This window comes from Scyliorhinus torazame, chromosome 9 (genome assembly GCF_047496885.1).
Source record: "Scyliorhinus torazame isolate Kashiwa2021f chromosome 9, sScyTor2.1, whole genome shotgun sequence".
Classification (NCBI taxonomy): domain Eukaryota; kingdom Metazoa; phylum Chordata; class Chondrichthyes; order Carcharhiniformes; family Scyliorhinidae; genus Scyliorhinus; species Scyliorhinus torazame.
The window spans coordinates 77,681,988-78,832,295 of NC_092715.1; the positions used below are offsets into that span (position 1 = coordinate 77,681,988).

The window sequence follows — 1,150,308 nt, forward strand, 5'->3', positions numbered from 1 at the left end:
TTCAAAGTCAATACTATTTATTTACACACACAGTAATATCTACTCATGCACAAAGTACTACAAACTAAACTATCTCTAACACTAACGTCTATACTTAGCTTCGGGCGCCCACTCAGTCAGAGGAACAATGGCCGTTGTTTGGATCTGAGGTTGTTGGGTTCGAAGAGGTGCAGGAAAACAGCTAAGGTTGTCCGTTTGGGAGCGAGCGTTGACTTTGGACTTACTTGCTTCTAGTGCAGCTGGTGGATGGGTCTCTCCGCTTTGAGAGCCCAATCCAAGAGAGCGATTCTCTCTCGGGGGTTTCTTCTTATACCCGGAGGGGCTTCGCGCGCTTTTGGGCGGCCCTTAAACTTGGCCCCAATTAATTGGGCCGTATCTTGATCACTGGTATTGATCTTGACCAATAAAGGTGTGGGAGCACTGATGGCTGGGCGTGTCCTAGGTGGCCGTTGGCCTGGCTTTGTTTACGCTTTCGGTTTGGAGAACTGGCGCCGGGGTGTCTGGAGCTAAATCGCTTGCTTGAGTGTCTTTCCTTTGTTCCCGGAGATGGGCCATCAATATGTTAATTGACCTACAGTTTCAGTCTTGTCTGGGAGCTGCCTTCTCAATACGCATACAGGTCCTGTGCCCGCTTGCTTTCTTAACATTGTCCATAGTTCCCTACATTCATTGCGAGCATCCATTTTGTATTCTGGAAGTGGCCATCCCAGATGGCTACAGAAGGTGCTGTCTAAAACCTGTTTGAGGGTGGTCATCTGCTTTTTGGGCTTGAGATAGATCCTCAATATTGGTCTGGGAAACCAGGACTGAGTGTATTGGTTCGCTTTCGGGTGGCTGCCAGAAGTGACCATGGCACTTTAGCTAAGGCATCTGCCTTTACATTACCGGGTGGGGACGAGCGATGATGGCTTCTTACTTTAATGATACCGTATGTGCGATCTGAGGCAGTCCTGAGATGTGCTTTAACAATGGGGCACAGGGTAGGGGTTTTCCATCGGCTGAAACAAAACCTCAAGATTCCCACAGGGGCAGGAATTATGTTAAGCTGTTGCACACATACAGGCTGTCCGAGTGTATGTCTGCGGGGGTTGGAAAAGAGTCGGGGTGCTGAATTACACAGGCTATGGCTGCGAGTTCTGATGCTTGTGAACCTAGGTGGCCGGGCAATTTTAAAGAGATCTCTTCTAGTGGGCGTCCCTGCACGTCTTCCACGTAAATTCCACAACCAGCAATTCTAACTCCGTTTTTGATTGTGGATGAACCGTCTACATACATTTTTAAAGTATCCCTTGTGGTTTGGGAATCCCGTGTCTTACTGCCTGCTCGGGGGGGGGGGGGGGGGGGTGGAGTGACTTTGGGATAAAGGGTCCTGTGTGGTGTTGGGCTGCTATGACCTGGCACTCATGTGGGGTCCCTGCATATTGGAGATTATCGGCCAGAAATGTGTGGGTTTTGGCGCGTTTTACTGTAATGTCCCTGCCTTGCAATAGTAGTGTCCAGCGAGCTGCTCTGCTTTGGCTGACTGAACCGTCCTTTAATCTACCGTCTAGTAATACTTGCATGGGAGTGTGCTCAGTCAAGATCGTGACTGGGTTGAGGCCTGTGATGTATGCAAAGTACTGTACTGCCCAAATGGCGTTGGCAGGCTGAGAATCCTTGCTCTATGGGGTCTAATACTCTTGAGGCATAGGCTATGGGTCCTAAGTGATTGTGTCGTTCTTACAGGAGCACTGCTGATAGGGTTCGGTCAGTGGTTGCTACTTCTATGGCATAGGGTAAGTCTGGGTCTGGAACTTGTAAAGCGTGGGCTGTGCCTAGAGCGCATTTTAAATCATCAATGGCGTCTGTGTGCTGCGGAAGCTATTCCCATGGGGCGTTCTTTTTAAGGAGCTCTGAGAGTGAGGCTGCTTTGGTGACAAAACCATCTATATAATTTCTGCAATATCCTACCAAACCCAGGAATGACCAGAGTGCAGTGACATTTTGGGGGAGGGGCAATTTAACAATGGATTCAATCCGATTTTGCTCAATTTCTCTCTTCCCGTGGGTGATGATGGTGCCTAAATAAAGAACCTTTTCCTTTAAAATCTGGGCCTTTTTGGGGTTTACCTTACATCCGATTGATTGCAGTAGGCCTAGTAATTCAGATAAGAGCTCTGCGTATTCCTCTTTTGTGTCCATTTGCAAGGGCAGATTGTCTACATATTGTATTCGGCATTCGGGTCGGGAAAATTTAGAAAGTTCGTGGGCCAATTGTCGGTGGAAAATGGAGGGGGGAGTTATGGAATCCTTGTGGGAGGCATGTCCACGTATACTGCTGCCCTTGAAACGTAAATGCGAATTTATACTGGCAGGCCCTGTCTAACGGGATGGACCAAAAGCCATTGCTGATGTCGAGCACTGTGAAATACTTTGCCTGTACTCCCTGTTTGAGCATGGTCGCGGGACTCGTGGCAACAGTGGGGGCTACTAATGGGGTTACGTTATTAAGTTCTCGGTAGTCGATCGTTAGTCTCCATGGACCATCGGGCTTTTTTACGGGCCAAATTGGGGCATTGTTTGTGGAAGCTACGGGTCGAATAACTCCTTGGTTTAACAAACTGTTAATAACCTTCGAAATCTCACCCTCGACTTCCTGGGGTAAACCGCATTGCTTTTGCGGCTTTGGATCAGGACCTGAAATCTTCAATGTACCTGGGATCTTCCCACAGTCGTGTTTGTGTGCGAACAAAGTTTTGTGATTTATGAGGAGCTCTCTAATCGTCTGGTCTGCACTAATTGTTTGCGGATTAAACCAATAGTCCCCTACTGAGCAAATCCTGTTTTCATAATCCCCTACTGTGAGTGTAGCAGGAGCCGTAGCTGTTTTAGCCATTCGCCAGGCACATTTGTTTACTGGGTCAAACAAAAGATTATGTGAACTCATAAAGTCAATGCCTAAAATGTGTTCTGTGGTTTGGGGTAAGTCAACTAAAACGACGGGGTGTTTGGTGCTGATGTTCCCTATCTGGATGGGTACGGGAGCTGTGATATATCCTTGTTGCATGTGGCCTGTGACTCCACTCAGGGTGATGGTGTCTGTGGTGGGCCATTTGTCCTGTTGAATCATGGTGGAGGAGTTTAAAGTGGTGTGGGATTCTCCTGTGTCCCAAAGAAAATCGACTGGATGTCCTCAGACTGTGCCTGTATTCACTGGTCTGCCTGATTTGTCCCAGCGTGTGTCACAGACCCAATTTGGGGAGACCAAACACCATCAATCTAGGGAGTTAAACGCTACGTCGTCTGAACGGGCGCTAACATTATGCATGGGCCTAACATTGTTCCTGGGGGGGGGGGGGTTTGGTTGTTGGTATCGTTGATGGTTCGGGAGGTTTTGTCGGCAATTGCGGGTGTAATAATCCTACGTGGCCACAATTGTATCAACCTCGTGGTGCCTGTGCTCTGGGGTGCTGTCCCTCGTGCCTACCCTCGTTTATCCATGCTGGGCCCTGGCTAGTCCTAACTGGGTGCATGTTTGCTTCTTTATCGTCCTGATCTGTCCGTCGGTGTAGGGTTTGTTCCCATGCTCTAGAAATCTGTTTAAGTACCCAAAGTTCTTTGTGTGTGTGGTCTGCGGGGCCGTAGTTTACAGAAGCCTTTTGGCATGCGAGACTAAGGTGTGGGACCATTTAGTGGTGTCCTCCTCATTTAGATGTGCGCGGTTCAATTGGCCGTAGACTACCATGAAATGAATCCATGGACGACCAGCAAACGCTGTCGGGTGTTCTCCCTTCTTTTGCCTGCAGCGATTTAAACCCTCGACTGGATCTCCTTTGTTATACCCGATGGCATCTAATATGGCTGTTTTCATTTCCTGTAGGGTTCCTCCTGCTACATTTTGGGGTTCTGGCAAAGCTGACCTTACGGACTGGCTAAGGCTCATAACTATTAGTTTTACTTCCTCCCTCTCATCTAGGCCGTACATAACCTTTTTGTTGGCGCACCGCCTCAAAGAAGCTGTGCGGGTCTGCGGTGGGCTGAAATGGAATAATTTTCGTGCAAGCGTTTCTTAATTGGGTTAAGGATCGTGGGGTGGTGTAAACAATATCAGGCTCCTCCTGATCCGATGACCTGCGTTCTGTGGTAACCGGATTCATGGGGGTTGAATTGTGAGTGGGAGTGTGCTGCCTGTGCAATCGGTGCTACGGATGCTTTTCTTTGTGGGGCGTGGGGGGGTTCGATTTTGATTTCCCGTGTCCTCTACATATTTTGGGGCGCTTTCGTTTAACTCTTGCCAATCGGGAGCATCTTCCTCATCTAAATCCTCCCCGAAAGTGTACCTGAAGCCATTCTGTACTAAGAGTAGCGACTGTAACTTTTCAATCTTGTCGGCATTTAGCATGGTCAACAGTACTCTGCCTCTGTTCCTTAGTGGAATTGTGGAGCGCTCTCAAAGCTGCTTTTAGATCTGTGCATTTGCTAGTTAGCTGGGCGGCCTGGTGTTCTATTACCTCTCTTACAAGGACTGCGCGCTGTGTATCTTGGTAGGCTTTATCATACTGGGTCTGGAAGCTACTAAGGTGAACTAGACAAGATTGATGTGCTCGTTTTACATCGGCCATTTCCTTATCCTTAGCTGCTCACTGTTCCCGGAGTTGCTCAATTATCTTCTCGCTTTCGTTACTGTTTCCCTCGTTCTTTTCTTCATTCTCAATTAACTGCCTACGGAGCGTCTTCACGACCTCCTCTGTGCCTCGCAACTGTGCCAAACAGGACACTATTGCCATCGGCTTTCTGACTTTCCCTACATTTTTCTTGTGGACCTCGCTTAGGTTCTCCCACCAAGTCTGTCCTATCTTTCCTGGACCTGACTCATCATTAGTGCAAAATTCCATTCCCCTTTAAGTATTTCCTTAACTCTTCCTCCCATATGGGGCATTGCTCTGCTCTGTTGGTCGCTGCAACCTCGGGTTCCTGTGGATTCATCAATCTTTCCATTGCTTTAGTGGCCATTACTTCTCTTATCTTTTTCTCTACTTTTAATTTGGGACAGGGGAATAAGGCGGCGATTTAAACAGCGGGTATGGCTTAAGCTATTTTCCGGCTCACAATCCCTCGATAGTTGTACACAATTCTATCAAGTTTATCTTACTCTTCCTGTTCGGTACGCATGCGGGTTAGTACACACTTCCAAAATTTGGTTATTTGGTCGATATGGGACTTGCACTTGTGGTTCTTTCGCTTTCTCGCAATTGGATTCCAAGTTTGTGGGTTCTCTCAGAGTGACAAAGTCACTTCTAATCGAGTCCCGTCAGATGTCGGCAATAATGTTGCTCTATTATTTATCTCGGTGAACCACAAGCCTTTCCCTTATATCGACCAAATGACCACACAACCAGTTAGTTAGTTCAAAAGATGGTTTATTTACATACACAAGAGTTATCTCAACATGCAAACACAATATCTACTACAAGTTAAACTACACCTATCAGCTACAATAACCTATACTTAACTTCAGGGTGACCGGCACTGTGCAAATGGATAAAGGCCTTTATCTGGATTTCACTTGGCTGGTTCGAAGAAAGTGGCTCCGTCTCTGCTGGACTCAACCATCAGGTAGCGATCGTTGGTATTGAACTTAGCTGGCTGTTCCTGCTGCAATTGTGTAGGCACAGGCCAGATCCAAGAGAGACAGAACACATGGCTGCACTCTCTTTTATCCTCTGGGATTTTGCACTCTTTGGGGCGGTCCTTAACCTTGGACCCAATAGTTTGACAGAGCTGTGATCACTCTCTTCGATTTCGGCCAATAAAGGGGCGGGTGCCTTGGTAGCTGGGCGGGTCCTTAGCGGTCATTGACCTTGGCAGTTGTGCTTTCTGAGTAAGGGGAGTGGTGCCGATCAGTCTGTGGCTGTACTGGTTGCTTGATTGGGGTTCTATTGTTCTGGGAAAATGGGCCATTGAAATGTAAACGAGCGGGGGTTTCGGTCCGGCCTGGTTGCCTGTGTTTTAGATACACATAGGCTGTGTATCTGTCTGAGTCCTGGGTTGGCCATAATTCCCATGGTTCTTTGCAGGTGGCCCTCTTAGATGGCTACAGCAAAATAAACCCTCTTCCAGCAAAGCCATGCAAACAAAAAATTCCAGACAGATTAAGAAACATTCTGCTCAGAATGTGGACCACACCCACCTACATTTTCACCAGCAACCCAGAATTAGCTAGTTGTTCCATCACTTGCTGGATTAGAGTCACGTCTAAGTCAAACTAGGAGAAGTGACCAGGCTATTTTTCTTATCAGTGGAGTTGCTCTTGGAAATTTGGATGCAGCTGCTGCAGCAGAACATCTTTGCCACAGTTGCATGTCTGAGCAGGCAGCTAAGAGGTGGGGTCTTTTGCTGAGTCGTCGCTGTTATTGAATTCACCTTCTTGAATTTCCACATTCAGGATCATCAGGTCAAACACAAAAATACCAAATTTCAAAGGGAAAATCAATTTATATTGCATGAGAAAAGGCACTGATTAGTTGACAAGTGGACTCCGATTGATCAGAAATGCCCAAGGAACAGTTAATCCCCAAGCTTTTGGTCAAATTCATGAGAAGCAAACCAACTTTGATTGTTCGAGACATGGCCATGGAATATTTAGCCCATGCTTTTGTTTAATTGTAAAAGACGCAATGCTTTGACCTCCTGCTGAGGTCGAGTGGCTCTGCAGGAAAATTAATTGGGTCATTAAAATGGTTCTTTGCATTGTTAAGTACCACCCTAATTTTATGCAGTAATTTTAATTAATTTTAACAATGAAAATGCAGAAATTGTTTTGAAACTGTCAGAGATTTTGACAGTGAGCTCCTGTTTTCACAAAGCCAGTGACACATCAGTGCAAACAGTCTGGTAATTTGTGGCAATTCACAATGAGATATCAGTTGTACATGCAAAATGCTGGGTCACTTGCACACTAATAGCAATGTGTACATCAAACTCATCATAAACTCATCAAGGGTTGTTTTTAATAACTCACCACTATTCTTAGAAGTCCCCCTCTACCAAAAAGGGCCGACATTCTAAATGGTGATCAAGGATTCTCACTCCCCGACTCCGATGCAAGCTTCAGTGGGTGCTATTCAGGTCAAACTATATTTTCAAGTTATCCCCTGGTATAACCCATACCTTCACCGAAGATTTCATCTACTTACCATTTAGTAGCATCGATCCTGGGTCCCGCATTGCTAAGTAAGTAAAGTAAACTAATAACCACTGTTTCAGGTTAAAACTTTTAAGTTATTTTATTATTATATATATTTTTTTCTTTTTAAAAGATGCAATCACTGTCTTTACAGGAAGGTAAAAAGATCTTGCTTCTGGATCCTTCTGGTTGGTTGAAGGGACCTTCAGGCTCAACTTGACAATTAATCTTCTTTAAAGTCTGGTCTTCTTTAGATGTATCAGCTATTTTTGCTCGGCTGCTATGCCCTGTCCATTTCCCATGGCCGAGCTGACTGTGAAATCTGTCTCTGCTTCTCCCCTCTCTCTCTGAGCTCTCTCTCTCCCTGAGTTCTGGTTCTGGTAGTTCCTGCCCTGGTCTCGAGGTTTATATTTGCTTTCTAACAATTACGTTTTTTGATGTTATTGTAAAGTAACTCTTATTTTCTTTGATTGTAAAAAGGAGCTTTTGATCTAACCCTTTTAATCCAACTAAGTATACATTTTGACATGACTTCATCTCATAGATCTGATTACATTGTTTCCTTTGTGGTGTTCAAAATGCTTTGGTTTCAATAGGTGTTACTTTTAATTCCTGTCATTTCTATAGTTTTATTTTCCAATTGTGTCCTCAGCTCAATTTTGACTTTGGTTTTGGCTTTGAATTATGTTTCTCGTAGACTGATAAACCTGGTATTAGCAACTTTTCACACCTAGAACCTCATCCATTCTTTTCCAGATCCTTACTAAGTTAGTTACTTTCAATGAAGGTGTGAGCCATTGTTTTTGGCTTCATTCAAAATCCTGTTTGTCTTGTTTGATCAGCCTGCTTGACCAAGGCTATCTGCATTTTACAATCCTTCCCTGGCAGCTTCTGTTAACCCTTTGTGGGATCTTTCCCTACATCCTATCATGTTTCTCTCAGACCAGATATTGCCAGACTTCCATGTTTCAAATGACACATCTTTCCATATTATGAATTACAGGGTCTAGTCCAGCACAGTGGGTTAAATAGCTGGCTTTTAATGCAGAACAAAGCCAGCAGTGCGGGTTCTATTCCCGTACCGGCCTCCCCGAACAGGTGCCGGAATGTGGCGACTAGGGGCTTTTCACAGTAACTTCATTGACACCTGCTTGTGACAATTAGCTATTATTATTATTATATTTTCTCAACAAATTCTGGTCTTTGGACTTCCCACTGTTTAATTGAAGGAAATGTTGGCTTATTCGGAAGAGTATTTGATGACATAAGCAATGAAGCAATCAAGAGCATTGGTGATCGGAAGTTTGGTATTGTTAAATAATGTTAAATGTATATGTATTATGTTAACAGGGGATTTGTAGCAATTAATGCAATGCCCTGCACATGTATAATTATGAAGATTAGCAGAAATTACCCAAGCACTGCAATTTTATCTGGAGAAATTGTGATTGCTGAACTGATCTGGATTGCATCAAATCATCTTGCAAAGCTGCTATAACTCATTGTAGCCATCCCTTAGTTAACACTCCTAATGGATTCCATATATGGCGATGTAAACGGAAATGAGCTGAACAAAAATCACGTTCCTATAATGAAACATATAATAAGTGATTTGTTATGTTGTAGGTGTGACATAAGCGGCTTCCTTGTGGTGCACTTGACAAAGGAAGGTTGGGACGTGGAAATAACTTCAGCACGTTTATTAAACTATTTACACTTCTATTACTTGGGTTCGACACTACTGCTAATCCTACTATAGCTACCCAGACAGACTAACCAGTTGCTGCAATTCACGTGGTGGGTGTAATATTGAATCAACCCTGTGCCTGTACTCACTGACTGTCTCCACCGGAAAGAGGCAGATCATGTGTGTGATGTCCTTTATATATGGGTTGGTGTAATGCCCCCCCTGTGGTCGTGTCACCTCCGTGTGTATCATGAATGCCCATTGGTCATGTCCTATCTACCTGATCTATTGGTTGAGTGTGTGTGATGTCACTGGTGCTCCCTCTAGTGTCTAGCTAACCTACATGCATTTACATTGATGCACATCACCACATCCCCCCCCTTTTTTATATGTTACATATTTTCTGCACACTTTGAGAAAATTGAACAAAAAACAGGTAGATAAGTTAAGGTATATACAAGTCATGGGAACAGTGATTAAACAATAAGTCTAAATCATTCGTGTGAGTCCAAAAACCATCAATCATCATGGTCAAATATCTCTCTTGGTTATGAACGCCATCAACGTCCCTGTGCCACAGGAACCAAGGAGTGGTCAAATCACTTCGCTGTCTGATTTGGAATCCCTTTCTTTTTTCGATGTTTGTGATGGTGCTGTCGGATGGCATCTTGTGGCTGATAAGGTGTTGATGTTTAAGAGGTACCATCAACAGTATCATTCGAGGTCATGGATGTGCCATATGTTGAAGTTGGATAAGACTGTACATACTGGTTCTGGCCATATGCAGTGCTGGAAGGGTGATCCTGCTGAGAACCGTTGAAGCTTGTCGAATTGGAAATAGAATTGCTGCTCGCATAAATACCTGGTGATGGTGTGAAACTAGAACCTTGCATCTGATAGGAATACGCCGTCTGGCCAGGCTGCGGTGCAGCAAATCCTGGGCTGTAACTAAGGCATCCAGTCTGTAGTGCAGATTGCGCTTGCAGTAGTCCTTCTTCGGTCTTGATTCCATTAGTGGGCAATCCGTAGTGCTGGCCTGTTTGAGAATATGCTGCATAGACTGCTGGCTGCTGCATACTGGGTTTGTCTAGTGTGAGCTGTCATTGGCTGCACTGCTGGTGTGGAAAAAATGTGTGGATATAGCTGTGGTGAATATTGACGTATTCCTTTTGGTCTGTAGCTGCTGCTTGTTATTACTGACCCAGTGTAATTGTTAAGTGATCCATCTCCTGTCCTTGTGGCATCTGCTGTCACCCTGAGCGTGCCATCACTGAGGTTGCGGCACTCCCTGTCTGGAGTAAAGTCCGGCTTACGTGAATCAGAGTCGGCGTTTGGTTGCTCCCCATCTGGAGTCTGGTCCATTTTAACTGAGTCAGTGTTGGTTTGTTGATGCTGCCCGTCCGGAGTCTTAACAGGTTCACTGGAGTCAGTTGAGATTTCTTGAAGCTGCACGTCTGGAGTCGGAACATGCAGGAATGCATTGACTTGTGGAGAGGTTTGAGCGAATGAGGGTGGCAGTATCGTGGTGTCACCGGAGTCACCAGTGGTCTCACAGTGATCGTCGAGTGCCTGTGTACACACTAGCTGAGGTCTGTCACTTTGCACATCTTGCATGGGAAGTGGGATGCTGTCGTCACTCGTCTCACATACCGCAGGTAGAGCCTCAGTAACTGCTTGTTGTTCACTTGGGTTGGGTAAATTGTCAGAGTGTTCACCTGGTGGCGCAAGCAATGTGGGTGGACTGTCATTGTCTTGCTGTTGTCCTTCATGTGGGCTTGGACTGTCATCGTCGCTTTGTTCTTCACTGTAGCATGATAGACCGCCATGGTCGTCCTGCTGTGTGTGCACTGGAGCGTGGTAGACTGTCATAGTCTTCTTGTTGTTTACTTGAGCATGGCAGACTTGCATCGTCTATTGCTAGTTGGTCAGAGGAGGTTGCTAGACCCTCATGGTCTTGTTCCTGCAAGGACTGCGCGTCGGAGTCTTGCGTTGCTTCTATCATGGAGTCTGTCCACAAGCTCACTGTGGAGGCTTGTGACACTGGAGTCACTTCTTGTTCATGCAAGGACTGCGGTGTGGAGTTTTGCACGTCTGCTTTCGTAGAGTCGGGAACCCTGAGCGGTGCATGGACCACGCTCTGTGTGGCAGCAGGCCGCTCTCTGTGGGCATGTACCGCTCTCTATCTCTTGGTTTCAGGCTGCAGCATCACCCTGCACTCACGAGTTGGGATGTCATTTCTGCGGGGCTGAAGATCCTCAAATCCGAAGAACGAATCCGCGTCTGCGTCGGATTCAATACGGGGGTCGCCAATGTGCAACACGTCTAGTTGCGGTTCGGATTTGGTACTGGGGTAGCCTCCCAAGGTGAACGGTTCATCCGAGACATAGTCTTCTAAGACCACATCATCAATGTTTGCGTCGGAGCTGGCATTGGGCTCGCGAGGTCCAGAGAAAATGTAACGGTTGGTATCAAAGTATTCAAGGTTGGAATCATCGGTTTGGGCATAGGTAACTGCTTGTTGCAGGGTTCTTTGAAGGTGAATTTCATTTCCTGGTTCAATGTGAGGCATTGTGCTGTCATTCCAGGTGAAGGAAGGTTGTTTTACGGCTTTAAAAGATTTTTTCTTTGATTTGAGACGTTTCCCCTTTAAGTGGGCATGGTCCGGGGCCTCTGACATCATAACGCATGTGATGTAGCGCGTCAGAAGCGATTGCGCAGATCGCTGTTCCTTTACCGATGGCAGCAACTGGTTAGTCAGTCTGGGTAGCTCTCGTAGGACTAGCAGGAGTGTCGAATCCGAGTAATAGAAGTGTAAATAGTTTAATAAGCGTGTTGAAGTTATTTCCACGTCTGAACCTTCCTTTGTCAAGTGCACCACAAGAAAACCTCTTATGTTACACCTACAACATAACAAATCATGATACCAGGAGTGAACTGTTTCAATCCACATAGCCATACCTCAGCGTACATGACAACCAGCAACGATACCCAGGCAAGATGTTCAAGATCCGGGTTACGCAGCAGCTCCAGTGCCACGACGATCACCGCAGACATGCGTGGCGTCTTGCGCATGCGCAAACGGACCTTCCCGTTCTGTGCGCTTCTCGCGCAACTGTACAAGTGCAGACCCTTTAGAAAGATCGCCGCCGATCAAAACTGTTCTCTGCTCCGGAATCTCAGCATCGTGGTGAGTATTGGCACTTCTCTTACCTTTTCTTGCTGGTTGGAGTGTGTTTTCCTCACAGTGTTTGCCGAATTTTTCCAGGGCTGGCTGGAAGTCGCTCCTGTTTTGCCCTTTGGAGAACTTGAATGTTTTAAAGATTTCTTCTGCTCTGGCACCGGCTATGGTGAGGAGAAGTTCTGTCCTTTCAGCATCGGCCAGGTCTTCTAGTTCGGCTGCCACCAGGAAGATTTCAAACGTTTGCCGGAATGCCCGCCAATTTTTGTGGAGATCGCCGTGGCACTGGAGCTGCTGCGGAACCCGGATCTCGAACATCTTGCCTGGGTATCGTTGCTGGTTGTCACTGTACGCTGAGGAATCTGAGTGTATACCAGGTGTTATTACCATAAAAATGATGAAGTTCATCAAGTAGTATTGTCGATAAGGTATAGAAAGGAGGTGTTGCGAGTTGCACATGAGGTACCAATGGGAGGTCATTTGGGAGTAAGGAAAACTCAAGCTAAAATTCAAAAACATTTTTATTGGCCTGGACTACATAAAGCAGTAGTTAAATTTTGTCGATCATGTCACACAATGTCAAGTGATAGGGAAACCTCAAGCAATGATAAAACCAGCGCCCTTAATACCCATTCCACATTTGAAAAACCTTTTACAAGGGTCTTAATTGATTGCGTAAGACCGCTTCCTAAAACAAAAAGTGGGAATCAATATCTTTTGACTATAATGGATGTGTCTACTAGGTTTCCAGAGGCCATTCCAGTCGTAATATTACAGCTAAAAAGATTGTGGAGTAGTTACTTAAATTTTTTACTAGATCTGGACTACCCACAGAAATGCAATCGGATCAAGGATCAAATTTTATGTTAAAGTTTATTTAAAGAAATTATGGATAGCTTAGGAATAAAACAATTTAAATCAACTGCACACCATCCAGAATCGCAGGGAGCATTAGAAAGGTGGCATCAGACATTAAAGACAATGTTGAGGGCTTATTGTCAAGATTATCCAGAGGATTGGGATAAAGGAATTCCATTTGTACTGTTTGCAATTAAGGATGCACCTAATGAGTAAACCAAATCCAGTCCTTTTGAACTAGTTTTTTATCATGAGGTAAGAGAACCACTTAAATTGATTACGGAAAAATTGGTGAGTGAGAAATCGGAACTTACATTATTGGATTACGTGTCAAATTTTAGGGAACGATTAAATAGAGCAGGTGATTTGGCTAGACAGTTTTTTAAAGTTGCATAAAATGTGATGAAACGGGTAGCGGACAAGAAACCCAAAGTTCGTAGTTTTGGCAGTGGAGATAAAGTTTTAGTGTTGTTACCAGTGGTAGGTGAACCTTTAAAAGCAAGATTTTGTGGACCTTATCAGATTGAAAGGAAATTAAGTGAGGTGAATGATGTGCTAAGAACGCGAGATTGAAGGTAAACTCACCGAATGTGTCATGTGAATATTCTTAAAAGGTATTTTGATTGGGAAGGAGAGAAAAGGGAGGAGGTTTCAATGATTCTAACTCAGTGACAAACCAAATCCATATCACTGTGATTTTGACATAACTCAAATTAAATTGGAAAACGAGGATGTTCTTGAAAATTGTGATAAATTGTTGAGTTACCTTCCAGAGGAAAAACGGACTGATCTGAAAGAGTTATTGATATCACATGGGCAAGTTTGTAGAGATAAATTGGGAAGTACTAAAATGGCTATACATTGATGTGGGAAATGCTGTTCCAATCAAATAAGATCCATATAGAATTAACCCTTTAAAATTGGCACAGCTTAACAAAGATATTGAGAGTATGCTTAATAATGGCATAATTGAAGTGGGTTGCAGCGAATGGAGCTCACCCATAGTGATGGTACCTAAACCAAACGGTACCCAACAGTTGTGTGTGGACTATAGAAAGGCCAATGCAGTTACAAGAACGGACTCTTATCCCATCCCACGTTTGGAGGATTGCATTGAGAAAGTGGGACAATCAGCTTCTATTTCCAATCTGGATTTACTTAAAGGTTACTGGCAGGTTTATCCGACTGGGTGAAGGAGATTTCAGTTTTTGTGACTCCAGATGGTATATACCAATTCAAAGTTATGCCATTTGAAATGAAAAACGCCCCAGCCACATTTCAATGGTTAACTAACAAAGTCGTTTCAGGATTACCCAATTGTGCGGTATACATCGACGATCTGGTAATTTTCAGCCAGACATGGAAAGAACATTTAAAGCATCTGATGGAGTTATTCGTTCAGGAGGCGGGTTTGGTGGTAAACCTCGCCAAAAGTGAATTTGGAAAAGCCCAAGTCACTTTCCTTGGCCATACAATCAGACAGGGTCAAATGGTCACACGGGATGTGAAAGCAAAAGTTATTGGGGAGTTTCCAATACCCTCGACACAAAGGGAAATAATGCGATTTCTTGGCATGAGTGGATTTGATCGATCATTTGTGCCAAATTTTTGTAGCGTGGTTGCTCCACTGATGGATTTGCTGAAGAAACGTCAAAAATTTCAGTGGACAGCAGAGTTTCAACAGGCATTTAACTGCCTGAAAGCTGTGATAACCAATGCTCGTGTGTTGGAGAATTACAAGGGGCTCTGTGACCAGATTGAACTAAAGTATCTGACTTTAAAGAGAAATGCCGAGGCGTAGAGAAATGGATGGATCATGCAAAGACCTTCTTGTTCAAAGAGACTGTCAATCAAGAAGGATTCCATTTGGAGAAAGAAGAACAAAAATGGACTGTTATTATTAAATGTTTGCGTGTTTTGTTTTGTTAAAAAAAAAATGTATATTCATGGTCCATATTTCTTGAAGGAAAGTGAAAGGGTGAAAAATGAAACGAGGTTGATGGTTTATTTTTTTTCTTGGGGGTGGGCGGGGAGGTGTCATGTGAGAGTACCTTTAAGAAATGGGTGTTTAAGAAATGGGTGTTTATAAAAATAGTTGTAGTGAATGTACATTTAAGAAATGGGTGTTTATCAGTGATGTCAGAGTGTGGGTGGAGCTGGGCTGTCTGTCTGCTTTACTTTCGTGTTAGGCTGTTTGCTACAGGGTGTGGTTAGTTGAGAGCTGGATAGGTGTAGGCAAAGCAAAGAGCTGTATAAGGATCTCTCTCTGCAAACTAAAGACGGTCCAGATCAATTGGGTGATTTCAAAGTGCTGACTGCCCTCAGTAGTGAATTTAAACCTGGGGGACGATTCTCCGATATGGAGGCCAAGTGTTCGCGCTGTCGTGAACGCCGTCGCGTTTCACGACGGCACGAACAGGACCCGGGCATGACCTATTCTGGCCTGCGCTGGAGCGGTTCACTGCGCATGCGCAGTTGGGCCAGCTCAATCCTCCGCATGTGTATTTTTGTATTTTCTTTAGTAAAGGCAGAAGCAAAATATTTGTTCATTTCATCCACCATTTCCTTATTGCCTATCATTAACTCCCAATTCCCACTCTCCAGAGGACAACGCTCACATTACTTGCTATTTTCCTTTTGAAATACCTGTAGAAACTCTTGCTATCCATTTATACGTTTTCAGCTTGCTTCCTCTCATACTCTAATTTCTTTCTCCTGATTAACATTTTAGTCATTCTCTGCTGTTCTTTATATCCTGACCAATCATCTGACATCCCACTCATCTTTGCACAGTTATATGCTTGTTCCTCAAGTTTGTTGCTTTCCCTAACTTCTTTAGTTAACCATGCATGGTGGGTCCTCCCTTTAGAATGTTTTTATTGTAGGAATTTACTTATTCTGAAATATTCCCCTGAATGTCTGTCTACTGATCTATCCCCTAGCTTACTATCCCAGTTCACTTCTGCTAGCTCAGCTTTCACGCTCACATATTGAAGTTCTAAATACTAATCTTAGACCCACTCTTCTCTTTTCCAAACTGGATGTAAAATTCAATCATATTGTGGTCACTGCTACCTAGAGGCAACAAGATACACTGCAGCAACTCACCAAGGCTCCTTCTATGGATCATGGCTGCATGCTGAGAAGCCTTCCCCTCTGGTCCTGGTTGCTACTGGTTTTACAGCCTCTGTTGTTTACCAGAAAGAGCCCTCCTTTGTCACATCCTCTCCTCCTGCTCTTTACCCCAACAGCTGCCCTCGCATTGATCCCTCTTCTATTCCTCCATGTCCCAGATCACAATCCACATGCCCTCCCTTCCTAATCACGCTCACCCCTGAGCTACCCTTGCTGGGTCCTAGCCCCATGCAAGCTGCCATTCTCCTGTTCCCTTCCTTGTGCCATAGAAGTCAACCCGGAAAACTGCTGCCCTTGCACACAACTGTACAAAGCCAACTGTTGGGCGTCACCTTTGAACGAATATGAACCAGGTGCCACATGAGTCGCAGCTGCTACTGACTTAATGTTGAAAGTAGGAAGTAATTACAAAATGTTCAGCATAATCGGTATTCATGGTATGCAAATATATTACGAGAACTTGTGATGGAAAAGTGTGCAGCCTGACCCACCACTGCCACTACACTGACTTAATCTTTGCATCTCAACAGTGTCAGATAAGCAACATTTTGGCGTTCACTTAATTAAGTCATCTTGCCCACTACATTTCCAAATTATATGCTCCATGAAATACAGTCTTCAACACTCACAGCTGCTTTACCTCCTCCCACCGGGGGAGACTGTGTTGAGAGTACGTATGGCGAGACATTACCTTGTGCAGGATTTGAGACTCTACGAGGAGGGACAGCGCAATGGCTGACATAGGTTGGACCTCTGATGAGGAAAAATGTGACCATCAACAACAGCAGCATCAGCCTGTTTTGACCTAAAAGTGATCAGCAGAAAAGGGAACAGCAGAGAGGAGAGCAGTAGGAAGGCCCTACTTGTGTAACAGGCACCATAAGAGACTAGTTTCCTCAACCTCTCAGAAGACTAATGTTTCTGGAGGCTAATATTGTTGGGTCATGTGTTGGCAGACATCTACAGCTGGACCTGGTAGCCAGGTATTACCAATGAAAATGACCCAATCTTTTTGCCTTTAGATCCGTCCAGGATGCTACTACAGACATATTTATGATTTCCCAGTTGGCTGAAAATAAATACATCTGGCAGATCATTGATGGATTGCTTTCCTTCACTCGCAATTACATCAACCTTGCCTCCAAATTCCACCAGCCAGAAGGAGTGGGTTTTTGGTTTTGTGTCTCTAACTGGCTTCTGGTAGGTGCAAGATATCACAGATTGCACATCAGTGCTAATTTGGAAACCCATGGGATGGGATTCCACTCCATTAATACTCAGCTCGTGTATGACAGGAAATAGTGCTAGTATGGCCAGATTCCGGGATCTGATATGAAGTCCTGCAGATCACAAATCACTGACCGCTAACCTTCAGGGAGGTTGCTCAGAGACAAAGGATATCCCATCAAACTTTGCTTTTGACACGAATGGCCACACCAGGAGCTTTGTGTGCAATTATGGTGGCCTTATCTGAGGAAGGGTGTTCTTGCTATGGAAGAACAGATAATACGGGGATCAGGGGTTCTGGGGAGAAGGCAGGAGAATATCAGCCATGATTGAACGGCGGAGCAGACTCGAGGGGCCGAGTGGCCTAATTCTGCTCCTCTGTCTTATGAAAGGAGTGCAGCGAAGGTTTACCAGGCTGATTCCTGGGTTGGCGAGACTGTCATATGAGGAGAGACTAAGTCGGTTAGGATTATATTCATTGGAGTTGAAAAGAGTGAGAGGGGATGTCATAGAAACTTACAAAATTCAAACAGGGTTCGACAGGCTAGATTCAGAAAGAATGTTCCCAATGGTGGGGGAGTCCAGAACTAAGGTTCATAGTTTGAGAAATAAGGGGTAAAACTTTTAGGACTGAGGTGAGGAGAAACCTCTTCACCCAGAGAGTGGTGAATCTGTGGAATTCGCTATCACAGAAAGTAGTTGAGGCCAAATTGTTGTGTAATTTCAAGAAGGAATTAGATATAGCTCTTGGGGCGAAAGGGATCAATGGATATTGGGGGGAGGCGGGATCAGGGTATTGAACTTGATGATCAGCCATGACCATAATGAGTGGCAGAGCAGGCTCAAAGGGCCAAAGGGCCTCCTCCTGTTTCAATTTTCTATGTTTAAGCCACATATTAAGACCGGCTTATGGGGCCAGATGTGTCATTTGTCATGTGAGAGTACCTTTAATAAATATCAGTTTGATAAAATTACCATCACTGGAAAACCCACGGCATTGTTTTTCCGAGAATAATATTTTCTCATTGAGCAATCCGTGGAAGTTACTATAATGAATTCCAGCCCCTGACGCTCATCTCAGCAAAACACAGGCAGACCTGAACAAGGCCCAGTTAATTAAAAATGAGTGTTCTGCAAATCAGGCACCAACAGTTTTACGTCCTGCTTCACAGAGAATGAAATTATCTTTATTCTTTCAGGGTATGTTAATGTGATCATTTGTATTCTTGGAATGAGAAAACTCAGATGCTGCATTAAGTTCAGGGACATTGAGTCGATCATTTCACAAATAAGAATACTTTGTTTAAAGGTAGAATTGTGTAACAGTCATGATAATTGTGCATTTTATTTTGTATTATATACAGGCAGGAATAATTTTCAAACGATAAGGAATCTGATTCTTGTTTGGTGTCCTTGGATAACTGGCCTGTCTTTTTTTTTCAGAAAGCAGAGGTTAGAGGTTGGGAGGAAGCAGCAAACATTGTTGAGGTATCAACCTTTTGGAAGAGCTTGAAAGAAAGAACTTGCATTTATATTCTTCCTTTCACAACTTCAGGTTGTCTCACAGCTACTGAAGTACTTTTGAAGTGTAGTTACTGTCGTAATGTGTTAAAACAGCAGCCAATTTGCAGATAGCAAGATCTCACAAAAAGCAACTAAGTAAATGGCCAAATAATCTTCGAGATGTTGATTGATGGATAAATATTGGCCAGGACACTAGAGAGAACTCCCCTGCCCTTCAAGTAGGCTTTTTTCCACCTTTTGAGGGGCCAAATTGATTGATTGATTTATTGTCACATGTACCGAAGTACAGTAAAAAGTATTTTTCTGTGGCCAAGGGAGAGTACACAGTAGGTACACCGAAGACAAAAAAGAATAATCGACAAAGTACATCGACAAATAGTACATTGATAATTAGTGATTGGTTACAATGTGGAACAAGGGCCAAACAAAACAAATACACGAGCAAGAGCAGCATAGGGCGTCATGAATAGTGTTCTTACAGGGAACAATCAGTCCGAGGGGAAGTCGTTGAGGAGTCTAGTAGCTGTGGGGAGGCAGCTGTTCCTATGTCTCGATGTACAGGTCTTCAGACTTCTGTAACTTCTGCCTGATGGAAGGATCTGGAAGAGGGCAAAGCCTGGGTGAGAGGGGTCTCTGACAATGCTGTCTGCCTTCCTGAGGCAGCGGGAGGTATAGACAGAATCAATGGGAGGGTGGCAAGTTTGTGTGAAGTGTTGGGATGAGTTCACCACAAGGTAGCATGCCTCAATGACTACCAACCAGTGGCCCTGATGTCTGGTATCATGAAATGACCATGAGATCACGCCAGCCTGCCAGCCGGTCTCAATCCATTGCAGTTTGCCTTTCCCCGCAACCAGTCCACAGCAGATGCTATCTCTCTGGCCCTACAATCAACACTCAAACACCTTGACAACAAGGACACGTACATCAGACAGCTCCGCCTTCAACACCATTTTTGGTGCACCATGCAACCAGGTTATCTATCTCCCTTCTGTCGTATGATTTGTCATTGTTTGAGATATGACCTACCACAGTCGTATCATCTGCAAACTTATTGATCGAATTGCAGTTTAAATCTTGCCACACAGTCGTGTGTATCTAGGGAGTACAGTAGAGGACTGAGCACACATGCTTGCAGGGCCCACTGTTGAGGACTATTGTTAGGGCAGCACGGTAGCATTATGGATAGCACAATTGCTTCACAGCTCCAGGGTCCCAGGTTCCATTCCGGCTTGGGTCACTGTCTGTGCGGAGTCTGCACATCCTCCCCGTGTGTGCGTGGGTTTCCTCCGGGTGCTCCGGTTTCCTCCCACAGTCCAAAGATGTGCAGGTTAGGTGGATTGGCCATGATAAATTGCCCTTAGTGTCCAAAATTGCCCTTAGTGTTGGGTGGGGTTACTGGGTTATGGGGATAGGGTGGAGGTGTGGACCTTGGGTCGGGTGCTCTTTCCAAGAGCCAGTGCAGACTCGATGGGCCGAATGGCCTCCTTCTGCACTGTAAATTCTATGAAATATATGAGATGCTGTTACCTATCCTGACAGATTGTGGTATGTTGGTGAGGAAGTCAAGGATCCAGCTGCACAGGATGGGGTCAAGTCCAAGGTTGCAGTTTGGTTATTAGTCGTGTCAGGATAATGGTGAAAACTGGGTATCCATGAGGTACTGTGGGCTATCAACAACAGCAGAATTGTATTCAACCACAATCTATAATCTCTTGACTTTGCATATTCCTCACTCTACCATTAGCAAGGGGCAGAGAAGCCATAGTCAAAAATCAAAAAGGGCGACAGTACAAGGTACAGTGACTGAGGGGAGCTCAGTGAATAGGACCAGGAATACTAAAAGGAATAAAACGGGAAGTGAAAACATCAATGGTAAGCGACGCGGCAGGTTGTTAGATGAAGATATGGGTTCAACGACAAGGAAAATTAGGAGAAAGGTTAAGAGGAAATATAACTTAGGAGAGGTTACTGTGTGAGGTGTTAAGATTCAGAACAGAGGTAAGAAAGCCAACGTAAGTGTACTTTACCTGAAAGCTCGTAGTATTCGGAATAAGGCAAATTAGTTGATGGCGCAAATCATCGTTAATGACTATGATTTAGTGGCCATTACTGAAACATGGTTAAAGGATGGTCACGACTGGGAGTTAAATATGCGAGGGTATCAAACTATTCAGAAGGACAGAGTGGATGGTAAGGGAGGTGGTGCAGCTCTGTTATTTAAGGATGACATCCGGGCAACAGTAAGGGATGACATCGGTGCTATGGAGGATAAGGTTGAATCTATTTGGGTGGAAATCAGGAATAGTAAGGCGAAAAAGTCACTGATAGGAGTAGTCTATAGGCCACCAAATAGTAACATTATGGTGGGGCAGGCAATAAACAAAGAAATAACTGATGCATGTCGAAATGGTACAGCAGTTATCATGGGGAATTTTAATCTACATGTTGATTGGTTTAACCAGGTCGGTCAAGGCAGCCTTGAGGAGGAGTTTATAGAATGTATCCGCGATAGTTTCCTAGAACAGTATGTAATGGAACCTACGAGGGAACAAGCGGTCCGAGATCTGGTCCTGTGTAATGAGACCGGATTGATTCAGGATCTCATAGTTTGGGATCCTCTCGGAAGGAGCGATCACAATATGGTGGAATTTAAAATACAGATGGAGGGTGAGAAGGTAAAATCAAGCACTAGTGTTTTGTGCTTAAACAAAGGAAATTACAATGGGATGAGAGAAGAACTAGCTAAGGTAGACTGGGAGCAAAGACTTTATGGTGAAACAGTTGAGAACCTTCCAACCTTCCAGTGCTCAGCAAAGGTTTATACCAACAAAAAAGGACGGTAGAAAGAGGGAAAATCGACCGTGGAGATCTAAGGAAATAAGGGAGAGTATCAAATTGAAGGAAAAAGCATTGAAAGTAGCAAAGATCAGTGGGAGACTAGAGGACTGGGAAATCTTTAGGGGCAACAGAAAGCTACTAAAAAAGCTATAAAGAAGAGTAACATAGGTTATGAGAGTAACCTTGCTCAGAATATAAAAACAGATAGTAAAAGTTTCTACAAATATATAAAACAAAAAAGAGTGGCTTAGGTAAATATTGGTCCTTTAGAGGATGAGAAGGGAGATTTAACAATGGGAGATGAGGAAATGGCTGAGAAACTGAACAGGTTTTTTGGGTCGGTCTTCACAGTGGAAGACACAAATAACATGCCAGTGACTGATGGAAATGAGGCTATGACAGGTGAGGATCTTGAGAGGATTGTTATCACCAAGGAGGTAGTGATGGGCAAGCTAATGGGGCTAAAGGTAGACAAGTATCCTGGCCCTGATGGAATGCATCCCAGAGTGCTAAAAGAGATGGCTAGGGAAATTGCAAATGCACTAGTGATAATTTATACCAAAATTCACTAGACTCTGGCATGGTCCCACTGGATTGGAAATTAGCAAACGTGACACCGCTGTTTAAAAAAAGAGGTAGGCAGAAAGCAGGTAATTATAGGCCAGTAAGCTTAACTTCGGTAGTAGGGAAGATGCTGGAATCTATCACCAAGGAAGAAATAGCGAGGAATCTGGATGGAAATTGTCCCATTGGGCAGACGCAGCATGGATTCATAAAGGGCAGGTCGTGCCTAACTGATTTAGTGGAATTTTTTGAGGACATTACCAGTGCGGTAGATAACGGGGAGCCAATGGATGTGGTATATCTGGATTTCCAGAAAACCTTTGACAAGGTGCCACACAAAAGGTTGCTGCATAAAATAAAGATGCATGGCATTAAGGGTAAAGTAGTAGCATGGATAGAGGATTGGTTAATTAATAGAAAGCAAAGAGTGGGGATTAACGGTTTCTCTGGTTGGCAATCAGTAGCTAGTGGTGTCCCTCAGGGATCAGTGTTGGGCCCACAACTGTTCACAATTTACATAGATGATTTGGAGTTGGGGACCAAGGGCAATGTGTCCAAGTTTGCAGACAGCACTAAGATAAGTGGTAAAACAAAAAGTGCAGAGTATGCTGGAAGTCTGCAGAGGGATTTGGATAGGCTAAGTGAATGGGCTAGGGTCTGGCAGATGGAATACAATGTTGACAAATGTGAGGTTATCCATTTTGGTAGGAATAACAGCAAAAGGTATTATTATTTAAATGATAAAATATTAAAACATGCTGCTGTGCAGAGAGACCTTGGTGTGCTAGTGCATGAGTCGCAAAAAGTTGGTTTACAGGTGCAACAGGTGATTAAGAAGGCAAATGGAATTTTGTCCTTCATTGCTCGAGGGATGGAGTTTAAGACTAGGGAGGTTATGCTGCAATTGTATAAGGTGTTAGTGAGGCCACACCTGGAGTATTGTGTTCAGTTTTGGTCTCCTTACTTGAGAAAGGACGTACTGGCACTGGAGGGTGTGCAGAGGAGATTCACTAGGTGAATCCCAGAGCTGAAGGGGTTGGATTACGAGGAGAGGTTGAGCAGTCTGGGACTGTACTCATTGGAATTTAGAAGGATGAGGGGGGATCTTATAGAAGCATAGAAGATTATGAAGGGAATAGATAGGATAGATGCGGGCAGGTTGTTTCCACTGGCGGATGAAAGCAGAACTAGGGGGCATAGCCTCAAAATAAGGGGAAGTAGATTTAGGACTGAGTTTAGGAGGAACTTCTTCACCCAAAGGGTTGTGAATCTATGGAATTCCTTGCCCAGTGAAGCAGTAGAGGCTCCTTCATTAAATGTTTTTAAGATAAAGATAGATAGTTTTTTGAAGAATACAGGGATTAAGGGTTATGGTGTTCGGGCGGGAAAGTGGAGCTGAGTCCACAAAAGATCAGCCATGATCTCATTGAATGGTGGAGCAGGCTCGAGGGGCCAGATGGCCTACTCCTGCTCCTAGTTCTTATGTTCCGGGTCCAGGGTCGGATCGACGGGATGCATGTTGCCTTACGAGTACCTGCAGATGACAAACTGCTCCACAAAACCGAAAGGGGTTCCACTCGATTAACGTGCAGCTGGTGTGTGACCATCAGATACCCATCATGCACATCTGCACCCGACATTTGGGCAGTGTTCATGACGCCTTCATCCTGGCACACTTTATGATTCCCGGCCTCTTTGAGGTGTACCTCCGGCTGGGGGGTTGGCTCCTGGGCGACAGGGGTTATCCACTGCGGTTGTGGCTGAAGACGCCTATCCGGAGACTACAGACTGACACGAGACTGCACTACAACGCCCAAATAGCAACCAAGAGTGTGATCAAGCGGTACTTTGGCCTCCTGAAAATGTTGTTCAGGTGCCTGAACTGCTCTGGAGGGGCTCTCCAGTATGGCACTTGGAGGGTTGCCCGCATCATGGCAGGCTGCATCCTCCACAATATCGCGCGGCAGAGAGACATACTGGAGGAGGATGAACGCCAGGCCTAATCCGATGAGGAGGATGTGGAGCAAGGGCAAGCAAAGACAGGACATGGGGCCCGGGCAGGCACAGGAGGCTGCACGAACGCCAGCGCTAACACACACGGGACGCTCTGATCACCTCCAGGTTCACCAACAAGTGGGGGAGGACTGGCCAGTGGATCAGACACCACATCCCACCTGCACATGTCCCCTTCCCCGGCCACTCCCCCTGCCTGCACTCCCCCTGCTCCGTGATACATACGTGTCGCACTACGGGGTGCAGGCCCTGTGTTGGCAGTAACAGCGGTCTGGTCGATGGGATGAAGGATGATGACAACTCACTCTGCGATGAGCTCTGGTGCTCTGAATCATTCGACAACGTCTGACTCATGCCCATGAAAGCATTTTCCACCATCCACCTGGGTGATCCCTGCATGAGAGTGGCCATTCCATCACACGGTCCCATCAAATCCCCTGGGTTGGCGGAGGTGGAAGGCGGGATTGCAGTGGGTCACTGGAGCAGTGAGTGCTGGTGGAACTGCGCTCCCTGAGTCAAGTTCCGCCCACAACATCGTCCCCATTCCCTCCTCCCTGCACTTCTGCAGCAAGTCCAGGACAGATCACTCCTCACACCCTTCCGACAGAGCACTGAGGTAGGTTGTAACGTTGTGCACAAGTGTTTAATGTGAAAACATATGCACAGATTTGTACACTAGCCCCATCACTAAACTATGCCTGCACCCATGCCAACTTAATTGCTGTCTAATTTTCATGCCTTATGGACCCTAACGCTACGTCTAGGTGGATCCCCGGATGGTACATCAGGAGTGCAGGCAGCCTGCTGTGCTTCTTGCCCAGTGATGGGTCCCCTTTGGTGGGCATGTACTGAGGCGATCGGGCCTGGACGGTGACCCTGTGCGATAGCCACTGGCACTGGCCCTATGACCTCCTCCCCCTCGGGGTGCCTGATGGCCCCGGGCTACTCTATGGAACAGGGATGTGAGCGGAGCTATTCAGAGGCCGCCCTGCCATTCCGGGAGTCCCGCTCTCGTCTCGGCCAGGTTCTGCATGCTCGTGCCCATGGAGCACAGGTAGTGGACCATCTCCATCTGTGACTATGTCACATTGCCCATTGACTGTGCCACCACCTTCTGGGTCTGTGCCACATCAGCCAGTGACTGCGCCATCGCCCTCTGGGACTGGGACACCTCCCTCTGTGTCACATCAGCCAGCATCTGAGCAATGCCACTGGCGCTCTCACTGGGCCACGCTCAGGAGTTCCACTGCCATGTCCAGATGGCTCTGGCACAGTGCTACCTATGAGAGGGCAGCCCTGTCCTGGGCCTTAGCTACTGCCTGCACCAATTGCTCCTGGCTTTGGACATGCTGATCCATAGCCGAAACCCTCACTCCCAAGGCCTCCACCACGGATGCCACCCATGTGGTGTTGACCTGGGTGGCATCCATGGTTGGCACCACCTGCTGCTCCTGCATGTGGCTGGACTCCTCCACCTGCGTTTGCAGGTGCTGGATGCTCACCGACAATCCCTCATGCAGTCCCTGGCTCTGCGACTGCATCGCCCCGATCGATGGGACTGTCAGTTCCAGAACCCTGAAACCAGCCGGGACGGCAGTTAGTCCCTGTGGACGGCAGCTAGTTCCTGGGGTCGGCCAGCCAAACCCTCGGAGGTTCCTACATTCACTTGCTGTACTGAAGCATGTGTCCCGATAGTATCCCTTCAATAGCATGTCCAACTGAGGTGCGTGTCCCTGGGATGGTTGAGTGAGTTGGAGACAGCTGTGATCGGAAAACAGTGTCATAATCAGACTCGAGCTCTGGGATGTTCTGGCTCTTGCATTGATGGTTCTCGTCTGTGTTGGTGTTCTTGTCACTGTTCGTCATCTGGAGCTTTGGCTGTGGCTGTGGACACCAGAAGGGCCCACCTGATCACCAACAGCTCCTGTAAGACAGGACGCATGATTAGACCATGGGCCAGCAAGGCGGAGGAGGGGGGCGTGTGGAGCGGCAGTGAGGGGGGTGAGTGCTGTTGGGGGGGGTGTGGGGACACTCGTGTCAGGGGGCACAGCAAGTCAGCGGGATCTCACTTCCTCGTCTAAAGCTGATCTCCACCCTGACTGCCCATTCCTCGAGTCCAGCCGACCACATCCAGGGTCCTCTGCTCTGCCGGGGTGACGGGCCACAGGTCCAGTGATCTCCCTCCGGTCTTTTCCCCCTCCCGGCAGTTATGGGCGCCCTTCCTTTGGGGCGGGGGGGTTGGGGGAGGAATGGGGGGGGGTTGTTGGGGGGAGAAGAAACAGAAAACACAACAGTCCACGCAGGGGTGTGTAGCTGATGTGTTCAGTGGCCAGGGCACTCTGCCATGGTGGCCGATATGGGTGCTGGCATGTGGTGCAGGGCGGGGGATTCAGACGCCCTCAGATTAAAATTTAAAGCTGGGCCTCCTGGTACCATGTTGTATTCTCTATTCTGCTTTACCTGCATGGCTTAGATGCGTAGTGTTGAATTAAGAACACACAGCTTTGTTAACGTACAAAACTATGAATTTATTACACTACTAAGATTCGTTCACATTCCTAAAGTAGGTTATTGTATAAAACTATGCTATCTTTAACTTACAGAACTCTCAAGTATACAACTGCTCTCTATGCCTGACACTCTTCCAGCTCTCTCCTAATCATCTAATCCCAGAATCCCTTAGTCACATGATATATATCTGACTGTTATGTGGTTCCCCCTAGTTGTAAGAAGCATTATCATTAATTTGTTAACGCTTCACATCCCAGTCAATATACATATCATTACACCTCTGACAAAGACACGCTGATCAAACATTGCCCCTCCAAGTGTAGATAGATTCTCTCCTTCAGAATTTTTTCCATTAGTTCCCCCTGGCGACCTAGCTCACCCAGCCCTTCCTGAGTCTGGTCTGGTTGCACACCTGCAAAAGGGTCGCCTGTTTTGTAAAAACATCACATCATTAGGTGAGAGAAAATTCTTGCCCTTTTCACAGGTTTCCCCCCCAGGCTCCGCACATTCCAGGTAACTAGTCTCGCCGGGGGTCTCACACCCCTCCTTTACACTTATATCAGCCATATCTACCATGATAAGTCATCTTATCCTCATTGCGAATCCCTAGGCCCACCTAAGATGGCCATCAGCCCTCTCATAAATAAGGACAAAGAAAGTCCCCTGGTTAGTGTTATCTCTCTGCACCCCCCCCCCCTCCCCCAATTTACTCTCAACATCCCTTGGACTTGCAGCCTGCCAGCCCTGCTAACCACCTCCCCCAGCCTACCAAACAAGTCAATACATTGAACCCCAGGTCCAACAAATCGTAGCCCCTCCTCCCACTCCCGTTAACTCACCTGCACCCTCTTGATACTGAGATAGCAATAGTGGAACATGTGGAAAATAGGTCATGGAGAAAGAACCTCAGGATAATGGGGCTGCCAGAGGGAGTGGAGGGCCCGAAGCCAATGGAGTACTTTTCGGAGATGCGGTCCAGGTTTGTGGGGGGATGGACAAAGTGTTCACCAATCCAGTGTTTGATAGGGTCCTGCAGAACCACGTGCGAACGAGCTGCCATGGGCGGTGATAATCCACCCCGCACAAGGTTCCACTCAAAAGACAATGGAAAACAAAAAACATATCCCCCCTGGCCCATCCTCCCTGCACAAATGTCTGAGCCTCAGAAACTCCACTTCCCACCGGCAACCATACGATTGACACCGTACCATTTTAATTACTACCCCCAACTGCCTTGGTCACCCCAAACTCACCCCAAGAAAATATACCCTGCTGTCCAGGAACCGAAGAATTAACACACAGTACCATAAGTCCCCAACAAACCCTACCTGTCCTCCTTTTTAAAAGTCCCATTCGACCATCTTCAGTCAATTCTCAACCCTTTCACCTTAATGAAGGTCTCCGCCTGCTTCGGCATGTTGAAGTAGTGATCTTTCAACTCCATTGTGGCTCACCGCCCTACTGGGTACACCGCCCCGAACTGCACTCTTTTCTTATATCGCGCGGCCTTCGCTTTGTTAAAGACCGCATGCCTCTTTGCTAGTTCAGCCCCAATGTCCTGGTGTATTCGAACTGTGTTTTCCTCCCAGTTGATGTTCTGATTCTTCTTGGCCCACTCCAGGACTTGCTCCTTCCTCTGAAAAATGTGGATGAGGATTATCACCGCCCGTGGTGGCCCATTCACCCGTGGCAACTGCCGGAGTGCCCGATGGGCTCTATCCAGCTCTGGAGGGATGACCCCCCCCCCCCCCCCACCCTCCCACCTCCCCAGACAATATCTCCAAAAAGTACTCTATTGGCCTCAGACCCTCCACTACCTCCGGCATCCCCCATATCCCGAGGTTCTGTTTTCTAGGTCTTCCATTTTTGCACTCAGGGCCTTGTTCCTCTCTTCCACGAGTAGTATCTCTGCTTCCAACGAGGCAAGCCGCCGTTCATGCTGCAAAAAGGCCTCCTCTGTGCCTTCAGTGTTTTGCCTTGCTCCCTCACAGCTTACAACATCTTCCCCAACTGTTCTTTGATGCTTCCTCAATGTTAACTTTGGAGGACTCCCTCAGCTACTTGCATTTTCGACCAAACTGCATATCCATTTACATCCCAACTTCTCAAACTGCTGCGCCATCATCACAGTCAGTGTGTCTACCGTGATGGGAAAGGCCACACCTGCCACCTTCCCTCCCTTCGACTCCCTTACCATACTATCGGCCTGAGACTTCTTTTCAGCAGGCTTCTTCGACTAAATTTTTGACATAATTCCGCCAGCAATTCTTTTTACAGTCCGGGTTTGACCTCAAAAATCCACTGAATACCGGGCAAAACCGATCGATAAAACAGGAGCTACCGTTTGTGCGGTTTGCTACCACATGACATCACCGGAAGTTCCCCTGTGGCAGCAATGTATATCATCAGCATTATGTAATGGAGTAACTAGCCAAATTTCCTTTGACAGCACCTACCAACACCATGATGTCCACCATTTAGAAGGACAAGGATAGCAGATACATGGCAATGCTACCATCCGCAAGTTCCCCTCCAAATCACACATCATTCTGACTTGGAACTATATCATTGTTACTTCATTCACTGTCACTGATCAAAATCCTGGAACTTTCTAGCAGCACTGTGGATGTACCTATACCATACTGATTGCAATGGTTCAAAAACGTGGCTCATTATCTGCTTGTTAAGGACAATTAGGGATGCACAATAAATATTGGGCTTGGCAGCGACACCCACATCCCCTGAATGAATAAAATACAATGCAAAAGTAAAATATGAAAAATGACAGGAAGTCCTTACCAACTAGCAATAATCAGTTCCATTGCATCAAGTCTTTTATAAACTGGATTTTATACTTTTACCATTAAACGTACATATACACACCAGTATAATTTTCCTTATCAATTTGAAAATAATTTCACTATTGTAATGTGGAGAATAATAAGCACTTTATTATATCCGTTAGTGTTAATTATAATAATATTTTCCTCAGTCTCGTTGCTTGGCTTGATTGGAAAGCATCCAGCATCTGACATCAGTGAAAACCTCTTCTCTGTTTAGATGAAAATGCAAAAGATGCAGAAAGACATGCCCACCATAAATGGTATGTGCATTTTTGTAGTCTTCATTTCAACATTAAATTACTTTAATTTTCAACACAATATCAAGTTTTGTTTGCCCATTACTGTATTTGTCAGATATGGTTTAATTAACCCATTCATGTGTAAATCTAATGCTACCAAATGTTTTTTCAAGTCCTATTGTTCTTTTGACTTTGTGCATTGAGACCTTGCCTCTTAAGAGATATGGGCATTCAGAAATATTTTGTTTATTTCAGTTTGCAATGTGTTGTTTGATTTGGTTTTATTTCAGCAGTTCTCCTTTACTTATTCTGCAGGTTTGTGTTTGAGGTAAAGAAATAATCAGCACAGGAGTAAACATTAAGGTAATAGGCTCTCTGGCTATATGGTTAACAATTGTATAGCTTTGTGAAATACAGGCAAAGACAAAACAATATCAGAGAGGGAGAAGATTATTAGCTTTGCTCAGTAGAATAGCACAAATTGGTAACGTGCTTTCAGATTGAAAATATTGTGGGATCCACAAGGCAGCTTGTCTGGATTACATCAACTGTTGCTGGTCCACCTATGGAGAAATGTCGGAAGAATAAGTATCGTGCCAAACATTATAATTTGTTTCTATAACCACCCTTTTTTCGTATAATTCAATTCAAATTACGATTTTATTCCTCCATGGTGTGAGGTTAACAAAGGCCATTAATACTTGTTAAATTCCTGCTGCCACACTTATAACATTTCCTATTCTTTGGAATTAATGAAAATACCCTGGTGTTTTATAGAACCCTATTCTGTAATGTGTTCACAACACTGCAGACCACAACAGAGGAGTATATATACATTCAAAATTAACTTCAGTTTTGTTCCAATGCAACTTAAAGTTATGCACTTGTCTAAACCAATAATAAATGGAACTCATTCCAGTTCCACAAATTTACAAGGACCACTCTAAAAATCTTCATGAGTCAGCTGGAGTCAAATGCACATCAGATTTAAAAAGTATTTTTCCCCCCATTGAAACAGTTGTTTTATATTTTACCTTTAACTCTATTCTTTCTTTCCTTAAAGTGTGCGCGAGATGTCACGTTTAAACCTCTGGGGCAAGTGTGTGAATATAATGAATCCTCATTGTTTTTGAATTAGCAAAACTTTGCAGTTGGAAAGTATTTCAATTGGGACAAACCACTATGAGGGTAAGAAAACACACTAATAATAGCTATCACAGACAATGTTTATATCTGTATTGGAGTCCTTCTGGCTATTCCATTTGTTGTGTATATTGTAGCCATGTAAAATGGCTAACTCCCGATTAGAATGGCCAAACCCCGATTTAAAATGGCAAACGGAAGAGGCTGATGGGAAAATCAGCCAACAGGACGCAAACAGACAGCTGCAGGTAAAACAGTGTATTCGCCTCTGGGGAAGCCAGACAGAATCGATACCTGCAGCCATCAACACAACAACACACCAGCCATCTGCATAGTAGGTAGCAATCCCGGGAACAATATGCTACAAATTAGTAACACAAAGCCAACCCAGACTTTTCGGCGCCAGCAGGAGCTTAAACAAAGAGAGGTGAATGACCACCCCTCGATCAAGGAATCGCTCCAGCATTGGAGAATATCGAACCAAGTGATTGGGACCAAGTCCAATCACTTGGAACCAGGTACAAGGTCCGCCCCGAGAGGCGGGAAGCCCCTGGGGACTATAAGAATAGGGGCCAAGTTCAAATCGGCCCTTCTTCTCCTCTCCGCACCCTTCGAGACCCTTCTGCTGACCCTCTACAACAGCCGCAAGAAACAGTAAGTCTTACTCCAACGCTCGCTACGAGATAGGCACTCCTGACTATCGACCTGTACCAGCTTTGAATCCCGCAGGCTCAGAACCCATACAAAAGGCCATTCGTTTCCCTGACCTGGTGGGCCATTTCCAAAGTTAAGTATTGGCCTGTTAGTGGTAAGAAGTAGCTCAGAAGTAGAATTAATGTGTAAGTATTTATTACTGTATATAATAAATGTGCGTTGATTTAACTCTTACTAAGCGGTGTGTTGGATTATTGATCATTACTCAGACTTGAACCACGTGGCGGTATCAGAAAGATACCTGGCGACTCAAGAGCAAAGGTGTTAGAACAAGAGCAATTAAACTAAGGCTAAAACGAGCAACACTATGTATTCCACATTTTTACACCTCAGTTGCAACACATTGCATTTGTTAGTAATAAATTAATTAATCTGAGCTAACTGATCTAAATCTTCCTTGAAATCATTAACTGCATTAGTGACATTTCCATTGCTCTCACTAATTAAACATCTGACAATTTTAAGCTAATAGTAGTTTCAATGTGATGGTTGCTAGAAACAACATGCATGCAAATGTTGACCTGTCACATGGGCTCCATTGGTTTACTTTTTAGTGCTAATTTCTTATCCAGTTTCTTCAAATGGATTTTTTTCATAATCTTTCTTAATTCTCAAATAAATAGTACAATAATTCCTTGAACTACCAGAATTGTTACAGCTGGAGAAGTATTTCCAAACGGGTCTTCTGGGTGTAAATCGATGATTATTTATTTGGTTGTTATTGAACATGTACTCTTAAAGCCCACAGTAAAGCATGGTTTTCACTCCCATTACCTGCTGGTTAGTGGTTTTCGCAAATATGCATATGGTTGCCTGGGCTCAATTCTTCAGTCATTTTACATATAAAAACTTATTTTGCTAGCTTCCATTCCAGAAGCAACTCAGTTTCGCTAATGCCACAAAGAAGGTGTTCAGGAGTTGAAAAGTAGGTGAAATGAATTGAGCACAGGCTGAGTTAGATACATTGGGCTTGCGTGTGGCAGGTATGCTTTAATGTGAATAATTGATAGACTTGGGTCTGGGTAATTCCATGCCCTTCCCTGCTGAACAGGACAAAACAGCAGAGAAACCCTGGGCAACAGGTCAGACTAGGGAAAAGTGAAAAGGATGTACAACTACAACAGTAAAATATTCAAGTTGAATTGCAAGTCTAGCTTGCACAAGGCCTTCGTAGAACCATACAAGTCACAACATTTAGCTCATTACCTTGGTCATCCCGCCAATTTGCCAGTTATTGGTGTAACCAGCATATACAATGACAACATTTTTAAGCCCAAATTGTGTTCACTGCAAACCCAAGTTTCTGTAATCTTTATCTCTAGTTTTAAAAGAAAATATTGTGATAGAATTGGTCTTGCCCATAAATTTGGCCACACCACAAGTGTGAATTATTCACCATTGGGGGTTTCTGCTCATTGCTCTTCGTGCAGGCTCTTTTGTTCAAAGGCACTATTAAGTTTTGAAAGGTTTTGAATGTATTACAAAAAAGAAAATTACTACGAAACTGACTTCTGTTCTCCAAACTAAGTGGAAAACAGTTTTGCATGTCTTTTTTCAAATATTTTTAGTAACCTTAAATCACTTAAAATAGGATAAATGGTGGATTAAAGAAAATGCTTAATTTTGTACTAAATTCATTTTCATCTGTATTAATCAAACTTGACCTGGTTACCACTCGTAGAGAAATATTTTGAAACATTTTTTGTCCTCAACCTGGTGATGATCACATTGCTGTTTACAGGTGCTTGCTGTGCTCAAATTGGCTGCCATGTTTCTTGAATTATAACAGTGACTACAGTTCAAAAGCAATTCCTTGGCTGTGTAGTTCTCTGTTTATGTGAAAGACACCATTTAAATGCAGGTCTTACTTTCTTTAGCTCAAGCTAGCAAAAGATGTCAGCACAATGATAGAAATAGAAAGCAGTTAACTAAATCCCAGCTTCTGCTTACACTGAAATCGGCTTGAGCTTTGTCTTAGCACAAGACATCAACAGAATGCCATGATTCAATAAGCATCTTATAAACATCTATTGACCTGCATCAAGATTTGGCACGAGATGCAGAAACACGTATGGTCCTCTTTTAGGTCTCTCCTATGAATTAAATGGCGAAGGAATCAAGTCATTTGAATTTATAAGAATGCAGTAGATAGATGTTGAAAACTTATATAATTGGTTCAACAATAGTAGTGTCTTAATTATGTGGCTCAGTCAAGTGCATACTAATCCTATTATGTTTTGATAGCGCATCCACGGACACCACATGCCGTGCACAGCATTCTCTGATTTGGTAACTTGCCTTGTAAAGTTGGGGGTGATTTAGTCAAACCCTCCTATTACACAGTTACACAAATCTAGATTTTCCAGCTGGTCTTATTTTTTTTTGCTGGTGTTAACCTGGTTAAAATAAATAAGTTAATATTAGAATCAAAATTCCGCAGATCAGGCTGCACCGTGTAAACGCACCCCATTGATCATACTCACTTAATGGAAAGTAGGTGCTCTGCCCAGCCTGCTCCCGGGCTGCCTCAATGGCTCGCTTCACAGCAAATAACGTTACACAGGACATGCACTGTGGAGGTTCACCAGAGGCCTTAGAGCGAAGGACACCCATTGGGTTGGGAGCATTCTTTAGTAGCTCGATGTTGAAATTGATGGGTATACTCTGATGAGCAAAACACAACCAAGATGATCTTATTGACAGCAGTCCTTACATTTATATTCTATAATTTCTAAATGTTTTTGATATGTCTTATGTGTCACTCAAATGTGTCACCAAAATTCATCCCATATTTTCTGCTTCTGCTATATCCACTGGCCAGGATTCTCCGAGCTTCCGCGCCGCAATAGCGCTCGGCGTGGGGGCGGAGAATGGGCGTCAGACCTGTGATCGGGAGTGGCGTTGGACCTGATCGCAGGTCTTTCTTAAAAATAAATTTTGAGTACCCAATTATATATTTTTTTTCCAATTAAGGGGCAATTTAGCATGGCCAGTCCACCTAACCTGCACATCTTTGGGTTGTGGGGGTGAAACCCACGCAGACATGGGGAGAATGTGCAAACTCCACACGGACAGTGACCCAGGGCCGGGATTTGAACCCAGGTCCCCAGCGCCGCAGTCCCAGTGCTAACCACTGCGCTACATGCCACCCTCCAATTGCAGGTCTGGTGCCCATTTTCCACCCGCACGATTCTCTGGGGACCGAAGAATCGCCGCCAATCACGGCTCTTGGTCGACGCGACGCCGGTCAGGGGCCATTGAAAGAGGCCCTTGCAGCAATTCTCTGGCGACAACTGGCCGAGTTCCCGCCAGCGTGTTCACTCATGGTTCCATCCGGCGGAAGCTCGGAGTGGTGGCTGCGGACTGAGCCACCCTGGTGGGAGGTTGGGGGGGGGGGGGGGGCGTCACTGGGGGCGGGTGGTTGCGGGCTCCAGAATGGCAAGGCTCACGATCGGGAGCCACCGATCAGCAGGAACGTGTCATCTCGGGGAGGGGCCTATATTGTCGGGGCCGGCCCGCGGCCGGAAGTGCAGGGCCCCGTATCGGCAGCCTGAGCTGCAAGGAGCACTCCGGGGCCCTACTAGCTCCCTGCAAAACGGAGAATCACTCTGGACTTTCTCCAGGAAAGTCCAGAGTGATTCATGCCCGTTTTCTCGTGGGTGTGGGGACATAGCCCATTATCAGAGAATTCCGCCCACTATCTTCGTTAAAGCAAATGCCAGAGCATAGTAGCCTTCTTGCAGTTCAAATCTACTTACTCAATGTATTTCAGCAAAAAGCAAAGCAGCTGATTTAGGAAAACGAAAGGGAGGGAATAGATATGTTGTAAATTTTTTCTCCCCTACAAGACCAAGTGAACACTCTTTATCTGTGAACCTCGTCTGTGAATGCCAAAAAGTCCTTGAAATAAGAAAGGGCGGAGCAAAGGCACATAAAACGGGCACTCAAAGAGCTCAACCCCATTTTACTTGTAAGTGAACTCAGGGTGAAATCATTCGATGAGGGATCAAGATTGGGAATGCTGGTTGGTTTTCCCTTTCCACATCTGTAGACACTGAGACTCTTCTATAGCATCTCCACTGTAATCCCAAATCACATCAGCTAGTTTAGCCCAGATCAATAATCAGCGTTTGATGCAGCATCATGTTCTATCAGTGTCTTGTCTGCACGTTGTTAAAATATCAAAGGCAGCTGGAACTTCCTGTTCATCGGGATGGATTAATTGAGTCTGTGGCACACTCAGCCTCTCCTCCAAGGTGCATCCCATTGAACAAAACTCCTATTATCAATTGCGGGTTAGTGGTCACCTCTGAGTCACAAACTCATGGGTTCAAATCCCACTCCCACGTTTTTACAGAAAAACTAGGCCCACACTCGGGCAACATTAAGGGAGTGTTGCTCCATCAGAGGTGCTGTCTTGGGGATGAGATGTTAAATGACATACAGAGATGTGAAAAGATCTGAAGACACTATTTGGAAAAGCGGAAGTGGTGTTCACCCTGGTGTCCTGGCCCAAATCTACCCTGTGACTAACATCACTGATACTAGCTCATCTGGTCATCATCACAATGTTATTTGTGGGACCTTATTGTGCAAATTTGTAATATCATTTCAATGACAACATTGCAAAAGTACTGAATTGGTTGTAAAGATGATCCTGAGATCACGATTGCTGTATAAATGCTAACTTTTATTTTCTTGGTGTCGCAATGTGATCTGGCCAACCAGAAAATCTGAAGAAAGAGTTATGTTATGGGACTCAAGACCACATGGAAAGCTTCATTAGACTAATCTAGGTGCATTAAGGAGGGAGATATCTAAACACATGGGGGAGACGATAGAAGGATGTGCTGATACGGCGATATGAAGTAGGGTAGGAGGAGACTCGTGTGGAGCAAAAGCACGAAGATTTGATGGGTGAATAGTCTGTTTCTGTGCTGTAAAATTCTATGCACTTCCATACTGCCACGTAAGGACGGGCAATATATTGTGGATGAGCCAGCAATGCCCAAATCCATGGACACATTTAAAAAAAATTAATAATGGACTGTTCATCTTCAAATTGGCCTCTTTTCAAACATAATTTTCAGTAACTTTCTGCAGTAATTTCTGATGAGTATTAGCAGAACCCACGGAACATAAATGGCAGTAATTTTCTGTCATTTATGCTCAATCATAATGACAACATAAAACTGAACTCTATGGTTGTAGGTGCTATGCTTCAAACGAAAATAAGATGAATGCGGCAAGTTTATTAATTTGTTGCTTTTTCTCTTAATGCTAACTGCTTCAGCCTGAATTTTCATTCCGAGTATAATGCCTGGTTCTGCAAATCTGACCTGGGAAAAAATACCCTGGAAGTTCAGATTTTTGGTCCGGGGTGGTGGGTGAAAATAGGAGCCCTGTTGTTTGACTCAGAGAGAGAACCGAGGCTGTGGAGTGCAGAGCAGGACTGGGCGAAAGGCTCGCCTCAGTCTCCGGTGCTTTGTTGAAAAAAATGAACAAAACATATAATAGCCCTCCAGATCTCATTCCTCCTCCCCTGCTCCCCATCTCCACCATGGTCCCCCAGACCCTCCATAACAACCTATGACCCTTCACCTACCCTCCATACTCTCATACCCTCCATGCCAACCTGTTCTCCTCCATCCATAACCCCATGGCACTCCATTGCTCTAATGCCAATTTAGTGCCAGCTCATACCAACCCATGCTCCCCACCTACCACCTTTTGTCCTTCTAGTCTATGTGCCAATCCACCCACTATCCAGGGGCCTAGAACTAAGGGACATCATCTCAGAGTAACAGGAAAATCATCTAGTGCTTCGATAAAGATGAACTTATTCACTCAAAGGGTAGTGGATCTTTGGAATCCTCCATCCCATGGAGCTGTGGAAGCTCAGTCATTGAACATGTCGAAGACAGAGGTTGATAGATTGCAAAGAGCATGTGAAAGCATGGGAAATGATATTGAGGTAAACGATCAGCCATGATCCTGCCAGTAGCATAGGCTTGCCTCAATGATTAAGCACATGCATGTCTAAGTACACACAGCCGGTACAGTGAAACTGCGAATGGCTCATTAAATCAGAATGGTGGAGCAGGCTCCTGGGTTGAAAGGACTACTCCTGCTCCAATGTTCCTATGGGTAGACCTCAGAACCCATTCTATAATGGGTATAATCCTAAATGTCTATTTATAAATACACAGAAAAAAGACAATTCCATAAATAACACGTCCACTGGCACAGTGGTTAGCACTGTTGCCTCACAGCGCCAGGGACCCGGGTGTAATTTGGGCCTTGGGTGACTGTGTGGAGTTTATACATTTTCCCAGTGTCTGCAAGGTTTTCCTCCAGATGCTCTGGTTTCTTCCCACAGTCCAAAGATATGCAGTTTAGGTGGGGTTACGGAGATAGGGCGGGGGAGTGGGCCTAGGTAGGGTGCTCTTTCAGAGGGTTGGTGCAGACTCAATGAGCTGAATGGCTTCCTTCTGTACTGTAGGGATTCTCTGATTCTATGAATAAATACCCATTCACTCCATTTAACGTATTTCAACCCTCATAACAAAACGCATTTGTATTTTATAGTCTCACTTCAAAGACTTGATAAGCACTTGGAGCTGTCAATCTAATTGTGAACTGGCAGTCACCCCACTGTGATAATGATAGGTTTTGAAATCGGTCATGCAGCATTAATATTAAAATATTAACCCCCATGCCTATTTTAACCAACAAAGTGAAATAGCAAAAAATAAAGAAAATCTGTAGACAGTTTTTTCAACAATTAAGAGCAGGATATTTAAATCCCTTGACAGCTTCACAGTTCCCTTTGACAGTTCCAGTTAGCTTATCCACTTTTTACACACATACATGTCTAATTTGAAAACCAAAGGGGATCATACCTCCCCCAAAGGGTACCTTCTCTCACCCAAAGGGCACCTTCCTTTCCCCAAAATGGTGTCCCAGGGTCACATCCAAATGGGTACCCCACCTCTCCAAATAACTCAACTAACATTAGGCTTCCTCCTACCAAGTCTAAAGTACACAAGTCATGTTTTAGACATCCAAATAGTCGACATCAGATCAGCCTGAAGGAGGCTGCAGTTTAACATGTGCAATTTCCCTCTGTGAACCACAGATCTACAATTTAGAACCTGTCCCCATTTTCACCCCCAATCCCACCACCCCGAAAATAGTGGATGTCCTTATTTGGGAGGCTCAAGCCTTATAATGTGGATGTGGAAGACTGGCCCCAGTATGCTGAAAGCATGCTACATTTTCAGTGCCAATGGCATAGAAGAGGGTGACAGACACAAAGCAATCCTATTGACAGCATGCAGGGCCCCGACGTTCAGCATTGTTAAAAGTTTAACTTATCCTGGAGCCCCTGACACTAATACATCAATGAGCTTGTGGATCGAGTAGAGAACCATTATGACCCAAAACCATCAGTAATCCTCCAGCACTGTTGATTCAACATAGCTGTGAGGACCATTGGGGAACCAGTGACAGAATTTGTGGCTAAATTAAGGAAGCTGGCTGAATAGGGTACGGGCGGCACGGTAGCACAGTGGTTAGCACTGTTGCTTCACAGCGGCAGGGTCCCAGGTTCATTTCCCGGCTTGGAGCACTGTCTATGCGGAGTTTGCACATTCTCCCAGTGTCTGCGTGGGTTTCCTCCAGTTTCCTCCCACATGTCCCAAAAACGTGCTATTAGGTAATTTGGACATTCTGAATTCTCCCTCAGTGGATCTGAACAGGCGCCGGAATGTGGCGACTAGGTGCTTTTCACAGTAACTTCATTGCAGTGTTAATGTAAGCCTACTTGTGACAATAATAACGATTATTATTAGATTATTATTACTGCGAGTTTGGTCCATTCCTGACCAAGATGCTATGCAGCGGTCTAGTGTGTGGGATCAATAATGTCACGATGCAAAAATAATTGTTGACAGAACCCAACCTAGACCTCAAATGGCCTATTGAATTAGCACGATCTTTGGAGAATGCCGAGAAAGGGGCACAAGAACTCCAAGGGATGATGGACAGTAGTGTTCTCAGACCAGATGGGTGGGAGTGGGGGGAGGGATCCTCATAGAAAAAAGCCAGCATTGCCATTTAAGGCTCCCATGTGCTTCACTCACCAGCAACTCAACATTCAGCCATTAAATTGATATCTCAGAAAATAGCCAGATAACCCTAAAAGTATCAGGGAAACCTCCTCGGAGGACTACAAGTATCAGTCGGAAGGCTGCTGAAAGTGTGGCCAAAGGACAAGCGAGGTTGCCATTTTCAGCAGTACGCATACTGCCCAGGCTGGAAGCAAAAGTGACCTCAGGTCAGGACCTTGCAAGTCTATCTGCCCGCAGAGGATGAAACGATGCAACTAAACTGCATCCTCACCCCTAAGCGTGCCCCGTTAAAGGTAACACTCTTGGCCAATGGCCATTCCCTAGAAATGGAGGTGGATACGGGAGCTATCGTTTCCATCGTTGGAGAACAGACCTTCCGCCGTTCAATTCCAGGGTTGGGTGACTGCCGAGTTCGCGCATTTTCCCAGTGTCTGCGTGGATTTCCTCCGAGTTTTCTCCCAAAGTCCAAAGATGTGGATGTTAGGTGGATTGGCCATATTAACAGAAATTGCCCCTTAGTGTCTAAAGATGTGTAGAATAGGTGGACTGGGCATGAACAATGTGTGGGGTTACAGGAATAGGGCGGGGGAGTGGACCTAGGTAGAGTGCTCTTTCAGAGGTTGGGTGCTGCTGACTTGATGGGCCAATTGACCTCCTTCTGCACTTTAACGATTCTATAGATCTTGCCCCGAGGCCTGTGAGACATAGGGCTAGGTTGGCCACATACACAGGGGAATCTTTGAAGATTAGGGGACCACCAGGACCCCCTTTACCTGTGGGCAGCAGACGGCCTGACTAACACTCTTGTTGTACGAGGACCATCACTCAGCCTCTTAGGCAGAGAATGGCTTCAAAGGATCCATCTGGACTGGCTACAAATTTTTAAACTAGGAACCGATGGACTATACAAGGTTAATGGCAAATACTTTGAGATATTCCAAGAAGGCCTTCATAGAATAAAGGGAAAAAGGGAAAAGATTTATCTGGACCCCATCACCCTACCCAAATATTTCAGGACATGGGCAGTCCCATATGCTTTACTTGCCAAAGTAGAGATCAAACTCGAGTGGTTAGAAAGCCTTGGGATAAATGCGACCAATGCAGTTCGCAGAGTGGGCTGCACCAGTCATTCCCATCTTCAAGCCTGATAAATTGGTCCACTTTTGCGGGGACTATAAAAGAACTGTTAATAGAGCCTCACATTTAGGTCAGTACCCCATGCCACGCATCGAAGATCTATATGCTAAACTGCCAAGGGGTCAAACCTTCACCAAACAAAATATGAGCCATGCTTACCTCCAGCTAGAACTGGACGAGTCATCCTGGGAGTACGTGATGATTAACACCTATTAGGGTTTATACGTAGATACATACACGCCTGCCCTTCGGAGTATTGTTGGTATGCTCCCTTTTTCAACGTGCGATTCAACGCGAAAGTTCTCCAAGGGCTACTTAGGGTGGCAGTACACTTAGACGACGTACTAATCACAGGAGCCTCGGAAAAAGAGCACCTAGCAACCTGGAGGAGATTTTAAGACGATTTTCTGATGCAGGCATTCAGTCTCAAATGAGAAAATGCTTTCCAGGCAGCCAAAGTGATCTACCCAGGGTACCAAATTGATTTAAAAAAAAAGACTACACGCGTGGAGGATAATGTTAAGGCCATCAAAGAGGCACTGACTGCACGAAATTCGACAGAATTAAAATTCTTCCTGGGCATCATAAACTACTATGGAAAATTCATCCCAAACTTGGTCACTTTATTGTTACCCCTGCACACACTATTAATAAAATACCAGAAGTGGTCGTGGCAGGCACCTCAGGATGAAAGTTTTGTGAAGGTGAAGTAGCAGTTACTATCATCAAACATCCTGGCTCATTATGACCCCAAGAGAGAACTGGTATTAACATAAGATGCCTCTCCATATAAAATAAGTACGAAGTCTTACAACACCAGGTTAAAGTCCAACAGGTTTGTTTCGATGTCACTAGCTTTCGGAGCGCTGCTCCTTCCTCAGGTGAGGAAGGAGCAGCGCTCCGAAAGCTAGTGACATCGAAACAAACCTGTTGGACTTTAACCTGGTGTTGTAAGACTTCGTACTGTGCTCACCCCAGTCCAACGCCGGCATCTCCACATCATATGAAATAAGGGCAGTCCTTTTCCATCAGTGGGGAGATGGCACAGAGAGACCAAGAGCAAATACATCCAGAACCTTGGCAGATGCAGAAAGACGATAGAGTCAGAGCGAAAGGGAAGGATTGGCTGTTATTTTTGAAATTACATCCATATGTCTCCGGCCAATATTTCACAATTATAACAGACCATTAAAACCCTGCTGGGCCTAAGAGAATAAAGTGATCCCCCCAATGCATTATTATTAGCGGCATCCAAATACTCTCTCCAGCACCGCCAAGGAACACAGGTTGTCAGCGCGGGTGCCCTGAGTCACCTCCCACACATTTGGCCCCTCTGCTGGCATTGGACAAAGTCACCACGACCTTGAACCTCCTGGATCTTTACTAGTATCCGCGAAGCAGATTCAAGCATGGATCCAGGAATACCCCACACTGGAACAATTGGGCTATGTGATCCTCAGTTGCAGAATCCAAGGACACCCTTCATGGATGACATGAAGCCCTTCCTCCCTAAATGACAATAGTGGAGTGTAGAAGATGGCATCATCCTGCGGGGAGCCCAAGTAGTCATGCCCCTCCCCAGGTTGGCATCCAATCCTGACGGAATTATCCGGGGTATCCAAGACGAAAAAGCTCGCACGGAGCTACATTTAATGGCCCAGGCTTGATACAGACATCGTGAATCTGGTGACGCAATGCTCATTTTACCAGGAAAAACCAAAAGCTTTGACCTTTGGCCTCTTTGCATCCATGGATATGGCCAGGAAGACCATGGGTACGGATGCACGTGGACTTTGCTGGCCCATTCTTGGGATCAATGCTCCTTCTAATGGTCGACGCACACTCAAAATGGTTAGAAGTACATCTGTTGTCCTCCAAGACTTCTCATGCAACAATAGAAAAGGTCCTTCAAGGTTTCTGTACCCACAGCATACCAGATATCCTCATATCCAATCATGGTACCCTCTTTACCAGTGGAGAATTTCAAGCATTCATGAAGTTGGCATTAAACACATCCAAACAGTGTCATACCATCCATTGTCTAATGGCCTGGATGAATGGTCAGTTTGAACATACAAAACCGGAACAAAGAAACAACCTAGTAGTTCCCTGGACATGAAGTTTGCTTGGTTATTCTTTGATAATAGAACTACACCACATCCAAAGACAGGATTCGTATGAGCTGAATGTTCAATGGGACAGCAACTATGCACTCTCTAAACTTGGGGGGAGGTCAGGACCGAAGACAAGCCTCCTCAACTGATCTGAAACCATGTTGTGGGGAGTGTAGTGAAGATTGAGAGAGGGAGGAAGGAATGAGAGGAAGAGGGAGGGAGAGAGAGAGAGCGTGAGAAAGAGAGGTGAAGAGGAATGGTGAGTGACTGGGGTGAGGTGAGTGGAAATCACTGAACACTTGTTTTGCAACAGCAAGAGAGATATAAAACCAGCCATGTGAGTAAGTTCAAAGATAGCAGTCCAAAGAACGCCAATCGTGAAGTTGATGGATTGTTGACCTCAGTCTCCTAAAGAAGGAGAATTGGCCACGTATGAATTTTGAGCTTTGTATTTAAATACTAATAAAACAAACTGTTAGAAAAATAATAAAGTACATTTGATGTTACTGGCAAAAGAGTTAAAAAAGAATTCCAACAGCCAAGGAAAAGAATATTGTGTACTAATCCACTAGATTTCAGTAAAGATATTGTATTTTTCCATTCTAAACCTACCTTGCTGAATGGTGGTTTGTAATCCCATGTCCCTGCATTCAGCACTTCCCCAGACTTGGGATCATAGATCATCTTCTCCATCAGCCAATATCCCATGCCCATGACAAAAGCGCCTTCAATTTGTCCGATATCAATATCAGGATTCATGCTGCAGATAATAAGGAGAAGAACGATGAGTGACCATCTAAAACAGATCATTAATTTGGTTACTTATCTCATTGTCGTTCCTGGGACCTTGCAGCATGCCTTGCTTTCATCATGACATCAATAGAAAGTAACTTTGAAACGTAATGAATTGGGTGTAGGATGAATGGTGCTTTAGAAGAGTTAATTTCTTTCTTAATAACACTATGAGCATGGTCTTTGGCAGTATCAGCCACTTTTTATTTTAAGTTGTAGATGGTTTTAATTGATCTTTGGTGCGTTTTTTTCCATTTCTGGTGTTCTTAGACCTTCGTAGCAATTGGGGGATGGCTCGTGCTCAGAAGCTAAGGTTGGAATTGGAACTTCCCAACAGCTGCCCACATATAACTCACCTGATGAATGAGCTGCAGTCCGAAAGCTAGTGATTCCAAACAAACCTGTTGGACTTTAACCTGGTGTAGTAAGACTTCTTACTGTGCCCAACCCAGTCCAATGCCGGCATCTCCACATCATCACATATAACTCGGCACCTAAGCAGGTGCAGTAGAAACCAGTCCATAATACATAGTGGATTCCAGATAATATAGTCAAGGCTTTTAAAAGAATTAGTTTTGTAATACAAACACATCAGATTTACAAAGCTTCCACTGGTAGCACTGATTGTTGTGACATGTCAGTCCTAAGTTTTTCTGTTGACACAATTGTTTTCACAACCAGCGAGTGCTTTATTGTCTTGACTTAAGTGATCCGCTTATTGAACAAATAAACATTTTTTGGAAAAAGATCTTCCATGAACTTTCGTTAAAATGGTAAGACATCACTGAAGCAAAGCCCCTGCAGCAGATGGGAACCATTCAAATTTCCATTGAATTCTGGGACCGGAAGATCCCAGCTAAGCTTCACGATTTTTGACTTGATTTGTCTACATTGCAATAATCATGATTTTGATATATTATCTCCAATTTTTAACTAATGAAGAAAAACTACGCACTGGCTGGAATTTTCTAGCTGTTTAGGCTGGCGGGATATTCCGGTCCCGCCAATGGCACACTCCTGCCACGCGTTTCCCATGGCAAAGAACAAAGAAAAGTACAGCACAGGAACAGGCCCTTCGGCCCTCCAAGCCTGCACCGACCATGCTGCCCGTCTAAAAAGGCAGGGGTGCATTCAACTGGAAATCCTGTTGATAACAGTAGGACCGGAAGAGCCCGCCGCCAGCCAATGGCGGGCCACCTCTACCACTACGAAACACACGCAGATTGCGTGGAAAATCCCGTTCACTGTTTGTGGATGAGGGACAGTGGTTGAGGATAGAGCAACTCTCCCAGCATGGGAATAAGGCTGGACCATCTAAACCTCGGGTGGCAGAGGGGGGGGGAGGGTTGCGATTGGCATCGCCAATGGCCAGTGGGGAACATCAAAGTGTGCAAAGATACATGAAGGAGGATGAACCATTGTGGTGGGGAAGTGGGTGGAAGGGTCTCAGGTGGGGGCTTCATAATTCTCAGGGAGGAATTGTGAGAGAAGTGATCAGGTTGCAGTGAGATGTGCTTCCCTCTGCTGGTGCAGCGAGATAGAGTGACGGGTCCCGGGAAGGTACCCTTGGATGGGATGGTATTTTATCTCGCCATTGGAAATGGAATGTTGCAACCAACCAACCTTCCCGTACATATTTAAAAGAATAATATACATCTCACATGTGTTATCCAGTGATCCAAATGTTCAGAATGTACAATCTCACTGAATGTTTCATGTGAATGATCTCCTTTCATCGCAGGAAAAGAACGTGAAAGTGACAAACTGCCAACATTTCATCTGTAACAACATATTGGAGCTTTCTGCCAATTTTGTTTCCTACCTTTCACCACAATCAAAGAGTATATCCACTTGGTTGATCTGGTTCTCGCCAGTCAGGACGTCAATTTCAGCCTCTGCCACAGTTACTCCATACGAGTTATACTGAGGGGCTTCTCCGGGCTGTGGGTCAGGCCATATCCTGTACAAAAAACAGTCACGCTTTATAAAGCGATCAATCATTGTAGTTCATTCCTTAGAAAAATACACTGCAAGGACACAATTTGGGTTACTTTTATGAGGTGGTGAAACAAAGAAAACTAATGAATATTTCTGCTGATGATATTTACAAAATGGGAAAATACCTTCGTCCGTCATTTAAGAAAATAGGGTACCAGCGATAGTGCCTAAAATCATAGCACAGGTAGTAGAATGCAGGTCTCCAATAACACATTTGACTTATAATTGAATGAAATAAGTTTCTGAACGGTGGCATGGTGCCAATTGAAACATCCACACTTTCAACAAATGGATGGGTATACACAAAGAGTTGAATCTCAGATCTGCTGTTGTGTGAAGAGAAACCAGATAGTGAGGCAGAACCACACTTGGTTGTTCAATTACACTGACCAACATCCAGCTATAAAATGCCACTGGTGGGATGCCAAGTGCAGGCCGCCTGATTCCCATTGCAACATGGTTAGTGCCAAGAGAAAATATATATGCAGCACGACCAAACATTTCTCAATTAGAAAGTATTTTAGCTGGCACTTCTAAGTTAATTTTATTTAATCAATCACTTATTTCTATACATGTGTCTCCTGCCCGGTGCTAGGGTTTGGGACATCTGTTCAGGGCTGCAGAGGAACTTGCAGTGAGAGGGAGAGGATTCAGCAACTGGGCAGCACAGTGACACAGTGGTTAGCACTGCTGCCTCACAGCGGCAGGACCCGGGTTCAATTTTAGCCTTGAGTAACTGTTGTACGTTCTCCCCGGGGGTTTCCTCCAGATGCTCCGGTTTCCTCCCACAGTCCAAAGATGTGCAGGTTAGATGGATTGGTCATGATAAATTGCCCTTTAGTGTCCACAGGTGTGCAGGTTAGGTTATGGGGTTACAGGCTTGGGCGGAGTGGATTGGTGCAGACTCGGTAGGCCGAATAGCTTCCTTCTGCACTGTAGGGATTTTTTGATTTTGCGGTTGTAGTCCATATAGGTACCAACGACTTAGGTAGAACTGGGAAAGAGGTTCTGCATAGAGAGTATGATGAGTTAGTCACTACATTGAAAATAATAATAATCTTTGTCACACTTAGGCTTATATTAATACTGCAATGAAGTTACTGTGAAAAGCCCCTAATCGGATACACAGAGGGAGAATTCAGAATGTCCAAATTACCTAACAGCATGTCTTTTGGAACTTGTGGGAGGAAACCGGAGCACCAGGAGGAAACCCACTCAGACATGGGAAGAACAGAAAGCAGAACTTCAAAGTTATATAATCTCTGGATTGCTAGATTTATGTGGGCTGTTTTCTTTGAGGTCAGCCAGAGAATTGCTCTCTTGTCATTGCCTGCAAAGTTCAAGCCTATATATTTTAATAACTAAGGTTTATTATTTTAAAGCAAACACAGACTCAAACCAATGAAGAGTAACTTTATAAGTCACATTCAAGAAGGGCTACTTGATGAATTCAGTTACTTACCAATTTTGCGCAGTCAAATTCACCTTGTCTTTAAAACAAGCTGCCACCAGATCCTTCCAAGGGGTACCTGGTGGAAGTTTACCCTTCACAGGTTTCATTCTCTTCCTTAATATCTCACAACAATTTTTTACTCCCTGTGAGAAAACCAAAGCACAGATTTACCCAAGCACGAGCCTGGGACCAACAAATGAAATAGCATAATCCAGCAACTCAATACTTTCCCAAAACAACGTTTGAGACCACGGGTGTCATTCTCCGCCGGCGGGAGTCTCCGTTTTGCCGGCGCCCGGGGGTTTCCCGACGGCGTGGGGCTGCCCCACAATGGGAAACCCCATTGACCGGCCGGTGTTACGGAGACTCCCGCCGGCCGGTCGGAGCAGAAATGCGGCGGGGCGGGTAGGAGAATTTCGCCCCACAAACCTATCCCAACCTGATCGAAGCTCCTCAGGAAATAGCAATTATAAATTAAGTGTTGCTCCAAATAGACACCTGTTGTTGAAGCTTTTTATCAGGAAAACTTGCAAGAATACCAAATGTAAAGGGAACAACTTTTAACAATTATACTATGTGAGAAAACAGTGCTGATTGGTTTAGAGTATAGAACATTACAGCGCAGTACAGGCCCTTCGGCCCTCGATGTTGCGCCGACCTGTGAAACCACTCGAAAGCCCATTTACACTATTCCCTTATCATCCATATGTCTATCCAATGACCATTTGAATGCCCTTAGTGTTGGCGAGTCCATTACTGTTGCAGGCAGGACATTCCCACGCCCTTACTACTCTCTGAGTAAAGAACCTACCTCTGACATCTGTCCTATATCTATCTCCCCTCAATTTAAAGCTGTGTCCCCTCGTGCTAGACATCACCATCCGAGGAAAAAGGCTCTCACTGTCCACCCTATCCAATCCTCTGATCATCTTGTATGCCTCAATTAAGTCACCTCTTAACATTCTTCTCCCAAACGAAGACAGCCTCAAGTACCTCAGCCTTTCCTCATAAGATCTTCCCTCCATACCAGGCAACATTCTGGTAAATCTCCTCTGCACCCTTTCCAATGCTTCCACATCCTTCCTATAATGCGGCGACCAGAATTGCACGCGATACTCCAAATGCGGCCACACCAGAGTTTTGTACAGCTGCAACATGACCTCATGGTTCCGAAACTCAATCCCTCTACCAATAAAAGCTAACACACCGTACGCCTTCTGTTTTAAAAAAAAATAATTTTTATTAAAGGTTTTCATAAAATATCAATAACAAAATGAGAAAGAAAAAAGAACCCAACAGGGTTAAGTACAAAACACAATCTAAAAAAGCAACCCCCCAAACCCCTCCCCCCTGTACCTAAATAATAAATTAACATTAACACCCCGACTTAAGACAACAGGTGTATACACCCCCTCAGACCCTTCCAGTGTAAATAACATAAACAAAAATAAAGTAAACCCCCCCACCCCCCACTCCCCGAGCTGCTGCTGCCATTGACCAATGTCTATCGTTCTGCCAGAAAGTCTAAGAACGGTTGCCACTGCCTAAAGAACCCTTGTACCGACCCTCTCAAGGCGAATTTCACCCTCTCCAATTTAATGAACCCTGCCATATCGCTGATCCAGGATTCCACGCTTGGGGGCCTCGTAACTTTCCACTGAAGGAGAATCCTTTGCCGGGGTACCAGGGACGCAAAGGCCAGAATTCCGGCCTCTTTCGCCTCCTGCACTCCCGGCTCCTCTGCCACCCCAAATATTGCGAGCCCCCAGCCTGGTTTGACCCTGGATCCTACCACCCTCGACACCGTCCTCGGTATGCCCTTCCAAAATTCCTCCAGCGCTGGGCATGCCCAGAACATATGGGTGTGATTTGCTGGGCTCCCTGAGCACTTAACACACCTGTCCTCACCCCCAAAGAACCTGCTCATCCTTGTCCCGGTCATGTGTGCCCTGTGCAGCACCTTAAACTGTATGAGGCTAAGCCTCGTGCATGAAGAGGAAGAGTTCACCCTCCCTAGGGCATCTGCCCACATCCCCTCTTCGATCTCCTCTCCCAACTCCTCCTCCCACTTACCTTTCAACTCCACCACCGAGGCCCCTTCCCCTCCTGCATCACCTGGTAAGTTTCCGAGATCTTCCCCACTCTTCCCCCCCCCCCCCCAAGAGCACCCTGTCCTGTACTGTGTGTGGCAGTAGCCGTGGGAATTCCACCACCTGCCGTCTGGCTAACGCCCTTACCTGTAAGTACCTGAAGGTGTTCCCCGGGGGGAGCACCAGCCGCCCCCCCTATCTCTACTCCACTCCAGGAACACCCTTCTACCGTACGCCTTCTTAACAACCCTCTCAACCTGGGTAGCAACTTTCAGGGATCTATGTACATGGACACCAAGATCTCTCTGCTCATCCACACTGCCAAGAATCTTACCATTAGCCCAGTACTCTGTCTTCCTGTTATTCCTTCCAAAATGAATCACCTGACACTTTTCTGCATTAAACTCCATTTGCTACCTCTCAGCCCAGCGCTGCAGCTTATCTATGTCCCTCTGTAACTTGTAACATCCTTCCGCACTGTCCACAACTCCACCGACTTTAGTGTCATCTGCAAATTTATTCACCCATCCTTCTACGCCCTCCTCCAGGTCATTTATAAAAATGACAAACAGCAGTGGCCCCAAAACAGATCCTTGTGGTACACCGCTAGTAACTAGACTCCAGTCTGAACATTTCCCATCAACCACCACCCTTTGTCTTCTTCCAGCTAGCCAATTTCTGATCCAATCTGCTAAATCACCCTGAATCCCATGCCTCCGTATTTTCTGCAGTAGCCTACCGTGGGGAACCTTATCAAACGCTTTACTGAAATCCATATACACCACATCAACTGCTTTATCCTCATCCACCTGTTTGGTCACCTTCTCAAAGAACTCAATAAGGTTTTTGAGGCACGACCTACCCTTCACAAAACCGTGTTGACCATCTCTAATCAAATTATTCCTTTCCAGATGATTATACATCCTATTTCTTATAAACCTTTCAAGATTTTGCCCACAACAGAAGTAAGGCTCACTGGTCTATAGTTACCGGGGTTGTCTCTACTCCCCTTCTTGAACAAGGGGACAACATTTGCTATCCTCCAGTCTTCTGGCACTATTCCTGTAGACAAAGATGACTTAAAGATCAAAGCCAAAGGCTCAGCAATCTCCTCCCTAGCTTCCCAGAGAATCCTAGGATAAATCCCATTCGGCCCAGGGGACTTATCTATTTTCACACTTTCCAGAATTGCTAACACCTCCTCCTTATGAACCTCAAGCCCTTCTAGTCTAGTAGCCTGAATCTCAGTATTCTCCTCGACAACACTGTCTTTTTCCTGTGTGAATACTGACGAAAAATATTCATTTAGCACCTCTCCTATCTCCTCGGACTCCAAGCACAACTTTCTACTACTGTCCTTGACTGGCCCTACTCTTACCCTAGTCATTTGTTTATTCCTGACATATCTACAGAAAGCTTTAGGGTTATCCTTGATCCTACCTGCCAAAGACTCCTCATGTCCCCTCCTGGCTCTTCTTAGCTCTCTCTTTAGGTCCTTTCTAGCTAACTTATAACTCTCGAGCATCCTAACTGAACCTTCATGTCTCATCTTTGCATAAGCCTCCTTCTTCCACTGACAAGTGTTTCGACTGCTTTAGTAAACCACAGTTCCCTTGGTGGACCACTTCCTCCCTGCCTGACAGGTACATACTTAGCAAGGACATGCAGTAGCTGTTCCTTGAACAAGCTCCACATTTCCATTGTGCCCATCCCCTGCAGTTTTCCTCTCCATCCGATGCAACCTAAGTCATGCCTCATTGCATCAGAATTGCCTTTCCCCCAGACATAACACTTGCCCTGCGGTATATACCTATCCCTTTCCATCACTAAAGTAAACGTAATCGAATTGTGGTCACTATCTCCAAAGTGCTCACCTACCTCCAAATCTAACACCTGTCCTGGTTCATTACCCAGTACCAAATCCAATATGGCCTCGCCTCTCGTTGGCCTATCTACTTACTGGGTCAGGAAACCCTCCTGCACACATTGGACAAAAACGGACCCATCTAAAGTACTCGAACTGTAGCGCTTCCAGTCAATATTTGGAAAGTTAAAGTCCCCCCATAACAACTACCCTATTGCTTTCGCTCCTATCCAGAATCATCTTTGTAATCCTTTCCTCTACATCTCTGGAACTTTTTGGAGGCCTACAGAAAACCCCTAAGAGGGTGACCTCTCCTTTCCTGTTTCAAACCTCAGCCCATACTACCTCAGTAGACGAGTCCTCATCAAACGTCCTTTCTGCCACCGTAATACTGTCCTTGACTAACAATGCCACCCCTCCCCCTCTTTTACCACCTTCCCTGAGCTTACTGAAATATCTAAATCCCGGCACCTGCAACAACCATTCCTGTCCCTGCTCTATCCATGTCTCCGATATGGCCACAACATCGAAGTCCCTGGTACCAACCCATGCTGCAAGTTCACCCACCTTATTCCGTATGCTCCTGGCATTGAAGAAGACACACTTTAAACCACCTTCCTGCCTGCACACTCCTGCAACTTTGAAACCTTACTCATGACCTCACTACTCTCCACCTCCTGTATACTGGAGCTACAATTCAGGTTCCCAAGCGCCTGCTGAACTAGTTTGTAAGTGGACTCCAATTAGTAGAGGCTTTAAAATGGGAGAATGGATAAATGCAAATTACTGCGGATGCTGGAATCTGAAACCAAAATGAAAATGCTGGAAAATCTCAGCGGGGATCTCAGCATGGAGAATGCATCAGCTAACTGATGACTTACAGTTAACCGCCAAGCCTTGTTTGAATTCAAACTAGGAATGTTGACTATGATTGGTCAAGGCATTGCCCTGAGGAATGAACCAGAGAATGGCTGTTACCTATTTTATTTAGTTGAAAAAGACATGTGCATACATGTTCTTTTTGTCTGCAAAGGACACTTACGTATGCTTAGCATACGTAAGTGAGCTACACTGCCAACCCAACTGATAATCTTAAATTGGTTGGCAGTGCAACTCTTAGCACACTGCAGATTGTTTAGAAAATGTTGTTTAATCGTGAAATCACTATGTTTTGAGCTTTGCAAGCCAGGGTTAGTTGGATAAGGCCAGCACCTTGCCTAATTCAAACAGCCGAAGGGGCATGCTGTTTGACAAAATCCGCCAGTCTTGGAAACGTACTGCAGGCTATAGTTCCCTCACATTTGGTGTTCTTGTGAATTATCCTGATGAGTACCAGATGAAAAGCTTTGGCAACATATGTCTTTTTTTACAATATTCAAGTTCTGTGCTGCCAAATGACTAATTCTAAATTAATAATATCTGCTTATAGACGTACATGGTACTTGAAATGGTACATGCCCTATCAGCATATCCTTCTTTTCCTTTCTCCTTTCTATACTTACCTAACTTCCCCTTAAGTACATTAGCTCAACAACTGCATGTGATAGAGCGCTTCACATTCTACCCACACTCGAGTAAATACACATTCTACCCACTCAATCAAAATCATAAAACAGATTAACTGGTCATGAACACATTGATGTTTGAAGGTGTGCTTGCTGTATGCAAATTGGCTGTGTATTCCCTACAATACAACAGTAACTATGGGTGCAATCCAACGGCCGTGTCATGGCCAAGTCAGCCAATCTCATGAGAGGCCTCTTGCTAGATTTACCCGGCTTGCCATGTCTCGCGAGATCTAACGGGATCTCGTACGACATCGCGAGCTGGATCCCGCCCACAATGGGTGGGGCCTAAATGTGCAGATTTAAGGCAGAATGGCACATGGGGAGGGTCTCCCAGGTGGTCAGCGGCCCTCTGGGCAGGGTTGCACCCTGGAACTGGTGATGTTACCCGGGCACCTTGCCACAGCCAGTCTGGCACCCTGACAATGCCACCTGGGTGATGGAAATGTGGAAGGTGATCAGTTGAATCTGGATGTTGGTGCAGTTTACATCTGGTAGGATTCCACTTTTAGCATTTCCACTCAGCCAAACTTTACTGTACCACCAACAGGAGCTACTACTGGTAGGAAATTATGAAAATTCATTATCAAATGATTTAAGTACAATCTTTAATAGCACATTGATGGCTAATTAGAGAATGTCCGTATTGAATAACTCAAAAACTCACCAAACAGTTGAGCTCACTGGTGATGCTGCCACCAGTTGCAGCAGAGTTCGGACTGTTAACTGTTGTTGTTGGTTTTATGGAGATCAAGTTAACTGGAATGCCTAATGCATAGGCACATACTTGAGCAACCTCAGGAGATAGAAATCAGACATTTATTTCAACATGAAACCAATCAAAGCACAATGTAGAAAAAGAAACTGTGAAAATATTGGACCAAATTCTCATCTCTCCTCATCCCAGAGGAAACTGGGCAATGCACATTTTACACAGGCCTCACACGAGCTGAATCTGGTCCACCTTCTACAAACACTTAGTTATGTTCTGAGAGAGTAGCACATGTGACTGCACCTTGGAATCGGAGGAAGAGCAGTTTTGTACAGTAGATCTTAAAGCAGGATAGCAATGTGGGCCCAATCTTCCTTGGAGAATTTCGGCATAATTGCAATGATAGAACAAAGTTGCACTATTTCCTTGAGGAAATTTACAATGAACTGGTATGTTGGTTTAATGCTGAAACATTTGTGAGCATGAATTTTGTCGATTGATGCATTGCTTCAAAGATAGATCTATTAAAATCATGTGTCATTAATTTACATGGCTCTACCCTTCACGTCAAAGCCCAGTTCACATGAATTAAGTCATATTCTGGTGTAGATCTACTTCCAAACAGTTAGGTGCAGTGCAGCCCGAAAACAACTGTTAGTGGTAAACAACTGATAGTGGTGTAAACAAATTTCAGAAGTTTAATTGACGAACGTTTAAGGAAGAAAAACCAAGATTTGCACCATTCTTGTATCCTGTCAGTCCTGATGCACCCAAATCTATCCCTCAATAAAATTCTCAATAACAGATTATCCCGTCATTATAACATTGCTGTTTGTGGAAATTACTATTTGCAAATTCGCTACCAATTCCCCTAAATTAGTTAATTGGATTAGGCCAGTTTACAGAGGCGAGAGTCACAGTATAAAGGTGAGCCAGCTACAGTGCAGACTTTGTTTGCACTGAGTGCTGAATTTGGGTGCATTTGAGTGCTATAGTGAGAGTTTGGTGACTGAGCGAGTTAGGTGAGGAGGGAGCAAGGTCCTCCTTTCATTTCCTCAAAGAGCGAGAAGAGAGCCAGGAGTTTATAGAGAGTGCAGCTGACTGGGAGCAGAGCCGGAGGGCGGAGTTCCAGTTGGTCCACAGGGCAGCTACATTCTGTAAGGTAAGAGGGGATGGAGGCTCGGGCAGTTGCATGCTCCTCCTGTAGGATGTGGGTGGTGAGGGATACCACCAGTGTCCCCACTGACTACACCTGCGAGAAGTGCACCCAACTCCAGCTCCTCAGAGACCGTGTTAGGGAACTGGAGCTGGATGAACTTCAGATCATCCGGGAGGCAGAGGGGGTAATAGAGAAGAGTTACAGGGAGGTAACCACACCCAAGGTACAGGACAAGAGTAGCTGGGTTACAGTCCGGGGAAGGAAAACGAACGGGCAGACAGTGCAGGGATTCCTCGTGGCCATTCCCCTTCAAAACAAGTATACCGTTTTGGAAGCTGTTGTGGGGCGGGTGGGGGGGTATGACGTACCGGGGGAAGGCCCTAGCGGCCAGCTCTCTGGCACTGAGTCAGGCTCTGTGGCTCAGAAGGGAAGGAGGGAGAATAGAAAAGCAGTAGTGATAGGAGACTCATTGGTTAGGGAAATGGATAGGAGATTCTGTGGTCGCGATCGAGACTCCCGGAAGATATGTTGCCTCCCGGGTGCCAGGGCCAGGGATGTCTCGGACCGAGTCTACAGGATTCTTAAGGGAAGGGTGAGCAACCAGAAGTCGTGGTGCACATAGGCACCAACGACATAGCTAAGAAAAGGGATGTGGATCTAAAAAGTGATTTTAGGGAGTTAGGTTGGAGGTTAAAGAGCAGGAGAAGCAGATTAGTGATCTCAGGATTGCTACCGGTGCCACGTGCAAGTGAGGCAAGGAACAGAGAGCGAGTGCAGCTGAACACGTGGCTACAGGGCTGGTGCAGGAGGGAAGGTTTCAGATATGTGGATCATTGGGATATCTTCTGGGGAAGGTGGGACCTGTACATGAAGGACGGATTGCACCTAAACTGGAGGGGCACTAATATCCTGGGTGGGAGGTTTGCTAGAGCTCTTCAGGAGGGTTTAAACTAGTTTGGCAGGGGGATGGGAACCAGAGCTATGGATCAGAGGATAGGGTAACTGTTGAACAGGCAGAAATAGTACGCAGCAAGTCTGTGAGAAAGGATAGACAGTTGATAGGGCAAGTTGCACTCAGTGGAATGGGTTAAAGTGTGTCTGTTTCAATGCAAGGAATGTCAGGAATAAGGGAGATGAACTTAGAACATGGATCAGTACTTGGAACCACGATGTTGTGGCCATTACGGAGACATGGATTTCACAGGGCAGGAATGGTTGTTAGATGTTCAGGGGTTTAGCTGTTTTCAGAAGAATAGGGAGGGAGGTAAAAGAGTGGCACTGTTAATTAGGGAGTGCACCACAGCTGCAGAAAAGGAGGAAGTTGTCTACTGAGTCAGTATGTGTGGAAGTCAGAAACAAGAACGGAGCAGTCACTTTATTGGGAGTTTTCCATAGACCCCCCCCCCAATAGCAGCAGAGAGATAGAGGAACAGATTGGGCAGCAGATTTTAGAAAAGTGCAGAAGTAACAGAGTTGTTGTCATGGGTGACTTCAACTTCCCTAATATTGACTGGAACCTCCTTAGTGCAAATGGTTTGGATGGAGCAGATTTTGTCAAGTGTGTACAGGAAGGATTCCTGACTCAATATGTAGATAGGCCGACTAGGGGGAGGTCATATTGGACTTGGTGCTCGGCAACTAACCAGGCTAGGTTTCAAATGTCTCAGTGGGAGAGCATTTCGGTGACAGTGACCACAACTCCTTGACCTTTACCATAGTCATGGAGAGGGATAGGAACACACAGTATGGGAAGGTATTTAATTGGGGAAGGGGAAATTATACTGTTATTAGACAGGAGTTGAGGAGTATAAAGTGGGAACAATTGTTCTTGGGGAAATGCACAACAGTAATGTGGAGATTGTTTAAGGAGTACTTGCTGCGAGTGCTGAATAGTTTTGTCCCACTGAGATGAGGAAGGAATGGTAAGATGAAGGAGCCTTGGATGACAAGAGAAGTGGAGCTTCTAGTCAAGAGGAAGAAGGGAGCTTACTCAAGGTTGAGGAAGCAAGGATCTGACTCGGCTCTAGAGGGTTACAAAGTAGCCAGGAAGGAACTCAAAAATGGACTGAGGAGAGCTAGAAGGCGGCATGAAAAAGCCCTGGCGGAAAGGATTAGGGAAAACCCACGGCGTTCTACACTTATGTGAGAAATAAGAGGATGATCAGAGTGAGAGTAGGGCCGATCAGGGATAGTGGAGGGAACTTGTGTCTCGAGTCTGAGGAGATGGGTGGGGCCCTAAATGAATATTTTTCTTCAGTATTCAGTAGCGAGAGGGACCTTGTGGCTCATGAGAACAGTGTGAACCAGGTTAATAGACTCAAACAGGTTGATATTAAGAAGGAGGATGTGCTGGAAATTTTGAAAAGCATCAGGATAGATAAGTCCCCTGAGCCTGATGGGATATACCCAAAGTTACTACAGAAAGCGATGGAGGAGATTGCTGCGCCCTTGGCGATGATCTTTGCGTCCTTGCTCTCCACTGGAGTAGTCCCGGATGGTTGGAGGGAGGCGAATATTATTGCCCTGTTCAAGAAAGGGAATAGGAAAATCCCTGGGAATTACAGACGCATCAGTCTTACGTCTGTGGTGAGCAAAATATTGGAAAGGATTCTGAGAGATAGGATTTATGATTATTTAGAAAAACATAGTTTGATTAAAGATAGTCAGCATGGCTTTGTGAGGCACAGGTCATGCCTCACAAGCCTCATTAAATTCTTTGAGGAAGTGACAAGACACATTGATGAAGGTCGGGCAGTGGATGTGGTATATATGGATTTCAGTAAGGCATTTGATAAGGTTCCCCATGGTAGGCTCATTCAGAAAGTTAGGGGGCATGGGATACAGGGAAATTTGGCTGTCTGAATACAGAATTGGCTGGCCGAAAGAAGACAGCGAGTGGTAGTGGATGGAAAGTATTCCGCCTGGAGGTCGGTGACCAGTGGTGTCCCGCAAGGATCTGGTCTGGGACCTCTGCTCTTTGTGGTTTTTATAAATGACTTGGATGAGGAAGTGGAAGGGTGGGTTAGTAAGTTTGCCGATGACACGAAGGTTGAGGGAGTTGCAGATAGTGTTGAGGGTTGTTGCAGGTTACAACAGGAGATGGACAGGATGCAGAGCTGGGCTGAGAAGTGGCAGATGGAGTTCAACCTTGATAAATGTGAAGTGATTCATTTTGGAAGGTCGAATTTGAATGCAGAATACAGGGTTAAAGGCAGGATTCTTGGAGGTGTGGAGGAACAGAGGGATCTTGGGGTCCACGTACATAGATCCCTCAAAGTTGCCACCCAGGTTGGTAGGGTTGTTAAGAAGGCTTATGGTGCGACTTCTGGTGGCGACTATGGAGGAGTAAGTCGCACATTTGGTGGCTCCTGCTCTGGTTGGACTATTGGACTTTTCCCCCAGACTTTTTTCCGGTTTTAAACGGAAAATTTGTAGTTTGAGGCAGCTGGGCACTGTTTCCTCGCGTTGGTTTATGGAAAAAAATATCAGAAGTGTGCGAAAGGGCAGAAACAAGAAGCCATTAGCGAGCTGTGTTGAAGCTGCAATGGGAGACAGCATGGCTGAAGGGTGGACCCCTGGGGTGGCAGCGCAGCGTTCAACGGACCCAGTGATGCAGACCATTCAGGATGGTTTCGCCAGACAGAAGCGGGAATGCCTGGACCCGATCAAAGAATCAATTGATCGCCTAGAGAGCAAACTGGACGCCCAGAACCGGGCGATTCAGAAGATGGAGAAGGCGCTGCTGGAACAAGAGGAGCACCGAACAGCAGTGGAGCTGGAGGCAGGGATGCTTCGGGAACAGCAGAAAAGGCTCTTGGAGAAGGTGGAGCATCTTGAGAACTGGTCCCGCCGGCAGAATCTAAGAATTGTCGGGATCCCGGAGGGAGCAGATGCTGGAACATACGTTGCGGGTATGTTCGAAAAGCTGCTGGGGGAGGGGGCATTCCCCCGACCGCTGGAGGTGGACAGGGCGTACCGGGCGCTTGCCAGGAAGCCGCAGGTGGGGGACCCTCCCAGGGCAATGGTGGTGTGATTCCACAGGTTCCTGGACAAGGAATGTATTCTGCGTTGGGCCAAGCGCACGCGGAGTTGCAAGTGAGATAACAGCATCCTGCGGGTGTACCAGGACCTGAGGATTGAGGTTGCGAGGAAGAGGGCAGGCTTTAATCATGTCAAGGCGATTTTCTTTAAGAAGCAGGTAAAGTTTGGTCTGCTTTACCCAGCGCGTCTGTGGGTTACACATGAAGACCAACATCACTATTCTGAGTCGCGTGATGAGGCGTTGGACTTTGCAAAAAGAAAAGGGCTGCTGGGAGTTTGAGAACCTCTGGACTCAGTGACAATATGTTGGCCTATGTTGGGCCCTTTACCCTTTTCTGTTTCTCTCTGGGGGTTTTTTGTTTGTTTTTCTTTTCTGCCCCGTGGTTTGTTGGTGGAGTTTGGGTTGGGTTTTTTCTTTCTGTTGTTAAAATTGGCTATGCCTTCTCGTATTGTTTTGTATCAGTCTTTTTTGGAGCTCTGTTTAGGGGAAAAGGAAAAGAGGGGGGGAAAGTTGATTTTCCGTTTTGTTTTTGGCTCTTTTTCGGGGTAGATGTTGGTAATGTTCCTTCTGTGTTTTATCTTGTTTGTTTATACTGTTGAGCACTTTGGTAGGATGGAGACGTGCCTGTCTGGGTTTCGGTGGATGGTGCTTTTGTTATTTGTGTTTTCTTGCTGCGGGGGGTTTGTTTGGGGATTGTTGGATGAGGGAAATTGTTTGCAGAAGCGGGGGGAGGGGAGTGAGGGAACAATGGGTGGGAGACCTCTTGGCGCCAGTGGCGGAGGTCACCAAGCTAGCTGGGTGAGCTAGCTCCCGGAAGCACAATGGGGGGGGGGGGGGGGGGGGGGGTATATGCTTAGTTTATTAGCTGGGTTGGGATTTAGAGTAGTGTTGCTGGGGGGGGTGGGGGGGGGTGGGTTATGCTGATGTGGGAGGGACTTCGATGGAAGGTCGCTGAGGGGGTCGGGGGCGGGCTGCAGGAAGTGGGGCGCATGGGCGAGAGTCGAGCCCAAGAAAGGGGATGGCTGAACGGCGGGGTGGGGGGGGGGGCACTGTGCCCCCCAACTAGGCTGGTCACCTGGAATGTTTGGGGCTAAATGGGCCGGTAAAGAGGGCATGTGTGTTTGCGCACCTGAGGAGATTGAAGGCGGACGTGGTGATGCTGCAGGAGACACATCTTAAAGTAGTGGATCAGGTCAGGTTGAGGAAAGGTTGGGTTAGTCAGGTTTTCCACTCGGGGCTGGATTCAAAGACAAGAGGGGCTGCGATTCTGATTAACAAGCGAGTGGCATTTGAGGTGGGGAGGATAGTCTCGGATGTGGGAGGTCGATATATCATGGTTAGTGGCAAGCTGCAGGGGATGAAGGTAGTGCTGGTCAACATATACCCGCCAAATTGGGACGATGGGGATTTTATAAAGAGGGTGCTGGGGAAGATTCCGGACCTGGATTCGCACAGGCTGATTAGGATAAATGGTCGGCACAACATCGTGGGCTGAAAGGCCTGTTCTGTGCTATGTTCTATTACAAGTGAAAGTGAAAATCGCCCTAGTCCTAGATGACCATAAACTGCTTTCTCCTTTGAGAGAGAGCAATGACTGGTAATTATCACCTGAGGAAGGAGCAGCGCTCCGTAAGCTAGTGATATCGAAACAAACCTGTTGGACTTTAACCTGGTGTAGTAAGACTTCGTACTGTGCTCACCCCAGTCCAACGCCGGCATCTCCACATCATGGTAATTATTCAAACAGAGGATCACCACACCTCTGTGGTGAACCGGCATCGCCACGCATCATGAACCAGTTGTTCAGCCAACTGAGCTAACCGACCCCCGACTACATGACGCCACCACCAAGCATATCTACATTACAACACTTCAAACAATGACCAATGTGAGCGGTTTAGGTATGCCCAGATCCGAAGGGTTTATCTTAGACTATTTCTGGCTAAGCCACCGAAGAAGCGAAAACTGTTTTCCTGTAAGACTCTGAATAGCTCTCACGAGAGTGAGGTCACTTTTCTGTGCCTAATACAGTCAAACAGGACATTAGTTACATTCCAATTGGCAATCTTCGGATACGTCACTCTGAACTAAACCCCTACCTCTTTCGGTCGAGGTCTTTGTCATTTAAGACTTCCTAAATGAGTGTCTAGGATCTAAAACTTATTCAAAGTGAACTACACAGTTCATTTTTAATGGTATTTTATCATAAAGTATTCTAGATTTATAACATACAAAAGCGCAGAGTTTAAAACTATGAATTGGTTAACATTTCTTTGCTATCTGTTAAAAATATAAATCAGTTAACAGTCCCTTGCTATCTGCTAACAAAATAACTTCTCTAAGAGAAGGATACATTTAAACATCCTAAAGAATCTCATATCAATTTCTAAAACATTTCTAAGAAGTTTAATCGAAACATACTTACAAAACCACGATGGTCCTTGTTTGTTGAAGTAGGCTGAGGAACAGAACTTTTACTGCACCCTTAGCAGGAGAGAATGAATGCTGATTCTGTGAATCTGCCCGTCTTTTATACACATTTCTTCCTATTTAGTGAATGGCCTCTGATTGACCATCTGTTTTTTGGTAGGGGTTGGGGGCGGGGACTTGGTGGTGGTTTGGGATTTCCACCCCGGGATGCTAAATCTTTGGGCCAGTTCAATGCCTGATGCAATGTTGACTGCTCACTGGCTCACCAGCTGGCAGGCAAGACCTATTGAATTCTGAACTCTTGTGCATCCTCTGCACGCCAAACTCTTTCCCACACTGTCCGTGCTCATGCCTTCAGCTGCTTAGGCCCTGTATTCTAGAATTTTCTCCCTCTTTTCTTCAAGGCCCTCCTTCAAATCAATTTCTTTCAGCAAGCTTTTGGTCACTTTATCCAATACCAGTTGCTTTTGAAAAGTCTGCTGTGTTTCAGCTCTGGCTTCTAGCTCTTCCTGCAGTTTGTTACTTTTCTCCAGCTAGAGTCCACACCCAGGCTTAACCAATTAAGAACAGTGAAATTAGATCAGTTCTCAGACTCTCATAATCAAACACAGAACAATTGACCAAATGAACATTACATGGGGGTTGTTGGGTGGAGGTGGGGGTGATGGTGAGCGTGATGGTAAATAGGGAGGGAACAGTGGGAAGCTAACGAGATCAAGAAATAAAAATGAAGTCAGCAACAAAAGAAAATCTCTATGTGATGAAGAATCACTCCATAAATTGTGGAGCCTACCTTAGTATCAAGGCCTTGGCCAGATTCAATTCCACCTTGTGATACCATTACTGAACCATCACTGGCAAATATTGAGACAGTGCCTAAAATAGATAAATTAGTCAGAAACACAGTATGTGCTGTAAACAATAAATATCACATACAATTATTGTCTAATCAAACATATAGTAAAAATATTAACAAAAAATGGATTTTGATAGTGTATCAAGAGACTACTCAACAGAATATTGAGATAATACTAAATCTCCAAAGGGAAGGCAAAGACAACTGTAGTTACGTAATGTTCCCGGTGTTGGTAAAAACAAGCATTTATTTGAGGCAAGCATTTAAAGTGTTGCTACATGTTCCCATGTAGGAGCCAAACAGTGATTGGATATAGGTAGGACAGCCTCACACCATGAGTTTCTACCTGTAAACTAGAACATTCTGAGGATAAAAGTAACTACACAAGATAATGGACCAGATCTTCCGATCAGTAGCGATGCTGCGATTATTGCTGCTGCCTGCGAAGATCTCTGTGCTTAACATCTATGTGTTTTTAGCCATAACCTCTGGTCCCAGCTGCAGCTGTGGTGCTTCAGCACAGCATTCCACATGTCAAACAGGCAAAGAGGAACAACGCAGAAGAGGATAGGCACAGAGAGGCAGAGCAAAAAACATATCTCCCCTTTAATGACATTAACACACAAATTTTTAAAGCCCTCAAGTCTTTCAGTGGGTTAGCGAGTGTGTGGGAGGGTGAGTGGTGGATGAGCGGGTGGTGGGATGGGAGCAAGTAGTCAGGTCAGGGGATAATCAGCTCAGGTTGGCGGAGGGGGTGTTGAAGGGTTGGATAACGAGATTTGTTTGGGGACCGGATCGGCAGTCCGGTGGGGTGGGGGGCTGGTAGTCAAGTCAGGTCAAGGGGCTGGGCAGTCGATTGGGTCAGACCTTGGTGGTGGGTTAAGTTACACTCTTAATTGCTGAATTATACCAGAGATTAAATTAGTTTAACAATTCTATGTGGAAGTATCCAGGGAAGTAACGCATTTCTAACCCAAGTCTCTGATACTGAGATCAGCATAAGAGACATTGACGAAATGTCCCAGGCAGCATCGGAAGTTTAAGTTTCCTGGACAATCACAGTGCTTGTGCAAAAATCAGGGCTTTCAATCCATCCTGAGTGAAGTGCCACTCCCGATGGCTCAATATCTCCCACTATTCCGAGGCTAGGCCTCAACAACACTGTTATAGTCAACATCATAACCTGTCCACCAGATTCCAGTGCCATGAAGAAACAGAAAGTATTTTCTTTGTTAGTCAAAGTTTGGGTAGTCAAACCTCATTGCCTTTTTTGAACACTGTGTTTAATTTTAACCTGACCTTCTTGTGGAGAAACTGATATCGTGATTCAGTGAAAGATAAAATGGGCATCCCTTCAGTTTGCAGACCCGGCCTAAAGGAAAGGTATTTGTATTTTGAAAGTCTTTCTCTGAGCTCAAACTATGTCGCAGAGCAGCGAAGTTTCATAAATAATGCTGCAACTTAAAAGATTATTCATAATTTACATAAACAATGTCATAAAAATAACATTATAGTTAAGTGACAAATATGCTGAACACTAAATTAAATACTAAGCTAATAAAAAAAAAAATTTTGACCAGGATTGTGGAGGCTTGTCTGAAAGCATCCACTGTTCTCTTTGGAATATGTCAAGCTCTAATGATATTGTATATACGGCCAACGTACGTGATATTGTACATACTCCTGATGTATCTCCGGCGCTCCGGACTGGAATAATTCTCTGGCTAAATGTCAAGGCACATTAAGAGTGCAATTCAATGAACTCAAATTAAAGTCTGTTGAACGGCGCATTTAGAGGCATGTTTCCCCTGCTATTCAACAAACTATGAGTATTTTTGGACTGCACTATCCATTTTGAATTAGATAAATTTGTTTGTAAAGATACAACTGAAAGAAATCTTCCTTTCCAGCACTGAAGGCTGAATTCTGCTAATTGTTCCATTGCCACTGAATTGGGATATGATTCTTCGGAGTGTAGCTGTTTTTCAATCACTCATGTACCCTGACATTGTCCTATACAATAAGGTAAAACAGCATCTTAACAGAATTAGATACATCAAAGTTAAATTGTATTTCTAGAGAACAACAGAACCGTTCTTCCTCTCTTATGATTTCAATTACACACTCTGAACCAGCTATTCCAGCAGTGTTTATAAACAGCACTCACACAGGTAACATCCATAGCTCCAGTACATGCAGTACTTGAGAGGAACCACTGCCAGTCCTTTCTTCTTCCAATTATTGTCTGCATTGAACTTCTGAATCGCTAGTTGTCTTCCAGCCACATCCACTTTTGTTAACTGAGCTGTCCAGGTACACAACAAAAATGGTTAATGCTTCAATACGTTAAGAGTGCAACAGAAAAAACACGGTAGTGCTCTCACATCACTCAAGCGTTTTGCGTAACGTAGACACGTGCACAATTGTCAATTTACAATGGAAATAATTATTTTCATATGCTTTGTGTAATCATCTGTCGGTACGACTAAAACTAAGAAAAAATCAAATGGGCCTTGAAATGTGCCAGCTAACCTCTGCATTCTAATTAGCACTCTGAGCAAGCAAGAAAATCAATTCTATAAAAACTAATTTTCCCTGTTCAGGAACATGGGAACTAGGAGTGGGTCATTCGGCCTCTAGAGTCTGCTACTCAATGCCATCTTCCTGCACTATCCCCAAATCCCTTGATGTCATTGGTATTTAGAAGTCGAGTGACCTCTGTCTTGACCATACTCGGTGACTGAGCCCCCTCAGCCCTCTGGGGTAGAGAATTCTCAAGATTCACCACCTCGACTGAAGAAATTCCTCCTCATCTCAGAGATAAAGAGGTCAGAGGTAGGTTCTTTACGCAAAGAGTAGTGAGGCCGTGGAATGCCCTCCCTGCTACAGTAGTGAACTCGCCAACATTGAGGGCATTTAAAAGTTTATTGGATAAACATATGGATGATAATGGCATAGTGTAGGTTAGATGGCTTTTGTTTCGGTGCAACATCGTGGGCCGAAGGGCCTGTACTGCGCTGTACTGTTTAAAAAATTTTTTTTTTTTTTTTAAATGGATTACCCCTTATTTTGAGACATTGTACCCTGGTTCCCAACCAAGAGAAACATCCATCCTGCCTCTACTCTGTTGAACTCTGTAAGAATTTGGGATGTTTCAAAGAGATCACCTCTCATTCTTCTAAACTCTAAAGAACACAGGCCCAGTCTTCTCATTCTTTCCTCAAAGGACATCCCCAGAATTGGCCCGGTGAGCCTTTCTTAAAAACATGGAAAATAGGAGGAGTAGGCCATTTGGCCCTTCGGGTCTGCTCTGCGATTCCTTATGATCATGGCTGATCATCTAACTCAGTAACCTGTTCCCCCTTTCCCATTTACATCTTTGATCCCTTTAGCCCCAAGAGCTATGTCTAACTCCTTCTTGAAAACAAACAATGTTTTGGCCTCAATTCCACGCTCTGGGTGAAGGAACTCTCCTCATCTCAGTCCTAAATGGTGTACCCTGTATCCTCAGACTATGATCCCTGGTTCTGGACTCTTCCGCCATCGGAAACATCCTTCCTGCATGTACCCTGTCTATTTCTGTTAGAAATGTACAGGTTTCTTTAAGATCCCCCCTCGTTCTTCTAAACTCTAATTTCCCTTGACAGAAATCTTTGGATCCTCGCTGTCTTCAGGGGATGTCCCGGAGGACTGGAGAATAGCCAATGTTGTTCCTCTGTTTAAGAAGGGTAGCAAGGATAATCCCGGGAACTACAGGCCGGTGAGCCTTACTTCAGTGGTAGGGAAATTACTGGAGAGAATTCTTCGAGACAGGATCTACTCCCATTTGGAAGCAAATGGACGTATTAGTGAGAGGCAGCACGGTTTTGTGAAGGGGAGGTCGTGTCTCACTAACTTGATAGAGTTTTTCGAGGAGGTCACTAAGATGATTGATGCAGGTAGGGCAGTGGATGTTGTCTATATGGACTTCAGTAAGGCCTTTGACAAGGTCCCTCATGGTAGACTAGTACAAAAGGTGAAGTCACACGGGATCAGGGGTGAACTGGCAAGGTGGATACAGAACTGGCTAGGCCATAGAAGGCAGAGGGTAGCAATGGAGGGATGCTTTTCTAATTGGAGGGCTGTGACCAGTGGTGTTCCACAGGGATCAGTGCTGGGACCTTTGCTCTTTGTAGTATATATAAATGATTTGGAGGAAAATGTAACTGGTCTGATTAGTAAGTTTGCAGACGACACAAAGGTTGGTGGAATTGCGGATAGCGATGAGGACTGTCTGAGGATACAGCAGGATTTAGATTGTCTGGAGACTTGGGCGGAGAGATGGCAGATGGAGTTTAATCCGGACAAATGTGAGGTAATGCATTTTGGAAGGGCTAATGCAGGTAGGGAATATACAGTGAATGGTAGAACCCTCAAGAGTATTGAAAGTCAAAGAGACCTAGGAGTACAGGTCCACAGGTCATTGAAAGGGGCAACACAGGTGGAGAAGGTAGTCAAGAAGGCATACGGCATGCTTGCCTTCATTGGCCGGGGCATTGAGTATAAGAATTGGCAAGTCATGTTGCAGCTGTATAGAACCTTAGTTAGGCCACACTTGGAGTATAGTGTTCAATTCTGGTCGCCACACTACCAGAAGGATGTGGAGGCTTTAGAGAGGGTGCAGAAGAGATTTACCAGAATGTTGCCTGGTATGGAGGGCATAAGCTATGAGGAGCGATTGAATAAACTCGGTTTGTTCTCACTGGAACGAAGGAGGTTGAGGGGAGACCTGATAGAGGTATACAAAATTATGAGGGGCATAGACAGAGTGGATAGTCAGAGGCTTTTCCCCAGGGTAGAGGGGTCAATTACTAGGGGGCATAGGTTTAAGGTGAGAGGGGCAAGGTTTAGAGTAGATGTACGAGGCAAGTTTTTTACGCAGAGGGTAGTGGGTGCCTGGAACTCACTACCGGAGGAGGTAGTGGAAGCAGGGACGATAGGGACATTTAAGGGGCATCTTGACAAATATATGAATAGGATGGGAATAGAAGGATACGGACCCAGGAAGTGTAGAAGATTGTAGTTTAGTCGGGCAGTATGGTCGGCACGGGCTTGGAGGGCCGAAGGGCCTGTTCCTGTGCTGTACATTTCTTTGTTCTTTGTTCCAGTGAATATAATCTTAACCTCGTCAATCTCTCCTCGTACGTCAGTCCCGCCATCCCTGGAATCAGTCTAGCAAACCTTCGCTGCACTCCCTTGAGAGCAAGAACATCCTTCCTCAAATAAAGAGATCAAAACAACACACAATATTCCATGTGCAGTCTCACTAAGGCCCTGTATAATTGTAGCTCTCTGCTCCTGTACTCAAATCCTCTCGCTTTGACGAGCAACATACCATTTGCACGTCTTCTATCGCCAGTGTAGCCTTCCTCAAGCAAGGAGACAAAAACTGCGCACCACAGTCCAGGTGTGGTCTGACCAAGCTCTATACAACTACAGCAAGAGTTCTTACCGTTGAACTCAAATTATGTTGCAACAAAGGCCTATTTGGCTTCCTAATTGTTTGATGCACTTGCACGTTAGCTTTCAGTGACTTAAGAAGAATGTAGAGGTATCCTTAAACATTTCCTAATGTCTCCCCAGTTAAGAAATATTCTGCATTTCCCATCAAGGAAACACATCTGTCCAGGTATATTCCACCAGAGAAATCCAGGTACAACCTCCGCAAAGCCATCAGAGATGCCAAGAGAGAATATCAAACCAAGCTAGAGTCACAGACAGACTCTCGGCGGTTGTGGCAAGGACTAAACAACATAACGGGCTACAAAGCGAAGCCGAACAGTATCTCTGGCAGCAGCGCACCCCTCCCCGATGAACTCAATGCATTCTATGCTCGGTTCGAGCAGGTAACCAACAATCCGCTGTCGAGTGCCCCAGCAGCCCATAATTCACCAATACCCACCATCACAGCTTCCAAAGTCAGATTGGCCTTCCTGAAAGTGAACCCTCGGAAAGCGACGGGCCGGGACGGGATCCCTGGTCGTGCACTCAGAGCCTGCGCGGACCAGCTGGCAGAGGTATTCGCGGACATCTTTAACCTATCCCTACTCCACTGCGAGGTCCCCACCTGCTTCAAGAAGACCACCATCACACTGGTACCAAAGAAGAACCAGGCAACGTGCCTCAGTGACTACCGACCAGTGGCCCTGACTTCAGTCGTAATGAAGTGCTTCGAGAGGTTGATCATGAAGCGCATCACCTCCATACTCCCAGATCGCCTTGATCCACCGAAATTCGCATACCGCTGCAACCAGTCAACATCAGACACCATTTCCCTAACCCTACACTCATCCCCAGAGCATCTCGAATACAAGGACTCCTACATTAGACTCGTATTTATTGACTACAGCTCCGCCTTCAACACCATAATCCCAGCCAAGCTCATATCAAAGTTCCAAAACCTAGGACTTGGCTCCCCACTCTGCAACTGGATCCTCAATTTTCTGACCAACAGACCACAATCAGTAAGGATGAACAACAACACCTCCTCCACAATAGTCCTCAACACCGGCGCCCCACAAGGCTGCGTACGTAGCCCCCTATTCTACTCCCTGTACACACACGACTGCGTGGCAAAACTTGGTTCCAACTCCATCTACTCCAACTCATCCATTTTGCTGACGATACGACCATAGTGGGCCGGATCTCGAATAACGATAAGTCCGAATACAGGAGGGAGATAGAGAACCTAGTGGAGTGGTGTAGCGACAACAATCTCTCTTCTCAATGCCAGCAAAACTAAAGAGCTGATAATTGTCAGGAAGCAAAGTACTGTACACACCCCTGTCAGCATCAACGGGGCCAAGGTGGAAATGGTTAGCAGTTTCAAATTCCTAGGGGTGCACATCTCCAAAAATCTGTCCTGGTCCACCCACACCGAAGCTACCACCAAGAAAGCACAACAGCGCCTACACTTCCTCAGAAACTAAGGAAATTCGACATATCCACATTGACTCTTACCAACTTTTACAGATGCACCATAGAAAGCATCCTATCGGGCTTCATCACAGTCTGTTATGGCAACTGCTCGGCCTAGGACCGCAAGAAACTTCAGAGAGTCGTGAACACCGCCCAGTCCATCACACGAACCTGCCTCCCATCCATTGACTCCATCTACACCTCCCGCTGCCTGGGGAAAGCGGGCAGTATAATCAAAGATCCTCCCACCCGGCTTACTCACTCTTCCATCGGGCAGGAGATACAGAGGTCTACGCACGAACAGACTCAAAAACAGCTTCTTCCCCACTGTCACCAGACTCCTAAATGACCCTCTTATGGACTGACTTCATTAACACTACACCCTGTATGCTTCATCCGATGCCAGTGCTTATGTAGTTACATTGTATATGTTGTGTTGCCCTATTATGTATTTTCTTTTATTCCCTTTTCTTCTCATGTACTTAATGATGTGTTGAGCTGCTCGCAGAAAAATACTTTTCACTGTACCTCGGTACACGTGACAATAAACAAATCCAATCCAATCCAATCCAATCTGCCATAGTCCCACCCACTCACTCAGTCTGTCTAACTCTCCATGAAGCCTCTTTGCATCATCCACACATTTTTCATATTCCCACCAAGTTTTGTGCCATCAGCAAACTTTGAAATATTACATTTGGGCCCCACATCTAAATTATTGGTATAAATTGTTAATAACTGGAGCCTAAGCACTGATCCTTGCGATGCACTATAAGTCACAGCCTGCCAACCTGAGAATGACCCTTTTAATCCCACACTCAGTTTTCTGTCCATTAACCAAGCCTTAATCCATGCCAGCATAAGTTCCGCAATTTAGTTTACTAACCTCATGTTTGGGACCTTATCAAAAACCGTCTAAAAATCCAAATACACCACATTCACTGCTTCTCCCTAATCTATTCTGGTAGCAACTTTAAATATTTTATTTTGCTGCTGTCTATTCTCTTGAGAGCTTGACTGTTGCACTAATTCTACTGCTTCTGTTTATGTATGACATGATAAGCTTACAGTGGAATGTCTAGTTTCGTTATTCATTCGATGACCTCTTGAGATGAGAATTGGAACAATGAGATGCCTCTGCGATAGATCTCACTGGCAGGTTGATGTGATGTGTTCTACAGTCTGAGGCTCATGGCCACAATCGCACCTCAAGTTATCCCTAATTTTCCATTGATTCCACTTTTAACCCTTCACCCCAACAATTGGTCCCACTCTACCATGCAGCCCTTCAGCTGAGAACTTGGGCAGTGTTGTGTATGCATAGTGTTTGCTGACAAGAAGTCTTGTAGCTGAACAGAGGCATTTTAAGAGAACAATTGCGTGACATCATCAGAGATGACTTCATTGGCCGTTTTTGCAGGCAAACGGGCAGTTTAACATCGCAGCCTGTAGTGTTAACATCTTCTAAATAAAGCTGTACGATTTGGGTGAACCTCCAAGGCTTGCAGACTCGATCACGAATCCACCACAGGCAGATAACCTGCCCTCAGATTTGTTATGCTAGTGTTACCTTGTAATGTTGGCAAAGATGACCGTTATGATTTCTTTTAAAGGACTGCAAAATAACTAAATGGCGTGGTTTGCACTAAGAGGAATGAAAGGTAGATGGTTTTAGCAAAGATTTCTGGTACAATATTCGCCCCCTTCAGGAGGCACATGCTTATATGTGTTCTGGCCACTGACATGTTGAATGCCTCAGCCGGTTTATTAAAGCCATCAATGTGTTTTTGCTCTTAATGGCATTGTAGATCTTTCGCAGTTATCACAAGAAGTCCACACATCAGAAAATACAGTTGCAAATTATAAATGTGCAAACTCTATTCAATATAAATGGTGTGAATTTCACCATACCAGAAGATTCAGGGTATATTAAAAAACATTTCTTCCTGTGGTGCTGGATTATAAACATTGCACTGTGTCAACCAGAAGCAAATGAAGAACAATTGTGAATAAAATACTTAAACCACCTTATTGTTCACATATGATGCTGAAAAAAACAAAGGGAGAGTGAGTGCGTAAATATCACCTTAAATGTGACTGCCAAATTCGTAGCAATTTGTGCTTAAGAGCCCTTTGAGGATTCTACAAATTAATCTTTTATGTTGTGTTTAGACTGCCCAACTATTCCATCAGGACTCAGTGATGGAGAGTTACAGAATTCAACAGAGAGTAGTCAGATAGGTTCAAAGCTATAGAAAATTCCATACCAATATAATAAAACAAAATACTATGGATGCTGGAAATCCTCAATAAAATCAGAAAATGCTGGAAAATGTGTTGCGTTCACATGACTGAAGAAGAATCATATGGACTCAAAAGGTCTGTTTCTCTCTTCACAGATGCTACCAGACCTGCTGAGTTTCTTCCGCATTTTCAGTTTTTATTGAGGATTTAATAACCACGGCTTTAGTTTTCAAAGACAATAATAGGTTGTCACAGTATCATATTCTTTCCGACACAGCTCAGAACTCACATGAATACAGTTCCTGGATGCTGCAGTAGGGCAGGACAAAGCCCATTGGTGCAGTGTCTCCTTGAGCATACAAGTTCTTCTGCTTTACTCTGATTGGGTCCAATGAAAGATACTTGGCCACATGTTCCAGAATTGTTTCAATTACAAATACGTTGGGCATTGAACCTGTAAAAGCAGAAAGTTTACATTTGTTTGTCAACTTGGCATAGTTGGTGGAATTCTGGCCTCTGATACAGAATATTATAAGAAGTCTTACAACACTAGGTTAAAGTCCAACAGGTTTGTTTCGAATCACTAGCTTTTAGAGTGCAGCTCCTTCATCAGGCGAGTCACCCGATGAAGAAGCTGCGCTCCTAAAGCCAGTGATTCGAAACAAACTTGTTGGACTTTAACCTGGTGTTGTAAGACTTCTTACTGTGCCCACCCCAGTCCAACTCCGGCATCTCCACATCACAGAATATTATGGTCACATCACACAGCTGAGTTGAGCGTATAAATCTGGACTGACATTTCATTGCTGCATGTCACAGGTGCTGCCTTTCAGATTAAACTTTGTGTTCAAGGTCTATTCAACAAAAAGGAAATTATCTCATGTCGTGGACACAATTCCCCCTCAACCACATTACCAAGGTCAGATTATTGGTTCATTCATGCTTTTAATGATGAGTGGCAAATAATTGTCATTTTACTTCAATTCTCATCACTGAAATGAGTTTTAGTTTCAACTTTTAACAAGAAGTTCAATTCTAATTGAATTGGGGTGCACGGTAGCACAGTGAGGGGCAGCATGGTAGCACAGCGGTTAGCACTGTTGCTTCACAGCACCAGGGTCCCAAGTTCGATTCCCGGCTTTGGTCACTGTCTTTGCAGAGTCTGCACGATCTCTCAGAGTCTGCATAGGTTTCCTCTGGGTTTACAAGTTCTTTTCTATCCTCCCCAATTCAACTATTCTTGTGCTGGATATCATCTAAAATCCACAACTGAACATTTTGTAATCAACTACAAGGACAAGCTGAATAATTACTGTTTCTGATCTTCCTCAGTGGCAAAGTGTCTGGCTGCCACTCATACATTCATGCATTGATGTACCTAATACCGTGAGCTCAGTTTATCTCTTGAGCACACAGTCTGTGGGTCTTTTATCCATTCACTACATTTGAACCAAAATAAAACAGTTTCTAGTACCTGGAGCTCGGCACCATGTGTGGGGTGCACGGTTTGTCTTAACTGCTACAGGGATCAGCTGCCAGTTCTTACACTTGTATGCTGCAAGGAAAAAAAAGGGATTCAGTCAAATGGTAATATCTACATCTTGAACTACGTCAGAAAACTGACAATAATATAACTTTTCGTTAATGCACTGAAAATTTAGTTGGTGTGTTAAATTCCAAAAAAGCTAGACTTATTATTCCAACGTATGAATGCCTCAAAGCTTTAAATTGAAGTTACTGAGTAATTTTCATCATTGACTTAGTTCTTAATTACGAATGTAGAGAGAAAAGATGTTTGTTTGTATGTGCTGGCAGCCACAATTGCCAAGTGCTGAATGCCAGTAGTAGATAATAGCAGAGTCAAACTCGATGGGAGTGATTTTACCCCAACCAGAATGCATAAACACATATAATCTTTCTTCAATTACTAGGTTAACAGCTTCCAGATAGATTTACTTATGTTTACACGTATACAGGTAAAAATGATGCTTTGTCTTTCCAAGGTTTTCAGGAGAAATTATGGGTGTGGAAAGACAGAAATCACAATGACGATCTTACGGCTCAGCAGAACAGGCCAATTAATGGCCATGTAAGGAGCTCACCCACATATACACCAGCATTTACCCATAGTAGCGGAAACCTAGCAGCTTAATTGGATGGGTTGGTATCTGGCACGTGGGGTTTGTGTGTGTGTGGGGGGGGGGGGGGTGCTCCCTGCACTCATTGGAGGCCAACCCCTCTTCTTCATGGTCGTACTTCCCCTTTTACTCTCCCTTTCGGCCTCTCAAACCCAGTCCCGGCCAGAGCCTGCCAGCTTAGCTCCGGCAGTACCTGGATTTACTTCTGAGACCAAGCTTCTCTTTGCCAGGAGTCCCAACAATGACCACTACTCCCACCTGGCCATCCGATTGGCTGGCAAATCTCCAAGGCAGGACTTAATCCTGAGAGATTCTCCGCCAGCGGGAAGCTCCGTTTTGCCGGCAGCCCGGTGGTATCCCGACAGCATGGGGCTGCCCCACAATGGGAAACCCCACTGACCGGCCGGCGTAACGGAGCATACCGACGGCCGGTTGAGGCAGAAATGTGGCGGGGCGGAGCATCCCGCTGCTTGCCTGAAATCGATAAACACTCTTCCATGTTTTCAAAGCTGTTATGTAGCCAGCAAGGTTATTAGAAGGCTCCACCTCACCCAACCCAACTCCACCCCCCCCCCCGACATTTTAGATGGGGGGGACACAAAGGTGACATGGGCAGCACGGTAGCATTGTGGATAGCACAATTACTTCACAGCTCCAGGGTCCCAGGTTCGATTCCGGCTTGGGTCACTGACTGTGCGGAGTCTGCACATCCTCCTCGTGTGTGCGTGGGTTTCCTCCGGGTGCTCCGGTTTCCTCCCACAGTCCAAAGATGTGCAGGTTAGGTGGCTTGGCCATCATAAATTGCCCTTAGTGACCAAAATTGCCCTTTGTGTTGGGTGGGGTTACTGGGATAGGGTGGAGGTGTTGACCTTGGGTAGGGTGCTCTTTCCAAGAGCCGGTGCAGACTCGATGGGCTGAATGGCCTTCTTCTGCACTGTAAATTCTATGATAATCTATGATACGAGGTGGTATGGAAAGGGCATGGGGGCTGTATGGGGAGTGAGGAGGTCAATGGGTGAGGCCAGCTTGTGACCCAACAATCAACTACAGAACTGGGCCAATGTCCCACTGAATGGAAGTGAGTTCTCCTGAACTGTTGGCTTTGGCAGCCGCCCATCTCAATTTCCACCTTGTGCCTGCATCGGGCCCAACTCACTGGGATTAAAATAACTCATGTGCATTCGATCGGAACTCGGAAGCATGACATCAGAAAATGGCCAAACTAGCAGTGCCCAAACCAATGTTGAAAATCTGGCTCCAAGAGCTTAAGACAGAAAGGAAATGTATTTCCTGTTGGATAATTTGTTTATTACTTTATGTCCTTAAACAAGAAAGGCCAATTTTACCATGTAATAGGGCAGTTTTGTTTATTAATTAAAATTCTAATTAAAATATTATTCATCATTGTAAACGAACTAGAGGACAGCTTTGCTTTGCTCAAAAAACCCCTCTGTTTACAGATTCATAGAATCATAGGATTTGCAGTGCAGAAGAAGGCCATTCAGCCCATCGAGTCTGCACCAGCTCTTGGAAAGAGCACCATACTTAAGCCCACTCGTCCAACCTATCCCCATAACCCAGTAACCCCACCTAACCTAAGGGCAATTTAGCATGGCCAATCCACCTAACCTGCACATCTTTGGACTGTGGGTGGAAACCCGAGCACCCGGAGTAAATCCACGCAGACAGAGGGAGAACATGCAGACTCTGCACAGACAGTGACCCAAGCCGGGAATCGAACCTGGGGCCCTGGAGCTGTGAAGCAACTGTGCTAACCACTGTGTTACCGTGCTGCCCCTAGGTGCTCAAGGAATGAACCGTTATTTTGAGGCTCAAATGTTAATAATGTGTTGACACTGCACTCCTAATTTAGATACTTTACCATTATCAGAAAATGCGAAGGCAGTTCCAACCTCGTTGTCATTTGGGCTGCTTCCATTGTCACAGTAGTAAGTAATGATAATACCATTTAGTGTACCATCCTTATTAAACCCCACCTGGAACAAAACAACAGAATTGCCTTTTTTAAGGACCATTTATTGTGACAGATTTGTAGTTTCTGATTAACTACATGTTGACTTGGTAAAGGACGTGCAGTTTCACATCCTTCCTATCCTGTCACATTAACTATTAGCACAACCTTCAGTTCTCTTCTCCCTCATGCTTGCCTAGTTTCCGCTGAATTGCATCTATGCTATTTGCCTCAAATACTGCTCTGATAGCAAGCTTCACATTCTCACCACTCTCTGGGTAAAGAGGTTTCCGCGAATTCCCTGATAAAACAGAAAATGTTGGAAAAACACAGAAGACTGGCAGCATCTATTGAAGGAATTGAGGGAAATAAAGATTAAAAATTAAATTGGGATAAAATTAAAATAAAGAAATGGGATGAAAAGGGATCCAATATGTACAGCTCTCTGAAAGGGAGTTTTTCGTTGCAAATTAGTGTTTACCTAATTGACTGGGGAAACCAATGGTGTACAGACGAGGTGACTTCAAAGTGGAGCTGTAAGGGAATTGGCACTTATATGCTAAAAGCTTGGTCTACAAGGTGGGTAACATCAAATGGAAAAAATGATATATCTGTGGCATGATAACTGAAGAAAAGGTTTAAAGAAGCAGCTACCATCATAACCACACACAGCTTTAGAAAGCAGGCTCTCCCAAAATCAAGCTGTTGCTGAAAGGCTGCTGTTTGAAATCAAAACTCGAAAAGAGAAGTATCTCGACACTGAATACTGATGACGACTTTCCCAAATCTGAAAGATAATCTGTGGGGATGGTAACTATATGCTGAATTTGGCCCATAGCATTATATAATATTGGATGTTGTATGGGGAAAAAGGGGCATTTCTCAAAGTTCAGGCAACATAGGTAGTTGGGAGCATGGGGTAACTTCATGAGATACTGCCATTAATGTAGGTAGATGTACTGTTGTAGTGTATATTAGTCTTAATTATTGTGTGTCGTATTTTAAGTTAGCAAATGACCTTTACTAATTGATCACAAGACTGGACTGTTCCTCCCTGGTTTGCATATCTTTCTCACATCATATCAAATTGAAGTATCCACCAATAAGAATAGGTGTTCCATGTTACCCTTCTGGATTTGGGATACTCTCGCATTTAACATCAGTGGGGTTCTTAACAAGAGAAACAGACTGAACATTTTGAGTGCAATATGGCTCTTCTTCAGAATAGAGAGGGGAAATGTTAAAAAAGCGGTAGGTGACCTGTAATTTTGATGTGTTAATAGCAGATGAAATCTTTAGTCTTTAATACCATCATGATCACTCCCTTTGTCTTGTGTTCCATGACATATTTGTCATTTAATCTTTCTTGCCCTCTAACCTATCTTTGGCCTTCTATTTTGCTCCATCTGCCCATCCCCCCTTTTCCAACAGCATAAACCTATCACATTTCAACCCTTTTTCGGTTCCAAAAAAGAGTGATATTGAATTCTAAACTTTAACTCTGTTCCTCTCTCCACAGATGCTGTCAGAGGTGCTGGGCTTTTCAAGAATGCTTTGTTATTATAGATATCCAGTATCCACAATATTTTGCTTTTATCTTCTGGATTCCCTGATTGATTTGTTGGTGACAAACTTACACTGATGCCCTCTAGTTATGCTCTCCATAACAAATAGAAACATTCTCTCTGTGCCTATTCTACCAAGACCTTTTGTAATTTTAAAGATGCCTATTAGATTAGCCCTTCACCCTTCTGTTCTGGTTTTATCTTTCCTCACACACCCCAGTGCCTCTATATCCATTTTATAATATGACAAACAAAACTACACAAAGTACTTTAAGTGTGACCTAACTAAGGCTAGGTACAAGCTTAGCATAACTTCCCTACTTTTCAATTCTACCTTTCAGAAATAAACCGCAATGCTTGGTTTGCTTTCCGTTAAGCCGTCATTGTACTGCATCTTAATTTTTAGTGATTTGTGCATGTGTATGCACAGATTCCTTTGTTCCTCTAGTCCATTTAGATTCTTGTTTTCCAAGTGACATGTTGCTATTTTTCTTAACCAAATGCATTGTTGTTATTTGTCCCAAGTATTCTTCTGGCAATAAAGATTATTCCATTGGAAAAACGTGCCTTTTCAAAAGTTATTATTTTCCACATAATTGTTGATTTCTGAAATTCAATTCTACTTTAATTGTTCAACACATACCTTTTTATCATTTGTTTATGGGCATTGTTAGATTATTCTGCATCAAAGGAAAGCTTATATCAAAACATGGGGCGGAATTCTCCCCCCCCCCCCCACGCCGGCTAGGAGAATCGCCAGGGCGCCGCGCGAGTCCCGCCACGCCGCCCCGGCACCCGCAGGCGATTCTCCAACCCCCCCCGCAAACCGGCACGACTGGCCGCTGGGAGAATCGCCGCTCGCCATTTGTAACGAGCGAGCGGCGATTCTCTGGCCCGTATGGGCCGAGCGGCCTGACCACCATGACGGGTTCCCACCGGCGCCGTCCACACCTGGGGGGGGGGGGCGACCAGTGGGGAGGGGGAAGGGGGTTCCTGCACCGGGGGGGCGGCCTCAAAAGGGGTCAGACCCACGATCGGTGCCCACCAATCGGCGGGCCGGCCTCTCTGAAGGAGGACCTCCTTTCCTCCGCTGCCCCGCAAGATCCATCCGACATCTTCTTGCGGGCGGCCTCGGTGAGGAAGGCAACCGCGCATGCGCGGGTGACGTCATTTATGCGGCGCCGGCCGCGTCATATATGCGGCGCCACTTTTTCACGGTGCCAAGGCCCGACGCGCGTAAATGACGCAACGCTGCTCCTAGCCCCCCGGGGGCAGGAGAATAGGGGGCTCAGAGCGGCCTCCGACGCCAGAGTGAAACACTCCCGTTTTCACTCTGGCGTCGGGACTTAGTCTCCCGATGGGAGAATTGCACCCAAGACGTCTGTGATTTTTGAACTCTCACCTTGTATTTGAAAATATACCCATGGCGTTTGCCAATTGTTTTCATGTTGGTGCTCAGGTCCATTGTGCATCGAACAGGTCTGTAAGAAACAATGTGATCGCATATACGAGTGAGGAAAAAGGTACCTGATTAATGAAGAATAATACTTCAATAGGCCAGAGAGTGACCAGTTAGCTCAGTTGGGCACAAAACTAGCATGTGTTTCAGAATAACTGAAACAGAGTGCGTTTATTTGACGATGAACCTTCAGCAGACAATGAGCCAAGGACCTACCTTCAGGCAGAGCACGCTCAAATGAATGAAGACCATCAAGATACCACCAAATTGTGAACTCTACACCACCCATTTGATCTTAAAATGGAAAGTAATACAAAAATGTTTCCCCAATTTCCTAAGCTAATGAAAGGAAATCTTTGGACTATTTATCCAATTCTACTATTCAGTCCTAGCTAGTCTTTGCATGGGTGACGTGTCCCTGATCACAGCAGCACTAACACCATCACCTTCCATGGAATCTTTGATTATTTCTGTGTCTATTGATTCTATTCCTACATTTCTATCATCTTTATTTTAGGTCACCATTAAAACCTTCACTGCAGGAGTTAAAGAAGGCAGCTCAGCACCATCTTCTCAAGGGCGTTTAGAGTTGGGCAATGAATGCTGGCTTGGCCAGTGATGCCCACATCCCGAGAATGAATTTTAAAAATTAGGTGGGTGACTGAAAGCTTCGGGTAAAAGATAGGGGAACATTTTAAAGAAGAACAGAAAATGTGGTAATGTGGAGGATGGATTTCAGAGAATAAGGCAGATGCAGCTAACCACTCTTCCACCAATGTTATAGCAAAGAGAGGGAGATCACTTTGAAATTGGTGGGTCACAGGAATTGTTAAGGGTGCAAGGCTGGAAGAGGTTGGCAAGATAGAATGGGGTAAAGCTACGGCAGGGCAAAAATTTCGGAGTTTAATATATTGGTAGCCAGGAAGTCAGTGTAGATTAATAGGCCGAGGGTAATAGGAATGTAATTGGAAGGCAAAATACAGACAGCAGCATTTTCGGTAACTTGGAGTTATCAAGGGCAGCATTTGGGCTGAATGAAGACAGGCAAAGTTTGCAGATTAAAATATTTCCTTGGCGATGGATACAACATGCAGTTTGAAGATTTGATCCAGTTTGGATAGATATCACATGATCTTGCAAATGAGAACTCTGCCGAGTATCAAGAATCTAGCATGGTTAAGAGGAAGTTACAAGAAGAGAGAGAAACTGGGGAGAATGGAATAGGCAACTGCAGTCTCAATCTTCAAGATAAATAAAGCTATGATCTCTTTGTTTTTGTTGTCAAATGCGAGTGTGATAAGTAAAGAGGATTGGAAAAGGTAAAAGAGGATAGAGAGGGTTTTAAGCTTTACAGAAAAGGAACCTTGGGCATCCATGACCTCCAGAATGATCCTGGATCAGTGGTTTAGTCCAAAGGCAGCAAGGTCCTCTTGCGATAGATATAATAAAAACTCTATTTTATTATGATCTTGCAAACTATCCCTTTAAACAAGGGACAAGACAAGACAATTCAAAAAGGCACCAATAAATTTTCCTTACATTGTTGTGAAGTTTGTCGTTATTGCCTCACTGATTATAAGGAGTCCACCACACGATCACCCCTCTGTGATATGGTACGAATTAAGTAATGGCATGATGGGAAAATTGGTCAATGGGAAGACTGGTCAAAAGGTTTGATACAATATAAGAAAGGCTGAAACTACTCATTCCAGCTCACCAGGCCCAAGTAAAGAATGCTGCCCTAACCATTTTCAGACTATAATGGCCGTAGGCCAACTCTGCATAACTTGAAGTTTGAAAAGATCAGCGAAGGTCGAGCCATTCCAAAACACCGGACCTCGGCAACTCCTGATAAAACTAACTCGTCATAACCCAGGAATTTAAAACAAGATAAGTTCAGGAAGAAACAAGTCTATTCCGACCTTTCAATATTCCCTCCGAGGACTAAATAATGGTATGAGTGATATGACCAAACATGGTCTGGTCTATGCTTCCGTTTGTATTTCCGATCAAACTCCTGACCATACTGTTGTCACATAATCTTGATAATGCTAATGTATAAATATTGAGCTAATTCTCTGCGAAAGCGCGGAACTTGTGAAAGACTCAGCAGTTTTGTTGACTGCTCTCTGACTTCAAGTTTCAGCCATTACTGCATGCAGTTGTTTTCGAAAATAAAGCTTGTTATTCAGTCTTAACAAGTGTGTTGTATCTTTCTACTACAGAAGCGGGAAAATATTGACTTTGACACCTCAGTGCAGGGGTACACCTCCGTGCCTCAGGAGGAAAGTTTAAGTTTGGATGCCTGTTCCATTCGCCTCCTAAACCTCCTTCCAACCTCTTTTCCAGCTGCTAAACAAACTATACTATGCACCAACTAGTTCCCACTTCCTGTCTTGCTTGGGTGATCCATTGGGCTAAAGGAATGCAAATTGTGATGTTCTAAGTGCACGACAAACTATCAGTTTGTCCAGTTTTAGTATTGAAGATATCTTGGTATTGAGTTTTTGTTATTAGACAGATAACTCCTCCAACGATGTGTTTTTAAAGAAGATTTTCTGCTCTGCCTTCTGTCAGTTTCTGGCAGTATTAGAAAATTAAAGTTTGGGCAGGGATCCATATCACTGGGACTCATGCGGATTTTGCTCTCTGGGCAATCTTCTGATGCATGGACGAAGGTGTGAAGAGACCAAAGACCCACTCTGCAACAATGGTGCTGGAGCAAAACATATTGACCGTGATGTCTACATAAGGTGCAGATTCCCAAAATCAAGTTATTATCTAATTAGTTCCATTTTTTCTCCATAACCCTGCATTTTTTGGACAGATTAGACACGGCCGTTAGATTGCATCTCTTATATCTGTGTACCCTGGTGACCAAACCACATACCAGTGGAAACAAGTTGACTTAATTTACTACATTAAAGCCCAATCTAATTTCGAACACCTCTGTTAATTCTTCTCTTGCCCTTCTTCTCTGCTCTAAAGGAGAACAATCCAAGCGTTTAACATGCTGCATTCATATATGCAGACAAAGGAGGTATAAGAAGAGTGTTACGATCTTTCTGAAACTGTCAAATTTCTATAAGCTATAAATAAAGGAGTCAATAGATATTTCATACAGCATTCGGCTGAATCCTACCTGCAAAGCACTGTCGCAGCCACTGCCGCAGAACAAGCAACTAAGTTGGCACGAGTAGCTTTCCCTCCATAAGCTCCACCCAAGCGCTTGGCTGTGATGTTAATACTGTGAAAAGAAAAACATTCCCTATGGTGTTATCGTCTAATATTGGAGTAAAAGGCATCTGTTCATTAAAATACAAAGTTGTATGTTAAACAATTAAAACTGCAAATGCTCAAAATCTAAAATGATCATAGAATATGCCACAGTCCATCAAATCTACAAAGAGAAAAGACATTGATATTTTGGGTGTAGGTCCTTTGTTGCAACTTGATGGCACAAAATGTTCAATCGTCTTTTCTTTTTCTAACTACGGATAGACCTGTTATATATTTCCAGCATTTTCGACTGATACTTTAACACTGAACATTGCTGGTTTAGGTGGCCATTAGATCAGCAGTAATATTTTTCCTTCAGTTACAGTGTCAAAGTTACCTTGCCAAATACCTCAGCACAAAATCAACTCAACCTGTGGGTTTGCATATTTTCTCTGTCTGAGGTTACTGTTAATGGCTGAGGTCGGGCCATTTATACCCACACCCTATGGTCCTGCCTGGCCAAAAACTAGACTGGGTCTTGATTTCTATATCTGCAATGTCATAGATGATCGACTAAAGAAATCAAGACAACATTCTCTTGACTCCATGGACTTCAAGAATGACAAAGTTGGGGATCTGTATTATCCAACAATCGCAGCTGAATTGGCTGAGAGAGCATAAGGAACACGGGAAAGAAAATAACAAATTAGATAAAAATGACAGCATATTGTTATATTTGATTTGATTTATTGTCATATGAACCGAAGTACAGTGAAAAGTATTTTGTCAGTGGCCGAGGAACGTACACAGTACGTACATAGTAGACACAAGAATAATCAACAGGGAACATTGACAAATGGTACATCGACAAAACAGTGATTGGTTACAGTGGGGAACAAGGGGCCAAACAAAGCAAATACATGAGCAGGAGCAGCATAGAGCGTCGGGAATAGTGTTCTTGTAGGGAACAGATCAGTCCGAGGGAGAGTTGTTGAGGAGTCTTGTAGCTGTGGGGAAGAAGCTGTTCCTATGTCTGGATGTGTGAGTCTTCAGACTTCTGTACCTTCTCGCTGATGGAAGGGTCTGGAAAAAGGCAATGCCTGGGTGGGAGGGGTCTCTGATAATGCTGTCTGCCTTCCTCAGGCAGCGGGAGGTATACACAGAATCAATGTGCGGGTGGCAAGTTTGTGTGATTCGTTGGGCTGAGTTCACCACAGTCTGCAGTTTCTTGCGATCTTGGACTGAGCAGTTGCCATACCAGGCTGTGATGCAGCCGGATAGGATGCTCTCTATTGCACATCTGTAGAAGTTTGTGAAAGTCTATGCAGACATGCCAAACTTCTTTAGCTTCCACAGGAAGTAGAGACATTGTTGGGCTTATATTTATTTGTGTGTGGATATGGTAATCATACCCATTGGAAATTCTTTATGGTGATGGAAATGTTCATTTAAGACAAAGGCAGTGTGATAACTGTGACTGCTCTATCACTATCTCTTCAGTTATTTTCTGTTTATTTATGACATGAAAGATAAAGCATTCATGCCACATTTTACCCCGTGTTTATGTTAAAGCTTGCCTCGTACAATGTCAATCTTACTGTTCATATGTGCTGTAAAGTCATTGTAGCAAGTTGGTCACAATGTGTTACAAAAAATCTGCTTACTCCTTGACAGGTACTCCAACAGCACCGGCAACTGCTTGTTGTGCAAAGTCCAACCACTGGCTGGATGCCTGGAGATCCAAACCATCTTCAGTCGGCACACATCGACAAATCTATCCAAAAATAAACAATGCAGTAAAAATCCAATCCTTGAAGAGAATTAATTCTGATACAATCTCTGAGATTATACAACCTTAATTCAAGCAATGACTAATTGATGTTAAATCTCATGAAATTCCCCACAATGCTTCATAAGGATGCAATACAAAGAGGGCATAGTTCCATTGCATTCCCTCTGTTTCTGCACCCCTTTGGAATTTTACCTTTTATCTTATGTTGTCTCTCTGTGTTCTTCTTATCAAAACGTATCACTTAACACTTTCTACATTAACTTTCATCTGCCACTTGTCCGTCTATTCCACTAAAGTGATTATATCCTTTTGAAGTTCAACACTATCCTCCTCCCAGTTCATTATGCTGTACTTCCAAGTTTCCGTCATCTACAAATTTTGAAGCTGTGTCACATGCACCAAGGTCTAGGTCATCAACATATATCAGGAAAAGCATAGGTCCTAAAACAATTGCCGGGGAAAACTGATTATAAACCTCCCTCCGACCCGAAAAAGAACTGTTCACCGCTACTTTGTTTCCTGTCATACAGTAAATTTCCTATTCATGTTGCTGTTGTCTCTTTTATTTCATGAGCTCTAACTTTGCTCACAGGTCCATTGTGTGGCACATTATCAATTGCCTGGTGGAAGTCCAATAATGCTAAATCAAGTATTACCCTCATCTACCCCCTCTGTTACTACATCAAAACTCAAGCATTGTTATTTAAACGCTATCTTCCCTTAACAAATCTATGCTGGCTTTCCATAATTAATCCGGATTTGCCCAAATGCTGTTAATTTTGTCCTGAAATTTAAAAAAAAAACTTGATCTTGTAAATACAATATGGTACAAATTAATCTTGCTTTGCAAAGGAAAGTGCAATATGGGTGGCACGGTAACACAGTGGTTACCACTGTTGCTTCACAGTGCCAGGTTCGATTCCACGCTTGGGTCACTGACCGTGCGGAGTCTCCACGTTCTCCCCATGTCTGCATGTTTCCTCCCACAAATCCCAAAAGATGTGCTGTTAAGGTAATTTGGACATTCTGAATTCTCCCTCCACATACCTGAACAGGTGCTCGAGTGTGGCAACTAGGGGCTTTTCACAGTAACTTAATTGCAGTGTTAATGTAAGCCTACTTGTGACATTAAAGATTATTATTATCGTATCACTGGGAACAAAATCAAACAATCGCATCTGCTGATGCACATAGACCATCAACTTTGTAAGAAATTATAAAAGATCAATTCATTACACAAAAGTTGGTGTGCTTTCAAACCATAAGTTGTATTTTTATTGTCTTCTAAAGTATTTTTGATGTCCCTCAGTACAATAGATTATAGCAGGGTTTGGATTCTTGGTAGTCAGCAGATTGTTATTTGCAGGTATCACAGAATCAAAGAATCTTTACAGTGCAGGGGAGGCAATTTGGCCCGATACAATTCCAACAAAACTAGACAGGTTAGATGCAAGGAGGATGTTCCCAATCGTGTGGGTGTCCAGAATCAGGGCTCACAGTCTGAGGATAAGTGGTAGATCATTCAAGACAGAGATGAGGAGCAATTTCTTCACCCAGACAGTGGTCAGCCAGTCGAATCCATTATCACAAAGTAGTTAAGCCCAAAACCTTGTACGTTTTCAAGAAGCAGTTAGATATAGTTCTTAGGGCTAAAGGGATGAAAGGATATGGGGGTGGAAGGTGGGATCAAGTTATTGAGTTGGATGATTAGCTATGATCACAATGAATGACGGAGCAGACGTGAAGAGCCGTACCACTTCCTGCTCCTATTTCCGATGTTTCTATCAAGTCTGCTGTGGTTCTCTGAAAGAGAATTCTACTTTGCCCCAGTCTTATCCCCATAACGTTTCACGTTCTTTCTTTTCAGCTAGCAATCCAGTTCCCTTTTGAATACTTTGATCAAACTGGCCTCTTTCATTCTTTCAGGAAGTTCGTTCCAGGCTCCAACCACCCAGTCGGTGTTAAAAACCTTCCTCGAATCACCTTTACTCCTTTTGGCCATTATTTTAAACCTGGGCCCTCTAGTTCTAGATGCTCTCTTGAGTGGAAACAGTTTCTCACTGGTTAACTTGTCCTTGCCCTCAGGATCTAGAATCCCTCTATCAACTCTCCCCTCAGATCTCTTTTCTTCAAGGAAAACAGTCCAAACCTCTCAAATCTGGTCTCATAACTGTAATTGTTTAGTCCTGGAATCATTTTTGTAAATCTCCTCTGTACTCTCGCGAATGCCTTCACATCCTTCCTCAAGTATGGTAGCCAGAACTGGACGCAGTGCTCCAGATGAAGCCTAACTAGTGTCTTGTACAAATTCAACATGACTTCCTTACTCTTGTACTGAATACCCCTATAATAAAGCCTAAGATTATTAAAAGCTCTCTCAACATGCCCTGCCATCTTCAATGACTTCTGTACATTCACAACACATCCCTTTCTTCCTGCATCCCCTTTAGACTTTCTCCCTGTATTTTATAGTCTCTCCATATTCGTCCTTATGAAATGAATCACCTCACACTTCTGTGCATTGAACTTCATCTGTCACTTGTTTGCCCAATCCACCAACATGTCAATTTTGAACTTCAATAGTTAACATTGTTTCCAATCTGCAAATTTTGGAATTCTGCCTGACCACCACAGTCTAGATATATATCAGGAAGAACAATGGACCCAACACTGACACCTGGGGAACTCCACTACAATCTGAAAAACAATCATTGTACTCTACTCTCGTTTCCTGTCACTCAGGCAGTTTCTTATCCAAGTGCCTACTTTCCCTTTTATTCCATGAGCGAAAGTTTTGCTCACCAGTTTGTTGTGTGGCACTGTATCAAATGCCTTTTGAAAATCCATATACACCTGCAATATCCTGACAGACGGGCAACCACCAGATAGATGAACAAATGAATGATTTATTAAGGTAAGAAATGATGTACAGAGTGATGTAAATGCTACCATGTTCCAAGACTCCGAACTGAATAGCCCGGACTCCGCCCCAGTGTTCGCGCTCTCTGGCCTCATTGGTCGATTGGGTCACATGACCCTCCAGGGACTCACATCCCCAAAAGGCATGCTACCATAACACCACATCAACAACATTGCCCTCATCAACCTTATTTGTTGCTCAAAAACCTCCAGAAAGTTAGTTAAACATGGTTTTCCCTGAATGAATCTGTGCTTGTTTTTCTTAATTAACTGATACTTGTCCAAGTGTGAATATTCTGTCCTGAACTGTAATATCCAGGGGGTTTTCCACCACTGAAATCAAACTAAATGGCCTGTACACAGAACATAGAACATTACAGCGCAGTACAGGCCCTTCGACTCTCGATGTTGCACCGATCTGTGAAACCACTCTAAAGCCCATCTACACTATTCCCTTATCGTCCATATGTCTATCCAATGACCATTTGAATGCCCTTAGTGTTGGTGAGTCCACTACTGTTGCAGGCAGGGCATTCCACGCCCTTCCTACTCTCTGAGTAAAGAACCTACCTCTAACATCTGTCCTATATCTATCTCCCCTCAATTTAAAGCTATGTCCCCTCGTGATAGCCATCACCATCCGAGGAAAAAGGCTCTCACTGTCCACCCTATCTAATCCTCTGATCATCTTGTATGCCTCAATTAAGTCACCTCTTAGCCTTCTTCGCTCTAACGAAAACAGCCTCAAGTCCCTGAGCCTTTCCTCATAAGATCTTCCCTCCATACCAGGCAACATTCTGATAAATCCCCTCTGCAACCAGAATTGCACGCAATACTCCAAATGCGGCCGCACCAGAGTTTTGTACAGCTGCAACAATGACCTCATGGCCCCGAAACTCAATCCCTCTACCAATAAAAGCTAATACACCGTACGCCTTCTTAACAACCCTCTCAACCTGGGTGGCAACTTTCAGGGATCTATTTACATGGACACCGAGATCTCTCTGCTCATCCACACTGCCAAGAATCTTCCCATTAGCCCAGTACTTTGTCTTCCTGTTATTCCTTCCAAAATGAATCACCTCACACTTTTCTGCATTAAACTCCATTTGCCACCTCTCAGCCCAGCGCTGCAGCTTATCTATGTCCTTCTGTAACTTGTAACATCCTTCCGCACTGTCCACAACTCCACCGACTTTAGTGTCATCTGCAAATTTACTCACCCATCCTTCTACGCCCTCCTCCAGGTCATTTATAAAAATGACAAACAGCAGTGGCCCCAAAACAGATCCTTGTGGTACACCACTAGTAACTGGACTCCAGTCACAACATTTCCCATCAACCACCACCCTTTGTCTTCTTCCAGCTAGCCAATTTCTGATCCAAACTGCTAAATCATCCTGAATCCCATGCCTCCGTATTTTCTGTAGTAGCCTACCGTGGGGAACCTTATCAAACCCTTTACTGAAATCCATATACGCCACATCAACTGCTTTACCCTCATCCACCTGTTTGGTCACCTTCTCAACGAACTCAATAAGGTATGTGAGGCACGACCTACCCTTCACAAAACCGTGTTGACTGTCTCTAATCAAATTATTCCTTTCCAGATGATTATACATCCTATCTCATAAACTTTCCAAAATTCTGCCCACAACAAAAGTAAGGCTCACTGGTCTATAGTTACCTGGGTTGTCTCTACTCCCCTTCTTGAACAAGGGGACAACATTTGCTATCCTCCAGTCTTCTGGCACTATTCCTGTAGACAAAGATGACTTAAAGATCAAAACCAGAGGCTCAGCAATCTCCTCCCTAGCTTCCCAGAGAATCCTAGGATAAATCCCATCCGGCCCAGGGGACTTGTCTATTTTCACACTTTCCAGAATTGCTAACACCTCCTCCTGATGAACCTCAAGCCCTTCAAGTCTAGTAGCCTGAATCTCAGTATTCTCCTCGACAACATTGTCTTTTTCCTGTGTGAATACTGATGGAAAATATTCATTTAGCACCTCTCCTATCTCCTCGGACTCCAAGCACAACTTCCCACTACTGTCCTTGACTGGCCCTACTCTTGCCCTAGTCATTCGTTTATTCCTGACATATCTATAGAAAACTTTAGGGTTATCCTTGATCCTACCTGCCAAAGACTTCTCATGTCCCCTCCTGGCTCTTCTTAGCTCGCTCTTTAAGTCCTTCCTAGCTAACTTGTAACTCTTGAGCGCCCTAACTGAACCTTCATGTCTCATCTTTACATAAGCCTCCTTCTTCCTCTTGACAAGTGTTTTGGCTGCTTTAGTAAACCACGGTTCCCTTGCTCGACCACTTCCTCGCTGCCTGACAGGTCCATACTTATCAAGGACACGCAGTAGCTGTTCCTTGAACAAGCTCCATTGTGCACATCCCCTGCAGTTTTCCTCTAATTCTGATGCATCCTAAGTCTTGCCTCATTGCATCAGAATTGCCTTTCCCCCAGACATAACACTTGCCCTGCGGTATATACCTATCCCTTTCCATCACTAAAGTAAACGTAATCGAATTGTGGTCACTATCTCCAAAGTGCTCACCTACCTCCAAATCTAACACCTGTCCTGGTTCATTACCCAGTACCAAATCCAATATGGCCTCGCCTCTCGTTGGCCTATCTACTTACTGGGTCAGGAAACCCTCCTGCACACCTTGGACAAAAACGGACCCATCTAAAGTACTCGAACTATAGCGCTTCCAGTCAATATTTGGAAAGTTAAAGTCCCCCCATAACAACTACCCTATTGCTTTCGCTCCTATCCAGAATCATCTTAGTAATCCTTTCCTCTACATCTCTGGAACTTTTTGGAGGCCTATAGAAAACCCCTAACAGGGTGACCTCCCCTTTCCTGTTTCTAACCTCAGCCCATACCACCTCAGTAGACGAGGCCTCATCAAACGTCCTTTCTGCCACCGCAATACTGTCCTTGATTAACAATGCCACCCCTCACCCTCTTTTACCACCTTCCCTGAGCTTACTGAAATATCTAAATCCCGGCACCTGCAACAACCATTCCTGTCCCTGCTCTATCCATGTCTCCGATATGGCCACAACATCGAAGTCCCTGGTACCAACCCATGCTGCAAGTTCACCCACCTTATTCCGTATGCTCCTGGCATTGAAGAAAACACACTTTAAACCACCTTCCTGCCTGCACACTCCTGCAACTTTGAAACCTTACTCATGACCTCACTACTCTCCACCTCCTGTATACTGGAGCTACAATTCAGGTTCCCAAGCGCCTGCTGAACTAGTTTGTAAGTCGGCTCCAATTGGTAGAGGCTTTAAAATGGGAGAATGGATAAATGCAAATTACTGCGGATGCTGGAATCTGAAACCAAAATGAAAATGCTGGAAAATCTCAGCGGGGATCTCAGCATGGAGAATGCATCAGCTAACTGATGACTTACAGTTAACCGCCAAGCCTTGTTTGAATTCAAACTAGGAATGTTGACTATGATTGGTCAAGGCATTGCCCTCAGGAATGAACCAGAGAATGGCTGTTACCTATTTTATTTAGTTGAAAAAGACATGTGCATACATGTTCTTTTTGTCTGCAAAGGACACTACGTATGCTTAGCATACGTAAGTGAGCTACACTGCCAACCCAACTGATAATCTTAAATTGGTTGGCAGTGCAACTCTTAGCACACTGCAGATTGTTTAGCAAATGTTGTTTAATCGTGAAATCACTATGTTTTGAGCTTTGCAAGCCAGGGTTAGTTGGATAAGGTCAGCACCTTGCCTAATTCAAACAGCCGAAGGGGCATGCTGTTTGACAAAATCCGCCAGTCTTGGAAACGTACTGCAGGCTATAGTTCCCTCACATTTGGTGTTCTTGTGAATTATCCTGATGAGTACCAGATGAAAAGCTTTGGCAACATATGTCTTTTTTTATAATATTCAAGTTCTGCGCTGCCAAATGACTAATTCTAAATTAATAATATCTGCTTATAGACGTACATGGTACTTGAAATGGTACATGCCCTATCAGCATATCCTTCTTTTCCTTTCTCCTTTCTATACTTACCTAACTTCCCCTTAAGTACATTAGCTCAACAACTGCATGTGATAGAGCGCTTCACATTCTACCCACACTCGAGTAAATACACATTCTACCCACACTCGAGTAAATACATTTCTCCTAAATTCACTACTACATTTATGAGTGAACATCTTATATTTGTGGAAATCTTTTAGAATAAAAAAATGTAACTGGGTTCAACAAATCCTAGGTTTCTCACTGATTAGCTATCATTCCATATGATTGGGCAAAGCCAGAATCTTAACTGGTGCTGGGGAGGAGGTACCAACAGAATATAATGAATATAATGACAACATTTGCTATCCTCCAGTCTTCTGGCACTATTCCTGTAGACAAAGATGACTTAAAGATCAAAACCAGAGGCTCAGCAATCTCCTCCCTAGCTTCCCAGAGAATCCTAGGATAAATCCCATCCGGCCCAGGGGACTTGTCTATTTTCACACTTTCCAGAATTGCTAACACCTCCTCCTGATGAACCTCAAGCCCTTCAAGTCTAGTAGCCTGAATCTCAGTATTCTCCTCGACAACATTGTCTTTTTCCTGTGTGAATACTGATGGAAAATATTCATTTAGCACCTCTCCTATCTCCTCGGACTCCAAGCACAACTTCCCACTACTGTCCTTGACTGGCCCTACTCTTGCCCTAGTCATTCGTTTATTCCTGACATATCTATAGAAAACTTTAGGGTTATCCTTGATCCTACCTGCCAAAGACTTCTCATGTCCCCTCCTGGCTCTTCTTAGCTCGCTCTTTAAGTCCTTCCTAGCTAACTTGTAACTCTTGAGCGCCCTAACTGAACCTTCATGTCTCATCTTTACATAAGCCTCCTTCTTCCTCTTGACAAGTGTTTTGGCTGCTTTAGTAAACCACGGTTCCCTTGCTCGACCACTTCCTCGCTGCCTGACAGGTCCATACTTATCAAGGACACGCAGTAGCTGTTCCTTGAACAAGCTCCATTGTGCCCATCCCCTGCAGTTTTCCTCTAATTCTGATGCATCCTAAGTCTTGCCTCATCGCAGCATAATTGCATTTCCCCCAGATATAACTCTTGCCCTGCGGTATATACCTATCCCTTTCCATCACTAAAGTAAACGTAATCGAATTGTGGTCACTATCACCAAAGTGCTCACCTACCTCCAAATCTAACACCTGTCCTGGTTCATTACCTAGTACCAAATCCAATATGGCCTCGCCTCTCGTTGGCCTATCTACATACTGTGTCAGGAAACCCTCCTGCACACATTGGACAAAGGTTAAAGTCCACCATAACAACTACCCTGTTGCTTTCGTTCCTTTCCAGAATCATCTTTGCAATCCTTTCCTCTACATCTCTGGAACTTTTCGGAGGCCTATAGAAAACCCCTAACAGGGTGACCTCTCCTTTCCTGCTTCAAACCTCAGCCCATACTACCTCAGTAGACGGGTCCTCATCAAACGTCCTTTCTGCCACCGTAATACTGTCCTTGACTAACAATGCCACCCCTCCCCCTCTTTTACCACCTTCCCTGAGCTTACTGAAATATTTAAACCCCGGCACCTGCAACAACCATTCCTGTCCCTGCTCTATCCACGTCTCTGAAATGGCCACAACATCGAAGTCCCAGGGACCAACCCATGCCACAAGTTCACCCACCTTATTCCGGATGCTCCTGGCATTGAAGAAGACACATTTTAAACCACCTTCCTGCCGGCACACGGTACACTCCTGCAACTTTGAAACCTTACTCATGACCTCACTACTCTCAACCTCCCGTATACTGGAGCTACAATTCAGGTTCCCAAGCCCTTGCTGGACTAGTTTAAACCCTCCCAAAGAGCATTAGCAAATTTCCCCCCCCAAGGATATTGGTACCCCTCTGGTCCAGGTGTAGACCATCTCGTTTGTAGAGGTCCCACCGACCCCAGAAGGAGCCCCAATTATCCAGAAATCTGAAACCCTCCCTCCTGCACCATCCCTGTAGCCACGTGTTCAACTCCTCTCTCTCCCTATTCCTCATCTCGCTATCACGTGGCACGGGTAACAACCCAGAGATAATAACTCTGTTTGTCCTATATCTAAGTTTCTCCACCCTAGCTCCCTGAACTCCTGCCTTACATCCCTATCCCTATTCCTACCTATGTCGTTGGTACCTATGTGGACCACAACTTGGGGCTGCTCCCCCTCCCCCTTAAAGATCCCGAAAACACGATCCGAGACATCACGCACCCTGGCACCCAGGAGGGAACACACCAACCGCGAGTCTCTCTCGTTCCCACAGAATCTCCTATCTATCCCCCTAACTATGGTGTCTCCAATGACTAATGCTCTACTCCTCTCCCCCCTTCCCTTCTGAGCAACAGGGACAGACTCTGTGCCAGAGATCTGTACCCCATAGCTTACCCCTCGTAAGTCGCCCCCCCCCCCAACAGTATCCAAAGCGGTATACTTGTTACTAAGGGGAACGACCACAGAGGATCCCTGTACTGACTGCTTCCTCCCAGCCCCTCTCACCGTCACCCATCTATCTTTATTCTTCGGAGTAACTACATCCCTGAATCTTCTATCTATGACCACCTCTGCCTCCCGAATGATCCGAAGTTCATCCAGCTCCAGCTCCAGTTCTGTAACGCGGTTTCTGAGGAGCTGGAGATGGTGCACTTCCCACAGATGAAATCAGTAGGGACACTGTCGGCGTCCCTCACCTCAAACATTCTTCAGGAGTAACATTGCACTACCTTCCCTGCCATCCATGCCAGTTTTATCCTAGCATCCCTTTTTGAACAAGGGTGCAACATTCGCAATTCTCCTGTCCTGTGGGCACCACCACTGTATCTGAGGAAGACTGGAAGATTATCACCAATGCCTCTGCTATTTCCACTCTCACTGTGTTCATTACTCTTGGATGCATCTGATCTGATTCTTGTATCTTACATATTTTAAGTAAAGATAGCCTTTATAACACCACCTCCCTCTCAATTGCAATTTTTTCTACTGTACCAGAGATCTCCTTCTCTCACCTCGGTTTGGTTGGCATCTTCTTCCTTTGTTAGGACAGATATAAAGTAGCCGTTTGGTACATCCGCTATTTCTCCTTCCTCCTCGTACAAGTCCCCCTTTTTATCCCTAATTAGCCCTACCCTTTCTTTTACTATCCTTTTATTATTTATTTGGCTATAAAATACCTTGGCATTCCGTTTCAGGTTATCTGCAAATCAGATGATTGCTAGTGAAAAAGGGACAGGATATCTACGTCTCCAGATTTCTGCTCACTTTACACTTCAGCAAAGGTTTCCAGAGTGGGAATGCCTGCCTCAGAATGTTTCTTTATTATGGGAAATGTCTAGGACTCAAATAGAACTGTGTCATCAAAGACAAAATGCCTGAATACATAAAATAAAATAATGATATTAAATTATTTGTATTTTATTTGCTCTCCAAATCAGGTTTATAGTTTGAAAACATTTTTGATCTTTTATATTTTCTTGGAATATGAAAGTGGACTGAATTCCATGGATTTGTGTAATGAAGTTGAATGTTTGGACACAAATGCAGTGGGGAGACTGGCAGGAGGTTGCAAACCCGAAAGATTATGGAGCGGGTTTTTCCATGGTTGCTTAAAATCCCGCTCCTGTCTTTCCTACCCAGGTGGTGTGGGTGGGCATAACCCATACCTGACTGTTCCTGTCTCAATACTGATAGGGACTTTGATGAAGGGCAGAATGGAACCATCCTACAATTGGCTGTTCTAATCCAGAAAGCCAGATGGTGAAGGTTGGAACGGAAGCTAATTTTGCCACATTTTAATAAGCAATTATTTACAGAATTACAGGTTACAAGCAAGCACCTCCTCAACCAAAAATTATAGTTTCAGTATGTGTCAACTTATAGGGCACAGGTGAAACACCAATTCATGCTTACAGCTTGCAAAAAATTAAACACAATCAATATACGATTAACACTGGAAAGTGAAAAACAGCAGCTCCAGTGATAGGGGTTTTAGATTGTCATGGAGTTGGAAGGCTGTGCAGACCTTGATAGATGGTGGCCGGAATTCCTAGCCCCATTCCCGGTGTCACCAATTTTTGTCATGGTGGGATAAAGACACATCCTGCACTCCTGATCTAGCCACTTCTACTGCAGGGATAGGCATCACCTAGCCCTCCGCAATTTTCACAAAGTCGGACCAGCTTTTCAATGAGTCTCACAGATTGTGCAACTGTCCCTCAGGATGAAGCTGTAAAGTTTTATCCTTTCAGCAATTAATGGATTAACTACACCACATACAACAGGATATGCTCAGGTACATACAAAGCAAATTCCAGAGTGTGCAGGTGCATGAAATCCAAATCTAGGAGCCAGCAAACCTTTGCCCTTCAATGCTCCTCATTTTCAAATCTTAAGACGTTCTAATGTTTCTTTACAATATTTCTTGTTGCACTTTTCTTACTCTTTTCTTTTATGGTTGTTCAAATCAGATTCTCCATCTACCTCTTATCCCCCTTCTGCATGCGCGTTAATGTGCAGGTTTCTAATCCACTCAGGCAAGTATCTGCACTACGCATAGCCCCTTAACAGTGTCTTCCATGATACACTCTGGAACCCAGACTCTGGAGCCCAATGTTGAAACTGAAAAGTGAATGGGAGTTCCATTGTAAAATGTCTGGAGAAGGATCTGAGAGGTAGCAATCAAGAGAACTGGGTTTGGGGATTCATGGGCTGGGATTCTCCAATCCTGCGGCCAGGTTCTGACGCTGGCGTGAAAAGCGGTGCCAATCACACCGGCGTCAACGCTCCTCGATCTTCAGTTATGTTCCCCTTCCTAGGGGGCTACGTCGGCGCGGGAGTGGTCCCCGCAGCTCCAGCCGGTGCAGAACGGCTGGCGCGGGTTCACGCATGCGCGCTACGGATGGCGTGATTCCGTGCATACACGTGGGTTCCCGTCTCCGCGCAGGCCTCCGGGCAATATGGCGTAGCTCTATACGGGCCCGGCCTGGAGGAACATATGGAACCAGCCCGCCTGCCAATCGGTAGGCCCCGATCGCGGGCCAGGCCCCCGTGGAGGCCCCCCCCGCCAGGATGACCTCCTCACACAGAACATCCAGGCCCGCCGTGTGGGACCATACGTGACTCACGCCTGTGGGACTCGGCCGAACTCGGCGGCCACTCGGCCCATCGGGGCCCAGAGAATCGGCGAGGGGGGCCACTTTCAAAGGCCCCCGACCGGCACGGCGGCGATCCCATGGGCGCCCGAGAATCAGCAGCAGAGAATCGGTGAGCCGGCGTGGCCCGATTCTCACGCCCCCCTGGGGTTTCTCCGACCAGGCGCGGGGTCGGAGAATCCCAGCCATGAGCTTTTTAACCATAACTTTAATCTTAAAATAGGGATGAAATTTATAAACAAAATTATACAACATACGCTTTTTAATGTCATTAAATATTTAATGAATTACATTTCTCTCCATTCAATGTTTTAAAAAGTTACCTGTGTTTCCATGTGGAAATGGTACTGTTCACCTGCTCGAACTTCACCTTCAATTTTGCAAGGAGAGTTTGAAATAGCACCGGTAGGATCCCCAACAAGCAATTCCTTTCCAGGTGATGGGAAAAAGGATTTCTTATTAATGGCTTCATCGAGGGTCACGATTGGTGGTTTTCGATCCTTGTAGGAGACCGTCACTTCTCCTACCATCTGGAGAGCGTGATGCACTGAATCTTAATATGAAAATGGATATGGTTAACACCTGTGAGTAGACAGCTATGGATCTTCAGTACTAAATATCTTTTACAGCTATTATTAGCATCACAGGCCAATCAGAGCTGGCTTGCGTGGCTGAATTTAAACAAAAGCTTGGCAGTTAACTGATCCTTGGTGCATTCTCCATGGCAGCCACTCTACCAATCAAAGTGCACTTGCTGACAAATTGGCACTCTCTTCTCAATATAAATAGTTGTTCCCTTTACAATTTGTACTCTTACAAATCTGTCCTGATGGTTACAAGAGAACATGTGGGCGTGGTTGGCCGGACCTCCTTGGCTCCATTCGCATTTATCCTCCACCTCCGAGAAGAACCTGCTCGTTCGGGTTTTAGTTAAGTGAGTTCTGTGTATCGCTTTCAGTTGCATTAGACCTGGCCTTGAGCAAGTGGATGTGGAGTTGACCTGATGCAGTGCTTCGTTCCAGACTCTCCATCCAATTTCAAACCCTAGGTCCTCCTCCCATTTTTCTCTTGTCTCATCCAGTTGTGTGTGTGCCCTTCCCAGTAGTTGCCCATACAGGTCGCTGCAGTTCCCTTTCCCTAATATGTCCCTGTCCAGTAGATCTTCTAGCAGCGACTGTTGCGGTGGTCGTGCGCTTGTCCTTGTTACCTTGTGTAGGAAGTTTTTGACCTGCATATATCTTTGCTCGTTCCCAGTCAACTATAACTTTGCTGTTAGTTCCTCGACTGTTGTCAGTCTGTTCCCTAGCTGTCAGCGTCCCTCCGTCCTGTCTCCACCTTTTGAAGGTGTCATGCATTGTCGTGGGCGTGAACCTGTGGTTATTGCAGATGGGGGCCTTATTGGACATTTCTGTTAGTTTGAAGAGCTTTCGCAGTTGGTACTACAATAGATGTTGCGATCCACATTGGGCTTGTTGAGTGTTTGTTTGATGGGGATGGGACAGCAGCCGTGACTAAGGCCCTGAGGGAGTCCTCCTCCATTTGCACCCACTCGACTTCTGGCTCCTTTATCCACCTCTTTACCCTCTCCGTAGTTGCTGCTTAGCCATAATATTGCAGATTTGGGAGTGCTAGTCCCCCCATGGCTCTCGTTCTCTGTAGCACCATTTTGGGGATCCTTGAAGTTCCCCTTCCCCTCCCACACACACCCACAAACGTCATGATCAGTTTTTCTAATGAGCTGAAGAAGGCTTTGGGGATGTAGATCGGTATGGAACTGAACAGGAAGAGGAACCTGGGCAGTACGTTCATCTTGATCATCTACACTCTCCCTGCCAGGAAGAGTGGGATTGTGTCCCACCACTGCAGGTCCTTTTTTACTTACAATTGTGGCTCCCTGTCCAGTCATGGGCGATTTGGATCCCATTGTAGTGGAATTTGTGCCAGGCCTGTCTTAATGGCAGTCCTGCCTGCTCTGCCCCTCCCCCTTGCAGGTTCACCAGGAAGATCTAATTTTTGCCCAGGTTGAGTTTGTAGCCCGAGAAGACTCCAAACTCTCAAAAGCGCCATGGTTCCTTCCAAGCTGTTTTGTGGATCCGGGATGTAGAGGAGCAGTTCATTCGCATAGAATGAGACTCTGTGCTCTCTGTTCCCTCGCCGGATCCCCTTCCAATTCTTTGCCACCTTGAGCATGATCGCCAGTGGTTCAAACGCTAGGGCGAACAGCAAGGGGGCAACGGACATCCCTTCCTTGTGCCTCTGTGTAGTTGGAAGTACTTAGACCTGGTATTTGTCTGTACGCTCGCAATGGGAGCACTATACAGGAGTTTTTACACATGAGATGAACCATGCTCCAAACCGAACCACCCCAGTACCTCTATGAAGTACTTCAATTCGATTCTGTCAAAGGTCTTTTCTGCGTCCAGGGAGATGATCACCTCAGGTGTTCTCTCCCCAGATGGGGTCACGATATGTTCAGCAGGTGCCTGATGTTCGATGTTAGCTGTCTACCCTTAATAAAGCCCATTTGGTCTACTGCTACCACCTCTGGTGTGCAGTCCTTCAGTCTCCTTGGCCAGTTAATTCATTTTCATGTCTCCATTTAGCAGCGAGGTGGATCAGTAGGACCCGCATGCTGTTGGGTTTATGTCTTTCTTGGGTATCAGCGAGATTGAGGCTTGTGCTAGTGTAGGCGGCAGGGTGCCCCTCTCCAGCGAGTTTGTGAACATCTCCCGCAGATGCGGGGCCAGCACTGCAACAACATTTTTGTAGAAGCACTTCTTTGAATTTTGCGGCAAATTTTGTTGAGGCTTTCTTTCACCTGAAATATTTTGTGAGATGAGCGCACTTGTATTTATTTGAACTGTTGGCCTTCTTCAGAAGCATATAATAGGAAATCACCAATACAAATTAAATTGGTGAATTAAACTGAAGAGAATTAATTAAAATATAACCCCAAACTGAACTTATACAACATGCAACGATGAAATGTTGTTTAATATGGACACTAAATTATAAGGAACTCCAAACTTTACCGTTGTTAATAACAAGTAAGGAAAATTAGCAGATGACAGCGAGTGTGCCCTGTTAAAATATTACTTTGACAAAAAGGTCCTTAAGAGAGGGTAAATGATTAGACAATTCTAATAATAACTTCTGTAGATTTATTACTTATTCCATTTGTTGATGGGGAGGTGGGCATGGGCTGGAAGCTGATCCACTACCTCTCGAGCCAGGCCCAAGCAGTAACAGAGGTGGGTGGGTGACAAGGCTGGCAGGCGACTAGGCCTTCCTCCATTTACTGTGACATTGGCTCAGTTTAGGAACCCAGCTCTCATCCCTTATTCCCCATCACCCACCAACTGTAATTCGGCCATCTGGAAAAAAAAAAATCCAGATTTGCCCATCTGTTCAAACTGCTTCTGTTGATACGGTTGCAAAGAACTTCATCATGAATGTTTTGCTGAGTTCCATGGGTGACTAATAGACTCAGCTCAGCAGGGCTCTCTTCACACAGTTTGAAGGGGAGTGTTAGCTTTGTTTGATTGACATCTTTATCATCTTTACTATGCCACAACCTGATTTTCTTTGCAATACTTTTTCACTGCTTGTGTGTTTATTTGAACAAGAGTCGAGTAGATTGAAGCTGAGAACCTAGCTGCCTTTTCTGTACCTCTTCCAGATATTTAGCCTTTTCATAGCCCTGCTGTCTGCAGCAACAGTGCAACTCCCCTTTAAGAGCTGCTGGCTGTCTTTAATTGGAATCATTCAAACCCAATTTCTTATCTTCCCAAACAAATGTAGCCAATAAGCAGCACAGACTGCACATCCGACGCATGATAACAAGCTGCCAGCACCAAACTTGAGTGACCCATGGCCACATGAATGAACAGGTACAATCTAAACTACTATGGCAGGGGGGTGGGTACCGGAGCAAAAGGTCAGAAGGTGAAAAAATTGAGGGAGAACTAGGGAATAGGGCCAGTATGGCTCTGAGGAAGAGCAGACAGGGAGATGTTGTTGAAAACAGCGGGACTGGTGGCCTGAAGTGCATATGTTTTAATACAAGAAGTATAACAGGTAAGGCAGATGAACTTAGAGCTTGGATTAGTACTTGGAACTATGATGTTGTTACCATTACAGAGACCTGGTTGAGGGAAGGACAGGATTGGCAGCTAAACATTCCAGGATTTAGATGTTTCAGGCGGGATAGAGGGGGATGTAAAAGGGCTGGAGCAGTTGCACTACTGGTTAGGGAGAATATCACAGCTGTACTGCGGGAGGACACCTCAGAGGGCAGTGAGGCTATATGGGTAGAGATCAGGAATAAGAAGGGTGCAGTTACAATGTTGGGGTTTACTACAGGTCACCCAAAGCCAGCGGGAGACAGAGGAGCAGATAGGTAGACAGATTTTGGAAAGGAGTAAAAGCAACAGGGTTGTTGCGATGGGAACCTTTAACTTCCCCAATATTGACTGGGACTCACTTGGTGCTAGGGGCTTGGACGGGGCAGAGTTTGTAAGGAGCATCTAACAAACCTGGTATTGGGGAATGAGCCCGGCCAGGTGGTAGAAGTTTCAGTAGGGGAGCATTTCGGGAACAGTGACTAAAATTCAGTAAGTTTTAAAGTGTTGGTGGACAAGGATAAGAGTGGTCCTAGGGTGAATGTGCTAAATTGGGGGCAGGCTAATTATAACAATATTAGGCAGAAACTGAAGAACCTAGATTGGGGGCGGATGTTTGAGGGTAAATCAACATCTGACATGTGGGAGGCTTTCAAATGTCAGTTGAAAGGAATTCAGGACCGGCATGTTCCTGTGCGGAAGAAGGATAAATACGGCAAATTTCGGGAACCTTTGATAACGAGAGATATTGTAGGCCTTGTCAAAAAGAAAAAGGAGGCATTTGTCAGGGCTAGAAGGCTGGGAACAGACGAAGCCTGTGTGGAATATAAGGAAAGTAGGAAGGAACTTAAGCAAGGAGTCAGGAGGACTAAAAAGTCATTGGCAAATAGAGTTAAGGAAAATCCCAAGGCTTTTTACACGTACATAGAAAGCAAGAAGGTAGCCAGGGAAAGGGTGAGGGAATCTATGTGTGGAGCCAGAGGAAATGGGCGAGGTACTAAATGAATACTTTGCATCAATATTCACCAAAGAGAAGAAATTGGTAGATGTTGAGTCTGGAGAAGGGTGTGTAGATAGCCTGGGTCACATTGAGATCCAAAAAGACGAGGTGTTGGGCGTCTTGAAAAATATTAAGGCACATAAGTCCCCAGGGCCTGATGGTATCTACCCCAGAATACTGAAGGAGGCTAGAGAGGAAATTGCTGAGGCCTTGACAGAAATCTTTGGATCCTCACTGTCTTCCGGTGATGTCCCGGAGGACTGGAGAATAGCCAATGTTGTTCCTTTGTTTAAGAACGGTAGCAAGGATAATCCAGGGAACTGTAGGCCGGTGAGCCTTACGTCAGTGGTAGGGAAATTACTGGAGAGAATTCTTCGAGACAGGATCTACTCCCATTTGAAGCGAGAGGCAGCACGGTTTTGTGAAGCGGAGGTCGTGTCTCACTAATTTGATAGAGTTTTTCAAGGAGGTCAGAAAGATGATTGATGCAGGTAGGGCAGTGGATGTTGTCTATATGGACTTCAGTAAAGCCTTTGACAAGGTCCCTCATGGCAGACTGGTACAAAAGGTGAAGTCACACAGGATCAGGGGTGAGCTGGCAAGATGAATACAGAACTGGCTAGGTCATAGAAGGCAGAGAGTAGCAATGGAAGGGTGCTTTTCTGATTGGAGGGCTGCGACTAGTGGCATTCCGCAGGCATCAGTGCTGGGACCTTTGCTGTTCGTAGTATATATAAATGATTTGGAGGAAAATGTAACTGGTCTGATTAGTAAGTTTGCAGATGACCCAAAGGTTGGTGGAATTGCAGATAGCGATGAGGATTGTCAGAGGATACAGCAGGATTTAAATCGTTTGGAGACTTGGGCGGAGAGATGGCAGATGGAGTTTAATCCGGACAAACGTGAGGTAGTGCATTTTGGAAGGTCTAATGTATGTAGGAAATGTACAGTGAATGGTAGAACCCCGAAGAGTATTGACAGTCAGAGAGATCTAGGTGTACAGGTCCACAGGTCACACTGAAAGGGGCAACACAAGTGGAGAAGGTAGTCAAGAAGGCATACAGCATGCTTGCCTTCATTGGCCGGGGCATTGAGTATAAAAATTGGCAAGTCATGTTGCAGCTGTATAGAACCTTAGTTAGGCCACACTTGGAGTATAGTGTTCAATTCTGGTCGCCACACTACCAGAAGGATGTGGAGGCTTTAGAGAGGGTGCAGAAGAGATTTACCAGGATATTGCCTGGTGTGGAGGGCATTAGCTATGAGGAGCGGTTGAACAAACTCGGTTTGTTCTCACTAACGGAGGTTCAGGGGCGACCTGATAGAGGTCTACAAAATTATGAGAGGCATAGAGAGTGGATAGTCAGAGGCTTTTTCCCAGGGTAGAGGGGTTAATTACTAGGGGGCATAGAGGGATACGGACCCCGGAAGTGTAGAATATTTTAGTTTAGACGGGCAGCATGGTCGGCACAGGCTTGGAGGGCCGAAGGGCCTGTTCCGGTTCTGTACTTTTCTTTGTTCATTGTTTGTAATATGTTCACCACCTTGGCTGTGCTTGTTTTCAGGCATTATTAGATCTCTTGGAGCTGAATTTAATTAAATTCAGACTTGTACTTTTTCCAATTGCATTACCGGCAACACACAGTGCGATTGGCTGTCCAGCATACAGAACAGGACCACTGCTCAAAATCTCTTCAACCTCATTGGGTGGAGGCACAAATGTGTTGGATCCAGGTATGTCCTTTGCTTTCAGCACCTATAGTGTGAAATAGAATAAATTAATTAATTCAAACACTGATGTTTTGGGGTGAAATTTTGCTGGTGGGGGTAATGCCTGTGGAAATGGAACATTTTTTCTACCCTTTATTGCAATCGCAAATTCACAAATCTGATTTTGCAATGGTGCCAAAGTTCTCTTTAAAATGCCCAGCAACCTCCCACCTATGTGACATCAATAAAGGAGCCGGCGTGGTCGCACAGTGTTAGCACTGTTGCTTCACAGTGGCAGGGACCCGGGTTTGATTCCCAGCTCAGGTCACTGTCTGTGCGGAGTCTGCACGTTCTCCCAGTGTCTGCGTGGGTTTCCTCCCACAAGTCCCGAAAGACGTACTTGTTAGGTGAATTGGACATTCTGAATTCTCCCTGTGTACCTGAACAGGCGCCCGAGTGTGGTGAATTGGACATTCAACCAATAACTTCATTGCAGTGTTAATGTAAGCCTATTTGTGACACTAATAAAGATTACTATTATTAATAATCCTTATGCCATATTTGAATGAGACTTTAATTTAATGCCACATTTTATATAAATATGTAAATAAATAAAAATACAGCAAAAGAAAAATAGAAAAAATATATAAATAAATAAAAACTATGTTATATTATATATATATATATATATCTATGCCTACCAACAATTGTATCGAGGTTGAACCCAATTATTCCTTCTTTATGAATTGGAGCATAATGTTTTTTAAAAAAACACAACAAAATCAGTCCACATTCAGACAAATGTTGTGCTAAAAAAACCTAATTACGTACAAGTGTGAGTTGTGAGAAAGGTGCAAAGACACTTAAAGAGATTTGAAGAGGGCAGCACGATAGCATAGTGGTTAGCACAGTTGCTTCACAGTTCCAAGGTCCCAGGTTCGATTCCCAACTTGGGTCACTGTCAGTGTGGAGTCTGCACGTTCTCCCTGTGCCTGCGTGGGTTTCCTCCAGGTGCTCCGGTTTCTTCCCACAGTCCAAAGATGTGCGGGTTAGGTGGATTGGCCATGCTAAATTGCCCTTAGTGTCCAAAAAAGGGTGAGTGAGGGGTTACTGAACATAGAATATACAGTGCAGAAGGAGGCCATTCGGCCCATCGAGTCTGCACCGACCTACCTAAGCCCTCACGTCCACCCTATGCCCGTAACCCAATAACCCCTCCGAACCCTTTTGGACACTAAGGGCAATTTAGCATGGCCACTGGGTTACGGGGATAGGATAGAGACGTGGGCTTGAGTAGGGTGCTCTTTGTAAGAGGCTGTGCAGACTCGATGGGCTGAATGGCCTCCTTCTGCACTGTAAATTCTTTAAGAGGCTAAGCAAGTGGGCAAGATTTGGCAGATGGAAGAAAATGTGAAGAATTGAGAGGTTATCCACTTTGGACGGATAGGCAGTAGTATAGCATATTTTTTAAAATGTTGAGAGGCTGGGAAGTGTTAAATGTCAAAGGGGCTTGGATGTCCAGGTTCAAGAATCACTGAAAGGCAAAATGCAGGCACAGCAAGCAATTCAGAAGACAAATGGTCTGCTGGCCTTTACTGCAAAAGGATGTGAGTATATGTCTTACTGCAATTATATAGAGCCTTGGTGAGATCACACCTGGAGTATCACGTGCAGTTCAAGTCTCCTTAAGTTAGGAAAGATGTGCTTGTCATAGCGGGAGCACAACAAATTTTCACTAAATTAATTCTGGGAGGGAGGGATTATCTCATGAGGAAAGATTAAATAAACTGGACCTTAATCCTCCAGAATTTAGAATAGATGATCTCATTAAAACATGGAAAAGAAATACAAGGATCAACAGAGTAGATGCAGGAAGGAAGGACCCCTTGATTCGACTAGGGGGTGAATCAAGAACTAGGGGACACAGTCAGATTTAGGGGCCCAAAGGGCTGCAGAAGCTCAGTCATTGAGTATGTTCAAGATGGAGATCGCTAGATTTCTACATATGAAAAACATCAAGGGATAAGGGATAGTGCAGGCAAAGGATGCTGAAGTTGAAGGTCAACCATGATCTCACTGAATAATGGAGTGGGTTCAAAAGGCTGAATGGTCTACTCCTGTTTCTATTTCATATGTTCTTATGCTTCTAATAAACCGTGAGCCTTGATTATATATGTTTCTCTTTGCGCATTAGTGCTGGAAGACTTTACATAGATATTATTTTATTTTATTAAAAACTTGCATTTATATTGTATCTTTGATGTTGTAAAACATCCCAAGGTGCTTCATCAAAACATTCACAATATTTGTCACTTGAACCACAAAAGGAGATATTAGATCAGAAGACCAAAATCTTGGCCAGTCAAGTTTTAAGATGCATCTTAGAGGAGGGAAAAGAGGTAGAGAGGTGAATAGATTTAGGGCAGGAATTCCAGAGACTATGGTCCAGGCAGTTGAAGGCATGGCTGCCAATAATAAAGTGACTATAATCAAGGATATGCCACAGGCCAGAATTGGAGCAGAACAACTATCTTGGAAGACTGCAGAGATGGGGCAGAAATGGGTGATGTTTTTCTTGTTGGTGAAATGCTGCGAAAAAAAAATCACTAAATTCACTCTGAGTAACTACCAATTTAACAGCCACATTTACAAAACTATCAAAGTTCAGGTGTCAATGACAATCTTGATCCACAAAAATAGGTGATTTAATTTGTTTTAACATGTTTTGGGATGTTTCATGCAAAATTCAAGTGGAAGAAAGATGAAGAATAGAAGCACATATTGATAACATCCCCCATCAATCCCCATGGCATCAATGAAGTGGAGCATGTTGTAATCGTGCCATCAAGCGACACTTGATCCAGATATGGACGTAAGAGCTCAATGCCAGAAAAGTGGTGATGGTAACAGTCCTCAACATCAGGATAGCTTTTGACTCAGAAGATCTCTGAAAACAGAAAGCACCATGGGGAAATGCGCCAGTGGCTGATTCCATGAATAACAGCAAGGAAAATGGCCACCATTGTTGAAAGCCATTCTTTCCAGCCTGAGGTCGTCACTGCAGGAGTTTCTCGTGAAAACAATCTAGGCCCAGCCATCTTCATCTGCTTTAACAATAAGACTTACAACACCAGGTTAAAGTCCAACAGGTTTGTTTCGATGTCACTAGCTTTCGGAGCGCTGCTCCTTCCTCAGGTGAATGAAGAGGTATGTTCCAGAAACATATATATAGACAGATTCAAAGATGCCAGATTATGCTTGGAATGCGAGCATTAACAGGTGATTAAATCTTTCCAGATCCAGAGATGGGGTAACCCCAGGTTAAAGAGGTATGAATTGTGTCAAGCCAGGACAGTTGGTAGGATTTTGCAGGACAGATGGTAGGGGATGAATGTAATGCGACATGAATCCCAGGTCCCGGTTGAGGCCGCACTCATGTGTGCGGAACTTGGCTAGAAGCTTCTGCTCGGCGATTCTGCGTTGCTGCGCGTCCTGAAGGCCGCCTTGGAGAACGCTTACCCGTAGATCAGAGGCTGAATGCCCTTGACTGCTGAAGTGTTCCCCGACTGGAAGGGAACATTCCTGCCTGGTGATTGGTGCGCCTCATAATTCACACCTCTTTAACCTGGGGTTACCCCATCTCTGGATCTGTAAAGATTTAATCACCTGCTAATGCTCGCATTCAAAGCATTGTCTGGCATCTTTGAATCTGTCTATATATATGTTTCTGGAACATACCTCTTCATTCACCTGAGGAAGGAGCAGCACTCCAAAAGCTAGTGACATCGAAACAAACCTGTTGGACTTTAACCTGGTGTTGTAAGACTTCTTACTGTGCTCATCCCAGTCCAACGCCGGCATCTCCACATCATGCTTTAACATTAAAATTCCTTCCAATGTAAAGCCAAGAGTAGGGCTGATGATTCTACAAAACTTCACAAAATTCTCCAATTTAAAGCAACCCATGCCACCCTTGTGTCTGGTATAGTCCAAGGGCAATTAGGGATAGGCAATAAATGCTGGTTTAGACAGCGACAACCACATTCCATGAAAAAATACAACAAAAACAACTGAGTAATTCACGTGCTGAACAATGACCATCTCCAACAAGAAAATGTGCAGCCATTGGTTACACCAATGCTAAGGTATCTAAATCAACATCTTGGAGCTCACTTATGACCAGAAACAGAAATTGACCAGCCAAAGGGCATTAAAGCACAGTCTAGGTATTCTGCAAAGAGTGGTGCATTTCCTGACCTCCCAAAGCGATGCCAACATCTAGAAGGGTTGTGCTGGAAGTGCAATAGAATACTTACCACTGCCCTGGATGAGTGGAGCTTTTGCCACACTCAAGAAGCTGAACAACATCCAGACCATTGCTGTTTAATTGACTGACAAACATACCAGTAGACTTAATATTTTCCATTGGCGAAACACATGATGCAATATGTTCAATTTTCAGAATGCGCTGGAACAATTCCAAGTTCAGACTTACAACCTCAGCCTCCAAGATGGATGAAAACAGCAATGGCATTCCCATGTTCGCTTTAAAATCATATGGGTTCTTAATTTGGACCTATACCATCATTTCTTAGTCACTGTGAAAGCATCATTGTCCCAAGGATTGTAATGGTTCAAGGATCACCCCTTTCGAGAGCAACTAGGAATAGGCAATAGATCCAGCCTTGCCAGGTTCACCCACATCCAAGAACAAATTGGAACAAAATATTTTTACTTCAGTCATAATGTGATTTTTAGTCTTATACTCAGTTTTTGTTACAAGGCTTTTAAAAAGTCCGAACAAAGGGAACATGCCAAAAAGCAGCAAAATCTGTCTTTTCCCTTCAGACTACCATACTTCAGCATTTTGTGTTCTATTTCAGGTTTACAGCATTTGCAGTTTGTTTACATTTTTTCCAGTACAAATATAACTTGTTGTATTTACGAATACAGTATTGGAAACTAGTTTAACAATGCACTTCACAAATCATATGAATTACTTACTGCAGCAGCACCAGGCACATTCATGGCTGTTGTAATGTCAATGTTGTTGATAGTTGCATTTCCCTCTGTGCTCAAAACGAAGGCTGAAAATAACTCATTAGGAAGAGGCAGTAAGTCGTTGATGAACTGGGCTTCACCAGAAGTCTAGATGTAAGACAAAGGAAATATATGATTAAACTTACTCTACTAGACTACTACAAATGTTTTCCCCAGTAACAAGAAAGTATTCCATTCCATCGACCATGCTGCCAAAACTGACACGGCACTGACCACTGGGAAATTCCCAGGGTCTGCCACAGTTTAAAGAGTTTAATATTGTGTTAAAAATAAAATTTTGTTTTAAAATACCAAATCCCTATTTCTTTGCTCTCCTGGAGCAAAGTATTCTTTCCACGGTGTCTTCCAAAATAAAATAAAATTTTGGAGTTTCAGTCCAGTATCCTAGCCACAATTGGGGTGTGGTCTGGGATCGTGATATTATATGCTCCAAGCCTATCAAAACAAACTCCACCCAAAACTGTTTTGTACCTGGAAAAAATCTCATCCAAATGATGGCCTATCCTTAAAACAGCAAAATTTCAAGATTAGTGACCTTGGATGGTCTTTGTTACTTTGAATCCCTCAAAGAATGGAAAAATGGCCATTCCCGATTTGTTCTCACGCATCTCTTTATCAAAAACAGAAAGTACAAATGGTGACGTTTGCTTCCACCTGTTATAAAAGCCCCGGAGCTGCATAATAATTCAATTTTGTTTGACTCACATCAACCTAAAACTGGTTCGATTTTTAAAAAAGCTATCTGCTTATATAATCAAATGCATTTTACCTCAAAAAAACAAGCAGCATCAATGATACTATGTAGGAATCTATCACTTCTTTGGCGTACATGACAGCAACTGGGTTAGCCAACATGAGTAAGGTTTGGTTTTGTGGACTTCTCCGTGTGAAATGAAATGAACTGACATAGTTATATTTTGAGAAAGTGTGCAGTGAAATAACTTTTGCAATCTCTGGGAATTTGAATGTCACCAAAAGAAAGACCAGAATATTTTGTCCAGATGCCTGGTATACTCTAGGGTACAAATAAAAATAACATCAGACAATTCTCTGTTATGCTAAGGTACATAGTGCATAAGTCAAGTGGTGCTGAACAGAAGACAAATTGCAATCCTACCTGCAGCTGGGCACTTAATTTTGGCATCGGCTTTGTTAAAGGATATTCCTCTGGCTTGCTGCTAAAAGTTTGTTTTCCTCTGGAGATAGGACGTTCCAAAGAGTACCGGGCACTCCGATTACAAGGCGAAATAACATTTTCACTCAACAGAGACAGGAAAAACTGATCAAAGAAAGTTTAGAGTGAATTTATTAATCAAATAAACTTGAGTCAAACTTAGCGATACAAGTACAGTGTTTTAGATTTTTGGGGGTGAAATTGATCTGTTGGCAATACTAAGGTTCACATTCAGATTACTTTTGGAGACTCATTTCCTAGCCTCAGTTGTCACTTTTATTTAACTTGGAATTTAAAATCTTGACAACATTTTCCACGAAAAATAAAAATCTGCGGTGGAAAATCTGCGTCCGGTTCATTGTGAAGCCGTTTCGTCTTGCTGGTGGAGACCAACTTCACCCCTTTTATATTAACCTGCTAGAAAATTGATCATCAATCTGGAACAAATAAGAATATAATCAACAAATCATTGTAAACTGGACTGCAAAGCAGATTATCACACTGGCTTTCCATTCCTGCAGCTTTCATTGACTGCCACTGAAATTGAATCTGGATAGAAGATTGGAGGCAATTTGTCCTCGACTCAAGTAGATATTTTACCAGTTCTCACTGTATGGCAATTAGGGTCAGAAATGTTTGTCAAGTTTCCACTCCCTAAGCACTGCTGTGGAGTCTCCATTGCAAAGGTTTCAGAATTAGCGAGAGCCCAGGATCAAACTTGGAATCTCTCCTGCTTGTGTTGGCGAGTGTTATACTTGGTGACATATTTACACAATGAAGCATTAATCTCTGTCCAACCTCAAACCCTCCTTCTCCCGTAATTCATTTTACATTTAGGAACCAATATTGAATAAAAACACATTTTAGAAGTTACTCACCTTATAAAAAAGTCCAAGTGCCAGTGATTTCCTGTATTTCGCACTAACAACTAGTGGATTGTTGGCATCAGGAATGATTTCCTTCTCAAGTGTAGTCAAGGCACCTGTAACCATCATTTTTAATAATCAACGGCCAGGCTAATATGTCAGCAATATAAAAGACTTGTTATCTGCCTGGATCTCCACTGAAATGCAACTAGTTCGGTAGCACAGTGGTTAGCACTGTTTTTCACAGCGCCAGGGACCCGGGTTCGATTCCCGCTTGGGTCACTGTCTGTGCGGAGTCTGCACATTCCACCCATGTCATAGAATTTACAGTGCAGAAGGAGGCCATTCGGCCCATAGAGTCTGCATCGGCTCTTGGAAAGAGCACCCAAGCCCATGCCTCCACCCTATCCCCGTAACCCTGTAATCCCGTAATCCCATTTAATTTTTTTGGACACTAAGGGCAATTTAATGTGGCCAATCCACCTAACCTGCACATCTTTGGACTGTGGGAGGAAACTGGAGCACGCGGAAGAAACCCATGCAGACACCGGGAGAACGTGCAGACTCCGCAGTGTCTGTGTGGGTTTCCTCCGGGTGCTCCAGTTTCCTCCCACAAGTTCAGAAAGACATGCCTGTTAGGTGAACTGAACATTCTGAATTCTCCCTCTGTGTACCCGAACAGTTGCCGGAGTGTGGCGACTAGGGACTTTTCACAGTAATTTCATTGCAGTGTTAATGTAAGCCTACTTGTGACAATAAAGATTATTATTGATTATTAGTTACACCATGTCAGAACATAAGTGAGCAACTGAAAAAGCATCTAGTCAGTCTCCTGCAGAATAAAGGGAGAGGAAAAGAGGGAACTGGGAAAAGAGGGGGGGAAGCAGAAGCAGGGGCAAGGTGAGGAGAACGCAGCAAGGGTAAGGGAGGAGGCATGGGGAGGAGGTGGTGATGAGGTAAGGCAGGGAGTACAGGAGGCATGGGAGAGAGGTGGCGGAGGAGGAGACGGGAAGACAAGGAGAAGAAAGATGTGGGGAAAGAGAAGGGAGTGGAAATGGTTGCAAGGGGAGGTATGCGTTTAGGGAAGAACCAGCAAGGAAACAGGGGAAGGGGAAAGGAATATAAAAGGATGGAGGATAATGGGAACAAGAGAGGATAGGCTGGGGAGCAGTGAGGAGGTGAGAGAAAAGTTTAGGGGATAGGCTGGGAAGGAAATTAAAATAGAGGACGTGGGAGAAGTTTGTTTACATTAGTAGGGATGGAGGGCACCTTATTTTAATTTCAGCTCCAAGAGATCCTGGCTTTAAAGTGGTTTCAGGCACTTCATTGGACTAGGTATTGGAGTCCATTGGTGCCGGAGTTGTCAGTTTCTCCCTCAGTAGAGGGTGGAGGCTTTTGGCAGGAAGGAGACCTAAGCTCATGGATCAATGCAAGGTCCAGTGCCACACTTTTTTAAAAACTTGTTTGTATCCAGTGTTAGTGTCAGGCACTGTTGGTCTTGTACGAGAAATGGACATTTCTCATTTCTAGGACAGCCGCCCCTCTGACCTTGCTGAATCAGGGTAATAATTAATGCCAATTCTGGGCAGTTCTGTGCTGTAGAAACTTGCTCGTTAGAAGCGGTGTAAATCAATCACATTTCATCGAAGGCCTTTGTGCTGAGAAAGGAAGCCTTCAGCCTAACGTGCTGAGCCAGTGCATCACCCAATCCTGCTGTGTTATACCTTGACGGCAGAACCCTGCCCACTTTAAATTTCAGCTTCAGTACACATAGTAGTAGCCATCAATGGCAAAGGAAAGGCGCTTGATGGTGACTTCAAAAAACAGATCCAGACAAAGATTTAGATTACGCTGGAAAAATGGTTTTCCTGCCTAATGACATCACTTAAAATTGTCATTATTTTGGGGGGGAACTGGTGGTGTCCAGCAACAGGGCAGACAGCAGGTAGACAGATCAGCCAATTTGACAGACAGCAAAACAGGAAGTAGAAAGCATGGAATATAGTTGCCCCGATTTTGGCTGCTGTGAAGGCTCCTCAGAGCTTCCAAAATGGTGGGCGTGCTCCCAAGGTGGAACTCCCTCCTCCATTTCCAACAGATCCAATTTTTGCTGGTAGGGGAAATGGATCAGTCATGATTCAGGTGAGGAAAACCAAACTCAGCAGGGTCATCTGAACTCGGTGCTGAGTTTAAACAGACCTCATTTTGGCTGCTGCAAGGGACTGAACTTGCAATGTGGGAGTCATGAATTTACGGAGTAGACTTTTGAAGGGAAAATAAGGTCTGTATAACTACCATGATGTGAAGTCATTTAATTTAAAAATGAAGAAAACAGGCTGCAATTACGATTGAGTTTAAAAAAACCTATATTCTCGCAAGTCCGATCACTGTTTGTTCACATTTTCCCAAGGCTATTATGAATGCTTGGTCAATTTCTAATGCCTACAATTATCTCAGCAGGGGATCCTGAGGTTGCCGTGTGATTGACTGCTTAAATAAGGTATTAAAAGATTAGCGGTCTTTGATCTGGGGTAGTATAGCTGTGTGTTTTTTTATAACAGCTTAATTACTTGAGATTTAAAAATAACTTGAATGGGCTTTTAATAATGGGATTGATTCTTACCATCAAGTCGATACAGCAAATCTCTATTAGAATTATGGAACTTTATTTCCTCGCCATGTGACTCCTAAGGTTTGTCGAAGGTGGATATTGGGTGAGTTGGCATGGGTGTATAGAGGGCATGGGTGGAGCATGAGCTCACATGGGTTAGCATGTGGACTATAAGGGACCATTAGGACAGGTGAGAGGCATGTGTTGGCACTGAGGTGTGTTGCTAACTTTCCGGTTGGTTCAATTGCTCTGTTTTATTACCTTTGCTCTCGAGTCGCCAGGTATCGTTATGATACCGCCATGAGGTTCAAGTCCAAGAAATGATCAATAACTTATACCGATTAGTAAGATTCAAATCAAAGCACATTTATTATACACAGTAATCGCTACTCATGCACAAATTCTACGTCTAAGCTACTTCTATAACTAACAGGCCTATACTTAACTTCGGACTGGCCCACCAGGTCAGGGGAACAAATGGCCTTTCGTTCGGGTTCTGAGTCTGCGGGATTCAAAGTTGGTATGGATTGGTAGCTAGGAGCGCCTATCTCGTAGCGAGCGTTGAATTAAGACTTACATCTTTCGGTGGTCACTGCACCGGTCACGGTCAAGGTTGGTTCGCGTTGCTGGGTGACCCAGGCAGGACGAAGAGAGCGATTTGAACTTGGGGGCTTAACTTTATAGTCCCCAGGGGCTTCCCGCCTTTCAGGGCGGACCCTGTACCTGGTTCTAGGTGATTGGACTTCATTCCAATCGCTTGGTTCGATTTCTCCAACACTAGAGCGGTTCCCTGATCGATGGGCGGTCTTGAGGTGTTCGTTAACTTCCTTTGTGTTCGCTCCTGCTGGCGCCGGGGAGTCTGGCTTAGTTTTGTGTGTCCCAAATGTTACTATTGTTCCCGGAGATTGCTCATTAGTATGTAGATGGTTGCTACATTATCATGCTGATGGTCGCTGGTATCGATGCTGTCTGGGCTTTTGCAGAGTTAAATACACAGCAAAACTGCACCTGCTGGTTTCTGCCTGTGTTGGCTGAATTTCCCATCAGCTTTTGCCGTTCGCCATTTTAAATCGGGAGTTGGCCAATTTAGGTGGCTGCACACCCTCCTTGTGATCCTAACGTGAAGCGTGAAGGATCACATAACTGCATTGCTTTCCATTCCCTGACCTGGTGAGCACTTCTTTCACAGCCTCTACACTGACCATAACTATGCAAAAAAATTTTTAACTGACAATTCTAAGGGCCGCTATGTCAAACAGGGACATGCATTACAAAACAAGAATATGGGAACCTCTAACTATCCTTAATACACTACACTCACTTAAACATTTCATCACTCTAACTTCCTTAACCATACAAACAAAATCATAGCAGTTTATACACATTTTTCCTGGCTTGGCAGTCAAGCTCAGGATCGTACAATTGCTCATGAACATTTCTTGATTTACAACAAAACACGCAAACGAATGCTCTTTATTATAGATCGCAGGTGTCAGGGGTCTGGTCGTATCCAAAAATAGGGGATCTGATCCTATATACCGGGGTGCGAGCGCGGTAGGCTCTCCTTCTCCATTTTCTCAGACGCATAGTCTGCACAATGCAGCAGAGTATCGCCAATACCAATAGGGATTCTATCAAGTAGGACAGGGAGTACACTGGGCTCTGGGTACTGTGGGGAAGTGAATCATTAACGGCTGGGGGGGCTTGAGGTCATAGGGTTCGCGTTTGCGCGCAACTAAATGTCCATTATAACGATGAACCATGTGGAGGATGTCCTCATGGTTCTTCTTCTTTCACTTCTCTTCTCTTCTCCGGTCCTGGAGCTTCTGGAGTTCTGTGGAATCAAGCATAGTGTCTGTTACTATCTTGGATTAATATCTCGTATGATAGCCTGTCTGTCCTTCAGTGCCAATTACTCCCTTTATAATTGGTCACTATGTGTGACTCCCTCATTTTTTTTCAAAAACCGATTTTTAGGACAAGACGCACTTACAAATACTGAACCAGTGCGAGCCGTCTCGCAGACTGTGCAATTTACCATCCAAATGTTTGAGGATGTAAATAGCATATGGTTGGCAACCTAAGGGTTACCTGAAACAAAACAAAACTTTTTGAACTAAAACTTTCCAAAATGAGGTGCGTATGGGCTGCGACGGGTACGAGTTGGATGGAGTCCCCGGGTAGGACGGCGACCAATGCCATGTCTCCCCTACCCGAGTGTAGCTGAGCAGAGGGGGAGTTCCCAGGCAGGGCGGGTCCCAAGCCGTTTCTCGACTGCCTCAGCAACCGACAAGAACGGGCAAGAAATGTAGTCATCGTGGGGGGCTGCCGTATTGGTTCCTTCCTCGAACCAGAAGAGCAGTTATGAACGGGGGTCTGTGTTTCCGTCGACAGCCGAGTTCCGCTGAACTGGCGTCTGGGACCTTAACAAGTCTCTGCGGACAAACTAGTTCCTCTGAACTAGCGGCTGGCCAAACTAGTTTCTCTGACTGCCAGTGGGCGTCAGAGAGGTGGTGTGGTGGGGCCGTGGAAAAACATGTTTCCGGTCTGACATACAACATTTAACAAACACTACAAACAACATAAAACATGCTGCAGGTTCCATCAGAAAGGACACAGTTTTCTCCCAAGCGGTTCCTTTTAAAACATCATCTAGACACCTCAGTTATCGGTTGCGAACAGGGTTGCAAAGGGGTTCTCATTTTGGAAGTCAGACTCAAGGTCGTCATCTTCTCCCGGGTGCCAAACTCTTGAGTGTATCAGGGCTGATAGGGCTGCTTGGTATGATTTCGGATCGCTCTCGTCATTCCGGACGAGTCTGAACGAATTATCTCTGTGCCAATAGGTGGTGTCTAGTTGTGTGGGGACGGAATCGGGGTCATTGTGCGTCAGTGGTGGGGTTTGTTTAGGAAAGTGACCATGAAGGGATCACTCAAATCGTGGTCAGATTCGCTGGGTGTGGGTCCTGTTGCATGGGGATAGTAGGGAGGCGTACTGTGGCTATCGTCCGAGTCACAGTCGCTGTCTCTGCTGCTGCAGTCTGTGGGCGTTCCGGGGCGGAGTGTATATTTAGGGGGTGGAGTCGAGGTTGAGTCCGCGGCTGGGTTGGACGTGTTGGGGGATGGTAGGGTTACGTTGGCTGTGGGCGGGGTGTGGTGTGGTGTGCTGCGTCGAGCATGACGTGGTGTGAGTGGTTAGACTGTGTTCCATATGCCCTCAGCTGGTTGATATGGAACCACGCAGTCTTTCCGTTGGGATACTTTATCTTGTAGACGGAAGGGCTTACTTTGTCCGCAATGGAGTACGGACCCGAGTACTTAGGTGACAGGAATGTGCTGGGGTTGTATACGGAGAGCATTACTTGCTGTCCGACACTGTACTCAGTCGCATGCACTGTCTTGTCGAAACAAGCCTTGCTCTGTTTCTTTCTTGTTGCCAATTTCACTACGGCTGCTACCTGAGCCGTTTTAACATTATCTACTAATTGTTTGACTGCGTTCTCGTGTATGAGGGCCGTCACTTCGGGGCTGGTCAAGTCTAAACCTAGTAAAAATTCTGTGCTTTTCATGGGGCGTCCGGTCATGAGGGTGTGTGGGGTGTAACCTGTGGAGGTTGAAATTGTGTTACGCAAAAACATCAACGCAAAAGGGAAGACTGAGTCCCAAGTGATGTTGTTTTGCTGGACCATTTTTCTGAGGTGGATTTTAGTGTCGGATTCATGCGCTCCACGATACCACTTGACTGTGGGTGGTATGCAATTTTTGGGTAATGCCAAATATCGTGAGGACGGTCTTCATGACACATCCCGTAAAATGGGAACCTTGGTCGGATTCAATGCTGCGGAGGAGTCCCTATCTCGTAAAGATGTGGTGGGTCAAAATCTTGGCTGTGGTCTTTACAGTGTTTGTTCTGGCTGGGAATGCTTCCACCCATTTCATAAACGGGTCTATTACCACGAGTACATATTTATAACCATTCCTGCAAGGGGGCAATGGTCCTATAAAATCAATCTGGAGGTTAGTCCAGGGGCCGTTAACGGGTCGGGTGTGACTGAGTTGAGCCTTTTTGGCATATCTGTCCGGATTATTCTGGGCACAGATAAGACAATTCTCGATGTAGTGATTAACATCTTCTTTTAAACTCGGCCACCAGCAGAGCTGCCTGAGGTGGGCTGTAGTGGGATCGATTCCCTGATGTCCATGACCGTCATGGAATAAACAAATCAGTTGATTCCTGTCCTGTTCAGGAACCACATAAAGGGTGTATTTTAACACCACACCGTCATGTGTGGTCAGAGCATTTCTAAATCTATCATAGGGTGCTGGATAGTTTCCTTTTAAAATCTCCCTGAGATTGCTGTCCTGCTTCTGGGCCTCCACTAGATCCTCGATCTTAGTCTGCGAGACCTGAACTGCATTCACTGGTGCGCTCTCGGGGAGTGTCCAAACATATCCGTGCCTGGAACCTGCTTTGGCCAGTGCGTCAGCTTTTACATTTCCAGGGAGAGAGGAACGATGGTGACTTCGAACTTTGACTATCCCAAAAGTCCTGTTCTGTGCTCTCTCTAAGATGTGACGGAGCAATGGGGCTGAAGGGAGGGGCTTTCCATCTGCGGAAACAAATCCTCTTGCTTTCCACAGGGGCAGGAATTCCGTAAGGCTGTTGCAGACATAGAGGCTGTCCGAGTATATGTCTGCTGGGCTGGGGAAGGAATCTGGGTGTTCCACTATGTATGCGATGGCCGCAAGCTCTGCTGCCTGCGCGCCTAAGTGTCCTGGAAGTTTTATTGCTATTTCTTCTAGGGCGCGTCCCTGCGCGTCCTCGACATAAATACCGCAACCAGTTATGCACTTCCCATCCAATACTGTGGAAGATCCATCCACATATATCTTTATGGGCTCGCACGTGTCTGTGTGCTGGGGGCTCTGGGTTGAACTACCTATCTTTCTGGGGGGTGTTTTCGCAATAAAGGGGCCTGTGTTGTGGTGTGGAGATATAATTTCACATTCATTGGGGGTTCCAGGGTACTGTAGGTTGTCAGGTAAAAAAGTGTGGGTCTTTGTCCGTTTAACAGTGATGTCCCGTCCCTGCAAAAGAAGGATCCATCTAGCTGCTCTAATCTGACTGACTGTACCGTCCTTGAGTCGTCCGTCCAGTAAAAGTTGGGTGGGGGTGTTTTCTGTGAGGATTGTGATGGGGTTCAGTCCGGTAATGTACGAAAAATACTGAACTGGCCAAAATACTGCGAGCAGGTGCCTCTCACAGGCTGAAAATCCCTGCTCCACAGCATCTAAAATTCTGGAGGCGTAAGCTACGGGCCTTAACTGTTCGTGCTGTTCCTGGAGGAGCACGGCCGAAAGGGTGCGGTCTGTGCTTTCTACCTCTACAGCGTAAGGGGAAGGCGGGTCTGGAACTTGTAGTGCGGGGGCTGCTATGAGTGCCTGTTTTAAAGAGTCCACAGCATCCGTATGCTGCGGAAGCCATTCCCAGGGGGCTCCTTTCTTTTCGAGGTCTGAGAGGGGTGCTGCTTTGCTGGCGAAACCGTCAATATGGTTTCGGCAGTAGCCAACCAGTCCTAAAAACGACCGGAGGGCTGAAACATTCTAGGGAAGGGGCAATTTAGCAATCGAGTCAATCCTTTTATGCTCGATCTCGCGTTTACCATGTGTGATTATTGTTCCCAAATATATCACCTTCTCTTCCAAAATCCGGGCCTATTTGGGGTTAACTTTACAACTAATTGAGTGTAAGAGTTCCAGGAGTTCGGACAGAAGCTCAATGAGCTCTTCCTTGGTGTCTGTCTGCAGTCGTAGGTCGTCTTCGTACTGGACCAGACATTCGGGCCGAGAGAATTAGGCTAAACCATTTGCCAGCTGTCGGTGGAAAATGGAGGGGGAGTTGTGGAATCCTTGTGGCAGGCATGTACGTGTACTGCTGATTTTTAAAAGTGAAGGCAAATTTGTACTGGCAGGCCTTTGCCAATGGAATGGACCAGAATCCATTACTGACATCCAAAACCGTAAAGAATCGGGAATTGAGTCTCTGCTTGAGCATGGTCTCGGGACTTGTGGTTACTGTAGGGGCTGCTGCGGGGGTGATTTTGTTGAGTTCCCGGTAATCGATGGTCAGTCGCCATGATCCATCGGGCTTTCTCACTGGCCAAATCGGGACATTATTAGTGGAGGCTACTGATCTAAGTACGCCCTGCTCTAATAAGCTTTCTATTACCGTTGCGATTTCTCCCTCTGCCTCTTGAGGAAATCCATACTGTTTTTGGGGTCTAGCGTCAGGTGCTGTGATCTGTACGGAGCCAGTCATCCGGCCACAGTCGTGTTTGTGGGTCGCGAATGCTGCCCTTTTCTTTTGCAGAACTGCCCTAACCTGCTTGTCCGTGCTAAGCGTGGTCGGGTTGAACCAAAATTCGTCTACTGCGCTAATTTTGTTCGCATTTTCTCCTATGTTGAGCGTTGCGGGGGCTCTTGCAGACTTTGCCATTTTCCAGACACACTGGTTGACTGGATCAAACGATAAGTTGTGGGAATTCATAAAATCGATTCCCAGAATGTGTTCTGCTGTGTGGGGCAGGTCAACTAAAACCACGGGGTGCTTGGTGGTGATGTTGCCGATTTGAATGGGTACAGGGGCTGTGATGTGTCCCTGCTGTGAGTGGCCTGTAAAGCCGCTGAGGGTGATAGTGGCTGTAGTGGGCCACGTGTCCTTTTGGAACATGGTGGAGGAATTTATTGTGGTGCGGGACTCTCCTGTGTCCCAGAGAAATTCGATGGGCTGTCCCCGAATTTTCGCTGCAACTACCGGTCGTCCGGACCTATCCCAAAGGGTGTCGCAGACCCAACTGGGGGAGCCCGAACACCGTCAGTCCGTTCCGGTCAGGTCCGTCTGATCTGAACGGGCGCTAACACTATGAATGGGCTCTGTCTTCTTCTTACTCAGAGTGCCCGTCTGCTGGGCTCTTTGTGGCTTTCGTGGGGCATTGCACTCTCTTGCAAAGTGTCCCAACTGTCCACAGTTGTAACACTCCTGTGACTTGGGAGGGGGGCTGTTCTTTCCTTCATTTACCCATGTGGGGTTCTGGTGTGTTGTAACTGCCTGTATATCTGCGTCGGCCTGCTTTTCTTCGGGATTTTTAACTGTGGGTTTGTTTTGTACAGATTGCTCCCAGGCGCGGGACAATCTTTTCACTACCCATTTTTCATTATGAGCCTCCTCTGAGGGATCATAATTGGCGCAAGCTTTTTGTCCTGTTTCTGTGGCATGGGAGTTAAGCATGCGGGTCCATTTGGCCATGTTGTCTGGGGACAAATGGGCGCGGTCTACGTCTCCAAAGACTGCTGCAAAGTGGATCCACAGGCGTTCAGCAAACGCTGTGGGGTGTTCGGTTTTCTTTTGCCTGCATTTATTGAGGCCATCTACGGGGTCACCCCGGTTATACCCGATGGCATCCAGGATCGCGGTATGCATTTCTGCAAGGGTGCCTCCTCCTACATTCTGTGGGTCGGGAAGGGCTGCTACGACCGAAGGGTCTAAACTTAAAACTGTGAGCTTTACATGCTCTCGCTCGTCCAGGCCGTACATGGTTGCCTGCTGCTTTACTCTGGCAAAGAAATGGTGGGGGTCTGAGGTGGGGAGGAACGGTGTGATCTTACCGCATGCGTCCCGTAATTGGGTCACTGTTAAGGGGGTGGTGTATAGAAATTCCACATCATTCGATGTGGCTGTGCGGCGGGTGGTTACTGGGTTCATTGGAGCCTGAACCATCTGCTCTGTGGGGGTTTGGGGCGCTTTTCTCTTTTGGGGCTTTCCCTGCACACATGTTCCCTGAGCATATCTCTGCGCTGTCTCGTTTAATTCTTCCCAATCAGGGCCGTCATCCTCACCTAATTTTGCTCCAAACGTTTCCTGGAATCCTTTCTAGACTGAAAGCAGAGATTGCAGCTCTGCAATCTGCATCCGGCACTTTGCATGGTCTAGTGAGCTTTGTCTTTGCTCCGTGGTGGCAGCATGGAGTGCTCTTAACACTACCTTCAGGTCGCTACACTGCCTCTGCAATGCTTCTACCTGCTTCTCGGTTTCTTCAGGAACAAGGCTGCACGTTGCGTGCCCTGATAGGCCTTTTCATATTGGGACTGGAAGCTGCTTAAGTGCGCCAGACAAGACTGGTGTGCCCTTTTGGCGTCATCCACCTCTCCGTCTTTTGCTGCCAACTTCCTCTTTAATTCTAAGTTCTCTTTTTCTACCTCGCTTACATCGACCTTACTCATTCGATGTATGCCTTCTACTTCTTTCCGGAGCGTCCAAACAACCTCCTCTGTGCCTCGCAATTGTGCCAAGCAGGACACGATTGCCATCGGCTTGCGAGCTTTCCCTCAGCTCTTCTTGTGGATCTCGCTCAGGGTCTCCCACCAAGTATGTCCTATACTCCCGGGGCCTGATTCCTCGTTGTCACAGAATTCACTCCAAAGGGGCCATCCCTTCCCTTTGAGATATTTCCTCATCTCTTCTTCCCAAATGGGACATTGTCCCACTCTACTGCTGCTGGTCGCTGCGACCTCAAATTCCTCAGGGTTCATGAGGCGTTGCATTGCCTTCATTGCCATCTCTCCTATCCAAATGCTGCTCTTCAAATTTGGGACAGGGGTATTAAGGCGGGGCTGTAAATACGGGTACGGCTTTCGCTACTTTCCGAAATGCAAGCTCCCGACAGTTTTGTCGCAACAAAAATCTATCAGTATTACCTTATCGCCCTGTTAGTTACGCATGCATTCACACACTTCCGAATTATGAGGATTGATCAGAACTGCTTGGACGCTTATGGTTTTCTGTTCCCAATTGGATCTCTAATTTAAATTCTGGGTTCTGCCGGAGTGGTTATGCCACTTCTAGATCGGGTCCCGGCGGAGTCGCCAAATAATGTTGCTAACTTTCCAGTTGGTTCAATTGCTCTGTTTTATTACCTTTGCTCTCGAGTCGCCAGGTATCTTTATGATACCGCCACAAGGCTCAAGTCCAAGTAATGATCAATAACTCAATACACCGATTAGTAAGATTCAAATCAAAGCACATTTATTATACACAGTAATCGCTACTCACGCACAAATTCTACGTCTAAGCTACTTCTATAACTAACAGGCCTATACTTAACTTCGGACTGGCCCACCAGGTCAGGGGAACAAATGGCCTTTCGTTCGGGTTCTGAGTCTGCGGGATTCGAAGTTGGTATGGATTGGTAGCTAGGAGCGCATTTCTCGTAGCGAGCGTTGAATTAAGACTTACTTCTGTCGGTGGTCACTGCACCGGTCACGGTCAAGGTTGGTTCGCGTTGCTGGGTGACCCGGGCAGGACGAAGAGAGCGATTTGAACTTGGGGGCTTAACTTTATAGTCCCCAGGGGCTTCCCGCCTTTCGGGACGGACTCTGTACCTGGTTCTAGGTGATTGGACGTCGTTCCAATCGCTTGGTTCGATTTCTCCAATACTGGAGCGGTTCCCTGATGGGCGGTCTTGAGGTGTTCGTTAACCTCCTTTGTGTTGGCTCCTGCTGGCGCCGGGGAGTCTGGCTTAGTTTTGTGTGTCCCAAATGTTGCTATTGTTCCCGGGGATTGCTCATTAGTATGTAGATGGTTGCTACATTATCATGCTGATGGTCGCTGGTATCGATGCTGTCTGGGCTTTTGCAGAGTTAAATACACAGCAAACCTGCACCTGCTGGTTGCTGCCTGAATTTCCCATCAGCCTTTGCCGTTTGCCATATTAAATCGGGAGTTGGCCAATTTAGGTGCCCTATGCGGGCCATTGAGGTGGTGTGAGAGGTGGTGGCGGGTGTGAGTGCCAGGTGGCCTAAAATGTAACCAAACAAGTGGAGCAAAGTATCAAATTGAAGGAAAAAGCATAAAATTGAAGGAAAAAGCATGCAAAGTGGCAAAGATTAATGGGAGACTAGAGGACTGGGAAATCTTTAGAGGACAGCAGAAAGCTACTAAAAAAGCTGGCAATCAGTAGCTAGTGGTGTCCCTCAGGGATCAGTGTTGGGCCCACAATTGTTCACAATTTACATAGATGATTTGGTGTTGGGGACCAAGTGCAATGTGTCCAAGTTTGCAGATGACACTAAGATCAGTGGTAAAGCAAAAAGTGCAGAGGATACCGGAAGTCTGCAGAGGGATTTGGATAGGTTAAATGAATGGGCTAGGGTCTGGCAGATGGAATACAATGTTGACAAATTAGAGTTTATCCATTTTGGTAGGAATAACAGCAGAAGGGATTATTATTTAAATGATAAAATATTAAAACATGCTGCTGTGCAGAGACCTGGGTGTGCGAGTGCATGAGTCGCAAAAAGTTGGTTTACAGGTGCAACAGGTGATTAAGAAGGCAAATGGAGTTTTGTCCTTCATTGCTAGAGGGATGGAGTTTAAGACTAGGGAGGTTATGCTGTAATTGTATAAGGTGTTAGTGAGGCCACACCTGGAGTATTGTGTTCAGTTTTGGTCTCCTTACCTGAGAAAGGACGTACTGGCACTGGAGTGTGTAGAGGAGATTCACTAGGTTAATCCCAGAGTTGAGGGGGTTGGACTACAAGGAGAGGTTGAGTAAACTGGGACTGTACTCGTTGGAATTTAGAAGGATGCGGGGGGGGGATCTTATAGAAACATATAAAATTATGAAGGGAATAGATAGGATAGATGCGGGCAGGTTGTTTCCACTGGCGGGTGAAAGGAAAATTAGGGGGCATAGCCTCAAAATAAGGGGAAGGAGATTTAGGACTGAGCTTAGGAGGAGCTTCTTCACCTAAGGGGTTGTGAATCTATGGAATTCCTTGCCCAGTGAAATAGTTGAGGCTCCTTCGTTAAATGTTTTAAGATAAAGATAGATCGTTTTTTGAAGAGTAAAGGGATTAAGGGTTATGGTGTTCGGGCGGGAAAGTGGAGCTGAGTCCACAAAAGATCAGCCATGATCTCATTGAACGGCGGAGCAGGCTCAAGGGGCCAGATGGCCTACTCCTGCTCCTTCTTATGCTCTTAAAGTCCCAGAGAACTGAGGCAGCCCTTTTAATGTACTGCCTGAGCACTTGGCTGCCTGTAATCTGCTTCCAAGGATGGCAGGTGTGCAAGAGTGGGTGTGCACACCCACTTTCCCTGAAGAGAAGAACCCATGATTCAGAGGCTTTGCTGCAGAGGTGGATTCATAGATTATCATAGAATTTACAGTGCAGAAGGAGGCCATTCGGCCCATCGAGTCTGCACCGGCTCTTGGAAAGAGCACCCTACCCAAGGTCAACACCGCCAACCTATCCCCATAACCCAGTAACCCCACCCAACACTAAGGGCAATTTTGGACACTAAGGGCAATTTATCATGGCCAATCCACCTAACCTGCACATCTTTGGACTGTGGGAGGAAACCAGAGCACCCGGAGGAAACCCACGCACACACGGGGAGGATGTGCAGACTCCGCACAGACAGTGACCCAAGCCGGAATCGAACCTGGGACCCTGGAGCTGTGAAGCAATTGTGCTATCCACAAGGCTACCGTGCTGCCCGGTGGATGTGGGCAGAAAAGAAATTCCCTCCTTAAATAATCCACCTGAGTTATGAAAACACAAGTTTAGCTTTATATTTGCTGTGATGCTTATCAAAATGTGCTCCCATGCACAATTCAAAAAAGAAATCCATTGAATTTACAATCTGCGAGGCATAAAATGTACCAGGCTTCACACCAACATCGTGAAATTTATCTTGCGATTCTCAATTCCCATGTTGGCCAAAACATGTTTACCTTGTAAAGTCACATTGGAAGTGATATCTTTGTCTCGGAGGTATTTCTCTGTGGCAACAGCGTGAATAAAATCTTTACTGATTCCAGTGTAGACCATTGAAATAGATTCTACCAACAGCTTCTTATCCCAGGCTCTTAACTGAACACGGAATCCGGCACTCACATAAGTGTGGGCATTCTGCAAAAGAGAAAAGGGAAGACAGTATCAGGGATGTAACAAGTTATTTGCGCTGAAAATGTTTCAAATTGATCCATGAAGCACCAGAGGAATGCACAGATAATAAGGATGCCGGCATGTTTTAACGGGAAAAATCCAAGTTCTCTTTTGGGAACATTTGGCAGTGGCAGCAGCGCCGAGATTGACCCCGCTATTCACTGGCACTTTGCTGCTTTTTGGGGGCCTCGGGGGGGTTTCTCCCAGTCGAGGCCACACTGGCGAGCTGAGTTCGTTGGCAGGACCGGCTCCTCGCAGGCCGGGGTAGCCATTTTAAATGTCTACCCCAATCTCTACAACCACCCTTTTCAGGCCCCCCCACCGCTTTCTGGATCCCCCCGCAGCTTTACCCGCCAACCTTTTACTGTCCCCTCGAGCTCACTGTCACCCTCATGCGCGAGGGCATGGTCCAGGTCTTGCCAGGCAGAACGAGTTTGGTGTCTCGCAATCGGCCCTCGCCCAGCGAGGAACCCGATTTGGGGCTCTCGCAGGGTTCACTCGTTGCGCCCAGCGAATTGTGCCCGCCATCTCTTTTCAATGAAAGGAATGATCCAGATAATGTATCTAAACCAGAGCTGCTTGATGTTGGTTGGAATTTTAAAGTAACACCGGGAGAAGATCCTCTCTTCACTATTCCCTGAACCCGATATAAACCCATTTAATTAGCAAAGGGCTCTATGTTCAGCAGGACCCTAGAATAATGGCAGATTTTTCGTTGTAGATTTTATTTTGACTTCAATTTCTTGGCCTATGCTGTATGCAAGCCTTACTCCTCATTAGAGAGAGAACATTTAAAAAAAAATTCCCCCCAAAATCCTGGTAAATTTGTGGTGGTCCCGAAGATCAAAAAGACAATCCTCTCTGTTTTATTCTGCTAATTTTATCCGATGATCTTCCTTGACTTCACAAGGCATCAAATTAAGTGAAACCAAGATTATGGGCACGATTTTACAGAAACGTTACGAAGAGAGGTGTTACTGTGAAAAGTGTCGGGAACTGCCGCGAGCTTCCCGACACTCTGTCCGGCAAGGCTGTCACGGCTATAAATTGGTCTACTTAATGAGGCCCCACAATGGGAGAGCAGCACTTGAACCACTCCTGCACGACCAACCCAACTCAGCTCGCAGCCATGTCGCCGAGAAGACCCGCCGCAGGATTCGGGGATGCCGATTCGGCAGCTTATTGGACACTGTCGAGGCCAGACGGGATGTTCTGCTCGGCCGAGGGCCTGAGAGTGTCAGCCACAGGCCAGCCAGTGCTGCCTCGGTGGCACGGTAGCACAGTGGTTCGCACTGCTGCTTCAAAACGCCAGTGACCCGGGTTCAATTCCCAGCTTGGGTCACTGTCTGTGCGTAATCTTCATGTTCTCCCCGTGTCTGCGCGGGTTTCCTCCGGATGCTCCGGTTTCCTCCCAAGTCCAGAAAGACGTGCTTGTTAGGAAAATTGGACATTCTGAATTCTCCCTCAGTGTACCGAACATGGGATTTTCACAGTAACTTCATTGCATTGTTAATGTAAGCCTAGTTGTGACACTTAGAAAGATTATTATTATCTGTGGCAGTCAGCTCAGGGAGGGGTGACCAGGAGGATCGGCATCCAGTGCCATAAGATCAACGACCTCCACCGGGCTAAACAGGTGGCAAGGCATCGGACCCCCCACCAACCCACCAGGAGAATGTGCCTGGCACCAACCCCACCCAGCCCCGTTCCGTGCCCCAGCCCACCCATGTCCAGCAGTGCCGTTCACACTGCCCTCCCATACTCCCCATTTCCTCCCCTCCCACCCCCCTCAATATGGCCCATCTCCCCCCACCCCATGGTAATGAACCACGCGTGCATCTAACGATGCCCCCTCTGTATCCCCGCAGAGAAGTTGGCCCACAACAGACAGGAGAGGCCCAGACAGGTGGCGGTGTGCTGGATGTCAGAGTCCTCACCCCCTATGAGGAATGGGCCATGGCTGAGGATAGATCTAACACCAACGTCAAGGTCAGTGCACAGTGCAGAGGTGAGAATCCACCAGCCCCCACCCAAATGAACTGTTACCCGTGAATTGTTAATGCCATACACAATGACCCATCCCTCCCACTGAGCACATGTCCATTCTCCTGCAGGGTCTCCATCCGATGGTGCTGGTCAATCTGGGGTGGTTACCCTCCCACCCCATGAGAACAGTTCAGAGGAGAGCTCCGAGGATGCCACCGTCGGTGCATCATGGCTGTCATCCCCACCCTCCACCAGCGCAGAGACACATACCTCGGTGGACAACGGTAGCGGACAGGCTTGTGGGGCCCATTCTGGTGAGCACCACACAGTTGCTGACACACAGGAGACAGGAATGCCCAGGCGAGACAGCTGGGTTTCATACAGATGTGAGCCTCTGGAACTGGTTTACCCGGAACTTATGCAGAAGCTAGGGTGCAGTTGTGAGATTCAGAGGGGGATGTCAGCGACCCTCCAGCAGGTCCATAACCAATTGGAGGATTCCCAGAGGTTACCGGCGCAGGGGTTGGCTTGGGAAATGTGTGGCACCAAGTCCAACACTGCTAGGGTGGCAATATCAGTGGAGAGCCTGGTGCATGGCATCGGCAGCATGAGTGGAGGTGTCCAAGATGTGGCTGAGTCAGTGACGGCCATGGCTAAGAGGCTCGATAGCGCGTCCCAGTAGCTGGGGACGTGACCCAGTACCAAGCAGACCGTGATCAGGTGCGGCAGGGCATGTCACAGTCTCAGGTGGGCACTCCAGAGCACATCCCAGTCGCTATGGGAGGTCTCCCAGTCCTATGTGGGCATACCCAAGGCACTGCGGAACATGTCCCAGTCTCAGGTGGGCATAGCTGAGGCAGCGCAGAGCATGTCCTGGTCACTGGGAGATACATCCCAGTCACTGCTGGGCATTGCTGGGACACTCCAGAGCATGTCACAGTCACTGAGGGGTGTCAACACTGCTGCAGATACTGATACTGCTCAAGGCTGGCAGAGTTGGCTGGCTCAGGGGCAGCTGGGGCTCAATGGCGATGCTTAGTAAATGTGAAATTGCTCCAAGGTAAGGATGCACAATGCATGGGACAGAAAATGCGGGACGGAGAATGTTGTAAGGCGAATGTGTTTACTATGTTAAATCACCATTTTGACTGGCATTGCATACATATAAACAACAGAATAAAAAAAGTGGAAGTCTCAGTGTCTTGGCATGTTAATTAGGCAGGATCTGGAAATTTCAATTTCCCATTGGAGGGTTGAGATGCAGAGATAAAGTCAGCATTGTGTCAAACATCACGCCGGCATGTAATGGGGTCATACTTATCATAAATTTGCATGCTATGAATGCTTATTAACATGGAACAGTTTTTAATAAAGTCCGATTCTCGGTGAGTCGGTTAGCTCAGTTGGCTGGACAGCTGGTTCGTGATGCAGAGCAACGCAACAGCGCAAGTTCAATTCCCGTACCAGCAGAGATTATCCATGAAGGCCCCACCTTCTCAACCTTGCCCCTCGCCTGAAGTGTGGTGACCCTCATTAAATCACCACCAGTCAGCTCTCTCATTAAAAAAAGAAGAGCAGCTGATGATCCTTGGGGACTGTGGTGACTTTTTCACTTTCATTATTGGGATAATGGCAGATGAGAATTGACCTTATTGCACCTGGTTCATGATCATTTAGAAGTGGCATGCCCCGGTTGGCTTCATGCAGTTGTGAATGAGGTAAGTCGTTGGCCATGTTGAACTAGGTGGCACAAGGTGGTGGATGTTGAAAGGTTGGTGTTCACGCGCATTGACATGTAAAGGAGGGAAGGGAGAATGGGCAGAGGTTTGTGATCAGTTGCAGGGAGATGCAGTGGAGGGAGGAGCCTAGTCTCGTATGTGGCGGATTTGTAAGGGGGGTAAGGGGTTCAAGGATGGGCTTGAAAGATGGATGGTATGCTAAAGGGTGGAGATGATACTATCAATGCAGCATTCTTGCAGTTCAATTGAGGATGCTGGATGGCAGAAGGAACAGTCCCAATCAAAGGGAGGTATTGTATTGGGAATGAGGGCAGGTCCAGAGTCATAGTTGGAAATTTGAAGGTCTTATGGGGTGGAACACAAGGGCAGACAAAAGTATGGGAAAGGAGAATGGGGTTTCCAGGATCAGATTGAACACTGGGATGGTTATGGTTGTAGGGAAATAGTAACTGGGTCCAAAGTAAAGGGAGGCTCCAGGCTAACAGACGGGAGAGGAAAGGTTATGATGGCTGGGTCCTGGGCAGCACGGTGGCGCAGTCGTTAGCACAGCTGTCTCACGGAGCCGAGGTCCCAGGTTCGATCCCGGCTCTGGGTTAACTCGGTTAACTGGGTTACCTGGGTTAACTGTCCGTGTGGAGTTTGCACATTCTCCCCGTGTTTGTGTGGGTTTCGACCCCACAATCCAAAGATGTGCAGGCTAGGTGGATTGGCCACGCTAAAATTGCCCTTAATTGGAAAAACTGAATTGGGTACTCTTAATTTATTTTTAAATAATTTTTAAAACGATGGCTGGGTCAAGGGGGCAAGCGTGAGGGTGAAAGCGGGGCAGAAGGTACAGCAACATATCTCAAAAGTCAGAGCCATCGTAATGTTCGGCTTTCATTTCAAACACAACTATTCTGAATTTGAGCTTGATTAAAGTGGGAGGGTCATTTTGGTTGGTTGGGGTTCACTGAGGGTAAAAGTCTCCATCGTCCCAGATGACCATAGACGGGTGTACACCTAGCTGATTAAAGGAGCTCCCTAATAATTATTCAAATAGATGCAAACCAATAATCAAATAGATGCAAACCAATAATGTGCATTAACTCATATGTACATCTGCCCTCTTCACACTGTATAATTCCTGCCGTAATTAAGGATCTTATTCACTGCAACCTCGGGAGAAGGAGAGAATGGGAAGGAGAGCTGCTGCTGTCCAATAACAGAGCTCACAAGGCCAAAAACAGGCAGCCCAGACGGGGAGGCTCGTCAGGATGCAGACATCCAGGAGGGACATTGGCGAAGACGGGTGCTGGAACATCAACGTATCCAAATGAAAAGAACAAACTCGCTCCATATATCACATAGGCTATACCGAAGATGTCCTGGGAAATGGTCACCTAGACATATCGGATTGTTCATGAAGGCATGCGTCCACATGGATTTGGTGGGAACGCCATGGCAGTGGCCCTCAATATTACAGTGACGCTCAGCTTTTACTCCAGTGGTGGCTTCCAGGGTGATGTATGTGGCATCTCACAGACTGCCACACACAGGTGCATAAAGCAGATGACAAATGTCCCCTTTGTGCCAATTATTTTATCCATTTCAGCTTCATTGAACACAGCCAGGCTGCAAAACCAGTCACATTCCTGGGTTTCTTCAAGTTGAAGGTGCCATCAGCTCCTTGGAAATAACCTGCTGCATTTGTAAATCGCAAAGGGTTTCACTCCTTGAACAGTTAACTGACGGGTGACCACAGGAGAACAATACTCCAGATCTGTGCAAGCTTCCCAAGGAACAGTCACAAAATCTACATTTTACAAAGCTCACAGCGCTTTTTCCAAACCTCAACCCAGGTTGATGGATGGATTCTTCGTGTTGGAGTCAAGGACCATCCCCTGAGTACACGGCTGATGACTTCAATTAGGAATTCCTAGAGCGAGGAAAAGGAGCTCTACAATCAAGCTTTTGCGTCCACCAGAGCAACCTTGGAGCACACCACCTGGCTTCTTAAAATGAGCTTCCACTACCTCGATCAGCCTGGAGAAAGTTTCACAAATCGCTATGGTCTACTCCGACGTGGACGGATGTTGCAAGGGGAACATCACTCCTCCTCAGATGAAGATGATTTGTTGGAGTATGCAGAGGACGCTATAAAACTAAATGAGTCATTCATGGATGCCAGGGCCATGGAAAGATAGACAAAGGATGCAAGGGACAGGCTGATCTATACAAGGTTCACACAACAAGGGCAGCATAGTATCACAGTGGTTAGCACAGTTGCTTCACAGCGTGAGTTTCCTCCGGGTGCTCCGGTTTCCTCCCACAGTCCAAAGATGTGCAGATTAGGTGGATTGGCCATGATAAATTGCCCTTAGTGTCCAAAATATGTTAGGTGAGGTTGCTAGGTTACGAGGATAGGGTGGAGGGTTGTGCTTAGGTAGGATGCTCTTTCCAAGGGCAGGTGCAGACTCGTTGGGCCAAATGGCCTCCTTCTGCACTGTAAATTCTATGAAATCTATGAAACAATAATGCTTCTGCATTTCCATCACTCCATTACCAGATCTCCAACACCCTTCCTCGGCTATAGATCTTGCTCTGCCCAACCTCCCTTGCCGAGTTAACAATTAACCCTTGTTCTTTACCACCGATAATAGTATGGAAAGTGGAACTTTATCACACATACTCATGAGTGAATGCTGATATTAGGTACAGCTTAAGAGTACATAGGCATCCGCGTAACAGCCTGTATTGTCCAATTTTAAGATCCAGCGCCATCTGTCGAGTGCTCTGAATACAACTACACCTATTTCATTTGGACCTGCTGAGTGTTAAGTGGGCCAATATTCTCTAGAATACATCGATGAGAGGAAACTAGGGGCGGGGTTATGCGAAAACCGGCGGGGCGGGCAACTCCGGCGTGAAGGAGTGGTGTGAACCACTCCGGCGTCGGGCCGCCCCGAAGTTGCGGAATCCTTCGCACCTTCATGGGCCTGGCCGACGCCGGAGTGGTTTGTGCCGTGCCGGCCGGCGCGAAAGGGGCTTGGCGCCACGCTAACCGGCGCCGAAGCGCCTCCGCCGGCCGGCGAGAGTTAGCGCATGCGCGGGAGCGTCAGCGTGTGCTGGCATCATCCCAGCGCATGCGCCGGGGAGTTCATCTCCGCGTCGGCCATCACAGACTGTTACAGCAGCCGACATGGAGGAATAGAGTGCCCCCACAGCACAGGCCCGCCCGCGGATCGGGCCTGTGGCACTCCGCGCCATTCTCCGAGGCGGGCGGCACGATTCACGTCGGGGGTATTTTTGGGGTGCGGAGAATTCGGCGGCCAGCGGGGGGGAGGCGGGATTCATGCTGACCCCCGGCGATTCTCCGACCCGGCGGGGGGATCGGAGAATCCCGCCCTAAGTCTTTATTTTAAGCCAGATCCACAGAGTGATCATCATGGAAGAATCAATTCACACTGGACCCAGGTTTGGACATGACCCTATGGTTGCTCACTTCCTCCGCCACTTCGGGCTAGGCCGACTTAGTCTGGCGTCTGATGCCATATTCAACAAAGAGCACCTGCCACCTTTCCCCAATGGCCTGCAGGAGAACATACAGGAAGGAACTGCTGAACCGTGGGGCCTGTCTGACTTCACGATCATTCATCTCTCCAAAGAATATGGCACTCTTTAGCAATGGCAGTGATGCTCAACCTCCCTGTTTGAACAGAATGCTCTGTAATCGGCTACCTGTAGATGTGGCATCGGCAGTTTATGGTGGGTTTCACCAACAAAAAGCTCATCCTTGTTTCTAAATCGCACGTGCTTTCCATGCGTGCCGCCAACACTCAGAATTTTCATTGCGTTAGAAACGGCAGAGAGAGAAGGCTTACAATTCGGTTTACGACATTGTGAATGACACACTGCTGGCCATGTGTAGATTGGAGAAGGGATCAATTATAAACAACATGGTGATTTCTTTTGAATGGTGTTTGACTCAACTATAAATTCCAAATAAGGGGAGGGGGAGTTATGTTCGATCCAGAGAAATATACTAAAAATGCACAAATAAAAAATAAAAACAGTAAGTGTTCCAAAGAAGCATCACATTGGACTCAAAACGTCAACTTTGTCTCTCTCCACAGGTCCTGCAAGCCCAAATTCCTTACAAACATATCTTTTCTTCCTTACTCTGGATTGAAGAGGAGTACATGCATTTCCCCGACAGTCTCGAAAGACATCAGATGCCCATGGGGTTGAACTTTCTCTTTCACGATTCCCAATTTAGTAACATCAGCAAATATAGCCAGGTCTTACAGGAAGCTCACATCTACACTTCCAATCACTCTCGGTATCAATAGATTGGTTACTTCCTGAGAAATCGGAATCTATTAGCATACATAGTCAGTTTTAGTTTGCAACCTCCTTTTTGCACAACCAATTATTATGTTATTCAGAGACGGGGATAGTATTATTACCAGTTTTTTACATAAAATTTCCCAGAGAATACAAGATCAACAACAAACCAGATTTGGCCAAAATACCGTGGAAAATGTTTAAAGCACAGGGAATGCTTAGTTCCAAAATTCAGTCTGAAAAGGAAATGGAATAGGATTTTAAAACTAGGAAGAAATGCTACCTTCAAAGTGGGGTTTTTGCACACTGCAGTTATACATGACTTAACGGACTGAACTCTCAACTGAGCTATAATATCCCAAATGATATTCTGACACCCCTAGAGTACCTGGCTGTGACTTCTTGGTCCAGTTAGAAAATGTTTGAACTTTCATTTTCACTGCTTTTAATGTAACTCAAGAACCATGAGCATACCTTACCCATCCCTACCAACATATTATCTTGAACTCACTCCAGAAAATTGCTCTTCTCTTCATCATTGTGGAGGCTGCTATGAATTGTCCCATCTTACTTCACTCAAACATATCTCACTTAGATTGGTTCCTGCCCAGATATTCTACTTCATTAATTCTACAAGTAGATGCCAGTTAACAAAGAAACCTTCTATTTACCTGCATTCGTGGCATGATCTTATAGGTGTTCATCTTTTCAGCCTCTGTCAGCTTTGGAATTTCCACACATAAAAGAATCTGAGCAGAATGGACGAAAGAGGTCACAAATTAAACTCAACATCTTTAGCAACAGTCTTTGCCGTATGCTTTATATGATACATTGAACTACTTCTAACGAGTTGAAATGCGAATGAATGAAATCAAAATGAAATACTTCATAAAAATATAAGACCTGGAGCAGGCCTTTCCACTCTTTGGGTCTACTCCACAATTCAAAAAACCAGAGTTCATTGTCGATTTAAACTAAACTTTCCAGCACTCATTTTCCTTGAGTGACATAAATTTACTATCAACCTGTCTTGAACCTGTAATGGCTGAACAGACAGAGCACTCCGGGGTAGACAAATGAAAAGATTCACAACTCTTTTGAGTGAAAAAATTGGCTTTGGAGTCCTAAACAGCCAACCTCTTATTTTGAGCATGTGATCCCTGGTTTTAGCCTTGTTTTTGAGGGAAAACAGCCTCCCTCTCTCAAACCCTTTAGGAATTTGACATATTGCACTGTGATCACATCTAATTCTTCTCACCATTAGGCAATATAGGAAAAAACTATTCAAACTCTCTTCACAAGACTAACTATGCATTCTAGAGGCTGAATTTTCAGGATCCCCTGAAATCTGGGACAAAGGCAGGGGGCGGGATTCTCTCAGGCCACGCCGGGCCGGGCACGATTTGTGCTACGCCAGTCCGCCGATTCTCCGGTGACCGGAGAATCGGCGCGGTTGGCGCAGCGCCAGTCAGGGGCTCTATGCGGCCCCCCCCCGGCGATTCTCCGCCCTGGATGGGCCAAATGGCTGCCCAAAAAAGCCCGAGTCCCACCAGCGCCGTTCACATCTGGTCTTACCCGGTGGGACCTCGGCATCTCCATCCTGTCTGGGGCGGCCTGGTGCGGGGGAGGGAGCGTCCGACCCCGGGGGAGCCTCCACCGTGGCCGAGCCCGCGATCGAGGCCTACCGATCGGTGGGCCAGCCTCTCGTGGTGGGGGCCTCTTTTGCTCCGCGCTGGTCCCTGTAGCCCTACACCATGTTGCGTCGGGGGCGGAGCGGAGAAGGAAGCTACCGCGCATGCGCGCATTTACGCCGGTTGCAGTGCGCATGCCACATTCGAACCGGTCGCAGCGCGCATGCGCAGACCCACGGCGCCCATTTGACGCCGGTATCGGCAGCTGGAGCGACGTGGGTCGCTCCAGTGCCGTGCTGGCCTCCTGTAGGGCAGAGGAACGCTACATATAGCGGTCCGATGACACCGTCGTTAAACTCTCCAGTTTTTACAACGGCGTCAACACTCTGTCTTCAGATGGGAGAATCCCACCCCGGGTACCTCCACAAATGATAGCACTGAGCAGCATATCACATTCAATACTGCTGCTGGTGCCAGTAATAATCACCAGGGTGGTGGAGGGTGGGACAGGAATGAGCAACATAGGAGACTGTGACTCTTTAGGTAGATGGTCACAGACATGTGATTCCTTGTTGCAAAAGACTCCACATTTCTTCCTTCTTCTTTGGCAGTCTTTCAGAATTGCTAACTTGTCAATAACGTTTAATGTATATTCCTTTATTAAGTTGTAAAAACAGAAAATCTTTGTTTGAAAAACTTCAATAAAATATATTTTAAAAAATAAAAAAAATTGCTAACTTGCTTTCCCGTGATTCTGATGGCTTCGGAAGTGACTGATAAATCTACTGCACAATCTGCCAACTCTATCACATCCAGAGCAGGTGGTGTTGAAGGGTCGAGGTGATGAGTTGCTTGGAGGTTTAGGCACTTCTAATGTCTCAGCTTTGCCTCTGCCCATTCCCAAAGGCTTTCAAGTTTTTCAGTCTATGGTCCCTTATAAAGTCATTCGCCTCTTCTGGCATTTCGAAATAATACTACCGGCATCGAATGTGACCCACAGTTTCGCCGTGTACAACACCCCAAACCAATTTTCCTTCGGAACAGCACCGCCTTGTCCTGTTATATTCTGCATGCCTATTCACCAGCTCCGGACCAATATCCTGATATATTCGGATCCAGTTCTCCTCCTATTTGCAGTCTCGCTTCTCCCTGGCTCATCGCAAGATCTTTTCCTTCTCCGCGAATTTATGCATCCGCACAATCACCACACATGGCAGCTCCCCCGCTCTCAGCCTCTGCCTTAAAGACCCATGGGCTCTGTCCACTTCTGGGGTCTTGTCCAGCACTCCTTGCTTCACCAGTCCAGCCAACATTCTTGACACATTTTTTGTGGTGCTCGTGCCCCACAATTTGTATGTTCTACCGCTTGGACCTGTTTTCTTGCTGCTCCACCTTCATCCTCAGTGACTTAAAAAAGTTCCCCAGGGCCCCCACCTCCGCCTCCAGGGACACTATGGTCAGACACCACCGTCTCCACCTCTCGTATCTTCACTCCTTGTGCCTCAAGGCATTTCTCCACTCGGTCCATCAGCCCTTGCAGAGGGGCTACTGCTCCCTCGATTGCTTTCACCAGTCCCCATTCATCTCCTTCCTCTGCTGTTGAAATTCATCTTTAATGAAGGCCATCAACTGATCCATCTGGCCTTTCCCACTGGCGCTGACCCTTCCCCCTCTGCCATTTTCACAATTGTTCCTGCGCCACAGGGACCCTCCGGTTCTTTAGCCAGGTCTTTGATGATTTTTTGCTGGGTCTGGGAGCCAGTAGACATACCAATCTTGGGGCGAACCTCTCCCTCTGCACCTTTTGCACCACTTTCCTGCCGGAGCTACCCCACTTGCGGGTATAAAGTGCCCAAACCAATGCCTTCAAGCTGGAGCTGCCCTGTGTGTGACCAGTCACTCCATTGCCGCCACTGGAAGTCCATAAACTAAGCTTCTGGTCATTGACTGACTCCTTCAAAGCACATGATAAAATTGACCTTTCACTCAAGATCCAGAAAACTAAGGCCCTTTTCTAGCTCCCACAGAATTTCAACTACCCCCCCCCCCCTCTCCCCCGTCGCTATTTGTGGTGTCTTTTTTGGAGGGAGTGGATTACAACTTTGGTTGTCTTTTCTCTGCGTGTGGGTGCAGGGGGGCCTTCAAGTGGAGGTTTAAGAACCCGGGGGAGGGAGGGGGGGCATGGAAGTGTAGCCACCTAAATTGGCCAGCTCCCGATTTAAAATGGCGAACGGCAAAGGCTGATGGGAAAGTCAGCCAACATAGACAGAAACCAACAGGTGCAGGTTTGCTGTGTATTTACCTTTGCAAAAGGTCAGACAACATCGATACCAGCGACCATCAGCATAACAATGTAGCAGCCATCTACATACTGATGAGCAATCCCCGGGAACAATAAGTATCATTTTGGACACAGAAAGCAAAGCCAGACTCCTCGGCACCAGCAGGAGCCAACACAAAGGAGGTAAATGAGCACCTCAAGACCACCCATCGATCAGGGAACCGCTCCAGTATTGGAGAAATCGAACCAAGCGATTGGGACAAAGTCCAATCACTTGGGACCAGGTACAGGGTCCGTCCCGAAAGGCAGGAAGCCCCTGGGGACTATAAAGTTGAGCCCCCAAGTTCAAATCGCTCTCTTCACCTCTTCATCCTGCCCGGGTCACCCAGCAACACGAACCAACATTGACCGTGACCGGTGCAATGACCACTGACAGAAGTAAGTCTTAATTCAACGCTCACTACGAGATAGGCGCTCCTAGCTACCAATCCGTACCAACTTCGAATCCCGCAGACTCAGAACCTGAACGAAAGGCTATTTGTTCCCCTGACCTGGTGGGCCAGTCCGAAGTTAAGTATAGGCCTGTTAGTTGTAGAAGTAGCTTCGACGTAGAATTTGTGCATGAGTAGCGATTACTGTGTATAATAAATGTGCTTTGATTTGAATCTTACTAATCGGTGTATTGGGTCATTGATCATTACTCGGACTTGAACCTCGTGGTGGTATCGTAAAGATACCTGGCGACTCGAGAGCAAAGGTAATAAAACAGAGCACTTGAACCAATGGAAAGTTAGCAACAGAAGGAGTACACCTTCTTCTCACACGTGTGTAAGGCATATTTGACAATTGATTTCTTTGTGGTGAGCCAGGCGGTGTTGTTGGGGGTGGTGCAGGTCGAGTATGTGGGAATTGCAATATCCGGTCACGCGCCACATTGGCTGGAGGTGAATGAAACTCAGCGAGGAGAATGTGCAGAGGCCGGGATGGAGGTTGGATTAGGGGTGGTTGGTGGATAAGGGGTTGTGAAAAGGGGAGGTTGACAATTTGGGGAGTATATGGAAATCAATCAGAATGGGGCGGAGTCGGCAGCCACATCCTGGGAGGAGTATGGACACCTGTTAGATGAGATAGTTGAGGTGGACAGGAAGTACGCGGGGGCCCCCACTGAGAGTTGCTGGCAGGGAGGAAGAGGTCGCAGGGGCAGTTTGATAGGTTTAACGACAGGGAAGGCAGTGGGACAGTTAAGGAGGGCGAGGGGGGTTCAATACGAATATGGGGAGAAGGCGAGTCACATACTGGCACATCAGCTGAGGAGGCAGGCTGCATCCAGAGAAATTTTAAAGGTGAGAAAGGAGAGTGGGGGGGAGTTAGTGTCAGAGCCAGGGGGAGATAAATGAAGTGTTCCAGGGGTACTATGAGAAGTTATGTAGCGCGGCGCCGCGTGGACAGGAAGGGGATAGGGGACGGTTCCTGGATGGATTAGAGTTTCAAGGTTGGAGGAAGAGAGGAGGCAGGCATTGGAGGAGCCATTGGATCTAAGGGAGGTGATCGATAGTATTGGGGTGATGAAGTCGGGGAAGGCTCCGGAGGGCCAGATGGCTTTCTGGCAGAGCTCTATAAGATGTTTGCAACAGAGTCGGTACTGCATTTGCTGGGGATGTTTAGTGAGGCACTGAAGAAGGGGAGCTGCGAGAGACACTGACGCAGGCGTCGATTACGCTAATCCCGAAGAAGGGGAAGGATTCGCTGAAGTGTGGGACACATCGGTCCATTTGTTGTTGACATTGACGTGAAGGTACTGGCTAAGCTGGTGGCGGGAAGGGGTAGCGGCAGAGGACCAAACAGATTTAAGAAGGGCAGGCAGCTCTCCAGTAATATCAGGAGGCTGTTGAATGTAGTAATCACACCATCGGTGGGGCGGGTGCCGGAGGTTATTGTCTCTATGGATGCAGAGAAGGCTTTTGATCGGGTGAAAGGGAGGTATCTATTTGAGATCTTGGGGAGATTTGGGCTTGGACCTAAGTTCGTAGTGTGGCTGTGCTTGTTATATGTATGCATATGTGGCAAATGTAGTTACGAATGGGACGAGTTCACAGAGTTTTGGGCTGCACAGAGGTACGAGACAGGAGTGTCCATTGTCACCATTATTTTCACACTAGCAATTGAGCCATTGGTGATGGCCCTTAGGGGGTCTGTGGAGTGGCGGGGGAATTATGAGGGGGAGCAGGGGGCACGAAGTGTCGCTGTACGTGGACTTTCTGTTGTTGTTTGTGTCGGACCCACTAGAGAGTATGGGTAGGATCATGGGAATATCGGAGAGGTTTGGGGCCTTGTCGGAGTACAAGTTGAATGTCGGGAAGAGCGAGGTGTTTCCGATGAATGCAGCTGGGCTGGGGTTCAACTTGGAGGTGTTGCCATTTAAGGTGGCTAGGGAAAAGTTCAGGTATTTGGGGATTCACGTGGTGAGGGAATGGGCTATGATGCACAAGTGGAATTTGACAACATTGGAGGAGATCAGGGGGAAATTTTAAGAGATAGGACATACTAGACCCAACACTAGCAGGGAGGGTGCAGATCGTGAAAATGAATGTGCTCCGAGATTCCTGTTTGTTTTCCAGACCCTCCTAATCTTTCTCCCGAAGGCCTTCTTCCAGAAACTGGAGACGGTGATTGTATGGGCGGGGAAGGTGCCGAGGGTAAAGAGGGCCTGCTACAGAGGCAGAAAGGGGGGTTGGGGCTCCTGAACCTGCTACACTATTATTGGGCAGTAAAGGTGGAGAAGGTGAGGCGATGGTGGTGGAGAGGACGGGTCAGAGTGGCTTAGGATGGAGGAGGAATCCTGTAGGGGATCCAGCTTGTGAACCATGATGACAGCTCCACTGCCATTGGCTCCGGGGAGATTTACGGGGAGCCCGGTGGTACAATCGACGGTTGGGGTATGGAAACAGCTCAGGAGGCACTTTAAATTGAAACTGAAGTCAATGTTGACGCCACTGTGCGGAAACTATAGGTTTAACCGGGGAAGATGGATGGGAGGGAGGCAGGTCTGAGAGGCTGAGGGACCTGTATCTGGAAGGGCAGTTTGCAGGATTGGACAAGTTGAGAGGGAGGTTTGAGTTGCCGAAGGAGAGTGAATTTAGATATGTGAGGTGCGGGACTTCACAAGAAAGGATGGAGAGCGTTTCCCAAGTTGCAGGGAGAAGCTAGGATTGGGGATATATATGGGTGGTTGGGGGAGCAGTGGGATGGGGGCGCAAGTGACGAGGATCAAGTGCTAATGGGAGGAGGAGTTGGGGGGGAAATAGATTGGTGTCTGTGGTGGGAGGCGATGCGCAAGGTGAACTCAACCTCCTCCTGCGCGCGGATGAGCTTGATCCAGTTCAAGGTAGTGCTTAGGGTGGAAATGACTTGGGCAAGGATGAGTGGGTTCTTTCAAGGGCTGGCTGACAAGTGAGAGAAATGCGGCGGGGGCCAGCGAACAATGCACATATGTTCTGTGGTTGTGAAACGTTGGAGAGGTACTAGGAAGCGGTGTTTGGGGCATTGTCCAAAATTGTGGGGGTGTAGATTAGGCCAGACACAACGGTGGCGATCTTTGGGGTATCGGAAATGCCTGAGCTGATGGAGGAAGGGGGCTGATGTTGTGGCTGTTGCTTCACTAATTTCCCGGCAAAGGATCTTGTTGAATTGGGGGGGCGAATACGCCACTGAGGGTGGTTGCCGGGCTGGGGGAACTGTACGGCTTTCTACGGTTGGAAAAGATCAAATTTGAGTTGAGGGGGTCGAAGGAGGGCTTTGAGACATGATGGAAGCTGGTCATGACAATTTTTGAACTGTTGGTCGCAGGGTGGGGAGGAGGCAAAAATTGTACAAACTGTGGCTGGGAGGTTATTGAGTGTGGTGTTGTGCATGTTACTGTTCTTTTTGCACATGTTGGTAATAAAATACATTTAAAAAAAGCTTAGTTTCCAAGTGAGCACACACATCAGAGTGATCTGCATAGTTGAGCTCAATTAATGAATTTGGAGTGACTGTGGTTTTAGATTGAAGGTGGCATACATGGAACAGTTTCCCATGTGTACTGTAAATTATCTCCACATTTGGATGTAATTTTCTGAAGGTGAGGTGTTGTATTGCAACAAAGAAGATGTCGAGGCTTTTCTGATCCCCAGTTTTAACTTAAGAGTGCTGGTTATGGTGGTGACCATCACAGTTTGTGTGTCTTCGTGGAGTAGGCAGATATGTTGACAAATTTCTGAGGCCGGCCAAATTTGAGAAGGATACTCTTCACAGTTGAGAGTCAAAGGCTACCATGAGGTTGGAATAAGCCCAAGTACAATCAATCGGCGCTTTTCTTTGTATTTTTCTTGAACTTGAACGCAGTGAAGATAATGTCTGGTGCCTCTTGGGCAAAACCCATGCTGCAACTCTGGAAGGAGGTCCTCATCCAGTGGGAGAAAACAGTCGAGGAGGATTCTTGCAAGAATATTTCCTATGGCAGCCAGCAGTGAGAATACTCTGTAGTTACCGCAATTGGACTGGTCTCCCTCTTTGGATATGGTCATGATCAGAAGGTCCCTGAGATTCCCTGGCAAGTACCCCTCTTCTCCGATGAAGGACACAAGGTTTTCAAGCTGAGCCAAGAGTGTATCTCCGCTGTGTTTCAGAATTTCAACAGAGATTCCATCAGCTCCAGGCTTTGTTATCTTCCAGCTATTGAATGGTTTTATCGACTTTGCTCCGGACTGGGGTGAAGATGGAACCAGATAGGGTACTGAGGAATGGAGGAGTTGAGGGAATTCAGTCGAGAACAGAGTATCGGTTGAGGAGTTCTTCAAAATATTCTCTCCAGCAAGCACTGACCGTCCCTCTGTCTTTGATGATCTCCCCTCTACATTTCGTCCTCAGCAAAATGGGCTCCTAAGTGCTTGGGCCACAGATCTTCTTGACAGCACGGAAGAATCATAAAATTCCTACAATGCAGAAGATGACGATTCGGCCCATTGCGTCTGCACCGAGCCTTGGAAAGAGCAAGCCCTACCAAGCCCCACGTCTCAGCCCTATTCCCATAATCCCACCTACCCTTTGGACACCAAGGGGCAATTTAGCATGGCCAATCCACCTAACCTTTGGACTGTGGGACGAAACCAGAGCACCCAGAGGAAACTCACAGAGACACAGGGAGAACGTATAAAATCCACACAGTCACCCAAGGTCGGAATTGAACTTGGGTCCCTGGCGCTGTGAGGCAGCTGTGTATATTGTTGGTGTCTGTAAATTGTTGGATCTCTCCCTCTCTTTCTACCCACCATTTGTTTATTATATCACAGATTCTATGCTGCACCATTCTCTTCAGAGGCTTGTAGGACTGTTGCTGTTATCTTGGGGTGTGAAGTGTCAGTTTGAGAAAGCTTTGCACTGACGCTGAATTGTAGCTTGTAGCTCTTGGTCAAATGCTTAGGTACAAACCGTAGATCTCTCCCTCAGGTCAACATGTGATGACTCCAATCTAAGTGGATTCCTATACTTCATCTGACCTGCCTTCATTCCTGCCCCCACTAGCTCTCAGTGGGCAGGAAGCCGTTCTCCATACCAATTAAGGGCTTCCCCATGTGAAAATCTGAATTTTAATCAGTTTCCCACTGGATGTGAGTTTGTGACCTGAAAATAAATCTACTCCTGGTCCTCATTTCCATGGCGAAAATAAAACCCCAGGAATCTGTGCCTGGCAGACTGAATGTGGAGATGCCAGCGTTGGACTGGGGTGAGCACAGTAAGAAGTCTTACAACACCAGGTTAAAGTCCAACAGGTTTGTTTCGATGTCACTAGCTTTCGGAGCGCTGCATCTAAAGAAAAAAATCACAGGCAGTGCGCTGGCAATTTTCTCATGCTCCTTTGTGTTTTGCAGAGTACCTCACTGCAGTGACTGACTCAGGAAATCTACACCCTTAGCTGCCAAATTCAGTGCGTGTCAGAAGTGGCCGAAATTTTAAATCTATTTTAAAATTGAAGTGTCTTCATTTCGTACATTTTAAAAATGCTGCTAAAAAATGAACAGGTTAGGCAAGTTATAACTATCAAAAGTCCTGAATCAGGTCATAAAAACCTACCTTTCCTTGCATGTTGACATCGAGAAATTGCATTAGGGTGTAAGTGTTCAACTCAGCAATATCTGAAACAGTCACTTTAGCACCAGCAACTTCAAATGCTACAAACACATCAGAGACAAACTCACGGTGTTTCCATTTCATCATCAAATTTCCAGCCCATCCACCAACCTATTGATATGGAAAATAAAATATGCAGCGTCAGATTTCTTTTGACTACCTAATTTTTAGGTTAACAGCAGCAATTCTCAGCCCACTAGCATCATCAACTACACGTGCCACTCATTGCCTGACTCTCAAATTGCAAGTCTAGATCCCAAATTAATTTCTTAAACTTGCTGGTGTAAGTCACATGCACTCAACTGGTTATTAACAATGTAAGTTTAACCCAACATTTTCAGTAAATATAGTTTGTTCAACTTTGAACACGGCCATTTGTTGGATGGTGTACCAACAGGTAGTTAGATGTTTCATTTTTGAAAGAGAAAATGAACCAGTTCATTTCAAACTGGGGTTTTTGTTACTCCATTATGATTAGGTACGTGTTAGCACTGAAATTTAGAGTATGAAAAGGATACAATATTTAAGGATAAAATTAAGGATACACATCAGCAATTAAAAAACTGAGGACTATGTTTTCTTTTCATAAAAATGATCCCAAAACAAGTTGAACTTCATTATTTAAACACTAAGAAAATAAAGCAAATATAAAATTTGCAATGTGCTAACATAGAATGACTTTAATTTAAGGGGAGAGAGAATTAGCATATCTGACACAGCTCATGCAACTAGTGGCACAGTTGGTTACGTACCAAAATAATGTTTATCGTACATGATTATGTAGTTAAAGTTCCTGGACTTTAAGAACACAAACTAGTTTTGTATAAGGCTACTGTATGTGGTGAGAGAATTTGGTTTTTCAATTCCTGATGAGTTTTCAGTTAGAGTTTTCTTGGTACTGATCTCATGAGCACCGATAATGGGTTGTATTGGTGTTTCCATCAATCATTATTAATCACATATCCCTCAAACGCTTGTATCATAAGATAAGGATAGTGAATATTCTAAACCTAATAGCGACAAACCTGTAAAAGCTGTTTCAACAACAGCTTTGCTAAAGCAGAAGTGTGTAATATTACGAAGTGGAAATATTTGTAAATCGGAAAATATGGGGTGAAAGGGTTAGGTTGGAATTGAATAGGATGCCAAGCTACAAACAGTTCAGTTTCACCTGAAATCGTGGCTGCAGAATGGGTTGGATACCATGGCAAAGGAGGACTTTTGTGGTAGGAGCTGAAGCCTATGGCTTTTTTCTACCTCATGTTTAGCAGCAGAAAAATGCAGGGAAGGCAGCGGGACCTGATGAGTTCCTGGTTGAAATTTATAAGAAATTTAAGGTCAAGCTGGCGCCGTTGATGGTGGCATGTTTGAGGATGCGATGGGTAGGGGTGTCTTGCCACAATTGATGGGACAAGTTTCCATCTCGTGGTTGTTAAAGAAGGACAAGGAACTGGTGGACGGTGGGTCATGTAGATCCAGATCTCTGCTGAATGTAGATGCCAAGATAGTGGCAAAGGTATTGGTGTTAAGGTTGGAACCATATACGCTCGCCAGTGCCACCAACCTCCCCTCTAATGCACCCATCACGATCATGTAACTGCCCCGCTGATCCGTCTCCCGAAAGTGATTGGGGAGGATCAGATGGTGTTCGTAAAGGGAAGACAGTTGTTCTCGAATGTGAGGAGGTTGTTGAATGTCGTCCTTTCTCCAGCAGAGGGAAGGGAGACGGAGGTGGTGGCGATGGTGGATGTGGAGAAGGCATTTTTTCGAATAGAATGGAGTTATTTGATGGCGGTACTGGAGAGGTTTTGGATTGGGCCAAAGTTTGTGGCGTGGGTGCGGCTGCTTTATACGGAGTCGATGGCGAGTGTGCGCACCAACAGCATGAATTTAGGGTATTTGGCATTACACCGTGTACGAGGCAGTGATGTCCCATGTCTCCCCTTCTGTTTGCATTGGCTATAGAGCCCTTGGCGCTGAGGAGCCCAGGGTTGTGGAAGGGGATAGAACATAGGGTGTTCCTACATGCCAATGATTTGCTATTTCAGAACCGAGCACATCGGTGGGGGGATATAATGGAGCTTCTCCGGTGGGGCGTTTTCGGGGTATAAATTGAATTTAGGGAACAGCGAGTATTTTATGGACTCCCCGCCGGAAGTTGGAGCATGGGTAGAGGGGCTGCCATTCCGCTTGGAAGCAACTCACTTTATATATTTCAGGGTGCAGGTGGCCCGGGAATGGGCAGGACTTCGGAAGTTTAATTCCACTAATTTATTGTGGAGGATGAAGGCCGATTTGCTGAGGTGGGACAATCTCCCTCTGTCGTTAGTGGGCTGGGTGCAGTTAGTTAAAATTAATGTTTTGCCACAATTCTGTTTTTGTTCCAATGTTTACCGGTCTTTTTGCCCAAGTCCTTCTTCAGGGGTGTGGACAGGCTGATCTCCTCATTTGTGGTGGTGGTGGGCGGGCGGGGTGGGGGGCTAGGCCTCCCAAACCTGTCGTATTACTATTGGCCGCCAACTGCAGAGAAGGGCTGGAGCAAGGAGGGGGGAGGCTCTGAGTGTAAAAATGGAGGCGGGCTCTTGTAGAGGGTCAGGGTTGCAGGCGCTGGCAACTCCCGATAGCCCCAGGAAAGTACTCGATGAATCCGGTGGTGGCCATGTTGAAGATATGGAGGCAGTTTAGACAACACTTTAAACTGGGGGTCGGGCCAGGGGAGAGATTGATTTGAGGGAATAATGGGTTCGAACCAGGGAGGATGGATGTGAAGCTTCGGGATTAGGATGAGAGGGGGATCAAGGAAATTGAAAATTCTTTGTTTGTTTGGCGTTGTTTTTGTATTGTGAAAATGTTGAAAATTTGTCAAATAAAAATACTTTTAAAAAAGAATGTATACATGCTTTGACAAAACTAAGCAGTGGTAAACTTACATTTCTCACAGGTCCATTTGCAACCTTAAGCAAGTGACGAGCTATAACGCTGTAGGATGGTGATTGGTCAGAATACCGTTTCAAGTAGTTGATGAGCGAACTCAGGGTGATGTTGGAAGACACCTTTAAACCACTAGGTTCCATAGTGACATTGTAGAGGTCAGGGATTCCTTTCACATCAATGAGGACTTTATAAGGCCCATCTCCCTTGTAGACACCTGTGAGAAAATTATGAAAGGATGCATTTTTCTTAATTCTTTGAAATTGTTTGGACGATAGAGAAGCACCAAAATTCTTTGGGTCTTCTAAGAAGGGAATGGGAGCACATGGAGAAGGCTGCAAATTAGGCCAGCTAAAACCTTCCCTACCTGCTTCCGCAGAGCTTGATCGAGGCAGCTCATGTCAGAGAGGATGCGGCCATGTGGATGAGTTAACTTTTTTTTTTACCCAGCTATTTTGTGCCCTCTCAGACTAGTGAACCGGATCCCACACCCCACCCTCTCTCAACTTCTAAACTCCACAATACAACCCAACTGGCGACCTGCCATTAATGTGTCAACATGTAAACGCCCTGATTCCAGCAAGGTTAGAATCAAAGGTTACCATCGGGTAAACCCTGGCACAAATCTTAGAATGTCAGTTTCAAAAAATGCTTGACTCCTAAATTGGACAATTTCTAAGGTTAAAAGAATGCTGTCGGAAATATTAGCCTCTCGTTACAATAGCCATGAGCCACTGACTTAGAAACAAACAGCAGTGCAAGTTTGTTTGTTGATTCAATTTTGGATTGGATTGGATTTGTTTATTGTCACGTGTACCGAGGTACAGTGAAAAGTATTTTTCTGCGAGCAGCTCAACAGATCATTAAGTACATGAGAAGAAAAGGGAATAAAAGAAAATACACAATACGGCAACACAAGGTATACAATGTAACTACATAAGCACCAGCATCGGATGAAGCATACAGGGTGTAGTGTTAATGAGGTCAGTCCATAAGAGGGTCATTTAGGAGTCTGGTGACAGTGGGGAAGAAGCTGTTTTTGACTCTGTTCGTGCGTGTTCTCGGACTTCTGTATCTCCTGCCCGATGGAAGAAGTTGGAAGAGTGAGTAAGCCGGGTGGGATCATCTTTGATTATGCTGCCCGCTTTCCCCAGGCAGCGTGAGGTGTAGATGGAGTCAATGGATGGGAGGCAGGTTCGTGTGATGGACTGGGCGGTGTTCACGACTCTCTGAAGTTTCTTGCGGTCCTGGGCCGAGCAGTTGCCATACCAGGCTGTGATGCAGCCCGATAGGATGCTTTCTATGGTGCATCTGTAAAAGTTGGTAAGGGTTAATGTGGACATGCTGAATTTCCTTAGTTTCCTGAGGAAGTATAGGCGCTGTTGTGCTTTCTTGGTGGTAGCATCGACGTAGGTGGACCAGGACAGATTTTCGGAGATGTGCACCCCTATGAATTTGAAACTGCTAACCATCTCCACCTCAGCCCCATTGGTGCTGACAGGGGTGTGTACAGTACTTTGCTTCCTGAAGTCAATTACCAGCTCTTTAGTTTTGCTGGCATTGAGGGAGAGATTGTTGTCACTACACCACTCCACTAGGTTCTCTATCTCCCTCCTGTATTCGGACTCATCGTTATTCGAGATTCAGCCCACTATGGTCGTATCGTCAGCAAACTTGTAGATGGAGTTGGAACCAAGTTTTGCCACGCAGTCGTGTGTGTACAGGGAGTAGAGTAGGGGGCTAAGTACGCAGCCTTGCGGGGCGCCGGTGTTGAGGACTATTGTGGAGGAGGTGTTGTTGTTCATTCTTACTGATTGTGGTCTGTTGGTCAGAAAATCGAGGATCCAGTTGCAGAGTGGGGAGCCAAGTCCTAGGTTTTGGAGCTTTGATATGAGCTTGGCTGGGATTATGGTGTTGAAGGCGGAGCTGCAGTCAATAAATAGGAGTCTAATGCAGGAGTACTTGTTTTCGAGATGCTCTGGGGATGAGTGTAGGACCAGGGAAATGGTGTCTGATGTGGACCGGTTGCAGCGGTATGCGAATTGCAGTGGATCAAGGCGATCTGGGAGTATGGAGGTGATGCGCTTCATGATCAACCTCTCGAAGCACTTCATTGCGACTGAAGTCAGGGCCACTGGTCGGTAGTCATTGAGGCACGTTGCCTGGTTCTTCTTTGGTACCGGTATGATGGTGGTCTTCTTGAAGCAGGTGGGGACCTCGGAGTGGAGTAGGGACAGGTTAAAGATGTCCGCGAATACCTCTGCCAGCTGGTCCGCGCAGGCTCTGAGTGCACGACCAGGGATCCTGTCTGGGCCTGTCGCCTTCCGAGGGTTCACTTTCAGGAAGGCCAATCTGACTTCGGAAGCTGTGATGGTGGGTATGGGTGAATTATGGGCTGCTGGGGCACTCGCCAGCAGATTGTTGGTTACCTGCTCGAACTGAGCATAGAATGCATTGAGTTCATCGGGGAGGGGTGCGCTGCTGCCAGAGATACTGTTCGGCTTCGCTTTGTAGCCCGTTATGTTGTTTCCTCCTTGCCACAACCGCCGAGAGTCTGTCTGTGACTCTAGCTTGGTTTGATATTCTCTCTTGGCATCTCGGATTGCTTTGCCGAGGTCGTACCTGGATTTCTTGTATAGGTCAGGGTCGTCTGCCTTGAACGCCTCAGATCTGTCCTTCAGTAGGGAGTCAATCTCGCGATTGAGCCATGGTTTCCGGTTGGTGAACGTACGTACTGCTTTCTTGGCACGCAGTCGTCCACACCTTTGCTGATGAAGTCTGTGACGGTGGTGGCATACTCATTTAAGTTGGTCGCTGAGTTCTTAAATATGGACCAGTCCACTGTCTCTAAGCAGTCACGTAAGAGTTCTTCTGTCTCCTCGGACCAGCACTGCACAACCTTCTTAGCTGGATTCTCCCGCTTGAGTTTCTGCTTGTATGCCGGGAGAAGGAGCACCGTCTTATGGTCTGATTTCCCAAAGTGCTGTCGGGGGATGGAACGGTAGGCGCCCTTGATATTTGCGTAGCAGTGGTCAAGAGTGTTGTCGCCCCTGGTGGGACAGGAGATGTGTTGGTGGAATTTTGGCAGTACACTCTTGAGGTTGGCCTTGTTGAAGTCTCCGGCCACGATGAACAAGGCCTCCGGGTGTTCTGTTTCGTAGTTGTTTATTACTGTGTATAGTTCGTCCAGCGCCTTCCTCACTACTGCCTGGGGTGGGATGTAGACCGCTGTGATAATGGCTGAAGTGAACTCACGTGGACGATAATATGGGCGGCACTTCACGTTCAGGCATTCCAGGTCTGGGGAGCAGTAGGTCGCCAGAATCTCCACATCCAAACACCAGGAGGAGTTGATGAGGAGGCACACCCCTCCACCCTTCGCTTTGCCTGATGATGCCGTGCGGTCCGCCCGGTGAATTGAGAAGCCTTCAGGTTGTATGGCACAGTCTGGTGAGGTGGGGGTGAGCCATGTCTCTGAGAAACACAGCACACAGCAGTCTCTTACGTCCCTCTGAGAGGTAAGTCTGGCGTTAAGTTCATCCAGCTTGTTTTCGATCGCTTGGACGTTTGCCAGGAGTATGCTGGGGAGAGGGGTCTTGAAACCGCTTCAGTCTAACCTGCAGACCGCCTCGTTTCCCTCGCTTCCTCGGTCGGCGGCTGCTGCTGGATGATCCTGGGATCCGATGGCAGATGTCAGCTCTTGTGGAAGGTAGGTGGCTGCGTCTGGCGGGGTCCAGGGTGCTGGCGGGGAACAGGGCGCTGTTTACGTATCTGGGGTTGCGTCTGGCAATGCCAGACAACGCCTGTTTTCACTTCATTCTTGCCAAAGTCAGCAAAAAAAACACACGCATTGTTGGCACTGAAAATTGATATCTGATAATGTTTTATTAAAAATATTTCTTTGTTCTTCACCTTTTTTATATTTTCTCTGATACTTACACCTGCTGACAATAAACAATAATCAGTAACAAATATGTCAATCCCCATATCAATAACAACGATCCGATCCTCCCGCCAAACCCCAAACATTAGTCCGCATATTCACATAAACAAATGACAAAAAGGAATCAAGAATCACCAATAGTCACCATCAACACACACCGCCCCCCTCCACTCCCACCCACCCCCCCAACTAATGTTCGATGTTATCCAGTTCTTGAAAGTGCATGATGAATAATGCCCATGAATTGTAGAACCCCTCCATCCTTCCCCTCAGTTCAAACTTAACCTTCTCAAGAGTCAAGAATTCCAACAGGTCCCCCCGCCACACCAGGGCACAGGGTGGAGAGGTTGCTCTCCATCCCAACAGGATCCGCCTTCGGGCGATCAACGAGGCGAAGGCTACAACATCTGCCTCCGCATCCGTTTCCATCCCTGGCTGGTCCGACACCCCGAATATGGCCACCCGGGGGCCCAGGTCCAGTTCCACGTGCACCACTTTAGAAATTGCCCTAAAAACCTCCTTCCATTAATCCTCAAGCTTTGGACAGGACCAAAACATATGAACGTGATTAGCGGTCCCCCCCCTCCCCCTCGCAACGTTCGCACACATCTTCTACTCCTTCAAAGAATCAGCTCAACCTCGCCCTCGTGAGGTGTGCTCTGTATACCACCTTCAGCTGAATCAGCCCCAACCTCGCGCACGAGGTGGAGGCATTCACTCTCCGGAGCACCTCACACCAGAACCCCTCCTCCATATCCTCTCCCAACTCTTCCTCCCATTTTGCTTTGATCCCTTCCAGTGGTGCCTTCTCTCTTCCAAAATAGCTCCGTAAACTGCTGACACTACCCCCTTCTCCAGTCCCCCGATCGTCAGCACCTCCTCTAGCAATGTGGAGGCCATCTCCTCCGGGAAGTTCCGTATCTCCTTTCTGGCAAAATTTCGAACCTGCATGTATCCAAACATTTCCCCCTGCTCCAGCCCATACTTCGCTTCCAGCTCCTTCAATCCTGCAAACCGACCACTAAGAAACAAATCTTTCAGTGTCTTAATCCCCTTCTCCTCCCATTTCCGAAAATTTCCATCCCACCTCCCTGGCTCAAATCGGTGGTTCCCCCGAATTGGCATTTCCCTTGACCCTGCCCCCAACCCGAAGTGTTGGCGAAACTGCCTCCAAATTCTCAATGAAGCTATTATTACCGGACTCCCTGAGTACTTCCCCGGGGCTATCGGGAGCGGCACTGTTGCTAGTGCTTTCAATCCCGACCCCCTGCACAAACTCTCCTCCGTTCTGACCCACTGGGAATCAGCCCCTCTTACCCAGCTCCGCACCTTCTCCACATTTGCCGCCAAGTAGCAATACATCAGGTTCGGAAGACCCAAACCCCCTGCCTGCCTTCTCCTCTGTAGTAGCACCTTTCTAACTCTGGCCACCTTCCCTCCCCATATGAACGATGCAATCCTTCCCTCAATCTCTCTGAAAAAAGCCTTTGGCAGGAAAATCGGCAGGCATTGAAAAATAAACAGAAATCGCGCGACACGTTCATTTTAACCGCCTGTACCCTACCGCCAGTGATAGAGGGAGACTGTCCCACCTTGCCAGATCAGCTTTCAATTTCCACACCAAACTAGAAATGCTGTACCTGTGAAGCCGCCCCCCACTCCCGGGCAACCTGCGCCCCCAGGTACCTAAAGTGAGTCTCTGCCCTACGGAATGGCAGCCCCCCACCCCTGCCCCCACCCCCGGCCGAGACATCACAAAATACTCACTCTTGTCTAGATTTAGTTTGTATCCCGAGAAAGACCCAAACACTCGAAGCAGCTCCAATGTTCCCCATAGCGACACACTCGGTTCCGACACGTATAACAGCAAGTCATCGGCATACAAGGACACCCTATTCTCTATTCTCCCCCGCACTATTCCTTTCCATACCCCCAAACTTCTTAATGCAATGGCCAACGGCTCAATCGCGAGTGCAAACAGCAGGGGGGGAACATAGGACATCCCTGCCTAGTCCCAAGGTGGAGAGAAAAGTATCTCAAGCTGATGTTGTTTGTGCGGACACTTTCCCTCGGCTCCTTATATAGTAGCTTTACCCAGTTCACAAATCTTGGTCCAATCCCAAACCGCTCCAGAACTGCCATCAAGTACCCCCATTCTACCCGGTCAAACGCCTTCTCAGCGTCCAGTGCCACAACCACCTCTGTTTCCTTCCCCTCTGCTGGTGCCACAACGACGTTCAATACCCTTCTAACGTTTGAAAAGAGCTGCCGCCCTCTCACGAACCCCATCTGATCTTCATCTATCACCTTGGGGAGGCACTCCTCCAGCCTACCCGCCAGTACCTTCGCCAATACTTTTGTGTCCACATTCAGAAGTGATATGGGCCTATACGATTCACAGTCCGTCGGATCCTTATCTTTTTTTAGCAACAGGGAAATCGATGCCTGCCCCAATGTTTGTGGCAACACCCCCTTCCCTACTACCTCTTCAAACATCCCCACCACCAGGGGTGCCAGCTTACCCTTGAATTTTTAATAATATTCCACCGGAAACCCATCCGGTCCTGCCACCTTCCCCGACTGCAGCCTCCCAATCGCATCCTTTATCTCCTGCTTCACTATCGCTCCTTCTAATGTAGCCCTGTTCCCCTCCCCTAGCCTCAGGTACTCCAACCCATCTAGAAATTCCTGCATCTCACGGTCTCCCCCAGGTGACTCTGACCTGTACAACCTCTCATAAAATTCCACAAAAACCTTGTTAATTAGATCCGGAGCCACCAGCAACTTCCCTGCCCTATCCCTCATCTGCACAATTTCCCTTGCCGCTGCTTCCCTCCGGAGCTGACCTGCTAACATCCTTATCTCCATGTTCGTAAACTGCACCCCTTGCTCGTCTCAGTTGGTGCACTGCCTTCCTGGTAGATAGTCGGTCAAAGCTCGCCTGTAGTTCCTCTTTTCCATCTTTGCTGGGTCCCCATCCTCTGCATAACTCCTATCTACCTCCACCATCTCATCTATTACCCTCTGCCGCTCCAACCTCTCCTCTTTGTCCACCCTGGCCTTAAACTAAATCACCTCCCCCCTCACCACTGCCTTTAGAGCCTCCCAGGCGACCGCCTTCGACACCTCACCCGTACAGTTGAAACCTACATATTCCTTAATTACCTTTTCAATTTTGTCACAGAATACTTGGTCCCCCAAAAGTCCCACATCTAATTCCCACCCCGGCCTCTGCGCTACTCCCTTCTCCAGCACCATATCCACCCAATGCGGAGCATGATCTGACATTGCAATTGCCGAGTATTCCGATCCCTTAACCCCAGCCAGCAAAGCCTTGCCCACCACAAAAAAGTCGATCCGCGAATAGACCTTATGGACTGAGAAAAATGAGTACTCCCGCTCCCTTGGGTGCAGAAACCAACAAGGGTCCACCCCTCCCATTTCCACCATTAGCCCAGCCAACGCCTTCGGCCCCCTGATGGGACCAGCGAGCGCGGCCGTGACCTGTTCAACCTTGGCTCCTGCACCAAGTTCCAGTCCCCCCCCACTATCAGTTTGTGTGTGTCCAAGTCGGGAATAGCCCCAAACACCTTCTTTGCGAATCCCACATCATCCCAATTGGGGACGTAAACACTTAACAGCGCCACTAACCTCCCCTCCAGCGCCCCTGTCACAATCACATATCTACCCCCCTAATCTGCCACCACCTTCTCCATCTGGAAGTGTACTCTTTTGCTGACCATTACCGCTACCCCTCGAGCCCTTCCGTCAAGTCCAGAGTGAAACACCTGACTAACCCAGCCCTTTTTAAGTCTCACCTGGTCTTTCACCCTCAAGTGAGTCTCCTGCAGCATTGCTACATCGGCTTTCAAACTTTTAAGATGCCGAAGCACCCTTGACCGGAACTCCTAACCCCTCCTAACCCCCTCACGTTCCACGTGACTATCCTAACTGGAGGTCTCTCACCCCACCCCCCACCTTTCTTATCCACCATCATCATACCACCGGGCCCTGCCCCATGAGCCTGACCCGCCCCTATCCATTATTAATATCGAACCACGTTCCCTCCTCCCAAACCCCGCCCCCCACATTTCCTCTCAAAAAACATCTCCCAGCATCAACCACCCCCCCCCTCCCCTCGCCTCGTAGGCCCATCGAAACCTGCTAACCAGGCTCCAATGTCCGCAGCCTTCCTCTCACCTCACCTCCGTTCACTAGCCTACTTTAGTTAGCTAGCGCGGGTGGGTTCCCCTGCCAAGATGTACCGTCCCCTCCCACCCAGTCCCAGAGAAACAAAAAACAAAAACAACAATCAAACCCATACAATATAACCGTCGCAACACAGAATGCCAATCAACCCAATCAATAACTTGAACTCTGTAACAATGTGAAGAGAAGTAAATTACAATACACGTCAGTAAAAAGAAAGTTATGACATTTATACATTTTCCAGCTCCCCAATCACAGTCCACTGTCTCTCTTCCAGCTCCGCTCCTCATGTCTGTCCCAAGCATTCCGCCCTCACGAATGCCTCAGCCGCCTCCACTGTCTTGAAATAAAAGTCTTTGGCATCATACGTCACCCTCAGCTTCTACGGGTATACCATACCAAATCGCACCCCCTTTTTGCACAGTGCTGCCTTCACTCGCCCGAACGCCACTCGTCTTTTTGCCAACTCCACCATCAAGTCCTGATAGATCCGAACTCCAGCACCATCCCACTGCACCTCGCGCTTCTGCTTCGCCCAGCTTAACACCTTCTCCTTCATGCAGTACTTATGGAAGCAGATAATTACTGCTCTTGGCGGCTCATTCACCTTGGGCTTCGGCCTTAATGACCGATGAGCTCGGTCCAGCTCGTACCGGGAGGGGTTCTAACCCTCCCCCATCAGCTCCGCCAACTTCTTAGCGAAGTACTCTGTTGGCCTTGGGCCCTCTGTCCCTTCGGGCAAGCGCACAATTCTCAGATTGTGCCGTCTCGAGCGGTTCTCCAAGTCCTCGAGCTTTGCTCGGAGTCCTCTGCTGACCTCCACCACTCTCCGCAGCCCGTCCCCCATCGAGGTGAGCTGGTCGCTGTGCTGCGACACGGCCTCCTCCACTGCCTTCATCTTCTCGCCCTACTCTCTCACTTTGGCCGATGTCTTTGCCACAGCTACCCTCAATGGGACAATTGCCGCCTCCACCAATGATTTCAATGCGACCGCCGTCTCTTCCTCAAAGCCTCCATGTGCCTCGCAAATTGCTTTTCCAGCTCCACCGCCATCACCTCTTTGATATCTGATGATGTTGCTGAGCTGTGCACTTTTTGTCCTCAGAATTTGCTGTGCAGTACAACTTCTCTACTGTTTATCTCACCTCCCCTGCTTGCACTCACTCAACCAATGTTTGACCAGTCAACTTACGTCAGTCATTATAATGGCAATATTCCCCAGAATGCTTTGCATTCCAAAAAACACTTTATAGCAAGGACAAGACAGAAGGTATTTGTTGAAAGTCATCAAAGGACACAAAACAATTCAAAACTGGCAGATAGCAAATAGGAGAAGAGGGGGGGGGGCACAATGACAGCCGTGACATAAAAGATTAGCCCACTTCACCAATTAAAGTTTGTAAGCTTATACAATGAATGAAAGCAGAAGAAACCAACTACCAGAAGTTAATTAATAACAGGCAAAGAGTTTGTCTCTTGTTGATATCACATCTGCAAAGTATTTTTCATATGGGCCATTAAACTAAGTGGAACATTTTTTTAAAAACGTTTCTGAGAACAGATGGAACTTTAAATCTGTCACTGCACAATTCCATCTCTTTGGGTACCTTTGGCAGTGTCTCCATGTACAAATCTGACGGCTTCATGGGAGTGCTCCTGCATTATTAGATACAGCTGAGTTAGCGTTGTGGGCTGGTACCATATTATTCCATCCTTTGAGTAAAGCATGCTGGTGGTGCCCTCTGCTGGATCAATACAAGGTACACAAGGGCGCTTCGTCTTGGGACATCTCAACAAATCCTTATAGAGTACAAATAGACACAAAATAGAAACATCACAAACTGCTCCACAATACCGCCAGATTTTAAAACCTGGAAAGAAAGTCCAGCAAAACGTGGGTCATGGCACTGAAATTGCCACAGTCCATTCAAGCCCATATTGCACCTGTTCACTCTCCTGTTAATGCTTAACGGTTTCATGGTGTAATTTAAAAGACAGGATTTACTCTCAATGTTCTTGGCAACATTGTTAATTGAACCAACGCTACCATAAAACCAGATTAATTTGACATTTAACTTTTATTGCTAATTTTTGCAATCATGCTGAGCACAAAATGACTAACATGTTTATGTAACAATCATCATATATTAAAGTAATTTATATCATACGAAATGTTTCAGAAGTTTTCTCCGGTATGAAAAGATGTGATATGAATGCCGGTTCTTTCTTTGCTCCCTGTCCACTTGAAACAAATTTTATCCTCATGTTCAAATTCCTCTATGGACTCACCTCTCCCCAACTTTGAAATCACCTTCAATCTTACAATCTTCTGGGTACTCTGATTTCCTTCAACTCTGGCCTCTTGAGCATCTCCGCATCTTTTTCTCACCAAAGGCAGCCATGCCTTCAGTTATTAAAGCCCTAAGCTCTGGAATTCTCTTCCTATGCCTCAAAGCCTCTCTCTTCTTTTTAACATTCTTCAAAACCTATCACTTTCATCAGTCTTTTAGTCACAAACTTAAAAATTCCTTTTAATTTTCTGTCAATTTCTGTTCGATTACACTCTTGAAGTGCACTGGAACATTTTGCGACATTAAAGCTGCCAAATAACTGTCTTCTGACTAATCCATGAAGGAATGCAGTTCATTTGTTGTGAGTTTATTTAGTTATTTCCTCTTATCAAAAGGAGAATTTGTGTTCCTGGTACGGTGACATTGCCTATTTTATAATGAAATTTGTGAATGGGGATATTCAATGGCAATTCACATCTTTGTCCATTCCTGCACTAAAAGGATGTTGGGTAGGGGGAGGGGGTGTGGGGGGTGCTGCTTCTGAGAGCCCTCGTCCCCAGCCAGTGACCCCCTTCTCATCACCCTCTTCCTATCCTCACTCACCTTTGGTGTGGATTCCTTGTTGATCTCAGGCCACTAGTAGGTGCAATTACTGGCACCTGCCATCACTCCTGGCAGTGTTGATGGGCAATGAAGAACTGCCGGCCTCTGATTGACTGGCAGCTCTTCACAAGAATATTAGCCTCGGGGTCATAAATGCTGGGAAAGTCCCAACACTGGCCTGTTAAGTACTGATGGGCACTTAATTCCTGCTGGCCTTCCTCAACAGAGATGACATGGGGCCCCTGCCAGTTCAGCAACAGGGGAACAAAATCCCACCGACAACATTAAATTCCACCCTGAATATGGGAAATAAAAGGTGGCTTTGTTGACGCTGCCCAGATACAGATTTTTCTTTTTAAGTGATAGTTCCACCAAGTTACAGTCTTAAGACCGACCCAAATCCAAGATTTAATTTTGTTATCAGCATCTCAATAGACTATAATGAACCATAATAGTTTCCGTTTTACCTCTATATCAGTAAAGGGTCCTCTCAGCCTTGTGCCTGTATCCTTTACAAAAGACTTCATGGCATCTAAAATAGGCCGATAGCCTGGATTTAATTAAAGAGAAATTAGTCAACAAAATTAGTAGAATATTTCCTTCATGTTGGATGATGGCTTTTATATTCCAATGTAACAATTATAAGAAAGTTAAAAATGTTGAAAGGTAAAATTAAAAAGTTAATTCAATCCAATTAACCCAAAGAAAAGTATTTTTATCCATTACTTTTCATTTTCCACTAACTAATAACTGATATGTCACCTACTGTGGCCTTCTCTTGGCCAAAATCATTTACTCTTCATTGATTTATTCAAGAAACCTCGATACTCTACAATGTGTTCAGCTTTTCAATTATTTAGGAGACTGGTTTATTTCTTCTTTTCTAGAGTGACAACAGCAATAACCTTGTATTTATACAGCACCTTTAACATAATGGGCAGGATTCTGCGATTCCCCAGCCGCGTGTTTCTCAGCCGCATGCCATTCGCTGGCAACGGGATTCTGTCTTCCCGCTGCTCGTCAGTGGGATTTTCCATTGTAACACCATGCCGCTGCGCAACCCGCTGGCGGGGGTGAGCTCCCCGTGGGAAAAGTGAATCACAACAACCGGAGAATTTCAGCCAATATGTCCCAAGGCACTTCATAGTGGCAATAATAACACAAAAGATAGGAGCAGGAGTGGATCACACAGCCAGTCAAGCCTGCTCCACCATTCAATATGATCATGGCTGATATTGGGCTTCAGTTCCAACTTTCCCACCCGCTCACCATATCTCTTGATTCGCTGAGACATCAAAATCCCAGCCTTACATATATTCAACCACGGAGCATCCATAATCCTCTGGGGAAGAGAATTCCGAAAATTCAAACTCCTTTGAGTGAAATTATCGCTCCTTATCCCAGTCCGAAATGATCAACACCTTAACCGGAGACTGTGTCCCCATGCTTTAGATTCCCTGACCAGTGGCCATATCCTTAGCAATTACACTGTCAGACCACTTCTGAATCTTGTACAGTATGCTTAATTGATATCATCTCTCGTTCTTCTAAAGTCCAGAAAACATAGGCCCAATTTACTCAGCCTATCATAGGACAACCTTCTCACCCCATCTAATTCACCAATCTCGTGAAATTTCACTGCACTGCCTTCTTCAATGCATGCATACCCTTCCTGAAATATGGAGACCAAAACTGCACACAGTAACCAGTTGTGATCTCACCAAAACCCAGCAAATTGTAGCAAAATGTCTTTATTCCTGTCCTCCAAATGCCTTTGCAATAAAGGCCACTGTGCCTTTTGCCTTCCTAAATACTTACTGTACCTCCATGTTAACTTTGTGTTCCTTCTGTAAGCACATCCAGGTCCCTCTGAACATCAATGTTTACAAGTTTCATGCCTTCCAAAACTATTCTGCTTTTCTTTTCTAATGGCCACATCATACTCCATCTGCCATCTTATAGAAATATAGAAACTTGGAGCAGAAGGCCATTAGGCCTTTCCAGCCTGCAACGCCATTCAAAATGATCATGACTGATCCTCTATCTCAACGCCATACCCCTGGGTTCTCCCCATACACCATGATGCCTTTAGCGTCTGGAATGAATCTATTTCTTCTTAAATACTATCAGTGTCTTTGGCCTCCAGTCTTCTGTTGTCAAGAATTCCAAGGGTTCATTAGCACGAGTGAAGAAGCTTCTTCTCATCTCAGTCCTGAATGGCCTACCCAGTATCCTGAAACCCCTTTTTCGAGACCCTCCAGACAGAGGAATCAATATCCCTGCATCCAGTCTGTCCAGCTCTGTCAGAATTTAAGATGCTTCAATTAGATCCCCTACCACTTCTTCTAAATTCCAGTGAGTACAGGCCTAGTCGACTCAAACTCTCCTCAAACAACAATCCTGCCAACCCAGGAATCAATCTGGTGAACCTTCACTGCACTCCCTCTATTTCAAGTATAGAACACAGAACATTACAGCGCAGTACAGGCCCTTCGGCCCTCGATGTTGCGCCGACTTGTGAAACCACTCTAAAGCCCATCTCCACTATTCCCTTATCGTCCATATGTCTATCCAATGACCATTTGAATGCCCTTAACGTTGGCGAGTCCACTACTGTTGCAGGAAGGGCATTCCACGCCCCGACTACTCTCGGAGTAAAGAACCTACGTCTGATATGTCTTATATCTATCTCCCCTCAATTTAAAACTATGTCCCCTTATGCTAGACATCACCATCCAAGGAAAAAGGCTCTCACTGTCCACCCTATCTAATCCTCTGATCATCTTGTATGCCTCAATTAAGTCACATCTTAACCTTCTTCTCTCGAAGGAAAACAGCCTCAAGTCCCTCAGCCTTCCCTCATAAGATCTTCCCTCCATACCAGGCAACATTCTGGTAAATCTCCTCTGCACCCTTTCCAATGCTTCCACATCCTTCCTATAATACGGCGACCAGAATTGCACGCAATACTCCAAATGCGGCCGCACCAGAGTTCTGTAAAGCTGCAACATGATCTCATGGCTCCGAAACTCAATCTGGGTGGCAACTTTCAGGGATCTATGTACATGGACACCGAGATCTCTCTGCTCATCCACACTACCAAGAATCTTACCATTAGCCCAGTACTCTGTCTTCCTGTTATTCCTTCCAAAATGAATCACCTCACACTTTTCTGCATTAAACTCAATTTGCCACCTCTCAGCCCAGCGCTGCAGCTTATCCATGTCCCACTGTAACTTGTAACATCCTTCCGCACTGTCCACAGCTCCACCGACTTTAGTGTCATCTGCAAATTTACTCACCCATCCTTCAACGCCTTCCTCCAGGTCATTTATAAAAATGACAAACAGCAGTGGCCCCAAAACAGATCCTTGTGGTACACCACTGGTAACTGGACTCCAGTCTGAACATTTCCCATCAACCACCACCCTTTGTCTTCTTCCAACTAGCCAATTTCTGATCCAAACTGTTAAATCACCCTGAATCCCATGCCTCCGTATTTTCTGCAATAGCCTACCGTGGGGAACCTTATCAAACGCTTTACTGAAATCCATATACGCCACATCAACTGCTTTACCCTCATCCACCGGTTTGGTCACCTTCTCAAAGAACTCAATAAGGTTTGTGAGGCATGACATACCCTTCAAAATACCGTGTTGACTATCTCTAATCAAATTATTCCTTTCCAGATGATTATACATCCTATCTCTTATAAACCTTTCAAAGACTTTGCCCACAACAGAAGTAAGGCTCACTGGTCTATAGTTACCGGCGTTGTCTCTATTCCCCTTCTTGAACAAGGGGACAACATTTGCTATCCTCCAGTCTTCTGGCACTATTCCCGTAGACAAAGATGACTTAAAGATCAAAGCCAAAGGCTCAGCAATCTCCTCCCTAGCTTCCCAGAGAATCCTAGGATAAATCCCATCCGGCCCAGGGGACTTATCTATTTTCACACTTTCCAGAATTGCTAACACCTCCTCCTTATGAACCTCAAGCCCTTCTAGTCTAGTAGCCTGCATCTCAGTATTCTCCTCGACAACATTGTCCTTTTCCTGTGTGAATACTGATTAAAAATATTCATTTAGCACCTCTCCTATCTCCTCGGACTCCATGCACAACTTCCCACAAGTATATTTTTCTCTTAGATAGGGACCACAACTGCACATAGTAACCGGGTGTGGTCTCACCAAGACCCTGTGTAGCTGCAGTAAGACATCCTTGCTTCTACACTCAAGTCCTCTTGCAAAGAAGGCCAACATACCATTTGCTTTTCTGGCTACTTGCTGTGCCTGCATTCTTGCTTTCAATGACTGGCGTACAAGCACACCCAGGCTCCTTTTTATGTCAACATTTCCCAATCTGGCACCATTCAAATAATGCTCTGCCGCTCAGTTTCTCGGTTTGAAGTGAATAACGTCACATTTATCCATTGTACAGAATCTGCTATGTATTTGCCCACTCACTCAACTTGTCTAAATCCTCTTAACATCCTCCGCACTACTTGCATTCCCATCAGGTTTTATGTAGTCTCATTGTCCTTAACCTGCAATATACCTTGGCAACCTATATCCTCCTAACAGATAAAAATTCCAACAAATGTTTTATCATTATATCATTTGGGGGCAGCACAAGTGGATAGCACTGTGGCTTCACAGCACCAGGGTCCCAGGTTCGATTCCCGCTGGGTCACCATCTGTGCGGAGTCTGCACGTTCTCCCCGTGTCTGCGTGGGTTTCCTCCAAGTGCTCCGGTTTCCTCCCACAGTCCAAAGACGTGCGGGTTAGGTGGATTGGCCATGATAAATTGCCCTTCGTGACCAAAAAGGTTACGAGGGGTTATTGGGTTATGTAGGGTGGAAGTGAGGGCTTAAGTGGGTCGGTGCAGACTCGATGGGCCAAATGGCCTCCTTCTGCACTGTATGTTCTATGCTCTATTAGCAAACCCTAGATACATTATGTGGTATCTTCCATCTCAGCCATTAATAGATTTTAAATAGCTAAGACCCCAGCACTCAACCTTCGGGCAAACCTCTAGTTGCAGTCTGCCAACTTGAAAATGCACCATTTATGCTCACTCTTTGCTTGCTGCCAGTTACCCAATCCTCAAACCATACTACTCTATTACCCACAACTCCACAAGCCCTCATTTATGTAACAGCTCGTTCTTAACTGAGTACTGGTGCCAGTGCCCAATACATAGTGTTAGGTTCTAGTGCGTTGCAAAGATTGAGTCAGTGCACCAGAGAACGTCTAGTTCATGACTAGTTAAAGATTTATTATAATTACAATAACGTGGGAAGGAAAACAATACTACTACTAAACTATGAACTGTTAATAACTAGAATATGAGAGCTAACACTAAACACGACTATCCAGGACGACCTCTAACCCCAGACTTCTCGAGGCTGCAGTGTCACGTGGTACATCTCTACTGCCACCTGCTGGTTGGAGCTCTGACACGTTAACATATAGAATTGCTCGTCCATATCATTACATCCCCTTTCCTTTAGAGTTTAGTAAAATTCCTTTCTTGTCTGACGGTCGTGGCATATTCAGTATTGTCTGTATCTTCACTTGATCTGGTTGTACAGCTTAAGCAGACAACTTGTCCCCCAGAAACATAATTTTGTTATCAAATTGACACTTGGCTTTGTTCAACCTGGGCCCATACTTCTTAATACTGCGTACCACTTTGATGAGTCTGTTGTTGTGTTCTTCCTTCGTAGAACCGCGTACAATTATATTGTCAACACACACAGACTCCTTGAATACCTTCCACAATGTGCTCCATTGCCCTGTGAAAGATTTCAGATGCGGATGTTATCCCAAATGGCATTCAAAGAAAACAGTAGAGCTCAAAGCAGAGTGTAAAAGCTTCATACGCTCCTCATCCAATTTGAGTTGACAAAAACGCTGCGATGCATTCAGTTTACTGAAGTATATAGCACCTGACATTTCACTCATAATCTCTTCATGTTTTGGCATTGGATAGTGTTCTCACTTGATGTTGGCATTGAGGGCTTCAAGATCTATACAGATTCTTAAATCGTTATTGCGTTTCTTCACGCACACCATTAAAATTACCCAATCTGTTGGATCTTCGATTTTCTTAATCGCCCCTAGATTCGTCATTCTATCAAGTTCAGCTTTCAGCCGATCCTTTAATGGTGCTGGTACTCGCCTTGCAACATGTATTACAGATTGTGCATGATCCTTCAGTTGAATCTGATAAGTAAATGGCAAAACACCGAAACCTTGAAAAATTTCTAGAAATGCTTGCACTGTGCGCAGTCAAAACACAGTCAGCGCTGTATACTCTTTTGACTAATTCAAGTGTTTCACAAGCTTCCACACCCAGTAACGATTCACGCTCTGTGGCTGCAATTGAAAATTGCACTTTATGGGTTCTATCTTTGACTTGAACTTCAAGCTCACACACACCAAGGGAACAGAGTGCTAACAACCACAGATACTTTTGGTATAACTCATCTTTCATTCTCTCACTCACTCCACAGTACAAATATTTCCCACTTTCTATGTCTTTTAGCTTTGGCAAAGGGTCATCTGGACTCGAAACATCAGCTCTTTTCTCTCCTACAGAAGCTGCGAGACCTGTTGAGATTTTCCAGCATTTTCTCTTTGGTTTCATTACACATAGTAACCCTTTCTTCCCATAACACCTTAATAACTGTATCCTTCCACTCCAAGCTCCTCTCCAGTGTAAGATGTCCATAACCCTCGCACCAGGCAGGCAACACAACCTTTGGAGCTCTCAGTCTATGATGGTCTGAATGGCCTCCCCCATCCACAACTACTTTGGGAGCAAGGATGGGAAATTATGACAGTGACCTGTTGTCTCCGAGAAATCATGAGAGCGAACTCATAACTCTCATACCCAAGTTTCATTTCTAGAAAGAAAATCAATTTAAAAAGGATGTCCTTTCCATCGATGCTGTTATGATACTAATGCGTAATATGCCCATATTAAATTCCTTTCTCCACAATTTTAACACAGTACGAAGTCTTACAACACCAGGTTAAAGTCCAACAGGTTTGTTTCGATGTCACTAGCTTTCGGAGCGCTGCTCCTTCCTCAGGTGAATGAAGAGGTCTGTTCCAGAAACACATATATTGACAAATTCAAAGATGCCAAACAATGCTTGGAATGCGAGCATTAGCAGGTGATTAAATCTTTACCGATCCAGAGATGGGGTAACCCCAGGTTAAAGTGGTGTGAATTGTACCAAGCCAGGACAGTTGGTAGGATTTCGCAGGCCAGATGGTGGGGGTTGAATGTAATGCGACATGAATCCCAGGTCCCGGTTGAGGCCGCACTCATGTGTGCGGAACTTGGCTATAAGTTTCTGCTCGGCGATTCTGCGTTGTCGCGGGTCCTGAAGGCCGCCTTGGAGAACGCTTACCCGGAGATCAGAGGCTGAATGCCAATTTTAACACAGGCAGCAGATCATTTAAAACAAGCAGGTTAACATTTATATAAAGAAGCAAAGGGCAAAATAACAAAAAATATTAATCATTTGTGCAATTTCTATTGTGAATTTTAGAATTTGCCACAGAATTCACCCACTTATTTGAGGAAATCACATATTAGGTGTGACAAATTTGCAAATTGTGTGGATGATGCAATGTTCCAGTTAGCATCTTGGTGATATTAAGGGAGCACTTAGGAGGCAGTGATCATAATACGGTCGAATTCAATCTCCAATTTGAAAGAAAGAAGGTAGAATCAGATGTAAAGGTGTTACAGTTAAATAAAGGTAACTACAGGGGCATGAGGGAGGAACTGACAAAAATCGACTGGGAGCAGACCCTAGTGGGAAAGACAGTAGAACAGCAATAGCAGGAGTTTCTGGGAGTAATTGAGGACACAGTACAGAGGTTCATCCCAAAGAAAAGAAAGGTTATCAGAGGGGGGATTAGGCAGCCATGGCTGACAAAGGAAGTTAGGGAATGCATCAAAGCAAAAGAGAAAGCCTATAATGTGGCAAAGAGTAGTGGGAAGTCAGAAGATTGGGAAGGCTACAAAAACAAACAGAGGATAACAAAGAGAGAGATAAGGAAAGAGAGGATCAAATTTGAAGGTAGGCTAGCCAGTAACATTAGGAATGATAGTAAAAGTTTCTTTAAATCCATTAAAAACAAACGGGAGGCAAAAGTTGACATTGGGCTGCTCCAAAATGACGCTGGTAATTTTGTGATGGGAGACATGGAAATAGCCAAGGAACTGAATAAGTACTTTGCGTCAGTCTTCACAGTAGAAGACACGAGTAATATCCCAACAATTCCGGAGAGTCAGGGGACAGAGTTGAATATGGTAGCCATCACAAAGGAGAAAGTGCTAGAGAAACTAAGAGGTCTAAAAATTGACAAATCTCCGGGCCCAGATGGGCTACATCCTAGAGTTCTAAAGGAGATAGATGAAGAAATAGTGGAGGCGTTGGTAATGATGTTTCAACAGTCACTGGAGTCAGGGAAAGTACCAGAGGATTGATAAATCGCTGTTGTAACCCCACTGTTCAAGGAGGGAACAAGGAAAAAGATAGAAAATTATAGGCCAATTAGCCTGACCTCGGTTGTTGGCAAGATTCTAGAATCCATTGTTAAGGATGAGATTTCTAAATTCTTGGAAGTGCAGGGTCGGATTAGGACAAGTCAGCATGGATTTAGTAAGGGGAGGTCATGCCTGACAAACCTGTTAGAGTTCTTTGAAGAGATAACAAATAGGTTAGACCAAGGAGAGCCAATGGATGTTATCTATCTTGACTTCCAAAAGGCCTTTGATAAGGTGCCTCATGCGAGATTGCTGAGTAAAGTAAGGGCCCATGGTATTCGAGGCAAGGTACTAACATGGATTGATGATTGGCTGTCAGGCAGAAGGCAGAGAGTTGGGATAAAAGGTTCTTTTTCGGAATGGCAACCGGTGACGAGTGGTGTCCCGCAGGGTTCAGTGTTGGGACCACAGCTGTTCTCTTTATATATTAACGATCTAGATGACGGGACTGAGGGCATTCTGGCTACGTTTGCCAATGATACGAAGATAGGTGGAGGGGCAGGTAGTATGGAGGAGGTGGGGAGGCTTCAGAAAGATTTAGACAGTTTAGGAGAGTGGTCCAAGAAATGGCTGATGAAATTCAACGTGGACAAGTGCGAGGTCTTGCACTTTGGAAAAAAGAATAGAGGCGTGGACTATTTTCTAAACGGTGACAAAATTCATAATGCTGACGTGCAAAGGGACTTGGGAGTCCTAGTCCAGGATTCTCTCAAGGTAAACTTGCAGGTTGAGTCCGTAATTAAGAAAGCAAATGCAATGTTGTCATTCATCTCAAGAGGCTTGGAATATAAAAGCAGGGATGTACTTCTGAAGCTTTATAAAGCATTAGTTAGGCCCCATTTAGAATACTGTGGGCAATTTTGGGCCCCACACCTCAGGAAGGATATACTGGCACTGGAGCGGGTCCAGCGGAGATTCACACGGATGATCCCAGGCATGGTAGGCCTAACTTACGATGAACGTCTGAGGATCCTGGAATTATATTCATTGGAGTTTAGGAGGTTGAGGGGAGATCTAATAGAAACTTACAAGATAATGACTGGCTTAGATAGGGTGGACGTAGGGAAGTTGTTTCCATTAGCAGGGGAGACTAGGACCCGGGGGTACAGCCTTAGAATAAAAGGGAGTCACTTTAGAACAGAGATGAGGAGAAATTTCTTCAGCCAGAGAGTGGTGGGTATGTGGAATTCATTGCCACAGAGGGCGGTGGAGGCTGGGACATTGAGTGTCTTTAAGACAGAAGTTGATAAATTCTTGATTTCTCGAGGAATTAAGGGCTATGGAGAGAGAGCGGGTAAATGGAGTTGAAATCAGCCATGATTGAATGGTGGAGTGGACTCGATGGGCCGAATGGCCTTACTTCCACTCCTATGTCTTATGGTCTTATGGTCTTATATGCCAAAATGATGAGGTGGATGCAATAAGTCACATGAAGGAAACATCAAATATGACGAAGTGAGGGAACCAAAGAAGAAACCAATACCACTGGGTGTAGCAACCTGGACCATCAATTCTGTCAGTGGCATTCAAACCAATACACAGCTTGTAACAAAATCAGTCACATGAAATTTATCAAAACAAGCCCCAAGAGTTGCTTTTCCTCAGTACAGCGTGATTAAATACAGTCAGGTACAATTGCAGTGCAGGGCTCAGAACAGCCACAGGGACTACGATCGCTTTATCAGCTGATCAAGTAGAACCACTTAATGGACAAGGGCACCCAGCAGTCTTTATGGTAAAGCATTCAACACTCAATAAAATAGAACAAGAAGATGAATCCATTATTTTTATCCCTGAAACTCTTTCAAGATGCTGCATACATTATCCCAAATAATTGCTCATACAAACCTGTACATCTGCAGACATTGCCATCAAAGTTATCTTCCACTTCCTGAGCACTCGGAGTTGCATTGTTCTTCAGAAGCCTGAGGAAGAAAGGAATGCTAGAGTGCAAGTGACAAAAGCAACGATCCAAAATCAATACAAAATCATCTAGCATTTCTATTTATTTTGAATGTTATCTTCGCCTTCATTAATCCACAGACTCTTGCTGGAGTTTGAGTCCCTGAGTGCCAGTGGCTCCACAGAACCTCTGTCATATAGCTTACTGAATGCATGAATAAATGTTGGTGTATTGACCTTAAATGGCATTTATACTTACCAGCCTTCATAGAATCATGGAATCCCTACAGTGCAGGAGGCCATTCGGCCAATCAAGTCTGCACTAACCCTTTGAATGAGCACTCTACCTATGTCCACTTTCCCGTACACCCTGCCCTATCACTGCAATTCCCTGGACACTAAGAGACAATTTATCATGGCCAATCCACCTAATTCGCACATCTTTGGACTGTGGGAGGAAACCGGAGCACCCGGAGGAAACCCACACAGACACAGGGAGATCGTACAAACTCTACACAGTCACCCATTGGCGGAATTGAACCTGGGTCCCTGGTGCTGTGAGGCAGCAGTGCTAACCACTGTGCTGCAGTGCTAGCCATTCTTCTGTGAGTGTAACCATAGTCTCTATTAAATCCCCAGTTAGGAGAAGCCAACACTTGAGAGTTAGGATTGGCACAGACAAGGAACTAAACATACTACAATAAAAACAGAAAATGCTGGAAATACTCAGCAAGTCCAGCAGCATCTGTGCTGGGGCAAACATTTAGGCATGTACTCTTTCATAAAAACTGGGAAAAGTTAGAAATGTATTGGGATTGAAGCAACTGAATGAGGTGTGTGTGGAAGAAGAACAATAAAAGGAAGGTTTGTGATAGGGTGAAAAACAGAAGAAATTAAGACCATAAGATGAAGGAGCAGAAATAGGCCAGTCACCACATCGTGTCTGCTCCACTATTCAATTAGATCATGATGATCTGATGTGATAATCTTCAACTCCACTTTTCAGTCTTATCCCCATAAACTTTGATTTGCTTACTGATTAAAAATCTGCCCATCTCAGTCTTGAACATAATTAATGATCCATCCTCTACAGCTTTTTCCAGTAAAGAATTCCACAGGTTCATAACCCACTTGAGAGAAGTGTGATGAGCACTTGTGCTCGGCACAAGTGTGATGGGCAGCACGGTAGCCTTGTGGATAGCACAATTGTTTCACAGCTCCAGGGTCCCAGGTTCAATTCCAGCTTGGGTCACTGTCTGTGCGGAGTCTGCACATCCTCCCCGTGTGTGCGTGGGTTTCCTCCGGGTGTTCCGATTTCCTCCCACAGTCCAAAGATGTGCAGGTTAGGTGGATTGGCCATGATAAATTGCCCTTAGTGTCCAAAATTGCCCTTAGTGTTGGGTGAGGTTACTGGGTTATGGGGATAGGGTGACGGTGTTGACCTTGGGTAGGGTGCTCCCGGTGCAGACTCGATGGGCCGAATGGCCTCCTTCTGCACTGTAAGTTCTATGATTCTATGAATATAAGAAATTGGTATGTATATTTTATTTTATATCTGTTACAGTAATGTTTTTAAAAGCCTGGGTTAATGTATAGATTGTTGCAGTAATATTATTAAAGAACCTAGGTTAAGGTTTCCAGACTGTGCTAAAACTGTAATTAATAAGTTGTAAAAGAGTGATGTAATTATTTATTCAAACCACTTACTTGGTGATCGAAAATGGGCTAATGGAATAGTATTTATATTTTGGTTGGTTCCTGGGGTATAGATAATTTGAGGAATTGCATTTAGTCCTAGCTAAGCAGGTGGTGGGACATTTTAATAGGATACAGATGCTATAATTAATGGGGGAGGAGCCAGGTCTGTCGGTAGTTTGCAGTTTTGCCAAATGCTGTTAGGTTGAGCAGCAGGGTCTGACAAGACAGAAGTGTACTGGATCTGCTCTTGAAAAGGTCTCTATCCAAAAGGTCCCTACACCAAGAACCGCAAATAAACCTGCTGTGTTAACTTTATTTGTAAGTTGCATCTGAACTGTACTGGGCTGCTTAATTTGAATTAGTAGCAAGTGTAGATAGTAAGTTAATGTTTTTCCACTTATTTAAGAATTGTTTAACTGTTAATTGTAAAACTATTTATTTGATATCAATGTGGTTAATTCTGTGTTTAAAGTAAAGCTTGTTTTAACATAAAATGTACCCACGGGTCAGGGTCACCACTCTTGAAGTATCCTTTCCTCACAGTTTTACAAAGTGAAAAATTGTTTGGGGTTCTCATCTGGTATCCTAACAGGTGAAGTTTCTTCTCATTTCTGTCTCAAATAGGCGAACCCTTACTCTGAAATTATGCCTTCTGGTACTCGACTCACCCACAAGGGGAAATCAACCTCCCAGCGTCTCCACTGTCAAGCCCCTGAGAATCCTATATTTCTCAATAAAGTCACCTCTCACTCTTCTAAACTCCAATGAGTATAGGCCCAACCTCTCCCCATAAGAAAATCCCTCAATACCCAGGATCAACCAAGTGCACCTCCTCTGGACTGCCGCCAATGCCAATATATCCTTCCTTAGATCAGGGGACCAAAACTGTTCACAGTATTCCAGGTGCGGTCTAACTGCCTTGTATCGTTTTAGCAAGACTTCGCTATCTTTATACTCCATTCTCTTTGAAATAAAGGCCAACATTCCATTTGTCTTCTCTAATACCTGCTGAACTTGCATGCTTTTTGTGATTTATGAATGAGGACCCTCAAATCCCTGTGTTGCAGCTTTCTGTCATCTTTCTCCATTTAAATAACATTCAACTCCTTCATTCTTCCACTCACTTAACCTGTCTATATCGCTATGTAGACTCTTTCTGGCATCCTTGCCATTTGCCTTTCCACCTATTTTTGTGTCATCTGCAAACTTTCATTTCCCTCATCCAAGTTATTGGCACACCCACTCCTCGGCAGACCGGCGCCGTATTTCCGCACATGCGCGGGGGTTCTCTTTTCCGCGCTGGCCCCCGGGCAATATTGTGGAGCCCTACAGGGGCCCGGCGCGGAGGAAAGAAGGCCCCCCATGGAACCAGCCTGCCCGCAGGATCGGTAGGCCCCGATCGCGGGCCAGGCCACAATGGGGGACCCCTCCGGAGTCGGATCCCCCCCGTGACCGCCCAGGAATGCCCCCGCAAACTTACCTGCCAGGTCCCGTCGTGTGTGAGGCGAGTAATTCACGCCCGCGGGACTGGGCAAAACTGGACGGCCACTCAGCCCTTCGGGGCACAGAGAATCGCCGGGGCGGGAGGCCACTGTCAATGGCCCCCGACCGGCATGGCGGGAATCCCACAGGCCCCCGAAAAACAGCGCCGGAAAATAGGGCAACCGGCGGCAGGGCGGGATTCGCGCCTCCCCCCGGGGATTCTCCGACCCAGCGCAGGTTCGGAGAATCCCGGCCATGAATTCTATTCTACCACAACAGCTGGTGAATTTAAAATTAGTTGATAAATTAGGAATAAGAAGCTGATATTATCGTGACCATGTAGCTACCGGATTGTTGTTAAAAACCTATCCGGTTCACAAATGTCCTTGAGGGACAAAAATCTGTCAGTTTACCCAGTCCAGCCTAATTGTTAATCTGGACCTACATAGCAATGTGGTTTACTCTTAACTGTCCTCTGAAATGGGCTGGCAAACCATTCAGATGTCAAGAAGGTAGCTCATTACCACCTCTAGGGCAATTAAGGATGGGCAATAAATGCTGGCTTTGCCATCGATGCCCATGCCCCATCAATTAATGTGAATTAGTAAAAATACATTTCAAAATAAAATCTTTAAATTTTCCTGTACTATCTAATGTCTTTGTCCACCTTTGCTCTTCCTTTTATTTGATGGCCTCAGTCACTCTCACAAGCTTGAAACTGGGGGTACAATTCAACGGAAAGGTTTCCAAGTGTGGTAGCGAGCGGGAAATGCCTCAAGCTTTCGAACGCTCGACTCAGTGAGGCCATCATCGGTATCAAATGTTAAATTGGCCACTTAACGAGGCCCCACAGGCTTCATGCCGCATATGATTGTCCCGCGGCAGATTCGCCGGAAACGGGTCCACCAGCCCACTGCCAACAAGGGGGAGCGGCATTTAAACCGATCCCGCAGAGAAAATCCCCACACAGCTCGCAGCTATGCCATCAAGGAGACGAACCACACGATTCGGGAATACCGGCCTGGCCAGATTGTTGGACGTGGTAGAGGTCAGATGGAATGCCCTGTTCCCCCGAAGGGTTGGAGAGCGGAGGGTCAGCCACAGGGCAGTCAGTGTCGTCTGGGATGAAGTGGCAGTGGTCGTCAGCTTGGGGAGCATCACCGGGAGGACCGATATCCAATGCCCGATGAGGATCAATGACCTCTACCTGGCTACACACGTGGGTTGGCACCAGCCTCCTGGCATCGTTCTGCCCAGCATCCACACCCACCCCCCGAGAATGCACCTGGCACTGCCCCGCCCAGCACCATACCGTGCCCCCGCCCACCCATGTCCAACAGTGCTGCTCACACCTGCCCCACGCCCCCCCCCCCCCCCCCCCCAATTTCCTTCCGTGCAATGACCGAAGCATCTGGTTCATGATGCCCCCTCTGTGTCCCCGCAGAAGAAGTTGGCACACAACAGACAGGAGAGGGCCCAGACAGGCAGTGGGGTACTGGACATCAGAGACCTCACCCTCTATGAGGAATGGGCCCTGGCAGTGGCGCGAGTGACCGTGGACAGATCGGCCACCGACGTAGAGGTTGGCGTAGGTGAGGATCCACCAGCCGCCACCCAGATAACCTGTCACATGTGAATTATTAATGCCAGACAGAATGATCCTTCCCTCATACAAACCACATGTCCATGCTCCCGCAGGAATGCAGGATCTCCACCCGACGGTGCCGGGCCATCTGGGGTGGTACCCCTTTCCCCCACCTCCCAAGAAAACACCTTGGAGGGGAGCTCCGAGGAGACCGCCATATTAGCGGCACAGCTGTCATCCCCACCCCCCACCAGCACAGAGACACACATCTCGGTGTGCGACAGTAGTGGACAGGCTTCTGGGGCACATTCTGATGAGCACCACACAGTTGCTGATGCAGATCAGGTATAGGCAGGAACACCCAGGCGAGACAGCGGTCAGAGGTCTGCTGGATCCCAGGACCAGCTGCGTCCCAGATGCTGAGTCGCGAGATTTGCTTGGAGCTGATGCAGTTCATAGGGTGCAGCTGTGAGACTCAGAGGGGATGTCAGTGACAATCCAGCACATGCATAGCCAATTGGAGGAGTTCCAGAGGCTACGCGCGAAGGAGATGGTGCTAGCAATGCGTGTCATCAAGGCTAACACTGCTAGGTTGGCGACCGCAGTGGAGAGCCTGGTGCACAATGCCGGCAGCATGAGTGGAGGTGCCCAAGGCATGGCTCAGTCAGTGACAACTCCCCAACTCCCTTGCCCTCCAGCCCCTCCGGGTCTGGCACCTCCTCGGTAGCTGCATGTTCCTCCCTCTCCACCTCCAGCACATCGACCCGCTGCTGTGCCAGGTGGTGAAGAGCACAGCAGATCACCACGAAGCAACCGACCTTTCGGGGGGTATATTGCAGTGCACCACCAAAGCAGTCAAGATATCGGAACTGCATTTTGAGCATCCGATGCACCGCTGAATGACAGTCCGGGTGGCTGCATGGGCCTCGTTATACCAGGTCGCCGCATCGGTCATCGGCCTCCGTACTGGCATCATTAGCCAGGTCTTCAGTGGTTACCCCTTATCCCCCAAGAGCCAACCAGCCATCCTGGCATGGTCCTCTAAAATGTCCGACTGCCCCAGGATGTAGCTGTCGTGCACACACATGCATGACCTCACAGATGCACTTGTGGGCTGCAGCTTATGTGCACAGAAGTCCCCACTCGAGCCCTGGAATGATCCTGAGGCATAAAGGTTCAGGGCAGCAATGACTTTGATAGCTACCGGGATCGGGTATCCTCCTCCTCCACGTGGTGCCAAGCACACAAAGACATGGCACAGGTGCCACACCATCTACTTGGTGAGGTGGAGCCTCCGGCGGCACATGTTGTCCATCATCTGTTTGAAAGACTAGCAACGCCTGTACACCTGGAGTTGTCACCGACCTCCCTTTCTGGGTCCCTCCTTAGCCTAATGGGCAGCTGGGCCCTCAGGGTGTCAGCCGGGGCCCTCCACAAGTGCAGCCACCTCAAGCCTCTGTCAACGCTGCTGCGCTGCCTTCGCCAGCGTATGGCCGCCTGGCCTTCCAGCAGCACCGTGAGGGCAGCTCCTGCGGGTCTAAGATATCTTCCATCTCATGTAATATCTATAAGGAATTGGAGAGGGTGATTGACTGGCAACTAGTGGTATCCTCCATCCCGGGACCCTCCAGTCCCCCATGGCTACCCCCTGTCATCCCTAAGGGTGCCATCCAATACGCTCTGCCCACACACACCCCGGCTGCATGGGGGGCTGCTGCTCACCAGACCCCAGGCACCCGCTGATAATGTTACCCGGACCAGGGGCTGGTCCCCCCCACCCTATCCCCTCTGGGTGGTCAGATGTTGGCTGTTACATCCGTGGTGTTGCTTCCTGTATTGTTCAGGCACAGTGTCCAGGCCTCACGGTCTGGTTGGGATGCTTGGCAAAAATTCCCACATGCCACACCTACCCATGGGAATCCACTTGGCAGCTGTTAAGTGCTCATTTAACTACCATTGCCAATTCCCAATCAGCAATAGCCTTCAGCCGAGCAGCCAAAGGCCTCCACAGTCAGTGGGAGTTATGGTGGTCAGCGGGACAGACAGGCAGGAGCTGGGGTTGTCCACGTTGTGGGTACACATGATTCAGGGGGTGGCATGGCGGACCCATGGGCACTGAGGCCCCCCCCCCCCCCCCGCACCCCCCCGGATTGTGGCCGCCCCAAGCACCAGGGCAGCAACATCAGTGCCCCCGGACCCACTGTCCAGGAGCGAAGGTGGCTCCTCACCTCCTCGGATCCCCACAGCAGCCATTCCACCAGGCTCACCTTTTAAAAAGGTGCACCAATCCGAGCCCACGTGACCACTTGCTGGGGAGACGGTTAGATCACGGGAGACCATTAGGTAGGGGGTCATTCCCGTTAATAGTATGGAGATTGGCTTTAAGTGGTGATTATTGGTTTCTTGCCACACCATGGCGGGATTTGGGTCTCACCAATGGGAGCGGGCCGGTTAGATAGTGTAGCAAACATGGTCTGGCGCGTTTCTCGATTTTGGCCTCTCATGCCTACCAGCGGCCGTGTCGCGCTCAATCACGACACAGCTGTTAAATCGCACCCTAGATATCTTTTGCCTGGAGCAATGACTGTGCAAGCTAAAGGGGTCTCTACAATCTTAGTACAATTTCACAATCAATCAATAGGATTTAGTCAGCTCAACGGGAACAAAGTGTGTAGTCGGGAAAATGGAGCGTCAGAGATACACTTAGGGCAGCAAGGAAAAACCTGCCTGGAAAGGGTTAAACCGACAGTCTCCAAGAACCTAATCAAATTAGCATAGTACAAGCCAACTGGCCACAGGTAACACATAACTAATAGGAGTGATCAGCCTGGCTCCGGCCTGTCTAGGAAAGGCATGGAATAGCTAGCTACAAACAAATATCAAGGACATGGAGCAGATTACCACCCCATCACGGACCGATTGTTTAGACAGAGTCCTTTTGTATTACACAGCAGGTGGGAAAAATGTACCTCCAGGATTTGAATCACAGAATCATAAAATTTCCAGTGCACAAGGAGGCCATTCAGCCCATCGAGTCTGCACCAGCCCTTACAAATAGCACCCTACTCAAGCCCACATATCTATCCAATCCTCGTAACCTAGTAACCCCCATTTAACCTTTTTGGACACTAAGGGCAATTTAGTATGGTCAACCCACCTAACCCGCACATCTTTGGACTGTGGGAGGAAACCGGAGCACTCGGAGGAAACCCACGCAGACACGAGGAGAATGTGCAGACTCCGCACAGACAATGATTCAGCGGGGAATCGATTAGGAGCAATGTATGTAAAACAGTGTATCAGCGTCACCTATTGTACTATTTGAATCACTCAGATCATGTTGAAACATTTTGATTCACTCTGTATCGAGCCAAAACATTATAAAGAATTGCGTGGGGGCTGAGTTTTAGCTCTCCCGCATGCGTGTGGGATTAAAGTTTCATGCCGTCTGATGAACTCGACTCATTTAACTCCGCTGACAAAGAGTATCTTTAAACTTCAATGGCCTGTTCTTCCCAAATTATTTTGAAACGCTAAGAGAATAATTTCAAATTTTATTCATGGAAAATATATTATTTAGTGTTTTTTTATGGGATGTGTTAAACTGGAAAACTTTAAAAGGTAGAGAGAGATGTAATAATAATAACCTTTATTATCACAAGTAGGCTTACATTAACACTGCAATGAAGTTACTGTGAAAAGCCCCTAGTCGCCACATTCCGGCACCTGTTCGGGTACACAGAGGGAGAATTCAGAATGTCCTATTCACCTAACAGCACGTCTTTCGGGACTTGTGGGAGGAAACCGGAGCACTCGGAGGACACACAGACACAGGGAGAATGTGCAGACTCAGCATAGACAGTGACCCAAGCCAGGAATCGAAATTGGGACCCTGGCCTGTGAAACCACTGTGCTAACCACTATGCTACCATGCCGCCCAGATGTAGAGAGAGAGAGAGAAAATCGAATCTTTAAAGTATGAGGACTTTGTTCATCAAACTACAATTTCAAAAAAACACAAGCGCGATCTTAGATTTTAACGTGGCATGGTACAAAAACAGTAATAATGCTACACTTATATAAATCTCCAGTGTTTTTGTAGTAAGAACACGATGTGCAAAATTGACTTCCCTCCTCGCTCCACTCTTACTTTAAAAATTTGTTTATATCAAGTGGGCGTTGCTGGATAGGCCAACATTTTTTGCCCATCCTTCATCAGTTTTAAGGTGGTGGTAGTGCACTGCTTCTTGAACTGATGAAGTTCATAAACACCCACAGTACTGTTAGAAGGGGAGTCCAGGATTTTGACCCGACTATAGTGAAGGAACAAGAATACATTTCCAAATCAGGACGGTGTGTGGCTTGGAGGGGAACCTCCAGGTGGTGGTGGTCTCACGTACCTGTTGTTCTTGTTGTGTATAGCTGCAGAGCTCAAATAAAGGGAAGGAAAAATAAGAAATTCTTCCAAAATGATAACAAGAGCTATCAAAGAAAAATTGAGGTCTCTTAGATATAATGTGGGTTAAAACAGAGGATGAGATAAAAATAGTTGATATACGAAGTGAACTATTCACTGTAGAAAACACTGGCGAAATTACATCACACATGAAGGTCCTAGAAAGACTTATCATTATATCATAGAATTTACAGTGCAGAAGGAGGCCATTCAGCCCATCGAGTCTGCACCAGCTCTTGGAAAGAGCAGCCTACCCAAGGTCAACACCTCCACCTTATCCCCATAACCCAGTAACCCCACCCAACACCAAGGGCAATTTTGGTCACTAAGGGCAATTTATCATGGCCAATCCACGTAACCTGCACATCTTTGGACTGTGGGAGGAAACCGGAGCACCCAGAGGAAACTCACGCACACAGGGGGAGGATGTGCAGACTCCGCACAGACAGTGACCCAAGCTGGAATCGAACCTGGGACCCTGGAGCTGTAAAGCAATTACATAGAACATAGAACACACAGTGCAGAAGGAGGCCATTCGGCCTATCGAGTCTGCACCGACCCACTTAAGCCTCACTTCCACCCTATCCCCGTAACCCAATAACCCCTCCTAACCTTTTGAACACTAAGGGCAATTTAGCGTGGCCAATCCACCTAACCTGCACGTCTTTGGACTGTGGGAGGAAACCGGAGCACCCGGAGGAAACCCACGCAGACACAGGGAGAACGTGCAGACTCCGCACAGACAGTGACCCAAGCCGGGAATCGAACCTAGGACCCTGGTGCTGTGAAGCCACAATTGTGCTATCCACAATGCTACCGTGCTGCCCTTGAAAAGACTTCAAACCAATAAATCACTAGGAATTGATGGTATATACCCAAGTGAGATTGGGGATCAAACAAATTGCTGCCAGTAATAATGTATGAAATGATTAATACTTAAAGGTCCCAAAAAGCAACCAAATAAAGAGTAGACTTATAATAATTGCAGCGACAACTAGTAAAATAATGGAATTTAACGGAATCAGTAATAAACTTGTGGATTTTCTATATTCAGATAACCTAAAAGGCAATAACAATGGGCAGCACGGTAGCACAAGTAGATAGCACTGTGGCTTCACAGCACCAGGGTCCCAGGTTTGATTCCCCGCCGGGTCACTGTCTGTGCGGAGTCTGCACGTTCTCCCCGTGTCTGCATGGGTTTCCTCCGGGTGCTCCGGTTTCCTCCCACAGTCCAAAGATATGCAGGTTAGGTGGATTGGCCATGATAAATTGCCCTTAGTGACCAAAAAAGGTTAGGAGGGGTTATTGGGTTACGGGGATAGGGCTTAAGTGGGTCGGTGCAGACTCAATGGGCCGAATGGCTTCCTTCTGCACTGTATGTTCTATGTTCTAACGGTGTCAGAAAGGACTGATTCTGGCTGACCAACTTTCTCCATTAAGTGGAAATCTAAATGGATGTTTGAACCCTGCATTATGTAAAACTGAACTTCCAGAAAGTCCTTGATCAATTACCTTATTTTTCATGATCAAGGCAATGGGTCTTCCATATAAAACTTTGTAAATGGACAAGAAAGTGTTTGAAATAGGAGCAGGCGATTAGGGGATAAAAGCAAATTACTGCAGATGCTGGAATCTGAAACGAAAGAGAAAATGCTGGAAAATCTCAGCAGGTCTGGCAGCATCTGTAGGGAGAGAAAAGAGCTAACGTTTCGAGTCCGAAATTGAGATTGGAAATGTGCAGAATTGTAGCAGATGAAATACAATATGGATGTTTGCAAGGAATTAAATGGTGTTGGCCTTCATAGTTGGTATTAAACTAACTGAGGAGAAACTGAAAGATTTGGGTGTGATGGCGTGCTCCGATCTATTGCATCCAGTCACTGCAAAGCATAACTCAAAGAAGGATAATAATGAAGCTTGCAGTTATTGATATGGATTTGCAACTGGTTACATTAAAGCAGCCGGAGGGTGGTTGTGAACGGGGCTGCACTGAAACGACTAATGTGCAACCCAAAGCCTTCTGCTATTCACCTTGCAAGTCAATGATTTGGAAGTGGAAAAGAGACAAAATGGTCAAAAGTTGTCATCTTGTCATGGTGGTTTGGAACATGCAGATCAGGTGCACACAGAGATAGATGAGGAAAGCTGGCTTGATATGTGACAAATGAAATTCAATCAGCAACACGTGAAAACTGAAGAGACCAGTGAAGAAGAATAAGCATTACAATTATAAATTAATTGGTGCTTATCGACATGAAACATCACAAGAAAGTAATTTAACATTGCCAGTAGACAGATAATTGAAATACCTACTCAGCAAGCAGCAGTAGTAAATAAGGTTTACAGGATTTGTATTTTATAGTGCAACAGCAGAACAAGGCATTGGTTCATCCTCACCCAGATTACATGTACAGTTTTGATCAACACATTACATTGACGAATGTGATATAAAATAGTTACTTTAGAGTTACTAGTTAATGTAATGTAGAAATAAGCCACATTGATTTTTGCAGTTAGGGACAAAGGAATTCGAGACCGCATGGAAAAAGCAGGACGAGGTGTGTCTATGAGAGTGAGACTGCATTGATAGGGGCCAGAGAAAGGGATTGGAAGTGAGCCAATCAGAATGGATTAAACAGGTCAGGAGGGACCTAGGCTGACCTATGTCCGTCGAGTATGTGAAACTTGATACCATTTGAATTGATTTTGCAGAGATCTCTTTGTCTTTTAGTCAGTCGTTTTCTGGAGTGTAAGAGGCAGGATGTCCTGTTACATTTCTGTAAGATGATTCAAGCTTGCAAGCTAAATAAATAACTTCTGTTTACGTGCGAATCCGTCTCAACTTTTATTGAGGCCAGACTGACAGAGAAAGAAATTTGGAGATCAACATTTGGTGCCGAAAACCGGGATTTCTCAGGGCGATCCTGTTCCAACTGCGAAATCAGAATTAGACTGATTATGAACAGGAGGACGGGAACAAAGGGCCCTCAATGTAGAAATGGAAAACGACCAGCATTGATTGTTCCCCTCTTCTTATCGTCTGATTAGTCTGGTCACTCGCGGTTGGCACAGAAAGACCGCCTCGACGAAATCACAGGTCAGTCTGGGGATTAGCACTTTAATTGATGGGATTTCATATTGTTGTTTCGGCTTGGGTTAGGGTTTTGGGCTGATGGGACTTTAAATAATGAAGGTTCAGTCTATTATCGGGGTTCAGAGGCTGATGGGACTTTAAATAATAAAGGTTCAGTCTATTATTAGGGTTCAGAGGCTGATGTGACTTAAATAATAAAGGTTCAGTCTATTATTAGGGTTCAGAGGCTGATGTGACTTAAATAATAAAGGTTCAGTCTATTATCAGGGTTCAGAGGCTGATGGGACTTTAAATAATAAAGGTTCAGTCTATTATATGGGTTCAGGGGCTGATGGGACTTCAATAGATGGGGGTTCAGTCCAGTATAACTGTTTTTAAATCTGAAGATGGTTCAACTCTATGTGTGAGTGTTTTAAATATATAGTTGATTAAGCTAAAATTGTCTCCTTGGACTGTAAAGTTCCGAGGTCTAGTTGAGATTGTGAGGTTGAAGCAGAAGTCTCTCAAAGGGTTAACAGCAGCAGGCGGAGTTGAAAACAGACAGTGCTTCTCACTCAGGCCTTGAGATAACAGTCTGCAGTGTAATCGGATACCTTTCCTTTGAGTCAGTGAACACCAGCAAAGTTACGTTTTGAATTAATTAAAGGAAACCAGTGGGTTTCTCCACCTCTTTGATAAAAGTTATTATTTTCGAAAGCAATTGATTGAAATTGCCAGAATCTTACATTTTACTTACTTGAAATAAGGTTTATCTCATTTTATCTGGAGATTAATAGAAACTTAAAGAAGATCATGGACACCATTTTAAAAAGTGTCAATCTGGAGATGATAATTGATTTTGCTAATACTTATGATAGTTGATTTTGCTAATACTTATGTGTATGTAACAGAAAAAAAACTTGTTAAAAGAAAAATTGTTAAGATAAAGAAATAATTAAGTTGTAAATGTTATACAAGTTTGTGTTAAGCAAATTGTAAATTTAGTTCTGAGTTGAGATCAGAGCTAAGCTTGCAAGTTGCAGTAATTCAATTTGAATTTTCAAACATTTTTAAGTTTTAAAAAAGAAGAGAGCAAATAGAGAAAAGAAGGACACAGATCTTGAATGCGTTGAATAGCACATTTCAAAGGCCCATAAATCTTTCTGTTATCTTAGACCTAAAACCTAGGAAGATTGATGAGCCATAGGAATGTCTGGGGCGTTTTAATGAAATCTACCGGGGGCAGTCAGGCGATTTGCTGTATCAAAATGGTCAGAATTCCCCTCAATACTGTGCTATGTTAATGCATTGCCTACCACCTTCTGTGGTTACTGCTGTGAAATGTAATAACATGAATTGGACGGAGAACGACCCTTCCCAGATGGCAAGGGCAGTCAGATTTTACTGGAAGGAGGGTGTAGGCCAAGAAGGAGGCTCAGTTACAAAGGTTAAGACTGAGTATGTAATGAAAAAGGATGATCTGCGATCCCAACAAGCGGCAGAAATGGTAGTTTACCAGCAGGAGCTCCAATATAGTGACTTTGGGTGGGTGGATCAGCGAAGAGGAGGATGAGACAACAGTGCTATATTTCTATCACCCCCCAGTGGTGGACGTTAGACATTGAACAGCCACTATCACTGCATCACGTTACCCTGGCCTATGACAGAACTGGACGAAACAGGGAGTTGGAGGACAAATACTGGCCATTACTTGAGACCGAATGGCCAGTCAAGGTTACAGCCACAGTCACGGGAAAAGAAGGTACAGCCGATTTTGTTACAATATCACCCCATTTATGGCCACAGTCAGCTTCGGTAAGCCCTCATATTACACGTCAGGTCCATGACCAGTACCATGCCAGGGATATGGGGCGAATGGTCAGCATCTTACCGCAGCTCGTCAGAATAGGTATGAGATATACCTTTTGAACAATCCACGTCTGACATTTAAATACTGTACCACTATCAATCCAGCCTGTTTTCTTAGTGGTCCCCCTGTCCATGAAGACGCACCTGGCCACGACTGTTTAGCCTTGATTCAGGAAACTACCACAATAAGGGGCGATTTGAGTGACATTTCGTCAGAACAACCTGACATGATTATGTGTGGTCAAATATCCCACCGGGGTTTAGTTAATGACCTACTGCAGGCCCTCCTTCTGCCAGCGCAGATTTCCGTTATTAAATGCGCTGCCCACACGAATGGTACAACCCCAGTTGACGTTGGTAATGAACGAGCAGATTGTGCAGCGCGCACAGCCGCACAAATTCAGCAAGTGATGGTGCCTAAAATGTTAAGTCAGACTAAACGATCTACTATGAATGTGTCTGCTTCTGACAAGCCAATGCCAACCATCCAAGACGTCATAAGGTTACAGGAGGACGCTCCTGAGAGTGATAAACAAATGTGGAAACGGTTAGGTTGTACATATGATTCTGTTTCCTCTTTATGGACCACGCCTGCACATCAGACTTGTATGTCTGATGTACTGGCTTTATGGGTCATCGAATGTGTACACTTTGCAACTCATTGTGGGGCTCGGGGGACTAGTGATTTGTTGCTGGACACTTGGTGGCACCCTAAAATGCAGGGGTTGGCCCAAAGTATCAGTAATCGGTGTTTGATTTGTCAGCAATATAACACCGGAAAAGGTATCCCTTGTGGGAAGGGGCAAACCCCGTTGCCCAGTGGTCCCTTTGAGACGCTCCAAATGGATTACATTGAGTTGGAAAGGTGTCAATGTTATAAATATGTTTTGGTCATTGTGGATGTGTTCAGCAGATGGGTTGAGGCGTATCCGACTATCTATAGTAAAGCTGTTACTGTGGTTAAAGTCTTGATGAGGGAAATCATTCCCCGGTACGGTATACCAGCTCAGTTAAGTTCTGATAATGGGCCTCATTTTATTGGACAAATTAACAAGGAGTTTTGCTCCCAGTTGGGCATACGCCAGCAGTTACACTGTGCTTACAGACCACAGGCAGCCGGGGTGGTTGAAAGACACAATCAGACCCTCAAAATTAAATTGGCTAACTTAAGAGCAGACACGGGACTGACATGGCTTAAGTTGCTCCCCGTTGCCCTCTTCCAGCAGCGGGTTACACCTGCGGGACCAGCCCGGCTCTCTCCCGCCGAGATTCTCTATGGCAGGCCTCTTAGAACTCCCTGGAGCCTGCAGGTTCCCAGACGGGTTCAGTTTCATCAGATGACTGAGGAAATGACCACCTATGTTCTGGCCCTTACGCAAGTGCTCAAGGAACTCCATGGCCAAGTCCGTGCGGCTCACGAGCCATTGCCCCCAGTACCTAGCTCACTTTCAGTCCAGCCCGGTAGTTATGTAATGGTCAAAAATTGGACTAGGAAGGGGTCGGAGCCGCGATGGGACGGGCCCTTCCAAGTTCTCCTTACCACCCCCACAGCAGTTAAAGTGGAGGGGCGAAGTGCTTGGGTCCACCTACATCACTGTAAATTGAGCCCATCTCCACTACTGTAAAAGGTCGGATACTAACCTGCCTCCCTTCTCCAGTGCTATTTTACAGGTGTGGAGCATGATGGAGTGGCTACGCATCGTCTGTCTGATATTTGGCCTCACTTCGCTTGGCGTGTTATTGGCGATGGACATGGAAAAGGGGAATATTATGTATCTGTGTAGCCCCAACCAATCTACAAGGATACATCACCTATGCACAGGTGATGTTCTTCACTGCCCCCATATACGAGGACATGGTATCGACTCATGGAAGGTCATCAAAGTTAAGGAGAATGCGGGAGTCATGAAGCAGCTGCACCGGTCCCGGCGATGGGAAGGGAACATTATATGGACATTGCCTTGTTTTTGGAATACATGTAAATTTGATTTTGGATGTGTTAAAAGTGGTACAATAAAGGTAACATCAGGCTGTCAGAAGAGTGTAGGAAGAGACCATGAGAAAGAGAAAGGGACTAGAGAGAGGACGGGGCGTGTGAGAAGGGAAGTACAGCTAGAACGTAGGTTACCGGGAGATACACTTAAGTTAATTAAAGGCCAAACTGAGGAAAACCCGGGTAGTATGAATCTCTTCTACCAGATTTACCACCGTCTGTATGGCCAGGGACGGGTTGTCTGCTACCCAAACCCCGCAGCGGTGTCTAGGTTAATTTCTGTTTCACCGCTTTGGGGCACTCCCCAAACGGTGGTTCATTGTCAGTGTTCCGAGCCATTGCCCGAGCACGTCACTCTTCCTTACGATCCGGATTCAGCACCACCGGCTATTTGCCTTCCCCTCCCTCGGGATAATTCCCATTCACAGTACGATAGGCTGCGACGGTGGAGGGCGTACATACCTAGCCACTTCACTCCCAATAGGGATTCCCGGTCGTACGAGAATTGCTTCAGCAGTGAAGGATATGGCTGTTTGCTGGTAGAGGTGGACACAAATATAACATGTCTGTTTCCCACCTGTACGGACAGGAGGTGCCATATCACCCAGGCGTCTGGCCAATGCGTTTGTTATAGCACCACTTGCGTTCCATTGAACGCTGGCCTCCAGCTCCTTTGTGGCTGGGCGAATGTCTCTCATATCACTGTCGGGAATAGGGCTTTCCGCATTGCTGGGCGGCCCGAATGGGCATTTCAAAATTGGATAAACTGGGCTACTGGGAGGTCCTTACGCAACCGATATACTGATTGTGATGCTAGTCTCCACACGGAACAAGGATACTACTTTTTATTTAATGGTACGGCGACCAACGTTTTGTCACCCCCATTTCCCCGCCGAATTGCTATAGGGACTCTAGTCCCTACCACAGTCCCCTGCCCTTCGGCGTGGAACCTGCATAATCAGTTAGCACGCCGGGCAGTCTCTGCTGAATTTTGCGAGAACTGGAAAAAACCTCAGGTTCTCGCGCCCAACCGGGGCCACTCAGCCGGGTGGGGCATTCTGAGCGTATTGACACTGGGAGGTGTGGAGGGTTCCTTGGCTGTTAGTGATCGGAATTATTTTATTTGCGGCCTTACCATTTTGGGAAATGAAACCTTGGGAGCCCTCGGGGCAATAACTAAGGAGTTGTCTCAGCTACGGTTGTTTGCAATGCAGAACCGGTATGCTCTTGACTATCTTCTGGCCCGTGAGGGTGGGGTATGCGCCATAGTACAGGGCAAGTGTATTATGGGTGTTCAAGACTTGACCGCTAACATCACTAAATTTATGGATCGCATACGGGATCACTTGGACGGGATGCAGGATCCTGGCTCTTGGGGTAACTGGGGATTTGGAGGATGGAAGGACTGGTTGATAAATATGGCCATGTATCTAGTGGTAGCTATCGGCTGCATCTTTGTGGGCCTGGCCATCCTTAAATGTGTGATGGGTAGAATGCTGGGTGCACTGGATCAGATCACCGCCCCAATCACCGAGAAAAAAAAATTTAACTGTTAAAATCCATGAGGGTGAAGCAGATGAAGGGGGGCTGTGACAGGAATTGGAAATGCAGCGACGAATCTTTTTAGATGAGGAACCGTAGCTATAGATTGGATAGTTCGGTTATCATGGAATGATAAAAGGAGGGAATGACGAATGTGATATAAAATAGTTACTTTAGAGTTACTAGTTAATGTAATGTAGAAATAAGCCACTTTGATTTTTGCAGTTAGGGACAAAGGAATTCGAGACCGCATGGAAAAAGCAGGACGAGGTGTGTCTATGAGAGTGAGACTGCATTGATAGGGGCCAGAGAAAGGGATTGGAAGTGAGCCAATCAGAATGGATTAAACAGGTCAGGAGGGACCTAGGCTGACCTATGTCCGTCGAGTATGTGAAACTTGATACCATTTGAATTGATTTTGCAGAGATCTCTTTGTCTTTTAGTCAGTCGTTTTCTGGAGTGTAAGAGGCAGGATGTCCTGTTACATTTCTGTAAGATGATTCAAGCTTGCAAGCTAAATAAATAACTTCTGTTTACGTGCGAATCCGTCTCAACTTTTATTGAGGCCAGACTGACAGAGAAAGAAATTTGGAGATCAACAACATGACGCCCAAGAATGAAGTGCCGCCAAAACTAACCTGCTAACTAGTATCACATACTTCAGCTATAAGAGGTCACTTTTTAACTTTTTTCCAAGAGCCAGTATGTTGGAGGGAAAAATTCTGAACCATCCAAACACATCCTGCTTTGCACATACTGATCCAACCTACAGTCTCTGACTAGGAAGGCACTGATCATACTTATGACTGGTCATACGTTTCGTTTCCCGTTGACCAACTATCCAGCTAGTTGACTTCCGGTTGCGGCGATGACCAGCTAAGCCGCACGTTTCGGCGGCTCCAGCTCCAACGGACCTTCGGGCTCTTTTAAGAGCCCCAACGGGGAATTTTTGGGCGACGAAACCCGGTGTGGGGTGAGTGAATAGGGAGTCCCCCCCCCCAACGAAAGAGGAAAATATCGGCGGCGGCGGCTGCAGCGCGAGGAATCTTCGACGAAAGGGACAGAAAGGGAGAAGACACAAGATGGCGGCGGAGAAAGCCCAGGCGACATGGGGGCCCGAGCAAGACGAATTCCTGAGACGGTGTGTGGAGCTACTAAAGAGGGAGGTGCTGACCCCGATGCTAGAGGCAATTGAGGGGCTCAAGGAGGCACAAAGGACCCAGGAGACAGAGCTCCGCGTGGTGGAGCAGAAGGTGACGGACAATGAGGACGAGATCCTGGGCCTGGCGGTCAAAACACAGACGCACGAGGCACTCCATAAAAAGTGCATTGAAAGGATTGAGGCCCTAGAAAACAGAGCGCGAAGGAGGAACCTTCGGATACTGGGTCTCCCTGAGGGAGTGGAAGGAGCGGACGGTGGAGCTTATGTAAGTACGATGCTAAGCTCATTGATGGGAGCTGAGGCCCCTACGGGCCCCTTGGAGGTGGAGTGGGCACATCGGATCCCGGCGAGAAGACCAAAAGCGGGAGAACCACCCAGGGCGACAATCGTGCGATTTCACCGCATTAAAGATAGAGAAGAAGAGGTCCTGAGATGGGCTAAAAAGGTGCGGAGTAGCAGATGGGAGAATGCAGTGATACTGGTGTACCAGGATTGGAGTGCGGAGGTGGCGAGAAGGAGGGCGAGTTTTAACCGAGCCAAGGAGGTGTTACACAAAAAGAAGGTGAAGTTCGGGATGCTGCAGCCGGCACGACTATGGGTTACGTACCAGGAGAGACACCATTATTTCGATACGGCGGAAGAAGCATGGACCTTTATTAAAGAGGAGAAATTGGATCGGAACTGAGGGACTGATACTGTAGGGAATGTTATTGTTATTGTTATGGTTGATGTAAATAGAGAAGTAAATTGGGATGGGGGGAAGACACTAAGAAATGTGGGCGCCGGTGAGGGAGGAAAGAAGGGACATAGGCGGAGAATGAGGAATGGGAGGGGAAGAGGAAAGGGAGCTGCGCCACAAGAGGCGGGTCAGATAAAGGGATGTTCCCGCGCCAGAAAGATTATGGCGGGAAGACAGGCGCAAGGCGGATGGGAGTTTCCCACACGGGGGGGGGTCTAGGAGTGAGCAGGAGCAGCCGGGGTCAGTTGAAGTCAGCTGACTTGCGGAAGTAATATGGGGGGAGCAATCACGCTAGAAAGGGATCTAGCGGGGGGGGGGGGGGGGGGGACAACTGGGTTGCTGCTGCGGAAATCAAAAAGTAAATGGCTAAAGAGTGGGTGGACGGCGATGGAATGCGACACTTGGGGAGCGGGTGGGGGCGCGGAGGCGGGATATGGGACTAGCCTAGAGAAGGTGATGGCTAGTCGACACGGGAGGGGGGCAGGTAGCCCCCTAGTGAGGCTGATCACGTGGAACGTGAGAGGCCTGAATGGACCGATTAAAAGGGCCCTAGTGCTCGCGCACTTGAAAGGACTAAGGGCAGACGTGGCTATGCTCCAAGAGACGCACCTGAAGGTGGCGGACCAAATTAGGTTAAGGAAAGGATGGGTGGGATAGGTGTTCCACTCAGGACTAGATGCAAAGAATAGAGGGGTGGCCATATTGGTGGGGAAACGGGTAGCATTTGAAGCAAAGAACATAGTAGCAGATAGCGGAGGTAGATATGTAATGGTGAGTGGCAGGCTGGAGGGAATGGAGGTCGTGTTGGTTAATGTATGTGCCCCGAATTGGGACGATGCGGGATTTATGAGACTGATGTTGGGTCGTATACCGGACCTGGAGGTAGGAAACTTGATATTGGGAGGGGACTTCAATACCGTGCTGGACCCAGGGCTAGATAGATCCAGATCAAAGACCGGAAGAAGGCCGGCAGCGGCAAAGGTGCTCAAGGGGTTTATGGACCAAATGGGGGGAGTGGATCCATGGCGATTTCTTAGACCGAGGGCCAGGGAGTTCTCCTTCTTCTTCCATGTCCATAAAGTGTACTCCCAGATAGATTTTTTTGTTCTGGGAAGGTCGTTGATCTCAAGGGTGGAAGAAGCTGAGTATTCAGCCATAGCGGTTTCGGACCATGCCCCACACTAGGTGGACCTGGAACTAGGAGAGGAAAGGGAGCAGAGAGCACTCTGGCGATTAGATGTGGGATTGATGGCGGACGAGGGAGTGTGTGGAAGAGTGCGGGGGTGTATTGAGAGGTACCTGGAGGCCAATGACGACGGGGAGGTCCGTGTGGGAGTGGTATGGGAAGCACTAAAAGCAGTGGTCAGAGGAGAGCTGATCTCCATTGGGGCCCACAAAGGGAAAACAGAGGCCAAGGAAAGGGAAAGATTACTGGGGGAGATTTTAAGGGTGGACAGGGAATTTGCAGAGACCCCGGAGGAGGGACTGTACAGGGAGAGGAGACGGCTCCAGACGGAGTTTGACCTCTTGACCACCAGAAAGGCGGAGGTGCTGTGGAGGAAGGCACAGGGGAGGAGGTATGAATATGGGGAAAAGGCTAGTCGCCTGCTGGCTCATCAGTTGCGAAAGAGGACAGAGGCGAGGGAGATAGGGGGAATTAGAGATGAAAAGGGAGCCACGGTGCGAAGAGCAGGGAAGATAAACGAGGTGTTCAAGACCTTTTATGAGGGACTGTATAGGTCCCAACCCCCAGAGGGAGAGGAGGGGATGCGGCAGTTCCTGGATCAATTGAGGTTCCCGAGGGTGGAGGAGCAGGAGGTGGAAGGCCTGGGGGCACCGATTGGGGTGGACGAGGTTATTGAGGGGCTGGGGAACATGCAAGCAGGGAAGGCTCCGGGACCAGACGGGTTCCCGGAGGAATTTTACAGAAAATACGTGGACTTGTTGGCCCCGTTGTTGGTGAGGACGTTCAATGAGGCCAGGGAAGGAGGGACTTTACCCCCGACAACGTCGGAGGCGACGATATCGCTAATTCTGAAGAGGGATAAAGATCCGTTGCAGTGCGGGTCCTATAGACCTATTTCATTATTGAATGTGGACGCCAAATTGCTGGCAAAAGTACTGGCATCGAGGATAGAGGACTGTGTCCCGGGGGTGGTGCACGAAGACCAGACAGGGTTCGTAAAGGGGAGACAACTGAATGTCAACGTGCGACGACTATTAGGGGTGATAATGATGCCCCCAGTGGAGGGGGAGGCAGAGATAGTGGCGGCAATGGATGCAGAGAAGGCATTTGATAGGGTGGAGTGGGAGTACTTATGGGAGGTGTTAAGGAGGTTTGGGTTCGGGAACGGGTTTATTAGCTGGGTCAAACTTCTTTATGGGGCCCCAACGGCAAGTGTAGTCACGGGTCGGCAAAGATCGGAGTATTTCCGACTATATAGGGGAACAAGACAGGGATGCCCGCTGTCTCCATTGTTGTTCGCGTTGGCAATTGAACCTCTGGCCATGGCGTTGAGAGACTCCAGGAAATGGAGAGGGGTGATTAGAGGGGGAGAAGAACACCGAGGCTCGCTATACGCGGATGACCTACTGTTGTATGTGTCGGACCCAGTGGGGGGGATGATAGAGGTCATGCAGATATTGAGGGAGTTCGGAGATTTCTCGGGGTATAGGCTTAACATGGGGAAGAGTGAACTATTCGTGATACACCCAGGGGACCAGAGTAGAGAGATAGAGGGCCTGCCTCTAAGGAAAGTGGAAAGAAACTTCCGATACCTGGGGATTCAGATCGCTAGGAGCTGGGGAACCTTACACAGACTTAATCTGACACGATTGATCGAACAAATGGAGGAGGACTTCAAGAGGTGGGACATGCAGCCTCTGTCGTTGGCGGGCAGAGTGCAGGCAATTAAGATGATGGTCCTCCCGGGTCAAACCAGGCTGGGGGCTAGCTTTATTTGGAGTTGCGGATGAGCCGGGAGTGCAGGAGGCGAAAGAGGCCGACGTTGTGGCCTTTGCGTCCCTAGTAGCCCGGCGTAGGATTCTACTCATGTGGAAGGAGGCGAAAGCCCCCCGGACAGGAGGCCTGGGTAAACGATATGGTGGGGTTCATAAAACTGGAGCAGATAAAGTTTGCGCTGAGAGGATCGGCTCAAGGGTTCACCAGGCGGTGGCAACCATTCCTCGACTACCTAGGGGAACGTTAGAGGGAAGACAGATGACCAGCAGCAGCAACCCAGGGGGGAGGGGGGGGGTGTGTGGAAAGTTTTAGTTTATGTTAAACAATTAGATTACCATGTTGATTAGCCATTTGTTTATTGTTAAATTTTCTTTACTGTTATGTTTGATTTGTAAAGGGAAAAAAATTGTGATCGAAAAAATTTTCAATAAAATGTATTTTTTTTTTTAAACTATCCAGCTAGTTTGTTAGAGCAAAAGCAGAAGAAATTGCAAAGTGACAGGTTAAAGAAAAAGCATACTTCAACAAGTGAACAAGTGCTAGGAAACAACTATTTGAAACAAAAGCAAAACGCTGCAGATGCTGGAAGTACTCAGCAGGTCAGGCAGCATCCGTGGAGAGAGAAACAGAGTTAACATTTCAGGTTGATGAACTTACATCTTCCTTCTGTTCTGATGAAAGAATTCTTAAACGGGGGATGGGCAGGAAGAACACAAGGGAAGGTCTGTGATGGGGTAGAGGGCAGGAAAGATTCGCTTTTGCATCATGAAATCTTTTGTTAGTTAATCTCTCCTTTCCCTCCACCCCATCGCAGACATTTCCTTTTGTTCTTCCTGCATCCTACTCCTTTCTCCTGACTTAAAAACTCTTATATTTCTATCAGCCTTCTATTCTGATAAAAATTCTTTGACCTGAAATATTAACTCTTTCTTTCCACAGATGCTGCCCGACCTGCTGGGTATTTCCACCACGTTTTGTTTTTTTGCCACGATTTGAAGTTGGAGATTGGTTTTGCATCAAACTGCCAAATCATGACCACAAACTAGCATCATCTCTATCAGGACCAATGTCGGTCAAGTGGTTTCTCAGTACCAATGCTTATCTGTTGGATGGCAACACAAAATGGAATGCTTCAAAGTGCAGACCAGGATATTTCCAGAATAGTAATTGTGAGGATACATTTTCCAATGAGCAATTGTGAAATTGATATCTCAAAGACTCTTGGATTGGATTTGATTGGATTTGTTTATTGTCACGTGTACCGAGGTACAGTGAAAAGTATTTTTCTGCGAGCAGCTCAACAGATCATTAGATACATGAAAAGTAAATAAAAGAAAATACATAATAGGGCAACACAACATATACAATGTAACTACATAAGCACTGGCATCGGATGAAGCATACAGGGTGTAGTGTTAATGAGGTTAGTCCATAAGAGGGCCATTTAGGAGTCTGGTGACAGGGAATAAGCTGTTTTTGAGTCTGTTCGTGCGTGTTCTTAGACTTCTGTATCTCCTGCCTGATGGAAGAAGAGTGAGTAAGCCGGGTGGGAGGGATCTTTGATTATGCTGCTCGCTTTCACCAGGCAGCGGGAGGTGTAGATGGAGTCAATGGATGGGAGGCAGGTTCGTGTGATGGACTATCTTTCTATACTTATAAATGGACAAGCTTAAATGTAAGTAATTACTTCTTGTATATACATTTGTTGTTTGGTATTGTTTAAATTAAAATAAGGTATTTGGTTTTACAAGGGAGAAAACTGTAGTGTTCAATTGCTTTTTGCTTGGTAGTGTGTGCCTGGTCTCTTTTGTATGATTATTGAAGCCTGATTGTGGTGACTTAGGAAAATAAATAAACTGAAGCGATAAGCCTGAGAGCAGACCATTGAACAAAATCTTTGCACATATATAATCTGGAGGGTATCATCTCTGCATATCTCCGAGGCATGAAACACTGTCTATGACAATGATGCATGGCTTGGAGAAGAACCTGCGATACTTCATAGTGTCTTTCCAGTGGAGAACAGGAAACTGAAGAAGCATCCTTTTGAGGTATTTAAGATTCTAAGGGTAATCCACAAACTGAACCTTGGACAGTTCTCCCATGCTGATGTAACTCTCCTGGACAGCTGTTCTTATTTTACTGAGTTAGAAAAAAACTTAACCACAAGGCATAAAAACTTTTTCATCATAGAACCATAGAAATGATACAGCACAGAAGGGGGCTAATCCGAGCAAGTCAGTTAGATCGCGGTGTGGTCCGAAATAAGGGAACTGCACTGGGCGCCCAAGGGTCTGACATGCCACATTTCCGGATCGTGCATACCCATGTAGCCACCTGAAATGGCTGATTCCCGATTAATTTGGCCGAAACCCGATGCAAAATGGCTAACCGAAAAGGCTGATGGGAAAAGCAGCCAACAGGGCACAAACGGACAGCTGCAGACAGAATAGCGTATTCGGCTCTGGGGAAGTCGGCCCAGATCGATACCTGCGACCATTAGCAGCACATCAACCCAGACATCTGCCCTTTAATCGGCTATCCCCGGGAACAATTGCAACATATTAGCAATTGAATGCTGATCCAGACCTCTCGGCGCCAGCAGTGGCTGAGATAAAGAAAGGTGAATGACTACCCCCCGATCAAGGAATCGCCCCATTATTGGAGCATATTGAACCCAGTGATTAGGAACAAGTCCAATCACTTGGGACCAGGGTCAAAGTCTGCCCCGAGAGGCGGGAGGCCCCTAGGACCTATAAAGATAGGGGCCAAGTTCAGATCGACCCTTCTCTCCCTTCTTCTCCTGCTCGCAACCTTTGCAAGAACCATCGACCCGCAACCGTATGTTTGACTCCAGCGATCGCTACCCGATAGAGACTCCTAGCCATCGACCTGTATCAGCCTTTTGAATCCCGCAGGCCAGACCCAATTCGATAAGCCATTCGTTTCCCTGACCTGGTGGGCCATTTCCAAAAGTTAAGTATTGGCCAGTAGTGGTAGGTAGTGATATAGAAAGTAGGATTATTGTGTAAGTATTCATTACTGTACATAATAAATGACTGTTGATTTTAATCTTACTAAGCGGTGTGCTGTCTTATTAATCATAACTAGAGCTTGAACCACGTGGCGGTATCAGAAAGATACCTGGCGACTCGTGAGCAAAGGTGACATAATTAGAGCTAATAAAACTAAGGCTAATAAGAGCAACAAATTGGCGACTCTGCCGGGACCCGATATAGAAGTGGAAAACCACTCCGGGAGAACCCCAAGAATTTGAATGAATCCAATTGGAAACAAACAAAAAAAAACACAAGTGTTCAAGCGGTTCTGGTTAATAATTCACAATTCGGAAGTGTGCGTATGCATGCGTAACTAACCGGGTTATAAGGTAAAACTGATAGATTTTGTTGCGTCAAAAAACTGTCGGAAGCCGGTATTTTCGGAAATTAGTGCAAGCCGTACCCGCATCTACGACACCACCTTAGTCCCCTGTTCCAAATTCGAACAAAGCAACCAGATAAGAGAGATGGCCATGCAGGCAATGCAACGCCTCATGAATCCTGAAGAAATTGCGGTCGCAGCGACCAGCAGCAGTAGAGTGGGACAGTGTCCCATTTGGGAGGAGGAGATTCGGAAATATCTCAAGGGCAAAGGATGGCCCATGTGGGATGATTTCTGCAGTAATGACGACTCAGGTCCCGGAAGTATAGGGCATACTTGGTGGGAGAACATGAGTGAAATCCATAAGAAAAGCTTAGCAAAAGCGTGCAAGCCGATGGCAATTGTGTCCTGTCTGGCACAATTGCGAGGCACAGAGGAGGTCGTCAGGACGCTCCGCAAAGAGGTAGAGGGCATACATCGGATGAGTAAAGTCGATGTAAGCGAGGTTGAGAAAGAGAACCTGGAATTAAAAAGGAAATTAGCAGCAAAGGAAGAAGAGGTGGCTGACGCCAAACGGGGTCACCAGTCTTGTCTGGCGCATTTGAGTAGTTTCCAGTCCCAGTACGAAAAGGCTTATCAGGACACGCAGCGTGCAGTCCTGGTAAAGAAGGAGACTGAGAAGCAGGTGGAGACGCTACAGAAGCAATGTAGTGATCTCAAGGCAGCCTTGAGAGCGCTCCACGCTGCTACCACGGAACAAAGGCAGAGTACCATAGACCATGCGAAGTGCCGAAAGCAAATTGCAGACTTGCAATCACTGCTTTCTGTCCAAAAGGGATTCCAAGAAACCTTTGGGGAAAGTTTAGAACATGAAGACGGCCCTGATTGGGAAGAATTGCAGGAGACAGCGCAGAGATATGTTCAGGGAACATGTGCGCCGGGAAAGCCCCAAAGGAGGAAAGCACCCCCACCCCCCACACAGCAGGTAGTTCAGGCTCCCATGAACCCTGTAACAACCCACCGCACAGCCACGGCAGACGAGGTGGAATTCCTATATTCCACCCCCCTCACAGTGACCCAATTACGGGACGCGTGTGCGAAAATCACACCGTTCCTCCCCGCTTCAGACCCACACCATTTCTTTGCCACCGTCAAACACCAGGCAACCTTGTACGTCCTGGATGAGAAAGAGCAGGTAAAGCTCATGGTCCTAAGCTTAGACTCATCGGTAGCAGCAGCCCTTCCCGACACACAGAACATAGGAGGAGGCACCCTTGCAGAAATGCATACCGCGATCCTGGATGCGGTCGGGTATAACCGGGGTGACCCTGTAGATGGCCTAAATAAGTGCAGACAGAAGAAGTCTGAACACCCCACAGCGTTCGCAGGACGCTTGTGGATTCACTTTGAAGCCGTTTTCAGAAACGTAGACCGTGCCCATTTGTCCACAGACAATATGGCCAAATGGACCCGCACCCTTATCTCCCATGCCACCGAAGCAGGACAGAATGCCTGTAGTAATTATGACCCCTCGGAGGAGGCTCATAATGAGAAGTGGGTGGTAAAAAGATTGTCCCGCGTTTGGGAACAGTCTGCTCACAATAAACCTGCCGCTAAAACCCCTGAGGAAAAGCAAGCCGCCGCAGACGTGTAGGCAGTAAGAACCACTCTTCACAACCCCGCCTGGGTAAACGAGGGAAAGAACAGCCCCCCAGCAAAACCACAAGAATGCGACAACTGCGGACAGTTGGGACATTTTGCCAAAGAATGCAATGCCCCTAAAAAACCACAGAGAGCCCAACAGACAGGCACTCTCAATAAGAAAAAGGCAGAGCCCATCCATAGCGTTAGCGCCCGGTCGGATCAGCCAGACTTGACCGGAACGGACTTACGGTGTACAGGCTCCCCCAGTTGGGTCTGCGATACCCTTTGGGATAGGTCAGGACGACCCGTAGTCGCAGCGAAAATTCGGGGACAGCCGATCGAGCTTCTCTGGGACACAGGAGGGTCCCGCACCACCTTAAATTCCTCCACCCGTGGTAAGGACACGTGGCCCACTACAGCCACTATCACCCTCAGCGGCTTCACAGGCCACTCACAGCAGGGACAGATCACAGCTCCTGTACCCATCCAAATCGGAACCATTAGCACAAAACACCCCGTAGTTTTAGTCGACCTGCCCCAAACAGCAGAACAACATTTTGGGAATCGACTTTATGAATTATCACCACCTCTCTTTCGATCCAGTCAACCAGTGTGTCTGGAAGATGGTGAAATCCGCTAGAGCCCCCGCAACGCTCAACATAGGGGACTATATGAACAAAATTAGCGCAGTAGGCGAGTTTTGGTTCAACCCCACCGCACTCAGCACGGACCGGCAGGTTAGGGTAGTCCTGCAAAAGAACAGGGCAGAATTCGCGACCCACAAGCACGACTGTGGGCGGATGACTGGCTCCGTACAAGTAACAGAACCGGACCCTAGACCCCAAAAACAGTACGGATTCCCCCTAGAAGCAGAGGGAGAAATCCTAAAAGTTATAGAGAGCTTATTAGAGCAGGGCGTACTAAGACCGGTAGCCTCTACTAATAATGCCCTGATTTGGCCAGTGAGAAAGCCCGACCGATCATGGCGCTTGACCATTGATTATCGGGAACTCAATAAAGTCACTCCCGCAGCAGCCCCCACAGTAGCAACAAGCCCCGAGACCATGCTCAAACAGGGACTCAATTCCCGATATTTCACGGTTTTGGACGTCAGTAATGGATTCTGGTCCATTCCATTGGCAAAGGCGTGCCAGTATAAATTTGCCTTCACTTTTAAAGTGCAGCAGTACACCTGGACATGCCTGCCACAAGGCTTCCACAACTCCCCCTCCATTTTCCACCGACAGCTGGCAAATGGACTAGCAAAGTTTTCTCGCCCCGAATGTCTGGTACAGTATGTAGATGATCTACTACTGCAGACAGACACAAAGGAAGAGCACATTGAGCTTCTGTCCGAACTCCTGGAATTGTTACATTCCATTGGCTGTAAAGTAAACCCCAAAAAGGCCCAGATTTTGGAAGAAAGAGTGGTATATTTGGGTACAATTATCACACACGGCAAACGCGAGATCGAGCACAAAAGAATTGACTCGATTGCTAAATTGCCCCTTCCCCAGAACGTTTCAGCCCTCCGGTCGTTTTTAGGACTGGTTGGCTACTGCCGAAACCACATCGACGGTTTCGCCAGCAAGGCAGTGCCCCTCTCAGACCTCCTAAAGAAGGAAGCCCCCTGGGAGTGGCCTCCGCAGCATACAGATGCTGTGGAATCATTAAAACAGGCGCTCAAAGCCGCCCCCGCACTACAAGTTCCAGACCCGCTTTCCCCTTACGCCATAGAGGTAGCAACCACAGACCGCACCCTTTCAGCCGTGCTCGTGCAGGAACGGCACGACCAGCTAAGACCCGTGGCTTATGCCTCCCGAATTTTAGATGCTGTGGAGCAGGGATTTTCAGCCTGAGAGGCACCTGCTCGCAGTTTTCTGCGCAGTCCAGTACTTTTCATACATACCGGACTGAACCCCATCACCATTTTGACCGAGCACACCCCCACCCAACTTTTACTAGACGGACGACTTAAAGATAGTACCATCAGCCAAATACGCGCTGCTAGGTGGACCCTTCTCTTGCAAGGACGGGACATCACAGTCAAACGGACCAAGACTCACACATACTTAGCGGACTATTTACAGTACACTGGAACCCCCCATGAGTGTGAAATCATCTCTCCACACCGTAATACAGGCCCCTTTATAGCTAAAACACCCCCCAGAAAACTAGCCACTGCATCTCAGAGCCCCCCTCACTCGGACACGTGTGACCCCATTAAGATTTATGTGGATGGATCTTCCACAGTCTTAGATGGGCAACGCATAACAGGTTGCGGGATTTATGTTGAGGACGCACAGGGACGCGCCCTCGAGGAGATAGCATTAAAATTACCCGGACACTTAGGCGCGCAGGCAGCAGAGCTTGCGGCCATCGCTTACATTGTAGAGCACCCAGATTCCTTCCCCAGCCCAGCAGACATATACTCAGACAGCCTATATGTCTGCAACAGCCTCATAGAATTTCTGCCCCTGTGGGAAACAAGAGGATTTGTTTCCGCGGATGGGAAACCCCTCCCCTCAGCCCCATTACTCCGCCATATTATGCAAAAAGCCAAGGACAGGACTTTTGGCATTATAAAAGTCCGCAGCCACCATCGTTCCTCCCCCCCATGAAATGTAAAAGCCAACGCACTGGCTAAGGCAGGATCCAGACATGGGTACTTTAGGAAGCCTCCCGAAAGCACCCCAGTGAGTGCGCCAGTGAGTGCAGTTCAGGTCACACAGACTAGGATCGAAGATCTCGTAGAGGCCCAGAAGCAGGATAGCGCTCTCACTGAGATCGTGAAAGGGAAGTTTCCAGCCTCATACGAGAGGTACAGAAATACACTGACCACACATGATGGTGAGGTGTTAAAGGACACCCTTTATGTAGTACCTGAGCACGATAGGAACCAATTAATCTGTTTATTCCATGATGGTCATGGACACCAGGGAATCGATCCCACCGCAGCCCACCTCAAACAGCTTTGTTGGTGGCCAAGTCTCAAGGAAGATGTATCCCATTACATTGAGAATTGCCTCATCTGCGCACAGAACAGCCCAGATAGATGTGCCAAAAAGGCACAACTCAGCCACACCCGACCCATTAACGGCCCCTGGACTAACCAACAGATCGATTTTATAGGTCTATTGCCCCCTTGCAGGAATGGCTATAAATATGTTCTGATGGTCATAGACACTTTTACAAAGTGGGTGGAAGCATTTCCAGCCCGCACCAACACCGCGAAAACCACAGCCAAAATCCTAACCCACCACATTTTTACAAGATCGGGACTCCCCCGCAGTATTGAATCGGACCAAGGTTCTCACTTTACGGGATGGGTCATGCAGAACGTCCTCACGATATTTGGCATCACCCAAAAATTTCACATTGCGTACCACCCACAGTCGAGTGGTATAGTGGAGCGCATGAATCGGACCCTAAAAACCACCGTCCGTAAAATGGTCCAGCAAAACAACACCCAAGGGATTCTGACCTCCCCTTTGCGCTGATGTTTTTGCGTAACACTGTTTCCACCTCCACAGGTTACACCCCACACACCCTCATGACCGGACGCCCCATGAAAGGGACAGAATACTTGTTAGGTCTAGACCTGACCAGCCCTGAAGTTACGGCCCTCACAAATGAGAAAGCCGTGGAGCAATTATTTGCTAATGTAAAAACGGCTCAGTTAGCAGCCGCTGTTAAATTGGGCACCAAAAGGAAACAGAGCAAGGCCTGTTTTGATAAGGCAGTACATGCAACGGAGTATGATATAGGACAACAAGTGATGTTGTCTGTGTATAACCCCAGCACATTTCTGTCTCCAAAATACTCGGGTCCGTACTCCATTGCGGATAAAGTAAGCCCATCGGTATATAAAATCAAATACCTAAATGGTAAGACTGCGTGGTTTCACATAAACCAGTTAAAGGCTTATGGAGCCCAGTCAAACCACGCCCACCACGTCATGCTTGACACAGCAGACCACACCCCGCCCACAGCCAATGTAACCAGACCAACCCCCACCACGTCCAGCCCAGACACGGACTCGCCCCCGACTCCACCCCCAAAATCTACACTCCGCCCCGGAACGGCCACAGAGTGCAGCAGCAGAGACAGAGACTGTGACTCGGACGATAGCCACAGCACGCCTCCTACTGTCCCCATACAACCGGACCCACACCCAGCGACTCCGATTTCGACTCCAGTGATCCCTTCATGATCACTTTCCTAAACAAACCACACCACCGACCACAGAACCACACGGACGACCTCGACTTTGTCCCCACACAACTCGACGAAACTCATTGGCACCGCGACAACTCCTACAGACTAGTCCGAAACGACGAAAGCAACCCCAACTCACACCACGCAGCCCTCTCAACATTAATTCACTCCAGAGTTTGGCACCCGGGAGAAGGGGACGACCTCGAGTCGGACTCCCAAGCCACCAACCCCTTTGCGGCCCTGTTCGCAACAGAGAACTGAGATGTCCACATGATGATTTAAAGGAGACACTTGGGAGAAGTGTTGTCCTCCCTGATGGAACCTGCAGGATGTGTTATGTTGTTCATATGTTTGTTTAAGTGTTGTTTGTCCGACAGGAGAATGTTTCTCACTGTCACACACCCATTCACCTGAAACTTCTCAGCTTTTTCCCACAGACACCCACCGCGGCCAGACGCTTGTTCAGCAGAACTAGCTTATCTGCAGATACCTGGTCAGCAGACCACACGCTCGCTCAGAGGAACTAGCTTTTCAGCTGTTACTGGTTCGGGTATCAGACGCCCGTTCTGATTCGAGGGTAGAATCACAGCAGCAACCCCACCATGATGACTGCATTTTTGCCCGTTCTTGTCGGTTGCTCAGGCAGTGGAGAAACAGCGTGAGCCCCGCCCTGCCTGGGGACCCCCCCCCCGTTGGTCAAACACGCTCGGGTAGGGGAGATACGGCATTGGTAGCCGTCCTATCCGGGGACTCCATCCAACTCTTACCCGTCGCGGCCCATACGCACCTCATTTGACATTTTCATTTCAAAACTTTTTTTTTTGCCGACCTTTAGGTTGCTGCCATATGCTATTTGCATCCTAGAACATTGGGATGGTAAATCAGCACTGGTCCCTCACCGGGAAGTGTGCCGTGTCCTAAAATTTGTTTTGAAAAAAAAAATGAGGGAGTCACACATAGTGACCAATCATAAGGATATAATTGGCCCCAAAAAAAGGACAGACACACTAACATACCGGATATTATACCAAGGTAGTTACAGATACTATGCTTGTTTTACAGAACTCCAGAAGCTCCAGGACCGGAGAAAACAAAAGAACACAAGAAGGAAAAGCAAAGAGGACAGCCAGGACAGCCATGAGGACTTCTTTCATTGTGATCAAGATCTTCCTTTTGGACATTTGGTTGCGCGGGAACGCGGACCCCATTACTCCAAACCCCCCTGCCATTAATGTTTCACGGCCCCGCAGTACCCAAAGCCCAATCACCAGCGACACTGCATCTTCCTGGTGTGCCAGATTCATAACCTGGTACTCCCTGTCCTACGTGATTGAAGCACTGTTAGAGTTGGCGATACTCTGCTGTGTAGTGCAGACTATGCGCCTCCGCAAATGGAGGAGAGCGTACCGCGCTCAAACCCCGGTATATCGGATCCGATCCCCTATATTCGGGTATGACCAGACCCCCGACCCCCGCGACCTACAATACGATAATAAAGAACATGCACTTGCATTTTTCTGTAAATAAAAAAATGTACAAAACCTCCATGTTCAAAAAAATGTATGATCCTGAGCTTGACTGCCAAGCCAGGAAACAGTATATTGAATGTTATGATTGTTGTTGTATGTTTTAGAAAGATAGGATGTGCAATGTTTGATGAGTATAGTATTTCGGTAAAATTAGAGGTTCCAAGTTTTTATTTTTTTGATGCATGCCCCTGCCTGACATAGCACCCTTAGAATTGTTTAGGTAAAATATTTTGTGCATAGCTAGGGTCAGAGTAGTGGCCATGTAGGAGGTGTCCCCCCCCCAGTCAGGGAACGGAAAGGACAAAATTTAGGTGATCCTTCACGCTTCGCGTTAGGATCACAAGTAGGGAATGTAGCCACCTAAAATGGCTGATTCCCGATTAATTTGGCCGAAACCCGATGTAAAATGGCTAACCGAAAAGGCTGATGGGAAAAGCAGCCAACAGGGCACAAACGGACAGCTACAGACAGAATAGCGTATTCGGCTCTGGGGAAGTCGGCCCAGATCGATACCTGCGACCATTAGCAGCACATCAACCCAGACATCTGCACTTTAATCGGCTATCCCCGGGAACAATTGCAACATATTAGCTATTGAATGCCGATCCAGACCTCTCGGCGCGAGCAGTGGCCGAGATAAAGAAAGGTGAACGACGACCCCCCGATCAAGGAATCACCCCATTATTGGAGCATATTGAACCCAGTGATTAGGAACAAGTCCAATCACTTGGGACCAGGGTCAAGGTCCGCCCCGAGAGGCGGGAGGCCCCTAGGACCTATAAAGATAGGGGCCAAGTTCAGATCGACCCTTCTCTCCCTTCTTCTCCTGCTCGCAACCTTCGCAAGAACCATCGACCCGCAACCGTAAGTTTGACTTCAGCGATCGCTACCCGATAGAGACTCCTAGTCATCGACCTGTATCAGCCTTTTGAATCCCGCAGGCCAGACCCAATTCGATGAGCCATTTGTTTCCCTGACCTGGTGGGCCATTTCCAAAAGTTAAGTATTGGCCAGTGTTGGTAGGTAGTGATATAGAAAGTAGGATTATTGTGTAAGTATTCATTACTGTACATAATAAATGACCGTTGATTTTAATCTTACTAAGCGGTGTGCTGTCTTATTAATCATAACTACAGCTTGAACCACGTGGCGGTATCAGAAAGATACCTGGCGACTCGTGAGCAAAGGTGACATAATTAGAGCTAATAAAACTAAGGCTAATAAGAGCAACACCCATACCAGGTGTAACTTCAAATTCTGCCTGTCCGTCCCACCGAACACCTCCAGGACAGAGCCCCGTCCGTGGTAATATGATGCAGGTCACTTTAACTCCCACTGACCTTGACAGCCTCTGGCCGCACTGCTGAGGGCTATTGCTAATAGAGAATTGGCAATGTTAGTAATGTGAGCACTTCACAGCTCCCAACTGGCTGCAGATTGTGTATGCTCTGTGATCCTTGCTTCTGGCTGCAAATGCCTGGAGAATGCCTGAAGGCTTCTGTGGCTGAGAGTTTGTTTGCTGCTGCTTTTTTGTGCTTGCCTGCTGCCTCTTCCCCTTGGACTTACTTGCTGCTTTTTGGATGAAGGGAAAGAAGAAAGAAGGGAAGGAAGAAAGAAGGGAAGGAAGAAAGAAGGGAAGGAAGAAAGAAGGGAAGGAAGAAAGAAGGGAAGGAAGAAAAAAGGTAGTTGCCTTTCTGTCTCTTTTATCTGGAGTGCAGCATCACCGAAACATGGGGCTGGTCTGCGCGGTGGCATGGCTGTGTGCTGTATGGGGTTTGCTCTGTCGGATCAGTTTAAGCACTGCTTCCCCTCATTAGCGGGACTGCCAAGTGAAGTCCAGGTGAATCAGCAGGCTGGACAGTCATTTCCGACGTGAAGCCCGTTGAGTCCTAATTGGCCATAGATACCAGTTTGTGGTCTCACTGGGTCAGGCGTCGGGAACCACCCAGCAAATCCCACTCACTACCACACTTAGAAATCTTTCAGTTAGATTGCGCCCTTCATCTCTCCCACTTTTTCCTTAACTATTCTTTTACTTTTTATATACTAGTAAAACATCTTTGAATTTTTCTTAACCTTGCTTGCTAATATTTTTTCATGCACTCTCTTTGATTTCCTTATTTCTTTTTTACTTGTGTAGCAATCTGGGATGGCCACTTACAACAAGAAACATGGACGTTCGCAAAGCCTAAAGGGAAACGTGGACAATGTAAGATTCAGGCAGACACAGAGCCTGAATGTATATTCGTGAGCAGAGAATCCAGACAGCATCAAAACCCCCAACCGATTAGCATTTAGTGGCCCATCTCCGTAAGACAAAGGATTGATACTTAGGTAACTGATACAAGCCAAGACATTTCGGCGCCACCCCCTTTACTCAGGAAGCATAAACAGAAAGGTCACTGACCGCTTAGGACAAGCCCAGCCATCAAGGCACCGCCCCTTTATAGGCTCAGATCAAAGGCAGTGATCGAGAACTGCCCAATTAATTGGGTCCAAACCTAAGGACCACCCAAAAGAGCGCGAAACTCCCCAAGGATGAAGAGAGACACTGCCATGTGTTCGATCTCTTTTGGACCTGGCACTCCGGCAACATCCATCTCCAACTGCAGCACCACGACCAGAAGCAAGTCCAAGTTCAACGCTCGCTACCAGACGGATGATCCTAGCCGAACCGCAGTTACTTCTCCAGATCCAACCGATCCAGATTCGAACAAAGGCCACTGTTCCTCTGAAGTTAAGTACAGGTTGTCATAGTTGTTAGGTGTAGTTGAGCTCGTAGTGTTTAAGTTGCATGTGTAAGTTAATCTTGTGTGTAAATAAAGTACCATTGATCTTGAACTAACTAACTGATTGGCTCTTTGATCGATACCCGGTTGAACCTTGTGGCGGTATCATTTAATACCTGGTGACTCAGAGCATATCATATCAATATCTAGATAAAAGAAGCGCAACCTTATTGACTGCCATATTTATAGCAAGTAAATATAGCAACACTTGATCCCTGTACTTTCTATGCCCCTCTGGGCTATTTGCAGTGTTTAGTCTTTTGCGACTATCATGAGCTTTCATTTTCCCTTTAATCTTCTCCTGTATTTTTCCAGACAACCATGGTGGTACCATTCTTATTTTTGGAGGGGACATGTCTGTTTTGTACCCTAAGGATCTCACTTATTAGTGCTTCCCACTGGTTTAACCACTGATTTATCCTTTAGCAGTCTTTTCCAGTCCACCTCAGCCAAATCACTTCTCAGTTTTATAAAATTTGCCTTTCCCCAATTCAAAACATTTACTCCTGGTTTATCTTTGCCTTTTGCCATAATAACACTAAATCGAACTGAATTGTGGTCACTATCCCCGATATGGTCACCCCACTGTCACTTCACCCACTTGCCCATATTCAGTTCCAAGACTAAATCCAGAATTGTGTCTCCTCTCGTTGGGCTTGTCACTTATTGTTTCAAATTATTTTCCTGGACACAGTACATGAATTTTCACCCTCAACGCCCCTTATATTGTTTGAAGCCCAGTTGATATTGGGATAGTGAAAGCCTCCTAACTATTATTGCCCTTTTATTCCTACAGGCAGAAATTTGTCTACGTATATCTGTTCTATCTCCCTCTCACTATTTGAGGGTCTGTAGTATACTCCAAGTAATAACAATAATTAGTGTGACTGCCCCCTTTTTAATCCTAAAACCATTATCATTGTGGAGCATGAATTATACCTTTGTTTACTGAATTAATTACATAACACTAATTATCCTAACGAGGCCCGATTTAAATTAATTGCATATCTCACCTATGAAATTGTTGAGCCTTTAATCCTGATTCTAAATTTAGCAGTATAAAGATATGCTACTTTACGCTCATTTCTGCATCCCTTGCTAAAATCAGAAAAATAAGGAAAATATATTTGTTAAAGTTTTACGTATGTCACACAGAAATATTCATGCTCACATACTTGTTCCATGGGCAAAGCCCGGAGTACGTTAGTGTAGTGGTTTTGTTACTTATAACTAGTCATCCAGAGGTATGGAAAAATAAACCAGAGTATACAAATTCAACTACAACTGTGGCAGCTTGAGAATTTGAATTCAGTTTTTAAACGAAAATCAAGAAATTAAAAAGTTGTATCAGTAAACTGAAAATGAAGTTGCGAAGAATGTAATTAAAAGAACATCCGTTTTACTAATGTGATTTTAGAGTAGGAAACTGCTGTCCTTGCCTAGCCTGGCTCTTAACTGCTCTCTGAAGTAGCCTAGGAAGCCAGTTAATTACGTCAAACCACTATCCGTGATTCAAGGAAACTGCCCAGCACCAATACATGCCAGGATTGCTCATATCCTGAGAATAAGTATGGAAAAATAGCTTTGCATTAATGCAAATAGCGCTGTTGTTAGTAATAGAAATGTTATCACTTAAACAACCTTTTGTCTTTGGTCGAATATAAACATTAAAAATTCAGCAATTGTGGCAAATAATATCCAGCAATTCTACAAGAAAAACAATTGGTCTCCAGGCTACATATGTCATGGCTTTCTACTTAGCTGAAAAATAAATGATTCCACGATGACCTTCGGCACTAGATGGCACAAAATATTCAGTCAGCTCAGGCTCATTTTTGATAGTTTTGTACAAAGAGGTAAGTACTCAATTTTATGCTATGCTAGAATGGAACACATATAGTTTTTACATTTAACTTCATCAGAATCTACTTAGCATCCGGCATAATATTTGGTCACACTCTTCATTTGCGTTGAAACATCGGGCAAAGGCTTGGTCCACTGGAGTTATTAACATAGCAAGTGTGCACATTCAAATTAATGGATTAAAACTTCTCACACTGTAGGAAATTAAATTTAACCGAAGAGGCAGTTTCCTTCAGTATAGAGAATTTGAATCTTCTGACGTAACCACAAACTAGTGAGTCACTAATAGTTGAGTTTCAGCCACAAAGCCAAATTGAACAAGATCATCTGATTGACTTTGCCTTGATAATGGGCAAATTTGGGGCAAGGGAACACAACTTTAAAATCAGAGTTAGGTCATTCGGTAAGTTGCGATAAAAATGTGGAATTCTCCCCTTAAAAGGGGGTAGATGTTGACTCAATTAATATTAAATTTGAGACTGATAGATTTTTACTGAGGAAAGACGCTAAGGGATATGAACCATGGCAAGTGGATGAATTTGCGATGCAGTACAGTCAGGGCAGAAATAAAACTGACAAAAGGTTTCTAAGGTCTGAGGTCTGTGTATGATTGTGTTGCCTAGACACTCGCAGCATAGTTGTTCTGCTGATAAACAACTCCACAGCTGCTGTCCCCGAGGGAACACATTGGAAGCTTCAGCCCCACGGTCCCTTTTCTTAGTGCCCACCCTTCCCGGCAGTGCTCAGACTTTCACAGAGCGCATTGCATACTGGATGGCCATTAATTGGCCAGCCAACAGAATATTGCGTTGCCGAAACAATTTTGGGCGGGAGTGGGTTTTATATTCACTCCCACCCACTTCAGGCACGCCCTGAACGTAAATTTCAGGCCCATGCTTCTACAACCTCAAGGCAGACCATCCAGGATAAAAAAGCACACTTGATTGACACCCCATTCACTACCTTCAACGTTCATTCCCTCCACCACCCCTGAAGAGTGGGAGCAGTGTGTATCTCTGAAAGCTGCAGTCTTGCAACTCACCAAGGTTCCTTCCGACAGCACCTTCCAAAACTGCAACCTCTACCTAGGCCAACAACAGCAGATGATGGGAAAACCACCACCTTCAAGTTCCTCTGCAATTTGTATAATCCAACACAGTGAACACAGGAACGAATGGTTGGATGCAAACTAAGATTTATTTGTCTTTGATGCACTATCAATTACGACGAGATGGGAGTAGAGAGTAATCGAGGCTTTATTACGCAGAGATGTGGAGTCTCCCGCAGCTGCCGCCGAAATGGCTGCAGCTCGGAGAGGCCACATATTTATACTCCGCCTACTGGGCGGAGCCAGCAGGCAGGGATCTACCCCCGTTTCTGTAGTACGGGGCCTTACCGTAATACCCTCGTATGCAGTATAAACAATACAACAGTGGTGACAACCACATTCACCCCCTTTAAAAAAGAGTCCAGCGGGGGTGGTGGAAAAGTATTTACATACAGGTTGTTTAAATTTTAAGAAAGAGGTTACAAATTTAGACGATCAGGCGCCTTGATCCGTTGTTGCGAGTGCCGCAGTTCTGATGGCGATTTCGGCATCGGTACGGTCGTCGGTGACTCCGGGAGCGTGTCGACCTCATCTATCCCCGGGTGGGACCAAGGGGAGGACGGATCGTCCTGCAGCGGGGGCTGTGGTGGGGTGCGCCAGGGGGGAGGGAGGGTGGCACCCGGGCAGGGGGGGGGGGAGAGATATGTGGGGACCCAGCTGGCGCCAGGTCCCTGAGGGAGACTGTGTCTTGGTGGACATCGGGCTACGCTACATAGGCGTACTGCAGGTTCCCGTGGAGTAGCTGTACCCTCTCAACCAACGGTCCGCCTTGTGGAGCCGCACATGCTTGCGGAGGAGAACGGGTCCTGGAGTTGCCATGTTGGGAGCGAAACCCCAGAGGTGGAATTCCTGGGGAAGGCAAAGAGACATTCATGGGGAGTTTCATTAGTCGCCGTGCACAGGATCGACCAAATGGAGTGAAGGGCGTCGGGGAGGACCTCCTGCCCGCGGGAGGCCAGGAGATTTCTGGACCGTAGGGCCAGCTGGACGGCCTTCCAGACCGTCCCATTCTCCCGCTCCACCTGCCCGTTTCCCCGGGGGTTGTAGCTGGTCGTCCTGCTTGAGGCAATGCCCCTGTTGAGCAGGTACTGGCGCAGCTCATCGCTCATAAATGAGGATCCCCGGTCGCTGTAGACGTAGGCGGGGAAACCGAACAGAGCGAAGATGGTGTTGAGGGCTTTGATGACGGTGGCAGACGTCATATCGGGGCATGGGATGGCGAAGGGGAATCTTAAATATTCGTCGACCACATTAAGAAAGTACGTGTTGCTGTCGGTGGAGGGGAGGGGCCCTTTGAAGTCCACGCTGAGGCTTTCAAAGGGGCGGGAGGCCTTCACCAGGTGCGCACGGTCGGTCCGGTAGAAGTGTGGTTTACACTCCGCGCAGACCTGAGTCTCTGGTGATAGCCCTGACTTCCGCGATGGAGTAAGGCAGATTGCGGGCCTTTATGAAGTGATAAAAGCAGGTGACCCCTGGGTGACAGAGATCGTCGTGCAGGGTCCAGAGTCGGTCCACTTGTGCACTGGCACATGTACCTCAGGATAGGGCATCGAGGGGGCTTGTTGAGCTTACCGGGGCGATACAAAATCTCGTAATTGTAGGTGGAGAGCGCGATCCTCCACCTCAAGAGCTTATCATTTTTGATCTTACCCCACTGTGTGTTGTTAAACATGAAGGCAACCGACAGTTGGTCAGTGAGGATAGTGAATCTCCTGCCGGCCAGGTAGTGCCTCCAATGCCACACAGCTTCAACGATAGCTTGGGCCTCCTTTTCGACAGAGGAGTGCCGAATTTCGGAGGCATGGAGGGTGCGGGAAAAGAAATCCATGGGCCTGCCTGCCTGGTTGAGTGTGGCGGCCAGAGCGACGTCTGATGCATCGCTCTCGACTTGGAAGGGGAGTGTCTCATCGACCGCGTGCATCGCAGTTTTGGCGATGTCGGCCTTGATACGGCTGAAGGCCTGGTGAGCCTCGGCCGTCAGGGGAAAAACTGTGGAGTGGATGAGTGGGCGGGCCTCGTCCGCATAGTTGGGGACCCACTGGGTACGAGAAGAAGCCCAGACATCGTTTAGAACATAGAAAACATAGTAAAATACAGCACAGAACAGGCCCTTCGGCCCACGATGTTGTGCCGAACCTTGTCCTAGATTAATCATAGATTATCATAGAATTTACAGTGCAGAAGGAGGCCATTCGGCCCATCGAGTCTGCACCGACTCTTGGAAAGAGCACCCTACCCAAGGTCAACACCTCCACCCAACACTAAGGGCAATTTTGGACACTAAGGGCAATTTATCATGGCCAATCCACCTAACCTGCACATCTTTGGACTGTGGGAGGAAACCGGAGCACCTGGAGGAAACCCACGTATACACGTGGAGGATGTGCAGACTCCACACAGACAGTGACCCAAGCCGGAATCGAACCTGGGACCCTGGAGCTGTGAAGCAATTGTGCTATCCACAATGCTACCGTGCTGCCCTTAAGAACAAATTAATCTACTTCTTCACAGTTCTATCCACTTGACTGGCAACTTTCAAAGATGTATGAATATAGACCCCAAGATCTCTCTGCTCCTCCACATTGCCAAGAACTCTACCGTTAACCCTGTATTCTGCATTCATATTTGTCCTTCCAAAATGGACAACCTCACACTTTTCAGGGTTAAACTCCATCTGCCACTTCTCAGCCCAGCTCTGCATCCTATCTATGTCTCTTTGCAGCCGACAACAGCCCTCCTCACTATCCACAACTCCACCAACCTTCGTATTGTCTGCAAATTTACTGACCCACCCTTCAACTCCCTCATCCAAGTAACTAATGAAAATCACAAACAGCAGAGGACCCAGAACTGATCCCTGCGGTACGCCACTGGTAACTGGGATCCAGGCTGAATATTTGCCATCCACCACCACTCTGACTTCTATCGGTTAGCCAGTTGGTTATCCAACTGGCCAAATTCCCCACTATCCCATGCCTCCTTACTTTCTGCATAAGCCTACCATGGGGAACCTTATCAAATGCCTTACTAAAATCCATGTACACTACATCCACTGCTTTACCATCATCCACATGCTTGGTCACCTCCTCAAAGAATTCAATAAGACTTGTAAGGCAAGACCTACCCCTCACAAATCCGTGCTGACTATCCCTAATCAAGCAGTGTCTTTCCAAATGCTCAGAAATCCTATCCTTCAGTACCCTTTCCATTACTTTGCCTACCACCCAAGTAAGACTAACTGGCCTGTAATTCCCAGGGTTATCCCTAGTCCCTTTTTTGAACAGGGGCACGACATTCGCCACTCTCCAATCCCCTGGTGCCACCCCTGTTGAGAGCGAGGACGAAAAGATCATTGCCAACCGCTCTGCAATTTTATCTCTTGCTTCCCATAGAATCCTTGGATATATCCCGTCAGGCCCGGGGGACTTGTCTATCCTCAAGTTTTGCAAAATGCCCAACAGTTTGAGGGCCTTGGGGCTGTGGGGAAGGGGGAGTTCCATGAGGGGGCGCATGCAATCGGGGTCGGGCCCTAGAACTCCGTTCTGAACCACATAGCCAAGGATGGCTAATCGGTTCGTGCTGAACACGCACTTCTCCTCGTTGTAGGTTAGGTTGAGGAGTTTGGTGTTGTGGAGGAATTTGGAAAGGTTAGCGTCGTGGTCCTGCTGGTCATGGCCGCAGATGGTGACGTTATCTAGGTACGGGAAAGTGGCCCGCAGTCCGTACCGGTCAACCAATCGGTCCATCTCCCGTTGGAAGACCGAGACCCCGTTAGTGACGCCGAAGGGAACCCTAAGGAAGTGGTAAAGGCGGCCATCCGCTTCAATGTGGTGTATTGGCGGTCCGCCTTGCGACTGGGGAGCAGGTGGTAGGCAGATTTCAGGTCCACTGTCGAGAAGACCCGGCACTGTGCAATCTGATTGACCATATCAGATATGCGTGGGAGGGGGTACGCGTCGAGCTGCGTGTATCGGTTGATAGTCTGACTGTAGTCAACGACCATCCTGTTTTTCTGCCCAGTTTTCACCACTACCACTTGGGCTCTCCAGAGACTGTTGCTGGCCTCGATAATACCTTCCCGCAGCAGCCGCTGGACCTCAGACCTGATGAAGGTCCTGTCCTGGGCGCTGTACCGTCTGCTCCTGGTGGCGACGGGTTTCCAATCCGGGGTGAGGTTTGCAAACAGGGAAGGTGTGTCGACCTTAAGGGTCGTGAGGCCACATACAGTAAGGTGTGGTAGGGGCCCACAAAATTTCAGGGTTAGGCTCTGGAGGTTGCACTGGAAGTCCAAGCCAAGTAGCAAGGCAGCGCAGAGGTTGGGGAGGACGTAGAGCCGGAAGCTGCTGAACTCTACGCCCTGGATGGTGAGGGTGGCGGTGTAATACCCCCGGATCGCCACCGAGTGGGATCTGGAGGCCAGGGAGATTCTATGGTTGATGGGGTGTACCGTGAGGGAACAGCGCCTTACCATATCGGGGTGGATGAAGCTCTCAGTGCTCCCGGAGTCCAGAAGGCATGATATCTTGTGCCTGTCGACCTTCACTGTCATTGACGCGGTCGCGAGGTTGTGCGGTCGGGACTGGTCGATCGTGATGGAGGCCAGATGGGGCTGGTCGGCGGCGGTTGCAGGCAATGAGCGGCCCGATGAGGTGCCCGCCGAGCAGGGGTCTTGAGGCGGGGAAGATGGCGGCGCCAATGGGCCGCACGTGTCCTGAGGCAGGCAAGATGATGGCGCCACGGGCCGCATGTGTTGTGAGGAGAGCAAGATGGCGGCTCCCACGGGCCGCACGTGGTCTGAGGCGAGGAAGATGGCAGTGCCCACGGGTCGCACATGGCTGCTGCTGGGACAATAGTGGCGACCGAGCGGGCCTGGCACACCGCAGCGAAATGTCCTTTCTGCCCGCGGGCCTTGCAGAGCGCGCTCCATGCCGGGCAGCACTGTCGGGGGTGTTTTGAGTGTCCGCAGAAGTAGCACTTGGGTCCCCCGGGGTTGGTTGGCTGCTGCGCGGCGCAGGCCTGGGTTGGCTGGGGGAGGTCGCTGATGGGGTCCACGGTGGCGGTGTTTGCTGGTGGGGTCCACGATGCCCAGGAGGGGTGGGCTGTGCGGTCGGGGGCATACGCCTGTATATTGCGTGAGGCAACTATGAGCGAGAGCGCTAGTTTCTTGGTCGCCGCATGGTCGAGGGTAACCCCTTCTAAGTGGCGCTGCCGGATGTAGGTCGACCCTATGCCCGTAACAAACGCGTCTCTAAGTAGCAGGTCAGAATGTTCAGCGGCCGAAACAACCTGGCAATCACAGTCTCTCACCAGGACGTGCAGGGCACGCCAGGAATCTTCCACAGACTCACCGGGGATTTGATGCAGCATGGACAGGAGGTGCCTGGCATAGATTTTGTTAGCAAGACTGCTGAGTGTAGTTCTCCTTCAGTGGTGCCATGGCCTCAGCTTAGGTCGGTGCGTCGCGAATGAGGGGAAAGTTATCGGAGCTCAGCCGCGTGTAAAGGATTTGGAGCTTCTGTGCCTCTGAGGGTGGTTCTGTCGCAGATCCGATGTAGGCTTCAAAGCAAGCTAGCCAATGTGCGAAGGCCGACTTGGCGTTGTCTGCTTGAGGGTGCAGCTGCAGGCGATCAGGCTTGATGCGGAGATCCATCGTTGTAAAATCTCTGCGTAATAAATTGATGCACTATCAATTATGACGAGACGAGAGTAGAGAGTAATCGAGGCTTTATTACGCAGAGATGTGGAGCATCCCCAAGCTGCTGCCGAAATGGCTGCAGCTCGGAGAGACCACATATTTATACTCCGCCTACTGGGCGGAGCCAGCAGGCAGGGATCTACCCCCGTATCTGTAATACAGGGGCCTTACCGTAATATCCTCGTATGCAGTATATACAATACAACAGTGGTGACTACCACAGTCTTGCACTCTGCTCTCCACTCCCCGACCTGCATTCAGGTCAGGGTTTTTATACTAAAAGGCTCGCTCTGTTAAGAGGGAAGCCCTGCCCCGTTTACTGGGGAAGTTGGTGTTTATTGGAGGTCATGGGGAACCGGATGGTGCACACTCAGTGATCTCCGAGGGGGTCATATTCTCCCCTCACCTCCTCCCCCCCCCCACACTCCCAAAAGGTCCGGAGAAACATCCATGTCTATTTGCTGTAGCGAGAGGCCCCTGGCCCGTTTCGCTGGAGGGCAGCGTTTGGGCATCAATAGAGCAGAGCTTGGGGGAGGGGGGGTGGGGGGGTGTATACCGCACTGGGGGCGGAGCGTCTGGGTTGGACCGATGTGGCAGGGCGGATGTGGGAGGCAGTGATCTCCAGTTGTAATTGGACCTCCATCTCGAAATCGGAATAGGAATCCAAAATGTCCTCGTCAGGCATCTTGGCTTCCTGGACTTCGCTGGCTGGAAGAGCTCACGTCAGCGGTGGCAACAGCGTCGTCAGAATAAGCGGTACCGGCATGTCTGGGATACGTGAGCAGACGTTGTGATTCGACTCTTTGCCTTCTTCCCTCACAGAATAAGACCGTTATCCACCTGGCCCCCGAGCCAAAATTGCGGATGTAAACCGCGTCTCCAGGGGTGAAACAAGGCACAGGCATGTCTGCATCTGATTCGAACCAATCCTGGTGGACCTTTTCCCCAATGCCCAGGATGACCCAACTCAGCTGTGTCCGGAGGCGTCGTCCCATACGTAGTTCAGCTGGCGCGACGCGTGGTGGCATGCTGCATGGTCCTGTAATGGAACAAGAACTGGGATTGGCTGATCTCCCAAGTCTTGGTGGCATGCTTCTTCATACCCTGCTTGAATGTCTGGACCGCCCGCTCAGCCAAACCATTAGAGGCCGGGTGATATGGGCTGGTCCGCGCGTGACGAATGTCATTGCGATCATGAAGGCTCCGAAATCGGCACTGGTAAAGGCTGCCCCATTATCAGAGATTAGTATTTTGGGAATGCCGTGGGTGCTGAACGTTTGGTGCAAACGCTCCATGGTAGCCTTCGTGATGGTGGCCTGTATCTGATGGACTTCCAACCACTTTGAATGGGCACCTACTATGATCAAAAATATTGCCCTCTCGGGAGGCGCATGGTTAGCACTGCAGCCTCACGGCATCAAGGACTCGGGTTCGATCCCAGCACCAGGTCACTGTCCGTATGGAGTTTGCACATTCTCCCAGTGTCTGCATGGGTCTCACCCCACAACCCAGAGATGTGCAGGGTAGGTGGATTGGCCACGCTAAATTGCCCCTTAATTTGAAGCTTTTTTAATTTAAAAAAAACATTGCCCCCTGGAGAGGACGGGTGAAACCAACATGAAGGCGAGACCACAGACGGCCTCGGCGCTCCCATGGGTGCAACAGGGCCGCCACCGGCGCCTTCAGTTTTTCCTGACACAGCCTGCAACTTTGAGCCAACTTCTCAATGTGCATGTTGATCCTGAGCCACCAGACGTAGCTACGGGCCGGCATCTTCATCTTGGGCCCTGCAAATGTGGGGCATGCCCGCGCTCTGGGACGACCACTCAAGTCCCCCATCCTCAATGCTAAGTTCTGGGATCTTCGAGGTGTAAGCCACGAGGTCTTCCGGCAAAACACAGTTATGGGCCCGGTACATACCGATGTGGCGGACTCCGGACAACTGGGGGTTCATCTGGCTCCAAACCCATATGCAAGCTGCCATGACCGGAAAGGAGTCCATGAAGCAAAGGGCGGAGACAACTTCGCTGGCCGCCACTGGTGTCGGCGGCTCAATGTATCAGCATGGGGAATCTTCGCCCCCCCCCGGCAGTGCTCCAAAACATATTCATAGGCGGCCAACAGCAGGGCCCAATGCTGGATCCTGGTCAACGCTATCGGACGGATTTCTCAATCCTTTTTTAATAGGCCCCAAACCGATTTGCAATCGGTTAAAACCGTAAATGCGTGACCGTAGATATATTTGTGAAACTTCACACCAAACATGACAGCCAGGCCCTCTTCAATCTGTGCTTATTTTCATTACGCACTCGGCAAGTGTTCGAGATGCGAACGTGATAGGATGTTCTGAGCCATCAGCCATGTGATGGGTGAGGGTGGCCCTCACCTCGTAAGGGGATGTGCTGCAGGTCAAAACGAATGGCTTGGATAAGTCAAAATGGGTTAACAGTTTTGAGGACAGTCCATTTCTTCACCGCTGAGAATGCTTCCTGTTGTGGCTGGGCCTATTCCCAAGGGTGGCCCTTCTTCACCTACCGGTGGTGAGGGTTTAGCAACATCGCCAGGTTTGGAATGAACTTCCCATAATAGTTCACCAATCCGAAGAATGACTGTAGTTCCGTCTGTCCGCCAGCGACAGGCGCCTGCTTGATTGCAGTACTTTGTCCTCCACGAGATGCAAGCCGTGGCGATCCACCCGGTAACCTAAGAACATGACCTCGGGGGCGTTGAAAACGCACTTCGCCCGGCAGAGACTGACGGCGGCGATGGAGAACTTCAGCCAGGTTCCACAAATGTTCCTCGTCGGACGAACCTGTAATGAGAACGTCGTCGAGGTAGACAGCCACCTTAGGTAATCCCTGCAGGTTGTTCTCCCATTACCCTCTAGAAAATCGCACAGGTTGAGGAGACTCCAAAGGACAGCTGGGTGAATACATACAACCCCCTGTGGGTGTTGATGGTGATGAAACTCCGGGAATCGGGGTCCATGACTCCTAATTGGAGGAGGTGGCCTATGTCGAGCATCGTGAAAGTCCTATCCACGCTGAGCTTGGCGTAGAGGTCCTTGACTTGGGGGACCGGGTAACAGTCTCAGCGAGCGACGTGATTTACTGTCAACTTACAGTCACCACATAGGCATCCAGAACTAGCAGGTTTCAGCACGGGTACCACCAGAGCGGCCCAGTCAGCGAACCGAATGGAGCAGATAATGCCCAGACTGTCCAAACGGTCCAGTATGGTGTCCACTTTTGGCTGTAAAGCATATGGGACCAGTTGAGCCATGAAATAGCGGGGTTGCACCAGAGGGTCCCGATTCTGGCCATTGCAGCTCTTACTGTCCGTTAGTGTCCCGAAGCTGTCCTGAAAGACCCTGGGGAACTTTGCCAAAACCCCTTCCGGGCCATTCGGGTACATCTGGCAGACTCTCTGCCAGTCCAGCTTTAAACGTCGCAACCAAGCGCGCGGCCCAGCAAACTTGATCCGCTCCAAAAACCACTACCAATGGCAGATCCGCCGATTGTTGTCCGTACGTCACTGGGACTGTTTTGTCAAGCGTGCGGCGGCTGACTATGGAGACCGTCACACACCGGTGTCGATTTCCTGCATTGGGACCATACTCAGTGCCTTCACTTAGTGTAGTTGCTGATAGGAGTCATCCTCATCCTCCACGGAGTATGCCCAGTCACGAGCGGGGCGATTGTGTCAGGAAGGTCGGCAGGAGGTGGGGTCCTCATGGGGCTGTTTGGGGCCAGGTCTATGACCGTTGCCCAGGTATCCACTGTCGGGTGTCCCGTTCCTCAGGTATTCGGAAAGCTGGCCAGCAGTTGTCTGGTCATCCCAGGCTTTGGACGGCCATCCTTGGGGCTCTGGAAGGAGATGGCTGTCTCTACCACCCGCTGCATGGTAGGTGAGTTTCACCCAAACGTTTTTGCTGGGTCGCCACATCGTGGATGCCACAGCCAAACCATCTCGTGGGTCGGCCCGAACTCTCAGGTTTTAGCGAGCTTTCGTAATCATGCCAAAAAGAAATCACTGCTGGCCTCTCCACGTGCCTGGGTGGCCATATAAAAGCGTACGGTGAAAATCGGGGGTTTTGGGTTAAACTGCTCCCCAAGGCCACCAATTCAGCGAAAGAACGCAAACCTGGCTGGGTCAGGCTCTTTAGGATCCCGTAGGTAGGCCCACCGATAGCCATCAGTAATGCCAGTTTGTTGTTCGTCCCGACAATTGCATTCATCCTGAAAACGATGCATAGATTCCATAAACTGGGTTTATTCATCGGTACTCACATCGAACGTCCCGAAGGGTCTCCCTCCTCTACCTGCATCCAGGTCGAGGTTTTTATACGAAGAGGCTCCCCTGTTAAGTGGGAAGCCCCGCCTCGTTTACTGGGGAAGTTCGTATTCCGTGAAGGTCACGGGGAACTGGATGGTGCATACCTCATGGTCTCCAAGGGGGTCGTAACACGATACACACTCACTCCAGACTTGGAAATAAATCACCATTCCTTTGCTACTACTGGGTCAAAATCCTGAAACTCCCTTCTTAACTGCATTGTATTCATACCATATGGGCTGCAGCAATTCAAGGCGGCGGCTCACCACGATCTTCTCGAGGGCAATTAGGGATGGGCACTAATCATTGGCCAAGCCAGTGATTCACATCCTGTGAAACAATAAGAAAAAAGGGAAGATGTCCGGGAATGCATCGAATGCCAATTTAATGATTTAACTTTAAAGAAAACACGGCCTAGCCAATCCACAGGCATTGGCAACAAGTCCACTCTCAGAGAAACAAATGGAAAGCTTCTCAAATTCGAGCGCCTTTGCCTATTTTTGAACTCATTTTTTGCCAGAAATTATTGACCAGCAGCTGCTGGTCTGCCTTTGCAGCCAAATCAGCAGATTTAAGTTTCCCCATTCCACCTGAAGCTGCAATGAGTCAGCTCCCTACTGCGTTGGAAATCGGAGTCTGATTTAAATGCAGAGGTGGAAACATAGGCAGCTGTTTGTTGAATATCGTGGCAATAAGCAAGAAAACCTAAATCATCCCACAGGGGCATGAACAAAGTGAAGTCAGTCTCCCTTACTCACCTGACCTTCTACTCAGTTCAATCTGATTTATCACCAAGCTAATCGTATTTCCAACCGCCAAATAGGATAAGAGTCTATAAAGGCCACAAATGTTTGTTTTTTTGTGTTCAGCATGTAAAGTTACATAGGATCTTTCCATCTACTAACAGGAACACTAAAGTTAACTATAAACAATATTAATTAAGTAATTAAAAATTTCACCAGGTCTACGGCTTCTGCGTTCACCACCTAAGAAAGGTTCAAAAATTGTGGGATAATAAAGTGAGAAGTAGAATAATCCACCTTAGTTCACATAACATGGGCGGCGCGGTAGCACAGTGGTTAGCACTGTTGCTTCACTGCACCAGGGTCCCTGGTTCGATTCCAGGCTTGGGTCACTGTCTGTGCGGATTCTGCACGTTCTCCCCAAGTCTGCGTGGGTTTTCTCCGGGTGCTCCGGTTTCCTCCCACAAGTCCCAAAAGACATGCTTGTTAGGCGAACTGGGCATTCTGAATTCTCCCTCTGTACACCCGAACAGGTGCCGGAGTGTGACGACTAGGGATTTTTCACAGTAACTTCATTGCAGTGTTAACATAAGCCTACTGTGACAATAATAAAGATTATTATTATGAGTGTGTTATTCATTTGTAAATCATTCCATATTTGCCTTTTCAACCTTGTGCTGCAAATTAAATAAATCTTAGTATTCGCCAATTTATAAGAGAAGATGCCTTCAGAAGTCAGTCTTAAACTTGTCCACCAGTCAAACCTTGTCCTGCAGCTGTGGTTTAACGTAAAATAGTGTTGCCGATTCACCTTTTTTATTCTGCTTACTATCTACTTCCATACATCTTGACGATAACAGCCTTCACTCCTCTTCTTTCAAAACAAAAGACTTGCATATGACCACCGAATGTCTCAATGTGCTTCACAACCAATGAACTAATTTTGTAGTCACTGTTGTAATGTAGGAAATAGAGCAGCTAATTCACACTCAGAAGACTCCCACAAAATATAATAATAACAAAGTACTGTAATCTGTTTTGTAATGTTGACTGAAGGATAAATACAGGGGACAGCACGGTGGCACAGTCGTTAGCACTTATGCCTCACAACACTAGGGACCCGGGTTCGAATTCGGCCTTGGGTGACTGTCTGTATGAAGCTTGCACGTTCTTCCAGTGCCAGCGTGGATTTCCTCCGGTTTCCTCTCACAGTCCAAAGATATGCAGATTTGGTGTACTGGCCATGATCAATGCACGGGTTTGCAGTGATGGGGCGGGGGTGTGGGCCTAGGATCAGTGTAGACTTGATGGGTCGAATTGCCTCCTTCTGCACTGTATCTATTTTATGGATTGGTCAGGAGACTGGGGATAACTCCACACTCTTCGTCGATATAATGCCAGGGGGTCTCTTACATCCTTAGTTTGATGTCTCATTCCAAGGATGGCATCCCTGACAGTGTAGTTTCCCCTTTAAACTGCACAGGAGTGTTACCTTGACTTCTGCTTTCAAACCCGGGAGTGGGACTTGAATCTCAACTTTGTCTAATAAGTCTAGGTTTTCTGACTGCTCCTCAAAACTCATCCCTCTTAAATGACAAATCAGTCCAATGGCCTTTTGTACAACATTACCTGAACCGCTTCTGCTTCCCTGATCAGCAGAACAGAGTTTGGTCAACACAATTGAACAGGTCGGTTACTTAAAACAGACTATACAGAGAAATGTCCAACCTGCATGCAGGTTGACACTCAGTTGTACTTGGCTCCTTACATATCAATAACTAATATCATATCACAACTGTTGCACTTAAATCAACATATCAGACATGATCATCATATAAAGACAGCAAGTTAATTAAGGTGGAATTGAGGAGGGAAGATAGCCAACTCAATTTAGACAGCAAGTATGCAACAACCTGCTACATGAACATGGTGGTCTGATGGGTAGCCTGATAACTTTACTTTTAAACCGTTAGCAGAGAGGTTCCAAAAATGTACTTGTTTAATACTGACATGTAAGAATCCAGAGACATTTGATGACTCATTGAATCACCTGTTTTTGGACGATCCCTCACCAGGATCTTCAAATCAGGAAGCTAGCTGCATCAGAAATGTGAGCAGTGACACAGCAACCCTTTGTTTTTAAAACCAAATACAAACTGCATGAACAATCTATTTCATGGCAGAATTCAACCTTTTCTATTATGGACTAGCATCTCTAATGTTTCCTAAAAATACACCAGACGTTTTCATGGATTTTGAAAAATCATTAAAATGTATTTTGCGCCTCCAGAAATACTTCACTGGCATAATTCCAGAATGTAGTAGTAACCACAAACATTTGCAAAGCTTTGGTACATTTATCAATTTATTAAAAAAGCTACATTAATTTGACATGCTTGTTGATGGAATCACTAATTTTTATCACTAATCTGCCAAACACAAGGATATAATCAAGTGAAGCCACTTGCAGCCTGACCCCATTTCCCAAGCAGCGCGTGGTACAATGACAGATGCAGGAGGCTCACAATCACATCTGTCACACCAGCTGAACTGCAAATATGTTGGGTGTAGTTGGCAGCAGTTGTGCTTGGAATCAACTTAGTTGTAAAAAGTACAAAATGAAAAAAAAAGTGCTGAGGGTTATGTTGAACAGACACATTGAGCCTTAATTTTTTAATTTTGCGATATTTGTTCCAATTCAATCACATAAGAGCTATCAGGTTAGAATAGTAGAGGTATTCATATCCACAAAGAAGGGTTCAGAAGGACCTGCATTGACATTGTACTTCTCAACCTCAAGACATTCCAATTACCTGACAGCCAATTTAGTATTTTTGAATTGGTGTCGCTGCATTAATTCAGGGAATACGGCAGCCAAATTGTTCACGTCAAACTTCCAAATAGTAATGAAATAAATGACCAAATCATCTGTTTTAATTGTTAGTTGAGGGATCAATATTGACCAGGATAACATGAGAATTTCTCTGCTCTATTTTGAATAGTGCTGTGGGATCTTTTATATCTACGTAAGAAAGGTAGGGAGAAAGCAGATGAGACCTCAGTTGAACGCGTCGTCTGAAAGATGATAACTCGGTGACAGTGTAGCACTCCTTCAGTAGTGCAATGAAGTGCCAGCCTAGATTATGTTGCCAAGTTCGGGAATGGGGCTTAAACGCAAATTCTTTGCAGGGTCAAGTGTGCTCACAACTAAGTCAGGGTTGACACTTCACACAACTGTCACTGCTAAAAAGAGCATTCACAAGTCATAAAATTCAAGGGAAAAAAGAAACATAGAAAATAGGAGCAGGAGGAAGTCATTCAGCTTTCAAACCTGCTCCACCATTTATTATGATCATGGCTGATGTTCCAACTCAATACCCTTATCTTGCTTTCCCCCAATATCCTTTGATCCCCTTCACCCTAACTGCTATATCTAACTGCTTCTTGAAAACATTCAGGGCTGGATTCTCCGTTCCTGAGACTAAGTGTTGCCACCGGGGCAGGATTTGTGAACTTTCACGACAGCAAAACTGGCGCTGAACCTGGACTGATTCAGCGACTGTGGAAGGGCTAGCACTGGCGCCACGTGGAACACAATTGATTCCATTGAAAAATGGTGTAGGATTCACCGGGTCCGTGATTGACACTCGGGTGGCTGACAAGCTGTAGCTGCATATACACACTTCACTCCCCACAAACACCATCCCAGCCAATAAGACGGCATTGGCTGTGTTGGAGCGCACCCAGACAGCTGATGGTTTGGCTGGGGTCAGAGGGCACTTGGGGAGTCGCGTGGGGGGACACCCATACTACATGTGGGCCATAAGTCCACAGTGGGTTGTCAGCAGCATGCGCAGCTGCATGGCTGCTTTTCCGGCTGCGGCAATGGTGTTCCATGCCCGTCCACCTCGACGCCACAGCCCACCTCCTGGTCAACCCCGCTACTCCTCCCGGCCCTGGCAGAAGTCCTCCCGGCCAGCGGCACAACTCTCTGCAAACTACCGCACTGTTGGACATTTTCCGTACCCCTTCTCTCTGCCTCAGCAGCCACGGCCCCAGTTTCACAATTTTTAAAAGCACAAGTGGACCACGCCATCGGGAACTCGGCCCATCGGAGGTGGACAATCGCGGAGGCTCCAGAGAATACTCATGATATGCAACCAGTCTACTGTACGTGCATTCCAGACTGCATTGATGTCGCAGTCGAGGTGACGGGGAATTGCGATTTGGCGTCAAGCCAGCACCCATCGCAATTTTGTCATCGGAACCTATTCGGCCAATCCCGTTTCCCGATTTCAGCATCAGCCAACAGAGAATCCCGCCCACAATGTTTTGGCCTCTACTACTTCGTGGTAACAAATTCCATAGGTCACCACTCTCTGGGTAAAGAATTTTCTCATCTCTGTCCTAAATAGTCTACTCCGTGACCCCTGGTTCCAGACACACTCACCTTCGGGAACATCCTTCCTGAATCTACCCTAGTCCTGTTAGGATTTTATAGGTTTCATGGAGATCCCTCCCTCATTCCTCTGAACTCCAGCAAATACAATCCTAACAGATTCAATCTCTCCTCATACGTCAGACGGAATTCTCAACTGCTCCCAATCCTCAGACATGTTGTTTTTCTTGGCCAATTTGTATGCTTCTCCCTTGAATAGAATAGTAATTGTCTTTGTAAACCATGGATTGACCACCTTTCCCATTTTACTTTTGTGCCAGACAGGAATAAACAATTGTTGCAGTTCCCCCATGTGCTACTTGAATGTTTGCCATTGCCCGTCCACTGTCATACTTTTAAGTAACGTTCCCCAATCGTTCAAAGCCAACTCACAGCTCATATCATCATAATTTCCTTTATTAAGTTTCAGGACCCTAGTCTCAGAATCAACTAGTGCATTCTCCATTTTGATGAAAAATTCTTCATATTATGGTCACTCATCTCCAAGGGATCTTGCACAACCAGATTGCCAATAATTCTGTTCTCATTACAGAGTACCCAGTCTAGGATGGCCTGCTCTCCAGTTGGTTCCTCAAATTATTGGTCGAGAAAACCATCCGGAATACACTCCAGGAATTCCTCCTCTTTGGTATTGTGGCTAATTTGATCTGCCCTATCTATATGCAGATTAAAATCACCCATAATTACAGATGTTCCTTTATCGCATGCATCTCTAATTTCTTGTTTAATGCCATTCCCAACATCACCACTGCAGTTTGGGGATCTATATAAGATGCCCACCAACAGTTTTTGCCGCTTGGTATTTCTCGGGTCTACCCATACAAATTCCACACTGTCAGAGCTAATATCCTTCCTCAGTATTGTGTTAATTCCCTCTTTAACCAGCACTGCAACTCCTCCCCGTTTTCTTTTTTTTCTGTCCTTCCTAAATACCGAATACCCCTGGACGTTCAGTTCCCATCCCTGGTCACCTCCAGTCATGTCTCCATAATCCCAATTGTACCATACCTGCTTACGACTATTTGCATCAATAATTCATCCATTTTAATGCAAATGCTCCATATTAAAATGCATTAAAGGAGCCAGTGGAATATATTTTAACTTATATTGTGCTACAAACAGGTTGCACTGCCTGCCTAACAGTGTTAAAGGTGGAGAAAGTATCTACAATAGCTCTGGAATATTTGATACTGGAAATTTGCAACAAAATCAATTTAGTCACATTAATGCACAAAGTTTTGAACTAGAATTGACGGGAAAACACAGCCTTTATTTCTGGTATTTATCCTTTTCATCCCATGTGGATCCACTTTTAAAATGAATGTAAACTTTACATGAAGGGGAAACAAAACAAAGAATATTTTAAACTTACAGTTTCATAAATAAGCTGAGTACACAGGTAAAGTAGGATATATAATATTTAGATAGAGTAAAAAGAAATAGAAAGATTGGATATTATATTTTGGCATAAGCTTGCTCAAACTGTGGGGTGTGATTGGAAGAATAGGTTGAAACTCATATACAAAAGGCCCTGGTCAAGCATCCATGTTGGCTGGTTGGTGGCAGAGCACATGCCTTCCCAGACCTGGTCAATGATGTCAGAAAGGGTACGGGAAGGGTGGGTGGGGGCAGTAAGGATTCCTTGGCCTGGAATTTCATCTTTGAGAGAGCGGGAGTCAGGAAAATTCCCGGCGTGACCTGTCCACCTTAGGAGGAAATGCCCACATAGGCCGGATCTTCATCCCCGAGGGAGGATGCGGGCTGGATTAGGGCCAACTTGGGAAAATGTTTGGAGGCAGCCACAGGGCCTGTTTAAAGGGCCTGCTTCGGTGCAGTTAAAATAAATACACAAAGGTACTCCAGCTCTCACTCTTCACTCTCCAAACATTTGCCATGAGCCATCTAATGGCACCTCATGCCTGTCCATTCACTCCCAATGGCCCCTCAAGCCCCTATGCCAAGTGATCTATTTACAGACCCACCGTATAGAACCAAAGGGCATGGCTGTGTCACAACTTGACATGGGGGTCATGAAGGACCAGAACTTACCTTTTGCAGACTAGGCTTCATGACTCCTCTAAGGCGCCATGAAGTTTAAAAACCTGACCCCACTCTAAAAAATTGCAGAGGAGCAGGACATGCCTATCTCTGCAATAGGACCGGCCATGTCGGGAATGCCGGGTGTGGGCTTTTGACAGGAACCAGCCAGTAGCCTTTCAAGGCACTCCTGAAAATCAAGTAGCCGCGGAATGGGGTCGGGAATCCTGGAATCGGGACCTACCCACCATTTTTAAAGGGCTCCTGAGTCATCCTGACTCAGTGAAAATCCTGGCCCTTGTGTCAGAGGTTCCCACGATTTTGGTTTTAGACTGGCTGAGTGTAGGGTCGGCACAGGTACCAGGTGACTGGCTGATCCAGTGGCAGTTGTAAGAGTTCTTAAGAGAATAATTGGGAATTGACAGAACACACTTTTAAAACACTGATTATAAAACACTGAAAACCCCTTCAGCAATGGCTCTCTTATTTCTCTTAAGAGGGCTGGGGGAGATTTAATAGAAGTGCTTAAAATCATGCAGTTTAGATCAAGTGAGTAAAGAGAAGCCTTTTTTAATGGCTAATGGGTTGATAACTAGGCTATAGATTTACAGTGATTGGCAAAAGAAGCAGAAACAACATGAGGAAAATCTATTTGCCAGATCAAGTGGTTGGGTTTGGAACACCTGATACGGTGGTGGATACAGATTCAGTGGCAGCCATCGAAAGGGAATTGGATAAATACTGGAGGGAGAAAATGGTGCAGGGATATGTGAAAAGAACAGAGGAATGAAACGAGCTGGATTTCTCTTCAAATGAGCCAGGGCAGACTCAATGGGGCTGTACGGCCTTCGTCTCTGTTATACTATTGTATGATTGTGGTCTGCACACCTATAAAAAGAAATAAGTAATTTATGAAAAAAATTAAAGGCCCCGTTGATCCTTAAACAGAGGATAAGAAATTTCCCTGGGAGAAGGTTGGTGCAATACATGACCTGTACCCAGACATCTACGCTGTATATGTGGCCTACTAAGGGAATAGTAGCAGCAGAGGACACCAGCAGGTTTCAAGAATTATTGGCCTACAGGATTCAAGTGTTTCACATGTTATTATTTCAGTTTTCGGTTTTATTTTCACACAGTTAATAAGAAGACAGCTTGTTGCTGACATTTAAGAGCCATACTTCCCACAAGTTTTGTTTTGGTATCACATTGTGTGTGGAGATTTTAAAAAAGCCTTTTCCCAGGAAAACGCGATTTAAAAAAAAACAGTTCTACAGCATCCCAAGAGGTAATTGAATTTACATTTAAGCATCGAAGATATTTGGATCGATGTCCAAAATAGACAGTTTTCCATCCTTACCCATACATCTGCATGACAAAACCTGGGCTGCAGTATCCACACTGACTTCCATTGTAATCGGCCAGTCGCTGTTGTATGGGGTGTAAACCTTTCTTTACAGATCCCAGTGCCTCTATTGTTATCACTTGATGGTTCTTCAATGACAGGAGACACCCGATTGGAAACAAACACTGCAAAATTCAATTGCACAAAGTGGCCTTTAGGTATGACAAGATTTAACATTTATTTTGTGCTGTTATGCTGCTGCATAAAAAATATACAAAACATCTGGACCAAAATCAGGTCTGAAAGCTTTCAAAGTAGTATTTAGGTCTATCCAACATAGTTTACTGGTGAATTTAGGAATGCTAAGATGAGGAGTGACTACTGAGGCAACTTAATTTCAGCGTTGATCACTTGATAGTAATAATATGCAGACAATGCTGGAAATACTCTGTTGAGAGAGAAACAGAATTAAATACCTCAGGTTCATGACATATCATTGGGACTTAACTTTTTGACGAAAGGTTGTTCTGAAAAATTATTTCCCTTCCTCTCTCCACAGATGCTGCCAGACCTGCTGAATATTTCCAGCATTTTCTCTTTATATGTCAGATTTCCAGCACCCGCAGAAATTTTGCTTTTCGACCAGTCACCCAAAGGCCAATAGTCTTCCCTCTTTCGACCCAATAACACGCGTTAATCCCAACACCTCAGAACAGCAGGCATGTCATTTTGGGCAATTTGACTACAACCTCCAAACTACTCTTCTGCAACACGCCATCATTTTCTGCACATTCAACAAATTGTGCAATCATTTAGGGAATTGGATTGCTAGAATTATTGACCCCTTATTGTGCCAGAGCTGAACGAACATAAACAATTAAATCACAAGATCAACGGGAAATCATGCATCTTCGAAAATAGGTATTTCACACTTATTGGGCACAGTAATTGCAACAGCGAGTTCCTCAGATGAGGTTACCACGAGCTACTGTTTGGTTACCAAGAGTTACCGTGTCGAAAAAATACAAAACGAGGCAGAAAATAAAACCAAGGGATGTCAGCACAAAAGGAGTCTTGTTTTTAAAAATAAAAATGAGCGAGTGCTCACTCTTTGGCAAGGAAACAGCCAGTAGATGGCACTGTGGAAACATTTCACATACAAAGGAGGAAAATGCTCCTCATACTTTAAATATGTGATTTTATTCAGAGGTTCACAATAGTGACTTGATTATTCCAGATTAAAAAGTGTCAGTCAGCAAAAGTCTAAAAATCAACCAGCAGTATTTATGCACTAAATATAGGATTACATATTGTTATTGCTGGGGAATCTGTCACATTTATAATACAGACTGCTTCAGGTACAAATTAATGTGCATACTATTTATTACATTATGTATTTATACACCACCCAAGTATGCTACTGATTATCCATCAACACAACTTTGATCAATGACAGAAAATTGGACCAATAAATAGGAACTCCCATGCACACCACCGATGACGCTCCACAATCAGATCTCAGGAGGATAGTCATGGTGACAAAATTGCAGCAATTGCAAACTTCCCTTTATCCATGTATGAAGTTCTACCCTGGTGTGAGGACAGTGGCCTAGGTGTGAAGTTGAGAACGGATATTCCCTACAACCAGGTTAATAGGCAGTCCCGGGGCAACTACTCCTTTGTAAAGCCTGTGTTGACACTGCTTCAGCAGGACACAAAAAGAATTCAAGGATAAGCAGAACTAATAACAAATTTTTTTGCTTCAACCTTTCAAAATAAAAGGCACAGACATTTCAGGCATGTTTAAACTTTCACTTTTCCAGAGGAATGTACAGCAATGTAATTTTATTTTGCCGCTCTGGTTGATTTCAAATGGCAAAATTTGTCCCAAACTGATTTTTAATGTGTGTACCATCGCAAATTGGGGCAGCACAGTGAAAGGGAAACGGAAACCAATTTTGCGGACTTCAGTAATTACACCAATCTTCAACAGTGCCTCTTGCGAGCGCTAGAAATTTTTCAGTTTTTGATTCATTTCTTTTTTTTTTAAATATAAATATAGAGTACCCAATTCATTTTTTCCAATTAAGGGGTAATTTAGTGTGGCCAATCCACCTACCCTGCACATCTATGGGTTGTGGGGGCGAAACCCACGTACAGGGCGAATGTGAAAACTCCACACGGACAGTGACCCAGAGCCGGGGTCGAACCTGGGACCTCGGCGCAGTGAGGCAGCAGTGCTAGCCACTGCTCCACCATGTTGCCCTTTTGATTCATTTCTATCGTGAAGGAACTAGGTGGAAGATGACCGAAGAGAGGGAATGTAAGTGGATTGGCTGGAAAAGTGGTCATTGTGGTCTCCTGGATTTGTGCACCTCAGAGGTCAGAAAGTGATAAAATCCCTTTTGGCCGAGCTTGCCTGCCCCAACCAAAGCATTTGAAAGAATAATCTAATTAGTCCCACTCCCCCCACTTCATAGAACATAGAACAATACAGCGCAGTACAGGCCCTTCGGCCCACGATGTTGCACCGAAACAAAAGCCATCTAACCTACACTATGCCATTATCATCCACATGTTTATCCAATAAACTTTTAAATGCCCTCAATGTTGGCGAGTTCACTACTGTAGCAGGTAGGGCATTCCACGGCCTCACTACTCTTCGCGTAAAGAACCTACCTCTGACTTCTGTCCTATATCTATTACCCCTCAGTTTAAAGTTATGTCCCCTCGTGCCAGCCATTTCTATCCGCGGGAGAAGGCTCTCACTGTCCACCCTATCCAACTCCCTGATCATTTTGTATGCCTCTATTAAGTCTCCTCTTAACCTTCTTCTCTCCAACGAAAACAACCTCAAGTCCATCAGCCTTTCCTCATAAGATTTTCCCTCCATACCAGGCAACATCCTGGTAAATCTCCTCCGCACCCGCTCCAAAGCCTCCACGTCCTTCCTATAATGCGGTGACCAGAACTGTACGCAATACTCCAAATGCGGCCGTACCAGAGTTCTGTACAGCTGCAACATGACCTCCCGACTCCGGAACTCAATCCCTCTACCAATAAAGGCCAACACTCCATAGGCCTTCTTCACAACCCTATCAACCTGGGTGGCAACTTTCAGGGATCTATGTACATGGACACTTAGATCCCTCTGCTCATCCACACTTTCAAGAACTTTACCATTAGCCAAATATTCCACATTCCTGTTATTCCTTCCAAAGTGAATCACCTCACACTTCTCTACATTAAACTCCATTTGCCACCTCTCAGCCCAGCTCTGCAGCTTATCTATATCCCTCTGTAACCTGTTACATCCTTCCACACTATCGACAACACCACCGACTTTAGTATCGTCTGCAAATTTACTCACCCACCCTTCTGCGCCTTCCTCTAGGTCATTGATAAAAATGACAAACAGCAACGGCCCCAGAACAGATCCTTGTGGTACTCCACTTGTGACTGTACTCCATTCTGAACATTTCCCATCAACCACCACCCTCTGTCTCCTTTCAGCTAGCCAATTTCTGATCCACATCTCTAAATCACCCTCAATCCCCAGCCTCCGTATTTTCTGCAATAGCCTACCATGGGGAACCTTATCAAACGCTTTGCTGAAATCCATATACACCACATCAACTACTCTACCCTCATCTACCTGTTCAGTCACCTTCTCAAAGAACTCAATAAGGTTTGTGAGGCATGACCTACCCTTCACAAAGCCATGCTGACTATCCCTGATCATATTATTCCTATCTAGATGATTATAAATCTTGTCTCTTATAATCCCCTCCAAGACTTTACCCACTACAGACGTGAGGCTCACCGGTCTATAGTTGCCGGGGTTGTCTCTGCTCCCCTTTTTGAACAAAGGGACCACATTTGCTGTCCTCCAGTCCTCTGGCACTATTCCTGTAGCCAATGATGACATAAAAATCAAAGCCAAAGGTGCAGCAATCTCTTCCCTGGCCTCCCAGAGAATCCTAGGATAAATCCCATCAGGTCCCGGGGACTTATCTATTTTCAGCCTGTCCAGAATTGCCAACACCTCTTCCCTATGTACCTCAATGCCATCTATTCTATTAGCCTGGGGCTCAGCATTCTCCTCCACAACATTATCTTTTTCCTGAGTGAATACTGACGAAAAATATTCATTTAGTATCTCGCCTATCTCTTCAGACTCCACACACAATTTCCCATCCCTGTCCTTGACTGGTCCTACTCTTTCCCTAGTCACTCGCTTATTCCTGACATACCTATAGAAAGCTTTTGGGTTTTCCTTGATCCTTCCTGCCAAATACTTCTCATGTCCCCTCCTTGCTCGTCTTAGCTCTCCCTTTAGATCCTTCCTCGCTACCTTGTAACTATCCATCGCCCCAACTGAAACTTCACACCTCATCTTCACATAGGCCTCCTTCTTCCTCTTAACAAGAGATTCCACTTCCTTGGTAAACCACGGTTCCCTCGCTCGACGCCTTCCTCCCTGCCTGACCGGTACATACTTATCAAGAACACGTAGTAGCTGATCCTTGAACAAGCCCCACTTATCCAGTGTGCCCAACACTTGCAGCCTACTTCTCCACCTTATCCCCCCCAAGTCACGTCTAATGGCATCATAATTGCCCTTCCCCCAGCTATAACTCTTGCCCTGCGGTGTATACTTATCCCTTTCCATCATTACCCAATACCAAATCCAACGTGGCCTCGCCTCTTGTTGGCCTGTCAACATATTGTTTCAGGAAACCCTCCTGTACACACTGTACAAAAAACGACCCATCTATTGTACTCGAACTATATCTTTTCCAGTCAATATTTGGAAAGTTAAAGTCTCCCATAATAACTACCCTGTTACTTTCACTCATATCCAGAATCATCTTCGCCATCCTTTCCTCTACATCCCTAGAACTATTAGGAGGCCTATAAAAAACTCCCAACAGGGTGACCTCTCCTTTCCTGTTTCTAACTTCAGCCCATACTACCTCGGAAGAAGAGTCCCCATCTAGCATCCTCTCCGCCACCGTAATACTGCTCTTGACTAGCAGCGCCACACCTCCCCCTCTTTTGCCTCCTTCTCTGAGCTTACTAAAACACCTAAACCCCGGAACCTGCAACATCCATTCCTGTCCCTGCTCTATCCATGTCTCCGAAATGGCCACAACATCGAAGTCCCAGGTACCAACCCATGCTGCCAGTTCCCCTACCTTGTTTCGTATACTCCTGGCATTGAAGTAGACACACTTCAAACCACCTACCTGAACACTGGCTCCCTCCTGCGACGTCAAATCTGTGCTCCTGACCTCTATACTCTCATTCTCCCTTACCCTAAAACTACAATCCAGGTTCCCATGTCCCTGCTGCATTAGTTTAAACCCCCCCAAAGAGCACTAACAAATCTCCCCCCCAGGATATTTGTGCCCCTCGGGTTCAGATGTAGACCATCCTGTCTGTAGAGGTCCCACCTTCCCCAGAAAGAGCCACAGTTATCCAGAAATCTGAATCCCTCCCACCTGCACCATCCCTGTAGCCACGTGTTTAAATGCTCTCTCTCCCTATTCCTCATCTCACTATCACGTGGCACGGGCAACAACCCAGAGATAACAACACTGTTTGTTCTAGTACTTATTCAAGTACTTATCAAGTACTCAAGTTCATGTACTTATTCAATTCCTTTTGAAAGTTACTATTCAAAATGTTACTTCAAATCAAAACTTGTGAAAACATTCTCTTCTTCTCACCTCCAGTTCTTTTACCAATTATCTCAAATCTATGAACTCTTTGTTGCTGACCCTTGAGGAATTTTTTTTATTTAAAAAAATATATTTATTCAAATTTTTCAACAAATGTTCAACAAACCCCCCCCCCCCTCCCCCCCAAACAAGAAGAAACAAAAACACAACAATCAGAAATTATACATTGGATTTCCCCCATATAACATTTAAAAGCACAAATAGGGAAAGCCCCCCCATCTTTACCCGAACGCCACCCCAAAAGAACCCCCCCCCCACCGGGCTGCTGACCTCCTCCTAACGCTCCGCGAGATAGTCTAGGAACGGTTGTCACTGCCTGAGGAACCCTTGCACAGACCCTCGCAAGGCAAACTTTATCCTCTCCAGCTTGATGAACCCTGCCATGTCATTGATCCAAGCTTCCACACTAGGGGGCTTCGCATCTTTCCATAGTAGCAAAATCCTCCGCCGGACTACCAGGGACACAAAGGCCAGAATACCGGCCCCTTTCGCCTCCTGCACTCCCGGCTCGTCCGATACCCCAGATAATGCCAATCCCCAGCTCGGTTTGTCCCGGGCGTTCACCACCTTGGACATTGTCCATGCAAAACCCCTCTAGAACCCATTCAGCGCCGGGCACAACCAGAACATATGGACGTGATTTGCCGGGCTCCCCGAGCACCTCCCACATCTGTCCTCCACCCCAAAGAACCTACTCAACCTCGCCCCTGTCATATGCGCTCTGTGAGTAACTTTGAACTGTATTAGGCCGAGCCTGACGCAAGAGGAGGAAGAATTAACCCTACTCAGGGCATCAGCCCACAGACCCTCATCTATCTCCACCCCAAGCTCCTCCTCCCACTTGCCCTTTAACTCCTCCACCGAGGCTTCCTCCTCTTCCTTCAGCTCCTGGTAAATCGCCAAAACCTTGTCTACTCCAACCCATACACCCAAAATCACCCTGTCCTGAATCCCACGTGCTGGAAGCAGCGGGAATTCCCTCACCTGCCGCCTCACAAACGCCCTCACTTGCATGTACCTGAAAGCGTTGCCTGGGGGTAGCCCAAACTTCTCCTCCAGCGCCCCTAGGCTCGCAAATGTCCCATCGATGAACAGGTCCCCCATTCTTCTAATCCCTGCCCGATGCCAGCTCCGAAACCCCCCATCCATCCTTCCCGGGACGAACCGATGATTCTTCCGAATCGGGGACCAAACCGAGGCTCCCACCTAGCCCGTGTTGCCTCCACTGCCCCCAGATCTTCAACGTCACCGCCACCACCGGACTCGTGGTGTACCTTGTCGGTGAGAGCAGCAGCGGGGCCGTTACCAGCACCCTCAGGCTCGTGCCCACACAGGATGCCATCTCTAGCCTCTTCCACGCCGCCCCCTCTACCTCCATTACCCACTTACGGATCATCGCCGCATTGGCTGCCTAATGATAGCCACACAAATTCGGCAGCGCCAGCTCCCACACCCCGCTACGCTCCAGAAACACACTCTTCACCCTCGGGGTCTTATTCGCCTACAAAAATCCCATGATGCTCCTGCTTACCCGTTTGAAAAAGGCCTTGGGGATCAAAATGGGAAGGCACTGGAACACAAAGAGAAACCTCAGAAGGACCGTCATTTTGACCGACTGCACCCTATCCTAGTGAGAGTGGCAGCATATCCCATCTTTTAAAATCCTCCTCCATCTGCTCCACCAACCGCGTCAAATTGAGCTTGTGCAGGGCCCCCAACTCCTAGCTACTTGGATCCCTAGGTACTGAAAGCTTCTTTCCGCCCTCTTCAACGGTAGCTCGTCTATCCCCCTTCCCAGGTCCCCTGAATGCACCACAAAGAGCTCGCTCTTCCCTACGTTGAGTTTATACCCCGAAAAATCCCCAAACTCCCCAAGGGTCTGCATGACCTCCGCCATCCCCTCCACTGAATCCGCAACATACAACAAGTCATCAGCATACAATGACACCCGGTGTTCCTCTCCCTCCCCCCGGACCAATCCCCTCCATTTCCTGGACTCCCTCAGTGCCATGGCCAGCGGCTCAATTGCTAGTGCAAACAACAAAGTGCATCCCCTGGTACAGCCAAAAGTACTCTGACATCCGCCAGTTCGTAGCCACACTCGCCACCAGGGCTCTATATAGCAGCCTAACCCAACTGATGAACCCCTCCCCGAACCCAAACCTCCGCAACACTTCCCAAAGATACTCCCACTCCACCCTATCAAAGGCCTTCTCCGCGTCCATAGCTGCCACTATCTCTGCTTCCCCCTCCGCCGAGGGCATCATAATCACATTGAGGAGCCGCCGCACATTTGTATTTAGCTACCTACCCTTCACAAATCCCGTCTGGTCCTCATGAGCCACCCCCAGGGCACAGTCCTCAATTCTCGTAGCCAGCACCTTCGCCAGCAACTTAGCGTCAACATTGAGGAGCGAGATCGGTCTCTTCGACCCGCATTACAATGGATCCTTGTCCCGCTTCAAGATCAAAGAAATCAGCGCCCTGGACATTGTTGGGGGCAAGGTCCCTCCCTCCCTCGCCTTATTAAAAGTCCTCACTAGCAAAGGGCCCAGCAGGTCCACGTATTTCCTGTAAAATTCAACCGGGAACCCATCCGGCCCCGGGGCCTTCCCCGCCTGCATGCTCCCCAATGTTTTAACCAGCTCCTCCAGCCCAATCGGCGCCACCAAACCAGCCACCTCCTCCTCCTCCACCCTCGGGAACCTCAGCTGATCCAGGAATCGTCGCATCCCCTCCTCCCCGCTGGGGACTCAGACCTGTACAGATCCCTATAGAAGTCCCTAAATACCTTGTTTATTCTCACCGCACTCCGCACCGTATTCCCCCTCTATCCTTGACTCCACCAATCTCCCTCGCTGCCTCCGTCTTACAAAGCTGATGTGCCAGAATCCGACTCACTTCTCCCCATACTCATACACCGCCCCCTGCACTTTCCTCCACTGTGCCTCTGCTTTCCCTGTGGTCAACAGGTCGAATTCCGTCTGGAGGTTCAGTCGCTCCCTATGTAGCCCCTCCTCGGGGGCCTCTGCATACCTCCTGTCCACTCTTAAAATCTCCCCCACCAACCTCTCCATCCCCTCTCTCTTCTCCCTGTGGGCCCGAATGGAGATTATCTCCTCTGACCACCGCCTTCAACGCCTCCCAGACTACCCCCACCTGCACCTCCCCATTGTCGTTGGCCTTCAAGTATCTTTCAATACACCCCCGAACCCACCCGCACACCCCCTCATTCGCCAACATCGAGGCGCCACAGCAGGCGCTGGTCCCTGTCCTCCCCCAACTCCAGATCCACCCAATGCGGGGCGTGGTCCGAGATGGCTATGGCCAAATATTCCATTCCCTCCACTTTCGGGATTTGCGCTCTACTCAAAATGAAAAAGTCTATCTGGAAGTAGGCTCTATGGACGTGGGAAAAGAAGGAAAATTCCCTGGCCAGCGGCCTGGCAAACCTCCATGGATCTGTCGTGTTGGGTGTTGCGATGTACAAACGAACCAACACGGTTGTAGATGGTACAACTCTGTTTTATTATTCTGTACAATAACAACTGTTAACTTCTGGCTGTGGTTCGTACTTCACCAGTTAACCTGTGGACCCAGCCCTGGCACTATCTTAGAGAGGCACTCAGCACATGGTGTATGTCTGAGTGGCGCGCTGTGAGCTCTGTGCTCTGAGCTATCTCCTGGTGGAATGAGCGGGAACTGTGGTGTTCCTGTTTTATAGTGCGTGTGCCCTCACTGGTGATTGGCTGTGATGTTGAATGGGTGTTGATTGGTCCGTCTACCTGCCCATCAGTGTGCGTGTGTGCGTGATTGCACCATGATATGTTAACATGGATATCATGACATCCCCCTTTTCACAAGAATATGTGCCTACATGGTAATGAATATTGGTGTGTACTGAGTGCGTCTGAGTATGTGTGTGAAATATTTAAATATGTACATGAGGCTAAACAATATACATAGGAAGGTGTCAGGTGCAACAGAGCAACGAGGTTGTACCACAAACAAAACAAGTGCAATCATCAAATATCAAAAGAGAACTCCTGGAACGACAAAAAAAGAAACACGTTAACATTGTTGCACAACAATTCAGTGAGTCCAATGTGCAAACAGGCTCATAAGTCCAGTCTATTAGGTGGGCGACGAATCGGGGTGACCGCCTCAAGGGTGGGTCAGGATCCACCGGCTGAGGAATGGGCCTGTCCACGGGCGATAGAGGAATAGGCAGAGTGGCAGGAAGCTCCACAAAGTCGACATCAGGGACAACAGGAGGATGTGGCACCGGTGCATGATCATGTAGCGAGCGTGGAAGCAGCCGAAGGGCCCACCGATTACGCCGGCGAATGGAGCCACCAGGCATGTGAACTGGAACGAGCGGGGAGCCACGCGGCGGAGAACCTCGGCAGTCGCCGAACAGCCACTCTCAGGTAGGTGTATGCGGACATTGTCTCCAGGGCAGGGCAGGAAGGTCAGTTGCCTGAGTGTCATGTGCCACCTTCTGCTGAGCACGCTGCTGTCGCATCCTTTGCAGTACTGGAGCATGGTCGGGTTTAGGAACATGAATGGACGGCACAGTGGTCCTGAGGGTGCGACCCATCAACAGCTGGGCTAGTGAGAGGTCTGTGGACAGTGGGGCCGAGCGATAGGCCAGCAGGGCTAAACAGAAGTCAGATCCGGCATCAGCAGCCTTGCAGAGGAGCCGCTTCACAATGTGGACGCCCTTTTCCGCCTTGCCATTCGACTGGGGATGCAAAGGGCTGGACGTCACGTGTGTGAAGCCATATGAAGCAGCAAAAGACGACCATTCTTGGCTCGCAAAACAGGACCCATTGTCCGACATGATGGTAAGCGGAATGCCATGGCGAGCGAAGGTTTCTTTACATGCTCTGATTACAGCTGATGATGTCAAGTCGTGCAGGTGTATGACCTCCGGATAATTGGAAAAATAGTCAATTATGATGACGTAGTCCCTGCCGATCGCATGAAAAAGGTCCAAACCCACCTTTGCCCAGGGGGACGTTACCAACTCATGGGGCTGAAGTGTCTCAGGGGGTTGCGCTGGCTGAAACCGTTGGCAGGTGGGGCAGTTGAGCACCATGTTGGCGGTGTCGTCGCTGATGCCCGGCCAGTACACAGCCTCTCGGACCCTCCGCCTGCACTTTTCAATCCCGAGATAGCCTTCGTGCAATTATTCGAGGACAAGCCGGTGCATGCTGTGTGGGATGACAATCCGGTCCAACTTTAGGAGGACACCATCAATGACGGCCAAGTCGTCCCGGACATTGTAGACACTGCCCCTTGAGCCACCCTTCCGTCATGTGGCGCATCACACGTTGTAGAAGGGGGTCAGCCGCAGTCTCACGGCGAATGTGGGCCAGACTTGCATCAGTAGCTGGCAGATTGGCCAATGTGAAGGCTACATGTACGTCAACCTGACTGACAGACCCCCCCGATTCGGGCGGTGTGCTCACTGCTCTGGACAGGGCATCCGTGATGATGAGGTCCTTTCCCGGGGTGTAGACCAGTTGGAAGTCGTACCTCCGGAGCTTGAGCAGAATGCGCTGGAGGCGAGGGGTCATCTCATTGAGGTCCTTTTGTATGATGCCGACCAGGGGGCGATGGTCGGTCTCCACGGTGAACTGTGGAAGACCATACACATAGTCGTGGAATTTATCTATGCCGGTTAACAAACCCAGGCACTCCTTCTCAATCTGCGCATAGCGCTTTTCTGTGGGGGTCATGGCCCGCGAGGCATAGGCGACCGGGGCCCATGATGCAGTGTCGTCCCGTTGCAGGAGTACCGCCCCAATGCCGGACTGGCTGGCATCAGTCGAGATCTTTGTGTCTCGAGTAGTGTTGAAGAACGCCAATACCGGGGCGGTGGTGAGCTTGATCTTGAGCTCCTCCCATTCCTTCTGGTATGCGGGCAGCCACTGGAACTCCGTAGTCTTCTTCACCAGGTGGCGAAGAGCCGTTGTGTGCGAGGCAAGGTTGGGAACAAACTTCCCCAGGAAGTTGACCATCCCGAGAAAGCGTAGCACTGCCTGCTTGTCTGCCGGCTGCGGCATGGCTGCAATAGCTGCCACTTTGTCGGCATCCGGACGCACCCCTGGCCGGAATATGTGGTCCCCCAGAAACTTTAGCTCAGTTTGGCCAAAAGAACACTTGGCTCGGTTGAGGCGCAGGTCGTGCTCTCGTGTCCGTGCAAAGACGCGCTGGAGACGACTGATGTGCTCCTGTGGTGTGGTGGACCAGATGATGACGTCGTCCACGTAGACGCGCACCCCTTCGGTGCCCTCCATCATCTATTCCATGATTCGATGAAACACCTTGGATGCCGAGATGATGCCAAACGGCATCCTATTGTAGCAGTATCTGCCAAAGGGAGTGTTGAAAGTGCACAGCTTCCTGCTGGACTGATCCAGCTGAATCTGCCCAAAACCCTTTGAGGCATCAAGCTTGGTAAAAATTTTAGCCCGGGCCATTTCGCTCGTGATTTCTTCCCGTTTGGGTATGGGGTAGTGTTCCCTCATGATGCTATTGTTCAGGTCTTTCGGGTCGATGCAGATCTGGAACTTGCCAGAGGGCTGTTTAACGCACACCATGGAGCTGACCCATGGCGTAGGCTCCGTGGCCCATGAAAGCACTCCTTGATCCTGGAGATCCTGCAGCTGCTGCTTGAGACGGTCCTTGAGTGGTGCTGGGACTCTACGAGGTGCGTGAATGACCGGGGTGGCGTCCGGTTTGAGCCGTATTCTGTAACTGTAGGGCAGTGTGCCCATGCCCTCGAAAACCTCCTGGTTGTGAGCGAGGAGCGAGTGAAGCTGTGCCCTAAGGTCTGCATCCGGGAAATCGGACGTGTCTTCTGGAGACGGAGTGTGTACCCGCTGAACGAGGTGGAGGATCTTGCACGCCTATGCGCCTAGCAGAGAGTCCTTCAAGGATCCAACTATCTCAAAAGACAGTGTGGCTGTGTATGAATTGTATACAACCTCGAGCTGGCAAAACCCCATGGCTGGGATAACATTACCGTTGTAATCGACCAACTAACAGTGGGATGGCCGAATTTGTGGTTTGACATTCAAGGTGTTGAAGGCTGACCATGCAATGAGATTGGCGGAGGCACCAGTGTCTAAGCGGAATGTGATTGGTGATCGTTTGTCCATTAGGGTGGCACACCATGCATCGCCCGGATTAACGTTGTGCACTCTGCATCGGCTGGTGGGTCCTACTTGGGGACATCCGATTTCTGTCTATTACCGCAACACGGAAGGATTCCCGGTCGTCGGTATCACTGGTCTGTACGTCGTCAGGGTATGACTCGATGTATGGAGGCTGAATGGTCCGCACGTCCCTGCGATGCTGGCGGAATTGCGGAGCGTTGGCAGGTTGAGCTGCTCGACAGCAGGCCCATCTTGCCACAGCGGAGGCATTGTCGAGTTTTGGCTGGACATTGCCGCTTTAAGTGTGCGGATCCACAGTTGCCGCACGTCATGACATCATGGCTTCATTGCGCCACCGCGCATGCGCGGTTCGGTCCTGCGTAGAGCGTGCCTGCGTGTCACGTCCCTCTGCGTCAACGTCTCCTCTTTTGCCGCGTACAAGCGCGGGAGGCCTCAGAAAGCGCGCGAAATGGCCGCCCTCGTCCGGGCCGCGGGCCGGGAGGAACTCGATCGACTGGACCCGCTCGGCCTCGTAGGACCCCTGCCGTGCCGATTCGGCCACCTGGAATTGGGAGTACTGGCTGGTCGCGTTTTCATGGAGGACGCAGGTTTCGATGGCGGTGGCTAGGGTGAGGCTCTTTATTTTGAGGAGCTGCTGGGGTAGGGTGTCCGAGGTGACCCCAAAAACTATCTGGTCCCGAATCATGGAATCGGAGGTGGCCTCATAGCCGCAGGACTGCGCGAGGATACGGAGGTGTGTCAAAAAAGATTGAAAAGGCTCATCCTTACCCTGCAGGCGCTGCTGGAAGAGGTACCTCTCGAAGCTCTCATTCACTTTGACGCTGAAGTGTTGCTCAAATTTTAGAAGGACCGTCTTGTACTTCGTCTTGTCCTCGCCTTCCGCGAATGCCAGGGAGTTGTAGATGTGGATGGCGTGTTGTCCCGCCGTGGAGAGGAGGAGGGCGATCTTCCTGGTGTCCAATGCATTCTCCCTGTCTGTGGCTTCTAGGAAGAGCTGGAAGCGCTGTTTAAACAGCTTCCAGTTGACGCCGAGGTTTCCAGCGATTTGGAGCGGCTGCGGTGGGCTGATGGTGTCCATGGCGCAGGATGGCGGATCTCTGAAGAGGTGCAGGTAGGTCTCACAGTCGCTGGCGAGTTTCCAAACCTGGTATAATGTCGTGTTGGGTGTTCAAATACACAAACGACCCAACACGGTTGTAGATGGTAGACTCCTGCTGACCCCGGCCTCTTTCGCCATCCCATCGACCCCCAGTGTGAGAATCCCCCCACCCCTTGGCAGTCAGTGTGCGCTCCTCTCCAGCACCACCCTTCCCCCCCCCCCCCGGCCCCGCCCCATCCTTCCCTAACGCGAGAAAAAAGCCCACACTTTCCTGCGCCCGCCCCCTCTGACGCAGCTCCTTTTTGCAGCCTTACCCCAACTCCCCATTCCTGGGCCTCCACCCCCCTCTTCCTCCGTGGGGCCCTGCCCCTCCAACACCGACGCCCACACTCTCCCACAGCCCCACATCAAATCCATTCACCCATCCCCACCCAGCACCAAAACAAAAAGAACATTCCCCTAACGCAGTAAACACAGTAAACATCCCCCTACAACAAACCCTCAGTTTGAGTCCAATTTTTCTGACTGGATAAAGTTCCATGCCTCATCAGGCGTTTCAAAATAACGGTGCCGATCTTGGAACGTGACCCACAATCGCGCTGGCTGCAGCATCCCGAACTTCACCCCCTTCCGATGGAGCACCGCCTTCGCCCGGTTAAAACCAGCCCTCTTCTTAGCCACCTCCGCACTCCAGTCCTGGTAAATTCGGATCTCCGTGTTCTCCCACCTGCTGCTCCGCTCTTTTTTGGCCCATCTCAGGGCATACTCTCTGTCCATAAAACGGTGGAACCTCACCACTACAGCCCTTCGCGGCTCGTTGGCTTTGGGTCTCCTTGCCAGGACCCAATGAGCCCCATCTAGCTCCAGGGGCCTCGGGAAAGCTCCCGCGCCCATAAGCGAATTGAGCATCGTGCTCATATATGCCCCAGCATCGGGCCCCTCCACTCCTTCAGGGAGATCCTGAATCCAAAGAGTCTTCCTCCTCAACCTATTCTCCAGGTCCTCAAATTTCTCCGCCCACCTCTTGTGCAGCGCCTCGTGCGCCTCCACCTTCACCGCCAGGCCCAAGATCTCGTCCTCGTCCTCCGAGGCATTTTGCCGCACCTCCTGGATCGCCCCCCTTGGGCCTTCTGGGTCTCCACAAGTTTCTCAATCGCCGCCTTCATTGGCGCCAGCATTTCTGTCTTCAGCTCCTCAAAGCAGCGTTTAAGAAACTCCTGCTGCTCCTGCGACCACTGTACCCACGCTGCTTGGTCTCCACCCGCCGCCATCTTGCTTTTCCTCCCTCGCACATTCCGCTGCACCAGGATCACTTTTTTAACCGCTCCACTTCTGGTCCAATCCATATAATGTCAGGGGGATCTTGCTGTCACCTTCCCACACTGGAAGCCGTCGAACAATTGTTGTTGGGGCCCCTCTGAAGAGCCCAAAAGTCCGTTCGCGGCGGGAGCTGCCGAACGTGCGACCTACCTAGGCATAGCCACAACCGGAAGTCACCATCCTTGAGCAAATTAAGCTTCAGCACTCTGTTAAAACTTTTCATTGGAAAGTGTTAATGTTTGTTTATCTTAAATAATATTTTATGAATGCAGACAGGCATGTATGATACTTCGCTTCCTGAAGTCAATGACCAGCTCCTTAGTTTTGCTGATGTTGAGGGAGAGATTGTTATTGTTACACCACACCACGAGGTTCTCTATCTCCTTCCTGAACTCTGACTCATCGTTGTTTGTTATCCGACACACTACGATCGTTTTATCAGCAAATCAAATTCATTTTTTCCAATTAAGGGGCAATTTAGCGTGGTCAATCCACCTAGCCTGCACATCTTTGGGTTGTGTGGGCAAAACCCACGCAAACACGGGGAGAATTTGCAAACTCCACACGGACAGTGACCCAGAGCCGGAATCGAACCTGGGACCTCGGCGCCGTGAAACACCAGTGCTACTCATTGTGCCACCGTGCTGCCCTGTTATCAGCAAACTTGTAGATGGAGTTGGAGCCAACCTTTGCCACACAGTCGTGTGTGTATAGAGTATAGTAGGGGGCTAAGTGCGCAGTCTTACGGGGCCCCGGTATTGAGGACTGTTGTGGAGGAGACATTGTTGATCCTTACTGACTGTGGTCTATGGGTAAGGAAGTCGAGGATCCAGTTGCAGAAGGAGGAGCTAGTCCTAGGTGTCCGATTCTCGGTACCACCTCTGCACCTTCCCCATGTTGGCCGCCCAGTAATACACAAGGAAATTGGGCAGTACCAAACCTCCCAACTGTCAACCCCTCAGAGGTACACCCTGTGAACTCTCGGCGTTCTACCCGCCCATATAAAGGGATTCACTAACTTGTTCACCGTAGCAAAGAACGATTTAGCGAGAAAAATAGGAAGGCATTGGAACAAAATTAGAAACCTAGGCAGAATATTCATCTTATTGGTTTGAACTCTGCCCGCCAGGGATAACAGGAGGCAATTCCATCCCTGCAAATCAAGTCTCACCTTATCTAACAAGATTATAAAGTTTAACTTATGAAGCCGATGCCAATCACGTGTTACTTGGATGTCCAGATACCGGAAGCTACCTCTGGCCAGAAGGGTAATCCTGCCAGATTCGCTGCCTTATCCCCAGGTTCAACTGATAGTCCGAGAAGGAGCCAAAGTCCCTCAGCAGTCTCATAATCTCGTCAATAGAGGAGACCAGTTCGGTGACATATAGGAGCAGGTCATCAGCATAAAGCAACAACCTAAGTCACCCACCCCGCCATTACCTCATGGGGTTGAAGGCCCTGGTACAATATTTAAACAGCAACTGGACAACCAGCTATTCATTTACTACAGACCAGGAGCTCCAGATCTGAGTAACCGTAGATGTCAAAGGGAAGAGAGCAATCTTCAGCTCCACGGTTCAATGATACCTCTGTGAAGACTTTCCTCCAACCAATCCAAGAAAGGTGGGAGGCGATGTTGTCAAGGGATGGGAACAGGAAGCCCTCCCATCTGACCACAGCAGCCCGTGAGAAGGTCACTGGGGCAGTTAGCATCCACGGAGTTCAAAGAAAGGACCATTCTGCAGTGCAGGAATAGAAAGAACGATCTGTGTATTCACTGCAAACTCCCACTCTTGTAAGGGCATCAGGCATTCTCAGGGTTAGAAAGCTCAAGGATTTCACACACAACCAGCAGATGGGGCAACAGACAAGTGTGCCAGCCACTTTAACATATCCATCTCTTACAAATGCTTAGCAGTAACAGGCATGGGTGCTTCTGAATTGCTCATTTAACCAACTGTCTTACAATCATTCCTTCTGTCTTTCTGCAGGACAAGATAGTGCAGGCCAAAAGGGAGGTGATAGTCCAGAACTTCAACTCCTTAATATGTATGGGGAAAAGGCCGCAGGAAAATAGTCAAAGACGGTGCCTGCGTGGAAGGTGATCGGCACTGCCAATAAGCCCAGGAAGATTCATCCAGTGTCTCCACCTACACAGATATTGACTGCGAGTGATCTTTATTGTATGAGCCAGCTTAGTCAATCACTAAATCTTTCTTTTCTCTAATCCAGATACCAGCAAGATGGGAGGACATCAGCCAGGAGATGACACAGTCCCAGCCTTCGCACGATCTCGGTGGTCACCTGCGATCTCCACCAGTGCAGATACACGCACCTCAGTGGATCTTCATTTAAGAATAGACTTGGATTCTCAATCTGGTGATCACCTCACAGACATGGATCCGCACGCAGCAGGTGGAGGCATTGACAGCCAAGGTCTCTGGTACTGCTGGAGATCAGGCCCCTGCTGAGTCCAATTCAGATGATGATGAGCCACTGGAACCAGCCCTAAGAGGCATGTTGGAGATGTAGAGACAGGCAGGAGAACATCAGGCAGAGCTGCCACACTGGACAGAAGGCTGGAGCAGTCCATTCATGTTCTGTCCATTGTTGCGGCTCTGGCATTTGCGTATATGGGAAGGATGGCAGACACCATGGGAGACTCGGGTCCAGCAGAATGCCCAGTTTCTGCCACATGGGCAAATGGAACTGCACTCCACTGATCTAGCCATGCGTGTAGTGCAGCGGTGGTGGATCGTACCCCAGCAATGGCTGCTTCATGTGGCTCATCTACATCCTGACCCTTGTCAGATCCATCACATTCAGCATCATCCTCGTCGGAGGGATTTCGCTCCACTATTTCTCTCCCAGGTAAGATATTCTTCCCCCCCTCCCCATCCACTGTCGAGACTATTGAGAGAGCGCCACTTGAGTGGTCGCAGCATCAGAAATGTATCTTTAGTGGCCTATCGTCTGCTTTATCAGGACACAGTATACGATAATAAAGGAACCAAAACAGTAGGAGTCCAGCTATGTTGAATTCCAAGGGTGTAAGGCGAGGCTGGGTGGCCTCTACTTTAATGCTAGGAGCATTATAGGTGAGATGATGAGTTAAGGGCATGGATTGACATGTGGAATTGAGATATCAATGCCATTACGGAGACGTGATTGAGGGAGGGGCAGGACTGGCAACTCAACATTCCAGGGTATAGGATATTCAGGCTATTATGGGAGGGTGAACAAGAAAATGTGGTGTTGCAGCATTCATTGAGGAGTCAGTTACTGCAGTAAGAAAGGATAATATCTTGGAAGGGTCTTCAATTGAGGCTTTGTGGGTAGATCTTAGGAATAACAAGGGGGCAGTCACATTGCTAGGAGTGTATTATAGGCCTCCAAACAGTCAGCGGGAAATTGAGCAGATATGTAGATAATTCACTGAGGTGTAAAAATAATAATAGGTTAATTGGTGGATAATTATATTGGGGGATTTCAATTTGCCCAACATTAATTGGGATAGTTATAGTGCAAAGAGGACAGAGGGGTTGATTTTCTGAAATGTATACAGGGAGGTTTTTTTAATGTCAATATGTAGGAGGTCCAACAAGGGACAGCACAGTGCTGGATCCAATTCGGGGAACAAGACCACACAGGTGTTCGAGGTGGCAGTGGAGGAGCATTTTAGTGACCGTGACCACAACACAATACGATTTAGGTTTGTTATGGAAAAGAATAAAAATGGTCTGCAAAAAACGGTTTTAGAATTGTCATGTGAGAGTACTTTTAAGACATGGATGTTTAAGCAATCTACCTTTAAGAAAACAGTGATGTCAGAGAGTGGGTGGGGCTGAGGTCAGGTCAGCCATTTTGCAGTTTTGTTTTGCAATTTAGTTTTGCAGGTTTTTAGTTCGGCAGTTTTGAAAAGAGCTGGGTGTGTGTCTGTGTTTTGCAGTGAGCTGGATCTCTCCCATGAAAGACTATCTCTGGATCATTTGGGTGATTTAAAGTAAAGCCTTTAACCTGATGTGATTTTGTTTAAAGGTGTTAAGTCTCTTGGAAGTTTGAAGGAACATTTTAAGGAATTATTTACTGTTGCAATATTTTCTGAGTTATCTTTCAAGTTAGGGGTGTTAAGAGATCCAATGTTTATTTGAGATGTTAAGTTGAGTTCATGGAATAAACAGTGTTTTGTGTTTAAAAACCCACGTGTCCATAATTGTAATCCCACACCTAGGGAAAGCCGTGTGCTAGGAAGAGCAACAAATCCATTAAAGGGACAGGTTGATTAAACTCCATGATACATTTTGGGGTTCTGAAAACGCTTCCCCCATAACAATTGGGGGCTTGAGGGAGATAAAAGTCTATCTATTGGATTTGCTTTTGTGAACTTAAAGACAGTGAAGGATTGTTGCTTTTCCAGTGTGGTATTTTAGTTTAAGTGGGGAGAGTGTTGTGAACAATAGCTCTTTCAGAGGCTCAGAAGTTTTTGGGGGTGGAGAATGTCACACGTAGTACTTTACGGACAGAAACGAAAAGCAGACTGTTAGATTTGGCAAGAACATTGCACTTAACATTACCTGACAAAATGTGAAAAGATGAGGTAATTATGGCGGTGGTTAAGCATTTAAAGTTGCCTGAAATAGAGTTTGACTCATTGGAAATGGCAAAAATTCTGTTGCAAAATAAACAAATGGAACATGAGAAGGAATTAAAGCGTCTGGCATACAAGAGTGAGAGACAGGAAAAAGAAAGAGAAAGAGAGAGAGGAAAAAGAGAAAGAGAGAGAGAGGAAAAAGAAAAGGAGAGAGAAGAAAGGAGGAATGAAAGAATAGCCCTAGCAGAACAAAAAAGAAAAAGAAAGGGAGATACAGATTAGGGAAAAAGATAAAGAGAGGGAGTTTGAACTTCAGAAAATGGCCATGAAACATGACAATCGGTTAAAATTGGCAGACGTAAAGGGAAACGTACAGTTGGATGATAGTGATGAGGATAGTGAGAAAGAACGTCATAGTCGAAGGCTTGGTGGGAATCTATTTAAATATGTCCAAGCATTGCCAAGGTTTGATGAGAAGGAAGTGAAAGCCTTTTTCATTTCATTTGAGAAGGTAGCTAAACAAATGAAATGGCCACAGGACATGTGGGTGTTACTGATTCAAACAAAGCTGGTAGGTAGAGCTAGTGAAGTGTTTGCATCACTACCAGAGGAGGTATCTGGAACGTATGAGGAGGTGAAGAAATCCATCTTAAGTGCATATGAGCTAGTGCCTGAAGCTTACAGACAAAGGATTAGAAATTTAAGGAAAGAATTTGGTCAAACATACATGGAGTTTGAAAGGCTCAAACAGAATAATTTTGATAGGTGGATAAGGGCTTTGAAAATAGACCAAACGTATGAAGTTCTCAGAGAAATTATACTTTTGGAGGAGTTTAAAAATTCAATTCCTGATGTAGCGAGAACTCATGTGGAAGAACACAGGGTTAAAACTGCGAGATTAGCAGCGGAAATGGCAGATGATTATGAATTAGTTCATAAATCAAAGATTGGTTTCCGACATCAGTTTCAGCCAGTGAGGGATAGAAACTGGGGACATGAGAAATACTCAAGTGGGAAATGTAAAGATGATCTGATGGGAGACAATAAAGAGAGTGTACCTCAGATTAAAAAAGAAATCCTGGAGGGTGGAAAAGAAATGAAAAGTTTCAAATGTTTTCACTGTAATAAACTAGGCCATGTAAAGTCACAGTGTTGGTGGTTGAAGAAAAGCACTGGGAAGGCTGATGTGGTAAAACAGGATAAGACAGTGGGGTTTGTTAGAGTGGTAAAGGAAAGCCCAAGGGAAGCGAAGGTGGTGCAAACAATTGTACAGCCTGTTCAAGAAGTAATTGTTAAGAAGGTGCCAGATGTATTTAAAGAATTTACTTGTGTGGGTTAAGTTTACTCATGTGTATCAGGAGGAGCAGATAAAGAAGTTACAATTTTAAGAGATGCAGTGGCTAGTCAATCTTTAATGGTAAGAGATGAGGAATTATGTAGTATGGGAAGAATGTTGCCAGAAAAGGTGGTGATATGTGGAATTCAGGGTGAGAGGAGTAGCATTCCATTATATAAGGTAAGGTTGGAAAGTCCAGTGAAGAATGGTGAAGTGGTAGTAGTATCTTGTCCAGGAATACAGTTTATCATGAGTAATGATATAGCTGGATCGCAGGTGGGAGTGATGCCTACTGTGGTTGATAAACATTTGGAAAATCAGTCAACTGAAGTGTTGAAGGACGAATATCCTGGGATTTTTCCGGATTGTGTAGTAACAAGGTCGCAATGTCACAGGTTAAGACAAGAGGAGAAATCAAAGAGTGAAGATGAAGTTGAAGTGCAATTATCAGAAACGATTTTTGATCAGATGGTTGAAAAAGAACAAGAACAGGTGGAGGATGAGGCGGATATTTTTAGTTCAGGAAAAGTGGCGGAGTTACAACAGAAAGATGTAGAAATAAAACGGATATATCAGAAAGCATATACTGAAAAGGAATCTGAGAGTATACCAGAGTGTTATTACCGTAAAAATGATGTCTTGATGAGAAAATGGAGACCTGTACGTATGCAGGCGGATGAAAAGTAGGCAGAAGTTCATAAAGTAATATTGCCGGTAGGGTATTGAAAGGAGGTGCTGCGAGTTGCACATGAGGTACCAGTGGGAGGTCATTTGTGAATAAGGAAAACTCAAGCTAAAATCCAGAAACATTTTTATTGGCCTGGACTACATAAAGATGTAGTTAAATTTTGTCAATCTTGTCATACATAGATGTCAAGTGATAGGGAAACATCAAGCAGTGATAAAACCAGCGCCCTTATTACCCATTCCAGCATTTGAGGAACCTTTTACAAGGGTCCTAATCGATTGTGTAGGACCGCTTCCTAAAACAAAAAGTGGGAATCAATATCTTTTGACTGTAATGGATGTGTCTACTAGGTTTCCAGAGGCCATTCCAGTACATAATATTACAGCTAAAAGGATTGTGGAGGAATTACTTAAATTCTTTACGAGATATGGACTACCCACAGAAATTCAATCGGATCAAGGAACGAATTTTACTTCAAAGTTATTCAAAGAAGTTATGGATAGCTTACGAATAAAACAATTTAAATCAACTGCGTACCATCCAGAATCGCAGGGAGCGTTAGGAAGGTGGCATCAGACATTAAAGACAATGTTGAGGGTGTAGTGTCAAGATTATCCAGAGGATTGGGATAAAGGAATCCCATTCATATTGTTGCAATTAGGGATGCACCTAATGAGTCTACCAAATTTAGTCCTTTTGAACTAATTTTTGGTCATGAGGTAAGAGGACCACTTAAATTGATTCAGGAAAAATTGTTGGCTGAGAAATCGAAAATTACACGATTGGATTACGTGTCAAAATTTTGGGAACGATTAAATAGAGCAGGTGAATTGGCTAGACAACATTTGAAAGTTGCACAAAATGTGATGAAACGGGTAGTGGACAAGAAATCCAAAGTTCGTAGTTTTGCCAGTGGGGATAAAGTTTCAGTGTTGTTACCAGTGGCAGCGGAGCCTTTAAAAGCTAAGTTTTGTGGACCGTATCAGATTGAAAGGAAATTAAGTGAGGTGAATTATGTGGTAAAAACACCAGATAGAAGGATGACTCACCGGGTGTGTCATGTGAATATGCTTAAAAGGTACTTTGAAAGGGAAGGAGAGAAAAAGGAGGTTTTAATGATTCTAACTCAGAGTGACGAACCAAATCCAGATGACTGTGAATTTGACATACCTCAAATTCAATTGGAAAATGAGGATGTTCTTAAAAATTGGGATGAATTGTTAAGTTACCTTCCAGAGGAAAAACGACCTGACCTGAAAGAGTTATTCATATCACATGGGCAAGTTTGTAGGGATAAATTGGGAAGTACTAAAATGGCTATACATGATGTCGATGTGGGAAATGCTGTTCCTATCAAACAACATCCATACAGACTTAATCCTTTAAAATTGGCACAGGTTAACAGAGAGATTGAGAGTATGCTGAAGAATTGCATAATTGAAGTGGGTTGCAGCCAATGGAGCTCACCCATAGTGATGGTACCTAAACCAGATGGTACCCAACGGTTGTGTGTGGACTATCGAAAGTTGAATGCAGTTACAAGAACGGACTCTTATCCTATCCCACGTTTGGAGGATTGCATTGAGAAAGTGGGACAATCCGCTTTTATTTCCAAATTGGATTTACTGAAAGGTTACTGGCAAGTACCTTTATCTGAAAGGGTGAAGGGGATTTCAACTTTTGTGACTCCAGATGGTATATACCAGTTCAAAGTTATGCCATTATGAAAAACACCCCAGCAACATTTCAACGGTTAACTAATACAGTTGTTTCAGGATTACCCAATTGTGCGGCATACATCGACGATCTGGTAGTTTTCAGCCAGACATGGAAAGAACATTTAAAACATCTGATGGAGTTCTTCGATCAACTTCAGGAGGCGGGTTTGGTAACGAACCTAGCCGAAAGTACATTTGGAGAAGCCCGAATCACTTTCCTTGCGGAGTTTCCGATACCCTCAAGACGAAGGGAAATAATGCAATTTCTTAGCGTGAGTGGATTTGATCGAACAGTTGTGCAAAGGTTTTGTGGCGTGATGACTGCACTGATGGAATTGCTGAAGAAACGCAAGAAATTTCAATGGACAGCGGACTTTCAACAGGACTGCTTGAAAGCTGTGATCACCAATGTTCCTGTATTGGAGAATTGCAAGGGACTCTGTGGTCAGATTGAACTAAATTATCTGATTCTGAAGAGAAATGCCGAGGAGTAGAGGAATGGATGGATCGTGCAGAGACTTTGTTCAAAGAGACTGTCAATCGAGAATGTTTTTGGTTGGAGGAAGAAGAACAAAGAAAAATGGACTATATTATTATACCTGTTTGCATGTGTTTTTTTTTTAAAACAAAAAGTTATATTAACTGTGTGCATTTCTTAGTGGATGGTGGAAAAGTGAAAAATGAAACCATCTTGAAGTTGATGGTTTATTTTTTTTTCTTGGGGGGAGGTGTCATGTGAGAGTACTTTTAAGACATGGATGTTTAAGCAATCTGCCTTTAAGAAAACAGTGATGTCAGAGCGTGGGTGGGGCGGAGGTCAGGTCAGCCATTTTGCAGTTTTGTTTTGTAGTTTAGTTTTGCAGGTTTTTAGTTAGACAGTTTTGAAAAGAGCTGGGTGTGTCTGTGTTTTGCAGTGAGCTGGATCTCTCCCATGAAAGACTATCTCTGGATCATTTGGGTGATTTAAACTCATAATAGTTAACCTTTAACCTGATGTGATTTTGTTTAAAGGTGTTAAGTCTCTTGGAAGTTTGAAGGAACATTTTAAGGAATTATTTACTGTTGCAATATTTTCTGAGTTATCTTTCAAGTAAGGGGTGTTAAGAGATCCAATGTTTATTTAAGATGTTAAGTTGAGTTCATGGAATAAACTGTGTTTTGTGTTTAAAAACCCACGTGTCCATAATTGTAATCCCACACCTAGGGAAAAGCCGCGTGCTCGGCAAAGCAACAAATACATTAAAGGGTGAGGTTGGTGAACTCCATGATACATTTTGGGGTTCTGAAAACGCCTCGCCCATAACAGAATAGAATAGAATCCCTAGTGCAGAAGGTGGCCATTTGGCCCATCATGTCTGCACCAGCCCTTGCTTGGATCGAGCACCATACCTAGGCCCAATCCCAGTAGCCTGACTGAACATTTTGGGGGCAATATTAGCATGGCCAATTTACCTAACCTGCACATTTTTGGACTCTGGGAGGAAATCGGAGGATCCAGAGGAAACCGACACAGACTCGGGGAGAACATGCAATTTCCACACAGACAGTCACCCGAGGTTGGAATCGAACCTGGGTCCCTGATGCTGTGAGGCAGCAGTGCTCACCACTGTGCCATCGTTTTGGATGGAGGAAGGCAGATTTTATTAAGATAAGTCAGGATCTGGCCAAAGTAGACTGGGAACAACTTCTTGGGTGAAAATCTACAGCAGAGCAGTGGAGGGTGTTTAAAAAGAAAATTAGGAGAGTATAGGCCCAACATGTTCCCTTTTGGGTGAAATGTAGGAGCAACAATCCCAGAAAACCCTGGATGTCTAAGAATATTCAGGGCTATATAAGAAAGAAAATATAGCTTATAACAGGTACAAAGGGAGAAAATCAGCTCCTTGGTGGAGTACAGAAAGTGCAAGGGGAACTCGAAAACGCAATTAGGAGAGCAAAGGGGGGGGGGGACATGAAAAAGCACTGCTGAGTTAGATTAGGGAGAAACCTAATATATTCTATTAAAATATTCGATAAATAGATTAAGTGGAAGAGGATAAACAGAGAAAGAGTAGATCAAAGGGGCAATCTGTGCTTGATTCCAGAGGACACTGGCAGGGTGTTAAATGAGTACTTCATATCTGTCTGCACTTGCGAGGAGGATGTAGGTACAGAATTGAGGGAGAAGAGCGGTGAGGTTCCTGAACAGTTTGACACAGAGAGTAAAGAGGGACTGGAGGTTTTGGCCAGCTTAAAAGTGGAAAAATTCCCAGCCCCAGATGAGTTGTATCCCAGGCTGCTGTGGGAGACATGGGAGGAAATTACAGGGGATCTGACTCGAATTTTTAATTCCTCACTGGCCACTGAGGAGGTGCTATGTGGTTGGAGGATAGATAATTTAGTTACACTTTTCAAGAAGGGTGGTGGAAATAAACCAAGAGTTACAGACCAGTGAGTCTAACTTCAGTCGTAGGGAAACTGTTGAAAAAACGTCTGAGGGGCAGAATTAATCTCCATTTGGAGAGGCAAGGTTTGATCAGGGATAGTCAGCATGGCTTTGTCAGAGGGAGGTCATGCCACCAAATCTGATTGAATTTTCAAGGAGGTGATTTGGTCTGTAGATGAGGGTGGTGCAGTAGATGTAGTTTATACGAATCTCAGCAAAGTCTTTTGACAAGGTCCCACATGTGAGACTGATAAAGAAGGTAAAAGCACATGGGATCCAGAGAAACTTGGCAAGTTGGATCCAAAACTGGCTTAGTGGGAAGAGACAGAAGGGTGGTGGTAGAAGGCTGCCTGTGTGACTGGAGGCCAGTGTCCAATGACGTACAACAGGGATCCTGCCACATCCAGCCGTGAATGGTGGTGGACAATTAAGCAACTCATTGGAGGAGGTGGCTCCACAAATATTCCCACCCTCAATGATGGAAGAGCCCAGCACATATGTGCAAAGGACAAGGCAGAGGCATGCGCAACAATCTTCAGCCAGAAGTGCCCAGTGGATGATTCATCTCGGGTTCCACAGATGTCAGTCTTCAGCCAACACAATTCACTCCACATGATATCAAGAAACGGCTGAAGGCACTGGATTCTGCAAAGGCTATGGGCCCTGACAATTTTCCAGCAATAGTATTGAAGACTTGTGCTCCAGAACTTGCTGCACCCCGAGCCAAACTGTTCCAGTACAGCTACAACACTGGCATCTACCCGGCAATGTGGAGAAATACCCCAGGTATGTCCTGCACACAAGAAACAGGACAAACCCAACCCAGTCAATTACCGCCCTATCAGTCTACTCTCCATCATCAGCAAAGTGACGAAAGGAGTCATCAAGAGTACTATCAAGCGGCACTTACTCAGCAATAACCTGTTCACAGACACTCAGTTTGGGTTCCGCCAGGGTCACTCAGCTCCTGACCTCATTACAGGCTTGGTTCAAACATGGACAAGAGCTGAATGCTTTTCCCGTGGATAGCAGGTCAAACCTCGCCTGCAACTTCTTCCTCTTTGCCAGGAGTGCCGGATCCGGGTCCCCCACATACCTCCCATCCACCTCCAAAATCTCTTCTATTAATGATTGGCATTCCTCCTTCTCCTCCCTATCCAATTTAGCTTTAAACAAGATCACCACACCCCTCACCATTGCCTGCAAGGCCTCCGAAACCGCCGATGGAGACCTCCCCCATGCAATTGAGCACCACATACTCCGCAATCACCTTCCTATCTTATCACAGAAGCTCCGGTCCGCCAACAGCCCCACACCTCTACCCCGGCTTCTGGGCCACCCCCTTCTCTACTACCACGTCCATCCAATGTGGAGCGTGACCCAAGATCACAATTGCCGAATACTCACAAAAAAATAAATCCTTGAGAACACCCTGTGCACCGGGGAAGAAAATGAATTCTCCCGATCCCTCGGGTGTAAAAAGTTCCACCGGGAAAACCCCTCCATCTCTCTCATAAGCCCAGACAACACCACCCCCCCCCCCCCCCCCCCCTCGGGGTTAATAGCACAGCTGGGACCTGTCCACACTCGGTTCCAGCACTGTGTTCCAATCCCACCCCCCAAAATCAAGATTGTCACCCCCCCAAACTCCACTATCAAACCCCGAAGGAAACACCTGGCCCACCCAACCCTTTCCAAGCCTCATCTGGTCCTTCACTCTCTGATGGGTCTCTTGCAGCATCACCATATCGGCCTTTAATCTCTTAAAATACGCAGAAACTCTCACTCTCTTCACTGGCCCCCCTAACCCCCTCACACTCCACAACACCATTCTGACCGGGGATCCCCTCCCCCCACCATTCACACCTCCCAAGTCCTTCGAATCCTTCTCGACCAGGCTTCAATGACTGTGGCCCCTCCCACCACCACACTCCCGTTCACTAGGCAACCTTCATTTTCTCGGATGTGGAGATGCTGGCGTTGGACTGGGGTGAGCACAGTAAGAAGTCTTACAACACCAGGCTAAAGTCCAACAGGTTTGTTTCAAACACTAGCTTTCGGAGCACTGCGCCTTCCTCAGGTGAATGAAAAGGTATGTTCCAGAAACATATATATAGACAAATTCAAAGATGCTCGCATTCTAAGCATTGTCTTGCACCTAGCCAGTTCTGTATCTACCGTGCCAGCTCACCCCTGATCCCGTGTGACTTCACCTTTTGTACTAGTCTACCATGAGGGACCTTGTCAAATGCCTTACTGAAGTCCATATAGACAACATCCACTGCCCTACCTGCATCAATCATCTTTGTGACCTCCTCAAAAAACTCTATCAAGTTAGTGAGACACGACCTCCCCCTCACAAAACCATGCTGCCTTTCACTAATACGTCCATTTGCTTCCAAATGGGAGTAGATCCTGTCTCGAAGAATTCTCTCCAGTAATTTCCCTACCACTGAAGTAAGGCTCACCAGCCTGTAGTTCCCTGGATTATCCTTGCTACCCTTCTTATACAGAGGAACAACATTGGCTTTTCTCCAGTCCTCCGGGACATCACCTGAAGACAGTGAGGATCCAAAGATTTCTGTCAAGGCCTCAGCAATTTCCTCTCCAGCCTCCTTCAATATTCTGGGGGAGATCTCATCAGGCCCTGGGGACTTATCTACCTTAATATTTTTTAAGCCGCCCAACACCTCGTCTTTTTGGATCTCAATGTGACCCAGGCTATCTACACACCCTTCTCCAGACTCAACATCTACCAATTCCTTCTCTTTGGTGAATACTGATGCAAAGTATTCATTTAGTACCTCGCCCATTTCCTCTAGCTCCACACATAGATTCCCTTGCCTATCCTTCAGTGGGCCAACCCTTTCCCTGGCTGCCCTCTTGCTTTTTATGTACGTGTAAAAAGCCTTGGGATTTTCCTTAATCCTATTTGCCAATGACTTTTCGTGACCCCTTCTAGCCCTCCTGACTCCTTGCTTAAGTTCTTTCCTACTTTCCTTATATTCCACACAGGCTTTGTCTGTTCCCAGCCTTTTAGCCCTGACAAATGCCTCCTTTTTCTTTTTGACGAGGCCTACAATATCCTCCCTAACCAGTAGCGCAACTCCACCACCCCTTTTACATCCCCCTCTATCCCGCCTGAAACATCTAAATCCTGGAACGTTTCGCTGCCAATCCTGCCCTTCCCTCAACCAGGTCTCTGTAATGGTAACAACATCATAGTTCCAAGTACTAATCCAAGCTCTAAGTTCATCTGCCTTACCCGTAATACTTCTTGCATTAAAACATATGCACTTCAGGCCACCAGACCCGCTGTGTTCAGCAACGTCTCCCCGTCTGCTCTGCCTCAGAGCCACACTGTCCCTATTCCCTAGTTCTCCCTCAATGCTCTCACCTTCTGACCTATTGCTCCCATGCCCACCCCCCTGCCATACTAGTTTAAACCCTCCCGTGTGACACTAGCAAACCTCGCGGCAAGGATATTTATGCCCCCTTCACTTGATCCAAAAGAGGGGTCATAAACCCTCACTTTGAGACCTCTGCCATATTGTTTATTTCCTGATTGCAGTTATAATGCAGTTCAAAAGCAAAGTGGAAGAGGTTCTTCGTCCAACCAATCTACGTCACTAACCAAGTTCCTCCCTTCTTCCGAGACAATAATCACCTCCTAATTCCTCCTCATCCGGTGACCATCAAGCCTCCCTTGCCCCCAGCATTATTTATGCTGGCATTCTGCTTCTCCCCCGTTCCCATCATTGTTGATGTCCACATTCCCCTCGTTATTGACCCCTCCTGTTCTCGAGGCCATCTTCAACTTTACCTTTAGAGAGATGCCCCCCACTCCCACCCCGCCTTGAGACCATCTACTACACTCCATCCCAATGACATTGGAAATACCACCACCCCGGATCTAAATGCATCCCTTGAATGTGACTGATCTCTCTGCATCCATGTACCATGCTTTGAACACTCAGGACTAAATGCAATAGATGACAGACTATTCTCTTTACACAATTCTCTGCAAGCCAGACCTTCCTCTCGTCAAGACCAGGACCAGGGCATGCATGCCATGCTGAGACCTCTAACATGCCTCGGATAGTCTGGCTTCATTCCCTGGACAGTCTCTTAAACATGCCCCAACAGTGTGGACGCATTCTCCAAACAGTAACCATGCCCCCCCCCCCCCCCCCGCCCCCCCAATCAGTCTCCCATCTTTCCCTGGATAGTCTCTTAAACATGCCTCCCAGAGTGTGTTTCTTCCTTACCCCCCGGTCTTTCCACCTTCCCGCCCAGTCATGCTCAACTGATCATGCCTTCCGTGACACTGATATGGAGGAGTGAAGGGTTAAAGGAAGACAGAAGCAGCATCTACTGACCCCCCAAAGTCATGGATAAAGTGAAGCGCGCTACGTATGTACAGACGTAAAACAGAATGTTCTAATTACCCACTGGCAGGGAGCTTAATTTCGAAGGGAAATGTGATTCTGGCGAGTTGGCGTTTTAATGAGCATTCATGACTTGCTAATGCATGCAAATCAGATTTCTGACATTGCTTATCGGGAAGCTGGACCCGCCTGTAACTCAGCTCAAAAGTCAGGAGAACCAAGTTCCAACATTTCTTCCTCGCTTACAGGAAATAGATTTTTTTTTCTCGCACCAAATTAAATTAAGTCCGCCACAATTCCCGTTACTGGCGGGAGCAGAAGATTTTGCCCAGAATCGCCAACGCAGTTCCTGACTTGGGCTGGGAACACAGCAGATCCGGGAAAGTACTTGTGGACTCTTAGAGTCAATTCCTCCCCTTTTTCCCTTTATTTTGTTATTTTGTTATTTTCCCAGTTTATATTATAATAATAGAAGCCCATTATCACCACTCCATCTTTCTAAAGTTTGCCCGCAAATTTGCTCCTGTTTTTCTTTCTACTATTTGACATCCTACAGTATACATCAAGCCACATTAAAGCTGCTCTTCTGTTCCAATAGAGTCCCATTTTTGAACCTCCAAGCACGTCATCTCTTTTCAGGGCTTTCGTCAATACTGTCATCCACACGTCCAGTCCTTTTTAACTTTCCTATTTTTCCTGAACACATTGGAGACAGGAATATTAAGCTGCCATTCCTCCTCTTGCTTGAGGTAGGTAGGTCTCTGTTTCTGCTACTATATTATAATCCCATATGGCAAATTGCGTTTGCAGGTCATATGTATGCGCCTCAAATCCACCTTAGTTCATAAGATATAGGAGCAGAATTAGGCCATTCGGCCCATCGGGTCTGCTCCGTCATTGTATCTTGGCTGATATGTTCCTTATCTGTTACCTACAATGTTACAGACCAAGAACTGGATTGCGAAATCAGCAGAGCATTTCCTCCCTAGAACACATGACCGAGGAGTGGGAGTAGGCAATTTAGCACCCTGAGCCTAACACCCTCAATGTGATCATGGCTGATTCCATCCTGGCCTCAACTCCACCGTCCTGCCTGTTCTCCATAACCCTTAAACCCATTATTAATTAAAAAGCTGTCTAACTCCTCCTTAAATTTACTCACTGTCCCTGCATCCACCACACTCTGGGGTAACGAATTCCACAGATTCACAACCCTTTGGGAGAAGTAGTTTTTCCTCAGATCAGTTTTAAATTTGCTACCTCTTATTCTAAGATTATGACCTCTTGTTTTAGCATGCCCCACAAGAGGAAGCATCAGCTCCACGTCTACTTCATCCATACCTTTTAGCATCTGGTATATGTCAATTAGATCTCCCCTCATTCTTCCAAACTCGAGAGAGTAGAGGCCTAAACTGTTCAATCTCTCCTCAAACAACAAACCCCTCAGAAGACCATATAAGGAATCCAGTGGGATCGATCAAGTGAACCACCTCTGAACTGCCCCCAATGCCGCAACATCTTTCCTCAAATAAGGGGGCCAAAACTGGGCACAATATTCCAGGTGCGGTCTTACCAATGCCTTGTATAGTTGCAACAACACTTCCTTACCTTTCTCCTCAATTCTTTTTGCTATAAATGCCAACATTCCATTTGCTTTGTATTCATTCTTTCTGATGCTTCGTATTTCTGCAGGAGTCGTTATTGCAATGGTGTTCGGTTTGTCCCAGACGTCTGTGCACCTCGTTTCCCTTTTGTTGTGTCACCGTGGTTTTCTTCCATCCATATGGAATTTTCTTCTGAAGTGACATTTTTTTGTGAATTTCGTCTATCCCAGAATATCAGTTGAAATGCGGAGGTGCAGAGGGATTTCGATGTTCTCTTGCACGAGTGACAAAAGGTTAGTATGCAGGTACAGCAAGTAATCAAGAAGGCTAATGGAATGCCATCCTTAATTATGAGAGGAATTGAACATAAAATCAAGGATTAAAAGCATATGCTGCAAATCTGAAATAAAAACAGACAATGCTGGATAAACGCAATAGGTCTGGCAGCATCTGTGGAGACAGAAACAGAGTTAACGTTTCACGTCAGTAGTACAGTCATATGGACTCGACTCATTAACTCTGCTTCTCTCTCCACAGATGCTGCCAGGCCTGCTAAGTTTATCCAGCGTTTTCTGTTTTTATTGTAAAATTAAGGATGTTAAGCTTCAGTTATACAGGACATTAATGAGACTGCACCTCAAATAGTGGTCACAATTTAACCACCGCGTGTTGCCCGGTGCGCAGCTGAGCACACCAGTTGAATAGCAGGAGGCTCCAAAATGGAGATCCGCGGCAGGTGCGAATTGATTCACTCTCTAAGCGGCCCGCTCTGGTGGCGGGTTCCAGATCCCGCCCCAACGCTCCTCCCGGGAACTAACTGGCTCTCCAGTGAGAAATCACACGGGTGTCATTTAGCACTCTTTTTTTCAAAATGTGAAGCTTCCACAATGGCTGCTGAGGAGGCGAGTAACCATTTCCATTCTCCGGCATGAAGCCCTAGGTGGTTATATGCGGGAGGTCACTTTCACTCCCTTGGATTGTGAGCAGCCCCCAGCTTCACAGCTGAAGGCCACTGTGAATAGGGAATTGACATTGTTAGTTATGTGAGCACTTCATGGCCCCCAAGTGGCTGCATTTGCTGTTTTCTGTGTGCTCTTGCTTCTGGCTGCAAATTGCCCAAAGGCCAAGTGTTTGTTTGCTGCTACACTTCTGCTTTGGTGGCCTGCAATAAGTCAATGGGGGGCTGTAAACAGGCATGTTGTCAGTCTGAAGGAGGGGAAGAGGTGCTCGCTCACTCTGCTGTGCTCTGTGTTGGTGTGGCTTTCAGGTAATGATTGTTTCTGCCTTGGAAGTCTGCCTTGGAAGTCTATCACTGGGAGCTGCCAGAGGGTAGAGAGAGGAGGAGTGACTTGGATGCTCCTGCAGCTACCGGAAGGCTGTGTATTTGCTTGCTGCTGCCTCTTTTCCTTCTGTTGCCTGGAGTGAGAAAGGGGAGGAACTGAGCTGCAGCTCCAACCAGTGCTGACAAAGTGGAAGGGTGGCGGCTGATTCAACTGAGCAGCTTGCTGAAGGTATGACGAACTGCTTTGCAGCTTGCTTACTGTTCAATGTTTCATGTCTGGAAGCCTTATGTTTGCTTGCTTCCACCTCTTTTACTTCTGTGACCTGGACCAAGGACTGGGTGGAGTTGGTGACCAGGCGACGGTACGACAGGAGGGAAAGGGTGGCTCACTTCAACTGAGCAATTTGAAGATCGTGAAGAAATATCTTTCAGGATTGTTGGTGTCTTTATTGTGCTGGTGACTGTTTAATGTTTTAGGTTTGGAGGCCGAGCAAATTGTTGGTGCCTTTTCTTACTGTTTCTTGTTCATGATTAATATTCGGAAGATGCAAACTTGCTATTTTACGTTTGCTGTTTAGTACCCGGAGGCTGTGGGCCTGTTTGCTACAGCCCCTTTTGCTTCTGTGGCCTGGGGTCCGGAACCACTGCCAGTGCTGGAGAGGGGGAAGGGATGCTGTCCTGCTCTTCCGCCACGCTCTGTGTTGATGTGGCTTTTCCGGTGTATTGTTCTGCTCAACCGAGCGACTTTTCACTGATGCAGGTATACTGCTGGAGCAGCCATGGCCGGGGGGGGGGGGGGGTTAGTTCTTATCCTGTTGACTATTTACTGTTTGATGTACTGCTGCCTGTTTGTTATTTAATGTCAGGAGGCCATGTGTTTGCCTGCTGCAGCCCCTTCCGTCCATGGTGGGAGTCGGAAAGGGGTGCTCTCGCTCTTCTGCCATGCTCTGCGTCGGTGTGACTCTGCGGTTAGTCTAATGCTGGGAGCTGTGGAAGGGGGACAGAGTGCCAGGTTACATAAAAATGATGACGTGAAGATTCGGCTGGGTGGGGGGGGGGGGGGGGGGGGGGGGGGGGGGGGCGGGGTGGGGGGGGGGGGGGCGGAATCGTCGTCAGGCACTGGGTCGGCCTCCAGTGCCTCCTCCTTCTGGATGGTGCCCATAGGGCCTTGCGCAGAGAGCTCCAGGGGCCTCTGAGTCATTTGGCTTTGCCAGCCCTGGTGGCTCCCCATTGTCTGCACTGTGGTATTGATGCCCTCAGCAATGTTCCTCAGTGACTGGGCCATGTTCTACAGTGCCTCGCTACTGCCCTGCTGCATCTGGAACTGGGACATGCTCTGGATTGCCTCGCCAATGTCCCCTTGCAAACGGAACTTGCCCCTTGGTGACTGGGACATGATGTTCAGGCCCTCAGCCATGGCCGTCACAGACTTGAGCCATGCCTTCTACACCACCACTCAAGTGCTGAAGTCAGTGCTCCAGGCTTTCTACTGCAGTCACCATCCTAGCTGTGTTAACCTCGGTGCCACGCATTGCTAGTGCCATCTCCTGCGTCTGTAGCCTTTGGGACTCCTCCAATCGACTATTGACTCACTGGAGTAGCGCTGATATCCCCTCTTGAATCTCACGGCCATTCCCTAGTGTTGCATCAGCTCTGGGAGAACTTTGTCCAGAGGCTCGGCATCTGACTGGGACTCGGCTGAGTCCTGGGATCCAGCAGACCTCCCACTGCTAACTGCTTTGAATGTTCTTGCCTCCATCAGATGTGCATCAGCAGCTGTGTGGTGCTCACCAGATTGTGCCCCAGCAGTCTGTCCACTAATGTCACCCACCGAGGTGTGTCTCTCTGCACTAGTGCAAGGTGCGGGTGACAGTTATGGTGCCTTGATAGTGGTCTCCTCCGAGGTGTTCTCTCTTTGTTGGTATTGGGGTCAGGTCCACCCAGGATGACCCGGCCCCAACAGGTGGAGATCCTTTTGGACTTATGGATGTTGTTAGGAAAGTTATGAAGGGTTACTGAGAATAGTGTATCTGTGGGATTATTGGTGTTGATAATTGTTAAGATGCTTACTGTGGGTTTATAAAGTGTTAACTGGATTCATAAATAAACATAGTTTTGTTTTAAAAGTACTTTAGATCTCTGTTGCATCACACCTGTACAGTAGACCCTTGTGTTCCCCATAACCACAATCTATTAAAAGTCGTGGATCAGAGTCCAGCAAATCATGTCCACATGTTTTGGGAATGCCCGAAGCTTAGAGGGTTTTGGCAGGGTTTTACTCAGGCAATGTCCACGGTACTAAAAACACGGGTGGTGCTGAGTCCGGAGGTAGCGATCTTTGGAGTGTCAGAAGAGCCAGGAGTTCAGGGGTGAAAGAGGCTGACGTCTTGGCCTTTGCCTCCCTGGTAGCCCGGAGACTGATCTTATTAATGTGGAGGGACTCGAAGCCCCTGAGTGTAGACACCTGGGTTAGTGACATGGCTGGGTTTCTCAGTGTTGAGAAGATAAAGTTCGCCTTAAGAGGGTCAATGGTTGGGTTCACCCGGAGGTGGCAGCCATTCGTCGACTTTCTCGGTGAAAATTAAAATGTCAGCAGATGCAGTATTCCAGGGGTGGGGGGGGGGGGGGTTGGGGGGGGGGGGGGGGGGGGGGGGGGGGATGATTGTTGTTTTATGGTTGGGGTGTGTGAAGATTGGGATGGGGTGGAAATGTTTATTATACCATGTTTATGTCATTGTTATTATTATAAAAACTTTCAAATACCTTAATTTAAAAAATTTTTTTTTTTTTAAATTAAGTCGTGGGTCAGGTGAACTCCATGATATACTTTGGAGTTTTCTAAACCCTGGCCCATAACAAAATGAAAAAAATCTCTTCACCCTCTTGGGCACATAACCACTGACTATATTAACGTCACTGTCACAGTATTCTGGAAAAAAAAACCTTGATGGAGTTATGTAGTTTTTGATGCTGTCTGGCCACAAAAATCGACTTCCTACCCAATTTATTTGTTTCCTCTTGCTCCTCCAAAGTAGAATACATCTTAACATAGAACATTACAGCGCAGTACAGATCCTTCGGCCCTCGATGTTGCGCCGACCTGTGAAACCAACCTAAAGCCCATCTACACTATTCCCTTATCGTCCATCTGTCTATCCAATGACCATTTAAATGCCCTTAATGTTGGCAAGTCCACTACTGTTGCAAGCAGGGCTTTCCACGTCCTTACTACTCTCTGAGTAAAGAACCTACCTCTGACATCTGTCTTATATCTATCTCCCCTCAATTTAAAACTATGTCCCCATCCGAGGAAAAAGGCTCTCACTGTCCACCCTATCTAATCCTCTGATCATCTTGTATGCCTCTATTAAGTCACCTCTTAACCTTCTTCTCTCTCTAATGAAAACAGCCTCAAGTCCCTCAGCCTTTCCTCATAAGATCTTCCCTCCATACCAGGCAACATCCTGATAAATCTCCTCTGCACCCTTTCCAATGCTTCCACATCCTTCCTATAATGCGGCGACCAGAACTGCACGCAATACTCCAAATGCGGCCGCACCAGAGTTTTGTACAGCTGCAGCTGCAACATGACCTCTTGGCTCCGAAACTCAATCCCTCTACCAATAAAAGCGAACACACCGTACGCTTTCTTAACAACCCTATCAACCTGGGTGGCAACTTTCAGGGATCTTTTTACATGTACACCAAGATCTCTCTGCTCATCCACACTACCAAGAATCTTTTCATTAGCCCAGTAATCTGTATTCCTGTTACTCCTTCCAAAATGAATCACCTCACACTTGTCTGCATTAAACTCCATTTGCCACCTCTCAGCCCAACTCTGCAGCTTATCTATGTCCCTCTGTAACCTGCAACATCCTTCCGCACTGTCCACAACTCCACTGACTTTAGTGTCATCTGAAAATTTACTCACCCATCCTTCTACACCCTCCCCCAGGTCATTTATAAAAATGACAAACAGCAGTGACCACAAAACAGATCCTTGTGGTACACAACTAGTAACTGAACTCCAGGCTGAACATTTCCCATCAACCACCACCCTCTGTCTTCTTACAGCTAGCCAATTTCTGATCCAAACCGCTAAATCACCCTCAATCCCATGCCTCCGTATTTTCTGCAATAACCTACCGTGGGGAACCTTATCAAACACTTTACTGAAATCCATATACACCACACAACTGCTTTACCCTCGTCCACCTGTTCAAAGAACTCAATAAGGTTTGTGAGGCACGACCTACCCTTCACAAAACCGTGTTGACTATCCCTAATCAAATTATTCCTTTCCAGATGATTATACATCCTATCTCTTATAAACCTTTCCAAGACTTTACCCACAACAGAAGTAAGGCTCACTGGTCTATAGTTACCGGGGTTGTCTCTACTCCCTTTCTTGAACAAGGGGACAACATTTGCTATCCTCCAGTCTTCTGGCACTATTCCTGCATACAATGACGACATAAAGATCAAAGCCAAAGGCTCTGCAATCTCCTCTCTTGCTTCCCAGAGAATCCTAGGATAAATACCATCCAGCCCAGCGGACTTATCTATTTTCACACTTTCCAGAATTTCTAACACCTCCTCCTTATGAACCTCAATTCAGTGTAGTCTAGTAGCCTGTATCTCAGTATTCTCCTCAACAACATTGTCTTTTTCCTGTGTGAATATTGACGAAAGATATTCATTTATCGTCTTCATTAATTGTATAAGGCTAAATATATATCTCCTTTGTCACCACAACAGGTTTCTATAACACCATGCCAGGCTAAAATGGTTCAATTTTTGTTTGCGCCACTAAAAATATTTAAGTAAGAAGTCTTACAACACAGGTTAAAGTCCAACAGGTTTGTTTCGACGCACTAGCTTTCAGAGCACAGATCCTTCATCAGGTGCATTCACCTGAGGCAGGAGCTGTGCTCCGAAAGCTAGTGATTCGAAACAAACCTGTTGGACTTTAACCTGTGTTGTAAGACTTCTTACTGTGCTCACCCAGTCCAATGTCGGCATCTCCGCATCATGGAAAATACTTAAGGCATTAAAAGACGTTGGATATCAGAACAAAGCCAAATTGAACACAGCCAAATTGCTCCTGCGTGGGCAGGTATAATTAGAGCTACACAATTGAAGGGGTAGAAAAATGTTGCGCAAATAAATGCATTAAAAAAGTAACGGTAATATTGCCCACTGTACAGATGCACACTGAATAACAAACATAGCAGTTATCGGCTTACTGAATTCATTGACTTGATGATTCTTTTTTCTGGTTTCACAGGGTCATCATATTCAATCACCACAACACAACAGCCACAGCCTCCTTCATGACACATGGTCTTTGTTCCACACAGGTGCAGAATGGAGCGCAAGTATTCAGCCAGAGACATCTGTGGGTCTTCATCTTTCACTGTTTGAGATGTTCAGAAAATATACACAATAAGTCAGAACTGGGAAAAGAAAACTTGCTAAACTTCAAGACATGTACAGAAGAGGATGTTCAATATATAGATTTATATGACCGCATACCTTTTGAGTGCAAATGTAACTGGTAACCTATGATTTTATGAGTCGAAAGCACAAAAGCAGGCCATTTTGTTTCAGCTTGCCCACGCTGGAGTCTATGCTCCACATGAGAGGGTTCTTATTTTGTTAATGAATTTGTGGGGTGTGGCAAGACCAGGCCAGTATTTATTGCCCAACAGCAAGGAGGTGGTGAGCCACCTTCTTGAACCACTGTAGTCCATATGGTGAGGTACACCCACAGTGAGGTTAGGAATAGAGTTCCAGGATTTTGACTCAGTGATGGTATCGAGCTTAAGTCTTCTTGGAGCTGCACTCGTCCACACAAGGGGAGAGTATTCCATCATACTCCTGACGAGTGTCTTGGAGATGATAAACAGACTTGGGGAATCAGGAGGTAAATTACTCACCACAGGATTCCCAGCCTCTGACCTGCTCTTGTCGCCACAGTATTAATATGGCTAGTCCAGTTCAGTTTCTGGTCAATGGTAGACCCCAGGGAATTCAGCAATGGTAATACATACATAGATACATAGAAGACAGGAGCAGGAGGGGGCCTTTTGGCCCTTCGAGCCTGCTCCACATTTATCACGATCATGGCTGATCATCCAACTCAATAGCCGAATCCTGCTTTCTCTCCATAACCTTTGATCCCATTCGCCCGAAGTGCTATATCTAGCCATCTCTTGAATATATTCAATGTTTTAACATCAACTACTTCCTGTGGTAATGAATTCTACAGGCTCACCACTCTTTGGGTGAAGAAATGTCTCCTCATCTCTGTCCGAAATAGTTTACCCTGAATCCTCAGACTGTGACCTCTGGTTCTGGACACACCCATCATCGGGAACATCATCCCTGCATCTACCCTGTCTAGTACTGTTAGAATTTTATAAATCTGTATGAGATCCCCCCTCATTCTTCTGAACTCCAGCGAGAACAATCCCAACCTAGTCAATCTCTCCTCATATGACAGTCTTGCCATCCCTGGAATCAGCCTGGTAAACTTTTGCTGCATTCCCTCGAGAGCAAAAACATCCTTCCTCAGAAAAGGAGACCAAAAATGCACACAATACTCCAGGTGTGGCCTCACCAAGGCCCTGTATAATTGCAACAACACATTCCAGCTCCTGTACTCCTAGGGCAGCATGGCTGCATAGTGGTTAGCACTATGGTTCCCTGTGTCTGTGTGGGTTTCCTCCAGGTGTTCCGGTTTCCTCCCACAAGTCCCGAAATACATGCTATTAGGTACTTTGGACATCCTGAATTCTTCCTCTGTGTACCTGAACAGGCGCCGGAATGTGGCGACTCGGGACTTTTCACAGTAACTTCATTGCAGTGTTAATGTAAGCCTACTTGTGACAATAAAGATTATTATTACTATTACTCGCAACCTCTCGCAATGAAGGCCAACATACCATTAGCCTTCCTTACCGCCTGCTGCACCTGCATGCTTAACTTCAGCGACTGGTGCACAAGGACACAAAGGTCCCCATGCACACTCCCCTCTCCCAATTAACAACCGTTCAGGTAGTAATCTGCCTTCCTGTTTTTGCTTCCAAAGTGAATAAGTTCACACTTATCCAAATTATACGGCATCTGCCATTGATTTGCCTACTCGCCCAACTTGTCCAGATCCTGCTGTAGGATCTATGCATCCGCGTCACAGTTCACCCTCCCACCCAACTTGGTGTCATATGCAAACTTTGAGATGTTAATTTTGTTCCCTCATTCAAATCATGAATATATATTGTGAATAGCTGGGGTCCCAGCACCGATCCCTGTGGCACCCCACTAGTTACTGCCTGCCAATTGAAAAGGACCCATTAATTCCTTCTCTTTGTTTCCTCTCTGCCAACCAGTCTTCTATCCTCCTGAATACATTTCCTCCAATCCCATACCCTTTAATCATGTACAATAATCTCTGATGTGGAACTTCGCCAAACGCCTTCTCAAAGTCCAACATCGACTGGCTCCCCCTTGTCAACTGTACTAGTTACATCTTCAAAGAATTCCAACAGATTTGCCATTGAATGTCAAAGGGCAATGGTTAAGACATCTCTTGTTGGAAATGGTCATTGCCTGTCATTCGTGTGGTGCGAATGTTATTTGCTACTTGTAAGCCTAAGCCTGGAACTCCTGCAGTGATGTCCTGGAACTGAAATGATTCACCTCCAACCACCACCATCTTCCTTTGTGCTTGGTACGACTCCAATCAGTGCAGTTATCCCCCTGATTCCCATTGACTCCAGTTTTGTGAGAGCTCTTTCATGCCACACAACACAAGGTCTTGATGCAAAGGGCAGTCATTATCGTCTGACCTCTGGAGTTCAGCCCTTTTGTCTACGCTTGGGCCAAGGATCTAATCAGGTCAGAAACCAAGTGGCTTGAGAGGGTGGCCACTCTTACCAATGCTGCAGATTGGTGAGGGAGAGGTCAAACAGGTTTTCCCACCTTCTTGATTCTCTCCCTATCTCCCACAAGCCCATCCTGGCAGATCAGGACTCAGCCAGCTCCTTCAGTAGGTATGCGAGAGGCAGCACGGTTTTGTGAAGGGGAGGTCTTGTCTAATTAACTTGAGTTGAGTTTTTCGAAAAGGCCACAAAATTGATTGATGCAGGTAGGGCAGTGGATGTTGTCTATATGGACTTCAGTAAGGCCTTTGACAAGGTCCCTCATGGCAGACTGGTACAAAAGGTGAAGTCACACGGGATCAGGGGTGAGCTGGCAAGATGACGACAGAACTGGCTAGGTCATAGAAGGCAGAGAGTAGCAATGGAAGGGTGTTTTTCTGATTGGAGGGCTGTGACTAGTGGTGTTCCGCAGGGATCAGTGCTGGGACCTTTGTTGTTCGTAGTATATATAAATGATTTGGAGGAAATTGCAACTGGTCTGATTAGTAAATTTGCAGACAACACAAAGGTTGGTGGAATTGCGGATAGCAATGAGGACTGTCAGAGGATACAGCAGGATTTAGATCGTTTGGAGACTTGGGCGGAGAGATGGCAAATGGAGTTTAATCCAGACAAATGTGAGGTAATGCATTTTGGAAGGTCTAATGCAGGTAGGGAATATACAGTGAATGGCAGAACCCTCAAGAGTATTGACAGTCAGAGAGATCTAGGTGTACAGGTCCACAGGTCACTGAAAGGGGCAACACAGGTGGAGAAGGTAGTCAAGAAGGCATACGGCATGCTTGTCTTCATTGGCCAGGGCATTGAGTATAAGAATTGGCAAGTTGTGTTGCAGCTGTATAGAACCTTAGTTAGGCCACATTTGGAGTATAGTATTCAATTCTGGTCGTCACTCTACCAGAAGGATGTGGAGGCTTTAGAGAGGGTGCAGAAGAGATTTACCAGGATGTTGCCTGGTATGGAGGGCATTAGCTATGAGGAGCGGTTGAATAAACTCGGTTTGTTCTCACTTGAACGACGGAGATTGAGGGGCGACCTGATAGAGGTCTACAAAATTATGAGGGGCATAGGCAGAGTGGATAGTCAGAGGCCTTTTCCAAGGGTAGAGGGGTCAATTACTAGGGGGCATAGGTTTAAGGTATGAGGGGCAAGGTTTAGAGGAGATGAGGCAAGTTTTTTTACACAAAGGGTAGTGGGTGCCTGGAACTCGCTGCCGGAGGAGGTGGTGGAAGCATGGACAATAGTGACATTTAAGGGGCATCTTGACAAATACATGAATAGGATGGGAATTGAGGGATACGGACCCAGGAAGTGTAGAAGATTTTAGTTTAGACGGGCAGCATGGTCGGCACGGGCTTGGAGGGCCGAAGGGCCTGTTTCTGTGCTGTACTTCTTTGTTCTTATGCTACCGAGCCACTCTTGATGCTGGACATTGAAGTCCCTCACCCAGAGTGCATTGTATGTCCTTGCTACCCTCAGTTCTTCATTCAAGTAATGTTCAACATGGAGGACAACTGATTGATTAGCTAAAGGAGAATAGTAGATGGCAATCAGCAGGGCGTTTCCTTGCTCTCGTTTGACCTGATGCCATGAGATTTCATGGGGACCAGAGTCTTTGCGCAGAATGCTGTTGAGGCATTGGGGCTCTTGCCTGTTGGCTAGAGAGGTAGTGGGCAGCTTGTGTCCCCCCCCCACCCACCCATCCCCCAAACCCTTCCAGGACCTTGGCGTGACTGTGGGCAAAGGTAAGCAATGTGAGGGTGGGGGTGGTGAGTTCACTGGAATATAGGGGAGGGGCTGTCAGAAGCAAAGGGGTGCCTCTCAGTGACTCCTCACCCTTCCCAATGCCTGGTCTCGCGTTCAGGCACCGAGTACCTTTGATCATTAGAACATTAGAACATTACAGCCCAGTACAGGCCCTTCGGCCCTTGATGTTGCGCCAACCTGTGAAACCATGTAGCTACCTGGGTTGGCCACTTCCCGACTTAAAATGGAGATCCGCAAAGAATGCAGGGAAATTCAGTCAAGCCAGGAAAAACTAGCAGGTGCAAAGTTTCCTGTGTATTAGAACTTGCAGAAACCCAGACAGCCCTGAAACCAACAGCCATCCGCATATTAATGACCGATCCCCAGGAACAATTGGAACATTTAAGGTTAATAAGGCCAAGCCAGACTCCTCGGCGCCAGCAGGAGCCAAGACAAAGGAAGGCCAACGGACTCTCAGGGACCACCCAGCGATCAGGGAACGGCTCCAGTATTGAAGAAATCGATCCAAGTGATCGGAACGTAGTCCAATCACTTGGAACCAGATACGGGGTCCGCCCCGAACGGCGCAAAGCCCCTGGGGACTATAAAGTAGAGTGCCCAAGTTCAACTCGTCCTTCTTGGCAGGGTCACTCAGCAGCCCGAAACAACCCTTGACAGTGACCTGCCTAAGCTGCCGCATCAACCAAGTAAGTCTCCAGTCAACGCACGCTACGAGATAGGCGCTCCTAGCTACCAGTCTATACCAGCTTTGAATCCTGCAGACTCAGAATCGAACGAAAGGCCATTTGTTCCCCTGACCTGGTGGGCCAGTTCCGAAGCCAAGTATAGGCCTTTTAGTGTTAGAGATAGTCTAGTAAGTAGAGTTTTATGCATGAGTAGTGATTGACTGTGTATAATAAATGTGTTTTGATTTGAATCTTACTAATTGGTGTATTGAGTTATTGATCAGCACTTGAACTTGAACCTCGTGGCGACTCTAGAGCAAAAGCTATAGAAACAGAGCAAATTAAGTAAAGACACAACGAGCAACATTTAAGAGCCAACCAAAAGTTAGCAACAACCACTCTAAAGCCCATCTACACTATTCCCTTATCATCCATATGACTATCCAATGACCATTTGAATGCCCTTAGTGTTGGCGAGTCCAGTACTGTTGCAGGCAGGGCATTCCATGCCCTTACTACTCTCTGAGTAAAGAACCGACATCTGACATCTTATGTCTTATATCTATCTCCCCTCAATTTAAAGCTATGTCCCCTCGTGATAGCCATCACCATCCGAGGAAAAAGGCTCTCACTGTCCACCCTATCTAACCCTCTGATCATCTTGTATGCCTCTACTAAGTCACCTCTTAACCTTCTTCTCTCTAACGAAAACATCCTCAAGTCCCTCAGCCTTTCCTCATAAGATCTTCCCTCCATACCAGGCATCATTCTGGTAAATCTCCTCTTCACCCTTTCCAATGCTTCCACATCCTTCCTATAATGCGGCGACCAGAATTGCACGCAATACTCCAAATTCGGCCACACCAGAGTGTTGTACAGCTGCAACATGGCCTCATGGCTCCGAAACTCAATCCCTCTACCAATAAAAGCTAACACACTGTATGCCTTCTTAACAACCCTCTCAACCTGGGTGGCAACTTTCAGGGATCTATTTACATGGACACCAAGATCTCTCTGCTCATCCACACTACCAAGAATCTTACTTACCAAGAATCGAGGAACACCCACTCCTCCAGAGATGACAAGTTACCTGCAGGGTAGCAGCTGTTGTACATATCACATGGCAAAAGGCCTGTCAGCAGCTAGGTTATTCCCAGAAATGGCAAGGTGAGGCCCTTAATTGGCAGTATGATGAGAAGGTTGACCATGGATGTTCCCACCCAGAATTTAATTTGGGTGGAAAATTGTGCAGACTAGGTGGATTGGCCATGCTAAATTGCCCCTTAATTGGGAAAACAAATAATTTGGGTGGAGATGGGAAGGCGGCGGTTCAGGTGCATCACCATGCCACCTAAGTACATGTTTTTCCTGCCTCCAAGCTTGCCACCAGCAAGAACAAACAATTCCGCCGGGTCAGTCTTCACCTTCTCGGGTGAAGAGCCCCGGCCTCTTCAGCATTTCCTGATAAGTATATCCTCAGTTTGGTACCATTGTTGTAAATCATTTTTGCACCTCACCCAATACCAGTGTCTCCTTTTTATAATGTGGAGATGGGTGCCCACAGTATTCATTAATTATGGCCTAACGAGGGTTCTGTGCAAGTTTAACATAACATGATGCATGTTCAATGTGCATTACAATTCTATCTCCCAAGAAATTAACCACCTGTGTTTTGATTGCCTTTTTAATGACTTGATAAACCTGTGTCACTAGGTTTTCGCAATTTGTGGATCTATAATCCCAGATCCCATTTTGTCTTTGCCTCATTTAGACTCATTTTCCTTATTAGTCCCACCAAAATGGAGTATCTCATCAGTTATCATTATTGAAATTTATATGCCAAACAATATGTGGAATCTTTAGACCTTCCTACCAAAATGCAGTACCTCGTATTTATCCATGTTGAAAGTCATATGCCAATTACATGCCCATTCTACATGCTTATTCATTATTTCATAATTTGTTGTATTCTTCATCAGTATTAACTGTACCCTACCCCCAAATTTGATGTCACCTGCAAATATTGAAATTGTACTTTCAGTTCCAGAATCAAAATCGTTGCTCTAAATTGTGCTTCCAGCACTTATGATCACCTCTTCCTACCTTTCGCCAGTCCAAGTAACGCTTTAACTCTGCTCTCTTTTTAAAGAAAATATCAATCTGTCGCACACATAATGGATTCTTAGTCTATTTTTTCACAATTATTCAAGAAATGAAATGAAATGAAATGAAAATCGCTTATTGTCACAAGTATGCTACAAATGAAGTTACTGTGAAAAGCCCCTAGTCGCCACACTCCGGCGCCTGTTTGGGAATTGAACCGTGCTGCTAGCCTGCCTTGCTAGAAGCCAGCTATTTAACCCTGTGCTAAACCAGAGGGAGTGCCAAAAAGTACACTCATGCCATTGATACCTAATAGAGTGTTTTCTTTACTGGATTAGGTTCCTTGATAGTGCCAGCCACGTGTAGGTTTCAAACATTCAGGGGCAGCACAAAGTGAACTTGTCTGATTTTCTAAACCACAGGCACAAGAATTCCAATTTGTCACCCAGAAGACCCAAGGTTCAAGTTATTCAAAAGACACCAGGGTCTGAAGTCAATGTTGCACGGCCAAGATAATCTAACGAGGCTCAGTAACAAACAAGAGGTGAAGTGTCAGGAAGACAAAGATAAGGCAAGGGTTTAACGGAGCTGGTCAGGAAGAAAACAGCTGAGCTCAAGTGGAACATGGCAGTGATAGACAAAGACATGACAGTCTCAAAATCAATCTGCCAAAATAAACTCTGTAATACAGGGATATGATTTAATATCTGGAAGGAGACATTGCATAGGCCACCAGGGCTGGCAGACAGTATTAAAAAAATATGTAGCAGAAAAGCCTGCAGAATATATTATAGACCTGTTGAAGCCCAGGAGGAGAAACTCAAATTCATCTGAATCAGTAAGAAAATTACCCTTGGCCAAAATCAAAAGGGATCTAAATATGTGGATTGATACAGCTATCTGCAAAAAACAAATATATTTTTTAATGAGGTCAAAAAGACATGACTCCTCAACCTAAACAATAAAGCACGGTCATAACGAGAAGTTTGAGATGACACCAACAGGAACAGAGGACAGCCAAAAGGTAAGCAGACACCAGTTTCAAATTTCTCCAACAATTCCAGTAAAGCACATAAGTGCTGAAGAGCACACACATTATAAAAATGGACTGCTTACTGCCACAATCAATTAGTTTTGCAGTGCTCAACTTGCAGCCTTTCCCTTGTAAAAGCCTGGCATGTTCATTTCCTGGTCATGGACACACTGTTCTGACTCACAGCTGAGATTGCAGACCCACTTCCCAGTGCTCTGCACCAATAATTAATTGTAGGGCCAGACCACCCACCCCTTCCATCTCTTCACCAGAACAATTTAAATTTGATGCAATGAAAATGAAGCTTCACCATGCTCCTGGTATCAGAAAGTCACATTATTCTCTATTGCTCTATAGACCACAAGAGGCATGCATCCTGGAGCGAGTTCAGGCACTAATACACATGTTGAATCAGCCTGTATGCAATTCAACATATTCACACACCCAGGTTGTGAAAAGTTATACTGGCACAATATGCAACTGTACTCAGCCTGTATGCAAACTGCCCTCAGGAATTACATCGGGCAGGAGATACAGAAGTCTGAGAATACGCACAAACAGACTCAAAAACAGCTTCTTCCCCACCAGACTCCTAAATGACCCTCTTATGGACTGACCTCATTAACACTACACCCTGTATGCTTCATCCGATGCCAGTGCTTATGTAGTTACATTGTATATGTTGTGTTGCCCTATTATGTATTTTCTTTTATTTCCTTTTCATGTATTTAATGATCTGTTGAGCTGCTCGCAGAAAATTACTTTTCACTGTACCTCAGTACGCGTGACAATAAACAAATCCAATCCAATCCAATCCAATCTTCAAATGTGAATGAGGACCTACAATGATGGATCTCCATGGGAGGGAAATTTAATCATAAAACTGCAGCCATCTCCTGCCAGGTAGAAAATAAGCTTAAATGGAAGGTCACCTCAGAGGCTTCTGCTGTCATCAAACAAGACTTTTTCCTTTTAGGATAGGATTAAAGTGCCAGAGAAAGGTTGTTAAAGCAGACTGATCGATGGCTATGCAGCGACAGTAGCTCAAATGGAGAAATCATGATGACCCAATCTCAAAACAAATCTGAAAGCCAATAAAACTAAACACTTGATTCAAAATGGCCATTGGGAAAGATTTAATAATACTTAAACTTGGAAAAATATAAAAGAAGAAATTGAAAGACATTGAAGCTGGTCACTGACAGGATTCCAGAAGAGTGACTCTCTAAAGAAAGATAAACCCTCTTGGAGAACAAAAAATTAGATGGATGGGCAATGTCCACCCATCTACCCCAGTAACCCAATATTTGACTGTTGTCCTCAGCCAGTTGATGGGTTAGAATCACAACTAGGCCAAACTGGGAGAACTGACCAGGCTTTTTCTTAATTAGTTGGGTTTTTCTTGCAGATTTGGCACAGGGTTTAAGTGCAGCAGAACATTTTGTCAAAGTCGCATATCGGAACAGACATAAGGAAAGTATACCTATCCCACACGACATGGAGCGGTTCAATAAAGCAGTTAACCATCACCTTCGCAAGGCCAATTAGGGATGAGTGATGAATGCTGGCCTATCCAGCGGCACGATCAACAAATACAAAAAAAATGGCACAGTAAACACAAAGGGTCGCAACCATGTCCTTGTACAGGAAATGGCATAACAGCTAAGTGTCAGAGAGGCAGAGCCATTTCATATTGTTGCATACAAGTGGAAAAGCAGGGACAGCTGATCATGCAATTGTGTATAGTGATCAATGTGCATGCAGAAAACGATCAGATTTAGCACTTTTTTAGCTAGTCCCAATCTAATATGGACTCCTGAAATCTACCCAAGGCGTGGAAACTAACCCGCTCACCTTGGGGACCTTGGGCAAGCGCCATTCAGTGCTGGTCTCCATAAATGGAGAACAGACAGAACGGCGCTCGTGGGCCTCCCAGGAAATTAGAGACCCCCAGGGCAGAGTGGCACCCTGGTACTGCTGGTGCCACCCATGCACCTTGGCATTGTCAGCCTGGCACTGCCAAGGTGCCCAGATGGCAATGCCAGAAGGCAGGGGCATAGCTAGGGTGCCAGGTTGGCAATGCCATGGTGCCATGCTGGCATTATTGCCCTGACGGGGATCATGCCCGAGGATGCCCTGTGCGAGACCTCCCCGGGGACTCCCGACAGATGGCGGGCAGGATCCAGTCTTGCATGGCTAAGTCAGTTTAAGAACTGGATCTAATGGCCACCCAGCATCTACCAACCTCGCTGAGGAGACCCCATCAGTACTGGTCTCCACAAACGGAGACCAGATAAAACGGTATTGGGGGTGGGGGTCTCCCAGGTGATCGGAGGCCCATGGGTGGTTGGCCTCCAGGCAGGGTGGCACCCTAGCATTGCTGTTGCCACCCAAGCACCTTGGCAGTTCCACCGTGTGCCAGCTCAGGTAGCACGGCCAGGCTGGCAGTGCCAAGCTGGCATTTTGCCCATGCCAGGAATTGGGCCCAGGGGTGCCCTGGGTGAGGTGGGAATTGGAGGTCTGGATGACTCCCTTATAGGTGAGTTTGTGGAAGGGGGGGTGGGTCCGAGGGTTGCATCAGGGGCTCAAGAGATCTGGATGCCATCCACTCGCAGGAGCTCCTCAGTGCAGGAAATGATGCTGAGTGTGGCCAATGACAGGGCACTGAAGATAAGCAAGGGTGCCGTTAGATTGCTGGTTCATCCCTAGTGCTGCAAGTGCTGGGAACAACCCGGCTAATGCCGTCAGAAACAACGCAATTCTTTGGGGTTAAATCGTGTCCATAATCTCTGAAATGCTAAAAAATCTAAACTCTTGCCCCATCTCCCTTCTTACTGCACCTTTAAAACCCTTTTTGGTCTCAACTTTAACATCGTCTCCTTTAATTCTCTAAATGATGCTGTCATTACCGTCATGTAAAACTCCATTCACTCGAACCATGAGACGTCCTGGAGCAGTGCCAACTTCTGCTGGGTCACTACATTGTCCCTGAAGTGAGGTGGTCTCCATCTCTGAACATGGGAACAAAAATCAATAATCAGGACAAAAGAATGAAAGCACCGGCTCAAGTATGAAAAACCTCACAGAAACAAAGTAAGTGCAAGTTTTCAAATCTTTCGACTTGTTAAGACTGCATCACATCATTTTGCACAACCTGTTCTTGGCTTGATTTATAAACATAAGTTTAATTGAGTGATGCTGCACTACTGATATGCATGTTTGAGCACAGTTGCAGAGACAGGTGCCATGCTCATACCGACATCTATTCTGAAATTCAAAGTAATTCTTATATTTTAAAACTGCACACAAAAGGCTAAAATATGGCTGCCTGAGGATCACTTTACTTCTTCTGTGGGTTAACACCACTCTCCTGCTCATGGGGGAACAAAAGGTACATTCCAGACAGGTGTGGATCAATGCCCTTTCCCGAAACCAATCCAAAAGATTATCAAATTGAATGGGGCATTTGAAAACAAAGACAGTAACTGTCTCAAAACCTTACGATGTTAAACCACAACACAGGATGCTGGTATCAACGTGAACACCTCCACTATTTGGAAAAGGACTTAGATCTGTAGACAGTCACATGATATGGCAGCCATTTTTAAAAATCAGCAGATTGTTTGCAGGCGGTTCCACCAAAGCCAAACTAACTTCAAGTATTTAGGCAGCTACAGCAATTGACAGCAATATTTTGTGAGCGGGAGATTCCAACAGGCAGAAGGACTCTCCCCACCCTCCTCCCTCCCCTCAACCTGCTCCAAATTAAGAGGCCACATGAGAATCTTACTCATGGAAAACTGACAGCAAGAAACCCCTAAGCCTGCTGAGAATCCTTTGTTTTACAAGGTCCTCACTTCAACTTCAAAACACCAACTTCCTTCAGAAACCAGGCCTTCCTCGCCAGGAATTGTACACCAGAGATTGAGTTCACCATGATTCTGATCTTGGGTAGAAAAGGAACACAAATACCATCCCTGACACAGGGCTACAACACTGGAGCATTGCATTATCCTGCTGCCATTTTACTTCTTGAAAAGCACAATATTAAATCTAAGTTCTTGCTGTTATTCCAACCTATTTTTATTGCTGACACCTAGAGTGTAACCTTGTAATACTAGCCATATGAGGTTACTTGCATTAAACAGTATAGTCAGACTAAATGCATTCATATTTGGTTAACAAAATGTTATGTTTGCTTGAGATTTTAATACTTTAGTGGATGACAACCTTTCAATGCTCATAATCTCGCAAAATAAAACAGTGTACATCAAAAGGAAATCGGCTTGATTTTCATCATTGCAGCATTGCAATAATACTCAGCATTCCAAAAGAGCAGAGAGGGAAAAAAGGGTATTCTCAGTGAAACGTAACGAGGCTTAACAAGGTGTAAATTAGACTTATCAGAATTAGAATGGTAAATTGGTGAGGTAGGGAGCTTTCACTGCACTCTGCTTGAACACAAGGGTCTGCGATGATCTTGTGGACAGCACAAAGACCAATATCAGCAAATTGTTCCTTACAGGATTCCCCTACACCCACTCCCTGGTTTACCTGGTCATAGCACTGATACTCACAATTTTCTGCCCTGCTTCCCAATGTTGTACGTGAATATCACGAGCTTCAATTTATTATTGGAACTTTAAAGTCCAGCAAAAACAAAGCTAATTGGAGAATTTCTCAGTACTCTCTCAGTCCAATATACCCAGAAGTCAGAGCTAGCTATCATCCACAATCAAAGATACAATAGATAAGAGAAGCTGACTGGTGACTTAATAGAGGTCTTAGTGATGTTGGGGTTAAAAGGGTAGACAGGCAGACATAGAGGAGAAGTTTCTACTTATGGGGAATTCAAAACCTGAGGCCCACCAATATACAAGTCACTAAAAATTCAAATAGGGAAATCAAGAAAATCTTCTTTACCCAGAGAGTTGGAAGAAAGTGAAAAAGACCATGCTAAGGAGTAGTTGAGGCAAATAACAAAGATGCACTTAAGAGGAAGCTCAATTAGAAGATGAAAGAGGAAAGAAGAGAAGGAAATGCTAACAGGGCTTGATGAAATGGATGAGAGGCAGCAATATGGAGCATAAATATGAACTGGACTCACATGCTCGTTTCTGGATGCTGTTGGACACTATGGGCGGGATATTCCACGCAACCTGCTGCATGTTTTGCAGCAGCAGAAACAACCCGCCATTGGCCGGCATGAGATCTACTGGTCCTGCCATTGTCAGGAGGGTGGCCCATTAAATGCATCCCTCGCCACTCGGAAACCCGCAGCGGAGGTGAGCCATTAGCAGGACCGGAAGATCCCACCAACGTGAATGACAGGAAAGTTCCAACCTATGTTTTGAGCTTTGCAAGCACGAGCTGGTTGGGTACGGTCAGTCCTCTCTGCCTGTTGCAAACAGTCAAAGGGACATGTTACTTGATACACTCTTCCAATATCAGTTCCCTATAAGAAAACTATTCAAGATGTCCTATGCTATTCTTGCTCATGTATTTGCTTTATTTGGCCCCTTATTCTGCGATGTAACCAATCACTGTTTGTCAATGTACCATTTGTCAATGTACTCTGTCGTCAATCGACAATGTACGTACTGTGTACGTTCCCTTGGCCGCAGAAAAATACTTTTCACTGTACTTCGGTACATGTGACAATAAATCAAATCAAAAACTGGGGAATATGGCCTGCAGACCTGGCATCACACCATTCCATATGAACATATTGAAATTTCTGTACCACATTACCCATTTATGTGGTGGGCAGAACATCTTGATGGCAGCATCCTGTTAATAGGCAGTACCACTCGTGTTGCTCCTGCATAGTTGCAGCGTGAAACAGTTAGCTACACCTATTGCTCACATTTTTGAAACACCTTGACCTTCCAGGAGTAATCAGAGGCAGACTGCACATTTTTGAAGCCTTAGACCCATTCAGGAGGTTGTGCGATAGAAAGAATCTTGTGATTCTGACCTTATTGAGTGCAAGATGAAAATCTTCATGTCTCTTTTTTCCCCAACAATATTCCCTGGTACATTTACTTTAAGAGTGACAACCTGATGCAGTTTCATTAGTGCAACTCAAAAATGGGTTTGGTTCAAAAAAAGGACAATTTAATCAATTTTAAAAACTCTATACATATATTTAGTAAGTGACATTGGTGTCAGTGCGCTCTTTAAAAAAGCCTCAAAGTACATTTTAGGAGCCCCATGGAAGGCCCACAGACTGCCACAATTAGCAGAAATTTGCAATGGTGATTAATTTAATCTGGTGTGATGCAGTTTTGTGGGTGGGGCATGCTTTCTGAAGGCGTTGGTTGAGTCAATTTCAGGCAATTGCACTGAAAAACACAGCTCAACTGAGCAGAGCGCCAGGATCTTTTTCCATTGTGTAAATTATTAATTGTCTATTTCTTCAAATTGTAAATTAATTCACATATAGCAACAAATCTTTCAGGAAAGAGGACCCTTATCCTATTCTGCTGTTTCTGTCATTGCACCATGGGAGCACGTGGGGGAGACACAGGTGCCAGTTTACCCCCTACACTTTTGGGAAAGATGCTACTGCAAGAACTCTTCCTGCTGTTATCAGTGGCTCATGACACAGTTTAACTGAACAATGCACCTACTATCAATTCCATTTATCCATGCATCACCTTTTAGTCCTCATGGGTTAGGGTTCAATCCGTGTTACACCACAGAAATGCCTCATTCTAACAGATCACAACATCGACCACAGATCTCGGCTTACTTTGAGTGTTAGTGCTGCTAACATTGAAGTGTCCAGCGGAAAGTAAAGAAAAGTGGCAGAAATAGATGGGAACCCCATTTAAATAGGAGGTAAAGCAATGCCATGAAACTAGACATCAAGGTTACCCAAGATCAAGAAGTCAGGTGGCTGTTCTTTTAAAAAGGAACAGTAAGACTTCCGGTTGCGGCGATGACCAGCTAAGCCGCACGTTTCGGCGGCTCCAGCTCGAACGGACATTCGGGCTCTTTTAAGAGCCCCAACGGGGAATTTTTTCAGGACGAAACCCAGTGTGGAGTGAGACAACAGGGAGTTACCCCCAACGAAAAAGAAAAATATCGTCGGCGGCGGCCAGATCGCGAAGAATCCTCGAGGATAGGGGCAGAAGGAAAAAGGAGCAAGGTGGCGGCGGAGAGAGCCCAGGCGACATGGGGGCCGGACCAAGACGAATTTTTGAGACGGTGTGTGGAGCTGCTTAAGGAGGTACTGGCCCCGATGCTACAAGCAATTGAGGGGCTTAAGGAGGCACAAAAGACCCAGGAGATGGAGCTCCGCGTGGTGGAGCAGAAGGTGACGGACAACGAGGACGAGATCCTGGGCCTGGCGGTCAAAATGCAGACGCACGAGGCGCTCCACAAAAAGTGCATTGAAAGGATTGAAGTCCTAGAAAACAGATCACGGAGAAAGAACCTTCGGATCCTGGGTCTCCCCGAGGGAGTGGAAGGAGCGGACGGCGGGGCTTACGTGAGCACGATGCTACGCTCGCTAATGGGAGCTGAGGCGCCCTCGGGCCCCTTGGAAGTGGAAGGGGCCCATCGGGTCCCTGCGAGGAGACCAAAGGCGGGAGAACCACCTAGGGTGACAATCGTGCGATTTCATCGCTTCAATGACAGAGAGGTGGTTCTGAGATGGGCCAAAATGGTACGAAGTAGTAGATTGGAGAATGCGGTGGTACGGGTGTACCAGGATTGGAGTGCGGAGGTGGCGAGAAGGAGGGCGAGTTTTAATCGAGCCAAGGAGGTGCTACACAAGAAGAAGGTGAAGTTCGGGATGTTGCAGCCGGCGCGACTGTGGGTCACGCACCAGGAGAGGCATCACTACTTCAAAACGGCGGAAGAAGCATGGACCTTCATTAAAAACGAGAAACTGGATCAGAACTGAGGGACTGATGTTGGAGGGGAAACGACAATGCTGATGTATATAGAGATGTAAATTGGGGAGGGGGGACACTAAGAAATGTGGGTGCCGGTGGGGGGGGAAGAAGAGACATAGGCGGGGGATGGGGAATGGGAGTGGGGCGGCAGAGGGAGCTGCGCCACAAGGGGCGGGACAACTATAGAGAACACGGGGCTTATTGTTCTTGTTCCCGCGCCAGAAAGATGATGGCGGGAAGATAGGCGCAAGGTAGATGGGAGTTCTCCACACGGGGGGGGGGGGTGGTCAAGGAGAGAGCGGGAGAAGCCGGGGTCAGTTGAAGTCAGCTGACTTTCGGAAGCAATATGGGGGGAGTAATCATGCTAGATGGGGATCTAGCGGGGGGGGGGGCGAGGATAACTGGGTTGCTGCTGCAGAGATCGAAGAGGAACTGGTAAAAGGGTGGTCGGGGCGGGAATGCGCCGCCTGAGGAACGGGTGGGTGCGCGGAACCGGGACGTGGGACTGGCCTAGAGAGGGTGATGGCTAGTCGACAGGGGAGGGGGGCAGGCAGCCCCCCAGTTCGGCTGATCACGTGGAACGTGAGAGGCCTAAATGGGCCGATTAAAAGGGCCCGAGTGTTCGCGCACTTGAAAGGACTGAGGGCAGACGTGGCCATGCTTCAGGAGACGCACCTGAAGGTGGCGGACCAAGTTAGGTTAAGGAAAGGATGGGTGGGATAGGTGTTCCACTCAGGGTTGAATGCAAAGAACAGCGGGGTGGCCATGCTGGTGGGGAAACGGGTGTCATTCGAAGCTAGGAACATTGTAGCAGATAGCGGAGGCAGATATGTGATGGTGAGTGGCAGACTGGAGGGAATGGAGGTCGTGTTGGTTAACGTATATGCCCCGAATTGGGATGATGCGGGATTTATGAAGCGGATGCTGGGACGTATCCCGGACCTGGAGGTAGGAAACCTGATAATGGGGGGGGGACTTCAACACCGTGTTGGACCCAGGGTTAGATAGATCTAGATCTAGGACCGGAAGAAGGCTGGCAGCGGCCAAGGTGCTTAGGGGGTTTATGGACCAAATGGAGGGAGTGGATCCGTGGCGATTTGTTAGGCCGATGGCCAAAAGTTCTCCTTCTTCTCCCATGTTCACAAGGTGTACTCCCGGATAGATTTCTTTGTTTTGGGAAGGTCACTGATCTCGAGGGTGGAAGGAACTGAGTACTCAGCCATAGCTGTTTCAGATTATGCCCCACACTGGGTGGACCTGGAACTAGGAGAGGAGAGGGAGCAGCGTTCACTCTGGCGACTGGATGTGGGATTACTGGCGGATGAGGGAGTCTGCGGAAGGGTGCGGGGATGTATCGAAAGATACCTGGAGGCTAATGACAACGGGGAGGTCCGAGTGGGAGTAGTATGGGAAGCACTAAAGGCGGTGGTCAGAGGAGAGCTGATCTCCATCAGGGCCCACAAGGGGAAAATAGAGGCCAAGGAAAGGGAAAGACTACTGGGGGAGATTTTGAGGGTAGATAAAGAATACGCGGAGGCCCCGGAGGAAGGACTATACAGGGAGAGGCGATGACTCCAGACGGAGTTCGACCTGTTGACCACAAGGAGGGCGGAGGCACAGTGGAGGAAGGCACAGGGGATGAGATATGAATATGGGGAAAAGGCGAGTCGCCTGTTGGCCCATCAGCTGCGAAAGAGGACAGCGGCAAGGGAGATAGGGGGAATTAGGGATGAAAAGGGAGCTACGGTGCGGAGAGCAGGGAAGATAAACGAGGTGTTTAAGACCTTTTACGAGAGACTATATAGGTCCCAACCCCCGGAGGGAAAAGAGGAGATGCGGCAGTTTTTGGACCAATTAAGGTTCCCGAGGGTGGAGGAGCAGGAGGTGGAAGGCCTGGGGGCGCCGATTGGGGTGGACGAGGTTACCAAGGGGCTGGGGAACATGCAGGCAGGGAAGGCCCCGGGACCAGATGGGTTCCCGGTGGAATTCTATAGAAAATATGTGGACTTGTTGGCCCCGCTGCTGGTAAGGACCTTTAACGAGGCCAGAGAAGGGGGGACCCTACCCCCGACAATGTCGGAGGCGACGATATCACTAATCTTGAAGCGGGATAAAGATCCGCTGCAGTGCGGGTCCTATAGGCCTATCTCACTGCTAAATGTGGACGCCAAGTTGCTAGCAACGAGGATAGAGGATTGTGTCCCGGGGGTGGTGCACGAAAACCAGACAGGGGAGACAACTAAATGTCAACGTGCGACGGCTATTAGGGGTGATAATGATGCCCCCTGCAGAGGGGGAGGCAGAGATAGTGGCGGCAATGGATGCAGAGAAGGCATTTGATAGGGTGGAGTGGGAGTATCTATGGGAGGTGCTGAGGAGGTTCGGGTTCGGGGACGGGTTTGTCAGCTGGGTTAAACTCCTCTATGGAGCCCCAACGGCAAGTGTGGTCACAGGTCGGCAAAGGTCGGAGTATTTTCGACTACACAGGGGAACAAGACAGGGATGCCCGTTGTCCCCATTACTGTTCGCGTTGGCAATTGAACCACTGGCCATAGCGCTGAGAGACTCCAGAAAATGGAGAGGGGTGATTAGAGGGGGAGAGGAACACCGAGTGTCACTCTACGCGGATGACCTACTGCTGTATGTGACGGACCCAGTGGGGGGGGATGACAGAGGTCATGCAGATATTGAGGGAGTTTGGAGATTTCTCGGGATATAGGCTTAACATGGGAAAGAGTGAGCTTTTTGTGATACACCCTGGGGACCAGAGTAGAGGGATAGATGGCCTACCGCTAAGGAGAGTGGAACGAAACTTCCGATACCTGGGGATTCAGATAGCCAGGAGCTGGGGAACCTTACACAGACTCAATCTGACACGACTGGTGGAATAAATGGAAGAGCATTTCAAAAGGTGGGACATGCAGCCGCTGTCACTGGCGGGCAGAGTGCAGGCAATTAAGGTCATGGTCCTCCCGAGGTTCCTATTTGTGTTCCAATGTCTCCCTATACTGATCACTAAGGCCTTCTTTAAAAAAATAGATAGGAGCATCACGAGCTTCGTGTGGGCAGGGAAGGTCCCGAGGGTAAGGAGGGGGTTCCTACAACATAGCAGAGACAGAGGGGGACTGGCATTGCCGAATTTGGGCGACTACTACTGGGCCGCCAATGCGGCGATGATTCGTAAATGGATGATAGAGGGAGAGGGAGCGGCGTGGAAAAGGTTGGAGATGAAGTCCTGCAAAGGGACGAGTTTAAAAGCGCTGGTGACGGCGCCACTACCGCTCTCCCCAAAAGCATTTACCACAAATCCAGTGGTGGCGGCAACATTAAGTATCTGGGGGCAATGGAGGCGACAGAGGGGTGTGCTGGGAGCCTCGGTGTGGTCCCCGATCAGGAACAACCAGAGGTTTGCCCCAGGGTGGCTGGACGGAGGATTCCAGAGCTGGCACCGGGTAGGAATCAGGAGAGTGGGAGATTTATTTATAGACGGGACGTTTGCGAGCTTGGGAGCGCTTGTGGAAAAGTATGAGCTGCCCCGGGGAAATTTCTTTAGATATATGAAGGTGAGAGCGTTCACGAAACAACTGGTGAGGGAATTTCCGCTGCTCCCGACACAAGGGATCCAGGACAGGGTGCTTTCGGGGGTGTGGGTCGGGGAGGGCAAAGTGTCAGAGATATACCGGGAGATGAGAGAAGAGGGGGAGGAGTTGGTGGGCGAACTGAAGGGAAAATGGGAAGAAGAGCTCGGGAAGGAGATTGAGGAAGGTTTGTGGGCTGATGCCCTAAGTAGGGTAAATTCCTCTTCCTCGTGTACCAGGCGTAGCCTGATCCAATTTAAGGTGCTGCATAGAGCACACATAACGAGAGCAAGGTTGAGCAGGTTCTTCGGAGTGGAAGACAAGTGTGGGAGGTGCGGGGGAAGCCCAGCGAACCACACACATATGTTTTGGTTGTGTCCGGCACTGGAGGGGTATTGGAGGGGAGTGACGGGAGTAATCTCGAAGGTGGTGAAGGTCCGGGTCAAGCCAGGCTGGGGGTTAGCTATATTTGGAGTAGTGGATGAGCCGGGAGTGCAGGAGGCGAAAGAGGCCGATGTCGTGGCCTTTGCGTCCCTAGTAGCCCGGCGTAGGATTTTACTCATGTGGAAGGAAGCGAAACCCCCCGAACTGGAGGCCTAGATAAACGATATGGCGGGGTTCATAAAACTAGAGCAGATGAAGTTTGCGCTGAGAGGATCGGCTGAAGGGTTCACCAGACGGTGGCAACCGTTCCTCGACTACCTAGCGGAACGTTAGAGGGAAGATAGATGGCCAGCAGCAGCAACCCAGGGGGAGGGAGGGGTAAATTGTTTGGGTTTTTGGAGGGGGAGAGGGGGCGGGGGGGGGGGGGGAGTATTACTTTGTGTTATTTGGTTAGTTTACCATGTTAGTTACACAATGTTATATTGCAGTTATCATGTTACTTTTATTTTTATTTCTTTGATTTGTAAGGGAAAAAATTGTGTTTGAAAACTTTAATAAAATATATATTTTTTTAAAATAAAAAATAAAAAGGTACAGTAATGATTTCCCTGTAGCAACATGTAGCATGGTAGCGTAGCGGTTATCACAGTTGCTTCACAGCTTCAGGGTCCCAGGTTCGATTCCTGACTTGGGTCACTGTCTATGCGGAGTCTGCACGTTCTCCCCGTGTGTACGTATGTTTCCTACGGGTGCTTCGGTTTCCTTCCACAGTCCAAAGATGTGCGGGTTTGGTGGATTGGCCATGCTAGGTTGCCCTTAGTGTTGAAAAAAGGTTAAGTGGGGTTACTGAGTTACAGGGATAGGGTGGAAGTGTGGGCTGGGGTAGGGTGCTCTTTCCAAGGGCTGGTGCAGAATCGATGGGCCGAATGACCTCCTTCAGCACTGTAAATTCTATGATGATTCTATGATGTAGAAGGAGGTCGCATGCAAGGTAGCTGCCACTAAGTCTTTGGTTCTTGGTTCTTTTTACCCGGTTTCTGGGGGTAATTGGTGGTCAGACTCGTCCCATTCGAGAGTTTTTGGTGAGAAGATGTCAAAAGGCGCAAGAAAGAATATAATTAAGAAAGGTGGGAGCGGCAGTTCTTCAGAGAAGCAGAGTAAGGTGCGGAGCCCAGGGGGATCGAAGATGGCAGAGGCAAGTTCATAGGGTGCAGACACACCTATCACTGTAGGTGACTGGATGCCCTGGTGCCGATAAAAGAGTCAAAAACTTGAGTATTTTTCTAAGAATTATTGGTTAATTCATTTGTGTTGTGACTCCAGGTCAAGTGGAGCTGGAATTGACCGTGCGCTGGCCCAGGTTATTCTAACACCGCCAACACCACAATGATATCACAGCTTTTGTAAAACTAAAAGAATAGTTTTAGTGAGGGGGGCGAGGGATCCTTCACCGGGGGGGGGGGGACCTCACGGACGGCCAGGGTAGCGATCAGGCGCCACCGATCCGCGGGCGTGCACAATCTCAGGGGGGCAGAGTCCAGAGTGAAACGCCCATGTTTTGATACTGGACTGGGGACATAGCCTCATTATTGGAGAATCCCACCCAGGATTTTCATGATGCTGCAGAGTGAAGATTCTTCAATTAGATTAATCAAAAAGAGTCATGCTGTCACTTGCCCTGTTTACATTCATCACACATTTCCCGTATAGGACACCATGTTGAAAACGTTGTCCATTTTTTAAAGTCAATTTTAAAAACACCATATCGAATAATGTCCATATTTTGAAAATTAGGAATATATTATCAAAATATAAATATTACGTCAAATATTCCTTCACCGCCGCTGGATCATAATCCTGGAACTGCTGCCCTAACATCACTGTGGGTGTACCTACACCACATGGGCTGCAACAGTTCAAGAAGGCAGCTCACCATTACCTTCGCCAAGTGCAATTAGTGCCCACATTCCATAAAAGAATGAAAACCACACCAATTTCTAAAAACGACCCCACGGTCTCTCCTTCGGGAAGTGATATCCTGGCATTGAGTTTTTTACTTCAGCAAATAGTACAGACATGTCTGTTGAATATAGTTAGCATTTTCTATTCTTGGACAATCCTGACTATATCACGGCATTGCTTAATAGCTTGGTGATGCATGTTAATTGTTTATAGCACTTGACTGATTTTTGTCAAATGCATGTGGTTGAAAAGCCGACTAACTGTACTGGCTTGACTGGGTTTTTTTTAACCAATGCACTTCACACAGGTTAAATGTGGATCAGAAATTGGCTAGCTGAAAGAAGACAGAGGGTGGTGGTTGATGGGAAATGTTCAGAATGGAGTACAGTCACAAGTGGAGTACCACAAGGATCTGTTCTGGGGCCGTTGCTGTTTGTCATTTTTATCAATGACCTAGAGGAAGGCGCAGAAGGGTGGGTGAGTAAATTTGCAGACGATACTAAAGTCGGTGGTGTTGTCGATAGTGTGGAAGGATGTAGCAGGTTACAGAGGGATATAGATAAGCTGCAGAGCTGGGCTGAGAGGTGGCAAATGGAGTTTAATGTAGAGAAGTGTGAGGTGATTCACTTTGGAAGGAATAACAGGAATGCGGAATATTTGGCTAATGGTAAAGTTCTTGAAAGTGTGGATGAGCAGAGGGATCTAGGTGTCCATGTACATAGATCCCTGAAAGTTGCCACCCAGGTTGATAGGGTTGTGAAGAAGGCCTATGGAGTGTTGGCCTTTATTGGTAGAGGGATTGAGTTCCGGAGTCGGGAGGTCATGTTGCAGCTGTACAGAACTCTGGTACGGCCGCATTTGGAGTATTGCGTACAGTTCTGGTCACCGCATTATAGGAAGGACGTGGAGGCTTTGGAGCGGGTGCAGAGGAGATTTACCAGGATGTTGCCTGGTATGGAGGGAAAACCTTATGAGGAAAGGCTGATGGACTTGAGGTTGTTTTCGTTGGAGAGAAGAAGGTTAAGAGGAGACTTAATAGAGGCATACAAAATGATCAGGGGGTTGGATAGGGTGGACAGTGAGAGCCTTCTCCCGCGGATGGATATGGCTGGCACGAGGGGACATAACTTTAAACTGAGGGGTAATAGATATAGGACAGAGGTCAGAGGTAGGTTCTTTACGCAAAGAGTAGTGAGGCCGTGGAATGCCCTACCTGCTACAATAGTGAACTCGCCAACATTGAGGGCATTTAAAAGTTTATTGGATAAACATATGGATGATAATGGCATAGTGTAGGTTAGATGGCTTTTGTTTCGGTGCAACATCGTGGGCCGAAGGGCCTGTACTGCGCTGTATTGTTCTATGTTCTATGTTCTAAATGTGTGTTAGCCAGTTTCCCAGACTTTTGCTGCAGAAGACACTTTAAGGCTGCTAGAATCATGGAGTTTTAAGAGTTTTATTACACAAAGGGGCCCTTCGACTCATCGTGGCTGTGCCGGCCATCAAGCACCTATCTATTATAATCCCATTTTCCCGCCCTTGGTCCGTAGCCTGGTCTGCTATGGCATTTCAAGTGCAACATCCAAATGCTTCCTCAATGTTGTGAGGGTTCCCATCTCTCCATCCTTTCAGGTAGTGAGTTCCAGATTCCCACAACCCTCTTGGGTGAAAAAGCTTTTCCTCAAATCCCTTCCAAATCTCCTGCCCCTCATCTTAAATCTCTGTCCCCTCGTTGTTGACCACTCCTGTCCTTTCCTATCTACCCTATCCATGGCCCTCATAATTTTGTACACTTCAATCAGGTTACCCCCCCCCCCCCCCTCCCCCGCTCCAAGTAAAATAACTCCCGCCTCTCTTCGGAGCAGAAACATTTCAGTCCAGTCCAGTTCTGGTGAATCTCCTCTGTACCCTCTCTAGTGCAATCATATCCTTCTTATTGTGTGGAGACCGGAACTGCACACAATATTCTCGCTGTGGCCTAATGAGTGTTACATAGCTCCATCATAACCTCCCTGCTCTTATATTCTATGCCTCCACTATTGAAGGCAACTATCCCATATGCCTTCTTAACCACCGTTTTTATCTGTCCTGCTGCCTTCTGGGATCTCTGGCATCCAGAGTCCCTCTGATCCTCTGTACTTTCTAATGTCCGTCTGTTCATTGTGTATTCCCTTGCCTTGTTAGTCCTCCCAAAATGCATCCCCACACTTTGCAGGGTTAAATTCCATTTGCCACTGTTCTGCCCATCGGACTGGATCATCTATATCATCCTGTAGTATATTTCCTCCTTGCTATTTACCACACCACCAATTTTCGTGTCATCTGCAAACTTTTGGTTCCTACCTCCTCCTTTCAGGTCTAGATCATTAATGTAAACTACAAACAGCAAGAGACCCAGCACCAATCACTGCAGTACACCACTAGACACATGCTTCCAGTCACAAAAACAACCTTCGACCATTACCCTCTGCCTCCTGCCACTAAGCCAATTTTGGATCCAATTTGCCAAATTGCCCTGGATCCCATGGGCTCTTCCCATGTGGGATGTTGTCAAAAGCCTTACTGGAGCTAATGTAGACTAAATCAACTGCACTGCCCTCATTTACATGCATAGTTACCTAAGCTGGGTGGCAGTGTGTTCTTTGAGGAGGATGCAAAGAGGCTGCAGGGTGACTTGGATATGCTCGCTGAGTGGACAAATACTTGGCAAATGCAATATATGTATTATGAGGTTATCCACTTGGTGGCAAAAACAGGAAGGCAGATCATTATCTGAATGGTGGCAGTTTAGGAAAAGGGGAAGTGCAACGAGACTGGAGTGTCATGGTGGAACAGGAGCTGAAGGCTGGCATGCAGGTACAGCAGGCAGTGAGGAAATGGCATGCTGGTCTTCATAGCGAGAGGATTTGAGTATAGGAGTAAGGATGTCTTGCTGCAGTTATACAGGGCCTTGGTGAGGCTACACCGTGAGTATTGTGTGCAGTTTTAGTCTCCTAGTTTGAGGAAGGACATTCTTACTATTGAGGGTGTCCAGCGAAGGTTCACCAGACTAATTCCTGGGATGGCAGGACTGACTATGAAGAAAGGCTGGATCGACTGGGTTTTTACTCACTGGGGTTTAGAAGAATGAGAGGGGATTTCATAGAAACATATAAAATCCTGAAGGGACTGGACAGGCTAGATGTCGGAAGAATGTTCCAGATGTTGGGGATGTCCAGAACTAGGGGTCACAGCCTAAGAATAAGGGGTAAGTCATTCAGGACTGAGATGAGGAAGAACTTCTTCTCTCAGAGGGTTGTGAACTTGTGGAATTCTCTACTACAGAAAGCTGTTGGGGCCAGTTTGTTGGATATATTCAAGAGGGAGCTGGACGTGGCCCTTGCCACTAAAGGGATCGAGGCGTATGTAGAGAAAGCAGGAGTGGGATACTGAATTTGCATGGTCAGCCATGATCATATTGAATGATGGTGCAGGCTCGAAGGGCCGAATGGCCTACTCCTGCACCTATTTCTATGACCTGTTTTATGCTCACATGTCAAGATGAGACAAGGGGGCATACATGCTCACCCATATTCTTCATCTAATGCCATGTGCTCTAATCATCCCTCCCTCCCCACCCCCCTCCCATCTACTGGAAGAGACAGAGGGACTTGTCAATTCAGGAGTCCCCTCATAAATTCCTTTCTTGCTCCAAATGGTGATATAGCCATATCTAATCATCCAGAACTAATTGACATTTGCCTTCCATCAACTTATTTTCCAGAAGTTCACTTAATGCCTTCTTGAAGTGTTATTAGGAATCGGCTTTTACTGCTTTCTCTGATACCTTGTTCCACAAATCAATCACCTGTCGGGTAAAGCAAAGTTTTGCACATCCAACATCGACACTACTTTCTCTGTGCTGGTGATCTAACCCAGCATGTCACACTAACAGTCTGTGAGATGTCTATGTCTTTAGTAATCTTAACTGAAGGGATCAGAGCCATCTACATTTCCAGGAATAGACAATAGAATAGAACATTACAGCACAGTACACATCCTTCGGCCCTCGATGTTGCGCCGACCTGTGAAACCAACCTAAAGCCCATCTACACTATTCCATTATCATCCATATGTTTATCCAATGACCATTTGAATGCCCTTAGTGTCCAGTACTGTTGCAGGCAGGGCATTCCACGCCCTTACTACTCTCTGAATAAAGAACCGACCTCTGACATCTGTCCTATATCTATCTCCCCTCAATTTAAAGCTATGTCCCCTCGTGATAGCCATCACCATCCGAGGAAAAAGGCTCTCACTGTCCACCCTATCTAATCCTCTGATCATCTTGTATGCCTCAATTAAGTCACCTCTTAACCTTCTTCTCTCTAACGAAAACAGCCTCAAGTCCCTCAGCCTTTCCTCATAAGATCTTCCCTCCATACCAGGCAACATTCTGGTAAATCTCCTCTGCACCCTTTCCAATGCTTCCACATCCTTCCTATAATGCGGCGACCAGAACTGCACGCAATACTCCAGATGCGGCAGCACCAAAGTTTTGTACAGCTGCAACATGACCTCATGGCTCCGAAACTCAATCCCTCTACCAAAAACACAGAAACACAGATCCATAAACCACTGACAAAAATACTTCATTTTTCTTTCAATCTTGGTCACTTGGATTAAGAAATTGAGAAATGTCTTCCGTGGCCAGGGACAATGTACTTTGTTTAATTCTGTGGTTCTGAAGATGAATTTGAAATGGGAAAAGGAATCAGTGGGATACCTGTCGAGAAACTATTTCCTGCTGTAGGCAATCATAAGCGTGGGACCCTACCTTCAAGTTAGAGCTATGACATGCATTCAGGAGTGAAATCAGAATGCATTTCTTCGCAAAAAGGTTGCAAATGCAGCAACAATCGAAACTTTGAGATCAATAGATATGTTAGATGAGCGATATGGGGCCAACGTGGTAAAGGGGCAGGAGTGCTGATCAACCACATTTTAACTGATGACAGAGGCAATTCTTGCTGTCCAATAGCCCATCATGTCCTTCTGCTCCTATTTTCAGGAAGCAGAGGGAGTTTTAAGTGATCTGTGGTTGTATTGTTGGATATCAGAAATAAGGGGCGGGATTCTCCGACCCCCCCCGCCGTGTCCCGAAGTTTCCGCCACCCCCGCCGATTCTCCGGTCCGCGATGGGTCGAAGTCCCACTGCTGGAATGCCTGTCCCGCCAGCGTGACTAAACCACCTTTTGAACGGCGGGAAAAGGCGGCGCGAGCGGGGTCCGGGGTCCTGGGGGGGCGCGGGGCGATCTGGCCCAGGGGGGTGCCCCCACGGTGGCCTGGCCCGCGATCGGGGCCCACCGATCCGCGGGCGGGCCTGTGCCGTGGGGGCACTCTTTTTCTTCCGCCTTCGCCATGGTCTTCACTATGGCGGAGGTGGAAGAGACCCCCTCCCCTGCGCATGCATGGACCCACGTCGCCCAGCAAAGACCTTTCAGCCCCGGCTGGCGTGGCGCCAAAGGCCTTTCCCGCCAGCCTGTGGAGCGGAAACCGCTCCGGCGTGGGCCTAGCCCCTCAAGGCGAGTGTTTGGCCAGAGTGGTTCCCACCACTCCATCACACCGGGACCCCCCACCCCGCCGGGTAGGGGAGAATTCCGCCCCTGGTATAGATTTGAGTTTAATTTAGTGTTTCTGTGCAAGAAGGGTCAACGTCTAGTTAGATTCATGTTGAACAAAAATGGGGGTTTTGCTTTCAGTTCCAAGAGTGCTGAGAGTTTACGACATGAAAAGTAAACATGAGGTTAGGGAAAGAATCAGATGGTGCTTAGCAACCAGGGGTCACTTCAGGAAAAACAGACCTTGTGATCGTGTTTAACTGAATTCATCGTAGTTGGAGAGTAAGCTAGACAGTGAACAGCTCACAGCTCCGCTATAAACAGGAAAACCATACAATGGAGTGATGGGCAAGAAAGCTAGGGCCAGAAACTAGTAGTGAAGAGAGAGGTTTCCAGGAAGATTGAAGCGAAAAGGAAAAAAGGAACCGGAATTTGAGCAGGTACTGATCGTTGAAATTAAAGACCAAAGCTGGTGAGGTTGGCTGGAGAAAAGCTAAATATCGAAGCAATCATAAGGTTTGTTGTCCTTATTTCCAATTTTTGAACAATATTCTGTTGGGGCCCCGAGTATCGGAGAGATTGTGTGAAAGCTTGAAAGCTCTTGCGTGGACTTCCGGTGGCGGCCATGGAGAGGTAGGTCGCACATTTGATAGCTCCCGCCTGTAACGGACTTTTGGACCTTTTTTCCCCGTTTTTTTCCGAATAAAGCAGTGAAGAGTGAAACAGTAAGGAGAAATCCCCCTCCGGTGTATGGAGAATTGGACCAGAAGTGGCCATGTGAGACGACAATGTCCTATAAGGGAGACGCAAGCAGAGCTGGTAACACGGGACAGCATGGCGGAGGGCAAGGGCCGCGGGGAGACGGCACAGTGGTCGACGGAGCAGCTGGTGAAGTTTTTCGAGATTGCTTCGCTAAGCTGAAGAAGGACACGCTGGACCCGGTTAAGGCTTTGATTGATCAAGTGGTTCAGAATCAGGAAACCCACGGGAGAGCGATCCAGGAGGTCGAACAAAAGATGTCTGAGCACGAGGAGTATATAACCGTCATGGAAAGCAAGGTGGAAATGATGAACGACTGCCAGAAAAGAATGCAGGAGAAGCTGGAAGACCTGGAGAATAGGTCCAGGAGGCAGAATCTCAGAATTGTTGGCCTCCCTGAAGGCAGTGAGGAATCGGATGTGAGGGCCTATGTGATGGACATGTTGGAGAAGTTGATGGGGGCTGGGGCGTTCCCTCGGCCTCTGGAATTGGACAGAGCGTACAGAGCCCTTGCGAGGAAGCCCAGAGCGAATGAACCGCCGAGGGCCATGGTGGTACGTTTTCACCGTTTCATGGAGCAGGAACACGTTCTGCGGTGGGCCAAGAAAGAACGGGGCAGCAAGTGGAACAACTGTGAGTTGCGCATCTATCAGGATCTGGGAGTGGATTTGGCCAAGAGGAGAGCTGGGCTCAAACGGCAAAAACGACCCTCTTTAAGAAGGGGGTGAAGTTCAGGATGCTGTACCCAGCCCGCCTGTGGATCACACATGAGGACCGGGACTTCTACTTTGAAACGCCAGGCGAAGTATGGACCTTTATTAAAGAAATGAAATGGAGGCGAATTAAAAGACATTTAAGCCTTGGAGATGTACTGTGGCAGCGATTTGTGGTGCTGGATTGTAAACATTTAAGTAGCTCTATGTGAAATAATGGGCTGTGTGGATGGTTAAAGGTTGATCTGTCTTGCAGGGGCCTTGTTAGTGGGGGGGGGGGGGGGGGGGGGGGAATGGGCTTTGAATTTAGTTCTGCTTTTTGGGTAACTATTTTTCTAAAGTGATTGTTTCTTCAGTTTTGTTTTCTATTGTTTGTTTGCTGGGGAATGTGATGCTTTTAAAATGTTTATTCATGTGGGGGGGTGGAGAGAGGAGAGTACAATAGGGAGACAGACTGCTTGGTGCCAGGGGCGGGAGCTATTGAGTCAGCACGGGTCAGCTGACTCTCGGAAGCGCAGGAGGGGGGTGGACAGGTGTTAAGTTGGAGCTTGACTTGGGGGATTGGGTTTTTAGTGTTGTTGCTAGGGGGAGGGGAGCGGTGGTGGGGGGGGGGGGGGTAGTGGGAGCTGCTTTGCTGACAGGGGAGGAACTGTTACCAGGGGACGAATGGGAGGTCGGGAATGGCGTCAGCTCGAGTGGGGACTCGAGGAAGCGGAGGGCGCAAGCTCGAGGCTGGCCTAAAATGGGTGATGGCTAGTCGACGGGGGGGGGGAGGGGGGTTGGAAGCCCCACATTCAGGCTGATCACATGGAACGTGAGGGGACTGAATGGGCCAGTCAAGCGGGCTTGCGTGTTTGTGCATTTGAGGGAACTGAAGGCAGACATGACAATGCTACAAGAGACACATCTACAGGTTACAGACCAGACGAGATTGAGGAAGGGGTGGGTTAGCTAAGTGTTCCACTCAGGACTGGACTCAATGACCAGGGGGGTAGTGATCTAGATCAGCAAACGAGTGGCATTCGAGGCAGGGAGAATCGTGTCAGACAAGGGGGGTAGGTACATAATTGTGAGTGGGAAGCTGGAGGGGGTGCGAGTGGTACTTGTGAACATATATGCTCCAAATTGGGACGACGTGGAATTTATGAGGCGGGTGTTGGGTAAGATCCCAGATTTAGAGTCACATAACCTGATCATGGGAGGGGACTTCAACGCAGTCATTGATCCGGGATTGGACAGGTCAAAATCCAGGACAGGGAGGAGACCGGCTGCGGCAAAGGAATTGAAGGGTTTCTGGAACAGATGGGGGGAGTAGACCTATGGAGGCTTACACGGCCGAGGATGAAGGAGTTTTCCTTTTTCTCACATGTCCACAAGGTATACACTTGCATCGACTTTTTTGTTCAAAGCAGGGCGCTAATACCAAAGGTGATGGATACTGAGTATTCGCCAATTGCAGTGTCGGATCATGCCCAGCACTGGGTGGATCTACGGGTTAGTGTGGAGAGAGGGCAACGCCCGCTGTGGAGACTGGATGTGGGGTTGCTAGCGGACGAGGCGGTCTGTGGGCGGGTTAATAAGTCCATCCAGAACTACCTGGAAACAAATGATGCGGGATAGGTCTCCGCAGCGACGGTCTGGGAAGCTTTGAAGGCAGTGGTCAGAGGGGAATTAATCTCGATACGGGCCCACAGAGAAAAGGTGGAACAGGCTGAGAGGGTCAGGTTAGTGGAGGAGATACTCCAGGTGGACAGGAGATACACGGAGGCCCCGGACGCAGGGCTACTGAGGGAGCAGCGGAGGTTACAGGTGGAGTTTGGGCTGTTGACCACAGGGAAAGCAGTGGAACAGTTGAGGAAGGCACGGGGGGGCGATCTATGAGTACGGTGAAAAGGCAAGCAGAACATTGGCGCACCAGCTTAGGAAAAGAGAGGCAGCCAGGGAGATAGGTAAAGAGTAGAGACGGTAATACTGTTCTGGACCCAGCGGGGGCGAACGAGGTGTTTAAGGACTTTTATAGTAAATTATAGGAGTCGGAACCCCCGGCTGGGGTGGAGGGGATGAGGCAATTTCTGGATCAGTTGAGGTTCCCGAGGGTGGAGGAGGACCTGGTGGAGGGGCTGGGAGCCCCAATTGAGACTGAGGAAATAATCAAGAGGCTGGAGGGCATGCAGTCGGGCAAGGCCCCGGGGCCTGACGGCTACCCGGTGGAACTCTATAAGAAGTTTTCAGAGATATTGAGCCCACTGCTGGTGAGGACATTTATCGAAGCAAGAGAGAAGGGAGTCCTCCCCCCAACAATGTCACAGGCCTCGATTTCATTAATCTTGAAACGGGAGAAGGATCCGGAGCAACGCGGGTCATACAGGCAGATTTCTCTACTGAATGTGGATGTCAAACTGCTGGCTAAGATACTGGCCACAAGGATAGAGGACTGTGTCCCGGAGGTGATAGAGGAAGACCAGACGGGATTTGTTAAGGGCAGGCGACTCAAGGCCAATGTTCGAAGGCTTCTAAATGTTATTATGATGCCCTCATAAGGAGAGGAGGCTGAGGTGGTGGTAGCGATGGATGCGGAGAAGGCTTTTGACTGGGTGGAGTGGAATTACCTGTGGGAGGCGCTGGGACGGTTTGGGTTTGGTGAGGGCTTTATTGACTGGGTGCGGTTGCTCTATCAGGCACCAGTAGCGAGGCTGCGTACGAACCGGCTGAGGTTGGGGTATTTTGAACTACACCGAGGGACGAGGCACGGGTGCCCCCTCCCCCCGTTACTGTTTGCTCTGGCCATAGAGCCATTGGCCATGGCGTTAAGAGCCTCTAGGAACTGGAAAGGGCTGGTTCGGGGTGGGGGGTGGAGCACCAGGTCTTGCTCTACGCAGATGACCTGCTCTTGTACATTTCGGACCCGTTGGAGGGGATGGGCGAAGTAATGCAAATCTTGTGGGAATTTGGCAATTTTTCGGGGAATAAATTGAACATGGGGAAAAGCGAGATGTTTGCAATCCAGGCAAGAGGGCAGGAGAAGAGACTGGGAGAGCTACCGCTTAGAATGGCAGGGAAGAGCTTTCGATATCTGGAAATCCAGGTGGCCCGGAAATGGGAGGTACTATACAAGTTAAACCTATCCCGGTTGGTAGAACAAATGGAAGGGGACTTTAAGAGATGGGACATGCTCCCGCTATCACTGGCGGTGAGGGTACAGACCTTGAAAATGACGGTCCTCCCCAGCTTTCTGTTTGTCTTTCAGTGCCTCCCCATCTTCATCCCTAAGGCCTTTTCAAGCGGGTGAATAAGATTATTTCGGGCTTTGTGTGGGCGAGTAAGACCCCATGAGTGAAGAAAGTGTGGCTGGAGCGCAGTCGGGAGGAGGGTGGGTTAGCGCTGCCGAACTTCTGCAATTACTACTGGGCGGCTAATATAGCCATGATTAGGAAGTGGGTAGTGGGGGAGGGGTCAACATGGGAGCGGATGGAGGTGGCGTCATGTAAAGATACCAGTCTGGGAGCATTGGTAACGGCACCTCTGCCGTTCTCACCCGATACTCCACAAGTCCGGTGGTAGTGGCGGCTCTGAGGACAGTTGAGGAGATACAAGAGAGTGGACCCCGATTTATAACAACCACAGGTTTGTACCGGGTGGGCGAGATGGTGTGTTCTGGAGTTGGCAGAGGGCAGGAATTAGAAGGATGGGGGATCTATTTATAGATGGGAGCTTTCCCAGCTTGAAAGCTTTGGAGGATAAATTTAAATTGCCAGCAGGGAATGGTTTTAGGTATTTGCAGGTGCGCGGCTTCCTGAGAAAGCAGATGCCGGCCTTTCCGCTGCTGCCGCCACGGGGGATACAGGATAGAGTAGTTTCCAGTACCTGGGTGGGAGAGGGGATGGTATCGGATATTTACCAGGAGCTTTCGGAGGCGGAGGAAACTCCGGTGGAGGAGCTTAAGGGCAAGTGGGATGACGAGCTAGGAGGAGAGATAGAGGCGGGTCTAGGGGCGGATGCCCTAAGCAGGGTTAATACCTGCACATCGTGCGCCAGGCTTAGCCTGATACAATTTAAGCTAGTCCACCGGGCACACATGACAGTGGCTAGGATGAGCAAGTTTTTCCGGGTCAAGGATAGGTGTGCGAAGTGGGCGGGAAGCTCAGCAAATCATGTCCACATGTTTTGGGGATGCCCGAAGCTTTGAGGGTTTTGGCAGGGTTTTGCTCAGGCAATGTCCACGGTGCTAAAAACACGGGTGGTACAGAGTCTGGAGGTAGCGATCTTTGAAGTGTCGGAAGATCCGGGAGTTCGGGGGGTGAAAGAGGCCAAGGTCCTGGCCTTTGCCTCCCTGGTAGCCCGGAGATGGATCTTATTAATGTGGAGGGATTCGAAGCCCCCGAGTGTAGCGACCTGGGTTAGTGACATGGCTGGGTTTCTCAGTCTTGAGAAAATAAAGTTTGCCTTAAGAGGATCAATGTTAGGGTTCTCCCGGAGGTGGCAGCCGTTCGTTGACTTTTACCATGTTGCTGTCATTGTTTTTGTCCTGTTATAAAAATTTTCAAATACCTTAATATAATAGTATTAAAAAAAAAAGAAAGCTTGTGCGTATTCACGAGAAAGGAATACTGAAAGGAGTTGGAAATCCCGGAGGCGGATCCTTGCTGAAAACAACCGAGAGAAAACATTGTTTGCAAGAAGATTCTACAGCAGGTCTTTTTGGGAGTGGAATTTGGAAACACTCATGTGATAATCATCTAATTTGCGTAAAAATCCACAAAAGTCTAATTTGGTGAAACCTACCACATGATTTCAGAGTGTGGTGTTGTCTGCCCACAGTTTACGGAGAACATCATAGTACAAGATATATTTTGTTACCTGAGCCATCCTGAACATCTGTGTGCATGTGTAAAGGTAAGTGGAAGTGAAGGAGTATTGTATATAGTCAAACTTTTCATGTTTAATGTTTTTTTGTTGTTAAAAGCCAATTGGCAGTTCTGAGATTCTGTTCATCCATGTTTTCTAAAAATAAGTAAAAGTTACTTTAATAAAGGCGAAGGGAGTCAGACGAGGAACACAAAGAAGACGTATATTTATAATATATATCATTTACAATGGGGCCCGGTTGAACCTCACCGGTCCTCTCTGTTGGTCGATTCCTATGTGGCCAACCTTATATACATGCTATCAGCCCCGTAGTTCGCAGGAGGAGCTCATGCTCCTCAAGATACATGGGGAAAACAATCAACCCAGCCCCATGTGTTCAGTGCAGGCTAATACAGTTATGGTCTTTTGAGCCAGGATTCCAGACTGGGCCTTCCCATGCAGTTTATAATATCAACTGGGATTGTAACACTGTTCTTTTCAGATTGTTCATACTTGAATAACACTCATTTTTAAATACATTCTTAAATATTGAATACTTGTCTTCCTGCTACAGTGACGTGCCAATGGTTGTAGATCATGGATAAACTGCTTTCTGTTACTTGAGGCCATAATATACAATATAAATAATAATTCAGTGTGTCTCCTGCCAACACAAGATGGCCACTGAGACCCATCTGCACATGTACAGAAAACTAGTGATGTCACTCCGCTGTCCCAGCCTGCCCGTGACGCCAGCGCATGCGTCAATGCCATCACCACGCACATACATGGTCTGCTGGTATTGTTTCAGTAGTTTCTGGAATAAAATGTTTTTTTTATTTGTTCACAGGAAGGAGCTATGTTAGTCATTTCTCATAATTAACTCTTAACTTTAGATATTAAAGAAACTGGAAGTATTTTTAGGCAAATTCACAGGAAACAAAATCATTTTACATTGATGCTGCAGCTGTAGGGCGAAGGCAGTTAAATCACAGGACAATATGTTGCACCAAAAACCCCGGATTATTCCTATTTCTACCAGATTGTGTCATTCCCCTCCAATATTAGTTATCCTGTAGAATGGTCATTTGACCTAGAAGTGATGTGCCGTACACTTGTGGCAACAAAGGATCCTGGTTGACATAATTTTTTTAAAAAACCATGAGGCCATAAGACATAGGAGCGAAAGTAAGGCCATTCGGCCCATCGAGTCCACTCCACCATTCAATCATGGCTGATTTCAACTCCATTTACCCGCTCTCTCTCCATAGCCCTTAATTCCTCAAGAAATCAAGAATTTATCAACTTCTGTCTTAAAGACACTCAATGTACTGGCCTCCACCGCCCTCTGTGGCAATGAATTCCACAGACCCACCACTCTCTGGCTGAAGAAATTTCTCCTCATCTCTGTTCTAAAGTGACTCCCTTTTATTCTAAGGCTGTGCCCCCGGGTCCTAGTCTCCCCTGCTAATGGAAACAACTTCCCTACGTCCACCCTATCTAAGCCATTCATTATCTTGTAAGTTTCTATTAGATCTCCCCTCAACCTCCTAAACTCCAATGAATATAATCCCAGGATCCTCAGACGTTCATCATATGTTAGGCCTACCATTCCTGGGATCATCCGTGTGAATCTCCGCTGGACCCGCTCCAGTGCCAGTATGTCCTTCCTGAGGTGTGGGGCCCAAAATTGCTCACAGTATTCTAAATAGGGCCTAACTAATGCTTTATAAAGCTTCAGAAGTACATCCCTGCTTTTATATTCCAAGCCTCTTGAGATGAATGACAACATTGCATTTGCTTTCGTAATTACGGACTCAACCTGCAAGTTTACCTTTAGAGAATCCTGGACTAGGACTCCCAAGTCCCTTTGCACTTCAGCATTATGAATTTTGTCACCGTTTAGAAAATAGTCCATGCCTCTATTCTTTTTTCCAAAGTGCAAGACCTCGCACTTGCCCACGTTGAATTTCATCAGCCATTTCTTGGACCACTCTCCTAAACTGTCTAAATCTTTCTGCAGCCTCCCCTCCTCCTCCATACTACCTGCCCCTCCACCTATCTTTGTATCATCGGCAATCTTAGCCAGAATGCCCCCAGTTCCGTCATCTAGATCGTTAATATATAAAGAGAACAGCTGTGGCCCCAACACTGAAGCCTGCGGGACACCACTCGTCATGGGTTGCCATTCCGAAAAAGAACCTTTTATCCCAACTCTCTGCCTTCTACCTGACAGCCAATCGTCAATCCATGTTAATACCTTGCCTCGAATACCATGGGCCCTTATTTTACTCAGCAGTCTCCCGTGAGACACCTTATCAAAGGCCTTTTGGAAGTCAACTTTTAAACATTTCATTAAGGCATTTATGGTTTTACAATAACAGAAGACACAAGTACAGATATAAACATAGTTCAACACGTAACACACCCCTCCATCTCCCACAGTTCTCACCTAATAAGCTAGGCCGACATAGTCTAACTCCCTCTGTAGCCATCTGGGATGGCCACTTCCAGAATACAAAATGGATGTTTGCAAAGACTGTAGGGAACTATGGACAATGCTAAGAAAGCAGGCAGGCACAGAGCCTGTACGTGTATTGGAACCGCAGCTCCCAGAGGAGACTGAAACTGTAGGTCTATTAGCATATTGATGGCCCATCTACGGGAACAAAGGGAGATATTCAAGTAACCGATCTGGCTGCAGACCTCATGGCACCAGTTCCCCAAACCGAAAGCACAAACAAAGCCAACGGCCACCTAGGACACGCCCAGCCATCAGTGCTCCCACACCTTTATTGGTCAAGATCAATACGAGTGATCAAGATACGGCCCAATTAATTGGGGCCAAGTTCAAGACCTGCCCAAAAGCGCCCGAAGCCCCTCTGGGTATAGGAAGAAGGCCCCGAGAGAGAATCGCTCTCTTGGAATCGGCTCTCACAGCGGAGAGACCCGTCCACCAGCTGCACCAGAAGCAAGTAAGTCTAAGGTCAACGCTCGCTACCAGACAGACGACCTTAGCTGTTCCCCTTCACCACTTCGACCCCAGCAGCCTCAGATCCGAACAACAGCCATTGTTCCTCTGACTGAGTGGGCGCCCAAAGCTAAGTATAGGCTTTAGCAGTAGTGATAGTTTAGTTTGTAGTACTTTGTGCATGAATAGATATTGCTGTGTGTGTAAATAAATAGTATTGACTTTGAACTAACTAACTGGTGTATCAGCTCTTTGATCAGTACTCGGGTTTGAACCTTGTGGCGGTATCGAGAGATACCTGGCGACTCTAAAGCAAACTTAATTAGGATTAAGGAAGGCAACCATATTGACCGCCATATTTAGAACCAAATAAAGAGAGCAACACCTCCCCCCTATACCCCCTTGCTCCCTAACTGACTCCCCCTTTATTGAATATGCTGACAGTTCAATTTTCTCCGAAGAAGTCGATAAAATGCTGCCACTCCGAAAGAACCCCAATGATGAACCTCTCAGAGCGAACTTGATTTTCTCAAGCCTGAGAAACCGAGCCATGACACTAAACCATATCCCTGTTTTCAGGGGCTTCAAGTCCCTCCAGGCTACTAAGATTCATCTCCGGGCTACCAAGGAGGCAAAGGCCAAAACATCAGCCTCTCTCTCTCCCTGGACTCCCGGTTTTCCGACATTCCAAAAATTGCCACCTCTGGACTCGGTGCCAATCTCACTTTTAACACCCTGGACATGACATCTGGCAAATCCCTGCCAGAATCCCCTGAGCTATGGGCATGCCCAAAACATATGGACATGATTTGCAGGCCCTCCTGCACATCGCCCACACCGGTCCTCTACCCAAAAAAACCTGCTCATCTGGGCCACCGTCATGTGTGCCTGGTGAACCACCTTGAATGGTATCAGGCTGAGCCTTGCACATGAGGAGGACATATTGACTCTGCTCAGGGCATCCTTCCACAGACCCGCCTCTAACTCTTTTCCCAACTCATCTTCCCAGTTACATCTTGTCTCCCCGATCTGGGTTTCCTCCCACTCCATAAATTCTTTATAAATTTCCGATACCTTCCCCTCCCCCACCCCCGTTCTAGAAGCTACCTTGTCCTGTGGCGGAAGAAGCGGAAAGGTAAAAACTTGTGTCCGCACTAAATCCCTTACCTGGAGATATCAGAACCCATTCCCTCCAGGCAATTCAAACTTCACTTCCAGATCCCCCAGACCGGGAAAGCTCCCATCAATAAAGAAATCCCCCAGCCTCTCAATACCCGCACTCTGCCACCTCCGAAACCCCCCGTCCATCTTCCCCGGCACAAACCGGTGGTTACCATAGATTGGAGCCCACATCCGACATTCACTGGTACAAAAGGTGAAGTCACACGGGATCAGGGGTGAGCTGGCAAGCTGGATACAGAACTGGCTAGGTCATAGAAGGCAGAGAGTAGCAATGAAAGGGTGCTTTTCTGATTGGAGGGCTGTGACTAATGGTGTTCCACAGGGATCAGCGCTGGGACCTTTGCTGTTCGTAATATATATAAATGATTTGGAGGAAAATGTAACTGGTCTGATTAGTAAGTTTGCAGACGACACAAAGGTTGGTGGAATTGCGGACAGCGATGAGGACTGTCAGAGGATACAGCAGGATTTAGATTGTTTGGAGACTTGGGCGGAGAGATGGCAGATGGAGTTTAATCCGGACAAATGTGAGATAATACATTTTGGAAGGTCTAATGCAGGTAGGGAATATACAGTGAATGGCAGAACCCTCAAGAGTATTGAAAGTCAGAGAGATCTAGGTGTACAGGTCCACAGGTCACTGAAAGGGACAACACAGGTGAAGGTAGTCAAGAAGGCATACGGCATGCTTGCCTTCATTGGCCGCGGCATTGAGTATAAGAATTGGCATGTCATGTTGCAGCTGTATAGGACCTTAGTTAGGCCACACTTGGAGTATCGTGTTCAATTCTGGTTGTCACTCTACCAGAAGGATGTGGAGGCTTTAGAGAGGGTGCAGAAGAGATTTACCAGGATGTTGCCTGGTATGGAGGGCATTAGCTATGAGGAGCAGTTGAATAAACTTGGCTTGTTCTCACTGGAACGACGGAGGTTGAGGGGCGACCTGCTAGAGGTCTACAAAATTATGAGGGGCACAGACAGAGTGGATAGTCAGAGGCTTTTCCCCAGGGTAGAGGGGTCAATCACTAGGGGGCAAGGTTTAGAGGAGATGTACAAGGCAAGTTTTTTTACACAGAGGGTAGTGGGTGCCTGGAACTCGCTGCCGGAGGTGGTGGAAGCAGGGACGATAGTGACATTTAAGGGGCATCTTGACAAATACATGAATAGGATGGGAATAGAGGGATATGGACCCAGGAAGATTTTAGTTTAGACATGCAGCATGGTCGACATGGGCTTGGAGGGCCGAAGGGCCTGTTCCTGTGCTGTACTTCTCTTTGTTCTTATGCTACCGAGCCACTCTTGGTGCTGGACATTGAAGTCCAGTGGGGGCGGGGGGGGAGAGGAGGAGAGAGGTTGAGTAGTTGAAAGATTTGGGACAGTGATTCCAAAGCTAGGCAGCTGTAGGCGTGGCCACATAAAGGGATGCACACAAGGCTAGAGTTTAAAGAAGCAGAGTTCTTGGGAGGTTTCTGGGCTGGAGGAGATTACAGAGATATGGACAGGCTAAAGTTTGGTACATGAAGAGAAGTTTAATATAGAGGTACTGGTGTGCTGGGAACCAACATCGGTGTGTTGGGTGAATGGGACTTGATCGGGATACAGTCAGAGTTTTTGATGAGCTCAAGTTTATGGAGGATGCAGATGGGAGGTCAAAGAGGGCAGCATTGGGATTGTTGAGTCTGGAGGTAACAAAAATCATGGATGAGAGTTTCAGCATCAGGGATATAGACAGGCAAAATGGTATTAGTGGAATTGGGTGATCTTAGTAATAAAGAGGGTATGAGATCAAAAGCTGAACTCGGGGTCAAATTGGATGCTACGGGTGTGAAAAGTAAAAAAAAAGACTGGCATTTAAATAGCATCTTTAAAGACTTCAGGATTTCCAAAAGACTTTTACAGCAAATTAAGTACTTCTGAAATGTAATTGCGTTGTAATGTAGGATTTGCAGTCTAGTCAATCCCTAGAAAATGAGCCAAAAGCAGATGGAAATGATGGCTATGGAACAGAGTTTGTAGCAGGGGCCGTAGATAGTGGCTTAATTTGGTGGAGTGGGGCATCTTGTGCCGTACACACTTAAAATATTTTCAGCATCTTTCAGTTTGACATTTTTTGCACCACAAATTCCTGGATTAGTGAGCAATAATAGTATGGTGAGAGAGAGGGAAAGGGGAGATACAAATGGGGTGGGGTGAGAAGGAAAGAGGCAAGGAGAAAAGGAAAGAGGGAGGCAAGGAGAGAAGGAAGGGGAGGCAAGGAGAGAAGGGAGGCAAGGGGAAAGGGAAGGGGAGGCAAGGAGAGAGGGAAGGGGAGGCAAGGAAGAGAGGGAAGGGGGCAAGGAGGGGGAAGGAGGCAAGGAGAGGGGGACCAAAGGAAAGAACAAAGAACTAAGAAAAGTACAGCACAGGAACAGGCCCTTCGGCACTCCAAGCCTGCGCCGACCATGCTGCCCGTCTAAACTAAAATCTTCTACACTTCCGGGGTCCATATCCTTCTATTCCCATCCTATTCGTGTATTTGTCAAGCAAAGAAGGGAAATGGGCAAGGAGAGGGGGAAGGGGGCAAGGAGATGGGGAAGGGGGCAAGGAAAGGGAGAAGGGAGACAAGGAGATGAGGAAGGGGAGGCAAGGAGAGGGGGGCAATGAGAGGGGGGAGAGGGAAGGGAGGGGGAGGGGGAAGGGGAGGCAAGGAGAGGGGGAAGGGGAGGCAAGGAGAGGGGGAAGGGGAGGCAAGGAGAGGTGGAAGCAGAGGCAAGGAGAGGGCGAAGGGGGGGCAAGGAGAGGGGGAAGGGGAGGCAAGGAGAGGGGGAAGGGGAGGCAAGAAGAGGGGGAAGGGGAGGCAAGGAGAGGGGGAAGGGGAGGCAAGGAGAGGGGGAAGCAGAGGCAAGGAGAGGGCGAAGGGGGGGCAAGGAGAGGGGGAAGGGGAGGCAAGGAGAGGGGGAAGCAGAGGCAAGGAGAGGGCGAAGGGGGGGCAAGGAGAGGGGGAAGAGGAGGCAAGGAGAGGGGGAAGCAGAGGCAAGGAGAGGGCGAAGGGGGGGCAAGGAGAGGGCGAAGGGGGGGCAAGGAGAGGGCGAAGGGGGGGGGAAGGGGAGGCAAGGAGAGGGGGAAGGGGAGGCAAGGAGAGGGGGAAGGGGAGGCAAGGAGAGGGGGAAGGGGAGGCGGGGGGAAGGGGAGGCAAGGAGAGGGGGAAGGAGAGGCAAGGAGAGAAGGAAGAGGAGCAAGGAGAGAAGGAAGGATAAAGGAGGGGGCGAGGGAAGGAGGAAGGGAAGGTTAAGAGAGAGGGAAGAGGGAAAAGAGAGATGTTACAGTAAAGGTTTATTTTGAAATCTTGTTCTGCAATTACTATTACACTGTTCACTGGACATTCTAATTTCTCTTCAAAATGCATCAGTCTCTACGGGAATCTTGACAGGCCTGAACAACAGTCTATCAACAACGAGAGTAAATTTAAGTACAGAAGGAAAAATAGATCGAGAGAAAATTAGAAAGGGACAATAAGAAAATGATGCAATTTTCTTAAAAAGTCATCTTAAGAATTGATAAAAACACATTTATTACCTCCAAGAAAGAGATGTCAGTTTCAATTCTTCTGGGCTGCTGAGATCAAGCGCTCTGCAGGAAATTGAATTGTGTTATTCAAGGTTCCTCACGTCATTAGGTATCAGTCCTAATTTTATGCAGCAATTTTTATTAGTTTTAACAATACAAATGCAATTTCTTGAAACTTGCGAACAATTTGACAGTGAACTTCCTTTTTCCTGAGCCCTATAACAGAAGAGCACAAGAGCACAAATGTTGGTCCAGCAATCTGAGTCAATTCTCAATGCATGGGGTATCTACTGCATTCCTTACCCACTAGTAACGTTTTAAACATCCTGTATTTTCCCAGCAAATTCCTAGCCAACGGCTTTGGACTTATTATTCGGACAAGCTCTTTGAAAACAGAAGCTGAATATAGAAGTGGTAATAAGGTGGAGCTGGCTGTTGTTAAGTAATGCTACATTTAAATATATTATGGTAACAGGGATTTGGTGCAATTAAATACAACACCCTCAACATTTATGTAGTAAAAGGGTATCTGGTAGCAAGGGTTAATGTAGGACTAGACATCAGTACGGCCCACACAGTGTGATGTAAAGAGATGCTTGACCTGAGACGAAAGTCAGTTATGAACTGGACAGCTGCACCAGGCTGGATTCTCCACCCAACCGCGCCACTTTTCTGCTCCGACCCGCCAGCAGGATTCTCCGTTACGCCGGCCGGTCAATGGGGCTTCCCATGGTGGGGCAGCCCCACATCGTCGGGAAACCCCCAGGCGCCGGCAAAACGGAGAATCCAGCCGGCGGAGAATCCCGCCCACCATGGAAGTGACATGATATGCAGGCATGCACATAATGAGATACAGACAGGCAGCTAATGAACGCAGAGGACAGGACATAACCAATCAGCAGGCAGAACACTTGGGGGTGGTTTCCCACTATAAAAGGCACGAGGCACTCACACTCGGGCTCTTTCCACTGGGGACATCTACAGGGTGAGTCAGGGTGTATATATCACATAACACCTCCAGCACGTGGCTAAGAGCTAGTCTGGTTCAGTCAGACAGAGTAATCACACTTAGGTTAGCAGAGTCGAACTCAGAGAATTGTGCTAACTGTGTGCCAGGTTCTATAAATCAGGTTGAACTAACTTCAAGGTCTGGAGTATCTTTCAGCTAAAGCTGCATCCAGTTGCAGCCCGTGTTATCTCAGTTAGTCTCGGTGCTGGTGACCATCATTGCTTGTCATTAAAAAACCATCATTTTTTCATTCTTTCAGTCAGATGTGGGAGTCGCTAGTTGGGCCAGCATTTATTGCCCATTCCTAATTGCCCCTTGAGCTGACTGGGTTGATGCGTTTTGTGCCACAAAGAGTCCAGCACGAGTTTGTAGAGTCAAACAGAAAGTAACTTTTTTTTCCAACAATATTTACACAGCACCAGCTGTTCACTACTGGTCCCCTCTCTCTAGCCGGTACCACACTGGCCAGCTCTATTTATACAGTTGAAAGGTTAACGATTGTACACCCACCCCCCCTATTGGGGCAGTTCATATGCCTTAAGATTTAATGGGGCAACCAATTGTCCCCAACCAGTAAGATCCGGGCAGGTTATAACACTGGGCCATTTCTGAGGGCAGTTAGGAGGCCTGGAGTCACATGTACGTCACACCAGGTAAGGGTGGCAGATTTCCTTCCCTAAAGGACATTAGTGAACCAGATGGATTTTTACAACAATTGACAATGGATTCATACGCATCATTAGGCTTTGAATTCCAGATTTTTACTGATTCCAAATGTCACCATCTGCCATGGTGGAATTCGGACCAGTGTCCCCAGAGCATGACTCTGGGTCTCTGGAGTACTGGTCCAGTGACAATACCACGACACCACTGCCTCCCCCTTTAGGGAAGGAAATCTGCCATCCTTACCTGGCCTGGCCTACATATGGCCTCAGACCCAAAGGAATGTGGTTGACTTTTAACTGCCCTCTACAATGGCCTTAGCATGCAACTCAGCTCTTGGACAATTAGAAATGGGCAACAACTGCTGGCCTTGCCAGACATGCCCACGTCCCATGAAAAAAGAAAAAAATGTACCTAGTTAAGCGTCATCAATAAACAGTTAAGGTTCATCCATCCAAGTCTCGACTACTTTGTGAGACCGGCTGGACATACAACATGAATTCAGTTATTGGAAAAACCCAGAATCTCAGAAGCTGGAGTAGAAATTCTAAAGTTGGAAAATTAAAGGAGCAGCATTCTGACCTGACTGGAAGCATCTGAAGTGAAGACACTGAGAGGGATTGCCTGAAAGAAGCGCCATTGCAGGACTGGAAGCTGAAGGCAGAAGGAAGAAACCCCACAGTGCATCTGAGGACTCCACAAGATCTCGTGGAGGGCCATGGTGAATGGCCACAGAGTGATGAGTCAGAGGACCGAGCAAGCATGAGCAAAAAATTCAGTTCGAAGCCAGGGCTATTTTGAAAAGCTTCAGTACCGACAAGCACCATGACTGCGACCGGCCGCAGTCAGAATTGGTGCCATACCACATGCCAGCCGAGCTTGTAAGAAAAAATGGTTTCTGCAGCGTCCTCTTTAAAACCTGGACAGCATTTGAAGCTATGTTTACCTGAACTTTAAAGCAAACATGGACGCAAAAATCAACATTACCAGACCAATTTGGATGATCCAAGGGCCAAACCAAACAAAAAGGGTGGGATTTAACTAAATAGGAACAAAGTCCCATAGCAAGCACATTGAGCCAGTGACAATACAACTACGCCACTGCCTCCCCAGTGGAGATCAGTATTGAATGGCGCTTGCCAGAGGCGAAGAAGATAGATCTCATGCCTCGGGTACCTTGGGAATCTGCACATTAAAGTGAGACTAGCTGTCTCGCTATACAGATTTGCTAAACAGTGGTCCTACCCACAATGGGTGGGATTTACATCGCACATCCCGTGAGATCGCGTTGGATCTCTCGAGACATTGAGCACCACATAGATCCCGGGAGCGGGGTCTCCCGACTTCTATCGGCCACGCTGTGCTGCAGCGAGCTGCTTATCTTAGGGCCATCGCACCCAAAATTTGAGACTTTGGCAGAAAGGTTTCTGAAGATACACGATAGCTTCAGGATTAGATAAAAAGACAAGTGAATACACAATTTTATTCAATCGGTCCGATTACCGATAATATTATTGCAAGGCACAGAATAAACAAACCCTCAGATAAAATTTGATACAGTTCTAAAATAATTTGCTATGTATTTTAATCTAAGGAGCAAAATGTCGGAGGGCAAAGTTCAACAAACGTAGCCAACAGCCCAGAGAACCAGTTGACTCTTTTACAAACTAATTACACAGAGTGGCTTCAAGTCAGAATTCATAAGGGACAGGATTGTTGTTGCAGTTGCTGACTATACCCTTTCAGACAAACTACAAACCAAGAAAGATCAACTCTAGAAATGGCCATCCAAATAGACAGTCTGAAATCCACCAACAACATCAATACATTTAATGTGTCGAAAGCAGCCATTATACAGAGTAGCAAATGAATCAAAGGCTAATAGAGATTCCAAACCAGAGGAAGTAATACCCAAACAGACCACAAGAGGGTGCACAACTATGTCAGCATGGTGGAGCCAGAAGACCTCACAGGCAGGAGCAATGTCCAACAATCACTGTGCTGTACCTCATCTGCAACCAAGTGATGTAAAGCCACAGCACCCACACAGTCAGAGGATCTCAAGGACCCATGAAATAGAAGTACCACATCAGGAAGAAACCATACCATGGACGGCACGGTAGCACAATGGTTAGCACTATGGCTTCACAGCTCCAGGGTCCCAGGTTCGATTCCCGGCTTGGGTGACTGTCTGAGCTGAGTCTGCATGTTCTCCCCGTGTCTGCGTGGGTTTCCTCCCACTGTCCAAAGATGTGCAGGTTAGGTGGATTGGCCATGATAAATTGCCCATACTGTCCAAAAGGGTTAGGTGGGGTTACTGAGTTATGGGTGTAGGGTGGAAGTATGGGCTTAAGTGGGGTGGTCTATCCAAGGATCGGTGCAGACATGATGGGCCAAATGGCCTCCTTCTGCACTGTAAATTCTATGTTCATAAATTCTATGTTCTTGGTTCCATTTTTCCCTGGCACTGCCAATCATCTATTAATGAGGAATCCACCAAGACAGCATCGCACCTCCCGCGCGGGGCCCGGGGGGAGGGGGAGGGGGGGTGTTAACCACAGTACAGGACTCGGCTCAACCCGAGGCCAGATGCAATACCCAGCCTCTCAGCATGTCGCAGCCAGAAGGGACATCCCAAACTTCAGCTTCAACAGGATACCAGCCACAGAACCGGACTTGACCCAGCCCAGCACCTCGCAACAGACAGGAATTGATATCTCCAGTACACCCCAGCACTCACAATCCAGCCAGACCTGCATCTCTCCAAGCCCATCCAGGGCAGTGCACCAACCCCAAGTATACTGAAGAAAAGAAAAGGATGATTACGCCAACCCTATCTGGGGAGACCCCATCACCGAGAGAAGAATAGGCAAGACACCCAACAATTGGGTATCCTACGGGCGGGGGGGGATTCCTGCCTCCTCAGTATAACCTACTCACCCAAATGGAGAGAGGAGGGGAAAAAAAACAGAAAAAACCCTAAGTAAAGAATGAAAGATACCAACCATCACCCAGCACTGTCTGCCATCACAGGAAGGATACAGAGAACAATCTCTCTCTTCAACAGCCAAGGATTAACCAAAACCACCTCACCATGTGCCACCACTCATACCCTCCCATCCTAATAGCTCTGAAACAAAAGAGACCCAGAGGAAAACATCCAACCTCATGGAAGAGCCAGGAGGAACCCAATCCGCCCCAGGTTACATAATCTGACCAGACCATCGAAGGAGAAAGGCGTAGATTCAATTCAAAATAACAAAAAAACAAATAAAAACCCGAGTTAGCTCGAACCAAGGCGCTAGCCTCAATCTTAGTGACGGCTTAACTAACCCTATCATCCAAAACTCCACCCCAACATCTGCCAATCACCCCGACCTGGCCTCACTCATGTTTGTTATAAGATAAGGAGTGTGTCAAAAAAGCATTCACCTCCCATAACCACAAGGATTACAACACAATGACAAAAAGGCATGAAACTGCACAGAACACATTTTAAATAATCTGCTCAATATGATTTTTACTAGAACAGGATAACAGTCGGCACTCGCCCTCGTGCTCACATCTTGCATGCCCGTGCAGGAAAAAAGATAACAATAAATATTAAACGACTTCAATCACAAGGAAGTAATGGCCAGAATTATGGAGGAATTGCAGGGGGGCACCATTTACGTTGCTCGAGAAGGCCGATACCAAGACGGGATCAATAAACCCTCCTCAGGATCTCTCAGGGATTCCAATTAATAAAGCGCCTTCTGGGACTGGGAAAAAGTACCATCCACAGTGTGATGTAAAGACACATAATCTTTATTGATGTCACACGTAGGCTTACATTAACACTGCAATTAAGTTACTGTGAAAATCCCTAGTCGCTGCACTCTGGCGCCTGTTCAGGTACACAGAGGCAGAATTCGGAATGCCCAATTCACCTAACAAGCCCGTCTTTCGGGACATGACCTGTGACAAGAGTCAGTTGTGGACTGAACAGAGAGCCCCGTGTAGAAGCAAGCATGGCGACAGCTTATGTGTATAGTTATGTGTTGTCAATAAACATTTAATGTTCACCCATATAAAACACAAACCTCTTCATGGGATCCAGTAGAGATAACAATTTATACATGTGATTGTCTTTGATCTGATATGTGATATTTGTGGTCCTGGAGGCAAGTTGTTTGAGACCACACTGTTAACATTAATCCTTTATACTAAAATACACTATTATACTTGGACTCTATACTACAATACACTATTATATTAGAACTCTGTACTACAATGCAATTACGTGTAGCAATTTAGTCCAGGGAAGGAAGGGGTGGTCGGATCTGTATCAAACCGGTTTGCAAATGCTGCTGCAACTCGCTACATGCCTCTTTCTAGCCCCATCCCCCACCACGTGATGTTTACTGTGTCAGTATCGAGCCCAAGTTATTACGACTTGTTCAACTAGATGCAACCCGGGTGAGACTAATCCCCACACTGACGAGAGTTTCCTTAAGTGTCAGTGAAATAGTTTGGTGTCCCACTCTCTGGGAAGCGGCAATATCACTGGGTGGACTGAAAGGGACGCCATTCGCCTGGTCCAATGCCCAGATTAAAAGGAGACTTTATTTTTCAGCAACTGTAAACAACTCTTGTTCAACGTCCGATTTGATTTTCGACAACACGCAGTGACATTATCAGCGCATTGTCACGAAACGGAGATATCAGAATTAAACCAAATTGCGATAAACATGTTATGCAAACTCTACATAATACAAATTGCTGAGGGGGTGGGGGTGGGAGAGAGATAGAGAATGGAACACAATCCTCATAAAACGTTCCGTTCAAGCCGGGGCACTTGGATCTGCCGGAGAAAAGCAAAGGAATGCAGTGCAATAATGATCATTGGTGGTTTAACAGAGCAGCAAGCTGTCAGTGCAAGTATTACTTACGCCTTGAGAAGGTGCTCCACTCTGCAGCGAACTTCAGTCCGCAGTCACTGTTATCCCGCTGGCAGCTTCTGGTGCAAGTGCTGAGAAGAGGAAGGAGCAAAGTTAACACTGTCACTACTGCACTGCCATAAAGTGAGAATGATGTGGAGATGCCGGCGTTGGACTGGGGTGGGCACAGTAAGAAGTCTTACAACACCAGGTTAAAGTCCAACAGGTTTGTTTTAAATCACTAGCTTTCGGAGCACTGCTCCTTCCTCAGGTTAATGAAGAGGTATGTTCCAGAAACATATATGTAGACAGATTCAAAGATGCCAGACAATGCTTGGAATGCGAGCATTAGCAGGTGATCAGATCTTTACAGATCCAGAGATGGGGTAACCCCAGGTTAAAGAGGTGTGAATTGTGTCAAGCCAGGGCTGTTGGTAGGATTTCGCAGGCCAGATGGTGGGGGATGAATGTAATGCGACACGAATCCCAGGTTCCGGTTGAGGCCGCACTCATGTGTGCGGAACTTGGCTATAAGCTTCTGCAAACAATGCCGCAACCTCAAACAAACCATTGTTTGCAGCAAACTACCCAGCCTTCAGAACAGTACGAAGTCTTACAACACCAGGTTAAAGTCCAACAGGTTTGTTTCGATGTCACTAGCTTTCGGAGCGCTGCTCCTTCCTCAGGTGAATGAAAAGGTCTGTTCCAGAAACACATATATAGACAAATTCAAAGATGCCAGACAATGCTTGGAATGCGAGCATTAGCAGGTGATTAAATCTTTACAGATCCAGAGATGGGGTAACCCCAGGTTAAAGAGGTGTGAATTGTCTCAAGCCAGGACAGTTGGTAGGATTTCGCAGGCCAGATGGTGGGGGATGAATGTAATGTGACATGAATCCCAGGTCCCGGTTGAGGCCGCACTCATGTGTGCGGAACTTGGCTATAAGTTTCTGCTCGGCGATTCTGCGTTGTCGCGGGTCCTGGAGGACGCTTACCCGGAGATCAGAGGCTGAATGCCCTTGACTGCTGAACAGTGACCACGACACCACACAACCCTGCCATGGCAATCTCTGCAAGACGTGCCAGATCATCGACATGGATACCACCATTACACGTGAGAACACCACCCACCAGGTACGCAGTACATACTCGTGCGACTCGGCCAACGTTGTCTACCTCATACGCTGCAGGAAAGGATGTCCCGAAGCGTGGTACATTGGCGAGACCATGCAGACGCTGCGACAACGAATGAACGGACATCGCGCGACAATCACCAGGCAGGAATGTTCCCTTCCAGTCAGGGAACTCTTCAGCAGTCAAGGGCATTCAGCCTCTGATCTCCGGGTAAGCATTCTCCAAGGCGGCCTTCAGGTCGCGCGACAATGCAGAATCGCCGAGCAGAAGCTTATAGCCAAGTTCCGCACACATGAGTGCGGCCTCAACCGGAACCTGGGATTCATGTCGCATTACATTCATCCCCCACCATCTGGCCTGCGAAATCCTACCAACTGTCCTGGCTTGGTACAATTCACACCTCTTTAACCTGGGGTTACCCCATCTCTGGATCTGTAAAGATTTACCACCTGCTAATGCTCGCATTCCAAGCATTGTCTGGCATCTTTGAATCTGTCTATATATGTGTTTCTGGAACATACCTCTTCATTCACCTGAGGAAGGAGCAGCGCTCCGAAAGCTAGTGACATCGAAACAAACCTGTTGGACTTTAACCTGGTGTTGTAAGACTTCATAAAGTGAGAAAGTTAACCTGGGGGAAAGACGCCTGAGCTGAACTCTGGGAAGGATGTGACCAGTCAGTCAATTCACTGTGGCAAATGGAGTGAGAGATTTGTTGAACAAAACACATGGCACACAGGCTAGGCAAATGGAACAAAAGTCACAAACTAATAATGCCCAACTTAATATATATAATTTCCCATTGCTCCGACTCACTTCCTTTCCTGGGTCAGAGCAAATGGTGGTCACACTCTGCAGCCACTCCTGAAAGGTCTCCCAGTCAATGACAGCCATATACTGTTGGGAAGTCATGTTGCATGAATGATTGATTAACATTACACACCATTGTCGATTTGTGGAAAAGGTATCCAACAATGTGTGGAATGAGAGTTCTGATCCTCCGCAACTTGCTGGACAATGTATGTTAATCTGCTATTTGTTCTCACTGTAAAGCTCCCCCCTTTGAACAGCAGAGCAGAGGAAGCTAGAAAACTGCCGGTGGACAATGGTATCCCCCACAACCCTTCCCAACGCCCACTGAGACTCTGAGCAGCCAATCGAGGACGGGCCGAGAAATGCGAGTGGGGAACGATTTCCAGGCGAGTCGCGAACATAAGGCAAAATTAAAAATCAGGAGGCGGCAGGGTGGCGCAGTGGTTAGCACTGCTGCCTCATCACGCTGAGGATTCGCGTTCGATCCCAGCCCTGGGTCACTGTCCGTGTGGGGTTTGCATATTCTCTCCGTGTTTGCGTGGGTTTCTCCCCCACAACCCAAAGATGTGCAAGTTAGGTGGATTGGCCAGGCTAAATTGCCCCTTGGGAAAAATTAATTGGTTACACAAAATTCTTTTTTTTTGTAAATTGAAAATCAAACAGAAAAGTTTTTATAAATCGTGCGAAAAAGTGTAAATCAAATGGCGTGAACAGTGGTGAACGATGATGAACGGTCGACTCTGAACTGAGCACAGTACAAAAGTGGTTCTTTGTTTTAACTATGAAACACTAACAGCGATATAGTTGCAGCATGTTTTACAAGCCTAAAAACTTTCAAAGCTCTTTATGTAATTATTTAACAGCAACATCAAGAATATTAAATAAGAGGAGAACAATTATGAAAGCACAAGAACTTGAAGCTTGTTTGAGGGCGAGTTGTGGGACAGACACCCACTTTCTGAGAAAAGCAAATTTCTACGGATGCTGGAATCCGAAACAAAAACAGAAAATACTGGACAATCTCAGCAGGTCTGGCAACATTTGTGGAGAGAGAAGGGAGCTAATGTTTCAAGTCTGGATGACTCTTTTGTCAAACTCTTTCGGAAACTGCCTTGCCCCTCCCGCCATGGCACAACCCTTGCCCAGGTGATCGCCTCTGCTTCCAACACTTTGGCTGGGATCCGGGAGTTTGGAGTTGAATTCCAGATATAATCCCAGGGGATAAAGAGAACTAGTGGGTTATGACTACAGGCCTATCATTGAAGCATCATCCCATGGCAGCCAAGGTGTTCCACCACAGAACTGAATTTTGCAGATGCTGGCTGATGCTCGATTAATGACTCCAGAAGCGAGATTGGATGCCAATTGAAGGCTTTATTGGACTAGATGTTTCCCCCAGCAGCGCAGGTACAGAATGCAGCTGCTAGGGAGACACAGGCTCTTATACTCCGCCTTACTGGCCGGAACCAGCAGGCAGGCTTCACCAATGATCTTTCTATCTCAGGTACCTCCCGCACCAATGATCTTACAGCCTCAACTTAGGTACCGTAATACCCCTAATACCGACTACCACATTCACTCCCTGTTAAAAAAAAGAGTCCGGCGGGGGGGGGGGGGGGTCTTGCGTCATACAGTGGCAGAGGTTATGGTGGTACCTGTCGGTGGTACACGGTTTTGCCTTATTACATGTCACAACTATTTACAGTATTCATTTTACATGTCCATATCAGATGAAGTAATTAGTCGATCGGGGGCCCTGGCCTACTCTGTGATCGTCGCAGTTTTGGCAGTGATGCAGGCGCCGGCTCGGTCATCTGTGACTCCGGGAGCGTGACTTCGGCTTCTTCGATAGTTTCATCACCCCTACCCCTGGACCAGTGGTAGAACCGATCCACCTGGGAAGGGGGCAGCTGTGGGGTGCGCCGGTGGGTGGGAGGGTGTGGTTGGTGGGGGGGGGTTCAGCGGGCACCAGGTCCTACAGGGAGACCGTATCCTGCCAGCCGTTGGGGTACGCCACGTAGGCATACGGAAGGTTAGCGTGAAGGAGGTGGACCCTCTCTACCAATGGGTCCGACTTGTGCGCCCGCACATGTTTGCGGAGCAGAATGGGTCCAGGAGCTGCCAGCCAGGTTGGAAGTGAGGTCCCGGAGGACTTCCTAGGGAAGACAAGGAGACGTTCACGAGGTGTTTCGTTTGTCGTGGTGTACAGCAGTGATTGGATGGAGTGGAGTGCATCAGGAAGGACCTCCTGCCAGCGGGACACTGGGAGATTTCTGGACCGTAGGGCCAGTAGGACGGTCTTCCAGACCATTCCGTTCTCCCTCTCTACCTGTCCGTTTCCCCGGGGGTTATAACTGGTCGTCCTGCTCGAGGCGATGCCCTTGCTGAGCAGCAATTGACGCAGTTTGTCGCTCATGAAGGAGGACCCCCTATCGCTGTGTATATAGGCGGGGAAACCGAATAGGGTAAAGATACTGTGGAGGTCTTTTATGACGGTGGCTGCGGTCATGTCGGGGCAGGGGATGGCGAATGGGAACCGCGAGTACTCGTCAATCACATTCAGGAAGTACGTGTTGTGGTCGGTGGAGGGGAGGGGCCCTTTGAAGTCCATATTGAGGCATTCAAAGGGACGGGAAGCCTTTATCAGGTGCACTTTCTCTGGCCTGTAGAAGTGCGGCTTGCACTCCGCGCAGATTTGGCAGTTCCTGGTAGCGGTCCTGACCTCCTCGAGGGAGTAGGGCAGGTTGCGGGTCTTGATAAAATGGAAGAATCGAGTGACCCCCGGGTGGCAGAGGTCCTCATGGAGGGCCCGGAGTCGGTCCACTTGTGCGTTGGCACATGTGCCGCGGGATAGGGCATCAGGAAGCTCGATTAGCTTCCTGGAACGATACAAGATCTCATAGTTGTAGGTGGAGAGCTCGATCCTCCACCGTAAGATCTTATCGTTCTTTATCTTGCCCCGCTGTGCATTATCGAACATGAAAGCTATCGACCGTTGGTCAGTGAGGAGCGTGAATCTCCTGCCGGCCAGGTAATGCCTCCAGTGCCACACAGCTTCTACTATGGCCTGGGCCTCCTTTTCAACGGAGGAATGACGGATTTCTGAACATGGAGGGTGCGTGAGAAGAAGGCCACGGGCCTGCCCGCTTGGTTGAGGGTGGCTGCCAGAGCTAGGTCGGATGCGTCGCTCTCGACTTGGAAGGGAAGGGATTCATCAATTGCGTGCACGTGGCCTTTGCGATGTCCGCCTTTATGCGGCTGAAGGCCTGGCGGGCCTTTGCCGACAGGGGGGGAACCGAGGATTGGATTAGTGGGTGGGTCTTGTCTGCATAATTGGGGACTCACTGGGCGTAATATGAAAGAAATCCCAGGCAGCGTTTCAGGGCCTTGGAGCAGTGGGGGAGGGGAAACTCCATGAGGGGGCGCATGCGTTCGGGATCTGGGCCTATGACTCCATCATGCACTACGTAGCCGAGGATGGCTAGATAGTCGGGGCTGAACACGCATTTGTCCTTGTTGTAGGTTAAGTTAAGGGTTTTTGCGGTATGGAGGAAATTGCGGAGGTTGGTGACGTGGTCCTGCTGGTCGTGGCCGCAGATGGTGACATTGTCGAGGTACGGAAACGTGACCCGCAAACTGTACCGGTCAACCATTCGCTCCATCTCCCGTTGGAAGACCAAGACTCCATTTGTGACACCGAAGGGAAACCTTAGGAAGTGGTAAGCCCATCTGCTTTGAATGCAGTGTACTTGCGGTCGCCCGGGCGGATGGGTAGCTGGTGGTAGGCGGATTTGAGGTCCACCGTGGAAAATACCTTGTATTGTGCAATCTGATTGACCAAATCAGATATGCGGGGAGAGGGTACGCGTCGAACTGCATATACCTGTTGATGGTCTGACTATAATCGATGACCATCCTATGCTTCTCCCCGGTCTTTACAACCACTACTTGAGCTCCCCAGGGGCTGTTGCTAGCCTCGATAATACCTTCCTTCAGTAGCCGCTGGACTTCCGACCTAATGAAGGTCCAGTCCTGGGCACTGTACCGTCTGCTCCTGGTGGCAACGGGTTTGCAATCCGGGATGAGGTTCGCAAAAAGGGAAGGCGGGTCGACCTTGAGGGTTGCGAGACTGCAGACAGTGAGGTGGGTATAGGGCCGCCGAATTTAAAGGTTAAGCTCTGGAGGTTGCTTTGGAAGTCCAATCCCAGGAGCGTGGCAGCGCAGAGGTGATGGAGGACGTAGAGTTGGAACTTTTTTAATTCTCTTCCCTGGACCATGAGGTTCGCTACGCAAAACCACTTGATCTCTACAGAGTGGGACCCGGAGGCCAGGGAGATTCTTTGGTTAACTGGGTGTATGGGAAGAGAACAGCGCCTTACCGTGTTGGGGTGTATAAAGCTCTCTGTGCTCTCGGAGTCGATCAGGCAGGATGTTTTGCGGCCGTTGATGAGCACGGTCGTTGTCGCGGTCGAAAGCATTCGGGCCTGAGACTGGTCCAGGGTCACCGAGGCGAGTCATGGTAAAAGTTGAAGAGTTTCCTCGGGCGGTGTGTGGTCATCCGAATCGGGGTCCTGATACTCCAGCCAAAATGGCGGTGCCCAGGGGTCGCACATGGCTGGGGGTGGGCAAGTTGGTGGCGCCCACGCATCGCACGTGGTCCCTGGGGAACAAGATGGTGGTGCCCGGGGCCCGCACATTGCTCGGGAAAATGAAGATGGCGGCGCCCGCGGCCCGCAGGTGGCCCGTGGAGAGAGTTGTGATGGCGGCCCCGGTTCGCCCCCGGAGACAGCGGCAACCGCCCGGGCCTGGCATACCGCCACAAAATGGCCCTTTTTGCCACAACCTTTGCAGGTGGAGGAGCGGGCCGGGCAGCGCTGCCGGGGGTGCTTGGCTTGCACGCAGAAATAACAGCGGGGCCCCCAGGGTTGCCTGGTAGCCGCGTGGCACAAGCTTGTGGGGGGGATGCATCGGGGTCGGCCGCGGGTGGGTTCCACGCTGCCCAAGGGGCTGCCGTGCAGTCGGGGACGTCCCAGCGGGCGTTTTGTGAGGCCACATCCAGGGAGCTAGCAAGGGCCCATGCCTCCTTAAGGCCTAGTGTCTCTTTTTCCAGCAGCCGCTGACGGATTTGGGATGACAGCATACCTGCAACGAATGTGTCCCGGATTAAAAGTTCTGTGGTCGCTGGCTGAAACTTGCGGGCAGTCACAGTTCCTAGCTAGTACCAGCACGCGGTAGAATTCACCCAGCGATTCCCCTGGGGTTTGTCGCCTTGTCGCTAGCAGATGTCGGGCGTAAACTTGGTTTACTTGCCGAATGTAGCGTCCTTTCAACAGTGTCATCGCGACCTCGAAATCGTCCACATCCTCGATGAGTGTGTAGATCTCTGGGCTCACCCTCGAGTGGAGAACTTGCAGTTTCTGGTCCTCCGTGAGTGCAGTTGTGGCAGTCCTGAGGTACCCTTTTAAGCACGCCAACCAGTGTTTGAAGGTTGCCGCTGAGTTGCAGACACTCCGGCTTGATTCAGAGCTACATTCTTTAAAATCTAGTCCAATAAATTGATGATCGGTAATGACTCCAGAAGCGAGATTGGATGACAATTGAAGGCTTTATTGGACTAGATGTTTCCCCCAGCAGCGCAGGTACAGAATGCAGCTGCTAGAGAGACACAGACTCTTATACTCCGCCTTCCTGGGCAGAACCAGCAGGCAGGCTTCACCAATGATCTTCCTGTCTCAGGCTTCACCAATGATCTTAAAGCCTCAACCTAGGTACCATAATACCCCTAATACCGACTACCATACTGGCTCTTAAGTACAGCAATCCAGTCAGTCCCATTCTGCCACTTTATCCCCATACCTCTCAAGTTCATTTCCCTCAGGTTCAAGAACACCAAGAATTAGGAGGAGGAGTAGGTCATTTGGTCCTTCAAGCCTGCTCCGCTATTCGGTAAGATCATGGCTGACCTGATTGTGGTGTCAACCCTACTTCCGTGTCCATCGCCCAGAGCCCTTTATTCCCTTGTTGATCAAAATTCTACCCAACATCCAGGAGGTGCTGTGAGCCATCATCAGCAAGATTATACTTGAGCAGCATCTGTAACCCAATGCCTGGCATATCCCCCACTCTACAATTACCGCAAAGCCAGGATTAAACCCTGGTTCAATGAAGTGTGCAGGAGGGCATGCCAGGAGCAACACCAGGCATATCTAAAAATTAGCTGTCAACTCAGTAAAACCATAACACAGAACCACTTGAGTGCCAAGCAGCATAAATAGCAAGTAATTGACAGAGCTAAGCAATTCCACAACATGGATCGGGTCAAAGATATCCAGTCCTGACACATGCAACCATGAGTAGTGGACACCACGAGAGAGAGAATCCAACCATCTCTCCTTGACATTCAATGGCATTACCATCACTGAATTCACCTTGACCAACATCCTGAGGGTTACTGTTGACCAGAAGCTGAACTGGACTAGCCACATACATACTGTGACTACAAGAGCAAATAAGAGGTTGTGTATCCTGCAGCGAGTAACTCATCTCCTGACTCCCCAAAGCCTGTCCAGTATCTACAAGGTGCTAGTCAGGAATGTGGTGGAATACTCTCCCTTGCCTGGATGAGTCCAGCTCCAGCACGAAGTTCAACACCACAACACCATCCAGGACAAAGTAGCCCATTTGATTTGCATTCCTTCCACAAAGATTCAATCCCTCCACCAATGATGCAGAGTAACAGCAGTGTGTACCATCTACGAGACGCACTGCAGGAACTCAAAGCTGCTCAGGCAACACCTTCCAAATGCACTGCCACAACCATCGAGAACAATGGCAGCAGATACCTGGGAACATTACCCCCTTGAAGTTCCCCTCCAAGCCACTCACCATCCTGACTTGGAAATATATTGTCGTTCCTTCACTCTCACTGGGTCAAAATCCTGGAACTCCCTTACTGCATTGTGGGTGTACCTACACCTCAGGGACTGCAGCGGTTCAAGAAGGCAGCTCACCACCACCTTCTGAAGGAAAACTAGAGATGGACAATAAATAGAACTATAGAATTTTTTGTGAGGGCCACGAAGAACCCAGCATGCGTTTGTAGAGTCAAACGTAAAGGAACTTTTATTTCCACAGCACCAATAGTTCACTACCTATTCTCTCTCTCTAGCCGATACCAAAGTGGCCAGCTCTAATTATACAGCTGAAAGGTAATGATTGCTCCCATCCCCTAATTGGGGGAGCTCATATTCCCCAAAAGATTGTCATGGAGTAACCAACTGTCCCCAGCCAATTGGATCCGGGCAGGTTACAACATCTGTTCTCTTTCCCCCTGTGGTGAATGTATTATACCAATAATCCATCATTGTATCAGTACCATGCTTTGCCTTTGTATTTGTGCTATGCTGTTGCCCTTGTGGGCTCCACCTATGGGCCATTGTATGGCATAATCCATAGGGGAACATGTTGGGACACGTATGGGCTCCTCTCCTTGAGGGGGTTGTATAAAGAGCTGTCGACCTGTAGGCAGCGCACAGTATTGTATCAGTCGCAGGCAGGCACTGTTCTAAGTTGATTAAAGCCACGGTTTACTTTAACTCGTCTCGAGTGAATTGATGGTCGCATCACCCTCCTCACCCCCTCCCTCCCCCCAGAGCCAGAGGAATCCGAAGACCTTGTCAAAAGAGGGCGTCGGACTCTTTTGACATCAGGCTAGGCATCATGTGCATGAGGCGCGGAATGGGTGTCAGATAACGAGATAGCGAACCGCACTTCTGAGACGAATGCCATAACGGCTGCAAGTCTGTGGACCCGAGGGCTCCCCCTTGAGGTCTGCCTGTCATTTCAGAGTAGAGAACCTCTGTCATCATTTTTACGCAGAGGGTAGTGGGTGCCTGGAACTCGCTACCGGCGGAGGTGGTGGAAGCAGGGACGATAGTGAGATTTAAGGGGCATCTTGACAAACACATGAATAGGATGGGAATAGAGGGATACGGACCCAGGAAGTGTAGAAGATTGTAGTTTAGTTGGGCAGCATGGTCGGCACGGGCTTGGAGGGCCGAAGGGCCTGTTCCTGTGCTGTACATTTCTTTGTTCTATCTCAGCGTACCTATATTTGTGGGGCTCTGTAACAACCCAAGCAGGCTCTAAGTACGGTGCCAGAGGCTGATCTCGAGGGTGAGCATCCACTGTAATAATAATAAAAAGAATAATAAGAATAATAATCGCTTATTGTCACAAGTAGGCTTCAATGAAATTACTGTGAAAAGCCACTAGTCGCCACATTCCGACACCTGTTCTGGGAGGCCGGTACGGGATTTGAACCCGCGCTGCTGGCATTGTTCTACATTACAAGCCAGCTGTTTAGCCCACTGTGCTAAACCAGCCCTTGTATCTGGATCCGCTAGCTGCTGTGACTGGAGAAGTGATTTCCGGGAAGTGGCTTCCTGGGCCTAATGTGGTCCAGATGCTTACGTTGAATACGACCCTGAGCTTTCACTTGGTGAGAGATTGGCCTCGTTTGTTAAAGGATAATGCCAGTGAACCACTGAGCACCGCCAGCAAAATTGAGAACCAACACAAAGTCTCCGGGCGCTCACTGCCAGGACTAGCCGGTGTCGAGAAGGGAAATGCCCCTGCTGTTCCCGATGGGGTGTACATTTGCCCCAATATCTGGAAAAATCATGCTGAGGCGGGTACAAAGTCACCGGTCCACTTGGAATTCCGCGGGAGCTACCCCAGTCAGAGCATGTGAAGCGGTCCACTCACAAAACAAAAAATGCCGTCCAGGGACCCAGAAGACTGTTTCTCGAGACCCCACTTAAACGTCTGCATTGCTTGCTCTGCCAATCCATTGGAAGCCGATGACATGGAGCAGTGAGAATATTCCATATCCTGTTCACCTTCATAAAACCAGCGAACTCCTCACACGAGGAGTGCCGTTGTCAGCACCTCGGGGAAACCATGCGTGAAACGTTTAAACGCATATTCTCTATGGTCCACACAGTCAACCAAAGTCACAACTGAACCCGGGTCCCTCGCTCTGTGAGGCAGCAGTGCGAACCACTTTGCCACCATGCCGCCCCAATGCTGGCTTAGCCAGCGACGCCCGCATTTCATAAATTAAATTTAAATAAATAAGACATGGCCTGATCTTCGAGTGAATAAAGCATTGTTTTATACAGCAGAAAATACAGTACTTATAAAAATGGAATGGATCTCAGCCTGCATAGGCCTATCATTTTATAGTCACGTAACGTTGTTGGAAGTGATGGCTTTGAAGTTGCAGAGCTGTCTCAGCCGTTGTGATGGCTCTTTTAGTTGGTATGCTGGAGTCTGAATTCACAGGTAAACTTGGAAGATGGAAGCAGGTATTAGAGAAATAGATGATTCTTAATAGAAACATAGAAGATAGGTGCAAGAGTCGGTCATTCCAGCCTGCACCACCATTCAGTATGATCATGGCTGATCATGCAAATTCAGTATCCCACTCCTGCTTTCTCCCACTCCCCTTAATCCCTTTAGCGCATGGGCCACGTCCAGCTCCCTCTTGAATATATCCAATCAACTGGCCCCAACAGCTTTCTGTATCCCCTCTCAGTCTTCAAAAATTTCCCTTTTAAGAAACAGCAGTGTGTCCCTTCTTTAGCCAAGATGATTACAGCAGTTCAATGACTGTGCTTGCTGGTACGTCCCTTTTTGCTGAATGTATGTGTTGGAGTTCTCAACTGGGAGTTCTGTCTTGCTTTGTCAAAGTTTGCTATATTTTAACAGGGAGTAAAGATGGCCATTGTATCGGGTGACCTGGACCAACTGCCAAGTCCTCCAAATAAGGTTGATGCACTATCAATTACGACGAGACAAGAGTAGAGTGTAATCAAGGCTTTATTAAGCAGAGATGTGTAGCCTTCCGCAGCTGCTGCCGAAATGGCTGCAGCTCAGTGAGCACACACATTTATGCTCCGCCTACTGGGCGGAGCCAGCAGGCGGGGATCTACCCCCGTACCTGTAGTACAGGAGCCTTACCGTATTACATCTTGTATGTGATATGTACAACAGTGGTGACTACCACGAAGGCATTGACAATTCAAACAGCAGACTATAATCCTTTCTCAAACCTGTGGTTTTTATCTTTTCACACCTTACAGTTGCTTATCAGTTAATGTCTTTGTGCTTGAAGAAAAGCTGTCAAAGTCAATGGGTCTATTTACATTTGTGGACGTAAATTGAATTCAAAGAAGAAGAAAAGCACAGCACAGGAACAGGCCCTTCGGCCTTCCCAGCCTGTGCCGATCACGATGCCTTAACTAAAAACAAAACCTTCTGCCCTTACTCGGTCTGTATCTACTTCCTCCCTAGTCATAAGAAAAGTGCAGAGGTGTCTTTCACATCCTTGAAGAATTCCAGTAGATTTGTCAAGCATGATTGCCCCTTCATAAATCTATGTTGACTCTGTCCGATCCTGCCACTGTTTTCTAAGTGCTCAGCTATAAAATCTTTGATAATGGATTTTGGTATTTTTCCCACTACCAACCTCAGGCTTTTTGGTCTATAATTCCGTTTTCTCTCCACTTTTTAAAAAGGAAGGTAGAGTTATATTAGCTATCCTCCAATCTGTAGGAACTGTTCCAGAGTCCATAGAATCCTGGAAAATGACCACCATGCAGCCATTTTTTCCAGAGCCACTTCCTCAAGTACTCAGGATCTAAATTATAAAGCCCTAGAGATTCATCAGCCTTCAATCCCATCGATTTCCCCCAACGTTATTTCTCTAATACTGATCTTCTTCAGTTCCTCCCTCTCCCTAAACCGTGTGTTCCCAGCATTTCTGTTATGTTTCACGTATCCTCATTTGTGGAGACAGAACCAAAATATGTATTTAGTTGCTCAGCTATTTCTTTGTTCCCCATAATACATTCCCCTGTTTCTGATTGTAAGGGGCCCACATTTGTCTTCACCAATCTTTTTCTCTTCACATACCTGTGGAAACCTTTATCGTCAGTTTTTATGTTCCCTGCAAACTAACCCTCGTACTCTATTTTCCCCGTTTTAATCAATCCCTAGGTCCTTCTTTGATGAATTCTAAACTGCACCCAATCCTCAGACTTGTTTTTCGTGGTCAATTTGTGTGCTTCTTATTTGGATCAAATACTATCTCTAATTTTCCTTGTAAGCTGTCTGAGGTTCGGCTCAGTGGGTAACACTTCAGCTCCTGACTCAGGAGGTGGTGGGTTCAAAGCCTGCTCCGGGGATTGGAGCGCTGCACTGTTTTTCCTTTTGGGGCGGCACGGTAGCACAGTGGTTAACACTGTCACTTCACAGCGCCAGGGTCCCAGGTTCGATTCCTGGCTTGGGTCACTGTCTATGCGGAGTCTGCACGTTCTCCATGTCTGCGTGGGTTTCCTCTGGGTGCTCCGGTTTCCTCCCACAAGTCCCGAAAGACGTGCTGTTAGGTAATTTGAGCATTCTGAATTCTCCCTCTGTGTACCTGAACAGGCACCAGAACGTGGCGGCTAGGGGCTTTTCACAGTAACTTCATTGCAGTGTTAATGTAAGCCTACTTGTGAAACTAATAAAGATTATTATTATTAAGCCATGGATTGGCCACCTTTCCTGTTTTACTGTTGTGCCAGACTGGAATAAACAAGTGCAGTTCCCCCACTACTGGCCATGCTAAAATTGCCCCTGAATTGGAAATGAAAAATCGGGTAATCTAAATTTATATTAAAAAAAAGCTAAGATGGCAGAGATACTGGAAGTATTAGTTGAGTGCTTGGGTCTGTTAGAATCACAAGAGAGCCCTCAAGCAAGCAGCCCAGGTAGTGTAGTGACATCAGAAGCACTTTCTGGTAGGGAAACATATTTGGAGAGGAGTTGGTTGTAGTTCAAGCATGAGGGGGAAATGAAGAAGTTGGAATTAGAGGAAAAAGCAAAAGAGATAATTTTTAACAATGGAAATGCAGGGGAAAAGAGGGAGAGAGAACTTTTTAAAAGGAAATTGAGTATGTACAAGCCTTACCGAAGTTTGAGAAAAAGGATTTGGAAGCATTCTTCATGGCATTTGAGAAACTAGAAACTGAGGTGAAGCGACCAAAGGAAAAGTAGATATTACCCGTGCAAACTAAACTGACGGGGCAGGCACAGGAAGATTGCCTTCCCTGCCAACTGGGTTCTTTCTAGACCACAGACCATAGAATTTACAGTGCAGAAGGAAGGCATTCGGCCCATCGAGTCTGCATCGGCCCTTACAAAAAGCACCCTACTCACGCCATGTATCTACCTGATCCCCGTAACCCCCACTTAACCTTTTTGGACACTGAGGGCAATTTAGCATGGCCAATCCACCTAACCCGCTCATCTTTGGACTGTGGGAGGAAACCGGAGCATCCGGAGGAAACCCACAGACACACGGGGAGAACGTGCAGACTCCGCACAGACAGTGACCCAGCGGGAATCGAACCTGGGACCCTGGAGCTGTGAAGCAACTGTGCTAACCACTATGCTACTGTGCTGCCCACGGTGGGATAGTGGTCATTTCACTGGACTAGTAATTCCAAAGCCCAGGCTAATCCTCTGGGGTTCAACTCTCACCATGTTAGATGCATTTAAATTCAATTGATAACATTTGGAATTGAAAGCAAGTCTCAGTAATTATGATCATTAAACTATAATAAATTGTGGTTAAAAACCCCACCTGGTTCACTAATGTCCTTTAGAGAAGGAAATCTGCCATCTTCACCTCGTCTGGCCTAAATGTGACTCCCGATCCACAGCAATGTGGTTGACTCTTAACTGACCTCTGAGTTGACCTTGAATGGTAATTGGGGATTGGCAACAAAAGCTGGCTTTGCCAACGTCAAAGATACCCACGTCCCATGAGATTGTAAAAAATTGGAAAAACGTTGGAGGGTGCTCCATGTTGAAACTCATTCTCAGTTACTTCCCCATTACTGCTGTCTGCTGCTCCTCTCAAATTTGAAAGCTTTTTGGACTTCCATCTTCAAGAGCCTGCCTATTGCCCTTAATTGGATAGAAACCCTGTCTGAATCCCCATAGAAATCCCAACAAATCAATAATTTTCTCTCCAGGGGCAGGTTCGAGATGTGGAAACGGTTCCTGCTCCTGTTGCCAGGCCAATGCGTGAAGATTCAGCCCCGAGCTAATTTTCTATTTCTCAACTGAAGCATTTTTTTTCATCTTAGACCATAAGACATAGGAGCAGAATTAGGCCACTTGGCCCACCGAGTCTGCTCCGCCATTCAATCATGGCTGATATTTTTCTCATCCCCATTCTCCTGTCTTCTCCCCATAACCTTCTCAATCAAGAACCTATCAATCTCTATCCTTTAAAAAAAATTTTTAGAGTACCCAATGACAGAAATCTTTGCATCCTCACTGTCTTCAGGTGATGTCCCGGAGGACTGGAGAATAGCCAATGTTGTTCCTCTGTTTAAGAAGGGTAGCAAGGATAATCCAGGGAACTACAGGCCGGTGAGCCTTACGTCAGAGGTAGGGAAATTACTGGAGAGAATTCTTCGAGACAGGATCTACTCCCATTTGGAAGCAAATGGATGTATTAGTGAAAGGCAGCATGGTTTTGTGAAGGGGAGGTCGTGTCTCACTAACTTGATAGAGTTTTTCAAGGAGGTCACAAAGATGATTGATGCAGGTCGGGCAGTGGATGTTGTCTATATGGACTTCAGTAAGGCCTTTGACAAGGTCCCTCGTGGTAGACTAGTACAAAAGGTGAAGTCACACGGGATCAGGGGTGAGCTGGTAAGGTGGATACAGAACTGGCTAGGTCATAGAAGGCAGAGAGTAGCAATGGAAGGATGCTTTCTAATTGGAGGGCTGTGACTAGTGGTGTTCCGCAGGGAGGTCAGTGCTGGGACCTTTGCTGTTTGTAGTATATACATATATATAAATGATTTGGAGGAAAATGTAACTGGTCTGATGAGTGAGTTTGCAGACGACACAAAGGTTAGTGGAATTGCGGATAGCGATGAGGACTGTTAGAGGATACAGCAGGATTTAGATTGTTTGGAGACTTGGGCGGAGAGATGGCAGATGGAGTTTAATCCGGACATATGTGAGGTAATGCATTTTGGAAGGTCTAATGCAGGTAGTGGCTGAAGAAATTCCTCCTCCGCTCTCTTTTAAAGGATCGCCCCTTTAGTCTGAGATTGTGTTCTCTGGTTCCAGTTTCACTGCTACAGCTTCCTCACTCCTGGTCCTTCTCCTTTGCTTGAATTTTCTCTTTAATTTTTTTCTCTCTTGGAATCCGAACCTCTCAGTGATTTGTTCCTACATCGACCTCTACCCATATGATCCATCTTTGGCCTATGATACACAGAGACAGAGGGAAAAATTCTACACTCATCATGTGACTGTTTCATTCTGGTCCTAGCAAGGAAGCAGCAGGATCCAGAAGGACATCATGAGCAAACTTGTTAATTTTCCATGCCAGCTCATATTTGACCTGGCATCAAGAGTTTGCCAAAGTGGTGGTGGTGGCATGTGTTGTGTGTGCTGTGGGGCGAGTGTGCCAAAGTGGGGCAGTGGGGGGGTGGGGCGGACTGGCATTAGAATTGCACATATGAACAATTCAGAGGCTCAATGCCAAAAGTTTTAAGAACACAGCTGCTTAAAAGCAATTTGCTAGAGGGAGAAAAAATTGTTTCAACCATTGTAAGGATATTTGAAATGTATTTGCAACCTTTCCAAAAGCTGAATGGGACAGAATATATGCTTGGAAAAATCCAAGTAAAGGCGAAAGAGATTGATTGATATTTATTTATTGTTGCATGTACCGAAGTACAGTGAAAAATATTTTTCTGCGGCCAAGGGAACGTACACAGTACGTACATAGTAAACAAAAGAATAATCGACAGAGAACATTGGCAAATGCTACATCGACAAACAGTGATTGGTTACAGTGCGGGACAAGGGGCCAAACAAGGGCAGCATTGGGCGTCGTGAACAGTGTTCTTACAGCGAACAGATCAGTCCAAGGGAGAAGACAGCAGGTAGTATGCAGCCAAGTGCTGATGTAGTGCAGCGCTTCAATCCTCTGGTGACCGCAGGCTCAAAACTCTGCCCAGTACTCGCACAACCTGGGGTTGGCTGCAGAGGAAGCTGGTATACATAAGAAGGTGCTAAAGGGAATTTTGGAAGATCACAAACACTGCATCAACTATCTTTGCAGCCACTTCTTTTAAGGCCCGAAGATGAAAGCCATCAGGTCCATGGGACTAGGCAACCTTCAGTTCTAATAGTTTTTGCTCGTGATTCTAATTGTTTTAAGTTCCTCACTACCTTTTACCCCTGATTTTCAAGTATTGTTGGGATGCTTTCTGTATCTTCCACAGTGAAGACAGACACATAATACCTATCAACACTTCTGCCATCGCCGGTTTCCCATTATTAATTCCACAGTCTCCCCCTCTAAGGGACCAATATTCACTTTAGTTATTACTTTTTTAAAAAATTCTTGAAGACTCTTACTATTGTTTTTTATATTTCTTGTTAGCTCTCTCTCATCCTCTATTATGATACCGGCCCAAATCCAACAGTTAAGATACCGGACAGAAACCCAATATTTTAATTGAATTTATCAGACTGAGGAAAGGATACTTCACACCAGAAGTGACTTCACTCACAAATAGGGATACGGTATATTAAAACAAACTTTATTACTAACACAGTATTACTAACTTTAACATCCTGTCCCGAATGCACTATGAATTCATGTTCCAGGCTACATTTGCCAATCTGATTTGTTCAATCAATATGAAGATAGTGGTGATATGCTGCATAGTGGTTAGCACTGCTGCCTCTCAGGTCCAGAGACCCGGGTTCAATTCTGGCCTTGCATGACTGTCCGTGTGGAGTTTACACGTTCTCCCTGTGTTTGCATGGGTTTCCTCCAGGTGCTCCGGTTTCCTCCCACAGTCCAAAGATGTGTGGGTTTGGTGGATTGACAATGCTAAACTTGCCCTTAGTGTCCAGGGATGTGCAGGTTAGGTGGGATTGACGGGATGGGGCAGGGGACTGGGCCTGGGTGGGGTGCTCTTTCAGAGGGTCGCTGCAGACTTGATGGGCTGAATGGCCTCCTTCTGCACTGTAGGGATTCTATGGTTGCAAGATTGAAGTCACTGATAATTATTGCAAGTACCTTTCTTAAAAGCCTGCATTATTTCTTCCTGTATACAAAAGAACAAAACAGCACTGGAGCAGGCCCTTCGGCCCTCCAAGCCTGTGCCAATCATGATACCAACCTTAAACAAAACCCTCAGCACTTCATCGTCCCTCTATACCCATCCTATCCATGTATTTGTCAAGATGCCTTTTGAATGGCGTTAATGTATCTGCTTCCACAACCTCCCCTGGCTACGCATTCCAGGCACTCACCACCCTGTGTAAAAAGAACCTGCCTCGCACATCTCCTCTAAACTTTGCCCCACGGACCTTAAACCTATGCCCCCTGGTGACTGACCCCTCCACCCTGGGAAAGAGTGCCTGCCCATCATAATCCCGTAGACCTCTTATCAGGTCATCCCTCACCTCCATCTTTCTACTGAAAACTGTCGAGGTATATTCAGCCTATCCGCATAGCTAACACTCTCCAGACCAGGCAACATCCTGGTAAACCTTCTCTGCACCCTCTCCAAAGCCTCCGTATCCACTGGTAGTGTGGCGAACAGAATTGTGCGCAATATTCCATGTGCAGCCTTACCAAGGTTCTATACAACTGCAGCATGACTTGCCAGTTTTTATACTCGATACCCCGTCCTACTGTATAGATATTGTGTGGAAGGCTAAAAACTACTCCTAAAAGTGACTTCTTATGTTTGTTATTTCTTATCCCGGGAGACTGCTGAGTAAAATAAGGGCCCATGGTATTCGAGGCAAGGTACTAACATGGATTGACGATTGGCTGTCAGGCAGAAGGCAGAGAGTTGGGATAAAAGGTTCTTTTTCGGAATGGCAACCGGTGACGAGTGGTGTCCCGCAGGGTTCAGTGTTGGGGCCACAGCTGTTCTCTTTATATATTAACGATCTAGATGACGGGACTGGGGGCATTCTGGCTAAGTTTGCCGATGATACAAAGATAGGTGGAGGGGCAGGTAGTATGGAGGAGGTGGGGAGGCTTCAGAAAGATTTAGACAGTTTAGGAGAGTGGTCCAAGAAATGGCTGATGAAATTCAACGTGGGCAAGTGCGAGGTCTTGCACTTTGGAAAAAAGAATAGAGGCATGGACTATTTTCTAAACGGTGACAAAATTCATAATGCTGAAGTGCAAAGGGACTTGGGAGTCCTAGTCCAGGATTCTCTAAAGGTAAACCAGGTTGAGTCCGTAATTAAGAAAGCAAATGCAATGTTGTCATTCATCTCAAGAGGCTTGGAATATAAAAGCAGGGATGTACTTCTGAAGCTTTATAAAGCATTAGTTAGGCCCCATTTAGAATACTGTGAGCAATTTTGGGCCCCACACCTCAGGAAGGACATACTGGCACTGGAGTGGGTCCAGCGGAGATTCACACGGATGATCCCAGGAATGGTAGGCCTAGCAAACGATGAACGTCTGAGGATCCTGGGATTATATTCATTGGAGTTTAGGAGGTTGAGGGGAGATCTAATAGAAACTTACAAGATAACGAATGGCTTAGATAGGGTGGACGTAGGGAAGTTGTTTCCATTAACAGGGGAGACTAGGACCCGGGGGCACAGCCTTAGAATAAAAGGGAGTCACTTTAGAACAGAGATGAGGAGAAATTTCTTCAGCCAGAGAGTGGTGGGTCTGTGGAATTCATTGCCACAGAGGGCGGTGGAGGCCAGGACATTGAGTGTCTTTAAGACAGAAGTTGATAAATTCTTGATTTCTCGAGGAATTAAGGGCTATGGAGAGAGAGCGGGTAAATGGAGTTGAAATCAACCATGATTGAATGGTGGAGTGGACTCGATGGGCCGAATGGCCTTACTTCCGCTCCTATGTCTTATGGTCTTATCTCTACCCAAACTGAGCCTACATCTTGATCTTCTGAATGAAGGTTATCTCATTAATATATTGATGGCATCCTTAATTAACAGAGCTGCTCTTGCATGTTTTTCTAGTTTTCTAACCTTCCAAAATGTCAATTACCCTTAAATATTTAGGTGCCAACCTTGGTTACCTTGCAACAATGTTTCTGAAATGGCTATCAGCTCTCACATATAGTTTTCTATTCATGCATTTTGTTCTGAATGTTGCACGTGTTCAGATCAGAGCCTTTCATTCAGTCTTTTTACCATTCTTGCAAACGTTGGCGTCTCTGCTGGTGCACTAAGTTTATATACTCAGTCCCTTCCTGCCACACTCTGGTTATCATTAACCATGTCACTAGCCTGCTGTATCACCTTGCCCTTTCTCATAATTTTACCTCATCGCCCCTCATGTAATCCTAACCCCCACCCACTACCAACACCATTTAGTTTAAAGACTGTTTATACGATATGCCACAACACTGGTCCCAGCATGGTTCAGGTAAAGAACTTCCTGATAGTCCCACTTTCCCCAGTACTGCTGCCAGTATCCCATGAATCGAAACGTATTTCTCACACATCAATCTTTGAGCACAGTAAGAAGTCACACAACACCAGGTTAAAGTCCAACAGTTTTGTTTTGAATCACTAGCTTTCAGAGCACTGCTCCTTCCTCAGGTGAATGCAGAGGTAGGTTCCAGAAACATAAATATAGACAAAGTCAAAGATGCAAGACAATACTTAGAATGCGAGACGTTGCAGGTAATTAAGTCCCTTTAATTGTGAACATAAGGAAAGAGACCATCCTTTTAGCCTGACAAATAAATGTGTCAAGCTGAGGGAGCAAAGATTGTCAATGTCTTTCAGAGAGAGGGAGAGAGAGAGAGACACCTGGGCCAAGCTTTCCAGAGTCTGCACCCTCCCTGGATTCACTGAATAAAACTTCCTCCTCATCTGGGAAATCAATGTCTCTCCCTTTCCATTTCTTTCCTCATTCTGGGGGGACATTGGTGACTTGCAGCAACTGAAGGGAAACGTTGGCGCAGGTCTTTCTCTCTCTCTCTGAAAGACATTGACAATCTTTGCTCCCTCAGCTTGACACATTTATTTGTCTGGTTAAAAGGATGGTCTCTTTCCTAATGTTCACAATTAAAGGGACTTAATTACCTGCGACGTCTTGCATTCAAAGTATCGTCTTGCAACTTTGACTTTGTCTGTATATATGTTTCTGGAATCTACCTCTGCATTCACCTGAGGAAGGAGCAGTGCTCCAAAAGCTAGTGGTTCAAAACAAACCTGTTGGACTTTAACCTGGTGTTGTAAGACTTCGTACTGTGCTCACCCCAGTCCAACGCCGGCATCTCAAAATTATCAACCTTTGAGCCACGCATTTAACTCTCTAATCTTATTTACCCAAATACCAATTTGCTTGTAGCTCAGGTAATAATCTAGAGATTACCACCTTTGTGGTTCTGTCTTTTCATTGAACCCACAGCTGCTCATAATCTCTAAGCAGAACCTCGTTTCTAGTTCTATACATGTCCTTTGTACCCTCGTGGACCACAGCAACTGGATCCTTCCCCTCCTACTGCACATACATTTTCAGCCTCGAGCAGATATCCAAAAGACTGGCACTGGGCAGGCAACACCGCTTTCTGTACTCAGCTGCAGAAAACTGTTTCTACCCCTCTGACCATATTGTCCACTACTACCACTACATTTGTACTTATTCCGCTCCAACTTTAATGGCTCTCTGCAGCTGAGTGCCATGGTCAGTTCATTTATCCACCTTGCAGCACCACTCTCATCCATATGAGCTGCACGTCGAACCAGTTGTACAATTACAAGAGTAGAGTTTCCTTTACCATCTCCATCGCAGTATCTGCTTCATTCACAGTCACAACGTCCTGTCCCCGAGGAGGGATCAAGTCCTAAGACTAAGGTGTGTGACTGCCTTCTGGAACCAAGAGTCCAGGTAACTTTCCTTATATATTTCAGTATCCAAAACATGGTCTCCAGCTCATTAACCTGGAGTTAATTCCCTTGTCACAGATCACATTGGCATCCACTAGACAGACATACCACCCACCCTGCCATCCTTATTAAGTTTTAATAAACTAATTAATTACATGTTAGTTAATGCCTCTCATCCCATTTGTCTTTATATTCTTATTTCAATTAATGTTACACTCAGATTAAAATTTCCTAGTTTAGCTAAGAGAAAAATTTCACCATCAACTACCTTATTTCCTGTTGCATCACACTTGCATTTTCTTTGGAATACTCTGATTTCCTGCTATTCCCAACTTTGCCACTACTGTTTGGTGGTCTGTGTAGCACCCCATCAATGTTTCTGCCCTTTGGTGTTGCTTAACTCGACCCACACAGATTACACATCATCTGTGCCAATATCCTTCCTCAATATTGTATCAATATCTTCTTTAATCACCATTGGAACTCCAACAACCTTTCCTTTCTGACTGCCCCTTCCTAAAACCGAATAGCCCTCGATGTTTAGTTCCCATCCTTGGTCACATTGGAGCCATGTCTCGGTAATCCCAACTATATCATACCCCTTTACATCCATCTGTGTAACTAATTCATCCATTTTATTTCGAATACTCCAGCATTCAGGTACAAAACCTTAAGACTAATTCTATTAACATTTCTTGTCCTGTCTCTATATTTTAAACTGTGCCCTTATCGGATTCTGGCCCTGATTTCTCTGCCTATCATTTTTCTTATTCTACTTGGGTTTCTTTTTCTCTTGTACTTGATTCCCCCTGCTCTGAATCCTTACATATGTTCCCATCCCCTTTCCATATTAGTTAAAACCCTCCCCAACCGCCCTAGCAAGCACCACCTCCCCACCCCCACACCCACCCCTCTTCCAGGACATTAGTCCTGGGTCCTGGTCCTGCCCAGGTGTAATCCATCCAGTTTAAAGTGGTCGCACATCCCCCAGAACTGGTCCAAATGCCCCAGGAATCTGAAACCCTCCCCTCACACCATCTTTAAAGCCACATATTCATCCTATATATCCTTTTCTTAAAAAAATATATTTATTCAAACTTTTCAACAGATTTTCAACAAACCACCCGCCAACAAAAAGAAAGAAACAAGAACACAACAATCAAAAATTATACATTGGATTTCCCCCATATACAATAACCCCCCATATGACATTTAAAAGCACCAATAGGGAAGCCCCCCCACCCACCCAAACGCCCCCCCCAAAAGACCCCCTCCTTCCCCCCAAAAGAACCCCCCCCAAGAAGAACCCCCCACTTCCCCCCCAAAAGACCCCCCTCCCTTCCCCCGACCCCCCAAAAGAACCCCCCTTCCCCCCAAAAGAACCCCCCTCCCTCCCCCCACCCCCCAAAAGAACCCCCTCCCCCAAAAGAAACTCCCCCTCTCCCTCCCCCCCACAAAAGACCCCCCCCCCCCACCCCTGGGCTGCTGCTGCTGACCTCCTCCTAACGCTCCGCGAGATAGTCTAGGAACGGTTGCCACCGCCTGAGGAACCCCTGCACAGACCCTTGCAAGGCAAACTTTATTCTCTCCAGCTTGATGAACCCTGCCATGTCATTGATCCAAGCTTCCACACTAGGGGGCTTCGCATCTTTCCATAACAGCAAAATCCTCCGCCGGGCTACCAGGGACGCAAAGGCCAGAATACCGGCCTCTTTCGCCTCCTGCACTCCTGGCTCGTCCGTTACCCCAAATAATGCCAACCCCCAGCTCGGCTTGACCCGGGCTTTCACCACCTTGGTCATAGTCCCCGCAAAACCCCTCCAAAACCCATCCAGCGCCGGGCACGACCAAAACATATGGACATGATTTGCCGGGCTCCCGAGCACCTCCCACACCTGTCCTCCACCCCAAAGAACCTACTCAACCTTGCCCCTGTCATATGCGCTCTGTGAGTAACTTTGAACTGTATTAGGCTGAGCCTGGCGCAAGAGGAGGAAGAATTAACCCTACTCAGGGCATCAGCCCACAGACCCTCATCTATCTCCTCGCCAAGCTCCTCCTCCCACTTGCCCTTTAACTCCTCCACCGAGGCCTCCTCCTCTTCCTTCAGCTGCTGGTAAATCACCGAAACTTTGCCTTCTCCAACCCATGCACCCGAAATCACCCTGTCCTGAATCCCCTGTGCCGGGAGCAGCGGGAATTCCCTCACCTGCCGCCTCACAAATGCCCTCACTTGCATGTACCTGAAAGCGTTTCCCGGGGGTAACCCAAACTTCTCCTCCAGCGCCCCTAGGCTCGCAAACGTCCCATCGATGAACAGGTCCCCCATTCTTCTAATCCCTGCCCGATGCCAGCTCCGAAACCCCCCATCCATCCTTCCCGGGACGAACCGATGATTCTCCCGAATCGGGGACCAAACCGAGGCTCCCACCTCGCCCCTGTGTCGCCTCCACTGCCCCCAGATCTTCAACGTCACTGCCACCACCGGACTCGTGGTGTACCTTGTCGGCGAGAGCGGCAGCGGTGCCGTCGCCAGCACCCTCAGACTCGTGCCCACACAGGATGCCATCTCTAACCTCTTCCACGCCGCCACCTCTCCCTCCATTACCCACTTACGGATCATCGCCACATTAGCTGCCCAATAATAGCCGCACAAATTCGGCAGCGCCAGCCCCCCCTGTCCCTGCTACGCTCCAGAAACACTATCTTCACCCTTGGGGTCTTATTCGCCCACACAAAACCCATGATGCTTCTACTTACCCATTTGAAAAAGGCCTTGGGGATCATAATGGGAAGGCACTGGAACACAAAGTGAAACCTCGGGAGGACCGACATTTTGACCGACTGCACCCTACCCGCTAGTGAGAGTGGCAGCATATCCCATCTTTTAAAATCCTCCTCCATCTGCTCCACCAACCGCGTCAAAATGAGTTTGTGCAACTCCTAGCTACTTGGATCCCTAGGTACCGAAAGCTCCTTTCCGCCCTCCTCAGCGGTAGCTTGTCTATCCCCCTTCCCTGGTCCCCTGAATGCACCACAAAGAGCTCGCTCTTCCCCACATTGAGTTTATACCCCGAAAAGTCCCCAAACTCCCTTAGGATCCGCATGACCTCCGCCATCCCCTCCATTGGATCTGCCACATACAGCAACAGGTCGTCAGCATACAACGACCAGTTCCCTCCATTTCCTGGACTCCCTTAGTGCCATGGCCAGAGGCTCAATTGCCAGTGCAAACAACATGGGGGACAGGGGGCACCCCTGCTTCGTCCCCCGGTACAGCCGAAAGGACTCCGACCTCCGCCGATTCGTAGCCACACACGCCACCGGTGCTCTATATAGTAGCCTGACCCAGCTGATGAACCCCTCCCTGAACCCAAACCTCTGCAACACTTCCCAAAGATACTCCCACTCCACCCGGTCAAAGGCCTTCTCCGCGTCCATAGCTGCCACGACCTCCGCTTCCCCCTCCACTGGGGGCATCATAATCACATTGAGGAGCCTCCGCACATTTATCCTTAACTCCACCAATCTCCCTCGCAGCCTCCCTCTTACGAAGCTGGTGTGCCAGCATCCGACTCGCCTTCTCCCCATACTCATACGTCGGCCCCTGCGCTTTCCTCCACTGTGCCTCTGCTTTCCCTGTGGTCAAGAGGTCGAACTCCGTCTGGAGGTTCCGTCGCTCCCCGAGTAGCCCCTCCTCGGGGGCCTCTGCATACCTCCAGTCCACCCTTAAAATCTCCCCCACCAACCTCTCCCTCTCCCTCCCCTCTTTCTTCTCCCTGTGGGCCCAATGAAGATTAGCTCTCCCCTGACCACCGCCTTCAGCGTCTCCCAGACTACCCACACCTGCACCTCCCCGTTGTCGTTGGCCTGCAAATATCTCTCAATGCACCCCCGCACCCGCCCGCACACCTCCTCATCCGCCAACAGTCCCACATCAAGGCGCCACAGAGGGCGCTGGTCCCTCTCCTCCCTCAACTCCAGCTCCACCCAATGCGGGGCGTGGTCCGAGATGGCTATGGCCAAATATTCCGTTCCCTCCACTTTCGGGATTAGCGCCCTACTCAAAATGAAAAAATCTATCCGGGAGTAGGCTCTTTGGACGTGGGAAAAGAAGGAAAATTCCTGGCCAGCGGCCTGACAAACCTCCATGGGTCCATCCCCCCATCTGGTCCATAAACCCCGAGCACCTTGGCCGCAGCCAGCCTCTTACCAGTCCTGGACCTAGAGCGGTCCAGTGCTGGGTCCAGCACCGTGTTGAAGTCCCCCCGCCCCCCATTATCAAGCTTCCTACCTCCAGATCCGGAATCCGACACAGCATGCGTTTCATAAATCCGGCATCATCCCAATTCGGGGCATATACGTTCACCAGTACCACCCGCACCCCCTGCAACCTACCACTCACCATCACATATCGACCTCCATTATCCACTACAATATTCATTGCCTCAAACGACACCCGCTTCCCCACCAGTATTGCAACCCCTCTGTTCTTCGCATCCAGCCCTGAATGGAAGACCTGCCCTACCCATCCCTTTCTCAGCCTAACCTGATCTGCCACCTTCAAATGCGTCTCCTGGAGCATAACCACGTCTGCCTTCAGTCCCTTTAAGTGCGCGAACACCCAGGCCCTCTTGACCGGCCCGTTCAGGCCCCTCACATTCCAAGTTATCAGCCAGATTGGGGGGCTACTCGCCCCCCTGCCCCTGCCGACTAGCCATCTCCTTTTCTAGGCCAGCCACGTGCCCGGTCCTCCCGCACCTTCCAGTCCCCCAGGCGGCAGACCCCCGCCCCGACCACCTCTCCTACTTCCAGCTCCCCTTTGGCCAATGCAGCAGCAACCCTGTTCCCCCCCCTCCGCCCTCCCCCCTGCTAGATCCACATCTAGCCATTTTGCTCCCCCCATAACACTCCCGTAAGTCAGCTGACTCCTGCTGACCCCGGCCTCTCCCGGCACTCCATCGACCTCCCAGTGTGAGAATCCCCCCTCCCCTTGGCAGTCAGTGCGCGCTCCTCTCCAGCACCGCTCTTCTGCCCCCCGCCCGGCCCCATCCCCGTCCTTCCCGAACGCAGGAAAAAGCCCGCGCTTTCCTGAGCTATCCCGGCCCCATCTGGCGCAGCTCTTTTTTGCGGCCTTACCCCAATTCCCCATCCCCGGGCCTCCGCTCCCCCTCTTCCTCCGTGGGGGCCTGCCCCTCCAACACCGACGCCCACACTCTCCCACAGCTCCCACATCAAATCCATTCACCCATCCCCACCCAGCACTCAAACCAAAAGAACATTCCCCAAACGTAATAAACACAGTGAACACAGTAAACATCCCCCCACAACTAACCCTCAATTTGAATCCAACATTTCAGTTTGTATAAAGTTCCATGCCTCATCGGGCGTTTCAAAATAGTGGTGCCGATCTTGGAACGTGACCCACAATCGCGCTGGCTGCAGCATCCCGAACTTCACCCCCTTCCGATGGAGCACCGCCTTATTCCGGTTAAAACCAGCCCTCTTCTTAGCCACCTCCGCACTCCAGTCCTGGTAAATTCGGATCTCCGTGTTCTCCCATCTGCTGCTCCGCTCTTTTTTGGCCCATCTCAGGACACACTCTCTGTCCATAAAGCGGTGGAACTTCACCACTACAGCCCTTGGCGGCTCGTTGGCTTTGGGTCTCCTTGCCAGGACCCGATGAGCCCCATCTAGCTCCAGGGGCCTTGGGAAAGCTCCCGAGCCCATCAGCGAATTGAGCATCGTGCTCATATATGCCCCAGCATCGGGCCCCTCCACTCCTTCAGGGAAACCCAGAATCCGAAGATTCTTCCTCCTCAACCTAGTCTCCAGGTCCCAAATTTTTCCGCCCACCTCTTGTGCAGCGCCTCCACCTTCACTGCCAGGCACAAGATCTCATTCTCGTTCTCCGAGGCTTTATGTCGCACCTCCCGGATCACCGCCCCTTGGGCCTTCTGGGTCTCCACAAGCTTCTCAATCGCCGCCTTCATTGGCGCCAGCATTTCTGTCTTCAGCTCCTCAAAGCAGCGTTTAAGAAACTCCTGCTGCTCCTGCGACCACTGCGCCCATGCTGCTTGGTCTCCACCCGTCGCCATCTTGCTTTTCCTCCCTCGCACGTTTCGCTGCCCCAAGATCACTTTTTTCACCACTCCACTCCTGGTCCAATCCATATAATGTCGGGGGGACCCTGCTGTCACCTTCCCACACTGGAAGCCGTCGAACAATTGCCGTTGGGGCCCCTCTGGACAGCTCAAAAGTCAGTTCCCGGCGGGAGCTGCCGAACGTGCGACCTACCTAGGCATAGCCGCAACCGGAAGTCTCATCCGATATATCCTGCTGCTTCCGTTCTGCCTCACATGAAGTAATCCTGAGATCACTACCTTTGAGGTCCTATTTTTCAACTTGCTTCCTAGATCCCTAGATTCTGCTTTTAAGACCTCATCCCTTTTTGTACCTATGTTGTATGTACTAATGTGTACCACAACAACTAGCTGCTCACCCTCCCACTTCAGAACGTCCCGCAACGGCTCGGTGGCATACTTGACCCTAGCACCAGGGAGGCAACATACCATCCTGGAGTCTCTATTGTAACCACAGAAACATCTATATATTCCCCTCACAATTGAACCCCGATGACTATTGCCGCAGAAAAATACTTTTCACTGTACTTCGGTACAGGTGACAATAAATCAAATCAATCAATCAATCAGTGTGATCATCTCTCTATACGTGCTATCCACAATACTCTCTGCCTCACGGATACTTCACAGTGTCCCCAGAAGCCGCTCCAGCTCCGAAATCCAGGCTTACAGGGGCTGCACCTGGAGACACTTCCTGCACCTATACACTGGTCCTTGGAATTGGAAATGTTCCTGGTCTCCCACACAGAGCAAGAGCAGCAGACCACGGCTTGGAGCTCTCTTGCCATGTCTTACTGCTTTAAGTGAAATTAATCCTTTCAATATCAAACAATAACAAATGGGGCCCTTCTTCTCCGCTCTTTGTTTTATATATTTCGTACAAATGCTGAATCACCTGCCTGGTGGTCACCCATTCCCTTTCTGACTGTGGAGTCGAAGCCTAAGTTGGAAAGACCAAGGCACGGATCATCGACTTCAGGAAGTGCAGCATGACACACCTACCCATCTGTCGCAACCTAAACAGCTGTTTAGATTTCCTTAGATGTAAACTTGTATTCCACTCTTTCTTGCAATCTTTTAATCACCTGGTTCTGCTCTTGGATTCCCTTTTTCTTTACTCCCTTATCCTCCAAGCTTCGCTTGCGAACTGTTATCTTGTTCAGTTATTTAAATTTCAGCTATTTGAAGATGGTCCCTAATATCAGTTACTCACCAACCAATCAGCTTACCGCTTTCCTGGGACTTCAGTCTTGGATTCTTCAAACTCAGCATCTGTCTGAACAGTGGTCATAGGTCTGGTGCTCTCCACTGCCCGAAGATGAGTATGGGCCTCGAGCCATGCTCTCCCTTTATTCTGCGCAGAGGAGAGTCCCTCGCAGGGTGTCAGGCTGGTAGTACCACACTGCCCAGGTGGCATCAAGAGTGCCAAGGTACTATCCAGTCCAGGGCCCAACCACCTGGCAGCCCCCGATAACTGGGGAAGACCTCCCCAAGTGCCTGGAAATCAGAGCTAAACAGTGCCCGCTCGAGGTCTCCGAGGAGAGGCTGTTAGGCCATGCGCATTAGGTAACTGTGGCGCAAAAATATTAACTGCGAATTCTCGTTAGATCTCACAAGGCGTAACAAGCATCGTAAATCTCATGAGAGGCCTCTCGCGAGATTTACCAGCCTCGTTCCGTCTCAAGTCAGGCACGACTAGTCCTTTAGATCGCTCTCACTGTTTGCACTGTAGGAACAATGTTGAACAAGGGCGTTTAATCTTAATTAGGGGCAAGACAATCATGAATGAGATTAGCAGGCGGCACGTGGCACAGTGGTTAGCACTGCTATCTCACGGCGCGAGGACCCGGGTTCAATCACTGCCCTGCGTCACTGTCTGTGTGGAGTTTGCATATTTTTCCAGTGTCTGCGTGGATCTCATCCCCACAACTCAAAGATGTGGATTGGCCACACTAAATTGCCCGTTAATTGGGAAAAAAATGAAAAATGAATGAGATTAACACTTCTGATCCTGTACAACCCGTTGAATTCCACGGATTTCAAAACTAAAGTTTATACCCACTGCTCCCCTTGTTTTCAGACAGCAGATGCAGGTAATAATTCTGCTGTGGCCGTTTACAGCTCACTTTGTAATCTGTCTGACTCAGTCTGCCAACTAGTTCTAACTTCAGTTGCAAAACACAGCAGCTATTGTCCTCCCTTTTAAGTGCAAATGAGATTTCTGGCCTTTATTGAAGTAGGATTGCTTCAAAACTAACCAGATCCTGCAGCTTTTAAAAAATATTGTCACAACATGTTTCTGTAACTTAAGTGCCTTAAGAAGAAGCACTGTCAGAAAATAACCAGTCTGAATAATTTTTGAAGACATCCTGTGCGTTATTGCAGTCTGATCACATTGTGATCCAAAAATGGCAAGTACCTCAATTTTTTGATGTCAATTCAAAATCTGTCTAAATCAGAGTGATTCAGATGCATGCTTCAAGCCTTTTTGATGGACTTCACGATCCTACATGCCTCTGTACAAATCTATATAGTTTCCTCCCTGAACAATTATGTTGTTGGAGAGGAGGCGGTTTATTGTGAAGAGTTCTTAAGGAACTTTGATTAACGTAAGAAAAATAAAATACTACGGATGCTGGAGATCGGATAATAAAACATAAAAACTGCTGGAAAAACCCAGCAGTTCTGGCAGCATCTGGAGAGGCAGAAATAGAGTTAACATTTTGAGTTTAGGGGAGGTGGTGGCTTTGTCACTGGAGGCCCAGGGCAACCACATGGTAAGGTTAAAAGGTTCAAACATTGCCACTGCAGATGGTGAAAATTGAATTCAATAAAACTCTGGAATTAAAAGTCTAATGATGACCATGAAACAAACCATTGCCGTTTGTGGTAAAAACCCATCTGGTTCATTAATGTCCTTTAGGAAATCTGCCATCCTTACCGGGTCTGGCCTATATGCGACTCTAGATCCACAGCAATGTGGTTAACTTTTAACTGCCCCCCTCAAGGGCAATTAGGGACGGGCAATAAATGCTGGCCCAGCCAGTGACACCCACACCCCATGAACAAATTTTTTTAATAAGTCCAACATGACCTTTCTTTGGAACTGAAGAGAGTAGAAATGTGACAGATTTATGCAGCTGAAAGGGGGGGCAGGGAGGCGAGAAGGTCAGCTGGAACAAAAGGGAAGGTCAGGGATGGGTTAGAGGGTGGGGGAGATTTAAATACGAAACAGGTCATGGAACAAAAGTGGTAATGGTTGGAGTAAAGAGATAAAACATAGATCCAGAGATGTCAATAACAGCATAAAAGTCAGCTCAGTCAGATACTGGTTGGTGATTGACAAGAAATTCAAAATAGGACAGAGTTAATGGTCTGAAGTTGTTGAACTCAATGTTGAGTCCAGAAGGCTGTAAAGTGCCTGATTGGAAGATGTGGTGCTGTTCCTCTAGATTACGTTGGGCTTCACTGGGAAATTGTAGCAGGCTGAGGTACCCTCAATAATGATGCTTAGAGATTAAACTGTAAAGAAGGCTTTATTAGACTAATAACTATACTACAGCTAGAGACGAGAGCTGATTGTTACACAGACCATGAGGCAGGCCTTTATGTATGGCTCCCAGATGGGCGGAGCCAGAGGCGGAGTCCCCAGGGTTCCAAGCCCGGTCTTAAAGGGGACATCACCTTACATGATGATAAGGCAGTAACCGTTCATCACATTCACCCCCTGTTTAAAAAGGAGTCCGGCGGGGGTGAAGTGCCATCATAGGTCCATCCGTCTCGGTGGCCGGATCGTCCTCCTCGACCTCCTCAATTCGGGCGGTGGTGCGGCGGGCACGGCCGTCCCGGTTGAGGGCACATCCGGGAGCACAGCGGTCGGAGCTTCGGTCCGGGTCGGGGCAGAGGAACTAGGCAGGGCCGGGGGGAACGGTAACCGGCGCCAGTGGGGTGTGTAAAGGGGGGGCGCACGGTAGGAGCTCACCAATGGGTGGTAGGGCCGGAAGGGGGTGTGTTGTAGGGGGCGACGGGTCCTGCAGGGGCGCGGTGCGGGAAGGGGCGTCTGTGGTGGAGGATCCAGTGGGTGCCAGATCCCGGAGGGAAACGGTATCTTGCCTGCCGTCGGAGTACTCCACGTAAGCGTAACTGGGGTTGGCGTGGAGCAGTCGGACCTTTTCAACTAGGGGGTCTTTTTTATGGCTCCTCGCGTGCCTCCGGAGAAGAACAGGTCCCGGAGCCATCAGCCAAGGTGGAAGCGAGACCCCTATGGTAGACTTCCTGGGGAAGAGAAATAATCGGCCGTGAGGGGTCTCATTCGTGGCCGTGCAGAGGAGTGACCTAATGGAGTGTAGGGCATCGGGTAGGACCTCCTGCCAGCGGGTGGTTGGGAGATTTCTCGACCGCAGGGCCAGAAGGACAGCCTTCCACACGGTCGCGTTCTCCCTCTCCACCTGCCCATTTCCCCGTGGGTTATAACTGGTCGTTCTCCTCGAGGCGATGCCTTTGCTGAGCAGATACTGACGCAGTTCATCGCTCATGAACGATGTACCCCGGTCGCTGTGGATATAAGCAGGGAAACCGAACAGGGTGAAGATGCTGTGCAGTGCCTTAATCACCATGGCTGAGGTCATGTCGGTGCAGGGAATGGCGAATGGGAAACGGGAGAACTCATCGATCACGGTGAGGAAATAGGCATAACGGTTGGTGGATGGGAGGGGCCCCTTGAAGCCCACGCTCAGTCGCTCAAAGGGGCCCGAGGCCTTCACGAGCCAAACCTTGTCTGGCCGATAGAAGTGCGGTTTGCACTCCGCACAGACTTGGCAGGTCCTGACCATGGCCTTGACCTCCTTGGTTGAGTAAGGTAGGTTGCAGGACTTGATGAAATGGACGAGCCGGGTAACCCCCGGGTGGCAGAGGTCATTGTGGATGGCTTGCAGGCGGTCCTCCTGCGCGTTGGTGCATGTGCCGCGGGACAGGGCATCTGGGGCCTCGTTGAGCTCCCCTGGACGATACTTGATATCGTACGAGTAGGTGGAGAGTTCGATCCTCCACCTCAAAATTTTATCGTTTTTTATTTTGCCCCGTTGCGTGTTATCGAACATATAGGCGACTGACCGTTGGTCGGTGACGAGGGTAAACCTCCTACCAGCGAGGTAGTGTCTCCAGCACCGCACAGCCTCCACAATGGCTTGTGCCTCCTTTTCGACTGCAGAGTGTCGAACCTCGGAGGCGGTGAGGGTTCGGGAGAAGAACGCTACTGGTCTGCCTCCTTGATTGAGAGTAGCAGCCAGGGCGATGTCTGATGCATCGCTCTCTACCTAGAAAGGGATGGTTTCGTCCACCGCGTGCATGGCGGCCTTGATGATGTCAGTCTTGATGCGGTTGAAGGCCAATTGAGCCTCAGCCGAGAGGGGAAAAGTGGTGGTCTTTAGGAGTGGGCGGGCTTTGTCCGCATACTTGGGGACCCACTGGGCGTAATAGGAGAAAAGCCCCAAGCACCGTTTTAGGGCCTTGAGGCTGCGGGGGAGAGGGAGTTCCTTAAGGGGGCGCATGCGGTCGGGGTCGGGACCTAGGACCCCGTCTTCCACGACATAGCCGAGGATGGCCAGCCGGGTGGTGTGGAAAATGCATTTGCCCTCGTTATAGGTCAGGTTAAGGGCTCGGGCGGTCTGGAGGAACTTTTTGAGGTTAGCGTCATGGTCCTGCTGATCATGGCCGCAGATGGTGACATTGTCCAAGTACGGGTATGTAGCCCGCAAACCGTACTGGTCCACCATTTGGTCCATCGCCCTTTGAAAGACGGAGACCTCATTTGTGACACCAAAGGGGACCCTGAGGAAGTGTAAGAGCCGGCCGGCTGCTTCGAAGGCAGTATAGGGGCAGTCTTTTGGTCGGATGGGGAGCTGGTGGTAGACAGATTTGAGGTCGACCGTGGAAAAGACTCGGTATTGGGCGATCCGATTTACCATTTCCGCGATGCGAGGAAGGGGGTACACATCAAGCTGCGTGAATCGGTTTATGGACGGGCTTACAGTCAGGAGTGAGGTTAGCGAATAGCAAGGGGGGTGCGACTTTCAGTGTCGCAAGGCAGCACACCGTGAGGGGGGGCAAGGGTCCGCCGAACTTCAGTGTCAGGCTTCGGTGGCTGCACTGGAAATCCAGTCCGAGCAGCAGGGGGGCACAGAGGTGAGGGAGGATATAAAATTTGAAATGGGTGTATTTGGCACCCTGGATCGAGAGATCCGCAATACAGTACCCAGTGATTTGTACCGAGTGGGACCCAGATGCGAGGGGTATGGTTTGGGATGCGGGATGGGTGCGTAGGGAGCAGCGCCTTACCGTTTCAGGGTGGATAAAGCTCTCCGTGCTCCCGGAGTCGAAGAGGCATGCAGTGTCGTGCCCGTTGACCTGGGCCTGCATCGTGGAGTTCTGCAGGTGTTTTGGCCGAGTTTGATCGAGGGTGATCGCACCCAGTCGCGGGTAGTAGGAGTCGTCAGCCGAGTCGGACTCGTAAAATGGCCGCTGCCGTCGGTCGCACGTGTCGGGTCGAGAAGATGGCCACCGACCAGATGGCCGCTCCCACGATTCGTACGAGGCTGATGACGCGTCAGAAGAGGGTGTGTCGGGTCGGTGCGCAGCAGCATTGTGAGGCCTGCGGGCCTGATTTTCGGGCCAGCTGTTCTTTGATTTTCTGGTCCCTGGGCCTGGCCAGGCAGACCCTCGCAAAGTGCCCTTTCTTCCTGCAGTCGCTGCAGATCGCGAAGCGGGCTGGGCAGCATGGGCGTGGGTGCTGGCCCTGCCCGCAGAAGTAACATGGTGTGCTCCCATGGTGAGCGGGTTGCCGCGCGGCGCAGGCCTGTAATACGGTTGAGTCTGAGGAAGTCCGGGGGGGGGGGGCTGGCAGAGTCCGCGGGGTACGTACCCAAGTTATGTCGGGCCACCTCCAGCGAGGAGGCGAGCATTAGCGTCTCCTGGAAGACTTTTGCCCCATTTTCGAGCAGCCGCTGCCGGATGTAGGTCGAGCGGATGCCGGACACGAAAGAATCTCTGATATGCAGGTTCATATGGACTTCCCCTGTCACATCCTGATGGTCACAGTCCCTGGCAAGCGCGGTGAGTTTTTCAACAAACTCGTCGAGCGATTCCCCTGAGCGCTGCCGGCAGGTAGAGAGCAGATGCCGGGCGTGTACCTCGTTGACGGGTTTGACAAACCGCTTGCGGAGCAACTCAATCGCTTCCTCATAAGTCGTCGCCTTATCGAGCGTGGCGGAGATTCTGTGACTCACCCGGGCGTGGAGTAGACGCAGCTTGCGTGGCCCTAGGATGGGAATCTCTGCGGGGTCCAGGTAGGCCTCGAAGCACCGCAGCCAGTATTTAAAATTTTCCTTTGCCTCCGCCGTTCGTGCTTCCAGATTGAGCTTCTCTGGTTTTAGGCCTGCGTCCATCCTGAATCTAGTTTAGTCTAATAAATTGAGGTACCCTCAATAATGATGCTTAGAGATTAAACTGTAAAGAAGGCTTTATTAGACTAATAACTATACTCCAGCTAGAGACGAGAGCTGACTGTTACACAGACCATGAGGCAGGCCTTTATGTATGGCTCCCAGATGGGCGGAGCCAGAGGCGGAATCCCCAGGGTTCCAAGCCCGGTCTTAAAAGGGACATCACCTTACATGATGATAAGGCAGTAACCGTTCATCACACAGGCCAAGAACAGAAATGTGAGCATGAGAGCAAGATAGCGAATTGAAATGGCAGGTGAGTGAAAGATCAGAGTCATGCTTGCAGACTGAGCAGAGGTGTTCCACAAAGCAGTCACCATATGGTCTCTTTAATGTCCTGCCTTGTTAGCAGTCCTGCCTTGTTAGCAGTGAATACTGCAGACTAAATTGAAAGAAGTACAAGCAAATCGCTGCTTCTCCTGGAAGGAGTGTTTGGGGCTTTGTACAGTGAGGAGAGAGGAGGTCAAGAGGCAAGTGTCACACCTCTTGCAATTGCAAGGGAAGGTGCCATGGGAAAAGGATAAGGTGTTGGGGGTGATTGAGGAGTGGACCAGGGCACCATGGAGAGAATGGTCCCTTTGGAATGTTGACAGGGAAGAAAAGGCGAGGTGTGTTTCATGGTGGCATCATGCTACTGCTGGCGAAAATGACGGAGGATGATCATTTGAATATGAAGGCTGGTGATGTGGTAAGGGAGGACACAGGAAACCCTAGTTTGATTCTGGAAGGGAAGGGATGAAAGCAGAAGTACAGGAACTGAGTCAGACACAGTTGTGGGCTTAGTCAAGCATAGTGAGGACATTTTTTTTCCAATTAAGGAGCAATTTTAGCCTGGCCAATCCACACACCCTGCGCATCTTTGGACTGTGAGGGTGAGACCCACGCAGACACAGGGAGAATGCGCAAACTCCACTTGGACAGTGACCCGGGGCCGGGATCGAACCTGGGTCCTCAGTGCCGTGAGGTCGCAGTGATAACCTCTGTGCCACTGTGCCGCCTTGCAGTGAGGAAAAATTAAGACATGTTGGAAGTGTTGTGGAATTTCCAAATAAATGGGGAATTTCTCAGCCAGAGTGTGAGAATCTGTGGAACCCATTGCCACAGGAGGCTGTGGAGGCTAGGTCACCAAGTGTCTTTACGACAGAGATAGATAGGTTCTTGATTAATAAGGGGATCAAGGGAGAAGGCAGGAGAATGGGGATGAGAAACATATCAGCCATGATCAAATGGTGGAGCAGACTCGATGGACAGAATGGCCTAATTCTGCTCCTATATTTTATGCATATACAAACCCATTTCCCACACTTCTGCTGTCACCCCGTCCCTTACAGAAGCATGATAGGATTTCCTGTGTTCTCCCAACTCACCAACCTCCATATTCAAAAAATCCTCCTCCATTTCTGCTACCTCCAGCTTGATGGCACCAAACACCTCTTTCCCTCCCCTTTAGAACTTCAAAGGGACCGTTGACTCTGTAAACCCTTGATCCACTTCTCAATCACCCCCAACACCTCATCCTCTTCCCGTGACACCTTTTCACGCAATTGCAGGAAGTGCAATACTGTCTTCATATCTCCACCCCGTCCAAGCCCCAAACACTATTCCATGTGAAGCAACAATTTAGTCTACTATATTCACTGCTCACAATCTCCTCTAACTGGGGGAAGATCATATGCAACTTTGCAGAACAGCTTCGCTCAGTTGACAAGCATGACCCTTACTTTCCAGTCGCTTGCCATTTCAATTCACCATCTTGCTCTCCTGCTCACTTTTTCTTCTTGGCCTGCTCCAATACTCCAGTGAACATAAGAACTCTGAGCAGGAGTAGGCCATCTAACCCCTTGAGCCTGCTCCGCCATTCAATAAGATCATGGCTGATCTTTTTGTGGACTCACCTCCACTTACCTGCCCACTCAGCCTCACCTTTTATTCCTTTACTGTTCAAAAATGTATCTACCTTTGCCTTAAAACATTTAACGAGGTAGCTTCAACTCCTTCACTGGGCAGGGAATTCCACAGACCCAACACAAGCTGAATGAACAGCACTTCATCTTCCAATTAGACATTTTACATCCTTCTGGACTCAAACATCAAGTTCAAGAACTTCAGATGATGAATGCTGTCCTCCATTTTGATTTTTTTTCTTTTTGATTTTTGGGGTCATACCTGGCACAAAGGAAGATGGTTGTAGTTGGAGGTCAACCATCTCAGCCCCAGGACATCACTGCAGGAGCTCCTCAGGGCAGTATCAAAGGCCCAACCATCTTCAGCTGCTTCATCAATGTTCTCCCTTCCATCATCAGGTCAGACGTGGACATGTTTGCAGATGACTGCACAATGTTGAGCACCATGTGCGACTCCTCAGATAATGAAGCATGTTACGTAATGGGTTAAGAGACATTGCAATTAGTTGTCTCATTTATGTTAAGTATCCATTAATTGACACTGATATGTAAAGGGGCTTCAGGTGGCCTCTGGCAGGTGTTGTGTTGTTAAGAGTTTTGTGCAGAGGCTGTGGAAGTGAAATAAATGGTGTTTGGTGAAAAGGAACAAGAACTTTAGACTCTTCATTTCACAGCAACTAAAACGTCTAACAATGGTAGCAGAGGATGGTTGCTGTGCAAATGTGAAGGTTTGAAAGATACAACTTTTCCTGATCAAACCAAGGAGTGAGTGAGAAGGAAAAAAAAAGATACATGGCTGAACCCAGGATAAAGATGGCTGGATATGACTATCCGCCCTTATTTTTTGAAAGGGAATTGTACGACCAATGGAGAAGTGCAGTAGTTATGTGGACTAAAGTAACTGCTTTGGGAAAGAGAAAACAAGGTATGGCATTGGCTCTTTCTCTACCATATGGCAGTAAAATCCAAAACAAAGTGCTTTCTGAGCTGGAATTGGAAGAGTTAGACTCAGAAGAAGGTCTGGAGACTTTATTACATTATATGGATAAGATTTATAAGAAAGATGACTTGTTAAGTGCGTATGACGCATGGTCGGATTTTAATAAGTTCCGGAAAATGGAGGATATCTCTATGGAAGACTATATAATGGAATTTGGCAGACTATATAAAAGGCTACAGAAACACAATCTGGAATTTCCACAGTCTGTGTTGGCCTTTAAATTACTTGACTGTGCTAGAGTGAGCAACATGGATAGGCTCCTGGTTTTGACAGGAGTTCAGTTTACTGATAAGGATACCTTATTCGAACAGATGACAAAAGCTTTACAAACGTTTCTGGGGAAATATTCGATTCCGATGGCTCTGATGACCCAAGTAGGTCAGCCTGCAATAAGGCAGAATATGGAAGATACACCAGTAACAGGATGGTGAAATCGTATGGCTACGAACAGGGCTCAAGACTATAGACGGAGACCGAGACAAGGAAATTATGCAGACAGAAAGCCAGTTAGAACCTACAATAGGAAGATGAACCCCAGAAATGCACGGGGCATGATAAATCGATGTTTTCGATGTGACTCTCAATACCATTATGCTTTCAACTGTCCAACTCGTTATGATAGAGTCTTTGAAGCGACACATGACACGGAAGAGTCAGAAGAGGAAAAAGGTAGTGACCAGAAAGAAGGCATTGTCCTATTGACAAGCAGTTTTACGCCGGTAATGAGGGTGTTGGTTGCAGAATCCTTCAACTGTGCTGTATTGGACAGTGGCTGCACATCTACTGTGTGTGGAATTGACTGGTTAAATTGTTACCTGGACTCTTTGAATGCTGAAAATTGTAACAAGGTTAAGGAATTTGAAAGTTCCACAAGTTTCAGGTTTGGGGATGATAATACTCTGAAGTCGCTGAAAAGAGTGGTGATCCTTTGCAATATTGCCAGAGTGAATCATTTCATTAGCACGGATGTTGTATCAAGTGAGATACCTTTGCTTCTGAGCAGACCATCGATGAAGAAAGCACACATGAAACTGGATATGGAACAGGATAAGGCAACACTTTTTGGAAAGACGGTGGACTTACAATTTACACAGCCGGGACACTATTATATTCCATTACTGACAAATAACTTTTCAAGTAGAGTGGTTAAGGATGTGTTAATGGCAGTTGAAAATGGGACTTTAGCTGATAAAAAGCTTGTGGTATTAAAACTGCATAGGCAATTTGCACATCCATCTCCTCGGAGGCTGAAAATTTTATTAAAGGATGCAGGGGTAAGGGATGACGACTATACCAAACTGATAGAACAGGTTAGTGACCGCTGTCAAGTTTGTAGGAAGTACAGAAGGACACCAGCACGACCGATAGTAACCCTACCTTTGGCCAGGGATTTTAACGACATTGTGGCCATGGACCTTAAGATCTGGGATAAAGCAAATAATATATTTATTTTGCATTTTGTAGATTTAGCAACCAGATTTAGTCAATCAACGATTGTACGAAGTAAAGAAAAGAGAGTAATTCTGGATCAAATCGTGGAGAAATGGATAGGGACAGGAATGGGTCCACCGGCAAAATTCCTTACGGACAATGGGGGAGAATTTGCTAATGTTGAGTTTAGGGGTATGTGTGAAAACATGAATATCAGAGTTATGAATACGGCTGCAGAAAGCCCATTTAGTAATGGTGTCTGTGAAAGAAATCATGCTGTCATCGATGACATGCTTCGGCAAATTTTGGCAGATCGACCAAATTGCAGGCTAAATTCAGCTTTAGCATGGGCAATACATGCAAAGAATTAATTGCAGATGGTTGGGGGCTATAGTCCTTCTCAATTAGTGTTTGGTAGAAATCCTAAAATTCCATCCATTTTGGATGACCAGCCTCCAGCTTGGGAGGGGACTACAATTAGCTCTGGTTTTGCTGAACATTTAAATGCATTACATCGCAGTAGAAAAACTTTTTTGGAAGCAGAAGTCTCTGAAAGAATTCGCAGAGATTTAAGACATAACGTACGGCCATCAGATGCCGTTTTTCAGCAAGGAGACATGGTATACTATAAGAGAGACAATTCTAATGAATGGAAAGGCCCAGGGAAGATCATAGGCATAAATGGCAAAACAATTATTTTGCAACATGGTAATCAAACTGTTAGGGTCCATTCATCAAGGATAATGGGTACAGATTACACATTTTCAAATTTAGACAGAACGAGGAACCAGAGTCATCTGGTACGTATGTGTTACAGAACTATGAGGACCAATTAACTGATATATCCTACAGGGTTCCTGTGGAGGAACACCACACTTCTGGTGAATTAAAATAGGCCGTTTTTCTGAAAGGGCATCTGCCAAAAGTTGGTACAAAAGTGACATACTTGCCTGAAGGGTCTAGTCAATGGAAGGATGCAACTGTTATTAGTAGAGCAGGGAAGGCCACTAGAAAGTATAAACATTGGTTGAATATACAGCATTCAGGGGAAGGAGTCAAGACAATGGATTGGGAAAACGAAGTCCAAAAATGGAGGGCACAGAAACGCAGTGCCAGTTCAGATAGTACATCGGATAGTGAACAGGTCCGCAGGAAAAGGTCGAGAACTATTGAAAGGACATCCCACAGCAGAAGGGAAAGATCAAGCAGTAGCAGTACAGAACGAGATACCAGGCGGGAGAGGGGACGTAGTTTGCCAAGATCTCGGAACATGAGTAAGACTACGAATACTAACAGGAGTAGAAGCCCATGTGAGATTTTCGTGGCTTCAAATAAATTAGATGAAAAAGTTATTAAAGAAGATAAACAGCAAGAATTGCATAGTTGCAGTGAATTTGGGGTATACACGGAAGTACTGGATAGGGGACAAAGAGCTCTATCCCACAGCTGGATTTGCACGGAAAAGGTTCTTCCGGATGGAACTTATAAGGCAAAGGCCAGGCTCGTGGCAAGGAGATTTGAAGAAAACTTAGAAGATCAGGATTTAAGGGTAGATTCACCTACAGCAGGAAAGGTTATTTTAAAGATCTTCTTGGCTCTATTAGCCACAAAAGCAAGGGATGCAAATCTATAGATATAAAAGCTGCCTTTTTGCAGGGGCATCAGCTCCAGAGAGACATTTTTCTCTGTCCTCCTAAAGAAACAGCTAACACAGAAGGGGTACTCTGGAAGTTGAACAAGTGTGTATATGGATTAAATGATGCATCTAGAGTCTGGTATTTTTCGGTAAGGTCAGTTTTGTTAAAGTTAGGCTGTTGCCAGTTGAAAGCAGATCCTGCAATGTTTTACTGGCACTATAAAGGAAATCTTTCTGGCATTTTTATGATGCATGTCGATGATTTTTTGTGGGGTGGGACTAGTGATTTTGAAGCTATTGTAATCTCTGGTTTGAGGAAAGAATTCAGGGTTGGAAGTCAGGCTTCCGGTGCATTTAAATATATTGGACTGGAAATTGGACAGACTAAGTTAGGGGCAACTTTACGTCAGCAATCTTATTTGGAAAGCATCACCCCAATAGCAATTAGTCGTGGCCGAGTTTCACAAAAAGACGCAATGGTTTCAAAGGTAGAAAAAGAGCAACTGCAAAGTTTAATTGGGCAACTGAACTGGTTAGGTAGACAGACTAGACCGGACGTGAGTTTTGATGTCTTAGAGTTGAGTACAAAAGTGAATGATCCCAAAGTGGAAGACATAATAAGAGCAAATAAAGCGTTGGCCAAACTAAACATGCAGGAGTGTGTTTTGAAATTCACGGTTTTAGGTGACCTTAAGCACTTGAAACTCATAGTTTATAGTGATGCGTCCTATGCAAATTTATGTGATGGGGTTTCAAGCGCAGGAGGTTTTATAATTTTCCTTTTGGGGAACAATGGTAAGTGTTGCCCGCTTGTGTGGGAAACAAAGAAAATAAGGAGAGTGGTAAAAAGCACTTTGGCTGCTGAGACGTTAAGCCTTGTAGAGGCGGTGGATATGGCCTTTTATATAAGTATGATATTGACAGAAATTTTGGGATTAGGGGATTTGGGTAATATACCCATTGACTGTCACATTGACAAATCCCTGTGGGAAAATGTGCACTCTACAAAAAGTGTCAATGAAAAGAGGTTACGGACAGACATCGCAAGTTTGAAGCACATGTTGGACAGAGGGGAAATAACAAAAATTAAATGGGTCGACAGGAGCTATCAACTGTCAGACTGTTTTACGAAAAGAGAGATGAGTTTACAGAAACTTTTGGATATTGTTAATGAAGGGCGCTTGTTTCTGTGACTATCTTTTTCTTTCTCGTCCCCCCAAAAAAGGGGGGAAATCATGTGTGTTTTTGAGTTTCTTGAAATTTTGTTTTCACCTAATTATTTTTTTTCTCCAAGGAAGGGGAGACTGTTAAGTAATGGGTTAAGAGACATTGCAATTAGTTGTCTCATTTATGTTAAGTATCCATTAATTGACACTGATATGTAAAGGGGCTTCAGGTGGCCTCTGGCAGGTGTTGTGTTGTTAAGAGTTTTGTGCAGAGGCTGTGGAAGTGAAATAAATGGTGTTTGGTGAAAAGGAACAAGAACTTTAGACTCTTCATTTCACAGCAACTAAAACGTCTAACAATGGTAGCAGAGAATGGTTGCTGTGCAAAAACTAACACGTCTAACAAAGCAGTCCATGTCCAAATGCAGAAGACCTGGGCAATATCCAGGCATGGGCTGACAAGTGGCGAGCTACATTCGCGCCACCCAAGTGCCAGGCAATCACCCTCTCCTACAAGAGAGAATCTAGCCATCGTCCCTTGACAGTCAATAACATTACCATCGCTCAATTCCCAAAATCAACATCCTGGGGGTGACCATTGATCAGAAACTGAACTGGACTAGCCATATTAATACTGTGGCTGCCAGGGCAGGTCAAAGGCTATGAATCCTACAGCGAGTAACTCACCTCGTGACCACCACCCTGCCCCAAAGCCTGTCCACCATCTAAAAGGCATAAGTCAGGAGCATTGTGGAATACTCCGCTTGCCTGGATGAGTGCAGCTCTAATAACACTCAAGAAGTTGGACACAATAGAGGACAAACAAGCCCGCTTGATTGCTCCCCCTTCCAAACATTCAAACCCTCCGTCATCGACGAACAATGCCATTCACGTGTACCATCTACAAGATGCACTTCAGGAACTCGCCAAGGTTCCTTCGACAGCAGCTTCCAAACCCACAACTACTACCATGTAGAAGGACAAGAGCAGCAGATACCTGGAAACCCCACCATCTGGAGGTTCACCTCCAAGTCACTCACCACCCTGACCTGGAAATATATCATCATTCCTTCACTATCGCTGGATCAAAATCCTGGAACTCCCTCCTTAACAGCACCATGGGTGTACCTACACCTCAGTGACTGCAGCGGATGAAGAAGGCAGCTCACCAACACCTTCTAAAGGGAAACTAGGGATGGGCAATAAATGCTGGCCTAACCAGCGACACCCACATCCCGTAAATAAATTCTAATAAAGGAGCGGTTGAGGACTCTGGGTCTGTAATTGGAGTTTTGGAGGATGTGGCGGGATCTTATTGAAACTTATGGAATACTGAGAGGCCTAGATAGAGTGGACATGGATAAGACATTTCCACTGGGAGAAACTAGAACCCGAGGGCACAGTATCAAGACTGTAAGGACGATCCTTTAAAATGGAGATGAGGAATTTCTTCAGCCAGAGGGTGGTGAATCTGTGGAACTCATTGCCGCTGAAGACTGTGAAGGCCAAGTCACTGAGTGTGTTTGAGACAGATATAGGTAAGTCTTAATTAATAAGGGGATCAAGGGGTATGGGGGAAGGCAGGAGAATGGGGATGAGAAACATATCAGCCATGATCGAATGGCGGAGCAGACTCAATGGACAAAATGGCGTAATTCTGCTTCCATACCTTATGGTCCATATTACGGACCCAGAACCATCTATGGAAGAGATGATGAAGCTGCTGAGGAATTTTGGTTCCTTCTCTGGATATAAGTTGAATTTGGCTAAAAGTGAAAGCTTCCTGGTCAATCCTCCAGTTGGAGAGCCCAACTGGGGACCCACCGTTTTGTCTTGCCAAGACCAGCTTTCATTACCTGGGGGTCCGGGTGGCCCACAATTGGGCTTCACTTTTCATAAATTAAATTGTACCAGTCTGGTTTATGATGTGAAGGCAGACTTACAGGAATGGGATAACCTTCCCCTGTCCTTGACAGGCAGGGTTCAAACTATTAAAATTAAAGTTCTCCTGAGATTTTATTTCTCTGTTAATGTCTCCCCAATTTTCTGAGTCCGTTTTTGTTTCAGTCAATAAATTAATGTCCTCTTTTATTTGGGCGAGTAAGATCCATATAACCATAAAAACGTTACAGCAGAGAAGGAGGCCATTTGGCCCATGCCAGCCTGAAGACACCCAGATGCCCTTTCTAATCCCACGTTCCTGTACCCGATCCATAGCCCTGCATCTTACAGCACTTAAGGTGCAGATACAGGTCTTTTTAAAGGGGATTAGGGTCTCTGCCTCCACCACCAACTTGGGCAGCAAATTCCAGACTCCCATAACCCTCTGCAAAAATAGTTCTTCCACATGTCCCCTCTGCACCTTCTGCCACTTATCTTGGATCTGTGTCCTCCACTTCTAGAATTATCCACCAAGGGAAACAATTTTATCCTGTCCACTCTATCTCTTCACCTCATAATTTTGTGCACCTCAATTAAGTCACCCCTCAGTCTTCTTTGTTTCAAGGAAACTAACTTCAACCAACCCAACCTCTCCTCATAGCTACACTTTTCTAGCCCTGGCAACATTCTTGTAAACCTCCTCTGCACTTTCTCCAGAGCAATTACGTTCTTCCTGTAATGTGGTGATCAGAACTGCACACAATACTCCAGCTATGGCCTCACCATTGTTTATACAATTCCAACATTATATCCTTATTTTTATATTCTATACCTCTGCCAATGAAGGAGAGCATTTCATATGTTTTCTTTACAACATTGTCTACTTGAACTGCTACCTTCAGGGGCCTTTGTACTTGTACACCAAGATCGCTTACTTAATCTACCCCTCTTAGTATATTCCCATTTATTGTGTACTCCCACTGAACTGTTTGACCTCCCTAAATGCATGACCTCACACTTCTCGGTGTTAAATTCCATCTGCCACTTTACCGCCCACTCCACCATCTAAATAATTTTGGAGATTATAGCTATCCTGTTCATTGTCCACCACTCAGCCAATCTTTGTGTCACGTAAAAAAATTCCCAATCATGTTCCCCATGTGCACATCCAAATCATTAATATGCAACACAAACAGTGATGGTCCCAACACCGAGCCATGGGGAACACCATTTGAAACGATTGCAAGGGCAGCCATTGACCATTATGCTCTGCTTCCTGTAACTGAACCAGCTTTTTATCCAGTTTGCCACATTGCCCTGTATCCCATGGGCTTTCACTTTCTTGACCAATGTGCCATGTGGGACTTTGTCAAGCGCCTTACTAAAATCCATGGACTCAACATCCACTGAACTACTTTCATCAATCCTCCTTGCCACTTCAGTCAAATTTGTTTAACAAGACCTTCCTTTAACAAATCCATGCTGACTATCTCTGACTAGTCCATGCCTTTCTATGTGACAGTTAATCCTATCTCTCAGGATTGATTCTACTAATTTGGCCATCACTGACGTAAGACTAACTAGCCTATAATTATTTGGCATTTCTTTTGATCCCTTTTTAACCAATGGAGCCACGTGTGCATTTCTCCAGTTCTCCTGTACCTCTCCTGTATCTGGTGAGGATTGGAAAATCATCCTCAGAGCCAATTGGGGCTGGTTTAGCACAGTGGGCTAAACAGCTGGCTTGTAATGCAGAACAAAGCCAGCAACGCGGGTTCAATTCCCATACTGGCCTCCCCGAACAGGCGCTGGAATGTGGCGACTAGGGGCTTTTCACAGTAACTTTATTGAAGCCTACTTGTGACAATAAACGATTATTATTATTATTATCTGCTATCTTCTCCCTGATCTCCTTCAGTAGCCTCGGAAACAATCCATCTGGCCCTGGCGACTTATTAACTTCCAAGTATCTCAATACTTCAAGTACTTTCTCTCTCTTTATGATTATCCAATCTAGTTTCTCCTGGACTATTATATCTGCACCATCCATTTCCTTCGTAAGCAAGGAGACAATATATTCACTTAAAACCCCTCCCACAGCCTCTGCATCTACACAAAAGTTCCCTTCTTTATTTCTGATAGATCCCACTTTTTTCTTAACTAAACTTTTACCATTAATATATTGGTAAAACATCTTTTTAAAAAAACTTTACTTTATGGAGGCAGTGGTGTAGTGGTGATCTCGCTGGTCTAGTAATCCAGAGAACCAGAGTCATGCTCTGGGGTCCCAGGTTTGAATCTGAGCAGCAAATGGTGAAATTTGAATTCAATAAAAATCTGTAATTAAAAGTCTAAAGGTGACCATGAAATCATTGTCAATTGTGGTAAGAACCCATCTGGTTCACTAATGTCCTTTAGCAAAGGAAATCTGCCCTGGCGGAGGTGCAGCTCGCCTTTGGCAGAGCAGAGAAGAAACTGGAAGCCCAAGAGGCGAACATTAAGGAGCGGGAAAAGGCCGCGACCGACAAGAGCGACCGGATCACGGCACTTTGGAAGGAGGTGGCGAGACTGGTCACAACGCAGGGGAGCCTGAAGGGAAGAGTGGACGATCAGGAAAACCGCTCGAGAAGGCAAAATGTAAGGATAGTGGGCCTACCAGTGGGGATCGAGGGCAGAAACCCCACGGCATACGGGGCCGAGATGCTGGGCAACTTAGTGGGGAGAAAAACTTTCCCAACCCACTAGGAATGGACAGAGTACACGGGTCGCTGTGCCCGAAGCCCAAGGCAGGGGATCAACCAAGGGCAGTTATAGCTAAACTGCACCGGTACCAAGACAGGGAAACAATCCTGCGCTGGGCCAGACAAACCAGAACCTGCAAATGGGAAGGTCACATCAGTAGAGTTTACGAGGACATTTAGGCAAACCTCGCCGGGAGACGGGCCGAATTCAATAGAGTGAAAGCAGCCCTTCACAACAGCAATGTGCGTTTTGGTATGCTGTACCCAGCGAAACTCTGGGTCACATACCAAGAAAGAGAGTACTTTTTCACAGCTTCCGCCAAAGCAAACAAGTTTGTCAACGAACACGGGCTGGAAAACCAACAGCAAGGGAAGAAATAAGGGGCCCCTGGCAAGGGGCAACAACACGCCCACGGGGGGGGGGGGGGGGGGGAAGAGGCAACACCAGGCCCCCACCCCCCATGGATAGCACACCCTGAACAAAAAGCAAACCACTACCCGAGGGACCGCTTCAGGTGGGAGACCAGGGCCCAGCACGAGTTAATGATAGTAGCGGAGAAGAGAGAGCAAGCGAGAGGAGTGCAGGGTAGGATGGGGGAAGAGCAGGCAGAAAACCGTAGAGGTCGGACAAGAGGGGGGCCACCGCACTAGCAGGAAAGCTAGCACCGGGGACATGCAACAAGGCAGAGGCGCGGCACGCCCACAACAGGGGAGACGGCACCAGGCCGGGGGGAGGGGGGACTACTCAACAGAGGCGGGAGAGCAAACGGGGATAGGAACAGGGGAAAGAGGGACAAAAGAGGGGTATACGGGAGAGGGGGGGGGGAAAGGGGAGAGGAAAGGGAGGGACCGGTGGGTGAACACAGGGAAGGAGAGACAAACAAGGCTAGAAAGACAACAACAATAAGGCTACAAAGTGCCACAACCAAGGGCTCGGAACAAGGAATCGCTGCAAGCAACCACCCAGTATGGTCTCTGGGCGAAGGGAGACCCCCAGAGTGCAGGGGACTATCCACGTGGTGGACGCACAGCGGGCGGCCATGATGGGTGCCGCCGGGACAAAGGGAGACCCCAGAGTGCAGGGGCAGACGCACGTGGCGGACGCAACATTGGCGGCCATGTTGGGTGCCCCTGGAGAAAGGGAAACCCCGGAGCACAGGGACCCGACCGCATGGGGAGAGCAGTGACAGTGGCCATCCTGGACGGCCCACTAATAAAGGGAAACCCCGGAGTGCAGGGGCGCGTACAAAAGGTAAGTATGGTTAATCCGACAGGAACTGGGGGACAGAAGCCCCCCACCAGGATAGTCACCTGGAACGTAAGGGGACTCAACGGCCCAGTGAAAAGATCCATAGTCCTCACCCACCTAAGAAACATGAAAGCCAACATAGTCTTCCTTCAAGAGACACACCTGAGAGAACAGGACTGACTGCGGGTAAGAAAGGGCTGGGTGGGGCTGACCTACCATTCCTGCTACGGGACGAGAGCCAGGGGGGTGGCAATACTGATCAGCAAGTGGACGATGTTTAGGGCGACAAAGAACGGTTACGGACCCAGGGGTACGTCTTGGTCAGCGGGGCCCTGGATGGGGCACCGGTAGTACTAGTTAACGTGTACGCACCCAACTGGGACGACACAAGCTTCACCAAAAATACCATGGCAGAAAGTATAGCGACGCACCGACTAATCATTGGGGGGGGGGGGGGAAGACTTCAGCTGTGTACAGGACCCAATGACTGACAGATCAAGCTCCAAAACGGGGAAAACCTCAAACATGGCAAAGGAACTCAGTCACTTTATGGAACAGATGGGAGCGGTGGACCCCGAGAGGTTCACCCACCCGGGGGAGAAGGAGTTCTCCTTCTTCTCCCCAGTACACAACGTATATACCAGAATTGACTTCTTTGTGGTGGGGAAAATGGTGCTTCCGGGGCTAGACAAAGTCGAATACTCCCCAATTGTGATATCCGACCACGCTCTACATTACATGGACGTGAGGCTGGAGACGGGCAAGGCCCAACGCCCCACATGGAAGTTGGACACTGCCATACTAGCTGACAAAGCCTTCAACGAAAAGATATCACAGGCCATAGCAGAGTACATGGAGAACAACCAAAACGGGGAGGTCTCACCCTTCAAGTTCTGGGAAGCGCTAAAGGCCGTAGTAAGAGGAGAAATTATCACTTTCAAAGAGCGAAGAGATAGGGAGGAAAGGGCGGCTAGGCAGCAGCTGAGTGACTCCATACTGGAGGTAGACCGTAAATACTCCAAGGCCCCAACCGTAGAGCTCCTGGCGGAGAGGAAAGAGATACAAAGGAACTTCAACCTGCTGTCCACCAGGAAAGCAGTGCATCAACTCCGCCAGGCGCGGGGGCCCTATACGAACACGGAGACAAAGACAGCCGCCTGTTGGCACACCAGCTGAGAAAGCAGGCAGCCACCAGAGAAATTGCACAAATCAGGGAAACCAGAGGCACATTAGAAACAGAACCAGAAAAGATCAACAAACCTTCAAGGCCTTCGACCAAGGGCTGTACACCTCAGAGCTCGCAACGGGGGAGTCTGGGATGAAACGGTTCCTTGATGGACTGGACATACCTGTCGTGCGGGAGGGCAGAAAATGGGGCCTGGAAGCACCACTAGCACTGGGAGAGATCATGGACAGCATAAGCTCCATGCAGGTGGGGAAGGCGCCAGGACCCGACGGGTTCCCAGCGGACTTCTACAAAACATTTGCGACAGCACTGGCCCCGCACCTGCGGGAGATGTTCACAGACTCACTGGCTAGGAGCACACTGCCATCCACACTAGCACAGGCCTCAATCTCGCTGATACCTAAGAAAGATAAAGACCCAACGGAATGTGGGCCATACAGACCCATCTCACTGCTGAACGCAGGTGCCAAAATACTGGCCAAAATCCTAACCAAAAGGCTAGAAGACTGCGTACCAGAAGTGGTCGCAGAGGACCAGATGGGCTTTGTCAAAGGTAGACAGCTAACCTCGAACATCAGGCACCTGCTGAACGTGATAATGACCCCATCCGGGAAGAGAATACCAGAAGGGATCGTCTCCCTGGACGCAGAAAAGGCTTTCGACAGGGTCGAATGGAAGTACCTCAGAGGTTCTGGAGCGGTTTGGGCTCGGAACAGGGTTCACGTCCTGGGTAAAATTCCTATACAACACTCCCATGGCAAGCGTACGGACAAACAACACCAACTCCCGATACTTCCAGCTGCACAGGGGCACCAGACAAGGATACCCACTGTCCCTGCTGCTGTTCACTCTAGCGATTGAGCCATTAGCAATTGCTCTCAGAGTAGCAAAAAGCTGGAAGAGGATCCGAAGGGGCGGCAGTCTCACTCTATGTAGATGATCTGTTCCTCCACATTTCGGACCCACAAAGTAGCATGGACGGAATCATCGCGCTCCTGAAAGTGTTTGGCACCTTCTCGGGCTACAAACTCAACATGAGCAAAAGCGAGATCTTCCCAGTACTCCCACAAGTAGGGGGGACAGCACGAATGGGACTGCCATTTGAACAAGCCCCACACAAATTCCGCTACCTGGGGATCCAAATAGCCCATGACTGGAAAGGGATCCATAAAGACTCACCAGTCTGACAGAGGAAGTAAAAAAGGACCTGCAAAAATGGAAAACATTCCCACTCTTCCTCACGGGGAGTGTCCAGATGATCAAAGTGAACGTACTGCCCAGGTACCTCTTCCTACTTAGATCTATGATGTGGAGATGCCGACGTTGGACTGGGGTGAGCACAGTCAGAAGTCTTACAACACTAGGTTAAAGTCCAACAGGTTTGTTTCAAATCACTAGCTTTCAGAGAACTGCTCCTTCCTCAGGTGAAGGAAGGACCTGAGGAAGGAGCAGTGCTCCGAAAGCTAGTGATTTGAAACAAACCTGTTGGACTTTAACCTGGTTTTGTAAGACTTCATACTATACTTAGATCTATCTCGATCTACATCCCAAAGGCATTTTTCAAAGACAAACTAATCATGGCGTTTGTATGGGGGTTGGGGGAAAGAATGCTAGGATCCCAAAGAAGGTCCTACAAAAAAGAAAATCCGGGGGGAGGGGGGGGGGGGGGGGGGGCTAGCTCTCCCAAACCTACAAGTCTACCCCTGGGCGGCATCAGCTGAGCGAATAAAGGGATGGATCAAGGAGCCAGAAGCCGAGTGGGTTCGCACGGAGGAGGCCTCCCTCCGAGCCCTCGCCATGGCAGCACTCCCATCCCCACCCAAAAAACACTCCAGTGGTGATAGCCACCCTCCAGTCCTGGAACCAACTACGGCAGCAATTTGGCCTGACCAAAATGTCGGACAAAGCTCCCATCTGCAACAACCATAGGTTCACACCAGCGCTGACGAATGCCACCTTTAAAGTGGGGACAGGACGGAGGGACACTGACAGTTAGGGACCTATATACGGACAGCAGGATCGCAACACTGGACGAACTGATGGAGAAATTCCAGCTAGCCAGGGGGAACGAGCTAAGGTACCTGCAACTCAAAAACTTCCTACGAAAGGAGACAAAGACGTACCCACAACCGCCACAACAGACATTAGTGGAAGAATTATTGGGCGCAAGCATCCTAGATAAAGGGAACTGCAGCGACATGTATGACCGACTGGTAGAAGGGGCCGACACCGTACTGGACGCAACAAGAAAGAAATCGGAGGAAGACCTGGGGATCGAAATAGGGTGGAGACACTGGAGCGAAGCACTGCATAGGGTGAACTCCGCCTCCACGTGCGCAAGGCTCAGCCCGACGCAACTAAAATTGGTACATAGAGCCCACTTAACAAGAACCCGTATGAGTAGGTTCTTCCTGGAGGTGGAGGATAGATGTGAACGGGGCCAAGGAGGCCTGGCCAACCACGCCCACATGTTCTGGTCTTGCCCCAGACTTGCGGGATACTGGATAGCCTTCTTTGAGGCAATGACCAAAGTGGGGATGAGGACGGAGCCATGCCCGAAAGTGGCAGTCTTCGGGGTTTCAGACCAGCCAGATCTACTCCTGGGGAGGAGGGTGAACGCCCTTGCCTTTGCCTCCCTGATCGCCCGCCGTAGAATCCTGTTCGGCTGGCGGTCAGCAGCACCACCCAAAGCTGCAGACTGGCTGTCCGACCTCTCAGAATCTCTCCAAATGGAGAAAATCAAATTCGCCATCCGAGGGTCAGACGACGGCTTCCACAGAACGTGGGAGCCATTCACCCAATTGTCATGGGACCTGTTTGTGGCCAACAAACAAGTAGAAGAACAGTCAGATAGCCAAGAACCAGGGGAAAGCAGCCAAGGCACGAGAGGGAGAGATAGATCGGGGGGGGGGGGGGGGGGGGTGCGGGACAGCTAAACCCAAGAGAAAAGATAGGCGAATCACAGGGGAAGGGGGGGGGGGGGGAAAGGGGTAGAGGGAGGAGACAGGGAACAATAGATGGGAACCAGAGAGGGGGGTGGGGGGGAGGCAAGGGAATAAAAGCCGGAAGGAGAGCACGGGAAACAACAACAAACTTGGCAAATACAGTAATAGAGAGCAAGGAAAATCCAGGCAAAAGCAGGGATGAATGGCCGAAGAAGAGGTGAACGCGCGACGCAACGGCAGCGGAAACCGTCCGGGAGAAGCAAGTGACAACACCAACATCAGATCCATTCCCGTATGGCCCTCTCTGTATTGGACATAGCTAATGTAATTGTTTCTCCGGCACCCAAATGTATATGTACCTCCCCAGTTTCTCCCCCCCCTCCACCCCCGCCCCCTCCCCCTCCAAAGATGTGCCTACTTATTTGTTAAAAATATTGCTAACTGTACAGAGTTGCTGTTGTTGACCAAGTGCACAATATCATACAAGTTTTATTTTTCCTCTTCTTTCCTCAAAGTAAATATACTTTGTTCAAAAATCCAATAAAAAACATTTATAAAGAAAAGGAAAGGAAATCGGGGCCGGATCGGAGAATTTCTGGGGAGCGGCGTGAATCCCACCCCGCCGCTCCGACGCCGGCTGCCGAATTCTCCGGCGCCGGTTTTCAGGCGGGGGCTGGGAATCGCACCGCGCCGGTCGAGGGCCGTTGGTAGCGGCCCCCCCGCAATTCTCCAGGACCTGATGGGCCGAGCAGCCGCCTGTTTTCAGCCAGTCCGCCGGCGTGGATTCGACATGGTCCATACCGGCGGGACCTGGCTTGGAGGGCAGTTAGCGGGGTCCCCGGGGGGGGGGGGGGGGGAGATCCGGCCCCGAGGGGGGGCTACGGTGGCCTGGCCCGCGATCGGCCCACCGATCTGCGGGCGGGCCTGTGCTGTGGGGCCACTCTTTCCTTCCGCGCCGGCCTCTGTAAGGCTCCGTCATGGCCAGCGCGGAGAAGAAACCCCCTGCGCCTGCACACTAAACACGCCAGCGGTTCTGCGTATGCGCCAGAACACGCTGGCGGTCCTGCGCCTGCACACGAAACACGCCAGCGGTTCTGCGCATGCGCCAGAACACGCTGGCGGTCCTGTGCATGCGGCAACTCGTGCCAGCCGGCGCGGCGCCAACCCCTCCAGCGCCGAAGGATTCCGCAACTTCCGGGCGACCCAACGCCGGAGTGGTTCACGCCTCTCTGGCGCCGGTACGGGCCGCCCCGCCAATTCCGGGAGAATCTCGGCCCTGTTGTCCTTATCTGGTCTGGCCTACATGTGACTCCAGGCCCACAACAATGTGGTTGACTCTTAAATCTCCTCAGGGATGGGCAATAAATGTTGGCCCAGCCAGCGACACCCATTCCCATGAACGAATAAAAATAACTTGTGCATTCTCTTTCATTTCCTTACTAACTTCGTCCCTGCACTGCCTATTTCTGGGCTATCTGAAGTGCTCAGTTCTTTGTGCCTATCGAATGCTTTCTCTTTCAGTTTGATCTTCCCCTGTATTCCTCGAGACAACTGGGGAGAGCAGGTTGTCTAGATATGGCAGCACCACTCGTATTCTTGGAGGGGACATGTCTACTTTGAAAATCGCGAATTGTCACAAGTAGGCTTCAATGAAGTTACTGTGAAAAGCCCCTAGTCGCCACATTCCGGCGCCTGTTCGGGGAGGCTGGTTACGGGAATTGAACCGTGCTGCTGGCCTGCCTTGGTCTACTTTCAAAGCCAGCGATTTAGCCCAGTATGCTAAACAGCCCCATATGTACATTTAGGACCTCGCTTTTTAGTGCTTCCCACTGATTTATTCTCTAGCACTGCTGGCCAATCCACCTCAGCCAAGTTCCTTCTCATTTCTGCAAAACTCGACTTTCCCAGTTCAAAATTTTTACCCCTGCTTTATCTCTGTCCTTTTCCATGGTAACACTGAATCTAACTGAATTCTGATCACTATCCCCGATATGGTTTCCAACTATAACTTCACTCACTTGCTCTTCTTTGTTCCCCAAGACTAGGTCTGGAATTGCATCTCCTTTCATTAAGTTTTTCACTAATTGGTTGAAAAACATTTCCTGGACATACTGCGTAAATCTTTCTCCCTCAGTTCCCATTATATTGTTTGAATCCCAATTTATATTGGGATAGTTAGTATCCTACTATTATTACCCTCTTGTTCTTAACAGGCAGAAATGTGCCTACATATTTCATCTTCCTTTCGCTATTTGGGGGTCTGTAGTATTTCGAAGCTCAACCCGTAAAGCCTCGTTTGTTGTCCCGTTCAGTATATCATCCCTTCTCACAAATGGAATTGATTCTTTAACCATTAGTGCTACTCCCCCTTCCTTTTCTATCTGCCACTCTATCCTACCTGAAAACGCTGTGTCCAGGCATATCGAGCTGCCAATTTTGCCCCTCCTTTAGCCAGGTTTCCATTATAGCAACGACATCCTGCTGCCATGTGTCTACTTGTGCCTTTAACTCATCTACCTTGTTTGTAATGCTCATTGATTGAAGTATAAACAATACAGCCTCACCATTTTTAAACCTTGCGTCGCCTTTAATTCCAAGCCTACCACTACATCTTCTACATCTCTAGCTAATGCTCTACCTCCATTTTCATGATCTGAATTTGACCTATTTGATCCTACTCCTGGGATCCCATCCCCCTGCCACACCAGTTTACATACTCCCCAACAGAACTAGCGAAAGCCTCAGCAACGGCGTTGGTGCCAGCTCTGCCCGGGTGCAACCAGTCCGGTTTGTACAGGCCCCATCGTCTCCAGAAATGGTCCCAGTGCCTCAAGAATCTGAATCCCTTCTGGCTACACCATCTCTCCAGCCAAGCATTCATCTGATCTATCCTCTTATTCCTGCTCTCTCTAGCGAGTGGAACTGGGTGTAATCCTGAGATTACTACATTTGAGGTCCTGCATTTTAGTTTATCTCCTAACTTCCTGTGCTCAGCTTGCAGGTCCTCATCCCTTAGTTTACCTATGTTATTGGTATCAATGTGTACCATGACCAGTGGCTGTTCACCTTCCCTCCCCAGAATGCCCTGCAGTCACTCCTTGACATCCCGGACTTTGGCACCAGGGAGGCAACATATCCTTGATTCATGTTTGCGGCCACAGAAGCGTCTGTCTGTGCCCCTAACTATTGAATAACCTATTACTATAGCCCTGTCACCCATTTTTCACCCACCTGTCTGAGCAGCAGAGCCACCCACAGTGCCGTGAATTCGGCTGCTGCTCCTTTTCCGTGAGAGGCCATGTCCCCGAACAGTATCCAAAGTGGTATATCTGTTTAAGAGGGGATGACCACAGGGGGCTCCTCACTACCTTACGGAGTCTTTGACTGCTCCTGATGGTCATCTATTCCCCTTCTGCCTGTGCAATCCTCACCTACGGTGTGACCACCTCGCTTAACGTGTTATCCACGACTTCCTCAGCATCCACAGTGGATGCTCCACAGTGAGTCCACCCGCAGCTCCAGCTCCGAAATCCGGTTTGCTAGAAGCTGCATTTAGACACATCTCACATCTTCTGCACATGATCACCATGGGCGCTGGAAGCGTTCCTCATTTCCCACATTATGCAGGAGGAGCATGTCTTGGGTCTGAGGTCTCCTGCCTTAAAGTCCCTCTTATTAAGCTAGTTACTCCCCGAAAAAAAATTAGGTTAGCTAGGGGCCTTATTTACATTAGCTAGGAACCTTGTTTCTTACTTAACATTTCTATTATAATTGTACGGTACTGTTCTATACTCCTTTTTATAGCCCCTACCTTAGTATTAAGCAATTCATTAGATTAAAAGATTGAAAATACTCACCTGGACTTAACATCTGCTTTGGTTGGTCCCACGCCACTTTCTTAACAGATGTTTGTATTTATCCAGCCCCTCTCGCTCACTTTCAAAACTCCTGGCTCCTCTTGTTCTCTTTTAAAAATCACGGGTCCTCTTGCCTGGTTCTGCTGTCCCTGTTTCTGCTCCAGAGGAATAGGAAATCAGGGACTTAGGTCTATTCAAACTATTGTTCTGCTATTGGGTAACCAATATTCAGAAGGTATTGTTGTGGTTGAGTGATGCTGGTTCCATATGGAAACAAATGGAGGTGAGCTCCTGCATGGTTTTGATCCTTGGTTCAATAGAAACCGCATTGTTGCCTTTCTCTCCTGTACAATTTTCCCTGAATCCATTGGTGGTGTTTCCCCTGAGAATCTGGAAGCAGTTCAGGCAGAATTTTAAGCACCATTGTGTGTGTCCACTCGCCTCCATCTGCAATAACCACCTTTTTCTGCCTGCAGGTTTGGACTCGACATTCAAGCCTTGGGATGGGAAGGGTTTGGGGACCTGTTCATGGAGGGGAGGTTTGCTAGTGTCAAGAAAGTGTCGGAGAGATTCCAACTGTCTGGTTGTAGTATTTTCAGATATTTGCAGATTCACGTTTTGTGAACAAGGCTTTTCCCTCCTTTCCCTTGGCGTCACTATCTTAATAATAATAATAATAATCGTTTATTGTCACAAGGCTTCAATGAAGTTCCTGTGAAAAGCCCCTAGTCGCCATATTCCGGCACCTGTTCGGAGAGGCTGGTTGAACCCGCACTGCTGGTCATGTTCTGCATTACTAGCCAGCTGTCTTAGCCCACTGTGCTAAACGAGCCCCCACGTTCATCTTCCCTGTTGAAGAGGATATTGCCTTTGGCCGGGTCTGGTGGGGGGGACTATTTTGAGCACATACGGCCAGGTCCTCTCAGCGGAGTCAGCCCCTTGAGTGAGGCAAGGGTGAAATGGGAAGGGGGGGGGGGGGGGGGGGGAGTTGGCTCCCATTCTGGGTGATGAGATATGGAGCGAGGCCCTTCACAGGGTCAACTCCACGTCTTCATGTGCTCAGCTAAGTCTGATCCAATTCAAGGTGGTGCACAGGACACACATCTGACTAGAGAGGATTAGTAAAAAAAAAAATCAGAAAATACTGGACAGTCTCAGCAGGCCTGACAGCATCTTTGGAAAGAAAATAGAGCTAACGTTTCGAGTCTGGATGACTTTCATAGCTGGAGAGAACTGGAAATGGGGGCAGGATTAAACTGCAGTGGGGATGGCGTGAAGAGGTGGAGCTGGATAGGGGCCAGCGAAAGGTAGAGATTGACAAAAATGTTGAGGGCAGAAGGCAAAAAGAATGTAAATGGGGCGATTAAGGCTAAGAAGGGTGCTGATAGTGACACAAAGAGATTAGAATATGTGAATGGCAGAACAAAGGTGTTCAGTGTGTATGATTTTCTAACTCGGGTTAAAATTTTGAATAAACATTTGTTTTAAACTATAACACAGGATGAACTTAAAAAGAAAATTTTTCGTAACAAGACAGCGCTGTAAGGCATGCTTGTCCACATGAATGGTCATCTGTCGCGTAGCCAAAGTCGTCTCTGGATCGGGCTTTACACCATTGGCTGTGAGTAAATTGCCTATGCAAGGAACCTAGTTGACCCTGAAGCTACATTTTACAGGGTTAAGTTTTAGTTCGATGTCCCCAATTCTGTCAAGGACCAGACGAAGATGTGCATCATTTCCTTGCATAGTACGACCCCAAACCAGGATGACATCAACAACGATGTCACAAGTTTGGCCTGCAGAGAGGACCTCGCTGCCAGTGGAAACCCCGTGGGGCATACAAAGAAAATGAATCTACCAACATGAATGTGGTTAGTTTGTGCATTCCTCATCTAATGGGATTTTCCAGAACCCACGTTTCACATCGAGAATGCTGAACACCTTAGCATTTGGCATGTTTGCAATCACCTGTTCCACGTTCTTCAAAGGGTGATGAGGTCTGAGCAGTGCCTTGTTCAAGTGCACTAGGTCAATGCATATCCTGACCGTGCCATCTTTCTTTACTGCGGCCACCATTGCTGAAACCCATGCCTCGTCATGAGTTGTGACACCTAGTGCAAGTCATCTGATGCAGCTCATTCAGCTTTGCGGCTACTGGTACTCTTCTTGGAGCTCAGACTGCCAGTGGTACCGAATCATCTAGTCTCATGTGGGAGACAACTGATGGCTTACCAATGATGTCACTGTTTAAGAGGTCTTTGTAAATTCTCATCTCTGGGGCTTGGAGTTGTACAGCATGAACTGCTGGGCCAAACGTATTGAATCCCAATGTAATGCTGTCTCAAAGACATAGTAGTGGCCTTACATTCTGGTCAACTACATAAAATGTGAAACTGCCCTGTGGCAGTGGAGAGTGGCTCTACCTTCGGAGCGGATAGTTGGTCCGCCATAAGTCACGAAGTCACCTGGGTGCTGAGGTCTGTTGCTGCATATGGGCCTTATTCCCATAACATTCGGCTAGATAATACGTTGCACTTTGCTTGAGAGTCAATGTTTACCTTTAGTATTGTGTTACAGCTGGTTGAGAGTGGTAAAGATCTCACCCTTTTCTGTGACGGTGTCGACACATTTGAAATAAAGTGTTGTTGTTGGCTCTCTAGCTTTGCTGCTTTGGCTGAGCTTCAATTCATTCACTTTACTAATGCCCCCTATCCGTGGAGGTCGGATCAGCCGTCATGTTGCTAATTGCAGGAAGGGGCGACCATAGTTTCAATCTGCAGGACTAAAGTGAAGTGATTCCATTTCCCATATTTGTTGCATCTTTTACCATCGGCAGGACAAACTGCTCTCTTTGAAGGGGACTGGCCACTACAATTGGTTTGTAAAATTGGAATGCATGTCTATCTAGGATATTCGTGAACTTTTTTCAGGTTATTTCAGGATCCTCTTTTTCTTCCTCAGTTTGAAAAACAAACGACTAGTATTTTGCAATGGCCTCAGGGCCAATTAAGTTTAATGGAGTATAAGACGGTATCTTTTTTGATTTGTCAGACAATGCAGAACTACAGTAAATATGTCACTCCTTCTCAAACCTTTCCCAACTATCCGCAATATTTTAATCAAAGGCAAATCAGTTGATGCAGCCAAGTCCTTGTGCCATACTACCAGCGTTTGGCACCATGTAAATGCTGTGAGTTCCCAAATCACTGCCAGCAAGGACTTCCAATAATACCTGAGCAGCTATTTCAACACTTTCTGCTCTGCCTGTGCTCCTGGGGGTAACCCCCTGTAGCCATCTGGGATGGCCACGTCCCAATTACAAAATGGACACCTGCAAAGAATGCAGGGATCATTGGACAATGCTAAGAAACAAGCAGGTGCAAGCTCGGTCTGTTGATTAGAACGTTAAACTCCCAGACAGGACAGAAACTACCAAACAATCTACATACTAATGAGCCATCTCCGGGGACAAAAGGGAAACATTTAGATACACAATGTTAAGGCAGACTTTCCGGCGCCAGAAGAAGCAAAGACAAAGCAGACTAACAGTCACCAGGACACGCCCAGCGATCAGGGAACCATCCCTCTATTGGAGGAAAATCGATACAGATGATTGGGAAAGACCCAATTAGTTGAGGCCAAGTTCAAGGCCCGCCCAAAAGCGCGCAAAGCCCCTTTTCCGTATAAAAGGTATCCCCCAATGGAGAACGCCCTCCTTTGGCTTTGGCTCTCACCGAAGAGAGAGACCTGCCGAGCAGCTGCACCAGACCAAGTAAGTCCCAAGTCAATGCACGCTACGAGATAGATGCTCCTAGTTGCTACCCTGTAAACAGCTCAACCCAGCAGCCTCAGAACCGAGCAACGGCCATTGTTCCTCTGACTGAGTGGGCGCCCGAAGCGAAGTATAGGCTTTAGTAATAGTGGTAGTTGAGTTTGTAGAGTAGATTTGACTGTGTGTAAATAAATGAGCATTGCTTTTGAACTTACTAACTGGTGTATCGAGTCATTGATCAGTATTCAGTTCTGAACCCTGTGGCAGTGTCGGAACATACCTGGCGACTCTTGAACAAACGTGATTAAACAAAGCCAAATTAAGAGCCAACCAAAAGTTAGCAACATTTACTGGCAACATCTGACGGGATTCGACTTAGAAGAGGCCTAACCACTCCGAGAGAACCCAAAATTTGAATTGAGAATCCAATTGGGAACAGAAGAACCACAAGCATCAAAACAGTACTGATCAAGCCTCTGAGATTCGGAAGTGTGTTAATGCATGCATACTAACAGGGATATAAGGTAAACCGGAGAGATTTTGTTGCGTAAAACTGTCGGGAGATTTATAGGCAGGAAATTAGCGTAAGCCGTACCCGTGTTTACATCACCGCTTTATCACCCCCTGTTCCAAATTCGGTAGAGAACCTTGTAGAGAAAATGGCAATGGAACGCCTTATGAACCCCCAGGAATTCGAGGTCGCAGCGACCAGTAGAGTAGGACAGTGTCCCGTTTGGGAAGAAGAGATCAGGAAATATCTCAAAGGGAAAGGATGGCCCCTTTGGAGTGAATTCTGTGATAATGAGGAAACAGGACCCGGGTGTATAGGAGTTACTTGGTGGGAGAACCTGTCAGAGATCCACAAGAAGAGCTTGGGAAAAGCTCGCATGCCGATGGCAATCGTGTCCTGTTTGGCACAATTGCGAGGCACAGTGGAGGTCGTTAGGAAGCTCCGTAGAGAGATAGAGGAGAGGGACAGAATCAGTGAGGTAGACGTGAGTGAGGTAGAGAAAGAGAATCGAGATCTGAAAGAGCAGTTAGCAGCAAGGGACAGAGAGGTGGATGATGCCAAGTGAGCACATCAGTCTTGTCTCGTGCATTTGAACAGTTTTCAGACACAATATGAAAAGGCCTACCAGGACACGCAAAGTGCGGTCTTGGTAAAACAAGAAACAGAACAGCAAGTTAAGAAATTGCAGAAACGGTGCAATGATTTAAAAGCAGCCCTACGAGCACTCCAAACTTCCACGACGGAACAAAGGCAGAGCTCAGTAGACCACGCAAAATGCCGGAAGCAAATTGCAGAATTGCAATCTCTGCTGTCCGTTCAAAATGGATTTCAAAGTACATTCGGACCACAGTTAGATCAAGAAAATGGCCCCGACTGGCAGGAATTAAACGAGACTGCCCATAGATACTGACATGGGACATGTACGCAGGAGAAAACCCACAAAAGGAAAGCGCCCCAATCCCCAACCGAACAGGCAGAACACACCCCCATTAATCCTGTGACCACACACTGCAGGACCGCAGGAGAAGGAGAAGCAGATTTCCTTTACACAACCCCGTTAACCGTGATCCAATTACGGGACGTGTGTGTAAAAATTACACCGTTCCTTCCCACTTCAGACCCCCACCAATTTTTCACGAAAGTCAAACAACAGGCTACCATGTATGGCCTGGACGAAAAGGAGCAAGTGAAGCTCACAGTTCTAAGCCTCGACCCTTCAGTCGTAGCAGCCCTTCCCGAACCACAGAATGTAGGAGGAGGCACACTCCAAGAGATGCACACAGCGATCCTTGATGCGATCGGCTTTAACAGAGGAGACCCCGTAGAAGGGACTCTTTTACAGGGACGGGACATCACGGTAAAGAGAAGCAAGACCCACACCTTCCTTGCCGATAATTTACAGTATGCAGGCACCCCCTCATGAATGTGAGCACCACGAAACAGAACACAGGCCCATCTATTCCCAGAACACCCCCCAGGAAAACAGGTAGTACACCCCAGAGACCCCAGCCCACAGACACGTGCGCACCCCTGAAGATATATGTGGATGGCTCCTCCACAGTGTTAAATGGAAAGAGAATTACCGGTTGCGGTATACATGTAGAGGACGGGCAGGGACGCGCCCTAAATGAAATTTCCTTAAAGTTGCTAGGACACGTAGGCTCGCAGGCAGCAGTGCTGGCAGCAATTGCATATATTGTAAACCACCCAGACTCGTTCCCGACCCCAGCAGACATCTATTCAGACAGCTTGTATGTCTGTAATAGTTTGACAGAGTTCCTACCACTCTGGGAAACAAGAAGATTTGTTTCCGCGGACGGTAAATCCCAACCCTCAGCCCCATTACTCCGCCATATCTTAGAGACAGCGAAGGATAGGAAATACGGAATAGTTAAGGTTCGCAGTCATCACCGTTCTTCCCCCCCCCCATGTAACGTTAAAGCAGACGCCCTAGCGAAGGCAGGCTCCAGGCATGGTTATTTATGGAACCCCTCCCCGAAAGTACCCCAGTACACGCAGTTCAGGTCTCACAAACCAACATTCAGGATTTAGCAAAGGCCCAGAAAGAGGACGAGAAACTAGGGAAGTTTTAAAGGGAACCTTCCCAGCCCCATATGATAAATACAAAAACACAATCACCACACACGACGGTGTGATTTTAAAGGATGGCATTTATATAGTTCCCAGCCAGGACAGGAACCAGATCATTTGTCAGTTCCATGACAATCATGGACACCAAGGAATTGAATCCACCCGAGCCCACCTCAGACCGCTTTGCTGGTGGCCTGATTTAAAAGTCGATGTCACACACTACGTAGAGAATTGTTTAATCTGTGCCCAGAACAATCCGGACAGATATGCGAAAAAGGCTCATCTTAGCCATACCCGCCCCGTTAATGGACCCTGGACAAATCTCCAGATAGATTATATAGGACCCCCTACCCCCATGCAGAAATGGTTACAAGTATGTGTTGGTGGACATAGACACCTTCACAAAATGGGTGGGAGCATTTCCATCACAAACTAATACGACCAAGACAACGGCTAAAATATTAACGCACCACATCTTAACAAGATGAGGCCTCCCACGCAGTATAGAGTCCGACCAAGGCTCCCATTTCACCAGACGTGTAATGAAAAATGTCCTCACGATTTGCGGCTTTAGACAAAAGTTCCATATCGCATACCACCCCAGTCAAGTGGTATTGTAGAACGAATGAATAGGACATTGAAAGCCACCCTCAGGAAAATGGTCCAGCAGAATAACAGCACCTGGGATTCAGGACTCCCATTTGCTTTAATGTTTTTAAGGAACACGGTATCTACATCCTCAGGATACACCCCCCCCCCCCCGCCCCCCCACCACCCTCATGACCGGACGCCCCATGAAAGGCACTGAGTATTTACTAGGACTGGATTTGGCCAGCCCCGCAGTTACAGCCCTCACGCATGAAAATGCGGTTACACAACTAGTACAGAACATAAAGGCAGCCCAAATTGCAGCAGCAGTGAGACTTGGAACCAGGAAGAAACAGAGCAAGGCTCGTTTCGACAAAACAGTACACGCCACTTAGTTTATAATAGGACAACAAGTTATGCTTTCCCTTTACAACCCCAGTTCATTCCTTTCCCCAAAATTTTCCGGACCGCACTCCATTTCGGACAAAGTCAGCCCCCCAGTATACAAAATAACCTATCCCAATGGTAAGTCTGCGTGGTTTCATATAAACCAGCTCAAGGCTTACAGCTCGCAGAATAACCACACACACCACATCCTACTCGCAGCAGCAGACGATCACGTCCCACCCACAGATGACATATTCCTACCCTCCCCCAACCACTCCAGCCCGTCCTCAGACACGACTTCAACTCTGCCCCCAGAGGCACGACTCCGCCTCTCCCTTCCCTCAACCAGCAGCGACAGCGACAGTGATAGCGATCACGATGACGACAGCCACAGCACACCGCGATACGACTACACCTCTGCACCAGGCCCCACTCCCAGCAAATATGAGCATGATTCTACTGACCCATTTGAGAGCACATATCAAAGCCCCTGACCCAGACCTACCTCCCGACGGTTACGGATTGAAGCGTATTAGCTCCAACCTCGACACACGATTCTGGCACCGGGTCAATTCGTTCAGGCTCATCCGGAATGATGAGATGGACCCCAATTCGCCCCAAGCAGCTTTAGCACGGTTACTACAGACAAGAGTTTGGCAGCCGAGAGAAGATGATGACTTAGAGTCTGACTCCCACCAAACCAATCCCTTTGCGACCCTGTTCGCTATTGAGGTGTCCAGATGTTGCAGAAAAAGGAACCGATGGAGAGATACGGTGTACTTTCTGATGGAACCTGCACCATGTTTCTTGAATGGTTGTTCGTTAGTGTTATCGTTAAGTGTTGTGTGTAAACTCGGAAAGTTTTCACGGCCCCACGTCACCACCACCTTTGACACCCAATGGCTGTTAGAGGAACTAGTTTGTCCCCAGAAACTTGTTAATGGAACAAGTTTGTCCCAGGCAATAGTTCAGAGGAACTAGTTTGTCTACAGAACACGACTCATAGTTGCTCTCATAGTTGCTCTCCTAATTCGAGAGGCAGCCCCCCCACGACGACCACATTCTTACCTGTTCTTGCCGGTTGCTCAGGCAGTGGAGAAACGGCATTGCTCCACGCCCTGCCTGAGGACCCCCCTCTGGTCAGCTACGCTCGGGTAGAGCACATACGGCATTGATCACCGTCCTACCCGGAGATTCTACCCATTTCTTACCCGCCGCGGCCCATACGCAACCCATTTTGGCTCGTTAAGTTCGAAATTCTTTTGTTTGGTTTTGGCAACCCTTAGGTTGCTTCCCTATGCCATTTACATCCTCAAACACTGAGATGGTAAATCACACAGGCTGCGAGACGGCTCGCAGTACGGCAGTATTTTTCTTAAATGTCTAGTCCAAATATTCAGTTTAAAAAAAAGAGGGAGTCACAGATAGTGACCAATTATAAAGGGAAATTGGCAATAAAGGACAGACAGACATACGAGATCTTAAGCAAGATAATAACAGAAATTATGCTTGTGTTCACAGAACTCAGAAACCCAGGAACCCCAGAGGAAGACAAAGAAGAAGTCCGACAAAGATGAAGACAGCCTTCGTGTTCACATGGATCTTAGCGGGATCCCTTCAGTTGCGCGCGGACGCTACCGCCCTGACCCAAACTGTAAATGATTCTCACCCCTGTAATACATGGAACCCCGAGATAACTAGCCCAGCAACTGCTAGCAATACCCCGACCTGGTGTGATAAGTTTATCACCTGGTACTCACTCTCATATGTAGTCGAAGCACTCTTAGTGCTGGCGATACTTTGCAGTGTCGTGCAAACGTTTAGAGTCAGGAAATGGTGAAGGAGAACATACTGCTCTCGCACCCCAGTATACAGGTTTAGGTCCCCCATTTTCGGATTTCACCAGACCCCCGAACCCATTGGGACAGATTAAAGAGCACCATTTTGTTCAATGTATTCTATGGAAGAAAGAGATGTAAACCTCGGAGTCTGACTGCCAGGCCAGAAAAATTTGTGTGCTGCTGTTTTGAACAGCTTAAGATGTATAGATTATTTTTGGATGGCTTGTATTTTTGGATTGTTTGAATGAGGATAGTTTATTGAGACTAGTTAGAGGTTCCAGTTTTTTTATTTTTCTGTAATGCATGTATTAATGTCATAGCGCCCTGTAGAGTTTTATGATAATGTATGTATTTAAAATGGTTTAGGTAAAATTGTGTTGCATAGGATAGGACAGTGTAGAGCCTAAGTATGGGTGCCCCGGTGATCAGAGGATGAAGACGCCATAGTAATGTGATCCTTCACGCTTCGCATTGAGGTTCACAAGGAGGGAATGTAGCCATCTGGGATGGCCACATCCTGATTACAAAATGGACACCTGCAAAGAATGCAGGGAAAATTGGACAATGCTAAGAAACAAGCAGGTGCAAGCTGTCTGTTGATTAGAACCTTAAACTCTCAGACAGGACAGAAACTACCAAACAATCTACATAATAATGAGCCATCTCCGGGGACAAAAGGGAAACATTTAGATACACAATGTTAAGGCAGACTCCCCGGCGCCAGAAGAAGCTAAGACAAAGCAGACTAACAGTCACCAGGACACGCCCAGCGATCAGGGAACCACCCCTCTATTGGAGGAAAATCGATACAGATGATTGGGAAAGACCCACTTAGTGGAGGCCAAGTTCAAGGCCCGCCCAAAAGCGCGCAAAGCCCCTTTTCCGTATAAAAGGTATCCCCCAATGGAGAACGCCCTCCTTTGGCTTTGCCTCTCACCGAAGAGACCTGCCTAGCAGCTGCACCAGACCAAGTAAGTCCCAAGTCAACGCACGCTACGAGATAGACGCTCCTAGTTGCTACCCTGTAAACAGCTCAACCCAGCAGCCTCAGAACCGAGCAACGGCCATTGTTCCTCTGACTGAGTGGGCGCCCGAAGCTAAGTATAGGCTTTAGTAATAGTGGTAGTTGAGTTTGTAGCGTTTATGCATGAGTAGATTTGACTGTGTAAATAAATGAGCATTGCTTTTGAACTTACTAACTGGTATATCGAGTCATTGATCAGTATTCGGTTCTGAACCTTGTGGCGGTGTCGGAAGATACCTGGCGACTCTTGAGCAAACGTGATTAAACAGAGCCAAATTAAGAGCCAACCAAAAGTTAGCAACATCCCACACACCCGCCACGTGGCCTCTTGTGTAGCCATTTCATCACATTCGCCCGTGACCACTCGGTCTACAAAACATGAACTCAGTTTCTCTTTCTGTTGCTTAAAGTAATGTGGGGTATCATGTTTCAAGGCAGGGAAGGAAAGTTACTACTTGATGCTGATCAATTGACTCTTTTTTTCCCCTGAAGCCTTGCACAGCTTTCCTTCATAGTTCAGAGAATATGGTGATGAATACAGATTCAATAGTAATCTTCAAAACAAAATAGGATAAATACACAGAGAAAAAATCTTTCAGGGATACTAGGAAAGAGCAGTGGAGTCAAACTAATTGAATTGCTTCACAAAAGCACTAGCCCAGACTTGGTGGGCTGAATGGCCTCCGACTGTGCGGTACTATTCTGCTGCGGGGAGGCCGGTTAGCTCAGTTGGCTAGTTGGTTGATTCGTGACACAGAGTGACAAAAACAACACTGGTTTAATTCCCGTACCGGCTGAGGTTATCCATGAAGGCCCTGCTTTCACTTTGCCCATGCCTGAGGTATAGTGACCCTCAGATTAAATCACCACCAGTCATAGAATCACAGAATCTCAACAATGCAGAAGGACACCATTCGGCCATCGAGTCTTTACTGACACGGTGAAAAGAGCATCCTACCTAAGTCCCATCACCGTAACCCCACCTAACCTGCACATTCCTGGACACTATCATGGCCAATCCACCTAACCTGCACAAATTTGGACTGTGGAAGGAAACCAGAGCACCCGGAGGAAGCCCACGCAGACAGGGCGAAATTGCAAACTCCACACACACACAGTCACCCAAGCTGGAATTGAATCCGGGTCCCTGTGCTGTGAGACAGCTGTGCTGCCCACTGTGCCACTCAGAAAGGGGAGAGGAGCCTCCGGTCCTCAGGGACTATGACAGTTTAACTATTCTATTCTCTGGACACATCTTTAGTTTCTTAATCTGTCCTATTACCACTCTTTTGCTTTGCACCATCACCCCTCTTTTGTTATTTAATCTCTCCTCTCTTCCATGTTAACACTTACCCTACTGTTACTTCTCACCCCTTCATCCTGGCCCCACACTGGCTTCAAAATGGTCATATTTCAACTTCTCCGAGTCTGATGAAAGGTCATCGACCTGAAATGTTAACCCTCTCTTTACAAACAACCTGACCGGCTAATATGTGTTTCTAGCATTTTCTGTTTTTACTCCTGCTCCTGTGACATCCTGTGCATTCCCACTCGGTTTATCCCAACTTTGGCAACCCTATTTAACTAATTTCACTCCCAGAGTTCTGAATTCCCTGTCTAAGTTTCATACTTTCCTTCTCCTTCAAGATCCTCCTTAAAGCTATTTGACCAAGTTTTGAGTCACCAAATGCCACCTCCTTTTTGATTATTCCTCGATGACGCATTTTAGGACATTTTTCTACATAAAGGAACTATAAAATTGCACATTATTAATGATTTACATCCATTTTACAACATAACTGAGAACTACAGTTCTTGAAGTAAAGATCTCTAGTAGGACAGAGTACTATTTACTTCGGCATTACATACTTCCTTTGGAGAATAATGTTTAAACCATGATTAGTTTGTGCTACTTAATTTCAGAAAACTCAATTTAAATTTCCTAAACAATGGTCTAATTTGCTAGCTTAATTCAGGAATAAAATGCCAGTCATTAACAAAATCTGGCCTGGAATTTTCCTAGTGCTTGGGGCTCACTCCAAACATTAACCCACTTGAGCGCAGCAGAGCAAATGTAAAATTAGCCCAAAATCATTAACACTGGATCTCTAAATACAATGGGAGAAACTCCAAATTCTGCTCGGATCAGATGTGAGCCAGAAGTCATGTGCACCGTACAAGGCCACTAATAACATAGTTGGCAGCTAACTACCCTTTCTAGTTTCCTACAGTTACCACTCCTCTGCATCAAGCAATCTGGATACTGAAAAGAAAATAACACCCTGACCCTCGGAGGTGAACAAATATTTCCCACCCAGCACATCCTTCAGGGCTAAACGACTTAGTTTAGCAAAATGACTATTGGAAACGACCCAATTAAAAACGCTCAGTAGCCTTTGAAGCCAGTCAGACTCTCCTCTCACTGTTGCATATTTCTATCCCCACACAATGAGTGCCCACTTGCACCTATACCCGCATGCGGAAGTCTGCTGGAGGTTTACAAATGAGATAAACCTGTTGTGATCCGGGATTCTTGAGTGGAATCAAGAACAGGGGTCACAGGTGCTACCTATTGTAATCCGGGATTCTTGAGTGGAATCAAGAACAGGGATCACAGGTGCTACAGAATTCTCACTGCACATTTATAGCCCTTGATTGGATCTGAGAAAATTCCAGTTCTATATTTATGCCCAGAAGATATTTTAACTCCTATATCTTTCCAGCTAAAGAGTATCCTTTTATATGAATAATTTCATGATTAGATGGCAGGAAAGGGTATCATATACAAATAACTTACAGCACCTGTGTTTCAACTTCCATGCAATGGGACGTACCAGTAGAAATTAATGCTAAATTTCCACATTTAACCAGCAGGCAAAATGTATCACGTAGACATTTTCACAACTTAAACACGGCTTCTTCTAAAGCAAATGTTTATTCCTCACTGTTTAATAGAAGGTAACATATAATCAGGACAGTCCCACAAAAAATATTTAGCATAGTTTGCAATATTTTATATGCTAAAGCTGAAGAACTCCCAGCATAGAGCAAAGGACACATCGACATTTGGGAGCATCTGGTTTCCCACTCTTTCAGTGAAACCAGTCATAGAAAAACCTGCAAATATCTCACGGCATACACCACAGCATTAGAAAATTCAGCAAAATGCAGCTCATTAACTGCATCATTACAGCAAAGTAATCGGATCAGCATTATCTCCTGTGTTCCAATTGGCTGTATGGTAATACAAGTGTTTTCAGAATATTATTTACAAAAATATGGGAATTGTGATAAATATGAAGATGGTTCTGTTGAGTTGTGGTCGGTAGTTGTTGCTTTAAATCAAAAACAGGAACTGAGAGTTTGGAAACCTCAGCCAAGATTTTTATATGATGCAAGACCTGTCTCCCTGGTAACAGGCTAAAAGAGGAGACCAAATACACAATTTCAATACAGTAACTTCATTTGAAGCCTACTTGTGACAATAAGCCATTTTCATTTCATATAATAATTTTATTATTGGTTCAATCGTGGATATAAATACTTACTTTTGATACATATGTTGCTGGCTGTTAAGAATTTCTTGAGCTTTGGGTGCCTGACAAGGAGTAGAATACGAACAAATTCCAGAACCAAAGAGTGGAGTTGTTTCAAAGTAAGTGTAATTCACATTAAAACAGATTTTAGTTAGCTTCCAAAGCTTAAGGGGATAAGGGAAAAGGCACAATAATAATGGTAGAGAAAAACAGACCAAGGCTCTCGATACATGGCCTTTTATTGTTTTTTTCTGTCAAGAACATAGGTGATAGGTGAAAATAGCTATTAATCAAGAAATGGGAGGGACTGAATAAATTTACAATCAACATGGAAGCAGTATTGAGTAAATTGTTGGAGCTGCGGGCTGACAAGTCCCTGGTCTCGATGGACTTCATCCTCTAGTCTGAAAAGTGGCGAGATAGCTGATGCTTTGGGTGTTTGCTAGATTTGGAGAAGATTCCATTAGGTTGGAGAAATGGCAAATGTAACTCCTTTATTCAAAAAGAGAGGGAGGCAGAACAAAGGAACTGCAGGCTAGTTAGCTTAACATCTGCCATAAGCAACATATTAGAAGCTACTACTAAAGGCATTATAGCAGGACATGTAGATAAATTTAAGGTAATCAGGCAGAGTCAACAAGGTTTTGAGAGGGAAAACATTTTTATCCAAGTTATTGGAACTCTTAGAAGTCGTAGCATGTGGTGTGGATAAAGGGCATCCAGTGGGTGTACTATAGGCAAGATTTCCAAATGCATTTGACAAAATGCCACATCAGAGGGCAGCACGGAAGCACAGTGGTTAGCACTGTTGCTTCACAGCGCCAGTGTCCCAGGTTCGATTCCCGGCTTGGGTCACTGTCTGTGCAGAGTCTGCACGTTCTCCCCGTGACAGTGTGGGTTTCCTCTGGGTGCTCCGGTTTCCTCCCACAAGTCCCGAAAGACGTGCTTGTTAGGTGACTTGGACATTCTGAATTCTCCCTCAGTGCATCCGAACAGGCGCTGGCATGTGGCGACCAGGGACTTTTCACAGTAACCTAATTGCAGTATTAATGTAAGCCTACTTGTGACAATAAAGATTATTATTATGGTGGAAAATTAAAGCTCATGGGTTACATATTGGCATGGATAGAAGATTGGCTAGCTAACAGGAAACAGAGTAGCCAAAAATGGCTCATTTTCTAGTTGGCAAGATGTAATGAGTGGTTGCCACAGGGATCAGTGCTGGGGCCTTAACGTTTTAGAATTGTATAAACTGACTTGGATGAAGCGACTAAAGGCAGAAGGTAAATTATGAAGTCAACACAAGGTACAAAAGGATGCAGATAGATTAAGTCAGTGGGTAAAGATCTAGAAAATGGAACATAGTTTGGGGAAAAATTAAATTGTCCATTTTGGTATGAAGAATAAAAAAGCATATTACCTAAATGGTAAGAGATTGCACAGCTCTGAGATGCAGAGGAATCTGGGTGTCATATTCCATTAATCATGCAGGTCTAGCGATGTAGGACCATGCCCCACCCCACTGGGTGGATCTACAGTGAGCAAGGAGGGGGTCAGCGCCCGCAATGGAGTTTAGATGTGGGACTGTTAGCAGATGAGGAGGTGTTCGGGTGGGTGAGGGAGGCCGTCCAGAATTATTTGGAGATAAATGATGCGGGGGAAGTTTTGGCAGCAACGGTATGGGAAGCCCTGAAGGCAGTGATTAGGGGCTCATAGGGAGAAGGTGGAGCGGGTAGAGATGGATAGGTTGGTGAGGGAAATACTCCAGGTGGACAGAAGATATTCTGAAGCCCCGGAGGTGGGATTGTTGAAGGAGCAGCAGAAGCTACAGGTGGAGTTTGGTCTGTTATCCCCAGGGAAGGCGGTGGGGCAGTTGAGGAAGGCAAAGGGGCCGGTATACGAGTATGGGGAGAAGGCCAGTCGGATGCTAGCTCACCAGCTTAGGTAGAGGGAGGCAGCCAGGGCGATAGGAAGAGTGAAGGACAGAGCGAGGAAAACACGGTTTTGGACCTAGCGGGGCTGAATGGGGTGTTCAAGGAGTTTTATAGTCGGCACTCCTGACAGGAAATAAAAGGAAATAAAAGAAAATACATAATAGGGCAACACAAGGTACACGATGTTACTACATAACCACCGGCATCGAGTGAAGCATAGTGGTGTAGTGTTAATGAGGTCAGTCCATAAGAGGGTCGTTTAGGAGTCTGGTAACAGCAGGAAAGAAGCTGTTCTGGAGTCTGTTCGTGCGTGTTCTCAGACTTTTGTATCTCCTCCCCGATGGAAGAAGTTGGAAGAGTGAGTAAGTTGGGTGGGAGGGGTCTTTGATTATGCTGCCCGCTTTCCCCAGGCAGCAGGCTGTATTCACGACTCTGAAGTTTCTTGCAGTCTTGGACCGAGCAGTTGCCATACCAGGCTGTGATGCAACCAGATAGGATGCTTTCTATGGTGCATCTGTAAAAGTTGTTAAGAGTTAATGTGGACATGCTGAATTTCCTTAGTTTCCTGAGGAAGTATAGGCGCTGCTGTGCTTCCTTGGTGGTAGCGTCGACGTGGGTGGACCAGGACAGATGTTTGAGATCCGGCCCACTACAGTCGTGTCATCAGCAAGTTCTCCTTATCATCAAGGCAATGAATGTTTCTTGGGTAATTTGGTGCTCACAACTTGCGTTAGGTGCTTTACTAATTTAACTCACTTTTCAATGCATTTTTAGCCAGAGGCTCTATCACTAATGCAAATAGAAGTGGGGACAGCAGGCTGCCCTGCCTAATGCCCCTATTTGGCCAAAATGCCTCGGGGTAACCAAATTAGTCCTAACATTAGCTGTGGGGACCGCGTACAATCTCACCCATGAGATAAACGTTGGTCCAAATCCGAACCTACCTAACACCTCCAGCAAATAACTCCACTCCACCCTACTGAAAGCCTTCATTGCATCCATTGTCACCACAACCTCCGGCACCCTGCCCTTAAATAGTGTCTTAACAACATTCAAATGATGTCTGATATTACTAGACAGCTGCCTCCCATTCACAAAGTTTGTCTGATCCTCCAATACCGCATACAGAACACACCCCTCAAGCTGCCGTGCTACTACCTTCCTGAGGCAGAACTCGCACATCTGTATTTAACAAGAAAATGGGCCTGCACCACCCACACTCCACCGGGTTCTTTTTTTTCTTGAGGATTAAAAAATCGTGTCTGAGCAAGCGTAGCCGGTAATTCCCCACCATTCCAAAGAACATCTCCAGGAGATGTGGGGACAACTCTGTCGCAAACCGTACCGGGAAACCATCTGGGTCCAGTCCCTGGCTGCATTGCACCAATTGTCTCCACCAATTCTGGTAACCCCAGCAGACTCTCCAGTCCCTGCCGCTTCTCCCCCTCAATATTAGGGCCTCTGGCTATGCACTCCAGGCTTCTTGGGAGTGGTCAAGCATTGAGAAAGGGGATAGGGAGCTCAGAGTTTCACTATATATGGATGACTTGTTATGGTGCATATCTAATCCGCTGGGGTGTATGGATAAGATTATAAGTATATTGGAGATATCTGGCACCTTCTCGGGCTACAAATTGAACATGACCAAAAGTGAAGTGTTTCCTGTAAATGCCCTGGGGGGGGGGCAAATTTGAGTAACCTTCCATTCGGGCTGGCCGGAAGTAGATTCAGGTACTTGGGTATTCAGGTGATTCAAGACTGGACCACGATGTATAAATGGAATCTGGCAAGCCTGGAGGAGGGGATGAGAGAAGGATTTTAAAAAGGTGGCATACCCTTCCGCTTTCATTGGCTGGGCGGATGCAGACTGTCAAGGTGAATGTCTTGCCAAGGTTTTTGTTCATGTCTCAGTCTCTCCTGATATTCCTGCCGGAGGCGTTCTTCTGCAAGATGGATAAATGATTTCGGATTTTGTATGGGGCTGGAAAGACACCATGGTTTCGGCGGGTGTTTTTACAAAAGAAGAGGCAGGTGGGTGGGGGGGCAGGGATGGGGGGGTGCCGGTGGGGGGCGGAGGCATAATGTAAGGATGCTAACTTGAGGGCTTTAGCTGCAACCCTGCTCTCATTTGCCCTGTGGAACTTTACGGGAAGTCTGGTGGTGGCGTCTTCCTTAAAGATCTGGAGCCAGTTGAGGCGGCGTTTAGATTTGGGGGATAAGTTGGTGCTGGCCCCTATTTGTGGGAATCACTGATCGGTGGACACAGGGAAATTCCTGATTGAGAAGATAAAGCACACGTGGGAAGAGCAGTTGGGATTGGGGGGGCTGGGGTTGTACCGGGTCAATGCTACATCTTCATGGTCCAGGATGAGCTTCATGCAGTTCAAGGTGGTGCATTGGCTACAATAAGACACGGGCGTGAATGAATGGGTTCTTCACAGGGGTAGAGGATAGGTGTGGGAGGGGGACCAGCTAAACATGTTCACTCGTTCAAGTCATGTCCACAGTTATTGGGGTTCTGGGGCTCGGAATTTGAGACGCTAGCAAAACTTGTGGGGGTGGAGATGTTACCGGGTCCTTTTGAGGTCATATTTGGGGTGTCAGAAGTGCCAGGGCTGATGGAGGGGAAAGGGGTCGATGTGGTGGCTTTTGTCATGCTGATCACCCGGAGGTAAATTTATTTGGAATGGAGGTCGGAGGAACCACCCAAGGCGTCGGCATGGTTGGGAGATAAAGTTTACCCATCATGGCTCGGATGAGAGGTTCTGGACGAGATTGAGGCAGTTTGTTGCCAGAGGGTAGGGGGGATGGGGAAGGAAGGGAGGGAGAGTGATAGGGGTTTGAGAGAAAAAGGAAAAAAAAATTTTTTTTAAAAGATGCATTTTAAAATCAAAAATTCACCTCAAGTTGCAGCTGCAACCAGGATGTGCAATCTTATTTTTCTTTGAAAGTGTTATGGGCGAGGCGTTTTCAGAACCCCAAAATGTATCATGGAGTTCAACCAACCTCCCCCTTTAATGTACTTGCTGCTTTACCTCGCACACGGCTTCTTCCCTCGGTGTGGGATTACAATTATGGACACGTGGGTTTTTAAACACAAAACACAGTTTATTCCATGAACTCCACTTAACATCTTAAATAAACATTGGATTTCTTAACACCCCATACTTCAAAGATAACTCCGAAAATATTACAACAGTAAATAATTCCTCATAATGTTCCTTCAAACTTCCAAGAGACTGAACACCTTTAATTAGAATCACATCAGGTTAAAGGCTTTACTGTTATGAGTTTAAATCACCCAAATGATCCAGAGATAGTCTTTCATGACAGAGATCACAGCAAATCCAGCTCACTGCAAAACACAGCCAATCCCCAAGCTATTTTCATCCAAACTGCAAGTAAAAACTGCAAAATGATTGATCTAAAGCCCAGCTCCACCCACACTCTGACATCTCTGCATTTTCTTAAAGGTAAACTGCGTAAACATCCATTTCTTAAAGACACTCTCACATGACAAAAGGAAGAACTCAAGTTTGACTTGCAACTTATATGTGCATTTCAAAAGTCCAAGAAATCCAAGCGCAACATACTTGAACATTTATGAATGACAACTGGTTTAGCATTCATTGCCTGATGTGACGGACCACGTAAAACACAATCAGGACCTGCTGTCAATATTCCAGGATCATCACAGAATTCAAAGTTAACCCCAATCTTGACTTCTCGACAAATCATCTTAACCTCCTTTCCATAACCCCCCTAACACCAACTACACGTTTGAGAAGATCATGGACTTCTTTGTCACCAAGATTAAAATGATCAGTTTAGCGGTCTCTCATTAGAGTACGCAGAAAAGATTTACAAGAATGGTTTAAGGTTTGAGGACAATGTTATGAGGACAGATTGGAAAAGCTGGAGCTGTTCTCCTTGGAGAAGATTTGATAGAGATGTTCAAAATCATGAGGGGTCTGGACAATAGAAATAGCTCCCACTGGTAGAAAGGTTTTGGATGTACTGCTTGAAAACGTGGTAGAGACAGATTCAATAATGGTTTCCAAACAGAAAATGTTTGCAGGACAATGGGGGAAAGAGATGTGGGGTGGCGGTATAGGGGAGCAGATGGAGTTGCTCTTGCAGAGGCCTGGTACAGACACTCAGGGCCGAAGAGCCTCCTTCTGTGCTGTACCCATTTCATAATTCTATGACTCTAAAGGTGCTCCTCAAAGTCCACCTCTTTGACCAAACCTTTGCCCCAATATCACCTGATGTGGATTGTGTACAACATTCCCATGAAATACTTTTGAAACATATTATTTAAAGCTGATATTTAAAAATAAAACCTTGTTGTCTGAGTCACGAGGAGAGGCGGCAGAAACGTTGCATTTTAAAGGAAAGATTGTTGTGGTGAATGGAACTACTGTTAATTCACCAGTGCACTGTGATATCATGTTACTGCTGTATCGTGTTACGTTATGTGTTTAACCCTGTGGGCTCCACCTATGGGCCATTGTACGGCTTCACCCACAGGGGGATATGTCGGGGCATGTACGGGCTCGCTCATGGCCCCACCCCTTACAGGAGGTATAAAGGCAGCTGACCTGCGGGGCCGCATTCATCGTTGTACAGGCAGGCTCAGTTGTAAGCTGATTAAAACCACGGTTTACTTCTCAACGTGTCTCTCAGTGAATTGATGGTCGCATCAATTTAATCAGCTTAAAATACTACTATGGAATCAGCCCTCAAACCTGATAGACTGGAACTCGATCCACAGGCCGCGGAGGCGAGAGAAATTTTTTTGCACTGGCTTCTATGCTTCAAGGCCTATTTCGCTGCGTCGTCTACGCCATCCGTCATGGACGAACAGAAACTGAGTCTTCTCCACGCACGGGTGAGCCATCGTATTTCTGTCCAGCTCAACGGCGCCATGTCCTATACAGAGGCCCTCGCACTACTCAAACACATATATGTACAGCCTGTGAACGAGGTCTATGCGCGACACATCTTCACCACTCGCCGCCAGCGCCCCGGGGAGTCGCTAGATGACTACCTACACGACCTCAAAGCCCTCGCGCGCAACTGTAACTACCAGGCCGTTACGGCCACTCAGCACATGGAGCTCGCCGTCCGAGACGTTTACGTGGTGGGGGTCTGATCGAACTATGTGAGACAGCGTCTGCTCGCAAAGACCCCGCAAAGTGGCAACGTGTCTGCCGACTCCACCTCCGCACAACACGTGCGACTCGTGGGGGCCGCCATCTTGGCCATCCTCCCCCACGCGGCCGGCCACGTGCGGTCCATGGGGGCCGCCATCTTGGACGCCATCGTCCTCACCGCCCTCCACGCTTGACCAACGGGGTCCACCATCTTGGCCGCCATCTGCTACACCGCCCGAGATGTACGAACGACATGGACAGCAGCCATCGCGGGGCTGTCTTAGCACGGTCACCCTGCACCAGTCGCGACCGAAGCACCTCCGGAGCACCATGATGGCCGTCCGGGTAAACGGGTACGAGACACCTTGCCTTTTCGACTCCGGGAGCACAGAGAGCTTCATTCACACGGACATGGTAAGACGTTGTTCGCTCCCACTTTTCCCGATGCAACAAACCATCTCCCTCGCCTCTGGGTCGCACTCGGTGCAAATCCAAGGGTGCACTACTGCAACCCTAACGATCCAGGGCGCTGAGTACGCTAATTTTAAACTATATGTGCTCCCAGACCTCTGCGCTCCTCTCCTATTGGGACTTGACTTCCAATGTAACCTCAGGAGCCTTACTCTCAAGTTCGGGGGGCCCTGCCACCACTCACCATATGCAGCCTCGCGACCCTAAAAATCGACCCTACCCCCCCCTCTTTGCGAACCTCACCGCATATTGTAAGCCAATAGCCACCAGAAGCAGGCGGTATAGTGTGCAGGACAGGACGTTCAGTAGGTCCGAGGTCCAGCGTCTCTTGCGGGAAGGGGTCATAGAAGCCAGCAAATGCCCCTGGAGAGCTCAGGTGGTGGTCGTCAAGACCGGGGGAAAGTTCCGGCTGGTGGTTGATTACAGCCAGACCATTAACCGCTTTACGTAACTCGATGCGTACCCCCTTCCCCGGATTGCAAACATGGTAAATCAGATCGCGCACTACCGCGTGTTCTTTACGGTAGATCTGAAGTCTGCATATCACCAGCTCCCAATCCGCCCGGAGGACCGCCACTACACGGCGTTTGAGGCAGTTGGCCGCCTTTTCCATTTCCTCTGGGTCCCCTTTGGCATCACTAACGGGGTTTCGGTGTTCCAACGAGCAATGGAGCGAATGGTGGACCAGTACGGGCTGTGGGCCACGTTTCCGTACTTGGACAATGTAACCATCTGCGGCCATGATCAGCAGGACCACGACGCTAACCTCCACCGATTTCTCCAAACCAAAAACTCAACCTCACCTCCAACAAGGAGAAATGCGTTTTCTGCACAACCAGGCTAGCCATCCTCGGCTACGTCGTGGAAAACGGGGTCCTAGGGCCCGACCCTGACCGTATGCGCCTCCTCCTGCAACTCCCTCTCCCTCACCGTCCCAAGGCCCTGGTGCCTTGGATTCTTCTCCTCTTACGCCCAGTGGGTCCCCCAGAATGCGGACAAAGCCCGCCCACTATTTAATGCCACGATTTTTCCACTGGCAGCCGAGGCTCGCCAGGCCTTCAACTGCTGCAATGCGCGCGGTGGACGAGTCCGCCCCCTTCCAGGTGGAGAGCGATGCCTCAGAGGTCGCTCTCGCCGCCACTCTCAACCAAGCAGGCAGACCGGTAGCGTTCTTTTCCCGCACCCTCACCACCTCTGAAATTCGACACTTCTCGGTCGAAAAAGAAGCCCATGCCATCGTGGAAGCCATACGACACTGGAGGCACTACCTCGCTGATAGGAGGTTTACCCTCGTCACCGACCAACGATCGGTTGCATTTATGTTTGACAATACGCAGCGGGGCAAGATCAAGAATGACAAGATCTTAAGGTGGAGGATCGAACTCTCCACCTATAACTACAATACAGTATATCGTCCTGGGAAGCTCAACGAGCCCCCAGATGCCCTGTCCCGCAGCACGTGCGCCAGCGCGCAAGATGACCGATTACGTGCTATCCACGATGACCTCTGCCACCCGGGGGTCACTCAGCTCGCCCACTACATCAAGGCCCGCAACCTGCCCTACTCCATCGAGGAGGTCAAAGCTATAACCAGGGACTGCCAAATCTGTGCGGAGTGTAAACCGCACTTCTATCGACCAGATAAGGCCCACCTGGTAAAGGCGTCCCGGCCCTTTGAACGCCTTAGTATCAATTTCAAAAGGCCCCTCCCCTCCAATAATTGCAACACGTACTTCCTGAACATCATAGACGAGTTCTCCCGTTTTCCGTTCGCCATTCCCTGCCCCGATATGACCACTCCCACAGTCACCAAAGTCCTGCATAGTGTCTTCACCCTGTTCGGTTTCCCCAGCTATGTCCGCAGCGACAGGGGCTCGTCGTTCATGAGCGACGAACTGCGTCAGTGCCTGCTCAGTAAGGGCACCGCCCTCGAGCAGGACTACCAGCAATAACCCTAGGGGAAACTGGTAGGTGGAGAGGGAGAACGCGACTGTCTGGAAGACCGTCCTACTGACCCTACTGTCCAGGAAGCTCCCGGTTTCTCACTGGCAGAAGGTCCTCCCCAATGCGCTCCACTCTATTAGGTCTCTCCTTTGCACGGCCACAAACCAGACCCCTCATGACCGCTTGTTTGTTTTCCCTAGGGGAGCTACCTCAGGGGCCTCGCCTCCGCCCTGGCAGCTAACACCGGGTCCAGTCCTCCTCCGAAAACATGTTCGGAGCCATAAGACCGACCCCCTGGTAGAGAGGGTCCAGCTCCTGCACTCCAACCCACACTATGCGTATATCAGACACATCAGATGGCCGGCAGGATACCGTCTCCCTCCGGGACCTGGCGCCCGCAGGCTCCGACACCACAACCACCACTGCATCCATCACACTAGGTCTCGTCCAACCTCCGATGTTCAGCGCCCTTACCCCGATATGGTTCTCGCGCTCCCTCCCACCCGCCGCACTGGTCCACAGGAATGAAGCTCCGGAAGAGCCGCTCCAGGAGTCCACGCCTGTGCCTGCTCCGGGCCCAGCTCCACAGCCACCCGAAACAGCTGCAACACCAGTGCTTCGGCGGTCGCAACGTACGATCCGGGCACCAGACCGACTGAATCTGTAAACCTGTCACCCCTGCCGGACTTCATTTTTTAAACAGGGGGTACATGTGGTGAATGGAACTACTGTTAATTCACCAGTGCACTGTGATATCATGTTACTGCTGTATCGTGTTACGTTATGTGATTAACCCTGTGGGCTCCACCTATGGGCCATTGTACGGCTTCACCCACAGGGGGATATGTCGGGGCATGTCCGGGCTCGCCCATGGCTCCACCCCTTACAGGAAGTATAAAGGCAGCTGACCTGCGGGGCTGCATTCATTGTTGTACCAGGCAGGCTTAGTTGTAAGCTGATTAAAACCACGGTTTACTTCTCAACATGTCTCTCAGTGAATTGATGGTCGCATCAATTGACTTAACAGATGATCTCACAGCAGTAATATGAAATGACATGCAAATGTGGATGGCCGCTTTAAATGGAAGTAGGGGAAGGAGAGACAGGCTCAAGCTAGTAAAAGTCAAATTTAGAACGGAGATCAGGGAGTTCTTTAAACAAAAAGTGATCACTGCGTACAACAGATTTCTGGATAGAGTCATGAAATCTAAAACCATTTTGGAATTTTATTAAATCAGAAAAATGTAAATATTTCATGGTCAGCTAGTACCCACAATTACACAAGTATGAAATGCAGAGAAAACTGAAGTGAGATAGTGAAACAAATTAAAATAACAAAGAAATCTGACAAATAACATATGATAGGAAAATCATTTAAAATCTAAATACAAAAGAAAATGAAAATATAGAAGAGGGGAAGAGCTTATTAGCCACTATACAGAGCAGAGTCGGCTATTTCCATTTAAATTAGGCTACTGAGTCTCTGAATTCAACTTTTCTTATTTGAAAAACGCCTAAACAACTCAGCCTGCATTTGAAATGCAAATTAATGCAGAGATAAGGACATCTTCTCAGCAGAATGAAAACAGTTCCACAGATAGTGCCCAGTGCAGAAGAAATCCTGAAATCTGAGAGAAAATACTACAAACGTTTTTTAAGAAGACAAAAAATTCTAAAACACAGGGACAGGGAGGAGGCTGGGGAGGTGGTTAACAGATAGCAACAGATCTAAATGTAAAATGATAGCAACCCCAGGAATTACCCAGATTCCACCACAAATACAAATTTGAAGATAACCTACCAGAACAACATTCTGCATCTAAATCAGAATGAGTAACCACAGGACCTAGATTAATGACGAGGACTAGAGGATAAAGGGCATGAATTCAAAGTGTGCAGATGGCACAAAGCTTGGAAATGTAGCAGACATTGAAGAGGATGGTATGGGAATAAACCAAATGAATTGCTGATGCAAAATTCAACTGAGAAGGAATTGTCCAATAGCTATTACTGAGACATGGCTGTAAAAAGGTTGATTCTTGAAGAACAAGGGGGTGAGAGTTTACCCAGGGTAGACAAGGATGTGGGGTTGAAGTTATCAGCCATGATCTTACTGAATGGCAGAGCAGGCTTGAGGGTCAGAGTCTAATTCGTATGTTCGTAATGAGAAATAAACATTCCACATTGTAAGGTCTACAATGGGCAAATGGGAGAGGCGATCACTAGACATATGAATGGAATTGACTACAGAAGTAGAATTATGATATATCAAAAGAATTAAAACTAAGAGAACTTGTGTATAGACCCCCTAGCTGTGATGCAGTAGAATGTTTAAATGCGGTGATTAGAAAAGCATGTTGTGAAGGCAGTGTTGTTTTAATGGGTATTTTAATTTTCACATAGATTGGGATGTCAGAAGTAGTAAAGTTCTTCATTATGCTTCGGATATTTTTCTGCAACTGTGTGCCCTAAAGCCATCAAAGGGGTTTCTATATTAGATTTCGTAACAGGTTATGAGCCAGATTTAGTTAACAGACTGAGCATGAACATTTACCCAATGGGAATCAGAATGTGATCGAGTTCAACATAGCGTTTGTGGGGAGCTGTGCAAAACAGCTACGATAAATTCTGGATTTAGGCAAGGCAGATTAGTAGAGACATTAATAGATTACATGAATGGGCAAAGCTATGCATTTCAATGCAAAACAATGCACTTTGTACAGAAGATGGCGCCGAAGCAAGGCGACTCTCTGCGAGCTCTGCCCAACAGATCCACTTTTTACTTCACTTATACTCGTTCTAATCTTTTAATATGTAATTCTAAGACTAACATTATTACTAACCTCTCTCTTTTATCTTTTCATGCATGCTTTTTAAAAAATATATATATTTATTAAAGTTTTTAACACAATTTTTCTCCCTTACAAACAATAACCCCCCCCCCCGTAACCAAAAAAAAAGAAATGAGAAATCGTGTGGAGCAAGATATATACATGGCAAAATAGTATATTTACATAGCTTTGTACAGTGGCTCTCCCGTACGTGCCAGTTTCCCCGGCTCTTCATGTTATCTCTTGCTCATCCACCCCCCCCACAGGCAGCCCCCCCCACCCCCCCTCCCCTAGGTTGCTGCTGCTGACCGACCTTCCTCTAACGCTCCACGAGATAGTCTAGGAACGGTTGCCACCGCCTGTAGAACCCCTGCGCAGACCATCTCAAGGCGAACTTGATCCTCTCCAACTTTGTGAACCCAGCCATATCGTTTATCCAGGCCTCCACGCCGGGGGGCTTCGCCTCCTTCCACATTAGCAAGATCCTTCGCCGGGCTACTAGGGACGCAAAAGCCAGAATGCCGGCCTCTTTCGCCTCCTGCACTCCCGGTTCGTCCACTACTCCAAATATTGCGAGCCCCCAGCTTGGCTTGACCAGGACTTTCACCACCTGAGATATTGCTCCCGCCACTCCTCTCCAGAACCCCTCCAGTGCCGGGCATGACCAAAACATATGGACATGGTTCGCCGGGATCCCTGAGCACCTTCCACATCTGTCCTCTACCCCAAAGAACCTGCTCAACCTCGCCCCCGTCAAGTGAGCTCTGTGAACCACCTTAAATTGTATCAGGCTGAGCCTGGCTCACGAGGAGAAGGAATTAACCCTACCCAGGCCATCAGCCCACAGACCTTCCTCGATCTCCTCCCCCAGCTCCTCCTCCCATTTACCCTTTAACTCTTCTACCAGCGCTTCCCCCTCTTCTTTCATCTCCTGGTGTATTGCCGACACCTTGCCCTCCCCGAACCATGCACCCGAAATCACCCTGTCTTGAATTTCTTGTGCCGGGAGCAACGGGAATTCCCTCACCTGTCGCCTCACAAAAGCCCTCACCTGCATATATCTAAAGGCATTCCCCGGGGGTAACTCAAACTTCTCCTCCAGTGCCCCTAGGCTCGCAAACGTTCCGTCAATGAACAGGTCCACCATTCTTCTGATCCTCGCCCGATGCCAGCTCTGGAACCCCCCGTCCATCTTCCCTGGGACAAATAAATGGTTACCCCTGATCGGGGACCACACCGATGCTCCCATTGCACCCCTGTGCCATCTCCACTGGCCCCAGATCCTTAGCGTTGCTGCAACCACCGGACTCGTGGTATACTTTGTCGGCGAGAGCGGCAGCGGTGCCGACACCAACGCCCCCAGGCTCGTTCCTTTGCAGGACGCCATCTCCATCCTCTTCCATGCCGCCCCCTCTCCCTCCATAACCCACTTGCGGATCATTGACACATTTGCTGCCCAGTAGTAGCTCCCCAGGTTTGGCAGCGCCAACCCGCCTCGGTCCCTACTGCGTTCCAGGAACCCTCTCCTTACCCTCGGGGTCTTATTTGCCCACACAAATCCCATTAAACTCCTGCCTACTCTCTTAAAAAAGGCCTTAGTGATCACGATGGCCAGGCACTGAAACACAAACAAAAACCTCGGAAGGACCACCGTTTTGACCGATTGCACTCTACCCGCCAGCGAGAGCTGTAGCATATCCCATCTTTTAAAATCCTCCTCCATTTGCTCCACCAACCTAGTCAGATTCAGTTTATGTAGGGCCCCCAAACTCCTGGCTATCTGGATCCCCAGATACCGAAAGCTCTCCTCCGCCCTCCTCAGCGGTAAGTCCCCTATCCCTCTTTCTTGGTCCCCCGCCTGTAATACAAAGAGCTCACTCTTCCCTACGTTGAGCTTATAGCCCGAAAACTCCCCAAACTCCCTTAGAGTCTGCATGACCTCCACCATCCCCTCCATTGGATCCGCCACGTACAGCAACAGGTCATCCGCATATAGCGACACCCAATGCTCTTCTCCCACTCGGACCACCCCCCTCCATTTATTAGACTCCCTCAATGACATGGCCAATGGTTCGATCGCCAATGCGAACAACAGGGGGGACAGGGGGCACCCCTGCCTTGTCCCTCGGTACAGTCGAAAGTACTCCGACCTCCGCCGGTTCGTCACCACACTCGCCACCGGGGCTCTGTAAAGGAGCTTAACCCAACTGATAAACCCTCCCCCGAACCCAAACCTACGCAGCACCTCCCAGAGGTACTCCCACTCTACTCGGTCAAAGGCCTTCTCCGCGTCCATAGCTGCTACTATCTCCGCTTCTCCCTCCACCGATGGCATCATTATCACGTTTAAGAGCCGCCGCACATTGGTGTTTAGCTGCCTACCCTTTACAAATCCTGTCTGGTCCTCATGAATCACCCCCGGGACACAGTCCTCGATCCTCGTGGCCAGCACTTTTGCCAGCAACTTTGCATCCACATTAAGGAGCGAGATCGGCCTGTACAATCCACATTGCAGTGGGTCCTTGTCCCGCTTTAGGATCAAAGAAATTGTCGCTTCCGACATTGTCGGAGGTAGGGTCCCCTCCTCTCTTGCCTCATTAAAGGTCCTCACTAGTAGCGGGGCCAACAGGTCTACGTACTTCCTGTAGAACTCCACCGGGAACCCGTCCGGTCCCAGGGCCTTCCCTGCCTGCATGCTCCCCAAACCCTTGCTCAGCTCCTCCAACCCAATTGGTGCCCCCAGACCAGCCACCTCTTGCTCCTCCACCCTTGGGAATCTCAATTGCTCTAGGAATCGTCTCATACCCTCTTCCGCCGCTGGGGGCTGAGATCTGTACAGCTCTTCATAGGAGGCCTTAAATACCTTGTTTATTTTCGTCGCACTCCGAACCGTGGCTCCCCTTCCATCTTTGACGCCCCCTATTTCCCTCGCTGCCATCCTTTTACGGAGCTGGTGTGCCAGCATCCGACTAGCCTTTTCCCCATACTCATAGGTCGCCCCCTGCGCTTTCCTCCACTGTGCCTCCGCCTTCCCTGTGGTCAACAGATCAAACTCCGTCTGGAGCCATCGTCTTTCCCCAAGTAATCTTTCCTCCGGGGCCTCTGCGTATCTCCTGTCCACTCAAAATCTCCCCCACTAACCTCTCCCTTTCCATGCCCTCTGTCTTCTCCCTATGAGCCCGAATGGAGATTAGCTCTCCCCTGACCACCGCCTTCAACGCCTCCCATACCACCCCTACCCGCACCTCCCCATTGTGGTTGGCCTCCAAATACCTTTCGATACACCCCCTCACCTTCCCACACACCACCTCGTCCGCCAGCAGTCCCACATCCAGCCGCCACAGCGGGCGTTGGTCCCTCTCCTCTCCCAGCTCCAGTTCCACCCAGTGCGGGGCATGGTCCGAAACGGCAATGGCCGAATACTCCATCCCCTCCACCCTCGGGATGAGCGCCCTGCCCAGAACAAAAAAATCTATCCGGGAGTAGGCTTTGTGTACATGGGAAAAGAAAGAAAATTCCCTGGCCTGCGGCCTTGCAAACTGCCATGGGTCCACTCCCCCCATCTGATCAATAAACCCCCTTGTACCTTGGCCGCCAGCGGCCTCTTTCCAGTCCTTGATTTGGAGCGGTCCAGTGCTGGATCCAACACTGTATTGAAGTCCCCTCCCATAATCAGACCTCCTATCTCCAGGTCCGGAATGTGCCCCAACATGCGTTTCATGAATCCTGCATCATCCCAGTTCGGGGCGTATACATTTACCAACACCACCCACGTCCCTTGCAGCCTACCGCTCACCATTACATATCGCCCTCCATTGTCCACCTCAATAGTCTTGGCCTCAAATGACACCCGCTTTCCCAGTGATATTGCCACCCCTCTATTCGTCACGCCCAGTCCCGAGTGGAATACCTGTCCTACCCATCCCTTTCTTAACCTGACCTGGTCCGCCACCTTCAGGTGAGTCTCTTGGAGCATGACCACGTCCACCTTCAGTCCCTTTAAGTGGGCCAGTCCCGTGTCCACACCTCCCTCACCCTCCAGTCCCCCAGACGGGGGACGCCCGTCCTGATCACCTCTTCTATGTCCCATTCCCTTTCGGCCAGTGCCCCCCCCCCCCCTTACCTCCCCCCCGCTAGACCCCCGTCTAGCTTTTTTGCTCCCCCCATGTCACTCCCGTAAGTCAGCTGACACCTGCTGACCCGGCTACCCCCGCTATCCCATTGACCTCCCCCTGTGGGAGTTCCCCCTCCCACCTTTCTTCCCGCACGCGGGAAAAACAAAAAACCCCGCGCTTTCCAAAGCCCGCTCCGCCCCCTCTGGTGCAGCTCCTGTCGCGGCCGTGTCTCTCTCCCCCAGCCCATGTAACATTTCCTGCGCGTGATTGTGATTGACCCCCTATATACAACAACCATCACACATCAAACCTCAAATATCCCCCCCCACCCTCACAAACCCTCAGTTAGTCCAACTTTTCGGTTTGTATAACTGTCCACGCTTCTTCAGGCGTTTCGAAGTAGTAGTGTTGGCCCTTGTATGTGACCTACAGTCGCGCTGGCTGCAGCATTCCGAATGTCACTTCTTTCCGGTGCAACACCGCTTTGGCCTGGTTGAAACCCGCTCTCCGCTTTGCAACCTCCGTGCTCCAGTCCGGGTATATTCGGATCTCTGCATTGTCCCACTTACTGCTCCGCTCCTTCTTGGCCTATTTCAGGACCCACTCTCTGTCCGTGAACCGGTGGAACCTCACCACCATCGCCCTTGGCGGCTCATTTGCCCGGGGCCTCCTCGCCAGCACCCGGTGTGCCCCGTCCAACTCCAGCAGCCTCGAAGGGGCCTCCTTGCCCATCATCGCCCCAAGCATCGTGCTCGCGTATGCCCCGGCATCAGCCCCCTCCGCTCCTTCAGGGAGACCCAGGATCCGCAGATTCTTTCTCCTCGACCTGTTCTCCAGGTCTTCCGAGTCTTCCCGCCCACCTCTTGTGCAGCGCCTCATTCTGCTCCACTCTCACCGCCAGGCCCACGAGCTCGTCCTCGTTCTGACCAACTCTTTTTTGTACCTCCTGGATCTGAACCTTGTGGGCCTTCTGGGTGATCCCTAGTCCTTCGATTGCCAAAAGCATAGGCGCCAGCATTTCATTATGCATCTCCTCGCGCTGCTCCTCGAAGCAGTGCTTAATAAACTCCTGCAGCTCCACTTTGTCTCTGGCCGCCGCCATTTTGTCTTTTTTCCCCGGTTTTTCCTGTTGCTTCAATGCCACTTTTGTGGCCGTTACGCTTCGAGTCCGTTTCATAAAAGTTAGAGGGGGACCTCCCTCTTAACTTCCCCACGGGTTAGTATCGAAAAAAGTTCCGTTGGGGCTCTTCTAGCGAGCCCGAAAGTCCGTGGAAGCGGGAGCTGCCGAATCGTGCGGCTCAGCCCCGCATAGCCGCACCCGGAAGTCTCTTTTTGTGCATGCTTGAACATCCTCCGACGTCCGTGGAGACGTTTTGACCGGACCCGAGCTGACCTCCACGACCTGGAAGTGGATCGGGCACAAAGCGGAGCCAACCCGGACCTCAGAGCTCCCAACCCGGCCGAACAACCGACGCTAGCCTCCGGATCGCCCGGCCCAGTCACCGGAGCTCTCGACCCGACGACAAGACCCGATCCAACTCGACCCCGAGAGGACCGCCCAACAACCCGACATACCTGGAGATGGAAGAAAGAAAAATCCATGTGGAGGCCGGACCGGGCCTACTTCAAGACCCGACTCCAGGGAGGGAACAGACCACGGCAAATCAGACACACTTTGGGAAATCAGACCATAAGACGGTGCTCCTTCTCCCTGTATATAAGCAGAAACTCAAGTGGGAGAATCCAGCTAAGAAGGTTGCGCAGTGCTGGTCTGAGGAAACAGAAGAATTCTTACGTGACTGCTTAGACACAGTGGACTGGTCCATATTTAAGAACTCAGCGACCAACTTAATGAGGATGCCACCACCGTCACAGACTTCATCAGCAAATGTGGGGATGGCTGCGTGCCAAGAAAGCAGTACGTACGTTCCGCAACCGGAAACCATGGCTCAATCACGAGATTGACTCCCTACGGAAGGGCAGATCTGAGGCGTTCAAGACAGACGACCCTGACCTACACAAGAAATCCAGGTACAACCTCCGCAATGCCATCCGAGATGCCAAGGGAGAATATCAAACCAAGCTAGAGTCACAGACTGTCGGCGGTTGTGGCAAGGACTAAACAACATAACGGCTACAAAGCGAAGCCGAGCTGTATCTCCAGCAGCAGCGCACCCCTCCCAGATGAACTCAATGCATTCTATGCTCGGTTCGAGCAGGTAACCAACAATCCGCTGTCGAGTGCCCCAGCAGCCCATAACTCACCCATACCCACTATCACAGCTTCCGAAGTCAGAGCGGCCTTCCTGAAAGTGAACCCTCGGAAGGCGATGGGCCCGGACGGGATCCCTGGTCGTGCATTCAGAGCCTGCGCGGACCTGCTGGCAGAGGTGTTCGCGGACGTCTTTAACCTGTCTCGACTCCACTCCGAGGTCCCCACCTGCTTCAAGAAAACCACCGTCATACCGGTGCCAAAGAAGAACCAGGCAACGTGCCTCAATGACTACCGACCAGTGGCCCTGACTTCAGTCGTAATGAAGTGCTTCGAGAGGTTGATCATGAAGCGCATCACCTCCATACTCCCAGAATGCCTTGATCCACTGCAATTCGCATACCGCCGCAACTGGTCCACAGCAGACGCCATCTCCCCGGCCCTACACTCATCCTTGGAGCATCTCGACAACAAGGACTCCTACATCAGACTCCTATTTATTGACTACAGCTCCGCCTTCAACACCATAATCCCAGCCAAGGGCATATCAAAGTTCCAAAACCTAGGACTTGGCTCCCCACTCTGCAACTGGATCCTCGATTTTCTGACCAACAGACCACAATCAGTAAGAATGAACACCTCCTCCACAATAGTCCTCAATACCGGGGCCCTGCAAGGCTGCTTACCTAGCCCCCTACTCTACTCCCTGTACACACACAACTGCGTGGCAAAACTTGGTTCCAACTCCATCTACAAGTTTGCTGACGATACGACCATAGTGAGCCGGATCTCAAATAACGACGAGTCAGAATACAGGAGGGGAGAACTGTTGCTCCTTTTAGCCTTAGTTTAATTGCTCTTGTTTGATCACCTTTGCTTGAGTCGCCAGGTATCTTTCTAATACCGCCACGTGGTTCAAGTCAGAGTAATGATTAATAATCCAACACACCGCTAAGTAAGAGTTAAATCAATGCTCATTTATTGTATACAGCAATTAATACTTATACATTAATTCTACTTCTAAGCTACTTCCTACAACAGGCCAATACTTAACTTTGGAAATGGCCCACCAGGTCAGGGAAACAAATGGCCTTTCGTATGGGTTCTGAGCCTGCGGGATTCAAAGCTGGTACAGGTCGATAGTCAGGAGTGTCTTATCTTATAGCGAGCGTTGGAGTAAGACTTACTTTTCTCGCGGCTGTTGCAGAGGGTCTTGAAGGGTGTGGAGAGGAGAAGAAGGGAAGAAGAAGGCTCGATTTGAACTTGGCCCCTATTCTTATAGTCCCCAGGGGCTTCCCACCTCTCGGGGTGGACCTTGTACCTGGTTCCAAGTGATTGGACTTGGTCCCAATCACTTGGTTCGATATTCTCCAATGCTGGAGCGATTCCTTGATCGCGGGGTGGTCATTTACCTCTCTTTGTGTCAGCTCCTGCTGGCGCCGAAAAGTCTGGGTCGGCTTTGTGTTACTAATTTGCAGCATATTGTTCCCGGGATTGCTACTTTATATGCAGATGGCTGGGTGTTATGTTGATGGCTGCAGGTATCGACTCGGTCTGACTTCCCCAGATGCGAATACACTGTTTTACCTGCAGCTGTCTGTTTGAGTCCGGTTGGCTGATTTTCCCATCAGCCTCTTCCGTTTGCCATTTTAAATCGGGGTTTGGCCATTCTAATCGGGAGTTAGCCATTTTACATGGCTACAGAACCTAGTGGAGTGTTGCAGCAACAACAATCTCTCCCTCAATGCCAGCAAAACTGAAGAGCTGGTCATTGACTTCAGGAAGCAAAGTACTGTACACACCCGTGTCAGCATCTACAGGGCCGAGGTGGAGATGGATAGCAGTTTAAAATTCCTAGGGGTGCACATCTCCAAATATCTGTCCACCCACGTCGACTCTACCACCAAGAAAGCACAAACCGCCTATACTTCCTCAGGAAACTAAGGAAATTCGGCATGTTCACATTAACCCGTACCAACTTTTACAGATGCACCATAGAAAGCATCCTTTCGGGCTGCATCACAGCCTGGTATGGCAACTTCTCGGCCCAGGACTGCAAGAAACTTCAGAGAGTCGTGAACACCGCCCAGTCCATCACATGAACCTGCCTCCCATCCATTGACTCCATCTACACCTCCCGCTGCCTGGCGTTGCTAATTTTCCGTTGGTTCAATTGCTCTTGTTTTATTACCTTTGCTCTCGAGTCGCCAGGTATCTTTATGATACTGCCACGAGGTTCAAGTCCGAGTAATGATCAATAACCCAATACACCGATTAGTAAGATTCAAATCAAAGCACATTTATTATACACAGTAATCGCTACTCATGCACAAATTCTACGTCTAAGCTACTTCTATAACTAACAGGCCTATACTTAACTTCGGACTGGCCCACCAGGTCAGGGGAACAAATGGCCTTTCGTTCGGGTTCTGAGTCTGCGGAATTTGAAGTTGGTACGGATTGGTAGCTAGGAGCGCCTATCTCGTAGCGAGCGTTGAATTAAGACTTACTTTGTCGGGGGTCACTGCACCGGTCACGGTCAATGTTGGTTTGTGTTGCTGGGTGACCCGGGCAGGACGCAGAGGTAAAGAGAGCGCGATTTGAACTTGGGGCTCAACTCTTATAGTCCCCAGGGGCTTCCCGCCTTTCGAGGATGACCCTGTACCTGGTCCCAAGTGATTAGACTTTGTCCCAATCGCTTGGTTCGATTTTCTCCAATACTGGAGCGGTTCCCTGATCTATGGGCGGTCTTGAGGCGCTCGTTCACCCCCTTTGTGTTGGCTCCTGCTGGCGCCGAGGAGTCTGGCTTTGCTTTGTGTGTCTAAAATGTTACTTATTGTTCCCGGGGATTGCTCATCAGTATGCAGATGGCTGCTACTTTGTTATGCTGATGGTCGCTGGTATTGATGTTGTCTAGCCTTTTCAGAGGTAAATACACAGCAAACCTGCAGCTGCTGGTTTCTGTCTATGTTGGCTGACTTTCCCATCAGCCTTTGCCGTTCGCCATTTTAAATCGGGAGTTGGCCAATTTAGGTGGCTACACACCCTCCTTGTGATCCTAACGCGAAGCGTGAAGGATCACATAACTATGTTGCTTTCCATTCCGTGACCTGGGGAGCACTTCTTTCATGGCCTCTACACTGACCATAACTCTGCAAAAATTTTTTAACTGACAATTCTAAGGGGCGCTATGTGAAACAGGGACATGCATTGCAAAACAAAAAATTGGGAACCTCTAATTATCCTTAATACGCTACTCTCACTCAAACATTTCATCACTCTAACTTCCTCAACCATACAAACAAAATCATAGCAGTCTATACACATTTTTCCTGGCTTGGCAGTCAAGCTCAGGATCATACAATTGCTCATGAACATTTCTTTACATTTCTTTATTTACAATAAAACCGCAAATGAATGCTCTTTATTATAGATCGCGAGGGTCGGGGGTCTGGTCGTATCCGAAAATAGGGGATCTGATCCTATATACCGGGGTGCGAGCACGGTAGGCTCTCCTTCTCCATTTTCTTAGACGCATAGTCTGCACGATGCAGCAGAGTATCGCCAATACCAGTAAGGTTTCTATTACGTAGGACAGGGAATACCAGGTTGTAAACCTGGCACACCAAGATGGTGTGGTGTCGCTGGTGAATGGGCTCTGGGTATTGTGGGGAAGTGAAACATTAACGGCTGGGGGGCTTGAGGTCATGGGGTCCGTGTCCGCGCGCAACCAAATGTCCATTATAACGAAGAACCACGCGGAGAATGTCCTCATGGTGCTTCTTCTTTCCCTTCTCTTCTCCGGTCCTGGAGCGTCTGGAGTTCTGTGGAATCAAGCATAGTGTCTGCAACTATCTTGGTTAACATCTCGTATGATAGTCTGTCTGTCCTTTAGTGCCAATTACTCCCTTTATAATTGGTCACTATGTGTGACTCCCTCATTTTTTTTCTCCAAAAACCGAATTTTAGGACAAGACACTTTCAAATAATGAACCAGTGCGAGCCGTCTCGCAGACTGTGCGATTTACCATCCAAATGTTTCAGGATGTAAATAGCATGTGGTTGGCAACCTAAGGGTTACCTGAAACAAAACAAAACATTTTGAACTAAAATTTCCAAAATGAGGTGCGTATGGACCGCGACGGGTAAGAGTTGGATGGAGTCCCCAGGTAGGACGGCTACCAATGCCGTGTTCCCCCTACCCAAGCGTAGTTGACCAGAGGGGGGTTCCCAGGCAGGGCGGGTCCCAAACCGTTTCTCCACTGCCTGAGCAACGGGCAAGAAATGTAGTCATCATGGGGGGCTGCCGTAGTGGTTCTTCCCTCGAACCAGAAGGGCCGTTACGAACGGGCGTGTGGTATCTGTCGACAGACGAGTTCCACTGAACTGGAGTCTGGGACCTTAACAAGTCTCTGCAGTCAAACTCGTTCCTCTGAACTAGCGTCTGGCCAATAGCAAGTCTCTGTGGGCAAGTCCTCAGACGTTTCTGCTGAAAGGGCGTGGGGCCGTGAAAAAAACGATGCGGTCTGACAAACAACATTTAACGAACTTACAAACAACGTAAAACATGCTGCAGGTTCCATCAGAAAGGACACCGTTTTCTCCCAAGCGGTTCCTTTTAAAAAAATCATCTGGACACCTCAGTTATCGGTTGCGAACAGGGTCGCAAAGGGGTTCTCGTTTTGGGAGTCAGACTCAAGGTTGTCATCTTCTCCCGGATGCCAAACTCTTGACTGTATTAAGGTTGATAGGGCTGCATGGTGTGATTTGGGGTCGCTCTCGTCGTTTTGGACAAGTCTGTCTGAGTTGTCTCTGTGCCAATAGGTGGTGTCTAGCTGTGTGGGGACGGAATCGGGGTCGTCATGGTAGGTTGGTGGTGGGGTTTGTTTAGGAAAGTGGGTCCTGTTGCATGGGGATAGTAGGGAGGCGTGCTGTGGCTATCGTCCGAGTCACAGTCGCTGTCTCTGCTGCTGCAGTCGGTGGGCGTTCCAGGGCGGAGTGTATATTTCGGGGGTGGAGTCGAGGTTGAGTCCGTGGCTGGGCTGGACGTGTTGGGGGATAGTAGGGTTATGTTGGCCGTGGGCGGGGTGTGCTGCGTCGAGCATGACATGGTGGGAGTGGTTAGACTGGGTTCCATATGCCTTCAGCTGGTTGATATGGAACCACGCAGTCTTTCCGTTGGGATACTTTATCTTGTATACGGAAGGGCTTACTTTGTCCGCAATGGAGTGCGGACCTGAGTACTTTGGTGACAGGAATGTGCTGGGGTTGTATACGGAGAGCATGACTTGCTGTCCTATACTGTACTCAGTCGCATGCACTGTCTTGTCGAAACAAGCCTTGCTCTGTTTCTTCCTTGTGCCCAATTTCACTGCGACTGCTAGCTGAGCCGTTTTAACATTATTCACCAATTGCTCTACTGCTGTCTCGTGTGTGAGGGCCGTCACCTCGGAGCTGGTCAAGTCTAAACCTAATAAAAAATTCTGTGCCTTTCACGGGGCGTCCGGTCATGAGGGTGTGGGGTGTAACCTGTGGAAGTAGAAATTGTATTACGCAAAAACATCAGCGCAAAAGGGAGGACTGAGTCCCAAGTGGTGTTGTTTTGCTGGACCATTTTTCTGAGGGCGGATTTTAGGGTCCGATTCATGCGCTCCATGATACCACTCGACTGTGGGTGGTATGCTATGTGGAATTTTTGGGTGATGCCAAATATCGTGAGGACGTTCTTCATGACACGTCCCGTAAAATGGGAACCTTGGTCGGATTCAATGCTGCGGGGGAGTTCCCATCTTGTGGTTTTTGCAGTGTTTGTTCTGGCTGGGAATGCTTCCACCCATTTCATAAACGTGTCTATCACCACGAGTACATATTTATAACTATTCCTGCAAGGGGGCAATGGTCCTATAAAATCAATCTGGAGGTTAGTCCAGGGGCCATTAACGGGTCGGGTGTGACTGCGCTCAGCCTTTTTGGCATATCTGTCCGGATTATTCTGGGCACAGATAAGACAATTCTCGATGTAGTGATTAACATCGTCCTTTAAATTCGGCCACCAACAAAGCTGCTTGGGGTGAGCTGCAGTGGAATTGATTCCCTGACGTCCATGACCGTCATGGAACAAACAAATCAGTTGATTCCTGTCCTGTTCAGGAACCACATAAAGGGTGTCTTTTAACACCGCACCGTCATGTGTGGTCAGAGCATTTTTAAATCTCTCGTAGGGTGCTGGATAGTTTCCTTTTACAATCTCCCTGAGATTGCTGTCCTGCTTCTGGGCCTTCACTAGATCCTCGATCCCAGTCTGTGAGACCTGAACTGCATTCACTGGTGCGCTTTCTGGGGGTGTCCAAAGGTATCCATGCCTGGAACCTGCTTTAGCCAGTACGTCAGCTTTCACATTTCCAGGGTGGGGGGGGGGGGGGGGGGGGGGGAGGAACGATGGTGACTACGAACTTTGACTATCCCAAAAGTCCTGTTCTGTGCTCTAAGATGTGACGGAGCAATGGGGCTGAGGGGAAGGGTTTTCCGTCTGCGGTAACAAATCCTCTTGCTTTACACAGGAGCAGGAATTCCATAAGGCTGTTGCAGACATAGAGGCTGTCCGAGTATATGTCTGCTGGGTTGAGGAAGGAATCTGGGTGTTCCACTATGTATGCTATGGCCGCGAGCTCTGCTGCCTGCGTGCCTAAGTGTCCTGGAAGTTTTATTGCGATTTCTTCGAGGGCACGCCCTCGACATAAATGCCGCAACCTGTTATGCACTTCCCATCTAATACGGTGGAAGATCCATCCACATATATCCTTATGGGCTCGTACGTGTCTGTGTGCTGGGGGCTCTGGGTTGAACTACCTATCTTTCTGGGGGGTGTTTTCGCGATAAAGGGGCCTGTGTTGTGGTGTGGAGAGATAATTTCACATTCATGGGGGTTCCGGGGTACTGTAAGTTGGCGGCTAAAAAGGTGTGCGTCTTTGTCTGTTTAACAGTGATGTCCCGTCCCTGCAAAAGAAGGGTCCATCTACCTGCTCTAATCTGGCTTACTGTACCGTCCTTGAGTCGTCCGTCCAGTAAAAGTTGGGTGGGGGTGTGTTCGGTGAGAATTGTGATGGGGTTCAGTCCGGTAACAAAACGAAAAATACTGAACTGCCCAAAATACTGCGAGCAGGTGCCTCTCACAGGCTGAAAATCCCTGCTCCACAGCATCTAAAATTCGGGAGGCGTAAGCTACGGGCCTTAACTGGTCGTGCCGTTCCTGGAGGAGCACGGCCGAAAGGGTGCGGTCTGTGGTTGCTACCTCTATAGCGTAAGGGGAAAGCGGGTCTGGAACTTGTAGTGCGGGGGCTGCTATGAGTGCCTGTTTTAAAGAGTCCACAGCATCCGTATGCTGCGGAAGCCATTCCCAGGGGGCTCCTTTCTTTAGGCGGTCTGAGAGGGGTGCTGCCTTGCTGGCGAAACCGTCAATGTGGTTTCGGCAGTAGCCAACCAGTCCTAAAATCGACCGGAGGGCTGAAACATTCTGGGGAAGGGGCAATTTAGCAATCAAGTCAATCCTTTTATGTTCGATCTCGCGTTTACCATGTGTGATAATTGTTCCCAAAATATCACCTTATCTTCCAAAATCTGGGCCTTTTTGGGATTGACTTTACAACCGATTGAGTGTAAGAGTTCCAGGAGTTCGGACAGAAGCTCAATGTGCTCTTCCTTGGTGTCGGTCTGCAGTAGTAGGTCGTCTACGTACTGGACCAGACATTCGGGGTGGGAGAATTTGGCTAAACCATTTGCCAGCTGTCGGTGGAAAATGGAGGGGGAGTTGTGGAATCCTTGTGGAAGGCATGTCCATGTGTACTGCTGATTTTTAAAGGTGAAGGCAAATTTGTACTGGCACGCCTTTGCCAATGGAATGGACCAGAATCCATTACTGATGTCCAAAACCGTAAAGAATCGGGAATTGAGTCCCTGCTTGAGCATGGTCTCAGTGTTGAATCACAAATTTCTTTACCAGTCAGTCTGGCCTCAATAAAAGTCGAGATGGTATAACATTAGTTATTTTATTCAGCTTGCAAGCTAAACTTAGTCCACAGTGATACAGATAACATGTTGCTCTCTGCAGCTCCGGGACTAAGTGAGTAGATGAGACAAAGGGCTCTGTACTGATACATTCAAATGGCATCAAGTTTCACATACTCGACGCCCATAGGTCATCCTATATCCCTCCTGACCTGTTTGATCTATTCTGATTGGCTCACTTCCAATCCCTTCCTCCAGCCCCTATTATCCAGCATCACTCTCGTAGACACACCTCTTCCTGCTGTTTCCATGCGGTCTGAAATCCTTTGTCTATGAACTAACCAGAATCAAAGTGGCCTATTTCTACAATACATTAACTAATATCTCTAAAGTAACTATTTTATATCACATTCGTCATCAGGACTTGTTGCTTCTGTGGGGGCTGCTGCGGGGGTGATTTTGTTGAGTTCCCGGTAATCGATGGCCAGTCGCCATGATCCATCGGGCTTTCTCACTGGCGAAATCGGGGCATTATTAGTGGAGGCTACTGATCTAAGTACGCCCTGCTCTAATAAGCTTTCTATTACCTTTGAGATTTCTCCCTCTGCATCTTGGGGAAATCCATAATGTTTTGGGGGTCTAGGGTCAGGTCCTGTTATTTGTATGGAGCCAGTCATCCGTCCACAGTCGTGCTTGTGGGTCGCGAATGCTGCCCTGTTCTTTTGCAGAACTGCCCTAACCTGCTTGTCCGTGCTAAGCGTGGTCGGGTTGAACCATAATTTGCCTAATGCGCTAATTTTGTTCGCATTTTCTCCTATGTTGAGCGTTGCGGGGGCTCTTGCAGACTTTGCCATTTTCCAGACTGGTTGACTGGATCAAATGAAAGATTGTGGGAATTAATAAAATCGATTCCCAGAATGTGTTGCGCTGTGTGGGGCAGGTCAACTAAAACTACGGGGTGCTTGGTGGTGATGTTACCGATTTGAATGGGTACAGGGGCTGTGATGTGTCCCTGCTGTGAGTGGCCTGTAAAGCTGCTGAGGGTGATGGTGGCTGTAGTGGGCCACGTGTCTTTTTGAAACAGGGTGCAGGAACTTATTGTGGTGCAGGACCCTCCTGTGTCCCAGAGAAACTCGATGGGCTGTCCCTGAATTTTCGCTGCAACTACCGGTCGTCCGGACCTATCCCAAAGGGTGTCGCAGACTCAACTGGGAAAGCCCGAACACAGTCAGTCCATTCCGGTCAGGTCCGTCTGATCTGAATGGGCACTAACACTATGAATGGGCTCTGTCTTCTTCTTACTCAGAGTGCCCGTCTGCTGGGCTCGCTGTGGTTTTCTAGGGGCATTGGGACACTTCGCAAGAGAGTGCAATGTCCACAGTTGTAACACTCCTGTGACTTGGGTGGGGGGGCTGTTCATTCCTTCATTTACCCAAGCGGGGTTCTGGTGTGTGGTAACTGCCTGTGTATCTGCGGCGGCCTGCTTTTCTTCGGGATTTTTGACTGTGGGTTTGCTTTGTATAGATTGCTCCCAAGCGCTGGACAATCTTTTCACTACCCACTTCTCGTTATGGGCCTCCTCGGAGGGATCATAACTCGCGCAAGCTTTCTGTCCTGTTTCTGTGGCATGGGAGATAAGGGTGCGGGTCCATTTGGCCATGTTGTCGGGGGACAAATGGGCACGGTCTAAGTCTCCAAAGACTGCTGCAAAGTGGATCCACAGGCGTCCAGCAAACGCTGTGGGGTGCTCGGATTTCTTTTGCCTGCATTTGTTGAGGCCATCTACGGGGTCACCCCGGTTATACCCGATCGAATCCAGGATCGCGGTATGCATTTCTGCAAGGGTGCCTCCTCCTAAATTCTGTGGGTCGGGAAGGGCTGCTGCTACTGAAGGGTCTAAACTTAAAACTGTGAGCTTTACATGCTCTCGCTCATCCAGGCCATACATGGTCGCCTGATGCTTTACTGTGGCAAAGAAATGGTGGGGGTCTGCGGTGGGGAGGAACGGTGTGATCTTTTATCGCACGCGTCCTGTAATTGGGTCACTGTTAAGGGGGTGGAGTATAGAAATTCCGTATCGTCCACTATGGCTGTGCGGCGGGTGGTTACTGGGTTCATTGGAGCCTGAACTATCTGTTCTGTGGGGGGTTGGGACGCTTTCCTCTTTTGTGGCTTTCCCTGCGCACATGTTCCCTGAACATATCTCTGCGCTGTTTCATTCAATTCTTCCCAATCAGGGCCGTCTTCCTGATCTAATTTCGCTCCAAAAGGTTTCCTGGAAGCTTTTCTGAACTGAAAGCAGCGATGATCTAGATGCACTTTGCGTGATCTAGCGTGCTTTGTCTTTGCTCTGTGGTGGCAGCATGGAGTGCTCTTAACGCTGCCTTTAGGTCGCTGCACTGTCTCTGCAATGCTTCTACCTGCTTTTCTGTTTCTTCACGTACCAGGACTGCACGTTGAATGTCCGGATAGGTCTTTTCATATGGAGACTGGAAGCTGCTTAAGTGCGCCAGACAAGACTGGTGTGCCCTTTTGGCATCCTCCACCTCTCCATCTTTTGCTGCCAATTTCCTCCTCAATTCTAAATTCTCTCGCTCTACCTCGCTTACAGCGACCTTACTCATTCGATGTATGCCCTCAACTTATTTCCGGAGTGTCCTAACGACCGCCTCTCGAACCTGTGCCAAGCAGGACACGATTGCCATCGGCTTGCGAGCTTTCCCTAAGCTCTTTTTGTGGATCTCGCTCAGGTTCTCCCACCAAGTATGTCCGATACTCCCGAGGCCTGATTCCTCGTTGTCACAGAATTCATTCCAAAGGGGCCATCCTTTCCCTTTGAGGAACTTTCTGATTTCTTCCTCCCAAATGGGACATTGTCCCACTCTACTGAGCTGGTCGCTGTGACTGCAAATTCCTCTGGGCTCATGAGGCGTTGCATTGCCATCTTTCCAATTCAAATGCTGCTCTTCAAATTTGGGACAGGGGTATTAAGGCGGTGCTGTAAATACGGGTACGGCTTTCGCTACTTTCCGATATACAAATCCCGACAGTTTTGTCATAACAAATAATCGATCAGTTTTACCTTATCGCCGTGTTAGTTACGCATGCATACACACACTTACGAATTTATGAGTATTGATCAGAACTGCTTGTACGCTTGTGGTTTTCTGTTCCCAATTGGATCTCTAATTCAAATTCTGGGTTCTCCCGGAGTGGTTTTGCCACTTCTAGATCGGGTCCAGTCAGATGTCGCCAAATAATGTTGCTAACTTTCCGTTGGCTCAATTGCTCTGTTTTATTACCTTTGCTATCAAGTCGCTAGGTATCTTTATGATACCGCCACAAGGTTCAAGTCCGAGTAATGAACAATAACCCAATACACCGATAAGTAAGATTCAAATCAAAGCACGTTTATTATACACAGTAATCGTTACTCATGCACAAATTCTACGTCTAAGCTACTTCTATAACTAACAGGCCTATACTTAACTTCGGACTGGCCCACCAGGTCAGGGGAACAAATGGCCTTTCGTTCGGGTTCTGAGTCTGCGGAATTTGAAGTTGGTACGGATTGGTAGCTAGGAGCGCCTATCTCGTAGCGAGCGTTGAATTAAGACTTACTTTGTCGGGGGTCACTGCACCGGTCACGGTCAATGTTGGTTCGTGTTGCTGGGTGACCCGGGCAGGACGCAGAGGTAAAGAGAGAGCGATTTGAACTTGGGGCTCAACTCTTTTCTCCCCAGGGGCTTCGCGCCTTTCGGGGCGGACCCTGTACCTGGTCCCAAGTGATTGGACTTTGTCCCAATCGCTTGGTTCGATTTTCTCCAATACTGGAGCGGTTCCCTGATCGATGGGTGGTCTTGAGGTGCTCGTTCACCTCCTTTGTGTTGGCTCCTGCTGGCGCCGAGGAGTCTGGCTTTGCTTTGTGTGTCCAAAATGTTACTTATTGTTCCCGGGGATTGCTCATCAGTATGCAGATGGCTGCTACTTTGTTATGCTGATGGTCGCTGGTATCGATGTTGTCTGGCCTTTCCAGAGGTAAATACACAGCAAACCTGCAGCTGCTGGTTTCTGTCTATGTTAGCTGACTTTCCCATCCGCCTTTGCCGTTCGCCATTTTAAATCGGGAGTTGGCCAATTTAGGTGGCTACACTGGTGAAAGCAGGCAGCATAATCAAAGACCCCTCCCACCCGGCTTCCTCACTCTGCCAACTTCTTCCATCAGGCAGGAGATACACAAGTCTGAGAACATGCACGAACACTCAAAAACAGCTTCTTCCCCGCTGTTACCAGACTCCTAAATGACCCTCTTATGGACTGACCTCATTAACACTACACCCTGTATGCTTCATCCGATGCCGGTGCTTATGTAGTTACATTGTATACCTTGCGTTGCCCTATTATGTATTTTCTTTTATTCCCTTTTCTTCCCATGTACTTAATGATCTGTTGAGCTGCTCGCAGAAAAATACTTTTCACTGTACCTCAGTACACGTGACAATCAACAAATAATCGAAAAACAGAGCACTTTCTACATGCTGTAAAGTTATAAACATTGGAGATTCAAAGATACTTTTACGACATAAAAAGATTAAAATTTCATGAACAGACACAGAATATAATCAAAAAGGTTAATAGAATTTATATTTGGAGGATTAGGGTACGGGGGAATAGAGGCTCTGCTTCAGCTGGACAAAGCCCTGTTTAGACCATACCCGTGAACAGTTCTCAGCATCTCACCTTAGGAAAGATCATTTGGCCTTGGAAAGAGTGCAGCCTACATTTACTAATAATAATCTTTATTATTGTCACAAATAGGCTTACATTAACACTGCAATGACGTTACTGTGAAAATCCCTTAGTTGTCACACTCTGGGCCTGTTCGGGTATACGGAGGAGAATTCAGAATGTCCAATTCCCCCAAAAAGCAAGTCTTTCAGGACCTGTGGGTGGAAACCGAAGGAAACCCACACAGACACAGAGAGAACGTGCAAACTCCGCACAGTGATCCAAGCCAGGAATTGAACCTGGGACCCTGGCACTATGAAGCAACAATGCTAACCACCGTGCTGCTGCGCCACCCATTTTATTTGAACCATTGCAACAGGCACATTAAAACATTTAAATATGAATGAATGTTCTTACGGCACAAAATGAGGCCCTTTGGCCCATCGTGTCTGCACCAGCCATCAAACACCTACCTATTTGGATCCTATTTTCCAGCACTTGGTCCATAGCCTTGTGTGCTATGGTGTTTCAAATGTTCATATAAATGCGTCCTAAAAGGTGTGAGGGTTCCCGCCTCTACCACCCTTTCAGGCAGTGAGTTCCAGATTCCCAAAAATATTTTCTAAAATCTGGGAAGTTTTCAGGACCTTTGCCACAGAATAAATAGCACCGGAATGCAGCTGACCCATTCCCCGAACAATGTCATGAGCGTCAGGCTGTTAACTCTCTAGAGATGTTCTAAATGCTACATCAGAGTATATTTGGCTGAAAACGTTTGTGAAAAGTAACTATTGGTCAAACATGCAAAAGCATGATTGTATAGCAGAATCATCATTGCAATGTTGCCCTTTCATGCCAGGGAGAGAAGCATAACCAAAGGCAGTGTGCCACACCTGGCCATCCCAATTTCTAGTGAGCACAGTAAGAAGTCTTACAAGATCAGGTTAAAGTCCAACAGGTTTGTTTGGAATCACTAGCTTTCTGAGCACTGTTCCTTCCTCAGGCAAATTTCTATTCGGGAGGAGGTTGCTGACAATGTGTGGAGTCGGGCCGTTGATTGAGATGAGATAGGAAGACAGCTCAGGGGTTGTGAGATTGCAAGTGCCCATCTCTATAATTCAAACAAGCATGTGTTAAGAGGACTGGGTGCATGAGTGTGAGAATGCTGTTAGAAATGAGACATTGATGCTTTGTGACTTAGAACATGATGTACCATCAATGACTACGAGACGAAATGGTGAACTATTGAGGCTTTATTGTGCTAGTAGTTAAGCCTCCTCCAGCTGGAACCAGAATGGAAGCAGCGTAGGAGAGCGTACACTTTTATACAGAGCCTGCTGGGTGGAGCCAGAAGGCCGGGATTTCCTGTAATGACTGTAGTACAATGGCAGTACCCTAATACACGTAGTGTATGAGCAGTGGTGTTTACCACATTCACCCCGTTTTTTAAAAAAAAAGTCCAGCGGGGGTGAAGCACCGTTACAGGTTGAGTCTGTCGGGGGCTTTGACCCTCCGCCGCGATCACCTCAGTTCCGGTTGTGGTGTGGGCGCCGATGTGGGTACCTGCGACTCCGGGAGCGTGTTGTCCTCTCCTTGTTCCCCCAGTAGTGGATCCGGTGAGGGGACGGATGCTGCTGGGGTGGGGGCTGCATTGAGTGTCGCTGGTGGGGAGATGAACGGTGCAGGGGTGGGGGTGGCAACCGGAGGGGTGGAGACGGTACCAGGTCAGGGGTGGTGGAGATTGTGGATGGGGAACCAGCGGGTGCCAGGTCCCGGAGGGAGACTGTATCTGTCGCCCGTCATGGTGTGCCACGTAGGCGTACTGTGGGTTCGCATGGAGGAGGAGGACTTTTTCGCCGAGGGGATCCGATTTGTGGTTCCTCGCATGCTTCCGGAGGAGGACGGGCCCAGGAACTGTCAGCCAGGTTGGGAGCAAGACGCCGGAGGTGGACTTCCTAGGGAAGGAAAACACGTTCGTGGAGGGGTCTCATTGGCAGCAGTGCACAGGAGCGACCGGTTGGAGTGGAGCGCATCGGGGAGGACCTCCTGCCAGCGGGAGACCGGGAGACTCCTAGACCGAAAGGCCAGCAGGACGGCCTTCCAGACCGTCGCATTCTCCCTCTCCACCTGTCCGTTTCCCCGGGGGTTGTAGCTGGTCGTCCTGCTCAAGGCGATTCCTTTGCTGAGCAGGAACTGATGCAGCTCATCACTCATGAAGGAGGATCCGCGATCGCTATGGATGTAGGTGGGGAAACCAAACAAGGTGAAGATGGCGGCGCCCCTGGTTCGCACGTGGGGGGTATAGCGATGCTGGGCCTGGAAACGGCAGCGACCGATCGGGCCTGGCAAACGGAGACGAAGTGGCCCTTCTTGCCACACCCGTTGCAGGTCGCGCTCCATGCTGGGGTGCTTGTTCTGGCCACAAAAGTAGCATTTGGGGCCTCCGGAGTTAGCTGGCTGCTGCACGGCGCAGGCTTGTAGTGTACCGGGTCGGATGATGGTGGGGCCCATGACACCCACGGGGGTGCGGCACGGTCGGAGGTGTAGGACTCTAGATTGCGGGAGGCCACTTCTAGAGAGTTAGCGAGCTGTACAGTCTCTGTAAGGTCGAGTGTACCCCCTTCTAATAATCGCTGGTGGACATAATTGGACTTAATGCCTGTGACATTGGCGTCTCTGATGAGCAATTTCGTGAGTTGGACTGCCAACACCGCATACCAGGTATCCGCAAAGCACGCAGGAAATCATCCTGGGACTCCCCCGGGAGTTGCCGTCTCGTGGCCAAGAGGTGCCTGGCGAACACCTGATTAAGTCTTGACGTACTGTCCTTTCAGTAGTGCCATCGCTTCAGTGTTAAGTGGGAGTGTCCCGAATGAGGAGGAAAACTTTGTGGGCTCACCCATGCGTAGAATATTTGGAGCTTCTGTGGGTCTGAGAGGGCTTCTGTGGATGCTCCGAGATATCCTTCAAAGCAGGCTAGCCAGTGCTCAAAAGTGTCTGTGGCGTCGGCTGTGTGAGGGTTCAGCTCCAGGCGATCCGGCATGAGATGTTCATCTTTAAAATTCTAGCACAATAAATTGATAAACCATCAATGACTACGAGATGAAATGGTGAACTACTGAGGCTTTATTGTGCTCGATGTTAAGCCACCTGCAGCTGGAACCAGAATGGAGGCAGCGCAGGAAAGCGTACACTTTTATACAGAGCCTGCTGGGTGGAGCCAGCAGGCCGGGATTTACTGTAATGACTGGAGTACAATGTAGTGTATGACCAGTGGTGTTTACCACAGAACAGTCATTGTCAAAGTCGGAGTCGCGGGCGGGTGTCAGGAGGGTCGCGGAGCCGTTCGTCGCGGCGCTCCCGATCGCGCAAATCTGCCCGCAACAGCCGGCTTTTAACTATGCCAGCTGCGAGCGGCCTTCAAAATGGCCACGAACATATAAACTGCGGCCGCACTGCGCATGCGTGCCCGATAACTATGCGCATGCGCACCAATGATCGGGCACGCATGCACAGTGCGGCCGCATTTATTTTATATGGTAAAAAGGCCACTCGCAGCCGGCATAGTTAAAAGTCGACTTCTGCTCGCTCTGCCCGGTTCGGAAGTGCTCGCTTCTTCAGAACGAAGCTCAGGCCAGTTTCCCCCCGGCAACTAGCACCATCGGACCCACCCACGGAGATCCAGCGCCATGGGTCCACCTCGGAGCTCGCCTGTATCTACAGTGCGCGCATCCTGCACGACGATGAGGTCACTGTCACCGAAGAAAAACTCAATGCCCTGATTAAAACGGCTGGTGTGACCATTGAGCCTTTCTGGCCTTGTCTGTTTGCCAAGGCATTGGCTAATATTGAAATGAAATGAAAATCGCTTATTGTCACAAGTAGGCTTCAAATGAAGTTACTGTGAAAAGCCCCTAGTCGCCACATTCCGGCGCCTGTTCGGGGAGGCTGTTACGGGAATCGAACCGTGCTGCTGGTCTGCCTTGGTCTGCTTTAAAACCAGCGATTTAGCCCAGTGCTAACAGCCCAGTCAATAGTCTGATCTGCAACGTCGGTGCTGGTAGCGGTGCTCCCCCTGCTGCAGCAGTTGTTTATACCGCTGCCCCTGTTGCTGAAGAGAAAAAGGAAAAGAAACAGGAAGAATCTGAAGAGTCTGACAATGGCATGGGCTTTGGTCTCTTTGATTAAAGGTGCCGTGCAAAAATATTGGTTTTTTAAAAATAAAATATATTTATTCAAATTTTTACATATTTTCAACAAACCCTTACAGAGATAAGAAAAAAACAGAGAACACATCAATAAAGATCTTATAGCTCTGCCACGTATTCCCCCAATATACAAGCCCCCCATTAAACGATAATAAACACAGTAGTAAAAGTACCCCCCTTCGCCCCTTCCCCCGGGTTGCTGCTGCTACTGTCCACCTCCTAATGCTCCGCTAGAAAGTCTAGGAACGGTTGCCACCGCCTGAAGAACCCTTGCACAGACCCTCTCAAGGCAAATTTTACCCTCTCCAATTTAATGAACCCTGCCATGTCGCTGATCCAGGATTCCACGCTTGGGGGCCTCGCATCCTTTCACTGTAGCAGAATCCTCCATTGGGCTACCAGGGACGCAAAGGCCAGAATACCGGCCTCTTGCGCCTCCTGCACTCCCGGCTCGTCCGATACCCCAAATAGTGCAAGCCCCCAACTCGGCTTAACCTGGGTGTTTACCACCTTAGACACCGTCCTCGCAACCCCCCTCCAGAACCCATCCAGCGCTGAGCACGCCCAGAACATGTGGGCGTGATTTGCTGGGCTCCCCGAACACCTCACACACCTGTCCTCTACTCCACAAAACCGACTCAGCCTTGCCCCAGTCATATGCGCCCTGTGCAGAACCTTAAATTGTATCAGGCTAAGCCTGGCACAAGAGGAGGAAGAATTTACCGTACCCAGGGCGTCTGCCCATGTACCCTCGTCTGTCTCCTCCCCCAGCTCCTCCTCCCATTTACCTTTCAGCTCCTCCACCGAGGCCTCCTCCTGCATCTCCTGGTAGATCGTCAAGACCTTGCCGTCTCCAACCCACACCACCGAGAACACCCTATTCTGGATCCTACGTGCTGGCAGCAGCGGGAATTCCCTCACCTGCCGTCTTACAAAAATACTTACCTGGATGTACCTGAAGGCATTTCCAGGGGGAGACTGAATTTTTCCTCCAACGCCCCAAGGCTCGCAAATATCCCATCTATAAACAGGTCCCCCATCATTCTAATACCTGCCCTGTGCCAGCTCAGGAACTCCCCATCCATTCTCCCTGGGACAAACCGATGGTTCTCTTGGATCGGGGACCACACCGAAGCCTCTGCCTCCCCCCTGTGGCGTCTCCACTGCCCCCAAATTTTGAGGGTCGCCGCCACCACTGGACTCGTGGTGTACCTCGTCGGCGGCAGCGGCGCCGTCACCAGCGCTCCCAGGCACGTGCCCACACAGAACGCCATCTCCAGCCTCTTCCACGCCACCCCCTCCCCTCGCCACATTGGCAGCCCAGTAGTACCCACACAGATTAGGCAGCGCTAGCCCTCCTCTGTCCCTGCTCTGTTCCAGAAACACCCTTCTCACCCTCGGGGTCTTTTTCGCCCATACAAACCCCATGATGCTCCTGTTGACCCGCTTAAAAAAGGCCTTAGGGATCAGGATGGGGAGGCACTGGAATATAAAAAAGGAACCTCGGGAGCACCGTCATCTTCACCAACTGTACCCTACCCGCCAGGGAGAGCGGCAGCATATCCCACTTTTTAAACACCTCCTCCATCTGCTCCACCAGCCTCGTCAAGTTGAGCTTGTGTAGGGCCCCCCAGCTCCTGGCCACCTGGATCCCTAGGTACCGAAAACTCCTTTCCGCCCTCTTCAGTGGAAGCTCGTCTATCCCCCTTCCCTGATCCCTTGGGTGTATCACGAATAACTCACTCTTCCCCATGTTGAGCTTTTCCCCGGAAAAGTCTCCAAACTCCGAGGATCCGAATCACCTCCGGCATCCCCCCCCCCACCGGGTCTGCCACATGTAGTAACAGGTCGTTGGCATACAGCGATACCCGGTGTTCCTCCCCTCCCGCACCAGCCCCCTCCATTTCCTGGACTCCCTCAAAGCCATCGCCAAAGGCTCAATTGCCAACGGCAATAGCAGGGGGGATAGGGGGCAACCCTGCCTCGTCCCCCGGTACAGCCGAAAGTATTCCGACCTCCTCCGATTTGTGCCACACTCGCCACCGGGGCTTCATACAGTAACCTAACCCAACTAACAAACCCCTCCCCGAACCCGAACCTCCTCAACACTTCCCACAGGTACTCCCACTCCACCCTATCGAAGGCCTTCTCCGCATCCATAGCCGCCACTATCTCCGCTTCCCCCTCCACTGCAGGCATCATGATTACATTTAGGAGCATCCGCACATTGGTGTTTATCTGCCTTCCCTTCATGAAACCCGTCTGGTCCTCATGGATCACCCCCGGGACACAGTCCTCAATTCTGGTAGCCAACACCTTCGCTAACAGTATCGCATCCACATTGAGGAGCGAGATTGGCCTATACGACCCACACTGTAAAGGGTCCTTGTCCCGCTTCAAGATCAGCGCCCTAGACATCGTCGGGGGTAGGACCTTCCCCTCCCTCGCCTCATTGAAAATCCTCACTAGTAGTGGGCCCAACAGGTCCATATACTTCCTGTAAAATTCCACCGGGAACCCATCTGGCCCCGGTGCCTTCCCCGCCTGCATACACCCCAGCCCCTTAGCCAGCTCCTCCAGCCCTACTGGTGCCCCAAGCCCTGCCACCTGCCCCTCCTCTACCCTCGGGAACCTCAGCCGGTCCAGAAAACGACGCATCCCCCCTCCTCCGCCGGGGGCTCAGACCTATACAGCCCCTCATAGAAGTCTCTAAATACCCCATTTATTCCCACCGCACTCTGCACCGTGTTCCCCCCTTTATCCCTATCTCCCCAATCTCCCTCGCTGCCTCCCGCATCCGAAGCTGGTGTGTCAGCATCCGGCTAGCCTTCTCCCCGTATTCATACACCACCCCTTGCGCCTTCCTCCACTGCACCTCCGCCTTCTTGGTAGTCAACAGGTCAAACTCGGCCTGGATGCTTCGTCGCTCCTGGAGTAGTCCCTCCTCGGGGACCTCTGCAAACCTCCTATTTACCCTTAAAATCTCCCCCACCAACCTCTCCCTCTCTCTCCTCTCCTTCCCCTCCTTGTGGGCCCTAGTGGAGATTAGCTCGCCCCTAATCACCGCCTCCCAGAAAACCCCTACCTGCACCTCCCCATTATCGTTAACCTCTAGGTATCTTTCAATGCACCCCCGGATCCGCCCGCTCAACTCATCTGCCAGCAAACCCACCTCCAGGCGCCACAGCGGGCGCTGGTCCCTCTCCTCCCCTAGATCAAGCTCCACCCAATGCAGGGCATGGTCTGAGATGGCTATGGCCGAATACTCCGTGTCCTCCACCCTCGGGATCAGCGCCCTGCTCAAAACGAAGAAGTCAATCCAGGAGTAGGCTTTATGGACGTGGGAAAAGAAAGAATTCCCTGGCCCCCAGCCTAACAAACCTCCATGGGTCCACTCCTCCCATCTGGTCCATAAACCTCCTCAACACCTTAGCCACCGCTGGCCTCTTACCCGTCCTGGACCTAGGGCGGTCCAATGCTGGATCCAATACCATATTAAAGTCCCCCCCCCCCATTATCAAGCTCCCTGCCTCCAGGTCCGGAATCCGGCCCAACATGCGCCACATAAATCCGGCATCATCCCAATTCGGGGCATACACATTCACCAAGACCACCCGCACCCCCTGCAGCTTACCACTCACCATCACGTACCTACCTCCATTGTCAGCCACGATGCTAAGCGCCTCAAACGACACCCGCTTCCCCACCAAAATCGCCACCCCTCGATTCCTTGCGTCCAAACCCGAATGGAAAACCTGCCCTACCCACCCCTTTGTCAGCCTAACCTGGTCTGCCACCCTCAAATGCGTCTCCTGGAGCATGACCATATCTGCCTTCAGTCCCTTCAGGTGCGCAAACACACGGGCCCTCTTGACCGGCCCATTCAGGCCTCTCACATTCCAAGTTATCAGACGGATCAGGGGGCTGCCCCCCCCCCCTCCTCGGGCCTCCCCTCTCCCCTCGCCGCCTCCCCCCCAATGGGGCCCCCTCTTCCAACCACCGACGCCCACACTCTCACCAAACCCCCACTACAAACCATTTCACCCTACCCCACCCAGCACCCAAAAAAAAAACCCAGTATCAAACATAACAGAACATTCCCCCAAAACACAACAATCACACCAATCCCCTCTCGACATCCCCTCGCAACCAACCCTCAATCTGAGTCCAACTTTTCGGCCTGGATAAAGGTCCACGCCTCCTCTGGCGTCTTGAAGTAGTGGTGGCGGTCCTTGAAAGTGACCCACAGTCGCACCGGCTGCAACATTCCAAATTTCACCCCCTTCCGATGCAGAGCCGCCTTAGCCCGATTGTACCCAGTCCTCTTCTTGGCCACCTCCGCGCCCCAGTCCTGGTATATCCGGACCTCTGCATTCTCCCTCCTGCTGCTCCGCTCCTTCTTTGCCCACCTTAGGACACACTCCCTGTCCACAAAGCGGTGGAGCCGCACCAGCACGGCCCGCGGCAGCTCGTTGTGCTTAGGCCTCCTCGCCAGGACTCGGTGGGCCCCCTCCAGCTCCAGGGGCCTCGGGAAGGCCCCCGCGCCCATCAACGTGTTCAGCAGCATGACCACGTATGCTCCAACATCCGGCCCCTCCACTCCCTCCGGGAGACCCAGAATCCGCAGGTTCTTCCTCCTCGACCAATTCTCCATGTCCTCGAACTTCTCCTGCCATTTCTTATGCATCGCCTCGTGCACCTCCGCCAGGCCCAAGATCTCGCCCTCGTTCTCAGAGGCCTTTTGCCACACCTCCCGGATCGCCGCCCCTTGGGCCTTCTGGGTCTCGAGCAGCTTGTCTATCGAAGCCTTCATCGGCTCCAACAGCTCTGCCTTCAATTCCGTGAAGCATCGCTGGAGAAACTCCTGCTGTTCCTGCGCCCACTGCGTCCACGCTGCCTGGTCTCCACCCGCCGCCATCTTGGTTTTCCTCCCTCGCACTTTTCGCTGCTCCAAAACTACTTTTTTCACCGCTGCACTCCTGGTCCAATCCATACAGTGCCGGGGAAATGTACTGTCACCTTCCCACATTGGGAACCGTTGAACAAATGCCGCTGGGGGCCCTAAAGAGTCCATGTAATCTTCCTGCCTGAGGGAGGCAGAGAGCAGGTCATAGCCCCCGAACGTCACCATCACGTGCTTTGGGCGCGATTGCGATTCCTCCATTTTGTCAGCAGTAAACAAGGTAAGAGAAAATGGTGGGTCGCGAAGGTCGACCGGCGTGGGTCGTGAAGGTTGGCCAGTTGGCAAAAATGGGTCCTCGGAAAAAAAGTTTGAAAAACACTGACTTAGAAGGTTCATGCATTGGAGAGGAACGTGTGATTGTATGTTGAAAGCTGTAAAATGCAAACACTGAGTAACATCTCAATGGTTCCACTGCTTGCAATCATAGTGCAGAAGAGGCCCCTTTGGCTCATCGAGTCTGCACCGACGCATGAAAAACACCTGACCTGCCTACCTAACCCCATTTGCCAGCACTTCATAGAATCATAGAATTTACAGTGCAGAAGGAGGCCATTCGGCCCACTTGGCCCATAGCCTTGAATGTTATGATGTACAAAGTGCTCATCCAGGATGTGAGGCAACCTGCTTCTACCACCATCCCAGGCAGTGCATTCCAGACCATCACCATCCTCTGGGTAAAAACTTTTTCCTCAAATCTCCCTTAAACATCCTGCCCCTCACCTTGAACTTGCGTCCCCTCATAACTGACCCTTCAGCTATGACAAACAATAATAAACTGAGGGGTAATAGATATAGGACAGAGGTCAGAGGTAGGTTCTTTACGCAAAGAGTAGTGAGGCCGTGGAATGCCCTACCTGCTACAGTAGTGAACTCGCCAACATTGAGGGCATTTAAACGTTTATTGGATAAACATATGGATGATAATGGCATAGTGTAGGTTAGATGGCTTTTGTTTCGGTGCAACATCGTGGGCCGAAGGGCCTGTACTGCGCTGTATTGTTCTATGTTCTAATAGGGGACTCAGCACAGATTCCTGTGGTATGCCACTGGAGACTTGTCCCAGTGCACTCACCTCGAAGGTTGAATATGGCCCTGAACTATCCTTACCTTTGTTTCCTACACAGGTGCGACATCGACCACTGCTACCACTAGCCCCCAGGGTCCCATGTTGACCTCCGAGGAGGAAGAGGAAGCCTCAAAGATTGCAGTGTAAAATCCTTGCTCTGCATCCAGCATCAGCACAGATATTTGCACCTCAGTGGGGAATCATGTCTCTGATGTAAGGGAACCGTAAACTGATGAAAACACATCAAAGTTGGACTTCCGGTGGCAGCATGTAAGGAGAGGTCACGCACGAGGTAGCTCCCGACAGGGTTCTTGTTTCTCGGCCTTTTTTGCCCTGTTTCTGGGGTTATGCCCTCAACTAGATAATACAAGGTGCCCACATTAAAGAGGTACCAAGGAAGGTCAGGGGAAAGAAATCTATGGGTAGAACTTCGCTGGTGAATTTGGAGACTCCACGTAGCTCCTCGGTGGACAGCAACGATTTCCTAATTGAATGACTGTCAGTATCCTCTCCTGCTAAAGTCAGGCATGGGCCCACCACCAGCCTTTATACCCATCCCCTTCCGAGACCTTGAAAAACAAAATTGAAATACCCATCTGGCTCGTTTCACATGCAAGCACCAATTTATTGCATTGGAAACATATTATTGTAGTCAATTGGAGTTCTAAAAAGCTTAATCAGCCATTAATTACCAATTTCAAAATGATGGTCGTGCTGCCGATTCAGAGCCTGCCCGCCCACTGTATTATTGAAGACTGGCATGACCGGAGGTTGTGCAGTACGACCTTCGGTAAATAAATTCAGCCCACGATCTGAAATTCCCTGCCAGGATCTGAAATACCCTGCTCAGAAAGCAGGAGATTCAGCAATAGCTTTCAAAACAATAGGACATATTCTGGAAAAGGACAAATTTGCACGGCTATGGGGCAAGAACAGGGGTGTGGGACTATCGGATAGCCCCTTTGAAGAATCAGCACAGGGTAATGGGTCAAAAGGCATCCTTTAGCGCTTAATGATTCTAAGGGGCTAATCTCAATAACTCCTGAAAATAGACGTGGTGCTTGCAAAAAGGGATTAACTGGCTTCCACTGCTTGCAATGCAGGCAGCACGAAAATTTTATGCTGCTTGCTAATTAACATGGATGCAATGAGCCCTAACAATGCTGTTTGCACCTCAACAGGGGGCCCAGAATTGCAAGGGGGAACACCAGTTAAAGCTAACCTTTACTACTTAAAGCCTGGCAGAATCTCTTAAAGGGGAGGTGGCGTTGTCGCCGAAGCAGGTGCTGAAACACATGGCCACCTGGAAAATAGAAAATAGAAAAGGGCAGCACAGTAGCACAAGTGACTAGCACTGTGGCTTCACAGCGCCGGGGTCCCAGGTTCGATTCTCACTGGGTCACTGTCTGTGCGGAGTCTGCACGTTCTCCCAGTGTCTGCGTGGGTTTCCTCTGGGTGCTCCGGTTTCCTCCCACAGTCCAAAGACGTGCAGGTTAGGTGGATTGGCTATGATAAATTGCCCTTAGTGAGGTTAGGAGGGGTTATTGGGTTACGGGGATAGGGTGGAAGTGAGGGCTGAAGTGGGTCGGTGCAGACTCGATGGGCCGAATTGCCTCCTTCTGCACTGTGTGTTCTAAGTTCTATGTAATGATGTATATCAGGGGAGAGAGCATATTGTGACATTTTTCCAACACTGCATTGGAGAACACAACACTACCACCGGAGAACCTGGTTGATATGGTGCAGAGGTGGAGATGTGCGCTCTGGAAGCCTTCCATTCTCTAAGGAGGCAGCAAAACCAGATAGCCTTGGCAGTCAATGCCAGGATTCAAACCCCAGAGACTTGGATGCAGTGCCACAGAGAGCTCAGTGAGCTTACATAGGTTGTCAATGTCACTGAATGGATCTTAAAAGTGCTCTCTGACCAACTACACCACCAGCTTCACACAGTGCTAAATGTGCCATATGAATCCCCTGCCAACAATCTTTATCAATCAGGAGTCATACTTAATCCCATCTCACCCTCTCTTACTTAGCACTGCTGCAAACAGTTCACAGCTTGCACACACTACCAACTATTCAACCATGACAGCCATATCACCCAAACATATTGCACCACAGTTTGCAGTTGGAAAGCAAACATATGGCAACATTTTGCCACTTGACATCAAAGATTTAAAACTTACCTTCAGTGTTCTGCCAGTAGTTGACCAGGTGCAAAACAACAAGTTGGCAGCTAAAATAAATAACAGGGTTGATTCAGCAAATGCATCAAAAATGGAGCCTTACAATTCCACTTTCACATAACTAGAGAGGAGAGCTGGTGGCACTGCATTCAGTGAGTCATTTTTTAAAGCTGCTCCCTGTGATTTCCTGTGCATGGAAGAGGATAGGAAACCTGGAAAACAGCAGCTGCGGTTCCATTCAAACAGAATTAGTTTATTTGACTCCTCCGAGAAGCAGTGGTGGAAGATCAGTAAGGGAACACAGGCAGAACCACCCTCTTTGATGATGAGAAACTTTGGTGCAGATGGATCGGGGTGTCCTTGTGCATGAATATCAGAAATCTAGTATGCAGGTTCAGCAGGCAGGATGGCAAATGGATTTTTGGCCTTTACAGTGAAAGAGATAAAAGGAGGGAAGTGTTGCTACAACTGTACAAAGCATTGGTGAGACAGTACCTGGAGTACCGTATACATTTTTGGTTCCCTTATTTGAGGATGGATGTAGTTGCATTAGAGGCAGTTCAGACGAGGTTCACTAGATTGATTCCAGAGGTGAGGCGTTTGTCTTATGAAGAGAGATCGAGCAGTTTAGGCCGATACTCTCACGGGTTTAGAAGAATGAGAGGAGATCCAATTGTGGGATACAAGATGATAAAAGATATTGACAAAGTAGATGTGGAGCGGATACTTCGGCTTGTGGGGCAATCTAGAACAAGAGCTCATAGTTTTAGGATAAGGGATAGCAGATTTAAAACAGAGATCAGGAGAAATTACTTCTCTCAAAGGGTCGTGAATCTGTGGGATTGCAGTGGTTTCAGGGAAAGCGAGTACATTTGAGGAGATCGACAGATTTTTAATTACTAATGGGTTGAAGGGTTATGGAGAACAGGCAGGAAAGTGGAGTTGAAGCTGTTTGCTGCCTCTGCTGGGGGGTGGGGGGGTACGTTGAAGGTGTGGGGGAGGGCGGGTTGGGGTCTTGTTGGCTAAACTGGAGTCAATGGGAATCAGGGAGAAAACTCTTTGCTGGTTAGAGTCAGACCCGACACAAAGGAAGATAGTTGTGGTAGTTGGGGGTCAATCATCTCAGCTCCAGGACATCACAGCAGGAGTTCCTCAAGGTAGTGTCCCGGGCCCAGCCATCTTCAGCTGCTTCACCAACGTCCTACCTTCCATCATAAGGTCAGAAGTGGGGGTGTTTGCAGATGACTGCATAATGTCCAGCACCATTCGTGACTCCTCAGATAATGAAGCAGTCCATGCCCAAATGCAGCAAGACCTGGACAATACACAGGCTTGGGCTGACAAGTGACAAGTAACATTCATGTCACACAAGTGCCAGGCCATGACCATCGCCCACAAGAGAGGGTCTAACCACCACCCCTTGACATTCAATGGCATTACCATCGCTGAATCCTCCACAATCAACAACCTGGGGGTTACCATTCATCAGAAACTGAACTGGACTAGCCACATTAATATTATGGCTACCAGGGGAGGTCAAAGGCTAGGAATCCTACGGCGAGTAACTCATCTCCTGACCCTCCAAAGCCCGTCCACCATCTACAAAGCACAAGTCAAGAGTGTAACAGAATACTCTCCACTTGCCTGGATGAGTGCAGCTCCAACAACATTCAAGAAGCTCAACACCATCCAGGACAAAGCAGCCCACTTGATTGCACCCCCTTCCAGAAACATTCAAGCCTCCCACCACCTATGAACCATGTGCACCATCTATAAGATGCACTGCAGTAATTCACCTTAGACAGCACCTTTCAAACCCACGATCACTACCATCTAGAAGGACAAGAGCAGCAGATACCTAGGAGCTCCACCGCCTCCAAGTCACTCACCACCCTGACTTGGAAATATATTGCCGTCCCTTCACTGTCGCTGGAGCAACATCCTACACCTCAAGCACTGCAGCTGTTCAAGAAGGCAACTCACCACCATCTTCTGAAGGGCAACTAGGGATGGGCGCCCACATCCCGTAAATGAATTTTAAAAACGTTACAAATTTGAAATTTTGAATTAAAATATATATATTTTAAAAAAGGAATGTGGAGTTGAGGCCAAGAGGAAATCAGCCATGATCGTATTGAATGGTGGTGTGGGTTAAGAGACTGAATTGCCTAATCCTTCCCCTAGTTCTTATGAGAGCAATAATCGTGTATTAGAAAAACTGCCAGAGGATGAGAGCTATATTTTGGCCTGATTTTGGCATGGTAAGAGGTGCCTAACAGACTGGACATGGTCTCCCATAATCACAAGTCCTAGGAACAGATAATAAAGAAACCCTCAGGTCTGATGGAAAATGCCTAGGTAAGACGTCCCAGACGCTTCAAATTAATCCATAAAGGCTCCAATTCACTGTAACAGAAAGAAAGACTTGCATTTAGTTAACACTTTTCACGACCATTTAAGGTCTCAAAAGCACTTTATAAGGAAGCACTTTTGAGGTGTAGTCACGGTTGTAATGTAGGAAACAGTGCCTCAATGACAGCAATGTGAAGACTAACACAATCTTTTGCATGTTTCACACTTGCATTTTCATGTCACTACTGCATGATGTGCTACCAAGTCAGTACACCATCTGAAGCTACTTCCCTACTAATTAGTTATCTATTCACACTAAAGTTGGATGCAGGCTGGCATTAGGCACCATTCTGTTATTCCAAATGGTAAAATCTTTTATGGGTTTTCAAAAGTGACTATATGCACAATCAGGGGAAGATTAAATGGACTGGTAGAGGCTTTACCAACTTCTATGCTGTTAAATGCACAGTGGTTAGCACTGTTGCATCACAGCACCAGGGTCCCAGGTTCAATTCCCGCTCGGGTCACTGTCTGTGCGGAATCTGCACGTTCTCCCCATGTCAGCATGGGTTTCCTCTGGGTGCTCCGGTTTCCTCCCACAAGCCCTGAAAGACCGGCTTGTGAGGTGAATTGGACATTCTGAATTCTCTCAGTGTACCCGAACAGGCGCCAGAGTGTGGCGACGAGAGGAACGTCATTGCAGTGTTAAATGTAAGCCTACTTGTGACAATAATAAAGATTCTTATTATCAATTGCCAAGAGGATGTCCTTCATATGAGGAAATTAATACAACAGAAGCAGGAGAGCATGGCAGCTTGATGACACTTCAACAACTTTGTCTTACTGTTATGGGCCAGGGTTCAGAGAACCCCAAAGTGGATCATGGAGTTCACCTGACCCATAACTTTTAATAGATTGTGGTATGGGGAGCACACGGCCCACTCGACAGGTGTGGTACAGCAGAAATGGAAAAGTATTTTTTAAAGCGAAACAGTGTATTGTATGAACTCAAGTTAACCTTTTTAAAACATACGGTGAACATCTTAGCAACCATCAATTCAAATACAACCCCCAAAGAACACAACACTAAGTAATTCTTAATTACTTCCCAAACAACATCCAAAAGACAAAAGAAACACCTTTTAACAGAAGCACATTAGGTTCACATTCACTACTGAGAACATTTACAATTCTGAATTCACCAAATGATCAAGAGCTAGTCTTTTCATGGCAGAGAGAACAGCAGTACACCTGCTTTGTCTGACTTCAGCTCCAACACTGAAAACGAAACTAAAACACACCCTGCAGCAAACAGCCCAGAACGAAAGTAAAAAGCTGACAGACAGTCCAGCTCCACCCACACTGTCATCACTGATAAACACCCATTTCTTAAAGGTACATTTCTTAAACGCCCATTTCTTAAAAGTACTCTCACATGACATTGCTCACTGGAAATGCTGGCATTTATTACTCATTTCTGCTAATACAACTGACTTGCTAAACCATTTCAGAGGGCTGTTAAGAGTCAGTGCTGCGGCAAGGATGGGAATCTAGATGAAGAAATTCATCAAATGGGAAATTTTATTTGGTAAAAATTTGGGTGACAACAACATGATCAAGAACTGGGGGGAGGATAGAGATGGTGTGGTGAATTCGAGGACATTGTGATGGAGAGTATACTTTTGAGAACGGGAGTGATGAAAGATCTCGCCAAGGCTCTGTTAACCACACCTTCCAAACCCAAAGCCTCTACCAAGTAGGGCAAAAGCAGCAGATACAAAGCACTCATTTCCCCAATATTTTCCCATTTACCAAACCCCCGCCACCCAGGTACCAGGAAAATCCTGTCCCTTATCACTCGTGTTAGAAGCCTGAGTCCTATTTCAAAATGTATGATCACAACAATCTAAGTTAATTTCTATACCGTCAATATTTTTCAATCATAGAATAGAATTACAGCTCAAAAATAAGGTATTATTTGCAAATTCTACTGGAATATTGCTTTTTCTAAATATCTCTTCCTCTGGGATTCATTGTAATACAAGTACAGTATAGTATTGTTTTTGTATAAGGAGCATATTTGAGACAAAGGATATGAATACAAAAATGAAACAAATTCTGATACCTCTTGTCCTTCACATGATCGTGATCACTCCTTCAACCTCCATTCTTTGCTAGACCATTACCATCATCTGACCTTCTCTTTTATAATTCTGAATGATCTTTACTCAGGAAGGGTCTCCGGTTCATTCCCCCTATATCCTCTCCTCAATGAGTTCCAATGTAATGCTTTCCCTCTGCACTTCCATTTTGGTTAGGAGGCTCCCCACACCACCGCCACTTTGTGTCTGATCCTTTCCTGAATCTCTTTTGTGCTTCGCCTGGACACTTCCCTCTCGTCTCTTGCTTTTTGTACAATGAATTTGATCTCACTTTCTCTATTCTGATCAGCTCAAACCTCTATCTCGGTCTCTCCTCAAAATTTGTCGTTCTTGATTCTTTCAGTTCCAACCACAATATTCAGCTGAGGCTGGATGGCAACCATTTAATTCCTCCTTTTGGCTCGGACTGCATGAACACCAAATCATCACTTCACAGATGATAACTCTCATCTCATCCGAGGATCTTCCCCTCGTGGTCATCTAACTCAGCAATTCTCAACTCAACACTATCTCTTCTCCAAAACAGTGCTTTCCAAACTTTTTTTCCCCGGGACCCACTTTTACCAACCAACCGACCTTCGGGACCCATGCCAGCCGACCTTTGCAACACCATTTTCTCCTACCGTTAATGTGAGCCTACTTAGTCCTCACAATTTCACTCCAATCAGGATCACAGGAGGAGAGGGCATTGCACATATCAGGTTCAGAGTGCAGCCGGTTCCTTTGTGCAGTTTTCATCTTTGTGAGGACAGAAAATCCAACCTCGCACATGTAGGTTATATTGTGAATCGCAAAAGCAACAAAATGCTCGTTTTACTCAGCACTGGATACTCCTTGGAGACGCTACTCCAGAATTCTGACAGCCTCACTGACTTGTGGCGTGTTTTTAATGTGCTGTCACAGGTGAGGTCCAGAATTTCAGTCTCTTCATTTGGAGTCAACTGTAAGTTAATAATTGACTCTGGGGCCCCAAACGCAAAAGGATTTTTCACCCACCAATTCTCAAAATCTCAAACTTCTCCTCTGGAAAGTAGCAACTGTTGATCAGTGCACCCAGATGCGACTGAATAAGGCTCGTCAGTCTTTCGACAGTTCACTTGCTAACACGTTTTCTTCGATGTGTTGAAGCAGTGTGGGGAACATGTAGTAGTTTTGGCTTTGTACTCACACTTGCCAAACTTTAAATGAAGTTTGGAAAGCATAGATTTCTTCACAGTGCCGAAAGCAATCATCATCCTTCCCTTGCAATTGGAGGTTCAGTTCATTTAGAATTGAAAAGATGTCTGCAACCTAAGATATAGTTAGCATCATCATCACCAAACGAACCAGCCTGAGGGGACGATTTCTCAAGCATGGATTTGGTCCCTCAGTTCGTAAACTTTGACAAGCACCCGACCCGTTGACAGCTAACGTACTTGTGTGGAACAGTAAAAGTGTGTGCGTGGCCTCCGCACCAGAACACAGTCTCAAAAAGCCTGGTATTCAGTGTGCTGCATTTAATTCAATTCACAACTTTCACAATTCCTTTAAACCCCACTTCAAGATCGGATAGGGGCAGCATGGTGGCGCAGTGGTTGGCATTGCTGCCTCACGGCACCGAGGTCCCAGATTCGATCACAGTCCTGGGTCATTGTCCTTGTGGAGTTTGCACATTCTTTCTGTGTTTGCGTAGTTTACACCCCCGCAACCCAAAGATGTGCAGTGTAGGTGGATTGGCCACGCTAAATTGCCTCTTGATTGGAAAATATGAATTGGGTATTCTAAAAAAAATGTTAAAAGTAAAAGAAAATATTTAATTTAAGATTGGATGAAATTCCTTCCAATGCCAAAGCCTCACGATGAATAAAACAATGATTCCAAACAATGCCCTGACCAACTCTTTCCCTAATCCTTATAACTCCGCTGTTTTTCCCAGTCATGTTGGCTGCGCCATTGCTTGTGATTCCACTGCAATGAACTCAGTCGAGCCCGTATTTTCCAACCATATAACTATTCAATGCTTCATAAATCTCTGCACCAGTCGTGTGGGTTGGTAATGTCAGGCAGCATAGCAACAACGGCGGCACGGTAGCACAGTGGTTAGCATGGTTGCTTCTCAGCTCCAGGGTCCCTGGTTCGATTCCCAGCTTGGGTCACTGTCTGTGCGGAGTTTGCACGTTCTCCCTGTGTCTGCGTGGGTTTCCTCCAGCTCCGGTTTCCTCCCACAAGTCCCGAAAGACATGCTGTTTGGTGAATTATCACAGAATTTACAGTGCAGAGGGAGGCCAGTCGGCCCATCGAGTCTGCACCGGCTCTTGGAAAGAGCACCCTACCCAAGGTCAACACCTCCACCCTATCCCCATAACCCAGTAACCCCACCCAACACTAAGGGCAATTTTGGACACTAAGGGCAATTTATCATGGCCAGTCCACCTAACCTGCACATCTTTGGCCTGTGGGAGGAAACCGGAGCACCTGGAGGAAACCCACGCAGACACAGGGAGAACGTGCAAACTCAGCACAGACAGTGACCCAAGCTGGGAATCGAACCAGGGACACAGAATTGGACATTCTGAATTCTCCCTGTGTACCCGAACAGACGCCAGAACGTGGCTTTTCACAGTAAGTTCATTGCAGTGTGAATGTAAGTCTACTTGTGACAATAAAGATTATTATTATTATATTCTCGGATGCATCTCATCTGGTCCGGGTATCTTCTCAACTTTAAGTACAGATAGCCTATCTAACACCTACTTATCAATTTTAACCCTTCTTGCTATCTGAATCACGTCCTATTTCATCACAGCCTGGGTAGTATCTTCTTCCTTGGTACAGAGAAGGAAAATATTCATTTAATACCTCAGCCATGCCCTCTACCACCATTTATAAATCTTATTATTGGTCCCCACTCAGCACTACTCATTTTATCACTGCCTTACTATTTATCTGCCTACAGAAAACTTTGGGATTCATAGATTATCAAAGAATTTACAGTGCAGAAGGAGGCCATTCGGCCCATCGAGTCTGCACCGGCTCTCGGAAAGAGACCCAACCCCAAGGTCAACACCTCCACCCTATCCCCATAACCCAGTAACCCCACCCAACATTAAGGGCAATTTTGGACACTAAGGGCAATTTCCCATGGCCAATCCACCTAACCTGCACATCTTTGGACTGTGGGAGGAAACCGGAGCACCCGGAGGAAATCCACGCAGACACGGGGAGGATTCCCCTTTATGTTGACAGCCAGGCTCTTTTCATATTTCCTCTTAGCTTCCCTTATTTGCTTTTTTACCTCTCCTCTGAACCTTCTATATTCAGCCTGATTCACAATTGTATTTTCTACTGACATCTGTCATAAGCACACATTTTCTTCTTCAGCTTAATTACTACCTCTTTTGTCATGCAAGGTGCTCTACGTTTGTTTGTCCTGCCTTTCTCTTTAGAGGGGATATACCCTGACTATGGCCGGACTCTCACTTCTTTACAGGTAGCCCATTGTTTGACAAACCAAAACCTTCTTTACCCGTCAGTCTGGCCTCAATAAAAGACGAGATGGATTTGCAGGTATAGCATTAGTTATTTTATTTGACTTGCAAGCCTGACTCAGTTCACAGCGGTACAAAACACATCCAGCTTTCTGTACCTCCGGAATCGAGTGAGTCTGTAGGACAAAGAAATCTCGACTGATACATTCAAATGGCATCAAGTTTCACATACACGATTCCCATAGGTCATCCTATACCCCTCCTGACCTGGCCATACATCCTAATTGGCTCACTTCCAATCCCTTCCTCTGGCCCCCCATTACCCAGCATCCTTTTCCCCTCCGTAGCTGGACACACCTCCTCCTTGCTTTGCCATGCGTTCTGAAATCCTTTGTCTGTGAACTCACCAGAATGAGACTGGCCTATCTCTACATTACAGTAACTAATATCTCTAAAACAATTATTTTATATCACATTCATCATGTTCAGCTACCATTCTTCACGCCAATGTTTGGCTCCAATGTATTCACTCCAGATCCATTCTTGCCCTACTGAAGTTGACTTTTCCCAAGTTAATTATTCTTACTCTGGATTTTCTTTCTCCTTTTCCATAGCTAACCTAAACCGTATGATACTGTCCCTAAATGATTTCTTACTGACATTTTATCTACTTGTTCAACTTCGTCCCAAGGACCAGATGTGGTCACGCGTCCTTTCTCATTGGACTAGAAAGATACTATTGTCCAAAATTTCCTGCACACATTCTCGGAACTCTTTCCCCTCTCTACAACTATCCAAATCTGTAATGGAATACTTAAAGTCCCATTAGAACATCTACCTTTTCTGTATTTTCCCTGCAAACGTCTTCCTCCACTTCCTTCCTAGTTGGCGACCAATGGACCTGTAATTGTACCTTTTTGTTCCTTAGTTTTCGCCAAGTCGATTCTATCACTGACCCCTCTGCAACATCCTCTTACCAGCATTGCAATGCTCTCCTTAATCAATACCCCATTCCTCCCAATTTTCTTCCTTTCCTAAACACTTGTATCCAGGAACATTGACCACCCAGTCCTGCCCTCCTTTGAGCCAGGTTTTACAGACAGGAGTGACACAAACAAACCCACCTGTAAGTAGTTTTTTCTAAAATTGGCAATTATTACTGTTTGAAAGAGCTACTATCCATATTGCAAGTCAGGCATTGGGACAATAATGTCTAGGCAGGCCCACTGACTCCACTAGCAAAGTGAACTGATCAGATGTAAATAACACCCCTTTTCAAATGGGTCAGTTCAGCCCCAGATGTGTTGCGAGTCTTTTAGGAGCTCTGTAGGCATAATAGGTTCTGATCTGCCAATCTCCTGGTCCTTTGCAATTACATGGGGTCTGTACAGTGAGGTGTGAGATTCCAGAAGATGAGCAAAGGTTTATTTTGTTCTTGGAACTACTGGGGACAGTTCTGTGGTCAGGTGACTGGTCGAAACCATCTTTTTGCTTCAGCAAAAGGTCCATTTAAAAAAACCCAATAAGGATAAGTTTTGAAAATACAATGTTGGAGTTCTTCTCATGTCATAGGAACATACAAACAACGGCAGTTGTAGGCCATTTGGTCCCTCGGGCCTGCCCTGCTATCAGGGATAATCCGATTATCTGCAGCCCGCCTACCCCCAATAACCTGTCACCCCTTGTTTTCCTAGATCTCTATCCACCTCGATTCTCCTGCAAGAGGAAATATCTTCTCCACATCCACCCTGTCAAGACCCTCTAGATATTGTTTCAATCAAGGCACTTCTTAATATTTTAAACTCCAGCAGTTACAAGCCTAGCCTGTCCAACCTTTCCTCGTAAGACAACTTGTCCATTCCAAGTATTAGTCTGGTAAACATTCTCTGAACTACTTCCAAAACCTTTACACCCATCCTTAAATAAGATGACCAATGCACAGTATTCCAGATGTGATCTCACTTGTGCTTTGTAAAAATAAGTATAACCTCCTTACCTTTGTACTCAATTCCCCTCTCAATAAAGGAGTACATTCTATTAGCTTTCCTAATTACATACTGTACCTCCATACTAGCCTTTTGTGATTCATGCACCAAGTCACCCAAATCCCTCTGCATTTCAGAGCTCTGCAACCTCTCACTATTTAGATAATATGTTTCTCCTCTATTCTTCCTGCCAAAATTGGCAATTTCGCATTTTCCCACATTATAATCCATTTGGCATATCTTTGCCAGCTCCCTTAACCTCTCTATATCCCTTTGTAGCCTCCTACTGTCCTCTTCACAACTTACTTTCCTATCTATCTTTGTGTCATCTGCAAATTTGGCAACAATCCCGTCATCCAAATCACTTATATAAATTGTAAGCATTGGGATTCCAGCATTGATCCCTGTGGCAGTCCACTCATTACATCTTGACAACCTGAAAAAGATTCATTTATGCCTACCCTCTGATTAACCAATCATATCCATGCCAATATATACGGTGACCTTTCATTTTCCACAATAATCTTTGATGTGGCACTTTACCAAATGCCTTCTGGCTAACATAGGTCTCCCTGATACATGCACATACTCAAATTTCCACAGAGCAATCTGCATCAGCAACTCATTAATTTTTTCAGACTCTGTACATTAACACACATACACATTCATCCTGATTTAGGCTCTTTTTAAAAAACTTTCTCCCTTACTCTGACCTCACCGATGAACTTACTATTCCCTATTGTAGTTCTATCTCTCCCACTATATTCTGCACCTTAGTATTCCTCTCTGATGTTGTCACCTGATTCCCACACCCCTGCCAACTTAGTGTTAACCCCCCCCCCCATTAGCAATAGTAGAACACCCCACAAGGAACTCTGTCTCAGCTCTATTTGATGCAATCTGTCCAGCCTGGACAGGTCCCATCTCCCCAGAGATGGTCCACAAGCATCTAAACCCCTCCCTCTTGCATCATCTTTCCAGCTGCGCAGTCATCTGCTTTATCCTCGTATTCTGAGACTCACTTGCTCGTGGTATTGGGACTAATCCAGAGATCATGTGCTAGATTCTCTGATCCTGTTTCTCGACATTGTCAACATGCTCTCAGGAGCAACGATTCTGACCCCTACAGGGGGTCAGCACGGCATTGGAGCGACTCACGCCACTCCAGCTGCCGATCTCCGCGTCAGATGGGCGCCCCGGGTCTGCACATGCACAGTGGGACCGGCGCCAACGCACGCAAGAGCAGTGGCTCCCTTCTCTGCGCCGGCTCTGACGCAACATGGCGTAGGGCGACAGTGGCCGGCGCGGAAACAAAAGAGGCTCCCCCCCCCACCCCCGGGGTCGGATCAGCCGGAACCCCCTCCACCACCAGGCCACCCCCGGATGCTTCCATGCCAAGGTCCCGCCGAGTAAGACCACATGTGGACGGCGCCGGCGGGACTCAGATATTTTACAGCCACTCGGCCCATCCCGGGCAGAGAATTGCCGGGGGGGCCCCGTGTCGAGCGGCCACCGACCGGCGCCGCGTCGATTCTCCGCTCTCCTGAGAATCGGCGGAGGGGTGTCATCACGCGATTCGCGCCCCACCCGGCGATTCTCCGGCCCGGCCTGAGCTGAGAGAATCCCCACTACTTGAATCCTTGCTAATTTCCTACCTCGCTTCCCAAATTCTGATGGCAGAACTGCAAACCCTCTTTCTGCCAAAGTTATTAATACCAATGTGAACCATGACTGTTGGATGTTCACCCATCCCAGACACTCAGTGATACCCTTGAATCTGGCACCTGGGAGGCAACACGCCATCCTGGATTCACATATGTAGCTGCAGAAAGACCCAACTCTTCCAAAATTATCAAATTTACTATCACTCTCGCTCATTCAGACTTCCTTGAACCTCCTGTATGGCTGAGCCATCTGTGGTGTCGTGGGCTTGGCCCTGCCTGCATTTCCCAGACAAACCACCTCATCAGAATTCAGAACTGTATACTCATTGGAGAGTGGGATGCACTCAGGGGACTCCTGCGTTACCTGCCTGTTCATGCTATCTACAAAACTCTCACTCTCAAGATGCACTGCAGTGACGCCAGTTGCTGCTCAAGTTCTGAAACCTGGAAAGATAGCATGAGGAAAACCTTTCACAGTGAGTGGTTAGGATCTGGAATATGCTGGCTGAGAGGAGACAGATTCAATCGGGCCTTCAAAATGAAGATATAATTTGCAGGGCTAGAGAAAAGTAGGGAGTGTGTAATGTGATGAGCTGAGCTGCTTTTGCAGAGAGCCAAAGGCACAAAGAGCCAAATATCCCCCTTCTGTGCTATAACCATGATCTAATTCTATAATATTTGCACCTCTCAATGGTCAGCCAATTCCCATTTCCAACAAGAGAGAGAATCTTATAATCCCCCCATAGCATTTAACAGCATTACCATTGCTGAATCCCTCACCATCAACATTGTTACAATGCCAGTTGCTGTTATGACTGGGTGGTAAGATCCCCAACTGAAACCCTGGCTCAAAAGACTATAACTTAAAATTTTTGTTTTTAAGAGTCACAGTACGGCCAATTAGTATTAACAAGAAAACATAAACATGAAAAAATTGGATGATACAATACTCCTTTATTTCCCCCTTCGCTTCACAAATACACACAAGTTTTAAGGTGAATACGGATTACAAAATATCTTAAGCTACAATGGTCTCAGTAACATAAAGTCCCTTTAAACAAAAAAGTTGGCTGTGACCAAATGCACTCGCCACCTGAACCCAAGTGAATTTCTGTGGATTGCTCCTCAAAATCCCCCAAGATGAATGTCACATGAGAGTTTCTACTCTACTAAAAAACACTTTTAAAATCTTCTTCCACAATGCTTTCTGTCAGCGATTTGCATTTCCAAATCCAGTCAAAGCTTCTGCTCCACTTAAAAACAAATAAGTTTAGGGTACCCAATTATTTTTTTCTTTTAACAATTAAGGAGCAATTTAGCATGGCCAATCCACCTATCCTACACATCTTTGGGTTGTGGGAGCAGAACCCACGCAAACACGGGGAGAATATGCAAACTCCACATAGTGAACCAGAGCCGGGATCGAACCTGGGACCTCGGCGCCGTGAGGCAGCAATGCTAACCACTGTGCCACCATGCTGCCCTACTAATACAAATATAAATCCCTTAAAGATAAGTTTGATTTCCTTACAAGATCCTGGAGGTTACCACTGACCCGGGACTGGACTAGCCATATAAATACTGTGGCTAGAGGTGCTCAGAGGTTTTTCCAAGTAACACACCTCATGAATTCCTGAAGCCCGTGTTCCATCTATAATTTGCAACACAAATGTAATAAAATAATCTTCATTTGCCTGAGTGCAGCTCCAACAACAGTCAGGCTCAACACCATCCAGGACAAAGCAGCAGCCGCTCGATTGGTATCCCACCCATAACCTTTCACTCCCTCCACTACCTGCACACAATGACAGCAATGTGTACCATATCAACGATTCGACGGCACCTTCCAAACCAGCAACCTCTACCCAGAAAAACAAGGGCAGCAATTGCAAAGGAATGCCACCACCTACAAATTCTCTTCTAAACCATACAATATCCTGACTTTGGAAATATATTTTTGTTCATTTCCTGTCACTGGGTCAAAATCCTCGAACTCCCTACCTGACAACATTTGTTGGTGAAGGGCTACATTCACGATATGGACTGTGTTGTGTTATGCTGCTTCGTGTAGCATAAGCTGCTTCCTTGATGTATGCTTTGACAAAGGAAGCTCCAGACTATGAAATTAGTTCAACTTGTTTATTAAACTATTAACACAGTTCTAAAATGAGTTCGACTCTCTGCTAATCTAGCTGTAGTAACTCAGTCTATCTTTACCAGCCTGCTCTAAGCCACATGCTGGGTGTGATGCTGTTGATCAACCCTGATGTACTCTCTCGATGTGTGTCTGTGGAAAGAGGCAGAGCATGTGTGAGCCAGGGTTTCAGTTGGGGATCTTACCACCCAGTCATAACAGCAACTGGCATTTTCTCTGGGCTGTGAAGTGCCCCCTTTTGGTAATGCCACCTCTGGGTGTCCTGATTGCCCATTGGCTGTGTCCTGTTGAAATGACCCATTGGCTGTATGTCTGCATGTCATGACATGTCTGGTGCTCCCTCTAGTGGTTACTTAGTTGTACTGTATTTACATTAACCCCTTGTGTATATACAATAATGCATATCATCACAGGCTGCAACAGTTTAAGGAGGTACTGTTCACCATCACCTTCTCAAGGGGAATTTGGGATTGACAATAAATGGAAGGGATGACTCCCATTAAACACCAAGACAATTCAGAATGAAAGATTTCAGCCATTTTCAGTTACACTTTCAAAGATTCAATATCAATGTTAAAAGCTTCTGCAAAATAGTGCATGAATGAATGCATTTCAACCAGAGTTGTTTCTGTAATAACAGATTTGAGCTGAACTGTGGCATAGATGAATTGTAAGGAGTCTCATAACACCAGGTTAAAGTCCAACAGGTTTATCTGACATCACAAGCTTTCGGAGTGCTGCTCCTTCACCAAATAAGAAGCCAATTTGATTGAGCCAGCGCCCGAATTGCCTTGAGGCCATTTAATACATGGTGGACATTCTAGAGGGTGCCCACTCGAAGTAGTGAAAGTTGCAACAGAATATTGGACTCTAAACCAGCCTTTGGCACAATGACAGTTGCGGATTGTATTATTCATGGCGTTTTGTTCTCGCGAATTGGTTTTCCTCGTTTCAAATAAGCTACACTTATCACAACCCTCAAAAGGATTTCCCATACAGAGAAAAAAATTACAAAACACATATGCAAAATCTGCAAGCTTGCCAACAAAACACAATTGCAATCGCACACAACCTTTCGGCAACACTGTTGGCGGAGTACAGGTGGTCGTCTACGGTGATGCGGACAATATCTGATTTGATTGAGCCAGCGCCGAAATTGCCGTGAGGCCATTTAGTACATGGTGAGCATTCCAGAGGGTGCCCACTCCAAGTAGTGAAAGTTGCAGCGGAATATAAAATTAAACATTATTTAACTGAAGTGTGACGGCTGTTGCAGGAACTCGCCGCACCGCCGCCTGCGGTAAGGTTAGTTCTACAGCAGCGAGGATAAATGTAAAATCAATTCCATTCATCAGTCACTTGCAGCAGGAGTGATTGACAGGGGGAGGGTAGGCGGGGATAACCATCTCCACTCAAGGCCGGATTTAATTACTGATGCTCCAGATTGGCGGACAGATGTATTAAGATTTTGACTTACGGCACCGTTTTTTAATAAATAACAAAAGTCTCGTCAACCGGCCCTCTCCAGGAGGTGACCGACCACAGGAGCTCAGTCGGGGCTGCACAGTTCAGGCCAGGTGGGGGCGAAGCAGAGGCGCGGTCCACATGTTGCCCGCTGTTAATGTGGAGCACAGTGTCTGCGCTCACCTGCACCGCTCGCACCTGGGGCGCGGCGGGAACACCTGCTCCTCCCAGCCGCGACCTCATTGGCAGCACCTCGCTTCCGCTATCCAATGACAGCTGACCCTTCCGGTGCCCGCCAAATTCAAAAAGGTGAAACTCTGGAGGGAAACAGCTGAGGGACGCGTGAGCTTCAACCTCCCCTTGACCCCAGCCCAATACCTCACCCTGTCCCCAACCCCAACCCCCACCCCCAGCCTCAGCCTCAGCCTCAGCCTCAGCCTGGCCCCAACCCAACCCCGGCCCCGACCTCACCCTGGCCTCGACCCCAACCTCACCCTGGCCTTGACCCCAACCTCGCCCCGGCTCCGGCCCCAACCTCGCCCCAGCTCCAACCTCGCCCCGGCGCCGGCCCCAACCGCGCCCCGGCACCGGCCCCAACCGCGCCCCGGCCCCAACCGCGCCCCGGCACCGGCCCCAACCGCGCCCCGGCCCCAACCGCGCCCCGGCTCCGGCCCCAACCGCGCCCCGGCCTCAGCCGTCAGGGAACAAACTGTGGACTTGAGTGGGCGGAGCTTGTCCGCATAATTAGGGACCCACCGGGCGTAATACGGGATCAGGCATTGTTTCAGGCCCTTGAGGAAGAGGGAGTTCCAGGAGGGGGCGCAGGCGGTCAGGGTCGGGCCCTAGGACTCCATTTTCCATTACGTAGCCAAGAATGGCTAAACGGTTGGTGCAGAACACACATTTCTCCTTATCGTATGTGAGGTTAAGGAGCTTGGTGGTATGGAGGAATTTTCGGAGATTTATGTCGTGGTCCTGATCGTGGCCACAGACGGTGACGTTATCTAAGTACGGGAAGGTGGCCCGCAGCCCGTACTGGTCAACCATTCGGCCCATCTCTCGCTGGAAGACCGAGACCCCATTGTTGACGCCGAAGGGAACTCTGAGGAAGTGATAGAGGCGGCCATCTGCTTCAAACGCAGTGTATTGGCGGTCCTCCGGGCGGATGGGGAGCTGGTGGTAGGCAGACTTCAAGTCAACTGTGGAGAAGACTCGATACTGCGCAATCTGATTGACCATGTCAGATATGCGTGGGAGGGGGCACGCGTCGAGCTGCGTGTACCGGTTGATGGTCTGACTGTAGTCAATGACCATCCTGTGCTTCTCCCCAGTCTTCACTACCACTACTTGAGCTCTACAGGGGCTGTTGCTGGCCTCAATGATCCCCTCCCGCAGAAGCCGTTGGACCTCCGACCTGATGTAGGTCCTGTCCTGGGCACTGTACCGCCTGCTCCTAGTGGCAACAGGTTTGCAATCCGGGGCGAGGTTCGCAAACAGTGAAGGTGGATCGACCTTGAGGGTCGTGAAGTCGCAAACGGTGAGGGGGGCAGGTGTCCGCCGAATTTCAAAGTAAGGCTTTGGAGATGGCATTGAAAACCCAGGCCGAGCAACAGGGCAGCGCAGAGGTGGGGTAGGACGTAGAGCCTGAAGTTCCTGAACTCTACGCCTTGGACGGTGAGGGTCATGATACAGTACCCCCGGATTTCAACAGAATGGGATCCGGAGGCCAGGGAGATTTTCTGGGTGTACCGGGAGGGAGCAGCGCCTTACCATAGTGGGGTGGATGAAACTCTCTGTGCTCCCAGAGTCAAAGAGACAGGTCGTCTCGTGCCCGTTGATATTCACTGTCGTCGTTGCGGTCGCGGGGCCGAGACTGATCCAGGGTGATGGAGGCGATCTGCGGAAGATGCTGGGAGGTCCCGGGCTGGTCAGAGGTGGCGGAGGTAGCAGGAGGCGGTGAACGACCAGACGAGCATTTGTGATTCATGCATGAGAACAACCAGATCCCTCTGCATTACTGAACTCTGCACCCATATGTTTTCGTTTTCCTGCCAAAATTGTCAATTTCACATTTCCCCACATTATACTCCATTTGCCAGATCTTTGCCCACTCACTTAACCTATCTCTATACCTTTCTATCTTCCTTTGTATCACCCGAGTCATTTATATGAATTGTAAAAGGTTGAGGCCCTTTGGCACAATTTGGCACAATGCCAATCAGAAAAAAAACACAGATGCCTATTCTCTGTTTCCTGAGAGCTAGCCAATCTTCTATCTATGCCAATATGTTACTCCCTACACCACAAGCTTATATTTTCTGCAATAACCTTTGATGAGGCACCTTTCTCGAAATTTAAGTACAGTACATCCACAGCACATGTAACTCCTTCAAAGAACTCCAATAAATTGGTTTAACATGATTCCCCTTTCAAAAAACCATGTTGACATTACCTGATTGACTTCTGGCGGCTGCCATGATGTGAGTGGTCGCACACAGGGCAGCTTCTGCATGAAGGCATAGAAAAGAGCTCTTTTTACCCCAAAACGGGAGTAGCTTCGACGGAAAAGTGTAGCTGAAGGTCGGAGGAGAGGTTCCCCTCCGGGTGTGACAAGTCTGCTAGTTAGCAAACCCGGCAGAAGGTGAATGACCTGGCCAAGGAGTTGAAAGAGACCTGTGGTGCAACAGCTATTGGAAAGATGGTGGAGGGGGAAGGGTTAATGCAAGTTGGAAGGTCCGTGTTGGAACAGGTGACGGCCTTCATTAGGGAAGAGTTCCGTGAGCTGAGGACGGAGATTCAGGAGAACAGATCGAAGACCATCGAAGGGGCTGTGGCACCCCTGAGGGGCTCGATGGGAAGAGTTGAAAAGTGTCTGGAGGCTGAGGGGTCACAGATCCAAGAGATGGATTGAGTGATGTTAGAACCCAGCGATCGGGTGGTGGCATTGGAGGCAGAGGTGGGGCTCTTAAGAGACCTTTGCAAAAAGCTGAGAGCACAGGTCGAGAAGGCAAAATTTGCAAATCGTCGGCCTGCCTGAAGGAATGGAAGGCACGAGTACCTCGAGGTACGTTTTGAGGATGCTGGCAGGACTGGTGGCGGAGAGGGGGCTGGACGATGCCCCCAAGGTGGACAGAGCGCACAGGTCTCTGAGGCAGAAACCAAGAGCTGGAGAGCCGCCACGGGCGGTGATCATAAGACTCCACAAATTTGTGGAAAAAGAGAAAATCCTGCAGTGGGCCAGGGAGAAGTGGAACTGTGAATGGAAGGCGAACAAGGTCCCGAAATACCAGGAAATTGGAGCTGAACTGGCAAAACTGCATGCTGGATTTAACAGTGCTAAGGCAGTGCTGTATCGATGACGGATCAGGTTTGGGGTGCTAAACCCGGCGAAACTATGGGTGACTTATGACAGCTGGGAATATTATTTTGAGACCCCAGAAACGGCCATGTCTTTATCAAGGAGCACAAACTGGGGGAGAAATTAATATTTCTGGGAGACGGAGGTGCTGGCACTTAGGAGTAATGGAAAATGTGGGTAGAGTAGAGGTTGGAGGGAGGGGGGTTTCTTTTCTTCCCAGGTGGAGGGTATTTCCTTTTTCTGTTGGGTCGACAATGGGTAGCAGGGAAAAGTTTGTAAGAGGACAGCCTTCCAACCCTCCCGCAGTCTGTGGCGATGTTTTTCTTTTTGTTTGTCTTTGGGGGAGGTGACCTGTGGTCTGAGATGTATCTTTGTTTGGGTGGGGGAGGGAGGTCCGCGGGGAGCCTTCTGCACAGAACAAGGAGGTGAGAGTGGGGAGGGGTGGGGGGGGGTCAATAGGAGGAGCCTTTGGGCAGGAGTTGCCATGCAGGCAGTTAATGCTGGTGAACGGAAATGAAGTGGGGGAGATGGCCGCGAGAGATGCCGAGAGAAGATGGGTGGGGAGAGGGAAAGGGAGGGAGATGCAACATGGCAGGGTTGGAGAAGGAGCATGGTCAGTGACAGAGAAGGTGCCCATCTTGGATGAAATCAGAGGGAGTAGAGTCGAAAGGGGAGGATGGCGGATGGTAGAGGGGAATGGAGGCGCAAGCCCTCGGTAAGGCTTATAACATGGAAAGTGTGAGGGCTCAATGGACCGGTGAAAAGATCTCGTGTTTTTGTGCACCTGAGGAGTTTAAAGACAGGGGTGGTCTTTCTGCAAAAGATGGACCTCCATGTGAAGGACCAGGTTAGTTTGAGAAAGGGATGGTTGGGTCAGGTATTTCACTCAAGATTTGACTCAAAGCCGCGGTGGGGGGGAGGAGGGGGAGGGGCATCCTTATGAGCAAGAAGACAGTGTTTTCTGAGTGCAAAGGAAGTGAGGGAATCGTTGGGAGATATGTGATATGAGCGGGGTATTGGAAAGGATGGCAGTGATATTGATGAATATATATGCACCGAATTGGGACAATATAGGTTTCATGAGGGGTCTGACGACAGTAATCCCGGACTTGGCCACACACCAGTTGATCATGGGAGGGGATTTTAATTGTGTTCTGGAGCCGAGGATAGATCGGTCGAGCCCCAGGTCAATGGGAAGGATACGAATGGCAAAGGAGCTGGGAGGGTTCATGGAAAAGATGGGTATGGTGAACCTGTGGCACTTTAAGAACCCAGGGGGAAGGAAATACTCCGTTTTCTCACATGTTCATAATAATAATCTTTATTTCACAAGTAGTCTTACATTAACACTGCAACGAAGTTACTGTGGAAAGCCTCTAGTCGCCACATTCCGGCATCTGTTCGGGTACGCAGTGGGAGAATTCAGAATGTCCAAATTACCTAACAACATGTCTTTTGGGACTTGTGGGAGGAAACCGGAGCACCCGGAGGAAACCCACGCAGACGCAGGGAGAACGTGCAAACTCCGCACAGACAGTGACCCAAGCTGGGAATCGAACCTGGGACCCTGGAGCTGTGAAGCAATAGTGCTACCCATTGCGCTACCGTGCTGCCCATGTCTACCAACTGTCCAGGCTTGAGACAATTCACACTTCTTTAACCTGTGATTATCCTTCTCCCCAGTCGCTCCGACTGGACCTGTAAAGACTTAAAGTAGCCAAAGATAGGTTTAAATATCTGGGGATTTAGGCAACGAGAGAGTGGGCGATGCTGCATAAGTGGAATCTAACAAAGCTAGTGGAGTAGGTTAGGGAGGATCTGAAGAGGTCGGACGCGCTGCATCTGACTGGCAGGGAGGGTCCAAGTGGTGAAGATGAATGTCCTGCCGAGAGGACCCTGTTACAGAGGCAGAGGCCGAAGGGTGGGGTTGGCATTGCCAAAGCTGCTGCATTATTATTGGGCGACAAACGTGGAGAAGGTGAGGCGGTGGTGGGAAGGAGAGGGGGCAGGGTGGAGGAGGAATCCTGAAGGAGGTTCAGCCTGCGAGATATGGTGACGTTGGCGTTGCCATTGGCATCAAGGAAGTACACGGAGAACACGGTGATTCAGTCCACAGCGAAGGTCTGGAACCAGCTGAGGAGGCACTTTAAGATAAAGGGGATGTCGGTGTTGACTCGGTCAAGAATGGGTGGGTTCTTCCAGGGAGTGGCAGATGAGTGCGAGAAGGTGGACGGGGACCAGCAAACCATGCATATATGTTTTGGGGCTGTGAGAAGTTGGAGAGATTCTGGGCAGGAGTGTTCGCAGCACTAACGAGGAGGAGGTTGGGCCGGACCCTTTGGCGTTATTTGGGATATCGGAGAAGCCGGAGCTGGAGGGGAGGAAGGCCGATGTCGTGGCCTTCGCCTCTCTGGTTGCCCGGTGAAGAATCTTACTGGAATGGCAGTCGGCAATGCCACCGGGGGTGGCGGCCTGGCTGGGAGACTTGTACAACTTTTTCCGCCTGAAAAAGATCAAATACGAACTGAGAGGTTCAGCAGAGGGCTTTGAGGCAAGGTGGGGGTGTTTGTGGTCATGTTTGTAAAGTTGTTCGTCGTGGGAGGGAGGGTGGGGGTGAAAAGGGGAAAAAACCTGTACAAACTGGATAATTGTGTATTGGGGAGTATATTGCACGGACGGTTTATGTTTTATAACAATTTGCATAAGTTTGGAATAAAATACATTGAAAAAAGACACTGCCTGATTGCCTAGAATTAGCTTCCAACATTTTCCCCATGATTGATATTAAGCTAACTGGCCTGTAGTTTCCTGGGTTCTGTCTCCCTCCGTTTTTGGATAAAGCTGTTACATTGATAATAAATAATAATAATGATCGCTTATTGTCACAATAGGCTTCGATGAAGTTACTGTGGAAAGCACCTAGTCGCCACATTCTGGCACCTGTTCGGGGAGGCCGGTCCGGGAATTGAACCCGCGCTGCTGTCTTGTTCTGCATTACAAGCCAGCTGTTTAGCGCACTGTGCTAAACTAGCCCCTATTAGCTATTCTCCAATCTAATGAGACCTTCTTATTGTGGCTTGGTGTCAAATTTTGTTTGCTAACACTCCTCTGAAGAACCTTTGAGTGGCTTTACGATGTTAAAGCCACTATATGCCGGTAGCAAATGTGCGGATGAACCGGGTGAGTTCGGGATAGTTTGGGTTGCACCATGGGACAAAGCAGGGGTGCCCGCTCTCCCCATTGCTTTTTGCCTTGGCGATAGAGCCATTGGTAATGGCACTTAGAGCTTCAAGGGTTTGGAAAGGGATTGTGTGGGGGAGGGGTGATCGAGCACATGGTTTCGTTGTTTGCGGATGACCTGTTGCTATTAATTTCGGACCCATTTGGGGGGGGGGCATTTGCAGGATAATGGAGATTTTGGAGGACTTTGGCTAGTTTTCCAGTCCAAGCTTTAACATTGCGGCACAATGGTTAGCACTGCTGCATCACAACTTCAGGGACCTGGATTCAATTCCGGCCTCGGGTGACTGTGTGGAGTTTGCACTTCCTCCCCGTGTCTGCGTGGGTTTCCTCTGGGTGCTCCGGTTTCCTCCCACAGTGCAAAGATGAGTGGGTTAGGTAGATTGGCCATGCTAAATTGCCCCTTAATGTCCAAAAGGTTCGGTGGGGTTACTGGGTTATAAGGATTGGGTGGAGTAGGGTGTTCTTTTCAAGGGCCAGTGTAGTCCTGATGGGCCAAATGGCCTCCTTCTGCACTGTAAATTCTATGATTCTATGGGAAAGAGTGAGGTGTTCCGGATTGAGACCAGAGGGCAGGAGAGGAGGTTGGGGGAACTGCCGTTCAAGGTAGTGGGGGGCGAGTTTTAGGTACTTGGGCACTCAGGTGGCATGGGGCTGGGGGCAGCTGCATAAGTTGAACTTGGCTCAGTTGGTGGAGCAGATGAAGGGGGATTTTAAGAGGTGGGATGTGCTACCATTGTCGTTGGGACAGGTGCAGACAGTGAAGGTTCTTGTTTGTATTTCAGAACCTCCCGATTTTGTTCCAAAGTCATTTTTTTAAAATGTTAATGCGTTGTTCCCAGGGTTTGTGTGGGAAGTGAAGACCCCACGGGTTAAGAGACGTTTTCGGAATGGGGTGAGGAGGGGGAGGGTTGGCGTTGCCAAATATAATGAATTACTATTGGGCGGCTAACATCGCTATGGTTACAGACTGGGTAGTGGGGGAGGGAGCGGTATAGGGCCGGGTGGAGACGGCTTCTTGCAGGGGAATGAGTTTAGGGGCATTGTTGACAGCGCCTCGCCAGGCAAGTACTCCGTGAGCCCAGTGGTGGTGTCGGCCTTGAGGGTATGGGGGCAGTTAAGGCTGCACTTGAGATTGGAAGGTGCCTTATTGTGGGCACCAATTTGTGATAACCATAGGTTTGCACCAAGGAGGTGGTGAAGTTCCAGAGGTGGTGGCAAGTGAGGATTGAGCGGTTTGGGGATCTATTCGTAGGGTGCAGCTTTGCGAGCTTAGTGGACCTGAAGGAAGACTATGAGCTGCCCAGTGGTAATGGGTTCAGGTACTTACAGGTCCGGGATTTTGTGAGGAGGGAGGTGTCATCCTTTCCCGGGGTGCCACCCATGGGGCTGCAGGATAAGGTGCAGTTCACGGAGGGTGTAGGGAAAGGGAAGGTGTCTGAGGTTTATAAGGAGCTGATAGATTGGGAGGGAGCCCCGTTAGGAGATGTGAAACGGAAGTGGAAGGAGGAGCTGGGGGCCAAGTGGAGGCCAGGACATGGGTAGAGGCCCTGCGGAGGGTGAATGCATCCTCATCGTGTACAAGGCTCAGGCCTTATTCAGTTTAAAGTAGTTCACAGGGCGCATACGATGGTGGCGAGGATGAGTAGGTTCTTTGAGGGAGTAGCGGTTAAGTGTGGACGGTGCGCGGGAAAGCCTGCGAACCATGTCCACATGTTTTGGGCTTGTCTAAAACTAAAGGGGTTCTGGCAGGAGTTTGCAGACGTAATGTCCGAGGTGTTGGGGATAAAACTGGCCCCGAGCCCAAAGGTAGCGATATTTGGGGTGTCAGAAGACCCAGGAGTTCAGGGGCGAGAGAGGCCAATGACTTGACCTTTGCCTCCTTGACAGCCCAGAGACGGATTTTGCTTAGGTGGAGAGACTCGGAGCCGCCAAAAGAAGGGTGGTGGTGGGGGGGGGGGGGGGGGGGGGGGGGGGAGCGACCTGGCGGAATTCCTGAGGTTGGAAAAGGTCAAGTTCGTCTTGAGAGGGTCAGTTGATGGGTTCTCCTAGAGGCGGAAGCTGTTTATTGATTTCTTCAAGGAGGATTGAGGTGCCAGTAGAAGGGAAATGCCGGAGGAGGGGGGCAGAGGGGGAATAAGGCAGTTAAAATGGGGAAGGCAGGACAGGAGGAAAGGAAGGGCAGGGGCTGTGGGTGCTGGTTATTTATTATGTTGTACAATTTTGCTTCTGCTCTTATTGGTTGTGATTGTTGCTTATATAAATGCCCTAATGAAATATAAAATAAAGTTAAATGCAAGTTTTCACTGAAAAATATTCTCAAACCGTCATTATATTGTTGAAGTAATATTTCTACTGACAAATGATTTGAGTTTATAAAATATAATGTCATCAACAGAGCTGAAGGTAGACTGAAGATCCCCATCCAAATGGTATGCTGAGGTATTGGGGAAAGTAGGTAATGAAATTGGACATGGACCGATGTGCATCTTTAGTAAATCCTTGAAAACTGGGACAGTGCCGAGGATTGGAGGAAAGCAAATATACCAATCGACGAAGAACTAGTCTTACAGCTATTATCGGGAGCATGACAGATGTTGACGTGAAGGTGTAACGATGAACTATCTAGAGAAATGAGGGAGCCACATAGTTTTATTGAAGGGATATCGTTTCTGACAAATCTGGAGTTCTTTGAGAAGGTAAAAAAAACAAAGTGAAGGTTAGTCATTTAGCTTTCAGCAAAGCTGTTGATACAGTGCCGCACAAGATGTTGGATTGCACAGCAGATGAGTACTGCTTCTGAAACAGATAAATAATTGACGATAACAGAGGAACCAAAGAATGGTTGTACATAAAGTTTTTTGGTTGGAAGGGGATAATAAGTGGGATGCCTCGGGGATCAATGGTGGAGATTTTGTTGCAAAGTTCATAAATTATTTGGAAATGGAAACAGAAACAAAACTTTCCCACATTTTCAGATGCCACCAGACTGAAAGAGATTGTATATAGCATTTACATTTTACAGTAAAAATCTGCTGCCAGGGACCACATAGTTAATCGTAACTTAATCAAATAACGATTTAAGTGATTATTTTGAATGGATTAACTAGTGCTTAAACGTCACTCAGCGGGTTCAGTGCTCTAACTGTGAGATGTGGCAGATCCGTTACGCTTCCAGCGTTCCGGTCGACTATGTCTGTAGCAAGTGTAACCAACGGCAGCTCCTCACAGACCGCGTGGTTCGGTTGGAGCAGCAGTTGGATGCACTTAGGAGCATGTAGGTGGAGGAAAGCGTTATAGATAGGAATCATAGAGATGTGGTCATACTCAAGGTGCAGGCAGGCAGATTGGTGACCGCTAGAAAGAGCAGGCAGGCAGTGCAGGAATCCCCTGTGGTTGTCCCCCTCTCTAACAGGCATACCGTTTTGGATACTGTTGGGGGGGGATAGCCTATCAGGGGAAAACAACAACAGCAGCCTGAACAGTGGCACCACAACTGACTCTGTTGCTCAGCAGGGGAGAGCAAAGTGCAGGAGAGCGATAGTTAGAGGTAAGGGGCACAGCTAGGCCTTCTGTGGATGGGAAAGAGACTACAGGATGGTATGTTGCCTCCTTGGTGCCATGGTCAAGGACGTCTCTAAACGAGCACATGACATCCTGAAGGGGGAGGGTGACCAGCCAGAGGTCGTAGTACACATAGGTAGTGACGACATAGGCACGGAGAGAGAATGGGTCCTGCAGAAGGAGTTCAGGGAGTTAGGCAATAAGCTAAAAAGCAGGGTTATAATCTCAGGATTACTCTTTGTGCCACGTGCCAATGAGGCTAGAAATAGGAGGATAGTGCAGCTAAACATGTGGCTAAACTGGTAGTGTAGGAGGGAGGGTTTCAGATTTCTGGACCACTGGATCTCTTCTGGGGCAGGTGTGACCTGCACAAGAAGAACGGGTTGCATCTAAACTGGAGGGGCACCAATATATGGCTGGGAGGTTTGCTAGAGTCACTCGGGAGATTTAAACTAGCATGGCAAGGGGGTGGGAACCAGAGGGTCAGCGCAGAAGGTGTAATAACTGAAGGTGTAATAACTAATAAGGGGAAATAGAGAACAAAAATAAGAGAACATCACCCTGTCTGCTCAAAAGCAGTGTTTGAAATGTATTTCTTTCAACACCAGAAGTATAGCTGATAAGGAAGATGAACTTTATGCACTTATTAGTACTTGGAATTATGATTTTGAGGCTATCACAGAAACATGGTTAAAGGAAGGGCAGGATTGGCAGCTGAATGTTGGAGGATATAGATGCTTCAGGAGAGATAGAGGGGGATGTCAAAGGGGTGGGGGAGTAACATTACTCGTTAAGGAGAATATTATAGCCGTACTGCAGGAGGACACCTCGGAGGGCTCGTACAATGAGGCAATCTGGGTAGAGCTCAGGAACAGGAAGGGGGAAATCACAATGTTGGGTGTTTATTACAGGCCCCCAAACTGCGAGGGAGAGACAGAGGAGCAGACAGTAGAGAGATTTTGGATAGGTGCAACAGTAACAGGTTTGTTGTGGTGGATTTTAATTTCCCCTATATTGACTGGGACTCAGTGCTCAGGGTTTGTATGGGGCAGAGTTGGTAAGGTGTACCCATGAAGCTTTCTTGATGCTATATGTAGATAGTCCAACTAGAGAAGGGGCAATACTGGATCTGGGATTGGGGTATGAGCCTGGACAGGTGGTTGAGATTTCAGTAGGGGAACATTTTGGCAATAGTGACCACAATTCCGTAGGTTTTAGGGTACCTTTGGACAGGGGTGAGGGTAACCCTCGCGTTAAGGTGCTAAACTGGGGAAAGACAAATTATGATAATATTAGACAAGAATTGAAGAATTTGGATTGGCTGCGGCTGTTGGATAGTAAATCTGCATCGGACATGTGGGAGTCTTTCAAGCGACAGTTGATTAGGATTCAGGAAAGTCACTTTCCTGAGTGAATGAAGGGTAAGTATGTAAAGTTTAGGGAGCCTTGGATAATGAAGGATATTGTGAACCTCGTCAAAAAGAAAAAGGAGACTTTTGTACGGTCGAGAAGGGTGGGTACAGTCAAAACCCTTGAGTATAAAGAAAGTAGGAAGGTACTGAAGTGGAAAATTAGGAGGGCTAGGATGGAGTCATGAAAAGTAATTGGCAAGTAGTATTAAGGTGAATCCCAAAGCTTTTTATTCATACGTAAAAAGCAAGAGGGTGGCCAGGGAAAGCATTGGACCACTTAAGAACAGTGGGGTATCTATGTGTTGAGCCAGAGGAAATGGGCGAGGTACTAAAGGAGTACTTTGCATCAGTGTTCACCAAAGAAAGGGACTTTGTGGAAGATGGTTCTTGGATAGGGTGTGTGGACAATCTGGATCATGTTAATATAGAAAAGGAGGAGGTATTGGGTTTTTTAAAGATATTAAGGTGGATACATCTCCGGGGCCGGGTGGGATTTACTCCAGAAAACTGAGGGAAGCAAGGGAGGAAATTTCTGAGGCGTTGACTGACATCTTTGTATCCTCATTGGCGACAAGTGAGATCCCAGAGGACTGGAGAATAGCTAATGTGGTACCACTGTTTAAGAAAGGTAGCAGGGATAATCCTGGAAACTATAGGCCGGTGAGCCTCACATCAGTAGTTGGTAAATTATTGGAGAGAATTCTCAGGAACAGGATTTATACCCATTTGGAAACAAATAGACTCGTAAGCGATAGACAGCATGGTTTTGTGAAGGGGAAGTCGTGCCTCATTAACTTGATCGAGTTTTTTGAGGAGGTGACAAAGATGATTGATGAGGGGAGGGTAGTGGATGTTGTTTACATGGACTTCAGTTAAGCCTTCGACAAGGTGCCTCATGTGTTGACTAGTACAAAAGGTGAAGTCACACGGGATCAGAGGTGAGGTGGTAAGATTGGAGCCATCTGGGATGGCCACTTCCAGAATACAAAATGGACACTAGCAAAGAATGTAGGGAACTGTGGACAATGTTAGGAAAACAAGCAGGCACAGAGCCTGTATGCATATTGGAGAAACAGCTCCCAGACGGAATTGAAACTATATGTCAATTAGCATATTGATGGCCCATCTCCAGGAACAAAGGAAAGACACTCAAGCAACCGATACAGCTCCAGACATCCCAACCGAAAGCACAAACAAAGCAAGGCCAACGGCCACCAAAGACACGCCCAGCCATCAGAGCACCCACCCCTTTATTGGTCAAGATCAATACCAGTGATCGAGAAGCGGACCAATTAATTGGGGCCAAGTTTAAGGCCCGTCTAAAAGCGCGCGAAGCCCCTCCGGGTATAAGAAGGAACCCCCACGAGAGAATCGCTGTCTTGGATTTGTCTCACAAAGCGGAGAGACCCATCCACCAGCTGCACCAGAAGCAAGTAAGTTCAAGGTCAACGCTCGCTACCAGACAGACGACCTTAGCTGTTCTCCTGTACCACTTCGAACCTAACAACCTCAGATCCGAACAACGGCCATTGTTCCTCTGACTGAGTGGGCACCCGAAGCTAAGTATAGGCGTTAGCATTAGAGATAGTGCAGTTTGTAGTACTTTGTGCATGAGTAGATATTACTGTGTGTGTAAATAAATAGTATATGACTTTGAGCTAACTAACTGGTGTATTGGCTCTTTGATCAGTATTCGGGTTTGAACCTTGTGGCGGTATCGAGAAATACCTGGCGACTCTAAAGCAAACATAATTAGGATTAAGGAAGGCAACCATATTGACCGCCATATTCATAACCAGAGAAATAGAGCAACAGATGGATACAGAACTGGCTTGGTCACAGAAGGCAAAGGGTAGCAGTAGAAGGATGTTTTTCTGAATGGAAGGTTGTGACTAGTGGTGTTCCAGAGGGATCTGTTCTGGGGCCTCTATTGTTTGCAGTGTACATAAACGATTTGGAGGAAAATATAGCTGGTTTGATTAGTAAGTTTGCGGATGACACCAGGGTTGGTGGAGTGGCAGATAGTCAGGATTGTCAGAAGATACAGCAGGGCATAGATAGGTTGGAGACTTGGACGGAGAAATGGCTAATGGGGTTTAATCCGGACAAATGTGAGATAATGCATTTTGGTAGGTCTAACATAGAGGGGAAATATACTGTAAATGGCAAAACTCTTAGCAATATAGAAAGTCAGAGAGATCTGGGCGTGCATGTCCACAGATCTTTAAAGGTGGCAACACAAGTGGACAAGGTAGTCAAGAAAGCATACGGAATGCTTGCCTTCATTGGACGGGCATCGACTATAAAAATTGGCAAGTCATGCTACAGTGTATAGAACCTTGGTAAGGCCGCACTTGGAATATTGCGCATACTTTTGGTCGCCACACTACCAGAAGGATGTGGAGGCATTGGAGAGGGTGCAGAGGAGGGTTGCCAGGATGATGCCTGGTCTGGAGGGTGTAAGCTATGTGGAGAGGCTGAATAGACCTGGGCTATTTTCATTAGAAAGATAGAGATTGAGGGGTGACCTGATAGAGGTCTGCAAGATTATGAGGGGTATGGATAGAGTGGATGGGCAGGCACTCTTTCCCAGGGTGGAGGTGTCAGTCACCGGGGGGTATAGGTTTAAGTTCCGTGGGGCAAAGTTTAGAATCATAGAATTTACAGTGCAGAAGGAGGCCATTCAGTCCATTGAGTCTGCACCCGCCCTTGGAAAGAGCACCCTACCTATGCCCATACCTCCACCCTAGCCCCACACCTCCACCCTATCCCTGTAACCACATCTAACCTTTTTTTTTTTGGACACTAAGGGCAATTTAGCATAGCCAATCCACCTAACCTGCACATCTTTGGACTGTGGGAGGAAACCGGAGCACCCGGAGGAAACCCACGCACACACGGGGAGAACATGCAGACTCCGCACAGACAGTGACCCAAGCCGGGAATTGAACATGGGACCCTGGAACTGTGCTACTATGCTGCCCCAAGAGGAGATGTGCGAGGCAGGTTTTTTTACACAGAGGGTGGTGAGTGCCTGGAATGCGTTGCCAGGGGAGGTTGTGGAAGCAGATACATTAACGGCATTCAAAAGGCATCTTGACAAACACATGGATGGGATGGGTATAGAGGGATACGTTACAAGGAAGTGCTGAGGGTTTTGGTAAAGGTTGGTATCATGACTGGTACAGGCTTGGATGGCCGAAGAGCCTGTTCCTGTGCTGTATTCTTTGTAAACAACATGAAACACACTAGCTAAATCTAGAGGAACTTGGATAAATTGGGGAGCTGGACTGACAAGTGGCAGATGTCATTTAATGTGGACAAATGCAAAATTGGGAAACTATCATTAACAGAGGCAATATAAGTTAATAACATTATTTTACAGGACACATTACAGGAAAACATTTGCTGACACTTCTGAACAGATCGCTGAAGCCATCAGCTTAGTGTACAGCAACACTAAAGGGAACCAATAAGACTTTAGGATGTACAGCTAAAGTGATATGGATGTTAATTTTCATGTGATTCTGAGTTTGAACAGAACATTTATTTGGCTCCAGCTGTCACTGGATATAGAATTCTGGTCATCATAACATGAGGGCAACATGGTGGTTAGTACTGTTGCCTCACAGCGCCAGGGACCCGGATTCGATTCCAACTTTGGGTGACTGTGTGGAGTTTGCACATTCTCCCTGTGTCTGCGTGGGCTTCCTCCGGGTGCTCTGGTTTCCTCCCCCAGTCCAAAAATGTGCAGGTTAGGTGGATTGGCCAGGCTGAATTGCCCCTTCATGTCCAAAAATGTGCAGGTTAGATGGGGTTTTGATGATAGAGCAGGGGAGTGGGTCTGGGATGGGTGTTCTTTCAGAGGGTCAGTGCAAACTTGATGGGCTGAATGGCCTCCTGCAATGTATTAGTTCTATGTAAGAAGACTCAGCACTGGAGAGAGCACAGCAAAGAGCAACTAAATTGATAGCTAGGATTAGACACCTGGTAAATCAGGGGATGTTGTAGAACACTGGAGAAAGGACAGTTTGGGGTGACCTTATTGAAATATTAAAAATGCTAATGGAAGAAAAGACTCAACAGACTCTGCAATAAGTGGAATGATATAGAAGGGGAAGCTAAAAATACAGTTTAGATTTAGCTACTTTCATGTAAAAGGTAGTGAATGCCTGGGACGTACTTTCAAGTGAGGCAGTTAGGGTTAATTATGTCAGAGATAATTGGATAAGTACCTGATGAAGAATTGCTGGAGGGATCCAAGATATATTGTGGAATAAATTTCCGAGACATTATGACTTGTGAAATGGACCACAATGTTCTTTCCAGTACTGTGAAATCCAATGTAGAGAGGTGATGGAGGAGAATGGACACATCATGAAGTACAGAGCACAAAGGAAGTAATCTTGCCACCAATTAGTTCTGGAATCTGTGTATCTTCAAATTACATTGTACATGGTGAAAAAATTGAGATGTTTATGAATCAGTGTAAACTAAAGATGTGTGTGCAAGTGCCAACAGGGTGAATCTTCTTTACAAAATGCACACACATATGTCCTGGTTAATTTGCAGTTGTGCCTGATGTTCCAATGTGCTTGAAAATATGAAACCTTTTGAGTCAAATCCGTAAAATTGATGAAATTGTGAATCAATTTGGAAATTTTGGGAACAGTCCTTGAAAAATTATCTCCCTCCACAAAATTTGTGTAAAGAGGAAAATTTTAAACAAATACATAGCCAAAATAGCTTTGTAATGATACTCAACTTGTCATCTAAATACACCATAAGAGGATTAAAAATGAATGTTGGCTTGCCCATCAATGGAACTGTATTAGATTGCATATACATAATGCAAATACTAGTGTACCTCAGCCCTGTTTCTCCGATGTTTTCTGTCACCACCTTAGACTCCACAACTGCTGCATATCGGACATCAATTAGAACTTTCTCTCGTTCAATATTAACATGGGAATATAATAATTCTATTTAACTCCCACTAGAAATGTCCTTGCCAATGCCAAATCCATTCCTTTACCTAGCTATTTGCTCAGGTTAAATCTCCCAGTATTCTATTCATCCTTGAAGGAAGCTTCAAATCCTAATTTTGGCTTGCCACTAGGATCACTTTTCTCGCTCTGTAATAAGTCTGCTGTATCGCAAAGCTACTTCACTACCTCACCCACATGACGACTGAAGCCATTCATGTTGCATTAGGGCTAGTCTCTACTGTCTGCATGCCAAATTCTACTCTGCATAAACTGAACAGTATCCAAATCTCCAGGGTTATATCTTACCTTAGAAATGTCCCACAAACTTATTAAGCGGGATTCTCCAACCCCCCGGCAGGTCGGAGAATCCCTGGGGGCAGGCGCGAATCCTGCCCCGACGCCGGCTGCCCTATTCTCCCCCGCCGTTTTCGGGCGGCGGCGGGATTCCCGCCACCCCAGTGGGGGGCCGTTGGCAGCGGCCCCTCCGGCGATTCTCCGGGCCCCGATGGGCCGAGCGTCCATTTTTGGCCAGTCCCGCCGGTGTGAATTACTCACCTCTCGCACGGCGGTACCTGGCAGGTGAGTATGCGGGTGCAGTCCTTGGAGGGTGCAGGGGGATCCAACCCCGGAGGGGGCCCCCACGGTGGCCTGGCCCGCGATTGGGGCCTACCGATCTGCAGGCGAACTTGTTCCGTGGGGGGACTTCTTTCTTCCGCACCCGGCCCCTGTAGAGCTCCGCCATATTGCCTGGGGGCCGACGCGGAGAAGAGACCCCCCCGCGCATGCGCGAAAATACATTGGCCGGTCTGCGCATGCGCGAGATCACGCCGCTCAAAAACAGCTTCTTCCCCACTGTCACCAGACTCCTAAATGACCCTCTTATGGACTGACCTCATTAACATTACACCCTGTATGCTTCATCCGATGCCAGTGCTTATGTAGTTACATTGTATATGTTGTGATGCCCTATTACGTATTTTCTTTTATTCCCTTTTCTTCTCATGTACTGAATGATCTGTTGAGCTGCTCACAGAAAAATACTTTTCACTGTACCTCGGTACACGTGACAAACAAATCCAATCCAATCCAATCCATTCCGCGCATGCGCGAACTCGCGCCGGCCCTTCGGCACCGGCTGGAGCGGTGCCAACCCCTCCGGCGCCCACCTAGCTCCCGAAAATGCGGAGAATTCCGCACTTTCGGGGGCTGTTGACGCCAGAGTCGTTGCCGCCGGTTTTCCCACGACTTGGGGTCTTAGTCCCCAGAAGGGAGAATCCCGCCACCATTGTTCCCCTTTCTTCAATATCCATGGGCCTGCTCATCTCCCACTACAACAATTTTTAAATCCAAAATCTTGTTTTGAAATCCTAACCAATGTAGACATCATACCCAACCTTTACAACCCTGTATCCGAGCTCCTGGTTACTTGACCAAATCTGGCCTCATTATTTTCCCACCTCCCAACTCTCTTTTCTGTGACACAGCTTTCAGATAGCCCCAATGTTCTGGAAGGTTTCTTAAACTTCCCTGCCTTGCTACCACTTTCCTCATTTACAAAAGTCCCCCTCACAACTGTGTGTTTGGTCACCTCTTACAGATGTGACATTCAGAAAAGAAAATGTATTTATGCAGCATCTTTTTTTTAATATAAATGTTTTTTATTGGATTTTTGAACAGAGTATATTTTGCCATGATATATCTATATATATGTAAGGAGGTATCCGCTCGTGCCGGCGAGGCACTTCCAGAGGGCAATCCTCGAGTGGGTCTGGTGCCGGTGTTGCCCCTCGCTTCTCCCGATCGGATTTCGCCGCCGTTGTCTTCTCGTGCACGCTGCCGCTTCAGCCGGCCCCTGCGTCCTCCACCTGTATTCTCCTTTTTCTCTGTTCCTGTGGATGTCAGGTTGGTTAATGTTTCCCTGCCTCTACCCCCCCCCCCCCCCCCCCCAACCTACCTCCCTGGCTCTCCTCTATTGTTCCCTGTCTCTTCCCTCCTCCCCCGCCCCCCTGCGGTTCGCCTTTCCTTTCCTCCCCCCCCCCGGTTTGCCTTTCCTTCCTCTTAGACTGAGTTGTTTCCCCCCCCCCTCTCCTTTCCCGGTCTATCTCTCCCTCTCATGCTTTGGCTGCTTTCCCCTGGTTCCTGGCTACCTGGCTATTCTTCTGCTTGTTTGTTGGCCACAAACAGGTCTCGGAACAATTGGGTGAATGGCTCCCACGTTCTGTGGAAGCCGTTGTCTGACCCTCGGATGGCGAATTTGATTTTCTCCATTTGGAGAGATTCCGAGAGGTCGGACAGCCAGTCTGCAGCTTTGGGTGGTGCTGCTGACCGCCAGCCGAACAGGATTCTACGGTGGGCGATCAGGGAGGCAAAGGAGAAGGGCGTCCGCCCTCCTCCCTAGGAATAGATCTGGCTGGTCTGAAATCCCGAAGACTGTCACTTTCGGGCATGGCTCCACCCTCACCCCCACCACTTTGGACATTGCCTTGAAGAAGGCTGTCCAGTACTCCACAAGTCTGGGGCAAGACCAAGACATGTGGGCATGGTTGGCCGGGCCTCCTTGGCACCGTTCACATCTACTCTCCACCTCCGGAAAGAACCTACTTGATGCGACCATCAATTCACTCAGACACGAGGAGAAGTAAACCGTGGTTTTAATCAGCTTAGAACAGTGCCTGCCTGCGACTGGTACAATACTGGGAACTGCCTGCAGGTCAGCTGCTCTTTATACTTCCTCTTAAGGGGGAGGAGCCATGGGCGGAGCCCGTACATGCCCCACCATATCCCTCTGTGGGTGAAGCCACAAAATGACCTGTAGGTGGAGCCCACAGGGTTACCAACATAACACAACAGCAGAACATGATACAAATGCACTGGTGAATTATTAGCACTATACATTCACCACATTTACCCCCTGTTAAAAAATAAAGCCTGGCGGGGGTAACGGGCTCATAGGTTCAGCCGGTCCGGTGCACGGATCATGCGCTGCGATCGCCGAAGCACTCGTGTTGCAGCCGGTCCGGGTGGCTGTGGAAGTGGGTCCGGTGCGGGCACAGGCGTGGACTCCGGGTGCGGCTCTTCTGGGGCTTCATTCCTGTGGACCGGTGCAGCGGGTGGGAGGGAGCGCGGGAGCCATAAAGGGGTGGGGACGCTGGACATGGTAGGTTGGACAGGACATAGTGTGGGGGCTGCGGTGGTAGTGGTGGTGGTGGAGCCTGCGGGTGACAGGTCCTGGAGAGAGACGGTATCTTGTCGGCCATCAGGGTGTTCGACATAAGCATAGTGTGGGTTGGAGTGCAGGAGCTGGACCCTCTCTACCAGGGGGTCGGTCTTATGGCTCTGAACATGTTTTCGGAGGAGGACTGGTCCCGGTGTCTTCAGCCAGGACGGAAGCGACATCCCTGAGGTAGCTCCCCAAGGGAAAACAAACGAGCGGTCATGAGGAGTCTGGTTTGTGGCCAAGCAAAGGAGGGACCTAATAGAGTGGAGCGCATTAGGGAGGACCTCCTGTCAGTGAGAAACTGGGAGATTCCTGGACCGTAGGGTCAGTAGGACGGTCTTCCAGACCGTTGCGTTCTCCCTCCCCACCTGCCCGTTTCCCCTGGGGTTATAACTGGTCGTCCTGCTCGAGGGCGATACCCTTACTGAGCAGGTACTGACGCAGTTCGTCGCTCATGAACGACGAGCCCCGGTCACTGTGGACATAATTGGGGAAACCAAACAGGGTGAAGACACTATGCAGAGCATTAATGACAGTGGGGGTGGTCATATCGGGGCAGGGGATGGCAAATGGGAAGCAGGAGAACTCATCTATGATGTTGAGAAAGTATGTATTGCGGATATTGGAGGGCGTTCAAAGGGCCGGGATGCCTTTACCAGGTGAGCCTTATCCGGTCGATAGAAGTGCAGTTTACACTCCGCACAGACTTGGCAGTGCACGGTCATGGCTCTGACCTCCTCGGTGGAGTAGGGTAGGTTGCGGGCATTGATATAATGGGCGAGCCGGGTGACAGAGGTCATCGTGGATAGCCCGTAGTCGGTCATCTTGCGCGCTGGCGCATGTGCCGCGGGACAGTGCATCTGGGGGCTCGTTGAGCTTCCCAGGGCGATATACTATATCCTAGTTATAGGTGGAGAGTTCGATCCTCCACCTCAAGATCTTATCGTTCTTGATTTTGCCCCACTGCGTATTATCGAACATGAAGGCTAATGATCGTTAGTCGGTGACGAGGGTAAACCTCCTACCAGCGAGGTAGTGCCTCCAGTGCCGCAGGGCTTCCACGATGGCATGGGCTTCTTTTTCGACCGAGGAGTGTCGAATTTCAGAGGTGGTGAGGGTGCGTGAAAAGAACGCTACCGGTCTGCCTGCTTGGTTGTGGGTGGCGGCGAGAGCGACCTCCGATGCGTCGCTCTCCACCTGGAAGGGGGCGGACTTGTCCACCGCGCGCATCACGGCTTTGGCGATGTCCGCCTTGATGCAGCTGAAGGCCTGGTGGGCCTCAGTTGCCAGTGGAAAAATGGTGGCCTTAATTAGTGGGCGGGCTTTGTCCGCATACTGGGGGACCCACTGGGCGTAAGAGGAGAAGAATCCAAGGCACCTCTTCAGGGCCTTGGGACAGTGAGGGAGAGGGAGTTGCAGGAGGAGGCGCATACGATCAGGGTTGGGCCCTAGGATACCGTTTTCCACGACGTAGCCAAGGATGGCTAGTCTGGTTGTGCGGAAAACACATTTCTCCTCGTTGTAGGTGAGGTTGAGTTTTTGGGCGGTTTGGAGAAATCGGTGGAGGTTGGTTTTGTGGTCCTGCTGATCATGGCCACAGATGATGACATTGTCCAAGTACGGAAATGTGGCCCGCAGCCCGTACTGGTCCACCATTCAGTCCATTGCTCTTTGGAACACCGAAACCCCATTCGTGACGCCAAAGGGGACCCGGACGAAATGGAAAAGGCGGCCGTCTGCCTCAAAAGCCGTGAATAGGTGGTCTTCCGGGCGGATTGGGAGCTGGTGCTATGCAGACTTCAGATCCACCGTGGAGAACACGTGGTAGTGTGCGATCTGATTAACCATGTCTGCAATCCGGGGAAGGGGGTACGCATCGAGTTGCGTATACCGGTTAATGGAACTTTTCCCCGGTCTTGATGACCACCACCTGTGCTCTCCAGGGGCTATTGCTGGCCTCGATGACTCCCTCCCGCAAGAGACGCTGGACCTCGGACCTAATGAACGTCCTGTCCCTGCATGCTATACTGCCCGTTTCTGGTGGCGACTGGCTTGCAGTCGGCGGTGAGGTTTGCGAAGAGAGGGGGAGGGTCGACTTTTAGGGTCGCGAGGCTGCATATGATGAGTGGGGGCAGGGCCCCCCGAACATAGAACATAGAACGATACAGCGCAGTACAGGCCCTTCGGCCCACAATGTTGCACCGACATGGGAAGTCAAAAAACAAAAGCCATCTAACCTATACTATGCCATTTTCATCCATATGCTTATCCAATAAACTTTTAAATGCCCTCAATGTTGGCGAGTTTCACTACTGTTGCAGGTAGAGCATTCCACGGCCTCACCACTCTTTGCGTAAAGAACATACCTCTGACCTCTGTCCTATATCTATTACCCCTCAGTTTAAGGCTATGTCCCCTCGTGCTAGCCATTTCCATCCGCGGGAGAAGGCTCTCACTGTCCACCCTATCTAACCCCCTGATCATTTTGTATGCCTCTATTAAGTCTCCTCATAACCTTCTTCTCTCTAACGAAAACAACCTCAAGTCCATCAGCCTTTCCTCATAAGATTTTCCCTCCATACCAGGCAACATCCTGGTAAATCTCCTCCGCACCCGCTCCAAAGCTTCCACGTCCTTCCTATAATGCGGTGACCAGAACGGTACGCAATACTCCAAATGCGGCCGTACCAGAGTTTTGTACAGCTGCAACATGACCTCATGACTCCGGAACTCAATCCCTCTACCAATAAAGGCCAACACTCCATAGGCCTTCTTCACAACCCTATCAACCTGGGTGGCAACTTTCACGGATCTATGTACATGGACACCTAGATCCCTCTGCTCATCCACACTTCCAAGAACTTTACCATTAGCCAAATATTCCGCATTCCTGTTATTCCTTCCAAAGTGAATCACCTCACACTTCTCTACATTAAACTCCATTTGCCACCTCTCAGCCCAGCTCTGCAGCTTATCTATATCCCTCTGTAACCTGCTACATCCTTCCACACTATCGACAACACCACCAACTTTAGTATCGTCTGCAAATTTACTCACCCACCCTTCTGCGCCTTCCTCTAGGTCATTGATAAAAATGACAAACAGCAACGGCCCCAGAACAGATCCTTGTGGTACTCCACTTGTGACTGTACTCCATTCTGAACATTTCCCATCAACCACCACCCTCTGTCTTCTTTCAGCTAGCCAATTTCTGATCCACATCTCTAAATCACCCTCAATCCCCAGCCTCCGTATTTTCTGCAATAGCCTACCGTGGGGAACCTTATCAGTGAGAGCCTTTTTCCTCGGATGGTGATGGCTATCACGAGGGGACATAGCTTTAAATTGATCGCACGTGGCCTGCCGGGTGGGGGAGGATGGCCAAGATGGCGGCCCCCGTGAGTCGCACGTGTTGTGAGGAGGCGGAGTCGGCAGACACGCTGCCACATTGTGGTGTCTGCGGGCCTGTGAGTCTGAGGGTCGGGTCTGTGAGTTAGAGTTCTTAGACCTGGCCAGGCAGACATTGGCGAAGTGTCCTTTTCGTCCGCAGCTGCTGCAGTTCGCATTGCGGGCCGGGCAGTGCTGCTGGGGGTGATATGACTGGCCGCAAAAATAGCAGGGGAGCCCCCCCATGATGGGCCGGCGGCCGCGCGGCACAGGCCTGGGGTAGTCTCTGGTCGGGGGCCGACCAGGGGGTCGCGTGGTCGGCCGGGAACGCAGTAAGGCTCTGAAAAGCAACCTCCAGAGAGGTGGCCAACTTTACCGTGTCGTACAGGTCCTGGGCCCCTTTTTCGAGCAGGCGCTGTCTCACATAATTTGACCTGACTCCCGCCACGTAGACATCTTGGACGGCGAGCTCAATGTGCTGAGTGGCCGTAACGGCCTGGTAATTACAGTTGCGTGTGAGGGCTTTGAGGTCGTGTAGGTAATCATCTAGTGACTCCCCGGGGCGCTGGCGGCGAGTGGTGAAGACGTGTCGCGCGTAGACCTCGTTCACAGGCCGTATGTATAGGCGTTCGAGCAGCACGAGGGCATCTGTATAGGAGGCGGCCTCGTCGAGCTGGACAGAAATGCGATGGCTCACCCGTGCGTGGAGGAGGCTCAGTTCTGTTCTCAGTGACGGATGGCGTGGACGACACGGCGAGGTAGGCCTTGAAGCATCGAAGCCAGTGCGAAAAGATTTCTTTCACCTCCGTGGCCTCGGATCGGGTTCCAGTAGGTCACGTTTGAGGGCTAATTCCATAGTTGTATTTAAGCTGATTAAATTGATGCGACCATCAATTCATTCAAAGACACGAGGAGAAGTAAACCGTGGTTTTAATCAGCTTAGAACAGTGCCTGCCTGTGACTGGTACAATACTGTGAACTGCCTGCAGGTCAGCTGTTCTTTATACTTCCTCTTAAGGGGAGGAGCCATGAGCGGAGCCCGTATATGCCCCAACATATCCCCCCGTGGGTGAAGCCACACGATGGCCCATAGGTGGAGCCCACAGGGTTAACAACATAACACAAAAGCAGAACATGATACAAATGCACTGGTGAATTATTAGCACTATTCATTCACCACACTACTCATACGGGTTCTTGTTAAGTGGGCTCTATGTACCACTTTTAGTTGCGTCAGGCTGAGCCTTGCGCAGGCAGAGGTGGAGTTGACCCTTTGCAGTGCTTCGCTCCAGAGTCCCCACCCTATCTCGATCCCCAGGTCCTCCTCCCATTTCCTTCTTGTTGCGTCCAGTACGGTATCGGCCCCTTCTACCAGTCGGTCGTACATGTCACTACAGTTTCCTCTCTCTAATATTCTTGCGTCCAGTAATTCTTCCTGTAATGTCTGTCGTGGCGGTTGTGGTAAGTCCTTGTCTCCTTTTGTAGGAAGATTCTGAGCTGCAGGTACCTAGCTCGTTCTCCCTGGCCAGCTGGAATTTCTCCATCAGTTCATCCAGTGTCGCGGCCCTGCCGTCGGTGTATATGTCCCTGACTGTCAGTGACCCCTCGTCCTGTCTCCACCTTTTGAAGGTGGCATCAGTCAGTGCTGGTGTGAACCTATGGTTGTTACAGATGGGAGCTTTGTCTGACATTTTAGTCAGGCAAAATTGCTGCCGTAGCTGGTTCCAGGACTGGAGGGTGGCTATCACCACCGGGTTGCTGGAGTGTTTTTTGGGTGGGGATTGGAGTGCCGCCCTTGGCGAGGGCCCGGAGAGAGGTCCCCTTACAGGAGGCCTCTTCCGTGCGCACCCACTCGGCTTCTGGCCCCTTGATCCATCCCCTTATTCGCTCGGCCCGTCGCCCGCCCAGTGGTAGAATTGTAGGTTTGGGAGGGTGAGCCCCCCCCCTGGATTTTGTTTTTTGTAAGACCTGCTTTGTGATCCTAGCATTCTCCGCCCCCCCCCCCCCCCCCCCCCCCCCCCCGCCCCCACATACAAATGCCATGATTAGTTTGCACTAGTGCTTGAAAAAGGCCTTGGGGATGTAGATCGGGATGGATCTGAATAGGAAGAGGTACCTGGCAGCACATTCATTTTGATCGTCTGGACTCTCCCTGCGAGGACAGTGGGAGTGTGCTCCATCTTTGCAGGTCCTTTTTTACTTCCTCCGTCAGACTGGTGAGGTTCCATTTGTGGATCCCTTTCAGTCGGGGCTATTTGGATCCCCTGGTAGCGGAATTTGTGTCGGGCTTGTTAAGCGGCAGTCCGTTCGTGCTGCCCCACCTACTTGTGGGTGTACCGGGAAGATCTCGTTTTTGCTCATGTTGGGTTTGTAGCCCGAGAAGGCGCCAAACTCTTTCAGGAGCGTGATGATTCCGTCCATGCTGCTTTGTGGGTCTGAAATGTAGCAGAGCAGGTCATCTTCATAGAGTGAGACTCTGTGCTCTCTGCCGCCCCTTCGGATCCCCCTCCAGCTTTTTGCCACTCTGAGCGCAATTGCTAGTGGCTCAATCTCTAGGGCGAACAGCAGCGGGGACAGTGGGCATCCTTGTCTGGTGCCCCCTGTGCAGCTGGAAGTATCGGGAGTTGGTGTTGTTTGTCTGTACACTCACCATGGGAGCGTTGTATAGGAGTTTTACCCAGGAGGTGAATCCTGTTCCAAGCCCGAACCGCTCCAGTACCTCTGAGATATTTCCATTCGACTCTGTCAAAGGCCTTTTCTGCATCTAGGAAGACGATCACCTCTGGTGTTCTCTCCCCGAAGGGGGTCATTATCACGTTCATCAGGCGCCTGATGTTGGAGGTAAGCTGTCTACCTTTGGACAAAGCCTGTCTGGTCTTCAGCGACCACCTCTGGCCACGCAATCTTCAAGCCTTTTGGCTAGAATCTTGGCCAGTATTTGGGCATCTGCGTTCAGCAGTGAGATGGTTCTGTATGACCCACATTCTGTTGGGTCTTTATCTTTCTGAGGTATCAGCGAGATTGAGGCCTGTGCTAGCGTGGGTGGCAGTGTGCCCCTAGCCAGTGAGTCTGGGAACATCTCCCGCAGGTGTGGGGCCAGTGATGTCGCAAATTTTTTGTAGAAGTCCGCCGGGAATCCGTCCGGTCCCGGTGCCTTCCCCACCTGCATGGAGCTTATGCTGTCCAATGATCTCTCCCAGTGCTAGTGGTGCTTCCAGGCCCCGTTTTCTGCCCTCCCCCCACGACTGGTATGTCCAGTCCATCAAGGAACCGTTTCATCCCAGACTCCCCCATTGGGGGCTCTAAGGTGTACAGCCCTTGATAAAAGGCCCTAAATGCCTTGTTGATCTTTTCTGGTTCTGTTTGTAATGTGCCTCTAGTATCCCCTGATTTGTGCAGTTTCTCTGGTGGCTGCCTGCTTTCTCAGCTGGTGTGCCAGCAGGCGGGCTGGCTTTGTCTCTGTGTTCGTATAGGGTCCCACGTGCCTGGCAGAGTTGAAGCACTGCTTTCCTGGTGGAGAGCAGATCAAAGTTCCTTTGTATCTCTTTCCTCTCCGCCAGGAGCTCTACGGTCGGGGCCTCGGAGTATTTACAGTCTACCTCCAGTATGGAGTCGGCCAGCTGCTGCCTAGCCGCCCTTTCCTCCCTATCTCTTCGCGCTTTGAAAGCGATGATTTCCCCTTAGTACACCTTTAGCGCTTCCCAGAACGTGGAGGTGAGACCCTCCCCGTTCTGGTTGTTCTCCGTGTATTCTGCTATGGCCTGTGATATCTTTTTGTTGAATGCCTTGTCAGCTGGTAGGGCAACGTCCAACCCTCCATGTGGGGCATTGGGCCCTGCCCGTCTCCAGCCTCACATCCATGTAGTTTGGAGCGTGGTCTGATATCACAATTGCGGCGTATTCCACCTTGTCTATCCCTGGAAGCACCGTTTTCCCCACCACAAAGAAGTCAATTCTGGTGCATACCTTGTGTACTGGGGAGAAGAAGGAAAACTCCTTCTCCCCTGGGTGGGTGAACCTCCAGGGGTCCACCGCTCCCATCTGTTCCATAAAGTGACCGAGTTCCTCTTGCCATGTTTGAGGTTTTCCCCGCCTTGGGTTTGATCTGTCAGTCGTTGGGTCCTGTACACAGTTGAAGACCCCCCCATGATTAGCTGGTGCATCGCTATGTCAGGGATTTCTGCCATGGTCTTCTTGATGAAGCTCGTGTCGTCCCAGTTGGGCGCGTACACGTTAGCTAGTACTACCGGTGCCCCCATCCAGGGTCCCGCTAACCATGACGTAATGTCCCCCTGGGTCCGTAACCGTCTTTGTCGCCCTAAACATCGTCCATTTGCTGATCAGTATTGCCACCCCCCTGGCCCTCGTCCCGTAACAGGAATGGTAGGTCTGTCCCACCCAGCCCTTTCTTACCCGCAGTCGGTCCTGCTCTCTCAGGTGCATCTCTTGAAGGAAGATTATGTCTGCCTTCATGTTTCTTAGGTGGTTGAGGACTCTGGATCTTTTCACTGGGCCATTGAGTCCCCTTACGTTCCAGGTGACTATCCTGGTGGGGGGCTTCTGTCACCTCGCTCCTGTGGGATTAACCATATTCATCTGGTGGACGGGCCGCTGCCCTCCGGGGTTCCCCCTTGTTAGGGGGCCGTCCAAGATGGTCGCTGGTCACTGCTCTCTTCATGCAGTCGGGCCCCTGCGCTCCAGGGCTTCTCTCCGTCCAGGGGGCCCCCGCCATGGTCGCCCGCTGTGCGGCCAGCCACGCGGATAGTCCCCTTCACTCTGGGATTTCCCTTCGCCCAGAGGCCGTACTGGGTGGATGCTTGCAGCGATTCCTTGTTCCGAGCCCTTGGTTGCGGCACTCTGTAGCCCTATTGCTGTTCCTTGTCGAGCCTTGTTTGTCCCTCCATCCTGTGTTCCGCCCCCCTGTGCCCCCCCCCCCCCCCCCAGTCCCTCCTTTCCTCCCCCTCTCCCGTATATCCCTCCTTTGTCCCTCTATCCCCTGCTCCTATCCCATTTGCTCTCCCGCTTCTGTTGAGTGGTCCCACCCGCCCTCTGCCTGGCACCATCTTCCCTGTTGGGGGCGCGCTGCGGTCCTGCTTTTTTGCATGTCCCCGGTGCTAGCTTTCTTGCTAGTGCAGCGACCCCCCTCCAGGGAGTTACTGTCTTGCTTCTCCCCTGCCCAGCCTCTGTGTTTTTTTGCACACTCTTCCCCCGCCCTACCCTGCCGCCTCCCCCTGTTTGCTCACCCCTTCTCCACTACTCTCATACCCTTGTGCTGGGGCCTGGTTTCCCACCTACGTCGGTTCGTTGGGTAGCGGTTTGCTTTTTGTTCAGGGTGCGCTTGCCATGTTGGGGGTGGGGCGGGGGACCTGGCATTGCCTCACCCCCCCTCCCCGTCGGCATGTTGTTGCCCCTTACCAGGGGGCCCCCATGTTTCTACCCTCGCTGTTGGTTTTCCAGCCCGTGTTCTTCGATAAACTTGTTTGCGTCGGTGGGGGCTGTAAAGAAATACTCTCTTTCTTGGTATGTGACCCAGAGTTTCGCTGGGTACAGCATACCCACCCGCACATTGTTCATGTGAAGGGCTGCTTTCGCTCTATTGAATTCGGCCCGTCTCCTGGCGAGGTCTGCCCCAATGTCCTTGTACACTCTAATGAGGTGTCCTTCCCATCTGCAGGTTCGGTTTTGCCTGGCCCAGTGCAGGATTGTTTCCGTGTCTTGGTACCGGTGCAGTTTGGCTATCACTGCCCTCGGGTGTACCCCCGCCCTGAGCTTCGGGCGCAGCGACCGGTGCGCTCTGTCCATTTCTGGCGAGTTGGGGAAGATTTCCCTCCCCACTAAGTTGCCAGGCATCTCGGCTACGTAGGCCGTGGGGTTTTTACCCTCGATCCCCTCTGGTAGGCCCACTGTCCTGACATTTTGTCTTCTTGAGCAGTTTTCCTGGTCGTCCACCCTGCCCTTCAGGCTCCCCTGCGTCGTGCCCAGTCTCGCCACCTCTTTCTCCAGGGCCGTGACCCGGTCGCTCATGTCAGTCGCAGCCCTCTTCAGCTCCTTAATGATCGCCTTTTGGGTTTCCAGTTTCTCCTCCTGGGCTTCCAGTTCCTTCTTTGCTCTGCCCAGGGCGAGCTGCACCTCCGCCAGGGCCTTGACCATTGCTGCCTGTACAGTGGCCTCTCTGTCTGCTTTGGTCCCTGCCTTGCTTTCTTGCTGGTTTTCCCTCAGCGCCTCGGCAAAGGCTGCCTTCCAGTTCCCCTCTGGCCCAGGGGGAAAAAGCTGCTGTCTGCCCAGTTCTTTATGTTGCGGCGAGGTGTCCATCCGCCGCTTCGTGCGCCAATTAGCTTGTCTGCCCCATTTGCTTTTGGTGCCCTTTCTCCCTGTTTTGGCTCCCTTCTGGCATTTTTTTCCCCCCCCCTCTCTTTTTTTCCCCCATTCCCCTCTTTCTCTCTCCGCCCCCCCCCCCCTCCCTTCTGAAGAGACTCTTTTCAGGTAAGTTTGGTTTTCTTTTTTGAGAAGCGTGGAGGGAGCGAGGGAGTGGTTCTGTCCCTTTAACAGTTTTCTTTTTCTAAGTCTTTCTTTTCTTCCCCCCCTCCCCCCCAAAAAGAGGGAGTTCTCGTTTTCTTTTTTCTCCTCCTCACTTACCCTGGAATCAGAGAGAGAAAGGCTTCTCGTCGGGCCGGGAGTCCCCCTTTGTTCCGCCGCTGCCTGCCTCGTGGTGGTTGCCGCCGGAGGGGGGGGCGGGCCTCGTTGCTGGCTCGGACCCCGTTTTGGCTCAGGCCACCGCTCCTCCTGCCCCGCGTTTCGCTGCCCCGTGTTATTGTCCCGTGCTCCGCTGTGTGCGGGGGGGGGGGGGGGGGGGGGGGGGGTGGGGTGTGTGTGGCTCGGTCAGTCGGGCCGGATCGCAGGCCCGCGCTCCGATGTGCTCTCTCCTTTCGGGGGGGGCCGCTCTCTCCGGTCGCTTCCTGGTCTCCGGCCCCCGGCTCCTCCCGCGCACCTTTCCTCCCCCCGGGCCGCAGCTTACCGCTCCGGTCCCTTGCGGCCTCCTCTCCTTCTCCCCGGGGGGGTGGGGGGGGGGGGCTCGCCCCTCGTGCTTCTGCTGCTGCTCCTGAGCACCCGGGTCTCCGGCCCTGCTCCGCCTCGGAGTCCGGGTCGCTCCTCTTCATTCTCTCCCGTGCAGGGGCCCAGTCGGCCAAGCTCGCGCACCTGGGCGCACGTTCTTTGTGGGGGGAACGGGATGCAACTATGTTCCCCCCCTCCGGAGCGCCTCTACACGCGACCGCTCCCCTCCGCCGCCGGAAGTCGAATCAACTTGTTCCTTTATGCATCATCTTTTACAATTGCAGGACATCCTACGGCGCATTATAGCCAATGACATAATGGCCAGACAATCTGTTTTCAGTGATGTTGGTTGTGCAATAAATAATCACCGAACGACTGTAGGATTCCACTGCTCTTCTCCGAATAATGTTGCTGGATCAGGGCCTCGGTTTAACACCTCATCCAACAGACAGCATCTCCGACACCACTAAACTGAAGCGCCAAACCTAGATTATGTGCTTAGTCTCTGAAGTTGGGCTTGAGCTCGTAACCTTCCAACTCGGAGGCCAAAGTGCTGACATTGAACCAAAGCTGATAACTAAAACCAGAAAAGTCTTGCATTCATATAGCTCCTTTTGCAACTTCAAGACTTCCCAAAGCACTGAGACCTCAATGATTGTGAAGATTAAAAGACAAGTCAGTGGAACTGCAAGGCAAACTAAATATACTTATGAGCAAACAAATTCTGTTTTGATTTTAGACAATGATTCTCAAATTTCTCCAGAGAAAATGTTTTTCGTTACTTTGGCACCAGGTATTTCTGTAAATTAAATTCAAACATCTGCTTCATCTTTGTCAAATGAATGGAGGAGAAAAGCCATTAACATTAGCATTTGGACATCGCGAAGCAAATTGAAATTGGCAGCTTTATTTCAGAGGTCGACTGATACGTCTCGTGATGACTGAAAATTCTAATATGATAAACATTTTGCACTTACACTAAGGCACTTATATTTTCTCCTTTTAGCTGGGATTTATTTGTACTTTTTACTCCTGAATTTGGTGAGACTCACAACTCAATAAGTCTACCCAGAATTGTGTTGCTGCCAAAGATTTGAGGTCATTAAATTTAACAAATAATTTAGAATCCAGAGTAGCATTTGTGTTTTCCAGAAATATTCGCTCAGCAACAATGACAACTTATATTTATATACTGCCTTTAATGTGACAAAACGCCCCAAGCAGCTTCACAGGAACATTATAAAACAAGGTATGACACTGATCCCATACATGGAGATATGGCAGGTGACCAAAAGCTTGGTTAAAAAGTGGGTTTCAAGCAGTGTACTAATGGAGGAAAGCGAGTTGTAGAGGCAGAGTGTTGTAGACAGGGAATTCCAGAGGTTGGGGCCTAGGCAATTGAAGTCACGGTCAGTAATGATGGAGCAATTAAAATTGGGATTGCACAAGAGACTAGAACTTGAGGAGCACAGATATCTCAGAGTTAGAGAGCTGGAGGTGGTTACCGAGATAGAGACATTTGTTGTAGCTGAGAAAAAAACCCACCTGACTTTTCAATTTCAACAGACTACAATTTTACGATTCCCAGTGTTTGAAAAAAAATAATTTACAGGATATGCGCACCGCTGGCTAGGCCAGCATTTATTGTCCATTCCTAATTGCATTTGAGGAGGTGGTGATAAGCTGCCTTCTTGAGCCGCTGCAGTCTCTGAGATATAGATACACCCACAGTGCTGTTAGGGAGGGAGTTCCAGGATTTTGACCCAGCAACAGTGAAGGAACGGGATATATTTCCAAGTCAGGATGGTCAATGACTTGGAGGGGGACATCCAGGTGGTGGGGTTCCCAGGTATCTGCTGCTCTCATCCTTCTAGATGGTGGTGGTCAAGGGTTTGGAAGGTGCTGCTTGAGGAACCTTGGTGAGCTCCTGAAGTGTATCTTGTAGATGATATGGTTTGTCGGTGGTGGAGGGATTAAATGTTTGTGGAACAGGTATCAATCAAGCGGGCTGCTTTGTCCTGGAAGGTTGCGAGTTTCTTGAGTGTTGGTGGAGCTGCACTCATCCATATAAGTGGAGAGCATTCCATCACACTCCTGATTTGTGCCCTGCAGATGGTAGACAGACTTTGGGGGCGTCAGGAGGTGCATTATTCACCGGAGGGTTCCTAGCCTTCGACCTGTTCTGGTTGCCACGGTATTTATATGGCTAGTCCAGTTCAGTTTCTGGTCAATGGTAACTCCAAAGATGTTGATAGTGGGGGATTCGATTCAGCGATGGTAATGCCATTGAATGCAACGGGTGATGGTTAGATCCTGTCTTGTTGGAGATGGTCATTGCCTGGCACTTGTGTGGCACGAATGTTACTTTCCACTTGTCAGCCCAAGATTGGATATTGTCCAAGTCTTCCTGCATCTGGACATGGCTGCTTCAATATCTGAGTAGAGAATGGTGCTGAACATTAGGGATGATGTGCAGTCATCAGCGAACATTCCCACTTCTAACCTTATGATGGAAGAGGTTATTGATGAAGCAGCAGAAGATGGTTGGGCCTTGGACACTACCCTGAAGAACACCTGCTGTCCTGGAGATGATTGATCTCCAATTACCACAACCATCTTCCTCTTTGCCAGGTATGACTCCAACGAGTGGAGTTTTTCCTCTTGATTCTCATTGCTTTAAATTTTGCTAGGGCTCCTTGATGCCATACTTGGTTAAATGCAGCCTTGATGTTAAAGGCAGTCACTCTCACCTCACCTCTGGAGTTCAGCTCTTTTGCCCATGTTTGAACCAAGGCTGCAATGAGGTCAGTAGCTAAGTGACCCTGGCGGAACCTTAACTGAGAGTCCGTGACAAGGTTATTCCTAAGTAATGTCATCCGATAGCGCCGTTGATGACTCCTTCCATTAGTTTGCTGATGATGGAGAGTAGATTGATGGGGTGGGAATTGGCTTGGTTGGATTTGTCCTGTTTCTTGCGTACAGGACGTACCTGAGCAATTTTCAACATTGCCGGGTAGATGCCAGTGTTGTCGCTGTACTGAAACAGCTTGGCCAGGGGTGTGGCAAGTTCTGGAGCACATATTTTCAGGATTATTGCCAGAATATTGTCAGGGCCCATACCCTTTGCAGTATCCAGTGCTTTCAGCCATTTCTTGATTTCACATGGAGTGAATCAAATTGGCTGAAGATTGACATGTGTGACGCTGGGGCGCTCCGGAGGAGGCTGAGATGTATCATCCATTTGGCACTTCTGGCTGAAAATTGTTGTGAATGCTGCAGCCTTATCTTTTACACAGTTATGCTGGGCTTCTCTATCATTGAGGATGGGGATTTTTGTGAAGCCTCCTCCTACAGTGAGTTGTTTAATTGTCCACCACCATTCACAGCTGGATATGGCAGGACAGCAAAGCTTAGATCTGATCTGTTCTTTGTGGAATTGCTTAGTTCTGTCTATTACTTGCTGCTTATGCTGTTTAGCACACAAGTAGTCCTGTGTTGTAGCTTCACCAGATTACACCTTATTGTTAGGTGTATCTGGTGATGCTCCTTGCATGCCCTCCTTCACTGTTCATTGAACCAGGGTTGAACCTCTGGCTTGGTGGGGGATACGCCAGGCCTATCCCACGCAGAGACGGGGAGAACATACAAACTCCACACAGACAGTGCCCAAGGCTGGAATTGAACCCGGGCCCCTGGTGCTGTGAAGCAGCAGTGCTAATCACTGTGCCACCGTGCCGCCCATAAAGGTTGTGAAGCTGCAGAGAACCTGCATGAATGTATCTACAGGTAAACAAAGACAAGAATCTGCCTTTTCTCTCCATTTCTGAATTCTGTATTTCCGAAACCGCAGAGACCCGAATGAACCAACAGTAAAATCTCAAACTGAAAGCAATGTTTGAAGAGGGGTAAGGTGCTAGAAACCACCAAATGAAACAAAGACTCTTTTTCCCTTTTACTTATTATCACCCCTGTCTTCTGCTCTGTGTTTGTCCATGGGTGTGTGTGTGTGTGTGTGTGTGTGTGTGTGCATAGAGCGTGGAGGGTGGGGGGGCAAGTTAAAGTGGGGAATTAGGAAATAGATGATAGTTAACCAGCTGTATTTGCTGCATATTTCATCATGTTATTGTTATTGTGAGCAGCATGGTCGCATGGTGGTTAGCACTATGGCTTCACAGCGCCAGAATCCCAGGTTCAATTCCTGGTTTAGGTCACTGATTGCGGAGTCTGCACGTTCTCCCCGTGTCTGCGTGTGTTTCCTCTGGGTTCTCTGGTTTCCTCCCACAAGTCCCAAAAGATCTGCTGTTACGTGAATTGGACATTCTGAATTCTTCCTCTGTGTACCCGAACAGGCGCCAGAATTTGGCGATTAGGGGCTTTTGACAGTAACTTCATTGCCGTGTTAATGTAAGCCTACTTGTGACAATAAAGATTATTATAATAAAAAGTAATTGTTTTTACATTTACAAACCTGATGACTGTAATTATTGGGCAGCCAAGGGCCAAAGACTCCGGGTCAAGTGGGGCTGGAATTAGCCGTGCACTAGGCCTGGGGTTCGTAAGACCTGTCATCAACCTGCCTACAAATCTACAAAGCCAGGTTCACTTTTTTTTAAATATAGAGTGCCCAATTATTTTTTTCTAATTTAAAGGGTAATTTAGCGTGGCCAATTCACCTATTCTGCACACCTTTGGGGTTGGGGGTGGGACACAGGGAGAATGTGCAAACTCCACACGGGGACAGGTTCACTCATGAACCTGGAAATAATACCTTGCAGCTATGGGGGCACAATTGATGCACCCATCTTACTGAATTGATGGAAGCTGGAGCACCTGAGGCCCACGTAGTTGTGATTTTCTTTTAAAAAAATACCCGCGCCTACCCCACCATGAAGCAGCCTTTTCACGACAACTGATTAATTACCCTTCTTTTCAATCAGGTAACAGCTAGGTCTGAGGAGGGTTGATGATCATAACGCAGTTGATGTAGTAAACATAGACTGATGTTTGTAAAAGTGCCATATAATACACCTGCAATTGACAGAACTAAGCGATCACGCAACCAAGGAATTAGATCTGCAGAACAGCCATGTCCAGTAATGAATGAGGTGGACAGTTAAACAAATAACAGGAGGAGGCTCCACAAATATGCCCATCATCAATGATGGGGATCCCTGCACATCAGTGCAAAATACAAGGTTGAAACATTTGCAGCTACCTTCTGCCAGAAATGCGATGTGGATGATCCATCCCGGCCTCTTCCTGAGGTCCCCAGCATCCTAAATGCTAGTCTTCAGCCAATTTGATTCACACAATGTGATATCAAGAAACGGCTGATGACACATGATAAAGCTTTGAACCCTGACAACATTCCGGCAATAGTACTGAAGACTTGTGCCTCAGAATTTGCCGCACCCCTAGCCAAGCTTTTCTAGTATAGCCACATAGTGGCAACTATTCAGCAATGTGGAAAATTGTCCAGGTGTATCCTGTGTGGAAAAGCACAACAAATCCAACCCAGTGAATTGCCGCCGCATCAGTTTGCTCTCGATCATCAGCAAAGTGATGGAAAGTGTTGTCGACAGTTTTATGAAGCCACATTTACTCAGCAATAACCTGCTCACTGATGCACGGATTGGGTTCCACCAGGGCCACTCAGCTCCTGAACGCATTATAGGCTTGGTGTAAACAAGGACAAAAGAACTGAACTCGTGAGGTGAGCAGCATCTGAATGTGTGGGGCATGAAGGAGCCCGAGCAAAACTGAAATCAATGGGAATCAGGGGGATAAACTCTCCACTGGTGGAAGTCATACCTAGCACAGCGGAAGATGGATATGGGAGGTCAATCATCTCAGTCCCAGACATACTGCAAGAATTCCTCAGGGTAGTGTCCTGAGCCCAACCATCTTCAGCTGCTTCATCAATGACTTGCATGGCAGCACAGTAGTTAGAACTGTTGCTTCACAGTGCCAGGGATCCGGCTTGGGTCACTGTCTGTGCGGACTCTGCACATTCTCCCTGTGTCTACGTGAGTTTTCTCCGGGTGCTGCGGTTTCCTCAGACAAGTCCCGAAAGACGTGCTTGTTATTGAATTGGACATTCTGAATTCTCCCTCAGTGTACCCGAACAGGTGCCGTAGTGTGGCGACTAGGGGATTTTCACAGTCACTTCATTACAGTGTTAATGTAAGCCTACTTGTGACACTAATAAGGAATATTTTTTTCCCTCCATGCTAAGGTCAGAAGTGGAGATGTTCACAGATGACGACAGTTCAGCTCCATTTGCGACTTCTCAGATACTAAATCAGTTTGAGTCCATAAGCCACAAGACCTGGACAACATTCAAACTTGGGCTGATAAATTGCAAATAACATGGCGCAAAATGACCATCTCCAACAACCGAGAGAGAAGGAATCCAACCATCTCCCCCTGGCATTCAATGATATTACCATCGTTGAATGCCCCACTGGGGTTACCACTGACCAGAAACTGAACTGGAGCAGTAAAAGGAATATAGTGGCTACAGTGAAGGTCACAGGCTGGGAGTTCTGTCGCAAGTAACTCGTCTTCTGACTCCCCAGTGCTTGTCCACCATCTACAGGTGGAGTGTGTTGGAATACTCATCACTTGCCTGGATGAGTGCAGCTCCAAGAACGCTCAAGAAGCTCAAGATCATCCAGGGCAAAGCAGCTTGCTTGACTGACACCCCATCCATGGCCTTAAACATTCACTCCCTCCACCACTGACACACAGTGTCAGCAACATGCGCTGCAATAACTCATCAAGGCTCCTTTGACAACACCTTCCAAGCCCATGAACTCTACCACTTAGAATGACAAGGGCAGAAGATGCATGTAAACACTACCACATGTAAGTTCCCCTCCAAAACACATAATATCCTGTCTTGGAGTTATATCGCCATTCTTTCATTGTCACTGGGTCAAAATCCTGGGCTTCCATTCCTTACAGCACTGAGGGTGTACCGAGACCAAGTGATTCAAGAATGCAACTCACCACTATCTTCACAAGGGCAATTAGGGATGGGCAAAATCAGAGACACCCACTTCATGTGAAAAAATAAATAAAATATATGCACACGTGCACTGTTCGATAAGGAGGCTCTCACAAACAACTGTTGAAGAATTGTCTGCCAAACATGACTATATCTAAAACTGTGGCCACCTAATTCTATGAATGGCGCTGGGGTCAAGATAGTTCAAACATTTTTAAAAAAACTTTCCAAAGTGTATGTGCATTGCTAAAATTTGAGCTAGGTCATTCAGTGGAAAAAATTAGGACGTACTTAACCACACAGGGGACAGTGGAGCTCTCGAACTCCCTCCCCCAAAATGTTGTGGATTCTGGGACAATTGAAATCTTGCAAGATTACTAGATTCTTCTTAGGTTAGGATTTCAAAGGAAATGGGAGCAAAGGTGAGTTAATGGTGTAGATCATCTATCATCCAACTGAATCACGGAACAGGCTCACTAGGCTAATCCTGTTCCTAAATTCACCATGCAACATATGCAAGCCAACCTCTCACCCAAGCAGCATCTTGATGAATAGTATCATCAACTTGTTCTCATTTCTTTTGTTTCTGCAGTTTATTTCTGCAATCTGAATAGCTTATCTTCCATAATAAAATAATTTGAAGAGAAAGGAGAGAGTTCTGCTGGTTTATTTTGATACATTAAGGGTCATTTTCTGGAGTGCAATCTATATTATTCTTAACTCACTGTGATCTCAGAATTATATGCTCCATTATACAGAAAACAACTGTGTACATGGCAGAATGTGTAACCTGAGCAAAAGATATTCAACCCGTAGCCATCTGGGATGGCCACCTACAATTAGGGACAGAGAAACTCGCAAAGCCTAGCGGGTAAAGTGGACAAAGCAAGATTCAGGCAGGCTCAGAGCCTGAAATGTATATTTGTAAGCAAGAAGTCCAGATGGTATCGGAATTCCGACCAATTAGCATTTTGATGGGCCGATTAGCATTTGACGGCCTATCTCCACCAAAACAAAGGACTGGTACTTGAGCGACCGGTACAGTCCCAGACATTTCGGCGCCACTCCCTGTTCAGGGGAAGCATAAACAACGGGGTCAGTGACCACTTGAGACACGCCTAGCCATCCAGATCCCCGCCCACTTATTGGTTAGGAATCGAACAGAGTGATCAGGGATCACTCAATTAGTGGGGTCCAAACTGAAGGACTGCCCGAAAGAGCGATAAATCCCCAAGTATAAGAAGAGAGTTCGCCATATGTTCGTCCTCTCTTGGACCTGGCGTCCCGGCCACGACCATTTCCAAGTGAAGCGAGTCCAAGTTCAACGCTCGCTACCAGACGGATGAGCCTAGCTGAGCAGCAGTTACTTCTCCAGACTCGATAGATCCAGAATCGAACCGCGGCCACTGTTCCTCTGACCTAAGCCAGGTGCCTGAAGTTAAGTACAGGTTGTCTTAGTTGATAGGTGTAGTTAACTAGTAGTGTTTATGTTGCATGACTAATTGTGTGTAAATAAAGTACTCTTGACCTTGAACTAACTAACTGGTGTTTGGCTCTTTGATCGATAGCCGGTTGAACCTTGTGATGGTATCATTTGATACCTGGCTACTCTGAGCAGTAGAATATAGATACCAAAGAAAGAAGGGCAAACCCACTGATTGCCATTATTGGAACACAGCCACTGAAAAAGACAGGAAAAAAAGAAAGCACAAAAAACCAACGGCAGTGAACAACTAAAATCACAAACAACAGCTTGCAGTATTTTACAGTCATCAGCTTGAAAAATGTTTTGAAGATTTTCAACATTCAAAAAGTTTCTTAATCGAATTACATTTTTCCAGACATCGAATGGGTGCTTCAGTAAAACTCTACTGACGGCATAATTAATAATTATAATTATTGTTCTAATGGAGGAGTCTGTCTGAAATTCCATTGCAGCAGCCTGAATGGAACAATATGTTTTGAGTCGAAGGGTATAATATTAATTTGACGGAACAACTGAAATGTGTGGAATGGAGAGAGGTAGTTAGTACAGTGACTTCTTTTGTGCTTAACACCTGAAGATAAAGCGGGAAGAAGGTTAATGAAGTTGCAAGGTGTTTGCTTCTTATCTTTCTGGAACCTTTAAGTAACCGAAGAATTGCTGTTTAGTTGCCTTGGTACAAGACTGGAAGTCTGCACATTCACTCAATTATTTGGCTTCTTGTCGCATGTATATGCTGTACTTGCAAGAGCTGATAAGCTGGACTTGCAAAATTATGTTCAACATAGTCTCAGCATCTGCCCGTCACTATTCATTTTGTGTGCACCAGATTTATATTTATCTAAAATGTATGCAGGACACGTGCACTCAATTGACTAAATCTCCTGCGCTCTGTTGAAAAAATGCCATATAGAAGTGCAAGGAAATTAAAATATTACAGTCTCAGAATGTTTAACTTTGTACATGGTTATTTTAATGACTGATTCACAGCATGGAAGGAATTAATCGGTTTTCCAGGAATATTTCCTTCAGATAAAAATGTAGTCAACTGCATTTGTTGTGCTAATATTCAGAAGTGCATCCTTAACCTTAAAACTGCAACTGAAATATAACCAGTCAAGATTAAGCAAATGTAAAAGCAGTGTACTAAAAATGTAAACAGTATCATGGATAATTGCCTTTGGTTGAATATGTACAAAACAAATTAAACATTAACAAGAAAATCAAGTTAGCGAGTACAAATAGATGAAAAAAAAGTCTCCAAGAATATTCCATAGTTAAGCTTTATAAGATTAACTTATGCTAATAGATACGGTATTTATTTTTAGACGCCAACTCTAGGCATTTCTAGAGATAACTTAAGTTGACCTGAAGAGGGCTCCATTGTATTTTCATTCTGATTTGTGCTATTGAGAAACAGCTTCTATAATACCTTATTTTCATTCATTTCTTTTGCACAATGTGGCAACATTAAGCTAGATTTGCAGACACTAAGACACTTCCAAAAAACAAAGAATATGTAAACAATACATGCAAAACAAAATGCAACCGTCCATGTGTTTGAATCTTTGTGACAGCTATTTAGCGAAAGAAGAAATGGTTTTAAGGGAACTTCTCAGTAACATTCACCAATACAGCCTATTACTGATGTTCAGAAACAAAGAAATGTTGTTTTTCCCCTTCTCAGTATGGTCGAATTTATTTTCAGTTTTAATTTTATTCCATCATGTCCAAATCATCATCAGGTTTCAGTAGAAAACATATCTCCCTTTTGGTGTTAAGTGCATTCTGCTACACTTCAGCACACATGTCCACATTAGCTTTCGCTGCCAGTGTTCCAAAAAAAAAAATCTTAAAGCTCAGAGCACACAGGTCCTTTTGTTAACTATTAAAACCATACTGTACCACAGGTCAAAGATAAGTTTTCTTCATCAGCACAGACTAATCACAGAGTGATTAAGCTACTGAGAACGAAGCTTGACAGTGCAAGTAAGAAGCTGTTCATTTGATTTTGGATAAAGGTTGCTGTTTGTCTTCTCAGAATTCAGTGGCGGCTATATTCTCAACAAAAAATAAGCTTGGATTTTTTTTTATTATTTACCCGCTCCAAAGGTTCCCTAAAAGGAAAAAGAAAATAGAAATCTTACTTTTCTTTGTTATGTAATTTTCCTGCTTCCTCCCCACACATGAATTCCCTTAGTTAGGAGTGTATGGTGGTCAACAGACATTTCAGTTTATCAAGCTCTGCTCCCCGAGTGGCCCACCGCTGGAATGAGGTGGGAAGGGACCACCTACCGAGATGATGTTTGCTGGAACTTGTCTTTTACAGAAAACCCAAGTGCAGAATTTAAAGGTAGTCAAGTCCCTCAACTATATTTGTATTCATGGAAACATAAAAGGTTACAGCATGATAAAGACATTCAACCCGTCAAGACAGCAACCGTGATTTGTAGTTGGATAACATGAATATAAGAGTATTGTGCACACCAAATGAATATTAATTTATGTAACTAAAATAAGCTTCCATTTATATTACACAGGAAACTGAAACTGAACGTAATCAACAATCGTGAAACACGCTCCGTGGCTGATGAGGGGGTACGGAAAGTGTCCAACATCGCCAGAGTGTGCTGACAGTTGTGCCGCTGGCTGGAGGGCTTCTTCCAGGGTCAGGGTGAGTAGCGGGGAGGTGGTTAGGAGATGGATTCGGGATGGACGGGCATGGAACACCATTGTTGCAGCCTACCAGCCAACCATGCGGCTGCGCACGTTGCTGACTGCCCACTGTGAACTTAGTGCCACAGGTCGTATGGGTGTCGCCCCCCCCCCCCCAGGTCACTCCCCTAGGTACCCTCTGGCTCCAGCTGGCCCATCAACAGGATAGGCGCGCTCCAGTGCAACCAGTGCCATCTTGTTAGCTGGGATGAGTGTGTGTGGGGAGTGGAGTGTTAATATGCAGCCGCACTGCAGATTGTCAGCCTCTCGAGTGCCAATCCCGACCCCGGCGAATCCGACACCGATTTCAATTGGAATCGATTGTGTTCCATGTGGTGCAAGTTAGCCAGTCAACGGTCAGTGAATTGGTCCAGGTGTGGTGTCAGTTTTGCTGTTGTAGAACTCCAATAGTCCTGCTGTTAGGTAATTTGGACATTCTGAATTCTCCCTCTGTGAACCCGAACATGCGCCGGAATGTGGCGACTAGGGGCTTTTCACAGTAATTTCATTGCAGTGTTAATGTTAGCCTACTTGTGGCAATAAAGATTATTATAATACTTAGTCTCAGGAATGGAGAATCCGGCCCTGTATGTTTTCAAGATGCAGTTAGATATAACACTTAGGGCAAAGGAGATCAAAGGATATGGGGGGGTGGGGGGGGAGGCAGGATTAGGCTATTGAGTTGGATGATCAGACATGACCAGAATGAATGGTGCAGCAGTCCCAAAGGACCGAATGGCCTCCTCCTTCTCATATTTTCTATGTTTCTAAATTTAGGTTGAACTCATAGCCTGACAAAAAAAAATGGATATGTTAATGCATTAAGATTTATCAATATGCACATTATTAGGAAATCCCTACAATGTAACAGTGAGAACAACAAACCCTTTTTGATCAACCTAAAATAGATGACATGCTCATATACATTCAATCCCATAACTCTTCGTTGGATCACCACCACTTTGCTTTCAAAAACATTCCCACTTTCCTTTCTCCAACACAGCCCCAACCTTCCCTGCTCCTCATGTACAAAACACACAGCGTTAAACATTTTCAAGCTAAGTGGGACTGTTGATAACTGTAACATCTACATACCAAAGGGCTGCAATATTTATATTTCTCATCACAAACATTCCGGACAACAATGAAAAACACCATTCTTTATTTTATTCCTTTGTCTCCAACTTACTTTCATCTCAACATATTTTCTCCTGCTAAAACAGTGTTAATGTGAAAGCGCATTGTGAGAAATAAATATATTGTACACACATACTTTTTTCAATTTGGGGTCAAAAATGCCCTGTGACACAGCTGTGGCATAGCTCAACGGCACGTCAAGTCCCACTACTGGCCCCATCATGCTCAGCCAACTTGTGATGTAATTTACATTCCTAAACAAAAGAAACATAAAATAAGCGTGACATTGTCTTAAAAAAAAGCACAGTGCATTTGTTTTTGAATACAGGCGATTCCAGTTTGGAGACATTTTTATTTTCTGCATTAGCAGATTTAACAAAGCAGTATTTGCAACGTATGTGTGTGCTTTGCATTACCATGTAGAACAAACACAAGTAAAACGGACATTTTCAAAGGCACTTATAATGAATTACAAAAGGATTGCCTGCATGGCAGCACAGTTCATAACAGCCTGAAGTATTCTGAATCTGAATGTCAGTAACTCCGAAATGTGTTTCCAATCACCAGAAACCAGTCACATTTTTAGACATGTCTAAAAGGCAGAGTTTGAGCTCTGCAATGTTCCCCCCCCCCCCTCCCCCACACATATTTTTCTCCTTACTCACCGTTTTTCTCCACTCCCCCTTCTTGAAGCAACTGACTCTTTGGCTAAGGATATGGCTCAGTGGGCACAGGATGCTCTCCAGGGCCTCACTCTAATGGTCATTATTCACATTTACTGTGACTGCAAGCAGGCGGCTTCACCATCAGCAAGAAGTAGTGGAGGGCGGGGGGAGGGGAGATGGGGGGGGGGGGGGGGGGGGGAAAAGAGTTTACACACAAACACATCCTCGTCCAGCATCTACAATCACTTCCATCGGGCATCGGGGATCATTGGATAATGATCAGGACCAGGATCCTTAGTTGATTTGCCACTCTTTATTCCAGGAGTGCCCCTACTAGTGTTGTGGCTGAGATTAACGGATTCAGCATATGCTCGGGTCGAATCTGGGTCCTTCCTCGTCTATATTATTAAACTCCTCAGTTGATGAGGTCAATAAGACATTGAGGGGCAAGCATTATTAGATTTCTAACCTTCCTGCCCAGTGCAAGTTTTACACGGATGAGACAAACCTATTTGAAGAAACCAGGTGGTGTAAATGTAAAGGAGATATAACAATATCTGTGCTAAATTTGTTTTATTAAATCCTTGCCTCTTTTAAGAGGCTAACCATAATAGGTTAATTATATTCTGAGTTTTGCAAGGATGAGATTGTTTGCGTACGGTCAGTATTCTGTCTACTGCGAACAGCCAAAGGGACGATTGTTTGATATGATCTGCCGCCGGTGGATGTCGAGCCTATATGCCTGGCAATGCAATGGCACTGAGATTCATATACATCATTCATTTCTGTGTCAGGCAGACATTTTTTTGACTTCACGGCCGCATCCTGTTCATGGAAAATAACAATTGTGTTGCCACCACATAGTCGCAGTTCGGAACAGCTAGCCTCACCAGTTGCTCACATTTTTGAGATACTTTACCATTCCAAGGTAATTTCAATTGTACAGGGCACGTTTCAGGTCCAAAGGTGGTGAATTTAGACCCAATCTTGAGTATGCGCAACACGCAATGAGCAATAACCTGATCAGTGTAGCCATTATCCCGCAGGATAGCTATTATGCGTCTTAATTCGGTGTCAAACCTGCACGGTGAACAAATGGCTCAGGCCCCATTTCCGAGGTTGGCGTTAAATGTGACGAAAAGTGTGTGCTTCTTTTTTCAGCAAATACTCTTTTGTTAGTGATATCGAAAAGTACAATTTAATCCCACAAAGTCTTATATCCTTCCTGCATCATAGCAGTTCATCATTGTTATTTGTTTATTTAACTACTTTATGTTGATTATGGACCCCATGAAGTCTCATGGCATGAGGTCAAACATGGGGAAGGAAACCTGCTGACCAGCACCTACCTTCCTTGGATGAATTAGTACTCCTCGATGTTGAGCATCACATGGAGGAAGAACTGAGAGTAGTAAAAGCACAGAATGTACTCTGGGTGGTGTAGCCACCTGCGTTGGCCACTTCCCGACTTAAAATGGAGAACCGCAAAGACTGAAGAGAAATTCAGCCAACACAGGCAAAGATTAGCAAGTACAGAAATCATGTGTATTGAAACCTGTAAAAAAAACAGACAGCACTGAAACCAGCAGCCACCTGCATAGTAATGAGCAATTCCAAGGCACAATTGCAACAGTTAAGGTGAATAAAGCCAAGCCAGACTCCTCGGCGCCAGCAGGAGCCAAGACAAAGGAAGGCCAACAGACATTTAGGGACCGCCCAGTGATCAGGGAACAACTCCAGTATTGGAGAAATCGATCCAAGTGATCGGAACGCAGTCCAATTATTTGGAACTAGGTACGGGGTCCGCCCCGAAGGGCGGGAAGCCCCTGGGGACTATAAAGTAAAGCCCCCAAGTTCAAATCGTCCTTCTTTGGCAGGGTCACTCAGCAACTTGAATCAACCCGTGAGAGTGACCTGTCCAAGCGGCCACATCAACCAAATAAGTCTCCAGTCAATGCTCGCTACGAGATAGGCGCTCCTAGCTACAAGTCCATACCAGCTTTTGAATCCTGCAGACTCAGAACCTGAACGAAAGGCCATTTGTTCCCCTGACCTGGTGGGCCAATTCCGAAGCTAAGTATAGGCCTTTTAATGATAGGAATAGTCTAGAAAGTAGAGTTATATATAGAGTTATATATATAGAATAAATGTGTTTTGATTTGAATCTTACTAATTGGTGTGTTGAGTTATTGATCATTACTTGAACCTGAACCTCGTGGCGGTATCATAAAGATACCTGCCGACTCTAGAGCAAAGGTTAAACAAACAGAGCAAATTACGAATTAAGAGCCAACCAAAAGTTAGCAACAGTGGGGAGATTCAATGGGCTGGATTCTCCGTTTCTGCGACTAAGTGTTGACGCCAACAGAGAATCCGTGGACTTTTACAACAGGAAAATCGGCGCCGCCCCTGCACAAATTCCGTTACCAGTGAGGGGCTAGCATCGGTGCCGTGTGGAACACCATCGGTTCCCATGAAAAATAGTGCAGGATTCGGCAGGTCCGTTATCGACACTCACGGGGATGACAAGTTGCAGCCGCGCATAAACATACACTCCCCACACATACATTTATCGAAGCCAAATAGATGGGACAGGCTGGAGCGCCCATACATCTGATGGGTCAGCTGGGGCCAAAGGGCACCCAGGAGGGTGCCCCGGGGGGTCATCTATACGACCCAGGGCACTAGGTATATAGCGGGCTGTCAGCGCCATGCAAGCCGCATGGCTGCCTTGCTGGCTGCGGTAATGGTGTTGCACACCCATCCACCCCAACCCCACAGCCCACCTCCTGCCTACCCCCCACTACTCCACCCGGCCCTGGCAGAAGCACTCCGGCGGTATGGCGGTATCGGACACTGTTCGTATGCCCTCTCTCTCGCAGAAGCCACCACTCCAGGTTCACGATTTTTGAGAGCACCCGTGGACCATGCATTCGGGAATTCGGCCCATCGAAGGCGGAGAATCGCAGGTGGGTCCACTAATGATATGTAAAGAGTGTTTAAAGTATGCGCAGCGTGCATCACATTGATGCTGTTTTCTAAGTCTCAGAGCATCGCGATTTGGCATCAAACTGGCAGCTGCCGGGCAGCACGGTGGCACAGTGGTTAGCACTGCTGCCTCACGGCACCGAGGTCCCAGGTTCGATCCCGGCTCTGGGTCACTGTCCGTGTGGAGTTTGCACATTCTCCCCGTGTTTGCATGGGTTTCGCCCCCACAACCCAAAGATGTGCAAGGCTAGGTGGATTGGCCACGCTAAATTGTCCCTTAATTGGAAAAAATGAATTGGGTACTCTAAATTCATTTTTAAAAATCTGGCACATGCCGCGATTTTGACGTTGGAAACTATTCACCGCCCGATCGCTCGTCCTGATTTTGGTGTCAGCTAACGGAGAATCCTGCCCAATCTCTATCACTAAGAGTGGCCAAGCAGCACCACCAATGAACAGGCTGACCGAGATCTTAAGGATGTTTTTGCTCGACTTGACCTCTGGCAGGAGGAGGGAGAACCAACAAAGGGTAAAAACCCACAAGACCTCATCCTCACCAATCTACCTGTTCTGAGATGCATCTACATGTGACAGTATCAGCAGGAGTGATCGCCGCACAGTCTTTGTGGAAACAAAGGTCTGTCTTTATACTGAGAAAGACCATAAGAGCAGAATTAGGCCATTCAACCCATCATGTCTGCTCTGCCATTCAATCATGGCTGATATATTTTTCTCACCCCATTCTCCTGCCTTCTCGCCATAACCCCTGATCCCCTTATTAATCAAGAACCTATCTATCTCTGTCTTAAAGACACTCAGTGATTTGACCTACACAGCCTTCTGCGGCAATGAGTTCCACATATTCACCACCCTCTGGCTGAAGAAATTCCTCCTCATCTCTATTTTAAAGGATTGTCTCTTCACTCTGTGGCTGTGGCCTCGGGTTCTAGTTTTTCTTGATAGTGGAAACATCCTTTCAACGTCTATTCTAACCAGGCCTCTCAGTATCCTGTAAGTTTCAATAAGATCCCCCCTCATCCTTCTAAATTCCAATGAGTACAGACCCAGAGTCCTCAACCACTCCTCATATGACAACTCTTCATTCCAGGGATCATTCTTGTGAATCTCCTCTGGACCCTTCCCAAGGTCAGCACATCCGTACTTAGATACGGTGCCCAAACCTGCTCACAATTCCCCAAATGGGGTCTGAACAATGCCTACACAGCCTCAGAAGTACATCCCTGCTCTTGTATCTAGCCCTCTCAATGTGAATGCTAACATTGCATTTGCCTAACTGCCGACTGAACCTGCACGTTAACCTGACGAGAATCTTGAACTAGGACTCCCAAGTCCCTTTGTGCTTCTGATTTCCTAAGCCTTTTCCCATTTAGAAAATAGTCTATGCCTCCATTCTTACTACCAAAGTGCATAACCTCACATTTTTCCACATTGTATTCCATTTGCCACTTGTTTGGCCACTGTCCTTGTCTGTTGAAGTCCTTCTGTAACCCCCCTGCTTCCTCAATACTACCAGTCCCTTTGCATATTTTTGTATAATATGCAAACTGAGCACCAATGCCCTCAGTTCCTTCTTCCAGAAAGTGAATGTATATTGTGAAAAGGTGAGGTCCCAACACCGACCTCCGATGCATACCACTAGTCACTGGCTGCCATCCTGAAAATGACCCCTTTAACCCCACTCTGCCTTCTGCCAGTTGGCGAATCCTCTATCCATGTCAGTTTCTTACTCGTAACACTATATATGGCACCTTGTCAAAGACCTTCTGCAAATCTAAATAGATCACGTCCACTGGTTCGCCTTTGTCTAACGTCCTTGTTATATCCTCAAAGAATTTGATGATACCTTCATCCACTTGTAGATCCTTATAATTTAAAGTTTCCTTCACATGCCCACCGTGTTAAATTGTATAGCACCTCATGACCCTCCATCTACAACTTGCCAAGAACCAACAGGCAGCGGTCATGAATGCTCACGCCCCAATCCTTGATGACAATGATGAGTACAAAGAAGGCTTCTACTCCACTCTGGACACCATATACTTCAACATTTCTGACTGATACAAGATCCTCCTTGGGGATGTGAACACCAGGGTTGTAAAGGACTCCCAACTCTGGGAAGGAACCAAAGGAATGGAAGAAGTTGGATACTGCAACTCCAACAGGGTTCTCCTGCTTACCAAATTCTTGGAACACCAGCTTGCTCCACCAAAAAGTCAAGTTCAAGACTTTGTGGAGAAATCCACAATCAAAGCAGTGGCACATGATCGACTTCATCAGTACCCAATCCCGAGACCAAAAGGAAGCCCACATCATGAAAATGGGGACCAGTGCAGATGACTGCTGGACAGACCACCGGCTCATTCGCTCCTCTATGTCCATCAAACTCCACCAGAAGCAGCGGAAGATGAAAAACAGCTCAGAAAAAATATCAACATTGTGTGGCTTCATGAGCCAAGCATGCCAGTGAACTTCCAACAATGTCTTCTCCATAATCTCCAAAGTGTCCATTCTTATGGAGTGGAGGAAAATGTAAAGAGCTGAAGACAGCCATCGTCTTGAGCCACAAAGAAACCAACAGCGACAAGACCAGGAACAGCAAGTCTGGTTTTACGAGAAAAAACACACCATCCAAGACCTCATCGGCAATAAGAGAAAAGCTCTCCGTGACTGGCAAATGACATCACAGCAAGACAAAGAGGAGAACTCATCAATTAGCCAATGTTTCCAAAGTAATACGTGCGGCAACCATCTTCCTTCCTTCACCTTCCTTCGGCGGGCTACCCTCCGAAGCCTTCTTCAAGTTGGGCTTCTTAGTCTACGATTTCAACATGACTCCGTGCAGTACAAAGAACAAAGAAAAGTACAGCACAGGAACAGGCCCTTCGGCCCTCCAAGCCTGCGCTGACCATGCTGTTCTTCCAAACTAAAATCTTCTACACTTCCGGGGTCCGTATCCCTCTATTCCCATCCTATTCATGTATTTGTCAAGATGCCCCTTAAACGTCACTATCGTTCCTGCTTCCACCACCACCTCTGGCAGCAAGTTCCAGGCACCCACTACCCTCTGTGTAAAAAGCGTACCTCGTACATCTCGTCTGAACTTTGCCCCTCGCACCTTAAACCTAGTAATTGACCCCTCTACCCTGAGAAAAAGTCTCTGACTATCCACTCTATCTATGCCCCATATAATTTTGTAGACCTCTCTCAGGTCGCCCCTCAACCTCCGTCATTCCAGTGAGAACAAACCAAGTTTATTCAACCTCTCATCATAGCTAATGCCCTCCATACCAGGCAACATCCTGGTAAATCTCTTCTGCACCCTCTCTAAAGCCTCCACATCCTTCTGGTAGTGTGGCAACCAGAATTGAACACTATACTCCAAATGTGGCCTAACTAAGGTTCTATACAGCTGCAACATGACTTGCCAATTTTTATACTCAATGCCCCGGCCAATGAAGGCAAGCATGCCGTATGCCTTCTTGACTACCTTCTCCACCTGTGTTGCCCCTATCGGTGACCTGTGGACCTGTTCACCTGGATCTCCCTGACTGTCAATACTCTTGAGGGTTCTACTATTCACTGTATATTCCCTACCTGTATTAGACCTTCCAAAATGCATTACCTCACATTTATCCGGATTAAACTCTATCTGCCATCTCTCCGCCCAAGTCTCCAAATGATCTGAATCCTGCTGTATCCTCTGACAGTCCTCATCGCTATCCGCAATTCCACCAACCTTTGTGTCGTCCGCAAACTTATTAATCAGACCAGTAACTTACTAATCAGATCAGTAACTTACTAATCAGACTAGTAACTTACTAATCAGACCAGTAACAGTTCCCTAAGCCCACAGCAGTTGTGTGGTCATCAAACTCCCCTGAAAAAATGGGTTAAAGGGATCAAAAACAAAGACCCAGCCAAGAGCCACTTTTCATGCATCGTGCTCTTACATGACGTCACCAGAGGTCCCCTTGTCCTTCTTGATGGTAATGGTGGTGGGTTTGGAAGATACTGCCTTTGGAGCCTTGGTGAGTTCCTGCAATGCATCTTGTAAATGGTACACACGGCTGCTACTGTGTGTCGGTGCTGGAGGGAGTGAATATCTGTGAAAAGGGTGCCAATCAAGCAGGCTGATTTGTCCTGGATGGTGTTGAGCTTCTTGAGTCTTGTTGGAGCTGCACTCATCCAGGTAAGTTGGAAGTATTCCATCACACTCCTGACTTGTGCCTTGTAGGTAGTGGACAGGGTTTGGCGGTCAGGATGTGAGTGAGTAATAGCCGCAGGATTCCTAGTCTCTTACCTGCTCTTGTAGCCACATTATTTGTATGGCTAGTGCAGTTCAGTTTCTGATGCACATCTTACCAAGTGTTTCTATACATCATACTGTGGGCGGTGCTATTCTCCAGTCCCACGTTGATCCTTGCTCAGCTGAGTACCGTTACATTACAATAGCATGCACACAATATCATAATACTGCAGGAGGTGGAACCTGTACAAGCTAGACAGGTTGCACCTTAATCCAGGTGGAACTAATATCTTTGGGGTTGGTTTGTTAGTGCTGTTGGGGAGGGTTTAAACTAGTTTGACAGGGGAATGGGAACCTGCATGTAGATTCAGAAGGGAAAGAAACACACGTGGAAATGGAAAACAGAAAATTATTAACAGAGTGTGAAAGACAGAGGAAACAATGACTAGAAATAGCAAAAGAATTTGGCAATGCATGATGGTTTAAACTTCAAGGAAAGGAATTTAGTGAATAAGGCAGATGAGCTGAGGGCACACATAGACATGTGGAAGTATGATATCATAGCTACTACTGAAACATAGGAACAGCATTTCAACAGTGATGGAGATTGATTCCAGATGTGATGGCGGGATTAAAATAGGAGGTGGGATTGGAATATTGGCTAAAGAAGCAATTATAGTCATGAAGAAGGATGATATCCCGATAGATCATCAAATGAGACCGTATGGGTTGAATGGCAGAACAGAAAAGGGTAATTGCCCTACAGTAAGTGTACTATAAATGTGCAAAAAGTCAGAGGGAAAAAGATGTTGATTGGTTGGAAAATTGACTCTGCTATGAACATAAGAATGAGGGGCAGGAGACATCAACCTTTCCAGTCTGATCTGCCATTCAATAAGATGACATTCTATAAACCCCTGGTAACCTTTTATTTGTTAGTCAAGACTATATATACTTTTGTCTTAAACATATTCAATAACCCTGCCTCTAGTCCTCTTTCGGGGAGAGTTTAAAAGAGCCATGATCATCCGAGAGAAAATATTTATTCACACCTCAGTGTTAAATGGGACACACCTTGGGTGGGATTGGCCAATACCGGAATCGGGAAATGCGATCGGCAGAGAATCGCGCGCCAGCCAAAAATCCATGCTTTAGTGGTTCGACAGCGGCATGAATGTATTCTACGCTGCACATACAATAAATGCCGTTCGCATTATAATTAATGGGCCCATCCCAGTATTCTCTGGGGCTCCCGCGATGCTGTTGCCTTTTTTTACCTGCTATAAATATGGCAATAAATAAGGTTGCCCTTCTTTCTTTGGATATCGATATTATATTGCTCAGAGTCGCCAGGTATCAAATGACACCATCACAAGGTTCAACCGGATAGCGATCAAAGAGCCAAACACCAGTTAGTTATTTCAAGATCAATGGTACTTTATTTACACACAAGATTAATCATGCAACATAAACACTACTAGTTAAACTACACCTATCAACTATGACAACCTCTACTTAACTTCAGGAACCCAGCTTAGGTCAGAGGAATGTTTTGTTCGAATCTGGATCTACTGGGTCTGGAGAAGTAACTGCTGCTCAGCTCGGCTCATCCGTCTGGTAGCGGTGTTGAATTTGAACTTGCTTCTGGTGGTGCTGCAATTGGCGGTGGATGTTGCCGGAGCGCCAGGTCCAAGAGAGATTGAATGCATGGTGTTTTCTCTCTTTATCCTTGGGGAGTTTTGTGCTATTTTGGGCGGTACTTTGGTTTGGACCCCATTAATTGGGTAGTTCTGATCACTGTATTTGATTTGAGCTAATAAAGGGCGGGTGCCATGATGGCCGGGAGTGTCCTAAGCGGTCATTGACCCTGTTGTTGATGCTTCCTGAGTACAGGGAGTGGTGCCGAAATGTCTGGGATTGTATCGGTTTGTATCAGTCTTTTGTCTTACGGAGATGGGCCATCAAAATGCTAATCGGTTGGGGGTTTCGATGCTATCTGGATTCTTTGCTCACAAATATACATTCAGGCTCTGAGCCTGCCTGAACCTTACATTGTCCATTTTTCCCGTTCTGCTTTGCGATCGTCTATGTCTCTTGTTGTAAGTGGCCATCCCAGGTGGCTACAGTCCGTCCTCTTGATCCTCAACGCGAAGCGAGAAGGATTCCACTACTGAATCTTCTCCTGTTCTCTGGTATGCCAGGTACCTTTAATCATGGACAGGTTCTATCCTACTCTGTCCTATAGATTGGAACATTTACTTAAGTTTTCCCTAATACAACACATCTCTCTAAAAATTCTAAGGGGGAACTATAACATTTGAACATACATTTCAGTTTCTTTACACAAAAGGGGAACCTCTAACTGTCCTTAACTAAACTACACTCATAACCAAATAACTTATATTACAGTACAAAATAAACAATAGCAGCATCACATTCCTACTTAACACTAATGTCAATTTACAGAGAAAGTAACTTTATTAAAAAAACAAACCGCGGAATTTATCAGGCAGAAAAAGGGTTCAGAAAGAGTGTGGGATCTGCTGAAGTCTGAGAAAAGGGGCTCTGAGTGTGTCTACTGGAGGGCGGGAGGCTCTCCTTCACCATTTCTGAAGTCTGGTCGTTTGGATGACACTGCAAAGTATGGCTATAATCAATAGGGCTTCTACTGTTACGAAAGAGAATACCACTTTATTGATATTATCACACCATGTGGGGGTATCAGTGGCTGTGTCTATGTGTGGTGTAGTGTCCGGGCTAGGGGTGTCGTGTTCAGTGCCTGTGTGGTGAGGGGTATAGGGTCTGATAACGCGCGCAACTGTATTGATCCAACGACGATCATGATGCAGGTCATCAGGTCCGTCTTCATCTTGTCTGTGTCTTCCTCTGTCTCTGGTCTATTCGTATCTTCCTGGGGGTACAAGCATAATATCTGTTATTATCTTGTTGTTTAATATCTCGTTTGTCTGTCTGTTTTTCCTTAACGTCAATTTCCCATTTAGAATCGTCACCATATGTGACTCCCTCATTTTTTTTTATAACAACCATTTGTGAGACAAGACATCCGAAAAGAAAATTCTGTCACAGGCACTCTCGCAGTCTGTGTTTGATGGGCTGAGTGGGCGGACAATTTCTCCGTCCAGTGCAAAATCGTTTCAACCAAGTGTCTTAACATGTAAATAGCAGGCGGGGGTAAGCAACCGAAGGGTCGCCGGAAAGGAAACAAAAGGTGTGGTAAAGTGCATTCTTTAAACCACATTTGTAAAAGGACAGCAAAAGAGTTTCAAAAAGAACTTTCCGAATGGGGTGTGTATGAGCAAGAGGTTTGAGCGAGGGCCAGAATGGGTGGATTCCCCGGGTAGGGCGGTGATCAGTGCCGTTGCTCCACTACCCGAGCTTGGCTGACGAAATACATAGGGGGTCCTCAGGCAGGGCGGGGATAAGTGCCACTACTCCACTGCCTGAGTGACCTTACAAGAACGGTGAGAATTTGAATATTTATGGACTTTCAGCAAACTTGTGCCTTTAACTGCAATGTTGCGTCAGAGGAGTAGTCATAACTGTATCAAGAAATTTCTGTGAGATCGACAAACAAAGTCATACAAGAGAGAGAACATTCAACATTAAAACTAAAGAATAAAGCGAGCAGGTTCCATCAGGGAATATGACACCATAAATCTCAATCGGTTCCTTTCTCTCATCATCTGGACACCTCAAGGTTCCATTCCAAAAAGGGTCTCAAAGGGGTTAGCATGGTGGGAGTCAGACTCGGAGTCGTCACCATCTCCCGGTTGCCAAACTCGTGACCGGAGTTTCAGTGCCAATGCGGCGTGGGCCGATGTGGGATCCATCTCGTCGTTTCTTATCAGTCGATAAGAATTGTCGCGGTGCTATTGTTTCTTATCTTATAGGGCAGTAGGGGCAAGGGGGGTGTCGCTATCATCGGGTGGTGGGTCAGGTTCTGGTAAAGGCAAATAAATTGTCTCTGAGGGGCCGAACATATCGTGGTCGCTGTCACTGGGGCTGTAGTGACTGGGGCCTGGTCTGTTTTTCTGTTGGTCGGGAGTATCAAGGGTGTCCGTTGTGCTTTCGCTGTCGCGATCGCTATCGCTAGCGGCCGAATCCAGTGTGAGGGTGAAATTCGACTCTGGGGGCAGAGTCAAGTCGTGTCTGTGGACGCGCTGTCCTGGCTGGGGGAGGGTGGGATTGGGTTGTCAGTGGGCGGGTTTTCGTTGTCTGCCATTGCCAGTGAGAGGTGGTGCGAGTGGCTGCACTGCATTCCATAAACCTTGAGCTGGTTTATATGGAACCATCCTGATTTTCCATTAGGATATGTAATCTTGTAAACTGAGGGGCTTACTTTATTGGAAAATGAGTAGGGTCCTGCAAATTTGGAGGAGAGGAATGAACTAGGATTGTACAGGGAGATCAGGATTTGCAATCTGACTGTGTACACTATCGGGTGTACTGTCTTATCAAAGCAGGTCTTACTCTGCTTTCTCCTGGCGCCTAGTCGAACAGCTGCAGCGAGCTGTGCTGCTTTAATATTCTCCATTATGTTTTGCACCTCTTTTTCGTGGGTAAGGGCGGTGACTGCAGGGCTGGCCAAATCAAGTCCAAATAAATACTCGGTACATTTCATGGGTCGTCCGGTCATGAGGGTATCGGGGGTGTAACCTATCGAACTCAACACCGTGTTTCTAATAAACATCAGTGCGAATGGGAGCACTGTGTCCCATGTCGTATTATGCTGCTGTACCATATTCCTAAGTGTTGCCTTTAGGGTGCGATTCATGCGTTCCACAATACCGCTGGATTGCGGGTGATAGGCAATGTGAAACTTCTGTTTTATGCCGAAAATCGTCAGGATATTTTTCATTACTCTGCCTGTGAAGTGTGAACCGTGGTCCGACTCAATACTACGGGGGAGTCCCCATCTAATAAATATTTGCTCGGTCAGAATTTTTGCCGTGGCTTTGGCCGTGTTTGTTCTTGAAGGGAATGCTTCTACCCATTTTGTGAAGATGTCGATGACGACCAAAACATATTTGTGTCCATTTCTGCAGGGTGGGGGGGGGGGGGGAGGGGACCAATATAAGTCTAACTCAAGTTTGTCCATGAGCCATTAACAGGGCGGATGTGTCTTAGCTGACCTTTCTTTGCATATCTGTCCGGGTTGCTTTGGGCGCAAATCAAACAATTCTCAATGTAATGGTTTACGTCGGCTTTTAAATCAGGCCACCAGCAGAGAGGGCTGAGGTGGGCAAGGGTGGATTCTATCCCTTGGTGTCCGTGTCCGTTGTGGAATTGACAAATAATCTGGTTCCTGTCCTGAGCGGGGACCACATACATATCATCCTTTAATACGATTCCCTCATGAATCGTTAACATGTCTTTAAACTTATCAAAGTTATTAAGGAAGTCTCCTTTTAAAATTTCCTTGAGCGTCTCATCTTCTTTTTGTGCCTGGGCCAAATAAACAAAGAACAAAGAACAAAGAAATGTACAGCACAGGAACAGGCCCTTCGGCCCTCCAAGCCCGTGCCGACCATACTGCCCGACTAAACTACAATCTTCTACACTTCCTGGGTCCGTATCCTTCTATTCCCATCCTATTCATATATTTGTCAAGATGCCCCTTAAATGTCCCTATCGTCCCTGCCTCCACTACCTCCTCCGGTAGTGAGTTCCAGGCACCCACTACCCTCTGCGTAAAAAACTTGCCTCGTACATCTACTCTAAACTTTGCCCCTCTCACCTTAAACCTATGCCCCCTAGTAATTGACCCCTCTACCCTGGGGAAAAGCCTCTGACTATCCACTCTGTCTATGCCCCTCATAATTTTGTATACCTCTATCAGGTCGCCCCTCAACCTCCTTCGTTCCAGTGAGAACAAACCGAGTTTATTCAATCGCTCCTCATAGCTTATGCCCTCCATACCAGGCAACATTCTGGTAAATCTCTTCTGCACCCTCTCTAAAGCCTCCACATCCTTCTGGTAGTGTGGCGACCAGAATTGAACACTATACTCCAAGTGTGGCCTAACTAAGGTTCTATACAGCTGCAACATGACTTGCCAATTCTTATACTCAATGCCCCGGCCAATGAAGGCAAGCATGCCGTATGCCTTCTTGACTACCTTCTCCACCTGTGTAGCCCCTTTCAGTGATCTGTGGACCTGTACTCCTAGATCTCTTTGACTTTCAATACTCTTGAGGGTTCTACCATTCACTGTATATTCCCTACCTGCATTAGCCCTTCCAAAATGCATTACATCACATTTGTCCAGGTTAAACTCCATCTGCCATCTCTCCGCCCAAGTCTCCAGACAATCTAAATCCTGCTGTATCCTCAGACAGTCCTCATCGCTATCCGCAATTCCACCAACCTTTGTGTCGTCTGCAAACTTACTAATCAGACCAGTTACATTTTCCTCCAAATCATTTATATATACTACAAAGAGCAAAGGTCCCAGCACTGATCCCTGTGGAACACCACTGGTCACAGCCCTCCAATTAGAAAAGCATCCCTCCATTGCTACCCTCTGCCTTCTATGGCCTAGCCAGTTCTGTATCCACCTTGCCAGTTCACCCCTGATCCCGTGTGACTTCACCTTTTGTACTAGTCTACCATGAGGGACCTTGTCAAAGGCCTTACTGAAGTCCATATAGACAACATCTACTGCCCTACCTGCATCAATCATCTTAGTGACCTCCTCGAAAAACTCTATCAAGTTAGTGAGACACGACCTCCCCTTCACAAAACCGTGCTGCCTCTCACTAATACGTCCATTTGCTTCCAAATGGGAGTAGATCCTGTCTCGAAGAATTCTCTCCAGTAATTTCCCTACCACTGAAGTAAGGCTCACCGGCCTGTAGTTCCCGGGATTATCCCTGCCACCCTTCTTAAACAGAGGAACAACATTGGCTATTCTCCAGTCCTCCGGGACATCCCCTGAAGACAGCGAGGATCCAAAGATTTCTGTTAAGGCCTCAGCAATTTCCTCTCCAGCCTCCTTCAGTATTCTGGGGTAGATCCCATCCGGCCCTGGGGACTTATCTACCTTAATATTTTTTAAGACACCCAACACCTCGTCTTTTTGGATCACAATGTGACCCAGGCTATCTACACCCCCTTCTCCAGACTCAACATCTACCAATTCCTTCTCTTTGGTGAATACTGATGCAAAGTATTCATTTAGTACCTCGCCCATTTCCTCTGGCTCCACACATAGATTCCCTTGCCTATCCTTCAGTGGGCCAACCCTTTCCCTGGCTACCCTCTTACTTTTTATGTAAGTGTAAAAAGCCTTGGGATTTTCCTTAACCCTATTTGCCAATGCCTTTTCATGACCCCTTCTAGCCCTCCTGACTCCTTGCTTAAGTTCCTTCCTACTTTCCTTATATGCCACACAGGCTTCGTCTGTTCCCAGCCTTTTAGCCCTGACAAATGCCTCCTTTTTCTTTTTGACGAGGCCTACAATATCACTCGTCATCCAAGGTTCCCGAAAATTGCCGTATTTATCTTTCTTCCTCACAGGAACATGCCTGTCCTGTATTCCTTTCAACTGACACTTGAAAGCCTCCCACATGTCAGATGTTGATTTGCCCTCAAACATCCGCCCCCAATCTATGTTCTTCAGTTCCCGCCTAATATTGTTATAATTAGCCTTCCCCCAATTTAGCACATTCATCCTCGGACCACTCTTATCCTTGTCCACCAGTACTTTAATGTTGAATGTTGGTCTGTGAGACCTGGACCGTATGTACTGGGGCACTCTCTGGGGTTTGCCAAACGTGGCCATGTCGTGAGCCTGCTTTTGCTAGGGCGTCTGCTTTCACGTTACCGGGTGGGGAGGAACAATGGTGGCTTCTAACTTTTATGATTCTGTATTTTCTACCTTTTGCTGTCTGGAGAATGTGTTTGAGTAATGGCGCTGAGGGTCGGGATTTTTCGTCGGCGGATATAAATCCTCTAGATTCCCACAGGGGCAGGAATTCTGTCAAGCTGTTGCAGACATCCAAACTGTCCGAATATATGTCTGTTGGAGTTGGGAACGAATCTGGGTGCAGCACAATGTAAGCAATGGCTGCTAACTCGGCTGCCTGCGAACCTAAATGTCCAGGCAACTTTAATGAGGTTTCCTCTAAAGCACTTCCCTGCTCATCCTCTATATAAATTCCACATCCTGTGATCCTTTTTCCATTTAGAACTGCGGAGGAGCCATCTACGTAAAGTTTTAGAGCTTTATCTGTGGGCTGGGTCGTCTGTGGTCGGATGCCTGTCTTTTTCGGCACCAATTTGGGAACAAAGGGGCCTTTGTTGTGCTTGGGTGCAATGATCTCGCACTCATGTGGGGTTCCTGCATAGTGTAAATTGTCGGCCAGAAACGTGTGCGTCTTTGTCCGTTTTACCGTAATGTCGCGTCCTTGTACGAGTAGGGTCCAGCGTGCTGCACAAATTTGGCTTACGGTGCCGTCTTTTAGCCTACCATCTAATTGTAGCTGCGTCGGGGTCTGCTCGGTCAAAATGGTTACGGGGTTGAGTCCTGTTATATATGAGAAAAAACTGCGAGCAAGTGCCTTTTGTAGGCTGAAAATCCCTGCTCTACGGGATCTAAAACTCGTGAGGCATAGGCTACGGGTCCTAAACGATCGTGCCTTTCCTGTAGAAGTACGGCCGTAAGGGTTCGGTCGGTGGTTGCTACCTCTATTGCGTATGGGGAGTGCGGGTCTGGGGTCTGCAAAGCGGGGGCTGTGCTTAGGGCGTGTTTCAACGCATCTACGGCATCCGTGTGCTGTGGGAGTCATTTCCATGGGGCCTGTTTCTTAAGGAGCTCGTAAAGTGGGGCTGCTTTTGTGGCGAAACTGTCTATGTGGTTCCTGCAGTAACCGACCAGTCCTAAAAATGACCGGAGTGCTGTAACATTTTGGGGCAAGGGCAATTTTACAATTGAATCTATCCATTTCTGTTCTATCTCACGCTTACCATGCGTGATGACCGTACCTAAATAAGTGACCTTTTTCTGGAAAATTTGGGCTTTTTTGGGGTTAATTTTGCATCCAATTTCTTTTAAGTGTCGTAATAGTTCCAAAAGAAGCGAAATGTGCTCTTCCTTGGTGTCAGTCTGTAGGAGCAAGTCGTCCACATACTGAATGAGGCATTCGGGTCAGGAAAATCTTGCTAATCTGTTTGGCAATTGTCTGTGAAAAATGGAGGGGGGGTTGTGGAAGCCTTGTGGAAGGTACGTCCATGTGTACTTCTGTCCCTGGAAAGTGAATGCAAATTTGTACTGGCACATTTTGTCCAATGGAATGGACCGAAAGTTAATGTCCAAAACCGTGAAAAACTTTGACTGAAGTCCCTGTTTTAACATGGTCTCAGGACTCGTGGCAATGGTGGGGGCTGCTAACGGAGTTAGTTTGTTTAATTCCCTGTAATCTATGGTCAGTCGCCATGAAACATCTGGTTTTCCTACGGGCCAAATCGGGGCACTGTTCGTTGAGGCTACGGGCCGAATTACTCCTTGGTCCAATAAACTCTGGATTACTTTAGCTATCTCTCCCTCGGCTTGCTGTGGAAAACAGTATTGCTTCTGGGGCTTAGGACCATTCCTGGGATCTTACCACAATCGTGCTTGTGCTGGGCAAATGATGCTTTATGTCTCTTCAAGACTTCTCTAACTGTTTTGGCCGTGGTAATGGTTTGTGGATCAAACCAGTACTCTCCCACTGAACTAATCCTGTGTGCATAGTCTCCTACTGTGAGCGTGGCGGGGCCTCGTGCTGCTCTGGCCATTTTGCACACACATTTATTTACGGGGTCGAAAGAAAGGTTGTGTGAGCTCATAAAATCTATTCCCAAGATCTGTTCTGCTGTTATGGGTAAATCCACGGAGTGCTTAGTTTTAATGTCACCGATCTGGATATCCACAGGGGCTGTAATATGTCCCTGCTGGAGGTGCCCTGTAAAGCCACTAAGAGTGATGGTGTCTGTAGTGGGCCAGATATCACGTTGGTACATCGTGGAGGAGTTTAACGTGGTTCGGGAACCTCCTGTGTCCCAAAGGAATTCTACTGGGTGTCCCCAGACTGTGCCTGCAACTACCGGTGTTCCGGACTTGTCCCAAAGTGTGTTGTGGACCCAAGTTGGGGAGTCCGAACACTGTCAATTGGTGCCATTTGTGGCCAAATTGTCTGCACGGGCGCTAATGCTGTGGATAGGTCTGGCATTGTTCCTAGGTGGGGCATTTGTGGGCTGATTTTGTTGCTGTTTCCGGGGGGCTTGGCATTCTCGTGCGTAATGTCCCTTCTGTCCACAATTGAAACATTCCTGCGCTTTAGGGTGCTGCGTTTTACTTCTACCTTCATTTATCCATGCGGGGTCTTGGTGTGCCCTTACTGGATTCATGTTGGCATCTACTCTCTCCTGCTCTGTCTTTTTCTGGAGGGATTGTTCCCAAGTTCTAGATAGTCATTTCAGTACCCACACTTCATTGTGTGCCGGGTCTGAGGGGTCGTCATTCGCAAGTGCCTTTTGTCCTGCCTCCGTGGCGTGGGAGACTAGTATACGGGTCCATTTGGCCATATTGTCTACAGATAAATGGGAGCGTGTTAAATCACCGAATACTGCGGTGAAGTGGATCCAGAGGCAACCAGCAAATGCTGTTGGATGCTCTCCCTTTTTCTGTCTGCATCGGTTGAGTCCTTCTACTGGATCTCCTCTATTGTAGCCAATGGCATCTAAAATGGCCGTTTTCATAGCTTGGAGGCTACCTCCTCTTACATTTTGTAGGTCGGGAAGGGCTGAACTAACAGACGGGTCAAGGCTCATCACTATGAGCTTTACTTCTTCCTGCTCGTCCAGACCGTACATGACGGTCTGTTGCCTAACTCATTCGAAAAAGTGGTGTGGGTCTGACATGGGGTGAAAAGTTTCAATTTTATCGTGGGCATCTCTTAACTGGGTGATGGTTAGTGGGGTGGTGTACACAAAATCGGGTTGGTCTTCTGTTGTTACTCTACGCTGCGTGGTGATGGGATTCATTGGGTTGGGTGCTGCCTGTGCAGTCGGTGGTGCAGATGCTTTCCTTTTCGGGGCCTGGGGGGCTCTATTCTGACTTGCTGTCTCGTTCACATATCGATGGGCCGTTTCATTAAGTTCCTGCCAATCGGGGCCATCTTCCTGATCTAACTGTGGCCAAAGGTATCTCTGAACCCATTCTGGACTGAGAGCAGTGATTGCAAGATTGGTGTGCCCGTTTTACATCAGCCATCTCCTTCTCCTTCACCGCAAACTGCTCTCGGAGTTGCTCGTTTAATCTCTCACACTCGCTAACATTTCCCTCTCTACTCCTCTCTTTCTCCTCAAGCTGATAACGGAGCGTCCTCACGACCTCCTCTGTGCCTCGCAATTGTGCCAAGCAGGACACGATTGCCATTGGCTTATGAACTCTACTCAAATTCTTCTTGTGGATCTCGGGCAGGTTATCCCACCAAGTTTGTCCATAAGACCATAAGGCATAGGAGTGGAAGTAAGGCCATTCGGCCCATCGAGTCCACTCCACCATTCAATCATGGCTGATTTCAACTCCATTTACCCGCTCTCTCTCCATAGCCCTTAATTCCTCGAGAAATCAAGAATTTATCAACTTCTGTCTTAAAGACACTCAACGTCCTGGCCTCCACCGCCCTCTGTGGCAATGAATGCCACAGACCCACCACTCTCTGGCTGAAGAAATTTCTCCTCATCTCTGTTCTAAACTGACTCCCTTTTATTCTAAGGCTATGCCCCCGGGACCTAGTCTCCCCTGTTAATGGAAACAACTTCCCTATATCCACCCTATCTAAGCCATTCATTATCTTGTAAGTTTCTATTAGATCTCCCCTCAACCTCCTAAACTCCAATGAATATAATCCCAGGATCCTCAGACGTTCATCGTATGTTAGGCCTACCATTCCTGGGATCATCTGTGTGAATCTCCGCTGGACCCGCTCCAGTGCCAGTATGTCCTTCCTGAGGTGTGGGGCCCAAAATTGCTCACAGTATTCTAAATGGGGCCTAACTAATGCTTTATAAAAGCTTCAGAAGTACATCCCTGCTTTTATATTCCAAGCCTCTTGAGATGAATGACAACATTGCATTTGCTTTCTTAATTACCGACTCAACCTGCAAGTTTACCTTTAGAGAATCCTGGACTAGGACTCCCAAGTCCCTTTGCACTTCAGCATTATGAATTTTGTCACCGTTTAGAAAATAGTCCACGCCTCTATTCTTTTTTCCAAAGTGCAAGACCTCGCACTTGCCACGTTGAATTTCATCAGCCATTTCTTGGACCACTCTCCTAAACTGTCTAAATCTTTCTGCAGCCTCCCCACCTCCTCCATACTACCTGCCCCTCCACCTATCTTTGTATCATCGGCAAACTTAGCCAGAATGCCCTCAGTCCCGTCATCTAGATCGTTAATATATAAAGAGAACAGCTGTGGCCCCAACACTGAACGCTGCGGGACACCACTCGTCACCGGTTGCCATTCCGAAAAAGAACCTTTTATCCCAACTCTCTGCCTTCTGCCTGACAGCCAGTCGTCAATCCATGTTAGTACCTTGCCTCGAATACCATGGGCCCTTATTTTACTCAGCAGTCTCCCGTGAGGCACCTTATCAAAGGCCTTTTGGAAGTCAAGATAGATAACATCCATTGGCTCTCCTTGGTCTAACCTATTTGTTATCTCTTCAAAGAACTCTAACAGGTTTGTCAGGCAAGATCTCCCCTTACTAAATCCATGCTGACTTGTCCTAATCTGACACTGCACTTCCAAGAATTTAGAAATCTCATCCTTAACAATGGATTCTAGAATCTTGCCAACAACCGAGGTTAGGCTAATTGGCCTATAATTTTCCATCTTTTTCCTTGTTCCCTTCTTGAACAGGAGGGTTATAACAGTGATTTTCCAATCCTCTGTTACTTTCCCTGACTCCAGTGACTTTTGAAACATCATCACCAACGCCTCCACTATTTCTTCAGCTATCTCCTTTAGAACTCTAGGATTCTCGGTGATTTATCAATTTTTAGACCTCTTAGTTTCTCTAGCACTTTCTCCTTTGTGATGGCTACCATATTCAACTCTGTCCCCTGACTCTCCGGAATTGTTGGGATATTACTCATGTCTTCTACTGTGAAGACTGAGGCAAAGTCCTTATTCAGTTCCTCGGCTATTTCCTTGTCTCCCATCACAAAATTACCAGCGTCATTTTGGAGCGGCCCAATGTCAACTTTTGCCTCCGGTTTGTTTTTAATGTATTTAAAGAAACTTTTACTATCATTCCTAATGTTACTGGCTAGCCTACCTTCAAATTTGATCCTCTCTTTCCTTATCTCTCTCTTTGTTATCCTCTGTTTGTTTTTGTAGCCTTCCCAATCTTCTGACTTCCCACTACTCTTTGCCACATTATAGGCTTTCTCTTTTGCTTTGATGCATTCCCTAACTGTCCCTAACTGTCCCTAACATGTCCTATACTACCAGGACCTGTTTCCTCATTCACACAAAACTCAGATCATTGAGGCCACCTTTTCCCCTTTAGGTACTTTGTAATCTCCTCTTCCCAAATGGGACACTGTTCTGCTCTGTTGGTCGCTGTGACCTCAGGTTCTTGTGGATGCATAAGGCGTTCCATTGCCTTCATTGCCACCTCTATGATTATCTCTGTTTCTTTACCGGGAATTTGGGACAAGGGGGAATAAAGCGGTGGTGTAAACAACGGGTGCGGCTCAAGCTATTTTCCAGTTTACAAAACTCCCGAAAGTTTCACGCAACAAAATCTGTCGAGGTTACCTTATAGAACATAGAACAATACAGCGCAGTACAGGCCCTTTGGCCCACGATGTTGCACCGAAACAAAAGCCATCTAACCTACACTATGCCATTATCATCCATATGTTTATCCAATAAACTTTTAAATGCCCTCAATGTTGACGAGTTCACTACTGTAGCAGGTAGGGCATTCCACGGCCTCACTACTCTTTGCGTAAAGAACCTACCTCTGACCTCTGTCCTATATCTATTACCCCTCAGTTTAAAGTTATGTCCCATCGTGCCAGCCATTTCCATCCGTGGGAGAAGGCTCTCACTGTCCACCCTATTCAACCCCCTGATCATTTTGTATGCCTCTATTAAGTCTCCTCTTAACCTTCTTCTCTCCAACGAAAACAACCTCAAGTCCATCAGCCTTTCCTCATAAGATTTTCCCTCCATACCAGGCAACATCCTGGTAAATCTCCTCTGCACCCGCTCCAAAGCCTCCACGTCCTTCCTATAATGCGGTGACCAGAACTGTACGCAATACTCCAAATGCGGCCGTACCAGAGTTCTGTACAGCTGCAACATGACCTCCCGACTCCGGAACTCAATCCCTCTACCAATAAAGGCCAACACTCCATAGGCATTCTTCACAACCCTATCAACCTGGGTGGCAATTTTCATGGATCTATGTACATGGACACCTAGATCCCTCTGCTCATCCACACTTTCAAGAACTTTACCATTAGCCAAATATTCCGCATTCCTGTTATTCCTTCCAAAGTGAATCACCTCACACTTCTCTACATTAAACTCCATTTGCCACCTCTCAGCCCAGCTCTGCAGCTTATCTATATCCCTCTGTAACCTGCTATATCCTTCCACACTATCGACAACACCACCAACTTTAGTATCGTCTGCAAATTTACTCACCCACCCTTCTGCGCCTTCCTCTAGGTCATTGATAAAAATGACAAACAGCAACGGCCCCAGAACAGATCCTTGTGGTACTCCACTTGTGACTGTACTCCATTCTGAACATTTCCCATCAACCACCACCCTCTGTCTTCTTTCAGCTAGCCAATTTCTGATCCACATCTCTAAATCACCCTCAATCCCCAGCCTCCGTATATTCTGCAATAGCCTACCGTGGGGAACCTTATCAAACGCGTTGCTGAAATCCATATACACCACATCAACTGCTCTACCCTCATCTACCTGTTCAGTCACCTTCTCAAAGAACTCAATAAGGTTTGTGAGGCATGACCTACCCTTCACAAAGCCATGCTGACTATCCCTGATCATATTATTCCTATCTAGATGATTATAAATCTTGTCTCTTATAATCCCCTCCAAGACTTTACCCACTACAGACGTGAGGCTCACCGGTCTATAGTTGCCGGGGTTGTCTCTGCTCCCCTTTTTGAACAAAGGGACCACATTTGCTGTCCTCCAGTCCTCTGGCACTATTCCTGTAGCCAATGATGACATAAAAATCAAAGCCAAAGGTCCAGCAATCTCTTCCCTGGCCTCCCAGAGAATCCTAGGATAAATCCCATCAGGTCCCGGGGACTTATCTATTTTCAGCCTGTCCAAAATTGCCAACACCTCTTCCCTACGTACCTCAATGCCATCTATTCTATTAGCCTGGGGCTCAGCATTCTCCTCCACAACATTATCTTTTTCCTGAGTGAATACTGACGAAAAATATTCATTTAGTATCTCGCCTATCTCTTCAGACTCCACACACAATTTCCCATCCCTGTCCTTGACTGGTCCTACTCTTTCCCTAGTCACTCGCTTATTCCTGACATACCTATAGAAAGCTTTTGGGTTTTCCTTGATCCTTCCTGCCAAATACTTCTCATGTCCCCTCCTTGCTCGTCTTAGCTCTCGCTTTAGATCCTTCCTCGCTACCTTGTAACTATCCATCGCCCCAACTGAAACTTCACACCTCATCTTCACATAGGCCTCCTTCTTCCTCTTAACAAGAGATTCCACTTCCTTGGTAAACCACGGTTCCCTCGCTCGATGCCTTCCTCCCTGCCTGACCGGTACATACTTATCAAGAACACGCAGTAGCTGATCCTTGAACAAGCCCCACTTATCCAGTGTGCCCAACACTTGCAGCCTACTTCTCCACCTTATCCCCCCCAAGTCACGTCTAATGGCACCATAATTGCCCTTCCCCCAGCTATAACTCTTGCCCTGCGGTGTATACTTATCCCTTTCCATCATTAACGTAAACGTCACCGAATTGTGGTCACTGACCCCAAAGTGCTCTCCTACCTCCAAATCCAACACCTGGCCTGGTTCATTACCCAAAACCAAATCCAACGTGGCCTCGCCTCTTGTTGGCCTGTCAACATATTGTTTCAGGAAACCCTCCTGCACACACTGTACAAAAAACGACCCATCTATTGTACTCGAACTATATCTTTTCCAGTCAATATTTGGAAAGTTAAAGTCTCCCATAATAACTACCCTGTTACTTTCGCTCTTATCCAGAATCATCTTCGCCATCCTTTCCTCTACATCCCTAGAACTATTAGGAGGCCTATAAAAAACTCCCAACAGGGTGACCTCTCCTTTCCTGTTTCTAACTTCAGCCCATACTACCTCGGAAGAAGAGTCCCCATCTAGCATCCTCTCCGCCACCGTAATACTGTTCTTGACTAGCAGCGCCACACCTCCCCCTCTTTTGCCTCCTTCTCTGAGCTTACTAAAACACCTAAACCCCGGAACCTGCAACATCCATTCCTGTCCCTGCTCTATCCATGTCTCCGAAATGGCCACAACATCGAAGTCCCAGGTACATACTTATATCCCTTGTTAGTATGCATGCAAATTACACACTTCCGAATCTTGGGGCTTTGATCGATACTGGTCTTACGCTTGTGGTTTCTTTTACTTTGCCAATTTGGATTTCTAATTCAACCGTTTTGTGGGTTCTCTCGGAGTGACACAGTCACATCTGGGTCGGATCCCGTCAGATGTGGCCAATAACTGTTGCCTTTTTTTTACCTGCTATAAATATGGCAATCAATAAGGTTGCCCTTCTTTCTTTGGATATCGATATTATATTGCTCAGAGTCGCCAGGTATCAAATGATACCACCACAAGGTTCAACCGGATATCGATCAAAGAGCCAAACACCAGTTAGTTAGTTCAAGATCAATGGCACTTTATTTACACACAAGATTAATCATGCAACATAAACACTACTAGTTAAACTACACCTATCAACTATGACAACCTGTACTTAACTTCAGGCACCCGGCTTAGGTCAGAGGAACAGTGGCCTTTGTTCGAATCTGGATCTACTGGGTCTGGAGAAGTAACTGCTGCTCAGCTGGGCTCATCCATCTGGTAGCGGGCGTTGAACTTGAACTTGCTTCTGGTGGTGCTGCACTTGGAGGTGGATGTTGCCGGAGTACCAGGTCCAAGAGAGATTGAACGCATGGCAGTTTCGCTCTTTATCCTTGGGGAGTTTCGCGCTCTTTTGGGGGGTGCTTCGGTTTGGACCCCATTAATTGGGTCGTTCTGAGCACTGTATTTGATTTGAGCCAATAAAGGGGCGGGTGCCTTGATGGCCGGGCGTGTCCTAAGCGGTCACTGACGCTGTTCTTGATGCTTCCTGAGTACAGGGAGTGGCGCCGAAATGTCTGGGATTGTATCGGTTACTCAAGTATCAGTCTTTTGTCTTACGGAGATGCGCCATCAAAATGCTAATCAGTTGGGGGTTTCGATGCTGTCTGGATTCTTCGCTCACAAATATACATTCAGGCTCTGAGCCTGCCTGAACCTTACATTGTCCATGTTTCCCGTTATGCTTTGCAACAGTTCATGTTTCTTATTGAAAGTGGCCATCCCAGATGGCTACAATGCTCCGCCTCCACCAGGAGAAATTATTGATGGCGAGGTTCACTTGTGGTTTTAAAAATGAGGAACCAGGCGCAGTGGCTGCTGAGGGAGAGAGAGCGGAGGTTGGTCATGTTCCCAGAGGCATGACCATGAGCTGCCGGTCTTGACGCTGATATGGCAGGCTGGTCGGCCAGGGATGTTGCGGGGGGGGGGGGGGAGCGACCAGCAGATGTGGCATCGGGTCACCCGTCACCCCCTTGCTGCACACCCCACTGACCGCTCACTGTGGCCCAGGGTTGCATAGGGCAACCTATGGGCGCACCCACCCCCCATCCCCAACCCCTCCCTCCACCCCACCAATTCTTCCCGCGCCCCCATCATAACAGCCGGGCACCGAGGGGACAGGGTTGTGGTGCAGAATGTAGAGTGCAAGGGGAACGGCTGGTGGTGGGTTTGAAAATGGGGAAGGAGAGGGTTGTGAGTGGGACATGGGGGGGGGGGGGGGGGGGACAGGGATTTGTTATGGGTCAGGGTTTCGAGAAGCCCAAAGTATATCAAGGAGTTCACCTGACCCACAACTTTTAGTAGTTTTTGGTTATGGGGAGCACAAGGGCCCACTTTACAGGTGTGATGTATCAGAGAAATAAAAGTATTTTAAAACAAAAACAATGTTTATTCTATGAATCCAGTTAACATTTTAAAAACACACAGTAAACAGTTTATCAACTACCAACCCTGACCACCCCCCAAAAAATACAGTACTCTATAGATAACTCTTAATAACTTCCCAAACAACATCCATAAGTTGAACCGTTTTTAAATAAATACAGCAGGGTTAAATTCTCTACAGAAACAGGTATTACTTTGAAATCATCAAGTGATTTGGAGACATTCTTTAGATTGCAGAGAGAAAGATCAATACACACGTCTGCTTGGTTCATATGCAGCTCTCCAACTGAAAGCGAAACTAAACACAGAGCCAAAACCAACTTTCAGCACAAAACGAAAGTAAAAAGCAGAGCAGAGCCCAGCTCCACCTTCACCCTGCAGCTATTTGATAAACACCCATTTCTTAAAGGTACATCCAACTGACACCTCCCCCAAGAAAAAAAAATAAACCATCAACTTCAAGATGGTTTCATTTTTCACCTGTTCACTTTCCTTAAGGAAATACAGACAGTAAAATACTTTTTTGCTTCACAAAACAAAACACGCAAACAGGTATTATAATATAGTGTATTTCAGTTCCTCTTCCTCTACCGAACCTGCATCTCTTCATCACATTCGATACAAAGCATCGGTAATCAAGTTTTCTCATCCTGCCACATGTATTATTTTTAAATGAAATGGCTGTAACAACAACTCTATCAAAACAGTCTTGCATTGTTATTCCGGAATCGCTCCAATAACGTCAATGGATTATGATCAATATATATATATAATTGTGTCAGACGGATGGCTGGTCACATAAATGTGAAAATGGTGCAAAGCCAGCACCAAGGTCAAAGTCTCCTTCTCAATCATTGAATACTTCTTCTGGTGCATATTTAATTTCTCAAAAAAATAACCAATAGGCCGCTCGAGACCTTCGTCGTCGTCTTGTAGAAGCACCGCACCTACGCCCACATCACTCGCATCAACAGCCACTTTGAATGGTTTTGTATAATTTGGGATGGCTAACACAGGAGCAGTGGTTAATACAGCCTTCAGGCTGTCAAATGCCTGTTGACACTCCTCTGTCCACTGAAATTTGTTACGCTTCTTTAGCAAGTCTGTCAGTGGAGCGTCCACGCTGCTAAAATTCGGCACAAATTTCCGGTAAAATCCACTCATGCCAAGAAATCGCATTATTTCCCTTTGTGTCGAGGGTATCGGAAACTCCCCAATAACTTTTGTTTTCACATCCCGTGGGCCCGTTCGAACCTGCCCAGTTGTATGGCCAAGGAAAGTGACTTGGGCTTTTCAAATTCACTTTTGGCTAGGTTTACTACCAAACCCGCCTCCTGAAGTCGATCGAATAACTCCATCAGATGTTTCAAACGTTCTTTTCAAGTCTGGCTAAAAATTACCAGATCGTCAATGTATACCGCATAATTGGGTAATCCTGAAACGACTTTGTTAGTTAACTGTTGAAATGTGGCTGGGGCGTTTTTCATGCCAAATGGCATAACTTTGAATTGGTACATACCATCTGGAGTCACAAAAGCTGAAATCTCCTTCGCCCTTTCGGAGAAAGGTACCTGCCAGTAACCTTTAAGTAAATCCAGTTTGGAAATAAAAGCTGATTGTCTCATTTTCTCATGGCAATTCTCCAAGCGTGGGATAGGATAACAGTCCGTACTTGTAATTGCATTAACCTTTCTATAGTCCACACACAACCGTTGGGTACCATCCAGTTTTGGTACTATCACTATGGGTGAGCTCTATTGGCTGCAACCCACTTCAATTATGCCGTTTTTAAGCATACTTTCAATTTCCTTGTTAACCTGTGCCAATTTTAAAGGGTTAAGTCTATATGGATGTTGTTTAATTGGAACAGCATTTCCCACATCTACATCATGTATAGCCATTTTAGTACTTCCCAACTTATCTCCACAAACTTGCCCATGTGATATCAATAACTCTTTCAGGTCAGTTTGTTTTTCCTCTGGAAGGTAACTCAATAATTTATCCCAATTTTTAAGAACATCCTTGTTTTCTAATTGTATTTGAGGGATGTCAAATTCAAAGTAATCTGGATTTGGTTCTTCACTTAGAGTTAGAATCATTTAAACCTCCTCCTTTTGCTCTCCTTCCCTTTCAAAGTACCTTTTAAGCATATTCACATGACACACTCTGAGTTTTCCTTCTATCTAGCTTTCTTACCACATAATTCACCTCACTTAATTTCCTTTCAATCTGATAAGGTCCACAAAACCTTGCTTTTAAAGGTTCAGTTATCACTGGTAACAATACTAAAACTTTATCTCCTCTGGCAAAACTACGAACTTTTGCTTTCTTGTCCTCTACCCGTTTCATCACATGTTGTGCAATCTTTAAACGTTGTCTAGCCAATTCCCCTTCTCTATTTAATCATTCCCTAAAATTCGACACATAATCCAATAATGTAAGTTCCGATTTCTCACTCACCAATTTTTCCTTAATCAATTTAAGTGGTCCTCTTACCTCATGACCAAATATTAGTTCAAAAGAACTGAATTTGGTGGACTCATTAGGTGCATCCCTAATTTCAAACAGTACAAATGGAATTCCTTTATCCCAATCCTCTGGATAATCTTGACACTACACCCTCAACATTGTCTTTAATGTCTGATACCACCTTCCTAACGCTCCCTGCGATTCTGGATGGTACGCAGTTGATTTAAATTGTTTTATTCCTAAACTATCCATAACTTCTTTGAATAACTTTGAGGTAAAATTTGATCCTTGATCAGATTGTATTTCTGTGGGTCGTCCATATCTAGGAAAGATTTTAAGTAACTCCTCCACAGTCTTTTTAGCTGTAATATTACATACTGGAATGGCCTCTGGAAACCCAGTAGACACATCCATTATAGTCAAAAGATATTGATTTCCACTTTTCGTTTCAGGAAGCGGTCCTACGCATTCAATTAGGACCCTTGTAAAAGGTTCCTCAAATGCTGGAATGGGTATTAAGGGTGCTGGCTTTATCACTGCTTGAGGTTTCCCCATCACTTGACATGTGTGACATGATCGACAAAATTTAACTACATCTTTATGTAGTCCTGGCCAATAAAAATGTGTTTGTATTTTAGATTGAGTTTTCCTCACTCCCAAATGACCTCCCACTGGTACCTCATGTGCAACTCGCAACACCTCCTTTCTATACCCTAACGGCAATACCACTTGATGAACTTCTGCCACTTCTCATCCGCCTGCATATGTAAATGTCTCCATTTTCTTATCAAAACATCACTTTTATGGTAATAACATTCTGGTATACACTCAGATTCCTCCTCTGTGTATGCTTTCTGATACATCCATTGTATTTTAAAAACTTTCTGTCGTAACTCTGCCAATTGCCAATTTTCCTGAACTAAAAATATCCGCCTCATCCTCCACCTGTACTTGTTCTTTTCCAACCTTCTGATCAAAAATCGTTTCTGATAATTGAACTTCAACTTCACTCTTTGATTTCTCCTCGTCTTAATCTGTGACTTTGCGACCTTGTTACTACACAATCCGGAAAAATGCCAGGATATTCGTCCTTCAACACTTCAGTCGTCTGATTTTCCACTGGCTTATCAACCACAGTAGGCATGACTCCCACCGGCGATCCAGCTATATCATTACCCAAGAAAAACTGTATTTCTGGACAGGATAATTTCTCTATTACTCCTACTACCACTTCACCACTCTTCACTGGACTTTCCAACTTTACCTTATATAATGGAATACTACTCTTCTCACCCTGAATTCCACATATTACCACCTTTTCTAGCAATATTCCTCCCAAACTACATAACTCCTCATCTCTTACCATCAAAGATTGACTACCTCCCATATCTCTTAAAATTGTGACTTCTTTACCTGCTCCTCCTGGTACACGTGAGTAAACTTTACCCACACAAGTAAATTCTTTAAAGACATCTGGCACCTTCTTAACAATTACTTCTTGAACAGGCTGTACAATCGTTTGCACCTCCTTTGCTTCCCTTGGGCTTTCCTTTACCACTCTAACAACCCCACTGTCTTATCCTGTTTTACCACATCAGCCTTCCCAGTGCTTTTCTTCAACCACCAACACTGTGACTTTACATGGCCTAGTTTATTACAGTGAAAACATTTGAAACTTTTCATTTCTTTTCCACCCTCCTGGATTTCTTTATTAATCTGAGGTACACTCTCCTTATTACCTCCCATCAGATCACCTTGACCTCTAACACTGGAGTATTTCTCTTTTCCCCAGTTTCTATCCCTCACAGGCTGAAACTGATGTTGGAAACCAATGAACTAATTCATGATCATCTGCCATTTCTGCTGCTAACCTCCCAGTTTTAACCCTCTGCTCTTCCACGAGTTCTCACAACATCAGGAATTGATTTTTTAAACTCCTCCAAAAGTATAATTTCTCTGAGAGCTTCATACATTTGGTCTATTTTCAAAGCCCTTATCCACCTATCAAAATTACCCTGTTTGAGCCTTTCAAACTCCATATATGCTTGACCGGGTTCTTTCCTTAAATTTCTAAACCTTTGTCTGTAGGTCTCAGGCACTAGTTCATATGCACTTAAGATGGATTTTTTTCACCTCCTCATACGTCCCAGATACCTCCTCTGATAGTGATGCAAATACTTCACTAGCTCTACCTACCAGCTTTGTTTGAATCAGTAATACCCACATGTCCTGTGGCAATTTCATTTGTTTAGCCACCTTCTCTAAAAAAATGAAAAAGGCTTCTACGTCTTCTCATCAAACCTTGGCAATGCTTGGGCATATTTAAATAGTTCCCCACCAAGCATTCGACGATGACGCTCTTTCTCTTTATCCTCATCACTGTCCTCAAATTGTATGCTTCATAGAACATACAGTGCAGAAGGAGGCCATTTGGCACACTGAGTCGGCACCAATCTACTTAAGTCCTCACTTCCACCCTATCCATGTAACCCAATAACCCCTCCTATCCTTTTGGTCACTAAGGGCAATTTATCATGGCTAATCGACCTAACCTGCATGTCTTTGGACTGTGGGAGGAAACCGGAGCACCCAGAGGAAACCCACGCAGACACGGGGAGAACGTGCAGACTCTGCACAGATAGTGACCCAAGCCGGGAATCGAACCTGGGACCCTGGCGCTGTGAGGCCACAGTGCTATCCACTTGTGCTCCCGTGCTGCCCTTTCCCTCCTCCAATTTCAACTGACTGTCATGTTTCATGGCCATTTTCTGAAGTTCAAACTCTCTCTCGTTTTCCTCTCTCTTTTTCCCTTTCCTCCCTCTCTTTTTCTTTTTGTTCTGCTAGGGTATTCTTTCTTCTTCCCTCATTTTGTATTCAAGCTGCTTTAATTCTTTTTCATGTTCCAGTTGTTTAATCTGTAATGGAATTTTGCCAGTTACATAGAACATAACAGCGCAGTACAGGCCCTTCGGCCCTCGATGTTGCACCGACCTGTGAAACCACTCTAAAGCCCATCAACACTATTCCCTTATCGTCCATATGTCTATCCAATGACCATTTGAATGCCCTTAGTGTTGGCGAGTCCACTACTGTTGCAGGCACGGCATTCCACGCCCTTATTGAGTAAAGAACCTACCTCTGACATCTGTCCTATATCTATCTCCCCTCAATTTAAAGCTATGTCCCCTCGTGCTAGACATCACCATCTGAGGAAAAAGGCTCTCACTGTCCACCCTATCCAATCCTCTGATCATCTTGTATGCCTCAATGAAGTCACCTCTTAACCTTCTTCTCTCTAACGAAAACAGCCTCAAGTCCCTCAGCCTTTCCTCATAAGATCTTCCCTCCATACCAGGCAACATTCTGGTAAATCTCCTCTGCACCCTTTCCAATGCTTCCACATCATTCCTATAATGCGGCGACCAGAATTGCACGCAATACTCCAAATGCGGCCGCACCAGAGTTTTGTACAACTGCAATATGACCTCATGGCTCCGAAACTCAATCCCTCCACCAATAAAAGTTAACACACCATAAACCTTCTTAACAACCCTCTCAACCTGAGTGGCAACTTTCAGGGATCTATGTACATGGACACCGAGATCTCTCTGCTCATCCACACTGCCAAGAATTTTACCATTAGCCCAGTACTCTGTCTTCCTGTTATTCCTTCCAAAATGAATCACCTCACACTTTTCTGCATTAAACTCCATTTGCCACCTCTCAGCCCAGCGCTGCAGCTTATCTATGTCCCTCTGTAACCTGTAACATCCTTCCGCACTATCCACAATTCCACCGACTTTAGTGTCATCTGCAAATTTACTCACCCATCCTTCTACGCCCTCCTCCAGGTCATTTATAAAAATGACAAACAGCAGTGGTCCCAAAACAGATCCCTGTGGTACAGCACTGGTAACTGGACTCCAGTCTGAACACTTCCCATCAACCACCACCCTTTGTCTTCTTCCAGCTAGCCAATTTCTGATCCAAACTGCTAAATCTCCCTGAATCCCATGCTTCCGCATTTTCTGCAGTAGCCTACCGTGGGGAACCTTATCAAACACTTTACTGAAATCCATAAACACCACATCAACTGCTTTATCCTCTTCCACCTGTTTGGTCACCTTCTCAAAGAACTCAATAAGGTTTTTGAGGCACGACCTACCCTTCACAAAACCATGTTGACTATGTCTAATCAAATTATTCCTTTCCAGATGATTATACACCCTATCTCTTATAAACCTTTCCAAGATTTTGCCCACAACAGAAGTAAGGTTCACTGGTCTATAGTTACTGGGGTTGTCTCTACTCCCCTTCTTGAACAAGGGGACAACATTTGCTACCCTCCAGTCTTCTGGCACTATTCCTGTAGACAAAGATGACTTAAAAATCAAAGCCAAAGGCTCAGCAATCTCCTCCCTGGCTTCCCAGAGAATCCTAGAATAAATCCCATCCGGCCCAGGGGACTTATGTATTTTCACCCTTTCCAGAATAGTTAACACCTCCTCCTTATGAACCTCAGGCCCTTCTAGTCTAGTAGCCTTGAATCTCAGTATTCTCCTCAACAACATTGTCTTTTTCCTGTGTGAATACTGACGGAAAATATTCATTTAGCACCTCTCCTATCTCCTCGGACTCCAAGCACAACTTCCCACTACTGTCCTTGACTGGCCCTACTCTTACCCGAGTCATTCTTTTATTCCTGACAAATCTATAGAAAGCTTTAGGGTTATCCTTGATCCTACCTGCCAAAGACTTCTCATGTCCCCTCCTGGCTCTTCTTAGCTCTCTCTTTAGGTCCTTCCTAGCTAACTTGTAACTCTCGAGCGCCCTAACTGAAACTTCATGTCTCATCTTTACATAAGCCTCCTTCTTCCGCTTGACAACTGTTTCGACTGCCTTAGTAAACCACGGTTCCCTTGCTCGATGAGTCAGACTGTATCTCAGTCTGAAGTACCTCTTCTTTTCGTGTGCCGTCAGGTAACGAAATCTAAAAGCCTTTTTTATGTCTCTGTTCGTAAGGTACTGTGTGTGACCTTTTCCACCCCCAAAAACGTCCGAGCCTCTGAAAGAGCCATTGTTCACAGCACACTTCCTACTTAAACTGGAATACCACACCTGAAAAGCAAACACAAATATGCTCACCCTTCACTGTCTTTAAGTTCACTAAGCTAACCCAATCACGAAAGATAGACTTTTACCCCACAATCCCCCAATTTATTATGGGCCAGGGTTTTAGAGGCTGGTGGTGGGTTTGAAAATGGGGAAGTAGAGGGTTGTGAGGGGGACATGGGGGGGACAGAGATTTGTTATGGGTCAGGGTTTAGAGAAGCCCAAAGTATATCAAGGAGTTCACCTGACCCACAACCTTTAGTAGCTTTTGGTTATGGGGAGCACAAGAGCCCACTTTACAGGTGTGATGTATAGGAGAAATAAAAGTATTTTAAAACAAAAACAATGTTTATTCTATGAATCCAGTTAACATTTTATAAACACACAGTAAACAGTTTATCAACTACCAACCCTGACCACCCCCAAAAAGATACAAAAAGATCTGTCTATAGATAACCCTTAATAACTTCCCAAACAACATCCATAAGTTGAACCCTTTTTAAATAAAGACAGCAGGTATTACTTTGAAATCATCAAGTGATTTGGAGACATTCTTTAGCATGCAGAGAGAAAGATCAATACACACGTCTGCTTGGTTCACATGCAGCTCTCCAACTGAAAGCGAAACTAAACACAGAGCCAAAACCAGCTTTCAGCACAAAACGAAAGTAAAAAGCAGAGCAGAGCCCAGCTCCACCCACACACTGACATCAATGCAGCTATTTGATAAACACTCATTTCTTAAAGGTATATCCACCTGACAGGTTGCAGTGCAAGCCAGAGCCACCGTGCAACCCATTGGACCTGACTGGGCACGGTGGTACACACCATATTAACATGTCTGCCTTTCACCCCTTGCAGACAATGGATTCTGGAATCCAACCAGGAATGGTTGCCATCTGCCTTGCCGCCGCAGCCCAAAATTGTAGATAACATTCCAGGTGTGGTCTGAACAACACCTTGCACTTCTGTAGCAAAACATCCGTACTTTCACACTCCATTCCCTTTGCAATAAACACCAACATTCCATTTGCCTTTCTAATCACTTGCTGTACCTGTATACTAACTTTTCCTGATTCACATGCCAGGACACCCAGTCCCCTCTGTACCTCAGAACTCTTCAATATCTCTTCTTTGAAATAATATGCTGTTTTCTGTTCTTTCTGCCAAAGTGGGCAACTTAACTCTTTCTCACATTATATTCCATCTGCCAAATGTTTCCCAACTCACTTATCCCTGTACATTTGCAGGCTCTTTATGTCTTCTTTGTAACTTAATGTCCTACGTATCTTTGTGTCATCGGCAAATTTAGCAACCCTACATTCGGACCCTTCATCCACGTCATTGATACAAATTGTAAATAGTTGAGGCCCCAGCACTAATTCCTGTGACAATCCATTCATTATATACTGACAAGCTGAAAATGACCCATTTCTGCCAACTCTCTATTAGCTAAACAATCCTCTATCCATGCTTATAGATAATCCGCGACACCATGAGCTCTTATTTTGTATAGTAACCTTTGATGTGACACCTTGACAAATGCCTTCTGGAAATCCAAGTAGAGCTATCCCACAAGTTCCCCTTTATCTACGTTGTTTCATACTTCCCCAAAGAAGTCCAATGAATTGCTCAAACATGATTTCCTTTTCACAAAACTCTGTTGACTCTGCCTGATTGCATTGAGATTTTCTAAGTGTCCTATTATAACCACTTTAATAATAGATTCCAGCAATTTCCCTATGACAGATGTTAAGCTAACTGGCCTGTAGTTTCCAACTGTTAGTCTCCCCTTTCCTGAAGCAAAGTGATACTTGCTATTTTTCAATCTGACCGGACTGTCATGATATTCAAACACACACATCATGATAGACACACCAACAGACAAATCAGAACACACAACACCACAACCAATGACAGAAAGATATAAAAGCACAGACACGACCCCCGGTGGTCAGTATTAGCTGCAGAGGAGAACCAGGACACATCTATTGCCAAACACACTCAGGGAGACAGCACGTGCAGAGTATCCAGAACGAACTGTATTATAAGAGTTATAATAAAATAGAGTTGTACCATACAACTGTGTTGGCTCATCTGTGCACCAGAGCGCCCAACACCACATGGTACAGGAGTGGATCGATACCTGCCGGCATACCTCAGTGTACAGAGACAACCAGCAGTGCCCAGACATGATGTACAAGCTCCCGGTTCCGCAGGCGCTCCAGTGCGACGGCGACCTCCACGAAAACTGGCGGCGATTCCGGCAAAATTTCGAATTGTTCCTGGTGGCAGCTGAACTCAAAGACCTGGATGATAGGGAAAAAATTGAATTTCTCCTCACCGTCGCCGGTGCAAGGGCAAGAGAAATGTTCAGAAGGTTCAGGTTCTTCAGGAGGCAGCAAAGGTACGATTACCAGGCAGTCCTGGGCAAATTCTCCAAGTACTGTGAAGAATACGCAATCCAATGGGCACTTAAAGGTAAGAAAAGCTGCAGTACTCACCTCGTGGCTGGGATCCCGGAGCCCGAAATCCCGGGCCTGAGAAAAGGCTGGGTCGAGGTCGGCGGCCATCTTGCTAAAGGTATAACGCTAGCACAGTTGCGCGAGAAGTGCGCAGAACCGGAAGTTTCGTTTGCGCATGCGCGAGATGCTGCGCATGCGCAGTCAAGAAAACGGCCATCGGTAAAGGAACAGCGATCTGAGCATGCGCAGTCACTTCCTACGTGCTACATACCGAGCGTCAGGATGTCAGAGGCCCCAGACTGCACCAATTTAAAAGGGAAATGTCCCAAATCCAATTTAAAAGGGAAACGTCCCAAATCAAAAAAACAAAAATCTGTTAAAGCTGTAAAACAACCTTCCCTCACCTGGAATGACAGCACAGTGCCGCAAATTGACCCAGGAGATGAATTTGACCTCCGAAGAACCCTCCGACAAGCAGTTACCTACGCACAAGCCGATGATTCCGACCTTGAATACTTCGATGACGATTTTTACAGGGTTTCCGGACCTCGCGAGCCCAATGATAGCTCCGTGGTCCTATATGACTATGACTCGGACGAACCTTTCGTGTTGCACATTGGCGGCCCCCACATTGAATCCGACGCAGATGCGGATTCATTTTTCGGATTTGAGGATCTTCAATCCAGCAGATATGACGTTCCAACTTATCAGTACCGGATGATGCTGCAGCCTGACATTAACAGACAGGGAGCGGTGCAAGCACACGGAGAGTGCCCTGCTGCCACACAGAGCGTGGTCCACGTCCCGCTCAACGTTCCCGACTCTATGAAAGAAGACATGCAAGACTCCAGAGTGCAGTCCTCGCATGAACCAGAAGTGACTCCAGTGTCACAAGCTTCCACAGCAAGCTCGTGGACAGACTCCACAATTGCAGAAATGCAAGACTCCAGAGCGCAGTCCCTGCACGAACAAGAAGTGACTCCAGTGTCACAAGCCTCCACAGAGAGCTCGTGGACAGCCTCCACGATAGAAGCAACGCAAGACTCCAGAGCGCAGTCCTTGCACGAACAAGAAGTGACTCCAGTGTCACAAGCCTCCACAGAGAGCTCGTGGACGGACTCCACGATGGAAGGAACGCAAGACTCCAGAGCGCAGTCCTTGCAGGAACAAGACCATGAGGGTCTAGCAACCTCTCCTGACCAACCAGCAGCAGACGATGCACGTCTGCCATGCTCACGTGAAAAGCAAGAAGGCTATAACAGCCTACCATGCTCCACTACACAGCAGCATGACCATGACGGTCTCTCATGCTACAATGAAGGGCACAGCGCTGAAGACTGTTCAAGCCCAACTGAAGACAAGCCAAAGGAATCGCCTCGTCCAAGCCCGAAGAAAAAAGGTTTATGCGCTGACCTCCAGGATCATTGTAGCCGAACAGAGATTAATAATGCTGCACGGCCACAGAAGGATGCTGAGGATTTGCTAACGAAATTAATTGAATGTTTAACTTGCAAGGAGCAGACTGAGAATTGCCAGTGTTTTAGTACGGATCGAAAAAATGGACAAGACATTGATCCTCAGGCAATGGAAATAACACAACCTGAATCATATCTACAGCAGGGACAAATGTCTCCCTTCAACACAATGCCGCAAAATCCCAACTTCGGAGACCAGCAGTTAGTCAGTAATGACTCTTCAAACCTGGAGGGGAACATTAATTGCATTGAACCTATACACACTCCACTGATTATTGAGCAGAACATTGGAGCAAGAATCCTGAGGACACCGACATCGAGTAGCCAGATAACGAATTTAAAACCCACAGCAGTTTCAAGTGAACCAAGTGTGCTTTCCACTAATGGTGAAGATGCAGATAAGGTCGACCCGATTATCCATTGTACCACACTAACCCCAGTGATTAAGCAGTTATGTATGGGGAGTATAATGTGGGCAATTGAGAACAGTAAAAGAGAGACTGTGACCATGCCAGTCCCAGCAAAATCAGACCCAGAGACCATGAAGGCATGTACATTAAACAAAGTTACATATGAGGTACCTGAGAAGAAAAGTGAAACGGAATGTTCTTTGGAAAATGGTACAATGTCGATAGAAACAGTGGATCCTATATTCGAGACCATACATATGGGAGAATTTGGGGGTAATAAACAAGGTTCTGCAATGTCTGGGGGAAGATTTAAAGTTCCAAAGAAGAAAAGCCCAAATGAAGGACAATGGCAAGACAATGACAGTCCACCGACATGGTGTGCACCACCAGATGAAAACTCTGACAATTTACCCAACCCTAGTGAACAGCAAGCTGCTAATGACGATCTATCCACGGGATGTGAGACGAGTGACGACAGCATCCCACTTCCCATGCAAAAGGTGCAAGGTGACAGACCTCGCCTCGTGCGTACCGAGGCACTCGACGATCACGGTGGGACCACTGACGACTGCGGTGGCGGCGCACCGCTTCCACCCTCGATGGCTCGAGCCTCTCCACTGGTTGGTGCATTCCTGCATGTTCCGACTCCAGAAGTGCAGCTTCAGGGAATCTCGGCTGCCTCCAGTGAACCTGTTGGGACTCCGGACGGGGGGCATCGACGGAAGGCAGACCGGACTCCAGATGGGGAGCAGCCAAGCGCCGACTCTGATTTGCGCACGCCAGACCTTGCTCCGGACGGGCGGTGTCGCGGCCTCGGTGATGGCACGCTCAGGGTGACGGCAGATGCCACGGCGACAGGGAATGGATCGCGTGGCAGTCCCACTGGGTCGGCAGTGGCAACCAGCACCGGCGGTCCAAGATGGACACACCAATTCGCGCCATCGCCAGACGTTGATGCGAGCAACAATTCTCTCTCCAAGGCGACATGCTTCGACGTTTCTCTGCGGAGTCGCCCTTCCGGCACAGCAGGTGGCCGGAAGCAGCGTACACGGTCTCGGCCAACTTCCACATCTGGCACAGTCATCGCCTTGCATGATATTAGTGATGGTGCTACTTCGATGGCAACGACCCATCGGCTACAAGATGCCGTCCACCACAAACATAAAAAGAAAACAGACTCCGCCTTGTTCCTGGCATGCAGGGCGGATGGATTGGTGCGTAGGCGCAATCAGCGGGCTTTGTGCCGCCTTCCACGCTCGCAACTGCACCGTACGCACACGCCGGATCCTCCACTGGTTCCCAAGGATGACTTCGTGGAGATGCCACGGATCATGCCCCTTCCATCGCCACCAGAACCAAACCACAGCCAGGGCACCACTAACAAAGATGTTGAATGTTATATTTGCACGAATGAAAAAACCAAGCACTGCACGAAGTACAACAAATGGTAAAGTAGAGACTTCGGCAACAGCATCACCTCCAACAGTCCAAGGTGAACCAGTGTGACCCCAAATCTCCACAGCTGAACCGGCTTGAGGACCAGCCCATTCTTGAGGCGGTCACCCATTAGACTGGACTTATAACGCTGTTCATACGTTCAAAAAGTCAAACACTTCTGTATTATAACCTGTTGTTGTTTATTGTTCCAGATATCGTCTGACCGGACCAATGTTCAAGTTTTTTTTTTCTCTCGCATCCAAGTTTTGTTATGGTACAACCTTGTTAGTGTGACGCACCCGACATCGCCCCATGTAAATAGTTACGTCATAAACACACGCTGTACACAAAACAAACACACACTCTTAGATGCACTCACGACACAATTATATTTATAACCACGTAGGCACTTATCTTTGTAAAAAGGGGGGATGTCATGATATTCAAACACACACATCATGATAGACACACCAACAGACAAATCAGAACACACAACACCACAACCAATGACAGAAAGATATAAAAGCACAGACACGACCCCCGGTGGTCAGTATTAGCTGCAGAGGAGAACCAGGACACATCTATTGCCAAACACACTCAGGGAGACAGCACGTGCAGAGTATCCAGAACGAACTGTATTATAAGAGTTATAATAAAATAGAGTTGTACCATACAACTGTGTTGGCTCATCTGTGCACCAGAGCGCCCAACACCACACGGACCTTTCCAGAAAGTAGGGAATTTTATAAAATTGAAACCAGTGGATTTACTATCTCAGCCGCCATTTCATTTAAAACTCGAGGATGAAGTCCACAGGACCTGGGGATTTGTCAGCTTTCAGTTCTACTAATTTTCTCTATACCTTTTCCCTGATGACTGTAAATGTTTTAAGTTACTCCCCCCTTTTCACCTAATTCATAACTATTCACGTAATTATTAAATAATTAGTCATATAATTTGATCCTCGACAGTGAATACAAAATATCCGTTCAGTGCCATTTCCAGATCTTCCATTGTCAATCCCCCATATTCAGGCAGGGACTTTCTGACCCCGTCAATACGGGACCTACCGTGGGAGATGAGGCAGCCCAGCCAACAATCCATTGACTTTCACTGGGACTGGATGATCCCAGTGGCTGGAGAGGCCAGAAAATCCCACTCTCACTCCCGAGAAGACCAATGTTCACTTTACTTTCCTTTTCAAATACCTGTAGAAAAATTCTGTTTTCATATTCCTCGCAAGCTTTTTCCTGTACTCTAATTTCTCCCTTTAAGTAATTTTTTGCTGTTGTTTATACTTTGTCTAATTTTCTGACCTACCATTCATCTTTGTGGAATCATACACTTTTTTCTTTCAATTTGATACCTTCTTTAGCTTCCTCAGTTAGACACAGACGACACATCATTCCCATAGTTTTTCTTTGTCACTGGAAAGTAGCTTTTCCAAGTATTCCGAGCGCCTCCTTAAATGTCTCCTACTGCATCTCTACTGACCTATCCCTTAATCTAATTTCCCAATCACTTAAGTCAGCTGTGTCTTCATGTCCTCATAATTGCCCTTATTTAAGTTTAAAACACTAATCTTAGATCCACTCTTCTCTCCCTCAACATGAATGCAAAATTCAATCATATTATGATCATTGTTACCTGGTGATGTCTTCAGTATTGTTACAAACCCAGTTGATATTATAACTGGATGTAAAGATCCCTGAACGGAACCCTGAACATCTGCGGGATTCTCCGTCAGCGGGATCCTCCGCTTCGCCAGCAGGGCACCCACGCCCACAGTTTTCCCAAAGGTGTGGGACGGCCACAATGGGAAATCCCATTGATCGGCTGCGGGAGCAGAGAATCCTGTTGCTGACGAGGGATGTACTGTGCCGGAAAATGGGGCTGGCGAGACGGAGAATCCTGCCCCATAACTTTTACTTTTTTTAATAAAGCGTGGAGTCACAGAACTGCTAATTATAGTTTTAACAAGAAAGAAAAACATTTATTAAACATGAAAAGATTGGATGATGATACAATGCTCCTTTCCTCCTCCCTTAGCTTAATAAATAAACACAGATTTTAAGGTCAACATAGATTACAAAGTATATCTTAAGCTACAATGGTCTCAGTAACACAACATCTCTTTAAAAACATAAGATGGCTGTGGTCAAATACACTCACATTCACTACTCTGAACCTCAAGTGAATGTGTGTGCATTTCTCCTCAGAATCCCCCCAGATGTTTGTCACATGAGAGTTTCCAAATTCCACTCGCAAAAAATATGCTTTAAAATCTTCTTTCACAATAATGCTTTCTATTGGCAGTTTGCATTCCCAAATCCAGTGCAGGTTTCCCAAATTACTCTTTTAAACAAAACTTCTGCTACATTTTTAATAACATATCCAGATTTTACCACTTCTCCATTGGGATTTCATTGTCTTAATTGTTGTACAAACTGTTCACAATTAATTTAACTATCAGTTCCCATGCTCTGTCAGATGGAATCAAACTTTTGATTTTCCACTTGAAATCTTGTTACTGTATTGTCTCGTTAACCCAGAACACATTGTTTGCTTTCCCCCCATGAATTCTCCTGCACAATATCTTGGTCTCTCACCTCTTAACTTCATTCTTCTTCAGACATTATTTATGTCCAAATTCCCTGGTTATCTGGTTCTTTGGGAAGCCTGCCTCTTTGCAGATCCCTTGTACTGTCTTTCTACTGGCAGAGTTGAGAGAGGTTCATTCCCGTGTCCTGTCTCCAACTGCTAACACATTCAGCTCAACTAAGAGCAAAAAGTCTTAAAACGCCCCCAGTTGCTGAGCAACCACTGCTACTTCTCATTACTCTTCACACCGTAGCCCTCTCTAAGCACAATGGCAACACAGATTGGATTGAACAAACAAACATCTTTGTTCAGCATGAATCTAACCATAGGTTTACCCTTGAAGGCACAGGAACGGTAAATTAAACCTACTTAAAATTATACCTTATTTCTCATTTCTACTAGTACAAGTATAAATCCCTTAAAACTACTTTTGTTTTCCTAATACTATGAGGTCATTAATTAATAACGTCTCATTGCACATTACCGGATCTAGTATAACCTGCTCTCGGTTGGTGCCAGAAAATACTACTCTAAGTAACTGTCCCAAAAACACTCTATAACTCTTCATCCAGGCTACCATTGTCCATAGAAGAGAATCCCTACAGTGCAGAAGGAGGCCATTCAGCCCATCGAGTCTGCACCGTCCATTTGAAAGACCACCCTACACAGATCCAATCCCCGCCCTATCCCTGTAACCCCACCTAACCTTTGGACACTTAGGGGCAATTTAGCACGGCCAATCCACCTAATCTGCACATCTTTGGACTGTGGGTCAAAACCGCAGCACTCAGAGGAAACCCACACAGAAACGGAGAGAACATGCAAAGTCCAAACAGACGGTCAGCCGAGGTCGGAATCGAACCCAGGTCCCTGGTGCTGTGAGGCAGCAGTGCTAACCACTATGCCACCATACTGCCCCCAAACTGTTTGACCCAGATGTTATCATGGAGAAAGGGTACGGGGGGAGAACTCTAGACTCCCCACATCCCAGGTACTTCAAATAAGTCCACCACAGCATCAGAAAATCTTGGAAGACATTATCAGCCATGTTGTGCTATTCTTACATTTTTCACAGTTGAAACACAATTTTACAATGGCTTCCAGCATTTTTTCCAGCCAAACTGCCCTTCTTCTTCAAGAGGTACAGGTTGGCTTAAGCAGCATAAGCTGGAATTTTCCAGCTGTTCATGCTGGCGGTACCTTCAGGTCCTGTCGATGGCGCACCCCTGCCGCAGGTTTCCTGGCAGTGAGGGTTGCATTCTACGGGAAACCCCATTGACAATGACGGGGCCGGAAGATCCCGCTGCCGGCCGATGGTGGGCTGCCTCAGTCGCTGGAAAAACCCGCCCATAGCCTAATTTGAACCCAATCGAGCCTCCCACCCTACTCGGGTGTGCAGCACTGAACAATATTTAGCTACATGGTACAATCATTTAAATGAGCAGGTAGCACAGTGTTTGTATGCTGCCTGAATCAGAAGGATCGTCCATGAGTAATCCCCCTAACTTCTTGAATTTCACAGCCACAGAATCTGTGGAGTGGCCCAATGATGGAGCAACTTTGGAAGTTCAGCACTTATCCTATCTGCTTCGAAATTTCATCTGCTGTAACATTTTTATAAAATATATCTTGCGTTTTAAAAAAAAATTATTTTTATTCAAATCTTTGTCAAAAACATAATTTTTTGCATAACCGTACTCAACCATTAACATAACAAAATAAAAGTTAACCATATATACAGAGAAAAGAACAATACAACGAAACGATCCTCCCCCAGGATGCTGCTGCTGCTGACCATTACTGCTCTCCTAGAAAGTCGAGGAACGGCTGCCACCTCCGAGAGAAACCCGTCATGGACCCTCTCAAGGCAAACTTTATTTTCTCGAGACTGAGAAACCCAGCCATGTCACTGACCCAAGTCTCCACACTCGGAGGCTTCGAGTCCCTCCACATTAAAAGGATCCGTTTCCGGGCTACCAGGGAGGCAAATGCCAAGACCTCGGCCTCTTTCGCTTCCTGAACTCCCGGATCGTCTGACACACCAAAGATCGCTGTCTCTGGACTCAGCACCACCCGCGTGTCTAAGATCTTGGACATTGCCGTAGCGAATCCCTGCCAGAATCCCTTAAGAGCCGGGCATGCCCAGAACATATGGACATAATCTGCAGGGCTTCCCGCACAACTCGCACATTTATCCTCAACCCCAAAGAGCTTGCTCATCCTGATTGCCGTCATATGTGCCCGGTGGACCACCTTAAACTGGATTAAGCTAAGCCTGGCACATGATGAGGAGGAATTGACCCTGTTTAGGGCAGCCGCCCACAGGCCTGCATCCAGCTCCCCGCCTAGCTCCTCCTCCCATTTACCCTTAAGTTCCTCCACTGGAGCTTCCTCCACCTCCCGAAGTTCCTGGTAGATGTCCGACACCTTCCCCTCCCCTACTCAGGTGCCGGAGACCACCCTATCCTGTATCCTGCGTGGTGATAGCAGCGGAAATTATACCTCCTGTTTTTTGAGAAAGGCGCGAACCTAAAGGTATCTGAAAGCATTTCCAGGAGGCAAACTGAATTTCTCCTCCAGCGCTTTCAGGCTGGGAAAAGTCCCGTCTATGAACAGGTCCCCCATCCTTTTAATGCCTGCCCTCTGCCAGCTTTGAAACCCTCCGTCTATCTTGCCCGGGACAAATCTGTGATTGTTGCGTATCGGGGTCCAACCTGAGGCTCCCTCCACCCCCCTGTGCCTTCTCCACTGACCCCAAATCTTTAATGCCGCCACCACCACTGGACTGGAGGAGTAGTGGGCCGGCGAGAACGGCAGAGGTGCCGTTACCAGTGCCCCTAGGCTGGCACATTTGCATGAGGCCGCCTATAACCACTCCCACGTCGACCCCTCCCCCAGTACCCATTTCCTGATCATGGCTATGTTAGCCGCCCAATAGTAGCTGCAAAAGTTTGGCAGCGCTAGCACAGCCTATCCCCCCGCCCCACCCTGACTGCGCTCCAGGTACAGTCTCATTACTCGCGGGGTCTTATTTGCCCATACGAATCCCGAGATGATCCTGTTCACCCGCTTAAAGAAGGACTTAGCGATGAAGATGGGAAGGCACTGGAAGACGAACAGGAATCTGGGGAGTACTGTCATCTTAACGGTCTGCACCCTCCCCGCTAAAGATAGCGGGAGCATGTCCCACCTTTTGAAGTCCCCCTCCATCTGCTCTATCAGCCGATATAAATTAAGCTTGTGGAGGGCATCCCACTTTCGAGCCACCTGTATCCCTAGGTACCGAAAGCTCTTCTCGACCATCTTCAGCGGAAGATCACCCAATCTCTTTTCCTGCCCCTTAGCTTGGATCACGAACATCTCGCTTTTCTTCTCGTTCAGTTTGTACTCCGAGAAGTTGCCAAAGTCCCTCAGAATCTGCATGACCTCCCACATCCCTTTTAGAGGGTCCAAGATGTACAGGAGCAGATCGTCCGCATAAAGCGAGACCCGGTGCTCCTCCTCCTCCCCCACCCCCCCTCCCCAAACCAACCCCTGCCAGTTCTTTGAGGTCCGCAGCGCTATAGCCAGCGGCTCTGTCGCAAGGGCGAATAGTAACGGGGAGAGGGGGCACCCCTGCCTCGTCCCCCGGGAGAACCTGAAGTATTCCGACCTCACCCTGTTCATGCACAAACTTGCCACAGGGGCCTGATCGAGTAGCTGGACCCAACCTATGAACCCCTCACTGAACCCGAACCTTCTTAGCGCTTCCCACAGGTACTCCCATTCCACCCGGTCAAAGGCTTTCTCTGCGTCCATCGCCGCCACTACTTCTGCCTCCCCTCCCTCTGAGGGCATCATGATGATGTTTAGGAGCCTCCGTACATTGGAGTTCAATTGCCTGCTTTGACGAAGACTGTCTGATCCTCCCCTATCACCCCAGGGACACAGTCCTCAATTCTAGCAGCCAAGATCTTGGCCAGCAGTTTGGCGTCTACGTTCAGGAGCGATATCGGTCTATAAGATCCACACTGTAGCGGGTCTTTCTCTCGTTTGAGGATGAGTGAAATCGAAGCCTGTGACATTGTTGGGGGGAGGGTCCCTCTCTCTTTGGCTTCATTAAAGGTCCTTAGTAGGAGCGGGCACAGCAGTTCCGAAAATTTCTTGTAGAATTCTACAGGGTAGCCATCTGGCCCCAGGGCCTCGCCCGACTGCATGTTCGCTCGCCCCTTTACCATCTCCTCCAGCTCTATCGGGGCCCCCAGTCCCTCCACCAGATCCTCTTCCACCTTTGGAAACCTCAGTTGGTCCATGAATTGCTTCATCCCCTCCCCGCCCAGCGGGGGCTCTGACTCATACAATTTACCGTTGAACACCCTAAAAACTTTGTTCACCCCCTCTGGGTCTATGGCCGTGTTGCCCTCCTTATCCCGTACTTCCCCAATTTCCCTGGCCACCTCCCTCTTGCGAAGTTGGTGCGCCAGCATTCTACTCGCTTTCTCCCCGTACTCATAGACAGCCCCTTTGGCCTTCCTCAGCTGTGCTACCGCCTTCCCAGTGGTCAGCAGGTCGAATTCCGTCTGCAGCCTCCGGCGCTCTTTCAGTAGCCCCGTCTCGGGGGTCTCCACGTAGCTCCTGTCTACTCTGAGTATCTCATTGACTAGCCTTTCTCTCTCCGCTCTGTCTTTCTTGGACGCCGCTACCTCCCCCTTATCATTAGTTTCCAGGATATCTTGCGTTTTTAAACAGTAATCAACACAAACAGGAACAAGAGAATGCGAAAAAAACTCACAAGCAAATATGAAAGTTTAAAAAAACCCACATAATTAACTTAAAAACTAAAACTAAACTAAAATCTCAAATTGGAGGTCTCACCATCTCTTATCCGGAGTCAATGATTCCCAGCAATAGAAATCAATCAAGTGACACAGTAAGGATAAAGCACCAGGAGTCAACCAAGATGACCACCAAGCCAAGTCGGAAGACAGGACAAAGGAAAACCAGCAGACTAACATCAACCCCATCCCACCCTCCATCCTCCTCATCCCAAAAGCGGCATGATCATTGCATATAACCATACCCAAAAGTAAATAAAAGCATAGCAAACAAAGACTTTTCCCAAAAACATTTAACAGAACCAAGCAAAACAAAAATGCAAAGCTCATTTTCTTAAAAAAGACCATTAAAGTGAGCTGCAGCGAACCCTCCAAAACCATTTCTGTTCACTGACTCCCTAGTTAGCAAGAAGACTCCCAACTGGAGAAAGAAAAGTTTATAAAAATAACAAAACTCATTTGTCTTGCAACATTCCACGAGCGATTAAATGGCGCACTAGCAACAACGTCGAATATAGAAAGTGAACAATGTATTAATGTAAAAGAAACAAGTAGTAGAGAACCTCAAATCTACTCAAAGGCATTAAGAACACAAAGAAGAAGAAGAAACAATAAGAACTACAACAATACAACATGCCCGTCAACAGAGCCATAAACCAGATTACACAGTGCACAACTTGTGCCTTTTGACAAAAGAGTCCTCAACTCCCAGCATGTCAAAATAAATAGTATTTTTCCTCAAATATGGCTCCAAGGCAAGCTGGATAGACCATCCCGAACCTGACTCCACTCTTGTACAGGATGGCCATCACTCCATTACATCGCTAACTCTGCATTCATGCCCTGATACAGCCTAAAGGAGTGGCCTTTTCACTTGAGATCGCAGTTCTCCCTTGCCCATCGAAGAACCCTCTTTTTCTTTAAAACTTTGGAATTTTACGATCACCGCACAAACTGGATGTTCAGAACGCGGCTTTGGTCGAAGTGGGCGAAATGCCCGGTCTAATTCAGGCAAGGATGCGAATCCACCCTCACCCACCATTTTGAGGAATATGTCCGATAAATATTTTGCAGGGGTACAGCCCTCAGTCCCCTCCGAAAACCCCACAATCTGGGTGTTCAGTCTCCTGTACCTGTTTTCCAGGTAATTCAGCTTGGTTCTTAACAACTGACTAATTTCAACCACTGAAGTCAGATCGTCCTCCAGCGCGGCAATCCGATCACTGTGGTGTGATAAAGCCTTGCTCTAAATCGTGACTCCATGGACTTCGATTGTCTCACTAGATTTTTCAAGAACCACACGAATGGGGCCCAAAGCCTCTTCAATTGATCTATTAAGATCCTCCAACACGTTCTGTCGGTGCTTCTCAAACTCTTTTTGCCAAGTTACTAGTGAGAGCCTCGGCTGTTAGTGGAATGGATGGAGAGAAAGAAGCCAACTCTTCCACCTTACCTCCCGCTGAGCCCGGAGAGGCTTCAGACTCCATTGATGAGTTTCTGCTCAAATCTTTCTTGGCTTTGTTTCTTCTGGGCCTCTCAACAAAGAGAGAACTCTACCCCAATAACCTTTATGAGTTTCCAAGGAGTAAACAACCCGTAGCGCCAAGAAAATGGGCAAACCGATCAGTTTTCCAGTGGCACCCACCTCACGCGCATCTTCCCCTGACATCGCGCCACTGGAATTGCCTGCTATAACATTTCAAAAAACGAGAGCATACGCTGCAGTGTGATTAAATCACCAACTTTCAGAATACAGATGACAGGCGATGTTGAATTTTAGAACCAATTTTAGGCGCGCTGTCAGGATTGTCTATGGAATTATTTTCAACATAACCTCATCTCTGTAGTTATTTCGATTGAAGAACCTGTTTTCAAGGATAGAATCATGATCTTTCATCATTTAAAAAAAATATTTGAAAAAGGAGTTTAGCTTACTCTACCCTAATCATAGAATTTACAGTGCAGAAGGAGGCCATTCGGCCCATCGAGTCTGCACCGGCTCTTGGAAAGAGCACCCTACCCAAGGTCCACACCCCCATCCTATTCCCATAACCCAATAACCCCACCCAACACTAAGGGCAATTTTGGACACTAAGGGCAATTTATCATGGCCAATCCACCTAACCTGCACATCTTTGGACTGTGGGAGGAAACCGGAGCACCCTGAGGAAACCCACGCACACACGGGGAGGATGTGCAGACTCCGCACAAACAGTGACCCAAGCCGGAATCGAAACTGGGACCCTGGAGCTGTGAAGCAATTGTGCTATCCACAATGCTACCGTCCACAAGAACGGGCGGAAGGGGGTAATTACAGCATGACAATCTTACATAGGTAGTTTCTATCATACATATTGTCCTGGGAATTTGTAATGAAATATAGATATTAGGAAAGAATGTATGGGCTGAATTTTAATGTTTTAACCAAACTTAAAATGGGAGAAGCCGGCAGCAGGCAGGGAGATTTCAGCACATTTAACTCAGCCACAGAGTTTGCATCTGACATCAGGGTTTCTCAACCAAATAGAGAGGGTGCTGTGATGACAGTACAAAGCAGTCTATTTCGGCACCAATATTAAAAAGTATCCCACAGGAATGTAACCATTCTAGAACTTTCAAAATAGAGCCATCAACTCGACATCAAAATAAAGCCATCAATGCTAAAAGGCTGCACTATGGTTCTCAGATGCATCCCGGGAGAGCATGTTTTGGGCTGGAAGGGCTCACAGGAACATCCCCACAAGTGGGAGAACAAAGCCTGCCACAGAGTGACTGAAGGTAGTCAAAGAGGCAATTTGGGGATCACCACTGACCAGTGGGCGAGTCACATAAATATTGTGACTACAAGAGCAGGTCAGAGGCTGGTTATTCTGACGTGAGTGACTCACCTCCTGACTCGCGAAAGCCCGTCTACCATCTACAAGGCACAAGTTAAGAGTGTGGTGGAATACTCTCCACTTGCCTGGATGACTACAACTCTAACAAAACAGCACTCAAGAGGCTCGGCATCATCCAGGACAATGCAACCCGCTTGATCAGCACCCCATCCACAGCCTTTAATATTCATTCCCTCCACCACTGTTGCACATTGACAGCAGCATGCACCATGTACAAAATGTACTGCAGGAACTTGCCAAGCCTCCTTCGACAGCACCTTCCAAACCCACAACCTATACCACCCAGAAGGACAAGGGCAGCAGATCCATGGGAATACCACCATCTGCAAGTTCCCCTCCAAGCTACACACGACCCTAATTTGGAATTATGTCACCGTTCCTTCACTGTCACTGGGTCAAAATCCTTTAACTCCCTCCCTATCAGCACTGTGGATGTACCTACATAACTTGCACTGTAACAGCTCAAGAAGGAACCTCGCCACCACCTTCTCAAAGGCAAATAAGGATGGGCGCCAATTGTTGGCCTCACCAGTAATGCCCACAATAGTGAAAGAAACAACTAATTAAAAGGTCAGCATAATGAGGTGCTTCGCCTCTTGGATACAGTGCTGCAAGTGGTGTATTGACATGATCAGCGCAAGAAAGGCATGGAACATTTAAGTCATCCTAAGCAGAATGGAGGAAAGCTTTACTTTGACCATTTTGCAGCTCACTGAAGTGCAAAGTTGTCTCCCTCAGTCTGTGCCCTGCCTGCTGTCTTCTGTCTCGATGGTCACATCTGTTCCTTGGCAGGGCCCTCATCCGGAGATGATCAGCCATAAGCATCTCAGCAATCAGAGCAAGGAAACATGCTGTCTGCTCTGCTGAGCAAACATTAGAACAAAGGAAAAGAAAGCGAAAGGATTTGTAGTTGCACTGGAGTATTCACTTGGTTAACACTGTGAATGTATAATTTTGTTCAATTTTTTCAATCATAATCTTTATTTTAAAACTCCATTGTCCCGCACCCATCCATATTGTTGCTGCTCACTGCCAAGTGGTCCTCTACCATGTGCAAAATGTATAACCAGAGTAAAAAATGAGCAATGGGTGTCAGTGAGAAGGATGGATTGTTGACGGTGAGACTACTTTGTGCTGGGAAGGCACAGTAGATTCAGAATCATTTGTCAGATGGTTGCATTGTCTCAGATTAGCTGAAACATGACTGAATCCATCTGTCGCTGGCATTCCGAGCAGCTGTGTGGTTACAGGTGTGTTCACCACACCTGGCTTCACCCCCTCCACCATCTCCTGTTTCGTCTACCTTCTCCTCTGAAGCTGTGGAGCAGTCCTCACGGCTGCACAGTGTTGTGAAAGGCAGAACAAACCACTATAATTTTGGAAATTCTTTCTAGTGCACACCAAAGAGGGCCCCATATCTGTCAAGACGTTGGAATTGCAACTCCAGTGTCCTGATAGGGTGGCACAATGTTCAGCACTGCTGCCTCAGCGCCAGGGTCTCAGGTTCGATTCCTAGCTTGGGTCACTGTCTGTGCGGAGTCTGCACGTTCTCCCCGTGTCTGCGTGGGTTTCCTCCGGGTGCTCCGGTTTCCTCCCACAGTCCAAAGATGTGCAGGTTAGGTGGAATGGCCATGATAAATTGCCCTTAGTGTCCAAAAAGGTTAGGTGGGGTAATGGGGATAGGGAGGAGGCGTGGCCTTAAGTAGGGTGCTCTTTCCAAGAGCCGGGGCAGACTCGATGGGCATAAAGGCCTCCTTCTGCACTGTAAATTCTATGATACTATGAAAGACGGACATCACTTACTTGCCATTGTACGACTGGGCAGCACAATAGCACAGTGGTTGGCACTGTTGCTTCACAGCGCTAGGATTCCAGGTTCAATTCCTGGCTTGGGTCACTGTCTGTGTGGAGTCTGCACCTTCTTCCCGCGTGGGTTTCCTCCAGGGCCTCCGGTTTCCTCCCACAAGTCTCGAAAGACGTGCTGTTAGGTAATTTGGACATCCTGAATTCTCCCTCCGTGCATCCGAACAGGCGCCGGAATGTGGTGACCAGGGACTTTTCATAGTAACATCATTGCAGTGTTAATGTAAGCCTACTTGCAACAATAAAGATTATTATTATTATTAGACCAGGATGACCTGCAAGCAGTTGCTCCTTGCACCGTTGGAGGTCCTCGCTGCCAATGGAGTTCTCATTGGGTTTATGAAGAAAATGGTATCTGGCTACCAGAGCCACGAATGTCGTGAATTAAAAAAATTCCTTATCTAGCGGGACCCTTTACAACACTTTGCTAATGATCAAGATTAAACTGATGGAGCAGTAATTGGCCGAGTTGGATTTGTCCTGCTTTTTTTGATAGGACATACCTGGGCAGTTGTCCACATTGCTCGGTACTTGCCAGTAGCTGTACTGGAACAGCTTGGCTAAGTGCGCAACTAGTTTTGGAGCACAAGTATTTAGTATTTCTGGATATCACGTGGAGTGAATCAAATTGGCGGAAAACTGGTAATCTATGATGCTGGAGACCTCATGAGGAGATGGAGATCGATCATCTACTTGACTCTTCTGGTTGGAGCTTGGTGTGCTGGACTCCATATCATGGAGGATGGGATATTTGTGGAACTGCCTCCTCTAGTGAGCTGTTTAATTGTCCATCACTTAAAAAGCGCAGGAGCTGCAAGTCAGAGCGGAGACTTAAAAAGCGCAGGAGCTGCGAGTCAGAGCGGAGATTTAAAAAGCGCGGGAGCTGCGAGTCGGAGCGGAGATTTAAAAAGAGCAGGTGCTGCGAGTCAGAGCGGAGATTTAAAAAGCGCAGGTGCTGCGAGTCGGAGCAGAGATTTAAAAAGCGCGGGAGCTGCGAGTCGGAGCGGAGATTTAAAAAGACCAGGAGCTGCGAGTCGGAGGGGAGATTTAAAAAGCGCGGGAGCTGCGAGTCGGAGCGGAGATTTAAAAAGCGTGTGAGCTGCGAGTCGGAGGGGAGATTTAAAAAGACCAGGAGCTGCGAGTCGGAGCGGCGATTTAAAAAGCGCGGGAGCTGCGAGTCGGAGCGGAGATTTAAAAAGCGTGTGAGCTGCAAGTCGGAGGGGGGATTTAAAAAGACCAGGAGCTGCGAGTCAGAGCGGAGATTTAAAAAGCGCTTGAGCAGCGAGTCAGAGCGGAGATTTAAAAAGAGCAGGAGCTGCAGTCGGAGCGGAGATTTAAAAAGCGCTTGAGCTGCGAGTCGGAGCGGAGATTTAAAAAGAGCAGGAGCTGCGAGTCAGAGCGGAGATTTAAAAAGAGCAGGAGCTGCGAGTCGGAGCAGAGATTTAAAAAGCGCCGGAGCTGCGAATCGGAGCGGAGATTTAAAAAGATCGCGGCCTAGTTTCGGGAGCCGTTCGGAGGAGGAGGAGCAGTCTCTGTCAGGGAGAGAACCTGAGAACATCTGAGACCCTCAGAAGGTAAGTACGTGATTTTTGCTCATTTTTACTTTTATTACCTTTTCAAATTGTGTGTGTGGGGGGGGGGGGGCGGGGGAATTGAAGTGACATCACAGAAAAGCTATGACCTGAGTGGCTGGTTGGGACTCTACACTAAATTAAAAAAATTAAGCATTGGTAACTAATTAAACATAATTACTTAATTATAATTTAGAGGGATATCTAAGCCAGAGATCGGAGAGTACTATATTTAGCTTTCACTTTTATAGTAGAAATCTAGTGCTAGGAAACAGATAGTTAACAGTAACTTTAAAACATTTAAAAAAAACTTTAAACTTTAATTTATTAATTAATTGACGCAATGTCAGTTAGAGGGGTGCTGTGCTCTGACTGTGAGATGTGGCAGGTCCGGGAGGCTTCCAGCGTCCCGGATGGCTTCATCTGCAGAAAGTGTACCCAACTGGAGCTCCTCACAGACCGCATGGTTCGGTTGGAGCAGCAATTGGATGCACTTAGGAGCATGCAGGTGGCGGAAAGCGTCATAGATGGCAGTTATATAAATGTGGTCACACCCAAGGTGCTGGCAGAGAAATGGGTGACCACCAGAAAGGGCAGGCAGTCAGTGCAGGAATCCCCTGTGGTTGTCCCCCTCTCGAACAGATATACCCCTTTGGATACTGTCGGGGGGGATAGCCTATCAGGGGAAAACAGCAGCAGCCAGAGCAGTGGCACCACGGCTGGCTCTGATGTTCAGAAGGGAGGGTCAAAGCGCAGAAGAGCAATAGTAATAGGGGACTTTATAGTCAGGGGTACAGATAGGCGCTTCTGTGGACGTGAAAGAGACTCCAGGATGGTATGTTGCCTCCCTGGTGCCAGGGTCCAGGATGTCTCCGAACGGGTAGAGGGCATCCTGAAGGGGGAGGGCAAACAGGCAGAGGTTGTTGTACATATTGGTACTAACGACATAGCCGAAGGGCGGATCTGGGGAGGTGCGGGCCATGGACCAAGGGCTGGCCTAGGAAAGGCCATGGCTGATCGACAGGGGAGGGGGGAAAGTGCCCCCCCCCCCCCCGCGGCCAGACTGGTTACGTGGAATGTTTGTGGCCTGAATGGGCCGGTCAAGAGGGCCCGTGTGTTCGCACACTTGAGACAGTTAAAGGCGGACATGGCCATGTTACAGGGGACACACTTGAAGCTGGGGGATCAATTTAGACTGAAAAAGGGATGGATCAGATCGGTGTTCCATTCAGGATTGGACTTTAAAACAAGTGGGGGTGGCCATCCTAATTAACAAAAGGGTGGCGTTTGAGGTGGGGAACATAGTGATCTCTATATGTGCATGAACACAAGGGGTTAATATGTAGTCAGTAGCACCACATGAGCACTAGAGGGCCGGACCAACACGGGTATAAAAGGCAACCACATTGGCTCTCTCGGGGGTGCACTGTGACCAGGGCAATAGCAGAGTAGTTCAGATGGCTAGTGGAGTTACGTATAATTACCGTAGTTAGATCTTGTTAACCTTATCACTAGTATCAAAGTTAAAGTAAAGAACTCATGCAATTATTGTTATAGTTACTCAATAAACCTTTTGTTACTACTGGACGAGTTCGAGTATCCTTCATCGATATTCAGAAGACCTCATCACTAACCAAGGTTTGAGTAGCACATGTTACCTACCACACAGGTAACAAAACAGGGAAAATGGAGACAGACCCGGGAGGCAGATTTATTATGGTGAGCGGGAAACTGGAGGGAATGGCAGTAGTGCTGGTAAATGTATATGCCCCAAACTGGGATGATGTTGCGTTTGTTAGGAAGATGCTGGGAAAAATCCCAGACCTCAACTCGCACCAGTTGATTATGGTGGGTGATTTTAACATGGTCTTGAATCCTAGGATGGACCGGTCGAGTTCTATGTCGGGGAAAGTATCAGCAAAGGCGAAAGAGCTGCGGGGGTTCATGGAGCACATGGGAGGTGTTGATCTGTGGAGATTGGAGAAGCCAAGGAGCAAGGAATATTCATTCTATTCTCGTGTGCACAAGGTGCACTCCAGAATCGATTTTTTTATATTGCACAAAACATTGTTAGCGGGGGTGATGGACACAGAGTATTCAGCAATTGTAGTATCGGACCATGTGCCACATTGGCTAGACCTACAGGAGAACACGGGAAACTCTCAGTGGAGGCTAGATGCAGGGCTGTTAGCAGACGATAAGATATGTGAGCGAGTGAGGGAGGCCATTCGGGAGTATTTAAAAACCAACGATACAGGAAAGACCGTGGCTGGGGTGGTGTGGGAGGCATTGAAGCGGACATCAGAGGGGAATATATTTTGATTCGGGCCCATAGGGAGAGGGCTGAACGGGCGGAGCTCGACAGTCTAGTTGGAGAAATCTTGACTGCAATTCTCTGGTCCGGCACCAGAGTGCCGGCACCGGCGCCAAAACGGGAGTACTTTACTCCGGCGCTGGTTCTGAGACCTGATTCTCGGAACCTGGGGGGGCCAGTATGGCTGCCGGTCCCGGCGTCGACCCGGCGCCGCGGGGTCTGCGCATGCGCAGTTGGGCCAGCGCCAACTAGCGCATGCGCACTGGCCGTCATCCCCGCGCCTGCCCCGACGCCAATGGCGCAGGGATCCAGGAGCCGGCGCGGAAGAAAGGAGGTCCGCAGCCAGAGAGGCCGGCTCGCCGATCGGTGGGCCCCGATCGCGGGCTAGGCCACTACGGAGGGCCTCCCCGGGGTTGGACCTTCAACACTGAGGTCCCAGCGGCCCAGAGCATGTTAGAACGGCGCCGGCTGGACTCGGATTTTGTTGGAAGGCCGCTCGGCCCATGTGGGCCGGAGAATCGCGGCGCCGCCGGAGGATCGCTGCTACGGCCGTTTGCGGCGATTCTCCGTGCGGCCGGGCGCCATTCACGCGTGCCCATTTTCACAGGGGTGGGAGAATCACGTCCCGGCATCAGGGCGGCGTGGCGCGAATCACGCGGCGTCGCGGCGAATCTCCCACTCAGCAGGGGGGGGGGTCGGAGAATCTCTCCCCTTGCGTGTGGATAGGAGATATGCGGAGTCTCCAAATGAGGAGCTCCTGAAAGAGCGTCAGAGACTTCAAATGGATTTTGGGCTCCTTTCCACAGGCAAGGAGGAGGGACAGCTGAGGAGGGTAAAAGGGGCAATGCATGAATATGGGGAGAAAGCTAGCACGATGTTGGCACATCAGCTGAGGAAACAGGAGGCTGGTTTAGCACAGGGCTAAATCGCTGGCATTGAAAGCAGACCAAGGCAGGCCAGCAGCACGGTTCAACTCCCATACCAGCCTCCCCGAACAGGTGCCGGAATGTGGCGACTAGGGGCTTTTCACAGTAACTTCATTTGAAGCCTATTTGTGACAATAAGCGATTTTCATTTTTCATTTTAATTTCAGGAGGCGGCGAGAGAGATAGGGAAAATTAAGTATGTGAGGGGGAAAGTAGTGAGGGACCTGGGGGCAGTTAATGATGTCTTCCGTGAATTCTATAGCCGTTTGTACGAGTCGGAAACCCCTGCGGGGGAGATGGGAATGAACCAATTCCTGGAGAGGCTATAGTTCCCGAAGGTAGATGAGGAGTTGGTGGAAGGCTTGGGGGGCCCAATTGGGCTGTGTGAAGTGATAGACGGACTGGGGGCAATGTACTCGGGTAAGGCCCAGGACCTGATGGATTCCCAGTGGAATTTTATAAAAAGATTTTGGGGCTAGTGGGGCCGCTGTTAGTCAAGGCTTTCAATGAATCTAAGGAGTTGGGGCTGCTTCCCCCAACACTATCATAGGCATCAATCTCTCTCATCCTGAAGCGACCAATTTCCCTTTTAAATGTAGATGCTAAATTACTGGCAAAGATCTTGGCCACCAGAATAGAGGATTGTGTCTCGGAGGTAATAGGTGAGGATCAGACGGGATTTGTGAAGGGCAGGCACCTGACGTTCAATATTAGACGGCTTCTCAATGTTATAATGATGCCAGCGGAGGGGCGCGATGTTGAGGTGGTAGTAGCCATGGACGCGGAGAAGGATTTCAACCAGGTGGAGTGGACATACTTCTGGGACATTTTAGCCAGGTTTGGATTCAGGCAGGGATTTGTGGACTGGGTCCGGTTGTTATATCAGGCCCCGGTGGCAAATGTGAGAACCAACTGAACTCGGTCAGAATATTTTAATCTCGGGAGAGGGACAAGGCAGGGATGCCCGCTCTCCCCATTACTGTTTGGCCCTGGCCATTGAGCCTTTAGCAATGGCCCTTAGAGCATCGAGTGCGTGGCGGGGAACAGTGAGGGGGGGGTGGAGCACAGGGTTTCTCTTTATGCGCATGACTTGCTGCTCTATGTTACAGACCCAGTGGGGGGGAATGACCGAAATCATGGAGGTACTGGGAGAATTTGGGCAATTTTCAGGCGACAAGCTGAATGTGGTAAAGAGCGAGATGTTTGTGATCCAGGCACGGGGACAGGAAAGGAGACTGAGGGAGTTACCTTTTAAAGTGGTGGCAGGGAGTTTCAGATGTTTAGGGATTCAAGTGGCTAAAGAGTGGGGGCAGCTCCACAAGTTAAATCTGGGCAAAGCGGTCGATCAAATGAAAAGGGACTTCACAGATGGGACATGCTCCCGCTGACGCGAGCGGGAAGGGTCCAGACGGTGAAGATGACAGTCCTCCCAAGACTGCTTTTCTTTTTTCAATGCCTTCTGATTTTTGTCCCAAAGGCTTTTTTTAGAAAAATAAATGTGGCGATGACAGGTTTTGTGTGGGCGGGGAAAACCCCGAGAGTAAAGAGGGTACTCCTGGAGCGGGGGCGTGTGGAGGGGGACCTGGCCCTCCCGAGCTTTATTAATTATTGCTGGGCGGTCAACATATCGATGGTCAGGAAGTGGGGAGGGGTCGGCTTGGGAACGAGTAGAAGCGGCAACCTGCAAGGGTATGAGTTTGGAGGCTTTACTAACAGCGCCTGTGCCGTTTTCGCCGTCTCAATACTCTACAAGCCCTGTGGTGGTGGCAGCCCTAAGGGTGTGGGAGCAATGGAGGCAGCACATGGGACTGGAGGGGGTATCAGTGTGGTCTCCGATTTGTAACAATCACCGGTTTATCCCGGGAAGGCTGGATGGGGGCTTCAGGAAGTCGCAGCAGGCAGGGATCGAGAGATTTGGGAATTTATTTATCCAGGAGGGCTTTCCGACCTTGAAGTTTGAGGTGGGGGAAATGGGTTTCGATATCTTCAGGCCCTGGACTTTGTCCGGAGGCAGGTTCCAAACTACCCTCGTCTCCCCTGAGGGGACTACAGGATAAGGTGGTGTCAAAAACTGGGGTTGGAAAGGGGAGGATTTCGGAGATATAGAAGGAATTGATGGAGTGGGAGGGAGCTCCGATCAGGGAGGTGAAGCGGAAGTGGGAAGAGGAGCTAGGAAGAGAGCTGGAAATGGAAAAGTGGGAAAAAGCCTTGAAGAGAGTCAATTCATCTTCGTCCTGTGCCAGACTTAGCCTGATCCAGTTCCAGGTGGTCCACAGGGCCCACATGACGGTAGTCCGGATGAGCAGGTTCTTTGGGGAGGTGGAGGATAGTTGAGGATAGTGGAGGATGGGCGGTGTGGGGGCAGTCCGGCAAACCATGTGGATATGTTCTGAGCATGTCCGAAGTTGAGGGGATTTTAGCAGGGATTTGCAGACGTTGGGCGACATTCTCCGACTCCCCGCCGGGTCGGGGAATCGCCGGGGGCTGGCGTGAATCCCGCCCCCGCCGGTTGCCGAAGACTCCGGCACCAGAGATTCGGCGGGGGCGGGAATCGGGCCGCGCCGGTTGGCAGGCCCCCCCGCTCGATTCTCCGGCCCGGATGGGCCGAAGTCCCGCCGCTAAAATGCCTGTCCCGCCGGCATAAATTAAATCACCTACCTTACCGGCGGGACAAGGCGGCGCGGGCGGGCTCCGGGGTCCTGGGGGGGGGGGCGCGGGGCGATCTGGCCCCGGGGGTGCCCCCACGGTGGCCTGGCCCGCGATCCGGGCCCACCAATCCGCGGGCTGGCCTGTGCCGCGGGGGCACTCTTTCCCTTCCGCCTCCGCCACGGTCTCCACCATGGCGGAGGTGGAAGAGACTCCCTCCACTGCGCATGCGTGGGAAACTGTCAGCGGCCGCTGACGCTCCCGCGCATGCGCTGCCCCGAGATGTCATTTCCGCGCCAGCTGGCAGGGCAACAAAGGCCGTTTCCGCCAGCTGGCCGGGCGGAAATTCCTCCGGCGTCGGCCTAGCCCCTCAATGTTGGGGCTCGGCCCCCAAAGATGCGGAGCATTCCGCACCTTTGGGGCGGCGCGATGCCTGTCTGATTGGCGCCGTTTTGGGCGCCAGTCACCGGACATCGCGCCGTTTCGGGAGAATTTCGCCCGTTATGTCATAAGTCCTGGGAGGGAGGGTAACCCAGAGTCCAGAACTGGCAATATTTGGGGTGTCGGATGATCCGGGGGCCAAGGTGGGGGGGGGGGAGGGAGGGAGGCCGATGTCCTGGCCTTCTCCCCTCTGGTGGCCGGGAGACGGATTTTGCTGGGATGGAGGGACTCGGAGCCCCCGATGTCAGGTGTGCGGGTCAGCGATATGGCAGGGTTTCTCAGCCTTGAAAACATCAAGTTCGCCTTGAGAGGGTCAACTCAGGGGTTCGCCCAGAGATGGCAACTGTTCATCGATTTCTTCAAAGAAAATTGAACATCAGCAGTAAAGGTTGGGGGGGGGGGGGGGGGGGGTGGTGGAGAAGGTGGGGGGGAATACAATAGGAGGCATGGCAATGTGAGATAAGGACAGGGAACTCAGTGTGCGGGTAGTTAGGAAATATGGCGCGGGCAGTTGGGGACATTGTTTTTTTTTTAGGGTTTTTGTACATGTGTCGGCCCAAGCGGTTGTTTAAGAAATGTTAATGTGTTAAACTGTGAAAATTACAAATGCTTCAATAAAATATTTTCTAAAATAAAAGAATAGTTAGGCGCTAATGGTCGGCACGGACGCAATGGACTGAAGGGCCTCTTTCCGTGCTGTAAAACTTTGTGAGAACAAGAAAAAATGATTGTCGGAATTACACAATAGTTGTAGTGTTTCTTTTGTATTTGGTGAAGTTTAAGCTGTGTTGAGCAGTGGTTGGGTGGGGAGGGGAAATCAATGTTTGTTCATGCTAATATTCTACTTTTCAAAAACGTTTGTATTTTTAATTCGGCTGAAGATCAATTGTGTTTTCTTGGCAGGTCGTACAGGTCAAACTTTATAGTTTATACCTGTCGGACAGATAGTCTACTTTCTAACATATATGATACATGGGAGGGTGAAGCATTTGCAAACAACACTGCGCCAAGTGTTACTAAGATTGAGTGGACTAACCATTATTCCTTAAAGGCACTGCTCAAAACAAAAAAGCAAACTTTAGCTATAGGAGTTATTTTTGAGGGATCCGGAAAAGAAACGCAGGGCATGATGGTGCAGTGGTTAGCACTGTTGCCTCACAGCCCCAAGGACCCGGGTTCGATCCTGGCCCCGGGTCACTGTCCGTGTGGAGTTTGCACATTCTCCGTGTCTGCGTGGGTCTCACCCCCACAACCCAAAAAGATGTGCAGGGTAGGTGGATTGGCCACACTAAATTGCCCCTAAATTGGAAAAGAAATGAATTGAGTACTTTAAATGTTTTTAAAGAGGAAAAGAAAGACTTGCATTCATATAGTGCCTTTCATGACCACAGGATTCACCAAAACACTTTTAATACTTTTGGTGTAAACATGTTGTAATGTAACAAATGCGGCAGCCAATTTGTGCACAGCAAGCTGCCAAAAACAATGTGATAAGAATCAGATAATCTGTTTTTATGTTGTTGATTGAGAGATAAGTATCAGCCAGGACACAGCGACAATTCACCTGCTCTTCTTTGAAGTAGCGCCATAGGATCTTTGACATCCACCTGAGGGGCAGGCAGTGCCTGACTTTAACACCTCATCCAAGAAATGGCACCGCGTAGCACTCCAGTAGCACTGCACTGAAGTGTCAATCTAGATTTTGTGCTCAAGTACTTGGAGTGGGGGTTTAACATGCGATTTTTTGACTGAGGAGCAAGAGTGCTAGTAAATGGGCAATGGTTGACACAAATATAAAAATACTCCTCCAGGCCACTTAAAAATCGATGTCACTGTCCTCTTCTGGGATTGCATCCCCTCCCTGATCTATACAAGAAATCCAGGTACAACTCCGCAAAGCCATCCGGAATGCCAAGAGAGAATATCAAACCAAGCTAGAGTCACAGACAGACTCTCGGCGGTTGTGGCAAGGACTAAACAACAGAACGGGCTACAAAGCGAAGCCGAACAGTATCTCTGGCAGCAGCGCACCCCTCCCCGATGAACTCAATGCATTCTATGCTCGGTTCGAGCAGGTAACCAACAATCCGCTGTCGAGTGCCCCAGCAGCCCATAATTCACCCATACCCACCATCACAGCTTCCGAAGTCAGATTGGCCTTCCTGAAAGTGAACGCTCGGAAGGCGACGGGCCCAGACGGGATCCCTGGTCGTGCACTCAGAGCCTGCGCGGACCAGCTGGCAGAGGTATTCACGGATATCTTTAACCTGTCCCTACTCCACTGCGAGGTACCCACCTGCTTCAAGAAGACCACCATCATACCGGTACCAAAGAAGAACCAGGCAACGTGCCTCAATGACTACCGACCAGTGGCCCTGACTTCAGTCGTACTGAAGTGCTTCGAGAGGTTGATCATGAAGCGCATCACCTCCATACTCCCAGAATGCCTTGATCCACTGCAATTCGCATACCGCTGCAACCGATCCACATCAGACACCATTTCCCTGGCCCTACACTCATCCCCAGAGCATTTCGAAAACAAGGATTCCTACATTAGACTCTTATTTATTGACGACAGCTCCGCCTTCAACACCATAATCCCAGCCAAGCTCATATCAAAGCTCCAAAACCTAGGACTTGGTTCCCCACTCTGCAACTGGATCCTCGATTTTCTGGCCAACAGACCACAATCAGTAAGAATGAACAACACCTCCTCCACAATAGTCCTCAACACCGGCGCCCCACAAGGCTGCATACTTAGCCGCCTACTCTACTCCCTGTACACACACGACTGCGTGGCAAAACTTGGTTCCAATACCATCTACAAGTTTGCTGACGATACGACCATAGTGAGCCGGATCTCGAATAACGATGAGTCCGAATACAGGAGGGAGATAGAGAACTTAGTGGAGTGGTGTAGCGACAACAATCTCTCCCTCAATGCCAGCAAAACTAAAGAGCTGGTAATCAACTTCAGGAAGCAAAGTACTGTACACACCCCTGTCAGCATCAACGGGGCCGAGGTGGAGATGGTTAGCAGTTTCAAGTTCCTAGGGGTGCACATCTCCAAAAATCTGTCCTGGTACACCCACGTCAACGCTATCACCAAGAAAGCACAACAGCGCCTATACTTCCTCAGGAAACCAAGGAAATTCAGCATGTCCACATTGACTCTTACCAACTTTTACAGATGCACCAAAGAAAGCATCCTATCAGGCTGCACCACAGCCTGGTATGGCAACTGCTCGGCCCAGGACCGCAAGAAACTTCAGAGAGTCGTGAACACCGCCCAGTCCATCACACAAACCTGCCTCCCATCCATTGACTCCATCTACACCTCCCGCTGCCTGGGGAAAGCGGGCAGTATAATCAAAGATCCCTCCCACCCGGCTTACTCACTCTTCCAACTTCTTCCATCGGGCAGGAGATACAGAAGTCTGAGAACACGCACGAACAGACTCAAAAACAGCTTCTTCCCCACTGTCACCAGACTCCTAAATGACCCTCTTATGGACTGACTTCATTAACACTAACTACACCTTGTATGCTTCATCCGATGCCAGTGCTTATGTCGTTACATTGTATATGTTATGTTGCCCTATTATGTATTTTCTTTTATTCCCTTTTCTTCTCATGTACTTAATGATCTGTTGAGCTGCTCACAGAAAAATACTTTTCACTGTACCTCGATACACGTGACAATAAACAAATCCAATCCAATCCAATCCTTTCACTTGCTTGTACCAGGCAGGTTCTACACTGGAGCCATCAGAGTGTCATCATTGTCTAAATAGCGTGTTGCTCAAAATGTATTTCTTGACCTTTTAGTGCCGTGAAAAGGAGTTTGTTACTGCTTGGTGGTCAGTACTGCAGTGGTTTCTCACATCTCAGTTAATATTGGATCTTTAAAAAAATTATCAGTCTTTGCTGATTTGAAGCCTCAAACACCTTTTGCCTGCAGAACTTGAAAAAGATCCAAGATCAGTAACCAGGCACTCATGTACTGAAGGAGTCAATCAAGCAGTCTTACATCAAAAGTAGCACACTATTGAAACAACGTTACAGTCTACATATTAACTGCCTTATATCCCTTCAATGTGTTATCAATCACAGAAGCTTGAGCCAGCCTAACGGCAGGTCAATTCTGAACCATTGCTGACTGATAAGTGTTACCATATGTAGTTAATCTTGTTTGTAGTGTGCCCTACAACGGCACCTTCTGGCCCCAAGCTTCCAATTTCTTGGATGTGTTTCAATGGATAAAGGATTTATTCTTCAAAATAGACATATAGCTTGCGAACACTAGGATTAGTTAGAATTGTACAAGAGAAGTGACTCTCTCAATAGCTATTATGGAATCATCATTTGTCTACCTTAGCCTGAGGTTACAAGAATTTAAAACAAACCATTTCACCTTGAATTTTTGGCATCCCATAAAAGTAGTTGAAGTGCCGTGGATATAAGTAACTTTGTCCTGATCCTTCAGGAATAGCAGATATCCCTGGATGGATGATAATCAGGTTTCATCTTAGATGTCAGAGCACCAGCAGTACTGACTCATCCTTTCTGACTCAAGAAATCCCAAAGAGGTTGACTGGAATCAGAGGGAAAGCTGAAATTTGGAAGTGCGTGAACCAGACTGGAGCTGAAATTCTGCTGCAATGATAACTTTTGTTAAGCCCAAGCTGAGGGAAAAGTCTGCAGTATATTTATTTTGCCAAAATCTGTGTCCATTTGTTCAAACCAACATGCCAGGTTGCCATCAAGAAATTCTGCCATGATTAACATAACTGAGCCGGTGTTGGTGGCCATTTTGTTGGGATAAGCTTCCTAATGGAGGACTTCAAAGGTTTAATTCTAGCTTTGGTGCAGATTGATCATTGAGCCAGAAACGCTCCAGAGATGCAGAGCGTTCTGGTCGAGAGTCCATGCACTTTTATAGAACCATAACAGCTAGCCAGCGAAACTACAAGTTCTAGGACAGATAATCTGTGACAATAATTCCCGAGGGTGCAAATTGGAGAACAATTGGCCCAGTTTTCTCCCAGCTGGGAGATCTCAGCCCATTTCATAGAATCACTATAGCGCAGGAGGCCATTCAGCCCAGAGTCTGCACTGACCCTCTGAAAGAGCACCATCCCTCGGCCCATTCCCCCACCCTATCCCTGTAACACCACCAAACCTGTACATCTTTGGACAGTAAGGGGCAATTTAGCATTGCCAACCTAACCTGTACATCTTTGAACTTGTGGTCTCATAACTGATAAAGAATAAAGCTACACTTATGCAAGCACCGTTTTAATGTTCTCAGAGTAAACCAAGGTGCTTTTCAACCAATGGGTAACTTTTGACGTACAGTTATTGATATATCGGCCAATTTTCCTGACTAATGACCACTCTGTTCTCAGAAGTCAAACAAATATTTATCCAAGATAAAAAGTTTCATCTCGTTTCTAGCTTTAGACGGACGGCAAACAGCCAAAGGTCATACTTCTGTCACTAGGAGTGAGAATGAATAAGACCATCTACCAAAAGTATCTATCTTTCTATTTTCTGATGTTGTGTTTCAATGTAAAGTAACACCAATGATATTTAGTTTCTGGAATGGTCCCATGGTAGGACGAGCAAAATTTAAAGCGGGCATGTACTGGGAGACCTATGGTGAACTGTGGAACTATTTTAAGAAAAAAAAGATAATAGAATTATGGTGAAACATAGAACGATACAAAAATAATGTTGCCAAATTAAAGTGAAGGCTGCCACTGAAACTCCAAATTAGGCAAAAGTGATCCATTATAAGAGCAAGCTCGTAGGTTATCTGAATTCCCGTCTTTTCTTTGCAGTCTCCTGCCATCCCGACGATACAGCACAAACCAGGAAGTATTGTATCTCTTTCAAGACTACAAAACTTGAAAGGGTCGTCATTCCTGTGATTTTACTATTGGGTGATTGAAATATCAAAACTTTTAAGAAGAACAAACGAGTAAATCTACTTACTTTGCAGACATTAGTAAACAGATCTAATAGTTAGTGCAATCTCTCTAGTCCTATGCCTTGAGGTTTATTTTAAATACGCAAAGACTCTCCATGCATTCAATGTTTCTCTTGCCTTGTGCTGCTGCACCATAATTACTTCAGGATGGTCTAGCCTGCTGCTTTGTTAAATCTGATGAAGGTCAAAGATAGTTGTCCTGACGGAATTATGCTTCAACACTGAAAGCAAGGAAAACTTAAAACATAATGCAGTTTTACAAATCTTTAACATTTTTTTTTAAAGAGACAAAGAGGACATGGCCAACTTATAATAGATCTCTGGAGAGGTCAATCATCTTTCATAACTAATTGTTCAACTCTTTATGTAAAATGTTCTTGGAATAACATTTTTAAAAAATAAATTGAAACTTAAATTTTAAGATATAATTTTTTTTGTTACTTTTCATGAACAACATAATTATTTATTTAGCATTTCCTATTTGTGGATGTCATATAATGAAAAATGGGCTCACTAGATTCAAAAAAACAACATAAAGATTTTTCAATAGTTAACTACCCTCTTTTATCCTCCTCACTTTACTCTTCTTTGTCAGAGGAGCCGTAAATCCATTTGTTCTTATCTAAACTGTATATCTAATTGCTTAAAAAAGCTAACATCCATTTCCATTGTGCTAATAATAATTTAATGCATTTTAATTCACCTGTGTTGAATTGGCACAGCTCAACAGATTTCTTGTTAAAACACCTTACCTCTGCTCCTGTGTGGCACCATCCATTATTGGAGTCATTAATTCAGACGTTCGACAAGGATGGAGAACAAAAAATGGTTGGCCAAGTAAATGGTGCTCCTAGACAAATAAATTAAAAAGAATATTTAAGAACCAGATTATTGTTTCCTACAGGTGTTACCACAGGAAGCCACAATTCAGCACATTATAGCTGTGCTTGCTCCACATTTGCGGCTACCTGCTGGAATCCTTGTTGTTCCACTGTATCTATTATGCACACCTCCTAATTTTTCAAGTATTTTTTGTGCTATTACAGGTATAAGGAACATTTTCAATTTAGCTAACTGCTTGAGAACCAAAAGTGGTTTAATTTTGCAATGTGTGGGAATAGGCAAACATTCAGAGTGCATGCAGCTGGATTAAAAACAAAATGATGGGTCAAAGCTTTCTAAAAGGTAATAAGCTAACGGAGGTTATACAGACATACCTCGTGGTGAATAGAAGTGAGATTAAGTAAACAAAATAAGAAGAAATAACAACAAAACAAAGAGAAGGGAAAGCATACTTTGGAAGATGAAAGGTTCAGAGAGTTTCAATGCTTTTATACAACATTAGAAAGACTCGGCATTGTGTACACTAATTAGAACGGAGGGACATGATTCTGTAGCTTTCACGAAATTTGAAGATTGAATTTTGAAGGTTCAGGCCTCCTGATTGCTGTAATTTAGGCTGAAGATCGGCAGAAACTCCAGAGAAATATAAATGCTGATCTTTCACTGAAGTTACAGCAGTTAATCATAATTAGAACACTGTATGCAATTCTAAGCATTCCGTTATAGAAAGAATATTAAAACGATGGAAAGCACAGAGTACAATTTCATTTAAATCATACCAAAAATAAAAATTGCATAAATGCGTGAAAAAGTAGGCTTTTTCATTGGAGCAGAGAAGGTTGAAGGGAGCAGAGACAGTCAATGGAGATTTTCAAAATCTCAGATGCTTTGAAAGTTTAAATAATGAAAAATAGTTTCTATTGGTTGGTGAATTGGTACCAAGGGGCTCAAATTCAGGATCACTGAGGAATGGAAAGGTAAATTAAAACTGAGAATGCTAGATTGTTGTAAACCAAAGTTATTCCGGGAACTGGGGCGAGGTGGGGATATGGAGTTAGATGGCAAATTAACCATGATCTGACTGAGTAGCAGAATAGGCTTGAGGGACAGAATGGCCCAAGTAGGATCCAAAAAGTAAGGTAACAAAAATAAGCAGAACTGAACACTTAGTACTTACCATTGACACAACTAATTTGTGTCACACAGCCGATCAACTGCAGGAAGTGGATACTGCATCTTGACTGGACACAGTTCGTCGAAAAAAGAATCCAGATTGCCAATTTATCTTATTAAATTGTTAAATCAATATTTTATACCATATGAAACTTCCATACCTCCAATTTATTCGTTAAAATGTATTCTGCAAATTCATCATGTACACCACACTATCAATCATGAAATATTATACATCTAAAATAAGCAACAGCAGCAACAACTTTCAAGCAAATCTACAATCCTTAGTAGAATATGCCAAACAAAATACCTGGGAGTGAGTTGAAGACTAATTGGATCACAGACTGCAGGGAAAAGAAGTCCTAAAGAACATTTCCAGATTGTTTAAAAGAACCTACGTTACCGCTTATAATTATATTATGGAAGGGGAATCTTAAAATAGTTCTGAAAATATTGTAATAAACTACACTTTAATCAAAAGAACAGAACAACTGGGTACCCATTTATTTCAATGAACTGCCAAGACCAGCTGTAACATATTAGCGACAGAATACTCCAACAACAAAGTCCCCAAAATGGACACTTTAACAACCATGCATTCAGTTAATTTTAGTGCTTAAGTCAAATGTTACAGAATTAAATAAATTACATTTATACCCTCAGCACATCTTCAAAGAAAATCTCAAAGTGCTTAATATCCAAAGGTTTACTTTTTAAAGTACGGAAGTTACTTGTTTTGTGGACATACACAGAAGCCAATTGAGCAAAGCAAATTCCCATAAAAGCAAGCTATCTTTTGTAAGCGTTGACAAGGACATATTCTTGTTTTTATTTATATTTGTTCAGCAATTTTCTTCAAGTCTGCACATCTGGCTACCAGTCTCCACTGTGATCATCCTCAGCCAATAGAAACACTTCCTTCAGAAAAGGCAGAAAGACTGGTGCACTGTTAAAGACGGCTGCAGTACAATGATATAGGTCTCAGAATCTTCTATTTTAGCAGTGAGGTCAAATAAAGATTCCAAAGGGATTCTGGACCCAGAAAGTTGTTTAAGTCATTGGTCCATGGTTTCTTTCCTATAACTTCTCCTTTGTGATATGTTTACATCATGGGTCCTTTCCCAATAAATATTTGAACAACCTAATTCTACTTCAACTATCTATCTTTCAATATAATGCTAAGATTTGGGGAAAATTAAGATTAAAAATGAAATTGGGATAAAATAACATAAAAAGTGGAATTGGAGGGCAGCTGGCAGAAGGGATTTTTATATGCAAATTATCACATCAGTGAGAAAAGCAAGTGTTTGCCTACGTGACTCGGGGAAAACAATGGGGTAGAGAAGAGGTAACTTCAAAGTGGAGAGGTAAGGAAATTGACATGTATATGCGAAAAGACAGATCCACAGGGTGGGTAATATCAAATGGGAAAAATTATGTATCCATAACCACAATTACTGGAGCAAGAGACACAGTAGCAGCTACCATCACAGCCACATATAGCTGTAGAAAGAGTATCCCAAAAACAAGTTATTGTTAAATGGACAGTCAGTTAAGATCAAAAATTCAAACCAAGCAGATTTCACCTTCGCTGAAATTGAAGGTGGTTTTCCCAGACGTGGCCAAATGACCTATTTGTGGTAATTATCTGCAGGGTTTAGCTGAAAGAGTTAGATAACATTGGATGTTATTTGGAAACAAAGGGGCATCTCGAGTTCAGGAATCTTAGGTAGTTAGGAACCAAGGAGTAACTTCATGTAATACATTGTATGTATAGCCATGTATAATTAAGTGTTGTCGTGTATTATAGTCCTTCTTGTCGTGTTTTTTTTTCTTATAATAAGTTAGTAAATATTCTTTATTAATTAATCACATAATGACTGGACTATTCCTCCATGGATCGCATATCTTTTCTCACAGTATACCAAATTGAAAATATACACAACTAAGAACCAGGGTTTCAGGTTAACCTTCTGTGTTTGGGATACTTTCGCATTTAACATCCGCAGGGTTCTTAACAATAGTAATTCCCTGCTTTTGTTGCTCTGATCAGCAAACAGCCCAGAGTAAGTAGTGTTTAAAATGGTGGTGCATTGGCTAACACTGAACACTGATCATGGCCAGGAAGATGTTGACAAGGCCAGCAAAAAAACTTAAAATTCCTTAGAGACTTAAAGTAAATGGTTTTTAAATTTGGCCAGTGAAACATTTTGCCAAAAAAAACCTTGATCACTGTAAAGCAAGTCCAGCACTTTTTCCAAGGAATTTCAACAAAACAAAGAAAACACAGATGCAATGCTGTTCCCATAAGTTTGGCAGAAATCCAACACTTCTGAAAATGATGGAAGAAAAATAACTGAAGGAATAGCCCAAGGCCAGGATTAATAAATGATTCAGAAAGCAATGGTCATGTGACAGACATCACAACATAAAAATGTCTTAAAAGAAAAAGAGCTCCTATGAATTCCTTCCACTGAATAAACAGGAAACAAAGGAAGTGAATTTCCATACAGTTTCAGCAGATTGGAATGACAAAATACCATTTTAATTGAAGTAAGGTAATTTAGGTGGAAGTTGTATTCCTCACTTATCAACCTTTAAAAGACTTTCAAGTTGTGTTGTACTTTTTGAGCCTCCCAGTGATATACTCATCAAGTCCCTGGTTGACTTTATTTGCTTCCTACTACCAGTCAAAGCAGTAGGCATACATTTATTGGTCTCACTTGTTAACGCACTTGGGCCAAGTTAGATTGATATATAAATGCTGCAGGAGCCACCCATACCAACTGATTAAATTAGAAGTGAGGACCAAATCTATTTGGCTCCAGCTAAGGAACAATAAAGGTGCAATTACATTGCTCGATTTAGTCTATAGGCCACCTTTAGTCTACAGGCCACCAATTAGTGGGAAGAATGTCAAAGAATAAATCTGCAGAGAGTACAAACATTATAGAGTAGTTAAAATGGGGGACTTTAATTACCTGAATATAGACAGGGATAGTGGTAGTGTAAAGGGTAGTGAGAGGCAAGACGTGAATTTTCAGGAAAACAATTTACAGCAGTATGTGTCTAGTTCGAGAAGAATGGAGGCATTGCTGGACCTGGTTCTTGGAAATTAAGTGTGCCAAGTTGATCAAATGTCAGCAGGGGTGTCATGATATTCAAACACACATCACAACACACACATCATGATAGACAGACCAACAGACCAATCAGCACACATAACACGACAGCCAATCACAGACAAGAGCAGACACAGTATAAGACAAGAAACACGACACCTGCTGGCCAGTCCATCTGGAGACAGGACAAGGCCAGGACCTCATTAACAAGACACTCACATAGTCACCACGTGCTGAGTACCAAGTCAGATGTGTAAATAACTAGTTGGAATAAAACTGCGTTGTATCAATCGCAACCGTGTTGGTTTGTCTGTATCTCAGAGCACCCAACACCACATGGTACCAGTGAGTGAATCGATACTTACCGGCAAATCTGCTATCCTGAGCCATGGACACCCACAACAAACCGCAGCCGTTGCAAGTCGCTGGGAACCTGGGCACCAATTGGAAGCTCTTCAAGCAGCGATTCGAACTGTTCATGCGAGCCAACGAAAAACAGGGCGCCTCGGATGAAACAAAGATTGCCATGCTCCTCACTACTGCAGGTCAGCACGCCATCGATGTATACAACTCCTTGGTGTTCGCGGAAGGCGAGAACAAATCTAAATATGACACGGTCCTCCTCAAGCTCGACCAGCACTTCAACGTTGAGGTCAATGAAAGCTTTGAGAGGTATAGCTTTCAGCAGCGCCTACAAGGTAAGGATGAGCTCTTTCAGCCCTTCCTGACGCACCTCCGCATACTCGCGCAGTCCTGCGGTTACGGCACCACCTCAGAGTCCATGATCCGGGACCAGATCATTTTTGGCATTGCCTCCAGTGGCCTACGCCAGCAGCTTCTAAAAATTAAAGGCCTGACCTTAGCATCTGCAGTTGAAGCCTGTGTCCTGCATGAAAATGCGACCAGCCGCTATGCCCAATTTCAGGCGACCGAATTGGCACGGAGGGGGCCCCAAGCGATCGAATCGGCAAGCCAGGCCGCCCACGAGGCTGGACGCATCCAGGCAATCGGGTTTCTCCCGGCCCGCGGCCCGGACGAGGGCGGCCGTTTCGCGCGCTTTTTTAGGCCTCCCACGTTTGTGCACGCCAAAACCTACGGCAACACTGAGGGACGTGCTGCGCAGGCGCGCCTGATGCAAGACCGAACTGCGCATGCGCAGTGGCATAACGAACGCCATGACGTCATGACGTGCGGCAACTGTGGAGCTGCACATTTAAAAGGGCAATGTCCTGCAAAAACCCGACAATGCCTACGCTGTGGCAAGATGGGCCACTACGCTGCCTACTGTTGAGCGGCTCAACCTGTGGATCTTCCACATCTCCGACCACCTCGCAGACATGTGCGGACCATCCAGCCTCCACATCGCGACATCCAAACCGACGACACAGATGACCAAGACGCCTTCCGGGTTGCGGTCATTGATGTGAACCGGGTCAACACCATCAATCCGGCTGATGAATGGAGTGCCACCCTGACGGTCAACCCGAATTCGTCGCCCACCTACTAGACTGGACTTATGAGACTGTTCACACGTCACATTTTAGCAACTACTGTATTGTAACATGTCACTGTTTTATCGTTCCAGGCCTTGTTTGACAGGTCCAAATTTCAACGTTCTTCTTCTTTTGTTATGGTACAACCTCGTTAGCATGTCACACCTGACATCGCCCCTTGTATATAGTTACGCCACATGTACATGCTGTAAATATCACGCACACACACCTTTAGCTGCACTCAGGACACATTTATATTTATAACCACGTCGGCACATAATCTTGTAAAAAGATGGGGATGTCATGATATTCAAACACACATCACAACACACACATCATGATAGACAGACCAACAGACCAATCAGCACACATAACACGACAGCCAATCACAGACAAGAGCAGACACAGTATAAGACAAGAAACACGACACCTGCTGGCCAGTCCATCTGGAGACAGGACAAGGCCAGGACCTCATTAACAAGACACTCACATTGTCACCACGTGCTGAGTACCAAGTCAGATGTGTAAATAACTAGTTGGAATAAAACTGCGTTGTATCAATCGCAACCGTTTTGGTTCGTCTGTACCTCAGAGCACCCAACACCACAAGGGGAACATTTAGGAGACAGTGATGAAATGAAATGAAATGAAAATCGCTTATTGTCACAAGTCGGCTTCAGGTGAAGTTACTGTGAAAAGCTCCTAGTCGCCACATTCCGGCACCTGTTCAGGGAGGCTGGCACGGGAATTGTATCATAAGGTTTAGGAAGATGGCAGAAAGGATAATGGGCAATCCGGAGTAAGAATAATTAACTGGCACAGAGCCGACTTCAATGGGGCAAGAATGGAGCTGGGCCGAATAAACCGGAACCAAAGGTTGGCACATAACTGTAGCTGATCAATGGGCTACCTTCAAAGAAGAAATAGTTCAGGCACAGTCAAGGTATATTCCCTCAAAAGGGAAAGATAGGGCAAAGAAATCCAGAGCTCCCTGGATGAAAAGGGGATAAAAATTAAGATAAAGAAGAAAAGGTATGCTTGTGACACTGTCAGCTAAAAATACAATTAGAAACAAGCTGAATATAGAAGGTTCAGAGGGCAAATGAAAAAGCAAACAATAGAACTAAAAAGTGATTGGGAGAAAAGACAGGTAGTCAACATAAAGGAGAATCCCAAAGTCTGCTGTTGGCACATAAATAGTAAAAGTGTGGTAAAAGGGGCAGTAGGGCAGATTCAGGACCAAATAGAGAATTTATAAATGGTATTGGATACAGTACTTAAAATTGACAAAGGACCAGGACCGGATGAGTTGCATTGACGGATATTGACGGAAGTGAGACTGGAAATTGCACAGCACTGGTCACAATCTTTCAGTCTTCCCTAGACTCAGGGGAGGTGCCAAAGGACTGGAGAAATGCGAACATTACACAGAACTGGAGAAATGCGAACATTACGCAGAACTGGAGAAATGCAAACATTACGCATTTGTTCAAAAAATGGTTGTACGGTTAAGGCCAACAATTACAGACCAGTCAATTTAACTTTGGTGGTGGGGAAGCTTCTGGAAGCAATTAGTTGGGATAGAGTTAACAATACGGTGAAAAAATGGAGGTTGATTAGGAAGAGCCAGCATGGATTTCTTAAGGGAAGATGGTGTTTAACTAAAGTCAGAATTCCAGGAGGCACGGAGTGAGGGGCCAAACTGGTTTATTTTAAACAGAAAGTAAATCCGCTCCGCTGCACACAAAACAAACGTTCCAGCCCAGGCAGACCAGGAACTGCCGGTCCAGGTCTGGGAGCTACATTTAAAGGTCCTGTAAGCCTCTGCTCGCTTACTGCGGGAACTCTTATTCTACGAAGCCCATGGAGAGTTCAATCAGCGATCCCTCATGGTCCTCATGAGGGTTATCACGTCCCTCTCCCTTCAAGTCTAAATCATCCCCCCATGCAATTCCAGTACCAGCTTACCCGAACAGGTGCCAGAAAAGGTGGCGACTAGGGGCTTTTCACAGTAACTTCATACTTGTGACAATAAAAGATTATTATTACGCAGTGGCGATAAAGCTTCTTTCACTTCAGCGGTAGCTGGAGCCGGATTTGTTGGGGGGGTGGTTGGTTGTGAAGTGGATTTGGGATCGTCACTTCCTTAATGAGCAGCAAAGGGCCACAGGCGATGGCTCATCTTCAACGCTGACCTCTGACAGAAGATCTATCTGCTTAGTTTCCATTTCGAACTCCGAATCAAGGACGTCGCATCAGCTGAAATCATCTCCGCTGGAGTGGGCTCCATTTCTCAGGTGGTCCAGGTATTTTTTTCACGGCCTTCCCTTGGAATTTGTCAGAAACTGGACCAGTCTTTCCAGTATGATCCCTGTAATTCAATGGGAGCCATCTCCAAAGTTCTGCACATAGATGGCGTTTCATTTCCTGTTCTGAATGTCCTTTCGGGTCTTCTGGTGTTGAAGTTCCTTTTTTGGGTCTCCTGGTTTTACTCCACCCTCCCTTCCCAAGTTGGAAAAAATTAAGCTGAGCCTGGGGCGCAGTCGTCATTCCATTAACAATTCTGCCGATGTGACTCTCATCATCGTGTGCGCCGTGGTTCTAGAATCAAAGAGGAACCAGGCCAATTTTGTTTCCAGGGAACCAGTAGGCTGCTTCTTCATTCCAGTTTTGAATATTTGAGCCGCCCTTTCGGCCAGGCTATTAGATGATGGATTGTGCAACACCGTTCGGATGTGTTGAATACCATTCAACTTCATGAATGCCTGAAATTTTCCGCTGGTAATGGGGGTAGCATTATCGGTACAGAAACTTCGCTGGAGTTTTCTATTGTTGCATGAGAAACTGTGGAGGATTTAAAATGTATTTATAACCATTTTGAGTGGTCGTCAGCCATATTAAGGAACGTCGATCTGAAGAAGGGGACTGAAGTCCACGTGCATCCGTACCCATGGTCTTCCTGGCCATTACTATGGGAGCGTATAGTTCTCATGACACAAGGAGCACTGCTTCACCACATTCTCAATGTCTGAATTGATCCCGGTCCACCAGATGTTGCTCCTTGCAAGTATTTTCAACTTGGGTACCCCGGGGTGTCCATTGTGTCATTCTGTCAGGATTAGGCATCAACTTTGGCAGGGGACAATTACCCGGGCTCCCACAGGATGTTGCCATCTTCTGCACTCAGCTCTTGTCATTTAGTGAGGAAGGGCTTTATGTCATCCGAAGGATCATATGATACAGTTTTTCCAGTGTGGTGTCCTTCTGGGTCCACGCTTGAATCTGCTTCACGGATACTGGCAAGGTATCTGTGCATCTGTACTTTGAGTCTGCCGTGCAGTGCATGAGTACTTTGCATGAGTGCTCACCAAAGAAAGGAACTTTGTGGAAGATGATTCTTGGGTAGGGTGTGTGGACAGTCTGGATCATGTTAACATTGAAAAGGAGGTGGTATTGGGTCTTTTAAAAGATATTAAGGTAGATATGTCTCCTGATTGGATGGGATTTACCCAGAATACTGAGGGAAGCAAGGTAGGAAATTGCTGGGGCCTTGACTGACATCTTTGCATCCTCATTCGCTACAGGTGAGATCCCAGAATACTGGAGAATAGCTAATGTGGTACCGCTGTTTAAGAAAGTTAGCAGGAGTAATCCTGGAAACTATAGGCCAGTGAGCCTCACTTCGGTAGTAGGTAAATTATTGGAGAGAATTCTCAGGGACCCTGTATGTACCCACGGCATACATGGGGTCCTCATATCCGATAATGCTAGCCCCATTACCAGTTTGTACTTGACAAACACATAGATAGGATGGGTATGGAGAGATACGGCACAAGGAAGTGCTGAGGGTTTTGGCAAAGGTTGCTTTTGTGGCCGGTGCGGGCTTGGTGGGCGGAAGGTCTTGTTCCTGTGCTGTATTGTTCTTTGTATCCAAGAGGTTTAAGGTTATGATGGCTTCTTCCAATGCCAGGAAAGGGGCTAAGGCTGTGGACAGCAGGAGGCCACTCAGGGCATCCGCGTTGGCAACGCGTGTTCCTGGGCATCGCTCAAGAGAATATTCATAGGCAACTAACAATAATGCCCAATGTTGGATCTGAGTCGAGGCGAATGGGAGGTATTGCTTTATCCTCTTTGCAAAGGCCCAGCAGGAGTTCATGATCTGTTCCAATTGTGAAATATCAGCCATAGACATAACGGTGGAATATCTTCACCCCAAAAATAACAGCCAATCCTTCTTTTGCGATCTGAGAATAGTGCCTTTCCGCATCTGCCAAGGTTCTGAAAGCATGTGCTGAAGGTCTCTCTGTGCCATTGTCCCATCGATGGGAAAGGACTGCCCCTGTTCCGTATGGAGAGGCATCTTATTTTAATATTAGTTCTCTCTTGGGGGCATAATAAGCCAGGATGTTTGATGATAGTAACCGCTGCTTCACCTTTGTGAAGCTTTCATCCTGCAGCACCTGCCATGACCACTTCTGGTGTTTTTTTTAAGTGTGTGCAGGGGTGTCAATAAAATGGCCAAGTTCGGTATAAATTCCACAGAGTAGTTTACCACGCTCAGGAAAATTTTTTATTCTGTCTTATTTTGTGGGGTTGATGTCGCTTTGATGGCCTTAACTTTATTCTCCATGGAATGCAGGCCTTTTTTTTACCAACTTGGTACCTGAGGAAGATCACTTCACCTGCCCAGAACACACATTTTCTCATTTGAGATGGACATCTGCGTCAGAAAATCATCTCAAAACCTCCAGAAGGTTTGCTAGGTGCACTTTTTCCATGCTCCTGTGATTAGTACGTTGACTAAGCATACTCCCACCTTAGGTAGCCCTTGGAGAATGTTCTCCATCACGCATTGAAAAATGGCGCATGACGACGAGACTCCGAAGGGCAGGCATGTATGTTTGCATAAAGCCTAATGGATGTTGATCGTCAAGTACTTCCTGGGTGTCTCGTCTAAATCTAGCTGGAGGTACGCATGGCTCATATCTTGGACAAAGGGTCACCTGGACTCGAAGCGCTAGCTCTTTTTTCTCCCTATAGATGCTGCCAGACCTGCTGAGATTTTACAGCATTTTCCCTTGGGTTTCGGATTCCAGCATCTGCAGTAATTTGCTTTTATGACTCATATCTACTTTGATTCAGGTTTGACCCCCTGCCAATTGGGCATGGGGTACCAATCTAAACATGAGGCTTTATTAACCATTAGTTTATATTTCCCACAAAGGCGGGCTGACTTGTTGGACTTGAGGGCGGAATCTACCAGTGCACTCACTCTACAAAGTACACTGGTCATATTATCCCGAGATTCAATCTTTGCTTTTTAAAAAAATATTTTTTTATTTTCCTCCTTTTTCAAATTTTCTCCCAAATATACACCCAACAATAAACAATAATCAGTTACGAATGTAATGTCAGTCCCCATATCAATAACAAGGATCCCATCCTCCCACCAAACCCCAGACATTGGCCCGCATGTTAACATAAACAAATGACAAAAAGGAATCAGGAATCACCCATAGTCACCATAACACACACAGTCCCCCTCCCCCCAACCCCTCAAATGTTTGATGTGATCCAATTCTCAAAAGTGCATAATGAATAACTCCCATGAATTGTAGAAACCCACCATTCTTCCCTTCAGTTCAAATTTGACCTTTTCAAGAATTCCAGCAGGTCCCCCCCGCCACGCCAGGGCACAGGATTGGATTGGATTGGACTTGTTTATTGCCACGGGTACCGAGGTACAGTGAAAAGTATTTTTCTGCGAGCATCTCAACAGATCATTAAGTACATGAGAAGAAAAGGGAATAAAAGAAAATACATAATAGGGCAACACAACATATACAACGTAAGTACATAAGCACGGGCATCGGATGAAGCATACAGGGTGTAGTGTTAATGAAGTCAGCCCATAAGAGGGTCATTTAGGAGTCTGGTGACAGTGGGGAAGAAGCTGTTTTTGAGTCTGTTCGTGCGTGTTCTCAGACTTCTGTATCTCCTGCCCGATGGAAGAAGTTGGAAGCGTGAGTAAGCCGGGTGGGAGGGATCTTTGATTATACTGCCCGCTTTCCCCAGGCAGCGGGAGGTGTAGATGGAGTCAATGGATGGGAGGCAGGTTCGTGTGATGGACTGGGCGGTGTTCACGACTCTCTGAAGTTTCTTGCGGTCCTGGGCCGAGCAGTTGCCATACCAGGCTGTGATGCAGCCTGATAGGATGCTTTCTATGGTGCATCTGTAAAAGTTGGTAAGGGTCAATGTGGACATGCTGAATTTCCTTAGTTTCCTGAGGAAGTATAGGCGCTGTTGTGCTTTCTTGGTGGTAGCGTCGACATGGGTGTACCAGGACAGATTTTTGGAGATGTGCACCCCTAGAAATTTGAAACTGCTAACCATTTCCACCTCGGCCCCGTTGATGCTGACAGGGGTGTGTACAGTACTTTGCACAGGGTGGAGAGGTTGATCTCCACCTTAACAAGATCCGCCTTCGGGCGATCAATGAGGATTCAATCTCAACTTTGGTAAGTAAACCGTATGGGACTGGCCATACCCTGAAATATTTGTGTCGAGCATCAGAGTCGACATAGGTCTTTGCCCTTGCTCTCTTTATTCTACCAAGGCCTTTTAGCAATACCTCGGGTATTTGCCAATGACCTCATACAGTCACAGTTTCTTTGTTTAAAACTTTGTCGCCAGTTCAGAAGGATCCTCTGCCCAAGAGGCTGGGTCCTGGTCCTCACACGACTATGAGCAGGAGTCGGCCGTCTGCTGCCCATAGTTAATCTGGATCATGGTGGTCCCCATAATCGTTAGAGGTTCCCATAAACAGAGCCGTGGTTTGCACTATGTTTCATTTATGTCTTGACTTCTATTTTTTTGTACTGTACAATGTCACTTTTTCTATATGCCTAAAATACCTCAATAAAATTGTTTGTTAAAAAAAAAAGGTTCCCCTGTATATGTGGTCAACCTGGCCCTGGTGTGTCAGAAGACTAGGGACAAGATGACCATCCAGAGACGCCAGAAGGTCCCCTTCCTGACGATGGTAACGGCAGTTCCCGCATCCACCTCTATTTCTAGGGATTGGCCGTTGATCAAGAGTGTCACCATTATCGGGGCAGTCTTAAGGGTGATGATTCAGTTTAAGTTGCATCATTTCATCCTCTATGGGCTGACAGACTTGCAAGACCCAAGCCTGAGGTGGCTTTGGCTTCTGGCTTGGACAGCACGCGTACTGCTGATTCTGGCAGCCTTGCCTGGCTTTGGCCACACTTACTGTGGCTGACACTTGTAGTCTTCTGGGAAACTTCCCTGGTATTTCTAGGATTATCTGACCATCTTTTCATATGCCAGAATATCCTGGCTGAATGTTGAGTTGGTGGTGGGTGAGGCACGTGGATGCCTTCACTGGGAATGCTGGTTTTTCTGTATGAGGGTGCTTCCTCCCCCCTTCAGCCTGAGAACACTGCTGTTCAGCATCCCTTGGAGTACTTGGGGCCCCTTTCTCGGCGTTCTTCAAAGATAATGCTAATTCTAGAGCTCTTTTGAGATCTAGGTTGGGTTCTGCCAACAATCTTTTTCATTTTGTGACATTATTCGTCCCACACACTAGCCTGTTGCATGGCATCTCGGTCAGGGATGGGCCAAACTCGGAGTATTCGGCCATCTTCCTTAATCTAGCCAGGAATTCTGTCACAGGTTCCCCAGGTGTCTTCCCAGCCATGTTGAATCTGTAATGGTGGAGGCTTTGGGTCAAGATACAGCAGCTTGTTGAATGTTTTTAGTGTCAGGAGCTGCAGGATAAGTTAGACTCTTAATAAACATCGGGGCCCGCATTCCATCAAAAGGATTTCTATGCATTGGTGCAGAAGAAGTAGTGCATGCATTCGGCATACTGGGGCCAGTCTTCCACGTGCACATAATAAGGCATTTCCATGTTTTTCTATTTGCTTTGTTTCTTATCGGAGTTGTCGTCGGAGAGTTTTGAAAAGGCTGCTCAAAATCCCGTGCTTGATCTTCGTCACCACTGCAATAATTTCAGGAGGCGTGGAGCGAAAGGCCAAACTGGTTTATTTTAAACTGAAAGTAAAGCCTCTACCATGGAACAGAAAACAAACGTCCCAGCCCAGGACTATTGGGAAGTACCATTCCTGGTCTGGGAGCTACATTTTAAGGTCCCGCTCACCGCAGGAACTCATCTTCTCCCAAGTCCACAGAGAGTTCAATCAGCAGCCCCCTGTGGTCCTCGTGAGGGTTATCACATCTAATTTGCTGGAGTTATTTTGATGAGGTAACAGAAAAGATCGATGAGAGTAATGCTGTTGATGTGGTGTATATTGACTTTCAAAAGGCATTCAATACAGTGCTGCACAACAGACTTGTGAGAAAATTCACAGCACATGAAATAAAAGGGACAGTAGCAATGTGGATACAGAATTGGCTGAGCAATAGGAAACCAAGAGTAATGGTTAAAGGATATTGTTTGGGCAGGAGGAGGGTTTGCAGTGGAGTTCCTCAGGGATCAGTTTTGGGACACTTACTTTTCCATATATATATTAATGATCTAAATCTTGGTGTGAATGGGGCAAGTTCAAAGTTTTTGGAGTCATTGTCAACTTTGAGCCGGGCAGTATAGAAAATAAAAAGAACATAGCCAAGTTGGTGGAGCGGGCAGGTGAAGTTCAATGCAGAGAAGTGAGAGATGATATATGTTGGTAGGAAGAACATGGAGCGACAATATAAAATAAGGGGTAGAGAAGAGGTACCTCGGATTTATGTGAATAAGTAATTTGTTATGAAACCGTGGACTGGTGCAGTCAATTCCAGCCCCACTTGACCTGGAGTCACAACATTAGTGAATTAACCAATAATTCTTAGAAAAACATCCTTTGGCCCTTGGCTGCCCAATAATTATAGTCACCAGGTTTGTAAGTTTATACACAATTACTGTTTATCTATAACAAGAAATACAATAAAATATGTAGCAAATACATATTTGATGTGATCCAATTCTCAAAAGTGCATAATGAATAACTCCCATGAATTGTAGAAACCCACCATTCTTCCCTTCAGTTCAAATTTGACCTTTTCAAGAATTCCAGCAGGTCCCCCCCGCCACGCCAGGGCACAGGATTGGATTGGATTGGACTTGTTTATTGCCACGGGTACCGAGGTACAGTGAAAAGTATTTTTCTGCGAGCATCTCAACAGATCATTAAGTACATGAGAAGAAAAGGGAATAAAAGAAAATACATAATAGGGCAACACAACATATACAACGTAAGTACATAAGCACGGGCATCGGATGAAGCATACAGGGTGTAGTGTTAATGAAGTCAGCCCATAAGAGGGTCATTTAGGAGTCTGGTGACAGTGGGGAAGAAGCTGTTTTTGAGTCTGTTCGTGCGTGTTCTCAGACTTCTGTATCTCCTGCCCGATGGAAGAAGTTGGAAGCGTGAGTAAGCCGGGTGGGAGGGATCTTTGATTATACTGCCCGCTTTCCCCAGGCAGCGGGAGGTGTAGATGGAGTCAATGGATGGGAGGCAGGTTCGTGTGATGGACTGGGCGGTGTTCACGACTCTCTGAAGTTTCTTGCGGTCCTGGGCCGAGCAGTTGCCATACCAGGCTGTGATGCAGCCTGATAGGATGCTTTCTATGGTGCATCTGTAAAAGTTGGTAAGGGTCAATGTGGACATGCTGAATTTCCTTAGTTTCCTGAGGAAGTATAGGCGCTGTTGTGCTTTCTTGGTGGTAGCGTCGACATGGGTGTACCAGGACAGATTTTTGGAGATGTGCACCCCTAGAAATTTGAAACTGCTAACCATTTCCACCTCGGCCCCGTTGATGCTGACAGGGGTGTGTACAGTACTTTGCACAGGGTGGAGAGGTTGATCTCCACCTTAACAAGATCCGCCTTCGGGCGATCAATGAGGATTCAATCTCAACTTTGGTAAGTAAACCGTATGGGACTGGCCATACCCTGAAATATTTGTGTCGAGCATCAGAGTCGACATAGGTCTTTGCCCTTGCTCTCTTTATTCTACCAAGGCCTTTTAGCAATACCTCGGGTATTTGCCAATGACCTCATACAGTCACAGTTTCTTTGTTTAAAACTTTGTCGCCAGTTCAGAAGGATCCTCTGCCCAAGAGGCTGGGTCCTGGTCCTCACACGACTATGAGCAGGAGTCGGCCGTCTGCTGCCCATAGTTAATCTGGATCATGGTGGTCCCCATAATCGTTAGAGGTTCCCATAAACAGAGCCGTGGTTTGCACTATGTTTCATTTATGTCTTGACTTCTATTTTTTTGTACTGTACAATGTCACTTTTTCTATATGCCTAAAATACCTCAATAAAATTGTTTGTTAAAAAAAAAAGGTTCCCCTGTATATGTGGTCAACCTGGCCCTGGTGTGTCAGAAGACTAGGGACAAGATGACCATCCAGAGACGCCAGAAGGTCCCCTTCCTGACGATGGTAACGGCAGTTCCCGCATCCACCTCTATTTCTAGGGATTGGCCGTTGATCAAGAGTGTCACCATTATCGGGGCAGTCTTAAGGGTGATGATTCAGTTTAAGTTGCATCATTTCATCCTCTATGGGCTGACAGACTTGCAAGACCCAAGCCTGAGGTGGCTTTGGCTTCTGGCTTGGACAGCACGCGTACTGCTGATTCTGGCAGCCTTGCCTGGCTTTGGCCACACTTACTGTGGCTGACACTTGTAGTCTTCTGGGAAACTTCCCTGGTATTTCTAGGATTATCTGACCATCTTTTCATATGCCAGAATATCCTGGCTGAATGTTGAGTTGGTGGTGGGTGAGGCACGTGGATGCCTTCACTGGGAATGCTGGTTTTTCTGTATGAGGGTGCTTCCTCCCCCCTTCAGCCTGAGAACACTGCTGTTCAGCATCCCTTGGAGTACTTGGGGCCCCTTTCTCGGCGTTCTTCAAAGATAATGCTAATTCTAGAGCTCTTTTGAGATCTAGGTTGGGTTCTGCCAACAATCTTTTTCATTTTGTGACATTATTCGTCCCACACACTAGCCTGTTGCATGGCATCTCGGTCAGGGATGGGCCAAACTCGGAGTATTCGGCCATCTTCCTTAATCTAGCCAGGAATTCTGTCACAGGTTCCCCAGGTGTCTTCCCAGCCATGTTGAATCTGTAATGGTGGAGGCTTTGGGTCAAGATACAGCAGCTTGTTGAATGTTTTTAGTGTCAGGAGCTGCAGGATAAGTTAGACTCTTAATAAACATCGGGGCCCGCATTCCATCAAAAGGATTTCTATGCATTGGTGCAGAAGAAGTAGTGCATGCATTCGGCATACTGGGGCCAGTCTTCCACGTGCACATAATAAGGCATTTCCATGTTTTTCTATTTGCTTTGTTTCTTATCGGAGTTGTCGTCGGAGAGTTTTGAAAAGGCTGCTCAAAATCCCGTGCTTGATCTTCGTCACCACTGCAATAATTTCAGGAGGCGTGGAGCGAAAGGCCAAACTGGTTTATTTTAAACTGAAAGTAAAGCCTCTACCATGGAACAGAAAACAAACGTCCCAGCCCAGGACTATTGGGAAGTACCATTCCTGGTCTGGGAGCTACATTTTAAGGTCCCGCTCACCGCAGGAACTCATCTTCTCCCAAGTCCACAGAGAGTTCAATCAGCAGCCCCCTGTGGTCCTCGTGAGGGTTATCACATCTAATTTGCTGGAGTTATTTTGATGAGGTAACAGAAAAGATCGATGAGAGTAATGCTGTTGATGTGGTGTATATTGACTTTCAAAAGGCATTCAATACAGTGCTGCACAACAGACTTGTGAGAAAATTCACAGCACATGAAATAAAAGGGACAGTAGCAATGTGGATACAGAATTGGCTGAGCAATAGGAAACCAAGAGTAATGGTTAAAGGATATTGTTTGGGCAGGAGGAGGGTTTGCAGTGGAGTTCCTCAGGGATCAGTTTTGGGACACTTACTTTTCCATATATATATTAATGATCTAAATCTTGGTGTGAATGGGGCAAGTTCAAAGTTTTTGGAGTCATTGTCAACTTTGAGCCGGGCAGTATAGAAAATAAAAAGAACATAGCCAAGTTGGTGGAGCGGGCAGGTGAAGTTCAATGCAGAGAAGTGAGAGATGATATATGTTGGTAGGAAGAACATGGAGCGACAATATAAAATAAGGGGTAGAGAAGAGGTACCTCGGATTTATGTGAATAAGTAATTTGTTATGAAACCGTGGACTGGTGCAGTCAATTCCAGCCCCACTTGACCTGGAGTCACAACATTAGTGAATTAACCAATAATTCTTAGAAAAACATCCTTTGGCCCTTGGCTGCCCAATAATTATAGTCACCAGGTTTGTAAGTTTATACACAATTACTGTTTATCTATAACAAGAAATACAATAAAATATGTAGCAAATACAACTGGTTAACTATTGATTCCTAATTTCTCAATTAAACTTGCCTCCCACCCTCTACACACACACACACACAAGACAGACAAACACAGAGAGAAAAGGGGTCAAAAATCATATGTGAAAGGGAAAAATGTCTTTGTTCAGATGGTGGTTTCCGTCGCTGTACTCCTCTTCAAACTTTGCTTTCAGTTTGTGGTTCCTATTATAGATTCATGCAGGTCTCTGTAGTTTCAAAAATATAGCATTCACAGCCGTTCTGGAGAGATAGGGAAAGTTCTTATCTTTGTCTGCAGCCTGCAATGGTTTTCCTGTAGATTCATTCATTCAGATTCTCTGCAGCTTCAGGAATACAGTGCTCACAGCCTTTCTGGAGAAAACATAGAGAAGGGAGTGTGGGATCTTGTCCCTTTGCTGCCAGGACTCAAACTGAAAATCCTTGAGACTCTAAAAATCATTCTACTGGGACAGGATCCGATAACCACCTGTTACCAGACAGAGTACGGCCTTTTGGCCAATTCATTGGCCACCAGTCAATCAAACCGAGCTCCACGCCATCTCTCTCTCTGGTGCCAACAAGTCTGAGGCCTCCTGTTCAAACCAGTGGAGACTAGCAGAGTATTCTCTCCTGTAACCTCCGAATTCTGCCACTTGACTTAAAGACACATGCCCATTAATCATCCATGGATCAAAAATAATAACGGCAAAATAAAAGGCGGAAATAAGGGAATAAACAGGAAGGACTCTTACACATTGAAGGTGGCAGGACTGGTGGAAGGAACAGTTAATAAACTGCGAAACAAATTAAGGGAACATGTCCCTAAATGGATGTGCCAAGCGCAAACAAAAAATGCAGTAATAGTGTCCCGCACTATTCAAATAAAATTTTTTCTCGAATCCATCCAAATATTCTGAACTTAACCAATATTAGTTTCACTTGACGTCACTGCTGTTTGTGGGACCTTTATTGTGGAAAATGAGCACCACATTTCCCAACATAATTTGTGACGACACTTCAAAATAAAGTTAAGTGCCTTCAGGCTTTTCTGAGACACCGAATAAGATACCACATGAATTTTGAATTTCTGGTGCATGACACTGCTGGAAGCCATTTCTTCATGAGACAAAATTACCTCTGTGCACAGAATTCTGGATTTTTCTCTGAAAGCTCCATTGTCAAATTGTGCCCATAACAGAAGAAACCAGCCTTTACTGCCACTATAATCTTGGAACCCAAGGTTTCTAGATTAAGCGTGGGCAACAGGCAAGATAAGTGTTTGACTCATATTTAGGCTTCGTAACTGAGGTTTTAACTGCAATAGTCAGAGCTATGGTCTCATGTGCTCTGGCAAAGTGCAGTTCGCACTTCCCTCCACTTCAGAGACTCAAGTATGGAGTCAAATACCTGCTCCACATGCTTCCTGTATTGTAACAAGCAGCAGGTGCAATGGGTAGATTCTTCCCGGGCAGCCTGAACGGGAAACTTTCCTCCATGATGTGTTGGCCTACCAGTCCACACCTCCTCCGCTTCACATTCCTCATCTGAGAACTGTGTTCTGCTTTGCCAGGTGTCAGTCATAACACTGTCACCACTGTGATGTAAGACTGTGGGTTCAAGCCCCACTCCAGCTTCAGCGCACTATCTAGGCTGACACTCCAGTGCATTACTGAGAGAGTGCTGAACTATCAGAAGAGCTGTTTTTAGGATGAGAGTCTAAATGACCATCCCATCGGCGCAGGTATGATTATGAAGGAGAGCACTTGAGTTCTCCCTGGTGTCCCGGCCAATATTTAACCCATAGCCAATATAATTAAATAAAATCTCAGATTACCCTATTTATCACATTGCTGTTTGTGAGAACCAGTTGTACTGCACTTCAAAAATATTTAATTGATTCTGAAGTCCTACACATTGGGCGTGATTCTCCGACCCCCCACTGGGTCGGAGAATCGCCGGGGGCTGGCGTGAATCCCGCCCCTGCCGTGTCCCGAATTCTCCGCCACCAGAGATTCGGCAGGGGCGGGAATCGCGCCACGCCGGTCGGCGGGCCCACCCCCGGCGATTCTCCGGCCCGTGATGGGCCGAAGTCCCGCCACTGTCAAGCCTCTCCCGCCGGCGTGGATTAAACCACCTTTTGAACGGTGGGACAAGGCAGCGCGGGCAGGCTCCAGGGTCCTGGGGGGGGGGGTGGGGCGCAGGACAATCTGGCCCCGGGGGGTGCCCCCACAGTGGCCTGGCCCGCGATCGGGGCCCACTGATCCGCGGGTGGGCCTGTGCCGTGGGGGCACTCTTTTTCTTCCGCCTTCGCCATGGACGTCACTATAGCGGAGGCGGAAGAGACCCCCTCCCCTGCGCACGCGCGGGGATGACGTCAGCAGCCGCTAACGCTCCTGCGCATGCGTCGTCCAGCAAAGACCTTTCGGCGCCAGCTGGCATGGCGCCAAAGGCCTTTCCCGCCAGCCGGTGGGGTGTAAACCACTCCGGTGCGGGCCTAGCCCCTCAAGGTGAGGGCTTGGCCCCTAAAGGTGCGGAGACTTCCGCAGCTTTGGGGCGGCCCAAAGCCAGAGTGGTTCCCGCCACTCCATTACGCAGGAACCCCCCGCCCCGCCGGGTAGGGGAGAATCCCGCCCATTATTTTTCACAATTATTTTGCTGTTTTCTCAACAGATGTCCGATGAAACAGGTGCAATGGATGTGCATAAAGGAATTAATAATTATGCAATTTTTCTTGCCATGCTTCATACAAGAGGGCCTCTGTTAGAATCGTAGTACAGATTCATAAAATCACTGAATCCCTAAAGCAGAAGGAGGCCATTCAGTCCATCGAGTCTGCACCAACCCTCTGAAAGAGGTCCAAGCTATTGTCCTACCTCCGTAATCCCACCTAACGCTTGGACACTTAGGGGCAACTTAGCATGGCCAATCCACCTCACTTGCACATCTTGAACTGTGGGAGGAAACCAGAGCACCTGGAATAAATCCACGCAGATATGGGGAGAATGTGCAACTCCACACAGTCACCCGAGGTCGGAATCGAACCTGAATCCCTGGCGCTGTGCTAGACACTGTGCCGCCATGCTGCCCTTTGTCTCAAACCACTATATTAATTGCCTTTCATGAACCATTAACATTTTCTCCTGGCCAACTCCACAACGTATTGCTTCCCTGACCCTCATGCTCCATATTAGTTTGCCCAATAGACAAAACAGTAAAGGGAAATCTTACAGTTAATTATACATAAGGCATAATCTTCAGTTATTAGCATGAGTGCTTATTAATTTTTAACATTGCAAAAATAATTTTTACACAGCAAATTAAGTTTCATTTTCCTTGTTTGCGGAGGCAATTTGTTCATCTTTGCACGAGCATTTCAGATTTAGTTGAATGTATTCATCAATTATACAAAATTCAAATATCAGCTTTTTTCTTGAACTAGGAGAGGCACTTTACATAGAACATAGAACAATACAGCGCAGTACAGGCCCTTCGGCCCACGATGTTGCACCGAAACAAAAGCCATCTAACCTACACTATACCATTATCATCCATATGTTTATCCAATAAACTTTTAAATGCCCTCAATGTTGGCGAGTTCACTACTGTAGCAGGTAGGGCATTCCACGGCCTCACTACTCTTTGCGTAAAGAACCTACCTCTGACCTCTGTCCTATATCTATTACCCCTCAGTTTAAAGTTATGTCCCCTCGTGCCAGCCATTTCCATCCGCGGGAGAAGGCTCTCACTGTCCACCCTATCCAACCCCCTGATCATTTTGTATGCCTCTATTAAGTCTCCTCTTAACCTTCCTCTCTCCAACGAAAACAACCTCAAGTCCAACAGCCTTTCCTCATAAGATTTTCCCTCCATACCAGGCAACATCCTGGTAAATCTCCTCTGCACCCGCTCCAAAGCCTCCACGTTCTTCCTATAATGCGGTGACCAGAACTGTACGCAGTACTCCAAATGCAGCCGTACCAGAGTTCTGTACAGCTGCAACATGACCTCCTGACTCCGGAACTCAATCCCTCTACCAATAAAGGCCAACACTCCATAGGCCTTCTTCACCACCCTATCAACCTGGGTGGCAACTTTCAGGGATCTATGTACATGGACACCTAGATCCCTCTGCTCATCCACACTTCCAAGAACTTTACCATTAGCCAAATATTCCACATTCCTGTTATTCCTTCCAAAGTGAATCACCTCACACTTCTCTACATTAAACTCCATTTGCCACCTCTCAGCCCAGCTCTGCAGCTTATCTATATCCCTCTGTAACCTGCTACTTCCTTCCACACTATCGACAACACCACCGATTTTAGTATCGTCTGCAAATTTACTCACCCACCCTTCTGCGCCTTCCTCTAGGTCATTGATAAAAATGACAAACAGCAACGGCCCCAGAACAGATCCTTGTGGTACTCCACTTGTGACTGTGACTTTGATCGACAGTACATTGAAGTTTTCTACAAAGACAGTGCTTCATTCATAAACTCTACTCATTCACAATTGTAAATTCCTTGCTCATAATATCCCACATCCTCTTTTAGTTACGGTAATTTTTGCTTCAGCTGTATTTTTTTTAAATCATAGAACTCTTTATGGCCTTCCTTCCAGGTCCAGATGGTGGTGGATCAAAATTCATTCTCTTCACAATGAACCTGCCAAGCTCCTTGCAGCCTTCGTTGATTTGTTGCAGGGCCTCTTCAGCATAAAAATGTCACTTAACTGTTCATGTCTTTATCGAGGCGATTGCACTGTGTGCAGGGCACTTTGGAAGCTCTGCGCCATTACTCTGCTATGACTCCAAGGTTTTCCTCCCAGAACAGGTGGATTTAAAGCCAGCAATTTAGCAAATTGAAAAAGTTGAGGCTTTCATTTATGGAAGGCAAACGGGGCTTGGTCCAGTCAGTCCTGCAAATGGCAGCAACTTCAAAATCATCATATGGCTAAACAAGTAAAATGAAAAGATAACACTTCGAATTCAACGAAGAAAAATCTGTAAGAACGATTTGTAAAACAGGGAGTTATTAACTCAAACCATAAATTTAATGAACAATGCACAATGATCCACAGGAAGCTGTAAATGGAGAACCACATTCACATTATAAATAGATAGAATCGGGAGCAGCAAGGTGGCACAGTGATTAGCACTGCTGTCTCATGGTGCCGGGGTCCCAAGTTCGATCCCGGCTCCGGGTCACTGTCCGTGTGGAATTTGCACATTCTCCCCGTGTCTGCATGGGTTTCGCCTCTGTGGTAAACCACGTGATTGTATTGTATGGACTGTACTGTATCATACATGCCTGGGCTTGTCCAGGTTGGCTTTGCCTGTGGCTCCTCCCCTCGGGGCTTCTGTATAAAAGTGGCAAGTCTCCACCTCCGGCCCCAGTTCGGATCCAGAGGTAGGAGGCTTGCTGTTTAGTGTATTAAAGCCTCAGTTAACTTTATCAACTCATCGTGTATTATTGATGGTGTATCTATTTAATACACTAAACTTCTAAGATGGACGCTTCACTCAAGATGAACTCCTCACTCAAGCCGGATCGCCTGGAACTGGACCCACAAGCAGCTGACGCAACAGAGACTTCTGAACACTGGCTAAGCTGCTTCGAGGCCGACCTCTCGTCCTTCAACAAGGACTTCACGGACCTCCAGAAGAAGCAGGTCTCCACGCACGGGTGAGTCCAAAAGCCTTTAACCTCATCAGGGACGCCCCATCGTACGCGGAGGCGATAACGCTGCTCAAAGGTCACTATGTGAAATCCGTCAACCAGGTGTATGCTAGGCACCTCCTGTCGGGGGTTGTAGCTGGACCTGATGCAAGCCTGCGCCGCGCACCGGCCCGCCAACGCCGGAGGCCCAAGGTGCTACTTCTGCGGCCAGGATAATCACCCCCGACAACGCTGCCCGGCATGGAACGCGACTTGTAACGGCTGTAGGAAGAAGGGGCACTGCCAGGCCCGACCCCCCCCTAAGTTTCCTCGGCCCAGTAGCTCTGCCTGCTCCCTGTCGGGGCCACCCCTAGTTGCCACGCCACCCACCATGTGCGACCCGTGGGTGCTGCCATCTTTAATCTCAGCCGACACGTGCGACCCACGGGGGCCTCCAACTTGCACCTCGCCCGCCACGTGCGACTCATGGGGGCCGCCATCTTGGGACCCCTCCGCTGCCTCCCGGGAACCCAGCTCACCCGACCGTATGCTGGCCGCTGCTACCGCCGATCGGCCTGCCAACCGTCTTTCCGACACTCGCCTCCGTCACACTGGACCAGTCCCGGCCGCACCACCTCGCGAGGTCCACCATGACCTTCCGGATCAACGGGCATGAGACGGACTGCCTTTTCGACTCCTGTGAGAACAGACAGCTTCATACACCCGGATACGGTAAGACGTTGCTCCCTCCCCATCCTATCCGGGACCCAGAAAATCTCCCTGGCTCCCGGATCCGACGCTGTGGAAATTCGGGGGTACTGCGTCGTGACCCTCACTGTGCAAGGCATAGAGTACACCAACTTTAGGCTCTACGTCCTCCCCCACCTCTGCGCTGCCCTATTACTGGGGCTCGACTTCCAATGCCACCTCCAGAGTTTTACCTTGAAGTTCAACGGACCCCTGCCACCCCCCTCACCGTCTGTAGCCTCGTCTGTAGCCTTAAGGTTGCCCCACCCTCCCTCTTTGCAAACCTCACCAGGACTATAAGCCCGTCGCTATCAGAAGCAGACGCTACAGTGCCCAGGACAGGGCCTTCATCCGGTCGGAAGTTCAGCGACTCCTGCGAGAGGGGATAATAGAGGCTAGTAAAAGCCCCTGGAGAGCCCAAGTGGTGGTCGTCAAGACTGTGGAGAAGCACCACATCATGGTCATCGATTACAGCCAGACCATCAACCGGTACACGCAGCTCGATGCGTACCCCCTCCCCCGCATATCTGACATGGTCAATCAGATTGTGCAATATCAAGTCTGCTCTGCAGTTGAATTGAAGTCCGCGTACCACCAGCTCCCCATCCGCCCGGAGGACCGCCAATACACTGCCTTCGAGGCAGATGGCCGCCTCTATCACTTCCTCAGGGTTCCCTTCGGCCTTCCCCTCTTCCAAAGGGAAATGGACCGAATGGTTGACCAGTACGGGCTGCGGGCCACGTTCCCGTACCTGGACAACGTCACCATCTGCAGCCGTGACCAGCAGGACCATGATGAGGACCTCCGGCGTTTCCTCCACACCGCGAAACTCCTGAACCTCACTTATAATAGAGAGAATTTAGTCTTTTGCACGACACGCCTGGCCATCCTTGGTTACGTCGTGAAACACGGAGTCCTAGGGCCCGACCCCGACCCCTCCTAGAACTCCCCCTCGCCCACTGCTCCAAGGCCTTGAAGAGATGCCTGGTGTTCTTCTCCTACTATGCCCAGTGGGTCCCCAACTATGCGGACAAGGTCCGCCCACTGATCAAATCTACCACTTTTCCCCTGACGGCTGAGGCCCGACTGGCCTTCAACCGCATTAAAGCAGACATTACCAAAGCCGCAATGCACACTGTGGATGAGTACATCCTGTTTCAAGTGGAAAGCGATGCGTCGGACTTTGCCCTGGCCGCTACATTCAACCAGGCGGGCAGGCGCGAGGTTTTCTTCTCCTGTACCCTCCATGCCTCCTGAAATTCGACACCACTCTGTCGAAAAGGAGGCCAGGCGATCGTAGAAGCTGTGAGACACTGGAGGCATTACCTGGCCGGCAGGCGATTCACTCTCCTCACTGACCAACGGTCGGTTGCCTTCATGTTCAATAAAGCACAGCGGGGCAAGATTAAGAACAACAAGATTCTGAGGTGGAGGATCGAGCTCTCCACCTACAATTACGATATCTTGTATCGTTCTGGGAAGCTCAATGAGCCCCCAGACGCCCTATCCCGCGGTACATGTGCCAGCGCACAAGTAGACCGACTCTGGGCCCTCCACAATGACCTCTGTCACCCAGGGGTCACCCGCTTTTTCCATTTCATCAAGGCTCACAACCTGCCATACTCCATCGAGGAGGTCAGGTCCGTGACCAGGGACTGCCAGGTCTGCTCGGAGTGCAGACCACACTTCTATCGGCCAGACAGAGCACACCTGGTAAAGGCCTCCCGCTCCTTTGAGCACTTCAGCATCGACTTCAAAGGGCCCCTCCCCTCCACTGACCGTAACGTGTACTTCCTCAACATCGTTGATGAGTACTCCAGATTCCCCTTCGCCATCCCCTGCTCTGACATGACCTCTGCCACCGTCATCAAGGCCCTGCACAGCCTTTTCACCCTGTTCGGGTTCCCCGCCTATATCCACAGCGATCGGGGTTCCTGCTTTATGAGCGACGAGTTGCATCAGTTCCTGCTCAGCAAAGGCATCGCCTCCAGCAGGATGACCAGCTACAACCCCTGGGGAAACGGACAGGTGGAGAGGGAGAATGCGACGGTCTGCAAGGCCGTCCTTCTGTCCCTATGGTTGAAGAATCTCCCAGTCTCCCGCTGGCAGGAGGTCTGATGCGCTCCACTCCATCCGGTCGCGCCTATGTACAGCTACTAACTTGACCCCTCATGAGCATCTGTTTGCCTTCCCCAGGACGTCCACCTCCGGGGTCTCACTCCCATCCTGGCTGACAGTCCCAGGGCCCGTCCTTCTCCGGCAGCATGCGAGGAGCCATAAAACCGACCCCCTCGTCGAGAAGGTCCAGCTGCTCCATGCAAACCCCCAATACGCCTACGTGGCACACCAGGACGGGCGGCAGGACAGTCTCCCTTCGGGATTTGGCTCCTGCAGGCTCCCCGGAGACCATCACCACCACCCCCACTCTACACCATCTTCCACCACCCCTGCCCACCTCCCTCACGAACTGACTCCCGCAGGCCCACCAGCGACAAATACCACCACCTCCGCCCATACACCGCCCCCTCCTTCGCCGACTCAACATCTGGGTGAAGAAGCTGATGACAACATGCTCCTGGACGCGCAGGCCTCGACACCAGCGCCAACACCACAGCCGGGACTGAGGCGATCATGGCGGATGGTCAAGGCCCCCGACAAACTGAACCTTTAAGACCACTTCACCCCGCCGGACTTTTTTTAAACAGGGAGGGAATGTGGTAAATCATGTGATTGTATTGTCTGGACTGTACTGTATCATACATGCCTGGGCTTGTCCAGGTTGGCTCCGCCGGTGGCTCCTCCCCTCGGGGCTTCTGTGTAAAAGTGGCAAGTCTCCGCCTCCGGCCCCAGTTCAGGTCCAGATGCTGGAGGCTTGCTGTTTAGTGTATTAAAGCCTCAGATAACTTTATCAACTCGTTGTGTATTATTGATGGTGTATCAGCCTCCACAACCCAAAGAATGTGCAGGGTAAGTGAATTGGTCATGCTAAATTGCCCCTTAATTGGAAAAAATGAATTGGGTACTCTAAATTAAAAATAAATAAATAAATAGAATAAATAAATAAATTAGAAAATAAAGGGTGTGTTGACTTAAATTATGCTGCACTGGCTGTGGCTTCGAAATTGGAGAGATCAGATAGTCTTTAACCAATAAAATTAGTAAATTTAGTCTTGTGCTCTTGGAGACATACTCCAAGACTAAAAGAGTTAACAGCTTTCATCCAGTTTCAGAATAGCTCCATTCAGTATGAGCAGATCTTGCGAGGTGTAGTAAATTGGTGTCATTATGAGCCACCAGGAAATGGTCACTGAGATTTCGAACAACATTTCAGAAATGTTATTAAACAGCTGTGTGCTGTAAGTGATTTACAGTATTTAAAACAAAAGCAGCTACGGCAAGCTGCTGAATATTGGTGCACATAATGGATGAATGACGACTCCAGGGAGATTCCCACTGAGACAAAAGCCAACAGCAAGAACATCAGTTGGTCCATCAAGAATGCATGTTGAATAAGTGCCATTAATTTCCTCACATGGTTTGTTTATTATGAAATTGCTGTGCTGGAAAATATACTTAAAAAGAAAAAACATGCTGCTTATTTTCTACAAAACAGATCTTAAATTACAACTACACAAAGCTTAATTGTAGCTAGTTTGTTGCTAGTTTGTGTCTGCTTTTATACTCTGAAGATACAGGTAAAATGAAATTTTGTCTATTTATAGGCTTCTAAATTAAATAATAAACACCTTCCTTTCATTGATTTCACATAAATGTAAAGCATCAATTATTTCCACACACATTTCCCTGGCCAAGGGAGCACAACATAAACAAAAATTTAACTTTTACGGTTAGCATTCATTTCAGGAAGTCAGTCAAATCTTTCGCAGAAATTACAACATGCGAGTAACATACTGTGAGCAATTTTCATGTGTGCAGAATTAATTTTTGCAGAATTGTTACGGCGCAGGTTGTCATTTGGCCCATCGTGTTTGCACCAGGTCTCCAAATGAACAACTCACCTAGTTCTATTTCTCCACCTACTCCCTGTAATCCGACACATTCTTCCTTTGCAGGCAACAGTCTAAATCCCTGTTGAATGCTTCATGAATCCCTTCTGAATTCACCCTCTGTGTACCCGAACAGGCGCCGTAGCGTGGCGACGAGGGGGTTTTCATAGTAACTTCATTGCAGTGTTAATGTATGCCTACTTAATAAAGATTATCATTATTATTAATATTATCAATTGAACCCGCCTCCATCACACTCTTAGGCAGTGCATTCCAGAACCTAACAAGCCCTGTATGAAAATGTTTTTCCTCATATAACTTCTTCCTATTTTACTAATTACTTTCAATCTGTGTCCTTTCGTTTTCGATCCTTTCCCGAGTGGGAACAGCTTTTCCTTATCTACTCTGACCAGACCCCTCATGATTTTGAGCACCTCTATCAAATCTCCTCTCAGCCTTCGTTTCTCCAAGGAAAACACTCCAAACTCTGATCAATCTTCATAACTGAAGCTCCTCATCACAGAAACCATTAACCCGCATTTATCCGTGCGACTATTAATTTTGTCCCAAATTGTTTCCAGGAGCTATCCCAACATCCAAGTAAAACCTATTGGCCGATATTTGCCAGGCTTATCTGTAGCTCCTCTTTTGAACAAGGTGCAAAAATTTGCAATTCTCCAGTACTCAGGCACCACTTCTGAGCCCAAAGAAGACTGAAAAATTATGACCACTGCCTCTGCAAATTCTACTCTTCCCTCAGTATTATTGGTTACTCTGAGTAACACATGTTTTAGTGAGGAGCTGAAAAGAATTAGTAGTAGTAGAAAAATGGTTTTGGGGAAATTAAGGATTGAAGGCAGATAAATCTACCCTGATAGTTTTCTGCCTGATAATCTTCATCCCAGAGTATTTAAGGAAGTAGACCAAGAAATAGTAGATCCATTGGTGGGTTTTTTCCAAAATCCTTTGGACTCTGGAATGATTCCTACAGATTGAGGGTAGCTAATGTATTCCCACTATTCAAAAAAGTAGGTAGAGAGAAAACTGGGAACTATAGACCAGTGAGCCTAACTTTGGTTGTAGGGAAGTTGCGAGAATCCATTATCAAGGATTTAATAGCACAGCATTTGGAAAACTGTGATATAATCAAAGTCAGCATGGATTTAGGAAAGGGAAATCATGCTTGACAGATCTATTAGATTTCTCCGAAGATTTTTTAAAAGCAGTTAGTCATGAGCAGGGTGAGTATAGAGGGATATGGGCCAAATGCAGGCAAGTGAGTCTAGTGTAGTGGTAGAAACTGGGCGGCATGGACCCGCTGGGCCGATGAGCCTGTTTCCATGCTGTAAACATCGATGACTCTACGTAACTAGTAGAGTTGACCAGGGAGAATCGGTGGGCGTGGTTTATATAGACTTATAGAAGGCTTTTGACAAGGTCTCACATAGCAGGTTACTATGTCAAGTTAAAGCGCATAGGAGTACGATTAGTGTCTTGAGATGGATAGAAAGCTGATTCGCAGACAGGAATCCAAACATTAGAATAAATGGGTCTTTTTCTGATTGACAGGCAGTAACTAGTTGGGTACTGCAGGGATCTGTGCTCGGATCCCAACTGTTCACATTATATATTAATGATTTGAACAAGGGAACTAAGTGTATTATCTCCAAAGTTTCTCATAGAAACTTATAAAATTCTAACAGGATTAGACAGGGTAGATTCAGAAAAAATGTTCCAATGGTGTGGGAGTCCAGAACTAGGGGTCAATCTTTTAGGACTGAGATGAGGAGAAATTTCTTCACCCAGAGAGTGGTGAATCTGTGGAATTCACTACCACAAAAAGTAGGTGAGGCCAAAACATTGTGTAATTTCAAGCAGGGATTAGATATGGATCTTGGGGCGAAAGGGATCAAGTGATAATAGGGGATCAGGGTATTGAAATTGATGATCGGCCATAATCATAATGAATGGTGGAGCAGGCTTGAAGAGCCAATTAGACTCCTCCTGCTTCTATTTTCTATGTATGTTTCTGTGTATCCCGTTCTTATCAGCCTCAAGTACATAGAACCTATTCAATAACTCCGATTGATGCTCATAGTGCCTGAAATAGCTCCTCTTTTACCATGGCCTGGATAACATCTTCTATTTCACGTGTTTTTGTGATGTGCTTTGGGTAAAACATGTGTCCTGGGCTGTAAGCAGTTTGGAAAGCAGAATGTGGGAGGTGGGTAGTGTGCTGTGGATGAATGGTGGGCAATGAGTACTAGGCAGGACATGCAGTGGAACAACTGGAGGAGTCAGGGTGGGACCCGATTTGATTTAATAGTCATTGCAAGATTCCAGCACTTCACGGGTCACTTAAAGTAAAACCTCACTGGAGGTGGAAATCAGGTGGTACAGCTGCTTGTCAAAGGTGTACTTAGCATCAGGATCAGAAAGAATTGTGTGCAGGCAATGCACCTGCACAAAATATAGCAGCAAATGTATGAGGCCAAGAGTTTCTGCTTTATGGACCATTGACAATACAGGCAAAAATGAAACTCAAGGATATATTAGTTTTAAGAATAGTCATTTGGTAGCATGGAACTTGGACATTGCTGAAAAAAAGAGACATGCTGTCAAAGCTTTTACGCTGACACTCATCAGGACACAGTTAGAACATAGAACAGTACAGCACAGACCAGGCCCTTCGGCCCTCGATGTTGTGCCGAGCATTGTCCGAAACCAAGATCAAGAATACCTATTTTAAAGAGAAAAACAATTTATACTGCATGGGAAGGAAGTGCTGACTGGTCAGCAAGTGGACTCGGATTGCGAGAGGTGCTGCACTGGAGAATGCATCAGGGAACAGTCAACTGTCAAATGTTTAAATTCAAAGCAGGCAGGTTGACTCTGATTGCCAGAGGCCAATTCTTTGGAATAAGCCAGAGAAGAGCTGGCCATCCTAGCTTTACTTTAATTGAAAAAGGCACAACGCAAAAAAAAATATTTTAAAAATTTTGTTGGGAGTGTTGCCGATGTACTTGTATGTCTAGGGGGTTCCTGTTTTATGGTGTTGTTGTAGTGTCATATGCATTGTTAATATGCTACATGGTGTTTTCAATGTTGTTTTGTATTACGGACTGTTCCTGTTTCTGTGTTCTCTGTACGCTTTGAATAGGCCTTCAATAAATTATCTTTAAAAAAAACCCAGAAGAAGGCACAATGCATGGACATGCTTATTCGGTCTGCAAATAACAGGGCTGTGTGTGTGAATAACGTTTCTAGCAAGCACACTGCAAACCCGACTGATGAGGGGGAAACATAAGCCCGCGTTCCCGCAGGTGAAAATGGTGATGCCGGCGGAAAATCCCATGAGACCACAGGAACGAGAATCCCAGTGGTGAGATCTCGTTGTCAGATTCTCCTTGCCCCTTGCCGTGATGCAATAAGGTTCCTGCCAAGAAAGGGTGGGAACCATATTTAAATATATTGAAGGGCTTCCCTGCCATATGCTGTCCAATCACAGAGTCACAAGTAATATTGAAAGTTATGTTTAGCAGGTTTTTTGGACTGTATCCAGTAATTGCTGAACAAAGGTTGCTACTCAGCGAAACTCAGACCCATTAATTTGGAAAACCTATAAGCAATTCTCAGAAATTGCATCCATACACTCCCTCCAATGTTAACTGGCAGGAGCTGAGAAATATTTTAACTATTACTCTAGTCTGTGGCAAAGTGGTTAGCACTGCTGCCTCATGGCGCCAAGGACCTGGGTTCAATCCCAACCCCAGGACACTGTCCTTGTGGATTTTATGGGCAGCACAGTAGCTAGCACTGTCACTTCACACGCCAGGGTCCCAGGTTCGATTCCCGGCTTGGGCCACTGTCCATGTGGAGTCTGCACGTCTTCTCCATGTCTGCGTGGGTTTCCGCCGGGTGCCCCGGTTTCCTTCCACAAGTCCCGAAAGACGTGCTTGTTAGGTGAATTGGAGATTCTGAATTCTCCCTCAGTGTATCCAAATAGGCACCGGAGCGTGGCGACTAGGGGATTTTCACAGTAACTTCATTGCAGTGTTAGCATAAGCCTACTTGTGACACTAATAAAGATTATTATTATTAGACAACTTCCAAACTGTATAGCACATGTTAGGCAGGCAGACGTTGTCACAAACAGAGAGTCTATAAATGAACAAAAGGTCATGACATCAATTGATTCTATTTCTATTTATTCAAGGGGTCCAGACCTGTTTCAAGGTGCGATCTCTAGCCACCAGTCTCTCAGGTAGGTCTCCCCAAAAATTAGAACAGCCGTCAATTTTTGAGCATTTTCAAGTGGAAAACAAAAATATCATACATGCAACATGAATTAAAACAACCCTGTTCCTTTTCAAGATCAATTCAAGTATGGCTGGAATTGCAGCAGCAAAAAAACATTGAGTGGCTCCCTAGATAATGAGCATTATTGCACTGGATGAATTTTGTATGCAGTGGAATCATCTACAGAATTGTGCACCTCCTGATGATGCACGCATTCAGCGTCACATGCAGACTCCTGATCTCCACATGGATTCCATCTGGAACAACATGCACTTTTGGGAAGTCAGCCAGACAGTAATAATCTGTGTCCCTTCAACTTGGTGTCTCATTTTCACTGGAAATGTGATAAAGATGTTTCCCCTGGCAAGCATAGTGTCAGGAAGTTATTCTATGTAGCTCTGAGCTGTCAATGGGTTTATCTTGCTGATGTTTCTTGCAGTCACCCGGAAAGATCCTTGGTATAGAACGTTAATGATGTACTGACCTGCGCAGCTGGAGGAATAGCCAGCCCAATCCGTAAAGTTGTTCTGTAGATCTACGTGCAACAGGTGGAACAGCTTGGTCACGGACTCTCGTCAGCACTGTGTTGCTGACGACAGCTGATCCGATATATCCAGGGAGGAGTTTGAATGAACACCTCGTTTAAGCCCATACTTCCAACCTATCCCCGGAACCCAGTAACCCCACCCAAACTTTTTGGACACTAAGGGCAATTTACGATGGCCAATCCACTTAACCTGCACATCCTTGGACTGTGGGAGGAAACCGGAGCACCCGGAGGAAACCCACGCAGACATGAGGTGGGCGTGCAGACTCCACGCAGACAGTGACCCAAGCCGGGAATCAAACCTGAGACCCTGGAGCTGTGAAGCAACTGTACTAACCACTGTGCTACCATGCTTTCATTCTAAATATTCAAACAAATTGGAAGATCTTCACTAAAGCGCAGATGTGATACCATGCTAAGAATCTACATCAGTAAGATCACAATCTTAAACTAGGCAATGGTTGTTGACAAATTTGAAATGAGCAATAATCCATTTTGCTTAAATACACTTCTTGATGTATAGAACTGGTCAGATAATTTCAACATTTCGCGGCTTCATTAAATGTATAACCAATTACCTGTTGTGTAATGGTATCCCAAGGTCCTTGAAAGAGGCGTTCTTTGTAACAATCATGAACTTTTTCCCAAATTTCTTTTAAACCAAGTGGTTTGCCATCTAGGGTTTCAAAAAAATAAAAGAGTTCCGTCATTTACACTGAAGAGTGAATTAGAACATTTCAGTTAATACTACACAAAATGGTTTTTTTCTGTCAGATCCTTTTCAATACCTTTACATGCAACAAAAATAGCAGACATCCATAACTTACAGATGCTGAAAAGCTGAACTAAAAACAGAAAATGCTGAAAATATTCAGCACGTCAGGCAGCATCTGTGAATATAAAAGCAGGATGAATGTTTCGGGTTTTGACCTATTATCAGAACCATAAAAGAGAAACCAGTTGCCATGGATAGAAAAGCAGACCCTGCTCAAAGGGCAGCACGGTAGCATTGTGGATAGCACAGTTGCTTCACAGCTCCAGAGTCCCTAGTTCGATTCCCGGCTTGGGTCACTGTCTGTGCGGAGTCTGCACATTCTCCCCGCGTCTGCGTGGGTTTCCTCTGGGTGCTCCGGTTTCTTCCCACAGTCCAAAGGTGTGCAGGTTAGGTGGATTGGCCATGCTAAATTGCCGTTAGTATCCAAAAAAACGATTAGCTGGGGTTACTGGGTTACGGAGATAGGTGTTGATCTTGGGTAGGGTGTTCTTTCCAAGAGCCGGTGCAGACTCGATGGTCCAAATGGCCTCCTTCTGCACTGTAAATTCTATAAAAACCTCCTTCAGTGATTTTAAATAATAATTTAATCTCAGCATTTAGATGACAGAGGCAAGCCATTTTAGCTTCTTCCTTATGATGCACTCTAAGAACGAATTCCACACTCCCAATAGTGAGTAACAGCCACAGAAACTGCATGACAGACATATATGATCCTCCTTGATGAGCCACTGCGATCAATGAACCATAGGAAGCGCTGGATGAGAAAAGATGAACCTGATTGAAAGGGCTTGAACAGGCAATTGAAATCGTTGGAAACATAGCTGCAGGGCAGACAGCAGATGTCTGGACAGAAAAACAATGGAGACGATACAAAGTTTGGAGAGAATAGAACAGGTACAAGTACCAATTTAGACAGTAGACAACAAGGTGGTCACACCAAAATCTTCCCAAGTGCACGTAAGCTTATGATCTACAGATTGGACACTTGAGAGAAAATAATTGAACTGGAAAGGTCATAAGGTTAGGACACCATTTATGCATCAAATTAATTGGAATTTACAGCAGTGGTCTGGGCCATTTAGCCCACCATGTACATGCTGGTGTCTATGCTTCACACAAGTCTCCTCTTACCTTAACTCAACTCACCCTATCAGCATATCCTTCCATTCCATTTGAAGAAAATGCATAAACTCCGAGGGGTCAAATGGATTCTCATGTGCGAACCTTCGGCGATCACTCGCTAATGAGTATGACTGTCCACCTAAGAAATTCCATGTTGGGCGGCACGGTAGCACAGTTGCTTCGCCGCTCTAGGGCCCCAGGTTCGATTTTCAGTCTGGTTCACTGTCTGTGCGGAGTCTGCACGTTCTCCCCGTGTCTGCGTGGGTTTCCTCCGGGTGCTCCGGTTTCTTCCCACAGTCCAAAGATGTGCAGGTTAGATGGATTGGCCATGCTAAACTGCCCCTTAGTGTCCAAAAAGGTTAGGCGGGGTTACTGGGATAGGGTGGAGGCATGGGTTTCAGTAGGGTGCTCTTTCCAAGGCCAGTGCAGACTCGATGGGCCGAATTGCCTCCTTCCGCCGGTAAATTCTATGATTCTATGATGCTGGTCATGGGTTCTGTGGGTCCGTGCATGGCTGGTGAGCCCGACCTCAGAGCCGCATCATCAGCTGCACACTTGGCGGTGTTTTCGGGATGTGGGAATGGTCCTTTTTCAGGCGCCTTTCTAGGCCTCCTCTTGCCAGTGGATGTGCTCTGAAAATTGGGTCCCTTCAATCCAGAGGTTCCTCCAAGTAATTTGTCTTCTGAGCAACAGTCTCCCAGGCATTGACTTCAATGTTGCATTCCTGAGGTAAACCTTCAGGGTGTCTTTGAAGTGCTTCCTATGTACTCCTTTTCTTCAGGATCCTTCCTTGTGCTGGGCAAAGCAGGTTTGCTTTGGCAGCTGGGACTCCAGCATCCTATGCACATGGCCTGCCCAGCGGAGTTGGTTTTGGATGATCATTGCTTTGATGCTGGTTCTCCTGGTTCCTTCAAGCATACTGATGTTAGTACGCATATCCTCCAAGCTGCTGCGGAGAATCTATCTCAGACAGCGTTGATGATACCTCTCCAAGGCCTGGAGGTAGCGCCTGTACATAGTCCAAGTTTCTGATCCATATAGAAGAGTTGAGATGACGGGTGTCACGTCACGGTCATGGAAGACTCTTGTCAATAGGCGCCTGAAGACAGAACTCAGGGATTGGATATGATATTGGATCACTGCATCAATGTCATCCTTAAATGAGATGGTTTCGCCATTGATCTTGATGGAGAGAGAGGCCGGATCTTGCCTTGTGACGGGTTGCTAACAGACTTCAATCTTATTTAAAAAAAATAAATTTAGAGTACCCAATTAATTTTTTCCAATTAAGGGGCAATTTAGCATGGCCAATCCACCTAGCCTGCACATCTTTGGGTTATGGGGGCGAAACCCACGCAAACACGGAGAGAACGTGCAAATTCCACACGGACAGTGACCCAGAGCAGGGATCGAACCTGGGACCTCGGCGCCGTGAGGCAGCAGGGCTAACCCACTGCGCCACCGTGCTGCCAGGACTTCAGTCTTGTTGAGGGAGAGACGGATTTATCTGTATAATTCCACGAAGGTGTCAAGCTTGGTTTAAAGATTCTCTTCTGACAGCGCGGAGATGGCAATGTCATCAGATTTCAAAAGGTTCAGACTGAAAAGATTTCCGTCCATCCTCTGGACAATGTCCATTCCACTGGGAAGTTTGTTCTTAACAAGGTGAAGGATGGTGGCAATGAAAATGGAGAAAAAGGTGGGGGTGATGACACATCCCTGCTTGACTCCAGTCTTCACCTTGAAGGTTTCTCTCTGATTTCTGTTGGTGAGGACTATTGCCGACATCTTGCCATGGAGGAGTCGGAGGATGTTGATGAATGTCTCTGGACAGCTGGCCTTTGACACGGTCTTCCCGATTGACTGAGTCAAAAGTCATGGTCAGATTGATGAAGACCAAGGGCCAAGTAGAGTGGTTGATGCTGCTCCTGGCATTTTCCTTGAAATCGATAGGCAGTGAAAATCATATCCATTGTTCCACGGTTTGGGCAGAAACCACACTGACTTTCCAGAAGGATTTCTTCAAGAGACTGGGAGAAGATGGCTAGCGAGGATTTGGATCATGACCTTCCCGAAGACAGAAATTAGGGAGACGCCTCGGTAGTTCTCACAGTATGCTTTGTCTCCTTTCTTGAAGATGGTGACAACGATGGCACCTCTCAGGTCGGCAGGGATTTCTTCTCTGTCCCAGATTATCAGGATACTGATGGAGAAGACAGGTGATCACTTCTCCTCCAAGTTTGAAAATCTCCACCGGAATACCATCTACTCCAGAAGCTTTTCCATTGTTCATATGTTTAATGGCAACTTCAACTTCACCACGCTTGCTGAGGGTCCAAGATTCTCTTTGATGGGGAATTGGAGGATTTCCACAAACATGTCCTCATCTAAGATTTTATCATGGTTTTAGTTCTTTGATGTGTTATCTCCATTGAAGGTTGATGTTTACTCCGTCTCTCAAGTGGGTTAGAACCATGGAATTCCTCCAGTGCAGAAGGAGGTCACTCCGCCCATTGGATCTGCCCTGACCCTCTGAAAGAGCACCCTATCTCGGGCAACTCCTCTGCCCTATCCCCATAAACCCAGTTAACCTGCACATCCCTGGACACTAAGGGGCAAAGCTATCATGGCCAATCCTTGGGAGGAAACAGGCACACCTGGAGGAAACCCACACAGACATGGGGAGAATGTGCAAACTCCACACAGACAGTCACCAAGGCTAGAATTGAACCAGGGTCCCTGGTGCAGTGAGGCAGCAGTGCTGACCACTGTGCCATTCTGTCTTTAATTTGCACCGATTTGAGGCTAGGGTGTTGAGTCCATATATTGCCTTGGTGGCACTGAGGAAGCCCCAGGTGGCGTGCTTGTCAGCGAGGAGTTGCAACTCTTAGTTTTCTCAGTTCACCACTGGTTCTTCATTTCCCTAGTTCTTCTTGTACTTCCACCTTTGCCGTGTGATGAGTTCTCCTCTTTGCCTTGCTGGTAATGTTGTTTTGCCAGATGCAGAGAGCCTTTAAGCTCTTGTCAATGAGGTTACGGATGGTGTGGCCATTCTCGTCAAAACAATCTTGGTGTTTCCTCATCTTGTAGCCGATGCTTTCTTCCCAGCTCGAGGTGATGGCTCTCCTCAGCTCTTTCCAGTTTTCCTCCACTTCATTAGAATGAATGTTTTGGGTATTTTGGTGAAGACATTGTTGGAAGTTCGCTAGCATGCTTATTTCTTGAAGCAGTTCGACTTTGATATTTTTTCTGAACTGTCGCTTCTTCTTCCGCTGCTTCTGGTGGAGTTTGAAGGACATAGAGGAGTGGATGAAAAAGTGTTCTGTCCAGCAGTCGTCTGCAATGATCATCACTTTGGTGATGAGGACATTCCTTTGTCACTTCCGGTGGTGGCCATGGAGTGAGTGGTCACACATTTGGTGGCTCCCACCCGAACCTGAGATAGAATTCCTCCGTCCTTGCTCACCCAAATTCTGTGGTGTTTGATGGCCAAAGTTGCATGAGTGCTGAGGGGAAGGGATACTCTTCTGGTGGGACTGGTTTATGGCTCATCGGATGAGAAGTGCAACGAGGAAGAGACAGCAACATGAGCAAGAAAGCTTTTATGGTGTGTCACAGGAGAAGATGGCAGAGAGCAGGGGGCAGTGCTGTCCACCCAGTGGTCTACGGAGCTGCTAGTGGAATTCCTCAATGGCAAGTTTCAGCAGCAGACGAGGGAGACCTCAGAGAACTTGGCTAAGGTGGTGGAGCCGTTTGGGGCAGCGATCGAGCGGGTGGAACAGAGGCAGGAGGCTCAGGGCCTGCCAATCCAAAAGACGGAGGAGTTTGTGGGGGAGTGTGAGGATCGGTTGACCTCGCTGGAGGGGGAGATGGGGATGGTGATGAGCAGCCAGAAAAGGCCGAGGGGAAAGCTTGATGATATTGAGAACTGCTCCAGGAGACAAAGCCCGCAGATCGTGGGGATGTCTGAATGAACGCATTGAAGACGCGAAGGCCGGCAAGTATGTGGTGAACATGCGGAAGCTGATGAGGGAGGGGGCTTTGACCGGCCCCTCGAGGAGGACCGAGTGCTGAGGAGGAGGACGCAGATGGGGAAGCCGCCAAGGGTGATGGTGGTGATGATGGCATCGGTTCCTGGATAAGGAGGAGATCCTGTGGTGGATGAAACAAACCAAGAAGTGTATCTGGGAGGACAGTGAGCTGCGGATTTACCAGGACCTGGGAGCAGAGTTGGCCAAGCGGATGGTCGGTATAACCGGATTAAGGCCGCCCTCCACAAGAAGGGGGTGAAGTTCGGGGTTTTGTGCCCGCCCGCTTGTGAGTTACGCACCAGAAGCAAGAGGTTTTTAAAAAAAAAAAAAAATGTTTTTATTCTCCTCCTTTTTCACATTTTCTCCCAAATTTCCACCCAACAATAAACAATAATCAGTAACGAATGTAATGTCAATCCCCATATCAATGACAACGATCCCATCCTCCCACCAAACCCCCAAACATTAGTCCGCATGTTAACATAAACAAATGACAAAGAGGAATCAGGAATCACCCATAGTCATCATTAACACAGACAGTCCCTCGCCCCCCAAGCCCCTAATGTTCGATGTGATCCAATTCTCAAAAGTGCATAATGAATAATGCCCATGAAGTGTAGAATCCCTCCATCCTTCCCCTCAGTTCAAATTTCAACCGTCAAGAATTCCAGCAGTTCCCCCCGCCATGCCAGGGCAGAGAGGTTGGTCTCCACCCTAACAGGATCCACCTTCGGGCAATCAACGAGGCGAAGGCTACAACATCTGCCTCCGCGCCCGTTTCCAACCCCGGATGGTCCGACACCCCGAATATGGCCTCCCGAGGGCCCGGGTCCAGTTTCACATGCACCATTTTAGAGATTATCCTAGACACCTCCTTCCAGTAATCCTCCAGCTTTGGACAGGACCAAAACATATGAACGTGGTTTGCGCCCCCCCCCCCCCCCCCCCCCCCCCCCCGTAAAGTTCACATACATCTTATACCCCCTCAAAGAGTTGGCTCATCCTCGTCCTTGAAAGGTGCGCTCTATACACCACCTTCATCTGTCTGAGCCAATCTCGCACATGAGGTGGAGGCGTTCACCCTCCGGAGCACCTCACACCAGAACGCTTCCTCCATATCCTCTCCCAACTCTTCCTCCTACTTTGCCTTGATCCCTTCTAGCGGCACCTTCTCCTCCTCCAAAATAGCCCCGTAAACCGCCGATACTACCCCTTCTCCAGTCCCCCTGTCGTCAGCACCTCCTCCAGCAATGTGGAAGCCGGCTCTACTGGGAAGCTCTGTATCTCCTTTCTGGCAAAGTCTTGAACCTGCATGTATCTAAATATTTCCCCCTGCTCAGCCCATACTTTACTCACAGCTCCTTCAATCCCGCAAAACGACCCCCAAGAAACAAATCTTTTAGTGTACGAATTCCTTTCTCCTCCCATCTCTGAAAATTTCCATCCCACTTCCCTGGCTCAAATCTATGGTTCCCCCGAATTGGCATTTCCCTTGACCCTGCCCCCTACCTGAAGTGCTGTCGAAACTGCCTCCAAATTCTCAACAAAGCTATTACTACCGGACTCCCTGAGTATCTCCCCGGGGCCGTCGGGAGAGGCGCTGTCGCTAGCGCCTTCAATCCTGACCCCCTACCCAAACTCTCCTCCATTCTGACCCATTGGAAGTCAACCCCTCTGACCCAGCTCCGTACCTTCCCCACATTCGCCGACCAGTAATAATACATCAGGTTCGGAAGATCCAAACCCCCTGCCTGCCTTCCTCTCTGTAGTAGCACCTTTTTAATTCTGGCCACCTTCCCTCCCCATACGAACTAGGTAATCATCCCTTCAATCTCTCTAAAAAATGCCTTTGGCAGGAAAATCGGCAGGCATTAAAAAATAAACAGGAATCGCGGCAGCACATTCATTTTAATCACCTGTACCCGACCCGCAAGTGTCAGAGGGAGACCATCCCACCTTGCCAGATCAGCTTTCACTCTCCCCAACAAAGTAGAAATGTTGTACCTACGGAGTGCCCCCCAATTCCGAGCAACCTGCACCCCCAGGTATCTAAAGTGAGTCCCTGCCTTATGGAATGGAAACACCCCCCCCCCCCCCCCCCCACCCCCTCCCCTCCCCTCCCCCCCGCCCTGGCCGAGACACCACAAAATATTCACTCTTGTCTAGATTTAATTTGTACCCTGAGAAAGCCCCAACACCCGAAGCAGCTCCAGTATTCCCCCTATTGACACATTTGGTTCCGACACGTATAATAATAAGTCAACGGCAGAGAAGGACACCCCTATGCTCTATTCCCCCTCCGCACTGTCCCTTTCCATACCCCCAAACTTCTTAATGTAATGGTCAATGGCTCAATCGCGAGTGCAAACAGCAGGGGGGACATAGGACATCCCTACCTAGTCCCTCGGTGGAGAGGAAAGTATTCTGAGCTGATGTTATTTGTGCGGACACTGGCCCTCGGCTCCTTATATAGTAGCTTTACCCAGTCCAGAAATCTGGGTCCAATTCCAAACCGCTCTAGAACTGCCATCAAGTACCCCCATTCTACCCGGTCAAGCGCTTTCTCGCCGTCCAATGCCACAACCACCACTGTTTCCTTCCCCTCCGCCGGTACCATACCATACCCTCCTAATATTCGAAAAGAGCTGCCTCCATCTCACAAACCCCATCTGATCTTCACCTATCACCTTTGGGAGGCACTCCTCTAGCCTACCTGCCAATACCTTCGCCCATATCTTTGCGTTTAGAAGTGATATGGGCCAATACGACCCACACTCCATCGGATCCTTATCTTTCTTAAGTAACAGGGAAATCGATGCCTGCCCCAAAGTTTGTGGCAACACCCCCTTCCCTATCGCCTCCTCAAACATCCCCACCATCAGCGGTACCAGCTTATTTTTGAATTTTTTATAATATTCCACCGGAAACCCATCCGGCCCTGCCACCTTTCCCGACTGCATCCTCCCAATCGCATCTTTTATTTCCTGCTCCACTACCGCCCCCTCTAATGTAGCCCTATCCCCCTCCCCTAACCTCGGGTACTCCAGTCCATCTAGAAATTCCTGCATCTCCCAGCCTCCCCCAGGTGGCTCTGAGCTGTACAACCTCTCACAGAATTCCTTAAAGACCTTGTTAATCTGATCTGGAGTTACCGCCAAATTCCCTGCCCTGTCCCGCACCTGGACAATTTCCCTTGCCGCAGCCTCCCTACGGAGCTGACCCGCCAACGTACCTTCTCTCCATGCTCATAAACTGCCCCCCTTGCTCGCCTCCATTGGCGTACCGCCTTCCTGGTAGATAGTCAGTCAAAGCTCGCCTGGAGTTCCTTCCTCTTTTCCAACTGCGCTGGGTCCCTATCTTCTGCTTACCTCCTGCCTACCTCCAGCATCTCATCTATTACCCTCTGACATTCCAACCTCTCCTCTTTGTCTAGCCTAGCCTTGAACGAGATCACCTCACCCCTCACCACCGCCTTTAAAGCCTCCCAGACAACTGCCTTTGACACCTCACCCTTGCAGTTAAAACCTACATATTCCTCGATTACTTTTTCAATTTTGTCACAGAACCCGTGGTCCCCCAACAGTCCCACATCTAATTTCCACCCTGGTCCCTGTACCATCCCCTTCTCCAGTACCATATCCAGCCAAGCAAGAGTTTTGTTTTGATTCGTCAGAGGCGGCGATGGACTTTATGAGGGACCATGGACTGGGAGGAGTGTGAGGACATTGAACTTTGGAGAGTTCTGTGTAAAATGTGGGGCATATAGGTTGGGTGGTTTGGTGCAGGTTATGACAGGAGGAGTGGTGATGGTGAGTGAGCCTTTTGCTTTTCTTTGTATGTTGATTGTTTGGAGGGATGGGGGGAGGGGCGTACTGGGGGGATGATGGGTAGTCCCCGGGTGGGGGCCACCATGCTAGTTGATTTGGCTAGTTAATATGAATGAAGTGGGGGTTTGTCAGGAGAAGGGTGTGGGGAAGGGTGGCATGGATTGGTTCTTTGTTTGGGTTTGGGGGGGGTGGGTAAAGGTTGCTGACATGGGCGTGGTTGGTGTGGCACAGTCGGTTAGGGAGGGATGGTGGCGGATATCTTGGGGCTGGCCTGGAAAAGTGCGAAACGCGGACCGGGGGGAGCTGGTTAAAGAGTTATGACTGATCAGCAGGGGAGGAGGCAGAGAGGGGACTGGTTACTTGGAACGTGCGAGGGTTGACTAGGCCTTTGAAGCGGTCACGTGTTTTTGCACACTTGAGGAATTTGAAGGCAGACGTTGTGTTCTTGCAGGAGACACAACTGAAGTTGGGAGGTCAGGTGAGGCTGAGGAAGAGATGGGTGGGGGAAGTGCTCCACTTGGGGTTAGACATGACGATGAGGGGGTGGCAATGCTGGTCAATAAGAAAGCGGCTTCCGTGGTGGGTAACATTGTAGCCGACCTGGGGGGCTGGTATGTGATGGTCAGTGGGAAGTTGGAGGGGATACCAGTGCTCCGGTTTCCTCCCACAGTCCAAAGATGTGCAGGTTAGGTGACTGACTATGCAACAATTGGCCTTATTGTCCAGAAAAAAGGTTAGGTGGGGTTACGGGGATAGGGTGGAGGTTTGTGGATAGGGTGGAGGCTTAGGTAGGATACTCTTTCCAAGGGCCGGTGCAAACTGGATGTAAATTCTATGATTCTATGATAATCTTTATTGTCACAAGTAGGCTTACATTAATACTGCAATGAAAAGCCCCTGGTCGCCACATTCCGGCGCCTGTTCGGGTACACAGAGGGAGAATTCAGAACGTCTAAATTACCTAACAGCACGTCTTTTGGGACTTGTAGTAATAATAATAATAATGTAGGAGGAAACCGGAGCACCTGGAGGAAACCACAGAGACATGGGGAGAGCGTGCAACTCCGCACAGACCGTGACCCAAGCCGGGAATCGAACCTGGGATCCTGGAGCTGTGAAGCAACAGTGCTACCCACTGTGCTACCATGCTGCCCATATTCAAGCTTTGCTGTGATTATGTTCCTTTTTCTTCCTGCTGTAAAGGCTCCTTCCCCAAGCTGGAGACTCTGCTTCCCAGGCACTGTCAACTTGGCCAAAAGCGGGGCTGATTAAAATGGGGTGTGTTAAAATGGGGTCACACTGTAAATGTTTGAGAAGCACAGGTGTAGGGGGTAGGGATCAGTTAAGAACTTGAGATAACTGGAGGTACCTTCAAATGTATACGATGAATGCATTTGGATTTACAAACCTGAAATGGAGGCATTATAACGTTACCCATAATCCAGAAAATTCTGAAATCCAGAATGTGGTGGTATTATTAAGGTACCCTGGGATGCCGAGAGGCTATTGGTGGCTAGACACTGGATCCCGATTGGATCAGCTGCCTGCTGGCTCCACCCAGTAAGGCGGAGGAGCCCGGGTTGTAAGAGCCCGGGTCCTCCCAGCAGCCGCATTATGTAACTGTGCTGCTGGGGAACAAGTCTGCGTAATAAAGCCATCGTTCAACTCCTTCTCATCTCGTCTCGTGAGTGATTGATTGTGCTACAATTTATTACGCAAACTTTTAAGGACATGGAGCTCCGAATCATGCCGGAGTGTCTGCGAATCAGCCCCCACGCGGCAGACGTAGCGGCCACTTTTAAACATTGGTTAGCGTGTTTCCAGGGATACCTCCGAATGGCCCCGGCATATCTACAGAGGAACAGAAAATCCAGGTCCTGCATGCCAGGGTGAGCCCTGATATCTACACGCTCATAGAGGATGCGGAAGATTTCCTGACTGCGATCGTGATGCTGATAGGAATCTCTGTTCGGCACGTCAACCAGGTCTACGCACGCCACCAGCTCGCGACGAGACAGCAGATCCCCGGGGAATCGCTGGACGAATTCTACAATGCGCTGTTGATACTGGGGAGAAACTGCAACTGCCCATCGGTTGCGGCTAATGAACACACTGAGCTGCTGGACCGAGATTCGTTCGTGGCAGGTATGCTTTCATCCCAAATTCGCCAGCGATTGCTGGAAAGAGACACACTCGGCCTCAAAAAGGCACGGGCCCTCGCGGCCTTTTTTGATGTAGCGTCACACAACGCCAGCGCCTACGCCCCCGACCGCGCGGCAGCCCTTTGGGCACCGTGGACCCCCGCCACAACCGAACCCCCGGGACCCCCCGCAGGCCTGCGCTGCCAGAGCGGCAGATCACCCGAGGGGGCCTCGCTGTCCGGCCCTCTGTAAAGGGTGTGGGAAAAAGGGGCATTTCGTAGCTGTGTGCCAGGCCCGGGGGTAGCCGCAATCTCCGGGGGAGAACCCCAAATTCAACCCCCCTAGCGATCCATGTGCGGCCAACAGGCGCCACCATCTTGGGTCCCGGACTCCATGCGGGAGGGATGGGCGCCGCCATTTTGTGCTCACCCGGCAACGTGCGATCCATGGGTGGCGCCATCTTGTCCACCCCCGACCGTGTGCGACCCATAGACGCCGCCATCTTGGCTGATGTCTAAAGACCCCGGGATGGACGGCCACATGGGGCCTGAAGAAAACGCCCCGGTGTAGCACTACGACTGGCTTTTGTGACCCTGGACGAGTCGCGGCCCCGAATGCTCCAAACAGCATCAACAACTATATTTGTAAACGGGTACGAGACGCCCTGCCTGATCGACTCTGGGAGCACGGAGAGTTTTATACATCCTGATACGGTAAGACGTTGTTCCCTTCCGATCCACCCCAGTAATCAAAAAAAATTTCTGCCGGCGGGGTCCCATTCGGTAGAGATAAAAGGATTCTGCATCGCGAACCTCACGGTGCAGGGGAGGGAGTTCAAAACCTACCGGCTTTACGTCCTTCCCCACCTCTGCGCTGCCACATTCCTGGGATTGGATTTTCAGTGTAATCTCCAGAGCTTAACGTTTAAATTCGGCGGCCCTATACCCCCACTCACTACCTGCAGCCTCGTGACCCTCAAGGTCGATCCGCCTTCCCTGTTCGCGAACCTCACCCGATTGCAAACCAGTCGCCACTCGGAGCAGACGGTACAGCGCCCAGGACCGATCTTTTATCCGGTCAGAAGTCCAGCGGCTGCTGAGTGAAGGCATAATTCAGGCCAGCAATAGTCCCTGGAGAGCCCAGGTGATAGTTGTAAAGACCGGGGAGAAGCAGAGGATGGTCGTAGACTATAGTCAAACCATCAATAGGTACACGCAGCTCGATGCGTACCCTCTCCCCCGCATATCCAACATGGTTAATCGGGTTGCACAGTACAAGGTCTTTTCCACGTGGACCTCAAGTCCGCCTACCACCAGCTCCCCAGCCGCCCGAGCGACCGAAAAAACACTGCTTTCGAAGCAGATGGGCGGCTCTATCATTTTTTAAGGGTTCCATTCGGCGTCACAAACAGGGTCTCGGTCTTCCAACGGGTGATAGACCGAATGGTTGATCGGTACGGTTTGCGGGCCACGTTCCCGTATCTCGACAACGTCACCATCTGCGGCCACGACCAGCAGGACCACGACGCCAACCTCCGCAAATTCCTCCAGATGGCAAACACCCTGAATCTCACATACAACAAGGAAAAATGCGTATTTAGCACCGACCGTCTAGCCATCCTTGACTACGCAGTGCGAAATGGAGTGATAGGCCCCGACCCCGAACTCTTGGAGTTCCCCCTCCCCCACTGCTCCAAGGCCCTGAAACGCTGCCTGGGCATCTTCTCTTATTACGCCCGTGGGTCCCCAATTACGCGGACAAGGCCCGTCCGCTAATCCAGTCCACGGTTTTCCCCTTGTCGACAGAGGCCCGCCAGGCCTTCAGCCGCATCAAAACGGATATCGCAAAGGCCACGTGCATGCAATCGACGAGTCCCTCCCCTTCCAAGTCGAGAGTGACGCGTCTGACGTAGCTCTGGCGGCCACCCTCAACCAAGCGGGCAGACCCGTGGCCTTTTTTTCACGCACCCCCCACCGCTTCAGAAATCCGCCACTCCTCAGTGGAAAAGGAGGCCCAGGGCATAGTGGAAGCTGTGCGGCATTGGAGGCATTACCTGGCCGGTAGGAGATTCACTCTCCTCACTGACTAACGGTCGGTTGCCTTCATGTTCGATAATGCACAGCGGGGCAAGATCAAGAACGACAAGATCTTGCGGTGGAGATCAAACTCTCCACCTATAACTATGAGGTCTTGTATCGTCTTGGAAAGCTGAACGAGCCTTCCGATGCCCTATCCCACGGCACGTGTGCCAACGCACAAGTGGACTGTCTCCGAACCCTCCACGAGGACCTCTGCCACCCGGGGGTCACTCGGTTCTATCACTTCGTAAAGACCCGCAACCTGCCTTACTCCATCGAGGAGGTCAGGACCGCCACCAGGAACTGCTAGATCTGCGCAGGGTGCAAGCCGCATTTCTACCGGCCAGATAAAGCGCACCTGATAAAGGTGTCCCGTCCTTTTGAGCCCCTCAGCCTGGACTTCAAAGGCCCCCTCCCCTCCACTGATCGCAACACGTACTTCCTCAACGTGATTGACGAATACTTCCGGTTCCCATTCGCCATCCCCTTTCCCGAAATCACCGCGGCCACGGTCATTAGAGCCCTCGCCGACATCTTTACATTGTTCGGTTTCCCCGTCAGGCAGGGAGGAAGTGGTCGAGCAAGGGAACCGTGGTTTACTAAGGCAGTCGAAACACTTGTCAAGAGAAAGAAGGAGGTTTATGTAAAGATGAGACATGAAGGTTCAGTAAGGGTGCTCGAGAGTTACAAGTTAGCTAGGAAGGACCTAAAGAGAGAGCTAAGAAGAGCCAGGAGGGGACATGAGAAGTCTTTGGCAGGTAGTATCAAGGATAACCTTACAGCTTTCTATAGATATGTCAGGAATAAAAGAATGACGAGGGTAAGAGTAGGGCCAGTCAAGGACAGTAGTGGGAAGTTGTGCTTGGAGTCCGAGGAGATAGGAGAGGTGCTAAATGAATATTTTTCGTCAGTATTCACACAGGAAAAAGACAATGTTGTCGAGGAGAATACTGAGATTCAGGCTACTAGACTAGAAGGGCTTGAGGTTCATAAGGAGGAGGTGTTAACAATTCCGGAAAGGGTGAAAATACATAAGTCCCCTGGGCCGGATGGGATTTATCCTAGGATTCTCTGGGAAGCTAGGGAGGAGATTGCTGAGCCTATGGCTTTGATCTTTAAGTCATCTTTGTCAACAGGAATAGTGCCAGAAGACTGGAGGATAGCAAATGTTGTCCCCTTGTTCAAGAAGGGGAGTAGAGGTAACCCCGGTAACTATAGACCAGTGAGCCTTACTTCTGTTGTGGGCAAAATCTTGGGAAGGTTTATGAGAGATAGGGTGTATAATCATCTGGAAAGGAATAATTTGATTAGACATAGTCAACATGGTTTCGTGAAGGGTAGGTCGTGCCTCACAAACCTTATTATTGAGTTCTTTGAGAAGGTGACCAAATAGGTGGATGAGGGTAAAGCAGTTGATGTGGTGTATATGGATTTCAGTAAAGCGTTTGATAAGGTTCCCCACAGTAGGCTACTGCAGAAAATACGGAAGCATGGGATTCAGGGAGATTTAGCAGTTTGGATCAGAAATTGGCTAGCTGGAAGAAGACAAAGGGTGGTGGTTGATGGGAAGTGTTCAGACTGGAGTCCAGTTACTAGTGGTGTACCACAAGGATCTGTTTTGGGGCCACTGCTGTTTGTCATTTTTATAAATGACCTGGAGGAGGGCGTAGAAGGATGGGTGAGTAAATTTGCAGATGACACTAAAGTCGATGGAGTTGTGGACAGTGCGGGAGGATGTTACAAGTTACAGAGGGACATAGATAAGCTGCAGCGCTGGGCTGAGAGGTGGCAAATGGAGTTTAATGCAGAAAAGTGTGAGGTGATTCATTTTGGAAGGAATAACAGGAAGACAGAGTACTGGGCTAATGGTAAGATTCTTGGCAGTGTGGATGAGCAGAGAGATCTCGGTGTCCATGTACATAGATCCCTGAAAGTTGCCACTCAGGTCGAGAGGGTTGTTAAGAAGGCGTACGGTGTGTTAGCTTTTATTGGTAGAGGGATTGAGTTTCGGAGCCATGAGGTCATGTTGCAGCTGTACAAAACTCTGGTGCGGCCGCATTTGGAGTATTGCGTACAATTCTGGTCGCCGCATTATAGGAAGGATGTGGAGGCATTGGAAAGGGTGCAGAGGAGATTTACCAGAATGTTGCCTGGTATGGAGGGAAGATATTATGAGGAAAGGCCGAGGGATTTGAGGCTGTTTTCGTTGGAGAGAAGAAGGTTAAGAGGTGACTTAATTGAGGCATACAAGATGATCAGAGGATTGGATAGGGTGGACAGTGAGAGCCTTTTTCCTCGGATGGTGATATCTAGCACGAGGGGACATAGCTTTAAATTGAGGGGAGATAGATATAAGACAGATGTCAGAGGTAGGTTCTTTACTCAGAGAGTAGTAAGGGTGTGGAATGCCCGGCCTGCAACAGTAGTGGACTCGCCAACACTAAGGGTATTCAAATGGTCATTGGATAGACATATGGACAATAAGGGAATAGTGTAGATGGGCTTTCGAGTGGTTTCACAGGTCGGCGCAACATCGAGGGCCGAAGGGCCTGTACTGCGCTGTAATGTTCTATGTTCTACATACATAGCGATAGGGGGTCCTCTTTCATGAGCTACGAACTGCGTCAATTCCTGCTCAGCAAGGGCATCGCCTCGAGCAGGACGACCAGTTACAACTCCTGGGGGAACGGTCAGGTAGAGAGGGAGAACGGAACGGTCTGGAAGACCGTCCTACTGGCCCTGCGGTCCAGAAGTCTCCCAGTTTCCCGCTGGCAGGAAGTCCTCCCGGACGCCCTCCACTCCATCCGGTCGCTGCTGTGTACAACAACGAATCAAACACCTCACGAACGCCTCCTTGTCGTCCCTCGGAAGTCCTCCTCCGGAACGTCACTTCCGACCTGGCTGGCAGCCCCGGGACCCATCTTGCTCCGAAAGCATGTGCGGACGCACAAATCAGACCTGTTGGTTGAGAGGGTTCATCTCCTCCACACGAACCCTCAATACGCCTACGTGGCGTACCCCGACGGCCGACATGACACGGTCTCCCTGCGGGACCTGGCACCCGCCGGAGCCCCACACACCCCCCCAACACCAGTGACCCCCTCTGGAGCCACGCACACACCCCCAACACCGATCACCCCCTCCCTCCCGCCGGCGCACTCCACAGCCGCCCCCTTCCAGGGTGGATCGGTCCTTCCCCTGGCCCCGAATAGGGATATTGGAGCGGGACGAGGCATGGCGACGCTCCCAGAGATGACGAGGCCGGAACCTGCGCCTGCATCACCACCGGGGCTAAGATGATCGGCGAGGACGACCAGGGCACCCATTCGACTCATCGAATCTGTATAATGAAGCACAAAATGCCTCTGTAAATAATTTGTTTTGGTTTGATTGCCCAGTAAAAGTGGCATTGTAAGTAGTTAATATCGGAGCATAGCCGCCGTGTTAGCGGCATCCTAGGTACCGACTCTGGAAACCCCTACCACCATACGGCCCACTACCCCGCCGGGTTCCTTTTTAACAAGGGGTGAATGTGGTGGTATGTATTGGGGTATTAAGGTACCCTGGGATGCCGAGAGGCTATTGGTGGATAGACACTGGATCCCGATTGGATCAGCCGCCTGCTGGCTCCACCCAGTAAGGCGAAGTATAAGAGCCCGGGTTCTCCCAGCAGCCGCATTCTGTAACTGTGCTGCTGGGGAACAAGTCTGCGTAATAAAGCCATCGTTCGACTCCTTCTCATCCCGCCTCGTGAGTGATTGATTGTGCTACACAGAAATGCCTCAGTTCCAGGGTTTCCAGAATGGAGAGGTTACAGTGTATATTGTTTTTGACTGCAAGTATTGTGCAGTGCAGTGTGAAATGGAAGCATACCTAGAGTCCTGGAAAGGAAGCTAGTGAGCTTTGCTGCAGGAGTTTGTATTGGCAGGGGAAATGTGCTTTAAAAGGAAATAAGGCAAATTGGGTAGCGTAGAAGAGCCATGGTGAGTGCCACAACAAGCATAGTGACAGAGTCTCAAGTTGAAACAGTAGGAAGCCTCAGGCCCATTCAACTGGGATGAAAGTCGCTGATAGGTGGGGAGGGTGCAGTTGTAGGGAGGGTGACGAGAAGGAATTCAGAAGAGAAGCTGCAGAAAGTGGAGCCTAGGTCTAAGGTAATTTGATATGGAAATACAATGAAAGGGGAAGGATACTTAAAAGCCAGAGACAGGAAGGGAAAGGGACAGAAAAGCTTGGGGCCAAGGTATCAGCCATGACATGTTACATTAAAGGCAGAAGAAACAGAGATTAAAATATTCGACAGTTAACCATTGCATTGACTGTAACATGAATTCAATTGACATTGAGCTTAATATACCTGAATAACAAGCTCTGAAATACAGCACAGGTGCCAAATAACTGCTGGAGTAGACAACGTGGTACTCGTAACGAATTAATTCGGATGTTGTGACCTGGGCTTCACCAGCGTCATTCTCCAGGTTAACCTAAAAATAAAGATAAAGCATTGCACAATTTGGTCATTGTTATTAAAATTCCCAGTTTTCAGGGTTAACTAATAAAACATTGTGCGTGTCCTCCAGGGGATTTCCTCCGGGTGCTCCGGTTTCCTCCCACAGTCCAAAGATGTGCAGGTTAGGTGGATTGGCCATGCTAAATTGTCCCTTAGTGTCCAAAAGGTTAGGTTGGGTTACGGGGTTAGGCGATAGGGTGGAGGTGTGGGCTTAAGTAGGGTGCTCTTCCAGCAACACGGTGGCGCAGTGGTTAGCACTGCTGCCTCATGGTGCCGAGGTCCCTGTCCGTGTGGAATTTGCACATTCTCCCCGTGTTTGTGTGGGTTTTGCCCCCACAACCCAAAGATGTGCAGGCTAGGTGGATTGACTGTGCTAAATTGCCCCTTAACAGGAAAAAATGAATTGGGTACTCTAAATTTATAAAAACGTAGGTGCTCTTTACAAGGGCAGGTGCAGACTTGATGGGCCGAATGTCTCCTTCTGCACTGTAAATTCAATGATTCTATGATCTTGCGAGAGGCCCAAAACACGTTATACATCGGTATGAATTCTGGTTGTGTACCCGTCCCCCACTGGTGACGCAACGGGATTCCTGACATTGAACCCCATTAGAATAGATTTAAATTACTAGGCCTCTATGGCTGATAATCCCATTCCCTTCCACCTCCCTCCCATTATATACATAGAAACATACATAAAAATAGAAGCAGGAGGAGTCCATTCGGCCCTGCTCTGCCATACATTATGATTATGGCTGATCATCAAGTTCAATACCCTGATCTTGTCTTCTTCCCATATCCATTGATCCCTTTAGCCCCAAGAGCTATATCTAATTCCTTCTTGAAATTATACAACATTTTGGCCTCAACCACTTACTATGGTAGTGAATTCCACAGATTCACCACTCTCTGGGTGAAGACATTTCTCCTCACCTCAATCGCAAAAGGTTTACCCCTTATCCTCAAACTATAACCCCTAATTCTGTACTCCCCCACCATCAGGAACATTCTTTCAAGAATCTACATTGCCTAATCCTGTTAGAATTTGATAAGTTTCTATGCGATCCACTCTCACTCTTCTCAACTCCAATGAATATAATCCTAACTGAGTTAGTCTCTCTTCATATAACAGTCCGCTATCCCAGGAATCAGCCTGGTAAATTTTCGCAGCACTCCCTCCATTGCAAGAATATTCTTCCTCAGATAAAGACATCAAAACTGCACACAATACTCCAGGTGTGACCTCGCCAATACCCACACAATTGCAGTAAAACATCCCGATTCGGAGACTCAAATCCTCTCGCTATGAAGGTCAACAGACCATTTCCCTTCTTTACTGCCTGCTGTACCTGTGCACTTACTTTGTGTGACTGATGCATGAGGACAGCAAGGTTTTGCTGAGTATCCATTACACCTATTCAAATAATAATCTGCTTTCCTATTTATTGCAACATTTATCCACATTATACAGCATCTACCATGCATAGGCACAATCACTCAGCATGTCCAAATCCCGCTGAAGCATCTCTGCATCCTCCCCTTCCACCCAACTTTGTATCATCTGCAAATTTGGAGATAATGCATTTAGTTCCCTCATCCAAATCGTTAATGTATAATGTGAACAGTTGGGGTCCTAGCACAGGTCCCTGTGCTACCCCACTCTTCACTGCCTGTCAATCGGAAAAAGACCCATTTATTCCAACTTTCTGCTTCCTGTCTGTTAACCAGCTTTCTATGCATCTCAAGGCACTACGCACAATCCCATGTGCTTTATAGAACATAGAACATAGAACAATACAGCGCAGTACAGGCCCTTCGGCCCACGATGTTGCACCGAAACAAAAGCCATCTAACCTACACTATGCCATTATCATCCATATGTTTATCCAATAAACTTTTAAATGCCCTCAATGTTGGCGAGTTCACTACTGTAGCAGGTAGGGCATTCCACGGCCTCACTACTCTTTGCGTAAAGAACCTACCTCTGACCTCTGTCCTATATCTATTACCCCTCAGTTTAAAGTTATGTCCCCTCGTGCCAGCCATATCCATCCGCGGGAGAAGGCTCTCACTGTCCACCCTATCCAACCCCCTGATCATTTTGTATGCCTCTATTAAGTCTCCTCTTAACCTTCTTCTCTCCAACGAAAACAACCTCAAGTCCGTCAGCCTTTCCTCATAAGATTTTCCCTCCATACCAGGCAACATCCTTGTAAATCGCCTCTGCACCCGCTCCAAAGCCTCCACGTCCTTCCTATAATGCGGTGACCAGAACTGTACGCAATACTCCAAATGCGGCCGGACCAGAGTTCTGTACAGCTGCAACATGACCTCCCGACTCCGGAACTCAATCCCTCTACCAATAAAGGCCAACACTCCATAGGCCTTCTTCACAACCCTATCAACCTGGGTGGCAACTTTCAGGGATCTATGTACATGGACACCTAGATCCCTCTGCTCATCCACACTTTCAAGAACTTTACCATTAGCCAAATATTCCGCATTCCTGTTATTCCTTCCAAAGTGAATCACCTCACACTTCTCTACATTAAACTCCATTTGCCACCTCTCAGCCCAGCTCTGCAGCTTATCTATATCCCTCTGTAACCTGCTACATCCTTCCACACTATCGACAACACCACCGACTTTAGTATCGTCTGCAAATTTACTCACCCACCCTTCTGCGCCTTCCTCTAGGTCATTGATAAAAATGACAAACAGCAACGGCCCCAGAACAGATCCTTGTGGTACTCCACTTGTGACTGTACTCCATTCTGAACATTTCCCATCAACCACCACCCTCTGTCTTCTTTCAGCTAGCCAATTTCTGATCCACATCTCTAAATCACCCTCAATCCCCAGCCTCCGTATTTTTTGCAATAGCCTACCGTGGGGAACCTTATCAAACGCTTTGCTGAAATCCATATACACCACATCAACTGCTCTACCCTCGTCTACCTGTTCAGTCACCTTCTCAAAGAACTCAATAAGGTTTAACTTTACATAACGATCTGCTATGTGAGACCTTGTCGCAAGCCTTCTGAAAGCCTAAATAAACCACTTCCACTGGCTCTCCCTGGTCAACACTACTACTACTACTAATAATAATAATCACTTATTGTCACAAGTAGGCTTCAATGAAATTACTGTGAAAAGCCCCTAGTCGCCACATTCCGGCGCCTGGTCAAGGAGGCCGGTACGGGAATTGAACCCGCGCTGCTGGCATTGCAAGCCAGCTGTTTAGACCACTGTGCTAAACCAGTACTAGTTACATCTTCAGAGAATTATGGTAGATTTGTCAAGCATGATTTCCCTTTCATCAGTCCATGCTGACTTTGTCTGATTATACCACTGATTTCCAAATGCTGTGCTATGAAATCTTTGATAATGGACTCTAGCAACTTCCCTACTACCAACGTTAGGTTCATTGGTCTGTAGTTCCCTTCTTTCTCTCTACCTCCCTTTTGGAATAACGGAGATATATTAACTGCCCTCCAATCTGTAGGGACCATTCCAGAGTCCAAAGAATGGATCTATTTCTAGGGCTACTTCCTTAAGTACTCTGTGATGAAGACTATCGGGCCCTGCAGATTTATCCGCCTTCAATCCCATTAATTTCCCCATTCACATTCTATTCACATTGGCATGAGGGCACAATGTAGTGAATTACAATTGCTTTCCCAAAGCGTACACCTGGCAGGTAGAACCCACCAGAGAGCTCAGCTGAGTGCATCGCTCGGGGGGAGGCATGACTGGGCAGTACCTGGGCATTATACCCTGGCACGGTGCATAGGAGGGGGTGGGGGTGGGGGGGTGGGGGTGCAGGGGGCGGTCTTCTGTTGTTACTTTTTTGTATCTGGGCAGTCTTTAAAAATGGCACCCCGACTATTAAAAATATGAAGTTGCTGGCGGGACCGACACTACCAGTGTGACCTTGTGGGACCCGACCCTTGGATTTCTCCACCCCAGGGGTATCTCACATTACGGCGCTGAAAGTCGCTGTTGAGACCAGGGGCATCAACGCCAATTTTCCCATCCACTTCGATACTCTGCATTAATACCTCAAAATTCTGCCCATGATCTTGAATGAGCAAAAAACACACCGAATTTGGTGAAACACCAAAATCTAAAAAGCCAGGCACTAAAACCCAGAAAGCCTAACAGTAGAATTGATGCTTTTCTTTTAAAAAGGTAGTTTTGTTGCAGACTGGGGGGAAATTTTGGGAGAATTTTTCCCTTATTCCGCACCTCTCGATTAACTTGTTAACACAGTTATGCTGAATATGTTCTGCCTTCCAGCATTACTCCCAAAATTAGGCCCATTTTTCCTGCATCAATTTACCTTTAAATTTTGTGCCATCAAATTAGCAAGAATTTAAAATGTAACACTATGAATTGGGACGAGAGGAAAACATGAAAATGGCATGATATATTCCTTTGCTAAGCATGAAAATTAAAATTTCAAGCTGTCTTAACATTCACTCAAGCATATTAGGCACAGCACTTTTCAGACATGAAATAATGAAAATGCACTCGAAGAAACAGAAAGTATAGTGCAGCCTTAGTACGGATTACATGAAAAGAACCATTGTCTCTAATTTATATGGCTTCTTGTCTGATGTCCAGCACTGCGTGAACTGAAATTTCCTCCAACTACATAGGGTAAACCAAAGCCACTGCTTTCGATTCATTCCACAAACTCCAATCCCTCGTCACTAACTTCAACCCTCTCTGCTATTGGCTTAGCATCCTCAATATTAATTGCTCCACCATTGGTGGCCATGATGTCAGAGCCTTAAACTCTGAAATTCCTTCCTTGAATCCTTGACAGCGAAAACAGCGCCGGAGGAGAGAGCCGGGTGATTTAAAAAGCGCGGGAGGAGAGAGCCGGGACAGCGAAAATAGCGCCGGAGGAGAGAGCCGGGAGATTTAAAAAGCGCCAGAGGAGAGAGCCGGGACAGTGCTGGGAGAGGTGAGTGCACAAAAGGTATGGCAGGAGTGCCTTTAGTCACGGATTGCTGATTGGAACAGAGTGCATCTGAGTTTATGTGAGTGACTGAGTTCGGGTGAGTGGCTGTGTTTTTGTTGGTGTTCGGGTTAATCCTTGAGGTTCGATAAAGATTTTTTTTATTTTAGAAAAAAAATAATATTTAAATTAATTAACTAGTTGAATATGGCTGGACAGGGACTTCCGGGTGCGGCGATGACCAGCTGAGTCGCACGTTTCGGCAGCTCCCTGTGAAACGGACTTTTGGGCTCTTGATAGGAGCCCCAACGGCAATTTTGACGGCTAAAAACACTGTGCGGTAAACCAGAAGGGAATCCCCCCTGGATACGGATGGAAAAAGGAGGAGAAAGTGGCCAGATTGCAGTGGATCCTTTAGAACAGCGGCAAGGAAGGCAAGCAAAAACCAAGATGGCGTCGGGAGGTGGCAGTTTAACATGGGGCCCTGAACAACAAGAGTTCTTGAAATGCTGTGTGGAAGAGATCAAAAAGGAAATGAAGAAAGAGCTGTTGGCCCCGATACTACAGGCGATCGAAGGGCTAAAGGAGGAACAAAAGACCCAGGAGCGGGAGCTTCGGGTCGTGAAGGCAAAGGCAGCCGAGAATGAGGACGACATACAGGGCCTGGTGGTGAAGACGGAGACGCAGGAGGCACATCAGAAACGATGTGTGGAAAGGTTGGAGGCACTGGAAAACAACGCAAGGAGGAACAACCTGAGGATTCTTGGTCTTCCTGAAGGTGTGGAGGTAGCGGACGTCGGGGCATATGTGAGCACGATGCTGCACTCGTTAATGGGAGCGGAGGCCCCGGCGGGTCCGTTGGAGGTGGAGGGAGCATACCGAGTGATGGCGCGAGGACCGAGAGCAGGAGAAATTCCCAGAGCCATAGTGGTGAGATTCCTCCGTTTTAAGGATAGAGAAATGGTCCTTAGATGGGCAAAGAAAACTCGGAGCAGTAAATGGGAGAACGCGGTGATCCGCGTTTATCAAGACTGGAGTGCGGAGGTGGCGAGAAGGAGGGCGAGCTTTAATCGGGCCAAGGCGGTGCTTCATAAAAAGAAGATAAAATTTGGAATGCTGCAACCGGCAAGACTGTGGGTCACATATCGAGGGAGGCACCACTACTTTGAGACGGCGGATGAGGCGTGGACTTTTATTGTGGAAGAAAAACTGGAATGAGCGGGTTATTAAAAAGAACGTTCGAACAAAGTGGTGGGGCGAATGTGGGGGGCAAAGAGGGGTTTTATGTACTAATCCTGCGATGTGGTAACTTTTCTCTCTCCCACAGGTGGTGATGGGGGTGGAGGGGAGGGGGAGGAGATGGGGCGTTGGCCATTGGGGGCGGGGCCAAGGGAGAAGCGCGGGCTTGGTTCCCGCGCTATGATAATCATGGCGGGAATAGAGAAGCAGGAAGGAGGGGGCGTCGCACGGTGCGAGCCGAGGTCACGGGGGGAAGCCGAGGTCAGCCAGAGTTTGCTGACTTCTGGGAGCAACATGGGGGGAGTAATTACGCTAGCGGGGGATCTAGCGGGGGGGGGTGGGAGGGGGGAATTACTGGGTTGCTGCTGCTGGGATGAGGGGGGAGCTGGTATGGGAGAGGATGGGCGGGGGGGCACCGCCTGGGGGAGATACAGCTGCGTGGGAACCGGGTGAGGAGCTGGAAAAAGGTGATGGCTAATCGACAAGGGGTGGGGGTAGGAAGCCCCCCAACTCAGCTGATCACGTGGAACGTGAGAGGGCTGAACGGGCCGATAAAGAGGGCACAGGTACTCGCACACCTTAAGAAACTTAAGGCAGATGTGGTTATGTTACAGGAAACGCACCTGAAACTGATAGACCAGGTTAGGCTACGCAAAGGATGGGTGGGGCAGGTGTTCCATTCGGGGCTAGATGCAAAAAACAGGGGGGTGGCTATATTAGTGGGGAAGCGGGTAATGTTCGAGGCAAAGACTATAGTGGCGGATAACGGGGGCAGATACGTGATGGTGAGTGGCAAACTACAGGGGGAGACGGTGGTTTTGGTAAACGTATATGCCCCGAACTGGGATGATGCCAATTTTATGAGGCGGATGCTAGGACGCATTCCGGACCTAGAGATGGGAAAGCTGATAATGGGGGGAGATTTTAATACGGTGTTGGAACCAGGGCTGGATAGGTCGAAGTCCAGGACTGGAAGGAGGCCGGCAGCAGCCAAGGTACTTAAAGATTTTATGGAGCAGATGGGAGGTGTAGACCCGTGGAGATTTAGCAGACCTAGGAGTAAGGAGTTCTCGTTTTTCTCCTATGTCCATAAAGTCTACTCGCGAATAGACTTTTTTGTGCTGGGTAGGGCATTGATCCCGAAGGTGAGGGGAACGGAGTATACGGCTATAGCCATTTCGGATCACGCTCCACACTGAGTGGACTTGGAGATAGGGGAGGAAACAGGAGGGCGCCCACCCTGGAGAATGGACATGGGACTAATGGCAGATGAGGGTGTGTGTCTAAGGGTGAGGGGGTGCATTGAAAAGTACTTGGAACTCAATGATAATGGGGAGGTCCAGGTGGGAGTGGTCTGGGAGGCGTTGAAGGCGGTGGTTAGAGGGGAGCTGATATCAATAAGGGCACATAAAGGGAAGCAGGAGAGTAAGGAACGGGAGCGGTTGCTGCAAGAACTTTTGAGGGTGGACAGACAATATGCGGAAGCACCGGAGGAGGGACTGTACAGGGAAAGGCAAAGGCTACATGTAGAATTTGACTTGCTGACTACAGGCACTGCAGAGGCACAATGGAGGAAGGCACAGGGTGTACAGTACGAATATGGGGAGAAGGCGAGCAGGTTGCTGGCACACCAATTGAGGAAAAGGGGAGCAGCGAGGGAAATAGGGGGAGTGAGGGATGAGGAAGGAGAGATGGAGCGGGGAGCGGAGAGAGTGAATGGAGTGTTCAAGACATTTTATAAAAAATTATATGAAGCTCAACCCCCGGATGGGAGGGAGAGAATGATGGGCTTCTTGGATCGGCTGGAATTTCCCAAGGTGGAAGAGCAGGAAAAGGTAGGACTGGGAGCACAGATCGAGGTAGAAGAAGTGGTGAAAGGAATTAGGAGCATGCAGGCGGGAAAGGCCCCGGGACCGGATGGATTCCCAGTCGAATTCTATAGAAAATATGTGGACTTGCTCGCCCCGGTACTGACGAGGACCTTTAATGAGGCAAAGGAAAGGGGACAACTGCCCCGACTATGTCTGAAGCAACGATATCGCTTCTCTTAAAGAAGGAAAAGGACCCGCTACAATGCGGGTCCTATAGACCTATTTCTCTCCTAAATGTAGATGCCAAGGTCCTGGCCAAGGTAATGGCAATGAGAATAGAGGAATGTGTCCCGGGGGTGGTCCACGAAGACCAAACTGGGTTTGTGAAGGGGAGACAGCTGAACACGAATATACGGAGGTTGTTAGGGGTAATGATGATGGCCCCACCAGAGGGAGAAACGGAGATAGTAGTGGCGATGGATGCCGAGAAAGCATTTGATAGAGTGGAGTGGGATTATTTGTGGGAGGTGTTGAGGAGATTTGGTTTTGGAGAGGGGTATGTTAGATGGGTGCAGCTGTTGTATAGGGCCCCAGTGGCGAGCGTGGTCACGAATGGGCGGGGATCTGCATATTTTCGGCTCCATAGAGCGACAAGGCAGGGATGCCCTCTGTCCCCATTATTGTTTGCACTGGCGATTGAGCCCCTGGCGATAGCGTTGAGGGGTTCCAAGAAGTGGAGGGGAGTACTTAGGGGAGGAGAAGAGCACCGGGTATCTTTGTATGCGGACGATTTGCTACTATACGTGGCGGACCCGGCGGAGGGGATGCCAGAAATAATGCGGATACGTGGGGTGTTTGGGGATTTTTCAGGGTATAAATTGAACATGGGGAAAAGTGAGTTGTTTGTGGTGCATCCAGGGGAGCAGAGTAGAGAAATAGAGGACCTACCGTTGAGGAAGGTAACAAGGGACTTTTGTTACCTGGGGATCCAGATAGCTAAGAATTGGGGCACATTGCATAGGTTAAATTTAACGCGGTTGGTGGAACAGATGGAGGAGGATTTCAAGAGATGGGATATGGTATCCCTGTCAATGGCAGGGAGGGTGCAGGCGGTTAAGATGGTGGTCCTCCCGAGATTCCTCTTTGTGTTTCAGTGCCTCCCGGTGGTGATCACGAAGGCTTTTTTTAAAAGGATTGAAAAGAGCATCATGGGTTTTGTGTGGGCCGGGAAGACCCCGAGAGTGAGGAAGGGATTCTTACAGCGTAGCAGGGATAGGGGGGGGCTGGCACTACCGAGCCTAAGTGAGTATTATTGGGCCGCTAATATTTCAATGGTGAGTAAGTGGATGGGAGAGGAGGAGGGAGCGGCGTGGAAGAGATTAGAGAGGGCGTCCTGTAGGGGGACTAGCCTACAGGCTATGGTGACAGCCCCATTGCCGTTCTCACCGAGGAACTACACCACAAGCCCGGTGGTGGTGGCTACACTGAAGATTTGGGGACAGTGGAGATGGCATAGGGGAAAGACTGGAGCCTTGGGGGGGTCCCCGATAAGAAACAACCATAGGTTTGCCCCGGGGGGAATGGATGGGGGATATGGAATGTGGCAAAGAGCAGGAATAACGCAACTGAAAGATCTGTTTGTGGATGGGAAGTTCGCGAGTCTGGGAGCGCTGACCGAGAAATATGGGTTGCCCCAAGGGAATGCATTCAGGTATATGCAACTGAGGGCTTTTGCGAGGCAACAGGTGAGGGAATTCCCGCAGCTCCCGACACAAGAGGTGCAGGACAGAGTGATCTCAAAGACATGGGTGGGGGATGGTAAGGTGTCAGATATATATAGGGAAATGAGGGACGAAGGGGAGACTATGGTAGATGAACTAAAAGGGAAATGGGAAGAAGAGCTGGGGGAGGAGGTCGAGGAGGGGCTGTGGGCAGATGCCCTAAGCAGGGTAAACTCGTCGTCCTCGTGTGCCAGGCTAAGCCTGATTCAGTTTAAGGTATTACACAGGGCACATATGACTGGAGCACGGCTCAGTAAATTTTTTGGGGTGGAGGATAGGTGTGCGAGGTGCTCGAGAAGCCCAGCGAATCATACCCATATGTTTTGGGCATGCCCGGCACTACAGGGGTTTTGGATGGGGGTGACAAAGGTGCTTTCAAAAGTAGTAGGAGTCCGGGTCGAACCAAGCTGGGGGTTGGCTATATTTGGGGTTGCACAAGAGCCGGGAGTGCAGGAGGCGAGAGAGGCCGATGTTTTGGCCTTTGCGTCCCTAGTAGCCCGGCGCAGGATATTGCTAATGTGGAAAGAAGCCAAGCCCCCGGGGGTGGAGACCTGGATAAATGACATGGCGGGGTTTATAAAGTTAGATTAAGTTCGTCCTAAGGGGGTCGGCTCAAGGGTTCACCAGGCGGTGGCAACCGTTCGTCGAATACCTCGCAGAAAGATAGACGGAATGGGAAAAAGAAGGCAGCAGCAGCAGCCCAGGATCGGGGGGGGGGGGGGGGGGGGGGGGGAAGAGGAGGAACCAGAAGGACTCTCAGGGTTGTTAATATATACTGTATAGTATGTATAGGTCGTTGCTACAGATAATTATATATTGGACTGTTAAATTATATTTTTGGAGAGTGTTACTTGTGACAAGGCAGTTGCCAATTAGGGCTAGTTTTCATTTTTGTTATTTATTATTTATTCATTTTTTGTTTATAAAATAGGTCATTGTTATTTGCGTTGTTATAATATTGTGTAAAGGATGCACAATGTACTGTGTTGGTTGACCAAAAATTTTCAATAAAATATTTAATTAAAAAAAAAAGAATATGGCTGGACAGGTGATGTGCTGTTGCTGTATGATGATGGAACTGGTGGATCCCATTGAGACCGTCAGTGACCACATCTGCAGCAAGTGTTGGCTGCTCGAGGAACTTCGGCTCAGAATTGAGCTGGAGACCGAGCTGGAGACCGAGCTGCACACACTGCGGCACATCAGGGAGGGGGAACATTACCTGGACGCTTTGTTTCAGGAGGCAGTCACACCCGGTAGAATACGTACTGTTAATTCGGACAGTGGTCAGGGACAGAGTGGTGTGACTGCAAGGGAGGCAGGTAGGGGGATCCGGAGTTTAGGAGTTGAGGAGCCTCAGCCCTTGACCTTGTCCAACAGGTATGAGGTACTTGCTCCCTGTGTGGATGAGGAAGAGGGCTGTAGGGAGGATGCGTTGACTGACCACTGCACCGTGGTACAGGAAGCCATTCAAGAGGGGTGAGCAAAAAGACAAGTGGTAGTTGTAGGGGATTCTATAATTAGGGGGATTGATGGCATCCTTTGTAAGCCAGATCGAGTCCCGCATGGTAAGTTGCCTGCCCGGTGCCAGGGTGAGGGACATCTCTGATCGGCTTGAAAGGATTTTGGAGAGGGAGGGGGAGGATCCAGTTGTTGTGGTCCACGTTGGGACTAACAACATAGGTAAGACTAGGAAAGAGGACCTGTTTGGGGATTATCAAACACTAGGGGCTAAATTAAAGAACAGGTCCACCAGGGTTATAATCTCTGGATTACTACCCGAGCCACGTGCCAATTGGCATAGGGTTGAGAAAATTAGAGAAGTTAACGCGTGGCTAAAGGAGTGGTGCGGGAAAGAGGGATTCCATTTCATGGGGCATTGGCATCAGTTCTGGGGCAGGAGGGACCTGTACCGTTGGGACGGTCTTCACCTGAACCATTCTGGGACCAGTGTTCTAGCGAATAGGATAAATAGGTTGGTCACAAGGACTTTAAACTAGCAAGTTGGGGGGGGAAGGAAAATGTAAAGCTATGGACAGTATAATGGTTAATGGAGATCAAGGCAGCAGGTTACGTGACAGGTTATTATGTAGCGATATGGGTTCAAAGACAAGGAAAATTAGGAGAAAGGGTAAGAGGAAAAATAAATTGCGAAAGGTTACTGATCAAGGTGTTAGGATTCATAACAAAGACATAAAAAACAGCATAAGTGTACTTTACCTGAATGCACGTAGTATACGAAATAAGGTAAATGAGTTGATGGCGCAAATCATCGTGAATGACTATGATTTAGTGGCCATTACTGAAACATGGTTAAAAGATGGTCACGACTGGGAGTTAAATATCCAAGGGTATCAGACTATACAAAAGGATAGAATGGACGGTAAGGGCGGTGGTGTAGCTTTGTTGTTTAAGGATGGCATCCGGGCAATAGTAAGGGATGATATTGGTGCTATGGAGGACAAGGTTGAATCATTTTGGGTGGAAATCAGGAATAGTAAGGCGAAAAGGACACTGATAGGAGTAGTCTATAGGCCACCACATAGTAACAGGATGGTAGGGCAGGCAATAAGCAAAGAAATAATGGATGCATGTAGAAATGGTACAGCGGTTATCATGGGAGATTTTAATCTGCATATCGATTGGTTTAACCAGGTTGGTAAAGGCAGCCTTGAGGAGGAGTTTAGAGAATGTACCCGGGATAATTTCCTGGAACAGTATGTAATGGAACCTACAAGGGAACAAGCGGTCCTAGATCTGGTCCTGTGTAATGAGGCAGGATTGATTAATGATCTCATAGTTCGGGATCCTCTTGGAAGGAGCGACCACAATATGGTGGAATTTAAAATACAGTTGGAGGATGACAAGGTAAAATCAAACACTAGTGTTTTGTGCTTAAACAAAGGTGATTACAATGGGATGAGAGAGGAACTAGCTAAGGTAGACTGGGAGCAAAGACTTCATGGTGAAGCAGTTGAGGAACAATGGAGAACCTTCTGAGCGATCTTTCAGTGTTCAGAAAAGGTTCATACCGACAAAAAAGAAAGACGGTAGAAAGGGGAAAAATCGACCGTGGATATCTAAGGAGGTGAGGGAGAGTATCAAATTGAAGGAAAAAACATACAAAGTGGCAAAAATTAGTGGGAGACTAGAGGACTGGGAAGTCTTTAGGGGACAACAGAAAGCTACTAAAAAAGCCATAAAGATGAGTAAGGTAGACTATGAAGGTAAACTGGCTCAGAACATAAAAGCAGATAGTAAAAGCTTCTACAAATATATAAGACAAAAAAGAGTGGCTAAGGTAAATATTGGTCCTTTGGAAGATGAGAAGGGAGATTTAATAATAGGAGACGGGGAAATGGCTGAGGAGCTGAACAGGTTTTTTGGGTCAGTCTTCACAGTGGAGGACACAAATAACATGCCAGTGACTGATGGAAATAAAGATATGATAGATGAGGACCTAGAGATGATTGTAATCACTAAGGAGGCAGTATTGGGCAAGCTAATGGGGCTAAAGGTAGACAAGTCTCCTGGCCCTGATGGGATGCATCCCAGAGTGTTAAAAGAGATGGCTAGGGAAATTGTAAATGCACTAGTGATAATTTATCAAAATTCACTAGGTGGTCCCAGAGGATTGGAAAGTAGCAAACGTGACACCACTGTTTAAAAAAGGAGGTCGGCAGAAAGCGGGTAATTATAGGCCGGTAAGCTTAACTTCGATGTAGGGAAAATGCTGGAATCTATCATTAAGGAGGAAATAGCGGGGCACCTGGAGGGAAATTGTCCCATTGGGCAGACGCAGCATGGGTTCACAAAGGGTAGGTCGTGTCTGATTAATTTGGTAGAATTTTTTGAGGACGTTACCTGTGCAGTAGATAACGGGGAGCCAATGGATGTGGTATATCTGGATTTCCAGAAAGCTTTTGACAAGGTGCCACACAAAAGGTTGCTGCATGGCATTGAGGGTAAAGTGGTAGCATGGGTAGATTGGTTAACTAACAGAAAGCAGAGAGTGGGGATAAATGGGTGTTTCTCTGGTTGGCAACCTGTAACTAGTGGGGTCCCTCAAGGATCAGTGTTGGGCCCGCAGTTGTTCACAATTTACATAAACGATTTGGAGTTGGGAACCAAGTGCAATGTGTCAAAGTTTGCAGACGACACTAAGATAAGTGGTAAAGCAAAAAGTGCAGAGGATACTGGAAGTCTGCAGAAGGATTTGGATAGGTTAGGTGAATGGGCTAGGGTCTGGCAGATGGAATTCAATGTTGCAAGTGTGAGGCTATCCATTTTGGGAGGAATAACAACAGGATGGATTATTATTTAAACGGTAAGATGTTAAAACATGCTGCTGTGCAGAGAGACCTGGGTGTGCTGGTGCACGAGTCGCAAAAAGTTGGTGTGCAGGTGCAACAGGTGATTAAGAAAGCTAATCGAGTTTTGTCTTTCATTGCTAGAGGGATGGAGTTCAAGACTAGTGAGGTTATGCTGCAATTGTATAGGGTGTTGGTGAGGTCGCATCTGGAGTATTGTGTTCAGTTTTGGTCTCCTTACCTGAGAAAGGACATATTGGCACTGGAGGGAGTGCAGAGGAGATTCACTAGGTTGATCCCAGAGTTGAGGGGATTAGATTATGACGAGAGGTTGAGTAGACTGGGACTGTACTCATTGGAGTTTAGAAGGATGCAGGGGGGATCTTATTGAGACATATAAAATAATGAAGGGAATAGTTAGGATAGATGCAGGCAGGTTGTTTCCACTGGTCGGGGAAACAGAACTAGGGGGCATAGCCTCAAAATAAGGGGAGGTAGATTTAGGACGGAGTGTAGGAGGAACTTCTTCACGCAAAGTGTTGTGAATCTCTGGAATTCCTTGCCCAGTGAAACAGTTGAGGCTCCTTCTTTAAACGTTTTTAAGAAAATGATAGATGCCTTTCTAAAGAATAATGCGATTCGGGTATATGGTGTACGGGCTGGAGAGTGGAGCTGAGTCCACAAAGATCAGCCATGATCTCATTAAATGGCGGAGCAGGCTCGAGGGGCCAGATGGCCTACTCCTGTTCCTAGTTCTTCTCATTAATCCCTCTCTCCTTCTTTAAGATGCTTCTTAAAACCCACCTCTTTGAGAAAATGTTTGGTCACCTGCCCTTATATTTTCTTACGGGGCTTGTTGTCAAATTTTCTTTGATAACTTTCTGTGAAGTGCCTTGGGGCATTTTTCCACATGAAAGTTGCATGCAAGTACATGCATGGAAGTTACTGCTGCTGTTAAAAACACCCACAGTAAAACACTCGAAATATTACATTGTTTCATGCTGGGACTAAAATCCTGGGCTTAGTTCACATCCAATTTGAACCAGTGGAATTACAGGATATCTATTCATGTGGCTCCTTAGCCTGGAGCTGGAACCATCACACTAAGCCAAGAATGCATTCAGCTAGAAGGATTAATAATTAGGCGTAAAAGAAATATTGAGGAAATTTAGGCATAGCATGAGTTATATATTGTGCCCAAGTTTGCTTGATCTATTATCCTGGGTATTTGATTTGCACCCTGATTATGCAGGTCTCTGCTCAAGCACACAGGAAATTTCATCCCCTGTTATTTTTTGAAACAAACTTGGTCCGTTTCATTTTAGTAACATAAGTAATGCTGTATCAATGACAATTATACAAATATGCACAATCCCATGGTAATCGAAGGACAAAGGGTAGATTTATTGTACTCAGGAATTTAACAATTTTAGTTGCCTTTTTATACTGCCCCCCCCCCCCCCCCCCCCCCTCTCCACTCGTTACTGTAGACTCTTATGGTAGCACAGCCACAGAAATATACAAATGGCCTGCGTCATTATCACTGACTGCTCGACCTTTATAGCTATACACCCCAAGATTGGGTTTGCTTTCCTTACTGCTGCCACACACTGTGGTATTGGTTTCAGTAAGCTATCCACAAACATTCCCAAATCCCTCTCCTCTATTGTGTCCTATAGCCTGTAGCAATACAACAATTAAGTGGGATTCAAGCATGATAACTGGTGTGGTGTAACCAATAGCAGACTTTAAAGCACCGTACGCAGGAATGTTAACAGCTGCCTGTCTGCAGCGACAAAAAAAAAACCTGGTAACTATTAGTAACTGGCTGCTTCAAGTCAGTGACATGTTGTGCCTGAATCAGAATATCAATTTATAAACTTAAAACCGAACATCTATTTCAATGAAAGGGCAATTACAATGCAACCATCTCCACACATCTGATGGGGGCAAATCTAGCCAGTTGCTCTCTCCCAATCTGATCTCACCTCAAATCCCAGCAACACCTAAATAACTGGAGCTGGCACCTGTGACAAAGGGCTCAACACAATGCCTCGTCTACTAAGACTCTGCGTAGGGGACTTCAATGTAGCACTATTGTGGGCAGCACGGTAGCATAGTGGTTAGCACTGTTGCTTCACAACACCAGGGTGTCCGGATTCGATTTCTGGCTTGGGCCACTGTCTGTGCAGGTCTGCACATTCTCCGTGAGTGCATGGGTTTTCTCCAGGTGCTCCGGTTTCCTCCCACAAGTCCCGAAAGTCGTGCTTGTTAGATGAATTGGACATCTGGGGCGGAATTCTCCGGAAACGGCGCGATGTCCGCCGACTGGCGCCCAAAACGGCGCAAATCAGACGGGCATCGCGCCGCCCCAAAGGTGCGGAATGCTCCGCACCTTTGGGGGCCGAGCCCCGACATTGAGGGGCTAGGTCGGCGCCGGACGAATTTCCGCCCCGCCAGCTGGCGGAAAAGGCCTTTGGTGCCCCGCCAGCTGTCGCGGAAATTACATCTGCGGGCGGCGCATGCGCGGGAGCGTCAGCGGCCGCTGACAGCTTCCCACGCATGCGCAGTGGAGGGAGTCTCTTCTGCCTCTGCCATGGTGGAGACCGTGGCGGAGGCGGAAGGGAAAGAGTGCCCCCACGGCACAGGCCCGCCCGCGGATCGGTAGGCCCCCGATCGCGAGCCAGGCCACCGTGGGGGCACCCCCCGGGGCCAGATCGCCCCGCGCCCCCCCCAGGACCCCGGAGCCCGCCCGCGCCGCCTTGTCCCGCCGTTAAGGTAGGTGGTTTAATTTACGCCGGCGGGACAGGCATTTTAGCAGCGGGACTTCGGGCCATCCGGGCCGGAGAATCGCCTGCCAACCGGCGCAGTGCGATTCCCGCTCCCGCCGATTCTCCGGTGCCAGAGACTTCGGCAACCGGCGGGGGTGGGATTCACGCCAGCCCCCGGCGATTCTCCGACCCGGCGGGGGGTCGGAGAATTTCGCCCCTGAATTCTCCCTCAGTGTACCCGAACTGGCGCCGGAGTGCGGCGACGAGGTAATTTTCGCAGTAACTTAATTGCAGTGGTAACATAAGCCTACTTGTGACACTAATAAAGATTATTATTATTGTTAAGGCAGCAGAACCATTGTGTGGTGTCCATGAGGACGGAGAAGTCACTCTGATGGGCAACAACAGGGTACATATTTTAATCAGTGTACAGAGGACCCTGTTGAATCCCCAGGATTGATTCTCATTTATCTTTTGATATTTGGGGCTCAAATGGGGCCCCCACTTACTGTCAACACTAGGTGCCACAGGGTTAATCAGGTTGGCAGCATTTTCTAGGTGTGGTAGTCTGTGTAGAGGTATTACAGTACCTGGTAATGCTGGAACACCATTGGTAGATATTGTATGTTTCCTATTGGCTATTGGTCAAGCTGTATGGTAGCTCCGCCCTGCAAGGCGGGGTATATGAGCTTGTGCCGCCCCAGCAGCCTTCTTTCTGTACCTGAGCTGCTGGGGGAAACATCTAGCTTATTAAAGCCTTCAGTTGGACTACAACCTCGTTTTAGTGGTCATTGATCGTGCATCAATTTAATAAGCTAGATTTAAAAGAATGGAGCTACGAATCAAGCCGGAGTGTCTGCAACTCAGCCCCCATGCGGCGAACTCAGCGGCAACCTTCAAGCACTGGCTGGCGTGTTTTAAAGGATATCTCGGAACGGCCAAAAACACACCCACGGGAGAACAGAAATTGAAAGTCCTGCACTCGAGGGTGAGCCCGGAAATTTACACCCTCATCGAGGAGGCGGACAGCTTTGATGCAGCAATGGAGCTGCTGATAGGACATTATATTCGCCCGGTAAACCAGGTCTACGCCCAACATCTGCTAGCAACGAGGTGACAAATCCGTGGGAAATCGCTGGAAGAATTCTACCGTGCGCTCCTGGTGTTGGGGAGAAACTGCAGCTGCCTGCAAGTTTCGGCAAGCGACCACACAGAACTCTTGATCAGGGACGCTTTCGTGGCAGGTATGCTGTCCTCCCAAATCCGCCAGCGATTGCTGGAAAAAGACACCCTAGGCCTCAAGGAGGCTCCCTGGATGTGGCTTCCCGGAACGGCAGCGCTTACGTTCCCGACCCCGAGACATTCCCCCCCCCCCCACAAGTTTGTGCTGCAAGGCGGCCTGGCAACCCCGGGAGGCCCCGCTGCTACTTTTGCGGGTAGGCCAAGCACCCACGGCAGCGTTACAAAACGCTATACGGAGGTATTACGGTACCCCCATAACTATAATTCCTACCACGTTACCATGTTGTAATATCAAGCCACAACCCCCGCTGGACTCTTTTTTAACAGGGGGTGAATGTGGTAGTCTGTGTAGAGGTATTACGGTACCTGGTAATGCTGGAAAACCATTGGTAGATATTGTATGTTTCCTATTGGCTATTGGTCAAGCTGTACGGTAGCTCTGCCCTGCAAGGCAGGGTATAAGAGCCCGTGCTGCCCCAACAGCTTTCTTTCTGTACCTGAGCTGCTGGGGGAAACATCGAGCTTATTAAAGCCTTCAGTTGGACTACAACCTCGCTTTAGTGGTCATTGATTGTGCATCACTAGGTAACCATTCTTACCTCAACTCTTGAATTCAGATCTTGTTTGGGCCAAGTCTGTAATGAGGTCTGGAGCAAAGCAGTCCTGGTAGAAGCTAAGTTGTCAATGATGGGCAAAATTATCGGTGAATAGTTGGCACCCGATAGCCTAGCTGGCCTTCTATCACTTTGTTAATGATTAAGTGGGATAATTGACTCAGCTGGATTTGTTCTGCTTTGATGATGGGTATATCTGGGTAATTTTCCACACTATCGTTTGTTAGATGCCAGTGTTGGAGCTGCAGAGCTTGACTAAGGGTACAGATAGTCGTTGGACATAGATCTTCAATGCCAACATGTTTTTTGCAGTCTGCAGTTTTTAACATTGTCTTGCCCAGTAAAGGCGTGTCATATTATCAACATTTAAGATTTCATGTGAATTCTTTGAAAAGGATCCTCTCTTTTCAAGAAAAAAAAGAACAAAATGTTGCTGGAAAGATGGCCACCAAAGGTCACCTGACCTGGTTTATCTTCACAAGAACTAGCTAATAGCTCTGGAAAGTTATTAAACTGTACTTGTTGGTGGGTGAAGCCTCCCATCTCCCACCCCCGACTTTAAAAAGACATTCTGGATACAAAATCATTTGTGAAGTTACAGCTCCTATTAACTGCACATTGACAGAAATTCAGATATAATGGTCCCCCAGACACATTGGCTGGGATTCTCCATTCCCCGACGCTAAGATTGGGATCCCTGATCGGGCAGAGATTCCCGTGGCATGGCAAAAATCGGAATTCACGTCGGGCAACAAACCAGTCACAAGTCTCCATGCCTGCCCAGCCGGTCAGAGCAGGTTTCCCGATGGCCCAGTCGGGCTTCCCACCCTGCCAGGACCGTACAAATAGCTCATGCATGTCATTGGTGGACAGGATGCAATCTTCACAAGTAAGGTGGGATGCTCCGTCCACCACCTTTCCCAACCAAGAGCCCTGCTGGCATGAATTGGTCCTAAGGAATGGGGACATGGCAGCCTGCAATCAGAGGGATAGGAGGTGGTAAGAGCCCTCCTAACAATTGCCTCCAGGGTGCCGAGTGGGGCCTTCAGGGGACGTGCGCTGGGATGGAGGGGCTCAGGTCTGGGGTCTTCACTGAGATGGGGCTGCTTTGGCTGCTCTCCCCATCTGCAGCCTTTAAAACCCATTAAACAGTCACTCAGTATGTAACAGTTAAAGTTTTCCCATAATAAAGTGAAAATGTTCTTATCAGTACACCTTTCCCATTTAGAGTCACTCATTATCTCATAAATACATAAAGTGAAAATGTTCTCATCTGCACCCCTAAACCCTCTAAACAGTAAATCAGCATGTAAAAAATAATAGACTGGCAGTGATCCCATGTGTACCGCTAAACCCTTTAACTCTGTCAGTATGCCAAGTTTAAGAGATTTAAAGGGCTGTGAGATGAAAGTCAAGGTTATGCCTCTAAAATGGTGGAAACCTTTGAAGTGGTTTTCACACAGTCAATTTCACTGCCTTTTGAAGTCTTGAATGCATGTCCAATGCCTGCAAAAAGCATCATGATTGACAACTCGCTGGAACTTAAAATGATGAATCAGATTGTTTATTTTCTAGCTCTGCAGGGATCCATTAAGTCAGTGTAGCAGCTGTTTCTCGAACCGCAATATTTTTATGAGTCTGCCTCTTTGTTCTCGAGGAAAGAACAGCAATGGGAGCTGCCCCTTCACTTTCTCGGAAGCACTCAAGAACAAAGAGACAGACTCGTAAAAATAAATCTCTGCTCTTTAGTTCTTGCACATCTAGAATGTTTCGGATTTTCAGGAGTCTTGACAGAGTAGATGCTGAGAAGCTGTTTCCCCTTATTGTCGAGTCTCGGACCAGAAGGCATAGTCTCAGAGTAAGGGGTCGTTCATTTAAGAAAGTGTTGAGGAGGAATTTCTTCTCTCGGAGGGTAGTGAATCTGTAAAATTCTTTACCGGAGAGGGCTGTAGATTCTGGGTCATTAAACATGTTCAAGGCTGAGATAGATAGATTTTTAATCAGTGAGGGAGTCAAAGGTTATGGAGATAAGGCAGGAAAGTGGAGTTCAGGATTATCACTCAGATTAGTCATGATCTCATTGAACGGCCTACTTCTGCTCCTATTTCTTATGATCTTATCTCTGTGATTTCGCAACAGTTTTGCTCCTCTCTCTCTCCTTCATTATTTGAAGGTCGACAGGAAACCCTCTAGCAGTAGCAGATCAGTTTTGCTTCTCAATTCTAAACAAACGGATTCTGTCCTTAACCCATCAAGCACATCCTCTCTTTCCAACACAAGAATGTCTTCCCAAATCACTGCTGCTCCCCCATCTCCTTTTTGCACACTCCTATCTTTTCTGAACACTTCACATTGAGGAAAGTACCCAGTTTTCATCATTATAAAACCACTTTTCTGCTTAGCTATTACATTCCATTTCCATAGAGCTGTTTGCATTTATAGCTCGCCACACTTATTCACCACACTTTGCATTCACCACCATGCATCCTAAAGCTGTCTTTGTATTCCTCGTAATCCTTCTTTGTCTGCTCCTATTTAATGTTGTCTTACTTCCTTCTCAAATAATCCCCAACACTCACTCTTTTATGCACATTGTGCTATCTATGCCATTGGCGTATACCACTACTTCTGGCTCACTCCCTTCCCTCTGCAGGATATTCTGCACCCTTACCGTGATATCCAATAAGGTGCTATACAAAACGTTACTGAAGATAAGAGCTCATCGTGTTGAGGGTTATATATTAGCATGGATAGAGGATTGACTAAGTAACAGGAAACATTTTAGGAATTGCAAACTGTAATTAGTGGAGTGCCACAGGGATCAATGTTCAGGTTTCAGCTGTTACGATCTATACTCATGAACTGGACTGTATTGTAGCTAAAGTTGTGAATGATACAAAGACATGAAGGAAAGCAAGGAGGACACAAAGGCTGAGCAATACATTGCGTTTCGATAGACAGGACTTTCACACAGAAGTGGATGGATTTCCGACTCCCTCCTCTGTTATCGTTGCATGCTGCATAAAATAGCAATGCACCAATTGATGCCTTCAAGGCATGTTTTAAGTTCGCAATGTCAGAAGATTTCAGTTCACCTGCCCAGTCCGAACAGGAAACAGGGATGTCCAGATGGCATGATTGCTGACCGTGACCCAGAAAGAGGTTGCAGCCAACCATTTAAAGGGCCAAATGGCACAGGAGTGTGTCGGGTGACCCATACAAATGTAGAGTCCTTACAGTACAGGAGACCATTCAGCCCATCAAGTCTGCACCAACCCTCTGAAAGAGCACCCTAATTACACCCACTCCCCTGCCCTAACCTGCACATCCCTGGAAACTAAGGGGCAATTTTGACATGGCAAATCTCCCTTATCTGCACATCTTTGGACACTGGGAGGGAACCCACGCCGACATGGGGACAAAGTGCAAACTCCACACAGACACTCGAGGTCAGAATTGAACACAGGCCCCTGCCGCTGTGAGGCAGCAGTGCTAACCACTGCACCACCATACTGCCCCAAGTGTAAAGTAAAAGGGAAATTTTGTTTTTCAGAAACATTATCTGGCATTGTTTGAGGCAAGTGTTATTATTCTGTAAAGTGCATTAAATTCTGCAGAGACTTGAAATCGATTGCTGCCAGTGAACACAGATGGCATTACATCTGATCTTGCACATGATGTTAAGATATAAAAATTGAGCAGCTGCTTAGTTCTAGTATGGTGTCCTCTGGTGGCGCAGTGGTTAGCACTGCTGCCTACAGCGCTGAGGACCCCGTTCAATCCCGGCCCCGGGTCACTGTCTGTGTGGAGTTTGCACATTCTCCCCGTGCCTGTGTGGGTTTCACCCCCACAACCCAAATATGTGCAGGTTAGGTGGATTGGCCACGCTAAATTGTACCTTAATTGGAAAAAATAAGATTTAGGTCCTCTAAACTTATTTTTTTAAAATAGTATGTTGTCCTCCATAATTGGCCAAGATCGAGGAGAGGAGTAGAGAAGAAAGACTAGAACTCCTCTGCACATTGAGGATGCATTTATTGACGCCCTCCTCCAGGCTGCGTCCACCAAGCACAAGGTCTTTATGCCAGTTTATGGGAAGAAGAGATCTCCCTCAATGAACTTGCCTGCCGGGAAAGAGGTGGCCGTGGAAGGCAGCAAAATTGGTGCAGTGCTTAGAAACTGGAGGTAATGCAGGAAGAGGCTAATTGACCCCTCAATCTCGGCAAGGGTAAGTCCGCACTGTGCATTACTATGCAAGGAATCTACGGGGGAGCCTGAAAATGCTGGAGGCTTGTGAATATCTTGGAAGGCAATGCAGCACTATGCCCCAATGTTATTGTTTATAGCCCCAATGTCTCTGAGGAAATGTAACTCCACGCGGCAGGAGGGGGAGGGGGGGGGGGAAAAGAGGCCTTAGACTTGAGGAAGGTACACAGCGTGATGGCTGCTAACTATTGCACGGATCAGCATTCCTTCCTTACCTTTGAGGAGTGAAAATAAGCTACCCAAGAGTGATCATCACAGTAATGCAATCATTGTAATGCAATGTTGCAATGTGGCGCCTCAGTTCAGCAGAAATAGGCCCACAATATCCAGGAGAGAAACAGGGCTGGAGGTGGCTTTCCCAAGCCAGCAGTCCTCACACTGTTGGAGGAGGAGGCTCTGTTGCCGTCCTCGAGGGAATGGACCCAGTCGATCCGTAGAGGCAAGACTGGAGGAAGATCTGGGGCTGATGAGATTGCAAGGGCTGAAGCCAGATCTGGGACACAGAGGGGGAAACGGCAAGTGGGAAAAGGGACTGAGGCTTACCTGAATAGTGTATGTGTAGTTTATACATTCAAAGATGTAGAGATGCCGGTGTTGGACTGGGGTGAGCACAGTAAGAAGTCTTACAGCACCAGGTTAAAGTCCAACAGGTTTGTTTCGAATCACTAGCTTTCGGAGCGCAACTCCTTCCTCAGGTACCTCAGATGGTGCAGCATCATAGTCTCGCCCTACACTAAGCACCAGCAGGAATTAGCACGCGGGACAAGAGCAAGCACAATCTGGTGTGGGCATTTTGCATTTGTACTTGCAGCTGCCAGAATGGGTATTGGAGCAAGCCTCGGGTAGTTGGAGGCACATTCGTAGTGATCCAGAGTCTTAAGTCAGAGTCAGATTATGAGTCCCTGGAATCATCCGTCAGGTGGTAGATGCTGAATGTCCAGCGCTGGGTGCATGGAGATTTGGTGGATTTACCAGAGGGGTTGCATGCTTTAGCGTAGACTGTGGAGGTGTCCATCTAGGCCACATGCACTGTGTTCAGTCACTTCGAGTGCCAAGCTTCCCACATTGACAGACTAGCGACTGTCTTTGAGGGTTAAACCAACCGGAACATAGAACATTACAGCGCAGTACAGGCCCTTCGGCCCTCGATGTTGCGCCGACCTGTGAAACCACTCGAAAGCCTATCTACACTATTCCCTTATTGTCCATATGTCTATCCAATGACCATTTGAATGTCCTTAGTGTTGGCGAGTCCACTACTGCTGCAGGCAGGGCATTCTCCTAACTCCTCTCTGAGTAAAGAACCTACCTCTGACATCTGTTTTATATCTATCTCCCCTCAATTTAAAGGTATGTCCCTCGTGCTGGACATCACCATCCGAGGAAAAAGGCTCTCTCTGTCCACCCTATCCAATCCTCTGATCATCTTGTATGCCTCAATTAAGTCACCTCTTAACCTTCTTCTCTCTAACGAAAACAGCCTCAAGTCCCTCAGCCTTTCCTCATAAGATCTTCCCTCCATACCAGGCAACATTCTGGTAAATCTCCTCTGCACCCTTTCCAATGCTTCCACATCCTTCCTATAATGCGGCGACCAGAATTGCACGCAATACTCTAAATGCGGCCGCACCTGAGTTTTGTACAGCTGCAAATGACCTCATGGCTCCGAAACTCAATCCCTCTACCAATAAAAGCGAACACACCGTACGCCTTCTGAACAACCCTCTCAACCTGAGTGGCAACTTTCAGGGATCTATGTACATGGACACCGAGATCTCTCTGCTCATCCACACTGCCAAGAATCGTACCATTAGCCCAGTACTCAGTCTTCCTGTTATTCCTTCCAAAATGAATCACCTCACACTTTTCTGCATTAAACTCCATTTGCCACCTCTCAGCCCAGCGCTGCAGCTTATCTATGTCCCTCTGTAACTTGTAACATCCTTCCGCACTGTCCACAACTCCACCCACTTTAGTGTCATCTGCAAATTTACTCACCCATCCTTCTACACCCTCCTCCAGGTCATTTATAAAAATGACAAACAGCAGTGGCCCCAAAGCAGATCATTGTGGTACACCACTAGTAACTGGACTCCAGTCTGAACATTTCCCAGCAAACACCACCCTTTGTCTTCTTCCAGCTAGCCAATTTCTGATCCAAACTGCCAAATCACCCTGAATCCCATGCCTCCGTATTTTCTGCAGTAGCCTACCATGGGGAACCTTATCAAACGCTTTACTGAAATTCATATACACCACATCAACTGCTTTACCCTCATCCACCTGGTTGGTCACCTTCTCAAAGAACTCAATAAGGTTTGTGAGGCACGACCTACCCTTCACAAAACCGTGTTGACTATCTCTAATCAAAGTATTCCTTTCCAGATGATTATACATCCTATCTCTTATAAACCGTTCCAAGATTTTGCCCACAACAGAAGTTAAGGCTCACTGGTCTATAGTTACCGGGGTTACCTCTACTCCCCTTCTTGAACAAGGGGACAACATTTGCTATCCTCCAGTCTTCTGGCACTATTCCTGTAGACAAAGATGACTTAAAGATCAAGCCAAAGGCTCAGCAATCTCCTCCCTAGCTTCCCAGAGAATCCTAGGATAAATCCCATCTGGCCCAGGTGACTCATCTATTTTCACACTTTCCAGAATTGCTAACACCTCCTCTTTATGAAACTCAAGCCCTTCTAGTCTAGTAGCCTGAATCTCAGTATTCTCCTCAACAACATTGTCTTTTTCCTGTGTGAATACTGACGAAAAATATTCATTTAGCAACTCTCCTATCTCCTCGGACTCCAAGCACAACTTCCCACTACTGTCCTTGACTGGCCCTACTCTTACTCTAGTCATTCTTTTACTCCTGACATATCTATAGAAAGCTTTAGGGTTATCCTTGATCCTACCTGCCAAAGACTTCTCATGTCCCCTCCTGGCTCTTCTTAGCTCTCTCTTTAGGTCCTTCCTAGCTAACTTGTAACTCTCGAGCGCCCTAACTGAACCTTCATGTTTCATCTTTACATAAGTCTCCTTCCTCTTGACAAGTGTTTCGACTGCTTTAGTAAACCACGGTTCCCTCACTCGACCACTTCCTCCCTGCCTGACAGGTACATACTTATCAAGGACACACAGTAGCTGTTCCTTGAACAAGCTCCACATTTCCATTGTGCCCATCCCCTGCAGTTTTCCTCTCCATCCGATGTATCCTAAGTCTTGCCTCATCGCATCATAATTGCCTTTCCCCCAGATATAACTCTTGCCCTGCGGTATATACCTATCCCTTTCCATCACCAAAGTAAACGTAATCGAATTGTGGTCACTATCACCAAAGTGCTCACCTACCTTCAAATCTAACACCTGTCCTGGTTCATTACCCAGCACCAAATCCAATATGGCCTCACCTCTCATTGGCCTATCTACATACTGTGTCAGGAAACCCTCCTGCACACATTGGACAAAAACGGACCCATTTAATGTACTCGAACTGTAGCGCTTCCAGTCAATATTTGAAAAGTTAAAGTCCCCCATAACAGCTACCCTGTTGCTTTCGCTCCTATCCAGAATCATCTTTGCAATCCTCTCCTCTACATCTCTGGAATTTTACGGAGGCCTATAGAAAACCCCTAACAGGGTGACCTCTCCTTTCCTGTTTCTAACCTCAGCCCATACTACCTCAGTAGACGAGTCCTCATCAAACGTCCTTTCTGCCACCGTAATACTGTCCTTGACTAACAATGCCCCCCCTCCCCCTCTTTTACCACCTTCCCTGAGCTTACTGAAATATCTAAATCCCGGCACCTGCAACAACCATTCCTGTCCTTGCTCTATCCATGCCTCCAAAATGGCCACAACATCGAAGTCCCAGGTACCAACCCATGCCGCAAGTTCACCCACCTTATTCCGGATGCTCCTGGCATTGAAGAAGACACACTTTAAACCACCTTCCTGCCTGCCGGTACACTCCTGCAACTTTGAAACCCTACTCATGACCTCACTACTCTCAACCTCCTGTATACTGGAGCTACAATTCAGGTTCCCAAGCCCCTGCTGAACTAGTTTAAACCCTCCCGAAGAGCATTAGCAAATTTCCCCCCCAGAATATTGGTACCCCTCTGGTCCAGATGCAGACCATCCCATTTGTAGAGATCCCACCGACCCCAGAATGAGCCCCAATTATCCAGAAATCTGAAACCCTCCCTCCTGCACCATCCCTGTAGCCACGTGTTCAACTCCTCTCTCTCCCTATTCCTCGTCTCGCTATCACGTGGCACGGGTAACAACCCAGAGATAATAATTCTGTTTGTCCTAGATCTAAGTTTCCACCCTAGCTCCCTGAATTCCTGCCTTACATCCCCATCCCTTTTCCTACCTATGTCGTTGGTATCTATGTGGACCACGACTTGGGGCTGCTCCCCCTCCCCCTTAAGGATCCCGAAAACACGATCCAAGATATCACGCACCCTGGCACATTGTGGGACAGTGGTTATAGAAACACCGTTCTGTGCCCCTAATTACGGGATCTTCTTTAAAGGCTGTCTTTCTGCACTTTGCTGTTTTCTTCTCTGCAGTCCCTGGCTCACTGATGCCATTAACTCGTCTGTACTCCTTCGAAGTGTTGGAAATCATAGCAGTCTTCAATCCTGAGTGCTGGTTTCAGGGTGGTACGCACCCCAACGTCTCCCATACCCTCCTGCCACTTCCGACCATTCTGGCTGGCCATCGATCTACTATCTGGAATTCTCTCTACCCGTGGCCACCTCCTGGAACATATGATCCAGGAAACATCCAGTCTTCCTAATGCTGTACATTGACTCCAACAAGAAATCCTGAGTGTGAGTTCAAGCAGTTGGAGCGATTCCCTACATTAGCAGTCCCCCAAGGCACATGAAACATCCTGAAATTACCCCAGAGCACGGGAACTGTCAGCAACAGGTCTCAGTTGCCCATCCATGAGCTAAAAAAAATGGAATCTAATTAGTATCTTTTTAAAACAATGAATTTCACTGAATGTCTACGGATCGTGGCTCTCAGACCTTGCTGCTTTCTGCTATCCCTCTCAGACCACTCCTTGATTTTTTAAAAATACCATAACAGCACCTCTTCTCTCATTGCCCAAATACCCCCAGTCACCAAATTCCCTGAGCACAGTACGCCGTAGAACTGGACTTTGTGTATTAGCAAAAGTCGCTATATTTATACTAGCAAAAATTCCAAAGACTCGAGTTAACCTCTACTGACATTATTTCTCCGATCTAACAGGCCACCCAACCAATTAACTGCAACTGCTGCTCGCAGGCAGCTTGTTTACCACTAACACTGTGAAAGAAACTTCAGAGAATTACATAGGATATATGACAGAAACAGGTGCAGCCAGTCCATTCTGTTATGATCAATAACTTGAAAAAAATATTTGAATTCCAGTGTTAGGCTGAAAGGATCACATGACAAGATTTCAAGTCTTAAGACCTTTACTGTAATAAACAAACTAAAAGAAAAAGCTTTTGCTAACAGCCTAAACTTTAAACTATAGGGGTGTTCTTTAAATGACCAAATATCCCCACTATGGTTATACTTTATACCATCACCTAAGTGGACACTTAATGCTCCTGGAACCAATCCAAAGTTATTCTCTGCGCCTGATGGCCTGCTTCCTTTTCCCCTTCCCAGCTGAGTAACTTCCCAATCCAACTGACTTTCACTGTGAGAGTTACACTCAAGATTCCTTCCCTTTAGCTCAAAATGGGCATATCTTCCAGCCTCCTTTGAATCCTCACAAACTCACTCTCTTCAATCTGAGCAATAGCTCCCATCTGCATCCTGCATGCTTTATAAGGTCAGCATTTTCTCTCCTTAAACTGCAGCGCTACCTGCCTCTATCTCCTGCCATCTGCCTTTTAGATGGTTGTAGATTATCTTGTGTCTGAGTGTTTCAAAGACACCTCAGAAAACCCTTAACCCAATACTACAACAGCTCCAGGATTCCTGGTTCACAGATCTCAGTCTGAATTTGGGAATATTTTGGAAGGTACGTTCAAAAGCTCTTACACGTGCCCGTTCACCACCCACCCATGCCGCTTCCATGTCAACAAATACTCAACACTCACCCCATGGGTCTTTATAATCCCAATTCATAGACCTTCCATGCCCATTTGCTTTATCAACCCATCAGAAGTTCAAAGTTCCCAGACAATTTCCATGCACATCAATGGAGGGTCCTGACGCGTATCTCTCAATTTTTGTCCTATTTCTGACAATCTGGAGAGGGGACGGTTTGGGCCTTTTACAGAAACCTTAAGTACTGTTCAGTAAAATTAAAAACCTGGTATGCACCCATTAACTTTGCTCACTTACCGAGTGGTAGTAAGCATCTAGTTTTGTTTGCCCCTTGTTTTATACATGTGAAATGTATTACATACTAACAAAACTTAACATAAATTACAACTCAACTCATGAGCCTCTGTGACTGAGTATTAATATCATCTTACTTATTTTAACTCTGAATATTTACACAAGGCTTGTACAGAATAGATATTAGCTTGGAGCTTTCACTGCTGGCAGCCTTTAATTCTCAGGGTTTTTCCCACTGACACTTCATTTTAATTGAAAGGCAAATTCATTACAAATTCATCAATCACTAAGTGGTTACAGGTCACAAAATTAAATATTGACACACCTCAAAGTATTAACACACAGTAAACCTCATGGTGCATTGTTTGATTTGGAAACCACCTGCTCAGCCTAAAAACCATGCAGCCACAACTGACTAGGTTAAAAATCAACTTTATTAGTTGGGAGAACCACCAACAACAAACTATTCAACCACAAAAGAAATTAACATACATTGGTAATTCCTCATTAATTAGAAATTTGTCAATAATTGTTTGTTGTCAATTATAATGTAGAACAGAGACTGGGAGAGAGTGTTCAAGTGCACCATTTTGTGCAAGGTATAACTTGATAATAAGCTGATAGAACCTACCTGATCCAGGTATGGACTGGTGGAAATCTTGCAACTGGTGGTGAAGGATATGAGAAAGGAGGTAACTAAGGGAATTCTTGCCTCAAAAATAGGCTGGAGATCTTTGAATAATGTGTGGACAAGTACAATGGACCAAGATTTTGCCTGTAGAACAACGGTGCGGTTGTCATAAATCTGACAGCAACTTCCAGAGCCTGCACGTGAACAGTTCAACAAGGAAATCGGGAACATGCTCTCCAACCTGCCTGCTCTTTTATAGACTCCACTGCACTGTGCCTCACTGAGAGACTCAGCACGGTAGCATTGTGGATAGCACAATTGCTTCACAGCTCCAGGGTCCCAGGTTCGATTCCCGGCTTGGGTCACTGTATGTGCGGAGTCTGCACATCCTCCCTGTGTGTGCGTGGGTTTCCTCCGGGTGCTCCGGTTTCCTCCCACAGTCCAAAGATGTGCAGATTAGGTGGATTGGCCATGATAAATTGCCCTTCGTGTCCAAAATTGCCCTTAGTGGGGTTACTGGGTTATGAGGATAGGGTGGGGGTGTTGACCTTGGGTAGGGTGCTCTTTCCAAGAGCCGGTGCAGACTCGATGGGCCGAATGGCCTCCTTCTGCACTGTAAATTCTATGATCTATGATTATGAAATCCATGTAAGGGCATGAGGTCGGGGTACTTGCCCACTAAACGCACCAGCAGACGTTATGTTTGGTGCATTCTGGTGTAAGTGAATATTCACTGTCATGATAAGCCTTAATTATTGCCAACAGACCATCTTTAAAATGTGGAGCTTCAAACCTTCAGAACTCAATTATTGTTGGAGATTTCTCTTTCTGCACGTGTTTTCACAATGAATTAGATACTCTATTTTGTATTTCCTCGATTAGGCTGTGCATGCCTCAGTAAAAATTATTCAATCTGACTGGTTGACGAGCCATACTGTTGTTTGTCCTGCTCAGACAAGCCACAGATACCCTATAGAAGGTGGTGTGTGGAAAATGATCTGAAGAAACAGCAGGTACTGGTCAAAATCTCACAATAGGTCTATGGGTAGCTGTAAGAGTGATAATTGCCGATGGCTGCTGATCGTACAATCTGGGACAATGTCATAAGATTAGCGAAGGAAAATAAACAAAGTAACAACTTTGCCCAAGGCACATCACATCACCAAGCTACATAAGGAGATATTAGGTCAGGTGACCAGAAGCTTGGTCAAAGAGGAGTTTCCTTTAGGGCGAACGTGAGCTAAAGAGGTGCCAAGAAGGAATTCCAGAACTTAGGGTCTAAGCAGCTAAAGGCACAGCTACCATTAGTGAAGCGATTAAAATCAGGGATGTTCAAGTGACCAGAATTAGATAAGTGCAGGTATCGCAGAAGGTTGTGGGACTGAAGGATATTACAGAGCAAGGGAAGTGGTGAGGCCAGGAAGGGATTTGAAAACACGGATGAGAATTCTAAAATCAAGACATTATTTGATCGTGAGCCGAAATAGGCCAGCTAGCACATGTATAGGACAGGCGAATTGGACGTACTCCTGTGTTAAGTGTCGGTTAGCTAGACAACTGGTTTGTGATGTAGAGCAATGCCAACAGTGAGTTCAATTCCGTATCAGCTGAGGTTATTCATGAAGGCCTGCCTTCTCAACCTCGCCCCTCACCTGAGCTGTGATGCCCCTCAGGTTAAGTCACCACCAGTCACCTCTCAAAGGGGACAGCAACCTATGGTCCTCTGGGACTGTGGCGACATTTACTCCTGCGTTAAGGTATGGGCTGCAGAGTTTTGGATGATGCAAATAAGTTGAGGCAAAGTCAGATGATGTTATAGAGGTGAAAGTAGGCGGTCTTAGTGATGCTGCAGATATGTGGTTCAAATATTATCTTGGGGTCAAATATGACATCAATGTTGCTAATAATCTGGTTGAGGCTCAGACAGTTTTGAGAAAGAAGAATGAAGTTGTCAGCTCGGAAATGCTTTGTCACAGTGACCAAAGACAATGGTCTGGATTCTCCGCTCCGCCACGCCACTTTTCTGCCTCGACCCGCCGGCGGGATTCTCTGTTACGCCGGCTGGTCAATGGGGCAGCCCCATGCCATCGGGAAACCCCAGGACGCCGGCAAAACGGAGAATCCAGCCCCATGGCTTTGGTCTTCCTATCACTTAATTGAATAAACTTTCTGTTCATTCAGTACTGGATATTGGGCAAGCAGATTGATAACTTAGCAACAGTGGAAAAGTTGAGCGAGATGGTGGTGAAGTAGAGCTGGGCGTTGCCAACGTTCTTGTGAAAACTATACACTGGCCAAAATGTTCCCGCCGTTCCCGCCGACGGCAACCCCATCCGTTGCCGGGGGTGCGAACAACAGGAAAACCCGTCGACAGCGGGGGAACCGGAAGATCCCATCACCAGCCAATGGCGGACCACTTCCGCGAAACACGCCACGTGGGGTGCAAAATCCCACCCACTGTTTTTGGATGATGTCACCAAGAGGCAGCACGTGGATGAAAAATAGGAGGTTGCCAAGTACAGTTGGCTGGGAGACACGAGAAGTAATGGTGCAGGGGCTCGAGAGGAAGAAATTCCAGGTAATTCTATATTTACAATGGGATAAAAGTGGAAACAGGCAAGTACACACCCATCCAGTTGGGTGACCGAGGAGGATGGTACATACCTGTATTCAGCCTTTGGTGTTGTCAAGAAGAATGAGGAGTGGCAATCACATGGGGTGTCATTTGTAACTTTGCTAAAAGCAGTTTCGCCATTGTGCCGGGGCAGAAACCGGATTACAGGGATTAAACGCAGCGTTTTGGGAAATGTGGCCATTCATTTAGGCGGTGATAACAGTGGGACCAAAAATGCAATGACAATCTGCTATAGGAAAACTGCAGGGGAGGAATTTGGTGTATTTTTTGATAGTTTATCGAAACCTGGAGTCCAGTGTGCAACATCAATAAGGACAGCTAACCTAACCGTCAGATGTATAACCAGAGAGGGAGGGCACCCAAAGGCCAGATGGGCGGAGCTGAATAAGTACAGGACATTAGTCTGACTACAGCGTTGTTACAATTCTGACTGCCCTACAACAGCTCAGATATCCAGGCATTAAATACAATGCAAAAATGGAATTTGAGTTTGGTCTGGAAAACAGAACTCAAGAGAGAGTCCTTTGAAAAGGATTAACTGAAAAGATAAATGTGTCACCAATGGTATGCTCAAGATCACCACAAGTTAAAACCAGAGAGAGGGTGGTGCATGCATGGAATGGACTTCGCAAGGCAACAGCAGAGGAAAACTCTGAGGGAGAATTCCAGAGAAATTTGTGGGAATGAGCATTGAAGTGGTATTAGTACTGGACTTTAGTGAATTCCATTTACTCCATAGCTTTCAGGAGGGGGGGTGGGGGGGCGGTTAGGATGTGTTGGTTAGACAATGAGAAGACAATCAATCTACACTGGAAACTTTTTTTTAAATGTAGATTAAAAGTAAACAGGTTCATAAAAGGAGGGAAGTGCCTGCTGTGGTTGGACACACGATTCACATCATTGTGGTTCGGAAAATCTGGGGTTGTGGCAGACAGTGAAATATGCAAACCACATATCCCAAGTCTGTTTTCTGCTGGATTTCTTCAATAATTCAAGTTTAACTCCTTGACACTCCTTTGAGGAAAACGTACCAGTCAACAATGAGAAATATCTTCCTGTGTGTGAGTCACAGAACCATTGCAGCTGATATCTCTTCAAAGGTGAGGGTAGGTTAGGGGAGGGAAACATTGTTGAGAATCGTCTCTGCCACACATTAAGTGCACTGCCTGTTGACCAGTGAGAAAGTTAATGTCATTAACATTCACTCCTGCCCCGCATTATTGCAAGAAAGGAATTGAAGAGTTTTTTACTCTCTCATGCAAATTCACGGATAGCTACACTGAAAATTGGAGAGTTCTTCAAGAATAAACAAGAAGCAATGCATTAGAATCATTTAACTTATGTCGTGAATATGTAGTTTGCAGTTTAATGCCACTCAAATATTTTTCATTGTATGAAATAAAAATCTATAAATTGAAGTCCTGCATTCTAAATTTTCAACAGAAGTAAATTCTGGGGGGAAAACATAATGCCTTTCACATTTTGCTGATGGTGGAACAGTAATACATTGAACTGAGTTTCAGTTTACTGTTTCTCCTCCCACTAGTCAAAAAAGCTCTGCATTTTGGTATGTTACCTGGAGGGCATCATTGTAAAACCCTGTGCAGTAATTGCATGCAGACATACTGGAACAACCAAAACATACATTAAAAATATGTTCTAAGCTTAACAGAGCAGCAGTATATTTTTTAAACCTACTTAACAGAATCATATATGCAAATCAAACCATACACACAAATCAGGAAACGTGTTTTTAATGCTTCTTTAGTGCTCCAGTTCATTATACTTAGAGACCAATAACTTATTGGAGTTCCTCACTTATTAAGGTAGGGTCAAAGGTTGACAACTGGAATTATTTATCATTTAGTTCTCTTGTTGCAGATGTGTACCATTTGAAGATATTTTGTTTCAAAGAAAACTCGCGGCACAGTATGCTCCAGTAAACCAACCTTCCTCACAGATATGGTTAAGTGTTAACTAAGCACATATCATGGAATTATCAAATGGTTATAGCAGAGATGGAGGCCATTCAGCCTGCCGAGTCTGCGCCAGCTCTCTGCTAGTCCTGCTGCCCCATAATTTTGCTGCATATTTCTGATCTCCAAGTGCGTATATTCAACTCCCTATGAAAAGCCATGATTGAATCTGCCTTTGCCACTTTCTCAGGCAGTGCATTCCAGATTCCAACCAATCGTCGCATTAAAGTATTTTACTCGTATTGCTTTTGTTTATTTTGCCAATTGCCTTGATTTGGTGTCCTCTGGTTCCAAAAGGAACAGTTTCTCTCCATTGGGCCTCTCTTGATTTTGAATACTGCATTTAAATCTTCTCTGGGAAGAACACAACTTCTCTGATCTATACACATAGCTGAGTTTGTCATCTCTGGAACTATTCTCATGAATCATTTCCACACCCTCTGTAAATCCTTCCCAAACTCTGACACCCAGAATTCTCCAGTTGAGGCAGGACCAGTGCTTTATAAAAGTTCATCATAACTTTCTTGCTTTGGTGTGCCATACCTTGAATTACAAAGCTCAGGATCCTGCATGCTTTATTAAACACTTTCCCAACCAGCCGCACCACCTTCATTGATTTGTGCATTTTTACTCCCAGGTCCCGCTGCTCCTGATCATCCTTTAGAATTGTACCTTTTATTTTATATTGTCTCGCCATATTCTTCCTACGAAAATCAATCATTTTAGATTGCATTGAATTTCACCCGCCAGCAGTCCAACCATTCCACCAACTTATCTGTGTCCTTTTGAAGTTCGGCACTATCCTCTTCACGGTACACAATGCTTCCAAAATTTTGCATCATCTGAAAATTTTGCAATTGTGCCCAAGTTGAAATCATTAATATATATCAAGGTACAGAGCAGAAGGTCGCCTTTCAGTCCATTGAGTTTACATGGCTCTTTCATGCAGCAACCCAGTTTGTTCCACTTCCCTATTGGTCCCTAGTTTTCCTCACCATCACATTGATCCTTAGTGATATCATCCAAAGGTACATGGCTAACGTTCACCATGTATACGTGGGCTAGATAACAAACATGAAACTATGAAAAACTACTAATTATTAAATTATTGCTATCAAAATATCCAAGATCTACTACAACTGTGACTATCCACATCAAAGACTATCTCCAGACTCCCTGAGGTTGCAGTACCACATGGCTGTTCTCTACTGCCACCTGCAGGTTGGAGATCGTATTTGTTAACATTACCATAACTGCTTATGCATATCATCACATCTGCCACCGATTTTAGTCCCTCCCCGGCCACCATCTTGGGTCCACAAGTTGCACAGCATTTTATTTAACTTTGAGCTGTGCTTTCCACCCTATAGCATTTCCATCACTTCCATGTACGTATTAAAAACAACAACTTGCATTTCTATCATGCCTTTAAAACCATAAAACGTCTCAAGACACTTCACAGGAACATTAACACACAAAGCTTGCTTCGATAATTTTGTTAAGTGCAGTAGTGAAGCTGCAATGCTCTTGTTTCAATATTTAATTTCAATGTCAACATAAAAACAAGTCAGAGAACAAGCATTAATGTAAACGTAAAAGCCAAATACTACAATTTAAGGTAGTTCACCGGGTGGCACACATGACGGTGGCCTGGGTGAGCAAGTTTTTTGGGGTAGAGGACAGGTGTGCGCAAGGTGCGCAGGAGGTCCAGCAAACCATATCCATATGTTTTGGGCATGCCTGAAGCTTAGAGGGTTTTGGCAGGGTTTTGCTAAGACTATGTCCACGATACTTAAAACACGGGTGGTGCCGAGTCCAGAGATGGCGATCTATGGAGTGTCGGAAGAACCGGGAGTCCAGAAGGCGAGAGAGGCTGACATTTTGGCCTTTGTCTCCCTGGTAGCCCGGAGACGGATACTGTTAATGTGGAGGGACTCGAAGCTCCTGAAATTAGACACCTGGGTTAGTGACATGGCTGGGTTTCTCAGTCTCGAGAAAATAAAGTTCGCCCTAACAGGGTCAATGTTAGGGTTCATCCGGAGGTGGCAGCCGTTCGTCGACTTTCTCGAAGAAAATTAAAATATCAGCAGAGGAAGAAATCTAGGTGGGGGATGGGGAAGGGGGGGGGGGGCTAGCTACTGTCTTACTGTTATGGGTGCGAAGAACGGGATAGGGTTGGAATTGCTTTATGTACCATGTTTATGTTGCTCTTATCGTTGGTATCATTATAAAAACGACAAATACCCTAATAAAATGTTTTGTAAAAGCCAAATACTGCAATCCAAAATAAAAGCAGAAAATGCTGGAAGTAGTCAGCCAACACCTGTGGAGAAAGTAACCAAGTTAACGTTTCAGGTTGATGACCTTTCCTCAAAACTGGTAAAATGTAAAAATAAAATAGATTTTAAACAAATACAGATAGTATGGAAAATGGGAGGGAAGGATGGACAAAATATAAGTATGTGTTTTCTTTCAGTGGGGTGCTCACAGTGCATGTGCAGCAATGTTAATAGCAGGAAAACATCCCAAAAGAAGAAGCAGCTTCAAGAGTAAATAATCTGAATATACAGGTGAACATAGGAAACAGGATGAAGCTGGTGTTGATCACTTGGGGCTGATAATGTGGTCTGAGCTGTGTGACACCAAGATGTAGCCAGCTAAATTAACTGGTCTTACCCTAGATTGCAAGGATCAGGTCATTACAATACTATGTGTGACACAGTGGGCATGTGCCATTTTTCAACATGTGGGACTTTGCTGCTGGCAGTAATAAGCTGCTGGTACATACTGAGGAAAAAATCTTCTGATTAGGACAGTGTAACAGCAGGAGCGAGGGAAGGAAATGGAGATACCAGGGGGGAATGGTGGGGAGTGGGGATATTCACCAGGCAAATAGGGGGTAAGCTGGATGGTCTAAGTGCAATATAAGTGCACAGCTAAGGAAATACCTTTTTAAGTATACACATGTAAAATGACCACAATGTTGCCCAGTTGTTCCAGATATAATGACACAGACTTTGCAATTATGGATACTATTCGATCATCAGCATTGGAAGGGTGTGAATTTGCAGTTCCTATCCACTGGGTGCCCATCAAACACACCAGAAAAAGTTAATCCATTCAGAAAATCTTGCACTGAGGTGTAAGTAAACTTTTAACAGCATAAGTCTTAATTTCTGCTGAGCAACTCGCTGGCATTGAAAATGTACAAATATGGGCAATTATTCTTTCAATCCTGTTGGAGATTTCAGGGTGCTGGCCCAGGGTTGGCGGTATCCGCGGGTCTTGTCCATGGGAGGATGATGATGACCCTCTCTCCGATGAGCTCTGGCGCTCCCCGCCTTTTGACAAGGTTTGACTAAGTGCATTCCAGTCACTCAAGTGCATGATTGCAATGCACTTACCTCTCTTTGTGACCTCTTTACCTCTGAGTGTTACGGCTGTAATTGTTCTCACTGCCCCTGTATACACTGCTCACTATCTTTGAGAAAGGGGTCTATTTTATTGGGAGAGATATTCTGTGGGGTGGTGGGGAGCATCCCTATAGTCAAGGTTCCCTGTGGAGGATCCCTTGGGGGGCTTCCTTTTCCAGGTGTCCCTGGGGAAGTCTCCCTCTTGCAGGTGTCCGGTGGGAGGGTCTCCCTATTCATGGAGTCTGATAGAGGAGGGGTGGAAAGGTGGGCATTTGCGGGAGGGGGTGAAGAAGGGTGGCCCTCGGATGGACTCTGGGGGCAACTCCTCTAGTTACCCCCTTGGTGCAGCACAAGGCCCAGCACACTAGGGCCACACAGGTAGAGACCACAAGTGATCCGTGCCAAGACGATTCCCAGTCCCGGGACTGGAGAATCACGGAGGGGTGCTGGGCCCACTAAATGGACGCAAATGGGTCATTGAGACACAAAGGGCTGTTTAGCACAGGGCTAACTCGCTGCCTTTGAAAGCAGACCAAGGCAGGCCAGCAGCACGGTTCAATTCCCGTAACAGCCTCCCCGAACAGGCGCCGGAATGTGGCGACTAGGGGCTTTTCACAGTAACTTCATTGAAGCCTACTTGTGACAATAAGCGATTTACATTTCATTTTCATTTCATTTGGATTCTTTTACATCCTCCCACGCACAGTCATGGACCTCGATTCTGGGGGTCGGATCATCCTGTTCGGATAGGCGCCGACGATCCCGAATTCATGATTCTCTGCTGCATCATGAGACCTGATACCGGCATCAGCTAACAGAGAATCCAGCCCTCCATCTGCTCCATTTTGCGTACTCAATTACCTGCCTAAATCTCTTTGCAGCCCCTTTGATTCTCCTCATAGCTTGCAATCCCAACCAGTTTTGTATTGTCAGCAAATTCAGACACATTAGTCTCTGTTTCTTTGTCCAATTCATTAATAAGGATTGTAAATAACTGAGACCACAGCACTGATCCTTATGGCCCACCAAGCCCACACTGGCAGAGACCACAAGTGGTCCGTGGCCACTCGATTCCCAGCCCCAGGCACCCGGAAATCATGGAGAGCCAGGCAATAGGGCGTCGGGTCCACTAAATGGGTGCAAATGGATCATTAAGATCCATCTGCATTCATTTACATTTTCCCGCTGGCACGCAATCGTGGACCTCGATTCCGGCGCCAGTGGGGAGTCGGAGCAACCTGTTCGGATTGGCATGTGCCGACCTACCGGGGCCTAGTTTTAAGGCCGATTAAATTGGATATCCTAAATTAAATAATTTGGCATTTTAAAATCGTACTGCAGTCAAACCTCAGGCAGGTTGTTGGAATTGAGACTTGACAAAAGTCCAACACGCAACCTACAATCAAGCTGCCAGAACATGTCTGGAACTCCCCATCAATCACCCATCAGGAGATCATCGCACCCTATTGATATGCACAGGTCTATTGTCAGTAGCCCAGATCAGGCCAGACTTTCTGCTGTTATCTTATATGGGAACAGGTTAAGTGCAGCCCACACCACCAGAGATGGGACACCTGGGGTGGGCTCAGGTGACCTGTCAAATGGTCATCAACCGGATCATTGGATGGTCAGACCCCCTCCAGGAGCATTATTGTCAGAAAGCCAGAGGAAATGGCAAAAGGGTGGGGAGGGAAGGGAAAGAAAAGGGAAGGGATAGAAAAGGGAAAGGAAAGAAAAGGGAAAGGAAAGAGAAAGAGAAAGAAAAGGGAAAGGAAAGACAAGGGAAAGGAAAGAAAAGGGAAAGGAAAGAGAAAGAAAAGACAAGGGAAAGGAAAGAAAAGGGCAAGGAAAGAAAAGGGAAAGGGGAAGGGAAGGGAATGAACGGCCAGTGAGAACCACCTTCGTGAAGACCGGCCAGAGGAATGCAGTGATCGAATCCACAGCCCTACCACGCCATCTTTGCGGGTGGTATAAACTGATCTTGGGTACGTGTAGAGTATATTTTGTGGGTAATTGACAGGTTAATTGTGTGAAATGAATATTGTTGAACTTGAATTTGTGTTTGTGGTTTGTTCTCCTCGTTATTAAAAACACCTAGGTAAACCTTTGAGCAAGGAAACTGGTGAAAAGTATCTGAATTGGACAGATACAACAGCCGCTTGCCGACACCTGGCGCCAATTCCCATTTCACGATTCTCCACCTCATCACCTCACCTATATCGGCATTGGCCAATGGAGAATCCAGCGGTGGCAATAGTGGTATTGTAATTGAGCGAGCAATCCAGAGACCCAGGATAATGATCTGGGGACTCGGGTTCAAAACTCATCACCGCATGTGATGGAATTTAAACTCAATAAAATATCTGGAATTAAAAATTTAATGATGACCATGAAACCATTGTCGACTGTCATAAAAACCCACATGGTTCACTGATGTCCTTTAGGGAAGGAAATCTGCCATCCTTACCTTGTCTGGCCTACATGTGACCCCAGACCCACAGCAATGTGATTGACTCTTAAATGGCCTCTGAAATGATCCTAGCAAGCCATTGTTGTATTCAAGCGCTAAAATAACATAAAAAAGGAATGAAACCAGACGGACACCCAGCATCGAACCAGGCCCGGAACCGACAACGGCAAGCCCAGTCCTGCTGACCATGCAAACTCTCCTTACTAACATCTGGGGGCTTGTGTAAAAGTTGGGAGAGCTGTCGCACAGACTAGTTAAGCAACAGCCTGACATGGTCAAACTCACATAATCATACCTTACAGACAATGTCCCAGACATCACTATCACCATTCCTGAGTATGTCCTGTCTCAGTGGCTGGACAGACCCAGCAGAGGTGTTGGCACAGAGGTATACAGTCAGGAGGGAGTTGCCCTGGGAGTCCTCAACATCGATTCTGGACCCCATGAAGTCTCATAGCTTCAGGTTAAACATGAGCAAGGAAACCTTCTGCTGATTACCATGTACCGTCCACCATCAGCTGATGAATCAGTACTCCTACGTATTGAACATCACTTGGAGGAAGCACTGAGGGTGGAAAGGGCACAGAATTTGCTCTGGGTGGGGGACTTGAATGCCCATCACCAAGAGCAGCTCGGTCGTACCACCACAGACTGAGCTGGCCGGGTGCAAAAGGACATAACTGCTAGACTGGGACTGCAGCAGGTGGTGATGGAACCAACAAGAGGGAAAAACCTACTTGACCTCATCCTCACCAACCTGTCTGCTGCAGATTCATCTGTCAATGATAGTATCAGTAGAAGTGATCACCGCACAGTCCTTGTCGAGACAAAGTCCCATCTTCACTCTCCATCGTGTTGCGTGACACTACCACCGTGCTAAACCGGATAGACTTTGAACAGATCTAATACTCAAGACTGGGCATCCATGAGGCGCTGTGGGCCATCAGCAGCGACAGAATTGTATTCAACCACAGTCTGCAACCTCATGGCCCAGTATATCCCCCACTCTACCATTACCAAGAAAAGCCAGGGGATCAACACAGGTTCAATGAAGAGTGCAGGAGAGCATGCCAGGAGCAACATCAGACCTACCAAAAAATGAGGTGTCAACCTGGTGAATCTACAACACAGGGCTACTTGTGTGCTAAACAGCATAAGCAGCAAGTGATAGACAGAGCTAAGTGATTCTACAATGAGCGCATCAGATCTAAACTCTGCAATCCTACCACATCCAGCCATGAATGGTGGTGGACAATTAAACAACTCACTGGAGGAGGAGGAGTCTCCACAAATATCCCCATCCTCAATGATGGAGGAGCCCAGCACATATGTGCAAAAGACAAGGCTGAGGCATTTGCAATAATTTTCAGCTAGAAGTGCCGAGTGGATGATCCATCTCGCCTCCTCCGGAGGTCCCTAGCATCACAGACGGCTGAAACACTGGATACTGCAAAGGCTATGGGCCCTGACAATATCCCGGCAACAGTACTGAAGATTTGTGCTCCAGAACTTGCCGCAGCCCTAGCCAAGCTGTTCCAGGACAGCTGCAACACTGGCATCTCCCGACAATGTGGAAAATTGCCCAGGTGCGTCCTGTGCACTAGAAACATGACAAATCCAACCCAGCCATCTACTGCTCCATCAGTCTACTGTCCATCATCAGCAAAGTGATGGAAGGAGTCACTATCAAGCTTTCACTGTTGAGCTGCTGTGGGAATGGTGGGTGAAAAGGAAAATCCTATGTGTGAGCTCTGCATTAGGAAGCTATGTCTGAATATCTGTGTAGGTGAAAGTGGTGACAGACTCACAAGAGCTGCTAAAGTACTGGAGCAACTCACTGGCCAGACCCCAGTGTTTTCTAAAGCTCACTACACTGTGCGGTCATTTGGGATTCGAAGAAATGAAAAGATTGCTGTTCATTGCACAATCCGTGGAGCCAAAGCTGTGGAAATTTTAGAGAAGATCTTAAAGATTCAGAAATATGACCTGAGGAAGAGCAACTTCTGTAACACTGGGGTTTTTGGCTTTGGGATCCAGGAACACATTGATCTGGGCATCAAGTTTGATCCTAGTATTGGAATTTATGGTCTGGATTTCTATGTGGTCATGGGTTTCAGCATTTCTGATAAAAAGATGAAAAGGGGGCACATTGGGTCAAAACACAAAATTTCCAAGGAAGAATCAATGAGGTGGTTCCAGCAGAAATATGATGGTATCCTCCTGCATGGAAAATAATTTGAAGAGCACATGAAACATGCAATAAAAACCATTTGTAACTAAGAAAAAAAACAGTGCTATCAGGCGGCACTTAGCAAAAACCTGCTCGCGGATGCTCAGTTTTGGTTCCGCCAGGGTCACTCAGCTCCTGATCTCACTATAGTCTTGGTTCAAACAGGGACAAAAGAGCTGAATGCCAGACGTGAGATGAGGGTGGCTGTCCTTGACATCATAGAACATAGAACGATACAGCGCAGTACAGGCCCTTCGGCCCACGATGTTGCACCGACATGGGAAGTCAAAAAACAAAAGCCATCTAACCTACACTATGCCATTATCATCCATATGCTTATCCAATAAACTTTTAAATGCCCTCAATGTTGGCGAGTTCACTACTGTTGCAGGTAGGGCATTCCACGGCCTCACCACACTTTGCGTAAAGAACCTACCTCTGACCTCTGTTCTATATCTATTACCCCTCAGTTTAAAGCTATGTCCCCTCGTGCCAGCTATGTCCCCTCGTGCCAGCCATTTCCATCCACGGGAGAAGGCTCTCACTGTCCACCCTATCTAACCCCCTGATCATTTTGTATGCCTCTATTACGTCTCCTCTTAACCTTCTTCTCTCTAACGAAAACAACCTCAAGTCCATCAGCCTTTCCTCATAAGATTTTCCCTCCATACCAGGCAACATCCTGGTAAATCTCCTCTGCACCCGCTCCAAAGCTTCCACATCCTTCCTATAATGCGGTGACCAGAACTGTACGCAATACTCCAAATGCGGCCGTACCAGAGTTTTGTACAGCTGCAACACAACCTTTTGACTCCGGAACTCAATCCCTCTACCAATAAAGGCCAACACTCCATAGGCCTTCTTCACAACCCTATCAACCTGGGTGGCAACTTTCAGGGATCTATGTACATGGACACCTAGATCCCTCTGCTCATCCACACTTCCAAGAACTTTACCATTAGCCAAATATTCCGCATTCCTGTTATTCCTTCCAAAGTGAATCACCTCACACTTCTCTACATTAAACTCCATTTGCCACCTCTCAGCCCAGCTCTGCAGCTTATCTATGTCCCTCTGTAACCTGCTACATCCTTCTGCACTGTCGACAACACCACCGACTTTAGTGTCATCTGCAAATTTACTCACCCACCCTTCTGCGCCCTCCTCTAGGTCATTGATAAAAATGACAAACAGCAACGGCCCAGAACAGATCCTTGTGGTACGCCATTTGTAACTGAACTCCATTCTGAACAAAGCAGCATTTGACCGAGTATGGCATCGAGGAGCCCTAGCTAAGCTAGAGTCAATGGGAATCAGGAGGAAAATTCTCCGCTGGTTGGAGTCATACCTGGCATAAAGGAAGGTGGTTGTGGTGGTTGGAGGTCAATCATCTCAGCTCCAGGACATCACTGCAGGAGTTCCTCAGGGCAGTGTCCTAGGCCCAACCAACTTCAATTACTTCATCAATGACCTTCCATCATAAGGTCAGAAGTGGGGATGTTTGCGGATGACTGCACATTGTTCAGACAAATTCCCGACTCCTCAGAGAATGAAGCAGTCCATGTCCAAATGTAGCAAGACCTGGACAATATCCAGGCTTGGGCTGACATGTGGCAAGTTACATTCGCGCCACACAAGTGCCAGGCAATGACTATATCCCACAAAAGAGGATCTAACCACTGCCCCTTAACATTCAATGGCATTACCATTGCTGAATCCCCCACAAACAACATCCTGGGGGATTACCATTGATCAGAAACTGAACTGGACAAGCCATGTTAATACTGTGATGACCAGGGCAGGTCAAAGGCTAAGAATCCCACGGCGAGTCAGGAGTGTAATGGAATATTCTCCACTTGTCTGGATGAGTGCAGCTCCAACAACACTCAAGAAGCTCGACACCATCGACCACAAGGCAGCCCATTTGATTGCACCCCCTGCCACAAAAACATTTAAATCCTCCACCACTGACGTACAGTGGCAGCCACATGTACCATCTACAAGATGCACTGCAGTAACTCACCATGGTTCCTTAGACAACACCTTCCAAACCCATGACCACTACCATCTAGAAGGACAAGAGCAACAGATATCTGGGAACCTAACCACCTGGAGGTTCCCCTCCAAGTCACTCACCACCCTAACTTGAAAATATATTGCCGTTCCTTCACTGTCATTGGGGAAAAATTCTGAAACTCCCTCCCGAACAGCACAGTCAGTGTGCCTACACTTGAAGGACAGCAGCGGTTCAAGAAGGCAACTCACCTCCACCTTCTGAAGAGCAACTAGGGATGGGCAATAAATGCTGGCTTAACCAGCGGCGCATCCGCTGCAAATACCACATCCTGTAAATGAATAAAAATAATTTTTTAAAACTCCACTAGTTACAGCCTGCCAAACAGAAAATGCTCCGTTGCCTTTTTGTTTGCTGTCCATTAACCAATCCTTTATCCTTCCCCAACTCCATGGGTCCTTATCTGATGTGTCAACGTTTTTGTATGGCACATTATCAAATGACTTTTGGAAATATGTTCCCCTTTACGCACCCTACTAATCATATCCACAATAAACAAATACATTTGTCAAACACCATTTCCCCTCCAGCGGCCGTGCTCTGCTCCATGGTGTACGGGAATAGAGGGATACGGAACCCGGAAGTGCAGAAGGCTTTAGTTTCGACAGATATGTTCGGTACAGGCTTGGAGAGAGGAAGGGCCTGGTTCTGTGCTATACTGTTCTTTATTCTTTGTTCTTGTTTCTGCCTTATTTGGTCAGTGAGGATTGTCTCCAACACCTTGCCATGGAGGAGTCGGAGGATGTTAATGAATTTCCCTGGACATCTGGCCATTGACAGGGTCTTCCATAGCACTTCCCGAATGACTGAATCAAAAGCCTTAGTCAGATCGATGAAGGCCATGTAGAGTGGTTGATGGTACTCCTGGTATTTCTTTTCAAGTTGCTGAGCAATGAAAATCATGTCTGCTGTTCCACGGTTTGGCCAGATGGCACACTGGCTTTTCAGAAGGATTTCTTCAGAGACTGGGAGAAGGTGGCTAGCAAGGATTTAGGCGATAATCTTCCTGCTCGGTAGTTCCCATAGTCCGCTTTGTCTCCTTTCATAGATTATCATAGAATTTACAGTGCAGAAGGAGGCCATTCAGCCCATCGTGTCTGCACCGGCTCTTGGAAAGAGCACCCTACCCAAGATCAACACCCCCACCCTATCCTCATAACCCAGTAACCCCACCCAACACTAAGGACAATTTTGGACACGAAGGGCAATTTATCATGGCCAATCCACCTAACCTGCACATCTTTGGACTGTGGGAGGAAATCAGAGCACCCGGAGGAAACTCACGCACACACGGGGAGGATGTGCAGACTCCGCACAGACAGTGACCCAAGCCGGAATCAAACCTGGGACTTTGGAGCTGTGAAGCAATTGTGCTATCCACAATGCTACCGTGCTGCCCTTACAGAAGGTGGTGAAGATGGTGGTGATGACGGCACCCCCGAGGTCGACAGATTTTCAGGAGCAGCTGATGGGGTTAACAGGTGATCTCTTCTCCTCCATGTTTGAAAATAGCTGCTGGAATCCCACTCACTCCTGCGGCTGTTCCATTCTTCATGTGTTTAATGGCGGCTTCTACTTCATCAGCATTTGGTGGGAGTCAAAGATCAGATTTGATAGGGAGTTAGGGGATTTCCTCGAACACATTCTCATCCATGGTTGGAGCACAGTTAAAGTGTCCTCTCAATTGTTATGTCCATTGAAGGCTGATGTTTTCTCAGTCTCTCAAAACTAGCTTTGAGGTCCTAATATTCAACTTACTCGCTTCTGCTTTTAGGACCTATGTTGTTCACCTACCCTCTGCATTTCTTGTTTTAATCCACACAGGAAGCAAATACCTTGCACCTGTTTGTTAAGGAGCGAGACCTCTCTATCACTACATGCCAGACCCCCTTATCTGACTTTACTGTCACACCCTGTCCCAGATCGTTGATCAGCTGTAAAGTGCTACTGATCTAAAGGGTGTGACTACCTCATGGAACAAAGTGTTCAGATAACGTTCCCCCTTGCGGATGCCCCGCAATGTCTGCAACTCAGATTCCAGCTCAGTAAGTCTGAATCAAAGTTGCTCAATCTGCAGACAGATTGACAGATACGGTTGTCCAGAACTGTAATGCACTGCACAGGTTTCCACATGCTGCAGTTATGGCACACCACAATCCCTGCCATGTCTGTCTAACCTGACTTTTTTTGATTAGTCAATTAGTTACTAAGTTAGTTTGCTAAAGTAATAGCAAGTCACGATTCCTATCTTGGTGACAAGAGAACGACTGCAGCTAAAACAAAAAGAAAAAGCAGTCCTTCCTCACCCTCGGCACCAAATTCCTGATTTAGCACTCGGTTCCTGGATCATTCTGCGCTCCCTCACAAATGCTCAACACGACTGTTGGTGCAAATGAATAGCTAGCACATTTGTTGGTGATTCGCCATACAATCTGGGCCAATGAGTGGTGCAGCCTGAATCAACATTACTTTTGGAGGTCCAGTTGAGTATAGCACAGTGCACAGGCTCCAAGTGTACTGCAATTCAGCCAGAAACACTGGGAACAAAATAAGACTCAGGTTTTTATGTATGTTGCTATAGTGAGGCAATAGCTCATGTACTTTCATGCTAAGGGTGCTGGATATCAGGACATCAAGTCATTCTGATACTTACCAGGTTTTCCCCCCAAATTAAGTTTGGTTTGCAGTTATGCAAGTCATTGCACATTACAAACTGCATACACCATATTTTGTCGATGTACATGAAATGTGGAACAGATTAGCACCTGGTATATAGCTGTGGTTGGCTTCCAGACGACCCTGGCAGCTTTTCCTAGTTTTTCTTTCTGTATTTCCCCCCAGGGAAGGTGGCAACTCATAAATACATCCTGGTACAGCTTGTTTAACCCTTTTGAATCTGTTGTTACGATCCTCATAGAGATTGGTGCAGCAATATATTCAAATTTCCAGTGGCTAAATGAAACAAAACTTCAAGCCTTAAGACTTTTCCTGTCATAGACAAATTAAAAGCCAAATTGTCTATTCATTATTTAGTAGGAAACTTATGTTCTAAACTACAGAAAACATGCCCGATTTAACTCTTTGAACAACAGAAAATTCCTCTCCACCTTTACACTTTACTCTGCCACTTAAATGGACACTTTATTGTCCAGGAACCAATCTTAAACTATTCTCAAGCCCCGATGGATTGCTTCTTTTTCCCTTTCCCTGAACGGACATCACAGTGAGGGATGCATTGGAGATTCTTCCCTCCACGCATCTTCCAATCTTGTTTAAATCATCACAAAATTGGTCTCTTCAATCTGAGTGTGATCTCACACAAGTGTTTCACATGGTGACGGAGAGAGACAGAGGGCTAGATTCTCCGATTTGCAGACTAAGTCCTGATGCCTGTGTGGGAACAGTGCCATTTTACACCAGAAAAAACGGCCCAATAGCTGCGCCGATCCTCCGTCCGGTGGGGGCTAGCAGCCGCGCAGCGGAAAGCCCTGATTTACCTGCGGATATGGCCGGAGAATTGCTGGGTTCGTGGCCACGCATGCGCACGGCGGCTGCCTGAGGTGGCCACGTTGTACAACATGGTGCCAGCTGCGCGTGGACCTAGCCTGCCAAATAATGTCCCCAGTAACCCCCCTCACCCACCCCCGGACCACCCTCCATCAGTCCCCCCAGTCCCCGCCGAAGACCCCCCTGCCAGCAGAACAGCTGCCCCCGACTGTGACGGCGCTGGACACAGTCCGCAGCCGCCATGCGGTGTCCACAAAAAAAAACCATAACTGTTCCGTGCCATCGGGAACTCGTCCCATAGAGGGCAGAGCATTGGGGGATGGCCTCAGGTGACGTCCTGAGGCCGTCCATACGGTGTGCGGCATACTCCCCGAGTACGCTGTTTTTGAGGAGGCGGAGCATCGCAAATGCGGCGCCGCCCCCGTTTTCGGTGCAAACGGAGATTCGTCGGCTGATTGCCGAACGCAATTTCGATGTCGGCACCCTGGAGAATTCCGCCCAGCATTTTCTCTATTTAAAGTGCAGGACGAGCTACCTCTGTTTTCCTGCTCTCTCTCTCTCTCTCTCGCTATCCTCCAATCCCCCAGATTTTGCAGAGTGACTGTGTCTATGAGGTTCAGGGAAAGCCGCAATTAAATCCTACAATGGCTTTCTATGGAGAAAGTCCATCTGAATGCAACGTGAACCACATGGGCCTTATATCCATGTAGAAATGCTAAGCAGCTATTCTTCACAGAACCTTGAAATTAAATAGACAATTTAAAGTCTAACCAGTTACAAAAGCTTGCATTCCTAAAATGTCCTTGTGACTTGGAGGCAAACAGTCTATCCACCTTCAGAACAGTTGACCTGAACCTTGTTTACAGGTGTCAACAGCTTACAAGTTCATCCAGTAAGACCACATGAGCACCCCCACAACAATCAAGTCTCTCAAACTTGTTGTAGGGCATAATTCATGATCCGTTCCATTCCTCTATTTTACCATAAACTAAAGAGGCAGTCCTAAATCACAACAATCTTCCAAATTTCATATTTGTAGCACTGTATCTCTTTCATCTGGGGTGCCTTCCTCTGCATTTGGCCACCTTATAGAAAATAACTGGAGGGAAGATGAACAGGTATTGACACACCAATCATCTGCATTTCACTTATCTAGTCAGCATTTGAGGTCAGTGTCTTTTTTCAAGTTTACAGTCGTAAGTTAGGGTCCCAACTCCTGACTGATGCTGTTCTTGAGGAACATTTAGAGATAGGAATTCTTGTGATAGACCACAAGATACAAAAGTAGAAGTAGGCCATTCAGGCCATCGTGTTTGCTCCGCCATTCTATGAGATCATGACTGATCTGATGTGATAATCCTCAACTCCATTTTCCCGCTTTATCCCTATAACCCTCGATTCACTTACTGATTAAAAATCTATCTCAGTCTTGAACATACTTAATGATCCAGCCTCTACAGCTCTCTGCAGTAAAGAATTCCACAGATTCATTACCCTCAGAGAAGAAATTCCTCCTCATCTCTGTCTTAAATGAGTGACCCTTTACTTTGAGATTGTACCCTCTGATCCTAGACTCTTCCACAAGGGAAACCAATCTCTCAGCATCTTCCCGTCAAGGCCTCCGAGAATTATATATGTATCAATAAGGTCGCCTCTCATTCTTCTAAACTCTAACTCGTACAGGCCCAATCGAGCCAACCTCTCCTCGTAAGAAAATCCCACCATACTCAGGATCAACCTAGTGAACCTTCTCTGAGCTGCCTCCAATGCCAGTATATATTTCCTTAGATAAGAGGACAAAAACTTCATGGTATTCCAGGCAAGCATTGTTTTAGAAAGATTCCCTATTTTTATGTTCCATTCTTTGAAAATAAAGGCCAACATTCCTATTACCTGCTGAACTTGCATGCTAGCTTTTTGTGATTTATGCACAAGGACCCGCAAATCCCTCTGTGCTACAGATTTCTGCAGTCTTTCTCTACTTAAATACTACACAGCTCCTTTATTCTTCCTACTAAAGACCATAACTTCACATTTCCCTGCATCATATTCCATTAGCCAAGTTTTTATCCACTCACTTAACCTGTCTATATCCCTGTGTGGACTCTTTGTGGCATCCTCACCACTTCCCTTCCCACTTATTTTTGTGCCACCCGTAAACTTGACAATTGTACATGAATTTCCCTCTTCCAAGTCAATGCATATTGTAAATAATTCTGGCCTCAGCACTGACCCCCCCCCCCCCCCCCCCCCCCCCGGTGACTACTTCACTAGTTGCAAATTGCCATCCTGAAAATTCCCCTTATCCCAACTCTCTGCCAGTTAGCCAATCCTCTATCCATACTAATATACCACTCCCAACACCATGGGCTCTCATATTATTAAGTAGCCTTTGCACGGTACCTTATCGCATGCTTTTTGCAAATAGTTTTGCGAGATCTGGAATTCCAAATCAGAGCATAATCCTTGGTGCTGCATCATGCTGGAGTCAAGAGATGAAGTGATTTCATCGAGTATTTAGCTGCAGCCTGCAGGAATCACTTAAGCATAGGCAAGATATTGACACAGAAAGATGTGTCAGAGTATACTGGGAGACAGAGGGATTAGGAGAGTTCCCATTTGAACTGACCGAGGAGGGGGAGAGGAGGATGCCAACATGAATTGGGGAAGAGAGAGGAGAGAGTGCCTGCAACAATAGAGGGTGAGGAGGGCTGGGGAAGGAAAAGGTGTGACAAAATGTTTTCGGAGAATAGGGAGGGAAAAGTGGCACCATCAAATGGCTTGACATGCCATGATATGTGGTGTGTAAAACAGCGACCAATTGGATTCAAGTGAGTTTCCCACCCGGGATTGGGAGGTGGGTACGCAGGCGGAGGAGGTGGTGTTAAATCAAAATTATCCCTCATATCTTAAAACACGGTCTTCAAATTTCAGACACAATACATATCAACTCTTGTCCTGGTAGAGGAAAAAATGAATTCCTGCACCAGAGCTATTGGCTGAAGTGTTAGGGTATCATTCCTGTTGGCAGAATGAGCAACACCAAATTGATGGATCTCCTGCCTCCAACAGGCATGGTTTACGTCACAGCCACTGAGCTGTTAGACGATTGCCATTTAACATTTCAGAACACCAGTTACACACAGATGATTGACAATAACTTAATTAGCAGACAAAGGAAAAGGGGATTTAAACTCAAGCCCTTTCTGTCAGTCACTCACCATCAGCAGAGGAAATAATTATTCACTTATCACTGTAACTCTGGCTTTGAGCAACATTTTGTGAGCCTGCTATAAAAACTTTAGGTGAGGACAAGATTTGATGTGGTTATCATTGCCAACTTTTCAACCATGGCGATTAATGGTTTTTGGTTTGAAGAAAAACATTCTTCCGGTGACGGGGAAATGCTGAGTAGTCACACATCAGGTGGCCCTCCTCCTATGAACCCGAAAATATGCTCTTTTACGCAAAATAGCCTGCCAGAACTGGGGTGAGGTTGTAGGAGAAAGGAGCTGCGCCATAGGGGGCGGGGCCGGCCCAGGTGGAAAAAAACGCGGGCTTTTTCCCGGGCTGAGGAAGGGGGGGGGGGGGGGCGGTGCGGTGCTGGAGGGGTGCTTATATCGGCCTGAACGGGGGGATGGGATGGGGATTCCACGCGGGAGGCCGTTGGCAAAGGCGAGAGCGGCCGGGGTCAGCAGGAGTCAGGTGACTTACGGGAGTGCAATGGGGGGGAGCAAGGGGGCTAGACGGTGGTCTAGCTGGGCGGGGGGGGGGGGGGGGGGGGGGACTGGGTTGCTGCTGTACTGACCGAAGGGGAGCTGGAGGTAAAAGGGAGAGTCGGGGCGGGGGTTCGCCGCCTGGGGGACTGCAGTGTGCGGGAGGCGTGGGCACGTGGCTGGCCTAAGAAAGGGGATGGATAGTCAGCAGGGGGGGTGGGGGAGGGGGGGGGGAGAAAGAGTAGTCCCCTGATCCGGCTGATAACATGGAATGTGAGGGGCCTAAATGGGCTGGTCAAGAGGTCCCGGGTGTTCTCGCACTTAAAGGGACTGAAGGCAGACGTTGTTATGCTTCAGGAAACGCACTTGAAGGTGGCAGATCAGATCAGGCTGAGAAAGGGATGGGTAGGACAGGTATTCCATTCAGGGCTGGATGTGAAGAACAGAGAGGTTGCAATACTGGTGGGGAAGCGGGTGTTGTTCGAGGCGCTGAATATTGTGGCGGATAATGGGGGTCGATACATGATGGTGAGTGGTAGGTTGCAGGGGACCCGTGTGGTACTGGTGAATGTGTATACCCTAAATTGGGACGATGCAGTATTTATGAGGCGCCTGTTGAGTCGGATCCCGGATCTGGAAGCGGGGAGCTTCATAATGGGGGGGGAACTTTAATATGGTACTGTACCCAGCATTGGTTCCATCCAAGTCAAGGACGGGTAAGAGGCCAGCTGCGGCCAAGGTGCTAAGGGGTTTTATGGACCAGGTTGGGGGGGGTTCCGTGGAGGTTTGCCAGGCCGGGGGCCAGAGAGTTCTCTTTTTTCTCCCATGTACAGAAGGCCTATTCACGGATAGACTTCTTTGTGATGAGTAGGGCACTGATCCCAAGAGTGGAGGGAACGTAATATTCGGCTATAGCGATTTCAGACTGGGTGGAGTTGGGGTTGGGGTAGGAGAGGGACCAGCGCCCGCTGTGGCGCCTGGATGTGGGACTGTTGGCGGATGAGGAGGTTTGTGGACGTGTCCGGGGGTGCATTCAGAGATACATAGAGGCCAATGATAATGGGGAGGTGCAGGTGGGTGTGGTTTGGGAGACTCTGAAGGTGGTGGTTAGGGGAGAGCTAATTTCAATTAGGGCTCACAGGAAGAAGAGAGAGAGGTTGGAGAGGGAGAGGTTGGTGGGGGAGATAGTAAGGGTGGACAGGAGCTATGCAGAGGCCCCCGCAGAGGGGCTGCTGAGGGAGCGACGGAACCTCCAAACGGAATTTGATCTATTGACCATGGGGAAGACAGAGGCTCAGTGAAGGAAAATGCAGGGGGCATTTGAGTATGGGGAGAAGGCGAGTCGGATGCTGGCGCTCAGCTACGTAAGAGGGAGGAGGCGAGGGAGATTGGAGGAATCAGGGATGGGGGGGGGGGGGCGGTGCAGTTAAAATAAATGAGGTATTTAGGGATTTCTATGGGGACCTGTACAAGTCAGAGCCCCCGGAGGGGGGAGAAGGGATGCGGCGGTTCTTAGATCAACTGAGGTTCCCGAGGGTGGAGGAAGAGCAGGTGGCTGGCCTGGGGGCCCCTTGGGGCTGGAGGAGCTGGTTAAGGGATTAGGGAGCATGCAGGCGGGCAAGGACCCAGGACCGGATGGGTTGAATTTTATAGGAAGTATGTGGATCTGTTGGGCCCGTTGCTGGTGAGAACCTTCAATGAGGCGAGGGAAGAAGGGACTCTGCCTCCGACAATGTCTCGGGCGCTGATCTCACTGATTCTCAAGCGGGATAAGGACCCACTGCAGTGCGATTCGTATAGGCCGATCCCGCTCCTTAATGTAGATGCCAAGTTGTTGGCGAGGGTCCTCGCTACGAGGATTGTGTCCCGGGAGTTATACACGAGGACCAGACGGGGTTCGTGAAGGGCAAGTAGTTAAATGCGAATGTGCGGAGGCTACTGAACGTGATTATGATGCCCTCGGTGGGAGGGGAAGCGGAGGTGGTGGCGGCTATGGACGTGGAGAAAGCCTTTGATCGGGTGGAATGGGAGTACCTATGGGAAGTGCTTAGCAGGTTTGAGTTCAGGGAAGGGTTCATAGGGTGGGTCAGGTTGTTATACAGGGCCCCGGTGGCAAGCGTGTCTACGAACCGGCGGAGATCGGAATATTTCAGATTGTACCGGGGGATGAGACAGGGGTGTCCCCTGTCCCCTTTGCTGTTCGCTCTGTCAATTGAGCCGCTGGCCATGGCATGAAGGGAGTCTAGGAACTGGAGGGGTTGGTCCGTGGAGGGGAGGAACACCGGGTGTCGTTGTATGCTGATGACCTGTTGTTATATATTGCAGATCCAGTGGAGGGGATGGCGGAGGTCATGCGGATCCTTAGGGAGTTTGGGGACTTCTCGGGCTACAAGCTCAACGTGGGGAAAACTGAGCTCTTTGTAGTGTATGCGGGAGGCCAGGAAAGGAGGCTAGACGAGCTGCCGTTGAAGAGGGTGGAGAGGAGCTTTCGATACCTGGGTATCCAGGTAGCTAGGAGCTGGGGGGCCCTGCAAAAGCTTAATTTGACACGGTTGGTGGACCAGATGGAGGAAGACTTTAGGAGATGGGATGTGTTGCCACTTTCCCTGGCGGGTAGGGTGCAGTCGGTCAAGATGACGGTCCTCCTGAGTTCTTGTTCGTGTTCCAGTGTCTGCCCATCCTAATCCCCAAGGCTTTTTTCCAAGTGTGTAAGCAGGAGTATTATGGGGTTTGTATGGGCGAGAAAGACCCCAAGAGTGAAGAGGGTGTTTCTGGAGCGTAGTTGGGACAGGGGCAGGCTGGCGCTACCGAATCTGTGTGGCTATTATTGGGCAGCTAATGTGGCGATGATCCGTAAATGGTTAATGGAAGGAGAGGGGGCAGCGTGCAAGAGGCTAGAGGCGGCGTCTTGAGTGGGTACGAGCTTGGCGGCGCTGGTGACGTCACCGTTGCCGCTACCACCGACACGGTACACCACGAGCCCGGTGGTGGCGGCGACATTGAAGATATGGGGGCAGTGGAGGCGACATAGGGGTGAGGTGGGGGCCTCAATTTGGTCCCCGATACGGGATAATAATACGGGTTTGTACCGGGCAGGCTGGATGGGGGATTCCTAAGTTGGCATCGGGCAGGAATTAAAAGGATGGGGGACCTGCTTATAGGTGGGACTTTTGCTAGCCTGGGGGCACTGGAGGAGAAATTTGGGTTGCCTCCCGGAAACGCTTTTAGATATATACAAGTGAGGGTGTTTGTGAGACGGCAAGTGAGGGATTTTCCGCTACTATCCAGTGGAGGATATAGTTTTGTTTTTCTTGAAAGCTTTGTGAAAACACTTGGACAAAAAGTCCAAGGAGGGATTCAGGACAGGGTGATTTTAGGGGTATGCATTGGAGAAGGCAAGGTCTCGGCGATTTATCACGAGTTGCAGGGAGCGGAGGAGGCCTCGGTGGAGGAGTTGAAGGGCAAATGGGAGGAGGAGCTTGGGGAGGAGCTGGATGAGGGTCTGTGGGCTAATGCCCTGGGCAGGGTCAATTCCTCCTCCTCATGCGCCAGTCTAATACAGTTCAAAGTAGTACATAAGGCGCATAAGACAGGGGCGAGGATGAGTAGGTTTTTTTGGGTGGAGGACAGATGTGTGAGATGTTCGGGGAGCCCAGCGAATCACGCCCATATGTTCTGGAAGTGCCCAGCGCTGGAGGGGTTCTGGAGGGGCTTTGCGAGGGCTATGTCCAAAGTTGTGAACACCCGGGTTAAGCCGAGCTGATGTGGAGAGATGCAAAGCCCCTGAGCGTGGAAGCTTGGATCAATGACATGGCAGGGTTCATTACGTTGGAGAGGATAAAGTTTGCCTTGTGAGGGTCTGTGCAGGGGTTCTCCAGGCGGTGGCAACCGTTCCTAGAGTTTCTTGCGGAACGCTAGGTGGAGGTCAAAACAGCAGCAACCCGGGGGGGGGGGGGGTTGGTTTATGTTTTTGTTAAAAGGGGGCGTTTTCCCCACTTTTGTATTCATGGGTTAAATGGGGTTAATGTATCCTGGATCCTGGTTTGAATTCCTATGTACAATTTTGTTTTTCTTTCTTTCTTTTTGGAGTGTTTGGTTGACAATTGTTGTAAATTTTGAATAAACATATTTTTAAAAAAACAGTGGGTAGACATTTAATGTCTGCTGCTGGCTGCTCATACAAGGCAGATAGACGGTCATAGTCTTTCTCGTTCACGGCTGTCGCTCCGGAGTCATCGCTTGTGGCCATTCTGGAGTCTGTCAACGAGCTCGCCATGGAGGCCGGTATCACTCCCTCAGTGGAGTTGATCTATGCTCTCTGCGTGGCATCGCCTTCTGCTAGGATATGTGACATGTGGTTGTCATCCACTTTGTCGACGAGCTGCCATGTCGCCATGGTACTGGATTCTCCCACCATGAGACTCGTATGGGACTTGGCACCCATGTTGCTGCTGCAATGACCATCAGATCCGGAGAACTGATCCATGGCTGAGTGGCATTCGTCAGCGAGCAAATCATAGCTTCTTGTCAAGGATGTGTCATGGTGCTCTATTTGTCCAATGAGGAACTCATCCCCTGAGTAATCATCGTCAATGAACAAATCTTTTGCTATGGATTTGTCATTGTGCTCTTCTCTTTGGGTGTTGCAAACGGTATGTTTCAGGGTGATGCGGCAGTGATCTTTAACTGTAAGTGGAGGCTCGAGCTTCATTCTGTCGCTGGGGAAAATAATTTTTTGTTTTGAGACTTTAAGCCCCTTTTTATTCACTTTTGGGCATTTTGGATGAGGCGTGGTGATGTAAGGTTCCTCCGCAACTGTGACCGTGGCCACACGGTAGGAGTCATCATAGGCAAGGTCATCGTTTTCGGACAGGTAATCACTGAATATTGGTTGGCAGTCCATAGATGCCACGTTCCGAAAGTCGCAGGGTCTTAGTTGTTATCCCAATGAAGTCATCTGTAGCACAGCTCAACATTTGAAGGCATAGTGGTTGTACTTTCCACACCTCAGCCACTGTTTGCCTAAAGGGTGCCATAAGCTGGACATTGCCCATTTAAGTGGGGGTTCCCGCAGTTATGACACGTCATGATGCCGTCCTGCCACGTTCGCGCATGCGCAGTAGCGTTCTCAGCCAGTTCCAGTCTCCGTGCGAAATGCGCATGTGTGTGGGCCACTTGCAGATTCGCGCACGCGGGATTGCCGGGGGAGGAGCACCTTCGAGAAGCTTGGGCCACCATTTTGACTGCTCCAACCTCGTGGTGGAGGCCTTGATCCCGGTAATAAACTGTTGATATTGTGCTTCAGTGATTTCATGAGCAGAACATAGTTGTGTAGCCATTTTAAGATCAAGATTTTTGTGCTTAAGGAGAGATTTGCTGAGTCCCTCATCAGAAATGCCACTGACAATCTGGTCTCTGATGAGGGAGTCATGGAGGGTCTCATAATTACAGGATTGGGCCAGCAGCTTTAAATCAGTGAGAAAGCTGCTGAATGATTCTCCTGGTCTTTGTATACGCCTGGTGAACTTGAAGCATTCAAATGTTTCATTCACCTCCGATTTACAGTGGGTATCAAATTTTTTTATCATTGTGTCCCACTTATTCTTGTCCTCCCCTTCGGCATAGGTAAATGAGTTATATATCTCCATGGCCGGTTTCCCTGCCGCAGCTAAGAGGTATGCAATTTTATTTTTATCTGGCGCAGCGGTCATGTCCTTAATTTCCGGAAACAAATTAAATTGTTGCAGGAAAATCATCCAATTATACTGGAGATTACCAGAGGTTCTGAGTTGTGCTGGAAGTGATTCCATCTTATCGGTGTGTGCCCGAGAGATCCGAGTGTAGCGATGCCTTCCTTGGACGAATATCTTACCCGAGTTTTTTCTCTTTTTTTTCTCATGTCTGTCGAACCTAATCTAGCTAGTTTCTATTTTTGTTGTTAAGGCCAACACACTCCGTGGTACCATGTATGTTACCTGCGTGGTCGATAACACGTGTTACTCAATCCTTGGCTGATGGTGAGGTCCTCTGAATCTTGTTGAAGAAGACTCAAACTCGTCCAGTAACAACAAAGGTTTATTGAGTAACTATAACTATTAATGCGTGAGTTATTTACCTTAGCATGGGAATGAGGAATTGGTTAACAAGATTTAACAATTGTAACTAAATGTAACTCCACTAACAATCTATGTGATTCTGATGTTTCCCTGTTCACAGCACACCCGAGAGAGAGAGACAGATATCCCGTGTGGCTGCCCTTTATACCCCTGTTGGTTCAGCCCACTTGTGATCATGTGGTGCTGCTATCTACCCATTAACCTTGTGTGCATGCACCTACAGAGATCACCACACTAGAGACCCATTTCGCTGCTCAACATAGACTCAAAAATACTGGCCAAAATCCTAGCCAGGCTACTGGAGAATTGCATACCAGAGGTGGTGGCAGAAGACCAGACAGGCTTTGTTAAGGGTAGACAGCTAACATTGAACATGCTGAATGTGATAATGAGAGAACACCAGAGATCATCTCCCTGGACACAGAAAACGCCTTTGACAGAGTCGAATAGAAGTACCTCATAGAAGTACTGGAGCGGTTCGGGCTTGGAACAGGGTTCACTGCCTGGGTGAAACTCCTGTACAGCGCTCCCATGGCAAACGTATGGAAGAACACCACCAGCTTCAAGTACTTCCAGCTACACAGAGGCAATACTTGCAGCCAGCAGCTGAGATAATGAGACTGCATATATGCTGCATACATCTTACAACTTAGCAACAAAACATGATCTGCGCTTCATCAGGTAAGAGTAGGTTGCAACCAGGGCAAGGGGTAGAGCTGGGGAGGACAGCACAGGAGCCAGTTCCCCAAAGGACACATCGGTTCTGTTGCAGACAACTCAAATTAACATTTTATGGGGCAGCCTACAGCTGGACATGCACACTAATATTTATGATACAAAGGAAAGCCTGGAAAATGCCAAGGATTTGAAGCGCAACACTTTTTGCATGCAAGTGGTGGCCAACTCTGTTCATACACTTGTGGACCCAAGCATGACGGTGGAGCAGCTGATGGCTGATGTTGTAGTTTCTAGTGCAGCAGCGACCCAATGTTCAGGTGCTGCTGCCAAGGCCCCTTAGGCAACAACTTCAAAACCGTCTAGGAGGACAAGGGCAGCAGATACCTGGGAATACCACCACCTGGAGGTTTCCCTCCAAGTTACTCATCATCCGGACTTGGAAATATATCGCCCATCCTTCACTGTTGCTGGGCCAAAATCCTAGTGCTTCCTCCCTAAAAGCACTGTGGCTGTACCGTCGCCACAGTGGCTGCAGGGGTTCAAGAAGGCAGCTCACCACCACCTCTGAAAGGCAATTAGGAACGGTTAAAAAATGCTGGCCCAGCCAATGACTCCCACATCTCATACACAAATAATCAAAACTGCTTCCATCATGACTGTACAAATGGATTTATACATGTCACAGCAGTCCAGCAACCAATCTTCCAACAGACACCGTCCGAAGGGAATGGGACTGACTCAATGGAGCACAAATCTATTGTCCCCTCTTAGGAATATTGCAGTCACCTCCGACCACTGCCATTCCCTCAGTGTCCCTGCTGTTGCACATCAGCCAGCAAGGCCAGAGTGATGGTGTCCACGTCAAGTTGATGCAGTCCACAGCCAGGCTTTCTTGTCCCGGAGCTGGTCGAGGTCATCATCCAAGGCAACTGCAGTCTCCTCCATTAAGTTAGCAGCCTTCCACCAGCCATGCTGCAGTCACTGGGGTAGCATTAGGAGAGGCAAAGGCACATAGAAAATAGGAGCAGGAGGAGGCCATTCGGTCCTTCGAGCCTGCAATGCCATTCATTATGATCATGGCTGATCATCCAACTCAATAGCCTAATCCCACTTTCTCCCATCCCCCCATATCCTTTGATCCCCTTCACCCTAAGTGCTATATCTAACTGCTTCTTGAAAACATACCATATTTTGATGGGGGTTTCGGAGCTGGCATCGGGCAGGGATTAGAAGAATGGGGGACCTGTTCATTGATGGGATGTTTGCGAGCCGAGGGGCGCTGGAGGGGAAGTTTGGGCTACCCCCGGGAAACGCTTTCAGGTACATGCAAGCGAGGGCGTTTGTGAGTCGACAGGTGAGGGAATTCCGGCTGCTTCCGGCATGTAGGATTCAGGCGGGGTTTCTTTTGGGGTGGCGTTTGGCTTAAGGTGGGGGGTTTCCCCTATTTGTGTTTTTAAAGGTTATATGGGGGGTTATTGTATATGGGGGAAATCCAATGTAGAATTTCTGCTTGTTGTGTTCTTGTTTATTTCTTCTTGTTGGGGGCGGGGGGGGGGTTTGTTGAAAATTTGTTGAAAAATTTGAATAAATATATATATTTTTTAAAGAAAACATACCATATTTTGGCCTCAACTAATTCCTGTGGCAGCGAATTCCACAGGCCGACCACGCTCTGGGTGAAAACATTTCTCTTCATCTCTGACCTAAATGGTCTACCCATATCCTGAGACTGTGACCCCTGGTTCTGGACACACCCACCTCGGGAACATCATTCCTGCATCTCCCATGTCTCGTCCTGTTAGAATTTTATACGTTTCTATGAGATTCCCCCCTTATTCGTCCGAACTCCAGCGAATACAATCCTAACCGATTCAATCTCTCCTCATATGTCAGTCCCGCAATCCCAGGAATCAGTCTGGTAAACCTTCACTGCCAAAACTGCACACAATACTCCAGGTGTGGTCTCACCAAGGCCCTGTATAATTGCAGCAAGACATCCCTGCTCCTGTACTCGAATCCTGTCGCTACAAAGGCCAACATAGAAGTTTATAAAATTATTAGGGGTATAGATAGGGTGAACAGTTGGAGGCTTTTTCCCAGGGCCAAAATGACAATTACAAGGGGGCACAGGTTCAAGGCGAGGGGGGAAAGGTTCAGTGGAGATGTGCGGGGGAAGTTTTTTTTACACAGAGGGTGGTGATGGCCTGGAATACACTGCCAGGTGAGGTGGTTGATTGAGGCAGATACTTTAGCGGCCTTTAAGACTCATCTGGATAGGCATATGAACAGGCGGAGTATAGAAGGATACAGGCGGTTGGTCTAGATAGGACACGTGATCGGAGCAGGCTTGGAGGGCCAAAGGGCCTGTTCATGTGCTGTATTGTTCTTTGTGCTTTATACCATTTGCCTTCTTTACTACCTGCTGTACCTGCATGTTTACTTTCAATGACTGGTGCAGAAGGTCATCCAGGTCTCATTGCACATTGCCCTCTCCTAATTTATGGCCATTTAGATAATAATCTGCCGTCTCATTTTTGCTACCAAAGTGGATAACTGCGCCTTTCTCCCAATTATATTCATTTGCCATTCATTTGCCACTCACTCAAATTGTCCAAATCACATTGAAGGATCTCTACATCCTCCTCACAGCTCTCCCTCCCACCGAACTTGGTGCCATCTACAAATTTGGAGATATTACATTTTGTTCCCTCATCTAAATCATTAATATATATTGTGAATAGCTGGGGTCCGAGCACAGATCCTTGCGGTACCCCACTAGAGTCATTGCCTGCCAATTTGAAAAAGACCCGTTTATTCCTATTCTTTAGTTTTCTGTCTGCCAACCAGTTTTCTATTCACCTCAAAACACCACCCCTAATCCAAAGCGGTTTTATTTTATACACTGATCTCTTTTGCGGAACTTTGTCAAAAGCCTTCTGAAAGTCCAAATATACCACAATCATTGGTTCCCTCTCTTCAACTCTACTCATTACATCCTCAAAGTCTTCCAGTAGATTTGTCAAGCATGATTTCCTCTTCATAAATCCATGCTGACTCTGACTGATCCTGCCACTATTTTCTATGTGCTCTGCTATAAAATCTTTGGCATTCGATTCTAGAATTTCCCCTATTATCAACGTCAGGCTTACTGGTCTATAATTCCCTGTTTTCTCTCTACCTCCCTTTTTAATTATGTTGTTAAACTAGCTACACTCCAATCTGCAGGAACTGTTTCAGAGCCTATAGAACTCTGGAAGATGACCATCAATGCATCTACTATTCTTAGAGCTACTTCCTTAAGTACTTTGGGATGTAGAATATCAGGCCCAGGGAATTTATCAGCCTTCACTCCCATCAATTTTCCCAACACTTTTTCTCTACTAATATTGATCTCCTTCAGTTCTCTCCTCTCACTAAACCCTGTGCTCCTTAATATTTCCGTTATCTGATTGTGTTTTCATTTGTGAAGGCAGCACAAACCATGTGTTTAGTTGTTCAGCCATTTCTTTGTCGCCTATTATACATTCCCCTGTACCTGACTGTAAGGGACCTACATTTGTCCTCACCAATCTTTTTCATTTCACGTACCTATAGAAATGTTTAGTCAGTTTTTATGTTCCCTGCAAGCTTACTCTTGTACTCTATTTACCCCTTCTTAATCAATCCCTTGGCTCTTCTTTGCTGAATTCTAAACTGTTCCCAATCCTCAGACCTGTTGTTTTTCTTGGACAATTTGTATGCTTCTTCCTTGGATCGAATACTATCTCTAATTTCCTTTGTAAGGCGTGGATTGGCCACCGTTCCCATTTGACTTTTGTGCAAGACAGGAATAAACAATTGTTGCAGTTCCCCCATGCACGCTTTGAATGTTTGCCGTTGCCTATCCACTGTCATCCCTTAAAGTAACGTTCCTCAATCGATCAAAACCAACTCTCGCCTCATATCATTATAGTTCCCTTTATTAAGATTCAGGACCCTAGTCTCAGAATCAACTACTTCACTCTCCATCATGATGAAAAATTCTATCATCTTATCATCGCTCATCCCCAAGGCGTCTTGCATAATTAGATTGCCAATCATTCCATTCTCATCACACAGTACCCAGTCTAGGATGGCCTGCTCTCTAGTTGATTCCTCACTGTGTTGGTCCAGAAAACCATCCCGTATATCCTCCAGGAATTCCTCCTCTATGGTATTGTGACTCATTTGATTTATCCACTGTATATGCAGATTAAAACCACCCATAATTACAGGTGTTGCTTTATTGCATGTGTCTCTAATTTCTTGTTTAATGCCATTTCCAACATCAGCACTGCAGTTTGGGTGTTTATATACGATGTCCAGTAATGTTTTTTGCCCCTTGGTGTTTCTCAGCTCTACCCATACAGATTCCACATTGCCAGAGCTAATATCCTTTGTAGCCACCTAAAATGGCTGATTCCCGATTAATTTGGCCAAAACCCGATATAAAATGGCTAACCGAAAAGGCAGATGGGAAAAGCAGCCAACAGGGCACCAACGGACAGCTGCAGACAGAATAGCGTATTCGGCTCTGGGGAAGTCGGCCCAGATCGATACCTGCGACCATTAGCAGCACATCAACCCAGACATCTGCAGTTTAATCGGCTATCCCCGGGAACAATTGCAACATATTAGCAATTGAATGCCGGGCCAGACCTCTCGGCGCCAGCAGTGGCCGAGACAAAGACAGGTGAACGACCACCCCCTGATCAAGGAATCACCCCATTATTGGAGCATATCAAACCCAGTGATTGGGAACAAGTCCAATCACTTGGGACTCAGGGTCAAGGTCCGCCCTGAGAGGCGGGAAGCCCCGGGCCCTATAAAAATAGGGGCCAAGTTCAGATTGACCCATCTCTCCCTTCTTCTCCTGCTCGCAACCTTCGCAAGAACATCGACCAGAAACCGTAAGTTTGACTCCAGCGATGGCTACCCGATAGAGACTCCTAGCCATCGACCCGTATCAGCCTTTTGAATCCCGCAGGCCAGACCCAATTCGATAAGCCATTTATTTCCCTGACCTGGTGGGCCATCCCCAAAAGTTAAGTATTGGCCAGTAGTGGTAGGTAGTGATAGAGAAAGTAGGATTATTGTGTAAGTATTTATTGCTGTACATAATAAATGACCGTTGATTTCAATCTTACTAAGCGGTGTGCTGTCTTATTAATCATAACTCGAGCTTGAACCACGTGGCGGTATCAGAAAGATACCTGGCGACTCGTGAGCAAAGGTGACATAATCAGAGCTAATAAAACTAAGGCTAATAAGAGCAACACCTTCCTCACAATTGCATTAATTTCCTCTTTAACCAGCATTGCCACTCCACCACCTTTTCCTTTTTGTCTGTCCTTCCTAAATACTGAATACCCCGGCCATTCAATTCCCATCCCTGATCACCCTGCAGCCTTGTCTCCATATTCCCGATTATATCACACCTGTTTATGCCTAATTGCGCGATTACTTCATCCGCTTTATCGTGAATGCTCCATGGGTTAAAGCATAAAAGCTTTAAGATTGTCTTTTTCATTTTACTTGTCTCGCTCCCAATATTTTTCACCATGACCCTGTTTGAATCTGGCCCTTGGTTTCGCTGCCTGTCACTTTTCTTATTCCCCTTTCTGTCTTCTGTTTTTGTCCTCGTTTCCTCCTTCCCTGACTCCTTGCATAGGTTCCCAACCCCCTGCCATTTTAGTTTAAACTCTCCCCAACCATTCTAGCAAATACTCCCCCGAGTCATCAGTCCCAGACCTGCCGAGGTGTAACCTGTACAGTTTGTACTGGTCCCATCTCCCCTGGAACCGGTCCCAATACTCGAGGAATCCCCCCCCCCCCCACCCCACAGACAGAATGTCCTGAAACCACGCCAGGACATTCTTGACCCTAGCACCAGGGAGGCAACATACCATGCTGGAGTCTCATTTGCTGCCACAGAAATGCCTATCTATGCCCCTTACAATCAAATCCCCTATAGCTATTGCATTCCCACACTTTTTACTCCTCCACTCTGCAGCAGAACCAACCGTGGTGCAACAAAATTTGCCTGTTGCTGCTTTCTCCTGAGAGGTCATTCCCCTCAACAGCATCCAAAGCGGTATATCTGTTTTGCAGGGGAATGGCCACAGGAGATTCCTGCACTGCCTGCCTAGCTCTCTTGCTCTGCCTGGTGGTCACCCATTCCCTTCCTGCTTGCGGAGTCTGAGTCTGCAGTCCGACCACCTCGCTGTACGTGCTATCCACGACACTCTCCACCTTGCGGGTGTTCTACAGTGTCCCCAGCTGCCACTCCAGCTCCGAAACCCGTGCTTCTAGGAGTCGCATCTGGAGACACTTCCTGCACACATACTGGTCCCAGGCACTGGAAATGTTCCCGACTTCCAACATGGAACAAGAGGAGCAAACCATGCCTTGAGCTCTCCTGCCATGACTTACCTCTTTAAATTAAACCTTTAGAAGATGCTAGATATTAGATCAAATCCAATTCTATATGGCCCTTCTTTCCTTGTCCTTGTTATTTCGAATTATAGCCCTTATAGTTTATAAACCACAGAAATATTTTCAACTATAAGTGATAAAAGTTGCAAAGACTTACCGACCTTACACTATTTACCAATCAGCTTGTTGAATGTTGTCACTCTTATAGCCTCAGTTACAGCAGGGCAAGAACATGCTCTGAAGATTTGAAAGTTACCAAGCAAAGAGCAAAGGCAATGATCACCTCTTCCCGCTCCGCACCAAATTCCCACTCTGCTTCAAATTCCCAAACTTAAAACTCACTCTGTCTGTGCCTCACTCCAGATGTGGCCTCTCCCTCTGCTCGTGCGCAAAGCTCACTTTGAGTGCGCTTTGCAGCCCTTTTCATAAATAGAGTTGAGCTGATCGGAGATGGCCCAGATGTCTCATACACCAGTTAAGCTTCAAAAGTAAATAGTCAACACCTCTTGACTCCTGATCAGGCTTCAGGTGATGGACAGATAACTGCCACTCAGCTATATGGAACACAAACACTAAGGGAATGCACAAGGGTGATTCATTGATTGTTATGTACAATATGGCATGATTTTTCTTATAAATCTAGTTTGAATTTTTTTCTGTATTGTAGAGAAGTGCTGTGATGGTCAGTGGTACAGTGAAAGTAAGATATGGGACTGTTATGAATAAGTAATTGGGGATTTGGCTACTGGTACCCATAGTAGGATGAATCATTCACAAACAGCCCCGGTAGGTAGAAGCTTTCAAGGTTGCCTCCTCCTTTCCTCCTCCTCGTACTCCAGCTCCTCGCCATATGGTGGCAAGGGCTGACCATTCACAATGTTGAGGATGCGTAACATACAGCAGATAGCCCTAAATCTTAACATTCATTCTGTCAAGTTGTGTGGGGTTCCTCCAGAGTGGTTCAAGCAGTGGACGCATTGTTTCAACACACCCGTGGTCTGCCTATTACATTTTATGTGACAGTAATGCTTTCAAATGTATGCATGTTGCTCACTTGTTCATGGATTGTGCACAAGTGTCATCAGCTTTTTGATCAGCAGATATCCCCCCATTAGGTATCCTTTGGCAGGCCATTGCTCTTTTTCGCCTCTCAGCACACAACAGCTGGAGGCTGAGGATGTGGGATCCCTTTCAGTTCGAGAGCTTGGCAGAGTGAACATGTAGCACGAGCAAAGCATTGCGTGCGTGCTAATGACATCCAACACTATTCAAAAGCCTGCTATTCTAGCAAAGCTGTGTGTTCACTCTGCCTGCTGGTGTCTGGCAAGAGATGATGAAATTTAATTAGCTCTCATTAAACAGAGAGCCATAGTAACTTACTTGACCGAACAGGTGACTGCAAACTTCAGGATGTAGCAAATATCTCCAGCTCTATCCTGGGGGCAGTCAGATGGACAAAAGTTAAACGCTACTGGAAATGCATTGTTAAACCAGCTCTGAGGTTGTAGTTCTCAGGCAGGGTCAGTGACCTGAAACGTTAACTTTGTTACTCTCCCCAAAGATGCTGCTTGCCCAACTGAGTATTTCCAGCACTTTCTGTTTTTAGATAAAATGTTCATGCACTATTTTGCTTTTGGATGAGCTGTACTGCGTTTTTTTTAAGGTCCTCAACCTGCACTCACACTTTCAGAAAGTTAATTATTCGAACCCCGAGGTCTCTCTATTCACCCACACCCTTCAGTTCAGAGTCTTTCCATTAGGTTTAGAGGGATGTGGCCCAAATGTAGGTAAATGGGGTTAGCATAGATGGGACTTTTGGATGGCATTGACCAGTTTGGGCCGAAGGGCCTGACTCCGTGCCGTAGATTCTATGATTTTATTCTATGAAGTGTTTACTTCATTGCCATATTAGACAGAAATGAGAGTTCGAATCCTTGAATACTGGCTTAATATTACATCCGATGAAAGCTTTCTCACCATTACACAGAAATCAGAACTCTAGCCTCTGAATACGGAATCAACAACCAGTGAGGTACTCACATCCCTCACCCACCAGTGTGGCTAGGTATGGAGTTGGCAGTTAATAACCTGCTCACAAAGAAAGCATCTTCGTTACCGAAACAGCCCACAGCGCAATCTGCTCTCGAAGCAGCGGAAGAAATGGAATTTCTTATGTGCCACTAAACACAGAAGGAAGTTGGTGTATGCTCTTTGCTTATTCTTTCAACGTATATTGCCTTATGCTTACCCACCTTAAATATTACCTGCCACCTGTCTAACCATCCTGCTAATCTGTCGACGTCTTCCAGAAAGCTTTGGCATGTCTCCTCACTGTTTGCCAAACTTCAATTTTCAATGTAGTTTGAAACTTTTGAGATTGCATCCAAATCATACCATGAACATAAGAAACCCCAGCATGAACCCCTGGACACCACGCCCAATGCTCCTCCAATCCAAAGAGCAGTCAATTACACTTACTCGACTTACTGTCTTCCAATTTTCTATCCACGCTGTTACACTTGTACACTTTAATTATTGTGGCTTGAATTTTGTTAAGCCACCTCATCAAATTCTTCTGAAAATTCTCTTCGATATGTAAAGCACGATATGTAAAGCACAATTGGACTTTAATTCATGTTGGACCTCGACAATTAACTCTTAAATAACAAAAGGCTTGCTAATTTTATATCAAATTATGCATTCAAAACACTTCCCCACAATTTGCATTTGCCATGGTGATCTATGATTGTGTGGCTTAACCTTCGATCCCTTCTTGAACAAGAGTGTTAATTTGGCTATTCTCCAGTCCCTGAACCACTTTACATATTTAAAGAGCACTGAAAAAAGTGACCAGAGTCTGTCATCTATTCTTTGGTGTTTATCTTAACAGCCTAGGACACAAACCATTAGAACCCAGGAACTTAGCTACGTTGAGTGCCACTACTTTTCATAACCAATTCCACTTGTTTCCGCGATAAGATGCTCCATAGCCGCATCTAGCATACCAATGTTCTCACTTCCAGCAATATTTGCAAAGACCAGTGTAAAATATGTATCTAATCTCTCCATCGTACCCGTGTCCTTCCCTTCATGACATGCTGCGTCAGCATTTTCATTGCCCGTACTTTATTGCCCTAGAGAAAGTGTGGATGATCCACCTCTTGAACTGCTTCAGTCCATGTGTTGTAGGTACACCCAAATTGCTGCTAGGAAGGGAGTTCCAGGATATTGGCCCACTGACAATGAAGGAACAGCGATACAGTTCCAAGTCATGATGGTGTGTGACTTGAAGGGGAATTTGCAGGCGGTTCTGGCCCATACATTTGCTGTCCCTGCGCTTCTAGGTGGCAAAGACTGGGGGTTTGGAAAGTGTTCTCAAGGAAGCCTTGGTGAGTTGCTGCAGTGTATCTTGTAGATGGTACACACTGCTACCACTGTTCCTCATTGATGGAGGGAGGGGATGTCGGAGATGGTTGATAGGGTGTCAATCAAGCGAGCTGCTTTGTCTTGGATGGTGTTGAACTTCTTGGGTGTTGCTGGACCTGCATTCATCCAGACAAGTGAAGAGTATTGCATCACACTCCTGACTTGTGCCTTGTAGATGGTGGACAAGCTTTGGGGAGACAGGAGGAGAGTTACTCTCTGGAAAATTCCTAACCTCTGACCTGCTCTTGTACCAACAGTATTTATGTGGCTCGTCCAATTAAATTTCTGGTCAATGGTAACCCCCAAGATGTTGATAGTGAGGGATTCAAAGAAGAAAGAAGAAAGAAAAGTACAGCACAGGAACAGGCCTTTCGGCCCTCCAAGCCTGCGCCGACCATGCTGCCCATTTAACCTAAAACATTCTACACTTCTGGGATCCATATCCCTCTATTTCCATCCTATCTATGTATTCGTCAAGGCACCCCTTAAACGACACTATCTAACCTGCTTCCACCACCTCCTTTGGCAATGAGTTCCAGGCACCCCCTACCCTCTGTGTCAAAAACCTTCCCTCGCATATATATGCTAAACTTTGCCCCTCGCACCTTAAACCTATGCCCCCATGTAATTGATTCTTCCACCCTGGGAAAAAGCTTCTGACTATCCACTCTGTCCATGTCCCTCATAATTTTGTAGATTTCTATCAGGTTGCCCCTCAATCTCCATTGTTCCAGTGATAACAAACCGGGTTTTTCCAACCTCTCCTCATAGCTAATGCCCTCCATGCCAGGCAACATCCTCGTAAACCTCTTCTGTACCCTCTCCAAAGCCTGCACATCCCTCTGGTCATGTGGTGACCAGAATTGAACACTATATTCCAAGTGTGGCCTAACTACGGTTCTATACAGCATGACTTGCAAATTTTAAACTCAATGCCCATCTGATGAAGTCAAGCATGCCCTTTGCCTTCTTGACAACCTTCTCCGCCTGCATTTCCACTTTCAAGTGACCTGTGGACCTATACACCCAGATCCCTCTGCCTGTCAATACACTGCAATTTAGTATTATTAGTACAACACAGGGTTCTGCAATTTAGCGTATATTTCCCACTGGTAATAGACCTTCCAAAATGCATTACCTCACATTTGTCCGGATTACACTCCATCTGCCATCTCTCCATCCAAGTCTCCAACCGATTTATATCCTGCTGTATCCTCTGACAGTCCTCATTACTATACGCAATTCCACCAACCTTTGTGACGTCGACAAACTTACCAATCAGACCAGTTACATGTTCCTCCAAATAATTTTCTCCACTATAAATAGCAAAGGTCCCAACACTGATCCCTGTGGAACACCATTAGTCCCAACCCTCCATTCAGACCCCCTGTCTTCTGTGACCAAGCCAGTTCTGCATCCATCTTGCCAACTCACCTCTGATCCCATGTGATTTCACCTTCTGTACAAGTCTGCAACGAGGGACCTTGCCAAGGTCTTACTCAAGTCCACGTAGACAACATCCACTGCCCTACCTTCATCAATCATCTTTGTCACTTCCTCAGTAAACTCGATCAAGTTAATGATACACAACCTCCCTTCACAAAACCATGCTGCCTCTCATTAATATGTCCATTTGTTTCCAAATGGGAATAAACCCTGTCTCAAAGAATCCTCTCCAATAATTGCCCTACCACTGACGTAAGGCTCACCGGCCTGTAATTTCCTGGGTTATCCTTGCTACCCTGTTTAAACAAAGGAACAACATTAGCTATTCTCCAGTCCTCTGGATCTCACCTGTTGCCAGTGAGGATATGAGGGTTTCTGTCAAGGCCCCAGCAATTTCCTCCCTTGCCTTCCTCAGTATTCTGGGGTAGATCCTACCAGACCCAGGGCACTTATCCACCTTAATGTTTTTCAAGATGCCCTCTTTTTTGATCTCAATGTGACCCAGACACACACCCTTCCCCAGATTCATCATCCACCAAGTCCTTCACTTTGGTGAATACTGATGCATAGTACTCATTCTGTATCTCTCCCATTTCCTATGGTTCCACGCATAGATTCCCTCCCCTATCCTTGAGTGGGCCATCCCTTGCCCTGGCTACCCTCTTGCTCTTTATATACATGTGAAAAGCCTTGGGATTTTCCTTAATCCCGTTTGCCAATTACTTTTCGTGACCCCTTGCTACTTTCCTTATATTCCTCACGGGCTTTGCCTGTTCCCAACCTTCTAGCCCTTACTAATGCTTCCTTTTTCTTTTGGACTAGGCTGACAATATCCCTCATTATCCAAGGTTCCCAAAGCTTGCCATACTTATCCTTCTGACATTTGAAAGCCTCCTACCATGTCAGATGTTGATTTACCCTCAAACACCTGCCCCCAATCTAGATTCTTCAGTTCCTGCTGGATATTGTCATTGCCTTCCCCCAATTTAGCACCTTCACCCGAGAACTATTATTATGTTTTAAAATCTTTTTATTCGCCACATTTTCATCAAATAAACAACAAAAGAAAAACTAACAAAAATTACTATTCTTCTCCAACAGTATCGTAAAACTTACTGAATCATTTAGTATTTAGAATTTACAGTGCAGAAGGAGGCCATTCGGTCCATCGAGTCTGCACTGACCCTTGGAAAGAGCACCCTACTTAAGCCCACACCTCCACCCCATCTAACTTTCCTGGACACTAAGAGACAATTTAGCATGGCCAATCCACCTAACCTGTACATCTTTGGACCGTGGGAGGAAGCAGGAGTACCCGGAGGAAATCCACGGGGAGAACATGCAGACTCCGCACAGAAAGTGACCCAAGCCGGGAATCGAACCTGGGACCCTGGAGCTGTGAAGCAACAGTGCTAACCACTGTTCTACCATGCCGCCATAGGTCACTGTTCCCGAAATGCTCGTCTGCTGAAACTTCAACCACCTGGTCGGGCTCTTTCCCCAATATCAGATCCAGAATGGCCCCTTCCCTAGTTGGATTACCTACATATTGTTTCAAGAAACCTTCCTGGATGCTCATTACAAACTCTGCCCCTTCCACGTCCCTAGCACTAATTGAGTCAATATAGGGGGAAGTTAAAATCACCGACCACAACAATCCTGTTGCTTTTACAACTTTCCAAAATCTGCCTACATATCTGCTCCTCTATCTCCCGCTGGCTGTCGGGAGGCCTATAGTAAATCTCCAACATTGTGACTGCACCTTGCCTATTCCAGAGCTCTACCCATATTGCCTCGCTGCAAGAACCCTCTTGGGTGTCCTCCCGCAGTACAGCTGTGATATTCTCGTTAACCAGTAGTGCAACTCCCCCATCCCTTTTACATCCCCTTCTATCCCACCTGAAACATCTAACTCCTGGAACATTTAACTGCCAATCCTGTCCTTCCCTCAACCAAGTTTCTGTAATGGCAAAAACATCATAGTTCCAAGTACTAATCCAAACTCTAAGTTCATCTTCAGTGATGGTAATCCCATTGACTGTCAAGGGGTGATGGTTGGAGTCTCTTTTGTTGGAGACTGTCATCACCTGCCACTTGTGTGGTTTGTTGAATTTTATTACTTTATTAATTTACTTACTTACTCTTTATATTCATACAAAAGTCCTTTTGCATCATTTGATATGCTTCTTTCCTGCTCCATTTAGCCCTTCCCTTTTATTACAGTTCCCATGGTTATATTTAGCAATGTTTACTCTACTTTATTCTATGCCTCCCTTTTAAGCATCAGTTTAGTCTGAATCTCCCAATTTACCAACCAAACTCTTATGCTTTCATGAATTCTCTTTTGCCTTCTTTGTTTATTTTGCACTCAAGGCATTTTATACTTAACAATTTCCCACTGCTCATTTACAACCTGTTTGATAACTTTATCCCAGTTAACATGGCCCAGTCTCTTCCATCTTGCTGAAGTTGGCCTCTTTCAGTTCGGCACCTTTAACAGACACCAGTGTCTTTTTGTTTTCTTATATTGAATCTAACTAAGCTATGGTTATAATTTTCTTTTTTTGGTAAATATTTTTATTGAACGTTTTACAATTTATATACAAATGCAAAAACATAACACAAAAACAAGAACAGCCCCCCAACCCCCTAACCTCCCCAACAGCTGACAGTGACCAGCTCTTTAAAATACATAACCAAGAGTTGCCATCTTATATAGATCGTCCCAATCGATCCCCTCAGCGTGTATTTAACTTTCTCCAAATGCAAAAATTCCAGGAGGACCCCGAGCCACACCGAGGCACTGGGTGGAGAAGCTGACCTCCACTCCAGCAGAACTGCCTCCGGACAATCAGCAAGGCAAAGGCTAAAACATCTGCTCCCGCTCCCGCCTGCAACTGCGGCAGCTCTAACAACCGAATATGGTCTCGAGGGGACCCGGCTCTAGCTCCCTGCCTAAGGTCGCTGACATGGTGCTAACCAAAACAGCCCCAAAGGTTTGCTAGCAAAGGACATGCCCAGATCATACGTATGTGATTCGCTAGGCCCCTTCCACACCGTTCGCATTTATATTCTACCCCCTCAAAACTCGACTCATCCTTGCCCTCGTTAAGTGCGCCCGATGCACCATCTTCAGTTGTATGAGCCCGAGCCTCGCACACGATGACGTGGCATTCAGCCTCTCCTCCAACTCACTCCCTAGCTCCTCTGCCCATTTTGCCTTAATCCCCTCCAGCGAAGACCCATCCTCCACCAGCAGCCTCCCATAGATACTTGAGGTTTTACCCACCTCCAACCTGTCCAGCGACAGTACCCTCGCCACCAATGGGCAGCACATCGGAAAACTCGAATAACCTTTGTCACAAAATTCCGGATTTGCAAGTACCTGAATGCCTGCGACAGCGCGAGCCCAAACGTCTCCACTAACCACCCCTCCAGAAGCAAATCCCCCTTTACTGGCAGCCGCTTATCCGCCCATCCCCTAAAACTGGTGTTCACCCGAGCCAAACATAAGATTGTCTCTGTTCGGTATCATCTTTGACCCTCTCCCCTCTTTAAAGTGCTGACGTAATTGCCTCCATATTTTTAGCATAACTGCCATCACCATCGGGTTCCCTGAAGACACCCTTGGCGAGAATGGGAACGGTTCCCTCACCAGCGCCCACAATCCTGTCCCCTCATGCGATCCGGCCTCCATCTTTACCCAAACTGACTCCTGATCCACCCATCAACCTAATACCTTCTCTGCATTCGCTGCCCAATATGGTTATAGAACATACATACAGTGCAGAAGGAGGCTATTCGGCTCATCGAGTCTGCACCAACCCACTTAAGCCCTCACTTCCACCCTATCTCCCTAACCCAATAACCCCTCCTAACCTTTTTGGAGACTAAGGGAATTTATCACAGTAAATCCACCTAACCTGCACGTCTTTGGACTGTGAGAGGAAACCGGAGCACCCGGAGGAAACCCACGCAGAGACATGGGGAGAACGTGCAGATTCCGCACAGACAGTGACCCAGCAGGGAATCGAACCTGGGACCCTGGCGCTGTGAAGCCACAGTGCTAACCACTATGCTACCATGCTGTCCCAGAGTATGATTTACTCTGTATTTAAGACAGAGATAGATAGGTTCTTGATTAATAAGGGGATCAGGTTTATGGGGAGAAGGCAGGAGAATGGGGATGGGAAAAATATCAGCGACAATTGAATGGTGGCGCAGACTCGATGGGCCGAGTCGCCTAATTCAGCTCCTATGTCTTCTGGTCTTACTAATTGTTCATCTATTCTTATCAGTTACTTGCCAGAACTAAACCATATATTTGTTTCATTGCTTAAAACTTAATTAAGGTTCTTTCCTTGTTGAATTAGAAATGTACTGATCTTGGAAGCAGTTCCAGATTCTAAAGGTATTCCTCACCTTACATTTATTCAAGGCTAAAAGATACAATTACCCAAAGTTATTGCTTTGTTATTCTTACATATTTCTTACAACTGTTTACAGGCCTCCACCTTTGTCTCATTTCGCCTGGTTTGGAATAGAGAAAATCATTCTATTTTCATTCTATTTCTTAACTCTATCCTGATGGATTCTGTTTTAACACAACCCATTCGGATCTTCCAATGCTGGTGGCAAAATCATTTACACAAAGCGCCACCTTTTCCCCCCTCCCAGTTGGATAGTCATTGTCACTCTGCTCATTTTTACTTACCCTTAGTTAAGGGATGCACATTCCACACCCGATCTCTCCAATCGGGGCTGGTGAGAAATATGCAACATACCAGCTCCTCGGACTCTTGGAGATGAGAGGGAAGGATTGGAGGTGGGGGGGTAGAATGGGTGCAGGGGTAATAGGATGGGTGGGGGCAGGCTAGGAGGGATGGGGCGACGTAGCATGGGGTGAAGAAGGGATAGTATGGGTTGGAATGGTAGGATGGGGGAGGGGGTGGATGGGGGAGCTGTTGGATGGGGGGGGTGGGGGGGGGTGGAGGAGATTAGAATAGGTGCAGAGATTATAGCCAAAGGGGTCCGGATGGATCAAGGGGGTCAGCAGTATAATTACCCATAAGTTATAAGTAGTTTTAATCCTTTTAACTTTTCTGGGTAACTATTCTGCTACGAGAACAGAACAGTAGCACAAGTGGATAGCACTGTGGCTTCACAGCGCCAGGGTCCCAGGTGCAATTCCCCGCTGGGTCACTGTCTCTGCGGAGACTGCACGTTCTCCCTGTGTCTGCGTGGGTTTCCTCCGGGTGCTCTGGTTTCGTCCTACAGTCCAAAGACGAGCAGGATAGGTGGATTGGCCATGCTAAATTGCCCTTAGTGTCCAAAAAGGTTAGGAGGGGTTATTGGGGTATGGGGATAGGGTGGAAGTGAGGACTTAAGTGGGTCGGTGCAGACTCAATGGGCCGAATGGTCTCCTTTTGCACTGTATGTTTTATGTCCTATGTTCTCGAGTCAGAAATTGGAGTTTTGGATGGTTCCCAGTGCAGGGTAATTGTCCATCAGAAGATTAATCGTCCGGGCAATTCTCATGCAATCTTGCAGTGAGATATCCAGTGGGGTGGGTGAGATCTCCAGCACATCTTCTGGTGCACCTTGCAGCACCCGTGAGACTAGAAGTTCTGAGCCAAGAAAGTTCTGAATGCAATGACCAAGAATATTGCATTCTGTCTAAAGTTTTTTTTAAATGAATTCAGGGTACCCAATTTTCTTTATTCCAATTAAGGGGCAATTTAGCATGGCCAATCCACCTACCCTGCAAATATTTGTCTTGTGGTGGTGGTGGTGGGGGGGGGGGGGGGGGAGATCCATGCAGACACGGGGAGAATGTGCAAAGTCCACATGGACAGTGACCCAAGGCTGGGATCTAACCCAGGTCCGCGGCGCCGTGAGGCAGCAGTGCTAACCACTGTGCCACCGTGCCACCCTAGTCCCGTCTAAATTTAACCCTCTGTTGTAACTAATACACAACATCTCTCCGTTGTTAGTAATCCTTTTTAACCTCTAAGTCTGGTTTGAATGCTTTGGGTATTGACACAAGTCACACTCAATCCCAATGCAAATTTTACTTATGCTAACTCATTGATTTTCCAGGTATTGTCATTTTATTTTTTTGATATCACTTATTTCTGTTTATACCTCACACTATATCCTTTTACTTTCCCTTACTTATTTCAGCTACGCCTCCTACTTCTATTCCAGTCGGGTTATTAATTTAATTTCTCTTCCAAACCCAGACTTTCTCTGGTCTCTGCTTAATTAGTTTAAATTCTACTCCTTTATCCAAGCTCCTCCAGTTCTCTTTTTATTCCTTCACAAAGACATTGATGCTATTGTGGCTGTTCTTTGTTTTATAGCCTCTCTTTGTTTTAGAAATCACTCCAATGCCCCCAAGAATGTAAACTCTTCCCTCCTCTACCAGCTCTGAGCCACACGTTGACCTTTTAAATCTCTTCCTTCGTGAACATGTGTGGCAAAGAACTTATTTTTTCAGTCCACCGTCTAACTGCTTAAATTGAATCTGCAAAATCAAAACCATACTTCCATCTCTATTGGTGATTGCAATGTGAGCAACGATGTTTGGCTGATCCCCTCAACCCACCCGCAAAATGTTACTTTTACCTGTTTTGTGATGTACTCGAGCATGAGAAAGAAACATACCATTGGGGACACCTATTCAAGACTACAAATAAGGTGTTTATACTCTTGATCATGGACTCCAATAACATTATTCATAAGGAATTATCGCAGTATCCCAGCCAACATATGAACCATTACCAAAATAGGATTGTTTGGCTGTTCATTAACTGGCTGTTTATGGGACATCGTTGTACCCAAATTGCCTGCCATGTTTGGCAACAAAGCAATTGTGACTGCCTTCAAGACAAAAATCCATTGGTTGTAAATAATTTTGGGACATCCTGAGGAAATAATAAGGGACCATATAAATGCAATTTATATCTAGCACAAATTAAAATTTCCATTCCTTACTAAAATTTAGTTCATGTTCCTGTCCTCCTATAAACTTTATCTGTAAATCTGATCAAGTTCATTTTAGGAGATAAGCTTATTGTTTTGAAAGTGTAGAGCATGCCATTTGTGTTGCATGTTGTATATTTTGTTTCTCAGGACTCTCTGGAAAAAGCGAGACGCGCCAGGAAAGAAAGAGAGAAAAAGGAAAGGATTTAGTCAAAATGCAGTATAGGACTTGAAACGAGGTTGAGTCTGACAGAGAGGGAGGGAACACAGCATGATGCAGTCTTCTATCCTTGTCAACATGAAGTCATTATGTCCTCAATATCCAATCATATGAATCAAGCAATTTTAATAAAAGAACTCAGCAAGATCTTCTGCAGGATTTCAATTCAAATTAACAGATCCTTTTAGTTAAGTACCTTTGAATTAAGAAATACAGACTATAGTTAAGTCCTTTTATTGATATCTGTACTAACCTAATTCCCATGATGCAGAGCATTTTAAAGGCTGAGTAAAGATTTTCCTCATTTTAGATTGGCCTTTTTTTCCTCGAGAAGGAGAAACCTGAGGCGTCCTATAATTGCAAATACATTTTCTGCTTCAGTCACAGTTTGTCAAAGAGCAGTGGTTATAGCCAGCAAGTGCAATGTCTGGTTTATCTCCATGCAGGCTAATAAAATTCTAAAAATGTGGTCTCAATGAGTCCAGCCTTCTCCCAGGCAATTTCCCAAATAGCATACCAATGACTTCTTTAGTCACAGTGATGAGGATGCTGTGTACTGTTCTAAGAAGGCTGAAATCTGTATCCTTTTATTCTTAAGATGCAGGTAACATCCCTAGAAAGTAGTTCTCCTGCTTCAACACAAAATGCAGGATGTGGTAGTAAACGTATCTTATTTTTGTTATTACTTAATTTAGCCATTCAGCCATTTAAACTTCTTGACATCAGTTTGTGTGTTTTCTATGGAAAATATAAGTCACTCTTTTGCTCCCAACCCACACCTCTGCCAAGCATTTATATTCTACTTCCAGCCCAATTTCTGCTTTCTTCTGTACTCCCTCAGCCTTGTTGATAATCTCATTAGTATTAAATATTGGGCCATAATTTACCATGGGAGTGAATCTAACGGTCCATGCTGATATTTAGACTTAACTTTACCGTTTAATCTCGATGATATGCTGTGCCACAAATCACTGAAAGTGCACACTGATAGCGTCGCAGTGAGGGAAACCAGGCATCTGTGACCTGAGTGGACAGGGAAAACAACTGTATATCTTCTGAACTAATAAGATTTAATGATTGTGAAATAAAGAGTGCATGGAATGCGAACAACTGTAAATCCAACAACATTCCTGATTGTGCACTGTCCCACCAGCAGGTCAGATCCCGGAGAGGTGACAATGCAGTAGTGCACAGTCAGGAGAGGGTTGCCCTGGAAGTTTCATGGCATCAGATTAAACTTGGACAAGGACGCTTCCTGTTGATTACCACCTTCCCCCCTTCCCCAGCTGATGAATCTGTGCTCCTCCATGTTGAAAACCTCACCAATGGTAGCAAGGACAAAGAATGTACCCTAGGTGGGGGACTTCAATGTAGCATGACTACTGACCGAGCACTGAAGGACATAAGTGCCAGAGTGCGACTACAGCAGGTGGTTGAGAGGGCCGACACAAGAGAAAAACCTATTTGGCCTCATCCTCACCAATTGACCTGTTGCAGATGGGTCTATCCATGGCAGTATTGGTAGAAGAAACCACTGCATTGTCCTTGTGATTACAAAGCCCTGCCTTCACTCGGAGAACAGCCTCCATCCTGTGTTGTGTGGCACCAACACGGTGATAAACAGGATAGATTTAGATCAGATGAAGCATCTTAAAACTAGGCACCAATGAGGTGCTAAGGGCCAACAGTAGCAGAGAATTGCATTCAACCACTGTCTAACTTCATGACCCAGCATATCCCTCACTCTACTATTAACAGCAAGCCAGAGGATCAATACCCGTTCAATGACGAGTGTTGGAGGGCACGCCAGCACCAGGAATTCCTAAATGTGAGGTGTCAACCTGGTGAAGCTACAACACAGGATTACATTCATGCTAAACAGCAGAAGCAACATGCTACAGACACAGCTAAACATCGGGTCAAATCTAGGCTCTGCAGTTCTGTCACATTCAGTCACGAATGGTGGTGGAAAATTAAACAACTGATGGGAGGGAGAGTCTCCAGAAACATTGTCATCCTCAAGGTGGCAAGCCCAGCATTTCAGTGTAAAAGATCATTTTAAGACCATAAGACATAGGAGCAGAATTAGGCCATTTGGCCCATCGAGTCTGCTCCGGCATTCAATTTTGTTTTTGCAGTGTTTGCAAACCATCATCCCCTCCAAAAAAAGTGCCAGGCGGATGATCCATCTCAGTCATCTCTTGAAGGTCCCAGCATTATAGATGCCAGTCTTCTGCCAATTCAATTCACTTCAAATGATATTAAGAAATTGCTGAGAACACTGGACATGGCAAAGGCATTGGACCCCAACAATATCCGGCTATACTGCTGAAGGCTCATACCCCAGAACTAACAGCACCCCTTCATCAATCTCCTCCAGTACAGCTACAACACAGGATCTACCCAACAAACGGGAAAATTGTCCCAGTGTACTGACAACAACAAAAGGCCAAATCCCACCTGGCCAATTCCCACCCTATTTGTCTACCTTCAAGTAATCAACAAAGTGATGGAAGGTGTCATCAACCATGCTTTCAACCAAGCACCACTGCCGCTTAGTTTGAGACTGGCAGGAACCACTCCTGACCACATAACCGCCTTCACCCAAATACAGACAACAGAGCTCAATTCCTTAGACGAGATGAGACTAACTGCCCTTGACATCAAGGTGACTAAGTTTAGCATCAAAGAATGCTAGTAAAATTGAAGTCAATGGGAAACTAAGTCTGCTGAGTACAGTTAAACATTTTGAGAGTCCAACCCTGAATCTCAGTATGCTCAATAGGGATAGTTGAGAATGTTTCCCATGTTTTAATTAGTCAGCATCCGTAATCAAGATAAATGATTAATAGTATTGGCTAACCGAAGATACCTAGGCTGGGATTTGTTGGTCATAATGAATTGGTCAACAAGGAAGTTAACAACTGGTGCTTGCTCCCTGTTGAAATGGAACCGTGCGCTAACATGTGTGCAAAGAATGCCTGTGGCAGCCCTTGCTCCACATGTGAAGGCTGGCAGGCTTTCAGCTTTCCATCTGAATAAGAGTTGGAAATCATCTAATCCGGCCCTCTGAAGCTTTAAAACCAATACGCAACAGCTGTCTCTTGGCAATCTGGGTCTGCATCAGTGAAAGTGCAAAGTACGATTAATCCATACAATTTCTTTATGTCTCTCCAACAGAGCAGTGTGGTATTGGGGATGTAGAAACGTCTGGTAAAGCTTCCCACAGACACTGACATACAAAAGAACAGCTAACAGCATCAATATGCTGCATTTAGCCAGGAGAAAAATAAATCATCGCAGCTCGGAAAAACACTGCTTTACTAGATTGTGATGACAATTTGAATTTCAGCTCATCTCCCTCCCCCGATTTGCACACTCCAAGATTTGCAAGATTTAAAATATTTCTAAACATTGCTCGAAGCAATTTATTTCCTCTTCAAGGGCACAATGGGTATCCTGCACTTCTTTTACAGACATTCTTTAGTTTTGCTGGAATCACAATGCTTTCTTCAGATCTGACAATGTCCTGGCAAGATGTTTTTATAGATAGTTCCGCTTACTGAATGTTAATACTGTGAAATTGCGTGCACTTATTTTATTCCCAAAGTTCTTGACTCAATGAGGGGAAAATACATCTAAGGCAATAGGGACAGAGAGTCATCAGCCCAGTTTTCTTTTCTAATAAGGTGACATGGTGGCACAGTGGTTAGCACTTCTGCCTCACAGTGCCAGGGACCCGGGTTCAATTCCAACCTCGGGTGACTGTCTGTGTGGAGTTTGCACATTCTCCCAGTGTCTGCATGGGTTTCCTCCGGGTGCTCTGGTTTCTGTGGCAGCCCTTGCTCCACATGTGACAGCTGTTAGCTGTTCTTTTGTATGTCAGTGTCTGTGGGAAGCTTTACCAGGCGTTTCTACATCCCCAAATACCACACTGCTCTGTTGCAGAGACATAAAGAAATTGTATGGATTAATCGTACTTAAACTTTCCTCTGGGTGTGCAGGTTAGATGGATTGGCCATGCTCAATTGCCCCTTAGTGTCCAATAAAAAGGTTAGGTGGGGTTATTGGGTTCCGGGGATGGGGGAGTCTGGGTGGGGTGCTCTTTCAGAGGATTGGTATGGACTCGATGGGCTCCTTCTGCACTGCAGGGATTCTATGATGCTACAATGTAAAAGAGAACTGGGCAAATGGAAAGTGAGCTGGTGATTTGCTAATTGTGCCAACACCCAAATTTATTTCTACCCCAGTGTGTTTTTCCATTCCCTGTCTCCACGACCTATGTCCACTTTTCAGTCAGCTCCTGCAGTACATGAAATGTTGTCTTTGTTTATGACAATATGTGTATATCCAACTACCAAAGTCTTGCTTCAATCCATCAATATCCTTCTTCCAAAATTAGTTTTTACCTTTCATCTGGTCATTTTGTTTATTATTCTATTATTTACCGAATCATACCACCCAAATATTTCTAACGCACTCGGATTCCTCCAAAAGAACCCAACCCAATTACATTCAAGTTTAAACAAAAATCTCACATGGACGATGACAATTCCTTTCCGATCCCATATAAATTTTCGAGGACAATTTTTTTCCCCATAACACAACCATGCTAGAGATTCACATAAAAATCCACACTACTTCTACCAGTAGCCTAGGGAGACCACCCCAGATATCTAAAAATGTCTAGCTCTGGGCACCCTCTCTTAGAGTTACAAGCAACTGGGCAGGTTGCTGCAGGGAGAAATGTTGCAGAATCTGATGGAAGGGTGGGAGAGGGTGAAGGAATAATAAAAATGGCGAGGAAAGGGGAAGTAAAAATAAACAAGTGAAGCAACATACGGTGGATGCGGGTTGGGGGAGAAAAATTAGAAGTTGGACGAGGAAGAGAAAATCGACAGAGGAGAAGGCGAAGTAACAAGTGGTATATTTAAATGCAGCAGTAAGAATTTGAGTCAGGAACTGGGAAAAAAACAACTAAAGGCATAAGGATTTCAATCAGTTGAGGAGAGGAAACTGATTTCTCTTTCTCCAACAGAGTATCAGACAGGGGAAACACGAATTCACACACCTGGAGAGGCAGAATGCAGTGGACAAAAGAGGGAGGTTGATCCGCTAATGCGAAAATTCAATCGAACCTTCAGTTTATATTCTGTCATTTTAAACATAACATGTGTTTCTCATGACCCGTTATATTTAATGTAGAAACTGCAATATCCCAAATTACTTGACAGCACAGCAATGTAATTAGTTTTGAGGTCACTTGTTTTGCCAGCAGACACTGCAATTAATTTACACACATCAAGATCCCACAAAAACCATATGAGATGAAGGCCTCCTCATTGACGTTGTTGCCATCGGCCAACTCTTGATTCCAGGAATTTCTCCACTCGATCATCGGTTACTACCATGTGACTGAACAGGCTGATTCTTGACCCACATACCTTCGGGCGTGTCCCATGAGGCACTGAGATCCAGAGCGCAGGATTTGCTTCTTTTTAATTTTTTACTCTGCCCCAACTTTTCCTCATCATTAAGACATTGGGACTCAAAGTGTGACACAGCTTGATGGACAAGTTGCCACCAGTTTGAACGGTTCGAAGAAACTACTCCTAATCATTAATGTCGATGCTGAAACGTTTCAAGGAGAATTGCAGAGTGTCTTTGAAGCTTTTTCTTTGTTCCTCCTTGGAACGTTTACCATTTGAGGCTCGGGGAAACAGAACCGTGCAAGGAAGATGCTTTTCAGCCATCCAGTTCCATTCTCCCGTCCACTGAATTTTGCAGGGGTTTTGCCTGATCACTTGTGGAACTGGCCTCAAGAAATACAGTAGCATTCGTTTGATAGTCGGCCCATTGAAGCTAAAGGAAGTAACAGAGGAATTGCTCATGGAACGTCTCGAGCGCTCTTGTGTGTCGCTGAGACACAGTCTAGGTCGCACTGTAGTACACGAGTGTGATGAAGTGACAACTGCTTGATGGACCATCAACAATAGACAAAGTGAGTTACAGAACTAAATTGTGGCTTTAATACACTGAGATGTATGCCTGCCTGCTGCTGATCCCTCACTGGGGGCAGGTCCACAGATCAGCCAACTATATACAAAGCCCGAGGGGAGGAGCCACAGGCGGAACCAACAGAAGTAAGAACAACAGTAAGTAACAATGGAACAAACAATAACAGAATATATATATATATATATATATATATATATACAGCAGTGAGTAACAGTGGAACGTGGTTCACCACATTCACCCCCTGTTAAGAAAAAGTCCAGTGGGCTCACAGATTGAGTTTGACAGGAGCTTTAACCTTCCGCCGTGATCGCCTCAGTCCCGGCTGTGGCGTGGGCACGGGTGTAGAGACCTTCGACTCCGGGAGCGTGTCGTCTTCTTCTTCATACCGATGAGCCGACGGAGTGGGAGACGGTATAGTGGCGGGGGTGGTGGTAATGGTCAGTGGGGAGGCTGCCAGTGCCAAGGCCCGAGGCAGCCGAGTAGTGGTAGATGGTGTAGGGGTGGGCGTGTTGGTGATAGTCGCTGGGGAACCTGCGGGTGCCAAGTCCCTGAGGGAGACTGTGTCCTGCCACCCGTCATGGTGTGCCACGTAGACATACTGTGACTTTGCATGGAGGAGCAGAACTCTCTCGACCAGGGGATCTGACTTATGGCTCCTCGCATACTTCCGGAGGAGGATGGGCCCTGGGAATGTCAGCCAGGACGGGAGCGAGACCCCTGAGGTGGACTTCTTAGGGAAGACAAACAAACGTTTGTGAGGGGTCTCGTTGGTGGCAGTACACAGAAGTGACTGGATGGAGTGGATCGCATCAGGAAGGACCTCCTGCCAGCGGGAGACTGGGAGACTTCTAGACCATAGGGCAAGAAGGATGATCTTCCAGACTGTCACATTCTCCCTCTTCACCTGTCCGTTTCCCCGGGGGTTGTAGCTGGTCATCCTGTTTGAGGCGATGCCCTTGTTAAGCAGGAACTGACGCAGCTCATCACTCATAAAAGAGGAGCCCCGATCACTATGGACATAGATGGGGAAACAGAACAAGGTGAAGAGACTGTGCAGAGCCTTGATGACGGTGGCAGAGGTCATGTCAGGGCATAGGATGGCAAAGGGAAAAAGGGAGTACTCGTCAATGATGTTGAGGAAGTACACGTTACGGTCAGTGGAGGGGAGGGGCCCTTTGAAATCGATACAGAGGCGGTCAAAGGGACGGGAGGCCTTCAGCAGGTGAGCTCTGTCTGGCCGATCAAAGTGCTGTTTGCACTCCGCGCAGACTTGGCAGTGCCTGGTCATGGTCCTGACCTCCTCGGTGGAGTAAGGCAGGTTGCGGGCCTTGATGAAATGGAGGAGCCGGGTGACAGAGGTCATTGTGGAGAGCCCGAAGTCGGTCTACTTGTGCACTAGTACATGTACCGCGGGATAGGGCATCTGGAGGCTCATTGAGTTTCCCAGGCCAATACAAGATGTCGTAGTTATAGGTGGAGAGTTCGATCCTCCACCTCAAGATCTTGTCGTTCTTGATCTTGCCCCGCTGTGTGTTATTTAACATGAAGGCAACCGACCGTTGGTAAGTGAGGAGAGTGAATTGTCTGCCGTCCAGGTAATGCCTCCAATGTCACTCAGCTTCCAAAATGGCTTGTGCTTCCTTTTCGACAGAGGAGTGCCGAATTTCGGAGGCATGGAGGGTACGGGAGAAGAAAACCCGCCTGGTTGAGGGTAGCGGCCAGGGCAAAGTCAGACGCATCGCTCTCTACCTGGAATGGGATGGACTCATCTACTGTGTGCATCGTGGCCTTAGCAATATCTGCCTTGATACGGTAGAAGGCCAGGCGGGCCTCAGCCGTCATGGGAAAATGGTGGATTTGATAAGGGGGCGGGCCTTGTCCGCATAATTGGGGACCCACTGGGCATAATAGGAGAAAAACCCCAGGCATCTCTTCAGGGCCTTGGGGCAGTGGGGGAGGGGAAGTTGCAGAAGGGGGCGCATGCGGTTGGGGTCGGGCCCTAGGACTCCGTTTTCCACGACGTAGCCAAGGATGGCTAGGCGAGTTGTGCGGAAAACACATTTCTCCTTATAGGTTAAATTGAGGAGCTGGGCGGTGTGGAGGAATTTCTGGAGGTTAGCGTCGTGGTCCTGCTGGTCATGGCCGCAGATGGTGACATTATCCAGATACGGGAACGTGGCCCGCAGCCCGTACTGGCCAACCATTCGGTCCATCATTCGCTGGAAGACCGAGACCCCATTGGTGACGCCGAAGGTGACCCAGAGAAAGTGGTAGAGGTGGCCATCTGCCTCGAAGGCAGTGTACTGGCGGTCCTCCGGGCAGATAGGAAGCTGGTGGTACGCGGATTCAAGTCTACTGTGGAGAAGACCCGGTCCTGCGCAATCTGGTTGTTACTAGCCTCAATGATCCCTTCCCGTAGGAGTCGCTGGACCTCCGACCTGATCAAGGCCTTGTTCTGAGCACTGTATCGTCTGCTCCTGGTGGCGACGGGCTTACAGTCGGGGGTGAAGTTAGCGAATAGCGAGGGAGGGGCGACCTTAATGATCGCGAGGCTACAGACGGTGAGCGGGGCAGGGATCCACCAAACTTCAAAGTCAGGCTTCGGAGGTTACACTGGAAGTCCAGTCCTAGCAACGGCAGCGCAGAGATGGGGGAGGACGTAGGGTTTGAAGTTAGCGTACTCCACGCCCTGTACCGCAAGGTTTGCGACACAGTAGCCCCAGACCTGAACGGAGTGTGATCTGGAAGCAAGGGAGATAGTCTGGGGCATGGGAAAAATCCGAAGGGAGCAGCGCCTTACCGTATCCGGATGAATGAAGCTATTCGTGCTCCCGGAGTCGAACAGACAGGTCGTTTCGTGCCCATTGACCTGGACGGCCATCATGGAGTTCTTGAGGTGATGGGGTTGAGACTGGTCGAGCGTGACGGAGCTGAGCTGCGGAAGGTGGCTGGTCTGGTCGGTGGTAGCGGGGTGGTCCCATGATGTCCGCCTCCATGAGTCGCAAGTGGCGGGCGGTGTCGAAGATGGCGTCCAAAATGGCGGCCCCCACTGGCCGCACGAGGCGGATCATACATCAGAAGGGGGCGGTCCCAGCAGGCAAGATGCCGCGCTGCGGGACCTGTGAGCTTCAGGTCAGGCCTGGCAGACTTTGGGTCTGGGAGCTCGAGGTCGGGCCTGACAGACCTTGGCAAAGTGCCCCTTCTTACCGCACTCGTTGCAGATCGTGTTTCGAGCAGGACAACGCTGTCTGGGGTGCTGGCCCTGGCTGCAGAAGTAGCAGTACGGCTCCCTGGAGTTGGCGGGCTGCCGCGCCGCACAGGCTTGTGACGCGCCCGGGCCGGGTGATGGCCGTGCCTCCGGCGTCCACGTGGGTGCCACGTGGTCGGACGTGAAGGCATCCATGTTCTGGAATGCTACTTCCGAAGAGCTAGAGAGCTGCACAGTGTCCTTGAGGTCGAGGGTACCCCCTTTGAGCAAGCGTTGTCGGATATAATTAGACTGGACTCCGGCCACACAGGCGTCCCTGATTAGGAGCTCAGAGTGCTGACCCGCCGTGACTGCCTGGCAGTTACAATTCCGGGCGAGTACTCACAAGTCACGCACAAATTCGGCCAGTGATTCACCAGGGCGCTGACGCCTCGTGACAAGGAGATGTCGAGCGAACACCTCATTCACTGCCCTCACGAACTGTCCTTTTAGCAGTGCGATTGCCTCTGCCTACGAGGCCACGTCTCTGATCAGCAGAAATATTTTTGGGGCTCACCCGGACGTTGAGGAGACGCAGCTTGTGCACCTCGGTGATGGCGTCGGTCGATGAGTCGAGGTAAGCATCGAAACAGCTTAGCCAGTGCTCGAAGATCGAAGTGGCGTCGGCTGCCTGCGGGACAAGTTCAAGTCGGTCAGGCTTAAGAGCGGCATCCATTGTAATATCTCAGTGTATTAAATTGAGGGACCATCAATAATAGACAAAGCGAGTTATAGAACTAAATTGTGGCTTTAATACACTGAGATGTGTGCCTGCCTGCTGCTGATCCCTCACTGGGCCAGGGCCACAGATCAGCCAACTATATGCAAAGCCCGAGGGGTGGAGCCACAGGCGGAGCCAACAGAAGAACAACAACAACAGTAAGTAACAATGGAACATATAATAACAGTGAATATATATATACAGCGATGAGTAACAGTGGAACGTGGTTCACCACACTGCTCAGTACACTACGTCTTATGTTGATTTGCCAAGTTCCTGTTGTCCAACACTCGCTGCCGTAGTTACTGGAAGCTAAGATTGAGGGTTGATTCACACACCCTTACCCTCAGCCACCGTACGCACGTGGCAACATAGCTTTGCTGGGGGATACTGTATCTGTGCTCAGTACACAACTCACTTTATGGTAACGTAGGGCAGTGGAACAGAAAGCAATAGACATGCTTGTGCATTTTTAAAGAACTGCATTTGACAAAGTTTCCTACAATCACATTTACAAAGTGCAGCTATTGAAAAAAAAGACATGGCAAGGCGCATGTTATGATGCTTTTATATATTTGCTCCTCTACTTTGTCAACCTTATCTAGCCACCCTCCGCCCCCCTCCCCCACCCCCTCACCCCACCCCCCAGAGAATCCTCACCTGCTCCCAGGTTCAGACTACCAGGGAGACTATATTTTCATATTCAATAAACTATCCCTTGATGGATCCACTTACTATCACATTGATTAGGATACATGATGAGTGCCTGGAAAATGTGTAACATTTCTGGTACGTTGGAAGTTACCTTTCACAGAAGGCTGACGTTGATGCAGAAATCCAGCATTGCCTGAAATCTTCTGGCGCAGCATTTGGCAATTGTGGACGTGAGTATTTGAAGATTGCAACATCAAAACGGAAACCAAGCCCCTGGTCTACCATGCGGCTGACATTAAAAATTGAAACAAATTTAGAAGTGTAGCTGTGGGAGTTTTGGTTTAGGTGTATAGATGAAGGGCAGCGCGGTGGTGCAGTGGTTAGCACTGCTGCCTCACAGCGCCGAGGATCCGGGTTCGATCCCGGCCCCGGGTAACTCTCCGTGTGGAGTTTGCACATTCTCATCGTGTCTGCATGGATCTCACACACTCAATCCAAAAAGATGTGCAGGGTAGGTGGATTGGCCATGCTAAATTGCCCCTTAGTTTGAAAAAAAGAATTGTGTACTCTAAAATTTATTTTTGAAAAGGTGCACAGGTGAGAAGGAGCAAAAACAATTTGTGCTGGATCTGTTCTCCCTGGTCTGGCATGGCTCTCCCAAATCCATACAATATAATTCCTATAGTGTAGGAGAAGGCCATTCAGCCCATTGAGTTTGGATCAACCCTCCGAAAGAGCACTCCCGCACCCTACCTCCGCGCATTGATCATGGCCAATCCACCTAACCTGCAAATAGACTGTGGGAGGAAACAGTAAAACCTGGAGGAAACCCACGCAGGCACGGGGAGAAAGTGCAAAATCCACAAGGTCACCCAAGGCCAGAATCAAACCCAGGTCCCTGGCGCTGTGAGGCAGCAGTGCTAACCACTGTGCAAGTAAATACTGACAACAGAGATCACAGATCATCAGGATGCAGTAAGCATCACTTACTTTGACAAACACAAAATATCTTACTTCAAAATTAAGCTTTGTCTCTTGCAGACAGAATTTTTTAACTCTGAGCAATGGATCTGCAATGAACCAGAAGAGTACTAAATAAGGTTCGCAAATTCAGGTGATAGTCATGGGGTGCAATTCTGACTGCGACCACCATCCCAACCCCAAACCCAGGAATTCTCACAGAAATTCGGGATCAGCATTTATAAAATTTACTGTTTTCACATTCTCCCACTTTATACTGTCACATGTTGCAGTCAGAAGAAGAACCAATAACGTCCATGTACTTCTCCACACCAATAACCAATGTTACTTCAATTGGATGACAGCAGGTTTTTGTCAGGCTAGGCTAACTTTGCTTTTCATTCCTTTCCAACACGCTGCTCTCATCAGAGATTCAACTGAATACATGAGCATCAAGTTGAATTGTTGAAAATGGCAAGAACCTTGTGGCCACCCAAATATGTACATTTTTACCATTTTAAACTGATTAACGCACAAGATGTAGGCACAAATGTTTTCATTCAAAGGAGGTCCCACCATAGTAATATGCGGTACATTTTAATTCAGAACATATGCAGCATATAATTCGTTTACATCATACCATTTATTTCCATACTCACGGACAAATATTTTGCTGAACTGCAAACCGAGAATGAAATAGATGATATTTACTGAAAATGCTGCAATTTTTCCAACTATTGTTGAATGCAGTATAGCTATTCACAGCTTTGCAGCAGAGACAACGGCCATGTTAATCAGGGAAAGTACGACAAACTATAATTTAGAGGCTCCCATTCCCTCTCACCCCATTCTTCCTGCTGAAAATGTTAATCCCATAGGTTTCTTTTATCCACTTCATTTTGTTTCTCCATAGGAAGCTTCATGTCAAAAGAAGGAAGGAAAGAAAAGTCACCACCATAAATTTTAGGCAAATATGCTTTGTAGCAGAAAAGCAAGACAAGTGAATGGATTTTGTTTAAGGGAAATCAATGCCATGTGTTTAGAATCATCGGCACCGTTTTCACCCTCTGCCTGGTTTGGAATCTCTGAACATGTTTTTGCATCCAATTGAGCTGGAATTGTGAATGCTCACAAAAAAACTACTTCTATGTCATCAAAACTCTCAGGAGATAACATATTAACTTGTCAAAATAAATGCATAGGAATGTAAATAGTTTGGTTAGTGAAAGAGCTCAGTCTTCAAAAGTCGGAAATACAAAAATGAGTATTTCCCTTTTTACATTTGGGGAGCTTTTAAACAATAGCTTTGGCTCCCTTTCTATAACTATCTTCCCATATTACTCCTGAAGAACAGGGACAATTCCAAACTCCTCTTTTCTCCATCAAATTGTCTCTTCTTCCTTTCACTGCAAGCAGCTCATGAACGTTTTGACATTGAATTTCAAGTGTTTCTGCTAAGCTACGATTCTTCCAATGTTTTCTTTTCTTAGCCTCCCCCATTCATTCTTTACTTCCAAGTTTCTTTTCCACCTCCCCCACACTGTCTCATCACTAACTTTATCTTTCCTGCATGGCCATCCTTGGCATATCGAAAGATTTCATTCTAAATCCACTCCTCTTTATCACTTGCATGCTACACCCCTTGTTACAATGTTATCGGCAGCATAGAATAAGGTTTCACGTTCAAACAGAGATATCCAGATCAAACACACCACTTCCTTTGTTGATCGTGTAATTGTTACCATTATCTTCAATGGCCTCTAAGATTTTTCAAACCTGGTTGGGCTAAAACTTTCTCCAGCTGAATATTGTCAAAACTGAAAACATCCTCTTCAGATCCTGCAGGCATATCCCCACTAAGCATTGGCTTCTTCAGCATTAGCCCTTAAGCTGTGGAAACTAGGCCGCTTGCTCTAGCCCAAACCCAACTTCTTTCCTCATCTTTTATCTTTCATCTGTTATTTTCTTTCACCTCTGCCCCATCTCTCCCCCCCTGCAGTTGAAACCCAAATTCCACTTATCACATCATGGCTGTACTTCTCTGCTGGTCTCGTACAAGACCAATTAGCACTTCTCCTCAACTTCAAATTCCTGCCCCACCTTGCATCTGTCCATCTCTGAACATTTTTCCCTCAGATTCTCCAACGTTGTTTGGGACCACACTATGAAGTGTTCTGAGACATCCCTTCTCTGAACAGTGAGCCCTATACATTTGCAGAATGCTGTGATTGAGCTAGGAGGGCATCTTTTGTTTAATGCTGCACTTAAGACAAAATAAATAATTGAATCCGACTGACACTTCCATTGCAAAGAGGCAAAGAGTAAATATTTTTCTGCGGCTGAAACCTTCTTCAATGCTGAGGAACGATCCATAAAGGTCAACAGTAATATAACAGTCTTCCATTTCTGAAAGGGTCAGACTTTCAACATTCTGCCTACATCCAATATCCGCCGGTAGATGTGGGAGTTGGCCAATATCGGGAGTAGGCCATGGGAGGTTCCAAATTCTGAGAAGAAGACACCACGTTTGAAGGGGAGGTAGCACTCTGTTGCAAGGCAACACAAGAGGTGATTGAAAAGGAGGCCAGTCAATGGTGATGGTAGCACATTAGCAACTGCTAGAGAACATGAGACCCACTGTAATGACTCACTCCTTAAGGCGTCGGACTACCCTTAGTCTGCATACATAAGATGCACCACAAAAGCATCCGTCAATCTTAATTCCTTGTCACCCCCATGCTTTATTCACTCTCATGCACACAATGGCTGTTAACTGTAGCCAACACAGGCCAGCCCCTGAGCTCCTGCCTCCTTATAGCTGGTGAGACTCTAAAGCTCCGCTTTTCATTCGCACCTTGAAAAGTCTGCAAACATCCAGAAAATACATGTTAATTGGCTCCTTAACAGGCCTGATTGCCTACCCACCAGAACAAGCATGCTTTCCACCCAGCAGTCCAGTCCCTCCAGGAAACCTGAAACAGCAACAGGAACAGATCGGGCTTCCATTCCAACGTGTTCCCTCGCCATTTTGCCAGCACACCCATTTCCCAGCCTGTCACCCCTGGAGCGATAGAATTTGCCCAGTATTTCTGCATCGTTTCGTTCTCATTTCTCTTCCTTCTTCCTATCGCTGCTTTTATGGGTAAACCTCTGCTCCATATGGATTTGTTAAAACTTGGGACCATTTTAACAGCATTACTAGTAAGTCCATATAATGCAAATCAATCTCCCTGAGCCAGAGGCAGATCAAAGAGAAACTGGATGCAATAAGCCACAGGAAGGGAGATGGTAGATAAGAGAATAAGTTGTAAAGGAAAAGGATGAAATTCCAAAATGATTGCATGGCATATCAATACAGTTTTATGTTTGGATATATTAGTGTAACAAAATAAAAATACATTTATTCCATGAACTTACTGTTACTGTTAATACACAAACATTTACATTATTAAGCTGATGATTTTTGGCCCATCTTTTATTCTGTTTATTCTCCCAGTAGATGGCAATACATCATCCTGCTTTATGTGTCATGTGGAAAGTTTTGTTATTGCATGGTACTATTTCACGAAATGCCATTGAAGACAGATTCAAGTAAGTTTGTAGACATTTGCATTCTTAGTACTACAGAGGGTGTGATGGAAATTGTACTTAATCCTCTGTGCATTGCTGATAATTGCACGGTGAGTGAATAACCATATTAACATTGCTTAAAAAAAGAGACATGCGATCGAAGCTTTTCACCTTGCACTCATTAGAACAGACACAAAAATGCTAAATTTCAAAGAGAATAATATTCATACCACATGAAGAAAGGGGAGCTGACTTATTGCCAAGTGAGCTCTAACTGGTCGAGACATTGTCATGGCGAATGCCGCAGGTAACCTTTGTCCCGCATGATTTTGTTTTTTCAAAAAAGGTGAAAATGTCTGGACACATTCCTTTTGCCTGCACAGGACAGATCCTTGCATATTAATATATGTAGCTTCTTGCACTCGTACGTGAGCTACATTGTGAGCCTGACTGATAACATTAAATTGGTTGCTAGTGTAAATTTTAGCGCACTGGGGATTGTTCAGCAAGTGCTATCCAGTTGCAGAATCTCAACCAACATTAGACATTACATTCTGAGTTTTGCACGCACTCGTTGTTTGAGTACAGTCAATACTCTGCCTATTGCGATGTTTGACATGATCGGCCAATCAAAGGAACATATGCCCATAGAGCCAGTATTCTCCATTAACAGGATTCTGCTAACAAGCTAAAACGATGTTCTGCCTACCACACAAATCAGTAATGTCATATATGAATTTCATTGCCCGTGTGATGCCAGATATGTAGGCCGTACATCCCAACAACTGGCAGATAGCATCAAACAGCACATCTCTTTGGCTGTTTGCATCAGGCAATGTACTGACCGTACCCAACCAGCACATTTGTGCGAAACTCAACATAGCATCCAGTATTCGATGTGATTGCATAAATTGGCAATGTGAAACAATTAGCTTTATTGCTCAAATCTTTGATATACATTGGAGAATTCCCTTTCATTGATGTGCTAGTTGAAAATCCACAAATAATTTATACTACCCTCTACTGCAACCCTACCTCCACTGATCAATATACATGTTGGGATGCCTACAACTCCACGCACCATAAAATAGGGCTTAATGCCAACCTCACAAATGGGGCTCGAGTCATTTGCTGTACTGGCAAACGCGACACTGGAAGTGGGCACATCAAAGTTATCCTGCAACATAATGGCTATCCCGATTAGATCATTCCTCATTGTGTATCAGGCATACTCAAGAATGGGCCCCAAGACGACCACTATCTTTGGACCTGAAACGTGTGAAAGGGTAAAGTATCTCAAAAGATTTGAGCAACAGGTGAAGCCATCTATTTCACTCTGCCACGAGCGGTGTTTTCCACTGGCAGAATGTGGTCGGCAAGCAAAATAGACATTCTACCGACCACACAATGATACATGACTTTCAGTCCAACCACTTATAGAATACAGCGTGCAATTCTAGTCACCATATTTAAAAAGGATTTTGAAGTGCTGGAGAGGGTACAGAGAAGATTTACAAGGATGATACCAGAAATGTATGGTTATACATATCAGAAAGAAGACAGTCTTGGGTGAAAATTCCTTCTGAATTTCCTACTGGATTCCTTGGTCACGAGCTTATATTGGTGGCTTCTAGTTATGCTCTTCCCCACAAGAGGAAATAGTCTCTCTGTATCCACTCTATGTATACATTTAATAATTTTAAAGACCTCTATCCGTTACCCTGCAGCACTTGCTGAACAATCCCAAGTGAGCCAAGAATTACACTAACAACCAATCAGTCGGGCACGCAATGTGGCACAGTTTTGCTTGCTAGGAACTACATATATTCATCTGTTGAACTTGTCCTCTGTGAGCAAAAATTAATATGTTCAGACATTGCGTGTTATTTGAATAAGCGAAAAGATGGGGGAAAACTGCCCTCTGGTGCATGGCAACATTTCAACCATTCATAGCCAACTTGCCAACCAAGCAGCACCTCTTTTTTCATGCAACATAAATTATTGTCCGTATTTGAAATTTGGTATTCTTGTGTCCTGATGAGTGCAAGATGAAAAGCTTCAACAATATATCTCTATGTTCAGCAATATTCATATTCTGCACTACCAAGCGACCAGGTTGGTATTTGGAAGACAAGGAGAAGCTATTTATTTTCCTGTTCTTTAAGAACGCCAACGTTCATTCATTTAGGTCTCTAACTCACCCAAGCTTAGTATCCAATTCCACTGTGAATACTATTGACATATTTAATTCCTACTTTATCTAATATATTACTCCCAACATTTCTGATACTTTAAGATTTTCTTTCCTTCCACATCTGAAATCTTGGTTGAAAAGGAGGAAAAATCTGTTCAAGAGGTCTTTTGTTCCCGGTGCCATAAGCTTACTAAATAATAAAATATAAATTTAACATGCTGTCTTTATTTATTTGAACTCCAGTATGTGCTTTAATGGCAGAGTGCAACATGTTATGTTTGTATGGTATGGATGGATGTTATATATGCACAAATGAATGAATGTAGGTATACATGAAATAGTTACTGTTTTTAACTAATGACTGTATGATTATTTGTTAAACTGGAGGTGAAGCCAAAGTCAAATTTCCACTTTTGCGTGGACAGCAAAGCTCTATTCTATTCTATTCTAAATTCTTCCAAATCTTCAAACTAAATGTTGAACAAGGAGATAATGCGTTCTGCAAGCACACTGTAAACTCCTGCATTTTTCCAATATTTTCATAGATGATATCAGGAATCCTTTCATCATTCCATGAAAACATACTTAGACATTACCATGCGGCAAAATGCTTGTGCAAACTGGTCCACATTGGTCTTTCATGTGCGATAAAGAATTCAAAGAATTACATTTTACAGGGGTAAGTATGGTTATAGAAAAAGCAAAACTGTATTTAGTAAAAGTGTTATAAAATATTTACGGATAGGAGCATTCAGCCCAGGGCCATCACTGCATCTGATTGGTTCTTTAATGATGCTACGGTTTCCAGCTTCATTTCTGCACAAATCCATTCCAAGTCTTCGCCATTCTTTCCACGAAGTCTCTCCTGATATCAGTCCTAAAATTACTTTCTAGGAGTTAGATGTTCACCCAGTGGGGGTGCAAATCAGATCACAAAATGTTGAACCTTTTTTTTAATGCTAAGTCACATTTACGCGTGACTGTTTCACAGGTAGGGCAGGCCTTGGGTGCAAAACATGTACATCTTCAGAGGTCACATTCCCAATGCAAACAGCTCAGGAAGCTGCATTTTCTCCTGCATAACATTGTCAGGTGTTGGTGTGGGTTTTGGAAACCCTGAAAGAGCAAAGATGCATCTCCTTGGAGAGTTCATGGCCACTGAAGTCTGCTGAGGAGTCAAGAACACACTGAAAGTATAAATGTTTTGACACCTTCAAATGGCATTATTAGATGCTGCATTCTAACATAGTTGCATTTTTAATGCAGTGATTTAATATAAGACTCTGTCCTGCAAAGATACATTGATCCTTACGTTGACCATCATTGAGTAAGTTTTGTCATGCAGTAGAGTACTTTTCCTATTGAAGAAAGTGCCATGGTGCATTAGGAATGTGAAATAAGAGTACTGTCAGCTTCTACTGTCACGTATTCTGCTCTGATTTAAATTGACCGAGAGCTTTGACTGTGAAATAAAACTCTGCTTTTGAGGAGCAGCTGCTCCTCTCCATTTTTTGACAGGCACTCTGTTTTGAAATGGAAATGGTACACCATGCTGTTTGTCAATTTCAAGTAATATAGCTGGATCCTTTTGTTATGAAAGTTGTAGCCTTTGTGAATTCTTGTTTGGATTTCCCAAGCTACTACTGTCTTTAGCCCAGCAGGTGGTCTGTTGATCCACGAATAATTGATACTTTTAAGAAGCTGTAGTAACAGAATATGTCTTTGATGTGGTTTCTTGTTTGTTTACAAACCTAATAGATACTTGAAGGATTGTTCTTAACACTGGAGTAGGTTCTTATTTTCTTTTTACTCTCAATGATAGTACGTTTGAATTCACTGTTTAATTCGATTGTTACAATTTTGATTTTTTTCAAATGATTTGGAATAGAACACAATCAAAGCAAATAGAGATTTATTGTCCATGGAATGATTGCATACGAGAGGGACAATAAAAGTTAAATGGGGGCCATGGGAAATCAAAAAGGGCATAGAGTGGGTGGGGATTTGAGAAGAGCGAGGTCTTTACTGATATTGGGAGTCGCTGCTGACGAGGGAAGCGGACAGATATAGTGAAACCAAACAGAATGAAATGACAAAAACGTCACATGGATCAGGTGTGCATTTGGGAAGGTGCAAAAGCATGTAGGTCGATTTTCCTCATCCCACAGGTAATATTAGTAAGACGTCTTACAACACCAGGTTTGTTTGAAGTCACTAGCTTTCAGAGCGCAACTCCTTCATCAGGTGAGTGTCCTGAGTGGCTGGTTTAGCAACGTGGGCTAAGACAGTTGGCTTATAATGTAGAACAAGACCAGCAGAGCGGATTCAGCCTCCCCGAACAGGCGCCAGAATGTGGCGACTAGGGGCTTTTCACAGTAACTTCATTGAAGCCTACTTGTGACAATATTATTATTATGATGATGATGAAGGAGCTGAGCTCCGAAAGCTCCTGACTCCAAACAAAACTGTTGGGCTTTAACCTGGTGTTGTAAGACTTCTTACTGTGCCCGCCTCTGTCCAACGGCAGCATATCCACAACATATTTATTATTAGTGTCACAAGTAGGCTTACATTAACACTGCAATGAAGTTACTGTGAAAATTCCCTAGTTGCCACATTCCGGCGCCTGTTCGGGTACACTGAGGGTGAATTCAGAATGTCCAATTCACGTAACAAGCATGTCTTTTGGGACTTGTGGGAGGAAACCGGAGCACCGGGAGGAAACCCACGCAGACATAGAGAGAATGTGCAGACTCTGCACAGACAGTGACCCAAGCCGGGAATTGAACCCGGGTACCTGGTGATGTGAAGCAACAGTGCTAACCACTGTGCTACTGTACTGCCCCTATGTAAATCAGGCTCCTATTAGTTTGAACCTGTGTTCTACTCAAAGTTTAATAAAGTTAATCAGATTGCCTTCTTCTATACCACATACTGTCCTTCATATATCTCTAGAAAATCGCCTCTCAATCAGCCCCTGTGCAGATGGAAATCCCCAAATCAATCTTCTCCCACAATTCAGGCTCCTGACGGCAGGAATCAGCAGCTTGGGCATATACTCCAAGACAGGCTGATGTAAAGACCAGTGTAGATTTCTTCAACTAAAGCAAATTTTCCAGCTGCTTTTCCCTTGTGAAAACCAAATTGAACTGCCTGCTTTTGTCAGCAAACACACATCGATAATATTCATGAAAAGAAGCTTGGAACAAAACTTAATCCTAAATTACTATCTCCATGGCAACATGGCATGCTTTGAGATGATTCAGAGTGAAATGCCAACAAATTATTTTACCTCCAACACAACATTTTGATTCTGCAACCCATATGAATAATTTGTATTGTTATTGGAGCTTCACGGTCCTTTCAGAAAACTCTCTGGCTCCATTACAGACTTAGAGATGGATCATTTATTTTTCAAGTTTTTTCACAAGACCTCTGATCTTGCAGGATAAACAAAGGCTACCTTTTAAATGTAATAAACCCAGGCGTGTTTGAGTTGTATTTCCCAATTTCTCAATGAGATGTACACTGATCTTACATTTAATGCTTTAACCTCCAACCTAAAAGTTATATTACTGAAATAAAATTTGTAATATGAAACACACAAACCATAAACTAGATTTCTGCAACACAAAAACTTTTTTAAAAAGACAGTAATAGCTTCCACAAGTGGATTAATAAAAAGTGAGTGTTGGTCCCCAAGAGATTGAGACTGGGAAATTAATAATGGAAAACAAAGAAATGTTGGAGGCTTTGAACAAGTATTTTGTATTTGTTCTCACAGCAGAAGACAAAAAAAATCCCATAAATGGTAGAAAATCAAGAGGCAAACGGGAGGTGGGGAATTAAAACAATCACTATCACTGGAAAAAAGTACTAGGAAAATCAATGGGACTGGAGGCTGATGAGTCCCCTGGACCTGAAGGCCTGCATCCTTGGTTCTGAAATGAAGTGGCCTGCAGAGATAGTAGACGCATTGGTTATGATCTTCCAAAATTCCTTAAATTCTGAAAAGATCCCAACAGATTGAAAACTGCAAATGTAACGCCTTGATTCAAGAAAGGAGGGAGACAGAAAGCAGGAAACTATAGGCCAGTTAGCCTAAGATCTGTCATTAACAAAATGCTAGAACCTATTATTAAGAGGTAGCAGTAGGATATTTAGAAAACCATAATATAATCAGGCAGAGTAGATGGCTTTGTGAAAGGAAAATCATGTTTGCCAAATATATTAATGGTCTTTGAGGATGGAATAAAATAAAAGGCTACCACGCTCATGGTACTTAGGGAGTGACCTATTAGCAAGGAGAGAGGATTGGCTGACTAACAGGAAACCGAGTCGGGACAAATGGGCAATTTTCAGGTTGGTGTACTTACTGTAACTAGTGCCACAGGAATCAATGCTGGAACCTCAACTACTCACAATCTATATTAATGGCATTGAAGCATAGAATTTACAGTACAGAAGGAGGTCATTTGGCCCACTGAGTCTGCACCAGCCCTTGGGAAGAGCACCCCACTTACGTCCACACCTCCACCCTATCCCCATAAACCAGTAATCCCAGCTAACCCTTTTGGACACTAAGGGCAATTTAGCATGGCCAATTCACCTAACCTGCACATCTTTGGACTGTGGGAGGAAACCGGAGCACCCAGAGGAAACCCACACAGACACGGGAAGAACATGCAGACTCCGCACAGGCAGTGACCCAAACCGGGAGTCGAACCTGGGACCCTGGAGCTGTAAAGCAACAGTGCTTAACCACTGTGCTACCATGCCACCCACAAATGAAAGGACTGACATTGTAGCCAAATTTGCTGGTGACACAAAGATAGGTAGGAAAGAAGATATGAGGAGGATGCAAATTTGCAAAGGGATATAGATTGGTTAAGTCGATGGAAGAAAATGGAAGATGGAGTATAATGTGGGAAAATGTGAGGCTGTCTGTTTTGACAGGAAAACTAGAAAAGAAGAATATTACATAAATGGAAGGAGGCTGCAGAATGATTTGGTACAGAAGGAATTGTGTGTCCTTGTACATGAATCACAAAAGGTTTAGCATCCTGGCACAGCAAGTAACTTGGAACGCAAATGGAATGATGGTCGTTATTGCAAGGATGTGGAGATGTCGGCGTTGGACTGGGGTGAGCATAGTAAGAAGTCTTACAACACCAGGTTAAAGTCCAACAGGTTTGTTTCAAATCACTAGCTTTCGGATTCACCTGAGGGAGGAGCAGTGCTCCGAAAGCTAGTGTTTGAAACAAACCTGTTGGACTTTAACCTGGTGTTGTAAGACTTCTTACTTCATTGCAAGGGGGATGGAATATAAACACAGAGACATTTCGATACAGCTGTACAAGGGTATTTGTTAGACTGTGCCTAGAGTATTATGTATAGTTTTGGTCTCCTTGAAAAAGAATACAGGTCCTTGGAAGTCGTTCAGAGAATCAGAAGGCTGACTTCTTGGATGAAGGGGTTGTCTGAAGAAGAAAGGTTGAGCAGGTTGGGCCTATACTTATTAGAGTTTAGAAAATCCTACTAAAGACTTCCGGTTGCGGCCATGCCTGAATAGGTTGCACGTTCGGCAGCTCCCACCGGGAACGGACTTTAGGGCTCTCTAGAGGGGCCCCAACGGCACTAGTTCGACGGCTTCCAGTGTGGGAAGGTGACAGCAAGGTCCCCCCGACAGTGTATGGATTGGACCAGGAGTGGAGCATTGAAAAAAGGGATCTTGGGGCAGCGAAAAGTGAGAGGGAGAAAAAGCAAGATGGCGGCAGGTGGAGACCAAGCAGCGTGGGCGCAGTGGTCGCAGGAGCAGCAGGAGTTTCTTAAACGCTGCTTTGAGGAACTGAAGACAGAAATGCTGGCGCCAATGAAGGCAGCGATTGAGAAGCTAGTGGAGACCCAGAGGGCCCAAGGAGCAGCGATCCGGGAGGTGCGGCAAAAAGCCTTGGAGAACGAGGATGAGATCTTGGGCCTGGCGGTGAAGGTGGAGGCGCACGAGGCGCTGCACAAGAGGTGGGAGGAAAGATTTGAGGACCTGGAGAATAGGTCGAGGAGGAAGAATCTTCGGATTCTGGGTCTCCCTGAAGGAGTTGAGGGGCCCGATACCGGGACATATGTGAGCACGATGCTCAACTCGCTGATGGGCGCGGGAGCCTTCCCGAGCCCCCTCGAGCTAGATGGGGCTCATAGGGTCCTGGCAAAGAGGCCCAAGGCCAACAAGCCGCCAAGGGCTGTAGTGGTGAGGTTTCACCGCTTTATGGATAGAGAGTGTGTCTTGAGATGGGCCAAGAAAGAGCGGAGCAGCAGGTGGGAGAACACGGAGATCCGAATCTACCAGGACTGGAGTGCAGAGGTGGCCAAGAAGAGAGCTGGCTTTAATCGGGCCAAGGCGGTGCTCCATCGGAAGGGGGTGAAGTCCGGTATGCTGCAGCCAGCGCGATTGTGGGTCACATTCCAAGAACGGCACGACTATTTCGAAACGCCTGAGGAGGCTTGGAGCTTTATACAGACTGAAAAGTTGGACTCAAATTGAGGGTCTGTGGTTGTGGGGGGGGGGGGGATGTCTGCTGTATATATGGTTTTAATCACGTGTAGGGAATGTTCGCTTGGTTGGGTGCTGGATGGGGATGGGTGAAGGGATTTGATGGGGAGGCTGTGGGAGAGTGTGGGCGCCGGTGTTGGAGGGAGGGGAGGCCCGGGGATGGGGGAATTGAGATAAGGCTGCAAAAGGAGCTGCGCCAGAGGGGGCGGGGCTGGCTCAGGAAAGCGCGGGCTTTTTCCCACGCTAGGGAAGGACAGCGGTGGGGGTCAGCAGGAGTCAGTTGACTTACAGGAGTGTTATGGGGGGAGCAAAAGAGCTGGATATGGATCTAGCGGGGGGAGGGGGGTATAGGGTTGCTGCTGCATTGGCCAATGGGGAACTGGAAATAGGAGAGGTGGTCGGGGCGGGGGTCTGCCGTCTGGGGTACTGGAGGGTGCGGGAGGCGCGGGCACGTGACTGGCCTAGAAAAGAAGATGGCTAGTCGGCAGGGGGGGGGGGGGGTGCGAAGCCCCCCAATCCGGCTGATAACTTGGAATGTGAGGGGCCTGAATGGGCCGGTTAAGAGGGCCCAAGTGTTCGTGCACTTAAAGGGACTGAAGGCAGACGTGGTCATGCTTCAGGAGACACATTTGAAGGTGGCAGACCAGGTCAGGTTGAGAAAGGGATGGTTAGGACAGGTATTCCATTCGGGGCTGGATGCGAAGAACAGAGGGGTTGCAATACTGGTGGGGAAGCGGGTGTCGTTTGAGGCCATGAATATTGTAGTGGATAATGGAGGTCGATATGTGATGGTGAGCGGTAGATTGCAGGGGGTGTGGGTGATACTGGTAAACGTATATGCCCCAAACTGGGATGATGCCGGATTTATGAAGCGCATGCTGAGTCGGATTCCGGACCTGGAGGCAGGAAGCTTGATAATGGGTGGGGATTTCAACACGGTGCTGGATCCAGCATTAGATCGCTCCAGATCCAAGACGGGGAAGGGGCCGGCTGCGGCCAAGGTGCTTAGGGGGTTTATGGACCAGATGGGGGGAGTGGATCCATGGAGGTTTGCTAGGCCCCTGGCTAGGGAATTCTCATTCTTTTCCCATGTACATAGAGCCTACTCCCGGATAGATTTTTTTGTTTTGAGTAGGGCGCTAATCCCGAAAGTGGAAGGAACGGAGTATTCGGCCATAGCCATCTCAGACCACGCCCCGCACTGGGTGGAACTGGAGTTAGGAGAGGAGAGGGACCAGCGCCCGCTGTGGCGTCTGGATGTGGGATTACTGGCGGATGAGGAGGTGTACGGGCGGGTGCGGGGGTGCATTGAGAGATACTTGGAGGCCAATGATAACGGAGAGGTGCAGGTAGGGGAAGTCTGGGAGGCGCTGAAGGCGGTGGTCAGGGGAGAGTTAATCTCCATTAGGGCCCACAGGGAGAAGAGAGAGGGTAGGGAGAGGGAGAGGTTGGTGGGGGATATCTTAAGGGTGGACAGAAGATATGAAGAGGCACCCACGGAGGGGCTACTTAGGGAGCGGCGAAGCCTCCAGACAGAGTTTGACCTGTTGACCACAGGGAAAGCAGAGGCACAGTGGAGGAAAGCACAGGGGGCGACGTACGAGTATGGGGAGAAGGCGAGCCGGATGCTGGCACACCAGCTTCGTAAGAGGGTGGCAGCGACGGAGATAGGTGGAGTTAAGGATAGCAGGGGGAATACGGTGCGGAGAGAGTAAATGAGGTATTTAAGGACTTCTACGAGGAGCTGTACAGATCTGAGCCCCCAGCGGGGGAAGAGGAGATGCAATGATTTTTGGATCAACTGAGGTTCGCGAGGGTGGAGGAGCAGGAGGTGGCTGGTTTAGGGGCGCCAATTGGGTTGAAGGAGCTGGTTAAAGGATTGGGGACCATGCAGGCGGGGAAGGCCCCGGGACTAGATGGGTTCCCGGTCGAATTGTATAGGAAATATGTGGACCTTCTAGGCCCGTTGTTAGTGAGGACTTTCAATGAGGCAAGGGGGGGGGGGGGGGCCTGCCCCCGACAATGTCCGGGGCGCTGATCTCTCTGATCCTGAAGCGGGACAAGGACCCACTGCAATGTGAGTCGGATAGACAGATCTCGCACCTCAATGTGGATGCTAAGTTGCTGGCAAAAGTGCTGGCTACGAGAATTGAGGACTGTGTCCCTGGGGTGATCCATGAGGACCAGGCGGGATTTGTAAAGGGCAGGCAGATAAACACTAATGTGCGGAGGCTCCTCAACGTGATTATGATGCCATCGATGGAGGGAGAGGCGGAGGTAGTGGCAGCTATGGACGCGGAGAAGGCCTTTGACCAGGTGGAGTGGGAGTATCTTTGGGAAGTGTTGTGGAGGTTTGGGTTCGGGGAGGGGTTTATCAGGTGGGTCAGGCTATATAGAGCCCCGGTGGCGAGTGTGGCTACGAATCGGTGGAGGTCGGAGTACTTTCGGCTGTACCGAGGGACGAGGCAGGGGTGCCCCTGTCCCCCTTGTTGTTTGCATTGGCAATCGAGCCTTTGGCCATGGCACTAAGGGAGTCCAAGAAATGGAGGGGGTTGGTCCGAGGGGGAGAGGAACATCGGGTGTCGCTGTATGCGGATGACCTGTTGCTGTATGTGGCAGAGGCAGTGGAGGGGATGGTGGAGGTTTTGCGGATCCTAAGGGTGTTTGGGAACTTCTCGGGCTATAAGCTCAACGTAGGGAAAAGTGAGCTCTTTGTGGTGCATCCAGGGGACCAGGGAGGGGGGATAGACGACCTACCATTGAAGAGGGCGGAAAGGAACTTTCGGTACTTGGGGATCCAGGTGGCTGGGAGCTGGGGGGCCCTGCACAAGCTCAATTTGACGCGGTTGGTGGAGCAGATGGAGGAGGATTTCAAAAGATGGGATGTGCTGCCACTCTCGCTAGCGGGCAGGGTGCAGTCGGTTAAAATGATGGTCCTCCCAAGGTTTCTCTTTGTGTTCCAGTGCCTTCCCATTATGATTACCAAGGCCTTTTTTAAACGGGTAGGTAGGAGCATCATGGGTTTCGTGTGGGCAAATAAGACCCCGAGGGTAAAGAGGGTGTTTCTGGAGCGTAGCAGGGACAGGGAGGGCTGGCGTTGCCGAATCTGTGCGGCTACTATTGGGCAGCCAACGTGGCGATTATCCGTAAGTGGATAATAGAGGGAGAGGGGGCGGCATGGAAGAGGTTGGAGATGGCATCCTGCAGGGGCACAAGCCTGAGGGTGCTGGTGACGGCACCGCTGCCGCTCTCGCCGACAAGGTACACCACGAGTCCAGTGGTGGCAGCAACGTTGAAGATCTGGGGGCAGTGGAGACGGCATAAGGGCGAGGTGGGAGCCTCGGTTTGGTCCCCAATTCGGGAGAACCATCGGTTCGTCCCGGGAACGATGGATGGGGGGTTTCGGAGCTGGCATCGGGCAGGGATCAGAAGAATGGGGGACCTGTTTATAGATGGGACGTTTGCGAGCCTAGGGGAGCTGGAGGAGAAGTTTGGGCTACCCCCGGGAAATGCGTTCAGGCATATGCAAGTGAGGGCGTTTGTGAGGCGGCAGGTGAGGGAATTCCCGCTGCTCCCGGCACAGGGGATTCCGGACAGGGTGATTTCGGGTGTATGGGTCGCAGAAGGCAAGGTTTCAGCGATCTATCAAGAGATGAAAGTAGAGGAGGAGGTTTCGGTAGAGGAGCTAAAGGGCAAGTGGGAGGAGGAGCTTGGGGAGGGGATAGATGAGGGTCTGTGGGCTGATGCCCTGAGTAGGGTTAACTCCTCTTCCTCTTGCTCCAGGCTCAGCCTAATACAATTCAAGGTTACTCACAGAGCGCATATGACAGGGGCGAGGTTGGGTAAGTTCTTTGGGGTGGAGGACAGATGTGGGAGGTGCTCGGGAAGCCCGGCGAATCACGTCCACATGTTCTGGTCGTGCCCGGCACTGGACGGGTTTTGGAGGGGTTTCGCGAGTACTATGTCCAAGGTGGTGAAAGTCCAGGTCAAGCCGAGTCTCTGTCTCTGTCTCTGTCGGGGTGGTATCGGGATGGATGGGGGGGGGGGTTTCCTCAAGGGTAGTTTTGAATGTTATATGGGGGGGTTAATATATGTGGGAGAAACCCAATGTATCAGTTGTTTATTATTTTTGATTGTGGTGTTTGTGTTCGTTCTTCTTTTTGTTATAAAAATTTTGTTGGAAAAATTTGAATAAACATTAAAAAAAAAAGAAAATCCTACTAAAACATTTATGATCTTATTAAAACAGTTAGTGGTCTTATTAAAATATACAAGATTCTGAGGAGGCGAGGGCAGCATGTGGCGCAGTGGTTAGCACTGGGACTGCGGGACTGAGGAGCCAAGTTTGAATCCCGGCCCTGGGTCACTGTCCGTTTGGAGTTTGCACATTCTCCCCATGTCTGCGTGGGTTTCACTCCTACAACCCAAAGATGTGCTGGTTAGGTGGATTGTCCACGTTAAATTGCCCAATTGGAAAAAGAAATAGTGGGCTACTCTAAATTTATTTATTTTTTAATTCTGAGGAGGCTCAGCAGGGCAGATGTTGAGCGGATGGTTCCCCTCATCGGGGAATTTAGAACTAAAGGGGCCTTCTATTTAAGTTCTTCTCTCAGCAGTTGTTGGCCTTTGGAATACTCTTCTACAAAGAATAGTGGAGGCTGGGCTATTCAAGACTGAGTTAACAAATTTTTGTTCGACAAGGAAGGCAAGGGTTTAAGGGGAGCCGACAGGAAACAAAAAATTTACAACACAAAGGAGGCCAATCAGCCCATGGTGTCTGTGCTGACCGACAAGAAGCTATACAGTCAAATATCATTTTCCAGGTAATAAAAACAGAAAATGCAGGATAAACTCAAGCAGGTCTGGCAGCATCAGTGGTGAGAAACAGAGTTATTGGGCACGTTTCTCTTGCCATGTTCTCCTCAAGCGAGAGCACAGTGTGGCCGGAGAAATGCGGCACAGGCCTCCAGCGAACCTCATGACAGCCTCAGCGCCTCACACGATTCACCCAAGTCCCGCGAGATGTTGGAGTTGGAACTCCGCTCAAAATGTGCAAGACCAAATGACGCTCACATAAGTAGGTCGTAAACCTACTTACGACCTACCTGCCTGGGATCCACAGGCCTCCATCGACTCTCCGGCCTCTCCAGGGAGGCTGCAGCCGGGCACCGATCAGCATTCACAAACGTGGACCAGGCAGAACGGCACCCAGGGATCTCCTGGGCCATTTGTGACCCCTGTGTGGTCAGGGTATATGCAGGGTGGCTCCCTGGCCCTCCCCTGGAATGTGGGTACCTTGGCACTGCCAAGCTGGCAGGAGCACTGCCTGGGTGCCAGTCCAAGTGTACCCAAGTGCCAGGTGGCACTGGCAAGGGTCATGGGCCGAGGGGTACCGAGGAAAGTAAGTAGGGGTCTCTGGAAACTTTGAGGGGTGATGGCTGGGGGTCCTGGAAGGCAGGGGGTGCTGTAAGGTGGCTTAGGGAGGCCTGAAGCGGGGGTACCCCCAGGGATGCCATAGTGGGGTGTCCTCACTTGGGGGGAGGGGGGGGTAGTGTCCATGTATGTGGGGAGACTGACATTGCCCATGAATGGGGGGGGGGGGGGGGGGCGGGGGAGCTCACTTAGAGATCGGGGCACCCTTTCAAAATGGCAGCCCGATCTCTGCGTTCAGCATCTAGTGCCAAAATTAATTCTAACTGTGGGCTAAACCGGTGAGAAACTTTCCAGGGCCCAAATGAGTGACTAAGTGTCATTGAATAGCAGTGGGGAACCTGCTGGCAGGGCCGGCGGAAAACACCCTGAAAAACTTCGAAATTTTTGGGGAGAATCGCCAAAATTCAACATTGGACATGTTTCATGTCCAAAGAACCCTTCCACAAAACTAAAGAAAGGTAGAAATGCAGTAAATTATATAGTAGAAGAGATGGATAGAGGAGGTGGGGCAGAATAGAAAACCGGAATAGGTCAGGGCAAAGGCGAGACTGACAAATGCGCCTTGGGCATAGGACAAAGGGGCGTGTTAATGGTGCCAATAACGGATGAAGAGTGGTAATAGTGGCAAAGGTAAAATAGCAATGTGTGTTAACGGGAGCAAAACTGAACAAGCGACAGGTGACCATGTAAGGGAGGGGTGGGGTTATGTTGGAGCAGTCCAAGGGAACGGGAAAACAAATGACAAAAGGGGGGGGGGGGGTCAAGATGGAGGGGAAAGGTCATAGTCCAAAGTTGCTGAACTCAATATGGAGTCCAGAAGGCTGTAATGTGCAGAATCGGAAGATGAGGCGTTGTTCTTCCAGTTTGTGTTGGGTATGGCTGGAGCATTGTAGCAGGTCTAGGACGGACATGTAAGCATGAGAGCAAGATGGCGAGTAGAAATGGCAAGCGACAGGAAGTTTGGGGTCATCCTTGTGGACAGAGTGAAGATAATCCATAAAGCGGTCACCCAGTCTGCACTTAGTCTCCCATGTGTGGAGGAGATCTCATTGGGAAGCAGCGAATACACTACACCAAATTGAAGGATGTGGAAATTAAATGCTGCTTCACCTGAAAGGAATGTTTGATCCCTTGGACAGAGAGAAGGGGCAGGTGTTGTACCTTCTACGATTTCTTGGGAATGTGCCGAGGGAAGGGGATGAAGGGTTTCGGGCGATGGAAGAGTGTTGGGGAGGGAGTGGCAAAATGATGACGGATGGGGCAGTGGGGAAGATGTGTTTAGTGGCGGCATCCTGATGGAGTTGGCAGAAATGGCAGAGGATGATCCTTTGAATGCGGAGGCTGGGGTGAAAAATGGCGATGAGAGGGGTTCTGGGAGGGAGAGGAAGGGATGAGGGCGGCGGTGCGGGGGAGGGCCAGACACGGTTGAATGCCCTGTCAACCACAGGGGAGGGAATCCTCGGTTGAGGAAAAAGACAGACCTGTCTGTAATCGAGGTAGCTATGCCAGTCGAGGGTTTGTAATGAATAATGGTGGTCTAATCATCAGAAATAGAGACAGAGAGGTCAAGGGCAGGAAGGGAAGTGTTGGAGATAGACCATGAGAGAGGGGTGAAAATCAGAAGCAAAATTGCTGAATGTTTCCAGGTCCAGGTGAGAGCATGATATAGAGCATGATATATGATCCAGGCACCGATATAGTTAAAGAGTGTGGGAAAGAGTCTGAGTAAGATTGGGGCAAGGAATGTTCCACATACCCCACAAAAAGATTGGCATAACTGGGCCCATGTGGTTGCCCATAGCCACCCTTGTATTTGCAGGAAGTGAGATAAGCTAAAGGAGAAATTGTTTCCCAGGTCTTGGTTCATAACACCGCAGTTATGGTTCTTCAAGTGCATATTCTTTTCAAATCTGTTGAAGATTTTTGGTTCTACCACCCTTTCAGGCACTGATCTAAACACCCACCACCTGAGAAATAGCACTCAACTCCCCTCAAATCATTCTACCAAGACTACAATCTGGTACACAACAATCTCATTAAATGGAATAGCAGGATTTATAGACTGTATGGCCAAATCCTGTTCCTATTTCTTGTGGCTTTTTGTTCTTATGTTTAATCTCCTATACTGTTCAGATGGCGATGAAGAAGGCTGTGAAGTGTTTAATTTATGGATAAGTTATGGCTCTTGAAACTTACATCGAACATATGAACATTAGGAGCAGGAGTAGACCACTTGGCCCCTGAAGTCTGCTCTGCCATTTGATAAGATCTTAGAGGGTTGTTTCATCTGTCGAATTCTCTTTCCCAGAGAACAGTGGAGGCTGGGACTTTAAATATTTTTAGAGTCGAGTTGGATAGATTCTTGATTGACAAGAGAGTCAAAGGGTATAGGGGTGGCCAGGAAAGTAGAATTGAGGCCACACTCAGATCAGACATGATTTTATCAAATGGCAGAGCAGGATTGAGGGGCCAAATGGCCAACTCCTGCTCCTGCTCCTAATGTTTTTTGTTCGATGCAAGTTTCAGGAGCCGTAACTCGTTCTTAAATTAAACATGCCTCAGCATTCTGGACTCAAGAGGGAGTTGGAAAATTTGAGATGTTACTTGATTTCACCCAAACACAGAGCTTCACCCAATCACAGAGCTTCCTATTTATTCTTCCCTCCACTACCTTCCCTCTTCTTTCCCTGTCTCTACTTGCTTTAAACCTATGAAATTTCAACCTTTCATGAGAACTTAAAATGTTATGTGACCTGAAATAGTGACTCAGTTTCTCCCACTACAGATACATCTTTTTATTTATTTATTTATTTTAAAAATAAATTTAGAGTATCCAATTATGTGAGGGTGAGACCCACGCAGACACGGGGCGAATATGCAAACTCCACACTGATAGTGACCCAGGGCTGGGATCAATCCTGGGACCTCGATGCTGTGAGGCAACAGTGCTAACCACTGTGTCACTGTGCTGCCCCGGCTACAGACACATCTTAACCGTTATTTTTACTTACGATGTGGTTGTCACTGGCTAAGATTTACATCACATTTATCGCCCATCGCAAATTGCCCTTGAGAAATTTGTGGTGAGGTGCTTTCTTGAACTGCTGCAGTCCATATGGTATAGGTACATGTAACAACATGGATATTGTAGGGAGATAAAGGGTTAACAATTTCATGTACATACATCTTACCACCAGATGGTGATCAAGAGTATACACTTATATATCACGTGACAACCCTTTATTCGGGGAGGTGGCGTTTAGGTGTGATAGAGAGTAGTTGTGCATTTGAAAGTTCTGTGGAGATATATATATAGCTAAATTATAGCATAGTTTATTTTAGCAACCTTGTACTTAGGAATACGTTCAAATCTAGTTGAAGTAGTGTCAATAAATCAGCTTTGTTAATTTACATAGCTTGATGTTCTTTGTTCAACACTACACATTTTTAGACATCCAAACAAAGAAAACAGAGAACATCACAGTACACCGACAGAGTCTTCCACCAGACTCCTGACTTGTGGGCAGGTTTTGGGGAGTCAGGAGGTGAGTCATTTGCCGCAGAATTCCCAACTTCTGACTTCCTCTTGTGCAACAGTATTTCTACGGCGAGTCCAATTCAGTTTCTGGTCAATGATAATCTCCAGGATGTTGATAATGGAGATTCAATGCTAATAATGTAATTGAATGTCAAAGGGTTGATTGTTTCTCATTGGAGATAGTCATTGCCTAGCACTTGTGTGGCGTGAATGTTACTTGCCACTGACCAGCCCAAGTCTGAGTGTTATCCAGGTGCACAATTCAGCCAAAAGATTTCTAGGCGTCATTTTCACCGGGTTTGGCCGGGTGTCATCTGCCGGCTTTTTGAGTGAGATCCACACCGGCATTCGCTCGCACTTTGGCATTTTTAGGATCTTGGGGAGTTTCTCCCCAGTCCAGCCCATACTTAAGAAATTTTTTCAGCAGTGGGGAATCTGAACTCACCGGCGAGACTGGTTCCTCAGAGATCGGGCACTATTATGAAAGGCTGCCGCGATCTCTACGTGAGTTTGAGGGTCCCCCACATCTTCCACCCATGGGTAATGTCACCCGTGCAGACGTGGGCATTACTCCCCAAGTGAGGACAACCTGCTGTTGCTCAGGAGACCCCCTTTTCAGACCCCAACACCCACCATTTGGGCCCCCCCTCATCCCCCTTTCAGGGACATGGCCCCCCTCAGGCCTTTATCCTAGACAGTGCCAATCTGGCACCCAGGAACCCTGGCAATGCTCACTGACACCCGCAGAATGCCACTGGCACCTTGGCAGTGTCAATCAGACACTATGGTAGTGCCAAGTTGGCTCTGCCAGGATGCCCAGGTGTCAGGGGGAGTGCCAGGGTATGGTCCTGTCCCTGACCACCCAGGATCTCCAATGGCCTCGGAGACCCTTGAGTGGCCATCACGACTGGTTTCCCCTCGTGGAGATCAATACTAATTAACGCCGGGGTGAGGCCTTGACGTTGCAGCGTATGAATGCGGCATTGGCATATTTAAATTAGCCTAATGGTCCAGTGAAGGCGTAATCCAGATCATGGCGGGCATAGAGAGTAGGATGACTCGGGATCAGCCCAGCGCCCAGCGTGAAGCCTGATTTGGGCCTCTCCTGGGATTCGCCCGTTGTACAACATGGCGGCTGAATGGTGCCCCAGGTCTTCCTGCATATGGATATGAACTGCTTCAGTGTCTGAGGAGTTGCAAATGGTAATAATCATTGTGCAATCATCAGCGAACATCCGCACTTCATGATGGAAGGAAGGTTATTGATGAAGCAGCTGAAAATGGTTGGGCCTAGGATACTGCCTTGAAGAGCTTCTGCTGTTTGCTAGGTATGACTCCAAGCATTGGAGGGAAACCCCCCTCCCCCTACCCCCGATTCCCATTGACTCCAGTTTTGCTAGGGCTCCTTGATGCCACACTTGGTCAAATGCTGTCTTGATATCAAGGGGAGTCATGTTGACCTCACCTCTGGAGTTCAGTTCTTTGTCCATGTCTGGATCATAGTTGTAATGAAATCAGGAGCGGAGTGACCTTGGCCAAGCCCAAACTGTCAGTGCGCAGCTTGTAAGTAAGCACCAATTGATTGCACTTTCATTTCTTTGCTGATGATCGAGCAGGCTGATGGGGCGGTCATTAGCCGGGTTGGATTTTTATGCAAGTATATACCTGGCCAATTTTCCACATTGTCAGATGGATGTTGTGTGGTAGCTGTACTGGAACAGCTTGACTCGGGACATGGCTATTTCTGGAGCACCAATCTTCACTCCTTTTGCTGAAATGTAGTCAGAGCCCATAGCCTTTGCAGTATCCACTGCTTTCAACTGTTACTTGACACGGGGTGAATCAAATTGGCTGACGACTGGTGTCTATGATTCTGCGGACCTTCTTGGAGGCTGAGATGGATCATCCACTTGGCACTTCTGACTGAAGATTGTTGCGAATGCTTCAGCCTTGTTTTTTGAACTGATGTGCTGAGTTCCTCCATCATTGAGGATGGAAATATTTGTGGGGTCTCCTCATTCTGTTAGTTGTTTAATTGTCCACCACCATTCACGACTGGATGTGGCAGGGCTGCAGAGCGAAGATTGGATCCGTTGGTTGTGGGATTACATACCTGCTTACACTATTTGACATGCAAGTAGTCCTGTGTTGTAGCTTCACCAGGTTGACACTATGTTTTTTTAAGGTATGCCTGGTGTTACTCCTTACATGCACTCCTGCGCTCTTTAGTCAACTAGGGTTGATCCCCTAGATTGATGGTAATGGTAGAATGGGGATAGACAGGGCCATGAGAATACAGATTATGGATGTATACAGTTCTGCTGCTGCCTCTAGCCCACAGCTCATCAAGGATGACTCATCTTTAATTACTAGGTCTGTTTGAAATCTACCCCATTTAACATGGTGCGAGTGCTACACAGCATGGTGGAAGGTATCCTCAATGTGAAGACAAGACTTCATCTCCACAAGGACTGTGCGTTCCTCACTCCTACCAATGCTGTCATGGACAGATGCCTTCTGCAACAGGTAATTTGGTGAGGATCAGGTCAAAGAAGCTCTTTCTTGGTTTCCACACTGCCGGTCACAAATCCACTCTAGCAGCTACGTCCTTCAGGTCTTGACCAGCTTGGTCAATAGTGATGCTTTCAGGCCACTGTTCCTGATGGACATTGAAGTCACTCACGCAGAATACATTCTTTGCTCTTGCCACTCAGTGCTCCTTCCAAGTGGTGCTCAACATGGAGGGGCACTGATACACCAGTTGAGGTGGGGTTGGAGTTAAATGGCAACCAGTTTTCAAGGAGGCCTGATGCCATGAAAATTCTTAGGTCCTGGAGTCAATGTGGAGGGCTCCTAGAGCTACTCCTTCCCAAGTGTATACCACTGTGCCGCCTCCTCTGGTGGAATGATAATGTTGGTGCCTGGGACATTGTGAGGTATGATTCCGTGAGGCTGTTGCTCAACTAGTCTGTGGGACAGCTCTCCCAATTTTGGCACAAGCATCTTTTCAGGGTCAAGAGGGCTGGGTGTGCTATTGTTGTCTCCAGCGCCTCGGTCAATGTTCGGTACTCGGCCCAGTTTAATTCCTTTTATTAGGCTTCGTATCGGTCATTTAAGATTCAACCACATTGCTGTGGGTCTGGAGTCACATGTAGACCAGACCAGGCGAGGATGGCAGATTCCCTTCCCAGTTGTTTTTTTTCCAGCAAATTAGCAATGGTTTCATGGTCACTATAACTGAGGCTAATTTTTAATCCCGGATTAATTAACTGAATTTAAATTCTACCAGCTGCTGTGGTGGAATTTGACACCATGTCCTCAGAGCATTAGCCTGGCATTCTGTATTACTAGTTTTCTGACATCATCACTATGGCACCAATTCTTTCATGGGATGAAAGCATCAATGTCAAGGCCAGCATTTGTTGTTGATCCTTAATTGCCCTTGAAAACATGGTGGCACAGTGTTGAAAAGGGAAAGGGTTTCAGGATTTCGACCCAGTAACAGTGAAGGAACACTGATCCGGTTCCAAGTCAGGATGGTTTGTGACCTGGAGGGAAACTTGCCAGCAGTTGTGCTCCTATGTGGCTGCTGCTTTTATCCTTCAAAGATTCAATAGCTCGAATAATCATAAAGGTATTAACATGTTGGCAGACAACAAATACCATATCAACCCAATTCCATTACTTCTCTTTTTCCTATCCCAAACCTATTGCTAACATCACAGGAGATTAAGAACTTGTGCTTTTTTTTAAACTTGTAAAAAAAAAAAATCAGTACAGAAAGGTTACGGCATCCTCGCTTTGAAGAGCTGAGACACAGTGTTTCCTGAAGGCATATTTAATCCAAAACAGGAAGCCACAAAGACAGCAGTTATGTTAATCTTATACAGATCTTTCCAGCATTTTTTTATTATTAAACAATCATGGAACTAAGCTTTTTAAGTTCTACAAGCGTCAGCCTGCAATCTGACATGGTTCTGAAGACATCGTGTAGGCCTGTTATCACACGCATTATGAACTGTAATGTGCAGGACAGCCAACCAATGCACAGCAATCTCACCATGTGAACAACTTTTCAAAACTGAAATACACAAAGGTTAATCTTACTGGAACTGGTAAGAAATCGCTTGGCGCAGTCGTTACCATTATTGGATTTCGGGAAGGGCAGGAGGATAAGACGATGAACTTACTTAAACCTTGCACAAGCTATCCTGAACAAAGTTTCACAAAACAAACATGCTTCCCTTTTAAATATTTAAGGATTCGATTCCAGTATTAGACACCTAAAATCGCTGACAAAAAAAAAAGACATTTGATTTCCCTCGGGCAATGTAGGGGCTAACACCTGTATATCTTAAAGTATACAGCTGAAAATTAATTTTCACATTACATCGAGTGTTTCTGTGAATTTGTATGTATTGGAACATTGTCAAATCTGTTCTTGACAGGGCTGTCAAGTGATTAAAAAAATTAATCACAATTAATCTTGCAATTAGAATGTTTAATCTTAGTTAATCTTGGTTTCATCGCATACTAATTGATACAATTACTGCATCCTCTCATTCATGATTTATTACTGATGCAATCATCATCCCAAAAACTACCCATCTTTCAAACCCTTTTTTCTTACTTCTAGTTTAACATACATCTTCCAAACTTCTAAAATATCTAAGTGGATTTTACTTACATGCTGTATATCTCCTATATGCTCAGAGCCACCTGGTCACAGCATTCTGGGGACTTCCGGATTTGCAGATCAGTAAGTGAAAATCTTATCTATCCACTTGATTGATGTTAGTTAGGGTCACGTTAATACTTGAGCCTATATCCAGGGGCCCGAGGCAAATGGGGCATTAGGGCCAAGAAAAAGTAGGAGACTCAACTTTGGAACTGCTCCATTATCTTCATTAACCTTCTCTTTGTGTGTGTGTATGAGGAACGTTTGAGGACTCTGGGTCTGTACTTGTTGGAGTTTAGAAGGATGAGAGGGGATCTTATTGAAACTTATAAGATACTGCGAGGCCTGGATAGAGTGGACGTGGAGAGAATGTTTCCACTTGTAGGAAAAACTAGAACCAGAGGACACCATCTCAGACTAAAGGGACGATGCTTTAAAACAGAGATGAGGCAGAATTCCTTCAGCCAGAGAGTGGTGAATCTGTGGAACTCCTTGCCGCAGAAGACTGTGGAGGTCAAATCACTGAGTGTCTTTAAGACAGAGATAGATAGGTTCTTGATTAATAAGGGGATCAGAGTTATGGGGAGAGGCAGGAGAATGGGGATAAGAAAATATCAGCCATGATTGAATGGCGGAGCAGACTCGATGGGCCGAATGGCCTATTTCTGCTCCGATGTCTTATGGTCTGATGGTGCAGGTACGTGTGTGTGTGTGTGCGTGTGCGTGTGCGTGTGCATGTGTGTGTGCACGCGCTTGTTGCCTTCTTCCTTGATTTAGTTTTTCATACTAGGTCAAATTGGAGTTTTGTTTTCGGATTCTCATGTCACTTTATTTACTGCGCCCGAGTTTCAATACTTTAACCATTTGCTTAAACCTACAGGTAAAATAAAATCGCCATAGCCCCGGATGACCATAGGCTGCTTCCCCCTTTAAGGGGGAGAGCTGACTGGTGGTGATTTAACCTGAGGATCACCCCACCTTTGGCGAAGGGCAGGTTTGAGAAGGCGAGATCTTCATGGATAACCCTCAGCAGGTATGGGGATTGGGTCTGCACTGCTGGACCAGCACTGCATCACAAACCAGCCCCCCAGCCTACAGCCTTTTTAGAAACAGCAAGGGTAGCTACAGTAGCCCAGGTATTGTGGGTTGGAGGCAAAAGATTTTTACAAAACAAAAGCCATGAGGAAATGGCTTTTGTGGGGAGCAGAGCACCCTGGATTTCTGTGTCCATCTCACCTTTTCTGTTCTAAATTTAAGATGCCCAATTCATTTCTTTCCTATTAAGGGGCAATTTAGCGTGGCCAATCTACCTACCCTGCACATCTTTGGGTGGTGGGGGCGAAACCGACGCAAACACGGGAAGAATGTGCAAACTCCACATGGACAGTGGCCCAGAGCTGGGATCGAACCAAGGACTTTGACGCCATGAGGCAGCAGTGCTTACCACTGCGCCACCGTACTGCCCTGTGTCCATCTCACCTGATGAAGTCTTTCCCCTTGGCATTTTCTCCACCATTAGCACCATGAACATCATTACTATGATGGAGAAGAGAGAAGCTTGGTTGTGGTAGGAAAAGATACATTACAATACTTGTTACATTGTAAGGAAGGTTCTGAAGTTGGTAACTAAGGAGTTCAAAAGACACACCCCTACTCAACCTTCCAACATGTTGATATTTCTTTGTTTTCTCCTTCACCGGTCAGCCATCATAACTTTATGTTCTGAATTTCAATACTCACTGCTGTCATGATAGGCAAACATGCAACCAATGAACACTCAGAATGGGACACAACCAATGGGCAGTCAGGACACTCAGAGGTGGCATCACCACAAGGGGGCATGACATAAACACTATAAAAGGGATGAGGCACTCACACCCTGCCTCTTTCCACAGACCAACATCTAGAGAGTTAGACAGGGTTAATCAGCAGCATCGCACCCCAGCACGTGGCTTCGAGCAAGCTGGTACAGTTAGACTGAGTTACTACAGTTAGATCAGCAGAGAGTCAAACTCATTTGAGAATCGTGTTAATAGTTCAATAAACACGTTGAACTCATTTCAGAGTCTGGAGCATCCTTTAGTTAAGACTGCATCAAGTAGCAGCCTGTGTTATCCGAAACAGCATAACACAACATGATACCAGGAGTGACTGTTCAATCTATTTAGTTCAACTCAGCAAGATCCGTGACAACCAGCTACTGAATACAGGCACAATGGACAAGATTCAGGCTCCTCATCAGCTCAGAACCACCAACAATCTTAGTGCCAACTGGCGATCATTCAAGCAGAAATCTCAACTATATGTGGACGTATCCAACCTCAATGGCGTGACCGATGCTCAGAAGATAGCTCTTCTACTCACCACTGCGGGTGATCATGTGATAGAGATCTTCAACTCCTTTCACTTTTCCGAAGGGTAGGATAAAACGAAGTACCAAACAATCCTGGACAAATTCGACAGCCACTGCAAGGTGGACACCAACGATATCTTTGAGCGCTACATCTTCAAGCAGAGGATGCAAGGTAAAGACGAATCCTTCAACTCCTATCTAACTAGACTGCTTGCGCAATCCTGCACCTTCGGTGATATCACTGGCTCCATGATCAGAGACCAAATCGTTTTTGAAGTCCACTCTGATCCTCTGCGACAGCAATTGTTGAAAAGCAAGCACATGACCCTGCCAGTCGCGATTGAAACGTGTACTGTGCATGAGCACTCTAAAAATCGCTATTCACAGTACAGAACGGCAGAAAGTGAAAAACAAACCTCCCATGAGGTGGAGTGTGTTCAGGCCACCCCCGGATGCAGCGCCTCCACATTGACGAAAGCGGCCATTTTGCGCGCTCTTCCCGCATGCGCAATGTGATCGGGAACACGAAGCGGCCGGAAATCGCACAGCGCATGCACAACGACGCACTGAGCATCATGACGCCAACATCATGACGTGTGCGAACTGCGGCACCGCAAGAGGCAAACGCTGTTTAAACTGTGGGAAACCAAACCACCAGTCAGGAGCCATCGCTCCCAATTCCGACAGCGGCGCATCAGAAGTGTGCAACACCGAATGCATGACTCTGATCCAGGCAGTGCGACGGTTCCAGATGATGAATACCTGGACAACATTTACCGAGTGAGCATTATTATGAAGTGCGAATACGCCACACCGGACACATCGTGAGTCCAATCAATCCTGGCCGTGGATTCAGAGGACGAATGGCATGCAATGATGAAGGTCAACCACTGCCCCATCCAGTTCAAACTGGACACAGGTGCCTCCACCAATCTGATTTTGCAGATGGACTTCAAGAGAATCAAGAAGCCCCCCACAATCCTTCCAGCTGCCTGCAAACTCCTGGACTACAATGGAAACGCAATCAAGGCACTGGGGTCCTGCCATCTGCAGGTGTCCAGCCGACACACAAAAGCAAGATTACGCTTCGAGATTGTTAAACCAGACAGGGCGTCCCTGCTAGGTGCGCACGCCTGAAAGTAACTGAACCTCATTCAAAGGGTCTACACCTCGACGCCGTCGGATCTTCAGGCCAGCATCGACGACATCCTAACCCAGTACCCAGATGTATTTAGCGGGATGGGCACGCTGCGTACGATACAAGATTCTACTGTGGCCTGATGCCAAGCCAGTGGTCCACGCACCATGACGAGTCCCTGCTCCACTGAGAGAGCGCCTGAAGGTAGAGCTCACGGGTCTGCAACAAAAAGGCATCATCTCCAAGGTCACTGAACCAACCGACTGGGTCAGCTCGATGGTGTGCGTAAAGAAGCCTTCGGGGGACCTGCGCATCTGCATTGACCCCAAGGATCTAAACAAAAACATTATGCGGGAACATTACCCCATCCCGAAGAGGGAAGAAATCACGAGTGAGATGGCACACGCGCGCTTCTTCACACAATTAGACGCATCCCAAGGATTTTGGCAAATCCAACTTGAAGAATCCAGCAGAAGGCTCTGCACCTTCAACACGCAGATTCTGCTACAACCGAATGCCATTTGGCATCATCTTGGCATCAGAGATTTTCCATTGCATCATTGGACAGATGATGGAGGGAATAGAAGGGGTTCGTGTCTACGTTGACGATATCATAATCTGGTCCACAACCCCAGAGGAACATGTGTCGTGACTCAAGAAAGTATTCCGATGCATACATGAACATGGCTTCAAGCTAAACAGGTCCAAGTGCTGTTTTGGGACATCCACGCTGAGGTTCCTGGGCGATCAGATTTTGCGACACGGTGTGCGCCCAGACACAGACAAAATTAAAGCTATCGAGGCAATGAAAGTCCCCGAGGACAAGAAGGCAGTACTGCGCTTCCTGGGAATGGTCAATTTCCTTGGCAAGTTCATCCCGAATTTGGCCACACACACTACGGCCCTACGCAACCTGGTGAAAAAAATCAACCGCCTTTGAGTGGAAGGTGGAGCACCGAACAGAATAACTGGAGCTGAAAGCCAAGCTCACCACTGCACCCGAGACCAAGATATCCACAGATGCGAGTCAGGATGGCATTGGGGCAGCGTTGCTTCAAAGAGACGACATGTCACCCTGGGTACCAGTAGCATACGCGTCACGGGCAATGACACCCACTGAGACCAGATATGCGCAGATTGAGAATGAGTGTTTAGGTCTTCTCACCGGCATCCTCAAATTTCATGATTATGTCTACGGCTTGCCAACATTTACTGTTGAGACGGATCATAGACCTCTGGTCCACATCATCCAAAAGGACCTGAACGTCATGACGCCTCGTTTGCAGAGAAGTCTGCTCAAACTCTGGAGGTATGATTTCAATTTGGTGTACACACCTGGCAAGGAGCTCATCATCGCCGATACATTGTCCCGCTCCATCAACTCACCCAGTGAACCACTGGAGATCATCCAGCACATTGAATTGCAGGTACAATTGTGTGCAAGCACTCTCCCGGCAACAGATGAGAAGATCGTTTTCATCCGAGAAGAGACGGCCAAAGACCCCCTGTTGCAGCGAGTCATCCACAACCTCAGCAATGGCTGGCAGAAAGGGCAATGCCCTCAATTCTGACCTGACGCTGATCGCCGGCATCCTGCTCAAGCTGGACAGGATAGTCATCCAGCTACGTCTCCAGAGCATGGTGCTGCGGCAGATTCATGAGGGACACCTGGGCGTAGAAAAGTGCAGACCCAGGGCCGGCAAGCCATCTATTGGCCCAGCATCAACCAGGACATCATGGACATGGTCCTGAACTGCGAAACCTGTCAGAGGTTCCAACCAGCGCAGAGCAAGGAGACGCTCCAACCACAGGACCTAGAGACCTCCCCGTGGTCCAAGGTTGGCATTGACCTATTCCATGCGAATGGTCGCGACTATATCTTAATCATCGATTACTTTTCGAACTATCCTAAGGTGCTGAAGCTGCCAGACCTCACCTCATGGACCGTCATCAAAACGTGTAAAGAGACATTCTCACGGCATGGCACCCGAACACCGTCATGAGCGACAATGGCCCGTGCTTCCACAGTCGAGAATGGTCCACGTTTGCGAAGAGCTACAATTTCAGGCATGTCACCTCCAGTCCGCACTATCCGCAGTCCAATGGCAAAGTCGAAAAAGGGGTGCACCTCGTTAAGCAGCTCATCCGCAAGGCTCGGACTACACTTTCGACATACACCTTGCACTACTTGTGTACCGGGCGACTCCCTTGTTCACTGGCATGTCGCCAGCTCAACTGCTAATGCACAGGGACCTGCGGACGACACTTCCAGCCATACACTTGCCCAACCTTGATCACCTCCCGGTGCTGCAGAAGGTGCAGCAGCTTCGCGACAGCCAGAAGCAGGGCTATGATGCACATGCCACCAATCTAGACGTGCTATCCCCGGCAGACACGGTCAGGATCAAGATACCGGATGGTGGGTGGTCTGCTCCGGCTGTCGTTGTTCGACAGGCCGCACCCAGATCCTATGTTATACGTATGGCTGATGGCTCCATTGTGCAAAGGAATCGGAGGGCACTGCGAAAAGTTGCTTGCCCACAATCACTTTCCCCTCCATTTCCACATGTCGAATTGCCACCTCCAGACACTCGCCTGTCAAGACACCGTCATCCCCTCCACAACCTCTCTGGCGGTCGACGAGGATCAGACGCAAGCCTCAGAGACTGGACTTATGAGCATTTGTTTTGTTTGTTCTGTTCTGTATTCCTCAGTCAGTCACATTAGACAGACACATTCACATGCATATACATTAAAAAAAAGGGGAGATGTCATGATATGCAAACATGCAACCAATGAACACTCAGAATAGGACACAACCAATGGGCAGTCAGGACACTCAGAGGTGGCATCACCACCAGGGGGCAGGACATAAACACTATAAAAGGGATGAGGCACTCACACCCTGCCTCTTTCCACAGACAGACACCTAGAGAGTTCTACAGGGTTGATCAGCGGCATCACACCCCAGCACGTGGCTTAGAGCAAGCTGGTACAGTTAGACTGAGTTACTACAGTTAGATTAGCAGAGAGTCAAACTCATTTGAGAACTGTGCTAATAGTTCAATAAACACGTTGAACTCATTTCAGAGTCTGGAGCATCCTTTAGTTAAGACTGCATCAAGTAGCAGCCTGTGTTATCCCGAAGCAGCATAACACAACAACTGCCTATCTGAGGATATTTGTAAGTCCTTTCAAAACTCAGCTCTTCATTCACCCCTTTGGCCAACTTGTTTGACCGTCTCCAAATCCTGCAAGTTTGAAGCACCTTGTGGCTTTACACTACGTCAAATGCAATATATAGGTGCAAGTTGCTATTTCTGAAATAATCTTGTTTCGATCTTCATTCTCGTGTTGGTTTTTTCAGAAGTTCAGCAGCAGAGGCATATATACATTTTCCGATTTTCTACAAAAATGAAAAGTTACACAGACTTTTTTTTTTAAACTTGGAATGGGGAGGTAAACAAATTATTTCAAAAGCAAAATATTGCAGATGCTGGAAATCTGAAATAAAAACAGAAAATGCTGGACTCAGCATGTCTGGTGGCATCCATGGAGAGAGAGAAACAGAGTTAATGATTCAAATCCGTATGACTTTTCTTCAGAGCTGGAGAGTGGTAGAAAAATAGATATCAATATGGAGGAGAGAGATCATGGTCTGAAGTTGTTGAACTCAATGTTAAATCCAAAAGGTTGAAAAGTGTCTAATTGGAAAATGAGGTGCTGTTCCTCCAGTTTATGCTGGGCTTCACTGGAACATTACAGCAGGCCAAGGATGGAAATGTGGACATGGGAGCAAAATGGTGAGTTAAAATTGCAATCAACTGCAAGGTCGGGGTCACTAGGTTGATCCCAGGTATGAAGGGATTTTCTTATGAGGAGAGGTTGAGTAGATTGGGCCTGTACTCATTGGAGTTTAGAAGAATGAGAGGTGGCCTTATTGAGGCATATATAATTATCAGAGAGTTTGATAGGGTAGATGCTGAGAGGTTGTTTCCTCTTGTGGGAGAATCTAGGGCCAGAGGGCATAATCTCAGAGTAAGGGGTCACTCATTTAAGACAGAGTTAAGGAAGACCTTCTTCTCTGAGGCCAGTGACTCTGTAGAATTCTTTACCACAGAGAGCTGTAGAGGCGGGATCGTTAAATATGTTCAAGGCTGAGATTTTCAGACTTTTTAATAAAAAGGGAATCAAAGGTTATGGGAATAAGGTGGGAAAGTGGAGTTGAGAATTGTCATATCAGATCAGTCATGATCTCACTGAATGGCAGAGCAGACTCGATGGGCCGAATGGCCTATTTCTGATCCTGCATCATATGGTTTTATGCTTGTGAACTGAGTGATGATGTTTCACAAAGTGAAACAGTCTGCGTATAGTCTCCCCAATGTGGAGGAGTGAGTTGCAAAGGCAATGGATGAAATTAAAGGAGGTACAAGTGAAATGTTGTTCCACCTGAAATGTGTGTTTAGGGCTTTGGATGGTGTGGAGGGATGAGGTAAAGGAGCAAGTGTTATACCTTCTGCATTTGCATGGGAAGGGAATTTGGTGTTGATGGTGATAGAGGAGTGGACCAGGTTGTAATGGAGTGAATGATCCCTAAGGAACGCTGACAGGGAAGGTGAGGGGAAGATGTGTTTGGGGTGGCATCATGCTGGAATTGGCAGAAATGGCAGAGGACGATCCTTTGAATTTGGAGGCTGGTGGGGTGAAAGGTGAGGGCAAGGGGAACCCATTCATGGTTCCAGGAGGAAGGGAAAGTGGTGAGGGGCGAGGTGCAGGAGAGGGGGTCAGACACAGTTGAGAGAGCTGCCAACCACGGTGGGGTAGGGAGCCGAATCTTGATTCAGGAAAAGGGAAGACATGTCAGAAGTACCATTTTGGAAGGTAACATCATTGGAACAGTAAGTTGGAGGCAGAGGCACTGGGAGAATAGGATGTTGTCTTTACAGGAAGTGGGGTGTCAGGAGCTTTAATCAAGATAGCTGTGGGTGTCCTTGGGCTTGCAATATTAGTAGACAATCTATCTCCAGAAATGGAGATGGAGGTGTCAAGGAAGGGAAGGGAAGTGTTGGAGATGGACTATGTGAAGGCAAGAGAGGGGTGGAAATTGGAAGCAAAATCGATAAGTTTTTTCGCGGTCCAGGCAGGAGCATGAAGGGGCACTGATAGAGTCACCGATGTAATGGAGAAAGAATGTGGAAAAGGACTTGAACGAGGAATGTCCCATGTATCCCACAAAAAGGCAGGCATAAGTAGGGCCCTGGTGGGGTACCCTTAGCCACACCTTTTATTTGCAGCAAGTGAGGCAAGTCAAAGGAGAAATTGTTAAGTGAGAGAACAAGTTCAGCTTGGCGGAGGAGAGTGATGGTGGATGGGGACTGTTCCGGCCTCTGCTCAAAGAAGAAGCGGGGCCCCTTAGACCCTCCTGGTGGGGGATGGAGGTGTAGAGGGATTGAATGTCTGTAGTGATGAGGAGGTGGTTATGGTCAAGGCCAGGAAACTGAAAATTGTTGATATGACGCAAGACACCAGAAGAATCGTGAATGTTTGTGGGAAGAGACTAGACAAGGGGAGACAGAATGGAGTTAAGAGAGGAAGAAATGAGTTCAATTGGACAGGAACAGGTCGAAGGGCTGGGTCTACCAGGGCAGTCAGTCCTGTTTGTGGCTATTGGGAAGGAGGTAGAATCTGGTTCTGCAGGGTTGGGGGACTATGAGGTGAGAGGCTGTGAATGGAAGATTTCCAGAGATGAGGTCAGTGACAGTCCTGGAAACAACAACTTGATGTTCGGGGTGGAGCCATGGTCCAGGGGAAGGAAGAAGTGTCTGAGAGTTTGCGTTCAAACTAGTAAAGGTCAGTACGCCAGACAACATTGGCACCATCCTTGTTGGCAGATTTGACAACCAAGTCAGGGTTCGACCTGAGAGAGTGGATTGCAGCAAGTTCAGAAGCAGGCATGTTGGTGTGGGTGAGGGCAGCAGAGAAATTATACACAGCTGGTGTCATGCCAACAGTTCTCAATGAAAAGATCGAGAGTAGGTAAGAGGCCAGAGGGAGAATGCTGGAGGCGGGTGAAATGACTCAATGAAAAGATCAAGAGAAAGGGAATTATTTTGTAGCTCAGTCCTCAAATTAGCCAGGGTGATGTTTTAAGAGATTGTGTATGTAACAAGTATTAAGAGACCATAAAAATGAAAATAAAATGAAAATTAAAAACTTGGAATTGTTGAAAATGTTTTCACAATACCTCTGCAGCTGTTGATTTGGTCAATCACTTCTCAAGTTCTGTACTATTGTTCCAGACAAAACCTTCAACATTGTCTCCTGTCCCAATTATTCTGACCCTTGTTCCCTCAAGTTCAAAGGCACAAACTTGAATGCACCTGATGCACCAGGAGCCTAGCCGTCATCATCAGGTTTGGATGGGTTACATTACATTTGATGAGGCCTCACCGTCCTCCACCAAAATCTTTCAGGATTTCAAGACCACCATTGCTCTCTTTCTGCATCACCAATGTCCTCTGCAAATCTCTCTCCCTGTCCCTTCACCTCTAAAAACAAGTATGAGAAGCCCATGAATTTCCTATTTACCGCGACCATCCATTCAGCTGCCTTTGCTACTTTCTCCCCTTCCCATTTCCCACCAAGTAAAATGTTTCATTGAACCTCGGCAAATCTAGACTATGATCCACATCACTCTCACGCCAAGCTTCTCACCCATTTCCACCATTCCCTTTTTCAGCTCCTCTTGTCCATGAGACATGAACGGTGTTTAAATACATTTAATATATCTGAATTTGGACAATCTCTGGTTCAGAAATACCTTGGTGCTGAGTCATGAAGGCACCTTAGACAGCACCTTCCAAACCCACAACAGTTACAGTCTCAAAGGACAGGGGCAGCAAACACATGGGACCACCACTTTGAAATCCCCTCCAAATCACACACCATCCTCACTTAAAAGTATATCGTCGTTCCTTCACTATCAGTCGGTCAAAATCCTGGAACTCCCCCCCCCCCCCCCTAACAGCACTGTGGGTGTACCTATACTGCACCACATGGACTGCAGCAGTTCAAGAAGGCAGCTCACCATCTCCTTCTCCAGCACAATTAGGGATGGAATAAATGCTGGCCATGCCAGCGACGTCCACATTCCATCAATGAATTATTAAAATATAAAAATAAAAAACGCTTCCAAATAAGCTTCCAATTTTAGGTTCTTTCTCAAATCCCAACATGAAAATTGATTGTGTGGTAAATTGTGAGGAGGAAAGCCTTCGATTGCAGGACAGGATAGATGGGATGGTCAGGTGGGCAGAACAGCGGTAAATGGGATATAACCCTGAAAAGTGTGAGATGATGCATTTTGGGAGGACTACCAACGCAAGGGAATACACGATGAACAGTAGGACGTTAGAAGTACAGAGGGCGCGAGGGACCTTGGTGTGCATGTCCAAAGATCCCTGAAGGCAGCAGCACAGGTAGATAAGGTGGTTAAGAAGGCATATGGGATACTTGCCTTCCTTAGCCGAGGCACAGATTATAAGAGCAGGGTTTTGATGGAGCTGTATAAAAGGCTTGTTCGGCCTCAGCTGGAGTACTGTGTGCAGTTCTGGTCGCCACACTATAGGGAAGGATGTGATTGCAGTCGAGAGAGTGAAGAGGGAATTCACTAGGATGTTGCCTAAGCTGGAGCATTTCAGCTATAAAGAGACGCTGGCTAGGCTGGGGTTGTTGGCCTTAGAGCAGGGAAGGCTGAGGGAGGAAATGATCGAGGAGTACAAAACCAGAAGGGACATAGGTAGGGTAGATGAGAAGGAACATTTTCCCTTAGAGAGAAGTCAATAGCCAGGGGGCACAGATTTAAGGTGAGGGGCAGGAGATTTAAAGAGGATTTGAGGAAAAAACTTTTCACCCAGAGGGTGATGGGAATCTGGACATCATTGCCAGAAAGGATGGTAGAGGTGGGAAGCCTCACAACATTTAAAAAGCATTTAGATGAGCACCTGAAATGCCTTAGCATACAAGACTATGGACCAAGTGCTACAAAATGGGATTAGAATAGATAGGTGCTTGAAGGCTGGCTGAGATACGATAGGCCAAAGGGCCTCTTTTTGTGCTGCATTAACTCTGTGGATCTACCTGGCTCAATTCTAGCAGCAAAAAAGATTTTTAAATTTATGTTTAGCTGTTTTTACATCTGCCAGTTTTGTGGAAGTTGTCAAATTCCTGAATCTATTGGAATCAAATACACCCAACTTGGGCCAGCACGATGGCAGACTGTGCATCCAATCATATATTTACTTCCCTTGCTAGTTCTATGACAGATAAGCATCAATTCACCAGCAGTCTCAGGATGGTCATCTATCAATCCATTTCATCAAAAATGTTTAACTTCATAAACTCTTACTCTTAATAACCACAAAAAGAAATTTGGGCATATAATTTCCCGATTGGGCACAACCTGGAAATTAGATTCCAATGTTGCACTCATTTGTAAACGTGCAAACATAAAGTGACCAGAAATGGGGATAAATCAGTCTCAACAAGGCTTATAGAAAGGCCGATATCATTCCAGTGCAATTCTTCTTTAAATTGCAAAGTTTAAGTTTCCATTCTTTCATGCAAATTCGGAAACCTGCAATCAGGAAGGCTCTTCCGTTTTCCATGTGATTTATACGATAAAAATGCATTCAAAGAAACTGAAAATTCACAGCAGACCTCAGCAAGGATAATTTTAGAACAAAAAACGCAATTAAAAGATGAGAAAAATAACTTTGTTTCCTGCTGCACGTGAAAAACTGGTTGCAATGTTGAGACCATGCCCGCCGCCCCTCCCCAAACCTGAACACCAAAATTGGCGGATACTTGCATAGAACATAGAAAATAAAGCACAGAACCGGCCCTTCGGCCCACAATGTTGCGCTGAACTTTTGTCCTAGATTAAGAACAAATTTATCTACACCCCATCATTCTACCGCAATCCATGTACCTATCCAATAGTCGCTTGAAGGTCCCTAATGATTCCATAAGACCATAAGACCATAAGATATAGGAGTGGAAGTAAGGCCATTCGGCCCATCGAGTCCACTCCACCATTCAATCATGGCTGATTTCAACTCCATTTACCCGCTCTCTCTCCATAGCCCTTAATTCCTCGAGAAATCAAGAATTTATCAACTTCTGTCTTAAAGAAACTCAACGTCCCGGCCTCCACCGCCCTCTGTGGCAATGAATTCCACAGACCCACCACTCTCTGGCTGAAGAAATTTCTCCTCATCTCTGTTCTAAAGTGACTCCCTTTTATTCCAAGGCTGTGCCCCCGGGTCCTAGTCTCCCCTGCTAATGGAAACAACTTCCCTACATCCACCCTATCTAAGCCATTCATTATCTTGTAAGTTTCTATTAGACTTTCCCAGAGCTCCTGCAGCCCGGGTCGCTATGGCCAACGGGGGTGGGGGGGGGGGGGGGGGTGAGGGAGAGTGTGGCGGTGGGAGGAGGGTGAGGGAGGGAATGGAGGTGGGAGGGGGTGAGGGAGGGAGTGGAGGTGGGACGGGTGAGGGAGGGTGTAGAGGTGGGGGGGGTGGGAGGGAGTGGAGGTGGGAGGGGGGGGTGAGGGAGGGAGTGGAGATAGGAGGAGAGGAGGGAGTGGAGGAGGGAGGGGGTGAGGGAGGGAGTGGAGGTGGGAGGGGGTGTGGTGGGAGGGGGCGAGGGAGGGAATGGAGGTGGGAGGGGGTGAGGGAGAAAGTGGAGGTGGGAGGGGTGGAGGGTGGGTGTGGAGGTGGGGGGGTGGGTGGGGGAGGGAGTGGAGGTGGGAGGGGGTGAGGGAGAGAGTGGAGGTTGGAGGGTGGAGGGAGTGGAGGTTGGAGGGTGGAGGGAAGGAATGGAGGTGGGAGGGGGGAGGGAGGGAGTGGAGGTGGGAGGGGCAATGGAGAGTGTGGAGAGTGTCGTCCATCCATGGATGCCACATGTCAACCGCCCTGATATTGCAGGACGGTGACGAGGACACGGCCGCAGGTTGTCGCGTGGCTGATGGGCACAAGCGACTGGCACACTGGTGAGGACGACGGTGTGAACTGACCGTTGGACGCAGACAGTGACCAGGTGTCAGGGTGGCTGCGTATCTGCAGTGCGACCAGGCCACCGGGGCACACATGTATCCTATGGAACCCGGCTGTCGAGGTGTGGAAGAACCTCCGTGTAACATGTCGTTTCTCTGCCCCCCACCACCCTCCTGCAGGTCACCATGAATGCCAACCAGACAGCGATGTTCACTGCCGTGGTTGGAGCCGCAGCTCTGCAGGTGGCCATCCTGCAGCGTAGACTGCGACGGCCCACAGTGGCTGCAGGTGCAGCGGCTGTTGCTGCTGCAGCAGAGGGGATGGCCGCGGAGTGGCCCATCGTCGCCACGCAGGCCGCAGGCGCTCAGGTCCGGAATGTCCAGGGGGATGCCGAGGGGAACATTGACCCCCCCGAGGGCGAGGAATGCACAGGAAGCGGGCACTGATATCGAAGTGCTTGGGGGGGGGGGGGGGGGGGGGGGGGGGGGGGGTGAAGGAGGAGGAGGAGCCACTGATGGTGGTGCCAGGGCGCCACAGTCGTCCAGCAAGGCCGAGGGTGTACCGTGACAGAATGTCGTTCGAGGCCCTACCGGACATCACATGCAGGAGGAGACTACGGTTCAGCAGGGAGACGGTCGCACATATATGGCACCTCGTGGTGCACCTCGCACCACTTGGAATGGGTGGAGGACACGCTATACCAGTCTCCGTCAAGGTGACGGTGGCCCTAAACTTTTACGCTACTGGTTCCTTCCAGGCGCCGAGCGGGGACCTATCCGGGATCTCACAGGCATCGGTCCACAGGTGCATCAGGGCTGTGACCGACGCCTTGTACGCCATCGCGGACAGGTACATTAAATTCCCCGAGGACCGAGCACAGCAGGAAGCACGGGCACGTGGATTCGCCAAGGTGGCCGGGATACCGATGGTCCAGGGTGTCATCGATGGTGTGCACGTCTCCATGCGCCCACCTGCAGACAACAGGGAAGTGTTCATGAACAGGAAGGGCGCATACTCCATGAACATTCAGGTAGTGTGCGACCCCCACGTGTGTGCAAGGTTCCCCGGACGCCTACATTCTGGCACAGTCGTTCATCCCCGCAATGTTCGATGGATGCCCCCCCCGGCTGAGGGGCTGGTTGCTGGGCGACAAGGGCTATCCGTTGAGGTCATGGCTGATGACGCCAATACGGAGGCCTCAGACCAACGCGGAGAGCCTATACAACGAGGCCCATGCAGCAACCAGGGGTGTGGTGGAGCGGTGCTTCGGCCTGCTGAAGATGCAATTCAGATGCCTGGACCGCTCCGGAGGGGCCCTGCAGTACCGGCCTGACAGGGTCGGTCGCATAGTTGTGGTCTGCTGTGCGCATCACACATTGCCATGCAGAGGGGAGCTGCCCTGTGGAGGAGTCGGAGGGAGGACCCGACGGCACCGGAGCTAACGCAAACGAAGGGGAGGAAGAGGAGGAGGAGGAGGAGGAGGAGGAGGAGGAGGATGGCGTGCATCAGGGTGGGGGGAGGGGCACAGGACCCAGATACTGCCCGGGTTCTGGTTACGTCCAGGAGGCTGCACAACGGCACCGCCGCGGACAGCGGGCACGCAACGCGTTGGTGGCCGCACGGTTCACGCACTGTGGGGGTGGGATTCGCTGAACACTGCCATTTGCACCGTCAGTCCTGCACACGGGCACCACGCTGCACCCCCCCCCCGCACCGCGTTCACATCACCTTACCACTGCGGCACTACAGGATTGCACAACATTGATGATTGTGTAAGCGGTTGTGATCAGTGCCATGTTGAATGATGACAGCCCACTCTGCGATGAGCTGTGAGCTCAGATTCGCCAGCCAAGGTCTGACTCATGGCTATGGCTGAACCATGAACTCCGGTGGTCACAGCCTTTGTCCAAAGATGTGCAGGTTAGGTGCATTGGCCATGATAAATTGCCCTTCGTGTCCAAAATTGCCCTTAGTGTTGGGTGGGGTTACTGGGTTATGGGGATAGGGTAGAGGTGTTGACCTTGGGTAGGGTGCTCTTTCCAAGAGCCGGTGCAGACTCGATGGGCCGAATGGCCTCCTTCTGCACTGTAAATTCTATGTAATCTATGTAATCTATGTCACGGACATTTCATCATGTGCCCGTGTGGGGTAGCTGCTGTCGGAGTGCCGAGGACTACGGTGTCCGATTTTGGAAGGCAGGGGGGAAAGGGACAGCACATCCGGCACCGATGTTGAACTGCTCGTTAACCACAGCGCCACTCAGTCACCCTCACGAGCCCCCTGGCACCGGACGTAGCAGAGTCTTACAAGTTAAGTGCAACAATGAGTTTATTTGTGACATTCACATACAGATGCCCTACCCCCTACAACTAAACTGTGCCCTGCACCCTTGCCAACATATTATGTGCCTAACTTCTTTGCCTTACGGGCATTACCACTACGTCTAGGCGTCTCCCCAGATGGTACACAGGAGTGGAGGCGGACTGCTGAGAATCACGTCCTGCGACATGGCTCGCCGTCGGCACACGTTTCCTGGAGCGGCCCGGCTTCGATGGGCCAGGCTGCTCGGCGGGCGTGCTGGATGGCGTGGTGCCACCCTGTCCTGCCCGCTGCCCACCAGTTGCGCCAGGGATGGAACGGGGGGAGGCCGAGTGTTCCGGGACGTCCCTTGCTGGAGGTTATGGGACGGGCCCCAGAACCTCCTCCTCCCTTGGGGAGCCCAGTGGCCCCAGGCCTCACTGTGGGACGGAGGTGCACCACCGACACCTGGCGCTGCCAGTCCTGGAGGCCTGCAGCGGTAGCGACCACGGTCCGAATGTTCACAGAGATGGAGCCCAGGGAGTGCGACATTCCTGCCAGGGACTGTGCTATCTCTACCTGTGAGTGCGCTACGCCATCCATCACGTGCGCCAGGCGGTCTATGCTCTCCGTGACTGACTGCTGGGACTGTGCCATTACCTGCTGGGACTGGGCCGTGGCATGGTGAGACTCGTCCAGGGCCTGGAGAGCAGTGGCAATGTTGTGTTGGCTCTGGCGCATGGCTGCCTGTGAGAGGGCAGCCCTCTCCTGCGCCATGGATGACGCGTGCACGTGAAGCCGAACGCCTTGCAGAACATGACCAATGGCCGATACCATTTCACTCATTGCCTCCACCTCGGAAGCCACTCGTGCGGTGTCGGCCTGGGTGACTGCGATGAGCGGCACCACTCCCTGCTCCTGGACACGGATAGACTGCTCCAGCTGCGTGTGCAAGTCCTGGAAGGTGGCCCTCATCCCGTTATTCAGTCCCTGGGTGTCCACATGCATCGGTTGTCCGGGTGGGTCAAGTACATCTAGGAACCCGGGACCCGTCTGGGCGGCAGCTGTTTGCTGGGCCTGGGCTGCCCTCCGACCGTCCAGCCCCTCGGCTGCTCCAAACTCCACCTGCTGCACCGGGTGCTCAGCTGTGTGGTGCGCACCAGACCGTGACCCGAGAGCCTCATCACTTATCTGCCCAACCGAGGTGAGTGTCTCTGCGATGGTGTATGGTGTGGGAGACAGCAGTGCCGCTAGCTGGAGGTCATCGTCCGTTAGGAAGTCTGGTGTGTACTGGTCCTCCTCATGACCCAGCGCAAGGTTCATGCGGTCCATGTCATGTCGCCCTCCAGGTGAATCCGTGGACTGTGTGGCCGTCCTTTGTGCGTCACTGTCCACTGTCCCCGTCACTGTCGTGGCTCATGGCCCTACCTTCGGGCAATGCACGGCCATCACTTTCGTCACTGTCCGTCCTGTGCCCCTCAGTATTGTCTCTGTCCATCCTCTGTGCGTCCCAGTGGTGAGGACATGCAGGGTTGTCTCACTTGCTTCTGCGCCTCCGGCATGTCGTGACCTCCCGGGTGGCGGATCCCCCAGCGAGGTCCAGGGAACCTCTGCTCATGAACGTTTAGGGGGTGCAGCACAGGAGAACCCCCTCCGGTTCTCATACACTCACGCTGGTTGTGAGCTGTCTTGTCCTGGGGTGGGGGGTTGGATAAAGCATCACAATTAGGCGGGTATCATCAGGGCGTGCAGATATAGGCTATATTAATGCTGGGTGAGGAGACAGTTGGAGCCATGTCATGGCATCTCTCCAGGGGGGGTCCCTGTGCTCATGTGGGTTGAGTACAACGTTGTGCACCCTGAACCCCCCACCCACCCACCCACCCCACTTCCCCCCCTCATGCCGGGGGGGGGGGGTTGGTTGTGACCCGGGGGCACCCTCATGGCACTTACCCTGGCAGACCGAGTGAGGTCGTGCAGCTTCTTCCGACACTGCTCCCCGGACCGGGGGGTGTGCCCCACAGCACTCAGGGCGGTGCCAACCTCACACCAACCATGCCTCACCGTGCTGGATGGTTGTCGATGCCCACGTCTTGGGCAGAGGGTGGCCCTTCGGTTATCTACCTTATCGAGGAGGGTGGCCAGGTCCGTGTCCTGGAACCTCGCTGCGGCTTGTCGGGGTTCAGTCATCTCCCCTCCTTCTCCTCCTCCGGGGTCCTTCCGTGCGTGGATCGCGCCATTTTGCCGCAGCGCTGCATCATTCGGGCGTCGCGCGCTTACGACGCTGCTTTCGCTCCACGCCCCCCGAGTTCCTCGCAGCCCCACTCCTAGCCCATTTTTGGGCCTCAAATCGATCGCGATCGGGGCCATTTTGCGCCGTCGTGAAACTCAACGCCGTTCACGACGGCCTGGGCACTTAGTCGCGGGAGCGGAGAATCGCGCCCAAGAATGGCAGTATTGGAGAATAGAATACTTCCGCCACCCACTTTCAGAGTTAAGTCCTGAGATTAAGTGCAGAAGAAATCACCACTACATGTAATGTTACCTTCAGCAAAATACCATAAAAACACCATGCACCACCCAGGTGCGAGATTTGATTTACCATGTGGCCCATACTAGAACACAAATATTCTTACATTATATACCTTATAAGGGCAGAAAATGACCATCAAACCAATCCTCAGAATTCCTTTTTAAATTACCAATTTAGATGGAGTTTGTGGGCCTCGAGAAGGTCAAATACACCCCGAGAGGGTCGATCGAGGGGTTTCATCGAAGATGGCAAGGGGGGAGGGAGGCTTACTTGTGAAGGTGAGAGTCTTTGTAAAAAAGTGTTTGTTGATGGAATCTGGTTAAAGAATGTTTGTTATGGTTCATGTCTTTTATTTTTTTTTGCATGAAACATTAAAAATTTAATAAAAATCAATTTAGTACTATTTCTTAAATTCAACTCATTTAGGGTCATTAGGCAGCAAGCAAAGATTGGAGACTTTCATATCAGTTTGAACTGTATTCAGATCCAGGATCCTGAAGTAAAAGTGCTAAACCTCTGTACCCAGTTCACCATTCAGGCTTAGTTTCTGTTTAAGTGTCACTGGTAAATGGCATTGAACTTGTTAATCATTCATATGAGGTGTTTCATCAGGTTGACAGGCTGGCTGAGAACTAGAGCGGAGTGTGGGAGGGAGAAACAGAGGGCAAAGCACAACATGATTACATAGGCCTCATGTGTAGGAAAGATTTAACAAATCTTAAATGATGCTACAGAAAAATCAGAAATTAGTCTTAGCCCAATGGAGAAATAATTCCAAGAAAGATTCATAGCTTGGTTGTCAATTTTTATCTTACTTTAGAAGCGTGAAGCCTTTTTGGACATTTCCTGCATTATATTTGCCATATAAATGCAAGTTGTTATTATTAATTTTGACCAAAAACCAGGAAGGAATTGCACTTTACTCTCTGACTGGAGGATCAGTTTCAGTGAGTATGGAAAATAAAATTAACCATAGATCTATAAAAATTATCATTAGTAGGAAGCATAAGTAAAACTCCAAAACACTGCATCTAGAAGTGTTCAAACACAGAGATTCTCCACAGTGCTAGATATGTGGTAAACCATTGCCCAGACTTGTAATTACAGTACTACTGCACACAAAACATAATTTTACAATCTAAAAAAGAGCAATAGCTTACTATTTATAGTCAGAAAATTGCAGTTAATATTTGTTGTATTCTACACAAGTTAAATCGAATAAAAATCGAAGAAAGCTTTCAGCCACATTTAGTGAATGCTGGAATAGTTAACAGTGTGTATTGTGTGACTTCAATGGCCAACAGTCATGGCTTGTATTGCCTATTGATGTCATTGACTGAAGGGTGAAATGAATCAGAGAACCAGAGAAACTATTTTGCAAAATAAGATTGCTTTTCAGCCAATCACGTTTAGGATTTCAGCCCAAAGGTACAATAAAATATTGCATTAACAAGGACAATATAATGTTTCATGCTATAAACATTCTTCAAGTGCTTCAAGCTGTAATACAAGTTGATACTACAAGGCTAGGTTACAGACTTCCTTTGTGAAACTTTCCTGGCTTTAATTGGTGCAATGTGTGCAAAAGACAGGTCTTGTTATTTAAACCATCAACAGCCTCTGTGCAAACCCCTACTGAACCGAGGAATCGTACCATGGGAGAGAAAACTCAATCTTGGGGACTTTTTGGGCAGAAGTGGAATATTAAACAAAGATGGATGATGGTTAAGTCAAACCATCTGTACTACAGATAGGCTCTAATTATCTGAGTTCTTTCATCTTGCAGATGAAATATCTAAGTAGCATCATTATTGATTCTACCAAAAATACTTTGAATTCTGAAACTTGCTATTTTTTCTTTCAAGAAAAACACTGAACAACGACGTGTGTCTCTTACCACAAAATCAATAACCATTATTAAAATATCATTTTAATATAATTAAGTAAGCTAAGTTCTACTGCGGATCAAAAACTTGTGGACCATAAATTTGTTTTCTCGGCTTAGGTTCTGGGCTTGCAAATCTGCCTATTATTCAATGCAGAAGCTCATATCAGCAAAACAGACAAAACAACAGACTAAACAGACCAGGTTACCTGTGATAAAGCAGTCCCCCATTTTCTATTTTTCACTGGGCAGGGAGGAGATGGAGGGAATTTCTTCGTTTTCCTGGGAAAAGCTTTCAAAGCAGAGGTCATAATCGACTGGAAGCATTAACTGTGCTTCTCTCTCTACAGATGCTGCCAGACCTGCTGAGTATTCGCAGCAGTTCCGACTTTCTGTTTTTATTTCAAATTTCCACAATCAGTGTATTTTGCTTATCTTTGTTTTCTTAATTCTCTCTGCACCGAGTACCATCGCTTGCTGAAAGGGCAACTTGGCGTCATCAATACCGCTCCATTGTAGTTATTAGTGCGCCAGTTTACTCTGCCTCCATTATGGTGGGATATCTAGTTTCCATTTTACACTTTCCTGCATTAGCATAGCTGATACCGGGAACTCAAGATTACATCCAAATTGATGTTTAAACTCACTGCTGTGCAATACATTGAGGTGCTAACAGATTGCATTACTTTCCTTATTTGCTGAACATTTGTCAATTGGATTATGTACTTATCATGAGCAATTATACTTTCTTATCTCTGCACTGTAAATGCTCAACCATTTTTATTGGAGGATTGAAATTTAAAAAGCAAAATTCACCTGTGGAATCTCCAACAACTTCCTGTATAAAGTTAATATTTGATTTGGCTGTTTCTATTCCTGCTGAACTAATTTAGCTCTCCGGACAAGCTCTCCGTATACACAGGATCTGCTCAGACGAGGAGGAGCGTAACAGACATCTACAGATGTTGAAAGATGCCCTCGTACAAACGGTATATGGCGCTCGACTCATCGATCGACAGTTCCAACGCGCCACAGCAAAAAAAACGCACCGACCTCCTCAGAAGACAAACATGGGACACAACCGACAGAATACCCTTCGTCGTCCAGTACTTTCCCGGAACGGAGAAACTACGACATCTTCTTCACAGCCTTCAACACGTCATCGATGAAGATGAACATCTTGCCAAGGTCATCCCCACACCCCCACTACTTGCCTTCAAACAACCGCACAACCTCAAACAAACCATTGTTTGCAGCAAACTACCCAGCCTTCAGAACAGTGATCACGACACTATACAACCCTGCCATGGCAATCTCTGCAAGACGTGCCAGATCATCGACATGGATACCACCATTACACATGAGAACACCACCCACCAGGTACGCGGTACATACTCGTGCGACTAGGCCAACGTTGTCTACCTCATACGCTGCAGGAAAGGATGTCCCGAAGCATGGTACATTGGCGAGACCATGCAGACGCTGCGACAACGAATGAACGGACATCGTGCGACAATCACCAGGCAGGAATGTTCCCTTCCAGTCGGGGAACACTTCAGCAGTCAAGGGCATTCAGCCTCTGATCTCCGGGTAAGCGTTCTCCAAGGCGGCCTTCAGGACGCGCGACAACGCAGAATCGCCGAGCAGAAGCTTATAGCCAAGTTCCGCACACATGAGTGCGGCCTCAACCGGGAACAGGGATTCATGTCGCATTACATTCATCCCCCACCATCTGGCCTGCGAAATCCTACCAACTGTCCTGGCTTGACACAATTCACACCTCTTTAACCTGGGGTTACCCCATCTTTGGATCTGTAAAGATTTAATCACCTGCTAATGCTCGCATTCCAAGCATTGTCTGGCATCTTTGAATCTGTCTATATGTATGTTTCTGGAACATACCCCTTCATTCACCTGAGGAAGGAGCAGCGCTCCGAAAGCTAGTGACATCGAAACAAGCCTGTTGGACTTTAACCTGGTGTTGTAACATTTCTTACTGTGCTCACCCCAGTCCAACGCCGGCATCTCCACATCAGAACTAACTTATGTTTCATAGAGCAAAGCAAGGAATTATATTAAGTTTATGTAATAGATTTTCAATAAAGAATTTATGTTAATACAGAATGATAGAATGGGGGGGAAAACCACAATTTCAATGAAGGACTGGACCCAATCAAGCTGTGCGTCTTCAATTACAATTTTCTGTATCCCCATGCATCTGTTATTGCTTAATTCAATCAACTTTTATTTAAATCATGAAAGGTAATTGACTCAACAGTTGCATGTGAAGAAGAATACTTGAAAGCAAGTATTTTTGTACTAAAGGTAACATGGTCACTGATATTTGACCAAGAGGAGATACTGACAAATCTATTGAAAAGTCTTCATTCTTCCCGCATTTACATAAACTTGCAACTTTCTCAAAATTGCTTTATCCACCCCAACCCCTTTCACTCTCCCCGCAGGATTAAGACCAAACTCTAATAACATTCTCCATCCAGATTAATAAACTCATGTTATCCAGGCTCCTTTCCAATGGAAGAATACACAATGATGGCTTGCATAATAGAATCCTAAAATAATTGCTACATAGGTTGGGATGCATTGCTCATAATTTTCCAAACATCCTTTGAATTCTGGAGATGTACCGGAGGATTGGAAAACTGCCAATGTGATAACCTTATTCAAAAAGGGATGGAGGCAAAATGAAGGTAACTATAGGCTGATTAACCTAACATCTATTGTTGGAAAAATGTTGGAATCAATTATTAAAGATGTAAAGCAGCACATTTGGAAAATCATAGAGCTGGATTCTCTGATTTTGAGGCTGTGTTCCCAATCTGGCGTGGGAACCGTGGCGTTTTATGACAGAGAAAATGGCGTAAAAGGCCACCGATCCTCCGTTTGGCTGGGGGCTAGCGTCAAGGCAGCGTAGAGTACCTGGCTCGAACTGCCGATATGGCCCGGAGAATTGCCGGGTCCGTGGCCGTGCATGCGCGCGGCGGTGGCTTGCAGTGGCTGCGCGGTGCAACATGGCGCCAGACACTCGCGGACCCGGCCTGCAAAATAAAGCCCCCCCCTTTGACCGGCTTGCGCGCCCCGGATCACCCCCCCCAACAGAGCCCTCAATCCCTGGCAAAGATCCCCCTGCCCGCACGACCGTCGGGAACTCGGCTGGTCGGGGGCGGATCATCGGGGGGTGGTCCGCTGGCAACGTCCTGCTTTGGAGGGGGCGGAGCATCGCGAAAGCGCCGCCACCCCCGATTCTTTTTAAAAATATATATATTTATTAAAGTTTTTTTAACAACACAATTTTTTCGTCGGGGGGGGGGCCGCCAACCGGTGCGGCGCAATTCCCGCCCCAGCCGAATATCCGGTGCCGGAGAATTCAGCAACCGGCGGGGGCGGGATTCACGCCAGCCCCCGGCGATTCTCCGACCCGGCGGAGGGTGTCCGAGAATCCCGCCCATTGTTTCATTGGAGGCAGTTCAGAGAAGATTCACTACAAGCATCCCCGGTATGGAGAGATTGTCTTTCAAGCAAAAGTTGAACAGGTTGGGACTCTCTCCATATGAATTTAGAAGAATGAAAAGTGATCTCGTTGAAACATGTAGGATTCTTAAGGGACTTGACAGGGTAACTGCTGAGAGAATGTTACCCCTCATGGGAGAGTCTCGGCCCAGAGGGCATAATCTCAGACTAATTTAATTTAAGACTGAGATAAGAAGGAATTTCTTCTCTCAGATGGTTGTAAATCTTTGGAACTCTTTGTTACAGAGAGCTGATGAGGCAGGGTCCTTGTATATATTTAAGGCTGAGACAGATAGATTCTTGACCAGTAAGGGAGTCAAGGGTTATGGGCAGGAAAGTGGATGTGAGGAATGTCGGATCAGCCACAATCCTATTGAATGGCATAGCAGGGTCGAGGGGCTGAACGGCCTACTCCTGTTCCTAACTGTTATGGTCTTATGCAGTGCCCAATAGGTCCCAATCAACTATCACAAGACAGAGGCCACAGTTGCCAGTAATAAAAAGCTTTATTACGAACGACAATTTAAAACAAGCTAGTTACAGAATGAAAACTATATACACACATTTTAGATTGCCAAACAATATATACAATCTGCACGCTCTAATATCCTAATCAGTATAAACCTGAATAATGATCCAAGACCTGTGATCTCCTTTCCCTTCTGGTGCCATATGATTTTTAAAAAATAATTTAGGGGATGTTGTGTCGCTGGCTAGGCCAGAATTTATGTCTGTCCCGAGTTGCCTTTGAGAAGATGGTGGTGAGCTGCCTTCTTGAGCCACTGCAGTCCCTGAAGGTGTCAGTAAACTCACAGTGCTGATAGGGAGGGATTTCCAGGCTTCCAGCAACAGTGAAGGAACGGCAATACATTTCCAAGAAGGATTGTGAGTAACTTGAAAGGGAACCTCCAGGTGGTGGTACTGCCAGATATCTGTTGCCCTTGTCCTTCAAAATGGTAATGGTCGTGGGTTTGGAAGGTACTACCTAAGGCACATTGGTGAATTCCTGCAATGCATCTTGTAGATGGTACACATGGCTGCTACTGTGTGTTAGTGGTGGAGGGATTGAATGTTTGTGGAAGCGGTAGCAATCAAGCGGGCTGCTTTGTCCTGGTTGGTGTCAAGCTTCTTGAGTGTTGTTGGAGCTGCACTCATTCAGGCAGGTTTAGAGAATTCCATTACACCATGACTTTTTTTCATGGGATGTGGGCGTCGCTGGCTGGGCAAGCATTTATTGCCCATCCCTGAGGGTGGTTAAGGGTCAATCACAGTGCTGTGGGTCTGGGGTCACATGAAGGCCAGACCAGGTAAGAACAACGGATTTCATTCCCTCAAGGACATCAGTGAACCAGATGGGTTTTAACGACAATTGACAATGGTTTCATGGTCATCATTCGACTTTTAATTCCAGATTTTTATTGAATCCAAATTCCATCAACTGCCCAGGTGGGATTCAAAACCAGGTCCCCAGAGCATTACTCTGGGTCTCTGGATTACTAGTCCAGTGACAAAACCATTATGCCACTGCCTCCCCACTTGTGTGGGAGGACAGGCTTTAGGGAGTCAGGAGGCGAGTTACTCGTTGCACAGTATGTACATGGACAGTCCAAATGTGTTTCTGGTCAATGCAAATGCCCAGGATGTTGACAGTGGGCGATTCTGTGATGGTGGTGCATTGAATGTCAAGGGGCGATGGTTAGATCCTCTCTTGTTGGAGATGATCATTGCCTGGCAATTGTGTGGTGTGTATGTTACTTGCCACATAGCAGCCCAAGCAGTTGCAGCAAATTAAATCAGTGCCTCAAATCCTTTTTTTTTCAACCCAATCGAAGAAAATATATTGATTCTTGTAATAAAGTGGATTTTCTGGTTGGTAGCATTCCAACATATCCTGGTATGACATTAACTCCTTCGCAACAGCCACACAGGCAGATCTTATGGCTCAGGTGAAACTGATGCTACACAACAAGACAGAATCCTGTTCTTATAGGTTCTTACAGGTGTATTTTATTCCAAGCCACTACACATCTCCAATTTTACATTTTTTCGAATTAAGCCTAAACCTCTGATTTTTGCCTCACTTCATCTTGCCTAATTTTTGATCCAAACTCTCTCTCTATGTTGCTCTTTCCATCCAATGAGTGCCCAAGTCTTCAGCAATTTACATATATTTATATTGAAATTGTCCATGCTCCATCCAGCTTGTGAGGACTGTAAGGAAGGATGTACTGCCCATTAAGAGAGTACAATGAATATTCACTAGCCTAACCACTGAGACAGTGGGGATGTTCTCTGAGGGAAGATTGAGGAGAGTGGGTTTGTATTCGCTAAAGAATTTAGAAATGAGAGGTGGTGATCTCATTGAAATGCACAAAATTCTTACAGGACTCACACAGTAGATGCCAGAAGGCTGTTTCCCTTGATTAAGGGTGTCTAGAGCCAGTGGACACGGTCTCAGAATAAAGTATAGGGGCTGGATTCTCCAAAAATGGGGCTATGTCCCTGTGCCAGCGTAAAAACGCTGGCGTTTCATTCTTGACTTTCCTTAAGAAAGTCCTGAGCGATTCTCCTACCTGCAGGGGGCTGGCAGGGCCCCAGAGTGCTTCTCGCAGCTCTGGCTGAGGACACGGGGCCCTGCACTTCCGGTCGGGAGTCCGCTCATGGGCACGTCGGCGGCCTACAGCGGCCACGACATGCGTATGCGCGGACTTGGACTGCGGGCCATCATACAAAATGTAGGCCCTCCCAAGATCGCGCATGCCCGCGGATCGGCCTGATCGCTCCCCTGGTCGTCCATGAGGCCCCCCCCCCTCCCCCAGGAATCGATCCCCCCACCAGGGCAGCCGCGGACTGAGTCCGCAGTCGCCATCCAAGGTTCCCGATGGCCGACACGTGGTTAGAACCACGCCGTTGGGAACTCGGCCAGTTTTGTGCAGAGAATCGCAGGGACCTCTGTCAATTAAAAAAATAAATAAACATGACTGCCTTGCAACTGCTTCCTTGCCTTCCACGGAGGTGAAAGTGCTGAATCTGAGCACGTCAGCCCACGAAGCACAAGAACTCTGAACCGCCCAGTATGTATGAGCTACTTTGTGCCTCAGCTGCTTTAAAAAGTTGAATTACAGGCAGGGCACATTGCCAGCAGAGCAAGGCCACATGATCCAAGCTCTGGTGGAATGTCAGATCGAATATGATATTCCACTGCCATTACTCTGGATGGTTTGTTACTAAAAATTACCAGAAAATAACCTCAGCAAATGGAGTAAGCTTTAGAATTTAGAGGAATTGTCGGATTCCCCCAAGAATTAATTATTTCTACACCTCGCAATCGCCTGAAAACATTCTCCACAGTGTCAGCGCAGGGAGAGGGTTTGGGGAGGTTTAATGAGGGTTGTCAGTCTGATAATTGCTCACTAGTTTGTGGTACAATTTAAGCTGAACACTTTGTTAACTGTGAAGTTTAAAAAGAGGGTTAAAAACCCTAGATTTAAAACCAAAAATAGAGATGCGTATCCCAATTCATGAAGCTTTGAAATTCAGAACAGTTTGAAGGCAAATTTCCGTCAGCAAAATATATTTTCATTGCATAAAATTATTTCATGAAAGGGAGAGCCTGTGCAGAGCACTGCTAATTTAGTTGAGTCTGCGTCTGCATTACACTCTTTAATTTTCACTATAATGAGTGAACAATGGAATCTACATATCCGGGTCTTGTGTTGCCAATGTATGTGTCTTGCTGTAAGCACACAGCAGTTGCGAGGCAGTCATGTTTATTTACTTTTTTAATGAGTTGTGGATTACTGAGGGAATAGCAAAGGTTAAATTATCTGATTTTTATATTTTCTGAAGCATATTCCTCTCCAGAGGACCACCAAAATATCTGCAAACGTTTCATAAAATATCAGCAACATTCATTTCTGATACATCGTTTGTTAAACGGAAGTTGAAGAAACCATCCAGTCAGGATCTCAAAACACAGTCCCTGCTCCTTTTATTGGCTTGCTCCAATTCATTACACAATTAATTCACTTCATCACTTCAGCAAAATTCTTATAAAACCAGTACTATATTCAGTGGAAATTGTACTGTATTCGAACATAATGGGCGGGATTCTCCGAGCCCGCGTCGGGTCGATCTGAAAGAAGCCTACCTCCTTCCGCGCGGGCCCGCTGTTAGGTCTCCAACATGTTGCTCTGCGCCAGCGCGGAGACGGCAAGCACGTCCATGCTCCGGCGGGGAGATGGCAAGCACACGCATGCGCCGCGCGGATACGGCCGTCGGGTGCATGCACAGACCCGCGCCAGCCGTGCAGGGCCGCCTTTCGGCGGCAGAGCAGCGCGCAGCAGTCCAGCGCCATGCTAGCCCCCTGAAGACCGGCGAATTGCTGGGCCAGGAGGCCCATTGACCCCGGCGTACACCACTCCGGTGTTTACGCCGGCGTCAACACATGGCCGGGATTTCAGAGAATCCCGGCCCTTGTCCCTTCGGTAAGGTACCAAGGTCAACATTATTCTAGTGTACCAGCTTTCCTTTTCGTGTGAATTTTCTCCAATACCCCAGTGAAGCCCGTAGTGAAACTAATTACCTGCTATTCTAATTTCATAGAATCATAGAATTTACAGTGCAGAAGGAGGCCATTTGGCCCATCGAGTCTGCATCAGCCCTTGGAAAGAGCACCGTACTTAAGCCCACACCTCCACCCTGTCCCCGTAACCCAGTAACCCCACCTAACCTTTTTTGGACACTAAGGGCACTTTAGCATGCCCAATCCACCTAACCTGCACATCTTTGGACTGCGGGAGGAAACTGGAGGACCCGGAGAAAACCCACGCAGACATGGGGAGAACGTGCAGACTTCGCACAGACAATGACCCAAGTCAGGAGTTGAACCTGGGATCCTGGAGCTGTTAAGCAACAATGCTAACCATTGTGCTAACTTGCCGCCCATGTTTAAAGGCCAGTGGCAGGAATCTTCGTTCCTGAGGTTAAGTGTTGACAGCGGGGCAGGATTTGCAGACTTCCATTGCAGCAAAACTGGACCGATTCAACAACTGTTGAGGGGTGAGAACCGGCGCTACATGGGGCACAATCGATTCCAATGAGAAATGGTGCAGAATTCGTCGGATTTGCAATTGACATTCAGGAGGCTGACAAGCTGCAGCCACAAATACACGCTTCACTCCCCACACACACTCATTCCAGCCAACAAGATGTCACTGGTTGTGCTGGAGCGCACCCATCCACGCTGCTGGGTCAGCTAGGGCCAGAGGGCACCAAGGCGGGTGGCGTGGGGGATTACAGTGGGCAGTCAGCGGCGTGTGCAGCTGCATGGCTGCCTTGCAGGCCATGGCAATAGTGTTCCATGCCCGTGCAGGCCAACCAACAACCCACCTCCTGGCCAACCCGTGCTACTCCCTCCCGGCCCTGGCAGAAGCCCCCAGCCAGCGGCACGACTGTCAGCAAACTATGGCGATGTTGGACACTTTCTGCACCCCCTCTCTCCCTCAGCAGCCATGGCATCTGTTTCGTGACTTTTTTTAAAAGCACAAATGAACCTCGCCATTAGGAATTCACCCCGGTGGATGCAGAGAATCATGGAGGCCCCAGAGAATATCGGGTCAGGCCCGCTAATGATATGCCAAGGATGTTTACTGTATGCGCGGAGTGGAACGAATTGACGCCGGTGTCGAGGCACCGGAGAATTGCGATTTGGTGCCCGCCACGATTTTGGCGTCAAATCCGATTCTCCGCCCAATCGAGTTTTCTGATTCCAGCGTCAGCCGACGGAGAATCCCGCCCAAGATATTTTGTGGCAGCCTGAATGGAAGTAGTTGTGGCAATGTAATGCTGACAACTATAAATTTAATATAAAATAGCACATATTTCACTGTCTTTTAGAACCAGATTCCAACTTCTAATAAACCATGCCTTCGTTTCAGTTAATCCTAGATATGCAGTATTAGGAATAAGATATCGTTTGAAGTAAGCTAAATTTGTGTTTCTGTATTTGTAGGTTAAGAAAGGGTTAAATAACTTCAGTTTAATTTCATTTTGAAAAGTTACCAGTAAGTTTGTGGGTTTCTTTAAATGCCTCCATGTTAATGAGATTTTTACGACTCAAACAAACACAGCATATAAAAAACCTGGGTTGTTGCCGAGCAACCATTAGCCTACAGATGGAGCAAAAAGCAGTTTGTTCAATTGAGAGAAGGTCAATGCAGTGAAAGCAGGATTCCACAAACACCGCCAGAACAAGCAGGAAAATGCATAAGGATAGAAAGTAAGTCCCAAGCTAGAGAACAGAAAGGTCCTAAAACCAGGGAGCAGGACAGAAGCCAGTCTCAAAAAACCTTCCAATCAAAAGAAAAAAACAGGAATCTGGAAACGGTCCTGTTCAGTAACGGTGAGAGTGAGGAGCAGAGAGAGGCTCTAAGTTAAAGACAGGACTACAGGGTGCAGGCCTGGGGACATGGGCTTGTGAGAAGCAGTGATCTAAGATGACCAGACGTTTGGCAATTCCTTACTGTGGGCCTGTGAAGTAGTGGTATTCTGTTGTATGCGTATCTGAGAAATTGCACGGAAGCTGTCATAATAAACACAAGTATGTTATGGTGCAGACACACACACACACACTGATGGACATGCAGTGGGACCAATCAGCATACACAACACCGCAGCCAATCACCAGTGAGAACACACGCACTATAAAGACAGGGGACAGGAGAGTTCCCGTTCATTCTAGTAGCAGCCAGCTCGGAGCACAGAGCTCACAGCCTGCAACACAGACATTCACCATGTGCTGAGTGCATCACCTGGTTAGGACTAGGCAAGGGTCAACAGTAAAAGCTGGTATTGCATTTACCCACAGTTCAAGTATGTTAATATAGTTAACCTTATAATAAAATAGAGTTGCACCACTTCCAGTGTTGGTGACCTGTTTGTGATCCAGAACGCCCAACACATCAGAAGCTTGAATGCATGTGGTGATACAGGCCAAAGAAACACCAGAAGGAGAGATTGAACCTGCGAGGTGGATCCGTGCTGAAGGCATCCAGGAGAAAGCTTCATTTGGGGAAGATTCCAAGGCTTTTTCGAAAGCAGAGATTAGAAACCCTCATGGCTAGGACAGAGTTCCAATCAGGCCAGATGGCTCACCGTGTGACAAGCAACTGGGGGGAATTGATTAGAAATGTGCAGACCTTGCTTTGAATGGGGCATCGTGGTTAGTACTGCTGCCTCACAGTACCGAGGTCCCAGGTTCGGACCCGGCCCTGGTACATGTCCATGTGGAGTTTTCACATTCTTCCCGTGTTTGCTGGGTCTCACCCCCACAACCCAAAGATGTGCAGGGTAGGTGGATTGGCCATGTTAAATTGCCCTGAATTGGAAAAACAAATTGGATACTCTAAAAAAAATTTTAAAGTTGTTTTGCATGGCATCTGTCATTTGGCTTCAGAGTGTAGGGTATCTTAACTCAGTTCACCTATTGCTTTACATGGACTGTGTACTTACTGAGAACATTAGAGTACAAGATAAATTTTGTAATGTGTGTGGTCATTATGAATCTATATACATATCTGTAAGGTTATAGTTGGGGTGAAGGAGTAGTGTAATGTAGTTAATTTTTTTTTGTTTAATAAATGTTTTATTCTTTTGCTGAAAGTTCATCAGCTGACTCCTGTGACTCTGTTCAAGAGCCACCCTCCACATATCTAAACAAAAAATAAAAGTTAAGATCTCGCAAGTCAGGCTCCACCCTTGGATCTGACTTGTCCAGTAGTCATAACAACAGTACATAAAAAACAATTCAGAGGGAAAATAATTAATTGGGGGAGGGGCAACGTCAATGGGGCGAGGACAGACCTGGTCCAAACAAATTAGAATCAGATTGGAAGAAAAACTGGAATTGAACAATGGGCTGACTTTACAGAAGTACAATCAGGGTAAATTCCCACGAGGTGGAAAGGTAGGGCAAACAAATCCAGAACTCAGTCGGTGACAAAAGAGATGGTGAGAAATACAAAGCCAAAATATGGTGCAGGTGACAGATATCTAGTTGATAATACAGATGAGAACCAAGCTGAAGAGGTTCAAGGAGGAAAGGAAAAAACAAATATTTGGTGAGCTTTCCCTCTGTAGTCTTCCCCTAGGGAATTTTCACAAGTGGTGCACAATGAGTGCAGTCGATGGCTGCATTAATACAAAAACTTCAAGATATTTTTCTTAAATTAGTCTTTAGAGGGTCTGCAGATTAAGTTTGGGGGAGATTATTCCAGTCCTTAGTTCTTGGGAAAAAGGAGTCAGCAAAGGAAGCACAATGAGGTGGGTACACTTAGAACATAGAACATTACAGCGCAGTACAGGCCCTTCGGCCCTCGATGTTGCGCCGACCTGTGAAACCACTCTAAAGCCCATCTACACTATTCCCTTATCGTCCATATGTCTATCCAATGACCATTTGAATAACCTGAGTATAGAACAAATTGGAGCTGTTGGTTGTAAAACTCTTTGTGTTCAGTAACTTTTGGGATGATGTACTGTTTACAAATTTCCTTTTTGAAGAAGATTGGCTTTGACCTCAACACCTGGGAAGTGTGTGCACTGGACTGCTCAAGATGACGAACTCTGCTTCATCAAGTTCTAGTAGCTAGTTCTGAAGCACAGCGGATGACACAGGTCAAAGACGTGAGAACACGAAGATAGCTCAAGAAGGTGCACCACCCCTCATTGACACAGACTGACCACCTGATTGACTAATGACTTGACTACCAATGTAGAATGAGCTTTTTAGATTTTTCTTCCCGTGGCCTCTTATTTTCCCTTTTCCACCTTCTTTACCATGAACTGACTTCACCATTATCTTCCACAGCCTGTCTATTTTCTCTAATCCGTCGGAAGCAATTTGGAATGCAAATGGCACGATGGCCTTTATTACAAGGGAACTGGAGTACAAGAATAAAAATGTGTTGTTACAAATGGACAAGATTTTGGTGAGACCACATCTGGAATTGTGTGTGCAGTTTTGGTCTCCACATTTAAGGAAGAATATACTTGTATTGGAGCCAGTACAGGGAAGGTTCAGTAAATTGGTCCCTGGGAAGGTGGCATTTGTCCTATGATGAGAGGCTGACCAATTTGGGCTTATATTCTCTGGAGTTAAGAATGAGAAGCAATCTCATTGAAATCTACAAAATTCCAAAGGGGCTTGATGAGGTAGAGGCTGAGAGATTGTTTCAGCTATTTGGGGAGTATAAAACACAGGAGCACAGATGCAGGATAAGGGACTAATCACATAAGACTGAGAGGAAGAGAAATTACTTCACTCAAGCGGTTGTGAATCTTTGGAATTCTCTACCTCAGAGGGTTGTGGATACTGCATTGTTGAATACATTTAAGGCTGGGATATCCAGATTTTTGGTAAGAGATATGGGAAATGGGCAGGAAAATGGAGTTGGAGCCCAATATCAGCATGATCATTTTAAATCAGTCATTTTCAAAGTCAGAGTTGCGACCCACGGGTGGTTCACGTGTGGGTGCCGAGGAGGGTCGTGGACATTCCCAATCACAGGAAGAAATGTCCAAAGGACGCACCTGGCTTTAAAAAATGCCGGCCACGACTGGCTTTCAAAGTGTCGGCCGCCCCTCAGCAGTGCGCAGGCCCGGAGCCCAGCAAGGCAGACTGCCTCCACCTGACAACTCTCTTGCACAGACCCAGGAGCAGATTCTTTTAAAAAAATCAATGGAGTCTTCTAACCAGAAACAACGGCAGAGAGAAGGTTACGCGCCCCGTACACTGAAGTCACGTGCTCTGGGCGCAAGAGAGAGTCTCCATTTTGTAGCTGCCAGCAGTGCTTGTGTGAGCTCCAGGGCCTCTGGTGAACAACCCATGAAGAAGCTGAAAACAGGAACAAAGCAGTATAACGTTGATTTCTTGAGGTATGGGTTTATTAATTGTGCCATTGCAAATCAGGATGCAAATTTCATGTGTGCTATGTGCAGGGAAGTACTGACAAATAAAAGATTAAAACCCTCAAAACATTAAGGACATTTCAAGACTAAGCATGGCGAGTTCAATTGGCAACATGTCTGTCAGGGACAAATAGTGTCTTCTGAAATGTGGAATTAAGATATTGACTGCTATAAAGACTCCTTTGCCTTTAGTAGCTCCATCTTTATGATATACTATGAAACTTTCTGGAAATATTTCTGCAGTGTGAATATGTTTTGTCAAGTCTGGATTCATTACCTATGATAACACCAAGTGGTTTTTTTCTCGGCTGATGAGTAACACCAACCGAGTTACTTTCCCTCGATCACCATTACAATTTATGTTTAAAATCTTGATCAAGATTAATTTGGAACGGTTTTGAAGAGTAGCTCTGGTTTTTGGCTTTTGCCTTGGTTGGATTAGATTGGATTGGTTTATTGTCACGTGTACCAAGATACAGTGAAAAGTATTGTTCTGCGTACAGCTCAGATCATTCCATACATGAAAAGAAAATACAAAGGGCAAACATAAAATACACTGGATGAATAGGGATATCCACTGCTTGCTGAAGTCTAAGTCTGAGGCGTTCAAGTCAGGCGACCCTGACCTATACAAGAAAGCCAGATAAGATCTAAGGAGATCCATCAAAGATGCCAAAAGACAGTACCGGAGCAAGCTCGAGTCCCAGGTGAGCAAAACGGACCCCCGTTGACTATGGCAAGGTCTACAAGACATAACGGGCTACAAGATGAAGGCATGTAAAATAGCCGGCTCCTATGCACCCCTCCCTGATGAGCTCAATGCATTCTATGCATGCTTTGAGCAAGAGGTCAGTGAGAGCACGCCCTCCACCCCAGAAGCCTCGGATGAACTTGTATCTGAGATCACCACTGCAGACGTCAGAGCAGCCTTCTCGAAGGTCAACCCATGGAAAGACACTGGCCCGGATGGGCACTCAGGTCTTGCACGGATCAGCTGGCGGGGGTATTCGCGGACATCTTCAACATCTCTTTACAACAATCTGAGGTCCCTTTCTGCTTCAAGAAGACGACCATCATCCCTGTACCAAAAAAAGGTCAAGCAGCGTGCCTTAATGACTATCGTTCAGTGGCTCTGACGTCCATCATTATGAAGTGCTTTGAAAGGTTAGCCATGGCACGAATCAACTCCAGTCTCCCGGATTGCTTTGATCCACTACAGTTCGCCTATCGCTGCAACAGGTCCACAGCAGACGCCATCTCCATGGCCCTGCACTCAACCCTGGAACACCTAGATAACAAACACACATATGTCAGACTCCTATTCATTGACTCCAGCTCAGCCTTCAACACCATCGTTCCTACGAATCTCATTTCCAAACTCTGTGGCCTTGGCCTCGGCTCCTTCCTCTGCGACTGGATCCTGAACTTTCTAACCCACAGGCCACAATCAGTAAGGATAGACAACAACACCTCCTCCACGATCATCCTCAACACCAGTGCCCCACAAGGCTGTGTCCTCAGCCCCCTACTATACTCCTTATACATCTATGACTGTGTGGCCAAATTCCCCTTCAACTCGATTTTCAAATTTGCTGATGACGCACAGTAGCGGGTCGAATCTCAAACAATGACGAGACAGAGTACAGGAATGAGATAGACAATTTGGTGATCTGGTGCGACGACAATAATCTCTCCCTCAATATCAACAAAACAAAAGAGATTGTCATCGACTTCAGGAAGCGTAGTGGAGAACATGCCCCTGTCTACATCAATGGGAACGAAGTACAAAGGGTCGAGAGCTTCAAGGTTTTAGGTGTCCAGATCACCAACAGCCTGTCCTAGTCCCCCCATGCCGACAATATAGTTAAGAAAGTCCATCGTCGATATATAACGCACAATTGGGTAATCCTGAAACGACTGTATTAGTTAACCGTTGAAATGTGGCTGGGGCGTTTTTCATGCCAAATGGCATAACTTTGAATTGGTATATACCATCTGGAGTCACAAAAGCTGAAATCTCCTTCTCCCTTTCAGATAAAAGGTACCTGCCAGTAACCTTTCAGTAAATCCAATCTGGAAATAAAAGCGGGCTGTCCCACTTTCTCAAGGCAATCCTCCAAACATGGGATAGGATAAGAGTCCATTCTTGTAACTGCATTAACCTTTCTATAGTCCACACACAACTGTTGGGTACCATCTGGTTTAGGTACCATCACTTTGGGTGAGCTCCATTGGCTACAACCCACTTCAATTATGCCATTTTTAAGCATACTCTCAATCTCTTTGTTAACCTGTGCCAATTTTAAAGGGTTAAGTCGATATGGCTGTTGTTTGATTGGAACAGCATTTCCCACATCTACATCATGTATAGTCATTTTAGTCCTTCCCAATTTATCTCCACAAACTTGCCCATGTGATATCAATAACTCTTTCAGGTCAGTTTGCTTTTCCTCTGGAAGATAACTCAACAATTTATCCCAATTTTTAAGAACATCCTCATTTTCCAATTTAATTTGAGGTATGTCAAATTCACAGTCATCTGGATTTGGTTCGTCACTTAGAGTTAGAATCATTAAAACCTCCTCCTTTTTCTCTCCTTCCCTTTCAAAGTACCTTTTAAGTATATTCACATGACACACCCGGTGAGTCTTCCTTCTATCTGGTGTTTTTGCCACATAATTCACCTCACTTAATTTCCTTTCAATCTGATACGGTCCACAAAACCTAGCTTTTAAAAGGTTCACTTACCACTGGTAACAACACTAAAACTTTAACTCCACTGGCAAAACTACAAACTTTGGAGTTCTTGTCCGTTACCCGTTTCATCACATTTTGTGCAACTTTCAAATGTTGTCTAGCCAATTCACCTGCTCTATTTAATCATTCCCTAAAATTTGACACATAATCCAAGATTGTAACTTCCGATTTCTCACCCACCAATTTTTGTTTAATCAATTTAAGTGGTCCTCTTACCTCCAGACCAAAAATTAGTTTAAAAGGGCAAATTTGGTTGACTCATTAGGAGCATCCCTAATTGCAAACAGTCCGAATGGAATTCCTTTATCCCAAACCTCTGGATAATCTTGACAATAAGCCCTCAACATTGTCTTTAATGTCTGATGCCACCTTTATAACGCTCCCTGCGATTCAGGATGGTACGCAGTTGATTTAAATTGTTTTATTCCTAAACTATCCACAACTCCTTTGAATAACTTTGAGGTAAAATTTGATCCTTGATCCAATTGAATTTCTGTGGGTAGTCTATATCTAGTAAAGAATTTAAGTAACCCCTCCACAATCTTTTTAGCTGTAATACTACGTACTGGAATGGCCTCTGGAAACCTAGTAGACACATCCATTATAGTCAAAAGATATTGATTCCCACTTTTTGTTTTAGGAAGCGGTCCTACACAATCAATTCGGACCCTTGTAAAAGGTTCCTCAAATGCTGGAAGGGGTATTAAGGGTGCTGGATTTATCACTGCTTGAGGTTTCCCTATCACTTGCATGTGTGACATGATTGACAAAATTTAACTACATCTTTATGTAGTCCAGGTCAATAAAAATGTTTCTGGATTTTAGCTCGAGTTTTCCTTATCCCCAAATTACCTCCCACTGGTACCTCATGTGCCACTCGCAACACCTCCTTTCTATACCCTACTGGCAATACTACTTGATGAACTTCTGCCCACTTTTCATCCGCCTGCATATGTACAGGTCTCCATTTTCTCATCAAGTCATCACTTTTACGGTAATAACACTCTGGTTTACTATCAGATTCCTCTTCCGTATATGCTTTCTGATATATACGTTTTATTTCTACATCTTTCTGTTGTACCTCCGTCAATTTTCCTGAACTAAAAATATCCGCCTCATCCTCCACCTGTTATTGTTCTTTTTCAACCATTTGATCAAAAATCGTTTCTGATAATTGCACTTCAACTTCATCTTCACTCTTTGATTTCTCCTCTTGTCTTAACCTGTGACTTTGCGACCTTGTTACGACACAATCCAGAAAAACCCCAGGATACTCGTCCTTCAACACTTCAGTTGTCTGATTTTCCACTGGCTTATCAATCACAGTAGGCATCACTCCCATCTGCGATCCAGCTATATTATTACCCAAGATAAACTGTATTCCTGGACAAGATAGTTTCTCTATTACTCCTATTACCACTTCACCACTCTTCAATCTTACCTTATATAATGGAATGCTACTCCTCTCACCCTGAATTCCACATATTACCACTTTTTCTGGCAACATTCTTCCCAACTACATAATTCCTCATCTCTTACCATTAACGACTGACTAGCTCCTGTATCTCTGAAAATTGTGACTTCTTTACCTGCTCCTCCTGATACACATGAGTAAACTTTACCCACAAAAGTAAATTGTTTAAAGAGATCTGGCACCTTCTGATCAATCACCTCTTGATCAGGCTGTACAATCTTTTGCACCTCCTTTGCTTCACTTGGGCTTTCCTTCACCACTTTAACAAACCCCACTGTCTTATCCTGTTTTACCACATCAGCCTTCCCAGTACTTTTCTTCAATCACAAACACTGTGACTTTACATGGCCTAGTTTATTACAGTGAAAACATTTGAAACTTTTCATTTCTTTTCCCCCCTCCTGGATCTCATTGTTAATCTGAGGTACACTCTCCTTATTATCGCCCATCAGATCACCTTTACCTTTACCACTTGAGTATTTCTCATGTCCCCAGTTTCTGTCCCTCACCGGCTGAAACTGACGTCGGAAACCAAGCCTTGATTTATGAACCAATTCATAATCATCTGCCATTTCTGCTGCTAATCTTGCCGTTTTAACCCTCTGCTCTTCAACATGAGTTCTCACTACATCAGGAATTGAATTTTTAAACTCCTCCAAAATTATAATTTCTCTGAGAGCTTCATACGTTTGGTCTATTTTCAAAGCCCTTATCCACCTATCAAAATTACTCTGTTTGAGCCTTCCAAACTCCATGTATGTTTGACCAAATTCTTTCCTTAAATTTCTAAACCTTTGTCTGTAGTCTTCAGTCACTAATTCATATGCACCCAAGATGGATTTCTTCACCTCTTCATATATTCCAGATACCTCCTCTGGTAGTGATGCAAATACTTCACTAGCTCTACCTACCAGCTTTGTTTGAATCAGTAGCACCCACATGTCCTGTGGCCATTTCATTTTTTTAGCTACCTTCTCAAATGAAATGAAAAAGGCTTCCACTTCCTTCTCGTCAAACCTTGGCAATGCTTGGACATATTTAAATAGATTCCCACCAAGCCTTCGACTTTGACGCTCTCTCTCACTATCCTCATCACTATCAACCAACTGCACGTTTCCCTTTACGTCTGCCAATTTTAACTGATTGTCATGCTTCAAGGCCATTTTCTGAAGTTCAAACTCTCTCTCTTTATCTTTTTCCCTGATCTGTATCTCCCTTTCTCTTTCTTTTTGTTCTGCTAGGGCTATTCTTTCTTTTCTCATTTCTTCTCGCTCCTTTTCTTTTTCCTCTCTCTCTCTTTCTTTTTCCTCTCTTTCTCTTTCGTATTCAAGCTGCTTTAATTCTTTCTCATGATCCATTTGTTTAATTTGCAACTGAATTTTTGCCATTTCCAATGAAGCAAACTGTATCTCAGGCAACTTTAAATGCTTAACCACAGCCATAATTACCTCATCTATTCGCATTTTGTCAGGTAATGTTAACTGCAATGTTTTTGCCAAATCTAACAGTCTGCTTTTAGTCTCTGTCCGTAAGGTACTGCGTGTGACCGTCTCCCCCCAAAAAAACATGTGAGCCTCTGAAAGAGCCATTGTCTACAACACACTCCCTACTTAAACTAAAATACCACACCTGAAAAGCAACCACAAAATGGTCACTCACTGTCTTTAAGTTCACTAAGCCAATCCAATAGATAGACTTTTATCCCGGACGAGCCCCCAATTGTTATGGGTCCGGGCTTACAGAACGCCAAAGTGTTTCATGGCGTTCAACCGACAATCTGTTAATAGATTGTGGTGTGGGAAGCACACAGCGTACTTTCCAGGTGTGATACAGCAATTATGGACAAATGGTTTTTAAAACAGAACAATGTTTATTCTATGAACTCAAGTTAACCTTTAAAAAACGAACATTGAATGTCTTAACACCCACTACTTCACAGATAACCCCAAAAGACTACACACTAAATAATCCTTCAAACTGTTCCTTTAAACATCCAAAAGACTTCAAACCTTCAAAAATAATAACACATTCGGTTACATTCAATATATTTATACTCTTTGGATTGCAGACATCAACAGACCAGCTCTGTGTTTCTTCCTGCAGCTCTCAGCAAAACCCACAGATACTCCCAGCTGCCTTCTCAAACTGGAACTCAAAAAAGCAGAAGTGAGCTCAGCTCCCCACACCCTCTGACATCACTTCAGTAATATGATCAGCTCCATTTCTTAAAGGGACATTGCTTAAACATCCGTTTCTTAAAGGTACTCTCACATGTCATCTTGCTATGACTGTCACATTATATTCTGCAGTCTCTCCTTGCTTCCCTATTACGGTATGCATTGTTTGTATAGCATGCAAGAAACAATAATTTTCGCTGTATACTAATTGTCATGTGAATGTCTCTTTAAGAAAAGTGTGCTTTATCAAATGGCTGTAGTGATGTAATTGTGTGGGTGGAGCTGGAAGTTCTTTTTGGCTCTGTGTTTAGATTCGCTTTCAGTTGGAGAGCTGTATTCAAAGCAAGCAGATGTGTATTGATCTCTCTCTCTGTAATCTAAAGAATGTCTGCAGATCACTTGATAATTTCAAAGTAGTACCAGTTTCTGTCAGGAATGCAAACCTACTGACTTTGTTAAAAAGTTTTTTTTTTGACTTATGGATGTTGTTTGGAAAGTTATTAAGGGTTATCTATAGAGTATTGTATTTTTTGGGGGGTTATCAGTGTTGGTAGTTGATAAGATGTTTACTGTGGGTTTATAAAATGTTAATTGGATTCATAGAAGAAACATTGTTTTTGTTTAAAAATACTTTTAGTTCTCTGTTGCATCACACCTGTAAAGTGGGCCCTTGTGCTCCCCATAACCAAGATCTATTCAAAGTTGTGGGTGAGGTGAACTCCATAATATACTTTGGTGTTCTCTAAATCCTGGCCCATAATACTAACACATGTGACAATAATAAATCAAATCAAAAATCAAGCACAATGTAAATGTTTCATTGCCACGTGTACCGAGGTACAGTGACAAGTATTGTTCTGTGTACAATCCAGACAGACCATTCCACACATAAAAAAAACAGAGGACATACATAAATACAAAATGTAAATACATCGACACAGGCATCGAGTGAAGCATACAGGAGTGTAGTTCTGTTCAGTAGAGAAGATGTGTGAAGAGATCAGATCAGTCCATAAAAGGGCAGTTTAGGAGTCTGGTAACAGTGGAGAAGAAGCTGTTTTTGAATCTGTTAGTGCGTGTTCTTAGACTTTTCTATCTTCTGCCCATTGGAAGAAGTTGAAAGAGTGAATAAGCCAGGTGGGAGGGGTGTTTTATTATGCTGCCCGCTTTCCCAAGGCAGCAGGTGGTATCGACAGAGTCAATGGATGGCAGGCGGGTTCGCATGATGCTCACGACTCTGTCATTTCTTCTGGTCTTGGGCCGAGCAGTTGTCATACCAGGCTGTGATACAGCCAGATAGGATGCTTTGTATGGTGCAACTGTAAACGTTGGTAAGACTCAACGTGGACATGCCAATTTTTCTTAGTTTCCTGAGAAAGTATAGGCACTCCTGTGCTTTCTTGGTCGTAGGGGCGACATGGGTGGACCAGGTCAGATTGTTGGTGATGTGCACACCTAGGAATTTGAAGCTGTCAACCATCTCCATCTCGGCCACGTTGATGTAGACAGGGGTGTGTACAATACTTTGCTTCCTGAAATCAATGACCAGCTCTTTAGTTTTGCTGACATTGAGGGAGAGATTGTTGTTGTTCTCTAACTCCCTCCTGTTCTCTGACTCAATGTTGCTCAGGATCCGACCCACTACGGTTGACTTGGAAACTTGTAGTGGAGGACCTCATGCAGGTCTGGTTACATGTGACCATCTATCTTTTGATCCTGTTAAATTGAGCCTTAGTGGAGCCATTTGACTTTTCTGCCTGTGTTGTTTCACTTTGGATTGACTTACTTTCACCCATCTATGTTCTGCTAATTTTAACTTCACTGGTGTAAATTTCCTTGCAAGTACTTTGGCTTGTGGTTCATTTGGCTTACAGGATGCTGATAAGCAATCACATATGTTCCTAGTATCTGGGTTGAATCCAACAGTCCATGTATTCAACTATCACAAGCATGACAGGGCCACACAGCGTCTATGTAATATGGTGACAGTGTGTAGTACCCTCAATAACGACACAAGAGTGTAGACTGGTAAATGAAGGCTTTAATAAGCAGACAACTAGTCAGTGACCGAGATGTGAGCTTACTGAGTGCCACCTACAGGGTGTCACCTTATATACGGCTCCCTGGTGGGTTCCAAACCCGGTCTTAAAGGGGCATCACCTACATGGTGTTAAGGGTGCAGTAATCATTCATCACACAGTGTCTCATCTGGTGCTTCAGAACAACTGTTATGATACCACCTCAAGCAACTGGAGCACATGATACAGTCTGTTTTACAGGCATAATAAAAGTGTTCGCAGTGCCACTTCACTTTGCGATCTCCTTGTTTAATGCCTCTACATCTAGTTTAATTTAGTCCAGGATTAACATTAATGTCTCCAGTTAGTAAATAAGAAAAGTAAAGAGAGAGCATAAGTAGATAATGGCAGCTAACATAAACCAAAAGTCCTTGATAGGTATATAAACAGTAAAAGGATGGTCAAAGGAGGTGTGAGGCCAGTTGGGATTTAAAAGTGAATTTATGCATAGGGGCCTAGATTTGGTTATAAATGAGTGCTTTTCATCTGTTTCTACCATGGAAGATGGTGCTGCCAAAGTCGTATTGGAAGGTGAGTTAGTTGAGGCACGAGATGTGCTAAAACTTAATCAAGAGGAGCTATTATATAGGCTGGTTGTACTTAAAGCTGGTGAAGTCACCAGGGCCAGATGAAATGCCAGATGAGAGAGACAAGGGTGAAAACACCCTTAGATTCAGGGGTAGCACCACAGGACTGGAGAATTGCAAATGGTCCACCCTTGCTCCAAATAAAACCCAAAGATAAGCCCAGCAACTACAGGCCAATCATTTTAACATTGTTCATGGAAAAGCTTTTAGAAATATAAATTCAAGACAAAATTAACAGTCACTTGGATAAATGCAGATTAATTAAGGAGAGCCAGTATGGATTTGTCCAGGGCAAATCATGTGTAACTAATTTGCTTGAGTTTTTTGCTGAGGTCGGACCAAAGAGGGTTTTGCCGTTGCTGTGGCATAATGGACTTCCAAAAAGTATTTGATAAACTTCGGGACCCACGCCGACCAACCTTTACGACACGCGGCGTTTGCTTTCCTTTAATGTGAAAGGGAAGCCTGCTCAGTCCTCACAATCTCACTCCAATCAGATTCACAGGAGGAGAGCACATATCAGGTGCCATCTTCATCTTTGTGAGAACGGAAAATTCAACCTCATTAATGTAGCTCATCGTGAAGGGCCATTTCAACAAAATGCTTGTTTTACTCAGCACTGATATTCCTGGGAGATGCTACTCTAAAATGCTGGCAGCCTCATGGGCTTTTGGCATGTTTTTAATGTGCTGTCACAGGTCAGGTACAGCAGCGTAGTCTTTTTATTTGGAGTCAGCTGTAGGTTAATAACTGTCTCTGGGGTCTCAACTTCAAAAGGAATGTTTCACTCACCACTTGCCATTTAAAATGTGAAATTTCTCCTCTCATTTTCCAATACTTCCTGCATATAACACACATGGGCTTTGCATTGGCACAATTGAAAAAAAAAAACATACCTCAAGAAATCATCTTTATACTGTTTTGGTTCTAAGTTTCTTTGGTAAGTTTCTTCTTTGTAGGCTGTTAACCAGAGGCCCTGGAGCTCTGTAGAGGGCTAACAATTCTTCCCCTGAGCATCTCTCTCCAGCAGATTCAGATACGAGATCCTGGCTAGTAGGTACTTGGTCTATTTGTATCTTTGGCCATCTCTTTCTTGTAAGAAAATGATTCATTTTCACAGTCCTCTTGCTTTGCTTGCCAGCAGCTAGAAAATGGAAGAAGCTCTCCTCCGTAATTTGGCACCAAAAGCACATGCATACAAGGGCGATTGGCGTCAAGAATCAATGCGGGGCATGTGACTTGCTCACTGTTGCCGCTTATGGCTGGAAAACTGCATACAGCCTCAATTTGTTCTCATTTAAAAGGTGGCAGTGACTGCCATTCTCAATTGAAATGCCGGTAGCAGCCATTGGGCACTTCTCCTGCAATCAGGACCACTGCGGGAATGCCGCAACCGATCACTCCGGGAACCTCCTGACACCCGCCCAAGACCTGCCCCCGGGCCACGACCTGCACTTTGGAAACAAAATCCTGGGCTGGTGGAATGGGCAGAAAAGTGGCTGATGAAATTTAATGACGAGAAGTGAAAAGTGATTCATTTTGCTGGGAAGAATGGGGAGAGACAATGTAAAATAAAGGGTAAAATTCCCAAGGAGGTGCAGGAGCAGAGTGACTTGGAGGTAAATGTGCAGAGATCATTAAAGATGGTAGAGCAGGTTAACAAAGTCTTTAATAAAGCATTTTTGATCCTAAGCTTTATAACTGGAGGCAAAAGCAAGGAGGGTCTGGGAAACAGGCATAAAACACTGGTTGGCCTCAACTCGAGTATTCTATCCAATTCTGGGCACCACACTTTAGGAAGGCAGCAGAGAGGGTGCAGAAAAGATTCACAGGAACGTTTCCAGAGGTGGGGAACTTCAACTAAGTGGGAAGGTTTCGAGAATCTGCTGTTCACCTGAGAGAAGGAATGATTAAGAGGCTATTTGATTGAGGTGTTCAAAATCATGAGGGGTCTGAGAGATACGGAGGTACTATTTCTGTTGGCTGAGGGGGTCAAGAATCAGGCGTCACCATTATTTCTACCAAAACATCCAGGTTATTAAATTTAAATGAACTGGATCAGATGATAAAAGACTGCAAAGCAGCAGGTGGGATCAGGAGTCTAGCAATCCTGCTGCATCAATTACCACCACAGAGTATTTGGCTTTAAATGCAAACTCAGAAGTGGAATTTAAGGACTCCTTTGTCTATTGCTCGATTTCTTCTGTCCAGTCTGTTTTCAGTTTTGAAAGACAGAATATATCAAGTATTCCATGATACAGAGTATATATTGTTCCTTTGTAAAATGCAGTGAAATAAAGTCTAATCTGTTCGATTTTAAAGAAAATGATATCATTCAGTCACATAAATTTACCATCCAGTATTGCTTATTATGAAACCCACTACCATACCCCCAAACACACACCCATCTAAAACAAAAAATTCCCATGCACCTCATCTGAAAGGGCATCAGTCGGAGTCGGTTTCAAACATGCAATACAGCTCAAATTCAGATTACATCACAAACCACATTTGAATAATTTAACAAATCAACGCTATGATGTGACCACAGTTTAATGCAATCCATCCTGTGTCTTATTCTGTACATGGCTCATTCGTCAATTTTAACTGTAGTTTATAACAATTATCCATTGAGGTATCTCTTTTAATGGCTCCCCCAATGATTCATTAGGTATCTTTTGATATGGGTACTGAGGCACACAAACAAGGAAGGTCCCAATTTTAACCTTGATTTTTGCCACATTTGGCCTGAGTCACATGAGTTGAAATATTATAATTGGCTTCAGCAACCCTGGGCTAGACAGAGGAAAAATAAATGACCCATTCCGGATTGCTATCTGGTGACGCCAGATAAATCAGTGCACGGTACATGTAAATATCCAAGCTGACAGGAACAATCCCAGCTTAGAATCCCCCTTCAAATGAACAGCCTGTAATAATTATTATCTTTGTTCAAGCATAAAGATCGATCAACATGGATAAATTGCTAGAAAGTTGGTGTCTATGAAACTAAACCTCAGCATGGGTCATCTTCTCCAGAAGAAAACAAAGACCAAAAATATCAATTATGAATCTGTGAAATAAACACAGCAAAAAGTGAAGGAAATAAGTAACTTCACAAACGGAACTTCTGAACACTGTCGTGAACATAGGCACTGTACCTCAGTGGTAAGCCTTCAATTGATTGAAATTTATTAATTTGACTGGTTAATAAATAGTTGACTGCACACTAAATACTTGCATAATACAACAATAAAAATGTCAGAAAACAGACATATAGCTCAAGATTTCCAGATGTAACCAAATGCCACAAGTATAATAGAATTAAACATCAGGAGAGAATATATCCTTTTTGTCAATGTCTGTAGATGGAGCACAGCCCTAAATTTTTAATAGATTATTAAAAGAAATATTACATTGTTATACAAGTGAAACATGAAAGATTTTCCATCCACGATAAAAGCCTTCAAACATTTATTTTAATCGTACCTCATTTAAGTAGTGCATCCCCAAAAAATTTCCAATAATATAAAGATTGAATAATCTTTATATTATAAAATAGCATCTAATGTTATGTGGATTAAATATATTTATATATATTTATTTAAAACAAAATAAAAATTTTAGAGTACCCAATTCATTTTTTACAATTAAGGGACAATTTAGCGTGGCCAATCCACCTATCTTGCACATCTTTGGGTTGTGGGGGTGAAAATCACACAAACACGGGGAGAATATGCAAACTCCACACGGACAGTGACCCAGAGCTAGGATCGAACCTGGGACCTCGGCGCCGTGAGGCAGCAATGCTAACCACTGTACCACTGTGCTGCCCCATATATATATTTATAGTGTGGAAGGGGATGATTTAGTTGATCATGTCTGCATTGGTAGACAAATGCCATTCGGTCTGTCGTGATATTGTGTAATGTAAACGTGCTCGGCAGAGCAAGGGTTAATGCGGGACTGGAGAAGAGCCCAGTGTTATGTGCAGAGTCATATGGTAATATACTGAGAATACAGTCGAGAAGGAACACATGGCAAGCAGACAGTCTGCATGGTGAATAGCACCATGCAGGATAATAACTTAAATAGTTAAAGATTACAATTAAAGGGTTCATATTTAAACTTACAAATCTCAAGATCATCTCATTGAGAGATCTAAAGAACTCAGATCTCAGCCTAATCCTACTTTCCACCTTTTGTCCTTGGCCAGATAGGCAACAGCACTTCAAGTACTTTAAGAGCGTTTTGGCCTCCGCCACCCTTAAGGCAGTGAGTGCCAGATCCTCATCATCCTTTAGGTCAAAAAAGTTGCCCTCAAATCCCCTCAAACTCCTACCCTTCTCCTTAAATTTCTGCTCCCTGGTTAATACCCCTTCAATTGGGGGAAGACAGTGGTTTAGTGATAATGTCACTGGACTAATAACTATACATAGAAACATACATCGAAAAGGAGGTGGTGATTTGGCCCTTTGGGCCTGCTCCGCCATTCATTATGATCGTGGCTGATCACCAAATTCAATACCCTGATCCTGCCGTTCTCCCATATCCCTTGATTCCCTTTAGCCCCAAGAGCTGTATCTAATTCCTTCTTGAAATTATACAACGATTTGGTCTCAACTACTTTCTGTGGTCGTGAATTCCACAGATTCACCACTCCCTGGGTGAAGATATTTCTCCTCAGCTCAGTCCTAAAGGTTTATCCCTAATCCTCAAACTATGCCCCCAGTTCTGCACTCCCCCACCATCGGGAACATTCTTTCTGAATCTACCCTGTCTAATTTTGTTCGAATTTTATACTCTCTCACTCTTCTAAACGCCAATGAATATAATCCTAACAGACTTAGTCTCTCCTCATGACAGTCCCACCATCCCAGGAATCAGCCTGATTAACCTTCGCTGCACTCCCTCCACAGCAAGAACATCCTTCCTCAGATAAGGTCACTAAAAATTCATATAATATGGCAGGTGTGACCTCACCAATTGCCGATACAATTGCAGTAAAACTTCTCTATTCCAACTTTTCACAATATACGTTAATGATCTGGAAGGAGGAACTGAAGGCACTGTTGCTAAGTTTGGAGATGATACAAAGATCTGTAGAGAGACAGGTAGTATTGAGGAAGCAAGGGGGCTGCAGAAGGATTTGGACAGGCTAGGAGAGTGGGCAATGAAGTGGCAAATGAAATACAATGTGCAAAAGTGTGAGGTTATACACTTCGGAAGGAGGAATTTAGGTATAGACTATTTTCTAAATGGAGAAATGCTTAGGAAATCAGAAGCACAAAGGGACTTGGGAGTCCTTGTTCATGATTCTCTTAAGGTTAACTTGCAGGTTCAGTTGGCAGTTAAGAAGGCAAATGCAATGTTAGCATTCATGTCAAGAGGGCTAGAATACAAGACCAGGGATGTACTTCTGAGGCTGTACAAGGCTCTGGTCAAACCCCATTTGGAGTATTGTGAGCAGTTTTGGGCCCCGTATCTAAGGAAGGATGTCCTGGCCTTGGAAAGGGTCCAGAGGAGGTTCACAAGAGTGATCCTTGGAATGAACAGCTTGTCATATGAGGAACGGTTGAGGGCTCTGGGTCGGTACTCGTTGGAGTTAGAAGGACGAGGGGGGATCTTATTGAAACTTACAGGATACTGCCAGGCCTGGATAGAGTGGACGTGGAGAGGATGTCTCCACTTGTAGGAAAAACTGGAACTAGAGGACACCATCTCAGAATAAAGGGACGATCCTTTAAAACAGAGATGAGGAGGAATTTCTTCAGCCCGAGGGTGGTGAATCTGTGGAACACTTTGCCACAGAAGGCTGTGGAGGCCAAATCACTGAGTGTCTTTAAGGCAGAAATAGATAGATTCTTGATTAATAAGGGGATCAGGGGTTATGGGGAGAAGGCAGGAGAATGGGGATGAGAAAATATCAGCCATGATTGAATGACGGAGCAGATTCGATGGGCCAAGTGGCCTAATTCTGCTCCTATGTTTTATGGTCTTATGGAACACAACTTCCCCATTTGCACCAAATCAAACCCTTTCATAATCTTGAAAACCACTATCGGGTCACCCATCAGTCCTGTCTTTCCTCAAGATAGAGTTTCATTCCATACGATTTTTCCTGATAGATATAACCGTTCAGTTCTGATGTCGTTCTAGAAAATATTTAGTGTATTTTTATACATTTATTTCTCTCGTCCAAATCATTAATATATAATGTGAACAGTTGGGGTCCAAGCACAGATCCCTGCTGTACCCCACTGCCAATCAGAAAAAGACCCATTTATTCCAACGCTTTGCCTCCTTTCTGCTAACCAGCATTCTACCCATCTCAAGACATGACCCGCATTCCCATGCGCTTTAACTTTAGTAAACTTTAGATCACATAGTAATCTGCTATGTGAGACCTTGTTGAAAGCCTTCTGAAAGTCTAAATAAACCACTTCCACTGGCTCTCCCTCGTCAACTCTGCTAGTTACATCTTCAGAGAATTCCAGTAAATTTGTCAAGCATGGTTTCCGTTTCGTAAATCCATGCTGACTTTGTCGATTAAACTACTCCTTTCTAAATGCTGTGCTATGAAATGCTTGATAATGGATTCTAAGGGCAGCACGGTGGTGCAGTGGTTATCACTGCTGTCTCAGGGCGTCGAGGTCCTAGGTTCAATCCCAGCTCTGGGTCACTTTCCATGTGGAGTTTGTACATTCTCCCCGTGTTTGCATGAGTTTCGCCCCCAAAACCCAAAAGATGCGCAGGGTAGGTGGATTGACCACGCTAAATTGCCCTTTAATTGGAAAAAATGAATTGGGTACTCTAAATTTATTTTCAAAAAGGTAATGGATTCTAGCAATTTCCCAACTCCTAGGCCCCTGGACTCACTGATCTATAGTTCCCTGTTTTCTCTCTACTTCCCTTTTTGAATAGTGTATTTATATTAGCTACCCTCCAATCTGTAGGAACATTTCCAGAATCCAAAGAATTTTGGAAAATGACCACCAACAGATCTACTATTTCTAGGGCTACTTCCTTAAGTACTCTGGGATGAATATTATCAGGCCCTGGAGATTTATCCACCTTCAATCCCATTAATTTCCCCAAAACCATTTCTCTACTAATATTAATTTTCTTCAGATCCTCTCTAAAACAGTGTTTCTCAGAACATCTGGTACATTATTCATGTCTTCCTTTGTGAAGACAGAGCAAAGTACGAATTTAGTTCCTCAGCCATTTCTTTGTTCCCCGTTATTAATTCCCCCGTTTCTTAATCAATCCCTTGGCCGGCTTTTCCTGAATTTTAAACTGTTCCCAATCCTCGGGTCTGTTGCTTTTTCTTGCTAATTTGTATGCTTCTTCTTTGAATCTAATACCATCTCTAACTTCCCTAATAAGTCATGGTTTGATGACAGTTCCCTTTCCACTCTTGCGCTAAATGGGAATAAGCAACTTTTGGAGTTCAGCTGTTTGTTCTTTGAATACCTGCCATTGTCCTTCCTTTCAGTAATGTCCTTCCTTTCAGTAATGTTTCCCAGTCCATCATAGCTAACTCTGGCCTCATACCATCACAGTTACCTTTATTGAGATTCTGGACCCAGGTCTCAGAATCAACCATCTAACTATCCATCTTGATAACGAATTCTATCATATTATGGTCATTTGTCCCCAAGGATTCTCTCACAACTAGATAGCCAACTAATCCTTTATTATTGCACAATACCCAGACCAAGATGGCCTGTTCCCCTGTTCTTCAATGCATTGGTCCAGAAAACCATCCCAGAAATGCCTTCTCTATTGCACTGTGCATAATTTGACTTACCCAATCTATGTATACCCATAATATCAGATGTTCCTTTATCACATGCATCTCTGATTTCCCGTCTAATGCTATTCCCAACATTACCACGAACGTTTGGTGGTCTGTATACTACCCCTATCAATGTTTTTGCCCAGTAGCGTTTCTTAACTTGGCCCATACAGATTCCACATCATCTAATATCTTTCTTCAATATTGTATCAATATCTTCTTTAATCAACAATGCAACTCCACAACCTTTTCCTTTCTGTCTCTCAGTCCTAAAATTTGAATAGCCCTCGATGTTTAGCTCCTATCCTTGGTCACCTTGGAGCCATGTCTTTGTAATCCCAACTATATCATACCCCTTTATATCTATCTGTGCAACCAATTCATCCATTTTATTTCAAATGCTCTGAGCGTTCAGATAAAAAACCTTAAGGCTAGTTCTTCTAAAGTTCCTTGTCCCATCACTACTATTTTGTACTGTGTCCTCGTCTATTCTGGTCCTCGATTCCTCTGCCTATCACTTTTCTTATTCTCCTTGCTGTCTTTTTCTCTTGTTCTTGATTCCCCCTGCTCCGAATCCTTACATAGGTTCAATCCAGAGGGTCAGGCTATCACTTGGGAGAGATGTGTTCAAATTCCAGCAGGACAACTTGTGGAATTGAAATTCAATTACTTTAATTTTTTAAAAAAAATTTAGGGTACCCAATTCATTCTTTTCCAATTAAGGGGCAATTTAGCGTGGGCAATTCACCTACCATGTACATCTTCAAGTTGTGGGGAGAAACCCACACAAACACGGGGAGAATGTGCAAACTCCACAGACAGTGACCCAGGGCCGGATCGATCCTGGGACCTCAGCGCCATGATAATTACTTTAATTTAACTTTTTTAATAAATTAAGTTACGTCCATTCATTTCATTATTAACAGTGCAATATTTTAATACAATATTAAATCTAGTCGTGCAATAGTCACAAAAAGACTTAGGGCCAGATTATCGTGGAGCAGGCAGCAAGGTCAAGTCAGGAAACCTCCTGACTCAGCATACCAGTCTCCATTAAAAAGGTCCCTGCCAGCCATATTTTCATTCTGGGGAGGTGAGGGTGGAGTAAAACAACCCACCACCATCAGAGGCAGGTGCTAAGTGGCAACAGAGACAGGTGAAGGGCCAGGCCAGAAGGTCCGCCTCCTATTCCTGGGACATTGGACCAGTTTTAACAATAGATTTCAGGACCTTAACTCCTTCCCCACCCACCCCACATGCTACCTCATATTCCCCATGCCTCTCTGTAACCTCCATAGCCATTCATCCATTATCCACTATGGGCAGGAATAGAGCTCCCACTCTAACACACTGAGAAAAAAAACTCTCATTCATAAAATCCATTCAAAAATAATAAATCCCGTCAAGTGGTAAGCCTGTTGTAAAAACAAACATATATTTTACTGAACAGATCAAAGACAAAGTGGGCGGCACGGTGGCACAGTGGTTAGCACTGCTGCCTCACAGCTCCAAGGTCCCATGTTCAATTCCGGCCTCGGGTAACTGTGTGGAGTTTGCACTTTCTCCCCGTGTCTGTGTGGGTTTCCTCCGGGTGGTCCGGTTTCCTCCCACAGGCCAAAGATGTGCAGGTGAGGTGGATTGGCTATTCTAAATTGCCCCTTAGTGTCTTAAAGGTTAGGTGGGGTTACTGAGTTACGGGGCTAGGTGGAGGTGTGGGCTTCAGTCGGGTGCTCTTCCCGAGGGCTGGTGCAGTCTCGATGGGTCAAGTAGCCTCCTTCTGTACTGTAAATTCTATGGTTTCTATATAATTATTTAATAACCATGAAATATTGTCAAAACGTGAACACAGCCCCCTACTGAGATAAATGGTTCCAAAGTGTTTGACATTCAGTTAAGCATTCATAATGGGCTCAGCTGTAATAACAAATCACTCCCAATGCAAGCAATAGCATCTACAGAATCTTAAAAAAACAGATGGCCTTTGTCTTTCTAAGCTACACCAGACATCCTGTCAATCAAAGAAGTCCAGGAGAATAGACAGAATGTAATGCCCTCCCCTCAGGCAAATTTGGAAGTGGAGGCATTGAATCGGGCGTACGGTTGTGGGGTCTGAACCCGTCCACATTTCTGCCCCAATTAAGTCCAGAGCAGGAATACCTATAGATGACCTTCGAGCACTGATGCCAATTGAGGTTTTTAAGTGAAAAATATGCCCATTTAAGAGCCTCATTCTGCCACCACAGGCATTCAACATGAGATAAGCACAGCAGTTGCCGTGTCGGGAACCTGAAAAGCAAATCCTATCATGTTTGCATGCGTGATCCTGGGAGGGTCCTGCCTGATTGAGGGGCCTGGCATCAGATTGGTGGGCTTCCATTGAAGCCACCAACCTGCTCTTTCTTCTGACACCCCCGCACCCCTATAGCCATCAACCCCCTCCTTGCGCTTCCCATGCTCCCTCGCCCACCTGTGACATATCACAGAAATCACAGAATTTACAGTGCAGAAGGAGGCCACTCGGCCCATCGAGTCTTCACCGGCTCCTGGAAAGAGCACTCCACCCAAGCCCACACCTCCACCCCATCCCAACAACCCCACCCAACACTAAGGGCAATTTTGGTCCCAGGAAAGGTCCACCACTGGCCACTCAAGTGACCTTCTTCTGCACTGTTGATTCCATGCAGATTCTATTATCATGGTTTCCTTCAAACTCCATATCTGTGCAGGAATCCATCTGTTCATCATGAGTTCAGTCACTGGTAGTTATCAATTGTTTCACTGCCTTCCCTCACTGCTTCTGCCATCTTGCCTGACGTCGTCAGATAGTTATTTGACAGGTTAAACATTTCCACTTCTTAATAAGTTTAAAAAATTGTCAGAAAATCATTCTTCCCTTTTAGTGCCATCTTCCTGCAACGCCAAAGTCGATATTTTTGTGAGATGCGTACATCTCAACTTTTTCAGCAATCAATGCATTCCAAACTTCCACATTCCATCTCAATATAAATATATTTTTACCTATGTTCAATTAAGTATTAACCACTTCCATTCTTAAAGACAGCTTAATTGCTTTTGACCAAGACTATCTATTATATGCAATGACTTGGGCGATTAAGATCGACTCAACAGACATCTGAATGGTCTGGATATTGTCCAGTTGACGTTTGTGAAACAGTGGCCAGGATTTTACAAGGCATTTCTGTGAAGTTTGGGCAACTCATATCTGCCACTAATAGATGTCTCAACTCCATTTTATATTCTTCAGGATGGGTAATTAATTATCTGCAATCGGAGTTCCATCCCTTTCAACGAGGAGGTCCCGTCCCCAAGGACTGCTAGCCACTCAGAGGATCTGCAGCTCTTCAATTCCAGCAGTGCCACTGGGCAGCAGTTAAATGCAGGAGCTGGAAATATTCAAAGGATCATGGTGAATTCCAAAAATTGGCTTTGCTGACCTTCATGCATGTAGATGATCTATATTTAGTCTGATTCTTCAAGCGTTCCCCAGCAGTCCTGTTGTTTGGCACAGCCCACCAGCTTAGAAGCAAAGATAAGTCTTCACCTAATAATAATAATCTTTACTGTTGTCACGAGTAGGCTTACATTAACATTGCAATGAAGCTACCGTGATACTCCCCTGGTCGCCACACTCCGGCGCGTGTCCGGGTACACGGAGAGAGAATTCAGAATGTCCAATTCATCCAATAAGTACATCTTTCTTTTGGGTATATCGGACTTGTGGGAGGAAACCGGAGCACCTGGAGGTTTCTATTAGCACCTAATTCTATTACTATCTGTCCAGGAGAGAAGTGCCTGTCACACATGTAGATTTTAAGTCAGCAGGATTAATAGCTTTTTGAGTCTAACTTAAGGATATTTGTACAATAATTTTTAATTGATATGGTCATACATAGTTGCTTTGGGACAGAGTAATAACTCGGGAAACCACAAGAGATGATTAAACACCTGTACTTAAGGGAGAAGGGAAATGTGGCAGACTGTAGGCTCACAGATTGCATGGTAGAAGCTTTTCATGTAAATTCAATTCCACAATGGCAGGGTGGGCACACAGACAAGAATTTTAGGTTTGACTTGATTAACATTTTTTTTTATTTTAAGAAAAGCAAGTGTATTGTTACCAGTCAAATCCATTGACTGTAATCTTTGCAAAACAGGCTATTCTTAGATTCATTTTGGATTCGTAAATTCAATGCCCTATTACTGAGAGCGTTCAAACTACAATAAAGGGCCCGATTTTATCTCGTAAAAATATTCCTAAGAGGAAACTAAAAATAACTGGAATATTGAGCTAAAAGGAACGTGGATAGCAGGGAACTGCTCCTGTTTCTGAAATTCAGACTAAAAGTCAACGCTGATGAATTTTCCACAGTTAACCTATGTGTGCTGCTGCATTACACTAAAATGTGTTTCATAAAGAAAAAATAAAATTATTTATCCTATTTTGGCACATCTCTATGGAACTTTGAAAGAAAACATCATTGTAATCAGTTAATAATGGAAGATTAGTAAGTGAGATTTGTTATGCTAACAGCAACTGAACACTACCCTTGCCTTTTTCAATACAGAAAAAAACATGCACATTAAGGGGGAGGAGTCAGTTATACAGCTGCATCTCAGTGCTGGTGCGCTTCCAACTTCCCAATTTGATGCTGCAGACACGAAAAGGATTGGATGAAACAAGAAACACTGCAACAATGTTTGCAAGAGGGATACGTGGATTTGTAAAATTTTCCACCTTCAACATAAAAATTGAGTGTTTTATTTTCCTTATATTAGATCGCAACTGGAGTCCAGATTCAGAATTAACAGCATTGCCCTGAAATATTTAATTGATCATTTAAGGATCATGTCTGGTCCAAATAGATTCATGTTTAAGACATTTTGCAAAGCTAGCAACACATAAATATATTGACAAAGCAAGTTGTTCATTCCACTGGACAAGGCAAATACTTTGTGCTGTGTATTCATGTTTGTTCCTGGTTGGAACAAGAGTCTGATCACGTGACGTATTAATTACATCATCGGCCGTTTGCATGGGCAAACGAGCAGTCTATTCTAACAGCCTGTAGAGTAAACACCTTCCCAATAAAACTCTTGTTTGTTAGTACCTTCTTAGTCTGCAAGTCTATCCTTTAAAAATACCACAAAGAACACTGGACACGAAGGGGTCCGAACCATGTAGGCAGATTCCCAGAGAACTAAAAAAAGAGATAGAAAAACCGTCAATCTGTGCACAGATATCCGAAAATGATTACAGAGCTAAACACTTTGCTACACCAAAGTTGGTGACGGAGGGGTGCCAAATGTCGGTAGCAGCCATAGAAGGAACTGAAATTTAAATGTAGATTTCAGAGGAAACAACATCGAAAAGAATCTCGCCACATGCCCTGCTCGGAAAGATCTGGGACTGGACGAGGAGTCGCAAGTACCCTGCAACAATTGTTTAGAGCCATGGGTGTTCCAAAACTTTTAAGAAAACAGGCAGAGCAACATTCAACCTTCTGTGAAGTCTGGTGCAGCCAGAAAAACAGGCTCAAAAACCTATGATGCAATTGTGGAGATATTGCAGGGCGACTTCTCACCTAAACACTTGGTCATCGTGGAGAGGTTCAGGTCGTAAAGGTAACCAACAAAAAGGTGAATCAATCACACAGTTTGTAGCCCTTTTGAAGAAATTAGCTGAATACTGTGAATTTGGAGATGTCTTGAATTACACCGTAGTGTGAGGGTTACGAAGTGAGGCTATCCAAAAAAGGCTGTTAACATAAAGCAATTAAAACCTAAAGAAGGCTTTAGAAGTAGCAATCTCTACGTAATTAGCAGCTAAGGAAGCTCAATAGTTCAGTTCCAGGACTAGAATCCATAAAATGTCGGCTGAGACACAAACACTAGCACAAGTTCAAAATTGCCACCAATGTGTAAAAACGGCATGCAGCAGCAGACTGCTGGCGCAAAGGTGCAAAATGCAGGAATTGTGGCTAAACAAAACGGTGCGAATCAGTCCGGCATCGCGCCGCCCCAAAGATGCGGAATTCTCCGCATCTTGAGGGGCTAGGCCCGCGCCGGACTGATTTCCACCCCGCCAGCTGGCGGGAAAGGCCTTTGATGCCCCGCCAGCTGGGCCGGAAATGACTTTGACGTGTGGCGCATGTGCGGGAGCGTCAGCGGCCGCTCACGGCATCCCCGCGCATGCACAGTGGAGGGGGTCTCTTCCGCCTCCGCCATAGTGGAGACCATGGCGAAGGCGGAAGGAAAAGAGTGCCCCCACGGCACAGGCCCGCCCGCGGATCGGTGGGCCCCGATCGCGGGCCAGGCCACCCTGGGAGCACCCCCCGGGGCCAGATTGCCCCGCGCCCCCCCCCCCCCCAAGACCCCGGAGCCTGCCCGCGTCACCTTGTCCCGCCGGTAAGAGAGGTGGTTTGATTCTCGCCGGCGGGACAGGCATTCCAGCAGCGGGACTTCGGCCCATCGCGGGCCGGAGAATCGCCGGGGGGGGGCCCGCCAACCGGTGCGGCGCGATTCCCACCCCCGCCGAATATCCGGTGCCGGAGAATTCGGCAACCGGCGGGGGCGGGATTCACGCCAGCCCCCGGCGATTCTCCGACCCGGCGGGGGGTCGGAGAATCCCGCCCCAGGTTCCAAACAAGAGCTATAAAAAGCACGAATCAAGTGTATCAAATGGAAAACCGAATGGAGGATAAAGGATCAACATGATACAAAATCAGCGCGAAAAAGGACCAGAGTCAGTCACAGTCAGTTGACGAACTGTCGTTGAACGTACTGGGTGCAACAAACCGTTACTGGGTCACTCCTCTACTGGACTGATAACCAGTGAAAATGGAGGTGGACACTGGAGCAGCAGTTTCATGGGTACCAGAAACTGCTGACCAAGACAAACTACGACATATTGCCTTAAAGTCCTCAAAAGATAATACCAAAATCCTATACTCGGAAAGTGGTTCCACTGAGTGACCGTATCAATGTAAATGTGCAGCTAATGTCAGACCACAGACTCGTTGCTGCATGTCATTAAAGGTAACCACCCAGCCGTAAATGGGGAGAACCTGGCTGGAGAGGAACAAGCTAAACTGGGCCAAGGTGAATCTCATGTTGGAGTCCGAGGCAGGGCTACCGAAGATTTTAAAGAAACATGCCATTGTCTTTAACGGAGAGCTAGGAAGCATGAAAGAGATCCCAGCCAAGCTAAGGATTAAGGATGAAATCCAAGCAAGATGCTTAAAGGCTAGGTCAGTGCAGTACGCCATCAGATCTCAGGTTGAGGCAAAATTAGAGAGGCTGGTCAAGACGAGGGTCCTTGACGCGATTAATTTAAGTGATTGGGCCATATCGATAGTACTTATGATGAAGAAAGACGTGTGGCGATTTTAAAGGCACTATCAATCTGGTACTGTGTGCAGAACAATACCATTTCCCTTTAATTGCTGATTTATTTGATGGGTTGACTGGAGGCGAGCATATCAGCAAAGTTGAAATTATCTCCAGATAAATGTGAGTCCAGATTCACAGGAATACTTGACAGTCGTGACACACAAAGGGCGATTTAGATATAAAGGACTTCCATTTGGCATCACGTCCACACTTGCGTGATCCAATCTGCCATGGATCAAATTCTAAGGAGACTAGGAGGTGTCCAGATTATATTTTAATGATTGGAAAGAATGAAGAAGAGCATCTCCAAAATTTAGATGTTATACTCCAGAGACTAAAAGATTATAGACTACGAGTACGGAAGGATAAATGCGAATTTTTCAAATCTCCTATTGAATACCTGGGGCATGTCATAGGTGTAAAGGGACTTCAGAAATTGACTTCAAAAGTAAAAGCCATAACAAAGGCACCTGGACCTTAAAACATAAATCAACTTCAATCATTTGGGGCTGATTAAACTGTTATGGGAGGTTTGGGCCTAATCTGGCAACTATTCTCAAGCCTTTACACAACTTATTGCATCAAAACAGGAAATGGAAATGAATTGGATCAGTGGAAGAAGACCTTCGTACAAGCTGAAGAAGCACTACTAAAGTCATAACTCCTGACGCACTTTGATCCAAAGTTACCCTTGCAACTGGCTATTAACACATCACCTTATGGGATGGGAGCAGTGGTTTCTCACACAATGTTCAATGGCAAAGAGAAGCCAATTGCGTTTGCTTCAAGATCCTTAAACAAAGTAGAAGCAAACTATGCAGAGATAGAGAAGGAAGCTCCTGGCATCATTCTCAGAATCAAATGTTTTTACCAATACCTATATGGAAGGAAATTTGCTTGACTAACGGATCACCAATCACTGACAGCGATACTTAGGATGCATACCAGCATTCCATCTCCAGCAGTGAGCCGGATGCAGAAATGGACACTACTGTTGTCAGCACATACATACACGCTAAAATATCGTCATGGGACCACTGACGGACTTTCCAGATTACTTTTACTTAACGAGCCATCAATGAATAGTAGGAGTGGCAATATTTTCTATTTTGAAAAAGTCACCAACACTCCTGTAACCAAAGGACAAGTTAAGATGAATATTCAAAATAATCCACTCTGTCAGAAGTTATGAACATGGTGCTTTGTGGCAAGACCGTGGGAACAAACGCGGAGTTGAAATCACATGTTACCGAAAGACTTGAACTATCCATACAGGCAGGTTGCCTCCTCTGGGGACTCAGGGTCATCATTCTGCCATTGTTAAGGAACCGTGTCCTAAACCAACTTCATGAAGGTCATTGTGGGAAAGTAACGATGAAGGTGATAGCCAGAAACTATAGTTGGTGGCCAGCGCTCAAGAGCAAAATCGAGACGGTGGGCATGTGTTCGGCTTATGCAAATGTTCAAAACCTGCTGCCACGAGTGCCATTGCACCCATGGGAATGGCTAGAAGGGCCATGGCAAAGAGCTCATATCAATTATAGTGGACCATTCGCAGGACAAATATTTTTCATTATCTTAGACAGGCACTCGAAATGGCCTGAAGTCACCATTATGAAGACTACGTCCTCGGAGCGAACAATAGAAAGACTCGGTGAGATGTTTGCAAGATTTAGTTACTTTAAACAACTTGTAAGCGACAAAGGGCCGCAGTTCCTGTCACAAAAATTAACAAACATCTGAAGGAGAGCGGAATCCAACACATCCGATTCAATCCTTACCATCCTGCCACAAATGGGCTGGCTGAAAGGTTAGTTCAGGCAATGAACATTGAAGGTAACTTGTGAGCAAGGATTGTCCAAACGACAAAGCCAATTCCTGATAATACAAAGGAGTACAACACATTTGACAAGCCAAAGTTCTTCGGCATTACTCATACTGAAACATCAGCTATGCAAAGCATTTGATTTGCTGAAGCCGCCTCAGAGAAATTGTTGAGAGGAAACAGCAAAGTCAGGTTTTGGGAAATGAGAACAGGGCTGACTACTATGTTTTTCTGAAAGGTCAGGAAGTATTAAAAGGAATTATACCACCAGTGAAAAGTGGATACCTGCCATCATTTTAGCACAGACTGGACCGGTCTCCTTCATCGTTCAAACTCAGGAGGGCGTAGTGTGGAGAAGATATGCAGATAAATCTTTAGCAACTAGAACAAATTTGCCAGAGTCAGAGTCAACCGAGAATCCCCAACAAACCGTGCCAAGTGAAGACCTAAACATTTCTGTGAATCGGACAACACCAGAAACAACTGTGGAAGACAGTACCCCAGTTGAAGACATTTCAACACCCAGTCTACCTTGAAACACTACGCCTAGTCCGGTTGAGGCAACTCTGGCCGACATCCTAACTAAACCCAAAACACCAGAGGTGGCAGTCAACAAAAAAGCAGACGCTTGAGGTTCACCAGCAACCACACAGAAATCGGTGTCCTCCGAAATGTTAGGAAAGAGTTAATGTTCCCAAGTACTTCAGTTAGAATTGGGGTATTTAATTGTTTAATAGATTGCACTTATTGTTTGATAGATTGCATCAATATATAAAGAGGATAAAGGTGGCACTGCTTTGTTGTGGAGCAAAGGAGATATCAGGAACTTGGGTCCATAAATGAAATCAAAGATGTAGCAGGCAATTTAGCAGTTAAACCGACTGAGTAAAAAAACTGCTAGCATGGAGGCAGAGGGATTACCCACACCTGGCATGAGGTACATTGTCCCATTCAGACTTAAACTCGTCAGTGGGACTATACAGACTGGTCCTGTTCAGCAGGGCTGAGTCACTCGAGATCCATTGTCCTTCTGGACACTACTGGCTGACTAGCTATGAGCTCATTGCAGAGCCTGATGGCCTCTTTGTCTGACAATGGGAGGTTAGTTGCATATAAATAGCGTGGCTCTGTTCTTTTGTATAAACGGGAACAGGTAATCAGACAGCCAAAGATAACGATGATGGGTTCAAGTCTGGAAGCCCCAGGAGATAACCTTTGCTTGAGGGGGTGGGTGGAGTTTAAAGAGAGAGAGAAAAAGCCCTGTTTTAAACAGGTATGGAGAGAAAGCTTTGCTTTGGAAAACAACTGAGAGAGATCATGACAGTTGCCACCAAGGCAAGCTTTGGAAAAGGGTTCTGAAAGAATTTCCCGAACAGAAGAAAAATTGTTTTGTGAATGCAAGTATCGCCTTTGCCGGTTTATGTAAGTGGAATGAGAGCTGTGTAGCCATCTAAGATGGCCACCTGCAAAGGACCATGGGAATGATGGCCAACCCAGGACTCAGACAGATACAGAGCCTATATGTATCTGAAACACAGGTAACCAGACCTGATCGAAACATCCGCTCATTTGCATTTTCCCAGGACAATAGAACTCCAATCAAGCAACCGGTACAGCCACAGACTGATCGGCGCCTCTCCCTTTACTCAGAAAGCCCAACTGCCAAGGTCAATGACCGCTAAGGACCCGCCCAGCCACCAAGGCGCCCGCCCCTTTATTGGCCGAAATCGAAGACAGTGATCAGAGACCTGTCGAACTATTGGATCCAAGGTTAAGGACTGCCCCAAAGAGCACGAAATCCCAGAGGGATAAAAGAGGACACAGCCATGTGCTCTGTCTCTTTTGGATCCGGCCTGTGCCAACCCAATCATAGCAGGAACAGCCAGCAAGTTCAAGACCAACTATCGCTACCTGACGGATGAGCCCAACAGAGCCACTTTCTTCGAACCAGCCAAGTGAAATCCAGATAAAGGCCTTATCCATTTGCACAGTGCCAGTCGCCCTGATGTTATGTCTCGGTTATTGTAGCTGATAAGTGTAGTTTAACTCGTAGTAGATATTGTGTTTGCATGTTGAGATAACTCTTGTGTATGTAAATAAACCATCTTTTAACTAACTAACTGGTTGTGTGGTCATTTGATCGATATAAGGGAAGGCTTGCGGTTCACCAACATTATTGGCGAATTCTGACGGGACTCGATTAGAAGTGACTCTGTCACTCCGAGAGAACCCACAAACTTTAATCCAATTGCGAGAAAGAGAAAGAACCACAACTGCAAGTCCCATATCGACCAAATAACCGAATTTTGGAAGTGTGTACTAACTCGCATGCGAACCTAACAGGAAGAGTAAGATAAACTCGATAGAATTGTGTACAACTATCGAGGGATTGTGAGCCGGAAAATAGCTTAAGCCATACCCGCTGTTCAAATCGCCACCTTATTCCCCTGTCCCAAATTAAAAGTAGAGAAAGATATAAGAGAAGAATTGGCCACTAAAGCAATGGAAAGATTGATGAATCCACAGGAACCCGAGGTCGCAGCGACCAACAGAGCGGAGCAATGCCCCATATGGGAGGAAGAGTTAAGGAAATACTTAAAGGGGAAAGGATGGTCCCTTTGGTTGAATTTTTGCGCTAATGATGAGTCAGGTCCAGGAAAGATCGGACAAACTTGGTGGAAGAACCTAAACGAGGTCCACAAGAAAAATGTAGGGAAAGTCAGAAAGCCGATGGCAATAGTGTCCTGTTTGGCACAGTTGCGAGGCATAGAGGAGGTCGTGAAGACGCTCCGCAGGCAGTTAATTGAGAAGGAAGAAAAGAACGAGGGAAATGGTAACGAAAGCGAGAAGATAATTGAGCAACTCCGGGAACAGTTAGCAGCTAAGGATAAGGAAATGGCCGATGTAAAACGTGCACATCAATTTTGTCGAGTTCACCTTAGTAGCTTCCAGACCGAGTTCGATAAAGTCTACCAAGATATACAGCGCACAGTTCTGGGAAGAGAGGAAACAGAACAACAGGTCGCCCAGCTAACAAGCAAATGCGCAGATTTAAAAGCAGCTTTGAGAGCGCTCCACAACTCCACTAAGGAACAGAGGCAGAGTACCGTTGACCATGCTAAATGCCGACAGAAGATAGAAAAGTTACAGTCGCTACTCTTCGTACAGAATGGCTTCAGGTACACTTTCAGGCAGGATTTAGATGAGGAAGATGCTCCCGATTGGCAAGAGTTAAACGAAAGCGCCCAAAGATACGTAGAGGACACGGGAAATCAAAATCGAGCCCCCCACGCCCCAAATTGAAAAGCACCCGCAGCACCGACTGCACAGGCAGCACACCCCCACTTACAATTCGACCCCCATGAATCCGGTTACCACACAACGTAAGTCATCAGACCAGGATGAGCCTGATATAGTTTACACCACCCCACTATACATAACAACATAAGAACATAAGAACTAGAAGCAGGAGTAGGCCATCTGGCCCCTCGAGCTTGCTCCACCATTCAATGAGATCATGGCTGATCTTTTGTGGACTCAGCTCCACTTTCCGGCCCGAACACCATAACCCTGAATCTCTTTATTCTTCAAAAAACTATCTATCTTTATCTTAAAAACATTTAATGAAGGAGCCTCTACTGCTTCACTGGGCAATGAATTCCATAGATTCACAACCCTTTGGGTGAAGAAGTTCCTCCTAAACTCAGTCCTAAATCTACTTCCCCTTATTTTGAGGCTATGCCCCCTGGTTCTGCTTTCACCCGTCAGTGGAAACAACCTGCCTGCATCTATCCTATCTATTCCCTTCATAATTATATATGTTTCTATAAGATCCCCCCTCATCCTTCTAAATTCCAACGAGTACAGTCCCAGTCTACTCAACCTCTCCTCGTAATCCAACCCCTTCAGCTCTGGGATTAACCTAGTGAATCTCCTCTGCACACCCTCCAGTGCCAGTACGTCCTTTCTCAAGTAAGGAGACCAAAACTGAACACAATACTCCAGGTGTGGCCTCACTAACACCTTATACAATTGCAGCATAACCTCCCTCGTCTTAAACTCCATCCCTCTAGCAATGAAGGACAAAATTCCATTTGCCTTCTTAATCACCTGTTGCACCTGTAAACCAACTTTTTGCGACTCATGCACTAGCACACCCAGATCTCTCTGCACAGCAGCATGTTTTAATATTTTATCATTTAAATAATAATCCCTTTTGCTGTTATTCCTACCAAAATGGATAACCTCACATTTGTCAACATGGTATTCCATCTGCCAGACCCTATCCCATTCACTTAGCCTATCCAAATCCCTCTGCAGACTTCCAGTATCCTCTGCACTTTTTGCTTTACCACTGATCTTAGTGTCGTCTGCAAACTTGGACACATTGCCCTTGGTCCCCAACTCCAAATCATCTATGTAAATTGTGAACAGTTGTGGGCCCATCCCTGAGGGACACCACTAGCTACTGATTGCCAACCAGAGAAACACCCATTAATCCCCACTCTTTGCTTTCTATTAACTAACCAATCCTCTATCCATGCTACTACTTTACCCTTAACGCCATGCATCTTTATCTTATGCAGCAACCTTTTGTGTGGCACCTTGTCAAAGGCTTTCTGGAAATCCAGGTATGCCACATCCATTGGCTCCCCGTTATCTACCGCACTGGTAATGTCCTCAAAAAATTCCACTAAATTAGTTAGGCACGACCTGCCCTTTATGAACCCATGCTGCGTCTGCCCAATGGGACAATTTCCATCCAGATGCCTCGCTATTTCTTCCTTGATGATACATTCCAGCATCTTCCCTACTACCGAAGTTAAGCTCACTGGCCTATAATTACCCGCTTTCTCCCTACCTCCTTTTTTAAACAGTGATGTCACGTTTGCTCATTTCCAATCCGCCGGGACCACCCCAGAGTCTAGTGAATTTTGGTAAATTATCACTAGTGCATTTGCAATTTCCCTAGCCATCTCTTTTAGCACTCTGGGATGCATTCCATCAGGGCCAGGAGACTTGTCTACCTTTAGCCCCATTAGCTTGCCCATCACTACCTCCTTGGTGATAACAGTCCTCTCAAGGTCCTCACCTGTCATAGCCTCATTTCCATCAGTCACTGGCATGTTATTTGTGTCTTCCACTGTGAAGACCGACCCAAAAAACCTGTTCAGTTCCTCATCACCCATTATTAAATCTCCCTTCTCATCCTCTAAAGGACCAATATTTACCTCAGCTACTCTTTTTTTGTTTTATATATTTGCACAAACTTTTACTATCTGTTTTTATATTCTGAGCAAGTTTACTCTCATAATCTATCTTACTCTTCTTTATAGCTTTTTTAGTAGCTTTCTGTTGCCCCCTAAAGATTTCCCAGTCCTCTAGTCTCCCACTAATCTTTGCTACTTTGTATGCTTTTTCCTTTAATTTGATACTCTCCCTTATTTCCTTAGATATCCACGGTCGATTTTCCCTCTTTCTACCGTCCTTCCTTTTTGTTGGTATAAACCTGTGCTGAGCACTGTGAAAAATCGCTTGGAAGGTTCTCCACTGTTCCTCAACTGTTTCACCATAGAGCCTTTGCTCCCAGTCTACCTTAGCTAGTTCTTCTCTCATCCCATTGTAATCTCCTTTGTTGAAGCACAAAACTCTAGTGCTTGATTTTACCTTCTCACCCTCCATCTGTATTTTTAATTCCACCATATTGTGATCGCTCCTTCCGAGAGGATCCCTAACTATGAGATCCTGAATCAATCCCGTCTCATTTCACGGGACCAGATCTAGGACCGCTTGTTCCCTCGTAGGTTCCATTACATACTGTTCTAGGAAACTATCGCGGATACATTCGATAAACTCCTCCTCAAGGCTGCCTTGACCGACCTGGTTAAACCAATCGACGTGTAGATTAAAATCCCCCATGATAACTGTTGTACCATTTCTACATGCATCAGTTATTTCTTTGTTTATTGCCTGTCCCACCATAATGTTACTATTTTGTGGCCTATAGACTACTCCTATCAGTGACTTTTTCGCCTTACTATTCCTGATTTCCACCCAAATGGATTCAACCTTATCCTCCATCGTACCGATGTCATCCCTTACTGTTGCCCGGATGTCATCCTTAAAATAACAGAGCTACACCACCGCCCTTACCATCCACTCTGTCCTTCCGAATAGTTTGATACCCTCGGATATTTAACTCCCAGTCGTGACCATCCTGTAACCTTGTTTCAGTAATGGCTACTAAATCATAGCCATTCACAATGATTTGCGCCATCAACTCATTTACCTTATTCCAAATACTACGAGCTATGTTGGCTTTTTCACCTCTGTTCTGAATCTTAACACCTCGATCAGTAACCTCTCCTAAGTTATATTCCCTCTTAACCTTTCTCCTAATTTTCCTTGCCGTTGAACCCATATCTTCATGTAACAACCTGCCGCGTCGCTTACCATTAATGTTTTCACTTCCCGTTTTATTCCTTTTAGTATTCCTGGTCCTATTCACTGAGCTCCCCTCAGTCACTGTACCTTGTACTGTTGCCCTTTTTGATTTTTGACTATGGCCTCTCTGCCTTACACTTTCCCCCTTACTGCCTTTTGTTTCTGTCCCTGTTTTACTACCTTCCAACTTCCTGCATCAGTTCCCATCCCCCTGCCACATTAGTTTAAACTCTCCCCAACAGCTCTAGCAACCCCCCCCCCCCCCCCCCAGAATATTGTTTCCAGTCCTGCCCAGGTGCAGACCGTCCAGTTTGTACTGGTCCCACCTCCCCCAGAACCGGTTCCAATGCTCCAGGAATTTGAATCCCTCCCTCTTGCACCATCTCTCGAGCCACCCATTTATCCTATCTATCCTTACATTCCTACTCTGACTAGCTCGTGGCACTGGTAGCAATCCTGAGGGCCTACTTTTTAGTTTAACTCCTAACTCCCTGAATTCAGCTTGCAGGACCTCGTCCCGTTTTTTACCTATATTGTTGGTGCCTATGTGCACCACGACAGCTGGCTGTTCACCCTCCCACCCCCAGAATGTCCTGCAGCCGCTCCGAGACATCCTTGACCCTTGCACCAGGGAGGCAACATACCATCCTGGAGACTCGATTGCGTCCGCAGAACCGCCTGTCTATTCCCCCTTACAACTGAGTCCCCTATCACTATAGCCCTGACATTCTTCTTCCTGCCCAGCTGCACAGCAGAGCCAGCCACGGTGCCATGAACCTGGATCCTGCTGCCTTCCCCTGGTGAGCCATCTCCCTCAACAGTATCCAAAGCGGTATATCTGTTTTGCAGGAAGATGACCGCAGAGGACACCTGCACTGCCTTCCTACTCTTGCTCTGTCTTTTGGTCACCCATTTTCTATCTCCCTCAGTACCTTTCACCTGCGGTGTGACCAACTCGCTAAACGTGCTATCCACGACGTCCTCAGCATCGCGGATGCTCCAAAGTGAGTCCATCCGGAGCTCCAGAGCCGTCAAGCGGTCTAACAGGAGCTGCAACTGGACAGACGTCTTGCACGTGAAGGAGCCAGGGACAGTGGACGTGTCCCTGAGCTCCCACATCGCACACGAGGAGCATGACACGGGTCTGAGATCTCCTGCCATCTCTTAACTTTTTGGTTAACTTCAACAATTACAATTTCCCCCCAAAAATAAATGAATAAATAAACAACGAAGAAAAAAATATATATATACACCAATGAAAAGAAAAAGAAAACAGAAACACTACTTACACCAGTCACTTACCAGGGATAAAAAGCACTTCCTCCCCACCCAGCTTTGAATTCCCACCTCGATTCAAACTCCCAAACTCACTCTGCTGTCTCACTCTGGCTGTGTCTTCTCTGGCTCACTGGGAGAACTCACTGGGAGTGAGTTTACAAGTTGCTCTTTTTAAATTGTCCTGAATTGACTCCCCTCCCCCACCTGCTTTTAGATCAAGGTAGATTTAAGTGCCTGACACTTAACTGCCAACCAGTTATGTGAGTGGGTGGGGCAGCCCTTGTTAACCTACACTGCACAATTCTAGCTTAATTTAAATAAATTTAAACTCCTGAAATTTAAAAGGAGCTGCCTTACTGATTTGATTCTGGCTCACTGGGAGAACTAACCCAATGAAGAGAGGCTTGCACGAAAATTAGTCCATTCCAGCACAACGCAGCCCCGCACAGCTTCTTTGAGGAGGTGCGCCAACAAAAAGTTATGTACGGCCTAGATGAGAGAGAGGAAGTAAAGCTAATAGTTATGAGCCTTAGCCAGTCCGTAAGATCAGCTTTGCCAGAACCCCAAAATGTAGCAGAAGGAACCCTACAGGAAATGGAAACAGCCATATTAGATGCCATCGGGTAAAACAAAGAAGATCCAGTCGAGGGTTTAAATCGCTGCAGGCAAAAGAAGGGAGAACATCCGACCCCATTTGCTGGTAGCCTATGGATTCATTTCATGGCAGTCTACGGACAATTGAACCGTGCACATCTAAATGAGGACACCACTAAATGGTCCCACACCTTAGTCTCGCATGCCACAGACGCCGGTCAAAAGGCTTGTGTAAACTACGACCCCACAGACCGCACACACAATGAAGTTTGGGTATTGAAATGACTTTCTAGAGCATTGGAACAAACCCTTCACTGACAGACAGATCAGGACGATATAGAAGCAAACATACACCAGTTAGGATGAGCCAGGACCCAGAATGGATAAACGAGGGTAGACACGAGGGACAGCACCCCAGAGCACAGACACCAGAAGGTTGTTTCAATTGTGGTCACATAGGACATTACGCCCGCGATTGCCGACAAAATCCCCCGAACCAGCACCGATACCAACAATCAAATCCACCACCTAGGAACAATGTTAGGCCCATGCATAATGTTCGCGCCCTTTCAGACGACTTAGCGTTTAATTCCACAGATTGACGTTGTTCAGTCTCCCCAACTTGGGTCTGTGACACACGCTGGGGCAAATCAAGCAGACCAGTAGTTACAGGCACAGTCCGGGGACATACAGTCGATTTTCTTTGGGACACAGGAGGATCCTGCACCACGTTAAACTCCTCCACCATGTTTCAACTGGACAAATGGCCCACCGCAGACACCATCACCCTGAATGGATTCACCGGCCACATATAGCAAGGATATATCACAGCTCCCGTACCCATTCAGATAGGGAACATGAGCACCAGATACCCGGTTGTTTTAGTTGACTTACCCCAAACCACAAAATGGAGGGGGAGTTATGGAATCCCTGTGGGAGGCATATCCACGTGTACTGCTGCTCTTGAAACGTAAATGCGAATTTATACTGGCAGGCCTTGTCTAACGGGATGGACCAAAAGCCATTGCTGATGTCCAGCACATTTTAGGCACTGATTTTATGAGCTCCCATAACCTTTTGTTTGACCCAGCAAACAAATGTGTCTGGCGAATGGCCAAAACAGCTGGCTCCCGCTACGCTCATAGTAGGGGATTATGAAAACAGGATTTTCTCAATAGGGGACTATTGGTTTAATCCGCAAACAATTAGTGCAGACCAGACGATTAGAGAGGTCCTCATAAAACACAAAGCTTTGTTCGCAAAACACAAACACGACTGTGGGAAGATCCCAGGTACAGTAAAGATTTCAGGTCAAAGCCGCAAAAGCAATACGGCTTCCCACAGTAAGCCGAGGGTGAGATTTCGAAGGTTATTAACAGTTTGTTAAACCAAGGAGTTATCCGACCCGTAGCTTCCACAAATAATGCCCCAATTTGGCCCGTAAAAAAGCCCGATTGTTCATGGCAACTAACGATCCGACTACCGAGAACTTAATAAGGTAACCCCTTTAGCAGCCCCCACTGTTGCCACGAGTCCTGAGACCATGTTCAAACAGGGAGTATAGGCAAAATATTTCAGTGCTGAACATCACCAATGGCTTTTGGTCCATCCCGTTAGACAAGGCCTGCCAGTGTAAATTCGCATTTACGTTTCAAGGACAGCAGTACACGTGGACATGCGTCCCACAAGGATTCCATAACTCCCCCTCCATTTTCCACCGACAATTGGCCAACGGACTTTCTAAATTTTCCCGACCCGAATGCCTAATACAATATGTAGACGATCTGCTCTTGCAAAAGGACACAAAAGAGGAACACATAGAGCTCTTATCGAAATTACTAGGCCTACTGCGATCAATCGGATGGAAGGTCAACCCCAAAAAGGCCCAGATTTTAAAGGAAAAGGTTCTTTATTTCGGCACCATCATCACCCACGGGTAGAGAGAAATTGAGCAAAAACGGATCGAGTCCATTGTTAAATTGCCCCTGCCCCAAAATGTCACTGCACTCCGGTCATTCCTAGGTTTGGTAGGATATTGCAGAAATCATAGAGATGGTTTTGCCACTAAAGCAGCCCCACTCTCAGAGCTCCTTAAAAAGAACGCCCCATAGAAATGGCTTCCGCAGCACACAGACGCTATTGATGATTTAAAATGTGCCCTAGGCACAGCCCCCGCTTTATAAGTTCCAGACCCAGACTTGCCCTATGCCATAGAAGTAGCAACCACCAACCGAACCCTATCAGCAGTACTCCTGTAAGAACATGATCACTTAGGACCCGTGAACGGCATTTGCTTGCAGTCTTTTGGGCAGTACAGTACTTTGCGCACATCACAGGCCTCAACCCAGTCACGATCTTGACCGAGCACACCCCTACGCAACTATTACTAGACGGTAGATTAAAGGACGGCTCAGTCAGCCAAATCAGAGCAGCTCGCTGGACACTGCTGTGACAAGGCAGGGAAATTACGGTAAAATGCACCAAGACCCACACATTTCTGGCCGATAATCACCAATATGCAGGGACCCCACATGAGTGCCAGATCATAGCAGCCCAACACCACACAGGACCCTTTATCCCAAAGTCACTGCACCCACGAGCATGCAGTAAGACGCAGAATTCCCAAACCACAGGGGATGCCTTAAAGATCTATGTAGACGGTTCATCCACAATCGAAAACGGAGTTAGAATTACTGGTTGTGGAATTTACGTGGAAGACGTGCAGGGACGTCCACTAGAAGAGATCTCTTTAAAATTTCCCGGCCACCTAGGTTCACAAGCAGCAGAACCCGCAGCCATAGCCTGTGTAATCCAGCACCCGACTCTTTTCCAACTCACGCAGACATACACTCGGACAGCCTGTATGTGTGCAACAGCTTAACAGAATTCCTGCCCCTCTGGGAATCTCGAGGTTTTATTTCAGCCGATGGAAAACCCCTACCCTCTGTCCCATTGTTAAAGCACATTCTCAAGACAGCCTCAGATCGCACATACGGTATCGTTAAAGTAAGAAGCCATCATCGCTCCTCCCCACCCGGAAATGTAAAGGCAGACGCCTTAGCCAAAGCAGGATCACGCCATGGTCACTTCTGGCAGCCACTCGAAAGCGAACTGATACACTCAGTCCAGATTTCCCAGACCAATACTGAGGATCTATCCCAAGCCCAAAAAGCAAACAACACCCTCAAATAAGTTTTAGACGGCACCTTCCCAGTCCCCTATGATAAATGGAAGACGCACTGACTGTACAGGATGGCATAGTTTTTAAAAACGGAATTGATGTGGTCCCCACCCAGGACAGAAACCAGCTCATTTACCAATTTCATGACGAACACGGACATCAGGGGATAGACAATACCATTGCCCATTTAAGGCCTTTGTGTCGGTGGCCCGATTTAAAATGCGATGTAACCCATTATGTCGAGAATTGCCTTATCTGTGCTCAGAACAATCCTGAACGTTACTCAAAAAAAGGACAATTACGTCACACCCGACCTGTGAATGGCCCTTGGACAAATTTGCAAATCGATTACATTGGCCCCCTTCCCCCTTGCAGAAACAGTTTCAAGTGCGTGCTGGTTGTAATCAACACCTTTACTAAATGGGTAGAAGCATTTCCCTCACGGACAAACACAGCAAAGGTCACCGCTAAGATTTTCACCCAACAGATATTCACACGCTGGGGTCTCCCCCGCAGCATTGAGTCAGGCCAAGGCTCCCACTTCACCGGCAGAGTCATGCAAAATGTTTTAACAATTTTTGGGATCAGGCAGAAATTCCATATAGCAGATCACCCCCAATCCAGTGGCATTGTCGAGAGAATGAATCAAACTTTAAAAGCGACCATTAGGAAGATGGTGCAACAGAACAATATCACGTGGGACACAGTCCTCTCATTTGCTCTCATGTTTATTCGGAACACCGTTTCCAGTTCCACAGGTTTCACCCCCCACACTCTCATGACCGGACGGCCCATGAAGGTTATTGAATATTTATTAGGCCTCGATTTGGCAAGCCCTACTGTAACTGTCCTCACCCACGATAAAGCAGTCCAACAGGTTACAGATAACATTCAAGCGGCACAACTTGCTGCAGCTGTCCGATTAGGCGCTAGAAGGAAGCAGGGTAAAGCCTGCTTTGACAAAACCGTCCACCCCGTAGAGTACACAGTCGGTCACCAAGTAATGGTTTCACTTTACAACCCCAGTTCTTTCCTCTCCCACAAATTTGCAGGGCCCTACTCCATTTCCGACAATGTGAGCCCCTCCGTGTACAAGATAACGTACGCCAACAGTAAAAGTGGTTGGTTCCACATCAAGTCTATGGATCGCAATGTAGCCACTCCCACCACATCTCTCTGTCAATAGGAGATGATAACGCCCCGCCCATCGACAACCTAGTCTGACCCCTACGCCAACCCTCCCCCCCAGCCATGCCGGCATTTATCCTTTGTCCACACCCACAGACCCGAACTTGTCTCCGCCCACAGGTACAGACTTTCACCTTGAACTTGACTCCGACGACAGCGAGAGCCTCCCGGATTTGATTACTATCCCTGAACACTGGCGCGATCTCTCTTCCCCCAGTCATCCCTGCCCCCGGAACCACGACTTAGATATCTTTGACTCCTTATATGCCCTCCCCCAGCCACCGCCACAGCCACCGCCCGACCACAGTAACTTGCCCTCCACTCCCACCGCCCCTCCACCTCATGACAAACAAGCCCCTCTTTGGCACCGCGACAACTCTTGCAGACTAGTAAGGCACAACGATTCGGACGATCCGACGGCCCACGCGGCCAAGGCACAGAAATGGCAGACATGAGTCTGGCAACCAGGAGATGGTGATAATTCAGATACTGACTCTCATTTCGCTAATGCTTTCACAACACTGTTTGGTACAGCACCCTAAGGTGTCCAGATTATGAGAAAGAGACACCGCCTAAGTATTAAGGTGTCCAAGTTCTGATGGAGCCTGCCTGCCTTTTTCCTTCTTCGTTTTTCTACTACATGGTTTTAATTCATGTCACCCGACACAAAATTACTCTTCTGATTCAAGGGTACAATACCCGTCAGTTAAAGGCACAAGTTTGTCGAGAAACAGATCACTGTTCTCCCAGTCTGTATGACAAGTTTCCACACGACTACAAACTCTTACCGTCCACCCAGGACACCCAGGTAGGGAGTAACGGCACTGATCCCCACCCTACCTGAGGACCCCAAATGCATCCGGTCAGTTAAGCTCGGGTAGTGGAGTAACGACACCAACCCCCGCCCTACCTGGGGATTCCACCCATTCTTATCCCGCAGCGGCCCACACGCACCTCATGTTCCCGTCACTTCATATGCTCTGGAGAGTTTCTCTACACTCTGCATTGCCTTTGGCAGGCCTTAGTTTCACCTTCTCTACTCTCCCTTTGGTTGTGGTATAAAGAATGTATTTTGCCACGTTCTGTACGTCCACCCCTTCTTTCCTTTACTTTCCGCGACCCCCTAGTCGCTCCCCACCTGCTATTTACACATATGACACAATTGGTTGCTATACACACTGCTACACGCGAACTACCTCTGAACCCTGGGACGAAACTCTATAAAACTGGCCGCCCTGAAATTCGGCTGGTTAAGATAAGCCTCAACCACCACTGGTTGCAAGTAAAGAAAAGACCGGTCTAAGAAATTGTCCGCCCACTCCCTGCATCGACCACAAGCTGGGAGAGTTTCTGTACTTTAAAACTTTGCATTTCTTGTCTCTCCAAAATGGTATTTCAAAAAAAAAAAAAAGAGGGAGTCACACATGGTGACAATCATAACGGGTAATTGGAGTAAGGAGAGAAAGACTAATAAAACGAGATATTAACCAAAGATAATAACAGATACTATGCTTGCACCCCCCGGATTACATGGAAAACAGAAAGCACAGGATGAAGCAAGGACTGCTGACATGCGTTTGGATCATCGCTGGACATCTGCAACTGCGCGCGCAACGGACTGTTTTAACAAACACTACACCAGCCCCGAACACTACAACACAACAGGCCACCACCAGCCCGGACACTAAACCACACATAAAGACAGACATCGAAACCCCCACCTGGTGCGAAAACATTGCCAAATGGAACCCCCTTTCATACATAGTAGAGGTCCTTCTAGTAATTGCAATAATCTGCAGTGTCATTCAGACACTGCAACTCCGTAAATGGCGAGCAAAAGCCTCTCGCTCCCCGATATATACAGTCCGAGCCCCCTTCTTTGGAATTCAACAAAATTAAACTCATGTAACAATCGCTGCTAAAAATAAACCATGTACCTTTTTAACTTTATTAGGATTAAGTAGAAATGTGATGCTGCTGTTTTAAATTTGTACTGTATATAAATTCTTTGATATTCACCAGTAGCATGAGGGTAGCTTAGATAGTGTTAGCTAGAGATCAACTGTGCGGATAAATTAAGTGTTTTATATTGACCTAAATTATAGTATCTGTTAGAGATGAATTAGTTTATGAATGTATTAATGAAATATTAGGTAAATGTCCCAAACCGTAAGATAGAGTAGAGTAGAACCTTGCCTTGACCAAGGGTGACCGGGCCACCAAGGATGAACAGGGATCAATAGTGTGATCCACCATGCTTCGCGTTCAGGATCAGGAGGACGGAATGTAGCCATCTAAAGTGGTCACCTGCAAAGGACCATGGGAATTATGGCCAACGCAGCACTCAGAAAGATACAGAGCTGATGTGTGTCTGAAACACAGGTAACCAGACCTGATCGAAACCCCCGCTCGTTTGCATTTTAATGGTCCATTTTCCCAGGACAATGGAACTCCAATCAAGTAACCGGTACAGCCACAGACTGATCGGCGCCACTCCCTTTACTCAGAAAGCCCAACTGCCAAGGTCAATGACCGCTAAGGACTCGCCCAGCTACCAAGGCACCCACCACTTTATTGGCCGAAATCGAAGAGAGTGATCAGAGCCCTGTCGAACTATCAAGTCCAAGGTTAAGGACAGCCCCAAAGAACGCAAAATCCCAGAGGGATAAAAGAGAGCACAGCCATGTGTTCTGTCTCTTTTGGATCCGGCCTGTGCCAAACCAATTGTAGCAGGAACAGCCAGCCAAGTTCAAGACTAACGGTCGCTACCTGACGGATGAGCCCAGCAGAGACAGAGCCACTTTATTCGAACCAGCCAAGTGAAATCCAGATAAAGGCCTTATCCATTTGCACAGTGCCAGTCGCCCTGAAATTAAGTATAGGTTATTGTATAGGTGTAGTTTAACTCGTAGTAGATATTGTGTTTGCATGTCGAGATAACTCTTGTGTATGTAAATAAACCATCTTTTGAACTAACTAACTGGTTGTGTGGTCATTTGATCGATATAAGGGCAGGCTTGTGGTTCAACAACATTATTATTGGCAACATTATTGGCGAACTCTGACGGGACTCGATTAGAAGTGACTCTGTCACTCCGAGAGAACCCACAAACTTTGAATCCAATTGCGAGAAAGAGAAAGAACCACAATTATTGGAAACACCTGCATGTTCATTTCAAGTGCTGTTTAATGGGAACTAGTGTGTTAAGGTTAAGAAACTACATGTAGTCTAGTATTGTTCGGGTTGACGTTTAAACGTTTAAATATTGTTTTATTTTCTTTTGTTTCAATAAAGTTTGTTTATAAAATAACAAAGCCCCATTTCTTATACTATCACTCCTGGAATGAATCCATCTTTCCGCATCGCATTAAAACTTAAAACAATTGCGGCTCTGGTTCAGAATCTTAGCCACTGTTGAGAGCTGACTAGACACCCGTAACAGAAGTGATTACTCAACACAATAAACTTGGGAGTTGAAGAAGTCAAGACTTGCTTCCTCGTTCTTATTACAGAGTTACCATCAGGGCTTAACGTGAAATATCTAACTTATTGACTGTTATGGTTATTAATTACTCATGTTGTAAATTTTGATTGTTAACGTTATAGTGTTTCATTGCAGGAACCTCTAATGTAAAGGGGAGCAAAGTGTTATGAATTCATGTTTGTTCTTAGTTAGAACAACATCACTTTAAGAGCCCGATCACGTGATGTATTCATGACCTCATTGGCCGTTTACGTGGGCTAACCTGCAGCCTATCCTAACAGCTTGAAGAGAAACACCTTTCCAATAAAGCTCTTGTTTGTTTGTAAGTTTGTAGTCTGCAAGCTTATCCTTTAAAAATACCTTTGGAAAGAAGGGACAAGAGAATGTTCGCAGAGAATATTTTTTTAAATAAGGAAACTGCTGCTTCAATTCCTGCTATTCAATGACGAGAGAGAGAGAGAAAAAGCAGCAGTGGACCCTGAAAGAATATCTAAAATATTCACAGCTTCACAAAAATCTGCATAACTCTGAAATGCTTCAGGATACTAAAAAAGGCATCAATTGTGTGATAGCGCACAATATTCCAGTTATTAGATTAACAAGCTGAATATTTAAACAGACCTCCTAGAACTGAATTAAATTAAGGTATAATTAAAAGCAACCATGCAAGGAAAATTGACAAGGAGCAATGTTTTTCCAGTTGAACTATATCCAAAATTTCTTGGACATACTGCAGATACAATTTCAAAAATGTTCACCATTACATGTTAGCAGAAGAAGAAAATAATACTGGATTTTATTATGCATGTTTGAGTATCCATACAATGTATCACACAAAAGCATAGAATACAACAGCTGCCACATCACTTCCCCACTTGCTGCCAATTATAAAAATCTTAGCAACAAGAAATAAAGAACCAGCATTCTAAAAATGCCCTCCTAGCTACAGCAGCACTACAAAATCGATCCATTGGCCTAAAATTAGACGATGAAACAATAACAGAATGTGTTGAAGCAGCGTACCTTCTGACCAGGTGGAATGAAAGGATCTCTATTATTGCTTATGTGCAGCTAGATTTATGAACCAACTCAGTTCTTCAACCAGCGCTAATAGTGGAGGAAGAGTGGGGATATCCTGAGCAGCATAAGTTTAAAATGTCATTGTAGTGAAACCACTTACTGAAAAACAAACAGTGCCAAGGGTCAAGTGATCATGATATGGGATGAAGCATTTTCAAGCTAAATCCATAATATCATTTTCAAAATGTTTTACTTTGGGGTGTACAAGGTGCTGACTATATTAGAATGATTTTTGCTGTCCTACATATATGGAAAGCAAGAAATAACTTGTATGTAGATTACATCTCTTACTTCTTAAGCTTGCTCCAAGTCACTTCACAGGCAACAAATGACGTCTCAAATGTAGCCATAGTTGTTATTTAGCAATTTGAGTAAGCAGACTCCACAAACAGCAATGACATAGCTGGCCAGTCAGTCAGTGGAGTGTTTTTGCAAGTTTAGGTTGCAGACTGACCACCTCGGAGGAAACAAAAGGAGAGGGGGGAAGGTCATTGGCAAGACAAGAGTCTGGAGGAGGAGGTTGCTGGTGACACTGGATGCTGAGGTGTGGCAGGGGGATGGTGGTGGATACTGGGACAGCTTCCTGATGCATTCCTGCCACTGGGGGAACTTTCCCAGGGATGGGATGGGATGAGAGGTGGCTTGGCTGCCACCTCCATGGACACGGGCAACCAAATTAGAGTCTAACTGGGATTTTGCAGCCTTGTTGCCATTATGCCGATGGTTGATCAGGTCCCATGCCACATATCTCCTTCGAGGCAACCTTCCAATCCAGTAAAGGGATTTCCCCTCCATCCTACTTGACCTACTGGTCTAGATCCCGGTTATGGATTGGCTGATGCACAATCCAGTGAGGGCGCCTCCCAATGAGGGCTCCGTGTTGAGACTTCTTGTGGTCACCAATCTTCCCAAGCAGCCCTCATTTCTCCCTGTGGGGCCACCGAGGCCTCAGTGCTTCCAGCCCTCTAATTAGGCCAGGAGCATCAAGTTCCCACACGCCGTATTTTTTAAAAAATAAGTATATTTATTAGGATTCTACATTTTAGAAAGTTGGGCAAAAAAAATGGGACAGGTAATCAGTATCCAACTCACACCCCCAACCTGTCGGGAAGCCTTCTGTGACACACCAACAAGGAGGAGAGCCAGTCACAAGTCAATAAAGGAGAATGACACCTACCCCAGGGGGGAAAAAGGATCCCCACAAAGTACAGCACCTAGCCCAGCCCAAATCTCCATGCATCCAGGGACCAAACACAGCCTCTCCGGAGCACCTTAAAAGGGGGTGCAATCCTCGGGGACAACAGGATATCAGCCACGGTGCCGGGCCTGGCCTCGTCCAGCATGGTCCAAAAAGAAAACTCAAGAAATTATGTCCCCAGGACCTCCCACACAATCCTAAAGCTCACACCCTGTCGAGCATGCACCCACCCAATCCCACGCAGTGCAATAACCACTCCCACAAGGAGGGAAAGGATAATCGCTCTAACACTAGCCAGGAGGGGGATCTCATTCTGGAAGAAGAACAACCATCAAGGCACCCATCAACCCGTCCTGGGAGGGAGCACGGCCCTCCTCCCCCCGCCACCAGTGAATGCCCACCCACTCCACCTGGCCAGACCAGAACCAGCACCAGCACAATGCTTGCCCAGATGAAGAAAGGAAAAGAGGAACCCCCCCAGAGAGACTCACAGCAACCAACCTCCTATAAAGGATACCCAGGGCCACTCTCATCCCAAATCCTCACCACGAATACCAATTCCACTTCAACCTACTCCAATAACAGACAAGCTTAAATTAAAATCTAAAAGAAAAACTTGAAACAGATTTGTCTAACTCGGACGTGGGGGCTGGGAAACTATCCTCAATCACAGCGTGGACGAACTAACCCTCCCAACCCCAACTTTCTACCTTTATCCCCGCTCCTTCACCACTCACCTTCCTTTTAAATGAGACAGGGGGTGATAACAAAGAATACTCCCTTCCTCCAATCATAAGGATTACAAGATACTATAAAGCATAATTACAATTAGGAGTGAAACTAGGCACAAATCCCATTTCCCATTTGCTAAATCAGGATAACCAACAGTACTGGCTGTCACAGTGATTAGCACTACAGCCTCACAGCGCCAGGGGCCCGGGTTCGATTCCAGCCTTGGGCGACTGTCTGTGTGGAGTTTGCACATTCTCCGTGTCTCCATGGGTTTCCTTCGGGTGCTCTGGATTCCTCCCACAGTCCAAAGGTGGACAGGTTAGGTCAAGTTACGGGGTCACTGGAATAGTGCAGGAAGAGTGAGATCTGGTAGTGTACTCTTTTAGAGGGTCAGTGCAGACTCAATGGACTGATTGGCCTCCTTCTTCTCAGATCGTTTGGAGACTTGGGCGGAGAGATGGCAGATGGAGTTTATTCCGATAAAATGTGAGGTAATGCATTTTGGAAGGTCTAATAAAGACAGGGAATATACAGTGAATGGTAGAACCCTCAAGAGTATTGAAAGTCAGAGAGATCTAGGTGTACAGGTCCACAGGTCACTGAAAGGGGCAACACAGGTGGAGAAGGTAGTCAAGAAGGCATACAGCATGCTTGCCTTCATTGGCTGGGGCATTGTGTATAAGAATTGGCAAGTCATGTTGCAGCTGTATAGAACCTTAGTTAGGCCACACTTGGAGTATAGTGTTGAATTTTGGTCGCCTCACTACCAGAAGGATGTGGAGGCTTTAGAGAGGGTGCAGAAGAGATTTACCTGGATGTTGCCTGGTATGGAGGGCATTAGCTATGAGGAGAGATTGAATAAACTTGGTTCTCACTGGAATGAAGGAGGTTGAGGGCCGACCTGATAGAGGTCTACCAAAATTATGAGGGGCATAGACAGAGTGGATCGTCAGAGGCTTTTTCCCAGGGTGGAGGGGTCAATTACCAGAGGGCATAGGTTTAAGGTGCAAATGGCAAGGTTCAGAGGAGATGTACGAGGCAAGTTTTTTTACACAAGAGGGTAGTGGGTGCCTGGAACTCGTTGCCGGAGGAGGTGGTGGAAGCAGGGACGATCGTGATGTTTAAGGGACATCTTGACAAATACACGAATAGGATGGGAACAGAGGGATACGGAACCCGGAAGTGTAGAAGATTTTAGTTTATTTGGGCAGCATGGTCGGTGCAGGCTTGGAGGGCCGAAGGGTTTGTTCCTGTGCTGTGCTTTTCTTTTCCTTTGTTCTTTGTCCTGGACTGTAGGGATTCAATGGTTCGCCAAAAATGAAATGGGCACGAGGATGAAAGGCAGATTAAAAGATGAGCAGAGCCGGTGTTCGCCAAAATGCAGCCACCCCTGCGTTCACATCACATGTCACAACCCCCCCCCCCCCCCCCCACTCGTTGTGTTTAATAGGACAGCAAGGCAAGAAAACTCACAATTAGGAGGCCTCCCCAGGAACATTGCTCTTCTGGTCTTGTTGCCAGTAAGTGCAAAGCTGTGACCCCAAAGCCCAATCAGAGACTTGAGGAAAACTCGTGGAGCTTGTTATTTAGCACTTGAGAGGAATTAGCATCAAATATGGAAATAGCAATATCTAAACACTTGTGGAAGTTGTAAATAATCCTTTGGTAATAGTAATCTTTATTGTCACAAGTAGGCTTACATTAACACTGCAATGAAGTTACCGTGAAAAGCCCCTAGTTGCCACATTCCAGCGCCTGTTCGGGTACACAGAGGGAGAATTTAGAATATCCAATTCACCTAACAAGCACATCTTTCAGGACTTGTGGGAGGAAACCGGAGCACCCGGAGGAAACCCACGCAGACACAGGGAGAACATGCAGACTACGCACAGACAGTGACCCAAGCGGGAATCAAAGCTGGGACCCTGGCGCTATGAAGCAACAGTGCTACCCAGTATGCTACCATGCCGCCCACATTTCCCTTATGGACAGAGAACATTGCTTTAACATGAATATCTTGCCTGAATTATTCACCTTTTCAACATTATTCACAGAAAAAAAACAGAAAATCCCAACACCAGGCTTTGGGGTTGAAGTAGGATGGCATTTAATTCACTTCTGTATTCCCATTAATCTCTCAAATGCTGGAGTTGATAGATGACCGGTTCGACCAAATAAAAAAGTACTTCATACATTATAAAATCTGAGAGAACGAAACCTTAAGAATGAAAATGATTATGGTCGGCTGACAGCAATTTAAAGGCAAGGTCAGGATTACCAGATCCTTACTTACATCACTTTTCTATTTACTTGATTGCCTGCAGTAGCCAATACTTCAATCAAAATGTTATGTCACCCCATGGTTAAAAATGAAAAGCAATTATAGCATCCCATTAACAAACATCTGTTATTGCCGTTCTAAAACAATGCATGACAATTAGAAGCTTTGAAGTATATGCAAAAATTAATTTCTTTCACATTACAAATGTTGTTCTGGGAAAGAAGGTGCAAAGAGAAATTTTGAAACCTCTGCCGATGCTCAGTTTAAGACCAAAAAATGGCTGCTGTTAGTGGTTTGAAAATCCACAGAGGGCATCACTAAAATCCAGCAAACAACTGTGAAATAGACAATTAACATCACTAGGAATTTGTGAATGCCTACAGTGGGGTCATCAATCTAAGTGCACATATATTGTCCTTTTTTCCGTCTCAAGCATTAGGGCATATTGAAGGTTTGAACAGGGACTGTGAATCCACTGACTCTCCTACTTCACATTTTGATATTAGATGCAGCACCTGAGCTACAGAATGGTTGCATGCACATATGGAATTTGTACCTTGGCCATTGCCCGTATATTCTCAAATCAAATTAGAAATGGATCAAGAATTGCCTAAAACAGTGGATAAATCATGAATATTATCATTAGGTTTTCTCATTTAACATTCAGCACCAGATATCACAGACATTTCAAACAAGATGAAGAATTCCCACAGATTAAAATTCAACAATGTAAGTAAAGTGTCATAGGAACATAAAAACATTACTGGGCAGCACAGTAGCTCAAGTGGATAGCACTGTGGCTTCACAGCGCCAGGGTCCCAGGTTCGATTCCCCGATGGGTCACTGTCTGTACAGAGTCTGCACTTTCTCCCCGTGTGTGCGTGGGTTTCCCCCGGGTGCTCTGGTTTCCTCCCATAGTCCAAAGACGTGCAGGTTAGGTGGATTGGCCATGATAAATTGCCCTTAGTGACCAAAAAGGTTAGATGGGGTTATTGGGTTACGGGGATAGGGTGGAAGTGAGGGCTTAAGTGGGTCGGTGCAGACTCGATGGGCCGAATGGCCTCCTTCTGCCTGTATGTTCTATATTCTCTGTTCTATTATTTATTTGACTCCATTATCTAAACTCACCAAGCCAAACATTCAACATCTTACACTTTCCTAATGTTTTCAATTTCAGCACCCAACTTGATTATTTATTGAAAGCCTCATCACATTTTAGGTCATTCCCCCCCCCCCACACCCCCCGCCCACCCCCTCCCTAAAGGTCTACCTTAAATGTACTTTTAACCAATTTTTTAATTTTTAATTTTTATTTTTTTAAACAAATTTAGAGTGCCCAATTCATTTTTTCCAATTAAGGGGCAATTTAGTGTGGCCAATCCACCTACCCTGCACATCTTTGGGTTGTGGGGGCGAAACCCACGCAAACATGGGGAGAATGTGCAAACTCCACACGGACAGTGACCCAGAGCCAGGATCGAACCTGGGACCTCGGCACCGTGAGGCAGCCGTGCTAACCACTGAGCCACCGTGCTGCCCTACTTTTAACCAATTTAACCCCTGCCCTTGTTCTACTACCCAGAGAAATCAGAAGAGGTTTTCTGATAGTACTACTGAACTCTGCACCACCCAACTGTGGAGCAGACATTTCTCTAATTTTCCCATACAGCTCATGCACTTTATAATTTCTTGATGCTCTTCTCTGCACTCTTTCCAATAAAGTTTGTCTCTGTTGAAACACAAAGATAGAATTGCATAGAGCATTCCAAGTTAAGTCCGATCAATCCATCGCAAAGACTCAGCATCATCTTTGTAAACTTAACCTCAGCTTCTCTGACTATGTGTTAAGCCAACAATGACCATTCAACTCAAATCCTATATTCACCAACACCAACAACTCTTCTCGGGCATAGTCCTCTTTCACTAAAAGGTGTACCTTCAATCTCTCAAGGCCTTCCAACTAGTAAGCCATTTCCAACCAAATTTAACATTCTAAGGCTCTGAAAATATCTTCACCATTCAACTCATCCTTCAAATGTCTTCAATCCGATGTCTATCCTGCCCACAAGACTGATATCATAATGAGTAAAATCACCAACAATAAATGGTACAACTGCTGGGATTGCCAACATTTCTCCCTTCCTGCCTTGCCTTTCTACACTGGAGCTGATCTATCATCTGTTTCTAACGTGGTGCTCTGTGTTAGCGCAGAACAACTGGGAGCATTGCCCCTTCGCAAATATCTCTCTTCTTGACCAAGAACTGCACTGCCATGGCTCCAGTTTTGTCTGTCCCACATCTTCGGCAATTGCACCATGCTCTGAGTATATGTGGTCACTTCTGGTACCCGAAGGCACCAGTGCAGACCCTCTGCAATTCCTCATTCCTCTCAAATCCTGTCATCCAAAGAAAGACTGATAAAATTGATACCAATTACATAGATGGGAAGTTGACAGTGAGCCAATAGGCTTAACTGGATTTCTTTTTGTTACGAAGTAAAAATAATTAAGCCTGGATGACAAATTATGGAGTAGCCAGAAATAAATAAACAGGGTTAGATGTTTCATGATTGAGGCAGTTGATAACATCACCATCTGGACAATGGTTTGCCAACTCTTTATAAGATCCCACTCAATAAAATGTCTGTATAATTTCTGCACAGCCTCCACCAACAACTTTAGTTCAGCCTGTAATTATTCAGCTTTTGGTTCCAAGTACAATGTGCTCAATTGGGAAAGGGTTCCGCACATAGGAAAGTGAGATGCAAAAGTCTTCGTCATTATTCTACACAGGCTGACATCAACAGCTGAGATACAGCACCATTGCTCACCAGGCCTTCAAACAAAGAGATGTAATTTATTACTAATTCTCGTAATGTCACTCCAAATATAGGCCGGGATTCTCTCTTCCGGGGACTAAGTCCCCACGCCGGCGGGAAAACCAGCGCCAACGATCTGGCGTCAATGGGCCCCCAAGGTGAGGAATTCTCACCTGTCTAGGGGGCTAGGTGGACGATGGAGAGGTTGCCGCCTCTCCAGCCGGTGCTGAAGGGACTGCGCGAGTTCGTGCATGCGCGGAATGACCATTGTGATCTTGCGCATGCGCGGACCGGCCGTCGTATTTTGAATCGCTGGAGGGACCACTTTCAACGGCTCCCGACTGGCGCGGCAGCGATCCCGCGGGCGCCCGAGAATCGGCGCCTGAGTATCGGCGTCGGGGCACGATTCTCGCCCCGCGGGATTCTCCGACCCCACGCCGGGTCGGAGAATCCCGACCATCATGTTTGCAAATTTCCACTTAACCAGATGAGAACAATAATCAGTAAAAAAATGAAGCAGAGGCCAAAAATACAGGAAGTTAAGAAAGCAGCTATTTCCTCAGATATTAAAATCAACAGTACTTATACCATCATCGTGAGTAACTTTCCTGAGTGAATCTATTGAGGAACTCAACTGATTTTTCAGCTAATATACATCCAAAATTTTCACCTTATGAAATAGGATTCCATCTTCATCAAGAGAGCAGATAATGGCTTTGGGGCCAATAAGGCAGGGTTTTTAAATTCAGGGTTGTGACCCATGGGTGGGTCACAGGTAGGTGTCGGGAGGGTCGTGGAGGGATCAGTCATGGCGTTCCTGATCATGGGAGAACCACCCAATGGCCACGACCGGCCTTTCAGAATGCCGGCCACAACCAGCTTTTAAGTTGAGAATGCCGGCTGCGAACGGCCTTTAAATGCGTATGCTCGAGTCTTCCCACCAGAAATGGTGGCAGAGAGCAGGTTACGAGCCCAGCATGTACACTGACGTCACACACCCTGTAGGTCCGTGCTTTGGGCACAAAATCACAGAGGAGAGATTCCTCCATTTTGTAGCTGCCAGCAAGCAAGCAACAGGACTGTGTGAAGAAATGTAGATGGATAATTTTGTAATAAGGAAGAGAAGGCGAGAGACACAAACAGGTCAGGATCTCACAATTGAATCTGCTAGAGAGAGCTGCCCAGGAGAGTCCACAGCAGGACAAAGCAGTGCTCGTGTGAACTGTATCCAGAGCCTCTGGTGAAAAACCCATTGAGAAGAAACTGAAATCGGAGACAAATCAGTATAAAGATGATTTCTTGAGGTATGGCATTGTTAATTTTGCCAAAGCAAATCAGGATGCAAAGTCCATGTTTGTTATATGCAGGGAAGTCTTGGCAAATGAAAGCTTAAAGCCTTCAAAACGTCAAAGACATTTCAAGACTAAGCATGGCGAGTTCGAGGACAAACCACTTGGGTTTTTCCAAAGGATAAAGCATGAACTTAAATCGTCAGCTGAAGTCCTTCGCAGAAATGTAACACTGAATGACAAAGCAAGTGAGATCATGAGGACCAAGAAGGCTCAGGAAGGACAAATTGGCACTGGAGCGGGTCCAGCGGAGATTCACATGGATGATCCCAGGAATGGTAGGCCTAACATACGATGAACGTCTGAGGATCCTGGGATTATATTCATTGGAGTTTAGGAGGTTGAGGGGAGATCTAATAGAAACTTACAAGATAATGAATGGCTTAGATAGGGTGGATGTAGGGAAGTTGTTTCCATTAGCAGGGGAGACTAGGACCCGGGGGCACAGCCTTAGAATAAAAGGGAGTCACTTTAGAACAGAGATGAGGAGAAATTTCTTCAGCCAGAGAGTGGTGGGTCTGTGAAATTCATTGCCACAGAGGGCGGTGGAGGCCGGGTCATTGAGTGTCTTTAAGACAGAAGTTGATAAATTCTTGATTTCTCGAGGAATTAAGGGCTATGGAGAGAGCGGGTAAATGGAGTTGAAATCAGCCATGATTGAATGGTGGAGTGGACTCGATGGGCCGAATGGCCTTACTTCCGCTCCTATGTCTTATAAGGCTCAACTGTTGCATTAAAGGTAAGCGAAAATGGTGTGTCACAAAGGTCGGCCGGCGCAGGTCGCGAAGGTCGGCCGGCGCAGGTCGCGAAGGTCGGCCAGCGCAGGTCGGCCTGCTTGAGTCACGATTCTGCGAATGGAATAAATCAAATAATGACATTTTGTTTCCGTGTCAATCCTTTTCGTGGCGAGTTAATTTTGCGGAAACTAGGCATGAATTAGATTTTGGAATAGTCGCTTGCAGACAAGTGAGGAGGAAATCAGTTGACAAATGGTAAATTATTGACAAAATAACCTTCCTCGCCAAGAGGAGTTCTTCTGTTCAGAGAGATTCAAAACTATTTTAATTTCTCCTACTTCTTTTTTTAAAAAATATTTTTATTAAGGTTTTTTAACAACACAATTTTTTCCCCTTACAAACAATAATCTCCCCCCCCCGTAACAAAATAATGCAAATTCTCCCTGAGCAAGATATATACAAGGCAAGATGGTATATTTACATAGCTTTATACACTGGCTCTTGGCCGCGCGTACCGTTTCCCCCCACCCTCCATGCTATCTCCCGCTCGTCCATCCCCTCAGACAGTCTCTCGTTCCCCCCCTCCCCCCCCCCAGGGTTGCTGCTGCTGCTGATCGACCTTCTTCTAACGCTCCGCGAGGTATTCTAGGAACGGTTGCCACCGCCTGTAGAACCCCTGCGCAGACCCTCTCAAAGCAAACTTAATTCTCTCCAATTTTATGAACCCCGCCATGTCATTAATCCAGGCCTCCAGGCTAGGGGGCTTCGCCTCCTTCCACAATAGCAAGACCCTTCGCCAGGCTACTAGGGACGCAAAGGCCAGAATTCCGGCCTCTTTCGCCTCCTGCACTCCCGGCTCATCCACTACTCCAAATATTGCTAGCCCCCAGCTTGGCTTGACTTGGACTTTCACCACCTGGGATATTACTCCCGCCACTCCTCTCCAGAACTCTCCAATGCCGGGCATGACCAAAACATATGGACATGGTTCGCCGGGCTCCCTGAACATCTTTCACATCTATCCTCTACCCCAAAGAACCTACTCAGCCTCGCCCTCGTCAAATGCGCTCTGTGAACCACCTTAAATTGTATCAGACTGAGCCTGGCACACGAGGAAGAGGTATTAACCCTACCCAGGGCGTCGGCCCATAGCCCTTCCTCAATCTCCTCCCCCAGCTCCTCCTCCCATTTACCATTCAGTTCTTCTACTAGCGCTTCCCCCTCTTCTTTCATCTCTTGGTATATTTCCGATACCTTGCCCTCCCCGACCCATACCCCCGAGATCACCCTATCTTGAACATCTTGTGCCGGGAGCAACGGAAATTCCCTCACCTGTCGCCTCACAAAAGCCCTCACCTGCATATATCTAAATGCATTTCCCGGGGGTAACTCAAATTTCTCCTCCAGTGCCCCTAGACTCGCAAATGTCCCGAAAATGAACAGGTCCCCCATTCTTCTTATCCCCGCCCGATGCCAGCCTTGGAACCCCCCGTCCATCTTCCCCGGGACAAACCGGTGGTTACCCCTGATCGGGGACCACACCGATGCTCCCATTGCACCCCTGTGTCTTCTCCACTGGCCCCAGATCTTTAATGTTGCCGCCACCACCGGGCTTGTGGTGTATTTTGTCGGCGAGAGCGGCAGCGGTGCCGTTACCAACGCCCCCAGGCTCGTTCCTTTGCAGGACGCCATCTCCATCCTCTTCCATGCCGCCCCCTCTCCCTCCATAACCCACTTACGGATCATCGCCACATTTGCTGCCCAGTAGTAGCTCCCTAGGTTTGGCAAAGCCAACCCTCCTCGGTCCCTGCTGCGTTCCAAGAACCCTCTCCTAACCCTCGGGGTCTTATTTGCCCACACATACCCCATAATACTCCTACCTACTCTCTTGAAAAAGCCCTTGGTGATCACGATGGGGAGGCACTGAAACACGAACAAAAACCTCGGAAGGACCACCATTTTGACCGACTGCACCCTACCCGCCAACGAGAGCGGGAGCATGTCCCATCTTTTAAAATCCTCCTCCATTTGCTCCACCACCCTCGTCAAATTCAATTTATGTAGGGCCCCCCAACTTCTGACTATCTGGATCCCCAGATACCGAAAACTCCTCTCCGCCCTCCTCAGCGGCAGGTCCCCTATCCCTCTTTCTTGGTCCCCTGCCTGTAATACAAAAAGCTCACTCTTCTCTACATTAAGCTTGTAGCCCGAAAACTCTCCAAACTCCTTCAGAGTCTGCATGACCTCCACCATCCCCTGCATTGGGTCCGCCACGTATAGCAGCAGGTCATCCGCATATAGCGATACCCGATGCTCCTCTCCCCCGCGGACTATCCCCCTCCATTTCTGAGACTCCCTAAGTGATATGGCCAAGGGTTCGATCGCCAATGCAAACAACAGGGGGGACAGGGGGCACCCCCGTCTCGTCCCTCGGTACAGCCGAAAGTACTCTGACCTCTGCCGGTTTGTCACTACGCTCGCCACCGGGGCGCTGTAAAGGAGCTTAACCCATCTAATAAACCCTCCCCCGAACCCAAACCTGCGCAATACCTCCCAGAGGTACTCCCACTCTACTCGGTCAAAGGCTTTTTCCGCGTCCATAGCTGCCACCATCTCCGCCTCTCCCTCCTCCGATGTCATCGTTATCACGTTTAAGAGCCGCCGCCGCACATTGGTATTTAACTGCCTGCCCTTTACAAATCCCGTTTGGTCCTCGTGTATCACCCCCGGGACACAGTCCTCAATCCTAGTGGCCAGTACCTTCGCCAATAGCTTGGCATCCACATTGAGGAGCAAAATCGGCCTGTACGATCCACATTGCAGTGGATCCTTGTCTCGCTTTAGGATCAGGGAGGTTGTCGCCTCCGACATTGTCTGGGACAGGGTTCCCTCCTCTCTTGCCTCGTTGAAGGTCCTCACTAGTAGCGGGGCCAGCAGGTCCACATATTTTCTGTAGAATTCCACCGGGAACCCATCCGGCCCCGGGGCCTTCCCCGCTTGCATGCTCCCCAAACCCTTACTCAACTCCTCCAGCCCAATTGGTGCCCCCAAACCAACCGCCTCCTGCTCCTCTACCCTCGGGAACCCCAGCTGGTCCAGGAATCGCCTCATCCCCCCTTCCCCCCCTGGGGGCTGGGACCTGTACAGCTCTTCATAAAAGTCCTTAAATACCTTATTTATTTTCGTTGCACTTCGTACCGTGGCTCCCCTTCCATCTTTGATTTCCCCTATTTCCCTCGCTGCCGCCCTCTTACGGAGCTGGTGCGCCAGCATCCGACTAGCCTTTTCCCTGTACTCGTAAGTCGCCCCTTGCACCTTCCTCCACTGTGCCTCCGCCTTGCCCGTGGTCAGCAGGTCAAACTCCGTCTGGAGCCGTCGCCTTTCCCCAAGTAATCTTTCCTCCGGGGCCTCTGCGTATCTCCTGTCCACCCGCAAGATCTCCCCCACTAACCTCTCCCTTTCCATTCCCTCTATCTTCTCCCTATGAGCCCTGATGGAGATCAGCTCTCCCCTGATCACCGCCTTCATCGCCTCCCATACCACCCCCACTCGCACCTCCCCGTTGTCGTTGGCCTCCAAGTACCTTTCAATACACCCCCTCACCTTCCCACACACCACCTCATCGGCCAGCAGTCCCACATCCAGCCGCCACAGCGGGCGTTGATCCCTCTCCTCTCCCAGCTCCAGTTCCACCCAGTGCGGGGCATGGTCCGAAACGGCTATGGCCGAATACTCCATCCCCCCCCACTCTCGGGATGAGCGCCCTGCCCAGAACAAAGAAATCTATCCGGGAGTAAGCCTTATGTACGTGGGAGAAAAAAGAAAATTCCCTGGCCTGCGGTCTTGCAAACCTCCATGGGTCCACTCCCCCCATCTGATCCATAAACCCCCTAAGTACCTTGGCCGCCGCCGGCCTCCTTCCCGTCCTTGATCTGGAGCGGTCCAGTGCTGGGTCCAGCACGGTATTGAAGTCCCCTCCCATTATTAGTCCACCTATCTCCAGGTCCGGAATGCGCCCCAACATGCGCTTCATGAATCCAGCATCATCCCAGTTCGGGGCGTATACATTTACCAACACCACCCACGTCCCTTGCAACCTACCGCTCACCATCACATATCTCCCTCCATTATCCGCTACGATAGTCTTGGCCTCAAATGACACATGCTTTCCCACCAGAATTGCCACCCCTCTATTTTTTGCGTCCAATCCCGAGTGAAATACCTGTCCTACCCATCCCTTTCTTAACCTGACCTGGTCCACCACCTTCAGGTGTGTCTCTTGGAGCATTGCCACATCTGCCTTCAGTCCCTTCAAATGCGCGAACACTCGAGCCCGCTTCACCGGCCCATTCAGGCCCCTCACGTTCCACGTTATCAGTCGGATTGGAGGGACTCTCACCCCCCCCGCCGACTATCCATCTCCTTTTCTGGGCCAGTTCCTTGTCCGCGTCTCCCTCACTCTCCAGTCCCCCAGCTGGGGGACCCCCGTCCCAGCCACCTCTTCTGTGTCCCGTTCTCTTTCGCCAAGTGCAGCAGCAACCCTTCCCCCACCCCCCCCCCTTCCCCACCTCCCTCCTCTCCGCCCCACCCCCACCCCGCTAGATCCCCGTCTAGCTTTTTTGCTCCCCCCATATCTCTCCCGTAAGTCAGCTGACACCTGCTGACCCCGGCTTCCCCCGCCATCCCTTTAACCCCCCCGTGTGGGTCTCTCCCAATCAATGTACATTCCTTTGTCCCCTTCCCGCCCTTTTTATTTTTTATTTTTTTGCCGCGCGCGGGAAAAACCCCGCGCTTCCCAAAGCCTGCCCCGCCCCCCATGGCGCTGCTCCTGTCATGGCCTTGTCCCTCTCCCCCAGCCCATATATCCTTTCCTGCGCGTGGTTGACCCCCTATGTACAACAAACATCATACTTCACCCCTCAAACACCCCCCTCCCACACAAACCCTCAATTAGAGTCCAATTTTCCAGCTAATGTAAAGGTCCACGCCGCTTCGGGCGTTTCGAAGTAGTGGTGTTGGCCATTATGTGTAACCCACAGTCGCGCTGGCTGCAGCATTCCAAATTTCACCCCTTTCCGGTGCAGCACCGCTTTGGCCCGGTTGAAACCGCTCTCCGCTTAGCGACCTCCGCGCTCCAGTCCGGGTATATTCTGATCTCCGCATTGTCCCACTTGCTGCTCCGTTCCTTCTTGGCCCATTTCAGGACCCTCTCTCTGTCCGTAAACCGGTGAAATCTCACCACCATCGCCCTTGGCGGCTCTTTTGCATTGGGCTTCCTCGCTAGCACACGGTGCGCCCCATCCAGCTCCAGCAATCTCGGGGGGCCTCCACACCCATCAGCGTCCCGATCATTGTGCCCACATATGCCGCGGCATCGGCCCCCTCCACTCCTTCTGGGAGACCCAGGATCCTCAAATTGTTTTTCCTTGATCTGTTCTCCAGGTCTTCGAGTCTTCCCGCCCACGTCTTGTGCAGTGCCTCGTGCCACTCCACTCTCTCCGCCAGGCCCACGAGCTCGTCGCCGTTCTCACTCACTTTTTCCTGGATCTCCTGAATCTTCACCTCTTGGGCTTTCTGGGTTGCTCCAAGTTTTTCCACCATTGCCAGTATAGGCGCCACCATCTCCTTACGCAGCTCCTCGAAGCAGCACTTGATGAACTCTTTCATCTCCTCTCTGTCCATGGGCGCCGCCATTTTGTTTTTTTCTTCTTTCTTCTCCCGCTGCTCCAGGGCCGCTTTCCTTGCCGTTTCACTGCGGGTCCGGTCCATGCAGGGCTGTAGGGGACTTCCTCCGTTCTTCCCCACGGGTTGTTTTTTTTTTTTTTTTTTTTTTTTAAAAGGTCCATTGGGGCTCCGTTAGTGGGCCCAAAAGTCCGTTTCTGCGGGAGCTGCCGACTCGCGCGGCTTAGCTCCGCATCGCCGCGACCCGGAAGTTTATCCTACTTCTGAGTTTATCGCATTCCACGGTTGGAATGGAGGGAAACTCCATTACCATCTGGACCGTGATGCTGCCAAAAAAGCTCACAGCCAGATCCGAATCCAGCCTTAGTTACTACCTGCTCAATTAAGAATGATTCACAGGTAGCTAGTACATCAGCTTTGTCAGAAGCTATGCCGCCAGCAAGAACTGATACAAGTTGGCTCAAAACCCACGAATATTTGTAAAATATAATGTAACTTTATGATGCACAAGTCACTCGCTTCACTCTGTTACAAAGCAGTTAGATGACTGGCACAGATTGTCTGTACAAGCCAAGACAAATTAGAGAATCAGTGTGAAAAAACAAGAGGATCATATCCCTCTTTAGGGGCTTTGTAAAGCTTATCCATGATAAGCAGTCACAGTGGCTGGATATTGCTCAGTCTTTAAAGAAATAAGGTCGTATAAATCCAGATTGACAGGGAATGCCAAGTGCGTGTTCTCTGGCACATCTCCATTTGACCACATCTCAGGGACTAGAAGATACTAAAACAAATTTAAAATGCCCATTAAGTAAATTAATATTTCACAAATGAAACAAAATTTAAAAAAAACATTTGAGCCTGTTCCCACGACACTGAATTCATTTCTTCCTATCTCAACTCAATTGTTTTTCACCTTGTACAGTCTCTTCCTATCTACATCCATGGCTCTTCTGAAGTCCTATGTCACCTCAACATTTTCCAAATACCCTGACCTGACCGCTTCCTCTTCACTGTGGACGGTCACCTCCATCGTCCAACAATGATCTCAAAGCTCCCTGCTTCTTCCTCAAACGGTGGCCCAGACCGTCCCCATGCACCACCACCGTCCTGCGTCTGCCTGTGCTTGTCCTCACTCTGAATAACTTCCCCTTCAACTGCACTCAAGTTCTCCCTAAAATAGTCGTTGTTATGCGTCCTGCCTGGGTCCTAGTTCTTTTTGTGGGCTTTGTGGGAACATTCAGTGTTTCAGTCCTACTCGGGACCCCGTCCCTCATTGATGACTGATTCAGTGCTGTCTCCTGATCTTGCCATGAACTGGATAATTTCAATGACAATGTTTCCAATTTCCACCCTTCCCTGACCTTCACCTGGTCCATCTCGGACTCCTCCCTTTCTTTCCTCAACCTTTCTCCCTCCATTTCTCGAGATAGGATATTGATTAATGTTTGCCAGAAACCCCAAAACTCCTGTAACTACATTTCCACACACTTTGCGTTCTGTAAGGGCTCTGTTCAATTCTCCCAGTTTCTCGGTCTCTATTGCATTTGTTCTGTTGATGCAATCTTCCACATCAGCACTTCAAACATGCCTTCTTTTTTCTTCAACTGAGGATTCCGACCCAACGCAGCTGACAGGACCTTCCAATGTGCCCAATTCATTTCACACATATCTGCTCTGATCCCTTCCCCTCCCTTCCAGAACCATTCTCCCCGCCTCCCACCCCACCAGCCTTCATATTCTTTTTTTTTTTTAAATCTTTTTATTGGCATTTCCCATATTTATAAACTGTTGTACATATACACATCACATTTTTCTCGCCTGCGCTAATTTCCTTTATTATACAGAGAGGTTTAGTTTGTCCTTCGTTTAACTGACCCTACGTGCCTTTCATTGCCCTCTGGATCAGTCTATGGTTCCTCCCCCTTCCCCGTCTGTGCTTTTCTTTTATTTTCCGGACAGAGTGGAATTATCTCTCGTGGTTTCCCTGCCTTCCTTCCGCCTCCCCCCCCCCCCCCTTTTGGTAACTCAGCTACCTTGGTGTTTTAATAATAAAAAATAAAAAAATCTTATTAGGTTACTCCTCGTTGTTGGCCTCAAACAGGTTTTGGAACAGACCGACAAACTGCCCCCAAGTATCCAGGAAGCCTTCCTCTGACCCTCGGGTGACGTACTTATTCTTCTCCAAGTGGAGAAATTCCGAAAGGCCAGCGAGCCAGTCTGCAGCTGTGGGTGGTGCTGCCGATCGCCAGCCGAGCAGGATTCTCCGGCGTGCGATTAGGGAAGCGAAAGCAAGGGCGTTAGCCCCCTTCCCCATGTGTAACTCTGGATGCTCCGGTACCCTGAAGATTGCCACTATTGGGCATGGCTTCACCCTCACCACCTTGGACATTGCCTCGGAGAAGGCTGTCCAGAACCCAGCAAGTTTGGGACAAGCCCAAAACATGTGGGTGTGGTTGGCCGGGCCCCTCTGGCACCGCTCACATTTGTCCTCCACCTCCGGGAAGAACCTGCTCATTCGGGTTCTGGTCAGGTGCGCTCTGTGCACCACTTTGAGCTGCATTAGGCTTAGCCTTGCACAGGAAATGAAAATGAAATGAAAATCGCTTATTGTCACAAGTAGGCTTCAATGAAGTTACTGCGAAAAGCCCCTAGTCGCCACATTCCGGCGCCTGTTCGTGAAGGCTGTTACGGGAATTGAACCGTGCTGCTGGCCTGCCTTGGTCTGCTTTCAAAGCCAGCGATTTAGCCCTGTGCTAAACACACAAGGAGGAGGTGGAGTTCACCCTGCTCAGTGCTTCGCTCCAGAGTCCCCATCCTACCTCTGTCCCCAGTTCGTCCTCCCATTTTTGTCTGATCTCGTCCAGTGGAGTCCGGGCTCTGTCCAGTAGCTGTCCGTATATTTTCCCACATAGCCCCCCCTTCTCGTTGCTTGTGCCTATCAGGTCCTCTAGTAGTGTGCTTTCTTGGGTCCCAGGGTACCCCACTGTCTCTTTACGGAGGAAGTGTTTTATTTGGAGGTGTCTCATTTCCTGTCCTTTTGCTAGCCTCCACTTCCTCGTCAGTTTGTCCAGTGTCGCCAGTCTGTGCCCTATGTAGAAGTCCCCGACCGTCAATGTGCCCCTGTCCCGCCTCCATCTTTTGAAGGTGGTATCTCGCATGGCTGCGGGCAATCTGTGATTGCTGCAGATGGGGGCCATGGGGGACATTTTAGTTATCCCGAAGTGTTGTCTGAGCTGGGTCCATGTTCTCAGCGTAGCCGCTACCACTGGGCTTGTTGTGTATCTTGTTGAGGGGGATGGGAGTGTTGCTGTAGCCAGGGCCTGGAGGGTCGTTCCTTTACAGGATGCCTCCTCCATTTGTACCCAATCTGTGTCGGGTTCTTGTACCCATCCCCTCACTCTTTCTGCCGTTGCTGCCCAGTGGTAGTTTTGTAGGTTTGGTAAGGCCAAGCCCCCTTTGTTTTTCCTTCTTTGCAGTGTCTGTTTTGGGATTCTCGGGTTCTTACCCCCCCCGCACACACACACAAACGCCATAATTAGACTATCTCCGTTTTGGAAAAAGGCATTGGAGATGAAGATCGGAATGGATCTAAACAGGATCGTCTGCACTCTCCCCGCCAGGGAGAGTGGGAGTGAGCCCCACCTTTGAAGGTCTCTTCTTACTTCCTCCACCAGGCTGGTCAGGTTCCACTTGTGGATCAGTGTCCAGTCTCTGGCTATCTGGATCCCCAGGTAGTGGAATCTGTTCTGGGCTGTTTTGAACGGGAGCTCCTCCAGCTGTCTCCCTCCCCTGTTTGGGTTCACTGGGAATGCCTCGCTTTTGCCCAGGTTAGGTTTGTAGCCCGAGAAGGTTCCAAACTCTTTCAGCATTTGCAGTATTGCCTTCAGTCCCTCCTGTGGCTTCGAGACATAGAGGAGCAGGTCATCTGCATAGAGTGAGACTCTGTGCTCTCTGTCTCCTCTCCGGATTCCCTTCCAGCTTTTCGTGTCCCGCAGGGCTATCGCCAGGGGTTCGATGGCTGGCGCGAACAAGAGTGGGGACAGGGGGCAGCCCGGTCTTGTTCCTCTCTGCAGCTGGAAGTATTTAGAGCTGGTGGTGTTAGTTTGGATGCTCGCTTTGGGAGCATTGTACAGGAGCCTCACCCAGGTGGTGAACCCCACTCCTAGCCCAAACCGTTCCAGTACCTCGAGGAGGTATTTCCATTCGACTCTGTCGAAGGCCTTTTCTGCGTCCAGGGAGACGATCACCTCTGGTGTTCTCTGCCCAGAGGGGGTCATTATTACGTTCAGCAGCCGCCTGATGTTCGCTGTGAGCTGCCTACCCTTGACAAAGCCGGTTTGGTCCTCTGCGACCACCTCTGGTACACAGCCCTCCAGCCTTTTGGCCAGGACCTTTGCGAGTATTTTCGCATCCACGTTCAGCAGTGAAATGGGTCTGTATGATCCGCATTCCGTCAGGTCTTTATCTTTTTTGGGTATCAGTGAAATTGTGGCCTCGCTAGCGTTGGGGGCAGGGTGCCCCTTGCCAGTGAGTCCGCGAACATGTCCCTTAGGTGTGGGGCCAGGGCTGGTGCAAATTTTTTGTGAAGTCCGCCGGGAACCCATCAGGTCTCGGTGCCTTCCCCGCCTGCATGGAGCTGATGCTCCTAGGCATGATTTCTCCTAGGTCTCCTGGTGCTTCCAGCTCCGCCCGTCTGTCTTCCCCCACAACTGGTAGTTCCAGTCCGTCTAGGAACAGTTTCATCCCCGCATCCCCGTTGGGGGGCTCGGAGGTGTACAGTCCCCGGTAGAAGGTATCAAATTCCCGATTGACCTCCTTTGGTTCTTTTACCAGTCTGCCTCTGCTATCCTTTGCCTGCTTCCCTTGTGGCTGCCTGCTTTCTCAGCTGGTGAGCCAATAGGCGGCCAGCCTTGTCTCCGTGTTCGTAGAAGGTCCCCCGTGTCTGACGGAGTTGGTACACTGCTTTCCTAGTGGATAGCAGGTTCAAGTCCATTTGCAGCTTTTTCCTCTCCGCCAACAGCTCTACAGTCGGGGCCTCGGAGTATTTTCTGTCGACTTCCAGATGGAGTCCACCAGCTGTTGCCTGGCCACCCTCTCTTCCCTATCTCTGCTTGCCTTGTAGGCTATGATCTCTCCTCTAATCACGGCCTTCAGTGCCTCCCAGAACGTGGAGGGGGAGACCTCCCCGTTTTGGTTGTTACTCACGTAGTAGCCTAAGGCCCACGATGTTTTCTGACAGAAGGCCTTGTCGGCCAGGAGGTCCGTGTCAAGCCTCCATGTGGGGCGCTGGGTGCGGCCTGTCTCCAACCTCGCATCCCGTTCCAGTGATCCCTGGAAGCACCGATTTCCCCACTGCGATATACGGGTGTATACCTTGTGTACTTGTGAGAAGTATGAAAATTCCTTCTCTCCCGGGTGCAGGAACCTCCATGGGTCCACCGCCCCCATCTGCTCCATAAATTCTCCTAGTTCCCTAGCCATGCCAGTCTTTTTCCCTGGTCTGGGGTTTGATCGGTCGGTCAGTGGGTCCTGTACACAGTTGAAGTCGCCCCCCATGATCAGTCGGTGTGTGTCAAGGTCGGGGATTTCTGCCATGGTCTTCTTTATGAATTCTGTGTCGTCCCAGTTGGGAGCGTACACATTTACCAGTACGACCGGTGCCCCTTCCAGGACACCGCTGACCATGACGTACCGTCCCCCTGGGTCCGTAACTGTCTTGGTTTCCATAAACCTCGTCCTCTTACTAATTAATATTGCTACTCCCCTAGCCCTCGTCCCGTAGTACGAGTGGTATGTCTGTCCCACCCAGCCCTTCCTTACCAGCCGTCGGTCCTTTTGTCCTCCTGTCCGCCTTTTTCACTCTCATTCACCTTGCTTCGCTCCCCACCATTGCATTGAGAGGTGGAACGAGCCCGGGAATGAGTCAGCACAGTCCCGCACAGTGCACCAAACACGCGTGTGCAGTTTGTGATCGCATTGTCTCTGTTTGCGGTCTGCCCGCTGCTCTTTGTTCCGATTCTTCCTTTCTTTTCCATCCCCGTCGCTTTCATGATGGCCGTTGTGGCTGTCCCTCCCCCAGTTTGTTCGCTCTAACTCCGCTGCCGCTGGGGTGATAAAAAACAGCTCCTTCCCCTCAAATGTTACCCAGAGTTTGGCCGGGAATAACATCCCAAATTTCACATTACTTTTGTAGAGTGCTGATTTGGCCCTGTTGAATTCAGCCCTTCTTTTGGCCAGGTCCGCCCCAATGTCCTGGTACACCCTTATGACCTTCCCTTCCCACGTGCTCGCTTTCGTCTGCCGGGCCCACTTTAGGATTTTTTTCTGTCTTGGAACCTGTGCAGCTTAGTCGCTCTGGGCTGCTCACCGACTTTGGGCCTGGGTCGGAGCGACCTGTGCCCCCTGTTGATTTCTGGGGGGTTTGGAAACTTCTCCTTTCCCTCTAGCTTGCCCAGCATTTGGGTGACGTAATGTATTGGGTCTCTGCCCTCCATCCCCTCTGGCAGACCCACTATTTTAACATTCTGCCGTCTGGACCTATTTTCCGGGTCCCCCACTTTCCCTCTTAGGCTCCCCTGGGTCGTTACCAGCCTTTTCACCTCGGTTTCCTGAGTTACCATCCTGTCGCTCTGGTCCGAGGCGGCCCTCTCCAACTCCTGAATAGTTTTCTCCTGCACCTCCACCTTCCTTTCCAGGCCGTTGATGGTTCGCTGCATTTTGTCTGTTGCCTCCGCCAGCATCTCCTTCATCATCGTGTGGAGCTCCGTCCTGAGTGCCTCCCTCATAGCGTTTATCTCCGTTTTTATCTCCTCCTTTATGGCGTTCATTTCCGTTTTCAGCACGCTTCTCCATTCTTCCCCCTGTGCAGGGGGGGGAGGGGGGGGGGGGATGGTCGCCGCGTCCTGTTCCTGCTCCGCTCGTCAGCTTTCCCGCTTCCTGATTCGCCTGAACCTCCGCCTCGCCCCGTGGGGTCGTCTGCCTGCGCGGTCGCAGCTCCTGCTTTTTTCCTTCGCCTTCGCTGCTGTTCCTTCTTACATCTCGCCGTCCCCTCAATTTATTATTTGGAGGCATATTTCTGTCTGTGCTTTCCTTTTAAAAACAATTTTTTTTATTATAAAAAGGGATTTATTTTTTTTTCCCCTTTAAAAAAGTTTTTCCTTTTTAAAAAAAATTTGCAGGAGAGGAACAAGGAAGGTTGAATTAAAAAATTCTTATTTTGTTCTTGTGATCCTCTCCGTGCTCCGACATTCAGGCCGTTTCTGAGCGATCCCCACTCCTCCTCCACGTGCAGCTCACCGGGACCAGTCTCTCCTTTCTTTTCTCTCCCTCTCCAGCTCCGTGGATCAGAGCTTTGCCACCTGGGCAGGGCCGAACTCGACCTTGGAATTCCTCGCTAAGGAATTTTTTTTTTTTTGTGGAAAATTCCCCGGGGAAACCCCCCCCAAAAAAACGTGATTTTGTGACTGTGCGGGAGCGTCTTTGCTGCGGCTGCTCTGTTCGCGATCGCCACCGGAAGTCCAGCCTTCATATTCAACAGATCATCCTCCGCCACTTCCACTCGTGCAACTACTAAAGACATCTTCACCTACTCTCCCTTTTCAGCATTTTGTAGTGACTGTTCCCTCTGCAATGCTCCCATTTTGACCTTCTTGTCCATGGCCTACTGCAGTGTTCCAGTGATGCTAAATGCAAGCATCTGTACTCTGTAATCTCCAGCCTTCTGGACTCAATGTTAAATTCAACACTTTAGGTAATAAATCTGCCTCCATCTTGTTCTAAGTATTTTGTTTGATCTTTTTCGTTTTGCTGGGTCAGTCTTCATCTAGTTTCTTTCTTTAGCCCTTCATGTTGCATTCAGATGTTTTTTTATATAGTGTTACAAAGCCATACTTTATATCAGAAATGACTTTATGTACTTATTGGGCTCAAAACCAGTGGTTGAGTTTTACAAGGCCAAATCAGCATTCCAGTGATATTAAACAATAGCTAAGGTGGCCAGACCTTTGCATGACTGTACGTCACAAATTCGAAAGCCATTAAATTGGAGTCAGCCTGTCTAGAAAGATCCCGGAGACAATCACCTTGAAGGACTGTGAATGCATGATCTTTTGACCCACTCATAAAACATCCAAGCAATCACCTTTGTACTGAACTTGATGGGGCCAAGTATTAGATATAACCACTTTGGACAGTGAGCTCTTACTAAGAAAGGAACTCGCCCAGCCATAATCTAGTCATGTAAGCTAGGGTTTCCCAAACTGGGTTCCGCTGACCCGCCTCCAGGGTCTCCACAGAAGCTCGGGGAGCAACATATCAAATATCAGGGCAAAGGAAACTCCTGCGAGAGCAAAGTTTGAAAAGCCACCCAAGAAATGGGCCTGCGAGACAGCAACCGTCAGAAACTGAATGAAAAAAAGCACAGGAGCAAATTGGCCAAGATCAGGAAAGAAAGAGCAGCGACGGAATCGAGGAAAAAAAAATCTAATCGTCAATACAGAGCCGGGATTCGACATGCAGTACGTCATGATAAGATAACTCGTCTAGGCCTCTGATTAAACGGGCCAGAAAGACGGCCACGATCGCTCTTAAAATTGGGAGGCAGGAGCCAATGCACTTGAATGCACAAGGGAAGCCCCAGAAAGGCTCAGCGACCAGTGGTTGAACGCTGCATACAGTGTGATGCACTATCAATTACCACAAAGACGAGAATAGTGGAACAATCGAGGCTTTATTGAGCAAAGATGTTGTGCCTCCTGTAGCTGGAACCAGAATGGCTGCAGCACCGGCAAGCACACACATTTATACGCCGCTACTGGGCGGAGCCAGCAGGCGGGGACTTACCCTTGTACCTCTAATATACGGGCAGTGCCGTAATACATATAATATACTACGAAGGGCCTGTACTGCGCTGTAATGTTCTATTCTATTCTATTCTAGTGGTGACTATCACATTCGCCCCCTGTTTAAAAAAAAAAGAGTCCGGCGGGGGTGATGGAAAACATTACAAGTTCAGTCTGTCGGGGGCCTTGACGCTCCTCCGCGATCGCCTCAGTCCTGGTGGTGATGTGGGCGCCGACTTGGTCACCTGCGACTCTGGGAGCATGTTGTCCTCGTCTTCGTCACCCCTGAGTGGAACCAGTGGGAGGACGGATCCTGCTAGAGTGGGGGCTGCGGTGAGGTTTGCTGGAGGGAGGGTGAGTGGCGCAGTGGTGAATGAGGCAGCCGGCGGGCCGGGGAGGGGTGGGCCGGTGTCAGGTCAGGTGTCGTGGGTGGGGATACCGCGTGTGCCAGGTCCCGGAGGGAGACTGTGTCTTGTTTTCCATCGGGGTGTGCCACGTAGGCGTACTGCGGGTTAGCGTGTAAGAGGTGGATTTTTTCGACCAAGGGTCCGACTTATGAGTCTGCACATGCTTCCGGAGGAGGACAGGTCCAGGAACTGACAGCCATGTTGGGAGCGAGACACCAGAGGTGGACTTCCTGGGGAAGGCAAACACACGTTCGTGGGGGGTCTCATTTGTCGCAGTGCAGAGGAGCGAACAGATGAAGTGGAGCGCATCGGGGAGGACCTCCTGCCAGCGGGAGACCGGGAGATTTTTAGACTGCGGGGCCAGCAGGACGGCCTTCCAGACCGTCCCGTTCTCCCTCTCCACCTGCCCGATTCCCCGGGGTTTGTAGCTGGTCGTCATGCTCAAGGCGATGCCCTTGCTGAGCAGGAACTGACGCAGCTCATCGCTCATGAAAGGGGATCCCTGATCGCTGTGGATGTAGGTGGGGAAACTGAACAGAGTGAAGATGCTGTGCAGGGCTTGATTACCGTGGCAGAAGTCATATCGGGGCATGGGATGGCGAAAGGGAACCGGGAGTACTCATCAATCACGTTCAGAAAGTACGTGTTGCGGTCGGTGGAGGGGAGGGGCCCTTTGAAGTCCACACCGAGGCGTTCAAAGGGGCGGGAGGCCTTCACCAGGTGCGCTCGATCTGGCTGGGAGAAGTGCTGCTTGCACTCTGCGCAGACTTGGCAGTCTCTGGTGACGGTCCTGACCTCCTCAATGGAGTAGGGCAGGTTGCGGGCCTTGATAAAATGGAAGAACCGGGTGACCGCCGGGTGGCAGAGGTCATAGTGGAGAGCCAGGAGTCGGTCCAATTGTGCGTTGACACATGTACCGTGGGATAGGGCATCAGGGGGCTCGTTGAGCTTCCCCGGGCGGTGAGAGGGAGGGGGATCGGACGGTGGGAGGGAGGGGGATCGGGTGGTGGGAGGGAGGGGGATCGGGCTGTGGGGAAGGAGGGGACTGGGCGGTGGGAGGGAGGGTGACAGGGCGGTGGGACAGAGGGGGATCGGGCGGTGGGAGGGAGGGGGAATGGGCGGCGGGAGGGAGGGGGATCGGGCGGTGGGAGGGAGGGGGAGTCGGCGGTGGGAGGGAAGGGGATCGGGCGGTGGGAGGCTGGGGGATCGGGCGGTGGGAGGCTGGGGGATCGGGCGGTGGGAGGCTGGGGGATCGGGCGGTGGGAGGGAGGGGGATCGGCGGTGAGAGGAAGGGGGATCGGGCGGTGGGAGGGAGGAGGATCGGGCACTGGGAGGGAGGGGGATCGGGCGGTGGGAGGGAAGGGGATCGGGCGGTGGGAGGGAGGGGGATCGGGCAGGGGGAGGGAGGGACAGGGCGGTGGGAGGGAGGGGATCGGGTGGTGGATCGGGCGGTGGGAGGGAGGAGGATCGGGCAGTGGGAAGGAAGGGGATCGGGCAGTGGGAGGGAAGGGGATCGGGTGGTGGGAGGAAGGGGGATCGGGCGTTGGGAGAGAGGGGGATCAGGTAGGGGGAGGGAGGGACAGGACGGTGGGAGGGAGGAGGGTCGGGCATTGGGAGGGAGGGGGATCGGGCGGGGGGTGGGAGGGACAGGGCGGAGGGAGGTAGGAAGAACGGGCGGTGGGAGGGAGGGGGATCGGGCGGTGGGAGGGAGGAGGATTGGGCAGTGGGAGGGGAGAGGATCGGGCGTTGGGAGGGAGGCGGATCGGGTGGTGGGAGGGAGGGGTATCGCGCGTTGGGAGAGAGGGGGATCGGGCAGGGGGGAGGGAGGGACAGGGCGGTGGGAGGGAGGAGGATCCGGCATTGGGAGGGAGGGGGATCGAGCGGGGGAGGGAGGGACAGGGCGGAGGGAGGTAGGAAGATCGGGCGGTGGGAGGGAGGGGGATCGGGCAGTGGGAGGGAGGAGGATCGGGCTTTGGGAGGGAGGAGGATCGGGCAGGGGGAGGGAGGAGGATCGGGAGTTGGGAGGGAGGAGGATCAGTTGGTGGGAGGGAGGAGGATCGGGCGTTGGGAGGGAGGGGGATCGGACGGTGGGAGGGAGGGGGATCGGGCGGTGGGAGGGAGGGGGGGAATTCGGGCGGTGGGAGGGAGAGGGGGAATCGGGCGGTGGGAGGGAGGAGGGGATCGGGCGGTGGGAAGGAGGGACAGGGCGGTGGGAGGGAGGGGACAGGGAGGTGGGAGGGAGGAGACAAGGCGGAGGGAGGGAGGGGTGGATTGGGCAGTGGGAGGGAGGGACAGGGCGGTGGGAGGGAGGGGACAGGGCGGAGGGAGGGAGGGGGGGATCGGGCGGTGGGAGGGAGGGGGATCGGGCGGTGGGAGGGAGGGACAGGGCGGTGGGAGGGAGGGACAGGGCGGTGGGAGGGAGGGACAGGGCGGTGGGTGGGAGGGAGGGGAGCGGGCGGTGGGTGGGAGGAGGATCGGGCGGTGGGAGGGAGGAGGATCGGGCGGTGGGAGGGAGGGGGATCGGGCGGTGGGAGGGAGGGACAGGGCGGTGGGAGGGAGGGACGGGGCGGTGGGAGGGAGGGACGGGGCGGTGGGAGGGAGGGACAGGGCGGTGGGAGGGAGGAGGATCGGGCGGTGGGAGGGAGGGGGATCGGGCGGTGGGAGGGCGGAGGATCGGGCGGTGGGAGGGAGGGACAGGGCGGTGGGAGGGAGGAGGATCGGGCGGTGGGAGGGAGGGGGATCGGGCGGTGGGAGGGAGGGGGATCGGGCGGTGGGAGGGAGGGGGATCGGCGGTGAGAGGAAGGGGGATCGGGCGGTGGGAGGGAGGAGGATCGGGCACTGGGAGGGAGGAGGATCGGGCGTTGGGAGGGAGGGGGATCGGGCGTTGGGAGAGAGGGGGATCGGGCAGGGGGAGGGAGGGACAGGGCGGTGGGAGGGAGGAGGATCGGGCGTTGGGAAGGAGGGGGATCAGGCGGTGGGAGGAGGAGGATCGGGCGTTGGGAGAGAGGGGGATCGGGCGGGGGAAGGGAGGGGGATCGGGCGGGGGAAGGGAGGATGATCGGGCTTTGGGAGGGAGGAGGATTGGGCAGGGGAGGAAGGGGGATCGGGCGGTGGGAGGGAGGGGGATCGGGCGGTGGGAGGGAGGAGGATCGGGCGGTGGGAGGGAGGAGGATCGGGCGGTGGGCGGGAGGGGGATCGGGCGGTGGGCGGGAGGGGGATCGGGCGTTGGGAGGGAGGAGGTTCGGGCGTTGGGAGGGAGGAGGATCAGTTGGTGGGAGGGAGGAGGATCGGGCGTTGAGAGGGAGGCGGTTCGGGCGGTCGGAGGGAGGGGGATCGGGCGGTGAGAGGGAGGAGGATCGGGCGTTGGGAGGGAGGGGGATCGGACGGGAGGAGGGAGGGACAGGGTGGTGGGAGGGAGGAGGATCGGGCGGTGGGAGGGGGGGGGGGGAAATCGGGTGGTGGGAGGGAGGGGGGGAAATCGGGCGGTGGGAGGGAGGGACAGGGCGGTGGGAGGGAGGGGACAGGGCGGTGGGAGGGAGGGGGATCGGGCGGTGGGAGGGGGGGACAGGGCGGTGGGAGGGAGGGGACAGGGCAGAGGGAGGGAGTGGGGGATCGGGCGGTGGGAGGGAGGGACAGGGCGGCGGGAGGGAGGGACAGGGCGATGGGAGGGAGGGGGATCGGGCGGTGGGAGGGAGTTGGGGACCGGGCGGTGGGAGGATGGGTCAGGGCGGTGGGAGGGAGGGGACAGGGCGGAGGGAGGGAAAGGACAGGGCGGTGGGAGGGAGGGAGGAGGATCGGGCGGTGGGAGGGAGGGGGATCGGGCGGTGGGAGGGAGGGGGATCGGGCGTCTCCACTGGCCCCAGATCCTTAGTGTTGCCGCCACCACCGGGCTCGTGGTGTACCTTGTCGGCGAGAGCGGCAGCGGTGCAGTCACCAACGCCCCCAGGCTCGTTCCTTTACAGGACGCCATCTCCATCCTCTTCCATGCTGCCCCCTCTCCCTCCATCACCCACTTGCGGATCATCGCCACATTTGCTGCCCAGTAGTAGCTCCCTAGGTTTGGCAGCGCCAACCCTCCTCGGTCCCTACTGCGTTCCAGGAACCCTCTCCTTACCCTCGGGGTCCTATTCGTCCACACAAACCGCATAATACTCCTACCTACTCTCTTGAAAAAGGCCTTAGTGATCACAATGGGAAGGCACTGAAACACAAACAGAAACCTTGGAAGGACCACCATTTTGACCGACTGCACTCTACCCGCTAGCGAGAGCGGTAACATGTCCCATCTTTTGAAGTCCTCCTCCATTTGCTCCACCAACCTCGTCAGATTCAGTTTATGTAGGGCCCCCCAACTCCTGGCTATCTGGATCCCCAGGTACCGAAAGCTCTCTTCCGCCCTCCTCAGCGGTAGATCCGCTATTCCCCTTTCTTGGTCCCCTGCCTGTAGTACAAAAAGGTCACTCTTCCCTACATTGAGCTTATAGCCCGAAAACTCCCCAAACTCCCTTGGAGTCTGCATGACCTTCACCATCCCCTCCATTGGATCCGCCACATACAGCAACAGGTAATCCGCATAAAGCGACACCTGATGCTCTTCTCCCCCTCGGACCACCCCCCTCCATTTCCTAGACTCCCTCAATGACATGGCCAAGGGTTCGATCGCCAATGCAAACAGGGGGGACAGGGGGCACCCCTGCCTCGTCCCTCGGTACAGCCGAAAGTACTCCGACCTCCGCCGGTTCGTCACTACACTCGCCACCGGGGCTCTGTAAAGGAGCTTAACCCAACTGATAAACTCTCTCCCGAACCCAAACCTACGCAGCACCTCCCAGAGGTACTCCCACTCTACTCGGTCAAAGGCCTTCTCCGCGTCCATAGCTGCCACTATCTCCACCTCTCCCTCCTCCGATGGCATCATTATCACGTTTAAGAGCCGCCGCACATTGGTGTTTAATTGCCTGCCCTTTACAAATCCCGTCTGGTCCTCGTGGATCACCCCCAGGACAGTCCTCGATCCTCGTGGCCAGCACTTTTGCCAGCAACTTAGCATCCACATGGAGGAGCGAGATCGGCCTGTACGATCCACATTGCAGTGGGTCCTTGTCCCACTGCAATGCTTTAGGATCAAAGAAATCGTCGCTTCCGACATTGTCGGGGGCAGGGTCCCCTCCTCTCTTGCCTCATTAAAGGTCCTCACTAGTAGCGGGGCCAACAGGTCTACGTACTTCCTGTAGAACTCCACCGGGAACCCGTCCGGTCCCGGGGCCTTCCCCGCCTGCATGCTCCCCAAACACTTGCTCAGCTCCTCCAACCCAATTGGTGCCTCCAAACCAACCACCTCTTGCTCCTCCACCCTCGGGAATCTCAGTTGGTCTAGGAATTGTCTCATCCCCTCTTCCCCCGCTGGGGGCTGGGATCTGTACAGCTCTTCATAAAAGGCCTTGACTACCTCGTTTATTTTCGTCGCACTCTACACCGTGGCGCCCCTTCCATCCTTGACTCCCCCTATTTCCCTCGCTGCCGTCCTCTTACGGAGCTGGTGTGCCAGCATCCGACTAGCCTTTTCCCCATACTCGTAGGTCACCCCCTGCGCCTTCCTCCACTGTGCCTCCGCCTTCCCTGTGGTCAACAGGTCAAACTCCGTCTGGAGCCATCGTCTTTCCCCAAGTAATCTCTCCTCAGGGGCCTCTGCGTATCTCCTGTCCACTCTTAAAATCTCCCCCACTGACCTCTCCCTTTCCATGCCCTCTGTCTTCTCCCTATGCGCCCTGATGGAGATTAGCTCTCCCCTGACCACCACCTTAAACGCCTCCCATACCACCCCCACCCGCACCTCCCCGTTGTCGTTGGCCTCCAAGTACCTTTCGATGCACCCCCTCACCTTCCCACACACCACCTCATCTGCCAGTAGTCCCACATCCAGCCGCCACAGCGGGCGTTGGTCCCTCTCCTCTCCCAGCTCCAGTTCCACCCAGTGCGGGGGGTGATCCGAAACGGCTACGGCCGAATACTCCGTTCCCTCCACCCTCGGGATGAGCACCCTGCCCAGGACAAAGAAGTCTATCCGGGAGAAGGCTTTGCGCACGTGGGAGAAAAAAGAAAATTCCCTGGCCTGCAGCCTAGCAAACCTCCATGGGTCCACTCCCCCCATCTGATCCATAAACCCCCTAAGCACCTTGGCCGCCGCCGGCCTCTTTCCAGCCCCGCCGACTAGCCATCTCCTTTTCTACGCCAGTCCCGTCTCAGCGCCACCCTCACAATCCAGTCCCCCAGCCGGGGGACCCCCGCCCCGACCACCTCTTCTGTGTCCCATTCCCTTTAGGCCAGTGCAGCAGCAACCCTTTTTCTCCCCCCCTTCCCCCCCCCCCTCCCCTCCCCCCGTCTAGCTTTTTTGCTCCCCCCATATCACTCCTGTAAGTCAGCTGACACCTGCTGACCCCGGCTTCCCCCGCCGTCCCATTGACCTCCCCGTGTGGGAGTGTCCCGATCAGTATGCGTTCTTCCATTGCCCTTCCCGCCTTTCTTCCCGAGCGCGGGAAAAACCCCGCGCTTTCCAAGGCCTGCCCCGCCCCCTCTGGCGCAGCGGCCTTGTCTCTCTCCCCCAGCCCATGTAACATTTCCTGCACGTGATTGGCCCCCTATATACAACAACCATCACATATCAAACCTCAAACATCCCCCCCACCCTCACAAACCCTCAGTTTTAGTCCAACTTTTCGGTTTGTATGAAGGTCCACGCCTCTTCAGGCGTTTCGAAGTAATAGTGTTGATCCTTGTGTGTGACCCACAATCGCGCTGGCTGCAGCATTCCGAATCTCACTCCTTTCCGGTGCAACACCGCCTTGGCCCGGTTGAAACCCGCTCTTCGCTTTGCAACCTCCACGCTCCAGTCCGGGTATATTCGGATCTCTGTATTGTCCCACTTACTGCTACTCTCCTTCTTGGCCCATTTCAGGACCCTCTCTCTGTCTGTGAAACGGTGAAATCTCACCACCATCGCCCTTGGCGGCTCATTTGCCTTGGGCCTCCTCGCCAGCACCCGGTGTGCCCCGTCCACCTCCAGCAACCTCGAAGGGGCCTCCGCGCCCATCATCGCCCTGAGCATCGTGCTCGCGTATGCCACAGCATCGGCCCCCTCCACTCCTTCAGGGAGACCCAGGATCCGCGGATACTTTCTCCTCGACCTGTTCTCCAGGTCTTCGAGTCTTCCCGCCCACCTCTTGTGCAGCGCCTCGTTCTGCTCCACTCTCACCGCCAGGCCCACGAGCTCGTCCTCGTTCTGACTGACTCTTTTCTGTACCTCCTGGATCTTAGCTTCGTGGACCTTCTGGGTCATCCCTAGTCCTTCAATTGCCGACAACATAGGTGCCAGCATCTCCTTGCGCAGCTCCTCGAAGCAGCACTGGATGAATTCCTGCAGCTCCGTCCCGCTCTCCGCTTTGTCCCCGGCCGCCGCCATTTTGCTTTTCTTCCCTCGCTTCTCCCGCTGCTCCAATGCCGCTTTTTTGGCCGTTTCACTTCTGGTCCGGTCCATAAAAGTTGAAGGGGGACCTCGCTCTTCCCTTCCCCACGGGTTGTCTTCGAAAAAGATTCCGTTGGGGCTCCTCTAACGAGCCCGAACATCCGTGATAGCGGGAGCTGCCGAATCGTGCGGCTTAGCTCCGCATAGCCGCAACCGGAAGACACACACACTCTACCCTATACTCCTCATCTACCAAGTCCTTCTCTTTGGTGAATACTGAGGCAAAGTATTCATTTAGTATCTCACCCATTTCCTCTGGTTCCACTCATAAATTCCCCCAAATAGCCTTGAATGGACCAACCCTTTCTTTGGTTACCCTCTTACTCTTTACATATGTATAAAACGTCTTAGGATTTTCCTTAGTCCTGTCTGCCAATGACATTTCATGACCCCTTTTAGCCTTCCTAACTCCTACCTTAAGTTCCTTCCTACATTCTTTATATTCTTCAAGAGCTTCATCTGTCCTGAGCCTTTTAGACCTTACAGAGTGGACGGATCGTCGGTAGGAGGAGTGGGCGGAGGGATTTGAGGAGGAGCAGCGGGCGGCGGGACTGGAAGAGGAGTAGGCAAAGGGACTGGAGGAGGAGAGGGCGGAGGGATTAGACGAGGTGTGGATGGCGGGGCTGGATGAGCAGCTGGTGGCAGGTCGGGACGAGGAGCGGGCGGAGGGTCAGGAGGAGGAGTGGGCAGAGGGTCGGTGGGAGAGGCGGCGCAGCAGTTTGCGAGGAGGAGCGGTAGTTGGGACTGGGGAAGGAGCAGGTAGCAGTGTGGGAGGAGGAGCAGGTAGAGGGTCAGATAGAGGAACAGGGGGAGGATCGGGAGGAGGAGCAGACAGAGGGTCGGGAGGAGGAGCGGGCGATAGGTCAGATGGAAGAGTGGGCAGCCTGACTGGAGGATGAGCGGGCGATGGAGCGAATGGATGACAGGCCGGTGGAGTGGAAAACGTGGTGAAGGCCCAGTGGAGGGCAGGGCTAAGGTGAGCTAGCCAATGAGCATGGGGAAGGGCCATGGAAAGGTGTGCAATAGGATGGGGCTATGGGAGGAGACTATGCGAGGACGCAATAGGGGGGAGATTATGTGTATACCATGTAGCAGGCAAATGTAGCAGCATACATTTGTAATTGTGTGCTTCTTCTTTAATGTGTTGTGAGCTGCAACATATTATCCAACACGTCTATGGTACATGCTAAACTGCAAAGGCATTTGGAAACAAATCATTCCAAATATAAAAATATAAACAAAAGTTTGTTGAGGAGGAAGCTTAATTTACTGAAGAGCAGTAAAACCTTGATGCTAGGATCTGTCAAGATCGATAATTTGTTTCCATTTGTCCATGTGATATGGCGTCACTTCGATCAGCATTTATTGCCCATACCTGAGGGCATTTAAGGGTCAACCACATTGTTGTGGATCTGGAGACACAAGTTGCCCAGACCAGGTAAAGGCAATGTCCATCTGTTTCCATAGCTACTTATTCCTGGAACAGGTCACTAATCTGCCACCAGGGACTTACAGCTTGAGGGGGTGCCGCTCCACATCAAAAGTGGCTGACCAGAAATCTCCCTTGCTCTTACCGCCGGCCATTGGCGTGTTCGAAGGATTTGCAAGTTGACACACTCAAATTGTTTGACCGTGTTATGAACGCACCTTCCTTGGCTGTCAATTCCTGAGGTGAGAATCAAGCCCAGAGCTTCTGGCTCAGAGGCATTGGCATTACCCACTGTGCCATAAGACCTCCAAACAGAGGCATCGTACAGAGTATGTTACCAAATTTCACTTCCAACACACGATTGAAGAGTACCAGATACACCCTTGGGCTAAAGATATTAGTACGTGCTTGCTAGATGAGCCTGCTAAATAAATTGCAGTGCTCCATCTTTCGAACAGTATCGCCACCCAATGAATTCATGATCTTGCTGCTGACATCGAGAATCAGCTCCTTTTTCATCTCCAATGTTGTGAGGCATATTCATTGAAGTTAGATAAGTCCACTAATATGTCGGGGCATGCAATATTGCTTGTATTTGCTTCGTCTTTGGTAATGGTACTGAGGAGGACTTGATGAAAAGTGACCCTCTGCAAAGCAACAGCACTGATGAAGAATTATCCACCTGCATCAACAACATCATGGAAAGACATGGAATTCGTTGGGAGAAGTGCGTTGATGTGTGCACTAATGGTGCCAGGGCAACGGTCTGGAAGACACCAGGAATTGTCGCGCAGATCAAAGCTGTAGCACCACAGTGCATGAGCCGTCACGGTGTCCTCCAGAGACATGCACCCGCTGTTAAGAAGATGGATGCATCTGTTAAAAGAATGTGCTAGATAGAGCAGTGCGAATTATCAACAGCATTAAAGCTTGGCCACTGAAATAGAGACGGTTAAAATTTCTGTGCAATGAAATGGGCAGTAAGCACTGCTCCTACATACACAGGTGAGGTGGCTGTCACAAGGCAAAGTGTCTGTGAGACCTTTTGAGCTTCGTCGTGAAGTCTTTGTGTTTTGTATGGATCAGGAATTTCAGTTGTCAGGTACCTCATGGCTTTTGAGACTTGCATTTCTTGCAGATATTTTTACAAAGCTAAATGAAGTGAACCTGTCAAGACAAGGAAAGGATATATTTATCGTCTTCAACGCAAGGCTTAAGAATTCACCGTTGTTGCAGAAATTGTGCTTTTGGACCTTGTGTACAGAAAATAAGCCCATCAACAGTGTTACTACATTGAATGGCTTTCTCTCTGAAGTTAATTCCATCCCCAAGAACAATTTCTTGATTGGCAAGATGGCTTCGTCGTGTGGAGACTCTGCGAGCTCTTTCACACAGATCCTCTTCCTACATTTCTTATAACCGTATTGACCTTTTAAAACTTAATTCTAAAACTAATACTATCTCTAACCTTGCTGCTTCATCCAATGCCTGTCTCTATGTAGTTACATTGTGTATTTATGTATGCCCGATTTTTTTTCTCTCTCATGTATGGAATAATCTGTCTGGACTGTACGCAGAACAAAACTTTTCACTGTACCTCGGTACATGTGACAATAAAACAAATCCAATCCAATCCAATATATTAGAACATAGAACATAGAACAATACAGCGCAGTACAGGCCCTTCGGCCCACGATGTTGCACCGAAACAAAAGCCATCTAACCTACACTATGCCATTATCATCCATATGTTTATCCAATAAACTTTTAAATGCCCTCAATGTTGGCGAGTTCACTACTGTAGCAGGTAGGGCATTCCACGGCCTCACTACTCTTTGCGTAAAGAACCTACCTCTGACCTCTGTCCTATATCTATTACCCCTCAGTTTAAAGTTATGTCCCCTCGTGCCAGCCATATCCATCCGCGGGAAAAGGCTCTCACTGTCCACCCTATCCAACCCCCTGATCATTTTGTATGCCTCTATTAAGTCTCCTCTTAACCTTCTTCTCTCCAACGAAAACAACCTCAAGTCCGTCAGCCTTTCCTCATAAGATTTTCCCTCCATACCAGGCAACATCCTGGTAAATCTCCTCTGCACCCGCTCCAAAGCCTCCACGTCCTTCCTATAATGCGGTGACCAGAACTGTACGCAATACTCCAAATGCGGCCGGACCAGAGTTCTGTACAGCTGCAACATGACCTCCCGACTCCGGAACTCAATCCCTCTACCAATAAAGGCCAACACTCCATAGGCCTTCTTCACAACCCTATCAACCTGGGTGGCAACTTTCAGGGATCTATGTACATGGACACCTAGATCCCTCTGCTCAGCATATATTCTGTGACATTGCATGGCACCTGCGTGGCTTGCACTCTTCTTTGTTGGAATATTTCCTTCCATTGTATGAGCACATTATGTAGGTGTTTTTTTGCACTCATTTGCACTAACAGCCAGGTAGTATCAGTGCACCATGAGAGCCAGATTGACATGACTTCTGACTCCACACTAAACTAAGCTTCAGCGAACTTCCATTGATTAATTTTTGGAGCAACTTAATGCACGACCCTAATGTGGCAAAGAGCTCCTTTCTTTCACCTCAACGTTTTTGTGTGAAAGTGTTTTTTCCCCGATACTCTGCAACAAAAGCAACAAACAGGAGCCGACATCAAATGGACCTGTGAGCAAAGGAGGCAGCATCACTCCTCACATTGAAGACAACTAGAAAGTTAGACTTCAGTACTTCGTCGAATAAAATAATGTTTCATTGGTAACATGTGCATACAAAAAGCCAGAAAAGGCTTGTATACATTTGTTTTTTGTGTTCACACATAGTTCACAACAAATCAACATGATAAGAATGTTTAGGGTTCTTCGATGCCCTTGGGAGGTCACCAGGGGGCTCTGCAGCTCAAGAGGTTTAGGAACCATGGACCTGAAATCAACTAGCTATGACTATGTTTGGGTAACTGATCCAGTGGTGAGAGTGGATCTTGAGATGAGCCAACTAACCCTCTTTTATATTTAACAAACTGCTTTTCTCCAGGTCACTGAACAGAAGCAGCAGAGATGCCAAATAAGTAAGACATTGAGTGGGGTGGGGCACTCTCACTCCCAATCCTTCCTGCAAGGAGTCCTCTTTGCTGTTTGACTGCTGCAAGCAGTGCTTTAAGAACCAACCAGATATAAATTGTCTGTCAACATCTTTAAACTGCATCAATATTGAATCCTGAGGGACCAGCCGAGACATCAACCTACAAGATCGTACATCACGAACTTAAATTGGACTTTAAAAAAAGACTGTTTAAACTATCCTCCCACTTTGCAGCTTACTTGTATGTGCACGTGCATGACTGTGTGCATATGTATGTGCAAACACCTGAGTGCATGTGAGCGTGAAAGTCAGAGCATTTAATTATTTTACTTAGACCAGACGTTGTGTACAATAAACACTATCCTCTTTTCTTTTTAAATATTTACAAGGAAACAAGTGTGTGACTTTTAGAGTCAGAGCCTGTAAATAGCTAAATCCTCTCTGAAACAGCAAGCATATCCTTTTAAAATAAAAACCATTGTGGTGTAATAAGGAGTGGAAAAAGAGGGGACCCATTCTAACCCTCCTCACCTGATCATAGCAGTAGCTATTCCCACCTAATTTGAACACACCCTTTCTTTCTTTACTAAATACATTACCATTCTCTTTGGCAGTTGCATCATTAAACATTGTTATTTAATCTTCCCTGCTCGACTCCACCCTATCACAGACCAGCTCCTTTGTCCTTCAAGCCCCCTCACCCACTGGCTTAAAAAGTCTTGCAGTTCCATCATTCTTCACTTCTGATAAAAGGTCAGCGACCTGAAATGTTCGCTCTCCCCCTCACCACAGATGCTGCCCGATCTGCTGAGTATTTCCAGCATTTTTCGATTCAGTTCAGATTTCCAGAATCCACTTGGTTTCAAATAAAATTAACGTGGCTATTCGACTGTACAATTATTTTCAATGTATTCTTAACTGCAAATTTTTTTCTACAATTTAGCTTTTTTGTATTATTGCCGTTTCCTTTATTTTGGGAGATAAAAAACAGATAACATTTTAACAGATGTTTATCAGCAATGTGGTTGAGTCAGAAATGCCCTCTGAAATGGCCGAGCAAGCCACTCAGTTGTGTCAAACTGCGAGAAAGACAATAAGGAAGGAAACCAGACGGATCACCTGGCATGGATAGAGGCACTGGAAACAACAATGGCAAAATCAGCCCTGTCAACCGTGCAAAGTACTCCTTAGCAACATATAGGGAATTGTGCAAAAGATTGGGAGAGCTGTCCCACAGGCTAGTCAAGCAACAGCCTGAGTTAGTCATACTCTCAGAATCACATCTTACGAATAATATCCCAGGCATGACCATCACCATTCCTGGATGGCAGAGGTGGCGGCGGCACAGTGCCATACAGTCGGGAAGCAATTGCCCTGGAGTCCTCACCAGCAAGTCCAGACCACATGAAGTCTCATGGCATCCGGTCAAACATGTGAGAGCAATCCTCCTGCTGAATACCACATACCCTCCCCCCTCAGTTGATGAATCCTCCATGCTGAACACCACTTGGAGGAAGCACCAAGGGTGGCAATAGCACAGAATGTACTCTGGATGGGAGACTTCAATGTCAATCACAGAGTGTCTCAGTAGTACCACCACAGACCAAGCTGATCGGGTTCTAAAGGACATAGCTGTTAGACTGGGATTGCAGCAGGTAGTGAAGGAACCAACAAAAGGGAAAAACCTACTCAACCTCATCCTTGCCAACCTATCTGCCGGACGTGCATCTGTCCATGACAGTACCAGTAGGTGTGACCACCACATAGTTCTTCTGGAGACATAGTCCCGTCTTAACATTGAGGATACCCTCCACTGTGTTGTGTGGCCCAACCACCCTGCTAATTGAGATAGATTCTAAACAGATCGAACAACTCAAGACTGGGCATCCATGAGGCGCTGTGGGCCATCAGCAGCAGCAGATGGTATTTAACCACAATCTGCAGCCTCATGGCCCAGCATATCCCTCACTCTACCATTACCAGAAAGTCAGGGAATCAACCCTGGTTCAATGAAGAGTGCAGGAGAGCATGCCAGGAGCATCATCAGGCATACCGAAAAATGAGGTGCCAACCTGTTGAAGCTAAACACAGGGCTACTTTTGTACCAAATAACATAAACAGCAAGAGACAGAGCTAAGCAATTCCACAGCCATCAGATCTGGCTTGTAGTGCAGAACAAGACCAGCAGCGCGGGTTCAATTCTCGTACCGGCCTCCCCGAACAGGCGCCTGAAGGTGGCGACTAGGGGCTTTTCACAGTAACTTCATTGAAGCCTACTTGTGACAATAAGCAATTATTATTATATTATTGTTATCATATCTAAGCTCTGTAGTCCTGCCATATCCAGCTGTGAATGGTGGTGGATAATTAAACAAGTCACTGGAGGAGGATGCTCCACATATCCCTATCATCAATGTTGGAGGAGCCCAGCACATCAGTGCAAAAGATAAGGCTGAAGCATCTGCAACAATCCAGTGGAGGGGCATAATGACAACAATCTCTCTCTCAATGTCAGCAAAACTAAGAGTCGGTCATTGACTTCAGGAAGCAAAGTATCCTACACACCCCTGTCTGCATCAATGCCCAGGTGAAAATGGTTGACAGCTTCAAATTCCTAGGTGTACACATCACCAGCAATCTGTCCTGGTCCATCCACATCGACACTACGACCAAGAAAGCACCTATACTTCTCAGGAAACTAAGGAAATTTGGCATGTCCATATTTACTCTGACTAATTTTTTACAGATGCACCATTGTGATATGGTACAAATTAAGTAATGGCATGATGGGAAAACTGGTCAATGGGAAGACTGGTCAAAATGTTTGATACAATGTAAGAAAGGCTGAACTACTCATTCCAGCTCACCAGGCCCATGTAAAGAATGCTCACAGTTCACCAGACCCCTGTAAGAAATGCTGCCCTAACCATTTCAGACTGCAAGACTGATAAGGCCAACTCTGCATAACTTGAAGTCTGAAAAGATCAGCGAAGGTCGAGCCATTCCAAAACACCGGATCTCGGCAACTCCGAATAAACTAACTCATCATAACCCAGGGCCGTAGGAATTAAACAAGATAAGTTCAGGAAGAAATAATTCTATTCCGACCTTTCAATGTTCCCTCCAAGGACAAGATAATGGTATGAGTGGTGTGACCAAAAAGATCTATTCTATGCTTCTGTTTGTATTTCCGATCAAATTCCTGATTATACCGTTGTCACGCAATCTTGATAATGATAATGTATAAATATTGAGCTAATTCTCTGCGAAAGCGCGGAACTTGCGAAAGACTCAGCAGTTTTGTTGACTGCTCTCTGACTTCAAGTTTCAGCTACTACTGCATGCAGTCTTTTCGAAAATAAAGCTTTGTTATTTTTTCTTAACGAGTATGTTGAATCTTTCTACTACAGAAGCGGGAAAATATTGACTTTAGCACCATAGAAAGCATCCTATCTGGCTGCATCATAGCCTGGTATGTCAACTGCTCGGCCCAAGACCGGAAGGGATAGAGCGGGTAAGAGACTTGTTTGTGGAGGGCTGTAGCCATCTGGGATGGCCACGTACAACCAGGAACAGAGAAACTCGCAAAGCCTAGCGGGTAAAATGGACAAAGCAAGATTCAGGGAGGCTCAGAGCCTGAAATGTATATTTGTAAGCAGGAGTCTAGACAGTATCGAAACTCCGACCAATTAGCATTTGGATGGGCCGAGTAGCATTTGATGGCCCATCTTCACCAAGACAAAGGACTGGTACTCGAGCGACCGGTACAGTCCCAGACATTTCGGCGCCGCTCCCTGTTCAAGGGAAGCGTAAACAACTGGGTCAGTGACCGATTGGGACACGCCCAGCCATCCAGACTCCCGCCCATTTATTGGTTAGGATCGAACAGAGTGATCAGGGGTCACCCACTTCGTGGGGTCCAAACTGAAGGACCGCCCGAAAGAGCGCGAAAACCTCCAAGTATAAGAAGAGAGTCCGCCATATGTTCATCCTCTTTTGGACCGGCACCAACCAGCTCCAATCGCAGCAACACCAGAAACAAGTTGAAGTTCAACGCCCGCTACCAGACGGATGAGCCCAGCTGAGCAGCAGTTACTCCTACAGACCCGATAGATCCGGAATCGAACAACGGCCACTGTTTCTCTGACCTAAGCCGGGTGCCTGAATTTAAGTACAGGTTGTCTTAGTCGATAGATGTAGTTAACTAGTAGTGTTTATGTTGCATGACTAATTGTGTGTGTAAATAAAGTACCCTTGACCTTGAACTAACTAACTGGTGTTTGGCTTTTTGATCGATAGCCGGTTGAACCTTGTGGTGGTATCATTTGATACCTGGCGACTCTGAGCATTAGAACATAGATACCAAAAGAAAGAAGGGCAAACCCACTGATAGCCGTAGTTACAGCAGAGCCACAGGAAAAGAAAGGCAACAGTTATTGGCGACATCTGATGGGATTCGACCCAGAAGTGACCGTGTCACTCCAAAAGAACCTACAAAACGGTTGAATTAGAAATCCAAATTGGCAAAGTAAAAGAAACCACAAGCGAAACCAGTATCGATCAAAGCTCCAAAATTCAGAAGTGTGTAATTTGCATGCGTACTAACAGAGGGATATAAAGTAACCTCGATAAACTTTGTTGCGTGAAACCTTTGGGAGTTGCCTAAACCGGAAAATAGCTTGAGCCATACCAGTGTTTGCAACGCCGCTTTATTCCCACTTGTTCCAAATTCCCGGTAGAGACAGAAGTAATTGCAGTGATGGCCATGAAGGCAGTGGAACGCCTTATGCATCCACAAGAGCCCGAGGTCGCAGCGACCAACAGATCAGAACAGTGTCCCATATGGGAAGAAGAGGTTAGGAGATACCTAAAGGGGAAAGGATGGCTCCTATGGTTGGAAATTTTGCTCAAATGAGGAACCAGGTTCTGGCAGCATAGGACAGACTTGGTGGGACAGCCTGACCGAGATTCACAAGAAAAGTTTAAGTAAGGTTCGTAAGCCGATGGCAATCGTGTCCTGCTTGGCACAATTGCGAGGCACAGAGGAGGTCGTGAGGATGCGTCGCAGACAGCTTGAGGAGAAGGAGAGAAGCAGAGAGGGCGACATTAGTGAAAACGAGAGATTAAATGTGCAGCTCCGGGAGCAGCTAGCAGCGAAGGACACGGAGATGGATGATGTCAAGAGGGCACACCAATCTTGTCTCGCCCACCTTAGCAGCTTCCAGATTCAGTATGATAAGGCCTACCAGGACATGTAATGTGCTGTAATGGAAAGAGAAGAAGCAGAGAACCAGGTAGAACAGTTGAGGAAACAATGATTTGAAGGCAGCCCTCCGGGCACTCCACAGTTCCACCATGGAACAGAGGCAGAGTTCGGTGGATCATGCCAAGTGCAGGCAGCAAATTGCAAAATTGCAATCCCTGCTATCTGTTCAGAATGGGTTCAGAGACACCTTTGGCCCACAGCTAGATCAGGAAGACGGCCCCGATTGGCAGGAACTCAGTGAAACGGCCCAACGGTACGTGGGTGAGACTGAGAGTCAAAATAGAGCCCCCAAGGCCCCGAAAAGAAAAGCACCCACACCACAAACTGCACAGGCAGCACCCAACCCAATGAACCCCATCACTACGCAGTGCAGGGTCACCACAGAAGACCAACCCGATTTTGTGTATACAACCCCATTAACCATCACCCAGTTAAGAGATGCCCGCGATAAGATTGAGACTTTCCACCCCACATCAGGCCCACACCACCTTTTCGAACTAGTGAAGCAACAGACCCTCATGTACGGTTTAGATGAGCAGGAAGAGGTAAAGCTCATAGTTATTGCCTTGACCTGTCGTTAGTTCAGCCCTTCCCGACCCACAAAATGTAGGAGGAGGTAGCCTCCAAGTGATGAAAACAGCCATTTTAGACGCCATTGGCTATAACAAAGGAGATCCAGTAGAAGGACTCAACCGGTGCCGACAGAAAAAGGGAGAGCACCCAACAGCGTTTCCTGGACGCCTTTGGATCCACTTTACCGCTGTATGCAGTGAGTTAGCCCGTGCCCGTTTATCAGTAAACGATACGGCCAAATGGATCCGTACCCTAGTATCCCATGTCACAGAGGCAGGACAGAAGGCATGTGCCAGTTACGACCCCTCAGACCCGGCACACAATGAAGTGTGGGTTCTGAAACCCTTATCGAGAGCTTGGGAACAGTCTATACAGAGAAAGACCGAGCAGGAGAGAGTAGATGCCACAATAAACCCAGTAAGGGCACACCAAGACCCCGCATGGGTCAATGAAGGCAGAGGTACAGCGCAGCACCCTAAAGCACAGGAATGTGATGATTACGGACACGGGAACATTACGCACGAGAATGCAATGCCCCCCGAAGCAGCAAAGGAATCAGCACACAAACGCCCCCCCCCCTCCCCCCCCAGAAACAATGCCAGACCTATCCACAGTGTTAGCGCTCGAGCGGATAATTCAGCCATGAACGGCACCGATTGACGGTGTTTGGGCTCCCCAACTTGGGTCTGCGATACACTTTGGGATAAGTCCGGAAGACCGGTAGTTGCAGGCACAGTCCGGGGACACCCCGTAGATTTCCTTTGGGACACAGGAGGGTCCCAACCACGTTTAACACCTGCATCATGTACCAGAGAGAGATATGGCCCACTAGGGACACCATTACCCTTAGTGGCTTTACAGGTCACCTCCAGCAGGGACACATCACAGCCCCTGTGGATGTACGGATTGACAATATTCAAACAAAACACTCGATCGTTTTAGTAGATTTACCCCAGGCAGCAGAACACATCCTAGACATAGATTTCATGAGTACACATAACCTTTCGTTCGACCCAGTTAATAAATGTATTTGGAAAATGGCTAGAGCAGCAGGAGCCCCCCCCCCCCCCCACCCCCCTCCCCCCACCCCACCCCCCCCCACCCCACGCTCACAGTAGGAGATTATGCACACAGAATCAGCTCGGTAGGAGAGTACTGATTTGATCCACAAACCATTACCACAGACAAGACGGTTAGAGAGGTCTTGAAAAGACACAAGACATTGTTTGCCAAGCACAAGCACGACTGCGGCAAAATCCAAGGAGTAGTTAACATTACAGGTCCCGATCCCAAGCCCCAGAAACAATACGGCTTCCCCCTGTAAGCCGAGGGAGAGATAGCTAAGGTAATCCAAAGTTTATTGAACCAAGGAGTGATTCGACCCACAGCATCGACGAACGACTGCCCCAATTTGGCCAGTAAGAAAACCAGATGGTTCATGGCGACTGACCATCGACTATAGAGAATTGAACAAAGTGACCCCCATTAGCAGCCCCCACCGTTGCCACGAGTCCCGAGACCATGTTAAAACAGGGACTCCAGTCAAAACATTTCACGGTATTGGACATCAGCAATGGCTTTTAGTCCATACCACTGGACAAAGCATGCCAGTATAAATTTGAGTTCACTTTCCAGGGACAGCTGTGAACGTGGAAATGCCTTCCACAAGGCTTCCACAACTCCCCCTCCATTTTCCACAGACAATTGGCAAACGGCTTATCTAAATTTTCCCGCCCTGAATGCCTTGTTCGATATGTGGACGACTGGCTCCTACAGACTGACACCAAGGAAGAGCACATTTAGCTTCTTTCGGAATTATTAGGACTACTCACAACAATTGGATGCAAAATTAACCCGAAGAAAGCCCAAATCCTCCAGGAAAAAGTCACATATTTAGGTACGGTCATCACGCATGGCAAGCGTGAAATAGAACAAAGACTCAATTGTAAAATTGCCCTTGCCCCAAAATGTTACAGCACTCCGGGCATTTTTAAGACTGGTTGGATATTGTAGAAACCACATAGATGGTTTCTCCACAAAAGCAGCCCCACTTTCCGAGTTCCTAAAGAAACAGGCCCCATGGAAATGGCTTCCATAGCACATGGATGCCGTGGGTGCATTGAGATGCACCCTGAGCACAGCCCCCGCTTTGCAAGCTCCAGATCCACACTCCCCATACGCGATAGAGGTAGCGACCACCGACCGAACCATTTCGGCCGTACTTCTGCAGGAAAGGCACGGCCGTTTAGGACCCGTAGCCTATGCCTAACGAGTTTTAGATCCAGTAGAACAGGGATTTTCAGCCTGCGAAAAGCACCTGTTAGCAGTTTTCTGGGCGGTACAGTACTTCTCGTACATAACCGGACTCAACCCCATAACCATTTTGACCGAGCACACCCCGACACAGCTTTTATTGGACGGCAGACTAAAAGACGGCACAGTAAGCCAAATTCGAGCAGCGCGATGGACCCTACTCCTACAAGGACGCGACATTACCGTAAAACGGACAAAAACGAACACGTTTCTGGCCGACAATTTGCACTATGCAGGAACCCCACACGAGTGCGGGATCATAGCCCCCAAGCACAGTACAGGCCCCTTTGTTCCCAAGTCGGTACTAAAAACGACAGGCATCCGACCACAGACGACCCAGCCCACAGACAAAGCATTGTGAATTTATGTAGATGGCTCCTCCACAGTCCTTGATGGAAAAAGGATCACAGGATGTGGTATTTATGGAGAGGACGCGCAGAGACACGCTTTAGAAGAAATTGCTTTAAAGTTGCCTGGACACAGGTTCGCAGGCAGCCGAGTTAGCAGCCATTGCTTACATTGTCCAGCAACCCGATTCGTTCCCGACACCAGCAGACATATATTCAGACAGTTTGTACGTCTGCAACAGCCGAACAGAATTCCTACTCCTGTGGGAATCTAGAGGATTTATTTCCGCCGACAGGAAACCTCTACCCTCAGCGCCATTACTCAATCACATCCTCCAAACAGCGAACGGCAGAAAATATGGCATGATTAAAGTAACAAGTCACCTTCGTTCCTCCCCACCCTAGCGAAGACAGGCTCACGACATGGCCACCTTTGGCAACACCCCGAGAGTACCCCAGTAAACACACTTCAGGTCTCACAGACCAACATCCAAGACTTAGCCCAGGCACAGAAGGAAGACGAGACATTGAAGGAAATTTTAAAAGGAAACTTCCCAGCTCCCTACGAAAAGTTTAGGAATTCTTTAACGATCCATGAGGGAATCGTTTTAAAAGATGGCATTTATGTAGTCCCCACCCAGGATAGGAATTAACTCATTTGTAAATTCCATGACGGTCATGGACACCAAGGGATTGAATCCACCCTTGCCCACCTCAGACCTCTCTGCTGGTGGCCTGATTTGAAAACCGACGTATCCCATTACGTTGAAAATTGCTTGATTTGTGCACAGAACAACCCGGATAGATATGCGAAAAAAGCCCAACTACGACACACCCGCCCTGTAAATGGCCCGTGGAGAAACCTTCAGTTACATCATATTGGGCCCCTCTCCCCCCTGCAGAAATGGATACAAATGTGTTGGTGGTAATCAACACGTTTACGAAATGGGTCGAAGCTTTCCCCTCGAGAACAAATACAGCCAAGGCCACGGCAAAGATCCTAACCGAGCAAATTTTTACTAGATGGGGACTCCCCCGTAGTATTGAGTCGGACCAATTTCTTAGGCTGGAGAAGATAAAGTTCTCCCTTAAGGATTCATAGGAGGGGTTCTATATACAGTGGAGACCATTTCTGTCCATTTTTGAGGAACTGTTTGTCACCAGGGTGGGGTTAGGGTTTAAAAGGGGAAAAAGTGAACAAAGTGTATGTTCCATGTTTATCTTGAGGTGTTAGAAGTTGATGTGTATGACCGTGTTTGGAATAAAATATATTTTTTTTTAAAAAGGAAAACAACAAAAAAAAAGCACTCAAGAAGCTATTTGGGACAAAACAGCCCACTTGATTGGCACCCCACCCAACACCTTCAATATCCACTCCATCCACCACTGATGCACAGCGGCAACAGTGTGTACCATTAAGAAAATGCACAGCATCGGGCAGCATGGTAGCATAGTGGTTAGCACTATGGCTTCACAGCGCCAGGGTCCCACCTTCGATTCACGCTTGGGTCACTGTCTGTGCGGAGTCTGCACGTTCTCCCCATGTCTGCGTGGGTTTCCTCTGGGTGCACGGTTTCCTCCCACAGTCCAAAGATGTGCAAGTTAGGCGGATTGGCCATGCTAAATTGCCCTTGGGTTAGATGGGGTTGTTGGGTTAGGGGGATAGGGTGGAGGTGTGGGCTTAGGTAGGGTGCTCTTTCCAAGAGCCGGTGCAGACTCGATGGGCTGAATGGCCTCCTTCTGCACTGTAAATTCTATGATCAACTCAGCAAGGCTCCTTCGACAGCACCTCCCAAACCTACGACCTCTAAGACCTCAAAGGACAGGGGCAGCAGTTGTATGGGAATATTATAAGTTCCCCTTCCAACCACTCACCGTCCCGACTTGGAACTACATTATTGTGCCTTCACTGTCGCTGGTTCAAAATCCTGGAACTCCCTCCCTCACAGCGCTCTATCTACACCACATGGACTGCAATGTTCCAAGAAGGCAGCTCCACTCCACCTTCTCAAGGACAATTAGGGATGGGCAATAAATGTTGGCCTAATCAGTGATGCCCACATCCCACGAATGAATTTTTAAAAAAGTAATCTGGAATGCATGCACTGCAAAGTATAGACAGTGTTAACATAAATAACCACACTTCTGAATTCTAATAATTTAAAAACTTTTAAAAACAATTTCTATTTTTATAGCGTCTTTAGTGTAACAGAACACACCAAGGTGCTTCACAGAACCATATATGAAGTACGATTAGTCATTGAGGCACATACCAATATTAGGGTATGTGACCAAAAGCTGGATCAAAGAGGTAGGTTTTAAGGAGCATCTTAATGGAAGAAAAAATGGTAGCGAGTTGAAGAGGTTTTAGTGATTTAATTCACCGGCTCATGACCTGGGCAGTTGTGGAGCAATTAGAATAGGGAATGCTCAAGAGGACAATATTAGATGGGTGCAGATATATGAGGGTTGTGGGGCTGTAGAACATAAGGCAAGGTAAAGTCGCCATAGTCCCAGATGACCATAGGCTGCTTTCCCCTTGGAGGGGGAGAGCTGACTGGTGGGGATTTAACCTGAGGATCACCACACCTCAGGCGACGAGCAAGGTTGAGAAGGCATGAAGAAAAGGGGTAGCACGGTGACACAGTGGTTATCACTGCTGCCTCACAGGGGCCCGGGTTCAATTCTAGCCTTGGGTGATGTCTGTGTGGAGTTTGTACATTCTCCCCGCGCCTGCGTGGTTTTCCTCCGAGTGCTCCGGTTTCCTCCCACAGTCCAGAGATGAGCAGGTTAGTTGGATTGGCCATGATAAATTTCCCCTTAGTGTCAAGGGATGTGGAAGTTAGGTTACGGGGTAATGGGGCTAGGACGGGATGGAAAATGAAATGAAATGAAAATCGCTTATTGTCACAAGTAGGCTTCAATGAAGTTACTGTGAAAAGCCCCTAGTCACCACATTCCGGCGCCTGTTCGGGGAGGCTGTTACGGGAATTGAACCGTGCTGCTGGCCTGCCTTGGTCTGCTTTCAAAGCCAGCGATTTAGCCCTGTGCTAAACAGCCCCTGGGTGGACTGCTAATTTGAAGGGTGGGTGTACACTCAATGGGCTGAATGGCCTCCTTCTGCACTGTAGGGATTCTATGATAACAGATATAGAGAAGTGGACTTCAGCAGCAAATGGGACAGAATATGTTACTTTAAGTCTCTTCAATGGAGAGTGGCAATCATCAACACCTGGGTAGCAGTTTGCATTTTAAGTGACTTTCCAGAGATATGTCTATGCATCTCCCTGTGTCAGTACAAAACGCACAAGTTATGTGGGCCCCCAGACTTCATCCTGAGTCAAGGTAAATTGTCCTTTCATTCTGTTCTATTAAAAAAATAGGGTGCCCATCTTCCTACAAATTTGCAACCATATTACACTGGTGTAATGTCAGAGGGCAAAGGAGGCTGCCAAGATCACGGCACAGGAGAGGATGTCAAAGACTGCTCCACTTACACCTGCGTTGGGGTAGACTCAGCCAATAGGAGACCAGGAAGCAGATGGGATACTGATTGAGAGGGGAACTGTTGGTGAGAGGTGGAAGCAATTGAGTGGAGTTCCAACTTTCAGAATCCCTTTCAACATCATCCCTCTCATAGACTAGCTGGACTTAACAGTTGCCACTGTGCTGGAGAACACTTTGATGAGGGGTCAGTGAGACCCTGTAAGACAAACGTATCTGTCAATCTCTCTAACGTGGCAGATATGTTGTCACCGGAGTCTGGCAGGTGGAGTTAAAGACATGCATGCAGTCATTTGATTGGAGCAAATAGTTCTCCATGGCACAGGCAACTCTCTCCAAATTGTGGCTGCAATGTGTACCATCTAAAAGATGCACTGCGGGAAGTCACCAAGGCTCCTTAGGGCAGCACTTTCCAAACTCTTTCCAAAAATAAGACATAATCTCAGTAGCCTGTGACATTGCATCCCCCTCATGTTTGAGGTAGATTCCTCCAATATCTCCGCAATCATAGTGCTTTGTCTTTGAAGGCAGTCAGTGCATCACACATTGTGAGCTGCTTCTCAATTTTATTCACCTTTTCCTCATTGGCTCTTGAGATGCAGCATCTGTCTCCAACAGGGCAAAGAATTAGGAGAGAGCCGCCCGTGTCCTTTGCTGGGGACTCTATGCTGTCCGTCACCATTATCTGCATTTCACAACTATCTTCCTTACTGGTCACTGAAATATATCTGAGCTAGTACACGGTCTGCATAATTCTGTGATAATGCACCCTGAGAGTCCCTCTGAGGAATCACTGGCAGCTGCCTCCACACACTTGTGCTGCACACATAAAGGCTCTGTCAAAAAGAGCAGACATAAAAGTTAAGAATAATTATTTTTATTCATTCATGGGATGCAGGCATTGCTGGTGAGACCAGCATGTATTGCCTATCCCTAACTATCCTTCCAACGTTGATTGTGAGCTGCTTTCTTGAACCGCTACAGTCCATGGTTAGGTTCACCTGCAGTGCAGTTAGGGTGGGAGATCAAGGATTTTCACCAGCGACAGTGAAGAAACGGCAATACACTTCCAAGTCAGGATGGCAAATGACTTGGAGAGGAAATTCTAGGTGGGGTGGTGTTCCCACGTGCCTGTTGCCCTTGTCCTTCTAGATGACAGTGGTCGTTTGGAAAGTGCTGCCCGAAGGAGCCTTGGTGACTTCCCGCAGTGCATCTTTTAGATGGTACGCATTGCAGCCACAACTTTTTCTGTGGTGGAGGGTATGAATGTTTGTGGAAGGGGTGACAGTCAGGTGGGTTTCTTTGTTTTGAATAGTGTCAAGCTTCATGAGTGTTGTTGGAGCTGCACTCAGCCAGGTAAGTAGAGAGTATTCCATCAAACTCCTGACTTGTGCCGTGTAGATGGTGGACAGATTTTGGGAGTTAGGAGGAGAGAGTGACTCACCACAGGATTCCTAGCCCCTGACTTGCTGTTGTAGCCACAGTATTTATGTCTATTACAGTTCACTTTCTGGTCAATGGCACTCACAGCATGTTGATAATGGGGCATTCAGCGATGGTAAGGTCATTGAATGTCAAGGGGCGATGGTTAGATATTCTCTTATTGGAGATGGTCATTTACTGGCACTTGCGTGGCGTGAATGATATTTGTCAGCCCAAGCCTGGATATTGTCCAAGTCTTATTGCATTTGGGCATGGACTGTTTCTGAATATGAGGAGTCACAAATGGTGCTAAACACTGTGCAGTCATCTGCAAACTTCCTCACCTCTGACATTATTATGGAAGGTCATTGATGAAGCAGCTGAAGATGGTTGGGCCGAGGACACTACCTTGAGGAACTCTTGCAGTGATATCCTGGAACTGAGATGATTGACCTCCAACCACCACAACCATCTTCCCTTGTGCCAGGTATGACTCCAACCAGTGGAAGGTTTTCCCTGATTGCCACTGACTCCATTTTTTGCTGGGACTCCTGAATGCCACAGTCAGTAAAATGCTACCTTGATGTCGAGGACGGTACCTCTCATCTGTTGCATTCAGCTCTTTTACCCATGCCTGAACCAAGGCTCTAATGAGGTCAGGAGCTGAGTGATCCTGTTGGATCACAAACTGAGCTTCTGTGATCAGGTCACTGCTTAGAAATTGCAAGGCGTGATATCAAGAAACAAATGAACGCACTAGATACTGCAAAATCTATGGACGTAGATAACATCTCAGCCTTAGTACATAGTAACAGAGAAACAGGAGTAGACCATTTGGCATATCAAGCCATTCAAACAGATCATGGCTGATGCTCCAGTACAAGCTGCACATTAGCAACGCTGTCGTAGTACACCTTTAACACTGGCATCTACTCGATGATTTGAAAAATTACCTAAATCCTCCTGTTCACAAAAAGCAATTCAATCTGACCAATAGGTTTCCTCTGATCATCAGAAGTGATGGAAGGAGGACTTCCGGTGGCGGCCATGGAGGAGTGGGTCGCACATTCGATAGCTCCCGCCTGTAACAGACTTTCGGACCTTTTTCCCCACGACTTTTCTCGGATTTTATGGGATAAATCGGTGAACTGTGCTACAGTAAGGAGGATTCCCTCTCTGGTGTATGGAGAATTGGACCAGAAGTGGCCGGGTGAAACGACTCAGTCCTGGTAGTGGGAAGCAAGAGGAGCTGGTACGGCGGGACAGCATGGCGGAGGCCAAGGGCCGAGGAGAGACGGCACAGTGGTCGACGGAGCAGCTGGTGAAGTATTTTGAGGATTGTTTCGCCAAGCTGAAAAAGGATACGCTGGACCCGAACAAGGCTTCGATTGATCAAGTAGTCTTGAATCAGGAGACTCAGGGGAAAGCGATATAGGAGATCGAACAAAAGTTATCCAACCAGGAGGACTATATAACCGTACTGGAGAACAAGGTGGAGGTGTTGGGCGACAGCCAGAAGAGGATGCAGGAGAAGCTGGAGGACCTGAAGAATAGGTCCAGGAGGCAGACCCTCAGAATCGTTGGCCTCCTTGAAGGCAGTGAGGGATCGGATGCGAGGGCATATGTGACAGACATGCTGGAGAAGTTGATGGGGACTGGGGCGTTCCCTCGGCCCCTTGAGGTGGATAGAGCGCACAGAGCCCTCGTGAGGCAGCCCAGGGCGAATGACCCGCCGAGGGCCATGGTGGTACGTTTTCACTGTTTTATGGATAAGGAACACGTTTTGCGGTGGGCCAAGAAAGAACGGAGCAACAAGTGGGAGAACTGAGAGTGGAGTATTTATCAGGACCTGGGAGTGGAGTTGGGCAAGAGACGGGCTGGGTTCAATCGGGCAAAGGCGACCCTCTTCAAGAAGGGGATGGGATGCTGTACCCAGCGCAGCTGTGGGCTAAGCATGAGGAACGGGACTTTGATTTTGAGACGCCGGACGATGTATAGACATTCATTAAAGAAAAGAAGCTGGAGACGATTTAAAGGACACTTAAGCTGCGGAGAAGTTCTGTAGCAGTGGTTCGTAATACTGTACTGGGTTTTTTTAAAGAAAGGAGATTTCATGTCGTTCTGGGTGAAATTATGGGCTGCGGTGATGGTTATAGGTGGCTTGGTCTTGCAGGGATTTGATGTGGGGGGGGGGGGAAAGGGGTCTTGAAGTTAGAGCTATTCTTCAGGAGACTGGGTTTTGTTTTAAGTGACTGTCTCTTCATTGGTTTATGTTAATTTCGTCTTTTTTTGTTTTTTTTGCTGCTGTTTACTTACTGGGGAATGTTATGCTGTTAAAAGGTTTATTTATGTGGGGGGAGAGGTTCGATCAATAGGGAGACAGACTGTTTGGCGCCAGGGACGGGGGTTATCCGGATCAGCATGGTTCAGCTGATTCTCGGAAACGCAGTGGGGGGTGAGCAAGTGTTAAACTGGTACTTGACCTGGGGGATGAGGTTTCTGGTGCTGTTGGGGCGGGGAAAGGGGGGGGGGGGAGGCTGCTTTGCTGACAGGGGAGGAACTATTGTTGGGGAATAAATGGGAGGTCGGGAACGGATGCTGCTCATGGGGGTACTCGGGGAAGTGGTGGACGCGGGCCCGACGCTGGCCTAAAAAGGGTGACGGCTAGTCGGCGGGGGGGGGGGCCACATCTAGGCTGATTACGTGGAACGTGAGAGGACTGAATGGTCCGGTCAAGAGGGCTCGCGTGTTCGCGCATCGAAGGGAACTGAAGGCAGACGTGGCAATGCTACAAGAGACGCATCTTAAGGTCATAGGCCAGATGAAATTGAGGAAGGGATGGGTTAGCCAGGTGTTCCACTCAGGGCTGGACTCAAAGACCAGGGGGATAGCAATTTTGATTGGTAAGCGAGTGCATTTGAGGCAGTGAGAATCGTGTCAGATAAGGGGGGTAGGTACAGAATGGTGAGTGGAAGGTTGGAGGGTGTACGGGTGGTACTCGTGAACATTTATGCTCCGAACTGGGACGACGTGGAATTGATGAGGCGTATGCTAGGTAAGATCCCGGACTTAGAGTCACATAACCTGATCATGGGGGGGGGGGGGGGGGGACATTAACGCGGTCATTGATCCGGAATTGGACTGGTCAATATCCAGGTCAGGGAGGAGGCCGGCTGTGGCAAAGGAATTGAAGGGCTTCACGGTACAGATGGGAGGTATAGACCCATGGAGGTTTACACGGCCGAGGGCGAAGGAGTTTTCTTTTTTTTCTCACATCCATAAGGTTTATTCCCGTATTGACTTTTTTGTTCTGAGCTAATACCGAAGATGGTGGGGACGGAATATTCGGCAATTGCAGTGTCAGATCATACCCCGCATTGGGTGGATTTGCGGGTTAGCGAGGAGAGAGGGCAACATCCGTTATGGAGACTGGATGTGGGGTTGCTAGCGGATGAAGCGGTCTGCGGGCAGGTGAATAAGTCCTTCCAGAACTACCTGGAAACAAATGACACTGGAGAGGTATCTGCAGCGACGGTGTGGGAATCTCTGAAGGCGGTTGTTAGAGGGGAGCTAATTTCGATTCGATCAAAATTCAACCTTATATAATGGAACGCTACTCCTCTCACCTGAATTCCACATATCACCAACTTTTCTGGCAACAAACTACATAATTCCTCATCTCTTACCATTAAAGATTGACAAACCCCTGTATCTCTTAAAATTGTGACTTCTTTACCTGCTCCTCCTGATCCACATGAGTAAACTTTACCCACACAAATAAATTCTTTAAAGACATCTGGCACCTTCTTAACAATTACTTTTTGAACAGGCTGTACAATCGTTTGAACCTCCGTCGCTTCCCTTGGGCCTTCCTTTACCACTCTAACAAACCCCACGGTCTTATCCTGTTTTACCACATCAGCCTTCCCAGTGCTTTTCTTCAACCACCAACACTGTGACTTTACATGGCCTAGTTTATTAGTGCAAACATCTGAAACTTTTAATTTCTTTTCCACCCTCCTGGATTTATTTTTTAATCTGAGGTGTACTCTCTTTATTGTCTCCCTTTAGATCACCTTTACCTTTACCACGTGAGAATTTCTCATGTCCCCAGTTTCTATCCCTCACCGGCTGAAACTGATGTTGGAAACCAATCTTTGATTTTGAACTAATTCATAATCATCTGACATTTCCGCTGCTAATCTCGGTTCTTCCACATGAGTTCTCATTACATCAAGAATTGAATTTTTAAACTCCTCCAAAAGTATAATTTCTCTGAGAGCTTCATACGTTTGGTCTATTTTCAAAGCCCTTTTCCACCAATCAAAATTACTCTGTTTGAGCCTTTCAAACTCCATGTATATTTGACCAAATTCTTTCCTTAAATTTCTAAACCTTTGTCTGTAAGCTTCAGGCAATAGCTCATATGCACTTAAGATGGATTTCTTCACCTCCTCATATGTTCCAGATACCTCCTCCGGTAGTGATGCAAACACTTCACTAGCTCTACCTACCAGCTTTGTTTGAATCAGTAACACCCACATGTCCTGTGGCCATTTCATTTGTTTAGCTACCTTCTCAAATGAAATGAAAAAGGCTTCCACTTCCTTCTCGTCAAACCTTGGCAATGCTTGGACATATTTAAATAGATTCCCACCAAGCCTTCGACTATGACGCTCTTTCTCACTATCCTCATCACTATCATCCAGCTGTACATTTCCCTTTACTTCTGCCAATTTTAACTGATTGTCATGTTTCATGGCCATTTTCTGAAGTTCAAACTCCCTCTTTTTATCTTTTTCCCTGATCTGTATCTTCCTTACTTTTTCTTTTTGTTCTCCTAGGGCTATTCTTTCTTTTCTCCTTTCTTCTCTCTCCTTTTCTTTTTCCCCTCTCTCTCTTTCTCTTTCTCTTTCCTCTCTCTCTCTTTCTTCTCTCTCATTCTCGTATGCCAGGCACTTTTCCATTTGTTTAATTTGCAACTGAATTTTTGCTATTTCCAATGAGTCAAACTCTATCTCAGGCAACTTTAAATGCTTAACCACCACCATAATTACCTCATCTTTTCGCATTTTGTCAGGTAATGGTAACTGCAATGTTCTTGCCAAATCTAACAGTCTGCTTTTCGTCTCTGTCCGTAAGGTATCACATGTCATCGTGTCCACCCCCAAAAACTTCTGGGCCTCTGAAAGAGCCATTGTTCACAACACTCTCCACACTTAAACTAAAATACCACACCGGAAAAGCAACAATCCTTCACGGTCTTTAAGTTCACAAAAGCCAATCCAATAGATAGACTTTTATCCCCCTCGAGCCCCCAATTGTTATGGAGCCGAGTATTCCTGAGCATCAATCAACAGGTTATTGCTGTGTAACTGCATCTTGGTAGCACTGTCAATGATGCCTTCCATCATTTCTTTATAAAAAAATATTTTTATGAAGGTATTTGCAACATTTTTGAGCAAGACCCGGTGCTCCATGCCACCCCCCCCCACCCCACCCCACCCCACCCCCGCCGAACCAGCCCCTGCCAGTTCCTCGAAGCTCTTAATGCCATGGCCAGTGGCTCTATAGATAGAGCAACAATAACAGGGAGAGGGGGCACCCTTGCCTCGTCCCTCGATGTATTTTAAAATACCCCGACCCCAGACGGTTCGTATGCACACTCGCTACAGGCGCCTGATAGAGCAACCGCACCCAGCCAATAAAGCCCTCACCAAACCCAAATCTTCCCAGCACCTCCCACAGGTACTCCCACTCCATCCGATCAAAAGCCTTCTCCGCATTGTTATGTGCGAGGCGTTTTCAGAACCCCAAAATGTATCATGGAGTTCAACCAACCTCTCCCTTTAATGAATTTGTTGCTTTTCCTAGCACACGGCTTTTTCCCTAGGTGTGGGATTACAATTATGGACACGTGGGTTTTTAAACACAAAACACTGTTTATTCCATGAACTCAACTTAACATCTTAAATAAACATTGGATCTCTTAACACCCCTTACTTCAAAGACAACTCAGAAAATATTGCAACAGTAAATAATTCCTTAAACTGTTGCTTCAAACTGCCAAGAGACTTAACACCTTTAAACTGTATCACTTCAGGTTAAAGTATATATATTTTTTCTGTAGAATGGCAGGGACATATTAGCTTGGTTGACTTCAGCTCCAGCACCTTGCTTTCTTCCTGCAGCTCTCTGGACACACACAGACACACACAAACTGCTTTTTCCAACTGGCTTTCTCCCTCCAAGCAACTCACAGCAACCAGAACTTCTCAAGCTGCTGTCTCAAACTGGCTTTCTCCTTTTAATCAGCTCACAGCAAAACAGCCAGGCATTTTAAACTGCTCTCAGCAAAACCAGCCAGGCACTTTTCAGAACTGAAACTTCAAAATGGCTGAACTGAGCTGAGCTCCACCCACTCTATGACATCACTGTTTTCTTAAAGGTACATTGCTTAAACATCCAGTTCATAAAGGCGCTCTCGCATGACACCTCCCCCCCCCAAGAAAAAATAAATAAACCATCAACTTCAAGATGGTTTCATTTTTCACTTTTGCACCATCCACTAAGAAATGTACACAGTAAATATACCTTTTCAGGTTTTTTGAAAAAAACAACACATGCAGACAGGTATAATAATATAGTCCATTTTTCTTTCTTCTTCTTCCTCCAACCGAAATCCTTCTCGATTGACAGTCTCCTTGACCAAAGTCTCTGCACGATCCATCCATTCCTCTACTCCTCAGCATTTCTCTTTAGAATCAGATACTTTAGTTAAATCTGACCAGAGTCTCTTGCAATTCTCCAATACAGAAACATTGGTTACCACAGCTGTCAGGCAATCAAATGCCTGTTGAAAGTCCGCTGTCCATTGCAATTTTTTTAGGTTTCTTTAGCTTGTCCATCAGTGGAGTAATCACGCCACAAAACATTTGCACAACTGTTCGATCAAATTCATTCATGTTAAGAAATCGCATTATTTTCCTTCATCTTGAGGGTGATGGAAACTCCGCAAGGAAAGTGATTCGGACTTCTCCAAATTCACTTTTGGCTAGGTTCATCACCAAACCCGCCTCCTGAAGTCGATCAAAGAACTCCATACAATGTTTTAAATGTTCTTTCCATGTCTGGAAGTTGGAAATAAAAGCAGATTGTCCCATTTTCTCCATGCAATCCTTCAATGGTGGGATTGGATAAGAGTCCTTTCTTGTAACTGCATTCACCTTTCGATAGTCCACACATAACCATTGGGTACCGTCTGGTTTCGGTACCATCACTATGGGTGAGCTCCATTGGCTGCAGCCCACTTCAATTATGCATTCTTCAGCATATTCTCACTCTCTTCTGTTAACCTGTGCCAATTTGAAAGGATTAAGTCTATATGGATGTTGTTTGATAGGAACAGCATTTCCCACATCTACATCATGTATAGCCATTTTAGTACTTCCTAATTTATCTCTACAAACTTGCCCATGTAATATCAATAACTCAGGGCAGTTTGTTTTTCCTCTGGAAGGTAACTTAACAGTTCACCCCAATTTTTAAGAACATCCTCATTTTCCAATTTAATTTGAGGTATGTCAAAATCACAGTGATCTGGATATGGTTTGTCACTTTGAGTTAGAATCATTAAAAATCATCTTTCTGTTGTAACTCCGCCAATTTTCCTGAACAAAAAATATCCACCTCATCCTCCACCTGTTCTTGTTCTTTTTCAACCATCTGATCAAAAATAGTTTCTGATAATTGCACTTCAACTCCAGCTTCACTCTTTGATTTCTCCTCTTGTCTTAACCTGTGACTTTGCGACCTTGTTACTTCACAAACCGGAATAATCCCAGGATATTCGCCCTTCAACACTTCAGTTGACTGATTTTCCAAAGGCTTATCAACCTCAGTAGGCATCACTCCCATCTGCGATTCAGCTATATCATTACCCAAGATAAACTGTATTCCTGGACAAGATAGTTGATCTATTACTCCTGGGTTAGTGACATGGCTGGGTTTCTCAGTCTTGAGAAACTAAAATTTGCCTTAAGAGGGTTAATGTTGGGGATCTCTTGGAAGTGGCAGCCGTTCGTCGACTTTCTCGGGGAAAATTAAAATGTCGGCCAAAGCAGCACTCGGCGCGGGGGGGGGAGGGAGGTGGCGGATAGGTGTTGTTGAGGTGTGTGAAGATTGGGTCGGTGGGGAAATGTTTATTTTACCATGTCAATGTTACTGTTTTTGTTATTGGTAATTGGTATTACTCGTAACACCTTGGTCCAAACATAGACAAAGAAATTGAAGAGATAACAAATAGGTTAGACCAAGGAGAGCCAATGGATGTTATCTATCTTGACTTCCAAAAGGCCTTTGATAAGGTGCCTCACGGGAGACTGCTGAGTAAAATAAGGGCCCATGGTATTCGAGGCAAGGTACTAACAATGGATTGACGATTGGCTGTCAGGCAGAAGGCAGAGAGTTGGGATAAAAGCTTCTTTTTCGGAATGGCAACCGGTGACGAGTGGTGTCCCGCAGGGTTCAGTGTTGGGGCCACAGCTGTTCTCTTTATATATTAACGATCTAGATGACGGGACTGGGGGCATTCTGGCTAAGTTTGCCGATGATACAAAGATAGGTGGAGGGGCAGGTAGTATGGAGGAGGTGGGGAGGCTGCAGAAAGATTTAGACAGTTTAGGTGAGTGGTCCAAGAAATGGCTGATGAAATTCAACATGGGCAAGTGCGAGGTCTTGCACTTTGGAAAAAAGAATAGAGGCATGGACTATTTTCTAAACGGTGACAAAATTCATAATGCTGAAGTGCAAAGGGACTTGGGAGTCCTAGTCCAGGATTCTCTAAAGGTAAACTTGCAGGTTGAGTCCGTAATTAAGAAAGCAAATGCAATGTTGTCATTTATCTCAAGAGGCTTGGAATATAAAAGCAGGGATGTACTTCTGAAGCTTTATAAAGCATTAGTTAGGCCCCATTTAGAATACTGTGAGCAATTTTGGGCCCCACACCTCAGGAAGGACATACTGGCACTGGAGCGAGTCCAGCGGAGATTCACACGGATGATTCCAGGAATGGTGGGCCTAACATACGATGAACGTCTGAGGATCCTGGGATTATATTCATTGGAGCTTAGGAGGTTGAGGGGAGATCTAATAGAAACTTACAAGATGATGAATGGCTTAGATAGGGTGGACGTAGGGAAGTTGTTTCCATTAGCAGGGGAGACTAGGACCCGGATGCACAGCATTAGAATAAAAGGGAGTCACTTTAAAACAGAGATGAGGAGAAATTTCTTCAGCCAGAGAGTGGTGGGTCTGTGGAATTCATTGCCACAGAGGGCGGTGGAGGCCGGGACGTTGAGTGTCTTTAAGACAGAAGTTGATAAATTCTTGATTTCTCGAGGAATTAAGGGCTATGGAGAGAGAGCGGGTAAATGGAGTTGAAATCAGCCATGATTGAATGGTGGAGTGGACTCGATGGGCCGAATAGCCTTACTTCCGCTCCTATGTTTTATGGTCTAATTCAAGAGGCGAGGTAAAAGTGACTGCCTTTGACATCAAGGCAGCATTTAACAGTGTTTGGTATCAAGGCGCCTTTGTAAAATGGAAGTCAAGGATAATCAGATGGGAACACTCCATTGGATGGAGTCTTACCGAGCACTAAGTAAGATGGCCATGATTGCTGGTGGCCAATCATCTCAGCCCCAGGATATTCCTGCACAAGTTCTTCAGGCTGGCTTCATAGACCCAACCTTCTTCAGCTGCTTCATCAATGACCTTCCTTCCATCAGAAGGCCAGAAATGTGGGTGTTCGCTTATTCTTTAGTACCATTCATGACATGTTCCTTTTGCCTGGAGATTACAATTCCTTGCATATAACTATATGTATCCTCCAGCAAGCATAAGCGAGTCACATCATAAACCTGATTGATAATCTTAAATTAGTTGTTCATATAATTCTTAGCACACTTGGAATTGTTCAGTAAGAGCTGCCCAATCACAAAATTACATCTAATGTTGACATTATGTTCTGTCAGCATGGTTGAGTCTGATCAACACTTTGCCTATTGAGAACAGCCAAAGGGGCAACAGTACCCTGTTTCATTCTCCATGGCAATTCCTCGAACAAACAGACTTGCCAACCACTCAACTTATTTTATAATCTATTATGAAGTATTGGTCCCTTTGAAATTTTACATTCATGTGCCTGTCCTGATCAGTGCAAGGCAAAAAACTTCAACAGTATGACTTGAGTGGGACAAGCAGTCAAAGCTTTTTGTCTCGCACTCATCAGGGCAGTTTGCAAGAATACAATAAAGGGAGTAAAGTGAACTCTTGCCAGCCAAGCAGCACTCTCTTCTCATGCAGTATAAATTATTGTTTCCTTTGGGGACTAATGGTCTCTTTTTTCAGCAATACTCAAATTTTGTACGACCAAATGACTATTGGCATGACTCTTTTTCCAGCAGTAAATATTAAAGATAATGCCTTTACTAGAAGACCTGGATAGTGAAGTACATTTACTTTACTATCTGGCACCTCTTTTTAGGGAAGTCACAATGGAGTATGAAGTAACTTCAAAGTTAGGAAAAACATACACTAACTGTCGGAGCCAACTGAGGCTGAATTTCTTTCCTTGCGTTTTTGTGCCATCGCAGAATTGTTTTTAGTGTGCAGTATAAAAGTGGGACTGTAACTTAGAACATTGTTGAGTGACCTCGGAGGCCTCCTCTCGAAAGCTGACTCACACCAATGATAGTCCCCAAGAGGTGCAATATAAATCCAGCTTTGGAAATATTTCAGGAGCTGTACACGTTCGGTGCTTCATGTATCAATTCATTTATGTGACATGTCTATTATTTAGGTCTTTAATTTAATACACGTGTACAACTATTAAAACATAGAGACACCACCAGAATGATTTTAATGTCCTTTTTAAAAAGGAAAATAGACCATACATTAGGAATCTGATTTTTAAAATGTGGAAAGATCTGTAAGGCCATTGTTCAGTTTTTCACCTGCAGAACAGATGGAGAGAACTACAATTAGCTTCTTTTTTATGATTGGGAATGGGTAGAGAAGTATAATTTTTAAAAGCACAGTGGAGCAGCAGGCTGCAACATTATTGTCTAGTGCCACAGAGTGAGAGAGTGCTTCTTTATTGCTGGTTTCCACTTCAACTCTGTGCAAATTGTTCTATTTTTGTTTGAATGAATATTCATATACTCCCCTTCACCATGTTCTATTCCTTTTCAAATGCTGATTATTTCTAATATATTTTATTACCCATCAAGATTCCACACCTGAAATGCTAACATGCCAGCTCTCACCTTACATAATACCGAGTCGACTGTGTTTCCAGCATTTTTGTTCATTTCCAGCATCGCAATATATTATATTTTGTTAATTTATTTGTATATTTCTATCCATGCAGTCCAGCATGTTGTGAATGGGATGGAAACAGAGATCTTCAGACTTCCTCCCATCTCTGAGTCAAGCCTGAACTTGCTATAAAACCAAAACTTTGAACCTCTATATATCATATATACATATATATATATATATATATATAATAAACACAATGTTTATATTTAAAATCCTTAACATTTGGTATTTTGCAATTCTGCTTGAAAATTCAGAGTTCTAGTGTTGTGAGGCTCGCTCAAAAAACAGAGAAAAGGTTATTGAGGACAACAAGGAACAAGTACATCCCCTTTATCCAAGTATCAACCCACAGAACTGCATTTTTATCAGAACCCTTATTTTGAATCGTATAACATTAAGACTATGTGAATCTCGATGGCCAAGTAATGCTTGACACAGACATCAAATCACGTGGAAATCACGTGGACACAATTTCTACTCAGACTTATACACACACATAAAGCAGCACTGTATAGTAGCACATATATGGTAACAGAAGTAGCTTTTCCTGTTTATTACAGTGAAAATAAATTAATACTAACCCGATAGAAATACCAGGTTTACTTATTAAGGATGGTCATCTTCGTTCCTCAAAAAGCAGTCACACTATCAAAGATGCCAAGAAACGGATAAAATTGAATTATTTGACACTTATGTCCCTCGTAAAGAAGAAAGAAATATTTCAAATTTCAGGAATATTCCTCTACTTTGGGCTTCTCAATCCTCCATTTCAACAGGAAGGATTTTTTGACATAATTTCTATCTCCCCACTGGATCAGTTCACGAATGCCAGCACAGGCGCAATAACAGATTGCTGTTGTCAAACAGATTAGATGTAGGGATTACTTCTTGTGGAATACTGAGCCCTCTGCACCCAGATGTATCCCCCCCGCCAAGGCAGGGAAAGATTCCTTTTTTAGACACTTCTTGAAGGGAGAGGAGACAATGCCTGCAGGACTGGATTGGCATGCAAGACAAGAATGCCATTCCATAGAATCATAGAATTTACAGTGCAGAACAAGGCCGTTCGGCTCATCGAGTCCGCACTGGCCCTTTGAAAGAGCACTCTACTGAAGCCCACACCTCCACCCTATCCCTGTAACCCAGTAACCTCACCTAACCTTTTTGAACACTAAGGGCAATTTAGCGTGGCCACTCCACCTAACATGCACGTCTTTGGACTGTGGGAGGAAACTGGAGCACCCGGAGGAAATCCACGCAGACACTGGGAGAACGTGCAGACTCCGCACAGACAGTGACCTAGCGGGGAATCGAACCTGGGACCCTGGAGCTGCGAAGCTTCATTCTGGCTTTCAACGGTGAAATGGTTCAGCTCATCAAGCAGCCTCTAAAATACAAGAACAAATACTTGCAGCACCGCATGCAATTCAGGTGACAATTGCGCAAGTCCAAAAAAAACAGGAGTTGGCATTTGAATTGCATTTGGTACGTGTACCGAGGTGCAGTGAAAAGTATTTTTCCGCGAGCAGCTCAACAGACAGCCAACAGTGTACCAACCAGACATAACATTGATCAAGCCTTGGCCTGCAAAAAACTATTAAAAGGAAGAAACACCAATAAAAAAGAAAGTGAAGAGTCACAAAAATAAAATAACTTTCCTTCTAATTGGAAAAATATCTAACCTTAATCTAACCTCATCATGAATGGTGATCAAAAATGGTTTCCACTGGTGGGTGGTTAACTATTAAGATAATTGCCAAAAGAGACTGAGGGGAGATGAGGTTATATTATATGATCGTCACATGAAGGAATTTAGACACTTCAGTAAATAAACCCCCAAAGGGATGTTCAACACCCGTGGTTACTGCAGACAATGATGGGCAAGAGCCAATGCACAGCTAAGTGGAGATCAGTCACCGGATGCACATGGTTCAAAATTCTTAAAGGGGATAGGATTCTTTTGAATATGTCCTACTATGTTGTTTAAAGGCTGCTGGCTTTACAAAGTATTCAAACATTCACAAGCAACTAATCAAGACAAGCAAAATCAATGGTAACAAGTGGGATTTTCAGGACATCAGCCGTTAAATAAGATTGCCCTACAAACTAAATCTTTGTTTATCCAATAGGGTTAGAATGAACCCTGTGTAATTGAAGGCATGGAAAATATATAAATTGACACCGTAGCAAAGATTACATTCACATTGACGTTTGCCTTATAAAAAAATACTCAACAATGCTCACTTTCCTCATTAGCATTGCATAAATGTAGGATGGACATTCCTGCCAACATATTACTGTATACATTTAATTGATCTGGACAGTATTAAACACCAATAATTATTATTTCTTGGGGAAGGAAGAGCTGGGATTAAGGAAACACCATGGGGAGCTTTTCTTTGGAACCAAAACAAAGTACCACTTCAGCGATGAAAACAGAAACTGCTGAAAGCACTCAGCTGGTCTGTCACCATCTGTGGAGAGAGAAACAGAGTTTGTGTTTCAAGTCCAATATATGACTCTTCATACTGTCTCTCTTGCCTGTTTTCTTGTCCTATCTATGTCAATATGTGAGTGATTATGCTGTTGACGAACATCAGGTCATAAAGATTCCGCTATGATGACCTGTCTGTCTTCAAACTGACTTCACAGGAGATGCCTAGCTTGTCCCCATAAGCCCAAAGCGGTATCAGATGTTCGTGGACATGCTGCATTGAATCAGGTCAACCGCCAATGCTGGTTTTCTAGTTTCTGCTGTGTAGGATCTTTCACCATTTCCTCTTGTAGCTGCTGGCATTTGCATTACACAAAATGTACCAGCTCAGTTGATGGACGTGCATTCTCTTGCAGGTGCAATGTTGCAGGTCGCTTGAAACTGCAAATTTTGTCAAAGCATTCTGGATATTTTGATGTTCAGTCATGAACTGTGGTGATTGGAGTAGTTTCGGAGGTTGATCTTAAATATCAAGTCTGATCCATTCCATTGTCACTAGTGTGAGGTAACAACATGCAGATAGACCTGCGATCGCTGGGCCTTTAGTATTCATGATCGAGAATATCGATCACCCAAGAGGATTGATTTGGATTTGGACTTTTTGTCACGTGTACCAAGGTACAGTGAAAAGTATTGTTCTGTGTACTGTCCAAACAGATCGCTCCATACATGAAAAGCATTGGACATACGATAAATACACAAAGTAAGTACACAGACACAGACATTGGGTGACGCATACAGAGTGTAGGACGACTCTGTAGAGAAAATGCGTGAAGAGATAGTTCAGTCCATAAGAGGATCACTCATGAGTCTGGTAACAGCGGGAAATAAGCTGTTTTTGAATCTGTTACTGCGTGATCTCAGACTTTTGTTTCTCCTGCCCAATGGAAGAGGTTGGAAGAGAGAATAATCTCAGTGGCAGGGGTCTTTGATTACGCTGCCCACGTTCCCAAGGCAGCGGGAGGTGGATGGGAGGCGGGTTTGCGTGATGGGCTGGACTGTGTTTACGAGTCTCTGTAGTTTCTTACGGTCTTGGGCCGAGCAGTTGCCATGCCAGGCTGTGATGCAGCCAGATAGGATGCTTTCTATGGTGCATCTGTAAAAATTGGTCAGAGTCAATGTGGACATCATAGATTATCATAGAATTTACAGTGTAGAAGGAGGCCATTCGGCCCATCGAGTCTGCACTGGCTCTTAGAAAGAGCACCCCACCCAAGGTCAACACCTCCACCCTATCCCCATAACCCAGTAACCCCACCCTACACTAAGGACAATTTTGGACACTAAGGGCAATTTGTCATGGCCAATCCACCTAACCTGCACATCTTTGGACAGTGGGAGGAAACCTGAGCAACCGGAGGAAACCCACGCACACACGGGGAGGATGTGCAGACTCCGCACAGACAGTGACCCAAGCCGGAATCGAACCCGGGACCCTGGAGCTGTGAAGCAATTGTGCTGTCCACAATGCTACCGTGCTGCCCGAATTCCCTTAGTTTTCTGAGGAAGTATAGGCGCTGTTCTGCTTTCTTTGTCGTAGCGGCAACGTGGGTGGACCAAGGCAGCTTGTTGGTGATGTGCACACCTAGGAATTTGAAGCTGTCAACCATCTCCACTTCAGCACCATTGATGCAGACAGGACTGCGTATGATACTTCACTTCCTGAAGTCAATGAACAGCTCCTTAGTTTTGCTGACATTGAGGGAGAGATTGTTGGCGTTACACCACGCCACTAGGTTCTCAATCTCCCTCCTGCACTCTGACTCATCATTGTGTTTGATCCGACCCACTAAGGTCGTGTCATCAGCAAACTTGTTGATCGAGTTAGAGCCAAATTGTGCCACACAGTCATATGTGTGTAGGGAGTAGAGTAGGGGGCTAACTAGGCAGCTTTGTGTGGCCTCGGTATTGAGGAGTATCGTGAGGAGGTGTTGTTGTTTATCTTCACTGATTGTGGGTCAGGAAGTCGAGGATTCAGTTTCAGAGGGAGGAGCCAAGTCCTAGGTTTTGGAGTTTTGATATGAGCTTGGCTGGGATTATGGTATTGAAGGCAGAGATGTAGTCAATGAATAGGAGTCTGATCTAGGAATCTTGTTGAGATGCTCCAGGGACGAGAGTAGGGCCAAGGAGATAGCGTCTGCCATGGACAGGTTGTGGTGGTATGCAAATTACAGTGTACTTGCACCCCAGGACTACGGATCCCACATGTGGAATTAATGAACCGCTGTATGCCAAAAGGTGTTTAATTGCAGGTATCACCATGGTCTTAGATTTCTGTGGATATATGTCTTCTAGAATCTGCAGAGGTAGGATGTTGGCACTTGACCAACAATGAGCAGTTACCAATTTTCTTGGGGCAGATAATTTGAATCCTGGCAAACGCCTGGAATGATCTGACACTATCTAAACCGGTGTTCTCTTCATCTCATTATGCACATTGTCATTTTCTGGTATATTGATCACTCCATGTATGTGCTTTTTACAGGATATCATATGGTTCTTCTAATGCTTGAAGGTACCCGTTGTGAACGGCTTTTTTGAATCATTGCACGACTCTTTGTGGCTGCATCATCAGCCTTTGATCTAGCGCACTGTCACTGCCAATGGTCTTTTCTGCCACATGCTTTGCAGAGTTGCTGGAAAGCTGAGCATTTCCTGCATATATGCAGAAGGCCACATCATCTACGTGGTTTTCTAGGTTTGGAAGTTCCAGTAAGTTCATCAACTATTGACGTTGTACTGAGGGTCTGTAATTAACTTGTGAGAATTGCTTCGTACTTACATCAACATCGAGTAGCTTTTTGACGTTAGGCTTTGGGCTTATCTAGCAGATCTTGCTAGAATGTTTCCATGTGAGTGGATGCGATCATCAAATCTATGATTCCGTCTGCTAGCTCTGCGTCTGAAAAATCACATTAAATACCCTTGTCTGTGCTTTCTCTGACAAAGTGGTCTATGGATTCTGCAGGCTGTTGGCAAAATGACATGAACTCTAGTCAAGGAACACAAAAGTTTCATTGATTCTGAACCAGTCTTCCATCGTAGTCCATGGGCTGGATTCTCCGATTTCTATGTCTGGAGGATCCGTGGAGTTTTAAGAGGGAGAAGTCAGCGTTGCCCCAGCACCAATCCTCCGACCAGTGAGGGATTAGCAGCCAAGCCAGGTAAAACGCCCGGCCTCCATGACAAAAACGGCCGGAGAATTGCCGGGTTCGTGGCAGCGCATGCGCACAGTGACAACCTGTAGCGGTCACGCCGTACAACATGGCACCGACCTTGCATTGACCTGCCAGATAGTGCCCCCCTGGGCACCCCCTAGCCACCCCCTCCACCAGTCCCCCGAGCCCTCACCGAAGCACCCCCCAAACCAGCAGCACAGCTCCCGCCTGACTGTGGCAGCGCTGAACACAGACGGCAGCCTCCACGCGGGTTCCTGACCGCTGAGACCATGAGTCAACCGTGCGGTCGGGAACTCGACCCATCGGGGAAGGCCTTTAGGTAACGTCCTAAGGTCATCCCAACAGCGTGCGCCATGCTCCTCGATGATGCCATTTTGGAGGAGGTGGAGCATGCGAAAACAGGCGCCGCACTTATTCCATCATAAAAAGGGATTCTTCGCCAGATTGCCGATTATGAAATTGGAGTCGGGGAACAAAGAATCCCGCCCCATATCTTTTGGAGATCCTTCAGTTCTTCTGTTATTAATCTTGATATGTTCAGCCCGTGTAGACCTTTGTTCTCAATTGCTAGACAAATCTTTATACATTGCTTGACTGGTTCAGACATATGTGAATCAAGAAACCATAGCTCGGTACACTGATTAAACATTTTGAATTCATATAGGAGATCAATTGCATCCCAATTCAAACTGGGGAAATTTGTGGACATTTTCCTTTCACCTTCTCCCTTGTTATAATCAATTTATTGTTCAGCAACTCCCTAAGTCACCCTTTATAACATTCTTTGTCCTAATGTTTGTGATGGCTTTATTTTTCCGTTTGACTCTCCCTCACTCACCAGCAATTTGGCCCACACGCTCGTCATTCTCCTTTCTCTTTTTTTTATAAATTTAGAGTACCAAATTCATTTTTTTTCCAATTAAGGGGCAATTTGACGTGGCCAATCCACTTACCCTGCACATCTTTGGGTTCTGGGGGTGAAACAAGTACAAGACGGTCCTTCTCAAACTCAACCAACACTTCAACGTCGAGGTCAACGAGAGTTGAGAGAGGTATCTCTTCCAGCAGCGCCTGCAGGGTAAGAATGAGCCCTTTCAATCCTTCCTTACGCATCTCCGTATCCTCGCGCAGTCCTGCGGTTACGACACCACCTCCGATTCCATGATTCGGGACCAGATCGTTTTTGGGGTCACCTCGGGCACCCTACGCCAGCAGCTCTTAAAAATAAAAGGCCTCACCCTAGCCTCCGCAATCGAAGCCTGTGTCCTGCATGAAAACGTGACTAGCCGCTACTCCCAATTTCAGGCGGCCGAATCGGCGCGGCAGGGGTCCTACGCGGCCAGATCGGCAAGGCTGGCGTCCTACGAAGCTGAACGGGTCCAGGCGATCGATTTCCTCCCGGCCCGCGGCCCGGACGAGGGCAGCCATTTTGCGCGCTTTTCGAGCCCTCCCGCGTGCGCGCTAAAAATGACGTCGACACAGAGGGACGTGCTGCGCAGGCGCGCTCGACGCAAGACCAAACTGCGCATGGTGCAACGACCACCATGACATCACAGCGGCGGAAACTGCGGAACCGCACATTTAAAGCGGCAATGTCCCGCAAGAAACCGACAATGCCTCCGCTGTGGCAAGATGGGCCACTACGCTGCCTGCTGTCGAACAGCTCAACCTGCCAATGTTCCCCAATTCCGACAACCTCGCAGGGACGTGCGGACCATTCAGCCTCCTTACTACGAGTCGTACCCAGACGATATCCAGACCAGTGACACAGACGACCGGGACGCCTTCCATGTTACGGTCATTGATGGGAACAGGATGTCTCCAGCCAGGACCCACCAGCCGTTGCAAGTGAACACTGTCAATCCGGGTGATGAATGGTGTGCCACCCTAACGGTCAACCGATCACCGATAACATTCCGTCTGGACACTGGCGCCTCCGCCAACCTCATAGCATGGTCAGCCTTCTACGCCATGAAGGTCAGACCACCAATTCGGCCATCTCGTTGCAAGAAGGTCGACTACAATGGGAACGTTATCCCGGCTATGGGATCCTGCCAGCTCCAGGTGACACACAACACACACACGGCCACACTCTCATTCGAGATAGTCGGATCATCAAAGGACTCCCTGCTAGGCGCACAGGCATGCAAGGTTCTCCACCTCGTGCAACGAGTTCACGTTCTGTCTCCAGAAGGCACATCTGACTTCCCGGATGCAGAATTCAGGGCATAGCTCCAATCGCTCCTCGCCCACAACCAGGAGGCATTCGAGGGCATGGGAACACTGCCATACACCTACAGAATTCGGCTCAAACCGGATGCCACTCCGGTCATTCATTCACGCACCTTGCAGGGTCCCAGCACCACTCAAAGACCGCCTCAAGCAGCAGCTGCAGGATCTCCAGGACCAAGAAGTGCTATCCCAGGTCACGGAGCCCACGCCATGGGTCAGCTCCATGGTGTGTGTTAAGAAGCCCTCCGGCGAGCTCCGGATCTGCATTGATCCAAAAGACCTCAACAACAACATAATGAGCGAACACTACCCCATATCCAAACGGGACGAGATCACGAGCGAAATGGCCTAGGCTAAGATCTTCCCAAAACTGGATGCCTCGAAGGATTTTTGGCAGATCCAACTGGATCAGTCCAGCCGAAAGCTGTGCATGTTCAACACCCCTTTTGGCAGGTTCTCCTATAACAGAATGCCATTTGGCATCATCGCGGCATCCGAGGTCTTTCACAGGATCATGGAACAGATGATGTAGGGCATCGAAGGGGTGCGCGTCTACGTGGACGACGTCATCATCTGATCCACCACACCACAGGAGCACATCAATCGTCTCCAGCGTGTCTTTGCGCGCATACAGGAAAACAGCCTGCGCCTCAACCGAGCCATGTGTTCTTTCGGCCAAACAGAGCTGAAGTTCCTGGGAGACCACATTTCCCGGTCAGGGGTCCGTCCGGATGCAGACAAGGTGAACGCCATTACAGCCATGCCGCAGCCGGCAGACAAGAAAGCAGTGCTACGCTTCCTAGGCATGGTCAACTTCCTAGGGAAGTTCATTCCCAACCTTGCCTCCCACATGACGGCTCTGCGCCACCTCATCAAGAAGTCCACGGAGTTCCAGTGGCTGCCCACACACCAGAAGGAATGGGAGGAGCTCAGAATTAAGCTCACCACAGCTCCGGTATTGGCGTTTTTCAACACATCTCGTGACACTAAAATTTTGACTGATGCCAGCCAGTCCCGCATTGGGGCGGTACTCCTACAGCGGGATGACACTGCGTCATGGGCCCCGGTCGCCTATGCCTCGCGGGCCATGACCCCCACAGAACAGCGCTATGCGCAGATCAAAAAGGAGTGCCTGGGTTTGCTGACCGGAATAGACAAGTTCCATGATTACGTGTGTGGTCTCCCCCGGTTTACCGTTGAGACTGACCATCGCCCCCTGGTCAGCATCATAAATAATAAATAAGAACCTGAATGAGATGACCCCTCGCCTCCAGCGCATCCGACTTAAACTCAGGAGGTATGACTTCCAACTGGTCTACACCCCGGGAAAGGACCTCATCATTGCGGATGCCCCATCCAGAGCAGTGAGCACACCGCCCGATTCGGAGGGGTTCGTCTGTCAGGTCGAAGAGCAGTGGCCTTCACATCTGCCAGCTGACGACTCCAGTCTGGCCCGTATTCGCCGGGAAACTGCGGCTGACCCCCTTCTACAACGGGTGATGCGCCACATGACGGGTGGGTGGCTCAAAGGACAGTGCCCGCAGTTCTACAATGTCCGAGACGACTTGGCCGTCATTGATGGTGTCCTTCTAAAGCTGGACCGGATTGTGATTCCGCACAGCATGCACAAGCTGGTCCTCGACCAACTACACGAAGGCCATCTGGGGATCGAGAAGTGCAGATGGAGGGCCCGAGAGGCGGTATACTGGCCGGGCATCAGTGATGACATTGCCAATATGGTACTCAACTGCCCCACCTGCCAAAGGTTTCAACCGGCGCAGCCTCCTGAGACGCTTCAGCCCCATGAGCTGGTGACGTCCCCCTGGGCGAAGGTGGGTGTGGACCTTTTTCACGCGCTTGGCAGGGACTATGTAATCGTCATTGATTACTTTTCCAACTACTCAGAGGTCATACGCCTGCAGGATTTGATATCGTCCGCTGTCATAAGGGCCTGCAAAGACACCTTCGCTCGTCACGGCATTCCGATTACTGTCATGTCGGACAATGGGCCCTGTTTTGCCAGCCAGGAATGGTTGTCCTTTGCTGCTTCGTATGGCTTCACACAACGTGACGTCCAGCCATCTGCATCCCCAGTCCAATGGAAATGCGGAGAAGGGCGTTCACATCGTCAAGCGGCTCCTCTGCAAGGCTGCTGCTGCCGGATCGGATTTCTGCATAGCCCTGCTGGCCTATCGCTCGGCCCCTCTAGCCACTGGCCTCTCACCAGCCCAGCTATTGATGGGTCGTGCCCTCAGGACCACTGTGCCATCCATTCTGGTACCCACAATCAACCATGCTCCGGTACTACACAGAATGCAACAGCAGCGCGTTCGCCAAAAGATGGCGTATGACACACGGGCAACTGATCTTCCCGCCCTGGCGCCTGGAGACGACGTCCGCATCCACCTACCAGAAGGTGGCTGGTCAGCACCTGCCAAAGTTCTCCGACGCGTGGCTCCCCGCTCGTTCCTGGTTCGCATGCCTGATGGCTCCATTCGTAGGCGCAATCGCCGGGCTCTTCGCCTACTTCCACGCTTGCTACGGGAACTTACACCGACACCGCGCCCTCCTGTTGTTCCTGATAGCGACTTCGTGGAGCTTCCTGCCACCATGCCCCTTCCGTCGTCGCCCGTGGCCAGGCCCATTCCTCAGCCGGTGGATCCAGACCCACCCTTGAGGCAGTCAACCCAAATTCGTCGCCCACCTACTAGACTGGACTTATGAGCCTGTTTGTACATTGAACTCATAATACCACTGTGTTAATATGTTTCAGTTCTTCCTTGGCGTTACAGGAGTTTGTTTTTGTTGTTCAACATTTCCCCGTTCTTTGTTTATGGCACAACCTCGTTGTTATGTCGCACCCGACATTGCCCCTTGTATATAGTTTAGCCCCATGTACATGCTGTAGATATTGCACACACACACATTCAGCTGCACTCAGTACACATCTCTATTTATAACCACATAGGCACATGTTCTTGTACAAAAGGGGGATGTCATGATATTCAGGTAAACATCATAGCACATACATACTGATGGACAGATCGACGGACCAATCAACACACACACCACAGCCAATCACAGGCAAGAGCATACACAGTACAAAACAGGGAACACGACACTTCCTGAGGATTCCAGCAGGAGACAGCTCAGGGCACAGAGCTCATAGCAAGCCACTCAGATATCCACCATGTGCTGAGTGCCACTACAAGATAGTATTAGGAATAGGTCCACAGATTCTAGGGTTATGATCGAACCTCAGTAACCAGTTTACCACTGTAAATAAATGTTAGCAATAAAACTGAGTTGTACCATTTGCAACCGTGTTGGTTCGTCTGCGTAGCAGAGTACCCAACACATCAAAACCCACGCAAGCACGAGGGGAATGTGCAAACTCCACACAGACATTGACATTGACCCAGAGCCGGGATCGAACCTGGGACCTCAGCGCCATGAGGCAGCAGTGCTAACCACTGTGCCACCATGCTGCCCACTCATTCTCCTTTCCTGACTGCTCCAGCCCGCTGCTGGTCCTTGCAACACGCTGTCCTCTGTGCACTGCAATCTTACCGCAAGGGACATGTCTGCTAACCAGCCCTTTACTCGAGCACTGTGCCTTCAAAGTTTTTCTTCGCAGTCACTACATTGCGATTTCAACACTCTTCTACGCTGCAAACCTGTTGCGGTCTAATCAAAATGCCAGGTAGCACGATCTAAGGCTGTTCACTATGTCATGTCTTTACTTAATTTTGCTGCCAGGCTATTTGGCCACCGCTGAGCAACATGCTGTGTTGTTATAACGATATAACGGCACCGATCCCTCATAAACACATTGTTGGTTAATTTGTTTAAATACAGCACATGAGAACAGATAGAAACATGGATAGAAAACTTCAAGACATCAGCAGCAGGGCTGTGTGTGCCATGTTCTGCGCACAGGCCAAAGTGAAACTGAGGCTGGACCACATGACACACTTCCCCTCTTTAATGACATGCTGACACCCCTTAAGGCATTCTACAACAGTAAGGACATAAGATTTCCTTCCCTGAAGGACATTGGTGAACCAGATGACAATCAAAGATAGTTTCATGGTCATCATTATGGAGACTAGTTTCAATTCCAGGTTTTCTTAATTTAATTTAAATTCCACCAACTACCATGTCTCCACAGCATTAGCCTGACCCTGGATTACTAGTCCAGTGACATTACCACATAGTCTCTGAAGAACTCTTCACTGGTTAGTTTTTCCAAAATTAAAATTTTTAACTGTAAAACCTATTTTGCTCAGTTAATAATTTTCAAATATAATGTTCTGGAGAATATACAGATATAAAAATGTCCTACATACTACTGAATCTCATGGCATTAATCACAGTAAGTCAAATGGCATACAGTACTATTTTAGTGAGGACAGAAGCAGCATCCCTCGAAATGCACAAGATATTACTGTGCGACTAAGGTCCTGTGTCCTGAAAGGCCACTAATTTAATTGATTGACCAGAGGATAGTAGCTCACTTTCAAAACTGCAAGGGAGGTCCCAATTTAATTGCTCTTGAAGCTGCGAGTCAGAACCCAGAGTGATCTCCTACTTTTCTTGTTCAGCAAAGTGTGGCTGCAAGGTTAAATTTTAACTTACACAGACTAGACATTCCGAATCTGGTGCTGGAGGAGTTTCCCTGTACAGTCCAGCTGATTGTTTTAATTAGATATTTTTGCAAACATGTCGGAAGAGATTTATATCTGAGTAAATTTGCTGCAGCATTTTTTCTAAGCATCAAGTACGAAGTGTAATGTAGAAAGCGAAAAATGACAAACTAGAAATGCATGCAAATGCACCATTCATTGTATAAAACTGGCATATCTCCTCTGATGTTGCTCACGCTAAGCTGGGTGAAATGGAGAATATATTAACCTGCTGCCAAGATATATTTGTGCCCCTTAAGGTCTCAACATTTAATTTTTGCAATAAATAAAGCCCGGGTGAATTCAAGGTTTAACTACTCAGAAGGCTTTAAGCTACTCTCTGTCTTTGGATTTTTAAATTTTTATTTTATAAAGTGTAGCACACAGGAAATGTGTATTACATATACATTGTATGGACATAATATTGATAATTACTCTTCCATGGCACTGCTCAAAGTTAACATGCTGCTTAAAGATGGGAACTTAAACAATCAGAAAGGAGCACGTGAGGAGACAGGCAACTGCGCCACAGTGAGATGGAGTGTGTGTGAATAGAAAATTAGGTTCATTCGGGAATCGGTGTGTGGGGGCAAGAGGAGTGGTATACAGCGGAATTATTCGAAGTCGGGAACAGGATAAGCTGAGCAGAAACGGACCTGAGTGTAAACCTCAGATTTGAAACTGAGTTTCAAGAAAGAAAATTGAAGACTGACATCACAGGAAGCATGTAAGTCAATTGGTTGGTAAGGATACTGTTAGGGAGCATCTTTAAATCACTGTAAATTAGAAAATCACAGTATTTTTAAAGAAGTGGCTACTTGGATTTGAGTGAGACACATTAATTAAAGAAAGTTAGAACCAATAAGGTAAAGTAAAATAAAATAAACTAACGAAAGGATGTAAAGTTAAGACATGGCAGGGCATCTCGGTCGTGGGTATCCTTTAATATATGTGAAGTCGTGGGCACTACTGGTGACCTAGATGGCCATATGTGCAGGAAGTGCTGCTACCAGCTGCAAAAACACGAGGTCCGGTTTTCGGGTTCGAACGATAACTACAGTCACTGTGGCACTCCACGAAACTGACAGCCATGTGGCGAGCACGCCCAGAAAGGTGGTTACAGCGCAAGTTAGGAACATGGAAACATGGAACATGGATGCTTGCCCGGCAGTCCAGGAGAACCAGGCAGGCACTGCAGGAGTTAGCTGGGGTCCCACTAGATCATTGATTTTCTATTTTGGGTACTGGTGAGGGCATTGGTTCCTCAGAGGAATGCAATCAGAGCCAAGTTTGTGGCATCACGAGCAGCTTGGCTGTACAGGAGGGGAGAAAAAAAGAAAGGAAGAGCAATAATGATCGGGGATTTATTAACTAGCAGAGCAGACTGGCAATTCTGCGGCCGTGGATGTGACTCCAGGATGGTATCCTGGATGGACTCACTGGTGTCAGGGTCAACAAAGTCACAGAGTAGCTGCAGGACTTTCTTCTGAAAGAGGGTGAACAGCCAGAGGTCACGGTCTATGATGGTACCAATGACTTAGATAGGAATGGGATATAGTCCTGCAATCAGAATTTAGGGAGCTAGATAAAACATTAGCAAGCAGAATTTCAAAAGTAGTTTCCCCAGATTACTCCCAGTGTCATGTGCAAATAAGAACACAAATAGGAGGATAAGGCAGATTAATGCATGACTGACAAAATGGTGCAGGAGGGAGGACAGAAGATCCTGGACTGGCTCATTTCCTCTGGTTCCATGCATTGATTCCCTCCCCTGTCCCCGAGTGGCCCAACCCTTTCCCTGGCTACCCTCTTGCTCTATGTGTGAAAAGCCTTGGGATTTTCCTTCGTCCTGTTTGCCAATTACTTTTCGTGACCCCTTTTGGCTTTTCTGACTCCTTGTTTAAGTTCCTTCCCACTTTCCTTATATTCCTCACAGGCTTCGTCTGTTCCCAGCTTTCTAGCCCTTACAAATGCTTCCTTTTTCTTTTGGGCCAGGCTCACAATATCCTTCATTATCCAAGGTATCCAAGGCACGAAGGGCCAAATGGCCTCCTTCTGCACTAACAATTCTGAGATTCTGTGAATCTGAAGCAGATTGTACAATCCTGCTGTTGAAGTATTTTATCACAAATTCAACTTGCATTTATCTGGCACCTGTAAATTAGGAAAACTTCCCACGGTTCCACACAAGAGCATTTGACTCCATCCACATGAAGAAATATTAGGTTAGATGATTTTAAAGAGCATCTTGGTGAAGAACTTAGCGCCTAGGCAGCTGAAGAATGCTGAAACGACTAAAATCAGAGATGCAGAAGAGGCTTCAATTGGAGCCTAGATCTCAGTAGGTTGTACGACTGGAAGAAGAGATTACCGAGGTGGGGGGGGGGGGGGGGGGGGGTGGAGGGGGGGGGGGGGGGGGGGGCAAGACCCATGAAGGGGTTTGAAAACAAAGACTTCAAAATTGAGGCTTTGTCAAATCAGGAAGCCATGTAGGTCAGCAATGGTGATCAGTGAGCGGGACCCATTGCAAGGTAGGGTATGGGCAGCATAGTTTCGGATGAGCTCAGGTTTATGTAGAATGAATGATGGGAAGTTGGTCAGATCATTGGAATATTTAAGTCAGGAAGTAACAAAAGCATGAATGAGGATTTCGGCAACAGATTAACTGAGGCAGGGTGGAGCGTTGTGATGTTACGGAAGTGGAACTAGATGATTTTACTGATGGCACAGATGTGTGGTTAGACATTTATCTGAAGCTATAAAGGCTTGAAAGTCTAATAAGTAAACACTGAACAAATTCACTGAAAGCTTAATTGTTCTGAATGCTGGAGATCAGAACCATAATGCTTTGATTGTGAGATGATCCTGCAAACATTGTGGCTCTGGTATCTTCTGCTTCTATGCTATTTTGAGCATTACAAACGACTATGTTTATTTGTTTACACTATCATTTGAAATAGCACAAATATGCATCAAGTGGGATGTGATATCTCAATTGTGCTGGACATCCAAAGTCTGATGCACAGCAAGTGTGTACATACGTAAAGCTCTTCTAATTTTTACACACCACAGATAATGAATAAACAGAAAATGCACATTTTCAAATCTCAGAAAAGGCACCCAAAGAATCGCCGGAGAACGCATCCCTGTCTCTTTCCATTCCCCTGCAGTCATTTAACGCTCCATGGGGCATTAATTGTCCAAGGTGTGAACTTCCACCCCCATCTGGGGAGGAAGTCCTGCCTTCAAGTGCTATTGGCCAATCCAATTGGCTGGCAGTTCTGTAGCCCCACCAGCGCCAGGTCCAAGCAGTGACTACTGCTGGGACTACAGGTAGTGCAGGAACAAAAGGAGGTTATATATGCCGGACTTCAAGGGTATCAGTGAAGCCTGGTTAGCCAGCCCCAGCAAAGGATCTGGTTTGATAGACCAAATGAAGATGGTGAAAATAGGTTAATGACCTTGAAAGGGGGTGCCTCTTGATGTGTTATGTACACTGGGATAACACAGGCTGCAACTGGATGCAGCTTTAACCAAAAGATACTCCAGACCTTGAAGTTAGTTCAATCTGATTTATTGAACCAGTAGCACAGTTAGCACAGTTCTCTATGAGTTCGACTCTCTGCTAACCTAAGTGTGGTCACTCTGTCTGACTGAACCAGACTAGCTCTTAGCCACATGCTGGAGGTGTGATACTGTACCTACACCCTGACTCACTCTGTAGATGTTCATCAGTGGAAAGAGGCAGACTTTGAGTGCCTCATGCCTTTTATAGTGAGATACCACCCCTAAGTGTCCTACCTGCTCATTGGTCACGTCCTGTTCTCTGTGTTCATTAGCTGCCTGTCTGTATATCATTATCTGCCTGTCTGCATATCATGACACCTCTGACAGAGAACCCCCAAAGCCAGCCCACACAGCAAAAGCTGCCAGATCACCCACTTGGTGTGGGCTTCCCCCTGCCACAAGTAAATTAGAATCAGGGATGGGATGAGGTTCACCACTTAAGGACTTCAATTGACCCACGGTTAAGTTGGTCACCTGACATCTCAACAACCTCCTGTAAAATAGGAGGCAGGTCAGGCCGTGCAAATAGGCAGCATGCAGACCATGCACTACACTTTACGGGCCCATCTGCCTTCAACCCTTTACAGGCGGGCAACCTTAAAATTTCACCCAAGGTGATCTTCACAATGGTTTCCACTTGCAAAAAATCTATTGAAACAGATAGGTTGCTACCCATAAAAGGAACCATACTGTTAATTAAAGCAAAGGAACAAACTAATTTAACCTTTTGTCCAACAACTATATTAGTCTGATCTTTGAACAAGTTATAAGGGGCTGGTTTAGCACAGTGGGCTAAGCAGCTGGCTTGTAATGAAGAACAAGACCAGCAGCGCGGGTTCAATTCCCGTACCGACCTCCCCGAACAGGCGCCGGAATGTGGCAGTAACTTCATTGAAGCCTACTTGTGACAATAAGCGATTATTATTATTAAGTTATGTGAACAAGTTAAATTGCTGAAATGGCCACATCATTCACCTAACCTGTTTCAGCATCAAATCCCAACCTTTTTGATTCTACTGAAAGTAGTGAGACCTCAAGCTAAATCCCAAGGTCACGTGAGGACAAAATACAGCATCAGAAATGTCATAAGGCAGCAGCCTGATCAAGGGGGTAGCCATTTGTCAGGAAAACTATATTTCTTGACGTTACATGGAATTCACTTTCAGGCGAATTCCTGAATTACGCCTTATTCTGCATCATATATTTTTACGTATTTTGCCATAGAAACTATGGCAAAATTCAGCATTTACTATCATTATTCCCTGAAATTGAGAGCAACTTCTAGAGTCTTCACATGGCCAGTTATGTGATAATCCAGAAGCTGCTATCAGAGAAGCTATACTTCCTCATTGGTTGCTGTTGAAGCTTCCAACAAATAGTAATAAAATTGAAATCACTGAAGTGGCAACAACTTACCTTTCCACACTATTGGTACCATTGTAAAAATTGGTAAAACTTTACGCTTGTTGAACGAGATGTTTTAACGGCATACCAAATTCATAATTACTGTTGAGAAACCCTCTGATTTTGAAAGGCTATTTTTTTGTAGGGAGAATGAGGGAAAAAGTCCACATTTCTAAAATATTTTTTAAAGTTTGTTCATGAAATTTCAACTTTTACTTTAATTCCACGAGTATGCCCAAATTCTTTAATAAAATTTTATGGAAAATGGAAAAAAAGTAAAGAATCAGGTCATTTTACTTTCTGACTTGCTGCCTGTGAGAATTCTTCAATATGATTCCCTGCTTGGTGACATGTCAGTTGCTAGCGATGCCCATGATTCAAACCATTGTTTGGAAAGGGAAAACCTATACCACAGAGATTGCCAGGTCTTTGTGTCGTACGTTTCTTTGGAATCAGCAGTGAGCACCGTTGCTTTGCTGCTGACCTTAAAACCCAAGTCATACGAACAGGCAACTTAGGAGCAGAAATAGGGTCATTCATTTAAAGTTTCCATCAAAATTATTTTCTGGGGCGGGATTCTCCGACCCCCCGCCGGGTCGGAGAATCGCCGAGGGGCTGGCATGAATCCCGCCCCCGCCGGTTGCCGAATTCTCTGGCACCAGATATTTGGCGGGGGCGTGAATCGCGCCGCGCCAGTCGGCGAGCCCCCCCCCCCCCCCCCCCCCCCCCCGGCGATTCTCCGGCCTGCAATGGGCCGAAGTCCCACTGCTGGAATGCCTGTCCCGCCGGCAAGGATCAAACCACCTCTCTTCCCGGCGGGACTAGGCGGCGCGGGTGGGCTCCGGGGTCCTGGGGGAGTGCGGGGCGATCTGGCCCCGGGGGTGCCCCCATGATGGCCTGGCCCTCGATTGGGGCCCACTGATCTGTGGGCGGGCCTGTGCCGTGGGGGCACTTTTTTCCTTCCGCCTTCGCCACGGTCTCCACCATGGCCGACGCGGAAGAGACCCCCCCCTGCGCATGCGCGGGGATGACATCAGCAGCCGCCCGGCGAAGTCCTTTCGACCCCGGCTGGCGTGGCGCCAAAGGCCTTTCCCACCGGCTGGCGGCGCGCCATCCACTCCGGCGCAGGGCTAGCCCCTCAAGGTGAGAGCTTGGCCCCTAAAGGTGCGGAGAAATCCGCAGTTTGGGGGCGGCCCGACGCAGGAGTGGTTCACGCCACTCCATCTCGCCGGGACTCCCCGTCCCACCGGGTAGGGGAGAATCCCGCCCCAGGTCTTCAACGCGGTCTATAAAGTGTTAACGATTTAATCCTATTTCTGGAACTCTCAAATTTGTATGCCAAAATCTTTTCTGGGCATTAGGGAGGAAACGGTCTCATTATTTCTACTGCACAGTGCAAGGTCATTTGTCCCAAGAAAGTGGAGCAACTCTTCATTACGTTAAAAAAAATGCCATTGACACAGAGCAAACCTTAACTTTTAGTCGAAAATATTTCTTTGAGGCTGCATTTACTATTGTTTGTTCCAAGTCAGTTCCTGATATATTCATTTATAAACTTGGCAGCATAAAGGCATTTTGGTCCATACAATGTAATTATAACAGTATCTAAAAATATTTACTGCTCTACATATTTAGTTTATCAGTTATTCTCACCTCTTCCTCAGAAAATGACTTTGCTTCATCACACTGAAGAGCTTGAAAGTAAAGGTCCTTCATAACCAAGTTGCTTTTGAAATTTTTAGATCCCAAGTGTATTTTTACCATGTACCCCTCATCGAATTCCTGGGAAGATAAAAACAGCATTGAATGAGAGCCAACTACATTTTTCTGCGGCCAAAGATTTATTTTGCTGTGTTTACACACCCACAGTGGATCACCGATCATTATATTTAGTGTGCTTCAATTTTCTTCAGGGGAATTTGAGGCTCAGTCTTCAGAGAAATTCAATGCTTGTTGCACTAAAAATGTGATATGTTGTACAATTTTAATTAAGTAATATAAATGGCACAGCAAAATGGGAATTCAATTATCAAAAATTGAACCGTAATTTGAATCAGGTGACTTTGAATCAAAAGTAGTTGGATTGAATACACGGGACAATTATTCACCATATACTTCCTCAATCCAATTTAGTCTTGATTTCCTTATTCAGGTAAAATTACAAGTTTCCACCCACTGTAATCTGCCATTTAGCATCAGATGTTATGGTAACAAATTAAAACAGTCAAATAGAATTAAGTTGATTTCAATGTCTTAGGCACAATGGTACAGGTAACCTAAGGTGAGGAAGCTTTGATTATTGACCAAACAAAAGAATGAACAACCAACAATTTTGAGATCGTCTAACGAGCTCACATAAAGCAACGAATATCAATCTGGTGAGAAAGTACAGTTAAAAACAATGCATGAAGATTCAGATCTTGTGTAAACAGACAAGCTTCACACATTGCATCTTAATTGATTCCACTTGTCCTCCTCAGTTTAGCAAACTCAATAACATTTGCCAGGTTTCAGCTTTAGTGTTACACATGGATCAAAGACTTACACAAGTCTCATTAAACACACTAAACCGTCCCCTTATTTCAACTAAATGCAAGATTTCATACTGAAGTAGGTGGAATTTTGGCCAGTGAAGACCAGCAACAGTAACTCTCCAGAACATAGAATTGTCATCAACATGTACTCCATATTGTGGCTGCACCACATATTTTCTATAGAATGTACTGGAACATGTCACCAAAGCATCTTCAGCAGTACTTCTCAAGCCCATGGCCACTACCACCCAGTAGGACAAGGGAATGAGAACACACCATCCTAACCTGGACACATTTTCTTTTAATTTTAGAGTACCCAATTATTTGTTTTTCCCATTAAGGGGCAATTTAGTGTGGCCAATCCACCTAACATGCACATCTTTGGGTTGTGGGGGTGAAACCCACGCAGACATGGGGGGAATGTGCAAACTCCAGTGACCCAGGGCTGGGATTCGAACATGGATCCTCAGCGCCGCAGTTCCAGTGCAAACCGCTGTGCCACATGCCGCCCGTAACTTGGACACATATCATGTTTCTATTAAAGTCACGGAACTTCCTAACAAAATGTTTGTAGGAATATCTTGACCGTGTGGACTGCAGTAGTTCAAGTAAGCCCACCACTATCTTCTCAAGAATGACCTTGCTAGCAACACTCATATCCTGACAATAAATAGTGAAAGAAATTTCCACATCTGGACTCCCTGTTACAAAAAGTTCACTTCCTCCAAAGTGTGTAACAAATAGGCTATTTATCAGAGCCAATTTGAAAATAAGTGCAAATAGAAATGGTTTACCCAACTTTAACATTATTCGTTTTGTTCAGCCTCTGTCAACCTGTCACATTTTAGTTTGTGAACAAGCAGGGCAACATCAAAGCAGACTGGTCAGAAGAGGTCTCGATAAATTTTAAAACTTTCCCGTTTTTGAATTCTCTTGTGGGTCAGGAAGAACAGGAATGCTTCCTCCCAGCCATCAACTGTTTCTGATCACAGACCCAACCTCTCATGCCTCCCCTTTGCCATCTTAATCACACCCCTACCCCTCCTTGAGGCAACCTAAGACTCCCCCGTAATGTAATTAAAAATATATTGTAGTGCAGGGGACATGTGATGAGTATGTTAGCAAAGTGTGCTTTTAGCAGAAACCTTGTCCAGCGTTGAATGCTGCCATGAATAGTGGCACCATGGGAACCCTCAGTGAGAATAGGGCCTACATTGCTGTGCATCATGGGAGCAACATGACAAAGTCAGACAATTCCAAAGGTTGTTCAGTAGAGAGTTGCAATCAACTTTCTTTAGTCGGCATGATGGCACAGTGGTTAGCACTGCTGCCTCACAGCTCCAGGGACCCGGGTTCCATTCCAGCCTCGGGTGACTATCTGTGTGGAGTTTTCACTTTCTCCCCGTGTCTGCGTGGGTTTCCTTTGGGTGCTCCAGTTTCCTCCCACAGTCCAAAGATGTGCAGGTTAGGTGGATTGGCCATGCTAAATTGTCCTTAGTGTCCAAAGGGTTGGGTGGGATTGCTTGGTTACGGGGAGAGGGTGGAGTGCTCTTTCTGGGGGCTGGTGCGGACTCGATGGGCCAAATGGCCTCCTTCTGCACTGTAAATCTGTTTTTCTTAAAATGGGGCTCTTAGTTCAGAAAATGAGGAAGTTATGGGGAAGGATGAAAAAGGGACAATACTGAAAGTGGAGAAATATACATTTAGATCTTGAATAAGTGAAATATAGTTGATCTCCTTGAAGCCGTACAGCTGATAGATGCAACGTTTCCTACATACCTTTTGCCTCCACTCCCAGCCATCGTTGATTTCATCTGAGTGCTTAATAAACAATTTACAGAACTGCTGAAATTGCTGCTCTCCCAGGCAAATGTTTTCATTTTGGTTAAAGTTATGCGCCATCTGCAAATACCAAAAACAAGAAATTAAACCTATTTTAGTAATTTCACAAACAGCACATACGTTGTCACGTTTTAAACTATCAGAAAAGGCAGGGGGAAGGAATGTGTAAATTTGCTGGAATAGAAACAGAATTTATTTTGCATTCCGAACAATGATTATAAAGTAAAATAAAGGAAACATGGGGAATTGAAGAATTCATCCAATAGAAGGAACACTTGAAATCTTGCATCTCCTTTCAGTTTGCTGTGTTCTTCAGCTCATAGTCATAGAGTCCGACAGCACAGAAAAGGCCATTCGGCCCCTCGCGTCTGCACCTCACAAATGTTTTCCTGCCTCTTTCCCCGTAGCCTTGCACTTTGTTTCTGTTCAAGTAATCATCTAATACCCTCATGAATGCCTTGATTGAATCTGCCTCAATCCTTTTCAGGGGTGGAACAGTTTCGCCCTATCTACTCTGTCCAGCCCTCTCACGAGTTTCAACACCTGTATAATATCTCCTGTTAACCTTCTTCGCTCCAGGGAGAACAGTCCCAAACTCTCCAATCTATTCTCATAACTGAAGTTTCTCATCCCTGGAATCATTCCGATAGAACTCTTCGGCACTCTCTCCAATGTGTTCACATCCTTCCTACAGTGTAGCTCTCAGAAATATACATACTACTCTAGCTGAAGTCTAACTAGGGTCCTATAACTTCCTTTCTCTTGCACTCTATCTTCCTATTAATAAACCCAGAATACTGTCTGTTCTATTAACTGCTCTCTCTACCTATCCTGCCACATTCAATGATCTACGCACATGCAGGTCCCTCTGCTCCTGCACCCTATCACCTCAAACTTCTCCATACTGAAGTTCAGTGCCACCTTTCAGACCACTCCACCAACTTGTCTACGTCCTTTTGAAGGTCTATCTGTCCCTCTCACAGTTTGCAATGCTTCCAAGTTTTGTATCATCTGTACACTTTGAAATTATCCCCTGCACACTAAGATCGAGATCATAGAATTTACAGTGCAGGAGGCCATTCGGCCCATCGAGTCTGCACGTGCTCTTGGAAAGAGTACCCCACTTGAGCCCACACCTTCACCCTATCCCTGTAAACCAGAAACCCCACCTAACCTAAGGGCAATTTAGCATGGCCAATCCACCTAACCTGTACATCTTTGGACTGTGGGAGGAAACCGGAGCACCCGGAGGAAACCTACGCAGACACGGGGAGAACGTGCAGACTCCACACAGACAGTGACTTAAGCCGGGAATCAAACCTGGGATCCTGGAGCTGTGAAGCAACTGTGCTAACCACTGCGCTACCATACTGCCCCTAATTAATATATATCATTAATATATATCAGGAAAAGCAAGGTTCCCAATACCGACCCCTGGGAATACCAACCTCTGCGGAACAACACTACAAACCTTCCTCCAGCCCAAAAAATATCCATTGACCATTACTTTGTTTCCTATTTCTCAGCTGATTTTTTTCCCACATTGTGAATGTCCCCTTTATTTCATGAGCTAGAATTTTTCTCACAAAACCTATTGCGTGGCACTGTATCAAATGGCTTTTGAAAATCTACGTACACCACATCAACAGCATCCATCCCATTAGCCCTCTGCGTCATCTCTTTAAAAAAATTCCAGTAAGTTAGTTAAACATTATTTCCCCTTCATAAATCCATGTTGGCTCTTCCTAATCAACCCACATGTTTCCATGAGACTACTAATTCTATCCCAGATAATTGTTTCTAGCAGTTTCCCCACCACTGTTAAACTGACTGGTCTGTAATGCTGAACTTATCCTTACAACCTTTTTTGAACAAGGGTGTAATGTCTGCAATTCACCAGTGCTCTGGCACCTACCCTGAGTCGAGAGAAGATTGAAAGATTATGGCCAGTGCCCCTACAATTTCCACTCTCACTTCCTTTAATATTGGATGCATTTCATCCAGTTCCGGTGCCTTGTCAACTTTAAGGACCGGCAATCGATTCAACACTTCCTTCTTATCAAATGTTAACCCTTCCAGTGACAGGGTTCCACCTCTATCACCATGGTCTGTTTTGGCAAGAAGAATAAAAAAGCTCACTATATAAATGGTGAGAGATTTCAGAACTCTGACATGCAGAGAGATCATAAAAGGCTGGTATACAGGTAATTGTGAAAGCTAATAGAATTATATCATTTACTGTGAGGGCAATTGACTACAAAAGTAGGGTACTTATACTTCAGTTGCACGGGGCATTAGTGAGGCCACATCTGGAGTATTGTGTACAGTATTGGTCTCCTTATTTAAGGAAACATGTAAATGCGTTAGAAGCAGTTCAGAGAAGGTTTACCAGACTAATACCAGGAATAGACTGGTTGTCTATTGAGGAAAGGTTAAGGAGGTTAGGTTTGTTATGCCCATACTCATCCCCAAGGCTTTTTTTAAACGGGTAAGCAGAAGTATTATGGGATTCGTATGGGCGAATAAGACCCCGAGGGTGAAGAGGGCGTTTTTGGAGAGTAGCAGGGACAGGGGGGGCTGGCGCTGCCGAGTCTATGTGGCTATTATTGGGCAGCTAATGTGGCGATGATCCTTAAGTGGGTAATGGACGGAGATGGGGTGGTGTGGAAGAGTCTAGAGGTGGCGTCTTGCGTGGGTACAAGTCTGGGGGCGCTGGTGACGGCACCGTTGCCGCTTCCGCCGATAAGGTACACCACGAGTCCGGTGGTGGCGGCAACTCTGAAGATCTGGGGGCAGTGGAGGCGACATAGGGTCGAGGTGGGGGCCACGATCTGGTCCCAGATACGAGAGAACCACAGGTTCGTTCCGGGTCGGATGGATGGGGGGTTTCTGAGCTGACATCGGGCTGGGATTAAAAGAATGGGTGACCTATTCATCGAAGGGACTTTTGCGAGCCTAGGAGCGCTAGAGGAGAAATTTGCTTTTAGGTACATGCAAGTGAGGGCGTTTGTGAGACAGCATGGGAGGGAATTTCCGCTGCTCCTGTCATGATAGTCAAACATACATCATAACACATACATAATGATAGACAGACCAACGGACCAATTAGCACACATACCACAACAGCCAATCACAGGCAAGAGCAGACACAGTATAAGACAAGAAACACGACATTTCCTGGGCAGTCCATCTGGAGACAGCACAGGGCCAGGACCTCATAGCAAGACACTCACACAGTCACAACGTGCTGAGTACCAAGTCTGATGTATAAATAGTTAGATGGAATAAAACTGCGTTGTACCAATCGCAACCGTGTTGGTTCGCCTGTACCTCAGAGCACCCAACACCCAGCTCCCAGCACGAAGGATTCAGGACAGGGTGATTTCGGGTGTATGGGTTGGCGAAGGCAAGGTCTCGGCGATCTATCAGGAGCTGCAGGAGGCGGAGGAGGCCTCGGTGGAGGAGTTAAAGGGTAAGTGGGAGGAGGAGCTGGTTGAAGATCTGTGGGCTGATGCCCTGAGTCGGGTTAGTTCTTCCTCCTCCTGCGCCAGGCTCAGCCTAATACAGTTCAAAGTTGTCCATAGGGCGCATATGACAGGGGCGAGGATGAGTAGGTTTTTTGGGGTGGAGGACAGGTGTCTGAGGTGCTCGGGGAACCCAGCAAATCACACCCACATGTTCTGGGCATGCCTGGCGCTGGAGGGGTTCTGGAGGGGCTTTGCGAGGACTATGTCCAAAGTGGTGAACAACCGGGTCAAGCCGAGCTGGGGGATAGCATTACTTGGGGTATTGGACGAGCCGGGAGTGCAGGGGCCAATAGAGGCCGGAGTTCTGGCATTTGCGTCCCTGGTAGCCCGGCGAAGGATCCTGCTATTGTGGAAGGATGCGAAGCCCCCAAGCGTGGAAGCTTGGATTAACGATATGGCAGGGTTCATCAAGTTGGAAAGAATAAAGTTTGCCTTGCGAGGGTCTGTGCAGGGGTTCTCCAGGCGGTGGCAACCGTTCCTAGACTTTCTCGCGGAACGTTAGGTGGAGGTCAACAGCAGCAGCAACCCAGGGAGGGAGGGAGGGGGGGGGGCATTTGGTTTTTCTATTTTGTTTATGTTAGAGTGGGGCGTTTTTCCTTACTGGCATGTTTATTTGTTAAATGGGCGTTATTGTATTTTGTTGGAAATCTCATGTAAACTTTTTTGCTTGTTTTGTGCTTTATTCTTTTTTTTCTGGTTGGAGTGTTTTGTTGAAAATCGTTGAAAATTTGAATAAATACATTTTTTTTTTAAAAAAGGAGGTTAGGTTTGTATCCACTGGAGCTTAGAAAAGTAAGATGTGACTTAATTGAAACTTTTTAAGATTCTGAAGGGTATTGTCAGGGTGGGTGCGGAGAGGATATTTTCTCCTGTTGGAGAATATAGAACTTTGGGTCACTGTTTGAAAATAAAGGGTCGCTCATTTAAGACTGCGATAAGGAGAATCTTTTCCCTCAGAGGGTCATGAGTCTCTGGAAGTCTCTTCCTCAAAAGGCAGCGAAGCAGAGTCTTTGACTGTTTCTCAGACAGAGCTAGTTAGCTTCTTGATTAGTGAGGGGCTGAAAGGTTATCAGTAGGCAGGAACGGGGGGTTGAGGTTACAAGCAGCTCAGCCACGGTCGTATTGAATGGTGGAGCAAGGTCAAGGGGCTGAGTGGCCTACTCCTAATTCATATGTTTGTACAACATCTACCTCCTAGGAAAAGACAGATGCAAAGTATTCAATTAATACCTCAGCCATGCTTCCTGCCTCCATGTGTAAATTACCTTTTAGGTCCCTAATCAACCCTGCTCCTCCTCTTACCACCCTTTTACTCTTTATATGCATATATAAGACTTTGGGATGACCCTTTAGGTTGGCTGCCAGTCTTTTCTCATCATCTCTCTTTGTTTCTCTGATACACATTTTCACCTCCCTTCACCTCCCTTCCGAACCTTTTACATTCCTCTTGGTTCTCAATTGTATGTTCTACCTGGCACCTGTCACAAGCATACTTTTTCTTCTTTAGCTTAATTTGTGTCTCCTTCATCACCCAGGGAGCTCTAAATTTGTCTGCCCGAGAGAGTATACCTTGACTGTGCCCGAACCATTTCTTCTTTGAAGGTAGCCTATTGATCAGCTACAGTTTTTCCCGCCAACCTTTGGATCCAGTCTAACCAGCCCAGCCCCGTATTTGCCCCACTGAAGTCAGCTCTCCCCAGGTAATTATTCTTGCTCCATTGTCCTTTTCTATCATAATCTTAAACCTTACCATACAATGATCACTGTCTCCTAAATGTTCTCCCACTGACAGTTGATCTGTTTATCGCACCTCATTTCCAAGGACCAGGTCTGAACAGTGCATCCTTTCCTGTTGGACTAGACAGGTGAATAAAAAGTTATCCCACTCCCCCCGTACGCTACCACTGTCCCAGTGTACATTTGGATAATGAAAATCCCCCATTATAACTACTCGACAATGTTTACAGCCAAGGTAAACTCATCCAAGAGGTTGGTGTCTCAGGGTTTATTCAGCTGTCAGACTAAATAACCAGGTCATCTGATCAACTGCTACCACACGGCAAATATAAAATCTGATAGGGTAGGGCATAAAAAGATCTGTGCAAGATGACAAGATGACATCACACTAGCACATTCATATTCTGTGCCGCCCCTTGTATGAGTGGACAGGCTGTACTGTCTTTATTAGAATAAAACACTTGTTTCCAACCTGTTAAATCTTTATGGTGCAACAGTCACGATTTTAATGCATTTATACACTTAAGTTGCTTTTAGCATGCGCTCAGACTCGCAGAAGTTCAAGGTTAAACAGACAACCGACAGCGATTGCATTGCTTCGTTATATCTCCTGCACTAACCAAGGAAATGATGCTAAGGTGTGCAAGCATCAACAGTCAACTCAACGGATTGACAGGGAAGGAATTGAGAGCATTTAACACTGCCGGTCACCCCAGGAGTGATTTCTGGCCTTGGCTCAGGAACCAATCTCCCATTTATATCATTATTCCTATGGGAAAATCAGTTCTGACTTATAACGTTTCAACTTACGTGGTGTTACGGCACCCTGGGCAATTGTGCGGTCAATTCCAGCCCCACGTGCCCCAGAGTCACAACACAAGTGAATTAACCAGTAATTCTTATAAAAATCCCCAAAATCTTTGGCCCTTGGCTGCCCAATAATTACAGTCACCAGGTTTGTAGGTTGAAACACAATTACCTATAACAAAATTAATGGTAAAATATGCAGTGAATGCAGCAGAATAACAACAAGCTAACCAACTACCCCCTTTAATTGTCCCACCCTCTACCCACACAAAAGACAGACAAACACAGAGAGGGGAAGGGGTAAAAATAATAAGGATGAAAGTCAAAAGATAAGAGTCTTTGCTTCCAATATTGTTTCTGTAGCAGGCTTTCCTGACAGCATGCTGGCTGATCAAAACCTCTGGATTACAGCTGATGGTGGTCTTTTGTCAGGATGGTGGTCCTTCTGTCAGAGTCAATCATTCAGTCCAGTATCTGCAGGCAGCAGGCCTTCTGGAGAGTCACTTTAGTTTTTAGCAAACTGAGCCTTCAACTCAAAGATTCACATTCAGGCCTATTTCTTTCCTGAGACACTCTGTCTCACATGAAACCTCCAGCTCGAGGTTTGATTTCAAGCATTTTCAGTCTCATGAAAATAACCCCCAGACAAACTGGAGAGCGAATCAGCCCTCACAGTGGCCTTATGAAGAGAGTTTAGCTGGATCTTTAAGGAGTGAACTAGTTGGAATCCTCCATCCAGACTGCAGAACCAGGAGTAAAATGAAACACAAGCCTTGTGACTCTGAAAAACATACCAGTGGGATCACATCCAATCACCACCTGCTTTCGGGAACAACACCGCCTTTTGGGCCCATTCATTGGCCACCAACCAAATCAATTAATCAGATGATGCCAGTTTAAAACAGCAAAGCCTTCTGGGTCTTCCTGTTTAATTTAAAGGGACAGGCCACTTTCCTTAAAGACACATGTCCATTAATCATCCATGAATCAAAAATATCACAGCAAAAATAAGGGAAATGGGAAAATAAGGGAATAAACAGAAACAATCAGGAAGGACCCTTACAGTGGTGTTCAGGAACCAATTGCGTTGCAAATCCGAGGATTGCCTGTACATTAAAACTTGGGAGATGCAGCCTTCAAAGTGGCCCCTCTGTAATAAGGTGCCTCTACTCTGCAGCTCCCCAACTTGAAATCATCACTTTCAGCATTGCCAAAATCAAACATCAACAGACAGAACCTTAAGCACATGACTATTTCAGTAGCAATATTTGCAGCAGTTTGTCTCTTGTGCAACCATTGATTCATCAGCAGGTGCAAATATCCATCTGTTCCAAAAGCATCCTGAAAAAGTAGACATCAAAATTATGTTTCTATCTCTCCGCTCTGTCACAGCATGAAATGGGAAACGTCGTGACCATCAACAACAACTTGGGCATGTCCTCATCCTCCCTCAACCCCACAAAACAAGGACACATTGTGTGACACTGAATTTAGATACAGCCTCCAGAACAACGAGAAATATGCATAATAGGCTATCTGAGAAAAATATAGAATCCATAGAACCATAGAATCCCTAGGGTGCAGAAGCAGGCCATTCTGCCCATCGAGTCTGCACAATCCCTCTGAAAGAGCACCCTACCTAGGCCCGCTCCCGCACCCTATCCCCGTAACCTATCCCCGTAACCTCACCTAACCCACACATTTTAAGGCACTAAGGAGCAATTTACCGTGACCAATCCACCTAACCTGCACATCTTTGGACTGTGGGAGTAAACCCACACAGACACATGGAGAATGTGAGAATTCCACACAGATCGTCACCTGAGGCCAGGATTGAACCCGGGTCCCTGGTGCTGTGAGGCAGCAGTGCTAACCACTGTGCGGCCATGCCGCCCACAGAATCAGTGGAGGAGTAACAATGCTTTGAGGACTAATTTTGTCTCAAATCCAAGATGAAAAAAAACTCCATTCCCTACAGTTTGCCAACCAACAAAGAACCCTTCACCAGAGATAAATCTACATTTCAGCCATAATTTCACACATTGAAAAGATTTGGTAATGACTATGGTTACATTATTTACCAAATACATAGACTCATGATGAATATAGGAATTTCAGCTCTATTGTGTTATGGTTACTTGATACAGTAAGGGTTATAAGCCTAGGCTAGTGTTGTGGGGGTTATGACATGAAGAATGAATAAACCAGAAGTGATTGCCTAGCAACTGGGGCCTTGTAAGGCAGATAAATTTTTAAGTTATAGTTTTAGCTAATTTTATGGCAGTTGAAGAGAGGCAGTAAGAGAGAAGTCAGCTCTCACAGGATCAGTTGGTTTATAAGGCGAAAGAGGGGACATCTCTCTCAGCTTTGCAAGAAGAAAGCCATAATGGTTAAGAAAACAAGTACAGATATCTGAAGTGCAGCTAGCTAAGGAAACTAGAGAAATGAAGAGAAGTTTCCAAGAAATTTGAGCTTGTAGGTACTAGAACAGATCACAGTTCAGTAAAGACAGACAAAGCTGAGAAGGCGGCAGAAACGCCAGAAAGATATCTGAAGTGATTTTCAAGTTTGAGAGATTTTATGACAGCCTGTGACCGTGCACTGAAATAACTGTGGAAATTGGTGGCTGGATCTTGGAGCATGTACAAAAGCGGCTAAGACATAGAAATGCTAAAAGGGGGTGCTGTAAAATCCTGGCCTGGGTTTGATGCTAAAAGTGCAGCAGAAGCTTGGGTTAAAAGAGCAATTTGTAAAACTTAGACTGGATTTCAGAACTCAAACTGATGCAAAAAGAAAAGCATCATTGCGAAAGAAGATTTTAAACCGTGTTTTTGGGAGTAGAGTTTGGAAACACTCATGGAACAATATCTGGGGATCCTGAGGAGAAATCCCGGATATTAAGTTGAGGTCAGAGCAGAGTGTGTGTATTTGACCACAGCCATTTTGTGTGCTTAAAAGGGACATTTTGTGTTAATGATTCCTCGTCAGCTCTCAACAGTGGCTAAGAGACGGGACCAGTTCCAATAACTTTGTTTTCCGTTTTCAGTTTTTAATGCTGCGTGGTAAGATCAATATGTTCCAGGAGTGATAACATAAGAAATAGGGCTTGGTTATTTTATAAACAAACTTTATTAAAACAAAAGAAAAGAAAACAATATTTAAACCTATACTTCAGTTCTAAGCCTAACAGATTACATGCAGTTTCTTAACCTTAGCACATTAGTTCCCATTAAACCACATTGTATATGAAAACGCAGCTCGCGATCTACTTACACAAAAACACAAAGGCACTATGAGCATTTAAAAATACTTTTCTTCTGTTTGTTCAGAGTCTTTTTTCAAAGTCTGCCTCAGTGGCAACTTTCATGACTTCTCTGCTCACTTTCCACAGCCTTCTCGGTGTAACTGTTCAAACAGCATTTCCTGTCTCTCTCTCGCTCTCTGAGCTCCGCCAAGCCCCTCATATAAAGGTTCTCCCCTCTGGTGGCCAGACTTGAATCCATTATCGTTATCTAGGCTGTGTGGTTTCCCACTCCCTTTTCCACAAAAAAAACATAGCTATGCCATTCATATGCAACTAACCTTCCATTGATGGACAAATATTTAATCAGACTCTGTTATTGACTGATAGATGGTCAAACAAGGTTGTCTCGAATGACAATGGATCTTGAATGGATCATCCTGGTTCTATCGGAACATTCGGTGTATTCCCACTTACGAGGTTACGACTGAAAAGGGCAAGGTAACTCAAGCTCTTAGTTTATCCCTCCAACTCTGCTGTTAGCAGTCTTTTCCCTCAGTCTGTTTAACTCCTAAGTTGCCTGCTACATCTTGTACCCCATTTCTGGACTAAAGTTCCTAATATCTCCCTATTATTTTTTCACATTTTTCCAAGGGGCAATTTAGAGTGGCCAATCCACCTCACCGCAATCTTTGGGTTGTGGGGGTGAGACCCACACAGTCACGGGGCGAATGGGTCCACACGAACATGGACCCTGGGCCGGGTTCAAACCTGGGTCCTTGGCGCTGTGAAGTAGCAGTGCTATCCATTGCGCCACCGTGCCACCCTATCTCTCCTATCATGACAACGAGACCATTGCGGCTTAAGATGTACTTTGTAATCCATGTTAATCTTTAAATCTGCGTGTATTTGTTAATATAAAGGGGGAGTAAAGGAGTATTGTAAAATCATCATACTTTTCATGTTGAATAAATATTATTTTCCTGGTGTTAAATCTAATTAGTGATCCTGTGACTCTTCCTCCATGTTTTATTAAAAAAAGTAAAACTTACATTCTTTTGAGCCAGGGTTTCATTCTGGGATCTTCCCGTCCAGTTATATCAACTGGGATCGTAACAACTGTTTGACAGTTAATTCACAAATATTGTGTTTTTTATTGTTAAAATAACTTGACAATATTTTCTGCTTTTGAAAACTTAACTGATACAATTTTAAACTGCCCTTAAAAGTAGCGTCTAGACCATATCAATAATTTAAAAAAAAAATTTTTTCATAGATGGAATTTACAGTGCAGAAGGAGGCCATTCAGCCCATCGAGTCTGCACCGGCTCTTGGAAAGAGCACCCTACCCAAGGTCAACACCTCCACCCTTTTCCCCATAACCCAGTAACCCCGTCCAATACTAAGGGCAATTTTGGACACACAAGGGCAATTTATCATGGCCAATCCACCTGACCTGCACATCTTTGGACTGTGGGAGGAAACCGGAGCACCCGGAGGAAACCCAAATTCTTGGTTGCTGTTTAGTTGCATTTTGCCTCTCTGTCGGTAACTGTTGATTTCAGATTTAGTGATGTACAAAATATCAAATTATCTTTTGGTAATTTTCTCCAAATTTACATGGGTTTATTGGGATCGGACTCATTTATCCCTCTTAGCTTTTAAATTTATTTTTAATAAAATCAACTTCAAACAAGCTTTCAAATTGGAACAAAAAAAGGATTTTCAATAAAGGTCCTCAAGAGTACAGAATTACAATAATGTTTTCCAAGTGTTTTGGGAGGGAATTTGGAGATGGAAGGGTACTAAAAGAGTGGCAAATGTCCAAGTTGGAAAACAATGGCTGGATGAAGATTATTCCTAGAATAGCAGTTGATGGCAGGCACTGAGCATTGCTCATTTGAAACTATAATCCAGCATCTAACATTGTGCGACTGAGTCATCACCTGACCCAGGCACAAGAACTACCCTTAAGCGAAAAGCGCATTCAATTCTATAGCTCCAAAGTGCTCAAGAAAAGCAGCTAAGATTCTCTTATGCAAATTAAACAACACTAGCATGAAAACACACAATGTTGATTTCCACTAATGATCCGTTTACTGCTTGGCATGATGAATAATATTTATGAATGTCTTCTTTTGCAGAATATTTCTAATGTTTACGATTAAACAAGAAATGCAGCGGCGTGCCACAGCAATGATTTCCGAAAGCAATACTGTGCACCGAGGAATGTTGAACGGCTGAATTACTTTGCAATGATGCAGAGGAATATGACTGTTTAACTGTGCATTTTCATTCTTAATGCTATCTCATGTCTATTATCTCGTGCAATGAAAATGTGACTCTCTATGAAGATTGGGGTTCCCAAAGATCATAACAATAAATTGACTAGTGGAAAATGCATCCACAAAAAGTCAGAGAAAGTTATACTCTTGAGGCAAGGACTTTGTGGTGATATGTATGTACACATCAATGTATATAGTTGTCTCTCAGTGCACATAGTTATCAGTATGACCTCCGACCAGCAGGTGGCATTAGAGATCTATCACATGACTCAGGACACTTGGTAGTAAGTCATAGAAGAAGATAGTCGCACTTAGAGTAGCTCCAGGAGAATTAATTGAATTCATTCAGTAGCCATCATCTGTATTATAGTTCATTAGTTATCTTTTCCATGTGTTCGTTAATAAATCATCTTTATAGTTAAACAACTATATCTTCTGTATCCATCATTACAACGGTTATATCACAGAACACAATAGACTTTAAAAAATGTAACAGAATGACGATCAAATTGACTGCTTTAAGTTGCAGCTTCCAATAACAGAACACCTACCAGTATTTCCCAATGTAAGGACAGTGATGCTTTTGAGACACCACAATGGAACAGTGGGCTAAGCAAACTGCTTGCTTAGTTGGGTAATGGCCAATGGCTCGCTTAATGGCCTCCTTCTGCACTCTATTCTATGAGTTGGCTCCATTAATAATATGAAGAAGCCAATATTCAAGATATTAGAAATGGACAATATAGCATTTTAAGGGCTGTCTGCTTAGTTTAGTTGAGAATATGTATTAATAAAGGTGCAGGGTGGTGCAGTGGTTAGCACTGCTGCCTCACAGCGCTGAGGTCCCAGATTCGTTCCCGGCCCTGGGTCACTGTCCGGGTGGAGTTTGCACATTCTCCCCCTGTCTGACTGGGTCTCACCCCCACAACCCAAAGATGTGCAGGCTAGGTGGATTGGCCATGTTAAATTGCTTCTTAATTGGGAAAAAAAAAGGAATTGGGTACTCTAAATTTATATAAAGAAAAATAAAAGAAACAAAGAATATATATTAATTATTTTCTGTGTAAAAGGCAGAACTATTTTTGAAAAGTCATTGTCTCTCAGCTCGATCTGTGGCAACATCCATGCTGGGAGTATCACCGTCATCAGCTCTCCTTGATTTGAGAATAATGTCTGCTGCGTTTCTGTCATGAATCATCATGTGCCTGTTTTTGTCAGCTTATGGATCTGGCTTCAAGAAGGACGGTAGCATTTATTCACTAGCCTTCCCACTGAACCCAGAGGAGGCAGCAATGGCATTGCTGGTTTGATTTTTCTAGTGCTCTTATGTGTCGCTGATACACAGTTCAGGTCCCGCTGCAGTACAGGAGCGCGGTGACAACAACTGTTCTGCACATCACGATTTGACTTGGGGAGGTCTTTTTTGTCAAACATTCGCTGCTGTAATTTGTAGAAGGCTGCGTTGGCGCAACTGTTTTCCTCCTGAGCAGTGAGTGCGGAGAGGAAGTGGAAGGGGAGGGGGTAAACACTGCTAGAAAGAGCGGAGGGAAGGTACTGTCAGAGAATTTCAGGCTGCTAGAGAGAAGATCCAGGAGGGCAGCACGGTGTGCCTGCACAAGTGCATACTGTGCAAACTCAAAGCTCCAACATTGGAAATACAGGAAAAATGGGCATCCCAGCCACAAACAGCCCAGGAAATGGGAAAAACAGCCAAATGATGTGACGATTCCATAAAACCCAGGACAATTGGTCAGCCTGATCGTCATACACAAGTTTAAATTCCCACCAATCTATGCAAGGAACACTCTGATTTTACCATAGGTACTCAAGATCAGAATGACAGAAATCTCTTTTCTGGTTATAATTTCAACTAAACCAGACAAGGATCATCAAGAGTAGGTCAACCATAGGATAATTTCCCATGGGTCATATTAGCAATACGCTCACATTATAGGAAGGGAAATTATTATTCAGTGCTGTCCCAGAACACTCGTCAATAATCCCTGATAGAAATATTTGCATGGAGATAAAAGGAGGACCTGATCAAGCTCATGTTGGGCATTCCACTTACATTAGCATCCAGTCTGGTTGATTGGGCCAGGTACAAGTGGGCTGCCACAGCTCATAGCACATATACCCTCATCTCAAGTCACTGCCTTCAGGACAGCAAGATCATTAAAAAGAAAAGGAAGACTTGTATTTATATAGCACTTCTTATCTCCACCGGACATCTTAAAGTGCTTTTCAGCTAATGAAGTACTTAATCACCGCTGAATGTAGGAAACATGGCAGCTCATTTGCTTATAGCAAACTTCCACAGAGAGCAATATAATCATGGTCAGATCATCTATTTTTCGCGATGTTGATTCAGAGCTAAATATTGGCCAGGACACCGTGGATAATCTCCTTACTCTTCTTCAAAATAGTGACATAGGATCTTTTACATCCATCTGAGCAGGCAAATGAAAGACAGCACCTTCAACAGAGCAGTAGTCCCTCTGTACTGCACTAGAGTGTTGGCCTTCATCTTGGTGTTCAAGCACCGGAGTGGGATTTGAACACTGAACCTTATTCAGAAGCAAGAGTGCTACCAACTAAACCACGGATGACATATCACTCTTCAAAATACCTGCAAAAGTAAAACTCCAAATCTCCTTCTGGACCACATAGTTTTAACAGGAGACGCTCTGTATCAATTGCTTTATTCCTTTTTTAAAAAAAATTTTTATTAACATTTTTCAATTTATAAAATAGAAAAAAATAAACAAATTTACATACATCAACCATAAAAAATAGAACACCCCCTCACAAAACCCAAATCCTCCCCCCACTTCACAACTAACAATGCTGTGAAATAAATAATAAAAGGCTGCAACTCCAATAGAACCTCTCGATTGCTCGTCTCACAGTGTATCTAACTTTCTCAAACTCCATCAGATCTCCCAGCCACACCGAGGTACTGGGTGGAGGTGGAGACCTCCACCCCAGCAGTACTCGACTCCGGGCAATCAGCGAGGCAAAGTCTAGGACATCTGCTCCCGCACCTGTCTGCAGCTCCAATGTGTCTGACAACCCAAATATGGCCACTAAAGTATCGGGCTCCAGCTCAATCTTCAGAATGATGCAAAAGAAGAGACCCCAAAACCCATACGCTTGGGACAAAACTAGAATATAATATAATAATAATCATCTTTATTATTGTCACAAGTAGGCTTACATTAACACTGCAATGAAGTTACTGTGAAAATCCCCGAGTCGCCACACTCTAGCGCCTGTTTGGGTACACAGAGGGAGAATTCAGAATGTCCAATTCACCTAAAAAGCACGACTTTCGGGGCTTATGGGAGGAAACCGGAGCACCCGGAAGAAGCCCACATCGACACTGGGAGAATGTGCAGACTCTGCATGGCTAGTGACCCAAGTGGGAATTGAACCCAGGACCCTGGTGCTGTGAAGCAACAGTGCTAACCATTGTGCTACTAAGGGGCAATTTAGCGAGGCCAATGCACATATATTGCACATCTTTGGGCTGTAGGGGTGAGTCCTGAGCAGACATAGGGCGAATGTGCAAACTCCACATGGCTAGTGACCCAGGACCAGGATCGAACCAGGGTCCTCGGCGCCATAAGACAGCAGTGCTAACCACTGTGCCACCATGCACATGGTTAGCCAGACCCCCTGCACAGCACTGGCACCTGTCCTCCATCACTAAAAAGTAGCGACTCATTCTGGACTTGGTCTGAAAACAACTTTAAGTTGGCCGCGCCAAGGAGAATGATGGGAAAATTGCGAACTTGGAGATATCGGAATGAATTTGAACCTGAGAGCCTAAACGTTTCTGTCAATTCCTTTAGACTGGCAAACTGTCCGTCTCAGAACAAATCGCCCACTCTCTCCAGCCTCTTCCCTTCCCACTCCCTGAAATGGGCATCTTATCTCGCTGGCTCAACAGATGGTTCGCACAAATGGGAGCCAGCTTCGACACTGATCCCAATTTAAAATGTTGTTGCAATTGTTTCTATATCTTCAAAGTGGAAACAACCATTGGTTTTGACAAATACTTTGTCGGTGAGAATGGGAGCAAGGCCGTCACTAATGCCTCCAGCCCCCAGACATGACCTTGATTCTATCTGCACCCATGTAGAATGGGAGCAAGGCCATCACTAATGGCCCCAGCCCCCAGACATGACCCTGATTCTATCTGCACCCACGTAACCCCCGGATCATTACACCAATCCAACATCTTCTCTGTATTAGCAAAATACCAGGTACAGCAATGCCAGGCACCCAACTGTCTATCCCTTTGAAGGACTGCCCTACGAATCCTCAAGGTTTTGCCCGCCCATATAAAGGATGATATCAACTTTTCGATACTTCCAAAAAAAAGATTGAGGAAGGAAAACTAGCAGACACTGGACAATAAGCAAAAATCGTGGCGGGATGTTCCTCTTGATCGACTGGACCCTATCCTCAAGGACAGGGGAAGGTTATCCCACCTTTGCGGGTCGGTCTTAACTCTACTTACCAGGCTAGTATAATTTGGTTTACAAAGTCAGGCCCAATCTTGAGCCACTCGACCCCCAGATACCTAAAACTGGGTCCGGCCAAACAAAATGGAAGCACACCCAAGTTGGCTCCCCTCCCCAGGCAATAGAGACCATTTAGTATTGATAAAATAGAATTCTATACATCAGTTATTTATAGAAATGAACAACCACACTCTGGACATAAAATTGAAGCAAACCAAAAGCTAGTGCTATTCTCACTCAATCATTGCCTATGGATATAATAAGCTATCAGTGGTAGATTCAAACCTCAGTATGGCAAATTGTAAAACTGAATTCAAGAATTCTGATACTTTACAGCGCTAACAGCAGAGAATGAGCGTAGAAGCTGCTGTTTTGTTCTAAACCTCTAACTGGTTCACTAATGTCCTCAGGGAGGGGAACCTACTATCAAAGAACAAAGAAAGGTACAGCACAGGAACAGGCCCTTCAGCCCTCCAAGCCTGCGCCGACCATACTGCCCGTCTAACCTAAAACCTTCTTCACTTCCGGGGTCCGTATCCCTCTAGTCCCACCCTATTCATGAATTTGTCAAGACGCCCCCTTAAACGTCACTATCGCACCTGCTTCCACCACATCCTCCGGCAGCGAGTTCCAGGTATTCATTACTCTGTGTAAATAAACTTTCCTCGCGCATCACATCTAAATTTTGGCCCTTGCACCTAAAACCTATGCCCCCTAATAATTGACTCTTCCACTCTGGGAAAAAACTTCTAGCAACTATGCCCATGCCCCTCATAATTTTGTAGACTTCCATCAGATCACCCCTCAACCTCCGTCATTCCAGTGAGAATAAACCGAGTTTATCCAACCTCGCCTCATAGTTAATTCCCTCCATAGCAGGCAATATCCTGGTAAACCTCTTTTGTACCCTCTCCAAAGCCTCCACATCCTTCTGGACACTATATTCCAAGTGTGGCCTCAGTAAGGTTCTATAAAGCTGCAGCATGATTTGCCAAATTTATACTCAATGCCCTGTCCGACGAAGGCACGCATGCAGTATGCCTTCTTGACTGCCTTCTCCACCTGCGTTACCACTTTCGGTGACCTGTGGAGCTGTACACCCAGATCCCTCGGCCTGTCAATACTCTTTAAGGATTCTGCCATTTACTGTATATTTCCAACCTGTATTAGACCGTCCAAAATGCATTACCTCACATTTGTCCAGTTTAAACTCCATCTGCCATCTGTCCACCCAAGTCTCAAAACCAGGCATTTTAAAAGTGGGGGACGCGACCCGCAGGTGTCAGGAGGGTCGCGGAGCCATCCGTCGTGGCGCTCCCGATTGCGCAAATTCGCGCGCAACAGCCGGCTTTTAACAATGCTGGCTGCAGTGGCCTTCAAAATAACTGCCGCGACCATATAAAAAAAATGTGTGCGCACTGCGCATGCATGCCCTCTCATTGGTCCGCATGCACAGTGCACCTGCATTTTTAAAATATGGACGCGGCCGTCATTTTGAAGGCCGCTCGCAGCCGGCATTGTTAAAAGCCGCTGCTGCGACTGTTGGGCGCAAATTTGCGCAATCGGAAACGCAGGAGAAGATTTTCTTTTAATTCAATGTAATCTTCCTGCCTGAAGGGAGGCATGTCACGCCCCCCCGAACATTGACATCACGTGCTTTGGGCACGATTGCGATTCCTCCATTTTGTCAGCAGCAAACAAGGTAAGAGAAAATGGTGGGTCGCGAAGGTCGGCCGGCGTGGATCCTGAAGGTTGGCCGGTTGGTAAAAATTGGTCCCCGGAATAAAAGTTTGAAAAACATTGCTCAAAACGTTCTAAATCCTGCTGTATCCTCTGGCAGTCCTCATCTCTATCCGCAATTCCACAAACCTTTGTGCCATCTGCAAACTTATTAGTCAGCCCAGTTACATTTTCCTCCAAATTATTTATATATATTACAAACAGCAAAAGTCCCAGCACTGATCCCTGTGGAACATCACTAGTCACAACCCTCCATTCAGAAAAGCACCTTTCCACTGCTACTCTCTGTCTTCTAAGACCGAGCAAGTTCTGTATCCTGCATTGTTTACCCCTACATGATTGCAGTTCCACACTAGAGACGGAATTTTCCCATCCTGCAGGTTTTGTGGCAGGCAGAATTGGGGAATCAAGCAGAGCAAAAAAAAAAAAAAAAAATCGGAATCCGCTGAAGTGAAAACAGTTTACAATTTTTCCAATGGCCAGTCAAGTATTCTGCGACCTAATGATGTAAACGCCATTTTTATTCATTACTGTGATAGCTCTCACGAGGACTACAAGGGATTATGAGTTTCCATGGGAATGGATGGAGGCCTATTCGGCTGGGACTTATTACCAAGCCTTTTCAATACCGGCCCTGACCTGGACTGGGAGTTCCAGTTAGTCCCGGGCTGGGACACTAGTGCTAGATGCTGCAGCTTAACTTTTTAGATAAAATAAATTTGGTTTAACCTTTATCTTCATGTCTCCTTGATTACTACAATTATCTTATGAATGCTCATTAAATCTGCTGCTTAGGAGAATCACGTGCAGCCTTCTTACCTACTGTTGCGCCAGTGGCAAATCCATCAGTCAGAATCACGTTCGTAAAAGGATGGCGTGCAGCGGTTCAACCTCACTTTGCACCCAACTTTGAGGTGAGTGCTACATTCATAGCCTACCTGCTACAGTGCGGTGCCAATCTTGTTGCAATGACATTAGAACACCACACTGCTGGGGGTGCAGTGCATGAGCACTTCAACAAAGGTGGGCTCAAGGAGGAGAGTACGAATGCCGACCACAGTAACAATGGGTCCAGTATTACTGGAGAATAACACAGGGAGCTCTACCTTCACAGCGTCATATTCCAGATATTCCTGTTGAGCACAGGGCTAAATCGCTGGCTTTGAAAGCAGACCAAGGCAGGCCAGCAGCACAGTTCAATTCCCGTAACAGCCTCCCCGAACAGGCACCGGAATGTGGCGTCTAGGGGCTTTGCACAGTAACTTCATTTGAAGCCTACTTGTGACAATAAGCGATTTTCATTTCATCTCATTTCAATATCAGGGACATGGACAATGAAAGCTGGTCTCAAAGTAATAGTGGAGAACCAACATGTTGCACTGTCAAACTACTGGCACAGTTACAAATCGAAAGTCTAAGCGATTCTGAATGGGAGGGGTCTGGAGTACACTGTTGGTCTACGGGGCCCTTTCTGGGGGCACACTGAAGCTTGTTTTGCCACAACATTCAAATGGAGCCAAGGCTGAGGGGAAAGTGATGTTCCTCCTTGAGAAATTAGCTATTGGAACTCATTTTTCGACAGAGATAGATAGGTTCTCGATTAATAAGGGGATCAGGGGTTATGGGGAAAAGGCAAGAGAATGGGGATGAGAAAATATCAGCCATGATTGAATGGCAGAGCAGACCCGATGGGCCGAGTGGCCTAATTCTGCTCCTATGTCTTATGGTCTTAGTCCCGTGAGAGGGTTCTAATGCAATAGAGGAGGGAAAGAAAGGAGGGGCGATGCCAAATGCAGTTTCAGGAGCAGGCTACACCTGAGATCCAGGCTGCAAGGCAGTTAGAAGGGGAAAATATTGTGCAGTTCATTGCAACCCTCAAGCGACTTGCAGAGTTTTGTGAATTTGGCAACACGTTAAACGACAATTAGGCATTGTTTGGTGTGGGGTTTGAAAAATGAAGCCATTCATGGAAGATTATTAAAGGAACAAAGAAGTCTGAAGACTGCATTAGATATTGCTGTTTCCATGGAGTTCATGGCTAAGGAGGCTTCTCAGCTCAGGGCAAGTACGAGGATCCATAAACTGGCTACAGGCCAGAAGACAGAAGAAATCTACCCAGAAACAGGCATATTGCGCTGTGCAAAAATAGGCCATTCACAGGTTGATTGCTGGAGCAATGACAGCTGATATAAAACTTTTGGCAGAACTGGCCACACAGCAAGAGCTTGCTGGAGTAAAATAACTCCTCCAGAGAAGAACACTGAAAAGGAGGTACAGAACTCATTTAAAGGAAGAAACAAAACATGTTCAACTAAGAAAATTCAATGTGGAAGAAAAGAAAAATAACCACAGTGAAGCTGTAGCACTTCAATCTGATGAAGAACTGACGCTGAATGTACTCTCAGTCCAGGGTAGTTCACACCATTTTTTGATCATCAAATAACCTATGGACAACCTATCAAAATGGAGGGGGCTGCCATCTCCCTAATTCCTGAGGCCATCTACGAACGGAAACTTTATTACCTGCCTTTGAGGCCAGCAGATGTGACTTTGAGAACCTATACTGAGGAAATAGTGCCTCTGTAACGTTACATCACATGCAAAGTTGAGCTAAATGAGCAAACTGTAAAGCCACAAATCCATGTGGTCCAAGGAGGTTTTCCAGCTTTCTTTAGGGGCTCTTGACTAGAAAGGATTAAACTGAACTGGAGCGCGGTAAACAGCTTAGTTGATTCAAAGTCAGATTTACAGACCATCATGGAAAAATACAGCAGTGTTTTTGAAGACACACTTGGGGTCCATGAATGGAGTACATGTGTCCCTGAAAATTAAGGAAAATAGCCAGCGAAAACATCTCAAGGCTCGAGCAGTGCCCCATGCCATACGCCCAAATGTTGGATCGGAAATATGGAAACAGGAGTCTTAGAACCCATCACTACTAATGACTGGCCAATCCCTATTGTACCCGTTATGAAGCAGGATGGTACAACTCATATTTGCGGAGATTTTAAAACAACAATCAACTCGGTACTATGTGTGGATCAATATCCTCTACCATTGATTGAAGATTTGTTCGTAGACCCAGCAGGAGGACAGCCGTTCAATAAGATTGACCTGTTGCATGCCTACTTGCAAATGAATATGGTAGTTGAATCTTAACACCTAATCACCATCATCACTCACAAAGGCCTATTCTGCTATAAGAGATTACCTTTTGAAATAACGTCAGCACAAGTTTTATTTCAAATATCAATGGACCAGATCTTTAGTGGCTTATAGGAGATACAGTGTTACCTCGTTCAGTGTTTTTCCAAACATTTTTTCCCGGGACCCACTTTTACCAAGCAGCCAACCTTCGCGACACACGCCAGCCGACTTTCGTGACCCACAGCAGCCTTCCTTCGTGACCCATGCTGCCCAAACTTTGCGGCACACCATTTTCACTTACCTTTAATGCGTGAGAACACCACCCACCAGGTATGCGGTACATACTTGTGTGATTCGGCCAACATTATATACCTCATAAGCTGCAGGAAAGGATGTCCCGAAGCGTGGTACATTGGCGAAACCATGCAGACGCTGCGACAACGGATGAACGGACATCACGCAGCAGTCGCCAGGCAGGAATGTTCCCTTCCAGTCGGGGAACACTTCAGCAGTCAAGGGCATTCAGCCTCTGATCTTCGGGTAAACGTTCTCCAAGGCGGCCTTCAGGACGCACAACAACGCAGAATCTCCGAGCAGAAACTGATAACCAAGTTCCGCAAACATGAGTATGGACTCAACCGGGACCTGGGATTCATGTCTCACTAAATTTAACCCCCCACCATCTGGCCTATGCTTGTGAAATCCTACCAACTGTCCTGGTTTGAGACAATTCACACCTCTTTAATCTGTGATCATCCCTCTCTCCAGTCCCACCATCTGCACCTGTAAAGACTTAATTATGTGCAAAGCCTCGCATTCAAAGTATCATCTTGCATCATTGGCTTTGTCTATGTATGTGTTTGTGTAACCTACCTCTTCACTCACCTGATGAAGGAGCTACCCTCCGAAAGCTAGTGATTCCAAATAAACCTGTTGGACTTTAACCTGGTGTTGTAAGACTTCTTACTGGGCTTAATCAAGGTGGAGGGTCTTAAATTCTGCCCCCTGTGTGGGTCCATTCTAGCTGGACAATACCAAAAATCAGCAGCTCCCCACAAGAAAATACAGCATACGATTAATAATTATTACCTTTTAAACCCTCCCCACTACACAGTTATGTCCTGATATGCTGAGCCTCTCTGCTCTATCCAAACCAAAGCTCTTTGCAAGGTTCAGGTCTGCTCTATCTCCTTCTAACCCACATGCTCAGGACTATTCAACTCAACCACACATTTTGACCCTGCCTCACATGGAACCCGTTCAACCTCTATACTTAATGAAAAACATAGCTTGTCCTGGCCACCTGACCCCAAAGGGTTGGTAATGTAGCAATCAGCCTGCCTGAAATCTCTCCTTAATCAATAACCTCGTGCTAACTTGAACGACTTTCTGCACCAAATCACATCCCCACTCTTCTCCCTGAAAGAAGCAATATTTAAAGCTGGACACAGGCGATCAAAAAGGCAGCAATAATCAGATGACTGGTTGCAGTTGTGCATGGTAATCTCTCAGATGAATGGGATAACACCAATCCTAGTCAGAAAAACATCACTGTCATAAAAAAACACACTTCTGTGAGCATAGTCCAGAGGTTTTTTTTCCCTTAATGGCAGTAATTTGAACCAATGCTCAGAAAAATGTGGGCACTGTTATTTATAACAGTGCTGCTGTGCAAAGGAATAAATTGTGACCCACCAACCCTGATCAAATTCCCAGTGTTGTCCAGTGAATGCAATCAATTGCCTGCAAAGGGACAGCTAATATTGCATCCATTTTTTTGTTATCATTACTTGAAGTCTGCTTTTAAGAGCACTTTCATTTCATAAAAAAGCATTTAAAACTTTAGGTGACAAGTTCCAACACATTGAGGGCTACACTCAAAGAACTGCTCGCAGCAATCTGGTATCTACATTTCTCCTGTGTTCTCATACTGTTTTTCTCCTTTTGCACTTTTGCTGTTTTCTCCTTTTGCACTTTTGCTGTTTTCCTTGTGCCTCTGCCATTGTGAGCAATGGATTGAAATGTTATCGGGGTTAGGTGGGAGAGCTGTAGTTACAATCAGATCAGCCATGATCTTCTTGAATGGCGGAGTACTCTCGAAAGGCCGAGTGGCCCACTCCTGTTCCGAATTCATATATTTATATGTGCACTTTTCCCTTTCTGTTAATGTGCCCTGAGTCTGTTATTCACCCTTCTTACCCTCTTACAGACCAGAGGTTGAAGGTAATAGATGGAGAAGAAAAATCAACCAGAGTCTTTGATTGGTGTTATGATCCCAGTTAATGTTATTGCTGGAGAAGTCAGATGGCAGAATGGAACCTGGCTTGATCGATCATACTTTTTACTAAATCATGGAGGGTATTTACTGAACAGATTGACAGAAATTCACTGTTGACTTTTCAAACAAAAAGATAAAGCATTTAATAAACAAGAAACGTTAACTACATTACACTTGACAACGAAAAAGGTTGGAAAGATATCACGGCGTACACCAAGAAACAATTATTCAACATCATCCTGCAATACTCTTAGAGACCCAACACTCTAGTGAAGAGGTACCACCATTTCCACACCATAGAGCTGTTCTTTTCCAGTAAACAACTGAACATTCACGGGAAGTCTTCCCACAATCGGTATCTCCCTTGAGGTATGCAGTAAACTCTTTTCAATTTCACTATTACTTTACCTTTAGAACAATAAATATGAGTTCTTAAACTCATCTCTTAAGCAGTATGGCATAATTTTCTGCCAGTGCGAGTCTTAAAACTTTCTGTCCTCACGCTGTGGTATATCTAATTAAACTGTTTTTCTTGTCTCTCCTCATCTCCGTGTGGGTTTTTTTTCTGATCCTCTGTTGCTAAGCAACAGCACAGTCCTTTTTTTACTTTTTGTGTTTATTTTAACTTCCTCAAACTTCAAACCACTTGGTAACCCATCTCTTCACTTCAAGAGTCACAAAACCTTATTAAAAATGCATGTTTTCAAATGGCTTCAGACTTGCTGGTTCCATCCCACTAAACTCTAAACTAAAATAAGACCCAGGTTTCAGCTTAACACACAAATAAATCTATAAATTAAACATAAAGCTATATCTAGTTCCTAACGGCCTTATGATGTTGGAGTTAACTTGAATCAGGGTCCTGGAGTATGGTACATTATACAGCTTTGTCTGATGAAAATGTATTTCTAGTGATATATAAAATTCATATAAAGAACTGCTATGGCACATATTCTTGGAGAAACTGGCACGGCAACAGGAAGTTGTGACTGAATGAGATCCAGCTACAACTTCACCAGCTAACCCATAGACATACAAAAATGCGAAGTGCTGGACTAAAATCAGCTTCAGTTTCATCAAGATAATTGGAACTGCTAAACAGACAGATGCTCATCAGACATTTAAAACCCCCTTTGGGGGACTAAATAACCCCTACACCTGTTTGATACGATCTTGAAATGTGTCAAATATTTAAGGGATGAAAAGACTAAAAATGAAATGATATGGTCTGCAACAATGACTGCAAAACAGTGAATCAAATTCCTTTCTGGGAATATACAGACAAGTGTTTTAAAGTCTGGTTCAGCCAAGCAGAATCAGGAGGAGGAGGAGGAGAAAGAAACTTTACAGTCATCTAAAAACATTGCTGGAAGAGAGAAGATCTCTTTTGCTCAGAATCTAAAAGTGTCTCTTCAAAGAAGTGCGGATCTGAAGCAAATCAACTCTAGAATTTTACAGGAAACCAACTATAGCCACAATGTTCAACAATCAGTGCCTCAAAGAAAATTATTTCAACTTTGATTGGACTTAACTTTCTTACTTCTGATATTGGTGTGCCTGAGTGTGCCATCACATCTTTATTATTTTTTCTCGGGCTTAGTAACTAATAAGCTTACACTTTCTTTGACTCAAGAAAATTCGGTTTGATTGGCTCTGTATTAACAAATAAATACATTAAGATTGAAAATGGTATTTATAGGCAAATGAAATTTGAAAACCTTTGTAGCGACCAACTGAGAGGGTTGAATAGAAGGGATGCCAGCTCACACTTTTTCACTTGGTCACGACAAAAGCAATTTAGCTGCTATGTTATTTTCATTTTTTGTTTTTTTTTTGGGGGGGGGGGGGGGGGGGAAAGAGAGGGGTTGATGGCACAAAAGAGGAATATCATTCATTATTTATGGATTTTCAAAAAAGATAGGCATTTAACAATGAGATCAAAGAGAATCATCACAGCACCACTAGCACAATGTTTTATTAAATTGATATATTAAAATGAGAAAACATGACACATGGTTTAAAAGGTCCAATAGTTCACTTTTAAAATGGCGATGTTTTCCGAATTTCTTCCGAAATGAATATCAACAGGTGACATGCCCATTGCCCCCTGTCAATTCCACCTCACAAACAGCTATTACTATTGTGAAAAATCAACCCAAGGTGACTTCACTCACAATTTTACCTCACCTGTAATCAAAACATGTTACAGCGAAGAAACAGTCCATATAGCCAAACACATCTGGGTTGGCATTTTTCTCCTTGTGTTCTTTTCTAGTTAAATCTCTCTCCACAAAGCCTTTACATTGAGGGACCTAGCACTGGCATAGTGGGGGCCTAAGAGCCACCCCTACCATTTCTTCCGAACCGCCCCCCCCCCCCCCTACCCCGCCCAACCAGCAACCCCCTCCTTGTGACCCCGATCTTGACCCTAACTAATCAGGGGTTGTAGGTACAATGATTGTAGGCCTCTGGTGGGCAGCTAACCACCGTTCCCCATGTTGAAGTAAACAGCAGTGAACAACTGCTGGACAACTGGCCAGCAGCTCTCTTAGAGTTTTTAATCCTTAGGAAGGCCTGCCACTGGCTACTGATGCCTGATTGGCACTTAACACAAGCCAGGCCTTCCACAAAGGAGGATGCATTTTCTTGAGAATTGGAAAAAGCTTAGAAATGTAGAACTACAGAGGAAAGGAAAAGGGGAGAAAAGAACAAAAGGGTAGACCTGTGATAGGGTGAAAAACAGGAGAGATTAAATGACAAAAGGGATGGTGGTACAAGTTAAAATGGAACAAGAAACAAAGAAATGTGCTTACAGCTGTTGTAAACACAAACACAGAATCATTACCATCAGCTGCCATCCAAAACAAAAGACAAAATAAAGTCAGAGGTTATGATCTGAAATTGTTGAGTTCAGTGTAGAGTCCAGAAAGCTCTAAAGTGCCAAATTGAAACACGAGGTGCAGCTCTTCAAGATTATGTTGAGCTTAATTGGAACAGTGTAGGAGACCAGAGGACAGAAAGGTCAGAGTGGAAGTGGACTGGAGAATTAAAATGATAGGTAACTGGAAGCTCAGGGTCACACATATGGATTCAACAAAGGTGGTCAGCCAAGCGACCACCCAGTCTGTGCTTAGTCTCCCTAACGGAGAGACTACATGGTGACCAGCAAATACAGCACACTAAATTGAAAGTACAAATATATCAATGTATAATCCAGAAGTCGGGTTTGGGACCATGATATTGAGAAGGAGAGAGGTAAAAGAGCAGGTGTTACATCGCCTGTGCTTCATAGTATCATAGAATTTACAATGCAGAAGGAGGCCATTCGGCCCATCGAGTCTGCACCGGCTCTTAGGAAAGAGCACCCTACCCAAGGTCAACACCGCCACCTTGTCCCCATAACCCAGTAACCCCACCCAACACCAAGGGCAATTTTGGACACTAAGGGCAATTTATCATGGCCAATCCACCTAACCTGCACATCTTTGGACTGTGGGAGGAAACCGGAGCACCCGGAGGAAACCCACGCACACACGGGGAGGATGTGCAGACTCCGCACAGACAGTGACCCAAGCCGGAATCGAACCTGGGACCCTGGAGCTGTGAAGCAATTGTGCTATCCACAAGGCTACCGTGCTGCCCCCTTAATTGACAATATGCTGTAGGAAGGGAGAGAGAAACGGTTAACGTTTTGGAAATACTGGGATGATTGATAATAATAATAATTGCTTATTGTCACAAGTAGGCTTCAATGAAGTTACTGTGAAGAGCCCCTAGTTGCCACATTGCGGCGCCTATTCGGGGAGGCCAGTACGGGAATTGAATCCGCGCTGTTGGCATTGTTCTGCATTGCAAGCCAGCTGTGGTATTATGGTACCTGATAGGCTGGAGCACCATTGGTGGAAACTCTATGCTTTCTATTGGTTAGGATGTACGGTAGCTCTGCCCTGCTAGGCGGGGTATAAGAGCCCGTGCTGCCCCAGCAGCCTTCATTCTGTACCTGAGCTGGTGGGGCAAACATCTAGCTTATTAAAGCCTTCAGTTGGACTACAACCTCGTTTAGTGGTCAGTGATCGTGCATCAATTTAATAAGCTAGTTTTTAAGAAGAAAGGATGGAGCTCCGAATCAAGCCGGAGTGTCTGCAACTCAGCCCCCATGCGGCAAACTCAGCGACAGTCTTGAAGCACTGGCTGGCGTGCTTTAAAGGGTATCTCGGGACGGCCGCAAACACACCCACGGGAGAGCAGAAACTGCAAGTCCTGAACTCAAGGGTGAGCCCGGAGATTTACACCCTCATCGAGGAGGCGGAAGACTTTGATGCAGCAATAGAGCTGCTAAAAGGACACTATATTCGCCCGGTAAACCAGGTCTACGCCCGGCACCTACTTGCAACAAGGCGACAAACCCCTGGGGAATCGCTGGAAGAATTCTACCGTGCACTCCTGATGTTGGGGAGAAGCTGCAGCTGGCCGCAAGTTTCAGCGAGCAAACACACTGAACTCTTAGTCCGGGACACTTTCGTGGCAGGTATGCTATCCTCACAAATCCGCCAGCGACTGTTAGAAAAAGACACTCTGGGTCTCAGGGAGGCACGGGCCCTTGCAGGCTCCATGGACATGGCCTCCAGGAACACCCACGCTTACGTTCCCGACCGCGCGGCAGCCCCCTGGGCAGCATGGAACCCCTCCGTGGCTGACCCCGAGACTTCCCCGATCCCCCCACGGGCCTGCGCTGCAAGGCGGCCTGGCAACCCCGGGGGGCCCCGCTGCTACTTTTGCGGGCAGGCCAAGCACCCCCGCCAGCGCTGCCCGGCCCGTGCATTCACCTGCAAGGGATGCGGCAAAAAGGGCCATTTCGTGGGGGGGGGGGTGTCAGGCCCATGCAGTTGCCGCGGTCTCTGGCGGCAAATGCGGACCGCAACCACAAACCTCTCCACGGTCCCCGAGCGGCCAGCCATCTTCCTATTCCAGGGCCACGTGCAGACCCCGGGCGCCGCCATCTTGTTCCGCGGACGCCACGTTGGAGGGATGGGAGCCGCCATTTTGTGCACCCCCAGCCATGTGCGACCAATGGGAACCGCCATCTTGGATGAACCCCCAGGAGCCCAGCTCGGCTGACCACGCACTGCCCGAAGAGAACACTCAACTGCTGCGATTAGCCTCGGTGACTCTGGATCAGTCCCGGCCTCGAACACTCTCAACTGCTACAACGACCGTATTCATCAACGGGCACGAGACGTCCTGCCCAAACGACTCTGGGAGCACGGAGAGCTTCATGCACCCCGACACGGTAAAGCGCTGTTCTCTCCTCATCCACCCCGTTAATCAAAATATCTCCCGGGCCTCCGGTTCCCACTCAGTGGAGATAAAGAGGTTTTGTGTAGCAAACCTCACAGTCCAGGGAAGGGAGTTCAAAAATTTCCGTCTCTACGTCCTTTCCCACCTCTGTGCGGCTACACTCCGGGGTTTAGACTTCCAGTGTAACCTTCAAAGTCTGAATTTCAAATTCGGCAGCCCTATACCCCCCCCTTACTGTCTGCGGCCTCGCGACCCTTAAGGTCGACCCGCCTTCCCGGTTTGCGAACCTCACACCAGATTGCAAACCCGTCGCCACCAGCAGCAGACGCTACAGTGCCCAGGACCGGATCTTTATTAGGTCAGAGGTCTAAAGGCTGCTGAGGGAAGGGGTCATTGAAGCCAGTAACTGCCCCTGGAGAGCTCAAGTCGTGGTGGTAAAGACCGGGGAGAAGCATAGGATGGTCATCGACTACAGTCAGACCATCAACAGGTTTACGCAGCTGGACGCGTACCCTCTCCCCCGCATTTGGTGTCACCAACGAGGTCTCGGTCTTCCAGCGCGAGATAGACCGAATGGTTGACCGGTAGGGTTTAGGGGCAACATTCCTGTATCTCGATAATGTCACCATCTGCGACCACGACCAGCAGGACCATGACACCAACCTCCGAAAATTCCTCCAGACTGCAAAAATCCTTAACCTTACATACAACAAGGATAAATGCCTGTTTAGCACCGACCGCCTAGCCATCCTCGGCTACGTTGTGCGAAATGGAGTTATAGGCCCCGACCCTGAACGCATGCCTAGCACTTATGGAGTTCTCCCTCCCTCACTGCTCCAAGGCCCTGAAGCGTTCCCTAGCATTTTTCAGCTACTACGCCCAGTGGGCCCCCAACTATGCGGACAAGGCACGGCCCCTGATCCAATCCACAGCTTTTCCCCTATCGATAGAGGCCCGCCAGGCCTTCAGCCGTGTCAATGCAGACATTGCAAAGGCCACGATGCACGCCATCGACGAGTCCCTCCCCTTCCAGGTCGAGGGTGATGTGTCCGACGTAGCTCTGGCTGCCACCCTCAACCAAGCGAGCAGACCGGTGGCCTTCTTCCCTCGTACCCTCCATGCTTCCGAAATCTGCCACTCCTCAGTCGAAAAGGACCACCAGGACCACCAGGCCATAGTAGAAGCTGTGCGACATTGGAGGCATTACCTGGCCGGCAGGAGATTCGCCCTCCTCACGGACCAACGGTCGGTTGCTTTCATGATTGATAATGCACAGCGGGGCAAGATAAACAACGACAAGATCTTGCGGTGGAGGATCGAACTCTCCACCTACAACTACAGATTTTGTATCGTCCCGGGTAGCTAAATGAGCCTCCTGACGCCCTGTCCCGCGGCACATGTACCACCGCACAAGTGGACCGCCTCCGAGCCCTCCACGAGGACCTCTGCCACCCGGGGTCACTCGCTTTCTCAATTTTGTCAAGACCCGCAACCTGCTCTACTCCATCGAGGCGGTCAGAACAGCCACCAGGGACTGCCAAATATGCGCGGAGTGCAAACCGCACTTCTACCGACAAGAGAAAGTGCACCTGATGAAGGCTTCCCGTCCCTTATGAACACCTCAGCATGGACTTCAAAGGCCCCCTCCCCTCCACCGACCGCAACCCGTACTTCCTGAACGTGATTGATGAGTACTCCCGGTTCCCATTCGCCATCCCTTGCCCCGACATGACCGCAACCACCGTCATCAAGGCCATCCATAGCATCTTTGCACTGTTCGGGTTCCCCGCTTACGTACATAGTGATAGGGGGTCCTCTTTTATGAGCGACGAACTATGTCAATTCCTGCTCAGCAAGGGCATCGCCTCGAGCAGGACGGCCAGTTACAACCCCCGGGGTAACGGACAGGTAGAGAGGGAGAACGGAACGGTCTGGAAGACCGTCCTACTGGCCCTACGGTCCAGGAACCTCCCAGTATCACGCTGGCAGGAAGTCCTCCCGGATGCCGTCCACTCCATCCGGTCACTGCTTTGTACGACCACCAACCAGGCACCTCACGAACGTCTCCTTGCCTTCACAGGAAGTCCTCCTCTGGGACCTCGCTCCCGACCTGGCTGGCAGCACCCGGACCCATCCTGCTCCGAAAACACGTGCGGGCGCACAAGTTTTGAGACCCGTTGGTTGAGAGAGTCCATCTGTTCCATGCTAACCCCCAATACGCCTATGTGGCGTACCCCGACAGCTGACAAGATACGGTCTACCTTCGAGACCTGGCGCCCGCCGGAACCCCACGCACACCCCAGCCACCGGTCCCACCCTCCCATCCACCGGGACACCTTACAGGGGGATCGGTCCTTCCGCCGGCGCCGTATAGGCCCCCCCACCCACCGACGCTCAGCGCAGGCGCTCCCTTCCCAGGTCAACCGTTTTCCCCACCATCGGCGTCTAGGGGTGCCGAAACTGCCATGGAGATCGAAGCCACGCTCCCGGAGTCACAGACTCCCGCGCCTCCACCGGAGTCACCACTGAAGCTCCGCAATCACAGAGGACGACCAGGGCCCCCGATCGACTGATTGCTTCATTTTAAATTGTAAACTGTAAACTGTAAATGTAAATCATCAAATGTACATAGCTATCAGAATTGTAAATAGTTACAAAACACTGTACGGAGGTATTGCGGTACATCCATAACTAATTCTACCACGTTGCCATGTTTGTAGTATCAGGCCACCACCCCCGCCGGACTCTTTTTTAACAGCGGGTGAATGTGGTATTATAGGTATTACGGTACCCGATAGGCTGGAGCACCATTGGTGGAAACTGTATGCTTTCTATTGGTTAGGATGTATGGTAGCTCCGCCCTGCTAGGTGGGGTATAAGAGCCCGTGCTACCCCAGCAGCCTTCATTCTGTACCTGAGCGGCTGGGGGAAACATCTAGCTTATTAAAGCCTTCAGTTGGACTACAACCTCGCTTTAGTGGTCATTGATCGTGCATCACCAGCTATTTATCCCACTGTGCTAAACCAGCCTCCGAGGGGTAGAACGGGTGTTGCGGAGACAACAGTCTCTTCAGAATGCTAAAAGGGAACAGAGAGATGTGCTTGGTGGTGGCGGAAATAGCATGGCGTGATGTGTTGAATGTGGAGGTTGGTGAGGTGTAAGGTAAGGACAAGGGGAATCCTTTTGTTCTGGAGGGATTGGGGAAAAAAGGCAAGGGACGTGCTGTTGTGGGGAGTAGAGTGCTCAGTTGTGGAAAAATGAAGGCAAAAAACAGCACCAATATAGTCATCAATATACCAGAAAAAGAGGTTCCAAGTAAAATTAGAACAAGATTCCACATGTTCCCAAAAGGGAAGGCATAGCTGGGACCCATACACAACACATTTTATTCAGTGGAAGTGAGGGGAAAAGAACGAGAAGTTGATCAATACGACAGAAAGTTCAGTCAGGTGGAGGAAGATGATAGTGGATGGGCACTGAGACCATCCTGGTTGGGGATGGAGATGTAAAGGATTTCGACATCCATTGTGAAAAGGAGATGGTTAGGGCCAGAAAACTGGAAACTGTTCAAGTGGTGGAGGATGCCAGAAGAGTGCTTGGGTAAGATGGAAAGGATGTTTCGTCTTGGGGATGAGTCCAGAACTAGGGGGCATGTTTTTAAAATTAGGAGTCATCCTACAGGAAGAGCTGAGGAGAATTTTTTTTCTGTCAGAAGGTTGTGCGACTCTGCTTCAGAAGGCAGTGGAAGCGGGGTCACTGAATATTTTAAAGGTAGAGGTAGATTGATTCCATTATCAAAGGATTTTGGGGGTAGTTGGGAATGTGGAACTCAAACATACAGATCACCCATGACTGTATTTAATGGCGGTACAGGGTCAAGAGGCTGAATGGCCTACTTCTGTTCTTATTTTGTATGTTCATATGTGTTTCTGCACACCATCACTACACGTCACAACATTAATTTTCCACTGTTGTGCCAAGTATACCAATGGGAAGAGTATAACCAGGGAAAGAGTAGGGCACATTAGGGACAAAGGGAGAAATCTGTGGATGGAGCCAGACTCACATTGATGCAACAGTCAAGAAAGCCCAACAACATCTCTACTTCCGATGGAAGCTAAATAAATTTGGCATGTCTGCATCGACTCTCACAAACTTCTACAGATGTGCGATAGAGAGCATCCTATCCGACTGCATCACAGCCTGGTATGGCAACTGCTCGGTCCAAGATCGCAAGAAATTGCAGAATGTGATGAACTCAGCCAAGTGCATCACACAAGCTTGCCACCCCAACATTCATTCTGTCTACACCTCCCGTTGCCTCAGGAAGGCAGACAGCATTATCAGAGACCCCTCCCACCCAGGCATTGCCTTCTTCCAGAGCCTTCCATCAGCCAGAAGGTACAGAAGTCTGGAGACCCGCATATCCAGACATAGAAATAGCTTCTTCCCCACAGCTATAAGACTCCTCACCGACTCCCCCTCAGACTGATCTGTTCCCTGTAAGAACACTATTCACAACGCCCTATGCTGCTCTTGCTCATGTATTTACTTTGCTTGGCCCCTTGTTCCGCACTGTAACCAATCACTGTTGTCGATGTACCATTTGTCAATGTTCTCTGTTGATTATTCTCTTTGTCTACTATGTACATACTGTGTACATTCCCTCAGCCGCAGAAAAATACTTTTCGCTGTACTTCGGTACATGTGACAATAAATCAAATAAATAAATAAATAAATACTTCACATCTGTCTTCACCCAAGAGAATGAGGATGTAGGTCCGGAACTCAGGATGAGAGACGGTGAGGTTCTTGAGCAAATTGACATAGGGAGTGACAAGGTATTGGAGGTATTGACGGGCTTAAAAGTGGACAAACCTCCAGGTCCAGATAAATTGTGTCCCAGGCTGCTGTGGGAGGAGATTACTGAGGCTCTGACTCAAATTGCAGGGGCTCTGGCGACAGGGGGTGCGGGGAGGGGGGGGGGGGGGGGGTGGGGGGGGGGGGGGGGAGGGGGGGGAGGGGGGGCAGAGAATTAGAGAACAGCTATTTCAGAAGGGTTGTAGCCAGGGAACTACAGGCCAGTGAGTCTCACGTCAGTGGTAGGGAAACTATTGGGGAAAGATCTGAAGGAGGGAATCTATCTCCACTTTGAGAGGCATGGTTTGATCAGGGATAGTCATCATGGTTTTTTCAGAGGGAGGCCATGCCTAACAAATTTGATTGGACTTTTTGAGGAGGTGATAAGGTGTTTAGATGAGGGTATAACAGTTGATATAGTTTATGTGGATTTCAGCAAAGCCTTTGACAAGGTCTCACATGAGAAACTTATAAAGAAGGCAATTCTTCTTATAAAGAAGGCAAAAAAGGGAGGAGAAATGTTGGCCCAAACATTGCAAGCTCCAACCAAAATTAAAAATGAATGTATCAGCACTTTCAAAAATAGGCACTTAATGTTTTGTTGTGATTGCCAGCCTTTAGCACACTGGGTACCCCTGCGCTAGGCGGTCAGCAACAACCCGAACGCTTAGAATCATAGAATTTACAGTGCAAAAGGAGGCCATTCGGCCCATCGAGTCTGCACTGGCCCTTGGAAAGAGCACCCCACTTCAGCCCACGCCTCCACCCTATCCCCGTAACCCAGTAGCTTTTAATGTAATAAAACATCCCAAAGCACTTCACAGAGCATTATAAAATAAACTTTGACACTGACCCATACAAGGAGATATCAAGTCAGATAGCCAAACATTTAGTCAAATAATCTTAAAGGAGGAAAGCAAGGGAAAGAGGTGGAGAGGGGTCAGGAGGATATTCCACAATGTAGGGCTTAAGCAATTGAAAGCACAACCACCACTGGTGGAGTGATTAAAGCCAGATATGCTTAAAAGGCCAGAATTCGAGCAGCATGGAAATGTCAAAGGATGTAGGACTGGAGGGGATTATGAAGATATGGAGGGACTAGGCGATCAGATGATTTGAAAACAAGGATAAGAATTTTTAAATCAAAAACAGGCTGATCAGATGGGCTGGTCAGTGGTAAATGAAATTCAATCCGAATAAGTGTGAGGTGATGTACTTGGACAGGACAAAGGCAAGGGAATACATGATAAATGTCAGGACCCTGGGAAGCACCAAGGGTCAGAGGGACCTTGGTGTGCATGTACACCGGTCCCTTAAGGTAGCAGAGCAGGTGGATACAGTGGTTAAGAAGGCATACGGTATACTTGCCTTTATTAGCCGAGCACAGAGTTTAAGGGCAGGGAGGTTATGTTGGAACCGTATAAAACGTTGGTTAGGCCACAGCTGGAACATTGTGTGCAGTTCTGGAATCCACGTTATAGGAGAGATGTGATGTCACTGGAAAGGGTTCAGAGGAGATTTACCTGGCTGTTTCCTGGGCTGGAGAGTTTTAGTTATGAAGAGAGATTAGACAGACTTGGATTGTTTTCCTTGGAGCAGAGGAGATTGAAGGGGGACATGATTGAGATGTATCTTTTCCCCTTGGTGGAGAGATCAATAATCAGGGGGCATAGATTATAACGTAAGGGGCAGGAGGTTCAGAGGGAATGTGAGGGAAAACATTTTTAACCTGAGGGTGGTAGGAGTTTGGAGCTTGCTGCCTGAAAGTGTGGTGGAGGCAGAGACCTATAACATTTAAAAAGTATTCAGATGTGCACTTGCGACCCCAAGCCATACAAGGCTGGGAAACGGGATTAGAATAGTTAGGTGGTTGTTTCTGACCGGCACAGACGCAATTGGCCGAAGGGCTTTTTCTGTGCTGTATAACTCTATGACTCTAAAATGTCGCCTGACTGAGAGCCAATGTAGGTCAAGAGCACAGAGATGATGGGACTTGGTGTGAGTTAAGACAAGGGCAACAATATTTTGGAAGACAAGTTTACAAAGTATCGTACACACTCCTGTCTGCATCAATGGGACCGAGGTGGAGATGGTTGACAGCTTCAAATTCCTAGGTGTGCACATCACCAACAATCTGTCCTGGTCCATCCATGTCGACGCTACCACGAAGAAAGCACAACAGCACCAATACTTTCTTAAGAAACTAAGGAAATTCGGCATGTCCACATTGATTCTTACGAACTTTTACAGATGCACCATCAAAGGCATCCTATCTGACTGCATCACAGCCTGGTATCGCAACTGCTCGGTCCAAGGCTGTAAGAAACTAGAGAGTTATGAACACCGCACAGTCAATCACACAAACCCGTCTCTCATCCACTGACTCTGTCTACACCTCCTGGTGCCTTGGGAAAGCGGGCAGCATAATCAAAGACCCCTCCCACCAGGGTTATTTACTCTTCCAACATCTTCCATCGGGCAGGAGATACAAACGTCTGAGAACACACACAAACAGATTCAAAAACAGTTTCTTCCCCCGTTACCAGATTCCTAAACGGCCCTCTTATGGACTGATCTGATCTCTTCACACATCTTCTCTACTGAGTAGTGCTATACTCCTGTATGCTTCACCCGAAGCATGTGTCTATGTATTTACATTGTGTATTTATGTGTGTCCTATTATATATTTTCTTTTCATGCAAGAATGATCTGTCTGTGCTGTACGCAGAACAATACTTTCCACTGTACCTCGGTACACGTGACAATAAACAAATCCAATCCAATCCAAGAGGGTAGGACATGGCGACCACCCGGTGTGTGTTGGAACAGTTAAGTCTCGAGACAAGAAAGATATAATTAGGGTTTCAGCAGAAGATGAGCTGAGATAAGGGCAAAGATAAGCAATGTTGCAGAAGTGGAAATAGGTGGTCATAGTGATACCAAAGCGGAGGTCAGAAGCTCATCTCAGGGTCAAATGTGACACATATGTTGCAAAGACTGATTTAATCTCAGACTGTTACCAGGGAGAGGGACGGATTTGGTAGGTAGGAAATGTATTTTGGAGCAGGGACTTCAGTCCCTTGCTTCTGTATACCCATAATTAAATTTTAGGACTTTTCTCCTCATCTAGATGTCAGATGGACAGTCTGATAATTAGCAACGGTGGAGGAATCGAGAGAGGTGGTGCTGGTGGTGGGGTCGAGCTGAGTGTCTGATGTTAAAACCAATGCACTATTTTTGAATGATGTCATCGAGGGGAAGCATTTGTTTTATTCATTCATGGGATATAGTTGTTGCTGGCTGGGCCAGTATTTTTTACCCATCCTGAATTTACATTGAGCTGCATGGCCATTTCTGAGGGTATTTAAGAGATTGTTGTGGATTTGGATTCACGTGTAGCCAAGACCAGTTAAGGATGGCAGATTTCCTTCCCTAAAGGACATTAGTGAGCCAGGTTGGTTGTTAACCATGTCTCAATCTCTCCTCAGCCTCCATCTATTGCTGGTCCTCTATCCAACCCGACTGCTCCACTCCCCCACCAACCCAGCAGTATAAATCTCATCCTATTTCCAGTTCTCTCGAGCTCTGACGAAGAGTCAGCCAGACTCAAAACGTTAGCTCGGTTCTCTCTACACAGATGCTGTTTCAGCATTTTCTGTTTTTGTTTTAGGTTTTTAACCACAGTTGACAAGGGTTTTTTTAATTCCAGATTTTTACTGAATTGAAATTTCACCATCTGCAGTGGTGGTATTCAAACCTAGGTCCCCAGAGCATTACCCTGGGTCTCTGGATTACTAATCCAGTGACATTACCACCACGCCACATTGATAGGTCCTTGGGGAAGACCAGTGGTAATGGTGTAGAAGCAGAAAGGGAAGACATTGCAAGTGATACTCTGGCTACAATTAGATGGGTAAGAAAGGAGCCGACTGGGAGCAGTCCCCTCAACTGGACGACAGCAGAGAGGCGCTAGAGGAGGATAGTGTAGTCAACCATGTCAAAGGTCGCAGACAAGTCAAGAGGGTGAGGAGAAAATGTTGATCTTTGTCACAGTCACATAGGAGGTGAGTTCTTTACATACCACTCAGATTGTCAAAAGGTTGAGCTCATTTAGGCACTTCATTCCATTAAGGTTGAGGGAAGTCTTATAGCGCAGCAGTTGGGTCTCTACCTCTGGGCTAGAAGTTCCAGGTTGAAGTCCCATTCCAGGATTTGATGGCATGGGAAGGTGCATTCATAATGTGGCCAAACAGGTTGATTATCAGTCTGTCAATCTTTTCAGTACACCTGATGGCAGGTGGCAAAAGCGGAAGGGTTTCATAGTCAGCCATACTGCAGAAGGTAGTATTTTGACAAGCATAATTATGGTCCAATCCCATGGAGGTCCATGGTCACCAATGCCCTATTAGGATATGGTTCCGGGAGGAGGAGTAGGAGTCCATAAAGCTGAGGGGATTTTCTTGAAGTAGGTTAGTCTTGGGCTGGTTTATGTCAAAGTCAAGGGAAAAGCTTGCCCAATTACTTTGGGGGACACGTGTAATGACCTGTGAAGCTATTAAGCTAAGATGTTGAGCTGGAAATTCCTCACGAAGAATCTTACACTTATTGTGCCACAAAACCATTTGCAGCTGTCAGCCTCTGAATCAGCATCATTCAGCAGAGTTCCTTTCTTTCTTAATTACACAATTATCAAACATAATGGCTATTGTTTAAAGATAAGGAGACTGGAGAGTATTAAAGTAAGAGAACTTTCTGCAAACAAATGCCGACATCAGCTAGGTATTTAAATTTACCTTGACTCCTGAAATAGTGAAAGTCAATCATATTGCCTTTTTACTTTATTAGGTTTCTCAATTCCGAGAAGCTGCATTATTCAAGCAATACTATATTGTGGACATTTTACATTTGCAAGATTAGATGGGTAAGAAAAGAACCGAGTGAGAATAGCCTCCCCAACTGGACGACAGCAGAGAGGTGGTAGAGGAGGATAGTGTAGTCAACCATATTGAGGTTGGAGTCGGCGTTGTTGGCGGATAAGGGATTCCGGGAGAGGATTTCCTCCGCCATTGGGGAGTACATTGATTTTAAGAGGAGAAAGAAGATTTTGCACTCCACATTGTGGGAGGCTTTGAAGACAGTCATGGGGGGGGGGGGGGGGAAGATAATCTTTTATAAGGCACAAAAAGAGAAGAGTAAAAGGCTGGAGAGGCAGAGGTTGGTGGATGCCATCCTGCAGATGGATCGACAGTACCCACTTGCCCCAACATCGGAGTTGTTGGCAAGCAGGACAAAATTGCAGTTGGAATTTGGGCTGCTTTCGACAGTCAGGGTGGTGCGCCAGCTGCAATGCTTATGGGGGGCTTTTTATGAGCATGGGGATAAGGCCAGTCACCTGTTAGTACACCAGCTGAGGCAGCAGGCGACCCCTCGGGAAATTGCACAGGTGAAGGACTCGAGTGGCAGGTTGGTCTCCGTCTCAGGTAAGGTCAATTAGGCCTTTCAAGGCTTTTTACCATAGTCAGAACCCATGGAGGATGGGTTGTGAATGTTGGAATTTTTGGATGGTTTGCCTATCCTGGTTGTAGAATGAGAGAGAAGGGAGGAATTGGAAACCTCGCTGACCCCGGAAGAGGGTTTAATGGAGTCGGATAAGGTGCCGGGTCCAGGCAGATTCCCGATTGAATTTAATAAGAATCTTGCGGGTCAGCTGGTCCCACTGTTGTTAGAGATGCTTAACAATTCAATGTCTCAGGAGATGTTGCCGGCCACATTGCCCCAGGCGTCAATTTCCTTGATTTTTAAGTATAAGGATCCAACAGAGTGTGGGTTGTATCGCCCAATTTCATGATTGAATGCAGATGGGAAGTTGTTTACATAGATAGAATTTACAGTGCAGAAGGAGGCCATTCGGCCCATTGAGTCTGCACCGGCTCTTGGAAAGAGCACCCTACCCAAGGTCAACACCTCCACCCTTTCCCCATAACCCCACCCAACACTAAGGGGAATTTTGGACACTAAGGGCAATTTATCATGGCCAATCCACCTAACCTGCACATCTTTGGACTGTGGGAGGAAACCGCAGCGCCCGAGGAAACCCATGCACACACGGAGAGGGTGGGCAGACTCCGCACAGACAGAGACCCAAGCCGGAATCGAACCTGGGACCCTGGAGCTGTGAAGCAATTGGGCTATGCACAATGCTACCGTGCTGCACGTGGTGCCTTATCTTCCAGGGGTTATGTCGGAGGAACAGACTGGGTTGTTAAGGTTAGGCAGCTATTCAGCCAATATTCAGAGATTGCCTCTTATTATTCTATGCACCTCTTCAGCCCTTGAGCCAAAGGTAATTATTTCATTGTATGCTTAAAAAGCATTTAACAAGGTGGAGTGGGGGTATTTGTTTGAGATCCGTGGTAGGTTTGGTTTGGTTTGGACCTAGATTTATATCTTGGATCCAGCTCTTATATAGAGCCCTCACCATGAGCATTCATACAAATGCCCTGAGCTCAAAATATTTCCAGCTGCAGAGAGGTACGAGGTAGGGGTGTCCATTTTCCCCACTATTGTTTGCCTTGGCAATTGAGTCTCTGGTCATAACATTGAGGTCATCTACAAATGGAGGGGGATGGGGGGATAGAATATTTTTTACACACATGATTTGTTGCCAAATGTGATGGATCCTCTGTCCACTGTAAAGGAGATGAAGCTGCTTAGGGGTTTTGGGTCCTTCTCAGGATATAAATTGAACTTGGGCAAAAACAAATGCTTTCCAGTGAATCTCCCAGGGAGGGGAGCCGATCTGGGGAAGTTGTCTTTTCAACTGGCCAGGTTTAGCTTCTGTTATCCGGAAATCCGGATGGCCCATGATTGGGCCCAGATCCATAAACTAAATTTTGCAGAGCTGGTAGATGTGGTCAAGTCTGACTTGAGGAAGTGGGAAAACCTCCCTCTGTCCCTGGAGAGCAGGGTCCAGTCAGTAAAGATGAATCTCCTCCCAAGATTTCTATTTTTGTTTCAGTGTCTCCCAGTTTTCCTTCCCAAATCTTTCTTTGTGAGAGTCCTTAAAATGATATATTTTATTTGGGCGGGAAAGACCCCATGGATTCACAGGGTGTTTTTGCAGAAAAAAAGACAATCAGGGGGGCCTAGCATTGCCCCATCTGTTGTTTTATCAATGGACGACGAATATTGAAAAGGTGCAGGGGTGGTTATGGAGTCCATGTGGGGGCGAATGGAGAGGTGTGCCTGCAGAGGTGCTAGTTTGAGGGCCACGGTTACGGTTCCTCTTCCGTTTGCCCCTTCGAAGTGCTTCAAGTCCCATGGTGGTGGCCACTTTGAGACAGTTTCGGAAACATTTCAAGCTGGGTGCTAAGTCGTTGTTAGCCCCAATCTGCGGAAGCCATTGTTTTTATCCAGTGGCCTTGGTTGGGACAGTTCAGGGAACATGTTTGTAGAAGGGAAGTTCGCTGGTTTTGAGGAGTGGCTGGGCATGTTCCTGCTTCAGAGAACTAATCTGTTTAGGTATTATGAGGTGCGTAATGTTTTGTGGAAGGAAATTTCTTCCTTCCCCTTGGCACCCTTGCTTTTATTGATGGATAGGGTTCTTTCGGTGGTTGAGCGGGGGGAGGTAAAGATATCGGACATTAATAGTTGGCTTGTGTCGATGGAGCAAGTTGTACTTGGTGAGGTTAAAAGGAAGTGAGAGAAGGAGCTGGGTCAGATTTAGAGGGGGGAGGGTGTGGAGTGGGACTCTACACAGAGTCAACTCCACCTCTCCATGTGCTCAGCTCAGCTTGATTCAGTTCAAGGTGGTGCATAGGGCATGGATGAGTGTTTTTTTTCTGTTACGAGAGGATAGGTGCGAGCGTTGTTCATGGAGCCTGGTGAATCATACGCATATGTTCAGGGCATGGTCTTGTCCTGAACTTGTGATCTTTTGGGTCTCCTTCTTCAGCACCAAATCAGGAATTCTTGGGATGGAGTTGGAGCCTTGCCTTTTGGTGGCTATCTTTGGGGTCTCAGAGTCACTGGAGCTGCAGAGGGGGGGCAAAGATGGATGCTCTTGCCTTGCTAATAACCTTAAGGCCAGTTCTGTTATGGTGGAGGACTCCGGTTCCGCCCAGTGCTTCGTCGTGGTTAAGTGACCTTATGGAGATTTTGCACTCAGAAAAGGTCAAGTTTATCACAAAATAAATAAATAAAATAAATAATCTTTATTGTCACAAGTAGGCTTATATTAGGTTCGACAGAAGGGTTTTAGTTAAGATGGCAGCCTTTTAATTCGGATTTCGGAGAGCTGGTCATTGTCAGATGTTGCAGGGAGCGGGGGAAGGGTTAGGGTTGGATTTGTTTTGGGTTTTGTTTTGGTTGTTTTTATTTGTGAGTGTGGGGGGGCTGAGTCTAGAATTGTATTTGTTGTGTAATATGGTTTTTATGGTGTTATATTGAAAACATTTTCTTCAAACTTATTTTGACTTAATAGGAAATATATATGACATAGACGAAAACGTGGGGGGAATGATAAGTAAGTTTGCAGATAACACCAAGATTGGTAGGATGGTTAACAGTGAAGCAGAGGGTGGTAGATTATAGGAAGCTATAGATGGGTTGGTCAGATGGGCAGAAGTGTCAGATGGTATTTAACCCTGATAAATGTGAGGTGATGCACTTTGGAAGAAGAAATGGGGCATGTAATGAATGGCAGGACACAAGGAAGTTCAGAGGAACAGATGTAACTTCGGTTACTTGTTCACAGGTCCATGAAGGCGGCAGAGCAAGTGAATAGGGTAGTTAAGAAGGCATATTGGGCTTCATCAGTCATGGCATAGAATATAAAAGCAAGGATGTTATGTTGGAGCTATGCGTGTTGGTTCGGGCTGCTGTTGAGTAGAGTCAAGAGTTCTGCTTCTTTCCCAAACACCTTTATTATTCCTTGAACACGCTCCATACAAAAACTCTATCACCACACCAAGTGCCACCTGCAACCCCTTTACATATCAGTGTCAATTATTGGATACTTAACATCAATTTGATATGTAATTGGAATGTCTCTGAACCCATTTCTAACAATGTGGAACGTTGGTTAGGCCACAGCTGGAGTACTGTGCGCAGTTCTGGTCACCTCACTATGGGAAGGAGGTGATTACACTCAAGCAGGTACAGAGGAGATTCACCAGGATGTTGCCTGGGATGGAGCATCTGAGGTGTAAGGAGAAACTGGATAGGCTTAGAGTGTTTTCTTTAGGGCAGAGAAGGCTGAGGGGGGATATGATTGAGGTGTATAAAATTGAGGGGTTTGGACAGGGTAAATAGGAAGCCACTGTTCCACTTGGTTCAGGGGTTAGTCACAAGGGGGCATAGTTTTAGGTTGAGGGGCAGGAGATTCTGAGGGGATTTGATAAAAAGAATTCACTCAGAGGGGAGTGGAACGGGGAATTCACTGCATGGGAAGAGTGGAGGCTGGAAACCTCACAATCGTTAAAAAATGCTTGGATGAGCACTTGAAACACCATCACATTCAAGGATATGGGACAAGTGCTGGTATTTGTGATTAGTGTGAGATTAGAGGTAGTAGAGGTAATCGAGGTAGTTATTGTTGTTGCAGACATGATGGGCCAAAGGACCTTTTGTGCACAGTACAACTCTATGACTCCAATCTAACCTCCTTTCCTTAGCTACTGTCTCCATCCCTCCTCTTGGTACCTGAGGCTGAATCAGTCAGTTTGAAATGAAAATCGCTTATTGTCACAAGTAGGCTTCAAATGAAGTTACTGTGAAAAGTTTGCCACTGTGGTGTCATATTTCATCCCAAGATGAATTCCTGGTCACATATCTCCATAACATCACCCCACTCTACCCCAACTTCAGTTGGGGCTGGAATTTTCATTCATGCCTTTGTTACCTGTAGACTTGGCTATTCTAATGCACGGCTTGCGAGCATCCCACGTCTACCCTCTGTAAACTGGAGGTCATCCAAACTGCTGCCCAATCACCCTCCAACCTGTTCTCACTGACCTATATTGGCTCCTGGTCAGCAATGTTTCAGTTTTAAAATTACCATCCATATTTGTAAGTCTCAATCCTCAAGGCATGGCCTCCTCACCCTTGATTATTTCTCCAATTCCCTCCCAATCCACAAACACCATTGGTGGCCATACCTTCAGCCATCTAGGCTCTAAGCTCTGAAATTCCCCCCTGAAATGCCTTCAACCCTCTTTCCTCCTTTACGCCTTAAAGCCTACCTCTGTGAATAAGCTTTGGCCATGTAAAAATAATAATCTTTATTGTCACAAGTAGGCTTACATTAACACTGCGATGTAGTTACCATGAAATTCCCCTAGTCGCCACATTCTGGCGCCTGTTCGGGTACACGGAGGGAGAATTCAGTATGTCCAAATTACCTAATAGCACGTATTTCGGAACTTGTGGGAGTAAACCGGAGCACCCGGAGGAAACCCACGCGCACACGGGGAGAACGTGCAGACTCCGCACAGACAGTGACCCAAGCCGGGAATCGAACCGGGGACCCTGGTGCTGTGAAGCCATAGTGCTAACCACTATGCTACCGTGCTGCCATATGCCCTCGCGCTACCATATGTGGCTCAGTGTCAAATGACGCTCCTGTAAAACACACTGGGACCTTTTTTTAATGATGTTTTAAGGTATAAATACAGGAAGTGTTGGAAATACTCATCAAGCTTGGAAACGTCTATGGGAAGAGAATCAGACTTACGCTTTCAGGTCTGATATCTTTCATGTGAACTGCAACCAGTCAAGTCGAAAGGAACCTGCACAATATGATATGTGCTTGTTGCATAACGTGTAGAGGGGAACTACCTACCTGCACCTCTACTCAAAACACACTAATTCACTTCCTAAGCACCTGTTGCAGACCATTGATCCACAAGTGGTCCCAATTACTGCTAACCCAATTTCCCTTTTTGCTAAGTACAGTTGCTACCAGGCAGATATGAGTACCAGTGCCCCACCTGTGACGAAGACTGTAGGTCACATATTGTACTCCTCAGACACCTGAGAACTCTGTTTTAATGTGAGAGCAAGTCATCCTCGACTCCGAGGGATTGCCTGAGAAGACTAATGTAAAACATTTTTTTGCTCTCATATGAGAGCATGTAATTATTTCAAAAGTAAATGCAGTCTGACAGATTGAGTGGAATGAATAACTTCCCCGCCTCCACCCCACTTTAAGGGCCAAATATCTTTTGGCATTGCTGATTCAATGATGAACAGGATAGTTTCAATATATTTTCACCGTGTTCACCAGAGAATCAAAAACACTGATACAAAAGCAAAATATTGCAGGTGCTGGAAAAGCAGGCAGCACCTATGAATCATAGAATTTACAGTGCAGAAGGCCATTCGGCCCATCGAGTCTGCACCGGCTCTTGGAAGGAGCACCCTAGTTAAGACCACGCCTTCACCCTATCCCAGTAACCCCAGCTAACTTTTTTGAACACTAAGGGCAATTTATCATGGCCAATCCACCAAACCTGTACATCTTTGGCCTGTGGGAGGAAACCGGAGCACCCGGAAGAAACCCACGCAGACACGGGGAGACTGTGCAGACACCACACAGACAGTGACCCAAGCCAGGAATCGAACGTGGGACCCTGGAGCTGTGAAGCAACTGTGATAACCACTGTGCTACCGTGCCGCCCAAGAGAATCAGAGTTAACATTTCGGGTCAATGGCCATTCATCAGAATTTAAGAAAGATAGAGATGTGAGAGTTTTAAGCCAGTGGAAGGGTGGAGGGATTTGGGGCAGGAAGAGAAGATCTGTGATAAAGTGGAGGAAAGGGGAGATTTCATAACAAAAAATTCTGGTAATGGATATAGTAAAGAAATAAAGGTTATGTCCAAATGAGGTGTGAATTGCTACATAAATACCATCTGAATGTAACATGAAGGGATAAAGCAAGAAGCCAGATGAAGACTGACCCTTTACATAGAATTTACAGTGCAGTAGGAGGCCATTTGGCCCATTGAGTCTGCACCGGCCCTTGGAAAGAGCACCCTACTAAGCCCACACCTCCACCCTATCCCTGTAACCCCAACTAACCTTTTTGGACACCAAGAGCAATTTAGCATGACCAATCCACCTCACCTGCACATCTCTGGACACATCCTTTATTTCTTTACTATGTCCATTACCACAATCTTTGGCTATTGCATCATGAAATCTTTTGCTATTTAATCTCCCCTGGCCTCCACCCTATTACAGACCTTCCCCACTTCTGGGGTGTCTTATTAGGAAAGGTTAAACAGGCTAGGCTTGTATCTGCTGGAGTTTATAATAATAATCTTTATTGTCACAAATAGGCTTACATTAACACTGCAATGAAGTTACTATAAAAAGCCCCTAGTCTCCACATTCCGGAGCCTGTTCGGGTACATGGAGGGGGAATTCAGAGTGTCTAAATGTAAGAGTGTCTGATTAGTAAGTTTGCGGATGACACAAAGATTGGTGGAATTGCGAATAGCGATGAGGACTGTCAGAGGATACAGCAGGATTTAGGTCATCTGGCGATTTGGGCGGAGAGATGGCAGATGGAGTTTAATCCGGACAAATACGAGGTAATGCATTTTGGAAGGTCCAATACAGGTAGGGAATATACAGTGAATGGTAGAACCCTCAAGTGTATTGACTGTCAGAGAGATCTAGGTGTACAGGTCCACAGGTCACTGAAAGGGGCAACACAGGTGGAGAAGGTAGTCAAGAAGGCATACGGCATGCTTGCCTTCATTGACCGGGGCATTGAGTATAAAAATTGGCAAGACATGTTGCAGCTGTATAGAACCTTAGTTAGGCCACACTTGGAGTATAGTGTTCAATTCTGGTCGCCACACTACCAGAAGGATGTGGAGGCTTTAGAGAGGGTGCAGAAGAGATTTGCCAGGATGTTGCTTGGTATGGAGGGCATTAGCTATGAGGAGACGTTGAATAAACCCGGTTTCTTCTCACCGGAACGACGGAGGTTGAGGGGCGACCTGATAGAGGTCTACAGCATTATGAGGGGCATAGACAGGGTGGATAGTCAGAGACTTTTTCCCAGGGTAGAGGGGTCAATTACGAGGGGGCATAGGTTTACGGTGCGAGGGGCAAGGTTTAGAGGAGATGTACGAGGCAAGTTTTTATACACAAGAGGGTAGTGGGTGCCTGGAACTCGCTGCCGGAGGAGGTGGTGGAAGCAGGGAAGATAGTGCCGTTTAAGGGGCATTTTGACAAATACATGAATAGGATGGGAATAGAGGGAGACGGACCCCGGAAGTGTAGAAGATTTTAGTTTAGATGGGCAGCATGGTCGGCACAGGCTTGGAGGGCCGAAGGGCCTGTTCCTGTGATGTACTTTTTTTTGTTCTTTGTTAAATTACCTAACAGCACATCAGAGTAAGGGGTAATTTGATTGAAACATACAAGATCCTGAGGGATCTTGACAGGGTGGACGTGGCGAGGATATTTCCACTTATGGAGGAATCTAGAACTACAGGTCGCCGTCTAAAATAAAGGGCTACCCATTTAAATTGAGGGTATCATAGCCTGCACGGGACTTACGAAGTGGGAATGATTAGCTCCCCGTGAGACTTGCTGCATACAAGCTCCCCCATTAAGGGGAGGGGAACTCTAAACCATGTATCGTTAAACTTCTATATAAATTCGGCCAGTTTGGGTACCAACCGGGAGGGGATATCCGGCTGGGATCCTTCGTGCCGTGTACATAATAGTTATTGTCATAAAACTTCATTTCTTTCTTCAACTCGTGTGGACTCTCTTCATGGTCTACTAAATGGCGACGTGGTGACATTTTTCACTCAGAACATCATGGGTCTTTGGAACGCTCTTCCTGAAAAGGTTGTGGAAGCAGAGTCTTTGAATATTTTTAAGGCAGAAGTAGATAGATTCTTGGTAAGCAAGGGGGTGATAGGTTATCCAGACAAGGCGCGCAGTGGAAGCTTAAGGGGCTGAATGGTGTTCTCCTGCTCTTTGTTTGTTTGTACGTTTGACAAAAATAAGACCATGCTGAAGACCAAGCAACAAGAAGGAAAAGGACTGGATGCCTCCAACTTATTGAGAACCATTGAATTGCTGAAAAATGACAGGGCTGAAATGAAAATCAAGAACCCAGAATGTCAAGAAAAAGTTGAACATTTGCAAGAGGAAGCAGAAGTTCTTACAAAAGACAATGAAGAATCTCCGAAACAACTAGCGGAAGTAAAATTAAAAATGTGAGCTTGAAGGATGGAACAGAGGAATTAAGTTCTGTGAAGGAGAAAGTGTTCAGGGTAGAGAACCAACTTTCACACACAAAAGATGCCATTCACAGTATGGAACAGGAAATCCAATTTTTAAACACCAAATAAGGTAAATTCTACCAAATGGACTGTGGAGATGACGAGTGAATTGAAGAGGCAGTCAGTGACTATGGAAGAAAGACTCCGAAAGGAACTGAATGCCCAGGTGAAGTTGTTAAGCTTGTTTAACGATTTTGCAGATAACTCTGGAATAAAGAAAACTGAACTCCCCAGGGCAGTCGCTGAGCTGACCAAAAAGATGAATAGGCTTGAAAGAGAATTGGAAAATAAGAGAATCACACTTTGGGGTGAAATAGGGAAACAAGTGGAAATGCAGGCTCCATTTTTGAAATGTCAACATCTAGAAAGACCAAGGTGGACTCTCAGAGAAGCTAAAACCCAAGCTCACTCTATGAATTAACAGAGTGTGCATCTGCTCCAGAAGGAATTGGATAAGCAAATGATACCTAACCACAGAAGAAAGATGATTGCTAAACAGAATTTCAACACGAAGGAAAGCAAAAAACTAATCAGATGGAGACACCCAAATCTGTGGAAACACAGAATACTTTGACTTCAAGTCCAATAAAGTTTGCCCAAAGCAACTGAGCCCATCACTCCCACAAATGTGACCAGAGTGAGATCTGGAAGAATTGACAAGTCTACATGCCACCTGAATTTATAAAGTCAGAGACCTGAGGGGGGAGATGGGGTAGAACATAAAGAATAATTTTACTGTACTTATATATTGGGTAAAGTCTTGAGCGAGATGCAGTATAAGAGTGTTCACCAGACCAACAACTAATGTGGCCAGGACAATAGTACTGCCCACAATGTGATGTAGAGAGACTCATGACAGTAGACAGGAAACCGAGTTGTGTAGCGAGAGTTTGCAAGAAGTCAATACCAAAATAACACCAGGAAAGGGTTATACCTTGGAGATAGGTAGATGTGTGTTAAAAATAAACGGTTTGTGTGCAATCACACCAGTCTCCAGACCTCTGAGTGAGACACCAATCAACCTTACAACACAAGGTAACTGCTGTAAACTTTTATGGGTGCTATAAAAAGATGTCAAGGAGAAAAAGAGAGGGTGGAAAAAGAGGGCAGGGAGACAGTGGAGAAGAGCGGGAGGAGTGCATGAGGGAGAGAGAGGGAATGAGCAGGTTGGAAAGAGAGGATAAGTAGATGGCAGAGAATGCACTGGGTGGGGGGGGGTTTGTTGAGAAGGAGCAAGGAAAAGAGGGGACATGAAGGGGAGAGAAGGCAGAAAGGATAGGGGAGAGAGAGACTCACAAAATTCTACAAAGTGATAGTAACGACTCTCACAAGCCCAAAATGATTAGCACTGGCTGATTGCAACTTCAGTGGCACAGTGGTTAGCACTGTTGCCTCACAGCACTAGGGACCCGGGTTCAATTCCTGCCTTGGGTGAATGTGTGCTCCCGTGTCTGCGTGGGTTTCCTCCAGATGCTCCAGTTTCCTCCCACAGTCCAGACATGTACAGGTTAGGTGGATTGGCCATGCTAAATTGTCCCAAGGGTGTTCTGGTTACAGGGATAGAGCAGGTGAGTGGGCCTAGGTAGGGTACACTTTTGGAGGGTTGGTGTAGGCTCAATGGGCTGAATGGCCTCCTTCTGCATTGTGGAGATTCTATGATTTTTGATGATGCTTTCTTGCCAGACTGGCTTTGCAAAGGAAGAATGCAGGGTTGACTGGTCAGGTCCTTCCACAACCAGTAATAAATACCAAAGAAAGAGAGTGGCGGTAGTATTGTACAGGTCCCCGAAAAATAGCCACACTGTAGGAAAAATTTTAAATCAAGAATTAACAAATTTATGTAAAAAGAACATTGCATTAATCATGGCCGATTTTAATTTTCATATAGATTGGGCTAATCAAATTGGAAATGGCAGCCAAGAGAATGAATTCATAGAGTGCATTCGGGATGGTTTCTTGGAGCAATATGTTATGGAGCCAATTAGGTATTTTGGATCTGGCAATGTGTAATGAGGTAGGTTTATTAAATGATCTCAAGGTTAAGAATCCCCAAGGAAGTAGTGATCACAGTGTGATAGAATTTAACATTCAGCTTGAGTGTGAGGCAATTGGGACTGAAATATCAGTGTTAAATTTAAAGAAGGGGAATTATGAAGATATGAGGATGGAATTGGCCAAAGTGGTTGTATAGTTTAGTAGATAACTCCACCAACATATCTCCAGCCCCACCAGAGGTGTAAACACCCTGGACCCTGCTACACGAGCATCAAAGGTGCGTACCGCTCCATTCCCAAACCACACTTTGGCAAATCCGACCACAAGTCGGTATTCCTACTTCCGGCTTACAAACAGCAACTCAAGCGTGCTGAGCCAGTCAAGAAAACCGTGCAGTGCCGGTCCGAGGCATCCGAGGACATCCTCCGCGACTGCTTGGAGTCTGTGGACTGGTCCATATTCAAGGCCGCGGCAGCTAACCTGGACGAGTAAGCAACCACCGTCACAGACTTCATCAGTAAATGTGTCATGGACTATGTACCAAAGAAGACAATACGGGTTTTCCCCAATCGCAAACCCTGGCTCAACCAAAGGGTTCACTCCCTCCAGACGGAGGCATTCAAGTCTGACAACCCGGACCTACATAAGAAATCCAGGTAGGACAGGCGGAATATCTGGGGCTAGAGCATCCCTCCCCCGATGAACTGAACAAGTTATATGCCCCCTTTGAGCAGTCAGCCAATGCATCAGTGCCACCCGCCCCAACAGCCCTGGACACACCCATACCTACTATTACAGCCTCAGAGGTAAGAGCTGCCTTCTTGAAAGTGAATCCGCGGAAAGCGACGGGCCCCAACAGAGCCTGTACAGACCAGCTGGCAAGTGTATTCGCAGACATGTTCAACACCTCACTCCTCCATTCTGAGATCCCCACATCCTTCAAAAAGACCAGCATAATACCAGTACCAAAGAAGAACAAGGTCGCCTGCCTCAACAACTACCGACCGGTGGCCCTGATGTCTGTAACATGAAATGCTTCGAGGGGCTAGTCATGAGACGGATTAACGCCAGCCTCCCAGACGGTCGCAAACCATTGCAGTTCGCCTATCACCGCAACCGGTCCACAGCAGATGCTATCTCCCTGGCTCTACAATCAACACTCGAACATCTCGCCAACAAGGACACCTATGTAAGACTGCTGTTGATAGACTACAGCTCTGCCTTCAACACCATTATCCCAACAAGACTAATAACCAAACTCTGCAACCTTGGACTTGACCCCTCCCTGTGCAGCTGGATCCTTGACTTCCTCACCAACTGACCGCAATCTGTCAGGATAGGTAACAACACCTCCTCCACAATAGTCCTCAACATTGGGGCCCCGCAAGGATGTGTGCTCAGTCCTCTACTGTACTCCCTGTACACACATGACTGTGTGGCAACATTTAACTCCAACTCAATCTATAAGTTTGCAGATGATACGACTGTGGTGGGTCGTATCTCAAACAACGACGAATCAGACTACAGAAGGGAGATAAATCACTTGGTTACATAACATACCGAAAACAACATATCTCTAAATGTCGGAAAGACCAAGGAACTGATCATCGACTTCAGGAAGCGTAGCACGACCACCCCCACCCCCCCACCCCCCCCCCCCCCCCCGGCCCCCGTCTGCATCAATGGCTCCGAAGTGGAAATGGTCGATAGCTTTAGGTTCCTGGGGGTCATCATCACCAACAGTCTCTCCTGGTCCACTCACATTGATGCAACAGTCAAGAAAGCCCAACTATGTCTCTACTTCCTACAGAAGCTAAAGAAATTCGTCATGTCTGCATCGACTCTCACAATCTTCTACAGATGTGCCATAGAGAGTATCCTATCCAGCTGCATCACAGTTTGGTATGGCAACTGCTCGGCCCAAGATTGCAAGAAACTGCAGAGTGTGGTGAACTCAGCCCAACGCATCACACAAGCTTGCAATCACATTTATTCTGTCTACACCTCCTGCTGCCCCAGGAAGGCAGACAGCATTATCAGAGACCCCTCACACCCAGGCTTTTCCTTCTTCCAGACTCTTCCATCAGGCAGAAGATACAGAAGTCTGAAGACCCGCACATCCCAGACATAGGAATAGCTTCTTCCCCACAGCTACTAGACTCCACAACGACTCTCCCTCAGACTGATCTGTTCCCTGTAACACTATTCACCACATCCTATGCTGCTCTTGCTCATGTATTTGCTTTGTTTGGCCCCTTGTTCCGCATTGTAGCCAATCACTGTTTGTCGATGTACCATTTGTCAATGTTCTCTGTCGATTATTCTTTTTTTTGACTAACATGCACGTACTGTGTACGTTCCCTTAGCCGCAGAAAAATACTTTTCACTGTACTTTGGTACATGTGACAATAAATCAAATTAAATCAAAATAAGACAACAGATTAGCAGTGGCAGACATTTAGACAGATAATTCATGAATCACAGCAAAAATACATCCCAATGAGGAGGAAAGACTCTTTAACAACCTACCATGGATAACCAAGCAAGTTAAGAAGGGTATTAAGTTGAAAGCGTAAACATAGAAACTGGCAAAGGTTAATGGTAGGCCACAAGAGTGGGATAGATTCAGAATGCAACAAAGGTGAACTAAAAAATAATCAGGATTGTAAGTCAGTGAGAAACAGAAAAACAGACTTTTTTGTTTAAGTATTGAAAGAAAGAGAGAAGTAAAAGAAAGCAATAGCCCCTTATAGAATGAAACTGGGGAAGTAATTATGAGGAACAAAGAAATGGCAGAGGAGTTAAATAGATATTTTGCATCGGTCTTTACTGTAGAGGATACTACAAGCTTCCTAGAAATACTAAAAGAAATACAGGGGAGAAATTAAACATCATCAGCAAAGAATGAGTGTTAGGTAAACTAATGGGGGTGAAAGGATGCCAGGACCCCTAGACTTGATGGTTTGTATGGCAGAATCTTAAATGAGGTAGCTACAGAGATCGTGGATGTATTGGTAGCCATTTTTCAAAAATCTTGGAACTCTGCCAAAGGATTGCAATACTGCCAATGTGGTACCCTTGTTCAAAAAGGGAAGGATGCAAAATGCAGGAAACTACAGGCCAGTTAGCCTTACTTCAATTATTGAAAAAAATATTAGAATCGATTATTCGATAGAGAATAGCAATGCATTTGGAAAGTCATAATCTGATCAAGTAGAATCAGGATAGTTTCATGAAGAGGAAATCATGTCTGACAAAGTAACTAGAGCTCTTTGAGGAGGTATCAGCCAGGGAGGGGACCCAATCATATCTGAATATTTGGATTTTCAAAAGGTATTTGATAAGGTGCCACATAAAAGGCGACTACGCAAGATAGGAGCTTGTGGTGTTGGAGGTGATAGTCTGGCGTGGATAGAGGATTGGCTAACTAACAGAAAGCAGCGAGCAGCAATAAGGAGTTATTTCTCAGGTTGGAGGGCAGTAACCAATAGAGTGCTACAGTGATAAGTGCTGGGGCCACAGCTCTTCACAATATATATTCATGATTCAAGGGCAGCATGGTAGCATTGTGGATAGCACAATTGCTTCACAGCTCCAGGGTCCCAGGTTCGATTCCGGCTTGGGTCACTGTCTGTGCGGAGTCTGCACATCCTCCCCATGTGTGCGTGGGTTTCCTCCGGGTGCTTCGGTTTCCTCTCACAGTCCAAAGATGTGCGGGTTAGGTGGATTGGCCATTATAAATTGCCATTAGTGTCCAAAATTGCCCTTCGTGTTGGGTGGGGTTACTCTTTCCAAGAGCCGGTGCAGACTCGATGGGCCGAATGGCCTCCTTCTGCACTGTAAATTCTGTAAATTCTATGATTTGGAGGAAGGAACAGAGTGTACTGTGGCCAAATTTGCGGGTGACACAAAGGTAGGAGGGAAGTAAGATTATAAGGAGTCACAGAGGTTTACAGCATGGAAACAGGCCCTTCGGCCCAACTTGTCCATGCCGCCCAGTTTTTACCACTAAGCTAGTCCCAATTGTCCGCATTTGACCCATATCCCTCTGTACCCATCTTACCCATACAACTGTCCCAATGCTTTTTAAAATACAAAATTGTACCCGCCTCTAGCATCTCGTTCCAGACACTCACCAAAAATTGCCCCTCTGGACCCTTTTGTATCTTCCCCCTCTCACCTTAAACCGATGTCCTCTAGCTTTAAACTCCTGTACCTTTGGGAAAAGATGTTGACAATCTACCTTACCTATGCCCAAGGAGGATATAAATAATTTACAAAAGGACTTCCAGTTGGCAACATGTATGAGAGAGGTTGCACTTTTGGTAGCTCCGGCCAGGATCCACATATTTTTAGGCATTTTTGTCCGCTTATTCGGGAGATCTTTGCTAGAAAATGTTCCCAACCAGTACAACAGGTTCCCCCCACACCAAATTCATACCCAAAAGGAAGGTAAAGAAACCAGGAAACCCGGAGTAGATATTCCCTCGACTGATTTGAGGGCCTCGTGAACTCCTCAATGGCCAAGATGGCGACACCAGAGCTGCAACCATCGGCTGTCCGGATTACAGTGGATATGCTCTCTGACGCGCTGGCTAAGGAATTTAATATACAATTTAAGATACACTGGTCTCAGAGAGATTATGTTAGTCGATTGAGAAAGCGTTGGGCTCGGTCCGGGTGGAGCTTGATAAAGTCGTCGGGACAGTGAAAAAATATGGTGAGATTCTGGAAGGTGTTGAGGAGGCGCTCACGAGGCATGATAAGCAGCTTGCGTCATTAGAGGCCGAGATAGCAGTAGTGGCCGATGAAAAATAAAAGGTTGAAGGCGGATGTCGACAACCTGGAAAAGGGGGAAGAGCCTCAGAGTTGAGTGCGTACCCCCCCCCCCTCCCCCCGCCCACCCACCACCACCACCCCCGCCCCGGTACTCAACCGGGCCCATCGGACACTCCGGAAGAAGTCTCGACCAAAATGCGATGATTATTTCGTTCCAGAGTTTTCAGTGAGCCAAGGAGCACTGCGGCATGAAATGGGAATGAAAGCTGATACGGATTTATCAAGTCATGGGGGCAGAGCTGGCGAGGAAGCGGGCTGCTCTCTACAGCAAGGGCGTTTGATTCGGAGTGGTGTACCCGGCTAGGTTGCGGGTCACAGGGAGGCTACGGAATTTTTATTTTGAGACACATGGGCTGGTGCAGGACTTTATTAACAAACAAAGACTGAGGTCCAATTAAACAAAAGGTGCTGTATGGGGGATTTCAAACATAGAGAACATAGAACAGTACAGCACAATACAGGCCTTCAGCCCATGATGTTGTGCTGACCATTTATCCTAATCTAAAGGTCAACATAACCTACACCCCTTCAATTTACTGTGCCTTCCATGTGCCTGTCCAAGAGTTGCTTAAATGTCCCTGATGACTCTGACACCACCCCCTCCGCTGACAGTGCATTTCACGCACCCCCACTCTCTGTGTAAAGAACCGACCTCTAACAACTCCCCTATACCTTCCTCCAATCACCTTAAAATTATGTCCCCTCGTGACAGCAATTTCCGCCTTGGGGAAAAGTCTCTGGATATCCACTCTATCCATGCCTCTCATCACCTTGTACAACTCTATCAAGTCACCTCTCTTCCTTCTTCGCTCCAGCTTTTTGTGAGGGTTGCGAGCTGAAGAGGGTGGTGTGGATATTCTGTTGTTGAAGTTTGTTTTGTGTGTAGGCACGATGGGGAAATTTCTAGGTGGTGTGGTTTATGGGTCCCTTTATCTTTTGAGGAATAGTTGATCTTCGTGCTGAGCAATGTTGTTGTCCTTTTCAATGTCCTGGTGGGAGTTACCTCACAAGCAGTGTAAATTCTGGCGAATGAGAGTGAGGTGGGAGTGGGGGAAGGGTTATCTGGCGGTGGGATTGGCTACCACCTTGGGAAGACCTTTGACCGATACCTTTTTTTTCAGAAAATATCTTATTGAGGCATTTATAATTTTAACACTTTTCAACAATAACATCCAACAGAACTCACAATGAAAATAACCATCACCGCCCCCCACCCCCCCCAAACACAAACCCCAACCAACATGGCTTATAACACACCACCAGCCCTTCCCCTCCCGCCATTGGATTTCCTACCCTCATTCGTCACTTCTATGCCTCCCCTTTCACCCTGCCCCCCAACCACTCTGCTGGCAGTCTAATTTTTCTCGAGGAAGTCGATGAACAGCTGCTACCTCCGGGTGAACTCCTGTAACGAAGCCTGAGAAACCCCGCCATGTCACTAACACAAACCCCCGACTTCAGGGGCTCCGAATCCCTCCATCCCAGCAAAATCCGTCTCCGGGCCACCAGGGAAGCAAAGGCCAAAATGTCAGCCTTTCTCACCCCCGAGGCTCCCGGGTCTTCCGACACTCCAAAGATCACCACCTCTAGACTTGGCACCACCCTCCCTTGCAGGACTTCTGACATGACGTCCGTGAATCCCTGCTAAAAGCCCCTCAGCCTCAGATACGCCCAGAACATGTGAACATGATTCGCAGGACTTCCCCCACATCGCCCACACCTGTCCTCCACCTCCTCGAAGAACCTGTTCATCCGGGCCACAGTCATATGTGCCATGTGGACCACCTTGAATTGGATCAGTCAGGCTGAGCCTGGCACATGACAAGAACGCATTAAGTCTCTGCAGGGCCTCCTCCCATGACCGATACCTTTTAAAGATTTATTTGTTTGTCCAATGGTGGAAGTGACTGATTCCAGAAGGAGGGAGGAGTGAGGAAACACCCAATTCGGCTGGTTACCTGGAACATAAATGTATTGGGTGGCCAAGTGAAGAGGTCAAGAGTTTTTTCTCATCTAAAGAACTTACACGCTGATTATGGTGTTTATGCAGGAGACGCTATTTGCAGGTGAAGGATCAGACCAGACTCCAGAGGGGGTGGGTGAGACACATGTTCCACTCGGCTACGATGGTGGAGCCTGAGATGCAGCAATTTTGATCAATAAGCGAGTGTCCCTATCAGCCACCAGAATTGTGGCGGACCCCAATCGTAAATATGTGATAGTAAGTTGGTCCTTTGCGGATACTTTGGCAGTTTTGGTATATGCAATGCCCCTAACTGGGATGATGTGGCATTTATTAAGGGTTGGTGGCCTCTATCCCTGATTCGGATACAAACCAGTTGGTCTTGGGGGGGCAGGTGGGGACATCAATTGTGTGCTGGAACTCCAGAGGGGGCGTCTGACATAGCAGAGTTTCTAGACGTTGCCCTTCCCGAAAGTAGAGGGGGAGAGTAGGGAGGAATTGGAGGCCCTTTCCCCTTTGCAAATAATATCCCTCCCTTTTTGTACACCTTGATTTACCTCAACAAAACAACTGGTCAAGGGGCTTTTCCACCCACAGACTGCACAATATTAGCCCTCCATAGTCCAGCCTAGTTTTGTTTTTAATAAACAATTTTATTGAGGTATTTTTGGCATATAAAACAATGACATTGTACAGTACTGTACAAAAATAAAAGTAAATAACGCATAGTACAAACCACAACTCCATTCTCGCAAGGACCTGCCTAAACCACTCTACTCTACCCTAGCACCCCACCACCTCCTCTCCCCCCCTGCTGACTGTTAATTCTCCACGAAGATGTCAATGAATGGCTGCCAACTCCGGGCTACCCCGATAGTGAACCTCTCAAGGCGAACTTAACTTTCTCTAGACCGAGAAAGCTCGCCATGTCCGATAGCCATACTTCGGTCTTCGGGGGACTTGAGTCCCTCCATGCCAACAGTATTCGTCGCTGGGCTACCAGGGAAGCAAAGGCCAAGACGTCGGCCTCCTTCTCCTCCTGGACTCCCGGGTCCTCCGACACCCCAAAGATTGCCACCTCAGGAGTCATTACCACCCCAGTTTTCAAAACCCGGGACATGATGTCCGCGAATCCCTGCCAGTACCCCGAGTTTAGGGCACGACCAGAACATGTGCACGTGATTAGCCGGCCCACCGGCACATCTGGCGCACTTGTCCTCCAGCCCGAAGAATTTACTCATCCGGGCCACCGTCATGTGGGCCAGGTGCACGACCTTAAACTGGATCAGACTGAGCCTGGCGCATGTTGCGGTTGTGTTTATTCTGCTCAGAGCTTCTGCCCAAATACCGTCCTCCATCTCCCCCACCCCCCGAGCTCCTCCAACACCCTCATGCTCGGGAAGCTCCCTTCCAGGAACCGATCACCCACCCTCGTAATCCCCGGCCTCCACCACAGTCGATATCCGCCGTCCATGTTCCCCGGGGCAAATCGGTGATTGCCGCTTATTGGGGTCACACCGATGCTCTCATTTCCCCTATATGCCTCCTCCACTGGCCCCAGATCCATAGAGCCGCTACCACTATAGGGCTGGTGGAGTACCGCGCCGACGGGAGCAGCTGAGGTGCCGTAACCAGGGCTGCCAAATTGATGCCCCTGCACGAAGCAGCCTCCATCTGCTCCCAAACCGACCCCAAACCCACCATCCATTTCCTTATCATCACTATGTTGGCCGCCCAGTAGTAGTTGCTAACGTTTGGCAATGCCAGCCCCCGTTCACCTCTGTTCCTTTCGAGCATCACCTTCCTCACCCGCTGGGACTTCCCTGCCCAGACAAATCCCAGGATAATTTTATTCAGCCTCTTAAAGAAGGACCTCGGGATGAAAATGGGGAGATACTGAAATATAAACAAACATCTCGGGAGAATCGTCATCTTAACAGTCTAGTGACAGCGGGAGCGTATCCCAACTCCGAACCTCCTCCCTCACTCGTTCCACCAGTCGGGACAGGTTGAGCTTATGCAACTTGCCCCAGTCCCGTGCCACCTGTATCCCCAAGTATCTGAAGCTTTCTCCTACCAGCCTGAACGGCAACCCCTTCAGCCTACTCTCCTGCCCCCTCGCCTGAATTACGAACAACTCGCTCTTAGCCATGTTCAATTTATATCCTGATACCGTCCATCCCCGCCATTGGGTCCGATACGTATAACAGCAGGTCATCTGTGTATAAAATGACTTTATGTTCCACTCCCCCCCCGGACCAGCCCTTTCCAGTCCCTTGAAGCGCTCAGAGCAATTGGCTCTATGGCCAGCACGAACAGCAGTGGGGGGAGAGGGCAACCCTGTCTTGGCCCGCGGTGCAGTCTGAAGTAATCTGATGTTGTCCTATTCGTCCTTACACTAGCCTCTGGGGCCTGATATAACAGCGTAACCCAGTCAATGAACCCCTCACCGAACCCAAACCGTCCCAGCACCTCCCACAGATAGTCCCACTCGACCCGGTCAAAAGCCTTTTCCGCATCCATAGCTACCACTATCTCTGCCTCCCTGCTCTCCGGGGCATCATAATCACATTAAGCAACCTTCTTAGATTGGCCACCAGTTGCCTACCCTTTACGAACCCGGTTTGGTCCTCCGCAATTACATCCGGTACACAGTCCTCAATTCTAGTCGCCAAGATCTTGGCCAGTAACTTAGCGTCTACGTTGATCAAAGAGATCGGCCTGTAAGACCCACAAGCCTCCGGGTCTTTATCCCGTTTCAGAATAAGCGAAATAGTGGCCTGCGACATCGTCGGGGGGTAGAACCCCTCTGTCTCTTGCCTTGTTAAAAACCCTGACCAGCGCTGGCCCCTCTATCTCGGCAAACTTTTTATAAAATTCCACCGGATACCCATCCGGCCCCGGGGCTTTACCCGACTGCATGACCTTCAGGCCCTCTAATACCTCTTCGATCCTGACCAGGGCCCCCAGTCCATCGACCAACCCCCTACCCACTCTTGGGAAGGTCAGTCCGTCCAGAAATCGCCTCATCCCCTCCGGTCCCCTGGAGGGTTCCGAAGTGTACAGCTTACTATAAAAGTCCCTAAACACCTTGTTCAGCCCTGCCGGGTCCCCCACCAGATTTCCCTCCCCATCCGCTATCCTTCCCATCTCCCTAGCCTCTTCTCTCTTCCTTAGTTGTTGCGTGAGCATTCTGCTGGCCTTCTCTCCATGCTCATATATCGCGCCTTTTGCCTTTCTAAGCTGCTCTACGGCCTTGCCTGTAGTCAGCACCCCGAACTCGGCGTGCAGCCTCTGTCGTTTCCTGAGTAACTCTGGCCTCGGGGAACCCGCGTAGCTCCTGTCCGTCCGTAAAATTTCCTTAACCAGTCGGTCCCTTTCTGCCCTATCTGTCCTGTCCCTATGAGCTCGGATTGAGATCAGCTCCCCTCTTCCCACTGCCTTCAGCGCCTCCCAGAGCACCGCTGCTGAGACTTCTCCGGTATCATTTACCTGCAGGTAATTCTGCATGCATCTCCCGAGTCTCTCATACACCGCCTCGTCCGCTAGCAATTCAACTTCCAGCCTCCATTGTGGGCGCTGAAAGCTATCCTTACAAATCTGTAGATCTACCCAGTGTGGAGCATGGTCCAATATGGCAATTGCCGAATATTCTGTCCCCACCATCCCGGCCAGCAAGTCCCTACTTATGACAAAGAAATCGATTCGGAAATACACCTCGTGAACGTGGGAGTAGTACGAAAACTCCCTCGCCAACGGCCGGCTAAATCTCCACAGATCAGCTCCCCCCATTTGCTCCATGAACCCTCTCAGTTCCTTTGCCATCGCTGGCAACCTGCCCGTTTTTGAATACGACCAATCCAGGCTCGGGTCCAGGACTGTGTTAAAGTCCCCGCCCATGATCAGTTTGCGTGAGTCCAAGACGGGGATCTTCCCACGCAACCTCCTGATAAAATCCACATCGTCCCAATTAGGGGCATACACACCAACCAAGACTACTCTCACCCCTTTGAGCTTACCCCTAACCATAACAAATCTGCCGCCCCCATCCGCAACTGTACCCTCCGCCTCAAATTGAACCCTTTTACTAATCAGGATCGCAACACCCCTTGTCTTAGCCCCGAATGAAAGACTGACTGACCCAGCCCTTCCTTAGCCTAACCTGGTCTGCCACTTTCAGGTGCGTCTCCTGCAGCATGACTACGTCCGCCTTCAGAACCCGCAAATGCGCGAACACACGCGCCCTCTTCACTGGCCAGTTTAGCCCTCTAACATTCTAGGTGATCAGCCTGGTTGGGGGGCACTTCGCCCCCTCCTTTGCCGAACAGCCATCACCTTTCCTTGGCCAGCCCCCCAGCCATTTGTCGCGCATCCTCTGGCCTGCCTCCTGGCCGGCTCCACCCATGACCTCCTCATTGTTGCCATGTCCAATTTCCATCCTCGTCAGCAGATCAAACCCCCCCCCCCCCGCGCAACACTATCCAACCACCTAATCCCTGCTCTAATCTAACTATATGAACACCCCCAACCTGGCTTTCATTGACTAGCCCACCCAGCTAGCCTGGTGGCTCCCAGCTTCGGCACCAGCACGTCTCTCACCCATTGTTCCCTTGCTCCCCTCCCCTCCCCATCCATACCACTTCCCCAAACCAGCTCTGCTTAAACAAAAACTCTGTACCAGTCAGAAACATCCCCAACAATAGTGCAATTTAAATCAAACAAAGAGATAAGAAGTACCAGGCACTCTCAGCCCTTCCCCTCCACACACAGAAAAAGATTCCCCCAAAACCCCCATCATAACCGCACCTTTTTAACTATTTTCTTTTTTATATTTTCCCCCTACCAAAACTCCAACCAAACAAGTAACCCAAAAAGGAAACATTCAAGGAAACCAGGAAAAAGAACAAGAAAAACACATGGCAACCAAAATACATCCACCTAAAAAGGTCGAAAAAATGAAATGAACGGACCCAAACATGCAGGCATCTCTCACAGCGAGAGAGAAACAAAATAGACTTAAAAGTTCTACCATGAGTACAAGAGTCCTCAGCTCAGGGCCAGCCCATGCTTCTTAACAAAGTCCATCACCTCAGGTTCCTCGAAACAGTGGTGCTGGCTCTCATACGTAACCCACAGTCGCGCAGGAAAAAGCAGCCCGAACTTCACCTTGTTCTTATACAAAATCTCCTTCACCTGCCTGTAGCCTCCCCTCCTCCTGACCACCTCAGTACTCAGGTCTTGGTAAACACGCAGGGTGCTATTGTCCCAAGTACAGCTTTGTGCGCTCTTGGCCCATTTCAGAACCCCCTCCTTGTCCAGGTACCTGTGGAACCGGATCACCATCCCTCGTGTGGGACCCCCTCGTCGCGGCTGCCTCACCAGCACTCTGTGTGCCCTGTCCACCACCGGCGGGCATGGGAACATCTCGTTCCCCAACAGCTTCTGAAACATATCCTCCACATACGTGGCAGCATCCAGCCCCTCAGCCCCCTCCGAGAGGCCAATAATTCTTACATTCTGCCGGCGAGATCGGTTGTCCAAGTCCCCAGCCTTTCCAGGAGCATCTTTTGCTGATCCCTCCGAATCTCCACGTCCGCCACCGTTTGAAAGTCGGGCTGCTCATCCACCGCCTTCTCCAGCTTCTGGAGCTTCTCAGCCTGATCGTCCAGCCTTTTTTCCAATCGGCCAATCGACTTCTGGAGCAGCTCCAAATTATCTCGCTTCAGAGCTAAAAAGCATGGCCTATAGCAGCTGCTCCATTGTAGGCTGGGCTGTCGGCGCCTTGCTCTGGACATCAGCCATATTGATCTCTCTCACAGCCTCCACCGTGCCCTTGCTTGACCACTTCTTCTGCTGTTTACGGTCCCTCAGGCTTCTTAAGTCCATACAGGTTCAGCGCCTGTGTACTGTGTATTGCTTTCCAGTTCCGCGCTCTAAAGTGCAAAAAAGTCGGGGGAGAAGGTCCAAAAGTCCGACCGAAACGGGAGCCACCAAATGTGCGACCTACTCCCTCATAGTCGCCACCGGAAGTCCATAGTCCAGCCTAGTTGATAGCCAACGTGTAGAACGTGTTTGATAATTATCTGAGGAGCAAATAGAACAATTCGGAAGACCAGAGGCCCAAACCCTACACCTGGTCCACCAGCAATGAAACAGGCTTCTTAATGACCAACCACACGCAGTGAGGAGTAGTCAGAGACCAATCCACATAAATCAATGATATTGTTGTTCACTAGAAATCGGGCGGCATTGTTAAAAAAAACTTGTGTTGTAAGCATAAATGTAGGCACAGCAGGAAGCGGCAAGGCAAAATAAAAAAAACAGCAGCAGCAAGATGAGAAACTGAAAATTGAAGATTCAAGCAAGGATAAATGCACTGGTGTTTTGCAAAACTCAAAATAACCGTTTTTCTGGGATGCCGATAGTAAAGAGATTTTTTTGCTTTGCCTTGAGACCAATGTGTTTAAATAAAATTCCAGTAACAACATGATTGTATCGGTTTCTCTGCCACAGAGACCAAACTTCCAACTGTATCTAATAAACAGGCAAAGGAGTGGTGGGGGTGGGGGGGGTGGGGAGGAAGATATGCTCACTGAGGAATAAAGACTATCCAGGAGAGGGGGGAGAAAATCTAAAAATTACTCCAGAAAACAAATTAGTAAACAATTGGGAACAAACCAAAATCCTTCAAGTGACTGGGAACGTAGAAAGTGACAAATCAACCTACTACAGGTAGTGAAGATTGGAAGCAAAGTAATGTAACATTCAAGAAACAGGGGCATTGAAAAAACTTCATTCACCCGAACGTTGATATAGTACAGATTTACAATCGAGATTTAGAACCTTTTGTAAAAAAAAACCATCAGTTTAAAAACGTCATGCCTTGATCCTTTGTAATTCACTTTTTAAAAAGGAAGATTGAGGAATGCAGACATACGAAGCTGCAATTACATTGCTTGTGCCAAATGCAATTGTAGTTTCTGTTTATATAATCCACAATGCTTAAAAAAAATGTGTACATAACCAAAACAGAAAAAAGTTATGCTAATTGAGAGAATACTGTCAAAAGTCTAACCACAAATATTCCCAATCGCTTGGTCACGTTTTACAAAAAAACATAAGCAGATGACTGTAACAGCTAGATACTGAAATCCACCTTTCGAGGATTGCAGCGTATACTAGAACTTAGAAATCCCGCTCTTAGATTTTTAAAATAAATTTAGAGTGCCTAATCATTTTTTTCCAATTTAGGGGCAATTTAACGTGGCCAATCCACCTAACCTGCGTATCTTTGGGTTGTGGGGGTGAAACCAACGCAGACATGGGGAGAATGTGCAAACTCCACACGAACAGTGACCTAGGACCGGGATTCGAACCCGGGTCCTCAGCGCCGCAGTCCCAATGCGAACCACTGGGCCACATACTGCCCTTTCCGCTTTTAGATTTGATAATGGTCACAAGTACACATTTAGAGAAATTTAGCACTTCACTCAAGCAAATCAGATATTATATGCCATCTACCTCACAGGACTGCCTCCCATGAGAATCACACCATCAGCCTCACTAATATGAATAATGTGGTGCCAATGCTGCCAAATTCTCCCCAGGAGAGGTTCCTCTGCCTGTCTCCATACAGTACAATCACCGACAAGAGCTAAATAGCTGCTGCTGCCAGAACCACTTGCCATCCCTTTAATTCTAGCCATAGGTGGATTGACCTCTGTAAAACTCAGGAATGCATTGGTGACATTACAGCAGCTACACATGCATACTTGTGCTGGTGTTGACAAATGAGTTCTATCAACAAGATAAATTGTTCACAAGGGAAATGAGTCAAATAGAAGACCCCTTTAATTAAAATATTAAACGTAGAAACATTACATTACCTGGGCCTGAGAATTTTAAACGTTTGTATTGACAATTTATTAAATGGTTAATTAGGCATTGAAACAAAAATTTCAGGATGTTAAATTAAACCATTTTGAAGATTTTAGTTTTGAGAAGATTTTAGTTTAGACGGGCAGCATGGTTGGCGCAGGCTTGGAGGGCCAAAGGGCCTGTTCCTGTGCTGTACTTTTCTTTGTTCTTGTTCTTTGGAATGGGGCGTCAGCTTGGCTTTGTTGATAGCTCTCCCCTGAAGGTCATGGGCTCAAGCTCTGCTCAAGGACCCCAACACAAAGTCCAAATTGAGACTTCAAGTGCAATGCTAATATGGAAAGGTGCCATATTTTAATTAAGAATGTAAACCAATGTGCATTTGCTTGTTCAGTTGATTGTAATTAATAATAATAATCTTTGTCAGAAGTAGGCTTACATTAACACCAATGAAGCCACCGTGAAAAGCCCCTAGTCGCCACATTCCGGCGCATGTTCGGATACATGGAGGGAGAACTCAGAATGTTCAATTCACCTAACAGCACGTCTTTCGGCACATCTGGAAGGAAACCGGAGCACCCGGAGGAAACCCACGCAGACACGGGGAGAACGTGCAGACTCTGCACCGACAGTGACCCAAGCCGGGGATCAAACCTAGGACCCTGGCGCTGTGAAGCAACAGTGCTAACCACTGTGCCGCCCAGCTCCCCTACTACGATTCAACAAGATTTTGGAATTCTCCCACGGTTTTAGACATTATTAATTCCAAAACCAACATCAAAAAAACTCAACTGGTCATTCCCATAGCTGTTTGTGGGGCCTTACTGCTGTGTTGCCTTCCATAACAGCAACCACGTTCCATAAGAGCAATTCTAAGTATGTATACGGTATACTGCTACAATTCACTCATGCAACTCTTGCAAAAAATACTTCAATAAAGTTTCTAGGGCAGCAAATAACTATGGAACCACATCCCACCAAATGACACTATGTACAAAGAGAAAACAAAAACTACATATACTGAAAAATATTCACTAAAAAAGATTTCAAACCTCGTGATTCAGATATTTCACCCCAAGTCATAATGTTCATGTCCACTGAAAATCTTCAACGACAGCTGGACTACCAAACGCTTCCCAAACACCAAATTCCACCTTAAACACTGGCTGCCAGAATCTGCAATAGGCCTCTACAGAACAAAGTATTTCCTTGACACTCTTAAATTAATGCACCAACAATCTCCTGGTAACTGCACAGCTTTGCAGTTTGAGCAGAGGATCCCTAGTGCAGAAGGAGGCCATTCAGCCCGTTGAGTCTGCACCCATCCTCTGATGGATGCACCCTACCTAGGTCCACCATCCTCCTCCCTATCCCCATAATCCCACCTAACTTGCACATCTTTGAACACTAAAGGGCAATTTAGTATAAACAATCCAACTAACCTGCACAAGTTTGACTGTGGGAGGAAACCGGAACACCTGGAGGAATCCCAAGCAGAAACAGAGAGAGCGTGCAAACTCCACACAGACAGTCACCCAAGGCTGGAATCGAACCCGGGTCCCTAGAGCTGTGAAGTTGTAGTGCTAGCCAGTGTGCCGCCCACCATGGCATGCAAATTCATCTAGCAGAAGATATTAGATGATTAGCACAGTTGTTTCACAGCACCAGAGTCCCAGATTCGATTGCGGCTTGGGTCACTGTCTGCATGTTCTCCCTGTGTATGCTTGGGTTTCCTCCGGGTGCTCCAGTTTCCTTCCACAAGTCCCGAAAGACATGCTGTTAGATAAATTGGACATTCTGAATTCTCCCTCTGTGTACCCGAACAGGTGTCGGAATGTGGCGACGAGGGGCTTTTCACAATAACTTCATTGCAGTGTTAATGTAAGCCTACTTGTGACAATAAAGATTATTTTTATTATTAGAGATTATAAATTGCATTTTCAGAAATATCTCAACAAATGGCATGGAAATTACAATTCTTGACTACTTTGTCCCTATGATTTAGATACACAGGCATTTTATTGCTAATCAGTTTCCCACCGTCTCCCCCTTTTTTTCAATCAACAATATTCCATGTAGTTTGGAGATTGGGATAACCTAATCAAGACAGCCCAGCTAATTGTTTGACCTAGTGTCTTTGAGGTGCACTTGAGTGAAACACAAGAAAACAACTCTCCAAACAACTATAATGAAAGCAGAAAATGCTGGATAAACTCAGCAGGTCTGGCTGCATCTGTGGAGAGAGAAGCAGAATTAACGTTTCGAGCGTGTATGGCTCTTCTTTAGAGTTAGAGAGGGAGAAATGTGGTGGGTTTTATACTGTTTAAGAGGGGTTGGAGCAGGTGGATTCAAATATTAACACTGTTACTCTCCACAGATGCTGACCTGTTGAGTTTTTCTAGCATTTTGTTTCTATTTCAGATTTCCAGTATTTTGCTTATATTTAAATCTCCAAACAACTTGTTTGCTCCTCCAATTCCTGTCAGATATAAACTACTCTACTTTGTGAAGCAGAGAAAAACATTTTTGAGATGCAACGGCTATTTGAAATCAGGTTTTCCCGAATGGCCACCAAATGTACTAAAGTTGCAGGAACAGGTCAATCTGAATGCAGACAGCCATAATGTATTTATCCGGCGACATGACAGGATCATATTTGCATTTGGGACTTTCATTATCAGTTATGAAGAAAAGCTCAGCAATGGCTACAGTTGCCTGCATTTAGAGTCATGGATTTCTTCACTCTGTTGCAAGCACATTTCTGTTTTATTAAATTTAGAGTACCCAATTCATTTTTCCAATTATGGGGCAATTTAGCGTGGCCAATCCACCAATCTTTGGATTGTGGGGGCAAAACCCACGCAAACACGAGGGGAATGTGCAAACTCCACACGGACAGTGACCCAGAGCCGGGATCGAACCTGGGAACTCGGCGCCGTGAGGCAGCAGGACTAACCCACTGCGCCACTGTGCTGCCCAAGCACATTTCTTCTTAACCAATCACAGGATACTCCTGACTTATGAAAAAATATGTGATCAGGACAACCTAGTATCCCAGCTACAGGAGAAGCTTTGTGCATTCAAGTGGCTCTCATGAAAAGCAAAAAAATACTTAACAGGCAGCACAGTGGTTAGCACTGCTCCCTCACAGCGCAAGGGACCAGAGTTCAATTCCAGCCTTGGGTAACTGTCTGTTTGCTCTTTCTCCCTGTGTCTGTGTGAGTTTCCTCACACCGTCCAACAATGTGGCTAGGTGGATTGGCCATGATAAAATTGCCCCTTAGTGTCCAGATGGGTTACGAGGATAAGGGGGGGGGGGGGAAATAGACCTAGATAGGCTGCTCTTTCAGAGGGTCAGTGCAGACTCAATGGGCCAAATGGCCTCCTTCTGCATTGTAGAGATTCAATGAATAAACTGGGTACTTTTTACTCACAGTCTAAATTTGAATCATCTGAGTGGCAAGAGCAAGTAACTCAATCTTCAAAAGATGCCCCAAGTAAAGAACTATTTTTCAGCATACACTCACAATACATAGCTTTGATTTCCTATGAGACAGAGTATAGATACCCTTACAAAACAGCAGTAATGTTTTTAAATTAAATATTTGCATCATTAACAATCTTTGCCATTTACCAGTAATGAATGTTCCTCCTCCCAAAAAAGTGTGCAAAATGCATTCCTTCAAGTATCTATAAGTAATAAGATAAAAAATTACAAGGGCCAGTTCTGAAACACCTCTCACTTCACAAGTGAGGATGGACAAAAAGAGAATACATACACAAACATTTTTCGGGGGGGGGGGGGGCGCGTTGGGAAGGGTGGTAGTTGATTGGAAGAACATTTTACATGACTCATCTTCATAAACATCAAATCCCAGTGAGTGATTTGAAGCACAAAAGCTATAATTCTGTACAAAAGTACTATTTATCAAGAATAGATAACCCATATTGTATTCCTGAAATGAAGCAGGACAAGCAACCCTTAATGATGAATACAGTGCTTAACCCAGCGAGATACAAAAGATTGGAAGGGGGGGGGGGCAAACCATGACTTTCAGTAATGAAACACTAACGTATAGTAATTAACCCAGGATAATTTAACATCGCCCCCCTCCCTCCCAAGTAGTACGCTGCAACACATACTTGATTTAGGCAGCTTTAACGTGGAACCACCCATCAGTTGAGAATCTCTGGTGAGCTAATTATTTACAACCACATCAGATGCACGCCCCTAACGGCAGCATCTCCAACATTATGTGTGGTTTTTCTTCCGAAAAAAAAATATATGGAGGAATTATTGCTTCTAACTCACGGGGACAAGTTCCCCCCAAAATAAAAAAAACATGGGGCATGGAGCAGTTTGCAACAGAGCAGTTCACATCTCATTGTTCACTCCGTCTGCTTTATTCCCCACCCCCTCTGCTAAAGTGCACAAAATCAATGGTACTCTTTTTATATACACATATATATAAAGGAAGAGTACGTGATAGGAGTCACACACATAAGATGCAGCACATACCCAATATATATGTATTTTTTTTTAAAACAGGCAGTGTGGAGAAAGTTTCTCGAGCAGTGAAGGGCTAAACTTCCGGGGTATGTATCGCTGCAGCGGGGGGAGGCAGCGGGAAGAGTAAATGCTATTCAGCGCAGCCGGTTTCAAGTCGCCCTTGCAGGGGAATTACTGTAGTCTGTGCAGGACTCCCTCTAACTGCACTCAGCCAGCAGGGGAAACGCGCTTTGTAAACACCGGGCCGTGCTGCATTGCCAGCTCCCGCGGCTCGGCGCTACCTTTTGCAAACCCACCCTCTCGCATTGCTTTGCACGGGGCCAGTGGCCGGGGCGGCTTTCCTGGCGCTCCTCGGTGAGCAGGCACGGCTTTCGGTATTATATAATCCCCCACAGGGTTGTAATGGGACACTCCAAAAATTTATTCTTGGGAAGACTGACAGCCGGGGTCAAGAAACAGCTGTTGAAGTTAATGCTTCTCCCTCCCACACTGTCTGACAGCAGTGGCTTGCCACAACAAAGTTGGAAGCCAGAGGCACATTTAAAGATCTGGTGCATCCGTGGTTTCTTGCACATGTAATGCGAAATATTAGTGGGTGTAATGAGCATTTATATATTGGCGTCATTAAAAGAGTGAAGCCAGCCGGAGAGCTCCATATTTGCTTTCTTATCCTGCCCTTCTGCACTAATATATATATTTTTTGGTCAGGCAAGATTTAAAAATGATGCGATTTTTTTAAAAGCAAGGAGGTTTTTGCAAAACCAAAAGTTTTCTTAAGGCGAAAAAGCAAATTAAATTGTGAAAATCGGGTTTATTTATAAATGTACATATGGTTACAATATTTAAAAAGAGCCATTCATTTATTAAAAGTTTTTTTATTTAGGCCCAACACCACCTCATTCTCCCCATCGCCCCCCACCCCCACCTTTCCAATACAAGTGACCAGGAAACCTACTCCCAGACTTAATTTATGTTGAATGATACATGATTTTTTAAAAAAGGGGTAAAATAACGCAGCTGCTGGTTTCCCCACCACCTTTCTGCTCTTTAGGTCTGCCCCTCTAAAAGGCCTATGCAGAATAATTACAGGTCAGGTGGGAGTGACTGCCTTTGACACCAAGGCGGCATTTGAGGTCAAAAGTTGGGATGTTCATTAGTGATTGCACAATGTTCAGCACCATTCACAACTCAGAAGCAACCCATGTCCATATGCATCAAGACATGGAGAGTATCCAGGCGTAGGCATTTGCCCACACTCGTGCCAGGCAATGACCATCTCCCAACAAGATAGAATCTAATTCACAATGTATGTTAATATTAAGAATGTAAATAAGGGAACTAAATATAATATCTGCAGATTTGCAGGTGACACAGCTGGGTGGGAGGGAGAGCCGTGAGGAGGATGCAGAAATGCTTCAGTGTGATTTGGACAAATTGAATGATTGGGCAACTGCATGGCAGGTGCAGTATAATGTGGATAAATGTGAAGTTATTCACTTAAGTAGCAAAAACAGGAAGGTAAATTATTATCTGAATGGCCATAAAATAGGAGTGGGGAATGTGCAATGAGACCTGGATGTCCTTACACACCAGTTACTGAAAGTAAGCATGCAGATACAGCAGGTGGTAAAAAAGGCAAATGGTGTGTTGGCCTTCATAGCGAGAGGATTCGAGTACAGGAACAGTGATGTTTTGCTGCAATTATACAGGGCCTTGGTGAATCTACACCTGGAATATTGTGTACAATTTTGGTCTCCTTATCTGACGATGGATGTTCTTGCTATGGAAGGAGTGCAGTGAAGGTTTATCAGACTGATTCCTGGGATGGCGGGACAGACTATGAGGACAGATTGAGTCGGTTAGGATTATATTTGCTGGAGTTTAGAAGAATGAGGGGGGATCTCATAGAGACCTCTAAAATTCTAATAGGACTAGACAGTAGATGTAGGGAGGATGTTCCCGGTGGCAGGGGAGTCCAGAACCCGGATCACAGTCTGCAGCTGCGGGGTAGCCATTTAGGACTGAGATGAGGCAAAATTTCTTCACCCAGAGAGTGATAAGCCTGTGGAATTTGCTACCACAGGAAGCAGTTAAGGTCAAAATATTGTCTGTTTTCACGAAGGAGTTAGATATAGGTCCTGGGACTAAAGGGATCAAAGGCTATGGGGGAAAGTGGGAACAGGTTATTAAGCTGGATGGTCAGCCATGATCATAACGAATGGAGGGGCAGGCTCGAAGGGCCTATTTTCCATGTTTCCAATCAGCTCCCTTTGACCTTCAATGGCATAAGCATCACTGAATCGCCCACTATCAACATCCTCGGGTTACCACAGACCAGAAACTTCACTGGACTAGCTATATAAAAATACTATGGCTACAAGAGCAGGTCAGAGGCTAGGAATCATGTGGCGAGTACCTCCCCACGTGACCGCCCAAAGCATATCCACCATTTACAAGGCACTAGTCCAGAGTGTAATGGAATACTCTCCTCTTGCCTGAATGAGTGCAAAGCCAACAACACTCAAGAAGCTTGACACAAAGCAACCCACTTGATTGACACCCCATCCAAAAACATTCACTCCTGCCAACACTGATGCACAGTGGCAGCAGTGTGGACCATCTACAAGATGGCGGGTGGCACTGTAGCACAGTGGTTAGCACTGTTGCTTCACAGTGCCAGGGGTCTGGGTTCGATTCCCGGCTTGAGGCACTGTCTGTGCGGAGTCTGCGCGTTCTCCCCATGTCTGTGTGGGTTTCCGCTAGGTGCTCCGGTTTCCTCCCATAGTCCAAAGATGAGCAGGTTAGGTCGATTGGCCATTCTAAATTGCCCTTAATGTCCAAAAGGATCGGTGGAATTACTGGGTTACAGGGACAGGATGGAGGTGTGGGCTTAAGTAGGGTGCTCTTTCCAAGGGCCGGTGCATACTCGGTGGGCCAAATGGCCTCCTTTTACACTGTAAATTAGATGATTCTATAAGATACACTGCAGGAACTAGCCAAGGCTCCTCAGACAGCACTTCCAAACTCATGCCCACTACAACCTAGAAAGACAAGGGCATCAGATGTATGGAGACACCACCACCTGGACGTTCCCCTCCAAGCCACTCATCATATTGACTTGGATATATATCACTCGCTGCTTCAAAATGCTGGAAGTACGAGTAGGCCATCGAATCTGCTCCACCATTTGATAAGATCATGGTTTATATGATATTCACCTCAAATCTGCATCCTGCCTACCCCTGATAACCTATTACCCTCTTTCTTAGCAAGAATCTATCTACCTTTGTCTTAAAACTATTCAAAGATTTTGGTTCCACATGGCATACTCCTCTTATTTTCTATGCTTTTATGTTTAAGAGAGTTCCAAAGACTCAACCATCTGAGTGAATAATTTTGTCTTATCTCCATTTTAAATGGGTGACCCTTTATGTTCAAACAGTGACCTCCAAGTTCGAGATTCTCCCACAAGAGGAAACAACCTCTCCCTATCAAAACACCTTGGCCAGGAGTCTCTGAAATCCCGGCCAAGTGTTGATGCCGGCGTCAAAACCGGCGCGAGCGACGCCGGCGGCAACGGGCCTCCTGGCCCAGGCATTCACCCCTTCCTCGGGGGCTTGAACGGCGCATGTGTGCTGTCCGCTGCTCCGGCGCTGAAAGCAGGCGCGGGTCCGCGCAGGAGCATGGGTTGCTGTCTCTGCGCCGGCCCCCGGGCAACATGGCGGAGCCCTACAGGGGAGGCCCCCCGCAGAATGAGCCCCCCCCCCCCGCCGATCGGTAGCCACCGTGGAGGCCCCCTACGGAGTCGGATCCGCCCGTCCCCCCCACCAAGATGGCCCCCGCAACCAGAACTCCGAGATCCTGCCGGATAGGACCATACGTAACCCACGCCAGCGGGTCTCGGCCGAACTCGGCGTACACTCGGCCCGTCGAGCGTGGAGAATCGCCCCGGCGCCGCTTTCAACAGCCCCCGACTGGCACGGCGGCGACCGCGCAGGCGTGATTGGCGCCGATTCTCTGGTCGCAGTTGTAGGATGCAGAGAATCCTGGCCCTTGTATCGTATGGGCGGGAATCTCCAACCCCCCGCCGGGTCGGAAAATCCCCAGGGGGCGGCGCGATTCCAGCCCCGCTGCCCCGGCATCAGCTGTCGTACTCTCCGGTGCCGTTTTTCAGGCAGGGGCAGGGTTAACGCCACACCGGTCTGGGGCCGTTGGCAGCGGCCCACCCCCCCGGCAATTCTCCGGGCCTCGATGGGCCGAGCGGCCGTCGGTTTTCCGCCAGTCCTGCCGGGGTGGGTTACGCATGGTCCCTGGCCTGCGATCGGGGCCCACCAATCTGCAGCCGGTCCTGTGCCGTGGGGGCACTCCTTCCTTCCGCTCCAGCCCCTGTAGGGCTCCGCCATGGCCGGCGCGGAGAAGGGAACCCCCCACACATGCACCAAAATACACCGGCAGTTCCGTGCATGCACGAGATTATGCCAGCCCTTTGACGCATGTGCAAACTCGCACAGTCCCTTCGGCGCCGGCTGGAGATGCGGCAACCCCTCTGGCATCCACCTAGCCCCCAAGACAGGTGAGAATTCCTCACCTTGGGGACCCATTGATGCCGGAGTCGTTGCCGCCGGTTTTCCCGCCGGCGTGTGGACTTAGTCCCCGGAAAGGAGAATCCCGGCCTATATGTTTCAATCAATTCACCTTTTATTCTTCTAAACTCCAGCAGATATAAACCTAGCCTGTCCAACCTTTTCTCATAAGACAACCTGCCCATTCCAGGTATTAGTCTGGTAACTTTCTTATGTGGTTCGTGTCAGTAGGACACCCAAATTCATCTTCATACCAATACTTACTAGACATTATGTTTTTTTAAATATAATTTTTTCTGTTCTTCTGACCCAAGTGGATAATTTCACATCTCACCACATTATACAATACCTGTCACCACTTGCACAATCATAAAACCTACCTATATCCGTTTGCAGCCTCTTTGTATCCTCTCCATAACTAGCTTGATATCATCAGCAAACCTGCATATATTACACTCCCCTGATCTAAGACATTTATTAGATTGTAAATATCTGAGTCCGAAACATTGATCCTTATTGACCAGCCAACCCATGGGTCCTCCAACCCATAAATGACCCATTTATTCTTACTCTTTGGGCTGAACTTTGCTGTGAACATCAGGAACCTGATATTGGAAATGTTTCTGGATCCCAGCCCTCTATGTTTCAATTATAAGTCCACTGATTTAATTTTATGGGAAACGCCTAAATACTAGGCTTTTCCTCATGTGCCATCTCTGGGGCTTGCTGACCTACATTGGCTCCTGGTTAAACAATACCTTGATTTAAAAAATGTCATCCTTGTTTGCAAATCCTTTTCTATCTCTGTAACCTTCTTTAGTCCTATAACCCTCCAGGATTTTATCGCTCCTCCAATTATTTTTTTTATTCTTTCACGGGTTGCTGTCTAGGCTAGCATTTGTTTTCCATCCCTAATTGCCCTTGAAAAGGTAGTAGCATCCTCCATCTTGACACGTTGCAGTCCATGTGTAGTAGGTACACCTATTGTGCTGTTAGGAAGGATGTTCTAGGATTTTTACCCAGCAATGCTGAATGAACAGGAAAATAGAAAACAAATATGTGGTTTGGAGAGGAACTTGCAGGTAGTGGTGAAGTAGATTATAATCCTTGCCCTTTTTTGGGGACTATTCTGGATCGGACATACTTCTCGGATAATCACTCTCACTTAAGGTTGAAAAAGACAGGTCTCACAGACACTTAAATGGGTCTGAAGAACTGATCTGACTCTTCCCAAAGGGAAGGAAACACCAAAGAATATTATCCTCCACCAGATCATCTTTTTATCAAAATTTAGCCAGATTATGACAACCGAATATTATAAGGGTCTGGGCATCTCTCCTCAACAATGTACCTCTCCACTGCAGGGTGTACAGAAATGGGTTTTCAAGTTTGGAAAAACTCAAAACTATATGAGACAATAGATTTTATAAATGTTAAAGAACCAAACATACGATTCACATTTGATGGTAATCGTAACATTGGCAGTTGTAGGAAAGGTTAGCAAAATCTTGTTTCGATTAGAGAACCCACATCTTATTAATATTACAAATATGTATTTAAGATATCCATCAATATTTAAAATAGTATTTATCTTAAATCTCCGAGTAGAAAGCTCTTGTGTCTGGCAAGTACCTCTATCCCAATTAAGGAAAGAACTATCATCACATTACAACAGCTATGCCTTTACCTTCAGAATGCTGGAATGAATCCAACAATTCTAAAATTTCTACTGTGTAGTTCAATACTTATACCATAAAAGAGCTGAACCAGTAGTAAGCATGTTGGGCACTCGGGCTGGACAACATCTTTTGTTTTTATCAACATCCTTCATTTTAGACAACATCCGTCAAGGAAACTAGATGCTGAAAAGTTCTGACAGTGGTCACATGCTCAATTTAGCAATACCTTGCTGTTTTTCAGGACTGTCTCGTATTCAAGGATATACCATATTCTGTGCCACAGGATGTTGTCCTTGACAACACGATTATGCCCAGGTTGATATATAAACTTCTAAACTTTCTCCAGCAGATCAACTCTGCTTTTAATTTTATATCCTTACCTCATAGGAGAATCACTATTTTTATTTTATAATACCTTATTTATATCTGCATAGAGTATTCCATCACACTCCGGACTTTTTAAAACTTCATTTACGGGATGTGGGCATTGCTGATTAGGCCATCATTTATTGCCTATCCCTAGTTGCCCTTCAGAAGGTGATGGTGAGTTGCCTTCTTGAACTGCTGCAGTGCTTGGGGTGCAGGTACACCCACTGTGCTGGCAGGGAGGGAGTTCCACGATTGTGCCCCAGCATCAATGAAGAAAAGGCAATATAGTTCCAAGTCAGGGTGATGAGTGACTTGGAGGGGACCCTCCAGGTGGTGGGGTTCCCAGGTATCTGCTGCTCTTATCCTTATGGATGGAAGTGGTCGTGGGTTTGGGAGGTGCTGTCTAAGGAACCTTGGTGAGTTACTGCAGTGCATCTTTTAGATGGTACACACAGCTGCCACTGTACGTTGGTGGAGGAGGATTTGAATATTTGTGGAAGAGGGAACAATCAAGCGGACTGCTTTGTCCTGGATGGTGTCGAGTTTGAGTGTTGTTGGAGCTGCACCAATCCAGGCAAATGGAGGGTATTCCATTACACTCCTGACTTCTGCCTTGTAGATGTTGGACAAGCTTTGGGGGTCAGGTGGTGAGTTATGTGCCATAGGATTCCAGCTTTTGACTTGCCCTAGTAGCCACAGTATTAATATGGCTAGTCCAGTTCAGTTTCTGATCAATGGTAACCCCCAGGATGTTGATTGTGGGGATTCAACGATCATAATGCCGTTGAACGTCAAGGAGCGATGGTTACATCCTCACTTATAGGAACCCGCCATCCAGCCTGGCCGGTGCAAACCTGTGGTTAAGGTTATTGCTGTTTAAGTGGCACTTGATAGCACTGTCAACAATGCCTCCCATCCCTTTGCTGATGATCAAGAGGAGAAGATAGGGCAGTAACTGGTTAGGTTGGAGTTTCCCTGATTTCTGTAGCCAGGACATACCTGAGCAATTTTCCACTTTGTCTGGTAGATACCAGTGTTGCAGCTGGATTGGAAATGCTTGGCTAGGTGGGCAGCTAGTTCTGGAGCACAAGTCTTCAGTACTATTCCTGGAATGTTATTAGGGACCAAAACCTTTGCAGTATCCAGTGCCTTCATCTGTTTCTTGATGTCAGATGGAGTGACTTGAATTGACTGAAGGCTGGCATTTGTGATACTGGGGATTTCTTTAGGAGAAAGCCGAGATGGATCATCCAATCTGCACTTTAGGCTGAAGATCATTGTAAGATTCAGCCTTCCCTTTTGCACTGATGTGCTGGTCTTCCTCCATCCATGAGGATGGAACTATTTGGGGAGTCTCCTCTGGTGGTTAATAGTTTAATTGTCCACCCCATTCACGACTGGATGTGGCAGAACTGCTGAGCTTCGATTTGGCTGTGGGATCGCTTAATTCTGTCTATTGCATGTTGCTTCCACTGTAAGTAGTAGCTTCACCAGGTTGACACCTTATTATAGGAATCCCTAATGCTTCATTTGGCTTGCTCACCTGAATTGTTAATTGAACCAACGTTGGTCCCCTGGCTTGATAGTAATGGTAGAGTGGGGACATGCTTGGCTAACAGAGGTTACAGATTGTGGTTGTGCACAAGTTTGCTGCTGCCTATGGCTCACAGCATTTCATGGGTGCTTGGTTTTGAGTCAATGGTTCTGTTCTAAACCCATCCCATTCAGCAAAGCAATAGTGCCATACAACAGGGTGCGGGAATATCCTCAGCATGAGGACAGGACATTGTCTCCACAAGGACTCCTATTAATACTTTCATGGGCAGATGCACCTGCGATAGGTAGATTGGTGAGGACGAGTTGGGACTTGATTTTCCCATCTTGTTGGTTCGCTCACTACCTGCCTTAGGCCCAGGCTGGCAGATATGCCCTTCAGGACCCAGCTAGCTTGGTAAGTCATGTTACCACTGAGCAATACATGCCCCCCCCCCCCCCCCCCCCCTGCCCCCCAGTGTCAATATACTGGCAAACAGAATACTGGCAGTGACAACCATTGCAAAAAGAGGGAAGAATAACCATGAGCTTGAAGGCCCGGTGACCGTGAGCTGGAGCCCAGAGACCACAGCAACAGTGGTCTACCCCTGTTACCGCCTGGTCAGGGTGACTCGGATTTGACTCACTGATTTTATTTGGGAAGTAGATCTAAAAGTTCTGCAAGATCGGGTAATTGTTATTTGAGCTTATTAAATAAAGATTGATTGAACGAATTACAGAAATCTTGTGGGTTTGTGTTCACCAAATAGATCGAGCAGCAGAGCCTTGGTCAACATTAGTGACCCTGGATCATCTCTCAATTAAAGTGGTTGACTTAGTGCCACAATTGAGCCTGAATCCTTAAAATAATTTGGTGAACACGAGAGAGGTGAAAGTTGGCTCTCACGGGGTGTATAAAAAGTGGTCTGTGATCCATAACAGAACACTAATCAAATAAGTGCTCTCCATGTGCCTCGGTAGTGTGTATAACCCAGAGAGGTAGATTATTTGGGTGGATACGGGGAAACTTTATAGTCAGCGCAGAACAGTTTTCTGTTGTTCGCTTGTACATTGGCTTAGAGGGATTGGAACGGGAATTTAGCGAGGACAAACTGTGTTGAGTGTTTAAAGAGTTCAGCTCCCCTTCTGCAATTGCCACAGGGCAAAATTACCGCACCTCAACCCCGATCCCTTCTCGTTTCTAGTGGCTGAGTTTCAGGGTCGGAAAAGATTTTCCAGGCACTTGACAGTAGGCGGCCCATTTTTAAAACTTTGACATTATGTAATTCAAAAGTGAACCATGATGTGACATTTTACAAAAGGACCTCGAACCAAATGGCCTGATTGTAAGAGATTTTTTGAATGAAAACTTGAGGGGCTAGTACCCTCCCGAACTGAATTGTTTGAGGCAGTTGCAGATGAAATAATCAAAACATTCAGCAAAGTATAAAAACCTGTCTCAGTGGATTGCGCAATCACGTCACTGAAAGCAATGCAGAAAACAAATGATGATCTAAGAAAGGAAAATTAAAGTCTGAAAGATAGAATTACAGAATTGGAGAAATAAATGAATTCTGAAATAAAGAAGGGAAAATTAAATGTGATATATTTGGACATTGCATTGTCTAAATCCAGCTCTGCTGATGACATTACTGTGGTAGTATGTATTGGGGGTCATGTGGGACTGGAAGCCCTAATGTCATTGGCTGACAGATCCCGGGTCCTGGTTGGCCGTTGACCTCAAGCTCCGCCCTGAAGGCGGAGTATAAGAAGCCGGAGTCTTCCCCCGCAGGCCAGTTTACTATCGAGCTGCGGGGGAACAGACATGCTTAATAAAGCCTCATCGACTTCACTCTATTCGTCTCATGGAGTCTTTGTGCGCTACAATTTATTAAGCGTGCCTAAAAAGGACTATGGAGCTCAGGATCATTCCGGAATGCCTGAGGATCAGCCCCCACGCAGTGAACGCGGCAGCAGCCTTCAAGCACTGGCAGACTTGCTTCGAGGCCTACCTCAGAACGACCACCGGCCGAGTCTCAGAAGACCAAAAACTGCAGGTCCTGCACTCGAGGGTGAGCACGGAGATTTTCTCCCTCATCGAAGACTCGGACGATTTCCAGATGACGTTCGCAGCACTGAGAAGTCTACGTTCGCCCAGTTAACCAAATCTACGCTCGCTACCAGCTCGCGACGAGACGGCAAGCTCCCGGAGAATCGATGGACGAGTTCTACGCCGCGCTGCTGATTTTGGGACGAGCCTGCAGCTGCCCGTCGGTGAACGCAAACGAACACACGGACATGTTAATGCGCAATGCTTTTGTGGCAGGTATGCAATCCTCCCAAATCCGCCAAAGACTTCTAGAAAAAGTGTCGCTAGGACTCTCAGAGGCACGGGCCTTAGCAGCCTCCCTAGACGTGGCCGCACGTAATACCCGCGCCTACGGCCCCGACCGCGCGGCAACCCATTGGGCCCCGTACGTACCCGTCGCGGCAAACCCCCTACCCCCCCCCCCCCCGGACACCCCACAGGCTTGCGCGGTCCAAACGCCGAGTCGCACCGGGGGCACCCGCTGTTATTTCTGCGGCCAGGCAAAACACCCCCGACAGCGCTGCTCGGCCCGCGCAGCTATCTGCAAAAGCTGCGGGAAAAAGGGCCATTATGCGGTTGTGTGCCGGTCCCGCGAGGTCGCCGCCGTCCCGGGAGCACAGGGAGCCCTGCAAGCAGTTTACGCGCCCCAACCCCCCCAGCACGCCATGTGCGACCCGCAGGCGCAGCCGCTCTGGGTCCCGACCACCGCGGTCCCGGGAGCCCTGCAAGCCACCTACGCTCCCCAACCCCCCTCCCCGCAGCCCATGCATGACCCGCCGCCGGCGCTACCGCTTTGGGTCCCGGCCAACACTCCCCACGGAGAGGAGGGAGTTTTCCGCGTCCCTAACGCCACCCTAACCCCCACCCCGCACCCCACGCCTGACCCGCCGGCGCCACCTACTTGGGCCCCGACCACCGCTGTCCCCGGCGAGGGAGCTCCGCACGGTCCCAGCGCTCGCGGCCCCACGCCTGACCCGCCGGCGCCGCCGACTTGGGCCCCGACCACCGCTGTCCCCGGTGAGGGAGCTCTGCGCGGTCCTAGCGCTCGCGGTACTAGCGCTCCCCAGCCCCCCCAGCACACCATGTGCGACCCGCAGACGCCGATGTGCGACCCGCAGACGCCGCCATTTTGGGTCCCGGCCACCACGAGGGGAGGAGGGGCACTGCCATCTTGGACCGCCCCAGGCCTGTACGACGCATGGGGGCGGCCATTTTGTCCACCCCCGCCGCTATCTTCTGACCCCCCAGACACATGCGATGTATGGGGGCGGCCATTTTGTTCATCCCCGCCGCCATCTTGGACGGCAACAACGGACCCCACTCCACTACTACAACCACGGCTCGCTTCGATTACGCTCGATCAAGCCCGGCCCCGGACACTCCAGACGACGACGACAACGGTACTAATAAACGGCCACGAGACGCCATGCCTAGTCGACTCTGGGAGCACGGAAAGCTTTATACACCCCGACACGGTAAGACGCTGTTCCTTGACCACCTATTCCAGCGCACAAAAGATTTGCCTAGCTGCAGAATCCCACTCCGTACAGATCCGGGGATTCTGCATAGTTACCCTAACAGTGCAGGGGAGGGAGTTCAAAAACTACAAACTAAACGTCCTCCCCAACTCTGTGCCCCCACCTTGCTGGGATTAGATTTCCAATGCAATCTACAGAGTCTTACGTTCAAATTTGGCGGCCCCATACCCCCACTCACTATCTGCGGCCTCGCAACTCTCAAGTTGCAACCCCCGTCCTTGTTTGCGAACCTCACCCCGGATTGCAAACCCGTCGCCACTAGGAGCAGACGGTACAGCGCCCAGGACCGGATCTTCATTCGGTCCGAAGTCCAGCGGCTACTAAAGGAGGGCATAATCCAGGCCAGTAATAGTCCCTGGAGAGCGCAGGTGGTAGTAGTGAAGACAGGGGAGAAACAAAGGATGGTCATTGACTATAGCCAGACCATCAACAGGTACACACAACTAGACGCGTACCCTCTCCCCCGCATATCCGACATGGTCAATCGGATTGCCCAATATAAAGTCTTCTCCACCGTGGACCTCAAGTCCGCCTACCATCAGCTCCCCATCCGCCCAAGTGACCGCAAGTACACAGCCTTCGAGGCAGACGGGCGATTATACCATTTCCTACGGGTCCCTTTTGGCGTCACAAACGGGGTCTCGGTCTTCCAACGGGAGATGGACCGAATGGTTGATCAACATGGGTTGCGGGCCACGTTCCCGTATCTCGACAATGTAACCATCTGCGGCCACGATCAGCAGGACCACGACGCCAACCTCCAAAAATTCCTCCAGACCGCCAAAGCCTTGAACCTCACGTACAACGAGGACAAGTGCGTTTTTAGCACCGACCGGCTAGCCATTCTGGGCTACGTAGTGCGCAATGGGATAATAGGCCCCGACCCCGAACGTATGCGCGCACTCATGGAATTTCCCCTCCCACACTGCCCAAAAGCCCTGAAACGCTGCTTGGGGTTCTTTTCGTACTACGCCCAGTGGGTCCCCCAGTACGCAGACAAGGCCCGCCCCCTAATACAGACCATGACCTTCCCTCTGTCGACAGAGGCTTGCCAGGCCTTCAGCCACATCAAAGCGGATATCGCAAAGGCCACGATGCGCGCCATCGACGAGTCCCTCCCCTTCCAAGTCGAGAGCGACGCCTCCGACGTAGCTCTAGCGGCCACCCTTAACCAAGCGGGCAGACCCGTGGCCTTTTTCTCCCGGACCCTCCACGCCTCAGAAATCCGCCACTCTTCAGTAGAAAAGGAAGCCCAAGCCATAGTGGAAGCTGTGCGACATTGGAGGCATTACCTGGTCGGCAGGAGATTCACTCTCCTCACCGACCAACGGTCGGTAGCCTTCATGTTCGATAGTGCACAGCGGGGCAAAATCAAAAACGACAAAATCTTAAGGTGGAGGATCGAGCTCTCCACCTTCAACTATGAGATTTTGTATCGTCCCGGAAAGCTGAACGAGCCGTCCGATGCCCTATCCCGCGGCACATGTGCCAACGCACAAATTAACCGCCTCCAAACCCTCCACGAGGACCTCTGCCACCCGGGGGTCACTCGGTTTTACCACTTCATCAAGTCCCGCAATCTCCCATACTCTTTAGAGGAGGTCCGTACAGTCACAAGGGACTGCCACATCTGCGCGGAATGCAAGCCGCATTTTTTCAGGCCAGATGGAGCGCACCTGATTAAGGCTTCCCGCCCCTTTGAACGCCTCAGTCTCGATTTCAAAGGGCCCCTCCCCTCCACCGACCGCAACGCATATTTTCTTAATGGAGTGGACGAATACTCCCGCTTCCCTTTTGCCATTCCCTGCTCTGACATGACCGCGGCAACAGTCATTAAAGCCCTGAACAGCATCTTCACACTGTTCGGTTACCCCGCATACGTCCACAGCGACAGGGGGTCCTCTTTCATGAGTGACAAGCTGCGCCAGTTCCTGCTCAGCAAGGGCATAGCCTCAAGCAGGACGACCAGCTACAACACCCGGGGGAACGGGCAAGTAGAAAGGGAGAACGGCACGGTCTGGAAGGCCGTCCTACTGGCCCTACGGTCCAGGGACCTCCCAGTTTCAAGGTGGCAGGAGGTCCTCCCGGACGCTCTCCATTCCATCCGGTCGTTATTATGTACGAGCACTAATCAAACGCCGCATGAGCGTCTCCTTGTCTTCCCTAGGAGGTCCTCCTCTGGAACGTCGCTGCCGACCTGGCTGGCAGCCCCAGGACCCATCCTGCTCCGAAAGCATGTGCGGGCACATAAGGCGGACCCGTTGGTCGAAAGGGTTCACCTCCTCCACGCTAACCCCCAGTACGCCTACGCGGAGTACCCCGTCAGCCGACAGGACACGGTCTCCCTGCGGGATCTGGCGCCCGCCGGCAACACGCACACCCCCCCGACACCATCAACCCAACCCCCCCCTTCCTGCCACCGCCGCACCCCGCAACCGCCCCCTTCCCAGGAGGATCGGTTCCCCTCCCCTCAGCACCGACCAAGAATCAAACCCGAGCTGAAACCGTACGGCTCCTGGAGGCGACAACACTGGTACAAGCACCACCACCACCGCCGGGGCCGAGGCGATCGACACGGACGACCAGACCGCCCGACCGACTCGTGGCGTCGATGTAAAACAAATATGGACTGTTCACAAGAACATTTTGCTTTTCTTCCTATACCCTCTGTAAATAGTTGCAACAGGACGAAATTGTCCAATACTGTATTGCCATGTGAATGTTTTGTCCTCCCAGGACCAGCCCTGTAAACCCTTACCACCATACGAAGCATCACCCCGCCGGGTTCATTTTTGACAAGGGGTGAATGTGGTAGTATGTATTGGGGGTCATGTGGGACTGGAAGCCCTAATGTCATTGGCTGACAGATCCCGGGTCCTGGTTGGCCGTTGACCTCAAGCTCCGCCCTGAAGGCGGAGTATAAGAAGCCGGAGTCTTCCCCCGCAGGCCAGTTTACTATCGAGCTGCGGGGGAACAGACACGCTTAATAAAGCCTCATCGACTTCACTCTATTCGTCACATGGAGTCTTTGTGCGCTACAATTACCAAATGGGGCAGTGCATATTTTAGGATCTGACTTGACTTCCGGTGGTGGCCATGGAGGAGTAGGTCGCATATTTGATAGCTCCCGCCTGTGACCGACCTTTGGACCCTTTTGCCCTGTTTTGTTCCGGATTTTATGGGATAAATCGGTGAAGAGTGAGACAGTAAGGAGAAATCTCTCTCCGGTGTATGAAGAATTGGACTATAAGTGGCTGTGTGAGAAAACAAAGTCCTATAAGGAAGACGCAAGCTAAGCCGGCAACGCGGGAACACAAGGCGGAGAGCAAGGGCCGCGGGGAGACGGCACAGTGGTCGACTGAGCAGCTGGTGGAGTTTTTCGAAGATTGCTTCGCCAAGCTGAAGAAGGACATGCTGGACCCGATTAAGGCTTCGATTGATCAAGTTGTGCAGAATCAAGAGACCCACGGGAGAGCGATCCAGGAGGAGGAGAAAAAGGTGTCCGAGCATGAGGAATACATAACCGTGCTGGAGTCCAAGGTGGAAATGATGAACGACCGCTAGAAAAGAATGCAGGAGAAACTGGAGGACCTGGAGAACAGGTCCAGGAGGCAGAATCTTAGAATTGTCGGCCTCCCTGAAGGCAGTGAGGGATCGGATGAGAGGGCTTATGTGACGGACATGTTGGAGAAGTTGATGGGGGCTGGGGCGTTCCCTCGGCCCCTGCAATTGGACAGAGCGCACAGAGCCATTGCGAGGAAGTCCAGAGCAAACAAACTGCCGAGGGTCATGGTGGAACACTTTCACCGATTCCTGGACAAGGAACACGTTCTGCGGTGGGCCAAGAAGGAATGGAGCAGCAAGTGGGAGAATTGTGAGCTGCGCATTTATCAGAACCTGGGCGCGGATTTGGCCAAGAGGTGAGCTGGGTTTAATCGGGCAAAAACGGCCCTTTTTAAGAAGGGGGTGAAGTTTGGGATGCTGTACCCAGCCCGTCTGTGGTTCACACATGAGGAATGGGACTTCTACTTCGAAACACCAGACGAAGTATGGACTTTTATTAAAGAAAAGAGGCTGGAGGCGAACTAAAAGACTCTGAAGCCTTGGAGAGTACTGTGGTGGCAACTTATTGTGCTGGGCTATGTAAGTATAAGTAGTGTTATGTGTGTAAGGGGCTGCTTGGATGACTAAAGGTAACTTTGTCTTGCAGAGAGCTGGTTAGAGGGGAGATGGTCTTTGGGGCTGGTTCTGTTTTTGGGTGTCTTTTTTTTCTAAAGTGCCTGTTACTTCGCTGTTTTTTCTGATGTTTGTTTACTGGGAAATGTGATGCTTTTAATATGTTTGTCCAAGTGGGGGGGAGGGGAGAGAACAATGGGGAGACAGACTGCTTGGTGCCAGGGGCGGACGCTATCAAGTCAGCATGGGTCAGGTGACTCTCAGAAGCGCAGTGGGGGGCGAGCAGGTGTTAAGCTGGAGCTTGACTTGGGGGTTTAGATTTCTAGTGTTGTTGCTAGGGGGGGAGGGAGAGGGGGGAGCTGCTTTGCTGATAGGGGAGGAACTGTTACTAGGGGACAAATGGGAGGTCGGGAACGGCGAATGCTCGAGGGGGGGCTCGAGGAGGCGGAGGGCGCGAGCTAGAGGCTGGCCTAAAAAGGTTGATGGCGAATTGGATGACTGGGGGGGGGGGATGCGGGAAGCCCCACAACCAGGCTGATCACATGGAACGTCAGAGGGTTGAATGGGCCGGTCAAGAGGGCTCGTGTGTTTGCGCATTGAGGGGGCTGAAGGCAGACGTGGCAATGCTACAAGAGACACACCTAAAGGTTACAGACCAGACGAGATTGAGAAAGGGGTGGGTTGGCCAAGTATTCCATTCAGGGCTGGACTCAAAGACCAGGGGGGTAGTGATCTTGATCAACAAACGAGTGGCATTCGAGGCAGTGAGAATCATGTCAGACAAGGGGGGTAGGTACATAATGGTGAGTGGGAAGCTGGAGGGGGTGCGGGTGGTACTCGTGAACATATATGCTCCGAATTGGGACAATGTGGAATTTATGAGGCGGGTGTTAGGTAAGATCCCAGACTTAGAGTCACATAACCTGATTATGGGAGGAGATTTTAACAGTCATTGATCCGGAATTGGACCAGTCAAAATCCAGGACAGGGAGGAGGCCAGCTGCGGCAAAGGAATTGAAGGGGTCTATGGAACAGATGGGGGGAGTAGACCCATGGAGGTTTGCACGGCCAAGGGCGAAGGAGTTTTCCTTTTTCTCACATGTCCACATGTCTCGCATGTTAAGTAATGGGTTAAGAGACATTGTAATTAGTTGTCTCATTCATGTTAAGTATCCATTAAGTGACACTGATATGTAAAGGGGCTTCAGGTGGCCTCTGGCAGATGATGTATAGTGAGAGTTTTGTGCAAAGGCTGTTGGAAGGAAATAAATGTGTGTTTGTGAAAAAGGAACAGAACTTTAGATTCTTCATATCACAGCAACTAAAATGTCTGACAATTAGTAGCAGAGGATGGTTGCTGTGTAAATGTGAAGGGTTGAAAGATACAACTTTCCAGATCAAACCAAGGAGTGAGTGAGAAAAGAAAGAAAAAAGTGATATATGGCTGAACTGAGGATAAAGATGGCTGGATATGACTATCCTCCCTTATTTTCTGAAAGGGAATCGTGCGACCAATGGAGAAGTGCAGTAGTTATGTGGACTATGGTAACTGCTTTGGGAAAGAGAAAACAAGGTATGGCATTGGCTCTTTCTCTACCTTATGACAAAATCCGAAACAAAGTGCTTTCTGAGCTGGAATTGGAAGTGTTAGACTCAGAAGAAAGTCTGGAGACTTTATTACATTATATGGATAAGATTTATAAGAAAGATGACTTGTTAAGTGCGTATGATGCATGGTCGGATTTTAATAAGTTCCGGAAAATGGAGCATATCTCCATGGAAGACTATATAATGGAATTGGGCAGACTATATAATAAAAGGCTGCAGAAACACAACCTGGAATTTCCACAGTCTGTGTTGGCCTTTAAATTACTTGACTGTGCCAGAGTGAGCAACATGGATAGGCTCCTGGTTTTGACAGGAGTTCAGTTTACTGATAAGGATACCTTATTCGGACAGATGGCAAAAGCTTTACAAAAGTTTCTGGGGAAACATTCGATTCCGATGGCTCTGATGACCCAAATAGGTCAGCCTGCAATAAGGCAGAATATGGCAGATACACTACTAACAGGATGGCGAAATCGCATGGCTCCGAACAGGGCTCAAGACTATAGAAGGAGACCGAGACAAGGAAATTATGAAGACAGAAAGCCAGTTAGAACCTACAATAGGAAGATGAACACCAGAAATGCACGGGGCATAAATAAATCGATGTTTTCGATGTGACTCTCAATACCATTATGCTTTCAACTGTCCAACTCGTTATGATAGAGTGTTTGAAGCGACACATGACACGGAAGAGTCAGAAGAGGAAAAAGATAGTGACCAGAAAGAAGGCATTGTCCTATTGACAAGCAGTTTTACGCCGGTAATGAGGGTGTTGGTTGCAGAATCCTTCAACTGTGCTGTATTGGACAGTGGCTGTGTGTGGAATTGACTGGTTAAAATGTTACCTGGACTCTTTGAATGCTGAAAATCGTAACAAGGTTAAGGAATTTGGAAGTTCCACAAGTTTCAGGTTTGGGGATGATAATACTCTGAAGTCGCTGAAAAGAGTGGTGATCCCTTGCAATATTGCCGGAGTGAATCATTTCATTAGCACGGATGTTGTATCAAGTGAGATACCTTTGCTTCTGAGCAGACCGTCGATGAAGAAAGCTCACATGAAACTGGATATGGAACAGGATAAGGCAACAGTTTTTGGAAAGATGGTGGACTTACAATTTACACAGTCGGGACACTATTGTATTCCATTACTGACAAATAATATTTCAAGTAGAGTGGTTAAGGATGTGTTAATGGCAGTTGAAAATGGGACTTTAGCTGATAAAAAGCTTGTGGTATTAAAACTGCATAGGCAATTTGCACATCTGTCTCCTCGGAGGCTGAAAATGTATTAAAGGATGCAGGGATAAGGGATGACCACTATACTAAACTGATAGAACAGGTTGGTGACCGCTATGAAGTTTGTAGGAAGTACAGAAGGACACCAGTACGACCGATAGTAACCCTACCTTTGGCCAGGGATTTTAACGACATTGTGGCCATGGACCTTAAGATCTGGGATAAAGCAAATAATATATTTATTTAGCATTTTGTAGATTTAGCAACCAGATTTAGCCAATCAACGATTGTACGAAGTAAAGAAAAGAGAATAATTCTGGATCAAATCGTGGAAAAATGGATAGGGACAGGAATGGGTCCTCCGGCAAAATTCCTTACGGACAATGGGGGAGAATTTGCTCATGATGAGTTGAGGGATATGTGTGAAACTATGAATATCAGAGTTAAGAATACGGCTGCAGAAAGCCCATTCAGTAATGGTGTCTGTGAAAGAAATCATGCTGTCATCGATGACATGCTTCGGAAAATTTTGGCAGATCGACCAAATTGCAGGCTAAATTCAGCTTTAGCATGGGCAGTACATGCAAAGAATTCATTGCAGATGGTTGGTGGCTATAGTCCTTATCAAGTAGTGTTTGGTAGAAATCCTAAAATTCCGTCCATTTTGGTTGACCAGCCTCCAGCTTGGGAGGGGACTACAATTAGCTCTGGTTTTGCTGAACATTTAAATGCATTACATCGCAGTAGAAAAGCTTTTTTGGAAGCAGAAGTCTCTGAAAGAATTCGCAGAGCTTTAAGACATAACGTACGGCCATCAGATGCCGTTTTTCAGCAAGTAGGCATGGTACACTATAAGAGAGACAATTCTAATGAATAGAAAGGCCCAGGGATGATCATAGGCATAGATGGCAAAACAATTATTTTGCAACATGGTAATCAAACTGTTAGGGTCCATTCATCAAGGATAATGGGTACAGATTACACATTTTCAAACTTAGAAGATCAGGATTTAAGGGTAGATTCACCTACAGCAGGAAAGGTTACTTTAACGATCTTCTTGGCTCTATTAGCCACAAAGGCATGGGAATGCAAATCTATAGATATAAAAGGTGCCTTTTTGCAGGGGCATCAGCTCCAGAGAGATATTTTTCTCCGTCCTCCTAAAGAAGCAGCTAACACAGAAGGGGTACTCTGGAAGTTGAACAAGTGTGTATATGGATTAAATGATGCATCTAGAGTCTGGTATTTTTCGGTAAGGTCAGTTTTGTTAAAGTTAGGCTGTTGCCAGTTGAAAGCAGATCCTGCAATGTTTTACTGACACTATAAAGGAAATCTTTCTGGCAGTTTTATGATGCATGTCGATGATTTTTTGTGGGGTGGGACTAGTGATTTTGAAACTATTGTAATCTCTGGTTTGAGGAAAGAATTCCGGGTTGGAAGTCAGGCTTCCGGGGCATTTAAATATATTGGACTGGAAATTGGACAGACTAAGTTAGGGGCAACTTTACGTCAGCAATCTTATTTGGAAAGCATCAGCCCAATAGCAATTAGTCGTGGCCGAGTTTCACAAAAAGACGCAATGGTTTCAAAGATAGAAAAAGAGCAACTGCGAAGTTTAATTGGGCAACTGAACTGGTCAGGTGGACAGACTAGATCGGACATGAGTTTTGAGGTCTTAGAGTTGAGTACGAAAATGAATGGTCCCAAAGTGGAAGACATATAAGAGCAAATAAAGCGTTGGCCAAACTAAAAATGCATGAGTGTGTTTTGAAGTTCCCGGTTTTAGGTGACCTTCGGCACTTGAAACTCATAGTTTATAGTGATGCGTCCTACGCAAATTTATGTGATGGGGTTTCAAGCCCAGGAAGTTTTAGAATTTTCCTTTTGGGGAACAATGGTAAATGTTGCCTGCTTGTGTGGGAAACAAAGAAAATAAGGAGAGTGGTAAAAAGCACTTTGGCTGCTGAGACGTTAAGCCTTGTAGAGGCGGTGGATATGGCCTTTTATATAAGTATGATAGTGACAGAAATTTTGGGATTAGGGGATTTGGGTAATATACCTACTGACTGTCACATTGACAATAAATCCCTGTGGGAAAATGTGCACTCTACAAAAAGTGTCAATGAAAAGAGGTTACAGATAGACATCGCAAGTTTGAAGCAGATGTTGGACAGAGGGGAAATAACAAAAATTAAATGGGTCAACAGGAGCTATCAACTGTCAGACTGTTTTACGAAAAGAGGGGCAGCTTCACAGAAACGTTTGGATATTGTTAATGAAGGGCGCTTGTTTCTGTGACTTTTTTTTTTATCGTCCAAACAAAAAAAACAAAGTGGGGGGGGGGGGGGGAATCATGTGTGTGTTTTTGAGTTTCTTGAAATTTTGTTTCCATCTAATTTTTTTTTTCTCCAAGGAAGGGGAGACTGTTAAGTAATGGGTTAAGAGACATTGCAATTAGTTGTCTCATTTATGTTAAGTATCCATTAATTGACACTGATATGTAAAGAGGCTTCAGGTGGCCTCTGGCAGAAGATGTATAGTGAGAGTTTTGTGCAAAGGCTGTTGGAAGGAAATAAATGTGTGTTTGTGAAAAAGGAACAGAATTTTAGACTCTTCATATCACAGCAACTAAAACGTCTAACATCGCATCGACTTTTCTGTTCTGAGCAGGGCACTAATACCGGAGGTGGTGGATACTGAGTACTCGGCAATCGCAGTGTCGGATCATGCCCCGCATTGGGTGGATCTACGGGTTAGTGTGGAGAGAGAGGGCAACGCCCGCTGTGGAGACTGGATGTGGGGTTGCTAGCGGACAAAGCGGTCTGTGGGCGGGTTAACACGTCCATCCAGAACTACCTGGAAACAAATGAAACGGGGGAGGTCTCTGCAGCGACGGTCTGGGAAGCTTTGAAGGCAGTGGTCAGAGGGGAATTAATCTCGATACCAGTCTGGGAGCATTAGTAACGGCACCTCTGCTGTTCTCACCCGATACTCCACAAGTCCGGTGGTAGTAGCGGCTCTAAGGATCTGAGGGCAGTGAAGGAGATATAAGAGAGTGGACCCCGATTTATAACAACCACAGGTTTGTACCGGGTGGGCCAGATGGCGGGTTCCGGAGTTGGCAGAGGGCAGGAATTAGAAGGATGAGGGATCTATTTATAGATGGGAGCTTTCCCAGCTTGAAAGCTTTGGAGGATAAATTTAAATTGCCAGCAGGGAATGGTTTGAGGTATTTTCAGGTGCACGACTTCCTGAGAAAACAGGTGCCGGCCTTTCCGCTGCTGACGCCAAAAAGGCTCAACTCATGAAGGCCCAAGTCACCTACCTTGGAATAATCAGTGCTATGGGAAAATAGAGATAGACCAACATCGGGTCACGACAATTCTAAAACTGCCCCTTCCAATAGATGTTACACCTCTCAGATCCTTCTTGGGGCTGGTACGTTTTTGCAGAAATCATATTGATGGTTTTGCACCCCTTATCGGACTTCTAAAAAAGCCTGCAGAATGGCAGTGGACGCCAGAGTATACTCAGACGATCCAGGAACGTCAGCAGGCCCTAGCCCAAACTCTGGCATTGGGTGTTCCCGATCCAGAATCACCCTCCGCATTAGAAGTCGCCACCATGAGTCGGGCTATTTCTGTGGTATTGCTGCAGGAATGACACAGCCGACTGGGAAAGAGGGCATAAGCCTCAAGGAAACTATCCTCAGTCGGGAAGGGGTTTTCAGTCTACGAAAGCCATCTCCTGGCGTGTTCTGGTCAGTTCAGTATATCAGTTAGATCGTGGGATTAAACCCCCTCATTATTCTGACTGAGCACACCCCACTCCCACTACTCCTGTTTGGCGGACTTTGAAGAGGCGCTGCGGGCATGTCCTAGTCTCAGGTGGGCATTGCCGAGGCCCACCAAAGAACGTGCTGGTCGCTAGGGGATGGCTCCCAGTCCCATATGGGCAGAGTCGAGGTACTGTAGAGCATGTCCTGGTCACTGGGGGATGCGTCCCTGTCGCAGGTGGGCATTGCCGGGGCGCTCCAGAGCATGTCCCAATGAGGAACATTGCTGAGGGTGTCGACACTGTGTTGCAGACATTGGGGAGCCATCAGGGCTGGCAGAGCCTGATGATGCAGGGGTAGCCAGGGCTCCGTCCAGCTGCCCCTCCATCCCGAGGTGAACCACAGGGCCCTATGGGCATTGACCATGAAGCTGGGGCACTGGGTGCCAACCCGGAGCCACCCTACAGATTGGCGAACGAGGCCACCAGCTCCCCTAAGTTCCACCCCCCCTGACTACGCCATGTGTTGAAGTCAGCAGCCGGAACAGGGTGGCACAACAGGACATGCGCTGCTGCCCAGTGAGTTTGAGCACTCCGGCTCCAGAGCCCCCAGAGGACACAACCAGGGGCATCAAAGGCCATGGGATGCAGTATGTAGCAGGCTGCCTCCACCTCTGATGTGCATCAGTAGACGCAGCGGTAGAGTACAGAAGGCTAAGCAGGTCAAGAATCAATGAGAGGGCACTGAGGGGGAGGGTGTGGGGACTGGGTAATTGGGGTTGGGTGTGTTGTGTGAGGGGAGAAGTGTGGGGAGGGTTCGGCATCATCGGGGGGGTTAGGGTAGTTGGGGAGACACGTTTGTTAAATAATAACAATCGTTGACCTTGACCAATATAACGCCTCTGGCATTTTCTTCTGTAATGCGGGCCAAGCACCTATCCCATACAGCGTCTCCCCGGACAAAGAGGTCCTAGATGCCTCTCCCTCCCACTGGTTCCCCTCCCAGTGCACACATTCAATCTCTGGTCGCAGTAATGTCCCCGGTGCTGGAACCCAGAACTTGGGAGTTCGGATGTTGGCCACTGCATCCGTAGGGTTGCCTCCAGTAGTGTTTAGGCACAGTGCCCAGGCATCACGGTCTGATTGGGATGCTAGGCAATAACTCCCACATGCTACATTGCCCGCTGTTAATAACCTGCCTACTTACCATTGGCTGGGGACTAATGACTATCCCACAATCCTGTGGGAGTATGAGCTTCCCCAATGAGGGGGGTGGAGAAACCACTAGTAAACTCCTAGTATAAATAAAGCTGGCCAGTTTGGAACCAGCAGGAAGGAGTATGTAGCAAGGGAAGTTACTGCTACTGTTATGTATATATGTTATAGTAAATAAATGTTATTAGGACTTCCGGGTGCGGCGATGACCAGCTGAGTCGCACGTTTCGGCAGCTCCCGGTGAAACGGACTTTTGGGCTCTTGATAGGAGCCCCAACGGCAATTTTGACGTCTAAAAACACTGTGCGGTAAACCAGAAGGGAATCCCCCCTGGATACGGATGAAAAAAGGAGGAGAAAGTGGCCGGATTGCAGTGGATCCTTTAGAACAGCGGCAAGGAAGGCAAGCAAAAACCAAGATGGCGTCGGAAGGTGGCAGTTTAACATGGGGCCCTGAACAACAAGAGTTCTTGAAATGCTGTGTGGAAGAGCTCAAAAAGGAAATTAAGAAAGAGCTGTTGGCCCCGATACTACAGGCGATCGAAGGGCTAAAGGAGGAACAAAAGACCCAGGAGCGGGAGCTTCGGGTCGTGAAGGCAAAGGCAGCCGAGAATGAGAAAGACATACAGGGCCTGGTGGTGAAGACGGAGACGCATGAGGCACATCAGAAACAATGTGTGGAAAGGTTGGAGGCACTGGAGAATAACGCAAGGAGGAATAACCTGAGGATTCTTGGTCTTCCTGAAGGTGCGGAGGGAGCGGATGTCAGCGCATATGTGAGCACGATGCTGCACTTGTTAATGGGAGCGGAGGCCCCGGCGGGTCCGTTGGAGGTGGAGGGAGCATACCGAGTGATGGCGCGAGGACCGAGAGCAGGAGAAATTCCCAGAGCCATAGTGGTGAGATTCCTCCGTTTTAAGGATAGAGAAATGGTCCTTAAATGGGCAAAGAAAACTCGGAGCAGTAAATGGGAGAACGCGGTGATCCGCGTTTATCAAGACTGGAGTGCAGAGGTGGCGAGAAGGAGGGCGAGCTTTAATCGGGCCTATGCGGTGCTTCATAAAAAGAAGATAAAATTTGGAATGCTGCAACCGGCAAGACTGTGGGTCACATATCGAGGGAGGCACCACTACTTTGAGACGGCGGATGAAGCGTGGACTTTTATTGTGGAAGAAAAACTGGAATGAGCGGGTTATTAAAAAGAACGTTTGAACAAAGTGGTGGGGCGAATGTGGGGGGCGAAGAGGGGGGTTAAAAAGGGGGGAAAGAGGAGTTTTATGTACTAATCCTGCGATGTGGTAACTTTTCTCTCTTCCACAGGTGGTGATGGGGGGAAGAGGGGTGGTGGAGGAGATGGGGCGTTGGCCATTGGGGGCGGGGCCAAGGCTTGGTTCCCGCGCTATGATAATCATGGCGGGAATAGAGAAGCAGGAAGGAGGGGGCGTCGCACGGTGCGAGCCGAGGTCACGGGGGGAAGCCGAGGTCGGCCAGAGTTTGCTGACTTCTGGGAGCAACATGGGGGGAGTAATTACGCTAGCGGGGGATCTAGCGGGGGGGGTGGGAGGGGGGAATTACTGGGTTGCTGCTGCTGGGGAGAGGGGGGAGCTGGCATGGGAGAGGATGGGCGGGGGGGCACCGCCTGGGGGAGATACAGCTGCGTGGGAACCGGGTGAGGAGCTGGAAAAAGGGGATGGCTAATCGACAAGGGGGGGGGGGTTGGAAGCCCCCCAACCCGGCTGATCACGTGGAACGTGAGAGGGCTGAACGGGCCGATAAAGAGGGCACGGGTACTCGCACACCTTAAGAAACTTAAGGCAGATGTGGTTATGTTACAGGAAACGCACCTGAAACTGATAGACCAGGTTAGGCTACGCAAAGGATGGGTGGGGCAGGTGTTCCATTCGGGGCTAGATGCGAAAAACAGGGGGGTGGCTATATTAGTGGGGAAGCGGGTAATGTTCGAGGCAAAGACTATAGTGGCGGATAACGGGGGCAGATATGTGATGGTGAGTGGCAAACTACAGGGGGAGACGGTGGTTTTGGTAAACGTATATGCCCCGAACTGGGATGATGCCAATTTTATGAGGCGGATGCGAGGACGCATTCCGGACCTAGAGATGGGAAAGCTGATAATGGGGGGAGATTTTAATACGGTGTTGGAACCAGGGCTGGATAGGTCGAAGTCCAGGGCTGGAAGGAGGCCGGCAGCAGCCAAGGTACTTAAAGATTTTATGGAGCAGATGGGAGGTGTAGACCCGTGGAGATTTAGCAGACCTAGGAGTAAGGAGTTCTCGTTTTTCTCCTATGTCCATAAAGTCTACTCGCGAATACACTTTTTTGTGCTGGGAAGGGCGTTGATCCCGAAGGTGAGGGGAACGGAGTATACGGCTATAGCCATTTCGGATCACGCTCCACACTGGGTAGACTTGGAGATAGGGGAGGAAACAGGAGGGCGCCCACCCTGGAGAATGGACATGGGACTAATGGCAGATGAGTGGGTGTGTCTAAGGGTGAGGGGGTGCATTGAAAAGTACTTGGAACTCAATGATAATGGGGAGGTCCAGGTGGGAGTGGTCTGGGAGGCGTTGAAGGCGGTGGTTAGAGGGGAGCTGATATCAATAAGGGCACATAAAGGGAAGCAGGAGAGTAAGGAACGGGAGCGGTTGCTGCAAGAACTTTTGAGGGTGGACAGACAATATGCGGAAGCACTGGAGGAGGGACTGTACAGGGAAAGGCAAAGGCTACATGTAGAATTTGACTTGCTGACTACGGGCACTGCAGAGGCACAATGGAGGAAGGCACAGGGTGTACAGTACGAATATGGGGAGAAGGCGAGCAGGTTGCTGGCACACCAATTGAGGAAACGGGGAGCAGCGAGGGAAATAGGGGGAGTGAGGAATGAGGAAGGAGAGATGGAGCGGGGAGCGGAGAGAGTGAATGGAGTGTTCAAGACATTTTATAAAAAATTATATGAAGCTCAACCCCCGGATGGGAGGGAGAGAATGATGGGCTTCTTGGATCGGCTGGAATTTCCCAAGGTGGAAGAGCAGGAAAGGGTGGGACTGGGAGCACAGATCGAGGTAGAAGAAGTGGTGAAAGGAATTAGGAGCATGCAGGCGGGAAAGGCCCCGGGACCGGATGGATTCCCAGTCGAATTCTATCGAAAATATGTGGACTTGCTCGCCCCGGTATTGACGAGGACCTTTAATGAGGCAAAGGAAAGGGGACAACTGCCCCCAACTATGTCTGAAGCAACGATATCGCTTCTCTTAAAGAAGGAAAAGGACCCGCTACAATGCGGGTCCTATAGACCTATTTCCCTCCTAAATGTAGATGCCAAGATCCTGGCCAAGGTAATGGCAATGAGAATAGAGGAATGTGTCCCGGGGTGGTCCACGAGGACCAAACTGGGTTTGTGAAGGGGAGACAGCTGAACACGAATATACGGAGGCTGTTAGGGGTAATGATGATGGCCCCACCAGAGGGGGAAACGGAGATAGTAGTGGCGATGGATGCCGAGAAAGCATTTGATAGAGTGGAGTGGGATTATTTGTGGGAGGTGTTGAGGAGATTTGGTTTTGGAGAGGGGTATGTTAGATGGGTGCAGCTGTTGTATAGGGCCCCGATGGCGAGCGTGGTCACGAATGGACGGGGATCTGCATATTTTCGGCTCCATAGAGGGACAAGGCAGGGATGCCCTCTGTCCCCATTATTGTTTGCACTGGCGATTGAGCCCCTGGCGATAGCGTTGAGGGGTTCCAAGAAGTGGAGGGGAGTACTTAGAGGAGGAGAAGAGCACCGGGTATCTTTGTATGCGGACGATTTGCTACTATACGTGGCAGACCCGGCGGAGGGGATGCCAGAAATAATGCGGAGACTTGGGGAGTTTGGGGATTTTTCAGGGTATAAATTGAACATGGGAAAAAGTGAGTTGTTTGTGGTGCATCCAGGGGAGCAGAGTAGAGAAATAGAGGACCTACCGTTGAGGAAGGTAACAAGGGACTTTCGTTACCTGGGGATCCAGATAGCCAAGAATTGGGGCACATTGCACAGGTTAAATTTAACGCGGTTGGTGGAACAAATGGAGGAGGATTTCAAGAGATGGGATATGGTATCCCTGTCAATGGCAGGGAGGGTGCAGGCGGTTAAGATGGTGGTCCTCCCGAGATTCCTCTTTGTGTTTCAGTGCCTCCCGGTGGTGATCACGAAGGCTTTTTTAAAAAGGATTGAAAAGAGCATCATGGGTTTTATGTGGGCCGGGAAGACCCCGAGAGTGAGGAAGGGATTCTTACAGCGTAGCAGGGACAGGGGGGGGCTGGCACTACCGAGCCTAAGTGAGTATTATTGGGCCGCTAATATTTCAATGGTGAGTAAGTGGATGGGAGAGGAGGAGGGAGCGGCGTGGAAGAGATTAGAGAGGGCGTCCTGTAGGGGGACTAGCCTGCAGGCTATGGTGACAGCCCCATTGCCATTCTCACCGAGGAACTACACCACAAGCCCGGTGGTGGTGGCTACACTGAAGATTTGGGGACAGTGGAGACGGCATAGGGGAAAGACTGGAGCCTTGGGGGGTCCCCGATAAGAAACAACCATAGGTTTGCCCCGGGGGGAATGGATGGGGGATATGGAATGTGGCAAAGAGCAGGAATAACGCAACTGTAAGATCTGTTTGTGGATGGGAAGTTCGCGAGTCTGGGAGCGCTGACCGAGAAATATGGGTTGCCCCAAGGGAATGCATTCAGATATATGCAACTGAGGGCTTTTGCGAGGCAACAGGTGAGGGAATTCCCGCAGCTCCCGACACAAGAGGTGCAGGACAGAGTGATCTCAAAGACATGGGTGGGGGATGGTAAGGTGTCAGATATATATAGGGAAATGAGGGACGAAGGGGAGACTATGGTAGATGAACTAAAAGGGAAATGGGAAGAAGAGCTGGGGGAGGAGATCGAGGAGGGGCTGTGGGCAGATGCCCGAAGCAGGGTAAACTCGTCGTCCTCGTGTGCCAGGCTAAGCCTGATTCAGTTTAAGGTATTACACAGGGCGCATATGACTGGAGCACCGCTCAGTAAATTTTTGGGGGCGGAGGATAGGTGTGCGAGGTGCTCGAGAAGCCCAGCGAATCATACCCATATGTTTTGGTCATGCCCGGCACTACAGGGGTTTTGGATGGGGGTGACAAAGGTGCTTTCAAAAGTAGTGGGGGTCCGGGTCGAACCAAGCTGGGGGTTGGCTATATTTGGGGTTGCACAAGAGCCGGGAGTGCAGGAGGCGAGAGAGGCCGATGTTTTGGCCTTTGCGTCCCTAGTAGCCCGGCGCAGGATATTGTTAATGTGGAAAGAAGCCAAGCCCCCAGGGGTGGAGACCTGGATAAATGATATGGTAGGGTTTATAAAGCTAGAGTGGATTAAGTTTGTTCTAAGGGGGTCGGCTCAAGGGTTCACCAGGCGGTGGCAACCGTTCGTCGAATACCTCGCAGAAAGATAGATGGAATGGAAAAAAGAAGACAGCAGCAGCAGCCCAGGATCCGGGGGGGGGGGGGGGGGGGGGGGGAGGGGTAGGGGTGGCGGGGGGAGGGGGGGGAGGAGGAACCAGAAGGACTCTCAGGGTTGTTAATATATACTGTATAATATGTATATGTCGTTGCGACAGATAATTATACATTGGACTGTTAAATTATATCTTTGGAGAGTGTTACTTGCGATAAGGCAGTTGCCAATTAGGGTTAGTTTTCATTTTTGTTATTTATTATTTATTCATTTTTTGTTTATAAAATGGGTCATTGTTATTTGTGTTGTTATAATATTGTGTAAAGGATGCACAATGTACTGTGTTGGTTGACCAAAAATTTTCAATAAAATATTTATTAAAAAAAAAAATGTTATTACTTTGTATCCTTAAAACTCGTGCTGGATTCTTCGTGGCCCTTACAAAACTGGCGATGAAGGTTAAAGTGAATAGCTGTCTACACTGCTGAAGCCACCTCCCTGGATTTTTGTTGGATACAGGTTGGAAGTTGTTTTCTATTATACCATGCCTCTGTACGGACGTTTGGATGTTTTTGATGCTGCGCTGGAAAGCTGGAACCAGTACACACAACGGATGCGTTACTATTTCCGGGCAAACAATATCACCGAAAACGAGCGCCAGGTGGTCATATTGCTCACCGTCTGCGGCCCGCAAACATTTGGGGTGATTAGGAGCCTTACGTACCCAGCTGCGCCGGACACCAAAACGTTTGATGAACTTGTGAATATAGTGGGGCAACATTTTAACCCAACCCCGTCCACGATAGTCCAGCGTTACCGGTTTAATACCGCTGATTGGACAGTTGTTAGCGGAGCCAACATTGGCTTTTCAACAGGCCATTCAAATAGTATTGTCCTGAGAGAGCGCAGAGCGAGGAGTACAGGAGCTACAGGGAATGGAAGCGCATGCCTTGGGGCGCAACACCTTCCGTCCGAAAACGTCCCCCCGCACTCCTGCGGTACCTTGGGCGAGGGAACGTCCGGACCGACGCCAGTGGCCGTCGGACATTCCTCCCCGAAGGGAGCCTTCTCCAGAGCCAATGGATGAGGAGCCATGTCCGTGTCAGACTTGTAGGCGCCGACCCCGTCGCGGACGGCGGTCCTGGGGGCGCCAGCGGCGCCGTCGTTCCGACCGAAACTGGGACCAGCCCAGGGGCCGTAACTGGGACCAGCCCAGAGGCCGTACCTTCCATGTGGATGAACCTGCGGCGACTACTCCTGAAGACGTGGAGACGGAGGACGACTGCCTGCAGCTGCATTGTGTGGCAGCTCCCCGTGTGGCCCCCATTAAGGTGACAGTACGGGTCAATGGCCACCCGCTTGAGATGGAGTTGGATACTGGCGCAGTGGTCTCCATGATCGCCCAGAGGACGACCGCATCAAGCAGGGTATACAGACCCTTACATTAACCGACTCATAGGCCAGGTTGGCCACCTACACGGGGGAACCACTGGACATTGCAGGAACTACAATGACCCCTGTTGTCTATGGACGCCAGGAGGGGCGTTTCCCACTTATCGTGGTGCGCGGCCATGGGCCTAGCCTGTTGGGTCGGGACTGGTTGCGCCATTTGCGATTGCAATGGCAGCACATTCTCCAAACAGTTTCTGAAGGGTTGACTGAGGTGCTAGGACGATACCCAGATGTATTCCAGCCTGGTTTGGGGAAAATAAAAGGGGCCGTAGCCCGTATCCAAGTTGAACCAGGAGCCACGCCGCGCTATTTCCGGGCGCGCCCAGTGCCTTACGCCTTGCTCGAGAAGGTAGAAGGGGAGCTCACTCGTTTGGAGAGTTTGGGTATTATCAGGCCCGTCCATTTTGCTGACTGGGCAGCACCAATTGTACCTGTAATGAAGCCAGATGCCACAGTTTGCTTGTGTGGCGACTATAAACTTACAGTGAATACGGTTTCCCGACTCGACCGATATCCAATGCCTCGCATAGAGGATCTCTACACGAAACTTGCAGGTGGACTCTCGTTCACAAAATTAGATATGAGTATTAGATACGCCAAAATTAGATATTCTCGATATTAGATACGCCTACCTGCAGTTGGAGCTGGACCCTGCCTCCCGACCATATGTAACGATTAATACACACCGGGGCCTGTATGAATATACATGGTTGCCCTTTGGAGTATCCTCTGCCTGCGCAATTTTTCAACATGTTATGGAGGGCATTTTGAGAGGTTTACCACGTGTGGCTGTCTACCTAGATGACGTTTTGATTACAGGGACGTCGGAGCAGGAACATTTGGAAAATCTGGAGGCTGTCCTTAGACTCCTTTCGGAGGCTGGAGTCCGTTTACGTCGCACAAAGTGCGTATTTCAGGCAAAGGAAGTGGTCTACCTAGGTTGTCGGGTTGACCGCGAAGGTCTGCACCCCGTCGCAGAGAAGGTGCGTGCAATTCAACATGCCCCCGCCCCGACTGACACTTCGCATCTTCGTTCTTTTCTCGGTCTCGTAAACTATTACGGGAGGTTCCTGCCCAATCTGGCAACTACGCTGGCCCCTTTGCACCTTCTGCTAAAGAAAAATCACACCTGGGTTTGGGGTCAGCCGCAAGAAACCGCTTTCCGGCGGGTAAAGCAACAATTGTCGTTGTCTGGGTTACGAACCCACTATGATCCTGGAAAGCCTTTGCTCGTCACATGTGATGCATCCACGTATGGTATTGGGGCCGTCCTGTCCCACAAGATGGGGAACGGGGCCGAACGACCCATAGCTTTCGCCTCCCGCACATTGACTGCAGCGGAGAAAATGTACGCGCAGATCGAGAAGGAGGGCCTGGCAGTGGTTTTTGCGGTGAAACGCTTCCACCAGTACGCGTACGGCCGCCATTTTACTATCGTGACTGATCATAAGCCCCTGCTGGGACTTTTCAGAGAGGCTAAGCCAATACCGCCCATTGCTTCTGCACGGATCCAGCGCTGGGCTTTGTTGCTTGCTGCATACGAGTATTCTCTGGAGCACAAACCAGGTACGCAGATAGCAAATGCCGACGCACTGAGCCGATTGCCTTTATCAACCGGCCCCATGTCGACCCCCACGACTGGGAATGGCCAGGGCGGCCTTGGGCACGCTTGCATGCAGATTTCGCAGGCCCTTTTCAAGGATCCATGTTCCTTCTACTAATTGACGCCCAGTCCAAATGGCTAGAGGTGCATAAGATGCAGGGGACAACGTCCTGCGCAACAATTGAAAAGATGCGTTTATCGTTTAGTACGCATGGCCTCCCCGAGGTGCTGGTCACGGATAACGGCACTCCATTCACGAGTGAGGAGTTTGCGAGGTTCACGAAGATGAACGGCATCCGCCATATCCGCACTGCCCCTTACCACCCTGCTTCAAATGGGTTGTCAGAGCGCGCAGTGCAGACATTCAAAAGAGGCCTAAAGAAGCAGTCTTCCGGATCAATGGAGACGAGACTGGCTCGTTTTTTGTTTACGTACAGGACCACCCACCATGCAGTGACTGGGGTAGCTCCCGCAGAACTCCTAATGGGCCGGAGACTTCACACCCGCCTTAGTATGGTTTTCCCGGACATTGGCGCAAAAGTACGCCGCACACAAGAACGGCAAGGACAGATATTTTCTCGGCATCGGCCGATTCGGCAGTTTGCGCCCGGTGACCCAGTGTTCATTCGGAATTTTGCTGGTGGTGCCCAATGGGTTCCTGGTGTAATCTTTCGCCAAACGGGCCCTATATCTTACCAAGTGCAAGCCCAGGGTCGTCTCCAGCGAAAACATGTGGACCACGTTCGGTCCAGAAGACCATCCCCTCAAAAGATTCCCCGCCCCCGGAGCTCATTTCTACAGCCGCAGAGACCAGAGACAAGGGAAGGTAGTCCTCACAATCTTCCACTGGTGCCTCACTCGAAGCCTGCGCAGGTCGTTACAGGACCAAATGGAGATAGAGACGCTGACATGACGGAGGCAGCAGACTCTGACTCCGAGATGGAGACACAGGATGCATCAGAGGGGGAATCCTCGGGTCCACGGGCCGTGGATGTACAACAGTTGCGCCGTTCATCACGGAAGCGCCGGTCTCCGTCTTGTTACACGCCGCCTGATCCAGCGCCGCGTGCAAATGGTGTTCGGCCTGCGGCCAAACGAGTCTGACGCCCTCCTTCGCCAGGGTCTTCGGTGGATTCCTTGGACTTTGGGGGGGAGGGATGTTATAACCTGCCTACTTACCATTGGCTGGGGACTAATGACTATCCCACAATCCTGTGGGAGTATGAGCTTCCCCAATGAGGGGGGCGGAGAAACCACTAGTAAACTCCTAGTATAAATAAAGCTGGCCAGTTCAGGAACCAGCAGGAAGGAGTATGTAGCAAGGGAAGTTACTGCTACTGTTATGTATATATGTTATAGTAAATAAATGTTATTACTTTGTATCCTTAAAACTCGTGCTGGATTCTTCGTGGCCCTTACAAAACCCGCCTACCCAAGGCGATCCACTTGAGATGTGTGAAGTGCTCACTTAACTACAATTGGCAAATTCCCTAATAGCAATAGCCTTCAGCCTTGTGGCCAGAGACCTCCGCGGTCAGTGGGAGTTATGGTGGTTGGTTGGGCAGGCAGGCAGGGGTTGGGTGTTGGACCACATGACCCAAGGGGTGACATGGCAGATCTGTGGTTGCTGAGACACCCATCTCTCCCTCCCTTCCCCACCCCCAGCTCAGCCCAGCCTATGGGTGGCCATCCCCTCCTCCCACCGATGGCGGCCCACCTGACTGAGGCCGGTGCCCCCCAGAGGCTCCCCCAATCCCCCTCCGAACACTGGGGCAGCATGCACAGTGCCCCCGGGCTCATTGTCCAGAAGCGAAGGTGACTCCTCATTTCCTTGGGTCGCCACAGCAGACCTTCCACCAGCTTCACCTTTTTAAAAAGGTGTACTAATCGGCGCCCACATGACCACTTGCTCAGGAGGTGGTTAGATCACAGGAGGGCGTTAGAAAGAGGTTGCTTCTGTTAAATGGATGGCGATAGAGCTTAAGTGGTGATTATTGGTTTCTTGCCACGCTCAGACAGGATCCTGATTTCGTGAAGGGGAGTGGGCCGGTTAGATCGCAAACAGATTGGCGCCCAGCGTGGTCCTCCATTTTGGCCTCTCCCGCAATTTAATGGCCTCAGCACACTCTTGCTTAAGTACAATGCAGCCAATAAATCACACCCAGAATGTCCTGAACAGATAGAGGGACCCAAAAATGGGCTAGTCTTAGGAGAAGACAGATGTAACTTTGTAGGATAATATCCAACATGAATTGGTACCTGTAGTATTGAACGTCACAAACTTGCAACTCCCTGCATGGCATTCTGACGGATTAAAACAATTATATTATGACTTGACTGAAGTACTTCTCACATAAGAAATAGGAGAAGATAAAGAACAAACGGAATCTAGGAAAAGGAGAGGAATTGTATAATGAGCCATAGGAGTTTATGAAGCAGGAATGGCGACAGTGAATACTTCAGATTTCCAGGATCCAGATTGCAAACTGAAAACGCTAACCCCAACAGGTTTTGATGAGTATGAATCAGACCAAAAGAATGGTTGTAAAAGGAATAATACAACAAATACTAGTTGAGCAAGGAGCCATGAACATGATACAAAACCATACTAAGTCTATTAAAAGAATAATAGATCCCAGCAAGACGATCGAAGAAAAAGATCAAAATCGGACTATGTATGGTATATATGGAAATTGGATAATAGAGCAGTTATGGGAAAACCTCAGAGAGGTACAGCAAGGAATAGTCCCAGCATGGGTTATCAATGAACTGTTAAGGAATTTACCCAAGCAAAGAAGCCACCCGAAAATACTGACGTGCCAGTTACAAGAACGTAAACGAGTATTCATAGAATTTACAGTGCAGACTGAGGGCATTCAGCCCATCGAGTTTGCACGTGTCCTTGGAAATGGTTCAATAAGGTTTGTACAGGGCCCACTAGTGGAACTATAGGTATGATGCTGGGGATACCCATTATATCGAAGGATCAGAAAGGATGAAGGTATTTAGTGTAGATAATATAGGAAAACCCAGTAAAGAACAGCTTCAAGTACAAATAATATTGTCGGGTATTTTACCATACGAGATAGAGAAGAATGGACAATTGATAAGTTCCAGCCTAGATCGATGCCAAAGGACTAACCGTGTAACAGTGTGCCTGATCCCATATATGACACAGAAAAAGCCTAATGCAGGTTTCATGTGTGGCAAAATTTGGTTCCAATTCCATCTACAGGTTTGCTGACGACACAACCATAATGGGTCAGATCTCGAACAACGCCTAGTCAGAATACAGGAGGGAGATAGAGAACCTAGTGGAGTGGTGCAACAACAACAATCTATCCCTCAATGCCAGCAAAACTAAAGAGCTGGTCATTGACTTCAGGAAACAAAGTACGGTACACACCCCTGTCTGCATCAACGGGGTCGAGGTGGAGATGGTTGACAGCTTCAAATTCCTAGGTGTGCATATCACCAAAAATCTGTCCTGGTCCACTCACGTCGACACTACCACCAAGAAAGGACAACGGTGCCTATACTTCCTCAGGGAACTAAGGAAACTAAGGAAATTTGGCATGTCCTCACTGACTCTTACTAACTTTTACAGATGCACAATAGAAAGCATCCTATCTGGCTGCATCACAGTCTGAATTTGGCAACTGCTCGGCCCAAGACCGCAAGAAACTTCAGAGACTTGTGAACACATCCCAGTCCATCACACAAACCCGCCTCCCATCCATTGACTCCATCTACACCTCCCGCTGCTTTGGAAAGCGGGCAGCATGACCAAAGACCCCTCCTACATCTTCCAACTTCTTCCATCGGGCAGGAGATGCAGAAGTCTGAGAACACACACAAACAGATTCAAAAACAGCTTCTTCCCCGCTGTTGCCAGACTCCTAAATGATCCTCTTATGAACTGACCTGATTAATACTACACTCCTGTATGCTTCACCCGATACCGGTGAATTTACATTGTGTACCTTGTATTGCCCTATTATGTATTTTCTTTTTATTTTATTTTCATGTACTAAATGATCTGTTTGAGCTACTCGCAGAAAAATACTTTTCACTGTATCTCGGTACACATGACAATAAACAAATCCAATCACTCAGAAAGGAACTTAAGTTGCACCTGGAGAATGGAAAATACTAGATTGACAGAATCTTCACCAAGGCAGGATGTATGGGAAATGGAACTTATTGTGTAAACATTAAGGAGGATGAGATTCAACATGACCATAGAGTATGCTACATAGTCTATTCAGTATTTTCTTTCAAACCAGCTAAGATCGGACAAGGAGAATTTGTAGATATCTGTTGAAAAGAAAAGGTTGCCGTAAGTATAACTGAAGAGTTAAAGAATAAACTGGAGTTTTACCATGAGATGTATTTGGCTGATATACCAAAATTGAATGAAAATCTAAAAGAATTCCAACAAAGTTTAGTGAAAGCATTTATGACCCATGTAGAGGTGAAACAAAAGACTGCTAAAGACACAGAAGATTAAGGAGACCACATGGTGGGGAAGTATCCTGAATTGTGGAAATAATGTGCAAATTCATCTATCGATATGTTTGTCCTCTTATGTGGTAATTGTTAATAACTCTGTATAAAGTGCTTGTAACTTTTGCATTGTAACGATGGAGACATCAGGCAGAAATAATGATGGGAAGACAGGGGATAGATCGTTTATTGTAACGGGCTAATTGTAAATTGAAATCGTCGTTATACATACGCCATAATTGTATTCTGATATTACAATAATTGCTACCTTTATTTTTAGATCACTGAGTCACTGAGTGGCTTTGGTATTAATTTGTGATCCAATGTTTTTTTTACAAACAGTGGATCGAAGGTGGACTGCAGCTGGACCGAATTGCATGCTGGTAAAAAGTGGCCAACTCTGAGGGGTTGAGTAGCTCTAATCAAATATGGGCATAAAAAGCTATGTGCTCAACAGACAATGTGTCATCACAGGTTGATTGCAGCTGCATCAGAAGATAACCTAATAACTGAATTAACAAAATTTTGTCTGACGAGACCTGATTAACTCGAACAATGAGATCGTGTCTGCTGAGATGCTAGGATGTGGTGGCTTGCTGCATGCTGGAATGTAGGTACCGAGTCACATACCTCCTTGCGAAATAAGGTATAAATATACAGGTGAACAGAACACTGGCATGAACAACACAGGAACAACCATCGCAAGAAGAGGAAAGAAGAACCCTGAGCTTGAAGCACCGGAGAGCATGAGCTGGAGCCCAGTGACCATATCAACAGTAGTCAACCCCTGTTAGCACTGGGCCCGCCTGACTTGGATTTGACTCACTGTTGTAGTTGGGAAGATAAGTATCACTTATTTGGGAAATAGATCTCACAGGGCTGTAGGATCAGGTAATAGTTATTTAAACTTGCTAAATAAAGGTTAATTGAACAAATTCTGGAAATCTTGTGAGTTTGTGTTCGCCAAATAGATCAAGCCGCAAAGCCTCAGCCAGCAAACCCATTGATGCACGATCAATGACCACTAAAGCGAGGTTGTAGTCCAACTGAAGGCTTTAATAAGCTAGATGTTTCCCCCAGCAGCTCAGGTACAGAATGAAGGCTGCTGGGGCGGCACGGGCTCTTATACCCCGCCTTGCAGGGCGGAACTACCATACAGCTTGACCAATAGGAAACATACAATATCTACCAATGGTGTTCCAGCATTACCAGGTACCCTAATACCTCTACACAGACTACCACATTCACCCCCTGTTAAAAAAGAGTCCGGCGGGGGTGGTGGCCTGATATTACAACATGGTAACGTCGTAGAAATTATATCATGGAGGGACCGTAATACCGCCGTACAGCATTTTGTAACTATTTACAATTCTATTTACTATTGACAATTTATGATTCATAATTAACTATATACTTTAAAATGAAGCAATCAGTCGTTCGGGGGCCCTGGTCATCCTCTGTGATCGTCGAAGCTTCGGTGGTGACTCCGGTGGAGGCTCAGGTGTCTGTGACTCCGGGGCGTGGCCTCGATCTCTGAGCCAGCTTCGACACCCCAAGACAGCGCTGGTGGGGAAAACGGTTGACCTGGGAAGGGAGCGTCTGCGGGTGCGTCGGTGGGTGGGGGGGCCTACACGGGGCCGGCGGAAAGGACCAATCCTCCTGTAAGGTGCACTGGTGGGAGGGAGGGTAGGACTGGTGGCTGGGGTGTGCATGAGGCTCCGGCGGGCGCCAGGTCTCATAGACCGTATCTTATTGGCCGTCAGGGTACGCCACATAGGCGTACTGGGGGTTAGCATGGAGAAGATGGACCCTCTTGACCAACGGGTCTGAATTGTGCGCCCGCACGTGTTTTCGGAGCAGAATGGGTCTGGGAGCTGCCAGCCAGATCGCGAGCGAGGTCCCAGAGGAGGACTTCCTGGGGAAGACAAGGAGACGTTCGTGAGGTGTTTGGTTGGTTGTGGTACAAAGCAGTGACCGGATGGAGTGGAGGGCATCCAGGAATACTTCCTGCCAGCGGGAGACTGGGAGATTCCTGGACCGTAGGGCCAGTAGGACGGTCTTCCAGACCGTTCCGTTCTCCCTCTCTACCTGTCCGTTACCCCAGGGGTTGTAACTGGTCGTCCTGCTCGAGGCAATGCCCTTGCTGAGCAGGCATTGACGCAGTTCATCGCTCATAAAGGAGGACCCCCTATCACTATGTATGTAGGCGGGGAACCCAACCAGTGCAAAGATGCTATGGAGGGCCTTGATGACGGTGGTTGCGGTCATGTCGGGGCAGGGGATGGCGAATGGGAACCGGGAGTACTCGTCAATCACGTTCAGGAAGTATGTGTTGCGGTCGGTGGAGGGGAGGGGGCCTTTGAAATCCATGCTGAGGCATTCAAAGGGACGGGAAGCCTTTATCAGGTGTGCTTTCTCTGGCCGGTAGAAGTGCGGTTTGCACTCCGCGCAGATTTGGCAGTCCCTGGTGGCTGCCCTGACCTCCTCGATGGAGTAGGGCAGGTTGCGGGTCTTGATAAAGTGGAAAAAGCGAGTGACCCCCGGGTGGCAGAGGTCCTCGTGGAGGGCTCGGAGGCGGTCCACTTGTGCTTTGGCACATGTGCCGCGGGACAGGGCATCAGGAGGCTCGTTTAGCTTCCTGGGACAATACAAGATCTCATACCTGTAGGTGGAGAGTTTGATCCTCCACCGCAAGATCTTATCGTTTTTTATCTTGCCCCGCTGTGCATTATCGAACATGAAAGCAACCGACCGTTGGTCAGTGAGGAGAGTGTATCTCCTGCCGGCCAGGTAATGCCTCCAATGTCGCACAGCGATACAAGATCTCGTAGCTGTAGGTGGAGAGTTTGATCCTCCACCGCAAGATCTTATCGTTTTTTATCTTGCCCCGCTGTGCATTATCGAACATGAAAGCAACCGACCGTTGGTCAGTGAGGAGAGTGAATCTCCTGCCGGCCAGGTAATGCCTCCAATGTCGCACAGCTTCTACTATGGCCTGGGCCTCTTTTTTGACTGAGGAGTGGTGGATTTCGGAAGCATGGAGGGTACGTGAGAAGAAGGCCACGGGTCTGCCCGCTTGGTTGAGGGTGGCCGCCAGAGCTACATCAGACGCGTCGCTCTCGACCTGGAAGGGGAGGGACTCGTCGATGGCGTGCATCGTGGCCTTTACAATGTCTGCTTTGATGCGGCTGAAGGCCTGGCGGGCCTCTATCGACAGGGGAAAAGCTGTGGATTGGATCAGGGGATGGGCCTTATCCGCATAGTTGGGGACCCACTGGGCATTGTAAGAGAAAAACTCTAGGCAGCGCTTCAGGGCCTTGGAGCAGTGAGGGAGGGGGAACTCCATAAGGGGGCTCATGCGTTCAGGGTCGGGGCCTATAACTCCATTTCGCACTACGTAGCCGAGAATGGCTAGGCGGTCGGTGCGAAACACGCATTTAACCTTGTCATGTGTAAGGTTAAGGATTTTAGCGGTCTGGAGAAATTTTCGGAGGTTGGTGTCGTGGTCCTGCTGGTCGTGGCCGCAGATGGTGACATTATCGAGATACGGGAATGTTGCCCGTAAACCGTACCGGTCAACCATTCAGTCCATCTCGCGCTGGAAGACCGAGACCCCGTTGGTGACACCGAAGGGAACCCTTAAGAAGTAATAGAGCCGTCCATCTGCCTCAAAGGCAGTGTATATGCGGTCACTAGTGCTGATGGGGAGCTGGTGGTAGGCGGACATAAGATCCACCGCGGAGAAGAACTTGTAATGCGCGATCCTGTTTACCAGGTCGGATATGCGGGGGAGAGGGTACGCGTCCAGCTGCGTAAGCCTGTTGATGGTCTGACTGTAGTTGATGACCATCCTATGCTTCTCTCCGGTCTTTACCACCACTACTTGAGCTCTCCAGGGACTGTTGCTAGTTTTAATGACTCCTTCCCTCAGCAGCCTCTGGACCTCTGACCTAATAAAGATCCAATCCTGGGCACTGTACCGTCTGCTCCTGGTGGCGACAGGTTTGCAATCCGGTGTGAGGTTCGGAAACAGGGAAGGCAGATCGACCTTGAGGGTCGCGAGGCCGCAGACAGTGAGGGGGGTATAGGGCCGCCGAATTTGAAAGTTAGACTTTGGACATTATACTGGAAGTCTAAACCGAGGAGTGCAGCCGCGCAGAGGTGGGGAAGGACGTAGAGCCGGTAATTTTTAAACTCCCTTCCCTGGGCTGTGAGGTTTGCTACACAAAACCCCTTTATCTCTACTGAGTGGAAACCGGAGGCCAGGGAGATTTTTTGATTAACGGGGTGGACGAGGAGAGAACAGCGCCTTACCGTGTCGGGGTGTATGAAGCTCTCCGTGCTCCCAGAGTCGTTTAAGCAGGACGTCTCGTGCCCATTGATTAGTGCTGTTGTTGTAGCAGTTGAGAGTGTTCGAGGCCGGGACTGAACCAGGGTCACCGAGGCTAATCTCAGCAGTTGAGTGTTCTCTTCGGGCGGTGTGCGGTCAGCCGAGCTGTGGTCCTGGGAGTTCATCCAAGATGGCGGTTACCATTGGTTGCACATGGCTGGGGGTGCACAAAATGGCAGCGCCCATCCATCGAATGTGGCGTCCACGGGACAAGATGGCGGCGCCCGGGGGACGCACGTGGCCCTGGAGTAGGAAGATGGCGGCGCCCGCTGGCCGCACGGGGACCGTGGAGAGGTTTGTGGTGGCGGTCCGCATTCGCCGCTGGAGACCGCGGCGACCGCACTGGCCTGGCATACCACCACGAAGTGGCCCTTTTTACCGCATGCCTTGCAGGTGGATGTGCGGGCCTGGCAGCGCTGCCGGGGGTGCTTGGCCTGCCCGCAAAAGTAGCAGCGGGACCCTCCAGGGCTGCCAGGCCGCCTTGCAGCACAAGCTTGTGGGGGGATGGGGGATGTCTCGGGGTCGGCTGCGAAGGGGTTCCAAGCTGCCCAGGGGGCTGCCTCGCGGTCGGGAACGTAAGCGCGGGCGTTTCTGGAGGCCACATCCAGGGAGGCTGCAAGTGCCCTTGCCTCCTTGAGGCCTAGGGTGTCTTTTTCCAGCAATCGCTGGTGGATTTGGGAGGACAGCATACCTGCCACGAAAGCTTCCAGATCAAGAATTCTGTGCGGTCGCTCGCCGAAACTTGCGGGCAGCTGCAGTTTCTCCACAACACCAGGAGTGCACGGTAGAATTCTTCCAGCGATTCCCCAGGGATTTGTCGCCTTGCTGCTAGCAGATATCCGGCATAGACCTGGTTTACCGGGTGAATATGATGTCCTTTTAGCAGCTCTATTGCTGCATTGAAGTCTTCCACATCCTCGATGATGGTGTAAATTTCCAGGCTCACCCTCGAGTGCAGGACTTGCATTTTCTGTTCTCCCGTGGGTGTGTTTTCGGCCGTTCCGAGATATCCTTTAAAACACACCAGCCAGTGCTTGAAGATTGCCACTGAGTTCGCCGTGTGGGGGCTGAGTTGCAGATTCGTAGCTCCATCCTTTTAAATCTAGCTTATTAAATTGATGCACGATCAATGACCACTAAAGCGAGGTTGTAGTCCAACTGAAGGCTTTAATAAGCTGGATGTTTCCCCCAGCAGCTCAGGTACAGAATGAAGGCTGCTGGGGCAGCACGGGCTCTTATACTCTGCCTTGCAGGGCGGAGCTACCATACAGCTTGACCAATAGGAAACACACAATATCTACCAATGGTGTTTCAGCATTACCAGGTACCGTAATACCTCTACACAGACTACCACACCCTTCACCATTGATGACAAATGTTTTATTCTGCAATGGCCCAAAGCTCTGGAATTTCCTTCCTTTTCTCTCATGCTTCAAATGTTCAGACCACGGAAGGTGCAAAAAGCATTTTCATGGAATGCACCTTCACACTCTCTGTGCCTTCTTATCTTACAACTATGCTTATTTTTTTAATGTTATGGCATAGCCCTTTGTGCATCTGTTCCTTCCTTTCTCCCATAATAGTTGTCCATGGTCTCAAGAGTCTCGATCCCATGCTCTTTCCCCTTATTTATTCTACCTCCCTCTCCTGCTTTGACCCCCCTTAAACCCACCTCTTTGGCAAAACCTTCTTAATATATCCTTTACTCTATAATCATCTTTGTCTGATAACTCCTCTGTGAAATGCCTTGGAGCGTTGTTCTACATATATATTTTTGGAATACATCTGGCATTACTTTGAGAGACAGCAGCCTCACCAGTGCCTTTTCTAGTCATGCAGCACACTCCCTGTGAATATGTAATGATACATATGGGAGTAGATTTCCAGGCAGCACCCCAGTCTGTGAATCTCTCAATCCTGCTCCTCTAATCCCACAATATTAAAGATTAAATGATATTCTTGTTTATTGCAACCTTTTCTCTATTGCAATATAGGGGTGACTTTTATTGAATGTAAGACTGCAGACAATGCTTCTCCCCTAATACCCGAGTTGCTATCTGCTCCATGGTAGAAAGCAGTGCAGACAACTGTTCATTTATAAGTGCTCCCATCCAACTAGTGGAAATACCCATACAACTATCCAGTCCTTGTAGGTAGCTTACATAGATTCCAATGTTGCTTGTAAATAATACTGCATAGATAGCAATCTTCTGTTCTCAGTCTGGTTAGAATCCAGGGGCACTGGAGCTGAGCAAGCAACCTTACCGATCCTCTTCATACAATGTGTTTCCTCATCATCTGCACGAGATGCTTCTCCTCATTCATGAATTCTGACTCACCCATTATGACCTCATGTGATGGTGCTTATTAAAGTTGGTGAAAATGACACCGGGTGCTGCAGCTTTCTCAGAGCCATTGACTGTGTGGCATTCTGATCTTCTAGGTTACAAAGATGTATCATGAAACTATTTCCCCCTGCGTCCTATACTATCACAGGTCCTGGGCTGGATTCTCCGACTCTGAGGCTAAGTGCCGGCGCCAACGGAGAATCTGTGGTGCTCCACAATGGGAAAATCGGCGCGCATCCCTCACCGATTCCGGTACCGTTGAGTGACTAGCACTGGCACCGCGGAGAATCGGCGGGTCCCGGGCCGCATAAGCGCAGGGCTAACAAGCTGCAGCCGTGCACGCCTGCGCCCCCGCCGGTTGTGCCCGTAAACATGGCGCTGGCCATGCTGAACCACGTACCCTCCCATCCGGACCCCATAGCCCAGCCCCTGGCCACCCCCCACCACTCCCCCAGCCCTAGCAGAAGCCCCCTAGCCAGCGGCATGGATCCCAGCCGAATGTGACGGCGCTGGACACTGTCCACACTTGCCCGTGCCATCGGGAACTCGGCCCATTGAGGGCAGAGCATCGTGGGTGGGCCGGCTGATGATGCACCAACAGCGTTGCGACTGCGTGTGGTGCATGTCCTGATGATGCTGATTTGGAGGGGGTGGAGCATTGCGAACCTGCCTGCACTGATTCTGACGTCGGAAGACATTCTCCGCCCGATTGCCGAACCCGATTTCGGCGTTGGGCTATGGAGAATCCCGCCCCCTTCCTTTCATTCTTTTTCCCAACTTCCCCCCCTTTGCACTTACTGAAAACCCATCACATTTGTAACTTTCCTCAGTTTTGATGAAGGGTCACATCTGTGAAATGTTAACTCTGCTTCTCTCTTCACAGATGCTGCCAGACCTCCTGAGTATTTCCAGCTTTTGCTATTTGTATTTCAGACTTCCAGCACCTGTGTATTTCACTTTTGTATCTTTAAACTGTCCTGCATTGCAGTATAGTGTGTAACATTTTTTAGGTTTATTAGGTGACTGAACAGGTAGACGAGGGTAGAGCAGTTGATGTGGTGTATATGGATTTCAGCAAAGCGTTTGATAAGGTTCCCCACGGTAGGCTATTGCAAAAAATACGGAGGCTGGGGATTGAGGGTGATTTAGAGATGTGGATCAGAAATTGGCTAGCTGAAAGAAGACAGAGGGTGGTGGTTGATGGGAAATGTTCAGAATGGAGTACAGTCACAAGTGGAGTACCACAAGGATCTGTTCTGGGGCCGTTGCTGTTTGTCATTTTTATCAATGACCGAGAGGAAGGCGCAGAAGGGTGGGTGAGTAAATTTGCAGACGATACTAAAGTCGGTGGTGTTGTCGATAGTGTGGAAGGATGTAGCAGGTTACAGAGGGATATAGATAAGCTGCAGAGCTGGGCTGAGAGGTGGCAAATGGAGTTTAATGTAGAGAAGTGTGAGGTGATTCACTTTGGAAGGAATAACAGGAATGCGGAATATTTGGCTAATGGTAAAGTTCTTGAAAGTGTGGATGAGCAGAGGGATCTAGGTGTCCATGTACATAGATCCCTGAAAGTTGCCACCCAGGTTGATAGGGTTGTGAAGAAGGCCTATGGAGTGTTGGCCTTTATTGGTAGAGGGATTGAGTTCCGGAGTCGGGAGGTCATGTTGCAGCTGTACAGAACTCTGGTCCGGCCGCATTTGGAGTATTGCGTACAGTTCTGGTCACCGCATTATAGGAAGGACGTGGAGGCTTTGGAGCGGGTGCAGAGGAGATTTACCAGGATGTTGCCTGGTATGGAGGGAAAATCTTATGAGGAAAGGCTGACGGACTTGAGGTTGTTTTCGTTGGAGAGAAGAAGGTTAAGAGGAGACTTAATAGAGGCATACAAAATGATCAGGGGGTTGGATAGGGTGGACAGTGAGAGCCTTCTCCCGCGGATGGATATGGCTGGCACGAGGGGACATAACTTTAAACTGAGGGGTAATAGATATAGGACAGAGGTCAGAGGTAGGTTCTTTACGCAAAGAGTAGTGTGGCCGTGGAATGCCCTACCTGCTACAGTAGTGAACTCGCCAACATTGAGGGCATTTAAAAGTTTATTGGATAAACATATGGATGATAATGGCATAGTGTAGGTTAGATGGCTTTTGTTTCGGTGCAACATCGTGGGCCGAAGGGCCTGTACTGCGCTGTATTGTTCTATGTTCTATATGCCAATGTATCAACAAGTAAGTAAGTATAGGGGACAAGGCATAATCTGAGCAAATGCAATGAGCTCTTAGTTTGGGGGAGGCATCGAATTTCATCCTCCCAATCACTCAGTACTGCCAAGTGCACGATGTCCGAAAGGGACAGATGAAGTGGGGCCAAGGACTTAAAATTTCTAGGATTTTCTCTGCACATGGACCATCTTGTCCTGTAAACAGACCAGTAGATTTTTAAAAATAAATTTAGAGTACCCAATTCATTTTTTCTGATTATGGGGCACTTTAGCCTTGCCAATTCACCTACGCTGCACATCTTTTTGGGTTGTGGGGATGAGACCCAGGCACACACGGGGAGAATGTGCAAACTCCACACAGACAGTGACCCGGGGCCAGGATCGAACCCGGTTCCTCGGTGTCGTGACGCAGCAGTGCTAACCAGTGCGCCAGCATGCCGCCACTAACAGATAAGTAGTTTTATTTATTTTTTTAACTTAGAGATCACTTACAATAACATGTGGATGGCCATCAAATGCTAAATCTTATGTGACCCTACACTAGGTTGATAAGTTGGCTTACAGGAAATCCTTGTCTCAAACTCCCTGTGACTCCAGTTTCAGTGAAACATTACTGCTTATATTTGTCTCATCTACTTTTTAAAAATATATTTAGTGTACCCAATTATTTATATTTTCCATTTAAGGGGCAATTTAGCATGGCCAATCCACCAAACCTGCACATCTTTGGATTGTGGGGGTGAAACCCACGCAGACATGGGGAGAATGTGCAAACTCCACACGGACAGTGACCCAGGGCCGTGATTTGAACCCGGGTCCTCAGTGCCTCAGTCCCAGTGCGAACCACTGCGCCACATGCCGCCCCCATCTCACCTTCTAGGATAGCCATCCACGGTAAGAATGAGCGGGCTTTCTTATGAGAAAAGGTTAGACAGACTGGACTTGTTTCTACTAGAGTTTAGAAGAGAGAGGGGTGACTTGATTGAAGTATATAAGATCCTGAATGGTCTTGTCAAAGTGGATGTGGCAAGGATGTTTCCTCTTGTGCGTGAATCCAGAACTAGGGGGCATTGTTTTAAAATTTGGGGTCACCCTTTAGGACAGAGGTGAGGAGAATTTATTTTCCCTCCAAGGGTTGTGCGACTTTGGAACTCTGCCTCAGAAGGCGGTGGAGGTGGCATCACTGAATATTTTTAAGGCAGAGGTAGATAGATTCTTGTTAGGCGAGGGGATCAAAGGTTATCAGGGGTCAGTGAGAATGTAGAATTTGAAACGCAAACAGATCAGGCATGATCGTATTGAATGGTGGAGCAGGCCCCAGGGGCCGAATGACCTACTTCTGCTCCTGTTTCGCATGTTCGTGTGTTCAATGACATCCTGGGCACAGCAAGATCATGCAGGAAAAGCCTCTATGAGCGTTTAGCACAAAATGTCTTACAGGCCAGAAGAATGCACTGCATACTTTGGACAGGCACTTGGCATAGGAAGTACTAGTACAGCCTATTTAACAGCTTTCTTTATGTCACCCCTCTTCTTCATGAGTTGTATTCAGGTCCTCTGAAAGCTGCAAACAGCACTGACTGTCAGGAATCCAAGCTTTCAGAATCCATCTGTTTAGAAAATGTTGCCATTCAACCCCATACAGCATAACCCTCTTTTCCACACTACATGGATAAGGACACCTAGTTCTTCGTCAAAAGATTTCACTGGTCCAACTCTGATAGTTGCCGTTTCACAAGAATATGATGGCACTTGCCTCTGTAAAAATGGAGGAATGTGAATGTTTATGCCGTCAGCCTAAGTGTTGCTCAGCAGTATAATTGATTCCAGTACTTCATTGTTACCTTTCACTATTATTTGCAGTGTAAGCAGAAGATTCTCAGTTTGTGCATGCTGCAAAAACAACAATTTTGAAGTTAATGGGCAAGTAATAGTTCTCTCAAAAACCCTCAGTTGCTCACATACATGGTTTAAACACTAAAGGCACCAATAAATGCACTAGTAGTAATTTTTAAATTATAGTCTGTAACGCTCATGAAATAAAATTTAATATCTGTCAGTGTTTCAGTTCCAGTCTTTCTTTCCTCTCCTGAGTCCTCATTTCTGTCATCCCTTCCCATCTCCACAACATCCCTTCTAAAATTCCAGTACAGCCACCTCCAGTCTGGCTTTTGGCCTGCTCGGAGTCAAGACCTGCTGATAAAAGTCACAAATGGCATCCTTTGCAACTGTGATAATAGTGCATTCTACCTCCTTGTTATCAACGCAGTGTTGTTTGACATGGTATGCCACACTATCCTCCTCCACTTCCTTTCCTCTCGTGGTCAACTCTGTGGTGCTGCCCTTGCATGTTTCCACTGCTATCTGCGCAACTCAGCCAACAAATCTTCAAAAATGACTTAAGATAAAAGAAAATTATTGCGGATGCTGGAATCTGAAACAAAAACAGAAAATACTGGACAAATCACAGCAGGTCTGACAGCATCTGTGGAGAGAAGAGGGAGTTAAAGTTATGAGTCTGGATGACTTTGTCAAAGCTCGAGAGAGCTGGAAATAGGGTCAGATTTATACTGTAGTGGAGGGGCATGGAGTGGTGGGGCTGGATACGGGCCAGCGATAGGTGAAGATTGAGCCAAAAATGGCTTCTCTTCCTGCTTCAACACAGTTTCCTCTGGGGTTCCCAAGACTCCATCTTCCCCCTCCCCCTTTTCTGCATTTACATTATGCTTCTCAGTACTACTATTCACAGCTATGGGACTAGCTTCTGTTTGTATACCATCACTCGATCAGTGATCCAGAGACCCAGAGTAAGATTCTGGGGACCTGGGTTTGAATCCCACCATGGCAAATGGTGGAATTGGAATTCAATTGAAAAAAATCTGGAAATAAAGTCTAATGATGACCATGGAGCCATTGTCAATTGTCATAAAAACCATCTGGTTCACTAATGTCCTTTCGGGAAGGAAATCTACCCTGGCCTGCATCTGGCTCTGAACCCGCAAGCAAGGTGGTTGACTCTTCAATATCCTCTGAAATGGCCTAGTAAGCCACTCAGTTGTATTAAACCGCTAAACTATCTCAGAGGAATGAAACCAAGCGGACCACCTGACATTGACCTCAGGCACCAGAAAGGACAATGACAAACTCAGTTGACCCTGCAAAGTCCTCCTTACTAACACCTGGGGGCTTGTACCAAAATTGGGAGAACTGTCTCACAGATTAATCAAGCAACAGCCTGACATAGGCATACTCACAGAATTATACCTTCCAGATAATGTCCCAGAAACCACCATCACCATCCCTGAGTATGTCCTGTCCCACCAACAGGACAGACCCAACAGAGCTGGTGGCACAGTGGTATACAATTGGGAGAGAGTTGCTTTGGGAGCCCTCAGCATTAACTTCTATCCCATGATGTCACATTACATCAGGTCAAGCATGGGCAAAGAACCTCCTGCTGATTACCAGGTACCACTCAAGGGCTGGCATATCCACCACTCTACCATTACCACCAAGCCAGAGACTCAACCCTGGTTCAATGAAGAGTGCATGAGAGCATGCCCGGAGCAGCACCAGGCATACCAAATAATGAGGTGTCAACTTGGTGAAGCTACACACAAGACTACCTGCATGCTAAACAGCATAAGCAGCAAGAAATATAGAGCTAAGCAATCCCAGGACCAACGGATCAGATCTAAGGTCTGTAGTTCTGCTATATCCAGTCGTGAATGGTGTTGCACAAGTAAACAACTCATGGGGAAAGGAGGATCCACAAATATCCCCGTACAAAATGATGAGGGAGCCCAGCACACCAGTGCAAAAGATAAGGTTGAAGCATTTGCTACAATCTTCAACCAAAAGTGCCAAGTGGATGATCCATCGCGGCTTCCTCTGGATGTCCCCAGCATCATAGATGCCAGCTTTCAGCCAATTTGATTTATTCCACGTGATATCAAGAAATGGCTGAAGGCACTGGATACTGAAAAGGCTATGGGCCCTGACAATATTTCACCAGTAGAACTGAAGACTTCTGCTCCAGTACTTGCTGCACACTGAGCCAAGCTGTTCCAGCCCAGCTACAACACTGGCATCTATCCAGCACTAAGGAAAATTATCCATGTATGTCCTGTTCAAAAAAAGCAGGACAAATCCGACCCGGCCAATTTCCGCCCCATCAGTCTACTGTCGATCATTCCCGAAGTGATGGAAGGAGTCACCAACAGTGCTATTAAGCTCCACTTACTCAACAATAGCCTGCTCACTAACGCTCAGTTTGGATTCCGCCAGGGTCACTCAGCTCCTGACCTCATTACAGCCTTAGTTCAAACATGGACAAAAGAGCTGAACCCCAGAGGTAAGGTGAGAGTGACTGTCCTTGACATCAAGGCCACATTTGACCAAGTATGGCATCAAGGAGCCCTAGCAAAAATTGGTGTCAATGAGAATCTGGGGGGGAAACCCTCTGTTGGTTGGAGTCATACCCGGCACCAAGGAAGATGTTTCAGGTTGTTATTTGTTAATCATCTTAGTTCAGGACATCAGTGCAGGAGTTTTTCAGCATGGTGTCATAGGCCCAACCATCGCCAGATGCTAGCTCAATTACTTTCCTTACATCATAAGGTGAGAAGTGGGGATGTTATCTGATGATTGCACAACACCATGTTCAACACCATTTATGACTCCTCAGATACTGAAGCAAATCAAGTCCAAATGCAGCATGACCTGGACTATACCCAGCTTGGGCTGACAAGTGGCAAGTAACATTCACACCACTCAATTGCCAGGCAATGATCATCTCCAACAAGAGGGAATCTAATCATTGTCCCTTGACATTCAGTGGCATTCCCATTGCTGAATCCCAGGATATCAATATCCTGGATTACCATTAACCAGAAACTGAACTAAAGTAGCCATATAAATACTGTGGCGACAAGAGTAGGTCAGAGAGTAGGAATCCTGTGGTGAGTAACTCGCCTTCTGACTCCCCAAAGCCTGTCCTCAAACTACAAGGAATACTCACCACTTGCTTGGATGCGTTCTGCTCCAACAACACTCAATACGTTTTACACCATCCAGGACAAAGCAGCCCGCTTGATAGGTACCCCTTCCACAAACATTCACCAACAACGCACATTAGCAGCAGTGTGTACCATCTACAGATTGCACTGCAAGAACTCACCTAGGCTCCTAAGGCAGCGTGTTCCAAACTTATAACCACCTAGTGTCTAGAAGGAGAAGAGCAGCAGATACATGGGAACACCACCACCTGGAAGTTCTCCTCCAAGACATTCACCACCTGACTTAGAAATATATCGACGTTTCTTCATTATCGCTGGATGAAAATCCTGGAGCTCCCTCGCTACTAGGACTGTGCGTGTACCTACACCATGGCGCGATTCTCCGACCCCCCCCCGCCGGGTCGGAGAATCGCCGGGGGCTGGCGTGAATCCCGCCGCCACCGTGTCCCGAATAGATGTGGGAAGAATGTTCCAGATGTTGGGGATGTTCAGAACGAGGGGTCTACAGCCTAAGAATTATGGGGGCGATTCTCCGATATGGAGGCCAAGTGTTTGCGCCGTCGTGAACGCCATCACGTTTCACAACGGCGCAAATAGGGCCCGGGCACAACATTCTGGCCCCCACGGAGGGCCAGCACGGCGCTGGAGTGGTTAACGCCGCTCCAGCCTCCTTACGTGGCACCAAATGGGCGCCGCGCCAATCCGCGCATGCACAGTTGGGACGTGCCATCCTGCGTATGCGCGGGGAACTTCTTACGTGCGCCGGCCCTGACCCAACATGGGGTCGGTGTTCAGGGGCCGGCCGTGCCAGAGCGTAGGCCCGGGGGAGAGAGGCCGGTCCGCCGATCAGTGGGCCCCGATCGCGGGCTAGACCCCATCGGAGGCCCCCCCCCGGTGAAGGAGCCCCCCTCCGCCCCCACAGGCCACCACCCGAGTGTTCCCGAAGAGTTCCCACCGGCAGCGACCAAGGGTGAATGGCGCCGGCGGGACTCTGTCGTATCTGGGCGGCCGCTCGGCCCCAAGGGGTAAGCTATTCAGGACTGAGGTGAGGAAGAATTTCTTCTCTTCGAGGGTTGTGAACTTGTGGAATTCTCTACTTCAGAAAGCTGTTGGGGTTAGTTCATTGGATATATTCAAGAGAGAGCTGGATGTGGCCCTTGCGGCTAAAGGGATCAAGGGATATGGAGAGAAAGCCGGAGTGGGAGACTGAATTTGCATGATCAGCCATAATCATATTGAATGGTGGTGCAAGCTCGATGGGCCGAATGGCCTACTCCTGCACCTATTTCTATGTTTCTATGTTTCATTGATAAAATAAAATGTCCTCAACTAAGCATTCAGAAAGCAAAAGCCATTGTTTTCAGGACCTGCCATAATGGTTTCGCCATCACCGGTGACTCCTTCCTGCTTCCAGCTAGTCACAGATTGAAACCAGCTGTGAAAAGCCCAACATCTTGTTTGACTCAGGGCTATGTTTCACACCCCGCTTCCTATCAAAACCAATAAAGTGTATTTCTTGCTTCATTGTTCCTTGATCAAAGACCTGGAATTTCTTACACTAACGTGAAAACACCATTACAGAAAAGGTCCACATCGCCTTCTCACGACAACAAAGGATGAGTAACAAATGCAATATTGTCAGTATTACCTACATCCCAAGAACAAACAAAAAACCTCTGCAACATTACTCACTTCCCTCCCTGAGCCTCACATCTTTCACAATTTCATCAACAGGAGACTAAACCTTTTCAATATTCATCGTGGAAGCATCCTATCATTCATCCTCAATAAATCCCAACTTGCCCAAAGCACTGGTGCATAAATCTTGCTCTAGCTGACGATCATCCACCCTCATTGGTTATATTGGCTTTCTGTCGACTGACCCATAGTGCAATGAGTTGAAAAACCTTGGGCATCATTCTCCGACCCCCCGCCGGGTCGGAGAATGGTCGTTGGCCGCCGTGAATCCCGACCCCGCCCCCGCCGAAGTCTCCGGTACCGGAGATTGGGCGGGGGCGGGAATCGGGCCGCGCCGGTTGGCGGGACCTCCCGCTCAATTCTCCGGCCCGAATGGGCCGAAGTCCCGCCCAGAAATTGCCTGTCCCGCCGGCGTAAATCAAAGCTGGTATTTACCGGCGGGACCAGGCGGCATGGGCGGGCTCCGGGGTCCTGGGGGGGGCGCGGGGTGGCCAGGCCCGCGATCGGGGCCCGCCGATCCGCGGGCGGGCCTGTGCCATGGGGGCACTCTTTCCCTTCCGCCTCCGCCACGGTCTCCACCATGGCGGAGGCGGAAGTAACTCTCCCCACTGCGCATGCGCGGGAAACTGTCGGCGGCCGCTGACGCTCCCGCGCATGCGCCGCATTTCCGCGCCAGCTGGCGGGGCAACAAACGCCATTTCCGCCAGCTGGTGGGGCGGAAATCCCTCCGGCGTCGGCCTAGCCCCTCAATGTTGGGGCTCGGCCCCCAAAGATGCGGAGCATTCCGCACCTTTGGGCCAGCGCGATGCCCGTCTGATTGGAGCTGGATTTGCCGCCAGTCGGCGGACATCGCGCCGTTGGGGGAGAATTTCGCCCCTTGTCCTTATTTCTTGAAGACGTATGGAGTAAACCATTTAGGACTGAGACAAGGAGAAATTTCTTCACCCAGAGAGTGGTGAGCCTGTGGAAATTTCTATCGCAGGAAGCAGTTAAGGCCAAAACTTTGTGGACAGGATTCTTCGTCCCGTCAGACCAGTTTTCTGACCGCCGGCAGCGGGATCTTCTGTCCCGGCAGCCAACCAATAAGGTTTCCCATAGTGGTCACCCCCACTCCGTTGGGAAATCCGTGTGCGTGAGTGCGCTGCCGGTGAAACGGAGGATCCCGCCGACGGAGAATCCCATCCAGTATGTTTTAAAGAAGGAGTTAAATATAATCTTGGGGCTAAAGGGATCAAAGGATATGGGGGGAAAGTGAGTTGGATGATCAGCCATGATTAGAATGAATGGTGGAGCAGGCATGGAGGGTCAAATGACCACCTCCTACTCCTATATTCTTTTTAAAAATAAATTTTGAGTACCCAAATCCTTTTTTTCCAATTAAAGGACAATTTAGTGTGACCAATTTACCTACCCTGCACATCTTTTTGGGTTGGTTCTATCTGTCCAATTCAGATACTTCAACCAGCTCCTTAATCAAAGTTTACCCAGGTGTCTTTATTTATGAAGAGAATAAAGTACGGACACAGATATAATGCAATACACTTTATTAAATATAGTTAACCCGAAAATTACAAGGAACACCCAGGATGTGACTATACTACCCTTGAAGGTGGTTTGGTATGCTGTGGAGCTGATCCCTGAGTCCCTCTGGTTCCTCTTTGCGAAGGTGATTCTCGCTGGCTGTTTCTTCCTTGCTTGCTTCCTTTCTTCCTTCTGGTCTGGTCAAGGTCACCTCACACATCGAGTCTTTGCTTCGAGTCTTCGCTCTCTAGCTGTCCGGAATGCCTATTTTTATCCCCCTGTCGCCACCCACCTCCTTTTCCACCTGCCCTTGGCCTTCAGCCAATGGAGTCTCAGGAGGCAGGGTCTCAGCGCCCAATGGTCTGGTTGATGACCTGTTGACAGGGCACCTGAGCCCTCCCAAGGAGAAGCGATGATTGCTTGATGAGTTATGAGGAACTGTGACAATAGGCCAACGCATCTCAAGTAGGAGCGATAATTACTTGATGGGTTATCAGGGGCTGCTCCAGATATGCCTCGGCATCCTGTCTGAGTTCTGAATATTCGATATTCAGATTCTGCAGGCTTCTTGCTAGAACAGACTGTGGTTTCAATTTAAAGTGCCCAATTCTTTAATTTAGAATATCCAATTTAATGAGCCTTAAAACTAAGCTCTGATTATATTACCACATGTTGTGGGGTGAGACCCACGCACATGGACAGTGGTCCGGGGCCGGGATCGAACCTAGGTCCTCTGTGCCGTGAGACAGCAGTGCTAACCATTGCGCCACCATGCTGCCCTCCTTCTCCTATTTTCTCTGTTTCTCTGCCACCCCACTGTAGATCTGAAATTTCCTGCAACCTTACAGCCTCATGCTGCGACCTTCTTTGCATCTGATCCTTTCTTTGCCTAATCATTTATAGCAAATCCTTTTCTTTACCTCCTCTCGCTAAAGGCCTCTTTCCATCTATTCCTCTCATCTTCAAAAACCTTCTTAAAAATTATCTTATTAATCAAACTTCCAACTATCTCCCGTGGTACTCCCAACATGGCTCAGAGTCTGGGAATGTTACTTTAACACGTGTATAATTATTGATGCTCAAATGGAGAAAGTAGTAGGAATTGCATAATTCAAATAGATAAACTCAAGGCTACTTCAGGAAACTAGCAGTTGTTTTAAAAGGAAGCAAGTGAATGGCTAGAAAATCAGAAATGACAGGCCCACAATTTCCTGACCTGCACTCACTGTGCTCAGCTCTCCTCACTGGTTTTGTGTGTCAAGGTAGTTTTAAAATCCAAGGTAGTACTCCTTTGTTTTATTGCCATATATTTATGGTAGGGATTTCCTACACTACAACAATGGCAACACTCCAAAAGCACTTCATTGGCTGTAATGCACTTTAGGAGTCCTGAGATCATGAACGGCACCATACAAATGCAATTTTACTTTGCCCTTTTCAGCCAATCTTTTAACCATGACACCAGTATAGGGTTTGTCTTGTAATGTTCCTGTCCTTTCTTCCCCCAATTCCATTAGTTTACAGGACCACACATGCTTGGTATTTAAGAGGCACGTTTGCCTTCTCAATGGCAATCGTCAGCTCACTCTCAGGTTGCTTCAGTTGAAGTACAATAGTGAGGCTGGTGAAAAAAAAATAGCATCCTCTTTTTCAGGGAAGAGAACCACCTGGCTTTTTACAGGATGTGTCCACAGAAATATGGTGAAGATTGCAAGCTCTGTGGATTAGGGCATCAATCCAGCCTGCAAATTTCCTCACTGTATCTTTGTGCTCCAGTATGCCACAGCAAACCTTCCAGTCTATGAGAATATGTGCAACATCACTGGTTTTCCTGATAATTCACAACATTTTACACATTTCACAGCCAGAAATGATGGTCATAGTGAAATAAAAATTGCCCATAAAATCCAGTCAACATCAGCAAGTCCAAATGACTTAACCTTTACATTGCATTATTGATGGTGCATATAGCACCAGTCTCACTGTTTCTTGATTGGGTGTTTTAGTTGATTAAGTTATGGTTTCAAAGATCACATATGTTAAAGATCTTGAAAGATATTTTTGTCCAGCTTCTTGCTGAAATGTTACTTTGTATTCTGTACATTAAAAGTATGCATGACTGCTTTATAATATGTTTGACTAAATCATTGGACATGACTTGCAACATTTCAAAAATCTTTAGCTTTACCCATTAGACACATTTCTGCTGATAGATTTAAATGGTTCTAAACCAGGTAACAAACTACATGTTTTGCACTGCTTGATACACCCTTCCCTAGAGGCAGCAAAACTGTTTAATATTTCACACCTTAAACTAATATATATTGTTTAGTAACGTGCATTGTATTCCACATTGAGTGTGTTTTTAAGAGAATGGTTTATTCATGTTTGTGAATTCCTGGGTCACCTTGTGTTATATAAACTCTCCAACCTCCCCTATAGGCTTCTTCATTGAAAATGATCAGATATGCAACACGGTGGCACAGCGGTTAGCACTGCAGCTTCACAGCACCTGAGACCCGGGTTTAATTCTGACCTTGAGTGACTGTCTGTGTGGAGTTTGCACTTTCTCCCTGTGTCTGCGTGGGTTTCCTCCAGGTGTTCTGGTTTGCTCCTGCAGTCCAAAGATGTGCAGGTTAGGTGGGGTTGTGAGGTTATGGGTGCTCTTTCGGAGTGTCAGTCAAACTCGGTGGGTCGAATGGCCTCCTTCTGCACTGTAGGGATTCTATGAATTTTATGGATGCTGTTTGCCTGTCCACCATCTCCAAAGCACAAGCTAAGAATGTGATGGAATACTCTTGCCTTGCCTGATGAGTGTGGCTCCAAAAACACTCAAGAAGCTTGACACCAATCTAGACAAAGCAGCCCACTTGATTGGCACCTTATCCATCACCTCCAACATCCGCTTCCTCCTCCTCTGACGCACAGTGACAGCAGCGTCTACTGTCTACAAGATGCATTGCAGGAACTCACCAAGGCTCCTTCAATAGTATCCTCCAAACACACAAACTCTACCAACTAAAAGGACAAGGGCAGCAGATGCCTGGAAACAGCATCACCTGCAAGCTCTCTACCAAGACACATATCATCCTGACTTCAAACTCACAGTTTGGTTTATCATTATCAATAGGTTAAAATTTTGAAACTCTGTGTCTCCCTAACAGTCCTGGAGATGTACCTACACCACATGACCTGCAACAGTTCAAGAAGATGGCTCAACACCACCTCTCAGAATCACAGAATTCCTACAGTGCAGAAGGAGGCCATTCAGCCCATCAAGTCTCCCTGAAAGAGCACCACAACTGAGGCCCACTCTCCTGCCCTATCCCTGTAACCTCACTTAAATTTTAGACACAAAGGTGCAATATAGCATGGCCAATTCACCTAACCTGCATATCTTTGGACTGTGGGAGGAAACCGGAGAACCTGGAGGAAACTCACGCAGGCACAAGGAGAATGTGCAAACTCCACAGTCACCCAAGGTCAGAATTGTCCTTCTCAATAGTAACTAGGGACAGGTTATAAATGCTCGCCTCGTCAGCAATGTTCACATCCCAAGTCCGAATAAAGAAAGTACAAAATAAAAATACTGCAGTTGCTGAAAACCTGAAATAAAATCAGAAAATGCTGGAAATACTCAGCAGTCAGGCGGCACCTGCAGAGGGAGAAATACAATTAACCTTTCAGGAGAATGACCTTGCATCAAAACTGGGTCATTGACATTAAACATTAATGCTTTCAATTGCTGTCTCCACAGATGTTGCCTGACTTGCTGAGTACATCCAGCATTTTCTGTTTTACTGCAGGATATCACATCTTGTGCTTTTTGAAGTTATGTAGAAGTTATCATCTACCTAGCTGCCTCCTGGCTGGCAGGAAAATCAGATTTACAAATGGAATATCTGTACAGAGCTTTATATCCCAGTTAAAATTTTCAGAACAAGAAGACTAAATTTTGGGTTGTTTTCAATGCAAATGCATTGTTTTACATAAACCTTTTACGGATTCTCGCTTTGGCATGTTTATGAGGGAATCAGGCACTGATATAATTTTGCACTTGTTAAATTGGTGTAAAAATCTTGTAGTCAGAACATCCTACTTCATTTTTACATCTTTGTTGCTGTATGGAGCAACCCACCAAATTTACTAATGCTGTAGGGGTGTAAAGATGTATATATCTCCGTTCAGTAGCTCCACTCCACAGAACACCCCAATGTTGTTCAGCCATTGTTCTCCATACATTAGACACTATCAACATGTGGTTAATTGGGAATCCAATTTCATTTCTGGTCAGTAAATCAAAAATGAGTAATGAGACACTGAGCGTGACTTAATCACCCCGTTGTTCCCAGCACAGACCTGGGTGCTCTGGTTAAATAGCACGATAAGGCCAAAATCATGATCAGCGCCGAGCGCGTGGTTTGCCATCGAACCTTTATTCATTTATTTAGCCTTTTATTCATATACAAGGAGCAAGAGGGTAACTAGAGAAAGGGTTGGCCCACTCAAGGACAAAGGAGGAAAGTTATGCGTGGAGTCAGAGAAAATGAGTGAGATTCTTAATGAGTACTTTGCAACGGTATTCACCGAGGAGAGGGACATGACGGATGTTGAGGTTAGGGATAGATGTTTGATTACTCTAGGTCAAGTCGGCATAAGGAGGGAGAATGTGTTGGGTATTCGAAAAGGCATTAAGGTGGACAAGTCCCCAGGCCCAGATGGGATCTATCCCAGGTTCCTGAGGGAAGTGAGAGAGGAAATAGCTGGGGCTTGAATAGATATCTTTGCAGCATCCTTGAACACGGGTGAGGTACCGGAGCACTGGAGAATTGCTAATGTTGGCCCCTTGTTTAAGAAGGGTAGCAGGGATAATTCAGATAATTATAGACCGATGAGCCTGACATCAATGGTAGGGAAGCTGCTGGAGAAGATACTGAGGGATAGGATCTATTCCCATTTGGAAGAAAATGGGCTTATCAGTGATAGGCAACATGGTTTTGTGCAGGGAAAGTCATGCCTTACCAACTGAATAGAATTCTTTGAGGAAGTGACAAAGTTGATTGATGAGGGAAGGGCTGTAGATGTCATATACATGGACTTCAGTACGGCATTTGATAAGGTTCCCCATGGTAGACTGATGGAGAAAGTGAAGTCTCATGGGATCCAGGATGTACTAGCTAGATGGATAAAGAACTGGCTGGGCAACAGGAGACAGAGAGTAGTAGTGGAAGGGAGTTTCTCAAAATGGAGAACTGTGACCAGTGGTGGTCCACAGGGATCCATGCTGGGACCACTGTTGTTTGTGATATACATAAATGATCTGGAGGAAGGTATAGGTAGTCTGATTAGCAAGTTAGCAGATGACACTAAGATTGGTGGAGTAGCAGATAATGAAGGGGACTGTCAGAGAATACAGCAGAATATAGATAGATTGGAGAGTTGGGCGGAAAAATGGCAGATGGAGTTCAATCCAGGCAAATGGGAAGTGATGCATTTTGGAAGATCCAATTCAAGAGCGAACTATACGGTAAATGAAAAAGCCCTGGGGAAAATTGATGTACAGAGAGATCTGGGTGTTCAGGTCCATTGTACCCTGAAGGTGGCTGCGCAGGTCGATAGAGTGGTCAAGAAGGCATACGGCATGCTTTCCTTCATCGGAAGGGGTATTGAGTACAAGAGTTGGCAGGTCATGTTACAGTTGTATAAGACTTTGGTTTGGCCACATTTGGAATACTGCGTATAGTTCTGGTCACCACAATACCAAAAGGATGTGGATGCTTTGGAGAGGAGGTTCACCAGGATGTTGCCTGGTATGGAGGGTGCTAGCAATGAAGAGAGGTTGAGTAGATTAGGATTATTTTCATTAGAAAGACGGAGGTTGAGGGGGGACCTCATTGAGGTCTACAAAAGCATGAGAGGTATAGACAGGGTGGATAGCAAGAAGCCTTTTCCCAGAGTGGGGGACTCAATTACTAGGGGTCACGAGTTCAAGGTGAGAGGGGAAAAGTTTAAGGGAGATATGCGTGGAAAGTTCTTTACGCAGAGGGTGGTGGGTACCTGGAACGCATTGCTGGCAGAGGTGGTAGAGGCGGGCATGATAGCATCATTTAAGATGTATCTAGACAGATACATGAATGGGCAGGGAGCAGAGGGACACAGATCCTTAGAAAATAGGCAACAGTTTTAGATAGAGGATCTGGATCGGCGCAGACTTGGAGGGCTGAAGGGCCTGTTCCTGTGCTATAACCTTTCTTTGTTCTTTGTTCCTTGAACCAGCCCGCTCCCAATGGCAATTCCAGATCTTGCCCAAATATGGCAAGCATATCATTAACCCCAATTAGCACCAATTTCAATCTCATTAGTGAGATTGAAGTAAAATGTAATCCCCTCCCGGGAATTAACTGGCTCCCCAGTGAGAAATCACGCGGGCGTCGTTTAGTACTCCTTTTTAAAAAGGAAGCTCAAGGGAACAGGAGATCAGGGGGATTGGGCTTGGTCAGGCGGTGGTCGCCCCTTGGCCAGGAGAGGGGTAGTTGAGGGACTTATCATTTGTGAGGCCTTCCAGACAATTGTGCCCAAAATGACCCTTAGAACTTTTCCCGTTAAATCACACCCGCTGTCTATGGGCATGTGATCCAAATATACACATTCTCACTGCAAACAGCAAGATGCACATTATCGTGTTCTGGATGAGGAATGGGTGGGGTGGGGAATGTCTGACACATCTCATACCTATGAGTACAAATTCTCAGCAATTACTCAGATGAAGTCAGAATATCGCTCACAACTGCTGGATCAAAATCTAGAAACTGCACTAGGTAGGGATTCTCCCATCGGGTGGCTAAGTCCCGATGCCGGCGTAAAAACGGGAGTGTTTTACTCTGGCATCAGTGCCCGTTCGGAGACCCAATTCTCCGGGCCACAGTGGGGTAGCACGGCACTGGAGCGGCCCACGCCGTTCCAGTTGCCGATCGCTGCGTCAACAAAGCGCCGCTGGGTCCGCGCATGCGCAGTTGGCCCGGCGCCAAATAGAGCATGCGCCTTCTTCCCCGCGCCGGCCCCGTCGCCATATGGCACAGAGCTACAGGAGCCGGCGCGGACGAAAGGGAGGCCCCCCCCGACAGAGAGGGTGGGCCCCGATTGCGGGCCAGGCCACTACGGAGGCCCCCACATGGGACGGAACCCCTCCCCCCCCCCCACAGGCGCCCCCTGACCCTTCAAGGCCAAGGTCCCACCGGTTCAGAGGATGTTAGAACGGTGCCGGCGGGACTCGGCTTTTTGTTGAAGGCTGCTCGGCCCATCCGGGCCGGAGAGTCGGCGCATACCCCGACCGGCGCCGCGCCAAACACGCCGGCCCCAGTGGTGCCGATTCTCGGCTCTGTGGAGAATCGCGTCCCGACATCGGGGCATCGGGCCGGCGTGGTGCGATTCGCGCGGCCTGCCGGCGATTCTCCGACCCGGCGGGGGGGGGTTGGAGAATTCCGCCCATGAAATAGGAACAGGGGCGAAATTCTCCCGAAACGGCGCGATGTCCGCCGACTGGCGCCCAAAACGGCGCCAATCAGACGGGCATCACGCCGCCCCAAAGGTGCGGAATGCTCCGCATCTTTGGGGGCCGAGTCCCAACATTGAGGGACTAGGCCGATGCCGGAGGAATTTCCGCCCCGCCAGCTGGCGGAAACGGCCTTTGTTGCCCCGCCAGCTGGCGCGGAAATGACATCTCCGGGCGGCACATGCGCTGGAGCGTCAGCGGCCGCTGACAGTTTCCCACGCATGCGCAGTGGAGGGAGTCTCTTCCGCCTCCGCCATGGTGGAGACCGTGGCGGAGGCGGAAGGGAAAGAGTGCCCCCACGGCACAGGCCCGCCCGCGGATCGGTGGGCCCCGATCACGGGCCAGGCCACCGTGGGGGCACCCCCTGGGGCCAGGTCGCCCCGCGATCAGGACCCCGGAGCCCAAGCACACCGCTCAAAAGGTGGTTTAATCCACGCCGGCGGGGCAGGCAATTTATCGGCGGGACTTCGGCCCATCTGGGCCGGAGAATCTAGCGGGGGGGCCCGCCAACCGGCGCGGCGAGATTCCCGCCCCCGCCGAATATCCGGTGCCGGAGACTTCGGCAACCGGCGGGGGCGGGAGAATGTCGCCCCAGGTGTAGGCGACTCAGCCCCTCACGCCTGCTCCACCATTCAACAAGGTAATAGCTGATGTGATTGTAATTTCAATTCCACATTCCTGCCCACCCCGATACCTTTCGCCCCCTTGTTAATCAAGAATTTATGTAACTCTGCCTTAAAAAGACCCTGCTTCCACTGCATTTTGAGGAAGAGAGTTCCAAAGACTCACCACCCTCTGAGAGAAAAAAAACTCCCCTCTCTCTGTGTCAAGTGAATGACCCCTTATTTTTAAACAGTGACCCTAATTCTAGATTCTCCAACAAGAGGAAACATCCTCTCCACATCCACCTCGTCAATACCCCTCAGGATCTAAAAACATTTGATCAAGTCGCCTCTTACTGTTCTAAACTCTAGTGGATACAAACCTAACCTCTCTTGCCTTTCCTCAGAAAGCAACCTGTCCATTCCTGTTATTAATCTAGTGAACCTTCTCTGAATGCTTCTAATGTATTTACATCTTTCCTTAAATGAGGAGACCAATACAGTACACAGTACTCCAGATGTGGTCTCGCCAATGCCCTGTACAACTGAAGCATAACTTCCCTACTTTTGTAGTCTGTTCCTCTCACAATAAATGACTACATTCTATCAGCTTTCCTAATTCTTGCGTTACCTGCAGACTAGCCTTTTGTGATTCATGCACCAAGTCACCCAGGTCCCTCTGCACTTCAGAGCTCTGCAATCTCTCACCACTTAGATAATAAGCTTCTCTTTCATTCTTCCTGCCAAAATGGACAATTTCACATTTGCCCACATTATACTCTATTTGCCAGATATTTGCCCACTCAATTAACCAATCTTTATCCCTTTTTAGCTTCTTAATGTCCTCTTCACACAGGGCTAAATCGCTGGCTTTGAAAGCAGACCGAGGCAGGCCAGCACAACGGTTCAATTCCCGTACCAGCCTCCCCGAACAGGCGCCGGAATGTGGCGACTAGGGGCTTTACACAGTAACTTCATTTGAAGCCTACTTGTGACAATAAGCGATTTTCATTTTCATTTCACAATTGGATTTCGTACCTATCTAAATTGTATATGTTTGTAAAGTAAGCGTACATGTAAGGTATGTTTATTTGTATTGTCTTCCCCTTCGCCATGTAGAATCCACCATAATTTGAGGATTACCAAATCACAATTTATGCCATGATTTTACTGCGGGGCTGTGTGAGGAGGCAGGCTCCAAGACTACCTCAGCTGGAACACAGATTGAATCCCATGCTGTTGGTGTTGTTCTGAACCACACACTTTGCATCTAGCCAATTGAGCCAACCATAACCATTAACCATAACGTGTTTTTAGCAACATTAACCGGTTAGTCATTTCTGTTGGACAACAATGTTTTGGTCTCATGAACACAGCAGTCTTTGAATGTGCCATTAGATTAAGGAAGCCAATTTTACTAAATTCAGGGAACAGGGCTCCATCATTTACACCTTATTAAGCTCCGAGTCTACGACACAAAAGAGATTAACATGCTGTGAACCCAACTGTCAACATAAAGGAGGGGAGGGCAGATCACTATTCCAAAAAAAACCCAAATAAAAGTCATTTTCGAGTTGCTCCTCTGTCCCAGACAGTCTAATACTTTCATGCTTGTGCCATTATTTCTCATTTGGGTCTCCTGGAAATTATTTAAAATGTTCTACACTTTATAGTCAGAATTGCATTTGTTGCTTATGCGCACTCCTGGCTTTACCTTGCCCTTTTTAAGAGCTGTCATTCTTCATATTTTTGAAGAATAAATGGCATCTATTATAAGGGTTCTTCTTTCTCATGTGCTCTATTCATACTTTATGGGTGATGCTGGATGAATAATACCTAAAGGCCAGTAGTATGCATTGAAATTTATGTATTGCACAATCATATTTTTGCTTTAGGTTGTGAGTGCTTTTCTATCTCTCTAATATTTTCAACAATTTGAGTGAAAATTTCTTGGGTGCACTCTGCGTGGTTCTTGTTAACATGCACCTTGATCTGCTCACTGTGTAAAACCATATTCTCTTTTTATACTTCTTGAACTTGTTTCTTCTGATTGGTAAGTGAGACATGTGTCTGGATTTTTCATGCCTTCATGGAAGAGCAGCTTCCAAGTTTCAAACATATGTTAATAAGCACGTAGTGTCATATAGAATTGGTTTACTGGCTCACTATTGCTCAGAATAACATGATGTTCATAATTCCCTGTGCGCTGAGTTCCTGACTTGGACTGTGCCATTGGTAGAACCACCCAGCTAAAGCTGGCCCATCTCCATAGGAAGGAAGAGAAAATTGAAACTATTACCCCAGGTTACTCTCACATGCTCAGAAGCCAGATCCAAAGCAGTACTGGCAAAGATATAATAGTAGGTCATCTGCTTACATTCCCAACTGGGGTTATTGTGCATGGCACAAGTGTGCGTATCAAGCTGCCAAAGTAAACATATTTAAAATATGAATTTAAAATATTTATTGTAGTGATTCATCACTGCATGTAACAAATATTGCCATAAATCACTTTAAATCATAATGTTTAAAGCTCTACGGTACAATTTATTTTTCATTTCAGTCATTTTTATAAAAGCGTGAAAAAAGGGATGAAACTTCACCTAATTCTGAGGACTGAAAAGCTGAATATAATTGTTCTATCCAAAACGGTAGACCTGCTAATCACTTCTCACAGAATATGATGATTTCATCCTGTTGCTCAAAATGCCCAAAAGATGCCTTTAGATTAAAAACTATTCTTCCAAAATCATTTTGTTATATTTTTATGTACAGTAGGAGTTTGTAAAATTAGAGACTTCAAAGCTGCCCCAAACTACACAATTAAAGTAATTTCTAGTTAAGACTTGGCACATTTTGAATAAATTAGCGCATCCAATACTCAGCAAAACGTTATCTTAAAAATTTAGAATGGTAAACTATTCCAGAAAGGTGGGAGAAAGAATAAACAGAATTCAATATTTACTGAATTTCCAGTGACATGCTTCACTTTGCGTGAAATATTCCTTGAAATCAGCCTGGTCAGTTTCTGTTAGTCGCTGTAGTGCCTGAGGCATCGAGAAACAGCCCATGATTTTGGATTAGAAAATAAGTGCAATTTGCAGATTTGCAAGAAGCATCAGGATTCACACATACAGCAACAGTTCACTATGCTTCCCTTTAGGTTGCAAAGGAAGCAACTGTCACTGATTTGATTTCTAAACTATGTGGGCCTGCCAAGTCTTAGCCTTTTCTAGCAAAACTGTCTATTTTTGTGTCAAAGTTTTAACTGTTTTCTGTATGCTCCTCTCTGAAATTGTCCCGCTGCCAGCAGTAAGATTTTATGATCAGAAAGAGTGAGAATAATTACAAATCCAAAACAATCATTATACAAATACAAATCTGCCCCGATTACATTCACTGTTTACGTCTCAGCTGTTTTTCTCTGTACCAGTTACATTGCTGCCAATTACTAAGTACAAACCATTGCTCTGAGTCTTGGTGTTAAAAAAATCTCCCCCTTGGTAAAAGGGTGACAGAGGCAGCTCTCAGTAACTATGCGAGGCAAAAATGTGGCATTTTAGAAAGCCGTTATTGGTAGCAGAGTAATGGAATTCTTTGTTTAAGATAATATTTGCTGAGGCATTTATTTATATCAGTAAAAAAAAGGTCAAAGTGAAAATAGTGCGTGCATTATATTGAGACATTTTTGTATTGCATAGAAAATATATATTTTAATTTTCTCAAAAAGTTGTACCATTGCCTGCCAATGTGCACATATTAAATTAATGTTTTTCAAAGGGAGATGGGGGTACGGTTTTCCATTTTTACAGAAGTCTGGGGCTGTACAAATGCGATCTTTGCAAATCTTTGTAATTAAGATATACACATCAAGGCGCCTTACCTATGCCATTTTAGCAATTTTACCCACTCATGATATTATAAGGAAATGCAACTTTGAATTGTTCCCTTTAGAAATATTTTTTTTAAGTGACCTAATTTTAGCTGACATTTGCGCTGGAGTGGATTTTTGATAAATTCAACTGAGTCAATATGGCAAAGACAAAAAACTAACTAGGAACGGGATCCCCTTCCAAACTGATCAAGTACATTTTCTAGCAAGTGAGCCATGAAGCAGCATTAATGCCATTTGAGGAAATGTCTGCTGACTGGACTATCCCACCCTTCCTGCTGAGGAAGATAGTATGGAGGGAGTGGCCTAAATTAGTGAACAAAAGTAAGGAATGGCTGGAATAAACCAACCAAAAAATGCTTCTACATGTTTGACATTGTAAATTTTAGAACAATACAATATCTCAGATACTAGGAAGCTGACATTCTCTGTTCTGCAAAGCAGTGAATCATTGGATGTGCGGCATCTGTGTTTAGAACAGTGGTGTGTGTGCTGAATTAATTATAAAGCAGTGGAATGAGTGCGCTTTTAGCTGTTATACTTGGCACTGTTTTTTTTTGTTTCCTTGAATGTTAACTCCGGATTTAATTCTGAGAAGTATGACTTGCGTATATTCATAGTTAGAGGAAAATAAGGAATAGATTATAGGTACGAATAAACAATTCTTTTGACTGGTTGAACACTATTGCAAACCCCACAATAAGCAGTTTCCCCAGACTCAAATTCTTTCATTGTTCTTTTTAAGTGCTACTGCTGTGAAGAGTCACACAGCAGCTACAAATAGATCTTTAAAAATGACGTTGAAACAAAATAAATGAATGCACAACTGAACCTTGTGAGAAAAATATACTGAATTAAATCTATTGTTACAACAATTAATGCAATGTTTTACAATGCAAAATTGCCTTTGATTTTGGGTGAAGAACGTGATTGGACCTTTCATCAGGTGTGAGGATTGCAATGCATGGTTCCCCCATGCCGTTCTTTTTGAGGAAGGTCGCGTGCAATCTTCGTGTGGTGTGCTTATCACCATGTTGTGATGTACAGACCAACACGAAGCAAGCTGCTGACTGTCTGCATGAGCAACATGGAGCCTTGTGTGTGTGGTTAGCATGGAACACAACTCACCTGTGTTAAAGGGGAGGTGCACTTTTAAAAAATGTATTCCATAAGACCATAAGACATAGGAGCGGAAGTCAGGCCATTCGGCCCATCGAGTCCACTCCGCCATTCAATCATGGCTGATTTCAACTCCATTTACCCGCTCTCTCTCCATAGCCCTTAATTCCTCGAGAAATCAAGAATTTATCAACTTCTGTCTTAAAGACACTCAACGTCCCGGCCTCCACCGCCCTCTGTGGCAATGAATTCCACAGACCCACCACTCTCTGGCTGAAGAAATTTCTCCTCATCTCTGTTTTAAAGTGACTCCCTTTTATTCTAAGACTGTGCCCCCGGGTCCTAGTCTCCCCTGCTAATGGAAACAACTTCCCTACGTCCACCCTATCTAAGCCATTCATTATCTTGTAAGTTTCTATTAGATCTCCCCTCAACCTCCTAAACTCCAATGAATATAATCCCAGGATCCTCAGACATTCATCGTATGTTAGGCCTACCATTCCTGGGATCATCCGTGTGAATCTCCGCTGGACCCGCTCCAGTGCCAGTATGTCCTTCCTGAGGTGTGGGGCCCAAAATTGCTCACAGTATTCTAAATGGGGCCTAACTAATGCTTTATAAAGCTTCAGAAGTACATCCCTGCTTTTATATTCCAAGCCTCTTGAGATGAATGACAACATTGCATTTGCTTTCTTAATTACGGACTCAACCTGCAAGTTTACCTTTAGAGAATCCTGGACTAGGACTCCCAAGTCCCTTTGCACTTCAGCATTATGAATTTTGTCACCGTTTAGAAAATAGTCCATGCCTCTATTCTTTTTTCCAAAGTGCAAGACCTCGCACTTGCCCACGTTGAATTTCATCAGCCATTTCTTGGACCACTCTCCTAAACTGTCTAAATCTTTCTGCAGCCTCCCCACCTCCTCCATACTACCTGCCCCTCCACCTATCTTTGTATCATCGGCAAACTTAGCCAGAATGCCCCCAGTCCCGTCATCTAGATCGTTAATATATAAAGAGAACAGCTGTGGCCCCAACACTGAACCCTGCGGGACACCACTCGTCACCGGTTGCCATTCCGAAAAAGAAGCTTTTATCCCAACTCTCTGCCTTCTGCCTGACAGCCAATCGTCAATCCATGTTAGTACCTTGCCTCGAATACCATGGGCCATTATTTTACTCAGCAGTCTCCCGTGAGGCACCTTATCAAAGGCCTTTTGGAAGTCAAGATAGATAACATCCATTGGCTCTCCTTGGTCTAACCTATTTGTTATCTCTTCAAAGAACTCTAACAGGTTTGTCAGGCACGACCTCCCCTTACTAAATTCATGCTGACTTGTCCTAATCTGACCCTGCACTTCCAAGAATTTAGAAATCTCATCCTTAACAATGGATTCTAGAATCTTGCCAACAACCGAGGTTAGGCTAATTGGTCTATAATTTTCCATCTTTTTCCTTGTTCCCTTCTTGAACAGGGGGTTACAACAGCGATTTTCCAATCCTCTGGGACTTTCCCGGACTCCAGTGACTTTTGAAAGATCATAACTAACGCCTTCACTATTTCTTCAGCTATCTCCTTTAGAACTCTAGGATGTAGTCCATCTGGGCCCGGAGATTTATCAATTTTTAGACCTCTTAGTTTCTCTAGCACTTTCTCCTTTGTGATGGCTACCATATTCAACTCTGCCCCCTTACTCTCCGGAATTGGTGGGATATTACTCATGTCTTCTACTGTGAAGACTGACGCAAAGTACTTATTTAGTTCCTCAGCTATTTCCTTGTCTCCCATCACAAAATTACCAGCGTCATTTTGGAGCGGCCCAATGTCAACTTTTGCCTCCCGTTTGTTTTCAATGTATTTAAAGAAACTTTTACTATCATTCCTAATGTTACTGGCTAGCCTACCTTCATATTTGATCCTCTCTTTCCTTATTTCTCTCTTTGTTATCCTTTGTTTGTTTTTGTAGCCTTCCCAATCTTCTGACTTCCCACTACTCTTTGCCACATTATAGGCTTTCTCTTTTGCTTTGATGCATTCCCTAACTTCCTTTGTCAGCCATGGCTGCCTAATCCCCCCTCTGATAACCTTTCTTTTCTTTGGGATGAACCTCTGCACTGTGTCCTCAATTACTCCCAGAAACTCCTGCCATTGCTGTTCTACTGTCTTTCCCACTAGGCTCTGCTCCCAGTCGATTTTCGTCAGTTCCTCCCTCATGCCCCTGTAGTTACCTTTATTTAACTGTAACACCTTTACATCTGATTCTACCTTCTTTCTTTCAAATTGGAGATTGAATTCTAACATATTATGATCACTGCCTCCTAAGTGCTCCCTTACTTTAAGATCTTTAATCAAGTCTGGCTCATTACATAACACTAAGTCCAGAATGGCCTGTTCCCTCGTGGGCTCCATCACAAGCTGTTCCAAAAAGCCCTCCTGTAAACATTCAATGAATTCCCTTTCCTTGGGTCCACTGGCAGCATTATTTACCCAGTCCACCTGCATATTGAAGTCCCCCATGATCACTGTGACCTTGCCTTTCTGACATGCACTTTCTATTTCGTGGTGCATTTTGTGCCCCCGGTCCTGACCACTGTTAGGAGGCCTGTACATAACTCCCATTATGGTTTTTTTGCCTTTGTGGTTCCTCAACTCTACCCACACAGACTCAACATCATCTGACCCTATGTCATTTAGTGCTATTGATTTAATTTCATTCCTAATTAACAAGGCAACCCCGCCCCCTCTGCCCACCTCCCTGTCTTTTCGATAGGTTGTGAATCCCTGGATGTTTAAATGCCAGTCCTGAACCCCCTGCAACCATGTCTCTGTGATGCCTACCACATCATACCTGCCAGTCACAATCTGGGCCACAAGCTCATCTACCTTGTTCCGTACACTGCGCGCATTTAAATATAGCACCTTTAATTCTCTATTGACCGTCCCTTTTTGTTTTCTTAGTGTGGTGGACCTTGGTTTACTGAGCCTTTCCATACACTGTGTCATATTTTGTGGGATGGGGACTATCGTAACCTCTCCTGGGTTTTGTCTTTTCGTGCTTTTTTGTATTCCTAAGCAGCTACGCTTCCCACTGATTACTTCACCTCTTGGTTCCCTGACTTTCCCTTCCCCCCCCAATCTTTAGTTTAAAGTCCTATTGACCACCCTATTTATTCTTCTCGCCAGAACACTGGTCCCAGCTCGGTTCAGGTGAAGACCATCCCAACGGTATAGGTCCCCCCTGTCCCAAAACTGATGCCAGTGTCCCATGAAAAGGAACCCCTCTTTCCCACACCACTCTTTCAGCCACGTGTTAACTTCCCTTATTCTTGCCTCCCTATGCCAATTTGCACGTGGCTCGGGCAGTAATCCGGAGATTATGACCCTTGAGGACCTGTTTTTTAATTTGAATCCTAGCTCTTTATAATCTCTAAACAGGTCCTCTTTCCTAGACTTGCCTATGTTGTTGGTACCGACATGGACCACAACAACTGGATCCTCCCCCTCCCTCTCCAGTATCCTTTCAAGCCGGTCAGAGATGTCCCGCACCCTAGCACCGGGCAGGCAACATACCATGCGGGACTCTTTATCCTGCTCACAAAGGATACTATCTATCCCCCTGATAATAGAATCCCCTACAACTACAACTTGCCTATTTACTCCCTCCCCTTGAATGGCCTGCTGAACCATGGTGCCTTGGTCAGCTGACTCATCCTTCCTGCAGCCCTGTTCGCCATCCACACAGGGAGCAAGTGCCTCATACCTGTTGGACAGAGTCAAGGGCTGAGGCTCCTGAGTTCCTGACTGCTGGTTCCCTTTACCTGCCTGACTTGCAGTCACACCCTGCTGTCCCTGGCCACTGGCAGGATTTAAACTACTTACTCTGACAGGTGTGACTGCCTCCTGAAACACAGTGTCCAGGTAAGTCTCCCCCTCCCGGATGTGCCTCAGTGTTTGAAGCTCAGACTCCAGCTCATCAACTCTGAGCCGGAGCTCTTCGAGCAGCCAACACTTACTGCAGATGTGGTCGCTGCAGCTCGCAATGGGATCTGCCAGCTCCCACATCAAGCAGCTCAAGCACATCACCTGACCAGCCATCACTAATTAATTAATTAGTTTAATTTAAGTTTATGAGTTTAGCTGTGTTTTTTTTTAAATTTGGGGCAGATTTGCTATCAACCACTCAGATCACAGCTTCCCTCTGACGTCACTTTTGGGGGAAAAACTGGAAAACAGGAAGTTTCTGTTAGGTTTTTATACTCACAGAGACTGCTCCTCCTCCTCCGAACGGCTCCCGAAATTAGGCCCGAAGAAAGAGAGAGAACAAAACAGTAGGAAAAAAGCACCTTCTCCCACTCTTCACCGAATTACCTCACTGCACCAAATTCTCACTCAGTCTGTATCTCTCTCACTCAGGCTGTGTGTCCTTGACCTGCGCAATGCTTCATATTCATGGGATGTGGGCGTCTCTGGTTGGGCCAGCATTTATTGTCCATCCCTAATTGCCCAAAACTGAGTGGGCTGCGAGTCCATTTCTGAGGGCATTTATGAGTCAACCACATTGCTGTGGATCTGGAGGGTCTAGGGGGCCAGTTTAGCTCAGTGGGCTAGACAGCTGGTTTGTGATTCAGAACAAAGTCAGCAGAGTGGGTTCAATTCCCGTACTGGCTGAGGTTATTCATGAAGGCCCTGACTTCTCAACCTTGGCCCCTCACTTTGGGTGTGGTGGTCCTCAGGTTAAACCACCACCAGTCAGCTCTCCCCTCAAAGGGGACTATGGCAACTTTACCAGATCTGGAGTCACATGTCAGCGAGACCAGGTAAGGGTGCCACAGATAGGATTACAGCAGCTGGTGGACCATCACTGGAAGGTTTTTAGGGGGGGGGGGGGGGGGATAAAGACAGACATTTGTATCTCCTGCCTGATGTAAGAAGTTGGAAGAGTGAATAAGCTGGGTGGGAGGGGTCTTTTATTATGCTGCCCGCTTTCCCAAGGCAGCAGGAGGGGTAGACATAAGGCTGTGTTCATGACTCTCTGTATATTCTTACTGTCTTGGGCCGAGCAGTTGCCATACCAGGCTGTGATGCAGCCAGATAGGATGCTTTCTATGGTGCATCTGTAAAAGTTGATAAGAGTCAATGTGGACATGCTGAATTTCCTTCATTTCCTGAGAAAGTTAGCACTGTTGTGCTTTCTTGGTCGATGTCGGTTGACCAGGAAAGATTTTTGGTGATGTGCACACCTAGGAATTTGAAGTAGTCAACTATCTCCACCTTGGCACCATTAATGCAGACAGGGGTGTGTATTATACTTTGCTTCCTGAAGTCAATGACCAGCTCTTTAGTTTTGCTGACAGTGAGGGAGAGGTTGTTGTCGTTACACCACTTTACTAGGTTCTCTATCTCCCTCCTGTACAGTGACTCATCATTGTTCGAGGTCCAAACCACTACGGTTGTGTTATTAGCAAATTTGTAGATGGAGCTGGAGCCAAATGGTGCCGCACAGTTGTGTGTGTATAGGGAGTATAGTAGGGTAAGTATGCAGCCTTGCGGATCCCGGTATTGAAGACTATTGTGGATCAGGTGTTGTTGTTTATCTTTACTGATTATGGTCTATGGGTCAAGAAGTCGAGGATCCAGTTGCAGAGGGAGGAGTCAAGTCCTAGATTTTGGAGCTTTGGCATCTGCTCTGGACCGGTTGTGGCGGTATGCGAATTGCAATGGATCAAGACATTCTGGGAGTATGGAGTTGATGTGTCTCATGACCAACCTCTCGAAGCACTTCATAATGATTGATGTCAAGTTCACCAGACGGTAGTCGTTGAGGCACATTGCCTGGTTCTTCTTTGGCACTGGTATGATGCTGGTCTTCTTGAAGCAGGTAGGAACCTCAGAACAGAGTAGGGAGAGGTTGAAGATGTCCACGAACACATCTGCCATCTGGTTTGCGTAGGATCTGAGTTCACGACCAGGAACCCCGTCAGGTCCCGTCGTTTTCCAAGGGTACATTTTCAAGAAGAGTGATCTGACTTCGGAAGCTGTGATGGTGGGTATGGGTGTGTTCAAGGCTGCTGAGACAGTTGACAACGGTTTGATGGTTTTGTACTCGAACCAAGCATAAGAATGCATTGAGTTCATCAGGGAAGGGTGCGCAGCTGCAGGAGATTCAACTCGGCTTCGCTTTGTAGCCCGTTATGTTGTTTAAGCCTGACCACGACCGATGAGAGTACGTGATGTTAGTCTGTGACTCTAGCTTAGTCTGATATTGTCTCTTGACATCCCTGATGACTTTGTGGAGGTCGGACTTGGATTTCTTGTATAGGTCAGGGTCGCCGGTCTTGAACATCTCAGATCTGACGTTCAGTAGGGAGTCAATGTCCCGATTAAGCCGTGGTTTCCGTTTGAAGAACGTACATACTACCTTCTTTGGCACGCCGTCTTCTACACACTTGCTGATGAAGTCTGTGACGGTGGTGGCATACTCTTTTAGGTTGGTCGCTGACTTCTTAAATATGGACCAGTCCACTGACTCCAAGCTGTCACGTAGGAGCTCCTCTGTTGCCTCGGCCCAGCACTGCACGACCTTCTTAACCGGATTCTCTCGCTTAAGTTTCTACTTGTATGCCGGGAGGAGGAGCACGGACTTATGGTCCGATTTACTGAAGTGCGTTCGGGGAATGGATCAGTAGGTGCCCTTGATTTTTGTGTAGCAGTGGTCAAGAGTGTTGCCGCTTCTGGTGGGACAGGAGATGTGTTGGTGCACATTTGGCTGTACACTTGATTGGGCAGGTTGAAGTCCCCGGCCACGATGAACAAGGCCTCCGGGTGTTCTGTTTCAATGTTATTTATAGCGGTCCACAATTCGTCAAGCGCCTTCTTCACTTCCGCCTGGGGTGGGATGTAGACCGCTATGACAATGTTTGAAGTGAACTCACGTGGAGGTTAGTACTGGCGACACTTTACAGTCAGGTATTCCAGGTGTGGGGGCAGTAGTTCGCCAGGGTCGCTACATCCGATCACCAGGAGAAGTTGATGAGGAGGCAAACCCCTCCACCCTTCGCTTTGCCCGAAGATGCCGTGCGGTCCATAGGACATAGAACATACAGTGCAGAAGGAAGCCATTCAGCCCATTGAGTCTGCATCGACCCACTTAAGCCCTCACTTCCACCCTATCCCCGTAACCCAGTAACCCATCCTAACCTATTTGGCCACTAAGGGCAATTTATCATGGCCATCTACCTAACCTGTACGTCTTTGGGCTGTGGGAGGAAATTGGAGCACACTGAGGAGCCCACGCAGACATGGGGAGAACGTGCAGACTCCGCACAGACAGTGACCCAGCGGGGAATTGAACATGGGACCCTGGCGCTGTGAAGCCAAGGTGGTAGCCGCTTGTGCTACCATACTGCCCATCTGGTGTATTGAGAAGCCTTCAGGTTGTATGGCAATTCCAGTCAGGCAGGGGTGAGTTCAGCAGTGAGTGATGCCACTGGATCTAATGTCATTGAGAACATTTAGGATGGCAGGATGTTCCTGCCTTATGTACCTTCTTAAATCTCAAGGCCCAAACTTTTTCCAGATAGTAAATAGTTTTAACTTTAACCTTGAGAGATGATCTTCACTTATTGTTTCCTGGGGTTATCATGGACAACCAAGTAGACCTCTGGAAAGGACAAGGATGAATTGATAGCCCAAAGGAATTAACGTATCTGATATACAAGACTCCACCATGAGATGGATGCCCCAAGGACCTAGGCAAATATTACAGGATTGGTCTAATATTAAAAAAATGTTGGGCTCCTGACAGGTTTTCTGTCTGCACCAGGCAGCATCCAGAGGAGGGGGGGGGGGGGAATAAGCCACGCTCCTACAGGAGTTGGGCACATGCCAAAATTTAAAATTCACTTATTGTCTCTCGGAGATCAGGGAGTAAGTCGGCCCTGCAAAATAAATTTAGCAGTTGAAATCTGCAGGAACAAAAATGGATGCCTTGCATTTGATCCACTCTTGGTTGGGGATTGGAATTGAAAGTTAAAAATCCATTGTGGCACTGCTATAGTGTCGTCGTTACTATTGTATACCAGTGTTACTGAGATGATGATGTGTGATAGAATCCTGCCTTATCACTTTATTTGGTGATGCCAGACCAGTTTTTGATCTTGGTAATTGCCAGTTGATGTCTTACACCCGTGATTTCAGTAAAGTTTTGTGCAATAGGAGCGTTTACCAGGAACTCAACTGAATATCTGTGGCTTATGGCAATGTTTTTGGTATTCAGCAATAATTATAACAGAAGGCAGCAACAGAATTAGAAGTGGATTGAGGGTTGCGGCCCTGAGAGTTTGGGGGCAATGGAGGAGACACGTGGGAGCAGAGGGAGCATCGGTCTGGTCTCCAATCTGCAATAATCACCGGTTTGCACCGGGGAGGCTAGATGGAGGGTTCCAGAGATGGCAGAGAGCTGGGATCGAGAGGATGGGAGATATGTTTATAGAGGGGAGCTTTTCCAGACTGAGGGAGTTGGAGGAGAAATTTGAATTGGTGGGAGGGAACGGGTTTAGGTGCCTGCAGGCGCGGGACTTCCTACGCAGGCAGGTCTCAACCTTCCTGCTCCTACCACCAAGGGGGATACAGGACAGGATAGTTTCCAGAATGCGGGTGGCAGAAGGGAGAGTTTCGGACATTTGTAAGGAACTCATGGAGTCAGAGGAAATGCAGACCGAGGAGCTGAAACACAAATGGGAAGAGGAGTTAGGGGGGGAGATAGAGGACGGTCTCTGTGCGGACGCTTTGAGCAGAGTCGATTCCACTGTCACATGACAGTGGCCCAGATGAGCAGGTTCTTTGGGGTAGAAGATAGGTGCGCAAGGTGTGCGGGAGGACCAGCGAACCATGTTCATATGTTCTGGGCATGTTTGAAGCTTAGGGGAGTTTGGCAGGGGTTTGCGGATGTCATGTCCAAGGTGTTGAAAACAAGGGTGGCGCCGAGTCCAGAGGTGGTGATTTTCGGAGTGCCGGAAGACCCGGAAATCGAGGAGGAGGAAGAGGCAGACGCTCTGGCCTTTGCCTCTCTGGTAGCCCGGAGACGGATATTATTAGCTTGGAGGGACTCAAAGCCCCTGAAGTCGAAGACCTGGTTAACTGACATGGCTAGCTTTCTCTGTCTGGAGAAAATCAAGTTCGCCTTGAGAGGGTCAATGTTAGGGTTGTTCCAGAGGTGGCAGCCGTTTGTCGACTTCTTTAGGGAAAATTAACCGTCAGCAGGAAGGGGTTGGGGTTTAGTTTAGTATAGAGTAGGGTGTTAGAAAAGGTGGGACCTGTGAGGGAGGAAGACGGCTTTTGCACTATGTTTATATTTGTATGTACACTCTTTCTTTTGTTATTGTTATAAAACCATAAATACCTCAATAAAACTTTTAAACTTGCCTCACATCTGCCTGGCATTGTTAAATCATGATATTTTACAAGGTGCCCAAAATTCTAACCTTTTTGTTTTCACTTGTGATAATACAAAGAATTGAATACCAAGATGCTGAGAAGGAGTTTGGGTTTCCTTCAATAATGCCTGTTTATTGTGGCAACTTTTGATCATGAAGCATCAGGCCTGCCTGGACCAAGGATAATTACCACATCTTTACTTTATTCTTAGTTCACTTAGTCAGAGTGGAATTAGATCACAGCAAAAGAGGGAAATTGCTTGTAGCTGAAGAGCTCTTGTCAAATAAATCAAAGAATATATTAAAGAATTTTGGAAAAGGATCCAAGAAATCTGTAAGGCTTTGCTATTTTTGTTGCGGAAACGGTTAGCAATGTTTACTTGGAAGAAGAAAAATGATGTGGAGACATGGCAACAATAGGAAACAAAAACAAAAAATGCTGGACAATCTCAGCAGGTCTGACAGCATCTGTGGAGAGAGAAGGGAGCTAACATTTTGAGTCTGGATGACTCCTTGTCACAGCTAGGGTCAGAATTATACTGTAATGGTGGGGTGCGTGGAGCGGTGGGACTGGATAGGGGGCTAGCAAAAGGTGGAGATTGGCAGGGATGTCGAGGACAGCAGACAAAAAGAATGTAAATGGGGGTGATTAAGACTAAGAAGGCTGCTGATAGTGGTGAGAGACAAGCTGCAAAAAGACACCACAAAGACAATCTGTTAGTTGGGGCCAGCTACCAGGCATAAAACCTACAGGTGTAAAAACTCAAGGGGCGGGATTCTCCATCCAGCGACGCCGGAATCGCGAACTGCGATTGGCGGAGAATCGCACGTGCGGAGAAAATCGTGGCCAGAGCCAGGTGCCCAACAGAATACCATGCTCTGGTGCCGCAACAGCGACGTCAATGTCTTTTATCCGCAGGTACAGTAAACGCCGTTGGCATGTGATCAATGGGTCTGACATGGTATTCTCCAGGGCTGCCGCGATGCTCCACCTCTGCCAGGAAGAATTACCGATGGCGAGTATCTCCTGTAGTTTTACAAATCGGGAAACAGGCGCCGTGGCTGATGAGAGAGAGAGAGAGAGGAGGTAGGATATGCAGAGGCACAACTGTAGGCTGGCTGGGGGTTCCGGGGGGGGGACATCTGCCAGGGCCAGGAGGGAGCAGTGTGGGGTGATGGGGAGTGACTAGGGATTGGGTTGTGGGGTTGGGGTGGCCCTCCAGGCACAGATTGCCATCACCATGGCCTGCAAGGCAGCTATCTTGCTGCGCACTACCCCACTGACCGCCCACAGTGGCCCGTGGTTGTGCCATATGGGTGCCCCCAACCCACCAACCCGCACTTCAGCCCCGACCCGCCACACCACCACCTCGCACCCACAACGAGGCGCCACCCACCAACGGAGCAACACACAGTCCACCCAAGGGGAACGCCCACAGGAAGGCATGTACCACTGGCATGGACGTGTGCCTGTCAGTAGGGATGGATGCCAGGGCCAGAGGTATACCGAAGGGGCCGGGGTGAGGTGCAGAGGACAGAATACAAGGGAGAGTGGCTGGTAGTTGGCGTCAGGAACACAGGAACACAAGAAATAGGAGCAGGAGTAGACAACACGGTCCATCAAGCCTGCTCCACCATTCAATGTGATCATGGCTAATCTTGGGCTTCAATTCCACTTTCGCGCCTGCTCCCCTTGACCCTTGATCCCATGAGAGACCAAAAACCTGACCATCTCAGCCTCAAATGATGGAACATCCACAACATCTAGGGTAGAGAATTCCAAAGACTCACAACACTTTGAGTGAAGACATTTTTCTTCATCTCAGCCCTAAAGGATCGGGACCCTAACACTGATAATGTGGTCCTGTGTTTTACATTCCGCAACCAGCAGAAACATCTACTCATCAAGCTCCTTCAGAATCCTATATGATTAATGAAATCGCCTCTCATTCTTTTAATCTCCAGAGGATATAGACTGTCCTTATTCTTCTTCTCACCACAGCACAACCCCCTGATCCCAGGAACCAATTTGGTGAACCTTTGTTGTACCGCCTCCAGTGGATGTATATTTTTCCTTAAATATAGAAATCAAAACTGACCACAGTATTCCAGATGTGGGGCGAAATTCTCCCGAAACGGCGCGATGTCTGCCGACTGGCGCCCAAAACGGCGCCGATCAGACGGGCATCGCGCCGCCCCAAAGGTGCGGAATGCTCTGCATCTTTGGGGGCCGAGCCCCAACATTGAGGGGCTAGGCCGACGCCGGAGGGATTTCCGCCCCGCCACTGGGGGGTCGGAGAATGACGCCCCTGGTCTCACCAAAACCCTGTACAATTTTAGCAAGAATAATTTATTCCTCTACTCCGATCTCCTTGCAGTAATGGCCAACATACTGTTTGTTTCCCTCATTCCTTGCTTCACCTGCATGCTTACTTTCTGTATTTCTTGTAATAGCACATCCAAGACTCGCTGAACATCAACATTTACAAGTTTCACACCTTTTTAAAAAAAATCTGATTTTCTATTCTTACAACCAAAATGAATAACTTAACACTTCCCCATATTATACACCATCTGCCATCTTGTTGCCCACTGACTTAACCTGTCTATTTCTCTCTGCTGCCTCTCTGTGCCATCCCCACAGCTTACCTTTCCACTTAGCTTTGTATCATCAGCAAACTCTCCGTCTCTTTATCTAAATCATTAATATAGGTTGAAAATTGTTGCGTGCCCAGCACTGATTCTTGTGACGCTCCACTAATCGCAGCCTGCCAACTTGAAAATGCCTTGTTTGTGCCCACTCTCTGCCACCTGTATGTTAACCAACCTTCTATCCATCCCACAACTCCATGAGCCCTTATCTTGCCTATTAACCTTTTGTGTGACACTTTATCAAATGCCTTTTGGAGATCCAGGTGTGCTATATCTACCGGTTCCCCTTGATGTACCCTACAAGTTACATTCTCAAAAACCTCCAATAAATCGGTCAGATAGGATTTCCCTTTTGTAAAGCCTTGTTGACTTGTACTAATCATATTATACTTTTCTAAGTTCCTTTTTAAGATTTCCTTAATAGATTCCAGCATTATCCCAATGGCTAATGTAGGCTAACTGGCCTAAGTGGTGTTACATTTGCTGACGCCCAATCCAGTGGGACCATTCCCAAATCTAATCAATTTTGGAAAATCATAGCTAGCAGCTCCACTATCTCTGTAGCTATCTTTTATAGAACACTGGGTGCAGGCCACCAGGTCCCAGCTATTTGACATATTTTAGTCTCTTAAATTTCTCCAAATACGAATGTTAATTACATCGGTTTCATTACTCGTTTTAGCCCCAGGTTATCCTCTATTTCTGGTATGCAACTTGTTTCTTCTACTTGTGAGTTAAAGACAGGGACAAAATATTTGTTCAATGTCTCTGCCGTTTCCTCATTCCCCACAATAAGTTTTTCCTATCTCTGCTTCTATGGGACCAAAGTTTACTTTAGCTACTCTCTTCCTTATTACACATCTGAGTATTGTTAAAAAAAGAGACATGGAATACTCAAGTTCTGCACTACCAGCTGACTTTTTAATATATACTTGTAAAAGTTCTTACAACCTGTTTTTATATTTCTGTCATGTTTACTCTCATATTTTTCCCTTTTTATCAACTTTTGGCGGCCTTTTGCTGGTTTCTAAAACACTCCTAATCCTCAGATTTACTATTCTTTGCAACATTTTCAGTGCATTCTTTTAATCTAATATTATTCTTAGTTTCCTGAGTGAGCCACAGATAGGTCTTTCTTGATGAGTTTTTATTTTTCGTTGGAGTGTATTTTTGTTGATCGTTTTGAATTTGTTATAACCTGCCTGCTTACCACTGGTTGGGGACGAATGGCAATCCCACAATCCTTAGGGAGTATGAGCTTCCCCAATGAGGGGGGTGGAGAAACCATTAGTAGAGTCCCTGCATAAATAGAGCTGGCCAGTATGGAACTAGCTAGAGAGGAGAGAGCAGCATGGGAGTACTGCTGCTGCTGCTCCTGTTGTATATATATGTAATTGTAAATAAATGTTATTTTTTTCTATTCTACAAACTCGTGCTGGATTCTTCGTGGCCCTCACAAAACTGGCGACGAGGGTTAAAGTGGATAGCTGTCTACGCTGCTGAAGCCACCTCCCTGGATTTTTGTTGGATACAGGTTGGAAGTTATTTTTCCAACCTCATTATGGATGTTTGGATGTCTTTGATGCTGCGCTGGAAAGTTGGAACCAGTACGCACAACGGATGCGTTACTATTTCCGGGCAAACAACATCACCGAGAACGAACGACAGGTGGTCATTTTGCTCACCACCTGCAGCCCGCATACGTTTGGAGTGATAAGGGGCGTCATTCTCCGACCCCCCGCCGGGTTGGAGAATCGCCGGGGGCTGCCGTGAATCCCGCCCCCGCCGGTTGCCGAAGTCTCCGGTACCGGATATTCGGCGGGGGCGGGAATCGGGCCGCGCCGGTTGGCGGGCCCCCCCGCTCGATTCTCCGGCCCGGATGGGCCGAAGTCCCGCCAATAAATTGCCTGTCCCGCCGGCGTAAATTAAAGTACCTATTTACCGGCGGGACAAGGCGGCGTGGACGGGCTCCGGGGTCCTGGGGGGGCGCAGGCCGATCTGACCCTAGGGGGTGCCCCCACGGTGGCCTGGCCCGTGATTGGGGCCCACCTATCCGCGGGCGGGCCTGTGCCGTGGGGGCACTCTTTCCCTTCCGCCTCCGCCATGGTCTCCACCATGGCGGAGGCGGAAGAGACTCTCTCCACTGCGCATGCGCGGGAAACTGTCAGCGGCCGCTGACGCTCCCGCGCATGCGCCGCCCCGACATGTCATTTCCGCGCCAGCTGGCGGGGCAACAAAGGCCGTTTCTGCCAGCTGGCAGGGCGGAAATGCCTCCGGCGCCGGCCTAGCCCCTCAATGTTGGGGCTCGGCCCCCAAAGATGCGGAGCATTCCGCAGCTTTGAGGCGGCGCGATGCCTGTCTGATTGGCGCCGTTTTCGGCGCCAGTCAGCGGACATCGCGCCATTTGGGGAGAATTTCGCCCAAGGAGCCTTACATACCCAGCTGCGCAGGACACCAAGATGTTTGCTGAACTCGGGACTTTAGTGGGACAACATTTTAACCCAACCCCGCCCACGATAGTCCAACATTTCCGGTTTAATACCGCTGTTAGGAGCACTGTGACTATAGTGAGACCTTGTCAGAAATGTTACGCGACCATTTGGTTTGCAGTATTAACAACGCGGCCACTCAGAGAAAGTTGTTAGCCGAGCCAACATTGACTTTTCAACAGGTCATTCAAATAATATTGTCCCGCGAGAGCGCAGAACGGGGAGTGCAGGAGCTACAGGGAATGGAGGTGCATGCCTTGGGGCACAACCCCTTCCATCCAAAAGCATCTCCCCGCACCCCTGCGGTACCTTGGGCGGGGCGGCGTCCGGATCAACGCCAGTGGCCGCTGGACATTCCTCCCCAAAGGGAGCCTTCTCCAGAACTGATGGATGAGGAGCCATGTCAGTGTCGGACTTGTGGGCACCGACCCCATCGCGGACGCCGGTCGTGGGGGCACCAGAGGTGCCATCGTTCCGGCAGAAACTGAGGCCAGCCCAGGGGGTGTGCCTTCCATTTGGATGAACCTGCGGCAACTACTCCCGAGGACGTGGAGACGGAGGATGACTGCCTGCAGCTGCATTGTGTGGCAGCTCCCCGTGTGACCCCCATTAAGGTGACAGTACGGGTCAATGGTCTCCCGTTTGAGATGGAGATGGGCACTGGCACAGTGGTCTCCGTGATCGCCCAGAGGACATTCAACCACATTAGGCAGGGTATACAGACCCTTACATTAACTGATACACAGGCCAGGTTGGTCACCTACATGGGGGAACCATTGGACTTTGCAGGAACTACGATGACCCTGATGCACAATCAATAACCTCAGAAACAAGATTGGAGACAATTGAAGGCTTTAATACGCTAGATGTTTCCCCCAGCAAGGCAGGTACAGAAGAAAGCTGCTGGGGTGGCACGGGCTCTTATACCCTGCCTTGCAGGGCGGAGCAGGGTGGACCTCTGCCACCCCGGGTTCACTCGATTTTTCCACTTCATCAAGACCCGCAACCTGCCCTACTCCATCGAGGAGGTCAGGACAGCCACCAGGAATTGCCAAATCTGCGCGGAGTGCCATCCGCACTTCTATAGGCCAGAGTGACACCGAAGGGAACCCTTAAGAAGTGATAGAGCCGCCCATCTGCCTCGAAGGCAGTATATTTGCGGTCACTAGTACCAATGGGGAGCTGGTGGTAGGCGGACTTGAGATCCACCATGGAGAAGACCTCATAATGCGCGATCCTGTTTACCAGGTCGGATATGCGGGGGAGAGGGTACGCGTCCAGCTGTGTAAACCTGTTGATGGTCTGACTGTAGTCGATGACCATCCTATGCTTTTCCACGGTCTTTACCACCACTACTTGAGCTTTCCAGGGGCTGTTACTGGCTTCAATGACCCCTTCCCTCAGTAGCCTTTGGACCTCTGACCTAATAAAGATCCGGTCCTGGGCATGTACCGTCTGCTCCTAGTGGCGACGGGTTTGCAATCCGGGGTGAGGTTCGCAAACAGGCAAGGCGGGTCGACGTTAAGGGCCGCGATGTCGCAGACAGTAAGGGGAGGTATAGGGCCGCCGAATTTGAAGGTCAGACTTTGAAGGTTACACCGGAAGTCTAAACCCAGGAGTGTAGCCGCGCAGAGGTGGGGAAGGCTGTAGAGGCGGATGTTTTTGAACACCCTTCCCTGGACTGTGAGATTTGCTGCACAAAACCCCTTTATCTCCACTGAGTGTGAACCGGAAGCCAGGGAGATTTTTTGATTAATGGGGTGGATGAGGAGAGAACAGCGCCTTACCGTGTCAGGGTGTATGAAGCTCTCCGTGCTCCCAGGGTTGATTAGGCAGGACGTCTCGTGCCCGTTGAGAGAATACGGTTGTCGTAGCAGTTGAGAGTGTTCGAGGCCGAGACTGATCCAGAGTCACCGATGCTAATCGCAGCAGTTGAGAGTTCTCTTCGGGCAGTGCGTGGTCAGCCGAGCTGGGGTCCTGGGGGTTCATCCAAGATGGCGGCTCCCATTGGTCGCACATGGCTGGGGCTGCACAAAATGGTGGCGCCCATCCCTTCAACGTGGCGTCCGCTGAACAAGATGGCGTCGCCCGGGGTCGGCACGTGGCCCTGGAATATGAAGATGGCGGCGACCGCTGGCCACACGGGGGCCCGTGGAGAAGTTTGTGGTTGAGGTCCGCATTCGCCGCCAGAGACCGCGGCAACCGCCCGGGCCTGGCATACCCCCACGAAATGGCCCTTTTTGCTGCATCCCTTGCAGGTGGATGCGCGGGCCGGGCTGCGTTGGCGGGGGTGCTTGGCCTGCCCGCAAAATTAGCAGCGGGGCCCCTCGGGGTTGCCAGGCTGCCTTACAGCGCAGGCCTGTGGGGGAATGGGGGAAGTCTCGAGGTCAGCCACGGATGGGGTTCCACGCTGCCCAGGGGGCTGACGCGCGGTCGGGAACATAAGCGCGGGCGTTCCTGGAGGCCACGTCCAGGGAGCCTGCAAGGGCCCGTGCCTCCTTGAAACCCAGGGTGTCCTTCTCTAACAGACGCTGGCGGATTCGTGAAGATAGCATACCTGCCACGAAAGCGTCCAGACTAAGGGTTCCGTGTGTTCGCTCGCCGAAACTTGCGGGCAGCTGCAGCTTCTGCCCAACACCAGGAATGCCCGGTAGAATTCCTCCAGCGATTCCCCAGGGGTTTGTCGCCGTGTTACAAGCTGGTGCCGGGCGTAGACCTGGTTTACCGGGCGAAAATAGTGTCCTTTTAGCAGCTCTATTGTTGCATCGAAGTCTTCCGCTTCCTCGATGAGGGTGTAAATCTCCGGGCTCACCCTTGAGTGCAGGACGTGCAGTTTCTGCTCTCCCGTGGATGCGTTTTTGGCCATCTCGAGATACCCTTTAAAGCATGCCAGCAGTGCTTAAAGATTGCCGCTGAGTTCGCCGCGTGGGAGCTAAGTTGCAGACACTCCAGCTTTCCATCCTTTCTTCTTTAAAAAACTAGCTTATTAAATTGATGCACGATCAATGGCCACTAAAGCTAGGTTGTAGTCCAACTGAAGGCTTTAATAAGCTAGATGTTCCCCCCCCCCCCCCCCCCCCCCAGCAGCTCAAGTACAGAATGAAGGCTGCTGGGGCGGCATGGGTTCTTATACCTCGCCTAGCAGGGCGGAGCTATCATACATTCTAACCAATAGAAAGCATACAGTTTCCACCAATGGTGCTTTAGCCTATCAGGTACCATAATACCTATAATACCACACCGTTCTCTGTCTCGTTACATGCCGCCCGACCCAGTGCCTCGTACAAATGGTGTCCGACCTGCGGCAAAACGAGTCCGATGCCCTCCTTTGCCAGGGTCTTCGGTGGACTCCTTGGACTTTGGGGGGGAGGGATGTTATAACCTGCCTGCTTACCACTGGTTGGAGGCTAATGGCAATCCCACAATCCTTAGGAAGTATGAGCTTCCCCAATGAGGGGGGTGGAGAAATCATTAGCAGAGTCCCTGCATAAATAGAGCTGACCAGTATGGAACCAGCTAGAGAGGAGAGAGCAGCAAGGGAGTACTGCTGCTGCTGTTGTATATATGTGTAATTGTAAATAAATGTTATTTCTTTCTATTCTACAAACTCGTGCTGGATTCTTCGTGGCCCTCACAAAAGAATTGTTTCTTTAAATATTTTCTACTGTTCATTTACTACCATACATTTTAGTCTATTTAACGAATCAACCTGAGTAAGTTCTTTCCCTCATATTTATTAGGCTTTGTTTAGGTTTAAGATTCCTGTTAGTCATTTGAGTATGCCACTTTCAAACTTAACAGTAGACCTTTTACAATGCTCATTAATCCTGGCTCTTTTCACAATACTAAATCAAAGATAATTTTATCCCTAGGTGGCTCCACAATTCATTGCTCCAGGAAACTGTCATGAAAACATCCTACAAACTCTTCTTCTAGATGACCCTTGACAATTTGGTTGTCTAGTCTATATGAAGATTAAGGTTTCCACATAATTGTTACATTGGGCGCGATCTACCAGCCGCGTTGCACCCGAAAGGCAGCATTGCCGGTAGATGCCGGGATATCCCACTTTCGGCATCTACCTGGCTTGCCACACCTTGCAAGACATCACAATGTGAATCTCATCCATTGTGGACGGATCACATTTCGGCAAATCTGCATATTAGAATGAAACAGCTAGTCTCACTCTAATTGCACTCCCAAGATCTACCCAAGGCAATTGCATCGAATCCCCTCGCCTTGGAGACCTTGGGCAAGCGCTGTTCAATGTTGGGCTCCACAAACGGGGGACCAGGCGGAACCACACTAGTGGGGGGTTTCCAGGGGATTGGAGGCCCCCAGGTGCTTGCCTTCTAGCAGGGTGGTATCCTTGCACTCAAACACATACACACACACACACTCTCATCCTCACACACAAATATATACTCATCCTCACGCACACACTCAGCCTCATACATATATACACACTCATTCTCACATGAGCATGCATACCTCTCTCTGAGGCCCAGACACCCCTTTCCCGAGGCCATGTCACCTGTAGGCCACACCATAGCCTCTCCTCACTGCCACCCCTACATGCCGCTGCCTCCTCTCACTGCTTATTTTTGCCACTAGCTCCCTCCTCAGGATCATTGCTCACTGTTAGTCACGGGGTTTCCTGTCCAACAATCGCAAGATGGAATAAATCAAATGGGCCAGAGAAACGTCTCTCTGATAACTGGATGCTGATAGGTTGACTAGTCAGCTTATCAACATCCAGTGCTGCAAGAGGCCTTGTTCTGATTGGCCTATTTCACTTGCTGTAATTACTTTTGAAATTGGTCAATTGCTCTTTCCAAACTGGTGTTAGATGGTCACTTGGCAGCCTCCAGCTCCGCAGACCCCCTGGAAGCCCTACCTCTGGGGAACACTCAATCTAAGGGGTGTGACTCTTTCCTGAAACAAATCGTCAAGGTAATCTCCCCCTCCCTGACACCCTGCATGTTGAGAACACAGATTCCAGTTCACAATTCTGAGCCAACGTTGTGCAAGCTGCAGATACTTACTGGAGATATTGTCGTCTGAGATTGTGGTGCAGTCTACAGAGTCCCACATGCTGCAGTCATATAATACCACCATCCTTGATATGTCTGCTTAACCTTATTTATTTAGTCAATTATTTATTAACTTACACAGCTAATGTAACAGAAAGTTACACTCTGCTGGCTTGAAGACAAAGGAGGAAGACTCAACAGCTACTGGTGAGTAGGTAGAAAAAGGAGCACTTCTTTTCACTTCTGTGCCAAATTCCCACGTGAACTAAATTGCCCAACTCCACACTCAATCTATGCTTTACTCAGTTGTTGACTCCTTTCCATGCATCCCCTCACATCCCTAACTTAGTTAAAATGACTGGCAAAAATACAGTTAAGGGACTAACCCTAACCCTAAATAAACACATGAGGGAGAAGGGAATAGAAAAACATGTTAATGGGGTTAAAGATTTGTGTGGAGCATAAATACAAGAGGTGGACTTTTACAGTCCCCCACCAGTGGGTTTGAAAATAGCAGGGCTGGTAAAATGATCGTGGCCTCACCGAAGCTTACCTGCCCATCATACCTGCCTTCAATTTTATGGGGTGTGGAGGAGGTGTCAGGTGGTTCGCCCACCCTTGGTCCTATTGAGGCCCTTAATGGTCAATTAATGGCCATGTAATTGCCTCATCCTGCCCTTGCTTCTATTTTAACTGCAGCAGGGGGTAGCCCAGTAATTTTTATTTATGTCCTGATGCCATATTTTCCTATCAGGGATAGTTCTCCTCATTTGCCATTCTGTCTATCTTTCCGAAATATTGTGTACCAGCTAGGCCTCACCAATATCCCAGACTTTGTTGAAGGCCAGACTCCATTCGCTCCTCTTCTTTGGTGAGTGCCTGGAGAACCCAGCAGTGGTCACCTCTCAAAATTAAACTGTGAGGCCTTCCTAAGGCGGTACTTCCTCTCCAGTGAAGGGGAAAAGTCTCGTCTCCAGCCAATTAAGGCTCCATGGAGCATTAACTGGCTGCAAGGTGGCCAGGTTGTGTTTCCCACCAATTATTCAGGTGGCGAGCTGCAAAATTGGCATCCGAAAAACCCTGGGCTGGATTCTCAGTACCCTCGCGCCAAAATCGCTGCGGGGGCAGAGAATCGACGTTCGCATAAGAAATCGGACTGGCGCTGGGTCACCGATTCTGCGGGCCCCAAAAAGCAGCGTCACCGGAGAGTATGCCGTGCCGCCGGGGGCCATTGCCAGAGGCCCGCTCAGCAATCCTCCGCCCCTGACCGGCCGAAGTCCCGATGGGGTGGAACTAACCTGCTCCAGCCGGTCGGGATACTCGCGCGGTGGCTGTGGACTCAGTCCATGGCCGCCCTGGTCGGGGGGCGGGCGGATCGGAGGCCAGGGGGTGCCTTATAGGTGGCTGGGGAATGATTGTGGGGCAGTTGAGGGTTTGGCGCATGGCCGATCGGGGGGGGGGGGTCTCCTTTGTGGGTGTACCTCCGCGGTCCAAGTCCGCAAGTCCGCCATGCGCATGAGCGGCCTCCGACCAGGAAGTGCGGGGCTCCGTATCTGCAACAAAAGCTGCGAGATTTCTCCGGGTCCCTGCTAGCCCCCTGCAGGGCTGTGAATTCATGTCCCTTTTTCCCTAGATTTTCAGGAGTAAAATCCCACCGTTTTGAAGCCGGTTTGGAGTCATAGTCCCAATAATGGCGAATCCAGCCCCCTGTCCATGAACCTGTTGGGTAAACTAGTCTATTTCTGTGCTGTAAATACTATGTAATGGATCCATAATTTGCACATTTGAATGAGTGACTAGAGTGGGCGTGGAGAGGATGTTTCCACTTGTCGGAAAAACTAGAACCAGAGGGCACAATCTCAGACAAAAGGGACGATCCGTTAAAACAGAGATGAGAAGGAATTTCTTCAGCCAGAGGGTGGTGAATCTGTGGAACTCTTTGCCGCAGAAGGCTGTGGAGGCCAAATCACTGAGTGTCTTCAAGACAGAGATGGATAGGTTCTTGATTAATAAGGGGATCAGGGGTTATGGGGAGAAGGAGAATGGGGATGAGAAAAATATCAGCCATGATTGAATGGCGCAGCAGACTCGATGGCCTAATTCTGCTCCTATGTCTTAAGGTCTTATGATTTTGCTTTGTTCTTCTCCATAACTAGTCCTAACATGGACTTTATAAAAAGGGGTAATGGGAAGTTATGCTGAACTTTTATAAAAGTTTGATTGGACCACAACTAGAGCATTGCATCCAGTTCTGTCATCATACACAGAAAGGATATCCTTGAGAGGGTGCGGAGGAGACTGACCAAAATGATTCCAGGGATGGGAAATCTTTGCTACAAAATTAGGTTGAAGCAGCTGGGCTTGATCTCCTTGGGGCAAAGGAGACTGAGGGCAGATTTGATAAATGTGCACAAAATTATGACAGGTTTAGATAAGTTAGAGAAAGAAATACTGTTTCAATTAGCTGATGGTACAAGGACTAGAAGATACAATTTAGCGTTTTGGGCAAGAGGTGCAGATAGGATGTGAGGAAGAACTTTTTTTGTGCAGCTATTGCAATGAGCTGAAATTCGTTGCCTACGAAGGTGTTGGAAGTGGCAATGTTTGATGATTTCAAAAGGAAATTGAATGGGCACAGGAGGGAAATAAATTTGCTGGATTACGGGGATAGAGCAGCAAAATGGGACTGGCTGGATTGATCAACAGAGAGCCAGCATGGGTTCAATGGACTGAATTGTCTCCTTCATTATTGCAATCATTGTTTCCTAAATGCTCTTGCACTGCAACAACCCTCTTTACCCCACTTCCACTCCCAGAATCAAACCCTACACTGCTTCCTTCTTCTTTGGGCTGGGTACATACTGATGAACCTGTCTACATTTCAGGCATTATTCACCCTCTTTGTCCTTTGCATTGTTATTTTCCATACCTCCAGTTAGATCATTGAAATCGCCCATTATTAATCTAACCAAATACATTGTTGACAGGATTCTCTGTCGGCCGACGCCAGAAATGGGAAAAGTGATTGGGTAGAGAATTGGACGTGAGGCCAAAATCATAGCCGGCGCTGGACACCCGACGGAATGCCATGCTCCAGTGCCTCGACAGCGGCGTCAATGCGTTCTACTCCGCACGTATAGTAAACACTGTCCACATATCATGAGCAGGCCTGAGCCGGTATTCTTCGGGGCCTCCGCAATGCTCCGCCTCCTCTGAGAGGAATCACCAACAGCGGGTTTGACTTGTGGTTTCAAAAATCGGCAAACAAGCAGTGTGGCTGACGAGAGAGAGAGGGGAGGTAAGACATGCAGAGGCACGACCGTGGGCTGCCAGACCTGTCACTGACAGGACTAGCTCCGGGGAAGGGGGGGGCCTCTGCCAAGCCCAGTGGGTGCAGTGGGGTGGGGGTGGGGTGATGGGGGGGGGTAATCAGGGGATGGGCCATGGAGTCAGGGTGACCCCCCCACTGGACAGCAGCATCCAGGCATGGACTGCCATTGCTGCGGCCTGCAAGGCAGCCATCTTGCTGCGCACCCCACTAACTGCCCACCATGACCCGCGGATGTGCAGAGTGACACCGGCTATATGGGTGCCCCCACCCCACGAATTCACATTCCACACCACATCGCACACCTCCCGCACCCACCAACTCCCCCCCCCCCCCCCCCCACACTCCTGTCCCCCTACTCAGCCAGAGTCTTTGACGGCATGCCAGGTGTGGCGGGTCCTCGGATGACAGGCGGTGCCCGTACATGAGAACTTGCGGGTCAGGTCTGCAGTGCAGACCGGGGCCACCGTGTAGCCGGTGGACCTGGTCGGGCACAAGGGTACGCACCATGCTAACTTGTCTGAACTTCACCCCCTGCAGACAATGGCGACTGGAATCCAACCATGAATGGTGGCCTTCGTCCTAACCACCGCAACCCTGGGGGATGCTCAAGGAGGACCATGCCGCAGCGGAGCCTGCCCCAAAGGAACAGGAGCCATCTGGTGAGGATGGTGAGCAGGCCGCCCAACAGGCCGAGGAGAAGGTGGGAAGGAAGCAGCGCATGAGGTCTCATGTGTACCGGCACAGCCTGTCATCTGAGGACCTGCCGCACCTGGCATACCGTCAAAGACTCTGGCTGAGCAGGGGGACAGTGTGACATATCTGCCAGATTATAGCACGCCTGGCACCACGGGGGTATGGGGAAGGACACCCCCTCCCAGTGGCCTTCAAGGTGACGGTCACCCTGAACCTTTACGCAAAGGGGTCGGTCCAGGCACCATGTGGGGACCTGTTTGGGATCTCACAGCCCTTGGTCCACATTTACATCCGTGCCGTAACGGAGAACCTATATGCCTGGTTGGCACAATGTATCGGATTCAAAGTGGATCGGGCCCACCAGGATGCCCGGGCAGCAGGGTTTGCTGTCATCACCAAGATGCCCCTGGTCCAGAGGGTATTCGACCGGATGCATGTCATCCTATGAGTGGGCCTGTTAAGTCTTCACAAACCGAAAAGAGTTCCACACAATGAACATGCAGCTGGTATGTGACCATCAGATGCACATCATGTATGTCTACACCCGATACCCGGGCAGTGCGCACGACGCCTTCATCCTGACACACTTGATGGTTCCTGACCTCTTTGAGGCGCACCCCCGGCTGAGGGGTTGGATCCTGGGTGTCAGGGGTTATCCTCTGCTGTTATGGCTGATGACGCCTATCTGGAAGCCACAGACCGATGCGGTGACCCTCTACAATGAAGCCCATGCAGCGACCAGGGCCATAATTGAACGGTGCTTCGGCATCCTGAAGATGTGATCAGGTGTCTGGACCACTCTGGAAGGGCCCTCTAGTATAGCCTTAGGAGAGCCTCCATGTGATATGGTCCGAATTAAGTAATGGCATGATGGGAAAACTGGTCAATGGGAAGGCTGGTCAAAAGGTTTGATACAATATAAGAAAGACTGAAACTTCCCATTCCAGCTCACCAGGCCCAGGTAAAGAATGCTGCCCTAACCATTTTCAGACTAGTATGTCCGTAGGCCAACTCTGCATAACTTGAAGTCTGAAAAGATCAGCGAAGATCGAGCCATTCCAAAACACCGGACCTCGGCAACTCCTGATAAAACTAACTCGTCATAATCCAGGGCCGTAGGAACTTAAAACAAGATAAGCTCAGGAAGAAACAAGTCTATTCCGACCTTTCAATGTTCCCTCCGAGGACTAAATAATGGTATGGGTGATATGACCAAACATGGTCTAGTCTTTGATTCCCTTTGTATTTCCGATCAAACTCCTGACCATACTGTTGTCACATAATCTTGATAAAGATAATGTATAAATATTGAGCTAATTCCCCGCGAAAGCACGGAACTTGTGAAAGACTCAGCAGTTTTGTTGACTGCTCTCTAACTCCAAGTTTCAGCCATTACTGCATGCAGTTGTTTTTGAAAATAAAACTTGTTATTCTGTCTTAACGAGTGTGTTGTATCTTTCTACTACAGAAGCAGGAAAATATTGACTTTGACATTTTGGTGCTGCGAGCAGGGTTCGAACCTGCACGGGGATACTTGGTGGCACCCAGATTTGAATACAGCAGTGCAAACGCGGCTGGATCGATGTGTTATTTGCATGAAACATAATAATGGTAAAGGCATTAAATGCCCTCCAGGAACCACTCCCTTGCCAGATGGCCCTTTTGCCTGTATACAGCTTGATTTTATCGAATTGCCAAAAGCACAGTGCTATAAATATTGTTTGGTAATAATCGATGTGTTTAGTAAATGGATTGAAGCCTTCCCCACCACTAATTGTACGGCACATACAGTGGTGAAGTTGTTATTAACGGAAGTCATTCCTCGTTTTGGGGTACCCAAAATGGTGAGCTCAGACAATGGACCACATTTTGTAGCTCGGATCAATACTGAATTGTGCGAAGCACTTGTAATTAAACAGCAACTGCACTGCGCGTATCACCCGCAGGCTGCAGGAATTGTGGAAAGAGCCAACGGGACATTAAAAGAAAAATTATCTAAATTAACTGAAGAAACTGGGTTAAATTGGCTAAAAGTATTACCCTTGGCACTGTTTCACATGCGAGTGACTCCCCATTCGCGGACCAGACTGTCAGCTGCAGAGATAGTCTATGGTCGGCCAATGAGGACTCCCTGGGATGCCCATGAAAACCCCCTAGAGGGAGTAGACCTCCATGTGATGGGGGAACAAATGCAGAACTATTTGAAGCAATTAACACTTTCTCTGAAGTTTCTCCACTCACAGGTAAAACAGGCACATCTCCCAGTAACGGCCGTCTCTCGATATCCAGTGATCAAACCCGGAGACCACGTGTTGGTGAAAAACTGGGACAGAAAGAAACAAGGACAACGCTGGAGCGGACTCTTCCTCGTACTGCTGACTACACCAACTTCCGTCAAACTTGAAGGACGTTCAAGTTGGATACATCCATCCGATTGCAAGAAGATAGTCTCCAACCCAGACGAGAACACAGGATGAAGATCCTCATTATAATTTTTGGACTCTCTGGACTATTTAGCCTTAATAGCCACTCATTAGAAAAAAAACAACCTAAACGAGACCTGCCTTCCAATACCTATTTATATATGTCATATCTTTCTGCTGAAAAATTGAACGTAAGCAAGTGTTGGGTTTGTACCCACATCCCCGTCCATTCGAGGGAAGGAATACCTCTCCAATCCCTCCCCTTTCATATCACAGAGCCGGTTGAATGGATTTTACGACAAAATCAAACAGGGAGCAGGGGAGATAGGGGGGATATGGAAATATGGAGATCTGTTGGCTATGACATGACTACATTTTCAGCTTCGTATCAACCTACCTATAATCATGCCTTGACTCCACCCTCCCTCACTGTCCACTCGTATAATGTTCACGATTCCATGTGTTTTAATAAATCAGGGAAAGGAAAGTTAATGGGGCAAAGTAGGTGCAACCTTACAGTTGACTGGCAAGGACTGGTACCAAGCATATTCAACAAGGGCATGTGATTGGTCCAGGGTATGGAATATAACCTCTAACATTTCATGGGGACATACATACCCAATTCCCTGGATGACATCAGCTGATGATTTTACGGCCTATAATGGAACCTATTTCATATGCGGCACTAAAGCATATCCATGGCTCCCCATTGATTGGACAGGATCCTGCTTTTTGGGATATGTTGTACCTCAAATGCGTCACCTACCCACCTTTAAGCACTCCCCCTCGCGAGCAAAAGGGACTATTTCTAAAACGGAACAGTTCTTTATGATGGCCTTTCCCTTGTACGGAACGGGCAAGGCATCCGACGAACTGATCCACATGGCCACAGCATTGGAACAACTGGCGAACGTAACAGCAGCAGAAACCAAGGAAACTGGACAGGCACTGGCTGAGGTCTCAGCTGATCCAGTAGCTGTCCGGACCGTGGCATTACAAAATCGGCTGGCTTTGGATTATCTGTTAGCCTCGCAGGGAGATACGTGCACTATCGTATGGTCAGGAGTGCTGTACTTATAGTCTAGATGGCTCTGAAAATATCACTAACCTGGCCGACCATATTAAGAGACAGGCTGCTCAAATTCAAGAGATTGGCAGTGAATTTCATGATTATAACCCGTCGGGTTGGCGAGGATGGTTGGGTCACGGATTATTTGATTGGATCTTTAAGGCCTTCATTCCACTACTCCTAATTCTACTAGGGATAGGATTGCTTGGTTGCTTGTGTAAATGCATTTTCAAACGAGTCATGAATATACCTATTTAACTAGTTGTCATGATATGACAAAACGAGGGAATGTGATATGGTACGAATTAAGTAATGGCATGATGGGAAAACTAGTCAATGGGAAGACTGGTCAAAAGGTTTGATACAATATAAGAAAGACTGAAACTACTCATTCCAGCTCACCAGGCCCAGGTAAAGAATGCTGCCCTAACCATTTTCAGACTAGTATGGCCGTAGGCCAACTCTGCATAACTTGAAGTCTGAAAAGATCAGCGAAGGTCGAGCCATTCCAAAACACCGGACCTCGGCAACTCCTGATAAACTAACTCGTCATAACCCAGGGCCGTAGGAATTTAAAACAAGATAAGTTCAGGAAGAAACAAGTCTATTCTGGCCTTTCAATGTTCCCTCCGAGGACTAAATAATGGTATGAGTGATATGACCAAACATGGTCTGGTCTATGCTTCCGTTTGTATTTCCGATCAAACTCCTGACCATACTGTTGTCACATAATCTTGATAAAGATAATGTATAAATATTGAGCTAATTCTCCGCGAAAGCACGGAACTTGTGAAAGACTCAGCAGTTTTGTTGACTGCTCCCTGACTTCAAGTTTCAGCCACTACTGCATGCAGTTGTTTTCGAAAATAAAGCTTGTTATTCTGTCTTAACGAGTGTATTGTATCTTTCTACTACAGAAGCGGGAAAATATTGACTTTGACATCACATTGTCAAAGTCCCCTCCGCTCCGCCCCCTCAAAAACAGCATATTCGCTGAGTATGGCGCACGCCGTTGGGTCGACCTCAGGACGTCACCTGAGGCCCTCCGCCGATGCTCTGCCCCCGATGGGCCGAGTCCCCGACGGCGTCGGTCACGTGTCCTCTCAGTGTGTCCAGCACCACCACAGTCGGGGGGGGGGGAATTTCCGCTGGCAGGGGGGCTTCGGCGGGGGCTGGGGGGAGTGGTGGGGGGTGGTCCAGGGGTGGCGAGGTGGGTTTCAGGGGGCTCTATTTGGCAGGCTGGATCTGTGCGCGGCCAGCGGCATGTTGTACAGCGCGGCCGCCACAGGTCGCCGCTGTGCGCATGCGCTGTTATGGACCCAGCCATTCTCCATCCATATCTGCAGGTAAAGCCCCCCACCAGGCGGAGCAAAAGTGCGGGGGCGGTGCCGCCTTTTTGTTCGTTTGACCAAACGCTTCCTCTGGACATAGCCGCAAAATCGGAGAATCCAGCCTTTAGTTTCTGAAACGGAGATTCCCGCCCTCTGTCTTTGAACTGTCCACTATATCACCCCTTCCCAATGCTGTAACTGTACCTTTGATCTGTACTGCCAATCCAACTCCCTTCTTCTTGCCAATCCCTTTCCTTGATGAATACATTGTAACCCAAAATATTAAGTGCCTATTCCTTTCCTTGTTTGGGCCCCCAATTTATGTCATTGTCACCATGTCACTATCTATGGCAATTCATGCCCACAGCTCACCAACCTAATTTGCCAACAAATAGCAGATATATTAGAGTGAGTAAACATAGTTTTGAATCTTGAGTGACTGATTATTGTATTTATGAGAGATAAATATTAATCATCCTTTGTTTCAATGTATCTTCAAAGGATTTGAATGCTGGATCTGAGGCTAACTTTCTCTTGGTCAGTAGTTATTCCGAAGAAAGTAGCCAAATGGTCATTGTGTTTCAATGATCAGGTTTTGTGTTGAGTGTTGTTTTGATATTCTAAGGATAATAAGGATTACTGTGAATTTACTGTTTGTATTTAATACTGTTCATTTGTTGTTTACTGATCAATAAATCTTAGTAATAATTTATAGCTTAAGCCAAGGTCTAACAGAGTATTTATTCTTTCACCTGCCAAAGTCAAGGAAATCACATGGTGTATCCAATAAACTAGAATACAGTAATGAAGGTTCCCTGTTGGTCCCTGGGCTTATCACATCTATCTAAAGATTTGCCAAGCAAAGATACAGTCTAGGTCACATGTAGCATGGGCTTGCTTACAGGAAATATATGTACTGCTGGAGGAAATTATAAGATGCACAAACTCAAAAAAGGTGAGATCATTTTAAACATTGGGAGTGGAAATTTCTATCTGTTTTCGGGTGCCAAGCAAGTGCAACAATGACAAATTTAGCAGAAGACTGCTCCTCTAATCTGTACTTGCATTCGGGCTATTGTTAAATTCATTGCACCCATGTTTTAAACAGCTCAATGGCCAGTGTAAACTTGCATTGGGCCCCCTGCATATGTTAATTGAGCACCTAACACATGTTGAAAGTCCCTGCTCGGATTTTTGTTGCAATGGGTGGAATAAGTTCCCCCCCTTCTTCAGAATTCATCAGCTGCCCATGTAACTGCCAATGAAAGGCACATTTTAAAAAACACACATTAAAAGAAGACCTCCTGTGAAGCTTGGAGGAGCAGAGGAACTCCCCCCCGACTCTGCAGTCATCACACTTGACTCGGTCTGTAGCTGGCTCCAACTTCTTGGAGCTTACATCTGGCCTCTGCCAGTGGGTCAAGTGACTCAACGATCATCAAAGTCAATGCCTGAACGGCCCGTGGAGCCACAACAGATGCTGGCATCTCGCGCATAAAATGCTGATGAGGCCCGAGGCTCAATTGCAGGCCAGTCATGAACCTCCTGTTTGGGACTCTGTGCCAAGTGTGGCCCAGATGAATTTTCGGCCCATTCCATTATAATTTGTTACTGCTTCGTGAATAGGAAATATGAGATAATCAAGTGAAAGAAATTTGCATATATACATATGTGCGGCACAGGATCTATGATACAGTGAAAGTAATAGACAAAGGTGCTCGAGGCAATTTCTTTAATCTATTAGATGATCTTCAATCGCATTACACCAAGGGAGTTAAGACTAAATGCAGCTTTCAGGCGAAGCAGGAGTACAAGGTAAGCAATAATTGGACAAGGGCACGTGGATCAAAGATTTTTAATCAAGTATTATAATCTGTGAAATAGAAAAGTTTGGAAATTTCAGAAGACAACACCACAGAGATATCTGTACAGTATAAGTTGTAGCCACCTGAGTTGGCCACTTCCCGACTTAAAATGGAGAACCGCAAAGGCTGAAGGGAAATTCAGCCAACACAGGCAAAAACTAGCAGGTGCAAGTTTACTGTGTATTAGACTCTGCAGAAACCCAGACAGCATCGATACAAGCAGCCATCTGCATAGTAATGTAGCAGCCATCTACATAGTAATGAGCGATCCCCAGAAACAATCGAGACATTTTAAGGTAAACAAGGCCAAGCCAGACTCCTCGGCGCCAGCAGGAGCCAACACAAAAGAGGTTAACGGACACTTAAAGACCGCCCAACGATCAGGGAACAGCTCCAGTATTGGAGAAATCGAACCAAGCGATTGGAACAAAGTCCAATCATTTGAAACCAGGTACGGGGTCTGCCCCGAAGGGTGGGAAGCCCCTGGGGACTATAAAGTAAAGCCCCCAAGTTCAAATCGTCCTTCTTGACAGGGTCACTCAGCAACGCGAAGCAACCCCTGAGAGCAAACTGTCCGGCAGCCTCCAAGAAAGTAAGTCTCAAGTCAATGCTCGCTACGAGATAGGCGCTCCTAGCTATCAGTCCATACCAGCTTTTGAATCCCGCAGACTCAGAACCCGAACGAAAGGCCATTTGTTCCCCTGACCTGGTGGGCCAGTCCAAAGCTAAGTATAGGCCTGTTAGTTATAGAAATAGCCTAGAAAGTAGAGTTTATGCATGAGTAGCGATTTAATGTGTATAATAAATGTGTATTGATTTGAATCTTACTAATTGGTGTGTTGAGTTATTGATCATTACTTGAACTTGAACCTTGTGGCGGTATCATAAAGATACCTGGCGACTCTAGAACAAAGGTTATAAAACAGAGCCAATTAAACCAACCAAAAGTTAGCAACAAAGTTGAGGAACTGCAAAATGGAAACAGAGACTTTGCAGCATCATAGTCGGATTGAGGCCATCATTATGGAAGGAAGAGCTTCCATGCATCATGTAGAGACACCTTTATTCCTGGCCTGAATGGGGATGATAGGTCACATCTCATCCATTACAACAAGCGACCACATTACTGTAAATGACTGGGTTTGATTTTATTCTCACAACTCATAATATAGAACTAGCCTCCAGTCACAGTAATTTGCTGGAGAAATCATTCTGCTATTATCAGGAGAAGTTCCTGCAATTTTGATTATGAGATCTGTTTGCTGCAGTTTGTAGAGATTCTTTTGAAGCAAACTCTGTAAGTAGACTTTGTTTGCTTTATTGTTTTCTGAATAAAATAATTCTTCGGAAGGCACCTGTATCGTGAAGTACCCTCCTTGTTCCCTTCCTGCATCGGCAATTTCTTCTGTGTTTTGTTGTTTGCTGAGTGAATAGATTTTAAAAATTTACTCTTTTGTAGGATGTGAACTCCGATGGCTAGGCCAGCAATCATTGCCCATACCTAATTGCCCTTGAGAAGGCGATGGTGAGCTGCCTTCTTGAACTGCGCAGTACATGTGGTGGAGGAACACCCACAATGGTGCTAGGGAGTTCCTAAGATTTTGACCCAGCGACAATGAAGGAACAATTATATAGTTCCCAGTCAGGATGGGGTGTAACTTGGAGCGATCCCGCAGGTATTGGTATCCCATGCTTCGAATGCCCTTGCCCTGACATGTGCCTTGTAGATGGTGGACAGATTTTAGGAAGTCAAGAGATGAGATACTGGCTGCAGAATTCCCAACCTCTGACCTTCTCTTATAGCCACAGTATTAATGGTCCAGTTCAGTTTCTGGTCAATAGTAACCCCCCATATGTTGATAGTTGGGGATTCAATGTTGGTAATCCCATTGAATGTCAAGGGGAAGTGTTGGAGATGGTCAGTGCCTGGCACTCACTTGGCATGAAAGTTAAAATGCTGCAAAATTTACTGTTCGCTGTCGGTTCTACCATAGTCTTGCCTTGCCTTGCCGCCAACTCATTTGCTAACAGCGTGCAGCTCATTTGTTGTCACAGCAGTGTCAATAAACACCATGGGCAGATTCTAACCACCTTCGAAGATTCTCAGGCACCGGGGCCAAATGTGGGTGGAGGTGGCGGCAAGTACCAACCCTTGCTGATCTTCCTGGATGGTCATTAAGAGGCCACTTTGAGGATCTCTGCCCAATTATGGACAGTGGACAGCCAGCAAACAGACCGCGAGAGGTGGGTAATGCAGATGTAGGAAGGAAACAAGAGCACCTCCAAATTCAGAGATACCTCCAAAGTCAGACAGCACCTCAAGATGGGAGTGCTCTCTGAAGAATTTTTAAAAATCGGGAAAAAGTTTCACCATTACTGCAAAGCATTCATTGTGATGGGGGAGCCCCACCAGAGGAAGGTCTGAGGCTGCAACCCTCTTGAAACCACAACTGAGGTGATGAGCAGGAGTGCAATTAAAGGAGGTGTCATGGTCCCTCCCACTTAGTGCTAGGAAGCAGCTTTCGGCAATCTTTCGGGCTCTGGCCACCGGAGAATACCGATCCATTGTAGGAAATACTCCGGCAGCATGACCATTCTGTACCCACTTGGGCACAATTGCCACTAATTGGCTACCCACCCCTGTCATACTGGTAAATACTGTCATTCTGGACCTGCATCCAGTTACAATCACACGAGATGGGATGCATCAGATGGACAACCTGATGCACAGCTTCCACAAATTCCCCTCTCTCCTGCCTCCAAAGCCATCTCCTCAATGCTGATAAGATTCCACCTTTGGAGTTTACAAAGACAACGAACAACGAAAAGTACAGCACATGAACAGGCCCTTCGGCCCTCCAAGCCTGCACCAAACATGCTGCCCGTCTAAACTAAAATCTTCTGCACTTCCGGGGTACGTATCCATCTATTCCCATCCTAGTCATGTATTTGTCAAGATGCCCCTTAAACGTCACTATCGTCCCAGCTTCCACCACCCCCTCCGACAGCGAGTTTCAGGCACCCATTACCCTCTGTGTAAAAAACTTACCTCGCATGTCTCCTCTAAACTTTGCTCCTCGCACCTTACACAGACAATTTCCAATCAAACATTGGACATAAGAATTTACAAATTTATAAGAATTCATAAAGGTAAAAGTCTTTCATAAATAAATGACAAAGGATTCATAGAAAGGAAATTCACATAGATATGTTAGGTATAGATATGAGTAAAATGAAATAAAAATGAGGAAAAAACCTTTCTAATCATCATTAAATATCTATGTTCTAAGTTCAAAAGAAAGAAATACTCCAGATGCTGGAAATCTGAAGTAAAAACAGGAAATGCTGGAAATACTCAGCAGGTCAGGCAGCAGCTGTGGAGAGAAACAGAGGGCGCGATCTAGGGAGAGGCAAAAATCAAGAACCACGCCGGGCGCCGATCTGTTTGCGAGCTAACTGGCCCGCTCCCGTTGGCGAAATCAGGATTCCACCCTAGAGTGGCAAGAAACCAATAAGCCCAATGTCCATACAATTAACGTGAGCAACCCACGGTCTAACAGCCTCCCAAGATCCTTTTTAAAAAAGATCTTTTTATTCTCCACATTTTCATCAAATAAATAACAAAAGAGAAACAAAAACAAACACGATAACAATTCCTCAGTAACAACAGCCCCCTCAATATACAGACTGATACATCCATTTGTGCATTCCAGGTAAAAAGAACAAAACAGTAAAGCGGTAAACCCAACTCTCCCCACTCCCCCCACCTCCGCCCAATGTTCAATGGCAACCATTTCCTAAATGTGCATAATAAACAGTTCTCATGAATTGTAGAATTCATCCCCCTCAGCTCAAATTTCATCTTCTCAAGGGTCAAGGCTCTTCCAAGTCAAGGTACAGGGTGGAGAAGCTGACCTCCACCCCAACAGGTCCCGCCTCCGGACAATCAGCGAGGCGAAGGTTAAAAGATCTGCTCCCGCACCCACTGCAGCTCGGGCCGGACCAACACCCTGAAAATGGCCTCCAAGTCCACATGTAGTAATAATAATAATAATCGCTTATTGTCACAAGTAGGCTTCAATGAAGTTACTGTGAAAATCCCCCAGTCACCACATTCCGACGCCTGTTTGGGGGGGCCAGTAGGAGAATTGAACCCGCACTGCAGGCATTGTTCTGCATTACAAGCCAGCTGTTTAGCCCACTGTGCTAAACCAGCCCCTGTACTCCCGAGAGTATACGAAAGACCTCCCCCCAATACCTTTCCAGCTTCAGTCAGGACCAAAATATATGTACATGTTTTGTGGGGCCTCTCCCACACCGCTCACAGACATCCTGCACTCCCTCGAAGAGTCGGCTCATCCTCGCCCTCGTGAGGTGTGCCCTATATACGACTGTTATAACCTGCCTACTTACCATTGGCTGGGGACTAATGACAATCCCATAATCCTGTGGGAGTATGAGTTTCCCCAATGAGGGGGGGCGGAGAAACCATTAGTAAACTCCGAGTATAAATAAAGCTGGCCAGTTTAGGAACCAGCAGGAAGTAGTGTGCAGCAAGGGAAGTTGCTGCTGCTGTTATATATATATGTTATTGTGAATAAATGTTATTACTTCGTATCCTTAAAACTCGTGCTGGATCTTCGTGGCCCTCACAAAACTGGCGACGAGGATGGGATTCGAACCCACGCGTGCACAGCACAATGGATTAGCAGGTGTGACCAAAATGAAAATGTTGGCCCGGAGTTATGTCTGGTGGCCAGGCCTCGACACCGACATTGAGAATGTGGCCCAAAACTGCTCCATTTGCCAGGAGCATCAGAAGCTTCCGCCGGCCGCGCCCCTACATCACTGGGAATGGCCAGGGCGGCCTTGGGCACGCTTGCATGCAGATTTCGCAGGCCCTCTTCAAGGATCTATTAATTGACGCCCAGTCTAAATGGCTAGAGGTGCATAAGATGCAGGGGACAACGTCCTGCGCAACAATTGAAAAGATGCGTTTGTCGTTTAGTACGCATGGCCTCCCCGAGGTGCTGGTCACGGATAACAGCACTCCATTCACGAGTGAAGAGCTTGCGAGGTTCATGTAGATGAACGGCATACGCCATATCCGCACAGCCCCTTACCACCCTGCTTCAAAAGGGTTGGCAGAGCGCGCAGTGCAGACATTCAAAAGAGGCCTAAAGAAGCAGTCTTCCGGATCAATGGACACAAGACTGGCTCGCTTTTTGTTTACGTATAGGACCACCCCCCATGCGGTGACTGGGGTAGCTCCCGCAGAACTCCTAATGGGCTGGAGACTTTGCACCCTCCTTAGTATGGTTTTCCCGGACATTGGCGCGAAAGTACGCCGCACACAAGAACGGCAGGGACAGGGATTTTCTCGGCATCGGCCGATTCGGCAGTTTGCGCCCGGTGACCCAGTGTTCGTTCGGAATTTTGCTGGTGGTGCCCAGTGGGGTCCTGGTGTAATCTTTCACCAAACGGGCCCTATATCTTACCAGGTGCAAGCCCAGGGTCGTCTCCAGCGCAAACATGTAGACCATGTTCGGTCCAGAAGACTATCCCCTCAAAAGATTCCCTGCCCCCGGAGCTCATTTCTACAGCCGCAGAGACCACAGACAAGGGAAGGTAGTCCTCACAATCTTCCACTGGTGCCTCACTCGAAGTCTGCGCAGGTCGTTACGGAACCGAATAGAGATAGAGACGCTGACATGACGGAGGCAGCAGACTCTGACTCCGAGATGGAGACACAGGATGCATCAGAGGGGGAATCCTCGGGTCCACGGGCCGTGGATGTACAACCGTTGCGCCGTTCATCACGGAAGCGCCGGTCTCCGTCTCGTTACACGCCGCCTGATCCAGCGCCACGTGCAAATGGTGTCCGGCCTGCGGCCAAACGATTCCGATGCCCTCCTTCGCCAGGGTCTTCGGTTGATTCCTTGGACTTTGGGGGGGAGGGATGTTATAACCTGCCTACTGACCATTGGCTGGGGACTAATGACAATCCCACAATCCTGTGGGAGTATGAGCTTCCCCAATGAGGGGGGTGGAGAAACCATTAGTAAACTCCTAGTATAAATAAAGCTGGCCAGTTCAGGAACCAGCAGGAAGGAGTGTGCAGCAAGGGAAGTTGCTGCTGCTGTTATATATATATGTTATTGTAAATAAATGTTATTACTTTGTATCCTTAAAACTCGTGCTGGATTCTTCGTGGCCCTCACAAAAACGACCTTCAGCTGTATCAGCCCCAACCTCGCGCACGAGGTTGAGACATTCATTCTTCGTAGCACCTCAAACCACAAACCTTCTTCAATTACCTCCCCCAACTCTTCCTCCCACTCCGCCTTATTCCCTTCCATGGGAACCCGTCCTCCTCCAGAATCTTCCCATAAATCGCCAACAACAATACCTTCTCCAATCCCCCTGCCATCAATCCTCTTCCAATAACGAGAGGGCCAGCGGTATCGGGAAGCTCAGAAACTCCTTCCTTGCAAAGTCTTAGAGTTGCAGATATCAAAACCCTTCCCCTTGCTCCAGTCCATACTTTAATAATAATAATAATTGCTTAGTGTCACAAGTAGGCTTCAATGAAGTCACTGTGAAAAGCCCCTAGTCGCCACATTCCGGCGCCTGTTCGGGGAGGTCAGTACGGGAATTGAATCCGCGCTTCTGGCCTTGTTCTACATTACAAGCCAGCTGTTTAGCCCACTGTGCTAAACCAGCCCCTACTCTTTCAACCTTGCAAAACATCCCCCCAGGAACAAGTCTTTTAATACCCTGATCCCCCCTCTCCTCCCATCTCCGAAACTTCCCATCCACCCTCCCTGGCTTAAACCTGTGATTCCCCCTGATTGGCATCACCCCTGACCCAGCCCCCAGCTTAAAGTGCTGCCTCAACTGCCTCCAAATCTTCAATGTTGCTACCACCTTCCAGACTTCCAGAGTACTTGACAGGGACAATCGGAAGTGGCACCCTCAATCCCTACACAGACCTTCCTCCATCCTAACGCACTGGGACCCTCCTCCTCCCCCCCCCCCCCCCCCACACCCCCTACGACCCAATTCCTCACCTGTTCTGCATTTGCCATCCAATAATAGTATAGTAAATTTGGGAAACCCAGCCCCTCACCCCCCGCCTGTCACCTTCTCTGCAGGACCCACTTGACGCAGGCCACCTTTGCCCCCAAATAAACAAGGTGATGAATTTATCCACTTCCTTAGAGAATGCCTTCAGCAAAACGATCGACAGGCACTGAAATAAAACCAAAAATCAGGGCAACACATTCATTTTAATCGCCTGCACCCGACCCATCAATGACAAAGGGAGGTTGTCCCACCTTGCCAAGTCAGTTTTCACCCTCCCCACCAAACGAGCAAAGTTGTACCTACGGAACCCACCCCCCACCCACTCCTCCGCCCCAGTCCCACACCACCTGCACCCCCAAGTACCTGAAGTGGATTGCTGCTCTACAAAATGGTGCCCCCCCCACCCCCTGCCACCACTCCAGGCTGAGACACCACAAAATATCCACTCTTCTACAAATTTAATTTACATCCTAAAAAAGACCCAAATCTTTGGAGAAGTCCCATTATGTTCCCCATCGATGTCCTCGTCTCTGAAACATACAACAATAAGTCGTCCGTGTACAAGCTGCCAGGCCTGCCGGAATTTCTCCATCTGGAGAAGATCAAGTACACCATCCGAGGGTCGGAAGAGGACTTCCATAAAGCATAGGGCAGCACGGCAGCATTGTGGATAGCAAAATTGCTTCACAGCTCCAGGGTCCCAGGTTCGATTCTGGCTTGGGTCACTGTCTGTGCGGAGTCTGCACATCCTCCCCGTGTGTGCGTGGGTTTCCTCCGGGTGCTCCGGTTTCCTCCCACAGTCCAAAGATGTGCCGATTAGGTGGATTGGCCATGATAAATTGCCCTTAGTGTCCAAAATTGCCCTGAGTGTTGGGTGGGGTTACTGGGTTATGGGGATAGGGTGGCGGTGTTGACCTTGGGTAGGGTGCTCTTTCTAAGAGCTGGTGCAGACTCGATGGGCTGAATGGCCTCCTTCTGCACTGTAAATTCTATGATATGATTAAGCATGGGGGCACTTCGTCGACCTGATCCAAGACCTGTTCGAGACCAACAACGACGAGGGAAAGGGGGGAGACAGGGAGGGCAGACAAGAACACACACTGCAAGGAGGTACAAAGGGGGAAGGGGGGAAGATATGAAGAGGAAACCCAGGGGTGCCACAGAGAGAAGCATGGAGGGGGCGGAGGGACAGGGAACACCCCCCCCCCCCCCCCCCCACCCACCCAACTCCCCCGAACCCACAAGGCCTACAACAAAAACCACAGAAAAAAGATCAGGAGCTCAGCAATAGAACACCCAGGGTGGAAGAGGGGGACACCAAGGAGGGGACAGGGTGGGGGCAGAGAGGGAAGAAGATACACGAACAAAGATGTAAGTCAATAAAAACTGTACAAAATGTAAATATCGGACACAAAGTTTCACTCTGTAAAATTGAAAAATGCCAATAAAAAACATTTAAGAAAAAAGATACGCTATGTTCCATCCCCCCCACCGTACTATCCCCTTCCACAGTCACAAACTCCTTAAAGTGATGGCCATTGGCTCTATTGCTAAAGCAAATAGCAGGGGGGACATAGGACAAGCCTGTCTAGTACTCCGGTGCAGAGCAATGTACCCCAAGCTGATATTACTTGTGTGGACACTCGCCATTGGTTCCCTACATAATAGCCGTACCCATTCCGTAAAATCCTGAATCTCTCTAGTCCAGGGGCTGGTTTAGCACAGTGGGCTAAACAGCTGGCTTGTAATGCAGAACAAGGCAAGCAGTGGGTTCAATTCCTGTTCCGGCCTTGCCGAGCAGGCCGGAATGTGGTGACTAGGGGCTTTTCACAGTAACTTCATTGAAGCCTACTTGTGACATTAAGCGATTATTATTAAGTACCTCCACTCAACCAGATCAAATTTCTTTTCCGCATCTAGCGCCGCCACCACCTCCATCTCCTTTCCCTCAGCCGGTGTTATGATCACATTTACTAATCGGATATTCGAAAATAGCTGCCTTCCTTTCACAAACCCTGTCTTCCCCTATCACCTTCGGGAGACATGCCTCCAACCTTGCCATCAGTACCTTCGCAAGTACCTACATTCAGTAATAAAATGGGCCTACACGACCCACACTCCGTCGGGTCCTTGTCTTTCTTTAACAGCAGGGAGATCGAAGAATATCCCAAAGTTTATGGTAACACCCCCTTCCCTATCGCCTCCCCAAACATCCCCACCATCACCGGTGCCAATTTGTCTTTGAACTTCTTGTAATATTCCATTGGGAACCCATCTGGCCTGCCGCCTTCCCTGATTGCATCTTTCCAATTGCCTCCTTTACCTCTTGTTCCCCCACCAACCCCTCCAATCTAGCCCCATCTTCCTCCTCAAGCCTCAGGTACTCCAACCCGTCCAGGAACTCCCTGATTCCTCGTTCCTCTCCCGGTTGCTCTGACCTATACAGCTTTTCATAAAACTCCTCAAACATCCTGGGTTGGATTCTCCCAAAATGGGCCTATGTCCCCATGCCGCCGTAAAATCGCTGGCATTTCACTCTGGGGTTGCCTATTAAAATGATCAGCCAATTCACTCACCTGCAGGGGGCTAGCAGGAACCCAGAGTGATTCACTTCCGGTTTTGAGTCCACACATGCCCCGGTGTCCGATCCCCCCGCCGCCCCCACCAGGGAGGCTGTGGACTGAGTCCGCAGCCATCACGCAAGCTTCCCAAACGGCGATAGGTGGTTAGAACCACGCTATCGGGAATTCGGCCGGTTGGGAGCGGAGGATCGTTGGGCGGGCCTCTGGCAATGGTCCCCCAGCTGCACAGAGTACTCCGTGAACACACCGATTCTCCGGTCCTGGAGAAGCGCCGGACCGGTGTCGTGCCCAATTTCGGTGTGAAATTCGATGCTCCACCCCCGTGCCAAACATGATTTTGGCGCGGGGTGCGGAGAATCCAGCCCCCTATTAATGTGTTCTGGAGCCACCACCAATTTCCTCGTCCTATCCCGCACCTGGACAATCTCCCTCACCGCCGCCTCCCTCCGAATTTGACCTGCCAACATACATTCCGCATACATCCCACCGAATTTGGCCTGCCTTCTCCCAGTATTCATAAACCACTCGTTTCGCCCGCCTCAGTTGAAGCACTGTCTTCCCCGTAGACAAAACTAGCCTGAAGCTCCTTCCTTCTGTCCAGAAGGGCTGGATCTACATCCCCCCCGCATACCTCCTGGCCCCTCCAACATCTCCTCTACCAGACTTTGACACTCCTCCCTCTCCCCTTTATCTACCTTGGCCTTAAATGATATCACCTCCTCCCTCACTACTGCCTTAAGGACCTTCCATATCACCACCTGTGATACTTCCCCTGTACAGGTAACTACTGCGTACTCCTCAATCACTTTCCCGTTCTTCTCACAGATGCTTTCATTCCCTCAATAAACCCGCATCCAATCTCCAAACCGGCCTTCACATCCACCCAGTGACGCGCATGAAATCACTATCGCCGAGTAATCTGACCACTAATCCCAACCAACAATGCCTTCCCTACCACAAAAAAAGTCCAGCCTCGAATATACTTCGTGAACCGGGGAGAAGAACAAGTGCTCACGCTCCCTGAGATGCACAGATCTCCACCAGTCCACCTCCCTCATAAGCCCAGCCAGCGCCTTTGCCCCCCCCACACCAGACTGCGCAAGCGAACGCGACTGCGACCTGTCCATCCTCGGCTTCTGCACCATATTCCAATCCCCTCCCAGTATTAGCTCGTGTGAGTCCAAGTCACCGGCGCCGGAATGTGGCGACTAGGGGCTTTTCACAGTAACTTCATTTGAAGCCTACTTGTGACAATAAGCGATTTTCATTTCATTTCAAGTCCAAATGGCCTCCAACACCTTCCTCACAAATCCTGCGTCATCCCAGTTAGGGCCATACACACTCGCCAGCGCCACCAACTTCCCCTCCAACGCAACCACCTTCTTCATCTGGAACCTCACCCTCTTACCCACCAACACCGAGCCCTACTATCGAACCAAAGAACAAAGAACAAAGAAATGTACAGCACAGGAACAGGCCCTTCGGCCCTCCAAGCCCGTGCCGACCATACTGCCCGACTAAACTACAATCTTCTAAAAGAACAAAGAAAAAATGGAATACTTGGCTCAACCAGCCTTTCCTGAGCCTCACCTGGTCTTTCACCCTCAGGTGGGTCTCTTGTAACATGGCAACATCGGCCTTAAAGCTTTTTAGGTGTGCAAACACCCTCAATCTCTTCACTGTCCCCCCCCCAAACCCCTTATGTTCCATGTTACTATTCTGACTGGAGGTCTCTCAACCCCTCGCCCTTCCTATCCGCCATCCTCGTAACCCCGGGCCCTGCCCAATCGACCTGGCCCATCCCGTCACTGTTGCCATCGAACCCCTCCCCCTGTCCCAGAATCACCTCCTCCATTTCCTCTCGAAAATCCCTCTCCCAGTATCGATCCCCTCCCCACACTTTTCACACCTCCCAGACCCATCGAAGCTTGTTTGACCAGGCTCCATTGACCGCAGCCCCGCCCCCCACCACACTCCCATTCACTGACTAGCCAACTTGAGCTTGCTAATGTGGAGGCCCCTACTCAGTCCCCTCTCCTCCCAATTTCTTCCCCCCATGCCCAGTCCCAAAAAAGAAGAAATTCCCTTCAAATAAACAAACCCAGTACAAACAAACAAACCCTGGAAAACCACCATCACAAAAAGTCCCTACTCCTATCCTATCCAAACAGGCAACTTCACACCCTTTAATCACAAATAACAACATGCATTAGAACTATGTAGAATCTTCCACCCTCCTACTGTCGGTCCAAGACCAAACATCAGTCCTATTTCTCATTTCTGCCCGAGTCCTTCTGCTTTCACAAAAGTCTCCGCTGCCTCCACCGTCTCGAAGTAGAAGTCTTTTGAGTTGTAGGTCACCCTCAACTTCACTGGATACACCAGGCCAAACCATACGCCACTGCTGTACAGTGCCGCCTTCACACGACCGAAGGTCGCCCATCTCCTCGCCAACTCCATCGTTAAGTTCTGGTTTTTATGTATACCAACTTCAGCCCAATGCACCTCCCACTTCGCCCAACACAGAGCCTTCCCCTTCTCATGGTGCCTGTGAAAACAAATTATTACCACCCTTGGCGGATCATTCGTCTTCGGTTTAGGCCTCAACGACCAATGAGGCTGATCCAGTTCATACCAGGAGGGATCTTTCCCCTCCCCAGCAGTACTCAGTCGGCCTCGGGCCCTCCACCCCTTTGGGCAGACCCACAATTCTTTCATTCTGCCGCCCAGATCTATTTTCCAAGTCCTCCACCTTTCTCTAAGACCTTTGTTAGCCTCCACTACGCTTTGCAACTCCTCACCGATCGAGGTGAGCAGATCGCTGTGTTGCGACAAAGCCTCCTTCACCCCATTCAGCTTCTCTCCTTGCTCCCACAACTCGGCCGATGTCTTCAACACTGCCGCCTTCACCGGGGCAATCGCCTCCTCCACCAATAACTTCATTGCCGCCATCATTTCCTTCCTCATCACCTCCATGTGTTCAGTAAATCGTTTTTCAAATTACACAGCCATCACCTTGGTCATCTTTTCTGCCGTGAACGACACGGCCCCACCCAGCGACCCAGCCTCCGCCATCTTTCCTGCTGCTGGGCTGATCCTTTTGTTCGACGGCAAACCTTCACTTGCCTTCTTTTTCCTGGTGGCCTTCTTCTGAGTTTTAGATATCCCCCTTCCTTCCGAATGTCCTCCTGCACCTGTTTGTTTAAAAATTGCTCTTGGGGCCGGGCATTAAGTTCCAAAAAATTGAGTTTCGAGCAAGAGCCACATAGCTGAAGGCTATTGCTAATAGGGAATTAGCAATCATTGTTAAGTGAGCACTTCACACATCCCAAATGGACCCAATGGGTAGGCAGCCATGTAGCATGTGGGGGTTATTGCCTAGCATCCCAATCAGAGCGTGATGCCTGAACACTGTGAGAGGCAACACCACGGATGCAGCAGCCAACACCCAAACACCCAGGAGTTGGACCCCAGCACCAGGGACATTACTATGACCAGAGGGTGGGTGTGTGCATCGGGGAGGGGACCAGTGCCCCGTCCAGGTAACATTACGTGCGGGTATCTTGGGTGCCGGAGGGAGGCGGGAGACATGACCTCCGTGTTCGGGGAGCTGGGACATGGGATTGGTGCACGGCCCGCGTTGCAGTAGAAAGTGCCAGAGGCGTCATGTTGGTTGAGCTCAATGATTTTTATTAATTAACAAATGTGTCCCCAATTGCCCCAATCCCCCAATGGTGCCTCCTCCACTTCCCCACCCCTCCTAGACTCTCACCCACCCCCTCCTCACACATCGCACCCAATCCTCTCTTACCCCCTCACCCCCCAATGCCCTCTCAGTGATCCTCAACCTGCTGAGCCTCCCATGCTCTACTGCTGTGCCTAGGTGTGTATTTCAAGCATTATTATTTTTTTATGCTCTTAATTCATGGTGTCAGAAATGTGATGGGAATAGTATTGGCATTTCACTCTACCCTGCACTATTTAAAATGGGGTCTGGTTGTGGAGAGGCAGAAGGAGAAAAAAAGACTCATGTTTAGATCCTGAAATATCACACGTTCAAAATTATTGACTGATGAAATTCCTTTTATTCAAGTGTATAAAATAAAAAACAATAGTAATATTATGTATTTCTTGTATCAATCAGTCAAGATCCTACTTTAAAGTCTAAGCTAGAAATTTAGAATTAATTTCATTCCTTTAAGGAATGCAGTGTGTTACTGCACCAAATCAAATTCTACAGCAATAACAATGGTGGTGGGGAGGTTCAGGGAGGAAGGGGTGGTTATTAATCACACAATGCTCTGAATTAAGTAATGTTGTTCTTTTCCCCAGTTTTTACATCCTACTAGTAACTAGTACATTCATAAACATAGCAAAGCTCTTTAAAGTGGCATCTTTGAAGAAGCTTAAAGAAGAATTAAATTTTGGAAGCTTAAAAAGTCCTTCAATACTAAAGAGATGAATATCAGCAACAATTATTGGATAGCTGTCAGAGCTTCCTGTAAACAAATGCAGTCATTAAAAAATAATCAAAGATGCTGGCAGATTTGAAGGTTGCCACAATGTTGCAATAGTTTTTATTTCTGTATATCAAAAGCCGCGATTGTCACATGACTCAATCCTGAATTGGCAACAATTTCTCCCCAGTGCATCTTTTCGGTTTCATTCTTTCCTGTAACATCCACAAAATCACACAATCATCAATAGATGATTTAAACATAGCAATTTTCTAAAAACTGCCTGAAACAAGCATTTTTGTTTCAATTGAGCTTTCTACTGTTTAAATGTATTCATCGCAGTTTGTAGTGTATAATACAAAATACATAATATTTTATATAAGAGTAAGTTAAACTGCTAATTTCAGTTCTTCTAATTTCCAATAAGTTGAAGTTACCTTTCTTCCTTCCCATCATTCACTTTCAATTCATGATTGATAAGGCTATGAAACTGAGGCAAACAAAATCATTCTAAGGTAAGACATGGTCCAGTTTCCAGCTTGCTGTGGGAAAAGTATCTTGTGACTTCCTGAACCTGGAAACTTACTTTTCTGGAAATAAGTGGGTACTAAGATTCATCATGTCATACTGTGACACTGTGCAGTAGCACACCAATACAATTAAATTTTGTTTACAGACGCTCCCGATGACTCAATAAGTTGAATCAATATATTGCTAAGCCATACAGACAAGAAACTTTCAGGTTCAGTTCCGCACTCTTGTGTTGTGTTAGCTGGTAGGATGCTCCAATCAAGTTCAGAGAAAATGTGTGAGTGTTTGATAAAATGGAGTGCTATGGAGAGCTTTTGTGGAAAATAATGAAAATCCTGTTTGATAAACTTATTGGTGCTCTTTGAGGATGTAACAATCAGGGTGGATAAAGGGGAACCAGTAGATGTGATGTATTTGAATATCCAAAAGAAATTCAATAAGGTGCCACATGGATGGTTACTGCACAAGACAAGAACATATGGATTGGATTGGATTTGTTTATTGTCACGTGTACCGAGGTACAGTGAAAAGTATTTTTCTGCGAGCAGCTCAACAGATCATTAAATACATGAAAAGGAAATAAAAGAAAATACATAATAGGGCAACACAACATATACAATGTAACTACATAAACACTGGCATTGGATGAAGCATACAGGGTGTAGTGTTAATGAGGTCAGTCCATAAGAGGGTCATTTAGGAGTCTGGTGACAGTGGGGAAGAAGCTGTTTTTGAGTCTGTTCGTGCGTGTTCTCAGACTTCTGTATCTCCTGCCCGATGGAAGAAGTTGGAAGAGTGAATAAGCTGGGTGGGAGGGATCTTTGATTGTGCTGCCCGCTTTCCCCAGGCAGTGGGAGGTGTAGATGGAGTCAATGGATGGGAGGCAGATTTGTGTGATGGACTGGGCAGTGTTCACGACTCTCTGAAGTTTCTTGCGATCCTGGGCCGAGCAGTTGCCATACCAGGCTGTGATGCAGCCCGATAGGATGCTTTCTATGGTGCATCTGTAAAAGTTGGTAAGGGTTAATGTGGACATGCCGAATTTCCTTAGTTTCCTGAGGAAGTATTGGCACTGTTGTGCTTTCTTGGTGGTAGCGTCGACGTGGGTGGACCAGGACAGATTTTTGGAGATGTGCACCCCTAGGAATTTGAAACTGCTAACCATCTCCACCTCGGCCCCGTTGATGCTGACAGGGGTGTGTACAGTACTTTGCTTCCTGAAGTCAATGACCAGCTCTTTAGTTTTGCTGGCATTGAGGGAGAGATTGTTGTCGCTACACCACTCCACGAGGTTCTCTATCTCCCGCCTGTATTCTGACTCGTCGTTATTCGAGATCTGGCCCACTATGGTCGTATCGTCAGCAAACCTGTAGATGGAGTTGGAACCAAGTTTTGCCACGCAGTTGTGTGTGTACAAGGAGTAGAGTAGGGGGCTAAGTACGCAACCTTGCGGGGCCTAGGTGTTGAGGACTATTGTGGAGGAGGTGTTGTTGTTCATTCTTACTGATTGTGGTCTGTTGGTCAGAAAATTGAGGATCCAGTTGCAGAGTGGGGAGCCAAGTCCTAGGTTTTGGAGCTTTGATATGAGCTTGGCTGGGATTATGGTGTTGAAGGCGGAGCTGTAGTCAATAAATAGGAGTCTGATGTAGGAGTCCTTGTTTTCGAGATGCTCAAGGGATGAGTGTAGGGCCATGGAAATGACGTCTGATGTGGACCGGTTGCAGCGGTATGCGAATTACAGTGGATCAAGGCGTTCTGGGAGTATGGAAGTGCTGCGCTTCATGATCAACCTCTCGAAGCACTTCATTACGACTAAAGTCAGGGCCACTGGTCGGTAGTCATTGAGGCACGTTGCCTGGTTCTTCTTTGGTACCGGTATGATGGTGGTCTTCTTGAAGCAGGTGGTGACCTCGGAGTGGAGTAGGGACAGGTTAAAGATGTCCGTGGATACCTCTGCCAGCTGGTCCATGCAGGCTCTGAGTGCATGACCAGGGATCCCGTCCGGGCCTGTCGCTTTCCGAGGGTTCACTTTCATATGGTGTTGGGGGTGACATATTTGCATGGATAGAGGACCAATGAACTAATGAGAAACAGGAAATCAGGATAAATGGGCATTTTCAGGTTGGCAAAATGTAACTAGTGGGGTGCCACCTAGATCAGTATTGGGGCCTCAACTATTTGTGATCTATATTAATGACTCAGATGAAGGAACCTAGTGTATTTTAGCCAAATTTGTTGATGACAGTGTTGCCTTTTTCTTTTCTACTTTGTCTTTTCTGTGGCTCTGTTCCAATTATGGCAATCAGTGAAGTTGCCCTTCTTTCTATGTTATCTATGTCCGAATGCTTAGAGTCGGCAGGTATCGAATGATACCACCACAAGTTTCAACCGGCTAGCGATCAAAGAGCCAAACACCAGTTAGTTAGTTCAAGGTTAAGGGTACTTTATTTGCACACAATTAGTCATGCAATATAAACACTACTAGTTAACTACACCTATCAACTAAGACAACCTGTACTTAACTTCGGGCACTCGGTTTAGGTCAGAAAATAGAGGCCGCTGTTCAATTCTGGATCTCTCGGGTTCGAAGGAGTAACTGCTGCTCAGCTGGGCTCATCCGTCTGGGCGTTGAACTTGGACTCGCTTCTGGTGTTGCTGCAATTGGCGATGGCCGTGACTGGGGTACCAGGGCCAAGAGCCAAGAGAGCGAACATATTGCGAACTCTTCTTCTTATACTCGGGGGATTTTTGCCCTCTTTTGGGTGGTCCTTCGATTTGGGCCTTACTAATTGGGTGATCCCTGATCACTCCGTTCGATTCCTTAACCAATAAGTGGGCGGGGATCTGGATGTCTGGGCGTGTCCCAAGCGGTCATTGACCCCGTTGTTTGCGTTTCCCTTGAACAGGGAGTGGCGCCGAAATGTCTGGGACTGTCCCGGTTGCTTGAGTACAAGTCCTTTGTTTTGGGGAAGGTGGGCCATCAAATGCTAATCGGCCCCATTAAAATGCTAATTGGACGGAGTTTCGATACAGTCTGGATTTCTTGCTTACGAATATGCATTTCAGGCTCTGAGCCTGCCTGAGTCTTGGCTTGTCCATTTACCCGCCAGGCTTTGAGAGTTTCTCTGTACCTAGTTGGAAGTGGCCATCCCAGATGGCTACAACAGAAAGAAAGGTAGGAAAGCAAGTTGTGAGGAGGATACAAAGGATTTGCAAAAGGATCTGGATAAATTAAGTGAGTAAACAAAGATCTGGCAGATGGAGTACAATGTGGAAAAATATGAGGCTGCCCACTTTGGCAGGAAAATTAAAAAAACAGAGTATTGTTTAAATGAATAGTCATCATGTTATAGCAAATAATTAAGAAAGCAAATAATAATAATCTTTACTCGTGTCACAAGTAGGCTTACATTAACACTACAATTAAGTTACTGAATGTTGGCATTTAATTGAAAAGGGTATGGTGTATAAAAGTAGGAAAGTTTTGCTACAACTGTACAGGGCATGGGTGAGACCATATCTCGAGTATTATGTCCAGTTTTGGTCACCTCTGTTAATGAGGGATATGCTTGCATTGGATAAGGTTCAGAAAATATTCACTAGATTGACTCCTAAAGAAGAAAAGTTGAGTAGATTGGGCCATTGTGTAGGGGGTAATATATTAGCATGGATAGAGGGTTGATTAACTCACAGGAAACAGAGAGTCTGGGAAAAATGGGTCATTTTCAGGTTGGCAAGACCCAAGACTCGGGTTGGCAAGCAGAGTATCACAGGGATCAATGCTGGGGCCTCAGTTATTTTAAAACTATTTTAATGACTTGGATGAAAGGACCTAATTTATGCTTGCTAATTTTTTGATGACAGAAAGGTCGATAGAAGTGTCAGTTGTGAAGATGATGTAAGGAGTCTGCAAAGGAATAGGTTAAGTGAATGGGTAAAACATTGGGACATGGAGTATAATGTGGGAAAATATGAACTTGTCCACTTCAGCAAGAAGAATAGAAAAGTAACATATTATTTATATGGACATAGTTTACAGAACTCTGGGAGGGAGCTGGGTGTCCTGGTACATATAAGTTTGTACGCAGGTACACCAACTGTTTAGGAAGGCAAAAGGGAAGTCATCAATTATTGCAAGGGGAATGGAAGATAAAAGTAGGGAGGTTTTGCTATAGTTTACAAGGCATTGGTGAGACTGCATATGCAGTACAGGGTATAGTTATGGGGCTGGATTCTCCCAAAATGGGACTATGTCCCCACACCAGCGTAGAAGCACTGGTGTTTCACTCTCAAGATTCCTTGGGAAAAGGTGAGCCAATTCAGTGACCTGCAGGGGTCTAGCAGGGACCCAAAGTAGTTCACGCAGCTTTAGCTGTGGATACGGGGGCCCGCACTTCCAGTTTTGAGTCCGCGCATGCGACCGGCGACGGCCTCCAGCGGCCGCGCTGAGCACCATGGCAGACTCGGACCGCTGAGGTAGACGAAGAATGTAGGCCCCCCTGATCGGCCACACGCGGAAGATCCGGCTGCCCCAATCTGTCCCCCGGCCGCCTATAAAGTCTGTCCCCCCCATCCCCCGTCCCCCCCCACCGGTGTTCGATCCTCCCGTCCCTCACCAAGGCGGCCACGGACTGAGTCCGCAGCCGCCACCGAGCTTCCCGAACGGCGATAGGTGGTTAGAACCATGCCATAGGGAACTCAGCTGGTCGGGAGCGGAGGATCGCTGGGTGGGCCTCTGGCAATGGCCCCCCCAGGTTGGCGGAGTACTCCACGAACACGTCGATTCTCGGTTCCCGGAGATTCGCCGGACCGGCACCGGGCCCAATTTCGCCGTGAACCTGGATTCTCCGCCCCGCGCCAAATGCGATTTCGCCGAGGGCTGCGGAGGATCCAGTCCGTGATCTTCTTAATTAAGAAAGTATATAATTGCATTAGAAGCAGAGAAGGTTGACTTGACTGATTCTTGGGATGAAGGGTTGTCTTATGAGGAAAGGTGGAAAAGTGGGGCCTGTCACCATCGGTGTTTTGAAGAATGAGAGGTGATCTTATTGAAATATATTAGATCCTGAGGGGACTTGACAGGGGAGATGCTGGAAGGATAATTCCCCATGTGGGAGAGGCTAGAACTAGGGGACGTAGTTTAAAAGGAGTTTCCCAATTTAAGACGGAGGTGAGGGGAACTTTTATCTCTCATTGGGTCGAAGGTCTATAGAACTCTCTTCCCCATTTAAGCTATGGAGCGTGGGTCATTGAATATATTCAAGTCTGAGCTCGATAGATTTTTAATTGAAAAGGGAGTCGAGGATTACAGGGGACAGGCAGGATAGTGGAGTTCGGGCCACATCTGATCAGATATGATCGTACTGACCGGTAGATCAAAGGGCTGAATGGCCTATTCCTGCTCCTATTTCTTATGTTCTTATGACTTATATTGCCTAAATTTTAGGATTCTCATCTCTGTTTTACAAATCTGTCCATGACCTCACTACTTCTCAGGTCTGTAACCTCCCCAAACTCTAAAACCTTCCATGATTCCGGCTCTTCCAATTCTGGCCTCTTGCACATCTCCAATGCTAATTGCTTCACCTTGGGCAGTCGTGCCTGTGACTGCCCAGGACTGCATTGGAATTCCTTCTCTCTCTCCTTTATGACACCTCTTAAAACCGGCCTCTTTGATCCAGCTTTCAGTCATCTGTTCTCATATTTCTTTTTGTAGTTCCATGTCAAATTTTGTTTGATGGTCCTCTGTGACAAGCTTGGAGATGTTTTGCTATGTTTAAGGTGCTATACATGGTTGCTATTGCTTTTGCAATGAAATTCAATGGATTCTGTTCTTGATCACCATCCACCAACACCAGCTCAGTTCATGGGTGTGAATGGTGAACTCTGTTGTAGCTCTTAAGGTGGTGGAGATTGTACTACTGTGTCCGCTATCTCCCTGAATCATCACTCCCTTATGGGACCTCCTGCTTTCAATACAGGAAATGGGTTATTGAAGTCAGCAATTAGCCTTGGATTACTTATGCCAGTCAGTGGGTATATTTAGAATACTTATGGATACCGCTTAACCTTTTTATTATGTTCCTTTCCTTTTTAATTGCTTGCTCTGCTGATCTCCCATTACACTTCCATTCAGATCTTCTCATACAGACCATAGTTTTGAACTTCTATTTTGCCTTTCCTCAACAAGGGCCATCCAACAGGTCTGGTCTTCTGGCAAAGGCATACATACCCTGTCCCAATTATTCTGCTTGCTCATATACGACTTGGATGTTTTCTTATTACTTTATACCATGAATACTTTTCTACTGAGTACCCAATATAGCTTACATTAAAGCAAAAAGTAGGATCTGTGTTGACTAATCCTACTTTTTGCTTTAATGTAAGCTATATTGGGTACTCACTGGGTTACGAGGATAGGGTGGAGGTGTGGGTTTAGGTAGGGTGCTCTTTTGAAGGGTCAGTGCAGACCCGATGGGCCGAATGGCCTCCTTCTGCACTGTAGATTCTATGATTCTCTATGATTCTCTATGATTCTCTATGACTGCAGTTGATTAATAAAATGATTGTTTTCCCATTTCAAGCAAGACCATCTGGTGGGTGCCTCATTTTCTTCTACACTATATCTAGGATTGTGACTTTGTGACTCCCTCTGCACTGTGAAGTAAATCTGAAGTCAATCTTTACCTTGGGACATGGCTGTGGTTGTAAAAAGTTGCAAGATGTCAGCTGGTATAATGGGAAGACAAAGCTCTTTCCAGCACATTTTGACTGCTGTTGTTGGAGATATTTATGCTGATAACTTGACAGCTTTTGTTAAGGCCTGAAAAACATGCATGTAATGATGAAGATGTAAGTGATATTAGAAAATGATACTGTCAAAGAAGAAGCCAATCAGTATCACAAATATAGCTCACATACATAGCATGATTGGGGGAATCTTCTGCTTTATATATACCTGAGGTGCCTTCATTTGCTAAAAATGAATGGTCAAATAACACTGTTGCAGTTAAAAGCAAACATTCTGGTGTCTGTTATTTAATTAGTTATAATAATGTGGCACCCAAGAAATGTTTTAATGGAACAGGATTTGATCTTAGCGTAACATGGCAGCTGCAGCTCTGGGCATTCACACTCAGCTTCCTCTGAAGGGTAGCGTTTATCAGTTTTGGTTGGATGGTCTTGTGCTCAGCTATATTTTTGGGACGAGTGCAATGCCATGAATTTCTCTCGTGCAATCTGTGAAAGTGCAGTATAATACTGCAATCTTGACTCAACACCAACTCTTATGACTGCAGTGTTTTTGTGTGTGGCGGTCCCTGACTGATTGCAACAGCCCCCGCATCCTTACTTTAAAAAAAGGTTGCTCTCCTATACTGCGTTTAATTATTTTCCAATTATTTATTTTAAAAACTGCTAAACCAGGTCATTTTAGTCATTCAAGAATGTAGGGGTAGTACAGGAGGCTGGTAAATTGAATACTGCCTGTGTACGTATTTTTAAATGTGCATGACCTAAACCTCCCTTCTTTTACCTGTGCAATAGTGTAAACGCTACACCTCCTTCCTGTACCATTCCACAAATAGCATTGACCCAGTGCATTATTCAGAGAAACATACATAGAAAATAGAAGCACCAGGAGGCCATTCAGCCCTTCGAGCCTGCTCCACCATTCATTATGATCATGGCTGATCATCGGGTTCAATACCCTGATCCCACCTTCCCCCCATATCCCTTGATCCCTTTGGCCCCAAGAGCTATATATAATTCCTTCTTGAAATTACACAATGTTTTCACCTCAACTACTTTTTTGTGGTAGTGAATTCCACTGACTGTTCCACTGGGGCTGTTTACAGGGCTAAATCGCTGGCTTTGAAAGCAGACCAAGGCAGGCCAGCAGCACGGTTCGATTCCCGTAACAGCCTCCCCGAACAGGCGCCGGAATGTGGCAACTAGGGGCTTTTCACAGTAACTTCATTTGAAGCCTACTTGTGACAATAAGCGATTTTCATTTCATTTCATTTCACAGATTTATCACACTCTGGGTGAAGCCATAGAATCCTTACAGTGCAGAAGGAGGCAATTCGACCAATCAAGTCTACACTAACCTCCCTAGGCCCACTCCCCGGTCCTATTCCTGTAATCTAACCTGCACATCTTTTGGACACTAAGAGGCAATTTTAGCATGGCCAATCCACCTAACCTGCACATCTTTGAACTGTGGGAGGAAACCGGAGCACCCGGAGGAAACCCACGCAGACACGGAAGAAAGTGCAAACTCCACACAGTCACCCAAGGCCGGAATCGAACCTAGGTCCCTGGCGCTGTGAGGCAGAAGTGTGACTGTGCCACCGTGCCACCCCCAGGTGCAAACCCTCCCAGAACACACCTGTATCTTATTGTTTAAGTGTTCCTCTAGTTGGATAAACTAAAAACTGGCAAATGTATCTACCATGGAAATCTGAGGCTTTGGTATTCAGCAAATTTAGAAGGAGTAAAGATAAAAGAGGTCAGTTGGATGGCGGGGTCACGCATAATTAAAACTCAATGAGGGGAAAACCATTGTTTTTGATAAATGTTGGTTAATCTCGACGGTGGCTTTACGTTTCAGTTTGCATCCTGAGCAAATGTCTCGCAGGATATTGGCACTCTGCTCAACCAGAGATTTCTGTAACTCCCTATTCGAAGTTTAAGGCAGACAATAAATAAATAAATGCGCGGCTCAGTGTGGCCAGAAAAAAAGAGAAACGTACACATTTCTGAATTGCAAATTATTTTTGGCGCTGCTATGATAATACTGCATAATCTCATAAACTGGTCTTTTCCCCTTTGCAAAGCGGCCGTTGTCTTGTGCGCATAGACCTCTTCACCGAGCACTGAGCAACATGTTTTTACTGAGACAACAGAAAACGACCTAACCTGTTGGCCGAATGAGTCATGGTACAGCTCAACCAGTGACGCACAGAACAACCCGTAATTTGTGCAGAATTGGTAACCAAGCCAGGAATGAAGCTCCCTGTACAGATCAATAATGATTGTTTTAATCCCAACTCATTTAACGTCATATTTTGTGCATGTGCCTGCTCTTATATATTAGCATTTTAAAAAAAAGTTATCACAACTAGTAATCCCAAGGATATAATCCTTATATAAGGATATAATGGAAATGCTTATTTAAAAGGTTCTATTGTTTTCAGTGGTCCCACTGGGTAATAAAAGAACCAGTGAATATGCTGGGGAAATCTGGGAGGATTTAAAGTAAATAAAAAAGTGTTTTAGGCTGAAGAAACATTTGCAAGTGTGTTTCACTTTCAGGAGAGACACCTGTTTTGATGTGGTTTGGTAATTATTGTACAGGGTTGAGATTTGAATATTTTTTTACCAGCCCACCCTTTCTGAAACTATATATAAAGTATTAATGTCCAAAACGGACAGCAGTGAACTCAGCTCCGCATTCTATGCGTAAACAACAGCCCATTTCGCAGTGGCATGTCACATTTGTCCCGTTTTGAGATATATAGTTTCATTACAACGTAAAGTTAGGATTTTTTTGTCAGCTTTCCAATATAATGCATTTTATAGTTAATGTGTACTAATGCAAAAATACATTAAACCTTCTGATTGTTTTACGATCAGCAGTTTCAAAATATGGGAGAATATGCTTGTAGTAGTAGTTGATGTAACGGAGGGAGTTACTTCCACTCGCTCTAAAACTTCTTTCCTAGTTCGACCTTATTAGAGACGGGCTACTCCGAAAACCCGGAACTACGGATCGTGCTTCTGAGTGAAAAACCGTGTGAATTAGCTCCTGAAGAAGTAATTTGAAACTGCGAAACGTGGTTAAAACTGATAAATATGCTTCCCCTTTTTACAAAAAAAGTACGTGAAAAATTATGGACTTGATCATATGTTAAAATCTTATTGTTGAACAATTACATTGCTATTGCAATAAAATGTAATGCATTAACTGATTTGTAGACTCACAATTCCAACATTTAGGGCATAAATATTTTTCTAATTCTAAATGTGACCAACATTTAGTTAATCTCTTTTACATTTAAATATCTATTCATGTAATTCTGTTTGGAATGCGTGTGTGATTAATTGCTGAAACAATTTCTCGCTTGTAAATGCATCTTCACAGTAAATGGAGAAGCAAGTATAAGGATCAGCAGTATATTTAACTGTTGATAAGCTAATGTAACACAGTATTGTGAACATTTAAAAATGGAAAATTCTCCCACTACAAGGAAATGTGTTATGAAGATGATTTTAAAATATAAACAGTTTTGCAAATGATCAACATTAATATGTATTTACAACTGGTGCCTGCTGTTTTGATAATCATTCGTATGGATTATTATATATAAATATGCTAAAATTGCCGAGGAAAATGGCTGGCAAATGTCAGGTCTATAAGCAACATAGTTCACAGGATAGATAAATGTTGGTTGTTAATTCAGAGAAAAGTAGATTCCCACAGTGCCATTCTCATTTGAACTGACCAGGAATAAGGCAAAATAGCAGTCTACCACTGGAATGCCATAAATTGCACACATGACCACTGAACTCTATTCCTAATTGATTCCAGAACTCAGTGATCTGCTACATGTTAGTGTGAAGAAATAGTGATAGAGCAATCATATAAGCCAATGACCTAATCTGTGAGACTGTCAAAAGTCAAATTAAGAAAGCGTTATAATGCCAGGAGATTTGAGACAGTAAAGTATAATTGATTAAATAAGAGCAAGATAAATAGATGGTATTGCTGACTTGCAGTTACCATTGCATTGAAGAATATAAACAAACTCTACAACAATAATAGCTTGCATTTATATAGCATCTTTTACATAAGAAAAAAAACAACCATGACTCATTCCAAGCATTATCAAGAAATCATAGAATTTACAGTGCAGAAGGAGGCCATTCACCGCACAGAGTCTGCACTGGCCCTTGGAAAGAGCACCCTATCTAAGCCTATACCTCCACAACTCCACCCCACCTACCTTTTTTGGACACTAAGGGCAATTTAGCATAGCCAATCCATCTAACCCACACATCTTTGGACTGTGATAGGAAACCAGAGCACCCTGAGGAAACCCACGCAGACATGGGGAGAATGTGCAGACTCCGCAAAGACAGTGACCCAAGCTGGGAATCGAACCTGGGACCTTGGATCTGTGAAACAACTTTGCTAACCATTGTGCTACCGAATTTCACACTGAACCCCATGAGGAGTTATTAGGTCAGATGACGGAAAGCTTGGTCAAAGAGATAGGTTTTAAGGAGTATTTTAAAGTTGGAAGGAGGGATAGATTGGCGGAGAGATTTATGGAGCAAATTTCAGACATGAGGACCTTCACAGCTGAAGGCGTGGCAGTCAATGATGGAACAGGTAAAATTGGAAATATTCAAAAGGCCAGAATTGATGAAACACAGAGATTTTGGAGGAGTTGTAAAGCTGGAGGAGAAAGGCCAATGTTCCCTCTATTGCCCCTTCACTGTACATGGACCATATGCTGGACCATATGGTAGCCAATTTGACCACAGCACATTCCCACTAACAGAAATGTGCCAATGATCAGCTAATCTGTCTTTGTAATGCTGATTGAAAATAAATATTGGCCGAGGCAATGGAGATAAATCACCTGCTTTTTAAAGAAATAGTGCCATGGTGCCATTACCATCAATCTGAGGACACAGATGGGGTCTCATTGATGTGTCAACCTGAAGAACATAAGAAATAGGAGCTGGAGTAGGTCATTAAGCCTCTTGAGCTCACTCTGCTATTTAATAAGATCCTGTTGCCCTCACCCCCCCCCCCACCCAATTCCCCATCTCCTCAACCCTTGACTCCATGATCAATCAAAAATCTGTCCAACTCAGCCTTGAATATAATCAATGCTCCAGTTTCCATTGCTCTCTGGGGGAGGGAATTCCAAAGATTAATAACCCTCTGAGAAAATAAATTCCTCACCTGTCTTAATTAGGAGATCCATTTTAAAAAAAAATTGTCCCCTAGTTCTAGATTCTCCCATGAAGGGAAACATCCTCTCAGCATCTACTCTGTCAAGCTCCCTGAGAACTTTGTATGTTTCAATAAGATCACCTCTCATTTTACTGAACTCCAGTGAGTATAGGCCCAACTAGCCCTTCAACCCAGAAATCAGCCGATTGAACCTTTTCTGAACTATTTCCAATGAAAGTGTATTCCTTTCTAATTAAGGAGACTGTTCACAGATTAATGGTCCCTTCATCTGATGTTATTAATATAGATTGCAAATAATTGAGGTCCCAGCACTGATTCCCAGGACACTCCACCAGTAACAGTTTGCCAACATGAAAATGACCCATTTATCCTGACTCTCTGTTGCCTGTTAGCCAATCCACCAGCCATGCATATAAACTTTCACTCACCTCAACCTCGCTTCCCCCACCCCTACCACCAACACCATGAGCTCTATCTTGTGTTGTAATCTTTATGTGACATCTTATCAACTGCCTTTTCGAAATCCAAGTACAGTACATCTACTAATTCCCCTTTATCCAGCCTGCGTGTTACATCCTCACAATAATACTCAAATTTGTCAAACACAATTTTCCTTTCATAAAACCACATTAACTCTGCCTGATTGTAATGTGATTTTCTCAATGTACTGATACTATCTACCTCATAATGGATTATTGTATTTTCGCAATGACAAATGTGACCTAGGGCTATGTGGCCTACAGTTTCCTGCTTTCTGTCTCCTTCCTTTCTTGAATAGAGGTTTTACATTTGCGGTTTTTCAATCCCCTGGGACATCTGGGCAGCATGGTAGCACAGTGGTTAGCACAGTTGCTTCAGGGTCCCAGGTTCAATTCCCGGCTTGGGTCACTGTCTGTGTGGAGTCTGCACGTTCTCCCCATGTCTGCGTGGGTTTTCTCCGGGTGCTCCGGTTTCCTCCCACAGTCCAAAGATATGCAGGTTGGGTGGATTGGCCATGCTAAATTGCCCTTAGTGTCCAAAACAAAAGGTTAGGTGGGGTTACTGGGTTAAGGGGCGCTGTCGGCTTGGGTAGGGTGCTCTTTCCAAGGGTCGGTGCACGCTCGATGAGCCGAATGGCCTCCATCTGCACTGTAAGTTCTATGATATTATGATTCTATGATTCTTTCCAGAATCTAGGGGCTGGATTCTCTGATTTGGATACGAGGTGCTGACGCCAGCGTGGGAACAGTGACATTTTACGCCTGAAAAAATGGCGCAAAAGCTGCACCGATCCTCCGTCTGGTGGGGGGATAGCAGGCACGCAGTGTAAAGCCCCCAGCATTACCTGCGGATACTGCCGGAGAATTGCTGTGTCCGTGGCTGTGCACGCGCATGGCGCGACCTGCAGCAGCACCAGCCGCGCGCGAACCCGGCCTGCCAAAAACTGCCCCCCTGTAATCAGCTGACAAACCCCAAATCACCCCCCACCATTGTCCCCAGCCACCACCAAAGCCCCCCTGCCCATGGAACGGCTCCCCCCCTCCCCGACTGTTGCGGCACTGGACTCAGTCCACAGCCGCTACACCGGGTTCACGAAAATAAAAACGCCGTCGGGAACTTGGCCCATCGTGGGCAGAACATCGGGGGAGGGCCTTATGTGACTTCCTGAGGCCGTCCTGATGGCGTGCGGCGTACTCTGCGAGTACACTGTTTTCGAGCGGCCGAAACATTGCGAAAGCAGCGCCGCCCCCAATTGCAGCACAAATGGGGATTCTCCGGCCGATCAACGAATGCAATTTTATTTTGGGGAAGGTTACAATCAATGCATTCACCACCATCTTTGCAGTCACTTTTTTTTACCCCCTAGGGTACAGGTCATCAGGTCCAAGGGGCTTGTCAGCCTTCAGTCTCATTTGTTTTTCCTTGTACTTGTACTTTTCCTCCAGTGATATTGCTTGATTGAATTTTTTTAATTAAATATTTTATTGAAAATTTTTGGTCAACCAACACAGTACATTGTGCATCCTTTACACAATATTATAACAACACAAATAACAATGACCTATTTTATAAACAAAAAATGAATAAATAATAAATAACAAAAATGAAAACTAACCCTAATTGGCAACTGCCTTGTCACAAGTAACACTCTCCAAAAATATAATTTAACAGTCCAATATATAATTATCTGTAGCAACGACCTATACATACTATACAGTATATATTAACAACCCTGAGAGTCCTTCTGGTTCCTCACCCCCCCCCCCCCCCCCCCCCGATCCTGGGCTGCTGCTGCTGCCTTCTTTTTCCCATTCCGTCTATCTTTCTGCGGGTTATTCGACGAACGGTTGCCACCGCCTGGTGAACCCTTGAGCCGACCCCCTTAGGACGAACTTAATCCGCTCTAGCTTTATAAACCCCACCATGTCATTTATCCAGGTCTCCACCCCCGGGGGCTTGGCTTCTTTCCACATTAGCAATATCCTGCGCCGGGCTACTAGGGACGCAAAGGCCAAAACATCAGCCTCTCTCGCCTCCTGCACTCCCGGCTCTTGTGCAACCCCAAATATAGCCAACCCCCAGCTTGGTTCGACCCGGACTCCTACTACTTTTGAAAGCACCTTTGTCACCCCCATCCAAAACCCCTGTAGTGCCGGGCATGACCAAAACATATGGGTATGATTCGCTGGGCTTCTCGAGCACCTCGCACACCTATCCTCCACCCCAAAAAATTTACTGAGCCGTGCTCCAGTCATATGTGCCCTGTGTAATACCTTAAACTGAATCAGGCTTAGCCTGGCACACGAGGACGACGAGTTTACCCTGCTTAGGGCATCTGCCCACAGCCCCTCCTCGATCTCCTCCCCCAGCTCTTCTTCCCATTTCCCTTTTAGTTCATCTACCATAGTCTCCCCTTCGTCCCTCATTTCCCTATATATATCTGACACCTTACCATCCCCCACCCATGTCTTTGAGATCACTCTGTCCTGCACCTCTTGTGTCGGGAGCTGCGGGAATTCCCTCACCTGTTGCCTCGCAAAAGCCCTCAGTTGCATATACCTGAATGCATTCCCTTGGGGCAACCCATATTTCTCGGTCAGCGCTCCCAGACTCGCAAACTTCCCATCCACAAACAGATCTTTCAGTTGCGTTATTCCTGCTCTTTGCCACATTCCATATCCCCCATCCATTCCCCCCGGGGCAAACCTATGGTTGTTTCTTATCGGGGACCCCCCCAAGGCTCCAGTCTTTCCCCTATGCCGTCTCCACTGTCCCCAAATCTTCAGTGTAGCCACTACCACCGGGCTTGTGGTGTAGTTCCTCGGTGAGAACGGCAATGGGGCTGTCACCATAGCCTGTAGGCTAGTCCCCCTACAGGACGCCCTCTCTAATCTCTTCCACGCCGCTCCCTCCTCCTCTCCCATCCACTTACTCACCATTGAAATATTAACGGCCCAATAATACTCACTTAGGCTCGGTAGTGCCAGCCCCCCCCTATCCCTGCTACGCTGTAAGAATCCCTTCCTCACTCTCGGGGTCTTCCCGGCCCACACAAAACCCATGATGCTCTTTTCAATCCTTTTAAAAAAAGCCTTTGTGATCACCACCGGGAGGCACTGAAACACAAAGAGGAATCTCGGGAGGACCACCATCTTAACCGCCTGCACCCTCCCTGCCATTGACAGGGATACCATATCCCATCTCTTGAAATCCTCCTCCATCTGTTCCACCAACCGCGTTAAATTTAACCTATGCAATGTGCCCCAATTCTTAGCTATCTGGATCCCCAGGTAACAAAAGTCCCTTGTTACCTTCCTCAACGGTAGGTCCTCTATTTCTCTACTCTGCTCCCCTGGATGCACCACAAACAACTCACTTTTCCCCATGTTCAATTTATACCCTGAAAAATCCCCAAACTCCCCAAGTATCCGCATTATTTCTGGCATCCCCTCCGCCGGGTCCGCCACGTATAGTAGCAAATCGTCCGCATACAAAGATACCCGGTGCTCTTCTCCTCCCCTAAGTACTCCCCTCCACTTCTTGGAACCCCTCAACGCTATCGCCAGGGGCTCAATCGCCAGTGCAAACAATAATGGGGACAGAGGGCATCCCTGCCTTGTCCCTCTATGGAGCCGAAAATATGCAGATCCCCGTCCATTCGTGACCACGCTCGCCACTGGGGCCCTATACAACAGCTGCACCCATCTAACATACCCCTCTCCAAAACCAAATCTCCTCAACACCTCCCACAAATAATCCCACTCCACTCTATCAAATGCTTTCTCGGCATCCATCGCCACTACTATCTCCGTTTCTCCCTCTGGTGGGGCCATCATCATTACCCCTAACAACCTCCGTATATTCGTGTTCAGCTGTCTCCCCTTCACAAACCCAGTTTGGTCCTCGTGGACCACCCCCGGGACACATTCCTCTATTCTCATTGCCATTACCTTGGCCAGGACCTTGGCATCTACATTTAGGAGGGAAATAGGTCTATAGGACCCGCATTGTAGCGGGTCCTTTTCCTTCTTTAAGAGAAGCGATATCGTTGCTTCAGACATAGTCGGGGGCAGTTGTCCCCTTTCCTTTGCCTCATTAAAGGTCCTCGTCAGTACCGGGGCGAGCAAGTCCACATATTTTCTATAGAATTCGACTGGGAATCCATCCGGTCCCGGGGCCTTTCCCGCCTGCATGCTCCTAATTCCTTTCACCACTTCTTCTACCTCGATCTGTGCTCCCAGTCCCACCCTTTCCTGCTCTTCCACCTTGGGAAATTCCAGCCGATCCAAGAAGCCCATCATTCTCTCCCTCCCATCCGGGGGTTGAGCTTCATATAATTTTTGATAAAATGTCTTGAACACTCCATTCACTCTCTCCGCTCCCCGCTCCATCTCTCCTTCCTCATCCCTCACTCCCCCTATTTCCCTCGCTGCTCCCCTTTTCCTCAATTGGTGTGCCAGCAACCTGCTCGCCTTCTCCCCATATTCGTACTGTACACCCTGTGCCTTCCTCCATTGTGCCTCTGCAGTGCCTGTAGTCAGCAAGTCAAATTCTACATGTAGCCTTTGCCTTTCCCTGTACAGTCCCTCCTCCGGTGCTTCCGCATATTGTCTGTCCACCCTCAAAAGTTCTTGCAGCAACCGCTCCCGTTCCTTACTCTCCTGCTTCCCTTTATGTGCCCTTATTGATATCAGCTCCCCTCTAACCACCGCCTTCAACGCCTCCCAGACCACTCCCACCTGGACCTCCCCATTATCATTGAGTTCCAAGTACTTTTCAATGCACCCCCTCACCCTTAGACACACACCCTCATCTGCCATTAGTCCCATGTCCATTCTCCAGGGTGGGCGCCCTCCTGTTTCCTCCCCTATCTCCAAGTCCACCCAGTGTGGAGCGTGATCCGAAATGGCTATAGCCGTATACTCCGTTTCCCTCACCTTCGGGATCAATGCCCTACCCAGCACAAAAAAGTCTATTCGCGAGTAGACTTTATGGACATAGGAGAAAAACGAGAACTCCTTACTCCTAGGTCTGCTAAATCTCCACGGGTCTACACCTCCCATCTGCTCCATAAAATCTTTAAGTACCTTGGCTGCTGCCGGCCTCCTTCCAGTCCTGGACTTCGACCTATCCAGCCCTGGTTCCAACACCGTATTAAAATCTCCCCCCATTATCAGCTTTCCCATCTCTAGGTCCGGAATGCGTCCTAGCATCCGCCTCATAAAATTGGCATCATCCCAGTTCGGGGCATATACGTTTACCAAAACCACCGTCTCCCCCTGTAGTTTGCCACTCACCATCACGTATCTGCCCCCGTTATCCGCCACTATAGTCTTTGCCTCGAACATTACCCGCTTCCCCACTAATATAGCCACCCCCCTGTTTTTCGCATCTAGCCCCGAATGGAACACCTGCCCCACCCATCCTTTGCGTAGCCTAACCTGGTCTATCAGTTTCAGGTGCGTTTCCTGTAACATAACCACATCTGCCTTAAGTTTCTTAAGGTGTGCGAGTACCCGTGCCCTCTTTATCGGCCCGTTCAGCCCTCTCACGTTCCACGTGATCAGCCGAGTTGGGGGGCTTCCTACCCCCCCCCCTTGTCGATTAGCCATCACCTTTTTCCAGCTCCTCACCCGGTTCCCACGCAGCTGTATCTCCCCCAGGCGGTGCCCCCCCGCCCATCCTCTCCCATACCAGCTCCCCCCTCTCCCCAGCAGCAGCAACCCAGTAATTCCCCCCTCCCACCCCCCCCCGCTAGATCCCCCGCTAGCATAATTACTCCCCCCATGTTGCTCCCAGAAGTCAGCAAACTCTGGCTGACCTCGGCTTCCCCCCGTGACCTCGGCTCGCACCGTGCGACGCCCCCTCCTTCCTGCTTCTCTATTCCCGCCATGATTATCATAGCGCGGGAACCAAGCCCGCGCTTCTCCCTTGGCCCCGCCCCTAATGGCCAACGCCCCATCTCCTCCACCTCCCCTCCTCCCCCCATCACCACCTGTGGGAGAGAGAAAAGTTACCACATCGCAGGATTAGTACATAAAACCCCTCTTTGCCCCCCACATTCGCCCCACCACTTTGTTCGAACGTTCTTTTTAATAACCCGCTCATTCCAGTTTTTCTTCCACAATAAAAGTCCCCGCTTCATCCGCCGTCTCAAAGTAGTGGTGCCTCCCTCGATATGTGACCCACAGTCTTGCCGGTTGCAGCATTCCAAATTTTATCTTCTTTTTATGAAGCACCGCCTTGGCCCGATTAAAGCTCGCCCTCCTTCTCGCCACCTCCGCACTCCAGTCTTGATAAACGCGGATCACCGCGTTCTCCCATTTACTGCTCCGAGTTTTCTTCGCCCATCTAAGGACCATTTCTCTATCCTTAAAACGGAGGAATCTCACCACTATGGCTCTGGGAATTTCTCCTGCTCTCGGTCCTCGCGCCATCACTCGGTATGCTCCCTCCACCTCCAACGGACCCGCCGGGGCCTCCGCTCCCATTAACGAGTGCAGCATCGTGCTCACATATGCCCCGACGTCCGCTCCCTCCACACCTTCAGGAAGACCAAGAATCCTCAGGTTGTTCCTCCTTGCGTTGTTTTCCAGTGCCTCCAACCTTTCCACACATCGTTTCTGATGTGCCTCCTGCGTCTCCGTCTTCACCACCAGGCCCTGTATATCGTCCTCATTCTCGGCTGCCTTTGCCTTCACGACCCGAAGCTCCCGCTCCTGGGTCTTTTGTTCCTCCTTTAGCCCTTCGATCGCCTGTAGTATCGGGGCCAACAGCTCTTTCTTCATTTCCTTTTTGATCTCTTCCACACAGCATTTCAAGAACTCTTGTTGTTCAGGGCCCCATGTTAAACTGCCACCTTCCGACGCCATCTTGGTTTTTGCTTGCCTTCCTTGCCGCTGTTCTAAAGGATCCACTGCAATCTGGCCACTCTCTCCTCCTTTTTCCATCCGTATCCAGGGGGGATTCCCTTCTGGTTTACCGCACAGTGTTTTTAGCCGTCAAAATTGCCGTTGGGGCTCCTATCAAGAGCCCAAAAGTCCGTTTCACAGGGAGCTGCCGAAACGTGCGACTCAGCTGGTCATCGCCGCACCCGGAAGCCCATTTGATTGATTTAAGTTCCTCCATCCATGTTGCCTCTAGATTTTCTACTATTCTTGTTTTTAGATTTCTTATATTTGTTTTTATATTTCTTGCTAGTTTATTCTCACACTCAAATTTCTCCTTGTTATTATTTTTTAGTCATCATTTCCTAGTTTTTAAATTTTCCATCTTCTGGTCTATAACTAACCTTCACAGTATGGGTTTCCCTTTCTTACAATTTGATACCATCTTAAATTCTTTAGTTTGCATGGATAATGTGTTCTTCTTGTAGAGTCTTTCTCAATTCCATATATCCTTGTCAAGAATTGTGAAATATCTCTTTCAATGTATGTTACTCTTCATAGCTTTTAACCTATTTTCCCACTCAATTTTAGCCAACCACTATAATTGCCTTTAATAATAATAATCTTTATTAGTGTCACAAGTAGGCTGACAATCACACTGCAATGAAGTTACTGTGAAAATTCCCTAGTCGCCACACTCAGGCGCCTGTTCGGGTACAGAGGGAGAATTCAGAATGCCCCATTCACCTGAGAAGCACGTCTTTCGGGCTTGTAGGAGCAAACCGGAGCACCCGGAGGAAACCCACGCAGACAAGGGGAGAACATGCAGACTCCCCACAGACAGTGACGCCAAGCCAGGAATCGAACCTGGGCCCCTGGCGCTGTGAAACAACAGTGCTACCACTGTGCTACCAAGTTTAAAACAATAATTTCAGACCCAAATGTTTCACCCTCAAATTCAATGTGAGATTCTATCATGTTTTGATCACTCGGTTGTGATGACATTTGACCTGGAAGCAGTACCACATGGAAAATTTGTAATGTTGTCATAATGTCTGTAGAATTCCTAATTATTTTAAGAACGTTTGAAAAGGACTTTTAAGCATTTGCATTAACTATAATGGTATCACCTGGAATTTTCTTGAATAATAAAAAATAGTGGTCCATGTGACCTGGTGACATGGAAGCAGTACCAATATGAAGGAAGTTGAAACAGAAGCTGCATAGCTAGTAATAAAGGAGCGTTGAATAGACAAAGGACAACTTCAAAGCAGAGGGGCTGGATGGTGCAGACCTAAAGGGACAGCAGACAAAGACAGGACGAGAAGCACACTGATTCTTTTATGAAGAGAAGAACAATCTCACTCTTGGGAAGGGGTCAGTTTTTCTGTTTGGCAGAAAAGGAGTTGATAGCTCTTAAACAATGTGGGAGCTGGCTTAAAAGGTCTAAAACCTGGAAAGCTGTGCAAATAGCTTGGAGATGCTAAAGAGCTGGCCAAATTGTGAACCAGCGTGATATTGGTTGGTCAGTTGAAAAGAAATTCTGGAAAGCTACACCAGCAGGGCTGTAGGGGGAGAAAGAGTTCATAGAAATGTAACTTGCTGGTGATAATTGTATCTGTGAAATTTGGAGCTGAAAGCTGTTATTGGATAGGACACCAGATTTATCCTGCATGAAACAAGAATGACATATTGGGGAACTGTGCAGCTATGTAATGTCATACATGCTGAAAGGGAATGCTTGTGGTTATGAAGACATATCTTTGTTGCATTGACTACTTAAAGTGAGATTTACCTTTTTATTTGAAATATCATTTCCTGTTGATTCATGTTTAGGATGAATCAGAACCAATATAAATTAAAGTAAAAGTTACAAAAAGCAAAATTTTGCTCGTAATTTAGTGATTTGAGAATAGTTCATTACATTTAGTTATTTTGGGTTACACTCCTCCCATGGGGATTCCAACACTTGCCAAGAGGATCCTTTACTATGAGGTGATTAATTAATCCTGTTTCATTACACATTATCAGGTCTAAAATAGCCCATTCATAGAATCATAGGATTTACAGTGCAGAAGGAGACAATTCGACCCATTGAGTCTACATCGGACCCCGAGAGAGCACCCGACCTAAGCACACACGTCCACCCTTTCCCCATAACCCAGCAAGCCCACCTAACGTTTGGACACTATGGGGCAATTTTAGCACCACCAATCCCCCTAACTCGCACATTTTCGGGCTGTGGGAGGAAACTGGAGCTCCCGTAGGAAATCCACGCAGACCCAGGAGAACATGTAGGCTCCACACAGACAGTGATCCAAGCTGGGTATCAAACCCGGGTCGCTGGCCCTTTGAAGCAACTGTGCTACTGTGCTGCCCCAATTCCCTGGATGGTTCCAAATTATATTGTTCTAAGAAACTTCCCCGAATACAATCTGTGAACTTATTTTCCAAGCTACCTTTGCCAATTTGATTCACTCAATTTATGAAGATTAAAATCATCCACGATGATTGTAGTACCTTTATTACTGTAAGGAGCCCTATAGCCTGTTCCCAACGGTGACTGTTGTAAAGTTGTTTGGTGTATCACTGTGACAAATGCAGGATTTTAGATGTAAAGGATTATAAACATTTGGCAATTTAGGGGTTAAAAGCCTGGGTTAGCGTGTGTATGACTGCAGTAGTCATGCTTTAAAAGTAATCTTGTTTTGCAGAAAGCTTTTGGAAGCCAGAGATGAAATTGACCATCATAAAAGCCTGAGATAATGAATTGTTGTTTGACTCACTGGAGTCCCTGGGGAGTTGATGTGTTTTCAGCCTGAGGAGTTAATTTGTTCTAAGCTTGGGGAGTTGATGTTATTGCTGTGTGAAAGTAAGACATTGAGACATTTTGAGAAGCTTTTGAGTTGAGTTCTGATCTGGCTAACACTGAGTCAAAAGTAAGGGGTGGGATTCTCCGAGCCTCTGCACTGAAACCGCGATTGGCGCGGGGGCGGAGAATGGGCATTTATGGCGAAAACCGGCACAACATCGATCCTGCAATTCTCCGGTCCCCGGAGAATCGCCGTGAATCGCGCGTGGGCGGTCTACTCGGCACGAGTAGGGGGCCATTGACACAGGCCTCCCCCCCCCATGATTCACCGATGAAAACTGGCCAAGTTCCCGACGACGTGGTTCTAACCACGTTTTGCCTGTCGGGAACGGCCAGTGGCGGCTGCGGAGTCAGTCCGCGGCCACCTTGGCGGGGGGGGGGGGGAGGTGTCCTTCACTGGAGGGAAGTCTCAGGGACGGCCAGGCTGGCAAATGGGGGCCACCGATCCGCGGGCGCACGCGATTTTGGGGGGCCTATATTTTCAGGGCCGCTCCGTGGTGTGAATTCGCCATGTCGCACGGGGCGGTCACTGAAGGTCGCCGCCATGCGCATGCGCGGACTCCCGACCGGAAGTGCAGGACCCCGTATTGGCAGCCAGAGCTGCGAGGAGTACTCCGGGGCCCTGCTAACCCCCTTCAGGTAGGAGAATCACTTTGGACTTTCTTCAGGAAAGTGCAGAGTGAAATGCCCGCGATATGACGCTGGAGTCGGGACATAGGCCCATTATTGGACAATCCCTCCCAGGGTCTTTTGCTTTCAGAGTACAATAGTTAAAAAAGATTAATAGTATTTAAAGCTATGCAGACTTGACAGAGGACAAGGGGGAAGGTGAAACAAACCAGTTGAAACTGTTTTTTGAAGATATCCAGCCAGAGACTGCTGGGGTTCTAATGGGAGCCAAACCTGTTCTAGAAAACAAGTATTAGGTATAGCTCTCTGGGCTAAAGGGATCATGGGATAAGGGAGAAAAGCAGGATAAGGGTATTGAACTTGATGATCAGCCATGATCATAATGAATGGCCGAATGGCCTCCTCCTGCTTTTTTTCTATGTATGTTTCTACGTATTACACTGTGCCACTGGGATTTAGGATGGATTGAGAGCTGTATGTTTTTCCTTTTGTTGGCAATAGAGATAGTAAGTAAGGGTATTATACTTACTGTATTTAGTCGTGTTGTTTAATGGTCAATTGTAAGCTATGTTTGGCTGTGAGGTTAAAGAGTTTAACATTGTGTTAATAATGAGTTTTGTTATAAAATACCAAATCCTTAGTTCTTCCTGGAACAAAGTATTCTTTCCGCACAGTCTCACAAAATCAACTAAAATATTAAGGTTTTGGTCCAGTATCCTAACCACTGTCGGGTTGGGTCTGGGATCATAATCACTAAGAGGTCTGGAAGCTTGTATGTTTGAATATAATCTTTATTATAACTTATTAAACTCAAAACTTTTAAAACTCACAATGTTTTAAACACCCAGGTATAACCCTGCATCGGTGCTGCCTCCATGCTGGCTTCTTCCAGATTCTACTACACACAGTCTACCATCTACTACACACAGTCTACCACCATGGGTGGTACTGTTCTCCAGTCCCACATTAACCCTAGCTCTACCCAAACACTCTTATACTACACCTCTCCCAAGTCCTTACCCAAATATATTTCCTTTGAATTGTGCTCTCTCTCTCTCTCTCGACAATTCGACCATCCATCTTCTTTGTTTGGCACCATGGGTTTGTACCATTCCTTCTGGAGGCGATATTCAATCTATTCATTCCTCGAGTGGACTTGGATTTTCCTCCACGGGGTCTGCCATGTTCATAGAATCATAGAATTTACAGTGCAGAAGGAGGCCATTCGACCTATCAAGTCCTCACCAGCCTCCGGAAAGAGCACCCCACTTAAGTCCACGCCTCCACCCTATTCCTGTAACCCAACTCACCTAACCTTTTGAACACTAAGGGGCAATTTAGGATGGCCAATCCACCTAATCTGCAATCTTTGAACTGTGGGAGAAAACCGCAGCACCCGGAGGAAACCCACGCAGACACGGGGAGAAAGTACAAACTCCACACAGTCACCCGAAGCTGGAATTGAACGCAGGACCCTGGATCTGTGAGGTAACAATGCGAACTACTGTGCCACCATGCCGCCCAATTCCTCCTAGAAGTTGACGTTTCGTTTGCTTCACAATTTAAGCCAAATATTTGTTTACCTTTTTATTTTCCAATACTTTTTAAAGCTTATGGATCTTTTCATTCAGCTCAACAATTACATGGTGAATTCAGATGTCTTTGTTGCAGGGCTTTCTGTGAAATCCTTATACAAGCTTAAACTTCACTTGGGTAATCAGTTCCTTTCAGAGTCTTTCTTCTATGGTCACCTATTGCTCCCTTGACTAACTCACTAATTGTATCCTGAATCTGTTTCTTTGAAGTTGCTTATCTGCTTTTGAAGTCTGGATTTGCTCTTCCATACTGAGGGCGGGTTTCCCCCGCAATTGGCGGGATGGCCCGACGCCGGCACCAAGAACGGCGCGAACCACTCCGGCATTGGGCCAACTGGAAGTTGCGGAATCCTCCGCACTTCTGGGGGCTAGGCCGGCGGTGGAGGGGTTGGCGCCGTGCCAACTGGTGCCGAAGGGCCGGCGCGAGTTGGCGCATGCGCAGAATCGTCAGTGTGGTTCCGCGCATGTGCAGACCGACTGGCGTGTTGCCTGCGCTTGCGTAGGGGGGGTTCTTCTCCGCGCCGGCCATGGCGGAGCCCTACAGAGGCCGACGTGGAAGGAAGGAGTGCCCCCCACGGCACAGGCCCACCCGCAGATCAGTGGGACCCGATCGTGGGCCAGGCCACCGTGCCCCCCCCCTTTCCAGGGCCAGATCCCCCCCCGAAGACTCACCTAGCCGGCCTACAAGCCAGGTCCCGCCGTGATGGACCATGTCCATTTCACGACGACGGGACTGGCCAGTAAATGAGGGCTGCTCGGCACATTGGGTCCCGGAGAATTGCCGGGGGTAGCCACTGCCAACGGCCCCCGACCGGCGCGGCATAAACACCGCCCCTGCCCGGAAACCAGCGCCGGAGAATACGGCAGCTGGCGTTGGAGCGGCCGGATTCACGCCGCCCCCCTGGGATTCTCCGACCTGGCGAGAGGTCGGAGAATCCCTCCCTGAGTGTCTCATCATTCATGTTCTTCAGATTGGATCGAAGTTCAAGAATGTCAGCAGTTTGTGCTCTAAATTCCACATTCAACCAATTGTTCCGATTTATCAGTAATTCCTTTTCCAATTTCTTTTTTTTTCAATAAACATTTTATTGAGGTATTTTTGGCATAGTAACAACAACAAAATAAATAATACACATGAAACCATAAACATAGTGCAAAAGCCATTTACCTTTCGTACAGGTCCCACCCTTATTGACCCCCTACTCTAATCTAAACAATCCCCCCCCCTCCCCCCCGTCTGCTGACGATTAATTTCCCGCAAAGAAGTCGACGAACGGTTGCCACCTCAGGGTGAACCCTAACAGTGACCCTATCAAGGCGAACTTGATTTTCTCCAAACAGAGAAAGCTAGACATGTCCGATAGCCAGGTCTCCGACTTCAGGGGCTTTGAGTCCCTCCAAGCGAATAGAATCCGTCTCCGGGCTACCAGGGAAGCAAAGGCTAGAACGTCTGCCTCTTTCTCCTCCTGGATTCCCGGGTCTTCTGACACACCGAAAATCGCCACCTCTGGAGCCAGATCCACCCTTGTTTTAATACCGTGGACATGACATCTGCAAACTCCTGCCAAAATCCCCGAAGCTTCGGACATGCCCAGAACATGTGGACATGTTTCGCTGGTCCTCCCGCACATTTTGCACACCTGTCTTCCACCCCAACGAATCTGCTCATCCGGGCCACTGTCATGTGAGCCCGGTGAACAACCTCAAATTGTATCAGGCTGAGCCTGGCACATGTTGCAGACGTGTTGACTCTACTCAACGCATCCGCCCATAGACCATCCTCTATCTCACCTCCCAGCTCCTCCTCCCACTTGCGCTTCAGCTCCTCGGTCTGCGTCTCCTCCGATCCCATAAGCACCTTATAAATGTCTGAGACGCTCCCTTCTCCTACCCACAATCTGGAAACTACCCTGTCCTGAATCCCCCTTAGCGGTAGGAGCGGGAAGTTTGACACCTGTTTACGAAGGAAGTCCCGCACCTACAGATACCTGAATTTGTTTCCCCTCGCCAGCCCAAACTTTTCCTCCAACGCCCTCATACTTGGAAAGCTCCCCTCTATGAACATATCCCCCATTCTCTCAATCCCCGCTCTCCACCATAACCGGAACTCCCCGTCCATACACCCCGGGGCAAACCGGTGATTATCACAGATTGGGGCCCAAACCGATGCTCCCACTGTTCCCACATGCCGCCTCCATTGGCCCCAAACTCTCAGGGCCGCCACCACCACTGGGTTGGTGGAGTACCGTGCCGGCGGGAATGGCAGAGGCGCAGTTACCAATGCCCACAAACTGTTGCCCTTACATGAAGCCGCCTCCATATGCACCCATGCCGACCCCTCCCCCACCACCCACTTCCTGATCATGGCTATATTAGCCGCCCAGTAATAGTTGCTAAAATTTGGCAGCACCAGCCCGCCCTCTCCCCGACTTCGCTCAAGCAATACCTTCCTTACTCGCAGGGTCTTGCCTGCCCAGACGAAGCCCGTGATCATTCTGTTGACCCGCTTAAAAAAGGACCGCGGAATAAAGATGGGGAGACACTGAAATACAAATAGGAATCTCGGGAGGACCGTCATCTTCACCGTTTGCACCCTCCCAACCAGAGACAACGGAAATTCGTCCCATCTCCGAAAATTGTCCTTCATTAGGTCCACCAGCCGGGCCAGATTCAATTTATGCAGCCGGTCTCATTCCCGCGCAACTTGGATGCCTAGGTACCTAAAGCTTCCCTCTACCAACCTAAATGGCAGCTCTCCCAGTCGCCTCTCCTGTCCCCTCGCCTGGACCACAAACATCTCACTCTTTCCCATATTAAGCTTATACCCCGAAAACCGGCCAAATTCCCCTAGAGTCCTCATGATTTCTTCCATCCCCCCTATTGGGTCCAAAACGTACAAAAGCAGGTCATCCGCATAGAGCGAAACCCTGTGCTCCCAGTCAATAAAGGCCCGCCCGAATCAGAACTGTCCCAATATCTCCCACAGATAGTCGATCCGATCAAAAGCCTTTTCTGCATCCATTGCGATCACTACCTCCACCTACCTACCTTCCGGGGGCATCATGATCACATTTAACAGCCTTATTACATTGGCCACCAACTGCCTGCCCTTAACAAACCCCGTCTGGTCCTCCCCAATAACGTCTGGAACACAATCCTTGATCCTGGAGGACAGGGTTTTGGCCAGCAACTTGCCATCTACATTCAACAGGGAGATCGGCCTGTAGGACTCACACAGCTCCGGGTTCTTGTCCCGCTTAAGAATCAGCGAAATCGTTGCCTGTGACATCGTCGGGGGCAACACCCCTCTTTTCCTTGCCTCATTGAACATCCTCAACAACATCGGCCCCAATATCCCTGAGAATGTTTTATAAAACTCCACTGGGTACCCGTCCGGACCCGGGGCCTTACCCGCCTGCATGGTCTTCAAGCCCTCCACTATCTCTTCCAGCCCGATTGTGGCCCCCTGCCCTTCTACCCGCTCTCTGTCCACCTTTGGGAAATTCAGCCCCTCCAAGAAGTGCCTCATCCCTCCGGCCCCGTAGGGGGTTCCGATCTGTACAGCCTGCTGTAGAAATCCCTAAACGCTTTATTTGCCCCATACTGAATCACCAACCAGATTCCCATCTCCATCCTTTACTTTCCCTATCTCCCTAGCTGCCTCCCTCTTCCTAAGCTGCTGTGCAAGCATTCTGCTGGCCTTCTCTCCATGTTCATAGATCGCCTCCCTCGCCTTTCTCAGCTGCTCCACCGCCCTCCCTGTGGTCAGCAAGCTACACTCCACCTGTAACCACCGCCGTTTCCTTAAAAGCCCTGGCTCTGGGGGCTCCGCATAATTCCTATCAATCTGTAGTATCTCCATTGCCAGTCGGTCCATCTCTGCCCTGTCCACCTTCTCCCTATGGGCCCGGATCGAGATCAGCTCCCGCCTGACCACCGCCTTCAGTGCTTCCCACATCACCGCTGCTGAAATTTCACCCGTGTCGTTGACCTGCAGGTAGTTCTGAATGCATTTCCTGAGCCGCTCGCTCACCCCTTCATCCGCCAAAAGTCCCACATCCAACCTCCAGTCCGGGCGCTGGTTCCTGTCTTTACTAACCGGCAGGTCAACCCAGTACGGTGCATAGTCTGAGATTGTGATCGCCGAGTACCCCGTGTCCACCACCCCAGCCAGTAAGGGCCTGCTCAAAATAAAGAAATCAATCCGGGGATGCACTTTATGCACGTGTGAGTAGAAGGAGAACTCCTTCACCCTCGGCTGCCCAAATCTCCATGGATACACCCCCCCCCATCAGCTCCATGAACCCTCTTAGTTCCTTTGCCATTGCTGGCACTCTGCCCGTTTTCGAGCTTGACCGGTCCAAGCCAGGGTCAATAACTGTGTTGAAGTCCCCTCCCATGACCAACCTGTGTGAGTCCAGGTCCGGTATCTTCCCCAGCATCCTCTTTATAAACTCCACATCATCCCAATTTGGCACATACACATTTACCAATACCACCTGCACCCCCTCCAGTTTCCCACTGACAATAACGTACCGACCTCCCACGTCCGAGACTATTCTACCCGCCTCAAACACCTCCCGCTTATTGATCAGGATTGCGGCCCCCCTAGTCTTTGAATCTAGTCCCAAGTGAAAGACCTGACTGACCCAGCCTTTCCTCAGTCTAACCTGGTCTGTTACTCTAAGGTGCGTCTCCTGCAACATTACCACGTCTGCCTTCAGTCCCTAAGATGCGCAAACACACGTGCCCTTCTGACTGGCCCATTTAACCCTCTAACATTCCAGGTGACCAGCCTAGTTCAGGGGCTCATTGCAACCCCCCCCCCCCATCTGTCGATCAGCAATCCCCTTTATTAGGCCTGCCTCCAGCCCGTGCTCCGCACCTCCACCGGTCCAACCCCAGGCAGCCCCCGCCCCCAACCTCCTCTCTGTCCCTCAGCCCAAGTCCCTCCCTCATCAGCAGAACATTCACCCCCTCCCCCCTCTAGTAACAACACCCTGTAACACAACCCCTTTACCAAACCAAACATATGCACACACCCCCACTGCGCTTCCGAAAGCTAGCTTGGTAGCTTGGTGGCCCCCATCCCAGGCACCAGATAGTCTCCCACCTATTGTGTCCCCCCCCCCCACCTCATACAAACAAACTCCAACATCAAACAATCCTCACACAATTGCCCAACAGAAAAACACCAAGATCAAAACAAGCAGACCTCCATCCCCCAGCAGTGCTAATGAAAACCTTAACTCACTCAGCTCTACTGCTGGTTCCAAATCAATGCAAACGGCATCACAAACATCTTCCATGAAACGCAAAACGAGAAACTTTTAACCAAAAAGAAAGAAACAGAAAGAAAAAACAAAAACATGAATGTTGCAGCCAAGTTCAAAAGCTCTCAATCCATCACCAGCCCTTTCTTTTTCGCAAAGTCCAACGCGTCCTCAGGCGACTCAAAGTAGAAGTGCTGATCCTCATGCGTGGCCCAGAGACGGGCTGGGTATAACAGTCCAAACTTCACCTTTTTCTTAAGAAGGATCGACCTGATCTGGTTGAAGCCTGCTCTCCTCCTGGCCACCTCTACACTCAGGCCCTGGTACACCCGCAGGATGCTATTGTCCCATTTGCAGATCCGTGTCTGCTTGGCCCACTGTAGAATGCGCTCCTTATCCGAGAACCTGTGGAATCTCACCACCATTGCCCTGGGGGGATCTCCCATTCGCGGCTTCCTCGTGAGTGTTCGATGAGCCCTATCCACCTCCAAGGGCTGTGAGAATGCCCCATCCCCCAGTAGCTTCACAAACATGTCTGTGATGTATGCCCCAGCGTCCGTTCCTTCGGAACCCTCTGGGAGCCCGACGATTCTTAGGTTCTGCCGGCGGGACCTATTTTCTAGGTCCTCCACCTTTTCCAGGAGTTCTTCCGCTGGTCCCTCAGCAACCCCACCTCCAGCTCCACCGCAGTCTGATGTTCCTCCAACTGAGCCAGCGACTTCGCCACCTTCTGGATCGCCCGATCCTGGGCGTCCAATCTATGCTCCAACCGCTGAATCGACTCTTTTATCGGGTCCTAGCAGTCCCGTTTCTGCGTAGCAAAGCCTTCCTGAATGACTTGCATCAGCTGCTCCATAGACTGCTGGGTCGACAAACCAGAGGTCCGAACCTCCGCCATGTTGTCGGCTACAGCCCAAGCCTTCTCTGTCTTTTTGTTTCTGCCCTTGCGAACACTTCTAGTCCTTCTCTCCATGCACCGAAGTGGGAATTCAGTAAACAATTGCCATTAACATCCGTTTTACAATTCAAGTCCGGTAGGAAAACGGGGGAAAGGTCCAAAAGTCCGACCAGAGCGGGAGCCCCTGTAACCACTTAAAATGGCCAACTCCAGATTGAAAATGGCGAACGGCAAAGGCTGATGGGAAAGTCAGCCAACAGAACAAAAACGAGCAGCTGCAGGTTGGCAGTGTATTTACCTCTGGAAAGGCCAGACAAGATCGATACCAGCAACCATCAGCAGAACAAAACACCAGCCATCGGCATACTAATGAGCAATCCCCGGGAACAATAAGCAACATTTAGACACACAAAGCAAAACCAGACTCTTCGGCGCCAACAGAAGCCTACACAAAAGGAGGTGAACGACCACCTCAAGACCGCCCATCGATCAGGGAACCGCTCCAGCATTGGAGAAAATCGAACCAAGCGATTGGGACAAAGTCCAATCACTTGGGACCAGGTACAGGGTCCGCCCCGAAAGGCGGGAAGCCCCTGGGGACGATAAGAATTGAGCCCCAAGTTCAAATCGCTCTCTTCACTCTTCAGCAGCCGATCGAACCTGTAAGTCTTACTTCAACGCTCGCTACGAGATAGGTGCTCCTAGCTACCAACCTGTACCAACTTCGAATCCCGCAAGCTCCGAACCCGAACAAAAGGCCATTTGTTCCCCTGACCTGGTGGGCCAGTTCCAAGTTAAGTATAGGCCTGTTAGTTGTAGAAGTAGATTAGACGTAGAATTTGTGCATGAGTAGCGATTACTGTGTATAATAAATGTGCTTTGATTTAAATCTTACTAATCGGTGTATTGAATTATTGATCATTACTCGGACTTGAACCACGTGGCGGTATCATAAAGATACCTGGCGACTCAAGAGCAAAGGTGATAAAACAGAGCAATTAAACTAAGGCAAAGTTAGCAACACCACCAAATGTGCGACTTACTCCTTCATAGCCACCACCAGAAGTCCTCCTTTTCCAAATTCAGGCATTTCTTTTACCATACTTAATAGCGACTTCTCATACTCTAAGTTCAACAAGTATTAATTTTTCATTCTCAAACACATCTTCTGTACTTGAAAGTTGGTTCTTTACACTGAATAGTTTCCCCTTATCACAGCCTAATTCCTGTGTGCTTCAGGTTCACATTCTTTAATTTTACTTCTGCAAGATGTTCCTGAGACTCTTTATGTTCCTTTGTGATAACTTTTACCTTCTCTTGCAAGTGCGCAATGTTTTTCTTGATATTTTGAGTTCTTGATTTTAATTTCAGCCATGTCATTTTTAAACAACTCAGTAAATTGGAGGCATTCCGTCCTTTTCCTTCCAGTTCCTTGAACGTCAGCACCAGATGTACATTTTCAAAACTTATTTCTGTCTTTTATTTCTCTGCCAATCGCGAAGCTTTGTACTTGTCCTTAACTTGTTTCAGTTTTGTAATTGTGCGACTCATGGCTTCATTATCATCTCACAGTTTGGAAAATTCTAAGGCCTTCAATGCCTGTTTTCCATTCAATTTGTTCTTCAGCTCTTCAGCCTCTTTCTTGTAACTTTTGGCTTCTTCTTGGAATATTGAACATGGCTGAGTCTTCTCTGCCAACTGAGTCTTTAGTTCGCTCGGAGTGACATTAAATTTGTTTTGCATTTCTTCGCCATTTCCCAGACAATAAAACTTTGACCTGCAGGATCCATATAGCGTGTGACGCTACTTCATCACATTTTCCTTTTCTTTGTGAAACTCAATTGTTTCGTCTTGAGTTTTCTTGTAATTCAACAGAATCTCTTCAACTTTTTTCTGCTGTTCAAAACAATCTTAATTTCTTCTTGCTGCTGAAGAGTTTGAACTCTTTTAGCATTTGATCTTAAAGGACCATTAACTGTTCTTTTAATTATTTATTTCCTTTTTGATTTCTTGCCAACACACATTGTTTTTTAGTGCATTGCTTTGTCACTACTGATCGTTCCAGTGCAGCTTTTTCTGAAATGGTAGTCAACATTTTTTTTAACCCCTCATGTTTTTGCAGGGGCACATATTGATTCTTCAAAGAGTCTTTGAGAGCGGCAATTTCTTTGCGTACATTTTGTGCCTGCTGTTATGCCTGGCAGTACTCCTGATTGACTTTTTCAAACACAGCTTTGATATGAACCTTTTCCAATGGAACAGCTTCATTTTCTTTTTGCAGGTTTTCTTTCTTTTGGATTATCTCAGATAGCTTTCCTTTATTCAAAGCCAGCTGCCCACTTTGCACTGCCACCTGCTGTTGCAGTTTGGGTAAGATGTAAACATTTTCAAAACGCCTTATTTTTAAGCATTTCAGCTGCTTCTCAGCTTCTTCTTTCTTCTGCACTAAATTCTTCAGTGTGTGCACTTCATTGCCCTGACATGGTCTGCAACCATCTTGTGGTTTGTTTTGGTACTGTCCCCCTTGGCCTGGAGTCTCCCATCTCCCTCAGCCTGGAGTCTCCGTGCCCCTTCAGTACTTTATTTGAGGTGTTTAATACTTTTTTTTTGGTTGGCGCTCTCCATAACTTGAGGTTTAAAATATTTATCAAAGGCTTTGACTATTATCACGTGGTCCAGTTGCTTAATTTACTATCCATTGCCATTTTCCATTACAGATGAGTACTTCTTTTTTTCTTCAAGCTGACTCCACAGTAACCATTTTTTTCTTCTTTGTTCTTATTGTGCTTATTGGATTTGGGTGGATTCCTGCTGCATTTTTTTTACACTTATTCTCTCTGCAGGAAAACTTTAAAACACGAACTTTCAAAATCAAATTAACTTTTAAATCAGGGGACTTGTACTGTAAGGCAATTTGGAAGCTCTGAGTTCAGTTTTCAAACTTTTTTTTTTCCCCATTGCGCTCAGCTACATGCTATGTGTTGGTTTTGTACCCTTGCTGCAGCTTTCTTCCAGCTGCATCTGGAATGCTTCTGCTGATCCTGATTGCCTATTTTAATAGGTAACATCATTTTTTTTCTGAATTTCTCACCCTTTTTTGCGATCTGACTAGGTCCTATGACACTGCATTCACTCAGAGTCTTCGTTTCCTCAGCACAATGGATTATTCTTCTGCCTTTCAACCATTTTTATGTTTTGAGCTTTCCTCAGCTTTTCATGATCTGGTTGGGTCCCTTGACTCTGCCTTCAATCAGGTCTGGCAACACATGTCCCAGTGGAGATTTTAAGCTTCCACATCTGCAATGATTTTTTGGGGGCATGATCTCTTATTATGGGTGTAATCTGCACCCGAAAGTCAGTGCACTCCCCGGCACAATGTGGCCGGTAACTGCCGGGAGGCCCCACTCCTGGGATCTAACCGACTCGCCAGACCTTGCGAAATCTAATACAATCTCATGAGATGTCATAATGTGAAGCCCGCCATTGTGGGTGGGATAATTATTTAGGAAATCTGCATATTAGAGCGAGACAGCTAGTCTCACTCTAATATGCAATTCCCTGAGGTAACTAAGGCTCCGGATCTATTCCCTTTGCCTTGGAGACATTGGGTGAGCACCGTTTAGTACTGGTCTCCACAAACGGGGACTAGACGGAACAGTACTTGTGGGGATCTTCCAGCAGATTGGAGGCACACAGGTGCTTGCCCTCTGGGAAGAGTGGTATGCTGGCACTGCCAACCTGGCACTTCCAAGGTGCCCAGGTGGCAATGCCAGTTGGCAGGGGCACTGCCATGATGCCAGGCTGGCACTGCCAAGGTACCAAGTTGGCATTGTCTGCACGGTGGTGATCGGGCTGGGGGTGCCCTGCATGGGTGTGGTGAGGGCTTGGGGACCCCCTTACAGTGAATTAGGGCTTGGGAGGTTCGGGGGTTGTGTCGGGGGATTGAGAGATCGGGACACCATTTTTAAATGGCGTCCTGATTTCTCCCTGCACTGAGGCGTTTCAGCGAGCGGGTTTCCTCGGTGCAGGAAATGGGACTAAGTGCGGTCTTGGCCGCTTGCCACTGAGACTCGGTATCTAACCGGAGCCATGTTAGATAGCCTTCTGTTTCTCGGTATTGCAAGTGCCGGGAAACATGCGTCTAAACGCGCTCGCTATGGCACATAGTTCCCATTTGGTTCAATCGCGTCCTGTGTCTATGAGGTAGGTGCACTTATTGCAGGTCAGACTGCAGTTTTTTTACTTTTCCATGCTTTCTGGAATTCTGGGTCAATCGTTCACTGCCATCATGCTGTAATATTGTTTGGTGTCTCACGAAGGGGGAGCTTGTGTGGTTGGACATAAACTGTTTATTTGTAACTCATAACTATGTATATCTCCAAGATACAGACCTGCATAAGTATTGTCTCCACACTGGCTTATTCCAGACTCTGACACATAGTCTACCATCATGTGACCTACCATCATGTGACTCTCTATATCATACTATGGGTGTACTGTTCTCCAGTCCTACATTAACCCTTACTCTGCACAAAAGCTCTTATACTATATTAAATTTCTGAAAGATTTTGATGTATTGATTCATTCATTTATTTGGTGCCTTTAAGGATTGATTGAATGCACAAAATTATTTAAAACACCCTGTCTGCAAATGGATAGTCAATGTTTCAGATAATGAATAAACTATTGAACTTTGGTGCAATGTCTGCAGAAATTCAGACATTGTTTCTTAAAATGTTTCATGAAATCCATTTTATTCCAGTGCATTTAGTAATGAAAATGTATCAAATACTTAGCAACAGCAAGGTTAATGGCTAGCCGTGAAGCAAGTACCTTATTCTCGTAAGGTGGCGCATTTAGACACTGAATTAATTTTGATGGACATTAGTAAATCTTAAGTAATGACCAATGTTTCATTAATAAATCATTTTCTACATGACAGACATTTATTTGAGTAAATCAAGAAGTGTCATCTGAGAATTAGAAACCAATGAGCATGAATGAGGGATTAGATCATCGATGAGAATTTCCTTTACAATAAGACCTCGTGGCTAAGGATTGTTCCGAATTTATGCTTTCATGAATTTTTGAACCATTGATTTACTTTGTTTGAAGTAATTTTCTTTATACTTTTCTTATGCTTTTTGTTTAACGCTTTTCGTTATGCTCTAACCAGCTTATGTATTATTTTGATCAACGTTTTTGATTCAGTTTTTATGCAAATGTATCAAGGTGAATGATTAGCAAATAAAGTTGTATTTGGACACCTCCAATCAACTAAACTTTTGACTCATATTAGAAGATAGAATAAGAGATCCTGGGCGGGATTCTCCAATCCCGCGGCAGAGTGTCCACGCCGACGTAAACGCCATCGCGTTTTATGATGCCGTGAACAGGCCGCTCCGACGTCTAATTCTGGCCCCAACCGGTTTGCGCCGCTCCAGCTGCAGATCCCGGCGTGAACTGGGCGCCGCAGGATCCGTGCACGCGCAGTTGCCTCCTTCAACGCGCCGGCCCTGACGCAACATGGTGCAGGGCTACAGGGGCCGGCACGTAGGAAAGAAGGCCCCCAGCCACAGAGGACGGCATGCTGATCGGTGGGTCCCGATCGCGGGCCAGGCCACATCGGAGGCCCCCCCCCCACAGGGTCGGATGCCCCCCCCCCCCCACAGGCCGCCACCCGACCCTTACACGCCGGGGTCCCGCCGGCCCAGAGCAGGTTAGAACGGCGCTGGCAGGACTCGGCTCCTTTCGTACGGCTGCTCGGCCCATCCGGAGAATCGCATGCCAGCGTCGTGGCGGCGTGGCCCGTTCGCGGGGATTCTCCGGCCCGGCGCGAGGCTGGGAGAATCCGCTCCCTATACTTTCCGTTGCTATTTCTTATTTCCCCCCATGCTGTTTCTGCATCTTGATCTACCAAGCCAATTGATTTCTGTTACTATACTGACCTCATCCTTAATTAACAGAGATATAAGACCGGATGAGGTAGGAGCAGAAGTAGGACATTCGGCCCATCGAATCAGCTCCACCAATCAATGTGACCATGACTGATCTGAGATGGCAATCTTCAACTCCCCTTTCCCGCCTTATCACCATTACCCTTGATTCTTTTACTGATTAAAAATCAGTCTTATTTGCTGGTGGACTCTTACGTTTGTACACTTTGTCCCTTCCTGATACACTCTGGTTATTATCAGCATATGATTGTATGCTGCCACCTTGTACCCTGCACTATTTGCCTTGTTATTTCACCTTAACTTTCCAAACCTTTCCTCAGTGAACTCTCCTCCAACTATTTAGTTTAAAATCCTCTCTCCAAGTCCTGGTTATATGATTCATCACAACACTAGTTCCAGTGTAGCTCAGTTAAAAACTGTTTCAAGTTACCCCTTTAGCTTTGCAAAAATCCATATAGTCTGTCATAATATGCACCCATGTACATTATGAGGTAAAAACAGGTAGTGACAGACACCCAGGTTAGCCAATCAACATACAGGAAAGAACACAACCAATCACCAGACAAAACACCAGAAGGAGCTTCCAACTATAAAACACACGAGGCATCAGCACTCCGCCACTTTCTACTGGTGGCAACTGTAGTGACAGTCAGGCTGGGAATATCAGTCAGCACCTTCTACATGTGGATCAGAGCTAGCCTGGTCTAGTAAGTTAGAGTTAGTACACTTAGAGTAGTAGAGTGTCAACCCACAACCAGCTGTGTGCATTGTTACAGAAGTTCAATAAATCGTATTGAACCAACGCGTACGTTTGGTGTATGCTTTACCGTTCATCTGCATCCTGTTACTCCAGGGTGAATAACACGACAAGGTCCACATTTAAGACACTGCCCTCATCAACCTATCTTGCCACCATCTGCCACCACCCCAAAAAGTCACTCTAAGTTAGTCAGACATCACCTTCCCTTAAATCCATGCTGACATTCCTTGATTAGAAACAAAGAGACGTAGAAAATAGGAGCAGGAACTGGTAATTCGATATTTCAAGCAAACTCTGCTTTTCAATATGATCATGGTTAATCCTCTATCTCAACGCCATACTCCTGTGCTCAACCGATACCCTTTGATGTCTTTAGAACAGGGTTTTCAAAGTGTGGGTCGCAACACATGGGTGGGCTGCGGGGCAGATGTCGGGAGGGTCACTGAGCGATCGGTCGTGCAGTTCTCGGAATGGTCCCAATCATAGGAGAAGCGTCCAACGGCCGTTATCGGCTTTTACATTGAGAATGGTGGCTGCTGTCACATTTTAAATGAAAAGAAATTAGGCTGTGCGCAGTCTTCCAGCCAAAAGAAACCCTGTAGGTACACTTGACATCAAGCTTCCTCTATGTACATGCATTTGGCCCCAAATCACGGAGCAGAGCTGCTTACATTTTCCAGCTGCTGGCAAGAGGACTGTGAAGATAGATCCATTTCTTAAAAGTAAGAGATGGCCAGAGACTCAAATCGCAGTGTACCAACTAGACAGGATCTTACAGCAAAGTCTGCTGGAGAAAGCTGCTCAGGAAAGTATTGGCAAATGAGAGAAGAAGTTTCAGATTTTGAAAGAAAAGTGGTGTGTGAAAAATTCCTTTTGAGGTTGAGACCCCAGAGTCAGTTATTAACTTATAGCTGACTCCAAATGAAAATACTATGCTGCTGTACCTGACCTGTGATGCCACATTAAAAACACGTGAAAAGCCCATGAGGCTGTCAGCATTCTGGAGTAGCACCTCCCAGGAGTATCAAGTTCTGAGTAAAACAAGCATTTTGTTGTTATTGCCCTTCATGACGACCTACATGTACGAGGTTGGATATTCCGTTCTCACAAAGATGAAGACGGCATAAAAGAATTGGCTGAACTCTGCACCTGATATGCGCATTGCCCTTTCCTGGCATCACTCCTGTAGCCAGGAGAATTGAAATATGAGCATCAGAGCCTTCACAATTTCCTCCCTTACTTCCTTTCACAACCTGGGATATATTTGAGCCAACATGGTGAGTTATCTACTTTCAAAGATGTGAAACCCTTTGATACTTCCTTTTTTACAATGTTTATCCCACATTCATATTTTCTTAACTACAATGTCATAATCAGCCCTTTCTTTTGTGAAACATTTATGAATGCACAATATTCATTAAGGACCTTGCCTACACCCTCAGTCTGCACACATAAGTTACTTTTTTGGTCCCTAATAGGCGTTATATGTTTTTTTGTTACATTTTGCTATTTAAGCGCTTATAAAATGTCTTTGCGTTTTACATGATTTTCCTTGCCAGTATTTTTTCACTCCTTCTCTTTGATTTGCTAATTTCCCTTTTAATTTCACCCCCACAATGTTTGTAATCTTTGATGCTGTATGCAATATTAAGCCCTTGATTTTTTAAAATTTAGAGTGCACAATTTTTTTTTTCCGATTAAGGGGCAATTTAGCGTGGCCATTCCATCTACCCTGCACATCTTTGGGTTGTGGGGGTGAGACCCATGTAGACATGGGGAGAATGTGCAAACTCCACATGGACAGTGACCCGGGGCCTGGATCGAACCTGGGTCCTCGGCACTGGGAGGCGGCAGTGCTAACCGCTGCACCACCGTGCCGCCTAGCCCCTGGTTTCTGACATAAGCATTCCTTTTTTGCCTTAACCTGTATGTGCCTTGTCATCTGCAGAGCTTTGAATTTGGCTGCCTCACCCTTTTTATTTGTGGGAGCATGTTTACCATAAACCCCTTGAATGTTGTCTTTGAATGCCCACTGCTCTGACACTAATTTATCTTCAAGTTGCTGTTTCCCATCCACGTTTGCTAAGTCACTTCTCAGCCTAGTGCAATTGGTCTGCTCCAATTTAGATTTTATTTGCTCCTATTTAATTTTTGTCCTTTTCTATAACTATGCCAAATGTAACTGAGCTTTGATCCCACATTAAAAACCACTTCCACCTATCCACCTTCATTCCTTAAAACTAAATTTTGGAATTACCCCCTCTGGTTGCCATGAATGGACTCAGAACATTGTCTTGAATTCAATTTCTGAATTCCATGCTGTTTGTACCTTTCACACTGACTGTATCCAAGTTAATATAAGGGTGATTGAAATCCCCCCTTATTGTGTTTGAATTTGTCAGAAATCTGTCTAGAACTTTGCTTTTCTATCTCCCTCAGACTATTTGTGTAGTAGCATGCCCCTTGAAGGGGTGAGGTTTCAAAGGGTGACGTGACTCAATTGGCCAGTCAGGTCATAGTGCACAGATCCAGGGGGCTGAGTGTAGGTTTTTCTATCAGAATCAACCCTGGAGCTGTACAAATCAGTAGCACATCCTAGCACTCTGGATATTGTTATTCTGATAGCTTAGAACATAGAACATAGAACATAGAACAATACAGCGCAGTACAGGCCCTTCGGCCCACGATGTTGTACCGAAACAAAAGCCATCTAACCTACACTATACCATTATCATCCATATGTTTATCCAATAAACTTTTAAATGCCCTCAATGTTGGCGAGTTCACTACTGTAGCAGGTAGGGCATTCCACGGCCTCACTACTCTTTGCGTAAAGAACCTACCTCTGACCTCTGTCCTATATCTATTACCCCTCAGTTTAAAGTTATGTCCCCTCGTGCCAGCCATTTCCATCCGCGGGAGAAGGCTCTCACTGTCCACCCTATCCAACCCCCTAATCATTTTGTATGCCTCTATTAAGTCTCCTCTTAACCTTCTTCTCTCCAACGAAAACAACCTCAAGTCCATCAGCCTTTCCTCATAAGATTTTCCCTCCATACCAGGCAACATCCTGGTAAATCTCCTCTGCACCCGCTCCAAAGCCTCCACGTCCTTCCTATAATGCGGTGACCAGAACTGTACGCAATACTCCAAATGCGGCCGTACCAGAGTTCTGTACAGCTGCAACATGACCTCCTGACTCCGGAGCTCAATCCCTCTACCAATAAAGGCCAACACTCCATAGGCCTTCTTCACAACCCTATCAACCTGGGTGGCAACTTTCAGGGATCTATGTACATGGACACCTAGATCCCTCTGCTCATCCACACTTTCAAGAACTTTTCCATTAGCCAAATATTCCACATTCCTGTTATTGCTTCCAAAGTGAATCACCTCACACTTCTCTACATTAAACTCCATTTGCCACCTCTCAGCCCAGCTCTGCAGCTTATCTATATCCCTCTGTAATCTGCTACTTCCTTCCACACTATCGACAACACCACCGACTTTAGTATCGTCTGCAAATTTACTCACCCACCCTTCTGCGCCTTCCTCTAGGTCATTGATAAAAATGACAAACAGCAACGGCCCCAGAACAGATCCTTGTGGTACTCCACTTGTGACTGAACTCCATTCTGAACATTTCCCATCAACCACCACCCTCTGTCTTCTTTCAGCTAGCCAATTTCTGATCCACATCTCTAAATCACCCTCAATCCCCAGCCTCCGTATTTTCTGCAATAGCCTACCGTGGGGAACCTTATCAAACGCTTTGCTGAAATCCATATACACCACATCAACTGCTCTACCCTCGTCTACCTGTTCAGTCACCTTCTCAAAGAACTCGATAATGTTTGTGAGGCATGACATACCCTTCACAAAGCCATGCTGACTATCCCTGATCATATTATTCCTATCTAGATGATTATAAATCTTGTCTCTTATAATCCCCTCCAAGACTTTACCCACTACAGACGTGAGGCTCACCGGTCTATAGTTGCCGGGGTTGTCTCTGCTCCCCTTTTTGAACAAAGGGACCACATTTGCTATCCTCCAGTCCTCTGGCACTATTCCTGTAGCCAATGATGACATAAAAATCAAAGCCAAAGGTCCAGCAATCTCTTCCCTGGCCTCCCAGAGAATCCTAGGATAAATCCCATCAGGTCCCGGGGACTTTTCTATTTTCAGCCTGTCCAGAATTGCCAACACCTCTTCCCTACGTACCTCAATGCCATCTAATCTATTTACCTGGAGCTCAGCATTCTCCTCCACAACATTATCTTTTTCCTGAGCGAATACTGACGAAAAATATTCATTTAGTATCTCGCCTATCTCTTCAGACTCTACACACAACTTCCCATCCCTGTCCTTGACTGGTCCTACTCTTTCCCTAGTCATTCGCTTATTCCTGACATACCTATAGAAAGCTTTTGGGTTTTCCTTGATCCTTCCTGCCAAATACTTCTCATGTCCCCTCCTTGCTCGTCTTAGCTCTCTCTTTAGATCCTTCCTCGCTACCTTGTAACTATCCATCGCCCCAACTGAAACTTCACACCTCATCTTCACATAGGCCTCCTTCTTCCTCTTAACAAGAGATTCCACTTCTTTGGTAAACCACGGTTCCCTCGCTCGGCACCTTCCTCCCTGCCTGACCGGTACATACTTATCAAGAACACGCAGTAGCTGATCCTTGAACAAGCTCCACTTATCCAGTGTGTCCAACACTTGCAGCCTACTTCTCCACCTTATCCCCCGCCAAGTCACGTCTAATGGCATCATAATTTCCCTTCCCCCAGCTATAACTCTTGCCCTGCGGTGTATACTTATCCCTTTCCATCCTTAACGTAAACGTCACCGAATTGTGGTCACTGTCCCCAAAGTGCTCACCTCCCTCCAAATCCAACACCTGGCCTGGTTCATTACCCAAAACCAAATCCAATGTGGCCTCGCCTCTTGTTGGCCTGTCAACAAACTGTGTCAGGAAACCCTCCTGCACACACTGTACAAAAAACGACCCATCTAATGTACTCGAACTATATCTTTTCCAGTCAATATTTGGAAAGTTAAAGTCTCCCATAATAACTACCCTGTTACTTTCGCTCTTATCCAGGATCATCCACGCCATCCTTTCCTCTACATCCCTAGAACTATTTGGAGGCCTATAGAAGACTCCCAACAGTGTGACCTCTCCTTTCATGTTTCTAACCTCAGCCCATACTACCTCGGAAGATGAGTCCCCATCTAGCATCCTCTCCGCCACCGTAATACTGCTCTTGACTAGCAACGCCACACCTCCCCCTCTTTTGCCTCCTTCTCTGAGCTTACTAAAACACCTAAACCCCGGAACCTGCAACATCCATTCCTGTCCCTGCTCTATCCATGTCTCCGAAATGGCCACAACATCGAAGTCCCAGGTACCAACCCATGCTGCCAGTTCCCCTACCTTATTTCGTATACTCCTGGCATTGAAGTAGACACACTTCAAACCACCTACTTGAACACTGGCCCCCTCCTGCGACGTCAAATCTGAGCTCCTGACCTCTATACTCTCATTCTCCCTTACCCTAAAACTACAATCCAGGTTCCCATGCCCCTGCTGCATTAGTTTAAAACCCCCAAAGAGCACTAACAAATCTCCCCCCCAGGATATTTGTGCCCCGCAGGTTCAGATGTAGACCATCCTGTCTGTAGAGGTCCCACCTTCACCAGAAAGAGCCCCAGTTATCCAGAAATCTGAATCCCTCCCGCCTGCACCATCCCTGTAGCCACGTGTTTAATTGCTCTCTCTCCCTATTCCTCATCTCACTATCACGTGGCACGGGCAACAACCCAGAGATAACAACTCTGTTTGTTCTAGTTCTGAGCTTCCTTCCTAGCTCCCTGAAAGCCTGCCTGACATCCTTATCCCCTTTCCTACCTATGTCGTTAGTGCCAATGTGGACCACGACTTGGGGCTGCTCCCCCTCCCCCTTAAGGACCCGGAAAACACGATCCGAGACATCACGTACCCTTGCACCTGGGAGGCAACATACCAAACGTGAGTCTCTCACGCTCCCACAAAATCTCCTATCTGTGCCCCTGACTATCGAGTCCCCAATTACTAATGCTCTGCTCCTCTCCCCCCTTCCCTTCTGAGCAACAGGGACAGACTCCGTGCCAGAGGCCCGTACCCCATGGCTTACCCCTGGTAAGTCGTCCTCCCCACAAGTATCCAAAGCGGTATACTTGTTTCTCAGGGGAACGACCGCAGGGGATCCCTGCACTGACTGTTTTTTCCCAGTCCCTCTTACAGTTACCCACCTATCTCCAATCTTTGGTGGAACTAATTCCCTGAAGCTGCTATCTATGACCCCCTCTGCCTCCCGAATGATCCGAAGTTCTTCCAACTCCAGCTCCAGTTCCCTAACTCGGTCTTGGAGGAGCTGGAGATGGCAGCACTTCCTGCAGGTAAAATCAGCAGGGACACTAATGGCATCCCTCACCTCAAACATCCTGTTTGAGTCAGCTTGTTGTTGTTCAAACCTGGTGGTCACCAATCTGTCATGTGAGAGTACCTTTTAAGAAATGGGGGTTTATTGATTAGCTGTACTGGGTGTACATTTAAGAAATGGGTGTTTATTAGAGAGCTGCAGTGATGTCAGCGAGTGGGTGGAGCTGGGCTGTTCTCTGCTTTACTTTCATTTTTGAGCAGGCTGCTATAGAGTGAGTTTTTAGTTTTGTTTTCAGAGAGAAGAGCTGCAGTGAAGGCCAGCAGATTTACATGGATCTCGCTGCAAACTAAAGAATGTCTCCAAATCAATTGGGTGATTTCAAAGTGCTGACTGCTCTCAATAGTGAATTTAAACCTGATCTTTGTGTTAAAAAGAGTCTTTTGTCTTCCAGATGTTGTTTGGGAATTTATTAAGGGTTATCTATAGAGTACTGTATTCTTTGGGGATTTATTGGTGTTGATAGTTGTTAAGATGTTTACTGTGGGTTTACAAAGTGTTAACTAGTTTCATAAATAGACATCGTTTTAATTGAAAAGTACTGTAAAGCTCTGTTTGCATCACACCTGCAGAGTAAGCCTGTGTGCTCCCCATAACCACAATCTATTAAACGTTGTGGGTCAGGTGAACTCCGTGATACACTTTGGGGTTCCCTAAACCCTGGCCCATCACAAATCACTCAGACATTATATTGGCACTTCTCTTCGAATCGCCATGCAGAAGAGAAAATAGACCTCACGTTCAAATAATCCAAGTCAAGCCAGTTTACAACCAGTGTGTCACCAAAATGTGTCTTTATGGCAAATTAAAGCTGTATGATCCTAACTCTGAAGATTGGGTTCAATATGTTGAATGTCTGCAGTATTTTTTCCAGGCAGATGAAGTAAGGAGAAGAGAAATATCTTACTACTTGCAGCTTGTGGAACCCAAACTAATTGAATCAAAAGTTTGACATTTCCCGACATCTCGATACAAAAACATTCAGAGTTAGTCGGTCTTGTGAAAGGGCATTACCATCTGAAGCCCTCTATAATTATGCAAAGATATAATTCCCCTGGAGAAGCAATATCAGCCTTTGTGCCAGATTAAAGCAAATAGCAGGGCACTGTGAATATGGGCCTGCCCTTGATGACATGTTGAGAGACTATCTAGTGTGTGGGGTGCACAGCACTGTGATGCAGAAGAAACCGTTGGTAGAGTTCAAGATAACTCTGAAGAAACCTGAAGATTGCTCTAGTTATCGAAAGTTCAGAAAAAGGCGCTCTCCAGCTTCAAAGTATGCAGAGTGGCCAAGTCCACCAGGTCTGGAAAACAGCTGCTAGTGGCAGCAATGCCAAGAGTGAGGGCACGGAGTTTAATGAATAGAGAAATACAGAAAGCGAGAGAATGTAAAGATATGAAAGATTCGGTCAGCAGCCCTGGAGTAATGAAGAGTACTATAGATGAGTGGCGGTGTCTCTCTCAGGAGAAGTGCCAATTTAAAGTAGCTGTGTATTTTGTCTGTGGTAGAAAAGGGCACGTAAGGCGCAAGTGCAGGAATAAGCAGGGTTTAACCAATTTGAGCAGGGTCAGTAATCTGGCTCCAGTGCACACCATGGAAGGTAACTCAGGAAGCAGACAAGGCGTCTTTCTATTGAATAATATAAAGGTGGGCAGAGTAACCCCAATTACAGTAGTGTTAATGGCTAGAGGCCGCCCATTCAAGATGGCGGTAGGCACGGGAGCCTCCGACACGGTCGTTGCACAACAAACTTACCGATATCTCCAGGGAGGGGTTCAACCCCTGAGATTAAAGAACACTGTAGCCAAGTTGGCCACATATACAGGTGAGGCTATCAAGATCGTGGGAACAACGACAACCCCTGTGAGTTATAGGCAACAATCTGTCCAGCTACCTTTAATAGTCATTTCAGGCCAGGGATCAAGTTTGATGGGGAGTGATTGGCTCCAAGAGATAATGCTGAACTGCCAGGATTTTTTAAAGATAGATGAAGGAAGCCTGCATGAAGTCCCAAGGAGATACCAAGAGGTATTCCAGGAAGAATTGGGTAAAATCAACAGGGTAAATAAAAGCCAAGATTCTTGTAGGTCCTGAAGATGCACCAAGGTTCTATAGGGCCAGACCTGTACCTTACTCATTGCATGAAACAATGGAGACTGAGTTAAGGTGATTAGAGGATATCATCAAGCCCATACAATTTGCAGAGTGGGCAGCACCCATTGTACCTGTAGTCAAACCTGACAAGACCATTCACATCTGCAGAGACAACAAGTTGGCGGTGAACCAGGCAGCAAAATTAGCAGGTACCCCACCCTCAAACTAGAGGACCTGTATGCAGAGTTGTCTGGGTGTCTAACATACACCTAGTTAGACATCAGTCATGCATACCAACAACTGGAACTGGATGATGTTTCCAGAGAAATTGTCAATATTAATGCGCACAAGGGATTATATCAGTATACACAATTACCATTTCTGGTCTCGTTGGCTTGTGCCATTTTTCAACGTACAATGGAGAGTTTGCTGCAAGATTTATCAAAGAAAGTAATTTACTTTGATAATATGTTGATAATGGAAGCCACGAAGGAGGAGCATTATCCAAACTGGAGGAAGTTTTACAAAGATTCCAAAATGCTGGAGTGTGGTTAACAGGGAGAACTGCACTTTTCAAGTGAATGAGTTGGCTTATGTAGGTTATAGAGTGGACGCATAAGGGTTACAACCAATGGAAGATAAAGTAAGGGTTATTAAGGAAGTACCAGCCCCTTGGGCTAGCACGATGGCGCAGTGGTTAGCACTGCTGTCTCACGGCACAAAGGAACCGGGTTCAATCCCGGCCCCGGGTCACTGTCCATCTGGAGTTTGCACATTCTCCCAGTGTCTGCATGGGTCTCACCCCCATAACCCCAAAGTGTGCAGGGTAGACGGACTGGCCACTCTAAATTGCCCCTTAATTGGAAAAAAAATTGGAGACTTTAAATTTTTTTTTAAAGTACCAGCACCAAGGAATATATCAGAGATAAAGGGCTGGACTTTCCGCCCCGCCGCGCCACATTTCTGCCCCGACCCGCCGGCGGGATTCTCCGTTACGCCGGCCAGTCAATGGGGTTTCCCATTGTGGGGCAGCCCCACGCTGTCGGGAAACCCCTGGGCGCCGGCAAAATGAAGAATCCCGCCGGCGGAGAATCCCGCCCAAAATATTTTCTTGAAATGGTAAATTATTATGGGTGGTTCATCCCCAACTTATCAACAATGATATCACCCCTGCATGTACTATTAAAAAATCTGCCAGAAATGGTATTGAAAAACAATGCAGAAAGAAGCATTCAAGCAAATGAAACAAGCCCTTCAATCAACATGTTTACTGGTCTATTTTGATCCTTCTAAAGAAATAATACTCACTTATGATGTGTCTCCATATGGAGTCGCCACAGTTTGTCACATACAATGAATGAAGGGACAGAAAGACCCGTTTGCTATGTTTCATGGACCCTGACTAATGCGGAGAGGGGGTCTAAACAGCAGCTTTGGTATCAGAATATTTCACCAGTACATTTATGGGAGACACTTCACAGTCATCACGGGCAGCACGGTAGCATTGTGGTTAGCGCAATTGCTTCACAGCTCCAGGGTCCCAGGTTCGATTCCGGCTTGGGTCACTGTCTGTGCGGAGTCTGCACATCCTCCCCGTGTGTGCGTGGGTTTCCTCCGGGTGCTCCGGTTTCCTCCCACAGTCCAAAGATGTGCAGGTTAGGTGGATTGGCCATGCTAAATTGCCCTTAGTGTCCAAAATTGCCCTTAGTGTTGGTTGAGTGGGGTTACTGGGTTATGGGGATAGGGTGGTGTGGGCTTGGGTAGGGTGCTCTTTCCAAGAGCCGGTGCAGACTCGATGGGCCGAATGGCCTCCTTCTGCACTGTAAATTCTATGAAATCACCAATCATAAACCTTTATTTCGGTTTTTCAGGGAAGACCAAGCAATCCCCCAGTTGTGTCTGCGAGGATACAGAGTTGGGCGTTGTTATTGGCTGCTTACGAATACGCTTTCCAACACTGACCAGGGGCACACATTGCCAACACATATGCCTTAAATCATCTTCCGTTAGCAAGATGTACGCTGCCCCATCAGTGCCTCAGGAAATCGTCTTAGCCTTAAATTTTCTGAATGCATTCCCTGTATCTGCACAACAGATAAAGGACTGGACCCAGAGAGATCCGATATTATCAAAAGTCAAGTATATGACCCTACATGGTTGGAGTCATGACAGGACGTCAGAAATGTTTCAACATTATCAAAAAAGGACAGATGAATTTAGTTGGGAGAACGGTATCCTCCTGTGGGGAGCGAGAGTGGTTGTCCCCGTACCTGGAAGAAAACTATTACTTGATGAATTGCACAATGGGTACCCTGGAATGTCAAAGATGAAGATGTTGGCTTGTATTTACCTTTTTTATTATTTTTTTAAAAAACATTTCTATTGGCATTTCCCATATTTAGAAACAGTTGTATATATGCACATCACATTTTTTTCGGTCGCACTAATTTCCTTTATTATACAGAGAGGTTTAGTTTGTCCTTCGTTTAACTGACCCTACGTGCATTTCGTTGCCCTCTGGATCAGTCTATGGTTCCTCCCCTTCCCCGTTGACGCCCCCCCCCCCCTCCCCCCTTGGCTTTGGCTGTGCTTTTATTTCATTTTCCGCACAGAATGGAAAAAAAAGGGGGGTAACCCCCCCCCCCCCCCTCATCTCTGGTGGTTTCCCCACCTTCCTTCCGCCTCCCCCCCCTCCCCTCCCGGGTTGAGAAGTCTTTTGGTACCTCGTCCAACTTGGTGTTTTAAAAAAATTCTTATTAGGTTACTCCTCGTTGCTGGCCTCGAACAGGTTTTGGAACAGACCGACAAACTGCCCCCAAGTATCCAGGAAGCCTTCCTCTGACCCTCGGATGGCGTACTTAATCTTCTCCAGGTGGAGAAATTCTGAAAGGTCAGCGAGCCAGTCCGCAACTGTGGGTGGTGCTGCCGATCGCCAACCGAACCGGATTCTCCGGCGTGCGATTAGGGAAGTGGAAGCGAGAGCGTAGGCCCCCTTCCTCATGTGTAACTCTGGCTGCTCCGATACCTCGAAAATTGCCACTATTGGGCATGGCTTCACCCTCACCCCCACAACCTTGGACATTGCCTCGGAGAAGGCTGTCCAGAACCCAGCAAGCTTGGGGCAAGGCCAAAACATGTGGGTGTGGTTGGCCGGGCCCCTCTGGCACCGCTCACATTTGTCCTCCACCTCCGGGAAGAACCTGCTCATTCGGGTTCTGGTCAGGTGCGCTCTGTGCACCACTTTGAGCTGCATTAGGCTTAGCCTTGCACAGGAGGAGGTGGAGTTCACCCTGCTCAGTGCTTCGCTCCAGAGTCCCCATCCTACCTCTGTCCCCAGTTCGTCCTCCCATTTTTGTCTGGTCTCGTCCAGTGGAGTCCGAGCTCTGTCCAATAGCTGTCCATATATTTTCCCACACAGCCCCCTATTCCCGCTGCTTGTGCCTATCAGGTCCTCTAGTAGTGTGCTTTCTTGGGCCCCAGGGTACCCCACTGTCTCTTTACGGAGGAAGTGTTTTATTTGGAGGTGTCTCATTTCCTGTCCTTTTGCTAGCCTCCACTTCCTCGTCAGTTCGTCCAGTGTCGCCAGTCTGTGCCCAACGTAGAAGTCCCCGACCGTCAATGTGCCCCCGTCCCGCCTCCATCTTTTGAAGGTGGTATCCAGCATGGCTGGGGAAATCTGTGGTTGCTGCATATGGGAGCCATGGGGGACATTTTGGCTATCCTGAAGTGTTGTCTCATCTGGATCAACATTCTCAGCATGGCTGCGACCACTGGGCTCGTTGTGTACCTTGTTGAGGAGGATGGGAGTGCTGCTATAGCCAGGGCCTGGAGGGTTGTTCCTTTACAGGATGCCTCCTCCATTTGTACCCAATCTTTGCCGGGTTCTTGTACCCATCCCCTCACTCTTTCTGCCGTTGCTGCCCAGTGGTAGTTTTGTAGGTTTGGTAAGGCCAAGCCCCCTGTGTTTTTCCTTCTTTGCAGTGTCTGTTTGGGAATTCTCGGGTTCTTACCCCCCCCCCACCCAAACGCCATGATTAGACTGTCTACATTTTGGAAAAAGGCCTTGGGGATGAAGATCGGAATGGATCTAAACTGGAAGAGGAACCTTGGCAGTACGTTCATCTTGATCATCTGCACTCTCCCCGCCAGAGAGAGTGGGAGTGAGCCCCACCTTTGAAGGTCTCTTCTTACTTCCTCCACCAGGCTGGTCAGGTTCCACTTGTGGATCTGTGTCCAGTCTCTGGCTATCTGGAGCCCCAGGTAGCGGAATTTGTTCTGGGCTGTTTTGAATGGGAGCCCCTCCAGCTCTCTCCCTCCCCCGTTTGGGTTCACTGGGAATGCCTCACTTTTGCCCAGGTTAGGTTTGTAGCCCAAGAAGGTTCCAAACTCTTTCAGAATTTGCAGTATTGCCTTCAGTCCCTCCTGTGGCTTTGAGACCTAGAGGAGCAGGTCATCTGCATAGAGTGAGACTCTGTGTTCTCTGTCTCCTCTCCGGATTCCCTTCCAGCTTTTCGCGTCCCGCACGGCTATCGGCAGAAGTTCAATCGCTAGCGCGAACAAGAGTGGGGACAGGGAGCAGCACTGTCTTGTTCCTCTCTGCAGCTGGAAGTATTCAGAGCTGGTGATGTTAGTTTGGACGCTCGCTTTGGGAGCGTTGTACAGGAGCCTCACCCAGGCGGTGAACCCCGCTCCTCGCCCAAACCGTTTCAGTACCTCGAGGAGGTATTTCCGTTTGACTCTGTCAAAGGCCTTTTCTGTGTCCAGGGAGACAATCACCTCTGGTGTTCTCTCCCCAGAGGGGGTGGCTTGTATTTACGTTTGATGGCCCGGGATAGACACCTATATCGAAAGAATGGGAAAACAGTGCATCCAATGCCAACTGCAACAGAAATGACCAACTGCAGCCCCAGTGCACCCTTGGAAATGGCCAGGTCGGCTTTCAGTGCACATTCATGTCGACTACGCAGGCCCATTTATGGGTATAATGTTCCTGCTGTTAGTGGAAACACTTCAAAGTGGTTAGACATTTATGAGATGAAGTCCACAACTGCCTAGGTTACAGTGGAGGAGATACCTCACTGCTTTGCTCCCCACTGTCTGCCAGGGGTACTATTTTCAGACAATGGGACAGCATTTGCCAGTGCTGAGTTCCAGTACTTCTTCATGTCACCATATGGGATTGAATACATATGTACCATCCTTGATGGACTTGCTGTACAGATCTTTAAGGCAGCCCTGAAAAAACAACCACCAGCATCATGGAGACAAAATTAGTGAGTTACCTCATTACTTAGATAACCATGTCACAGAAGAAAGCTGGTTAGCAGACAGAACATAGAACATAGAACATTACAGCACAGTATAGGCCCTTCAGCCCTCGATGTTGTGCTGACCTGTGAAACCACTCTAAAGCCCATGTACACTATTCCCTTATCATCCATATGTCTATCCAATCTCCTCCCTAGCTTCCCAGAGAATCCTAGGATAAATCCCATCCGGCCCAGGGGACTTATCTATTTTCACACTTTCCAGAATTGCTAACACCTCCTCCTTATGAATCTCAAGCTCTTCTAGTCTAGTATCCTGAATCTCAGTATTCTCTTCGACAACATTATCTTTTTCCTGTGTGAATACTGACGAAAAATATTCATTTAGCACCTCTCCTATCTCCTCGGACTCCACGCACAACTTCCCGCTACTGTCCTTGACTGGCCCTACTCTTACCCTAGTCATTCTTTTATTCCTGACATATCTATAGAAAGCTTTAGGGTTATCCTTGATCCTATCTGCCAAAGACTTCTCATGTCCCCTCCTGGCTCTTCTTAGCTCTCTCTTTAGGTCCTTCCTAGCTAATTTGTAACTCTCGAGCACCCTAACTGAACCTTCATGTCTCATCTTTACATAAGTCCCCTTCTTCCTCTTGACAAGTGCTTCGACTGCTTTAGTAAACCACGGTTCCCTTGCTCGACCACTTCCTCCCTGCCTGACAGGTACATACTTATCAAGGACACGCAGTAGCTGTTCCTTGAACAAGCTCCACATTTCCATTGTGCCCATCCCCTGCAGTTTTCCTCTCCATCCGATGCATCCTACGTCTTGCCTCATCGCATCATAATTGCCATTCCCCCAGATATAACTCTTGCCCTGCCTATATATACCTATTCCTTTCCATCACTAAAGTAAACGTAATCAAATTGTGGTCACTATCACCAAAGTGCTCACCTACCTCCAAATCGAACGCCTGTTCACATTATTTTTAATGATTTGGACGAGGGAACTAAATATATTGGGCTGAATTCTCCGCTAGCGGGATGCTCCATTTTGCCGGCAGCATGGGGGTTTCCCGACGGTATGGGGCTGCCCACAATGGGAAATCCCGTTGACCAGCCGGCGAAACGGAACATCCTGTCGGCATGCTGAACCAGAAATCTGGCGCAACGGGACGGAGAATCCAGCCTCTTATCTCCAAACTTGCAAATGATACAAAGTTGGGTAGGAAGGTGAGCTGTGAGGAGGATGCAGAGATACTTCACTGGAATTTGGACAGGCTACGTGAATGGGCATATGCATGGCAGATGCAGTATAATGTGGATAAATATGAGGTTATCCACTTCGGTGGCAAAAATAAGAAGGCAGATTATTATTTGAGTGGGTATAAATTGAGAGAGGTGGATACTCAACGAGAACTTGGTGTCCTCATGCATCAGTCGCTGAAGGTAAATGTGCCGGTAGTAAAGAAGACAAATGGCAGGTTGGCCTTCATAGCGAGAGGATTTGAGTATAGGCACATGGATGATTCATTGCAAAGGTATAGGGCATTTGTGAGGCCACACCTGGAACATTGTGTGCAGTTTTGGTGTCCTTATCTGAGGAAGGATGTTCTTGCTATGGAGGTAGTGCAGCGAAAGTTTCAGGCTGATTCCTGGGATGACGGGACTGTCATATGAGGAGAGACTAAATTGGTTTGGAATATATTAATTGGAGTTTAGAAGAGTGAGAGGGGGATCTCATAGAAACTTTGAAAATTCTAACAAGATTAGACAGGGTAGATTCAGGAAGAATGTTCCCGAAAGTGGGAATGTTCAGAACTAGGGGTCATAGTTTGAGGATAAGGGGTAAACCTTTTTGGACTGAGGTGAAGAAAAATGTCTTCACCCAGAGAGTGGTAAATCTGGAATTCACTACCACAGAAAGTAATTGAAGCCAAAATGTTGTGTAATTTCAAGAAGGAATCAGATCTTGGGGCTAAAGGGATAATAATAATAATCTTTATTATTATCACAAGTAGGCTGACATTAATACTGCAATGAAGTTACTGTGAAAATCCCCGAGTCACCACACTCCGGCGTCTGTTCGGGTACACTGAGGGAGAATTTTGAATATCCAATTCATCGAACAAGCACGTCTTTGGGGACTTGTGGGTGGAAACTGGAGCACCCGGAGGAAACCCACGCAGACACGGGGAGAACTTGCAGACTTCGTTTAGACAGTGACCCAAGCTGGGAATTCAATGTGGGACCCTGGCACTGTGAAGCAACAGTGCTAACAACTGTACTGCCGTGCCACCCAATCAAGGGATATTAGGGAAGGCGGGATCAGGGTAATCAGCCTTGATCATAATGAATGGCGGAGCAGACCTGAAGGGCCAAATGGCCTATCCTGCTTCCATTTTCTACGTATGTTTCTATGTATGACCATTGGAGTAACTCCTGATGGGTTGTCGATTAAGAACCAGGTTGGACCTGATGTTTCCAAATTTGACGGGGAGGGTGGAGTCAAGGCAAAGTGTTCAGAAGAAGAGTCATGATAAATAAAGGGGTGTGTGGACATTTGAACTAGATGATCCTGTGTTTGTCAACAATTCTGGAACTGGACAGAATTGGGTCCCAGGTACTGTGGTGGCTAGTCCAAGGAAACAGAAGAGCGCCTATGTGACAGCTTGGAATCCGTGGACTGGTCCATGTTTAAGAACTCAGCGACCAACCTAAACGAGTATGCCACCACCGTCACAGACTTTATCAGCAAATGTGTAGAAGGCTGCGTGCCAAACATGTTAGTACGTACATTCCCCAACCGGAAACCATGGCTTAATCAGGAGATTGACTCCATACTGAAGGCCAGGTCTGAGGCGTTTAAGACAGGCGACCTTGACCGACCGATACTAGAAATCCAGGTACGACCTCTGCAAAGTCATCAGGGATGCCAAGAGACAATATCAGTCTAAGCTAGAGTCACAGACTAGTGTCACGGACTCTCGTCGGTTATGGCAAGGCTTAAACAACATAACGGACTACAAAGCGAAGCGGAGTAGAATCTCCGGCAGCAGCGCACCCCTCTCCAATGAACTCAATGCATTCTATGCTCGGTTCGAGCAGGAAACCATCAAACCTTTGTCAACTGCCCCAGCAGCCTTGGACACACCCATGCCCACCGTCACAGCTTTCAAAGTCAGATCGGCCTTTTTGAAAGTGAACTCTCAGAAAGAAACAGGTTCTGACAGGGTCCCTGGTCATGTACTCAGATCCTGACAGATGTTTTCGCGGACATCTTCAACCTTTCCTCACTGCGTTCCGAGGTCCCCACTTGGGGGGCCTTGACATCGATCATTATGAAGTGCTTCGAGAGGTTGGTCATGAGACACATCAACTCCATACTCCCAGAATGCCTAGATCCACTGCAATTCATATACCGCTGCAACCGGTCACAGCAGATGCCATCTCCCTGGTCCTACACTCATCCCTGGGGCATCTCAACAACAAAGACTTCTACGTCAGACTCCTACTCATTGACTACAGCTTTGCTTTCAACACCATAATTCCAGCCAATCTCATATCAAAGTTCTAAAACCTAGGACTTGACTCCTTACTCTGCAACTGGATCCTTGACTTTCTGACCCATAGACCACAAACAGTAAGGTTAAACAACAAACCTGCTCCATGAATAGTCCTCAATACCGCACCTCTAAGGCTGCGTACTTAGCCTCCTACTGTACTCCCTATACATACACGACTGTGTGGCAAAATCTGGCTCCAACTCCATCTGCAAGTCTGCTGATGACACGACCGTAGTGGGCTGGATGTCGAACAATAATGAGTCAGAATACAGGAGGGAGATAGAGAACCTAGTCGAGTGATGTAATGACAACAATATCTCCCTCAATGTCAGCAAAGCTAAAGAGCTGGTCATTGACTTCAGGAAGCAAAGTATTGTACACTCCCCAGTCTGCATCAATGGAGCCGAGGTGGAGATGGTTGACAGGTTCAAATTCCTAGGTGTGCACATCACAAACAATCTGTCCTGGTCCACTCACGTCAATGCTATGGCCAAGAAAGAACAATAGTGCCTATATTTCCTCAGGAAACTAAGGAAATTCAGCATGTCCACATTGACTCTGACAAACTTTTACAGATGCATCATAGAAAGCAACCTATCTGGCTGCATCACAGCCTGGTGTGGCAACTGATCGGCCGAAGTCTGGAAGAAATTATATAGAGTCGTGAAAACAGCCCAGTCCATCATACAAACCTGCCTCCCATCCATTGACTCTATCTACACCTCCTGCTGCCTTGGGAAAGCGGGCAGCAAAATCAAAGACCCCTCCCAACTGGTTTATTCACTCTTGCAACTTCTTCCATCGGGCAGGGGACACTAAAGTCTGAAAACACGTACTAACAGATTCAAAAACAGCTTCTGCCCCACTGTTACCAGACTCCTAATCGACCCCCTTATGGACTGATCTGATCTCTTCATACATCTTCTCTACTGAATAGTGCTACACTCCTGTATGCTTCACCCAATGCCTGTGTTTATGTATTTACATTGTGTATTCATGTTTGCCCTATGTATTTTTTCAATGATCTGTCTGAACTGTACGCAGAACAATACTTTTCATGTACCTCGGTACACGTGACAATAAACAAATCCAATCCAACAGGCCTGGTATCATTAGAGTTAGAGGTAAGGGACAAAATCCAAAAAAAGCATGTGATCATTTGAGGAAACAGGAGTCACTGAGAACCAGTGGGCCAACCGCTCATATTTTACCTACCAGTAATGTCGCTGTTAGTCAAGGAACTAAGAGGCAAGTCTGCCTGAAGTAGGGCCAAGTACGGTTCTAATAGGAACTGAAGAAGTCAGGAGCTCTGTTGCACCCTTGCAAGAAGAATGTCAGGTTTCTGAGAAACCAACTGAGATGACTTCCACTGTTGAGACCCAACCTGTTGAACTGTGTCACTCCCAGGGGAAGAGGAAGTCTCCAGGTGGAATGAGTTTATAATTAACTGTGTTATAATATTTATCATTGACGTTGCCTTGTAAATAGTTTAACATTTTATAGTATATTGTCGTAAAGGACTTAAAAGGGGAGGGGTGTAGCAGCAGGCCCCCTGCCATGTAATTTAAATTTTACCAATAGTAATTGATGGGTGAGTGGGGCATGGTGTAGCAGAGTTTTGAATGACCTCAAATTTTTGGCAGGTGGAACTAGGGAGGTTGACCAGAAGTCTGTTGGAATAGTCAAGTCTAGAAATAACAAAGGTATGCGTGAGGGTTTCAGCAGATAAAAGTGGTGCAAGGGCAGACTCGCGTGCACTGCTTGGAAGTTCATATGCAGTGTTAGCTTGGATATGTGGTAGGAAGCTCATCTCAGATGCAGCTGTACCATATAAGACATAAGAAATAGGAGCAGGAGTAGGCCATCTGGCCCCTCGAGCCCGCTCCGCCATTCAATGAGATCATGGCTGATCTTTTGTGGACTCAGCTCCACTTTCCGGCCCGAACACCATAACCCTTAATCCCTTTATTCTTCAAAAAACTATCTGTCTTTATCTTAAAAACATTTAATGAAGGAGCCTCTACTGCTTCACTGGGCAAGGAATTCCATAGATTCACAACCCTTTGGGTGAAGAAGTTCCTCCTAAACTCAGTCCTAAATCTACTTCCCCTTATTTTGAGGCTATGCCCCCTAGTTCTGTGTTCACCCGCCAGTGGAAACAACCTGCCCGCATCTATCCTATCTATTCCCTTCATAATTTTATATGTTTCTAAAAGATCCCCCTCATCCTTCTAAATTCCAACGAGTACAGTCCCAGTCTGCTCAACCTCTCCTCGTAATCCAACCCCTTCAGCTCTGGGATTAACCTAGTGAATCTCTTCTGCACACCCTCCAGTGCCAGTACGTCCTTTCTCAAATAAGGAGACCAAAACTGAACACAATACTCCAGGTGTGGCCTCACTAACATGTTATACAATTGCAGCATAACCTCCCTAGTCTTAAACGTCATCCCTTTAGTAATGAAGGACAAAATTCCATTTGCCTTCTTAATCACCTGTAAACCAACTTTTTGCGACTCATGCACTAGCACACCCAGGTCTCTCTGCACAGCAGCATGTTTTAATATTTTAGCATTTAAATAATAATCCCTTTTGCTGTTATTTCTACCAAAATGGATAACCTCACATTTGTCAACATTGTATTCCATCTGCCAGACCCTAGCCCATTCACTTAGCCTATCCAAATCCCTCTGCAGACTTCTGGTATCCTCTGCACTTTTTGCTTTACCACTCATCTTAGTGTTGTCTGCAAACTTGGACACATTGCCCTTGGTCCCCAACTCCAAATCATCTATGTAAATTGTGAACAATTGTGGGCCCAACACTGATCCCTGAGGGACACCACTAGCTACTGATTGCCAACCAAAGAAACACCCATTAATCCCCACTCTTTGCTTTCTATGAATTAACCAATCCTCTATCCATGCTACTACTTTACCCTTAATGCCATGCATCTTTAGCTTATGCAGCAACCTTTTGTGTGGCACCTTGTCAAAGGCTTTCTGGAAATCCAGATATACCACATCCATTGGCTCCCCGTTATCTACCACACTGGTACTGTCCTCAAAAAATTCCACTAAATTAGTTAGACACGACCTGCCCTTTATGAACCCATGCTGTGTCTGCCAAATGGGACAATTTCCATCCAGATGCCTCGCTATTTCTTCCTTGATGATAGATTCCAGCATCTTCCCTACTACTGAAGTTAAGCTCACTGGCCTATAATTACCCGCTTTCTGCCTACCTCCTTTTCTAAACAGTGGTGTCACGTTTGCTAATTTCCAATCTGCCGGGACCACCCCAGAGTCTAGTGAATTTTGGTAAATTATCACTAGTGCATTTGCAATTTCCCTAGCCATCTCTTTTAGCACTCTGGGATGCATTCCATCAGGGCCAGGAGACTTGTCTACCTTTAGCCGCATTAGCTTGCCCATCACTACCTCCTTAGTGATAACAATCCTCTCAAGGTCCTCACCTGTCATAGCCTCATTTGTATCAGCCACTGGCATGTTATTTGTGTCCTCCACTGTGAAGACCGACCCAAAAATCCTGCTCAGTTCCTCAGCCATTTCCTCATCTCCCATTATTAAATCTCCCTTCTCATCCTCTAAAGGACCAATATTTACCTTAGCCACTCTTTTTTGTTTTATATATTTGTAGAAACTTTTACGATCTGTTTTTATATTCTGAGCAAGTTTACTCTCATAATCTATCTGACTCTTCTTTATAGGTTTTTTAGTAGCTTTCTGTTGCCCCCTAAAGGTTTCCCAGTACTCTAGTCTCCCACTAATCTTTGCCACTTTGCATGCTTTTTCCTTCAATTTGATACTGTCCCTTATTTCCTTAGATATCCACGGTTGATTTTCCCTCTTTCTACCGTCCTTCCTTTTTGTTAGTATAAACCTTTGCTGAGCACTGTGAAAAAATCGCTTGGAAGGTTCTCCACTGTTCCTCAACTGTTTCACCATAAAGTCTTTGCTCCCAGTCTACCTTAGCTAGTTCTTCTCTCATTCCATTGTAATCTCCTTTGTTTAAGCACAAAACACTAGTGTTTGATTTTACCTTCTCACCCTTCATCTGTATTTTAAATTCCACCATATTGTGATCGCTCCTTCCGAGAGGATCCCTAACTATGAGGTCATGAATCAATCCTGTCTCATTACACAGGACCAGATCTAGGACCGCTTGTTCCCTCGTATGTTCCATTACATACTGTTTTGGAAACTATCACGGATACATTCTATAAACTCCTCCTCAACGCTGCCTTGACCGACCTGGTTAAACCAATCGACATGTAGGTTAAAATCCCCCAGGATAACTGCTGTACCATTTCTACAGGCATCCGTTATTTCTTTGTTTATTGCCTGCCCCACCATAATGTTACTATTTGATGGCCCAGACTACTCCTATCAGTGACTTTTTCGCCTTACTATTCCTGATTTCCACCCAAATGGATTCAACGTTATCCTCCATAGCACCAATGTCATCCCTTACTATTGCCCGGGTGTCATCCTTAAATAACCATCCTTTAACCATGTTTCAGTAATGGCCACTAAACCATAGTCATTCACAATGATTTGCGCCATCAACTCATTTACCTTATTCCGAATACTACGAGCATTCAGGTAAAGTACACTTATGTTGGCTTTTTTACCTCGGTTTTGGATCTTAACACCTTGATCAGTAACCTCTCCTAAGTTATATTTCCTCTGAACATTTCTCCTAGTTTTCCTTGTCATTGAACCCATATCTTCATGTAACAACCTGCCGCGTCGCTTACCATTAATGTTTTTACTTCCCGTTTTATTCCTTTTAGTATTACTGGTCCTATTCACTGATCACCCCTCAGTCACTGTACCTTGTACTGTCGCCCTTTTTGATTTTTGACTATGGCTTCTCTGCATTACACTTTCCCCCTTACTGCCTTTTGTTTCTGTCCCTGTTTTACTACCTTCCAACTTCCTGCATCGGTTCCCATCCCCCTGCCACATTAGTTTAAATCCAATGATCCACAGGAAGCACATCTGGGTCAAGTATCCGTATTTTGAAAAGCATCAGTTCAGAGTTAATGAGCTAGAAGCTGAGCTTTGGACACTGCAATGCACTAAGGAGGAGAAGTTACCTGGACACTCTGTTCCAGGGGCAGTTCCACCCAATGTAGCCAGTTAAAATGGCTAACTCACGATTTAGAATGGCTGACCCCGATTTTAAATGGCGAACGGAAAAGGCTGATGGGAAAATCAGCCAACAGGACTAAAACAAGCAGCTACAGGTAAACTGTGTATTCACCTCTGGGAAAGCCAGACAAGATTGATACCTGTAGCCATCAGCACAACAAAACACTAGCCATCTGAATATTAATGAGCAATCCCCGGGAACAATGTGCAACAATTTTGACACACAACCCAGACTCTTCGGCGCCAACAGAAGCCTACACAAAGCGAGGTGAACGACCACCTCAAGACCACCCATCGATCAAGGAATCGCTCCAGCATTGGAGAATATCGAACCAAGTGATTGGGACAAAGTCCAATCACTTGGAACCAGGTACGCCCCGAAAGGCGGGAAGCCCCTGGGGACTATAAGAATAGAGTCCAAGTTCAAATCGGCCCTTCTGCCACCCTTCCGCACCCTTCTGCTAGCCTTCTGCACTCTTCAACAGCCGCTCAAATCTTAAGTCTTACTTCAACGCTCGCTACGAGATAGGCGCTCCTAGCTATCAATCTGTACTTTGAATCCCGCAGGCTCTGAACCCGAACGAAAGGCCATTCGTTTCCTGACCTGATCTGACCTGGTGGGCCATTTCCAAGTTAAGTATTGGCCTGTTAGTTGTAGGAAGTAGCTTAGACGTAGAATTTATTGATTACTGTATATAATAAATGTGCGTTGATTTAACTCTTACTAAGCGGTGTGTTGGATTATTGATCATTACTCGGACTTGAACCACGTGGTGGTATCAGAAAGATACCTGGCGACTCAAGAGCAAAGGTGATAGAACAGAGAAATTAAACTCAGGCTAAAGTTAGCAACAGCGCCCTTAAGCTAGGGCCATCTGATTTTGTCCATGGTCAGGGACAAGAGGGTGTGACACCCATTGGCTCTGGCAAGGTTTGAGGTTCCTGCAGTTTGTATGGTCAAAAGCGGGGCCTGCAGCGAGGATGAGTGATCTGACCATGGCTCAGGGAGCCATTTAAATCGGGGGAGCCAGGGAGTAAGTAGGAGTGTAGCGATAATAGGAAACAATATAGTCAGAAGGAGAGACATATTCTCTGCAGCTGAGAGCGTGAGTCCAGATGGCTGTGTTGCCTGCCTGGTGTCAGGGTTCAGGACATCTACTCAGCGTTGGAGAGGAATTTATAATGGACCTGTTGTCATGGCCCACTTGGATACCAACACCATAAATAGGACTAGGAAAAAGGTTTTGCTTGGGGATTATGAGCAGCTAGGGACTAAATTGAAAGGTCGATCAACACAAGTAATAATCACTGGATTGCTGCCTGATCCATAAGGGAATTGCGATAGGGTAAAGAAGATTAGAGAGTTGAATGTGTGGCTCAAAGACGAGAGAGGGAGAAATATGTTGAACTAATGGAGCACTGGCACCAGTAGTGGGCAAAGTAGAAGCTGTACCATTAACCAAAAGAGAAAATGCTGGAAAATCTCAGCAGGCCTGGCAGCATCTGTAGGGAGAGAAAAGAGCTAACATTTCAAGTCCAGATGACCCTTTGTCAAGACTGACAAAGGATCATCTGGACTCAAAACGTTAGCTCTTTTCTCTAACTACAGATGCTGCCAGACCTGCTGAGATTTTCCAGCATTTTCCCTTTTGGTATCTTTTGTAAGGGCCACGAAGAATCCAGCACGAGTTTTAAGGATACAAAGTAATAACATTTATTTACTATAACATATATACATAACAGTAGCAGTAACTTCCCTTGCTACATACTCCTTCCTGGTGGTTCCTGAACTGGCCAGCTTTATTTATACTAGGAGTTTACTAATGGTTTCTCCACCCCCCTCATTGGGGAAGCTCATACTCCCACAGGATTGTGGGATAGTCATTAGTCCCCAGCCAATGGTAAGTAGGCAGGTTATAACATCCCTCCCCCCCAAAGTCCAAGGAATCCACCGAAGACCCTGGCGAAGGAGGGCGTCGGACTCGTTTGGCCGCAGGCCGGACACCATTTGCACGCGGCGCTGGATCAGGCGGCGTGTAACGAGACGGAGACCGGCTCTTCCGTGATGAACGGCACGGCTGTACATCCACGGCCCGTGGACCCGAGGATTCCCCCTCTGATGCATCCTGTGTCTCCATCTCGGAGTCAGAGTCTGCTGCCTCCGTCATGTCAGCGTCTCTATCTCCATTCGGTCCCGTAACGACCTGCGCAGGCTTCGAGTGAGGCACCAGTGGAAGATTGTGAGGACTACCTTCCCTTGTCTCTGGTCTCTGCGGCTGTTGAAATGAGCTCCGGGGGCGGGGAATCTTTTGAGGGGATGGTCTTCTGGACCGAACGTGGTCTACATGTTTTCGCTGGAGACGACCCTGGGCTTGCACTTGGTAAGATATAGGACCCGTTTGGCGAAAAATTACACCAGGAACCCATTGGGCACCACCAGCAAAATTCCGAACGAACACTGGGTCACCGGGCGCAAACTGCCGAATCGGCCGATGCCGAGAAAATCCCTGTCCCTGCCGTTCTTGTGTACGGCGTACTTTTGCGCCAATGTCCGGGAGAACCATACTAAGGCGGGTGCGAAGTCTCCGGCCCATTAGGAATTCTGCGGGAGCTACCCCAGTCACTGCATGGGGGGTGGTCCTGTACGTAAACAAAAAGCGAGCCAGTCTCGTGTCCATTGACCCGGAAGACTGCTTCTTTAGGCCTCTTTTGAATGTCTGCACTGCGTGCTCTGCCATCCCATTTGAAGCCGGGTGGTAAGGGGCAGTGCGGATATGGTGTACGCCGTTCATCTTCGTGAACCTCGCAAACTCCTAACTCGTGAATGGAGTGCCGTTATCCGTGACCAGCACCTGGGCGAGGCCATGCGTACTAAACGATAAACGCATCTTTTCAATTGTTGCGCAGGACGTTGTCCCCTGCATCTTATGCACCTCTAGCCATTTGGACTGGGCGCCAATTAGTAGAAGGAACATGGATCCTTGAAAAGGGCCTGCGAAATCTGCATGCAAGCGTGCCCAAGGCCGCCCTGGCCTTTTTCCGGTACAATCACACGCGTTCCCCACAAGAGGATGCCGTCTTCCACGCTGAATTCTGACAGCTTGGAGGAAAATGCCCGCAACTCGCCTGGGAGCTGTCTATGCTGCCCACCATACAGGATTATGTGCCGAACCTTTGACAGGACTGGCTCCGTCTGGGTCCACGCACGGATCTGTGATGCCGTGACAGGCAAGGTGTCCATAAAATTTAGGGTTGCAACCACCTCACCGGTCGTGGGGGTCGACATGGGGCCGGTCGAGAAAGGCAATCGGCTCAGTGCGTCGGCATTTGCTATCTGCGTACCTTGTTTGTGCTCCAGAGAATACTCGTATGCAGCAAGCACCAAAGCCCAGCGCTGGATCCGTGCAGAAGCAATGGGCGGTATTGGCGTATCCTCTCTGAAAAGTCCCAGCAGGGGCTTATGATCAGTCACGATAGTAAAATGGCGGCCGTACACATACTGGTGGAAGCGTTTCACCGCAAAAACCACTGCCAGGCCCTCCTTCTCGATCTGCGCGTACTTTTTCTCCGCTGCAGTCAATGTGCGGGAGGCGAAAGCTATCGGTCGTTCGGCCCCGTTCTCCATCTTGTGGGACAGGACGGCCCCAATACCATACGGGGATGCATCACATGTGACGAGCAAAGGCTTTCCAGGATCATAGTGGGTTAGTAACCCAGACGACGACAATTGTTGCTTTACCTGCCGGAAAGCGGTTTCTTGCGGCTGACCCCAAACCCAGGTGTGATTTTTCTTTCGCAGAAGGTGCAAAGGGGCCATCGTAGTTGCCAGATTGGGGAGGAACTTCCCGTAATAGTTTACGAGACCGAGAAAAGAACGAAGATGCGAAGTGTCAGTCGGGGCGGGGGCATGTTGAATTGCACGCACCTTCTCTACGATGGGGTGCAGACCTTCGCGGTCCACCCGATAACCTAGGTAGACTACTTCCTTTGCCTGAAATACGCACTTTGTGCGACGTAAACGGACTCCAGCCTCCGAAAGGCGTCGAAGGACAGCCTCCAGATTTTCCAAATGTTCCTGCTCCAAAGTCCCTGTAATCAAAACGTCATCTAGGTAGACAGCCACACGTGGTAAACCTCTCAAAATGCCCACCATAACACGTTGAAAAATTGTGCAGGCAGAGGATACTCCAAAGGGCAACCGTGTATATTCATACAGGCCCCGGTGCGTATTAATCGTTACATATGGTCGGGAGGCAGGGTCCAGCTCCAACTGCCAGTCGGCGTGACTCATATCTAATTTTGTGAACGAGAGTCCACCTGCAAGTTTCGCGTAGAGATCCTCTATGCGAGGCATTGGATATCGGTCGAGTCGGGAAACCGTATTCACTGTAAGTTTATAGTCGCCACACAAGCGAACTGTGGCATCTGGCTTCATTACAGGTACAATTGGTGCTGCCCAGTCAGCAAAACGGACGGGCCTGATAATACCCAAACTCTCCAAACGAGTGAGCTCCCCTTCTACCTTCTCGAGCAAGGCGTAAGGCACTGGGCGTGCCCGGAAATAGCGCGGCGTGGCTCCTGGTTCAACTTGGATACGGGCTACGGCGCTTTTATTTTCCCCAAACCAGGCTGGAATCCATCTGGGTATCGTCCTAGCACCTCAGTCAACCCTTCAGAAACGGTTTGGAGGATGTGCTGCCATTGCAACTGCAAATGGCGCAACCAGTCCCGACTCAACAGGCTGGGCCCATGGCCGCGCACCACAATAAGTGGGAAACGCCCCTCCTGGTGTCCATAGACAACAGGGGTCATTGTAGTTCCTGCAATGTCCAGTGGTTCCCCCGTGTAGGTGGCCAACCTGGCCAGTGAGTCGGTTAATGTAAGGGTCTGTATACCCTGCTTGATGCGGTCGAATGTCCTCTGGGCGATCACGGAGACCGCTGCGCCAGTGTCCAACTCCATCTCCAGCGGGTGGCCATTGACCCGTACTGTCACCTTAATGGGGGCCACAGGGGGAGCTGCCACACAGTGCAGCTGCAGGCAGTCGTCCTCCGTCTCCACGCCCTCAGGAGTAGTCGCCGCAGGTTCATCCACATGGAAGGTACGGCCTCTGGGCTGGTCCCAGTTACGGCCCCTGGGCTGGTCCCAGTTTTGGTCGGAACGACGGCGGCTCTGGCGCCCCCAGGACCGCCGTCCGCGACGGGGTCGGCGCCTACAAGTCTGACACGGACATGGCTCCTCATCCATTGGCTCTGGAGAAGGCTCCCTTCGGGGAGGAATGTCCGACAGCCACTGGCGTCGGTCCGGACGTTGCCTCGCCCAACGTACAGCAGGAGTGCAGGGGGACGTTTTCGGACGGAAGGGGTTAGCCCCAAGGCATGCACTTCCATTCCCTGTAGCTCCTGCACTCCTCGCTCTGCGCTCTCTTGGGACAATATTATTTGAATGGCCTGTTGAAAAGTCAATGTTGGCTCCGCTAACAACTTTCTCTGGGTGGCCGCATTGTTAATACCGCAAACCAAACGGTCGCGTAACATTTCTGACAAGGTCTCACCATAGTCACAGTACTCCACAATCCTGCGTTGCCTGGATAGAAAATCGGCAAGGGATTCTCCAGGGGTCCTCTCAGCGGTATTAAACCGGTAACGCTGGACTATCGTGGACGGGGTTGGGTTAAAATGTTGCCCCACTATATTCACAAGTTCATCAAACGTCTTGGTGTCCGGCGCAGCTGGGTACGTAAGGCTCCTAATCACCCCAAACGTATGCGGGCCGCAGGCGGTGAGCAATATGACCACCTGGCGCTCGTTTTTGGTGATATTGTTTGCCCGGAAATAGTAACACATCCGTTGTGTGTACTGGTTCCAGCTTTCCAGCGCAGCATCAAAAACATCCAAACGTCCGTACAGAGGCATGGTATAATAGAAAGCAACTTCCAACCTGTATCCAACAAAAATCCAGGGAGGTGGCTTCAGCAGTGTAGACAGCTATTCACTTTTCACGGATGGAAATGGCTGGCACGAGGGGACATAACTTTAAACTGAGGGGTAATAGATATAGGACAGAGGTCAGAGGTAGGTTCTTTACGCAAAGAGTAGTGAGCCTGTGGAATGCCCTACCTGCTACAGTAGTGAACTCGCCAACATTGAGGGCATTTAAAAGTTTATTGGATAAACATATGGATGATAATGGTATAGTGTAGGTTAGATGGCTTTTGTTTCGGTGCAACATCGTGGGCCGAAGGGCCTGTACTGCGCTGTATTGTTCTATGTTCTATGTTCTATGTAACCTTCGTCGCCAGTTTTATAAGGGCCACGAAGAATCCAGCACGAGTTTTAAGTATACAAAGTGATAACATTTATTTACTATAACATATATACATAACAGTAGCAGTAACTTCACTTGCTACATACTCCTTCCTGCTGGTTCCTGAACTGGCCAGTTTTATTTATACTAGGAGTTTACTAGTGGTTTCTCCGCCCCACTCATTGGGGAAGCTCATACTCTCACAGGATTGTGGGATAGTCATTAGTCCCCAGCCAATGGTAAGTAGGCAGGTTATAACAGTATCAGATTCCAGCATCTGCAGTAATTTGCTTTTAATTAGCTGTACCATTAAAGATGGCCTTCACCTGAACTGTGCTGGGACCAGTGTTCTTGTGAGTCTTGTAACTAGGGTGGTAGAGAGGGCTTTAAAATAAATAGTGGAGGGAAGGAATCACATGAGGGGAGGTGTGGCAAATGAAAGAGAATGGCCAAGGCAATAGAGCAATGTAGTGACGAATAATGATGTGGGGAGATGCCGACGTTAGACTGGGGTGGGCTCAGTAAGAAGTCACTCACCTGATGAAGGAGCTGTGCTCCGAAAGCTAGTGATTCGAAACTAACCTGTTGGACTGTAACCTGGTGATGTAAGACATTTTTACTGTGACGGATAATGACAACTAATGGCAGGATAGGACAGAGCATGCACACTAGATTGCACCGGCAGAGAAGGCCAGAGTTTGCAAAATTTAAAGGCTCTGCATCTGAATGCTACAGCATTTTAAGCAAAATGGATGAATTAATAGAACAAATAGAAATAAATATGTGTGACCTGCTAGCAATTTCAGAGATGTGGTTGAAAGGTGACCAAGACTGGGACCTAAATATTCAAGGGTGTGGCATTTTGCAAGGACAGGAAGTCAGCAAAGCATGGTTGGTTAGCCCTGTTAATTAAGGGTACATGAGTATGGTGAGAGATCACCACGGTTCAGAAGATTAGGATAGAGTTTGGATAGGGATAAGAAATAACAAAGGTAATAAATGGCCTGTTGGCATAGTTTATAGACCCCCTAACAGTAGCTACTCTGTAGGACAGAGTATACAGGAATAAATAATGGGGACTTGTAAGAAAGGTACTATAATAATCATGAGTTATTTTAATCTTCATGCAGACTAAATGAATTAGATTATCAATGGTCGCCTGGTAGATAAGTTAATAACGGGTATTCAGGGAAGATTCTTAGAGCAATACATTCTAGTGCCAACCAGAGAGGAGTCTATTTCAGACCTGGTAATGTGCAATGAAAAAAAATTAATTGATGGAAGACCAGTAGCAAATGATCCTCCAGGCATCAATGATCATAACATGATGGAATTTCACATTCAGTTTGAGGGTGACAACCGTAGGTCTAAGACGATCTTAAACTTAAATAAAAGCTAAGGGTAAGAAAGCAGAGTTGGTTAAAGTGAACTGGAAAAATAGGTTAAAAGGTAGGACAATAGAGGAGATGACCCAGACATTCAGGGAGCTAATTTTCACACCTCTCAGCAAAAAGAGATTGCATTAAGAAAGACTCTCTGAGAAGGATTCGCCACTGTAGCTAACTAAGGAAGTTAAGGGTACTTTAAATCAGAAAAAAAGCATACAATACTGTGGAGATTAATGGTAGGTAAGAATGTTGGATAGATTTTAGAAACCAGCAAACAATGACTTTTATTTTGGTCAAAGTTTTATCATTGTACAATATGACATGTGTAGATATGAAACAAGATGCAAAGTTTATTTGTAACATATGTAATAAACTATTTATTGGACAGTTATGATATTAAGTTCTTGTCAAGAAAATGGAAGACCTTTGTGAAGAAACCTTCACTGCTGTGAAGCTTCCTTTCTTTTCTGGGGGAAGGTGTGATGAACCCGAAAGAAAAAACTTACCTTTAAATTGGAGGCTGGAAACTACAATTCTCAGTAGGCTTCGTGGTTTCTGCACATGCACTGGCTGTGGAATAACGGCACATGCTCAGTGGTTTTGTTCCATTTTCGGGACTCCTGCCCATGTGTCAGTTGAAAAATGGCTGCATATGTGGTGTTCATCAATTTCATGCATACACAGGCTAGAGAATGACCGCGTATACTTTGTGGATTTTCTTGTCTTCAGGTTGGGAAATGGCCCTATGCACTTTTGATTTTTGAATCTTTTCATATCGGAAACTTACTCTGCACACAAGTAGTCCTGTGTTGTAGCTTCACCAGGTTGAACCTCATTTTCCGGTATGCCTGGTGTTGAGCCAGGGTTGTTTCCCTGAGTAGGAATATGCCAGGCCATGAGGTTGCAGATTGTGGCTGAATACAATTCTGCTGTTGCTGACAGCCCACGGTGACTTATGGATGCCCAGTCTTGAGTTGCTAGATCTTTTTGAAGTCTATCCCAGTTAGCACAGTGGTAGCGCTACGCAACACAATGGAGAGTACCTTCAATGTGAAGATGGGACTTAATCTCTACAAGGACTGTGCGGTGGTCACTTCTACCAATACTGTCATGGACAGATGCGCCTGCAGCAGGCAGGTTGGTGAGGATGAGGTCAAGTATGTTGGTTCCCTCACCACCTGCTGCAGTTCCAGTCTAGCAACTCTGTCCTTTAAGACTCAGCCAGCTCGGTCTGTGGTGGTACTACTGAGTCACTCTTGGTGATGGACATTGAAGTCCCCACACAGAGCATATACTATGTCCTCACTACACTCAGTGCTTCCTCCAAGTGGTGTTCAATATGTAGGAGTACTGATTCATCAGCTGATGGTGGACAGTACGTGGTAATCAGCAGAAGGTTTCCTTGCTCATGTTTAACCTGAAGCTATGAGACTGCATGGGGTCCAGAGTCGACATTGAGAACTCCCAAGGCAACTCCCTCCTGACTGTATACCACTGTGCCGCCACCTCTACTGGGTCTGTTGTGCCAGTGAGATAGGACATACCCAGGAATGGTGATAGTGGTGTCTGGGACATTGTCTGTAAGGTATGACTTTGTGAATAAGACTATGTCTGGCTGTTTCATGACTAGTCTGTGAGACAGCTCGCCCAACTTTGGCACAAGCTGCCAGATATTAGTAAGGAAGACTTTGCAGGATTGACAGGGCTGTTTGCCGTTGTCGTTTCGGGTGCCTGGGGTCAATGCCGGGTGGTCTGTCTGGTTTCATTCCTTTTTTTGTGTTTTTGTAGGGGTTGAATACAACTGAGTGGCTTGCTAGGTCAGTTCAGAGGCATTTACGAGTCAACCACATTGGTGTGGGTCTGAAGTCACATGTCGGCCAGACAGACCAGGTAAGGATGGTAGATTTCCTTCCCTAACGGACATTAGTGAACCAGATGGGTTTTTATCAACAATGGTTTCGTGGTCATGATTAGACTTTTAATTCCAGATATTTCACTGAGTTTAAATTCTATGACCTGCCATAGTGGGATTCAAACCCGCGTCTCCCAGATCATTACCCTGGGTCCCCGGATTACTAGTCCAGCGACAAAACGACTACCCCACCTCCTCCCCACAACCTAATTGAATGGTGGAGTAACTTCAAGGGGTCAAATTGCCAAACTCTGCTCCTAATTCTTATGTCAAATGTAACACAAAGTTTGCAGATAGGTGAGCTTGGCTTCAGACAGTTGCCAAGGGGAGATATGGAGTTGGTGACAAAGCAACAGAGTATGTGACCGGGACTGAAGACAATTGTTTCCATCTTCTTAATATTTAGATGGAGAAAATGTTTATGCTCATCTAGTTCTGGAGGTCAGGCAAGCGGTCTGATATTTTGAGATAGGGTCAGCATTTTGGTAAGAAATAGAAGTGTGCTATCAGAGTCAACAGAGTGGGAGTGGAAGGAGAAGCCATTGCGGATGGTTTTCTGGCTCCATTAGATAGTTAAGAAGGGAACTGGTCTTGTGCAATCCCACCCAGGTCGATAATGGTGGAAAAACATTGGAGGACGATAGTGTGGTCAACCATGTTAAAAGTTGCAAATAGTTTATGAAGGAGAAATGGTTTGTCCTTAACACAATCACATGGGATGCCATTTGTGATTTTAGTAAGGGTTGTTTTGGCTCCACGGCGGGTCGAAAACTGATCAGAAGGAGCCAAAAATGAAGATCCATGAAATCTGGGCGAAAGACGGAAAGCGAAGCGGAGAGGATTAGGGATGGAGTTCAAGAGCCTCAGGCCTAGGCAGCACCAATGCAGGAAGGAAAGTTGTATTGTCAGAAGCTTAGCAGGAACAGAGACATGTGCAAATTCAGGATTTTGCATAACAGAACGTGCTAAGGTTACCATAGTACCCATACAAATGACCAAATATTACAGAATCAACACTACTGGACTACAATGGGTGGGACTGACTGAGCAACCCGCCGCATTTTTCGGTGGCGGAGGCGGCCCGCCAGTGGGATTTTCTGGTCCCGCCATCGTCAACGGGATTTCCGGTTGAATGCACCCCTTGTCACCAGGAAACCCGAGGCAGAGGTGCGCCATCGGTGCGACCGGAATATCCAGCCGGCCTGAACAGCCAGTAAATTCCACCCAATGTGTCTTGTGAAGGGTGCATGGTCACTTCAAAAGACATTTACAATTGAAATAGAGGATTTTTTATGTTTACAGCAGCAATCATGTAGCACCTTTCACATAGTAAATGTCCCAATGAACTTCAGAGGAGCCTTTTGAAACAAAATTTGATGCCAAGTAACATAATGAGAAAATAGGCAGCTTTAAAGGATGATCTTAAAATAGGAAAGCAAGTTGGCGAGGCAGAAAGGTAGGAGCGAATTCCAGAACTTGGGATCTTGGCGGCTTAAGGCAGACCACCAATGCTGGGATGATTCAAATTGGGGAGCCCAGAATTGGAGGGGTGTAAACATCTTGGACCATTGTTAGGCTGGAGAACATTACAAAGATAGGGACATGCCAGTCCCTATAGGAATTTTAAAATGAAAACATTGCTTACTGGGAGCCAAAGTTAGTTTACGAGCATAGGGGTAATGGGTGAACAGGGCTTGGTGCGGGATTGGATACAGAGGTGGGAGAGTTTTGCGTGATCTGAGGCTTATGGAGGGTGGAAGATGCGAATGCGACCAGGAATGCACTAGAAATAGTTGAGTCCAGAACTAACAAGGGAATAGATGAGGGTTACAGTAGTATAGCTGAGGGCTGTAGCAGGAGGGCCAAAGGACAGGAAAGGGATTGGACGAGGCAATGGAGGTGGAGATAATTGGTGTTGGCAATGGTGGGGACAGATGATTAAAAGTTAATCTGGGGGTCAGATACAATACCAAGATTGTGAACAATATGGTTCAGCTTCAGATAGTTGCCAGGGAAAAAAGATGGATTCTATAGCTAGGGATCAGAATTTTCAGTGTCTGCTTGGAATTAATTTAAAGTTGAAGATAGCAGTGAAATGGTGTGAATTTATCTTCAATATGCTCTATCTACAGTAGCACAATTTAAATAAAAGTAGAGAGACTTGCATTTATATAGTCCCTTTCAATGACCATCGGGTGTCTCATAGCACTTTACAGCAATGAAATAGTTTTGAAGTGAAGTCACTTTTATACTGTAGGAAGCAAGGCAGCCAGTTTGTACACATTAAAACACTATTATAATAAATCACACAATGGCATCCTGGTACTGAAAATAGAAGAATTATTATTTCCCATCTGAATAGGATTAAACTCAGTAGTTAATCTATCATTCATATATCCATGCTATAGCTTGGATGAGTTTGGCCAACTCTCAGTGAAGTGTCATGCAAAATAAAGGGGGATAATGTTAGCTTTGTGTGGTAGTGTAAAACAGATGATAATGATTCAGTAGCCCATTAACACTTCTCTCCTAATTTTTATTTCCGTTGACTTCAATGAAAATACAAGTCAGGACAGTTATTAAGTAGACAGTTGATTTGCTATCATCTGTTTTATATTATGGCACAAAGTCAGAATTATTCCCAATGTGTGCTATCACAAAAGATAAAGCTGAGTTTACATTGTCTGTTCCTCTTTACAAGAATTTTTAATGATCCTATATGGAGGTTAGAGTCGTGACTTCCGAAGCAAATCAGTGAAAGGAAGGCTCCCGAACAAGGCGAGGACAATGGAAGTGCTTCAAAGACACGCTGAAGGCTTATCTCGGGAAATGCAACATTGACGTCAACACCTCTGAGACCCTGGGCGGGATTCTCCATTGCCCGACACCGATATCATCATCGGCGATTGAGCGGAGAATCAACTCCGCTGCCCTAATTGGGGCCGGCGCCAGTTTGAAGCCGGTCGGCCATGTTCCGCCCCCTCGGAAATGATGTTATAGCGCCGCAGGGCACGCGCCATTGCAACGGTGTTGCCGCAACATCAGCAGTCCCTCCTGCAATGCTCCACCCCCGATGGCCCGTGTTCCCGACAGCGCGGGATACGTGTGGTCTCAGCGGTCGGGAACCCAGCATTGCGGCTGAGGACTGTGCCCAGCGCCGCCACACACGGCCGGGATCTGCGTCACTGGCCGGGAGGGGGAGCTTCTGTGAATACTGGGGGGACTGGTGGATGTGGCCAGGGGGTGGCCTGTGGGTCGGGAATGACGGGTTGGGTCTGTGCATGGCCAGCGCCATGTTGTGACGCACGACTGCTGCAGGTCGTCAACCTTGCCCATGCGTGGCCAAGGGCCCGGCGCTGCTGCTAGCCTCTCACTGGTCCCGGAATCTGTCAGGGGTTGGCGCCGATTTTATGGTCGGAAAACACTCGCGAATTCTCTGTTCGTGCCAGCACCTAGCCGCTGAAATGGAGAATCCAGCTCCCTTAGAGAACAGAGAACATTCGGCCCATCAAGTCTGCACCGACCCACTTAAGCCCTCACTTCCACCCTATCCCTGTAACCCAATAACCCCTCCCAACCTTTTCTTATTTTGGTCACTAAGGGCAATTTATCATGGCCAATCCACCTAACCTGCACGTTTTTGGACTGTGGGAGGAAATCGGAGCACCCGGAGGAAACCCATGCAGACACGGGAAGAACATGCAGACTCCGCACAGACAGTGACCCAGCAGGGAATCGAACCTGGGACTGTGGCGCTGTGAAGCCACAGTGCTAGCCACTTGTGCTACCGTGCTGCCCCTTACTCAGAAGAGACTGACTTGGAGGAATCTCCTAACTGAAGGGACATAATTCTTCGAGGTCACACAACGGCAAGAGGAGGCCTGGAAAGAAGGCTGAGAAAGGAATACCAGCGATCGAGCGAACAAGGACTGATCCCTGCTTCCTGCAGTGTTCAAGCACAGTGCCTAAGCATCATGGTCTGATTGGGATTCCCGGCAATAGCTTCCACATGCTACATAGCCCGCCCACCCACAGGAATCCACTTGGGAGCTGTGAAGTGCTGATTTAACTATGATTGCCAGTTCCCTATTAGCAATATTCTTCAGCTACTCAACTGAAGAGGCCTCCACGATCAGTGGGTGTTATGGGTGGTCGGTGGGGCAGACAGACAGGGGCTGAGGTTTACCTCGTAATGGGTACATGATCTAAAGGGTGGCATGTTGGTCCCGCGGGTGCTGAGACACCCCCTTCCTCCTGCCCAAGGGCAACCCCCCCCCAATGCCACACCACGTCACAATCCTGATTTCGCCAACGGGAGTGGGCCGGGTAGGTCGCAAACCGATCAGCACCTAGCATGGTCCTCGATTTTGGCCTCTCCGGCGATCTAACGGCTGCGTTCCGCACTTGCTCAAGTGCCCATTAAGTCGTGCCCTAAATTGAAAATGATATTAAAATAGAGGTTCTGCAAATGCATCATACAAGATGATACTTTTCTAGTACTCAGCCACACCCTTTACCCTCGGAAGATGAAGGGTCCCGACAGGATCCCTGGCCATACATTCAGAGCCTGCGCGGACCAGCTGGCAGATGTGTTCGCGGACATCTTTAACCTGCCCCTACTCCGCTCCGAGGTCCCCACCTGCTTCAAGAAGACCACCATCATACCGGTACCAAAGAAGAACCAGGCAACGTGCCTCAATGACTACCGACCAGTGGCCCTGACTTTAGTCGTAATGAAGTGCTTCGAGAGGTCGGCCATGAAGCGCATCACCTCCATACTCCCAGAATGCCTTGATCCACTGCATTTCGCATACCGCCGCAACCGGTCCACAGCAGACTCCATCTCCCTGGCCCTACACTCATCCCCAGAGCATCTTGACAACAAGGACTCCTACATCAGATTCCTATTTATTGACTACAGCTCCGTCTTCAACACCATAATCCCAGCCAAGCTCATATCAAAGCTCCAAAACCTAGGACTTGGCTCCTCACCCAGCAACTGGATCCTCGACTTTCTGACCCACAGACCACAATCAGTAAGGATAAACAACAACACCTCCTCCACAATAGTCCTCAATACCGGGGCCCCGCAAGACTGCGTACTTAGCCCCCTACTATATTCCCTGTACACACACAACTGCGTGGCAAAATTTGGTTCCAACTCCATCGACAAGTTTGCTTACGCCCATAGTGGGCTGGATCTCGAATAACGAGTCAGAGTACAGGAGGGAAATTGAGAACCTAGTGGAGTGGTGCAGCGACAACAATCCATCCCTCAATGCCAGCAAACCTAAAGAGCTGGTCATTGACTACAGAAAGCAAAGTACTGTACACACCCCTGTCCGCATCAATGGGGCCGAGGTGGAGCTGGTTAGCAGTTTCAAATTCCGAGGGGTACACATCTCCAAAAATCTGTCCTGGTCCACCCACGTCGACGCTACCAACTAGAAAGCACAACAGCGCCTATATTCCCTCAGGAAACTAAGGAAATTCAGCATGTCCACATTAAACTCTTAACAACTTTTACAGATGCACCATATTAAGCATTCTATCTGGCTGCATCACAGCCTGGTATGGCAACTGCTTGGCCCAAGAAACTTCAGAGAGCCGTGAACACAGCCCAGTTCATCACATAAACCTGCCTTCCATCCATTGACTCCATATACCTGGGGAAAGCGGGCAGCATAATCAAAGACCCCTCCGACCCGGCGTACTCACTCTTCCAACTTCTTCCATCGGGCAGGAGATACAAAAGTCTGAGAACACACACGAACAGACTCAAAAACAGCATCTTCCCCGCTATTACCAGACTCCTAAAGGACTGACCTCATTAACACTATACCCTTGTATGCTTCACCCAATGCCGGTGTTATGTAGTTACATTGTGTACCATGTGTTGCCCTATTATGTATTTTCTTTTATTTCTTTTTCTTTTCATGTACTTAATGATCTGTTGATCTGCTCGCAGAAAAATACTTTTCACTGTACCTTGGTACACATGGCAATAAATAAATCCAAATCCAAATCCTTACAAGCTCAGAGAAGCATTGGGATTTTACTGGACTCTGCAGATACAAAATTGGTGTGTTACACCAACATGCATAACACAGGTAACAATATCATCAACAACAGCCATAATACAGAAAGTATTGTTTCCATTTTAGTCAATGGAGTTCTGGGGCGAGATTCTCCGACCCCCCGCCGTGTCGGAGAATCGCCGCGGCCTGGCGTGAATCCCGCCCCCGCCGGTTGCTGAATTCTCCGGCACCGGAGATTCGGCAGGGGCGGGAATCGCGCCGCGCCGGTTGGCGGGCCCCCCCCCTGCGATTCTCCGGTCCACCCGCTGCTAGAAGTCCCGCTGCTAGAATGCCTGTCCCGCCGGCGTGGATTAAACCACCTCTCTTACCGGTGGGACAAGGTGGCGCGGGCGGGCTCCGGGGTCCTGGGGGGGCGCGGGGCGATCTGGCCCCGGGGGGTGCCCCGCGGTGGCCTGGCCCGCGATCGGGGCCCACCGATCCGCGGGCGGGCCTGTGCCGAGGGGGCACTCTTTTCCTTCCGCCTTCGCCGCGGTCTCCACCATGGCGGAGGCAGAAGAGACTCCCTCCACAGCGCATGCGCGGGGATGCCGTGAGCGGCCGCTACCGCTCTTGCGCATGCGCCGCCCGGCAATGTCATTTCCGCGCCAGCTGGCGGGGCACTTCTGCCAGCTGGCGGGGCGGAAATCAGTCTGGCACGGGCCTAGCCCCTCAAGGTTACGACTCGGCCGGTCAAGGGGCGGAGGATTCCGCACCTTTGGGGCGGCGCAATGCCGGACTGCTTTGCGCCGTTTCTGGCACCGGTCGGCGGACATCGTGCCGATACCGGAGAATTTCGCCCCAATTGTCTGTTTTAATTCACAAGCGGTTTGCCTTTTAAAAACAGCTTTACTGCACACTGAATATATGTTAACAAAATTAGGATTAAAAATTATGGAGGATTCTTTAGTGCCTGTTCATGAATATAGAAGATGAGATTTTCCATCCAACCTCAGTGTGTTTTAAAGAATAATTCACTTCTAAATAAAAATTCAGCAGTTTATTTTCCTCTGATACGACCCTTTGCCATGTCACTCTTGCCTTTTCTCGAGAAATCAATCTGACAATGTTGCGATGTTTCTGAGACAATTAAGTGACAAACCTCCAATGTGAGGTTCTCTCCGTTCCTCTTGGATTTTCTGCTCTCAGGGTAAATGCGCCTTTTGTATTTGTAGCTGTTTCTGGATTATCAGCTTTAACAGTGATTGGATTATTTTCCTGAGAACAGAGGAGGCTCAAGTGTGATCTACTTGAGGTGTATAAAATTGTGAGGGGCCTGGATAGGATAGACAGGAAAGACTTGTTACCCCTAGCTGAAGGGCCATTTACCTGGGGGCTGGATTCTCTGCCCCGCCGCGCCACATTTCTGCATCACCCCACCGGTGGGATGCTCCGTTAAGCCGGTTGGTCAATGGGGTTTCCTCATTGTGGGGCAGCCCCACGCCGTCGGGAAACCCCCGGGCTGCCGGCAAAAGAATCCACCTCCAGGTGTTTGGAAGAAGGATCGGAGGGGGGGGGACATGAGGAAAAAAAAGGTGGGGGGGGGGACATGAGGAAAACGTGTAAGAGACACCCCCCCCCCGCCCCCCCCGCGCATGTGCGGGGATGGCGTCAGCAGATGCTGATGCTCCCGCGCATGTGCGGACTTCCGCCAACCGCCAAAGTCCTTTTGGCCCCGGCTGGCATGGCGCCAAAGGCCTTCCACGCCAGCCGGTGGAGCGGAAACCACTCTGGCGCGGGCCTAGCCCCTCACGGTGAGTGCTTGGCCCCTAAAGGTGCTGTCAGCGCACCTTTGGGACGGCCCGATGCTGGAGTGGTTCATGCCACTCCATCCCGCCGGGACCCCCTGCCCCGCCGGGTAGGGGAGAATCCCGGCCAATGTCTTTCCCTTCTGCTCAAGCTGGGAGATGAAGCATGATTAAGTGGGGAGTGCCAAGAATAACACCAGATCCACCTTAGAAGAGGCATCAATCCTGTGAAGCTAACACTAGCCTACCAACATGTTAAACACCAAAATCAGCAGGCTATTAGCTGTGGTAAGTGCAATAAATCAGAACGAAACTCAGTTACCTTAGTTCAGAACAGTAATGTGTACTGACGAGCAATGGCATCTCCAACAGCATCTCCAACAGCATCCCCATTTCAGCTATGCTGGATCCATACATTTGCAGCGAAAAGTGGCAAGTGGAGAATCCCCTCAGCCTCCGAATCTATCTTATTACAGATGCCAGTGACCAAGCCAATTTTGTCCCAACATGTAACATTATGAAGCATCTAAGTGGACTGGGAATAGGTTCCAACAACATTCCAGCTATGGTGTGCGGAGTCTGAATGTTCTCCCCATGTCTGCGTGGGTTTCCTCCGGGTGCTCCGGTTTCCTCCCACGTCCCGAAAGACATGCTTTTAGGTAATTTGGACATTCTGAATTCTCCCTCTGTGTATCCGAACAGGCGCCGGAATGTGGCAACTGAGCTCATTTCACAGTAACTTCATTGCAGTATTCATGTAAGCCGTCTTGTGACAAAAAGATTATTATTATTAATGATGGAACACCTCATAAAAGTATTAGTGTACATACAATATTAATCTTTATTAGTGTCACAAGTTGGCTGACATTAACACAGTAATGAAGTTACTGTGAAAATACCCCAGTCGCCACACTATGGTGCCTGTTCAGGTACAAAGAGGGAGAATTCAGAATGTCCAATTCACCTAACAAGCACGTCTTTCGGGACTTGCGGGAAGAAACCGGAGCACCTGGAGGAACCCACTTAGACACGGAGAGAACATACAGACTCTGTACAGACAGTGACCCAAGTCGGGAATTGAACCCAGGATCCTGGCACTGTGAAGCAACAGTGCTAACCAATGTGCTACCATGCAACATTGCAGGTAGGCACCAGGGGTTCACATCAGAATAATAAATTGTAGGCTTTTCTGTGAGCCAGTAAAACCACAATGCTCTTTAAAATGTTTGTGTGCATTACAACATGGAAAGAGTGCTGGGCCATTTAGCACTTCAAGCCAGTTCTGCCATTCGGTCAAATCATGGCTGAACTGTATCTCATTTATCAACCTCACTCCATTTTTTATATCCTTACCTAACAGAAATCTATTAATCTCTGGCTTGAAAATTTCAGTTGTTCCAGTGTCCATGGCCATTTGAGGAGAGAGTTCCAGATTTCTGCTACACTTTGCTGAAAACATATTTATCATATTTACTCCTAAATGGACTGGCTCCATTTCGTATTCCCACTTGTTTTAGATATCCCCACTGTTCCTCTCTATTTGCTCAGCCAAATATAATTTTAAAGACCTCAAATAGATCATCCCTCAGTCTTCTAAATTTAAGGGAATACAAATGAAAATTATGCAATTTGCAGAGGTTGGTTGACTGGACGGCTGGTTCATGATGCGCAGTTTCAATTCTCCTACTGGCTAAAGTTAACCATGAACGTCCCACCTTTTGAATATTCCTCCCTGTCTGAGGTGTGGTGACCCTCAGGTTAAATCACCACCAATCAGCTCTCTCTCAAAGGGGAGAGTAGCTTATGGTCCTCTGGGATTGTAGCAACATTTACATTTATGCAACTTGTCTCTGATTATCAATCTTGTGAATCTTCACTGTATCTTCTCCAAGACCAATATGCAGCTTTTCTGAGGTTCAACCTGGGATCCAATGAAGGCAATGTACAACTGAAGCAAGAATCTCAAGAAACTGCAGTGTCCATCCAAATGTTAAACTATCAGCTCCGTGGTTACTTAGTTTCTTCTTCCTCCGCCTTTCTAAATAATAGTAACATTTGAAATTTTCCAATTCACTATTCCTGAATCTTGAAAACAATGACAACATTAATTGCAATTTTCTCATTGATTTATGTTAATATCTTGGATAGACACATCAGTTTCTTGAGAGTTGCTTATCTGAAATGTTATCTTCAACATTACCATTTGTAAAAAAAAAAATGTTAAACCAACGGACTTCTTCCTCTTGCCTTTTATTCAGGTTCACTTGATATTTTGTCCTCTTTCTCTGTCCTGAAAACAGATACAAAATACTTGTTTAAAAAATTTGCCATTTCCCTACTGTGTATTATAGTTTTACCTGTACCTGACATCAATGGTTCTATATTGGCTTTTTCCTATTTCTTTTTTTTAATATAGTTAGATATTTTTTACAGTTTGCTTTGATACCACTTTCAAGTTTTTTAGTGTTGTCTTTTTATAGCTCGCCCAGTTTGCTGGATTTTAGCTTTTACTTGCATTTGTGTAAGCCTTGTCTTTTAGCTTGATACTGTGCAGAGTGTTCTGCTGTAGCTGGTGATCTAGCAATGTTAGGTGACATGAATATCAATCTTGGTATTTAGCAGATGCTGTTCAGGGTGGAAGGACTGGGACATATGTTAGACATGACTGTTAATTGCAGGAGAGCACGGATTGTTCAGTTGAAGTTCTCTTCAATGAGCTGCTGCCGAACAACTATGGCTGCAGGCAAATGTTGGATCCCTCCTGTTTCGCTGCCATTTCCTATGTCATCAGCATTATCTGCCTCATTGTGCTTAACGCACATCCAAAGATGGCTCCATGTGTTGTCCCTGTTGCAGAGCCAAGTTTGTAACAAACCACAGTGATATGAAGCAGAGGACGTAATTTTGCCATTCTTTTGGCAAAGGGTTACCCTGGGTGGAAAAAGTGGACAGTCGCCCTTTGGAGGGTTTTCCAGTCATATTTTAAACTGATAGACAAAAGAAATTTAAAGTGCAGGTCCCACGACATCATGTTGACGAGGTGGGCTCAATCAGAGCCTGCCCTGGCAGCAACGTAGCTTTTTAATAGATCGAGGAAAAGAATAAAAATTGAATGACGCACACTCACCGCAAGCATCCACCCCCCCCTCCCCCCCCGCCGCCACAGCACTCCGCCCACAGAGCCCCACCCTCTGCCACCACAACGGAGCGCCCCTACATGGAAACAGAAACCCCTCCATGCAATCCCTCCCACACCCCCTCCCCCATGCCATGGAACACACCATGGGTACTGCACCAAATATGTCAATTTAACATGGGGGGGGAGATAAATCAGACATAAAGGCCTGATAATTGTGGGTGGCACGGTAGCACAGTTGTTAGCACTGTTGCTTCACAACACCAGGGACCCAGGTTCGATTCCCGGCTTGGATCACTGTCTGTGCAGAGTTTGCACTTTTTCCCCGTGTCTGCATGTATTTCCTCCGGGTGCTCCGGTTTCCTCCCACAAGTCCCGAAAGATGTGCTTGTTAGGTAAATTGGACATTCTGAGTTCTACCTCAGTGCACCCGAACAGGCCGGAGTGTGGCTACTAGAGGATTTTCACAGTAACTTCATTGCAATGTTAATGTAAGCAGACTTGTGACAATAATAAAGATTATTATTATATTTAAATGTATGCAAGTGGTGATCCCAACTTTTAAAGTTGATACTCCATTACGTCACTGGGGGGTAGGGGGGGACGGGGGTGGGGACGGGGACGACGACAATCGATTGGGGAAATCCCGCTGACGTAAAAGGCGTTGGGACTCATAGGAAATTCTCTTTCCCATCGCCATTCAGTGCACCCCCCACCCCCCCCTCAACCTCCCCACATAGTTTCTGTATTTCAGCAAACCAACAGACCTATCCAGGTAATTAAAAAGCAAAATACTGCAGATGTTGGAAGTCTGAAATATAAACTGAAAATGCTGTCAATACTCAACCCGTTAGGCAGCATCTGTGAGCTGACAGTCATCACCGACCTGAAACGTTGGACAGAATTCTCCCATCCTGCCTGTGATGTGTTTGGTGGTGGGCAGGAGTGGAGAATCCAGTGGGAGCTGTAAAGTTGCAAACGGTCTGAAGTTCAACCCGGGGCATGGTGCGAGGGGGGTGGGAGGTGCTGATGAAGACAAGGGGGTCAATGTGGAAGGAGAATAGTGCAAGGGCAGGGGGTGGTTGGCAGGCAGAGGTGGAAGGAGGTAGATGAGGATGATGAATAATGGAAGCAAATAGAGAAGACTAAGGGGAGGGAAGCTGAACCCCGGCAAAGCTGCACGCAAAGTTTGCAAACAAGGGGAGTCAAAGGGATACCATATTGTTCACTGGGAGGTGATGCATGAAGACTCCAGATGCAAAGACAAAGAACAAAGAATATTACAGCACAGGAACAGGCCATTCAGCCCACCAAGCCTGCACCGATCCAGATTCCTTATTTAGACCTACTACTTATTGCCCAAGTGATCTGTATTCCTCCATTCCCCGTCTGTTCATGTGTCTATCAAGATATATCTTAACAGTAACATGCCCCAGTCGATAAAGGCAAGCCATATACCTTCTTGCACAACTTATCTACCTGTATTGCCACTTTCATGAAACTATGAACCTGAACGCCCAGATCCCTCTGTGTCAATGCTCCTAAGGGTTCTGCCATTTACTATATAATTCACACCTAAATTTGATCTTCCAAAATGCATCACCTCGCATTTGTCCGGATTGAACTCCATCTGCCATTTCTCTGCCCAACTCTCCAATCTATCTAAATTCTGCTGTATTCTCTGACAGTCCCCTTCACTATCTGCAACTCCATTCATGTTAGTGTCAACTGCAAACTTGCTAATCAGACCATCTACATTTTCCTCCAGATGATTTATATATATATTACAAACAACAGTGGTCTGAGCACTGATCCCTGTGGCACAACCTCTAGTTACCGATCTCCATCCTGAAAAAGTCCCTTCCACTGCTACTCTCTGCCTTCTGTTGCCAAACCAATTCTTTATCCATCTAGCCAGCACACCCCAAATCCCATGCAACTTTAATTTTTGTTCGAGTCTGCTATGAGGGACCTTGTCAAACGCCTTATTAAAGTCCATGTAGACAGCATCCACAGCCTTTCCCTCATTAATTAATTTTGTCACCTCCTCAAAAAACTCTGTCAAGTTGGTAAGACATGATCTTCCCCGCACAAAACCATATTGCCTATCACTAATAAGTCCATTCGCTTCCAAATGTGAATGAATCCTGTCCCTCAGTATCTTCTCCAACAGCTTCCACATCACTTACATCACGCTCACCAGCCTATAATTATCTGGATTATGCCAGCTCCCTTCTTAAACAAAGGGACAATATTGGTTATTCTCCAGTCCTCTTGAACCTCGCCTGTGGTCAAAGACGATGCAAAGATATCTGTTAAGGCTCCAGCTGTTTGCTCTCTTGCCTCCCACAGTAACTAGGGGTATACCCCATCTGGCCCAGAAGACTTGACTATCATAATGCATTTTAAGATATCTGACACTTCCTCCTTCATTATTATGACATGTCCTAGTGTATTCACACATGCATCTCTAACCTCAACATCCGTAAAGTCCCTCTCCTTGGTGAGTACCAATGCAACGTACTCATTAAGGATCTCATCCACTTCCTCTGACTCCATGCATAACTTCCCTCCTTTGTCCTTGAGTGGGCCTACTCTTTCGTAGCTATACTCTTGCTCCTTATATATGTACAAAAGGCCTCGGGATTTTCCCTGACCCTGCTACACCTAGACCTTCAAACCCACTCGCAGATGATGGCCGGGTGAATCAGCTGCTGGCTCACCAGGTGACTCGGAGGGGAACTTGCCTGTGCATAGTCAATGAGGTTCCAACACGAAGGATGTGGCACGGGATCCCACCGTTCTGGGCAGGTACTGCCGAATCCACCCACCACCGCACTTCGAATCTGTGGAGAGAAACAGAATTGCTCAGCAGAATTCGCCATTTCTGAGACTAACTGTTTTTATTTATGTCCATGTAATTGATTAATTTCAGGGCTTCTGTGATGAAAATTCTAGTTGACCTTTGAATTATTGCCCAAACCATTCCGGTCTCCGGATTGTCAGAAACTTTGGACATATCTGCTAAGTTACCCACGAAATGCTGGACAGAAAAAAAACTCGTCTAACTCCTGGATGACTCCGGAATTAGACCCCACGATCACTCACACTGAACCCTTTATTACCCTTATGACCACCCCCCCCCCCACTACCACCCTGAACACCCCAACTATACCCGACCACTTGATTTACCTCCGATCTCTGACCATCCTACCTCATCCTTACCCTAACGAATATACCCCTGACTACTCCCTTCGACTAACCATGATCTGAACTGACCAGGAAAGCTCCATAGATCTCCTCACTACCACCCACCAGGTGGCTACCCAATCCAACATGAAAGCCCCTGACCGAATATCTCTCCTGACTACTCCCCCGATCTTCCTACCCACTCACCTACCGACGCTGCCCAACTGCCATCTCACCACCCTATCCAACTATCCAATTGTGTCACCCACGCTACCTACTTACCTACATACCTCACCCATTCACTCATACATCCACACATCCATTCACTAATATTCACACTGGACATTTAAACTTACCATAGGACAGCTAGTGCCAGGGTCTCCGACAGACTCTGCCGTGCTCTTGGAAGGACTCTATGCTACGTATTTCTGGTAAATCCAGCTAAGGAAACGAGCAGCCTTAAGGTGGGAGAAAGTTTGAGTGGCGGATCCAGGCATATGTGCAGCAAAATTATGTCACAAAGCATGGTTTCCTAAGTAGTACTATAAACCAAGCACGCAGAGGATAGTATTTGGTCATCAAGCACGCAGAGGATAGTATTTGGTCATCAAGCACTCAACCCTTGACTTGTTGTGCAGGGACAAATAATGGGAGGTAGGCAAGGATGGATGATTGACATACTAATAAAGCATCTTGACGAGTCCCAGAAAAATAAGTACAGATATGCTCCTTGTCATCGCACACCTGTAATGGAATGGAAATCCTTGTGCTTCATGAAGATGGTGTACGCAAGGTAATATGGATGAAGTCAGTGATCCTTAGACCCGAGGAACTCGTGGAAATCTTGTAATGAGTGTGAGCTACTGAGCGTTATTTTTTAAATGGGAAAAATGATGAACATGTTTGCTCTGGCAAACGAGAAGAACTGTTGCGAATCTTCACTTCAACAGGCAATGTTGCACAATTGCCTATAGGTTTGCTTGAAGGATGTGGTACAACTCTCTCTGTCACCATGGAGAATCAGAGCCTCATTATACATTTTCCTGAGAGAACTGCAGGATTATCATTCTGGGCTGATAATCTTTTTTGAGAAAGGCAAGGATTCCTCCAAGCATACCTTCACCTACTTCTTTTACTGTTTACTGCTGTTCTGTTTGCTGTTCGTTCTTTTCTTTCTTGTTTTCCTTCTCCCAAAGTAGGATTCCCAGAAGAACCCCATAAACAAATGACAATACCAGAAACTTCTTAAGAAATCATAACCTACAATACTGACTCAAAAGCATTTCCCAATCCTTAAAGATCAAAACCTCACAATGTACTGCATGAAAATTCTCACCACTCAGTATGGCTCAAGCTGCAAACAGCTGAGTGTCATTTTAAATAGTGTTTGAAATGGCTATCTCAGGATTAGTACTGCCCATGGTCAGGGAGCTGGGACAGGAACTGGCATTAATAAGATATTAAAAGTTGGGAAGTGAAGTGTTTCAGAACAATGTTACCTGATTCTTATTTGAATAGTTTTGAGGGTCCTGCCTGTTGGCTTCACACAGCTGTGGTCGCTAGGAATTATATCCCCTGGAAAATCAATGATAACCAAAAACAACTGACAATATTTTATCCGCTACCTCTATTTTTGCAGCACAGAGGGAGCAGTAAAGAGACAAATGCCGCACCCAATATTGTGGAAAATAAAGTAGCTTGTGTCAGAATAGAGCCTCACTTAGCTGAAGTGCCAAGCGAAACTTTTTTTAAAAGTTTACTCAATTAACATTTTTTCATTTGTTTCTAGGGGGTTGGTTTGCGGATTGAAGGAGCTGGGGGTGAAATATGGGTTGGGGCAGGGGGAAATGTTTAGGTATATGCAGGTCCGAGATTTTTCTAAGAAGGAGATACAGAGCTTTAGGTGGCGCCGACCTCCACACTGTTGGAGGAGGTGCTGACGGCAGGGGGAATGGTGAAGGGGGTGGTGTTGCCGATTTATGGGGCGATTCAGGGAGAAGAGAAGGCATTGCTGGAGGAGATTGAGGCAAAGTGGGAGGAAGAGTTGGGAGAGAGCATGGAGGAGGGGGTGCTCCGGATGGTAAATGCCTCAGCTTTGTGCGCGAGGGGGCAGCATGGTGGCGCAGTGTGTTAGACCTGCTGCCTCATGGCGCCGAGGTCCCAGGTTCGATCCCAGCTCTGGGTCACTGTCGGTGTGGAGTTTGCACATTCTCCCCGTATTTGCATGGGTTTCACCCCCACAACCCAAAGATGTGCACGGTAGGTGGATTGAACATGCTAAATTGCCCCTTAATTGGAAAAAAATGAATTGGGTACTCTAAATTTATTTTTTAAAACTTTGTGTGCGAGGTTGGGGCTGATACAGCTGAAGGTGGTATATAGGTGCGCCTCACAAAGGTTAGGATGAGCGGCTCTTTGAGGGGGGTAGAGGATGTTTGTGAACGTTGAGGGGGGGGGTGCCCACAAACCATGTTCATATCTTTTGGTCCTGTGCAAGGCTGGAGGGGTATTAGAGGGAGATGTTCAGGGTAATTTCGAAGGTGGTACATGTGCGGCTTGAGCCGGGTCTTGTGGAGGCCATATTTGGGGTGTCGGCTCAGCCGGGGTTGGAAGCGGGTGCGGAGGCAGATGTTTTAGCCTTTGCCTTGCTGATCGCCAAAGGCGGATCCTGTTGGGTGGCGGTCAGTTTCTCCACCCTGTGCTCTGGTGTGGTGGGGGGATCTATTGGAGTTTTTAACACTCGAGAAGGTGAAGTTTGAGTTGAGGGGAAGGATGGAAGGTTTCTACAATTCATGGGCTTTGTTTATTATGCACTTTCAAGAATTTGATGACATCGAACATGGAGGGGGGGGGGTGTTGGTGGTGGTGGGGGGGGGGGGGGTTGTTGGACTGTGTTTGTTGTTGGTGACTACCTATGGGTGGATGGTGGATTCCTGAATCCTTTTCTTTGATGTTTGTATTTAACATGTTGTGGAATGTTTGGGGGTTGGTGGGAGGGAGGAATTGTTGGCCAGGGGATTGACATTGTATTTGTTCCCATTGATTGTTTGTTGGTGGGTGTACATTTGAATGAAAATGTGAAAAAGGAGGAGAATATAAATATCTATGAAATGAAAATGAAAATCGCTTATTGTCACAAGTAGGCTTCAAATGAAGTTATTGTGAAAAGCCCCTAGTTGCCACATTCCGGCGCCTGTTCAGGGAGGCTGGTACGCGAATTGAACCGTGCTGCTGGCCTGCCTTGGTCTGCTTTCAAAGCCAGCGATTTAGCCCAGTGTGCTAAACCAGCACATATTTTTAACAATTAACATTTTCTCAATCCCTGCAGGTGAATTAATTTCCTGTCTACTCTGCAAACTTCAAACTGTTTGAGGAACAGTTAGGACTTCAGGATCTCTGAAGGATCCAATTATTGTTTCAACCAAATTCAAGAAAACAGGATTGATGGGATATGCCTACCATATCATGGAAGCACAGGGAAACCCACCAAGTTTCTTTTCTCCCAGATTTTATTCAGTACCAATGTTGACCCTAGCATGTATGGACTGGCATCATTGATAATGGCAATTGCTCTGGTGTAATATTATGCAATGGTGTTTGTTAGTTTTGTAATATGTCAGCAGAAAGGTCAGATATTTTGAGTTATTGAAAGAAAGTTCTTACCTAAGTGTTTGCCAGTTTCTATTTAACTCTTATGAACTTTGCCTAAATCTCTCTGAGCAAATGTGTCTGATAGCTTTTCCAACTGGCCTGTAGCATCTTGTTAAAAAATTTCAATTTTTTTTTTTCATCAGTAAACTCTTTTCTCTTTATAAATTTAGAGTACCCAATTCATTTTTTCCACTTAAGGGGCAATTTAGCATGGCCTAACCACCCACCCTGCACATCTTTGGGTTGTGGGGATGAAACCCACGCAAACAAGGGGAGAATGTACAAACTACACACGGACAGTGACCCAGAGCCAAGATCGAACCTGGGGCCTCGGCGACGTGAAGCAGCAGTGCTAACCACTGCACCACCATGCTGCCCTATTAGTAAACTCTTTTACAGTATCTGCTCACCTTAAAAGCATCTTTTATCCCTAGAATAGACTGTTCTTCTGGTTGCATAGCTACAGCAACACATACTTGTATTTTCTGAAAGAGAATTGATCTTTTTGGTGTAGCGAAATGGGTATCCTCTGGGGTTGGACAGTTGTGTGTTTTCAGATTGAAATGGAGCTATTATTTGGAATATGGATGAAAAAAATGTGTATAATCATATAACAATAAAAAATTATGACCCAAAAATTGAGAAAGGGGTTGCCTTATACATAAGACACAGCATCCCAAAACAGCAAGAATTGTGAAATAATGAATATGCTTAACAGCCTGCATAGCAATAAATGTGGAACAAATTTTATGTGGGGTAAATTTTATGAATTAGAGCTCTCGTTGTGGAATATTGTTTGATAGGTGGCAGATTAGATTATCAGGAGCCAAAGTTAATGTGCCAGTGCAAATCCTCCCTATTTACTAGTTATTAATTTTAATGATCACAATGTCAGGAAGGCTGCATATATTGGGTATACCACCCATGCACCCGATTATCTGATCTGCTCTGTTTAGTAAGTTTCTGAAATGAAAACACTGATTCATGAAATTTACCCCATATTTTTCTTAAACAGGAATAGAGAATTTAACCTGTGTACATTAAATAATTGTCCATTGTTTTATGGAAGGGATGTCATATTTATAAACTGCTGAACTGAATTAAATTGGTGTGGATGACATTCACTCCATTTTGTTGCTAATGAAGAATTTTATACAATACTAATACTTTGTTCATATAGTATGAATTGTTGTACTTCAGATTCATACTAGTTCAATGACTGGTGAAACCAGCAGTAATTATAAATTTAATAATTAAATGGAAATTCTAGTATGCCAGTAACTATTAGAAATTATATCCACCTATTCTTATATCCTGGTTAACTTGTTCCTCTTCATCCATATTTTTTGTTTGCTTATACGTGATACAGGGTCAGGCACACTGAAAAAAAAAGTAGATCTATTACTTGAATCTAAGCATTTCTCCCCAGCAGCGAGGGAATTTGGACATTATCAGAAATGGAATGGTAAATGAAGAGGTCTTGCATATAGTGCCTCCATGACCATTATACATCTCTGGCATTGAAATACTTTTAAAGTGTACTCACTGTTGTAATGTAGGAGATGTGGCAGCCATTTTGTGCACATCAAGATTCTATAAGCAGCAATATGATAATGACAGAATAATCTTTTATGATGTTGATAAAAGATTGGCCAGGACACTGGGATAACTCTCCGGCTCTCCTTTGAAATAGTGCCACTGGAATGTCAGTCTATATTTTTGCACTCAGATTCTGGTGTGTGACTTGAACCCACAACCTTCTTACTTGACAGTAAGGATGTTACTAACTGAGCCATGGCTGCACTTAGGTTGTCGTTTTCAGGTAAATCTAAAATATATCATAATATTCTTCAAAGAAGAATAGGAAATTTTCCTGATCTTGATGCCAACAAGAAAAGATGAACTGATAATTCCTATCTGTGTTGTTTATTGGACCTTGGGAACTTAAAAAAAAATAAAAAAAATTTATTCAAATTTTCACAAAATATCAACAACAAAATACAGAAGGAAAAGAACAACCCCCCCCCCCCATATACATAAATAATAAATTAACAGCCTTCATCAACACAAAGGCCAAAATACACACCCACTCAAGAAAAAACAAACCAACGCCCCCCCCCCCCCCCCCCCCCCCAGGTTGCTGCTGCTGCTGACCATCTTCTAACATTCTGCCAGGAAGTCTAGGAATGGTTGCCACTGCCTGAAGAACCCTTGTACCGAACCCCATAAGGCAAATTTCACCCTCTCCAATATAATAAACCCTGCCATATTGCTGATCCAGGATTCCACGTTTGGGGGCCTCGCATCCTTCCACTGAAGAAGAATCCTTCGCCGGGCTACCAAGGACGCAAAGGCCAGAATACCGGCCTCTTTCACCTCCTGCACTCCCGGCTCCTGTGCCACCCCAAATATTGCGAGCCCCCAGCCCGGCTTGACCCTGGAACCTACCACCCTCAACACCGTCCTCGCTCCACCCTTCCAAACGTCCTCCAGCGCTGGGCAAGCCCAGAACATGTGGGTGTGATTTGCTGGGCTCCCTAAGCTCCTAACACACCTATCCTCGCACCCAAAGAACCGGCTTATCCATGCCCCGGTCATGTGAGCCCTATGCAGCACCTTAAATTGTATGAGGCTGAGCCTCGCGCAAGAGGAGGAAGAGTTCACCCTCCCCAGGGCATCCGCCCACGTCCCCTCGCCAATCTCCTCACCCAACTCCTCCTCTCACTTACCCTTTAGCTCTTCCACCGAGGCCTCCTCCTCCTCCTGCATCACCTGATACGTTGCCGAAATCCTTCCCTCTCCAACCCACACCACTGACAGCACCCTGTCCTGGACCCCGCATGGCGGCAACAGTGGGAACTCCACTACCTGCCGTCGAACAGACACCCTTACCTGCATATATCTGAAGGTGTTTCCTGGGGGAGCCCAAACTTCTCCTCTAGCTCACCCAGGCTCGCGAACTTCCCATCCACAAACAGGTCCCCCATCCTTCTAATACCTACCCTGTGCCAGCTCAGAAACCCTCCGACCATCCTCCCCGGGACAAACCGGTGGTTCCCCCGAATCGGGGACCACACCGAGGCCCCCACCTCCCCCTGTGACATCTCCATTGACCCCAGATTTTGAGGGTAGCTGCCACCACCGGGCCCGTGGTGTACCTCGTTGGAGGAAGCGGCAGCGGCGCCATCACCAGCGCCTCCAGGCTCGTGCCCACACAGGACGCCATCTCCAGCCTCTTCCATGCCGCCTCATCCCCCTCCATCACCCATTTACGCACCATCGCCACATTGGCGGCCCAATAATACCCACAGAGGTTAGGCAGCACCAACCCCCCCCCCATCCCTGCACCGCTCCAGAAACACCCTTTTCACCCTCGGGGTCTTCTGCGCCCACACAAACCCCATAACGCGCCCGTTAACCCGCCTGAAGAAGGCCCTAGGGATCAGGATGGGGAGGCATTGGAACAGGAACAAAAACTTCGGGAGCACCGTCATTTTAACTGACTGCACTCTACCCGCCAGAGAGAGTGGCAGCACGTCCCACCTCTTAAACTCCTCCTCCATCTGCTCCACCAGCCTAGTGAAGTTAAGCTTATGTATGGTCCCCCAGCTCCTAGCCACCTGGACCCCCAGGTACCTGAAACTCCTCTCCGCGCTTTTTAGCGGGAGCTCACCAATCACCCTCTCCTGGTCCCGGGTGCACTATGAACAACTCGCTCTTCCCCATATTAAGCTTGTACCCTAACTCCCTAAGGATCCTCTTCACCACCGGCATTCCCCCCGGACCTTGGGAACTTTAAGTATAAATTTGGAACAGATAACAGGAGAAACTTATTTACACAACGTTGTGAGGCTATGAAATACCCAAATTAAATTAGTAATTGAAGTGGAGACCATACTAACTTTTAAGAGTGGGTTAGAAAGATGGCTTAAGGTGAATAAAGACGTATGGGGAAAGGGCAGGCACATGGAATTAGAACTGCTGCTTGGATGGAAGGTATATATATATATATATATATATATATAAACATATATAAACATATCCTGGTTGTGTCGCATGACCTGCACCATATTGTAATTGCTCTGTAAAATTAGTGCTGTATTTTTCAACAGGGATTGTGCTTGTTAGTTGATTGGGTGTGCAGCACTTTGAGGGATTATGAGTTCTGTGACAAGATGCAACTCAAATATGATTCTTCCATTTTGTTTCTAAATTTAACTTTGGCATCATGGGTATAGTATCCTAGTGGCTATGGAAATTCCAGCATTGCCAATTGCAAAATTGAATTCAATAAATCTAGTAAGAGAAAGATTGACTGTGGAAACTGATTCATTGATGTCACCCAAGAAAGGAATCTACCATCCCGCATGAGAATCCTGTTCCGCACTGTTCAAGAAAACAAAGTCTAGGCAATAAATACTGCCTGACGAGTCTATTTGCATTTGGGCTATTATTCAATAGTATCACGAATCCCAGGTTAGTTACATAGTGGAAGAAAGGAAAAATTGCAGAATATGTTATAATAATCCTTATTGTCACAAGTAGGCTTACATTAACACTGCATTGAAGTTACTGTGAAAACCTCTAGTCGCCACATCCTGGCACCTGTCCGGGTACACAGAGGGAGAATTCAGAATGACCAAATGACCTAACAGCACGTCTTTCAGGACTGTGGGAGGAAACCGGAGCACCCGGAGGAAACTCACGCAGACACGGGGAGAACGTGCAGACTCCACACAGACAGTGACACATGCCGGAATCGAACGTTAGATCTTGGAGCTATGAAGCAACAGTAATATTTCTGTCTCCTATTGAGTTTAACCAAGAAGCAACTATGAAATTGCAATGGAGAGATATTTCTGACCAATCAAAATGGATCTATGTGGGTTCGTAACGCGGGGGTGGGGGTGGGGGGTGGGGAAGCAAAGCCGTAAGTAAATGTAACACTTTTATTGATGATTTCCGCTCCTCTGATTATTACAGTGAAGTTCGCAGGATGATCCTCAGGGTTGGTTAACTCTATTGGGTGAATTTGGTATGCTTTCAATCGGGCTACTAAATGAAACATGGACAAACAAGGGCTGACATATTCTAGCCAAGGCTTCTCAAAATGGACACTGCGAGCATTTCTGAACGGTGATCTATAAAAAGTTTATAAATCAGATGCAAGTTTGGATGATAACACAAGCTCTTTCGATGGCGGTGCTTTTTCTTTTTTGCCTCCCTTACCCCATGCAACCCCTCAAGTGGCGAAGTTGTCTTTCGGGCCACTGCGACCAAACTCCCGAATCAGTGGAAAAATAAAATTTTGTTTTTGGGTGGCAGACCAAGGGTGCAAC

General features: G+C 47.2%; 3 protein-coding genes across 8 annotated transcripts; 1 reads left to right on the forward strand and 2 right to left on the reverse strand.

Moving 5' to 3' along the window:
- Positions 1-29,536: 29,536 nt before the first annotated feature.
- On the reverse strand, positions 29,537-481,539 carry LOC140429339 (xanthine dehydrogenase-like). Of its 3 annotated transcripts, XM_072516191.1 has the most exons (32): positions 311,241-311,447; positions 304,647-304,700; positions 296,951-297,094; positions 274,103-274,204; positions 262,929-263,098; positions 224,313-224,482; positions 166,537-166,613; positions 156,585-156,667; positions 154,831-155,023; positions 145,071-145,288; positions 142,084-142,251; positions 132,732-132,809; positions 123,796-123,973; positions 109,406-109,509; positions 108,471-108,632; positions 107,297-107,440; positions 102,215-102,338; positions 95,785-96,014; positions 83,205-83,314; positions 81,464-81,568; positions 78,265-78,343; positions 75,208-75,322; positions 72,662-72,742; positions 71,477-71,641; positions 64,154-64,291; positions 61,924-62,006; positions 53,455-53,583; positions 47,278-47,411; positions 45,640-45,777; positions 43,638-43,785; positions 34,126-34,306; positions 29,537-30,348 (listed from the first exon to the last, which is right to left on the reverse strand). In XM_072516191.1, exons 3-32 carry the CDS (start codon positions 296,976-296,978, stop codon positions 30,281-30,283), a joined length of 3,903 nt encoding a protein of 1,300 aa, XP_072372292.1. In that variant the 5' UTR covers positions 296,979-297,094; positions 304,647-304,700; positions 311,241-311,447; the 3' UTR covers positions 29,537-30,280. The 3 variants fall into 3 exon arrangements, with proteins under 3 accessions (XP_072372292.1, XP_072372291.1, XP_072372293.1); XM_072516190.1 differs by lacking the exons at positions 296,951-297,094; positions 304,647-304,700 and adding an exon at positions 481,484-481,539 and having other exon boundaries at positions 311,241-311,320; XM_072516192.1 differs by lacking the exon at positions 296,951-297,094 and having other exon boundaries at positions 311,241-311,446.
- atg10 (ATG10 autophagy related 10 homolog (S. cerevisiae)) lies at positions 480,287-945,834 on the reverse strand. 4 transcript variants are annotated; one of them, XM_072516195.1, is made up of 9 exons: positions 945,745-945,834; positions 944,573-944,628; positions 876,443-876,565; positions 873,783-873,911; positions 601,499-601,625; positions 583,746-583,843; positions 549,626-549,723; positions 483,325-483,442; positions 480,287-481,453 (listed from the first exon to the last, which is right to left on the reverse strand). In XM_072516195.1, exons 3-9 carry the CDS (start codon positions 876,563-876,565, stop codon positions 481,430-481,432), a joined length of 717 nt encoding a protein of 238 aa, XP_072372296.1. In that variant the 5' UTR covers positions 944,573-944,628; positions 945,745-945,834; the 3' UTR covers positions 480,287-481,429. The 4 variants fall into 4 exon arrangements, with proteins under 4 accessions (XP_072372296.1, XP_072372294.1, XP_072372295.1 ...); XM_072516193.1 differs by lacking the exon at positions 945,745-945,834 and adding an exon at positions 945,458-945,574; XM_072516194.1 differs by lacking the exon at positions 945,745-945,834 and adding an exon at positions 945,082-945,307.
- Positions 643,850-644,399, forward strand: LOC140429342 (large ribosomal subunit protein uL5-like). The gene has a single exon (XM_072516197.1). The coding sequence runs from the start codon at positions 643,850-643,852 to the stop codon at positions 644,366-644,368; it is 519 nt and encodes a 172-aa protein (XP_072372298.1). The 3' UTR covers positions 644,369-644,399.
- Positions 945,835-1,150,308: the final 204,474 nt, after the last annotated feature.

What these genes read in the sequence shown, in the direction of transcription:
- LOC140429339 (XM_072516190.1), bottom strand. Translation starts at nt 481,524, where the DNA reads ATGTGTGGGGAGGAAGCAGGAAAATTACATAACAAAGAAAA. An exon ending in GACCCTTTACTGATATAGAG is followed by an intron (nt 155,024 to 156,584) that starts GTAAAACGGAAA and finishes GTACTCTATAAG; the next exon opens with GATTTGTTGAGATGTCCCAA. An exon ending in GAGCACCTACTTTCCATTAA is followed by an intron (nt 30,349 to 34,125) that starts GTGAGTATGATC and finishes ATTTCTCCATAG; the next exon opens with GTGGACCAGCAACAGTTGAT.
- LOC140429342 (XM_072516197.1), top strand. Translation starts at nt 643,850, where the DNA reads ATGGTGGGTGAAAAGGAAAATCCTATGTGTGAGCTCTGCATTAGGAAG.
- atg10 (XM_072516195.1), bottom strand. Translation starts at nt 876,565, where the DNA reads ATGGCGCATAACTTTAACCAAAATGAAAACATTTGCCTGGGAGAGCAG. An exon ending in AGTCATTTTCTGAGGAAGAG is followed by an intron (nt 601,626 to 873,782) that starts GTGAGAATAACT and finishes CTTTATTTTTAG; the next exon opens with GTTAACCTGGAGAATGACGC. An exon ending in TTGACCCCAAATTGAAAAAA is followed by an intron (nt 481,454 to 483,324) that starts GTATGTGTGTAC and finishes TTTTCCTTTTAG; the next exon opens with GGAACCTTTGGAGCGGGTAA.